At 36.4% G+C, this 1,145,000-nt stretch overlaps 4 protein-coding genes, 1 long non-coding RNA gene and 3 other non-coding genes across 10 annotated transcripts in view; 2 read left to right on the top strand and 6 right to left on the bottom strand.

Annotated features, from left to right (window-relative positions):
• Positions 1-118,579: 118,579 nt before the first annotated feature.
• LOC126032055 (small nucleolar RNA SNORA51) lies at positions 118,580-118,710 on the bottom strand. The gene has a single exon (XR_007503809.1). It is a non-coding gene; the product is annotated as a small nucleolar RNA SNORA51 (small nucleolar RNA).
• A 157,669-nt stretch (positions 118,711-276,379) lies between these two features.
• LOC126008222 (60S ribosomal protein L31-like) lies at positions 276,380-276,820 on the bottom strand. The gene has a single exon (XM_049772793.1). The coding sequence runs from the start codon at positions 276,793-276,795 to the stop codon at positions 276,442-276,444; it is 354 nt and encodes a 117-aa protein (XP_049628750.1). The 5' UTR covers positions 276,796-276,820; the 3' UTR covers positions 276,380-276,441.
• A 171,792-nt stretch (positions 276,821-448,612) lies between these two features.
• On the bottom strand, positions 448,613-458,966 carry KCNJ2 (potassium inwardly rectifying channel subfamily J member 2). The gene is made up of 2 exons (XM_049772788.1): positions 458,631-458,966; positions 448,613-453,729 (listed from the first exon to the last, which is right to left on the bottom strand). Exon 2 carries the CDS (start codon positions 453,511-453,513, stop codon positions 452,230-452,232), a length of 1,284 nt encoding a protein of 427 aa, XP_049628745.1. The 5' UTR covers positions 453,514-453,729; positions 458,631-458,966; the 3' UTR covers positions 448,613-452,229.
• LOC126008255 (uncharacterized) lies at positions 448,613-954,496 on the bottom strand. Its single transcript, XR_007495599.1, has 2 exons — positions 954,423-954,496; positions 448,613-451,586 (listed from the first exon to the last, which is right to left on the bottom strand). It is a non-coding gene; the product is annotated as an uncharacterized LOC126008255 (long non-coding RNA).
• On the bottom strand, positions 496,264-591,917 carry KCNJ16 (potassium inwardly rectifying channel subfamily J member 16). 3 transcript variants are annotated; one of them, XM_049772791.1, is made up of 2 exons: positions 591,863-591,917; positions 496,264-497,767 (listed from the first exon to the last, which is right to left on the bottom strand). In XM_049772791.1, the coding sequence occupies exon 2, from the start codon at positions 497,669-497,671 to the stop codon at positions 496,409-496,411; it is 1,263 nt and encodes a 420-aa protein (XP_049628748.1). In that variant the 5' UTR covers positions 497,672-497,767; positions 591,863-591,917; the 3' UTR covers positions 496,264-496,408. The 3 variants fall into 3 exon arrangements, with proteins under 3 accessions (XP_049628748.1, XP_049628746.1, XP_049628747.1); XM_049772789.1 differs by lacking the exon at positions 591,863-591,917 and adding an exon at positions 525,148-525,232; XM_049772790.1 differs by lacking the exon at positions 591,863-591,917 and adding an exon at positions 498,271-498,401.
• On the top strand, positions 501,459-501,664 carry LOC125995179 (small nucleolar RNA U3). Its single transcript, XR_007490764.1, has one exon. It is a non-coding gene; the product is annotated as a small nucleolar RNA U3 (small nucleolar RNA).
• A 118,297-nt stretch (positions 954,497-1,072,793) lies between the features above and the next one.
• The window catches only part of MAP2K6 (mitogen-activated protein kinase kinase 6), a 130,913-nt gene continuing 58,706 nt past the window's right edge, over positions 1,072,794-1,145,000 (bottom strand). The window contains exons 2-12 of the mRNA XM_049772792.1: positions 1,105,282-1,105,348; positions 1,098,715-1,098,763; positions 1,098,022-1,098,135; positions 1,096,334-1,096,453; positions 1,095,423-1,095,539; positions 1,094,706-1,094,757; positions 1,092,198-1,092,325; positions 1,091,255-1,091,332; positions 1,089,477-1,089,616; positions 1,081,337-1,081,382; positions 1,072,794-1,073,133 (exon numbers count right to left, since the gene is read on the bottom strand). Of these exons, the coding sequence (XP_049628749.1) occupies positions 1,073,056-1,073,133; positions 1,081,337-1,081,382; positions 1,089,477-1,089,616; positions 1,091,255-1,091,332; positions 1,092,198-1,092,325; positions 1,094,706-1,094,757; positions 1,095,423-1,095,539; positions 1,096,334-1,096,453; positions 1,098,022-1,098,135; positions 1,098,715-1,098,763; positions 1,105,282-1,105,348 (989 nt within the window). The 3' untranslated portion in view covers positions 1,072,794-1,073,055. The remainder of the gene's footprint in view (positions 1,073,134-1,081,336; positions 1,081,383-1,089,476; positions 1,089,617-1,091,254; positions 1,091,333-1,092,197; positions 1,092,326-1,094,705; positions 1,094,758-1,095,422; positions 1,095,540-1,096,333; positions 1,096,454-1,098,021; positions 1,098,136-1,098,714; positions 1,098,764-1,105,281; positions 1,105,349-1,145,000) is intronic.
• On the top strand, positions 1,093,292-1,093,398 carry LOC125997122 (U6 spliceosomal RNA). The gene has a single exon (XR_007491632.1). It is a non-coding gene; the product is annotated as a U6 spliceosomal RNA (small nuclear RNA).

The following is a 1,145,000-nucleotide window of genomic DNA, read 5'->3' as shown; positions in this document are numbered from 1 at the left end:
TTACACACACACACACACACACACACACACACACACACTCACACACACACTCACACACACACAATGCATCTGTGGTGGATTGCAGTATAAATGCACAATCAGCTGCAATACACAATGAGCTAATAGAACTAAACATGTACATATTGTTTCTGCATTGGTGAATATAAGAAGGGAAAGCCTAACACTGAGAAATACATTTGCTAAATAAAAAAAAAAGCTTTCATGCTTACCGTATTTTCCGGCATATAAGATGACTTTTGAAACAAAAGAAATTCAACCAAAAATCAGGGGTCGTCTTATACGCCGAGTATATCCCAAAAAAAAAATGTTTCAATATGCTGCTAAACAAAAATTGTCTGAATATTGCCACAAAACGAATTTTCCAATTCAATCCTGCACCAATCACTGCTAGGCTGCTCGACCGCCTCTCTTACTCAGCCAATCCAAGCAGGCTTTTTATGCATGCAAATTATACAGTGTTCTGTACCCGAATCTACACTGTAAAAAGCCTACTCAGATTGGCCAGAGTCAGAGAGGACGTCTATTACAGTATAACCTTTGGACCTTTGCTTGTTGTGAATGGCTCACTGTGGAAGATACAGTTACAGCACAGGAACATTCTGTCTTATACAGCAAATATAGGCCTAGACCTATGTTTTAACTGTAAAATTAGGGGGTCGTCTTATACGCCCAGTCGTCTTATACACCGGAAAATACGGTAAATGTTTGTTAAGTAGCTAATAGCATATTTTTAGTTTGAACGTATAAGTTATGGATATAATAAAAATTAGGGGATCAAGATAGGTGTCATAATTTAAAATGAGATGTTGAGTATTCTTGAAGCTGTACTTGGGTTTTTTTCTTCTTGAGAAAAATAATCTTGGAGGATAAAAATTTAATCTTAAACAAATCACTTTAATTGGTTCTCATCTACTCTGAATCCTACCAGAATGCAATAATAATTTTTAAGTAGCAGATTGAATTATTGTCTTTATTCAAGACAAAAAAATTTAAAAAAGATCATTTTAAAAGTAATTAATTTGGGGCTGGAGCGGTGGCACAAAAAATAGGGGATCTGCCTTGCATGCGCTAACCAGGAGGAACCTCGGTTTAATCCCCCAGTGTCCCATATGGTCCCCCACGCCAGGAGTGATTTCTGAGCGCATAGCCAGGAGTAAACTCCTGAGTGCCATGCCCCCCACAAAGCAACTAATTTACTGCAATATGAAATCATCTCTTCTCTCTTTTCTTTTTTTATTGAAACCAATGTGGATTACTATTCTTTAACAGTTGTATTTCAATTACAAAGTGACAGTGAATTAGGGCTATTCCAACCAGCAATGTTGACCTCTCTCCACCATAGTTTCCAGCATGCGTTTCATACCTCCACCCTTAGCCCCTATACTGCTAGCATAACAAGTTCATTTTGTGCACAGCTTGTTATAGTTTGGGTCTCCTGATTCTACTATCATGGACATTGGTTTCCGCTCTTTGTTCCTGAGACAGGTTGGTCCCTGGGTCTCTTCCATTTTTTTTTCCTTTTCTCAGTTTGTAAGAAGACATATAAATGTGAGGCAGAACAAAATGATTCATGTTCTATGGTTTGTAAAAAAAAAAAAGGCATGGGTTGCGGGGTCCTGCAAGCCCCCCGGAGGGGCCCGGCCAGCAGGAATCAGTCGGGAGGCTCACGGACGACCACACCTTTATTTAGCTGGGCTAGAAGCACAACCACACCTGTAAAAAATCTGAGAGAGGTTAGTAATAATGACCTTAGGCGATTAGACCGGTCTAAGGTGTCTTTATTGGGGTCCAGCATCTCTTATATAGAGAAGGAGAAGGGGGCAGGTAAAAAGTGATGTCAATCATACATTTTGGCGCGAAAGCCATGAGACAAAGGCAGTAAATTATCTTCCAGAAGGGAGGGAGAAGCAGTGACAATTTTACAATCACTCCTAAGTCAGCAGCTTTCAAGGAATTGCCCTATGACCCTAAAGTAGGGTTTGCAGACCACTTTCCCGGAACTCTCAGAAGGTTTATGGTGGGGCAAGCTTTGTTGCATTTAGCTTTTAACTCAGGAATGTAAGTTAAGGGGAGACTTGGCTCCATGGTATCAGGCAGTGTCTTCCTCCCCTAGGCTGAGAAGTTACTTATTACTTGAAGGTTGCCTTTTTCCTGTTGGTATATGGGCTTATAGCAAACAGCACTTAGCACTGAAAAAATGGCAGGGAGTTTTGCAAAAGTAACCACTGAGTCAGTCACGGTAGCCAACAATGGGTCCCTATCTAGAAGCTATAAATATAAATAAAAATTTAAAAAATGGGGGGACAGAGGTGGCAAGTTTTTGTTCGTTTGTTTATTTTTGCATAGGAGCAGTAGATATTGGGAAAATTAGAAAGAAAAATTTTTTTGACCTAAGAGATACAGAGTGTCTCTATTTTGGAAACATACTGTCGTGAAATCAAATATAGGCTTCAGGCATGTTCACTGTCAAACCCAAAAGTCTTTCTTTATGGTCCCAGAAAAAATTCTACTCAATCAATGTCAAAGTCAGTCTTCTGTAATTAAAGATCAGGGATTACTCCTGGATCATTACTCAGGAACTATTTCTGGCAGTGCTCAGGGGACCATATGGTACCAGGAATTGAACCTTGGTCTTCTACTTGCAAGGCATGTGCCCTACTCATTGTACTATAGCTCCAGACCCAAATTATCTTTCTTCTATGCTGAATAATCACTTCGTGGAGGAAGTGAAGGAAGCTCCAATTGTCCAACATGAGATCATGTTGTGAGCAGTGAAATGGGATCCTGTATCTACCATATCCCTCCTTTAAAATTTTATAATAAGATGATTTGATAATAAGATACATTTCATTAAAGTGTAACATGTTTCCTGATTTCTATTCTGATGTGCTGAAAGTTTCCTTAAGATTCCTGGACTCTCTAGTTGGAGGGACCATATTAGCAGAAATCTCAAGGTTCAATGATAACAAGAACCCGAATGGAACGTATGAAAATGGATTTCTTGAGCACCACTTGTGTCATAGAAACTTCTGGTTGACAACACTTCATGCACAACTAAAATTCATGTGTGAAAACATGCTAGACTGCTGGCTTCTATGATGCATTGCCTAGCAAATTCAGACACACATTCCAAGCTTTAATAATTTGTATCTTAAAATTCATCAAATCTAGAATCCCTTGTGGTATATTTATAAAATGATAACCTCCTACTTCAAAAAGAGAAATTCCCAATACAAGTTACTCAATGCTTACAAGAACAATGCTAGCATATACTTTTGAAATTCTTTTGTCCAGTTATCAAATGTAAGATAAGTCTTAGATTCTACTTTTTATTTTTTATTTTTTATAAATAAGTATGGATAGGGCCTGGGAGATAAGGCACTTTGTTAGAGCCCAGGTCTAAAATTGTGAGGCCTTAAGATTGATCCTTGGTGGTAGATACTGGGATTAACTCTACCCCTTGACCCCCTTTTTATGCTAGATATAGACCCTTTTATTTTTATGGGAAAGGGATGAAGATCCATTTCAGAAGCAAAACACCTCAAATTTGGTGAATAATTTTAGTGGCTTTGTTTACAGCTGCTAGCTAAAGGACCTTTCCTAAATCTCAGGAACACTCTTTTAGAACTGTGGCTTAAATAAGAATATTCTGTTAAAAAAGAAAGAAAGAAAATAATTATAAACTTTTCTCCAAGATTAGGAATATTAAAGAGGTTAAATAAAACCAAACAAAACCAACTCCTAAATATCTAAGAATGATCCTTTTCAACTTTTTTCCTACAGTTCAGAGAATTATTTCTTCATTAGCATCCATAAGAAGATTGTGTCTGGAAGAACATGGAATTTGCAGTCCTGATAGACTCAAAGGTGAATGTGATCAGCCAGTGAAGGAATCTTTGAGGAAATTCCACAGGAATACAATAAATAAATAGGTTTGATAGCTTCCTCATGAAATAACAGAGCTGCTCAGATTGACCCTGTAAGATTTTCAGCAAGACTGTCCACTAATGACTTTTCGTTTTCACATAAAGGGAGCCAAGAATGGTCTGGAAGGAGTTCTCTTCAGTACAAAACGATGTTCTCTAATAAATTTTATTATCTTCAACTCTAAAAGCTTGTTGATCAGCTGGTTCACTTCCACTGCTAATGAGAACTGCAAGATCTAAGCTGTACTTATGTCTTTTCAACAGCAAATTCTATCAAAAATGCCTTTTGCAAGCGTTACCCCTCATTTGGTTGAAAACTGCTAGCCTCAGTGACAAGTTTCCAAAGAAGAGAATGATTCATGGAATGACAATAAGTACAAAGAGCTCACGCCCACATTAGTGTTCTAGGAGAAGAGACTTGTGGTCTTTTGCTCTTTGCTTTTTCCCTTTTTTTTCTGATTGATCCTAGCATAGCCTTCACTGAAATCAGCAAAGTTTACTTTATTGGTTTTTATTGCTTATTAATTGTTATTTATTTATCTTAATAAATAACAATTGATAAGTAACATATAATAATGAGTTAACATTTATATTTATTGTTATTTTGCTTTATTGTTTCTAATAATGTATTGCTATTAACAATAATATCAATATTTTAATATTATTTAACTAGTTTTATAACATATATTTTTATACTAATAAAATATAAATATATAAAGTAATATAATATATACTATAGCATATTTATAAATATAAACTATTTTTATATTTTATTTTTATTTTATTTAGACATTTTCATTATTTAAACATTTTAATATTAATATTTGTATGTCTTAATCATTAAAATATATATTTTATATATGAGATATTTTATAACTAAAATATAGAAAACAATATTTTCTATAAATATATCATTTAATATGATCACTTTAAATATGATTTATTGGCATTTTCATATGATTAATTATTTATTACCAAGACAGAAATAACATCTGAAATTTGGGACAGTGAGATAGTACAGTGGGTAAGGTTACCTTGTATGAGGCTAATTCAGGTTCAATCCTCAACATCCCTGAACACCACGAGGAGTCATTTCTGAATGTAGACCTAGAAGTAACCCCTGAACATCACTAGGTGTCCTCACCAAACAAACAAAATTAGATCTTAATGCCTTGTTCCAGAGAGAGAATACAGTGAGCAGGTCTCTTGCTTTGCCAGGTTTTGATCCCAGACATCCTATACGATTCCCTGAGCACCACCAGGATTAATTCCTAAATGCAGAACTAGGAGTAACCTCTGAACATGCTGGGTGTGGCCCCCCAAAACAAACACAAAGAATCTTGATATCTTAGCAGGTGCTTCTGTTTTTTAATTTGATCTGCAAATAATTTCTAATCGTGATAAAATCAGAGGAGTCATGGGATTATTTCAAGTTCTTTTTTAAAGATACAACCCATCATTTAAAACTCACAGTTTAATGTTTCAAATGACGACATGAATAGCAAAAATGAACTCTTCAATTCTCCATTATAGTCTGTATTAGTAACACAGACAGAAATGTGAGGAAGTATACATTTAAAATATACTTTGCATTGAGGTCAATCTATTGTACAGCAAAGCAAGGCAGGTGCTTGCCTTGCAACCAACCAACGTGTCCCATCTGGTATCTCAAGCAGTATCAGAAGTGATTACTGAGTGAAACTCAGGAGTAACACCTGAGCATCACCTGATGTGGTTCCAAAATGAAAGAAAATTATTCTTTGCATCAATTAAAATGTAGGGGAGGGGCTGGAAAGATAGTATGGAGGTAGGGGGTTTGCCTTGCATGCAGGACAGTGGTTCAAATCCCGGCATCCCATATGATCCCCCCGAGCCTGCCAGGACCAATTTCTGAGCATAGAGCTAGGAGTAACCCCTGAACGCTGCTGGGTGTGACCCAAAAACCAAAATATAAAAAAAAAATGTAAGGAAATTTTTTAGAGGCATCTAATACTTTCTGAAACTGTCACCTTCCATGAGACTAGTTCAGTTTGAAAGAAAGGGTTAGTTAGCTACTATGCAAAAGGAAATCAATTTTAATTTTTGAAGGGCTCTGTAATATTTAAAAACATTTCATTAAAATCACTCATACAGGATCCAAAATGATAATCCAGCAGATTTGCCTTGCACATGGCTTGCACTTTTGCCTTGCACATGGCTGACTCAGATTCTATCCCCAGCATCTCATGCGGTTTGCTGAGCCTGCCAGGAATGATTGATTCCTGAGCACAGAGTTCAGTTTTGGGGTGTGGCCCAAAACCAAACAAACAAAAATCACTCATCCTGAAAATGTGTAATTTGTTTGAGTTCTTTATTTTTTCCAGCATACATATCACCATAAAGTCATTCACCGGAGTGATGACAAAAATAGAGACTGCTTGATTATATAGAAATGCTTACTCAGGGCTGGAGAGATAAAACAGCGGCAGGCATTTGCCTGGCTTGTAGACAACCTGGGGAGAACCTGGGTTGGATTCCAGGCATCCTATCTGGTCTTCTGATCCTGCCAGGAGCGATTTCTGAGAGCAAAGTCAGGAGTATCCCCTTAGTGCAGCCCAGTGCCCCTCCCCATTACAAAAATTCAAAAAGAAGCTAAGAAACAAATTAACTTTAAAAAAGAAAAAGAAAAGAAAAGAAATGCTCACTCAATCGATACTTTGGTGACTATACTAACTTGCGAAATTAATATTTCAGTTGAGATGTCAAGAGAAAATGGATCTATGTGAGTGTGACTAAGACCACAGTCAGAGAATTTTCAGGAAGATAAAGAGCACTATAGCCTTTCATTAGAGCTTCACTGAATACTTTGTGGATAAACACAAGGAGGATTATTAGAATTCCTTAGAAAGAATTATTGTTCCTCCAGTGAACTTGGGAAAGCACCTTGTAGGCTCTACAATAAGCCTCTCTCATTGTTCTCTAATATTGGCTTGAGCTCGATGATGGAGCTTTGCCCAGGCCCCCCATTTCCTGCAGGTGCATCCTGACATCACCTCACCTCTGAATTATCAGCATTCGCCTTGACTAGTTTGGGCTTTTCTGTGACAGCAGAAATGTACCTGGAACATATCTATGTTCATCTTTAAATTCTAGCGGTATGAATATTCCCAAGGTGAATCTTACAATTCAGAAGTAGACAGAACTAAATGAGTGAATCTTTATTTCCTTTGAATGACTGAACTGAAGACTCACGGCATAAAACTTCTTAGGAGAATCCAAAGACTTTCCCTGGCATTTGCTTGTCAATAAAAATAACTTTATTTTGATGAACTTGCTGCCCTGCTTTATTCCTATGTCATTTATCCTACAAATGAATTATCTTTAATACATTATGCTAGTTCTAAGTTATGATATCTGAGCAATTAATATTTGTATATATATAAAGGAGTTAATGGAAACTCTAAATAAATGTACCCTGCCCTCATTTTTCTTCAAAATCTACTATCTGCTTATTAGTTAATAACCTCTCTAATTTCAGTCAATAAATTGAAGAACAGTTGAGCAAAAAAGTATCATATCTTTCCTTCCCTCCACTGCTGTGTCCAATTCTGTCTGCCCACCTGGGAGTAAACAAGGGATTTAAAATTAGATCCATTCACACAAGTTAATATTACATAAACCTGGACATTCTAAATTTCAAGGTAGCATAGTCCTGGGTGTGTTACCTAAAGTGAAAAGAGAATCATATAAAATCTAGGAGTAAATAGAAATACAAGTTCTCTGAAAACAGTATGAAGAGAATCTAGAATTCCTCTGAGTAAATTCTAAGGCAACAGATATCTTAAACAAATTGTGATGTTTTTATATCACATTCATCAAGCTAATGTAGCACATAGGTTAAGTCTTTTTGAATGAATTACTTAGTAACTTCATTTTTAATTATTTATATTTAAGAAGAAATTAATTACACACCTCATTACAATCAAGAAAAAAAACTATCACATACATGAAAGTGCCTTGCACAATTCCACACAGATGGCAGAGACTCAGTCACTGCCAGCATCCTTCCTTCTCCACATATTGATATCCCAACAGCACCTGGTTTAAGAAGATAATCAAAGAAATGTTAGTCAAGTTTGTTTATAGAACAAGAATATCAGCAGGTGATGCTTGGAAAAGAGTTGAGACCACAATATGTTGAAATTAGGCAAATCACAGAGCTCCTCTTGAATTCCATTATAGTCCTGATTGGATTTATGGACCTTCAACCCCAGTAGTCCCTCAAGATCTCACAAGAGCCTTATGCATGATTAAGTGATCTTCTTCAGTTGTCTTAACCATTTTTTTATAAGTTAATCTTTGAACATGTAATTTGTAAGCACAATCTATAAGATGATGAAACAGGCTTATAAGGAGAGAAAAAGCACAGTGGACGTTATGTTATGGGAGTTCCTCGCTCCCTCATCCACCTATAATGCCAGAAATGTCTCAAAACTTTAGTTTTGAGAAACTCTAGTTTTGTCTCAAAACTCGTAGACTCAAAACTCAATAACACAAAACTCGAATATCTATGAAATGAAGGAACCATGAAAGACTTAAAAGGACAAATTACTTCATTTCCAAGAGAATAAGCAGAGACACCCTCAGGGCCCACATTTTTAATTTTTTATTCAATAATAAGAGGCCCCTCAGGGCCCACATTTTTTATTCAAGACAGAAACTGTTTCCTCAAGAAAATGGAGGAAATGGGAGTCCAGACAGAGGACAACCAAGAAACTGCTTTAACCTTTCTTTTTTTGTTTTTTTGTTTTGGGGCCACATCCAGTGACCCTCAGGGGTTATTTGTGGCTATGCACTCAGAAATCGCTCTTGGCTTGGAGGAAAATATGGGATGCCAGGGGAACAAACCTCTCTCAGTTCTAGGTTAGCTCTTGCAGATGCCCTACTGCTTGTGCCACTGCTCTAGCCCCTGCCTTAACCTTTCTTAGGCTTTGGCTTCCCTGCATCAGCTTCATATTCATTTAAAACAAAACAAAACAAAAAAGACAAGTAACCAAACAAAAACAAAAACTAATGGTCATGGATATTTTTTCTTCCCTTTAGCTTCTAGTCACTCATCAGTCATCTAAAGGTATGTGTGGGTAACAAGCCATAAAATAAAAGCAATGAAGGAAGACTCCTATAAATTGGCCCCTACTCTGAATAATCTAATATTTTGTCATTAGGAATTCTGCACACTGCTTAGTTGTTCATACATTTGTATTTAAAAAGTAACACTATATAAAAGATGAATAGATTTTTGTGCTATTAATTAAATTAAATTTTTATGCTTAGACCACATTAAACAAATAGTATCAAGCAAATAACAAACACAATGACAGAGAAAAATTAGAAGAGAAATGAATCAATATTTGTGCCTCTAAAACATTTTTTATTTTTGTTTTGTACTGGCCCCAGAAATTACAATGACAACTCAAATCTTTAAATTAATGTCCTTGTTTATAAAATATTTTTTCTGTTAGGAATTTTTTTTAATGACACTCTACTGAGGATTTCTGCTAAGAAATGAGCACTTTTTGTGAGTACTCAGAGAAAATAGACCCTTGTAAATTTTGACAAGGGGACACTTTGGGGTTCAGGACAAAGGACTCTGCATCTGAAACATCGTAGTTCCTGAGAGTCAGAAAATTTATACTGTATTTTAAACTGACATCTACCGTTAGGTTAAGAACCTTTATGCAGATAACCTATCTAGCATCATACAACACACTCCCTTGCTTTTTGAATTTTTGAGTGCAATTTCTGTTTATTTTCCTTCATCAATAGTGATTTTAGAAGTCCTCTCTAATTTTTAAATATTATTCACAAATCATGGTTTAAAGAATGAATTGCTTTAGTGCTCAAAGGAGACCAATTTCAGTTGCTACTTTTTCTTCGTTATCAGAGATTTGATGACTCTCGAAAAAGTCTGGCTGAGTGAAATACTATGAACTTTGGGGAAAATAATAGGGAGCGTACACAAAATAAATAATCACCCAATCACACAACTGACATTGCTTCTTGGTGCCTGGTGACTTTTCTGCTGCATTGTTTGATAACAAAAAACCATCAAAACAAGCCAACAATAAAACCTCCAGTGAGGTTTGAAATAGCGGAACTCTAAGTGATAGCGTTTAACTGTGCATCGTTGCCTTTCAAGAAGATGAAACCAAAGAGCAATTCTCTTGATTTCATTAAAAATTCACTGCCTTCTCCATGAAAGCATGTCTGCAGACTAATTAGATGCTCCTGATGCTAAATTATAATCTTTTTTGTCTGATACCTTACGCTCCCTAGGGCAGTTTAATTTAAAGGCATTGCTCCTCTTTGTTTTTCCACCCACACTGTTGTGAAGTGTTGCTATGAGGCAGCCCGGCAGCTGCTCTGCCTTTCCCTGAAGTGGCTGCATTCCAGCAGTGGGCAAAGCAAGTTATGTAAAGATCATTTTTCAGGGTTTCCTAGGAAACAAGTGATACTAGTCCACTTTGCATTTGGGTATTGGAATAAAAGAGATGAAGTGTAAATTGTGGGGCTTGGGAATGGTGGAAGAAGGCCATATAGATGCTCTGAGTAGTCACCTGCGCTTGAAACCAAACCTCTGTTTGGCTCTGAAATTCTATCAATTCCACTAAAAGGGGGGCTGTAAACTTTTAGTTTGCAAATATTAAGTAATTATTATTTATATTATCAGTAATAGAAATAACAGCTTTATAATAACATAAAAATATAATAAGTAATAAAATACTAAAAAAAGAACAGTTCACGACTTCATCCACACATACTCTGTGACCTAAGCTGACTTGGTCCATTAAAAAGTGATAAAAAGAATAAAACACAGAAGTTTTTTTTTTCTTTTTCTTTGGAATTTGTACTAGCTCAACGGAATAGAGGTTCCTGTTACTTTCTGATGATTTCGGTACATCTGAACCCAAATGGGCGCAACTCATGCTTTGCTGAGTTATGAGGAACTCATTCTTTTTAATTGGGATGGAAGGAACAGACTCGGTACATTGTACTGTGTTTGGGCTTGAGAAAACAGAGAGATGAAGAGCAGAGTGTTCCCTGCTAGAAACCATCAATCAGAAAGGGAAATGAGAGAGAAGGCAGCTCCGGAGTAAACATAATAAACAACATCAGAGCCTATGAGACTGTGCTGGCTCGCCAAACATGTTTACTGATTCTCACTGGAATTTTCTGGAATGCCTATTGAGCATGTCTCTTGCTAAATACTGGAAAATGTTTACTTCAAGTTGGTTCTCTAAGTGGCAATCTCCATCCCTCTCACACACACATGCATCTAACAGTCAATTTCGTTGCTGTGTCTTGACAAATAACTCATTGTCCAAAAAAATTTCAGAGTATCGACTATGGACAGTCCAGAGCAAGGAGGGGACCATAGTCCATGAGGAAATAAATTCTCTTTAAAAATCTCCTACATGAAGAAATGAGCACTCCCCACAAACAGATATATTTTTAAGGAAATTAAAACATTTATAAAAATAATGTAGGTATCAGATTTTTATAAAGGAGCGTGGCTTTGAATTACCTGTATTGCATTATGCTACTGTTGTATTGGTTTAATAACTTAAAGCATTTATGTTTTGATTATTATAATATTATTTGTTTTAAGGATATGCCCAGTATTGCTGGGTTCTCTGGGGCTATTCCTGATGGTACTCAGGGTTGCATGTTGTGGTGGAAATAGATCCCAAGACCAAGACCCTAAGCTTGCCAGACATGACCCCCGTCCTTTGCATTATCTTACTGGATCTTCATGTTGTTTTTATTACACTTATGAACTGGTTTTATTTTGATCAGTGTTTTTATTGACTACTTGCTTTTATTATAAAGTACATGTATTCTTTGATCAATATTTTAATCATTGAGAAAATATTCATATTCTTGATTTTCACTTCAAAAAACAAAGTAAAAATTTACTTTTTAGTTGAATCTGTGAATAGGATGAATTATGGTCTCCTAGCTACGTTATCTATTTACTATTTGTGTTTTGATGATCCAATGTCATATTTAATATCAAAAACAAAAAGTCACAATTCAAAACTTCACATGATATTGGCAGGTGATTTCTCACTGCTTTGTTATCTAAAATTGGTTAGTGCTCCTCTCTCCTTTACCTTCTCTTCTGCTTTACAAACTCACAACATTTTTTTTAGGAATTATTTGAGCCTCATAGATGAGTTAGCCAGAAGAGGTGAGTGACTTTTCAAGGACATTGGAACTCTTTGAACAACTTCTAAGCTTTCCTTCCATTATATCTGTGTCTTTTGTCCAACGCCCAGGGCCTCAGTCCAGAGGTTGTCGTCACTGCATTAGAAAGATGACATTCTCCTTCCACTATTACTGTTTCTCAGCTGACCATGAGCTGTTGTTTCTGCTTTGTAAATAGGGACTGTCGCTTCAGCCTGTTTTGGAAGCACAAAGTTGCTTCAACACAATTGCACCAATAAGGGGTGATTTGAAGTGAACACAGTGCTTGCATGTTCTTCTTTGCTTGTAATCAAGAATTAGAAATGTGGTAAACTCAGATAAAAGCCTACAGGTGAGATAAACACAAATGCCTCAGGCACAGGGGTCATGCTCATTCTGTCTGCTGTTATGATGTTCTTGGTTTTAGAAAGAGTCTATACGACTTAACAAAAACTCCCAGCTACATCCCTTCCCACTCCTTCTAATAAACTCCATTCTGCTACAACTTTTATTTAATTCCTTTATGAATACTATCTCCCCAAGTCTACTAAAAGCTCTGTGGATTTTATGCAACATATATGAGGAAAGAGTGACGATTTTGAGAAAAATATTGATCACAATATGTCAAAAATAATTATGTACTTGTAGAAATGATTAGGAAGGAATGGTTAAAGAGAGAGAAAATCGCAAAAAATTTATTAAGAAAATCACTTAAAATTTGTTATAGATTGCTCAGAGTTATTAATAATTTGTCTAAGCCTCTATACTTTTCCAAGTCAGTTTTCATAACAAATCTACTAAATGGATATTACTGTCTAAGGAAAATGTTTTTGATTTACTCTTGAAGTTACCTTCTCTGCAAAGGATTCCCCATGGACAACTTCACTTTATCAACTTCAGGGTGCTAATTGCTTCATTTCCTCCCAGAGTTTTCCGGTTATCATCTGCCCTCTTCCCACCTATTATTCCTCTTTGATCCTTTCCACTAGATCTGTTCTACTGGAGTAATCAGTTCTTGTCAGGATTTCAATGGAGCCACATCTATTCCAAGGAAAGTGATCTTGCTTCACTGTAGTGGAAATAAGGGGAAAGGCTTGATGGATACCACAAAGCTTTCTCTATGTGATGATTTGATGATCCACATTTCCTCTTTCCCTCTTTTCCTCCCCTCTCTCTCCTGTCACATAGAATCAGAATATCTCTCATGGTCTAAGTTTCCAAGCATGATGCAGTGTCTAATCTATTATGCAGGTCAGATGGTGGAGTCAACCTAAAAGCTTTTAATATCGTCCTTTGGAAATTCTGAGTTGAGTATGATGGACATGTTTCTTATGATTGAGGAAAAATGGAATAAAATCAGGGCACTCCTCCCAAAGCACAATGTTTGTCCCACCCTAATCTCATGATCCTTCTCTATTTTGAAAGAAGGCACAGGAAAGCAATTATGATGGAATAAGCTTGATATTTCATTGAAAATCTGTTTGCAGCAATTAGGGACTTCCTGATCAACCTTGTCTTTAGAAATATTTCCAACCCCGGAAAAAGTGAAATATAAAGCTGTTAGTTTCCAGGATTGTTTTCTCTAAAACACACCCAGAAATATTGACAAATTCATCCTTTGAAAAGAAGATGGGGGCCAGAGCAGTGGCTCAAGCAGTAGGGCATCTGCCTTGCACATACTAACCTAGGACAGACTACGTTTGATCTCCCAGTGTCTCATGTGGTCCCCTAAGTTCTGAGTTCATAGCCAGGAGTAACCCCTGAGTGTCACTGGGTGTGGTCCCAAAATCAAAAAAAAAAAAAAAGGAAAAAAGGAAAAAAAAGAAAAGAAAAGATGCTGTATAAACAAACATATTTTTTTTTATCTTACAAGGGTATTTTGGCTATAAGTTGGGGTATAAAATAATATTCTTACCATGGTGGTGAGTCAGTCACCTCGCTAATATATTTGCTTCTTCATGACTAGGAATAAGAAAATGTGGTAGTTTCACCATATGGGCATGGTATTTAGGCCATGTAGATGTTTGATGGATTTATAACAATCCCAAAATTGACCTCAACAGATGTTAAGGTGTCTGTGATTTCTAAGCAAAGGTGCAAGATAGGCGTCAGAGGGATTTGGTTGAACTCTTAGTTTGTATTTATATATGCAGGTAGTCTCTGTGGCAATCTGAAATAGTTTATATAAGGACAGCTTGTTCTCACAAATATCATGCCTAAAGAAAACAGTCCTTTTCTAAGTATTTTTTAGATATTAGGGGGCTTACGCACATTTTTGATGTCAGAAATTTCTGTGAACAGTAGTAATATTCAATCTTTTATACTTGCTAAATCTAAGTAGGCAGCTCTAGATAAGTCCAAAAATAGAATTGCAAATGACTAAACGTGTGCTCTGTAACTTGCCTACAAGACAAGCCATAAATTGGATTTGAACTGGGTTTGTTTTAGAAGGCAAGAAAGATTTTTGGACTCAAGCAAGTAAGAAGTTACTCTGATGCATTATTGATAACTTTATGCTTATGATGTGTCAGAAACAAGAATTGGGACTGAAGAAAATTAATATTTTGAGTATATAGATATAGAGGTTAAAAAACAGCACAAAAAGGAATCAAAGGAATTCACCATTGCAAACTAGTTCATGTGGCAAGAGAACAACAATATCTGAAAGAATAAATATGAGGACACACGATCTTCAGTTATTGCAAATAATGATATCTGAAAGTAATATTTTCCTATTAATTGATCAATAATTTTAGATTCCACAAAATTATTATGCTGGTAAACTAAAACTTGATTTTAATAAAAAATAAAACAATGACGGCTGGAGAGATAGCAGGGAGGTAAGGCATTTGACTTGCATGGAGAAGGTTGGCGGTTTGAATCCCGGCATTCCATATGGTCCCCTAAGCTGCCAGGAGTGATTTCTGAGCATAGAGCCAGGAGTAACCCCTGAGCACTGCCAGTGTAACCCAAAAACCAAAAAAATTAAAATAAAATAAAATAAAATAAATAAAACAATGTATGTTTTATTTTCTCACCTAATCCAGAATATCTTTTGTAGCTTTTAGAAAAATAGAGGTACAGATCCTAAATATTTATTATGCCCAGGGACATATTTATTGCAAATGAGGCCAATAATGTTTTCTAAAATTGCTGATGATGATTATGGATGCTAATATTATTTATTTCTGTTGGAAAATCTCTCTTTAAGATGTATCAGGTGGATTGAATAAGAGTATAGAGTAAGTGGTAAAAAATGTATACAATTTATGAACATTATAAATCTAGATGTGGGAAATTTGTACTTGTAACATTTTCAAGAAACTTCCCCAATATGTGGAGATACCACAGAAGTTAAAAGGCATGTCTTGCTTGTGATTGATCCCCAATTAGCCCCCTTGGTAGTGCTGGTCTCCAGAGCATCACCTGATGCAGACCCGGAAGACCCCTACCACTATTTTGGAGGCCTAAGTAATCCCAGACATCTTTGTTGGGTCCTTAACATTAATTGTGTGGTCCCCTTCACCACCTCTTTTCCCAAATGAAGAAATAAAAGAGATCTTCACTCATTTTTCGGAAAAGCAGTTCAGACTGTACAATGAAAAGTAAAACTACATTTACCTAATTAAGTCTAGGCAGAGTACAAGAAGGCTGGATGCACTTGAAAGTATGGGATTTTCCAATTTGACTTAACAAGAGGATTCGGTAGAGGATTAGTTCTTCTGTACAAGACTCTATTGTCAAGAAGATGCAGACTATATGAGGATGTGCTATTTGAATTTTCCATATTTTTCATACCATAAGATGCACTCCCCCCCCACCACCAAAAGATGTGTCTTATGGAGCAAATGGTGCTTGGAGCTGAAGCCTGAGAACAGGGGAGGAGAGCATCTAAAAACTATGCATCTTCTGGTCAGGTTTGTCTGATAGAGCAAAATAAACATGTAATCCCTCATTGCTTGGAATAACCAATTTGGAGAAATTGTCTTAGTGAATCATATTTTAATCATCTTGCAATGTCTTGACAAGCACCACAGGATACTATGGATGAAGTATTGTGTTATAATGGTCCTCAAGCTACGGCCCGCGGGCCACATATTGTATTTATTCCCATTTTGTTTCTTCACTTCTAAATAAGATATATGCAGTGTGCATAGAAATTTGTTCATAATTTTTGTTTTTACTATTATCTGGCTCTCCAACAGTCTGAAGGACAGTGAACTGGCCCCCTGTTTAAAAAGTTTGAGGACCCCTGAGTGGTGAACACAGCTTTCCAATCTATGTTTTGCAGATTCCATTCTTACTCATTTTCAGAGACTTTTGATAAATAAATGCAAATTTTCCAATTCTGGGTGTCTGAGATCCAAAGAGGAGTTTGTCATCTTTGGACACAGGCTGTCTGGACCACAAGTTGAGAGATGCTTCTTCCCTTTCTTCTTCTTAAAAGAAGAGAAATCTTTGTTTTGAAGCTTCTTCTCTTCGGTTAAGTTCATCATTAAGTCTGTGTCTGCACACACTGGCAGAAAGCATCAGAAAGTTGGAAAATTTGTGAAGTGGTCCTGGATCTTTTCAGCTTCAGAAAGTTCTCAGGTATGAAAACACTTCAGAAACTTTTTGACCTCACTAGCTCTTCTGCTACAAAGAAATGAAATGATGTACCTGACCAGTCACTTGGAGAAGAATAAATTGAGCAAATAAACTTCAACTCCTGCAATATCTTTTATCTTTTATATTTTTTATAAATGCTCCTACCTGCTAGGGCTCTGGGTGGTTGAGTCTGAATTTTTACTCTGCAGATTGAGTCTGGCATGTCCGGAGCTGGTCTTTATATTCATTCTGAGGTTCCCATGGTAGATTCCTTTTTGATTTGACACAAAACTATACTCTCATACACAAGCCTTATCATTAACCGAGAAAATTGTAAAACCTTTTTGCCACTTATTTGTCATATAGTGTCCACATTCTCATATCTAAAGGAAGGGAATTAAGCCTGTCAAAATCAGAGAAAATTAATGTGTATTCTAATTTACATGTAAGAAGAGTCTTTGTTTTTTGTTGATTTTTGGTTTATTAATCATTTTTCAGTGTTTTTTTGGGGGGGCCACACCTGGTGATTCTCAGGGGTAATTCCTGGCTATGTGTTCAGAAATCGCTCCTGGCTTGGGGAACTATATGGAAACAAACGGCGGGAACAAAGAGCTGGGAACAAACGGCGGTCTGTCCTAAATTAGCTGCCTGCAAGGCAAATGCCCTACCACTGGGACACCACTCCAGACCCTGTTTATTAATATCTTTTAGCACCATGAACACAGATATGTTTGTAGTTGGGTTTCAGTCATAAAAATTACATGCCTCCTTCACCAGTGCAATCTTCCCATCACCAATGCCTCCCCCATCTCCCTCATCCCCAATTTGCTGCCAAAGAAAAGTCTTTGTGACTTATCTGGCCGAACCAAGTTATTTTCAGTGAAAAGAGAAAGCATCCAGCATTTGAGGCAAATTATACACAGTTTAATAGCTTGAAATCACATACATCCTGCTGATGTTTCCTTGTTTATTTAATTCTGGTTAAAATGTAGACGGTGTTTCCTGTATTCAGTAAAATTGAGGTTGTGGTAACATGAATTAAAATATTAATTTGATAGCAAAAAGGTATAGCATGAATATATTTAAGTCTTTTATTTTTACTTGTGAGAAACATGAACCCCCAAAAAGTAATCAAAGGAGAGAAAAAGGACAAGATCTTTTGTCTTTTTTTTTTGTTTGTTTTTATTTTATTGGTTGTGGAAGAACTTTTATCATTGTGAGAGTCAGGAGAAGTTTGTCTCATTGCTAAATGTATGCATGTGTTCCTAGTACTCAATGGTGAGAAAATGATATGGGGAAAATGTAGCCTCTATCACCAAATAATTTATATGGGACACAGAGAGTTTTGGTTAAGTATTTCCACATCAGTAACTACCATTTTAGTTTCTTTGGGGCCATCAGTTAAAAAAAAAGTGGATTGTACCAGGGGCAAAGAAGTTTCATGAGCATTGAATGGAAATAAAAAATGATCATACCTAAATACCCAAAGTCAATGACAATAGAATCAAAAGACCCAAACTACAATAAGCTATATACAAAAGGGACCTGTTACACGAGCAGTTCAGGGAGCTAAGGATGGAGGTACGGGAGGCATGCTGGGAATAGTGGCAAAGGGGAGTCAACACTGGTGGTGGGAATTGCCCTAATTCACTGTCACTATGTACCTTAAATATAACTGTGAAAGACTTGTAATTCACTTTGGTCTCAATAAAAATAATTTAAAAATAGAATTGATATACTTTACCATTTTTGCTCCATTTTTATTTTTGTTTGAGGATAACAATGGTGTGCTGGGGAGGGGAGAACTTTTGTGCTTAAGGGACAAGGTAATGCTGGTAACTAACCCAAAGTTGACATCTTACAAAGCATATTCTATGTCCATTCTGTCCTGTATTTTGTTGTTATTTTTAGTGTGTTTGAATATTATTCTATTTTGTTTATTTGCTTTGAGCCACACCCACTGGTGCTCAGGACTTAACCCTAATTTGAGATAAATTCTGGTAGGGGCTGGAAGATCATATGTAGGTGATTGAACCCAGGTCAACAACATGCAAGTCACCCAATATATACTATTGTTCTTGCCTCAAGAATGTTATTCTTTGAACATAGCATTTCTTTATGATTTACATTTACCTTAGAAATTAAATGAGAGATGCCAAAAAATGCTCAATTTAACTCAAGATTGAACCAAATAATTAAATGTTATTTGTAATATATGTCAAGCTATTTGGATGCTAGTTATTTAATCGGTAGTCAGTGAATTTAAACCACCAAGAAGTGATTTTTAAGACAAATTTTTTCTTTTCATTTTTTTCTTTTTTGTTTGTGTGTTTGTTTGTTTGTTTTGGGGCCACATCTGCCCTGCTCAGAATATTACTCCTGGTTCTACACTCAAGGAATCACTCATGGCAGTGTTTCAGGGGGAAACATATGGGATGCGTGGGATTGAACCCTTTTAAGTCATGTGCAAGGCAAACTTCCTCCCATTGTGCTACCTTTCCAGACCTTTTATTTGTTCAATTTTGATGCAAATGAATGAATAAAATAGAGAAAATAGTCAATCAAGAATAATCTTTCTGAAATAATTAGTATAGTCATCAAAAATACCCTTCTGCCTTAGGATTGCAACTAAGGAGAGGAAAGAGATCCACAACTACAGTTTACATGCAGAGACTAATCAGTTTGTAGAAATGGAAAGGGTAAAACGAAAGAGTCCAGTAACTTGTTTGTCTGCATGCTTATCTTCTGAAATTCTAGATCAAAGGGAAGGTTTGAGGCATTGGTTGGTTAGTTTGAATCATATCAGTGGTACAAGAGGCTACTCCAGCTGCAGTGTTTGGGGGTAGTTTCTGCAATGGGGAAGCCATGAGGTACTGGGATCAAACCCAGTGAGATCAAACCCACCCCCATCACTCCCTCCCCACCCGCATACAATATGTTCTCAGGTCCTTGGAGCCAAATGTCTGAACCTGTAGGTTTGGGGTTTTAAGGAATGTTACAAGGGTGTAAAAAGGTGATAATTTTATTTAAAATTTAAAATCAGAGATATTGTGTTTAAAATTTGTAAACAATTCTTGAATTTCCTTAGACCAATGAAATAATGTGACAGTCTAAAAGCTCTAATTAAAATAGTCCAAATAAGCAATAATACTTAAACTTCATTTGTGTTTATAATAAGAATATTAAAAATGGCCCAGAGAGATAGCACAGCGGTGTTTGCCTTGCAAGCAGCTGATCCAGGACCTAAGGTGGTTGGTTCGAATCCTGTTTTCCCATATGGTTCCCCTTGCCTGCCAGGAGCTATTTCTGAGCAAACAGCCAGGAGTAACCCCTCAGCACCACTGGGTATGGCCCAAAAACCAAAAAAAAAAAAGAATATTAAAAATAAAAAAATGTGTATGGCAAAGCCTAACAGTTTTCTTGGTAAAAAATAAATTCTTAAAATAGAGGGTTAAGAGTCTTATTTAAGAATATGCATTATATTTATAATCTCTACATCATTGCCTATATCTTCTATATATATTGATATGACTTTTTTTTTTTTGGGAGGAATGTCCAAACCTGGTGGTGCTCTGGGTGTTACTCCTGGCTCTGTGCTCAGGAATCATTACTGGCAGGCTCAGAGGACCATATGGGATACCAGTAATTTAACCTGGATCATGTCATGTGCAAGGCAAGAGGCCTTACCATTTGTGCTATGGCTCTGGCATCATGATATGACATTTTAATATAAATTATTTATTTATGGGATACATATGAAACAAACATATAAATAATAACATTAAATTCACTCATGAGGGATAGTACTTTGTTTTGTATCCTTAACATATTATTTCAAAATGTGTCCACCTTCATAACTATAAAATCTTCTTTGTACCAGAGAATAATTCTGAGCTCATATTTCAAATTAGAATTATTTTATCTAAATTCTAAAGGTAAGAGGAGTTAAAGTTTTTTTTTTTATCCTGTCCATTGATGCCTAACATAAGAGTATTCAGGGACTAACAACATTGATTTTATAATGATTCCGACCTAAAAACGTATATGCCACAATTCAGATTCTCATGAATTGGAGAGACAGTAGTTAGGTTATACCCCCATAGAATCCCCCAAATCTTGTCAGAAAGGAATCCTGAGCACAGAGTAAGGGATAAGTATTGTTAGATGTGGCCGAAAAATAAACCCCAAAATTATCATATAAATTCTCTAAAACTGCATAACAAACTATAATGTAAAAATATAACATCCCCCAAAATGCATTGCTTTGTGACTTCAAAAGAATAAAAATTTGTCTTGAGTTATATTAAAAAATAACTTGAATTAAATTGGAATAAAGGAGCTCGTAGCCAAATTTAAATTATAATATTTTGTTATCCTGGCTCCCAGAAATGAATTCTGAGAGCAAGATAATTAATTAACTACAAACCAGCTGTCTTATATCATCTTGTTTTTATAGATATTTTGGTGGAATAATTCTCCACTAGATTTTGGGGGGGAGGAAAAAATCTCTAGATAAAAGGTCTAGCAACATCTTTCTTCTAGCTTAATTTCACTTGGGAAGAAAAGTCTTTTGCTTAATCCTTGATACTTTTCTTTCCAGAGAAAGTTACTTTTATAGAGAATATCATTTAGCTAGACTATTAAGAATAACAAAGTTAAGGAAAGAAGAAACACATCATGCTTGATAACATGTCAAGGTTCTTAATACCAGACATACTGGTTTCCAGTCTCAGACTCATCCTAACAATAGCCAAAGTACTTTGGATGAGTCATTATAACCTACTCATGCCTTATTTGATCACTCAACAATAATAATAGCAAGAACACTTAATTATGATCTAAGCCCATCACATATGGGCCCTGGAGCACTGGCAGGAGTGATCTCTGAGCACAGAGCCTGGAATAAGTTCTGAGCATATCCAGAGGTAGCAGCAACAGTCTCCTCCCAAGACAAAACAAAGATAAAAAGAAATATAGCAAAGGGTCAAAATGTTGAATAGGACACATACTCATTAAATGCTTGCTGTTCTTGCTAAAAAAGTAATACTTTATATATTATATACTAGTATAAATGTACTTGTATTTTAATATGGAGAAAACATGGCTTTATTTAATATAAAATAGTTTTAAACGTTTGAAATTTGCATAAAGGGAGACAATTTGTATATCTTCTTATTTTCAAAGAGGCCATCATTGCTTTTAGGTCAATGTCTCTATTTTTCATCCCTGCCTATCGATATGCAATCGTTCCAAACTCATTCTTAGGCAAGCCTGGTTCTTGTCCCGGCACCTTCTGTAATCAGCTGACTGAGGCACAAATAAAATCTCAGTCACTGAGATAAAATAGATTTTCTAACAGTGTCCTATTGAGGAGCACATTATCTAACATTCATCTATTCATTACAAAACAGAGAGCTTTAGATTCCTTCTTAACAAAAAAGACAGTACAATCGAGAATTGTTCTTTGGTTTTGGTTGTTGTTTGCTTAAAGAATCAAGCATTATTTGTCAGACTATCCCAGAAACAAAATGAATAAACACCAAAATGTATCATTTTATTGGGTACTTTCTGGAAGGTTAAATTAAAAAGTATATGCCTAACAAAAATATATACATAAATATGATGACTAAGGCATTAAGAAAACTAAAAGTCCATTTCTTTTTTTTTTTTTTTAATCCACCCCAGCCAATTATGTGAACAAGACATCTCAAATGCCTTGTGTCAATTTTTTTTCCCCATTGGTCAGTTTTTAGTAGTTTTGGTCCTATTCTTATACCAAGTTCCTGTTTCATAATGGGCTTAATTTTCATAAAAAATAAGTAGCCTTGAACAATAGAACCTAAGCTGAATCTTTCAGCCTCTTTCCTGTAGGGTACCACTGGTTCCAATAATAACAATGAGCTTCTTCAAAAGACAGCGAGAGGCTCATATCATGAAAGTCAAATGAGTTCCAGGTGTTGATCATTTTTCAGTGACTAATCAAGCTCCCATGGAATTGAACTTAACAAAGCTCTTGACTACTGTCTGTAAGAAAGCAGAATGAAGGAGACCACCATGTATGCAGCTAATGGATTTCCTTTATCTCTACTGTAAAGAGAAAAGAAGGCATAAAATAGTGCTAATTTTGAAGAGATTCAAGTACAAACAAGTACTTTATTCTTAAGTATAAACAGAGACATTTGCACACCCTAAAATAAAGAAAAGGATGTCCACAAGTGTAGTGCTTAGTGCAAGAAAAAGAAAAGTGTCTTATACAAGAACTCCTCTACAACGAGTTCTTACCATATTGATTGAATGAACTGCCTATCATCAGGGAAATGGAAGGTTGTTATTTGTGGGGGGGCGGTAAAGCTTACACAGTTGATTAAGTTACAAATAATGCTAAGTTGCATAGCTGTTCAATAAATATTAGTTTTCTTCCTCATCTTCCATGACAATTATATAAGGGCAGGAATAAAAGGATTATCCAAATAAAAGACTTTTTAGATATATGTCCTTTCCATTGCTAAAGACTTCATTAAAAAAAATCTAAATATTCTCACTAATCTGAGTAGAAATTTAGTAAAGAGTTGTTAACTTGGAAAGAACTCTGAGTGAGCATTTCCAAAACTATAAAAAATATTGGGCCTTTGTGGTTATTAAAGAAGCAATTTGAAAGCATTTCTCTGCAGAGTTTCTTCCAATTCTGCATAGAAAAATGTTCTCAGCTTCAATGATATATGGAGTTTCTAAGTATTTCTGTAAGAAGATGAGAGATTTTTAATTAGCATTTTAAGTAGTAACCAGAGAGGGGGTAAAGTTCTACCTCTATGGAAATTCTCTTGCTTATGCAATTTTTTAATTTATATGTCCTTATCCCCAGATATATTATAAAATTAATTTCATTATATTCCTCTTGCATATTAAGCTACTCAAAATTCAGAATAAGTGTATTGCAAATAAATTAAGATTTGGTATACAGGAGTCAAAATTGCTTTTTTTTTGGGGGGGGAAACATGTATAAAATGCAGTTGGCTTTAGAGAGATTGGACTCTCCTTATCACTCCCCCCAACCTGCAGTTAGCTTAGGAAATATTTTATTTCTGGTTTAAACTCAATTTACTTTTAAAGAATAAAACATTAGTTTCAATAAATATGTGAGCTGAAGGAAACAAATTTGTCTACTTTGAGGTTGAATTGTTATTAGAATTGCATAGCTCATTATGTCTTTTCTCATTTCAGAGTTAGTTTTGTGAACTTTATAGGATAAAATATTATATTTAGGGGACTAAATGATGAGACAGGGATTAAGAGACTTGCCTTAAATGAGGTAGACCTCTATGTATTTTCAATATTACCTACAGTCTTCTAGCCACCTCTAGGAGAGGCCCTTGAACACATAGGAGGAGACACTGACACTTCTGAGTGAAGCTCAAAAATAATGTAATAATAAATAGTAATAATAATAATATAACTACAGAACACAATATGAAAAACAACATAAATTAAGTATTATTACTTTATCACATAGTCAGTAAGGTTACTTTTTGGAGGAACATATACACAATGGTGCTCATGTCTTCCACCTGAAACTGCACAGAAAACAACACAACTTGAGAGAGAACACATGCTAGAAGTCAAACCCTAGTAGGCCACATTAAAAACAAGCACTTTATTCACTACGCTATATTTTTGGGCCCCCATATATCATTAAACATATTTGATAAAGGTTTTCAAAAATTGTACATTGATAACAAGCAAAATATTTTTTCTCAAAAGAGTTGCTACAGCCCTGATCTATTAATTATTGGTGAGGAAGAGGCTCCATGGTTCATAGTCCAATAAATTTAGAAAAAAATGTGCACCTATAAGATTCAAAAAATGTATCAGAAATCTTAATCTTACTGATACTAAGCTTCTCTAAGTATCAGACATAGTATGTGGAATTTCCAAAACTTCTTTGAATTGGCTAAAGATATGGCTGGCAGAGTTCATGGTCTTTAGAACACAACCTTGAAAAGGAGTTTCAAGCTTCTAATTCTTCATCATAAAACACACCATAAATAGACACCAACAATGGGTTTAATCTAAGGAAGAGAACATTATTGAAATCATTTTGAAATAACAGATTTTAATTAATCTTAGCATTAAAAGATTAACTCATAAGTCACTTGCACTGGGGAGATTTCTAAGAAACCTATGCTTCATTAATTGTTATAACAGTTCCATCTATCACTTTGAAAATTAATCAGTGTAATTTTGCATAATAAGACTTTAGCAACATATACTAATTTATGTTGTCTGATGAAATTGGACATCAAATCATATAAAAGTCATAGTAAATTAAAAATAGAAATGGACTTGCATAAACTAAAAACTAAAGATTAAATATTAGCTTAGCTGATATATTGTGATTTTCAGTTCAAAATGATAATACTGGGCCAGATTGATATTACAGTAGATAAAGCATTTGTCTTGTACATGGCCAACCTTGGTTTGATCATTGGCATCCATATGGTTTGCAAAGTACTACCAAAAATAATTCCAAAACATCATCTTGTGTGGCCCTTCCAAAATAAAACAAATAAAAATGGTAATATTATCTTACCAAATAAAAGCATTAGAAACCAGAGAGATAGTAAAGCAGGTAAAGCATTTGCCTTAAACACCTGTGACACAGATTTCCTAGTTCATGAAATGGTCCCTTAGCCCCTACAGAATTGACTGTGATTGCAAAGCAAGAAGTAAGAAGACAAAGGAATCAGGGCCGGAGCGATAGGGCATTAGCATTGCATGAGGCTGACTCAGGACAGACTTTGGTTTGATCCTCAGTGTCCCATATAGTCCCCCAAGCCAGGAGCAATTTCTGAGTTCATAGCCAGGAGTAACCCCTGAGCATTACCGGGTGTAACCCAAAAACAAAAACAAAAAAAAAAAAAGAAAGAAAGGAAAGGAAAGAAAAAAGGAATAAAGAAATTAACATATTATATTAAATACAGTCAATATTCTTAAGGCCAAAAATATTTTATTATAGAAATTTCATCATCTAATTTGAAAAAAATTAGAAAAACAAATATTGACATAATATCTTCCATCCATCAAATAATGTTTTCTATTTATACATATACTTATATTTGATATAGTTGTTGTTTATAGGAATAGATATACCTAAACATATATATGTAAAATGTGTACATATTTACATAAAATTATACATTCAGGGCTGGAGAGATAGCTGAGCATATGTGTTCAATGAGCTGAGTGCCTGTTTTCGTATGTGGGCAGTCTGAGTTAGATATCCTACATGGCTTGCTCCCTGGAATTCTGTAGAAAGACCCTCCAGCAGTAAGCCAGGATTAGGCTGGAACACAGCCTGATGTGACCCAAGACACCACAGCTAAAAGTAGGCACTCAACCTCTTTTGTACACAGACACATATTTATATACGATGCATCAAAATATTTAAATATAGTATAATAATTCTTTTATTTAGCTTACAATGCACATTTGCTCAAAAGATATATTTATACTAAACAAAAGGATATTTAATACTTTTAAGGGGCATTCTTTCTTACCAGTTACATAATAGTTCCCTTATGTATGTCCTGTAACACCTTTTAGTAACCATTGCATGGTATTTAATTTGTTTCTAATTTTCTAATATTACCAACAATGACAAAATATTAAAGAGAGATACATTTAAAAAAATTATTCTCAGTAGGAATGGTGGAGCAAGTGGGAAGGCATCTTATCTGCCTTGCACGAGCTAGCCTAGGATGGACTGCGGTTTGATCCCCCAGTATCTCATATGATCCCCCAAGCCAGGAGTGATTTCTGACTGCATAGTCAGGAGTAACCTCTAACTATCACCAGGTGTGCCTCCCCAAAATTATTTTCCTGAAATTTACCTGTTAATGAATCTGTATACCTGGGTAATTATATTTACCAAACACTTGAGAATATAGTAATATAATAAACTGATATAATATCTAATCTGTAATAGTGATGATCAACTGAACTGATAAGTGAATTTTTTCAAGTTGCACTTTTACCAAATTTTTATCAAATCGCTGAAAAGTTTTGGTCCTTCCAATTCTTAAATAAAAGGGAGAAGATTACTAAACCTGTAATAAGTCAAAATAAAAGATTTCATCCTTCTACCCGATAGTAGAGCATTTCTCCCCAAATTTTTAACTCAGAAGATAAGCAAACTAAACTTATTAACAACCATCATTTTAAAAATAAATAAAAATTAAGCTCAAAAATTAGTATAAAATAGCTAGTGGAGTATAAATGAGAAAATTATTAGGAAATTTAGCCAAAGATAATTTGTCAAATACCTACCTTGATAAGGGTATATATATGTATATGATATGAAAATGACCAAGCATACATAGTCCAGAGAATTTAGGAATAACAAGAACACTTAGGGTGGGGTCGGAGTGATAGCACAGTATGAAAACCCGGGACAGACCCAGGTTCCATTCCCAGCATCCTATATGGTTCCCAGAGCCTTTCAGTAGCAACCTCTGAACACAGAGCCAGGAGTAATCCCTGAGCTCTGCCGGGTGTGGCTCAAAAACCAATAAATAAATAAATAAATAAATAAATAAATAAATAAATAAATAAATAAATAAATAAATAAATAAACAAACAAATAAATAAATGTTTAAGGTAATAAAAGGTAATAAATGCATCTTGCACCAAAGTATGGTTTCTCAAAAATCACACTGACCAGGAGTGATATTAAATAGGCAAAGCAATTGCCTTGCATCTAGCTGACCGCAGTTTAATTCTGGTATCATATATAGTCTCCTGAGCACCACTGGAAAGGAGTAACTCCTGAGCTAGGGTACAGGAATAGCACCTGAGCATGGCTGGATATGGCCCAAACACTCACACTAAATAAGTAAATATCACTCTCCAATTAAACAAAAAAAATGGCTTCTTGGAGATTTCAGGACTAAGGCAGGAAAAATGTAAGACATGACTATGAAATATTCAAGGTGCCAGAAATTCTAGATGCATTTGAAAAAGTACAGTACTTACATAAAAAGGCAACACAAAGGAAGTTACTAATGGTCGCATTTAGAAAAATAAAAATTAGTTTAATAAAAAAAGAAAAATATTAAATATCAGTGATTTTAATACATTAAAATGTGAGAATTTATGAGGCCTATCAATATAAATAGTAAATATATCATTAATGGAGAAGTGGCATCTTTTCCTTTGAAAAGAATTACAGCAGAAAATAGAGAAGCAATGAGGAGAAACAGAATCATTATGCGTCAGCTAGCACACCAACCAATACATACTAATAAATAACAGATATAAAATTTATTCACATTTAAATATTTGAAAATATTCATTTAAATATAACAGCATTAACATTTACAGCATGCATTTAGATATATCTCTATAAATATACATTCATGTAAAATATATGAAAATAATTGTATGAGCTAAATCCATCGGTGTGAGCCTGTGGATAAAAGGAATTATCTTCAAGTTCTCCCCACACCACTCCTGGAATGTTATTTAAAGTAAGAAGGAAAATAAGAACTACACTAGTGAGTAGAATGGCAGGTCACCCTGTAAGCAGGTAAACTCTAGTATTGTCACAAAGAAGTGCACAATGGTCCTTTCCTGTATGTCTCACCAGAGGTCCCAAATTTCCATCTAAATTAGAGAAAGAAGTAGGCAACCCAAAGTGGAGAGATAAGTCTACAAAATAACTGGCTTATCGAATATAACAAAGTCCTTCATTAAATTTGTTAAAATCATGACAAACAAGGTAGTCTAAGGTATAGTAGTTGTCACAGATTGAAAAATACCAAGAGACACAATCAGTAACTGTGATTCAGAATACCCTAGTGTCTTCTGGAAAAGTAAAAGAATATGGGAAGAAAAAAACCCATAAATACACATTGGGTCTATAGATGAACAATTGTTTTATGTCAATGAAAATTCCCTGTTTTGTTCATTATGCCATATAGGTCATCAAAACTAGGGGAACTGAGTGAAAAATACATAATGTTATATACATAATATTTTTGCAACTTTTTAAAAACTAAATGAGATTCTAGGGGCATATCTTAGCTAGTAATCTAATGTCTACATTTCCATTGGAATAACCAATCCATTTAAATTTGGCAGGCATAGGTTGCATCAATAGAACCTATTTTTATGACTTGAGTTTATTTTTATTATACCATGTATAAAACATCTTTAATCAAAGGTAAAATCATTCAAATGTTTTTCTCTTCTACATCAGAATTCTTCAAAATAGTACATTTATTCAAAGAATGGTCTCCTGATCTGCTTTATATTTGTCACTCTAGTTTTAGATTGAGTTGAGTAATTACCTAGAAATAACCTAAACTGAAGGAATCCATGGAAAAATCTTTCATAGAAGAGTGACTTTCAGCCATTTTTTTCAACACTAAGTTCTTTTATTCATGTACTCTATAAGTTAGAACCTCAATAGATAATTCAAGAATGAGCTGTTCTGTGTGGAGACAAGCCTAAGTGGATAGAAAACCCTATTGTACCACTTACCCAAACAATGAGTGAGCCCTAACAATCTTAAGTCACAACGTTATGGTTAATAAATCTTGAGGACCATTTATGCGGAGAAAGTTTTAGAACATTGACATGAGAGGAAGGAACTGAAGAGAGAATTGCTTGGCTCAGAGAGTCTTCATTTCCTTAATGGAATAATAATATGTGTTCTAGCCCCTTGGGGATGATGGGAATGAGAAAATTTATGATTATAAAAGATCCTGAAAGTTTGAGCGTATTTTGTTTTCAAAGTCTTATTGGCAAATTCAGCATTTAGCATTGAATCAGTTGAGATTTTGATTTCTTTTCAAGATGTGTGTGGGAGAATGAGATAAAAGGAATATAGGAAATGTGCAAATGAGCAAAGGGGGGAGAGAGAGAAATTTTAAACTAGGATTTTATTTGTTCAAGCACAAAAATTGCTTAGGCTGCTTTTTAGGGACAGAAATTAAGCTTGAAAATCAGAAGCCAACAACGTTAGCACATGGCGGGTGCAGACAGAAAAGCGGCAAGAGTTTGGATTGAGGTGTTGATGGAATTTGTATGTAAATTCACTGAGGTAGAAAAATAGATTTCAATCCAAGGCAAACATTTTGAAAGGGTAAGGCGGGAGCTCATGAGCCTATAACTGTGGTTCAGCATCCTAGAAAGGAAATAAATTTCATTTGCTTTTTCCAAAGTTCTCTTCACTTGGACTCCCATTACTTGCCCATTAATATCCAAAGAGATTCACCCCAAAGTGCATTAAAATTATTAATTAGAATTCCCATCTATCTTTTGTAGGCTTACAAAACTCATCATGTTAAGATAGTAAATACATATATAATGAATTGAAACTACTCATGTTTATAACACCTCCATGCAAAAGTAAGATAAACTTAAGAAATAGCTATTAAGATTTGGAAATTGTGAAGAAAAACTACCACTACAGGAGGGAGCCAACTGGATTGAAAGTTCATCAAAAAACCTAAGGAACGAGACAATTCTTTGATGTCTGGGTATCTATTCTTGTACAGATTTATCTGTGAGGCATTTCCAATTAACTTTTAGCAAGCTGAAATCGGTTTTCTCAAAAAAAGAAGTGAAATATTTACATGTATAAAATATATATGTATACATATACATATATATTATATACATGTATATATATTAATATTTGTTTATATTTATATATATTTCACTTCTTTTTTGATATATAAAAAGCAATATATATATATATGTAGGTGTATATATATATTGCTTTTTAGTCCAAACCTGCTATTTCTCAGGACTTACTCTTGAATCAAGACTCCTTGTGGGCCCCAAGAAGCCATAAAAGATGCCAGGCGATAGAACCCTGGTTCAGCCATATTCAAGAAAAGTGCTCAATACCCCTCTAAGATCACCCCAACCTCAGTAAATAAAATACCTGTTGAATATTTTTTATTGTTACTACTGCTTCATAGAAATCATTGTTCTTCAATGCCATCTTAAAATTATTTATGCTAACTGTCTAAGTACTCTAAACCCAACAGATGCATTCTGTGGCCTGTCTAGTTTAGGGGCCAGCCTCAACAGAGCTGAGGTGGGAAATGCATAAACTATTCACCTATCGAATACAAATCTGCTTCCTTATGCTGTCTCTCTTGCTCTAGATACATAAGTAATTGTGTCTGTGCATCACATGAATAATTGTCCAGTATATTAAGAATAGTTGACATAAGAAACTGTTACCAATAGCATTGTAAACTAAGAATCTCAATACAAATACTTTAAAAAATAATATAAATGATGCATTTACAAAGAACACTTATCAGTACATTAAGAACAAGAGTGAGGATATTTATCAAGCTTTGGCCATTAGGTGATGTACCCATTAACAAGCACCTTGAAAGTATAGCATTAAAGTCATGTTCATGTCTTATTCTATGATTCTTGAGTGAGGATACTAGCCTCACTGCAAACTTATTTAACTCAGGGTATTTGCCCTACTATGAGGTCATTATTAAAGAAATTATTTCATACATTTAACCATTGCAGACAAGAATACTGTCTCCTCAAGAATTTAGAAAATAAATGGTGTTTCAGACAACATACAGGGAAAATTCAGACTTATGTTCTAGAACAAGTAGCCAAGTACAGAACTTTTAAATTGAAGGACTACTTAGTTTTGCTGATACATTTGGAAGTACACATCTACCAGATCTCGGGAACTCATGGCATGTCAGCTTTTAAATTAAATACTACAAAATAGTCTACCTTTTTATTTAATTTAAATTTTATTTTATACATAAAACATGCTCCATAATTTGATTACGAAGCAGAATAATATGGTAATCACCTGAAGTTGAATACATAGATGTAATAACCAGTTTTAATACTATCAATTTCTTCCTCATACAATTGTTTGCCTATTCCCCAATATTCCTAATCTATTATTTTTTCTCACTCATATATATGCTTTCACAAACACAATCTTACAAGTTGGTGTAATTCCATTACTTCTATTTCAATAAAAATTATACTGCTTATGTTACTATTGCAAATTCTCCATCGACAATAATATTCACCCAAAGTGCACTCTAATATTTAATAAAGAGTGGAATTTTTTTGTAGTAGTCAAAACTTTTGTTCTAACCAAATGCTATAATTCTCACCAATATTATAATACAAAACACACACATATCTGTAGCAAAATAAGCAAACCACAAGTGCACCCGTGAGTATTTCTGAATCTCATGTAAAGTTGATTTGTGCTGCTAGAGGTCAGTCAATTAGCTAGGAGGGAACAATGTGGAATCCAGAATTTAAGAAAGCAGATGAAGGGAAAACTGAAAAACATTCTGTACTTTGGAGATTGTGCAATGCATGTGTTCAGTTGTAAGTCTCCATCAATTTGTAGTTTTAAGAAAAGTGTATTTTATTTATGCATTTATTTATCTCTTTTGTTCTGGGACCCTTTGGTGCTCAGTGCTAAGTCCTGGCTCTGTGCTCAGGAATCCTTCCTGGTAACATTGGTTGAATCAGGATCAACTGCATGCAAGACAAGCACTTTACCCATTATACTAGTGCTCTGTTTTCCAGACAAGTGTATTTTATTACATGTATATATTTCTATATGCATTTAGTATGTATTATATATTTATATTTATTACATGCATATATATATTTTATAGAAGTTTTAAAAATTAAGGTGAAGAAGATTATCTGAAAAGTAAAAAGCACAGTCTAAGGATATGGAATCAGAATTGAAAATGTGCTGGAAAAACTATAAATGTTTGGTCTTTCCAAAATAATTTTGCTTTGTTTGAGAGCCATATCTGGTAGCATTCAGAGTGCTGAGGAATGAACATCATTCCTATATTTACAGTAAATACAACCACAGCCTGCTATATCCTGATATAATTACAAGTAAATATATAGACTAAGTAAACATATATAAAAAGAAACATATGCATATATAATAAATATATCTATTGTCCTCAATATTTCACAGAGCTAGGGAGATATAAAGTCCCTCATGGTATTCTATAGTAATAGTAAATAGGGACTAGAGTGACAGCACAGAGGATAGGACATTTGCCTTGCATGCAGCAGATCTGGGTTCAGTCTCCAGCATTCCATATGGTCTCCTGGGCCTTCCAGGAGTAATATCTCTGTGCAGAGCTAGGGGTAACCGCTGAGTTCCACCCACCGAGTGTGGCTCTAAAACAAAAGAAGTAATAGAAAATTAAACATAACCCTTTTATTGTGGAAAGTAAATTATTCAAACATATGAACACTCAGAAACTGTATTACCCTGGTCCTCTCGACTACCCTGGAACAGAAAACTACTAGAAATGATATTCTCCACTAAAAGAATAAATTAAGATAAATGAAGAAACAGAATGCAGAAAAAGGTGATTCTCTTCAGGAATTCTCAGATGAAGACCAGACAAAAAATTGAAGCAGTATATTTGGAAGGGGACCAACCCAAATTAATGGAGGAGAGTAGGAGTCAGAGCTGGCACTGGGACTTCAGGAAGCATAATTAACCAAGCAGGTTATCTTACAGGATAGAAATGCAATTTTCAGAGTTGTCTGAAAAGATCCAAGGGCTTTATCAGAAATTTAGTGAAATGTACAAGTCTAGGAAAAACGAAAATGCGCAATTAGTGACAGATGGCATTAATATCCAAGACTCAGCAGTGGGCCATGTTTATGTAATTAAAATAAAGGAAACACTGCATATTTATTCCTAAAGAGAGGAAATTATTGAGAGGGAGAACATAGATTCTCAGATAGTTAAACCTTGATGTAGTAAAAGAGACTTGTTTTTGAGAAGGGGAAAAAGATCCTCCAAATCCTTGAAAATATTTTCCCAGTGACCAACTAACATGGTATGATAGAATGTGACAATAGGTCCTTTCTATGTTTATTAATAATTTTATTTTATTTTACTTAACCTTTATTGATTGATTGATTGATTGGTTTTTGGGCCACACCATGTGGCCCTGAGGGCTTACTCCTGGCTCTGCCCTCAGAAATCACCCCTGGCAGGCTGGAGGACCGTATGGGATGCTAAGAGTCAAACCGGATCCCTCCCGGGTCGGCCATTTGCAAGGCAACCACCCTACCGCTTTGCTATCTCTCCAGCCTCTATATTTATTAATAATATTTTAATTTTAAACTATATTCCAGAAATGCTTTTGGTAAAAAAAAAAAAACAATGTTAGTAGATGTTCATCAATAAAATCAATTCAAAGGCAAATTTTAGGTCTGAGTCCATTTATGGTCATACTTTCTGACAATAAGTTCTTCAATCTTTTTCGAGACTGCAGAGTCAGCAATCCAAATATTTTCCAAATAGTTCTCTACTTAACCTTAAAAAGGTTCAAGAAGAGGGTGAAAGAGGTGCAAAAGGTGAAAGACGAGGGAGCTGAAAGTGTTTAAAAAGGACTTAATTCTTAATGATTCTGCTCCCCACCTCTGCAGAGAGTTGGATTTTGATTTTGAACCTCGCATTCCTCAACCGGGACTTGGCTATGTTACAGAAGGGGCCAAGATCCTTGGGCTGGTGGATAATTTCTTGTCTGAGGAATGATTGTGGGAAATAGAGGGTGTTTAAGTTGGAGCAGGCCAGAGCAACGGGCACACAAATTTTCCATTGTGTCTGATGCTCGCACCAGGAAGAGTGGATAAAAAGTTCAAGAAAGCAGGCATGAAAACAATTAGGACTGCCAAACAGGAAAGTTGGCTTTCTCCTGACGCAAATTTGCTCAAGACTGTTGTTAGCTAACTCTTCTTCCCCAAACCCCAAACTCAGAAAGCAACTTCTGCTGGGAGGCTGACAAGTCTTTTAGCTTAGCTTGCCTGTCCTGCCCTTCAACTTAATTTTGTCCCAACCACTTGATAGTTTTAGATCTTTTCTTTCAAGATACTTTTGGGGGGGGTGAGCAATATTACTGCAAGTAAGGTGTTTACTTGGCATGCAGGCCACCCAAGTTGGATCCCTGGCACCCTATAGATTGCCCTAAGGTCCAGGAGTGATTCCTGAATGCAGAATCCATAGTAAATCCTGAGCATGACCATATGTGGCTCCAAAACAAAATAAAACTTTCAAAGAACTCCATCCATTATGGAGTCACCCACACCTCACTTTAAAAAGTTTTCCCTTTTATATATTTTTCATTCTTCAGAAAATATTTTATTTATTGTTTTAATTACTGTTTTAAACACTGTGGTTATAATCTTGCTTTTTTTCCCCACAGTTAAAAAGTTTTTCTGATTAAGTTTCAGTCATACAGTGTCCAACATCCTTTACCAATGCATGTTTCTTACCACCAATGAGCCAAGTTTCCCTCCTACCCTTCCCAGTGTCTGCCTCAGGGTAGGAAGCAGACATTCTCTCTCCTTCCCTCTCTCTCTCTTTCTCTCTCTCTCATTTATTCATTCACTCTCTCTCACTCATTCACTCTCTCTCAATTTCCTCCTTTTAGGCAATGCTTCCTTTACTTTATAGAACTCTTATTTTTTCTCTTTCTGTCTCTTTTTTTTGGTGGGGGGGACGGACCATGCCCACCAGTGCTCCGGTCTTTTTCACTCTGACTCTGTGTTCAGGGATCATACCTAGCAGGTTTCAGGGGACCACACGGTGTGTCAGAAATAGAACTTGGGTCAACTGTATGCAAGACCTTACCTGCCGCATTATCTCTTGAGTCCTGTCACTCTTTCCTCTGTACACCTCTCACATTACTTTATCATTAAAGCTATTTATTTGAAACAAAAATCAAAATCTTCCTCTAAGAGTCCAGGTCCTCCTAGAAGCTCCTTGCCGATCCTCCCAGTCTTACTCCAAAATAGCCTCTGACTGTTCTCTCAGCAAGCCATTGTCCTTTCAAAAGCCTAATGCAGATAACAATCACAGTTTCATCTTCAAGGTGAAGCAGGATTTTGCCACTCAAAGGCCACGGTTTAAGTATAAAACAGCACCTCCATCTCTGATGGAGCATTTGTGCAAGTGCTGATCGCATTTTTGGACGCTAGTGGGTTCCCAGAACTCTGCTGATTTACTTCATTTGCTCCGGCTTGGATCTAATTTCCTTAAAATGCCAAGCCAGGCTTAGAATTTTCATAGGCAGCTAGGAGAAAAGGCAAGATTTCCTGAATCTTTCTCTTCCCCATTCCAATAGCTCCAACCTGGTTTCATTTGTAAAGTTCACATTTAGACTTGACTGAAGCTGTATGGAATCAAACAAGAAAACAAAAAATAAACAAGAATAATAGAAAGCTTTTCTAGCAAGCAGGGAGATTGTTCATCAGTCGTAGATGCAGCAAAATTTCCAGTTAAGTTTGTTTTCTCTGTTATACTGAATATTAGAGGTGATGTTAAGATGGTTCAGATGTAAAGTAACAATAGAGCACTTGAAGGGACATGTTGAGATTTCCAATTGTTCAGAAAATGTACTCAAATGAAAGAGAACAAGGATGTGAGTACAGCTCCAATTCCTTAATTAACTGCAGTGATAGCTTCCCTTGTGAACTAAGAACATGTATGGACTAAAACCCAAGTTTAAAATTTATTTCTTTACAAGGTTCAGAGAGAGCTTCAAGATATTAGTCCTGTTGTTAAAAGTACAGTGTGGTGATTTGTCAAGACAATAACAGTCATACACACAATTCCAACGGAAGCTTTACCTTCTTACTGGTAAAAAAAATTCCTAGATTTGTCACCCAAGTGATTTGCTATAGCTCTGCAGGCAGCAGTTATGCTGCATATCCCATTTATTTTTTAAATTATGACGTCTGTGTTTATTAACAGTACATTCTATTACCTTCAAATTCCTTGGATTTATATAATTTTGTATTTTGTGCACTGGGAAATAGATTCCTTTACACAATAAATATCTTTGACAGAAATATATCAGTACCATAAAAATAAACATGATTCTGTTTTATGTCATAAATACAAGACAAAATGTTACATATGCTTTTTAAATAGTGTATTTCTTCTATAATATTTCTTCTATAATTTTGTTTGCTCTAGATGGCAATTATATACTGACTTACATTTTTTATAGTTATATCATATCATTTACTAATTACCATTGTATGACTTCATTATTTTATCTCTAATTACATACATATTTAAATATTGGTTTTCATTTGGTATAGATTTGCACAAATTTAAGTTTTATTTATGATCATATCATTATTTTTCAGGAGTCCACCAACCAGCAGTACTCAAATGACCGAGAATCAAACCTGATAGGATTCTGGGATATAAGGTGCAAGTGCTTGAACCCTGTTTTGCCACAGGCAAGGCAAGTACCCTACTTTTCTATATCTATAATTAAAATGACTTTTAAACATTATGGAGCATGCTTGATGATATTCAAGACTTACTCCAGGCTCTGATGTCAGGAATTACTCTTGGTGGATTTCAGGGTACCAGAGATCAAACCCTATTTAAGGAAAGCACTCTATCCACTGTACTATTGCTCCATTCCCATGAAAGAGTTTTTTTAAAAAATAAATTGATTTAGTTAGCTTGTAATTGTTTCCTTTCATTTTAGGTAGTACTTAACAAAAAAGGTCAGTTACTACTAACTAATAAGATTACTCAGTAAAATCTTCCATAATAAAATATCAAAATTTGAGCTCTTATATATTCAGTAGAGCTAAGAAATAAATTTCTAATATACAGGCTAAGAACCTAGACAGAAGACACACTTAAAAATAACAATATAGGGGGCCGGGCGGTGGCGCTGGAGGTAAGGTGCCTGCCTTACCTGCGCTAGCCTAGGAGACGGACCGCGGTTCGATCCCCCGGCGTCCCATATGGTCCCCCAAGCCAGGAGCGACTTCTGAGCGCATAGCCAGGAGTAACCCCTGAGCGTCACCGGGTGTGGCCCAAAAAAACCAAAAAAAAAAAAATAATAACAATATAATTTTATCAAAATGTACCCTGTAATTTGTCTTTGAGAGTTTGAAACACCTATTTCCATGATGTCCCTAGGCATTCATAAGATCTAAGAAATATGTTTTCAAATTTTTGTCTTAAGTCATGAGATTTATTTAATACATGAATAAGTGAAGAGAAAAGAAATTTGAATTCCAAAAAAACACTTTAGTTTCTCTATGTGTCTTATGTCAAAAATAATCACTTTTGGAACCTGATATGAATGAGACCATGGATAAAGTTGATGGGCTTAGCTTTGAAAATTAGGTAATATTAGGAAGCATTCAGATAAATGGTCTTTAAAGAAGCCACCTATGTGTTTTTTCTTCTGTTCTGATATGTTTTATTCTTTTATATCTTACATACATATCATACTTGCTTTCTTCTACTCTGAAAAGAATACTCATTCATGCCATTGATTTAGCTGCTTGGTATCTCTATTGAATTTGCTCTATTTCCTTGACTTAAAGGAAGTCTAAAAGAATAAAATGTCATAAATTGATATATGTTGTTTGATGATAATCAAAATCAAGTGAATTTTTTATCAACTCCCAATCAACTCCGTGTCTGGGTGTTTGTGAGGTGTGAATGCTAGTGTTATGCTCTGCAAATTTTGAGTACTTCACATTATATTATTACTCATAGTTATCATGTATATTGGAGTTCCAGAATTTGAGCTCTTCATACTGCTTAGATTTGTATCATGTTAAAATCATTATTCTTTTATATAGTCTATGAAATTTCTCCTCCTGGAAACATTGTTTTTCTTATAAGTCAACAGAAATAAATAAATTGCTCTTCAATAAATTTTATGTGCTGAGTATGTAAAAAAAGTGTCATGCCTGAATCTAATGGGAACTCATTATAATTATTACCCTGAGTTTGGATAGAAAAGTGAAGACATGCTTGCTCAGTCTACAAATATAGGTACCTCATGACTCATTTGGCACTTATTATTGGTGTGAACTATTATAACAATAGCATATCTCATGGTTCCATGCTGATTATGATCCAACATTTCATGGGCACAATGTAAAAAAACTGTTTCCAAGAATAGAATGAGGAACATGTTTCAGAATTCTGAAGGTCTCTGGTTAGACAAGCTTTTTTCTAGTTATTGTATTCCAGCTAATTCTTTATAAATAATATTAGTTTTAAATAGGAGTTTTTCTTTTAAATAGGGTAATAAACAGATTTTATGTGCTTTTCCTAAATACTTGAAATATATTGGAAAAACACAGATGCATATGCACATATGAATGCATGTATGTACATATTTATGAATATATATTTCCTCTTCAACCACTTACATATTCATTTGAAATGAAACAAATGCTAAGTATATTGTCATGTATATCAATAGCAAGAAAATAGAATCTTTCTTTTAAAAATACCTTATCTAGGGGCCGGAGAGATAGCATGGAGGCAGGGAGTTTGCCTTGCATGTAGAAGGATGGTGGTTCAAATCCTGGCATTCCATATGGTCTCCAGAGCCTGCCAGGAGCCATTTCTGAGGTAGATCCAGGAGGAACCCCTGAGTGCTGCTTGGTGTGACCCAAAAAACAAATAAAACAAATACCTTGTCTAATATTAGCAAACAATTTTAGAAGAGAGAATAAAAAGTCATAATGCTTCCAATACTTAAATATAGCCTAAATAGCTTTCAATAGACTATGTATTATTCTCTCTAATGCAAAATGCATTTTTAGCCTACCTAGATTGGATCTCCAGAACCCCATATAATACCCCAATCATAACTAGGAATGTTCTCTGAACCCAGAGCCCAGAGTAAGCACAAAAACAGTAAGCACAGTCAGCCCTTCAAGGGGCTAGAGAGGCTGCACAAGCCGTAGGGCTTCTGCCTTTCATGAGCTAACCTAGGACAGACTGCAGTTTGGTCCCCCAGCATCCCATATGGTCCCCCAAGCCAGGAATTATTTCTGAGCACATAGCCAGGTGTAATCCCTAAGCGTCACCAGCTGTGGCCTAAAAAGAAAAAAAGAAAGAAGAAAAACACTATCAAGTGTTCCCCTAAAACCAAAGGGAAAATAAACAAATTTTCTGCTTACAAATTTTAGACACTGAGCTCAGTTTCTCTTCACATTTAAAATGATCAATAAAATATTTTAGGTAAGAACATTTTATGATATGAATAATATAACCCATTTAATTCTTCAATCTCATTATCATTGAGTCTTAAGAATAATATAAAGAATATTTTTCAATCATTTTTCTTTCAATACCACACATGCCTCCCTTTAAATATTGTTCATTTTCTTCTTTACTTATTTTACTTTTCTGTAATAGAAAAAGCACAATATATTTTAAACACAGTATCCATTAATACTTCTTTTAATTAAACTCCGGTCTTCAAATGGACTATTTTATATTTAACCATATATGTAGCACAATTCTATGTCTATAAATTTCATAAACAGGAGAAAATAATGTCTGAAGATAAATATCCAACAATTACAACTTTCTTTGAGGGAGAGGAAGAGTGCCTGGAAAATTCTTGGTTCTAAAATGTGATCATTTAAATTTTATTTGATATTTACCCAACTCACTTTGTCAAGTTTATATTATAGTGTATTTTTTGTTTGTTTATTTAAGATTGATGACTGGATTATCTTTGGCACCAGCTTATAGAAAGAAGAAAAAAAATTAAGAGGTGAAGCAGAATTGAGAAGAGAGACAAAATCAGTGAGGTAAAATATGGGGCCAGGAGCAAGAGGATTTAGGTACATGGATGGTATTAAGGAAAAGTAGAGCCAAATATCTTAATCAGGGAGTCAACAACAACAAAATCTTGAAATTTAAACCACCAAAATTCTAAAGGTGCCTGTCATGATAGACTGGAATTGTGGAGGTTTAGAAGAGGGAATTTGGAAGAAAAGAAGTTGTGGAAGGAAGTTAATACTTGGTGGCATGATCTCTGTTGAAACTTGTATCTCTAAAACCCAACTATAAATAACTTTTTAAACCATGGTGCTCTTATAAAATAAATATTTAAAAATCAAAAAAATGGGGGCCGGTGAGGTAGTGCTAGAGGTAAGGTGTCTGCCTTGCAAGCACTAGCCAAGGAAGGACCATGGTTCTATCCCCTGGCGTCCCATATGGTCCCCCCAAGACAGGGGCAATTTTTGATCGCTTAGCCAGGAGTAACTCCTGAGCATCAAACTGGTGTGGTTCCCCCCCCCCAAAAAAAAAAAACAAAACAAAAAAATCAAAAAAATGATTTTAAATTAAGCAAGTAAGGTAGAATTCAAAGTTGGTGCAGTTGATTTACATACCTTCTAATTCATAAGAATTTACAACAAATTTTAATGAGCCAGAACTAGTGAGTTTTTTCTTCATATCACAAACTCAGTATACCAGCAAGTAGAATTTATAGGATCAACCCTCTTTTTGACATGAACAAGAGTGACTCATAGTTAGCTGATGAAAACCAACTCAAGAACAGATGTACATAAAAGTAATCACAGAAATGATTAGAAAAACGTTACCTGACAGCAACTCAACTGCATAAAACCTTTTCTTTGTGCTTTATTTCCCCTGTTCATGTAGCCTAATGATGTCAAGTAGAAATATGTTACTTCATAAATATACAAAAATGATAATTTATTTAATAAATGGAAAGAATTAAGTGGCTTTGTTCTAATTTATTTAATGGCATAGTTGCTGTTTTAGACATGAATGTGCATATAAGTTGAGAGGGAAAACGTGAGAGAAAAATCATCACTCAATTTTTATTTCAGTGATGGTTGTTCATAAAAATATGCATGTAGGTGTGAAACGGAGATACTAGTCTTGCATGTAGTCAACCTATATTTTATTCCTTACACCTTATATAGTCCTGCCAGCAACCCTAGGGGTAATCCCTGAGTGCATCAAGGTGAAAACCAAAGATAATACTTTTTAAGTATAAATGGTTCCAAATAATGATTTGATCTCTTCATTATGGATCTTTCCACTGAACATAAGATTAAGTATTCTGAAATCAATTCAGAAAAACAAATCATACATGACTTTAGCATGACTCTAAATTATATTTCTTTCTGAACAATCTAGCAGCTGTGTGATTTTTGTTATCACTTTATATTCTTTGGGGGTATAAAATGAGTATTTACTCATTCCAAAATGCAATTTATTCACTTTTGTTTCCTTTATATTACAATATTTCCTTTTAATCAAGACAAAAAGTCTTTTATTTGACCATATTTCTCAACTGACAGAAATAATCGACTTTAAAGTGATAAATGTAATGTTGTAGAAAATCAATCTTTTTTGAACTGTCAGTTTCAAAACTCCATTTTAATTAGATAACAAAGGATGTTTACACACCTTCTATCTTTGCCTAATTAAAAATAATTAATTTATTTAAATGTGTCTAATTAGTTTCAAGGCTTCTTCTATTCTTACAAATTTCTTATTTTAATTTAGTTTGAACTGCATGTGTAATATTTTTATGTTTATTCATACATTAAAATAAATTACTCAGTTATGATAATTGTGTCTACCCTTCTAGATTTTTTTAAATGACATAGCCTCTATGGACATCTTGTGATATTTAAGAGAGAATATCTCATTTAAAGGCAACACAAATTTTTGTTCTTCTCAATTCATACAATATTTTAAATTAGAATGAATCATGTAAACACTGTGCTAATGAAAATGCAAGGAATTTCAAAAAGAGATATATAAAGACTATACAACTTACTTGTTAGCTATTAACATTTATCTCTCAGTCTTCAGTAACACTTTAAATATTCTGCATATGTTAATATATTATCGGTCATAATATAAGCAAAGTATAATTTACAGATAAGTTAAAAAGTATCCAAATTCTATTATGGAGTATGTCTAGGAGGTACAAATAAGTTTGAGATTTGGTACAAGACTGACTTTAAATAATGAGTTTTACTGAGAATACTCAAATGTAATATTCCAAAATCTAGAAAGTAACATTATAAGTTTAACTTATTTCTATAAGGTCTAATAGTAGGTACAGTAAATGTAAAGTCATATTCTTTACACCAGGGGTCTCAAACTTGCGGCCCGTGGGCCGTTTGCGGCCCTCCGTACAACATTTTGTGGCCCTGCCCTAGAGGAATCTTTTTTTGTTCTGTTCTGTTTTAGTTGTTTGGGTCACACTCCCCAATGTTCAAGGCTTACTACTGACTTTGCACTCCAGGATCACTCCGACTTTGCCTCCTGTGCCCCCCATATAAATTGAGTTTACTAATTTATGCTTAGTCATATTTTTGATAAAAAAAGTGAGTACATTATATTTGAAATATTGAACAGATGAAAATGTAACATGTTTTATGCAAGCATCATAACAGTATCCATATTCAAAGACTGATAGTAGGTAATATAAAAGAACTATAAAAGATCTATAATAAATACCAAATATAAAAGGCCTATAAGTGATACCAAAAAAGATAAAGAATAAAATATTGCTATTAATTCAGCAAGGAAGAAAGCAAGAAACATGTAATATTAACAAATCAAAAAAGTAAGCAGAAAACAACAAAATGACAATAGTGAAACTATTCCTAGCAACTGTTTTAAATGCAATTGGAATCAACTCTCCAATGAAAAGAATTAGAGTGGGTAAATCGAAAACAATACAAAGGGAAAAACCAAGACACAATTTTATGTTACCTAAGGGGATTCACTTAAGTTTAGAAAGCTTATGCATATTGGAAGTGGAATGTTGAAAAATATATTCCACATATGTATAAATGAAAGTAGGCACATACTCAAGAGTAACATGTAAGGAAATGATAAACAGGTATATGTAACAAGATATAAAACGGTTATAGTTATGTGATAGTCAATTAATAAGTGGATATATAATTTTGTCAATATTTATGTATCTAAAAGACCTAAGTATAAAAAGCAAATATTATATTTGAAAGTACAAATAATAATGCAACAATAGTAGGAAATGTCAGTATCCTTATTTCAGCAATGTAAGTATAGTTTAGCAAGAGGATATAAAATGTGTCAATATTTATGTATCTAAAAGACCTAAGTATAAAAAAGCAAATATTATATCTGAAAGAGCAAATAATAATGCAACAATAATAAGAAATGTCAGTATCCTTATTGCAGCAATGTTAGTACCGTTGAACTATGTACACATCAGACAGAATCAATAAAGAAAGATTACAGTATATATGGAATCAAATAGAAAATTTACAGAACATTCATCCAATTGCTGAACAACACTCTCTTCTCCAGTGTACATGTAATTTTTTTCTCATGTCTAGGTAACATGTTAGGTTAAAAATACAAGTTTTGGGAGATGTTCAAACCAGGACTGCTCTATAGATTCATTCTTTTCTTGAACAAGATGTAAACCAAGAGGTGAAAGATTTTGGCTACTCGGGCCCGCACAGCAGAAAGCTGGCTATCTCTGGAGGAGAGAGTGGGCCAAGCCTCTCCCCTGCTCAAGCCAAGTTTGCTGACTCCATCATCACCCAGAAGCACCATTTTTCCGATGGTCCTGCCTCATCACTGATGTTCTTCGGGGACACCAATCTGACACACTGCAGGTACTTCAGTTTGGCAGCTGTTATCACCAGGGCATTTTTTTTTTAGCAAGTTTGGGCATCTTATCCCTGTATCTTCCTTCTTCCAGAAGGCCTGACAGCTGAGTACGTGCAACTAAAAGACATAGTATTAGTAATAGTGCTTTGAATTTCTGGTAAACTTTATTTGTTTGATGCCATCATCCCTAAAAGAACACCCCAGTTTTACAGAATGGTTAGGTTACAGTAAGAACTTACTAAATGTGCTGCCACTATGTTGATGCCATTGGAGATACAATCATTTTTGCAAATGTGCTTGTTACTGTATTTTTTCTTCCTCCCTCCTTCCCTCCCTCCATCCCTCCCATCCTCCCTCCCTCCTTTCTTCCCTCCTTCCCTCCTTCCCTCCTTCCTTCCTTCCTTCCTTCCTTCCTTCCTTCCCTCCCTCCTTCCTTCCTTCCTTCCTTCCTTCCTTCCTTCCTTCCTTCCTTCCTTCCTTCCTTCCTTCCCTCCTTCCTTCCTTCCTTCCTTCTTTCCTTTCTTCCCTTCCTTCATCCCTTCCTTCCTTCTTTCTTCCTTTCTCTTTCTCTCTATCTCTTTCTCTCTCTATTTCTCTCTTCTCTTCCATTTTATTTTTTCTATTTTTAATATCTTTGCTTTCAATTATCTGTAAACAAATCTATTATGATCAACGATGTCAATTATGTGATGCATTTTCTTTAAATAAATAAATTAAAAAATAAATATCATGACATCTTTTGAAAATACAAAATTTTAGTACTAAGAGAGTCCAATGTGTTAAAGCATACTTAGCAACGTAGAAGTCTGTACATTTCTTTGGTATCATTAGTATATTTGATTGCAGTGCTTGTTATAGATAACATACTTTGATTGCAGAGTTACACATACTTGGCTGTGGCACACAATAAATCATGCCATTTTGTTGTTATTATTGTGCAAGGATCACAATTGGCCATGACAGCAGGATCACATTTGGCATATGGCACTGGAGACTAAATTTTTAGTCTGAATTATCACAGAAAGCACTCTAACACTTATGGCCTGTCGCTCAGTTTAGATGAAATCTTTCCATATTTATTACATACTTAGTGGTGATGAACTCCTTTATTTTGTACTTATCTGGGAAATTCTTGGTCTCTCCTTCAGATCAAAAATAACAATCTTTCTAAGCATATAACTTTTGGTTAGAAGATTGTTCCTTTTTTTCCAGCACTATTTCAGCTATTTTTTTTGAAATAATCATGGCACTTTTGGCCAGAAAGATTTTGTTGTAATTTTTTCTGTTAGCCTATGAGATACACTGCTTTTCCCTGTGTCTCTTTTAACTCTGTTCTTATTTTATTTTGCCATTCTAAGTATAATTTATTTTTGTGAGGAGTCACTTTCAGTTTCTATATAGATTGTCTGAGCTTCTTGTCTTTGTACTTTTACACTTTTTTTTTTTTTTACTTTCTCACTTCTACTTCTAAATTCCCTAGTATAAACAGCCTTCTTAATGTTTCCCCCTTTTTAGAAGTTCTATATTTATCTTGCTTCTCTTTCTGGAGTGAGTTCTATTGCTATTACTTCTCACTCACATAGGTCTACTTTCATATTTTTAGTTCTGTTATTGTCGTGTCAGGCTTGTAATCACTGTTGGGGGAGTTCTTACATTTCCCAGTTCATTCATTCTTCTGCGATGTATGTATATCTCTATAATGCTTTCTTTTAAATTATCCTCAAGTGCGTTTGCATCTATTTCTTTCAGATCTTCTTCTGCAATTTTATTCTGCTCTTTCATTGGGATTTGTTTTCTATTTCCACATTTTCGTTTGGCTCTCTGAGTTGACTTCTAAATTTTCTGCATCATTACCACCTATTCTAATGCTGAGGATTAGCTTTTATGAAGATAATACCACATGGATTCAAAAGGTACTATCTTCCTCTAGTTTTGCAAGTCAGTCACTAAAGTATGACCCCTTGGATACTTCATAAGCTATACCCATAGGCATGTTTTATCAGTGTAGCACTATAGACAGGGATATTAACCTGACACTAGCATAACAAATAGGTTTGGTCTAGTTCAAGACTAAGAAATAACTGCTTAGTATTCTGGTTGTGTGACTGCAGAATGTTCACTGCAGTGTCTAGGCAGCCTAGAGAATTATCATTTACTGGCCTATCAGAATTACACCATTCTGGCAACAATCTCTTGTTCCATGATTAAAACTAGTTGTTGAAAACATGGCCCTCAGCTAGATTATTAGGTTGGAGGAGGTGTGTTAGTCTAGCTATGTGATTGACAATGCTATATTGGTATGACCCAGATAGGTCATCTGGAGTAGGGCCATGGTGATGATAAAACAGCAGGAATGAAGCTATAAAGGTAAAGGTTGGCCTATAAACTTGGAAAGGTGAGGTTCTGGCTTCTCATACAAGGATATAGGGACAGTCTTCTATTTGTGCAAGAGGCAAAAATCACATGATCAAAAGGCTGGCAAGGTGGTGGCATACTGACAGTGCTTTGGCAGTCTGGTGAAAAGGATTTTAATAATTGTAGGAAAAAGACATACATGCTAGTAGGCAGATGTGGATTGGCAGGATACAGACTTTCTTGTTTCTGGAGCATATCATATTGACTAATTATTAATTATGTGTCCTAAGCTAATTGGCTTATATCCCAATGGTAGGAGAAAGTGAGATGAAGTTCTTCCAGTTTGTCCATTTTTGACTCACTATCCTTAAGTTCTATATTTTAAATTTATACTGCATACCTATTAGAAAAATTTTATGATTGTAATACTGTGTTTTTGAAGAAAAAAGTCTTGAATTATAAAATCTCCATATTCAAATATATATATAAAACATTTTAAAGGTCAAATGAAAATGTGGTAATATTTTTAAAATTTTTATGAGACTCTGGTTTATAGATAAATATCTATTTTCTTTTTTGTTTGTTTGTTTTTTCGGGCCACACCCATTTGATGCTAAGGGGTTTCTCCTGGGTAAGCGCTCAGAAATTGCCCCTGGCTTGGGGGGACCATATGGGACGACAGGAGATCGAACCGCAGTCGCGATCTTTCCTTGGCTAGTGCTTGCAAGGCAGATACCTTACCTCTAGCGCCACTTCACCGGCCCCACAAATATCTATTTTCAATTAATTTTCATTTGCTATTTATAGTTAAATTTAAAAAAACTCTATTTCTACATTTCTTTTCTATATTTCTATGTTTCTTTTCTTTTAGGCACAATATTAAACACAATGCAGGAAATCAAATAATACCAAATTAAAATTATGCTTTGATAGCAAATATTTAAAATTCATTTCAAATAAAATTAATTCATAGATCTTGACATAAAAATAAGTGCTTAATTATAATTTTTCATGAATTTTATATATTTTCCCTGATTGAATAACAGAAATCATTGAGAAAGTTTTGTTTTGAGAATATTATAATTATAATACTAGTTCCAAAAATGGCTTCTAGGAAAGCAGATACAGTTTTTCAGAGGGAAATCTAGAGAAGTATTACAATAGGTAATGTGTTTGCCTTGCATGCAGACAAATCCAGTTTGATTCCAGGTACCAGATATGATTTTCAGTGTCCCCTCAAGGAATTATCCCTGAGCAGTCAGGAGTATACTTGAGCATTGTTGGCTGTAGACCCAGAACAAACAAAACCAATACAGAAATTTTTTGAAAGAATTCATGACCATATGATGGTAAACATAAAGAAATAAACACAATTGATATGACATTTCTGTTCTCAAAGAACGATTTAAAATGTATGAGTATTTGTCAACATTCAGATGTACATATAAAACCATACAAGACTATATTTCAGATAAGTGATGCAAAGATATGTCTCAGCATAATTTTTACTCCAAACCCCTTTTTCAAGCTTAGTGATGAGGCAATCACCATATATACTTTCTAAGCTATTACTATCAGCAGAAAGTAAAAATTCATTTCTATGAATGCTGAGGGGATAGAAGATGAGAACATCAAGCAGGGCATTTGGAAAGAAGTTAGCTGTGGAAGGCATCGTGATTTGATACACAGGGTCTGATTTGCATGACACCTGTTAAATATGAAAATGAATTCTATTTTCAATTCTAAATGAGAGATTGTGTTGTACAGAAGAGAGCAGGGAGCAGTGGAACAACCACAGGTGTGGGTAATAGTGTGAGGAGAGTTAACGAATTAATTTTCATCAGGGAAACTTTCATTAGGTTGGTAACCCCATGAGCTCAGCTCTATGAGCATACGTTTCTTCTAGTGAATGAACCACAACACATCACATAAAAAAAACTTCACCAAAGTACAAAGGTCACAATGAGAAAGGAACACACAACCCGTCACACTTATTGAATGAGGAAGGTTGTTCTGAAGACCCAACCAGTATCAGTCACCTATATTGCCTCTGATAAAGACTTTACAGAGGTAATGTTAAGGATATTCAAGGAACTCAAAATAAACATGGGATAAACAGACAATAAGATTCAAGAATATGTAAGAGTAGAAATGAGAAAATTTTAAACAGAAATAACAGAAATAAAACGTGGCAGGCAAAAATAAAAAAACTCACTGGAGGGCCTTACCGATAGAGTAACAGCTAATGAAGAAAAATACTTAAAGTAACTGAACAGACAACAATTGAATTCTGGGTTAAATTCAGTAGAAATAAAATAAGAATCATTGGGGTCCCAGAGGAAGAAATCTTGTGCTGTACATTGCAAGATAGGGGAAATTATTTGTCTTTTTTTAAATAACTTTTATTGTGACCAAAGTGAATTACAAATCGTTCACAGTAATAAATATTTAAGGTACCATAGTGACAATAAATTAGGGCCATTCCCATCACCATTGTTGTCCTCCCTCCATCTCTGTTCCCAGGCCCCTTCTTTACCCCCTGGACTGCTAGTGTAACAGGTCCCATTTGTGTATAGCTTGCTGTAGATTGGGTATCGATTCTATTATTGTTGACTTTGAGTCTGCTGTTTAAATCTGATCATTTTTTTATTACACTCAATGTTTATACAACTGTTTGCTCCTGGTACGATCCATTTTTCCTCTCAATTTATGAGGCAGAACAAGATGATTTGTGATGCATTTCTGGATTTTGAAAATTTTCTGGGATAAAGAAGTTTTGAGAGGGCAGCCTTAAAGCCCAATGGATTTTAGAGGGTAAAGATGTGGAGGAGAGCCAGGAAAGTTTATGATCAGATGAAAGGTCCAGGAAAGAATCCATTTTGGTCATTGACTACCATGCCTTACCCTTCATTCCCTTTTAGTTCTCATCTCTCACTATTGTGGAGGAAGCCATACAGTAAGACCACTATCTCTTTGGTAGGATCTTACAAACTTTGGCTTTAAGCAACAGGTCACATCATAAAATCAAGTTCTCAAAGAATATTATTTTATTTCAGATCTACCAGGATTATTTTTTTTATCAACTTTAGAAAGAAATCAGTTGAAGAAGTAACATTATGAGTGCTCCTGCTGTAGTTCCATTTCAGCATATGTATGTCAATGAATATAGTTGCATAGTCAGAATTGAAATTGGCCCCATTATATGCAATTACAATGCCTACCTGACCATCTCTCTGATTATAACCCATATGAACTGTCACCAAATAAAGAAAAGAAAGTTAACCTTCTCTCAATAATGTACATATAGACCTGATATATAAAGATATATAAACAGATTAAAAATGTGTATGTCTGCATTCAAAAAAAACTTAAAGACATTTTGGAGATGGATGTGAATAAATTATTAACATTGGGGGAAAATTCATCTGGTAAGCACAAATTTTATTAACATTTATTAAAACTCGACAACTGAAGGTAATATCTCAGGATTCAAATATAAAATGAGAACATCTTGATGTACTAAAAATAATTACAAAAATTAACATGAACACCAGGGAAAGTGAAAATTCAAATTACCTAAGTTTTTAATCTAAAAGAAAATAGACAGTGGGAAAGACAAACAAGAGGTAAAGCATTTGCCTTGCACGTGACTGGCAATAGTTTGATCTCAGGCACTACATATGGCCTGTTAGTCCCAGCTGAAGTATCCCTCAGCACTTCTGATTACAACCTCAACCCGCCCCCAAAAGGCATAGAAAGAACTTAATTGCTAGTATTTAGAAACAGGCTATTTCATAATTGCTGTAGACATATTCCCTGATGCCCTCAAAATTATACCCAGAGATTTTATCTTGACCTGTTCAGTGTGGGTTTAATAAAATATCACTTCTGTGAGTAGGTTATTTTATAAGACATGATGCCCTAGACTGTAAAAATGCATTACCCTTTTCTGTTGGAATATTTTCATCTGTTGTGTGTTTTCTTCATACCACGAAAGATAACATCACAAGGATTACTATAGATGTTAGTGGAGGGCATGTTGGAACAAATTTGATCTTTAAACTCAGATCAAAATTAAATGTCATTAAATACACTTTCTTACCCTCTAGCTGTCATTTCAGTTAGGCACCAAAAATTGTGAAATAAAGTTCATTAGACACCGACATGATTAACAAGAAGGGGTAACATTGAATTCTAAACTTTATTCCATACCTTTGGGGCAGGGTATCTGAAAGTAAGTCTCCAATTTGAAGAACAAATTGATAGAAACAAACTAAAAAAGGTAGTGAAATATTTAATAAGAAACTCACAAAGTAAGAAAAGGTCAATATTTTTTCTTCAAGATCTGTCCTAAAGTGTTTAGCAAAGGTGGCAAATCTCAGAATGCTGAAATTGGAGTCTGTGTTCGAGTTTCTATATCAGGCCAGCTTGAAGGATGAAAGATCCTTGAAAATCCCTAATCTGGTAATGCTAAGGGAAAATGGTTGTATTTTACATGTGAGTCAATAGAGCTGTTTTTCTGCAACACGTTGCAAGTATTACTACTATTTTTATAAGAGGATATACAAACCACAGTGTCAAAAGAAAAGAAAAGAGAGAGAAAGAAAGAGAGAGAGAGAGATAAAATGCCTGCCCCAGAGGCAGGGGGGAAAGGGTGGGTGGAAGGAAAGAGGGCAGCAGAAAGGGTGAGAGGGAAATTTTTGACATTGGTGGTGGAATATGCACACTGGTGAAAGATGTTATACATTGTATGACTGTAACTCAATTATGAACAACTATCTGTGGTGGAAACAAAACCTGTATTATGAACAACCTTGTAACCATGGTGTTTAAATTTAAAAAAAAATTAGCAAAGGCAATCCCTTATGTAGAGTAATAGCAACACAAACAACAAATGATTTCTCTTTTGAAATTTATTCAGAATTGAATTGGTAATGAAATACTTTTGACAAAGACTCGCAGAGGTCCTCAAACATTTCAAACAGAAATCAGTTCACTGTGTCTCAGACGTTTGGAGGGCCAGATTATAATAAAAAACCAACAATGAATAAATTTCTATGCACACTGCACCTATCTTATTCCTATGTACACTGTACATAGATTATTTTAAGTAAACTGTATATATTTTTATTTCAAAATAAATAAATCAAAATGGAAGCAAATGCAATATTTAAAATGAAAAACAAGTAAAGTTAAATCAAGAAACTTACCAGTATTTCAGTGGAAACTACAGACCTGTTTTTGGCATGCCATAGTTTTAGGGCCCTGCCCAAGACTGAGAAGAGTAGAGAAACAGAGGATAGTGTAATACATGTCCCACACATGAGCACTGAAAGCCCAGGATGAGTCAGCTGCTAAGCAAGTCAACAGCAGCAAAAAACATCAGGTGGGCCAGATAAATGTTTTTGGTGGGCCATATGTGGCCCTTGGGTCATAGTTTGAGGACCCAGATTTTGCACATTTTGAAGTGACCAACATTTTATGAGTGGGAAGAAAAGTGAGCAAGGAGAGTGGGACACAAGGAGAGAGAAGGAATAAGAAGAGATGAGAAAAATATAAATAGTCATTTTCTCTTTAGAATTACTGATGCAATTCCAAGAGAGAAAGTCTACCATTTTTCTTCCTTCTGGTATTTTGCTTATACGTGGCAGTGCTTAAGGCTAACTTTTGGCACTCTGCTCAATGATCATTTCTGAAAGGCTCGAAGGGGGTCGTGAGAGGGTGTCATATAGGTGTTAGGGATCAAACCCAGGTCAGTCATGTACAAGGCTAATGCCTTCCCCACTGTACAATCAGTCTGGCCCCTGAAAGTCTAAATTTCTACTCAACAGGGACTAAGAAATAACATATGTGGCAGAATTTGTAGTCTGGGCTAATGCATTCATCAATGCATTGATTATTAAAAATTCCAAAATGATGGTAACTGTTTGGATCAAGTCTTCACCATCTGCACAAAATTCAGAGCCATACCATAGTTCTTCCCTTCCATCTCTACAACTCTTTTAATTAAATTCCCCCCTTTAAGGGTTGTATCTACGGGTTCCATTGGATATAAGACCCTCTTAACCTCTCAGCTCTGTGTCAATCTTTTGTGATATGTTAAGCTTTAAAAACACAGAAGTTCTTATATTTATCTGAAAGCATCTGACTTATCTGAGTACGACTTCTTTTTCTGTGTTCTAAGCCAAGAATGCTCTGAGAAACCAAGCTTACCATAAGTTTTGACATCTTCCAGAATGTTCTTCCAGAATCATCTTCCAGAATGATACCCTAAGATTTATTCTTTGTTTAAAGCTGTTTCATCTGCCTTCCTAAACTAGACTAAAGCCCCACAATCCCTAAAAATTATTCCCAATTATACATCTTTCTTAAAATACTAGATCATGCTGTTTATTATTTTTCTTGTTTATGTTGGTCTCCCTAAAAACAGCCCATTATCTAGAAAACACCTGCTTAACTTTGGTTGAAAAAAAATGAAAATGAGTGCACTCTGTCAATTCTATTTTTATGTAGTAATTTTTTGACTGTCTTTTGTTAGTTTGTTTGTTTTAGGTCACACCTGGTGGCGCTCAGGGATTACTCCTAGCTCTGCTCTCAGAAATAGTTCCTGGCAGGCATGGAAAACCATATGAATGCAGGTATTCAAATCACTGTCCATCCTGGATCAGCTGTGTGCAAGGCAAATGTCCTACCACTGTGCTATCTCTCTGGCCCTTTAATTGTCTTTTTAATTTTTGTAATATTGTATATTATAAAAATGGAAGACATAGAAGATTTAAATTGTACTTGGGCAAGAGGTTGAGTAATATTTTTCATATTTAATGATGGATAGCTTGAATAAAAGAATTTAAAACAAAATTAGTTTATATTTTAAAATTGTGTACTTATTTGACTATTAAAATATATAAAAAGTGCTACCACATAGCTTATTATTTTATTTTTAAAGACATATTTAATTTTTTTAATTTATTTCTTTATTTACTTTTGATAATTATCATGTATTTTATGAGTTGATTTTTCAAATTTGTGAAATATAGGATCATCATTCATTTGATAAATATAATGGCACATGATATCACTTTCTTTATAGCAACTGATATTACCAACTTCTAAAATGCCAAATGATATAAGAAAGAAAATGTAAATTCTTCGTAGGTTTGTATTTGTATTATTCTATCTTTTCAGCTTCACATAATAATAATAGTACCAAGCTATGATAAAAAGCCATCTAAATAATATATGTTATTACTTTTAGGATTTAGCAAATATTATTTCTAGAATTACTTTTTTCCATTATTTTAAATTATTGGAAACAATTATATTGCTCTCTGACCAAAGTAGCCAACTTACATTTAAGTGTTAAAATTAAATACATCCATACATTTAATTACATATCATATCATATCATATTAAATACACACCATACACATTTAGTTTTTTGGTTTTCTTTGTTTTTGGTTTGGGTTTTTGGGCTATACTCAGTGAAGCTCAATGGTTACTCCTGACTACGCACTCAGAAATTGCTCCTGGCTTGAGAGACCATATGGTAGATCGGGGATAGAACTGAAGTCTGTCCTGGATCAGTTGCACACAAGGCTAAATACCCTACCGCTGCATTATGGTTCCTTCCCCACACATTCAATTTTTATGAAGAAGAAAAAACACACCGTTAGAAGAAAATAAAACTTAACACAAAAACAATTACACTATACTTTTAAATTTGAAAGAAAAGTGATTACAATATATTTATGCCTTGATTTTCCTTAAAGAGATGACTCTATAACCTGGAAGATCTAGTTAAAAACTGACTAGGTGAGACTAGTGTGTTTGGTTAGGAAAGGGTGTATGAAGGGAGTCAGAGATCATCAAAATATTGCCTCTGCATGCCCATGGATGCTTCATAGCATAATTTTTTATTTTTATTTTTGAATTGTGCATTAACTCAAATAATAGGCAACAGTTTCGCAAATTCCTCTCCCATCCATTATATTTTTATATCATCTTCAAATTATTATACCATCATAGAATCATACCTTAAATAAGAATCATAACTTAAATAACTTATCAAAATATTTTTTTTCAAAATGTAGATCAAAGAAACTCTGGCTCAGCAATGTCTGAAATATTCATTTAAAGGTGAGTACAGAGCCTGCCCTCAATCTATTGCATGTTAATCTTTGTCTATGATTGGGAACATGATCTCAGAAGATCCATTTTGAATACATTTGGTTAAGTTAGAATCTGGAGCAGAATGATTTTTTAGCTTCTTAATATTTTTATTAGCATCACAAGAATGGACACATGCGAATGCACTGCCCAGAGTCTGTGTCATGGAGATGCGATTCAAAGAATTCATTTTTGGAATGATTCACTTTGTCTCGACTTGAGTTGTGGTTTGCCATTATCCAGGCCCAATTTAAAACAGCATATCTTGATATAGTGTGAAAAGAACTTCTTTGGTATCAAACAGAAGGCATTCAATTTCCCACATGAAGTATGTAATTGTAAATAATTATGTAAAAGAAATGTTCCCTTTCCACAGTCAACGGGATTAGATACAACTCTTTGATAAGCTTTCACAATCCATCACAAACTGTCAAGCTCCTCCATTGCAGTTATTTTAATGAACTAGTCAAAAGACAGTTTTTATGTGTTCATTTTCTATTCAATGAACACACCATTGACTTTCAAGCTCTTTCTTTACTTGAAATGCCTGCTGATAGTTGTGAATTTCCACTCATGCTAAATGATTATATTCAGATAGTTCTTTTCTGAGAATTCCCTGATTCTTCTGTAATTACACTCTTATTTCAAGTTGTTTTTAGTTTACACTTGTAATAAGGAAAGTATTTATTATAACTGAGAATGCATACATTCACGAGCATATTTAGAAATTATAAAAAGAGAATCTTTTTCAAGAAGTCAAAGAAATGGGAGTGATATTACAGCAGGTAAAATACTTACCTTGCATGCAATACACCTGGTTTAATCCCCAGGTACCACATATCATCTCCTAAGTCCCTCCTAAGAGTGATCTCTGAGCATAGAACCAAGAGAAAGTCCTGGACATAGTCAGGTGTGACCCCCAAATGATACAAATATTCTCATATATACTTAATAAATATATGTGTATAGATATGCATACACACAATTATATGCATATAAAAATTCTATCATGATAATACATTTTTATAATGAAATAGCTTTTCAAGTTCTCAGTCTATTTTGCTTAAATTGAATTGAAATCATTTGTACAAAGCAGAGTATTGCAATACATGACTTGAAAACATATCTTTGAAAGCAAAAGATGGAATGTCTTTTTGTTGTTTTTTGTCCACTTCTATTCTTTATTCTAAGTTTAAGACACCAATAAATTAAAACTTAAATTTGTTTTATGCAGTTCTATTTTGCAAGTCTGACCTGAAAATGAACCTTGGTTTTTGGAGTTTTGCTTTGTTGTTTGGAGTGAAGAAACTCTTAGAGATGTGCTGTAACAAAAATGGTATCACATCAGGCTGAAAATAGATACCAGACAAGAGATTTAAATATCTGCCTTTCTGTTCGCTTTTGTATACTCCTGCCTGCCAGTTTCTTTTTATATTTTTCTACTGAAAATACAAGTGTTGTATATGGGGAGAAGGAGATGCTAAAAACACCATTTATTATAGAATTCTAAATTTTCCCACCATCATTCCCAAATTAGACTTTTTTTTTCAAATGGACTTTATAATAGTCATCATAGCCCTACAACATACATTATTGTGATAAAATTTACAGACTAGAGATTATATTACTGGAAAACTTTGCTCTAAAACATCATTGGGAAGTTGTTATTGGCTTTAATTTTTTTTTTTGAGATAGATACATGCCTGCATAGCTGAAAAAGGCATAAGGCATATATTTTATTTCTTAACGTTTTAAACTTTTAATATCTTAATACAGATTCTTTTAATATTTTACAATGAACTTTAACAATAACAGAATGTGTTCCATTCTTCAAAGATCAAGCAGTATTATCCTAGGGAAGATACATTAAAAAAGGAAAAAAAACTTTAATTTCAGCATTTCACTAGATTTATTTTGAAAAATAAAAAAGAAAATATGTTTCCTTTCAAGCATTTATGTAGGGCTTTGCTTGTAATTTATCTCTAAATTTTCAAAGTATGACAATAGTATCAGTTAATATTTGCTTATTAGACAAAGGTGGCAATAGAATTCTCAGAATAATCCAGTCAATTGCATGCTATGTCCAATATGCTCTGACATCTGGAAGGAAAACTACAAATAAAATTTAAAAAATAATCATTTTTTTCTCGAATATTTTATCAGAACTTCAACAGAAAATGACTTTAAAACGAAGGTATTTTTCTGTTTTATTTCCTTTTTATTTATATAAATCCTGAAATGTGAACTATATTAATGATTTACCAAAAGGACACCCCACTGACTGTAGAGGTGTATCAATATTTTATAATGTTATAGAAACTAAAATTGCATTTAACTTGATAAATAAGTAATACAATATTTCATTATAAGCTAAATGATAAAAAGTAAGATAGACTTATAATAGCCGAAAAGAGTATTTATTTGGGGGACATATAAGATTGAACTCTTAGGGGTGAGCTTGATTTATAAATACTGATTTAATAATGCCTATTTGAAATACATTGCTCTTGACACATTTTACTTTTCATAAAAAATGAATACATCTATCAGAATCATGCTAACTGGTAAAATGCTATTAGTTTGACAGCATTTGCTTTATTTTTCACAAACTAGAAGCCCTCTTTATAATTACAATACAGGTTACAGGCACAGAAATATGGTACAATAAATAAAGCCATTGTACTACTTGCAGCTGACCTGGTTTCCATCCCTAACATTGCATTTGGTCACCTGAGCACTACAGGAAAGAACCTTAAGTACAGTGCCAGCCAGGAGTAAACATTGCAAACAGTTGGGTATGACGGAACCCTCAAACCAAGTACATTAATAACATTAACTCAGAAATATCACTTTAAATTATGTTCATTGAAAGATTGTTCCCAACAAATATGTTGGTTCAAACGAGCATTCATTTAATCAAATTAAATTGAGGTTCAAGTCAAGAGATCCAAAATAAACGGACTCCTTTGCAAAGAAAGCTTTCATTTGTATTTCTCTTCTTTTCATAAGCAGAGTTTACAGTATAATTTGTCCTGCTCACATTTGAACTCAAAGAAGGATGACTGAAATGAAACACCCGTGGAAGAAATTAATCCACCTTCCACTACTTAGTCTATCAACAGGGCTTAAGCAGCAATGTTGAATTGCATTACAGTATCTTTGATTAATGGTGTTTACTACAGAGCCTAGTTGCAGCTCTGGAAAATATTTCCTCCACAAAGTATAGCTAATAATATATATCTCAATCTCTCCCTGTGTGCCATTCACCCAGTGCACTACTTAAGTAGAGAAAGTGCTGTGCTGTGGAATAGTGAAAGATCTCAAAAAAAAAAAAATATATATATATATATATGGAACTTAATCTTCCAATATCACGGGGTTTGATATTTGCATAGCTTCTTGATCTTGATTGGTGGCGATTAAGACAGTAAAATTTTCCACTACAAGAAATTAACATGAATATAAACCATGTTACCTGTATCAAAGTAAAATTTAAAAATAAAAATGTAATTTCTTTATTTTATTTTATTTTTTTTTTGGTTTTCGAGCCACACCCAGTGATGCTCGGGGGTTACTCCTGGCTATGCTTTGAGAAATCACTCCTGGCTTGGGGGACCATATGGGTTGCCAGGGGATCGAACTGTGGTCTGTCCTAGGCTAGCATGGGCAAGGCAGATGGCTTACCACTTGTGGTCCCCAAAATGTAATTTCTAAAACATATTAAATATGCACTAAAATGATGGGCATCATGGTCATTTATGACAGGAATAAAACCTATTTGATTTTCTTGCTTTCCAAACCATTTTAATTCCTTTGCTGTGTTTTGTGCCTTAGTGGGCTATTTATCGTACCCACACTGATGGACAGAATGCTTAAAATTCTTTTTGCTCTGAGTCAAATTGGGACATTGTTCAATTTTTCCGATTTTGCCACTAGAGTTGGTAGTTGAAGGATTTCAACTTATTTCAATCCATCTCACCTAAGCATCAAGACAGAGAAACACGTTTATGTGTATACACATACATATGTGAAAGAGGAAAATAATCGCAACACAAAGGTAGCTAAAAATCAATATTTAAAAAAATAATTGTTTTGTCTCCACATTTTATTATACCCACCCTCAAATGCTGTAGACCAATTATATGAAGTCATTAGTTTTGTTGTTATTTTTGAGGCCCCAGCAGGTAGTGTTCAGGGAATACTCCTGGCTTTGTGATCAGGAATCTCTCCTGTCTGTACTTGGTGAACCAAATGAGATGCTGGAATTGGGCCCAAGTCAGTTGGATGCAAAAGCAAAGGCTTTATTTGCTGAACTACCATTCTGGTTCCGATTATTTGAAGTCTTTTAAAAGGTACATTAAATATTTTAATTAGTCTTAAAGATCTTTATTTTTCAAGGGGAAAAAGACTCAACACACTAAAGTGACTTGCTTTAGGTGCTTGGCATACTGAAATCTTTTTATCTGATGAGTTGGCCACTCCTAGCAGTGCTCAGGGTTTACTCCTGGCACTTCACTCAGAGATCACTTCAATTGGGACTCAGGGGACTGTGGGAGTTGGCCAGGCCTGAACGTGGGTCACCCATGTGCAACGCACGTACCTACTCCCTGAATTTATCTCCAGCCCCTCCAAAGCCATTTTTTAAAGGCAAACACAATTTCACATATAGCATTTTTGTTTTGTTCTTTTGACACAATAACACTACTGAATTATATTTTATACTTACTCATCAACTTTGGTTCATTTATGACATTCTTAGGAGCAAGAACCAAGCTCTATTCCCATGATATTTAAATAATTATGATGCTACTCAAGCTCTTGTGGAACTGATGATACATTTTTTTAAAAATAAATGCATTATATATGCTTCTTATATAAGCAATAGCATAGCCTTTGAATATTCTGGGCTAATCTATTTTAAAGTCTCTAGTCAAAACATTGATATGAGATCTATATAAACGTACCTTCAGCATATCATTTATAGTATACATGACTGATTTCGATACTCTCAAAGCAGTGCATCCTAATCCCACTGACAAAATACTTAAAAGTGTTAATGACTGGATTTATTTTTTCCTACTATTATTATTTCATGAGTGAAATATTCAGCACTTGGTTTCTAGTTCTATAAATGGCACCAAAAAATGTCTTTATAGAAGCCTAAAATGACTCTGTGGATTTCCAAGAATGTTTTCCAATGGAAAGAAAGTGTAAATCTTTTATGAAGTTGAGTGCTAAAATAGCTTATTGATCAATGTCAACAGGTGGAGCCAAGACAAATGATCCTAATCTATGACTTTGTAAATACATTAACCACAAGCAAACAATTTTTCCAATGAATTAAAAAAAATCGCTGTGAGTTTATTTTTCAACCACTCAAAAACCTAGTTTATAAATTAAAAAAGGGGGCTCTTCTATGGTAGATTTGAAAAGTTGAGTTTGAATGCTTGGCCTGGAACTACTTATAGAGAACTAGAATTGCCATTTTTAGAAAATAACTGTGGTTGCTTGGTCCAGTGTCAAGGTAACATTTCCAAAATACAACGACCAGGAAGATTTACACATCTCAAAGATATTTAAAGTTGATGAAGTCTGTGGTTACTTAATGATCAGCTGCTCTTATTGGATTAAGTAGAACCGGGTTATAATTTCCTGCACATGATCTAACAACATTCCAGGCTTTCTGGTTCTCCACCTCCCAGTCAATCTTCCCTGGAGAATAGTTTTGCAGTCTTTTTAAACTTCAGTAACCGTGGTACATTACTTTTAGGATATCAATGAATAGAGACAGGATACAGTGGCATTTTTATTATTACCCAAAAGATTATATGAAACTAGTACAAATCAAACCATTACAATACTACAAATTCTATTCATAATTATTATCATTAATTTGTATTGCCCATTGCCTTTGATTTGTGTTTAAGTATAATGGTCATTGTCAAAGGAAAATTCTATTTTGAATTTTTGATTAATTTTGTGTTTTGATGAGAGAGGAGGATTTTCTTTCGCCTTCTTATACTAATCTCCCTCCTCATAATGTGTATTTCAGCAGTTAATTTTAGATGCAAAATGTGGACTTTTCCACTTACCATTTTTTCCTTTGTTGTCCTCTTCCTCTTCCTCCTTTTCTTTCCTTTTCTTCTTCCTCCTCTTCCTCTTCTTCTTGTCATTATTCTTATTATTCATCTTCTTGTTATTGTCATTGTTCTTGTTGTTGTTCTTGTTTTTCTACTTCATTATCTTCTTGTTCTATTGTTGTTATTGTGTCGTTGTTATTGTTCTTCTCTTTGCTTTTGTCCTCCTCTTTGTATTTGTCCTCCTTTTCTTTCTCTATTTTTATACTCTTTCTTTTCTTTCCCCACTTCCTCCTTTTCCTCCTCCTCCTCTTTATTCTTCTGTTTTGGGCCACATCCAGAGATGTTTGCAGTTTACTCCAGTCAAGATATCACTTATGTGGGGGCTTGGATGACCATAAGAGGTAAGTTACATGCAAGACACATGACTTAACTATTGTACTATCTTTCTGGCTCTCCACTTATTATTTCTTAGTTGAAAACATGGATTAATCAATCTAAAATTAAATATATTTTCTAACTTGATTTTAAATACCAATAAGTAGCAGAACTTACAAATTTAATAAATAATTTGTGTTTTATTATGAATTCCTTCATAATCTTAGCATACATTTGAGTAAATCAAATAGTAAGTTCAGATGCCTTGTATATAACTTCTAATATGAAATAGAAAGGGGAAGCAAAATAATAAATCAAAAATGTTTCCCACTTATTTCCCTGTTTACTGTCAAAAATGTCTGTAATTTTTTATAAATTGATGATTAAATTTATTTTCTGGAATAAACTGTCATTTCTCTTTATAATAGAGAATGACTTGAAGCAAGAATCATTATAAGTGCAGAAAGCTAAAATATATGAAATATTTTTCATGAAGATTATTGAAATGGATCCTATGCCATTGATTAAAAAGTGCTTTTAGCTAGTAAAGATGGAAAACTGAGAACAAATGGAGTTAGGTAATATTAAAGTCTGAGAGTAGGCTACCCAACGTTATTCCCACAAATACATCATAAAAAAAATGCAGAACCAGTGGAAAGATAGTACAGGGACTGGGGCACTTGCCTTGCATACTGCAGACCCAGATCACTGGTTTTATATGCTCTCTTGGCACCAGTGGATAACTCCTGATCACAGAAACAGAAATTGTGCCCCGGCACTGTTGACTCCCTATAAAAACCAAGCTTTTTAGCTTCTGCTACTACACTTTTTGTCCTTTCAAATGACCATTTATCTCCCCATAAAGAATTGTAAAGGGGCAAAAGCAAAAATAATTCGTTGAGGGCCAGGGTTATAGCACAGTGGTCAGGATACCTGCCTGGCACTCTACTTACCTGTGTTCAATGCCTGACACTACATATAGTTTTTGTCCCTTGAGCCTAGCCTGGAGTTTTCTCTTCATTCTGAGTCAGGAGTAAGGCCTGAGCACCCCTAGGTGTGGCTCAAACAAACAAACAACAAATGAGTCAACTGATTCAACCTCTTAGATAGATTACTTGAAGCCCTCATTTAATGGGTGTTTTGTAATATTTCACTGGCTAACATTTAACCACCTGCTCACCACCATCTAGCACTTTTGGCAAAATGGGCTTCCACTTCCAGCAAGATGGACCAAAAGCATGGTTTTTAAGGTAGACCACTGCCACCAATAGCTGAATGAGGGGATACTATTAAAGTGCCAGGAGAACAAGTAAATGGAGAGTGTGTTTCTTTTCTGTTGCCTTTTTAAACTAATGATTTTAATATTTTTTCTTTTTCACAAAAACTGCTGCAGGAACTACCCTATATTGAATACAATCTCTCCTGGGAATATCCATCTAGAACACTAACTAATTGGCCACTAATTTAGAAGCCCTAGAAGTTAACCTTAGTAGTCACTAAATTAGTAGACTTAGAGGTTAATCCCAGATTTATTAAAAACAAATATTTATAAGCACATTTAATGTGTCTCTTTCAAATGATACTTTAAACCACCCCGCATTACACATATATTTAATTTTTAAAGACAAATTCTCTCTCCAGAGAGGCAGAGTTTAAAGTACCCGCTGTATTGTTCACCAGCTTCATTGGTTTGGTATCTGGGACTGCATATATGTCCCACCACTCCCATTCAACATTGTCAAAAGTGAGCAATGGGCATTGGGCATTACTGAGTATGTTGAATACATATGCATATGCACCAAAAAAATAATAGTGGTCTCACAAATACCACAAGATTATTCCATAATATTTATTATATATTTTTTAATCTCTTATGCTCCTTGCTATATATTAAGTCAGTTAAATGCACTCTGATTATTTTCAATTAATACTTATACATGATATAGACTATAAAACATACATTTTAGTGAGATACACATAGAAATAAAAAGCTGCTTACCTTACTTACCTTAGCTTATTTTTTCCACATAACAAAAATATGGTCAAAAATTTCTTCAACATTTTAAAATACAACTGCTAGTCATTTTAAGAGTTCTAAAGGGCATTTAATCAAACTCAACATCCAACTTACTCCTTTTATCTCTTAGAGAATTTCCATGATTTTTATTTTGTAATTCTAGGTTCCTTTTCTATTGTTTCCAGATTTTTCTTTTTTGCTACTTAAATAAACATAAAAGTACATTTTGGAATGTTTCATAGTTGGAGATATTTCTCATAAACAATTTTTGCTTTGTAACTGTTTCTGACAAACCTTACTATTCTGTTCCTTCACTGGATATTTGAGCTACCTCACATATTTTAATGATATGAGATGACATACAATTGCCTTCTCTGGGTCCAGAGCAATAGTCGAGCAGGTAGTGAGTTTCCTTGCATGGGGCTGACCTAGGTTGGATCCCCAGCCTCCTAAAGGTCCCCAGAGCACTACCAGGAGTGAATCCTGAGCTTAGACCCAGAAATAACCCCTAAGCATTGCCAGGTGTGGCCCCAAGAGAAAAAGAAACAAATAAACAAAAAATAATTGCCTGCTCTGAGTGGGGAATATTGCCTATACTATCAAAACTGTTTTACATCTAGTCCACATTTGCACCTTGTCATTTATTAATCTTAAACAAAACCAGAATGTTCTTTTTTATGTGATTACATTTATTGAAACAACTTAAGAGGTGTTTTATGATTAGTAGCTCGGGGCCAAGAATATAGTGGAAAAGCAAAATTAAAAAGTCACATGAGTTCTTATAGAAGCATCCTAAGTTTAATAATATACTGTCACTTTCACTCTCAATATTTCAATGCTTCTTTACACATGATGAATTTAGCATTATACAGCCCCTCCGCTTTAGCTCATCTTTGAAACATGAGATGTTTCTCTATCTTAGAAAACATGCCTAGAGAGAGAGCGAGCAAAGGAAAGTTGTGGAAACCATAGAACAGTTAGAATACAATCCTAGCAAGTTTCTTGTGCAAGTTTGGATCCCAGAACTACATGGTAAACCCTGAGCAGGTTAGTCTTAGAGACCCCATATACAAATATCTCCCAGAACTACCTAGTTGGCCTCGATGTTTCTCATACCACAGAGATAGAACAGCATTGCATTGAGCTAGTTTTCAGAAAACTAGTGGAAACCATGGATACTCTGAGAACTGCTTAGTGGTACCCCATAAAAGAAGCATAGGAAAGAAATTATTTGATTTTTCTTGAATGCCTAGTCTATCTCATTTATATCACAATTTTACACAGGCCATGAATTTGGAAATAAGATCATTTATGTATTGGAGATTTTAAGAAATTACTTTTTCTATCTTAGACATTGTTTTTAATGTGTATTTCTAACAAGAACAAAAAATAACCCTGTAGTATCTATTAATTATGTTTTCCGTGACTTGGAGGCCAAATGCTTTCTTCATGGACTCGTCCCTCTTCACAACAAATTGCAGTCACTTAAGTCATCTTCTTAAAAACTAAACTACGAGAACAGATGGTACATCAGAGTATAAAGTTCAGCTGCCCTTTCCAAAATAACTGCCCTGCTTTCAATGATTAGGGGAATCTTGGCAGCCAGGAAATGTTTATTGTTTTGGAAAGAGGGTGGGTCCGGATGGAATTTCACTTTCACTCTTTCCTAGAGGAAAATATTCATCCAGCAGATTTTATGTGACATATCTGAACTCAGTTCCTCTTTGCCAACTATCAAGATACCCAATGGTTAAAGCAACTGGGAAGCCAGAAGAAATTGAACTGAAACCCAGCCAAGCAAATGCCAATGATAGTTTGTTTTAAGTCTGCTAGAAAGAATGGCGGGAAGCCAACAGCTTGGTAGATGGACAAGGGTTGTGGAGAGGGCATATAGGGAAGGCTGTGGGCTGTGCAATTTCAAAGAGGCATGATGGGCATGGTGACCCAGAATGGAAAGATTCTCTCAAAGATGACAGTTTGGCCTGTGCTAGCCAAACTCTTCTTTCATTTATGTTACAATGCCTCTATGTGCGATGGGAATTTGTGGTCCCAGTTTTAATGAGATTTTTATCAGAAGAGTCAACATTAGGGACTTGATTTATTCACCTAGACACATTTTAAGAAAATCAGGAAAAATAAAGGAATCTCTCCCCAAATGACCAGTTTGAGGGATCAGTGTAAAATAAGTTATTACTTGTGTCCAGATCTTTGTATCTGTTTGTCTTCAGATAGGTGCCTGGAATTGTGTTGGATTAAGTCATTGACACATAACTTCTTTCTTGAATGAAATAAGACTGATCTTATTTTTATTTAAGTTGATGTAAGGTTATTTGATCAATGAGCTCTAGTCTTTTGTGGTTTACACACACTCAAATATTCACCTAATGACTATCAATTGGGTTCCATTTACTGAAAAATAAAATATTCTGACTTGGGTGGCAAAAATATAGAAATTACAGGTAGAGAATATTGCATTTAGAACCATTAAAATAAAACTTTTTTATGGTATTCCATTATGTTCTGGCATGTTCCGGTTTTTTTTCTTTATTTTCTTTATTTTATTATATATTTAATATATATTTTATTTATTTATGCATTTATTTATTGTTTTGGGGCCACACCCATCAGAACTTAGGGGGTATTCCTAGCTCTGTAATTAGAAATTGCTCCTGGCAGGCTCAGGGGACCAAATGGGATGCCAGGATTCAAATTGGGGTTTGTCCTGGGACACTGTGTGCAAGACAAATGACCTACCATTGTGCTATCACTCCTGCCCCCCAACACATGTTTTATTATTGATTTTTACTGGAATTGTTTTGATTCTTTATTACTTGATTTACTTTTTTAATAATGTATCTATTTAAGCACCATGATTACAAACATATTTGTATAAAATAAAAATTAATCTGAGATCCTTTGTCAGTTATTAAGAGTTCAATGCTAGAAATTTTAAGTAAGATGAAAGTTTAGCATCAAATTAGAAATTAACTTTAAGTTGAAAAATTAGTTTCCTGAAGTACATTTTATCAAGTGAGTTCCGGGAAAAACAAATTTTACTTTTGGAAATGTACTAATCTTTAAAAATGGTGAAATATAGTTTTAGAAAAAAAGCCTCCAAACATCAATGGATTAAGAGCGTTTTTTGTTTTTATCTACATTCTAATAATTTCAGGAAAATTGAAATTATATACAGTTATGCCTGATTAAAATAATTGTACTTTCATGAAGCATACACTTGGGAAACTTTAGATTTTGCTTCATTGGCTTAACAGACATGTTCATGTTGATGTATAGATACAGCTAGGAAATTGATGATTCCACAGATAGACATAAAAACTTGATCATTATTATTGATAATATAATATCAAGTAACTATCTAATTTTGCCATCTCAAACAGAGAGAAATTTCCTCAATATGGGGGATTTCCTAATAATTGCTGATTTCTTAAAAATGGGTAATTTCCTAAATATGGGTGACAAAGAATCCTGATTAAGACAAGAAATTACAACCATGCACTTTAAAGAATTTTTCTAACTCAAGTCCTTTTTTAAAAAGTAATAAAAAGTGTTCCCTATTTAATACCTTCTAGTGTTGTCAGATACGATATAGAATAAAACACTAGAACAGTGCTTCTCATCTTTGACCACTGTCATCAGTTGATGCCTAGTGTATTATGAGACTCAGACTTAATAGGTCAATGATCACAGAGACTTCCATTTTGGTTTTGGTTTTGGTTTGGGGTCCATAGCTAGTGATGCTCAGGGTTTCCTCCTGGCTTAAGTATTACACGGGGAGAGTTTGACAAACATATGGGGTACTGGGAATTGAACCCCAGTCAGTGGAATGCAAGCCAAGCTCCCTACCTAGCTCCTGATCTATGGCTCAAGCCTCAGTAACTTAATTTTGAAGTCTCTCTCTCTCTCTCTCTCTCTCTCTCTCTCTCTCTCTCTCAGAAGCAATCACAGATGAGAGTCAGGGGAATCTACTGTTCCAATGATGCTCTAGTTTCTTTGGACATGAATATTCTGAGATGTCTGTAGTGAGAACTTTATCAGCTAAGTCTTGAATCACTCTCTTGATGCTCTGTTTTCATCAGGTTCTAGAATAAGTCATATTCTAGAAGGAACAGAAAATGTGTTTTGTCTTGAATTAGCTTATTTGTTTAAGCCCTGAACCTGTCACCTGGTGACACCAGCTTCAGCTATGTGAAAGTTCACTCAGAGTATGTAACTCTTAATTTTGGCAGTTCCCAGCATTCATGGAAACAAAACCCTTCACAAAAGCTTCTATACAATTGTGCTGCCACATGCAATGCCACAGGCGATTTCAATTCCCATAAGTCAGGTAAGTCACCAGCCAAGAAAAAAAGTCTAAACAATAAAGTAGATAACACTTAGAAATATGCTAAAGCTTAGGAAGACCATGAAGTAGCTTATTTTTTCAGAATTCATTTTTGCTTTAAAGCATAACATTTTCTTTTATTTTGTTTCAATGTGCTTTGCCTAAAGACCAACAGTTCCACCTTTATAGCTTTATCCCAGAGTAATAAAAAGTATTCCAAAAGATATAGAACAAGAACACTTACAGCAATTTTATTTACAATAATAAAGTATTGAAAATAATCATGGTGCCTGTCAATTGGTTAAAAGTCAAATAAAAGATGATATACAGAAAAAAGAGAAGAAAGTTGAGCCAAAAATGTTAGTTTATTTTTTTCAATTTCATTTTTTTTTTTTGTTTTTGGGTCATACCTGGCCCTGCTCAGGGGTTGCTCCTGGCAGGCTCAGGGGACCATATGGGACTCCTGGATTCGAGCCACCAATCTTCTGCATACAAGGCAAACACTTTACCTCCATGCTGTCTCTCTGGCCCATCAATTTCATTTTAGTTTGATTTTTGAGGAGCACCTGGCTATGCTTAGGGTTTACCACTATCTATGTAGTCAGGGTTCATTGTTTGAAGTAATTCAGGACCATATATGCTGTCATGGATAGAGCCCAGGTCAACCACATGTAAGACAAATGCTTTATCTGCTCTAAGACCTCCCTGGCTTATATAAACATCATCTTAATATATAAATGATCGACAGATAAACAAAATATATGCTGTTGAGGGGAATGTAAGATGAAAAAGAATACATATTAGTCCATTTATAAAAATTTATGGAATAGAGAGAATGACTTGTAGAGCAATGGTAGCTCAGAAGTATTGAACATAGCATGGTAAGAAGAAATATAAAAAATTGAATATACTATTTTTCTGTTTTGTTTTTTTGGGCCATACCCGTTTGATGCTCAGGGGTTACTCCTGGCTATGCACTCAGAAATTGCCCCTGGCTTGGGGGGACCATATGGGATGCCAGGGAATCGAACCGTGGTCCTTTCCTTGGCTTGCGCTTGCAAGGCAGACACCTAACCTCTAGCGCCACCTCGCCGGCCCCGAATATACTATTTTTTATTGATCTTTAATGCATAGAGTCACCATAAAAGATATAAAAATGTTTCAAAGAAAATATGCTGGCCCCAAAAGTCTGTACCAGTTTTCGAAGGATATGTCTACACTAGTTTAGCTACAAAAATACAAAAAAAAAAAAAATTCTCATGTAAGCTAGAATAAAATTCTTCAAAAATACAAAATAAGAGAAAAAATTGCAATAATCTCAGATATTCATTGTATAAATATTTATTTCAAATATCATATACCAAATACTCTAGTCATTAAATAATTATATGACTTTGCTTTTTAAATTGAGGGTAGTATGGCTTTATAAAGTGCTAATATTAGAATAATGCTATCACACTTCTAAGATTAATATCCTTCCACTATTGTCTCAAGGCCCTTTTTCTGCCCCGCAAGCCATCCCCATTATAGCTTTAGCATAGATTTATTTGAAATAATTCTAAAACAGTCAGATACACCAAATCTCTTGCTATCTAGCCATAAAATTTGAGATGGGAAATGAACAAGGCTTTTGTCTTCAGAGTTTGGGATACAGTGGAATACTCATGAGTTGATAAACATTTTTCTTTATTTTTGTTTGTTTTTAGGGAGGCATACCTGGCAACACTTAGTGGTTACTACTGGCTATGTGCTCAGAAATCACTCCTGGCAGGCTTGGGACACCATATGGGATGCTGAGGATCAAACCTGATCAGTCTCTTGCAAGGCAAATGCACTACTTCCTGCATTTCCTACATGGGCCCCTACTGAAAAGAATTTTTAAAATATATAATTCTCTGCAGAATTGTTGTAATATATATTCTTTTTTCAGTACCAAAATTGATTTCTAACAAAGCTTTGCATCCCACTTATCTGCAAAAAAATAAAATAAAATAAAGTAAATTGCCATAAAATTGATGCCTATTATGTGATGAAATACAGTTGTATTTCATGCTTAGTTGAAGAAAATGCAAGTTCTTTTTATAGTAACTAGAAAAGGATTTTAACCAGTTTTGGGAGAAAGTCTGTAACATGAATCTTTTGCTTTTTGTTTTTCTATTTCAACATTGTTTTGAGATTCATCTCTCTCTCTATATATATATACATATATATACAGTCATACAATATATATATATGGATGCATGTTTTTTAATCATGCCATTTCATTCTGAATATATTTTACTTCTAGCATACAAATCATACTTTATTGTTAATATTGAACAAAACTTCATTCTAGTTGATTTTTAGAACTATGCTTTAAAACAAAATGCCAACTTTGAATTTTATAAGATACATAAAGTAAAAAACTTCCTAAATTTGTTATGTTAGATTTGCAACTAGTTATGTGTAGAAGTTAATTCAATGCTAATGAGATGACAGAATATTTCTAATTGAGTCAAAATGTTTAAAATTCATTAATTACCTTGAACATTCTGTTCAGATTGAGCAAAAGTGGTATTATAATGTATCTCATTCAGGTGCATAGTAAAACCATCATATATGTCCCTCACATATATTACACGACAAATACTTCACCATAATAAGAGGTAGCAGGAAAAGAGAAAAAAAAATCAATCTTTTTCGTTTCTATTAATTTGAGGACAGGCTTGGACCATTCAGGCCTTACTCCTGGATGTGAACTCAAAAATCCCCTGTTTGGGATAGGGAAACTATATGGGATGACAGAAATGGACCTCTGGTGCATAGTCTGCAAGTCTAGAGCTCTAACTACTGTACTAAGGCACAGCCCCTTTCCTTCTTCTTTTTAAAATCCTTTAGTATCATTGATGCCCCAGTGGGTGTATATAAAACTAATATAGTGGAAGTTACTTCAGAAATCATGTTAGCATATCTAAATAGGGATTTCTTAATGTCTGGAGGTGAAATAGAAAGAGTTAAATTAACACAGCCCTAATTTAAGTTTTATTCATCTCAAGAGCTTGTCATTCTTGCTTTTCTCACGAATGGGAAATGCATGAAGACCCTTGCCATAGAAAGTTACGTTGAGAAAACAGAAAAATTCTTCTAATAACACAGCAATTTACTTTTGTATGAAGAAATTCCTAGGAATGTGAGGTTCCCCGCTTTCAAACTGTAAAATGATAAGCATTTAAGTAACGTTTCTTGACATCATTTTAGATTATTAGGAAAGTACAACCTGCTTCAATTTTCTAAGAGGAGTTTATATGTAGAAAACGTTAAAATTAATACTGTTCTTGAGATTTACATAGCACAAGAATTTCTTTTTTCATTTTTTTCTTGCATATTTTTTATTTAAACACCATAGTTACAAGGTTGTTCATAATATTGTTTTATTTATTCACAGATAAAGATGTTCATGATTGAATTACAGTCATACAATGCATAACAACATTTACTAGTGCACATTTCCCACCACCAATGTCCCCAGTTTCTCTCACCCTTCCTAGTACCAGCTTCCTTACTATCCACCCTCTCCTGCCTGCCTCTGGGGGTAGAAATTTTACTCCCTCCCTCCCTCCCTCCCTCCCTCCCTCCCTCCCTCCCTCCCTCTCTCCCTCTCTCCCTCTGTCTCTCTCTCTCTCTGTCTCTCTCTTTCTCTCTCTCTTTCTCTCTCCCTCCCTCCTTCTCTCTCTCCCTTTCCTTCTCTCTTCCTCTTTCTCTCTATCTTTCTCTTTCTCTCTTTCTCCCTCTCTCTCTTTCCTTTTTAGACACTGGTTTGCACTACCACTAATGAAGGAGTATCATGCATGTTCCTTTCATAGTAGACCCTTCTCTACTCTAACTGCACTCTTTGCTCTTTGTGACAAGCTTCCTACCATGAATGGTCTGCCTAATACTCATCTCTAATGTTACATTGAGTTTTTCTTATTAAAGAAATATTTTTGAAATATTTTGAAATATTTTTATTTTGTTCTAAATCTGAATTTATTCTAATTCAGCAATGCCTAAAAAAACTTAGAAGTGCCAGTTGGTTTATCCAGAAGTTTAGAGAATTTAGGCACACATTATAAGAAAATTTTCAATTTATGTATGCAATTATTTATTAAACATATATTATACTACTTGAATTCCGTGGCCATTTAAAATAATTCCACAAAAACATGCTTTTTATATGGTGGATTTAAAAAAAAAAAGATCCCTGTAGGGGCCGGAGAGATAGCATGGAGGTAGGGCATTTTTTCTGCATGTAGAAGGACAGTGGTTCAAATCTAGGCATCCCATATGGTCTTCCGAGCCTGCCAGGAACAATTTCAGAGAGTAGAGCCAGGAGTAACCCTGTGTGCTGTCGGATGTGATCCAAAACCAAAGCCAAATAAAAAATAAATCCCTGTAAACCAAGGTATATACATTTTTAATAAATAATTGTTCAATCAGGGTAGGGCCTTTAATATTTTTTGAGAAAGAAAACTTGATTGGCAAACACTTCTTAATATTATGCCCTTGGTTACATGTTATATATTAGGCTTCTGATAAAAATATGAATATAAATATCTAGTTCCATAATATTTATAGTTCTATGGAATTTTTATTTGTGGTATCTGTGTCCCTTAAAATCTATTGCTAAAAGAACATCTAATCTTCACTGAAGTGCCCTTTTATTCCTGGATCCTTCTTCTTTGGTGTCAGTTCCAACTATTTGCATTTGATACAATGGAATGACAGTTTACCACATGATACAGAGCAGACCTTGCTGTATATATGACCCTTACAGATACCAACAAAGGAAAATAGACTAATAAATAAACTAAAACCTGGTCAGATATCATCATTCTTTTAGAGACATTGTCGAGCTGTGAGGTCTCCTTTAGAAATTCCCTTTGAAGTTACAAAATGATTGTCCATTAAAATCCTAAAGGAAGCTTCTGAATCTGAGAACCATATCAAATCAAATTAGAATTTATAGGATCTGTCTCTAAAGGATTCTTAACACTCAGGAGCATCTTGGACAAATTTATCAAGTGCGGAAAAGGGAGAAACAGGAAAATCTTTAAGAAATGGCAATAACCTGTTAAGTTAGAAAAAATATTTCTCTTGATCAAAAGCAAACACTCGTGTTAAGATTTGGATAACTTTTGAGATATTTTATCAGAATGCCTGTCAGTCCAACATTTCTCTGCAGTTGGCACTGTGGGCCTTCCTCATTACACTTCCAAGTGGGGAATGTGGCCACCAGAGGGCAGAAGACATTGTCCTTCCAATGGCTTCAAGTAATATTTCTGTCACAGAAGCTCTCTTCCTCTGCAAAGCTGCAAGGTAGAGAGAAACATAAGCAAGAAGAAAGGGCTTTTGGTCTTTCCCTAGTGCTCTTTCATGCTTGCCATCTTATCTCCAAACTTATCCACAGATTTTCTGCTGCTTGCCAAATCGAATTTCTAACTAAATGGAAAGCACTCCTTCACACACACACACACACACACACACACACACACACACACACACACACACACACACACACACACCGGGCCACACCCGTTTGACGCTCAGGGGTTATTCCTGGCTACGCAGTCATAAATTGCCCCTGGCTTGGGGGACCATATGGGACACCGGAGAATCGAACCGTGGTCCTTTCCTTGGCTAGTGCTTGCAAGGCGGACACCTTACCTCTAGCGCCACTTCGATGGCCCCAGAAGTATTTTACTGTATTTCTATGTCATCAGGGCAATCTTCAGCTAGAAGCTCAAGAATAAATATCAGAAAAGAAGACACGTAAGATGTTCCCAACTAACCAAATTCATCCTATTCCCTCTTTCCTGGTTTCTTTGTCTATACACATCCTCCTTTTGGATACTAGGATTTCACGTAAATCATTTGCATCTCTGCTTGTTTTGCATGATTTCCCAGCAGAATAACCACCTATTGAACCCTCCAACATAGTTGGAACATGCCAACAGACACTGTGACCAGTGTGGAAGTCTTCATTCATGTGGATCAGCTGCTTCAAAGTGACTCATAACCCCCATTTCTCAATCACCTCCTCTAGATATCTAGACCATATTTAATTCATATATAATTCAAGAGGTCACTTATCTTCAGCACTAGGCCCTTCAAAACTGGGATGTGACTGAGCAGGACAATGATCATGGTCCATAGTCAGTTGCCTAACAATATGGAATATGAATATAAGCCAACTGACAATTGATGCTTGTTAGTAAAAAGAAAGATTCCTGTTTTTATTGAGCCCCTTAGTTTTAAATGGTATCTGCTAAAATTATTGTTACTGTAAGTATGCAGTACTAATTTCCTTAAGTTCATTTGAGTTTTCTCATTCTGGCAGATGGTGGATAGCAGATGGCAATACTAAAAACATAGACCCAGGAGCCTGAGCAATTGTACAGAGGGTAAGGTGTTTGCCTTACTTGAGGCCTACCTCGGTTTGATCCTCAGCATTCCATATGATCCCCTGAGTATCCCTAAGAGTGAATTCTGAGTGCAGTTCCAGGAGTAACTTTTTAGCATTGCAAGGTATGGTCCAAAAGTCAAGCCCCCTCCAAAAAAAGAAAAAGAAAAATATATATAGACTCAGAGATTATTATCTCACACTTCACAGTTCTTTAAATGGAAGATAAAATACCATGTAGAAAATACTAATCTCCTTTTTTTAAAATAAATTCAGCACTTTCCAGTTATAGTTTCCATAGCCCAATGGCCCTTAAACAATCATCACCATCACCACCACCATCATAATCATAGTAACAAACATGAGTTTGTTTACATATTTTGGCTTCTCTACTAACCTGTCCTATATGTTTGCTTTTATTTCAGCAATCTTGAACTCTTATCATTTTGGATTGGAAAGGGGATGATATTGTCAAATAACTACAAGAATCAGGGAAGCATCATGAAATTCTTGGTTTGTGAAGAGGTGAACCATGGATAAATATTAGCATTTATGGGGAAAAAAAATTTGCCACAGAGAATTTCTTCTTATGCCTGGCCACTCAGACACTTCAGTCTGGGAGTAGATTTCTAAAGAAAGAGGTGTATAACTAGTCTAAATATGTATCCTACTATCCCCAAAATAATGAAACAGATATATATTTCCAACTATTTTATCAGAACTACTTTCACTTCAAAATTACATATTTATCTCATTTAAATTCTTTATATCTGAAGTATGTGGGCAGGGGGCATCTATCTGAATTTATAGATGGATAATCCCTGAATACCCAAAGATTATGAGATCCAAAGATTTAATAATCATATACTTTTCAGCTTAGGAAATTCTCCTGGTCTCCAGTTCTCCAGCTCTTTCTAGTTTCAGGTGCATCAGGTCAGACATGTCAATATGCGGGCCTGGAGAGATAGCACAGCAGCGTTTGCCTTGCAAGCAGCCGATCCAGGACCAAAGGTGGTTGGTTTGAATCCCGGTACCCCATATGGTCCCCCGTGCCTGCCAGGAGCTATTTCTGAGCAGACAGCCAGGAGTAACCCCTGAGCAATGCCGGGTGTGACCCAAAAACCAAAAAAAAAAAAAAAAGAAAGAAAGAAATGTCAATATGCTACAGAGTGTCAGGATAAGTCATAAAACCTTCTACAATTGGGGAAATGAAGAATATCCAAGAGATCATGGGCCCCAACCCAAAAGCTAGTGGCTTAAAGTCTCAATTTCTGTAGTCAACTTGTGTATCTGGAAAGTTTGATACTACAAGCTTAGTATCTCAGCTCTAGCATTCACATTTTCATTCATTCATTAGTGTTCCTAAAAGCCTGATTAATAATTCAAAATACCCTTGCATACCATTATGCAGATTAAAGTGAGATATCAGAGACTCTGAGTGCCATCTTGTTTATTATTCAGAGGGTCTCCATGGAAAATAAGTTCCAAAATAAGATAGAATCAAAGATAATTACTTCAGTTGGCTTTGGAAGTTTTTAAGTATTGAACAGCAATCAAATTAAGCCAAAGAATTTCCCTTTGTCTTCCTTAGGGACAATTTTACAACTCAACTTTTCAGAAATCTCTAATCCCATTTGATTCTAATAGGGTAACTGTTTCTTTTTCTTACGTTTTTGCAATATCCAGGGCTCAGTATCATCATATATAGATTTTTTTTATCATTAGACAAAATATCCCACAATTTATGAAACTCTTTTCATAAAGAGAATAAGGGTTGAGTTTAATTTTGTGTTAATTTAGACACTGTTTAGCTTTGGAAAAATACTAAATTTATCTCTAAGAACAATGCATTTTAGTTGTTAAACATTCCATTCCAGCATAAAAACAAAAGCAAGCAAATAAATATATTAATTTTCCCCTAAATCCTAACAAACGTACATTTATTATGCTAGGTCAGACCTAGTCATATTTCTAGTTACTAAGCAAAGTTAGAACCTTTCTAACACAGAGAAATTCCATTTTTAGCTATCTTGCATTTAAACTTTTAAAGAAAATGTCATTTCCATAAATGTTCCTATAACTGGAAACATTTGGAATCTAGAAGATTATATAGCAGCATCATATAACAAATCATCTAAGCCAAATGTTTTTGAGGGAGATGAGAAGTAGAAATGTTATAAGGTATCACTATCATTTATGACTGACACTGATTAGAACAGGAATATGACCATTGTAATTTTAAATGTACACATCAGGAATATTAAGATGAAAGGGTTTGAAAGCCAATCCAATAGTGAACTTAAAAAAAATGAAAAGGGTGCCAGAAATATAGGCTTTTGTCTTACACTGATTCCACCTATGGTGCCAGAATACCGTTAGATTTATCCAGAAATCCAGAGCTGCCAGGCATAAGCTTTGAACATAGCTGTGTGTGGCCCAAAAATGCAACTTAAAGAGGGAAAGTTTGACTTGTATTTTATAAATTTTACATTCCCACTACCACTCCACCTATCAGTAAGGCTGCAGACTGTAGTTGGTGATGTGAACTCATGGTATTAACCACCATGGCTCTTCCTGGTTCAGAATGGTTTGTTTTGCTTCAGCCATCAGAAATACGTTGGAAAATATAAAAAGGTCTTTGTTTTCTGTTGTATTAAATATTATAGAGTCCTGGCAGTGCATGGATTTGAGGCTTTTCTCAGCCAGGCCCCTGTGGCCTGCGGGTCTGTAAGTATCAGGGTGATGGCAAAGAAATGTCTCACAGGCAGTCAGTTGAAGTTTTAGGAGACATCCGGTCTTATTAAGGCCCTCCTAATTGCCATGTGCTTATCTCACATGGCTTCTAAGCAGCCTCTCTGCACCCCATCTGTGTCTCTTCTCTACCTGTTGGCTCTTCCTTCCAGCTGCTTCTGTCTCTTCCTACCCCCAGGCAACCTCTTAAATTACCAACCACAGATCCCTCCCAGCTATGTCACAAGTCACAAGAACTGGCCTACCAATTCTGTTCCACCCTAATTGTCATGACTAGTTTATATCCTGTATTATATCTAGGTAGAGAAGGTTCTTTGATATTCAAAATACAAGTGAAAATACAGATGGAAAATATTGTTTTCTACCATTTTCAGTTAATATAAAGTACGTCCCTGCACCAGAAATCTACTCAGCATTTCACACTGAGGATAATCAGATATAGATCTATATTCATTTTTATCACTTTTTAATACCTGGTGCCAAAATTTTTGGGTAACTTGGGAATAGGGAAAGTCTTATCATGCAGTGTGATGATAACTATTGTTAACATATGGTCACTTTCATTTAAGATGCCTAAAGTAGGCATATAGTATTGCTTTGTATTAGAAAAACTAATACAAATGGCACAATGCAGAAATGTATATGTATACATTTATTCAACAAAGGCGGTGTTTGGTATTTCCTAAAATGCACCAAGGATTAGCAAATACCATCTTATGCCTAGAGCAGGAAAGTTTTCAGAAAGCTTTAGATTAAATAAAAGTCATTTTACCACTTAAGTTAATCCTAATAAAAATGTATCAATGGCATAATTCATTTTAAAGCAATATATGGGCTACCAAATAACGGCAAAATATGATCAAGAGTGAAGCCACGGAATAAAATAACAACCTTGTAACCTTTGGTACAAGCTAAGAAGTAAAGAAGGAGGGGAAAAACTACATAAAAAGAGCAGGCTTTGAGTCTCATGCACGTACATGTTGAGTTTTCTCATGCATCTACATAAATCGTGATGTCATTTATGTTCATTCTGACTACTGAGAAAGTTTATTTATCATCTAAATGCATGAGGAGATTTCTGAGGCTATTAATGAACAAAATGGAGGAATCAGTATTGCTCCAACCAAATGACTATTAAGTGTAATTTCACATAAAATATGTAATAAAATGCCCTTATCTCCTATTTTGAGACACTAGATGTCTTTAAAAGAGGCAGAGAAAAAAGGATGGCAGGATGGCACTATTTCCAAAATCAAAGTCATATTCTTCTTTTTCTCCCCAGAAATTTGTTTGAAACATCACATGGTATATAGTGAGAACATTTCAAGATACAGTTGGCACTCCAAGTTATATCAAGGAAACAAACAGAAATAACTCCCAAACTCTTTCTTGAGAATATTTATACCAATCTTCTGAGTCCTCTCCTACTATTTCATCTTAGACAAAATCAAGAAGCTCTTTCTCTTTCTCCTTCTTTGAGGTACAATATTCTTGTTATTGACCAAGTAATAGAAACGCTTATTCCATGCATGAATAAATCTAGCTCAATAAACTTAAAATAAATCTAGAATAAATCTAATCTGTGCCATTGAAATAATAAACAGAAAACCTGAAATCAAATGTTTACCAATTTTACTTCTGTATTTTATTGATATCTGTCAATATTTTTCTTTAATTTCTATAGCCCAGTAAAGATGGTCAAGTTATTTTCTTGGTAGATTCTATATTTTCTCAGAAAGACCTGAAAAAAAAGTAAGTGTCAATCTCAAGAAATCTTATATGTCTTTATTGCAGATCAAATAAAATTTGGTTCATAATAGCAATCTTTTTGGCTATTTTGACCTGAATGATTTATTGTCCCTAGACTATTCTTCCCACCAATTATAAGAATTTTACAGACAAATATTTCATAACTGGTAATATAATAGCTCAGTGGTAGATTTCATGCCTTATCTATCTAAAATCTTCAGTTCAAATTTTATTTTCTATGTCTACACACACAAACACACACACAATATTTTGTTACTTATTGCTTCTGTTGTACCCCAAATTGCTGTTAAATGTAAAGTGGTAAAGAAAACAATAGGCATGCTAAGCTTTACTTCAAAATGAATTAGTTATTTGGGGTCCTTTTAGAAAAGAGTTATTTTGTAATAAATGTACTTAACAGGAAACATTTACTGACAAAAACATACATTGAAAACAGTAAACTTGGCATTTTCTTATTTTATTCGTTAGATACGTCACTTCTTACTCAATTCTCACTCTATCTAGAAAACATATTTTAAACACACAACAAATACATAAGAAGAGAATGAGAGAGAAAGAAAATAGTTTCTGACAGATGCTGACTGGCATGGGTGAGAGGAGGAAATCTGGGGAGATTGGTGGTGGGAACTAAATACAGATGAAAGGGTAAGTGTTGTAACATTGCATGACGAAATTCAACAATCAACACCTTTTTAACTCTATCTTACAGTGTTTCAATTTTAAAAAGTTTGAATCTTGTTTTGCACAGTATTGTCAGCACTTTTCCTTGAGAAAAATAGTTTCAGTCTATTTTCAAACATGATATTTATAAAAATAATGTGACTTAAAGCCTCCCTAAAACGGTTTGGCTGAATTCTCAAATTCTTAAGTTGTATTTTAGGATTTTCTGAAATCTAAATTCACACCAGTTTTTCTGATTATTTTACATTACACACTATTCTTCCCACATATGCAAAGGACAAAATTTACCTTATTCTTTGGAGTAATTAATTCATATACCTTATGGTTGATATTTTCAATATATTTTTTCAGGCATTGGCATTTTAGAGACACGTAATGGAAAGCAAAAGAAAGCTATGGCATAGAAATAAATAAGGAGTGACCACCTGTGTTTTTCGCTCAAAGAAACATTCATAATTCTTGTCATAAAGATGAATTTGAAAGGTATGCTAGTAAGCAAAGGTAGAAGAAATAGGAAGTATATCATATTTATAGACTAAGTAGCTCAGTTTACAGAACTATATGTTTTAGGGGTATATGTTTTTTATGTCTTATTAATATGTTATCACATAATAGTCACAACAAAAGTCCCAATATTCTTCCACCACAGTCTATTGGCCACATTCCTTCTATACCATTCTAATACCTTCAAATCTGTCACCTAAACCTACAGATATAATTCCAAACAATTTTGTCCACCCTTCCTTTGCTTCTCTCCATCTCATATATGAGAGAATTAATTCACTATTTGTCTTTTTCCTTACTACTTATTTTATTTCATGTGGCACCCTCCAATTCTTTCCATATTGTTGCAAAAGATGATTTTGTATGGCCTTGTAGTGTTCCCTTGCTTACAGGGACCACAATTCTTTTAAGTTACATATCTCTGGGCACTTGGGTTATTTCCATGTCTGCAATAAAATTAGTATTACTCAGTAAGAAATTTTCATGGGACTGATTTGCTCCTTAGGAGAGGTGAGGTAACATTTACTCCTGATTACGCTTGTCATCTTGGCCAGATTGTTCAATACAGGACTCCAAGATTTTGGAACTAATTGGATTTGTGATACCAGAGACCATCAGGGTTTGAACTTAGCTATTCTCAGGCTACTTGGTAAGAATTTTAAGCATATAATCCGAACACCATGACTATACCAGCCATGAGTAAGAAAGGTAACACAATACATATTTATTCCAAACACTAGGGCTATGGATTCTCCATTAGCTCTGTCTTTATCTGTTTAACTGTACTTCAGTATTGAAAAAATAAGATGATTTGTCTTCTGTTTATTGGAAAATGAAGACACTAAATAAATAAAAGTATAAGATTTACTTATGGAATATTAGCAGATGATATATATTGAAAATATATAATTTATCTTCTGTTTATTGGAAAATAAAGACACTAAATAAGATATACTAAAAATAAAGACACTAATAGAAAATAAAGACACTAAATAAGATAAGTATAAAATTTACTTATTGGAAATTAGCAGATGATATTAGCAGCCAAGTCACGAGAGGCAAAATCTACAGTTCAGAGTAACTTATTAACCTAACATTTTCTTCTTAACTCGAAATCCCAGGGCACCTTTTTGACATGACAATTTGCCAGTTCAGCAGCTATGTTTTCCATTTACATCTAAAAGCTTCTTTTGAATTTATCATAATGTGTTCTGTCAGAGTCAATCTATATGCTCATTCTTCTCCAATTTTCTTTCAATTTGCAAGAAACGACTACCATCAAATGCAGCTACACTCGCAAGATATTGAACATCACTTTTGCTTAGCAGATTATTTCAGAGTGTGAGAGAAACTAGCAAAAGATAGCTTGACTCACTGAATCCATTATAGCCAAATAACCCCCGTGATGAAGGTACAAAAACACAGAGCAAATTGGAGATGCTGTTTTTATTTGTTTTCTAGCTGAGACTGTATCAATCTGCTGAGACATTTTAAGGATTTAAGTCGCTTTGCCAATATTTATTTGAGATGTGACTGAAAACTGCAAGTTGGTTATGAAGCCAAGGGGAGTAGAACTAGATCAGAAACGTTTACTGAGCCAAAATGTTTGGGGAGCAAATCGACCTACAAGAGACTAAAAAAAAAAATGAAAATAAACAATTAGTAATGTGTATGTCATTTATCTTACAACTATGTTCTGTTTCATTAGACTCACTATACTCATGACACATATCAGCTCACAAAGTCAATGTACAGCTTTTCTAGAGTTGAATATTGAGCATGCTTAACAAAATAGTTGTGCTATGGAAAGGAATTATCTTTTAAGTGTTCTGTCTATTAAAAGAATAATTAACTTAAGTATAAAATAATAAGAATAAGAATATTTAGATCTGTTTTGAAGTAGCTGTAATAGTCTCACTCTTTTCTTACTGATATAATCAGCAGCAACAACAACAAGAACAACAAAGAATTTAAATAAAACCTTAACTCTTTCACTAAAATAAACTCAGAATGGATCAAAAGCCTAGCATGAAACTCTACACTCCTAGAAGCCAACATTGAAGCAAATCTAATCAATTTTTGATGGCAATTTTTTCTAGGGGTAACATAAAGGCATAGTCTATCAAAAAAAAAAAAGAGTTAAGCTTTATTCAACTAAAATACTTGTACTGAGGCTGGAGAGATATAGCACAGTGGATTGGGTGCTTGCTTTGCTTGTGACTGACCTGGGTTTGACTACCAGCATCTCATATGTTTCTCCAAACATGTCAAGAATAGTTCCTGAGTGTAGAGCCAAGAATAATCCCTGAGCATCATTGGGTGTTGCTAAAAATTATTAAAAAAGAAAAATAAAAAAAAATCTTACACCATGGGTAAGACACTGTAAACACTATTAAATTAGAAGATACCACAAAGAAGCTATTTGCAAGCGTCTCATTTGATAAATGACTTACTTTAAATATATATAAATTACTATTAATACTCAAAGCTGAAAAATGTTGAAAATGTAATTTTATATCTCCAAAGAGACTAGATAGATAGTAGAGTACTGAAGGCACTTGCCTGACATGCAGCTGATCTTCAGTCAAATTTTAAATGGTTTCCTACTGCATATGGTCAGGAGTGATCCCTTCGTATAGAGCCAAAAGCATAAACCCTGGGTACCTTTAGTACCATTAATATCATTTGTACAATTTGTAGAATTAGTACAATTTGTGCAATTAGTACTATTGCAATTCAATCTTACCTGTTAAACCCCACCAGAAAAAAAAAAAAGCCAAAATAACTTAAACCCTTCATCAAAGAACCTGCAAGCAAATAAGCATAAGAAACGTTGTTCCACATCAATCCACTTTAGGGAAATACCAAGGAAAAGCATCAGTGCATTTCACCATTAGCCTATGAGTGCAAAGTCCAGAACACTGATAACATCAGATTCTGGTGAGGGTGTGGAGTAACTGGAACTCTCTCATACCTTGCCGGAGGCGATGAAGGTAATAAGGGCACCTTGGAAACAGCATAGTGTTTTCTTGCAAAATAATGTTTATAGCATTCTTGAACATGGATGTTTCTTGCAGCATTGCTCATTTTATTTATTGGGCAATTTCTTTAATTCCTTCAGAACCAGGAGGCAACTTATGTATTCTTTAGATGGTGAATAAACTGTGGTGTGTTCAGACAATGAATTATTATTTAGCACTGTAAATAAATGAGGAGGACAGAGCAGGGAAGGGATATGGCTCAATGGAAGATCTCATGTCTTGCCTACCTGAGTTTCTGGGTTCAATTTCTGGCAATAGAAATATACACAACAAAAACAAACAAAATAATAAAGTTATTAGAAGTTCTAAGAATTTGTAAAAAACATACCAAGAAGGGGGCTGGAGAGATAGCATAAAGGTAAGACATTTGCCTTACATGTAGAAGGTCGGTGGTTCAAATCCAGACGTCCCATATAGTCCCCTGAGCCTATCAGGAGCGATTTCTGAGCATAGAGCTAGGAGTAACTCCTGAGCGCTGCTGAACAAACAAACAAACAAACAAAAACATGCCAAGAGGAATCATATTCTACAAGGCTATGTATTGTATAATTGTAACAAAATTGTAGTTTAAAGGGGACATACTGGAAAATGAAATTGTTAGTAGTTTCTGGTGGGATGGATGGCATAGTGAGATATAAATAGGACACAGAGGATTTATTATATTATATTATATTATATTATATTATATTATATTATATTATATTATATTATATTATATTATATTATATTATATTATTTTTATTATTTAGATTTCGGGTCACACCTGGCAGTGTTCAGTGGCTACTCTGAGCTCTGCACACAGGAATCAGTACTGGTGTCCAGGGACCATATGGGAGGCTAGAGGTTTAACTTGGGTCAGCCCTGTGCCATCCTCAGTGAACTATTTTTCTGGTCCAGACACAGAGAATATTAAGGGTGGTTGGTGTATAAAATAATAAAAGATGACTATATAGCATGTGCTTTTGTTCTGACTCCTAGAATATGAGTAAATTCTACAAGAATTGGGTGCTGAGGGGCCGGGCGGTGGCGCTGGAGGTAAGGTGCCTGCCTTGCCTTCGCTAGCCTAGGACGGACCGCGGTTCGATCCCCCGGCGTCCCATATGGTCCCCCAAGAAGCCAGGAGCAACTTCTGAGCGCATAGCCAGGAGTAACCCCTGAGCGTCACAGGGTGTGGCCCAAAAACCAAAAAAAAAAAAAAAAAAAAAAAAAAAAAAAGAATTGGGTGCTGAAAGAAAATAAAGTGATAGGTGTGATAGCCATCAGTATCATATTGCAAACCACAGTGTCTAAAAAGGGGATAGAAAGAGAGAGAGGGAGAGAAAGAGTGAGATAGAGAAAGAAAGAGAAGAAAATGTCTGGCCCGTAGGCAGACATGGGGAGGTTAGGAAGGTAATGGGACATTGGTGGTAGGAAATGTGCACTGGTGAAGGATTTTATAAATTGCATGACTGAAACGCAATCATGAATAACTTTGTATCTGTGGGAAAAATTTTATATTATGAACAAACTTATAACCATGATATATAAATCAGCAATTCATTTGAAAAAAGAAAAAGCAAACCATAAATGAAATGACATATTTGGAGTAATTATGATGTCTCACTCTAGATTCAATAATTAATTCAATATTAATGTTGAATCAATATCAATGGTTAAATAAATGGTTATTCATGTTTATAAAATGTAACATTTTAGTAAATGTTGTTCATAATGGGTGAGGGGAAATGAAAGAGGAGGAATCTCTGTCTTTCTCTAAATTTTGTTGAAAACTGAAAACGCTCTGAAAATAAGCAAGAGTATTTTTTTCATTAGTAAGTTTTATATTAGATCTACAAAAAATTATAAGATTATATGAGGTCACCAGCATAGTATATATTTATTCACAATTATACAAACTAAGTCTCACATCCTGACAGCTTAAAAATGTGGCTGAAAAAAATAGTCAACAAATTATGTTCTTAGAATTTAAAACTGCATTCTTCCTAATAAGGATTCTTTCTAGTCGGGTGCCCTTTTTAAAAGTTCTGTGATAAATCTTTTATTGCCAGAAAGGTTCTAAGGGAATAGATAATTTGGAGAAAGTTCATGTTAAAATACACTTAAAAATATTTTTTTACTGAACAAGGTAGTAATAAATATGAACTCAAAATCTTCCTGGGGCTGGAGCAATAATAATACAACCAATAAGGCTCTTTCCTTGTACAATACTAATCCAGATTCAATACCTCAGGATCCCATATTATGGTCTTACACATCTCAAGAAATAAATCCTGAGAACTGGTTATGGCTCCAAAAGCAAAACATAGAAAGAAAAATACCAAAAATATATTCTTTAATTCTGCCTTAAATTAATATACCATATTTTCATAAAATGTTTCAAGCTTCTAATTCCCAAACAAATGTTTAATATATGGATAATTTTTTCTTAACCTTTATTTTGATGTGAAGGACATAGGAAGATTCAGAAGACAATGGAAGATGGAAATCATAACGGAGGATCCCTAATGCAAAACTTATGCTCCATCCCTCTAAGCTAAGTCCACAGTCCAATTATACTATGTTAAAGGAAAATATGTCATCAAAATATATTTTCTGACTATATGCATGGTGATAATTTTCCTTAATTCAAAAATGAAGTTTTTATTCAGTTATTTTTTTCATTCAGGTTGATATTGTCCCAATAAACTTCCATGAAAATTAGAGTTTCTGCATGTCTGACCTTTCATTTAAAATGTCCTGAATCCATTAATTTTCTGTAACTAGTACACAAGGCCTGATATCTTAATGATGAAATTATCAAGAAGAACTATGAAATGTAATTGAAAGTAAAAGGATATTAGCCACCACTGAATTCTCCAGAAATCTTCATTAGGAATAAATACCCTGTTTCTTTAAATGTATCTATTTTATTCTACTCTATAGCCATTATTTGACATTTATAAATTGTCAGCTAATAATTTTTCTAGGTGAGTCAATTCCATAAAATAACTATATGAACCATAGCAAAGACACCTACCAAATGGTTCATATTTGATTAATTATCTTAAAAGCTTCCTGCCACTCCCCCCCAAAATATGGAAAAGAATGTAAAGAAAATATATTTGCACACTATGTTGCACTCTCATGGTTTCACTTCAAGGAAATTGGTGCTGAGAAAATGTATAAGGATAAGAATTCAATAATTTACAACACTCTGTAGCCTTAGAGACTTACAGCTTGCCTTGCATGTATGAAGTTCTGCGTTTCATGGATCTGGTTTGATCCATAAAATGTCAAAAGATGTATTATCACTCTTATTAATTTAGATAGCAAATAGTGGTGTGCCCTTGTTGATTCTCTCTCGGGTTACTCCTGGCTATGTGCTCAGAAATCGCTCCTGGCTTAGGGAACCATACGTGACACAGGGGAATCAAGGCTGGGTTACCGTTTGCACCACTGCTCCGGCCCCCCTTGGTGTCTCTTGACTTAATTTGAAAGCCTGAAGATTATGTGGTTATGTGCCCAGGCCTAGTGGTATTTAAGGGGGTAGGTAACTGCCAGGCTCAGGGTTCCCTTGTGTTAGGCAAGTGCTCTGTCATTTGCATAGTAAGTGGGTATTAAAGGGTGGGACATCAGATGAGCTAGTTAGTTAAATACTGTCTTCTGAAAAGCTATTCAGTCAATATAAGTAAAGACACACAGGTGACCATTTTTGCTGCAGATTCCATATCAGGAATGTGTACAGTGGATAGAGAATGAGATAAGGGCAAGACAGTGCCGTTATATACTGGATGCAAACAGAAAACAAGGACAAAAAGAATTCATAATGTCTTACTCTGGGCCCAACATCCAGGGATAAGATGAGTGACATTGGACAGTGGATAAAGAAAAAGACCTGGACACTGAGGAAGCATCTCGTCTCATCTATTTAAACTGTATTATAAACTTAAATTTCTTTAGCATTTGAATGGTGTGCAAATCTTTCATACAATTCTCAAGAACACGTGAGCTGAGGAATACATTTAGTTTCAAGCTAACGGAACTAGCTCACAAGAACATTGATATCTGTGCCACAATTTATTTAGCAATATGGCTCTTTTTGCTTATTGCAGTTTAGGAATATTACAAGAATGCTGTGATGAATGTACATGCATTTAAATTTTAAAATGCACAGAAAGAACGTTGTAATAAAAGTTGAATCTGAATCTAATTTAGAATTTGAAGCTAATCCTGTTGACTCTAGAGTGTATTTTTATTATCAAACTTTCATAATCATATTAAACTTTCTTTTATTTCTGCAAAATATTTAAAACATTATGTTTCTATTGAAGAGTTGTTAAGGCTCTCTAGATGTATACAAATTTCATTTGCATTTTATTTTTGTTAGGGGGTTCCACAGGGAGATTTTAAAGGCTTACTCCTGGCTCTGCCCTCAAGATTTACTCCTGGCAGAGTTCAGGGGATCATATGGAGTGATGAGAATCAAACCTGGATCAGCTGTCTGCAAATCAAGCATCTGTTTGGCCCATAAAATAACATATTTTAACCCTAAAAAAGTGCTTCTCAAATAGTGGGGCGCGCGGTCCCGAGGCTCTGTAAAGGGGGCGCATTTGACCTCGGCAAACGCTGTCATAACAAGCTAAGCCCCGTGTTTATGTCTCTGTATGTCTAGTTACAGTCGCGCAGGGGATGCGAAAAATGTTTTCTTCTTCCTACGGGGGGTATGACAGAAAATAATCGAGAAGCACTGCCCTAAGAGAAGCTAGAGATTCAGCAAAGGAAGAATATTAGGTAACTAAAATCTGGAAATGATATTGTACTATGTTTCATAATGCATATATATACGTATATATACATATGCATATATATATGTATATATATACATATATATATATATTTACAACTCAATCCCTAAAAGTATTGAAATTGCATTTCAAACTCGGTTAGGCAGAGATTGGAACAATAGAGAGAAATATGGTCAGAAAAAACCATTATCATTATGGCCTCCAAATCCATTTTGTTTGCAGTGTTTTGAATTTCCCTTTCTTGCCTAGCAGTGTACTAACTAGTCAAGCTATCCTGGATCATGCATCTATCTCAGTTTCTTTCTTCCTTTTCTGGTAAATTCCATTTCTGAAGAAAGATAGCAATTAAATCATGATGGCTGAACTATGACCCAGAATGAGGGCAGTGCAGTTGAAAATGGGTAGAAAGGACAAGTCTTGCCATAACTAGTGTCACAAATAGCATGCTATATTTCATAAGTAAACAGAAAAAATATGTAATCATAGATCTAGATACTTTTTTCTGAGAAAATTTCCAAAGTGGTGAAAGTAAAGTTAGGTTTTTTTTTTTTTTTTATTATACTTATGGTAAAGTGAAAAAGCACAGATTAATGAATGTTCTGATCACTCTGCCTTCATCTTTTAATTCTGATTGCACTGTTAATTTGCTTCTATTGATATGATAATAGAGTTTTGTTTAATTTTTTATTCAGGCACTTGATTTGCAATATTGTCAATAATACAGTTGTAGCATATGATGTTTCAACACCAAACACAACATGAGTGCTAGTGTTCCTCTGCCACTTTAGCTGACTTAATGATATACAGTATTTATATACATTCGTTCTAATCCCTTATACAAGTGAAAAATAAATCATTATATTATAAATAATTATTATTATTGTAGAATGTTTATTGTTGGTTTACTAAAATAAAATCAGTTTCTTATTTACAAGAAACAAAGTTTTAATTACACTTTATATATTTTCTTCCTCATCTTCTAGCTACTTTTTGGGATCATAAGCAATGTTGCACCTACTTCTTTATAAATAGAGCTCTTTATTTTTATTTAATGAGCTCTTCAGCATCATTTGCACTTTACTAAATGTCTTTCCCTTTGCAGGAGAACCCACATGAAGTCCACTTAATGGAAGCAGAATGAGTAACTGGGGAAGAGAGGGAATTGACCTTTTATACTTAAGTCAAGGGAATTTTTCACTCCATTGGATTTTGAAACGACCATTTCCTTTTCTCCCTGTCCTCCGATCCGCCCTCGCAATGAACATACAGCCTACACAGAGCGGTTACGTGTAAAATTAGAAGAGAAAGAAATACAACCATGGAAAATATGAGATAACATGTCTAAAAATAAATTTTGTAACAGATGAAGTTCACTTCAGCGCCTACAAGAGGGTGTCAAGTCCTCTCCACACAAATTTCTCAATTTTTCTCCATTGGCGGAGCCCTTAGAAGCAGTCCAGAACCTCCCATTTCTCAATAATTGTCTTAAGTCATTACCTGTGATTTTTCTAAGATTGCTCAATAGAAGAGGCAATGTTTCTTATTTTATCCTGGAGAAGTACGTGCTCTTATTTATACTTCATTGCTTATTTCTTCCTCTTACTGTCACTTTCCACTTCCTCTCAATATGCAGGTTAATATATGAAATTTGTAAAAATGTTCTTTAGGCTTCTTCAACTTCTGGCCTACAGCAAACAGACAAAGTATTTGGTAGAAAATTATTAAACCTATTCTCTGAATATCCAAATGATGCAAACTAGGACTGATAGAAGAGAAATGACAGGAAAATAACTCAAATCATAAGGAGAAATATTGAGGTTTAACAAAAGCCATTCTAAAATAAAAAGGTTTCCTTGGGGACAGAAAAAAAAATCTGTTCTGGGTGATACCAAGAAAGGTAACTACACTGCATCTGAGCTGGAGCTCAAAAGTCCAGAAGCAAATTATCTATATATTTATAGCTCAAACAAATATGTCATTTTATATCAATATGCATCACAAAAATAATGCAATTTCATTGTAGTACCTTAAAAGTCAATTTATTAAATATATCTTCCCTTTTTTTTTTATCTTTTTTACTTCTTTTCTGAAATACCAGATCTTGTATAAATAATTCAGTGCATGTCCTTTCTCCTGAGCGTTTTTTTTTAACAATTCACACTAGTGTCTTGTTATAGCAGTCTTTTAAATATATGATAGCTTATTATATTTTATATTATATCTTATATATTTAATATATTTTGCATTATAGATTATTATTACGTGTTGGGGTTTATTTTTTGTTCTTTTGATGTGGGTTTTTGTTTTTTGGTGTTTGGATCACCCCCGGCAGTGCTCAGGGGCTCTGAGTTCAGAAACCACTCCTGGCAGGCTCAGGGTACCATATGGGATGCTGGAATTCAAACCCGGGTCTGTGTGCCAGGCAAAGACCCTACCGCTGTACTATAGCTCCAGCACCTATTACAGCCTATTTCTAACAGTTCACACTAGTGTCATATTAGAAGTTAGAAGGATCATGCTAATTTAATATGGTTTACAAGGCTAATGTTTCCATCTTTTCTTGAATCCCCACTAAATGCAGTGTTGAAGCCATAATTCTTTAAGATGGGCTGTCTCTCTCCTGTCACTCCAACCTCCAACATAAGCTGACCTTCCCTTGACACACCAACCTTATCTTTCTCTCCACCTCACTTCCTATGGCTTTGTCATTTTGTCCCCAAAATCTCCAACTCACAAAGCTCCCTTCTGGACATGCCAATTCCAGTGCTGACTTGAACTTGGTTTGGAGCATCATTTCTCTAATTCCATACCTGCCTTTTTTATGTTTTTGTTCAGACACTATTGTCTCAATTGCTCTTTGATTTTCCTGCCCTTCCTGTGCTGCAGATTTATGTAAAGGGATTCAGACATTCAAAATCTAGACACTTTTTAAAAGAATTCTTCCCAGAAATTGAGTGTCTGCTTTCTTCTCATTCAACCCAAGAAACACACTTAAGATAGCATAATTTTGTTTTTAAATCTGTGTCATAGCATAACCTTTAAAAAATGATGGTTTGAGATATTTATCATTACATTCTCCTACTCAACTTATCAGAATCTCTGCTTACCCTTATTTACTGCTCCGAGATTTTGCTAAATGTGTTTTTCTCTAGTTTGGCTACTTCTGGGTAATACATTCCTCTGCTTTCTTTCTTATCAAAAATTGGGTTTTGCAAAAACTTTCCAAAAGTCATATTCCCCAAACATGCTGAAAGTCTATCTATTAATAATGAAAAAGTATGCATTTCAAAAAGTAGGCTTCAAGTATCAAAAGTAAAACTTGGTCTTGTTTCTTATAGGTTTTCTGAAACTAGCAGCTAAGGAATAAGAGAACTTAGATGTTAAAGACTATTTCTTCTTTTATTGCAGTCCAGGGAAACTTAAAATAACTTGAAACCCATGATGACTTCTCAAGTAAAAAAAAAAAACTTATGTACACATACATAGCACTTCAATATGAAAGGTCAACAAAAAAAGATGAATTTCCAGCCCTGAGTTCCTTTAGAGTAGTGACTTTTTCTTCTTGTTCCTAAAAGCAAAAAAACCAGAGAATGAAATCTTGTATATGCTTCTGACAGCTGCAAATTCCTAAATAACTGCAGTTTCTTGGGAAGTGACGCCAACAAAATTATTCGTAGTTTCAAGAGAAGTGATGTTATTCGAATCGGTTCACTGACTGAAACTAAATGAAGTGATCAGTGTCAATGATTTGGTGTTCCTTAGGAATCAATTCATTTTCCATTCTCTCTTGGTTTCCGATGTTCATGGGTTGAATTAGCATTTCTTTTTTGTAGACTCAAATAGGGAAAAACATCTAGTAACCCTAGACCATCCCTGCTACTTTATTCAGATGATGGTTATATTTCCATAGTTATATACAACTATACAAGAAGAAGATGGCTCATGAATAGAAGATGATTGGCAAGAGAGATAATACAGTGTTTGTGGTGTTGGCCTTGCATATAACAGCTGCAATTTTACCTCAGAGACTGTACAGGCCAGTCCTATTAGCACTGTGTGTGTAGATCAACCATCCTCTCCTCTCACCAAAGACAAAAGAATATCTAAATATATTAGAGTATTTTCTTTAGAAAATACAGAACTGTTGAAAAAGGGTGATCGTTTACTAATTGCTCAAATTATGTAACAATATGTGATATTATATCCCAATAAAAACCTGAAACTAATGCTCTGAGTTCTGCATATCAATTATATTTTTTTGGATGTAACAACTGTCCAATGGAACCATTAAGTTTTCTTGGTACATTTGAAGAGAATGCTTATTCATTTTACAGTTGTGGGGTTTTCTAAATAGGTTCACTCAATATTTATTTCACTAATCTAATAAATGCTGACGTCAATACTCTTTTCTGGCTTCCAACTTCATTCGCTCCATGATGGTATCAAATAGTTTCCTGAATGAAAGCGAGAATCATAAATATTTTATTGTGGCCACATCATTATGTCAAGTGTTTCCTGATCCTCTCTTTGAACTGTTTATTTTTTTTGTATTTTAATGGGTTTGATCAGAGTATGCGATGAATGACTTTTGGGGATGTTGACATTTGGAATATTTTACACACATGTAAAATATCTTGCCTTCTTTTCCATCCAAATATTACAGAGATATGTTGATTCTAATGGTTTTCCATTTGTCTTTATCATTGTGTATAACATGTGTTACTCTATCTATATTAACTCTTACTGGGTTGACAATAATTCTTTTGTAAGCACTATGTAGCAACGCATGTGCTGCCAAGGGGGATTCTTTTCTAATTAATAACTATTATTCAAACACAGTTTTGCCTTCCAAGAAATTTCAAGTTCAGTGTGAGAATAAAAATGCCTTCCAATATTTTAGTAAATTATTCAGTGTCATGAATATATGAGATTTAAAAATGCTAGTCAATTTACAAAGATTTATGAATATTCAGGGAGAGACACAACTTAGAATGCAAATATTAGTCAGCACTGTCCTCCAAATTAATGCTAGCAGTAGATCCTAACTTGAAAGTTTAAGCAGTTGAAGTAGGATTAAAATACATTTAATATATTCATAATAAAAATATTAATTAAAATTAATTAATTAAAATAAAACATCCACATGGATCATGCTTAGTTTTGAAATTCTATAATACACAAGATGAAGAATGACAGGTAGTAAATTCTTGAGATTCTAGTCATGATTTCTATGGAAATATTGGTTTATACAATGCCCAGAAACTGAGAGTTAGATTGAACGTTTTGGCTTTAAATATATCAGCAAACTTTGAATTTGTTGGTAAAAATAATGCATTGTCAAAAAGTCTATTGTGAACTACATCTAAAAATAATTACTCGGGGCCAGAATGATAGCACAGCAGTAAGGGTGGACTCCAGTTTGAACCCCAGTATCCCATATGATCCCCCAAGCCTTCCAGGAGCTACTCTGAGCATAGAGCCAGCAGTAACTCCTGAGCACCACTGGACCCAAAAACCCCAAAAATCCAAAAATAAATAAATTTAAAAAAATGATTACTTGCTTAACAGTAAACTGGAATTTGTCTTTGATAAATGTGAAGCATAAATACTCAGAGGTAACTCTTCCCCTCTTTTTTTCCAGAGGTACTTGGAACCAGCCCTATTACAATTGCATATCCAAGATCTCAGCTCCAATCAATCCTCAAGCCCCAGGTCTCAATCAAGTCAGTGTGGAAGTAACTTAAAGAATGTTAAAGACGGGATAGATAGTAATCTCTAGATATACTACACGTCCTTGCATGCAACTGCAGCAATCCTAACCCTGGTGCAAATCCTTTCTACTACATGTTGTCTTGCAGAACTGCCAGGGGTCACTCCAGAGCACGGAGCTATGAATAGTCACTTAATTCTGCCAGTGCGGCTTATAAAATGAAACAAATAAATAAATAAAAATGAAAAAGTGTGGAATTCTCATGCTGGCAAGAAATAGAGTTTGTAAAACGTAAATTTAAATCATTTTCTCAAAATTAACTTTCTCTGCTTGCCTTTGCAGATTCACTGCTCTACCTTTAGGATTTTGGCTAAAGGAGCAGCAAAGCCTCTGTTATTTCCCTCCAGTGTCTGGTTGAAATCTCAAGGCAAACTGTCAGCAGAATCTAGAGTGATTCTGGCACTCTCTGCCTTGTCCTGTTGGGCTCTCTCTTGAGCCATAATTATTTGCATGGTAATCCTATTCCAATATTAATAACATTTTCTCTGCATTCTAGTAACACTTTCCCCTTTGTCTTCTCCTTTTATTTTTTGTTTGTTTGGTTGTTGTTTTTATGGCAGTATGACTTGCTGTTGTGAACCTTAGGGCAGTTTACCATCCTTTATGATTTGGTTAACCCTGCTTTTATACCAGCAACCACTCCCTCCACTTAATAATCTTCAACACACCCTTTGAGTAAATTGAATATTTCATCTGCTTTCTGCCAGACTCCTGCCTAATACATACCAGCTCACCTTCATTATGACATTGTCTACTTATAGGTCACTCCTCAATACCATCTCTTCATAGGAGTAGTGTACTAATCACCCCAACAGCTGAAAATGTTATTTCATGTCTATAAGAAAGCATGAATGTTTAATGTATACTAGAATGTCTGCCAAACAGTTTCTCCACATTATCTCAAGCAATTTTGAAGTAGATTCAATTGGTATTTTCATTTTACAGATGAAATTACTTGAATGGGCCAAATCAGTGGGACCAACTCCACAGTTCCTGGATTGCACATGTAGCTGTGCCACAACCCTAATAATGTCTCACACAGATCATAATTATACTTTCTCTCTAGTTGTAGATGGACAGAGAAAGAAAAGAACCAATACATCCAGGTCTAATTCTTCAGAGACTCCTAGGGAAGCTAACTAAGAAGATTCATCTTCAGTACAGCATAACAAAACTAACCCAAGAAGGAAGATCTGAAGAAGCCCATCAAATTCAATGAGTGAAAGCAATAACAAGAAAGGGTCAGCCAGCAGCAAGCAGATCTATACATTTCTTAAAGAATGATAAATTAGTGGTACTACAGTGGGAATGCTTAATAAACTCAAATGAATAATGACAGAGATAATTCAGCAGAGAGAGTCAACAAAGTCAACACAAACACAAAAAGCTTAATTGAGATAACTACAGGCATATATGAAGCTTACCTGATATACAAAAGGTGATTTTAATAATCACCTTAAAAATACTTTTATAGGGAACTAGAAAGATAATATATTGTGTAATGGATTTTCTTTACTTGCCTTCAACCCAGTTCAATCCTCGATACCACTTATAGTCTCTCAATCCCTTGTTGGAAGTGATCCTCAAGCTCAGAGTTATGCCCAAACACTACTGAATATGACTCCAAAAATCAAATCTCAACAGATGATCTGTGATGCAGACTAATAGCAGCCAGGAAAAAAGTCAAGAACTTCCAAGATGAGATGCAGAAAACCTCTAGAAAAAAATAGAAGATAGAAAAAAGTCTGAAAATAAATTTGGGTCTTTACACATGCAAGACATCAGTCCCTGGCTTGATTATCTTTCGGCTTATTTATTTTCTTTTACAAACAACTTATTAGAAAATTGTTTTTAGAATCTTAAAGTAATAATTTTTATGAAGTCTTTCAGGAAATTGTAAAACAGAGCTTCAATTCTAAAATATCAATTACAATTATATTAATTATAACTGGAATTTTATTCGTTGACTTTCTTTTCTGTAAACTGCTCTCAACATGAGTGGGATAGTTAACCCAACAAGAAACTTCTTCTCTTACATTTTAATACTCCAAATTAAACTCTATCCATTCTTGTGTCTGAGTTTTTTTTAATGTATTTATTTATTTATTTATTTATTTATTTATTTATTTATTTATTTATTTATTTATTTTGGTTTTGGGGCCACCAAAGGCTATCAGGATCTTTGCTCAGAAATGACTTCTGGCAAGCTTCTGAGACCATATGGAATGTTGGGAATTGAACCCACATCCATCCCTGGTCAGCAGCATGTAAAACCAACTCCTCACCACTATGCAATCATTTGGCCCTCGTGTGAGATTTTGATGACAACTCTAGATATCTAGGCATAGCCTATCTTGAGAATTTCTCTCAGTCGTTGTTAGGGTACACACGTCAACATCATTAGACTATTTCATGTCAAGCACCAATATTAAAGGAAGAAGTATTTTCACTACAAATAAATGCATTCCCATGAGTAGTCAGAAACTTAGAAGCTCCGAGTAACTAAACTCTAAAGCTACATGATATTGAGTAGAGAGTATTCAATAGAAAATGAGAATCTCACTAACTTTAATGCTAGCATAAAAGACTCAGAGAAAGAAAAACAGAATCAATAGCCCAAAGATTGCTGTAGTCATTGACATTGGAAAAGAGAGAACAGATCTATCATTGGTAACTCTTTCACAGAGCCCTGTTTCTTGACTTAAAGAGAACATTTGATTTATATGTGTGAAAAAGGCTGACAAACATTTAAGTTTCCATTCCATGTTCTCTAATTTTATGCATAGACGTATTTTAGAATTAAATTATCTTAAACCCTAGAGCATTTAAGTATATGAATAATTATCAAAAATAACTTCAGGATAAAATCAGCATGATCTACAATTTGGGTTAAATGAATATATATATATATTTAAACAGTCCTTTACAATTCTCTATAATTAATGTAAACTTTATTTTTTATTAATTTGTTTCCCTTCATCTTTATTTATATTTTCTAGTAAGTCACTTCCCACCTTCTCCTTCTGTTTCTTCTAATTCTCATTCTCTTTTTTTTCCCTTTAATATGTCCCTTCACTGAACTTCTATTAATTTAAGTAGTCAGTGTCACCTACCAGTTCAACTTTTCACCTGTGACAAGCAATAAAGAGGCAGAGAACACCTGGAGGGCCCAGACCCTAAGGGAAGTAAATTGATATCTATTGTTCTGCTGCCTTTCATGCCCTGCTCTCTTAGCCAGCAATGATGTTTCTCATTCAATTTTAAAAGTCAACAGATTAGAATGAAACCAGGAAAAATGAAAGCAAATCCCTTCTATTGTCCAATTCTAATGAAGTTTTTATGACTTTTATGACTAGAGTGTAGAGTTTAGGAGAAAAACTTGTCTGTACTAATATTATGTCCATCTGATGTAAATAGATGAACATGATGCCAAATACCACATCCCTTCAAATTTATATAACATTAAAGATGATCCCAAGAAATAAAATGTGTCTAAATTTATTTTTCAAGTGATACAGAAATTGGTATAACAATTTCAAAAATTATGTCCAACTTCCATCATTGTAGTCTGGAAAAGTAATACTTCGTATATTTAAATCTGTGATCTATTAGAACAAAAACCTGTTTAAAACACACACAAGTCATTTTTCTCAATGTTTCTATTACTTTCAACAAGCATTGACTTTTCTAAATTTAAAATTTCCCAGCACAGCGACTAAAAAATCTCTGTTATAAGTCATGGATGCTACTATGATTCAGGAAGTTTATAACAGGATAGCTAATGACACCCAACTTACGACGTAAGATGACATGTTAGTTTAAACAACTGGAGTTAGGTAAGGGGGAGCAATACGTTTGTCAGATATAAACAATAGTCTCAAAAATAGATCATTGGCATTTAATATTATCATTCTGAGAACTATAAGAACAAATGCAAGAATGAAAATCTGTCCTTTATAGTGCAACAGTCATTTTCTTAGTTTATTATAAAAATTAGATGATGGATGCTGAGTGAAGATTTAGCACATAAAAGGAACGAGTAACTTTAAATTATAAAGCAAACAGAGTTGTTTTCCCCATGAGTTTATCTAACACATGCCTGACACTTGAAAATAAAACATTAGAGCCAGCTACTGAACACATTCATAGCTAATTCTCCCTGATTATGTTTACCCAATTCACTCTTTTCTTCATCCTCCCCACTTACAATATTTTTTATGTCATAGTGGCGTTTCTTGACTTAATTAATGGTGTGCACCTTGCAATATCTCAGACCTTAATTGCAAGAGAAACATTGGGTTGCTAACACTATAATCTAAACATCCCAGGATCCTTAATCTGAGACTTGTTTGGAGGCAATGAATAAAGGGGTCCCATTAAAACCTGAGCCTCACAAAATGGGGCTATGGAGCAAAGTGAGCATTCATCTTTAAAAGGGGAGTGGTGAGATGTTAAATAAAGGCAAATGCATCCCTTCATCATGAATTTTTCTGGGGAACATAGACAGGATAATTGCATGATTTTATTTTACAAAAATAAATATGATTGTGCCACTCCCAAAGCATGATTACCCTGGGGGAAGAAAGAATTATATATAGAGAAAACAAGAAAAAGAGTAGTGAAGGGATATTGTGAAAGGTAATATATATTTTGAAAAGCCATAAAATGACATCCCTAAAACACATAAAGCCATATAAATTACTAATACCTTGATTAAGAAAGTAGAATAAGATCAGAAAAAGATAACTAAAATAAAGTAACGTGTTGTTTGTATCCTCAGGATCCTAATATTCTTCTGATTACTGTACAATATCAAAATGATGATTCACAAGTTTATATACTGTGATGCTAAAAATATGTTGTAATCTTCACAGCACCAATCTACAACCAGCATACCATCTATTTATATTGAAATAAAATTGACACTTTAAATCAAACCGAATCAAGCAAGCATCTAGTATTTTGATTTCCTATCAGTAAGGTTTTCCCATACTATCATATATGCTATAAATTCTATAATCATATACATATGATTATATATATGATCTTTTTATACTCTATATAATTTATAATCAATATTCAAGCCATATAAATATTCCAAATACATACATACATATATAAATTTATAATGCACCAATTTGTGAGCCCAGGAAATTATGTATAGGTCAGCATAGTGGTTCTGAGTAGTCTTTGGTGAGGTGGAGCATTCATTTACAGATTGATCTGAAGCTACAGGACTTTAGTCATCTGATTCTGTATATGTTACTTTTAACTAATTATCTATGTCATTTATTATATGATATCTAATGGCTGTGCATATAGTACCTTGCTATGCCATATAACCATTTATGCCATAAAATTATAAGGTCATTATTATTTTTGGAGGCTAGCACAAAAATATGAAGTCAGACATATAATGTGGATATAGTGTTAAAGAGATGGAATATAAAGAAGCAAAGCAAATTTTCTGTTCTGTTGCAGAATTTTTTCCTTGGAGATGATACGTTAGATCAGAAACAGAAACTGGAGAGAATCCTAGAGACTGCAGAGTTTCCCTCATTAGTTTACAAATGAGAGGAAACAATAGGACTGTACAGAAAAACAGTCTCATATAGGGTATTCAGTATGCAATGGAAGCAAATGGACTATGCAGTATTGCCTGATTAAAGTGGAATTATAATCCATCCCTTTGTAATGATCTGTAATGAGCATTCTTCCTCCATTTACAATGATAAACAACTATCAGGAAATAGAAGGCAGAACTAGAAATACTTACAACTGATTTTACTTTTGGGCTGGGAAAGGCAACCTTCTGAGAATTTAAAATACAGCAACAGTGACTATAGAAAATGCTGACTAATTCCAAAGATAGACAACATTTTACTTTAAGAAAAATAAACAAAATATGAGACAGGAACCTAAATTTATCTGAACTATTTGGATTCATTTTTAGTTTTTTATTTCTTGATATTCTAGGGTTTGCTCCTTGATTCTTTTTCTTAACTTTTTCTTCATCATTTATTTCAGATGAGTCTTCCAACTGATCGTTCATAAGCCACTTCAGGTGATACTTGGCCATGTGGGCCAAGGGTGCAATTCAAGAGGAAGAGAACATGGTGCTGCTTGAGCTATATAGTTCCAGAGACCAGCAGTACTCCAGTATGCAAGGTTCTCTTAGAACTGAGTCAGATTTCTGGCAAGCTTTAGATGATAGGAAGGCAAGGTGGTACCAAGAACAGAACTCTGTCATGTGCACAAGTTGCCGACATTCTAACCACTATGCTATCAACCTGGCCCTCCCTTTATCATTATTATTATTATTATTATTATTATTAGTAGTAGTAGTAGTAGTAGTAGTAGTAGTAGTAGTAGTAGTTCTATTGATCTTTCTTTTTAAAGTTGTTCTATTTTCTTTATCTCACCCTTTTTTGGTGATGAGGGGCACTGTTACCACTCAAACTTACAAAACCGTGTAGTTCTTTCATCAAATATAAAAACATTTATTTTTGCTAGTTTACTTATCTCCATAGAAAACTCTGAAATTACAGTCCATTTCTTTGGAATGATCCTGAGTTAAAAATTCACTTTTATATGTTTCTCCGGTATTTTTTCAGGCTAACATTGTCATCTGAAAAGTTGGCTTTTGTCATCAAAAATATCCTCCCCCAAATAGTCTGTATTCCTTAAAACAACTAGACTGCGGTGCATCTAATTTCACCACTTTTAAGATTAAAAGGGTTAAAATTTAGCCTTTGTTTTCTTTAAGAGTCTTTCCAAGTTAATTCCCAGGTGTTCACATTTGACTCCCTAAAAAAAAAAAAAATACTGTAACAGCTACTAGGCTATCATAGTCCACTATTTGACTCTATTCTAATTTGGATTATAAATTCAGTAAAATATCTATCTTTAATCTCACAAAAAATGGAAAAAATAGTCAAATGACGCAAAATTCTGAGCTCCTGGGTGCATAAATTAGATAGACTACGTCAATTAATTGGAATATTTTGACCTTTTCTCCTCCTTAAAAGTATATTAGGGAAAAATAAAATTTGGTAATTATTCTATTTTTAAAATATTATGCTTTAACAATTTAGACATCTTCTTTGGTCAAAGAATGAAGTTGGCATAAAACACCAATATATATACTGCAAACTATGAAAAAACACCCAAAGTCATTTTTTTAGATTGCCTACATATGGACATGGAGTATATTATAAAGACAGTTTTATGAAATGTCCAACCTTAGAGGAAATGTGTGTTTTTTTAAGTGACAAGTAATAAGTCATTCTTTACATATTGTGAAAATCAATGTTAGAAATTGAACCTATTGTTTATGGGTGTGTGTGGTGTGTGTGTGTGTGTGTGTGTGTGTGTGTGTGTGTGTGTGTGTGTGTGTGAAGATGTTTTATCTGTATAAAATGGAATAAATATTCAGCTTGTTTGTTCAATTGAGGACATTACAAAGATTTTTACAGAGACTAACTGGACTCTTGTTATATGATTCTTTTTGATAAACTATGTGAAAAGGATAATCAAACAATTTCAATATTTTATCCATATATTCCAGTTTTTATATAACACAATGTTTATTATGATCTATTTCTATGCATGATATAATGCAGCTATTATTCCTAGTCTGAAATAAGTAGACTGCTATGTAACTTTTTGAAGAACAAATCTAATGAGAGCATAATAAAAATATTTTTCTTTTCATATACTTTAGAGGTCCCTGGATAAAAAAAAAAAAAAGTAAGAGCATGAGGAATATCCCTGTATTCAAATACATTGCAGTCCAGGTAAAAGAACTACACTAAGAAATACTGTCAAGTTTATATGGAATTGGAATGAAGATACAAATTTTTAAATTATATTGCTCATAAATAAAAATAACTCCTTATATACCAATAATGTATTAGAAATTTCAAGTAAATTAAGTAATAAATTAAATCCATCTATATTTTATTTTACTTATAAGTTACTTTTATATATTAGTTATTTTATATTACTATCTTGTGGTGCCAGGAAGTCAAGAGTGCAAGTCAAACACCTGACCCATTCATCGTACTATTGCTTAATTTCCAGTCCTCACAAATATAACATGCTATTTGCTTGAGATTAAAAACCTTTAGGTATTTTTTAATGCATATGTACCCAGATAAATGTACTTTTTATATACGTCAGTTATTTAAATACACATTTTTTGCTTTGATCTTCCAAAAGATAACAAGTTTACCATGCCAGGCCCTGCAAATCTGCAAGTCTCTCATCATTGATGTCATATTCTTTTCTTATTATTGCTTTAAGAAGATTATTTTATTAGCAATTTATAAAAATATATATGCAGTCTACATATTTTTTAAATAATTAAAAATGATGGTTTGGACAAAATCAAGTCCCTCCCATTCCCTCCTAAAATACTTCTCTGCAGAACTACCTGAATTTATTTTATTTCCTAATACTTCTTTCCTTTTTTTTTTTTTTGGCTTGGTGTTCCTGGTAGTAATTAAGGAACCAAGTGACATGACATTTAAAGACATTATATTTCATGCACGCAAAGCAGATTCTCTACATACAATTGAGTTATTTCTCCTATCTTCTTTGTTACAACTCTTGGTATCTTTCTTATAATTTTAGATGCTACCCTTTTGCTCTTGATTTTGTGAAATTTTTAGGAGCCAACATATAAGAAAAGCTACTAGTTTCCAACAAACTAAGCATTGTATTGTCATTTTAAATAAAGCCAAACTCTTTTAAAATACAGTATACTTTTCTAGTGTAGCGAGAAACAAATCAACCTTATTTTTTAACCACCCAAGCAGTTGAAAGTAAGGGTAAGCTTTTGAATTATACATTAAATCTTGTTTATAAACTTTCTAGATGGGTTCATGTGTGGGGTTTGTATGAATGAAAGGAAACAGAATCAAGCTTTTAAAAATATATATAAATGCCATTTTCACATTCTGTTTGACTTTCAGAACCTGGATAACAGTCACATGGTGGAGAAATATAAGTGCTATCAATCTCAAGTCTATTTCAAGTTGAAACTTTCAACCAAACATGGCAAAGTATAAATGCAGTTGTGTTCAACTTTTTCGGGATGAAATGAATAAAGTGTGTGTGTGTGGGGGGGGGGTTGCTTAATTTTGTTTTATATATACCCAAAGTTAAATAGAAATCTTTCATCTGAAATCATCATTCTGATGTTTTGACAATGTATAAAACGTGAATCTCCAAATGCATAATTTTAGTCATTCCAGTAAACCAAAGGTTTTTACACATCAAAACAGCTGAAATTCAGCAGTTCTCTTAGACACTGAGATTCCCATTGTATTTTGAATGAAGAAACTAATCATCAACTAACCTCTCCTTTATGTTCAAAGAATTTAGCCATCTAAGTTTCTCAATTATTTTTTTTTGAAATTTCTATCTCAGTGTGTGCAATTCATAGTCATTCTGTTGGTGTTTGGGTAGCACTCACTGGTGCCTAGTCTTGATGGTGTGCTTAGGGGTCACTCCTGATGGTGCTCAGATGGGCATAGACTGTAGGAGGGATTGAAACCTTATTGACCAGGGCCAGTTGTAACCCTCAAGGCAAGTTCCTGACCCTGATACTAATTCTTAGGGTCTAATTTTTTATTGGGACCCATTGGATAGAGAAACCTCTCACTTTAAGAATCTTGAATCTAACACTATGCACAAAGGTCAAATCAAAATGGATTAAAGTACTTGATATCAGATCTGAGGGCTTAAGGTATGCAGAGGAAAACATAGGCAAAATACTCCATGACAATGTGACTAAAGGCATCTTCAAGGAAGAAACACCAATCTCCAAACAAGTGGAAACAGAGATAAACAAATAAGACTACGTTAAATTGGGAAGGTTTTACACTTCAAGAGAAACAGTGACTAGAATACAAGGATACCCACAGACTGGGAGAAACTGTTTACCCAAAATCCATCTGATAGGGACCTAATATCCAAGATATACAAGGCACTAGAGAAATTAAAAGAAAAAATCTAACCTTATCAAAAAATGGGGAGAAGAAATAAACAGAGATTTTCTTACAGAAGAAATATTGATGTCCTAAAGGCACATGAAAAAACACTCCACATCACGAATCATCAGGGAGATGCAAATCAAAACAACAATCAGGTACCATCTCATGCTACAGAAACTGGCACACATTTCAAAGAACAAGAACACCCAGTGCTGCCATGGATGCAGGGAGAAAGGGACTCTCATTCACTGCTGGTAGGAATGTCATCTAGTCCAGCATTTCTGAAAAACAATATAGATTTTCCTCAAAAAGCTGGAAATTGAGCTCCCATATGGTCCAGCAATATAATTCCTAGGGATATACCTAGGAACACAAAATATAATACAAAAATGCTCTCTGCAGTCCTATGTTTATCTGGCACTATTTATGATAGCCAGAATCTGGAAACAACCCAGGTATCTGACAACAGATGAGTGGCTAAAAAAGCTGTGGTACATTTACACAATGGAATACTATACAGGTATTAGGAAATATGAAATCATAAAGTTTGCTTTCACATGGATGGATATGGATACTATTATGATGAGTTAAATTAACCAGAAAAAGAGGGACAGACATAGAATAGACTCACTCATCTGTGGGATATAAGAAAAATAAAAGACAGTACGGCAATAATATCTAGAGACAGAAGATCTGAATGCCAGGAGAACCAGCTCATGACATGAAGCTTGCCACAAGAGCAGTGAATGCAGCTAGAGCACTAACCACAATGACAACTACCATGTCAATGATAGTGAGGGAGAGGCAGAATGACTGTCTCAGAGACAGGCTGGGGGTTGGGGTCAGGGAGAGAAATAAGGGGAATATTAGTGGTGGGAAAATAGCACTGGTGAAGGTGGTGTATATTCTATGACTGAAACTCCAGTATGAAAATATTTGTAAACATGGTGATTAAATTTAAATAGTTAAAAATTAAAAAAAATAAAGAAAATACAATCACTATGTGACCCCAAAACCAAAAAAAATTTTGGAGCAGTGGTAGGGCATTTGCCTTGCACAGGGCTGACTCAGGACAGACCGTGGTTTGATCCCCCGAAGTCCCATATGGTCCCCCAAGCCAGGAGTGATTTCTGAGCACATAGCCAGGAGTAACTCCTGAGTGTCACTGGGTGTGGCCCAAAATACAAAAAAAAAAAAAAAAAAAAAGAATATAACATCTTTTTGGATGCTACTAATTACTTGGGCAAATGTAGCGAATTTGAGCCTTGAAAATTAAAGAATTTAATATTGCAACACATTGAATTTGAAAACCAGTAGTCTAAATAAGAATTAAATAGTTTCTTCTATAATATACCTTATGTTGCTATAGTTATAGTTATATTCTGAGTTTAGTTTATTCCTACAGTTTCTTTCTATAGCTTAATATATAGAATTTAGAGCTGAGAAAAAAATAATCAGATGAGTAAGAGAGTTCATTAGAAATCCATTTTTTCAGAGAACTGAACAAGGTTTTATAAGTCCATTTTAGGTTAATTCTTCATTAATTAGGCTATTCACTGATATATAATAATAAAAGTACATTTGTTGAAAATTGGAAGCAAAAAAACAAAGTTCCTATTCATTTTAATATGAAGCATTTTCTTTTGTTAGAGAACATAGTTACGTAAATAAAATATTTATTTGAACCCATTTTATTACTTTCCGGAGATGAATCTTTTCTATGTGTTTGCGGCATATGACTTTCAGTTTTCTCTTTTTTAGGAAACATTTACTCCTTTTAAAGTGTCACTCATGAAGCCTGCATGTCTCTAGAAGGTTAAAAGCTATTTCTGAAGCAGCCAATTCCAAGATGTGCAAATCACGCGAAGCTGGAATTTGCGCTCATAATTTCGAATCAACATTTCTTGTCTTTCAAGGAAATAGTAGTCTAACAGAAATTATATTTGGAAGCAATGCAAATCTTCAAGTGTCTAGAGAAAATGCAAAAGGGGAGAGGCAAGCCTTCATAACCACAGCTCAACTTTGAATTTGCAGCTCTTTTTTTCTAACTCTGTCTCACAGGTAAGAGCTCCTCTGTTTGAGATCATCCAAAACCAAAAAGCGAATGCTGGTTGACCCACAAACTGTACAAAGACATTCACAAGTCTTTTTATCCCTTGTCCTTAGTGTCTCCTCTCCTCACCAGTCCCATGGCAGAAGACATTTTCAAGGACATGGCCTTTAGAAAAGAAGGTGCTGCTGGAACCATCTGGACTATTCATGTAATTGAATCCTGCCAAGGCATCTGTGTAAGCTCTCAAGATCCTGGTGGGTGGAAATGGAAAGCTTCTCTTCTTAGTGGCCACCCATTTCTTATTAAAGCTACTAATTTGCAGAGGTTAGTCTCTTTCTCTAGTCTCTTTTTGCTCATGAAGGAGAAAGTAAGAAAATCAGAGAAAGGGATGTTGGAAAAGAGGCATCTATTTCTGTTTAAGTGTTAGAGTCTCTCAGAATGATGTAGACCATGTCCCATATGTTTATGGTGAACTTTTGGGTTTATGGCCCAACAAAGGTACCAAGTGGTTAATTGAGGAACTTCATACAACAACTAGGGGCAAAAAAAAAAAAAAGGAGTGGCAACATCTTAGGGGTTTGTGTTTGTTTTGGTTTGGTTTGATTTGGTTTGATTTTTTTGAACCACACCCGTGGCACTCCCAGGTTATTCCTGGCTTTGCACTCAGAAATTACACCTGGGTTGGAGGAACATATGGGATGTCAGGGATTGAATCCCCATCAGTCCTGGGCCAACAGCATGAAGGCAAATGCCCTACCACTGTGCTACCATTCCGGCCCTGTATTTTTGTTTCTTTGAGAAATATCTATATTGTTTGTCAAAAGGGCTAGATCACTATGCATTCTCACCAACAGTGAATGAAGATTCCCTTTTCCCTCACATCCATGCTAATATTGTTCCTTCATTTTATTGTGTGATGTGCGTGGCTTTCTCTGGCATGGCATGCTATTTCTTTGCTGTTTTGATTTTTTTTGGTGATCTGTGCTGTAGAGCAATTTTTCATATGCTTTTTGGCCATCTGTGAGTCTTCTTTTAGGAAATGTCTCTGTTTCTTTCTCCCCCTCAATTTTTGATGGGGTGTTTTTGTTTTTGTTGCTATTTTAATTTGTTTTGTTTTTGTTTTGTTTTTATCTTGTAAAGTTCTATGAGTAGTGCTATATAACTTAAGGTTTTTAACTGTTTATCAGATGAGTGGCAGGGAAATGTTTTCTTCCAGTCAAATTCTGTGGGGTGCATTTTTATTCAAGTCATAATTTATTTTGTAGTATAGAACATTCCTTTTTGATGTACTTCCATTTGTTTATATTTACAGCTATTTGCTTGATCAATGGCATCAAATCCTTGAAGATACGTTTTTCTTCAATGTGATGAAATGTTATCCCTACTATTTACTCAATACAGTTTATAGATTATAATATTAAAGCCACCTTAATTTTACTTTTGTGCATATAGGGATATTATAGAGAGGCATAATGTATTTTATTTGCATATGACACTAAGAACGCCTTTAACTGAAGGTTTCTCAAAATTATGGAAACAAGTAGAAACAGATAAAATAAAGAAACCACAGCATGTATACACAATGGAAAAGTCCTTGGCTTTAAAAAATATAAAGTTATAAAGTTTGCTGCTATATGGATATTTCTGGAGCTTCATGCTAATTGAAGCTAGTCAGAAGAAGAGGGACAGACATAAAATGATTGATCTCATAAGTGTTATATAAAGAAAATATTGGGACATAATAAATACCCAAAGACAACCAATAGAAAGTAACAAATATTTGACAGTATTTAGTAGGAAGCGTATCACAGGGAGAAAGGGAATGCTGGTGGCTAATAGAAAGTTTGCATATGGACACTAGGACTATATCAGAGGAAGTGGACACTCTGGAGGAGGTCCTGGTGATAGATATTATCCAGTAAGCCCTATAATTAACAATATTATAAACAACATTTTTTATTTTTTTAAAAAGAGGAGAGACTATCTAGGAACTACTTCTAGGTGGAATTGTGAAATGGGTCCATTATATTGATAATATCTTACCATGTGAGGCCTATCTCTATTATGGCAGATGCTTTAAGACTTTGCTGAAACATTAGCACTAGGGGAGAGGGTTGATGGCAAGTCCCATGAATATTTGAGATCCAGGAGCACCATTATTTTTTGGATATGAAAGTGATGGTTTGAAGATCATTCCATACCTGGTACAGTGCCTTTCTTTATGAGATGGCCTACCAAAGAAAGAGCATATGGGCTACTAACGATGAGAGTAATAAGCCAACTTTGAGAAGGTAAAAATGCAAGAGAGCCTAATCAAAGCTTGGGAAATTTTTTTTTACTAAGGGTTATCATTTGAATTAAATGTACTGTGACAAAATGGCATGGGTTAGGGTATGTGGATGAGATAACAGAAATAGAATCATCTCTAGAATTTTACTTTCAGAGCCAGATATAAACATTTGCTTAATTAATCCATCACATAGCAACAGCTCCTAACACTAAATGCTATAGTGTATCTGGAATAGCCTATAATGGTGACAACTTCTCTTCCTATCAAGGGTACATCCAGTCTATTTGGAGCATCTGGTAAACTTGTCTACAAGTCTACAATTGATCATAGCAGATGATTTTAGAAAATTTTACAAAATATAGGGCCTCAGAATATTTCACCCCATTTTGTGGTGGTCATGCCAACTGAGAAAAAAACGAAAAGTTCTTGCTTCTACCTGATAGAATTATTGACCTATGCAGGGCATACTCATTCAAAAGAAAGGAAATATTTCTCCTTCTATGAAGTTATACTGCTATCCAATGATATCAGTATCTGGATTAAAACCTCAGTGAATTTGAACTCAGAGTTATTTGTCTCATGTTTACTCTTGCACCCTACTCAATAGCTCTAGACATTAACAGCTATACTGTAAATTGGGGAGTAACCTATGACTCAGAAAGTGATAAGTCAAAATCAGAATGGCTATTAATAAACTCATATTAGGTAAAATAGGTTCATGTAAAATAATGAAGCCATCCCTTCTATTTCTTGGACATGTAACCTAGGGTGTTAATACTTTCTATTAATCAGGAAGTTGATGCATTAGCTCAGTTTCAAGATCTAGTAATTGCTCTTGCAGCAAATACAACACATTGTGTGCATAGACTAGAATGGTATATTTTCAGGGTACAAGAACTTGTTCCATATAGTAAAAGAAGGTATAATGGATTCTGCACAACATTAAGGAAATGACCAAAGGAACCTGAAACCATCCTTTCAAGTTTTCAAGCAATGAAGGTTTAAAAACTTGACTAGATTGACTTATTCCTTCTGAATGAGACATATAACTACAATCTGGTATATGTGGAAATAGTATCTGGCCTAACCCAAAGCTAGATTGCTACTATTCAGAGATTGGATAAGACATGTTCCATGCACAAACCAACTCAATTAATAGATTATGATGGGCACTGTAGATAATAACATTTCAAAAGTCACAATTTTCAAAACTTAGCAAAAAAGCACAATCTACTGGAATTTTCTATGGGACATTCATGGGTCTGGATAGATTATTATGTATTGTGTTACATCTACTCTGTTCTAGCTATCTTGCTGTAAGCATGGTCCACTGAAATGCACTATGTTTATAATATAATAGGCATCATGAAAGATGGGGAGGGGTTTGGCCTGCACCTATTTCTTATCCCTGACAATGCTGCTCCCCTAAACAAGTAGGGTAAACAGCCAGGCCAAGTTCTTCCAGATGCCAATTGAGCCTCACATTTAGGCCAGGTGGAAATAGTCCATGTCTTCTATTCTCATCACTTGGCCACCATTTTTGTTTGTTCTTTTGATCTCAAGGTCACAGAATCCCTTAAATAACAGCCAAAAATATCTATACTTAATGAATTAAAAAATGTCTCTAGTGCAAAAATTTGTTCTACAAAATAGAATGACCTTGAACAAGAAAACATCTGTACTATTATCCGTAAAGGTTTTTAAAATTATTTCTAATTAAGAGTATACCAATTATCTTTATTAAATCTACTGAGGACCCAAGACAATGTCCAGATTTAACAAAACTTTGGTTCAGTTCATTGGAATTATGGTGGAATATGTTACTTATATATTAATAGTTATAAGCTTAGTCTTTATTTCTTTGTCATGTGCATCTATTGTTGCCATGACATTTTCTTTCACTGTATTCAAATAACTATCAAATAAGTGCATGGTTTCCGTACTAACTCTAATTGGTTAGGTACATTTTGGAAGATGGGAACAGATGGTCTTGTAAGAAGCTGTCATAGGGGTGAAATATTGAAGGAGGACATGGAGAAAATGTAACTACTGGTTGACATATAGCATAAGGAAACAACCATTTGCTCCTAGCATTTTCCTTTCTTTTAAATGCAGATTGTCTACTAGTTTCTAGAATGAAATGTTTCAAGGATAAAAGTTAAAAGAGAAAAGCATTATAAAAACTATCTGGGGCCAGAGAAATAGCATAGTGGTAGGGCATTTTTCTTGCATGGAGCTGACCCAGGATGGATAGAGGTTCCATCCCTGGCATCCCATATGGTCCTCCAAGGCTGGGCAATTTCTGAGCACAGAGTCAGGAGTAACCCCTGAGTGCCACCGGATGTGCCCCCCCAAATCTATCTGGATTGTATATGTGACTAAGTCCTGTTAAAATATTTATATAAAAATTATTAATTTTTTGTCAAGTCAGTGTAGTAAACTACTCATTTTATGGCTACTGGAAGTGAATTTTAAGTGCATTTCTTTGATATTAATATATTCATTTAGAATGTAAGGGACATCTGCTTCCCCCCCACACACTTTTCTTCATTTCCCTGAATGGGACTATTTTTTAAATATACCTTATGTTTGTTTCCTTGTCTCCTCTTTCATTTTTCTTCCCAGGGCTCAAGTGGAGGAACCACAGTCAAATATTTTTAATTCAACCAGGTTTATCACATTTTGCACCTGGTTCTCAAATATGGTAGCTGATGGCCTTTAAGATAATAGATGATTATTCTGCCTCAATATCCTACTTCATAAAGCAGATAGAAGGGTTAATAAGAAATAATTGAGAAAGAAGTTATGGAGGAAAACAAGTTTATGTATTTTGATATATTTGAGTCTTTCTATAATAAATATAAAATTAATTAGAAAATTAATAAATATACAATTGGATGCAATTAAGTTTCTCACAATTATTTGGTTATGTGTAACTGAATGAAAATTTATTCAAGCTATGTTAATACTAAGTAATAATGCCTTAATGTCCTTTTGCAAGTACAAGATAAATGAACTTAAATTGTACTACATAAAATAGCATTGGGAAGGCCAGAGTGATAGCACAGTGGTAGGGCATTTGCCTTGCATATGGCTGACCCAATATGGACCTGCGTTCTATCCCTGGCGTTCCATATGATCCCTCTAGCCAGGTATTGAGGAGCGATTTCATAGCACATACTCAGGAGTAACCACTGAGCATCACTGAGTGTGGTTCAAAAACCAAAAAAAAAAAGCATTTACCTTGTACACAGATAACCTAGGACTGATTTCCTATACCACATATAGTGCCCTAAATTCTGCTAAAGAGTGATTCCTGAGAGAGTTCAGTGATAGTTCTATCTATAGATAATTTGCCTTGAATTCAGACAACTCAGGTTCTAGTATCCCATGTAGAACCACAGCCCCACCAAGATTGATTCCTGAGCAGAGAATCAGGATTAAACCCTGAGCATGGCCATGTAAATTTTAAACAAACCCCCTCAAAAAGACAAGAAAAAGGATAACATAATAATAATTTTGTATGAGGTGATTCATTTTACTTATTTAGGGTTTGGGGGCTATAACTTGTGTGTTCAGGGATTATTCCTAGCTCACTTCTCAGAAGTGACCTCTGGGGATGCTAAAGATAACCATATTTAGTACCAGGAATCAAACTAGGGTTAACCTCATGTAAGCCAAATATCTTACGTTTCTTTTCTATCTCTCTGGTCCCATGTCAAAGGATCTAACCATCTGATAAAGAGAAATGAACTTGAAACCATACTTGCGGTATGAAAAGTCCATGAAAGAGAGCAGTGGCTTAGGGTCTTTGCACTAATAAGAGCAGACAGGAATGTATTTTCTGCAAAGTATCTCCTACCTTAAGATCTCTGAACATGAGCCTCAGAGACAGCTTCCACATATATCAGGATATCATTACCACCTTCAAACTAAAACCAGGATTTGCTCATTATCCTTGGCTCTGCATGAATTCTACTTTCTGGCTTCCGCTCTACAATTTATATTTTAAATAAACACAGTTTCAGTCATCTTGTCCCTTTATGCTCAATGTTTAATAGCCATTCCTCTACACAATCAGTACTGTTTCCACACAATTATAACTGCTCTGAGAAACCTTTTGTTTCTCAGGGTTGAAATTGAGGAATATCACATATGTTGTAACTCATATCAAAATATAAAAATACATATTGTAGTATCAATAAGTTTTGTTGTGCTTATGAAAGCCTGAGGGCTTGGTTGGCTCATTCTATGAATTGCCTCGGGCTCCAGTTAAGTATCTGCCACTTATTTCATACTCAATAAATGTTTGCACACTGAATACACTGAGAAATAGTGTATAGATGAAATATAGGGTAAATATTATTTAGATCTTTTAATTGTTCATGGAAAGTCTGTGTCCTTTAATGCCTTGTGGATGAAGAACTTTTTAAACATCAGGTTTCAGGATTTTTTTTCTATAAATCATTCTATAATTAGAATCCAATATTCTCTCTCTCTCTCTCTCTCTCTCTCTCTCTCTCTCTCTCTCTCTCTCTCTCTCTCTCTTGGCTTTTGGGCCACACCCCACAGTGCTCAGGGGTTACTCCTGGCTGTCTGCTCAGAAATAGCTCCTGGCAGACACGGGGGACCATTACTGTAAACAGCTAAATTCTTATGAAAGAGAGAAGAAGAGGAGCAGGAAAACAATGCAGAAGAAGGGAATGTTTGGACATGATTTAAAGAAAACAAAGCACAGCAGACTCAGAGGGAGTGCTCGCTCCTGAATAATTGGGTACAGAGTATTAATGTAAGAAAAAAATAAAGTTATGTCTTGTCTACAGATTTATTAATATTACATATCTGCACTTTGAGAAGCCATGAGTTATAATAAATATACTATTATGAATATAATAAATACTTATAAATTTAATAAAGAAATAATATTACAAATATAATAAATATACATAAATGACACAAAAGCAAAATCACACCACATATATACAAACACACACACGTATAAAAGATGTGAAGGAATCTGGCAGCCACTTCACATCCTGGTCCCTGGGTCCCTGACTTCTTCCTTGGATTTGGGTTGTTTTTCTTTCAGCCAAGAGATGAAAAAGAATAGCAGGCAGGCAAGCTTCCAATTTTCTCCACAAAGTGTAGGCTACTCCCCCATTAGCATTAATTGAAATATACTTCATTTCTTTTTCAAGAGAAGTGTTGGATCAGGAAATGTACAAGCTCGTCAACCAAAGACAGAATGCTGGCTACTATTTGGACCTCACAGATATTTTTGGGAAAAAAATTCTGGAATGGTGCATGGAAAAAAGGACAATCTCAATAGCCCACCATTGAAAAGCAATCCACAGGCACGTTTGATTATGAAATCTCATCTCAGGTCTATAAACTTGAAAAACTTTTTTTTTGGACCGTGTCAATCATTTGTAAAACATAAGAAATGAATTACACATTTTATTTTCAAAATTCTCTGAATTATGAAAAGTGAACTGAATAAAATAACAACAGTCCTTCGATCTGGCAGGGGATAAAAAAAAAAGACTTAAAGAAACACAATATCTTTAAAAAATGGTGACCTTAAAATAAAGCCTAGAGTAGGACTGAAACATAATTTCTATAGATAAATTATTTTATAGATTTTATTGCCTCACTTTCATCATTTTTGGGTTGTGTCCAAAAAGTGATGCTAAATATAAAACAATGTCAATGTAGTAGTAAAATGTTGTTTTTACAAAGTAAATTTAAAAGGAAGTCATTCAATGTTTTGTATAAATGTTTAGAATAATGTACTACATAAAAATATTTTGAGTTTTATGTATGTTGCTTTTTTCAGTATATTTATCATGACTTGCCACAGATTATCTTCTTCATTAATTGAATTAGACTTTAAGACATATGTTTCACTCAACTGTGACAAGACTTTTTATGTAACAATGCCAATTTTAAAGATTTAAGTTGCCCATATTTGCATATAAATGTAAAGTTCGAACATCATTTGGGTGACTGGTTTAAAATGTGAAGGTTTACCATTATAATAAAGAACATAAAATATCTCAGTGGAAACAAGTCATTTGATTCCCACTGAGGATGCTTTAATTTTGAGATGCTGGCTCTGATGGTCTTTAGTTTGGTTATGTTGTAGATCTGGTTACTTCTATTATATTTTAATGTGCCCAAATATTCATGCCAAAAACTCATCATAAAACAACTTCTTTACATTGTGTTCAAAGAGAGAAGCAATAGGACTAATATAAGAAGAAAAACATGTGATATAGGACCAGAAAACCAGGAAGAAATGGTGAAGTCTGGTTTTCATTAACTGGTAAACCTCTTTCAAGCATAACCTGTTCACCCATAAAATTGAATCAAATTAAGATTCAAAGGGCCTGTGATGTTTTAAATATAAGTTATTCTTTATCATATATTACTAGATAGTAAAGTGTTAATAATTACTACTAAGTGTTAGTAGTTAGCATTAAATTATGGATTTAATCACAATTATAAATTAAATAGAAATTACAATCCCCTGGGACTCTTTCATTCCTTCCTATCTAATACCTTCCAAACAAGATAATACATGAGATCGGATGGTATACTTTCCTTGTAAATAACCTGTGTCTCTCTAGGTATTGTTGTTTTTAACTTAATATTATTTTGTTAAAATAATAAAATTATTGGGGCTGGAACAATAGCACAGCTGGTAAGGTATTTGCCTTGCACCTGGCCAACATGGTTTGATCCCCAACATCCCATATAGCCCCTCCCACTCAGTACCAGGAGTAAAATCTGTGCACTGTCTGATGTGGTTTAAAAACACATAAGAACATTTCATCTCTAAAAATAGTGTAGTGCTTACCTAACACAGTGCCTAACATTAAATATAAAATAATAATAATAATAATAATAATAGAAAAATTGTAGCAGAGAAACAATATAGTGTCTCTTTATTTCTCATAGAACATGAAAGCTAAGTGGATAGGGCATTTGCCTTGCATGTAGACCACCTGGGTTCCATCCCCAGCATCCATAGCCCTTCCCCCAAATCTACCAGGAGGAATTTCTAGGCACAGAACCTGGAGTGACCACAGAGCACAGCCGGGTGTGGCCCCCAAACCAAAACAACCAACCAAACAAAAAATAAATAAATAAATAAATATATTACTAAATTAGAAGTATTGCTAACAATTTATGGGATTACGGAGTACTCAACATGCTGCAGCAGACATTTTTAAACTGGAATTAATTTTATGACTTTGGGAATGAAACAAATAACAAAAATAATTGAAAACAAAGAAAATGCATTACTACTAAAAATTCTAAGATACCATTTATCAACTACCCAACATATATACATACATAAATATACTTGGAAAGAGGAGATTGGGCTCTACTGGACTGTCCCTGGGGATTACTCTGGTTTGGGTTAAGAGTTCATTCTTTAAAGGGCCATGTTAGGTACAGAGGATTGAACCAGGGTCAGCAGCATGCAAGGCAAGCACTTTATCTGCTGTACTATCTTGCCAATTTCCCATGGAAGGTATGCTCTATCATTTGCCCTTGGGATAAATAAAAACTATGCTGTACATCCAAATCTTCAAGTAGAAAATTAGCAAAAGAAAACTGAGTGTGAAGCAAATGAAGAAGTGACCATGTATATCTAAACCTTGAATGAACAGGAGAACATTGAAAATTATATAAATCAAAAATTATGAGAATTTCATCATATATTGCATATTTTTAAAAGGTAAAAAGTATTAGCATTTTCTTAGATCTAGAACTACCTCTAAAATTATTCTACAGAATTATGAACATGTGACTCTTTCATCTGAGGAAACATTCTTTGATAAGACATGTCACCCTCATGAATCAAAGTTGATTTGAATATTATAGATTAAGATGAACTTCAGGCCGAGAGTGGAGATGGTGCTTGTCTTGCATAAATCCAACCATGGCATGATCCATTGAACCATGATTGGTACCTTGAATCTAGCCAGGAATGATCCCTGAGCATAGAGCCAGGAGTTAACCCTGAGCAACCCAACTGTGGTCCAAAATAAGAAAGAAAAAAAAAGTTAAAGAAGCAGAACTTTTGCACACTTTCGCCTCCTTAATTTATATTGCTCTGAAATTTTCATGGCCTTGCATATTGCTTTCTTAAAACGATCTAATTTATATGTGAGACAAACTTCTAAGAGCACCTAAAATCGAGTTAACCTATAAAAGCCTCCATAACTTAAATATTATAGATGAAGATAGTAATAGAATTCGCTATGCATCATATAAATGCATCCATTTTTTTTTATGTCTGCTTGTTTGTTTTTGGCCACGTCCAGTGGTGCTCAGGGGTTACCCTAGCTATGCACTCAGAAATCGCACCTGGCTTGGGGGACCATATGGGATGCCACGGATCAAACCCAGGTTCGTTCTGGGTCAGCTGCGTGCAAGGCAAACACCCTACCACTGTGCTATTGCTCTGGGCCCTTTTAAATTCATTCTTATCATTAACAAAGGTGCAAATTATTTGATTGGGTCAGTGAGTAATTTCTATAATTAAGGTCTTACATAAATAAAAAAAATGTGGTCCAGAGATTATTATGTTGCCCAGATATTACAGGGGTAAGGTTCTACCTGCATTGTACCTCAAGTAACCCTAATATGCATCCTTATACATCCTTATACATATATATGTGTATATATACACATATATATGTATGTATGTATGTATGTATGTTCCCTAGAGATCAGAACTAAAAATAACTCCAGATCCAACTCTGGGTTTGTTTGTCTCCCTACCCCTTGCCTCTCCTAAAAATATAAAAAGTAAATATATAAAAAAGAAAGTAAAAATTTCTATGGAGTCATTTTGATTATTCTATATATCTTAAGAGTCTAATTAGAAAACCTGAAAGCATTATGTGCTAGGAAAAGAAAAAGAAATGAATGGCAATTGTATGATCGATATAATGAAAATGTGCAGGAAGAAAGGCAATGAGAACTATAATTTCAGGAAAACATAAAATTTATTTGAGCATCTATCTTGGATTTATGTATTTATGAATGGTGCAAGGGAATGCTACCATTTTGAATATACATACTCATTTTCAATATTAAAATATAAAAAGGAGCTTTTTCCTTGTGGGATCTGTCTCATATGCAGATTGTTTCATGTCATTTTCATGTCATGGTAGTCACATTTTATTATGATGAATTCTATTGTGTGTACAAATACACAGGGAAAATAATCTAGACTCACACTTTGTGTTGTGTATGTAAACATTTTATGGGATTATTATGTTACTGACTCTACCCTGATCGGTGATTGTGCCCTACCCTAGGGTGTGACCTGGCATTCTGCTCCCACCCTTAGGTGGTACCTGAGTCTGCTTCCACCATTGGATGGTACCTGATCCCACCATTGGGTGGTACCTGATTCTGGGGGATAAAAACAAGGGTCTGTGGAAGGCGAGAGGCTTTTGGCTGGAACTGATGCTGAGGCTTTGGACTTCAGTCTTGTCCACCGAATAAAGCTAATATTTCCACAAGCCTGACTGTCTGCGAGCTGTTTGCCCGCCGCTTCATCTCAGAACCGCCAGCTGAACAGGGTGGCAGATGCGTGCTCCGAGCTGGAAGGGAAAGACCTCATCCTTCATCCCTCCATCAGTCAACCTCTTCAGGGGCTGACTTGCAATACTTTGAACCTGATTTTCTTTGTTGCCTTCTATTAAGTATTATGATTTGTTTAATTCCACTTCTCCTTTTTTAACATACCAAATTTCACTCTTAATCATAAACTCAGGGATTTTGAAAGAGAAACCAATATTCATTTGTTCCACAAATTAGGGCTATCCTTGAAAAGGCTACCCCACTGTTCAAAAGTTTTATCCATTTTATTATTTCTTTTTTTCTTTAAGGGGGTTGGTCATCAGTTAGGCAATGCTTGTTGGTTACTCCTGGCTCAGGAATTACTCAGGAATTACTCCTGGCATTGCTCAGAGTATTTTAGGAGATTCTGGAAAACAAACCTGGGTCAGCTGCATATAAGGCAAACACCACCCTCTCCCTATATTCTCCAGCCTCAATTTATTCATTTACTTTTAAATTTTTATTCTGTTTTGTTTGAGGGCCCAACCTAGTCATGGTCAAGGCTTATTTCTGTTTCTGTGCTTGGAGACCACTCCTGGCGGGCTAAGGGGATCCTACTGGGGGGGTGTCAGGGATCCAACCTGGGTTATCCATGTTCAAGGCAAATACTTATTTGTCCTGTAGTATGTCTACGACCCCTCTTTTAATTTGTTTGCCATTATGATTGTTACACTTTTTCTTTATAAACATTCTGAATATTTTGTGATATGAGCAATGCACAATTTTAAGTGTGTTGCTTCCCTCTTTTTAACAAAAGTGGAATTCTCTCTGTGCCTCTCTAAGGAAGAACAGGCATTGGGGAAATGAGGACAATTGATCTGTTCTGCCTCTTCTGCTAGGTTTTGAGAAACATTTTAGACTATGATTACCTGAAACAGTAGATAACTTTCATAATATTTTCATGTTTTACTGTGTTCTGGAGCCAGTAGCATAATACCTCTGCATTCTTCTGAAAAGTCTTCTAGAAAATTCTATCGCACTGCATACATTTACCTTGTCCTTGGTGGTTCACTTTTCATTACATCCACAATGAATTTTGTTTTGTGCCTTGCATCACGTCAGGATTCTTCCAATCAGTTACTCAAAATATGACATCATAGAGTGCAGCAAGAATTTATACCTATAAATGACTACAAGAGAATCTCATCAGTGATTGGGGAGGATGATTCTTATTTATGTTTTTTGTATTTTCTGTTGAAAAGTAAGTAATAATACAACATTTAAAAGTGTGAAATGTCTCATGCCACAAAGTACTAATTTTTTTGGCCCCCCCCATTCACAATACAGAACAGGCAAAGGGCCTGGGTTGAGGTGTATATGGGGTGCATTTACTGTACCTCCTCTTTCTATACAGTCAGTGTAAAGAACACAGACTGGTAAGCATTGGGAGGCCTTATCTTTTCTTTTTTTTCTTTTTTTTAACTTTTTAATATATATAAAAGAAACCCTTCACCAGTGCAACATTCCCATGACCAATTATCCCAAGTGTCCTTCCTCCCCACCCCACACTGTCCTGTACTCTAGACAGGCTTTCTACTTCCCTCATTCAGTCACATTTTGTTATGATATTTCTGTGTAATTATTTCTGTGACTGCACTAAACAGTGTTTAGTGTTTAGTACAAAGTACTAATTTTGACAAACAGGTATGTGTGTGAACCTAGATTATTATAACAACAATGAAAAAAGGGAATAGAGTAGTAATTAAAAAAAAAGTCTTGTCCAAAGTAGAACATATTTAGTTCCCTTCTTAGCTCTTTATTAGACTATGGAAATTCCACTTATAAAGGAATAATTTAATTCTAAGCCAAAAATATAATTGAACCACTGTAGTTTAGTATTTAGTCCATGTTATTTAAATAACATCCAATTTTCCATAATAAAAATAAAATAAAAATGCTTATTCACTATAAAAATAAAGGATATCCATGGAACCTAATTGAAGAAGTATAATATTTTTTGAATGATACAGTTTGCTGCTGGTGGCCTATAAATATTTAAATTTATCTTAACATTCATGAAAAAATCATTCCCAGAGAATGAATATATTATTGATGTGGACATTTAGAAAGGAAAAAAAACACATTATAAATGATGTTTTAGTGGTTGAGGTAATATAGTCCTGAAATCTTTAGTGTTCATTTATCTGGAAAAATTACCCATCATAGAAATTTGAAGTGAACACTTTAATTTATAGTGAATCTGTTTGGGGAAAACTGTTGGGGAAAGTTTTAAAAAAATTACATATATTCAATAACTTGGACACTTACATTAAAATATAAAATAATAATATATTAAACATTTGATCATAACGTTAAAATGTTATCGAAAGCATAAATCAATATATCCAATTATGATGACTCTTATAAAGCTAGGCATTCCAAAGAAAGCTAGAACAGCAGAAGGACAAAAAATTACAATGTTTTAAAGAAGAGGGTTCATCTTCTCCCTCTATAAAGCTCAATAAAACTGATGAGTACACAATACAAAAGAAGAAAACATCATAAAGACCGAAAGAATTGGAGAAGATGCACTTTAAAATTTCAGTTGACCTTTAAGAGAATTGCAGAAACAAGTGAGGAACTGAACCAGACAATAATAACAATAATAATAATGTGTGACCGAAGAGCTTTAGGAGATTTGGCAAAGAGTGTCAGGTGATTTGAAAAGACACAAAAGAGTATGACCCAGAAGCAGGCCAGATGCAATGATGTCTGTAAAGAAAAAGTTTGGATTTTTACACTTGCAGAGTCAGACATTTCACAGTACTTCTCGTTTTTTAAGTCAAGTCCACACCCCTACTGCTGTGATAACAGAGAACCTGAAACTGAAATCTCAGCTAAATTAGATTTAGCTGTTCTAGCTTATAGAAACGAAAAAACTTTTGTGTGTTATTAAGTTCCTGAGTTTTCAGGGCCATGTAATGAGCTTTAAAAAAGTGCTCGTGAGTGGGGCCAAAGCAGTGCCACAGAGGTGGAGCATTTGCTTTGCAAGCAGCTGACCCTAGGATGAACCCTGGTTCTATCCCCCTGGCATCCCATATGGTCCCCCAAGCCAGGAGCGATTTCTGAGTGCAGAGCCAGAGTAACCCCTAAGGTCACCGAATGTGGAGCCCCCCAAAAACCAAAAAAGTGCTCATGAGGGCCAAGCAAAAGCGCAGCCGTGGTGTGTTTGCCTTGCAAACAGCTGACCCAAAACTGAGCTGGGTTGAATCCCCGGCGCCCTATATGGTCCCCCAGGTCAGAAGCGCATAGCCAGGAATAACCACTGAGTGTTTTGGAGTTTGGCTCAAAAACCAAAAGAAAAAAAAAAGGTGCTCATGAAATAGTGATCATTACTTAAATAAATTCGGCCTCTCACATTTTTTATACAAAATTATTAAGTCACTAGGTATATAACTTTATTTTGGCAAATTAAAATTTAAGGATCATTTTTCTGTTAAAAAATAGAATATGCTATTTACTACCAGAACATTTAACTACCCAATTAAGAATCTATATCCCTATTTCTCCTTATAAAACAGTTTTCATTTCTATTTAGATTTCTCCATATAACAGGGATTATATATGTGTGTATATATGATATATATACATATATAATATATTATATAAAGTATAATATATAAAATATATAACTTTTGTTCTAATCTGGTACTAATTGATGGTTTAAGGAACAACGAAAGAGTTCAGAGGGTTATGGGGAAATTCCCCCCCCCACCCCCGCCTCAGAGGATCTAAGTAAATTCTAGAATCCCCACCCATTAACAAACATAGATCTTACACATGACATGGAAGTCAAAGAGTTCCAAGATTTGTTTTCTTGAGGTTTAATTAAATATAGACAGCTAGTTGAGGATTACCAGAAGTTTGACTAAGAATTTCTAGTCAAAATACAGAAAACTAGCAAAAAACGGTGTCCAGAGTAAAGAAGGGCAAGCTATTTGTAATATAACAATAATAAAAATAGAAATTACAATCCCCCAAATTCAATGTCTTTATATTTAAAGGAGTATCAAGTTTCTTAAAAAGGCAACAGATATTAAATCACTCTTAGCAATTTGGAACAGGATAGAATGGGACGAGAGAGATATTACAAGGATTAGAGTACATGTCTTGTATTCAGTTGACCCTAGTTTGGTCCTTAGTACCCTAAACACACACACAAATACACACACCTTCACAACCCAAAAGAGGTTTTTAATTAAAGCACAGATATTTGTTATTGGTGTCATTTGTGAAGCAGAATATCAAAACTGAGTCTTAAGTATAATTAAATCATAAACTGGGAATCATAAACCTTACCTAATTTTGATAATTTCTAAAAACATTTCCTCATGAAGTTTTATCTTAAGTATAAGCTTTATAATTAAATGGAGGTAAATATACAAAAATGGTAGCATTGAAATTGTAGCTATGCTTAGAAAGCTTTTCTCATTTTGTGTTTTTAAGAAGTGATAGAGTATGCTTTTTATTACCATCAATCATGACAGATAAAGATAAAGCCCTTTGATGTGTTCTTGAGTTGGTGAATTCAAGCCACTTATATTACAACAGAACATTCGTGGAGTCATAAACTGTGGGTTGTATTTCACAAGAGCTAACAATAACCTCTTAAAAAGATGTCTCAAGGGTACATCTTGTGAACTAGCAATGAAACTTTCATGGTAATAAGATATGAAACAAGTATAAATTGGTCAGGAAAGCACTCCCATTGTGAAGAACAGTTTATTTTCATGAAGTTTGGAAATGTTATGGTGAGTACGTTGCAAATATTTCTGAGATTTTCTATATTGTACAAACACAATCAGGGATTTACCTCTTCAAAGTGTAATATTACAAGTTTTGGAAAATATGATTAAGAAACGATCTCTTTTTCCATTTCACTTCTTGTACACTCTCTGCAATGATGACCTTCCTGCTTTCTAGATTAAAGATTTAGAATGTAAAAATACTATGACAATAGACACATATAAACTTAAAATACTGGTATACTTTTAAGGACAATTTACTAATTTGGTAACTACCATTTTAGATAATTCCAAATAATCCCCAAATCTAAATTCTCCCTAAAGTTTTCTTGTTTTAGATAAAAAATTAGGCACAGAAAAACATAACAGGTTTTTTAATACATGTAGTGCTATTTTATTGATTGAGAAAAATATTTGAAGTGTGTTTCACGTATTTCTAATGCACTGATTGAAATATTGCCAACATCTGGTGGTAAACTTCCATTAGAAAAAGTTCCATAATTATGGAAATCTTTCACAAAAGTTAATTCCATAGTAGAACGTTACACTTTATTGTTTCCAAGAATTCACAACTTTTATCTGATATTAGGCTTTGGACAGTCAGGATATTGAGACAAAATAATTTCCAATATGCTATAGTATGTAGAAAAACATGTTTCCATTGGGCTCAGAGTTGTTGGGAAGAAAACAGAAAAAGTAATGTCTTAGTCTAATAATAATCTATGTAAGATCTAATAGCAATAATCTAATGATAATATAATGTAATCATATTTAATATATAATCAGATAATATAATATCATATATTATATACTGTATAATATACAATGTAGAGCCTCAAATCTTGCAACATCCATGTCATATCAAGAAGACTCACCTCCAAGTTAGAGATGAGCTTTACCCCTTTGCTTTTAAGGAAATGTTCATTCGTTGGTACTTTAGAAAAACTCTTGGCATATTTTTACAAGGCTAGACTATGGCATCTGTATAAACATTATATATAACTGTGAGAATCAGAGTCCAATTTTTTTCAAAGTCTATCACACAATATGAGAAGAATGACAGTATGAGATCTGTTGTTTTTTTTTTAGTGTGATAAGCATCTCTATTCAAAACCAGCTCACACTTGCACATTTTTGCTAAAATAAAGACAGTGTGATTCTACAAAGGGAATACAAAACACAGCAAGTCAGAAGGTTGCTAAGATCTAACTTCAAATCCTATAATCTTGGCGTTGCAGGGACCTGCACACACTTTCCATCCCAAATCAACTTTCAAGTAATGGGATTTAAACTTGTGCCATTAAAATCCTCTTTTTTAAAAAAAAAATTAATATCGTTATTTAAACACCTTGGTTATAAATATGAATGTAGTTGGGGTTTTCAATCATGTAAAGAACACCCCCCTTCACCAGTGCAACATTCCCATTAAAATCCTCTTGAGATGATTTTTTTCCCCACATTAAAGTATGAGCTATAGCAAAATGAATTCAAATATTCAACTTTTAGATTAGGGATGATACTAATGAGTTGGATAGACTAAACTATTTTTTCTGGTTTTGAACATTAAGAATTTTCTGGGACCTGAGTGATAAAACTGTAGGTAGAACATTTACCTTACCTATGGACAACATAAGTTCAATACCAAGTATCCCATATGGTCACCTAAATCCCCTGGAGTATTCTTAAGTACACATCCAGGATTAGCTATTGATCACCATTCGGTGTGACACCAAGACAAACAGACAAACAAAAATAAAACTGAAGATATTTTTTTAATTTTTGGAATCAATTCTTATCTTTGTCCTAGGAGTTACTTCAATATATGACACAAATAAAAATATGGAAACAAGTATAGTGTATATAGTTTCATAAAACTACTTTATAGTAATTAATTGATAATTCCTTGAGTCATAATAAAGCCTTATTTCCAGAGAAGACTAGAAGAAGAACCCATGTACTAAGTTGATGGTATTCTGTATAAGTTCTTTCAATTCCCTGAGTAAAATACCTCGTTATAGTTCATTGTTTATTAAGAGAATAAGTAAAAAGAACACCGGTATTTTCTATTTAACATAAAAATTGGGGATTACACATGATTGTCTTGTTTTATTTTGGGCCAGACCTGGCTGTGCTCAGATGGGTTTACTCCCATCTCTGAGCTAAGGGATTGCTCCTGGTGGGCACTCCTGTTGCGATCATATGGGATCCAGGAAACTGAACTCGGTTAGACCACATACAACGCAAATGTCTTCCCGACTGTACAATTGCTCCAGCCTCACATTATTCTCTTAATGGCCTGTGAGAAAGTAATTTCGAACACTCCTGTGACTTCTTTGTAGACCTGGAAAAGTAGCCCAAACAGAAATGAATAATTTTGATTCCACATTTTTTCCTATTAACTTAAAATGTTCTTTTTCCTATTTTCTGTAAGCTGCATCTCAAGATTTAAAAGCGTACTTTCCATATCCTTATTCAGCAATTTAAAAACCCTCAACTTATTTTTTTTTCCAATAGAGGGATATCAGCATCGTACAATGAGTATACTAGCCTTAGTTTTAGGGGAAAATGCAAATTTGGCATTTCTTTAATCTGTTATGTCTTGCAAGGGTAAGCTGTTGAAACTTAAGAGAAAAAAAAAAAGATTCTGTAAAGGACTGCATCCAGCGATTATTTGGAAAAAAAAGAATGACCTCAAAAATGTGAACTTAAATGCATGAAAGGAAATACATCATATATTTTCCCCCTTCTGGGCGATGACAGGATTTAAAATGCAAAATGCTATGCTTGCCTGGAAAAGCTACCTATTTTTAAAAAATTAGACTTTAAATGATCTCCTGGGTACTACTACGTTACTCAAGACTGTCGACACAGAGAAATGAGGCATTCCAGTTAGTGAAATGTTGAGAAATTACCTAAACAGTGCCAAGTGCAGATCCCCCACTGTGAGCTCTTTCTCCTTTGCCTATACACGGACTGAATTATAAAGCAATATCTTTTTCCTATGCCAAATAAGAGTCGTGGAGACACCAAGCCAGGAAGCCACCCCTCAAATGTGGTCCATTGTATAATAATGCAAGAAAACAAACTTATAATTGCTCATTGTGATACGTTAGTACTTCATTCACTTTTGTAAAGGTACCTAGAAAGTCTTCAGATTTTTCCACACACATTTGGATGGTGCTGATAGTAGGAGTATATGGTCTGGGCCAAACTCAGAGCTACAAAGAGTCCAGTCTTATTCTTGGCAGTGACACCAAACAATTTCCATTGGAGAATTAAAAGGAAAAGAATCCACAATGTTTCAGTCATCTCTGAGAAGTTTTTAGTGGGTAAACAGAACGCGTTATCTTTGAATAAACACATTCTACTGTGAAAACACTCATATATAATTCTGCGTGTATGGCAGACGATGGAACTGATCATTTCAATACATCAATCCTCACAAAAGAGTGCATATATGCTATTTTATTTTATTTTTTATTTCTCTTATTTATATTTTATTTTATTTAAAAATGGTTTGGAATATTCCATTTAGAAAACACATGAAAATAAAAACTTGCTATAATGTCACTTGTTGTTCTTATACCTCGAATCAAAAGCAAAATCATCATGGATGTGCACTAATTTCCAGATAAACATGTGTACACTCTTAGACTTTATTTGTGTCTCTACCTTTGTACTTTACATCCCACTGTGAGTCAATTAGTATTTCAGGTTTTAAGGTGTAAATATATGTAAGATATTCTAAGTCATGGACACAGATATGATTTGAAAAAAAAAACGCTTTAGTCAGAAGATATTTATGATGAGAAGAAATTAAATTGGTTGGATTGTGGTAAGGGCAGGAAAGGCAAGATTAGAACATGGCCCTAAAGAAAGGAATTCCTGCAATCGTATGTGAAGTTGAAATGCTATGAGGATAGGCACAGTCTGCACCTAATACCGTGGGTTGGCTAGAAGATATTTATCTTTGCATCTGTTCCCTGTTTTGTGGATCTACTTGCTTTAAATTCAATGACAAATGCTCAATCACACTTTGTTTAAAAGATTAAAAAAAAGACTTTCTGACTTTCTCTGGAATCCTAAGAGATTAGGAACTTTATTACATATTTATTTATATATACATGACTATATATTTATATTTATTACAAATTCCTTACAGATTAGAAACTGTAGGAACTTTCTTGTCCTTTTCTTCTTTTTTTTGGGGGGGGGGGGGTTTGGCCACACCCGTTTGATGCTCAGGGGTTACTCCTCGCTAAGCACTCAGAAATTGCCCCTGGCTTGGGGGGACCATATGGGACGCCGGGGGATCGAACCACGGTCTTTCCTTGGCTAGCTCTTGCAAGGCAGACACCTTACCTCTAGCGCCACCTCGCCGGCCCTGTCCTTTTCTTCATATAAATAAGATTTCTTATGTTAGCCATGTGAATTTGTCCCTATTTGCAATCATCATTAGTTGAAGACATGCTACACAATAGTAGTGTCATAAGTAATAGTATTATATAATTTTATGTATAAATTATTTCTTACAATATTTTCTATTTTAATGTGATCTTGTTCAGAAGAATAGTTAACTGCAGACTACATTGAATGTCCCACCCATCTTAAAATTTTTTGTAAGAGAAATCTAACAGATTCTAACTAGAATATTTGTTTTACTGTATAAATGTCCTCATAAGCTTCCATTCTATAACTCAGCTTATTTTTTCAAAGGAAGGAGATGAATTTTTGTAAGGGACATTTTGATTCATTTTATACATATTTTTTCATATTTTTCTTGCCTGTTCTAGAATTTTCTTATACAGGTAAATTATTTTGAGTACAAGTATATTGTTCATTACTTATAATTTTTTTATCTTGAAAATAGATTTTAGATTCATTTATTAGTTGGTTGTCACTTTAGGCTTTTTTTTTTTTTTTCTGAGTTCTACCTTTGCAATAGTAGAAACATAACATGAAATGGATCCCTAAGGAGAGAGCTATCACTCTTTCCTGCCTATATTTCCCCCCATTTCCTGTGTTTTAAGTCCAGGAAGTGGGTTCTTTGGGGGTTCAGACTTCACTAACCTTCTGTAAGGAGCTCAGGAGGTTGGGAGAAGCCTGTGTTCAGTTGTTTTACTTAAAAGATCCTTGGTTGTGGTGAATGCAGTTATAGAAATAACTACACTGAGAACTACTATAATCATGTGAGTGAATGAGGGAACTGGAAAGCCAGTCTAGAGTACAGGTTGGGGTGGGGTGGGGTGGGATGGAGGGAGATTTGGGACACTGGTTATGAGAATGTTGCACTGGTGAAGGGGGGTGGGTGTTCTTTACATGACTGAAACCTAATCACAATCATATTTGTAATCAAGATGTTTAAATAAAGGTATTAGTAATAAAAAAATAGTGAACAAAAAAGAAAAAAAGATCCTTGGTTGGCCTCTGACCTCCACTTAACATTTCTCATTTTGATCACATCATTTGCTGTCTATCCTTTGGTCTCTTTGGGGCACAGACTGAGTTATGAGATTTAAGAAAAGCAACCAACAGAAGCAAGAAAGCATACTTATGCAAACATATCTACAATGTTTTTCTGAAATATTTTCACCTGTTCTCAGTACAAGAGTGTCTGTACTAACTCACTATATAAACAATTTTACCATCACTGTATTGAATGGAAGTAGTGATATTGGACAGATTTGTCTTGTTCCTGATAATATAGGAAAGTTTTTCATTTTGGCAATTAAGAAAGGTTTTATCTGTGGGTTGGTACTTATGGCTTTTATTATGTTGAAGTATGTATATTCCTTTTTTATTTTTTGTTTTTTTTTGGGCCACACCCTGTGACGCTCAGGGGTTACTCCTGGCTATGTGCTCAGAAGTCACTCCTGGCTTGGGGGACCATGTGGGACGCTGGGGGATCGAACCGGCGGTCCGTCCTAAGCTAGCACTAGCAAGGCAGACACCTTACCTCTAGCACCACCGCATCGTCCCCGAAGTATGTATATGTATATTCTTTCTATACTCATTTTGTTGAGTTTTTTTTATAAAAAAGTATGTCAAATCTTTTTTGTATTTATGATATGATTGTTACTACCCTTTTTGGCATCTAATGAGATAATCATAGTTGGTCATCTTTGTTTGATATTTAATACTGTATGTTAAACTGTATGTTAAACCACCTTGCATCCATATATATATTTGGTTTTGGATCTATAGCTGGTGACGCTCCAGGGATACTCTTGCTTATGAGCTCAGAATTTGCCCCTGGCTTTGGGGGACCATATGGGATGCCAGCAATTGAACTGTGGTCTGTCCTAGATCAGCTGAGTGCAAGGCAAATGCCCTACCACTGTGCCATCACTCCAGCTCTATTTATACATTTATATATTTTAGTTTTTAGGTCACACCCAGTGATTTTCAGGGATGACTCCCTATGGATTGGGATGAGGAGCACTGAGGATAGAATCAGGGTTGGCTGTGTGCAAGGCAAATGCACTACAGGTTGTACTATTGCTCTGGTCCTCTTATGCATGATTTTTTAAATATTTTTGAAAACATTTTGTAAGCAGTTTTTGCACCTGTGTTTATTAGAAATATTTCTCTGTATTTTTCTTTATGGTGATGGCTTTAAACTTAGAATCACAGATTTGGGTAGTTTGATGTTCAGAAGCTTGTCCATGTTAGAGTTGAGGTTCTGTTTCTCATAGTTAGAACAAAATTTAAAATAATATCTGGAAGATTTAATTGCTTAAGATGGGTGGCACATAGGAAGAAAATGCTAGTTATAAGTAGGTATTATGCATATAAAAATCACATGCTGTTAGATAGCCAAATCTAAACAGTGTGGTGTTTTTCATCTATATTTAGATAAAATGTCCATATAAATATTATCTATCCCATACAATATTAAAAAGTGACTTTTATTATTATAAAATTTACATACACCAAATATACCCATTTTTAAGAACAAATTCGATGAGATTTGACATGTATGCATACTTGTATAATCACAACCCTATCAAATATGGAATATCTCCTTCATTCCAAATATTTCCCTTTGCCTCTTTGTAATATTTTTTCCTACCCAAAATTAACCCAAGATGATTCTGGGCTGCTTTATGTCATTGTAGATTAGTTTTAGAAAGGGTTTTAAAATTAAGTTTATCTTATAAATAGTACTAGATAAACCTCTAATCAAGAAAGAATTTCATTTTCACCAAGAGGCCTCTATAAAATCAAATTAGAAATGTAAAGAGAACTATCAAGTTCTTCATTGTTTTTCTCAACATCAGATATTTCTAACTATAGAAATATAGTTTCGTGCACATATCTTTGTTGTAATCACATTTAATATTTGTTGATTTATAATTACAATGCTCTGTATTTCTTTGCAGTTATAATCTTTATTTCAGGACATTAAATTTAATTTAGAAATTCAGTTTAGTGAATGTAGGAATTACTTTACATAATGCTGGGAAGACATGTTCTGCCTCTAAAGTCCAAAGAATCTATTTTATCAGAAGTCTATCCACTTTTCAACTTCTGAAATACCAGGACATATAAAGTTTGCTTATTTATAAGAGCAGGATCCCTAGCCCTTGACCCTATATGACCCCATGATTCGTTCGTTGGAGAGTAGTGATTGGCTGCCCTGAACAATGTGGGATTTTTTTTATCAGCATCCTGACCTCTACCCACTAGATGTCAGTAGTTATCCCCCTCCAGCTGTACAAATAAGAACACTCTGGTCAAAAGTCCCCTGGAGACAAAATTACCTATTTGGAAATCCCCTGCTGTATAGAGGTTTGGTAGTCACTTAATTCTCAAATGTAGTGTTTGGCACACAAATTCCTCCTACAGGTTTGTATTAATATTCTTCTAATAAACTGATAGTCTAATAATGTGAAATATGTTACTATCATCAATATAATGCCAATATATAGGGTAGGGTATTAGATAAAAAAGGAAAAATGAGATTATTTTTTGTCCAAGGGAAATAAGCACAGAACTTTTTTTTTCTGATGCAAGAAGATCATCATAAATGATTTTGCATTCTGATTTGTATTTGAACTGCAAAGCTTGGGTGAAATGACCATCTTAAAACTACAGTGGTTCCTTTCCCAAGTAGGTACACACATAACAGATCTCTCTAGAATGGGCCCAGATTGCACAAGGTTGTCACAGATGCAGAACATGAGAAAACACAGTGCAAAACATGGGGGAAAATATGCAAGTTTATGGGAACTTTTAAAACAGAGAGAACCCCATTGTGCTATGTCAGCAATTTATAATCAGTGAACGCCACAGCTAGCTTCACATCAAGTTTAAACTTGAGATAACCTTGCCTGTAATAAATGATGTGGGGGGCACGCCCCCTGAAATGGACACATATCACTAAGATGGATTTCAGTGTAAATGCCTTCCATACATGTATATTTTTCTACTGACTCTTTTTTTTTTTATTAAATTTTAGAATTTTTTTTTTGTGTGTGTGTGTTTTGTTTTATTTTGGGGCCACTCTCACATTGGTCCTGACTTTGGAGAGGACCCTGAGGGACATCGTGGGGATTTGAACCGCGGTCCATGCCAGACAGCCGCCTTCCCGCTTGCGCCACCCCTCGGGCCCCTCTACTGACTCTTAAAGTCTAGATTCTTTTACCTAAGAGAAAATATTTACTTGAGGGTAATTTTCACTCTAGTGCTTGATCTGTAAGGTATTAAAAAAAGGCAGCAATTACCCATGGTTTACTAACTACATAGGCAGGGTGTTGAAGAACGAACTAGATTATTTTATTTAGATTACACAAGCATAGGCTCAGCTCTTTGCTGATTCACAAAAGAGGTTGTTGCTACCATTATTGTCTTAATAAAGGGGGAGAGGAAACATTTCCATACCATAGGCTGATGTTGAATAGCCATTTTAATAGGTTCTTTTCCATGTAAATTGTCACCATGTTAAATTGTCATTGAGGAGAGGATTAAATGTTCTCACTCACTCCACCTTTAAATTCTTTTTAACAGCCTACATATAAGAGTAATTTTAGGCCAAAGAGATGACAGAAAGGACTAGAATGGATGCTCTGCAGCAGAAAGTCTAGGTTCATTCTAAAATACATTGTAATCCCATAAGAACTGAGTCTCTGGTCCCCAAATAAAGAGCAAAAAGATATTTTAAGCTTTTTTTAACATATGAACACACATGTTCATGGCTATGCTTAGTGGCTATGTGCCTAGAATAATGCTTTTTATTATTTATAGTACTTTTAAACAAAATAAGTATAAAAACTATATATATGTACTTATGGATCTGAATGATTCAATTCATAATTTTATGAGAAATTAAAAGAATAGGTCTAAAACATGGAGAGTCTTCATACTTTTATCAAATGCTCAGGCTAAACTTTCCTAAACTACAAAATAATTTTTCTATTATTTCAGTTGCCAAATCATTATGATTAAGAAATATTATTGATTTATGGTATGCTTTTCCTGATGGAACCAAGCAGGTTGATACTATTAACCCCAATTAAGTATATAAGGAATATATACTTTATAAGTATACAATTATAAGAAAATACAATTTAAGTATAATTAAATATAAATATATTACGTAAATATGTATTTATATAATATATAAGTGCATTATATATTATATAAATTAAACATAAATATTTATATAAATATAATTATAAGTATTTAATTATAAAGAATAAATACAATTTTTCATATTGATTAGTCTCCTATAAATATTTACACTCAGAGCAAAACTCATACAAGTAATTATTTCTTATTTAAAAATAGTTTAAACAGACCTTAGAAAGGGTGTTGTTGTAGCTTTGAAAGTTTTTAATATAATAGCAAATATTACACCTAAAACAAAGATAATAATCTAAGAGTTTAAGTATAATGGCAGTTGAAAGATACACATATTCTACCAATAGGTGTACTATCCATTTGGATAGACATTAATACTGGTACTAAACTATTCCAAAGCTGAAGAGAGATTTTTTTATATGTCATTCTATAATTTTTCATAAACATTTCAGAAAGTTATAATAGAATTTTGTGGAGAAGAAATAAGATTCAAATTAAAGAAGTACATTATTAACGTCTCAAACTCCTGGTCCGCGGGCCGTTTCCGGCCCTCCGTACAACATTTTGTGGCCCTGCCCTAGAGGAATCTTTTTGTTTTGTTTTGTTTTGTTTTAGTTGTTTGGATCACACTCCCAAATGTTCAAGGCTTACTACTGACTTTGCACTCAAGGATCACCCCAACTTTGCCTCCTGCGGCCCCCAGGTAAATTGAGTTTGAGACCCCTGAACTAAAGCATTAAGATTTTCATCATCTTCTTTTGAAGGAGGGAGGTGGGAGGCATTGGTGGTGGGAATGTTGCACTGGTGAAGGGGAGTGTTCTTTTTGTGACTGAAACCCAACCACAGTCATGTTTGTAATTATGGTGTTTAAATAAAGATATTATTTTAAAGAAGCCTAAAAGCAAATTGGGGGCTGGAGTAATATTATGACAGGTAGGGTACTTCCTTGCATGCAGCTGACCCAGTTTCAATCCTTGGAAGCATATATGTTTCCCCAAGCCCTGCCAAGATTCCTGAGCGCAGAGTCAGGAGTGAGCCTCGAGTTCTGTCAAGTGTGACCCCAAAACAATTATTTTAAAAAGGGTGAAGTGGATCTATAATACAAACTTATCTATTAAAATCCTAATTTGGGTATAGTAGCAGATAGATATTGTCATTGCAAAATTACTATTTTAAAAATTCATATAAATAGAACTGAATTAAAAAATCAAAGAATTGTAGGGACCATTTGTTAATAAATTCTTACCTTTTCTATGAACTATCTATATAAAACATTGAATCTAGTATATACATTTTTATTTGGTAAGATAAATTTTTTTACTCAATTTTTTTTCGGTTTCAATTTTTGAGGGAAACTTCATGAAGGTGTTCTACAGGGCTTTAAAATTTCTTAGGGATTTCAAATAGAATAATTAGTAATAAAAATATTAGGAAAATTTAGGCAAGAAAAGAAGACAGTAAAATTCATAGAACTTTATGAAACTTTAATTTTTTACAAATACTAAACTAAATATTAGAACGTGCCTTATGTTATAACCTTTTCACTGTAAGAGAAAATCATTAAGAATTGAATTTTTTAAGCCTGGAACTTGTAAATCTGGGGAAAATATAATAGGAATAATAGAATATTTGCAATTCCCTCTTGACTAAACTTATAATTTTGCAAGCATTTTTTTGATAGAAAAATATTGTTCCTTGTTATTTAAGATAAAAAGATTTATCCCAGAGTTCATCTTTTATTGTGTGGTGATTCAAGAGTATAAAAAGTTTACCAAACCAGCCAGAATTCGGGGTGACATCATCAGGACTCTGTTGGAATGAATACAGGTACCCTCATCCTGACTTCTCATACTTCTGGAAGATCTGGCAGCTGAAATCACACCTCACAAATACAGTTGCCATGCTTGCATTTGGCCAACTCCATAGCCTTAACTATTCTTGAAAGAGGCATAAACCAAAATTATGGGTACACAGGCCACATACCTGAAAACTGGCAATCTCAGGGAGGAGAGGTAGGCCTTGTTGCCACCTTGTTGAAGTCATGCCAACTTCACCTACCACCAACAATTACAGACTCAACAATGACCAGTTATAACACTTAATTACTGACCTGCAAAGATGCCAAACCAACCAAAACTTCAGGTATGCCAATATTTGGGCTGACATCATCACAGACTTGTGGAAGTGAATGTGTACCCTCCCTCTAACTTAATTACTGACATCTGCAAAGATGCCAAACCAACCAAAACTTCAGGTATGCCAATATTTGGGCTGACATCATCACAGACTTGTGAAAGTGAATGTGTGTACCCTCCCTCTAACTTCTTATAATTCTATAAGACTTGACATTCCACACCTTACAAAAGCTACAAAATTAGCCACAGAATTTGAAACTCGTGGAAAACTCCAAGATTTTCCATATTGTCATTCTAGTAGAAACACACCAATTTAGATCTGGATTCTGAGAAATGTAATGTTCAGAAACAAAAAAAATAAGAGAAATATCAACTTAGTAAATATATATTAATATATAGCTTAGTATATATTTATATTTTATATATTATATAAAAATAAAGTATTTATATATAAGTATAACATTTTATATATCATATACCTATATATAATATTATATTATATTTCTATGTAATATTTATATATTATATAAAATTATAAAAATATGAACTTACTTATACATAGTTTATATTTATATATGTGATATATAAATTATATATAAATATATATAGCTTAGTAATATATAAATATATAACTTATTAAATCTTCTGACAAAAACTTAATGATCTCTTTGCAAGATTCAATCATTTCACAAATTTTCTTTTTCTGTACATTTTGAAAAAAATTTTATTACCACTTATCTGTAAACAAGCAATATAAAATATATTATTTCCTGCCTACCAAAGGGGCAGGCTTGGGAATTGGTGGAAAATCAGTCACAATGTTAGAGGGAATTTTACATTGATGGTGGGATTAGTATGGGATCACAAATGATAGAAACTAATGTATTATGAGCAATTATGTAGTACCTAGTCTTTAAATAAAGTTATTTATATATTAAAATTATCTTCAGTGTATCCTACAGTCTGGAGGACTTTAATGCAGGCATATGTGAAAATATGAAATCTGTGATTCAGTGACTAATATTTATATCAATTCAGATTTGTCAGGCCTCCTGGGTTACTGATAAAATGAGAGTAGAAGTCTATTGCTCCAAGGCCTATGCTCTGAAATAAATTATTGCAGTTAAAATAGGCTTACTTTATGAGTTATTAAGACATAGCTACTATCATTACTAACCAGAAAAAGTCCTTCAAAATAAAAAGTGCTTTAGTTTTGGGGTCATACTGGGCACTCCTTATAGATGACTCCAAGCTCAGTATTCAAGAGCTACTCCAGGCAGTAGTCTGGGGACTATATGGGATTCAAGTTATAGAAACCAAGTATATCTTGAGCAAGCAAGAGTCCTACATGCTGTACAATTAATCTAGCCCATGAACTAAAATGTCTTATAAGGAGAAGATATTCAGATATCTTCAGAAGATATATTCAGCCTGCTACATAGTGTCATCTGAAAACTGTGAAAATAGGTTATAGAATTTAATTTAAATTGGTATATATAACTAATTGAAACAGACCAATAAAAGATAGGCTAAGTTAAAATAAAAGGAATTATTCATCTGAAAAAGTTAACACTGAAACTAGATCTTGTTATAGTAATAGCATTTTTTTTTGGTTTTTCGGGCCACACCAGTTTGATGATCAGGGGTTACTCCTGGCTAAGTGCTCAGAAATTGCCCCTGGCTTGGGGGGACCATATGGGACGCTGGGGGATCGAACCTCAGTCCATCCTTGGCTAGCGCCTGCAAGGGAGACACCTTACCTCTAGCGCCACCTCGCTGGCCCCAGTAATATCATTTTTATATTGGAAATGATAGTTTAACCAATATTATGGTGATCCTATTTAGAGAAAAGGAGCATACAAATTCTGAGTGCATAAAAATATAGGAAATAATGATTGTCTGACAGGAAGAGGATACAGATTTCTTCATACTAATTAGAAACAAAACATAGTAATTTTAAGAAAATCCTCCCTAAAATATAGTTTAATAAAATGTATATTAATTTAAAGATGCCAATTTTTTATTCATTTTATTTTTTCAAGATAGACTACATAACTTAGTTTTTGTGGGACTGGATGACTGAGCCTCACTGGGGTGTTCAAGGCTTACTTCTAACACTACTAAGGTATCAACCTGCTCTTGGGGGACCATATCTACATGCCAGGCAAAATCCTTAAACATTATGCTATCTTTCTTGCTCTACAATATGTCTTAAATTTTTAGAATCGGCTAGATGATTCAGAAAATATTCAGCCACTACTAACTTTTTATAACATATAGATAAAAAAGCATACAATGTTTTAGAACTTTCATTTTTCAAAACTGCCATTGCTGAAGACAATTATTTTTTCTATAATTATTTTGTTCTGCAGGGATTTGGCATCTAAGTCATTAAATAGATTTTAGTTATAAGGGTGAGGATAACTTTGTTAGACTATTGTCTTAAAGATTCAAATGCTAAAAATGGTACAAAATAATGAAAGCAAAAAGGAAATCTTAAGTTGCTCAGGGAGATATGAATAATCTCTCAAAATAGATATTTCATTTTTACTTTTCTACAGATTGGCTTATTCCTCTGATTATGAATTGAATCAAGATGGTCATGTCAACCTTATAAATAATCTATCCTTTTTCTTTTTTGAGAGTAGCCTAGCCTGATGAGAACCCTCTAATCACAAACTTCAGCTTCAATAGGGAAGGACCTAATTGGCCCCACTTCTCTCAAGTACTAACTTTTGTTTGATCAATTATAGCCAAATTTAGCTGCTAAGGACACATTCCACTGAATGACGTGGACAGGAAAACAGAAATAAGTTCAGTTAAGCAAACATAGCTAATTGGTAAGAGGTACCTCTTAGCATCAGAAGTTTAAAAAAATGATGTAAAAAGTTCTTGTTCACAAAAGCATAAATGGTAGTGAAGTTCATTCTAATAAATCTTCCTACAACTTCAAGAATGGTTTTATTTAATCAGCGATATATGTTTAAGACTATTTCTTAATAAAAAGATTGCTCTGTTTTTTTCTTGGTTAAAATTTAGTTGATATACAAATTGACTTACATCAGAAAAATCTTAGCACACACCACTCCTTTGTGTCTACGTATATGTGTCAATTGTAAAGGTTTTATATGTCTACAAGGAAGTAGATTGGGCATGAAATCATATTAACATGTCATTATTAGCAGGTGACCAGTCTGGATATGCTTTCAATTCTGTAATTTTATAATTTAATTTCCTTTACATTTGAATAACGTGAAGTTTTCTTAAACTTATATTTAAAAATCTAAGTTTAGATTAGTCACACATAAAAATGTAAAAAGTCTTTGAAGACACAATTTTAAGTTTTCAAATCTTGAACGCATGATTCTGAATCTTTCTATAGAAGACAAGATTTTTAAAAGAAATTTACAGTATTTTTAAGTCCTCTTTGCTTCCTAAAATGTGGCCTGATTATATATTTCATATAGAAATTTCTGTGTTTTAAGAATGAAATGACAAGAACAGGGATTGATTGCTATAAATTTTAAATTTTCTGATTATAGAAGATACTTGTATAATATTTCTTCAATTAGTTGGGATTTCTGAAATAACACAGCAGAAGGAGATAATTCATTTGGAAATTCAACCATCCACCCTTTTCCTTTAGATCACGAGGTGTTTAAATGCCTTTTGAAGGAAGTAGGAAACAGCTGTGGTAAAATTGTGGATGTTATATCTTTCATTTCAATATAGGGCTAACAAAATGAAATCATTAATACTATGGAGACTATGAGATGTTTTAATTTTCCAAACCTGAGTGCTTTCTTTGAATGAGCCTAATAATATGTTACTTCCCTTTATCATTATTTTTGCAGAATATAGAGGGTAAGTGCAAGAAGAATTGATTTTTTTTACTTAATTCTTGGTAGGGGTCATAAATTAACCAAACAAACAGAAGAGTCCAGAATGGTGTCTATCAGGCCAGGAAATTATTAACTTTAGCATGTGTTCTGTTTATTGAGTATAAACTGAACTTGAATGTATTTTTGAAACTTTTCATGACTTTAGGTAGATAGAGAAACTGATTTAATACACTGAAAAGAGAATATTTTTATCAAATTAATAGTTTTCAAGCAACAGATATTATTTCATAAGGGGTCATAGAAGCCTCTGGTGCTTTGGAGATGTTTGTTCACTTAAAAATGTAGGTTTCTAGTGGGGCCTAAATCATTTTTTTTTAAATGGTGCAGTAAGAGGTAGTCCAAATAAATTTAGAATTTAGAAACCTCTAAGCTAGGGCCTTCATCATAGGATCAGTGGATATGCATCTATTTAGATCAAGATCTAGAAATACAGATGTATAGAACTGATTAATGAAGAAGTTGTTGTAATACAGTATAAAATTCCTGAAATCTTAAATCATAGCCCTGAAAACAATATCCCACACCAACTGGAACAAATTGACCAGACCACCCATGGTTTAATTAGGCAAACAACTACCAGCTTCTAATTTTTAAGCTTATTTAGAGAAGTCTACCCAAAATACAGCGTTATGTAAGAGGATTGCAAACTCATAGAATTTTAGCACCAAGAGAAAAAAAGGTAAGGATTTAATCATCATTTTTTTTTTTTTGGAAAAGAAAGGAACCGAAATTTATATAAGTTGATTTACCAAAATAAAATCAGCTGGTGAAGAACAAAATAAATTGTACCATGTTTCTACCTTAATACTAGCATACATCAAAATAATTATGCTGAAAGTAAATCAGCTAGCTAGCTTTCTATTAAGATTGAATAGGCATGAGGAAATGCAGTCTCCTTCAGTTCTCAGATTTACACTACATTTGGAAATACACATAAAGCACAACGTGGTCACTAGATCAAAAATAGGGATATATTTATTCTGGGTAGATTTTAAAATTATTTTACTTTCTATTATAGTAATGATCAGTATTTGTTTATTTTTGTTCATTTATTTATTGTTTTTTGAGTTACATCCAGCGGTGCTCAGGGGTTACTCCTGGCTCTGTGCTCAGAAATTGCTCCTGGCAGGCTCAAGGGACCATATGGGATGACAAGGATCAAACCTGGTTTCTTCCCAGGGTGGCTTCGTGCAAGGCAAATGCCCTACTACTGTGCTATCTCTCCAGTCCCAGTAATGACCAGCATTTAGAATTGTAATACTAATTTCCTAATGAATCTCAATAGAGTGAGTTGGTTCAAAAGAGATATGGGAAGTGATGAAATAAAAACAATGTGGAAATGAATATGGAGGGAGAAAGGATTTTTTTTTTTTTACTAGAGTATGCTGCACTGGAAAGTATCCTGCAAATCTAGCATATATTTAACTTATAACATTTAGAAAAACTTTAAAGTTGTATCTAAATACATATGTACATTATATAATGTTTATCTAAAGAAAGACCATGGTAATCTAGTCTATGAAAACTAAAGTCTATTTACAAACATAAACCAAAGGAAGATAAAATGCAAGAAAGGGGGGGGGGGTTGTATTCTTGGACATTTGGCCAGAAATGTATTGACAGTTTCAGAAACGATTTCCCTAGAAGACCCAGAATACAGAATATCGGGTTGTGATAGTTAAGAATGTGAAATCATGGGGCTGGAACGATAGTACAGTGGTAAGCGTTTGCCTTGCACGTGGCTGACCCCCAGGACGGACCTCAGTTCGATCTCCTGCGTCTCATATTGTCCCCGGAGCCTGCCATGAGCGATTTCTGAGCACGTAGCCAGGAGTAACCTTGAGCATCACTGGATGTAGCCCCAAAACAAAAAAGAGACTTTTCATTTTATTAATTTTTTATTTTTTTTTTATTTTTGGTTGGAATTACACTCAGTGATACTTAGGTTTTACTCTTGGCTCTGCATTCAGGAGTCACTCCTCGCAATGTGGGATATATATGTGCATACTGGGGTTCGAACCCAGGTTGGCTGATTCCAAGGCAAGTGTCTTTACCCACAGTACTACTGCTCCAGCTCTGACTAAAAACCTTTTAATTCTAAACTATCTTACATAAAGGACAGCAGCTTTAACAAAAGAAATAATTTTCACAGATGATTTTGAAAAAATTACCATAACAATGACACTGACTTAATTTGCAATTTTCTAAGGATCTCAGGATCTTATCTTGTCAACTGCAAATAACTTTCTTTCAGAGTGTGGAAAAATAGTATAAAATCAATATCAATCTAAAAAAAAAAAAGCTAATGAGACAAGAAAATATACCTAACCTTTTTCTTTTTTTGAAAAAGAAACTGTAGAAACTGGGGTCCTGGAGACAGAGGGAAATGGTAAGGTGCTTGCTTTGCTGCTGATCTGGGTTCAGTCCCTGGCACCTTACATATTCCTCTCTCACCCTGTATCTCTAAGTGCAGAGCAAGGTGAAAGTAACTCCTGAGCCTAGTCAAGTGTGACTCTCAAAGCAAACAAATTAAAAAATATAAAATGTCTCTCTAACTAAAGGGTCAGAGAGATACTGTAAAGTTTAAGTTGCTTTCTTCCTACATGATATCAAACCTGGGATAGAGCCTTTCCCAAGCACCATCAGGAGTCATTCCTGGGCACAGAGCCAAAAGTAAGCCCTGATTCTATAAGAAAACAAAACCCCTAAAATGAAGGAGTTGAATTATATACTAGAAATTTTTAAGAAACTAGCATTAAGAAATTTTAAATCCAGCCTATGAACAACCAAATTTCAATTATTTTCTCCTGGAAGACCATGCCAGAGATTTAAGGATTTTTTATATGTTAGTTTTTGTTTATTTTTATTTATTACTGTATGCAGTTGTTTTTATTTGGGGAATTCTTTCAGGTTTAAATTTCTATAGTCCATGGAGACTTAGCAACAAAATCTGTGGTTCAAAACTAGGGCTTAGCAGTGTGGTGCTTCTTGGGGTTTGCTGCTGTGGGGTCACGTGATTCACCCATACCCTGCAATATTCTGAAGGCTGTATTATTAACTTAAGCCTTTGAGTCTAGAACTGGTGGTGTATATGCCCATTCCTTAATAACCTTGATTCCATTGATGAGGGTTCTATTCTAAGTATCAAAGTACAAAGACTACATGAATTAAAATGACTTCTGTTCAGAGATTTGAATCGGGTGAAATAGATGGTTATTTTTTAGTCTCTTATCTGGTATCAGTCAAGATCAGTCCGCTATAAATTTATAAAATTAATGTATACACACTAAGAATAATGACATTTAGTACAGCTTTTTACAAGAAAAATTGGAAAATATATGTGTAGCATTTTAAAGGCATATTTTGAACTATATCTTCCTCTAATTCAGTTCCAATATTTTTTAACTGAATGTTTAGAGCATCAATAATTCATCCCTTCAGTTAATATAGCATGTTTTAAAAAACTGTTTAGATTCAATAAAGATACATTTGACAATCATTGTTTTACCTGTAAGCAACAAGTTATGATGATTTGTAACCAGAATGACAGTGTTGGAATTTAGCCATAAATACCGTGTGCATTTGAGTTTGGCCAAAAATACCAAGACTTCCCTATAGGCAAAGGCGGGCAACAGACAAAAAGTCAGGGAGATTCAACCTGATCATTAATAATATTTAAGAACAAAATAGAACAGAATTGAGCCAAACCAAACAAAACTTCACCCAAGATTTTAACAAGAATTGAATAATAATTTTCAAAGCTGAGTTGAAACACTGGCTCGCAATAGATTGCTTTGCTTTTGTTTGTTTATTTGTTCTTTGAATACAGGCTTACCAGAGATTGGCTAGGAGAAGGAAAGGGGAGTGTCTGAACCTAAACATCAGTGGTAAAATAGAAGTAATAAAACTCATCCTGCACCAAAATGACTCAAGAGCCAGCCACAAGTAGTGTGAACTTGATATGCATAATGGCTAATTTGATTAGTGTCATTTATATCACTCTAGCGGTATGGAAAACATATTAACAGGACTGATACTTGGGATCTTTTACTATAACATTCTGAACAAGTCCACAGGCATCATCAGTAATAATAATAATAATGATAATAATTCACAAATTTTCATAAAATCGTCCAATGGTTACTCTGAAGTCCCTGCTTGAAATTCCTAACATGTTTTTTCAATGATTTCTGCCTGCTGGGGAAGAGAAGAGGCGGCCCCATTGATATGGTTGCCTGTGACTCTTCAAATTTCTCTCTTGCTACAGGCAATGAATTTCATGGGTATAGCTGCCTTCTCCTCCCAGAGTTTCATCTGTATCTGCAGCCTCTGAAGAAGTTCCCTAAATTTGAACGTCCAAGTTTCTTTCCAAAGGTTATCTGCTTTAATTTCCCAAGGTCTGACCTGCCTCGAAGGTTTCTCTAGGAGAAAAGTATGTTTGGTTTTTCTTTCCAAAATGTAACTCTAGAAGCTGGAATAATGGTACAGAAGGTAGGGCTTTTGCCTTGCACTAAGCTGATCAGGGCTCAGTTTCCAGCATCTCATATGGTCCCCTGAACCTTCCAAGAATGTGGAGTCCTAAGTGCAGAGTCAAAAAGGAAGCCCTGAGCACATCCAGGTATGGCCCTTCCCCCCCCCAAAAAATAAATAACAAATAAGCAATAAAAATATTACAAAAGGACCCGGAGAGATAGCACAGCGGTGTTTGCCTTGCAAGCAGCTGATCCAGGACCAAAGGTGGTTGGTTCGAATCCTGGTGTCCCATAGGGTCCCCCATGCCTGCCAGGAGCTATTTCTGAGCAGACAGTCAGGAGTAACCCCTGAGCAACACCGGGTGTGGCCCAAAAACCAAAAACAAAAAAAATATTACAAAAATATTTGTAAATTCTGCTTTAAAAAATAAAAATATGAATCTGGAGGGCTAATATAGAAGTCAAAACATTTTCCTTTCATGCAGCTAATGACCTTGGTTGGATCCCCTAACAATTTTTAGTTCATTAACACTGTCAGAAGAGAGACCCCAGGCATGGAACCAGGAATATATCCCAAACACTCACTCTGGCTGTGCCAACCCCCGTGAAAATACAAACCTATTTCTTAGAAATAATTCAAGACAAACAATATAAAGGTATTTTTAACACGCACTTATATTGATTATAATCAACAAAATGTTCAAAATTACTTATTTGAAATGTCTATAGATATTATGTATAAATAATCAGACTTTTCTTTCATCTAGTTGATTGATTTTTTTTCGTTCTTTCTTTTTTTTTTTTTCCGGATACCTAGCAACAAGTTTGACTGAGATAGTGGGAGGAAGAAACAAACTCATTCCAATTATTTAGCAATTGCTTGGGGGAAGAGTTTATTTTTATGGTACCTGGAGAAAAACTATCATTTGATTGCTGAGCATTGATACTCTTTAAATATTTTTAAGTAGGTAGAAAGTTTTCATCTTATGCATATTTTTCTTGAGACATTGTTCCTCTTAAAACTGTGTAGGCCTGAGAGCCTTAGGAGAATTCCAAGTTATATTTCATCAACTGTATTTCACCAAAGATTTTAGATTTCATCCTCTAAGGCCAGGTTTATATATAAAAAGATCTTTTCCCAGTTTTCTTCTGATGATGAAAGAAGGCAGTCCCCAGAATAGTTAAAACTGACTTTCACAACATCCACTTCAAGTGAGGTGTATTTATTTTTAAGATTTTGGTTTGGGGCACACACAATCTGCAGTGCTCGGGGTACACGAAATCACCCTGTTAGGAGACTATCAGAGATGCTAGGGATCCTAGTGGATTGACCAAGTACAAGGTAATGTCCTTATTTGCTGTGCTATCTCTCTAGGTCTCTGAGGGAGATTTATTTAAATTTGAAGCCATGGAGTGGGGCAGTCAGACTCAATGATACTCGGGGCCTATTCCTGGTTCTGCCCTTAAGATTCACTCCTGGTGGTGCTCAAGGGACCATATGGGGTGTTGCAAATCAAACTCAGGTTAGCCACATGCAAAGGAAGGAGCCCTATTCACTGTACTATAATTTTGCCCCTTAAATTAAAAATTGGGGGTAAGGTGTATTTAGGAGGAGGCTTAGCAACTGCAATTGCAATCCTCAGCCAACTATTTTAGAAGTTCAATACAAGGGCATAAGGGGGTAATGCTGATCTGTACTTACAATGCCAGGGACTGCTGTGCTGTGAAGTAGCCTGGCAAAAGATAGGCAGCCAAAGAAACGTGAGACTAAAAATAAATTATTGAGCATTGATGTCAACCAGTGGAGTTACATCCAAAGATTGAGAAGCTAGCCCAAAATTCAGTTGACAATTATAGAGGGTGCATTGCCAGGCTTTCAATGTTTTGTGCTGGTAGCTTTTAGTTTGGAGAAGAGTGAACAGAGTCACACACATGGTAAAAAAATAGAGTATACAAGAAATGTCAGCCTAATTAGTTTATGGATGAAGTAAAAACCGGACCACGAGAAAAAAAATGTTGGCACAGGGTTCAGACCTACCTACACAGGAATCAAACCTGTGGGTATATGGGCATATGAATAAATGCGTATAAGCATAAAAAGGATGTCCAGTAATCAAACTTCAGCTCACAACTATGATAACCCAGCAGTGTGTAGGGGTATCCAGGGTTATATTTGGCAGTGCTTGAGCGTCACAAAGTGCTGGGAATGAAAATTCAGTTGATCACATTTAAAACATGAACCTTTATCCCTGCAGTATTACAGTTCATTTGTTTGTTTGTTTTTGTTTTGTTTTTCTTTGTTTTTGTTTTTTGGCTACACCCAGTGACGCTCAGGGGTTACTCCTGGCTATGAGCTTCAGAAATCGCTCCTGGCTTGGGAGACCATATAGGATGCTGGAAGATTGAACTGCGGTACGTCCTAGGTTAGTGTGTGCAAGGCTACCCTACACTTGTGCCACCGTTCTGAACCTCTTATTGCAGGTCATTTGTATTCAAGTGTGGCAGTAATAAACTTCAATATATTATATACTTAAAAACTTGGGGATTTCAAAGCATTCGTTGATATCAACTTCTAATTCAAGGCTATATATCACTGGAAAATTACAAGCCGAAGCCTAATTGTCTCAGAAATCACTCCTAATTGGAAAAATTCTAGTAGATGCTTTTGAAATTAAGATGAAAATAATAATGTTTACTGCTTTAAAGTCACCAGACATTCATTGTAGTCTGCAGATGAAGAAAAGGCTCTAGTAAAAACTAACTTTCTAGCATTTATAGATGAAAAGATGGATGTATCTTTTAACCAATGTTATTTTATCCAAACACTACTAAATGTTCAAAATAATTCTGTGTGCAATATGCTGATATGTCTAAGTATGTTAGTTAAATTAATTATGATTATAATCAGTCTAATGCTGTTGATTTGTGTGACTTTTGAAAGGGGAATATTTGCTATGTTTACCTTCATTTTATGTGGTGATTTTAGAACTTTTCATGCATACATAAATAGTAAGTTTATTTTATATACCATATAACTCATTTTAATGTATTTATATAATAGTTCCTTCATGTGATATATTCCTATATATATATTCTTGAACAATTATATCAGAAAATGTTCCTAAAAAGAAGCTTGAAAGGAGACTAGTGCCATAGTATAGCAGAAAAGACACTTTCCTTGCATGATCTCAAATGGTTCCCTGAGACCCAAAGGGGACAATTTTTGAGGCCAGGGTCAGAAATAAGTAAAGTATTGTCCATTGTGCTCCCTATTTAAAAAAAGAAAGGTGGGGCCGGAGAGATAGCATGGAGGTAAGGCATTTGCCTTTCATGCAGCAGGTCAGTGGTTCGAATCCCGGCATCCCATATGGTCCCCGTGTCTGCCAGGAGTGATTTCTGAGAGTGGAGCCACAAGTGACCCATGAGTGCTGCTGGGTGCGACCCAAAAGCCAAAAAAAAAAAAAAAATGGTAAAAGAAATAATCATAAAATTATATGATGCATTATTTTAACTTCTTATCTAGAACACATAGTTCCAAGCAAATAAAATCTTAGAAGTTTCTGGAACAACACAATGAATATTAATCGAAGATTGAGTGATTGGTAATACTTAATTAAATATCTTGTTTGAGAATCTAACCAACTTTTGAATCCTAGAATACTGAAGTCTTTAATAGACTTCACAAATGAAGGAGTTTGTTGTCAGCAGGAGAAATTCCAAGGTCAAAGAGTGACTAGAAAGGGCATGAGGGAGGATGGCAGAGCCCTGTGCAAGTGTGCATACCAGAGATAATTTGCAGAGACAGAAGTTCACTGATAAGCCAGACGCTGATGGTCCTGATTATTCTTAGCAATTGAACATTTTGACAGTTTCTAAAGGAGCAAATCAGAGGTTTCTTAGTTTTCCTCTGCTTTTGAGTAGTGAGAAAAGTAGAAATGGACATTCAATGCCTTTAGCCTATATTCTTCATTAAAGATGCTAAGACTAAATAGAATTCACTCTGCCAGGATATTTTAAAAAATAACTGTTCCATGCCACTAAAAACAAATATCCAGAAATGATCTCTTTAAGTGCTTCCCTAACACTCTGTTCCTCGTTTGTTTAAAACCAGAGAAAGATCTGAGTTCATTGCCCAAGAGGAAATCCCGACCCCTATTAGAACTCGGAAAATCACAGTGAGATTCAGCATTTAGGGAGTGTTGAGAAGCTTTCATCTTTCACTACCTAGAGTTACTGTGTACTCATTTATTTAAAATTCTGGAGCAGTTTAGACAGAAGTCCTTGGACATATTATTCTCTTTAAAAAAAACTTTGGAGCTTTTTAAAGCTGTGCTGAGCAATAGCACAGCAGCTTGGCATTTGCCTTGCACTTGGCCTACCTGGGACAGAACCCGCCGGGTTTTTTGGCATCCCATATGAGCTCCTGAGCCTGCCAAGAGTGATTTCTGAGTGCAGAGCCAGGAGTAATCCCTGAATGCTGCTTGGGTGACCCCAAGTCAAAAATCAAACAAAAACTCACAATAAATAAATAAATACATAAATACATAAATAAATAGAAGCTTTCCCTTGAATGTTGTGAATATAAATGCCATCACCTGGTTCCTTCATTCTAGTATTTCTCCTACCTATAAATTTATGCCTGATATTTTATGAAAACCCAACTTGGTCCTTGCAAACTTGCAATGGTTAAGATCCTGAGTATTGATTTTATACCTATTTCCATGCTGCTAGGAAGAATATCTTAAACCACTATTTTCAATATTCTGATATTTTCAATTAGCTGTACATAATAGTAAAAGAAAGGAAATGGTAATATCCAGTTAAATTCAATAGAGGTTTTGAAGCACAAGCCTATTGACTGCCAAATCTGGAGATAAATATAACATGTCTGAATATCAATGATAACTGATTTCAATATGAACTCTTTAGTTTTCAAAACATCTTGATTTACCAATGGTTGAATTTCCCCAGGGATATTGATTACTCCGTCTATACCAAATCCCAGAGCAAATCCTTTACCCTCTTTCAGTAACACTTTATTTCTTATTTATTAAAAAAACGTAAAGTGAAAATGCCTCACATAAGGCAAATATAATACCTTGAGAAGAAAAATATATTAAATGCTATGTATTGGATCTTGTGGTAAATGTATATGTTCTCGGCTTAATCTCTAAATGTTTAGATAAAGTGGTTGAGCACTCAGTTCTTTTTGGTCAAATCCACATTCCAGTTTTACTATTCATGATCCGTGACACTTGGCATCTTCTTTAACCTTAAGATTTTTTTTTCAAGCTGGAAAGCTTCAAAATTTGTGTCAGAAACAGTGTCTAGGACAGAGTAAGCAGATGTGGCCTCTATTTTTATTCATCTTATGTTGTCATAAGGGAACTATATCCCACCCCCAAAATAAAAAATAAATTATAAAACCATAATTGATAGATCATTTTGGAGCTAGCAGGCTCCTTAAAAATGAAAAACAAAATTTGTTAAAGCAAATAATTTCTAAGTGTGGACTACTTGATTGTTGAGTAGATAGATGATAGATAGATAGATAGATAGATAGATAGATAGATAGATAGATAGATAGATAGATAGATAGAGACAGAGACTGGGAGAGAGATAGAAGAGAGCCTGACAGTACTATTTGGACAGCATTTGAAGAGGAGAAAAGGACCAGCCTTAGGAGCAGATGAAAATTTGTTTACACAAAATAAATGGAGACACCAAAGCATGAAACATAGTGACAAGGATTTCTGGGGCAGAGGAAGAAGGTAAGTTTGACTGTTGGCCATGAATAGCAATGTGAAAGAACCATAGTGAGGCAATTGTCCAAGGTTTTTGAAATTTGGCTCCTCCCTTTATTCACAAGCCCTATTGAAATCTTAGAAATCTCTAGGGTTAGAAATATTTAAACTAAAAAAAAAAAAAAAAAAACTAGACTGGACTGAGATCTGTAGTTTGGGGGTATAAAACTATCTTGTAGAATAACAGCCCTGGATGGTGATGGATGATGGTGAGATGGATGGAGAGAGACCTTTCTCCTCCAGTTTGGGCCAGGCACCTCCAACCTCCTTCTAGCCAGCGGGTCTTAGGTTGGCGGTGAGAAAAAAACTCACAGAAATCAAGTTTCAGGAGACATGATGTTTTATTCAAGCCCTGGCCACCACATGTGGCTCCTAAGCTTTAAAACCTTTTATGCTGGTTCCATAGTGAGCCCTGTCATCTCAACCTCTTCCTGGCATCTCTTCTGCTGCTTCTTTCTCCATCTCCAGCTGAATCCTTTAACCAATCCCCTCCCTGCCCTGAGGAAATCCTTTTGTTACCTACCAAGGACCCCTCCCAGAAATGGGCAGGACTTACCATCAGGTAAGGTTACACAGGAAGATGGGGGTGGGGTGACACTATCTCTCTGGAAACCCCAGTTCCAGAACTGACTGTCCCAACAGTTCCAAGCAGTGTGCACAATGCAACCGAGCCCTTCTTGGCCTATGACTTATTTTCTTCATTACATACTGAAATACTCTGATACTGCTTCCCTGCCATTTGTGTATACATGATCTAGATTCATTCTATGTTCTTCAGACGCAGGTGTTTATTCTCACTTCTGCATGTCTGAATTTCCTTAAAAAAAAAATAGCATTAGAATAAATGTTTTGTCACCATACTGGTGCTGGAAAAAAATAAATAATATAAAATAAAACAAAAACCAAATAGGCAAATTTTTTCTCTCCAAAACTTTCTCACTACTCAAGATGTATATTTTTTTTCTGAATTTAAATTGTTTTGATCCAAGCAAAACCTCAAAACAATGAGTCCTGTGCTATTTTAAAACATAATCAACTTGGCTGAAACTATAGAACAGTGGGGAGGACATTTGCCTTGCACACTGCCAACCTAGATTCCATCCCTGGCATCCCATACGATCTCTGGAATCTGCCAAGAGTGATTCCTGAGTACAGAGCCAGAAATAACTCCTTAGCACTACTGGGTGTGGCTAAAAGCAAACAAAAACAGTGACATGAACAATAATAAACAAAACTAGAACATACAACCAGCATAGATTCCATAGAAAATACAAGTTTTGGATCTATTTAAATGTCTCCTATAAGGGGACACTTTAAAATCTTGGAGCTAAGTATAGGCAAAACCTACTGCAATCAGAATTGGGGGCCAGAGAGAGAGAGAGAGAGAGAGAGAGTAGAATAGGTAGTGCACTTGCCTTACATGCACCTGAAATCGTTCAATTATCAGCAATGCATGTGGTCCTCCAAGATCTGTCAGTAATGATTTCTTTAACAGAGCAGAGAGAAACTCCTGAGGATAGCACTGGGTATGACCCCCAAATCAAAAAGATCTAGAACTATTTGTTCCAATAAATAAATAAATTCCTAGTTAAAAAGGTAACAGTGCTATTCAAGGAGAAAGCTGGAGTTAGTGATGGGAGGAAGAATTTCTAAGAATACACTTCTCTTATCTGTGTCACACTGTTTTTTGAACCATGCAGAAAAACACATTTACTTGTAATGGATTGCGATAAACAAATATTTTATCATGATCTTTTGGGAAATGATTTTACTTTCTTCAAAACAATTTATAACCTGTATGTGTTAATGATGTGGAATTTATTATTTATATTCCATAAACACTAATGATTTAGAATTTATTTTTCTTTAAAAGAAGTCACTTGACTCTTGGACTAATTTACTGACTAACATTAGCACAGTTGGCTCCAACTACCTCTATGGTGGTGGGAATATTGCACTGGTAAAGGGGGGTATTTTCTTTATAACTAAAAACCAACTACAAACATATTTGTAATCATGATGCTGAAAAAAAAGATATATTATATTTAATATATATTTAAAACAAACAAATAAAGTTGAGCACATAAAAGCAATAGCAAAAGAGGTAGTGCATTTGCCTTGCACCTAGCCAGTTGGGTTCAATCATGGCATCCCAAATGACTCCCCTGAGCACAACCAGAAATGACCCCTGAGCACAGATCCAGAAATAAACTTTGAGCACTGCCAGGTGTGGCCCCCAAACAAACAAACAAACAAAAAATGTAGCTAAACAAAAAAAATTTTTAGTGAAAAGAGTAAAGTAACTTTTAAAATTATGTAGTGCTATATTTATGGTGCTAGTCTAAAATAATAAAATGTTCCCTAAAATTTCTACATTAACACACTATTATGAGTGCTTTCAGTTTTATTTATAGCGATTAATTGTCTAGGGCTAACACTGGATTCTCTGAAGAAATACACTTAATATTAGTTAACACCTAAATTCTATTTTCAGGCATTATTTCTCTATGCTATTCCTTGGTGAAAAGTAAATATTCAATGGTTTTGAAGAAATTAAAGAAAATGAGAAGCATTTTGAGGAGATAATTTAAATAAAGAGCTGCAGAGATATATTGCAGGGAATGAAAATAAAGAATAAAGATGTGGTTTAAAAGGATGATAATGTATGGGAACATGGGCATAGCAAAGATAATTTACTGCTCAATTATTCCCATGAGGTCTGTGGTCAGAACATTTGCAAGGTCCCAGAGAGATAGACGGTCTCTGAAAGTGAGGTTGATAATCCTATGAATTATTTCATTGTAGTTAAAAAAAATCCTGACTTAATTTTACCTGTATTCATCTCTTCTAAACCTCCATAAGCTTGAACTGGTAGCATAGTCAGTCTGTGGCCATATGAAAACAACATTAAGCCATTTTTCAAAGTTATTTATGTAGATTATCTAAATCTATGCCTACAAATATTGCTACAGCGATATCATCAATACATCCTGAGTATCTCCCACTTTTAAATCTATTCTGATTTTTTATGCACTTTAAAATGCTTTACTCAAAAAATAAAAAAAAATGTTTTACTGAATGTTTAAGTGAATAGCAATTCTTTAGTTAGAGATTTAAGGGATGATAACAATATTTATTTCCTATTTATTTTGGTTTGGAAGCCATACCTGGCAGTGCTCAGGACTTATGGTTCTAGAATCAGGAATAACTTCTGACTGTCCTCAAGGGTCTACATGAGATGCCAGGTGTCCAACCTGGGTTGACTGAGCATGAAGTAGGCATCCTACACTCTATACTATTGCTGAGGACCCAGAAATGTTTATTTTATACTTATATATTATTTAATCTTTAACTTTTCATTTTATATCATTTCTACTAGAATTTGTAAAAAAAAATAACTGAAGGCATTTCATAACAGTCTCATTTTATTGCTACTAGAGAAATTAAAGGCTCTACTTTACTGGATAGGGTGTTTGCCTTGTACATGGCTTACCCAGGTTCGATCTCTTCATCACATATAACCCCTGAGATTCTACCAGATGTGATCCCTGAGAACAAATCTAGAAGTAATTCATAAGTACTGCCAGCTTTGACCTAGAAATTAACAAAATCTACTACTCACCTTCTAGTATTAGTATCTTACATCATGTTAAAAAGATCAAAATCAGGAAATAAATCAATAGCATTTAATACTACAAAGTAAACTGTAGCCTTTCTTTGGAATTCTGTCAGCTTTCCCTATGTCATTTTTGCATTCCTATATCCTATCAGAGATTTTCTTCCATATTTAGAATTTAGAGCCTCTTAGTTGCTTCCAATACCTTCTTTATTGTCTGCTTTTCTTCTCTGTATGTTAGTCACTTTCACAGTAAAATATTTCTCAATTCACTGTTTTCTGACTTTTTTTTTGCCTAGAATGTGATCCAGCATTTTTAGACAAAATATTTCAGAAGTAAAAGTATGCCCTATTCATGGCATCTAGTGCATTCATAAAATTACTTAGGCCTTATTTTCTGACATAAAATAGATTTGATTACCTTTTTAATAATGTTTAGCTTGTGTTCTCTTTCAAGTTGTGATATACTATTTTAACCTTATTTTTCTCCTAACATGTCTGATGAATAATAATAAATAGATGAAGAACTATGCTTTTAGCAAAAAAGGGCTCACTAATTATGAGCATTCACTGTTAGATCTCATCCATAATAATAGTACTGTAGTATTTATCAACGGTGCTTTTGTCTTTTCATCTTTCTAGACATAAGTGAGATTCTTCTTGTAGAAAGAATTTTACCTTCAATTTATGTATTTATTAAATTATTCAGTTGTCCAAGTTTGTGTATATTTAATATGTTATGTGAGTTATCTTCCAATACTGTATTTGATGCACAGATTATACTAAAATGACCATTAGGATGATCTGTATGTTAGTGTTTGTGTCTATTTGTTGAGTCAGATTGCTTTCTGGACATACTCTTTATTTATAGGAATTACAGGATGTTCCATGCCTATTTTGTTATTCTATGACCTCACATGAAAATCATCTATTTCTTTAAGAAGTTCGAGTTTCTTTGATTAAACATTATACTTAGTGAAGCAAGAGCTGGGAGCTTATTGTTCTCAGAACCTCCAGTAGAAATTTCTAGAATTATAAATAACATATATAAATGCACACAATATATGCTATATTATTTTCTGTTGGGCTGGTGCATACAAGCATAATATGTATATAATTATATCTCTATGTATGTGTATTTATGTACTGATAGCTCTGCTTCCAATCCAATGCTACAGGGTTCATTTAAACTTTCTCTTTCATTATTTGTAACTTCTTTCTCCAGTAGTATAAAATCTAGCTATCATATTTCAAATATTTCTGAGGGATTAAAATAAATATTTGGGATAGAAGGTTATGTTTGTGTACTGTGAGATGCACATGAGGTTATACAATTACTAATTCACAGCTTTGTGAGAGATAGATATTTACTAAGAGGAGCTAAAAATTGTTAACGATTTTTTGATCTTCTGATTTACATAATCCATGCAAATTTGCAATTTTTTTCCTCATTATTTCAGATTGGTCTTGTAATTACTTTGCAATGCACTTATGTTCATTTTATGCTATTTTACTACCTTTGGGTTTTATTTCCCATGTGTCAGACTACAGTGATTTTAGGAGTCAGAACAGTATAGAAAGACACATTTATTCTATTTTCTACCCATTCTGATGATTTCAGTCCCTTTAATTCCTCTTTCTATTGCTTTCAACCACCCCTTCTTAAACTTTATCAAACGCAAATGTCCAACCTTATTTTTAAGTTACCTCTTTGCAGCTCCCATCCATTTCTTCTAAGTGTATAAATTATATGAAAAGCCAGGCAATTGATATTATTTTCAATTAATTTCATTTTGAATTTAATGTTGTCTTTAGCTGTTGAAAATTATGGCTGTGAAACATATATGATCCTCTGAGATCTAAGTCATAGTTCAAAGGTGTATATATGAAAGTCAAATGTCCTATTGAAATGCCATATTTCTTTACTATTGGTTGGGCATCAAATTGATTGCCTTTCTGTTTAGTAGTCCAACCTGCCTAAAATCTGACTACTAAAATAATCTGTGACACTTTAGTATATATTTCACTCCATATTAACTATGTATGACAACTAAATTTTTCTTTACCTAATACAGGATGTACACTGACGTCAGGATAACTGATATTTCTGAAAAATCCTTATATTTCTGACATCAACACTATTTACTTTTTGTCCTAAAGAAATAAATATTAAATGTCTTCAAAGACATATTTCAATAGCAAAAATGACTCAATCCAAGGATTCTTTTTCTGTAAAGGATATGACGCTATCATGTTCTATAGAACAGGATGAAAAAATGATCAGAAGCTGTGTGCGTTTGTTGAAATGTGTGTGCATGACAGAGAGAAAGAGAGAGAAAAATGAGAAAGAGAAAGAGCAAGAGAGAGAGAGAGAGAGCATAGGAACATACTTTAACTTACACAGAAGGAACAATTGTTGGAAATGCTCATAGATACAATAGCTTGTACCATTTCTACTAAACAACCATAAAGATTGTTTCCCATGCATTTTTCCAGTGAAGGAGAGACTTTAAGCAACAAACAATTTAAATGAACAAAATAACAGCCTTTCTCAGAAACTTCATTGCTGAATTCTATGTTATTACAATAGGTATCACTAAACATATGTATCAGCAGATCCACCCTGAATGCGGCTCACTCTCCATTTTTATAAACCTTTATAGTTTATTAATAGCTTTCTTATTATATGTCACATTATGACATTTTCTCTTAATGAAATTATTTAGCACCTATATAAATCTGTTGTGTATTCTAAGGAAAATAACAGATCTCTTCAATCATTTATATTCTCATGGAAGAACTTCTCCAGTTAAGCATGAAAACATTTATTCATTTCTTTTTCTAATTTTTCTGTCCACTTACAGCTCTCAAACATTCTTGATTAGAGTAGAAGACTCCTATTCAAGCTACTATTTGAAAACTAAAGACCCTGGTGGAAATCTTTCTGCTGCTTATTCTGTAAATTCTGAATTTTTGTTGTAAATTAGACACACTTGCCTGCTTCTACATCATCTCCAAAGTTTTCCTAGAACAATGGAAGAGTTGAGAAAATATGCAAGAGATAGGCAAAGCAAATATTTGTACCTAGACACTGTTACCTGTATATAAAATAGCTTGTAGTCAGTTGTGATCAAGAGAAGTATAAAAATCAAGAATGAGTACCTTTATACAAAATTCTATATGGTCAAAATTATTATTGGTTCTGTTATATATTATTTCCTCTGAGAATGCATAAACACATGAACACACATATGCATGTACATATACATTCAGTAAGATGTGAGATAGGGAGAGGGATAAAGAGATGCAGCACTCTTGATCCAGAGCAATAGTACAGTGGATAGGATGCTCCCCATGCATGTGGCTCATGTGGCATTTTATAGCAAAGAAAAATTCATGAGTGCAGAGCCAAAAATAATCCCTGACACTCCAGGGTGTATCTGCAAAAAAAAAAAAAAAAAGAAAAAAAGAAAAAGAAAAGAAAAAGATACATAACTAGTACACAATAGGTTTCTCCTTCATTATATAAATGACTGATCAACTTTTGGGTTGGGGGCACACCTAGCAGCCATGCTCAGGGGTGACTCCTGGCTCAGCACTTCGAAGTTGCACCAGGCAGGCTCTGAGGACCACAGGGGATGCTGGGATTGGAATCTCCATCCGTCCTGGATTGACTGCATGCAAGGCACATGCCCTACCACTTTGCTATCTCTCCGGCCCCTAACTTATTAACTTTTAAGAAATCACGCAAAGGATTTTTAAAAAGGAGATAAAGATAACAGATAAAAAAGTTCTTTGACAATCAATAACTTATCAAGAAGTTATGATAACAAGAGACTATATCCGTGTTCATGTGCTAAACATATATTTATATGCATAGATGTATCTACATATGTAGATATATGTATACATATATGTATATACATATGTATGTGTATATAAGTATGTAAAGGTACAGAAACAATCATGCAAAATAGACACCTTGAGGTAAAATTTAAATTTTAAAAATATGTCACAGGAAATAAGCCATTTGCTGTGCCTTCTTACTGAAACTCCTTTCCTTTTCCCAATCCCTAAAAAGTGATCTTGACTCATGCTTTTAAGGTGTCTGGAAACAAATACAGGAAGAGTAATATCAACAAACAACAAGAGAACAAGGAATATATAATTGAGGTGCATTTAACCCAATGGGAACTTGAATGAGGATTGTGTCCCTTCTATTATGTGGTTGTTTATGTCCTTCAGAGCATCCTGAAAACACCACCAGGGAAAGTCCATGCCAAGGAAGGCAGAGATCCCGTGGTTTCAGAAGAAATAATAATGCCATTGTTTTTACAGAGTTGGGAGAATACAACAGAATCAAGAAATGAAAAACACAGCACGAGAAAGAATGATAATTGCAAAGGTCTCTGTTTAGGGTCATTTCAGACTGGTTTGCATCATTCATCTCCTATCATGTTATCTGTGAGACTATTCACATCTTGAGATGTGAATTTTATATTTATTATTTCATAATTACCCAAAGAAGGTTTTAAAACGAAATATGAAATTGATGGCGCAACTCTTCTACTGCACTTCATGCAGGCTTTCTTTTTTCTAAGATGGGCGTACAATGTTGTTCTTAAATCTGGTAAAACTTTGTTTGTATGTGAGCTTAGAACTTGGTTGTTTTTTTTTTGGGGGGGGGGTTGGGTTACAACCACCTGCATTCAAGAGTTACTCCTGGCTCTGTGCTCAGAAGTCACTCCTGCAATGCTCGGGGGACCATATGGGATGCCAGGATTTGAATTGGGGTCCGTCCTGTGTTAGCCACTTGCAAGGCAAACCCCTTACCGCTGTGCTATCACTCCAGCCCCTGAGCTTCGAACATTTTGACCTGATTAAAGCCCCAAATAATTAAGAACAAAGACCACTATCGCATGGCGTTCTGAAAAGATGATGCCAAAGTTTGGTGGAGAAATCTGTTTCCAAGTTCATTAACAATATTCCTCTCAGCTTTGATGTTCTTCCTGTGGGAATGCCCTAAGATGCCATTGGATCATAGTGACATAGATCACTGCTTTCACCATTAATGAGAAAACTATCTTCAATATACAGACATACGGATAAGGTTGGGTTCCTATACATTTGGATTTGTCCAAGAACCAGTTTATTAAATGTTGGTCTAGGTTATCGTCTAGTTTACAAGTGTTGTGTTGAAAAGAATACGCCAGAAAATTCAGCATAGTGAATGATGTAGCTATTGGTAGGGTAGAGCCATGACAAATCTGAGATAATTGGGGCTCCTGAGCTATTTCAGGTAGTTATCAAAACATAACAGCGCTGCCATGAAGTGAATCAACTTTGAAAAAAAGCCTACCAATGGGACTATGGAGTCAGATCTCTATCCAGAGATCTAAATTACTTTTTTTTAGTTTTCATTTTTGGGCCAAACCCGGTGATGTTCAGGGGATGCTACTGGCTCAGGGTACAGTATGGGATGCCAAGGGATAGAACCGAGATCTGTCCTAGGTCAGCTGCATGTGAGGCAAACACCCTACTGCTGTGCCACTGCTCTGGCCCCATAGATTTCTTTACATATTTGAGCATCACATTTGCTTAGACAGCATAACAATTTAAAAAAAAATCACTGTACCTTGGCCTATTTTACTATTACTAAAAAATCTAACATTCTTACAAAACTCATTCTTCTATGTAGCTGTTAGATATAGTCAAAGGGGAAAGTATTGGAGAAAGTAGAAAAGAACCTTTTCTCCTTTGAAATAGAGAATCGGGGGCTGGAGAGATAGCACAGCAGTAGGGCATTTGCCTTGCATACAGCAGATCCAGGACAAACAGTGGTTCAAATGCCAGCATCCCATATGGTCCCCTGAGTCTGCCAGGAGCAATTTTTAAGCACAGAGCCAGGAGTAACCCCTGAGCGCAGCTTGGTGTGACCACCCCCCAAAAAAGAAACGACCAAAAAAAAAAAAAAAAGAAATAGAGAATCATTTCTTCAAGATACCAAGGGGGAAGGTGGGAGAAAACAGAGTAAGAAATGAATGAGAGAATAGAAAGATAAACAGATAGAAAAAATTAGATATATTTTTGCAGTGACTTACAACACTACCAATGATATTTTTATGAAAGCATCTTTTCACAAGAATACATGCTTCCTCTACTTATAACCCCTGACCCTTCTAACAAGCTTTACTCAACCCCAGTTGGCTGTTAAAGAATGTACCTCAAGTTTTATGATCATTTAAAGCCTTTTGATTATGCAGCTATGCTACAACTTTGGTTAGATTTTGATAGATTCACAAGAAGTTGAAAGTTCTTCAAGTTGAATAGATTTTAAAACACCTCTATGTCTCAAGTCTACTAAATTCCATAGCTTAGTCTAGCCTACAAATATGCTCAGAATATTTGCATTAGGACACAGCTGGACAGAACCTTCTAGCACCAAACTGAGCTTAAGGAGCGGATCCACCTCGTAAATGGATGCTTGAGAAAATAGAAAGGGTGTCCCTGGCTCTAGGTCAGTGAAGCCTGTCTCCTTTTTCTCTATGTTAAGTAGTTCTGAAGAAGAATAGCAGAAATGGGAAGGACTTAGCAATGAATTTGAAAAAGTCCAAACAGTATGATCTGAAAAGGACTTTTTGTTTCTATCTGAAATTAAGTGTGAGCTGGAACCCTCAGAACTCACCAAGATCTACCAAAGGCCCCACTAAGGGAAATTGAGAACAAAGGTTCTGCTAAAACAAAATGGAAATCAGGTTCCTTCTTTCTTAACTATGCTCGAGCAAAGATGCTAGAACAGCTTTAAAAAGAAACTGTAAAACCAGTTTTGCAAGTGAAAAACTGGGAATTTTTCACATCTTTCCTTTCTGGGAGTGAATTTTCCCCTTTTCCTTGTTTTTCTTTTAATATATTAATTATTTTATTTAAACACCGTGGTTATAAGGCTGTTCATAATACACAATTACAAAGTTTTATTTATGATTAAATTTCAGGCATACAATGTCCAACACCCTTCACCAGTTCCCATTTTACACCACCAATATTCCCAGTTTCCCTCCCACCCTCCTGCTGTCTGTGAAAAAAATGTCTGGCTTAGACACTTTCCCATTAACGGAAAATTCAGGAAAATCAAAAGCCATTGTCTATGGATAATTGAGGTCATTAAGATCAAAATAATCATGATAGGAAAAAAAGATGCCTCCCTTGATCCTTCCTCTATTAAGTGAAGCAATTGATATTTGAGCTGAGTCCCAACTTTTGAAATTCTTCTGAGTTAGCTAGTTTAGTCCCAGCCTAGATACTTCCTTTATGCTTCTGCCCTCCAACAGGTTGAAATCCTCTTATGAAACCACCCTGAAACTCAAATGCATAATCTTCAACAATCCCTAGAAACCTATTATATTTAAAAGGCTTTTACAATAGCTAGTAGTTTAACATTTCTGAGGGTAAAATCAGATAAAATACCATTTAAACATGCACTGTAGAGACATTAGATGTTTACCATTTTTTTAAAACTCTGTTTTAGAGAATAAATTAATAGAATATGACTGATTAATTACATTCTTTGATCCTTGCTACATGTCTTCTGTAGTAAATATAATTTATTTTTAATATTGATATATAAAACAAAGGTGACTTGCATAAATTGGCTTAAGACTTTAAATGTCTTACTTTCTCTTATCTGGGTCATGAAAGAACATCTTTTGCTTGACCGGGTAGACTAAACTATTTTCATGTTCTGAGAGGAGTAAACACACCTTTATTTTAGTGCATCATTCAGGGAAACTAATACACTGACTGAGGCTAGAAAATAGTCAGAGGAAAGAGGAAAAAAGAGCTCATGGATATCAGATTCTAATATTCCATGAGAAGGTTAAGGCAAAATATTATCCAGCTGTGTCAATTATCTTAAAACATATGTGTATTTCATTGAATTGATTACTATACATCTTATACCATAAATACCTTATATGTTATTTCATGCAAAAGGATACTATAAGGAAACAAGAAAATAAGAAAAAGAAAAATTGCTCTTCATCTATTTTGTCTTTCCTTTTTAGCAACTTTCTTTCAACTTACACCATGCATGCAAATGGCAAACCAAATCGAAATTAACAACACTTTTTTTGTATTTTTAAAATGACCAGATCTTAATAGTTTCTGGATACTGAGCGTCTGTAAACATGCCTGGAACACAGTAAGGATAACAACAATTTATTTAATGAATGGATATAAGGTGGAAGAAATTGCATGCAGAGAAAAATATATTTTTAGAAGTTAAAATTACAGAAATTTTAGGAACTGAGTCATCATTCAGAAAAGCAGATTTCCAAACAAATACAAGCTATACACAGCATTGTCTTTTGAGGTATACAAGATTAACAATATATTACATAGATACAATTATTTTCTGTAAATACTTGTGGGTATTCTCAGTGGCTCCCATTTCAATAATTTCCATTTCCTGCTTTCTTTATTTGCAGAAATAAGTTTAAAAAACTAAATTGTGTATGGCATTTTGGCGCGTGTTTGTATATATGTGTATGCGGAGTACTTGATTGAATAGTGCTGACTTGCGCTGATTTTCATTAGAGTTTATGAAATTGGGTCCTCAAAACTCTCTTACCTTTGAACTAGAAGAGCAGATCTTTCCAATTTGGATCTTGAATCCTAATGAAGAGCCTGGCTCATTTTCAGAATTTTAGTTCCTTAGCTATTTATGGCTGCCCATAAACCCATTCTTCTTCCACATCCCTGGACATAATCACGAGATTCATATGCCAAGCTGGGAAATGTAATGTCTTTTTCCAGGAGCAGCTGGCTTCTTGGCCAACACTTCTGGCAATGGTGTGGTCCCCTTTGAAGTTGTCTACGGCTCTTACTTGTGTTTTCAGATGCCTGATGAACTGTTTGGGCTGCTGTCCCCTTGTACACACTATTTTCCTTTTGACTCACCTTTTAAATAATGAGAAATTTAGAACCACTTAATCCACATTTGTTAAAAAAAAAAAAGCTACTGAGTATTGAATACAACTATAAAAAAAAGCATAATTGGAATTTCTATAGTTAGTTCTTAATTCAGGAAAAATCACAAGGGAGCAACTCATCCAACCTCCTCTCCAATGCGCCAATGTTCTCCCCAGAGATTTGAAGCAGAAGACAGACAACATCTGCTTAATATTTTTTAGTGACAGGGTGATTGCTATGTCTTAAGCCCAGTCACTTTATCACTGGATAGTTCTCATTGTTTAAAAGACTTTCCTAGTAATGAGCTGAAATCTGTCTTCCCACCATTTTTTTTTCTTTAATACTAATCACAGTTCTACCTCTGGGCTGCACAGAATAAATCTGATAGCCCTTCAGTTTGACATCTGGTCAAATGTTCTCCACTCTTGTCTTCCATCGTCTCATATTTTCTCCTTTAGCTGTTTTATTGTCTCATTAGAGCAGTTTCTTAGAATATGACAATTTTCATGATAGTTCACTGAGTTCCTTCAGCTCATTATATGAAAGTTGTCAAGTTTATCAATATAGGCTCATCGCTTAAACTTTTTCAAAAGTGTCACTACATTCTTAGCTCGTAGTTAATTTGAAACTATGCTATCCATCCATTGACTGTCTAGTCATTCAACATCTTCAAAACAGATGCTGTCATAATTCTTAATTATGGAAGAAATCTAACGATTGGAAACTTGCCCAGTGCCACACACTCAATTGTTTTAAAGTCAATCCTCTTTTTAAAAAAATCCCAGTGTAAAACCTGAATTATTTTTTAAATAAGTTTTCACCCAACAAGGATTTCCTCCTACTTTCTATTGTTTGATTTCGTTTTCAGTATAATGACAATCATATGATACATACTTTCATCAGAGTATTTCACTTCCAAATATAGTAATTTCATTTTTCCAGAAGACTAGGGGGATTTGTTCTCATTTAATTGCATTTTAAGTTGGAAACTGTGAGTCAAATTTTGCCAGTTACTCTGTACTCACTAGAGCATATCTGAGGGTTTCTATTGATTATTTGGAATTTTTGTTGCCAAGTATTGTTTGAGGCTTCTTTGTGAATATAGGGGGTTTTATTTGGCCACTTGATAGCTATTATAGATGAACCAACTGATTCATATAATATTTAAACACTAGAATTTTATTCCAGTAGCACTTGTACTGTGGATGATTCATTTCTACCTATTAAAGGTTTTAGAATTTATTAAGAATTTTAATTTGGAATCAATTTTCATATCTGAGAAACTGTCCAGTGTCCTAAGCTTCTAGTTTTTCTCAGGCTTTACCTAGATTCTTTGGAGTTCACCAATGGGTCTCTGTCATGTTGAGAATGATTTCTATTTTATCACAGACTCTGTAGACCAGGATAAGATCTCTACCTCACTTCCTTCTGCAGTAGCATTCCCAGTCAGACTTTTCTGAGTGACTCTCTAAACATTTCCAAGTAGGAAGTTGACAAACTACCATTTGACCCATTTTTTACATTGTTTTTGTATTTCTTCTCTGTAGGTCACTATCATAAGATATTCTGCTCCTCAGACTCTAGCTTACATTTTTTAAATTTTTTAAATAGTTTATTAGTTGAGATGCTGTGGCTTGCAATACTGTTAATACACTTAACAGTATTAAAAGTATTAACAGGAACCACACTGTGTTCTTCGTAAATAATTTCAACACCACACCTATCACCATTTGTCCTAACCTTCCCCCCACAAATATCTCCCATGGCATTTACTTTCAAATGTCCCCAAACTCAGTTCTGTGTATCAGGTCCCCCATTGTATTGTCTTTGATCCTTTGTTGCTACCTTGCTGTGTATTTTTTAGTTCCACATTTGAGAAATATCTTCCTGTATTTACTATTCTTTTGACTTACTTCACTCAACACAATACCCTCTATTCTCATCTATACTATAGCAAATTGTATGATTTTGACTTTTCTTAGGGATGCTTAATTCTCCATTTTGTGTATATACCACAAATTTTGATCCATTCATCTATAGTTGGGCATATGAGCATACCATGTAGGTATACATAATTGTTTGAATATCTTGACTATTACACTTAAATACTATGATGAACATAAATATGCATATATTCTTTCAAATTAATTCCAATCTATTTTCTGACTCTACCATATATTATTTCGTTTGTGAGAAATAACACAAATCTTCTCACTGGGATTTGGAGAATGTGCTTAAAAAATAATTCAGTATATTAGCCTCACTTACTGTCTTTGTCATAATAGATTTTATTATATTCAAGAAAGAATGATTTTGAATGTAATAAGGCTTAGTACCTTGAATGAACATCCTTAATGGAATGAATAAAGCTGAAAATATGATGTCAGTAATTTTAATATAGCAGTGAAATTTTTGTTAATATTAGCATATAGCATAATCAGCAAGTATTATTATAACATACTATTTTAATTAATAAAATTACTGGTTTTATTTTATGAAGAATCAAGATGTTGCTACAAAATACATGATACCCAAAATTATAGAAAATAGGTAAAAATCTGTATCTTAATTTTAGAAATTTTACTTTATTACAGGAAATCATCCATATTCTATATATAATCCACTTGTTCAAAAGAAGCATGTATACTGTTATTCAGTCTGTTGTTTTTCTGATTATGTCATATAAAGATATAGCATTTTTCTCTCACTTCTTCCAGCCATTTCATGACTAACAACAGACATTTCTATATTGATAAAGGGAGATATATAAGTAGTTGAAGAAATTGTCTTACACAGAATAATTTTTAATATGAGAGGAAAAACTTATTGCATCAAAAATAAATTCAGTTAACTCACTCAATAAAGACCCAGACATTAGTGAAAACAATTTGTAGAAATTAGAATATTAATTTCTAGGTAGCACTGTCCCTTTGTTGACCTGCCTACTATTAGTTGAGAATGCAAACAGGATATTTTAAAACAAGGAAGAACTTTTCTTTTTTCTTGTGAAAAAATAGATCCTCTCCAGAGAGACGATAAATAAAATGTTATTTAAAAACTGAATTAAATTTATATTAGTCTGCTGGGGTCCCCACAATCTTAATTAATAAGGAAAAAAAGCATCACTCATAGATATCCAATACTTCAGAAAGCATGCATTTTATATTTAGCTAAAAGCAGTAAATCTAATATGAGTGTAAGTATTCAGGTATAGAAATATTATATTGATGATAAAATATGACCAATCAAGTGATTAAAGTAATTCAATAAATTTCAACATATTCTTTCAACAGAGGAATTTTAATAACAGCCAAGTCAACTTAACATTGAATTATACAAGTTACAAATTGTGGTCTGATAATCAATTTTCCAGGGTAAACTCAATTTTTCTTTGAAGTAAATAAAGATAGAACTATTCTGTTCTTAGAGTGATAGTTCATAATAAATTATTTCAGTATTAAGGATTTGAATATTACTATATATTATAGCTCAGGAGCATGATAAATGTACAAGATTCTAACCAATAAAACCACACTTGAATCTTCAGGAGAAAGATAAATCATTGCTTAAATATGCTAATGAGAATTATATTATTTGAACACAATATTTCTTGTAAACAGTGGAATCATGATTACCTAATATAAAGGAACCAAACTTAAAAATGTAAAATGAGGGTCTGGAGTGAAAGTTTAGCATATAGGGTGTTAGCCTTGCACAAGGCCAATCTGGGTTTGATCCTCTGCATCCTATATGGTCCCCCGGGCACCACCAGGAGTAGTTCCTGAACACAGAGCCAGGAGTAACACTTGAGCATGGTTGGATGTGCCCCTGCCCCCTTCTCAAAGAAATGAATAGATCTGGTCTTGATTTTGTTTTAACTTTCAACCGGAAGAGGCTGAAGTAAGCAGGAAGAAAAGACATTTGAGTGACTCTATTTCAAAGAAATATTTATCTGAAATAATCAAACCTTAGTTTTCACATAAAAAATTGGTTCTTTCTATTGATTTTCAGAAAACTAAATTTGATACACATTGTTAAAAAATAGTCAACACAGTTTGTTACCTTCTTTCCTCTCCTTTTGATTCATGTTTATTGATTCATCAGGAAACAACCTTTTAGGGGTACTGGGGTCTTGCCCTGACCAATAGCAAAGCTGTTTGAATAGAAGTCTATCATGCTGGCCTTTTCTTTACCAAGTGCCCAATCAGACAAATTTCTGACAGAATTTTCTTCGAAAATACTATGTGATTTTCTTCTCTTTTATAAATGAATAAAAGGTGGGAAATTCTAGCATTTGTTTCTAAAATTTTCGTGCCACTGATATTTTATTTATGATACATTCATGCTCTGTCATCTTGGGTAGATTATTCTACATCTCTTTTTGTACTTTGCTTTCTTGACATATATGTCGATGAGCAACAGATGCAAAATCTTCTATAAGAGAAAGACAAGCACTGGAAGATCTCACTTATTTGTGGTTTTAGAGAGAAAAAAACACAAGGGAAAAGAGGATATTAATTGTCAACAAAATCTTGGTACTAGAATAGAATATAAACTGAAAACTCCATATTGTGGGGGCAAGGGGAGAAGTCTATGCTATGCAACACAAGTCCAAGAATAAATGGATAAATTGGTAGCAGGTCTTTGGTACTTTTGGTGATGGCAAACTGAGGTAACTGTATGCAACAAGATTGTAAATGTCAACACTATTATAAACACATCATATATAAAGTAACTTTGTTTATGAGAAAAAACAGCTATCTGCCTCATGGGTTGTCATGAAGATTACAAATGTAAAATATAAAGCACAGTACCTATAGACACTAAACCCACTCTATTATACTTGGAAGAGTAGAAAATGACATATATTACATGTATGTAATTATATGTATGTATTACAAATACATGTAAATAGGATGGCTATTATTACTATATCCTCATCTTAAATATTTTAATTACCTTTCTGTGTCTCCCAATTTTTTTATTGCTAAAACTTGAAAAATAGCAGGCAGATAAGGCTTCTTATCTGTCTCCTGTCATCTATGTGTCTGACAGCAGCATCCTCAAAGTGGAAAACTTGTTCTTTGACTAGTCAAAGCTTAAAAGTCTTATGATTTTCCAAAGGTACCTTCTGGACCTTTTTGGACTTTTCCTAAACTGGAATCCACCTCCACCCTTTCAAAATATCTTTTTTCTCTTGTAAGGGATCAGCTTGTGCTTGGCATGTCTTACGCAAAGTTTTTCAGCATTTATTTAGCAGCTATGATGACTAATCCTTCTGTCCCTAATTCTTTCTCATTGGAATTATTTGTGATTACAAAAATATTTCTCATTGGGATTATTTGTGATTTTAAAATCAGAATGATATTTTTTTACAAAAGCATCTCCCTAGCATGGGATCATACTTATTTTTCCTCTATGAACATTTTGAAATATGTTTTCCCAAGACCAAGGTCATCCAAATTTGCCCAGAAAATATAATTATAATGATTATAGGAAAAGCAGATGTTTGAGAAAACAGAGTTTTCAGGACCTATCAGTTGGTCTAGGAGGCAGGCAGGGAAAGAATATATCAGCAAGTATGAAAAAAAGATGGCAAACAGATATGAGAAGATAAATGAATGCTGATTTTTTTACCTATTTGCCATTTCAAATATAACCTTAAGTTATAAGTAAGTCACACACTCTTTGATTTGTTAAGAAACCAAATTAAGAAAGTATGACACAGACAAGCAGAATAATTTTTTTACCCGGAAAGGTTTCACAAAGAGTATTTTCCATTTGCTGTGTTCTAATCATGTCAGACTCTGTACCAAGCACTTTCTATCAATGACACATCTAAACCATATTAGAGGTGACACTAGGATAAACTGAAGATCTTTAGAGGACAAAAAAAAATAGTACAACTTTTAAGGTTAAACTTGGGTCCTTTGATGCCAACTATATTCCTTACATTCAGTTTTTTATAAAATGTTCATCCTCAGTACATTACAAATAAACCATTTTATGAGATTGATAGAAGGATCAAACATTTTCCATAGCTTACACTGTAAAAAATTTTATACTTTATGTTTTAGACTCTTACATACGATTTCAGAATGCCTTGATAAAATTGTGAATATTGTATGTGTAATGTCACTGTCATCATATACACAAAGCAGCATGTATATTTCTACTTTCCTTGCCTGCTTTTCTAACTTTGGATTAGTGGTTTTTATGCATATCTTACTAGTCACCATATTATATATGGATACATGCTTTTTCTTTCTCCTCCTGACAGCAATGCTGACCATTTCCTATAGAAATGCAAATACATAAAAATAAGCATATAGGGCTGGCACTGTGGCGCTAGAGGTAAGGTGTCTGCCTTGCCAACGCTAGCCTAGAACGAACCGTAGTTCGATCCCCTGGTGTCCCATATGGTCCCCCAAGCCAGGAGCGACTTCTGAGAGCATAGCCAGGTGTAACCCCTGAGTGTCACCGGGTGTGGCCCAAAAAAACAAACAAAAAAAAAGCATATAACATCAAGATAAATTGTTATATTTGATTTTTTCTTTATATTTGACCTATCATGAAAATATTTTAATACTCTGACAACATTCTACCAAGGTTAGAAATCAATAAAAAGTCAACAACCCAAAAAATTAAAAGTGTTAGCAAAAATAAATAAAATTTCTTACCTTTGGAAAAATACATAATTAAACCTAAAAAATATATTAAAGCTACATACATATATGTATACAATCTTCCTGGAATATTAATTAAATTTGGTGGAAGACCAAACTAGAATTGTAAGCATTAAAAAGCATACAGACTCTTCATGTGGTTTCCCCTTCTGACCATCCACATATAGAGAAGTAAATCTGAACCCAAGGACTATCTGTCACTTGCTTAGCATGTGGATGCCCATTGGAAAGTGTTTATAAAAGAGTTGTTAGCAGACAGCATCTTGAGAGCAGATTAGACCTGACTGCATTGAGAAGGAATCTTTATTTTACCTGATGTTAGGCTTATTTAACTAATACAGTATAGTTGCACATATCAAAGCATTGCTGTGTAGCAAACTTGACTCAACTTGGGGTGTGTGTGTGTGTGTGTGTGTGTGTGTGTGTGTGTCTGTGTGTGTGTGTGTGTGTGTCTGTGTGTAATATGTATATTCTGGTGTCTGGACTAACCTTACATGTAATTTCATACTAGTTAACTCATTTAGGTATTTCTCATTTCTCTGAACACTGTGGCTGTTGTGTATGTAAATATGTTAGGGAATTATTATTTTACTGACCCTAATCTGATTGTGATTCTGCTTCCACCATTGGGTGGTATCTGATCCCACCATTGGGTGGTACCTGATTCTGGGGGATAAAAGCAAGGGTCTGTTGAAAGAGCGAGATTGTAAGAGGCAAGATGAACTTCTCAAACTTGAAAGAAATTTCCAGAAACAGTCTAATGTGCTCAGACGTAAAACTGAGGAAGCAGCAGCAGCCAACAAGCGTCTTAAGAATGCTCTTCAGAAACAACAGGAGGTGGCAAATAAACACAAAGAGACTCAGAGCCGTGGGAGGGAAGGTACTGCTGCTCGAATGAAGGATTGGCTTGGAAATGAAATTGAGGTTCTGGTCAGTACCGAAAAAGCCTCTCGCCTTCCACAGACCCTTGTTTTTATCTCCCAGAATCAGGTACCACCCAATGGTGGGATCAGATACCACCCAATGGTGGAAGCAGAATCAGGTACTACCCTAGGATGGGGGCAAAATGCCAGGTCACACCCTAGGGTAGGGCACAATCACCAATCAGGTTACGGTCAGTAACATAATAATCCCCTAAAATATTTACATACACAACATATGGTGACTCATAATTTACTGGCTTAAATTCTTCATATATGGGGAGATTCCAAATTTATCACCTAATGAAGGATTCTTTAGAAAGCAACAAAGGTGTTAAATTCTATTTTTCAATGGGTTGAGAAAACTGTCTTTAAAAATTGAGCACATTGGTTCACACTACTCAAAAAGAAACTTTAGTTATGGTTCTTTGGGCCAATTACGTGTAAATGAGTTATTTTGTATTTTTCTCATGGTTATTCACAGCCATTTGTTGTTATGTAACTTTTTAACACACGTTTTAATAACTATTGTTGGATCTGCATCGATTATAAAAAGAATACAAATAGCCATATAAAGATCCAATGCATATATAATTTTTTTTAATTTTTTTATTTTTAATTATGAGAACAAGGATGCAAAGAAAGAGGACAAGGTAAAGTTACTATGGAAGGACAATACATAATATAATTCTCAGAAGTCCCCTTGCTGATATCCCAACTGAAATTTCATCCAAAGAACATTAAGATTGTAACACACTGTAATATTTCTTAACAGCACACAAGGCAATCTAAAGCCATAAAACTTACATAACTCCTTAAACATTATAGGCATAGCATTTTTTTTACATTTCCATATTCATGCATATTAGCTTAAGTTAACCTCAAATCTTAAGTGGGTTCTTTTTAAAGATTAGAGTTAAAGGAGCACAGCAAAAATGGTGTTAGAGTGGCAATTGTTGTTTGCATAGGCCCACCAAAATATGAGGGACATGGAAAGAAATAACCTTGGTCTAAATACAAAAAGACCCGACCCCTGAAGGTTCCTGGCACAAGACCAACTCTAGGCTCCAGGCAAGCTAGATCGTCCAATCCAAGACATTGTCTGTAGTGCCAACACACTTATATTTTTCACACAGTCTCTGTTGTTGGTATCAAGCTTCTGTATTAAAGATCCTGGAATCTGTATATCCAACATTGAAGTCAGGATGTGGAGCGTCCTCTGGTTTCACCTCACAGTCAAAGTGCAACGCAGGGAGCTCTGTCCTGTAAGCAGGTCGTTGTTGTTGTTAAGTTTTCTCAGTGTTAATGGAAGTCTCTTTTGTGCAGGACAATGTCTGAGCAGTGTAGAGTCTTCCTTGGTAGAGGATTGCTTCCATGTGATGCTATAGACCAGCCTGGATGTTTTGTGGATGGCTTCCCTGGTTCAGGGAAATGCCCTTTCTTCTGAGGTCTGTGCCAGGTCGTTATGTCAATGTTCAGGGTGTAAGGTCCCTTTGCACTATAAGATTTGTCTGTACCAATCTCTATTAGATAGGATCTTATTTATATGTATAGTATTTTCCCATTTTAATGTGCCTATGCAAAAAAGGAGCAATGCCACGTGGTGTTCTTGGCGCATATGGGGGTGATAAGAACAATTATGATTCAATCATAAGCATTAATCTGGGGGACTCTTTCTCTAAGATTCCTTGTTAAACAGCTCAAAAAGAGAAGATGAAAAGTGGTTAGAATCGTCACTATATAAGACAACATTTAGTAAGAATTATAGCTGTCAGAGAAAAAACACAAAATATTCTAAAGAAATACGTGTCCATTTTATGTATCTTGAAAAAGTTTGGGGTTGTTAAACACAATACACGGCTTTGGTCTGTGATAAGGCTTGTACACTACTGATTAAAAAGAGTAATGTAGATTAGAGATGTTTGGGGGGGGATAGAGAGTAAAGGGATAAAAAAAGAGCTTTGTAGGGATGTGGGAAAGGGCACAATACAAAATAAAGATTCTGGATACGTAAAACGTATATAATTTTATCCTAACTCTGAACTTAGCTTGTGGACTGGAAAAAGTCAGCATGCAGGGGGTTAAAGGACAGCTGATGCCTCATGGAAACTTAGTAAAACATTCTATTTATATGCAATTCTATTTAGATATCATATTTTCTATAATGCTATTGGCTTGTTTTATTTTTATACCTTAGAAAGTTTCCATGAAAAGAGGATGGGCTCAGAGATAATATTCTCTGAAAGCTTATACCTATTTCTTCATGTCTGAGTCTAAGCTCTAGTTTATCTGATTGTCTAATTATGCAAAATGAGAATTCTACAATAAAAACAATCATTCCATGGAGGAATTGCAAAGAGAATGTGATTTCATATTCCTGGGTTATTGCATTGACTATGATACATCATAATAGAGATATTAGCAATCTTATTAGGAAGTTTGCTTCTTATGTTTTCATGAAGAAATTAGCACCATATCAGAGAAGCAAAATGTGTGAAAACTAATGGTTGAGTAAATAATGTGAAAATGTTCTAACTGTATTCGACACTTGATTAAGAAAAATATAACTGGAAAAATACTGTGTTCTATCAGAAATATATTGCAATCGCTGCCCCTTGATTAAGGACCTTTGAAATTTGGCAAACTATCTTGCTTCTAAACAGAGCCTATATAATAACTGTGCCAACAAAGAAGACTATATCTTGGAGGAGTAGTTGGTAGAATCATACTGACCAAAGAGACTCTGTGTGTTTCTTTCCTCCATACAAATTACTATTTTAAGCTTGAAACTATGGTTTTATTCTGCTCTATACCTATAATTAAAGTTATTTGTTAGAAAGTTTCATCATTTTAACCCCTGTCCATGTCACTTACTTTGTTCAATTTACCTAATATCAAAAATTAACAATAAGATAACTAATGTGACTATATATCTCTAACATAAAGGTATACTATATATCACTAAATATAATTAACTTAACTATAATATATTAATGTAATATAATATAACATAATCATGTCACTTATTTTCCTTTTCTTTATGCACCTACTATCACTGGTAAAATTGTACATGTTCTCTTCTCAAACTTGCTCTCTGTTCAAGCATACTTGCTATCTGAAAATCTTGACTTCTTCAATTCCTATTATAATTTCTGAGTTCGATATGCATTGATGTGTGTCCCTTTGTCATAAAGTCATCTGTGATGCTACGGTTTATGTGATGTTCATATTCGTATACATCTTGAGTGAGAAATAAGGGGACCAAGAGGAAATGGGAGGGAATTGATAATCATGAAAGTGACAGAGGCAATGCTTCTGAAACCAATAAGATCGGGATCAACTTTCTATGAATACCTATAAATCATGAAGGTAGTAAGTTCAACACATTTATTATGGAACCAGAAAGCAATTAGAAAAGACACAAATAAAACTGCACCTCTAATAGATTGGACTAGATAGTATTGATGTCTCCTCACATGAAAGGGTGAATAGAAGTTTAAGAAAATGAAAATGAAAAGAGAAATTTTAATTAAACTTAATAGAATAATATACAAACAATATATAAATATATATTATAATATACAAAAATAATATACAAAACATAATAATATACAAAAACTCTCCATATTAAAAGATAATAGCACATTGTGTTCTCCGGTTCTCCATCCTCTCTTTTTTTCTTTTCTTTTTTTTTTTATTTGGTTTTTGGGTCACACCAGGCAGTGCTCAGGGGTTATTCCTAGTCACTCTCAGAAATCACGCCTGGCCGGGCGGTGGCGCTAAAGGTAAGGTGCCTGCCTTGCCTGCGCTAGCCTTGGACGGACCGCGGTTCGATCCCCCGGTGTCCCATATGGTCCCCCAAGCCAGGAGCAACTTCTGAGCACATAGCCAGGAGTAACCCCTGAGCGTTACCGGGTTTGGCCCAAAAACCCAAAAAAAAAAAAAAAAAAAAAAAAAAGAAATCACTCCTGGCAGGCTCAGGGGACCATATGGGATGCCAGGATTCGAACATTTGCCTTGCATACAAGGCAAATGCCTTACCTCCATGCTATTTCTCCAGCCCCTGTCCTCTCTCTTTCTATCTTATTCCTCTCTATCTCTTTCTACCATTTTCCCTCTTTCTCACAGGGTAGAGAAAGGAGAGAAAGGGGAAGAGAAATATTTAGAAATTATATATACATATATAAGTCACATTTATTTATACTCTAGTACATAATGTAATTAAACTAGACAACTCTCATCATTTTGAGTCTCTGTATCCCAAAAGTTGTTGCTTTTGTAATCCCTAGTTTTAAAAATAGAAAAGTTTCAGGGGCATGTTTATTGTCATTGTTATTTTGGTGATCACACCAGGTAATGCTCAGAGGCTGCTCAGGAACTACACACTCTACTCTACACTCAGGAATCAATTCTGGTGAAATCAGTGGGTCATATCGGATGCCTGGATTTGCACTTGAGTCAGTCAAATGCAAGTCAAGTGTCCTATTACTATGGCCCCTAATGGCATCCTTGATTTCAGTAGTCCACCTATTAGCATTTCTCTTAAGAAACTATATTTAGAGTATTTTTAACTGTAATTCTAATAAGTTTTCAAAGACATTTGCTTCCCTCTTCCCTTCCTCTTTCCTTCCTTCCTCCTTCCTTTTTCTTTCTCTCTTCTTTCATTCTTTTTTTCTTTCTTCCTTCCTTCTTCCCTTCCTTCTTTCTTCTTTATTTCATTCTTTCTTTCTCTTTCCTTCTTTCTTTCTTTCTTTCTTTCTTTCTTTCTTTCTTTCTTTCTTTCTTTCTTTCTTTCTTTCTTTCTTTCTTTCTTTCTTTCTTTCTTTCTTTCTTTCTTTCTTTCTTTCTTTCTTTCTTTCTTTCTTTCTTTCTTTCTTTCTTTCTTTCTTTCTTTCTTTCTTTTCTTTCTTTCTTTCTTTCTTTCTTTCTTTCTTTCTTTCTTTCTTTCTTTCTTTCTTTCTTTCTTTCTTTCTTTCTTTCTTTCTTTCTTTCTTTCTTTCTTCTCTCTTATTTTCTTCTTTCCTCTTTTAAGTTTTATAATATTTTTATTTAAGCACTCTGATTACAAACATGACTGTAATTGGATTTCAGTCATAAACAGAACACCTCCCTTCACCAGTAAAACATTCCTACCACCATTAGCCCCCCATCTCCCAGCTTACCCGACCCCCTCTGCCTGTATTCGAGACAGGCAGTCTACTCTCACTCATTAAAACTGTCATAATAGCTGTCTTCTTTCTCTTTCTTTTGTGGACAAATTTTTAGAAGAAAGTATGCTGCTCTAAATTTATACTCTTCTTTGCAGGACTTTTCATTAACATCTCTTTCTATAGCTTTGATTTCACACGGAGTAATATTTACTCTTTAATAAGAAGCATTTCTTAGATATAGATTTGATACAAGATTAGTTTACTTGTCACTGTTGTGAGTCTTTATTCTGGCTGACTGGGGTTTTTTTCCCCTGGAGAGGGCTTGCATTGTTCAGTGCATTGTTCTTTGTGTTTTGGGTCAATTTCCCTTTGATGGGATCCCACGGGGTTCGTGTAGTTTTTCGGAACTGAATAAAAATGATTTGCCAAATATATCAAAGAAAATACATGGAAAATAAATGTGCTACTTCCTGTTAAAACCTAATGTCATACATACTCAGAATTTACTCTTATTCAACTGAGGGCACTTACTGTAAACACCCAAACACCTGTGAATCTGTGCCTGAAGTTTTATTTCTGGAGCAGGAAACACAAGGTGCCTGTGCACAAGGTAAGCTGGGAGTTCCCAGAAATGGCCCTAACTTAGTGGTGCCCAAGACATTATTTTTTATTGTATGCAAGATTTCTTCCTTTTAAGACATGCCTTTAAGAAGTATTTTGAAGAATTAGTGTTAATAAATATTTCCAGCAAGATTCAACACCATTGACCCTCAGAGGTAACTGGCCTGCTAACCTACTGCTCTTTTGTCTACTTTTCCTTGGCTATGTCTACTTCTCTCTCTCTCCTATTTTGGTTCCTGGAATCACCTATTAAATAAAAGTGCGTGGACAATAGTCTCAGGGTTAGATTCTTGAAAAATCCAAGCTAAAGCAGGTACTACAATTAATGTTCCTACTGAATAGTCCTCGAAGATATGATTTTGGAACTGTATCACTAGATTGTAGTTTCTCTTGGAAATACCAACAAGAGTCACAGGAAATCTCATCAATGTGCTGATAAATTGGTGCCTTACAAATGGCCTCATGTTCAGTGTGGGCCAACTCAGGTGTCCACTTGAGGTCATGAAAACAGAATTGGGAGGAGTTTCAAAACAATTGAGTTGGATGAGTAAGTAACAGCTGACTGCCAACACAGTGTTGGAAAGAGCTAGAGACTTCTGGAAGAAAGTCATACCATTTTCAGAAGTAAAGGATGCACTTTCTAAAAGGTTGTTCAATTGCTCCCGCTAGGCCATGCTAGAATGCAGTCCATTCTTGAAATATCAAATGACTTTAGGACAGAACATCAGCTGAATAATATTTATATTTTTATAAAATTTTTTTCAGATACAATTATTTATAAGTGGTTTTAAGTTAACCATACATGTACAAATAGGTGAAAAGAAAACTTTTGTTCAGGCCCCCTTATAATTGAGAAGACTTTGTTGATACAGAAAAAATCTCAGGTTTAATTTGATATCTTGGTAGAAGGCAAAATGACCTATGACTATCTCTGCCTGGGTACTACTGAAAAAAAAAAAACAGTAGAAAGGGAAAGATCTCTAAATAGAAAGATCTTCTGATCATATGGCCATGAATTTGGTAGAGGAGAGGAAATGGCCTTAGGCAAATACAGGCATGGCTACTGGTGCATTGCATAAGTTTTTCCAATAATATTGGAGATTCGATAGGGACATATTAGCAGTACAGGCAGAGGTGTTAGAATTGCAGGATTTGGTACAGAATGTATGAAGCTTTGAACATCTAATCACTTGGAGCACATTGTCCTTAGATAATGACAATGATTCAGCGATGGCAACAGTGCTTTGACTTTTATTATTCCCAAACTTGTACACTTGACTTGTGAATGAAATAAGCATGAAAATAAGGGTAAAGACTGTGTATGAGATCAACACAATTTCCTTTCTTCCAAGCTCAAGATGGTGATTTTCACATGAAATATATGGATGTAAGTATGATATAAACCCTGGGGGAGACTTATCAAACCATGGGATGAGACCTCTTCTAAATATGTGTTTATCTTTTCTACGCACTATTCTACTCAAAGACCTTCCCCATAGTCTTCGCTTCAACACTAGTGATCAGTGTCCCGTGAGATGAATAAGAGGCATAAACAAAGTCTCCGTTTCCTTGTTATCTACAAAGTAGCCTAGACTAAGTCTGATTGAGAGAACTACACAGATAAACCTAAATTAGAATTATTTGTTTTAAGTTGCCTTATGTAAAACCAAGGTTATAAAGCTGTTTGTTGTGGAGTTTCAATCATACATGCACACCATCCTTCACCAGTGCACTCTTCCCATCACCAATATAACCCGGTTTCCTCCTGCCCCACTCCCAACCCCCAGCTGTCTCTAGGGCAGGCGATTTGCTCCCATCTCTCTAGCTATCTATCTCTTGACCCTGTGGTTTGCACAGGTTAATGGAGGGTTAATGGGGTTAATGGAGGGGTGCCTTGCCTGTCACGATCTTCCTTTCAGCACCGAATTTTTTTTATAATTTCTTTATTTAAGCACTGTGTCCTTGTCCAGAGCAATCAGTTATAACTATCATCATCCTAGTAGACCCTTCTCTGCTCTAACTGCACTCACTTCCTTTTGTTGTGAGCTTCTGACCCTGATCTAGACTTCCTGACCTCTATCTCTATTGTCTCTGGATATTATAGTATTCTTATTTGAATAAAATAGACCATACATCATATACATATATGTATTCCAATACATATAGGAGAATTACATTTTACAAGTTAGTTTATATAAACATGAGTATAATACATACTAGATTCATTATTGGTGGCTATTTTAATTTATTCTGACTTAAAATAATTGAATTTTTATTTTGGGGCCACACCTGGTGACTCTCGGGGATTACTCTTGGCTATATGCTCAGAAATTGCTCCTGGCTTGGAGGACAATATGGGATGCCAGGGCATTGAACTGTGGTCGGTTCTATGTTAGCATGTTCAAGGCAGATGCCCTACCACTTGTGCCACTGCTTTGGCACCAATAAAAATTATTTTAATGTTGGACCAGAGGGATAGTACAGTAGGTAAGGTGTTTGCCTTGCATGCAACTGATCTGAGTTCAATCCCAGGAGCCCATATGAATGCAGAGCAAAGAATAACTCCTGAGTACTGCTGTTAGAATCTACCCAATCTGCAACAGGCTAGACACAGAAGGGACCACTTTTATTAGCAGCCTGGGGTGGGGGCAAAGGAGGGGCTATATGAGATTCATGCTGGGAACAGGGGTAGAGGGAGGACAAGATTGGTGGTGGGAATGCCCCTGATTCAATTGCACTATGTTCCTGAAATACTACTGTGAATGATTTGTAATCCACTTCGGTTAAAATAAAAATTATAAATTAAAAAAACATGGTCTACATAATAAAAATTATTTTAATAACAATGTTTTCAGTGTCTTCCTAAATATACTGGATCCTACACTCTGTGCCCAAGGCATCTAAGGAAAAGTTAGTTGAACACAAAGAATACAATGGTGTGGGGGACCTTAACACGGCTTTGTCAACACTGGATAGGTCAACCAGACTGAAACCCAACAAGAATATACTAGACCTGAGGAGAGAAATGGAAGAAAGAGGCTTAGTGGATATATATAGGACACTCCACCCCCAGAAACCTGGATACACATTCTTCTCCAATGTACATGGGACATTCTCCAGGATAGACTACATGCTGGCACATAAAACATACCTCCATAAGATCAAGAAGATAGAAATTTTGCAGACTTCCTTTGCTGACCACAAGGCTCTGAAATTATTTGTGAACTCCAAAGGGACTCAGAAGAAAAACCTTAACACCTGGAAGTTAAACAGCCTCATACTCAATAACCAGTGGGTCCGAGATGAAATCAAGGAGGAAATCAAAAGGTTCCTGGAAACAAATGACAATCAAGGCACAAACTCTCAGAACTTATGGGACACAGCCAAAGCAGTACTGAGAGGAAAATTTATAGCTTTGCAAGAACACATCAGGAAGGAAGAAGGAGCTTACCTGAGTAGCCTAATGACACAGCTAATAGAACTAGAAAATGCTCAACAAAAGGACCCAAAAATAGGAAGACAGAAGGAAATAACAAAGCTGAGAGCAGAAATCAATGAAGTGGAAACCCAAAAAACAATCTGAAAGATCAACGAAAGCAGAAGTTGGCTCTTTGAAAAAATAAACAAGATTGATAGACCACTGGCAAACCTAACAAAGAAAGAGAGAGAAACTTGATAACTCGTATTAGGAATGAAAAAGGAGAGATCACTACTGATATGAGAGAGATTCAAAGGGTAATCAGAAACTACTTTGAGAAACTCTACGCCACTAAAAATGAGAACCTGGAAGAAATGGATAAATTCTTGGACTCTTATAATCTTCCACGGTTGAAAGAAGAGGATGTAGCATATCTAAACACCCACATCACCATAGATGAAATTAGAATGGTAATCAAAGGTCTGCCGAAAAACAAAAGCCCAGGCCCAGATGGATTCACTAATGAATTCTTTCAAACTTTCCAAGAGGAACTACTACCAATCCTGGCAAGACTCTTTCATGAAATTGAACAAACGGAAACACTTCCAAATAGCTTTTATGAAGCCAACATCACCTTGATACCTAAACCAGACAGAGATGCTACAAAAAAAGAAAATTACAGACCAATATCGCTGATGAATGCAGATGCAAAGATCCTCAACAAAATCCTGGTAAATAGGATTCAATGCCTCATTAAGAAGATCATCCACTATGATCAAGTAGGTTTCATCCCAGGAATGCAAGGCTGGTTTAACATCCGTAAATCTATCAACATCATACACAACATCAATAACAAGAAAAATAAAAACCACATGATCATATCAATAGATGCAGAGAAAGCATTTGATAAGGTCCAACACCCATTCTTGATCAAAACTCTCAGCAAGATGGGAATGGAAGGAACCTTTCTCAATCTAGTTGAAGCCATCTACCACAAGCCAACGGCAAATATTATCCTCAATGGAGAAAAACTAAAAGCCTTCCCTCTAAATTCTGGTACAAGACAAGGCTGTCCTCTCTCACCACTCCTATTCAACATAGCACTGGAAGTACTTGCTATAGCGATTAGGCAAGAAAAAGATATCAAGGGAATCCAGATAGGAAAGGAAGAAGTCAAGCTCTCACTGTTTGCAGATGACATGATACTCTACTTAGAAAACCCTAAAGACTCTACCAAAAAGCTTCTAGAAACAATAGACTCATATAGCAAGGTGGCAGGCTACAAAATTAACACACAAAAATCAATGGCCTTTCTATACACCAACAGTAATAAGGAAGAAATGGACATTAAGAAAACAACCCCATTCACAATAGTGCCACACAAACTCAAATATCTTGGAATCAACTTGACTAAAAATGTGAAGGACCTATACAGAGAAAACTATAAAACTCTGCTCCAAGAAATAAGAGAGGACACGCGGAAATGGAAATGCATACCCTGCTCGTGGATTGGCAGGATTAACATCATCAAAATGGCAATACTCCCCAAGGCATTATACAGATTTAATGCTATCCCTCTAAAGATACCCATGACATTCTTCAAAGAAGTGGATCAGACACTTTTGAAATTCATTTGGAACAATAAACACCCTCAAATAGCCAAAGCAATCATTGGGAAAAAGAATATGGGAGAAATTACTTTCCCCAACTTTAAACTGTACTACAAAGCAATAGTTATCAAAACAGCATGGTATTGGAATAAGGACAGGCCCTCAGATCAGTGGAATAGGCTTGAATACTCAGAAAATTTTCCCCAGACATACAATCAACTAATTTTTGATAAAGGAGCAGGAAACCCTAAATGGAGCAGGGAAAGCCTCTTCAACAAGTGGTGTTGGCACAATTGGATAGCTGCTTGCAAAAAATTGAACTTAGACCCCCAGCTATCATCATGTACGAAGGTAAAATCCAAATGGATTAAAGACCTCGATATCAGCCCCAAAACCATAAGATATATAGAACAGCACATAGGCAAGACACTCCAGGACATTACAGGCATCTTCAAGGAGGAAACTGCACTCTCCAAGCAAGTGAAAGCAGAGATTAACAGATGGGAATATATTAAGCTGAGAAGCTTCTGCACCTCAAAGGAAATAGTGCCCAGGATACAAGAGCCACGCACTGAGTGGGAGAAACTATTCACCCAATACCCATCAGATAAGGGGCTAATCTCCAAAATATACAAGGCACTGACAGAACTTTACAAGAAAAAAACATCTAATCCCATCAAAAAATGGGGAGAAGAAATGAACAGACACTTTGACAAAAAAGAAATACAAATGGCCAAAAGACACATGAAAAAGTGCTCCACATCACTAATCATCAGGGAGATGCAAATCAAAACAACGATGAGATACCACCTCACACCACAGAGAATGGCACACATCACAAAGAATGAGAATAAACAGTGTTGGCGGGGATGTGGAGAGAAAGGAACTCTTATCCACTGCTGGTGGGAATGCCGTCTAGTTCAACCTTTATGGAAAGCGATATGGAGATTCCTCCAAAAACTGGAAATCGAGCTCCCATATGATCCAGCTATACCACTCCTAGGAATATACCCTAAGAACACAAAAATACAGTACAAAAACCCCTTCCTTACACCCATATTCATTGCAGCACTATTTACCATAGCAAGACTCTGGAAACAACCAAGATGCCCTTCAACAGATGAATGGCTAAAGAAACTGTGGTACATATACACAATGGAATATTATGCAGCTGTCAGGAGAGATGAAGTCATGAAATTTTCCTATACATGGATGTACACGGAATCTATTATGCTGAGTGAAATAAGCCAGAGAGAGAGAGAAAAACACAGAATGGTCTCACTCATCTATGGGTTTTAAGAAAAATGAAAGACATTCTTGCAATAATAATTTTTAGACACAAAAGAGAAAAGAGCTGGAAGCTCCAGCTCACCACAGGAAGCTCACCACAAAGAGTGATGAGTTTAACTAGAGAAATAACTACATTCTGAACTTTCCTAATAATGAGAATGTATGAGGGAAATGGAGAGCCTGTTTAGAGTACAGGCAGGGGTTAGGTGGGGAGGAGGGAGACTTGGGACATTGGTGGTGGGAATGTTGCACTGGTGATGGGTGGCGTTCTTTACATGACTGAAACCCAAACACAATCATGTATGTAATCAAGGTGTTTAAATAAAAAAAAATAATACAATGGTCTCTGAAAGGTGCAGCTATGTTGCCATTACAGAGGAATCTTGTTTTATTGAAGTTGTCCTCACAAATATACAGTTTATTCTTCTAACAAATGTAAGTATCTGGGATCTTTAAGATCATACTAAGTATCTAGAAGCTTGGTTAAAAGTAGTTTTTTCTTTCATCACTCCCAAAGATTCACATTAAGAATTACCTTTGAAATATTAGGTGATACAAATAAATTATGATAGATAAAATTTATTTTATAAATTTACAGTATTTTGTATTTATAACAGTCTTGAGTTGGATAGGAGAGTTTGAAAAAATATGTATCCTGAATATATATAACTCTTTTAATTTCCAGAGTAGATCAATCTTTTCTAGGCCACATATTTTATTATTTGACTGATTTTTTAAAAGGAATTTGAAAACTTAGACATTAAAAAAAAAAGCTCTGTGTGGTCCATAGTGATATAAAGTCAAACAAAAAATTATTATTGGCTTTCACTCAGCTGATATAATAAATTATCAGGGATTCCATGCTCTGAGAAATCGAACTGGAAGGCAGATAACATAATTCTACTGGCACGGGGACTATGGTAGATGAGAGAGTGAGTAATGTGCAGAGATAGAATGAACTATTGGAGATCAGAAATATTAAGGTGCAGTACCATTGATTATAATAGTGGTCTGACTGTCTTCATGTTACCTTGTATTTTCAGGTATGTTAATGACTACAGACAAAAATTTAGACATACATTTTATGTGTAAGTATGGAAATTAATGGAAGTGTATGATTGAAATGTTGAAAAGATCATTAAATTAAGTGACATACATAGGATGTTAAAATAGTTTGGATGCTATATTAAATTATAAAGAGTAACAAGCCTAATTTATTTAAGAAATATCATAGTTATAAACAATGTTGGTTATTTAAGAAACTTTCACTAGTCCAATTTTAAAGGGCCAGCATTTGTATTTGGAATCAGAAAGTTTATATTCTCAAGACCTTATTGTTTCAACTCAACTTAGATTTCTGACTTCAGTGTGAGCAGAATTCTAAAAACTGATGTTTTCTTTCTTGACAGAAAAATTTTCCCTGGGGCCAGATATAATATTGAGTTTAAGGGACTTGTTATGTATGTATGTATGTATGTATGTATGTATGTATGTATGTATGTATGTATGTATGCTGACACTATATTCAGGTTTGATCCTCAGCTCCACTGCATATGTTCCTCTGAACACTTCCAGAAATCCTAAAGAACAAATTCAGGCAAAACATCACAAATACAGGAGTAATCCCTAAGCACCACCAGATGTAAAAAGAAAGAAAAAAATGGGAGGAAAAGCATAAACAAAGTCAAATGCTAATATTTTATTCAATAAGAAATCCTTTAAAAGGACAAAGAGAGAGTGCACAGTAAGTCACTTGCCTTGCACATGGACAAGCCCTCTTTTATCTCTAGCATATGAACCCTAGAGCACTACCAGAAGTTTACCCAGGAGCACACATCCAGGAGTAATTCCTTAGAAAAACTGGGTGTGACCTAAAAAGAAAACAAGAAAAGAAATTCTTTGAACAGAGAATTATTTGCTCTGTAATACTATGATGTCCTCTCTCCTGAATATTCATCTGATTCATGACCAGTATTCACATATTAGTATTAAATTGAATACTGCAGTTGAACAACCTCAGTTAAACCTTGACGTTTAATTCAAGGTCATGGACTTAGACCCAGACACAAACTGTGTAACACAGACCTCATGGGAAACTGTCAAAGCACAGCTCTCATGATTTGGCATAAGAATTCTTTGGCAAAAATTCTTTCTCCATGATCTCATGGCTTGTTGTAACAAGGGGAAAGGCAGGTGTCATGACAACTGTCCTATCTCCAAGAAAAGTGTATCAGACTAGAGATCATAATAAAAGTCTTTAGGAATGCAAAAAATAAGACATACAACATTCAAGATAATTGGTATATTAACTGATGATTGAAAAGGTATAATTGAATTGAAATTCTGATGATTGAAAAGGTATATCCCTTAGCAAGCTAGGAGTACCTTCCTAAATTTAGTAAAGGGTAGCCATAAGCAACATGAGTGATGAATTAAAGTCTTATTTATATTGAATATTCTTTGCCTTCACAGTATTTTTACATCCACATATTTTATTGTGATCTCTTGTCTTAAGTAATACACAATAATATAATGTTTTCCAATATTAAATTAATATTCCTTTGTTAGGATGCAACACGTTCTTTTATAGGCCTATTTAGGTTTGCAACTTTATATAATATTTCTTTGTTTTTGGGGGGGCCCACACCCAGTGATGCTCGGAGGTTACTCCTGGCTATGTGTTCAGAAACTGCTCCTGGTATGGGGACCATATGAGATGCTGGGGATTGAACCCAGGTCCATCCTGGGCAACCACGTGCAAAGCAATTACCCTAACACTGTGCTATAACTCCAGTCCCACAACTTTATACAATCTTAATTCTCTTCAATTTTAACAAAGTTTACATTTGTAGGCTTTACCCATTTCACGTAAGCTACAAAAACTATTGCAAAGAATATCAAAGAAGATATTTTTATGACAGGGAAGACATGATTATTACCTTAGCAAGACCCAAATACAAAATAAAAGCTAAGGTTATATATTTTAGATAACAGTTTTAAAAATTTACATATGTGAATAAGGGTAAACTTTATAATCTATTTATACCAAATTATTTAAATTTTTTATTTTTATAGGTTAAATAATATAACAATTGATCATCACCAATTGAATTTTATTGATTTATTTCTTGACAGTTACTTGTGCCATTCCTTTAAATTTTCTTGGAGAAAGCTATATGAAATAAATTTGTTCTGTCCCTATAAAAGGGACAGATTGGGTGAGGGATTTTAATAAACTGGGAGCATTGATAAAGAGAAAGCTTTGGCAGGATTGGTGTTGGACTATTATATGCTTGGAACAACTTCATTTTGAGTAATTTTGCAAATAATAGTGCTTTAATAAATATTAAATTAAAAGCTGTAACAACCACATTTTTGCAGGCAATGACTATAAGTGAATGATTAACTTTCAAGACAGTGACTTGTTTATGATAGCATCATGGTAATGATGCTAATGACAATGTTATCATTACTTAAAAGGCCTATCATGCAGAAAACAACCATGTCAAAGCTTTTATTGAATATGCAAAAAGCTCATTATTAAAAGTAATAACTCATTAATATACTTCTCTCTAAAAGGATAAAGGGACTTATCAAATCACCACATCTGTAACAGCTGCATCACATGTAATGAGCCTATTATTTCAGCAATTCTCTATTGATAAATACATAGTTTGCCTTTAAGTTTTTACTATGTGAACAATTCAATTAACAAGAAGGAAGTTAGAGCTAAAGAAAAATTTTCTTTTTCTTTTCTTTTCCTTTCCTTCCCTTCCCTTCCCTTCCCTTCCCTTCCCTTCCCTTCCCTTCCTTCCCTTCCCTTCCCTTCCCTTCCCTTCCCTTCCCTTCCCTTCCCTTCCCTTCCCTTCCCTTCCCTTCCCTTCCTTCCCTTCCCTTCCCTTCCTTCCTTCCCTTCCCTTCCCTTCCCTCCCTTCCCTTTCCCTTCCTTTCCTTCCCTTCCCTTCCCTTCCCTTCCCTTCCCTTCCTTCCCTTCCCTTTCCTTCCCTTCCCTTCCCTTCCTTTCCTTCCCTTCCCTCCCCTTCCCTCTTTCCTTCCCTTTCCTTTCCTTCCCTTCCTTTCCTTCCCTTCCCTTCCCTTTCCTTCTTTGTCCTTTCCCTTCCCTTCCCTTCCCTTCCCTTCTTTGTCCTTTTCCTTCCCTTCCCTTCCCTTCTTTGTCCTTTTCCTTCCCTTCCCTTTCCTTCTTTGCCCTTTTCCTTTCTTTCCTTATTTGCTTTCCTTTTCTTCTCTTTCATTTTCTTTTCTTTTCTTTACTTGCCACACTCAGTGGTGCTCAAGGATTGCTTAGGATCTGTATTCATAAATCACTCCTGGCAGGTTCAGGGACCATATGGGACGCCAGATTTCAAACCCAGGTTGGCCACGTGCAAGGCAAATTTCCTACCTGTTGTGCTATTGCTCTGGCCTTTGAAGAAAATTTTTCATAAAAATAGCACAAAGAACCAGGAAAATAGCTCAGTGATAGAGCACTGACTTTCCATAAAATGAAACCCCAGCACACAATGACTATAATTTTTTGATAAGAGCGTTTGTTGTAAAATGTATTCAGTCCTTATATCAAATGGGCGAATATGGAAAGGATTCATAGTTTAAATTCACTACTCTTAAGAGTAATTTGACTAGAAGAATATAAATCCACTTCTTTAGCCATTCTTTGTTACTTGCCACTTAACTTTTGTCAATCTTTTGGGTTAATTATAATTTTTGTTGATTACCATAAGTGATCATATTTTCATTCAGATATATTTTTCAAGTATCAGCCGAATTATAAAATATTCATATGGATGTCTTTCCTCAGTCCTTATCCAGAGTAGACTTACTGGTGTCAGTATATATCTTCCTTCCTTTCTTCCTTCTTTCCTTCCTTCCTTCTTTTATTTCCTTCTTTCTTTTCTTCTTTTCTTTCTTTTTCTTTCCTTCTTTCCTTCCTCCTTTCTTTTTCTTTCTTTCTTTATCTTTCTTTCTTTCTTTCTCTTTCTTTCTTTCTTTTTCTTTCTTTCTTTCTTTCTCTTTCTCTTTCTTTCTTTCTCTCTCTTCTTTCTTTCTTTCTTTCTTTCTTTCTTTCTTTCTCTTTCTTTCTCTTTCTTTCTTTCTTTCTTTCTTTCTTTCTTTCTTCTTTCTTTCTTTCTTTCTTTCTTTCTTCTTTCTTTCTTTCTTTCTTTCTTTCTTTCTTTCTTTCTTTCTTTCTTTCTTTCTTTCTTTCTTTCTTCTTTCTTTTCTCTTATGTTCATTTCAGGATTAGAGACATAGTTCAGCAGAAAGAGCATTTGCTTTGAATGTTGTCAATTCAGGTTTTATCCTTGACATCCCATATGGTTCCCCAAGGATACAGGGATTAATTCCTTATTCTAGGTATTGGCTCATATACCCATTAGTGTGTGTGTAAATAACTATTTATATGAGCATACATATATAGAGAGAGAGCTCATATTTAGCTATATAAATATAGCTCAGAGTAACCCCTGAGCACTTCTGGGAATGGCCGAAACAACAACAACAAAAATACAAAAGCTGCAAGCTGTAAGGCTGCAAGGGTCAGGGGACCTGACTACCCATTGGGATGAGGAGCCCCCGAGGGATGCCAAAATATAACAATCCAGGACCACTGTCCTGGCCACCCAGAAGAAAAAGAGACCAGAAAGAGTGGGGTAGAAACAATGAATATTTTTATTCCCAGCCTGATGTCTGAAGCTAGGGAAGGAATTCTGAGAAAGATAGGTAAATAACTGCCAGAGAGGGCTGGGGGAGGCCTGTATGTCTGAGTTTGAGAGAGAGAGAACAAAGAATGAAGGATAGAGGCAGAGCAGGCAGCATCTCACTGATGCTTTAGCTAGCTCTAACCCAGGCTAGGGACTCTGGGCTTTCAGCCTCCCACAGGTTTCCAGGCTGTACCCGATAACTGCTAGTCTCTTCTTTTATATTCAGGGACAGTTGTCCGTTTCAGGGGCCTTGTCCCTGTCCAACCGCTATTACAGGGCTTCAAGTCCAACTACCATTACAGGGGAAATGTCATCAAATCTAAAGGTACAACTGACTAATACTCATAAAAAATCAATACTGGGGGCCAGAGTGGTAGCGCAGCAGTTCTTTTTTTTTTTTTTTCTTGCACAAAACTGACCCAAGATGAACCCCGGTTGGATCCCTGGCATCCCATATATTCCCCTCAGCCAGGAGTGTTTTCTGAGTGCAGAGCCAGGAGTAACACCTAAGTACCACCGGGTGAGTTCCCCCCAAAAGAATCAACTCTTGTAGTTTAATTCTTGTCAAACTCCCTGCAATATGGGATATGCAGACTCCAGGATCTTTAATACAGAAGCATGATACCAACAACAGAGACTATGTGAGGAATGGAGGTGTATTGTCATTACAGACGATGACTTGAATTGGACAAACTAGTTTGCCTGGAGCCTAGAGTCAGTCCTGTGCCAGGAAACTTCAGGGGTAGGGTCTCTTTGTATTTAGACCATAATTTTTCTTTCCATGTCCCTTATATTTTGGTGGGCCTATGCAAACAAATGCCACTTTAACACCGTTTTTTACTATGTTCCCTTGACTCCAATCCTTAAGAAAAACAACCCACTAAAACTTTTGAGGTTAACTTAAACTAGTAAGCATGTGCATGGAACTAGAAAAATGTACTTTGCCCTCAATGTTTAAGGAATTACATAAGTCTAATATCTTTAGATAATATTGTGTGCTGCTAAGAAATAGTATGTACTACAACTGGGGATTTGAGGGACAAAAGTAATTGTATTGTACATGGGTTCAGTTTTGTTTTCTTAATGTTCTTTTGCTGAAACTTCAAGGCTGGGATATCATCGATGGGAACTAACCGAGAATTCTGTTTATGGGTGATTGGGCTTCCACTGTAACTTTACCCTGTCCTCTTTCTTTGCATCTTTGTTGTCATAATTAAAATAATAAAAAAATTCTTGTCAAACTCCTGGGCTAATTATAATTTTTTGTTTATTACCAAAGGTGATTATCTTTTAATTCAGGTATGTTTTTAGGTATTAGTTAAATTATCAAATACTAGATGGATGTCTTTCTTCAGTCCTTAACCAGAGGAGACTTACTGATGTCAGTATATAAAATTCTTTTTTTTTAATGTTCATTTTGGGATGAGATGATTTAACAAGAAGAGTATTTGCCTTTAATATTGCCAACCCAGGTTTGGATCCTTGCATCCCATATAGTTCTCCAAGGCTACAAAAAGTAAGCCTAGGTTCCTAAGCCTATAGCTAGGAGTAACCCCTGAACACTGTTGGGAGTGGCCAAAACAATAATAACAACAAAAAATGCACATTTCTGTCTTGTTTCCTCAACCATATATCATTACTTTTATTTTCACAGGATTTAATCATCATTCTAATTTGATTTCTATAATGATAGATTTACAACACTGACATGCATTGCTACTTGCTTGCTAGTTTCCCATTTCATGAAAAGCATCTAACAATGCTATAAAATTGTAGAATGAGTATGATAATTGCCTGCAGGAAATGGCATCTCCCTGCTAAGCAGGTTTATGAAATATAGAGCACATGCCAGTGTAGTCCACAGTTCACAGAAATCTAATTGCCTATAAAGACACAGAGCTAAAAAAGTGTAACTACAATTCAATCTTTGGTCTGTGTTCTTAAGCTCCAGTTTGACTCACTCATTGGTTCAAAACAATGATGTGTCTGAACATTTTCTTTGCCATAACTCTTTCTTAGATTGCAGGCTCAGACCACCACTTACAAAATGTCCCTTTCCATTTTAAACTGTAAAAGTATACTTGACTGGGGACTAGTCATATATAAGCAAAAGAGTAAGTATATTTTCCTTAGCTTGTTATTGTCATACATAAGAATGGAATGAGTAAGTTTATTTATTCTACAGAACAAATCCTACTGTAAGTAAGTGGGTTGTGCGCCCCATATGGAGTTACAAGGAAATTTCAAATAGAAAAAAGTCAATAGAGTTACATATGGCTTTCTCTTTATTTTTTTTTTCTGACCCAATGATTCAATTCATTCAAAATAAGCCTGGAAAGGTTGTTTTTGCTCTTTAGCTAACTATTAATCATAGTGCTAACCTTAGAGGTTAAAAACAAAGTATTTTGAAATTATTTTTTTCCTACCCAGGAATAAGGTTGCAGGAGCCAATAAGGTTTTAGTTGCCAAACACAAAGTATAAATAAAATCAAAACATTATCTCAACATCAAATTGGACATAAATTCTTTCCTCAAATTGTGCTAATTCATTTTTTGTACTCTCCCCCCAGATTATTTTTCTTCACTTTTCTCAATTCATTTTTTCCCTATTCTTTCTCTGAAGAAGTATCTTAGAACTTTTCTTGGTCACTGAATTGGACATATTTTGATAACAAATGAAATCCTAGTATGAGTTGCTCCATTCTTATGAATTATTTCCTCATCTCCTATTTAGCCTCCTGACATCCATAAGTACTCTATATTTTAAAATCAAACCATCTTTTTCTCAGGTGTATTACCTCAGGTTCACCTGGGAAATCCATTGGAAAGAGAATCCTCTCTAGACTTCCAGAAGATACTGAGTTTGTATGACATCAAAACGGGCTTCATACTTAGGCTATTTCAAATATTTTAATTAGGCCTTTTTACTGTTAAAACCCTTCATATCGAGGCTGGTAAAGTGGCGCTAGAGTAAGGTGTCTGCCTTGCAAGCGCTAGCCAAGGAAAGACCCAAGGTGTCGATCCCCCGGCTTCCCATATGGTCCCCTCAAGCCAGGGGGCAATTTCTGAGCACTTAGCCAGGGAGTAACCCCTGAGAATCAAACAGGTGTGGTCCCAAAAACAAACAAACAACAACAAAAAAAAAAACAACCCTTCATCTCTTGAAATAGAGATGGGGGAGGGACACATATAGAACTAAAAGACTTTAGGGTACTGTTACTTTGGTCAATCTCAGATCACAGAACCACAAGGGAAAAATGAAATATACTTGATACCACAAACGTTCATTTCTCTATAGCCTATAAAAAACACTCTTTGTAGTGTTTTCTATTATTCATTGAGTAAGAGCTAAAAAGTGTCCCTCCAAATAATATACAATTATATGTACAATTATATGTACTTTTCAGGTGAGAGAGTGAAGGAATTCATAGAATAAATCCCACTGATTTAAGTAGATCAATAAAATGACCCAAAAAACAAAACAGTGACCTTTTTTCAGCTCTTGTAGGAAAATTGCTCTAGCCACCAACTGCTACAAATCTCAAAAGATAATCCAAGATAAATATCGAATATTATCAATGAGTAATTTCCATGAGTTGATTTTCTGGATCCTATGCTTTCCAGAAATGCCATCTGGTCTAGTTTAAACTTTAACTCATCGTCATATGATACTCAGGAGTTTCCACAAAGTCTTCAATATATAATTTAGATATAAACTTAGTGCAGTTATTTTAGAGTTTAAATGAAAGATATGCCCAATATGGACAATGTTCAAACTAATATTACTTCAGAAGTACAATTCAGACAATTATCTTACAATTTTTATATGCTTTGTAATTGGGTTTGGTAAGTAAAATATATGGTTCTGATGGATATTAAGCAAATTAGATAGCTAATATCTTTTTCTATCTTCCTATTACATACAGATATTAAAGAAAAATTAGAAATGTAATTATATTAATGCTTTTAGTCATCTATTAACTATAAGTCCAAGAAACAATGTCTTATTCTTTTTAGCCCATTATTAACTTTTTAAGAATTGATATGACTACTGGTTCATATTTAAAATCCTTTCTGAACTTCAAAAACAAATTTTTTTTTTTAGTTTTTGGGTTTGGGGCTGCACCCAAGTGGTCCTTAGGGATTATTCCCAGCTTTGCAATCAGGAATCACTCCTGGCAGGAATACTGAAACTTCCGAAGTATTAAATATTAGTTTCTCTGCATTAATTAATATCAAATGATCTTCAACACTGCTACCTTCTAAAGTACATCGGAAATTCTCTACTGTCTGAAACTAAAACATTCTTATTTGGAATGGTTTGGTAGTTTATTTTTTAGGTCTGGGAATGTTTAAAAAATTTCCATATAAATTAATGATATCAACATTCCCAGACCCCAAAAATAACCTACCCAATCTTCCCAAATAGGAAAGTTCTACTTCCAGATATTGAAGTAGACCTGTATTTTCCTTCCTTTGTTTTTTTTTTTTTTTCTTTTTGAGGCTAAACTCTTAAATTAACATGCAGATATCCCTAAACCTTCTAAAAACATAAAAAATAACCTTCCTTTACTCCCTTGTCTGTTTTTGGAAACAATATGATGCTGGGGGATCACTTTGAAATATATTTGTGTGGGGCCGGAGAGATAGCATGGAGGTAGGGTGTTTACCTTGCATGCAGAAGGACGGTGGTTTGAATCCCAGCGTCCCACATAGTCCCCTGAGCCTGCCACAAGCAATTTCTGAACATAGAGCCAGGAGTAACCCCTGAACACTGCCGGGTGTGACCCCAAAAACAAACAAACAAACAAAAAATAGCAGGCAATCCAACATAATAAACAGAAAAACTGCAATGTATAAATATGTATATATTGAAATTATATCAGGTACAACTATATTTTTCTAGGTAACCTATGTTGGGTGCATATTCATGCTTTCCAAAAGTTAGTTTTATTCATGTCTAAAACAAAAATCAATATTTTGTAGGTTAAAAATGATATCTTATAGTACCAGTAAAGAAGATAAGGAGCTTGCCTGTACACAGATTAGCACAACCAGGAATGATTTCTAAGCATACAGCCAGGAGTAAGCCCTGAAAACTACTTGGTATGGTTCTCACACCAAATATAAAATTAAACAAAAATAAGCAAAATAAAATTACATATTGCTCATGACATAGAGAAAAAAGCATGGTGACAAAGTACAGCTTCTAGTATATAAAATTGCTATTATTTTTATTACTGACAGTGTGCTGATGAGCTTGAGTAATAGTACTGTGGGGCAGAGTGCTTTTCTTGTACACTATTCACCCTGGTTTGTTTTCTAGAAACCCATAGGATACCCTGAACCTACCAGAAATGATTCCTGAGCATAGAGTAAGCCATGAGCACTGTCATGTGTGGCCCCACAAAACAAACAAACAAACAAACAAAAAATAAAAAGTGTACTTGAAAATTTATAGAAGCTTCAGCCATAGGCACATTTAGCTTTACCAGGATCTTCCACTTAAATAAAATTTATTACCTATATCTATGTCTGATTTTCTTGTAATATATAAAGAAAATAAGTTGAAGCAACCTGTATTGTCTTTAATATTAATTTCTTGCAACTAAAGAAGATAAATGTCCAGTTCAATATTTCCATTTTGTGTGTCTCGCATACTTTAAGCTCAAAAAATTTGGGAGAAAATGTGTTTTGAATTAAATTGATTCTCTAAAAAAGAAATTCATAACCTGACCTTCTCAGGGATAAGAAAATTCTAACAAATACAACAGGGAAAGGAACAAGATGACATTTAAGAAGTGTTTGTGTTTGCTAATTTTTAGCAATATTTGTAAGCACTGTACTTCCAAGCATTGTCTACAGTAAGTGCCTCTAATCCAGTAGTATTTTTAGATTATTTAAATGATAAGCAAAATAGCTACTGACAAGTTAGTGTAGGAGAGTTGGAAAGGAAATGTCACTGTCTGCTCTACTTTGCATAGAACATAGAGGTGTACAGTAATTTATACATTCGTGAACATACAATAAATATTACTGAGTGTTGGATTGATAACTTATAGTGATACAATCTATGATGGTATTACGAGTGAATTCAGACTTTAATGTTTTAAATGTGCAGTCAGTCAGTTACTTACCATTAACGCACACTTTATCTACACACACCCATAAATTAATTGTGAAAAAATTCTAAATTGAAGGCAAAAGTAAATTTTCTCCAATTTATATCAGAGTTATAATAATAGTTTGTATTTGGGGTAAATTGAAGACTACCATTAAAATTACAAATGTCGAGTTTGGCTAGTAATATTTTTTACACAATAAACTAAATTTTATATTCTTGATTATCTTAGAATTCCAATACATACTTTCATGGAGAGATCAAAATGCCAGAATAAATGATAGGTATGTCACTCTTTTCTGTGTCTTTTGAAAAAGTGCCATTTTTATGGTATTTTATTTTGTTTACTTTCATTATGATGCCAAGGAACCTTGTCCATACCACTATTTACTCAGGGATTTATTATTTATTGAGTCTCAATTACAATTTCTTAATTTCTCAATGAAATTGAGATACCTTGTAGATACACATTTTTTTCCAGGACTGTTTCACCTTGGTTGCTAAAACATCTAGAAAAGTATCTCTCTTTGTCAACTTAAACATATGAGTATAATACGAAAATGATCAACATTAAGAGAAAAAATAGCTTACACCCTATTTACAGAGAGACCCAATAATGACCCAACATCCATTCCATAATAATATTCAGATCTACAGCTAATTGTGGGAGACCTCGGGGTGAAGGCTGTGAGGTGATGGCCTTATGGTTTCCTGTTTGTAAATACACAGCACAACTTTAATTAAGCTCAAGAGGAAATGTTGTCCTGGGAGTTTAGCTGGAATACATGAGTTACTTGAGCAATTCAAGGCTAGGTAGAAATAGGTTGGTTTTATTGTGCTATGCTTATCTCAAACACAAAGTTTGAAAATAATAAGCAAGGCACTAATAAGGAATATGGTTAGCAGTCTGATTGGGGTTATATGTCTCAAGAATATATGAGGTGAATTGATCTGGCATGTAACACTCCTGATTTGTTTGCTTAATAAACAAAACCATTGAGTGAATTCACCTTAATTGTAATCCAGTGAACATGGCAGTTGAGTTTAAATTACTCTGCTGGAAGATTGAAGATCCCTGAGTAAAGAAAATATACTACCAGCTATTTGTTTTACTCTTCTAATGAAGGGAAATTAAAACAAGCTTCTATTATAATATCAAAAAGTTGAATGACATTGTTTTAAAATGTGTATTGCATTATCATTTTTATTGAGGAGCTTTAACTAAAAAAATTATACATGACTGAACTTCAGGCATATGATTTTACAATATCAATCTCTTCATAAGTGTCCACTCCCTTGACCAAAATAATTTTATCAATGATTATATGATTCTTCAAGATTTATGTCTCACTGGCATTAAGTAAGGACTCTGAAATACTGGATTTAAGGTACATGTAATAGATAGATATATTTATAATTCAAGTGGCACTATTTTTCTTACATTAAGAAATTAATTTTGGGGGCAGGAGCAGTGGCACAGTGGTAGAGTTTTTTTTGTTTTTTTTTTTTTTATTGCCTTGCACACAGCTGATCTTAGAACGGACTGCAAGGGTTTCAAATCCCCCTGGCCGTCCTATATGGTCCCCTCAAACCTGGAGTGATTTCTGAGGCACATAGCAAGGAGTAACCCACATGAGTGTCCACTGGGTGTGGCCCAAATACAAAAATAAAGAAAAGAAAATGAAAAGAATGAAATTTATGTTGGGCACAAGAGCTAGAGCAACAGCAGGCAAGGCATTTTGCCTTGCACATCAGCTGACCAAGATTCGATCCCTAGCATCCATATGGTACCCAAGCCTGTCAGAAATTATTTCTGAGCACAGATCCAAGAGTATCCCCTAAGCATTACCAGATTTAGCCCAAAATCAAAACAAAAACAAAACAAAACATAAAAATAAAGAAATGAATGTAGTTTCAAATGACCACCCAATTTCATTATACAGTTGTAACTGGAAATCCTTTAAAATTAATATTTACTATACAAATATAATGTGTCTTATTTATATCTGTTATAGATGATGTAGAAAAACATTTAAAATAAAAATTATTTACCTAATATTAATGTAATAATATTACATTATTCCCCCACTTCTCCAAATATCTGTTGATTTTTTAACATTATCAGTAAAATGTGAACTATATTGTGTTATTTCCAAGGCAACAAAAGCAAGACTGTCAGTTTTTAATAATTTTCATTTTTGTTCTTTTTTTTTTTTTTTGGTTTTTGGGCCACACCGGTGGTGCTCAGGGGTTACTCCTGGCTGTCTGCTCAGAAATAGCTCCTGGCAGGCACAGGGGACCATATGGGACACCGGGATTCGAACCAACCACCTTTGGTCCTGGATCGGCTGCTTGCAAGGCAAACACCGCTGTGTTATCTCTCCGGGCCCTAATTTTTATTTTTGAAGCTTGAAAAATGATATATTATGAGAATCCAGGTTAAAACTTAGGTTAGAATTTATCTTTGTGACCTATGTAGATGGGACTTATTTTTGTAATGATTTTTATTGAGAGTCATGTGAATTGCAAGTCTTCCACAGTTATATTTAAGGTACAAAGTGACAGTGAATTAAGGCAATTGCCCACCCCTGTTGACCTCCCATCACCCCTGTTCCCATCATGCATCCCATACTTCCTCCCTTTCCCCCTGGACTGCTAGTGTATCTGATCCCCTTTGTATATAACTTGTTATAGTTCATGATTTTGTTGTCACTGATTTTGGGTTTGATATTTAGGCCTGATAATTATTTATTTCCACTCAATGTTCATTTGACTCCTTGCTCCTGGTACCATCCACTTTCTTTTTTTTTTCCTCTTAATTTATGAAGCAGAACAAGATGATCAAGTTCTGTGATTCTGTTGGGAAAAGAAAAAGCTGAGAGGAATCCATCTAAGTGCTATCAATATCAATATCAATTTAATAAAAGAAAAAAGGGGAAAAGTGAAAAAATGAAGAAAAAAAAGAAAAAAAAAGAAAAATGACAAAATAGACAACAGCCACCCGCAACACAAAAAAAAAAGAAAGAAAGAAAAGAAAAGAAAAAGAAAATAAACGACAAAAAGAACCAAAAAGAAAAAAAAAAGGAGGGCTGGTGTGGCGAGGTTTTGTGCTTTTTGTTTTTTCCATAGGCACAGTAAGTATTAAAAATTTTGAAAGTGAATTTCCTTGGCTAAGAGAAACAGGGTGTCTCCACCTTTGAACCATGCTGTCACGGGAAAGGACTTTTTTTTTCCAATGGAAAATAGGTCAAAAGGGAACAGATTGGCTTAACCACCTTCTTTAATGAAAGACTCTTAACTTTTGTTTAATTTGAGGAGAACTCCACTAGTGAAATTTGGGGTCCTGAAAGTCTATTCCCAATGATACTTAGCCTGAACTTTTGTGGCTGAAGCCAGGGATACAATTTTGTGCATACAGAGCTGGGGCCATCAGGATTACCTTGAAAGTACATAAGAAACTTCAAAGTGTCAAGGATTCAATAGAAGCTTCCTAATGCAAAATACACACTATCACTCTAGAATTTTGAACTATATCCCTAGGGTCAATAATATCCATTCACATGCCAACAGTAAATATAGTCTTAAAAATTATTTCGCAGTCCCAGCTGGGGAATTTTTATTTCATTCCCTTCTACTTTCCAATAAAATTTTCTATTTTCTAACAACATATATTACCATCTAAAGCAGGCTTACTGAAAATACTTTAAAAACGTTCTGCCTATGTTAAATACTAGAGAGTTAGAAATGTCAATTTAGTTTGAAATAACAAATATAAAAACGCAACGCAAATCATAGACTATGTCAGCAAACTCAAGCCTGATTTTTATTCCCACTAGAATTTAAAGTGAATTAGCCGAGGGATGGGAATGTGATGAAAGTGTGATTTTGTGGAAGAGCGTTTACTTTGCAGGAGGAAGGCTCCAGGGTTGAGTCCCAGTAGAAAAAAAATATATGGTAAAGAAATAGACTTTATTTTTTGGTAGTTCATTCTAATCTATCTTCGTTCAACACAAGAAAATGTTAGTAGTTGAAATAAAATGAACTCAGACAAAATAATTAACTCTCAGTTTACCACAAAAAATACCGCCCGACTATCTAACCTATATACAGAGACAGTAATTAGTAAAACCTTCTCCCTAATAGTGTCTTGAAAAAAATCACATGTAATAAATAATATATTGGAATTCTCAGAAGAGCACCTGAAATGTTATACTATATAAGCTCATGATATCGCTAAGAATTAGCAATAAATCTTAGGCGAGAAAAGGGAATAAAAATTTAAAGGAAAGAAAAAGGAAAAGAAGAGGAGAGAAAAATAAAAGTATAGTGTTGCTTTAGGTCTGAGATTAGCAAAAAGTCTAAAGGAAGATCATGTGCAATTTTGTTAGGAGGAACAGATACTGTGATTATAGCGTCAAGTTTTCATTTTATTTTTCTGTGAAAGAAGAAGTTCAGGTTTTTATTGCGCCATGATTGTTCAAAGATAGAAAATTAAAAGGGTTTGCTCGATTCTCTTTTAATGAAAGTATTAATTAAATCAGAGCAGCGGTGCATGAATCATGCCAATAGCGCTACCATATTTAAATAGACTTAATTCTTATCAACCTTCAGAAAGCTTATCTAATTTAAGATAAATATGCTGCTCCATTTATATCTTTTAGAGTCTCTCTTAAGAAATAAGTTTCATCTAAGAGACAATTAGTAGGTAGGAGAGCGAAACCTCTGGTCAAGGTAAAATTTTGGTCATACAGTTGCATTGAACATGCAACCTTATACTCTCAATGCAGGCCTTATTCCAGTAGGGCAGAGAGCCACAGTCAATAAATCATAATTTGATTTGCTTAGTTCTTTTTATGTCTTTTGCTATTCAATTACATCAGCAGAGCCAACTGAACAATAGCTATTTTGAAAAGAAAGGAAGCTGGTAATAATGATCTTTACATATTATTCATCTTCCCTCTAATATTTAGATTACTTGGCACACCCACAGTCAACACAGTATTATTAATCTGACATACACTAGAGCTTAATGTGGGGCACCCAGTGTCTGTACACTCACTGAACGGCAATAAAGAGGGAAATAGCCAGGAAAATTGAATTAAAGCCCCATAATCAAGTATGATTTGCTGTTTTGCATAGAAATTTTACCCCGTGCTAGAAGTTTAATTTCCAAAGCCTGAAAAGAAAAAATCAGAGACTAGTGAAGTAGAATATGTTTTTGGCTTTAGGGTCACATTCAGCAGAACTGGGGACGACTTCTGAAGATACATGAACGCCTGTATAAGACTGAAAGTTCAACTTCTGTTTCCCAGATATGAAGCATTCTTTGCAGTCATTCAGCCATTGCAAGATTTTCTTTTTCCCAGAAAGACTGATAGTAGCTTTAATCTTCTTTATTAAAAACACCTTTTAACTTCTTATAAGAGAGATTAAATGCTGGCAAGCTAGTACAGTAGGAAAGGGTCCTGCTTTGCGTCTTGCTAACTCGGTATGATCCATCAGGGCCTCACAAAAAATAATAGCTGATCACAAAGCCAGGAGTAATCCCTCAACACAGCTGGGTGTGACCCCCCTAAACCAAAAATATCAATGAATTAAATATCTTTAAAGAAAATTAATAAAAAAAATTAGTCACATCCTGTTTATCTATCTAAAAAAGTCCTTCACTTAGTATTTAGATAAGTACTTTCAAAAACATATAGCTTTCAATTTTATGAAGAGATATCTCATATATTTAAAATACATGAATATGATACATAAAACATATGACTTTTTAATTCGTTAATATTTCTTATTTTGTTTGTTTTTGGGTCACAACCAGTGGCTCTTGGTTCTGTATTTAGAAATTATTCCTGGCAAGCTCTGGGAACCATATAGAATTTGGGGTCTCAAACCCGAGTTAATTGAATACAAGGCAAACTTCCTACCCTCTGTGCCTTCACTCTGGCTCCTAATTTATATTCTTAACTCAAATACTGGGAATATATTGACTATGATTTTGAATTATTCTTGAAAGACTAAGGCCATACAGGTATGTGAATAAGAAGAAAAATTGGGGCAAAGCAATATAGCTAGCAGAATGTCTTTACCAACCTGACATTTAATTTTAATTCCAGGAAATCAAACATACAACAGCATCCTCAGCCTATAACTCATAAGTAATTTTTATTCTTTCCTGCCAATAAGCAATTATCAAGAATTCAAAAATTCAGAGTATAAAGAAACAGTTCAAAACTCACTAACCAAGCATAGAGTGATTTATGCCTATAAGATATTTTAAGACAGGCATATTGAAGATTTTGATAATTAAAAGAGAGAAGAGAAAATGAACAGAAGGATACCACTGTGATTTCCTAAATGATTAGTTTTCTTAAGCAATTCTTATCTAGCCCCATCTAACCTCCAACTCACAAAGAAGTAGAAGTATAAAAATGATTTACTTAGTATTTCGAGTAATCCATGTTGCTGTTTCATAACATTAAATAATATCAACTATAAAAAAACTTTCATCTGAGTAAGTTGTAAAATGAGGTATAAGATACTTTCTGGTTCAAATACTATCATAACAAATACATATAGACATTATTTAAATTTTTGGAGGGCACACCTTTCTATAATTAGGACGTGTTCCTGGCTATGTGCTCTAAAATCACTCCTGGAAGGTTCAGAAAACCGTAAAGAGTTGATAGGAATAGAACCTCTTGGTCAAGTGCAAAGAAAGGGTCTTACCCACTGTACTCTCCCTTCAGCCTTCTACTTAATTTTGAATAACTTCCTTTCTTTCTAACATTTTTATTTTTTTCTGAAAACAAGAGATAAATAGATTTTAAATATTGATGTAAGGGGAAATAGAAGGGATGAGAACAGTTGTTGATATGAATTTCTCTTGAACAAGCTCTCCTTGAGAAAAAAAATATACATGCTCTGTTTGACAATGAATATGAATGAAAGTCCCACTCTAAATAATTGGGGGCACAGCTACTAGATTTGTTTTGTTATACACTGCTGTTATAGAGGAGTGACTGCTTGCTGGTTCAAATTACCTCGGCGTTGTTATTATCAAGTTTTTCTAAAGAATGAGTAATAGCGTTTTATCTCATGCTGTCTCACTTTGGTAATGAGTTTAGTTCCAACCCATGGATCATACTGGATAATGGTTTCCTTGGGTATCAGGCTACATTTTGCATAATTGGGTAACAAGCTACTTCTAAGGAATTAAATCAATACATTCTGTTTGACTAGGAGCCTGAATCAGCCTGCACACTTTGACTCATCCTGAACCATGAGCTCTGTTTTAAGTAAGGGCTGTTGGCCAAAACAAGCTATTTCCCAGAAAAAGCTGGCATCTCTGTGGTTTACAACCAGGCAGATGATGAGTTTTTAATCAGGTTTGAGATTAGTAATTATTTTTAGTACAAACCATTGTGTTTTTTGTTTTGTTTTGTTTTTTGTTGTTCAGATGTGTGATTTTAAGTAATTGGCTTAAATGTGGGGTTTCCCCTCTCAGGACTTAAGTAAATAGGCATATCAAGTAATTTTGAGTATAGTATGAGAAAAATAAACTGTTTCCTCAAAAGACTCTGCTTTGAGGTTTATCAGGCAATAGTGTCATCACTGGACAAGAATAGATGCATATAAATGTACAAAACACACAATCAGATGATTAGTCCAATGATCAAGTTTTAAAAATGAAAGTAAGAAAGATAATCAAACAGTGAAGATAAGTGTTAGATAGTGTAAAGATTAATTTCTGGGAAATTCTACACAATGTAGTTCTAACTCGGAAAGCAGTGTTTGTTTTTAAGTGAGATAGGATTGAAGCTACATTATACAACTTTGTCTGAATTTATATATTCCCCACACCTGGTGGTTCTGACAGTGGTTTACCATGAAATGTTGGCCAACAAGAGGATTAATGTCTCTCTTGGGTGAGTCTATTATTCAAATGAGAATCAGAACTACTAAACTAATGACTAGTATAAGGTGAGAAGGGCGTATTGTGGCAAGTGGAAAGAAAAGTAAATGTAGAACTCACAGGTTTAAGCTAGAAAACATATTTTTATAGATGAAGCAGAAGCAGTGTCATCTGAGAAGGGACCTCAAGTCTTAGAGTCAGAAAAATGCTAGAGAATACATAGTGGACAAATATAAACCAGAGTAAGTTTCCAGCTTAAATCCATAAGTTGTCCCTTATTGGGGCAAGGGGACTGTAGGAGAAAACACTTAATATAATATCATTAGCTATAATATAATAATAACACAAGTGGGAGCCAGAGAGAGATAGCACAGATGTAGGGCATTTGCCTTGCAAGCGGCCAACACAGGACTAATGGTGGTTCGCATCCGGGTATCCCATATGGTCCCCGGTGCCTGCCAGGAGCTATTTCTGAGCAGACAGACAGGAGTAACCGCTGAGCACCTCTGGTTGTGGCCCACCCATCCCCAAATAATAGTAATAACAACACAAGTGATATAAAGCTTCACATGGGACTGTAGACTGAAGCCAGTCTATAGAAATGACATTCTAAATTCTCTCTCTCTCTCTCTCTGTCTCTCTCTCTGTCTCTCTCTCTCTCTCTCTCTCTCTCTCTCTCTCATTTTTACTCTCACACACAAACACACAAAAAAATATAGTCATTTAGTACAAGAGGAATGTCCCTGGAGGAGGGATATGGGTGAGGTTTTGGAATTATGTTCAAGAGAAGCCATTATTACTAATATTTTAAACCATAAAATCTCAATTTAAAATATGCAAAAAAAAAAAATTTGGGGGCCTAAGCGATGGCTTAGTTATAGGGTGTTTGCCTTGCACACAGTTGACCCAGGACAGGCCATGGTTCGATTCCCCCAGTGTCCTATTTGGTTCCCCAAGCCAGGAGTGATTTCTGAGCCCATAGCCTGGAGTAATCCTTGAGCTTCACCAAGTGTGATCCAAAAATACAAAAAAAAAAAAAATTGAAATGCCAGTTTATTCTATGGATACACAGATTTGTTTCTGAACTATAAAGAGAAGTTCAGAATGATGAATATGAAAATTAAGGTAGCATTTATTTCTCAGAGAAGAACATTGGGGAGCTTTAGAGTTTTGGATTCTTTTTTTGGGGGGCAGGGAGGTTTGGGTCACATCTGGCAGCGCTCAAGGGTTACTCCTGGCTCTATGCTCAGATATCGCTCCTGGCAGGGTCGGGGGACTATACGGGATGCTGGGATTTGAACCACCTTCCTTCTGCATGCAAGGCAAATGCACTACCTCCATGCTATCTCTCCGGTCCCAGGTTTTTGGTTTTTGAATATACTTTTTATCTTCTTCTGGATGGTAAGTATAATCTTTGAAACAGAAATTCACCAATAAAACTTGGTATAATTCCTTTGTTATCATTGTCATTTATTTAACTTTAAGAGGCTCTGACTCACTTAAAGAATGAATTAACAGAAAGAAAGCCTGTTAATACAGTTTGAAGGTATGTCTAAATAAGGAGAATAATATGATGGTATTATATAAGGTTAAGAAACAGATTAAAAAGCAACTATCCAGAATTCTTAAAAGTATTTTCCTCTGCAATTTGTAGGAGAGGAGCAGACATAGGAAGGCAAATAGAGTGGGAAACAAGAGATATACTGAAAATATAAAGACAAGAAAGGAAGAGGAAAGGAGAGATTGATTTTCTTTCAAGCAGACTGAAAGGATAAAATTAGATTTCAGCTCTGGAGTGTCTTTGGAATTTGTAGGAACATCTTGGATACATATACAAGTAATTCTTGGGTTTTCTTGTTTATAGCATTAAGACAGTGATGAAAGAAAATACAAAGCATAAGACTGATTGACATATTTCTATGTGATTATTCAAACATCAATTTTATTATTAGAAGTCACTTGTTTCCAGCATTATATGTTCTTGGAGCATAGATTTCTTCAAGTCTATCTGTATATAAAAAATAAAACCGCAATTTATTCTGCAGTAAACCTTATATTGTATATATTTTTGAGCAATGAGAGAGGATTTTCACTACAGATCTCAACACAACAGCTGGAACATTCTTAGTCATTTTCTTGCCTTCTTGACTCCAGAAATTCTCTACCCAAATCATTATTACTTCTACTCCCCTATATCTTTTCCCTAGAACTTAGTATATTACACAGAAAACTATAAGATTATTATTATTTTTCCCAAAATATGTTCTTATATGTACATGGACTTACAATGAATGCTTTCTATAAAGTGACAATTTGAAGTGAATATTAGAAAGTATTATCAATATTAAAAGATTTTTCAGATGGGGCCTGAGTGGTGGTGCAAGTGGTAAGGTGTCTGCCTTATTGGCACTAGCCTAGGATGGACCGCAATTCGATCCCCCGGTGTCCTATATGGTCCCTCAAGCCAGGAGTGATTTCTGAGAGCATAGCCAGGAGTAAGTAATCCCTGAGCATCATCGGGTGTTGTCCAAAATACCCCCCAAAAAAAGGATTTTTCAGAAAGAAACAATAAAGACCAACCTAATCGTGCTCTATCTGCATATATCTTTTGATGAATATGCAAACTAATTAATACCTGTAAAGTTCGGGAAGTATAGATATGTCCCAAATATGGTTATCTATTGTATTAATTATTAATTAATAAGTCCTAGATGATGCATGGTGGATGGATGGGGAGGTCTTTCTCAGCCCAGGCCAGTGCCTGCAGCCTGTATGACCTGGTGGGTCTATAGGTATCAGGGTAACAGCAAAGAAATGACCCACAGCAGTCAGACAAAGTTTCAAGAGACATACAACTTTATTTAAAAGGCCCTAACCACCATGTGCACATCTCACATGGATTCTAAACTAAATAGCCTCTTTCTTGCTCCTCCGCATCCATGCTTACCTGGATGTTCAGAGTTATCCTGCTGAGTTAGAATTATTTGTCTCCTCTGCATATGCCCTAGTGGTTATTTTCTTCTTTTCACTCTCAAATGCGATGATGTCTTAGTCACCGCTCTATAAAGTTTATCAAACATATCGCATAAACATTAAGTCAAGCACCATGATTTACAAAGACATTCATAGTTGGGCTTTAGACATACCATATTCCCAATTCTTCCTTCAACCAGGCTTCACCAATTTTTTCTTTCACCTGCCAGTCTACCCCCAGCCTGATTCTTTGACAGGCACGTAGAACTAGTTTGATTGTTAAATGTTAGGATCTCTTGTTTCCAGTGTATTCATTCCCTTTTCTTTCCTATATTTCTAAGAATAAAGATATTCTAAATACATCAATATTCTCCCCAAGAGGGATTCTGAAGAAATAGATTTTGATATGATATTTATCATTTATAGATCTACTGTTGACCTTTAAAAACAGCACGAAACAATGCTCAGGGACTACAAAGATAATTCCGCATTGCATGTGACCGAATGGTATTCAATCTTAGTCATCCCATATGGTCCTCCTGTGAGCTTTTTCAGGAGTGATCCCTGAGAGAGAGCCAGGAATAAATCCTGAGCACAACCAAGTGTGCTCCCTCCCTCACAAAAAATTTGATTTCTTATTTTTCCTTTTATTTTTTATCTTGCTCACTGTTCGCATTAATGGTCTGAACAAAGGAGCATATTTTTAGTTTCAGAAGTTGCTCAGAAAAATAAAACTCAGTTTGCTCTTTTAATTAAAGCAATAAGGCAACAATATCACTTAAGGACTCCAAGTGAAGTGATGAAGCTTGAACTATTTCAAGCATAAATATTTTATTGATACAGAATGTAAAATACCATGTTTCTAATGTCCCTAAGTGAAAAACTCCCCAGCACATGTGTAGATCCATTCTTTACTTACACAAAAACATACTGAATTTAAAATTTATGGAATTTTTGTTTGTTTGATTGGTTTTCTATTTATTTTTAAAATTTGTTTGTTCTGTTATTTTGTTGTTTTGGGCCACGCTTGGCAGTGCTCAGAGGTTGCTCCTAGATCTTTGCTCAGAAATCAATTGCTCCTGGCAGGCTGGAAGGCAGGAGACCATATGGGATGCAAAGGATTGAATCCCAGTTTCTTCCCATCATCTGTATGCAAGGTAAATGCCCTACCTCTGTGTTATCACTCCAGCCCCTGACTTTGCAGTTTCTTAGTAAGTCTTCGTATATTTCCATATTATAGACAGTAAAGATTTCTCTCTGGCTCACCTTGTCTTTTTGCCATTGTTATATAACTTATTTAATATGCTCTTTCAACATGCTTTTTGATGGTTGTTTTGTGTCTGCAAAAATTAAGATAAATGGTTCATTAAGTAAATTATCATTGTACTTTCTCTCACAGATCCCAAGTAAAAAAGAACTCTTTTATTTAAAAATAATTTAAAAAAAATTTTTTTAGTCACACTGGCAGCACTCAGGGGTTCCTCCTGGTTCTACACTAAGAAATCGCTCTGACAGACTCAGGGGACCATGTGGGATGCCGGGATTCGAAACACTGTCCTGTATGCAAGGCAAACACCTTACTTCTGTGCTACCTCTCCAATACCTATAAAAGAACTCTTGAACTTTATGGAACATATTAACAAAATTGGTTTCTTTATGTAAACAAAGATATATACATTTCTTTGTAGATCAAAGTTGATGGATGTTTTTAGCCTATTGTAAAAACTATATTACAAGGGTTATTTTTTCTTGCACTCTTTTGTGTTTCTTTTACTTCTGATGACTGACTCACATATCACTAAGTGTACATTTGGATTCTGCAAGTCAAATTACTCTTTTTAAGTTTTAAAATGATTTTATTGGGGTAATAAGATATGCAAAATTGTTCATATATTTTGTATGCATTTTTTTTTTCATTATTGCCAAGATCATTATATTATCTACTTCTTTAGAGTACCCTAAGGCTCCCTACTGGGACAAGCTCAGTTTGAAACAAATAAGTCTCAAGTTTGGATGCCTTTGGTCATATGTTACTCCTTATTATACTTCTTTATATTCCAAAAATGAAGGAAATCTTTTTTAACTGTAGAGGTAATGACATCTATATACAAATAGATAAATAGATAAGTCCATAAAATTACACAAGATTGTAAATTAATGATAAATTTATTCTTTTCTTTTGGGTTTTGGTTTTTGGGTCACACCTGGTGATGCTCAGGGATTATTACTGGCTATGAGCTCAGAAATTGCTCCTGACTTGGGGGACCATATGGGACACCCAGGGATAGAACCGCAGTTCATCCTAGGTCAGCCACTTTCAAGGCAAATGCCTTACCGCTGCGCTATAGCTCCAGCCCTTGTTTGCAGAATATATTGTTTGAATAATTTTATGCTGATACATTCAAAAATTTACATGAAACAGATAAATCCTATAAAGATATAATTTAGTGTGATGAGAGAAGACTTTTAATAATTAAGAAAAATATCAATAAGTATAAAAGAATTTTTTACTATATAAAGAAAATTTTATTTTTCTGTGTTTTATTAACTATTTATAGATAATATATAAATATATGTATTAAAATAAAATATTTTAGTAAATTTTTGTTTATATATAAAGACAGCTAGACATAAAAATCTAATATAAATAAAGTATTCATTATAGAAAAGACACCAAATATTAGCAAACTAGGAATAAACAAACCTTTCTTAATGTAGAAGAGGGAAATCATAACACTGTGAGTAAATGACATAAAAAAATGGCCAAGTTGGGGCCAGAGCAACAGTGCTGCAGTGGGGCATTTGCCTTGCATGCGACTAACCCAGGATGAACTTCCATTTGATCCCCGATGTCTCATATGATTCCCCCAAGCCAGGAGCTATTTCTGAGAGCTTAGCCAGGAGTAACCTTTAAGCATCACCTGTTGTGCCACAAAAAAAAAAAAAAAAAAAAAAAAAGGCCAAGTGCAGAGAAGTGTGTCTTATCTTTTAAAAAAAATTCTATCATACCTAAGTCTCACAAATTAGTTTTAAATCTCTAAAAACCCTAAATTATTGTTGGTTCATGAAACAGTATTCTTCCCTTAAATCTGAATAACACTCTAGCTAGATAGAGTATTCTTGGTGAAGGGTTTATTTTGTTGTGTTTGTTATTTGTTTATTACATTCCACTATTCTCTTCTGTCTCTCAGAGGCTCATTTTATAGGTTTACTGCAAATTATGGACTTTTCCATGCTATCTAAATTCATATTTTGATCTTGTTATTTTCAATATTATGTCTCTGTTTATGGCTCTTACTATTACTATTATTATTATTATTTGTCTTAACATTTTTCTATTTGGATCTATTTCTGCTGGGATGCTGAGGAATTTCTGTCCTCCTCTACTCTGGGAAATAAAGCCTTTTCACCAAATTTGCTTTCAGATTTCTCAGGAATTCTGATCATTCTTAGATTATTTCTCTAGTATTCAGCCCATAGTTTTTTGGTGTACTCTTTACTTTTTCTGCTGCTCAAACCTAGTGAGATTTTTTTTAATGTTATATGCCATACTCTAGCTTCTGTCATTTCTGATTGAAATATTCTAATTTATACTTTATTAATTTATCATACTTTACTGACTACCTAGACTGTATTTTACTGGAGATCATTAAACTTTCTCAACATGGTATTTTTGTAGTCACTCCCTGAATTTACAAATTTGCTTGGTATAGATAGAATATTTCCAGTCATTAAGCTGGGTAGACATCTACGTACTTTCTGCAGTGCCCTTGCTCTGTTCATGTTGTTCTAATAATGAATCTTTGCAGATGATCTCACTAAAAGTTTCTGATGACTTAGGTGGGTCTTTTTCCTTTCTTCCAGGTCTTTATCTAGTGACAAGAGGTATATATGTACGAAGTGAGCGGTTCAATGAATAAGTAGAGGTGTTGGCCATGAAGTTTTGTGTATAAACAATAGCAAATAAAGTTATGGATACATAAACAGATCTTGGCCTGGAATGAGTGAACAGAATTTGAAAAGTCCTGTTGGGACTACTGATAGGGTGGCAGTCTGTCATTGAAGCCAGATTATTCTTATGTAAAACTTTCTTAAAGAGATCTTTTGACCATGGTTCACATTAAGGAAAGTATTCCCCAAAGGCCCCAGAATATTAACATTTGTAAAATGATTTGACTTTTCCCTCCAAACCGCACAAAAATAAAGTGATTTTTAGCTATTTTCTTAAAATGTGTTTTTCATTTGTTCAAAAACAGAAGCTCACTGATTGTCTATTGCATCCAGGGCCACATGATGATTATAAATGTCAGCGTCCCTTTCTCACCCAGACTGATACAATTCTGGTGACATTAGAGACTGATGGAGGGCACATGTGCTTTGAAGGCTTTCACCTGGCACTGGAGTTATTTTAATCTCTGGATGTTCCTTTTTCCACTGAGCTCCATGGTGACAGGCTGGTGGGAGGTATGGAAGGATGGGAATGAGGAAAGGCTGTTGGCAGTTTGCAAAGCCCACGGCATCCCAGGACTTAACATCTCCTAAATAAAGTGGACTTCCAGCTCAAGCCCTATTTAAAAGGGAAAAATAAATTCTTGTACAGAAGAAACAGATGCCAGATGGAAACAACGCTGCTGACTGTCTCCAAATATGCCGCCAGCTGTTTCTTTTTCCATAACTTTTTCCAGTGAAATTTTTAGGCTTCACCTGTTAATGGCCATGACAAGAAATTGCTTCCTTCATCTTCTCTGGCCTCATCTTCTCCCCAGCTTCTCCTTAAAAGGAGATCAGCCTGAACTCTTAGAAAGCTCAGTTCAGGGTCAAGGCTCTGGAAACAGCCTTGTTATTTTATTGTTGTGGACAGAAAAAGATGCACTCTCTATGAGGCTCAAAGTCTGAAGTTATTTCCAGCTCTTGGTGCACTGGGCCCCTTCTTGGCAGGGAGGGGACCAAAACAAGGAACAGAAAGATAAATTCCCTGGCCCTGTTAGCTTTTTCTCTGTCTTTCTGCACTTACTGGAGACTTACTTGCTCAAGATCTGGATAACAGATACTATTTAGGAATATCATAAATAGATTCAAAGTCTCAGGTTGGAAAAAAACAGTGAAATACCAACATATGAATCAGAACCTTGTTGTAGAGTGTGACTTCTTTTTGGAATTTACTTAAAGATAAAAGAAAAGGAAAGAGATTTTCAGCAAGAGAAAATAATGATTTCTTATGGCTTCCAGAGATAGCTGGAGTCACTGAGTGATGTCACTGGACTGGTTTGCCTTTTTACTGAGATAATTACTTTTACTGACATACAGATTTTGATATTTAAATATAATCTATTAGATCTCCCAGTATTGTCTATCAAGGAAACATAAAACTTTATAATATGAATTCTTGACAGATAATACCTTGAAAACCAGTATTATCATGAAGATAATTAAAATGTAATTGGATATGAGGTAGAAGCTACTCATCACACATTGCTGGTAACCTATCATTTTCTAACAGCTTTTATGATGACTCCCAATAGACTCCTCTGCATCATTCATTGATCTGAGTTAAAAATAGATCTTTTGAAGGGGCTCTTCAGTGTGTCATTGAGCATCAAGAACTAGATATTAATACATCAACATTCATTATTAGGTTTATATCTTTGAATTTTTTTTCTTGAAGGCAAGTAGCTTTGAAGATGGGAGATTAGGATTTCACCTCCAAAACCTTTAACTTCCCCTTATCAATTGATCATCAGGATCAATCCCTAAGCACAGAGCCAGGAGCAGCCCCTAAGAACTACTTGGTGTTGTCTACAAAAACAGAAGCAATATAGTTAGTTAGTTAGTTAGTTGGTTGGTTGGTTGGTTGGTTGGTTAGTTAGTTAGCTAGTTAGCTAATTAGTTTTTGGACCACATCCGGAGATGGTTGGAACTTACTCTTGGCTCTGTACTCAAGGATCATACCCACTGGGCTTGAAATTATGTGAGGTGCCAGGAATCAAACCAAGGTTGGCTCCATATAACTGTCTTACTCATCAAACCAATGCTCTGACTCCAACAATAATATCTTTTTAATATATCCCATGTCTACTCCCAATGCTATCTCTTTCCTTGAGAGAATTTCACTTACTATTTCCAAAGGAGAAATCACTAAGATAAACTTTAATCATTGTTCCATTCATGAGATAAACCAGTCCACACACAACTTGCCTGTGTACCCCCCAAAACTACCCCTATTCAACCCGAAACTTTGGAAATATAAATTTGACTCTGCCTGGCACATTCTTCAAATCTCATCTTCTGAGAATGTTCCTTTTGCAATTTACCTCTTAATCATATGATCAGCCTTGCTATATCAAGTGATACAATCTCATTTTGAGATGCTATTCCCTTTTAATCATTAAAACAGCAAAACCTTCCATCTAGCCTCAATTTCCCACTACCTAACTTGTATTTTTGGGTGGTGAATTAGTTATCATAACCAATCATTCTACCTCAGTTACATCTACATATATCTACTTATTGATATATCTATTGAACATACTTTATGAGACATTTATATTGATAATTTAATTGACTGACTTCTTAGGAAGCATTCCCTAAGAGAGAAAAAAATGAGTTTGGAATTTCTATTCTATGCGCAAGTTTAATCCTCAATATATAGAATTTGAAAAACTTCACAGAATATAAAAAAAAAACAAGCAGAAAGATTTTTAATAACCAGCAACTTTTTTAAAGACAGTCATTTTTTATAAAGCATAAACTATCATAAAGCATAAAGTATCATTTCTAGGGACAAAAGCTGTAATACAAGCTCAGCTGCCTGACTTCTGGAATCCATTTTTTTCTATAGCCAAAATGATTGTGGCAAGGAGAGAAGTTGGTGCTCAAAGTAGCTTCAGGGAATATTTTATGGGCTTGATTATACACAGGAAAAAACAATGCAAAACATGCAGCTTCTGAGATCTAAAGTTGCCTGTCCAGGGTCACAGAATGGCTCAGTGGTAAATAATTTGCTTTGCAGTAGTGAAGCTATGAGTTTGAACCTTCACATCACCCCACATGCAAAATTTAATTGGGTAGTAGTGCTGTTTCAGAGGTCCAGTACTCCCAACAAGTGTGCAATTTCTGGTGAGTAAAGCAACTCACTAAGTTTTATTTCCATCATTGCAAAAATCATGGGAAGGGACTAGAGAGATCTATTCTTCAATAAAGGGAAGATATCATTTTAATAATAAGAAGAAAATTAAAGGTCTACCCCTCAAACTCTCTTCATATGGGGAAACAAACATGCTCTGTGCAGCATCAAACTACCTAAAGGATAGCAGAGAAGGGGGAAAAGAGAGCACAGTGAAAACCTGTAATCTGGGCCAGTTAGATCTACAATTCAACCAGTTCTTTATATCTACATGCCAATCTAATCTATAATTCAACCAATCATATTTCTTCAAACCATTTAGAAATACAATCCAACCAATTGTGCATATCTGAGTAACATTCTTAACCATTCTGCAACTTCAATCTTCATCTGCAAAATCAAAGAGAAGAAAACAGTTGTATCACTGAGGTGGGTCATTTTATGTGTCCACTAGATTGTGTGAAAAATGGTCCATTGAGCTGATCAAAACATTGTTGGGTAAGTCGGTGAGAATATTTGCAGAGGGTGTCAGTATAAGAATCAGTAAACTGAAAAAAAAATAACCTTTACAAAATTGGATAGCACCATCAGAGCTCCTCAAAGGAACTGATAGGGAACACAAGGTAGAAGAATAACAACACTATTTTCCTAAACTGAGGCTTCCATCCTCCTGCCATTTGACCCAATCACACCAAGGAATTGGTCTTGTACCTGTCACCAATCTCAGCTGACCAAGACTATACACAACCTGTGTTCAGGATACATAGTGATGTTAATCTTCACCATAGAAACACCCTGTACTAAAGCAGAACTAGGGGAAACTTGAAGGGACAAATATCTGATATATTTGACAAAAATAAGTATAAGAAAGTGGAAGAAACTTGTCTTTGATTAATTCAGTCATTAATTATTGTTCTGTGTGTATGTGTGTTTTAAGTCTACATTTTGCTCCACAGTAAATGTCCAATGGGTTCTTCTGTATTGATGTCTCTGGGATGCAACTATAAACACAAAGCCCCTTTTCTCAAAGAGAAAATGAGAATGTTATTATAGAAGATTATATAGTGTTCTAAGCTCTACTGGGGGTGCATTTCAGACAACAAAAAGATGAGCCAATTATTTAAGATTACCATCTACTTTCTGTTATCCACTAATAAAGAATTCCATTCCCAAATTCCATAGATGAGGTGGGTGGCTGAAACTATGGAAAGCATTTTTTTGACATTTCTAAGAGCTAGAAGTCTGAGATGAAGGTACCAGTATGGTTCCTGTGAGGATAATTTCTGACTTGCAGGTAATTGCCATATTATATTTTCACATGTCACAATATCCCCTATTGTATCATTCCCTGCTTAAAAAGAGTCCTAATCTCATAGTTTTGCCCAGTTCTCATGGCTTCATCTAATCTTGGTCATCTCCCAAAGGTTTCAAGTCAAAATTCCATGACAGTATGAGTTTGGCATGAATTTGAGAAGTCACAATTCAGTCCATAGCACTTTATTGTAGAGACTTAAAGGAACAGGAGGCAGAGAGATCAGAATATGGTCCTCGTGCCCAGGCATATCAGATGTGTACCCCACATCCATTTCTTATGAACCCATAGGAAATGTTTTCACCCTGTGCCTAGAACTGATATGCTTCTCCAAATTATATTACACTAAAGAAATATTTACATAATTTTTAACTATGGTCAATATGCTCATGTCAGTAATTGTCTTCTGTCTCTTTTTAACTGCTTCCTTTTAATTTTTTTGTAGATTTAGTGCTGAGACATTGTTAACTATTTTTTCTTATGTTAAATGCCTTTGCAGAAACACTTGCTCCCTCATATTGAACAGTGAATATGCATTGACATTTAGGGCAATAAATTATTTCATTATACTTAAATTATAGATTTTGGATGGAAAGATAATTCAATGAGAGCAGATGCCTTGTATGCTCTGGATTTAACCCATAGCACTACTTGGTCTCTTGAACATGACAAAAATAACACTACAAGCATCTTTTTGGATATTGGGGAATGGTACCCAACTCCTGGGTGTGCCAGGAATTTCCTTCAAATTTTGAAAATAAATATATGTCGATATATATTTTGAGTCAACTAAAATTCTGAAATTACTCAAGATGTATCCTCAATAGGTGCCATTTATAATAAAGACATGAATAGATTGATACTTTTTAAATTGAGTTCTAAAAAATGCTTCCTTTCTATAATTTTGCAAAGACTTTATCTGGAGATAAATTCTAGAACTAAGATAAAAAAAATTACAAACACACATGTTACAAAATATATTTGTGGCAGTATCTTCATACACTTTTTGAGAAACATTGCCTACATATTTATAGAACAAAATATACCCTTTTCTGTACAAAAGCTTGTAAGTACATGAGATAAGACAGATTCAGCTAATAAATAACAACTCAAGACACATGACAGTGCAACATTGAGTGTTAAAGGAGTGGAACTATCTTTTAAATGTAATAAAAATTCATAGAAAGAATTCCTGGTGAATTTTAAAAGTTAAAAAGAGGTCAGACTTAAGTATTTGGTATTGAGTTAGTGTGCAACAGATAAAGACAACCAGGCTATGTATAGAATTATGAGGTCTCAGTTCCTGGCCATTGGAACAAAATATATTGCTTTGTTTAAAATTATGCTATGGATGAACAATAATATTAAAACCATAATAGCACTATTTAGGCTTGACTAATGTGAGATATGCACTAAATATCAGAAAATGTGCGTAGAATTTGCCAGGACAGAATTCTCTTCTAATTATCCAAGTTACAGAGATGGCATGCCATGTGTATATAATAGTCTTAATGTGTTTAGGAAAATATTATTAGATTAAAAACCAGACATTTTTAATCTAATAGAGCTACATATAAAGAGTCATAAATGACTCACCCAATTGCCTCTTCAAGGTTCAATGTTCATTTAGCACCAATATAAAAATGGTCAAAATAGCATACATAGAATTGAATGTAAGTGCTTTACAGATGAATATTCAAATCTTGTTTAAAGATGATGTGGGGAAACATCAAGTGAAAGATTATATAAACACTTTATAGAAAATCAATGTAGGACAGGAGAAAGAAACACGATTGAAATGCAAGCAATTAAGTAGTGCAGTACCCAACTGGCATATGGGCTTAAATATGCTTGCAGGTCCCTCTCCATCTGGGTTTTAATAAGCTTTGAGTTATTGCCAATAAAATACCAAGAAGGCCTCTTCCTGCATTCACGGGCATCTGCCCACATGGTTCAAACAGACAGCTGATGGGTTACAGCTGCTGTGGAGAACATGCTCAAGATCGAGGTCAGCATTACATTGTGGGCCCAGGCTTCTCAAGTTAGACACTTTAGCTGTACTGTATCTCAACTAAAAGTATGCTCGTGTGTCATTCAAAATAATGTTCAACAATGTTGGACTTTGTTTCATGCTCTGTATGTTTACATGGATTACCTACAGTTGGCACACAATTATTGAAAACCTTTCAAATAGTAATAATAAAAATAATTGACTATGATAATCATTTTGCACAGTAGACTATAGTGTATAAATACATGCATTTATATATAAGAATATAATTACTCTTAGGAGACGAACTTATTAGGGGCCAAAGAGATAGCATGGAGGTAAGGCGTTTGCCTTCCATGCAAAAGGAGGGTGGTTCAAATCCAGGCATCCCATATGGTCCCCCGTGCCTGCCAGGGGCGATTTCTGAGCACAGAGCCAGTAATAACCCCTGAGCGCTGCCGGGTGTGACCCCCGCCCCGCAAAAAAAAAAAAAAAAAAGATGAATTTATTAGACATCTCTTTATTTATTCCACCTCTCTCTCTGAATAACCTTAATTCTAGTCTCTTTGTCTTTATTTGATTTTATTCTTAGAAGCTTAACTTATTTAAATTACACATTAATGATATGATATAGATATTATATTTGTTCAATTCCTTTCACATAGCATATTTCTCTCAATGTCTTTTCATATTATTGACCAAGGCAGGGTCTATTTCTTTTTCCTGGATGAATAATATTTGATCTTAGTGGTATCTGTCTAAACTATATCTACATCCATATATCTATTACCTATATTTATGCCTATATCATATATGCCTACATAATATACTTTTATTATCTCCCTCTACAAATGTATTTACATCTACATCAGCATCAATATATCACTTTCCCTTCATCTAATATCCAATATCTACTCTCAGACACAGGTTATTTTCATTTCCTGGTGATTTTTGTTTTCTTAATTCTTCTTTGACATAATGTCACCACAGCCCTCTTTCAGGAACAAGAACACAGCTCCTCCATGAAACTGAATTGTTTATGGCTCTAGTATTGAGAAGAGTAAAATGTAGGCAGTAGAGATCTGAGACACAGCAGATGCTCAAGAGTAGATAGGATTAGAAGGATTATGAGGACTTAAATGAAAGGTGAAGCAGAAGAGATGCAAAGTATTTTCAAATATTTGATACACAAAAATAAAAGTATTTGATATACTAGCTTATACAAATGGATTACACATTTTGTATCTGCCAGAAATTCATGGTTGTCAATATCATAAAAGTCAGGGTCATGGATTAAATACAGAGGTTAAACACATAAATACAATTTAGGACAATAATTTCAAGGGGACAAATTACTTCTAATGCAAGAGCTTTCACATCTATGAATTCTGAAGATCTTTAAGGATATTGTGAAAATGATTTGCTGGTAGTTTGTAGGGCTAATTAAAGGTTTTATTTATAAAATATATAATTGTAGCAGTGACTAATATTTCATTTCTGCAAATTAGCCCCAATTAAGTGCTCAAGTCGCTTTACCCTCATCTGAAGTCTTCAGGAGTTATAAAAGACTTTCTTATATAATTTACCTCAGAGCCATTAGCTTTAGTGTTGAAGTGGTAGTACAATACCTTGCATATAGCAGATCTGGGTTTGATCCCTGGTATCTCATATGGTCCCTACCAGGAGTGACTTCTAAGTGTTAGCTCTGAGCATTGCCTGCTGTTTCTTCCTTCACAAAGCAAAATAAATTAAAAAACTATTAGCTTGACCATAGAAGGAATATATTTTAGTTATGCATTTTCCTAATGTGTTAAGTATAATTGCTAAAATGAGTAAGATATTGGATGAAGATATCTATACTTGATTTTGATTGCATTTGATAGATCTCTATACTCTTTTTTGTTTTGGGGGCCACATCTGATGACACTCTGGGGTTACTCATGGCTATGCACTCAGAAATTGCTCCTGGCTTGGAGACCATATGGGATGCTGGGGGACTGAGGGATTGAACCACAGTCCGTCCTAGGTCAGCTGTGTGCAAGGCAAATACTCTACTGCTGCACCACTGCTCCAGCCCCTCTCTATACTCTATTGACTCATAAATTATATTGAAAAAATATCCACTAACATTTTACCAGAATTGGAAGAATGAGTACAACAGAAATTGAAGATTGAGTTATTTCCCTTCCAAATTCATGCACTGAATGCGTTAAATCTCCCACCTCAGGATGTGTTCTTTATTCAGATGAGGAGTCTTTTTTTAAAACTATCTATTTAAAAGGTGGGCATTGGTCTGATACTTTATTCTGCATAACTGGAGTCCTTCTAGAACAGTTAAATGTGGATCTAAAAAGTCAAAGGTAAAAGAGTGAGAAAGGAAACCCAGTGATTAGATGGTCATCTAGAAATAAAGATTTCTGAATACATTCTTCCTAAATAGTGTCTGAAGAGGCCAACTCTCATGACACATAGATTTCATTTTTAAGACTTTGAGAAAATTAGGGATTAAATAACATATACTGGAAGACTTTGCTTTAACGTTCTGGTCTTGTAAATATGTAATCTTTAAAACTGATAAAAGTTTCTTGTGTATAAATCATCACACACACAGTACTAAAAGAAAACTTTAACATCAACACTGGGGATAAAAACCATAAGAGATTCAAGAAAAACAAAATGGATTTTTACAGCACTATAAAAGTGGATGGAGTTGATCGAGTAACCAACTCAGATAAGCCAATTAAAGGATTGTAGAGAGCATAGAGTCAAATGCAGATGGGAATTTAATTCTTAGACTGCACAAGGGACCATAGAGCTTTCAAAAAAACCTTATATTACGATATGATATAACTAAGCACTTGATGCAGTCTCTCTATACTCCCTATATTGGAGTATCACACTACCTATTATTGGCTTTCACTGAAGTTAGGCAACTCAACAGACACCCTAAGGCCAAGTTCAGAATGACTAAATCCCCAATCTCCAGGTTTTATAGATATAAGATTAAATAACATATACATTTTCCTAAAAATAATAAATAAAATAATATGATTATATATAGACACTACATATTTTTAATTATAGAACTAAAATGAGTTATTAAACAAAAGTTTCCATACATAGTATACTGTGGGTTAGAGATTTTCAGAGAGAACTAAAGAATTAAAGTCTAGCACAAATAAATTCACCCACTATTTAGGATCAATGTAAAGCTTTTTGTTGTTGTTGTTGTTGTTGTTGTCGTTGTTGCAGTTGTTCAGGGCTTCTTCATGGTTGTGTGCTCATGAACCCTTCTTGGCTGTGTTTCAGGGGTCATAGATGTAGTCAAGGATAGAAACTACTTGACTGCACTAAAGGAGCTGTGGTACATATACACAATGGAATATTATGCAGCCTTCAGGAGAGATGAAGTCATGAAATTTTTCTATACATGGTTGTTCATGGAGTCTATTATGATGAGTGAGTTAAATAAGCCAGAGGGAGAGATAGGCACAGAATAGTCTCACTCATTTATAAGTTTTAAGAAAAATAAAAGACATTTTTGCAGTAATTCTCAGAGGCAAAAGAGAGGAGAGCTGGCAGGTCCAGCTCATGACATGAAGCTCACCACAAAGAGTAATGAGTTCAGTTAGAGAAATAACTACATTGAGAACCATCCTAACAATGTGAATGAATGAGAGAAGTAGAAAGCCTGTCTAGAGTACAGGCGGCGGTGGGGTGGTGAGTAGGGAGATTCGGGACATTGGTGATGGGAATGTTGCACTGGTGAAGGAGGGTGTCCTTTACATGACTGAAACCCAACTACAATCATATTTGTAATCAAAGTGTTTAAATAAAGATATTTTAAAAAATAATAATGAAAATAAACATTTAAAAAAAGAAACTACTTGACTCAACTACATGCAAGGCATGACCTTACCCTGTTGTCCTCTCTATCCAATCTCCAAAGTTGTTTACTTAAACAACCACCCCAGACATAAAGGAAAGCCTCTTAGAGAACTACCAAGATAGACAATAGATTTTATTAAAAGGATAGAAATGGTTGTGAACAATACTATGATAATTGCTAGGTATTTTCAATGAGATTGCTCTGGAAACTCTTTAAAGACATTTTAATTCTTTATGTTTAAAGCTGAATAAGGAAAAGTCAGAAAATGGGAAACATTTGAGCAGTAGATTACCAGTTTTCAAAATCTGCTGTAAATACCACTTCTCAAGATTCAAAATGGAAATAAGAAAACATTCAAGAAAAGAAAGCAAGAAGTCCAATAGAAATCTAGCTTCATTAGTAATGTTCAGATCTTTAACTTCCAATTTCAGTTCTTTTTTTTCTTACTAAAAGTGACTTAATTTATAGTTAAGGTAAAATGTTTATAATTTATGATTTTAATGTATTAATCAAGAAAATACATGGTTAAATAGGAACTGTTTTACTTATATTCATCAAATCATTTTATTGTCTTCAGGAGTTCTATTTTTATTTTAATAATAATTTCTTTAAGTACTGTGGTTACAGAAATATTCATCATTTGGTTTCAGTCATAGAGTGTACACTGCCCTTCACCAGTGCAACTTTGAATAATACACATGCCCAGCTGCTAAAAAATAATTTTTTTTATTGAATAGCACCAGCTGGTTCATCTTAAAACACTAGGAATCTGTTTCAGCTATCACTGACTTTCTGTTCCCCAGCAGTGACGCATTCTGCATCTCCTAAAGGCCTAAGAGTCTTGGACAGCTGATTGGTCATCAACACACACACACACACACACACACACACACACACACACACACACACAAGATTTCTTTCTCTTCCCTCCACTCCACCTCCATTACATAAGAGGAACCAAACAACTGGTGAACTCTGTTGTTGGTCATGAACTTTGCCTTGTAAAACAACCCTGAACTTTTGTTCCAACTGTCTTTGTTCATGAGTGTAATTTATGTTCTAGTCCTCTGTCAACAGTGAGATTCTGAGATTTATAGATTATAATTTGCATCATGTCAATTCCAGTTTCCTCCATATATTTTTGCATAAAAGGGAGTAAAACCAGGGAAAGGGTAAAATTTTCACAGGAAATTTGGGTCAACCTCAAATCTCTAAATGACCTCTCAAATCAAAAATATGGAATTTTAGAGTAAGTCTAAAATTGCTTTGCTTCAGTGACATAATATGTATAGGATTTGTGTGTATACATATATAGATATATTACTGTTTGGTAATAGACTTTCCTTATACTTTATTTTCCCTTTCACAGTAATTAGTCCTTGCTTTTCTTTGGTATTTCTATTGCAAGGACAAAAAAGCTATTGTTGTAGTTTTAAGCTCCTGGAATCACCATGTCTTATCTTTGGGAGTTGGAGACATATTAAAACAAAAATTTTTGAAATTACAATCCATAATCTGATAGATTGGATCATATGTATCAGAGATTATTTTATTAAACTATTTAGAAGATTTATCTCTGATGAATGGAGAGGAATTTGAAGCTCATGCCAACATTTGTAGCTTTATTTTTTTTAAAGAAAGGCCCAAAACTAAAATATAACTAAGGAAAAACAATAACAAATAAAGAAAAGAAAAGCAACAGAATACTCATTTGACTTAAGTATAATTTAAACACCATGAAGCATCATTTTCATTTTAACTCTAAAACATGAATTTTAAATTAACATCTAAATTTTGGAAGTGCAAAATTATTTGGCCCAATTTAGCCATTTCCTTCTTTCTAAGGATCACCCATAATTTCATAGCTTGAAGAATAATTTAGAACTCTAGAGTTTACTATGCAGATAAACCGTTCCATTTCCTTTCTCCTTAAGAATTTTATGATTTGAAAAAAATAGATATATAGTCTTAAGATGGAAATCATGACTTAGTTTTCCTCTTCGAATATTAAAAGACATATCTAATGGAGAATTTATCTGTGAAGAGTTAGGCAAAGATATCAGATAAATGTTCTTTTACAAGCAAATGACAAAAATTTTGAACCCTTCACCAGAGTCAGAGTAGTTCGGTGATAAAATAACAAATACAAGAGTGTTTAGTTGCATGCACAACTCTTTGTTTTTTTTTTTTTTAAATTAACGTACTTCCTAAGGGTCAAGCAGAATCACTCCAAGATCCTGGAAAGGGAGATTTATACTAGAACCATAACTTTAATCTGCTTAAGCAAGATTGTAAATTCTCTAAAAAACATTTGGGGGGGGGGAGTTTTGGAGCCATACCCAGTGACGCTCCTGGCTATGCTCTCAGAAATCGCTCCGGGCTTGGGGGACCATATGGGATGCCAGGGGATCGAACCACGGTCCGTCCTAGGCTAGAGAGGACAAAGCAGAGGCCTTATGGCTTGCGCAACCACTTTAAACCACTAAAACACAATCATGCAGGCTTCCTTCAAAAATACACTGAATGTGTATATACTGTATACTAGTAATATGCTTCTGAACCACTGATTGAAGATACAAAAGTTGGCACTATAAATACACCATGTGATGAAACAGTAGACAAACATGGTAAGTTTTCTTAAAACATTTATAAAAATTGAATATAAGTAAGTGACCTCATTTGTAGTTTATCAGAATTTGTTTTTGACACATTTAGACCTTAACCTTAACCAATAGTATACTAGTATACTAGTATAGTATATATAATAGTATATGTTGGTATAGTATACTATACCAATAATAGCTAATTCTGTTTTGAGGGGGAAAACATTTTCCTAGTAGTTGTTTTGCATTTAGACATCCTCAGTGTTCTTCCATATCTACCCTTTCTTTAACTAAATACAGGCATTAGGAGATAGAACTATATAAATTATAATAGCTGATTAGGGGTCTTGAGTTGTTCTGGAATTATACCTTTGACAGGCCAAGGTGGTGTTGGGGACTGAACTCTGGCCTTCTGCATTTAAAGCATTGCTCATTCCATTGGGACTATCTGGCCAGTTAGTACCAATGGATACGATTATACTGCCTAAAGTTCTCATCTTTTGTTTTTCTTGAGTTTCTTTGAAAGAAAATGTCAAAGATGCTTTTTGGTATCAGATTTTTCTTCCATGACCCCAAGTTGTCCAACTCCTTGGGTGGGATTTATATTTTTTGTAAGCTAGTTTTGATCATTTTTTGTCTTTAGTTACTCTCCAAGAGAGAGAAGATGTTTGTGCAAAGACAAAGGGCAAAACTCTCTTTAATCCTGACCTTTCTCCAACAACAGCTCACTCCACCCATCTCACTGATTTTGAGTCAAGGCTAAGCCGTAACCTCAGTTATTCCCATTTCATGCCAGTATTTGTCTTTCACGGCTGCTCTTGTATCTCCTAGGAAGGCAGATGGTCTTTGGATTCGGATCGCACCTGCAAAACTGCAATTTTGAGTGCTCACACACCCAGTCCCGTCGACACCCCACATCTGCTTGCAAAGGCTCCTATTACTCTTTCACAAACACCTGCCTGGTTGGGGATAGATTCATAGAGACTGAATTCATTTGTTCTGAGTCCAGGTCTCTTTCAACTGTCTAGATGTTTTGTAAGCAATTTAGAGTCTGGCGCCTTAAAGGACGAGGAGAGGTGAGCAGGTGGGGCAATAGGACGAAACGACTTTATCTCCTATTGATTCCCTGCTTAGCTAGATCTGTACTTAGTTACTTGTCTCAGGCTAATCACTGATTAACCAAATAGATGCAAGAAAATTAGTATGGCAATCTTTTCCATCCCTCTGCCTTTCATAGATTACTGTTTATTAGTACAAACAAGATTTGAAGCTATTTACTTAATTTCTCAATTGTCCGTGAGACAGATCAGTAATTATGTACGGTTTTTTGGTTGCATTTTTTTCTGTCACTACAATAATAATCAGTGAAAATTTGGACAGCATTAAAAAATAAAAAGAAAAATAGAGAAGTTGGGGGCATTATAAACTCTATTCTTCAGGCTAATATTTGAGATGCAAAATAGATGTAGGACTGGAGGGTAGTACAGGGTCAAAGTACTGGCCTTTCATGCAGCTGGCCCTGGTTCAATCCCCAGCACCACAGGGCTCTAAAGCAGCATTTTTTAACCACTGTATCACAGCACACGAGTGTGCCGTGATATATTGTCTGTTGTGCTGTGGGAAAAATTCCAATTTCATTCGTAACATGCGGCTTCGGCTCATGCGGCTTCGGCTCACAAATAGATCAATCATTAGATGATTTCATGATAAAGTAATTATAAAATAATTTCATTGTGTTTATTCGATTTCTATTCAAAAGCATTACTTTATAGTCAATTTAGGCACAGAGTTAATTTTTTTTTAACATTTTCTAATGGTGATGTGCCTCATGATTTTTTTTTTCATGAGAAAAGTGTGCCTTTGCACAGAAAGGTTGAAAAACACTGTTCTAAAGTACAGTGTTACTGAGCCTGAAAGTCTCCAACAACTCAGAACCAAGGCAATACTACAATCTTGGACCCTTAGGTTAGAGCAGCTGTACAGGGACTAGGGCGCATGCCTTGCACACAGCCAGGTTCAATCTCTAGCATCCCATAAGGTCAGTCTCCCAAGCGTTATCACAAGAGTGTGGAGGCAGGAAAAACCTTTCAGCATTACTCAGTGTGATTCTCTCAAACAAAAGCAAAATAAAACAAAATTTTTGAACCCTTGTATTGAATTGCCAGCATGGTTAGCCAAGAAACAACCGAAAGAGCCCCCGGATCTCCCAAACACCAGTTGAAATCTCTTTGAACAAAACAAACAAAATTTTAATTTCTCCCCCTTGAATTTTTCTTTTTTTTAGCTCTTCCTTCAACTTTTTCTCTTTCTTTCTTTTTCTCTTTCTTTCTTTTTCTCTTTCTTTCTTTCTTTCTTTCTTTCTTTCTTTCTTTCTACTTCCTTCCTTCTTTCTACTTCCTTCCTTCCTTCTTTCTTTCTTTCTTTCTTTCTTTCTTTCTCTCTCTCTTTCTTTCTTCTTCCTTCCTTCCTTTCTTTCTTTCTTTCTTTCTCTCTTTCTTCCTTCCTTCCTTCCTTCCTTCCTTCCTTCCTTCCTTCCTTCCTTCCTTCCTTCCTTCCTTCCTTCCTTCCTTCCTTCCTTCCTTCCTTCCTTCCTTCCTTCCTTTCTTTCTTTCTTTCTTTCTTTCTTTCTTTCTTTCTTTCTTTCTTTCTTTCTTTCTTTCTTTCTTTCTCTCTTTCTTTCTTTCTTTCTCTCTCTCTTTCTTTTTTCTTTCTTCTCTCTCTCTCTTTCTTTCTTTCTTTCTTTCTTTCTTTCTTTCTTTCTTTCTTTCTTTCTTTCTTTCTTTCTTTCTTCATTCTTTTCTTCCTTTCTTTCTTTCCTTCTTTCTTTCTTTCCTTCTTTCTTTCTTTTGAGAGGGGGCAGGCACACTCTGCAGCTCTCAGGGGTTACTCCTGGCTCTGCACACAGAAATCACTCCTGGCAGGCCTGGGGGACCATATGGGATGCCAGGATTCAAACCACCATTTGTCCTGGATCAGCTGTGTGTAAGGCAAATGACCTACCACTGTGCTATCTCCTGTCCCCTCTCCCTCACCTTTTTCTAACTTTTTCCCCCATAAGCATGTCATCTTTCTACCTTTTATATTGCCAAGTTTTATAATATAAAAAATATAAATGAATTATATAATAATCATTACAAACAGGATAATCATAATTATCTTATTATAAAAGATCTTCTGTAAAAAGAATGTATTGACTATTAAGTTATTAGTTAATAACTAATAGTATTTAATGGTTACTAATAGTTAATAATGAATGATTAAGTTAACTATTGAGTTAATAATAAACTATTGTAAAATAACTTAGTTTCATATTAAGATTAGGAACTACAAGGTAATTTTTCCCATATGAATTATTTCCACATTGTCAAGTGGAACAAGTCAGTGAACAAAATGTAAAATATATACTTTTTCTGCTACAATTTATATGGAATCAGATAACAATTTCTCTTTGTTTATTTAAATTTTATTTCCTTTCTGACTTATTCATCTTAATTCTTTCCTTGACTATATTATTATATAAGGAAAGACTCAATGAACCTGAAGAGCCCCTTTTAACCCTACTCCTTTCTTATATGTAATGAATCTATAGTGTTCCCTACAAAAGAGGAATATATTTCAATATTTATCAATAATTACAACTCTTTGTTTTTATCATTCCTTTATCCCCCCCAATCTTACTTCAGACATTTAGATGAGACTAGACTAAGGCATCCCTTCCACTTAGAGATTCCAGTAGAAAGCAATTAATCCAGGTTAAGCAAGTCAGTATATTGCTTTAACAATAACTTGTCCTCAAAATTGAACTAATTGATAAATGAATGACCATTTATCTCAATAAAAATTGACTTGAACCATCTTGTTCTGTCTCATAAATTGAGGGAGAAATAAAGGAAGGCACCAAAACCAGACAGTCATATAAACATTGAGTAGAAATAAAAAATGATCAGACTTAAATATTAAATTTAAAGCCAACTACAACAGAATTGATACCCAATCTACAACAAGCTAAACACAGAAGGGACCACTTATACTAGCAGCCTGGGGGGCGGGAGGGGCAATATGGGATGCAAACTGGGAACGGAAATGGAGGGAGGACAACATTGATGTTGGGAATGCCCCTGATTCAATGTCACTATGTACCTAAAATACTACTGTGAATGATTTGTAATCCACTTTGGTCAAATAAAATGTATTAATAAAAAAATGATCATGAATCTTTCATTGAGGGAATAACAAAAATGTTGGGAACAAAAGGTGATTTTGATTGTTTTTTGTTTTGTTTTTGTTTGGGGGCCACACCCTGTGACACTCAAGGGTTATTCCTGGCTATGCGCTCAGAAATTGCTCCTGGGGCGGGGACCAGATGGGACTTCAGAGATGGAACCTAGCTCCGTCCTGGGTCAGCCTCGTCCAAGGCAAATGTGCTATTGCTCTGGCCCCAAAAGGTGATTTTGAAAGCTTGGAGGCTCGGAGAAAAAAAATTCTGTAGTATCTGCTATTTTTTAGCCCTGTTTTGGGCAAATCTCATGGAAAACAAAGCCAATGCAGAGTAAATCCATGTCTGAAAGAGGAATTTCTAATGAATTTAAATCTAGATTCAGTCATACCTAAAGATTGATTTTCCTTATGTATCTTCAGTTGTGTTAATACATTTTCTTCACTTGTCCTTTTAGGTGCCAATGGAAACGTCATATCCTGGAGCCATATCATGGCTTTATGGATATTGCAAACTTTCTAGATATTGAGGCACATTTGTTTATTCTACTGTTTTTATTTTTTGTTGTTGCTCCTTTGCTTTTTGTCTATTTATTTATTTTGAAATCATCTCTTTAACATTCATTTAGCAGCCACACACACTTAATATGTTGTGTTTTACTCCCCAGAGGATTTTTAATCATGGAAACATTCCCAATTTATCCAGCCTTTGTAGACTGTAGCTAGGGACGTCAAATCCAGTCTAGATATTATTTATAAAGTTGGATACAGCCAGGTTGTTTTTGTCAATTTCTTCTTCACTGAAGGGACATTTTTGATGTCATGGAGTAGAAAAACTTCAGGCGTCTAGATGAACAGAGGACTGAACCTCTGGGACTAAATTCAATGAATAAATATGACTCTCTCTCTCTCTCTTTCTCTCTCTCTCTGTCTCTCTCTCTGTCTCTCTCTCTGTCTCTCTCTCTCTGTCTCTCTCTCTCTCTCTCTATCTCTCTCTCTCTCTCCCCTCTCCCCTCCCCATGGAAAATTGTTAAATGTATTGCTCGCAACTTTGCAGATTTTATTAGGGTCAAATTTCAAAGAGCCAAGGCATTGACCAATTCATTTATAAGATCAAAATATCTTTCCCTTTTGCTTTGTTTTACTCTTTCTGGTTTTCCATGCCTGCATTTGTTGTTCATTTTCCAAGCTAGTTACATGTAAAAAAAAAAAATTCTGTGCTGGATTTTGCTTCTGGCAGAATCTAGAAATGTCTATCATTAGCAGGACTGATCTCAAAAAAAAAAAACAAAAAAAAAAAAAACCTTAAAACAGGTTTCTGGAGTTGTAAAATTTACTGATCAGAGGATAATAAAAAATCATTTCTCTGAGTGAATATGGTAAAACGTCCTATCTGACTCTGTTATTACAACTAGGAAGAATTTTGCCTAAAGGAGAACATTCATTTTCATTCACTTACATAGTAAATTACCATACATAGAACAACTTAAACTATAAAAATAAAATGATCTTGCAGTCCTGTAGATCAAAGGTCCAATGAGGTTAATTGCAAGATATTGCAAAAGATTTCCTCTTTTCTGGAAGATTTGAATAATAATAACATTTTCTTATTTATCTGCATTGATTTTTAAAATTTATTTTTAATTGTTTATAGGATTAAGGTCTCATTTTCTCTATGACTGTCAACCAAAGATCATTAATAGTTTCTAGAAAAGGCTGCATTCCCTATTGTGAAGCCATGGGTCAATCCAGATCAAGTTCCTTGTCATCTCTTTAGCCCTTCTGTGTCTTCGCAGCTCTCTTTGACTACAGATGGGTAAACCTCTACTATTGAAAAACTACTGATACATTATCAAGAGTCTACAACATATTTTTTAACTTACTCACATCTGTGACGTCTTTCTTTTAAAGATATTAATGTTTGGAGAACTATTCTATCTTTCAATATAGACTGGTGATAGATATAATTCTACGCTGAACCTTGCAGAATGTGGTAACTATTGTATTAAGCTTCTAGGAAGGTAATTCAGTCACCTTGACTGCCTATGATTCTAAAAGGATTAAACTATGAAGGTGTCATTCAGGAGTCCTCAAACTTTTTAAACAGGGGGCCAGCTCACTGTCCCTCAGATCATTGGAGGGTCTGACTATAGTAAAAACAAAACTTATGAACGCATTCTTATGCACACTGCATATATCTTATTTTGCAATGAAGAAACAAAACAGATACAAATACAATATGTGGCCCGTGGGCCATAGTTTGAGGACCACTGTGTCATATCTTTAAGATTAAAAACACAGACTTAACAACAGTTTCAGACTAAGGTTGGGCCTTTATTTTTGTAGTAAAGTGATATTCTGACATGCAGAATGGAAATGTTTGCATGTAAAAACTGAGGAATTTTTAAAAATTTTAAATGAACTTCTATCCAGCCCCAACTTCACTAGACAGTAGAAGAAGCCCCATTCCCTTCAGAGAATAGTCTGTCATTGTCAAAGATAATTCACAGATATCACCTAAGATAGAGTTCTTGAATATTCACCTTTTATGATGCACCTACCACCTTCATTCACTGCTTCCAAAAACAATTTTGTTTGCTTCCAAATTTTCAAATGAGGGCTTAGTGTAGCTTAAAGAAGAAAATCTGACCCCCTGATAAAATAATTAATATATTATATAGAAAAAAATAAACAGGATCTGTAAGACACATGTTCACATAATGTTGGTATAATTTTGAAGTATTTACTATGGGTGATTAATAGAGACATAGGCAATGTATAATACTGGGTAAGAGATAAGATACCAGAAAAACATTCTCAAGAGACTTATAGTTCAACATTCTGACAAACATCTGAAGGGGTTACTACCTCACTGTTTGAAGAGCTCTTTGAAGCTAAGACTTCAGAGGAATAATCAACAAGTGGAAATTCCATTGTCACTTTGGTTATATGCAGGGGACAAAATCTTGGGAAAGCATATATGTGCAAAAATATTTGCTAGGTGAGACAAGAGAATATACAGTGAGGGAATCCCTTTGGAAGAGTTCAAAGGGCATTCTGTCTACTGAAGATCTCTAGCATGTAATTTTAGGGGATCCCTGGTATCTCTAGGAAGCTTGGTTGTGCTGTGTCTTTATAGAATTGTAAGTTTCATTAAAGTCCTATCTTTTCCCAGCAAGGGGGAAGATGTTACTTCTTGAGACAAGGTAGAGAGAGACAATTAATAAACAGTAAAGAAGAATGATTATTAGTTTACTTCAGTTACTGGTAATAGGCAAAATAGGTTTTGCACTTAAAATCCTTTGGCTAATAGGTCAAAGGGTTGCAGAGTCATATAATGAAATAAATCACTATATATCCACATATGCATGTAAATATATTGACTTAGCATCAGAACAGATTGATAAATGATCAAGAGATCACTAAATGTTAAACTGAGTTTGCTTACCCTCAGTGATTCATTTAGTGACAGTTTGTAATGGATTTATCTATTTACCTTGTAGTGTAAGAGATATTAGGAGTAAGTATCAAATAGAAATCCCTAAAGCTATGTTATTTGCTTAGATGAGACAGTAAATGGAAGCAATCTTAGCATGACACAGGAATTAATGTAGGTAGTCCCCTTGGGATCCCAGTTTAATTCAGTATTGTAATTCTTGCAGAAACCATATGATTAGTCAAGTATAATAATGGACTGACATAATTTTAAATACGTAGAATCAAATCATAGTTAAAGTGTGGGATAAGTTCTCTTCACTAGAGCATATTAACACTTAATATCCAATTACTGTGAGAGCAAATGTTCTTTTCTTAATTTGAGAGTGATTCTATTTCTTGATAATATCCTTAATGACCTCAGCCATCTTGACACTCTACAGAAAAATCACACCATACAGTCAGATTGATAAAGGGATATACATGACACCTAATTATTAGAAGTGGAAAAACTGGTAAAACACATGAGCCAGTAACTGGCATGTACATTCAGAAATATGTAGAAAAAGAAAAAGCCACATCCAACTAAAGATGTGAATTATACAAAAATATTCCTTTGCTTGGGGATTACAACTTTTGTCCCCAATAACAGAGGAGTGTATGCATGTATTAATACTCATTTAAATATACTTATATCAATATTGAAGAAAATGACAAACTTACAACAGTGATTATATTGTTTTAATATTTGGGGGTTGGTGCTCAGGTGTTTGGTGATTCTCAGTCAGTTGGGCTATACTGTTAAATGTGAGAGCTTGAATGTGTTGCTCTTCAAGTCCTGCAATACTGACAATCACTTGACTGCCTCCAGAGGTGCTCAAGAGGTATTGGGATGCCTGGAGTGAAGGTGTGTTGACAAGTACTCCAACCCCTTTACTGTATCCACCACCCACATGTGCATGTTATATTTTGGGAGGCAGGAAAGTAGAATCAGAAATTGAGTTTCACAGGATGTAATCCTAAACATGTGCTCATCCTTAGGGGTAGATGAGCTAGGTATCAAACCAGAGTTGATCAGGTTTATCTACCCACTGTACTATTTTATTGCCCTGAGATTATTATCTTTAAATAATAAATGTATCAACCATTTATTTTGTTTTATATGTAAAAACTTTTACTAGAAGACATTTAGAATAGAAATATTACAATATTAGTTTCATTCTTTCATTTGGTAATTTTACTTATAATTAAGCTGGAAGTACTTTGTTTTTTTAAATTTATATTTTATTTTTAAATTTGTAATTGTTGAGGTATTTCAACATCTTTCTTTTGTACTCCTGCATTTAACAGATAAGCTATTCTTTATTTATGTCTTCATTTATTCTTTGCATGAATGAGTAACTTAAAAATTAATAATGTCTCAGACAAAATTATCATGTGTGTACATTTAATCATATTGGCTTTGGAATAATATTAATTTTCACTCTAATGATCTTAGCTGTTTTATGTTCAATCAGAGAATGGGCATTAAGTCTGTTACAAGCAATAATTTGTATTTTTAAAGGTAATCAAATTGATCCAAATAGCCCTTTGATAACACTGATCCATAGTATTTACTCAAAGCATAACCAAATTGATGAAGATCTGGCAAGAGGTTTGCCAGTCCTGAAAAATGAATTCCAGAACTCCTGTTAATGAGACTCAAACTTTTCCTGCATGTAAAGCATTGTTGTTGGGATCTTTATCCTGTTTAAGTCACACGTAGAAAACTCAGCCCCTAATTTCCTCCCTTCAAAAGGGATTGTTGTTGTTGTTTCAATTTTTAGCTAATTTCCTTTATTTATACTGCTTTTGTCATGCATGGATAGTGTTGACCAACTGCAGATATTTACAGATTTGAAACAGCTGCAAATATATAATTAGATCTTATCAACTTTGGCCATATGTTTGTGAACAAAAATCTCTTCCCCTTTGCCACCAAAGAGCGCAAAACACTTAGGAATTTGGCAACTTTACAAACTTCCTTATTCCTACTCTTCCTACAAGGATCCTAGAGCTTAATGAGTTTCCTAGACCACCTTTCGATGCAGTATAAGTCTATGAATTGCTTTTTCAGAATTATGTCACCCAATTTAGGCAAATGCAGTTAACCTGTTCTGATTTTCCTCATGCATATCACTCTGCACCTATTACTAATGTACTCATGATCAGGCAAATGAACTTATAGCAAATAGCTATAAGCACTGATAACAAAGCTCATGCCTGCTCTCACCATAACATACTTCTTAAGGGCAAAGATTGGTCCTCTTTCTGATTGGTGAATAAGCCCCAAACTCACCACCTCTATTTTATTGTTCTTATTCCCTTCAGTTTTCTTCAGTTATCAACCAGCATTTAAAATCGCTGTGTTAGGGGACAGAATGAGACTAGACAGTAGGTACAAAGTTTGACTTGCTGGTGGTTCTCTCCTAAGCATCCCCAAGCACCGCCAGGATTCTCTTTGAGCACACAGCCAGGAGTAAAGTTCTGAGCACTTCAGGGTGCTCAAAGTTACTGTGTTTTCTCTTGGACACATATCTTTCTTTCATTCCCTCACTCCTCACCTTTCTCTAAATTTCACTAAAACGACTTTTGCTTCATTAAAAGAAAATTAAAATAAATTAAAACCTAATGCTCTACTCATAGCATTTCAGGACAACATACTCATATACTCATATCTCAGAAGAACAGTTTCTATATGACTTAATGACTTAATAAATTCTATTTTATTAAAGATACTTTAATAAAATCTTCCTACCTAACTACACCTCCTACAAGCAGGTAACAACTCATTTCAGTCAGCTGGCTCTGCTGGGTAAAAGTTTGTATTATATGGTATGAGTCATCTCTTGTTGAAGTTTTATTCCTTCTCCCCCTAACTTAATAACTCTTTTAGCAAAACTGAGTCAGTCATGAGCTGCATTTGGAAGCAAGGTAGGGATGTCTGATCCTCAGTTACTCAGCCTCTCTCAAATCAGTAGCAAATGAACCCGCAGAGGTCATGCAAATGAAGGGAAATATTATATAAGGAAGTACAGGGAGTTGATTTCAGAAACAAAGAACTCGATCTAAATTCAAATTCAAGATTTTCTAGGTCAGAAATCTTTGATAACATAGCCTAAGATAAATGCATTGGGCAATTTAAGCTAAAACTGCCATTTTTATTTAAAAAAAAAAATGACATGGGATTTTGACCCACATAATAAATCTTGCAGGGCGATGGCACTTGTTAAAATGAATAAGATGCTTGTTGCAATGAATTAGAAATAAAGGAGTGGAAGAAAAGCATGAAGTATCTTAGCAAAGCTTATCTGTAGCAGACAGAAATAGCATTTGCATCAAATCCCTCGTCCGATTCAAGGCATATCAGAGAAATGCCGGTATAGAAGAGTTCAGAATATGAGTTCATGTTGAAATGTGATGCTTAATTTATAAGTAGAGATTTCAAGGAAGTAAACAAGTAGTTGATAATTCATTTTACTTTTTAGCAGGAATAAATTCAGATTTTTCTCCCTTTTTCCTGGAGTTGTGGGTGGGACGGAGGATGGGGAGCAGAGGAGAAACATTGGGGGGAGGCACATTTGAACAAAGCTGAATTTAGCTTATATTTTAATTCACTTGTGTGGGTGCTCTTCTTTATGAAGACAAAAAGCCAAGTGATCTCAGAACAGTTTAGCCATAATGAAAGCACAGCAAGTTACAATACACCAAAACAAGTAAGCATCACAATTTGTCATTTCCAAGATTCTAATCAAAACAGGTTGGTCAAAAGATGAGCATTGACTGTCATTTTGTCCTTTCCTGTATGATCCTTAAGTCAGCTATTTTGACTTAAATCTTCCACCTTTTTCCGGACTTAACTAATAAGGACAAAGTTGGAAGTTTGACATGTTTCTCTCTGACATTTGCTTTACAAATAATATAATGAGACTTCCTGATTTTTCCTAAGCAATTTCAGTCCTTCTGACAGAATGTTCTTTGGGCAAATTAAGAAGACACTATGAATTAAAAGGCAATCAGCAATCCCAAATAAAGGGCAGCAAAAGAAAAGCCAGGTCATTGTATTTGTTCAGTAAGATTGAACATCTCAAGCTGGATATTAATAAAAAGGATAAAAAGAAAAGACTAACACAGGTATAGTTTGTGCTCTTGCATGTGGGAGGAATCTTACAACCAGTCTGACCAATGATATAAGAGAATTATTTTATTTTGTTTTGCCTTTATTTTTCCAGGATGAAATAGTAATAAACTAAATAGGACAATTTGGGGCCCTAAAATGGTAACTCTGGACATCAAATTTCCAAATATTCGACATTAATCTTGGGGATAATGTATTCCATGACCTGAGATGCAATGCAACCAGGGTAATATTTCTCATTTACAAAATGAGAAATAAATGTTTGTTTTGTCACTGTTATTTAAAGTTAGTACATTAACACACTATGACCCAGTCCCTGGTGATTTATTCAAAACATAAATGCAAAATTGACTAGAAATATATTTAGAAAATGGTTACCTATTATGACCTATTAAATTTAGATGTGTAAATTAAAATAAGATATTTTTATTTATTATTTAACACCCTTTATTAAAAAATCATGAATACCCATATCTTTCTGAGTATGGTAAAATGGCTTCCCGGCTATCAAAAATATGTGAAATATTTTTGGAATTAAGAACACTCATATGAATATTTTGATATCCTAGGGGGAAAAAGCAAGCAATTCAGAAGCTTTATATAAAGTGTGTTTATTTCGATGTCAATCAGAGTAATAAAATAAAAGAAACTTTTTAAAAGCCAAGTTAACAAAGGACTTATATTAACTATCAGAAATCAATGTGTCTAGTATTGATAAGCAAAATAATCAATGTTTCAGAAAGTCATAATTAATGTAAATGAAAATTAGTCTACATTTCTTTTATTTTTCTATCTATTCATTTTTTATATCACACCCAATAGTACAAAGGTGTTGGTTACTCTTTTCTCTGCACTGAGAGATCACTCCTGGCAAATCTCAAGGGACCATTTGGGATGTTGGGCATCATACACTGGTTAGCTACATGCAAGGTGCACACCCTATACTATTGCTCTAGCCCACACTCCCCATTTCATTTTAAATAAATAAGTTAAGGACTGCATCCTGGAAAAGTATATTCACGATAGTGTTAATTAAATGACTATGATGAAGTAAGATGAAATAGATAGAGAAAAAATGATTGCTAGACAGAAAGTAACAAACAGTATGAGTTTTTCCTGAGAGGAGGAAAGAAGAGAAGGGGGAGGTAAAGAATAACCCCTGAATGGACAAATGAGAATGAAAAAACCCACAATGTGGTAGAAAGTCAGAAACATTCATAAAAGATTACATTTGACTTTTTTTATATTTATGTAAGTGCATTATTTTAAGGATGGTGTAGGCAGAAGACTGTTGAGTTTTCTGTCTAAATTACATATTGGTGAAAACAGTCTGATGAGTGTAATAGATGTTAAATAACATTAAACGAGCATATATAAAACAAAAATAAAAATAAAATGAAAGAAGAAAACAACTATCTTGAAATTAAAACCTAGGAGGAGATCCAACATAACAAATGTAAATATCTTCTACTATCCTCTGAAAATACTAAATTTTCTTCAGTCTGGACACTATTAGCGAAGCTACTATATGCAATACTACTTTATGAAAAATATAACTAGATGACCTGGGAAAGAGAAAACAAACCAATGTCTGCTGAGAAAGCCAAGAGTTGACAAGGGAAGAGAGAACTAATAGCCAAGTCTAAAGACCAAGTTGAATCATCAAAGCAAACAACTCCCAGGTAAAGTCACATCCTGACGAATAGGTAACACACAGACAATTTGACTTATTTTGAATGACATTTACTCTACTGGGTACTCTGACAGCTATATTGCTTGTTTTTGTGAAGAGCCATGTTTATTTGTTTTTTATATATTTAATTTATAAAATAATTTAGACTTTTTATTCAAAATAAACCATAAAATCGAATATAATTTCAATGTTTGTAATGAAAAATAACTGCAAAGGGGCCGGAGAGATGGCATGGAGGTAGAGTATTTGCCTTGCATGCAGAAGGATGGTGGTTCGAATCCAGGCATCCCATATGGTCCGCTAAGCCTGCCAGGAGCGATTTCTGAGCACATAGCCAGGAGTAACCCCTGAGCACTGCAGGGTGTGGCCCCCCAAAAAAACAAAAATAACCCCCCCAAAAAGAAAAATAACTGCAAGGTTCTGGATTGGATGAACAGGGATAAGAAAAATAAAAAAATAGGGAGTTTCAAGTGACCATTACAATGACAGCTGTACAAATATATTTACTGTTGCCTCTATAACACTTTTATGGTCTTGTTCCTATTATATTCCAGTTTCAAATCTAAAAATTCAAATCTAAACTCTTTATAGAGATAGTACAGTGGATAAAACACTTTTCTGGTATGCACCAAATTTGACCCCCCGTGTCACAGATGGTCTCCCCCAAGCAGTACCAGAAGTGATCCCTGGGCACAGCATCAGGAATAGTCCTAAACTCCCCTGGGTATGTCTCCCTCAGTAACTCATCAAATCAAAAATGGCCCCAAATGACCTTTGTCTTTTAAAAGTTTATAGCCCACTTGTAAACAAAAGCAATTTTGTATGACAGGCAATAAAATATTTAAATCAAAATACTTTAAATAAACAGCCCTTAGTTGAAGGCAGAAATCATTAATCAAAGTAAGTTCACAATCATACTGTTTTTTCAGGTACTTTTCCTTCTACTAATCACATTTTCACATTTGTTCCTGAAAGGGGGCTCCTCACTGATACTTTTAGAAATCAGTAAATTGTCCAATATTAAGTAAAGCAAATATACCAAATTTCTTGATCCACACTGGTTTTTATCTATGTTCCTCTCCACAGAATATAGAATTGTTTCTATGTGATGGTCACCTAATAGAATCATTATAAGAGAGCCAGAGAGAAAGGAAGACGCAATCTGCAAATATAGTAGCTGAAGAATGAGAAGTATTGAGAGAGAAAAAGGAAAAGGGGATGCTCATTCCCACAAAAGTAGAAGATTCCCAAAACTCAACCTTGAGACATTTCCATTATAGAACCTTTGTGAAAAGGCCCACACTATTCTTTCTTGTGAATTATTTACCTTTTAATCTATTTTTGATCAAGATGATTCAAGGTGTTTTATGTTGATTGCAGCAAAGGTTCCTAAATCATGCAGATAGAGATCAATTGATTGGTAGAATAAATTGTACCCAACATTTGAGCAACAGAAGCTATAATTAGATGTTGACTTAACTGGAAGCCCTTATAAAATAAAGGAAAGCAATACATCCAATAGTACCTGTCTCCTAATATAAGGTAATGTGCTAATTAAATTTAATATGATAAAGTTCAAGCAAGCCACTGAAAATATGTACATTTATCATGCTAATGAGTTTGTATACACAATTTATAATGTTTATTTTCAGAACTGAAATGTTGGGTTTAAAATAATAATTTAAATACACACCCAACAAAAACAAGCCAAAAATATCTCCAATTATATTCAGTGGTAATTTATTGAGCACAGTTCTATATTTTATATTGCTTATAATTATACTTTTCTGTTACTATGTGAAAAAAATTGCAATTTTTCTAAATAGCTATGGAAGTTTTTGAAAGTTTTTGTTTTATAAAAGAAAAAAAAGATATCTAATTATATTTGTTGCACTGCAGTTACCGAGATAAGTTCATTTGTAAATAATTTAAAATATTTGCAAAGGATATGAGGAAAATATTTCTTAATTCTTGGTAAGTAGAAAGTTTGACTTCTTTGGATATTCTTTTTTTTTTTTTTGCGTAACTTATTCCAAGTCCTTAATGTTCTATCACAAGACTTTTATTTAAAAAGAAATTGAGTAAAATGCATTCATGTTCAAATGTATTATTGGAAGTTGAAGACATAAAAATATAATTTAAATTTCATTAAAACTGGAACTTTTTCTCATGTATCTCAATTTTTCTTTAGTCCAACCAGACAAGAGGTGACATTTCAGTGGTAACCAAACTAAAGAGAGCATTTTTAAAGTTAGCAAGAATGGGAAACTTTCTCTGAAATGAGATATTAATCCTGTAATAATTTGAAGCTTTCTTTTGAGAAGTAAAATAATTTGTTATTCCATTGGCGTTTGAGCCCTGAGTTAAAGAGCATCTTTGCTCTAGAGATACTGGTTCATTCTGATGCAGACACACATTTTTCTATTTATATAATGTGTGAGAATGCACTTTAATTTGATTAACAAATTTATTCTTGTTCCTTTCTATCTCTTTAGGGTTGCCATTTGTTAACTTGTTCCTTTAATTTTTTATTATTTTTAGTTATTCATTCTTCCAATATAAAGACCTCTATAATTAATTGTGGGTTTGAAATAAATGCTTCCTGCATCCAATTATTAGCTCCTAACAATTTGGTAAATTTGGAAAAGATTGATTGATTTGCTTCAGTTTTGCAAATAAAAAAGTAAACAAATCAAGCTTGTTGCATTGAGTAAAATATGAATACATTAATAGCAATATTCAGGGATTAAGTGAATAATATCAGGACTGGAGCAATAGTACAGTGGGTAGGGAACTTGTCTTGCATGAGGACAATCCAGGTTCAATTCTTTTTTTTTTTTTGGCCACACCCATTTGATGCTCAGGGGTTACTCCTGGCTAAGCGCTCAGAAATTGCCCCTGGCTTGGGGGGACCATATGGGACGCCCGGGGATTGAGCCTCGGTCCTTCCTTGGCTAGCACTTGCAAGGCAGACACCTTACCTCTAGCGCCACCTCGGCGGCCCCCCAGGTTCAATTCTTGACATCCCAGAGGTTCCCTCAGTATTGCCAGGAGTAATTCCTGAGTGCAAAGCCAGGAGAAATCCCTGAACATTGCCAGGTGTGGGATCTCCCTAAGAGGTATAAGAGATATTAAGGAGCATTTGCTGAAATAATATCTTTCATTTGGGAATGCTAAAAGCTATTCCCAAAATCAAGAATAGATAATGTTATAGATTATTGATATAGTATAATCACTCAGATAAAGCTGCAAACCAATGGAGGAGATTTAGGAAAGTTTAAATGAGGAATTATTAATGAAGATAAAAGAGTTTATAGAAAACCAAGAGGTATAGTGAAGTACCCTGGGACAACAGCAGAAGGTTTTTTTATTTTATGAATAATTTTTATTTTGACCAAAGTGGATTACAAATCATTCACAGTAGTATTTCAGGTACATAGTGACATTGAATCAGGGGCATTCCCACCATCAATGTTGTCCTCCCTCCACTTCTGTTCCCAATATGCATCCCATATCGCCCCTCTTTTGCCCCCCATCCCCAGGCTGCTAGTATAAGTGGTCCCTTCTGTGTCTAGCCTGTTGTAGAAAGCCAAGATTTTAATAAGACTTTAAGTGAGCAGGTAACTTTAAACAGCCAGGGGCAGATTTTTACATTAGCAGACAGGAACTAAAACTCTTAGACAGACACACCAGGCGTAGTCTAACCACAAGTGGCCAGGGAGATAGTAAGGGAATTAGCATTGGCTTCACTCTTTTTTTCATAATGCTGCCTATTCAATACCATCTAGAATGAGACTGACTGGAAGTCAGAAGACAAAGAAGTTTTACTGATGAGGAATGCCAAAGTCATCTTTAGATCAATTTCTCAACCTTATTATGACCATCTTCTGATCATCTTTTCTTCCTGTAACATTACTGCCCCAAAGCTTGGCACTTCTTCTCATTTATGTGACCTCCCATTTATGTGACACTCACCTGTGACCCACTTAGAATATTTTGGGCATGAACAGGATTGAGGAGCAGCATTAAGAAATGCTGTTCCTGGCCAGAGTAATAACACAGTGAGTAGGGTGCTTGCTTTGCACCCTGCAGACGCTTTCAATTCTCATCCCCTCATGTGGTCCCCTAAGACTGCCAGGAGTTATTCCTGGGTGCAGAGTCAGGAGTAAGCCTTGCACATCCATGGTTGAGGTTTAAAATCAAAACACTAAAAAGAAATACTGTTGTGGATTCATAGAAAAATAGACCACTGAATTTTAAAAAAGGCAATTCAGTCCATCTGTCTAATTTGTTTCTCAGCTTGTATTTGCAACTAATTTGCTCCTTATTATCTATTCTAAAAAACAACATGCAACTTTGGGAAGAATTGGAAACAATCTATGTGATCATGGGGAAATGAATGGGTATGGAAAATAATACCATATACAAAGGAATCCCACTGAGCTATGAAAAATCAAGGTGAAACTCTGACATTTAAACCACATGGCTGAAACTTGAGGGTAATGTACTTAGGTAAATATGTCAGATAGAGAGAATCATGATATAATATTACTCCTATAGGGTAAAAAAAACAAAGAAATAATAGATTAGACTCTAAGAAATAAAAGCTTATCACAATGTTTTGGTTTTTCTTTTCTGTGGGTTTTCTTTTTCTTTTTTTCTTTTTTTTTCTTTTTTTTAGTGAGGTGAAAATAAGTAGTCTCAAACTACTTAAAGACAAAAATTGCGTGTTGGTTGGTGATATAGTGGTAAGCTGCTCTCCAAATACAAAAGTTGTTCCCAGATATTGGGGCAATAATACAGCAGGTGGGGTGTTTGCTTTTCATGTGGACAATGGAGCTTTATTCCCTAGTATCCCAAGAATTGCCAGGAGCAATTTCTGAGTGCAGGATCAGGAATAACCCCTGAGCACCACTGGGTGTGACCCAGACTAAACAAATAAACAATCAAACAAAAATGTTCCCAGTGTTCCCTGGATTTAGATTTTATATAGTCAACTGAATTTTTAGTAGATAGGATGTTGTGTATGTAAACAATTTTATGGGATTATTATGTTACTGACTCTACCCTGATCCGGTGATTGTGCCCTACCCTAGGGTGTGACCTGGCATTCTGCTCCCACCCTAGGGTGGTACCTGATTCTGCTCCCACCATTGGGTGGTATCTGATCCCACCATTGGGTGGTACCTGATTCTGGGGCATAGAAGCAAGGTCTGTGGAAGGTGAGGGGCTTTTTTCCCACGTGTCTGTTACCCTGTTCAGCCGTTGGTTCTGAAGTGAATGCAGCGGGAAGAAAGCCAACAGGCAGTCAGGCTTCCGAAGAAAACAACTCTTTATTCCGTGAAGAGGCTGAAGCCAAAAGGCCTAAGAATAGGCCCCAGGAAAAAAGCCCCTTACCTTCCACAGACCCTTGCTTTTATGCCCCAGAATCAGGTACCACCTGTAGTGTACCTGAGACCCACCCATTTCTGGGAGGGGTCTTGGGAACTGAATATTAGGTGTAACCTTACCTGCAAGACCCTCCCATTCCTGGGAGGGGTCTTGGAAAAGTTAGATAAGGCTGGGACCGAGGAAATTCGGCCCTTTTGGCCGTTTCCTTTGGCCCTGAAGATGGCTGAAGTAAGTTAAGACGCAGGGCTAGCCTAGAATGGCTGAATGCTTGAAAGGTTATGAGTAGGCCACACACATGTGGTGGATAGGGCATGAATAAAGTTGTTGCTTCCTGATGCCTGCCTGTGAGTGAGTGATTACGCCGATTACCTGGGCCTGGAACCCGCTGGCTAAATGGGGATGCGGAGCCACGTGGCCTGGGATAGCAGAAAGAAATCCACCGCCATCCACTGCCATCCAGCCCCATCCTTAATTATGTAATGCAAGACCACCCAATGGTGGGATCAGATACCACCCATGGTGGGAGCAGAATCAAGTACCACCCTAGGGTGGGAGCATAATGCCAGGTCACACACTAGGGTAGGGCACAATCAGGGTAGGTCAGTAACATCCTTGCAGCCAACCAAGGTTTGATACTCAACATCCCATAAGGTCCCTCAAACACCCTCAGGAGTAATTACTGAGTACAAAGTCAGGAGTAATCCTGACCTGAACATCATTCCTGGTGTGATCCAAAAACAAGCAAACAAACAAAAAACAAACTAAAAGGAGTTTTTGTGACACTTTCTTTATTTTGATAAGCTAACATGTTTAGTGTTATCTTTATTCACAAATGTTTGTCATCATATATCTCCACTATGAAATGATGAGAGTGTTGCAAACATTATAAGTTCTTGAATTGAGTGAATTTTTTTCTGTTGTGTGCAAAACTGTCACTTCACCATTTGTATATGGAAGACACTTAATAAATAATAATAAGTAAATGAAAGTAAATAAAGAAGTAAATGAAAAATAACTGAAAATAGAAGCAAAATAATATAAAGTAAACATGATGCTATCTAGAAAATAATGAAAATGTACTCTGACACCAAATGTTGAAGCATATTTTCATTTCTGGCCCAAACAAAATGCTCTATGGAAAAAAACTGTAGCCAGTGGTTCACAGAAGTCCCTCCAGCAACATAGGTAGAGCAAACTACATCATTTAAACCTCAATTCTTACTGCCTTAACATTCAACCAACCATGAACACAGAAACTACATAACAAGGATTTACTCACATTATAAGATACAACATATAAGCCAGCACAAATAGTGTTTGTTAATGTTACTTCAACTTTCAATCCTTCTCAAATATCTATTGAATATTTTCTTTATTCTAGTCACTGTTCTACATTATTAAACATGCTAACATAAATTGAAGAGGAAAATATGTGGGTCAGGTGAATAACTTGAACCCTTTTCCACTATAATTAATTATTTTAAGCAACAAGTAGGTACTTCAAAAGTAAGACTAGAATTCCCATATAAACCTGAAGTTCTAGTACTAACAAAACACTTGCAAAATAACTTAAGATATATGAGCAACTATGTTCATTGAAACACTTAATACAATATCCAGGCTGTGAAAATAACCCAAATACTCAAAGATAGTTGAATAGATAAAGAAGCTGTGGTCTCCATGTACAAAGGAATATTATGCAGCAGTCATAAAAGATGAAATTATGTAGTTAGCTGCAACATGGGTGTATCTGGAATTAGGTGAAATAAGTCAGAGTGAAGAACAAATACTAGATGATATTACTCATCTATGGCATGTAAAACGACAAAACTAAAGGAATAGTATCAAGCAATGCCAAACCTTTGATCTTGGATTACGAAACTGATTAACATACAGTGGAGGGAGGAGGGGGGATGGATGAAGATGCAATAAAGATAAGCATTTGCTTTGCAATAACTCTACACATCATGCCATGAACTTTAACACAATTGTAAACCTATGACTCAAACTATAATACAAAGAAAATAAACACCTCCCCCCGCCACACACACCAAATAATGTTCTTTAAACTGCAATAGTGACTTGCAGATCTTGGAAGGAGCTGGGGTATGGGGAAAATTGTTTCTAAATTTTCTTTCCCTGACAAATCTCTCGACTTGGGAAATGCATTTAATCGAAATAGTCCATAACGGCAGTACATGCATAAAATCCCTTGGCCTCACCTGGCTTTTCCACATGATTTTGAGAGAAGGCTGCAGAAGAGAAAGTAATGGAACTAAGCAGAGACGAATGACAGGAAGAGGAGAACAAGTTCCATATTCAGGTAGAATGTCCCTACAGGGAAAAGAAAGCTTGGAGATGTTGGGTTTTCACTCCCTTGGGCTGAGACCTGAGTCAGGTTTCCTTATTCTTATTTGTGATGAAGTTTGATTTTGTTTTAATATTGAGGACACTTAAGTATTTGGGGCTTTTTGATGTGAGACAATGAGGAGCTCAAAACACCATTAGTTAAACAGAGAAACAAATGTGTTGTTGTTTTTTTTTTTTCTGGAAGAAATGTGGGCTGCAGAAGATGCTTATTGCCAGCCTTCTGCTTCTGTAATGAGAGGCTGCAGGCAGCTCTGCTTTGCCATTGCGACAAAGTGCACACGAAGCCCAATTAGGAGCAAGTGACTGCCATCTTCAGTGGAAGTGGTGACTTGGAATTCTCATTTGTAAACAGAAAGCAAGACGGATTACACTGTTTTTCAGAGGAATTTCAAATCATGCTACTAAACTTATCCAAGCAAAACTTTTTAATAAAATGGTTCATCTGTTTCAGAAATTTTCAACTTATGTGTGACCCCCAAAATGGTAAAAAAAAAAAAAAAAACAAGGTATTTCACATGTCATCGTTTTCCTTCAAATTCCATATGAATCTTATGTAAACTACATTGTAGACAATCATTTGGCATAGTGTAGGTACCTTTTACACATGACAGAGAAAGAAAAAGTTAAGATCTTATGGTGAGAAAAAAAATAATGAGCATAATTAGTATGATTTAATAATACTAGAAACTCTTTCAGAGCTTTGTGAGAATGTCATGAAATAATCCATAATTGTTCTAGCAATATTATTTTTTGAGCAAGGTTTTTGTCAGGCACTAATTTAAGTACCTGAAATTTATCCAGAAACAAATGTATTCTCTGTTTTACTGAATTTATATCCTGGTGAGGTCCAGATGGTAATTTAAAATTATAAATTAAAGAGCAGGTGAATTATTCAGTGTCTTAGAGACTGGTAAGTAAAGAGCTGCACCAGATAGGAGACTATGATGCAATGTTCCTAGGAGATTGAAGGAGTTATGATTTGGGTAACAATAGATGTGTATTCAACAATGACATTTGAGCAGAGAATTTTAGCTTAATTGGTCAGAGTACATTCTTCCAAGTGTGAGACTCTGAAAATGATCAACAGCATTTCAAGCACTTTCTGATATAGCTCTGGTGGCCCCTGGTACCCCATCAGTGCCCACCATCACCACCAAATAGGTGACATTTGAACAAATTTTTTTTGTTTTGTTTTGGGGCCACACCCAGTGATGCTCAGAGGTTACTCCTGGCTATGCGCTCATAAATCGCTCCTGGCTTGGGGTCCGTATGGGATGCCAAGATTCAACCAAGGCCAGTCCTGGGTCGGGAGAAAGAGAGAGAGAGAGAGAGAGAGAGAGAGAGAGAGAGAGAGAGAGAGAGAGAGAGAGAGAGAGAGAGAGAGAGAGACAGACAGACACACACACACACACACACAGAGACACACAGAGACAGAGGAGAGAGAGACAGAGAGAAAGAGAGAGAGACAGAGAGAGACAGAGAGTCAGAGAGACAGAGAGATGAAAGGTATTTGGAGAAAATGGACAAAAACTATGAATTTCACTGGAAACTAGTTCCTTTTGCCTGAAGGGCAGTATGAAGAGATGATGTTTGCAACTGAGAGAAAAGCAAAGGGGAGATATAATAATAAAAAAAAATAGTTAGTGAAGGTCAGAGTATCTAACTAGACTCTATCACCAAGGGCAGTGGTGAAATAAGAGAAAGATCTTGAGCAAAGACAAAATTTGAATAATGGTTTCAAAGGATTCGTCTCTTGTGCTGAGAAGAGACTGTGAAAGACAGTATCTTACTCATTCAATCAAAAGTGTTGGAGATTGAGTCTAAGGTTGGTGAGAGCTCAAGCTGAGAGGAGCAAAGTCTGACATCAAATTCCCATTAGCCCCTTAGTTCCAAGCCTTGGTTGCTGTCCCTTTAAGAAATGAGGGGTTAAAGTGACTTTTTCCACTAGTTATCTTTCCCAGGAAGGCTGGTACAGATTGTGAATAACTTGTAGAGATTTACTGCACCTCAAAATTCCTCTTCCTCTCTGGGAGTTCGTTTAGTTCAATGCTGAATCTAATCAAAGTAAATGGTGTTTAGATTTTTTTTTCCTCTAACAACTTTATGATCACTATTTTTTTATGACTTTCTCATAAATCCGCCAATCGGGGAGTCTGTTTTATATGACATTTTGGCTCTGAACCATTGAAAATAATGGTTTTTACTCCCATCCATATTTTTGGTATCAACTACATTTTTCTCTATCTGTTTATACTAATTTATTACCATGTCCATCTCTTCCCTGTATACAAATTTGATATTTTTCTTTTTTTGAACTATGTGTTTAAACTATTTCAGTTCATCCATCATTCAGTCTCTTTTTCCTGACTTTAAATTAAAAAAAAAATAAGACTATTTTAGTCCTAGTTTTAGGCACAGACAAGGTGAAATTTGAAAGTAGTTAACACCAACTAAGGCACATTAAAATGTAACTTGAAAAGGGATTTTTTTTAACACAGAAATGCATGCAATATTTTACACATATATGTTTAACAGATGTGCAAACAAAAGCTAATTATTAAATTTCTATTCTGGGAAAAGTTATTTGTGGCCAAACTTAACTAATATGACTTTATTACCACTAGGTATTAATGGTTTGATAAAATTGAATAAATTATAAACCTAACTGTAAGCTTGGTGTATTTTCTAGAGGTGTAAAAATCTAACATAATCTTTTTCTTTTAATTTTTGGGTCACACCCAGGAGCACTCAGAGGTTACTCCTGTTTCTATGCTCAGAAATCACTCCTGGCAGGCTCGGGGGACCATATGGGATGCCGAGATTCGTCCTTCTGCATGCAAGGCAAACGCCTTACCCCCATGCTATCTCTCTGGCCCCCTAACATAATCTTTAATTTTTAATATTTTCAGGGCCGGGCCCGGAGAGATAGCGCAGCGGTGTTTGCCTTGCAAGCAGCCGATCCAGGACCAAAGGTGGTTGGTTCGAATCCCAGTGTCCCATATGGTCCCCCGTGCCTGTCAGGAGCTATTTCTGAGCGGACAGCCAGGAGTAACCCCTGAGCACCGTCGGGTGTGACCCAAAAACCAAAAAAAAAAAAAAAATATTTTCAGGGCCTTCACCTGGTGATGCTCAAGTTTTAGTCCTAGCTCTGCATTCAAGAATCACTCATGTCAGGGTTCAGAGAACCATATGAGTAGCTGGGTCAGCCACATGAAAGACAAATGCCCTATTTGCTGTACTATTGCTCCAGACCCAATAATATATTCTTTTTTTTCTATATCTACAGTATATTCTTTTTAAAGAGTGCATCTATCCATATATAATGCCAGAGAGACAGGCAAGTTGCTTGCCTTCCATGTTGTTGGCCTAGGTTTTATTCCTAACATTCCATATGATTCCCAAGCTTTCCAGGAGTGATCCCTGAGCACAGTGACAGGAATAAACCCCTAGAACAGCTAGGTTGACCCTAAACCAACATTTTAAAATATCAGAATTTGGGGCACAGAATAAAATGTTTTTGGTTTAAGGGGGGTCACTTTAATGCAAGTGGCTGTGTCTAGGAACTCAAACACACGGCATACTTGAAAAGCCAAGAAACCTATTTTTAAATTTTCTGTAGCACAGCTTTGAAGACTACTTTAAAATGCTAAAATAGAAATTAATTTTTTAAAAAAAGCATGCATTTAAATTGCAAGGTCTGGGGCTGGAGAGATAACACAACAGTAGGGCAATTGCCTAAGCAGCAGATCCAGGAGGGACGGTGGTTCGAATCCCGGCATTCCCATATGGTCCCCATGCCTGCCAGGAGTGATTCCTGAGCTCAGAGCCAGGATTAACCCCTGAGCACCACTCTAGGTGGAAATAAAAAACATTGATGTTATCATTACGTGCATTAATTCCAGATTTCCTAGGTTAAATTCTTGTTTCTTATTGAATAACGTTATTGTGATCTAACTGATATACACTAAACTTCAGGCTTTGATGAATTTCTATGTTTGGAAGGAAATAATATATAGCACTTCCTACAGTTTCCTACTTTGTGTGTCTGTATATGTAGTGGCAATACTTAAAAATTATATTGGGGTGTGCCTGTAATACCATATTGTTCAGATAGACACTTGATTGTGACCTTGGATGCTTTACTGACCTTGCTTAGCTGCCCTTTACACATCTGCTAACCAGGGACATTGTTATAAAGGAACTGAAGAAATTATTATAAGAGTTCCTGAAGTCTGGTTTGCAGACTTCTGGTAACTGCCAAGATTCCCCATTGAGGTCCAAGAAATCAAAACATGTTTATAATAATACTATTTTGAATGATTAGTGCTTAGGCCTTAACAGAATTAAGGTACACGTACTAAATTGTATTTGGAGCTGTGGTATATGTAAGCATGTGCCATTTAAAAAAAAGTCTAGTTTCATTTAGGAACATCCTCAAGGAAGGAAGTTGTAAAACATTATTCATTTTACTAAATTCCCACCATTCAGGATACTTTTTTTTTTATTTTTTGTGTGATGGAATAGGAAATGCTCCTAAAACACTTCTGCTGCTTACTGCAATACAATGCTGCCTTATGCTCCTGCAATTGTTTGAGAGAGAAGCCAAACTAGCTTCTTCTATTTTCAGGGAAGATTATTTTTCACTTGAAAGAACAATTGACAGACAACTACACTTACTCAGACTTTGGTAGTTGGCAGCATTTTCCCCCAAAATGAACAAAAGTAAGTCTGTCAGTTCAAGGAATTAAAGTGTCAGTATTGATGCCAGTGATATAATTTGAGCTTTCAAGGGAAACTGGAATTTTGGAAACCTTCTATTGGTCACTAGATGCATACTGCTTAAAATGGTGAAGACATATTTGTTCATTTGTAGGTTGATATTGATAATTCTGTAGTTGCCCACCAGAAGATACTATGGATTCTGGCCCAGACCATCACAAAAAAGAACAATAAAAGTCAGTCATATGTTTATTCAATTTCTCACATTGTTTATATTGTGTTAGAGTTTATGAACTGTGCACTTGCATTTTATCCTTAAAATATGAGGCTGAGCAAAAAACTTAATAATCAGGAGTAAGGGCATTTAAAACATACCCTAGGATTAGAGTTCCATCCCTTAACACCTCTTGTCCCTGTGAGGATCCATAGCATGAAAGGGTCTAGGCATTTTCATATTTTAGCTTTGAATTAGATGAACCAGTAGGTCAAGTGCTGCTAGTAATAGTCTTGAGATCCTGTAAACACTGTTTGTGGACCTCTACTCCTACAAAATCAATTAATATATAAAAACTAGGACGGTAACAGAAAGAGCTGGATCGCATTCCTTGTATATATGCAATTCTAAGTTTGATATTGCATGGCTTTTGTCTTGGGTCCCTTAGCACTAATGGGCCTAGGAAACATCACCAGACCCCCTTAAAATACACATATTTTAGAATGTCTTCTGGTTACTGTGGCCATCTTCATCTTTGATCTTAAGGTAGATCTTTTAGAGAACTTGCAGCAGCTTCTGCACTGGCAAGTGTTGCTTCCCCTGGCACTGCTATTTCAGGATCTCCTTCATTCACTGAACTTAATGAATCAACCTCCAGCTTCAAACTTTTCTCCTGCGGCTTCCTCATCTCGCTCAGTCTTTAGAGGATTGGAGAGAAATAGACCTCGTTCTAGTTAAGCTTTGGCTCAAGGGAATGTTGTGGCTGGTGCAGACCCTTTCTCTCTGCTTGCAGTAAGGCTTGACTTTTTTTACGACTTGTGTGTTTCTGGAATAACACTTTCCATTTTCTCCAAAATGTGTCCCTTGCATTTACAAATTGACTAATTATTTGGCCACCAGCAACTTAACTTGGGGCTAATCTCAGCTTTCAACATGCCTGAGTCACTGAACGTGGTCATTCCTGACTTTCTATTTCAAGGGAAAGACCAGTGACTGTTTCACTGGAACATTTAGAGGTCAATGTAGAATTATTAACTTGTGAATTTTAAGAATGTTGTATTTCAGGGATTAGGGAGACCCAATGAGAGGACTAGTTAGAATAATAGCTAGTTAGATGAGCAATCAGAAAACACATGTATTACTACAGAGCAGTTATCCACATAACTGAAAATGATGTAGTCTCAAAAGCCACATTCCTGAAAAGACTATATTCTCCCTTCCAGAATGTTCCCATTTTCTCTTTCCCCTGACAACTAGACCTATATATAGTCTCTTTCCTGATAACTAGATCTATAGTCATGGCCAAGTTCAGGCATGTCACAACCAAGAACTATGATTTCTGCCAAAAGAGGAGGCAGTAACACAGATTAAATTGCAGGACCAGTGAGTAAGGAATGGAGAAAACAAGCCTGGAAGTAAAAGTAGTGAGTTTGTGTAGAAGGAGGCAGAATACATACAGATTAGGGGAAGAGTGTGTGAACAGCATGATCTCCCATGATACAGGACTAAATACCTTGTCATAAACTGAAAGCAAGTATAACAAGTTCTTAAAGGCAGCTAGAATGTGCTCTAAAAACTTGCGAGAAAAATAAATGGTTGCTATGAAAATTATATGGACTCAAAAAACGCCTGAGCAGGAGCCAGTTAGATAGTACAGTGGGTAGGGTGTTTATTTTGCACAAGACTGACGCGGGTTGGTACCCCAGTATCTCATATAGTCAGCTAAGCCCACTAAAACTAATCCCTGAGAACAGACCTAGAGTAAACCCTGAGCAATACTAAATATGGTCTCCAAAACAAATAAAACAAACAATAAAAAGCCTGACCAGTTTTCATGCTGTATTTAAGAAGAGAAAAAAGATCCTGGAGGAACAAGTGTGTAAAATGAATTATCTGAGACACAGAATTTTTTAGTCAATCATGTTCCTCAAGAATTCAGAACAATTCTTATATAGACCTGTGGACATTCAAGTGTTTGTATATACATACATAAATATATATACAAGTGTATATACACATGCTGTTTAATAACAAAACTTATTAAACCTTTTGCCATTGTATTAATGACTTCATTGGAGACAATAATTTTCACAAATGTACTTTTTCTTCTATTTAACTTTCATGTTTATTTTTTAACTTTCTTCTCTTCAATTTTGATATTTTTATTTTTCTTTCTATTTTTCCAATAACTTTGCTTTTATTTATCTGGAAACAAATGTGTTATGATCAACTATGTCAACTATGTGATGCATTTTCTTTAAATAACTTTTTTTTTAAAGTATGTTATTTTATTCAAGAGAAAGGAAGCATGAGTATAAAGTTGTAGCAATATTTGGGATAAAAATAAATTTGACAAGAAAATAAAATTTCTTAAACAATGCATATTACATAATAAAGACCGAAAGGAACCAAAAATATGTGAATTTAAATTAATACTTTACTAAATATTCTTCTTTTTATATTATAGTGCAAGTTTATTATATGAGGTAGTCTTAAAATCATAATTACAAGGATGTGTTAAGTGTATAGGGCACTTGCTTTGCACATGAATGACTTGGTTTTGATTTTCAACATCCCAAATGTTTCCCTGATCACTGCCAGGAATGATTTCTTAATGCAGGCTTCTGAATGAAGCCTGTCTGAATATAACCCAACCCTCTCCCAAAAATCACCATTACAATAATGTCATCCTAGTCTACTATCCATGTTAACCATGCTATATTTAATTATTGTGCACAACATAAATGTTTATCTATATTGAACTTTTTATTACTATGCTCATACATATACAGCTATATAATATCTTGAGGAAAGTATTTGATGTCCCATTCTTCTCTCAGAGAAGACATGTGATTCATCTCTTTTTGTTATTTTACTGGTAAATGAGATTATAACTATAATATGTTAACTAAATAACACTTATTTACATAATAATTCTCCTAGAAGTAATATAAAATAATCCTTGACTTATCTGACAGCTGACTTTTCCCCAGATTCTATATATTATTCTGTCATGACATTGATTTGAAATGAGCAAGGACTCTTTTACGCACACCTGCTTTTCCCTGGTACTCTTGAAGACTTCAACTTAGCACCATTAAAAGCATTAAAAAACTGTGAGCAACACTTACCCATACTCCTAGTATTTGCTATTACTGCACTAAATTCCTCACGGTCTTTAACATTACACTCTATGTAATTAACATGCTTTATATACTTTTCTTTGGCATAACACCTGCTTTGAGTAAGACTATTGCTCACACCAATAGCTCTCTTTTAAGTAATCTTTAAGATTTCAGTAAATCTGTGCATTTTCTTAGACCTGACTCAATCATTATCCATCTCATTTGCTACTCACCAGCTCTATTCTGTTTAATTCTATAGGCATTGCCCTGAGAGTATTATTTCTGCTATTACTGACTTGTTCTTACTCACAGATCAAAATTTGGTCGATTGAAATTACTTGTAGCAATCAAATCCTCCCACGGAGCCTTAAATACAAAAGCTATGTTGCATTTTACAGTCACAGTCAACCCCAAAAGATCTTTAAAGGTTGGAGGAAGCAAGCCATTAGCTATGTTGAAGATCCTAGATGCTGAAAACATGACTAAAAAATCTGCAAGACTTAATCAGAGATCATCCATAAAGAATCAAGGTGCTAACCAGGAGTGACTTTGAACTTTCAGTAACATTACGTAGTTGAACTCTAGGCTGAAATAGTTGGAATTTCAAAGCAGAAAGGACAAAAAAAAAAAAAAAAAAAAGAGCAAAATTCCAGAGGAAGAGGACAGGTTTGATCGTTCTGCATTAATATATTTTCCAAATACTTTCTAATGCCAAAGGATAACCAATGGGACCTAAGAAACCAATAACATAGTGACATTTATACTGAATATATCACAACTCTTGGTAGTTGCATGGTTTTATGGAAATAATCATTTTTATTTTGTTGGGTTTCTAAGAGAGACTCATCTTATTCAAAATCTATGTATCAGAAAATTGATATCCTCAACATATATCTTGTGGATAGTATAGACGTTAAGCATCACATAGAATTCATGAGGTTCAATTGGTTCCATCCCTGGTACCATGATTTAGTAGTGCAGAAGGAAAAGAAGTTCTGAACACTGCTTATATAGTTCACACACTACCTCCCTCAATTACAGCACTTCTCATTTATGCTAAAAATTAAACTGCTTTAAGAAAAAAAAACTCTTTTCTGTAGAAGTAAGATATGACTCAAAGCATTAACATTCATTTCTACACAATAATTGACATGTAATACATCAAGAGATATGTTATCAAATAAAGCTATAAAAAAAAAGCACTGACAAATTGATCTAATTCAAAGATGACCCAACCATTTGAGCTTTTAGATAGAAATAATTGAGGTCATGAAAATTAAGGATCAGGAAGGTAGTATATGGTCGGGACACATGCTGGAAAGTGTTGTACCTAGATTTGATCGCTGACACTTCCTGATCTTCCCAGCTTTACAGCTGTGATCCTAGAGACCTCCGAGAACTTGTAGACAACCATCTGCCTGGTTGATTATCACCAGGAGTGATCCCGGAACCCTCTCAGCACCACTTGGAAGTGTCCCCCCAAAAATGATGAAAATGATGAATAGATTGAAATATCTAGTTGTGGGCTGAGGCACGAGCACAGCAGGTAGGGTTTTTGCCTTACATGCAGCCAACCAGGGATAGATCCCCTACATCCTTTGTGGTCCTCCAAGCCTTCCAGGAGTATTTTCTGAGTGCAGAGCCAGGAGTAATCCCTGAGCACATCCAAGTGTGCCCAAAAAACAAACAAAAATTCCAGATGATTGACCAAACAAATGAAAAAAAAAACAAACATGCAACTTATTTTAAAGTCAGTCAACCAAAGATAATTTACCAGAATGCAGTTGAAGCAACAAAGAGAGTGATTTAGCAATAAGACAGATAAAATGCCAGACTGAATTACCCAAAGAATAAACAGAGGAATTGCCTCTAGGAGATACATAAAATAGTGTAGAAAAGTCTAAAATGCATGTGATTTGACTGCAGAATCTCAAGTGAAATAGGAGTTGGAAGTAACATTTGAAAAAATAATAATACTTTGAGTATAACACATAAAAATTGTGCAAAAAATAGTTCATCATTCTATAGATAGAAAAATATTGGCAACCCCCTACCAATAGGAGAAGTTAAAAATAAAAATACTTATAGACATAAATAAAAATTGCTAAAATCCACAAGTAAGAATATTAAGCATCATGTCAGAAAAAAGGATCAAAGTTCCTTTAGTGGAAACTACTAAGCATGATATTTTATTTTTTAAAACAAAAATATTACATCTAGAATATTTTTGCCTGGATGTAGCAATTATACCTTGGTTGAAATACTTTCCTTGCAGGAGGTTGACCCGGGTTTGATCCCGAGTATCGCATATAGTCTGAAGTGCACAGCTATGTATAATTTCTGAATATAGTCAGGAGTAACCCCTAAGCACTGTTGGGTATTAATTAAAATGGCATTCCCTGAACCCCAAATATAGTTCATAACACCATGTTGTGTTTCAAACTTTCAAAATTGAAGATGAAATAAAAACAATTCCAAAATAATATAAACTCTGCTCAAAAACTAATAATTGAGTTTCCATACAACTCAGAAATTTTAGTTCTTAGCATCTACCTCGAAGGAACTCAAAATACTATTAAAAAAACATTTGTAAGCTTATATTTATTTTAATTGAAGTACTATTCACAATAGCCCAGATCTGGATACACTCCAAATGCCCAAGAAAGATAACTAGATAAAAATGGTGGTGGTGGTGGTAGTGGTGGTGATTGTGGTGTGTGTTTGTGTGTGTGTATGTGTGTGTGTGTGTTTATGTGCCTGATGTGCCTGTAGCTATAGGATATCATGTTTAATGGAGGCAGAAGGGAAGGGATAGACACAATGATCCTTCTCAAATGTGAGATATAAAGAAATTCAGTAAGGGAGTAAAAAAACTATCAAAGGCACTAGAACTGGAGAGTTGATATACAGAAGTGAATTTACATGGTGGATGTAAGGAGGATGAGAATTTGGGGGACTTTAGTAGAGGGAACTACATTTTGATGGTGATTGTGGTGTTGGAAAATATATACATGGAGCTCTCATTAATTGTATTTGTAAACTATGGTGGTTTAGTGAAAATATTGAGAATATTTTCCCCCAGATTCTGGCTATTGTGAATAGTGCTATGTAGTAATGTAGATGCCTTTTCTGCATTGTGTTTTGGGCTTCTAAGATAGATTCCCAGGAGTGGTATTTCTCAGTCTTATTGGAGCTCAAATTCTAGTTTTATGAGGATTGTTCATATTATTTTCCAAAAAGGCTGGGTCAATCTATATTTCAACAGGCAGTGAATGAGAGTCCCCTTTTACCTGCATCTGTGCCAGCACTGGTTGTTCTTGTTCTTTTTAATGAGCTCCAGTCTCTGAGGTATGAAATGACATCTCACTGTTGTTTTAAGTTACATCTCTCTGATGATTAATAATGTGCCTTTTAGCCATCTGTAGCTATTCTTAGGAAACATTTCTGTTCATCTTTTCTTTCCATTTCTTCATGGAGTTAGACTGCCCAAGAACAGATGGGTGGATAATAAAACTGTGGTACATCTACACAATGAAATACTATCTAGCTGTTAGAAAAAAATGAAGTCATGAAATCTCCTTGTACAACAGGGATGGATGTGAAGAGTATTGTGCTGAGTGAAATGCATCAGAGCAAGAGGGATAGACATAGAATAACCTTTTGTAAGATACTAAAAAATTAGTATGATAATAATCACCAAAGACCATAGAGATAAAGACCAGAATTTCTGTATTATGATAGGAAACTTGTATCAAGAAAGGGAGAGAGGGGAGTGCAGTTAATGCTTAGTAGGGACCACTATGACAATGATAGTCTCAAGTGATCACTCTAGATTAAGAACTGGGGGGGGGTGAAAGGAAGTAATGTGATATTCATGATATCCCTTTAGTAACATATTGCAAACCACTGTGCCCAAAAAGGAAAAGTTAGAAGGCTAGAAAAGAAAAGTGTCTGCCATAGAGACAGGCAGGAGGAGAGGACAGGAGGGAAACTGGAGACATTGCTGGCAGGAAATATGTTCCAATAAAGAGATGGGAGTAGGAACATTGTATGACTGAAACGCTATCATGAAGAACTTTTAACTGTGTATCTCATGGTGATTCAGTTAAAAGACTTATTCATTGAAAGAAATTACAAAAATAAAACGTTGAAATTATTGAGAAGGGAAGATAATTTTAGAAAAAATAAATATCCAAATAATTTTGTCATCACCATCAACCTTAATTATCTGGAAAAGTCTTGGGCCAGTTTCTTTGAAGGAGTCTAAAAGCACCAATCATCTGTGTTCTAAGTCACATTAAAATTTTTAACCTATGATTTTTTTAATAATATTTTATTTAAACATCTTGACTACAAACATGATTGTGGTAGGGTTTCAGTCATGTAAAGAACACCCCCCCATCACTAACCTATGATTTTTAAAGGATTGTTCAAGAGGAAGACTGCCAACAAAATATATCCATGTGATCTTAATATTAAAATAATCTTTACCAAATAAAATATTTTGTCTTCTAAAAGTACTGCATACTAAGTAAGGGCTTCTTTTTTATCAAGATATTTTACTTGGTGTAATTAGATATTTATGGTGCCATGGCATTGAGGACAGATGGAAGAACAGCGGTGAGCAGGTTCATAGCCATTATCACTAATAATTACCTCTCATTTTCTTGCCATTACTAATGAGAATTTTCCAACTGTGTCCCTTTGTAATTTTACCTGTCCATGTTTTCTACATTTGCTTCTTTTATTTCCAATTACAATTGTAAAATAGTTTTACCAGGCCTCTGCCTACACTTCACTGCTTCCAGTCTTCCCTGACCCCATGCCCTATGCCATTTATTAACTCATGTTTAAAGTCATGATTGTGTCTAAGATAAACTGAATTGTGGAAACAAAGCCTTATGTCTGTGCTCAGCTCCCTGCCTTCACTAGGGCGCTGCATTTCAGGAATGGAGTCCATGAAGGTTGTTAAGGAAAACAGAATTTACTGCCTCATAAAGAAATGAATGCCTCACTTATTCCTGTCTCTTGCTTTCATCTCACTATTAAAAGGTGGGAGAGAAGGTGTGGCTGCACTGGAAAAAACATTTAGTTATTCCTGGAAAAGGTTTCATCTGTGAACTAATAGGCTGATGATTCTCTCTTGACTTTTCAAGTTCTATAAATTAAAATAGAGCAATTATCAGTGAGATCCATTCTGTGCAAGGTTGCACATAACCTTCTGCAGATATCAGAAACAGGTATTAGTACTGGAAAATCTAGAAAGGTAGGATATTTATCAGCATGCATTTTTTTTTACTTACCTTTAAAAAAATGTGTCTTTGGGTGATTGCCTTGAAAATGTAGGGTGCTTGCCTTGCACAAGGTCATCCTGAACTCTTCTGTACCTCATATGGTCCCCTAAGCCTTGCCAAGATAATCCCTGAGCATAGAATTAGGTGTAAATTTTGAGCACTAAAATGTATGTCCCCAAAACAACAAAAATATCACAAGACAGATATAGATAATTATAGAGCTAGAGATAGAGTACAGTGCATAAGGTATTACTTGCCTGGCATGAAAATGACCTGGCTTTGATCCCCTGCACCATAAATGATCCCTTGAAAATAAAACCAGAAGTAAGCCCTGAGCACAATCAGTTGTTGCCCCCCAAGAAACAAAGCAAAAACAACAATGTGGTCTGCCCTGGCAAAAATGAATGTCTGAGTTTTAAGTTCAATAACATTATAATGAATTATAAAAGTCACCGTTTACCAGTGCTGACTGCTAGCAAGACACAACATTAAATACTGTATCAACTTTATGCAATTTAATCTTTACTCTCCCACCAAAAAACCCTGAAATAAACTATTATACTTTCCATTTCTTTTTTGTTTCTTTTCCTTTCTTCCTTACTACCTTGAAGACAGTAAGTCTAGATATCTTGTTCCAGGTTGCTCAATCAGTAAAAGTCAGACAGATTTTTGCAATCCAAATTACTTGATCCTACTTCTTATGCAACAGTTGGGACATTCTTCCCACTTAAATCTAGTTCCTAACTGCTACTGTAGAGACTAGATTATGAGTGTGCTAAAATCAGATTTGAAATACTTGTTTTGTAGTGTTGGGGATTGAAATGAAGGCCTTTCACATGTTAGGCAAGTGTTTGACTCTCAGCTACATCCCAGACCCCATATAAGATGTTAAATAATGTATTTAACATGGGACCAGAGCGATAGCGCAGCAGTAGGGCATTTGCCTTGCACAAGTCTGACCCAGGACTGACCAGGGTTCAATCCTCAGCATCCCCTATGGTCCCATGATTTAGGAGCAATTTCTGAGCGCATAGCCAGGAGTAACAACTGAGCTTCACCAGGCCCCAAAACCAATATATATTTATATTATATATAAAACATGAAAGCAGGTGATATTGCTTTACTTTGTATGTTATTTTCCTCAATCCTGTCAGTCTTCTTGAGTTCCTAAAGTTCTATAAGACTTCCTAAAACTTCCTAATCTAGAGAGGTAGAGCTGTGTTTTGATGATTAAAAAAAATAACAATATGATATGGATCATCTGTGTACAGGATTAAGGTATTAAGACCTGTCACAGACATAAGTGTTTAGCAAGATGATTTGATGATATTTTTTAGTAAAGAAATGAGGGAAAGTTGATAAATGTTTTCACAAAAAGGTGTAGCATTTGACATAGTCTGATTTCTTAGATTGCTAGGATGTTTGAGGAAGAAGTGAAGAGAAATAGTAGAGAAACAAATTCTCGTAACAACCACCAACAGAGAAGATGAGGGTTAGAATGTGTTCAGGGGTAATCAGGTTTCCTTTAGAGTCCAGGTTCTGAGTCATTCCTCAAAACAGCAGCATCGGTATCATCTGAGAATGCCAGACATGTGTATCTGAGTTTTTGATCACATATCTATCTACCTTCGGTAGCCTCACTGTTGTAAAACAAAAATAGTAAAGGAATTTCTTTTGTTGTTTTTGAAGAGCAATGAAATGCAAGGATTTTTATTGTAAAGAAAGGCACATGCTTCCAGAGGTCAGAGAAAGTATAAGGGTAAGGGAACCAAAAAGGATTAAGGCATGCATTTATTTAGTCACAGTGGTCATCTGGTAGATTTAGATACCTTAGTGGTTATTGGAATTAATACCATTCAACTTGATGGGCTCTTAGATTAAAATAAAAAATCAATAGTGTTTAGGTTTGTCTTTTTGTTTTTTCTTTGTTGTTATTGTTGTTCTTGGTAGGATGCACACTTGTCAGTTCTCAGGATTTAACTTGTGGCTCTGTGCTCAGGGGTTACTTCTGTGGGGCTCAGGGTACCATATTGTTGCAAGGTATCAAACTGGGGTTTCTTATTGTAAGGTAAGTGCCTTTTCTCTGTAATATTTCTCTGGCTTGTGTTTAGAGTTTTAAGAGAAACAAGAACCTTTTTCATTAGGAAAATGTGACACTGTTTATCCTTTGAGTCTAATGTCTTCTTAGACTCTGTTCCTTAACAATGTTAAGATTCAGTAGAAACAGAGTTCTAGAAAGTCAGTCTCTGAGATAGAAAAATATTGAGGTAGAAAATCCAAGACCTCTAAGTCCAGTGTCTTCATTTGCATTATACTAATCTGGCTAACTGGCATATCATTTGACTAGCTAAATGCTACAGAATAACATGGATATCTTATTCTAACATTTCTAAAATATACTATAAGAATATAAATTTTCTCTAAAATTAAAATAAAATTAGTTAGAATAAAATTAATTAATATAATTTGATTTTATATAAAAATAAATAATAATAAATAATTTATTTTAAAAATTCGACCACTTATTCATCAAAAAATCTAATGCATAAATATTAGTAAAGCATAACATACTGCTTCTATAGTTTAAACTGTTTAGTAATTTATTCCCTGTAGTTGAACAAAAATATAATTTATTTGTAAATAGTAAATGCACAACATCATATTTACTGTCTCAAGAGGAATATAAACACAGGTCTTATTCTTCATCTAGTCTCCTGAAAATCAAAAATATTCTTGTATCAGCATTTTTAGACTTTCCTCCTGTCTTTCTTCAGTGTTATAAACTTCTATACCAATTCCTGTTCCTTTGGTTTCATAAAATAGATCTTACTTCTCCACACATTTAGAGAGGCCAATCTATGTAAATACCTATAAAAAGCTCAAAGTCATTTATATAAATGAAGAAAGCTATAAAAGACCCATTTTGACCTCAGGTTCGTTTGTCCAGAAAACAGCATGTCCGTGAGTCAAAAAGGCCCAGTGACCAGCAGCAAGCAACATTTTTAATCAAAAGACCCATTTTGACCTCAGGTTAGTATGCACAGAGAAGAGCTTGGCCACACCAGTTCGCTTTGCTTTGATCTTTGCACATTTCTTGTAGTCAAGGAACTCCATCACAGCACATAAAACTACTGCCATACCACAAAAGTCATGATGGGAAAGCAATGCAGAACCCAGTCATACTTCTTGAATGAAGATCGTAGTTATGAAGACACGACTAATTTTAGCTGCCTATATAGACTCTCTAATAAAGTCTTTAGAAAGGATATGTTGAGGATTTCCAAAGAATTCAAAGAAACCATGGAAAGGACAGCCAATAATACTGAAGAAGATATGCAAATTGAAATGAGAAAACTTGGAATAGAAATGAAAACTAAAAAACTTGGTAGACAAAATAAAGAAAATATGTTATAAAAATCATTGATCTTATACAGGACAAATGATGAGTTATGAACAACTTATCAACCAAGTTAATAATAACAATATTCCCAGTCCCAAACATACCAAAGCAATCTGTTAGTTAACATGCTTGAAAGTCATTCACTGCTTTTCATTGCTCAGTTTTGAATAATGACCTCTTAAAGGCTATCTATAGAAAAGGTGTCCTACTATAGATTTAAGAAAGTCTGTCTAATATTTGACAACTTTTCTGGTTATCTATAATTACATTCCTCTCTCTCTCCCTCTTTTTCTTTCTCTCTACATGTATGTATATACAGTCTCTTTATAATGTGTGTATATGCATATATATATGTATGAATCTACACACACACTAACACACACACACACACACACACACATATATATATATATATATATATATATATATATATATATATACATGTATACACACAGGGTTTGCTATTTGCATGCAAGGCATTCCAAAACTGCAGGTAATATTTTTCTTTTTAGAGATCACCACTTATTACAGGCATTCCAATCTGTTTCCAGTAAAAGTAAAGCTAGAGACCATTAAACGTGCTCTTACAAGACAAAAATGGCATATACTTGAGTAATTTAGATTAGGTAACATATAAAAGCAAATTTGATAATATAAGTATCCTAAAACTCACGATCTAAATTTTCACTTCTTCTTGTAAATTTGCTGTATTTCATATATAATTATTTAAAATAAGATATATTTATTTTTAAATTTTTTCAAATGTAAATAAGTAAAAACAAAACACAAAGAACTTTTTTTTATCAAATTCACAATGCCAGTTACAAGTGCTGAAATCCCAGAGGTCATACTTCACTTCAAAAACTATGTTTTCTCACTATATCAGCAAGTTTTAAAATATACATGCCACAAAATGTCTTCATTACCATCATTATGGAAAAGATTTATTGCTAACTGAATATTTTTCAGTTGTTAACATCTTACATGCATGAACTCATTAAAATTCTACCACAACCCAAATCAATTTGTTATACCCATTTTACTTGTAATGAAATTGTGAAACAGAGAATAATGTGTCCAAGATCACACCTGATATATAAAACCAGTGGAATAAAGTTCCAGTACTGATTTAAGAAAACATAGTTAAGTTCCTGGCAGTTAAGAATGAAAAGTGGATCCAAACCACTTAGTTTTAATCCAATTCTTTCTTTTAAAGTTGAGTGGCCACAGGACTTTTTATTTTCAAATGTCAGTCTCATTTTCTTTCTCTATAAATTAAAATAATATCCATATCAATCATGTGGTTATGAAGATATGGTTATGAATTTATGTTTAGAATCATGGTCAGTTCAACATAAGTGTTTATATGCTTTAGTTTTGATGCTATAGTGATTGTTAAATTGTTTTCTTAAATATTAGTTGCTGGCTGTGTTTCATCTAAGTTAAGTATGTCAATAAAAGTAAAGGTAGAGAAAAAAAATAAAGGTAGAGACCTTAAGAAATACTCCTACACAAAAAGACATCTCAATTATCTATTCAGGATATTCCTGCCCAGAGATTGCCTCTTTTGCCCTCAAAGATCAATGAGATAAAACAAACAAGTAATAAACAACTAATCTTTGTAGAAATGCCAAGTACTTTCTACCCATTCCCCATTGAAGATAATGATGTTTTATGGCAATTTTCCTCTTCCACCATAGCTCCAATAATATTTGGTTCCAAATTATTCTTTGCTATTTGTATCCTATGTGTTAAAGGATTTTACCAATGTGCTGACTGACCCACTAACTACCAAATAAACCAAAAAAGGGATTTGTGATAAAAAAAATTATTTCTGGGCATTGATAAATGCTCTCTTCAAACACACCAAAGACAAAATATCTTCCTTGTTTAGGAGACCTTGAGACAGACCCAGATGAGTTGGGAAGGAATATCTGCTGTTCCTTGTCATCAATAGTGGTGTGATTACATTGACATTTAATTGAAAAGAGTATATTTATACACAATACCCAGCTATCTGATCAATAGTCAGATAAAAACACTCTGATGCTTATTTGCAACCAAAGCTACTTAAAAGGTTTGTGCCTTATCAAGATAGTGTTTCACTTTTTCCCAGATTTGTGGGAAGTATATACATACGTGTGTTCCTAACCCATTATACGATTTCTCATGACTAGAAGTAGAAAGGCAGCTGTCTGTCTGAACAGCTGTCAATTCCTCTGGACAGAATAGCCAAAGAAGGGGAGGGAGGGAAGTGGGTTTAACTGTCTGTCATATGTGTGCATTTTTATCCCAGAGACGTAAGCTTATAACAATATCGTGGCAGCTTGATCAGAACTCTTGATGACTTGTTCCTCATAGCTACCCACATTAGTACTAATAAGCTATGTCGATGAAACTGATGGGAGAAGACTGGAGTATACATTCTAATGTTTCACCATCAAGACTCCTAATTTTGGAATAGGTGATTGAGATCTAAGGAGAAATTGAGCTCACTTTCCTCTGCTGCTCAAGAATTTTATAAAATTTGCAATTCACCACAAAGTTCCTGGGTGTTATCAGGTTTTGAAAGGGGAGGAGGGAGCAAAGCATCAGAATGGTGATCATGAGTCACACTTGATGTGAGTTCTGCTCTTTTTCAGAAATTAAGAAAAGAGAACAGATTTTCCAAAGAATGCATGCTGATACATTTGCCTCTCTTGAAAGGTAATTTAACATTGTCAAGCTCATGACAAGTCAGGATTTAGGATAAAGATTTTGTTTTTACAATACGGAGATCAGACTCAAGTAGATGTTCATAAAATAATAATAGGAAGAGTCCTGTCTCTAGAAAAAAAATATCTGCCAAATTCGCAAGCAATCTGAATAAATATTATTAATTGACCCATGCATGAAATTTTTCACTAAACAAAGGTGGTTATTATTGGAATAAAAATGTTTCGAGGAAAACGAAACAGAAACAGAATATGTTAGAGAAATGATCATCTTAGTTATAGAAACCCATTCTAGAAGACTCTTTAAATTTTCTTTCTTCATTACTATAAGGGAAAAAAGTTCTTTTTTCCCCACCATAGATCAAGCTTATGAAGAACTAGTACATTTAGTCTAATAAATGATTCATACAGTGTAGGAGCTCAAAGGATTGCAAAAATAATTTATAAAAGAGTGTAAATTGAATGATGAAAATACCCCAACATCAATAGAATTTGTATTTTGAACGCTAATTAGAAACAAAACTCCAACTGTTACAGGGGTCCTCAAATTTTCCAAACAGGAGCCTAGATCATACTGTCCCTCAGACCACCGGAGGAACTGGACTATAGTTTAAAAAAGACTGAACTGAATCCTATGCACATTGCATAGATCTTATTTTGAAGTAAAAAACAAAATGAAAAAAAAAATACAATATTAAAAACGAAGAAAAAATAAAGTTAAATCAACAAACTTACCAGTATTTCAATGGAAAATATGGACCTGTTTTTTGCAGGGCGTAGACTGAGAGGACAATAGGAGAGACAGAGGAGGAAGTCAAAAGTGAGGCACAAAATCCACAAATGCACACGGTGGACCTGGGATAAGTCAGCTGCTAAGCAGTACAGGCGGCAGTAGCAGAAACACCCAAATGGCCTCACAGGCTCGATAAATGTCCTAGGTGGGATGCATGAGGCCCATGGGCCATAGATTGATGGCCCCTGCTATTAATCTTCAGTTATTTAAATATTAAGTCATTCACATGCTTATGCAAACCACTTTTTACATACCTTGTTTTGTTTAATTTTGTGAAAAGCAGCATTGCTTTAGCCTTTAAAACAAATTTGGAGGCCAAAGTGCTAGCACAGCAGTGGGTGTTTGCCTTGCAAGCAGCTGACCCAGGACCAACGGTGGTTTGAATCCCAGCATCCCATATTGTTCCCCTTGTCTGCCAGGAGTAATTTCTGAGCACTGAGCCAGGAGTAACTCCTGAGTGTCGCTGGGTGTGGCCCCAGAACAAACGAACAAAAACCCCATACATTGTATACATTTTAATTGAATTAATATACTATCATCAGGCTTTGCAATGATAAAGATAAGTAAAAAGTGCTGCAAATGACCAACAGCAAAAAAAAAAAAAAAATCTTTACCAAATGCTATTTTTTTGCATGCATTGATTTCCATATCTACATCACAAAAATTTAATTTTTTCTATGATTTTCTTACTAGGATCCAAGGAACTGATTCACATTGATCCACATGCAAACACCCTCTCTGAATAGCTCTTAATTTAGAGCTTTTCTTCCCCAATATACACACACTTCTATATCCCACTTTATTCTTTTTTATTATAATCCACTGTCTCAAGAATTAGTAGTAGTTGATAAAAAATAAGTTATATGGGTATCAACTGTAAAAGTACTGATATTTAAGCGCAACTAATGTAATTTAATAAAGATAATTCGTAATTTTATAATATAATTAGCATTATATCTACTTTTTACTCAAGAATTTTTAGAAACTATTGCCTTAAATATCTACTCAAATTAGTGCCTAAGAGGCTTAAGGGGTTAAATTCTTATTTTGACTTTAACTAGCTTTCTGTCCTTGGACACATTATTGGAAATCTCTTGGACTCAGATTCTTTATAATTGAAATGGGATAATTAATATAAAATTCTATTAATAGCATATGAAAATATATTGAATAAATTAACATGTGAAGTATTTAGAGTAGCAAGTGACCAATCATTAAATACAAAAATAGCTAACAGAAAAACACTATATATATAAAATGAACATACATAGTATACACTAAACTCTAATAATTCTTCATAATCTAACAATTTGGTGATTATCAGTAAATGTCAGTCTCTATGGCAGATAGATGATTTATAAAATTTTTCTAAAGGGAAATTTAATACTATCTTTCTTATATAAAATTGTTATCATTTTCTCAGCTCTATCTGATAATGGCCTCAACGATCATCAAATTATTTAGTGGAAAACTGGGATAAACAGATTATTACAGTAGACAAATAAGGCAGCAATAGCAGTGACTAAGTTATCACTGTATCAGATAATATGGATAAGGTTTTACAATCACTAGAAAGATAAATATAATCAAAATGTTAGATTATTATGCTTCATGATGCCTCCCTCACATTATGAGGTGATGATTGCCATCAATAAGTGTCAGTGTGTGAAACTAAAGTTCACCTCTTTTAAAAATGATTCTCCTCAACATCTATGGGTTCTTTATTTTTATAAAAAATAAATATGAGGGAGCTGGAGAAATAGCATGGAGGTAGGGCATTTGCCTTTTATGCAGAAGAACAGTTGTTCAAATCCCAGCATTCCATATGGTCCTCCAAGCCTGCCAGGAGCGATTTCTAACCATAGAGTCAGGAGTAACCCCTGAGAACTGTTGTGTGTGACAATAAATAAATAAATAAATAAATAAATAAATAAATAAATAAATATGATGTGGTACAAATATTTATTTCTATGACCTTGATTATTGCTAAATAACATTGAGTGGAACTGAATATAGCAACCAAAAATTTTCTTCCTTCCTTTTGAAGAAAGATTAAAAAAATATTCTTTCAGGATATATAGCTTTAGCGTATTTTAATAGCATAATTTGTTCATTACAAGTGGAGTAAAAAGTGAGAAATGTTGACATGGGTTAAGAATTTTCAACCTTTCTTCCAGTGGAGTGTCTGCCTATGACTCATCTGCCTTTTCTCTGAATTTTTCTCATCAGTAACTAGCATCTCAATATGCTGCCACAGGTTGGATTCTCCAGATTCTATGACACCTACATAGATTTTGTGGGGAATGTTTATTAAAGAGGTCAACACTTTTGAAAATAAGAGAGAAGTTTGGGCAGAAAGAGAGAGAAAGAAAGAGAGAGAGAGAGACAGACAGAGACAAACAGAGACAGAGAGAGAGAGCTCTCCACACAGAATCAGAGCCAATCCATTTGAATGCTCAAGAATGAATAATCACTGGTCCCCTTAGTCAGAATGGGTCACTGGATCAGATATCCTGGAGAGTCAGATAGTGCCAGACCAGCAGGGAGGCTATCCCTGAAGATCTGAAGGTCTTTGTTAATCCTATTATTTTAGCTGGATAGCAGGTCATTCCTTGAAGGGTTTAGTAGGTGGTAACACACCAAGACAGCCATCATTGCTTAATTATCTTTTATGTTCAAAACATCATATTTTACTCCAAGTTCTTAACAAACACTTCTCTCTAAGTATACAAGAACTGAACAAAAATCATCAGAAATTGGAACATTTTGATCCACCTAAATCAAATTTGCTGGCTTCAACAATAGGCCCATAATGTTCTCTTAACCATTGTTAAAAGAGGTTTCTAAAAATAAGTCCATATTCAGAAGTTCCACATTTATCTTTGAAAAGTTAAAAATTGTGATGGGAAATATCCTGACTCCTCTCTTTGGAAGATACATGAAACGGATTCTTTTCCATCTTTGCTAATCTTGAATACACTCAATACAACCAAGTAATAGTTTTATTTTTTAACTGTATGCCCTTATGCTAAAATTTAAATTTGGGCTTAACAATACTGTTAATGGTGGTTTTTCATGAATACACCTGCTCTCCATTCAATTGTTCTCCACCAGTGTATCTTTACTTACATAACTCCCTTCCTTATTCTCTATCAACCAAATTATATTCTAAAATCCTTTCTCCATGTTCTCTATTAGAGAATCCAAATTAGCTCATGAGATACCCAGTTTTTATTAGAAATACTCTGGATTCTTCTTCCCATCATCCATATTTTCAAAATCTGAAATCATGAAATGATATTTTGTTCTAAGAACACTTAAGATTTTAAGAAGATAGACAAAGATAATTAAAGTTAGCTTTTACAGCTAGTAGTTGTAGTCATCACATAACAGTAGAGAGCTATCATTTAGCTTCTGCCCTAATACTTTTCCTCTAGGATCCTCATCTTTCTCCTTTCTGGGTACACGATTAATGTTCATTTTCTCTGAATCCAGTTCCCATTTCCCAATTCTCTATATTTAGCCAAATAGCAAGTAGATCTCCTGGATATCCTTTATAGCCAGGTCTAGCTACAGTATTATCACTGCTTACCAAGAGTCATACTACCATGCAGAAGGTGAAATAAGTAGTCTACTGTTGTGTCCAGATATAAAGACTAGTTTGGACAAGTGCTTAATTAGCCTTTGCTATCTAGTGATCCTCTTTTTCAGTGGATGCCTCTAAGATTCCCAGTTGGTCCAATTCTTGCCATTTCAATGAAATATTTCTTGGAAGTGAGTACTGAGGGAATCAAGCTAAAAGAATTGGTATCATATAAACACAGAAATTTGCTAGTTTATATGTCAGGACTATATATTCCTGATTAAACTAGTCAAATTTAGATTCAGTGCTTATTTCAAAAAAATTAAAAAGCACGATATGGATCTCCCTGAGCAATTTGGAGGGACTAGTAGGGCGTGTTAGATACCCAACCATTTTACTCTTGATAGCTTCCAAATTAAGAAATACCTGAACTTAAGAAATGCTTCAGTCTGGGAGCTGGAGATACAGTAATTAATGAGCTTAAGGTGCATGCCTTGAATAATAGTGACCCCAGTTACATTCCCAGAACCAGATAGTAATTCTTCCTACAGAGCCCAAACAGCATCTCATCCCTGGACCCTGAACTTTAAAACCTAGTTCCAGTTGTGAGAGAAATCAGGAAATGGGTCTTCCATCTTCCTGAGTTTTGCTTGGAAGCCACTTCCTCAATAAATCCTCAGTTCTTTCACACTAATACTTATGGAACAGAGTAATTGCTCATCTTCCTCTTTTATATCTTTTAGCTTTTCTTCTCTAGACTTCAACATCATTCAAAAATATTATTGGATTTCATTCTTCTCACTACTCTATACATGATCAATGTTGGGCTAATCTCTAACCAAAGAAAGATTTTGTCTAATTCATCCCATGTCTATATTCAAAGTCATCACTTTAGAAGCTTGAAGTCAGCCATCAAAGATTATTTGTACCATCAACATCACCCCCAACATTATGACAGGAGGTGTTGGTGGTGTAGGGTGATAGGGCCTCCTCTTCCACCCCCTGAGAGATGGTTTAGCAGAATACCGCCGACAGTTTTTTTTATATTTGGCAACAGCCTTATTGTCTCAGGGAACTCTGGGCATATGCTGTGATTACAAACACCCACCAGATCTGCATGTATTAAAAGAACAACAAAAGTGTCTTTCTTGCTCACATTATAGTTGACCTGAAAATATATGAGGATATGTTTTCTTTCCCCTTTAAGAGAGCTCTTTGGCATAGGAATTTCTAAGGCAAGAGACCTTGGGTTTACAAAAGGATCATGAGGACCTAAGTCTTCATGTTAAAGCCTCTACCCAGAGCCAAATATCACGTGTATCACTTATCTAATTGGCAAAAACAAGTCTAAAGCAAGTCTTATTGACTGCTAAGACATTAAGTAAAGAAATGTGCTGTGAAACTTAGAAAAGTAATCTCAAGTCATTTAACTTCACTGGTAAAAACAGCTATGATACTACTCAGCAGGAGGATATCTTTGATTGGTTCATTAGCCAAGTCTTTTGAGAGAAATATAACAATAATATATGTAAAGTATATCATTTGGATGTATTATATAAGTATGTGTTTATATACATATGGAGAGAGAAAGAAAAAAAGATTGCAAGAATTGGCTGGTATAGTTATGAGGCTGCAAAAATATGCAAATTTTGATCTGAAGGCAGGAACTAGAGTACAATTCAATTTGAATCTGCATGTTGACAGTGGAAAGATATATTGCAACCCCAAGCCTAAGGCCATAGGATTAGAAAAGGAGGCTGACAGTGTTAAGTCCTAGAATCTGGTGGCCTAAGAACCAATATTTGTGATGTGTGAGGGCAGGAATAAATTGAAGTTTTAGCTCAAGAAGAGAAATGTGGCTGAAGATGTAGTTCAGTAGTAGAGTAAATACAAACTATGGACTATGACAAAACAAAATAAAACAAACAGAAAACATGCTTAACTCCCAGTTTGCGCTCCCCCACTGAAGAAAGACATAGATAGAGAGAAAAAAATGTTGATTTCAGTTTTCTATTCTTCTAGCTTGTATTCTAACTTGTATTCAAGTTAGAGCTTCTAACTCGAGCTTGTATTATTTTGGTGCCAAAGTGATACTACATAGAATAAGACTCTTATTTTATATGTGCTGATGTGCTGATCCAGGTTTATCCTTGGCATTCCATATGGTTCTCCAGGCCCTACTAGGAGTAGTAGAGCCAGGAATGTAGAGCCAGGAATAAGTTCTGAGCACAGCCTGGTCTGCCCTCTCCCAAAACAAATAAATAACTCGTAAAATTTTTATCTGGTAAATATTATTAATAATTGATACGAGTTGCGTATGTCCAAAATTTCCCCATGTACAGAAAGAAGCAATATAGTCATACAAATACTGGATTAGAAAATGTTTCTGCTGGTCAGTGACATGTTGCCTGGGCATTTCAGCTTCTCTGAGCTGATGGAGACCACTATTTTGTTGTTGTTGTTGTTGTTGCTGTTGTTGTTGTTGTTATTTGGTTTTGGGCCACACCCACAGTACTCAAGGGTTACTCCTGGCTCTGTGCTCAGAAGTTGCTCTTGGCAGGCTTGGGGACCATATGGAATGCTGAGAATTGAACCCGGGTCTATCTCTGGTCAGCAGAGCACAAGGCAAATGTCCTACCACTGTGCTATTATTGTGGCCCTTGAAGAGCACTATTAAGGCACTGAAAACCACTATTAACTCCTTCAAGGCCACTAATGGGATTTGGTTCAGAGAATGAGATTTAATAAACTTACTCTCTGCTCTATTTATTACTTACTTGGATAATGTCTATAAAAATGTATTAGTGCAAATCTCATAAAGATTTTAAGATTGTGAGTTTGGTTATTATTCTAATAGCAACTTTTAAAGATAAGGAAATTTAACAGAGGAGAAAACTGAAGGATTCAGATCTCTTATCCAAGAACTAAATGGATAAGGCACATTGCTAGAAGGGGATTCAGGAAGCCTGACTTCACATCCAGAACCTTTGCCCTGTAAGGGGTGCCAGATATGCCTATTTCAAAGATAGTCTTTTTTGTTTGTTTGTTTTTGTTTTTGGACCACACCGGTGACACTCAGTCACATAACTACTAGTTATGTGCTCAGAAATCACTCCTGGCTTGGAGGAACATATAGGACGCTGGGGAATCGAACCGGGGTCGGTCCTAGGTCAGCCACTTGCAAGGCAAACGCCTTATTGCTGTGCCATCGCTCTCACTCCACAAAGAAGGTCTTGATCAAGTTTCAGTTATATCACCTGCCTATAAGTAAGAAAATGTCAATATATTCCTAAAGTATGTTTTGTATATCTTCTTACACAAATTTTAGCATGTGTATCAAGTTTAAAATTAAGACAATTGACTACCTTGGAACTAAAAGTATATAGAAACTTATTTTTCTCTTTCAGATAAATTTCAGAAAGACCTGTTTAGTTCAGGACTGCTCACCAGTCAAGAAAAGTTTAAATAGGCTCAAAGGAAACTGTAAATTGTCTTAATGTAACCTATGTCCCCCTTTTTAGAACCCTGGAACCTCTCTTCCCCCTCCACAGCCATGAATACAGCAGTGTTTTTGAAGTCCACTCAACACTACATGGCTATTTTCCCGTTGCCCTCAAGAAAAAAAATTTCACAAGAAATTTGTCACCACCCTTATCCAAACTCAAAGAAGGGGTGATTTCTTAGATAGATATTTTTAACAAAACCCCAGTGGTTTCCATAATCTATCAACTCAGCAACCAGGAAGTGACTTCATTGGTTGCCTGAGTGAGAAGGAATTATGTTTGTTATCCCAGGAGAACGTGTATATTTTCCAGTGCAATGAGACATTATTTCTTCCTCTTTCCTCAAGAAAAAAAAATATATCAGCCAAGAATATTTAGACCATTCTACCTGGTAAACTCAGAGTCACTGGATTAACTTGAACCTGTGTTTAAAGTCCATTACAATAATTGAGTATGTCTCTTGTTACCTTAATTCGACCTTAAATCTCAAGGGTAACAGGAAGTACAAACTAAAACAAAATCTATCTTCAAAGCTTTTAACACCGTATCTGCACCCTGGGAAAGGAAACATTTGATAAAGGAATTAGAACAGAAATCTTAATGGAGCTGGTGGGAGAAGGGAAGTTTCACTTCTCCCTGGTTACCTCCCAGGGTCACCATGAACTTTACAAATTTCACTGAATTTGCCAAATTACCTTGTAGGTATAGGCAGAAGAATTCAGATTTATTTGTCTTTAACAACATGCAGGGACTTATTACATGGAATTTGGATTGCTTGTGTAATGTCACTTAGTAAAAATATTTTAAATATTTTCTCCGAGTTAAAAATTTCCAGGCCCAGGGTTTTATTTCATATACCTTATTAACACAATAACATCTGATTCATGAAAAGTGAGCTTCAAACACCTCCATCAATGACTCAAACACATTGAAATACATACCAATGACATTTACATCAGAATCCGGAATATAAAAGAGGAAAAAATCTACCAATATTATGCTGACATTAAGAATCAAAAGAAGTAGGAGCCTTTTCAAAGTAGTCAGGTGTATTTTCAAATCACTCTATTTAGGTTACAGCAATACTGAATCTTTCTGTATGAAAAGGTATCTCAGTTTAAACACTGAGTGGCCCAATAAATATACTCCTCTCACAGAAAAGGACTAAGCCCTGAGGTTACTGCTGGATAAAGATGGAAGAAGACAGAAACAAAAGTTTTCCATGCAAATTCAAAACTCAATGGCAAAGAGTACAAGAATGTTCAGAATGCTATTCTCCCAAGGACTAATCAGGCTTAGAGAGAATGCAAGTCTTTCAGACCTTCTGTTTCTTTCTCCAAAAAATAGATCAGTTATACTTGATCACACATGAGAAAGTATGAGCTAAGCTATACATCAGTATAGTAATGCTTAGTACAGTGCTTTGGTTTTGTAGGCTGATACTCCCCCAAATACGCTCATCGTTACATCTGTGGGCTCTGTTAATGCATCTCTATTTACATGGCAAGGGAGAAGTATGGTTTTCAATCAAACTATAGTTACCAGTGAAATGATTATATGGAAGGAAATTCATTAAGATATGCCCTAGGAAAAGACCTGTGTTCTTAAATGTAAAGGGATAAAATAAATAAGTCCATTTTGTATGACAAAGAATGAAAAGGTGTTGATCATTCAAAATGCACTTTTCAATTGGGTAGATAGAATGTAGACAGAATCAAACTTGAAACACTCCTATTCCTGAGCCTGCAGAAGGTATGCCTATAATCTTGCCGACACAATGTTTTTTTTAATTTAATTTAATTTAATTTATTTATTTTGGTTTGAGGACCTCACCTGGCAGTGCTCAAGAGATACTCAGAAATCACTCTTGGCAGGCTCAGGGAACCATGTGGGATGTCTGGAATCAAATACAGGTTAGTTGTGTGCACGGTAAATGCCCTACCCACTGTGCTATTACTCTGACCCAAATAGTGTTTTATTATAGAGAGAATCATTTCATGTTTCTGGTCTGAAGAACAATAGAATGTTAAGTTGTTTTAACCATGAACATTTTTGCCAACTTTTTACAGAAGTAGGTGGAAATGTAGCCAGTGATTAAATGGTAAATGGAACTTATAATTGAGGATAACATACACTTAAATAAGAATAAAAACGCTAATTATGTGACTCTTTAATGTGAGTGGAATTTTGGTAGGGAAGCAAGGAAAGGTTGAACAGAATATTCCATAGAATCATATTTAAATTGAACACATTTTAGAAAATTTAGTAACATGCAAAGAGTCCACTAGTATGTTCTAAATTCATAGCCTTGGCTATAATCTCTTTTGTAAAAAAAATCAAAAAGGTCAAATAAGAGCATTTATGTTAGCACTTAAACAAATAATTCATTTCTAGAGTAGTTACATTAGATATTACTTTGTTTATTTTACAAATAAATTTGAGGGTCAAAGCAATAAAGCAATTTGTCAAAATAAATGTGTAACATAGTTGACGAACCCAAGATTCAAATGCTTCTGTGACATTACAACTCCTTAATACTGATTTTAATATTCATGCATAAGAATCAACAAATGCTTATTCTAGGATTATGCCAGGCACTCCACCAGACAATGCAGTAGCATCTGATAATCCAGAGAGATAAGTGTTCCTTATTTTAAAATAAGTATTACAAAATGTTTTTGTTTTTGTGTTTTGGCCACACCCGGTGTTACTCAGGGGTTACTCCTGGCTGTCTGCTCAGAAATAGCTCCTGGCAGGCACGGGGGACCATATGGGACACCGGGATTCGAACCAACCACCTTTGGTCCAGGATCGGCTGCTTGCAAGGCAAACGCCATTGTACTATCTCTCCGGGCCAGTATTACAAAATGTAATGATGACAATGCTTTGGGAAATTAAGTATCATGGAGCCCTAATGAAGTACTCTGATCTACCAAAGAGACTTGGTGATAGAAAGCTTCCTATGGACAAATTCTAGATATGCTGAATGTAGAGGAGAAAAGTACTTGCATGTGAAAAGAGTAGATGGTCTGATCAGTAAGTGAAAATATATGGAACATAAATTGCTTAAAGCAATAATTGCTGAAGGGGTTGTAGGACAAAAGTCAAAATGAAATCTTTGTACACACTTCCATCTGATCCTATGAGAAGAGTGTAAACATGGAATTTCACAATTGTATTTATGTTCTTAACACTTTATTCCTCCTGGTGGACAGGGGTTGGTGGTAGATTGGTTCTGGGTGATAGTTAGCTATAAGGTTGCACTGCACTAAGGGTAAAAGTACTGAAAGTCCAAAGAAGTATCACATTTTCGAGAAGTATGGGAGGCAGAGTTAATAGAATTGCATTAATAAGGAAATACACTAAAATAAAACTATGTTCAAAGGAATAATATCATGGGGTGCTTTTTATACCTATATGTACTTAGAAAAATTATTAGAGTAATGAGTAGATGTAGATGTATTATATGATTTAATTGATGGAGAGATGAAGGTTAAGATCTCTGTAAGACTTTTCTGAAGACAGATCCAGTAGAAACTCATCAATGAAAGTTACTTAATCTCAAAGTAGATTGAGACTAGAAAAAAAAATATATGTACGGGAATTTAATAAGAGAAGTGAAGGACACAGTCTTCGAATTATGGTAAGTAACAAAGGTTTAAATATAGAGTCCAAGGATCTTTACCATTAAGAAGTAGACAAAGGAGGGAAAATCTGTAAAATAAAGGAGAAAAATCTGCAAAGCAAAACAAAAAACAGAGGAATTTAGAAGGAAATAAATGAGGAGAAAAATATAGCTAAAGAATTTATACCTCAAACCCAGGACTGTGGGGCAGAGTTTGAATTCTGAAAATATGACTAAGTATTTTCCCATGATGCCTTAGGTTATACTTAGTAACCTCTGTGTGATCCTTTGCCTTGTGTATCTCTCACAGCCCAATCTACAAAATTAGTCATTCTTATTGGAGGGAGGGAGTGGTTGACCATACAAGATAATCCTCAAGGGTCGTTCCTGGCTCTCTGTTCAGCCATCATTCCTGGTGGGACTCTCGAGACTATATGAGGTGTTGAGTTCAAACCCTGGTAGGCCACATCCAAGGCAAGTGCCCTACCTACCCATTGTACTGTTTCTCTAGCTCTGAACTATTCAAACTTCAGTACACATCTGGCTATGTGCTGTCTCTGAAATAGCTCATGGTGTCCTCTATGTTCAGTAGCACTCTATTCTGTTTTCCAATAAGTCAAGGAATTCTTGGTGATAACAAGATACTAAATAACCATGCCTGGATAATTCTCCCATCTACAGTGTTTTCCCTAAAGTGCCCAATTCTGAGGAGAAATCCAATAAATGGACATTGTTTAATATCTAAAGAGCCAGGAATTTAAAATACCTATTTTTTGGATATTCTGATGTAAGATTGAAATCAATTGCATCTAACTTGAAGTCCTAGATGCCATTCTAACTGGAACTGAGTCAATTCCTAGTGACAGGATTTTGAGCCGTGACTTCACCGTGTAATTTGTAATTCTGCACACTACACAGAAAATCTCTTGAATTCCCTAAGGGGACTCTTTCCTTGGATCATGGCTCTTTGTCATTTCACTTGAATGTGTTGGTGAAAATATAAGCTCTATGGATTTACCCGGTCCATGTTGATCTCTGCTCTCCTTTCCCCTATTGAATTGTGAGGATGATTCGAGTGAATACAGTGAAATGACTAAGTCATGAAAAACAAAATTAAACGAAGCTCAGTGATTTCAAAGCGTCACCTCAACAGGCACCTGAAATGGCCTCTCCTCTCTTTCTGTGCTTACTGTTAGTTTAATGACAGCATCAGAGTCTATTTAAACAATGATTCTCAGACTTGGAGTGGAGCAGGTGGAATCAGTAATTGCTTAATTGTATGTGTATAATAAGGCTTGGCTGTTTCAATAATAGTCACCCTGATAAAATAGTGCAGAAAGATAAGTCCCCCTGGGTATCTCTAGAAATCTAAAATAGAGTCAAAGAATACCCTGTCTCTTGACAGACATGATTGGCTGTTTCTGAATAGCAATAGGTAGAGGTCCTAACTTTAGAAATGTATGATGACTATTTGAGACCAGAGTTTTATTACGTGCAATGATTGAAAGCCACTGAGGATGTCCTGATTATTCATTACAGATAATACCAATGTACTGCTGGTATAAAAGCAAATGATCTTAGTTCAATTTAAAAACATGCAATAGTATAGAGGGTATGTATGGAGTTTGCCTTGCACTTGGCCTATTCAGGTTTGTTCCAAGGTGGGGCCAGAGTGGTAGCACAGTGGTAGGACTTTTGCCTTGCATGTGCCTGGCCCAGGATGGATGCGGGTTCGATCCCCGGCATCTCATATGGTTCCCCAAGCCAGGGATGCTTTCTGAACTCAGAGCCAGGAGTATCCCCTGAGCACCACCGGGTGTGACCCAGAAAAAAAAAGTTTGTTTCATGGTACCCTATATAATTATTTCAACCTACCAGGAGTGAACCCTGAGTTCAGAGCTAGAGATAAGCCTAAACACTGCCAAAAAAAACCCAAAAAACAATAACAAATGCAATTTGAGTCATACCTTCTTTCAATATTCAACTAATTACATTCTCAATTGTGGGCCCCTAGAGTGTAACTGTATAGATATGTGAATTATTGACTGTGAGAAGAAATAAGAGCATTCACAATAAATGAACTGTATCTTTGAAAATAACTCACTTCTAGGTAGCTGGTCATCACCAATGTCTCTCTACTTCATGCACATACGTAGGCCTGCCTTATGCTTCACCAAAAAGAAATAAGCAGAAGAAATAGAATGCTATAAATCTTCTGAGTTCTACATGCTTGGACAATTTAATTTTGTGTATGCTTAGAATGGATATTTTCAACTCTGCAAGCCTTACAGTCTGTCTGAAAGTCTTAAAGATTGTTTTGTCATTGGATGCAAAAGCAATAATTGACAGTATTGACAATGACTAGTGCTTATTTCCTCAATGAAACTTTATTTACAAACAGAGGCCGTGGGTCAGATTAAGTAAGGGTAGCATCATTTAACAACCATGCTCTATAGCCTCATGTTATAATGATGCATATTGATATGTTATAGGACATAACTCAACATGTTTATCTAAGAAGCCAGAGCACCTTAGGATGTGGCAATGTTAGGCATTCTTCCATAAACCAAGTATATGCCCAAATTTTAACATCTGAACTATTTTCTAATCCACTCTCTTTTATTTGGGAGTGCCATTTATTTCTTTAAATAAGTGTTCTGTTTTAAGGATTTTTTCCCCTGGCCCCACCCAGCAATGCTCAGAGGTTAGTCTTGGCTCTGCATTCAGAAACCACTCCAGGAAAAGTGATATAGGATGCTGGGGATCGAGAGTCAGCCATGTTCAAGGCAAACTCCCTACCCACTGTGATATTGTTCTGGCCTCATGTTTTAAGTTTTAAACTTGTCACAAAAGAATATTTCAAGCTAAGAGATTCTGCACAACTAAAGAAATGCTCATCAAATTCTACTCAGCAGAAGAATTCTATAAAAAATTTCTATGAAATGAAGGAAGATATGTGCATACTATCTGATAAGGTTTTATTTTCTAAAAGATAACAAAAACTTATGAATCTCAACAACAACAAAACAGACCGAAAAAAAACAATATTTGAATAGAAAATTCTCCAAATAATGTATAGCAATAGGAGATAGTCATGGGAAAAATTCCATCATCACTTATATTAGAGAAAGCAAATTCAACCCATAATGAAAGTTTGCCTCATGCTTGTGAAAAATAACATGTTAAAAATACTAAAGAGTGAACCAGAAGGGTAACTCAAGCACAACCTCTAAGCACAGAGCCATGAGTAGACACTGAGCACTCATGGGTGTAGGACAAAAATGAACAAATAAAAACTGTAAAAAGAAAATTTCTAGGTCATATTGAAATTCTTTTTTTTCCCTTTTGTTCCTTTATTGGAACAGCCAAATCTATTTAGGGCTTAGTACTAGCTCTGTGGTCAGGAATTACTCCTGATGAGGTACTGGGACTATATGAGTTGCTTGAGATGGAACTCTGATCAGGTATGTGCAAGGCAAGCAATCTATTTACTATATATATATATATATATATATATATATATATATATATATATATATAATCTCTTTTCCTCCAGAATGATCTCTCACTATGTTATTATACATAAAATAATAAAGAAGTAACAAATGGAGAATAGTACAAGCCCCTGAGTGTAAGCCTACAGAACTGAGTCTAACAAGAATGATGACATGGGATGGGTGAGAAGTGACCTAGAGACAGTGTCAAAGTAATGCTGGCACTCTAGTGGTGGGTGTGGTGTTAGAATATTGTGTGCTTGTCACATTTCTATTAACAGTACTATAAATCATGGTGACTAAATAAAAATCAAGGCAAGATAAAAAAAACATTATTTATAAGAACAAGTGTTGAGTAGGGTGTGGTTAATAAATGCTTGTGCACTTTAGTGGGACTTTAGTGGGAATGAAATTAAAGTTCCTCAGAAAAGTTAAATAGAACTACCATATGATCAAGCCATTTCACTTTAAGGTTATTTATTCAAAAATATGATAATACTCAAAACAGGAAAAATAGTACAATAGGTATAATGCTTGCCTTGCCCAAAGTCAACATGGTTTGTTTCCCAACAATGTATTTATTCCACCAAGCCCTGCCAGGAGGAATCCTGAACATGAACCAAGAGTAATCCCTAACACAACCAGGTGAGATCCAAACTTTTTCTCTTCCCAAAATACAATAAAACCAATTTGGAGAAACATATGCACTTTTCTATTCAATGAAACCAGATTCATAATAGTTTATACATATAAACATTCTTTTTTTATTTTTATAATTTTATTATGCCACCGGTTTAGTTCTCATCCACATTGACTGTCTATAGATTTTTGAAAGTGGTGACAGGCACAGAGGTCACCAAAGTATAGAGTTTGTTTGGTGAATCTTCATCCTCATTACGTTTTCTGGATAAACGTACACGGATTCGGTATGGGACATTCCTTATTCCTTTGGCCCACACAGCTTTGTTGAGCCTGTTGTCAATGCGCACATCCGGGGTGCCCATCTCTTTCATGGCAAACTTCCGGATCTCTTTGAGTGCCCGAGGCGCATGCTTCTTGAAACCTACTCCGTGGATGCGCTTGTGGATGTTGATGGTGTATTCCCGGGTCACCACCTCGTTGATGGCCAAGAGGCCCTTCTTCTTCTCGCCGCCCTTCTTCGGGGGAGCCATCCTGCCGGGCCCAGGGAAGGAAAGGAAGAGCCATGTAAACATTCTTAATGATGTTCATGCATTTATTAGTATTGGCTCTGAAGGCATCAGTACCTATATACTAGTACATGCATACATATATAATACCATACTACTCAGCTAAAAAAGAGAAAAGCTTCTCATTTTTGATATCATAAATGAAACTTGAAAAGATATGTGAAGTGAAGTCAGAAATAACTAATTATTGGATGATTTCACTTATATGTAAAATATAACAATATAAAAAAACCCAACTCTTTTATTATAATACAATGGTAATTATTTACTATAATAAAATGGGTAGCATGGGTAAGTATTTGGAGGAGAGTGAAGTGGGGTTCATTTGATAGTATATTGGAGATTTTATGGTGTATATGATGGGGTAGATACATTTATAAAGATGTGAAATTATAGCCTGAAGATTATGTAATATTTCAAGTGAATTTTTCATAGTTTGAAAAAAAATATATCAGTATCTTATTGAAAAGCATTAATTCAAGGACATATTAAAACGAAGTATTTACTATTTACTATCAGTAAAAAAATAAAATTTGTATTCACTGACTGTTTGCCTTATAAATAAGTAACATTAGTGGAAAAAAAACTCAAAATCCAGAGACAGACCTTCAGGGATATGACCAGTTAATATTTGATTACGGAGAAAAAATATGAAGCAAGAAAAGCCTCTTCAACATATGGTGCTGGGAAAACTGGTCTATCTCAGAAAAAAAGAACCTAGACCTTTACCTAATTCCAATCACAAAAGTCAAATAAAAATGAATGAGAAACTTCCATGGCAGAACTCAATCCATAAGATAGATACATAGAGTACAACTAAGCAGAATTCTCCATGACATTAAAGCTAGATACATCTTAAAAGATTAAATGTCACTGACCAAGCAAGTGAAAGCAAAAGTAAGCAAATGGGATTTCATTAAATTAATAAGCCTCTACATCCCCAAGGCAATGAAAACCGTAGGACAAAGACAACCCATAAACTGGGAGAATTATTTGTCCACCACTCACCTGATAAAGGGTTATTATTCAAGCTATATAAAGCTCTGATAGAACTTTACACAAAAAAAATCATTCAATCTATCAAAAAGTGGGAAGAAGAGATGAAGAGAAATTCATTAAAAATATAAATAGCCAAAATGCATCATAAGGGAAATACAAATCATAACAACAATGAAATATTACCTCAAACCAAAGAAACTGGTCCTCTTCACAAAGAGGACCATGCATAGATGCAGGGAGAACAGAACTCTGATTCACTAGTGTTGGAAAAGTTGACTGGCCCAGCCTCTTTTGAAAATAATACAGACATTCCTCACAATTCTAGGAATTGCACTTCCATATTACCCAGCAATTCCATTCCTGGAATTATGCCTTAAGGGCTCCAAACTACAAATTAGAAGACATCTGCATGTCTAAGTTCATTGCAATACTGTGCACAATCGACAAAATCTGGAAACAACCCAAGTGCGCAAGAGCAGATGAGTGGATAAAGAATCTGTGGTACATATATACCCAATGGAATATTATGAAGTTATAAAAAATATGAAGTTGTGGAATTTTCTGACACAGAGATAAATATGGAGTGAAGCAGGGTGCAGAGTGAAATGAGTCAGAGGGAGATGGATAGATACAGAAGACACACATTTGTGAGATATAAAGAAACAGTAGGTATGGGGGCGGAGCAGTGGTGCAAGCGTAAAGGCATCTGCCTTGCATATGCTAGCCTAGGACGTACCACCCGGCCTCCCAAATGGTCCCCCAAGCCAGGAGGGATTTCTGAATGCATAGCCAGGAGTAACCCCTGAATGTGACACGGTATGGCCAGAAAAACCAAAAACCAAACAAACAAATAAAACAGTAGGTGGGGATGGAGTGATAGGACAGAGTGGTTAGGGTATTTGCTCTGCATGACCAGGTTTTGATGCCTTGCTAGTGGCTGATCAGAGTTTGATCCCCAGCATTCCATATCATTCCTCCCCCCACCCTATCCCCCACCCCACCACTCACCCTCCACCCTACCCCCCCCCCCAGTCTTCCAGGAGTGATTTATGAGTACTGATCCAGGAGTAACCCCTGAATGCTTCTGGGTGTATGGCCCCAAAACAAAAACAAACAAACAAACAAACAAAAAGAAGAATTGTAGGAGAATAATGTCCCAAGACTATAAAAACAAAGGGCCAGGAAAGCTAATCCTTTGTAGGAAAGTTGTCACAGTGGGCCAGAAGGCCAGAAAGAGATCACCGTGGTAATGGTTGCAGGAAGTGGTGCCTCTGGAGGAAAACAGGATGCTGAAAGTAAAGGAGGTAAAGGGATATATCAGTAACAGTGATATTTTAGTAGCAATATTTCAAGCCACAGTGTTTAAGAGGAAACAGTGCCTACTATTTAGAGTGATACTGGTGACAGGCGGGAGCATGGGGACATTGGTGGAGGGGAAGGGACACAGGTAAGGGAATGGTTTTAAAATATTGTTTGCCTAAAACTGAATCATAAATAACTTTGTAACTCTCAGTGATTCAATAATGTTAATAATACGCAATATTATATTAAAGTTTATTGAAAACTTACTTGTTTAGAAAGCAGATATATGAGTAGAATTTTTGATCAATGTTGACAGTTCACTCAAAGTAACAGTTATTTATTTTTAGTTGTTCTCTTAGTCCTCCCAGATGTGGTTAAAAGCATACAGGTCCCTAGGCAATGAGTAATATTCTGATTTTCACAAATGGCTCAATTAATTGAAGGAAAGAAAAGCCTGTTGAAATGAGAGAAGACTAATCCTAGTCTTTCTTTTCCTCTTGACTTTGGAAAACAACTAGAAGACCAAGACCAGCTTCTCTTCACCTCCCTTGGAGTGATTCAATAATTATGCTTTAATTAAAATTAAATAAATAAGCAACTTTCCAGCATCTAGATTCAAGTCTGAATGATCTCTTTAGTTCACTTCTCATATGAGTTCACTTCTCATAGCAGACAACATCCTTGCTGCTTTAGCCACTGGCAAATGCCAGAGGACTCACTTCCGGCCATCTTCCTCCATTCAAAATCTGCTTATGAAGTTATTTAATTGCCACTAAAAAAAATGATGTGACTTCCTGGTTTAGTGTTACTAATCTGAAGCACTGAAAATGATCTGAGTACCAACCAGGGGATTTGAATTTTGTATGCATAAGCCTGTGCTATTTCAAGAAAAAAATACCTCTGCGGCTCATCTTGCTTTATGCCTTCCTCTTGTTATCATTTCTGATGCTATTTGCTATGAGAAAAGTGGAAACTTAAAAAGAAATAATAAGGGAAGATCTCCATTTAAAAAAAAGATCAAGAAAAGAAGATTAAGCAGAAAAGAAAATCACATAAAATAGGTTTGATCTAACTAGAAACTAAAGCCAAAGATGTTTAGTGCTTATCAGAAGGATTATTTTCACCATTATTACTGACATGATTAAATCCTTAAAGTTTCCATGGCAAGAGATATTTTGGTTTTCTCTTTCCGGAAATTGGAGAACGATCAGAATAGGGAGAGTAATTCTCTATCCTTTGTCACAGGTCAGGCGTGGCTGGAGACTGAGGCAAGGTGACCTTTTTCATTATTATGTCAGGGAATCTAATGTCTGATCTTATTTGTTTTGAGCAGGAACCTGATGCAGGGTGAGTGTAATATGGGAGTTTTGAAGCTACCTCCTTTCTTAGCAGAGAAAGTCTCCCAATCTCCTCTGACCTGGGTGATGGAACTTCCATGCCATTTGTACTTTCAGCAGTCAGAAGTGCCAAAAGCAGGGCCTGAATTTATCAGAGTAGGACAATTAAATATACAGGTATTTTTTTTTTAGTATCATTGGATAAAAGTCAAGGTCTTTGGACCCATATAAGAAACCCACCCAAGATATAAAAAATTAATAAAAATATAAAATAATGCAAAGAATATTCAGTAGATAATAAATACTCATCTCAAAAAAAAAATGATCCTGGGAACTAAGAATATAACTCAGTGATAAAGTGCTTGTCTTGATTTGAAATTAAATTAAATTAAAAAAATAAGTTTTACTGTTATTTATTTATTTTGTTTTGGGGGCTTGAACATCTGATGATGTCAGGGCTTACTCCTGGCTCTACACTCAGAAATCACATTTGGCTTTGTTTGGGGGACCATATGAGACAGAGGGATTGAATCCAGGTGACCATGTGAAAGACAAGTGCTCTCCCTACCTGTTGTGCAGCCCAATGATAAAATAAATTGATTAAAAAAAAAAAAAAAAAAAAAAAAAGCTCAGTAGGGGCCAGAGCACATGCAGTAAGGCGTCTGCCTTGTCGGCACTCGCCTAAGACAAACCACGATTCGATTCCCGGCGTCCCATATGGTCCCCCAAGTCAGGAGAAATTTCTGAGCGCGTAGCCAGGAGTAACCCCTGAGCGTCACCAGGTATGGCCCCAAAACAAACAAACAAACAAATAAAAACAAACAGAAGAAAAAGCACGGTGGATATATAAGAGAAAAAAATGTCCTTTTTAAAGAGGGATCATGACTCAAACTCAGGCTCTCATGATCTCAAATATAAGATGAACAGTTATATTTTTATCTCTCCAAATATTGTAGGTAAATGTGGAATCATGCCTCTAAGAAGACACCTTGAATAGTATTCTGAATCAAAGAAATAAAATTTTGTTAGTGAACATTTCCTTCTACCTATGTCACCATTTTCTTTTTTTGAAATATTATTTGTTTTATTTTTTATTTATTTTTATTTTTATAATGTTAAATATCTTTATTTTAACACCGTGATAATAAACATGTTTGTGGTTGGATTTTAGTTCTCCCACCAGTCTTCTCCTTTCCTAAATACTCTATGACTGAAACTCAATTATGAACAACTTTGTAACTGTGGAAATAAAATCACAACTGTATTATGAACAACATGAATATCGCGGTGTTTAAAAAAAGTAATACAAAAATAAAATTTTAACTGCTTTTGAAAAAGGACTCAGATTTGCTATCTCTAAATAAATAAATAAATAACTCCTATTTGTTTCCTTCCTGTTTCTGAGACTAAGTCATAGGGCTCTACCTTACTAAAGCCTTTGTAAAAGGAGCTATTCTCACCTCCTGGTTTAACTGGAACAAGAATTTTGTTCAGCTTCCATCAATTGTGGCCCACAGAGTTGACACCAAAGTCTGGCTTGATAGGTGAGTCATATGTCTGGTTCCCAGCACCACCTCATGGTCATCTGAAAACTACGGAGTCTGACCACAGAAACAAAACAAAACAAAAAACTTAACAGTGATTGAGTTAAAAAACAAACAAACAAACAATTCAGTAGTTTCTGGGAAATCATGGGGCTGAGAACTTGAGTCTCCCTCATTCAGAAGGAGTTCAAAACATAAAGGAAATGACAGGGAGAAATCTGGCACCTCTTTTGGTGTAGTGGAGGGGGTATAGCTATATATGCAAATCACAGAGTTAAGGACACTGAAAACAAGACATCCAAACAGTAATAACTTTAAAAAGGTTCCTATCAAAATAGCAGGCTGGGAGTTGGGGATGGAAGGAAACCTGGGGATGCTGTTGAAGGAAAGTTGACACTTAGTGGTGGGTCTGATGCTAAAACATCTATAGTATGCCTAAAACTCAACTATGAATAACTTTTGTGAATCATGATATATTAAAAAAATTTTAAAAACTGACCCTCCCCCCCCAAAAAAAAACTCTTAGAAACAAACCACACCAAACAGTCTCTATTTTTTCAGGAAAACACAAATCTGAAAGTAGTCCGTTTTATGACTGGTGGACAGGAGCCAAATGAGAAGTCTTTCTAAGCAAGAGTCTCAACCCCCACCCCTTCTTTTTCTCTGTAAACTCTTTCACAGTTATTGGTGAGAACATTCACTTCCCAGAAGGAAGACCCAGGTTTCCTCCAGAGCATGACCTTTTAGCGCACTCCTTGGAATGTAGCTCAAATTTCTGAGTTTGGTATTTTTGAGCTTCTCTTCCAGCTGACCTCATACCATTACTGTGTGGTGGGTCATTCAGCCTCTATTAGGGCTCTTACGTCTGTGTTTTCCTCAAGGAGGGAATTTTTCATGAAATCAGCATAAAATACAAAAGACTATCATGACTTGAAATAATGGCATTGGCAGTCAGAGGCTGAGCTACAATTAGGAGATAAAACAGGAGCCAGAAGAACATGACAAGGAATTTAGGTATGAAATAGGGACGGGTATATGTAGACTACTTTAGGTAATACACATACAAAACTGTGAAAATTTATAGTATTGACGTCCTGTGTTTCCACACATAATCATCACCAAAGTGACCATAATCCTCTATTATTGTCATTATGTCACTTCTGATACAAATTTCAATCTACTTCTACTCCTTCCCCCCACCATTTGTTAATATGTTTTGTAATCTAAGGCCAAGAGTCTGTCATTATTCATTATTGTCAGTGCCCTGGTTTCATCTATTGTATTTCATAAATGAGAGAGATCACTCATTATTCATCCTTTTCCTCTGAACATATTTTGCCAAATCCAATCCTTACGGTCCCATCCATGTTGCATCAAAATTATTAAAAAAACAAAAACAAAAAAACCCTGTGTTGTCCATCTAATGCCACTTCCGATATGTGAGCCAATAGATAGGGTTACTTCCTGCTATCCTCTAATCACTGAGGCTACAAAACTCTTTCCATAAACTGTCAATGAGATTCTAATTTTCTTCCCCTCCCCCTGGGATTTATTTTTATTCTCTCAAGTATTCAGTCATGTGGAAGATGCCACAATCACATGCCAAAGACTTGGAACATGTAGACTCCGAAACCACAAAGAGCATTTTGCATTCTCTATCACTGTGTCACAGGATGAATATTCTTAAAGAGAGACTTTTTTTTCTAATCTCTATTTATTAGATAAACACTATGACTATATTGAAGTCTCTTTTAGGAGAGATGACTGCTGTGTTTGGCATTGGCCTACACCTTTCTCCAATGTTTTCTGGCCGAAGACAACATTATTCCCCAGGAGAAGAGTGCTTCAGCATATGTCACACTATTTATTGCTACCTCCCTAGGGCACGCACAGATATATTTTTAATAGCAAGGTGACAGTTGATGGCACACACGAATTGGCTTTTCTCTGGAATAATGAAAAGCACTGTTGAACCACAAGAATAAGCAAGCAGATGACTATTAGCAGAACTTCCAGATCACATTTAAAGAGGCTGAATCTGAAATTTTATTTTATGTCAGCAATGTATGTAGGAGGGCGTGTGGTAGTCAAATGAAAATAAATGGATATTTTTCTTAGACTAGAGTATTTCTCTGTGATCCCACCCTCTACCAGTTATGGAGCAAAGATTTAATTATATTAGCATTTTTTCCTGTGATTTTCAATTACAATATTCAGAATTTTATAGGATTCATTTTGAAATAGCTAATTTCCATGTAGGTAATGGATATCATCTGTATTTAATAGGCATGATCTGTTTTATTATAAGTTAAAGAGGCTTTCATTTAAAAAGGTTAAATGAGTTGAATTCTTTCAAACTTATCAGATTTAAAGCCATTAAAGCTGATAATTCGTCTTCTATAATTATTGGTTAAAATTTGATTTATTTGGACAATATTCACATAGAGTTGTACCACTATTCTAAGAAACATTACAATAAAAGTTAAAATTTAAAACATGGGTGCCTACAACTATAATTACCACCAATCCATATGTACACTGCTTTTCTTATACTCTTACACAGCTCTACATAGGTTAAAATTTATTCCCACTCACATTAACCCAGTCCTGGGCAGATTAAGAAGCAGTACACATTTATCTAATAAATCTATTAATTAACCTGAGTCCACTACCTCTGTGAATTATTGCAAAGCATAGCCATGATTCCGTGAAAGAGCTTTTAGGTGTTAATAGAAAAAATACTATCTCTAATTATTTACTAAAAAGTCAAATTGATCAATATGTTTAATTTATCAGTAGTTATGACAGTGGATTCTTGTATGGAAACTTTTGATAGTTCTTTGCTTAGATTTAGTTAAAGCACCATGATTTACAAAGTTATTTATATTCGGGTTTTAGAAGTGCAATGTTCAAGTACCCAACCCACCATCAATGTCTTCTCACCTCCACCACTTTCCATGTTTCCTCTTCTCAGCCTCCCACCCCATTCCCAGCATGCCAACTTGATAGGCACATCTTTAGTTTTAGCTATTTATGTTTGAATTTCTTGGTTTTGGTCTTGTTAACTCTATAGTTTAGACGTTTAGCTGCAAAGGCCCCAAATGCCCTATTTCCACCCAGGGAAAGTAGGTTGAGAGCAAAGGTCACTGCAGAAAATATTCTAAACAAAGCTGAGAGTGAAATACGTGTGGCCCAGTAGCAATCTGTCTTGTCTATCAGAGAGAGAGCTGCCTCCCAGACTTCAGTTTGTATTGAGTACAGAGACCATTCCTGGGCAGTGGAGTAAAGACAGCCCCATTCATGCCCAGGTTTGCTTGATACATGTTAAGTAGGAAAATATCTGTTTGGGGTAAAACCAATTTGTAAACAAACAAATACAAAAAAACCAGGGATGATCTTTGTTTGGGGTGGAACCAAGTTGTAATTTGTAAATTAACATTTAGCTAAGTCACTCATCTATGGTACCAATGTACTCAAATACCTCTGACCCATTCCCCACAATTCTTCCCATCAATTTCTCCCCAATCCCAATTAAATGGTTTTTTTGACTCAACTGTTCTCTGCATGACTGGGAGATATTTTGAAATGTAAGATTTGACTTTCCTTTCTGAGCTGGAGAGATGGATCCAAGGACTGGCAGACTTACTTGACTGTGGAAGTCAGGAGATTCATCCCATCCATGAAATGGGAATGGAACCTCATGCCCACATTCAGCATTTTCAGCAGAGCTCTGGTAGGCCCTGAGCACTGCTTTGTCTAAATAGATGCCAGCAACTACATCACTGACCCTGAATATTCAATCTTCAGACAAACAAACTTGAGTCAAATATCCCTGGGAATTATCTCAGCCACCTATTCCTACATACACAAAAAAGTGGCTCTTGGGAGTATCCTATGTTAATTAAATTTATATTTAATATTAAATCAATATTAAATTAAATATATAAATATTAAATTATTATAAATAAAATTAAATATATATGTACATATCTTGTGGTTCCAACTTAGACTCCATATGATTAGATAGCGATCGTCCAAACCCGAACCCTAGATCTCAGACATAGAACAAACATAGTTCTCTACAACAGCTCCAGAAACCAAAACCCCTCTGGGACATTCTTAATACTGCTCTGACACCAACATGAGCCAGATTTGATATGACATCCTGATAATGAGGAAATGGCAACAACTTGATCTAAGAATAGGCTGTCATACCTCACCATCATAAGATGAAACCAGAAGACATGTTATCCTTTGATCTGTGCAAAAACCAAGATCACCAACTACAAAAGACTGACCGTGACAAACATGACTGGACAGAAATTATCCTGGGACCAATAAAAATGTCCCTAGTCTAGGCTTTGGCCTACTATCTGTACAACAACGAAGATCTCTAATTCCAGAGGTCTGACAGTGACAACAGCAATTGAGCAGAACTTCTGGAAATATAATGAAAGACTCCATCCCAGGCTTCGACCTAGGATTGGTGCAAAAACCAAGACCACCAACTACAGAAGACTGATTAAAACAATAGTGATGGAGCAGAACTTCTAGAACCGTAAGGAAAGACTCCATCCTAGGCTCCGTCCAATGATCTGTGTAATACCAAGACCTCAAGTTACAGATGTCTGATCTCATCATTCATGACTGAGCAAATAGTTTCCAGACACCACAAAAGGACCTAGGGGAGAGTAAACGAACAGGTACAGAACCTGAAGTTATGCACATGACGGTATACTTCAAGGGCAGAGAAACCCTGCATATCTTAGGCCAAGGGAATTCCCTTTCTAATCTCCCCAATATTTACTAAGCCTGTGGAAAAAAAAAACCACAAATTAAATTTTATTGCTATTTTTTTGTTTCTGTTTTGTTTTGCTTTGTTTTAATGTACAATTTTGAGCTCTGTTTTGTCTTTACTTCGGGACTGGGATTATTGTTTGGTTGCTGTATTTATTGCTGTGGTGGTTTTTGGGTTTTTAGATTGTTGCTTTTTTTTAGTATTGTTGTTATATTTTTCTTCCTTTTTTCCCTTTCTTCTCTTAAACAGATATTTATAGCCTCTAGAACGAATCATCCCATTTTTTGCTTGTTTGATATTTGCCCACCCTTTATTTCTTCTTTCCTTCAAACAGAACCACATAACTTGAACCATCTTGTTCTTCCTCACAAACTGAGGGGGAAATAATGAAGGTTACCAAGACCAAACAGTCATATGAACATTGAGGAGAAATAAAAGATGATCAGACTTAGGTAACCAAATCCAAAGCCAATGACAACAGGATTGATACCCAATCTACAACAAGCTAGACACAGTGGGGACAGTTATACTAGCAGCCTAGGGAGCAAAGGAGGAGGATATGGGATGCATGTAGGAACAGGGGGAGAGGGAGGACAACATTGGTGGTGGGAATGCCCCTGATTAAATGTCACTATATACCTAAAATTTTACTGTGAATGATTTGTAATCCACTTTGGTCAAAATAAAAATTATTATATAAATATATATGTACATATTATAATATGTGCATATATATATTTAGACCTAACCAATTTCTTCTTTATTTTAATTATTTTGGAAAAATCACCATATCCTGATGTGTGAACTTTAAGGCATTTGGCAAACTGATTCTACTAAGCCTATTCAGATATAGGTATTGCTGAGCACCCTTTGTTGGCTGTCTTATCTCGCTGAGACCCAACCATGTCAAATGGCTTATAGCCACTCAGGAATGACCTTTATTAACCTATAACTCAATATGGATTGAGGATTTTCTGTAGGTTAAACTTGCTGACAAGTAAGGGCTACACAAATAAGAAAACATGAAAAGGTGCAGAATTCTTCTAGACTATTACGATTAAACCTTTTATATGGTGGCATTTTGCCATGGTCCAAAATATATATATGTGTGTGTGTATGTATATATATATATATATATATATATATATATATATATATATATATATATATATATACACATACACACACACATTCATATATAGGAGGGGTATACCCAGAAATACTGAGTTTATTCCTGGCTCTGCACTTAGATATCATTCCTGACAGACTTGGAGATACCAATGATTCTAAAGTCTATCACATGCAAGGCAAAAGTCTTTTCACTGTGCTATCTCTCCCATATATTCAATGTTATTAAAACATTTATGTAGATACATGTAAAAAAAGATATTTTTCTACTGTGTTTATTTGTCCTTCACACAACGGCTGTCATTATCAGCCAAGGTTAAGAAGATAATTAGTGTGAGAAACTGTAAGTGTTGCCTGTGCATGTATTTTCACTGTCCTGTCTCCTGAACCTCTTGGGAGTTGGTCGAAAACGGCCCAGAAAAATAGCTCTCCCAGAGGCTCTAGAAGAGCATGGCTGCTCCGCTTCACTTAGCAGCTGCACGCTCTTTCTAACCAATGAACCCCACCACAACACCCAGAAAAAATCACACTACAAGCGTGACAATGGGGAAACCTCGCAGGAAAACACCATGAACAGAGCAGGAAGATGATAGCGTGGAGGACCTAAAAAATTCCAACCATCTGATTAACCCTCGGATAAGGAACTTAGAATAGAAATAAGGAAGATGTTTGTAGAACTGAAAGAAAGCATAGATCGATCTGAACAGAACACAAAGACAGAAATTAGAAAACTCCAAACTGAAATAACAGATCTGAAAAACACGGTAGCTCAACTGAAAACCTCAGTGGATGGCCTCGCCAGCAGGGTAACAGCAGCTGAGGACAGAATTGGCGTTCTGGAAGATGAAATGCAGAAACTCAACACAGCAGAAGAAATTCGAAAAGAACCTTAAGACAAACGATCAGGCAATGGAAAATGTACTCAAGGAATGTGAACAGATGAAAATAAAAGTCTTTGATAAACTCAACAGAAACAACATAAGAATCATTGGAGTCCCAGAGGCCCAGGTAGGAGATCTCCAGGAAGAATCAACTGTCAATGATATCATCAAAGAAATACTCCCAAAGTTAAAGACTACATGCAATGAAATCCTGCATGCCCGAAGAGTACTAGCTAAAAGAGACCCAAAGAAAATCACCCCAAGACACATCCTCATTACAAAGACAAATCCCACAGATAGAGATAGAATACTGAAAGCAGCAAGATAAAAAAGGGAAATTACATTCAAAGGAGCATCCCTAAGATTTACAACAGACATGTCACAAGAAACTCTCAAGGCCAGAAGACAATAGTGGGATATTGTGACAAGACTGAATGAAATGAATGCCTCACTGAGAATACTGCACCCAGCCTGACTCACATTAAGGTTTGAAGGAAGGATACATAGCTTCATGAATAAACAACAGCTCAGAAACTTCACAGATGAAAAACCAGCCTTAATGGAAAAACTGACAGGTCTACTTTAAGACAAGAGAGACCAACAAACACAGAAAACTTATCTACAAAGATGACATTAAATCTTATGACAATCATCTCCCTCAATGTCAATGAACTAAATTCACCAATTAAAAGACACAGAGTGGCAAAATGGGTCAAAAAGATGAATTCAACCTGCTGCTGCCTACAAGAAACACACCTGAATAGTTAGAACAAACATAGACTCAAAATCAAAGGCTGGAGGAAAATCATCCAAGCAAACAAAACCTTAAAAAAAGCTGGTGTGGCCGTATTAATATCTGATGACACCAACTTTATACTCAGAAAAGTTGTAAGGGACAAAGATGGACACTATGTACTAATCAAGGGATATGTGCAATAGGAAGAAATCAGACTATTAAACATATATGCACCCAATGAGAGACCAGCAAATTATATAATAAAATTACTGACAAATCTGAAAGAAGACATCAATAATAACAAAAAAATTGTGGGAGACCTCAACACGGCCCTATCAACACTTGATAGGTCAACCAGACTGAAATCCAACAAAAACATACTAGCCCTGAAAAGAGTAATAGAAAAAAGAGGACTAGTAGATATATATAAGACACTCCACCCTAAAAAACCTGGATACACCTTCTTCTCCAATGTACATGAGTCATTCTCCAGGATGGCCTAAATGCTGACACATAAAACATACCTCCATAAAATCAAGAGGATAGAAATCTTGCAGGTTATCTTTGCTGACCACAAGGCTCTGAAATTAGATCTGAACTACAAGGCACACAGAAGAAAAACTTTAACAATTGGAAATTAAACAGCCTGCTACTGAACAACCAGTGGGTCCAAGATGAAATTAAAGAGAAAATCAAAACTTTCCTGAAAACAAATGATAATGAAGACACAAACTGCCAGAATCTATGGGACACAGCAAAAGCGGTCCTGAGAGGAAAACTTATAGCTTTGCAAGCACACATCAGGAAGGAAGAAGGGGCATACCTGAATAACTTAATGATGCAGCTCATAAAATTAGAAAATGACCAACAAAGGGAACCAAAAATAGGGAGACAGAAGGAAATAACAAAGCTGAAAGCAGAAATCAATGAAGTGGAAAACCAAAAAACATCTGAAAGATCAACGAAAGCAGAAGTTGGTTCTTTGAAAAAATAAACAAGATTGATAGACCATTGGCAAAACTCACAAAGAAAGAGAGAAACCTGATAACCCGTATTAGAAATGAAAAGGGGGAGATCACGACAGATATTGCAGAGATCCAAAGGGTAATCAGAGACTACTTTCAGAAACTTTATGCTACTAAACATGAGAACCTAGAAGAAATGGATAAATTCTTGGACACTTATAACCTTCCACAGTTAGGTAAGGAGGATGTAGCATATTTAAATACCCCCCATCACTATTGAGGAAATTGAAACTGTAATCAAACATCTGCCCCAAAAGAAAAGCCCAGGCCCAGATGGATTTACTAATGAATTCTTTTAAACCTTTCAAGAGGAGCTACTACCAATCCTAGCCAGGCTCTTCCATGAAATGGAAAAAATGAGAACACTCCCAAACAGCTTTTCTGAAGTCACCATCACCTTGATACAAAAACCAGACAGAGATGCTGCCAAAAAAGAAAATTACAGATCAATATCCCTGATGAATGCAGATGCAAAGATCTTCAACAAATTTCTGGCAAATTGGATCCAATGCATTATCAAGAAGATCATACAGTACAATCAAGTAGGTTTCATCCCAGGAATGCAAGGATGGTTTAACATATGTAAATCTATCAACATCATACACAACATCAACAACAAGAAAAATGAAAATCACATGATCATATCAATAGACGCAGATAAAGCATTTGATAAGGTCCAACACCCATTCTTGATCAAAATTCTCAGCAATGTGGGAATTAAAGGAACCTTTTTCAATCTAGTTAAAGCTATCTACCACAAGCCAATGGCAAATATTATCCTCAATGGAGAAAACTAAAAGCCTTTCCTCTAAATTCTGGTACAAGACAAGGCTGCCTGCTCTCACCATTCCTCTTCAACAAAGTACTGGAAGTACTTGCTATAGTGATCAGGCAAGAAAAATATATCAAGGTAATCCAGATAGGTAAGGAAGAAGTCAAGCTCTCACTGTTTGCAGATGACATGCTACTCTACTTAGAAATGCTAAAGACTGGGGCCGGCGAGGTGGTGCTAGAGGTAAGGTACCTGCCTTGCAAGCGCTAGCCAAGGAAAGATCGCGACCGCGGTTCGATCCCCCGGCGTCCCATATGGTTCCCCCCCCAAGCCAGGGGCAATTTCTGAGCGGTTAGCCAGGAGTAACCCCTGAGCATCAAACGGGTGTGGCCCAAAAACCAAAAAAAAAAAGAAATGCTAAAGACTCTACCAAAAAGCTTCTAGAAACAATAGACTCATATAGCAAGGTGGCAGGCTACAAAATTAACACACAGAAATCAATGGCCTTTTTATACACCAATAATGATAGGGAAGTATTGGACGTCAAGAAGGCAATCCCATCCACATTAGTGCTACACAAATTCAAATATCTTGGAGTCAATTTGACCAAAGATGTGAAGGACATATACAAAGAAATCTATAAAGCCCTGCTCCAATAAATAAAGAGAGGACACACGGAAATGGAAACACATACCCTGCTCATGGATTGGCAGAATTAACATCATTAAAATGGCAATACTGCCCAAAGCATTGTACAGATTTAATGCGAACCCCTAAAGATACCCATGACCTTTTTCAAAGAAGTGGATCAAACGCTTGTGAAGTTCATCTGGAACAATAAACACCCCCAAATAGCTAAAGCATTCCTAGGGAAAAGGAAAATGGGAGGCATTACTTTCCCCAACTTTAAACTGTGCTACAAAGCAATAGTTATCAAAACAGTATGGTATTGGAATATAGTTAGACTCTCAGATCATGGGAAAAGGCTTGAGTTCTCAGACAATGTTCCCCAGACATACAATCACCTAATTTTTGACAAAGGAGCAAGAAATTCTGAGTCAGCAGGGAAAACCTCTTCAACAAGTGGTGCTGGCAGAACTGGTTAACCACTTGCAAAAAAGCGAACATAGACCCCCAGTTAACATCATGTACAAAGGTAAAATCCAAATGGATTAAAGACCTTGACATTAGACCTGATACCATAATGTATATAGAACAACATGTAGGTAAAACACTCCATGACATTGAGACTAAAGGCATCTTCAAGGAGGAAACTGCCCTTTCCAAACAAATGGAAGCAGAGATAAACAGATGGGAATACATTAATCTGAGAAGCTTCTGCACCTCAAAAGAAATAGTGCCCAGGATACAAGAGCCACCCACTGAGTGGGAGAAACTATTCACCCAATACCCATCAGATAAGGGGCTAATCTCCAAAATATACAGGGCACTGACAGAAATTTACAAGAAAAAACATCTAATCCCATCAAAAAATGTGGAGAAGAAATGAACAGACCCTTTGATAAAAAAGAAATACAAATGGCCAAAAGGCACGTAAAAAAATGCTCCTCATCACTAATCATCAGGGATATACAAATCAAAACAACAATGAGGTATCACCTCACACCACAGAGATTGGCACACATCACAAAGAATGAGAACAATCATTGCTGGTGGGGATGTGGGGAGAAAGGAACTCTTATCCACTGCTGGTGGGAATGCTGTCTAGTCAACCTCTATGGAAAGCAATATGGAGATTCCTCCAAAAACTGGAAATTGAGCTCCCATTCTACCCAGCTATTCCACTCCTAGGAATATACCCTAGGAACACAAGAATACAATACAAAAACCCCTTCCTCACACCTATATTTATTGCATCACTATTCACAATAGCCAGGCTCTGGAAACAACCAAGATTCCCTTCACCAGATGAATGGCTAAAGAAACTGTGGTACATATACACAATGGAATATTATGCAGCCGTCAGGAGAGATGAAGTCATGAAATTTTCCTATACATGGATGTACATGGAGTCTATCATGCTGAGTGAAATAAGTCAGAGGGAGAGAGAGAGAGACACAAAATAGTCTCACTCATCTATGGGTTATAAGAAAAATAAAAGTCATTTTTGCAACAATCCTGAGACAATGAGTGGAGGGCTGGAACTTCCAGCTCACTTCATGAAGCTCACCACAAAGAGTGGTGAGTGCAGTTATAGAAATAACTACACAGAGAACTACCATAATCATGTGAATAAATGAGGGAACTGGAAAGCCTGTCTAGAGTACAGGTGGGATGGGGTGGCATGGAGGGAGATTTGGGACACTGGTTGTGGGAATGTTGCACTGGTGAAGGGGGGTGTTCTTTACATGACTGAAACCTAATCACATCATACTTGTAATCAAGATGTTTAAATAAAAAAAGAAGAAAAATAATATAAGATATAGAGAAGCAACATATAAGAAGAAAATTCCAGTGGCCAGAGAGGTGGCGCAGAGCAGTAAGGCATCTGCCTTGCCTAGATGGACTGTGGTTCGATCCCCTAGCGTCCCATAAGGTCCTCCAAGCCAGGAGCAATTTCTGAGTGCATAACCAGGAGTAACCCCTGAGAGTCACCAGGTGTGCCCCCCCCCAAAAAAAAGAAACCTAAAAAAAATGGAAATTTCACTCCACTTGCATTCACCTGGTACATTGCAGAAAAGCAGTTGCTCTGAGTAAAGTGGTTTTCCTCTAAGAATCACTTTATGGAAGCTAGAAAGATAGTATAAAAAGTAAAGTACCCACCTTTCATGTAGCAGAATAAATTGGGTCCCTGAGTCCTGAGCACAGAACCAGGAACACCTAAGCACCCTGGCTCCTAAAACAAACAAACAAATAAGCAAACCTCACATTTTTATGTTTTAGTGATATGATTTTTTGTAGCCTGTTCTATAATTTACTCTGAAAAATATGAGCATATGTGGAAAATAATAAAAATATTCTAGAATAATCTTTTGAATAACCAGAATTCTTTAAGACAGATATGCTTGTATTTTGCTTCTTGGGTCATAGACCCAAGTTGAACAGTCTACAACATTAGCACCTTCTGATCTATAACTTTCTGGAACATTCCTACTCCATCTTCAAAAATTCAGTATTTTAACTTCACATTTTACTCTCTATTCACAGTCATTTATTTATTTATTTAACCACTCAGACATTTCATCCATTCCACCTCTTTCCTAGATTTTTTTCTATCTTTCCATTCACTCACATACCATACTTGAGTCATAAGTGTAGCTACTTGTCCTTCATACTTATTAGCCATGGTTCATCCATAAAATTTACTTCTTCTTGGAGTGATTTTTCAACCAAACTGTTATCCCAGAGTTAGGTTAGGAAGGAGATCTAACACAAGTTCTACAACTATTTATCTAAGAATAGTTAAGTTAAAATGATGAAGTCTATAAGTGATATAGGTAAAAGGAATGATCTCTGTCAAGAACCAGTATAAAGAAAAGTTATTCTGAGACATTAGAAATTTCCAAGTAAGAGAAAACTAAATGGAGTATAGACTCAAAAATACTAAGCTAGGCTGAAATAACCACCCCATAAATATAGTGAGACTTTCCAATGCCTACTGTTTCTAAAAATAATAAACATGAAGGGCTGGTCCAGATTTTTCTCTGAATTCACATCTAATTAGTGGGATAATAAAATGAAATTCTATCCTATAGATTAGATTAAAAGTTAAAAACAAACAATGGGGCCGGTGAGGTGGCACAAGGGATAAGGCGTTTGCCTTGCCAGCACTAGCTTAGGATGGACCGTGGTTCAATCCCCTGGCGTCCCATATGGTCCCCCAAGCCAGGAGCGATTTCTGAGCACAGAGCCAGGAGTAACCCCTGAGTGTCACCGGGTGTGGACTCCCCCACCAAAAATAAATAAACAAAACACCAAGAATCCCTTGTCTCCCGGTCATTGGGCACCTTTAATTAAGAAATAAAATAGAGACCTGGAATGATAGCACAGCGGGTAGAGCATTTGCCTTGAACATGGCTGACCCAGGTTCAATTCCCAGCATCCCATAGGGTCCAACTACCAGGAGCAATTTTAGATCTCATAGCTAGACTAACCCTTGAAAGCGATTGAGTGTGGCCCCAAAATCAAAACAAACATCACTATAGCACAGCAGAAGACATTGACAATGACCAGTAATATGAGCTAAACGTCAAAATGACAGTTATGAAGTACCTGGAAACACCTTTCACACCCATGACAAATTTCATCTCACATTTTTTTTAAATATATGAAAGATCTCTTGTTTGGAATACATCCAGCATTGAAGGTAGTCCAAAGTTCAAGATAGGGCATTTTATGCAACTTTGAAGAGGGCAAAATGCCCATTAGAAGTTGCATATTCCCTGAGTCACCCAATAAAAGGTTAAATTAAAACAAAAGAAACAAACAAAAGAACATTAGAATATCATCAGCCTTAGATGGAATTAATAAGGACTCAGGAGAAAACAATGGGTGAGCAAGAATAAATGATATAATTAATAAGCCATGGCACTAATCTGGTAGATTTTTTGATAACAATAAATGGGGTTGGAATTTTCCTCACAAAGAGTGTGTGTCATAATATTGAAATAGAGATGATACAAAGTAAATAACAGAAGCAGAAAGGCAAAAAAGAATGCAGAGGAGGAAGGAGGAAGAAGAAAATAGAAATATCTTTCCAGGTTCCAAAGTTGTATCACTGAAGTTGACAATGAAGGTTAGAGCAGATAGACAAGAATGATGATATGTATCAAAGAGGCTGGTTTTGGATTTCACTTGCTTGGGGAACAGGAGGTACTACCATTGACCTTGCAGTAGCTTACCTGGATTTGGTCCCTGGCATCCCATATGGTCTCTGAGAAAATAGAAAAGAATTTCCTGTTCACAGAGCAAAGAGTAATTCCAGAGTACTGCTAGATGTTACCTAAATGACCCTCCCCGAATAAAAGGAAATCTTATTTGAATCCAGTGTGGGAGAGGAGGAGTCTGGAGGCAAAACCAGATTTTTTTTAGTATCTTTATTTAAACACCTTGATTACAAATATGATTGTAGTTGGGTTTCAGTCATGCAAAGAACACCCCCCTTCACCAGTGTCACATTCCCATCACCAAGTCCCAAATCTCCCTCCTTCCCACTCACCCCCCTGTGCTCTAACAGGCTTTGTACTTCCCTCATTCATTCACATTGTTATGATAGTTCTCAGTGTAGTTATTTCTCTACTGAACTCATTACTCTTGGGTGAGCTTCATGTCATGAGCTGGACCTTCCAGCTCTCATCTCTTTTGTCTCTGAGAATTACTGCAAAAATGTCTTTTATTTTTCTTAAAACTCATAGATGAGTGAGACTATTCTGTGTCTATCTCTCTCCCTCTGGCTTAATAGATTCTATATACATCCATGTATAGGAAAATTTCATGACTTAATTTTTCCTGATGGCTGCACACCAGGTTTCTTAATACAGACTATTGAGTTGTCTGCAGAACAATCTATTAAGGCAGAAGCCTGCCATTTTATTTAGCATGCAGAGTCCTTACTGGTACTATGACTTTTCAGGTATATTGATCTTCTGAGAAGGGAGTAAAAAAAATGACTGGAGGCCATGAGGTTGTAAGGTAACAGAGGAAAGGGGATTTCAGAAAAGGAGAAATTAAAACTCACTAACATCTGTCTGAAAATATTGTTGAATACATAAAATAAAATCCAATTATATAGGTGAGGTCTTTATTTTGTAACACACAACATATATAACCCTTAATTTAAGCAAATGAGATATTAGAATGCATCATTTTTTTGGAGGGAGGAGGGTTGGATCCCACTCAGCTGTGCTCAGGGCTTGTTCCTGGATTTGTGCTCATGATCATTCATGGTGGGTCTCAGGGGACCATGTAGGATGTTGGTGATTAAACCCAGGTCATTTATGTGTGGTCAAGAACTTTATCTTCTATACTACTTCTCCAGTCTCAGGAACCATAGTGAAGTTATCAATTTTTTTTCAGGATTTATTTGTGTGTTTGTGAAACCTTGTGGCATCAAGGATGGAATAAGAGATCAGCTGTATGTGAGTTAAGTACCTTAACCCCTGTGCTTTCTCTGGCCCAGGAGAGTGAATTTAGCTTTGGAAGTGCTGGATACTCAAGTCCAGGTTTATCATTTACTGGTTGCAATCTCTTGGCAAGTATCAAAGGTGGTTTTAAGACTCACCTATCTGCAAAACTTTTTTGGAGTAGCAAATAGATTCATATGTTGTAATGCTCTTTTTTTAGACTCTCACCTTTCTAACAAAGAATCAATTCTTTTAGAGAAGACATATCTATAGCAATGCAATTTAGCCAAAAGAAGCACAGTTCCATTCAATGAAATTTTATATTCTAAAACACTGCAAATGATACATATTTCACTCTCTAAGCATCACTGTGAAAACAAGGCCTGGACTAGACTAGAGTACAAAGAAACATAATTCCAAGTTTGAATGTAGGACGCCTCCCTTAACAAGCTGAAGTGAGCAAACCCTGTGACTTCTGAAGCACTAACCCAGAGATGACGGGCAGGTGCCTAAGAGTCCCTATAATTGATTGTGCTTGTGATCCATCTCAGGAAAACATTACTATGTTTTCCAGAAGGGAGCACATTGATTTTTCCAAACCTTGTTCTACTTTCGAGAGTTATCCACTTCATTTAACAAGATTTTCTTTATAGAGAAACAAAGCGTGTTCTCATTATTTATCAAAAGTGATTGGTCAAATGCTCTCCCTGGCAGCTGATGCCATTGGAGATTATATAGCATCATATTTTAAAAGGAGTCATTGAGTCATTCACATTTAATATTTCAAGGAATAGACATTTTGTCTGTTTCCCCAACTGTCCATCCATCTCATTGTCCTCTGATAGATTTGTTTTCATCCATTTGGACATTGTCCGGCTTTCTGTTCAGCCAACAGGAGATAAACAAAGGAAGAGTATCATATGGCTGTAGTAGACAGAATTCAGAAGCTATGCTATAATGTAACTGAATAAATCATGACCTCAATAGTAACAATAGATCTAGGCTTAAATTATGGAAAATATGCTGAGAAGTTTATTTAACTTTTGCTTTTGCAGATTACAAAAAGCTCTGGTAACTGGCTTACAAACTCACACTAGGCAATTGACAATAGTACTTAAAGTCAGACTAAGTCCAGATAAAATTGTTGGCCTTGCATATACTGCCTGCTTCTAATTGCTTGGAATTGCTCTGACATTTTCCAAAAGCAAATGATTACTCTTTGTTACTATAGTTGAACAATTAGGCAACTGGTTCTAAAATATATAATTTGTATGATTTATATGATAATTAAATTGTGAATGTTACAGAAAAATAATCACCTCTGATATTAACAAATATCTAAGGTTTGTAGGATCACTTCCAAATCAAAAAGCAACTAATGCACATGCATAATCATATTTGATTGCAGCAACTATAATTAGCATACCTTGTGTAGAATGGGAAGGGAAAGCAGCTTGGGTTTTAGGAAATACAAATATATAATCATTCATGGAATTAGAAAGGATTCTACATACTGGAGTTTGCAGAGGTCATTCTTTTCAGACATCAAGTAATTCAATGCAATTTATGCAGGGTGGTAATGTGTTTTGTAATTAAAAGGACTTTATACACTGAAGGTGTTATACTATACACTTTATCTACATTACCTTGTTTTAACCTCAAAACAAACTTGTTATATCCACTTTCTAGCTAGAAAATGGAGCAATGATACTGAATCTTATCTAATTTTTTATTGCCAATACACAGCAGAGTTAGGTTTGAATTCCAGACTTTTCTAATAGCTGTTTAACTTATTGATTTAATTTAATAATTTAATTGTTAACTTTTAATTTATTGATTATAAATTTATCTTACTATTGAACTATATTACTGCTTAACTAACAAAATTATATTAATGTATTTGTAACTTATCATCATGTAATTTATTGTGTCATGCTATATTTATTTAACTATTTAACAAAATCACTAAATTTAGTTAACTTATATAACTAGTTGATTGCATTTATTTATTATTGATGACTAATTTATTGATAACGGACAATTTAATAGGTCTGCCATGGCACCGATGCTTTATTATAGAGATGTTGGTTGGGAGTTGAAGGTTCTAGGATTGAGTATCCAATCTCTCACTCACCATTTGGGAAATGCCAGACAAGAAACAGTCCAATATCTCCCACAATTTATTTCCATTGCATCAAAAATTTTTCTATCTGAAATGTCTGACAATTAAGACTCTAGTCTAGACTATTCTCCACTTAAATTAAACAGCACTAATGATTCAGTCTCCTTCAAACATAACCACACTTGAATGGCATCTAATGGAAGAGGGTATATAAGAGTTTGATGCACATGAAAGATCCATTACAGAGAAGTGAATTGTCTGAGGAACAGCATAACTTTGTAGACCTTTTTACTCTTAAAAATATTTGACAAGGATAAAACATGCGATGTCAATTTGACATGATAAGCAGTACAATTTGAATTTACCCTCCAAGTAATTTGAAAATGCTGAAGATCTTTCGTATAGAACTGTGTTCCCTGTGCTATCCTGTTCTTCACTAGCAAAGTCTTAAGATAATTTTGGAAAGGGAAAAAGGGTTGCCAGGAGAACAATTGAAGAGTGCTATGCAGATTGAAGTCTGAATCATTTACTTATGAAGATGGCAATGAAAGAGCTTGGAACAATAAAAGTGCAATATGGGGAATGTGAGGATCCTGGAGGATAAGCAGCTCTCAGCATGGAAAAAAATATATAAATGGAGTAAGACTTGAAGATTCTCAGCACAGATATAATGGAAGCAGGAGATAAAAGAGTCTAAATGGAGGAGACAGATGATAGATTGATAGACAGACAGACAGATAGATAAACAGACAGATAGATAGATAGGTAGATAGATAGATAGATAGATAGATAGATAGATAGATAGATAGATAGATAGATAGACAGACAGACAGACAGATAGATGATAGAGAAAAGAAAAAGAGGGAGGGAGAGAGATTATAGGAGGCATCTCTAGTAGGAGTGGCAGACAGTGTATTAGAATAAAAACAGTAGAGGGAGTGTGAGGACCATTATGAAGGTGGCCTGGGGGTTCTTCTGTTCCACAGGAAGTGGGGAACAAAAATATTGGCATCAGGTGTGCAGACTCATATTCTCTTTGTATTGAGAAAAAGGGTGGAAAAGGAATAATTCAATAGGAAGTTTAAAAATGTGAGTCCTCTGTACCAATCTAAAATTACATGGTGTTAAATATACATGTGTCTTTCTATGTTCATGCCTACACATATAAGTGTTCATATACATATGTAGATATATAACCAATTGCCAAAGGAAGGAATTCAAAGGAAAACCTGACCAAATATTAAAAAAGGCATTTGTAGATGCATCCTATGCTAATACCCTGAAAGTAGATCTGAGGTTACTTTCTATGGGTAGATAGATTGCTAGAAACGTCTCGTATGCCCAAGACCATTTGTTTTTCCCAATGAATAATTTTCTTTATACCTATTTTGGCTCTGCTCATTACATAATTCTCCTCATCATCATCATCATCTCACTTTGCTTGCAAAAACATATTCCTAAGTGACTTGCTAGGTAATAAATATTTTATGGATACTTCTCAATTCTTGGCTACGTGCAGAATTGCTGAGCTATAATGCATAACTGACTTTAATATTTCTAATGCTTCTTGGAATTATACCAATATTAGCCATTTATAAAATACCAACTGCTCTTAAATATGTAGAAATGCAATTGCATTTTATTGCTTGCCAAAACAGCATGCTTTTTTGGGATCCTTTCTCTTTCTTTTTGTTGGTGTTGTTTCCAGGAGAATACAATATTGAGATTCATGATGAATCGCCAAGAGCAGTTTCATTGTTGATTTGTACTAAATGATTTTTATTATATTGAGGCTTTGTCTCAGAACATAATGTTTTATGTTATAATTATGTAAATGAATTTCTAAACATTTTATATGGTGACCCCTTACCAGATAAAAATCTACCTACCTTTCAGTGTTTATGTAAAGTTTACTAATACTTAATGAGAGAATTTTAAATATCATTGAAAGGGCAAATGGAAAATCTAGTTTGAAATGGGGAGATGCAAAGTGATATGTGAATCAATTTGAGCTTCGCTTTTCTACTGTAATCTAGAATTAAAGATAGATATGACATACTGAGGTGCCCGAGAGATGGTATGGCAGGTATGGTGCTTGCCTTGCATGCAGCCAACCTGGGTTGAAACCCTGAATCCTAAATAGTCCTCCAAGAAATTCTGGGACTTATTTCTGATTTCTGAGCCAGAACTAAATTCTGAGGACTGCCAGATATGGACCCCAAAAATAAATAAATAAATAAATAAATAAATAAATAAATAAATAAATAAATAAATAAATGTAAAACTAGGCCTACCCTGTTTATAATTAGATATAATTTGCAATAATTCAGGCTATTTAGAAAAAATTTAGGCCACATTAGAGAAAGATGATGATTGGCATGCTATGGGCAACAGAAGTAAAATTTGATTTCAACTAAACTTTCATAGTCTGAGATAAATAACTAGGTCCATTATGCATTTGTGCCATAAGAAAAGCATATCTGAAAATATATGTTAAATCTTCATTGGAAGCAAGATTTCTCTCAATGAATTATTATAAACTTTGAGCAAGCAAAGCTAAATAATATCCATCTTACCTAAGATAGGGGGAATGAAGAAATCATTGGTTAGAATTATTTTTATAGCAAAAATAATCAGAGAATCATCTTGTCAATCTCATTCACTAGTTTATATTAGTTACTTGTTAATACACATTTTATATTTATGTCAAATATTGTATTAGTTTCTAGGAATGCAAATTAACTATGACATGTTTTATGTAGGTAAAAAGTAATAGAGGAAGGCTTTACTCTACAATAATATAACTGGGGTTTTCACATATGTTAAGGCACTTTCATGGTGAGAAGTGAGAAGTAGAATTATAGAAAAGGGAAGCAACGTGTATAAAGGCTCTTTTTTTGGTTGCTTGTTTTCAAAGTTAAAAGTAGGGAAATTATGAGGAAATGCCATAAAAGTATCTATGAAGACAAATGGTGATATTATAATTAGATATTTAAATATACTAGGGGAACAATATCATGCAAGAAGCATGGTATCACCTTTGCCATTGCTAGGAAGCATGATTTTAATAGGCATTTTAAAGTAAATAGTCATCATAATCCAATAAATCTTCAGGTTCCGATTCAAAATCATAACATTTCTCAAATCTAAGCACAGCTGAGTTCTAGCATTTCTCTAAGGAAGAGTTTGTATCTAAAAGAATATCATAAGCAAGGCTTCTAGTAAAAAACAAATTTGTCTTATAAACTTGACTAACATATAAAATCACATTTATGAGTACTCTCTTGAACAATAAGTGAGCATACCTCTAATTATTATAAAGAGCTTTTCAAGACATTTCAAATTGTATTTATAGATCGAAATATATTTCACTATATATTTGTCACCATATTTAACATATATTCACACATCATCTTTGCATCTGCATGCTATACCAAGAACTACTTAGTAATAAACTGATTTTAAGTAATGCCAGCATATTTTTAATCATGATAAATCATGATAAAACATAATAGTTGCACCCCCATGAAGAAGCAAAAATCACTTCAGGAAAAGATATCTGCACTCCTATGTTATTGCAGCCCTCTGCACAATAGCCAGAATTTGGGAAAAAAAAAAAAAAAAACCAACTGGCTAAGAACAGATGGGTAGATAAAGAAACTATGGCACACAATGAAATACTATGCAGCTGTTAGAAAAAAATATGAATTAATGAAATTTGAAAATGAAAGTATCATGCTGAGTGAAATGAGTCAGAGGAAGAGTGTCATCTGAGTGGCATAAAGAAAGCACACACATACACACACACACACACAACCCATAGTATGAGAATACTCAAAGACTATAGAAATGATGGGGTACAATGAAAATAATACAGAAAAGGGACATTATGACAATAATATTTAGAATGACCACTCTGGACAACAACTATGAAGTGAAACGATGTAAAGTGATATGTATGATACACCTTCAATAAAAAAGTGTTATAAAATCCACAGTGACTAAAGAAGGAAAACATGAAAGCAGAAAGAAGAAAGAAAGAAAAAGAAAGAAAGAAAGAAAGAAAGAAAGAAAAAAAAAGAAAAAGAAAAGAACGAAAGAAAAAAGAAAAGAAAGAAAGAAGAAAAAGAAAGAAAGAAAGAAAGAAGAAGAAAAAAGAAAGAAGAAAGAAGGAAGGAAGGAAGGAAGGAAGGAAGGAAGGAAGGAAGGAAGAAGGAAGGAAGGAAGGAAGGAAGGAAGAGACAGGGAAAGAAAGAAAGAAGAAGAGAGAGACAGAGAAAGAAAGAAAAAGAGAAACAAAGAAAGAAAGAAGAAAGAGAGAGAGAGAGAGAGAGAGAGAGAGAGAGAAAGAAAGAAAGAAAGAAAGAAAGAAAGAAAGAAAGAAAGAAAGAAAGAAAGAAAGAAAGAAAGAAAGAAAGAAAGAAAGAAAGAAAGAAAGAAAGAAAGAAAGAAAGAAAGAAAGAAAGAAAGAAAGAAAGAAAGAAAGAAAGAAAGAAAGGAAGGAAGAGTGACAGAGAGACACACAGAGAAACAGAGTAAAGTGACACAGAGAGACACACACAGAGAAACAAAGTGACACAAAAAGACACACACAGAGAGACAGAGTAAGAGAGAGAGAGAGAGAGAAAGAGAGAGTGTCAGAGAAAGACAGAGAGTTGGGTTAAGTGTTTGCCATAGAGGCAGTCTATGGGTTGAATTGGGACAGATGGGTGAGTAACTGGAAAAATTGGTGAATTGGTGGTGGGAAAGCACACTAGTGAAAGGATGGGGATTTGAACATTGCATGACCAAACAACAATTATTAACAACGTTTTAAATTCTGCATGTCAATGTGACTCAATAACATAATACTAATTTTTTTAAACCCACCAAAAAAATCACTGCAGGTATACAAGATAACACATGCCTTTAGGTTACCTTCTGCTGCACTGGCAAGGAAGTAAAACTTACATCAGCATGATAAAACAACTATAACGCAGATATTGTCCTGTGCAATTAAAATCCTGAATGGGTTTCAAGGAAATACCTCACTGGGCAGAGAAGTAGGCTTGTTGGTTTATGGCACAGAGATCACTCGTTGCTTTACCCAAAACAAAGACTTTTCCCTAGCTTTTTGTTTCCTTTTTAACCATCCCTTTTTTTGATATATAAAGACCCACCTAGGCTTAATTAGCTTGAGATTGGTACTTTCGTGTGTCACTCTCCCTCCCCTTCCTGTGAATTAAACTGGTCAATAAAGATTGCAGGAGAAGTTGGTTTGTGGGGTTCTCAGACTACAAGGCTGAAAGCCCCCAACTCCATGCTTTTCTCCCTTATGTCTGTCTTGATATATTAATTTTTATGGTGACCCTACTTAAGAAAGACCTGGAGTTCTCCTGAAGTTGGATGATGGTGAGTGGAGCCTGACTCCCCTATGTCTGTCTGACATAGGTCTGTCTGATAGGGCTGATAGCATGTTCTCAACTGTGGCTAAGGCACAGGTCTTGAACACAGATTATCTTGAAGATTGGTGAGGTCAATCCAATCCCATTTGCTTACATAATTTGAAGATAAAATGGCAGCATTAAAGGTGGCAGCATGAGAAATATTACCATGGTGAAAGTCTAAGATAGTCTTTAGAAACTAAGGTGACTTCTGACTAGTGGTCCCAAAATAATTGGCTTCATGAAAATATTATCTACCAACCCAAATTTTAAGAAAAGGGCTTTTCTTTCTCAAAAACATAACCAGTTAGGTAAGACCCATTTTAGACTCTTGACCTAAAAGATATTAAGGTACAAAAATATGTATTTCACTTTTTGTTTGTTTGTTTTGGTTTTGCTCTTTAGGCCACACTCAGTGGTTATTCCTGGCTCTGCACTCAGAAATCACTCCTGGCAGTTTTGGGTGACCATATGGAAATCAACCTGGGTCAGTTGTGTGCAAGACAAACACCCTACCTGGTGTGCTACTGTCCTGGACTCAATTATATGTTATTTTAACCTGATAAATAGATGAGCCTTTGTCATGGAAGCCTAAGATACAAATGCACAGAAAAAAATTGGCAGAAAAAGTATTCCATTGTTATTTGTGAAAGAAAAGTAAATGATGCAATATTTAAGAAGAGCTTCACTGACTTGAAAATTGACTGGGATTGAAGGACTAATAAATTTAAACTGTTGTAAGAGGGATTAACCTTTCTCCTCAAGAGATGTTCATAGAAATAAATATGAGCAGAAGATCTGGCAAAAGTAGACTTGTGTGAAGAAAGAAATGGAATTAAGTCTAAATTAGAAATATAGTCTTTAAGGCTTTACATGATGAGAAATTTGAGCAGTCGGAGGAATTTTTCTTTCAACTCACCTGTACAAAGTGGCTATTTGAATTGTTCCTTTACTATGACAGTTTATGCTGACATTAGCATATCCTGTCACTCTTCCATATATTTCTTGGCAATACCCAGAGCATTGGCCACAAAAATCTGAATTAACATTTATGTAGTGATTACCAAATGCCTTGGACTGTACTTACAGCCTTATTTATATTTTGTACTTTAATTCCTACAACAAATCTCTTTTAAATGAGCAAATTGAGGCTTTAGAGAGATTTAATTAACTTGTACTATGGCTTAGTGCTAACTGGGGACAAATTCTGGCAGGAAAAAATCAGAGAGTGAAATTGTGGAATCTAGAATTTTAGCCATTTTACTGTCTCCTGTGACAATTCCACATGAACTTGATTCTTATTTCTGCTTCAACTAAAGTTTAACTTATTGAGGCATCTATAGGTAAAACAGAAGTTATTCTTGCTGACGGATATGAAACCAATGATATTAAAATTAAACTCCCAAACCAGACTGAGATGTGCAGTCAGTTAGCTTAGATCCTTATCATGATCACATCATGAATCGGCCAAGCATGTATCATATATTGTCATCAAAAACTCTTAGCTGGCTCCAAAAATAATGATTCCATGGTCAAACTGAAACATAAATTAAGTTGCTTTTGAGTCTCAAAGAATGTCTGGCATTTATACAGTCAGAGCTCCTGCCACATTTAGTTTTCTTCTGTAGTAAGAAGCAGCTGGAGCCTATGGAATTTAATAGGTCAATAGAAGGACTTTTGTGTTCTGTTGCTCAAATGTCACCCTTTGTTCCCAGACTTCTCCATATATTGTCCCAATAAAAGGAAAATCTGCAAAAGATCTAATTAACACTCTGTACAATTGAAGGAATTAATTTTTTTAAAAAAGTGGTGTGAGCACTGATTCTGAGAAGAGATGTTGGCTGGCATAAATTCTTGAAACTAAATACATTGTTCCCAAAACACTCATTTCTGTCCAATGAGATGCATGAAAATGGGGAACGTTTGCCGAAATCCAAGTTGATCTTTTTTGGTAGGGTGTCACAGTAACATTGGTGGTGAGACTAATGATATCTCTATATCTATTTGGCAAGTGGAGCTTTATTCCTGAAATAATTAAAAGCAAACTAATGACGAATTAATTTTTAAAGATGGACCAAAGGTTGAATTCTTGAGTGCTATTAAACATATTAGTTTGTACCATCACAAATGCCAATTCAGCTGAACAAATCCCATCCCTCGTCATTTAAAACTTAAAAGATGAGACATGCTAGATGTGCATTAATGTTATAAACTCATCATTGAGAGTGGATTTCTTCTAATTACAACTAATTCTCAAGCATTCGCAAATGATTAACGTTGCTTATTTATGGTACACAAAAATCATCATGAGTAATTGCTTACCCACTTGAATGCAATGTTCTTCCAAGAGACTACATTTCTATTGTTTGAGATTTATTTTTAAATTGTCTCTGATTAGATGCCAAAGCACACAGAAGACATTTTAACAGATTGATCCTCTCAAAGCCTTCCATGTTACTTACTTTTGTGTTTGAGAGGAAATCAATTTCCTTTGGTTACTTTTAGAGAGCACTATTCCTACATATATACATATTTATATTCCTAATATAATTTTATACAAGTAGAGTTTGACTATAAAAGTACCAGTGCTGTGAGATAGATAAAAAATCTACTTTTCTACAGGCAAATCAGGGGAAATGTAATAACAAATAGAAATTTTAAGATCATTTTAAATGGTGGCAAGAAAAATTAGTAAGGTCCTTTCCTTGACACAGCTGGTCTCAGTTCAGTTCCCCAAAACACCATCATACAGGATTGTCCATTACCATAATAGTTATCTCTAAGCTCAGAGACCAGATATATCCCTCAGTGCAGGTGTGGCCCCCAAAATAAAAAAAATAATCTTTTTACATTAAATGAATACAAAAAATATAGAATGCATTTTATTATTTGGCATATTACCTGGGTAAGATATTTATATGGGAGTTTAGAGAAAGACTTGTAAAAAAAAGTCTTTATTGATGTGTGATCACTTTAAACCTTGTTTATCTACACATAAAATGGAACCAGAGACAGGGTAGAACTTAAAGGATTATGAAATAGGTAACATGGCTAACACGGTGCTTGGCACATAGTAAGAATTAGAGCAATGTAAGTAAGAATGAAAATTGATAGGCCTGAGAGAAAAAGGACTGCAATTATGGGTGTGAATAAGTGTGTACACTTTTAAGTACTTTAACAAAGATCTTTGTCTTAATTATCTTGGGCATTTGCTTTCAGAAAATCAAGCTAATTATTTTTAATAGATTTAGCTTTTTCTCTAGTAGCTTTCTCCTAGGTTACTACTAGGTTTTTTTTAAAATGAGTATTCATTATACTTCCTTGGCCTTCATATATCTTGAGTAACATTTTTTTCTCTTTGCCCTATTTCTCACATTTCAAAACATCAGAACACTTATTTTAAAAAAAAAACAATTTTACCAATAAACAAAACCAATTACTTAAAAACAAACAAATACATAAAAGACCCTATTTTCTCCTTCAATTTGTTGGAGGTGTGGTCAGGAGTGATGCTCAGGAGCTATTTCTAGTTCTGTGCTCAAGAGTGTCCCCTCAGAGAACCATATGAGGCTCTGAGGATCAAACAGGGGTCAGTCAGCTGCATGACAAGAAAGTACTTTACCCCCCCTATATGATCTCTCTAATCCTTTTCCTCTAAACAACGAGCCAGCATAACTTATTTATTTTCTATAATTTTGAGATCACACTCAGCAGTGACACTCAGAGCTTACTCCTTGCTCTGAGCTCAGGGATCAATAGAACTTGGGGAAGCATATGGAGTTATGGGGGTTGAACTCAAGTTGTCTGCATGTAAAACAAACACCCTACCTGCTGTATTATTTCTATGGGCCCATAAGCAATTTTTTTTAAAGCCCAGAGGTTTGTTTGTTCTTCGATTTGGGGGGTGAAATCGGCTCAGGAGATCATTTGAGATGCCAAGGATCGAACCCAGGTCTGTCCCAGGCTGGCCAAATACAAGGCAAATGCCCTACCACTGTACCATCACTTCGGCGCAATAGAAATACATTGAACCTTAACTGTTGCAGTCAAAGCAATCACCTCTGCATTGCCTGTGTTTACTCTCATCACCAATCCTGTTTCAGCTCCTTGGGGATTACCAAATGCACTGCGGGAGAGAAAGGTTGGGCAGTAACAGAAATGGGAGAAACTTAACCTTTTGGCAAACAGTTGATAGATATGAAAATAGAACCCAGCAATTACATCCAGTTCCCCATTACCTCTCCTCAAAGGACCTCACTAAAGTCAATATCACCTTTGCTCCCATGACAACTCCCTGACAAAGATAAATAGGTGTCAAATATGCTTTTGCTCCTAAGACCTCTGGGCACGGGTACAAAACACCAAAGTGAAATTCAGGCAGAGTTCATTTCCTCAGATAGAAGTTAATGAAGAAGAAAAAGATCACAGAGGGCAAGATTGCCGGTATGAACATTTCGTTTTGTCTCTCTGGTCTGTCAACACCCTAGGAAAAAGAAGGCTGATCAAAATTAAGCATGTCATTTCTGTTGGCATTTTTACACCCTACAAAACCCATGCTCTGTTTAGAATGCAAACAGGATTCCAGAGTTACAGGATCTTACAGGGATGCATGCCAGTGCAAAGATTTATGTTCACAGGAGTGTGGTTCCCATGTTTCAGACTTGGTTCAAGTCTATGAGTAAGTAAATTAGGACCTTTCTTTGAAAAAAAAAAAAAAAAGCCATCAAGATTGAGCCATGAGGGGCCGGGAAGGTGGCGCTACAGGTTAGGTGTCTGCCTTGCAAGCGGATGGACCGCGGTTCGATCCCCCCGTGTCCCATATGGTCCTCCCAAGCCAGGGGTGATTTCTGAGCACATAGCCAGGAGTAACCCCTGAGCGTCAAACGGGTGTGGCCCAAAAACCAAAAAAAAAAAAAAAAAAAAAAAAAAAAAAAAAGATTGAGCCATGAAGTTAGTCCTTCTTAAAAAAAAAAAAAAATGCCCCAAATTCTGACTTAACCCAGCTATCATCCTTCTATTTGGAAGGGGCAGTATCTGCCAGGGAGAGCAAAAGTCGCTTCAGCAGCTGTTACTTTGCATGTCGTATTTTTGTTTTCCTTTTCAAAATGCACTGAGTGGTGCTGGAGTGATAATTTAGCAGATAAAGTACTTTTCTTGTCTAGAGCATACCCTGGTTTGATCCCCACCTGGTCCCCCTGAGACCTTCCAGGAATAATCCTGAGCAGAACTGGGTGCGACCTCAAAAACAAGTCAAAATACAATGATATCAAAGGAGGAAAAAATAATGTTCTATGAAAGACAAATCCTACTAAATTGTACACATATTTGCTTTGTTCTGTATATCTTAGTAGTTCTGAGTTAGGCTCTAGAATCAGGGATCAGAGTACAGGCCTTGTATGTATAAGGGCCTACATTTTTTTGTTTGCTTGGTTTTTGGTTTTTGGGCCACACCCGGCAATGGTCAAGGGTTACTCCTGGCTGTCTGCTCAGAAATAGCTCCTGGCAGGCACGGGGGACCATATGGGACACCTAAATTTAGTCCCTAGCACTGATAGGTATAATCTCAGTATAACCCTCCTCTCCACTGGGCCCTTGCATTTAACTATTAGGTATTATTGGTGGAGTATCTCTAGGAATAGACTTCCCAAGACCCCTGAACACTGCTGAGTAGTCCTCTCAAAATATTTGTGGGTTCTTGAGTCACTTTGTGTTGATATTCTCTTAGAAGGGATAAAGAACCAGGTTCTGTTTTTCTTGTTCACATCCTTTAAACAGCAAGGTAGCACAACATGATAGACCTTAGTTGGCAAGAGGTTTCCTGAACTTTGGAAAATAGAAAACGTATCTCTTTCTGTGTTGGAAAGATAGTACAGGAAGTTAGGTGCCTGCCTATGGCAATCCCTGGCACCATCAGTGATTTTCTGAACAGTACCACGAGTTATTTCCAACCACAAATACAGGAGTAAGTCCCAATCAATAAAAGGCATAGTTCCAAATATATAGATTGTGATGACTGTGTGAGGATGACAATGAGTTTCTTGTAAGCATAAATTTGCCTTTCGTGGCACTGCTTTGTTTTTTAAATCTAGGTTATAGGTTTTCTGAAAAACCATTATCTAAGGTTTAACCATTAAAGATTTTTTTCTCTCTCATGAGTCATGATTTATTTCTCCATCTTCTCTGTATGGCTTTTTCTAGATATTTGACCTGGCTAAAACAGAAAAAAAAAAACGTATTTGTTTTCCTTTTCTCAATCTCAATGGGAACTATTTGAAATGTATCACCTTTTAAGGTTAGTGGCCCCTGCTTTGGGCAGCTTAAAAAGAAAAGGCCCTCAAAGAAGTCACATTTAGTTTTCAAAGTTAGAGACTCCAGAGCATAACAGATTCCTGTGATGCTCCTGAGCTGGAAATACAACAAAGACTGAGTGAATGCAGTTTTAGCAGTTGTAATTCTCCTGCCCACACTCCTCACATACACATTTGAGGGTGTTTATATCTTTGCTAAAATCATCAAAATGACCCAAGTAGAAAAAATTGTTCATGAGAAGTCTTAGTAAGTTCTTGCCATGCCATTTTAGGTGGAATAAATGCACAGGATCTGATCACTGCCTGTGCAATGTGACATAATTCTTGAGTGACATCAAACATCTCAACCTATCTTTTACCTGCTATCTGCAGAACAAGTAGCAAAAGGCTTCCAGAACTCTTCCATAAAGAACATCATTCTTTCCTGTGTTTCCAGGGTTGCTTCTCAGATAAGACTGATACATAGAAGACAGGCAATGCTGATACTTAGAATCTAGAAATTTCCACACTAGACTGTGGGGGAGGGCGGTTCACTGCCAAAGTTTAGCTGCCCCATGTCCAGCACAGACAGTGGTCCCTAGCAGTTTGCCTGCCTGCAATGACTTCTGTCAAATTTAACAGTAGAATCATCAGGGAGAAGGAGACCAATATTCTTTAACCTTCTTCTCTGCACTTATTTTTGCCTCTTCATTTTTCTGCCTGGTTTGGTTTTGACTCAGAAATTCAGGAACTTCTTATCCTGTCTGATACCATGCCAACATGAATAACTGATGTGTTTAAAAATGATCCCATGCAAGTGCACACTTTGTCATGGATGCCATCCTCGATGGTATGAGGTGATACTAACAACAACAACAAAACATCAGAACTAATTTGGTATGTATATGCTAGCAAAGCAAGCATATCAAAATTATTTTGGGAGGATAATAAAACAAAAAACAAAAACAAGACTGACCATAAAGTTTCAGAATTAATATTCTTGAGAATACACGAGCAATATATAAAATCTTCATTCAGTTAGCTATTTTTAGATTATTTTTATTACCACATCCCTGAAAAGATAACTTGTTTCTGGCTCAGTATTTATCTCAACTCTTGCCTTTACCCTACTTTTCAGTGGATTTATAGATCCATCTTCCTCCCAATGAAATGTTTTTTTCTCCCTGATACAAAAAAAATTTTGCTTTTTCAGGGTTTTCTGAAGTTTGATCATTTCAAAACCCAAATGATGACATTTCTCTAAATTTATCTTCCCAGACTTCTCTGGAGAAGTTAACAGAATTTACCACCTCTTCCTTTTTGAAACTTCATTTCAACCTCTAATTCCTACATCTTCTTGTTTTTCTTCTTCAATATTTACTTTCTTTTTCTTCTCATGTTTGATCCTTTCCCAAGGTCCTTTGCCCTCTTCTGGGATTATTTTTTAATTCTTTATTTTTGTGATTAGATTTCTGTAACTATAACCACTACATTTGAGTTGCTGAGTCTTAAATCTTCAAGTCCTTTGTCCAACATGTCCAATTGTCCAAGTTGTTGGACAAGTCAGTCATTACAGTTCCCCCTCAATTGTCTACAAAATGTCTTCAAATGAAAATTTGGTCTAAAAACATCAAATATATACTTCAAATATTACCATTATTACTTTGCACTTTCAAACTTGTAATATATCTTTCAAAATATATTCATTGTTTTTTGTTTACTTTTATTTCTTTATTTTGTTTAGTTTTGGGAGCACACCTGGCTTTTTTAAATGCTTATTTCTTGCTCTGTGTCCAAGGATTGTTCCTGATAGGGTTGAGGGACCAACCATATATGGTGCCAGGAATTGAAATTAGGTTAATTAAACTTGTGCAAGTGCCTTATCTCCAAGCTTCTGATATATATTATTCTTATTTCTCCCTTGATTAAAAAAAACATAATCCTTTATCAATTCACAAATAAAGAGAAACATTAAGCAGTTACTATTGGTCCTTTTTATTTTTTTAAATCCCTCCTTTTAAATCAAGCCTACAACTCATTTGCTTGCTCAGCGATATCCAATTATAATAGTTTTAGTTTACTTAACCTATCCTTTGTATCTCTAAATATGGCACCACTCAGAAAACAAACATTGATAAACAAAACACCTGATAAGTCATATTTTCTGATAAAATACTTACTTTCTAATTATTCCTAAAGACACTCTTATTTATATTTTCCTCTTCTGCATATTTTCTGTGTTATTCACACAATATTATTCCTTGCTAAATAAGAGAACTTTAGAGCTCTTAAAAAGTTCTTCAGAGGTAGAAATACATGAAAACCAAACACTCAAATAAAACATGGGAGGTGACATGAAATTACTATGAATAAGTTCTTTAGCAATGTAAGTGATTCCAAGTTACGTCTTTCATAAAAATATAGAAAATAGACAGAAGAGATGGTAGGTTGGGGACAGAGTGATAGTACAGCAGTAGGGCTCTTTCCTTGTATGTGGCTGCTAATCTATATTCTATTTCTTGAATTCAATGAGGTCCTCGCCTTGTCAATAGTGACCCACTACCCCAAGAGTCAAAAGTAAGTCCTGAGCACCGCTGGTATGGTAAAGAGACAGACATACACACAGAGACAGAAAGAAACAGAGAAAGAGAGACAGCGTAACAATGAGAGACATGCAAGACTGAGAGGAATGGCCACCCTGATGAGCTTGAACAAGAAAGTGATCATCTCATGTCATCTGTCTTCCCAGATTCTTTTACAAGTGTCTCTGAGGTCTTTTCGCAAAACCTACTGATTTTTTCACTTTCCAGAAATATTTGTAAAGAACTTATTTCACTCTGTGTTGGGGGTTTGGCTCATAAAATATTTGGACTTATCCCTTTCCTGTGCATTTGTGACGCTGGATATTGCTGAGTGTTTCTGATCAGATTATGGAGCTCTGATGGTCATGCTTGATGTCTTCCTTCTTGTTCAATTTTCATAGTTTTCCATCTTCCTCGTTTCTTCTTTCTTTCTCTTCTTTTTCCCTCTTCTATCGCCTATCCCTACTTCTCTTATCTACTGCTCTGTTCTCACGTACATAAAGTTTTCTAAAATAATGGTATTTACTTTTATTTATTTTTTGTTTGGTTTGGTTTGGAAGCCATACTGGTGGGTCTCAGTGCTCTGCATTCTGAAATTGCTCCTGCCTTTGCTCAAGAATCACTCTGGGTGCAACTTGGGGAACTATCTGGGGTCCTGGGAATCAAATTTGGTTGGCTAATTGCAAGACAAGTGTCCTCCTTCTGTTTCTAGATCCTAAAATAATTTTAAATAAATTTTTCATCACTAGTGTACAGGTGCTTACTTCTGCTCAGAGAACGATTTCTTCCCTAATCTCTGAAATGCAAACTGTGTTTTTATTTTAATGAGATATCTGCATTGTCTTCATTTCTGGGATCCTTAGTGATCTGATACCTACCTAAAGAATTATTGTCTGGGTATCCGTCAGTAGGGGTTGATATTCTTGCTAGGTTGTATTTAGTAAAGCAAATTCCTTTTTAGTTTTGCTTCGGTTTGGGAGCCATATCCAGCAGTGTTCAGGGCTCTTGGCTCTGCACTCAGATATCACTAATGGCCAGGCCAGACTCAGGGCAATCATCTGTTCTTAACTAGCAATTGATCCTTGGAAAGCAAATTCTGTGTGCTAAGAGACCAAGAAATAAACTGCTAAGATATATCTCATTATGAAAATGAAATAATAATGATTTGAATCTATGAGAAAGATCCCATTGAAAGAAAGTTTATTCAAATGGTTAGACATATTCCAAAATTGTGAAGAAAAGTTGAGAGCAAACTGAGCTTTCTCTAACATACCAGGCTAAGCCAAAGCAAAAAGGGTATTTGTTTCCTGACTTCTGAGTGACTCTTAAAAGGCAATATCTACTTGGGGCCGGAGCCATAGCAGAAGTGGGTAGGGCATTTTCATTGCATACGGCCAATCTGGGTTCAACTCCTAGCATCCCATATAATCTTCCAATCCCACCAGGAGTAATTTCCAATCAGAGAGCTAGATATAACCCCTGAGTGCTGCTAGGTATGGTCCAAAAAAGGTATTTGCTAAAAATAAGGTAGTCGAGGATCTGGGGTTGTTTAGTTTTGTTCATTTTTCTTCATACACAATTCTGTGACTACATTCATTTTTATTGATTTTATTATTTGTACAGATAATATTTGCACATACAAACGTCATGGTAAATTACCAACTTGATTTTTTTTTCGGTTAAACCTTTTTCTGTAGCTTCTAAGACATTTTAGTTCCCAAGGATCCCTTTCCTTCTGACACTTTCTTTTTTTTTTTTTTTTTTTCTTTTTTTGGAGAGGTCATTTCATTGCCTAATACCTCACAAGTCCGCTATTTCTCAACACAATTTCCTCAATTTTCTCTTTGGTTCACAGCAGTTGAAAGCTTTTCTTCAAAGTTCTCCCTTTACAAGAAAAACTGTAAATAGTCAAATATCCTGTGAGGTATATATTTTCTAATGGAAGAACATTTACCCTCAGGAAAGGAATATTGATTTGTTGTCTTCTCTGTACTTGCTACAATTTCTCAGACACCAGCTGAAATAAAGTATACCTATAATGACTCATTTACTTGTTGGAATGGAGACACGAAAGTGGGTGAATTATTGGAAATGGGTAGCATATGATTAATATAAGCTTTATCTTTCAAAATGGTTTTTTACACGTAAATTGTAAATACATTCCACTGCTTGTAGGATAGAGCTGTGAATCAAATATTCAAGACAAGTTCTCAACATTCCAACTATCAGTAGGCACAAAACTATCTAGTCATCCAAAAATTCCCTCTTCAATAGTGTGGGTATCCCCTCCCCCAACTTCTTATTCATCCTATCTGTATGATCAGAACCGCCCACACCTGGAATGGCGGGAAGAGGAGTCTGCTTGGGGGGAGAGAGGGGATAAAAAGGAGAGTTAAAGAAAGAATCAAAATCAGCATCAAAATATTAGAATCAGCAGAGAGGATCAACAAAGAGAACTAGCAGAGAGAATCAACAAGGAGAATCAGCAAAGGCAAGTCAGTCAGCAAGGAAGCCTGAAGAGCAGCTGAAAGGGAGACAGAGGCACAGAGAGCCAGAGAAGGAGCAGAGAAGTGGCTGCGTGGAAAAGGCTTAGCGTAGAAGCCATGTGAGGAAATAAAGATGGCAGTTAGGATAGGACTGTGAAATAAAGCTGGCTGACTCCTGGAACTTCTGACTGCTTTGTGAATTTTTCTGCGTCACCCTGCAACCTTCAGAGCCACCAGGTAGTAGGAGCAGCAGGATTCGGGTTCAGCCAGCCGAGAAAGGCCTCACCAGCCCCACACCAACACTAGGACTCTTTAATTTATACTAAAACAACACAATAAGATATAAAGGGTCTAACTGAAGAAAAAGTTCACTGAAGGCTGCTGGAAGGATAGCTCAAATGATTGGAGCTTATGCCTTGCATATGCATAAGGGCCCAAGTTCAACACCCAGCAACACATGGATCCTCAAACAGCTTGATGTGACGGTAGTCGATGAAGCTCATATATAGCTCAGAATCTCCCAGTCCAGGAACCAAAATCATTAGAACAGTACCACTGAGACCACTTATCTACAGTGTCCCCAAATAATGTTCAGGACTCCACGTACATCCATTGAATTCTTTGTTTTTATTTTGATTTTTCCCATACCCGGCAGTGCTCATGGGTTACTCCTGCACTCAGAAATCATTTCGGGTAGGCTCGGGGGACCAAATGGGATGCCGGAATCTAACCCAGGTCTGCCACTTGCAAGGTAAACACCCTACCTGCTGTGCTATCTCTCTGGCCCCTAAATTTTTGTTTGTAATTAAAGACTTAGTATCTTAGTATTTAGAATAGTAATTAATTAGTTAACTTAGATCTCTGCTAGGCTTACTATTAAATCTAAATTTAGATCAAATGAAAAACAAGCTCTAAAGAGTCTGATTTTGCAAACTGTCTCTGGTATTACCAACAATAAAGACATATTTGCCATAAATATACTAGTAGAAGAAAACCTATAGAAAAAGCTGATATATTTTCTTTTTAATTAGAACACCCTGATTCTTATTTCTCCCATTATTTGCCCACTGTGTGGCTAAAATATGTAATCGGACGATGTCTTGTTGTGTTCTTATTGATGAATTTTTCTTGTGCTTATAATTTATATGTTGGGGATTTTTCCAAATTTCTTACTTTTGGAAACTGTGGAAACATGTATTTGTTTTTGCTATACATTATTGTTAAAAAGATACTATTGTATTTATATTTACTGGAGACATGTTTAGTTTCTGAAGATATATGACTTCGGGTTCAAATGTGCATTGAAATATCTAAAAATTTTGATAAACTACCACTTGAAGCATGAGTTTTCTCAAATTTATCTGATTATATTAATTCTAGTAATAAAATAATTCTGTGGTGGTTGAAAATTAACTGAAATCAGTAATTTAGATCATTAGTAGTAAGCACTCAACTGTTAAGAAGGAAGATTAGAGTTAATTTTAAACTAAGAAAATGTAACTTTCTTAAATGAGGTGGGAAGAAGCTTATAAGTACCTATTCATTCCTAGTAATTTAAAAAATAATAATGTGGGGCCATAGAGATAGCATGGAGATAAGGCATTTGCCTTGCATGCAGAATGATGGTGATTTGAAATCTGACATCTCATATGGTTCCCTGAGCCTGCCAGGAGTGATTTCTGAGCGTAGACCAGGAGTAACCCCTGATTGCTGCTGGGTGTGACCCAAAAAACAAAAACATAAAAAAAAATGCAATAATTCCAATGTCCCCTAGTGCTTGTCCAGTGTGCCAGGTAAATATTAAAGATAGACTTAATCAAAACATATATGTGAAAATACATTTGTAGTTTAGTCCTTGATTTAAATGTATATGGAAGATGAAATATGAGATATTGACATAAGCAATGGACACTCAATATAAACTCCTTTTCCTAAATTATAGCATTTTGCATTAAATTTACAACTTATGAATAACTCCACTGAAATAATTTACTGGTTTCTTGGTATCTTACTGAAAAATAAAGGTAGTTTTAGGAAATATCACAGTGTCCCTAACATTGTTCTGAATATTCTTTTTCTGTAACTCAGATTAATTCATATCCACACAAATATTTCCCTACTCTTATGAGTGACACAAAGTTGGAAGATACAGCCAACATAAAACACAACAGAAACCGAAATTTTAAATAATCTCACCAGATTGAAGCAGTGACATTTAAGAGAACAAATATGAAGTCTCACATTCTGATTCAAAAATAGTCACTGAACAGATCCAGGATGGTAGAAATAAATTTTAGTCAAATTTCCCAAACAGAAATCCAGGAAATACTACAGTGATCTGACATAACAGTATAGTCCTCCCCCAACCTCAGCTGCACATTGTCATACCCTCATCTCCCTCCCAATTCCATTTTAGAGCAATTCCATATAAATGAAAAAGGATAAAATTAATAAGTAAATAAGTTGTTCAAGAAAACCAAGCTACAGTGGCTAGAGGGAGAGTATAGAAGGCAGGGTGCTTGATTCTTGGTATCCCATATGGTTTGTCAAGCACCACTAGGAGTAGTTTCTGAGAAATATTCCCTGACCATAACAGGATCCCTCCCCCCAAACAAACAAATAAAAAGTCAGAACACAATAAGTAGATTAAAAAGAAAACGGTCTCTGTTGTATCATCTCTATCTTCCACAAATTACACATACACTGGTATTTTCACATGTTCTCTCTCCTTTAAGGTAGACTCATCTTTGACTCCATCTCTTTCCAATACAATTATCTGGCACAAATCTTTCAGGTTTTGGGGACTTCGACTGCCTAGCTTGGGGGTTCTTTCTCTAATGACTCTTTTCATATACTTTAGATTTCTAAATGCATCCAAGATTTTGGTATGACTCATCCCAAATACTTTCCATAAGAAATCTATAGTCTAAAAAAATTCAGAGTGGTTTTATCACCAAAGATACCTATTAACTTCCTTTGCAGCTACTGACCCCCAAGCTCAATGAGGTTGAATCATTTATATATTTTCTATATATCTCCAGCTTTCACAGACAGTGCCCTTGCTTATGCCTATTTTAGCTAGGATTATCCACATTTTATATCTTTCTCTTGCTTTAGCTCTCAAGGCAGAAATAAAAATTGGTAAAGAAAAATAAACTACAGTATCCTCCATCTTTCTTCTGTAATTTATATGTTTTCTCTTATAAGTATGCCTAGTATGTAGAAAAGGGTGAACATTTTAAGACTTTAATAAAATGTTTATATCCCCAAAATCTTTGAAATAACTAGCACATTGAAGATATTTAATTAACATTGAAAATATATATTAATAGATGATGTCATGGGCATATCTGACCGTCCAAATAAAGTGGCTATAAACCAAATTGAAAATTTGGAGGTTGTTATGGATCAGATCATTTCCACACTAAAATTCTCTGGAGTAATTACATTCATTTCAAGAAAACAAAATATGAACCAGTCACAATGTGTTAATGATTGTTGATAAATGACTCTTGAATATTCTTTTCTCTTTGAATCTGACTTTTTTCCTTCAATTCTCTAATAGTCAGAAGCATGCATTTTGCTCCCACAATGCAGAGGACTTATTTAATTCTAAGTAAATCTACAAGAATACTTGCTCTTTAATTGGGGTAACCGATACTTGAGAAAAGTTGATGTACCATATGTAATGTGCCATATACAAAGGTAGTCATGATTTCATGACAGGAATTCAAATGACCACAAATTCAACTGTCACTTTGTCCCATTCTTGATCAAATAATTGCTAGGGAAATACTATTTTTAATTGAAAAAGTGATTCATGTCTCAAAAGTACAGAACATGCATTTCACATTGTAGAAATTACCAGCTGGTGAGTATGCTGGTTTGAGTCTCTGTCAGAGCTGGGTGTACCAGTCCTAAAATGACATTATATTTTCTCAGCTTCATACAATTTCTAGAAAAGTCTCTGAAAAGTGCTAAAATTGATTTGTTATTTTAAAAAAATCTTCTCAAAGGCCTTATAATCTGAATCCCCTGAGTGGCACTCACCAGAGGAATATGTAACCTCAAGCAAAATACAGTATAAGTTGGTTTCCAAGGATATTGGGCAATTTTTTTTCAACGAATCTTTGCCTAAAAATAGAAAATAATAGAGTAGAGGAGGTTGCCAATTAATTGTATTTACCACACAGTCTGTTTGGAAATTAAGGCTGTTAAATTACAAGTGTCCAAAGGTGCCCGGTATTTTGTAATGGTGAGTTTGCTCATCCACTCACTGTGTATCTTGTTTTGTGATTGCATCAGGAATTTCCTCTTTGAAAAACCACTCTTTTTAATAGGGTTAACCTGTCAGGAAGGAAGAATTCTAAGCTGCAGCCATAAAAAGGAGCAAGAATGAACTGCTCCCAATTCTACTGCTACTCACCCTGACTTGGATTTTTGCCTAGTTGACCCTGACGCCTGCCCTGTCATCCTTTCTAGTGTCAAATTGTCTGAACCGCATTCTGAAGGAACTCGTGAAAAAATAATTGAAGAATAAACTTTCTGCCCAAGCCAATTGGGTAAACTGCCTTTGTGCTTTTCCATGACTTGCTTTTGCCAGATGGAATACTTGGCTCTCAAGACAGGGTGTTGGAGCAGTTTTTGGAGCAATGGGGTTTTTGTAAGTGATTTATTTTTTCCCTCTACAGACAGTTACTCTGGCACAGATGGCTTCTCTAAATGATGAGTCCAAAGTCATTCCCTCAGACTTCACCATTGTAAAAATCAATCTGCCAGAATATCTCTGACTCCGTTCTCTGTGTAAAGAGATATGTATGAAAACATGGAATAAATACCAAAGTTGGCCCTGATCCTTCTAAACCTCAGGCCTCCATGCCTATGAAAAATTATATGTTGATTTCTCTTAGCCCATTTCTTTTTATGAAATTACACCTTCAGAACTAATACTATTAGGAAGATCATCAACCTGAAAAGAACAGAACTAGTAGTCATCTTCTTTAGACTAAATAAGAAAACTTGAATGTTTAGGACTTACTGTTAATCTCTGCAAGACAATAGAATATTATCAAGAACATCCTATTATATATAAGGAAGAATTATGGTGAAAGAAGTGATTCTATTAAACACAGTCATAATAAAAAAAGGAAGTGAGCTCTTGAGTGAAGGGGTGCTAATTTCTGTGGAAAGAAATAGACAATCAGGAAGGGACAAACTTAGTTATTGTGAATAAATTACGTGCCCTACATGTGAAACTCTTAACATTTTTTTGACTATGGACTCGTTGAAACTGAGTTTTCTTTATAGACAGTAAATTGCAAATGAGGAGGAAATCACATATTCAAAATTGCTTCTCTTACTTTTTGGAGAGACAAATAGGAAACAATAGTTTGATTCCTTCAATAACATCTAATTCTTTGAAGCTATATCAGGGTGGTAGGCAACAATGAAAAGTATTGGAGGGAGAGAAATGTGGTGGTGTTGCATTCCTTGCCATCATAAGCTGAGCTGAAAATATTAGAGGATATGCCTGTTCTAAGGCATTGCCTCAGGGATTGGCGCTAATGGAGAAAATGACAATGATAATTCTGAATGTGATGACACCACGTGAAATCCAGCCAAAATCTGTGTCCCTCACAGCAAAACAGATCCCAAGACATCATCTAATTGCATTGAGCAGTCTTGGCAAGGAAAGACAAGTATGAGTATGACATTTCAGTTGATTAAGTATTTACTTCTATCTGTCACTACTCAGAGTGGCAAATAATATCCCAAGATGGAAACCCTAAAAGCCTATAACTCTAGAAATAAGCTTGTTATATTGGCACAGTAGGTACTTGGTGGACTTGATGTTGGATCAAGAAATAAGTGTATATGCAAAACAAAACCTAAATGACTATCGTAAATGAAGATGAGTGTGGGCTTACTTCTGTCATAGAGAAATGAGAATTGCACTGGGAACTGAGATATCATTGTATTCTATAGTCTTGACTCCATAATTTTCAGCAAGTCCCTTTTATTTTATCATTGATGGTCAGTTTCACCATACATTCCGTAGAGTGCTATCAGGCCTCAAATTCCTCTTTTGCGAACATTAATGGTCATGAGAAATAAATTGAATATATTCACAGTAGTCCCGATGCCAGTGTGGGATTCTTCAGTGCCATTTTTATCAGAAATCACTCCTGGCAGGCTCGGGGAACCATATCGGATGCCTGGATTTGAACCACCATCCTTCTGCATGCAAGGCAAACGCCCTACCTCCATGCTATCTCTCCGGCCCCACAGTACTATTATTTTTATTTGACATTTTACCACTGGCTGAAACAGCTGTTCCCAAGGTTTTTCTAATTTTTTTAAAAAAAAATTAAAACGTCATGGTCAATTGTTCATTTCATCAAAGAAATACCTATGTCTTCTAGTCAATTAAAATATAGGTAATTATTTCCTCATTTGAAATTGATATACCAGATGGAATAATATAAATGTATTATTCAGTTGCTCTTTTAAGAGATAAAAATATTATAAGATGAAAATCTCCTTTTATTAGTAATTTTTTTAAGTAAAAACCAATGAAATAAGATAGAAGAATGTAAGATTCTGAAAGGATCATTTGAAAACCTTCATTCGTTTGGGGAATAGTGCCATTCTTTCTGAAACTATGCTATGTATAGGAACTAAACATATTATAAAATTGTTGTTTTTAAAATTTTCATTATTATCACAACCAGGCACATATTAGAACAGGAGGCTAGGGGCCAGAGAGATAGCATGGAGGTAAGGCTGCTGGGTGTGGCCCAAAAACCAAAAAAAAAAAAAAAAAAGAACAGGTGGCTAGTAGACTCAAAAATAAAAAAATCATTCTCTAGAAACTTCCTCAAAACTAAAGTAAATCTAGGCATACATATAAAAAACACTTTAATATATAAATTAGATAAAAATAAGTGAATATTTACCAAGGACTTGAAATAAAAATAAGTTTAAGAGGGCCAGAGTGGTGGCGCTAGAGGTAAAGCATCTGTCTTGCAAGTGCTAGCCAAGGATGGACCATGGTTTGATCTCCTGGTGTCCCATATGGTCCCCCCAAACCAGGAGCGATTTCTGAACACAAAGCCAGGAGTAATCCCTGAGCATCAAATGGGTGTGGCCCAAAAAGCAAAAAAAAACAAACAAAAAAAAATAAAATAAGTTTAAGAAAAGCTGTATAAATTTATAACATAATATATATATGACAATTGGTTGATATAGAAAACTTAAATTTTATGTGTATAAAAGTATGACAAAATATGCAAAGGTAAATAACAGAATGGATAAATGGTTTTACACAATAGAAAGGGAAAGGAATAAAATTCCTATATAAAATTTAATATTTGGTTAGAAAACAATTTACTGATATTAATTAGGAAGCTAAAGGAACTGGCATATAAAGAGGGAGTAACAACTATAACAACTATAAAACAATATGCAATGCTCATTATAAATGCAAAAATGAAAAAAGACCAGAAAGGTACTGTCTTCACCTTTTAGTTGTTATAACCTATTTTTTTTTGTTTTGGATATGATGATAGACATTTTATAGTAAAAGATAAAACAATTTAAAGATAATAAGGTGTTCACACCTTCTGACCAAACAATTGCCTAAAAGCCACAAGATTAGTACAGAGGATAAGGAGCTTGTCTTGCTTGTGGCTATTGTCACCTCACTCCCATCTTCTGCATAACCTTACCTGATGGTAAGACCTGCCCATTTCTGGGAGGGGTTTTTGGTAGGTAAGGAAAGGATTGCCTGAGGGGTGTAAAGGGGTTTGATTCAGAGAGATTCAACAGGAGATGGAGGAAGAAGCAGCAGAAGAAGAAATAGCAGAAAGGGGTTGAGAAGATTATAGACCATACATGTTAGCCAGGCCTTAATAAAGTTGATGTCTCCTGAAACCTGACTGTCTGTGGATCATTTCCTCGTGGTTATCCTGAACCCTCAGGCCCCCTGGCTGGAGGGAGTTGCAGCTACAGGACCCTGGCTGGCAGAGAAAGGCCTCTCCATCTATCTCACCATCATCCAGCCCCATCTAGGACTCAATAATTAACATGTTTTTCTACAGCTATTTCTGGGCTTGATTCCCTGAGCCCAACCAAAGTGATCCTGGACACGGACATATGAGTAAGCTCTGAGTACCTCCAAATATGGCTCAAATCTCCCAACTCCAAACGCAAGAAAGTGATCTTGCAAATGGTTCATGTTCAGAAGCATATACAAGGCCCAGTGTTAGAAAGTTGTTGGAACTCAGATACGAAATGGCCAAAGGAAGCTAACTGAGGTTAATTCTGAGATCCACAGTATCACATATTATTTTTGTAATAATCTCTTTATTTAAGCACCATGATTACAAACATGTTTGTAGTTGGATTTTAGTCATAAAAAAGAAACCCCCTTCACCAGTGCAACATTTTCACCAACAATGCCCCGTCTCTTTCTTCTCCCCCACCCCCTGCCTGTATTCAAGACAGGCATTCTATTTCTCTCACTCACTACCATTGACGTGATAATTGTCAGTGTAGTTATTTCTCTAACTGCACTCACCACTCTTTGTGGTAAGCTTCCTATTGTGGGTCGGTCCTTCCAGCCCTCATCTCTTTTGTCTCTGGGTATTATTAACTTCCTGTCTTTTCTTCTTCTTATATCCCACAAATGAGTGAGACTATTCTGTGCCTATCTCTCTCCCTTTGATTTATTTCACTCAACATAATAGTTTCCATGTCCATTCACGTAATGCAAAATTTTATGACTTCATTTTTCCTGACAGCTACATAGTATTCCATTGTGTAACTGGAAATCGAATTCTCATATGATCCAACTATACCATTACTAAGGTTATGTCCTAGGAACACAAAACACAACACAAAATTGCCTTCTGCAACTATATTTATTGCAGCACTGTTTACAATAGTCAGAATCTGGAAACAATCAGATGCCCGACAATAGATGAGTGACTTCAGTAAAGGGCTTAATAGTCACTGATGCACCAAAGACTAAGCTAAGTTGTATCACATCCTCAGGCCCTAGAATGGAGCCACCAAGCCTGATATATCTCTGAGTGATCCTGGGGCACAGCTTAAGAATCCTTCTAACTCCCTGAAGGAGCAAGGAGTGGTCTGATGGGTGGGAGGCAGCTAAAGAAAGTGGTGGATATGCTGCATAAATTCTAATCCTCAAGTTTAATTTCTATCATTATGGGTTCCTCAAAAGCATCGCCAGGTGTAGACTTGGCAATTCCTGAGCACTGCTAGACCCAGAGAGAAGCACAGAACCTTCAGGCCAGTATCATTAGGTCAAATGCCTCAGGGTAAATTAGGGGGGAAAATTTTCAAAAAAGATCTGAAATAAGGGACCAAAGAGAGAACACAGAGTAGGGCATTTGCCTTGCATGTCTCCAGCGTCCCATATGGTCCCCCAAGCCAGGAGCGGTTTCTGAGCACAGAACCAGGAGTAACCCCTGAGCATCACCGGTGTGGTCCAAAAATGAAAAACCAAAAAAAAATTTTTTTGAAATAAAATACAAAGACTTTGTTTTCACCAACTGTTTCTTTTGACAAAAAATAAAAGTATATACATTGCATGTCATTGATGGTGAATCTTGAAAAAGTCTGTTATTGATGTGATATTAAAAGGCATGTGGTAATCAATCATCTTTCCTTTATTCCTAGCAATTCCAACCTTCCTTCATTTTCTTAATTCCATTCCTTCTGTAATCCTTTTTCCCTCCTTCCCTTTCTCGTTTATTTCTCCCTCCCTATTCCTCCCCTTCCTTCCTTCCCCCCTCCTTCTTTCTTTCCTTCCTCCCTCCTTCCTTCCTTCTTTTCTTCCCTCCCTTTCTTCCTTTCTTCCTTCTTCCCTCTCTTCCTTTCTTCCTTTCCTCCCTCCTCCTTCCCTCCCTCCCTTTCTTTCTTCCTCCCTCCCTCCCTTGCTCCCTCCCTCCCTTCCTTTCTTCCTTCTTTCCTTGGCCCTTTCTTCCAAACTCCCTCCCTCCCTTTCTTTCTTCCTCCCTCTTCTCCCTCCCTTCCTTCCTTCTTTCCTTCCCTCCCTTCTCCCCCCTCCCTTTTTCCTTTTTCCCCCCTCCTCCCTCCCTTCCACCCTCCCCTCCTTCCTTCATTCCTTCTTTCCTTCCCTCCCTCCTTTCTTCCTCCTTCCTCCTTCCTCCATCCCCCTCCCTCCCCCTTCCTTTCTTCCCTTTCCCTCCCTCCCTTCCTTCTTTCCCCTCCATCCCTTCCTTCTTTCCCCCTCCCTCCTTGTCTCCCTGCTTCCTTCCTTCCTCCTTCATTCCTTCCTTCCTCCCTGACTCCCTCCCTCCTTTCTTCCTTCCTTTATTCCTCTCTTCCTTTCTTCAAAAACTAGTGTTAATCAAACATTTTTTTTTTTTTATTTTTGGGTCACACCCGGCAATGCTCAGGGGTTACTCCTGGCAGGCTCGGGAAACCATATGGAATGCCGGGATTCAAATCACCATCCTTCTGCATGCAAGCAAACGTACTACCTCCATGCTATCTCTCCGGTCCCTAATTAAACATTTATTATGCGACTCCTACTGCGCAAAATTTTAATCTCAAAAATCTTAATTTTTGTCCCCCCCTTTTTTTTTAACTATGGCACTGCCTCATGCTTAGAATTAAAAAAAAAATAAAGTAGAAATCATAGAAAAACACAGGGGAGAACATCATTTACATCACAAAGACACTTCTTCCTCTTCAGCAGGGACTTGCAATTTCCCAGTCCAGCTCATTCTCACCCTGCAGGGCATCATGTCTATCAAGGCTCCTCAGAACAACTTTCTTTGTCAACCCTGGCCCAAGCAGACCTCTGGCAACTATATCCTCTGTGATTTCACCCTGAAGCAATCAGAGATTGAATGTGTTTTCTTGGTATGTTTAGCTGTTCATTTCTTAATCATCTGTCTCTACCCTGAGCATATAAATCCTTGACATCAAAGCACTCGTTTGTCGAGTTTATTGCTGACTCCAAGGGCCTAAGCCAGCATTTTAAATAGATTAACCCATACTCCTTCAGGCTGCAATTATCAGTGCCAACAATTTTCAACGCCTTACTGCATACATTGTTTACAGACATAGGATCATTATGTTTTTGGTGTCTTATAAGGTTTTACTTTGGTTTGTAGGAGGGTGGGAGTTGGACAGGAATACTAAGTGTCAGCATTTTTCCATGAGATATTCAAATTTGGTTCTCCTCTACATAATTATTCTCTACCATGTCATAGCCTTTTATCCTTGATCAATAGTGCTCACCTTTTGAGCTGCATTGAATAGTTTTGTTGTTTAGTTTTTTGTTTGGGGGGGGGAGGCCACACCCAGTAGTTCTCAGGTATGAGCTTCCTAGTTCTGCCTCAGGAGTCACTCTCGGTATACTCAGGGGACCATATGGGATGGTGGGGATTGAACTTGGGTCAGTCCTAGTCAATGTCTAGTCAGTCCTAGACAAATGCCCTACCCTCAGAGCTATTGCTTCAGTTCAGAATATATCTAATTTGTTACCATTATTAATTAGCTTTATGATTAATGTTTTGTGTCTAATGAGCTGAGCCTGCCTGCTTTCTCCAGACAGTTTGCTTGACGCTGAGGTGTGATATTAAATAAGACAAGTCATGGTCTGGGAACCTTTTCTCAATGAACTTGAACAAGAGGGAAAAGAGACATTCTTCATACAAATCCTGAAGTTTGTAGTAAGTTAGGATGTAAGAGGGTCCTGGGAATTTGAGGTAAAGGTAGAAAATAGGAAAGATAAAGCCTACATCTTATTTTATGAGAATTAAATGAGGACAACTCTGGGAAAATACATAAGTTCATTGAGAGGTGCATGATATATAGGCATTAGATGGAGGAATAAAGTATTGAAAGGAGGTATTTCAAATAGGAGGAGAAGGCAAGACAAAGATGCAGAGGAAAATTAGAGTGTGAAGAACAGAAAAATGTAGAATAAAGGTTTCATTTTATCAAGATTATTTGAAATTATATTAGGGTCCAGAGTCAAAAGGACAAGACCACATAATTGAAATAAACCAAAGCAAAACTTTATTCAGTCTACCAACAAACTACAAACTGATGGATCAGGGCCACCTCCAGCAGGAGGCGACTCTGCCCAGTGGTCACAAGCTAGGTTATTTAGGTCTAAAATCAGGAAGTCTTAATCTTTATATTGCTTAGCTGTTGTGGAAGATGTTTATAGTGTTTCCTCATGTCCTTTTATGGTTAGATATCTAGGGTGGTATATTGTGGTTTATAGGGCGTTGGATCTGAGTCATTATTGCTGGATGGAAACTTAGACCTTACTTGGAACATAGCCTTGTTAGCCTTAAATGAAAACTTAAGTTTAGGTAGACAAAATGGCGTCCTTTCTGCTTCAGGCTTCACAGTGATACATTTGCATTAAATTTACAGATTTTTCCAGTTTCCCAGTAATACCAAAGTTTCAAAATCTGTGTTCCAATTTGCACTTCTGTCTACTTTAAATGAAATCATCAGTCTCTTATTCTCCAAAAATTTACGTAGTACATTTTCATTCAAAGTACCTATAGTCACTAGAATGAAGAAATAACAGTACCTTTTAATATTTAGCACAAAACTTACTTCTCCACACCTCTTGTCCTGAATTTTATCTAGTTAATAGAAGTAGTTCCTGTATGGTATCTTTCCACATGGTTAGTTTTTGACTATGTTGATCTTTTGTTTCATTTTACTATTAATGCACAACTGCTTTTTTTTTAAATATTGCTCAATGTGATTGTCCTTTTTGCTCAGTCAGGTTTGAACGTCCTGTAAGGGAAGGTCAGTGTACTTTAATTCAGCCAATAGCCAGTGAATTTCTACCCTGTAAAAGGGGTAGTTCAAAATGCTGAATGAGAGAAAAAACAAAATTGCATAATCTCTGCTCTGAGGAAGTTCAGAATTTGGTCTGAGGAAGATAAAATTAGCACAATTAGCAATAACAGAAGATAAACACTTTGTTCCTTGAACATATGGGAGCCCTATTTTCAATTTTTCAGAAGTCTCCAGATTATTTTCTCAAGAGGTTGAGCCAGTTCCCAATCCCACCAACAACAATGAGGGCTCCTTCTTCCTTACTTTCTTGGTGGTGCATGGTCCATTGCAGCATTCTTTGCAACAGTCAAGATCTAGAAAAAAGCCCATGGCCTAATGGCAGATAGACGGATAAAGAAGGTGTGGGACACAATGGAATAGTACTCAGTTATCAAACAAGATGAAGTCATGATTTCAACTTGCTTTTTATTTATTTATTTATTTATTTATTTATTTATTTATTTATTTATTATTTATTTATTTATTTAAAAGATTTTATTTAAAGAAGCATGTTTTACTTTTTTGTTTGTTTGTTTGTTTGTTTGGATTTGGGGCACTCAGGAGTTATTCCTGGCTCTGCACTCAAAAATCTTTCTTGGCAGGCTCAGGGGACCATATGGGATGGCGGGAATTGAACCCGGTTTGGCTACATGCAAGACAAATACCCACTGCTGTGCTATCTCTCTGGCCTTACTTATTTTTATTTATTTATTTATTTATTTATTTATTTATTTATTTATTTATTTATTTTTGGTTTTTGGGCCACACCCGGAAATGCTCAGGGGTTACTCCTGGCTGTCTGCTCAGAAATAGCTCCTGGCAGGCACGAGGGACCATATGGGACACGGGGATTCGAACCAACCATCTTTGGTCCTGGATCGGCTGCTTGCAAGGCAAACACCGCTATGCTATCTCTCCGGGCCCTTATTTTTTATTTTTAAAGGAAAAGATAGTGTGAAGTGAAATTAAGTCAGCAGGAAAAGAAATACAAATGATCTTTCCCAGAGGTGGTGTTTGAAAGGTCAAAACCAGGGAATAGATGATGAGTAAATGAAAACAGACACTGAAACTCTAATTACAGAATTAAGCTTCCAAAACTGTGAAAGAAAACTGTAGGGGATAAGGTAAAAGGCCAAAGATAAGGGATAAAGGACCTGGGAATTGACCTGAAAATTGTGGTGAAGGGATAGGGACATTTTTTTTGGTGCTATAACATTGGACACCGAAAGCATCAATATTAAAATTACTGTAAAACATGTTACCTCAGCCTTAATAACCATGGTAATAGAGGGAATAATTTCTGATAAGACATTAATAAAACTGTGTATTTTCATTCAAGTGATGGAATATGTATTGATGGCCTGAGACAAGGAAAGTTCTTATCATTCAGATAATTGGAGTGAAGTAGGATAAGTTGACGCAAGGTTCTAGAGAACTCCATTAACAGTGGGAATTAGATGCCATACGCAAGACATATGTTATGCTCAATTGTGGCTGAAATATAAATTTAAATGATATTATAGAATAAAAAATTACGTGGTTAGGATTTTCGTTTCTTTTTGAATAAGTGAATGTTTAGGGAATGTTCAAGGAGTTTTTCATGAACAAAATGTTCCAGAATATTTCTCTTTTGTAGCTAATCACCTTAAGCACACACCCTGTTTTAAGACCCAGAGCACACACCCTCCTTTCCCTAATCCCCTGTACACTATTTTCCCTAAACACAGAAGTACACATCCTGTTTTAATCTCTTTTCACATCCTACCTGATTGGCTGATACAGTCCACACCCTACTTTCCCCTAATATAAATATCATTTTCCTACCTACACTCAAAGGAGTTACTCTCCCAAAGTTGCTGTTGTGTGCTTCTTTATGAGTACTCTACTAGCTCAGAATCTGACCTCACAAGAGACTTTTACATCTTGGAATCTGACTTCACCGGACGTCTTTGACAGTCCTTGTCATTGACATTCTATGTTGGAAATGATCTCAAGGCCCCCACTGAATGTACATTTCCATCTACATCTTTGAAGACCTAGTTGTCTTTGCAGCAAAGATTGTTGTACATAGTAAATTCCTTACTATTTGCCCCAGGGTCAACCATAAATTGCTTCTCCTCAAAGGGAGACAGTTGTCCTTTCTAAGGAGGATTCATATTAATAGAGAATCCCTGTCAGCAGGTGGGCAAATGGAATGACAAAAGAGGTTATGAGTCATCCCATTTTGAACTCACCCACTGTTTGATGCCAGCGTTCACAAAAGGAGAAGGCAATTGGATTGTGAACCCAGACATCTGCTACATTGACAGTTCTCTATTATCCCAAATATAGAACAGTATGATCTGAAAACTATGAACGTGGTAGAACGGGAAAAGGATCTCAAGGGGCAAGTGATGAATAGATATGATGATCTGAATGCTTGTTTACATGGAGCATTCTGTTTTGGTCAATGATTCAGACAGGCCTTCCACAAATATTAAAGAGCTCTAAAAATAAAACATGATTTATTAGACTTTGGTAAATAGATCATTATTTATGTGTTATCCTCAGGGACTTGATAGATGGATAGAAGAAAAAGGTGTTTTAGAAAGTTACATAATTCAGTTGATCTACATGAATTTGCTGCTGTTTGAGGATTTAGAATCTTACTTTGCCTACAAAATAATCCTAGACCAACTCCCTTCTCCCAATGTGCTTTACTCTAATTGTCCATTTGTCTCCAGAGAGTGAAAAAACTCATTAACTTTTCTTATGGCTCTCTGAGCATATCAGGTTGATCTGGGTTGCAGCTGTGGTTCAATTTGTGAATGTGAAATATTTATTGGATTATAGTTGCTGACCAACTCTTTGGCAAAGGGACAGTGTTGGCCAAAAATATGGGGGTGATATAGTAATTCAAAAAAATAATAACACATTCTATAGTGGTATTATGGTTAGATAAATGAACAAATTTTGCAGGATTTTTTAAAAATACATACCCATTCTCTGCAAGATAAAATCAATCCAATGTCTTCTCTATTCTGCTTTCAAGAAAGCATTCAGTATTTCTATTGCTATATGAAAGGCTCTAACGAACTCTTTTTACATAAGCACTATAATATAAATTATATAAATATAAATTATAAAAATGGTTTCTATATTTAGGTTCATTTTCCTAACAAATGATAGTCTTTGTGTTGTTTTGTTTTGGGGGGGTCACAATCAATTGTTGTCAAGGTTTTTCTTGGTTGTTCCCTCAAGGATCACTCTTGGAGATGATCAAGGATGGAACCTAGTTTGACTCCCAGTACAAGGCAGACACCTTAATTCACTGTCCTATCTTTATACTCCCTGTTCTTTGGGCCACAGCTGGCAGTGCTCTGGGGTTACTCCTGCCTCTGCGCTCAGGGAATAATTCCTGGGGGTGCACAGGGACCATATGAAATGCTGGGATTAAAACCAGATCAGCTGCATGTAAGGCAAATGCCCTATCCATTATACTGTTGCTCTGGCCTCGGTTCTTTGTCTCTTAATTAATCATATTAGAAAGAATCCATATGTCCTGTTGTCAAATTTGCATCTTCCAACCTTCTAGGAATAAGTCTCTCCAAAGGCCTCAAATGTATAGAGAAATGGATACAATACTTACTGCTATTCTATTTATTCTTTCTTTTTCTTTGTTACTGCTATTCTATTTATTCTTTCTTTTTCTTTGTTCCTTCGGTGATTCTTTCTTCCTGCTTTTCTTCCTTTTAGTTTATTTTGCTCTCTGTTTATTTATGAAACATAATCATAATCCAGGCTAAACTTGCAAATTGAGAACTACTGAATTCACGGGTTGTACTTCTGTTTTGGATGATTTTCCATTCGTTACAACACCACCTTGTAATATCTGATATTCTAAGCTCCATCTACTATTGGACCTTTGAAATGATAGAGCAGCAGAAGAAAATCCCAAAGCCTACATTTTGATTGGCCTCTTTGTTTCAAAGTTTCCTTGTTAAATTATAGTCAGAAAGCTTATGAAGCCAGCAGGGCAAATTTTTCAAATAAGAGTGAACAGATCTTAAAACCAGTTTTTACTTAGGTAGCATGTCTGCCCTGGCAGCTCTAGAAAATGTGATTATGAGTACTTTTGCATTGCCTATTCCCAAAAGGATTTCAGATGGCTTACAATAAAGGCCACACTAATGTTGTGTATGTAAATATTTTATGTAAATTTTACTGACCCTACCCTGATCGGTGATTGTGCCCTACCCTAGGGTGTGACCTGGCATTCTGCCCCCACCCTAGGATGGTACCTGATTCTGCTTCCACCAGTGGGTGGTATCTGATCCCACCATTGGGTGGTACCTGATTCTGGGGGATAAAAACAAGGGTCTGTGGAAGGCAAGGGGCTTTTTGGCTGGAACTTATGCTGAGTCTTTGGACTTCAGTCTTGTCCACCGAATAAAGCTAATATTTCCACAAGCCTGACTGCGAGCTGTTTACCCGCCGTTTCACCTCAGAACCGTCGGCTAGACAGGGTGGCAGACGCGTGCTCCGTGCTGGAGGGGAAAGACCTCATCCTCCATCCCTCCATCAGTCAACCTCTTCAGGGACTGATTTGCAATACACTAATACTTCCAAACAAGTATCACCTGCTATGGCTGATTAAGAAATCTATATCATTAAACATGTATTTTATTTCATTACAAAGAGACTAAATAAATTATACTCTGCTTTAATCTTTCTATGAATTAAAAATCAAAGCCACATTCTAATCATAATTGGGACAGACACTGACTCTAAAACCAAAAAGGAAAAATAAAGTATGTTTATATTGCAAATGTATTTATGGCACATAAAGATGAAGAAATGGTCATGCTTTAACAAATGCTAATGGGAATCCACAAAGGATGGGTTACTTAAGGGTACTTTGGTGTTCTGTTCTCTGTTGGTTTAGCGAATGCAAACAGAAAAGAGAGAAGCAGAGGTTATACACGGAGAAGAAATGGGGACAAAATAAAACTAATTTGAAGATCAAATGCTATAACCCAGTTACCTACCCCTTATTTTTTGTAGCTGATTCATCGACAGCATATTTGGCTGTTTCCCCATGCAAATAAGCAATGAGACTGAAATAGTTTAACAAATTGATTAAGGTAGATAAAGATTAGTAAGCAAAATACCAAGAAACCTACATAACTTTATTTTGTACAGTAGATCCAATTCACCTGGAATAATCAATGTAGGAATTTTTTATCCAAAGTATTACTAAAATAAATCGTTAATATTGTTAATACTTATTTATTTTGGTTTTGGGGCCACACTCAGTGGGGCTCAGGAGTTACTCCTGGCTCTGGGCTCAGAAATCACTCCTGGCTCAGGGGACCATATTGGAAGCCAGGCATTGAACCCAGATCTGTTCTGAGTCTGCCATGTGCAAGGCAAACGCCCTACGGCTATGCTATTGTTCCTGTCCCTCATTTTAAATATCATTATTGTTAGTAGAAAATTTTCCATGCTACTATACCTTGTTGAAGGTTAAAAATAAACATATTTCAATTTGTATTTTTCCAGGTACATATTTTTCATATTATATCTACCTTGAAGAGTGGGATTCAGCTGGAAGTTTGGTGTGTGAAGAAAACTACTCTGTTTTTATATATTTAAGAAACTTGCATTTTTTTAGGGGCCAAAGAAGTACAAGAAGATACAAGAGAAAATATTTGGGGAACTAAGAAATGCCTACCAAAGTGACCTAAGGGAATATATATATATATATATAAGGAATAGAAGTGGACTTTCAGTAATGAGCTTACTGCAATCTAAACATATTTGGATTGTGGTGTTGTGTGATGGGGACCAGGCCTGGGTGAACAGGCCTGAAACAGCGGTGCCATGAGAATTAAGAAAATAAGAACGACTTATGATAGTAAGCATGGGGTCAGGGTGCTCACAGCCTTGTGGACTTTGAGCCCTGACTGTCCTCATGTAAAGCATTTATTGTTCAGGGCTAAGAAACCTGGAGGAAGAAGGACAAATGCTAATAAGCAGATGCCTATTTTTGCTAATCAAACCTAAGTGGATCTTTGCATTTCAAAAAGGGGTGTGTATCAAAGAAGGAGCTAATGCAAATTATCTGGATTATTTTCTTCTGGGAGAGGTATCAGATAAAAAGTGTAAATACAGGATGCCTGTCTATAAGGTATTCCCTAAGGGTGCTGGTGTTCCAATAATTAGAAATTTAAGAGTCCCCCGGGTAACCATTATGGACCCTTTGCAAACTCTCATCTCTCTAGCTAAATTTATTCATTTCTTGGTTATCTTCATATCTGAAAATTGTGTACTTGAAACCTATAAAATACTATCTTGTGATGTATACCAATTTTAATAAATAAAAAAATAAGTTGTTTTGAAAAATAGTTGTTTTGAAAAAATAGTTATTTTGATCAATATAATTGGAAATGAAAGTTAATATGAATAAAGAGGAGATAGCTGTTTAGAAAAAAATGTTTACAATTGACTCAAGAATAATTTAATTTTGTTAAATAATTTACTGTTTGCCAAATTTAATATTATTGCTGTTACTTTTATTTGGAAGTCATAACCGGTGGTGCTCATGGACTATTCCTGGCTCTGTGCTCAGGGATCACTCCTAGTACTGCTCAGAGGGACTATATTCAGTATTAGACCCCAATAGGAGTCAGCCACATGTAAATCTTAGCTCCAGTACTATATCTCTAGCCTGTCTTGTTATAATGAGGTGGTTTTCTTTTTTAACATATTTGACAAAGAATAAATAGTGAAGAATGTTGATTGACAAAAAATTTAAAATAGGAGTGAGAAGAGAATTCAAGATGGTTATATTCTAATCAAAGATTTTGATTTCCTTTTATTTTTACTTACTTAAAAATTATTTTAGGAAACAAGGTTGCAAAAAGTTATGGCTAACACAGTCTTGCAGCTGAAAACCGTAGCATCTTGAGAGGAAAAGAGGGCCAAGTCCCCACACCATCAAAGCCTCACCAGCTGCACCTACCACTCACAACTGCCACCTCACAAATTATCCAACTTCATTGCTTACCTACTGATCACAGTAGAGCTATCTAACTGACCAAAACTCTTAGTACGCTGGTATTTGAAATGAGTGCAGGTATCCCCTCTTGCCTACTTGGAATTCCAGTAGGCCTAGCAGTCTAAACCATGAACTACAGATGCTACTGTTTTATCCATAGGACTTGGAATAGATCAACTAGTTTGAACAAATAACTAAGCAAACTATTTGACAATGACTTCATGACCTCATTGAGAGATATAATGATTTTCACATTAAGTTTCATAAATGGAATAAGTTTTGTTGTAATTTCAAAAAATTAATTTATTACCACTTACCTGGAAACCAACAGTATAACATATATTATTTTGTGCCTGCCAAAGTGAAAGGCTTAGGAATGGGTGGGAATACGAAGACAATGGTAGAAGGAACTTTACACTGGTGCTGAGATTGGTGTTGGAGCATAGAATGACAGAAACAAATTTTGAGCAACTATGCAACTCATGGCATAAATAATGTAATGTGTATGCATAAATTAAAATATATTACACAAATGTAATTTATATAAGTAATGTAATCTATATACATAAAATAATTACATTAAATTATATAAAATAATACTTTATATAAATATATTATGATATAAAATTATTGTTGTATTATATATTATTTTATACATTCTAGATTAATGTAGCAATTAATCAATACATAACTGATAGGTAATATGATCAGTATACACTTATATGTAATATAAGTCACATGGAATATTTTAATTTATTTATATCAATAATATGTGTCATTCTATGTTAATTAATTGATATATTAATGCTAATTAAATAATGAATAATCATGTGAATATATTACATAGACTATATTAATATGATTCTTATTCTATTTTAATTTATATAGTAATATTCTATTCCCTATAGTGAGTCAAGATGTTACTTCATACTGTAGGCCATCAGAATTCAATCTCTGACACCACACGTGGTCCCTGGGTCACCAAGATTGATTGATCCCTGAGCATGGAAAAAGGAGTAAAACCTTAGTATAGCCAGGTATGGCCCTACAAAATAAAGAAAAACCAGAGTTGTTTATTATTGTTTTTTTAGAGTTGTTTATTCTTAACATTTAGCCACCATGACTTATCATACTGTTACTGTATGGATTTCATGCATGTATCATTCCAATCCTCCACTTTCCTCCAGAGTTAACTTTTTATTTTGTTTTTGTTTTTAGATTTAAATCTAGCCAAATATAATAATTATGTGATCAATATTTTTTAATTATTTTACCCAAAGTTCCTTGTTCATTTTTTTATTTTATTGTAGTTTTTGGTTTCAATGAAACGTTTCTATTTTCAAGACATACTCCTTGTTTTTCATTAGAAATAATTCCTTGCTGGGATAAGGGGCCATAATTGGTACCAGACATTCAATCTAGGTCAGCTGTGTGCAAGGCAAGATAAAACACAGTTTTATCTCTCTAACTATCATAGCTTATTCTTAATGATGCCACAAATGCACTTATCTTATTAATTTTTTTTTACGTTTGCTGTTGTTCTACTTTCTTTATGTTGGATTGTGAACTAAAAGATGCCAAATAGCACAGCTTCATTCTTTCTAGCTCCCTACTACCTAGCACTATGACTGATCTGTAGTACATGTCCAATAGTTGGCTAAGAGAGTAAATCAAATTTTTGCCATCTATTTCTGAGGTAGATTTTGAGGCATCAGTAATAATATTTGCAGAAGTGCAATGATAGAACTAAAAAATTACTGAAAATATTCCAGTGAGGGATATTTTCTTACGTTTTAATTAACTCTAATATTGCACAGGGAAAAATTTGATGTGGTAGGGGATGTAACAATTTCCCATGCAAAATATCTTCAAGGTGTTTTTCATATGAATAGTAATGTTATCTTACTAAAATTCTATCAATTTGCAAGTTCTTGAATTTACCATCTTATTTATTGTACAGTTGTTTGTTTTTTTTTAATATCACATCTCTATGATTCAGGTCTTCTTTTAAGAACTATTGAAACATTTTATGATAACCAAGATGCAACCTTTGTCATTTGCTTTACAGATGTGAGCAACTAAAATTCAGAAAAATCAAAGACTATTTCAAAAGTATAATATGGTAAGTAATAAAGTCAGAATTGAAAGTTACAGATATGGTGGGAATGCCATCTAGTCCAACCTCTATGGAAAGCAATATGGAGATTCCTCCAAAATCTGGAAATTTTGAACTGCCATTGAGCTCCCATTGAGCTCCCATTCGACCCACCTATTCTACTCCTAGGGGTATACCCTAGGAACACAAGAATACAATACAAAAACCCCTTTTTCACACCTATATTTATTGCAGCACTATTCATAATAGCCAGGCTCTGGAAACAACCAAGATGCCCTTCAATAGATGAATGGCTAAAGAAACTGTGGTACATATACACAATGGAATATTATGCAGCCATCAGAGAGATGAAGTCATGAAATTTTCCTATACATGGATGTACATGGAATCTATCATGCTGAGTGAAATTAGTCAGAGAGAGGGAGAGACACAGAATAGTCTCACTCATCTATGGGTTTTAAGAAAAATAAAAGTCATTTTTGCAACAATCCTGAGACAATGAGAGGAGGGCTGGAACTTCCAGCTCACTTCATGAAGCTCACCACAAAGAGTGGTGAGTGCAGTTATAGAAATAACAACACTGAGAACTACCATAACCATGTGAATGAATGAGGGAACTGGAAAGCCTGTCTAAAGTGCAGGTGAGAGATTTGGGACATTGGTGGTGGGAATGTTGCACTGATGAAGGGGGGTATTCTTTACATGACTGAAACTTAATCACAATCATATTTGTAATCAAGATGTTTAAATAAAGATATTATAAAAAAGAAAAAAGAAAGTTACATATATTTATTTTCAGTTCAGTATTTGGTTTCTTATTCTTAGATGTTCTAAGCACTTAATGCTCATATTAGCATGCACAGGGAATTACTTAGTGGGAACTTACAAATATGTCTCCATGTGTTTAATATGTATAATGTGTTCCTAATATTACACCATAAAATTGAATTCAAAATTTCAACTTTAGGGACTGGAGTTATAGCATGGTGGTAGGGCATTTGCCTTACATGCTGCTGACCCAGGACAGACCCCGGTTCGATCCCTGGCATCCCACTGAGTATTCCGAGCCAGGAGCAATTTGAGTGCAGAGCCAGGAGTAACCCCTAAGCACCATCAGGTGTAGCCTCCACCCCCCCCAAAAAAAAAGATTTCAACTTTATGGTAAAATTAATTTACAACTTTTACCATTAATTTACAAATTAATTAATGCCAACTTTAGATATCCCATTTAGTTGTCTGATAAGTATACATTTGTGTATATCATCTGATTACTTCAAGTGGGAAAGCCTTAATTTTCCCTTAATCATTGCTAAGTTGTTTTAATTTGAGATTTTGTATGTGTATAAATTATACCCATTTCCTGGGAGGGAATGATGTCAAAGACCTTAAGTGAACAAGCACCCAGATGTACCATCTTGTGTTTACCATGAGCATACCGTATGCCCTGTTACAAAAACTATGGAATATCATCAAGAAAAGGCCTTGTTCAGGGCCTCTGATGTATGATCAACAGTCTTAATCATGTTTTGAGGCAGGGAATGCATGTTTCACTCAGACCTGTGCTAGATCCCAGGAAACCTGGTGTTTTTATAGGAAGATGCTTGCATACTGCTGTTGCTCACATTTCCTTGTCTGAGTTTATGAGAATTTTCAATACAACAAAGGCCAGAGTTCCTGTCCACGAAATAGATTACAATCTATCAGAGAGAGAAGGACAATACAGCTGGAATAGCACAAACTCAGTCCTTGTTCATAAACACTTTGTTGGCCTTCGAACACAAGTGAGCGACAGCAGGGTGTGTTTATACAGCTCCTTCCAAAAATAAAATTGAAGAAAAAATCAGTAAAATCATAAAGTGACAATTTTCCAAACTTAAGTACATCGTGATATTTCTGTCTATAATTGGAAAGGTTTCCCCCTAGAGAAATAAGACCTTAAATATAAAGAAAAATAGATTCTAGTTACAGTAAAATCTGGGAACCTCAGAAAGGTTTAGAAAAGAAGTCATAGAGTTGATTTTCTTAGATTTACTCAATTCTGGATTCTTTCACTCCATCAAGTGCAGGTGCTTGGCTGTCAAATGTACTGGAAACACAGCATTAAATCTTTATTCCCTATATTGACCTAAAAATGTGTAATTGACTTGTTTACATTCACAAACGTAAGAGAGGATGTCATTGATTCAAACAGTTGAGCTTATTAACCCTGTTAATTCATTGGTCAATAAATTTACTTCCTCTTATGATGTTTCTTGTAGTCACAGAAAAGAATTGGGCCCAGCATTGAACAAAAACAATCAATCTCTGCCAATCCCACTGGATCCATGCACACACATTAGCATATTATTTCTAAGTACAATGATTCTTATTTGATTCTGTTATGTGGGAAATAAAGGCAATTTTTAAATGCATAGACAATAAAGCACACAATATATTTTATACCCTTTTCTCCTATTTTTACATTCATGTGAATCTATTTAAACTGTGTTATTACCGAGAAATATCATATATGGTTTGTAGTTGGAATATCTTTACCTATGTAACACAGAATCAATTTTTATAAATTAACTATGCTGTATTAAATATCCTTGTTCTATTCCTATGGATTTTTTTGTATTCAATATATCAAGATAAATTGACTATTTAAATTTGATCATAGAATGAAATTTATTAATTTAAACTGAACAGAAGAAAAGAATGATTATATATAATGATTTTATTTCTCATTTATAGATAATGATTTAGGTACTACTTAATACATTAACTATTTGATATTATAAATGATGTTATGAAGTAGCTAACGATGTTAGCCTTGTGCTTAGTGCAAAATTGAGATTGGCATAAAAGTATTTGCTAAAAATCATAAAATTGGTTAATGGGAGCTCTACATAGTTCTATGCTTCTTGTAATAATCGAGTAAAGAATTTGCAAAGAAAAAAAGTTTCCAGATCTACAATTGTTTTCAGAGGAAGAAAAGTTTTTGGGGGATCATGTTGTAATATCTGATATGCTTAGGAAATATGAATAAGAAAGAGACCTAAAAATCAGCTACTTCAAATGAACAAGATTCATAGAGAGTAGCTAAGGAAATAAGACTCTTTAAAATATTTAGATAAATTCATGACAATATTTATTCTCTACACATGTGATCCTGAAGTAACTTTATCAATATAATAAATATTAAAAATGTTGTGAATCTGGGAAGTAGCCAAGGGAAAAGAAGACCAGTTACAAGTAAGTATTTTCAATGGCTATTTAATGAGTTTTACTTGAATATGTGGTCCACAGATACAGAGATGAAAGAGATAAAGACATATTCTCATGATTTAACAGTGACTCAGGAATAAATACCCATAGAAAGGGAGCATATAAACAATACAATACAGGGATAATATAAATGCAAGGAATAAATGGTAGAAAACATTTACAGGACATCCACTTTCCATCTAGTACTTACCAGAGTCAAGTAATTGTTTTTTACAAATCTTATATTTTAGGTACATAGTGACATTGAATCAGGGGCATTCCCACCACCAGTGTTGTCCTCCCTTCACCCCTGTTTCCAGCATGCATCCCATGTCCCCTTTCTTTGACCCCCAGGATGCTAGTATAAGTGGTCCCCTCTGTGTCTAGCTTGTTGTAGATTGGGTTTCTATTCTGTTGTCCTTGTCTTTGGATTTGGTGTTTAAGTATGATCATTTTTTATTTCTACTCAATGTTCATACACCTGTTTGGTCTTGGTACCCTCCATTATTCCCCCTCAATTTGTGAGGCAAACAAATGGTTCAAGTTATATGGTTCTGTTTGGAGGGCAAAAAAAAGAAAAAGTAAAAAAGAGGGCTAAAAATTAAACAAGAAAGAAACTAAGTCAAGTAATTTTGTCATGCAGTTATTTAGGTTATTCATCTGATAACACAGTAACTTTAAATCAAATTATATCTACCCCATTCCAAAGTTGACATCCTTCTTATGCCCTGGAGATTGAGAAAGAAGACAAATGGAAAATAACCATTCATTTCAAATAAAGGTAAGTTTGTATAAGAGTTCCATAAAGAGGTCAAGCGGTGGCACAAGCCATAAGGCATCTGCCTTGCCCGTGGCTAGCCTAGGACCGAACAGGGTTTGAGTCTCTCCTCCCCCCCCCCCCCCCGGGTCCCCTAAGGTCCCTCAATCCAAGAGTGATTTTTGAGCACATAGCCAGGAGTAACCCCTGAGTGTCACAGAGTGTGCCCCAAAACAAAGAAACAAACAAAAAAGGTTCCATAAAATGAATAGTTAAGTAGTGGTCCTCAAACTATGGCCCGGGGCCACATATTGTATTTGTATCTGTTTTGTTTCTTCATTGCAAAATAAGATATATGCAGTATGCATAAGAATTCGTTCATAAGTTTTGTTTTACTATATAGTCAGACCCTCTAATGTCTGAGGGACAGTGAACTGGCCCCCTGTTTAAAAAAATTTAAGGACCCTTGCTAGAGAAGTTCAGATGAATATCCCACTGAAGAACTTGATATGGTACGGAAGATATTCTAAAAAAAATTATACCTGAGTGACGAAAGGAGATAAAGTAAAATGCATGATACCTATTTAGTAAGAATATAGCAAAACACGATGTCTAAAAGGAAGAGAAAACAGAGCGAAAAAGAGAAGAAAAATGTCTGCCATAGAAATTTGCAGAAGGAAGGGAGGGAAACTGGGGACATTGGTAATGGGAAATGTGAATTGGTGAAGGGTGGTATACATTGTACTGAAATTAAATTATGAACATGTAACAACAGTGTTTAAATAATTATTTGCATAGTTATTGTTAAAAATTACATCAGAAGGGATGATATGCACTTGGGGCAAATATTTGGGGTTTTTTTTTGGGGGGGGCAAATATTTGTACTATTTCTGTTAGAAGACTCATAGCCCTTAGTAAAATATTGAAATAAATTAAAATTAGGGGCCAGAGAGATAGCATGGAGGTAAGGCGTTTGCCTTGCATGCAGAAGGATGGTGATTCAAATCCCGGCATCCCAGATGGTCCCTGGATCCTGCCAGGATTTCTGAGCATAGAGCCAGGAGTGACCCTGAGCGCTGCCGGGTGTGACCCAAAAACCAAAAAAAAAAAAAAGAAAAAAAGAAAAGAAAGAAATTAAAATTGTATACAGCACATCTATTGTTCTGAATCCTCACACAAACTGCTATATCCCAGCCATCCACAGCCTATTTTACCCAATAGCACCTTCCTAGGTTCCCAGCAACAAATGGTAGCATAGAAAATAGAGGTCTTCCAAAATCTTTCTCCAGGTAGGCATCCTTGTATTCTGATGAACTGTCACCTCTATTTTAACAGTTAGCATTTTGAATCCTATTCCTGTGCAGCACTTTCTCACCTTAAAAGATGACACATAGGAATACTTTATATCATCTCTTGAGTTCCTATCCATCCATTTCCATTAAAAAAGGCTTCATGGGGGCCGGGCGGTGGCGCTAAAGGTAAGTGCCTGCCTTGCCTGCGCTAACCTTGGACGGACCATCGGTGTCGATCCCCCCGTTGTCCCATATGGTCCCCCAAGCCAGGAGCAACTTCTGAGCACATACCCAGGAGTAACCCCTGAGCGTTTACTGGGTGTGCCCCAAAAACCAAAAAAAAAAAAAAAAAAAAAAAAAGGCTTCATGTCTAAATTTCTGTGAGGTATTAACTTCAAGTCAGTAATGTTGTTGTTGTTTAAGAAAATGGAGCTTTGCACCATTGTTTTGGTTTCCTTTTCTTTTTCCTTTTTTTTTTTTTTTCGGTTTTTGGGCCACACCTGTGATGCTTAGGGTCTACTCTTGGCTATGCATTCAGAAATTGCTCTGGCCCTTTTCTTTCCATTTTTATTAGCACAAGTATAGAAGAGTTAGAATAAGGATCCTCATCTTAGAAATCCTAACCTTTATTGTAGGATCAGTCATCCATGAAACCCCAAAGAGAACACTCTGACTTAAGTCTTCAACAATCACAATTTAAAAATATTATAACCGCTAATATGTCATAACTATTCAACTTAATATATAATCTTAAAAGGAAATGTGTCTGAATGCATAGATAATCATCTTAACACACAGTAAGTGCCAAATACCACAAAATCAGGCTCTCTCATCTTTATTTCTTTTAATCAAGTAATACAGGAACTGGAATAAGGAGCATTGACCTCTGGGTTTTTCAATATATAGTCTACTAATGATGATTTTCCTCATTAAACTACATCCCATATAAAAGGATATGAGGAAGAAAAGAAATTAGCCTAAGTAGGCAACATGACCAGAACCAGCAGTATAATCCCACAGGGTTAATTTGTTCATCTGTCTTTCCTCTAAGGCCAGGAATCTTTTTGTAACTCATAGAAGATAAATATTCCCAAAGAGATCATGCAGGAGAAAGCCAAGTTGGTGCAATAGAGAAAATACTTTAACCTTTCTGTTAGGACATCTGGAGATGTCAAGAAAGTCTATAGCTATGTGTCTGTGTCTTCTTGAAAACACATGGTACAGTTAATATGCATGTATGTTGCAATTGAGAAACACTGGTACAAAAACATTTCTATAAAGTGACTTGCTTACTTTCTCATCTAAAGAGAAAAATGTCTTACAAATTTCAAGTGCCTTTCTAAATCCACATCATTGTTCCTTTGCAATGAATTTTAGCTATAAATTCTGGCTTTTGTAGAGAGTATCATTCCTAACAGGACATTTTATGATACCTCTCACTCATTAGCTTTTATCTATACTTTTTTTCTTTTAGGGGACTGATGGCTTCTTAATACATGTCAGGTATGGTTTTTGGACAACTGGATGTTGGTTCATTCATTGCAAAGGTTGAAGGATATAGCATTTCTCAGGTCCTGCAGTGCCTGAGTGAACTATTCTGTGGGTGATGGGGACCTCCAAGCATACACCTGCCTGTGCTCACAGAAGAAGGTGAAGAGAGACTTTCAGAAATATATTGAAGATGCCAAGAGGATCTAGTGCCTGGTATTGGACCCTCATCCATAGTGTGCTATGTAGGCATGCACTTTGACAACTATACTATCTGCAAGCCCCTTCCACTCTGTTTTTTAAGGGAAGAAAAATAGTTACTTCATCACAGTAAAAACTTAAATATATGGAACTGAAAAATGTGATTGATTCCTCTACTCTCATCAAAGCCTACCCTCTTATCCAGAGCAGAACAATACAATTTCAATATTTGATTCAATGGATCTCTGCCTAATATGGTAGAATTTACCATTTTTGAAGTGACTTCTGCTTCATTAAGTCATTGATTTGTTCTTACTTTGATGTAAAAAGCTAATCCATATTTTCCCAACAACCCCACTACACAAAACTATTGAATTCCTTGTCACAGTCTAACCTCTTACAAAAAGGACATTATGTAGTATTATTCCAAATCAATGGATGGCTAACCAAATATTTGTTTTTATAATTCTGGATTTTAACCTTGAATTTAAAGTGTGCACAAATTGGGGCTAGAGAAACAGAATAGTAGGTAAGACACTTGCTTTACATACAATTGACCTGGGCTCTATCCTTGGTACCCCATATGGATGATACTCTACAGCAAGTGACCTTGATTTAAAAAAAAAACACTTAATTTTAATATCCTGACATAACTATTTTTCAGAAGCAATATAAGAATTAAATGAAATTCTTTTAAATATAGGGTCTGACTAAAGTGTCTAGTACTATTGCTAGTTCTGAAAGTCCAATAATTACAACCACAACCAAAAAATAAATTATCCACTTAATTCCTCTAAGAAGTAATAAAGGAACTAAAAGTTATAAATGTCAAATTGTAAAACAAACTGATCATATTAATAAAAGATACAATCGAAGACACGGCTGAATCATAATTATGGGTAAATATAAACTTTTCTTTCATTTCTGAAGTGAGAAAACTGAAGTTGTATGTACAAAGAAAAATGATCATGTTTTCTATAATCATATAAATTATCACACACTGAAATTCTCTATTCTCTCTATAGAAGTGAAACTTCTATGTCACATCTCTAGAAGCCACCCCATTCTGGCAGCATGATCTAGGGAAAAAAATCAAATATATTTTAAGTTTTGCTAGGAAAAGTCATATCTCAATTAGAAAAATAAAGCTTTATTATTTAAAAATAAAAACGTAAGTGTTCAGAGTAATAATACAGCATGTAGGGTTTTTGCCTTGCATGGAGTTGTCCAGAGTTCAATTCCTGGCACCCATGGGGTCCCTCAGCCCAGCTAGGAGTAATTCCTGAGTGCAGAGATAGGAGTAAAATAGAGCATCTCCAGGTGTGTTCTACTCCCAAAATCTAAATACTAAAGTTTGTTTGTTTGGTTGTTTTTGATTTTGGTCACACCCGGTGACGCTCAGGGTTACTCCTAGTTTTGCACTCAGAAATTGCTTACAGCTTGGGGGACCATTGGGGACTCCAAGGAATCAACCGTAATCCGTTCAAGGTTAGTGCATGCAAGGCAAATGCCCTACTGTTGCGCCACCACTCTGACCCTTAAATTATTTTTAGAATAAGTATTTAAACTTAATTATTCATTATTTTGTGAAGCAACAGCTAAGTTTCATCTCATTGAGAAATGTAAATGAATAAAAGAGTCTCAAATATTTTGTGCATTCATACAAAAGATCACAGTCCCCCTAGGCTTAGTTATCAGTATCAGGAACAGTATGCAAACAACATACTCATATACATGTTCTCACATACATGAATGCTCATATATGTATTCACCTGAACACATTCATTCACACTTACCAATATATAGGAATCCAAACACACATTCCTACATTCACTCATGTCATTGCAAGAATTATTTGAACACATAGAACCCAATATATAATCTCTATCCAGTATTTATATAAAATAGCTTTGTAGCCCAGTTTTTCTGTGTGTTACTTTTACACTTGAACTTATTATTTTCATCATATTTAATTTGGGGATGGGGCAGATGAAGACTTGAGGACTAGGTTTTCTAGCACTTAAGCTGTTTTTCTTTTGTTGACACATGTCATTTTGGAAACTGATCAAATCCTGTAGAATAGGACAGAATGAATAATAATAAAGATCAAATAGAAAGCAAAATTCTCTGTGCAATAAATCACATTAACAATTAGAAATAACACTTAGTAATTCTGAAATAACACAGACTAGCCAAAGATGGTTCAACCCCTGGAATCACATAGCCTCTCAAACATTACTGGGTATACTCCTCGAAGTGTCCTGAACATTGGAGGGTATGGTCCCAGTGTCCTCCAAACACCATCTTCAAAGTCCCTGTAGTTCAAACACTGTAGGACCCACTCAACTAGTAAGCCAAGTATATCCGGAAGTCTTCTTGACGTCAGTCCCTTTGAGCACTGTTTGGAAGCCTTTAACCCATCACAAAAAAAGTTAGGGACTCTTTAAAAATGTATATTATATTTCTTTCCATATGCCTTTGTCCAATCCCATCATTTATTCAATAAAATTATTTCAAAATCTGGTATTGCTTATACAATACATGTGTAACATAGCTGTTTGCAAAAGCATTATTGATTAAACATTTTGGTGAAACATGTTATGCTTGAATGGAAGGGTGATTATATTTGACAGGATTTTTTTTTTAATCATAGATGATTTATGTGGACTTCAGGAAGGAATTCTGTTCTCCTGCTCTTTCTTATAAATCAAACCTACAAATATCAGAAACAATTTTCTATTCCTTTATTTCTGAAACAACCAAAGATAATAATAGAACGATACACATTTCTTCCACCCATATGGATCTCACAAGAACTGCCCGTGGACTTTGCACTCTCTGTTTTCTTTCTTTTAGGGGGTATTTTATTTATTTATTTATTTATTTATTTGGCTTTTTTTTGGGGGGGGGTCACACCCTGCAGCACTCAGGGGTTACTCCTGGCTCTATGCTCAGAAATCGCTTCTGGCAGGCTTGGGGGACCTTATGGGATGCCCAAGATTTGAACCACCTTCATTCCGCATGCAAGGCAAACTCCCTACCTCCATGCTATCTCTCCAGCCATACCCTCTTTTCATGACCAATAAAAAAGGGAGGCCGCATTAAACCCTGTTTTTTATTTGATTCTTCAGGTAAAGTGAAGAGTTTTCTTGTGTTGACTCATTCCATCTGTATAAATTAAAGGAAGTCTAAGAGATTCATTTTGAGATATGAGAAAGAAAGTGGCTAGGTCTTATTTTGATAAGCTCAGGCACTAACTAGCTAAGCTAAAACAGCATCAGATACCCTCAGACATTCTAGATGGATGTTTCCAATATTAGTGATCCTCTAGTTGAGCTCTTAAATTCCTTCCAAGTCTATTTAAGAATCTGTAATTTTAACCCAGTATCCTGCTTCTAAGCTAGGACCTGAGCTTACAGAGGAAGTCAAAAATAATTTTCATAGAGAGGAGCAAAAAGAAACCCTCATCTCAGAGAGTACCGTTTCATTTTTGAAGTTTTCATTTTGCTAATGCCTTACTATCCATCCACCATCAATGCTTTCAATAGAGATCACTGAAAGTAAAGCTTAAGAATAATATTCTGACCCTGCCAGTCTCTTGGTGAGAGGCTGAATTCTTTGAATTTGTTTTCCTTCCTTCCTTCCTTCCTTCCTTCCTTCCTTCCTTCCTTCCTTCCTTCCTTCCTTCCTTCCTTCACTTCCTTCCTTCCTTCACTTCCTTCCTTCCTCCCTCTCCCTTCCTCCCCCCTCCCTCCCTTCTTCCTCCCTCCCTCCCTTCCTTCCTCCCTCCCTTCCTCCTTCCTCCCTCCCTCCCTTCCTTCCTCCCTCCTCCCTTCCTTCCTCCCTCCCTTCCTTCCTCCCTCCCTCCCTCCCTTCCTTCCTCCCTCCTCCCTTCCTTCCTCCCTCCCTCCTTCTGTCATCCCTCCCTCCCTTCCTCCCTCCCCCCTTCCCTCCCTCCATTCCTCCCTCCCTCCCTCCTTTCCTCATCCCTCCCTCCCTTCCTCCCTCCCCCCTTCCCTCCCTCCCTCCCTCCCTCCCTTCCTCCCTTCCTCCCTCCTCCCCCTCCCTTCCTTCCTCCCTCCCTCCCTCCATTCCTCCCTCCCTCCTTTCCTCAACCCTCCCTACCTTCATCCCTCCCTTCCTTCCTCCCTCCCTCCCTTCCTTCCTCCCTCCCTCCCTCCCTTCCTCCCTCCCTCCTTCGTCCCTCCCTCCTTCCCTCATCCCTCCCACCCTTCCTCCCTCCCTCCCTTCCTCCCTTCCTCCCTCCCTTCCTTCTTTCCTCTCTCCGTCCCTTTCTTCCTTCTTTCCTCCCTCCCTCCCTTCCTCCCTCCCTCCCTTCCTCCCTTCCTCCCTCCTCCCCCTCCCTTCCTCCCTCCTCCCCCTCCTTTCCTCTCTATCTCCCTCCTCCCTTCCTCCCTCCCTCCCTTCTTCCTTCCTTTTTCTTTCTTTCTTTCTTTCTTTCTTTCTTTCTTTCTTTCTTTCTTTCTTTCTTTCTTTCTTTCTTTCTTTCTTTCTTTCTTTCTTTCTTTCTTTCTTTCTTTCTTTCTTTCTTTCTTCTTTCTTTCTTTCTTCTTTCTTTCTTCTTTCTTTCTTTCTTTCTTTCTTTCTTTTTTCTTTGTCTCTTCTTTCTTTCTCTTTCTTTCTTTCTTTCTTTCTTTCTTTCTTTCTTTCTTTCTTTCTTTCTTTCTTTCTTTCTTTCTTTCTTTCTTTCTTTCTTTCTTTCTTTCTTTCTTTCTTTCTTTCTTTCTTTCTTCTTTCCCTCTCTCTTTCTTTCCTTGTTTCTTCATTTATTTCTTTCTTTTCTTTTCTTTTCTTTTCCAGACACTGGTCCGCACAGGGACACTGATCTGATAAATACTCATGTCATTTGAAGAAAATTATTTTATATCAGTAAATCATATTTTTCTTTTTTATTACTATTAAAACAATGAAACATCATTACACTTTTATTTATTCTAGTGACAGTGCAGATTGTGGGCAATCCTTAAGAATTGTAATCTGAGTTTAATGGTGTTTAAACTATTTGATTCTTTGATAGGGAAATTTAAGTCCTTGGCCTCAGATTGTCTGAGAGCACATTGGAAAAGATAATATAGAGGATTCTTTACAATAGAACAAGGACCACACCTAGGCCTGAGGCGTTAAGAAAGGGAACAAAAGGTGATAATCTCTGAATTTGGCCAAGCATGACCCCCAAAAAATAACAAAACATAAAGATACAAAAAAAAAAAAAAAACTTCATTCTTACAGCTAGAAAGAAATTTCAGGCCAGAGTAATCCTTTACTAAGATTCACCTCCTTTTTTAACTCCTTATTTCCTTTATTCTTATATAGTACAAAACCTAGAGCAAATGAGGTGGTAGGAGACACAAAAGAAATATGAAAGCATGCACGTTCCAAGGCCAATGTTTTCTCAGTAGTTAGAGATGTTTTTCTAAGCTCTACAGGTCTTTTCATGCATATTAGAACATGTTTTACTAGTCTCAAAAACAGCAGCAACCTCCCAAGTATTGGAATGGTATTCATATTCAAGCCGTCCCCACTCACACCAAGCTATCTTAGGATAACATTCACTCCAGTAGTATGGAATGCAGTGGTGGATATTTCTGGCTTAACACTCATATTTTAGGGAGCACGGAGAACTGTGAAGCTGTGAAATCTGCTCAAATGTATTGATTCTTCTATTCTCAAACCCCAAGATAGTCCTTAAAGGGGAGTTGTCTGTACCTCTGGGACTAAATCAGCAAAAACAGAAATCAGTGAAGTTCCACAATGGAGACCTGATAACTGCAACATAGATATTCATAGATCTTATAATAAGGTAATTCCATTTTTTTTGGTATAAAATAATGCTTTTGTAAAAATTGTTTGGTAGATTGTTTGATATCTTTTCTTCCTGCTCTCCCTTTTCTTATCTCCTGACCCCTTTCTTGAATCTCACAGCATTCCATTTGCTTCTGTCTTAATTTTCAAATATATGCATATTAAAATATGTATGCATATGTATACATATTATATATATATGCAAACACAAATGAGTTTAAGTGAATTTGAAAATGTGATGATTATTAGAAGTCACAGTAATGATCACATTGCAACTCTGGGAATAAGTTATTTTGTACAGAAAACTGCAGCTTTTGAGTCAAATTTGGTATGCTTAGTGTTGCTCTATGTATGTGATATTAGCAAATAATACTTTTACATTGCAGAGATTTTTTTTAAATATAAAACATATGGGAAATCCCATTTCTTAACATAGGAAAATTATACCAAGTTCAAATACCAGCACACAGAATTTATCAGAATACTGTCCTATTTATTTATTTTATTATTAATGGTTCAAGATTATATTTTTGCTAAAGAGAAAAATTGAGGAATTCTGAAAGAAAGCATTTTATCCATAAAATCTAAAATATTTACTTTCCTAAATTTTACTGGTTGCTACCCTAGACTCAGAATTTGACCTTTACTTAAACATCACCCTTCTCAGTTCTTAAAATAGGGTAGCTGAGCATCAGTAGAATTTGTGGAATTTAAAGGCATTTGCTTCAACTAAAGTATTTTCAGGTATCTCTGGAGAAATACTGAACTTTGTTTTAAATTTGTATTACAGAACATGGAATCCATCTAAATACCCATCAATGGATGACTGAATGAAGAAGCTCTGGTATATATGACAAATGGAATGGTGTTTGGCCCATAACTTATGTATTTTGGGGGGAATTTGAAGAAGATATTTGTGCTTGGAAATAAAGAAAGAAAGAATCTTTTAGTTGGCTGGCACTGAAATCTTGACCATGAGCCTGGGGACAATTACTCATATGTAGATGTCTGTGGCAGAGAAGTAGTCCATTGAATGTAAAGACCATAATTTTTTTATCCTATTTTCTATTTGTGGAATTTATGTTGATTCCATTTGGAATATTGGGATCCAATGTTATAGGGGTTCTGATATCTTTTTGTATCCTTATTTTATATCTTTCATACAAGTACCTAAGGGTATATTACTGAATAATATGGCATTATCATCTTTCAAGAAGTTTCCATGCAGTTTTCCTTAGTGGAAGTACCAGTTTGCATTCTCACAAATAGTTTACCAGCATTCCTTATGTTTATATTCTCTTCAATGCTTGTTTAAATAGTTTTATATTATTTTTGTTTTTTATGTTTAATTTTTGCTTGAGACTATAATTCCAGTGCTATTAATGTGTTCAATGTTTTCAATACTCAAGAATTCAATATTCCATATTTTTAATATTTTGATCATAAGCTATTTTCAGTTGTATGAGGTGGTGGCTCAGATGCTTTTGATTTTCTTGCCCCTAACTATAAATAATGTTGATCAATATATATCTTGAGTGAAAGTTTGCCTGCTAGTTCTCTTTGGTCGTAATTTCTTCTCTTATCACTTCATTTTGTATGTTGCATTTTAGTTTTCATGCTAGCAGACAAGTACTAGTTGCCTATTAGGGTCACTCATTCTATTTTAAATTTAATTTAATTATCAAAACCCTGTCTGGCACAGAATATAACCCAATAAATGATTGCTGTATGTGTAAATAGATAAACTGATTTTAACAATCCACATATTTCAACTCTGATCCAACATTTAGAATAACCTGACATGCTATAAAGACAAATTCATTAATATACATATTTTGCATATTATTCATTAACTTAATATATAGTTTTTTACATTGCAATGAATACTTACTTCCAGGATCATACAGGAGATTTCTCTGGGTTAAAATTTAAATCCAATGTAAATTTAGACTTCCTGTTCTTTTCTCCTAAAGCAACAACCTAATTTTTTACTTTCTCTGTAAAATGTTGACCCTTTGACCTTGAGACAAAGAAGCATATATATCAAACCACTTGCTCTCTTTTAAATTGTATGAAGAAGTGAAAGGTCACAGGCCACTTGGTCAAAAAAATTTTAAATGAAAGTGGGGAGTGGGTAGCGTAAGAATCTTTGCAGTTTTTTAGAGTTAGATTCCAGAACTTTCTGGAAAGTACTAAAAATAAATTTACTTTAGCCACCCTGTAGCAGAGAAAAGAAATGCTGATATTTTTTAGAGAACTTGGGGGAGAATGTTTTGATGAACTTGTATTCTGTACCATAAATATTTTGCTAAAATTATAGAATTGTCTGTTTCCTTTCAAATTACATCAGGGTCCAGGCAAGACCGATGGGTTTTTAATGTGGAAATTTCATGCACACATTTTGGTTTCTTCCTTCTCTTCTTCATCTTTGCCAAGTCTCATTTTATGTTTAGGAAAGGTTGATTTATTGGTGCTCCTTTGGCCTACCTGATACATTATGTAATTCCTCAATAACTTCAGGGACATAATCATCAGTGTGCAAATTTCTTTTGTTGTCACTTTTTAAAAAATGATAAGTACATTAGATTCCTGTTGTTTTCTATTGTACGCTGAAGGAAACTTGCATCATCTAATGCCAGTTCCTTCACTTTGCCTCTATTTCTGCTTTGAAATTTTAAGCCCAAAACTAAAGAAGTCTTTAGGATGTGTCTGTTCTTCAGGATGTAAAATAAGAAGTCTATTCTGCTATTGTTGGACATTACAGTATTGTAGACATTTTTTTTTTTTACTTTGGGTGATCTGAGAAAAAGAAACTCTTGGTGAGTGATGTCTCTCCTCTGCCCTAACTCATTCTCATTAAGACAGGAAAGAGATGGGTTGGAGAGACAGTAGAGTGGGTTAGGGCTTGCCATGAATGTGGCCTACCCAGGTTTGATCCTTGACATTTATATCGATTTCCAAGACAGCCATGAATGATCCTTGAGTGCAGAGTCAGGAGTTTACTCTAAGTGCCACCAGGTGTGAACCGCAAACAAACAAACAAGACAAGACAAGAAAAGTGACCCTAATAGGAAAACCATAAAATTAGCTCTAACAAAAACCTAACAGGAAAACTATGAAAATAGAACCTCTCTGACTATCTTAATTACTCTGTGTTTGTAGAAGATCTTCTACTTTGACAAGGACATTGTTGTAACCAGATTAACTGCATCTCACCTGTATACAATGGTTCACACTCTCTGCAGACATTTAGCTGATGGGACTTTCATTCTGTTGTAGAGTAAAATGTTCATGAATTCTTGTTGAATCAAGATTCTTGGGATAGATCAAGCATTCTTTTTGTCTCTGGGCAGGACCAAGAAGAAGGTTCTGAGCACAGAATGAGTTTGTTATAATTTTCATCAAATGAGTTTCCTCTTATTTTCAAATGGGCATATTCTGGAGGATTCATCTCTTATGCACTTTAGCCAGTGGCTATTTTGTTCAACAGCACAGGCCTGTGTCTATAAGCCAATGAATAGCTCAAATCTATTTGCATCTATGAAAATGAACAGGAACCTTCTCCTGTCGGAGAAGAAGAAACTAAATGCTATTAACCCATGAACATGACTAGTTTCATGAAGGAGTGTTTGGGGTTCATTTTAGTTGAGATTATTTTTTTATTTTTCTTTTTAAATTCTTATGGTGGAGAGCTTATTTTTTTTCTTAAGGGCAACCTGAAGGAGATTTTAAGAGGCCCTGAAGGGTGAGTAAAAGAATCTTTTATTTAGTACTTAAGCAGATTAGGTTAATTCACAGAGTCATCTCTTAAATGAAGAGAATAGAATTTCTTTTTGATATAGTCTAAAAATTAATTTGGAATCGAATAGTAAATGTTACTGCATTAAACACAGTGAACTATTTAAATGCTTCTTTAGAAGATACTTGGGAGTTAAGCTGGGTCAACTCAACTACAATTTAGTTCATTGTTACTACTTAGTTCAAGAGACAAAAGACGAAAGAGTTTGAGAGATGTATAGAAGAGGGTTAAAATAATTGCCTTGTCTGAAACTGGATGAACAGCACTGCAGATGGTCCAACAGCAAAGGAAGGGCAAAGTGCTAAAAGGGATGAGAAATTTGTGGGTAATGGTAGAGGAAAAATGGTATGTGGGTCTTGAGTAATAATATATTAATGTGCATTTTGAAGAGGTATAAAATTGCTCAGGGACCTATGGCATAAAGTTTTGTAAACCAACATTACATCTATAAAAAAATAAACTCAGCAATTTCCAAGAATACATTGTAGTACTAAAAAACGGGATGTCTACTTTTTTAATGAGTATAGTATGGTGGGCATAGCTTTTATTGTACTATTTTTATATAATTGCTATATGTCTTATCTCCATAGTTAGATAGACTGAGGTGGAAAATTATGAGATATTTTGAAAGCTATGATGGTCTAAATTTCAATCAAATAAACGATTTGGAGGGAGAAACATTATAAGATATTATTTGAGCAGCTTGTATTAAAAAGAGAATATTATGTTTCCATTGATAGGAAATATGTAGAGAATTTATCTATCTACATCTTTGATACAGAAAACTGAATAACTAATTAGTATTTGAGGAAGCTTAATGAGGAAGAGTGAGACCTGGGCATAGAATAAAAAGATTGATTGTGAAGAATCAAGTGATTAAGTCTTGGTATAAGCATGATTGTAATAACATTTTGCTAATAGTGAACTATATGTACCAACATGTTATTATGAAAATCTATCCTTTCATAGGGGTGGAGTGATATTACAATGGGTAGAGGGTGCTTGCCTTGCACATGCCAACTCAGGTTCAATCCCTGGTACCATGTATGATTCCTAGCTTGCCAGAAGAGTGATCTCTAGGCACAAAGCCAAGAGTAAGCCTTGAGAAAATCTCTCTCTGTGTATACATATAAATATATATATACATATATATACACACATATATATACAAGTTTTATACAATAACATTGTCTAACAACCTTACAGAAGATTACCCAATTATATGTGCAATGTTTATGTTCTGACATATTTTTCTATTATATTCTGTAATGTCAAATACTAATGTAAAGAAGATTGATTTTTATTTTATAGAAAAGGTGGTCCAAAATGCTAGAATGCTTATCCTATAGAATACTATTCAGCTTTGTGCCAAGTTTTACACTTTTATTTCAACCCTTTTTTCTCCACTATATTAATAAATATCTCCTATTCTTCACATAATATATGTTTTTATACTTTTTAATAGATTTATTATGTTTTTGATATTTTTTTAAAAAATTGTGATTTACAAAGTCATTGATAGTTGAGTTCTAGCCGTACAATATTTCTTTTCTTTTCTTCTCTCTCTCTCTCTCTCTCTCTCTCTCTCTCTCTCTCTCTCTCTCTCTCTCTCTCTCTCTCTCTCTTTGGCTTTTTGGGCCACACCTGGTGACACTTATGGGTTACTCCTGGCTATGCGCTCAGAAATCGCTCCTGGCTTAGGGGACCATATGGGACTCTGGGGAATTGAACTGCAGTCCGTCCTAGGCTAGCGCCAGCAAGGCACCTTATTCTGCTCTGCACCACTGCTTAGGCATATAATATTTCAACACCAATCCCAACACCATTGTCAACTCCCATCACCAATACATTATATTCTATCATCCCCCATGCCCTAGCCAACCTCCTCCATCCCCTGCTTGCTACCATGACAGGCACATTAAAGTCAATGGATTCTGTTGAGATCTCCTATTTTCAGTGTTGTTGAGTCTGTGTGTTGCATATATACTGATAGCAATCTCCATATGCCCAATATAATAAAAGCCCAACCTCCTAAACCCTTATTACTACCCTTTATCATATATTATATAGAAGTCATATTTGAAATTTTTATGTACAGAAAAGTTTCACTAATACATAAGTTCTTCCCCTTTGTCAAAATAAAAACAAATTAACTAAAGTCATAGTAGTTGACTAAAGTCAATTAGTAGTTGACAGTGGAATGTTACTAAATACATAGTTTTAAAATTTTTGCATTCATAGAGGCCCAATATTGTCCGAAAAATAGTTGTTCTTGTTTTAATAACATTATCTTCATTATCTGGATTTTCCCAGGGTCAACCTCTTTCCCTTTATCTGCTCTGAGTTCATGCAGTTTCAATAAGGCTAACTATAGATTTCTCCCAAATCACGGGAAATTTTGCTACCCAGCCTATAAACGAGTGAGTCTTCATAGGAGTGAAGAACGATATTAATGTCCACTTCTGTGCTATGTGTTAGACCAAAAGAACCCTGACCACTGGAGTGCAAGTGTAATTGGATTCTCTCTTGCTGAAGGGCAAAGTTCAAACAAGGACTTCTATCCTTAGATAGTCTCAAAGCTATGCAGTCCTTATTCAGCAACTCAGTATGATATTGATGTAAGCCCTCTTCTTTGAAGTCTTTCCTGCTCCCTCACCAACAATACTTTTTAGTATTTACTGTTTTTCTTAGAGTTAAAAATCCCAACTAAGGTATAGAATAGACAGTACAGAACATTCTTTCTCTTAGCATCTGCACTCTCATTCTCTCCTTCTTTTGATTGGTTTTGTTTGTTTTGTTGGTTAGTTTGTTTAGTTTTTTGGGCCACACCCAGTGGCACACAGGGGTTATTCCTGGCTCTGTGCTCAGAAATCGCTCCTGTAAGGCTTGGGGGACCATATGGGATGCCGGGGATGGAACCCAGGTCCAACCTCAGGTCAGCCTCGTGCAAAGCAAACTCCCTACCACTGTGATATCACTATGGCCCCTCTCCTTCTTTTGAAAAATAATCCAAAATAGAATCTCTCCTTTTCACCCCTGTTCCTAAACAAAAACTTCAGACAAAAGCACTTGATAATAGTTATGACCTGTGATGTGTAATTTTAATGACTGAACCGAAAAACTAATTTTCAAATTTAAACATTGCATTATTGATCTTGTCATAGCTTTCACAAACAGTATTGATTCTGGCTGTTGGATTGAGTCAGTATTGAGCTTTGAATGGACAAACATTCCATAACTGGTTGGCTGGTGTTATAGTGCACTGCAAGTGGAAAGTTTAAGAGCATGTATTTTGTCTTGTCAAGGAGGACGGTTTTGGATCTATGTCTTATATGTCATTGTTAACTCCCAAGATTGTGATCTTAAGTTTCTAAGTGTGATGTGATATTGTTGGGCAGGAGTCAGGAACAAAAGAAAAAGAAAAACAACTTATCACCCAGAATGAGCTCATGATTGCTAGATATTTTATTAGGTTGGAATTGTTGGCCAGCATATAGATCATAAGAATACATCAACCTGCCCATTTTTAAACCTACATTCTATCAGAACCATATGAGTAAAGATATTTTCCCTACACCAATATAAAAGATGGATGGAGATTTGGAGTAATCATAGAAAGTAATTGATCATTCATGACAGACTTGAACTGCAAATTCTAGCAGTCTTAGTAGAGAATTAATGTTTTGAAAATGAAGCTTAATTTGTTTTCTGAATAAAGGTAACTCTCTTATGGCATTGTATTAGTAAGCATGTCAAGCAATAGAAATCTTGTCTGAATTTTAAAGGAGATGAATTTGATATTCATTGTACATTGATATGCATTGGAGGATAGGGAAACATATCAAGGCCTAAATTGAGGTCCTGTCTCCAATTCTGCTTTGTTCCATAATCTTAAAGTAGTTTTCATTAAACTATTTTGTCATTCAGTTCAAAGACTTATTAGTCGTCCCCCCCCCCCTTCTCACCAGCTCCCATTAAGAAGAATTTTTTCTGTCTTGGCCTTTTGAATATTGATCAAAGAATTTGAAAATAGGTGAGGATATAAGGTGAAATTAGGGCAAATTAGTGAGGAATAGATGGGGAATTATGAAAAGGCAAAAGACATTCTCAAAATGAGAAAGTGAGAGATCTTAGGGACATTTGAGACCAGCATAGTTTGAGAGAGTTTACAGTAGGGGGAAAAAAAGAGACATTTTAATTCTATTGTTGTTTATATGTGACAGAGAAAAGGAGACAGGGAAAGGAATGCTAAGAACATTTGCTGTATTAAAAATATATATCCTTCTTGGTTGTTTTATAATTTTTCCCTTATTAACTTCAACTCCAATTGATCACATAGGAATTTAGGTTTCTGTGTGTATACATGTTATGTATGAGTGCTGTGAATTTTAAGATAAAAATGATAACTTCAGGGCTGGCGGGATTGTGCAACGGTAGGGTGTTTCCCTTGCATGCAGCAGAACCGGGACAGGCCTGGTTCAATCCCCGGTGTCCCATATGGTCCCCCCAAGCCAGAAGCGATTTTTGAGTACATAACCAGAAGTAACCCCTGATTGTCACAGGATGTGGCCCAAAAACCAAAAAAAAAAAAAAAAAAAAAAAAGAAAGAAATTATTTCAATGATTAATATAGACATAAACATAAATAGTTCAGTCCTCAATAAAAATATAGCTCTTTAGTCATGTTCTTATTCCTCTACCTCTAGAAATCTTTATTTATTCACTATCACAACAGTTCAAAAATAAAAGAGACTTTAATACAGGTCATCTGAGACTGGTTTCATTCATTTAGCCATGAGTATGATGGTTTATCCAAGTTGTTATGTGTAAGAATTGTTGCTAAATGTTATTGTTGTATATGATATTATAGATATATCATATAGTTCCTCAAATTAAAAGGCTTGTACTTTTTATACCTTTAGAAATTACTATAAAATTTTTTGTAAACTTTTGTGTGTAACTTCTGAGTGTTACGAGTTTGTAAACATGAAATCACATTTACTTAGGTATGTTTAACTATCAACTCACTGTTCTTTAATGCACTTTTCCTGATTCATTACTAATTTTTGACCAAAAGGAAGACATGGAGAGAGAAGAAATGGAAAGGGGTTCAACACTCCTCTCAGGATCAGAGTTTACTAATCAGAAAACAGTCCCACAACCCAGAATTTTGGTTTTTATCCATTTTGTCAATCTAGATTGCATCAGGACTGAAATGTGTAAAGGACAAAATAAAAGCAAATAAAAATTTTTTGTTCTCTCACAGTTTTTTACCCCTTTTCTAGAATCTGGTATGGAGCACTTCTCTCAGCGCCAATGTCTGCTCTGGATTTCAATCAGTTTTGCACCTATTAAAGAGAAATTTTTTGAAGAAAAACAATTATGAACTTTCTCTAAGTTCAGTGCTACATTGAATTCTTTGCCCTGCCTCTTTCAATGTACCAGCTCTTAGCAAGTTCTTACAGTTTCAAAACCCTTCTCAGGGGTAAGGAGAAATAGCACAACAGTAGGGTGTTTGCTTGCATAGGACAACCAGGATGGACCCGGGTTGGATTTTTGGCATCCCATATGGTCTCCTGAACCTGCCCGAAGCTATTTCTGAGTGCAGAGCCAGAATAACCCCTGAGCACTGCCAGGTGTGGCCCCAAAACAAAATAATTAATTAATTAAGAACAACTTCTGGTCAGTGAAATCTGTTTATTAGGTACATTAGGGTATATATTATTATAGTAGGGTATAATATTATTATATTAGAATACATAGTATATAATATACAATATTATATATTATATAATTATATATATAATAGTTCCATACTATTAATTCACCTTACCTGAAATAGAGATTTAAACAACTTTTATTTTTTGTCACTAAACTTGTACCAAATCAATAATGGAGCTCAGTTTATTTCATAGCAGAAATTTTGGAGGTTATGATATATATTAAAAGACAGTAAGAGACACATAAACAAGACCTGTACCTATGGAAAATTATAAAATCTCCCCACCATTCTTACAAACAACTGATATTCTCTCCCAAACATTAATAAACTTGAACAAAAGACAAATTGAGTCAACAAGAACCAATGCCCCTGAATCAGTCTTCAGCCAAAACTGAAGTAGAAAAACTTTCCTGAAGCGACTGGCTTCATGATGTTCTATAATAAATCTACTAGAATTACCTAGCAAAAATAAACTCCAGGTGCTTATTTTGATAACATCTATAACAAAGCTTGATTTATTGCTTCATTGATTTTCTTACTTTTCCTATCTCCCTCCGGGTTCTGGGTTCCAGAGAAAATCTTCCAAATAAATGTCCAATATTAAAAACTTCAGCACAGAAAAACCCACGATTCAGGAAATACAAACCAATTTGAACAACTTTTAAAAAGAGAGTGCTCTTATAAATTGAACATGATATTTCATGATATTATTTTTGATAAATCAGAAGATATAATTGGGTACATTCTCAGAAAAAAAGGGAAGCTTCTAACTTTTCCTGAGTTTAGAGTCAAGAGAAAGGCCTGAGCACAGTTAGGAGTGATCAAAAGACAAAAAAAAAAATGTTCTTACACAAAATAACTATTTATACATATTTTTTAAAATTTTCCTGAGTTACTAATGAAAGTGATTCCTATAATAGGTAGGTTAGAATAGAGCACAGGAATCTAATCTCTGATAAGAAGCAAGCTGAAAGTTCTGGAGAATAAATGTAATTGTGGAAGGGACCCTACAGAAGAGCAATCATAGAGAGTAAAGCTAGTGCAATGATCCAGAAGAGGGAAGTTATAAAAGAGTGAGAAAAAAGAAAATCTAGATGAGTGATCATGGCCAGTCAGAATCCCTTGCTATGTGGTCAGAGAGGAAGGAGGGAGGTAAGTGAGGTTCAACTTTACTTTGTCATTCAAAATGGTGTTCCAGGGCCCGGAGAGATAGCACAGCGGTGTTTGCCTTGCAAGCAGCCGATCCAGGACCAAAGGTGGTTGGTTCGAATCCCGGTGTCCCATATGGTTCCCACGTGCCTGCCAGGAGCTATTTCTGAGCAGACAGCTAGGCGTAACCCCTGAGCACTGCCGGGTGTGGCCCAAAAACCAAAAACCAAAAACCAAAAAAAAAAAAAAAATGGTGTTCCAATTCCCATTGGGGAAGAGTTGAAATATTTTTGAGTGTTTTTCAAAATGGTGCTGAGAGTGCCAGAGGGCCATTTCCAGAGATTATTGGCCAACTGGACAGTTGATTAAATAGGCCCAAAGATGAAGTGTTTTGGGGTCATGCAATGTTAAGGATGACAAGGAGCAACTTGTGGTGATCAGAGATCTCCAGGATTACATCCAGGAATGCTTGGAAGGCCTGTGAGAACTGGAATTTAATGCGTATCCCCTAAGCTCTATATTATATTCATAACTCTGTGATTTGAAATATCTAAAGGCCTGCATTCATATGATTTGCTATTGAAAAGCTCTCTAGATACTGTAGGGATTGCAATGGTTCCTTGTTTTATACATTTTTTTATTCACTTACCATTAATCCATCATCCCTTTAATGTCAGTCATTTCTCAAAGATGAATGAATGAATCCTTAGGAGGATTGCAGGCAAAACTGATGTGTAATAAGATAATTACAATTTAGGATAACAAGAAACTATTTAAAACATGTAATTGCCCTTAATGCGCTTTCTTCTTCAGTGATTCAAGAGTATGTTCCCCATGTCTCTAATATCATCTTTACTTTACAAAAGCCCTATATGATAGACTCTTGAAAGATTTAGGTAATGAGACAAGAAATCAATCATACCTATTCATTTCATTCATTTACACTATGCTATATAGCCTATATAATGCTTTCATGTATATGATTTTACTAACCTTTGGATTAATAGTGCCATATTGTGTCATAATCAAAGTAGTAATTTATCTTCTAATGTCACTAATAAAAAAGTAACAAAAGGATACATACATATATTTTTCTCTTTGGGACACACCTGGTGCTACTCAGAGGTTACTCCTGGCTCTGCACTCAGGAATTACTCTTGAAAGACTTAGGGACTAAGATGGGATGCCAAGGATCAAACCTAGGTCAGCTGTGTGCAAGATGAATGCCCTACCACACCCACTGTACTATTGCCCTTGCCCCCTGGATTAATGCTTTAAATAGCAAACCAGGGAAATGCATTTTTTTCTCTTTAACTATATATATATATATATATATATATATATATATATATATATATATATATTGTGTAGTATAGCTCTAAAACCCATTTAAATGATACTAATTGTCTTTGCCATATAGAGGATGCTGTTCTATACTATTCTGTTTTTTTTTTTTAAAGCTGCTCACATCCAGTGGAAAAATGGATTGCATCCCATGCTATGAAAAACCGTGTTTTATTTCTAAGATCATACTCTCTTTTTTGTAGGCAATGATTTCATCTCTCTTGCATGGATACCCAAAAGTGGGAAATGCTGGCAGTTTGATTTTTTTTTATTTGTAATATCATTATTTAAGCATCATGGTTACAAACATGTTTGTAGTTGGGTTTTAATCATAGAGAACACCCCCTTCACTAGTTCAATATTCCCTCCACCAATGTCCCCTATCTCTCTCCTCTCCCACTGCTTATATTAGAGACAGACATTCTACTTCTCTCACTCATTATCATTGTTATGATAGTTGTTGGTGTAGTTATTTCTTTAATATTATAGCTTTACTGCAGTGTGTATTTGGCATTTAAATTAGAGATCTTCATTTCTTATTTAATGCTCTTTTCACATAGTTAGCCCCTCTAGTTCATTCCAAATAACCTGTTGACTTTTGCCACACATATGCACCCACAACACAGTTCTTTATGTCCACTTTCAAACAATCTGTTGACATTTTTATGTATGTACCTACAACGCAAATTCCCTTATTTTTATTAACAAGAAAATAGTTGTAGTAGAGGGGCTGGGAAGGGAAAAAATTAAAAAGAAGTTGTAATAGTTCCCCACAGTCTATGGCACACAGATATTCAGATCCTGGTGTAAATTTTTCAATTATAGATATTTATATTCTGCATAAATATTAATACATAATCAATAAATAAACAAAATAAATATAAATATAAATACATAAACTTCTTTCTCGTCGTCTCTTACTTAGCCTGTACCTCAAATAAAACAGGTTTATTTTTGCCATATTCTGAAAATGTCAAAGTTGTTCAGACCATAGGATTATTAGTTGTATTTCTGTAGCAGAACTATCTCACCAGCACATACCATGAAACACTATTGTTGGCTAGAAATAATTTTCTTTTCAGTTTTCTTTATGAAGTAGAAGTGGCTTGATTCAACGTCAGTTTGTTTCAAAACAGGACATGAATGGAAAATGATAGGCAAAGTAATTGAAGATTTCTGAGTTTCTAAAGAGAACAGTTTGCTCTTTATATTTCTTCTTTCAAAATGGAAAATGAACAAATGAGAAAAGAAAAAATGGGATGGACGTGGGAAGTTGCACAATTGTACTTGGAGGAATGACTACTTGTTTATAATGCCTACCCGTGAGTCCTGACTCAGGAAAGAAGGATTAAAATGGGTTTGGTAAATTTGGCAAAATTGACTGTTTAACTGGTTTGAAAGGGGGAAACACTCTTTTTAATTTTTTTCCTTTACTGCCAAATAATATATTCCCCCAAAGTCTAATCTTCAATAAAATGATTAATTGTCCACTTAATCTCTTAGTAAGGGGTCTGATTTATTTTTATTGTCAATATAGTCTTCTGAGATAGCATACATTTGTTTCTTACCATAAAATAGTCTGCTTTGTATTTTGCCTTATCATGCCTTTGACCTTTTAAACAGTTTTATTTGTGAATAAAGTTTTTCACACTCATATTCTTTGCTATGATATTTTAAACAATTTTACTTTTGTGTACTTAGTTATTGTTTCTCCAGCACTCAAGAATGTGCTGCAAATAAGACACATCTTCCTATCAACCCATTAATTTTGTCTTTTTAAACTCTGACCCTAAAATTAGGCAATAAAATCAAAACATGGCTTACACCTAACACTCTTTTTAACATTTCTTAGAAGGCCCCTGGAAAATCACAGTTACTTGTTCTTTGATCTTGCAAAAACAATTAAGATTGCTTGTTATGTTCCTGGCTTCTGAATGAGCTCAGCACTATAATAAAAGCTTCATGGGAAGGAGGCTCAGGTCAATAAGGAAGTTTAGCCTTTTCTAGATTAAGTCAACATAAGTCAATGTGAATGCTATCTTTTATTTTCAGATACTTAATAGAAAAAGCTGGGATTTTTCTATGCATTCTTCATTTATAAAGTATTTTTATTCTCAAGAGAAAAAAATTATTTTTCACAAAATGTTTTGTAGCATACTCCAGTAGAATTTTGCTCCTACTCTTTTACTTTTGGTTTCTATAATGAATTATTGCAATCTTTCATTCTTTCACTATCAAATAGTTTTAGTTACCAATGGCACTTGCCTGAAGGTTATGTATTTACTCGAAACTGCAGAAATATGTGTATTTAACTGTCTCAAGGTTCTGTGGAAAGGCAAAGCTAGGATGTTTCATATTCTTTGTTTCAGAAGTGCATGTAAGTCTTGAATGGTGATTGTTCACCTGCCATGTGTAGATCTTGTAAACCTGGATATATGGCAAAGAACACATCGAATTATTAATTAGGAAAAATTACTGAAAACAATAATTTCCTTGGGCTAATCTCAGGCAAATAATGCATGTGGAAGTTTTCTCATAGCAAAACAAACAAACAAAAATGTTCACCTCTCTCTACTCAAAGATAGATAAAATCAGATTCCACAGAAAAGGACTCAAATAGTCCACTTTAGAATTGATTACAAGCTCATTGTCTACAAATAAAAATTTCCCATGAGTAATTTTTCACATTCCATTCATTTACTAGAACTCTTTACAAAATTTAGAATAGTAAGTTAGTAAGTTACCAGCTTCCCCTAAAACAGATGTAACTCAGGAAGAGGGACATGAAAAGATGCGTAGGGAGAAACACATGGGAAGAGGCATGTGCTTCTATGCTTAACAGCCCACATGTATTCTAAATCCAGAATTTTGGAGTTGTTATGACAGCCTCATTATATAGCCATGATTGACTAACATTGGCCTTTGACAATTTAATCAGTCTCCACAGAGGTCCCATGCTGGCACTGAAAATTCTATTCTCTCAATACAAAGGCAACTAAGTCCATCAGTATGGTTCAGTGTCATTCATTAACATGACAAAACATACTTTGCTCTCTTTGTTTAAGAAATTCCTAGGACTTTTAGAGCAATGAGGCAGAAATCACTGACATCAAAATTCTCTGAAAAAAATAATAATAGTAATATATTTTTATTAAGATGATCCTAACACATTTTTCTTAAAAATCACATAATTGTAGCCTATTTTTCTTTATTTTTGGTTTTTGAGTCATATCTGGCAGCTCAGGATTCACTCTTGGGTCTACACTCAGAGTTCTCTTCTTTCAGTGCTTGGGGTGAGGGGGTGGAGACCATATGGAGTGTTGGAATCAAACTTGGGTTATCCTCTTGAAATACAATGGGTTATTAGCTGTACTATCTCACTGGATTCATGATATTTTTTTAAATGCTCATGTATAGGACATTTGTATTCCTAAATAGTAGTTTAGTAAGTTGTACATGTGTAAATGGCAATAGAACATTTTTAAAGGATGTTTTCTTCTTAATAACATTTAGAAATAAATACTTTTACTGAGCTTCATAAGAAATATATTTGGTAGATAGATGAAAAGAGAGAGGACTAAAGCCGAATTCCTTACCTTACATGTGGAAAGTTCCACTTTGATCCCCAGCATCAGACGTGTTTTCCTATGCACAACAGGCAGTGATCCAGGAGTAAGTTTCAAGGTCTACTGGGTGTGTCCCCAGCAAGCCATGAGCTCCACTTCGTATATGGTATACACCCCCACCCACCCCCACAAATCCATTTTCTTTTGTATCAGGGCACACTTGGTCAAATGAGTTGTGCAAATAAAATCACACGGAAGAGTCATGTTTGAGGATTCTCATTTAATCTGGTCTAACAAATCTGATATTGACTTTATATGTGAAGTCAATGCCAAAAGAAATTATTCTAAGATTATGGGGCTTGAACTGGTTCATGGGTGGTAAATAAATCACTTCCTGGAAGATCAGAAGTTACAGGAATTTATAAGAAATTTTGGACTTCAAAATATACTTCACTGAGTTTTCTAAGTGCTACTAGTAAAATTTGAAGGGAAACTTCTTCCACTTGGTTCTCTAGCCAAAGAGAAAGAAATAAATCAGAGAAATTTTCTGTAAACCCAACCATGAAGATGGCCCTTTAAATTTCCCAAATGGATATGTTATTTTTCCAGTATAAATTATTTTGAAATGTGTGTTCAGATACATGTGTGCCTGAGCTTAAGTTGCTCATGAATTTCCATATAAAATACCCATTAGTTGGGCCGGGCTTTGGCGCTGGAGGTAAGGTGCCTGCCTTGCGTGCGCTAGCCTAGGACGGACCGCGGTTCGATCCCCCGGCGTCCCATATGGTCCCCCAAGAAGCCAGGAGCAACTTCTGAGCGCATAGCCAGGAGTAACCCCTGAGCGTCACAGGGTGTGGCCCAAAAACCAAAAAAAAAAAAAAAAATACCCATTAGTTAATATTGGATAAATTAGTTCATAAAGAATTAATGTTAAATACAAACTTGGGACATGAACCTGTATTTGGTCTCTGGTAAACGTGATTAGATTTCTACAGAATTAGCTCAGTTCTTTCCATTAGACATTGACTTTTCGTTTTCTCTAGAATAGTGATTTGTGCCATAGTACTGGAGTTCAAGGTGCTATAGATGCCTGGCACCTAGAAATAGGCGAATAAAAGAAAAAAGAGACTAAAGGAAATCATTAGGATTCAATAAATGTTGAAGTATTTTTTTTTTCAAGAAAAAGTGTATTTCTTGAAAAACTTAGCAGCGGCTTCATTTAATTGTCTTCAGAAAACTACTGCAGAATTTTTGTTCTTTTTTTTGTTTTATTTTGTGTTTGAAGGTCACACCCATTAGTTCTCAGAGATTACTCCTTACACAGGGACCACTATTGGTTGTATTTGGAAGAACATATATGGTACCAGGAATCAAACAAACCCAAGTCTTTTATATTCAAGGAAGGTACCAGAATAGCTATACTTTGCCTCTGATCCCATGATAATGAAGATCCAAGACAGAAAAGGAGAAAAATTGGTGCTGTAGATATGTATCTAAAGATATGGTTAACGGGGCTGGAGAGATAGCAAGGAGGTAAGGCGTTTGCCTTTCATGCAGAAGGTCATCAGTTTGAATCCCAGCGTCCCATATGGTTCCCCGTGCCTGCCAGGAGCAATTTCTGAGCATGAAGCCAGGAGTAACCCCTGAGCACTGCTGGGTGTGACCCAAAAAAAAAAAAAAGATATGGTTAAAACATTGGAATATTTGAATAAAATTTTGAAATTGTATTAAGGAAATAAGAAAATATTAAGGATCATACTAATGCTGAGAGCTTGCATTTTGGCAGTCAATTTGATATAAATATTTTCCCCAGCAACCCAATACTACGCAAATAGAACAGAAAGTTAACCATTGCATCAATGCAACATTGATGAACAGGAAAAAATGTATAGGAATTCATGGGACCAAAAGATATACTAAATTTAAAGATCAGATGTAGAGAGAATGCAAAGTCCAAGGAGCAGGTATGTAGATGTAGTAGAATTTAGGACTTGAATGTGACAATCTAGAAAATGTCAAGTCTAACAGAAATAACAAAGGAAAGAGAGATAGACAGAGAGAGAGAGAGAGAGAGAGAGAGAGAGAGAGAGAGAGAGAGAGCCACAAAGGCAGGCTGGGTGTTGGGGGTGGAAGACAAGAGGGTAACTGGGTAAATTTGTTGCAGGATAAGAAGCATGACTTATGACTCAACTACTAACAACTTTACCTCTGTATCCCATGGTGATTTATATTTTAAAAAATGGTACAGTAGGGGCTGAAGAGATAGCATGGAGGTAGAGTGTTTGCCTTAAATGTAGGACAGTGATTCGAATCCTGGCATCCCATATGGTCCCCGGAGCCTGCCAGGAGCAATTTCTAAGCATAGAGCCAGGAGTAACCCCTGAGTGCTGCTGGGTGTGACCCAAAAACAAACAAACTAACAAAAATGGTACAGTAACTCATAGATTCAAAGAAATGTAAAGCTGGGATGTTTGATATGACATTCATACATATAATTTAGTCAAAATTGTCTGATAATTGTAGAACCAGTGAGATTCTCCTTACTCACTGGGGATGGTAAAGCAATCCAATGTAAATCCAATATAAATCAGATATATAGGGGAGAAAAAAATAAATTTAATTTCATATGTTTGGGAAAAATACCTACTTAGATACTGATTTGGAGCCAATGGCACAAAACAAGGGCCTCTATATCTCCAGTGGGAATGGTCCAACACTATTTTTCAAAATTTTTCTGCCATAAAAAGAATTTGTTTCTCATGAATCCTATGGAACTGTTAATTTATTACTTATTTATTTATATATTTTGGCTTTGAGACCACACTGGTTGTTCTTAGGGCTTACTCCTGGTGTTGTCTCAAGGATCACTTTTGGTAGGGATTAAGATGACCATGTGAGGTTCAAGGATTGATCGTGAATTGACTACTTGCAAGGCAAGTACCTTACTGGAAGTATTGCTTCTGTAGTACCCTGACCTCAATTTAAATAATGCACACCAATTAATATTCATATCCCATAGTCCATTTTAATTTTAATGCCAGTTCATGTCCTGGAAGACTCTTTCTGAAAATTCTAGAGAAAACCATCCTTCCACTCTAAATCACTGGTGGTGAAAAGTGACTGATTTTATTACTGAAGAAACTTACAAATATTTATATGAAAAAGCACTGAGATAAATAGAAATGACTTATTTGAACAGTAAAGGAAAAGACGATTTTTTTCTCATATTTCCAACAATATTTTAAATAGAGTAAAAGTTGTAGAACTGGGGCAAGATGAAATGGATCCTTTCTTTAACCCCCAGGGGTATCACCTGCTGTATGAATGGATGATTGAACACCAGATGGGATTCAGTAAATAAGTAGTGTAGCCCAGAGAAACACACACCTCAATTAGGCTCCAAAACAGTATGGAGCAGAATGCAAAGAAACAGATAGTACAAAGCCATTTGTTGATAATGAAACAGGGACTTTTCAACATTTGGGAAATCCTGCAAATTACATGGTTTAAAATCCTCCTCTTCACTTGCCAACCAGTTAAAATCATTGGGCTGCTAAGCCTTCTTTATCTATTCATGAAGAAAGGGATGATAACAACTTTCCCTCTGTGGAAAATACCCAGCATTTGACACTTAATGAGTGTTCTGTAGTTGTTGGGTAGTATTTATACCACACAGAGGATATTAGAAATGGGGCCGATTAACCAATAAGAAAGATAGATCCAAATATGGAACAGAACATAAAAGAAGATTGGTGGCTGAAATGTAGCTTTGAGAAAAGCTTGGAAACAAAAAGCAGGACCACATGCAAACAAAGTCACCAAGAATATAACTGAGTGGAGGATTAGGAGAATTGTTTTAGAGACAGATGTGATAGGATTTAGAATATAGCCCCCCCCCCAAAAAAAAGGGGGGCGGAGAGGTGGCGCTAGAGGTAAGGCATCTGCCTGGCAAGCTCTAATGTAGGACGGACCGAGGTTCGATCCCTTGGCATTCCATATGGTCCCCCCAAGCCAGGAGCGATTTCTGAGCGCATAGCCAGGAGTAACCCCTGAGCGTCAAATGGGTGTGGCACAAAACAAACAAACAAAAAACAAAAACAAACAAAAAAAAGAATATAGCCCATAGTGTGGTATAAGAAAAGGTTGACGAAAACAATACCTAGACTTGGAATTTTGGTTGCAGATATTGTGCTGCAGAGACTGATATACTTTTGTGTCATGTCAAATAAATTACAGAGTTCATGTATACACTTGTTGAGTTAGTATTGTTGTAGTTATTGCTGGATGCCTTTTGCTCACTATTGTTCTTTCAGATGTTTTGTATATTCATGCAAAATAAGTTGACTATTTTCATTTCTTATACGTTTCTATAAAAGTTAAGAACTTGCTTTAGGGACTGGAGCAATAGCACAGCTGTAGGATGTTTGCCTTGCACATGGTCCTTCCTGGGTCAATCCCCAGCATCTGATATGGTCCCCGAAAGCCAGGAGCGATTTCTGTGCATCCTAGTTCTCTGCAGTGATACTAGTCTTCCAATAGCCTTATACTTACTAGGCCTTCATTGATTCGCAATTGTGGCCATGTCAAAGTGTGCCACTGGTCTTCATTACAGATAAGGGAGCCACCTGATTGGATGGTGTGCTCAAATCCTGCCTATCAGAGCTTAAAACACAAAATAGAGTCAGATTATCTCTTTTTTTCTTTCTGCCATGCAATGCAATCCCAAACTCCTCCTGCAAGGAACACGGGCCTTTTTCCTTCCATTCTCTTTTAAAATTGAATAGCAAAGCTCATCAGTAAAGAATGGACGGATTAGCTCATAAAGAGTTCGTGTTCTTTGAACATGAACTTATATTTAGATCCCAGTAAATGAAGCATTATTAGATGTCTACAGAATTAGTTCAGTGATTAACATATAAACTTTGCATTTAGTTTTCTGTGCAGTAAAGTATTTGGCATGCTTAAGGATCTGGAGATAGTATGATTGGCACCATGAAATAAGTTAATAAAAAAAAGTGAAACCAGGGCACAGCAGGCAGGGCTTGCACAAAGCCAACTCAATGTGCAATCGCTGGCATCCCAAATGGTCCCCAAGCCTGACAGGAGTAATCCTACCCAAACTTAAAAATAATAACCTAGAGGAAGTAACTAAATAAAAGAAAAGACTATTAAACTGTGTTTAACTACAAGAGGTCTTATCTATGAACATTAATATTCAGAACCTAGTGATTCTTCTGAAGGGAACAACAGAAAAACCTATCTAAGAACAAAATGAAATCATTAACTGAAGTAGATTATTAAGAGTGATAGAGAAAGGAAGCTGTGGGTAGGGTGAACAACAAAGATAAAGAACTTGGGAAATGCAATTCAGCCAATGCTATGAGAGAAAGGAGAAAAATAAATTAGAGGTGATAGTTTAAAAAGAAAACAAGGAAGGTAATGAGTGGAAGACAAGAAAAAATGTATTTTCAAGCAATCATGGATGATCCTCAATATATATTTATATGTATGTGTGTGTGTGTGTGTGTGTGTGTGTGTGTGTGTGTGTGTGTGTGTGTGTGTGTGACTCATCTGGAGATCCTGTGAAACTCCAGTCTCAAATTCAGTAAGTCTGAAGTGAAAACAGGCAGTCAGCATTTATACTAACTCTAAGGAGTTGGTGACGCTACAGAACCATGACTCCATTTGGAGTAGTAAGACAATAAATCAATTGATAGAAATTCAGAAAATCAAGCCACTGGCTTTCCTAAAATGACTGTGGTGACTTACAAATTTTAATAATTTATGTTTAGTTTCTGTTTACAAATATTTTTTTTTTCTTTTTGGGTCACACTCGGAGGCGCTCTGGGTTTACTCCTGGCTCTGCACTTCAGAAGTCACTCCTGGCAGGCTCAAGGGACCTTATGGGATGCCGGGATTCGAATCACCAACTGTCCTGGATCAACAATGTGCAAGGCAAACGCCCTACCACTGTGCTAATGGCTCCAGCCCCTAAATCTTATTTTCTAAATTCACAATAAAGCAAGTACTTTTTGTGTTGTGTTGTTGTTGTTTTTTGTGTTTTCTTTATGAGCCACACCTGGTAATGCTCAAAAATCGCTCCTGGCTTTGGGGGACCATATGAGATGCCGGGGATTGACTCAGGAAGGACCACGTGCAAGGCAAACATTCTACAGCTGTGCTATTGCTCCAGTCCCTAAAGCAAGTTCTTAACTTTTATAGAAACGTATAAGAAATGAAAATAGTCAACTTATTTTGCATGAATATACAAAACATCTGAAAGAACAATAGTGAGCAAAAGGCATCCAGCAATAACTACAACAATGCTAACTCAACAAGTATATACATGAACTCTGTAATTTATTTGATTCTCTAAAATAGCCACAAGCAATTTACAGTAGAGATACACAGGGAAAAATAATCATTTATTAGTGTTATTTAAAATTTCTTCAATTGATGTATTATAGTTTGCAATTACATTTACCTTCAAAAACAAACAAACAAAATAGGTGCAGGTCTCATGCATTTTCCCAGTCCTCAGTGCCATTATCGAACCTCCATGCATGTGGGGACAGGAAAACCTAGGCTGGCTGGATGGCAAAGAGAATACAGACTAAATGCCCTCAAAGGAATTTAATTAGTGCCATGGGCATCCTCTCCACGCCAAACTGCCCTGAGAACCCTCTTGGGTAAAGGGCAACCAGAGAGGTGGGTGAGGAGGGGTGGGAAGGGAACAGCAGTCTTTAGGCCCTCCCTCCAAACGGAAGTGGGATTTGCTTGGCTCTCCCCCAGCAGCTTTCCTTCCTTTCCATCAATTCTCATTTTCCAATTTTCCAAAATTGTAGGTAGTTTACCATGATACCATAATGCTCATAATGTTAGTTTGCTTTCAGGAATGGAAACAGATTGCTCAAGACCCAGTGAACAATAAGTTCATGATTTAATCTCCTATACAGAGCTCTAAACCATATCACTTAGTTTTCTAGAAGGTTCTATACAAAATCTGATCCATGAAGCCTTTCCCCAGTAAAGTTTACCCTTACCAACCAGAAATAGACCAGAAAATGGAAAACTTTTTACAGTAGACATGCCTGGCTGTAATTTATTTTTATTTATTTTTATAAAATAAAAGCATTCCATCTCATTTCACTTGGGTCAGCTTTTCAATTATAACCCATGGATCAATCCTTAGAGTCTGTTGATATATACACATGAGTATATATGTCCACCATACCGATGTCTATCCAACATCCATCTGTAATAGCGATGATACCAATTGCATGGTATAAAACTCTCCATACAATGCTCATTACATTATCACTTGGCTTTTTAGACTTGAAAATTAGGATAATTTTCAAGGATGCTCTATACACAACTTAATCTATAAAGATTTCTTCAGTTAAGTTCACCCTCATTAACCATGATTGTCCTAATAAAGGAAAACCTTTACATCAGACTTCCCAACTTTACTTTTTTTTCTTTTTTTTTTCTTTTCTCTTTTTAAGTATTCTGTCCCATACCACCTGGGTCAGCTTTTCGATTGTTATCCATGGATCAATCCTCTGGGTCTGCTGATGTATGTGCATGTATGTATGTGTTTGTCATACCAATGTCAGTCTAATGTCCATCTGTAATAGATATAATGTTTATGTTGTATAGTATTCTTCCCCTATCATCAATAACCTTTCCTTCCTCCTTTTGCTTACCACCATACAAACCCATTTCTAGCCCTTCATTTTATTTCCCCACATTTAACCTATTATACCCTCAATCCTTATCTCCTCATGAAGCAGAACATTTTCCCCACCCCAGCCAGATGCCAACTCACTCCCCAAGAAAATGATAGATTCTCAGCATGAGAAGATACGGACACCCTGCGGCTATTGATTTGCTCTCAGCAGCCCTTCTTCCTTCACCCCGCCCCCTTCACCATGAACTTTTGTTTACTACCAGATACATTTGCTAAGAAGTTCCCCACTTGAGGACATTTCCTAATATGTAATTGCTGGGAGTCATTTTCCTTAGTCTCCACAAAGCCAAATCACAGTTTAAAGCTGTGCTCCATAATTTACACCTCCCCTGACTATTTCAAAAGACTTAAAGGGGATATATACTTCTCCTTTGAATATCTCATTAGATGCATTCCTTTAATAGGAAATGACCTTTATCGAATAGCTTCTTATGTAGTGGCAATTTCCCCCATCCTCAGGATCTGTTTAGTATGGAATCCTAGTAGGTAATTCTCTGTTTCACAGGTTTCATGTAAGAAAAAGGTTTTGGGGATTGTTGGTTTTGATACTCAGGTCCCCACTTGCAACAATCATACCTTGTAGTTTTGTTCCTTTTTGCATAGGCACATTAAAATTTGGAAAAGTTTGCATATGCAAACAAGTTCTTAGCTAATAGAGAGAAACACACAAACTGTTATACTTCAGTGGGGCCTTACATCCTGAACACTTGGCATAGTGACTTGGCTTAGACTGAAGTAGATTGAACATTGACTATTCACCCCTGAACCATGGATACCATCTATGGAAACATCGTGATTTCCTACACTATCAGCAGGAACAAAATTTTACTAAGGAAGGCCCTACTACAGCCATGACACCAACTTGCTCCAAAGAGGATTCTTATGACACCCTGACAATCTGGTAACAACAGTCTGCTTTAAGGACAGAATTCTCTGTCCTAATGGTGAAATGAAACCAGAAGACACTACACATCACCCAGCCTCTGACATAGGACCTGTACAAAAACCAAGATCTATAAGTACAAAAATCTAACAGCAACAGCCGTGATGGTGAAAAGCTCCTGGGACTAGAGAGAATGACTATGGGGTTGGACAACCTAGTATGCCTGGAGTTGGAATTACACTTCATGGGTAAGGTCCCCTGATTTTAGGCCAAAGGTTTTTCCTTACAATTTCTTTCGTAATTTGCTATGCCTATGCAAACAAACAACTGCCACAAACACGTATCTTTTTTCAGTGTCTCTCCTATCTTTAAAAGTGGGGAGAAGCTTACTAAATCTTCTGTTATTGTAGTAATTACTTTATTGGCAATATAATAATTTTCACGAATATACATTCTAATGAACATTTTTTGTATTTTTTAGATTTTCTATTTTTCTATCTTAATAACTTTGCTTTCTGTCATCCTAAAACAAATGTATTATGATCAGTTATGTCAACTATGTGACACACTTTCTTTAAATAAATAAATAAACAAAAATACGTGCAGTTCTACCACAGTTATCTGCACACCAGTGTTTCAAGATCTCTCCACCATTATCCCAAGATCACAGGCACTTCCCCCTGCCATTCTCCAGCTTCCTCAGTAACCCTCAAACAGGAGAAATAGAATTGGAAACTGAGTGGTGACTTTTTACAGAGTCTTTTAAGCTGGTATGGAGGAAGCCAGATGGCTTAGGGTTAAGTAGTGTGTTGGTAATTAGGCCACGTAGGCATTTGTTTCAGACTCACTTTCTTGAAAATTAAAGCTAGAAAGGAGCAAAATAACAAATATGTTCATGGAAGTAGTATTCTGACGGAAAAAGCATTTATTCTAAACACATTGTGGACTGAGATAAAGTCATGGCTGCTGATAAAATGTAAAATATATTAAACACTTCCCTTGTACTGATTAGGAAGTTATGGGCTCAGTTTAATTTTTCTTATCAAAGTTAAAATCAATAATCCCACTTCTCTGTTATGAGGACTTCAAAATATTTGTTTTCTAACATTACATTTCCTCTTACTTAGCCTTATTTTCCAGTTTCTTATTCCACATTTCTATCATTAATTTAGTTGCTAATATTGTTTAATGTGAGTGTTTTTCTAGATTTATCAATATTCATTTATGTAAGTATATATATATATATTTACTATTGCTTCTACAATAATAGGTATTAAAACTAGGACCTTAATAACAGTATAGGGGATAGGAAACTTTCCTTGCATGCAGCTAATACGTGCTCAATCCCTAGAAGCCCATATGACCCTAAACAAAAGAAAACAAACATCCTGATCTCTTCAAGGCAGGCATGTGCTATTCCTCTGAGCCACATCCCTACCCCTATACTTTTATTTTTGTACTATATGTTCTTGATAAATAAATTTTTCCAGGTCATGCTGTCTTCTTCCTAAATTGTCTTACTCCTTAGACTTCACATCCTGACCATATATTGGCAGCTAACAGTAGATTCCAGGGCCAATACTCAATGAATTTTAATATGCGCATATCTTTTTTTATTTAAACAACTTTATTACATATATGATTTTGTGTGGGTTTCAGTCATGTGAAGAACACCACCCATCACCAGTGCAACATTCCCATTACCAATGTCCCAAATCTCCCTTCTCCCCACCCAACCCCCGCCTGTACTCTAGACAGGCTTTCCATTTCCCTCGTACATTCTCATTATTAGCATAGTTCAAAACGTAGTTATTTATCTAACTAAACTCATCCCTGTTTGTGGTGAGCTTCATGAGGTGAGCTGTAACTTCCAGCTCTTTTCTCTTTTGTGTCTCAAATTTATTATTGCAAGAATGTCTTTCATTTTTCTTAAAACCCATAGATGAGTGAGACCATTCTGCGTCTTTCTCTCTCTCTCTGACTTATTTCACTCAGCATAATAGATTCCATGTACATCCATGTATAGGAAAATTTCATGACTTCATCTCTCCTGACGGCTGCATAATATTCCATTGTGTATATGTACCACAGTTTCTTTAGCCATTCATCTGTTGAAGGGTATCTTGGCTGTTTCCAGAGTCTTGCTATGGTAAATAGTGCAACAATGAATATAGGTGTAAGGAAGAGATTTTTGTATTGTATTTTTATGTTCCTAGGGTATATTTCTAGGAGTGGTATAGCTGAGTTGTATGGGAGCTCGATTTCCAGTTTTTGGAGGAATCTCCATATTGCTTTCTATAAAGGTTGAACTAGATGGAATATGCACATATCTTAACACCCTTGATATCTTTTAGGCCTATTCCAGTTAGAAAATTTCTGTACATCACCTAATAGGATGTACTTCTACCTTGTTCCAGGTAAGACATCATACATTGAACCTAGTGCATAAAACAGATTTTAGTGGTGTTCGAGACTAATGTAATTTCATTTGTCTTTAATAAATAATTTCAGGTTGTGTTGACAAGATTTTTCTGTTTTGATTTTAATTATAAATTTTCTTCTTATTGACAGCTTCCACTAGGTCTATACATTGGCCATTGTCATAGACTCATTAAACTCTCAAACTGTGGTAAGCTAAGCCACAAAACTCATAGGAATACAGATCCACAACTAATCATTCTGGGGTGACTTGAGAAGGAAGTGGGTAGAGTGGCCTTCCCTGCTAAAGCCTTGGCAACTGCACACACACCTTACAAACACTGGAACATGAATGGCCCAGCTTTGTTACTATTCCATTAATCTTTGCAAAGACACCTAACTTTCCAAAACTCCAGGTATGCGGGTTTTAGGGATACAAACTTTGGGTTCTCTGGAATTCAAGCAGGCTGCCTCTTCTCATGCCTCAAAACTTTCAGTAGCCCAGACAGCTGTACTCACAATCCATGACCATCACTTTGTCATATCCACAGTGACCACCATGTCAGCTCATCAGCCTAGCTCCACAGATCCTCAAATATTTTCTCTATCTTTTAACACTGACACTCCAGTAGGATTGTACCAAATTAAATGCAAAATCATTATAGAACCCATCTGAGTTTAACAAATGAAACCAGCAACAAAATGTTCAACTTATAACAGCCCAGTAAACATTCATAAAATGACATACGAAATCATTGAGAAAAATGATAATTTTCACGTATTTTCTTTTAATAGTTTTTAACAGATTTTAATAGATTTTTAATAGTTCTATTACCAGTTACTTGTAACTAGCAATATTAATTATTTGGACCAGTCAAGGGGCAAATTGGAGGAAGGGTGGAAAACTGGGCCCAACAGTAGAAATGAGATTGATATTGGAATATTGAATGCCAAAAATAACTGCATTAGGGACAACTTTGTAAACCACAATGCTTAAATTAATAAATTATTTAAAAATATTTCTGTTTAGGGGCCATAGTGGTAGTGTAAGTGGTAGGGCATTTGCCTTGCTGGAGCTAGCCTAGGATGGACCACGGTTCAATCCCCTGGCGTCCCATATGGTTCCCCAAGCCAGAAGTGATTTCTGAGTGCATAGCCAGGAATCACTCAGTGAATGTCACTGGGCGTGGCTCAAAAACAAACAAATAAAATTTTGTTTATTAATACCTATTTATGTAATTGCCATTTCTTTAAAGATAACCTTTCCCCTTAAATATTTTAAAATGTTTTTGTGGGTTTTGAGATTTTATAGTTTTAAACATAATTACTTAGAGACACAGTTGATAATACCAATCCTTTATTCTCTCTTTACTTATGCATGGAAGGTATTAATGTAGAAAAATTTTATGTAAGCTGGATATAAAATCTCTCTGAAAATTATTCTCTTCGGAGAAGATTAAACTGGAACTGTCATATACATATATGCATGTGATTATTTTGAGGAGGCACACCTGGCAGTGTTAAGGGGGTAACTCTTGGGGCTGTGCTCAAAAATCAATCTTGGCATGTATAAGGGATCATATGGGGTCCTGGGCATCAAACCCTGGTGGGCTGAAAGGCAAGCACATATGTGCTCTCTCTCCAGCCAAATATGGTGATTTTTTAAATCTGAAATTTCCAGGAACATTCACTTGGTATATATATATGGATGTCAAATCTTTGTTAGGGCAGGATTATTTTTAGGAACTACCAGAGAAAAGAGTTTCTTTCTCTATTTCCATCTAACGCAAAGCAAGACAAGAAACCCAATTTTCTAGTTTATAATTCTTTATGGATGGTCACATTTTTTCTAGTGTCTCTCCTCATGGAAGACAAAAGGCATAATCCTTCAAAATTCCAATTTTATATGATAGTGTTACTGCCTATATTTTATGGCATCAGAACCAACTCTATGCTTTCCTATTTCTTTGTTAGATCCATAAATGCCAAGAGAGAGTTAGTGGCAACTTACTCTAGTTGTTTCCAACTGTCTTGTCTACCTTTTGACATCTGGAATGTCTCATATTTTATCTAATCTTCTTAAATGCTATACAACTAGAAATTTATTTAAATATACTAAGAATGTAGGCTATTGTTACAATTTAAGTATGTTAAACCTCTAGAAGGATTTCCAAACAGGATAGTTAGATATTTTTAAAAGCTTAACATTAACAGTGAAAATTATAAGATTCTGATAAGTTTTACTTGCAAGACTCCCCAGTAGATGAGATTTTACTTGATTTAGAATCTTGTTAACTAAGTGCCACCATTATTACAATGAATTTTTCCCTTTTTAACCAGTTGTGTTGGCGTAGTATAGACACAGCCTGAATCATCATGAGGGATGAAAACTGAATTTGAATCTATAAAAAGAATAAAAAAAGGTGGTGCCATGGAGACTGATTTTTTCCCCCCTCTGTCTCCTAGGAAAATATTCAAAACCAAGGTGGTGAGAAAATTTAATTTCAGATTACTACATTCAAGTACAGGTGTGTCAACTATGAGAATTTGCAAATATGTCTAGTCCTGTAACAAAGAGTCTCAATTTGCTTATTCTTTTGATGCTTTATTCTAGTTTCATGATAATGAACAGGCCCAGTAAACAATAGATTAACCTCTTTCACTTTTAGATACAAAATTTCATAAATTGTTCTAAAAAAAGTAAATAAGATGATATCTAAGTATCAAAGTTGGCTCCACCTCCCCTAAACTGAAAAGACATGGGCAATTATGGGTGTAGAATTAACTGGAATCCGAAGACAAGACAAGGGGACACTAGACCTTAATGAATAACCCTAGAGATTTTTAAGGATAGGAAGAGTCTAGAGATGAATGCATTAAGTTATTTCTAAAATACTGCCACTTTTCTGCTCAGAGACTTTATACATATTATATTATAAATTATACATATTGTTTATACAAAACAGGATAGAGACATAGAAGTCAGTGTCTCCTAAATAAGGAGAAACCTGAAAGAAAGGACAAGCAGTGAATTACCTTTCTTCTAAAGAGCAAATAGTATTTTAGTCTAAGTCAATTTTTAATTTATGACTGAACTCTCTGGATGAACTTCTTGGATAATGTTAACAGAGAACAGTGGTCAAATGGCATGTTCTAGAGGTGATCTAAGTGAATTCAAATTCTTATCCTCCCTCTTATAAACTACATAATCTTGCATAACTTGTCAAGTTTTACTCTGTTTTTTCACCTAGGAGAAGAAAGATAGCTATTCTTAAGTTATTGAAATAAACGAGATCATATTATAAACAATTGGTATGTATTTATGGTTAGCTCATCCTTAAAAATAAATGATAATAGTGTTAATGATGGAAGTGATAAAGTTCAGGTAAGGTTTGACTTAAAAAACATATGGATCACAAGGCCAGAGTGATAGCATAGTGGGTAGAGTGTTTGCTTTGCACACAGCTGACCTGGGTTCTCCAGTATCCCACATGGTTCCCCAAGTCTGCCCAGAGTACCCTTTGAGTGAAGAGCTAGGAGTAAATCCTGTGCACAAACCAAAAACCAAACAAACAAAACATACGACCCAGAAAAAATGCTTCTTTGATTGTCTACTCATAACTATTGAGTATACAATTAGCATCTATCTATATTAAGTCTCTAAAATTTTATAATGTTTAGCAAACAACATAAAAACAGACTCATACAGAAAATTTTTAGACTAGTAGTTGGAACAGAGAGGAACATAGGACAAATGGCAGCTGCAATAACTAACCAAGGCTCATTACTAGAATAAACTTAATTCACCAACTGCAATTACACTACTTATTAATATTAAATCCAATGATACGGTTTCTTTCTTATTACTGCTGACTTGGATCTGAAGAAGTTGGCACAGAAGGCAGTAATATATGTCAGCTATGGCAACAACATATGGCAAAAAGAAATATTAGTGAAATCTGATAGGCTGTTGTTATTCTAAATTTCTCACTCTTCAAGAACCTGACTATTCTTGAGAACTATTTTGGCCTGAAGTCAAGTTCTCTGAAATATGTTGATATCAGATGCTTCCTTTTGAGAGTTGCTTTGACCATTTTCTAGCTTTACAAATTGAACATATTAATTGTACTTGCTGTTCTTCTGTTTCTTCATTATATCCAGGACTATGAAGCTAGATAATCTGATGAAAAAAAAAATAGACACCACGTGGTCAAAAATGTAGATGTGTGAATTATTTCTGAATCTTCTCCTAAGCAAGTTTTACTGTCCTTAAACAGCTTCAAAGGCACTGTTGTCTCTTATTTGCAGACTGTTCGAGGAAAAAAGTTATATCAGACACCAGATACCTGTAGATATAAAATGTCTGTTTTGGTTGGTTGGTTGGTTTTGGATCATGCCCAGTGATGGTCAGAAGACTCCAAGTCCTACACTGGAATTACTCTTAGTAGTGCTTGGGGGGAACTATATGGAATGCTAGGAATTGAACCCAGGTAGGTTGGCTCAATGCAAGGCATGTCTACTACTCACTGTACTACCGCTCCAGACCCATAAAGTGTGCTGTAACAAAGTTCAGAGAGCCACCAGAGGTAGATTTTTGTGTAATTTATTCCCTAAGGTTGTGTTGTTTCTGCCTCTGCACACCCAAAGTTGGTAATTTCTTCCAGAAGCCCAAGACACAAGTTTTTCTCTTATAGAAGGTCTAGCACAAAGTGTCTCGCATTTTGACACTTTGATAACAATCTCTTAATGAAACTCAAATTTTCCCTTTTATTTTTTCTGTGCCTCTTGTTTTCTGCCTGAATTTTGACCTGAACATGAAGGCTCTGCGTTTTCACTCTGGTTTCAAAAGTTTCCCCATCTCTTACTTCACATATACCTAAACAAATAAATTGACCTTTCCAAACTCATTTTCCTGATCTATCAGAATTTCTTGCTGTTGAATTTAAATGGAGAACTACAGAATTTAATGTATGATAATTATTATTAACTAGAACATATTTGGTTAACAATACTAGATAAGAATAATTTATTTATTAATGGTGGCTATTTTATTAAAACATAATTTGTCTCTTTACTGGAATCTAACCCCCAAATAAAAAAAAACTCAGTAACTTAAAAAGATCGAAAGTTCCACAGATGGAACTGAAAGGCTATCATGTTAAGCAAAAAGGACAATGGATAAATATTATTCATAAAGTGTACGAAGAAACAACAAAAAAAGAGAATAGACAATATCAAATGAGGACAAATTTTGGCCTTGGATTTAAAGCTGGTAATCAAGTAGTAAGAGAAAGGAGGATTGGAGAATAATAATCCAAATAGAGCTGACATAGAAACAGTGGCCACATTGGCGGTGGTGGGATAACAAAGTATTGTGCATTGATACATTATGCTTCAACAATATAGCAATCATCTTGATTCAATGACAATCAAATTTTAAAAGATGTCCAATTTCCCATATGTTTTTACCTAGGTATTAGGAGAAAACAATTTTGGAAAAAATATGTAACAACATCAGATATTTGAATATATTAAAATCAACACATCATTCTTTGATTTCCAAAATAATTAATGGCAGGCACCAAAGAGTCCATAAACCAGATATGACACTGACCTGACATGTGGATGACCCTGATTTATTCTCCAGCATCCAATATGGTCTCCCAAGCAACCAGGAGTGATTCTTGAGAATAGAAACAGGAGTAAGCCCTATGCACCACAGGGTGTGGCCCCCACAGAAAACTAAACCAAACATTTCATATCAGCTTCCAAGATATTATCCTAGGATTCTCATTTACTGGTACCCAGGCAGTTTTGTAGCTCTTGTCTATGGAGAATAGGTTTTACCAGTAAAATTAATAGAACATTGCAGGAATGATAGGTAGACACAAAATTTGTCATGAAAAAACATTGTGTCTACCACCTTGACTTTTTTGAATTACTTCTTCTGGGGAATGTCAGCTGCCATTTCATAAGGATATATAAACAGGCATATGAAGAAATCCTGTGGCAAGGAAGTAAAGTCTTCTGCCAAGAGCCAGTCTTAGCCTGCCAACCACGTGGGTGAGCCATCCGCCTAAGTGTATACCTTAGCCTCAGAAAAGCCCACAGATGTTGTAATGTCCTGACAGTGACCCAAACCAGAGAGACCCTAGGTCAGCAACACCCCACCAAGCCTTTCTTAAATTCAAGACCTGCCAGAACTCCCTGAACTGAGACATGCTTATTAGCATTCTAAGATCTCAAGTCATTTGTTACACAGCAAAGATAGCTTATTTATTTCCCTTCATCCACAGGTACTCATAGAATATGTGATTTAAAAAAAATACAAAGCCCTATTTTTTCAAGTAATTAATTAAAAATTTTAATCTTATGGACTTAATGGACGGTCATCTTTTCTCCTAATGAGAAAAAGGCAGCATTGTTTTTCATTCTGACTACTGAGTGATAGACCACTTCATCTTAGTCTGAATTTAGTCTATCTCTAAAAAGGAAGCAGCTTTCATTATTACCCTAGAGATCTAATTTTATAAGGACATCACACTTGACCTCAAGAAAGATACTTGATAAATTCAGCAGCTTTCTTCCATTTTCCGCACATTCTTTATAATATTTGTAGAATGAACATCTTTATTATATCAAATAATCATTTTCATTACTGTCTGAACTTCTAATGAGGTATGCTTCTGACCCTGTCATACCCATTTTTCTTATGGTAGACAAAAATCTATTAATCAGCTTCTTTCATTTATCAGTTAATCTTTATTCATAAATCACTTGATTCATCATCTCCTTTCCTGGTTCTTCCAGTTCTTTGAACTCTTTCCAGTTGTATCAGGAAAACAAAAAAGTTACCTACTGAATAATGTGGTCTGACCACAATTCCATCTCAGTAATGTACTGAACACTTGCTTGAAATACTTCATATTCATTCTTTTGAAATAAGGTAGTAATAAAGATGGGGGCCAGAATGAAAGTAAGCTGGTATGGAGGTTGCCTTGCATGTACCTGATATAGGTTCAAACCTCAGCATCCAATATGATCCTCTAACATAGCCAAGAGAGATCTCCGAGCATTGCTAAATATGGCCCAAAAACCAGAATTAAAAAAGAGTGAAGATATTTGGTTGTAAATATTTGTTACTATTACCAAATATGTACTTATATGATGGATTGTATCCACATATGATTTGCCTATTTTAGATTATTATTTTTGGACTAGCAACCAGTGTAAACATTAAGCAGATCCATCAGTTCCCTATTGTTATCTTTGAATTCTTCCATATCTTTCCTATAGTTTCTTTCTCCCAAACATTGAATTCATAACTACTTTTATACAAAAAAATACCTAACTATATTTTTGGTTAAAGATTTTGAGCCCTTAGATTACCAGATATATTCAATTTGCACAACTTTATAAATATATATTTTTAGTTATTTTACATATTTTATTTTGAATTGAAGTATCATAGCTATACAGAAAAATTGATTTGAATCTAAGGTACCATGGGTTTTTTTTGTTTGTTTGTTTTTGTTTGTTTGTTTTTGGGCCACACCCGGCAATGCTCAGGGTTTACTCTTGGCTATCTGCTCAGGAATAGCGCCTGGCAGGCACGGGGGACCATATGGGACGCCGGGATTTGAACCAACCATCTTTGGTCCTGGGACGGCTGCTTGCAAGGCAAACGCCACTGTGCTATCTCTGGCCCCGGTACCATGGGTTTTAAAGTTGTTATCCTTACTAGTAAACTCTGGTTTTTTTTTAATTAATCAATGTTTAAATGCAAATATTTTTTTCAAGAAATTAATATTGACAACTTGGGAAATATCTAAAAATGCTTAAAAGGAAATGATAACTTTTCAGTTCTCAAATAGTATCGACTAAGTCAATGATGATGAAATGAAATATACTTGTATATACAGGTCACATACAGAAAAATAAGTTAAAATTAGATTAAAATATCTGTAATATTGACACAAAATTGTGTATCTTTATGTTTAAATGATTGATTATTTTTATTACTTTGTAAGATTGGGACAAGATATACAGCTTATTTTCTTTTGCTAATCAAGTATATGAGTTATGTTACCAAGAAAATCATATCTAAGAGGATGGGAAAATAGTATGTCAATGCCTTTGATCATTTACAACAAAATTTATAAGGACATTGTCATAAATATGAAACTCTAGTGGTGCTACCAAGTTACATTTGAATGCTGAAATAAATTTCACAGTAATCTGAAATAGCACATGAAATAACTACCATTAGGAGAGAGCTAACAAGCCCTCTATAAATATCAGATCAGATCAATTCTCTGGGTTAGTTATCTTCTTAAATTATAATTATTTTATAGGCAATAGAGAATTTTTCACTGGGAATCTTTTGAACTTGAGTATCAATCAATGCCTTTTACATCATGTCCACTGTAAATAATATCTTAATACAGGATGATGATATATATTTATTTTATTGTGAAAACCAGATGATAGAATTCTTTCTATATCATATTGAAAGTCAACTTATCAAAGATGATATGTTTAATGAAGAACAATCTAATCCTTCTGAAAATATGAACCTTTCAACAACTATCACAATTTACTTCCTTTGTACGTTCACTGCAAACATCAAAAATAACTTTATTTCTCTGTGTTACTATGTTGTTAAATATTTTAAAACACATAGTTTCAAGCTTCAAACTGCAAGCTAAGTTCAAAACAAAACATAGTGGACAAAATTTGAAAAAAAGAAAACTAAGAAATCTAAAGTATAATTTGTCTATATCCTATGGGAAGAAGAGAAGATAAAACCAGATGAAAAGTTAAACTAAATTTGTTTCAATAAATGGCTGAGACCACTAAAATCATTTATTCATATTGGTTTTCTTTTTCTTTCTGTTTCTTTCTGCTTGTTTTATGTTTGGGGGGCTACCCCCAGCAATGCCAGGATCGAACTTAGATCGGCCAAGTGTAAGGCAAGGTCCTACCTGCTGTACCTCATACTGGTTTTCTAATCTTTTATGCCACCTTCCACCAAAATATCATGAGCCAGACAGAAGGTCTGTGTGTTTCTCATCTCCTACCATTCTTTGTTTTAGAGAAACACAAGCTTTCATGGCCAAGCTCTGAAATGATCACTGAAAGAAGCTGAGTAAATATTTTGTAGATAAGCCTGGAGTTCTCCCTGTCTCCAATTCATCAACAGACAAAATTTTTAAAAAGAAAGAACGAGATAGGGAGAGGCAGTTTCCTATTCAAACATGTCACTGAAGAGCTAATGGACGTGTTATTATGATTGATAGGCCAGAATCTTTGTATTCGGGAACACTTAATAGGATAGGAACTGACCAATATTTACTTTGGAGACAAAGTCACATTTTATTTCATCTGGAGGCAAATGTTACCGACTATGAAATGCATTCCTCAAATTGAAGCTCCTTCACTTCACCCCAAGCTGGGTGTCTGAGATTCTCAGGAAAACTTGTGATTTGTCTTCATAAGAATATCTCCAAACTTCAAAATTCAGCTAATAAGGAGAATGAAGGGGGTTGCTTCCATTTTAGAGTAGGTGAATTACACACTGTAGGTAAAAGAAAAATATGAAACTCAATCTCTGGAAGTTACAAAGATGAAAACTGCTGTTAACAGCTTGAGTGTATGATATTTATTAAAATAAGTCAAAGTGGGTGGTAGATAGAAATAATTGATGGGTTGGATTATCATGGATGGCCACTTCTAAAAAAGTTTAGGTGTTATTTATGCAACTATTCCAGTGGGATAAGAAAATTATTATCTCATCATCATTTGATACATTGAGCTTCTTAGTATTTATCCTTTCCAGTCTCTTCAAAGTGTTTTTTTCCTTTTTTAGGGGTGTGGCATATGTATCAACTGAAAGAGAAGAGAAATCTGGCAGCTCTTGAGGTTAAAGAGAACGGGTGTTTAAGAGAAAACTTTGGAAGACATTTCCAGGTCAAACCTGTTTCCAGTTGATAACTAATTATCATAAATAAATGAGAGAGGAGATCAGCTCAGAAAGAATGATTCTGCACTTTTTATAGCAAGTTTGAAGACTGGCAACAAAATATTCTAGATATCCTCCCTACCTTTAAATTTCTCTCTTCTCTGTCTGCTTTAAATATGCTCCACTCAGCACTTTTGCCTTTTCCAAGCTCCCCAAAAACTTTTACTGTGGTCCCCAATGATTTGGTTTATTAGCCTGTGCCCTTTCTTCATTTCACATAGTTGTACATTCTAGAACGTTCTACTCATCAAACTTCCTTCTTTCTGAGATAACTTTTTTAAATGTCTTTGCATGTTAATCCACACTCTTTAACCTATAAACAGTGGCATATTTCAGAGTTCTATTGTGGGAACTACTTCCTCTTCAGTCAATAATCATTTCCTTAGAAATGTTGATGATCCATATATGCCTTTATATCCCAAGCAAGACTTTTTTTTTTCCCCTGCAAATACAGACATATACTGACTAAAGTCTCTCTGAAACCTCCACTGGGCAGATAATAGAAATCTCAAACTAAGAATATCTATCATTGAACTTGTAATCTGCTTTCTAAATTCTGCCCAACTGTGATGAATGACAATTTTCTCCCTTGTTGATTGTTCTGCCAAATACTTGGTATCATCCTTGCCTCTGATCTTTATACTATTTATCATATCTTCTACCACATAGCATGTGATTCTAAAACTTCAAAATGCATGTCAGTTGATAGTGTTTTTTGCAATCTTCAGGACATTTATTTTAACTTTTTATCATTACCCTTCTCTTTTCTGCAAAGTGTCCCTCTTTGGGATATCAATGAGACTTATTCTGAAATACTTGTTTCAACTTTCACTACAGATCCCCAAGCCATTAAGCTTTTCCTTTTCCCTTGTGCTCCAGATCATTGGTAATAAGTTTAAATACTATCTCATTTTTTTTTTATTTTTGAAAACCTCCACTTTAATCCACTCCTTTAAAGTGAATTATAAATAACACATTATAAATAAAGTGGATATAAATAACACAGATTATTGTGTGTTCTGTTCAACACTCCATGTCTCGGTATGTAAAAGGCAGGCAATAATATTAGATAAATGGATGAATAAAGGAAAAATTGCGATTGTTTATGTTGGTTTTTCTCCCATTTCTTTCACAGTCTAGTTCCTTTATGATGATAATTGTTTGTGCTGTCACCTCTTCGGAAGCAACATTTGCTTTCATGTTCAAAGCTGGGTACCTCAATAGCCAATTGTACCCAAGCAGAAATATCTGTCATTCTTTCCATCTAATCATATGGCCTCACCCTTTTCCCTAAAGGGCTAAGAAATCAATCTATATTCAGTGGTTATTAACTGATGACAGATTGAATGTGCCCTGTTATATAAGAGAACTGATGTTTTCAGAGTGAGTTCTAGAGTTTTCCAGACTTGAATCCAGACTATGTCTCTAATGATGAATGGAGAGCTGCATGGGAACAAATATATTGAACTGAAATCCTTGAAATAAGTTATACTGGTTAGAAGTAGCTTTTTAAGACAAAAATATTATGAGCTTTTATTATAAGCTCAACAATTTCCTTAGCTAGGTGATTAGCTCTCCAAACTTATAAGTTTTTACATCTTAAGTTTTCAGTTCAGACTGGCCTTCACTGTCATCTTTCTGCCATTCAGGTGTTGTCTCCTAACATTTATGAATTCCATGTTCAATTCTGATTCCTTTATCTCAAGTATTCTTCTTAATAACAGCTGTTACATGCATTTAGACAAATTAAAAGGTTCTTTTCTCAGTTTTATTGGCAACAGAATTTATTTTAATATTACAATAATAATATTTAAGATTAAACAGAATTATTTTATTGCTTGTGAGACTAATAAACTTCTTTAGATTCTTAGACTTCCATGAAGATTAGAACTAAAATTTTTAATATTGGGAGCTGAGGGAAATGGGGCTATACCCTCTAGGGTTTAAGCTTGCTACTATTTTGTGTTCAAGGGTCACTCCTGGATGTGCTCAGAGAACCAAACATGGTACTATGTATTGGATCACTGGTCCTTAAACTATGGCCCACGGGCCACATATTGTATTTGTATCTGTTTTGTTTCTTCATTGCAAAATAAGATATATGCAGTGTACATAAGAATTCGTTCATAAGTTTTGTTTTTACTATAGTCAGACCCTCCAATGGTCTGAGGGACAGTGAACTGACCCCCTGTTTAAAAAGTTTGAGGACCCCTGGATTATCAGGGTCAAGACCACAGAAGGCAAGGACACAATCTTCTGTCTTATCCCTTACCATCTTTGTACTGCCCGAGGTTGAAATTTTTGTCTGAAGACTTTGCTTTACAAGTATTTAATTCTAGACTAAAAAATTCATTTTTCATGTGCAGTAACAGTCTCCCTTTTCAAATATTTTACTATCTTTTGCAGTTCATCAACTACTGTGATTCTTTGAGGCCAAGTTCCATGAATCCCGATCTGAATTCTGCTCCCTACTCCATATCTGTTTGTAGGTAGAAATAAGTACTTCCCCTGTCATTCTCTTAGAGATAGGCTGTTAGTTTTATATTTTTTTAATACCAGAGGATGTGAAAATAGTTTTATATTATTAAGATCTCAAGAATACTTCTGAATCATATTTCTTTAGCCTGCTTTGTAACATTGCCTTTCAAAGGTTTCTATTTGTGATTTTATTTTTTTTGTAATTTCATTTTCTGTTCTCATTTCTTTCTTCTCTTTCTGCCATTACAATTATATGCCCATTATTTTTTGACATTATTCCATGGGTTTCTAAGCTAGGCTTAGTTGTTGGTACTATTGTTGTTTTCATTTTTTTTCCCTCTTTGTGCTTCTTTTTGAATACATTTTTGTCTTGATAAATTTAGGTTCACTGTCTTTTAAGGGTAGTTGTTATGAAAAATCTGATTTCAGAAAAGCAATAGATTGCTTAAACAAAATTTAAATTTTAAGATAAAATTATTGAGAATCATTACACAAATGTTTTTCATTTTTCTCAAAACCCATAGATGAGTGAGACCAATCTGTGTTTATCTCTCTCCCTCTGACTTATTTCACTCAGCATAATAGATTCCATAATATCCATGTATAGGAAAATTTCATGACTTCATCTCTTCTGATGGCTGCATAATATTCAATTGTATATATGTACCATAATTTAGCCATTCATCTATTGAGGGGCATCTAGGCTGTTTCCAGAGTCTGGCTGTTGTAAACAACGCTCCAATGAATATAGGTGTGAGGAAGGGATTTTTAATGATTCTCAGAGACAAAATAGAGGAGGAGTGGAGGGTCCAGCTCCTGACATGAAGCTTACCACAGAGATTGTTGGGTGCAGTCACAGAAATAATTACACTGAGAACTATCATAACAAAATGTGACTTCATGAATGAGGGAAGTAGAAAGCCTGTCTAGAGTACAGGCCAGTGTGGGGTGTGGAGGAGGGACACTTGGGATATTGGTGATGGGAATGTTGCACTGGCAAAGGGTTTTTTAATACACATAAAAAATCAAGAGAAAAAAATAAAATCTTTAATTATTTAACCCTTATACATATTTTTAGTATTTTATATTTGAGGCTTCTTTAAATTATTTTCAATATTTATATTTTATAACATTTAGTAAGCATCAATAATAGAATTTAAAATGCAATCTTACTACCTAGAGAGTGTCTTCTAGAATATTAAATTTACATAACATAAAATTTATTGCTTTGATTTTAAAATTAAGTAATTTTACATTGTTGTATTGGTACCACCATTCAATGTCAAAATTTTCTTCAAGATATATAATCTTCAACTAAAGTTCTGTACCCATTAAATACAAATTTTTGTTGCTTCATACACTGGCCCTACCCACCCTGTAACTACCATTTTACTTTCTGTCTCTATAAATTTTATTAGTGTAAATATCTCATGTAACAGGAATCATGCAACACTTGTCCTCATTACTAGTTTTTTTTCTCTTAGATGTCTTCAAGATGAATTCATGCTGTAGCATGAATTAGAATTTCTTTGTGATGGCTGGACTGAATAGCATTCATTGCTGCATTCACAATATTTTATTTACTATATATTTGTCCATCAATAGACTCTTAGGTTGTTTTTATCACTTGGCTAATGTGAATGATATTGTTATGAAGATCTTGTAAGTTTGCTTAACTCTTGCTGGTAGGAAAGAAAAACTTTCAAGTCACTACCCAAATGTTAATAATTGCTCAGCTAATAGACTGCAATACGTTTCTTCACTCTATAACTTTTTACCTTGACACATATAATATTATTGTAGGTGTGTAACCTAATAATCACCTAAGACTCACTAGAATTTCTGTAAGGATTTTGGTTTTTATTTCATGGTGCCATTTTTTCATCTAGTGTTCTGTCTCACAAATTTCAGGTGAAACAGTAACCTTGAACACCATCTGTCTCTTGATAGTTCACTATGACCATTGTTCCAGAATGATCTTTGACCTCTTCTACAGTGTAGGAAGTGTCTCTAGGGAGAAATCTGGAGCAATCTTTTTGTTCACCTCATTTGTTTGCCTTTTATCAAGGATCACAGTACTGAACATCATGATCCAACATCTAAAAACAGTAATTTTATATATTTTGTCTGGATTTATGGTTGCTTATACTGAGAGAATTGATGCAGTGCAGTTACTCTATCATGGCCAGAAGCTGGACTTTTTTCTTTGTTTTTTCACTCTCAATTTCCATGTTCAGATTTATGATTCTATCTTCTTTCTAAATGTTATAATGTTATTAAAGGTGCTGTTTTTGGCTTTTTTATATAATTCCTCTTTAAAGTGATCTCAAATGTGCTATGGCTTTAGTTATCATTACAATGCTATTGATTCCTTGTGTCTATATATATATATATATATATATATATATATATATATATATATATATATATATATATATATATATGTATATATTTTTTTTTGTTTTTGGGCCACATCTGGTAATGCTCAGGGATTACTCCTGGCTATGACTCAGAAGTTGCTCCTGACTTGGGGGACCATATGGGACACCGGGGAATTGAACCACGGTCTATCCTGGGCTAGCACTGGCAAGGCAGACAGACACCTTACATCTAGCACCACCATGCAAGCCCCGTGTCTATATTTTAGACCAATCTTCTGCTGCCAAGGATTCTGAGTAACAGTCAATGGTCTATTGGACTTATTATAAAAGTTCTTATATATTTCCAAATCTATGTCCAAATGGAATTCATCAGTTATCTATGCATCTTTTCTAACTTTGGTGATCAATGCATGATTCTCCAGGCATATGATACAGAAATTTAAATTTTATTTCAGCCTGCTACTGCTTACCTCATCAATTACTAGGTCCCAGAGTTTTCACTTCCAAAATGTTTCTCAATTTTTCTTTCCCTATTTTTATCCTTGGCACATTATCTAATTTCTTCTGTACAAAATTATTTTGAGTGTATTCTGATAGATATTTATCTATATACCAGAGAGTGTTCTAAAAAATGCATACATGAGCCCTTGGACTCTCAGGTAAGCTTTATTCTTTTTCTATGATAAGAAATAAAAGTATGGACATAGAATAAACTTATTCCAAGATATCATTGCTACCACTGATAAGAGCTAGGATTTAAATATAACAGTATACCCATTCTTTAATCTTTACTACTGGTTTATATTGCATTTCAAACTAATTTAAAATATGTAGGACTCACTATGATTCTCTAGAATATAAATTTTCATCATTTATATCTCTTCTCTAATGACAATATTTAGTATATTCTTATCATCTGCATAAAACCCACACACTGGGCGAGAGAGATAGCCAGAAAGGGTGTATAAAGCTCTTACCTGGCACTTGGCTGACCCTAATTTGATACCCAGCACTACATATAATAGGTCCTTTAATTACCACCAGGCATTGTTCCTGATAATAGGATATTGTTCTCCAATAATGATCTTCTTTAAATGTTATCTTGAAAAAAGCCCCTTTACTAGCCTTACATTTAAAAACAAGTCCTCTGGGGTAGCCAATCATGAAGATAAGAATTTACCACTGACCAGAAATGTCATTTATGCCAAAACTACAGCTTGAGTATTAAATAGCCATGGCTTAAAAACATTTATTAAATATACCTATCCATCTGGAAGGAGTAATAGAATAGTGGTGGGTGTTTGCCTTGCATGCAGCTCACCTAGGATGGATCTCCGTTCGATTGCTGGCGTCCCATATGGTCCCCCAAAGCCAGGGGCGATTTCTGAGCACATAGCCAGTGTAGTAACATCTGAGCATCACTGGGTGTGGCCTTCCAAAAATAAAAACAAAAAATATTAAATATACCTATGCAAAAGGTTATCTCAAACTATCACATAATTATACCTCATTAAAGATTTAAATGATCAAGAAAAAAAATGAGCAATTCCTGAGCACAGTTAGATGTGGATCCCACCCTTCCAATATAATTCCAGTTTAAAAAAATACAACTATTAAATTCTTTAAATGGAAGTATATCTTAACTTTAATTTATTTATTGATTTGGGGGACCACAGTAGGTGGTTTCTAGAGCCAACTCAAGGCTCTATTATTAGGGATTCTTCCCATTAGTACTCAGGGGACCAAGTGGTACTGAGAATCATATCTGGGCTCCTGAGTACAGACTACAAATCTCATACTCCAGTTATTTAAGCTATCTCCCCAGATCTTTTCTTCCTTTTATAGTCTCATTTTTCTTTACTAACTAAAGTTAATTTATTTTTCTTTTAAAATCACATTTTCGTTGTCTTCTTTTGGCAGTGGGGGCCTTTGGGTGGGGGGAAACATTGTCCTTCTCTTATCCGTATTTTTATTTCGAGTTCATATCTCTTGTTTTCTTACCACTGTAACTTTATTGATATTTTACCATTTGCCCTACTATCATGACTCAAATAATCTATTAAAAGACCAGAGAGATAACACAGGGGCTAAGGCCTTTGTCTTGCACATGACCAACCCTAGTGGAATTCCTGGCACCACTCAAGGTCCCCTTAGCACCAATAGAAATGATCCCTCTGCAAAGAGCCAGGAGTAATCACCAAGCACTGCCAGATGTGCTTCAAATCTCCTCAACCAACACCAAAATAATCTGCTATCCCCTGAGCCTCTAAGATCTGGTCTTAAGGACTATTAGGTCTTTATTGCCTGTGCTATACTGCCAATACTAGCCATGTTTTATGAATACACTAAGTGTTCATAAAAGAGTTGAATGAATAAATGAATGAATAGGAAATTGCTCCAAAACAGTGGCATTCAAACTCTTCAAGCTTCTATCTAGATATTATAAAGTGAAGTCATTAGAGAATGCTGCTGATGCAAAGAATGAATCATCTTCTGTTGAACTGCTTCTATATTTCAAAGTGCCAGCCTCTTGACTCTCTGTGTACTGTGTCACTAATTGTTCACAAAACGGAGTTGGGTTGTCATATAGGTTCAGAGTAACAGTTTTCTAGTAGCAGATCATTCTGTTCAAAGGAGGAAGAGGCGGTGACAAAGGAGCTTAGAAAGTCAGGTGTCTCATTTTGATTTATCCTTGTTTACAGAAACATAGCAGCCTGGAATGCATTTCCAGCGCTAGAATTTCCAGTGCTGAATTATCTATCTTCTTCTGTCAAAAACGAAAAGTAAAGCCTGGTGTAAATCATAGCTGCTAACATCCAGTCTTGGATGTATCAACTGGTTAAGACTTAGTTACACAATTTTCTTCTCTGTGTGTCATTGCCCCTGTCTCCTCCAGTCCAGCCCACCTCATCAAGTCTTGAAATGTAGCTTCTCTGTTTTGCTTCCATATCTACATGTCTAGAAAGGCTCAAAATTCATACTAAAAGAAGAAAAATACCACAGAGACACTGTAAGGTTTTAAAATTCCTTTGTATTTTTCTTTCCCTATGAGAGTCCATATAGTCCATCGTATCCTGCAAGAGATACTCAGGCAGAATAAGTAACTTTGTCTCTGCTAACCTTTCCTGAATACTTAACTTTCCTTTCCCACTCTTCCTTTATTTTGTTTGGATGCTTCTGAAGGGGACTACAACCTGCTGTGTTCAGGGTTTTCTCCTGGCTTAGGAATCACTACTGGAGGATGCCGGGAATCCAACCCAGGTCAACTGCATGCAAGATAAGAAAAAAGCCCAACAAACTATACTATCTCTCCAGACCTCTCTTGTTTTTAAGGAACATGAGAGAATAAATATATCTTTTAGGTCAATTGCTATCACAATTCCTTCCTTTGCCACAGATGTATTCATTCCCAGTCATTTCCTACTATCTATAATAAGTTGTTGCCAATAATATTTTTGTGAGCTCCAAGATATAGTACCAACTCTGTTCAGTGAGTTGGTATTGAGTTTGCTTCTGAAATTCTACAGTTCAGAGAAATTGAGTTGTAGAGTTGATTCTCCCTAAATTACTTGGTCATATCTACTCTATCTTCATTACCAAGACACCAAGGTGTACTGGTTAATATTGCATCCAATTTTCTATTATTCCTTAACTTTTGCTCTTTTTACATCTTCTGGAAGATAATTAAGTGCAGAATTGACAGTGAATGTTAAAGGGTTTTTTTTTTTTTTAAAGATATTATTGGGCTAGCAGTAAATGGAGCTAAATTAAGCTAAAATTCGAGCCACATCCTATACAACATCAGAACAGCAATTTCTTTCACACCTGCTCATGAAAGTCAAGTGTATAAGACAATTCATGTCACCACATCTTTTGAATCCACCCATAATAAGTATGTCTTCTCGTGTGCACTCCCATTATTTATGCTCACATGTTTATGTCCATAGGTACCTGTGTCCTTCTCTTTCCCTATTCTGTGTGCAAGTTTTCATGTTCTACCATGGAGCAGTGGATAAGATCTACATATTTGGGGCCGGAGAGATAGCATGGAGGTAAGGCGTTTGCCTCTCATGCAGGAGGTCATCGGTTCGAATCCCGGCGTCCCATATATGGTCCTCCCGTGCCTGCCAGGAGCAATTTCTGAGCCTGGAGCCAGGAATAACCCCTGAGCACTGCCGGGTGTGACCCAAAAACCACAAAAAAAAAAAAAATCTACATATTTTTCTCATTTTCTAAGTATGTATGTAATAAGGTAACAGGTAGGAATATTTACCCATTTATGGGACTGGAGAGGTGGGACTAGCCTAGGATGAACCATGGTTTGATATTTAATCTCCAACATCCTATGTGGTCCCCCAAGCCAGGAGCGATTTCTACACACACACACACACACACACACACACACACACACACACACACACACACACACATGTTTTTACTCATTTGTGTCAAAAGTAAAAGAGAAAGTTTTACTAATGTCTATGTCTTAGGATCCTATAATGAATCATAGCTTTGCTTAATTTTCATGACTTTATCTCTGTAGCAAGAAAAATTGTTACAGGCTTTAGATTGATATTGTTCCTAATAGACAAAAACATATATATGCTTTATTTCTGAACAAAGAGCTCTTTTCCCCAGGTGTGAAGGTATGTTTTTTTCTCATATTTTTAGTGTAATAATAATCTCAGATATGCACTTATTATAATTATAACAAAGGCTTTTTACCCTTTATGGTACAACTGAAGGAAACCTCTGGTGGAAGCTAAGTTCACATTTTAAAGTTTGTTAGGATTCTCCATTTTCTATTCACAAATAGAAGAATCAGTGTCCTTTTCTACCCCAGGCATTAATATTTTATTTTTAGAGATACTGTGAATAATTCAAAGCTTCTTATGACCACCAATTCCCAAACCAAGCAAAGCCAAATTTTATGATTTTTGCATAAAATGTCATGTTTTAATGTTTATATATTTTTATAACATAGGAACTTTGGCTTAGGTATTAGAAATTAGGTACTTGGCTTCAAAGTATTTCTGTATAGAAACGTTTAGGGGACTAAATATCAGTATACCTCAGTTTTAATGACAATTTGATTATTTTGGTGTGACAATAAAAATCCTTTTAATTGCACTTGATGCTATATTGTTCCCATAAATTGGGCTCTTCCTTTTCTTCTAGTTCCCAAATTTTTTTATACAAACCCTTTCAGAGTTTGTCTAAGATTTGCCTATAGTCTGTGTAGGTCATAGGTGCCTTGAAAGAAGTCTAACCTCATATATCTGTAGTACAGAAATTTAATCTCTCCTAAGTCATACTCAGTATGTTGTATTAAAACCTTAAGACAAAGTTTATCTGGTTTCACCTTACTCCCACTATTTGAACCCATAATTACAGGATTGAAAGACTGTGGAGTTAACTTACACCCAGCCCTGATTTGAGTCACCACAGAGTAATTTAATCCTCTCCCACTGTGGAATATTAGAAATCATACTAAAACTGGAAAATGCCAAAACAAACATGTTTTTAACAGAATCAGGGAAAGCAGAAAGAAAGTGGTGTTTTCCCTAGGAAATTGCCTGTACTGTCCAAAGTCAGTTACTGCAGTTTAATCTTTTTTTTAAATCATAAAGTGGAACTTTTGGAGATATCTCCACTTTGGAGATATTGAATGTGGGTAGGAGGGAAACCTGGGCATAGACAGTGCATCGCAGAAAGTCCTTGATGAGTTCTGAAATTCTAACTTAGATATTTTAGTCATTTCCCCCCTTTCTTCTGGTAATTCTTCAACTTTTGTTTTAACAACCACACACACCTCTCTTCTCAAGACCAAGTACTTGATTGGCAGAAGAGAATCTCACATAATTAAAGTTCCCAAGTCAAAGTGGTGAATAGCTAGATTGATACAGTACTTCAATCAACATGATATTGGCTATATTGAGATGATTTACATCATCCACATCTCCATTAAATCACTCTTCATGTGGTCATAATACAGGAGACTTCTTGGTAGAGAGATTATAGTTGAAAATAGATATAGATTATATATTTTGGAAAATTATTTTGTAAGAAAATGTATTTGACAAGGAGCATAAAGATAAAAACAGAATTAGAAATAAAGACAAGGACTACTTGTTTCTCAATAGGCCTTGTTGATTGTTTCATAATGCATAATTATTTATAATTTGTACCTTCTCTTCTGTCTGTTGCTCTGATCAGCAAAGGACAATATTCCTTGATTAAAGAAAGAAAATTCATTTTAACATTAACAGAATTTGGTAGGTAATTATAGCGCTTCAAAACATCAAGTGCTCCTTTTGGAGCAGATTTTTCTTTGACTTTTATCTGGTATTTTCTCTATGATCATCTCCTACAATTATATAGATATAAATTTGATACAATGTTTTGCATACATTATGCTTACACTGTTTTGTTTCGTTTTGGTTTTTTTGGGGGGTTGGGTTTTTGGGCCATACTTGGTAATGCTCAGGGGTTACTCCTGGCTATGCACTCAGAAATTGCTCATGGCTTGGGGGGACCATATGGGATGATGAGGGATTGAACCGCAGCTTATTCCTAGGTCAGCCATGTGCAAGGCAGATGCCCTATCACTGTGCCACTGCTCTGGCCCTGTGTTTACATTGTTTTGAAGGCATACTGCACACTACAAGAGCACATATCTGAGAAGTCCACTTTTAATACCAGTGCAAAGTCTTTAAAGTTATTCCCAAAAAATGTTGTGGAAAATTAGAATTTATCCTTTTCCGAATTGTCCCATATAAACAAATGTCCTAACGTTTAAGTTAGAACGCTGGTTTATACTCTATGTTCTCTGCTGACTTCAATAGAGTGAAGCAGCATTAGAAATTACTATTTTGAGCCTGCTATTACTTAGAAAACACCTGTTTCATCTTTGATATCTACTCTCTCGTTTTTGTCATCCTTTGATACCACTATCAAGATACTAGTCAGCATTGAATTGAGTAACTAAATCCCAGACTTGCAATTTCTAGTTTCATGATTCTAGAACACAAATGGTGATTTTGTTTTTTAGATACAAAAAAGTTTGAGATGTGTTTTATGCTTAGTAGCTTGTGATTCTTTTTTCTTTCTTTGCCTACTCTGCGTTATCAACAATAAAAATCAAGACAGACTGTACTTGCCAAATGAGAAGTGCTATAAGCAAAAACTAACCTTCCCATTCTTGCAGAATACCCCCATTCCATTCAGGCTTCTCTTTGGGAAACTGGCCAAGTAGGCTTTTGTAAGCTTTTGCCAGACAGACTCTGAATGGTCAATATTCCTTTGCCTGCTGGTCTTCTCCAAACTTCCACTCCCAGGAAGGAAGTAACCACACTTTCTGCAAAAGATTAAGATGCTAATTTTACTAGGTAAAATGCTTTTCTAGACTACAATCATTGTTGTGAGCAAAATAAATAAGGCCATCATAATTTCCCCAAGTTTCATAGGTTCAACTTTTAATGTTGGACACCTTTTGCAAGGCTTTTTCTGAACAAAGAACTATGCTTCTAGAGGAACCTAATAAAGAACAGGTGGGTTTTATTTTAACTCAATTTTTATAATACCTTTTTTTAAGCATCAGGGTTACAAAGTTGTTCATGATTGAGTTTCTGTCATAAAGTATACACCACCCTTCTCCAGTGCACTTTTCCCACCACCAATGTACCAGTTTCTTTCCCATCCACCCTCTCTCTTCTTATCTCCCTCTGGGGTAAGCATTCTATTTCCCTCTGTTTCTTTGTCTCTCTGTCTCACTCTCTGTATCTCTTTTTCTCTTCTTGACAACGTGGTTTGAATTATTGCTAATGCAGGGGTACTTTACATATTACTTTATTCATTTTCATTACTCAGTTGTTGTCCAGAGTGATCAGTTCAACTATATTTTATTTTATCTCTTCACAATTATATCAAAGAAACAAAGAATAGTGGTCTTAAAAATTGGATCATGGGGTTTGAAAGATAGTACAGAGGATAAAGAGCTTCCTTTATATATGGCTGGCCTGGATTGGCCATAAGCCTGCCATAAGATCCTGTGAGCCTTCCAGAAGGGATCACTGTTCACAGAACCCTGAGCATAGCCAGGTGCAATCAAAACATGAACAAAAATATTAGGTCTGTGAGATAGTTAAGTGGTTTGATTCCCAGCATCACATGGACTCCTGAGCATCCTTTGATACAGCCCCAAGGTCCCACAGTTCTATCCAGTTGACCCGAATAGTCGCTCCACTCAGGACCCAAGTGGCATTGCAGCTTTGGACTTTGTTGAACTTGGTTGGCCCCGAATCAATTCACCTGTCCCCATCTCTGGGCCTCTTGAACACTTCTTGGAAGTAACCTCATTCCTAATTCAAGAATATGGTTTAACTCTGTTGGTGTCTGATACATCACTTGTGGGCTGAGGAGAAGTTACTTGCAGACTATCAACATCAGTTGCATACGAGGCAAGAACTACCTATGTTTAAGAATTTCGCCTGTATGTGGGTTGGATATTATTTTTTGAAACTAACCATGTGAAATTGATTTTTCAGTTCCTTTTAATAAGAAATACTGATCTGAGGGGGCCGGAGTGATAGCATAGCGAGTAGGGCATTCACCCTGCACAAGGCTAGCCAATGTTTGATCTCTGGCATCCCAGGTGGTTCCCTGAGCCTACAAGGAGTAATTTCTGAGCACAGAGTCAGGAATCAATCCCTGTGCATTACTGGATGTGGCCCAAATTTTAAAAAGTACTGGTATGATAGACTGGTATTGTGCCATCACTAATTAAATTTTTGAATGATTGGTTAAATACACAGAAGTATGGATGCCTGTGCAAAGATTGCACAAAAGAGGGAACAGAAACATAGTTTGTGTATGTGAGAGAAAGGAAGATTAAGGATTCTCCAAAGTCAACGAAAACCCAATTACTTACAGCTCTGTTTTGATAACGAAATAACAGATGGTTTCTGTTACTACTCTTGTCACGTACTTAATATTCCTAATAAGTAAGTGGGTGTTTTGGAAATTTTTTTAAGATCAAGCTCAAGGAGATCTCGACCTCCCATTGTTGCTGAGCAGACACTACAGCTTCAAGGAGAGGATGAATTGATGAATCCAAGCCTGAAAAATGCACACAGACGTATGGAAGATGAGCTACAAAAATCATTCCAGGAATATTATCCTTTTTCCCCACACTAATCCAAAGAATATTGATGACACATTTAATCATATGTGGCAGCTTAAATGATCTTTGTAGATAACTACGGTGTCACCAAAAATGAGAGCCCAATGATCTAAAATCTGATTAAAATTATTACTATGGTATGAACAACACTGGTTGTGGCAATGACCCTAATTCACTGTCACTATATACCTGAAATACAACTGTGGAAGACTCATAATTTTAAAAAAATGTAACATTACTAGTTACAACTCAACATAACCTAATGGCAGACTTTTATTTTTAATTTTCTAGGTAATTAACTACATAGTGTAGGATTTTATGAGAAATGAAACAGGGACAGACCAGGAGGTTAGTAATGGCTCAAAATAAATTTCCTTTACATGTGAAAAAGGAAAAGCAAAGCATGGTGTATAAAAAGCAAATTTTTATGAGAGGGGTGAATAATATTGCAATGTTTTTCTGGGTTTTATATACTTGTTCCTTATCTAAAACTCTGTGCATAGAGTCATGTCATTATGGAAGCATATTAAACTATTATCGTTGCTTCATCAGATAGTGAAAAGAACAGATTGCTCATTCTCTTTCATCCTGAAATTTACACGACTTGATTTGTAGTGAATTTAAGAAATTATGAAAATGAGTAGCTTGATTGGAGGCAGGTAGAGATATGTACAGAGAGCAATAGCCTTGGGTCAATTAACATCAATTGCTACTGTCTTAAAAAAAAGACTGAATCTCAAAAGACAGTGGTAGAGAGCATTCCTGAAACATAACACATATTTAAGGAAATAGCAGGAGCATAGTGAACTTTAGAAATGTAGATGATTTAACAATTTTCACAAGAATCAACTTAAATTACATAACATTGTATTGTCATCTTAGGGCCAGCAGTTTTTTAAATCAATTTCCTCCATAAACAAGAGATAATCAGCAATTAATAGCATGTTTCTAATTTACAAATACACTTGACTTGGTTTTGATAAGTTGAATTTATGCTTAGATTATTGCTAAATTGTTGAGTTTGGAAACTGCCAGGAAAGAGAGAAAATACATTATCACACTTAGAGAAGATATACAGAGGGAATAGAGTGATCAAAGTTGTTATGGAGAAGTTTGTGTTCCCCCTGTTGTGAACCTCATAAAGAACGAGTCAGCATATAAAACATAGTGACTTCAATGACTCAAATAATTCTCAGATTTAGAATCTTATTGAATAACTCAGGATTGTCACGCAAGAATTTCAGGAGAAATATTATGTGATGGTGTGAGAAGGAAGAAAACATACTACATTTTTAGGTTAAAGGCATAGATCCTGTGCAAACACTGTAGGCAATAATCAGCAGATAGATTTAAAAGTCAATACTACATATTTCAAATAAAGTCTACTTTATTATTTTATTATTTTCATAATTCAAATAAATTCCACTCCTGTCAACAAAGTCCTCTCTGATATTTTGGTTTAATATTTGTTAAAGAAATACAGTCACATAATCTGACTCATGTCACGAGTGCCTGGACTGAATAAGATAGAAATTTAGTGTAGAAATAAGTGTAGAAATTTATCACATCATAAGAACTTCCAAATACTTTGTAGTTACTATTATTCTTGCTGCTATGAATCCTGGGATAGATTTAAAAAAGTGGTTTATATAGAAGATAAAAGTAAAGTTCTAGTCTTGTGGAATGCTAAAGTTGGGAGAGGAATTTAGTCCATTATGACTCATGGACCACTAGAGGACAATTTACAAGCTATCTATGCCTTTATGTCTGAGAAATGAAAAATAAGTTAGCCTGCCTAACCTATTGCAGTTGGGATAAGGTGATGCAAAAGATAAAACTGTTTCTTCTGGATGAAGTTTTCCCTCTGTGATATGCATGAGTAAGCAAATCTTTTTAACAGTCCCCGTGACCACTGAAATGCCAACTATAAAAATAAACTGGTGTGATCCCACAAACCAAGGTTATTATCCTCATAATTCTTAATGACATTTCTGTAACTTGTTAGAGGTTATCACTGTCAGAGGAGACATGACTCCTTGGAAAAACCTAACTGACTTTGCATGCTTAGTTGGTTTTGTTATCATTCCTTGGTCTTTTTAATTATTGTGCATTTTTTGTTTGTTTTGGGTTCCCACTTGGCAGAGAACAGAGCTTACTCCTAGTTCTATGCTCAGGGGATCAAATGTGGTGGCAGGGATCAAATGAAGACCAACCACTAGCAAGACACTGAAGTATCTTACCGCTATACCTTCTCTATGACCCATTATTTTTAATATACACTTTGCTTGACTAATAAAGACCTAAGTAAAGACAACTCACCAAAGCTCATGGGTTTTGGAGATGAAATATTACATAATCTATCCAAACATATTACAATCTCCTTTCACAATACTGGGTAAATAGATGTCAGCTACTTAACATTCAATATATATTTTACTATATTGTGTCTGTGCTTTCAAAAAGTGACATGTCTATCATTAATTCTCTATTCCACAATAACTTTTGGACATAAAAATTATCTAAGGAAAGAATTTTTATAAAAATAAAAATTTACGGGCCAGAGTAAATAAAATAAATACAAAAGATTTATTGCCATCATTGAATATCATTGAAAGTTTATAAGGGTAGAAATGATGGTTGAAACAAAATGAAAAGCATGAAGTAAGTTGTATATTTGCAGAGATAGCATTCCACATGAGATTTCATAAGCATGTGGGCATGCTTATCAAAGTGGGATGGTAAAACAATTTCTCATCTCCTCCTAGTTCACCTATCTTGACTCTCACTCTAGAAGGAGAACATGCCTAAGATAAAGTTTCATTTTGTCTGACTGTTCTAAAGTAATGCCTGTTCTCAAAAAAAAAAAAAAAAAAAAAGGAAAAAAAATTGCCTCAATCACAGGCTTTTGTGGGTAGGATAAGAACTGATAAATAAGTAATTTTCTGTGAATTGACTTTTATCCTGGCACAAAAGCATTTCTATAGCATCCATCTGATGATATCCAACTCAGGAGAAGCTGGAAGAGATTTTTCACAGGAAGTGTCGAGAGGATCATGGAAAGTGAAGAGGGCCAAGAGTGTCCCCCTGGGAACTTATCTCTTCAGAAGCATATTAGAGAAGCAGCTTCTTGTGAAGTAAACAGTCTGACGTATGGGGCATTAGTATGAGCAGGAAAAGATTAAACTACCGAGTGTCCATGTGAAGAGGAGGTGCCCAAGAGCAGCTTAGTATCCTCCACAAAAAATAAAATTCTACTCTGTGGGGTTGTGGAGCCATGCTGGTCTGGCTATGTGATGTCTCTGCCAAAATCCAGGCAACATTCAATAAACCTTTCACCAAATCATTAAAAAAAAAAAAAGGCACAGGCCATTTATTCAATAGAACAATTTAGAACTTCAATCTATGTTATTAAGAAATGCTGTTCGCTGACATTTTTTGGCAATGATTTTCTATATTTCAAATGAGAATCAACCATTTTTGAAATTGTCTTTTGGAGACCAGAACATCTATGAGGGGCAATTGTGGAGATGTCCATTTCTGGAACAGAAATAGAGGAATAGGCCTGCTCTGAGATTTGAAAGAGATCAACCAGACCTGATCCCCAAAAGAAAATTTTGAAAATCTCATTCCCTATTCTTGGAGAAAGGAAAGAGAAAGATAATAAGTTCTCTTGAGAATAATGCTTCACTTATAGACTAAACCTCATGTCTTTAGAGCCTTGGAATTTCCTAAACATCCTTAGCCTGCTAGGAAGCCAATCCTCTTGAGGCCTGATTCTCAAGTGTGATATTCCAAGATACCAAAATAAGACAAAGGTAGCTATTTGGCAAGGCAGATATGTTGGGGAGTATAGAAGGTTCTTATACTATGGATGTAAGTATAATCGTATCCTTCATAGTCTTGGTCAAAAGCAGAATTATGGAAATCGGTTGAGAATAATTCTAGATTCAAATATGCCCATATGTGGCAATATGTACAGTTTCACAAAAATGAACCCTTTTAAATTTATTTTTTCTGCCTTATTTGGTAACTTTTTCAGTCAGTTAAAAGAGTTCTTGGGGCCCAAGAGATAGCATGGAGATAAGGCATTTGCCTTGCATGCAGAAGGACGGTGGTTCAAATCCCGGCATCCCATATGGTCCCCAGAGCCTGCCAAGAGCAACTTCTGAGTGTAGAGCCAGAAGTAAACTCTGAGCACTGTTGGGTGTGACCCGCTCCAAAAAAGAGTTGTTTTTGTATTTAAAACACTAGAAATGCTTGCTAAATATGTGCAAAACTATTTCATTTCCAACTAATCATATAGGACATATTGCTCTTCATTATTTTAGTTTGGTTCATAATTTAACTACTTATACTTGCAGTACATGTCTCTGGAGTTTAAATCTCCTTCTGCTTGTACCTTGCACATTCGTAAATGTTTTCTGCTCTTTTTTTTTTTTTTTTTTTTTTTTTTTTTGCATTTAGCAGGGACAACAGATAACTTACTCTCAAACAGATGCTATACCATCCTGAGGGCTTAAAGGGGCTGAAAAAGTAAAATGCTCATGTCTCCCAAGGATTTGTGAGTCTATATATCTAAAATAAAGTACATGATAAGGTACAGCTTGTCCTTTGAGGAAATTACAGGCACAGGGAAGCAATATTGCTGAGTCCTGTGTCTCCAACACAGTCTGTCTAGAGATAGTGAAAATATCTATTGATCGTAGAAATTCAAACAAATTTATCTCTTCTCCATGATATTTTTAATCTCAGTCCTGAAAGACAGAGCCTAGTGTTTTCTTTGGTACAGTCTTCACTCGTTTGGTGCCAAAATTCATAGAAGATAGTTTATGTTACATATGGCAGATATTTAACTGAATAGCTCTCTTCTCTGGAGGTGTTTTTAATTTGCAAGCGATAGGGGTAGCCTATCTACTAAGTGTGTCTAAACATTGGACCCCCAAATAATATTGCTTTGTTTCATCTGATTATTGCACCTTACATCCCTGCTGAGGTGGACAAAATAGGCAAATTATCCCTGAGAAGAATGAGCATTCATTTTGCAGCATGAACAGAATAATGAGATTCAGAGGTTGTAATTGCATAAATAACCAAATGATCTGCCCAATTGGTTATTTGTGCAATTACAACCTCTGAAAATCATGCTTTATGTTACTAGGATTCAGAAGTGTTATAAGGGAGTGAATGGCTTACACAGTATTGAAACAATAATCCCACAGATTCATCTTTCGCTTCTTTAAAAAATGTGAATTTTGTGATTGATCATTTGTCCAAATTGAAAATAATTTTTTTTTACCATAGTGGAAAGATGTTCCCATCTTAATTGCTGTTTTTCACCCAAAGAGATTTGAGTTTTAATACATAGAAATCCTGCAAAACCTTATGTAAGGTGAATTAGAAATTGTTTTTCTGTTCAGATATTCTATTATGGAAAATCATCAAATATGTACAATTTCACAAAGATGAACCCTTCTGAATTTATTTTTTCTGCTTTATTTGGTAACTTTTTCAGTCGGTAAGAAGAGTTCTTGTCTTTGTATTTAAAACACTGTAAATGCTTGCTAAATCATTTTGTTTTCGACTAAAACAATTGAAACTGAGCCTACAGAAAGTATCATGAAATATTTTACTAAGAGGTTCATATAGTATTTTAGGTTTTGGGAACCATGTGTGGGGTCCTTTGCAACTCCATAGCTCTAAACAAATATGTATGGCTGAGTTTCAACAACAACATCTTTACCATGTTGAACAATTTGACCCACAGAGCATGATTAAAATTTTAAGGCAATCCTTCCAATGGAATCCTAAGGCATTTGGGTCATCTTCAACATCGCCCACTTAAGAGAAGTCCTTTAGGATAAATAGGCTTGTTTTCCAGAGGATTATCTCTAAAACATATGGCTAACTCTTATAAAAACTAACATGTATTTTTCTTTTTTTTTTTTTTTTTGGTTTTTGGGCCACACCCGGCAGTGCTCAGGGGTTACTCCTGGCTGTCTGCTCAGAAATAGCTCCTGGCAGGCACGGGGGACCATATGGGACACCGGGATTCGAACCAACCACCTTTGGTCCTGGATCGGCTGCTTGCAAGGCAAACGCCGCTGTGCTATCTCTCCGGGCCCACATGTGTTTTTCTAAAGTATTTATTATAATTAATGTTGATTCTAATGTTAATGTTGGTTCACTTGAATCTAGTTTCTACCGCAATAAATTTTCCAGTATTACTATGCTGTTTCATTGAGTGGATTTATTAGTAAATAAATCTAAAATCTAGAAAATTTCCAAATCTTTCAAAACAAGAAGCGCCCACCCCTAAGAATCTAACTATCTCTTTTCAGAAAAATGCCATTTGAAAAATGAACAAAGTCATATTTGTATCATTGTACCTATTGGACTGCATAACAATAACAGGAAGTTAAGAACAAAGTAAATTTTCCAGTGTGGTTTCCTATTGTCATATGGAGTGCCTTCCCCACCTCATATAAAACAATTTTATTTATTTATTTTTAAATAATATTATCTTTATTTAAGCACCATGGTTATAACTATTCAACAGGAAGGAAGGACAGAAAGGAGGGAGGGAGGAAGGAAGGAAGGAAGGGAGGGAGGGAGGGAGGGAGGGAGGAAGGAAGGGAGGGAGGGAGGGAGGGAGGGAGGGAGGGAGGGAGGGAGGGAGGAAGGAAGGGAGGGAGGGAGGGAGGGAGGGAGGGAGGGAGGAAGGGAGGGAGGGAGGGAGGGAGGGAGGGAGGAAGGGAGGGAGGGAGGAAGGAAGGAAGGAAGGGAGGGAGGGAGGGAGGGAGGAAGGGAGGAGGAAGGAAGGAAGGAAGGAAGGAAGGAAGGAAGGAAGGAAGGAAGGAAGGAAGGAAGGAAGGAAGGAAGGAAGGAAGGAAGGGAGGAAGGGAGGAAGGGAGGGAGGGAGGGAGGGAGAAAGGGAGGAAGGAAGGGAGGGAGGGAGGGAGGAAGGGAGGGAGGAAGAAAGGGAGGAAGGAAGGGAGGGAGGGAGGGAGGGAGGGAGGAAGGGAGGGAGGAAGGGAAGAAGGAAGGGAGGGAGGGAGGGAGGGAGGGAGGGAGGGAGGGAGGGAGGGAGGGAGGGAGGGAGAAGGGAAGGAAAAATAGGGGAGGAAGGAAGGCAGGCACAATATTAGGTGGAAAATGTCAGGTAGAATTTGGGTATATCTAGGCCCTCATTTATACCACTTTGATAATTTAACAAATTAACTTTCCATTGAATTCAGCTTTGAGGTCATAAAAGTATTCTAAATACAGACTTCAGATAGAAATAGGGAAATAATCTATCTTGTCAAAATATAAACGCTATTTCCATGATGAACTACTACCATAAATTTATCTTTTTTGTGGTCTATAATCCACAACAATCGTCTTCAATAATAACACCAGAAGAAAAACACATTTAATAATAATAAATGCTGAAATAAGCAGTTCAAAACCAACTACCAAAATGACAGGTCACAAGCTCAAATCAGTAGTGCTTCCTACTCTGTCAAGCCAATTTCTGTCAAAGTGACAGTAATGAGAGAAATGGTTCATAATCATTGTACTGTTGTCTATGAAATTTATACCATTGCAAATATGTTTCTATCTTTAAACAGGTGAATTGGAGATAAAGTATATACAAGTAGGTCTTAAACTAACATCAGCTTTTTAAAAATTCTATTACAAAAACACATATTTTCTATTTTCAGTGAGTTCTGGAATTTTATACATGATATAGTATCACCAACATAATGTGACTTGTGATAACTATGACATGATACAACACATGAGTGATTTGGGTAAACCCAAGCAAAACACCGTATCCTTCTGAAGTAAAGACAAACTGCTCAAAAGTATTGAGAAAGGGGAATTTGCCTCTATTACTCAGAGGTACCTAGATCAGAAGAACTGTACCAATTGCTGAATGGTAAGCTCAATTGAATAGGTAGAGCAATAGAAAAATTTCCCCATGAATCATATGTTTATTTAGAGCAAATTTTATTTGAATGGCTCTGATCTCTAGGATTTAAGAGCTCTAAGTGAGCTTGTGTGTGTGTGTGTGTGTGTGTGTGTGTGTGTGTGTGTGTGTGTGTGTAAGAGAGAGAAAAAGAGGCCATGCCCTTGCTGATGAAACACAAATGTTATTTTCATTAAAAAATTGTTTAATCTTTATTTTTTTTGCACCCCAGACAGTGTCCATCAATCCAAAAATTATTCTTCTTTCTTGTATACTTGGGCTTTTTTTGCATCTGGATAGAAGAAGCTTTGGTAAATAAATTCCACTTTGAGAGTAATCATCAGGCAAGTAGTATTTCAGATTTTCCCACTTAAGAAATGGAATTCTGGACAAGAAACAAATAGAGTTAAAGAGAGATTTAGAGAGATAGAGAGAGTATAGTGGGTAAGGTACTTGCCATGTGCATGGTCAATCTTAGTATCATTGTTAGCAATTCCCTCTCAACACAGAGTCAGGAGTAATATCTAAGCACATTGGAATATAAACTACAAATAAAAACAATCCTAATTATAATACATAAAAAGAAATTAAATTCTTCCATGGAAAGGAAAGCTATGAAGAAGCTGCTCCAGAGAGCAACAATTAAGAATGTCTTGGACTTCAAAGTTAAATTTCTACTCTGAATTAATCCTTTTGTCTTCTCCTCTGGGTAAAAATAAAATTTTGTATAATTCAGAATTTTAAAAGATGGTGTTTGGTATGATTCTTTTTTTTTTTTTTTTTCAAATTGCTTTCAAGGACTTCTCAGGCTTTTGCCTATTTAACTGTAGTAACTACCTGCTTAGTCTGAGGGACAGATTTATCTTTCATCAAAGAAATATTTTGATGGAACTTGCTATGTCTCAGGGCAAAAGTTAATATGAACCTAGGAACTCTATCTCAGTTTGGATGAGAATTAAAACACACACATGCACGTATTCACAAAATAAATAGTGCTTTATGCTGATTAGACACTCAGTGATCTATCTTCATTAGTGTATTGTTTTTAGTGAATCCTTTAAAATACATGGGACCTCACATAGGTAAAATTTTACTGGTATGTTACTAGTCACTAAAACTAACAAAAAGGATTTATGTCTTGCCAAGACAGTAAAGTCATTTGGAAAGAGCTGAGTAAGCTATTTCATCTCTTGAGCATTTCTTAAAATGCTGCTGTGTTTTAACTCTCCTTATCAGAGTGGAAAAAATGGTTGGGCTGACACAAAAAATGTGAAATATCCACGTCAAACCTGTTCATTTTTCCCCCTCCGTTGGAGTCTGAAATATTCATGCTTCTTCCTGTTCATTTTCTGGTCTGAACTTTATAGATTGACCTTAGGATAGACAATTACAGACACCAACAGGAATCAAGGAATAAAAGAGATGGTGTCGGGGTGGTGTACGCACACTTAAAAGGAAGATGTTACAATAGAAGAAAATAAAGAGCTTTCTTATAGGCATTGCGAGTTGAAAATAATGCTTCGCTGCACCAGATGATGAAAGGCCTTCAAGAGCACATAAAGTTAGTCATAATGGAAACTCCTCTAATTGAATGGCATGGAAAAAGGCCTGGGGCAGCCAGAGAGGAGACAGGCCACTCACATGCTATCAGAACTGTATCTCTGTCAGTTTATCTGAAATCCCAGCCTGCTGGAAAACTCATAAGCCCCTTTGGAAGATATATTCAAGAATTTTTGCCATGCATCTTATTGAAATACATCGTGCAGCCATCAGAATTAGCCAATGTGTTCTCATGAAAATAGTGCAAAAGAAAGTGTTCTCTTTTCATATGTTTTAAAAAACATTCCTCTGTGCTATGTGTGAGAGGGGAGGACGTGGAGGGTGGAAAGCTGTATTAGTATAGAGATCAAAACTATCCAGTCATATTTATTTTGTAGAATAGATGCAAATGTAAAATATTTCTGAGTAATGAGATTTTTTTCAGAATTTTCCACGAGAGATAATTCGAGCTTCCTAAATTTCAATGTTTTCAAGTTCTAATCATTCGATTATCTTCCTATCATTTATAAATTTTGATTCTTTTTCAACAGAACTCTTATCCAAGGCCTTTTGAATCAATCAACTTATTGTTGAATCTCAAGGCAACCTCGTTCACAATGACTGCTAGAATTGTTTGGGAGATTCCTAGGTATTTTTTTCCAGGTGATTCAATGACTAATTCAATAATAGATCAATAATAGATCAATCTCTAGAGTGATATCCAACCCTTCCATGCTGCTAACATAGCACTATATCCTAATATTTAGAATAATGTACTGTGGTATTGAAATGGCTTTAATATCATGCTTTCCCTATTGTAAAATGGAAATAACAAAAATGGGTACTTTATGAAATCCTTACTACTGTAAGGATTATATTTGATGAAGGTCAAGCATAGACTGTGCTTGGACACAAATAAATTGACATATAATTATAATATCCTCATGATTTTCATTAGCATTTATTGCAACCAATTTTATTATGGACATCTCCAGTTGCAAACAAGTTCCTTTACCTTTGTGGGATTGCATCCTGCTTAACCCAAAACAAAGACCTTCCCCAGCCCCTACCATTATCTTTTACCTACCTCTTTTTACATGTAAAAGGTCTCCCAACACCCCCGACTGAATTAGCTCCAGAGAGGTCTTTTTTCTGTCTTTCCACCTTTCCCCCGTCTGGTGGATTGAGCTGGCTAATAAAGAGAGGTCAGTTTGTGGGGGCTCTAAACCACAATGTTAGAACCTCCCTTCCATGTTTTTCATGTTTTTTCTTGGTTTGGAATATATAATTATCATGAAGACCCTGCTTCAGATTCATTCTCCCGGGGTTGAATTAGGTGAATGGAGCCAAACAATGTTGAAATACAGCATCTTGATATTTTTCCCCATTAATTCAATGATCTCATTATGAAATAAATAGTTAAGTCAATCATTTCTAGATTTAAATTTGCTTACTAATATTTTCACACTACCATCTCTGTTTCTTCATTGCTCCCAACCAACTCTCAAATTTAATTAGAGAAAGAAAGAGGTTGGAGGCTGTGAAAAGGATTTTAAAAAAAGGAGGGATGGAGGGAGAACACATTTATTTTGTATGCTGACTAAATATTTAGTCTTCAATAATAGTCTTCAAATATAAATTATAGTCTTCAAACATGCTTCAGTTGTCTTAACAACTATTTTGTTCATTCTTTTCAGATGGTGCTACAACTTTTCTTCATTTTTATATGGAAAGTTACCTCTTGTGGAAACATTTCTAGATGTCAAAAATGTAATTTGGAAGGAGTTAGAGTCTAAGAAGCACACAATCTATTGTAAAACTTATTATTTATAGGTTTATTACCCTATTTATAAAATATTTTCTTTTCAGCTATTCTCTTTGTATGTGTGTAGTGTGGTTTTTATATACTTAAATTATTAAACTTATTTGCTATGAAAGTTTAATGGAAACTTACACAACCATTTTTATTGTTACCATTGCTCATTTATTTGTCAGGGTGGGAGAGAATAATTTTATAGCTGCTAATAAAGCTCTCAAGATATAAAACTCTTAAATTCTACACACAAATAAATGAGTAATATGGGTGAATCTCAAGAACAGTTGAGTTTTATATATCCCTATATATATATATATATATATATATATATATATATATATATATATAGTCTGTGCATGAGTTTACTATAACAAAAAATAGCATGGTTTCCTTATAACTTTACAGGTTTAATCTCTTGATCAGGATAAGAACACTTAAAGTTTTTATACATTTAAGTAGTGAAAACAGTAAAAAGTTATTTCAATTTATTAGCCCCTACAACATTTTAGAAATGGAAATCTTTCCATCTCAAATGACCAGATTTCCTTATACAAAATATATACCATGTAACATTTTCTTACTCCTTTTTAAACTCAGAAATAATTATTGTTTAGATACAAGGAACAGTTCAAAGTGGTTTTACATGAACTCTAATTTTGCTTAAACATGTTATTCAAGCAGCACATAAATATATAAATCTATTGGTATTGTAAACTACAATTTATAACAAGCCACTAAACTTTTGAATAAATTATTTACATAGATCTTTTGTATTCTGTGCTGTTTTCTGAAGTGTGTTATTAAAATGTATGAATGAATGTATTGCTTTTGAAATTACTACTTTTGTAATTACAAGGAAAAATTAGAGCTAAAATTCTAAATGCATGATTAGTCTATATTTACAGAGCAATTATTTTCTCATTAAACTAAACTTTTATCAATTAGTAACTTAAACATTGAAATATATTATTATCTATTTGCCAAACCTATTGACCACTAATTTATATACACTCACAAAAGGTATCCAGCCATGAAATAGTTATATTTCATTCATTTTGTTCCACCAAGAAGGAGATCTAAAAAAATGTCACAGTTTATCAACCCATTTGGGAACATATTTAATGATCCCAGAACTAACTTGTCCCGGAAGGAGAAAGTAACCACTAAGATATGGACTTTCAACTGTTGAGCTGGGCCCCAGGAAATATCCCAGGCAACGGAAAGATATAAGAACAGGTAGTCTCTAAGCAACTGGAGTTCCATTTAGTACAGAGCTTCATAAAGCTTAATGAGAAATGGCCATCTCCTCCAATTTGGAAGACAGTAGGTTCAGTGAGAACAGGGTGTTCTGGTTTGGGTGTTCAGTGAATAAAAAACTCATAAAGCTCAGTATATCTGAGCAGCTTCCTAAATCAAGCATTGCAGTTTAAAGGAGACTATTAGATACTGCAATCTATGACTATAATATGGGTTTTATAATAATAATGCATCTGAGACCCTATTGACTACATAGCACTTGTTCTAAATGTAATCAGTCATTTGAGGAACATGGCAGGATGCTGAAAATAAATCATAATTTTCACGAGCTGGGCTGTCCTGGTCTGTGAGTGGTATAGTACAAATTATTTACACTCTGTATCTAAGTGCTTTCATCTATTATGAGGGAACTAGTGACAGTACCTATATTCCAAGTTGCTAGGGACCTTCAAAGAGTTAATATTTGTAAATACCACAAAGGCTAGAACATAATAAGAATGGCATGTTCTACAAAAAATTTTATTTTTAGATATCCATTATGACTATTTGAGCATTATTTGAAAAATGTTAAGTGCCAGACAGGTACAAAGGGGAAAACAATGAACTATACTCAAAGAATCAAAGAAAATAATTTCAATAAGGAAATAATGCTGTGGGATTCAGAGCATGAGTGGGATATGACTTGGCCTAGAAGAGTAAAGGAGGGACATTTCTGTCAAAACATCAATAAATTTTAGCACATCAAAAGAACAGATATCTGCATGGACATGAAAAAGTACCCACCCCTTACACCTTAAAAAATAAGGAAATTGGGGCCAGAGAGAAAGCATGGAGGTAAGGCGTTTGCCTTTCATGTAGGAGAATCGGTTCGAATCCTGGTGTCCCATATGGTCCCCATGCCTGCCAGGAGCAATTTCTTAGCCTGGAGCCAGGAATAACCCCTGAGCACTGCCTGGTGTGACCCAAAAACAAAAAAAAAAACAAAAAAAAAAAAAAAAAAAAAAAGAAGAAGAAGGAAATTGGAACAAGGATTAAATGAGTTGCAACTGTTAGGATACATTATTTGGTAAGAAGCACCAGTAATGGCTCTATTGGTAGGAAAGTAACAAGACAAAATTTATATTAGAATAAAAGAATTCTGGCAGTGACAGGACAAGCTATCTATGGGTTGGGTGGAACAGGAGACTAGAAGAACATGGAAGGAGTTGTTCAGGTAGTCTCTGAAGGCCTACACTAATACAGGGACTCTGGTAGACAGTGGAAAAACAAAATAAAGATTTTGAAGAACATGTGGATGTAAACTAATAAGATGTAACTAAAAATAGGAAATATTTCATTCTTTCAAGCTTGGATAATTTGGGAATACATGGTTCTTTTAGATCTCAATATTTGAGAAGGGTGAGACAAGACTTTCACTCTCCATGTTGATCTGAAGTTGCCTGGACAACCTTATCAAGCTGAGGTCGTTAATGGAGAGATGAAGAGGTCATTTGAAACTAAAGGTGGATTTAGTTGTCACTATCTACATGAAAAAAGAAATGAAAGCCACACAATGGGTCAAATTAATTTTAAAATATGAGAAAAATGGGAGTGAGAAGACAGAACTTTGAGGAAAAAGCATTTAAGAGTGAGAAAAGAAATGGTTAAAAACAAGAAGAACTAAGGAGACATTATCAGAAGGATCTGGAAATAGACAGTTTTGACATTTGTTTCCTTGTTGTTTTCTTATTAAATTTATTACAATAAATATTTTGAGTGCCTCTTATATCCTAAAATGTGAAGACCAGATTCTAATGGTGAACCATTCACTGCCAGAAAAGTGAAAATCCCAAGTTAGATAGATCTGATTTGGACATTGTCTTGCTTCTGTCCAAGTTGGTCCCTATTCTCATCCAGGTATTTCGGAAAGAAGAAACTTGGAAGCAATATAGTCCACGGCAAAGACCAAGGCTGGAATCCAGAGTCTCAGGTTATAAATAGTCCAAGTATGGCAACCTTCCTGGGCGCATGAACACAGGGTCGCTCATCCATTGGAAGGACATCAGAGTCCTCACCTTTATCCAGTGAACAGGTCAGTGGAAGATCACTACTCTGCTTGGTGACTTAATCACACATATCCTCCAGAAGACAGGCCACTTGCATTGTGTCCTGAAATTTCTAAGCACACTGTTGATACAACTAATATACAGCTAATACAACTAAGGAACAACTAAATACAACTTTAATTTTCTGCCTCCCCAATATAGAGGTTGTTTTACTATACCACAACATTTTTGTTTGTTGTGCAAGAGAAAGGAATAAAAACCCTACCCTTTTAATTAGACTGGGACTTTTAATTTATATCTCAAATATAAAACTAGAAAAAAAATTATAGCTGTCATGTGACAAACATCCTCCTTAACAAACTTTCTGCAAGTCATCATGAACCCTCAACAGAAATAATACTGGTTTTAGTGGTATTATAAAATGTCAAGCTTGTTTATTTTTTTGTTTATTGGGTTTTGTTTTATAAAGAGGGGATAGGGGTAAGATAGGTAAAATCAATAATGCTCAGGGTCTATTATTCCTTGTTCTGTGCCAGGGATCACTTCTAGTGGTGCTAGGGATCAAATCCTGCTGGTCACATTCAAGGTAAGTGTCTTAACTCCTGTCTTCTCTCTCCAGCCCAGAAGTCTGATTTTGAAGACTAAACATAAACCACAAAAAGAAACAAACGTTATAAAGTGAGTATCAGTGGAACTTCAGAAAATGACATTACTAAAATGTTCCTAACATCCACAGAGTTTGGCTAAATTCATCTTCCTGGAATTTCTTCTGTCCCCCTCTCCAGACTCTCATATATATATATGCTCAGAAAGTTACCTCTGGCAGGCACGTGGGACCATATGGGATGCCGGGATTCGAACCACCATCCTTTTGCATGAAAGGCAAACGCCTTACCTCCATGCTACCTCACCGGCCCTGAGACTCTCATATTTTTATACTAAAACTCCAGTCTATCTTCAAGGTCATTATCCTACTTTCAAAGTGACTAAAAAACTAACTATAGATTAATAACCTTTTCACCAGGAAATATATCAATTTCAGGCAGTGACTGGAACCTTTCACAATCAGCTCTGGGTTTAAATGCTCCACTGTCTCTTCTCTGTGACAAAACTTCCTCTTTCTTAACTTTTTTGTCCACGTGTATCATCATGTACTTCTGGGACTTCAGTAGTTGCTTGCCCTCGTGTCTAACCTTGGTATTCAGATGATGAAATTAAGAGCAGTAAATTGGGCTTATGACACCCTAAGTCTTTGTTTTGTCCTGATCAGATTCACTTGTTACTCATTATTATAAAATATGGCAAATACAATTTTTATTAAAAAACATTATTCAAAACCTCACCTCACCATCCAGAAATTTTATAGATACATATGTGCGTATTGAGCACTTTATTTATAGTAAAAACTCAGATTTGCCTTATTTTAAGTTTTTTTATTGAGTTGGAGTTGTAATAGAGTTACAATCATCTTCAAGTTTCTGGTACTTATGTACAAAATTGTTACCTCACCCCAGAAAAATGCCCATTACCTTTTTGTTTTGTTTTCTTTTGTTTTGAGTCCTCTCCCGGTGGTGCTCAGGAGTTATTCCTGGTGTTGAGTTTATGAATTACTCCTGGTAGTGCCCAGAGACCTATAGAGTGCCAGGGAATAAACCCAGTTCCACTATGTGCAAGGCAAGGACACTACCCTCTGTACCCCAGCCTTCCCACTACCCTTTTTTAACCTCCATATTACTGCCAGTCCTGTGTTTGTCATTTTTTAGAACCATTTCATGCTATTGAAATGGTCTCTAGGCACCAGACAACAGGGTCTAAGACTGTTGAAATAATTTCTAATAAATAGTTGTAGGAGGCAATGTAACAAGGCTGAAATAGACCCTTGTGTCCTAATTTTTCCCTACAGATCTTTTTGGAAGTGGGCCTGTGGTTTTAAAGGGTAAAAAGAACCAGGGGGACTAGATATACTGACAGTGTTAACATTGGCTAATGGAGAACTAGAACTTAAAAGATGTGGTACAAACAGAAAATGGTCCTCTAGTTCCTGACTCAGGATTTATTTAGGAAGTCAAACTCTGCAGTTAGCATTCAACTCAAATTTGTTTGACATGAGTAGAGACAGCTAACATCTTATTCTCCTACTTGTCAAAAGTCTAAAAACCTCTGGATTTTAGTCAAAAAAAACCTAAAATGTAAAAATGATTCCATGGTCTTGCAGTGAAGACTGCAGAAATTAGATTGCAATAAAGGCTGTGCTGACTGGAATGGTGCCTTAAAAGAGACTAGAGGAAAGTAGCAGATATTGGTAAGGAAGAGATTCGGAGCAATAAACACTACTTATATGTATCTTCTTTGCATTCCCAGAATATGCATATGGCTAGGTTGAATAAGAAGTTTAAAAAATACCCAACACCACTTATTAATTTATGCTTGCTTCTCCATAGATAAAATATGAAATTAACAAGTTATTAATTGTTTCTACATAAATTTCTTTTATAATTTTCACTTCTCATTTTTGTTATGAAAGCACTGTAATGAATTTTTTTTAAATTGTATTGATTTATTGAGTAGTTTTTGGGCCACCACCCAGTGGTGCTCAGGGGTTACTCCTGGCTTTGCACTCAAAAGTCTCCCTTGGCAGGCTGGGGGACCATATGGGATACCAGGAATTGAACCAGGTCTCTTTTGGCAGGCCACATGCAAGGCAAACACACTACCACTGTGATATCTCTATGGCCCTAAAACACTGTAATTTATAAAGGGATTTATAATTGAATTTCAGGCATGCTTTGCTCTAGCAGGTGTCCTACCACCAGTATCAACATTCTTCCAATGAGTCCTCAGGCTTCCTCCTGTTTCCTACTCTCACCCACAACCTACCTCCTTGACAGGAACTTTTGGGTCTCCTACTTTCAGTTTTGTTGACTCTGTGGTTTGGATATAGATCCATTATACCACCAATGTACTAGAGACCTTTGACCCCTGCCTCCATTACTTCCTGCTTTCTTCTTGCTAGCCACCTGAATTTATTTCCCTCTGTCCTTTCTCTTTCTATATTTACTGGAATACCTTACATCCCCTCATCCAGTTATTCTTTATACCAAAGATAAGTGATATTATCCTGTGTTTTTCCATTCATCTTTATTTGGTTTACTAACTTCATGTTAAGTTCCTTTATTTTGCAATTTTTATTTGAACAAACAGTTTCAAGAAGGGAGTTCAAAAAGGATCCATTTCCTACAAAATCAGTTGCTGATGATTAGATACGGCATTAGGAAAAAAAATGATACATGTGCTAGAGAGATGGTTCAAAATGGCAGAGCACATGCTTTGCATACAGGAGGTCTGAGTCAGATTCCTGCATTGCCATTGTGTCCTGATCACCATGAAGAGTAGCACTGACCAAAGACTTGGAAGAAGGCCCTGAACATCACTGGATGTTATTCACAAAATCAAAACAAAAATGAAATACTTGATCTAAAGGATGTGGTTGATACCTAATATTTGTTTTATTTGCTCAATGAGAAGGAATCTATTAATCAATGTCTCAGGAATAGTCAAGAGAGCTCCTTGTTGTTCTTAGAACATCAACCACCAAGGGCTTTGTTTAGGAACAAGGGGGGTTAGCAAGATCCTTCACTATTCCAGGTTATCCTCTGTGGCTATCACTAAGGGCTTCCATCCCCTTCTCTTGTAGCATTTCTCAGTGAGTTTAATAAATGCAGGCTTCACTTTCCCCCCATAGCAAGCCACTTAATACAAAGAAGATGGAATTAGGCACTTTTGTGTCCAATGCATACCTATATTATGCCTATTTTACGAAGTATCTGTTTATTTTTCATGATACTTTAAGCACTTCTCTTCAGTCAGGTCAGAGCATTCTTCCTGCATTTTGATACTTCTAGCAAGCAATTGATCCTAAGAATTTAAGAGAAACTTGAGTTAAATGAATAGTGACTAAGGGAACACTACTTCTAAGTAATGGTCTAATTGGTTCCAAGGCAGTAGCTAAATGACTGAAAGCAATTGTATTTTATGTAATTCCAGGAACTAAAAAGTCTGCCTTGAAAGACAAGGATTAAAAGACTGGACCTAGGGGCTCAAAGGGATGTTACAACAGGTAAGGAGCTGTCCTTACCTGTCTAGTGGACTAAGGTTAGACCTCTGGCATGAAGTAAGGTTCCCTAAGCCCACCGGAGTAATCCTAGAGCACAGAACTTGGTGTAATCCTGCAGTACAGCTGAGGGAGGTATAAATACCAGTAAATAAATGTTTTTTTGTTTGTTTGGCTGGTTGGTTGGTTTTTGGGTCATACCTGGCGGCGCTCAGGGGTTACTTCTGGCTCTATGCTCAGAAATCGCTCCTGGCAGGCACAGGGACCATATGGGATGCCGGGATTCGAACCACCGTCCTTCTGCATGAAAGGCAAACGCCTTACCTCCATGCTATCTCTCCGGCCCCAGTAAATAAATGTTTTAATAAATATAAAAAATAAAATAAAAGATTATGTCCAGAATATGGTATCGTGTGTACCCAGGGGCTAGAATATGTGCCTCATCTAAGTTCCATCATCAAAAAAAACACAACCCACTAAGTTCTGTTGAGAATAGCCCTAGAGAGGCTTCCAAAGCACATTATAGTTTCTTCAGTGATCCCCAAGATAGAAGACCCAAACAGCATCTTGTTCTTGGGATTTACATTTAAACTATCTGATTGGCTGAGAATCATCAAGTGTGACCCTCAAGCACTCTAAGTACCTTTGGGGAGGAGGCCTTGTTCACATACTATAATACTTGCAAGAGGAATATAATGAAAATGATGTTTTTAGAGTTGCTCTAAAGTATTAGATTCTAATCAAATTGCCATGTGTTTGAGAATATGGCTCTTGGGGAAGGTAAACCTTGAGTACTCAGCTAGACTGGAAAATCTCTCTCTCTCTCTCTCTCTCTCTCTCTAACTCTCTCTCTCTCTCTAACTCTCTCTCTCTAACTCTCTCTCTCTAACTCTCTCTCTTTCTCTCTCTCTAGCTTTCTCTCAACTTTATAGGGACCCACAAACTACTCTCAAAAACAATTAAATCTATTTTTTTAAAAAAAAATAGTATAATAATGGACAATTTGAATACTACATGGAAAGAAAATCTCTCCTCCAAGACGCACAATCCCTTCTTATAGGTACGACTAGAAATGCATTAAAACTTCTCTTTATTTTTCACAAATAAATAATATATGAACATACATAGCTAATAAAATGTGTGTGATCTAAGGACTTTGCTTTTCTCTATTAGAGTCATCATAATTGTGAAATCTGCATCTACTGAAACAGTTATTCTGATAGCAAGCAAGGGTTTGGTTCAGATAAAATTTTTTTTCTCCTCTCTCAATGTATAATATCCTCTCCCAGGAAACATTTCTCAGAAACCTTGCCTTTGTTCTTTTTCAGCATTGTTCTTTGAAATGAAAAGAGTAAAGCAATGGCCAAGATGCTGTTAGAAAAATGGCAATTCTTGATCAAAATCTGATCACCAAACTCTTTATACTAAAGAAATCAAAAACACGATGAAAAGGGGGCACAGAATTCTACTACACTGGAGCAACACAATTCTTCAGTGGCACGCCTTTTCAAATGAAGTGTTCACCAGTGGGTTACACTCTTCCACTGACTTAAGACTATAATTTTCTTCAGGTCTTCATGAAGTTAGAGACCAGTGGCATCCCAAATGAGAACGAGGTGTGTTTCTGTAGCATCAGTGTGTGACCGAGTTTATAAATATGAAGTTCTACCCTAGTATAGAACCTAGTCCTAGAAAAATATGTATCTTTTTATGAGTTGGTTTTCTGAAAAGGCAACTAAGTGAAAGAATATGGGGGTGGAGCCCGATATAAATGCAATGTCAGAACAAAAAAGAACCACCCACAAGAAACTTGCTTTTAAAAGACTCAATTCCTAAAGAAGTTGCCTTCTACAGTGTAGGCTCACAGAAGGCTTTACTACCTACCCTCAATGGCCTTCTGACAGGATTTTCTGCAGACTAGAATCTTTAAATCTAGCAGTTTAGAGATTTATGTTTATAAATCAGTTAGTATTCTTGCCTATCAGTGTCATTTGAAACATATAACTAAAATCAGGTAGAGTGGGGCTATGTTATTTTCGTTTTCAATGTTGCACCTTGGGGAATGATTTGAGAATCAACATTTAGAGTTTAGGCGAGATGAATTCCTAAGCTGCACAGCTAAGCAGTGCATTAGACAGTCTGCATTTTTTTTTTTACCTGCAGACAAATACTGGTTTTGTTCTATATATTTATGTAATTTATACATTATATGGAGATAAGTATGTTCATATGCATGTATACACATGGGATGCAAATTTGTAGGATGATGCTTCCTATCTGGGATCTAAACTCCTAGGTGAAAACTATTCCATGAACAGGCAAATAGGTAAATCACAAATTCTTCTCTTTGGATGCAGGGGATCAAAACTTCTTGTTCTAGCTTCTCTTACCATCACGAATGGTTGAGGGGGGATAAATGACAACCTTTCTAACTGAGATATTGAGCTAATCCACTGTCCCTACGACTTTGGATCACAAATGTTTACAAGTGAATAGAAGTAATTAATGGAAGTCAAAGATAAAAATAATTTTTATTGTATTCCAACTATAAAGATCAAATATATAACCAAGAGAGCTGGCTCTTCAGTTTTCAATGAAAAGAAGTATTTTATTATTTATGAAAATTTGAGACAAACAGGATTTCTTTCTCTAATTTTTACTTACTTATTATTGGTTTTTAAAGTAGTTCAAAATTGCAATAGAAAATTATAGACAGAAAAATACGATTAAGTTAGGGTACAGTCTAAAATGGAGGAAATTAGACTCCTATAAAATACTAGACATCTTGTTAGATGTTTTTCCCACATTATCACATAAGTTCTGCCTGATAGATACTATTCTCATCATTTTAAACACAAGGGAACTAAACCATAGAAAGTTTAGGAAATTCTTATAGAATAGTAATAATATATATACCCACTGTTAATTTTTTTTCTAATTTTGGTGATTCAGGCATACCTTGAACACTGATTCAAATGCCTAATCATATATTCTAGTTTATAGTCCTGGAATCCAAAGATAGCCCGTTGGTTATTAAAGGCATTTCAGCTATTTTTAAGGGTGGCTCAAAGAAGTGTGAAAGGAACATTTAAATCTGTTTATTTTTATAGAATTTTTGCAGGCGACCTAGACAATTGCTGTATGTCTTTATGAGATGAAGTGTTGCAAGTCAGCCCCTGAAGAGGTTGACTGATGGAGGGATGGAGGATGAGGTCTTTTCCCTCCAGCTCGGAGCACGCGTCTGCCACCCCGTCCAGCCCACGGTTCTGAGGTGAAGCGGCGGGTAAAAGGCTAGCAGACAGTCAGGCTTGTGAAAATTCAGCTTTATTCGGAGGACAAGACTGAAGCCCAAAGCCTCAGCATCAGTTCCAGCCAAAAGCCTCCCGCCTTCCACAGACCCTTGTTTTTATCCCCCAGAATCAGGTACCACCCAATGGTGGGATCAGATACCACCCAATGGTGGAAGCAGAATCAGGTACTACCCTAGGGTGGGGGCAGAATGCCAGGTCACACCCTAGGGTAGGGCACAATCACCGATCAGGGTAGGGTCAGTAACATAATAATCCCCTAAAATATTTACATACACAACAATGAAGTAGATCACAGTGCACCGACCACTCTTCTTATAAGCTCTAACATGTTGGTGAAAACTATAAAAAAAAGATAAACAGATAAACAGAGAGACAAGAAACATGAAGAGAAGGTCTCTGTCTCTTACTGGTCAATAAACTCTTGACCTTTCCCTTCCCTTCTTTCTTTCTTTCCTCCTTACATTCATGATAGAAATATTTGGGGCCGGGAAGGTGGCGCTAGAGGTAAGGTGCTTACCTTGCAAGAGCTACCGTAGGATGGATCGCGGTTCGATCCCCCGGCGTCCCATATGGTCCCCCCAAGCCAGGAGCGACTTCTGAGCGCATAGCCAGGAGTAACCCCTGAGCATCAAACGGGTGTGGCCCAAAAACCAAAAAAAAAAAAAAGAAAAAAATCCAAAAAAAGAAATATTTACTAAGAATCTACTATCTCACTTTATACTAGTGTCATGCTGTCCTGAGTCCCAGAAGTTTCTGACATCTCATGAAATCTGTTTGCCCTCTGCTCTCTGAATATGTTCTCAGTCCTTCCATTCTTCATGCTCTGATTATCACAAGATCTCGATTTCATAATAATGGCTGTTGCTTTCTTTTGACTACTCTGGTTTTAAGAGTAGCAGCTGCTTAAATGATTGTTGCTTTTATTTTGTTTCTCTCCAGTTTGTCTCATTTGAGATATTTCTCTGGTTGAGATGCTAAATCTGGGAAGTGGGTGTGTGTGTTTGTAGGGGGTCTTCTTAGACCCCTACTCTCCTCTCTGACTTCCTCAGTCTCAGGGAATGGAATTGCATCTCTACATGATTGGGTTGGTTTGTCTGATATTTTTCATTTCCTGGATAAGCTTATACTCCAATATTTGGTTTCCAGCAAAGTAATGATGACTAAATGAATCTTTGATTTTACTAAATTTATTATTATTTCTGGGTTCATGCTTGGAGGTCATCAGAAGTTACTCCCAATTCTATGATACTGGGGTTAATCCTAGAGGTGCTCAGGGAACTGTATAGTACTGGTAACCTAACCAGAGGCAACCACAAGCAAAGCATGTGTTTGAACCCCTTAAGCCTTAAGGGGTTTGAACCCTTAAGGCTTAAGGCATCATTCAAATGTGTGATTTCTGTTACATTTAGAAAAAAAATGATTAATCCCACTGTTAAAGTTTTTGAGATACAAATTCCCAATGTGACCTTTATCAGAATTGTGTTCAACCTGCAGAGAACAAACACTATATCTTCAATCAAGACAGATGACTCTTCATTTTCATGGGTTAATCTTTTATAAGTTTAATAAATTATTAAAGATTTGAGTAACCTTAGATTTATTTTCTCTAATTTCCAAGTACTTTAATGTGACTTTTTAATGGTTCCAAATTACTCTAGGAGACACTAGACAGAAAATATTAAGACATAGTTTCTCATAGAATATTCCCCAAATAATTGTACAAGGCAGATATTTATCATGCCGAATATAACAGATATTGTTATTTCCTCATTTCATCGAGCTACATATTTTTTCTTTCTTAAGTGTTAATTTTGTAATTAGGTGCTTTTTGTTTTTTGGAAGACCTCCAAAGGAAAATGCTTTTACTTTACCAATTCTTTGGAAATGCTGACTTAGGGAGGAAGTTAAAAGAGTATGAAATTAGTAATTATACTTAACTGACTGCCCCCTTATAACAGTTATTTAGCCTGTTTACATCACTGAAAAAAGCTGGGTGACTTAAATGCCAATTTATAAATGATGTTATGCCAAGCTACATACAGCTATGAAATATCTAAGTCTCAAATAAAGAGCATTAGTGGTTAAGTTTACATAGTGTTACAATAAATTTAATGGTTTAAGTTAAGCATTACAGGAAAAATTAAGCATTCAAATGAAAAGTAAGCCTCATATAAAATAATTACACACATTTTAACAGCATTAGTCTTTTTGATAATCATAATGACAATAATATTTAACTTTGCAAGTACAACTTCTTGCTTGCCCCCATCCTTATAGCTAATAATTATTTCTAAAATATGTTAGTAATAGATGCCAAGATCATTCATTAAAACCACAGACACTATTTAGAAAAATATAAATCATAACATATATTTATTCAGTGTTTTTTTATTTTTTTATTTTTAATTATGAGAACAAAGAAGCAAAGAAAGAGGACAAGGTAAAGTTATAGTGGAAGGACAATCACCCATAAACAGAATTCTCAGAAGTCCCTTTGCTGATATCTTAACTTTGAACTTTCAGCCAAAGAACATTAAGAAAAATAAAACAGAACCCATGTACAATTACTTTGTCCCTCAAGTTCCCAGATTGTGATACGTAATATTCCTTAGCAGCACAGAAAAAACTCCTTAAACATTGAAGGCAAAGTACTTTTTTACATTTCCATGCACATGCATATTAGTTTAAGTTAACCTCAAAAGTTTAAGTGGGTTGTTTTTTCTTAAGGACAAGAGTCAAAGGAGCACCAGTAAAATTGGTGTTAGAGTGGGCAATTATTGTTTGCATAGGCCCCACCAAAAATATGGGGGGACATGGAAAGGAAAAGCCTTGGCCTAAATACAAGGAGACTCTACCTCTGAAGTTTCTTGGCATAAGACCCAACTCAAGACTCGATGGCAAATTAGTTTGTCCAATCCAAGTCATTGTCTGTAGTGCCAATACATTTTATTTTTTACATAGTCTCTGTTGTTGGTATTCATGTTTCTGTATTAAAGGACTCTGGAATCTGCATATCCTACATTGCAGTCAGGATGGTGTGGAGAGTCCTCTCGTTTCACCTCACAATTAAAGGGCAATGCAGAGAGCCCTGTCCTGTAAGCAGGTCGTTGTTGTTATCAAGTCTTCTTAGTGTTAAGGGAAGTCTCTTTTGAGCAGGTCAATGTCAGAGCAGTAGTAAGGTCTTTCCTGGTAGAGGATTGCTTCCAGGTGTTGTTATAAAAAAAACTTTGGATGTTTCATAGATAGCTTCCCTGGTTCAGGGAGTGAATGGAGGATGCCCATTCTTCTGAGGCCTGTGCCAGGTCATTATATCAACTGTCAGGGTGTAACTGGTCCCATTGCACTACAAGATTTTGTGTGTTCCGATCTCTATTAGATAAGAACTTATTTGTATGTATAAGTATTTTCCCCCTTTTAATGTGCCTATGCTAAACCAGGAAAAAAGCCACGTGGTGTTATCGGCACGTATGGGGGCCATAAGGAACAAAGTCCAACAATCCCCCTGATATGGTTTTAAATCATATGCATTAAACTGACGGACTCTTTCACCAAAATTTCTTATTCGAACATCTCACAAAGAGAAGAAAAGATAAAGAAGTGGGTCAGAATCGTCCTCCTGCTAAAAAAATATTTAGTAAGAGTTATAGCTGTCAAAGAAAATACACATAATATATTCAAAAGACATATGTGTCCATTTTATGTCTTTTGAAATAGTTGGGGGTTGTTAAATTCAATGCATGACTTTGGTCTGTGATTAGGACTGTTCAGTACTGAAGTAAAAAAGAGTAAATGTGGGGTACTGATGGTTGGGGGTGAGAGAGTTAAGGAGTAATAATGAGCTTTATAGGGGTGTGTGAAAGAGCAGAATCTGTTGGGGTAGGAGGTCGGTCTTGGTGCCTAACAAGTTAAGAACTGAGAGTAAAGAGGGTTAGTTAAGGGGAAGATAATGAATCCGGATTAGGAGATGAGGAAATAGAAGGGGCTCTGGTGTGGGGGAGGGGAAATATATCAGAGGGGCTATATACATTGTATAGATTAATTATTATGGATTAGGCTTGGCACTAAGGACCACTGTATAGGAAGTCACGTCTACATATACACTGATTTTAGAGACCTATTTGAATGTTATCCTCCAAATCTAGGGCATTCCATTTTTTCCCCTAGAAACAGTCAAGAATTAAGAACATTTTTGGGTGATGTTAAAAAGTATATGTGTCGTGTGGATGCATTTGCACCTCCGTGCTTTTGAAAATGAATGCTAGTAAGAAAAGAACCCCTGAATGGGGTCTAGTATGAATAGGAGAGGAGTTTTTGTCCCCCACCCTCCCATTAGGGCCCGATTTACCAGGCCTGGCCCTGAAGACCAGTCTGGCGTGGTGGGGATCTCAGTCCCCTGGACTAAGTGGTCAGCCCGGGGGTCTATGGCTAGCTGTCTTGCCCAGAGCCCCCAACATACCAGTAGAAGAGACACAGAAGTCCTGGCATGTCTATTCAGTGTTTTAAAGCTAATTTTTTACATGACGTATGATGCTGTGTAATGTAATGCATTTCCAGAAACTTTTCAATTGATTTCTGGGGCACTTGCCCTACATTCTATATTCACTGCCTTCCTTTTCATGAGTTGTAATAAATGATTTATTAGCTGTATAAATCATAATTTACATTTTGACAAATGAATTTGAGGGCCAATTACATACAGCTATCAGAACTAAAGTAAAATATTTAATTTAAGTAATGCAGACTTTTTTTTTTACAGAGGATTGCTCTTTCTTTTGACAATAGAAACCATTGTCAAAATAGTTTTGAGAATGGAATGATGATAGACGTACAGTGGAATTCCTATACATTGCAAAGGAATGAAATAGATATTTCGAGTAGGGATAGCCCCTACTAATGAAGCACTTAAATAGCAGCTATTTATAGTAGAACATGGTGCATAGTATTGATTCAACTAAATAAAAAATGACTACCTGATTTAAATCCTGGAGTACCCAATGACAAATTGATTTTAAAATAGTTTCTTTAAATAACTCTGATTTTAGGGCTGGAACTATAATACAGCAGGGAGGGAACTTGCCTTGCAAATGGCAGACTTGAGTTTGATCCCTGGCATCTGATATGGTCCCTAAAACACCACCAGGAGTGATTCTTGAGCACTGATTTAGGACTAAATTTCGGATACCTCCAAGAGTGACCAGAAAACAGAAACAAAAAAATCCCCTCTGATTTTGAGGGGCAGGGTCAATACTTAGAAATGCTCAAGAACTACTTGCTTTGGCTTTAAAAGACCATATGGATGCTGGGTATTGAACCCTGATTGGCTCCCTGCAGGGAAGTGCCCTACACACTGTAATATCTCTCTGGCTTCTAATTCACTTTTTCCCCTTAAGTATGATTATTGGAATATCATCCTCATTTGACTTTCTCAGGATTAAATGAAATAATTTCATGTAATGCATTGCACACAGCAAAGTTGGTGTTATATTGTGGCAACTATTATGTATTTCCAACATAAAATTTTAAAACACTTTAATAATTACAACAAAAATAACAGAACAAGAACAGAACCAAAGTTACAACTCAGTTCAGTGAAAAAACAATTTATTTTATAAATATATAACCACTTCAAAACTTTGGTTGCTTTGTGCAAATGTAGTGAAGTGTCTGAGAAATAAGAAGCAGGAAAAAATATATAATCCATGAAGATTTATGTGAGACTTATCCTTGCATTTTCATGATGTTCTAGTCAAACTTCAAAATCTCCAGGACTTGAACAATTTATGATTTGACATGGCATCAAAATTTTCAAGTGATTATTTCCAAAACATAGATGTACATTTTTCTGACAAGAGGAATTATTTATTTGTAAAGTTGCAATAACAAGAATGACAAAATACCTCTCCTAGGACATTTTGCAATGAAGAAAGGTAAAATGGCCAACACTCCCTACAATTCAGAAGTACACTTGATAGTAAGCACAATTTTCTAAAATATCCTCCACCTTGCTATTAGAAATATTTCCTTAATTATTTATACTAATATTTTGGTAACTATACAACTTGAAATCTATTTAGTTAATACTATTCTTTATCTGAGTGATGTTATTTTATTCCACTTTATATTCATTTGGTTTATTTTACAGTTATATGGTCTTTACTCACTGGGTTTGAATTAATGACCAGAAGGATTTTTTCCCCAATAAATTTTGGATAATGTAGGTATTTTAAAAAGTAATTAATATAACATTATTAGTGTAAAGATTATTTTTTAAGTTCCCTTTATATAAATAAAACTAATAAATCCCTTTTCCATTCAGAGGTCAAAGAATATATATGACTCCATGATAAGACCTTGTTTATTGAAGAGTGACCAGAAGTTAAAACATAGCACAAATAATGGAAAAGAATACAGGCCCATATAGAGTTAATTTAGTACGTGTTTAGAAGAAAAAAATCAGAAAGTCTTACAGTTAATTCCAACAGCAGTCAGAGTAAAAATATAGACATAAAATTTCCATTTAGTGTTCCTTGTCATTTCTGGCAAATTATGATTGGAATAGAAGCAGATACATTTGCCATAAATATATTAATCTCATACTTGTAATTTCATCTCTAGAAAGATCTCATGGTGACTGAATTGGAGAGTTTGGCAGCTTCATTTCCTAAAAGATGTTAGATTGTTAAAACAAATGTGTAGAAAAGATATGGTCACCAAGGTTATGTGGGGAAGAAAGAAGAAATTCTAGAGGTATTTCAGGTACCTAAGGAGCAAATTTGTTTTGTTTTGTTTTTGTCATTCTATAAGGTCTTTGCGAGCCCATGGGGACTCTCTATTTTCCATGGGCCCATATGATTAAATAAAGCTTGCATTCAGTCATATCTTTTTTTATTTTGAGGGGGACTTCACCCAGTGACACTTAGGGGTTACTACTGGCTATGTGCTCAGAATTTGCTCCTGGCTTAGGAGACCAATGGGACAGGGAGGATCTAACCGCAGTCTGTCCTGGGTCAGCCAGTACAAAGCAAATGCCCTCCCGCTACGCCATCACTTGGGCCCCCATTCAGTCATATCTTGTAGATGAGGAACTTAATCTCTTCTGTAGCTTTTCAAGAATTATTATTTTATAAAAATCATACCCTTTCCCATTATGTCTCTCCATTCTTTCCAATTTTTCAGTTTCTTCAAACATAGAATTCTCCATTGGATTTCTACTGTAAATGAATCCCAGAAGCCAACTTCCTTCTAGAAAACAACTAAAGTTGATGAAGTGTTTCTTTTTCTCTCTTAAAAAACATTTAAGCAAACACCCTGCCTCCATGCTATCTCTCCGGCCCCAAGATAATTGTTTGATTGGGATTCATTGTGTAAATCTGTAAGTTCATTTCGAGAGTTTATTTTCACCATTAGATACCAAATCCAGTCCTATTCACAATATTTATAAACTACTTGTTCTCCTACAACTAGTACATTGCTTAGCCAAGTCAGCTAATAAAAGCTAATCAGACATAGATTAAAAAACCTTTTAGACACTGACCCAATGTTCATTGGCTATATAATATCATATTTGATTTATGGATCAAATATTCACATTGCATGGGCAAATATATATTCAGATTATATACAATACTAGAATCCTAGCACTGTATAGAGATGGTAGCCTGGGAAATCCTGAAATGAAAGCAAATAAGTCAGGAGTAATTAACTGGCCATGTTGGCAACTATGACCATATCAAAAATACCTGTTTCTAAAGCTGGAGTGATGAGACAGAAGGCAAGACACTTGTCTTGCATGCTGCCAACTTGGGTTCAATTCTCAACATCTCTTAGGGTCTCCTAAGCCCTGCCAAGAATAAGAATTTCCTGAATAAAGAGCTAGGAGTGACCACTGAGCATATCCAAGTGTGATCCCCATACAAAAACAAAATTAAAAAATGCTTGTTTAAGAATGCCATAAACGTCAGCTATGGGAAGTAATTACTTTCTTTTCCACACTAAACTAAGATATATACATATATATACATATAAGTATATATGCATTCATACATATGTATATATATCAAATCTAACCAAATATTGTGGTCAAGTTACAGCAGGATGGATGGCAAATACATGGGAATGAGTCAATGCAGGATTAGAACAAAGAATGCAATTCATGGAAACCTCTCAAATGTACATGTTGGGATGTGCTGAGCAGTCAGCTTGAGTGGATTTGTAGCAGCATGTGGAGATGATTTACATAAACGTGAACTCATGCCCAGAAAACAAATGTGACTTGCAAATTTACAACCCTGAAATCATGGGCGATGTACACAGAAGCAGACAACTACTTAGAGTAGACAAAAAACATGACTCCCCTTGACTATTGTTAAACATTTAATGAACCCCATAATAGACTTTCAGGGTGATTTGGAATGAGTTGGCCCCGTGAGTGGAATTGCTGAAAGACTAAACTAGTGCCCTCTACCATCTAAAAGTGAAGAGATTGCATGGTTGTAAATGAGGTTGGTAATTTGGACTGGACTCAACTGGAAGAGATTGGGAATGTAGACAGAAGTGTAACGTTAAATCTACTTATTTGCCCTAAGCAGAACAACTTGATAGCCACCTAGGAATGTCCAGCACACACCTCAAAATGCATAATTCTTCCTGCCAGCTCTCTGTCTCCAGGTCTCTGTTTTATCCACACCTCCTTTTACTCCAATCAACTATTATGTATTTGACACCGTATTTTTCTAAAAGTCAGGCACTCGATCATTCTTTTACTCAACAAAACTGACAATTGTTCATGGCCTTCTAATTCACATAAAAGAATTAAAATAATTTCCACATTGTGTCCCCATGGATATTTCAACATAACTAGAACCTAAAACAGGAATTTTTAACTTCACCTCTACTGATCTCAGATAGGATAGATTTTATTTTGTTGTATCTGTGCATTGTAGAATGTTTAAAGGAGAATATTTGTTACCTAGTAGGTATCAGTAGTATGTACTGCTCACCATTACAGTGTGATAACCAAAATGTTTCTCCATTTTATCAAAAGTCTTTCAGACAAACTAGGTTCTCTGTGTTTATGAAGGTATGCATTAAAATTGTATTAAATTAAATTTGGATATCTGTATGGTAGTAGTTTTCTTTCTTTTGTTCTTTCTCCTTTCTTTTCTCTTTACGTTTTTCCTCTTTTTCCTTTCTTCTTACTCATTTTTCTTCTTTTCCTTTTCTTTCTTTTTATTTCTTCTCTTCTTTCTCTTTACCTTTTTGTTTTTTATTCTTTTTTCCTATTTTATTTTTCTTTATTTCCTTTCTTTTTTCTTTTTTCTTTCCTCCTTCCTTCTTTCTTCCTATCTTCTTTTTTCTTTCTTCTTTAATTCATCTTCTTCCTTCCCTCCCTTCCTTCCCTCCCTCCCTCCCCTTCTCCCCTCCCTCCCCTTCCCTCCCTTCCCCCTTCCCTCCCTTCCCCCTTCCCTCCCTTCCTTCCCTCCCTTCCCTATCCTCCTTCCCTCCTTCCTTCCTCCCTCCCTCCCTTCCTTCCTTTCTTCCTTCCTTCCTTCCTTCTTCCTTCCTTCCTTCCCTCCTTCCTTCCTTCTTTCTTTCTTTCTTTCTTTCTTTCTCTTTCTTTCTTTCTTTCTTTCTTTCTTTCTTTCTTTCTTTTTTCTTCTTTCTTTCTTTCTTTCTTTCTTTCTTTCTTTCTTTCTTTTCTTCTTCTTCTTTCTTTCTTTCTTTCTTTCTTTCTTTCTTCTTTCTTTCTTTCTTTCTTCTTCTTCTTTCTTTCCTTCTTTTTCTTTCATTGTTTCTTTCTTCTTCTTTCTTTCTTTTTCTTTCTTCCTTTCTTTGTTGTTTGTTTCTTTCTTTTTCTCTTTCTTTATTTTTCTCTTTCTTTCTTTCTCTCTTTCTTTTTTCTTTCTTTCTTTCTTTCTTTCTTTCTTTCTTTCTTTCTTTCTTTCTTTCTTCTTCTTTCTTTCTTTTCTTTCTTTCTTTCTTTCTTTCTTTCTTTTTTCTTCTTCTTTCTTTCTTTCTTTCTTCTTTCTTTCTTTCTTTCTTTTCTTTTTCTTTCATTTTCATTGCACTTAGTGACATTCAGAGGTTATTCCTATCTAGGTATTGAGACATGACCCTTGAAAGTGTTAGGGTACCATGTGATGCTGGAAATTGAACAGATGTTTCCCACATGAAAGGTGCACTATTCTTTAAATTATTTCTCTTTTTATTGCATTCAAGAATTACACCTGGTAGGGCTTAGGTGAACATAAGGGATCGAATCTAGTTCAGTTACATGCAAGGCAAGTGTTCTACCAGCTGTACTATTTCCAGCCCCTAATGTCCTTCTTTTTTAAAAATTTTTTCTTTACCAACTCTGTAGATTCCACCCATATCCCTTCTTTCAGCTTTATATAAAGACTCCTGTTATCAATATGTTCTCATTATTTTAACTAATCTCCCATAAAAGTCATGTTTTCTTTTCTTCTTTTATTTTTTAAGTGGTAGCTTACAAATTTTCTTTAATTTTTCCCTTTTTTTATCATTGTTTAGCATTTTATATATAAAAAAGACCTTTCACCAGTGCAACATTCCCATCACCAATGTCCCAAGTGTCCCTCCTCCCCATGTTTTCTTTGACCTCAAATTCACAACACATTCTGTTTTGCTTAAATCATTGATCTTATTTTCAATGTTTTTCTTTTATTTAGATGCTCAAAAAATTAACTCAAGAGCAATCTTTTTGTTTTGTTTTCGTTCTTGGGTCACATCCAGTAGTGCTCAGGGGCTACTCCTGGCTCTGGTCTCAGAAATCGCTCCTGGAAGGCACAGAGACCATATGGGATGCCGAGATTCAAACCACCATTCATCCTGGATGGGCTGCTTGCAAGGCAAACACCCTACCACTGTACTATCTTTTAGCCCTGGATCATAATTTTAAGGTATAAATATTTATGGCATCACTATACAACCTAATTTCTCTTCTATTTGAACATTACCTCTATCTTTATTTCTGCCTCTGGTAATGCTATTGCATTGTTTTGTATATGTTTTTGCTGATATATAAACACTAAAAATTACCATGTTATGTAATAATAAATGATTAATGCTATAATGGAAATCCCTTTTATATCATATAATTAAAAAAAAGCAAGCCACAGCCTTTTAGAAAAAGGTAAAAAATGCAAAATTAAACTAAAACTGCTTAGTTCTTAGAAAACACCTTGTTCCTATCTTATCAGTTTCCTCAATTAAAGGGTAAAGGGTTTCTCTAAGATGACAGAGCTGATTTGAAATAGTAAAGATAAGAACTCAGGGTTCTTGATCAACCTTTCTTGCATTAGATCCCTTGGTTTGTCCTCTGGAATCCTTATAGTAATCTTTTAAGATTGCAAATTCTGTGGCACTTAACCATAAGTTTGCTGAATCCATTACTGACTAGGATTTTGGCCTATTTTTCTGTGGTTGATCTTTCTAGTATAGCAGTTCTTAAAGTCTAGTGTGTCCCAATGGCTCAGAGAATCAGTTTAGATTCTAAGTGGACATTTTCTGCATGCAAAGTAAAATGACATGTAAATTGTCATTTCTCAAGATTAAATTGTGACAAGTACTTTGTTTAATATTAAATTAGCCATAGAACCTATTGCCAGAAATTGCACTGGTGAAGGGGGGTATTCTGTTTATGACTGAAATCCAACTACAAATATGCTTGTAATCATGGTGCTTAAATAAATATTAATTAAAAAGAATAAAATCACCTTTGGTTGGAGCCCTCCCCCCCAATTATATCTTAATCTAAATCTCTATTGCTGCAGTAAAAAACTCTACTTTACCTGCATTAGTTACAGTAGTCCCTGTTTCATCCTAAGAGTGCACAATGGAGTTGCATCAAACTAAAGCAAAAAAAAAGAAATGTCTGTAGTTTTTCTTTTTATTATGTATTCTCTAGAGAATTTAGAATTTTAAGCTTAGGGATGTGGAAGAAAATGAAAGTGAAAGCATATTGCTTATAACCCATTGAAAATATAGAAATGTTAAAATTATATAAATAAATGCAAACAACTTTTAGGAATTTTCAGAAAGACATGTTTAGGGTAAAGAAAGATAATACTGTGGATGAGGTATTTGCCCTGTACATTGCCAACCTGGATTTGATCCTCAGCATCCCATATGGGCTCCTCCTGAGGCTCCAGCAGTAATCTTTTGAGTGTAGAGTCAGGACTCAGTCAGGTATAGCCCCAAAACAAAACAAAATTTAGACATATAAAATTTATTTAAAAACAATGAAAGAGAAAAAACCTTTAGTAAGTAAATATGAACAAAGCTAATATATCATTGCCATATTAATGTCTGACAAAATGATTTTAAGCAAAGAGAATTTTGACAGATACAATTTTCCAATAAGATTTACCAAGACACATGAAAGTATCTCAAAATAGATCATTGAAATACACAGAAACCAAATGCCATTAAAACTTCAAGTAAACAGGTCCTGGAGTGGTGGCACAAGTGGTAAGGCATTTGCCTTGCAGGCCGATAACCTAGGACAGACCGCGGTTTGATCCCCCAGCATCCCATACGGTCCTCCAAGCCAGGAGCAATTTTTGAGTGCATAGCCAGGAATAATCCCTGAGCATCACCGGGTGTGGCCAAAAACCAAAACCAATTAAACAAACAAAACAAAAATACCTTCAAGTATACATAAACTATTCTAACATAATATAAAAGACTTAAAAATAATTTAAATGCAAAAAAACAATAAGAGGATTAAATTTTTACATATATAATATCTGTATTATATTTTATGACCAGCAAATATTATACCTAACAAAGGAAAAGCAAGCATAATTTAATTTAAAATAGTCATAAGATGTTAACAAAAATTGACCATATACATTAAAAAAATTATTTAGTTAAAGAACCAGAACTTATAAAGTTGTTGATAGTTGAATTTTAGGCATGTATTATTTTAACACTAATCCCACCACCAGTGTCTATCTCCCATCATCAGTGCTCCCATACTTCATCATCCCCACCCCATCACCTGCAAATTACCTTGACAGGTTCATTACAAGACATGGTTGCAGTTTATATCTTATGTTTTAGTGTTGTTGTATCTGTGTTTTGGATGTAAAGATATACGACTCTCCTACATCAGCAATATAACCAAAGCCCCAATCTCTGTTCCATTATTTTCCTTTCTCACCTTTCTTTCCATCTCTGTCCTTCTCTCTAAGATCTGGAGTTCAAGGTGATCTAGATAACACCCATAGAGGATGTTTGAGACCCTGGAAGAGAGAGGCGGATTCCCCACAGCACACCCAGCAGGGGTCTCAAACTATAGGCCCAGGGGCCTTTTGCGGCCCTCCATACAACATTTTGTGGCCCTGCCCTAGAGAAATCTTATTTTTGTTTTGTTTTGTTTGAGTTGTTTGGGTCACGCCCCCCAATGTTCAAGGCTTACTACTGACTTTGAACTCAAGGATCACCCCAACTTTGCCTTCTGCAGCCCCCAGGTAAATTGAGTTTGAGACCCCTGATGGAGATAGCATTCCATTTCCTCATCCAGTTATTCTATATAGCACAGATAAGTGAAATTATTCTCTGTTTTATTTTTATATTCTGATCTCAATCAATGATATCTTCCAGTTCCAACTAGGATGCAGAAAATTTCATAATTGTTTATGGCAGCATAGTATTATATTTAAATATATAAAAAGCATATTCATAATCTTCCATAGTATTCCATAATAGATTTACCACATCTTCATAATCCATCTAGGCTGATTTCATTTCTTAGGTATTTTATAAATAGTAGCAAAGGATAATGATATGCATATGTCGTTTTGAATGAATACTTTTAAGTTCTGGGGATAGATATCTAAAAGTGGAATTGCTGGAACACATGGCAGCTCAATTAAATTGGCCATATATTTTAAATAACATAAAACATTGCATACTTTCTGAACATAGTCCGATAAAATTAGCAATGAATATATATATATACATATCTGTAAGAGATAGCTTCCTTCTTCAAAAATAAGCAATGCAGCAATTAAATATATAGCTGATTGGATGATTTTAATTGCCTTTATTTTATAATTTTGGAGTCTTTGAACTATTCCAGATATTTTTAAATAGGAAAGTGTACATATTTAAAACCTATTAATTTTAGTAAAGTGGTACTTGGGTTATATTCAAGGAACTATAATTAAAAAGAATGAAAATAAAACTAAGGTTTAACAATTTCAAGACCAAAGAGTGACATTATCTAATTATAAAATATGAAAATATAATCATAAGGAAAAAACTGAGAAGCCCTTACAGTTTTCCTATTTTAAGATATCTTATAACTACAATATATCGAATATATAAAGGTAGAAAATTATCACTTTCTGAACTGGCTTTTTTCTTCTGTCTTGATAATGTCAAGTGAGAGTCTGGAATGCGGGGTACTATGAGTCCCATGGTGTGGCCCTGGTTTAGGCTCCACATGCTGCTTCAGGTGCATGCTTTTTCATATGTATGTGTTGGGTACAGTGATATGCAAAACAAGCCTACTTATAATTAATTGTTCAAATATTTTTCCTCCTTTTAAAATTGTCAAAGAAAAACTAATGGTTAGTTGTAGAAAACTTTTCAGGAGGACTTAAGTGTCAAGAAAAAAATTTTGCAAAAATGATGAGGCTGGCAGAGGAAGCAACTATCTGTAGATTGGGGGAAAAAAACAATACAATAAAAAGTCATAGAACACAAGTTTAGGGAAGGAGAATTTCTCTTGTAACTAAGCCTGAGATGCATTCCCACCCAATTTCAGTCCTAGAGAAAGATCACTCCAGGTTGGTTAAAAGTTCCTTAAAGACCCCATCTCTACAATTAGAAAATAGGTCTGAAGACCAAGAAATCCTTTTGTTCAGCAGGAGGCACTTAACATTGCTCTTGTTTGAGCGTTGAACGATAGGGGTTGTGTAGAAATCTATACTCTTCCCCTGAAAGGAGAATTAGAAATGATCAGCATGTTCAAACAGGCTGTGAAATCCTATCCTGCTTGCCCCTTGAATAGAGTCCAATGCCCCAAGATAAAGGAAATCCACAGTGTAATTGGATAGGTTTGTTACCCAGCCCTTTGCCAAGAACAACACCTTCCCTTCACGTTGTGCCAGAGTCCAGGTGCATAGAAATCAACCTTATAAACCCAGTACAAAAACAAACAAACAAATAAAAAAGCCTTGGCAATTAATGCCTAAAAGAGAACATAATAGCTAATGCCATAGATTTTTTTTTCCTTGCCAGGGTAGAAAACAGTGTGCTTGCATCTCTTGCACATAGGCTTTATTGGAGGTCTGTGGACTTGATTGCTAAGGTCAAAGCATAAATATAGAAATCTAAATATAGTATTAGCATACTATAATTGTGTTCTTCCTCACCCCACTGCAAGTGTTTTGGAAAGAGTACCTTTAAACATCCAACATCCATCATGGTTCTAATTGCTGATGGTTGGTTAAGCTTTCCTAGTTGAGGAAGTATTTTTTCATTATTGTTAATTCAATGTATTTGAACGGAAGTCAAGTTTATGTATATTAGAAAATGAAAATTTGCTACATCAGATATAAAAATTGTTATAGAGTACTTCTGGTTCAGATTTTACAAAAATTATCTTCTTTAATTCTGGATCAGATTTTATAAAAATTATCTTCTTTTTTAAATATAAATATTTAAGCACCATGATTACATGCATGTTCATAGTTGGGTTTCAGTCAGAAACAGAATAGCCCCTACCCCTTCACCAGTGATAAAGCAAAGGGCTGAATGTATATGCCTGGGCATACATATGGCTGGAATGAAATCTCTATCACCTCATGGCCTCCCAGTTATCATTAAGTTTTGTACTACTGGAGATGCTCACTGCAAGAGAAAAACAAAAAAAATAACAACAAACAAGTCTTTCTTAAATAGGTGCTTTATTTTTTTCCCCAATAAATAAGCCATGGTTTTGAGGATGAGGAGTTTGTGAAAGGTTATTTTTTTTTTTTTTGGTTTTTGGGTCACACCCGGCAGCACTCAGGGTTACTCCTGGCTCTATGCTCAGAAATTGCTCCTGGAAGACTTGGGGGACTATACAAGATGCCGGGATTCGAACCACCGTCCTCCTGCATGCAAGGCAAATGCTCTACCCCCATGCTATCTCTCTGGCCCCGAAAAGTGATTTATTTTTTACTGTCATATCACTGTAAAAAAGGACTCAAAGTCAATATTTCACCAAGTGGGGTTTAATATATCATACACAGGGCCAGAAAGATAGCATGGAGGTAGGGCTTTTGCCTTGCATGTAGGAGGATTGTGGTTCGAATCCCGGCATCCCATATGCTCCCTGAGCCTGCCAGGAGCGATTTCTGAGCATAGAGCCAGGAGTAACCCCTGAGTGCTGCCGGGTGTGACCCAAAAACCAATATATATGTGTGTGTGTGTGTGTGTGTGTGTGTGTGTGTGTGTGTGTGTGTGTGTTAAAAAGAAAAGTTAAAATAAAATGTAGTGCACCAAACCTGCAGAGTATCCTCTGAGAATTTCTTGGAGCTTTATATTCCTTTGGGGAAAACAATTATGCTAGACAATACATATATGATGCAAAATAAAATGCATTATATGGCATATTATATATTTATAATATAAAAATGTATAATATATAAATATTGTCCCTAAATTTAAGCTACTAATAAATTAACAAAATTGCCAATGATCCAGAAGGAGGTTGAATTGGGTGGTAAGTTGCAAAGGGTATTAGAAAAATAATAGTATGAGTTGGGTACTAGAATTACCCCTCATATGGTTTTGAAAATTATAGAGTAAGATGTTTTCCTGAGTATTAAAAGGTAAAACTAAAACATGGTATCCAAAGCAGAGATATGTGAGACTTCATAATGAATCTATGGAAATGAAATTTTAATTTATAGTAACGCAAATTGACAGTGTCATTGGGACTAAAGTTGAGAAAGACTTGAGAAAATAGGGCCAAGACCAAGTTAAAAAAATGACAAAAATAGTGTGGAGAAAATAACATGAAGGTACATTTTCCTACAGTCACAGAAATGCAAACTTAATGTTTTATATAGAGATAAAGAGAGAGCATAGGAAGGTAGAGAGACTATACTTAATTTATAAGTGAACATCCAAGTTCTATACCAGCATTGCTTAAAGTCCCCCCAAACAAATACCACCAGGAATGAAACTTGAACCCTGAACTCAGTAATCCCTGAGTTTCTCTGGGTATGTTTTTCTAAAAAAAAAAAATGAATGGAAAATTTTGTATGCAAAATATACCATATAAAGGCTATTGCATGAAGAAAAATCACTAATGAAAATTTGTCATTTTAATTGTAAGATATCTGAAATGTAGCTTCAAATGGTTTGTGAAACAAAACTTATAAAAGGAAAGGTTTTAACTCTAATGAAAAGACCTCATTAGTACTGCAATATCTGAAAGAGTGGTCTCAGATTATAGTCAGGCTTAGGACTCAACTGATGAGCTCTATGAAAACTTCTGATAGTTTTAAATATAAGATACTGTTTTTCTTTCTTATCCCCATATACCATTCATAGTCAGAAGTAAATAACAATTGGATTCCTTGTGTATATAATTTCCTCAATATTCATACAACTTCCTTAAAATGAGGTTTTTAGACCCTTGCAGTTGTCCAGAGAGGTGTGTGAACTTAGATGTTGATATCAGACTTCTAAATGGGTAAGCAAAAAGCCATAATTTAATTTAATTTTACTAATGAAAAGTCTTTGGAAATTAAACTTGATTTATCTTAGTGACACAATAACTGTGAAAAATAAATAAATAAATTGGTGAGACAAATACTACAGAAGGTAAAAAAAAAAAGATATTTATCTGGCAAGTTGCCCATTGTTTAAAAAGGAGAAACTCGGTCTCTATGTCCTTTACTTTTACTAATCTTTCAATGGACATAAGAAGGTGAAAAGAGTAGGCCTACTCCTTCTGGGGAGAAAGGAAAAAAAGAAATTTCCATAAAAATAAAACTCAAGGGAGTGGGGTAGTATAATCCATGAACCAAGGAATGTGATCTGCAAACTTCTTTGCATGTTGCCATGTAAATTTTCTATGACATCAGTGTTACTCAATAGTATATTCAAATTATTTTGGCACAACACAAAGAGGAGATGAAGTCTTATGCAGGAGAAAAACACAAAGGAAAAAAAAACACCAATACAAGCAAGCAAGAAACCAAACTAACCAAATCATCAAGCAACCAACAATAAACAAGTGCAGTTTACCAGAAATCATTATCAAGCCAAAAGATTGCATTGACATTTAAAGCTCTGCCTAAAGAACCTCTGACTAGGTGTGGCTCATCACTGGTTTCACCAGACACTTAAACAACACAATCTACTTGTACCAACAGTATAATATCAACCAGCCACGTTTTAACTGCAGGCTGCCAGTTCTCTTAAAGGGAAAAACCCCTTTCTTTTCTTTTTCTTTTTTTCCTCATAAAGGGGTACCTGAGAGATAGTGCAGTAGGTAGGTCCTACTTTAATACAGCCAAACAGATCTGATTTCAAACTCCACTAACCTTATATGTTACTTCTAGTCTTCCCAAGTGTGATCCCTGCTCATAGAGCAAGGAGTAAGACCAGGTTTGCTCAAGAACAAACAACCACCACCACCAAGAAAAACTAAAAAGCTTCTTTGGTGGCTTTCTGTTTGGGGCCATCCACAAAAACTGGTCTAAGAATATAGACCTCAAAATGAAAGAACAGATGGCAAATAAGGTTGAAGTTAGTGCACAACTGGTACACCTTGTAACTTTGCATTTTCATATCAAAATAATTTCTAGACTGCATGCAACTTCATGCAAATCATTACCAGGAAACAGTAACTTAGGCAGTTTTTCAAATGTTGTCAACATGTAGGTTCAGGATTGCCTTGTCTTCCTCAAAGATACTAGGAAGAAGAGGGAACTTTTTTTTTTTTCTCAGCAAAACTGCAACTATCAGGTGATTAGTCCATAGAACAAACTGTCTAAATTCTTAACCCTTTAACCAAAAAGCTCCACTATTGAGGTACTTCTGTTTTTTTCTATTTCTTCTCCACTGTGGAAAGAGCTGTCTTGTGGCAAGTAACAACAAGAATCTAAAAAGAAGAAGGAGAAGAAGAAAAAAAAAGACTGTCTTGGCCTTCTCCACTAATTGCCTTTTTGGCATTCTCCTGTCCACTTCCTTTTTATTATCCTACAAAACAATCATAAACTTATAGACTGTTTTAGACCTGTGAATGCCTGAAGGCAGGCCAACTCAGTAAGGCTCCAGTGAGCCTACAGGGCTCATAGGAACATACATTGGCAATGGACCTGGTTTGCCAATACTCTTCCCTTCTCATGTCCAGGAGGAGCTAGGAAAAGGTCAAGTTGAGGTGAAAGGCTGGCTTACTTCTCTTGGTGGGCCACCCTTCCATGACTTGTCCAATGAAAACTCCTGCTCGAATAGTTCAACTATTTCAAAACAGAGGGGAGAAGCAAGCTGTAGACCGAGGCAAAAGTACATACTGTCTTCATAATCGAACACAGCTTTTTATATAATTACATCCTTGTGCACTTTTTTATTTTTGGTTCTTGAATAAAGTCACTCAGATGAAATTAAAAGAGTTTTCAGGAGAAGGTGTTTCGATGCCTTTTTGCAGTTTCTATGGCAACTCTGGGGCATCTTATTCATCAGGCCTCATTGAGCCCCAGTGATGCAAGCAGTGACCTTTAGCTGCACCTGGAAATGGCTGGGGGCAGTACATGGTGCTGGGATTGGGATGGGTAGTGGAGGTATCCTCAGGGGTCACTAAAGGAGCTGTTGACAAATTGAAGAGAGTCTTGGCACCCTGATCCAGCCTTCCTTTCTCTGCATGGTTACCATTTGAGAACTCTTTTTTCCAAGAGTGTTTTTGTCCATGATGTCCAGACATTTAAAATTTTTATTGATGAACAACCTCTTTGTTTCATTCTATGTGCCTTGCGCAGATATTTACTTATTTTCTAGGAAACTTCTATATACTAGCTAATAAATGCATTTCCTCTGGTGATAGAACACATACTTTAGATCAAGACATACATCAGCAATTACTTTTAAAAAGACAAAGACCAAATGGACCCCTGGAGTTGGATGACCTCAGGTTATAACTTCCTGGTAAAAAGCTAGCCAAGCAGGCATGAAGATCTCAGTCAGATCCTCTTCACACATGATCGAGAATAGTCCCCAGGACCACTGTGATTCCTGGGGCCATAGCAAGTGTTAACCCTGGCCCACTGCAATCAAGTGTATGTGAGCACAACCAAATGTGTTGGAATGATCCAAACAATAAGAAACAGAGGGAGAAGAGGAATGAAAGAAACTAGCTACTGATTTGTTATATGGAGATGAACGCAAATGCTTGTATCGATGTACTTAAGGATTGGGGGAGTATATGGAGCTAGCCTAGGCATAATCTGAGCAGTCATTTGGCATGAAAAGTCAAAGACCAGTGTCCAGGGAGTGAGTTCTTACTGAGTCAGCATAATGAATTGCAATAACTGCGAAGTTATTTGAACCTATGGAGGTATTGTTGGACAATTGAATCAAGTAAAGTCTTCTATTTATGGAGGACAAGAACTGTACTTTTGGCTAGTGAAAATAGAAACTGTATATATGTTTAGCCATTCAATTATACGTCCTAAAGTTTTTTAAGATGATTTATGAACAAAATGGTGTAAGTGTGAAGCTAGTAGGCCTTAGAATAATGTGAATTCATTCTATGTTGTATGGATTTAGTTTTCTTCTCATTAACATTGTAAAGAGATAATATGATCCTCCAAAAATCATTCCAGGACTGACTGTATGACCAAAATGCTCTTCATTGCTAATAATGTATAACTGTTCTATACTTAACCTTCAGTTACTTTTTTCTGTTATAGGACAGCATGAATATCCAAAATACTACTACCCTGTTTTTAAAATGTGATTCACTGAGGAAAATGTCCGTGTAAGAAAACATTGAGAAGTTGGAACCAAACCATCTTTTCTCACTGCAAAACTAGCCAGACTGAATTAAGAAATTTAATCGACCTCTCAGAACATAATCTGAGACCTGAAATGGAAAGGTTTTCTGAATGTAAGCCAAATAATTATACACCTTAGTTTAGAGATAAATCTGGGAGTCTTCCCAGGATCTTCCTGACCTGTGCTGGTATTTTGCTCTAATTGACTTTATCAATGATCATGTTACTCCAAACAACAGATCCAAATCACCAACCAAAGTAGTTCTAGAACCTCTGACAGTGGACTGAAGGGCATTGAATGGTTTAATATACAAGCTTTCAAAATCTCATTCCATCAAGGAAGAGACGTACTTATTGCCTGTGTCATCCAAGGAAAATTCAAGTACCATGTATCCTTTTTTAATAAGGCAGAGAGTTGTATATTTTAGAAAACCATTCCTCTCCAAACCTTGAGGCAATAAATTTCAGTAATTTAGAAAGAACCACTTATGTGTAATTATTCATCATTACTGTTCTTACTATTTAGTAACAATCCTGTGCTGAATCTGGCTCACTTTTCCTGAAACTCCTCCTTCCACATTCTTCTTAACGGTCTCTCTACCTTTCTTTCTCCACTCCCTGCCCAGCCATTGTGCTTCTCTAGCACAATAGATAATTGATTCATCCCTGTTAAGTGTCTAGTATCCTTGACCTAAACTGTTTTGAATAAAAGTTCTTCAGTTTTCAATTACACAAGTCATCTTTACTGAAAGTACTCAGAACTATCCTTCCTTCACTTCCATCTTCTCCCCCTTCTTCCTCTCCTCCCCTTCCTCTCCCTACCTTCCCTCCTTCCTCTCCTCCTTCCTTGCTTTCTTCCTCATCCTCCCTTCTTCCCCCTCTCCCCCTTCTTCTTCTCCTCCCCTTCCTCTCCCTACCTTCCCTCCTTCCTCTCCTCCTTCCTTGTTTCTTCTTCATCCTCCCTTCTTTCCCCCTCTTTTCTCCCCCTACCTACCTCTTTCTTTTTTCCTTCCTTTCTTCCTTCCTATTGTCCTTCTTTCTTCCCTTCCTCCTTTTCTTCTTCCCTCCCTCCTTCTCTTCCTCCCTCCCTTCCTCCATCCCTCCCTTCCTTCTTTCCTTCCTTCTTTCTTTCCTTCATGTTTGCTACCTCCCTTTTATTGCCTCCATTCTTTTTTCTTTTCTCTAAATTTAGGCAAACAAACCCAACTCATTTTATTTTATTTCCAAATACCAAAAGTGAATATTTCTAGAAGACAATGATTATTCTATTTTTAATTAAAGCATTGTGATTTATAAAATTATAATGATTGAGTTTTATTTTTATTATTATGTTTTATTATTAAAACATGTTATTGCTTAGTTTTATTGTTATTGTGAAACATACAATGTTCTAGCACCAATGTCATCACCAGTGCCAACCAAGTGCCACCAAGGTTCCCAGGTTAATTTCCATATTTCCCATTTCCAGCTTGCCATCTTGATAGGCACCTTTGTAAGTTTGGATGTTAAAGTTTGGGTCTCATGATTTCTGCATTGTTGACTCTAATTAGGACATTTAGCTCTGTCCTTCCTTACTATCACAGATATACCTGAACCGCTCTGATCTCTGTTCCCATTACTTCTCATCTGTCTCATCTCCACCTGCCTAGGAAAATGTGTTTATTCTCTGCAAGTATTATTTAGAGGACTGCTTCTTCAGAAGGCTTGTTCTACTGTCACTAACAACAAAGTCTAAGACTTTGAAATTTTATTTTTGCCTTCCTGCATTTCTTCATTTTTCTTCCTCCCTCCCTCCCCCCTTTCTCCCTTCCTTCCTCCCTCCCTTCCTTCCTCTCTTCCTTCCTTCCTTCTTCCCTCCCTTCCTTCCTCTCTTCCTTCCTTCCTTCTTCCCTCCCTTCCTTCCTCTCTTCCTTCCTTCCTTCTTCCCTCCCTCCCTTCCTTCCTTCCTTTATTTCTTTTTCTTTCTTTCCTTCTTTCTTTTTGTTTAATTTTATTAAATAGGGGTATGTGCATATGTAGTATTCAACTCATGCTTGGAATCATTATGATCTTTTTTGTTGGGACCCAGCATCAAGAGGATCCTATTTCCCCTTTGGCTACCTCACATAGAAAGGAAGCAGAAGTGTCAGATGTGGTATGGTAGCTGCAGTTTGGTTAGTAAGAGAGCTTTGTGGGTTTTTTTGTTGTTGTTGTTGTTGTTGTATTTTTTCCTGCAGACAGCCCTAAGCAACTTCTAGTTAACTGAAATTAATCTTCAGTTTGAAATTTACCCAAATCCCACAACCAATAATTACATTTGTAATTAGTCTACTCTGGGACCCCCCCCTCCCCAAGAACTATAGGAGGAACTGGGGAGTAACAGAATGTAAAGGAATTGGGAATTAATGTAACCTATGCAGAGGAAGTGAATGTGTTTTCATCATCCAAGTATGACAAAGGAGGGGCCAGAAAGTCTTTAGATTCAGTGATATAACTTTGTCCAAGGATGGTTCCTCAAGGAAGGCAGGATGAAAGAAAGCCTAGGTTTGTTTATCTCTACTTCCTCCTGTCTTCACTGGGGATAATAGCCATCTCTATGAGATGGCTGTTTAAATTATATAATTCTTTCAAAGAATTAAGGGTCATGATAGAAACTTAGCAAGTCACGTCTCAGTATTTGTGAAATAAACCATGAAAAGGATTGGCCTCCGGTTTTGAATGCAGATTTTCTCAGTATTCCCAAATGTGAAAATGCCTTAAGGTCTTCCAAATTTGCTAGAGGAAATGGCATTTACTCTGAGACCATATGTCCAGAACAATACACAGTGAGAAAGATTCAGTGTGATTCGACTTGAATGTAAATTATTACCTTGGGACTCCTTAGCCTTAAAATTCAGCCTCATGATCGAAGAGATAATATAGCAGGTAGGATGTTTGTTTTGCATGCATTCAAATCCTAGCATCACATGTTACCATGTGATTTCAATCCCTAGCATCCCATGTTACCTGAAGCCTCACCACAAATGATCTCTAAACTCAGAGTCAGAAGTAAGTTCTGAGCAATGCCATTGTGTGTCCCCTCAGTACCCTAAAATAATAAAAATAAAATAGAGCCTCAGTTTCTTATAGGCCAGATGAATCCAGCAATTAAAAATTTAAGTATTATTAAAATACAATCATGCCACTTATTTTCAAATTAGTTCTTGCTTTTTCCTTACAAGGGCAATTGAGGACTTGAAGCTGTTATATGGCTGAGACAAAGACTATTCTTTCTGCAAAACCAAAAATATTTAGGCTCTGAACCTTTACAAAACACAATTGTCAACCCCTGGTCTTTAATAGGAGAACAATGTCTTGGTTTGGTTGGGGGCAATGAGAAACGATAATATAGAAGTCTAGACTGAATGAGAACTTATTAATATTAAACAGAGTTGAAATCTAAACCTTACATTATTTTCCATGAGTTTTGCCTGCTGGGTTGTTCATGGTCTTTGCTCTGCTCTCTCTACGTAGTTAGGCCATTTTGTCTCAAAACAAAATATGAGCTTGACTTCCTCTAACTTGGATTAAACTAATCTGCTACCCCAATTACACCTGTCTGTTGAGGCTATTTCTATGGCTCTATTCATCCAAACTCTCAAGGTTTTATGCCTATTGTTTGGGAACATTTGCTTTATATTTCAGCAATTCGACAAGAAGCATACAGAAAGTCCAAAGAGCCTGGCACCAATTTGGTTTGAATTTTTAATTTTTATTTAGAAATAATAAAATAAGACATAATATATAAAAATATGTACAATCCATGGTTTGTGCAGTACAATAGGAAGACTTTAGATACAAAAAAGACAGCAAATGGGAAAATAATAACTAGCATGATTGTCAAAGGCCAGAATCGTTCAACTCTCCAGAATCCAGAGCTGAACCCCAGTATCCCTAGAAAAGAGATTGTAGTTGGGAATGAGGAGGTGACTATACAACACTTGTTTATTTGTTTGTTTTTATCTCACCTTCCTAATATTAAACACAGAGTGAAAAAGAACTCACTCTACTTTTCCAAACAAATATTTTGTCTTTATGGTGTGACATAATAAAATAAGGACTGATATTATTATTTGTATGGGTAACAAGATTTGGGGGTTGGAGTTCATCAAAAAAACAGCAAGGTTTAGAGTAGAAGTTTCTTGGGAAGAAGGAAGTTCAAGGGGAAGAAAAATGCCTTACTAGAATTTTGAAAAATAATAATAAAACAAACTTTTGTCCAGAATTTGGAAATGACTACAGTGCTAGCTAGGATGACATCCTTTAAATGTCAGATTCAAGTATACACTAAGAGGGATAGAAAACTATTCCTTTCTCTATAATCAAAATAGAATTCACTTTGTCTACCTTTAAAAAAAATAGCATAACCAGGAATATATAATCTCCTCCCCAAAATATACTGCCCATCCAGATATGGGCAAAACTTCTTTAGCAGGATAATTCCTAAGTAAATTCAATGGGAATTTTGCTTGCAATAGAGAAGCAACACATATTAGGAATAAACCCCAGGTTATTTATGGTGAGTCTCTTCAATCCGTGTTCTAATGACTTGTGTACTAATGTAAGGAGACCCAGTCAGTAAGGACAAACGTATTTAAGGTAAAATGCAGCAAAATCTTGTGCATTACCTATGTCTTGGCTCTTGACAAAAAAATTGCCATTTAAAGCTCCTAATTGTTAAAATACTAATAGCTAGAAAAAAGCTTTCAAATGAACAGTCCATGCTGAAATAAATAACAAGAACACAGCAATACAAGCCTTAGGAGGCTGATAAGTAGGTGCTAAAACCATGCTAACCGGTAGCATATAGGTACTAGCTCTTAGAAATTGCTGTACTGAAATGATACTTTCTATGGCAATTTTTTTTCCCTTGACAGAGTTCTATTTACATTTGGCTTTAAATATGAAAATATTTGATAAACTTTATAAAATGTACACTTTAAAAACATAGCTTCTGCAAAATTTTCTTGAAAAAAAAAAAAGAAAAAACAAACCTGTGCACCAGAAATTTTATTTTATTTTTCTCTTTTTCAGCAAGAATTTTAAAGATTTCCCTTCCAACATTCCCCCTTGATCCACCCCCTTTGAAATATTTGAATTCATTTTGGGTGGCAGCTCGGTGCATTGAGGGGAAATCCTCTCCGAGCTCATGCTCACCCCTCTTCCCGCACTGGATCTTCATTTAATTGACATATCACTGAATACTCTTTGGTTTGATTATTTTCCTTTGCAAAATGACAAAATAGCAGCAGCTGAAACCCTCACCAGCCCTCTCACTGCCCATGGCTTAAACATCGCCTCTTATGTAAATTCACTCATCCAACTCCAGCCCCATTTCTCCACATCTCGAAGCAACTTCCTAAACCTGCCATCAAATTTGGATTTCAAATTATCCCAAGACTTTGCAGGCTGAGAACAGCAAAATCGATACTCTAATTTGCAGGCACCATGCACCTTCCAATCCGGCTGGTTAAGAACCAGAGATCTTCATACACATTCAATGACAAAATACAGGATTCTAGAACAAGTTGTTTTTTAATGGCATACTGGGATATAATACCATCAGAGTTGATTTTGAGATTCCAATTCAAAAGAAAAGTCAGTAACCCCAGAGTTCACAAACAGGGATCCAAAAAGCAGTTCTGTTATTGAGTTAGAATGGAACATGTCCCCTAAAGAAAAAAGGTTTCTAGCTAGTTGGGCAGCCATGCAGAGGAGAAGTTTCTGGAAATGGGTACTTCGTAACCTGCAATCCAGAAGTTATAGAGACCAGCTAAGACCACACCATGAATTTGCTGACACATAACAGTCCTCATTGTAGGTCCTATGGCTGTTCCCTGTGATTAGGTCATTTCTAGATCACCCCAGTTGAGCCAACTACTTGAATTGTTTCCATTTTATCCTCAACTGTGGAAAAAAAAAATGTCCCCCTGAAAACTTGAGCTGATGGGCCACATCAAAGTAGAGCACTTACATCTGCCCCTATAATTTTTCACTTTTGTGTGTGTAGTCCTCTTGCATAAAACCAAGTCTCACTTTAGAGAAACCAATCCAGACATGTAACCCAGACCTGGGTGCAGACATGGATTGGTCTCTTTGACAAAATCAAGCAGGAAATGTCCCAACAATCAGCGTCACAGATTCATCCTCAAGAATCTGCACCTTTTTGTATGTATTATGTTACATAGCTCAGTTTTAATGTTGGAATGTGTCATAAAAGGGAAACCCCAGAAAATTCTAAGAGCACATCATTCCCTCTATTTTTGTGTGTTAGCCTGGCCACCCTCGCATAGCAAAAAAAGATGGGGTGTGTGTGTCTGCAAATTTCACTTCCTATAATACAAAAGTTACATGGAAGAGCTGCATTTGCAAAACACTCTGCTACTAACTCTGTGTGTACTATCTGGTTTCTGAGTAAGGTACAAAAGGAAGGAACAGTTCCAGATCTTGCCAAGGTTCGGTTATTTAGGCAGTGGTGGGGACTTCTTTCCCTTTTCATTCCTTTTTTAACAAGCTTCACTGTGCAAAAATGTGCATTATCTTTGGTATTTATTTTAGGTAGTCTAGTTTAAAATTTGAGATAACCCATTGATACTATGTAGGGAGTTAAAAAAAATAACCTAGAGGCTACCATTTGGCTAGCGTTACATAATGCCCTTATGTAACTAGAGAAAGTGTGTGAGAGAGAGAGACAGAGAAAGAGAGAGAGAGAGAAATCAATTCTAGCAAACAAATTACTGGCCTCAAAAAATCAGGCTCTCGTTTTTTGGCAACTAATAGCCAAAATACTTGCCACTTTGAAGCGCATCACATGAGCATTCAACAAAGTTCAACACTGACTTTTAAATTACAAGAAAGAAAAACTACACTGCGACAAAAATACAATTTGTGTTCATGTAGTTAGCAGCTTTTCAAAAAAATTAAGGCAGAGTCTTGCCTTTGTTATGCCATTAAAAACATTCTTGTTCCCTAAAGAGAAGCATTCTGGATAAATCAAATACTCCACCAAGGCTTGCCTGCAAGTTCAAGTTTTGTAAAAACACAAAACAAACACATACACCCCATAACTTATTCTACAATCTCCCTGGACCCTGGGGTCCTAGGGAGGCTTGTGCTGGGCTTTCCACTCATCTTCGAGCTTACAGTCTTTCTTTGCAACCTTTGTGCCTGCCTCAGTCCCTGTGGTCATGCGTCTTGACCCACCTCTTCACCAGTACCGTCGTAGTTGTAGTCGTCGGAATAACTATTCTGGGCCGTTGACCAACAGACTGTGTTGAAAGCAAATATTCCAGAGAAGGAATCAGTCAGTCATATCTCGGACTCTCGTCTCAACGGCCGGGGTTCTAGGGGTACACTTGCCTGGTTGTGTAGATCTAAGTCAGGGGGTGAGTCTGTACTGGTACTTTCTGGAACTCCATTTTCACTGTCATCTTCCTCTTTGCTGGTGAGGGCCACTTCATTTTCATAGCAAAATGAATTAGCATTGGAGAGGATATATTTCTTCTCTGCTAAGTCTCTGGCACTACAAAGGGGTGTGTTGGGGACCTCGTAAGTCTTGTGGAACCGGGAATAGTCTACTTTGTAGTAATGTTTCTCTTCAAAGAGTACTGGCTCATAGCGGTGGCCCCAAAGGATTTCGTTGGCCAAGTATGAGCTGCGGCATTGTGTGGTCATGGCGGTGGCCTCCACCATGCCTTCCAAGATGACCACAATTTCAAAGTCTGCATTATCGATGTCCTGTTTACTCAAATCATACAACGGGCTGTCTTCATCTATTTCGTGCACTATGGTGATTGGGGACACCAGGAAGATGCGGTCAATTCCACTGTCAAACCCAACATTGATGTCAATTTGGTCCAAGGGGATGTACTCCCCTTCAGAAGTGATTCGGGACTTGAGCAGCTGTGCCCGGACGTGAGCTTCCACCAAGTGGCTCTTGCGGAGGTTGCCCACCCGCCACATTAAACACAGCTTGCCATCCCGCATGGCAATGACTGCGTTGTGACTGAAGACAAGAGTCTCATTTCTCTTCTTGGGCTTGGCCATCTTGGCCATGACAGCGCCAATGATGAAGGCGTCTATGATGCAGCCCACAATGGACTGGAACACCACCATGAAGACGGCAATGGGACACTCATCCGTCACACATCGGAAGCCATAGCCAATGGTGGTTTGGGTCTCAATGGAGAAGAGGAAGGCCGCTGTGAAACTATTGACCTCGGACACACAAGCTTTGCTCTCCTTGGGTGCATCCAGATCCCCGTGGAGCAGAGCAATTAACCAAAACACGCAGCCAAAAAACAGCCATGAGAGCACAAACGCCAGGCAGAAGATAACCAGCATCCACCGCCAACGGATGTCCACGCAGGTTGTGAAGATGTCTGCAAGGTACCGTTGTCCCTTCTCCCCCACGTTGATGAACTGCACATTGCAGTGGCCATCTTTCTTTACGAAGCGGCTCCTGCACTGTTGGCGAGTGTGGACTTTGCTCTTCCCATTCCCAAAGCCATTGGCGACTGCCATGGTGGCCAACTTCAAGCCGTCTTCTTCAGAAGAGACGATGCTATAGCGGTTGGTCCGCACGCTGCCCATCGCTTCTGCGGAGGACGCCAGTGTTTCTGCTTTGGAAAACAGTCTGAGTTTTTGCAAAACCCTTTGGAGAAACAGTTTTGAATGTTCGGTGAGGACACACACGAGCAAAAAATAAAATGAAGAGGGTTTCTCTCTCAGGCGTGATGTGCTACCAAGGTCTGTCAGTGGACATGCAGAGTTACCTTAGTAACTCAGCTGACATCCAGAAAACATGTCCTGTAAGAAAAGAAAGGTCATTCATTACAAATAAAGTCACTCGTCACAGGTTCCAGTCTCAGGTCTCAACACAGAGTTAGATATCAACCTATGTTGAATCACAAGGCAATTCATTCGTAGTACTCTAAAAATTGCATATTTAAAATTTAAAAAAGCATTAAAATGAAAGAATTGTACATTTTGGACAGTCCCTTTATTGAAATTTCTGTTTTCTTTCAAGATTCGCCCTCCCAGCATTCTAGAATATTCTATTTAATGGATCAACCTCTGTCCTCTGGTTCTCTCCTCTCACTTTTTTCTACACTGGCTAGAGCCCCATAGTTCTTAAGCAGAAAAAAAAATGTGATTAGTCTTTTGGTCACCAAGCTTTGGGAACTCGAGAACATTTCATAGGAATGCAGGAGATTCTGACTAATTCAGCTGCAGGTACCTATGGGAAATTATAAGAGCTCCTTGTGACCAGGTTGACATTGAACAGCGCATGTTATTCTGCTTCCATGACAAAACTGTACAAACCCCTCTCTCTATCTTCCCAAATAGAGGGCCATTCTGCCATTTCTAGAAACTGCAGGGATTGGTTCAGCCCTGCACACACAGGCTTAAAGCACTCCTCAGAGAGAGCCTATAACATCCTGTTAGTGCAAGAGCTTCTGACATGAAGATGCAGGTTTGCTCCAGGGGATAGAGAATGATTCTGTTGCCTAGTGATGAGAGATCTGAAATCCTCTGGAGATGAGATTGCCATGGGTTATGACAGGCTAGGAAGTCAGCGCCTTGGTGTCCAAGGACTAAGTCTTTAGCGAATTGAGATAAGGTAGGCAATGATTTTATAGAGGCTCAATTCTGTGTTTTCCCAAATAGAGACATGTTTGTAGGACTAGATTGTGAATGCCAACTAACTTACTTTCACTTTGAGGCCACTGTTGGCCTTAGTTTCCCACGGAGAAAATTCTCACCTTCTTTTTAGAGTCTCCACTGGCCCTATTTGGCCCTGAGCCAAAGCTAGGTATCTACTTGAACTTCTCAGCTTTGCGCCAAGAAACCCTTTTGGTTTTGCCCTTGAATATCTGACAAAAAAAAAAAAAACTCAGAAGATATCTAAGGTGTTTTCATGACCAAATCTAAAAGAACAATGTGAATAGGGCACAAAACAAGACACAGCAAAGTGATTGTGGACTTTGCAGACAGCCTCGTCTATCTATCTCCTGTCTTGTCATGACGTAAAATAGACAGAATGATTAGAAAGTTTGGTAATGCCAGATAGGAAGATGACTAGATTCAATCTCTCTCCCTTCACACCATAAGAAGAGGAGGCAGTTAACAGAATCAATGTCAGTCTAAACAAGGACAGACAAAGGAAATCAAGCCATTGATCTTGCTTTTTGAGCTGCCCCATGCAGCGCAAGCAAGGTGCACTGTCTTTGAAAATGCCTGGCTCCAGTCTTTTCATTACTTTCTCTTGATTGAAGTTATTATGCAAGATTGTGCCCTAACACATTTTTGCTGAGATTAGTCATCTATGAAAATTGCAATGTGTGTTACATTTTGGCAGCTTTTGACACCTAAATGATGCCCAATTTAAAAGTGCCTTTGAATGACTTGAGGAAAAAGAAGTTACTGCGCCTTCCCAGTCTTTCACCTGCTTCAATGTTTTGTCTGCTTCCCTATGAAGTTTGCACTTGGACAAAAGAAACAAGACTTTTATTCCTTGGGGTTCTAACTTCTGGCCAGGGTAAATAATTTTTCTTCACAGTGATTTCAGCTTGCTTGGCTCATGTCAAATTACTAAACATTTCTACTCGAACATAGAAATCCTCAAAATATCTCAAATGCAGATGTCTTCCAGTCGAGAGATAAAGAAGAACCTTAATTAAATTGTTTCTATCCAGGTGCTAGCTTATTAACTGAATCTTATAAGTTAACAAGAAGAATTCCCTTTTCATGATTCAAACCAGTTCTTCTATCAAAGTTAGCGGGAGGGCCCAGGAGTAGACAGTTTCAAATTTCTTCCGATTTACTTCTGCACTCTTTCCAGATTAAAGCATAACAAACCATATGAAATCTAAAGACTGAATTACGACTTTCAAAAATCTTGACCCCAGGACATTAGTTTGAATTCCACAAAATACACAATACCAATGCCCTATGAATAGCTTTCCACATTTAGAACCTTAAAAAGAGCCTGTATTGAGCGACTATTATTGTCTTATTTCCATTGCTAATGACAGAATTTGTTCCATATGCAGAGCATCATTTAGAAATTTTACCATTTCTGCCTGGAAAGGGAAAAATGGTTCTTTGGTAAAATGGAAACTTTTGTCACTTCAAATAGATAGGCTGTAGAGCAGATTTGTATGTGTGTGTCTTCAGACATTTTGAGAGCTGAAAACATAGCAAACATCTAGAACCTGCCAAAGTGTGAGAAGGCACTTAATAACCTTCTCATTTTCCTATTAAAAAGGACGCTTCTATGAAGCTACCTCTATGCCTAAGTGGTTCCAGACAAGAACAAAACATCTTTGCCCGCATTTCTCTCACTGAAAATTGCCAATTCATGAGCATCCCAGGAACATTTTCTCTAGAAATGATTTTCATGCAACTTTTTGTGTGCATATCTTCAGACTATTTTTTAAAGAAATATTTGAGTGAAAGTTGCTCAGATTTAACTCTTGCTGTGTGCAATTGAACAGGGGGAATGAGAGCAATGATACACGTAATACGGACAGTCAAAACATGTAAGGACCCAAGATAAATTGAATTGAAACAAATAATCATTTTGCCCAGGCTCTCACCAAGGATGTAAATATGTATTTCTGGGAAATTGAGAGGCCACATGTGGTGCTGTTCATGTTAAGACTATTTATAGGATGAGCCAAATTTAAGCCTAAGCAGTGGGAAAAAAAAATAGTTCTGAGTTCCTATCATAGGTAGATGTGAAGGGACAGAGAGCAGTGGGTAAGCTGCAAGGTCAAGTGATAACATGGTACAAAATGAGAGGGACTCACAATCTTTGTCCCCTCCATATTTACAATCTAGCTATTTTTTTTAAATCAGTGGAAGACATAAATGAGATTAAAATTTGTTCTAGAAGTTGATCAGCATGTGCAGCCTCTGACCCAGCCTAGGAAATAAGAGTCAAAGAAAGCAGACTGGGGTGAAGATCAGGTCTGCTAATGAGTGTTTGGAGCTGCTATTCCCCAGCTGACGCCATATAGACCTGCCTCAGTGTGCTGTGGACACGTGTTGCCATGTGAGCATAACTGCTAGCAAAGCAACCTCTTAGGAGCTCAGTAAACACTGTGAGGGGGAGGGGAACCCAGCCAGGGGACATGGGTTCCCCTAACATTTCTTCTACTCCAGCTGGCAGAGAGCTGGAGCCCTCCACACCTGCATTTGCTATCAAATCTCCCTACCTGGAACACAAGCATGCCAACACCCTCACCCGGTATGCTGTTGAGGGAAAGAGGTGGCCAACCTTCAATGCTTTAAAAGAACACTATAGAGATTTTTTCCCCCATTTGGAGAATCTGAAGGAAGAAGACGGTACGCTCTTAAAATAAATAAGTAAATACGTAAATAAATAAAAACTCACAGAGCAGACATTTCTATGGAACGTAATGATAACAATACTACTACTAATAAAAGCAAATGCCACCCTAAAAGAAATGGAGATGTTGTTAGCCAAGCGAAATGACCTTGACCCTAATTCTCACCCCTCCCACATCCTTGAAGTAACACCTTATTCCTGAGCTTTGTCATTTGGCCGAAAATAAATAAATAAAAATAAATAAATAAATAAAACACTGAGGAAAGGGGAACTGGGAAGGGGGAAAGGAAGCAGGGAAAGGCTAACAAGTGGAACACTGGCAATATACACAACATAGAAAACAAGAAAACAGGACTTCGTGGAAGGAAATCTGCCAATTCTATTCTTGACGATGAAGGTGAAAAGAAAGCCAATTGAAAGGCAATGCACATTCTTGGCATACCCCCAAGCAGGTATTTTCAAATGTTATTTATTTCCGAACAGGTCTATTTATCCCGATTTATGAACCCCCTAGGATTCACTGCCACCTCTTATGTCATTGCTACTGTGAAGTTTACGCAGACGGTGAAACTGCCCATTCCTCTTTATTTTTCTCTCTTTCTCTCTAATAGTCACGGAGTCTATATTATGATGCAATCATTTTGAAGAATCAAGTCGTCCCCCTTTTACTTCCTAAAGCCACACGGACGCCTATGGAGGCATTAATACTGTTATTCTAAGAAGAACAAGTTGCTTAGGGCAGAGAGACAGGATGGCAAGTTTCTGCGATCTTGAGGCTGAATTCCAACTCGGGCTCCGCTTCTCTGCCCACGCCAAGCAACTCTGAGAAGCTCTCGGGGTTCGCAACTCAAAGCTACCTCGGAAGCAATGACAAAGAAACTGGGGGTCCGGGGTGGGGGGGACTCCCAGAAAGAATCCCAAGATTTAAGACCAATATAGGCGCACTCCCCAATCCCCTTCTCTCTAACCCAATCTCCCCTTGCCCTCCAAACTCAGTATCTCGCTCCAGCTGGTGCATTGCAAGTTATGAACACAAACAGATGCTGCAGAGAAATCTGTTTCTATTGCTCAACTGTTCCAAGCATGTCTCAGTATTTTTAGCTCTGGGGATGTTCTGGTTGCGCACACCACACTCTATAGGTATGATCTGGGGTGGGGGGGCTCTCTGGAGCTTGAGGGAGCGCTCCAACAAGCTTGACCAAACAAACTGGGCACCCCGAGAAGCAGCAGGGGGGGACCAGAGCCCCAAATTGCATCGCCAAAACTCAACAAGCAATCAGAGCGGAGACAAGACGGGGGAGGAAAAATAAATAAATAAATAAAATAAAATAAGAAACCACAGACCAGCCCTTACCTGTTGCTGGCACAGGAGCATAGGGGACATGAAGTTGGAAGTAAGGGATGGCTCCAGAGACACTTAAGATCCAGTCGTTTGTCCCCAAACCAGGGAGCTTTAAGGTGAACCCCAGAATTCCCAAGACCCAGCTTGCAGAAGCCGGGAGAAAAAGGCTTGCGCGCGGGCCAGGGCTCCAGTGCGCTCTGCAATAGCTTGGGCTCTTTTGAGGCGGTCCAGGAGCTCCTAGGCGCGCGGACTCCGCCCCCTGGCCGCGGAGAACCAATCGCAACGCAGCTGTCCGCGCGGCCGGCCAATCGCAGAGCTGCTCAGCTCGAAGGGGCGGTACCGCGGAGGGGGCGGGGTGGGTGGCCTGGAGGATGCTACACCCGAGACCCGCCGCGCTGCTTCTGCTGCTGCTGTTGCTGCTGCTGCTGCGGGCGGCCGAAAAGAACCTGCCTCGGCCCTCCCAGCCCAGCCCGGGAGGTCGGCCCCGGGGCTGCTGGGGAGAAGGAAGTTGCACCCCAGCTGGGACCGCAGCAGGTGGGAAGGGCTGCCTGCGGGCCGGGCTTGTGCGGCTGCCTAAATTGCAGCCTAAACGTGGGCAAAGCTTGCACCCCTTTCCAGGGCTCTGCTGCGTTGCATGCTCGGTGCAGAGGTTGCCAGCTGTCAGAGCGCGTGCATTTCAGCTGGCATTGCAGCCCCGATCGCTCTGCCCTTAGTTTATTCCACCCCCGAGAGCTTGCACCCACTTTTTCCCCCACACCCCAACACCTCCTCCAGGCTCCTAGCTAGATATCTGAAGTGCACCCCAGGAGTCCACTCCCCAGCCGAGCGCGCAAAGCCTGCAAGCGCCCCCCCCCCAAAAAAAAGTGTGTCCCGCTGCCTCCAGGCCTCTCCCCTTCCCCCGGTGGGGATGAGGGTGTCCGAGAAGGACTTTATGCAGCGCCTCGAGTTCTCCGAAGAGTTTTCTGGTACCATCGCCCTCCCTCTCGGGCTCCACCACCGCGCTGCTGCCAGCTCTAAAAGCAGAACAGTTAGGTAGGCATGAATTTTCTGCCACTGCCTGCAACTCCCACAGCCTCTCGGCTCTGCCCTCCGCTGGCACCAACGCTCCCCAGGCAGTGCTCCCTCCCTCCCTCCCAGGAGCCAGGCCTCCAGAGCAAGCAGCGCCTTGAACAATCCAGTCCCGAAGTGCAATGAGAGCCAGCTCTCCAGGCTGGAACCAATTCGTGTGTGCTTTGCGTGTGTGTGTGTGTGTGTGTGTGTGTGTGTGTGTGTGTGTGTGTGTGTGTATGCGCGCGCGCATATGTTTTGGAAACTGTGTGTCTGAGTTCTTGGGGTGTCCTTAGAAAGCATGCATGCAGATTAAAGAACACTGTTATAAAAGAAAAAGTGAGTTTTTTTGGCTTTATTTCTTCAAACACGGCTTGGCTGCGGTTCGTGCATTTATTTATTTATTTATTTATTATCTTTTAAAGGTCTCCTGGAGTTGTCCAAACTAGGTTCGCTTCTGGGGGGCGTAGGTGGTGCCAAGGAGGATTTGCGTGTGCGTGTGCAAGGAAGTTGGAACCCAGAGTTGATTGAAAAGGGCCGGCTGGGGTACCCAAATTCTGACCTCATTTCCCTCGTCTGGCCCCTAGGAGGTGCTGGTGAAATACGCTTTGGTTCTGCAGAAGCTAACTTGAGTCTGCGTTAGTGAATTGGAAAATGCGCCTCTATTCTGGCACTGAGGGGAGATCCCGAAATTTGAACGGGTGTGGAATCGGCTGATTCTGGGTTGTGACAATGCAGTGTTGTCCCATCCCAGGGGGAGAGATGAGACAGTTCTCCAAGTCCTGTTAGCCACTCTCTTGCCTTTGAAAGCCCTGACTGACCTAGGGAAGATGCCTCCCACTCAAGAGGTCTTCCCTTAAGGTTGATTAAGTTATGCATTATTTATAAACCGTTCCAATTCACGCTGGAAGATAGATGTGCAGGAATCCAGGCTGTAGCCCTTAAGCTGAAAGAAAGTGAGCAAAGTCGCTGCTTCTGTATTTCTAAAGACCCAGTCAGTCCACCCAGTCCAAAAAAAAAAAAAAAAAAAAAAAGCTTCTTGCTGTAAATTCAACAAGAAAATTTGTTCCTTGTTGAATTTCTTCTAAGAAGTAGTTAGACCGGGGGAATTTCAATTAATCCCTTAAACATATTAATCCTCAAAAGAAGAGGAAGTCCGTGATTCAAATGTTTCTTCTTGTTATGATGATTTAATAATTTATGCATCAGCTGAGACTTTCTCCAGCCTGGCAAATTCAAAGAACACACTTTTATTGTCAGGTAATGAACTGCCTTTCCAATCAGTCATCCAGAACTGGAGGGGGTGGGGGTCATTTTTCTGAAACATAGATCGAAATTGTTGTACTTTAATATTTTAATACCCTAAGTAAAGCAATTTACGCCCAAGGCCCAGATAATTTCAGGATTAGAAAATTCTTTAAAGAAACAAGCACAAGGTTTTAAGAAGATGGGAGGTTGTATAAAATAATTGTAGGTTGTTTGCATTTAATGATTGGAGGGACAAATATCTCTATCCTAGGCTTCGCCATCTACCTCACTCTTACCCATCCTCAACCCCACCAAAGACTACAGAAGTTCAGTTCTCAAACTGGAAAGAGAAAAATGATATTACAAAGCAGCTTCCCACTCTAAATAGCATTTTCATCTTAATCAAAAGACAAACTAGGACACAGAAGGGGTTAAATTTCATAAATAACCAGGAATAATATAACTGCACAATTGCTTCATGGCTTCATCTTTGAAAGGAAAAAAGCAAAAAAGAAACTATAAATGTACATTTCAATCAATAAGTCGCTTTTTTTCCCATATCCCTATTAGGGAAATTCTAGTACCCTAAAGGCCTTAAAGAAATCTGCTCATTTAGAGCGGTGCATGACAGATTTCTCTAGTCAGAACCTATCTTTTTTGGCTCTGTTCATCCTTATTTAGCAAAAATCCTCTTTACTTTTGGATACCAATGCAGCTGGGTGTTGGGATCCATCTGTGGATTAAATTTTTCCAAGGAAATGACAGTTATGCACTTACTGATTCCCTCCACAGCAACCACCTATCAACAGAGAGCCCAATCTTAGTCACTCCTGAGATCTGCAGGCACAGTATGAATGGTTATGGGATACGGAAAATGATTGTTCCACTAGGAGCACAAATCTTTGCTTTGCACTTGAAGAGCTTCAGTATTCGGCAGATTGTCAGACTTCTGTTCACCGAATATGAAGCTTCATTTTACATTGATAACTGAGGGAAAGCTCTTATCATTTACTGCAATGTAGATATCCAGAATGATTTCCTCATCTTCACAGTCAGACTTCGTAGTGTGAGATGAGTAAAGGCCAGAGAGATTGGAAATGTAAACAGAATTTGCAATCTTCAGCTAGGAAGAAAAGTCATCTCTAGTGGTATGTGAAAGCTCTGAACGTAATCTTATCTATCAGAAAACAGTGCTGGTAACTGCACTTACCTTGGTGGGAAGTTTTCATTTTTCTAAAGCCACTGAGTCCTTGAGCTCTAGGTGAGATGTGGCACAGCAGTCCTGAGAGATTTGGGAAGTGCCTTTCCTTTCCTCTAATGAATTCACAGTCTCTGAGGAGACAGACCAGGCACAAATCAAAGCCGGGGAGCAAGTGACACTGGGTGGCAGTCAATGATTTAGGGCTCAAGTGGGTTTGAAAATTGAGATGTATAGATGCAGAGATGCAAATATTCTGGACCATTGCTAAGGAGGAGAGTGAAAGGTAGTAGAATGTTTAGGAGAGATGTCAGAATAGTAGTTATGGCCTATTAGCCTGGTGTAATTGAGCTCAGAATATTGAGAACCTTTTGGCAAACAAGAAAGATTGCCTTCTCTTTCCCTTTACCTCCTAACATGCTTGTTAGGCTCTCACAGATCTGCCTGTGCACATGTAACTGGCTGCATAAATCAGAAGCTCCTTCTAAGATTGGTATGTTCTAGCTGCTTCACGGCCCTGCCTACACAGACATTTCTTTCCTCTAAAGAAAAGGAATTGATTCTACATGCATTATTTGCTTTTTCTCACCACCGTGAACCCTTGTGACCATGATCGTGCTTTTATGCTTGGAAACGGTGTATTTATGACCTGCTGGTTTTCTTAAGTGAAACTGTTTTCAGTAAAAAATTTTGTTCTCTGCTAGAGTATATGCATCCTTAAGCCTAATCCTTTCTGTAGCTTTTCAGTCCATATTTTAAGTATAGTATATTTCTCTCTGCTTGTCCTGTTGCCAATACTCTTTTTTTTTCCCTCCTAATATTAGTTTTCACCTTTTGGATTTTTCAAGACTTACAGCTTTTTTTTTTTCCCCTCTCAATCTTTCGATCCTTATTGCCTTGCTTCTGGCCAACTGCAGAAGTCAGACTCTCAATAAATGTCAGCTGAATGATGAAGCAAAAGGAAGTAAAGTATTTTTTTCATAATTTGACTTGAGAATAATGATTCAGTAGCATTATAATCATAAACTCTTTCACTCTTACCTGCCACCGAGTATGCCTACACTGAACTGTCTTTCATATGAAATGAGCCTAGAATACACGTGTTTCAACCTTTTCTTGTTTTCCCTTCTCCATCAGTAACAACACTACGTATCATTTTTGTTCTTGCCCTGTGCTTTAAATTTGTGAGGCCATCACCATACCGAGTGCATTTTTTGTTATCTTAACTCTGCAGTGAACTGAGTTGTTATGTAACTAAGGTCTAAACTCTAAAGCATATATCTAAAGGAGAAATGAACTAACAGACTAAAAGCTAGTGCATTTGTTGGAATACTTGAAGCAGTGGATAAATCTGAAGTAATCTTCTTTTGACCAGTTTCTTTTAGGGTTAAATAATGCTTTGAAATAGGAATGCCTGGCAAAGATTTCAGCTTCTCCAATCAGTTAAGTTCTTTTACTAATTTATTTATTTGTTTATTTATTTATTTATTTTTGCTGTGTTAGGAATAGTTCAAAACATGATAAACCTCTGATTAAGTGAGGCACCTGGGTGTTTTTCAAAATGCATATTTTATGTGTTTATGCATAACACATCATGCTAAATAATGTACACCACTTTACCGAGCAATTATCTGAGTGCTTCTTGTGTCCATTAATGCAAGTTGCATGAAGTAAATTAAAACCAACAACAATAAATGAGATGATTCCTAAAGACCTTTCACATTTCTAAAGCAGCCAAGTGAATATCTAGTAAATTATTATTTTTCCATCTCTATTTATTTGAAGACTTCATTTGTGTATGAGGCAGTGAAGCCCCGAAAATATATATTTTTTCTTGGAGCCATACCCAACATGACTATAGTTTATAGCCCAGTGATTCTGATGATCTTTTCTTTCAGGTGCTATGGCATGCTAACTCTTTCTTAGGATAGTACCCAAAAGCCTCATTCATTCTTCTCCAATACAGAAGGCAGGTAATCCTTTTGTGTCAGGTAATCCTTTAGCATTCTCCAGATCAAATAGCAATAATAAAAAATAAAAGAAAAATAAAAGAAAACTTCAGACAACTCACATTGTTCATTACTGGAAATGTTTGTGGGATATGCCACAGGCTAAAAAGAAACATGTAGAGTGATGTCAAAAATAGTGTCATAATATTCTTCAAAGAAAGGATTTATACGAAGTTGAAAGTATGAGTTTTAGGAATTAGGGCACACATTTTGTTTTATTTTATGTGGGAGAGCCTCCCAGCTAAACCCAGGGTATAGACTGGAATGCTTTTCAGACAACTAGGACTTATGGTATATTGGGATCCACAATAGGGTGCTGCTTCCCCATAGTGCCAGGAATAAACATCACCATCCCTACTATGCTTGGGTGGGGACACTTTTATTTTATTTGTTTGTTTGTTAAATTTTGGGTCACATCTGGTGGTGCTCATGGTTTATTTCTGGCTCTGTGCTTAGAAATCCTTCCTGTCAGACTCAGGGGACTATATGGGATGCCAGGAATCGAACTTGGGTTCGTCCTGGGTTGGCCGCATGCAAAGCAAGCCTTCTACTGCTGTGCTATCACTCCAGCCTCAATGGGGACACTTTTAGAGCTACCTCTAAGTGATGCTCTGGGGACCACATGGCAGTGGGCATTGAACCTAGGTCTGGCACATGTAAGGCAAGCTCCAGAAACCATACACCATCTTTTCTCTGTTGTGTATGTGTGTTTAAGTAAATGAGTATTTTTATATAAAAAACATTGAAGCAATACACATCCACTGTGGAAAGATGTGCAACCTAAACATTAAGTACCAAGAAGGAAATAGGAAAATGCATAAAATAAGATGAATTCATATTTCTACCATTATAAACACTTTGATATATTCTCCTTTATCCTACTTTCTGTTTCTATTTTAACATTATCTCCTTGTTACTGTTTTAAGATCAACTATTTGTATTTTTGATACAAGCATGAAAAATTTGTATTAAAAAGGTATTATACAAATAAATATGTTTCAAATGATCTATTTTATATTGTATACACAAAACATGTATGTCCAAAACATATATGGACAATGCTTCATTTACTGATTGCTTCACCTTACATGTTTATGTTCATATTTGTTTTGTATTCTTTGTTGAGTATATTAACTGTCGCTGTAGGTCTTCAGCTTCCTGTCTTAGCATTTTCTTAGTTTGCTCTGTGTAGAGAACTACTAACTCCAAAGTTAGGATGACTCAAAAAGCTTGTTTTATAAATAATGATGATTTATATATAAATACATTTATATATTAAATATAACAAATATAGAATAACTATAATATGTGTATATATAACATATGTATATATGATGTATGATATATTACATGCATTTAAAATATATAAACTATATAATATTTATAATTTATATAATATATAACATTTTATATATAAATAAAAATGTCTTTAAGCACCATGGTTATAGAAATATACAAAGTTGGGCTTTAGTCATAGAAGGTTTATCAATCTTCACCAGTGCAACTTTCTTGCCCCTGATGTCCACCATTTCCCTTCCTCTGCCTACCCCTTGCATGTCTCAGGGACAGGCAGTCTGCTTCTCTCTCTTTCCTTTCTAACATTGTGGTTTTCACTATTGTTAATGAGGGGGTGCCATGCATAACATTTTATCCCATTTTAGCATCCAGTTCTTGTCCAGAGTTATCGATTCCAACTATTATTGCCATGGTAGTTGTCAATGCAGTTAATGCTCTAACTTTACTCACTGTTTTTTTGTGGTGAGCTTCATATCATGGGGTGGTCCTCCTGGCTCTCATCTTTCTTGTCCCTGGCTATTATTATCATACTGATTGTTACTTTTATTATATCCCACAGAAATAAGTGAGCGAGACTATCCTCCCTCTGACTCATTTTATTCAGCATAATTGTCTCCATATCCATCCATGTATAGGCAAGTTTCATGACTTTGTTTTTCCTAATGGCTGCATAGTATTCCATTGTGTAGATGTACCACAGTTTCTTTAGCCACTGTTCTGTTTTCGGGGACCTGGTTTGTCAAAACACTTTTTGAAATCACAATTCTTTCTAGCCTATCCAAAGCATTAAATTTCTTGGATGTTCTAAATGCTGCAATCTTGACAATGCTGCTAGCACTTCCAAATTCTCAGAATACAGTTGAGCTTTCAGGTGAGCCTAATGTATTTGCAACACACTATAATTAGCTGTCAATTTTTCATAAATTACTCATAAACATAGGCAGATGTGTATTGATATTATTTTATTATATATAAACCTATACACCTTAAACAATGCTATTTAAGTGACTACTTCTAATATTAATGATGAAAGTGCTTTGAATAAGTAACATACACTTGATGGATAAAATATTAAAAACACTTTTATACAGTCTTTTTAAACATTATCAAATAATTGATTGCTGTGACTACTTACTTACATCATAAAGGAACAAATAATGATTTGAATGAGTTGAGGAATATATTGAAGCAATAGTTTAGGAATAGAATATACCTGTATAAGAATAGATAGATGTTATATAAAGAGAAAAATAGAAGTTGAATTTATGAGTTAATGATCACTTTTAAACAAAGTCTGGTATAAAGGGATATTGGCTTGAAAGTAAATCAGGCCCAGATATTAAGAGCCTGAAGATAAGCATAAGAGTTGGTGCTTAATTCCTTAGGCCAGGAGGAATGCTCAGTTGAGTGAGTAGAGGGACCAGAGAGGAGAGATGAGTTGACAACCTTAGTCTCCTGTCAAATTTTCCTGCTCACCCTTGGCTATAATTCTATCTTCTAATCTTTTATCTTTGGGGGGAATTATACCCAGAATCAGGGGTTACTTCTTGACTCTGCACTCAGGAATCACTCCTGGTGGGCTTGGGAAACTACATAGGATGCTGGGAATACTGGTTGGCTTCAAGCAAGAAAAATACCCTATCTTCTGTGCTATCATTCTGGCAGACCCCTCATCTAATCTTTTCTTCTGACCCCACTTTTATTTCTTTTATTTCCCCAATCCCAATTTTAATATAGAGGGTCATAGAGATTTGGCAATCATTTTCCCAAGAAAGAAATTATCAGGAGTGGTAACTGTAGATCACAGGTTCTGAATGTGCCAATTTTAAATCCAGCATTTCTTCCTCCACTTTTGCAAAATATAGCTTTGTGTGGCATCTTGGTTCTGACAAATCAAGAAATCAAAGAAAAAGCTCCTATATTCTGTAGGAATTTGTTACTTCATCTACATCAACAGCAAGTAAATTTCTTTCCTGACTCTGTAACACATAGAATTTTAGGCATTATTCATCAGACAGAGGAAAACCAATTTAAAATGTTTGTTTGGCTCAGGGGACCAGACAGCTAGCACAGCAAGTAGGGCATTTGTCTTATACCTGGCTAGCTGAGATTCGATCCCCAGCAGGCCGTGTGGTACCCTGAGCAACACCAGGCATAGTCCCTGAGCACAGAGCTAAGAGCAAGCTCTGAGCACCACGGAGTGACTCTAAAACAAAATAAAACAAAAACACACAAAACAAAACCTCAAATGTTTGGCTTAGTTTTTGTGTTTCTCTAAATGAGATTTTCTTCCATTTGCATGATAAATTTGATCAGTGTCTGAAGATTTGGCAAGGATGAAGTTGTATTTTCAAATTCTTCATTTATTAATTATGGAGAAAAGCTTGGATTACAGCAATGCAAAAATCATATGTTGTGACTTACAATTACCAACAACACTAATTCCTAATGATAACAAAGCAAGTAGCATTCATGACATTGAAAGATTATATTAAAAAGGCAAATACCTATTGGATAGATGTTTATTTAGATATTTTAATGTATTAGTAGCAAATCTCTCTTCTATTTGTGTTAATGCTGCATCCACTTTATTTCAAATAATTAAAAAATTAAAATCCTAAGCAAGCGCTTTATAAATTATTTCTATGATTAATATTAAACAGACCTTGAATATTAACACCAATTCAACTGCTGTTTCAGCTGCTTATCTTTATCAGTGCAAAGCTCTCATTTCATAGCTCTTATTTAAGCATAAATCTTTTATATGGTTTGCATAATTGAGTCACCAAGTTTTGTCAAAGCAGGAATTGGCACTAAAAATAATGGAGGTATTTTTTTTGGTAGCCTAATTGTCATTTCCCTGCATGTAAACTGGAATACGTGAAGACTGTACAGTACTAAATAAATCAGCGTGTTGGGGGAAAAATCAATATAGAAAATTAACTTGACTATTTACTTCTGTGTTTTAACTCACACAATACTATTTGCAAAAAATTATGGGAAGTTATAATAGATTTTCACATGGGTAAAGGTTCAATCCCCCAGTTAATTGCTCTTATGTTGCTTCATATCTATTACTATTTTTTTTCTAGCTCAACTGGCATCCACTTTCCACTCTCTCAGTATCAGTATATTTTAATATCTATTACTATTTTTAATAAACATATAATGCTGCCTTAATACAGGATTAGTGAAGGAAGGAATGTGTCTAATTAATTAGTTGAAAAAATGGCAAATAAAAAATAGATAAATAATCACACACACACACACACACACACATACGCACACAGAGTTAGGTATGTTGGCCCAACAATGACACATGCAAGAGCCTTGTTAAAAACTGAAGGCTAAATATTGTTTCTTAGACCTGACAGATGATCTGTGACTGGCTCTGAGACTCCATTTCTCTGTAACCTGCTCTCAAGCTTCTGTTTTTATGGTCTCTAGAGTTCAGTTATATTTTACAAGTTTCAATTAAAACATAATTTACTCACCCATTGCACACATATTTCTTATGCATTAAAATAAAGAACAGTCAAGGTAGAGAGTGGCCACTCTTGAGTGTCTTCCAAAAGTCGAATCATCTGTAGAGTTTGGGGGTTCCACAGCTTTAATCTGTCAAAAACACTGGCTAAAGATGTCCAACATAAACTATTAATTGCACCGAAGCCATTGGAAATGTTATTTCTATTTCCTTGCAGTGATTATCGAAACATCTACATGGTTAAAGGATAATTTAGTACAAAAAGACTTAGTCACTATACTCTTTCTGCAATTTCAAATTCCAGGCAATAGCATGAAAACTTATTCATTAAGTTTCCTCAATCCTGAGCTCTGCAGAAAAATTTAATCTTCCTTAAATGAATTAGACTAAGAAATTAGTCTATTCTTCTCTTTTTATTTTCTTTCTTTGTCATGGACAGCTATTATTTCAACCTTATTTTTAAAAATTACATAAGATACTGGACTACCCCCTAATTGCCACTGGTCTAAGCAGAACACCCAGAATTATTTCCTACCATCATTTAGCACATGGCTCATCACTGGAAATGCAGCTTAGAATATGCAGGATTCAGCTACATTCCCTATTAAAGGAACATGCTGAAAAGACACCAAGCACATTGATAGTGCAAAGCCAACACACATCCTTCAGGTAAAGACAATCCAGTGAGAAAAAATAAAATAATTTCCATCATGGAAAACATAAAAATAATTCTCGATAAATTGACTTTAAGCGCCACCATATAAAAAAGAAAGAAAAGAAGGGAAAAAAATCAAAGGCCCTAGTATTATAGAGTGTCTGTTCTTTCTCCTGTATTCTGTTGTCTTCAAAATCTCCAAAAGAAGATAGTTGATGCCCACAAAGAGAACCCAATAGAAACCTTGCCTGCAAAAAGGTTTCACCCTTATCTCCACTGAAGACCCCCCTCCTGGGACCCAGAAAAAATTAGTTCTCACGGAAGACTTGAAGAGAGCCTATGAGTTCATGCTCAAATGGATTTCATTATTTCCTCTCTGCAAATACCAGGGTATTTATTTCTCTTACGTAATTTCCAGGGAGTTCATTATACTGCCTGCCTTCTATTCTGTTGGTCGATGGAAGGGCCTTACCGTCAGTCACCCATGTGTGAGAACATACCCAAGGGCTGATATATGACTGCAAAGGAACTTAACAATTCCTGGAAGGAAAAGGGTTAAGAGCCAGTAAAAACAGCATAAATTTACACATGACCTAGTGTGATTATGCTTGTCTCCCCTTGCTTGCAAGAAACAACAATGACAACTTCCATCATTAATACTGTTGGTCTTAAAAATTTGCTTCTGAAAGAACATGGATGGACCCTCTGCAAAAGATCTCAAAAGCCTTTGCATTAGAAACAATCTCTTAGAGCAATGTCCTTATCAATAAGCATTTTTTTCCCTAGGATTGCAAAGGTGCATTAATTACTTCAGGGGAAAATAATATCCACTACTGGGTGAAAGGGCATGATTGGTTTGGGGAGAGTTGTAGTCTGGCTGATAAGTTCCAGAATTGTGTCTGCTTTGTTCCAATCTCAATTTGCAAGGCAGGAGATAAATTGAGTAGCTTGAGTACGTGGCAGCAGAGAGAAGTATGCAAAGATAAAAACCAGTGCAGCTTAAGGAAGAAAAAAAAAGTTCGCCTTCAAATAATTGCTTTTCATCATTGTGTTCTGTTTTACCCTTCCCATTCCCAATTGCAAATACAGAAAGAGGACCACCTAAGCAAGAAAAAGGGGGCTGAGGAGAGAAGAAAAGAGGCTATGCACTTGTTTTCCTTTACAGAGTTAATCAAATGCACGAAGGAGTCAAGGCCAATGAGATCTTTTTTGAGGAGGATGTACGGTGCCAACTGAGCTCTGAACTGGAGGTTGCTTTGTGCGGTACGAAATAGGCAAGTCCTGCCTCTTATTTCTAACTCAGACCCCCTTACCTGCCCAGTACCTCCTTCTCTTTTCATTTGTGTCTCTTTTTCCTCTAGAAATGTATCATCCCTTGGAGTCCAGGGACATTGCTCACTAATTGAGTTTTCTCACTAATGAAAGAGGCTGCGCTTGGATCCTTGTTCCTGAAAGCATCCTAGGTGCCATATTGCCCTGCAGAGCCCACTAATATTTATGGGTCAGCAGTCACCCAATGGGCCAAATCTCAACAATGCTACTGTCTTCTCTTCCTCCTCTCACCTCTTTCTGTCTTACACAAAAATTCTTCCAGAGAAACCTCTAAGATCTCCCTCAAAACTAAGTCCTCTCAGCTTCACAGAAGTACTGGTCTTATGAAATTTTGACTTATACTGATAGTGGGTTTTTTTTGGCTTTGTTTGGGGGCCACACTCGAAGGTGCTCAGGGGTTTTACTCTTGGCTCTATGCTCAGAAATTGCTCCTGGTAAGCTTTGATAGCGGGGATCTAATCTAGGTTGGCTGCATGCAAGGCAAACACTCTACCCTCTGTAATATTGCTCTGGCTCCCTATTGGTTATGCTTTAAGGATGAATGAATAACTGAGAACCAAAGAAATGGAAAGCAATTTTCTTTTTTGGTAGCGTCTCTGTCTGGTTTAGGTATCAAGGTGATGTTGGCTTCATAAAAGCTATTTGGAAGTGTTTCTGTTTGTTCAATTTCATGAAAGAGTCTTGCCAAGATTGGCAGTAGTTCCTCTTGGAAAGTTTGATAGAATTCATTAGTGAATCCATCTGGACCTGGGCTTTTGTTTTTCGGCAGACATTTGATTACTGTTTTAATTTCATCAATGGTGATGGGGGTGTTTAGATATGCTACATCCTCTTCCTTCAACCGTGGAAGATTATAAGAGTCCAAGAATTTATCCATTTCTTCCAGGTTCTCATTTTTAGTGGCGTAGAGTTTTTCAAAGTAGTTTCTGATTACCCTTTGAATCTCTGTCATATCAGTAGTGATCTCTCCTTTTTCATTCCTGATACGAGTTATCAAGTTTCTCTCTCTCTCTTTCTTTGTTAGGTTTGCCAGTGGTCTATCAATCTTGTTTATTTTTTCAAAGAACCAACTTCTGCTTTCGTTGATCTTTCGGATTGTTTTTTGAGTTTCCACTTCGTTGATTTCTGCTCTCAGCTTTGTTATTTCCTTCTGTCTTCCTGTTCTTGGGTCCTTTTGTTGAGCATTTTCTAGTTCTATTAGCTGTGTCATTAAGCTACTCAGGTAAGCTCCTTCTTCCTTCCTGATGTGTGCTTGCAAAGCTATAAATTTTCCTCTCAGTACTGCTTTTGCTGTGTCCCATAAGTTCTGAGAGTTTGTGTCTTTATTGTCATTTGTTTCCAGGAACCTTTTTATTTCCTCCTTGATTTCATCTCGGACCCACTGGTTATTGAGCATGAGGCTGTTTAACTTCCAGGTGTTAAAGTGTTTCTTCTGAGTCCCTTTGGAGTTCACAAATAATTTCAGAGCCTTGTGGTCAGCGAAGGTAGTCTGCAAAATTTCTATCCTCTTGATCTTATGGAGGTATGTTTTATGTGCCAGCATGTAGTCTATCCTGGAGAATGTCCCATGTACATTGGAGAAGAATGTGTATCCAGGTTTCTGGGGATGGAGTGTCCTATATATATCCACTAGGCCTCTTTCTTCCATTTCTCTCCTCAGGTCTAGTATATTCTTGTTGGGTTTCAGTCTGGTTGACCTGTCCAGTGTTGACAAAGCCGTGTTTAGGTCCCCCACAATTATTGTGTTGTTGTTGATATTATTTTTCAGATTTGTCAGCAGTTGTATTAAATATTTTGCTGGCCCCTCATTCGGTGCATATATGTTTAGGAGAGTGAATTCTTCCTGCTCTACGTACCCCTTGATTAATATAAAATGTCCGTCTTTGTCCCTTACAACCTTCCTGAGTATAAAGTTTGCATTATCTGATATTAGTATGGCCACTCCAGCTTTTTTATGGGTGTTGTTTGCTTGGATAACTTTTCTCCAGCTGTCAGGAGAGATGAAGTCATGAAATTTTCCTATACATGGATGTACATGGAATCTATTATGCTGAGTGAAATAAGTCAGAGAGAGAGAGAAAAACGCAGAATGGTCTCACTCATCTATGGGTTTTAAGAAAAATGAAAGACACCCTTGTAATAATAATTTTCAGACACAAAAGAGAAAAGAGCTGGAAGTTCCAGCTCACCTCAGGAAGCTCACCACAAAGAGTGATGAGTTTAGTTAGAGAAATAACTACATTTTGAACTGTCCTAATATTGAGAATGTATGAGGGAAATGTAGAGCCTGTTTAGGGTACAGGCGGGGGTTGGGTGGGGAGGAGGGTGATTTGGGACTTGGGTGATGGGAATGTTGCACTGGTGATGGGTGGTGTTCCTTTTATGACTGAAACCCAAACACAATCATGTATGTAATCAAGGTGTTTAAATAAAAAAAAAAATTAAAAAAAAAAAAAAAAAAAAAAAAAAGAAATGGAAAGCATCATAAACTTTTAAAAAGAGCATGGTTGAAATGTTTGCTTTAAAACCCACATTTTCACTAAAGAAAATAAAAGAGAAAACACCAAATAAAAAATCTGCTCTTTGTATGGATGAACATCTCTGGCACTGGATATGGCCAATTATGAAACAAACTCTCCCAACATTGGCCCTTTCTTTGATCTCAAAAAACAATGCATAACTGAGCTTTGTTCATGGGAAAATGAAACTGGGCATAGAGATGTGCATGGTGATAAGAATATCTTTATATACCATGACCTGTTGAAAATCATGCATCTTTACCAATGCCAGGTTATTTTTGATATTTTGAACTGAAGGTCAAAAGGTCCTTCCCTGGTCAACCTCTCCACTGAGTATATCTCCAGCCCACAAATAGTCTCAACTCTCTACCTCTGTGGCCTACAAGCTAGGCATGATTGCATGTTATGAAATCACAAGGAGACAGTATCAAGAGGAATACTAGTTTATGATGCTCAAATATTCTATAAAAATAAAAACTGGAGGATTCACCAAGTTTTGTTGAAACATACTGCCATTAATTTGCTTTCAAAGAGTCTCTGACAAGCTTCCTTCCACAAGGCCAGAGTGGAGAGGCTGAGTCAGAGATGTGGCCTGCCATACCCCAAGTATTTACTATCTGGTCCTTTATAGAAAACAGTTGCTGATTGCTGGCCCAGAGTAATGTTATGGATCAGAAGGCCAAACTGAAGAAACAGGATGTGAGCTGTCCTTTATCTTCAATTCTTGTAGCTGAATAAATTTAATTGAACTGCCACTGCTTCTTCCATAAAGTGGAGTTAATATATTTATGGGTTTATTTTTATACGCACTACATGATTCAAAAAGCATGTCTTCAAGCAACAAATATTTCCTCTTCAAATTAGCTCTAGTTGACATATTTTGATCAAATTTGTGTACGTGTTAAAATTGCCTTCCAAGTGAGTCCCTAAAATAGAGATCAGCTCATTATTAATATGTCCTTAAAACTGATGAATGTCCAAACTGATTCCATGGAGATCCAGTATTTTAAGTCTATTTATCAAGGCTGTGCATTTTCTTGATTTTTTTTAAGTGTCACAGGATGGTTTCAAGCTTGCTGTCCTGCAGAGAAATCCACAGTTTATTCAACTCCCATGCAGATATTTAGGTTTGGGTTGCTTTAACTCAACATGGCTTAAATATAATAGTATTGATAATAATCTGATGATATAAAGATTTGCATTTAAGAGTACTTAATTGGGGGGGGCAGAGAGATAGCACAGGGGGTAGGACACTTGCCTTGCACAAAGCTGACTTGGGTTCAATCCCCAGCATTCTACATAGTCATTGGAGTAATTCCTGAGTGCAGTTAAGAATAACTCCTGAGTACTGCTGGAAGTGGTCCCAAATTAAAAATAAAAACAAAAATAGGGGTGTCCAATGAACTTGAGAAATGATACAGCAGGAGGCCTTGCATATGGCCAACCCAATTTCAATATCTGGCACCCCATTTGGTTCCCTGAGACTGCCAGGAGTGATCTCTGATCCAGGAGTAAATTCTGAGCATCACTGTGTGTTGCCAACCTCATCCTCAAATAGAGCATGTCTCATGAACATAAAACATCAAAAGCAACCATTAACTAAATTTGATTATTTAAAGGAAAACATTATGTGTTGAAAATGTTTAAGAACCTTGTAAAATTTTAAATGCAGATTAAATCTTGGGTTCTATTTTTCCAAGAAAAAAAGTATCTGTTCTCAATGTGTATATTGACATTCCTTTCTGTATTTTTCTCCAGTGTTAGAATTGAGATTTTCTAAATGAGTCACTCTACCCCCTCAGCTGTAAATTTGCACCCCAAAATTAAGCCTTCAGGAGTTAATATAAACGATTGTTCAAGGCAACATTTTTAAAAGCAAAAAATAACTAGCCGTGTTAAGCTAAATAAATAGATAAGTCACTGTTAACCCATAAAAATCAGTATATTAATAGTATAGAATGGATTTTCATGCAAAAATAACAGGAGATGATCACTTTACAGATTGCATGGAGGTGTTCCTAGGATATTAAATTTTCTTTTATTGATGTCACATTGCTATAGATATAAGTTATAAGTTTTATGAGAGTATTTTATGAATCCATTTAAGTATTTAAGTTCACCAATAGAAGTCTAATTCTCCCCTTTTTCTTGCAAATGGCCAATTTTTAATTAATTCCAATCTCCTCTATCTTACCTTTTGGTGACCACTAACTTAGATTTATATTGAAAAGTCTCATTTTGTTTCAATTAAGTGATTTTATTGTTTTTTTTTATGTCACATATGAGTGTATACGGAATGTTTTCTTACTCTGAGTGACTTATTTTACTAAGTGCAAATTTTTAGTTCTACCCACATAGTTGCAAATGAAACTATAGCTGAATAATATCCCAGATAGTATATAACTACATTTTTTTTATCCATTTAAAAGAACATCTAGGTTGTTTTTTACCATATTTGCCGGCATATAAAATGACTGGGCGTATAAGACGACCCCCTAATTTTGCAGTTAAAACATAGGTTTAGGCCTATAATCACTGTATCAGGCAGAACGTTCCTGTGCTGCAACTGTATGCACCACAGTGAGCCAATCACAACAAGCAAAGGTTCAAAGGTTCTACTGTAATAGACTTCCTGACTCTGGCCCATCTGAGCAGGCTTTTTACAGTGCAGATTCGGGTCCAGAACATTGTCTAATTTGCATGCATCAAAAGCCTGCTTGGATTGGCTGAGTCAGAGAGGCGGTCCGAGCAGCCTTGCAGTGATTGGTGCAGGATCGAGTTGGAAAATTCGTTTTGTGGCAATATTTAGACAATTTTCGTTTAGCGGCATATTGAAACATTTTTCGGGGTATAAGATGTCCCCTGATTTTCGGTTGACTTTTTTTGTTTCAAAAGTCATTTTATAAGCCAGAAAAGACGGTAGTTCTTAACTGTTGTGAATAGTTCTGCAATATACCCAGGGGTACCTAGATCTCTTTAAATTAATATTTTTGCATTTGGTGGAGAATACCTTCAAGTGGAATAGCTTGACCTTGTGGAATTTCTGTTTTTATATTCAAATAAATCTCTTTACTATCTAGAACATTGGTATCAGTAATATTTTCAATAACATTGCTGAAGATGCTCCCTATCTCCATTTTTTTCCAACACGTGTTTCTCTTCTTGTGGATAATTATAATTTTCAGAGATAAAGGATAATATCAGTGTTTTGAGAAACATTATCTTAAAGAAAGAAAGAGGAACACTTAGTTCAGTGCCTGTTGGCCACAAGTACATCTTTGGTGGTTATATAAATCCTCTGCCCATTTTAACTGGGTTATTATAGGAGGTTATGCTCCGTAAGTTTTTTATATATTTTACATAGGATTTCTATAACTAAGTTTATATACACATATATTAGAAAAACATATTAATTATAATTCAACAATTAGCATTAACAAATACATAATGATGTCCTAACTTGCTGTATCATGATTTATCTTTATTCTCTTATGTTTGCATGTTGTTCATTTTTATTTTTCTCTAAATATTTATTTCATAACATATAAAACAGTCATATACATTGCATTATTTTCAGAGTCCAAAGGAAATGTTCTTATTTAAAATCATCTCTACTCCTTATATTCGTTATTGAAACCAAAATAGAATTTTAACCTTTCATTTGCCGAAATATCTAAAAAGAACATCAGGTAAATATTTTGTAGAGCACATAGACTAGCACTCCAATTTCTCAATTAATTTGGAGACAACATTTATCTGTCTAGGATACTTGTCTAGAACCACATCTAATTTATTCATAGGCTATTTTGTCTTTCAATGACCACTTAAGTGAAGACACAAACTGATGAGAGAGGTTCCGGGAAATTCCTTCAGTGAGTTTAACCAAAAAATTAAAATGAAGACTGACAGCTGACTATAATTCAGCAAATAGTTTTAACCATTATGTTTTCTAGAAGAGAAATATTGGTAAACTTCTAAGAACTTAGTTTCATGTATTTGAAGACTTCTTTCCACTTCTTTCTTGGCTCTATGCTCAAGTCTCACTCCTAGCAATGCTCATGTGGTGCTGGAAATCAAACCTAGGTCAATTTTGTACAAGGCAAGCAGCCAAGCCACTACTATATCTATGATTCAGATGTTAGTTTGCTTTGTCTTATCTAAAGCTGTTGATATTCAATGTCAAAAGTTCACCACTAAGTTGGGATGCTGACTTTCTACTCACTTGACAACATCCTTTAAGTGGAAATTAAAAGTAAATCTAGGGGCCAAAACGGTGGTGCAAGCAGTTGGGCATTTGCCTTGCATGCGCTGACTTAGGACTTACCGGGGTTTGACTCTCCAGCCTCCCATATGGTCCCCAGGCCAGGAGCAATTTCTGAGCACATAGCCAGGAGTAAGCCCTGAGCTTCACCTGGTGTGGCCCAAAACCAAAAAAAAAAAAAAAAAATCCAGTGCATTGCATCACTAATTTTTATGATGCAGGTGAAATGTTAAACCCATAGACAGACCTTGAAAATTAGATTCTAATATGTAAAAATCTTCCTAGTAATAGAAATTTCTGGTAACTTTCTGTTAGGCTGTTATATTTCTATAACATTTTTGAAAGAAATAGTACTGAGATGTAATAGTTGGTAATAGTATTTGAGTTATTCTATAGTGCAAAGCTATCCACCAACCCCTCTACTGATATTCCAAATCCCTCTATTATTATCCTGAGGATGTTGGACACACACATACACACACACACACACAATTAACTCCAAGTTCTTATCATTATGTCTCAGTATTTGTTTTCAATGAGGATTATCTACTCCATTTTTTGTCTCTTTATGTTCCTCATATGAACAATGTCATCTGGTACTGACTTTTTTTTATTTTCTACCTCATCTCAATTGATACAACACCTTCAAATTCCATCCATGTTGTAGCCAATGGCCAAAGTTTACTTGCCTCATAGCTGAATAGTATTTCATTGTGCATATATATCACAGGTCCTACACATGGTCATCTTCTATTGGACAATTGGATTATTTTTAGATCTTGGCTATTTTCTAATAGGGTTGCAACGAACATCAGAGCATGTACGTATTTTGGGGTTAATGTTTTTATACTCTTGGGGTAGATCCCCAGAGTAGGATTGCATAGTCATGTGGGAGTTCTTTTTTACTTGTTTGTTTTTGTTTTTGGGCAACACCTGGTGACGCTCAGGGGTTACTTCTGGCTATGCACTCATAAATTGCATATATATATATATATATAAATGTATATATAAGTATTTATAAACTTTTGAGAAGCCTTCACCCATTTTCCAGAGAAGATGTTCTATAGAACAGTCCAACCAAGAATAAAGAGAGTTTCTTTCCTTACCATATTTCTTCCAGCACTTATTGTTCCTGCTCTATCTCACATAGGCTATTCTTGCTGATGTGAGAAATACATCATTGTAATTTTGATTCACAATTTACTTGCAAATAACCTATGTATGTGCTAACCTTCTTTATGACATAAATTGTTTTTAAACTGACTAGATAGCCATGAAATGCTATGCTTTGCAGAGATGAATTAGTCCTTGAAATTATGTGACACATATAGGTAAAATTTTCTGAATTGCCTCAAAGAGTTAACTCAGGCAGATTAAATATGAAGGAGGATGGGTATAAGGAATAATAAGCCTTATCCCCAAAATTAAGCCCTGCCATTTTAAGGAGCATTTTGAGATTTCGAATCTCAAAATAAAAATAAAAATGGTGAAGAAGAAACAAAAATGGTAATAGTAATAATGTCAATCAAGATAGAATTCCCATAAATCACTTATGTTTAACATTAAAAGGTATTTTAAGAATAAAGGAAGAAAAGAAGCAAGGGTGGAAGTAAAAAAGAAAGGAAGGAAAGAAGAAAGGAAGGGAGGAGGGTGGGAGGAAGAGAGGGAGGAAGAAAATCGAAGTTATAGCTTTTTAAAGTTTTACAGTTTTTTTTTAAGGAATCCAAATAATATATTTTAATTCTAGGCAGACTCTATCCATTATCAGTCCCTTTTATCCCATGACCCCCAAAATGGATTTGAATTACATTTAGTGATATTTAGAAAAAAAATTAATAAATGAGGATGGCTTTAATAGAAAGGACCTGTTATGTCATGTTTATAAATACACAAGAAAATAATAATATTAAATTCATAGATTAAAAACAAACCTCTGGTATTTTGAAAGCACATAGAAGCTTGAACTAAAATGTTTATTTCTTTTCTTTTCTTTTCTTTATTTCTTTTGTTTTTGTTTTTGTTTTTGTTTTTGGGTCACACCCGGCTGTGCTCAGGGGTTACTCCTGGCTCTATACTTAGAAATCACTCCTGGCAGGCTCAGGGGACTAAATGGGATGCCGGGATTCAAACAACCAACCTTAACTTCATGCTATCTCTCAGGCCCCCTGAAATGTTTATTTCTCAGTAGACTTCTATTTAACTTTAGCACAAAACACAGCACACAGGTAATATCTGTTCTATAACCACTTCAGTTTACAACAGACACATGTTTCTCTGTTGCATGCTCTGAATTCAAGATTTTTTTTTAATATGTGAGTATGTATATATAAAGCTTATGAAAGAGAAGGCAGTCCATGCACTCAGAAAAAATCCCAACACACTTTGCACATTTTCCCTACACAGCTAATGACACTAAATGACTAAATAGAGAAAGATGGAGAACAGACATAGCATAATGAGACATAACTCTTTTCTCTCAGGTGGAAATTTGTAGTAAGATCTTCTGAAAACAACATGACGATTAGCCATTTATTTCTAATTCTTCACAATTAGTGTTTCTCTGGCAAATAAAAGTTACAATCTCTGGAATTGAATTATGTGAGTGCCCAGGGCATTCACAAAAATGAAGCATGCATGCAACTGTCCTGGCTAAATTTCCATAACCATGTATTTTCTCCTGAGCACCAACCATTGCCAGGAGTGATCCTTGAACCCAGAACCAGGAGTAAGCCCTGGTATATCTATAGGTATTCCCCAAATAAGCAAATAAAAAAATGTGGATGTGGAAATTTTTTTTATATAAAATCAATTCATTCTTCAAAACTAAACATCATGACATGCAGCTGAAAAAGAGGTGTAATAACCAGGTTGGTCCATATCACTGCAAATGCCTGATCTTCAATTGCATATGGGATGGCCCTGGGGAGCCCCAGTCCCTGTTGTTTTTCTCTATTCCATTCATATCCATGGTTTCTGATATGGTTTCTTCCTCCATCCTTCTTCCTCCATTTGTCTCTAATTCCAGTTTTTCTCAGCTGGTCCCCTGGTTTCCTATGATGCTGGAAAGGCAAAGGCTAAGACTTCCTTTACATTTGTTAAAATGGATTTGAAGACTCATCTCTCTTTCTCTCCATCTTCACCTACGGAGGCTGATTTTCTGTCCTGTTTTGGTGGCTAAGATGTCACAACTCTCCTTACTTGTAGGCTACCTGCCTTTTCTTGCCATCTATTCCAGGACTCTATTTCTTTACCTGTGCTGCCCTTACATTGTCACTTTCTCTCCTTTAGAGACTCACTTTCATGCACCCATACACATGCTATACAACTTCCCACTTAAGAAATTGTTTGACTAAAAAAACAAAAACAAAAACAAAAAAACTTCCCTGAAGACTCTCTCTTCTCCCAGCTATCACTTAAGTCTTCTATTTTCTGCAAGTTTTTCCTAACTATGGAATCTCCTTCCTTGCATGGTTTTTGCTCCTAAGATTCATAGCCAGCCCTGTTTTCACATATGGAACCTCTGGGCAGTATTAAAGAGTCATTTATATTCTAGAACCCTTTCTCCTTCCCCTAACTATTAAGATGACTATTTAGGGGCCAGAGTGATAGCACAGTGGCTAGGGTGTTTGCGTTTTATTTGGTCAAATGGATTGGATGCTCAGTATCTCATAGGGTCCCCTGAGCCTGCCAAGAGTGATTTCTGAGTACAGAACCAGGAGTAACCCAGAGCTCCACTGGGTGTGTCCCCTGAAAAGAAATAAAGAAAAAAAAGGGAAAAAAGGAAAAAGAAAAAGAACAAAATAAAAAGGGAAAAGAAAGAGAGAAAGAAGTAAAGAAAAAAAGGAAGGAAGGAAGGAAGAAAAGAAAGGAAGAAAGAAATAAGAAAGAAAGAAAGAAAGAAAGAAAGAAAGAAAGAAAGAAAGAAAGAAAGAAAGAAAGAAAGAAAGAAAGAAAGAAAGAAGAGATAGAAAGAAAGAAAGAAAGAAAGAAAGAAAGAAAGAAAGAAAGAAAGAAAGAAAGAAAGAAAGAAAGAAAGAAAGAAAGAAAGAAAGAAAGAAAGAAAGAAAGAAAGAAAGAGAGAGAAAAAGAAAGGAAAGAGGAAAAAGAAACAGAAAGAAGAAATGAAGAAAGAAATGAAGGAAGAAAGAAAGGAAGAAAGAAAGAAAGAAAGAAAGAAAGAAAGAAAGAAAGAAAGAAAGAAAGAAAGAAAGAAAGAAAGAAAGAAAGAAAGAAAGAAAGAAAGAAAGAAAGAAAGAAAGAAAGAAAGAAAGAAAGAAAGAAAAAGAAACAGAAAGAAGAAAGGAAGGAAGGAGGAAGGAAGAAAGAAAGAAAGAAAGAAAGAAAGAAAGAAAGAAAGAAAGAAAGAAAGAAAGAAAGAAAGAAAGAAAGAAAGAAAGAAAGAAAGAAAGAAAGAAAGAAAGAAAGAAAGAGAGAAAAAGAAAGGAAGAAAGAGAAAGAAAGGAAGGAAGAAAGAAAGAATTCCACTATTTTTAAATAGAAAAAAAACTTTATTGAAACACAAAGTTGTTCATGATTGAATTTCTGTCATATAGTGTCCAATATGCTTCACCTGTGCATATTTCCCACCACCAGTCCCCATATTTCCACCTGCCCTCCTCCCTGCTTTCTCCCCTGCTTTCATCTATGGCAGACAGTTTCTCTCTCTTCTTTCTCTCTCCTCCCTTCTCTCATTTTATCTCTTTTTCTCTTTCTCTCCCTTTTGTACATTTAGATACTGTGATTTGCCTTTATTGTTATTGAGGGGTATCATTTTTTATACAGGCAGCTTAGAATGGTAAGGCAGGAAAAAAATCTCATTTATCTATGACTCTGTGTAAGACTTTATGAAATGCTAAAATTATTAAAAAAAAAAAAGTCTTCCCTACAGTCTGCATATCATTGACTCCTCTCGGTACCCAGTTCTTGTCCAGAGTGATCATCTTCCACTGTCATTGTCATAATGGTCCCTTCTCTAACTGCATTTCCCTGCTTTTTGTGGCAAATTTCCTACCATGGACTAGTCCTCCTAGGCCACTATTTTCAAGTATGCCTATTGGTTAAGAATTTCAAAGCTATCATCCTCAAGTCTGATTGTCTCCTTCAACTCCATCTGCCCATGTATTACTTCCTCCTGGGTGTTTTGACTTGGGCATCAAATTAGTATCTTAAAAAATATCACAACCCAATGCCTAATTTTCTTCTGTTCTCTTCTCCAAAGTATCGCATTTGTTTCTGCTTTAGAACTTATGTTCTCTTTTATAGGTTTTTAAGCAAATGTTATATCAGCTGAGACATTTTTCTGACTTTTCTACTAAAAATGACTTCCTTTGTCTAACTCTACTCCTTTATTATATTTTTCATGGCACTTAACATTAGCGTTTCATTATGCATTTATTTCTTTGCTTTCTGCAGCTCCTATTAAAATTCAAATTTCTAAAGGACAAGATCCTGTTTACTTTTAGTTCATCGTGGGCTTTGCAATGCCCATGAGTCACTGGACATAGGTTGATGCTCAAAACAATGATAACATATGCTGTTATCATATCTGCATTATAATGCATTAAAGAAACTAATGTATTGAAACTCGAATTTTGTCTTACTGACAGAAGAATTTTAGTTATGTCGAGTAGCACATGTATATATAAATAAAAATGCAGGCAAGATAGTAGAAAGTGATCAAGGAAAGATGTGAAGAAGGAACGGAATGGAAGAAAAGACCGATCAAAACATGAATTAATAGTTTACAATATTAATTATTCATTGGTTATATATACAAATTGAAAATAGAGACTCATGGATGGATTCTGGTACTTAATAGTTACATGACTGTAGAGAAGATATAGCATTTTATAAAGTCTTACATAAATGAGAGATTTTTTTTCTGCCTTAACATTCTAAAATGCGTATATAACAGTGACATTGTCCCTTCCAATAAATCCATTTTAAAACATCTTATAATAAAAATGTTATTATTAAAATGAGTACTTTTTATTTGTTTGTTTGTTTATTTTTGTTTTGGGGCCACACCCAATGATGCTTAGGGGTTTTACTCCTGGCTATGCGCTCAGAAATCGCTCCTGCTGGGGGAACCATATGGGACACGGGGGAATCAAACCGCAGTCCCTCCTAAGCTAGCGCGTGCAGGACAGACACCTTATCGCTTCTGCCACATCTCTGGCTCCAAGAATAAACACTTTTTGAACAATAAAAACAAAGATAGCATGTACTGGCCATTCACTCTGCTAAGTGTCTTAAATTCTTTGACATGTAATATGTTAACATTTTTGTGAGTTCCATGGTTTTATCCATATTAACAGATACAAGCACTAAGGTTTTAAGATTTGAATCGTCTATCCAAGAGCACACTGTTGGTAACTCATAGCAATGGCATTTGGATCTATCAGTGAATTTAATAAATTTCAATCACAATTGAACCAGAGAATGGAATAGAAATACAGAAAGAAAATACAGATACAAGGAAATTAAAATACAGAGAGTAGATCCAGAGAAAGAGGCATGAAAACATATATGAATAGACATAAAGACAAAGAAACAGAGATGAGCAGATAGAGATTTCAAAACATCATCTTCTCATTCTGTGAGATGCTTTCAAGTTTCTTTCTCTCTTTTTTAAGCATACATGTGAGCACACACACACACACACACAACTTTGAGAGAATTGGTGGACTTCATGTTTCTGCTAATACTTGACCCTTCTTAAAAGCACTCAAAGTATAATAAAGAGCCATTAAATTTCTGAATGTGTTAGAAGGCATATTAGTTCTTCATTAATCTCCAGCAGCCAGTGCTCTGTAGGAAGTGGTAAACCAATTTCCCTCTGTTCCTTACATCTGAATGCTTACAAAAACAAAACTCTTTTAAGCCAGTAACAGGTTTTGAAATTCAGGAGAAAGATGAGGGTAGTGTTTTCAATATTTACAGATAAAATATTTTCTCTTATTAATAAACTTGTATTTATTTCTCAACTTTTATGTATGTCTGAACCTGATTATTCTAATATGGTCTTAGTTATTGATCCCAAATGATGACTGTCTTCTGTTGCTATTCATAGATTGATGAAATATTTATTAGCTTCCAATGGACACATTCCAGGTTTCCACAGCTACATGTGCAGACTGAAAATGGCAATTCTATCTCCTGAATCTGTGGTTCAAATAGAGGTAGCAGGGAAAAACAAGAAGACAAAGATTAATACCACTTGTTTTTCATGTATGACATCTTAATCCTTAAATAGGCACAAGGTGCTGTGTTGAGAGGGATCATTGGTAAAGAACTTTCCAAGTTTTTCTCCCAAATACCATCCCATGAAACAAACAAACAAACAAATATAATTAAGTAAACAATTCTTGACATCTTGGAAAAGAAATAAGTATTCTTTTGAGACCACTAGGTGGCGCAATGGTGACCAAGAATACCCAATCTCCTAATAACCTAGCAATTACCGGAGGCCTTTACATAATTGCTTTTATTAATCATGTGGCTACTGTTAGCAGTATAATAGTTCCAAAGACCAACACATCACCCTAACTCTAGTGAAAAGATAAAGTTACTTTAATATTGTATCTTCTTTTAAGTGCAAAATCATTATTATTTTGCAAAATCATTATTATTTTGATTTCCCCTTAATCACCAATTCTAGAAAGCACAAGAAGTGGAATCTGGGAGCTAAATCAGGTATCGGGGTGCCCCATTTGCATATAGAAAGGTACAAGTTTTGTTTCTGCCACTACATGGCTCCCTAAGCAATGACAGGGGTAACCATGGAACCTCCTGTGGTCCCCCCATACACTGCTGCGTCTGGGCAGTGAATTAATAGCTCAGTGGGTAGATGCTTGGAACTGTCTTTCACAACAGAAGAGGAAAAGAGAGAGAAAAGGAAAGGGAAGGAAGAGAAGGAAAAAGAAAAGGAATAAAAATAGGAAATGAAAAGAATGAACATAAGAAAGCAGAGTCATTATTTATCACATGAAGCTTTAAAATAAAAGTAATAAGTCATATTTCTCTTTTGTGGCTGTCGTTGTTTTGGAGACACACCTGGCAAACTCAGGGGTTACTTCTGCCTCTGTGCTCAGGACTTGTTTCTGACATTGCTCAGGAGACTATATGAAGTGCTGGGGATAGAACCCAGATCAGGCAGATGCAAGGCAAGGATCCTACCCACTGTGTTCTCTCCCTCTGTTCCCAATAAGTGACATTTCTGCATAAGAATAAGCAAAACTAGATTGTTTATGATATCGTGTTCAGAGAAAGTTTTACTTATTCTCTGAATACATTTTTATGTCTACATAATGCAGGAATATAAAAGCCATTCTAGAAATTGGTTTATAACAAAGCTTTAGATTATTACTATTATTATTATTACTACTACTACTAATATGATTATTATTTGCTAACAGACTTTTTCAGAATGTACTCCAACATTCGGGAGCAAACCCAGAATATTCCAATAATCCATTTATTTTGCTGACGACTGGTACTGTGGTTATAGTACATCTCTACCAATGCGCAGTGCACAGGGAAAATGGAGGTGTCTGGAAATACAGTTGCAGCCACCATACTTAGACTCACTGAGAGGATAAAGAAAACATTGGTACTTTCTGTAGAGGAAAATGAAACAGGGAGTTCAAAGAGTTACTCAAGACATTCATAACACAAGCTACTCATCTAGGGAGGTGCCTCTTAATAAACTCAAGAGTTATGGCAGCTGGGATCTCCCCGACACTCCCCTTGATCAGACATTGTCATGTTTTACAAAATTTAAGACTTAGTTGGCTTCACTTTCTCAGTGTGTCAGAAATTTAAGTTGCCCTTATCAGAATCTTGGTGCTTATCAACTCAAGTTACAACATTACTCATGCCACTACTTGTTTCCCTTCATTGTAATGGCAAAAGCAATATTTCTATATTTTTTTAATAAGGCCTGTGTCATTTTTAAAGGCCTTAGACTTTGCTATTGAAAGTAGGCTCGATTTAGGAAGCTGGAGTGATAGTTCAGCAGCTAGGGTATTTGCCTTGCATGCAGCCCACCCAGAGTTCAATCCCTGGTTTTTCCATAAGGTCCCCAGACTGTCAGAAGAGATTCCTCAGCACAGAGACAGAAGTAATCCTCAAGTGCAGCTGAGTGTGGCCCAAAAACCAAAATAAAAAAATAAATAAAATAATGTCAAACTAGGAGGCTAGAGTAATAGCACAGATGGTAGGATGTTTGCCTTGCATATGGTTAACCCGGGTTCAATCTTCAACATTCCTTATGGTCCCCAGAGCCTTCAAAGAGTAATTTTTGAGTGCAGGCCCAGGAGTAATGCTTGAGGGCAATCAAGAGTGACATATAAACCCAAAATAATTAAAATAAAAAAGATCCATTTTTGGTATAATAGAAGGGAGCTTGCCTTGCATGAGGTCAACTTCTTCAAACCCACCAGGAGTGATTCCTGAATGCAAAACCAAGAAGGAGTAAACCCTGAACACTATATGGCATGGCCCCCAAAGAAACAAAATAAAATAGGTTTAATTTTAGAAAAGTACAATAAACTGAGATCTGAAACTTTTAGTTGAACAAATATTATAATGAGAATATTGATTTTTTGACAGGGAGCATACAATGTACATCATAGTAACCATTCAAAAGCTTCCCAAGTTTATGCAATTGCCAAAGGGCATTGCCTGGAATTTGAACCCCATCTGTGATTTAAAGGCCACAAGCTGCCCTCCTACTATGATATACATTCAATAACAAGATTAGCTCTTCCCTAACCCAAATGAGTTTAACATACCACTTCCTTTTTGGCACAGGAAGTGAGGCTCTCTGTCTTCAGGGTAGTTGGCAACTTCATGAGACTTTCCAGCTCACAGTGGCTGGTAAAGTTTTCCAGAGTCAATCAGAAATATACTGTTTATATTATAATAAAGAATCTGTTCAGCACTCCCAGGACACCTCTAATTTGTTGGATCAAGTTGAGATGTTTGCATCTAATGCACAGTTTGATAATAAGCTTTGATTTAATGCCCAGAAGAGAAGTTTACATAGGGGAGTGTCTGTACGATAGGCAGTCCAATTTTTCCATAGCTGCGATTATTCACTGAGTCCATATATTTTAGTAAAGTGGAAATATTCTTCTCCAAGCACCATTTTCCCGCATTCTTCAGTGCCGCTAAAGTGGCTTGGGCCAGAGTTATAGTACAGTGGATAGTGAGCTTGCAGTACAAGTGGCAGATCCAGGTTTGATCCTGGCATCCCTTATGGTCCCCTGAGCTTGCCAGGAGTGATTCCTGAAGCTAGAGCTAGGAAGTAACCCCTGAGCACCTTAGAATGTGGCTCAAAAGACCTAAATAGATAGACATACAGACAGGAAGGCAAACAGAAAAACAGACAGACAGACGTATGGATGGATGGGTGGGTCAGAGGGTAGGTGGGTGAGTAGGTGGTTGGGTAGATACATATATACATACATACATACATACATACATACATACATACATACATACATACATAATACATAGATTGATGGATAGATGGATGGATGAAAGGACAGACAGATTAGATAGATAGATAGATAGATAGATAGATAGATAGATAGATAGATAGATAGATAGATAGATAGATGATAGATAGATAAATATACAGACAGACAGATGGATAGATGATAGATAGATAGATAGATAGATAGATAGATAGATAGATAGATAAAGTGGCTTGGTTAGAAAATAAAGCAATCATTTCTATTTGGATAGAAATGACTTGTATTTCATCTTTCAAGTGTTTATTCCTTTTTTGTTTCTTTTAATTTTGGGCTTAAGTAATATATAAAGTCAAAGAATATAGAATCATTGAGAAAAGAATTGAAGTGATGAAAGGTTTGCTTTATTGCTTACTTTAGGTCCCAGCTACTCTTCTCATTTTTTTGCAAATATAAACAAACTCAACTTTATCTTTACAGCTGTGGGCAGCTGCTAATATTTTCTCACTTCATAACTGAGAAAATAGGGGCTCAGATAAATTGTCCCAAAACACAAAACCTGGATGGTTTGCTTCTAAAGTTAATCATTTTGTTGGTTGATTCTGGATTGATTTTGTAATTATTTCCTCACACTGGCTGCAATCAAACTCATTCCCTTATATATGTAAAGCAAAAATGGCATTGCTTAGCCATAAACCCAGCTTTGAAATCTGCATAAGTATTGGGGTATAAAAGTGGTATCTTCTAAAGGATTCTCTGGAGGCCCAAATGCCCTCCTAGCAAATCATGGTCAAGGGGTCTATACCTGGTGATGCTCAGAAGGATATTTGGTGCTAGGCATTTTGTGCTATATCTTCAGCTAAAATCTGCAATGGTAAGGGCTCAGGGAACCATCTGGGATGTCAGAGATCTGCCCTTCTCACTCACAGTTTTCCATAGCAAGAAATAGAAATGATGGAAATCATGGTCACACAATATATAAAAGGAGCAATTGATAAAGTGATTAAGTGCTTTTAATCATGGAATCTTTGAGTCCCTCAGATCCTTGGCAAGTGGCCTCAGGAAATCACAATACACTACTAAGTCGACATTATGTTGGCTCTTTCTCTAAGAAAAGTAGTTGAGAAGTCATTTCCAAGATGAAAGAAGTGAGGCTGCCATGTCCAGTCTAGGACTCTGTGTCAGCATAACTCTGAAAATGGGAGACTTTTAAAAAAATGTTTTGTACTTTGGTTTATTTAGATCGTAAAGATGATCCTAGTGCATTGTTAATTATATTTCTGCTCTGCTCCAGGTTCTCTAACTTTCTAAGGAGCAATCAATACTTCTATTCAGAAGCAATAATTTTAAAGAGGGAATGGAGAAAGATAATACAGGGAATAAGGCACATACTTGCCATGCTATGAGCTACTTCTATTCCATCCCAGGTGCCATATACTCTCCTGATAACCACCAGGTGTGGCCCAAACCATAACCATCCTGTCCCTAAAAAAAACAGAAAAAGTTTTAAATGACAAGGAAATAGTAGACTTCTATTAATGAAAGACATTGATATGTTCAGTGGCTCCATGTAAGGACTGAGGAATAATAATATCTCAACCTGAGGAAGCATCAGGCTTTGGAATAATTTCAAGTAATTCCAAAGATCCTGGGTTGGAATTTGGGGGTTAGATTTTCTTCCTTGGTGGTGCCTTCCTTTGGGCAAAGGCTTAACATCTGCAAGTGAAAAGTTTCCTCCTGTGTAAATTACAATATATTAAGTGCTTTGGTGTCTCCCCCACCCAACACACACACACCTGGTCTGTTAGGATGGGGGGGGGTTCTTTTATAATTATAATCTTCTACCTTTCTTTTTAACAAATAAAATCATTAAATGAGTCACCATGAGATAAACATTACAAAGTTGTCCATGGTTGATTTTCAGTCATTTGATTTTCAATACATATCCCTTTACCAGTGCATACATCTTACCACCAATGTCCCCAGTTTTTCTTCCATCTTTCCCTTCAACCTCTTCTCTGCCTGCCTTTGTGGCAGACACTTTTCTTCTTCTTCTTCTTCTTCTTCTTCTTCTTCTTCTTCTTCTTCTTCTTCTTCTTCTTCTTCTTCTTCTTCTTCTTCTTCTTCTTCTTCTTCTTCTTCTTCTTCTTCTTCTTCTCTCTCTCTTTCTTCCTTTTTTTCATGTTAGATACTGTTACAGATGGAGTCTCATGCCTATCAGTTTATCTACTTTAAGCACCCAGTTCTTGTCCAGAGTGATCATTTCCAACTTTCCTTGTCATAGTGGTCCCTTCTCTGCCCTAACTACACTCCCCATGATTTGTGACAAGCTTCCTAACATGGATTGATTCTTCAGGCCCTCTTCTCTATTATCTCTAGATATTATTACCATACTTTTTTTAATATCCCACAATAACTGTCATCATTCTATGTCTATCTCTCTCCTTCTGACTCATTTTACTCAGAGTTAGTACTCTCCATGTCCCTCCATGTATAAACAAATTTTATGACTTCATTTTATGTAACTATGCTGGGATTCTTGAATAGAAGGTGACAGAAGCCAGTTCCATCTGGAGCCTAATTTCCCTTGGCAGGCATCCTTTCTACTGTAGCTCACTTGGTATCAGATAGGATGATCTGGCCACACAATAAATGATAACATGTGTTCCTCATTCAGATAAAGGCTTTGCACCACAATGGATGATGCATATGCCTCAAGGGTCATATGTGGACATTGGAAAACTTTGGAAAACTTTTTTGTGGAAAGACAGGTTTTTACCAGGATGAAGCCTCATATGCTCTTTTCATCTTAAGTTCAAATTTCTTAGAGTGATTAAGGATGTTTTATAGACCGCCATGGTAAATGATAGCATAGAGAAGAGCATTTCTTATAATTTAGGCAAAACTTGTTCTATCTGCTTAGATTTGCATAAAGCCAACTTGCTGACACAACTTTAAATGAGTAACCTGCTTCTCTGTAGCCTTCAGTGTCTCTGAACTTTCCACAGGGAGTATGAATTTGGGATTCACCCTTCCTTCTCTTGACTACTTTATTCAGTAGAACACTCAGTTTCAGGGGCCAGAAGTCTGATATAGCAGGTTGGTGTTTGCCATGCATGAGGTCAACTGAGCTTCAATACCTGTCACCCCATCTGGTTCCCTCAGACTGCCATGAATAATCTGAGTATAGAGTTTGGAGTAAGCCCTAAACACAGCCAAGTATAGACCAGATACTACAAGACAAACTAAAACAAAATAAAACAACACACACACACACAGGATGACTTGATTTTAGTCTATAGTTTATATGCTGGGAAGGACAGAATCTAGATGTGATATACTTTTACTGGATAGTACCTACAAAGTCCATCAAGGAGATCAAAAAGCATTTGACAATAAGTAGTATTTAATTTAATTTTTTAAAAGGAGAATAACCCAATTTTGCCTACTTACAGAGCCTTACTCCTGGCTCTGTGCTCAGGGATCACTCTTGGTTGTGCTCAAGGAATCCTATGCAGTGTCAGGGTTAGGGTCCTACCTTTGTACTATTTCTCCAACCCCTAAATTTAGTATTTATTTTATATTATTGTTTTGGGGGGCACATCTAGAGGTGTTCATGGGTTACTCCTGGCTCTGCTCAGAAACCACTCCCCACATGTTCAGGGGACCATATAAGTTGCCAGGAATCAAACTCAGGTCGATCACATGCAAGGCAAACCCGTACCTGCTGTGCTATTGCTCCTGCCTCAACTTATTTAATTTTTAGACATTTCTTGTTTGATTCTCAGTTTCGAAGAGTTTAATGAACTTTGAAGCAAGAGGTTCTCTCTACTTTAGTCTCCAAATTTCGCATAGAAAAATCCTAAACCACTAGTTCAGGTATTCCCCCAGGAAGAGGCTGAAGGGAGTAGATTGGAACAAAATTTCAACCTGTTCCCCACTAGATCTCAGGGCCCTAGCTCAGGGTTCTGAGAAGTTTTGGTTCGGTTGCCATAGTACGCTGAGCACATGAAAAGAAGCACCAGGGAATTCACTTGGAGGCAGGGCTTGGCTTACTGAAGAAAAAAAGGCTTAGGAGTTGAAGGTCATGATGTTTCCCAGCAACTCTGGACTTTGTCTCTTCAGGAAAATGTTCCTGTAGGAGTCCTGGCTTGTTCTCTGCCCACAGACCAATCTGAACTGAGTGAATGACGGTAACTGGCTTTCATTTTTCAAGGATCTCAAATCCAGGAGAGCTTTTGTGGAGAATATGCCAAGGACTTGCTTTGTGTGTGTGGGGGGGGGGGGGAGGGCATGCATGTTTGCGCCATCCCGAGTTGCATTCTGCACTTGAAGGGGGAAGGGAAAACTCAAGTTATTTTTATATAACTTCTTTTAAAGTAAAACTGGGTAAGAAAACAGAGAGGGTAAGAGGAGCAGAAATTGCAAACAGAGGGCAGGAATGATTTGGATTTATGGAACAAATAGCCAGGCTGGAAAAGGGGTACTTTCCAGAAACCTTCAAGCAGAGTTTACCTTCGCAAAACATTGGAACACACATGTATTTTGCAGAACATTTAGGACAGGAGAATCAGGCTTGGCAGGGGAAAAGCACTATTTGAAACAGTAGAATTTGGTGCCCCGTTAATACAATAAAGGTGATAAGAAGAGCCCAGACTTTTCACAGATCCGGGTCAACTTAGAAGTAATAACATAGACATATTTAAAGTCAAGCTCTGAGTTAAAACTACACTGGAATATCCTAGATTTGTATGGTCTCACCAGAGGACAGTTGGTCATCTGAGATATTGGATTACTAGAGTTTTGCTTTGGAATCCAACCTGGACTACATACCCTTATAATACCCTTAAAATTCATTCACTAGCCCAGGGGGAAAATCACAGCCCAGGGGGAAATCACACTAAAATAGAGAATTTGTTGCCTTGCACGCAGCCAGTCCTGGACTGGTGGTGGTATGAATCCCGGCATCCCATGTAGTCCCCTGAGCTTGCCAGGAGCGATTTCTGAGCTCAAAGTCAGGAGTAACCCCTGAGCGCCACTGGGTGTGAACCAACCCCCACCCCCACCCCTGAAATAGAGAATTTGTATTCCAGGGAGGGAAGAAGGAAGATATGGCGAGAACCTTCTGCTGCTCTGGTCACTACTTTTAGCAAGTCATGCTGCCATTGGGCTCTCTGAAAGATTTCCAGACTCAAAGGAACTCTCTTGTGTTTATTTTCTAATAATAGTGGTATTTCCTCAGCTCCCAAGAAATATGTAGTTTTAATAGAGGCCAACTCCATCAAATGTTATGGACAAATACCAGCTGGGTCTAATCTTTATATATACATATATGTTTTTTTCTGACCACCCCTGTTTTCTGGATATTTCAAGATCACAATGTCAGTGAGTCATCATATTTATTTGCTTCATGCAGAAACAGTTTAAAGGAAAGTAAGGTTTTTTTTTCCCTATAAATCCATTTTTCCTAGTGAGCAATGGCCTGGCTTTTCCATCTCACCAGTGGTTTATGAGACCTTTTGCTACTGTATTAAGGGTTTAGGAGAGGAGAAGAGTGCATGCAGGTACAGAAAGGTTTGTGCAGGGTAAGACAGCCTAGGGAAAAAACTTTCTTAAACCCACATCTGGGTGTTCTGCTGAAAATTCATGGACAAGAATGGTGCCAGGTAAAGGCACAACCCACCCACAACAAAGCAGCTGCGGGAAGACTGGATGCAAGAGTTGTGACTTTTGCCTCCAACTTCCTTTTGTTGTTGCTTCTCAGTCCAGGGTTGAAATACTTGAATCCAAGGTGCCAAAGACCCAGCATTCCTTCAAAGTAACTAGGCCATATCTAGAGAATCAGAGTGGCAATCTCCAAACAAGCACTAACTCTACCACTGAACCACAGCCTAGGACTCTATCATGGTTTTTAAAAACCTGGACATATCTTCCACCAACTGAGAATTTGTTATCCAAAAGGAAGCAGAGAAAGCAGGTTGAAGTACTTGCTTTGCACATAGCTGAGCTGGGTCCAATTCCATAATTCCTTAAGGTTCCCCAAGCATTGCTGGGTACATCTTTATAGACTCCAAGAGCAACTGTTGGTGGCTCAAATAATTACCAGCACTGCAGAGCTAAGCAGCACTGTACCCCCAAACCTGAGAACTGAACTGTTGCTCTGTTGTTTGAGAATTTCTGGAAGGGTTCCCCTGGATCTTGAGCACTGGCTTGAGATATTCCCAGTGGAAATCTTAATGAATATAACAAAATATGCACTGAAAGATTTTGATACAAGATTAAGTGTATCTGAGCAAAGCACCTAGAAGTACAGGATTAGACAAGAGTGTCAAAAACTACCTTTCTTTACATCTTCCTCCCTAGCCTCATGGCCCTTTTCTCAGGCTGTCCCTAAGCTGGACCCTATCAATACAGAGTGTAGCAATACTTAGATGCCACAATTTTGTTTTCCATCAAATTAACTCTACTGAATAATTTCATCTTTAGGAAGAAAATCGATGCCCGAAGCAAACAAATTTGACCTACTTCTCTTTGACAAAACATTGGAAACTAGAAATGCCACTTACACGGTCTTCTTATAATGCTTACAGAAGCACTTGAGTGTGAATTTGAATATATGGTTATATAAGCTGTAAAAATAAATTATAAAAGAGTTTATCATTCTGCCCATGAACTAATTATCAGGAGGTAGCAATTTCATTTGTGGTGCACTGTACTCAATCTTGACCACAGTTACAAATAGAGTTCATACTACTTTAGAAAAAAGCCATATGCACACACTTATTCTTTCAAGATCTTTATTATTGAGTAGCTCAAAGGGTCTGAGTATGTTATAAATCTAAATTGAAAATTGTTACCTATGCACATGTGTATATATAGCTTAAAGAAATAGATCACTGTGGTATGTATTTATTTCCAGCTTAGTAACCATGTAGAAAATAATACAAATAATTCTGAATGAATCTCATAGCTCTTGCAAGCTTTATAAAGCTTAAAGCAACTCTTCCCTCATTGATAATTGGATTTGTGCTTAAAATAGTCATGATTAACATCTTTTCTCCTGAAAATACAGCATACACATAAAACCTATGTCCTGAAATTTAAGCAACTCTAGGACTCTCAGCAAATCCACCTAATGGCATTCATAAAAATAGCTTTAATTATATTTCACAAAATCTTCTATTTAAATGATTAAATAAAATTCACTAGAAGAGTTTCTTATAAAATCCACAAATCAACCCTTTTATGTTTTGTAAAGGGGCAGAGATGCAAAACAGACATAACATCAAGGTGCAAATAAATACTTTTTCCCTTGCTTTCCTACTCCTTTATTCCCAGTATCACAAAAGTTTCATCCCATCTGTATCCTACAAAAACTATGTTATTTTTTTCCAGAACACACATGTGTTTGCTTTCTCAAAAGCATCTTGAGGCTATTCCTGTCTCTCTCTCTTTTTCTTTATCCCATTTCTAAGTTCCTGTTCTTTCTTTTGTCTTTGGAGAAGGTGGTAAACCTTCTGGCTGAGAAAACTAGGGGGAAAAAACATAATTGCTTTACTCCTGCTCTTTCATATACGGCCATTTGTTGGAGTCAATCAGGGCATTTAAGAGTGAAATATGATCTAAATAGAAAGACTGACTTTTCTCCTGCCTGATAGGTAAGAAGAAAATAATTTCTAAAGCTGTAGATTGCTGCCTAGTAAAGCAGCCAGGAAAAAACGCTCAAACTTACTAAACTTGACTAGTTCTTACTGTCACTAGCTCTGCCTGCAGCTACCAAGAGGCCATGTGGGACAAACATTGAACTGGCCACTTGACTTGATCATTAAACATCTTAACATTATAATTTCTTGAATATGAATCTCAAATAGACAGTACAATGTGTCTGTAGAAATCTACTTATACTATCCATTGTAATCTATAAATAATTCATTATATAATTCTATCTTTGTTTTCCAGTACTGACTACTATACCTCCAATTGAAACTGAGTATTTGTCGTTCAAAAGCAAGTCGAATTTGAGCCATTAATAACAAATTGCATTATAATAGCATCTCTAATAAAAGGCGGCCAATAAGAACTATTAAATGACTGAATGCTATGTGAGTGTTAAGAGTATTTTTAACCATAATGAACCCACTCTACTTAGCCCTGCAATCATCAAAACAGAGTTATACGAAAACTCTGTTTAAGCAACAGGCCAGGAAGTGATCAGCTAGAGAATTAAATAATGGAGTGATCATTCTTGTCCTTCCCTCAAGAACTACATTTGGGATTCTACTGAGATCCTATTTAAAGTCAGAAGAGCCTTCTGGTAAGGGGCTTCCTTACAGTCATCTGTCACACAGGTGGCAGTCTCCTCTGGGTTTTCACAACTGCTGACAATGGCAACTGCACTAAAAGACCTTTTTCTGGCCTTGGTGTCTGAGGCCCCAGATCCTCGAAGTGTTGGGCCTTTTTCCATATTGTGAAGAAGCTGCTGATCTTTCCAGTCCAATTGTTTGGCACTGCAAAAGGGAGCATAGACTTCCACACTCCCCTCGAACTGTAAGCAGTTCACCTTGTAGTACTTTCTCTTTACCTCCAAGACATCGTTAAATCGATGGCCCCAGAGAATTTCCCGCGGTACATAGGAACTCCTGGATTGGTGGGATGTCCCCGTCGAATCACCAGTGTAGATAAATGTCACCAAAATCTCAAAGTTATCTTTGGCCACAGCTTTTCGGTCAAGAGCATACAATGGGCTCTCATGATCGATTTCATGAACAATTGTTACTGGGGTCACCAGGATGATCTGGTCATTGACCAACTTCAGGTCTTTAAACGCCATTGTCATCCTTCCTTCACTGTCTTCTGTATAACGGAGAAGTTGGGCTCGGACTGTGCCTTCTACCACATGGTTTGGTCGAAAATCCCCTATCCGCCACATAAGACAAAGCTTCCCATCTCGCATGCCTATGAGTGCAAAATAGCTGAACCGAATGGTCTGGGCCCTTTTCCGTGCAGTTGCCATTTTGGCCAAGGCTGCTCCAATGATGAAGGTATTGATGATGCAGCTTAAAATGGACTGTAAGATCACCATGAGTACCGCAATGGAACACTCCTCCGTGACACAGCGGTAACCATAACCAATGGTAGTTTGGGTCTCCAGAGAAAATAGAAAGGCTCCTGTGAAGGAATGGACGTTGTCCACACAAGGAGTGATAGCTGGATCATTTTTCAGATCCCCGTGATGAAAAGCAATCAGCCAAAAGATAGAACCAAATATCAACCAGGAGAGCACATAAGACAAAGAAAATATCACAAACATATGGCGCCATTTGGTGTCAACGAGCGTGGTAAAAATATCCACCACGTAGCTCCCCCATTCTCCAAAAATGTGCTTGAAGTATACATTACAGCTGCCATCTTTGTGAAGCAGACGCCTTCTTGCCCTTCTCTTCTCCGCTATAACGTGCTCTGGTGGGTATCCTGGGTATTTGGCGTCCACATTGATGATGGGATAGTTGCTACTGTAATAACTCATTCTTTCTTGTATCCTCAAAAAAGCCAGGTAGAGTCTTTGGGTAGAGACACTTTTCGGTGTATTGCTCTTTTGTTGTCCAGGGTTTTCAGCTAAAACCTGAAAAGGTAAAAAGAAAAGAGTCCCACTTTAGCTTTCAATTTCCGTCATTCTAGCAATTTGCCAGGTCAGAGGCAATTTCATGCTATCCGAGAGAGCTTTGAACAGCAGAGACGCTCACTATTGATTACACATTGCAGTGCGGAATTCAACTCCATCATTACAGGAACAAAATATGCAATTAGAGAAAATAACATTTTTATATATGTGTGAGTCTTGAATCAACATGATGGTTATCCCAAAGGCAGCCACACTGCCTTTTCTGACCCACCATAAAGAAAATAATAATCCTTATTTTTGTAGACGTTACTGGCATGAAGTCATTAAAAAATTAATGTATACTAGCAGAAGGCAATAACTCAGAACTTTGCCCACTAATCTTATAAGTGTGCCTATCAATAACCAGAACTTTTCCCAGCAGCCTTTTAAGTGTGTTTACCAGTCAAGGCCCTTAGAAGAAGGAGGCAGTTAAGAGTTTCTATCTTGAAATAAATATGACTTACATGCTAGTTGCTCTCTTCATAAGTCCTTCACCTGCAGCATTTGAAGTTTTTCTTTTTTTTCCATGCAGATTTTTCTTCCTCATGAATTTCCCCAACAGAGCAGAACTGACAGGGGGGACACTAGGTCTAACGAAACTTCTTTTCCATAACCCTCCTTTTAGTTTTGAGAGAGAAAAAAAAACCCAGGGGAGTTAAAAACCACTCCCAACTAAGCTTTCACCAAGGTATAAAATTGCTCTGTCTTTGTCTCATAGCAGCTATCTCTTTTTCTTTCTCTTTTTTGGCACTGCAAGCTCTTCTCCTTTCCTCTGAATAGAAGCCGAAAAATTGCCAGAGTTGCCAATCTTGCTTTTCTCTTAAAGGGAGCACACAGTCATGGAATCCTGGTTCTCAAGAAAATCAGTATATTCCAGAGGATTTTTATAAGTATCTCCAGGCAAAGATATCATTTTTTTTTCTCCATCTAAAGTTTCTCTTAAAAAAGTCAGGCAAATATGTGGTTCTTATCATGCCATCTATAATCTAGGTCAATGGAATTCCCAGCTCACATCTGAAGCCGAAATATCAAAATGCCATCTTAATTGGTTTTGAATTACTGCTATGCCAAAAGAAATTAACAGTGGCCCACTTTCAGTAGTTTGGTCAGCTTTAGAATATGATTTTTCATAGACTCTACCTTAACTCAAAAGGAAGAGACTGAAGAGAAAACTTGTGAGGATCTGGCCTTTCAGATGAACAGAAAATACAGCAAGAGTTATATTCCTAACATTGAGACCTGCTCTGACACCAAGCCTGGAAATAAATCCCTAACTACATAGCCAACACTTTTCCAATTACACAAAGGGAAGCAAGAGTTAATTCCCCTCCAGACAGAAAGAATCATTTTCCCTCTTCTCCAGGGATCAGGCCCATTTTACAATAAACACTTTGTTTGACAGACCACTGTGAGGATGGACTCTGCTCAAAGCCAAAAAAAGTTCTGTTTGAGGTGCCTGGATATTTCCATTCCCCCATTTCCTTCTTTTATCCACCAGATTTTCGATCTGTTTGGTTTCTCCTATGTATACATATTAGGGGTGTTTTTTGGGGGAAAACATTTGAATCATTTCAGGATGAAAATATTAACTGGTTTATTGAATGTCAAACACTTCCATAAATTTTGTTCTTCAAATATATCTTTCAGAACCTAGAGGAAATAGTACACTGTGCAAGGAGCTTGCCTTGCCTATGGCTGACCCTAGTTCAATCTCCAACAACATATATGATTTTCTGAGCTCCACCAGGAATGATCCCAGAATGGATCATTCTCATTAGAGTTAGGAGTAAGCCCTGAACATTTCTGGGTATAACTAATTGTCTGTCTGTCTGTCTGTCTATTAATCTATCTATCTATCTATCTATCTCATTATAAATATCCATTTGATCTGTTATTAAAAGGTATTTAACAAACAGAAGAAGCTATATCAAGGTTCTCTCCCACCTTATCATTCCCAGACACAAGAAATTAAGCATTGAGAATCAAAGATGTATATATATATATACATATATATACATCTTTGATTATATATATATTTGATTAACCCTTAACCCTCCTAATTAGCAAAGAAGCTGAGGGACCCTTTGTTCTAAATAACTAAACAAAACAATATCCATATCTTATATAGAATGTTGTTTGATAGCCCTTCACATATATATGTAATGCAAATTAAAAAAATATTGATATAAGAATTTTGGTTGTTGTCAAGTTCTTTTAAGGGAACTGTGAATATCCACATCGTGGGAGCCAGGGAATCAAAAAGAACAGTTCATAAATCAAGAGCTACAGTGTGACTTTGCTCTTTTCTGTTGCCAGGAGGAAAAAAAAAGGTTTTGTATTTGAAATGGCATTTGGCTGGCAGTGTTTTGAATGCCAAGCAGTGCCAACAACTTGTTATAAAAAATCATTTAAAAAACACCTCAACAGTATAGCTAATTGGGGAATGAATTTTCAATTTATGCAAGCTACAAGTGAGCAAATTCAGATTATTTCTGAATAATGTAACAATTACAGGGAAACAAGTTACTGCTGTGATCGTTCTGTCCCAATTCTACTACATTATTACTGTAGCTCAATTGTTATGATGACACATTTTAAGTTACCCAGAGAAAACTCTTATTAGTTGCTGTTTGGGTCTTCACATTTTTATTCATCTATTCTTTGATTTCCAGTCATTTAAATGAGCATTTTCTAAAAGACAATTGTCCTAATGATGAATGACAGATTAGAACTCAATGAATCATTCTTAACCCTCCTAATTAGCAGAGAAGCTGAGGGATCCTTTGTTCTAAACAGCTAAACAAAACAATATACATATCTTGTATAAAATGTTGTTTGAGAACCATTCAGTATCAATATTGCATTCCACAGTTTCAAAAAAAGAGAGAAAAAGAAGAGTTGGGGGGATGTCTGCCATAGAAGCAGGCAGGGAATAGGGAAAGTGGGGGTGTTGGTGATGGGAAATGTGCACTGTTAAAGGGTATTATACAGTATTTGACTGAAACTAAATCATGAAAAACTTTGTAACTGTGAAAAAATAAAGATTGTCTTATGAACAACCTTGGAAACCATAGTGGTTTAAAGTATATTTAAAAAGATAACAAAAAGAAAAGTAAAGAAAATGTTGTTTGAAGATTGTCAAGTTTCTTGGAAATGTATTCATTTATAAAAGATAAGACTTATTAACCGGGCATTTTATAAATAACACTTTTCTTAGAATTTAAAAGTGACTTTTGAAGTGCTTTAATATTTCCATGACCATCAAGTTCCTGTAAATTTCACTATGGAAAGGCACTTGCAACGATTTTCTTTACATTTCTGGTTTTCATGTTGAAGTCTTTGTTCTCTGATTGGACCTTTCTATTGGGCATAAAGTTCAATATTTTTTGTTTATAAATGAAAAATGTAATCCCTACTGGACAGAAGAATATTTTGGATGGTAATACACTTGCCATATATACAAACCCACTTCAGTCAATTATGGTCCAATTTCCAGTAGTGAAAGTAGTTTCCTGATCAACCCGTCCGAGATCACTTCTGAACACAGATCTAGAAGTAAGTCCTTATAAACTATAGGTGTGTACCCCATGCAGACAAAAAGAAAAAAAAACAGCCAATTGAGAAGTGTTAAATATCAATTTTATATTAAATAAAGACTATACTTTCAGGAATCATTTCTACAGTATATCACTAGAGAAGTTTCTCTGAGCAATCAAAAACCATGAGGAGGAGCCAGAACATTCTCTCCTGTGTGTGAAGCCAGTTCTAGGTGTTGCTTCTGCAACTGCCTTTTGCAATTGATGATCGTTCTTCCCTTTCTTTGAAAGGGTTAGAGGGGAAGGGTGCAGTCTGAGTGGTAAAAAAAAATTTCATTAAATAAAAGTTTTAAAATAACGAACTAGGTACCACTTCCTTATACAACAATTTCTAACTATTTTGATAGACATTTAAGAATGAAGATAGGGAAAAGTTCCATTTTACTAGGCATGGAATTCTGGAGGAGATGGTTGGGTGTGGGGCCATCTTGGGGGGGTAGGGGTTGGAGTCAGGCCTGAACAGTTTTCATTAAGTTAACTTCCTAAGAAACACTCTTTATGTTCCAGTACACACCTTAAGAAAATGGACTCTTGATTTATTACATATCATAGATTTCTGAGAGAGAGAAGACAGGGAGAGAGAGAGAGAGTGAGAGAGAGGATGAGAGAGAGGAGAGAGAGAGAGAGAGAGAGATTGAAGGACCAGCATGCTCAATCCAATTCAATTTTTTTTCTCTTAATTTAGGACATTAAAATAATGTTGACAAGAGTCCAGAGAGAGCTCAGCAGAACTCTTGAAAGTCTGAGTCACATGTTCAATTCTCTGCATGCTTGCCAAGTTCCTTTTCGAATGTCTCTTTTCTTTGGGCACCACCAGCTTCATAACCCATTATGCCTGCCACAGAGGCAGGCAGGGTGGAAGGAACCAAATGTGTCTGTGTGTATACCCTGAAAAAAGTGCAATTTCAGGCAAGCAATGTAATAATAGTAAGCACCACAACTTAATTTATAGCCATAGTAGGAAGAAAGTAAAATCACACAATCACATACAACCAAGTATGTGTTTGACCTCCCACCCCACCAGGACCCTCATCCCCAGCACCTTCCTCATTGCACACACACACACACACACACACACACACACACACACACACACACACACACACCACACACACACACAGGAAAGGAAAAGGGGGAAGAGATACAGAAATGACTCTTATTTTACTAGGACAACTCTGATTGGTTATTCTTCAGGTGTTTTTTTAGAATCTTTGAATGAATTTACAAAAAACTAGTAGTGACTGAGAATATTTCTATTGGAACTATACCACAGAGAATATTTTCTGCAACAAATGTGCTCTTCAATATGTTCGTTTTCCACATGCCAAAATACATCGGCCAGATTCAGCACATTTGAAGTTATCCCTTTGCTCTGTAGTCATATTCTCTCAGCTCTAGCGATTCCCCAGACTGCTATTGTAGATGATGCTTTAAATGGGAGGTTTCCATGAGCAGGTGGAGTGCATCTAAATACACCGGTACTTTGTTCATTAAGTTGGACCTTGTCTCTGGATCTTTTCTTGTATCTTATATCCCACAAATGAGTGAAACTATTCTATGTCTAATATACAGAACAATAGAGATGAGGGCCAGGAAAACAGTCCACAAATAGTGGGAGGTACAGTTAGGAAGAGGCAGGGGCTACTATGACAATGACAGTTGAAATTGATGGCTCTAGACAAGAATTGGGTTCTGGAAGGGATAAAACTATCTGCATGGTACCCTTCATTATCAATAGTGCAAACCACGGTGTCTGAATAGGAAAGAGTTGTGTGAGAGAGAGAGAGAGACAGAAGAGAGAGAGAGAAGGAGAGAGATAAAATAAAGTGAGAAAAAAAGGAAAAAAGTAAAAAAAGAAAGTAAAGGGGGGGTGGGAGAGAAACTGAGTACATCGATGAAGTTGCACTGATGAAGGGTGGTGTACATTGTATGACTGAAACTCAATCATGATTAACTTCATAACCACAGTATTTAATGATGTAATTATAGTAAAATATGAATTGGACCTTGTCTCTCACATATACTTAGTAGAGCATAGTAATATTAATGTGCATACTAATTAATATGTTTAGTAAAAGCATTGACATATTTGTGTCATCTGAAATATATAACAAATTATGGTCTAAAGCAAAACTCCCGTTATGAAGGATATTCCTGGTAATTGAGAAATGAACAAAAATACCTTCTTTACCATGCAAATGAATGGCATAGATTTCTCTGCAGCCAAGTTACTCACCTAGCAACAAGTATAGAAGATACATTTTAGTGGAAACATGAGAACTAATGAGACATAGAGGAGAAAAAGATGAGCCTAAAATGCCAGGACAAGTGTTTGAAGAGAGGCTTGGGCAGAACATGGAAATACCTGGAGAGAGGTTTGGTAATGTGAAGCTAAGAAGATATAGTTGGTGCAAACCACAATGTCTAAAAGTAATAAAAAGGAGAGAGAGAGAGAGAGAGAGAGAGAGAGAGAGAGAGTAGAAAAGAAGAGAGAGATAAGGAGTGGGGGGAGGGTAAATGTCTATCCCAGAAATAGGCATGGGGAAGATGGTATGCAAACTGGGGACACTGGTTGCAAGAAATATGCACTAATGCAGGGTTTTGTACATTGTATGACTGAAATTCAATCCTGTATAATTTGTAACCACGATGTTTAAATAAATAATTAATAAATAAAGTACTACCAGTAGACTGCTTGCTGAGGAGAGAGGGAAAAAGGTTAAGAGTTAAGACAGAACCTAAGGAAAGTTTGGTTATTTGGCTCAAACTTATATGAGGCCCGAAGTGATAGGGTAGTGAAGGGCATTTGCCTTGCACATGGCTGATCCAGGACGAACCTCGGTTCTATCCCCGATGTCCCACATGGTCCCCCAAGCAGGGATCAATTTATGAGTGCAATTTCTGAGCCAGGAGTAACCAGGTGTTCCCCCCCAACACCAAAAAAATAATTCCATGATGATTTTCTTGGAAGTATGCCCTTTGACTTTTTTTTTTCTTACCAGGACTTCATATAAGGCTGAGCTCTTTATTCGGTCGTCAAACACCTGCTTTACCTGGCATCTACTAGAACTGTCCTTCTTACTTCAAACACTCTATTTTCCTAATTTCATAGAATATCTCCTTTGTTGGCCAACTCTGGACTTTCTCACATTTCCTTTTTAGTCAACCCAGAGCCAGTCTTGGGTTGACCTAAAAGCTTCTGTTACTTCTATTCTCTTCTCCCTGCTGACCTTACCCTCAAATATTGTTCTAGTTTCTCAGTGACCTTGATGCTTAACTCTTTCCTGACAGGATTTTAGAATAGTTCCTTCTGAGTTAACTTAGGAACATCCCCTGTAACTTTGTGGCAAAAAAAAAAAATGATTTATGTTGTGTACGATCAATTAAATGAAGATTGGTTCTGGGGAAAAGAATGAAAGTTCTATATTGAAACATGCTAGTGACTTTAATCCAGAAATAGCTCTTCTTAATCCACAGTTACTTTAATATATACATGCTAATGATAAATCCTGCCTCACTCTAGATGACATTTTGTAAAAAAGTGGAAGAAACTTGGAGCCTGGGATGATGTTTCTCCACTTAATCATATCAAAATAAAATGAATTATAATTCCAAATTCTACTGCCTTGAAATAAACTATCTTTTGGAATTCCAGAGGAATCATGCATTCCAGGTGTATTCCCAAGCAACTTTTCTCTAAACTTCAATATACCCATCCACAATATGGAAACATATTATTTATGTCCTTCATGATAAATGAGAATCTTACTGACCAAGAGATCTGAATGACATATTGAATGGCAAACCATTTTTCATATTGGGTATTCAGTAATATTTCATAAATATAAATTCCATAAGTATTAATTTTTCCTTTATCAAATAAGCATTTCATTTAACCCTCTCAAAGGAAGTACTTCTAATTGCAAGAAAGCAAGGGCAGACACGATGCATTTCTGTAGGTAATTCTATTTAACCACAATGGTACCTCTGTTTCTTACTATTAAGGCACTCTTCTTTTTTATTTTTTATTTCTTTTGTTTGCTTGCTTGTGTGTTTTGGGGGCCACATGGCAGCTCTCAGGGTTTATTCCTGGCTCTGCACTCAGAAATAGCCCCTGGCAGGCTGAGGGTCCATATGGAATGCCGGTAATCAAACGCAGGTCTGTCCTGGGTGGGCTGCATGCCCCTTCTTTCTTTCTAGCTTCTTAAAATATCTTTATTTAAGCACCATGATTATGAATACTTTTTTTAATCAGCTCCTCAAATTCCAATGACTGGGTTATTTTTCTTTTTTTTCTTAAGTCCATTTTGATACATTGGCCTATAAGAGATTTTATATTCACAATCTTTAACATACTCAGAACACACAACACATACTAAGTTTAGGAATTTAATGGTTATTTACTCTGAGGAGCCACGCTAAGAGAAGCAAGATGAAGAAACAGGACATATTTCACAGTTCAAGATATTCACCAGGATATTATCTTGCTCATTCTTTGACATAAGTGATATGCACATGCTTTACTAAGATGACTGTGAAGTTTACTTTCATCTGAAATCAGCCTTTCCCTCCTTTTCTTGGTTAGATGCCAGCCATAGTTGACTTTGCCTTTAGCTGGCTCTGGAGTGCTGAAAATGGTGTACTGTATTTTTTGCTTTGTAAGATGCACCTGACATAAGACGCACATAGTTTTTAGATGCTCTCCTTCCCTGAACTCAGCTTCAGCTCTAGACAGCATTCGCTCCATAAGACACACTTCTGGGGGGGCAAAAAAAGTGTGTCTTATGGTATGAGAAATATGATAATTCATGAGATCTTAGAGATCCTTTCAGAGACCATACCTCCCTGGTTATGCAAGGAAAGTACCTTTCCTGAAGCATCTAACATTGTCCCAGGGGGGAATTTGTTCCTCTTTACCTTCTTGTTCTATCACACAGTTCAAAATTAAGGTGTCAGCAAGGGGTTTTCTTCTGAGAATTCTGTTGATAGGTGATTGTCTTCCCACTGTAACTTCACCTTGTCCTCTTTCTTTGATCTTTGTTCTCATAATAAAAAATATATTGTAAATCATTTGTCTAAAGAGAGTCTCTGGGCCCTGAGCTTGACCAATGACATCTTTACAAATGACAATGAAACAGTCCCACTGCAGTTGAGGATTGGGCATCAGTAAACATGAGAACAATGAGAGGAGATAACCACTACTCATTGTGTCAAGAAGAAAAAAAAACTGAGGCTGGATCCTGGGGACTGAGAAAGAGCAGGGGTATCTTTCTCCAGAATGATCAGGATAAGTCAAGCTGATGCCCTGGCAATCCAGCCGAGATGAACAAGCCCTCCACTTCTGACTTCTGCCCTAGGTCTAAATTTTTTCAACTCAGTCAGAGCCTTTTCCCAGTGTTTGTTTGAGGCATAATCACTATCTGACTCTCACACTTCACAGGTATAATCTGACTGCCAACTGTATGCATCCTTTGTTTAAGTCAATGTTAAAATCCTGGTTCCCACAAGAGCCTCTCTTTATAGGAACTCATCTGCATTTTATCACTGAAATTGGAATTTCCCTATATGGTTGAATTATGTAACACCTTTCTAGCTAATTTCTTGCCAGTTTTTATCTTGAGAGATCGCTTATTTGTTTTTGTTTGTTCATTTCTGTTGGTGGAGAGAGGTTAGTACTTAGAGGACCATATGCTATGCCAAGGCATAAAACCAGCAGTTAGTTACAGACAGACATCTACCTGCCTTACTACCTGAATGATTCCTCTGGCACCAGAGTGACTGCTGCAAACAGAATAAAAGTATTATTTCATAGTTACCATGTGGTAGAGACTAATCACCAGAATTTGGTCCTGAGAAAGGTTGTTCATCAAAGGACAAGAATATGGAAGTCAAAGACTGCTGGTCTAGAAGTGACTCTACAGCATTGAGACATAGCATGCCATTATTTTGCAAATTCATTTTGGTCACTTGTATTTATTTAAAACACAGGGATGATAATAGACTTCTCTCATTTTTGCAATGTAATGGGAATTGTGATTGTGATAAAATGCATAAAAAATGTAGTCATTTGCACATAGGAATCTTCCTCTCAACCCTTCACTTTCCTAAAATGTCTTCTCTTTATTGCAATTGCTTCATGCAAATAGGTCCTTCTCTAGTGTGGAAAAGATGGCTGACTGAGCTACAACCTGAAAAATCAATAGAAGTTTAGGACACAGAAATGAAAATGAATATCCTATAAAAAAGAACAACATAATGATAACTCATCAATGCATTTGGGCATCTGAAGGGCTGAACTAGAAGCAAAGGTTAGGAAGCGACAAGGGACAGTGAAGTAGAAAGGGAGATAGACAGGTCAAGCTAGCCACCACATCTTCAATCTACAAAACCTTTCTATGAGAGCTATGCCTGTCCTAGCTCCCTGCACATCAATCTACTCTCATTTCAAAATAAAATCAAAACATGTCACTCCTTGAAACCTTCCAATGTTTTCCATAACAGCTTTTCTGCATAATCTTCCTAATCATTTGTATAAGTTACAGACCTCTAGTTTTTGAAAATACTCTGCTCTTCTTCCTCCTCCTTGTTCTTCCTCAGTCATCACTGAAGCATCTTTGCAATAACATAACAGCAAAAACCTCTTCCTTAAGGGCCAAAACTGAATTTTTATTATTTTAGTGGAGTTTTATAGAAATTAGAGCATTGATTATTATCCAAAGCTTGCTTCTGTCTCTTTGGTGATAACTTTTTTGTGTGTTTGTTTTTTTGGGTCACACCCGGCAGTGCTCAGGGGTTACTCCTGGCTCCATGCTCAGAAATTACTCCTGGTAGGCTCGGGAGACCATATGGGATGCCGGGATTCGAACGAATGACCTCCTGCATGAAAGGCAAAAATCTTACCTCCATGCTATCTCTCCGGCCCCTGGTGATAACTTTTTGACCCTCTAACCATTGCTAAGTTGAGCCCTTACAACTGAGTTATAGACTGTGATGTTTTTAGTATTTTGTTCATGGTTTGGAGAGTATACTTGGTGCTAGTTAGGATCTAATCTTGGCCTTGTGTTCAGGGATGATTTCTGATGAGAATCAGAGGACCATATGGGATGGTAGGTATTGAACCTACTAGGCACTCCACATACAAGGTAAGCTATATTTGCTGTACTATTTTTTAGGCTGTGAGTTCAAAATATTTATTCTTTATTTTCTTTACTGAAAATCCGGGCTTTTGCTTGTCCTTATCTCCTGAAGTAATTTCCTATCTTTCCTAACATCTCCCTTTCAATTTTTTTTTTTTCCGGAGAAGTTTGGTTTGATGAAGAAGTAAACTTCAGTCTTTTCCCGGGCATTGTTTTCTGACTCATGCATATGAGGTTTCCATTCCCTAACTTCCCTACTGACTGACTGACTTGTTTGTTGGTCAGCTGGCAATTTCCTTTGTCTTATTTATCATAATTTCCCCAGATCTAGAGCTCTAAAGAGCACTCAGGCATTTAGTACTTATGCTTTAGGAGAAGGGGTTGAGAAATAATTCAGTAATGCAAAGAGGATATTTATCCTCAAGACAAGTTCAATGCTAGAGAAAAGGAAAACAACAACTAAAAAAAATTATTGTCTAACTACAGTTCTCCAAACACTGGTTTGCAATTCTTTTTATTTATCTTGTCTAGCTACTCTTAACAATCTGTCCAGAGAGAGGTTTTTTTCTTTTTAAAGTTACAGTATTTACTTGTATTTGGCAGCTTCCCTAGATCTGTAGATTTCATCACATCATGGTAATTGACTATTATCATACTATAGAACTCTGTGGAACTCTGAAGTTAATAACAAGGCACTACAAACTGTTTAAAATATTTGTTAAGGCAGTGATTAAAATCTCAGTGTCTCTGGTAACATGTCTAAAATATATAATGCCCGTGATTACATAATTATTTTAAAGGTATATTCAAATACGTGTGTGCCACCTGAACTACTGATGAAAGTAAGTAGGCATTTTGTAATGATAGTCTATTCATTTGGGGAGGGTAGATCTTGCAATTCTACTTTTAGCCCACTGATTCTAAAGAAATGATAATGGATAAGCACAAAGACTTCCCATTATTGTAAGGAGATTTGTAGTACTGAAGATTGACTATGGGTCAGCCTGCTAATAAATGAGGCATTGTTTCTTTAGTACTGGTCCAATCATATCATTACTCATAACTTTTCATGCCACTATTAAAAGTGATGGGAGAAATCAAGGCAGGAAAAAAGAAACATGCTGTTGACTTGGAAACTGAAGATTTATAAAGTACCTTTGACAACTTATTTGTTTTTTACCAGTTTTATATTCTAAGCATCTTTATGTAAAAAAACATAAACAGAATGATATACAGAAAATGTTCATTGTGGTCCTCTTCATTGAGGTATTATTGTTTTCTTCTTTTCTTACACTTGCTTATTAATAGTTACTAATGTTTTGCTATGAACATTCATCACTTCAAAATAAAAGAAAACATAAGCAGGTATGTTACTTTGAAGTGCGGCCATTCTGAGATCCCGCAAAGGGAGAGCAAGCCCATAGCAATCTAAAATCATTTATTAGAGCTTTTAAGAGGCAACTATAAATAGCCCAGCTAGGCAGACAGTCTTACAGACGTTTCAAGTCAGACGTTGATGCTGTAATTTTTGCTGGAACAATTCACAGAAACAAATATAGTGACATTTAATTCATCTAAGTGAAACCAGATCTCATTTAAACCAAGAAAGGGGGAGGGAGAAGAGGGGTCAGGTCATATTTAGCCACTGGAGACCCATTGGAGGAATCATGAAAGCCACTCGTAACAATTCCAGGGTCCATAAAGCCAAGTTAGCTTTAAACAGGCATCAAATGCAGCTCCCCTCCCCGACAAGTCCTTTTCTCCCATCCCCATCCCAGATCATATTAAACTGTAATACCTTTATTTCTTGGCTGCGTGTTGCAAAGTCTGTTTTAGGAATCATTTATCTTAATATTTCAAATAACTTTGGAAAGTAAAAGTCAACATCGGTTGCTTTTTATTTTGCCACTTTACTAGTAAGAGGCCTATGTTAATAGACTTGAAGAGATATTAAAATAAATTCATTTTGGGAAAGGGACTTCCTGGGATGATGGGGATTTGCCTAGTTTATGCTAGTTAATTCTTCATTCATATTCATGAGTTTTTCATCCTCATTCAGATATAGCCCTAGGAATAATATCATAGCCAGTGTTTTATGGATTGGGGGATGTTTATTTGTTTGTTTGTTCTTAGTTTTGCACCACACTCAGCAGTGCTCAGAGCTTATTCTTGGTTCTGTGCTCAGGAATTACTCTTGGCAGTCCTCAGAGGACCAGAGAATTGAACTATGTGTCATCAGTATGCAAGGCAATCATCTTAACCTTTGTACTATCTCAATGGCTCTGGGACAGTGTTTTTATGGATAAATTACTAACCATCTATCTCTATAGTCCTAGGGGAATAGGTCATGTCACATGGCACATCATGTCATTCCAAGTGTTCTCATTCTATGAGACTCGGTTCATTTTTCCAAGGCTTCATGCTAGAGATCTATTAAGCTCAGCATTTTAAGAACTAAAATTCTAGTAGACATGCTCAGAGTTGGGTTTTGACAGAGTGAATTCCAAAGCCTGCCTAAAGAGCAGGAAGACTATGTACTTTTGCACAAGCTATATAATGTCTTTAAGTCCTTATTGCCCATGTGAGAAATACAGATCACTGCAATGCTGGGAGGATTCATGATATATCCTAAAATGTTCTTTCATGGCATCTAGTCCATCTAGTCCTTCTGTTGTATCTAGTATTTAAAAAACAATTGAAATTCTTAAAACTAGGAAAGAAATTCATTGACGTATCGATGTAAATGGAAAATGGAGAATGATAAAAGAGTAAGAGAGAGACAGACTTATATGTACTTTCTTCCACTAAAAATTAGTGGTTTAGTCAATTACCAGTCTTCTTTGAATATATTCATATAGCATATCATTTATTGTCTTGAGATAACATCACGAAGACATAGAACTTCCTCTCAAAGCACAAGAATCATTATAAATAGAGCAATTTTTTGTACTTGTTAACTATTTCCCTCCCTCCCACAAAATGCCAGGTTCTCTATGACTAATGTTTATTTTTGGGTTCCATTTATTTGAATTTTATTTATTTTTTCATAATTGCTTTACTTAAGTACCGTGGTTACAAAATTTTTTATTATTGAGTTTCAGTCATACAAAGTACACCACCCTTTACCAGTGCACATTTCCCACCACCAATGGCTTCAGTTTTATTCCTTCCCTCTCTCCTGCCTGCCTCTTGGCAGACCTCTCTCTCTCTTTCTCTCTCTCTCTCTCTCTCATATTCTCTCTCTCTTTCTCTCTCCCCCTTCCCCTCCCTCCCTTTATCTTTTTGACACTATGGTTTGCAGTATTGTTAATGAAGGGGTGTGTTCCTATGACTGACCTTTAATATATCCGGTATAGTTTGGTTTGGGAGCTGCTTCGGTTAAACCCATTCACTTTGAAATAAATATAATTTATAAAAATCATATGTGCTGGGCCTTTTGACCTTCTCAAAATTGGATATTTATTTTATTCCAATGGAAAACTAAGTCATAGCTCTTGATTGCTCTTTTCCCATTTTGTGAGAACTGTCAGAAAATTGTCCTCTTTGCCAATTCACTCTGAGTCTATATATTAGTCTATTCCATCTGTGGGAAATCATTGAACTCCTTGATGTGATGTGTTAGTGGACCTGGGCCTCCCTGGATAGTGTCTACAACTTCTTTGACCTTTAAATGATTGAGTTTCTGTTTTAAGCCATCAAAATGAAATCTCAGGATATCTTTATTGGAGAGAAAAATAAAGCAACTGTTATTGACTCTTAGCTCAATTCCCATTTTCCCTTGTGTATACAGATAAAATGAGATGGCCTAAAAAAAAAAAAAAGACAAAAGATCTTTCTAGGAAGATCCAGATAGATGACTCTTTAAAACAATACCTTAAGCTGTGTGTTGTCTATCATAAGAGATTAGCTTTCTATTAGTCTGTGCCTTTGCAAGGGCACTTAGAAAGAAGGCTTTGGTTCTTGCAACAGATAATAGAAGATTTAGGTAGCTGGCCAGTTGGTGTGCCTGATAGACTCTTGAATTTCTATGCATTTTATTTAACTGCTCTCTCATCAGTTATACTTCTGCTTCCAATGAATTCAGTGAATAAAAGAATAATGAAACTTTTAACTTTATTGGGAGGGTTTATTTCACTATTTATGAGTGCCTATACAGAGGTTGTCAAAACCAGAAATACATCTCTTGCAAAGAGAAGTAAGATTGTTCCCATAATTTCTTAATCTAAAATATTCAGTGGAATGGACAAAGAGTTTAGGGAAGCTTGGGGGATACTTTCTTTCCTTAAATCACATGTACGGATGTTTAAGCTTTTAATTCTATTTAGCTAAATATAACAATTTCTATAAGGAACTGAAATAATATGATTAAAAAACAGCCTCTGTATTATAGTCTTTAATTCAATTAAAGTTTAACTCAATTGAAGGCATTGCGAGGATTTTTACCAAGAATTAGGAAGACCACCTTTTATTTGTCCTAAAATATATAAATTATGGTAAAAGACCCATCTGAGTAGGAGGATAGAACAGCTTGCATATAACATGGAAGTGATTTTATAGACCCAAAAGAAATGTGGGTCAGTTGGAGAAACTTTCCCAGCTTTTAAGGTACAAAGGAGCTTCTCCAGAATTCTGCTTTTGTGGTTAATTCTTGATTTTCTAAGCCAATAAAGAAAGTAAATAAGTCACAGGAAAAGAAAGTGGTGAGAAATCAATTTGCATTTGACTTGGAAGAAATCATATGCATTTAAAATAATGCCCCATTTATGTGCATTGCAGGGTATTTAAATGATTTTCTGTTCTCTCAATTCAAGCTACCAGACAGGCAGGATGTAATCAAGGGGAATATTCTAGGTAGTTGAGCAAAAATCAGTTGAAAAATTTTTATTTTTAATTCTCTTTGCTAATTCATCCAGCAGATAATCTGCCTATGGAAATTTGAGTAGTGCTTGGCTTGAACAAATACATTTCCCACATCCAACACAAAATTTTCCTCTCACCAAGAATATACACGGCATAGTTACATGGAAAATATTTCCCTTATATTTTGAAAATCCCACGTTTTAGTTACTGATTTCATGAAAAATTATTCACGATAATTATAACTATAGGCAGCATCGACTCTGTTTATTTGGAGTTGATTGGAAGATGGAACAGAGAGGACTATTTTCTTTGGCAGTAGAACCAGCTTTTGCTTTGACTTGATCAAAATGCCACATTATATCCACATAGGGTAAATAACATTTATAAAAAATTCATTGCACTGATGAGCCTTGGCAGTTTTTTAGAACTTTAAAATATTAACAGAGCAGTAACAGAGAGATAATACAGTGGGTAAAGCACTTGCCTTGTTTGCAACTGACCTATGGTTAATCTCTAGTTCTGCATATGGTTCCCCAGAATAGAGCCAGAGCCAGGAATGCACTCTCAGCTCAGCGAGATAGAGATGCTAGGGAGTTATTACAGGGGATCTTGGTGAAATTCCCAACATCACAGGATCCTTTGAATATCACCAGATGTAGCCCAAGTGGCCCCAAGAACCTCACTATGTGCCCTGAAGTTCTCCGATGCACTGCTAGTGTTACGTTGGTGGCCCATCGCACTCTGTAGGCCTTCAGCAGCATTGCATCTTCAGGCACTTGCAGAATTGGAGAGGCCCTCAGTTTCCTTGATCACCATTATAGAGGTTTTTCTCAGCATAAAAAAAAAAGTAAAATAAAATCCCAACGGAATTAATTCTCTGAGAAGTAAGTATTTGAATTCTCTGATCTCATATAGCTTTCCTGGAAAAAGTTAACTTATAGGACCTCATTGAAACAAATAAAAACACGTTTTTTAACACAAATTTCAACATTTTAGGAATATGCTGGCATAGCTTCCATTTCTACAAACATTTTAAATAAGTTCCTAGGAGGCTATTTGGGCCTGTAAACCATGTGTACTGGAATAAGGACTGTAAATGTGAAAGTGAAAGTGTAAGTCACCACAGTTCTCCCCCCACCTCCACCCCCCAGTAATAAAAACTGAGTTTCTACACAATGTTTGGATCCTGGTGCCAGGGTAGATTGGGCATGATTTCAGGAGTTCTGCCCTCAAGAAAGTTGGTATGGACTTTATCACTCCAACTAACCACCATTCCTATCCCACAAATCAAAGAAAACTCTTTGCAACAAAACCACTCATAGGATTTGTGATCTGGCTATTCTTTCTTTACATGGAATATGTTGCCTGTTCAGGTGAGAATCACAGATCAAAAACCTCTGCTGTCTAATCACAAACAGCTAGAAAGATAATTCAGGGGTAAAAGACTTGTCGCTTAAACATAGATGATCCTGGTTTGATCCCTAGCATCTCTTACAGTCCCTTGAGCACAACTATGGTTGCTGCTGGGCAAGGAGCCAAGAATAGACTCAGAGAACTATCTGGGTTGTCCCAAATCACTCCCACTTCAAATAAATACGTTAAATTAAAATATTATTTAGTAGTTCAAAGGTGGTATCTACTTACAGATCCAGCTCAGAAGCCATTGTAAGATTGTTTAGAATTCTTTGTGTTTAAGGATTCACTTTTAGTGCCATCTTGTCTTTGGCACCTTCAACCTTTTCATGCTGGATCATTTTTTTTTCTGATTCTAACAACTGTCCTATAAAGCAAAATATATTCTAAATATTTCTGCTTTGCTATGTCATTACAAACTGAAGATTAGAGGTATAAAGTCCTCTCTAAGGTAGTTGATTTGGGAAGTAAAATTTAACCCAAATCTTTATGATGATGGTGTAAGGAGTGAATAAAAGCTAAGAACAGAGCCTTTGGTGTGCTTGTATTTTCTCAAGGAGATTGAACACAGATTTTTCTGGAACTACGATGATATCCCAGCCCTGTTCTTCAAAATACTAGGGTTGTTGGGAGGTATTTTGGCACTGGTAGTTGTTGTCAAGCCTTCCTACTCACTTTGCTGATAAGCTCAGTCAGTTCCTTGATGTGATCCAGAATCAACAAGCATAGACGATTGCAAGTAACAATATACCATGTGATCAAACCATTAAGAATGTGGAGAGTGAGCACAGCAAGTAAAGAACTTGCCTTGCAATGCAGCCAGTCATGGTTTAATCCCCAACACTATAGATGATCCTTGAACACCACCAAGAATGATCCCTAAGCAGAGGACCAGGAGTGAGTCCTGATCACAGACCCAAAACAAACAAACAAAAAAGTAAAGAGATGTCAATAAGGAAAGCGGCTAAATAATAGCTATCTTAAGAGGATGCTGATTGAATGGAGATATGTTGATAATGAGAGCTGACTGGGTGAGTCCATATTATCCCTAAGAGCAAATTAAGAGTTATTATCAATAAGTACAATTTGGGAGGGAGGAGCATTATCAATGAGAACTACCTAGCTGAAACTTCTTTATAGAAGCCAAAATATTCTAATTGTGAAATAAAGCTATCAATGGTAGACTAAAGAGAAGGTTCCTTTCATTTGGAAACCCTTTGGGACCAAGCCAAAGTGTTTGAACATGAAGAGACAAACAATGGAGTGTGGGTGATGTCACAGAGCATCCTGAGGAAAAAAGCAAGGATGATGCTTCCTACTGCTTGGATCCAAAGTATACACACTAATTTGGCAACAATTCCTTCTGTCATCAAAAACTTGACTCATAGGGTGAAGGGAGATTAGCCACAGGGGTAGCATATCCAAGTATTAAAAACATATGGCTGAACAGGAGAATATATGTGAGCATAAATACACACATAATGTACGTGATCATATAAGTGTGTGCAATAGAGTCAAGGAGCAAAAAGAGTCCTGATTTATGAATGAATCAGCATTCCTAAAGGCTTTCCACATACACTTACTGTTTATAAAATCTGTCTTTTTGCATGACAAGCATAACATTAGCTTGCTGTTCTCAAACTGTGATGGGAAATTGCTTTATTCACATTAATGGTATTATTATATAGGAGAATGGTTGGAGAGTTGTGGAAGAGAGAACCCAAAACTAAAAAAGAGCTTCAAGATAATGGTAGTCCAGCCCAACTGTGTAGGCATAATTTTCCCATGAAGAGAAATACATGTCCACATAAATCAGGGGTCTCAAACTCAATTTACCTGGGGGCTGCATGAGGCAAAGTCAGGGTGCGGCAGGGCCGCATAAGGGATTTCACACAAAAAAAGTCCTCAAACGTAATTATTAACAGTTTTAATTATTTCTTCTGAACATGACTAGAACATTGAGTGAAGATCATGAACAGTTCTTCTGAACATGGCATATTTTGCCTATTCCTTGCTGCCAGAGACTTGACAGCGCTTCTTCTCACAAATCTGAACCACATTTGCCTTTAGAGAGGAAGCATTTGAGACCCTCAGTATGGCTTGAAGATGATCATCATTAAGTCTAGACCTGTACTTTGACTTATTGAAGTTCAATGTGCAGAATAGCTTTTCACACAAATATGTGCTCCCAAAAAGGCACATGGTGAGCTTGAACGTTTGGGAAAGCTCAGGGAAGCTGGAGGGCAATTCTCAAAAATTGCCATGAATGCCTGCTTTTCCACTAATCTCCCTGAACTTGGCTTTGAGATCAGAGTTGCATTGCAGGTCAATGAGCTCCATTTGAAGCACAGGAGGGGAATCTTGAACATCAAAGGAAAAGGGGTCCACAAAAATTTGGAAAGTGGCTCTGTGCTTTTTGAAGTCTGCAAATCTGTGATCAAATTCCTTCTCTAGCTTAAAAATAGCATCAACATATTTCTCACCACTGAATGGTATGCCTGCATCCACAAGTTCCTTGAATGCTGGGAAATGGCAAAGGTTTAACTGACAGAGCTGGGATTTCCCTAACACAAGTTTTGTGGAGAATGCTCTCACGTTATCATAGGCAGCACTGATAAGCTGCCCTGGGCCTTATAACATCTTGTTTAGTACATTCAGCTTATGATTGATGTCAACAAGAAAAGCTAAGTCCATGAGCCATTTGTGATCACTCAACTCAGAAACAGCATTTCCATCCTTCTCTATGAAGGCTTTCACTTCTCTCAACTCAAAAAATCTTTTCAGGACATTTCCCCTGCTGAGCCAACATACCTCAGTGAAATAGAGCACATCTCCATATTCTGACTTCATTTCCTCTACAAAAGCACAAAACCTCCTGTGCTTTAAGCCCCTGGATCTGATTTGGTTGATGCATTTCACAACAGACATCACATTGTCACACGGCAGGCATTTACTGCAAAGGGCCTACTGATGGATAATGCAGTGAAAAGCAATGGCCTTCTCTACACCCTTCTCTTCAAGTTTTTTTTGAACAATTGCCACCAATCCAGTTTTCCTCCCTGTCATCGATGGCACTCCATTGGTTATTATTCCAACAAACCTCTTCCATGGCAAACCTGCATTCTCAATGGCATCACACAGATGCCAAAATATCTCATTAGCGGTAGTCTGGCCATGCATTGGAATGATTGTGAGGGGTTCCTCTGTCAATTCAAAATTGCAATTAACACCACAGACATAAACTGTGGGCTGTGCAGTGCTGTGAGCTGCACAGTGTCTGTTCTATCTGTGCCCTCTGTTGTATTAAATAATTAACGATGGAGCTGGATGGCGATGGATGGAGGCCTTTGTGCTTAGGCCCCAGCCACGTGGCTTCATCCCCCATCCAGCCGGCGAGTTCCAGGCCCAGGTGAAACACGAAATCACTCACAGGCAGGCTTCAGGAAGAATCATTTTTATTTAGGCCCTAGCCACCACGTGTGTGTGGCCTATCTCATAACCTTTTAAGCATTCAGCCATTCTAGGCTTGCCCTGCATCTTATCCTCTTTTCACCCATCTTCCCTTTGGGCTCCATGAGGCCCAAAGAGCCAAAGGGCCAAGGTCCAAAAGCCAGGGAGCCCAGCTGGGCAAAGAGAGGAACAGCAAAAGGGCCGAATCCCCTGGCTCAGAGGTTTATCTATTCTTTCCAAGACCCCTCCCAGGAACCTCCCAGGAATGGGCCGGGTCTTGAAGGTAGGGTTACACCTACTATCCGGTTTCCAAGACCCCTCCCAGAAATGGGTGGGTCTTGGGTACACTACATTTCCCCCCTTTCTGAAATATAAAGACCCTTTTTGTAATTTTGACTCCACCTTTAGCCAAAGGTGTGTTAATATTTTCATGCATCAACGTAATAAAGTGAAAATTAATATACCAGCCCTTTTCAAAAACATAACATTTTTGCAAAATATACTATACACTTGTAACCTAAAATTCTATTAATGCTTTTTTACCAAGCACTATTCCGGAACTTTCATGTTCCTATACTTTTAAACTACATTGGGGGAACTTTTTGTTCCTAAAAACCTTTTCTATACACAAGTACTACAGCATAAATGCTTAACATACATTTTAAAAACAGGCTAAGTACATTAAAATACACAGTAAAACATTTTGCAATTGAAATTATTAACTATGAAGGACAACAAAACACATTTAAATTATAAAGAAAATGACTAAGACAAAGATGCAGGTGGTTAGAAATCAGATGTTTAAATGGGCTAAACTGTATTACCTCCCTTTTATTTTTATTTTTTAACCACTAACTAACTAAAACTTATTCCATCACCAACTATGAGTAAAATATAAGACTACCCGCTTAATTCCTATACTTAAAATGATTAATTTGTTCCACGCTGATCTCACCACGTGGCTTTTGTAAACTTTTAAAGTTAAACTTTTAAAGTTTAGATGCTGGTTTGTCCCACGCTGATTTTACCACGTGGCTTCCTTCCGTAGTTTCAGGCTCCGCTGCCGGTTCGCTCACTGTTTTACCTTTGTGATTTGGAGGATAGATTTCAGGTTTTTCGCTTTTCCGGGCCAAGCTGAGCCCAGCCGAGCCGCTTTAGGGATAATTAGAAGCTTTTCGCTGCTTTTTTCCTCGGGGCGGCACTTAGCAATCAAGTTTTAGGCCACACCTCACAGAGCGCTTTTGGATGTTCAGAGTTCAAAGTTATTTAAACTAAAAGTCCAGTTCGAAATTTCCAAAGTTGAAATCCAAATTCAAGCAGAAGGTTGTTTTCAGAAAAATCAGTCCGCTTTTAATACAGTCTTTTTTCTCCTCCGTTTCCAATTTAAGCCTTTAATCAGTTTTTGTACAGGCCGAGGTTTTTGTTTTTTTGTAATAAAGTCTCAGTTCTGGGCCTGAGCCTGGGCTGGAGGTGATGCAAGCTTCCACCTCTCTTGTTTCAATGGCCTTTGAGCCCCCAGATGGGGTGTCGGCCATATTTGAAAATTATTGCACGTGGCCCAGGGTTTTGGGCTCAGTGTACCTGAACAGAGCGAAAATGAAACAGAAGAGCAGAAATCTCACCATATTCGCTGTTTTCTTGGGTCCAGGATTCAGGTCCCTGTTCGGGCGCCACCCTCGTCAAGAGCAACTGAGTATGCATCAAAACATTTGGCTTTCTCACACAGTTGATGATAAATGTCACTTGATATGTCAGAAATGCGCTCTGCCACAGTGTTGGCAGAAAGGATTTTGCTAAACTGACCTTTCTTTTCCGGACAGATAATACTTGCAGCCTGTAATATGCATTTTTTAACAAACTCTCCTTCTGTGAATGGTTTCCCTGCCTTAGCAGTCATCTCACTAACCATGTAACTAGCTTCTATTGATGCAACATTCTCTTTGGTTTCTTTCTTGAAGAAATCTTTTTTTTTTTTTTTGGTTTTTGGGCCACATCCGGTAATGCTCAGGGGTTACTCCTGGCTATGTGCTCAGAAGTTGCTCCTGGCTTGGGGGACCATATGGTATACCGGGGGATCGAACTGCAGTCTGTCCAAGGCTAGCGCAGGCAAGGCAGGCACCTTACCTTTAGCGCCACCGCCCGGCCCCAGAAATCTTGTTGCCTCATTAGACATGATTTAAGACTGGCAACTCGCATGGGTCTTTCATTTTCTTGATATTTTGCACATTCCTCAGCATGTTTAGTTGAATAATGGCATTTAAAGTTGTATTCCTTGTGCACTGCAACTTTCTCTGAGCAAATAAGACATGTGGGGATGCCCCTGTGCTCAACAAAGAAATACTGCATCTTCCACTTTTCCTGAAATTGTCTGTGCTCGTCATCAATCTTTCTCTTCACTGCAGGCTTTGATAAAGTCATGATGAAGGTATGACAAAATCTAATTCTGTAATAAATTTCTCTCCCTTCTCTCCCTTAGGCCTCCGATAATGCAAGGGACAGCGGGCAGGAGCAGCGGAAATGACGTCTGCGCTAGGCGCAAAGTATTTGCGATTATTCGCTTACTGATTATTTGCAATAAAAAATCGCATTAAACATTTGCATACCCTGAACCGAACTGCTCAGGGTATGCGAATGTTTAATGTGATTTTTTATTACTAATGTGATTTTTATTGCGATTATTCGGTAAGCGAATAATCGTGATATTGCGATATTTGAAGGCCGGCCACGGGCCACAAAATGTTATACTGAGGGCCGCAAATGGCCCGCAGGCCGCGAGTTTGAGACCCCTGACATAAATGATGAAGGAGAGTCTGTATGTCAGGAGAAGGGAGAGAAAATGTACCTCTTTGGGTGCTGGAGAAATGACTCAATGGGAGAATGAAAAAAGAAAAAGAAAAAGAAGAAATAAAAGAGAGAGAAAGAAAGAAAGGAAGGAGGGAAGGAAGGAAGGAAGGAAGGAAGGAAGGAAGGAAGGAAGGAAGGAAGGAAGGAAGGAAGGAAGGAAGGAAGGAAGGAAGGAAGGAAGGAAAGGAAGGAAGGAGAGAAGAAGGAAGAAAATAAATAAATAAAGGAAGGAAGGAAGGAAGGAAGAAAGGGAAGGAAGGAGAGAAGAAAGAAAGAAAGAAAGAAAGAAAGAAAGAAAGAAAGAAAGAAAGAAAGAAAGAAAGAAAGAAAGAAAGAAAGAAAGAAAGAAAGAAAGAGAGAGAGAGAGAGAGAGAGAGAGAGAGAGAGAAGAAAGAAAGAAAGAAGAAAGAAAGAAAGAAAGAAAGAAAGAAAGAAAGAAAGAAAGAAAGAAAGAAAGAAAGAAAGAAAGAAAGAAAGAAAGAAAGAAAGAAAGAAAGAAAGAAAGAAAAGAAAGAAAGAAAGAAGTGAAAGAAAGAAGAAAAGAAGACAAAGAAAATGGAAGAAAAAATAACAGGAAGAAAAGAGAAAGACAAGAAAGAAGGAAGGAAGAAAAAAGAAAAAGAAAGGAAGAAAGAAGAAAATTAAGCAGCAGAAGCAGAAGAGGGAAGAAGTAAATAAAAATAAGTATTTTGTTTTGTTTTTGCTCCCTGTAAGAAAAGTACCTGTTTCTGACAAGGTACATACTGCCTAAAGGTAGAAATGTTGGATTAAAGAAACAAAATTAAATCCTTGCATAATTATAGTCCTATACCTCAATGAGGTGAGGCTGGAAGGAAGATCAAAGAAAAGATGGGTCCTTGGACCTCATTGAAGGGAAATGCAGCAAACCTAAGAACAAGGACCAAAGACACATTCAGAGAAGAACTCACTGCAGGGTAATAGAGATAAACTGTAGTCATTTAAACAGTCTAACACTGGCCAACTTAAATTCAAAAGCAAGAGAAGCATGCATATGAAATGGAACATGATGGTCTCAGTATTGGTGAATGTTCCAGCAGGAAAATCTAGGCAACTGATTGCATTTGAAAGACAGTCCTGGGGCCAGAGAGATAGCACAGCTGATAAGGTGCTTGTCTTGCAAGCAGATAACCCAGGTTCAATCCCAGGTATCCTATATGGTTTCTCAGGCACTGTCAGGAGTGATTGCTGAGTGCAGAGCCAAGAATAGCCCCAAACAAAACCAAACAAAAGAAATACTAGTCTCATGTTCAAAAATGCAGCAAAGAAGAGCTATAAGAAAAATGGGAGTAGCAAATGAGATTAAAAATATCTTTTACAGAGAATCAAGGTGTGATTCAACTAAAAGTCATTTCATTTGCATCCAATTTTGAGCAAAAGTCATGCAAGATTATTTCATGGGAGATATTTTTGATCTTGAATTAGAGTGTTAAGCAGAAGACATGTCACCTATGAAGTGTAATGTTTAATTTAAGGATTTTTTTAAAGAGAGTAAGTAATTTGGATTGGTAGGGCAGTAGGGCGTTTGTCTTACAAGTGGCCAACCTGAGACAGACCCAGGTTCGATCCCTGGCATCCCATATAGTCCCCCCCCCCAATCTTGCCAGGACTGATTTCTGAGTGCAGAGTGAGGAGTAACCCCTGAATGCCACCAGGTATGGCCCGAAAACAAACAAAGAAATGGTCAAAGGAAAGGAAACATTATAGAATAAATATCCTCCTATATTTCTCTCTATGCTGCAGATAAGTTAAGTCATTTGGTATTTATCCTTAATCTTCTGACCTCAGTTTACTGAACATTTTTAGACAAATTGCAACAAGCCAGAAGATTTCATCTTTTTTCATAATTGCATATATATTCTATGAATATATATCACTGTACATTCATCCAATGATAGACATTTGGGTGAATTCCATATTTTACTAAGAACTACAAATGAACTTAGAGTTTTTATATTTGTCTTGGGGGAAGATGCCAAGAATTAGGATGGCCAGATCATATGGAAGCACTGTTTTTACTTTGAGAAATGACCATATTGCCTTTAATAGAGCCTCCCTGTCATGTCTTGATAGTGAATCAGATTCTGATTTTAATGGTCTGGGTGGTAAGATAAATAATTAAAGTTTTATTAAAGTTGGCCATTCCAAATACATTATTTATAGAATGCCAACAAAATAGTGCCTCTGCTTCAATTACTTAGGTTTGAAATTTTGCAATCATAGACTTTCTCTGATTTTTCTCTTTACCAATTACTCATGTGAATTCAAACTAGTTAGTATATTTCATCAATGGGCATTCCTTTAGAAGACCATCGTAGTTATACGAATTAAATCAGAAGGCATTGCAATTTGCTGAGAGTAAATCTACCCATATGGGTCGGTGGTTTTTAGCACTGGATAAAATAGGACCTTTGCCTTGACTTTTTGGGAATCGTCGGGATGTGAATGGCAGTCAGATATTCTATAGTACTCAAATGTGAAATGTGTGTTTTGTATCTACTGAATTCTATGGAAATAGCTTTGTACTTACAGCACTCCACGTACACAAAAGAATGTCTAATCCCAACTCTCTGCCTGACCCTTATGATCCCGTCTACCCTGCCCAGCCCAACATTTCTTCCTTGACCTCAGCTGAATCGCTGCCTTTCAGAGGGGTGAGGCTCTGGGATGGAATGCAGAGCTCTACACTCGAAAATTGAATGTTGCTGACTAGAAAACTATGTCTGTCAGGAGCAGATCAGGACTGGTGTAAATTTCCAGAACTATCTCTCAGACTGCAACAGTATTCTAGTTTTCTCATTACAAAATTAGAATTGGCTGATAATGTAAACAGTGCAAAACAAGAAGCATGCCCTTTACAATTTCGATTTTGTACTATTTTCCTCCTTTCTAAAAGTAGAGCTACTAATGATTTTTCCTATTTAGTTAGGGGCATGTTGTATATATCTGGTGCCATATTGAATAAGTTTAAGGTATAAAACAATTGGAAAATTTTAAAGACTTTTCAAGAAAAAACAGGGGGATGTTATGCCATTCAGGAGCCCTGCTAATAAATAATCAATTTGGGTTCTGTTTTTAGTGTGATGAGCATTCAGAGCTTCTGGGAGTATTTTCCATAGCTGTCTCCTCAAGTTTCAAATTTAGCTTAAGGCTTTCAGGAAGTAAAAGGTGGTAATTAAAGGACCTCTGGAATAAGACTTCATTATAATTTCATGATGGCTAGGAGTCTATCTACACGGTCTTAGAGTTGCCAAGTCAACTCTATGATCGCCACCACCACTCCCTTTTTCCTCTTATGAAATTGAGTCAGGTAATCAAGGAACCTAACAGACCATTTTTCTCCATAGCAAGAGTCCCAACACTTTGCAAATTAAAAGCAGGGAATAGAAGGAAAACATCAAGAGTTAAAAAGCCTTGTGCATTTGAATCTAATCAGACTTCAGTGCCTGAAAAACTTATCATTTACGGAAGACAAGTTTTAGCATTTATTCTCCCTTTTAGTCGTGTTTTTAGTTGCATCTCTGTATTTTAAGTTGTAAAGCCGTAATTAATTCCAAATCGATGACAGTATGTTTAATCACACAGTCTCAAATGCTCAGTGCCACTTTGTTGTGCCTTTGCAACCACGAAAGAGTGACAAAGACATCAAAAAAGGACTTTTTATGGATGTTTCCACAGGAAATTAAGGAGTCATCTTTGTTCTCATTGTCCTACGTCAGTAAGTAATGTTAAGCTAATAAGTCATCAGGCTTTGAGCATCTCTCTTTCTGAATGTCACTTCCCTTAGTTCATCTATAAACAGCACTTATATTCTCAAACTGTTGGGTTCCACGCTCCCCAAAAACAAATGTCAACAAAAAAGAATGATAATCTTCACCATAGACCTCACCTCAGAGAGAACTACCACACCAAAGGAAGCCATGTTGAGGTGCCAATTAGATCCATGAACACAGAAGGAGCTTAAGAGAAGAGGTGAGCAATTAGTTCCATCTTGGGTCATGGTGTCACCCACTCTATGCCTTACCTCAATGTTAGATTCGGAAGTTCTGATCAAAACCCTGTGAACTGGTCATCGTAGAAGAGCACTGAAATGGAACCTCACAGAGCTTCTTGCCGTCTGCTCCTCTTTCATTACTCTAAAGCTGCCAATACCTAGTGTTTCTCCTAGAGATGAGAACCCCCACAGGAGAATCTGGCTCTTTCTTGCCTTTCCGGACTTATTCACCAAAGACAAAGGCCCCTGAGTTCTCGGCTTCATTTCAGTGAATCAAAGCTTTCTTTGGATGGTTCCCATGCCTACATAGAGTAATAGCCTTGCCAATGATGCTTCACACAATATAAGACTCTAGAAGAAAAAGCCTTCCCCCCCATTGCCATTCCACACTTGGTCTTTTGAAAAAAATCTTGGTGAGTTTAGTTAAAAGCATCTCCCCAAATTATACTATATCCAGATTTGTCCCTAAAGTTCTTATTGTTTCAGAAGATGGTGCTTTGTTGTATTATATTGTATTTTATTATTAACCAGTCTTCAAAACTTGTACTTCTTCCAGGGTTGTTCTTAACTATAGGCAGGCGTCTTATTGTTGTCACAGTAAAGATTTTTTTCTACACAAACACACACCCAGTCTGGGTAATTCCACACCTCAAGCAAATAGCCTCTTGCCCAACATTTCTTTTGGGTTCCAAGAACAAGCTTGTAGAAGTCCATTAATGGGTACAAGACTAAAGGCCTGAAAGCTTTTCTGAGAAACAGGCTTTGTTCTGTAGCTTGTTTGTTTTTTCTAGGTTTTCTCTTGTTTTGAAGAATGTTTCTTAATACCCATTCTTCTCCTCTAATTTTGAATACATATAAAATATGAACACTTGTTACAAATTGAAAGAATACTAATACCATAGACTAAAATGATGGAAATGAGAGAAAACAAATTATGAAGAGTAAGACTTAGTCATTGAGGGTTTTCTTCTTGTCATTGGAGTTATTTCAAACAGTCCAATATAGATTTCAACTTGACAATTCTTTTATTTTTTTAATAATATATGTATTAAAGCACCGTGATTACAAACATGTTTGTAGTTGGATTACAGTCATAAAAATTGAACACCCCAGTGCCCGGAGAGATAGCACAGCGGCGTTTGCCTTGCAAAGGGCCGATCCAGGACCAAAGGTGTTTGGTGGTTGGTTCAAATCCCGGTGTCCCATATGGTCCCCCATGCCTGCTAGGAGCTATTTCTGAGCAGACAGCCAGAAGTAATCCCTGAGCATCGCCGGGTGTGGTCCAAAAACCAAAAAAAAAAAAAAAAATGAACACCCCCCCCCTTAATTGAGGAAAGGGCCCAAATAAATAGTTATATTTAATATATATGTTCAAATTACACATTTGAATTTAAATATTCAAATATATATTTCAAATATATATATATATATATATATATATATATATATATATATATATATATATATATATATATATTCAAAATGTTCAAACCTGCAAACAAGAATGAGCCCAGATCTTAACCTGAAGTTAACAGAGTATAGTTAGAAAAAGAAAGCATTTCAATAACAAAGCCTAGGAAAACCCATTTTTGACATAGAGAAGATGAGCAAGATCCAATGAAGGAGGCTGAGAATATTTGTTTGAGATACAAGGAAAAGCTTGAGGTGTGGTATGAAATGAAGAAAGTGTGACATGAGAAATAATGTAATCTATGTCAAAGCTGAGTTGTAGCTCATGATGATGCTTAAGAAAATAACCATAGCATGTGACAATATGATGTTACTGTAACTTGGTTGAAAGATGGCTCAATAGAATTTTGGAGGCAATAGCTGGATTAAACTCAGAACAAGCAGGAGCAGTAGAAGAGGAAGTAGAGACCATTATCATACTAATTATGGGGAATTCTTCTGTTAGAGGGAATATGCAAATTTGATGACTAATATAGAGGGGGATCAGGAAGGATTTATATTTAAGGAGAATGTTTTTTATTTGTTTTGGCTCTGTCTAGTAACTTATAATTTGTCATTTTGATGCCAATTGGTTATTTTTCATGAGTTAAGTATTCTATGGCTTTACTGTTGGAAGACTTGAAGGTGTGTTTAGATACATGGTTTTCCTATAAAATCATGGGGCGAGAGCAAAACATTAATCAACAATTGGGTAATTTTTTTGTAATCTTCATTACTAAATCCCAGGTTTAGTTAATTGGGGGAAAATGAATAATCAACTATTTTTAAAAAGGATTCTCTTGTTTTATTACATTATATAAAGTTGTTTATATAATTTCATCTAAACTAAGATATTGATTTTGGAATTACTTAAATCAATATGAATAAATGATAGAAAATATAAAACCCATAGCAATACTTCATTCAATATTTATTTAACTTAATCTACAGTTAATAACATAGTCATAGACTAATTGCTTCTCTAAAATATGGTTGTCACACTATTTACATATAATTCTTACTTTTTGAAAAATGAATCAGTGAGTGAAATATGTAATGCTAAGGATATATTCTCTCATAATTTGTTCCTATTTCTGAGACCACTCCTGGCAGTGCTCAGGGCATTTTCCCATGCTCCCATATGGGACCCTATGGTACCAGGATTTGAACCTATGGCTCTTACATACAAAGTGTGCATTTCAGCCTGATGAGTGCATTTCCTACCCAAAGCAAGTTTTATTATGACATACATGTGTCAAGATTAGACTACATATCTGAGTTCTTCGCAAACCAAATGGATGTTTAAAAAGAGAAAATTAAAAATAAGACATATAGATTGCTCCTGCATAGTCTTCCATGTTAGGGGACTACCCAGTGCATGGTTCTTGAGCTACACCCAGTAACTTTGGGGTTACATCTAAAAACTTTGAGAATCATGTGGTACCAGCTAATCAAAATCAAGCCTCCAGCATGTAAAGTATGCACTGCAGTCTTTATACATGTTTTAGACTTTTGAGCTGGGGCATAACTTGACTTCACAAGAATCATTTCAACAGTACTGGAACTCCTACTTCTGTATTCCTTTTATTTGACACCTAAAAATGGACCAAGTAACTCTTTTCTGCAGAAAGATATAGTACTTAGAGTTTAGCATTCTTCCTAAACTCCTTGCCATATGAGGCCAATATGACTTCCCCAAGACCAACTGAAGAAGAGTTAAATGTATTCAGACATTGCAAAATTCTCTTTAGAGACCAAATTACCCCTATGTTGAGAACTATTGCACTAACAAAAAAGAGCCAAGTAGGTTAATCTTACTCTTAGTTAGTGAGATTCATACTAGAAAAAAGTTTCATGAAATATCAATATGATTTTTTTCATAGCATGATACATGCAGATCCTTTGGGAAAAAATATGCACATGTATAAAAGAAATTTGTATTTGTACTTTCAGATTGCTCTTTCACAATGGTTAAGAAAATAAAGATTCATGAAAAGGAAACTGCACTTCAGAACTACAGGAGGGATAAAGCACATTTCTCTGATGGAAGAAGAGCAGACATTGGTTTCCTAAAAGTTGTGTGAAGATAAGGGGATAGTGTAGCATGTAAGGCTATATTCAAGCACCACATGTGGTACCTATCTTCCCATGAGCAGGCTCTGCAGCATTGATAAAGATGACTCAGATAAACCCCAAAGGACCAAAAGGCCCTAAACAGTTTTGAACTGTTTTTAGAATTGAACTGGTTTTAGAATTGTCAGTGGGGCCCTTGGAGTTCTTGATCAGTGCTTGGTGAAGCCTCAATCACAAAAAATGTATTAAAATGATTCCATTTCTTATCATTAAGGTGATAGGTATACTAATTAATATTTAAGATTAAAATATTTGTGCTTATTATAATCCTGTTTCTAGGTAATGTAGTATCTATGCACCTCAATTCCCTCATCTATAAAAGAAAAATAATTAAAAATAAGGGTATCAGACTTATATATAAGCTCTTATCAAAAGTAAGTGAGTGTGTATTGGAAATGCACTTAAAACAATATTAAATAATATTTGGCATCTTACTGTTTGTGAATTAACAGTCTTATTTGGAGACTATGAAGGGAAATGCATTTACTTAGTGGATTAAGGTCATGGTTTCTGGGTGGTAAAAGTAAAACAGGAAATGGAAAGCTTTACAGGAACTTATGTGGTTGAAGGAATGGGCAGTATTAGGTAAGAGTAATTGTGTGCCTATGAAAGGCACTGGATTTAAAGCAAACTTTTTAAGCTCTTTTAATGATATTTAATAAAATAATACAACTGTCTAACTTAGTAAAGTAAGTTGGAATAAGAAAAATTGACATTTCTGTGCTATAATATAGATCCTCAGTAATAAGCAAATAGTTAATTTTTTTAATTTGGGGGGTTTGTTGGCCACACTCATCAGGGCTCAGGAATTATTCCTGCTTTGTGTTCAAGAATATTCCTTAAATGCTCAAGGCATTGTATGTAGTACTGGGAATCAAACTTGCGTCAGCCATATGCAAAGCAGGTGTGTTATCCCCTGTAGTATCTCTCATTCTAGAACAGTTTGTTCAAACCTGATTTTTTTTTTACTTAATGAAAAATTATTTACTGTTTTCATTGCTTTAGACCTCTATAAGCTGTGCCTTAGACAGATCTAAACAAATTTCACAGGTGCCATTTTGGCTGGTTGTAGGACTTCCTGTTTTTATAACTGTCAGGATACCATAGGATATGGAGGAAGTGTTTGTATTTCTCTCTACTAAACAATATGTTCCTCTCTGACTACTTACAAAAGTCCCTTCTACTAAGTGATTTGAACATCCCCTGGCTTATTTTTCTCATGGTAGTCAAACTGCTAGAGTAAAATATATGATCCTAAATGATTTTGAAATTTGGAATTAGAGATAAATCCAGAGTAAATCGGACAACATGCACTTGGTCTCAAATTAGTAATGATCATTTTATTTTCAAATTGAATTATGAGAATTAAGAAGTGTTTTTGCCTGGTCCTTTTATTTCCCTGGATTTGAATAAATTATTTTATCTTAGGTCATGGTTTGAAACAACTCCCAATTTTAAACCTCATCAGGCAAAGAATTTCTGAGGATTGATAAGATATCTGAATCAGGTAATATCAGAAGTGGATATAGATCCTCAAAACATTAGCAAAAAAATAAGAAATCATGGTCTATGTTCTGTCTGTCTACAACCTACCCTCAGGTTGACTTTTGTTGTCTACCTAGGTTATCTCATTAATGATGACTTCATTCACTGATCCATCCCATGTTCTATTCTTACATTGTGATGATTCAACTCTACCAGTGAGGAAATCCTTCCTTAAACTCAGATAAAAATGTGTCTTCCCATAACTTTAACAAGACTTTCCTGTCCTCCTGCCGTACAACTGCAAATTATAAACTGCTTCTTTCAAGAGAAAACTATTCTGGGTTCTATTATTCCTGGTATACATAATGTTTTATCACCTTTGAAAGTGAAATGTATAGTAGTCTCGATGACAACCAGTGTTCATCTGGATCCCTGGAACATTGAATCAATTTACTTATAAACATCAGGATGCTAGAAAATGAATTTGTGGTTGCATGGTGATGAAAATTTTCTCTGTATTTTACATGTCCATTGGAAGAATATTGGTTTATGTCATAATTCAGGTTTTAGATATACATATATAAAAATACTTGCCATCAAAAGTTTAGTTTGCATCCATCCTTGTATGCATGACTTGTTTTTGCCCAATTTACTCCTCTACCTCTTTTCATTGGAAGCACTATTTAGTCTAAAAGGAGTGGTTTTGTTTTGTCTTGCTTATACTTTTGTTTTCTTGTTTTATCTACCACATAGGAATAAAATCACAAGGTCTGTCTTCTCTGTATGTCTTATTTCACTAAGCATAATGCCCTGCAGCGAATTTTCATATGGGGCCATTTAAGGACAAAAAGAAATGATTGGCAGCATTTGCTTGTGTCCTGTATCCATAGCCAATCGCAGGTACCTGATATGATACCTCTGCAGGCAGAGTTGGTGGGGAAAACGCACAGCAAGCTTATAGAAGCTGCGGTAATTGTCCAATATCTCATTTTAGTATTTGCAGCATTCTCTGCATGTTCAATTCTGAATGTCTCATTTAATTAGTGATATGTTTTCATTCCCAATTATCAAGTCATTGTTTTACAGCCCAGAATCTGTCCAGATGTCATTTAAAATTCCACATCAAAGATTTAATTCCACCAAAATTTGACTTCAAGGCTTCTACGACTGGGGAAGGGAGAGAGTATGGAAGTCCTGCCAAAAGTCTCTAGCGTCTAATATTTGTATCATAAAATGCAAATTGGTCTTTAGTGTCTGTACTGGAAATAAAATTGGGCAGAATTGGTACATTAAGGTACATTTTCATTAAGTCATATATACCAGGAAGCGATTATTATATACCAGTCAACCTTAATTATAGTGGTCATTGTTTTTAATGGAATGGAAAAGAAAATGCTGGCTTGTTACAACAATAAGAGGATTTAGAGTTTTAAACATTTCCATATAATTCAGTAAGTCCTTATTAAGTCCTTATCATACATTAAGGAAACTTTAGACATATTCATCTGAAAACCCATGAATAAATTTGTTTTCATATTTATCCTTTTGAGTAGGATCCCACTTTCTTCAAAACATTGGTTATGTTTGTGTTGGTTGTTCAGCTGAAGCCATTCTATAACAGTAACTTGTGAGTCACATTGCCCCAAGGGTATAATTTACACCCCTACTCTTTTCATACACAGTTTTGGAGCAAACTATGTTAGCAGATTTGATCATAGGGTCAGACAATAAAGGGAAAAGATAGATGGAATGGTAAATAGCCTCTGGTAAATCAAGTTCAAGAATTTCTTCAAAGACAGGATTAAAGGCTTTGATGAAGGGAAAAGGGTATCTGATTAGCATTTAAGGAAAAAGGATTCTAAGAGTTGGGGTAAAGAAGAATTTCTATGAGCTGGAGGAGCAGGCCAAGGAGATACTAAGTTCATCAGGAAGGGAGGTGGAGAGAAAAGGAAGACTTTCAGGGTAGAGGCAAAGATGACAGGGATACAGGATCCCAAGGAGACTTATACATAGAAGTTGGGTACAAGAAAGCTTGTGGTTTGAATTCCTTGTGAAGCTAAAGCTTGGTCAAAAGAATAGGTATAGTATAATTGAAGATTAAAAGTATTTGATAACTGAGAACTATTTGAATAGTCATTGTTAGAAAGTTGAAAAGTATGGTACATGGAGAGGCAATCAGGGCTCATGTGTATTAACATTCCCTCAAGGATTTAGTAGCGTATGAATGTTTGGGGAAAAGTGTTTAATGTGTTCCCAATAGGTGTTGTCACTTTCCTAAAGTGATTTGTTTGGTCTAACTTCTAATTTACCTTCCCAAATCAGCCAAACAAGCAAACAAAACAGAAACCATTTTGATTTAATAATTGTAAAACAGTACTTTGATCCCCTTCTTAGTTTCCATTCTGACCACTAAAGGACTTTTGTGACCTCCAAACAGTCAAATTCTCCTAAAATATTTGCTCTAGAAACTGTTTCAGGACACCCTACTCTCCAAAATAATCACTGACATCAACAAGGAGATGGGAAGGCACAAGCTAGGCAGTTGACACTGCCTTTGTGTGGGACATCGAAGTTTAGTCAAGGAACCAAACCCAGTGAGATCATGTCTCGTTGGGGATTATAATGGCTAACTGTGATTTTTGTGATCTTATTAAAAAATGCATATAAAAATGCCCAGGAATGTCTCTTTTGTTGGATTCGGAAATTAAACTTGCACTCGTCATGCTTGCAAATGGAACCTTTCCCACTGGCAGATACTCTTTTGCGTTGTCAGAAGATGTACAAGAAAACAGAGAATATGGCATCCTTATCAGCAGACTAGATCCTGTCTCTCACTGTCCACATGGAGTTCCATATTTTTAAATACTGACTGGGCTACAATTTGAAAGGCAATCTTCAAAAAATAACCAAATAGACATGTATCATGAAAAAAGTCCAATGGACTAAAGCACATGTTTTGCACTCAAGAAATCCTTTTTGAGAGTCTTAATGTTCAGTACAAAAGATGTCTACTATCTGAAGAAAGAAGATAAATGTGTGGGGCTAGAGTAATATCTCAGTGGAAAGGGTATTGGCCTTGCAAGTGGTCCACTTCCCATATAGTCACCAGAGCATCGCCAGAAATAACCCCTGAGCATAAAGCCAGGAGTAACTGCTTAGCACTTCCAGGTATAGCCCCAAAATAAAACAAAAAGAAAATAAATGCCTTGATATTTCATAAGAAGAAATGAAAGTATTGTCCTATCACCTTATCTACTTAAGAAGGTGAAAAACTAGCAAGTGACCAGCAATTTCCACACCATATATAAAAAGATAGTTAACTTTGAACTATGCGTACCTATTTTCATATAATAATAACTATTACTTACTGGAATGCATGTTATGTGTTAAAGTTTGCTAGCAGAATAACAAAAATTTTATCTTAATTTTTGTTCCTTTGTTTTTGGTTTACACTTGACAGAGCTCAGGGCTTACTCCTGCTCTGTGCTCAGAAATCACTCTTGACAGTACTCAAGGGACATCTGGGGTGTCAGAGATCAAATTCAAATTGTTCTCATGCAAGGCAAGTGCATTATTTCTTAACTCTTAATAAAATGATGTAAATAGCAATATCACTAGTTTTGAATAGCTGAATGAGATTTTATTTGATTTAAGGTAATTTGCTTTGAATGAGCAAATATAGTCTTCCCAAAATTATATGATAAATGAAAGTTATCATCAGGATTCAAGTGAAGACTTTCTGATATCAAAGGCCATAGATTTCAGTTAAGGCACTTAAATAACACCATGTTGACCTAAACTCATGTAAGTAAATGTCCCATTATACATGCACTCTTTTGCAAAGACAGCAACAACCCAAGCTGCAGAGAACTCAACAACAATGAAAAAGACCTTGCTGAGATGTATGGAAAGAGAATTTTGTACTAAGATACCCATGTTATTTTAGAGCTGAGTTAGAGCAAAGGAATCTTGAACAAATTAGAAGCAATTCCAACCAATTTTCTAAACTAGGTCAGGGTATACGTTGCTCTTGAAAGTTACTAATATAGAAATTATAATAAATGTTGCATAAATAGGGCCCGGAGAGATAGCACAGCGGCGTTTGCCTTGCAAGCAGCCGATCCAGGACCAAAGTTGGTTGGTTCGAATCCTGGTGTCCCATATGGTCCCCCGTGCTTGCCAGGAGCTATTTCTGAGCAGACAGCCAGGAGTAATACCTGAGCACCACCGGATGTGGCCCAAAAACAAACAAACAAACAAAAATGTTGCATAAATAAATAAAGTCCACCCATGTACGAATAATCAGATAGACCTATCATCACTATTTTTGGTGGAGGGCATCCTGATCCCTATGGGAGACTGCCGAGGAAGACCCCAGAGAACTTAATGCCATCAAGGTTCACTAGCCAGAAAACGGAGGAGCATGGCCGCTCTGCTTAACACCATGGTCCGCGCATTTCCTAGCCCATAAATTCCACCATGCCACGTAGCAAAAGCTCCGCTACAAGTGTATCAAGTGGGGAAACAACGCAGGGCAACAGCATTTGTAGAGAATGAAGATGGCAGCTCTGATGACCCAGAAAGTACCAACTACATAGTCAACCTCTCAGACAAGGAGTTTAAAGAAGTAATATGGAGCATGCTCAAAGAACTCAAAGAAAGAATAGATCAACATGAAGAGAACACAATCAGAAAACTCCAAACTAAAATTACAAGACTGAAAAACTCAATAGATGAAATTAAAAACTCAATGGAAATCCTCTCAAATAGAATAACAGCAGGCGAGCACTATTTTTGATGGAAAATCACCAGAAAAGACAATTAGGAACGCTTTATTGTATAAAAATATTTTAGATAAACTGTTATTTGTGTAGAAAGCCAAAACAAGATCAACTAGACACAAGTCCTACTATGTCATGAGTCTAGGAAGCAGACATGACTTTTGGTAGTAGGTTTCAAATTAAGATCAGGAGTAATTAGCAAAGCTGGAAGTCAAAGAAGACATTTTTAAATATTATAGGCCCAATGTTGCAAAGATAATAAGTTGTCTTTCCCAACACTTTATTATGGATATTGTTGTAATCTATGTTTTTTGAGTAGTAACCATTTATTTATTGATTGATAATTTACTCCTAAGGTCCATAAACCAAATAGTGATACATGATGTGGAAGACCATGATTTCACACAAATACGCTTCTTGAATCTATAGCCATCATACCAGCATTTAACAGTTAAATAACTGAAAGTTTCCCCTTATAAGTAAATTCTTCAATTCAGACTATTCAACTATATTCTTCAAAAATGTTTGCAAGTGTCTTTTTAAATTCAACTCCCAAGGCTTTATATAATTCTAATTACTAGAAAAAATAGATTGAGATGTATTGATTTCATTGCAACTGAATCTCTGTAATTTAATACATTATGTTGTGGCAAATACTCAGTGACAAGAAATATTTTCCAATAAAGAATTTTCAATATGATATCTTGAGAACAATGCTGTAGCATTTCTCAGGACTGTGCAACAATAGAAAATTTTATGTATTTTGTACTTGGAAACATATTTCTTGCCCACTTAGCCTCCCAATCACGAGTCTTAATGATTCAAAATAATATGTAATCTAGGATGGTTGATATTTAATACATTTAATCCTTGTCCAATCTACCAATTTAAAAAAGAAAAGAAAAATGTATTCAACCATTATCATCCACCTTTTCTGCTGACTTTGTTTCTCTAATTGATGATGACTTTATTGGCAAACAGAGAGGTGAGAATGGATATAATCATTTGAATTTTTTCCAGTCCATTCTTTGAGTCTAGATGGTGTTTGTTTGGGCAATACACACTTTAGTTGTCAGAAGTTCAAATCTTTCAACCTCACAAACACAGTACTAAATAACCGAGTGTTTTTTTTTTTTTTTTCCTTTGAGCATATTTTCTTTCATAGAAAGATTCATATGATATTTCCAACTTTCCACACTTTCCTTCATCTCCCCCACCTCTCTGTACTCACACACTGCTCGAAAACATTGCTATTTCTGCCATGAAAATAAGTCTTGGCTAGACTAGTTGAGTCAGTTGTTCCATGCAGACGCTTGTTGAAGGTTACTTTTATTTTCACTTTGATTTTTTCCAAAACCTTAAGTAAATGCAAATGTTACCATTGTTATTACTCTTTAGGCTGGGAAGTCTGGAAAATATAGAGGAAGCTTCAGAACACACAGCTGTCTGGGGCACCAAGAAGTTATGGAAGAAAATGATTCATGAGTCATTGTGTCAACACCAAAATCTCTGTTTTCTACACATTTTTAAGATCCATATTTTTGAGAATACTTTATGACTTTCACCTTTCATCCACAGTTGATTTATTTAGCTTTATTCTCCCTTTTCTTGTATTATTTCTCTGTCTCTATGAGACATATTTCTATGTTTCTCTGAACATATTTATCCATTTTATTTATTGCCACCTTTCAAGACACCTCTGTACTGACCAGTAACTCAGTTTAATCATTATAGCAAACTACAGAACAGTCAGGCCTGGCCTCTTCCAAGGGATAAAAGATTCAAAACAATTAGTGAAAAATCAATTCTTCTATTCCCAATTATCTTACTATTCCAAAATGAGCAACATAAATTGAGAGAACAATAACTGAATTGTTTTTAACAATAGGAAAATAATGCTATTCTTTAATTCATCACATCTCTCTATTCTTTTTTGAGAAAAAATGTGGCACTTATAATTGCTTTTCCATTTACTTCATTTAAAGTTTGGATTGCTTTTTATATCTCTTCTTAAAAAATAGGCACTTATGAATCTTAATTTCTAATACCTAAGAAGTTGATTTTCCTTGTAGTTGACTAAGGTATTTGCAGATATAATCATTATGTTGTCTTGTTTCATCAGGATGGAAATGAATTCAACCTGACTGATAGCCTTAAAAAAAAGAGAGATGCATGAAACATTCATAACTATGAAAACTATGCAGATAGGACTGAGAGTGGAACATTTTAGTCACAAGCCATAAGCTTCTAATGAAATCCCTAGTTTCCAGAAGCTGGAAGTGGTAAAGTAGGCACCTCTGCAAGACATATGGAGCAAGTATAGCTTTTATTTCAAAATTTCTAAACTATAATAGCAAAACATTTCTGTTATTTTAAGCAACCATGGATGGCAAGTTCAGAAGATTAATACCACAGCCCACATTGGCTTGAAAATTTTTTACTTTGTAGTACATTATTTCTATTTCTTTTTCCTGAAAAATATTCTAACTGTATAAACTAGCAAAAATTTCTACTATTCAACCAATTTTCTGACATAAGGAAGGTTTGAGTTTTCCCAGAAATTATGTTCTACATTCTTAATCTTAGGTTATAATTATCAATTACATGGTCAGAAAATAATAAAAAATACTTTTTAAAGATTTCCAATTTAAAGACTGGAGCGGTGGTGCAGCAATAGGGCATTTGCCTTGCACATGGTTAACCTAGGACAAACAGCAATTTGATCCCCTGGCATCCCAAATGGTCTTCCAAACCAGGAGCAATTTCTGAATGCAGAGCCAGGAGTAACCTCAGAGTATCACCAGGTGTGCCCCCCCAAAAAAAAGTTTTCAAATTTACATAGCATTAATAGGTCACTCAATACATATTTTTCTAGGAGATAAATATATTTTTATAAATTTTGAGATATAAAGTATAATTTTATATTTAATTTATACACAGAATCAAACTATTAAGTGCCATTCCTCTTTTGTGAGTTAAAACTTTTAAGCTCAACATAATATTGTGCCTACTAATGTCATTTACTGTGTATATCTGTGCACTAATGGGTCTCAAAAAATATAAACATGACCAGACATGTTACTCTTGGTTGGTTACTGTTCACCAAATAAAAATAGCATAACTGAAATAAAATAAAGCACCTCCCACATGTCAAATAAAATCATATTAGACCATAAGCAAGAAACCAAAGATCTAATGGGTCAATTGCAGGGAACTAGGTGGTGTGTGTGTGTGTGTGTGTGTGTGTGTGTGTGTGTGTGTGTTCTATATTTCTTTTTTTGTTTGTTTGTTTTGGGGGGGGTCACACCCGGCGGTGCTCAGGGGTTACACCTGGCTGTCTGCTCAGAAATAGCTCCTGGCAGGCACGGGGGACCATATGGGACACCGGGATTCGAACCAACCACCTTTGGTCCTGGATCGGCTGCTTGCAAGGCAAACGCCGCTGTGCTATCTCTCCGGGCCCTTGTGTTCTATATTTCTAACCTGCTTTCAGCATGCTCTCTAAAAACAAATCCTATTAGTTACCATTTCTAAGGCTAATTTTTGTTCTTTTCCCACAAAGAAATAAATGTGAGTCATTAGACCTTCCCTATACCTTAAGAAAGGTAATAGGTTGTTCACAAAATTAGAATTGATGAGAAATAATGTTAGGGCACAGGAAGCTAGAAAATTAGTTAGAAACTTAGATATAACAAACAAGATATTGTTGGATCATCTACATTGTGTTTTAATTTTATTTCTGTTGGCAGTCAAATGGGAAGGGAGGCACACTTTATGGCTGAAGAGAGGACCTAGTAAGATAAAATAGAATTAATTAACACAGGGGAAAAATACTGAACTTGGTTGGTTTAATTTGTAAAGATTTCATGGGAAGCGTGGGTTTGATGACATAAATGACATACACAGATGGGTAAGAGTATATAGGGCAGAACTTCTATTTCCCAGATAGGAAGAAAGAATTCATCTTTCATATGTAAAGAGGAAGAAGTGATCTCCTATACCTTGCAGGTGATTACGGATGCCAGAACTTTCCATTGGCCACAAATGGCAGATCTTTTACCTGCCTGGCTGAGATCTTGGAATCTAATTTTTACAGCCAGAGATCCCCTAAAGAATATTTCCGCATAATGTTTTTGTTACATGTCTGTCAATGAAGCCAATGCAAACTGCTAACATTTCCACTCCTCAAATATTCTGTCTGAAAAATACAGCAAATATGATACTGTATTTTAGATATTCCTGCCCTCTTAGATAGATAAATCACCAATGACTAAAGGAAAAATTACGGAGACTTGTCAATCAAAATGACAGCTAGAGAGTTAGAAGCCTCCTTAACACCTCAGCAGATTCACTGTAGTCAATAAATGGGTAACTCAGGCTCTAAAGTAGGGCGGTGTGTCTCAGTGAGGTGTGTAATTCCTTTCTGAGAGAAAAGTACCTGGGGAAACAAAAGTCCAAGTATTGCCTTTGACCTCAATTATCCACCTAATCTGTGCAATTTTACCCAGCTCAAGCGTAACAAAGATGATCTGTTTTCTACAAGCCCAAGGTTTGTGACACTTGTCATGTTCCTCTTTATCTTAAAGCTCTTCAAGCTCAGGGAAACCTTTCTTTCAAGAGAAAAGAAATAGGGGAGAAAAAAATGGGAACAATGACACCATTCAATTCCCAAATCACTCGAACCAGCCTCTTCACTCAGGACACTTTGGACTGAAGCAAGAAACAGCAGGTTCTGCCTGGATGGAGTTGCCCTTCCTTCCCCCAGCACAAATACTTTGGCAGGATGATAAGTAAGTGATTACATTCGAGGTGGAGCCTAAAAAAATAACTGCTTGAGCAAATGATTAAACAACTTTCTTGCAGTCATTAGGGGACAGCTGAGGCTGGACAGAAGTGGTCTCCTCCAGGCAAGACCTCTTCTCCACAAGGTTTGGGTCTAGACTGGAGTCAAGGATTTAGAAATGTCTTATTTAGGCTGTAAAATATTCAGACTGGGGCCCGGAGAGATAGCACAGCGCGTTTGCCTTGCAAGCAGCCGATCCAGGACCAAAGGTGGTTGGTTCGAATCCCGGTGTCCCATATGGTCCCCCATGCCTGCCAGAAGCTATTTCTGAGCAGACAGCCAGGAGTAACCCCTGAGCACCGCCTGGTGTGACCCAAAAACCAACAAAACAAAACAAAACAAAATATTCAGACTGCATTTTTGATTCTGCCTCTATGTGGAGTGCGACAAAACTAGAGGGATTTGTTATATTTTATTGGTTGTTGTATTTTGTTTGGGAGTCACACCTGGTGGTGCTCAGGGCTGACTCCTGCCTCTGCACTCAGAGATCAGTCTTGACAGGAGTCAGGGAGACCATCTAGACCCGGGGTACCAGGAGTTGAACCAGGCCAGCTATGTGCAAAGCAAGCACACTCCCTACTGTACTATTTCTTCTGCCCCAAACCAGAGATTTTTAAGCAGATTGAGGCTGTGTGTTCTATATAAACACAAGAGTAACTGGTTTTAATCTTTTGATCTCCAGGTAGATTTGGTAAACAGTAATGGGAACCTTTGAATAAAGTGTTACATGCAGTTGTCAAATTCAGTTTATAGCTAAATATTTCCCCTTCTTCAGAGCCATTAAGCTATTAATGTTCCCTCTGGGTAATTATTATTATGACTTGTAGTTTTATGCTTCACTAATTTTATTTGCTGCCATTTTTTTCTTCTCTCTTTTTTTTTAAAAAATATTTTTCACCTCACTGTCTCTGCCAAGTCAGGATATACCTTTGAGGACTATGGTAACAAGGAACAAGAGTCATGACTCTGGATGATTGCTTTTCTTCAAATTCTAGGTACAGTGAGAAACCAATGAAATCAGGTTTCAAGAGGCTAAACTCATTTACAAATGATAGAATATTCTTCAAATTGATTAAAAAAAAATCTTAGGTGGCCAATTGATGTGAGTGTAAAATCTCCCAAATCCTGCTAGAGATGGTGACTGCACAGATTCAAGAGCCAGAGAAATGAACAGAGGATGAAGATGAACACTTAGGAAAGTGTCTATCACACAGCCATTGTTTAATGACTTTTCTCTATTCCCATCAGCCTAGAAAGGAGATGAGACGAAGAGGGAAAAATAATTTTGTTCATTCTTCTATACTTTATAAACCAGTTAAGCCCAACTTTTACTGGTGAGGCAAAACAAAATTTTTCATTGATTTTTCAGAAACCAATTTTTTAGATTATTTTAAGCCTGCGGACTTTAACATTATTAAGTCATATTACACAGACCATTTTAAGTAATTCAAGATCTGAATTTGGCCATGGAACAAAGTCAGTGACACAAAAGGCTGAACCACATAAAAACTCAAATGAAATGGTGGTGACAACAGTAACACAGACCTCCGCCTTGATTTGGCTGAATTTCCTAGGTGCAAGAGATATCTCTTGCCTTGTTTTGATTTCTTTCAATGACAGAGTCAAGTTCTTTCAGAGAGAGCCACTGTGAACCATCCAGTTCACTGAAAAGTTAGACATAGTCATCTCTTCTAGGTTAAACCAATGTCTTGCAATGCCTTTGCAATGTCTTGCAAAGAGAATCTTTTTGCTTCTGTTCTATTGGAAGAACCACAGTGGTTGGAAAATTGGCTTCCCAGGGAAAGATTATGTGTCTTTTTTTTTTGCTCTTTTAAAAAGAAATACTTATTTTTAATTAATTAAAAACCAGTTATTTACAAAGTTATTAATAGATAAATCTTAGGCATACAGTATTTTAACACCAATCCCACCATCAATGTCAACTTTCTTCTACCAGTATTCCCATGATCCCTTCCAGTTCCCACCACTAATGTTTCCCCTGCCCCAACCAGGCACATAATTTAGTTGTAGAAGTTTAGATCACAAATTCTCACTGTTATTGCATTTATGTTTTGAATATATAGCAATGCCATTCGCCTACATTATTGGTATACCAGATGTCTATGACCCCTATTCCTCTAGTACTTCCCTTTATGTTTCGAAAACACCTACTACAAATCAGTTGTTTTACTTTCTAGCCTCAGTCCTCCTGAAAACTTGCTATCACTGCTCCTAGGTACACCCTCTAAAGAAAAATAAATACTGTAGGGATGCCATGCCTTGAGCCAGAACATGGTTTTCAAGCCTTTGCATCTGTTGAATCATCTGAAAGACTTGATTGAAAATCTAATCATGCTGGACTCGATCTCCAGAGTGGCTAACTTTTTAAAGTAGAGTCTGACATTATACTTTATACATATTTCACAAATTTCCTGGTAGTTTTCAGTCTATAATCCTGAGTCACACTTGGAGAACCACTAAACCCCTAAATCTCCTAAGTGACTCAGTCACTAAGAGGTTAACCTAGATTCAAATCCAGTTCTATCATGTTCTAAAATGCAAATCAATAAGGAAGACCCCTGTTATTTTGTTGAGAGTTCTCTATTGCAGAGATGGATATAAAATGGCTCTGTAGTCTTTGGTTAGTATGTAAAATAGGAAGAGAGTGGGAACTGAAAGCTTGGAGTCTGAGGCCTCCCTCTCTCTCTGGTACTGCAAATAACTCATGCCTAAGCTTTAATAATCATTTTACTACTACCAATCTTATGAGCAGCATTGTCTTAAAGATAAATCTTCTGTACAAAAGAATTTTTTGTGCTTTCAAGGACTACCATAAATGTTGATGTTCCTTTCATTGGGAATCAAATCAGAAAAAAAAAAAGAATAAAAACGAACAAAACAAGAACATAAAAAGAGTGCCAATGCTCATTTGTTTAAAAGATGAGACGACGTAAAAGGAAACTCCAACCACAATGAACAAGTTTACTAGAATCTGCAGGAGTTCACTGATCTTTCAGATGAATACACAAAGAGTTTGAAGGGTAGGGCAACTACAAATATTTCCCAAGTTTTTCTTTCAACTAAAAGATAAACACCCATTTATTTAATTTATTTTTTAAGTCTTATGTTTGCTCTTTTGGGTAAGACAACTATAATCTCTAGCATATGAATTATTATTAATTAACTATAGAAAGTCTTACGTCTCACACAAAGGGGCGAATGAGATTCTTACTATCTCAGCACTATTAGATGAAAAAGAAAGTATTGGTTGTATGAAATAACACCAGATTTCCCTTCCTCTCATGGCTCTCCTTGGTCCAGGTTCTACAAATATTTTCATTTACATAGATTTTTAAATAGTTTAAATGTTGCCAGAAACTGGCATTCAACTCTGTGGACCACAGAGAGTTCTCTACCGTAAGACAACTATTGTAGACAGAGATGAAGCACAACCAGGGATAATTCAGAACTTATTTGAGATACCTAAATTATGTTTCTCTTTAAAAACAATATCTTTACTTAAGCACCATGATTACAAAAATATTTGTATTTGGGTTCAGTTATAAAAAAGTATACCCCCTTCACCAGTGCAACCTTCTCACCATCAATGCCACCCATCTCTTTCCTCCCACCCCCTGCCTGTATTTGAGTCAGGAATTCTACTTCTCTCACTTACTACCATTGTCATGAGAGTTGTTAGTGTAGTTATTTCTTTAAATGCACTCACCACTCTTTGTGGCAAGCTTCATATTGTGGGATGATCCTTCCATCATCATCTTTATTGTTTCTGGGTATTATTACCATACTGTATTTTATTTTTCTTAAATCCCACATATGAATGAGACTATTTTGTGCCTATCTCTCTCCCTCTGACTTATTCACTCAGTATAATAGCTTCCATGTCCATCCAGGTATAGGAAAATTTCATAATTTCATTTTCTCTGATGGCTGCATAGTATTCCATTGTGTATATGTACCACAGGTTCTTAGCTATTCATTTTTATGAGACATTTTTTGATAAATGAGCACAATAAAAATGCATTTTGATATAATTATAATTGACTGGTGCTAACATAATGTTAACAGCTTGTTATTAAAGTAATATATTTGCTTTCCTAGCATACTGATATATTTTATTTGAAAAAAAAAAAAACAAACAACCTTATGGGAACTGAAGAGATAATATAGCACCTTGAACCTCTCAAACCAGGGTTCAATTCCTGGCACCATGTATCACCCCAAGCCCTAAAAGGCATAATTATATCTTTTTGGATTTTGGGCCACACCCAGCAGCACTCAGGGGTCATTCCTGGTTCTACACTCAGAAATCGCTCCTGGCAGGCTCAGGGGACCATATGGGATGCCAGGATTCCAACCACCATCCTTCTCCCTGCAAGGCAAACACCGCACCTTTATGCCATCTCTCCAGCTCCAAAAGGCATAATTTTTTTAGTATAGAGTCAAGTACAGTCCTGAGCACAACAAGAAGAGATCCAAGTTCTCATCACCTATCTATCCCTTCCCCCATCTATACTTTCATAGGGATTGACAGCACGATCTTTACAGTTTTTACTTAGCATGTGGTCAAGCCCCAATCACTCTGAGAGTCATGATCCCTTAGGCACTACTAGATTCAGCCCTGGAACCACCAAGAACTGTTTGGAGGACTAGATAATATTCAATACTGCAGGGATCACTCCCTGAGACTCATGGTACCTTAGACATTACCAGATAAACCCTGGAATCTCCCAAGCACTGTATGGGTGGTCTGGATAATTCCCAGCATTTCAGGACTCCACTAATACTACATCCTCTGGTGCTTGCAGTGAACTTCTGACTAGGTTGACCTAAATAATTGGGAGGGTCCCCACATAGCTAAGTGCCATTTTGATGAATCCCCTAAATTAAAAATAAAATCACACTGATTTCTGACTTCTGTCTGATGCTCTTTCTGAATATATACACATATATATTATTTTACATTTATATGGTAGAACCAATAAAATGTAGAATTTGCCATGCAATAAATAGCAAACACCTTATTATTACTTGTCATTGTTTCACTTTTGTGGGTAATATTAATACATGAGTAAAAACCAAGACTGCTTCTACTTTCTCCATTAAAATTATCATTATATATATTTGCGGGGCCGGGTAGGTGGCGCTGGAGGTAAGGTGTCTGCCTTGCAAGCGCTAGCCAAGGAAGGACCGTGGTTCGATCCCCCGGCGTCCCATATGGTCCCCCCCAAGCCAGGGGCGATTTCTGAGCACATAGCCAGGAGTAACACCTGAGCATCAACCGGGTGTGGCCCAAAAACCAAAAAAAAAAAAAAAATTATCATTATATATATTTGCAACCAAGTGAAGGAATTTCTAATTAAGTTAATATGCAGTGACTCAACAAATCCAATTTTATATTGAGTTAATTAAAGAAAGACTTTTAACTTTAAGAAATCCATCAGGGCCTACAGAGTTCTATGTTTACTTACTGCCCCCCAGACAAATGATTTATTGGGCCTTAGTTCAATATTTAATATAAAAGCAACATATTTCTATATGTCATTAAGACCATAAAGAATAATTTTATTTTCCCCTCAATGACATATTGCTTTCTTAAGATTGGGCATTATAGGCCAAAGTTCAGGGGACAGGATCCTTGCTTTGCATGCAAGCAACCTGAGATGGATTGCCAGCACCATTTATGGTCCCCTGAGCCTGCCAGGAGAGATCCCTGAATGTAGAGCCAAGAGTAAGCTCTGAATATGCCACTTTGTATACCTCATTCCAAAAAAAGGTGTCATATTTGCACAACAAAGTGACATTTTTAATATTTCTTTCTAAAATTTGTGCTTATTAGCTTTTGATAAAAACAGACAATTCCCTACAATGCTACACCTAAAGTTATTTCCATCAAAAAGGCATATAATTTTAAGACAAAGGCTTCCCTAATCATGGCTAATAGAGGTATTTTAAAAGTTCTAGAAGAACAATACACCATTAATCTGCAAGATTAAGTGTGCACGCCCAATGTTCTCCACAATATTACTCATAATAGACAAAGTCTGGGAACAATCCACGTGATTAAGAACAGTTGAATGGGACCGGAGTGGTGGAGCAAGAGGTAAAGCATCTGCCTTGCCTGTGCTAGCCTAGGATGGACCACAATTCGATCCCCTGGAGTCCCATATGGTCCCCCAAGCCAGGAGCAATTTCTGAGCATATAGCCAGGAGTAACTCCTGACACATCACCGGATATGCCCCCCCCCCCCCAAAAAAGAAAGAGAACAGTTGAATGGATGATGAGAATGTGGTCTATCGACACAATAGATTTCTACTCAACTATTAAAAGTGGTGAAATCTTTTTGTTTGTTTGTTGTTTTTGTTTTTTGGATCACACCTGGCAGTGCTCAGGGGTTACTCTTGGTTCTATGATCAGAAATCGCTCCTGGCAGGCTTGGGGGACCATATGGGATGCCTGGATTCAAACCATCATCCTTCTGCATGCAAAGCAAATGCCCTACCTCCATGCTATCTTTCCGGCCCCCAAAGTGGTGAAATCTTACAGCAGAACTACCACCTTGATACAACTAAAGAGGCTCATGCTCAGTGAAGTGAGTCAAAAAAAAGTGTATGACCAGTGAATATTATCACTCATGATTGGAATATAAAGAAATTAATAGCAAGGAATAAGATAGTCTCAATGTAAAGAAACCCTAAGATAGTGACAATAAAATAGCAAGCCATGACAACAAAGATGGAGACAAAGAGGAAACCTTAGGAAATAATCAAGTGGATTGTCTATATAAGAGTGGTGTTAACCATGCTACATAAATAATTAAAAAAACACAATTATATGTATATATGTATAGAAATATTATTTGATTTCTACAATACTTAATTCTGGTGGGTGTCTTTTCCTGTTCTCTGAGTTATTTTGCTTCAGTAGATTTTGCTTGGGTCAGCTTATTTGTGATTTTCTTTTATCCAGAATTATTTCTCTGGATATCTTTTAAGCGTTTAAGCTTTTAAACTCCTAATGCAAATGATATAATCATATTGCAGCTCCGTTAATCTGACAGAGTTAAGTAAAATTTTGGTCATGAGGAAATAAAGCCACTTTCTCTTCCCACAAAACCTAAATTTCAATCTATATAACTCATAAGTCTCTACTAATTTGATCAAGTTGCTTCACTGATTTATTCTTGAAAGTTATTAACTATCTAAAAATCAGAGCAATTTTGACCCAAATAAGAGGCAACATTTAAAAGAAATTGTCTTCTTTATGCCACAATTCTTATGAAGTGATAGACATATATCATGGCACCATCTTGACAAAGAAGAATGTCAAGTATCATTAAAAGGTAGAACATTCCATCATAAAAGAATTCTAATAGTTTATTCAATATTCATGTAGCTCACAAGGAATGGAAGCAATATGTGATGTTCTAGTGAGATCTATTCTGCTCTTGCTCAACACACATTGGCTGACTTTCAAACTTGTGGCCCACGGGCCGCAAACGGCCCTCCGTACAACATTTTGTGGCCCTGCCCTAGAGAAATCTTTTTTTTTGTTTTGTTTTGTTTTAGTTGTTTGGGTCACACCCCCCAATGTTCAAGGCTTACTACTGACTTTGCACTCAAGGATCACCCCGACTTTGCCTTCTGCGGCCCCCAGGTAAATTGTTTGAGACCCCTGTATGACTGTTCCTTCTGAGATCTTCTCAGCAGCCTTTGTGGTCCAGCCATTATGGCAGGTGCCTTACTTCGTATCCTGAGGTTTCTTTGGAATTGTTTTCCCCAAGAATACACAGAATGTCCTGAATCGCCTATTGTTTAGAATAAACTCACAGGAGATGAGAAAAGTACATAGTTGTGAAAAAATTGGCCAAGTTTGTGGGTGAGCTGATATTTTTCTGGGGTACAGCCAAATAACTAATCAAGGAGTAACTTAACCCAAGAACTTGGTCTCAAAAAGTTTGCCTTTAAAACTATTTCTCAAAATTTTCCATTCAAAACACACACACAATAACAACAACTTGTAAGAGCAGAAGAGAAAGGAGTCTAGAATCCTTTATATTATCCAGTAAAATCTTATGGAATTTGAGAATATAACATCAGTGACTAGATGAACAAAATATTTTATTCTTGTGATTTTTTTTTTCTTTAGAGAGGTTAGTCCTAGGTTACAAGATCTGTTCCTCCATTGCTACTCATTGGTTAAATAGTTAATGTCAGTTATTCTCCATACAAAATCTTGAGTTTAATGAATACCTCTAACAGAATGCCTGTAGTTTTTCCCTGCTCCTAAAATATTGCTAAGAATTTAAGGACAGTTATTTGGAGGCAGGATTCCTAATCACTAGAAATGAATTGCACCAATTTATAGAGAAAAACATTTGGTATAGGAAGGAAAGTATTGGAAGAGGAGCTGGTACTGATAAACAAACAGGCTATTTGTGTCTTTTGCAAAGACTTCTTTATCTGTCTAAAGAAGTAATTTCCTCTTTGACCAGATTGCAAAAACACATTACAAATGCAATGCTAAATGAATAGCTGTTTCTAGATACAAATGATGGTGCTTTAGGCAAATTTTATGAAATTTAAAATCTATGTAATTAGTTAAGATTTTTGTTCTTGGGGCTGGGAAGGTGGCACTAGAGGTAAAGTGTCTGCCTTGCAAGCACTAGCGTAGGACGGACCATGGTTCGATCCCCGGGCATCCCATATGGTTCCCCCAAGCCAGGGGCAATTTCTGAGTGCATAGCCAGGAGTAACCCCTGAGTGTCAAATGGGTGTAGCCCAAAAACCAAAAAAAAAAAGAAAAAAAGATTTTTGTTCTTAAATTACTTTACAACTGAAGCTGAAAGCCTAGTAACCTTGATGAAATACAAAGGTCTAGGGGCCAGAGAAAGATTATTGCAGATAAGACACTTGTTTTGCATGCAACTGACCCAATTTCAGCCCTACCACCACATGTGTTTCTCCAAATCCACCACCAAATCTAAATCTACCTCCAAATCTTCCAGAAATGAGCCCTAAACACATTACCAGGAATGAGCCCTGAGCACTGACAGGTGTGCCCTTAAACCACACCAAAAAAAAAAAATATGCAAAAATGGACACAATATTTTTTAAATTAAAAATTTAACCTTCCCCCACATACACCCTCTATTGCTTCTCATTGTGGCAAATTCTTCCCGCAGTGATTAGAGGGTCCCACACAAGTGGCTGAGATTCTCACACAATTTAGTTGCTATGCTCTTGGGAGATCACACACTTCATTGTGATGCTTTGAGTCCTCAATAACAGAGCTGCGGGGATCATATGGGTTGGTTCCATGATGGAACTCAAAGCATCACCAACCCTATGCTTACAAGGCAGAAGTTCTACTGCTGAACTATCTCCAGACTCCAAAAAAAAAAAAAAAAAAACCATAGATTTTTAATGTCAGAACATAATAGAGTAAGGACTGTGGAAAAGGCATCAGGTGGAATCTGCTAATTCCTTCCTTTTTTAGGTATCTGAGGATTGTAGTAAATTGGGTATGTGGGGCATTTAGGAATCAAATTCACAGCCTCACAGACTTCACACTTGCAAGGCAGGCACTACATCTCTGAGCTCTACCAGAAGTACCTGATTGTTCATATTGTGGGTCAGCTTTGCAAGGTTGATGCCCAGTTTCTCGACCAAAAACCACACAAAAATAATTTGAAGATAATTGCTTAGCATGGTGGTATATTTAATAAGTAGACTGAAGGAAGAAAATGGTACTGCATAATATGTCAGTTTTTTAAAAGTTGAATATTTTAAGGGGAAGGACAGATTTCCCAACTTAAGGAGCTTAAACATCAATTCTGTCTCAAATATGAGCATAAAAATTGCCTGAGTTTTCTGTCATCTTCCCTGCAAATATAAATTCAGTATTGTAATAGTAAATCCTGCTTGAATTTAGAGTCTTCCCTACAGATTTTAGATCATTTAGCAACCACATCTGACTAACTTCTGTAGAATAAAATCTTTATCCCACAAGCTCAAGAGAACTATACAGTCTCCACTGAGACTGTATGAGAAAGAAGATAACCATTGAAAGACAACAATCAGAGTTCATAGGAAATACTAGTTCTATGTGTTGAAAAGTTCTGAATGCCCAAAATACACCCAATGAAAAGCTAACAATGCCAAAAACCTGGACACTATCCCATAATTTCACTGAAAAAAGTTCAATTGCTTGATGTGCAAACCATATTTTTTATGGTCCTGTAACATTGAGTTACTATTATTCTACTTTGCCTGTCACACTGAAGTCAGGGTCCAAATCTTTGTTATCTCTATATCTAGACTCAATAAATGATAACTGACTTCATGGGAATATAATCCTAATTTAAAAAGAAAGAAATAAGATAAACAAATTTTGTCAAAGTAATGTTTTTGTCATATTTGTTAGAATATAATTTTATCATTAATGAAAACATGAAATAACAGTACTTTTTGAGTGAAAAGAAAAACCCTGTTGTGAATGGTTGTTGGAATTTACCATGTAAATTTTCATAACCATTTGAATTTATAAGTAAAATAAAATTAGATATTAAAATTCTATTCAAGATTATATGGTTATTGAATAAATCTACTTGAAGATGTTTCTTGCTCACATGATTGACTTTTTCCTTTCCATCTGTGTACAGTTTCTGGTCAATTTAAGAATTGTAAAAAGAGAGAGCAAAAAGACTAATAATAAGGAAACAAAAACAAGTTCTATTTTGAAATAGAAGAATGCCAGTGAAATTATTAATTACATGGACTGTAAAGAAAATATAGGGGATACAATGTTTGCATGTGGCTAACAGTGGTTCAATCCCCAGCACTGAATATGGCCCACTGAACAGCACTGAGCCCAGAGCCAAGAATACACCCCAGTGTGACCTAAACCCCTCAATAAATACATTCAATAAGTCAGAAACCCTTTAAAATACTATATTCATAAACTGATTCTATGATTGATTTTAAGGGAGAGAACTCAGTAGCAGCAGATTTTAAAATGACATATTTTTCACTTCAATGAGGCTGTAAGAAAAGTCATTCAACCCTTATGTTTAAATAACTGAAAAATTAGAGTAAAAGTTGTTGCCACACCCCGGATTTACATGCAACTACCTGCAAGACCGTCCCATTCCTCGGAGGGGTCTTGGGAAGGTTAGATAAGGCTTTGACCAGAAGGGCAAAAGGAATTTTGGCCTGCATAGGATTGAGATTTGCATTTACCTGGATGAAGAGGTAGCAGGAGGCTAGAGATGGCTGATAAAGGCTAGACGCAGGGCAAGATAAAAAAAGCATGCGTAAATTGTATAATATAGAAGCCACACATGTTGGCTAGGGCATGAATAAAGCTGATATTTCCTGAAGCCTGCTGTGAGTGGATTGCCTTCTTGCCACCACCTGAACTTGCAGACCCGCTGGTTAATGGGGGATGAAGGCTCATGGCCGGGGCCTAAGGACAAAGGCCTCCATCTTCTTCTAACCCATCCAAAGAACTTCTTAATTATTTAAAGCAACAAAAGTGACTTAGAAACTTATAAGAATTCTCCCTCAAGCCAGCTGATTCTAGCCAGCTAAGATAGTAGGGTATAGTCATGGCTGCCTAGAACTTCTCTAATACAATGCCCTGTAGACCAGAAATAAGCCTGCACCGTCACCATTGCCTTAAATTCATTTTATTATTAATAAACTCTGTGAACAGAAGTTTTATCTTCTCTCCTGATTCCTATGTTGAAATCCAGATACTAATGTCATGATTGTATTTTTAAAAAGAGATCCCAGAGGTTGGAGTGGTAAGGCATCTGCCTCGCCTGTGCTAGCCTAGGACAGACAGCAGTTTGATCCCCTGGCGTCCCATATGATCCCTACAAGCCAGGGGCGATTTCTGAGTGCATAGCCAGGAGTAACCCATAAGCATCACCGGGTGGGCCCCCCCTCCCCCCAAAAAAAGAGATCCCAAAGAGGAGTTCTACTTTTTTATTTCCTTCTTATTTTTATGCCGAAGCAGTGAGGACAGTCTTCTAGGTTCCAGAAGTGAGTCACTTCAGATATTGTCAGCACTAGCAATTTAAAGCAGTGAACATTTATTAAGCCACTCAGTCTATGGCATTTGATGCTTAGTATTCTAATATATCTGGACAACAGTATTTCTAAATGACAGTTTGTTTAAACCTCTTCCTACCATGATTTTCAACAAAGAGACTAATAAAAGGCACAGTGAAGACTGAGAGATGACTTTTTGGTTATTACCTGCAAAACTATAAAACAAAAATCCCTTGAAGTCACAAGAGAAGTAATTGGAAAATGCTTTTCTAGACTGCTTGCTGCCCCAAAATTCTATTTCAACTCTGTAGTGGCATATCCATTGACTCTAGCTAAAATGAGTGAGGAAAAGACATATTAGTATATTGAGATTTATGCACTAGGCATTTCATTTGGGTAGCAGCTCTTTATCTTTAAATGCAGTCTTGATATTAAGATTCTTTCTCATAATTCTATTGATCAGCTATCAAATCCTCATTTATACTGATTCCAGCTTCTTTTGTTTTGTTCTTCCACATCACCTGTCTACAATCGATGATACAAGACTGTATCTTTTCAAAAGTACACCTTCCTTGTTTTGTACCATCTCTACGAAAACTATCTCTAACATATTTCACTTGAAGAATTGTTGTCATCATGAAAAAAGTTCAATTACATTTACCTGTTCTCCTCTACTATTCTTTCTCATGCACATTGACTTTATCAATATGAATATCCTTGTAATAAAAAATTACTCAGAACTTTGGCTAGCTTCTTCATCTATCAGGTTGGTTCTTCTTTGATGTGTACATAATTTTCTTACTACCTCCAGTTCTTTTATAAAATATCACCTACTTAGTGACATTTTCTTTGACCATCCTATTTAAAACTATAAATCTTTCATAGGAACCTTTAAAACTGACACCTCGTCAACCCCATATCCTGATGCTCAGGCTCTTATGAAATCCCCTTGAGTTCTGAAATAAATGCTCACTACTAATGAAGCTAATGTGGCAAAACTGAGGATATTACTTTCATCATGATATTAAGAAAGCTTCTGTCTTCTGTCTTGCTTACTTTCTCAATTGTTTTCATGCAATCCAGCTGCCATTTTGTGAGCTGCATTACCATAAGACTCACATGACAGGGAACTGAGTAAATATTCTAACTAATAATTAGTGGATAATTAACCCTATACCTTCCTTCAACGGTTCCAAAGGAAATAAATCCTACCTTGGACCATGTGGCTAAACTGCAAATTCTCCACTTAGTGAAGCTTGAGATGAGATGACAGTGTTCCTAGTAAATCACTTTGAGTATAGAAAATCCTAATAAGCCAGGATAGACATAATAATAAGACAGGATAGATCCAGACTTATAAACCTAAAATCCCTGAGATAACAACTGTTTGCTCTTCTAAGATAGTTGTTTGTTTGTTTGTTTGTTTGGGGGCCATACCCAGTAAGCCCTCAGGTGTTATTCCTGGCTTTGCACTCTGAAATCATTCCTGTTAGGCTTGGGAAATTATATGGGCTGCTGGGGATCAAACCTAGGTGAGCCACAAGCAAGGCTGTCACTCTGGCCCATCTAAAATAGTTTTGTAGAAATACTTTATATGGGGCCGGAGAGATAGCATGGAGGTAGAGTGTTTGCCTTGCATGCAGAAGGATGGTGGTTCAAATTCCGGCATTCCATATGGTCCCCCAAGCCTACCAGGAGTGATTTCTTTTTTTTTTTTTTTTTTTTTTTTGTTTTTGGGTCACACCCTGTGACGCTCAGGGGTTACTCCTGGCTATGCGCTCAGAAGTTGCTCCTGGCTTCTTGGGGGACCATATGGGACGCCGGGGGATCGAACCGCGGTCCGTCCTAGGCTAGCGCAGGCAAGGCAGGCACCTTACCTCCAGCGCCACCGCCCGGCCCCCAGGAGTGATTTCTGAGCATAGAGCCAGGAGTAACCCCTGAGTGCTGCAGGGTATGACCCAAAAGAAAAAAAAAAGGAAAGAAAAATAGAAATACTTTATGTAGCAAAATATAACAGAACATAGTACTCTCTTTTCTCCCTCATCCAGGACAGAGTCTTCTCCCATTTTATTTTCCTCTATACAACTTAATATCATTGGCATGCTATTTATTTTACTTATTGATAGTTACTCCTAACATCTTCCAAAAGAGGCTAAATTCATGAGGCATACATTTGTCTTTTCATCAATATATTCATAAGATATAATAAATATCTGGCACAATAAATGTTTATCACATAAAGAAATGCTATATAATTCAAATGGTAAATAAATCATGCTTTTCCTCCTTCATGAGTTCTGAGTTTCTAAAGAAAATAACTATGTCAATAAAAAAAATATCCTCCACTCAACCCTAAAGCTTTAGGCATTATGATCATTTAATAAAAATTTGTAGAGGTGATCAATCAGTGAATAAATAATTGAAAAATCTATTGCAAAGTACAATCTAATAAAACAGTGAAAATCGTCATAAAATTTTTTAATTCAATGTTAGTGCATTATAGAGGTCAAGGACTTAAAACTATGATAGGAAAAAATTAGTTCTAGATTTCTTTTTTATAAACAAACAGAAAACATTGCCTATTAAAGAGTTTAAATGTCAAATGTGTTTTTTTTCCAAATTAGTTAAATAAAAAACAGTACTAGCAGGTTAAAAAGAATTCAAATTTTCCTCCATACTAGAAGAGCTTCTTTTTCAGTGTGAGATAGATAAATAGAAGAGAACTATATTAGTCATCAAATAATCAGGATAAATTATTATAATTCTGACTACATAGCATAATGAAATTGCTATGAAATGTTAACTCTCAACTGGTTTATTGAAATTAAATATTAAAGAAAACAATTTACTCACAGTACATAGAAAAGGGTATTGATGACCCATCTGTATTTCTGGCACATCCAGACACTTACATGAGACAGACATCTTACATGAGAGGTCTTAGTAGAGAATTTTTTCCTTATTCATTGTATCAAGCCGAATATAATCAAGTAGGCTAAGCAGGGTATTGTGTTCTAATGTATATGGGATACCAGACAATTGAGATTGAATTTTAGAATAAAAGAAGGTACATGTATATGCCAAGATTATACTAGTAGAACATGAAAAAATCTTGAAACATAAAAAATCTTGAGCTTTATCTATAAAGTGACTAAACAACTACTTTCAAGTCAAAAGGACCAATCGCCATAGTATTTAACCATTCAGAAAATAGTAAGCACTTAAGTGCTTACTAAACCCTACCAATAAACCTTTATAAATTGGGGACTGGAAAGATAGTATAGTGAGTAGCAGGGTACTTTCCCTGCATGTGGCCAACCAGGTTCAATTCCCAGCATCCCATGTAGTTCTCCTGAGTGCAACTAGGGGCAATTTCTGAGAATGGGCCTATGTGGCCCAAAATAAAAAAAAAAAAGTAATATAAAATTTAAAAATAATCCCAATAGTTGAATGGTATTTTTTTCTCTTTCATCCACTATTTCTGAGGTGTGAAACTGCTTGGGGATACAGTCCATGAGATAAAAATTGAACAGCTTATTCAAAGAATGGGTTTTGCAGATAAACATGTTTAACTCAAAAAAAAAATTGGGGGGGGGGGTCAAAGACATAATACAACAGTAGGACTTTTGCCTTACATGTAGCTGATTCAGCACGGATGATGGTTCGAATTCCAGCATCCCATATGGTCCCCCGTGCCTGCCAGGAGCAATTTCTGATTGCAGAGCCAGGAATAACCCCGGAGTGCTGCCTGTGTGACCCCAAAACCAATAAAAAAGATTGTTTTGGATATCAAGTATTATTTTGTTGCTTTTGGAGACCATACTTACTGGTGTTTAGGGTTCACTCCTAGCTTTGTGCTCAAGGATCCTTAGTGATGCCAGGGATCAAATGTTGGTTCACTACATGGAATCAAGTTCCTTTCCTTCTCTTTAAACTTTTGTATACTTGTCATTTTACTGAAAATTATACATTTTTCCTACTCCTTTCAATTAACTTATATCAAAGCCCTAAATTAGTCTCACCATTAAAATTTGGGTTCCATACCTGGTGAAGCTCAGGGATTGCCCCTGTCTCTGCACTCAAGAGTCATTCCACACTCTGGGAATAATATGGTATACCAGAGATCAAACTTGGGACAACCACATGCAAAGCAAATGCTCTACTGCTGTTCTATCACTAAAGACCTTCACTGTTAAAATGTAAAAGAAAAAAAGGAAAACTATTTGTTTTCAATGTCCTTGAAAACTCTGATTTCTAGGAAATCCAAATAGATGTATTTGGGCCATGAATTGGGAGAGTGTAGTGACTGTCTCAGTCTAGCTTTTATTCCAGTTTCAGATGTTATGATTTTGTTTCATTTGAGAATAACATCTTGCATATACCATACTAATTCTCAGGTTTTAAAAATAAATCTGAGAAAAATTGGATCAATTACCCTTTCATTATCTGTAATATCTTTTTCTTTCTTCTTTCTTTTTTCTTTCTTTTTTCTTTTTCTTTCTTTCTTCTTTCTTTCTTTCTTTCTTTCTTTCTTTCTTCTTTCTTTCTTTCTTCTTTTTTCTCTTTTTTCTTTCTTTTTCTCTTCCTTACTTCTTTTCTTTTCTTTCTTTCTTCTTTCTTTTCCTTTCTCTTCTTTCTTTCTTCCCTTTCTTTCTTCTCTTTCTAAATCTATCTCCCCATTCTTCTTTGTGTATGTTAATTTATGCTGAAATTAACCCTGGATTTTACTCATATTTTATGCTGAAATAAATTCTGGATCTATTCATTTTAAAACTAAATCTGTCTTTATTAAAAAGTAATGCTATAGTTGTGGTTCAGACACTTTATGTTACAGCATAGGTTAAAATAGGACACTTTCTGGCATTAATGTACTTTCCAACATAAAATAGAAAGAATACATATATATATTTTTTGTGCCCTAAGAAAGGAGTTCTTGCCTCCAGTCAGCGTAAGTAGGAGTAAAAGTAGTGAAAATCAGATCAAAGATGATATAAGGATAGTAGTGTAGAGTAATGGTACTGTTGGAGATGGAACTGTAAGAAAATGAAGCATAATATAGAAACCCAAAAATGGTAACACTCAGCAGAAAAACTCCTGTCCCACTTTTCTAAAAACTTTTCAGTTCATAGCATTTCAGATTATAAAAAAATGCACATGATCAAATTTAATCATCATTTAGATAAAAGTTCATATTCACCTTCTATATTCACTGACTCAAGAAACAATTCAAGTATATATGTTATGAAATTTCTGGTATTTAGAGATTAGGATGGATAATTGCAAAAATAGTGACCTGGACAATATGTTCTTACATTTTAATGGGTACATGAAAGCTTTTTACCCTAATCTACTAGGATAAAATCCTTTACTTCTAGCAGGTAAAAAGAAACCTATAACAAAAACCTTGTATTTTATTTTCTTTACCCTTTTATACTCATATACACATTTTTTTTTGGTTTTTGGGACACACTCGGCAGCACTCAGAGGTTCCTCCTGGCTCTACACTCAGAAATTCCTCCTGGCAGGCTCAGGGGACCATATGGGATGCCAGGATTCGAACTACCATCCATCTGCATGTAAGGCAAATGCCTTACCTCCATGCTATCGCTCTGGCCTAAACCCTTATATAATCATATACACTTTAAAGAAAAAGAATTAACCAGTTTTCCTTATACTTGCTTTTTTTTGTGTGTAGGGGGTATATGACTATAGCCCTGAACCAAAATAAGCATAAGTGTATGCATCTATCAAGATAAATCATTTTGAAATAAATTATACAATATAGTAACTTTGAATGTCATAGGAAGAAGTTGTTTTTAGAAATCTACAAATAGCGTGGCTGAAGACCACTTGAGACCATTTTGACCAAAGTTTCAAAATATTTCGAGGAACTTGACACACTCACTCTTAGTTAAAGCATTTGCATTGAAAATTAAATTATCTTAAATGCACACAACTCAATATTGATACTGTAAACTCTGGGTACAGAAACATTCTGGCTGCCTAAACAAAGAAGTTAGTAAAGGAACATTTAGGTTGCATGATTCTGTATAAGTACAAAAAACAAAGAGTAGGGCTTACCTTTTTCTACTCTCCCCATAGAGGATATTTGAGCTGAGAGTGCAAAGCTAGGTAATGGTACAAATGTTCTTTAGTTAATAATAAAGGAAAGAAAAGTCCAGGCACCAAGAACCTGGGTTAACCATTGACATTGGCTTGTTCCTACAGTTTCACCCTGGAATCTACCTAGGTAGCCCTTGGCATCTTATAAAGCAAGCGATAACCAGTCAGCTGAGACGATGGAGGTTACCTTGTCTCCTCTGTACCTCTGGAGTAGGTACCGTGTGAAGGTCATTCAAGCATTCTCTGACTACATTTTTACTTAGTCAGGGTTACAAAGAAGGAAGATTTCCTGGGTCAGAAAGAAGCTCAACGTTGCCAGTAAGTGACTCAAATATTTACCAACAAGATTGCTGCGAGTTGGTCTATGGAAATGCACCTGCCACTTTTTAGACTTGATCTGAGCCATGCAAAGAAACCATTCTCGCCCAAATTCTTTGTCTCTATTTTAACAGGCCAGGATTTGAGGTTGCTTGCCAAGGAAAACTAAAACAAGACAGCTAGAAATAGAGACACAACCCTCTAGCCCTTTATTCAACCTGCCTTTTGTGATGATTTATTCCATGTGGCTCGGTTCCAAAGACCAAGTTTTGAGAGTAAAATAAGCCCTTTGAAATGGAAAGAGAGACAGACTCTGGAGTTTTCTCCTTTTCCCCAAGTCCAAGAATCAAAGTTTAAGACACAGGATGAAACAAACAGACTCTGGTTCTAAGTGTACAGTCTGAGTGTTACACTGCCATGACATGCGGTCTTAAGAGGGATTCTATGAAGCATTGGGGGAGGTCACGTGATCCAACTTTGGCGAATCAGAAGTCAGAAAATGGTCAGTAAAGAACAAGCCTAAAAAGTTGAATCAAAAGAAAAGTCTAGGGCTAGGCTACGTGGAAGAGAATTACAAGGAATTTAAGAATAATCCCAAGTAAAATACGGTTGCAAGTAAGAAAATGTGTTAAAGTCCTAATAGGAGACTATTAGGGCTGGTTAACTTTTCAGATTCCTAGGCCCATGTCTATAATCTGATCATTGTTGGTTTTTTTTTTTTTTTTATTCTGTTAGGTTTGTGTTTCCTTTTAAAAAAAATGTAGAACACAGGGGCCGGCCGGAGTGATGGCACAATGGGTAGGGTGCTTACCTCGAATTTAACCAACATGGGTTTGATTCCTGGCATCCCATCTGGTCCCCTGAGCCCATCAGGAGTTATTCTTGAACTCAGAGCCCGGAAATAAGCCCTAGCACCTCTGGGTATGATGCAAAAGACCAAAAAGTATGTGGAACATCCTAACATCCATAACACGCAAGACTGAAATTCAAGATTGGTGCAATTCAGCCTTACTTTGCATTGTATAGGCTCAATGATGCCTGTGATACCAATTTTATGTCTCCTCATCCCAGTTTCCTCTTCTGTACATTGGGATAAAACATGGCAAATTTAAAGCAAATAAATAATATCCTAAACCTGGCACCTATCATTCAGTTGTGAACATTCTGATAAGCAACATATGACTCAGTGACAAAAGAGTCCTAACCCTTTGATGGGGTCTATTGTTTTAATCACCTCTAAGTGCCTTTTCTGCAAAAAACAAAGTTTTTTTTGAAGAATGTCTATATTTCCATGCTGATTAATGCAGCTTTTATGTGGTTTATCCGTAACAAGTCTGGGGTTGTTTAGTCAGTATGATCATTTGTTCTACATCATCCCTGATTTATATGAAAATTGAGCTCCCTTTATTAGTCCCTCAAGAGTCATTTAAAAGAACTCAAGAATAAACAGAGCTCTCCCCCCCCCCCCCTACTCTAAGGACAATTTCAGGAAAGGTAGCTTTGTTTGGATATGTTTAAATGGCTTTCAGAAATGGGGCTCAAAAAGACCATAGAGGAGGGCAGGACAGGAGGCAAAAATGGGGAAATTGGATGAATTCCCAACTCCAACTGAATCAGATCATCCCAGCATGGTTTCATTCCTTTGTTTGAAGTAAATTCCCAGAACATCAGACACACCCATACTCACATGTAAGTAGAAAAACACTTTCTAAAGCCAAATAGCAATGATATCTGGATCAGCTCTTCTGGTGCACGTCTATGTCTACTAAATCTACCTTCAAAGAAAATTGGATTTTTATTAATGTTCAGCTTTAGTAGACTACAATTCTCCTCAAAACTTGAAGCACAGAAACTGAAGCAAACTTGGAGACAATATATTTATTTCGATCTTGGTCAAATTACAAGAGGAAGACAGTTAATTGAATGCCAATATTTTTTTTTAAATGCTAATACTCTTTTCCAATGGTCGGTACTCTAGTAAAATGTAAATATTTTAGTAATTGTCTAGAAAGATGTGAACAGTATGAAAGGGCTGACAAAATTACACAAAATTAGGATATGACATCTAAAGTCATCATTGATAATCTTTTTGTTGTTTGAGTCTGACTTTTTCTTAAGAATCAGAGACAAGGGGCCGGCGAGATGGGGCTAGAGGTAAGGTGTCTGCCTTGCAAGTGCTAGCCAAGGAAGGACCGCGGTTCAATCCCCTGGTGTCCCATATGGTCCCCCCCAAGCCAGGGGCAGTTTCTGAGCGCTTAGCCAGGAGTAACCCCTGAGCATCAAATGGGTGTGGTCCGAAAAACAAAACAAAACAAAACAAAGAAAGAATCAGAGGAAAGAATGACTTATATTTTTAAGTGGTGGGTAAAATGAAAAAATGCTAACATTTTTGAACATTTGAAGAGATCTAAAATCTTCAAATATTAAAAAATTTATTATACACCAATAGTTTTATTGGAACATAACCCCACTGACTCATTTATATGTCAAGTTTGGTGGCTTTTCCACTACGATAGAGAGCCCAGTGGCCATTCTCTCTGTGATACACAAAAATCCAAAATATTAAATATATGCATCTCTGCCAAGAAAAATGCATGCCAAATTAGCAGTAAACCATATAATATAATTCACTTTTCTCCAAAAGCAATGGGCCTCTTTCCTTATTCCTGATTTTCTTCACATGATTAACACTAAGCCAACTTTATTTCGAGCCTTTACAAAGCCTATCTCTTTATCATACAATCCAGTAGTCACACTCTTTGGTACCAATCCAAAAGATAAAAATTTACCTGCATAACAGAACCCAATGTTAAATGTTGATATATCTTTAAGCATCATTACTAAAAGTTAAAAGTAACTATGATGCTGTTCAGTAGGTGGATGGATAGAAAAATTGTTCATCTAACTGTAATCTATTCAGACAACCGAATAGTATGCAGTCCTAGAAAGAAGCGACTTATCAAGTCATAAAAACACATTACTGGAAAATCAGATTCATATTATTAAATAAAAGATAACAAAAGCTAAAATCTTTATGATTAAAATAGGGCATTCTAGCAAAGGCAAAACTATAGAGATAATTTACAAACTGGAGGCTGTGAAGGGGTGGGAGGAAGAAAGATGAAAAGACAAAGCACAGACAATTTTAGGACAGCAAAAATACTATGATAATGAAGTGATTTTTAGATGACATCGTATGTTCAACCAGCCCTATTGAGTGTACCACACTAAGACATGGCCCTACTATAAATGGCCAGAATTTGAGTGAACATGATATCTTTTTATTGTTTGTTTGTTTGTTTTGTTTTTTGAGGGGCACACCCCGTGGTGCTCAGAAATTGCTCCTGGCAGTCTCAAGGGACCATATGGGATGCTGGGAATCAAACCCGGGTCTGTCCTGGGTCAGCAGCATTCAAGACAAATTTCTGATGGCTGTGGCATCTCTCTAGTCATGAGACCATGATATTTTAAAGTAAGTACACCCAAAGTAAAATTTTAGTAGCAATTTTAATAAACCTAAAGGTTTATGGTAGTGCAGAGAGTATTTGCCATATCTTTGTATCTTTCCTCAATTTTATAACAAAATCAAAACTACACTTAAAGCAATTTAATCTATGGGCCAGAGCACAAGTCTTAGAGTAGGGTGTTTATACTGCATGCCAAAGATCCATGTTCAATCTTCAAGATTCAAGCATGATTCCTAAGTGCATAGCTAGAAGTAATCCCAACTACTTTTAAATGTGGCCCCCAATCCGAAAAATAAAGTCTAAAAATATTTCCAACTTTTCTTCAGACATCTTTTTATAAGCAGATGACCCATAATATAGTTTGATTATAAAATGGCATATATTTGAAACAATTAAAAAAAAACTCATTGAAGATACTCTTCTTTTTAGTTTCTATATTATGGTCCCTCATTTCATGTTTCATGACTAAGTCTGATCACCTTCCAACCCATCAATGTTTCAATCAGACACTGGAATGTAGTTGACACGAAGACATACAAACTTCTCTAAATTAAGAATAATATATTTGGGGACTAACATGCCTTTCTTTTACTATCCCAGACCCTCTTCATCAGACACTGACTTAATGAGCTTCCCATTCATTTTGTTCCTGCTTCTCCTGAACCCTGAGATGCTTTTGCTTCTTAGAAACTGCTCCAAACATGCTAACTACATTGGTGTCTTCATAATCACAGTTTTCTGACTTTGTCATGAATCTGTGTGATATACCTTATAGCCAATCCTGCAAAACACATGCCATAAGAATTAGCAGGGGGGTAGTAGAGTGAATGAAAATATGCTCAAAGAATAATCCAATCTGCATTTCCAGAGAAGATTCGATTTATCAACAAATTACATTGGGCCGGAGAGATAGCACAGAGGTAGGGTGTTTTTGCCTTGTAAGCAGCCGATCCAGGACAGATGGTCGTTCAAATCTCAATATCTCATCTGGTCCCCCATGCTTGCCAGGAGCGATATCTGAGCATAGATCTAGGAGTAATATCTGAGGGCCACTGGATGTGACCCCAAAACCACAAAACAAAAACAAAAAACAAACACCAACTTATTGAAATAAAGATGGGAAACTGAAATGGACATTCTAAAGATCTGGATAACACTGGATTATATCTATAAGGGAAAAGCTACATTTTTTTTCCTCAGAGGAGGAAAAATAGAAAAATAATTTTTTAAAAATGCCTTTCATGTGTTACATTTATATATTTATTGTAGATAATGTGAATAAGATTGCAGAGAATGTCACAAAGAGGACTCAGGACCTTTGGTTTCCTTTGGCTAAAAGACTGTCAGCCATTTTTCTACTATTGTTTTTAAGATAGTCATGTAGACATATGTTATAATTCTATGTCTTCATTTTCAGTCTTTGTCAAGGAGCTCTTGTCTGTGGGCCAGCATATGCATTGCTAAACATGGGTTTCCTCAAAAGCAGGTGAGCGTCTAATCAATCCTTGGGAGCTCATGTCTGTCCCTACTCCGTCCCTGTCACCAAGCTAGCTGCATTTCCTGGCAGTGTTCGTCTGTTTTGTGGGCACTAACTCAAAATGTCAAGCTTGCCACAGACGGTGATGGTCCTTTTGAAGGTGAATCCAAACATGAGGTAAGTTCTGTTCCTAAGCCAGAAGTGTTGATACATGACAAAATTGCCACCCAGCTCCAGAAAAACATGCCTGCCTGGGAAGTGAAATGACATCTAAGGTGGCAGATTGGATTTCTGGTTTAAACACTCTTGCTTTGAGAACTTCTCTCCTTGTCTATCCAATGGAAGAGAGGAGCTAATTGTTAGCAGTATCCACAACAGTGATTACAGCATTAAGGAAGACTAGAGGAAGATTCCTGGAACCTCATCTTTCCCTTCAGTTTTCATGTTGATGTTTCACTACTTTGGACCTTTTTTAGACTGCAGGAGTGAAAGATTCTGGCTGCTTCTCTCCAGTCTAAGATTTTTTTTTTTCTCTCCCTAATGCTTTCCTTTCCCCCATCAGAAGAATAAAAAGCAATATTTCTTTAGTGACAGCTGGTAACTAATCCCACCTTAGCAGGAAGGAGAACGGGAAACCAGCAAAGGAATTTTCCATTCCTATGTCCCTTTTAATTTTTTTCCATATCAGGTACTTTTCAAATCGAGACGTTTCCAAGGAGTCTGCCTATCTTCTTGTTTTGTCTACCACCATCACGTGTTCTTTCTCTTCTCCTGAGCCTCTGAGAAACCTGGCGGGGCTGTTTGTGTTTGGAGGAGGGAGGGCAACTTGAGAACTTTTGAATCTCCACAGGGAATCGAGCTGAAATGCAATGCCTTTGCTTATGCAAACAGGATTTTTTCTTCTTTGTACAGATAAAGTTCACACAGCTAGCCTCTCCAACCACAAATCAAAAGGCCTCATTTTGTAATAAGCACAACTAACTTGGATTTGAAGTCAGCTTAACGATCTGTTTTTTGCCTGCCAAACCAACTTCCTTTCCTCCTGTCTTTCTCCTTCCTTCCTTTTTTTTTTTTTATTTATTTTTTTTGCTTCCTCCCATCCTGCATTTCTTATTGGCTTTTCTGTGGCCAACTCAAGGACTCTCAACTTAATGTATCACATTTTCCAGAAGGTACAGCAGGGAAGAAAGCAGAGAATAAAGAAGAGAGAAGGTGGTGGACTAGATTTCCAGGACCATCCAGTTAGGCGTTTGTTTGTTTGTTTGCTTGTTTGTTTGTTTGTTTGTTTGTTTGGGGGCCACACTCATTGACACTCAGGGGTTACTCCTGGCTCTGTGCTCAGAAATCGCTCCTGGCTTGGGGGACCATATGGGATGCTGGGGACCAAACTGCGGTCCGTCCTAGACTAGCGCTTACAAGGCAGATGCCTAACCTCTAGCGCCACAGCTCTGGCCCCCAGTTAGGCATTTTTTAAAGATAACTAAATTATGTTGGCTTTTTAAAATAATGAACCTGGAGTTTCCTAGCATGAGTGATTTATACTGAATATATTTATGAAAGTTTATATCATTTCAACTAAATTTAACTGAGAGTAAGTCTACTAGAGCAAGTTGCATGTATGAGAAACTAGAACTCTGTTCTCCAATGGAATTAAAACATTTTGGGGAAATAGCATAACTGAATATTTTTATTGTGGCAATAATTACTAGGCTCCAAAAAAGCAGTAAAACATTTTTATAGTGATTATTAGTCGACAGGTCCATTTTAGACCTTTTTCCACATAACTTATATACTTTTGTCATTTTACCACTGAGGCAAACACAGGTGTTTTATGCCTTGTATATAATAGCCCCAGGAGAGAAACTGAGGCAGTCGGACTGAGGAACCAGTTCGCCCAACCAGTTTTGTTATTATTATTATAAATGTTTGGTTGCTTTGCCACATCATCTATTCCCCTTTAACAACCTTATCTCCTTTAGGGTAATGAGTAGGAAATTGGGAACACTGGTGAAGGGACAAATGACACTGGAGGTGGGATTAGAGTTTGAACATTAAATGCCTAAACAATTTATTGCCCTATGAACAACTTAATAAAGCAGGTATTATAATAAAAACAATTACTTAAATAACAAAGGGAAAAATACCTTGCCTTTGGTAAGATATCAACATAGAATCCCAAATTTCATTTCATTAACCTCAAATGAAAGTGAAATGATTTTAAAAGAAGGCAACTAAGGGCCCGAAGAGACAGCACAGGGGAAGGACATTTGCCTTGCATGCAGCTGATTCAGGATGAATGATGTTTCGAATCCTGGCATCCCATATGGTTCCCCATGCCTGCCAGGAGCGATTTCTGAGTGCAGAGCCAGGAGCGGCCTCTGAGGGCAGCCGGGTGTGACCCCAAAAAGAACTATAGCAACAAAAAAAAATAATAATTAGGCAACTAAGAGCAAGCTCTAATACCTTATTTCAAAATAACTTGTTAGTGAAATAGTTAATAACTAAACATAATTAAAATCAAAATGGGAAGTTTAGTTCTCTTTTATGTGTATATAATTATATATAATTATTAATAGATCATATAAATATATAATTTTATATATAAAGAAAAGGCTTGTTTTGGGGCCACACCTAGCAATGCTCCTGGCTCTTCTCTCAGGAATAACTACCAGCAGGCTGGAGGGACCATATGGAATACCTAGGAATTTAGAAGACCTAGGATAGAACATGGGTTGGCTGCATGCAAGGCAAACATTCCTAAGTGCTGTGCTATTGCTCTGGCTTCAAGATAGTCTTTTTCTTAAAGGAGCTCTGAAGGTATTTTACTCCTGCATCATCATCATCATAATAATAAATTCATTTTTTGGTATTGGGAAATCACTCAAGGATCACCAAATTAGCCATTCTTTCTATCTGTGACTAAATGTTATACCTACTATGTAATTAAATAGATGCACAATTATTTTTTTTTTATTTTAGAAGAGATTGAAGCAAAGAGAAAGATGAGGGGAGAAGGGCAAAAAGATGAAAGAACATGGAAGCATAGATTTGAAAGAAACTCTATCTTTTATAATAATTAGATGTAATACTTTACTGAACACTTGTTATATCTCAGGAAAGGTGCTAATTATCATCGTCACAAAATTGGATAAAATATAGTCCTTCTAATGAAGCAAAGCCTAAAAAATTTTGTGACCAAATTTTGGAATAATTATCATAAAATGAGAAAGTTTTACTAGATTTGGAATATACTGAGGAATCCTTAAAGTTGGGCATCAGAAATTGAGTATTCATATACAAAGTATACGTCTGTAGAGGTGGCTAAAATATGCAGAATAAAATAGAATAAGTAAATTAATAATGAGTATTGGAGTTAGGGGTAGAGAGAGAATTAGGCATTCATAACTGGAAGAAAAGGCCTTTTATGTTTTAGCAGATGATAAAACTAAGCATTAGAGAGAAGCATTCAGAAATCAGTATGCGATTTTGTTATCTTAATATGTGGAGGAATTTTTCTAAAGTATCTTCTCTTTATGAGATGAACATTTTCTATGGCTTCAGCCTAACAGGCACCTCATGAATGAAAAATCTCATAAGACAAAAATGTCAGGAAATTAGCCTTTATATCAAGACTTTGAACTCATTTAAAAAAATGAGCCATGGTGGGGGTGTGGGGGCCTGAAAAATAGCATGGAGGTAGGGTGTTTGCCTTGCATGCAGAAGGATGGTGTTTCAAATACCGGCATTCCATGTGGTCCCCAAGCGTGCCAGAAGCGATTTCTGAGTGCAGAGTCAGGAGTAACCCTGAGTGCAGCCAACCCATGTTCTATCCTAGGTATTCCATTTGGTTCCTCCAGCCTGCTGGGAGTTATTCCTTAGAAAAGAGCCAGGAGCATTAAGTGTGACCCAAAAACAAAAACAAAAAAAAGAGCCATTCAAGAGTTTATTTTTTGACACAAGTAATAGTATGTGAAAGTATTTGGATCCTCTCTATTGATTTATTGTTTCTTGTATTCATATCATGATGATATAAAATTGCATAAATAATAGGGATTATGTATTTTAATACCACATGTTCAATGCCTCGCAGCCTACCAGCACAATATATATGCTCAGTAAATACCTATAATATAAATACTTCAACAAAATATCATGTGTTTATATCAAGGAAAAAGGATTGATTCTTCTGTGTTCTTTTTTTTCCTTTAAAGAAAGTGCATTATTAGTAGACATAACTTATCCTAATAAGGTCAAGATGAGGGAAAGCAAAGTTATTAAAAATAGAAAGAAAATAGAAGTAAAACTAAAAAATAAAGAAGAAAAAGTTCAGTAGCAAGTATAATTATTTTATATACAATATAGGTCATTAATACAATAGCAGCAGAAGGTTGAGTAAGCGTTTTGGGGGAGTTGGATAACACCCTGTGACGCTCAAGGTTACTCCCTGGCTAGGCATTCAGAAATTGCTGCTAGCTTAGGGGATCATATGGGACACCAGGGGATTGAACCATGGTCCATCCTAGGTTAGCGTGTGCAAAGCAAATGCCCTACCACTTGTGCCACTGTTCCAGCCCCAGTAAGCTTATATTTTTTAAAGATAAAAGATAAAAAATACAACAAAAAAGGTGTTTGTGTGGCAGTTGCTGTTTGCATAGGCACAGCAAAATATGGGGGAAATAGAAAGGAAAAACCTTTGGCTTAAAAAATTTAGTTTTTATGTCATCAAAGTAGCCTTTTGAATGTTTTGATGGGGCTGAATTGATATATAATCTAAAATTATAGTGATACTTGCATAATTATCAATTTAAGATATATTTCTTAATATACACAAGTAAAAATTAGACAGTTCTTAGTATGCAAAGTAAAATATAGTATAAGTACCTCTTATTCCCATTGATATGTGAATATATTAATGTATATGCACACTATCATAGTTTTCTAATAATATGCCATATAAACTGTAGATCTAATTAAGACTAAAATGGACACTATTATATACTGAGATATTAAAGGCTCAGAAATCTCTTTTTTTGGTCTTGTATTTTCACAATATTGTTTGAAGATAACATACACCTGAAGTTTTATGATAAATTAACTGTATTTATAATACCTAATTCTTTCTTCCTCCCTCCTTTCCTTTTGTTCTTTTGTGCTTTTTTTTCTTCTGTTTTTTTTTTTCCCTCTTTCTTTCTTTGCTTTGGCTTCTTTCCAATCTTGCCTATTTTTTTTGTTTGTTTGTTTTTTGTTTTTTTTGTTTGTTTGTTTTTGGGCCACACCCAGCATTGCTCAGGGGTGTTACTCCTGGCTGTCTGCCTCAGAAATAGCTCCTGGCAGGCATGGGGGACCATATGGGACACCGGGATTCGAACCAACCACCTTTGGTCCTGGATCGGCTGCTTGCAAGGGCAAACGCCGCTGTGCTATCTCTCCGGGCCACACCCATTTGATGCTCAGGGGTTACTCCTGGCTAAGCACTCAGAAATCTCCTCTGGCTTGGGGGGACCATATGAAACGCCAGGGGATCAAACACCGGTCTTTCCTTGGCTAGCACTTGCAAGGCAGACACCTTACCTCTAGTGCCACCTTGCCAGCCCCAATCTTGCTTTTTTCCTTTTCTCTTTTCTTTCTTCTTTCCTTCCTTCTTTTATAATTTATTTTATTCTTTCCTTACTTTCTTTCTAATTTTCCTTCCTTCCTTCCTTCTCCCTTTCTCTTTCTCCCTCTTTTCTTCCTTCCTTCTTTCTTTTTTCTTTATTCCTTCCTTCCTTCTTTCTTTTCTTTCTTCCTCTTCCTTTCTTCTTCCTTCCTTCTTTCTTCCTTTCTTCCTTCCATCTTTCTTTCTTCCTTCCTTCCTTCTTCTTTCTTCCTTCACTTTCTTTCTTCCTTTCCTTCCTTCCCTTCCTTCCTTTCCTTTCTTCCTTCCTTTCCTTTCTTCCTTCCTTTCTTTCTTATTCTTATCTTTCTTTCTTTCTTTCTTTCTTTCATTCTTTCTTTCTTTTTCTCTTCTCTTCTTCTTTCTTTCTTTTCTTTCTTTCTTTCTTCTTTTCTCTTTCTTTCTTTTCTTTTCTTTCTTTCTTTCTTTCTTCTTTCTTTCTTTTCTTTCTCTTTCTTTCTTTCTTTTTTCTTTCTTCTTTCTTTTTCTTTTTCTTTCTTTCTTTTCTTTCTTTTTCTTTTTCTTTCTTTCTTTCTTTCTTTTTCTTTTTCTCTCTTTCTTTCTTTCTTTTCTTTTTTCTTTCTTTCTTTCTTTCTTTTCTTTCTTTCTTTCTTTTCTCTTTCTTTCTTTCTTTCTTTCTTTCTTCATCTTTCTTTCTTCTTTCTTTCTTTTTCCATATATTTATTTCTGAAGTGTCAGAGATAGAACCTGGATTGGGTGCATACAATTCAGTACCTACCTTCTGCATTTTCTATCTAGCCTATCAATTTCTTATTATTCTTCAAGAAAATAAAATGAAATAAAGCCAAAGTATAGCAATTTGCAATTTGTGTGGACAAGATATTATACACAATTTATCTAAAAAAAGTCTATTTTCATTTTCTTTGTATTGATTCAAAGATATATTGCTAATACTAATAACTAGCTCACATAAAAAATCAAATGATTGACTATTTCTAACAAAGATTGAATTTTACTGAACTAGTTATTTTTTCCTATATCTTCCCAACCGCAATCAACTTTCCTTCTTTAAAATTTAATAGCAATAGACCATATGTACAAAATATTGAATATGATAGAATCATGAGATAAAACAGTAACCTGAAAGATTATATTAAATATTATCCAATGAATTAATATAATGTTTTAATTTGAACCATCTATGTTACACCAGTGTTTTTTTAAAAATAAATTTAGTTCAATTTAAAGAAAGGAGCTAAGCCTACTATTTAATCACAAAGTATTTTGATAGATTTACTGTTAGAGATAATTAAAAATGGGGTTTCTATAAATCTTTCCTTTCCTCTTAGCCCAATTAATATCTCTATGGATAGTGAGGTTGGTAGAAGACAGAAATTCCACTGTGCTTATATGCATGTATATGTTTGTTGAATTGAATAGAACAGCTAAAAGATAAATTAAATAACATTACTTTCAGTTAGAGGAATAGCATGTTCTTGAGCAAGAGAAAGAACTGGGCAATCTCAAAGTATGAAACAGGAACACTACCATATTTATGATTTCTGGATGAATTCACTTTTTTTCCTATCTGTTCACAGAACAAAAAGGACACTTTTTTTTTAAACAGGACCTAATTGTGAAGATTGGTTTTCTCTTTCCATTAAGCTAATATTTCACAAAATAAGTAAAAGCAATTTACTTAAGTAAAGTAGTTATTTCCCTACTAAAAATGTAAAAATAATTGAGTTTCAATTCATTAGATGACAATGTTGTAGGACCTGGTTAGTACAACTTCACTTCCCTATGCCCTTAATGAAAAGCCTTGGTACATTCCATTAAGAAATCAGTGAGATGAATTGTAATGAAAGCCTATGTTTCTTTGCCAGAATTTAGCAAAGGCCATGAATAGCCCAGCTTAAAAGTTGAATTTCTTGTTTTCCTTCCTGTGTGGCTCCCTTTGAAAAGGCAAGAAAATGGTCCATTTGGTTTTGGAAAACCCAAATCAGAGTATAATGCATTGCCAACTGGGTAGGTTCACTCCAGGTAAATGATGCTATGGGGGCATTATGAATAAAATAACTTGAAAAAACTTGAAAATTAAAATCAAGTAGCAAGTTTAGACTTTCTTCCTAAAGTACACAGAAGGCAATAAACAAATCATCTTATTCTATAGATCATAATACGTCCTGGGCTAGAATCATAGCACATTAAAATGATTAGTATTCTAAATGCCTATATTCTATGACTTCTCTTTGCTATAATAATTTTGATATATCATAATATATGTATTTGTAAAAATCGTCACTCTACGAATGGTTTAAAAATGGGACTTTTGAGATAAAAAGGACTGGGTTAGAATACCTAAAATATTTGGACAGAAATTGATTTAAAAATAAGAACTAATAAAAAGGAGAGTACCATTTAACCCACAATCAATGTTAAGAAATACATAAACACTTCAATAAATTTGGGACTTTTGCTTGAAAAATGTTGAGTATATATTTGTGGAAGTAGTCAGAATAACTAGAAGTGAATGGCTTATTGTAACAATAAGGTAGGCAGGTGAGTTCATAATGTATGTATGTGGTCCCATGAGATAGTACTAAGGAGTCTGAGAATTGTATCTTTGTGTTTTTTTTTCTTTAATTTTATTTTTCTTTGTTGCTTTGTTTGTTTTTGGTTTATGGGCTACATTCAGCGACACACAGGGGTTACTCCTGGCTCTGCATTCAGAAATAGCTCCTGGCAGACTCAAGTGACCATAGGGGGATGCTGTGGAAAAAACCTGTGTTAGTATCAAGTTGGTTTGTCAAGGCAAACACCCTACCTGCAGTGATATCACTATGGCACTTGTGTTTTGTGTATTCCCTGGCAGCTCAAAAGACTGTGTTCATTCACTTATGGATGATATCACAATTGGGCAAACACAATTTGTTCAAACTACATGTTACACTAAAATAAACCCATTATGTTCAAATTGCTCCACTGTATAACAAGTGCACTGCAATTAATTTGCATTTTGAAGAGAACTGACTTTTTATATTTTCAATATACTTCCTTACAACTTAAATTGTCAAATATGAAGTAAAAAATTTTCTTATCACAGCAAACATTTTATATAGTTAATCAATGTGGTATGAGCATATTAAATCATTCAACTGTTAAGAGTTTTCACCTATCCCTCAAAACATCCTTTATTCCATCTTAGAAGACTAAATATGGTCTATAGATGAAACTGGTTAAGAAATTCTGTAAGGGGTTACATGATGGATCTCCTTATTGCTTAGATGATTTTATCCTTTTGGATCATCTTCCATCTTTCATCCCAGCTCTGGTTATTAAATTGTGTTCTTTGTTTCAGATCTTAATCACAATATAGAACATATCTACTTACTACAATTCTGAGAACTTTTCCAGAAACTTCTTACTGTTGAAATGTTCTTTTACTTGGTGTATTTAAAGTTGGTTTTTGTTGTTTATTGTTTAATTTCTATAATACTATTCCACTCACCTAAGATACCCAAAGCTAATACTTTACCCTCTAGTGCATCTGTTTTTCTTCCAATAATGTGCAGAGTTCAGAATATTCTTATCTAGGAACAATGACTACTCTTGAGAAGGGATTTTACAAGGATCCAATGTTAATACAAAATAACAGGAACCCCCACGGCATGTATGGCCTCATTTGCATCATTTATTTAATGCTGATACAAGAAAACAACCTATAAAACACATATGCACATTGTAGATCTTCTTGTAAACTTCCCTTCTAGGATTAAACTGATTCCTGAGGAACTGGATAAGAAAACCAGTACCAAAGGTCATTTTCAAAACTTCCTGCACCCCTGAAAATGTTTTGTGTTAATAAGATGCATTAATTTTATAACACTTAAGAAGGCCTCTTTCATGCCAACTAGAAAGAACCAGTCAAGATAAAAGCAGCAGGTCTATCCTACTTTCATTGCAGAATCAAATGAAGGCAAACTCTGGAAATAAAAAATTATGTTTTCAAAGATTCGCTTACAATCTAAATATCTAATACAATCTAAATACCAGATATTTTATCCTAAAAGAAGAACACAGAGAAAGCAACAGGAAACTGTGATATTCAGGGACAGGGTCATTCATTGAGCTGGATAAGCTGATAGATGAAAGAATAGCTTTAGGAGTGCAAGCTAAACAAAAATAATAATAAAACAAACATAACAGAGGAAAAGGATTCTTAGTAAACAGGATCACTTGTTTTATTTTAGATACTCTAAAAAGTTTTTCCCCCACATTTATGGAAGCTTTTTTTCCCCTCCCTGTAAAGAAATATCTATTAATCAGTCTTGGTCTTGTCTAGGGAACTTCATTTTTATAAACCAATGGGATACTACATGACAGTGACATTTGTAATCTAGAGTTCAAAGGAAATCAGTGACTAGTTCATAGATGTGATATAATTTCCTTGAAGTATTAAACCCTCTTATCTATATTTCACTGAAAATGAATACTTTCATTCCTTTAATGGAACTAATCTCATTTTCTTTCTCAGAGTAGCTTTATACAACTCTATAAAACATAGATGACATTTCAGAGATGATCAAAGCCTGAAGTCGAATGGCTACGAAACTATTTAAATGTCCCCCAACATTTCTTATATAGATTAAGAAGTTTTAAGCAGAAAAGAAAAATATGTAAAAACTAATTCAGATTCTTTTCAAAGTGAAAACTCAAAATACCCAGGTCCTGCCATACTGGGTGTAACATGGGAGACTTCTCTATATGATGCTAATTATCAATATGACTAGGCTATTAGAATGTGGGCTCAGAGACTACCTGTCAGAATGCCTAGTTTGATTTATATACAAGAACTACAGATGAATATCTCAGAGAGAATCAAGATACAGAAACTTCATGTAGTATATTAGATTTGGCAACAAGGTCTAAAACCCACTCATTTGGCCCAGTTCAGGTATCAGTATTGGAGTAGAACAGTAATCAGTAGAAAATACTCCTGCCTGATCAGTTCTAAGTTTTGACAGGTGACACACTATATAAATCCTAGGGGGAGTTGAGCGAAGAAATGAAGAGTCCACTGGTGAAAATAGTCAATTCCCACTCCAAGATTCTGCTACTTGCCTATAAATAAAATAATGGAATAAATAAATAGCATGAACAGCTGAAGCGAAAATTAACTCTATTTCTCATCGTGTATACTTCAGTAAATTTTGAAAAAAAAAACAATTGTATATTTCACCAGACTCATGCATCACAAAAATAATTACTTGCTTCCGCACTCAGTTTCAATACCGATACTTGTACACATAAGCTCTTCTGAGTTCTGCCTTAAAAACTAGAATTGGCTTGCTACCATCCCATAAAACTGCTAACATCCCATTCTGGCTTGTTGACTAGGACTTTAACACTTATGAAAGGATTAAATGTGAAAGTATTTATCTTCAGTGAAATATAGATAAGAGGGTTTAAGTCAGTGCTTCCTTTCCAAATAGGTTTGTTCTGAGTTTGGAAGATAGGGTAATGTTTAAGGTACTTGCTTGTACATGACTGACCCTAGTTAGATTTTAACATTACAACTGGTTCCCTGAGTATCTCCAGGAATTATCCCCAAGCACAAACCCAAGAATAAGGCCTGAAACTCACTGGCGAGGACTTAATTTCTGTCACCCTCCTTTAGAAATATATAAACTCTAAATTAAATTGCTTCCATGGTCATATTATTTCTCTAACACAAGTGCAGTCATGGAGTGATTATTTGCCAATCACTTATGCCTATAAAAGGAAAATCCCACCATGACTTGGCACACTGCTGGGGTAATGAATGCATAAAATACTCTTAATGGAGCATTAAAACAATATATTGATAAGTTATATTGAGTCATCTGAGCCTGCAGACATAGACTGCAGGTTAAACAACACATTTAATCCCTGACATCCCACATATTAGAGCCTTCCAGTTGTGATCCCTGAGGATAGAGCCAGGAGTAAGCCCTTAGTATGGCCAGGTTGGTACTAAAAGCAAATAAAAAAATTTAAATGCTTTTTTAAAAAGCACACACATATGACTCTTCTGGTAAAACATAAAAATAGCAACTCTTACAAATAACTTTGCATAATTTTATGAAATCTAATCAACCAGTCAATATCTATATTTTAAAAAGTACCCAAATAAAATAATAGAAACTAATGTAATTTGGGAAAACTAGATACTTTTAAATTCAATTACATATAGTTGAACAATGTTGATTTGAGTCCAATTTGATTTAGAAAATCACTCATCTTAAAGTTGAGATTTCTAATTTGCTACTTATTACTCTTTAACTTTAATCTGTTAAAATTACTTTACATAAGATTATTATCTGTAAAATTAAGATAACTATATACAAATAAAAGTTTTTTTTAGTCTAGAAATTCTATGATTCTTAAATAAGACCCTTTTATATTTCTTTAATATATTGTTGTTCCTATTTTATAATAGTTATTTTGGGGTCATGACCCACAATATTCAGGAGTTATTCCTGGCTCTGCACTCAAGAATCATTTATTTTTTTAATTTTTTTATTTAAACAACTTTATTACATACATGATTGTGTTTGGGTTTCAGTCATGTAAAGAACACCCCCATCACCAGTGCAGCATTCCCATCACCAATGTCCCAAATCTCCCTCCTCCCCACCCAACTCCCGCTGTACTCTAGACAGGCTTTCTATTTTCCTCGTACATTCTCATTATTAGGATAGTTCAAAACGTAGTTATTTCTCTAACTAAACTCATCCCTGCTTGTGGTGAGCTTCATGAGGTGAGCTGTAACTTCCAGCTCTTTTCTCTTTTGTGTCTGAAAGTTATTATTGCAAGAATGTCTTTCATTTTTCTTAAAACTCATAGATGAGTGAGACCATTCTGCGTCTTTCTCTCTCTCTCTCTCTCTCTCTCTCTCTCTCTCTCTGACTTATTTCACTCAGCATAATAGATTCCATGTACATCCATGTATAGGAAAATTTCATGACTTCATCTCTCCCGACAGCTGCATAATATTCCATTGTGTATATGTACCAGAGTTTCTTTAGCCATTCATCTGTTGAAGGGTACCTGGCTGTTTCCAGAATCTTGCTATGGCAAATAGTGCTGCAATGAATATAGGTGTAAGGAAGGGATTTTTGTATTGTATTTTTGTGTTCCTAGGGTATATACCTAGGAGTGGTATAGCTGGATCGTATGGTAGCTCGATTTCCAGTTATTGGAGGAATCTCCATATTGCTTTCATAAAGGTTGAACTAGACAGCATTCCCACCAGCAGTGGATAAGAGTTCCTTTCTCTCCACATCCCCGCCAATACTGCTTGTTATCAGTCTTTTGTGATGTGTGCCAATCTTTGTGGCGTGAGGTGGAACCTCATAGTTGTTTTGATTTGCATCTCCCTGATGATTAGTGATGTGGAGCATTTTTTCATGTGTCTTTTGGCCATTTGTATTTCTTCTTTGTCAAAGTGTCTGTTCATTTCTTCTCCCCATTTTTTGATGGGATTAGATGTATTTTCCTTGTAAATTTCTGTCAGTGTATATTTTGGAGATTAGCCCCTTGTCTGATGGGTATTGGGTGAATAGTTTCTCCCACTCAGTTGGGGAAATCTTGTATCCTGGGTACTATTTCTTTTGAGGTAGAGAAGCTTCTCAGTTTAATATATTCCCATCTGTTAATCTCTGCTTTCACGTGCTTGGAGAGAGCAGTTTCTTCTATTTTTTTTTTTTTTCGTTTTTGGGCCACACCCTACATTGCTCACCGGTTACTCCTGGCTGTCTGCTCAGAAATAGCTCCTGGCAGGCACAGGGAACCATATGGGACACCGAGATTCAAACCAACCACCATTGGTCCTGAATCTGCTGCTTGCAAGGCAAATGCCGCTGTGCTATCTCTCTGTGCCCTACGCAGTTTTCTCTTTGAAGGATGTCTTTAGTCTCTATGTCCCCTGGAGTGTTTTACCTATGTGTTGTTCTATATATCTTATGGTTTCGGGTCTGATATCAAGGGTCTTTCATCCATTTGGATTTAACCTTCATACATTGATGTTAGCCTGGGGGTCTAAGTTCAATTTTTTGCAAGTGGCCTAGCCAGTGTGTGCCAACACCACTTGTTGAAGAGGCTTTCTTTGCTCCATTTAGAATTTCTTGCTCCTTTATTCAAAAATTAGGTGATTTGTATGTCTAGGGGAACATTCTCTGAGTATTCAAGCCTATTCCACTGATCTGAGGGCTTTTCTTTATTCCAATACCATGATGTTTTGATAACTATTGCTTTGTAGTACAGTTTTAAAGTTGGAGAAAGTAATTCCTCCCATATTCCTTATTCCAATAATTGCTTTAGCTATTCTAGGGTGTTTATTGTTCCAAATGAATTTCAAAAGTGCCTAATCCACTTCTTTGAAGAATATCCTGGGTATCTTTAGAGGAATCACATAAATCTGTACAATGCTTTGGGAGTATTGCCATTTGATTATGTTAATCCTGCCAATCTGTTAGCAGGGTTATGTGCTTCCATTTCCCACTGTGTTCTCTCTTATCTCCTTGGAGCAGAGTTTTATAGTTTTCTTTGTATAGGTCCTTCACATTTTTTAGTCAAGTTGATTCCAAATATTTGAGTAGTTGTGTGGTACTATTGTGAATGGGGTTGTTTTCTTAATGTCCCATTTTTTCCTTATTACCTATTGGTGTAGTAAAAATGCCATTTTGATTTTTGTGTGTTAATTTTGTAGCCTGCCACCTTGCTATATGAGAGTCTATTGTTTATTAGAAGCTTTTTCGTAGAGACTTTAGGGTTTTCTAGGTAGAGTATCATGTCATCGCAAACAGCAAGAGCCTGACTTTTTTCCTTTCCTATCTGGATTCCCTTGATATCTTTTTCTTGCTAATCCTCTATAGCAAGTACTTCCAGTGCTATGTTGAATAGGAGTGGTGAGAGAGGACAACCTTGTCTTGTGCCAGAATTTAGAGAAAGGCTTTCAGTTTTTCTCCATTGAGACAATATTTGCCTCTGACTTGTGGTAGATGGCCTTAACTATATTGAGAAAGGTTCCTTCCATTCTCATCTTGCTGAGAGTTTTGATCAAGAATGGGTGTTGGACCTTATCAAATACTTTCTCTGCGTCTATTGATATGATCATGTGATTTTCTATTTTTTTTTGTTGTTGATGTTGTGTATGATGTTGATAGGATTTACAGATGTTAAACCAGCTCTTTCATTTCTGGGATGAAACCTACTTGATCGTAGAGGATGCATCTTCTTAATGAGGTATTGAATCCTATTTACCAGGATTTTGTTGAGGACTTTGCATCTGCATTCATCAGTGATATTGGTCTGTATTTTTCTTTTTTTCATAGCATCTCTGTCTGTTTAGGTATCAAGGTGATGTTGGCTTCATAAAAGCTATTTGGAAGCGTTCCTGTTTTTTTTGATTTTATAAAAGAGTCCTTGCCAGGATTGGTAGAATTCCTGCCCCTTGAAAGATTGAAAGAATTCATTAGTAAAGCCATCTGGGCCTGGACTTTTGTTTTGGGGCAGACATTTGATTACTGTTTTAATTTCCCTCAATCAGTGATGGGGGGTGTTAGAATATGCTACATCCTCTTCATTCAACCATGGAATATTATAATGAGTCCCAAAAATTTATCTATTTCTTCAGGGTTTTTATTTTAGTTGCCAAGAATTTCTCAAAGTAGTTTTCTGATACCCTTTGTATTTTTACTATATCAGTAGTGATCTCTCCTTTTTCATTCCTAATATGAGTTATCAAGTTTCTCTCTTTCTTTGTTAGTTTTGCCAAGTGGTCTATTCAATCTTGTTTATTTTTTCAAAGAACCAACCTTCTGCTTTGGTTGATCTTTCTGAATTGTTTTTCTCGGGTTTCCACTTCATTGATTTCTGCTCTCAGCTTTGTTATTTCCTTCTGTCTCCTTATTTTTGGGTCCTTTTTTTGAGTACTTTCTCAATTCTATGAGCGTGCTTCATTAAGTTATTCAGGTATGCCCCTTCTTTTTTCTTGATGTGTGCTTGCAAAGCTATAAATTTTTCTCGCAGTACTGCTTTTTGCTGGTGTCCCATAATTTCTAATAGTTTGTGTCTCCATTGTCATCTTGTTTCTAGGAAGGTTTTGGTTTCCTATTTGATTTCATCTCGGACCCACTGGTTATTCAGTATTAGGCTGTTTAACTTCCAGGTATTAAAGTTTTTCTTCTGTGTCCCTTTGTAAGTTCACATATAATTTCAGGGCCCTGTGGTCAGCGAAGATAGCCTGCAAAATTTCTATCCTCTTGATATTATGGAGGTATGTTTTGTGTGCTAGCATGTAGTCTATCCTGGAGGAATGTCCCATGTACATTAGAGAAGAATGTGTATCCCAGGCTTCTGGGGGTGGAGTGTCCTATATATATCTACTAGGCCTCTCTTTCTTCCATTTCTCTTTTCAGGTCTAGTATATTCTTGTTGGGTTTCAGGTCTGGTTGACCTGTCAAGTGTTGACAATGCTGTGTTGAGGTCTCCCACAATTATTATTGTTGTTATTGATATTATTTTTTCAGATTTGTCAACAATTGTGTTAAATATTTTGCTGGCCCCTCATTCGGTGCATATATGTTTAGGAGAGTGATTTCTTCCCTGTTGTACGTATCCCTTGATTAATACAAAAATGTCCATCTTTGTCCCTTACAACTTTCCTAAGTATAAAGTTTGCTTCATTCTGATATTAGTATGGCCACTCCAGCTTTTTTATGGGAGTTGTTTGCTTGGATGATTTTCCTCCAGCCTTTTATTTTGAGTCTATGTTTGTTCTGATTATTCAGGTGTGTTTCTTGTAGGCAGCAGAAGGTTGGATTGATTTTTTTGATCCATTTAGCCACTCTGTATCTCTTAACTGGTGCATTTAGTCCATTGACACTGAGAGAAAGAATTTTCCTGGGAGTTAGTGCCATCTTTGTATCAAAGTTTGGTGTGTCTGTTGGTCAGTCTTGTCTTAAAGTAGGCCATTCAGTTTTTCTTTTAAGAATGGTTTTGAGTCTGTAAAGTTTCTGAGCTGTTGTTTGTCTGTGAAACCATGTATTGTTCCTTCTAACCTGAAAGTGAGTTTTGGCTGGGTGCAGTATTCTAGGTGAAGCATTTATTTCATTGAGTTTCGTCACTATGTCCCACCACTGCCTTCTGGCCTTGAGTGTTTCCGGTGACAGGTCTGCAGTAAATCTCAAGGATGTTCCCTTGAATGTAATTTCTGTTTTAGATCTTGCTGCTTTCAGAATTCTGTCTCTAACTGTGGGATTCATCGTTGTGACTAGGATGTGTCTTGGGGTGTTTTTTTCTGGGCTCTCTTTTAGTTGGGTACTCTTCGGGCATAGCAGGATTTGATTGCATGTTTTCATTAGCTCTGGTAGTTTCCCTTTAATGATGTTCTTGGCTGTTGATTCTTCCTGGAGATTTTCTTCCTGGGTCTCTGGGACTCCAATGATTTTTAAGTTGTTTCTGTTGAGCTTATCATAGACTTCTATTTTCATCTGTTCCCATTCTTTGAGTAATTTTCCCATTGTTTGATCATTTGCTTTAAGGCTTTTTTCCAATTTCTTCTTCTGTATGGAGTTGTTATTCATCTCATCTTCCAGTGTACTCATTCTATCCTCAGCTGCTGTTAACCCATGGGAAAGCTCAACCATGTTTTTCTTCAATTCATCTACTGAGTTTTTCAGACCTGTTATTTGACCTGAAAGTTCAGTTTGGAGTTTTCTGATTTCTATCTTCATTTCTCTTGATTCTTATTAGTGTTCTCTTCTATACTTTCTTTGAGTTCTTTGAATATCTTCCATATTACGACTCTAAACTCCTTATCTGAGAGACTGACTAGTTGGTTGGTCATGTTCAAGTCATCAGAGTTGCCATCGTCATTCTCTATGTCTGGCGCTGGCCTGCGTTGTTTCCCCATTGTCACACTTGTGGGTTTTTCTACGTGTTGTGGTTGTATTCATTGGCTAAATGATGTGCACGGCTGGGCTCCTCTGGCTCCACCCTTTCTGGTCTTGTAAACTCACCTCCAGGGAAGGCTCCAAGGAAGGCGAGCCATCTGCAGATGAGCCACACACAGGATGAAATCAGGCCGAAAATGGAGCACAGCACAGAAGACAGGCAGATAGGGTGCTTGGCATCTGAGTTCCAGCAGGTATCCTCAATTCTGTCTCTCACTCTGAAGCAGGCAGGATTACGGGCAGGAAGGCTGATGAAATCCAGTCTTAGGCTGCTGAAAACCGCATGGCCAAGATGGCTTCTGAGCCCTTCTGGCTCCCAGCAGAAACCAGCAGGAATCAGTGTGTGTACCTCCCAAACCCACCTCTGAAGCAGGCAGGATCACCAGCAGGAACGCTGATGAAATCCAGTCTCAGGCAGCTAAAAACAGCATGACCCCAACATGGCTTCTGCACCCTCTGTCTCCCAGCAGAACTAGCAGGAATCAGTATCTGTATGTCCCAACCACCTCTGAAGCAGGCAGGATTACTGGCAGGAACGCTGATGAAATCCAGTCTCAGAGCAGCTGGAAACTGCATGGCCCAAGATGACTTCTGTGCCTTCCTGGACTCCTGGCAGAAAACAGCAGGTATCCAAGAATCATTCTTATTGGCTCAAGACTTCATATAGGGTGCCAAGGGTCAGATCTGGATTGGCCTGTTGCAAAACAGTCAATCACCTGGATCCTCTATTTCTTTCTTTCTTTCTTTCTTTCTTTCTTTCTTTCTTTCTTTCTTTCTTTCTTTCTTTCTTTCTTTCTTTCTTTCTTTCTTTCTTTCTTTCTTTCTTTCTTTCTTTCTTTCTTTCTTTCTTTCTTTCTTTCTTTCTTTCTTTCTTTCTTCCTTCCTTTCTTCCTTCCTTCCTTCCTTCCTTCCTTCCTTCTTCCTTCTTTCTCTTCCTTCTTCTTCTCTTCCTTCCTTCTGTTCTTTCTTTCTTTCTTTTCTTTCTTTCTTTACTTTCTTTCTTTCTTTCTTTCTTTCTTTCCTTCCTTCCTTTTCTTCTTTCTTTCTCTCTCTTTCTTCTTTCTTTCTTCTTTCTTTCTTTCTTTCTTTCTTTCTTTCTTTCTTTCTTGCTTGCTTCTTGCTCTCTTTCTTTCTTTCTTTCTTTTTCTCTCTCTCCCCCTTCCTTCCTTCCTTCATTCATTCCTTCTTTCCCTCTTTCTCTCTCCCCCTTCCTTCTTTCCCTCTCTCTCTCCCCCTTCCTTCCTTCCTTCCTTCCTTCCTTTCTTCCTTTTTTGGTTTTGGGGTCACACCTGGCAATGCTCAGGAGTTACTCCTGGCTCCACATTCAGAAATATCTCCTGGCAGGCATGGGGGACTATATGGGATCCCAGGATTTGAACCAATACCTTCTGCATGAAAGGCAAACGCCTTATCTTCATGCTATCTCTCCGGCCCCTATTTCTTTAATTTAATAATAATATATTGTTTGATGTGATCAAACTAGAACGTTAGATATTCTTTTCTCCTTTGTTTTCATTTACATACAATTATTCTGTAGCATTTCATTTCATTATCTTCCGTAAAATAAAAAAGCCAAATTATTTTACCTTAAAGAGACTACACAACAAAAAATTCTTCTATTCAGTAATCACTGTGGCCTATAATATGCTAATCAATCCAGCCCCTGAAATTTTATACCTTATTATTGAGACATAGCACTGTTTTCTCTACAAAAAATAAAATATCTTGATGAAGTGAGTTACAAGTGTTTTTCTTTTGAGTAAATAAAACGTCCTTAGTTTTGCCCAACTTGGAATGGCACTGTGAGGACAGTAAAGCTGGAAGGAAATTGGGACTATTATTAAAAATGAAGCAGGATTCTGTCCTAGAAACACATCTATCTGGCACCTGGGGCCTGCTAAATTTTGTTTCTGAGCATTTACTATTTATTGGTTGGTCGGTGCACAAAGAGAAGTTGTTCCAAAACAACCAGATGGAAAATCATACGCTCAGTGAAACCTGAGGATTGTTTGAACAAATGCCACACACAGCAAGGTAACAGAGCCAAAACAGTTTGAAATTCCCCAACCCATAAAACTGTCATCTTTGTGTTACAGGGGGCATATGTAAATTAAATGAACAAATATTCATATATTATATATAATCATTTCATACGCAGGCATTTATCTGATTGCTAAAAATGATCATTTGCTGTGAATAAAAATGGAAGCACTTCTCTACTTCAACCCAGGCTGAGCGGACACTCAGATGATGAAGAAGATTAAAAGAATTTGTCACTAGACTATTGATTCACAAAATAAATTATCTTCATTTCTATTGTTGGTAGGTGGTATGTCTACTCTCAAAGGAGCAGAGTTCTCTTTTTCAGGGCTACTCTTGCTGATTTATATTTGTCCTGTGTTAAGAATACTAATTTCAGGATGCATGTCCACCATTAAGCCTAGTAAACCAAGAAAGATAATGATACATCCTGCCATAGTTCTCTTGGAATTAATAAGACAATCCATCATAAATACTTTACCTTTCCTGTAATACATTTGCATTACTCTTATTGTGTTTTCTGAGGATAAACTGATAAGCAGGACAAAAAAGAATAGAAACTCAGTTTGCTCTGTATATCTTTATTTGCCTTACCCACCTCCCCAAATAGATGCAAATATATGACTTCCATCTAGTTAAAAGAGAATCAGTTAAGTAAAGTCTACAAGGAAGCAGCCATCTTGCACTATTAATAGCAGCTGCTCCCTCCTGGCCTTCAGTAAAGGTCAGGCAGTATGTTCAGCATTTTAAGTGTGTTATCTTATTTAATCCTTGCAACCATGAAAGTCAATATAAAATTATTGCTCCCATTTGGCAAATAAAAATAGGAGTCTTAAGTCGGAACCAATGTCATACAATTAGTGAGAGTCTCAAGTTTATTCCTCATAGGTTTCCATGCATTTGTTTTGTTTTTTTTTTTTCAAATAATATATTTATTTAATCATCATGATTACAAAATGTTTGCAGTTTTGTTTCAATTATAGAAAAGAATACACCCCAGGGCCGGAGAGATAGCACAGCGGTAAGGCATATGCCTTAGACGCAGAAGGATGGTGGTGGTTCGAATCTTGGCATCCCATATGGTCCCCAGAGCCTGCTAGAAGTGATTTCTGAGCAGAGAGCCAGGAGTAACCCCTAAGCGCTGCAGGGTGTGCCCCAAAAACCAAACAAAACAAAAAAAAAAGGAAAAGAAGACACCCCTTCACCAGTGCAACATTTCCACCACCAATTCCCACCATCTCCAGAATATGAGCACCTGCAGTGCCTAGCTGATGGTCCTGAATTTTGCAAATATCTTGCAAGAGCTAACTAGTCTCATTAACCAACTTTTCTCCTGTTTTCATCACCACTGTGAAGGAGCCAATAGTGATCTCTTTTCTTTCCATGATTCTCAGCATATCATTAGCAGTTCTTCATTAACCCCAGAGCACTGGGATATGGTTAATACTGTGACAAACATGTTTGCAAGGTCCTCAGAGAAAGCACAAATCTCTCCTGAATCAGGCACCCTTCCTGGAGAGCAGTAATGGGAAACCCTATTTATTTTCTGAAAATTACTCTGCCTCTGGAAGCTGATACTGAACTGCAAGTTCCCGGATGATCTAAACGCCCAAACCACAAAGGAATTGTGGAAAGAGAACGTCAAAAATGTTCTAGGATATCGTTCTGAGGTGACTTTTTTTGACATCATAATCACACTGAAATTAAAGAATTTAATAAAGGTCTCAATAATTACCAAGAATTATAAAGCAGGAAGGAACATTATTGTCCTCACCTCAAGATTTAAAGAAAAAAGAAAAGGGTTATTCAGTTTTATTCATTATTCATTTATTCATTCATTATTCACATGTGCATGCATGTGCTTGTATGTATACACACTTGAGCCCATTTGCTTGCACACAAACTATTTTTGGATACTCCCCTAGAGATTTATTTGCAGTCAAATAGTATCCATTCCACATTTTAAATCTTACTAGAATGCTTTCTTTTATTTTTGTCCCCAAGTGGTGCCACTTTATGTTATGGCTCTCATGTATAAATGACCACATTCTCTGGGAGAGAAATCAAGATAGATGGTCTTGAGAAGTGTGCTACTCATTTCTGAGCTTCTTTATGAATAAATAAAATGAAATTATCTTTACTATGAGCTGTCATTGTTGTAAAATGTATAAGTTCATATAGGCAGACTGTCCAAAAAAACTTGATTGGAATGATCATGGAGCATCTCTCCTAAATATTATAAGAATATGAAATAATTAGCAACTTAATTTCCTAACAGTAAAAAATTAAAAAATTTAAAAAATAACATTCTCCCCTTAAAAATCAGGAAATGCTTTAACATTTCGACTGAAAGGAGTTATCTAAGTTCAGTAAGATATAATAGGTTTTTTTTTATCATTAGCTATGTTATTCATAGTATTTTGAAATCAATGCATCAACATTTTCAAAATACAAGAAATTCTTCTGCAGAAACCTATTAAAACTCACTAGAACCCCTCAGAACTTTTTTCTTTATATTTTTCTCGTATTTTGAAACTATTGTCTATAATGAACATGACCAGAACAAAAACCGCAGACAGAATTTAGTCCCATGCTACCATTAGAGTTCCTGTTTCTTTCCAACAGAAGTTTTCTAATTTTCTTTCCCTCTTTTCACTATTTTGACATTAAATCCAGATATATTAAGTCCATGGATCATTAGAAGCAAGTGAAAACTGGAGAGAAAAGAAGAGAATGGCAGAAGAATGGCAGGGAGGAGAAATCAACAACAACAACAACAACACACACACAACACACACACACACACACACACACACACACACACACAAACCAGAATCAAGGCTAGAGAGATAGAACAGCTTGTAAGGCACTTGACTTGCATTAGTCAACCCACATTCCATTCCAGGCACTACTTATGGTCCCTTGAGCATAGCCTAGGAGTAAGCCCTGAACATTAGGAGGTGACCCCCCAGCAAAGCAAAACAAATGAAACAGTATCTGCTTTAGCCTAGAAAAATTGCTTTTTATATTTTTCTTTTTCAAGCTAATGTTTCCATTTTTACCTTTATCTTCCTTCCCCCCAATAAGTCCCTTCCAAGTTTTCCATACACCTGACTGAGAACTAACTAGGCCAGGAGTTAGGAATGTCCAATTCTAAAGCTCACAAGTAACATTCAGAACAAAGAAAAAGAAGAAGTTACAGAGGCCAATAAAAGTTTGTTTGTGAAACTATGGCAAGTTACCAAAGTGCAAGTGTTTAGTGGTGGTTTCTACTTGTTTTTATACTATTAAAACTAAGATATAAACCACCCAAGACTGTACCTCCTGAGATCAGAAGAACCTAATCATCTACCTTTCCCTGTTTTTGCATTTTCTAGTTTTTCTATTCCATGACCCCAGATGCCAACAAAGAACTAGTCAGAGGGGTAGAACATATCTATAGTGCGAAAAGTGAATTTGTTCATTTGTTTCTTTGAGAAAGGTTCACACTTAAAATAGCCAGATAGAGGGAATCAGTGGCTGATTAAAAGTCCATCAAGCTTTGTTAAACCCTTTTTTCCCAAAGAAGTAGTGCTTTGTCAGAGCAAATTCTTTAAGGTGCAACTTCAAATTGTCACATGTTCTTCTGCCATTATGACCTTTTCAAGGTCCTACTATGTTAATTCTCTCATACCTTTCGCAGTCACCGAGTATTAGCTTTTCAAAGAACCATAAAGTAAAAATAATCATGAATTTGGATTGTCCTTCCTGTAAATTATCATCTTGTCCCTAAAGGCAAAGGTGGCATGTTGTATTCTGCAACAGTCCTCTAGAACATAGGCACTCTGACATATGAATGATTCCTCAGTCTCATCATGTTTCCTCATTCTATGAAGCCAAAAAGGAAAGCCCTCAAGGCTCTTGTTTTCTGAACCCAGAAGTGCCTTTTTTGAGTATTACCCTGTAGTAATCTCAAGGACTCTTTGTCCGTATAGAAATAACTCTTTTACTCTGGCATGCTTGCATTGTTATAAAGAAAAAAGTGCCTCATTTCTAACTAGTCGACAAGATAATTTACTCTTTATCAATTTCATTAAAAATTAATGCACTTTGTGGCATGTAAAATTGATCTTGGTATACAGAGAGCAACAACTAAGTCAGTGCCATTACAGTGACCATCTAATAAGAATTTCTTCTAAGTCAGGGGTGGCGAACAAGTTCAACACAAAGAGCCAAAATTTTAAGCTGTGAGAGTCAGAGAGCCACACCACGCAGTGACCTGCCAAAACAGACACTCACACAAAAGCACATAATTTTAACAATAATATATTAAACACATATTGCATTTTGCCATTTTGAGTGAGGGTCAAAGTCCTGAGGTGATGGTGAGAGTGTGCTGCGTCCTCCACACTAAGAACTAACGACAAGATGTGACCCCCACATGTGACACACGGGTTCCCCGCTCGCTGGCCCGTGCAGTTGTTTCCAAGGGATGGGGAGACGGGATGATGCGGGCTGGACTCCGCCCTCGGAGATCTCTCCTCAGAGGTCCCTCCTCAGAAGCAGCAGAACAAAATCCAAACTTGGCAAAGAGCCACGGTATACCAAATGATGATAAGAGGCAAAGAGCCGCATTCATTAGCCGCGTGTTTGCCACCCCTGTTCTAAGTAAATGTCAACATTTAGTTTTGCCTCTAGATTGATCCAAAAAAGCTTTGCCTATCATAGCTATTTTTCATGGGAGGATTTCACTGAACCAATCAGAGAGCCTAGAAATCACATCCATTTTTTGCAATTTTAAGAAGACAACCTTCAACAGGGCACATGGGAAGAGAGCAACATCCAGAGATCAAAACGTTCCACTTATGAATGAAATAACAGTAAAAAGATTGCCTATGGGGACCAAATAAATTGTAAAGCAGTTAAAGTGCATGCCTTGTCTGTAGGCATGTTTGATACTTGGAAGCACCCAAATTCTCCAGAACATAGCCAAGGCTCACTCCAGAACACAGAGCCAAGAAAATCCCCTGAGCACTGCTGGTCATGATCCCACTTCTCCCCTTCACCAACAAATTTTAAAAAAGAAAGAGAGAATGGGGCCACAGAGATAGCACAGCGGTAGGGTGTTTGCTTTGCATGGGTTTGCTTTGCATGGTCCCCACCCGGAAGGGACCCAGTTCTATTCCCGCATCCCATATGGTCCCCCAGTCTGCAGTACAGACTGAGTGCAGAGCCAGGAGTAAGTCCTGAGCACTGCTGGGTGTGGCCCCAAAACCAACCAATCAATAAATAAATGAAGTTTAAAGAAAAGAGAGATTTGCTTTAATAAAATTAAACAGTCCTGAGGAGAGTCAGTTGGAAAAGAAAAACCAGAGCCCAAAATCAAATTGTATTTATACTTTTGAGGATTAAGAAAAAACCGAGTATTTTCAAGAAACTTTGACAATTTGGGTGAAAGAATTATTATGCAACTTTCTGATAAAAACTTCTTTCTACATTAAAAATTAAAAACCATAGCTAGTGTGAAGCAGGTTACAAGACCTCCTAAAGGTTGTAAGAGTAGTAGAGAGAGCAATAATTTAACTTTTGCATAAGAATGACCCAGCAACTCCTGCAGAGAAAGCACTTCAGGAAATATTCTAGTTAGTTGAAGAAACTGCCTCTACTAAGATTAAAGGAAGGCTAGGGAGAGGGGGGTATAAAAAGACAAAAACAAAACCCACGAAAAACAAAAGCAAACCAAAAAAACAAAGTGGTATTATAAATAAAGAACCTACTACTGAATCCTCAGTACCCCATATGGTCCCCAGAAGTGAGCATAGTGCCTAGAGTAAATTCTGAGCACAGCTCAGTATACCCTCTCAATTAAATAAATAAATAAATAAATAAATAAATAAATAAATAAATAAATAAATAAATAAATAAATAAATGTCAATGTTTGCCTCAGCTAAATGAAAGTGTCCTCAGGTTTATAAATAAATACATTTTATAAAGAAACTATATAGGAAATCTTTTGCAAAAGACACTTTCAGATGTCTAATAAAGGTGCATTCCCAGAGCTTAATTTCTTTTGAGCATTCCATCACCTAATCTGCAGTATTAGGATGAAAATGCATCGAACAAGAAGATAGCATCTAAGTGATGTGGGAGAATATAGTTTCTTACCCAAGACAGCAATGGTAAATTTACCAATTTGACTCCACAAGGCACACTCAGGTGGGTTGCTGCTTTATTCTCTGATTCCTTTAATGCCATCCCAGTCAAATCCCTTTTCAATGCTTTTGTGATCAACAGAGGAAATGAAAAGGTGATACTGCTAGCATTAATAGCATTGAGAGTTCCTACAGACCTAAAAATTCATCAGAAATCATCAGAGGCGTCTCTTAATAGAAGATAATTTAAATTCTAATAAATTGGGGTTGTATATTGAGAGATTTTCCTTCCATTTGGGGGTAGAATATTCAGGCTCTGTATTATGAAATTATACATACATAATCAAGTTTTATTTTAATAAAATTGTTTTCCAAATTCCTCCTGGAGCTTTAGTCATTGCCTTTAGAAAGTAACCTTATTAAATTAGATATCCTTTAGAGCTATACAGAGAAATTTAACTCTAATACCATAATTGTTCAAGCTCTGTAGTGGATGGCTATAAAAATTAGTACAACAACAAAAAAAATTAGTACAACAAACGTCAAAGGCCAATACTTTAAAAAAATCATTAGCTACTCATGGATGATATAGGTAATAATCTTGCATCTCTGAAAGGAAACCAAGGAGAAGTGACCAAGTACTAGATTCAGTTTTATAAATGGAAAACTTTGGTTTAAGGCTGTTGAAAACATAATGTTTCTCATCTCTTGTTCTTCCTCCAAAAGCCAGTACAAGGAAAATGAATGTGAAGGATAGCCTTATTCTTCTACTAATTTTATGGGGTCTATACCAATTTGTTTGTTTGGTTGGCTGGTTGATTGATTGGTTGGTTTGGCGGTCATACCTAGAAATGCTCAGAAGATACTGCTGGCTCTGCACTCAGAAATAAGTCTTGACAGAGTATGGTGATCAAACACAGGCTGGCTGCATGCAAGGCTAGTTTTCTGCCCACTGTTCCATTCCAACCCAAAGCTCATATCCATTTTAATGAGGAGAGGCCTGATCAAATTTCTATGATGGGTAATCTTGTTCATGTCTCTGAAATTTGCTCAATATTATTATCAGGGTCGTCTGAGTTCCAGTCCAGTTTATATCTGTTTGTGTACCTTGTCATCTGTAATTCTGTCCAATCCCCCTCCTAGACATAAGTGCAGATCATTCCCCAGCCTGTGGATGAACTCTGAGCTCTGAATCCATGTTTTTCAATAAAACAGCCTTTCCACCCACCCACCCCCCACAATTCTTGGAAGCCACTCCACTGAGACAAGCAATGGTGCTGAATAACTTTGTTTGCTTTTTCTAATTTCTTTAACTTCATGCCTTAGTCTTCTCCTTGCTAGGAAAGTATTCAACAAGATAACCATGCTACAAAGACTTTAGCTTCCACCTGGTCTGTAATCTGTTCATTCTAGAAAGTATTTCCTTTTCCCCTAGAAGTTACTTATAATTATTCAGGCATGATGAATCATAGGACATTCATTTTCAATATTTTACACCGCAGATGTTGAAAAGTACTGCTAATCTAGTACATGAGTCTAGGGCATCTTTAAATCTTAAAAATTGTTACCTAAATGCTTTCTCCACTTGTCATGTCATTTTTGATCAATTAGCTCTGCGAATGGTGGTGGAACCAGACCTTCTTAGTTATATTTCTACAGGAATGTATCTTTCATTGTCTAAATATAAGAAAAGGCATTTTGGAAACCATCGAGCGGTATTAATCTTGAATAAACTAAAATAACAAAGTCAACAACTTTTTTAGGTTTAAAAAATATAAAGCTAGGGGTATATTTCTTAAAGGTAAAATTTTCTGCACTCTAACAAATATAAAAAATAAATACAGGGGCCAGAGAGATAGCATGGAGGTAAGGCATTTGCCTTGCATGCAGGAGGACAGCTGTTTGAATCCCGGGATCCCATATGGTCCCCAAGCCTGCCAGGAGTGATTTCTGAGCATAGAGCCAGGAGTAACCCCTGAGCACTGCCGGATGTGACCCAAACACCAAAATAATAATAATAATAATAATAATAATAATAATAATAATAATAATAATAATAATAATACAAGGAAGATAGAGAAAAAACACTGGAAGAAAGTATTTGTAAATATTTATTTAATATAGAATGGTAATAAAAATATTTGTGGAAAACACCTCTGAGGCCCATTTCCTGGATAGTTTTGTCTGTGTTTTCAATGTTATTTTTTAGGTTCTAATATAATCTTGAGTCTTCAGTTCACTTATAATTAATGTTTGTGAATGGTATAAGACACAGTTCAATTTTGTTTATTTATAACATATGTTGGATATAAATACTCAGAATATGAGGGCAACAAATAGTCAAACATAACAACTAGATAACTGAGTTTACTACATGTAATGTTTGGTTGTGGTGTTCATGGGGATAGGAGAGTTGGAGGGGAGGGACTTTTGGGACCTCATTGGAGAAAACAGGTAATATGATATATACACTATGATATATACATACTTATATATAACTACCATTAACAATATTGCAATTTACATCAAATTAATTTAAAATGAGCTGAATAAAAATAATTAAAATGTACATTTTTATTTTTATATATTCACTGAAATACAAGGAACATTAAAAACTCAGCAACATAAAACAGAATTTAATTTTAAAATGGAAAAAAGCTCTAAATAGAACCAAATTAAAATGCCATAAACTGACAAACCATGAAAAGAAATCCCACTTATATTGAGCCGCAACATACAAAGAAAAACAACAGACATTCTGCTATATATCTCTTCGAATAGCATGCCTTAAATGTGCCAGATTACTTACTATTTTCCTGTTGTTAGGTAATGATCTCAGATCTTATCTCAATGGAAATTGACTTTTACTTTTTCTCCATGTAAAGAAGAGACACCCACAAAGTGTTGTTGATATATGACATACGACAGCTGTAGAGTGTGATTGTGTATGCATGTGATCACGCATGTGTGTGTGTTTGTGTGTGTGTGTGTGTGTGTGTGTAATGTGACTCCCTGTTACTATTTGTTATCTTGAGGGACTGTTGTACTATATTTGTATTAAGTCAAGTCAAATCATCCTCACTTGGGAATCGAGTAAATTGCCTAAATTCCCAAAGAAGAAACACACCAGAACTGGAATTCAAACTCACATACATCTGACTTGGAAATCCACACCATTCCCCCAAGGGCAAATCAAAAAAATGAAGTTGACTTATAGATAGCTTAGATAGAAATTTGAATAAGAAATTCTTTGAATAAGAAAACAGAATCAGAAGATTTGATCGGACTAACAGATCACTGCTTTCTGATCTATCTCATATGTATAATTAGCAGTTGATCCAAAATATAACTCAGCCTGAAACATTATTAGAAAATGAGTACCATACTAACAATACACATTTCAAAGACAGTATTCAGGTAACATAGGTAATCTTGTAAGGAGTAAATCATCAAACCAAAGCTGGCAGTACTAAAAATATAATAATCAGGGGGGAAACTTTCATTAGCCTATGACAAATTATTAAAGCTTTTGCTTACCTGTGCAGAGACTTAAAATGTTCTGCTCTATGTGCCTTCTTTCAGTTTGCCTTGTTCCCTCTGACGCAGCTAAAGAAAATATGCTTCCTGCTTGGGTCACTCTGTTATCTCCCTTCATCAGAATCTCAATTTGATGTCCAGCCCAGTCAGTCCCCAGCTATCTGTGAAATTCTGAACTCAATAATAAGCTGACACACTGTTCATAAATGTCCCTTTTGCCAAACCACATGATCACCAAATATTTGAGGAGAAACTCACATTAGATGGGAGTATTAAAGTATCTAATCACTTCATCATTGGCTTGCTCTGAAAATTCACACCCTTTTTGCCAACACGCTCCATGGGGACCCGAGTATAACTTAATCAAATCTGCAGTTCATTGTAAGGGACCTCTGAGTCTCAGACTGGCAGATTACTGATGTGTGTGGGCTCGCCTGAGTCCCAAAGTCATGGAAAAGATCAGACTACATGTCACATATCTTCTTATCCCTCATTCTTGGATATTGTAACAATACTAAAAAAAAAAAAAACCTTTTCCATATTTTTATGTTTAATTGACTGTCATTTCTTCTAGAAAACCTTTACATCATGGTTACTAGCATATACATTATGTAATATCTCCATATTTTCATATTTATCTTCCCTTCTAGATTAAGCCATTTCAATGGTCAAGGCTCCTACTTAATCTGTCTCTAATTTTTCAAGTTACTTCTCAGAGTGACTGATAACAGGAAACCAACATGGAATATTTTTAAGTTAAAAAATGCATCAAATACCAAGAAGCGATACACCCCTCTATTTGGAAAATCTTTGAATACAGAGTCATTGGCTTAAACTCCCATTAATGTTATAATATTCATTCACTGTATGTTACTTTAGTACCTACATGTTAGTGTGATTTTGTTTTGGTTTTTGCTTTTTTTTTTTTTTTGGAAGGGAGTGGATCTGAGAACATACCAAAAAATAAAGACAGAATACACAAATTGATAGTTTTTGTTTTGGTGGAGAGAGATAAGCTGGAAATATAGAGCATAGTTTGGAGAAGAGATTCTGTAAAAAAAAAAAAGCAGGGAAGGAAAGTGGCAAGTAGAAAACAAAAGGTGAAGTGCTTGAAATAAGGTGATCAGGTGAACTGCACTGAAAATAATAGTGGCTGTAGAAAAAAATAGAGGAGTAAAGACAAATAAGAAGAACAAATGAGGAGGAGGAGGAAGTATAGAAGTCAAAGCAGTATCGATTGTAATTGGACTTCTCTGGTGAAAATGCAATTAATAGTAACATTCTAAGTTTGAGGAGTGTCGAGTGTCCGGTTTATAGAAATAAATAAAATTAACTTGACTCTTAACTTGGAAGCATCAAAATTCATTTGACTATTAACATTTCATTCCTCAAAATGGAAAGAGAAATCCTGCCTCATTTACAAGACTATCAGGGCAATGAAGTGGCTATTTGTGACTAAACCAACTGTCCTGTGGCAAACTAAGTTACACCATCATCTTTATCCTCTGAAACTCTAGTATCAAATAAGATACGATATCCCTTTCCTGATAAAAACATTAATATAGCAATAGTGAACTGTCAAGAACCTTTTATTGCAGAAGTATTTCCAAGTGAATGATGTTTTGTTTGTGTGTGTCTCTGTCTGTATGTGTTCATCCAGCTTATTGCAAAAATATCGTAACATTTAGGATAGCAAAAGATAGATAAAATCAATAATTCTGAGTTAAACTCGAAAATCAGAAAGGCATTGTTGCTTTGGTCTTGTGAAGATAGTAGAGGACAAGGAAGAAAGACTTATAACATGAAGAAAAACTCCCAACTCCTCCTCTGTGTCTCCATGGGCCTTTCCATGACAATGACTACTTGTCGCCCATGTTTCTCCAGCTCAGTTCAGAACAGTTTCTTTCTCTCTTCTTACCAAGGGAATCTGCTATAAAATGCAAATCGGTCTTTTCCTACTATTTAGGAAAGACAAAACCAACTTGGATACTAAAAATATGTCAAGCCATTCTATTTCCTTCTTGGTTTCCTACTTATGATCTGCACTTTGTTTACTCATTTTTCCTCTTTGACCTTCAAAGTCGATTTTTACTTATCATTTATAAGGGTTCATTAGTAGTAGAAAATCATATTTTTCTGTTAGTAGTGGTAATTTGAAGAGAATATTTGGAAGAACTTATATATATACACACATTCATATATATATATATATATGTGTGTGTGTGTGTGTGTGTGTGTGTGTGTGTATACAAAATTTATGGACCAGAGAGTGTACTGGCATTAAAGTGCATGTTTTATATGCAGCTGACCATGACACTACTATATTTGGTCTCTGAGCATCACCCAGAGTAATTCTTTTTTTTTTTTTTGGTTTTCTGGGCCACACCCGGCGGTGCTCAGGGGTTACTCCTGGCTGTCTGCTCAGAAATAGCTCCTGGCAGGCACGGAGGACCATATGGGACACCGGGATTCGAACCAACCACCTTTGGTCCTGGATCGGCTGCTTGCAAGGCAAACGCTGCTGTGCTATCTCTCCGGGCCCCCAGAGTAATTCTTGAGCACATAGCCAATCTGATCAGAATTTATTGTGGCCACCAAACCAATCCAAGGCAATTATCTCATTTATCACACTCACATAGTATATCTAAAAATTTCTTAGACATTTAAAGCTTATGATAATTATAATACAATAACTGCAAACATTGAAGACAGACTCTGGTCCAGATTTTGCATGTAAGACAATCAAATTATCTGAACTTTGTTTCTCCAATTCATTATGTTGATTGTGTTAACAGCCAACTTCTAATTTAGGGTCTTCATAGCTAAAAATGTTTATTCAGGTAAAGGACTTAGAGGAATGCCTGATATAAAGTTATTTTTTCAATAAGTGTTATCAATATTTTAGATTATATGGAAAATAATAAAATTCCCAGAAAAATGATAAAAACAAAGAAGGATAAACATGTTTTAGGATAGGATGATCGCATATTATTCTCTTCAAGTGTCAATTCTCAAGCATTATCCAAGGGACATATATTAGTCAAATTCAAGTAAAATCAATTACATTTTTTTTGGTTTTTGGGCCACATTCGTTTGATGATCAGGGGTTACTCCTGGCTATGCGCTCAGAAGTCACTCCTGGCTTGGGGAGACCATATGGGACGCCGGGAGATTGAACCGCGGTCCGTTCTACGCTAGCGCTTGCAAGGCAGACACCTTACCTCTAGCACCACCTTCCCGGCCCCAAATCAATTACTTTTTACCTTTATCCCTATATGTGTTGCTGTGCAGATACTACTGGAAATATTCAGAGGAGCATTTAATGCCTGGAATCATCTAGAACTTCCACATGCAATGCATGTACTCCATCTCAGTAATAGCAAGTCTTTGCTTAAATTGTTAACACGGTTCTTAAATACAACGGACAGAATTCACTTCTGATAATGTCCAAGAAACACATGTAAATTAAAGTAAGACAAGTGAGTTTTATTAGTGTTATAGTGTCAGAAAAATCACAATAAGTAAATGATAAAGAAATCAGAGTGAATCAGCAGATATATTTATGAGATCTGTCTTTATTTATTTATAAAGTAAATAAATAATAATTCATAAATAAACTTTATTCATGAAGATCAAAGTCTAATATGAAGGAGAATCCTATTCAATGAAACTAGCTCCTTTTCTTTACTGTATTTTTTTGTTTATTAATAACTTTATTTTAGCACCATGGTTACAAACAGGTTTGTAGTTGGGTTTCAGTCACAAAAAGACACTACCCTTCACCAGTACAACCTCTCCACCACCAATTCACATTGTCCTTAAAAAATAAATTTCCTTTTTTAAAAAAAGAAGAGTTTACTAAACTTTCTACTGGTGCTTCAATGAATTCAATGTGAGTCAATAGTTTTCAAAAAATACTCTTTCCTTTCTCTTCCACCTCTTTAGTTTTTCTTTCAACTTTCTTTTTTAAAAAAACATGTTTTTGGTCTTCCTAAAAATGTATTATTATCAATTATGTCAACTATGCATTTTATTTAAATATTATTAAATTAAAAAATAAATTTTCTAGGACCAGAGCAATAGCACAGCTGTAGAGTGTTTGCCTTGCACAAGGCTGACCCAGGATGGATCTGGGTTTGATCTCCAGTGTCCCACATGGTCCCCCAAGCCAGGAATTATTTCTGAGCACATAGCCAGGAGTATCACAGGTGTGTTCCAAAAACCATAAATAAATAAATAAATAAATAAATAAATAAATAAATAAATAAATAAATAAATAAATAAATTTCCTTTGAATCTGTTCTTTGTACCTTACACCAAAATAACAACCTGGGATATTTTTTTCTAGAAGTTTGTACTAAAGTTAAAATAAAACAAAGGTGTTTATTTTATCACCATATCTATAATAAACATGTAAATAATGAAGAAATTATGATTTTATTGCCATCAGTTCCTGGTAATATTTATTGAAGAGTTATTAAGTATTTATTGCTTGAGACACTTTTCTCAAAGCATCAGTATTATGTTGAGACTCAATGATCTCAGTAAAGAAATATGAAAATAAAGTATAAGGAAAACAGTGAGAATATACCAGAATATCTGAGCCTACAACTGGGTAACCTGGGTAATCTCTCTCTGTATATACATACACACACACACACACACACACACACACACACACATATATATATATATATATAGAGAGAGAGAGAATAAATTTGAAATAATGGTTATCTATAATATATTGTTATCTATATCAGGAACACATACATAAATATAAACACAAAAGCATATGCCCTAACAAATATTTTTCTTAAATATAAAACATCATTACAGTTTTTGGTGTTTAATTTTCAAATTATTGTATTAGAACTAGTATGAAATTATGAACCTGGTAAAGCATTAGCTAGACATTACTAAACTGCTTTACCGAAATGGCCCACCAATTTGCACTTCCCACAAGTGACAAAAAAAAAAAGCTTGGAAGCTTTCATGGTATTTATAGCTTTGGCCTAGAAATATACTTCTAGAAATCTATTCTAAGTGCAATTTGGAAATGCAGAAAACTTTAATTATAGAGGATTTAAATCTTTTATTAGAATAAATCAATTCAGCAGATAATCTAAATGTCAGCAATAAGAAAATGGTTGAATAAATTAAAGATTCTATATTATGTTGAAATCTATTTGTGCTCAGGGATCAACACAAGCAATGGCCTGTGAACTGAGCCCAACCCAACACGGGCTTATTTTCCCTTGCTTTTATCAATAAAGCTCTGTTGAAACACAGCCATGTTTTGTTCATTGATGTACTGTCAATGGTTAATTTCCTGACACTAAAGCACAGAGAACATATGGTGTGAAAACTCCACCATATTTCTCATCTGGTTCCTTACAGGAAAAATTTGCAAGTTCCTGTTCTAATCAATCATCTTGGACTTGTAAACAATGCATATTGATAAGATTATATATGAAATTGATCACCTAACATGGTTGCTCTTAAGACAATAAATTAGATGTTATCAAACAACAGCCATACATTAGCCTGGATGCTAAAACTCAGACTGGCCAATAAGGAGAGAAATTGGGGAAAGAAATAATAAGGCCAACTGGAAGTTATAAAGGAATATTGGTCAAGGGACTTGAGCATGTTGCTTGTAAAGATGTAAAGCAACCTTGAACATCAAACTCATAAGCATTAACATTTTTGTACACTTGTGACCCAGACTGTAATAATCACAAAATAAATAAGTTTACCAAGAGGGTGGGGTGGGAGGGAACCATGAGACATTGATGGAGACATGCTGACACTGGTGGTGGGTGTGGAATTGGAACAGTGTAGTCTTGAAACTCTATTATTAACTGTTGTAAATCACAGTGCCTAAGTCAAGAAAATAAAAATAAACACGTGTTTCTCAAACAAGTGCCACAGATATATTTTATGAGGGCTACAGAGAAAAATTGCCTAATGGAGGGCCCGGCATGAGATTAGGAGACAACCATTTCGACAAGAAATGAAGGACCATAGAAAGACAGTGAAATTAAAAGGTCATGGTCGGAAGACAGTTGAGAAACACTGATCTAAAGAGAAAAATGAGATTGTATTTATTCTGATATATTGCCACATAATTACAATTATTTACTAACAATGAGGCAATAAAATAAAGGTATAGTGGTCTGTAAAGGGAAACAGACACACATTCTGATTTAGACTGACATATCTTTTTATTTCAATGAATTCATTTTTAAAAGAAATGATGTTACAGAGTACATCTTTTCATTTGATCTCTATTCTACCAATCCTACCCAAACACTAAGTTGTGATAATTTATGAAATTTTAGTTTCCTCAGGCAAGTAGGACTATGCCCAATGATGATGTCACCTGTCATCTATCTTTTTATTTTCCCGAGGGCAACTTGTCCCCCACACTAGCTTTTGATCCAATGACTATACTTTTTCCCAGTCCATAAAAATCTGGATTTAGCTGACTGACCTATTGGGTAATCCTGTCCTTGAAAATTAGGTCAGTATACTAGTGTATCTGTTTTCAGGGTCTTGAGAAATGGCAACCACGATGGTTGACCTTCTAGAACTGCTCCACCTTTGAAAACACAATGCTTTCCAGTTAATAAATTACCAGAAAGGAGTTGACAGTCCAGAAAGTTGTGCTCACATCTCTCTATTGTTTTTGTCTGGTTCAGAAGTCATTAGCACCTGATAGTGGTTTCAAGGCTCTCCCTCTGGGTAAGGGCATTCCCAGGTCAGGTCTCTCTCAGACAGAAGATCTTTGGAGACTATAGCTCAGAGGTAAAGAGGACACAAAGCAATGCATCTACTTATGACCTGAGCTTCATAGTAGAAATTATATAATAGAATTATCCACAATGTGGAGACAGAGAGATATTATAGGGGTTAAGGCACCTAGGGCCAATCCCTAGATCAATTCCCAGCTCTTCCTGGGCACACTCACTTATAGTTCTGCCCTGGCACCCCAAGGAAGTCCTAGGGGTCCAGGGAAATCTCCCAGGATAATTTCAATCATCACAAGCTGTGCTGCATTCTTTTGTTTGTTTGTTTGTTTATGTCTAAACTGGGAGCACACAGGGATTATTTCTGGCTCTGCTCAGAAGTGACTCCTGGCAGGAACTATATATAGAGGATCAATCCTAGGTGAGCTACGTGCAAGGCAAACACCCTACCTGCTGTGCTACCTCACTGGCCCCCATAGTACTACATTATTAAACCATAGTATAGAATCTTTGACTATTTTGGAAAGGGACCCAAATGTAAAAACTAAACAACACTTGAAGCAATGTTAAGCACACTAAAAATGGCAACATAGAAATAACTACAGTGATCAGTTTCTAATTTCTATAAGATTAAAATTAAGATTTTAAATTAATTTAAAATGACCATTCCAATTAAATTGCCTGTTTTAAGATGTGTACATATGATTTACAATTGCTTCCAATTGTAACTCTGAACTTGGAAATGAAAAATCAAAATTGTCTATGACCCCAAACATATTTTGGGACAAAATGCAGCTATTAGTTTTGGAAATAGGTGCTGTATTACATTGACTTGGATATATGAGGTAGATCAAACAATTGCTTCTTAAAGAAACTGGACTACCTCAGATAATATTAGGTTTTTATTTGTTTATTTTATATTATTATTCTGTTTATTTGCATTTTTAATTTTTAACTAAGCATCCAATCTATTTTCTTCTTTGGATAGTTTTGTACACTGAACTCTTGAAAATATACTACTAAAATTCAGTTTTGCGGTAAACACCAGGGATAAATACTTCATTTAGGAGACTCACTTGGAGAAGAAAGCTGAAAAAGCAGGTGCATGCAAGAATATGAGGAATTTCCATGTAGGTTTGCACAAGGATAAAACCCTTAATTCTAGGGCCAGAATGATAGAATAGCAGTTTAGGTGCTTGCCTTGCAAGCAACCAACCAAGGATCAATCCCTAGCATCCCATATGGTTCCCCTGAGTTCAACAGGATTTATTCCCAAGCACAAAGGTAGGAGTCATCTCTGAGCACTTCAGGGTGTGTCCTTAAACAAAATAAAATACACCTCAGTTCTTTAATGTGTTATCCAATTATACTGTGAAATACTCTGTAGCCTCTGCAATGACATTGTAAATTCAAATGCAATGCCAATGAATGATCTCCCTGTCATGTATATATCATTTTCAGATAAATAAAAATGTCAACAGTGAAGATTAATTGCATACTTCTAAGGTTCTTTCGTAAAAGGACATTTAAATATATGCACACTTATAATTATTATCACCAGTAATTATAGAGAAACTTCTCTTGCCTTTCTATCATTATTTATTTCTTAATTTTACATAGTGAGTTTGTATATCTTGGGTAGAGAAATAGCCTTTATATTTTATATTTTCAAACCTCTGAAAGATAGTAGAAAGGCTGGAAATGATAAGAGAGAGACTGTGTTGTGTGTGTGAGAGAGGAAGAGAGAAAGAGAGAGTAGCAGAGAGAGGAAGAGAGAGAAGAGAGAATAGAGAGAGAGTGTCAAATTTTGAGAAGAATTTGGTTGGAAGTGGCAGACATTGTGCTCCTGTTTGTAACTGAGGGGAAGGAGACAAGCAGAGAGGAAAGACTAAAGAGAGGAAAACAAGGTTGGGGCAGAGTTTTCCTTCAAGCAAAGAAGAGAGAGTAGTATACATGATCCAGGATGTTCAGGGTCAGAACAAGAAAAGTTCTGCAATAAAAAGGAGGAATGTGTGTCAAAACATCGATATTTAATAGAATTGCAGAAGTTGGGTTAGAGAGAGAATGGAGGGGCCATATGAGTCCTTCCTGCCTCAATAACTTGTTTATTTTTTAGAATTGATCTTCCTCCAGTCCTTACCTGCCACTTGCCTCTAGATATAACCCAAGCCTGTGATGAAGGGGCACCTGCAAATCTCTGCATCTTCAATGCCCATAGATGTTTGAGTAGAACATAGTATCTTCTAAAAAGCCTAAAATACAAATTATCAAGATCTCACACTTGTCAGCATCAAGAGCCCAGAATAGTGTATCAGGGCTTCCTCTACTTGACTATGTACATAGTCACTTCAAAGATCGTATTCAAAACATGGATTCTGACCCTGTTGCCTTCTACAGGGGTGATATTTCAGGTGACACCATATTCACAGCATTCTAGCTCATCTCACTCTGAAATCATTTGCACCCTGAAATCACACTGTAGCAATGAGGCTGTAGGACAGGACTGGGAAAGTTGAATATTTATGTTCCAAGAAATTTGATACAAGTCTTGAAATGGTTCACTGATGCGCAATGGGGCACTATTACTCATTCCTCTACTGGAGGTTAGTTTCGACTCTCCTGTTTCGTTGCAGTTATTTGTCTATATAGAGGATTGGCTTGTATATTCAGCCAAACTGTGAGTCAGGGAAAGAAGCTAGAATATTTTATTTCGTTTGCATCCCTCCCTCTAGCAGTGACCTGAGAATCCAACAGTCAGGCAATGTATATAAATGAAAGAAAATGAGTGTCTTGCTGCTTTAATGTTGCTAGATCAAAAAGTCTCAAAGTTGCTGCTAAAATACATATAGAACGCAAAAAACGGGGAGGAAGATTTTCAGTTCTGAGAAGCATATGTAGTTTCAATTAAGTGTGGCAGGATATATATTAAAATCCACTGCCTGGTCTCTCTGGTGACACTTCCCCTGTTTCTCTGCTTTATTTACCATTCAGTTGGCCCTGGATTTGCTTTAATTACCAGGTGTCTTGTTTCCTTCGGCCCACACCTGATTTCAGGGTGCCAAGGTCAAACACTCTCTTTTTCAAGTTCCCTGCCTCACACTGCACCCTATTTTGAACACCTGAAATGTATAAAATCCAAGGTTAAAGTGGATTTTATGTTGTCCTTGGGGGCAGGAAAGTATAAAACCTGAGCTCCAAGAATGGCTTATTTCTGTTTTTATTGGTCATAAAGGTTTCATGGGGGGAGCAGGTGGCACAGCCAGAATCATGGAATCAATGAATCCACAGCAAGTCCCTATCCTGTATGTGGGCTAATGTCCCTTTGCAGACTAAAGCCATATGAGAGCCCTTCCATGGAAAACCCTTAGCAGCACTCAAACTCATTTTTTAAAAGGTGTGATTCAATGAATTTTAGTAGCTGGTCTGAAATGTGCAACTGTCACAATCATCCTGATTTAGAATATTTCTAACACCCCAATAAGATTCCCCCCATGTCTTTTAATAATTTATCTTTGTTTTCGCATCAGCCCCAGGTAAGTATTCATCTGTTTTCTGACTCTAGATAATTATTTCCTGGACATTTCATGTAAGTGGTCTCATACTATAAATTATCTTTTGTGTCCAGCTGATTTCATTCAGTCTAATGTTTTCAAGATTCATCCAAGAGATAGTGTATGTCAATAATTTATTCTTTCATATACTATTCCCTTGCATGAGAACATTTTATTTATTCATTCACTAGTTCATGAATATTTGAATGTTTCCAGTTTTATTCCTCTGATGAATAATGCTACTGGGAACATGCCTGCATGTTTTTGTGTGGCCATAAAGTCCATTTCTCTTGAGTGCATAGCCAGAAGTGGAATTTCTGGGTTATATCATAAAAATATGTTTAGTTCACTAGGAAATTGCCAAACTGTTTTCCAATGTGATGAGCTATTTTACCTTTCTACTCACAATGTAAGGGAGTTCCTGTTTCTCTATATCTTCAACAATTATGATTATCAATGTCTGTCTATATTTGGTGTTGGAGATAAAAACTCAGGATCTCATACACGCAAGGCATGTACTTTACCCCTGAGTCATACATTTAATTTTTTTATGTATATTAAATAGTATCTTACTTTGTCTTAAGTGTGCATTTCCCTAGTGATTAATAGTATTGATGATTCGTTTGTGCTCTTAATACTTATTTATCTACATCTTCTTGGTAAAAGATTTCAATGAGATTTTTTCATGGAAATGGGTTAAAGCCATTTTTGTCCTTCAATCTCACATATACCCATGAAAACAAAAAGCTTTACAAAGGCAGCCACTCTGAAAATTTAAGGATTTATCAATATTAATACTAGGAATAGTCATAGATGTATTTTAAGAAAATTCAAGCTTCATGTTGCAGTGGGTAATAAAAGGGTTTTCTAGCCCAAAAGTTTTCCATTAATTAACTTGAATTTAATTTGGCATAGTCCTTTTTTTTTTTTTTTTTTCGCCTCTTTGCCTCAAATTTGTCAGTCCTGTTGTAAAGCTAAACCACATGACAAGCTATTATAGCATTGGGAACAGATGGTGAAGTTTTCTATAAAACAGAAAGGGGAACAGACCTGTCTGAGCGAGGTAAGTAAACACAGAGCACATAAAGGGTGAGAACTGAAATTAAGTGTTAAATACAAATTAAAAGCAGTAAGCATGACTACTACACTGGTTTGGGGACACAATATTATTTTAGAATAGGGCTAACAAAATGTGTGTATTTGCCCAATATGATTTCTACTTACCTTTCAAACACAGCCATAGAGCCACATTCAACTGGGAAGAACATTAGGTAAACACTCACCAATAGCAACATGAAAAGCAGAAAAGATTATCAGATAGCTTAGTAGCAGTTGCAGATTTTATAGGTGAGTGTCATTTGCTTTTGTTTTTAATAGAAAATTCACTTTCAAATGATTTGTATAGAGAGGTAGTTATTCTCTTAAAAAAATCTTGTTTTACTTATAGTCATGGTTCCAAGAGTTAAAAAAAATTAGAGATTTTCCACATCTTTCTTTTAATGATTCTTTTCTAAATAGGAAGAAGGAGAATATATGAACTCATCTATTGTCTTCTATCATGAAGACTGGGTGTTGAGTTGAACTAGAAGAATCCTAATGGGTTTATCTCTGTTCCCATGGCCTGAATATTTTATTGTATCATGATATTTTGAATTTAGATTTTTGTTTTGAATTTATTGAATCACTGAGATGCATAAAATTATGCATGATTGAGTTTCAAGTGTACAATATTTGAACACCAAGTCCCTCCCTTCACCAGTTGCCTCCATCAAGGTTCCCAATGTTCCTCCCATGTCCCAGTTGGCCTCAATAGCAGGGATATTTTTTCTTTTCTTTTTCCCTTTAGAAATTGTGGGTTAAAAAACTATCACTGTGATATTATCATGCATATACCTCTTTTCAGCATCCAGAGCTCTCATCGAGAGTGACCACTTTTCTCTAACACTGTCATAGTGGGTCTTTTCTTGTTATTTTCTCTATTCCTCTATTATTGCAAGTTTCCTAAAAGAACCAGTTCACCTGACCTTAGTTTCTGTTGTCCTTGATTTTTTTTTATTAATGTTCATTTTAAAAATACCACAAGATTTACTCAAATTCCTATTTCCTTGTAATACAATAGAATAGAGTGAAAAATATCAACTCCTCTCTTGGTAGAAAAAAGAAAGAGGAAAAAGTTTTTATAAATCTCTGGACTCAGGTGTTGTTTTGGCTCCTCCTTGGTGGCTGTTCTTCATTACTCATGATGAGGTTGACAAAAGAAAAGTCAGGAGTAAGCTGACAGGTCAAATTTGCTCATAAGTATGGCTTGAATATAGAACAGTGTCTCCCAGATAGTCAGTGATGCATAAATATGTGTTGCCTACAGTACTAAATTAGAGATAGATGAAGATAAATTGTTCCCGAAAATTTTAAATGAGTTCCTTTAACTCTGTTGAATTAGGAAAACAAGTGCCTAATATTAAAACATAAATTGGGAGAAGAAGAACAATATGTCCCCAATTTAAAACACATAATTACATTAACTTACTGAGAATGCAGAACTAGAAAATGTCTTGCATTGACTCAATCTCTGGTGTAAGGCACGATGTTTTATAATTGTTCATTAAACAGCAATTTTGCAAAAAAAAATATTATATCACTTTAATTCAATCCCCAACCTTACATACAGACTTCAGAGGGTGAAATGGTTCATGATACTCCATGAGAAGGATGAACAGCCAAACAATTGACAACTGTCAATTTTTCTCTGTCTTCCAAGAAGCACAATCTTTCTCCTCAATCTGATCTTGTCTAAAATATAATTTTGGAAGCTCATAGATCACATAGGCCTTTTGTAAAATAATAGTTAACCAAGTTAAACTTAATCTTTTAAATAATTAAGTGTGTGCTAAATTAGATTGCTTATTTTGCAGAGGAGGGAAAGGTTTTACATCTAGTTGTACTTAAGACTTTCTTCTGGCTCTTTGCTCCATGATTACCCCTGGCAGAGCTCAGGGACCTGCTAAATTAGATTTTTAAAATAAAGTTCTCATTACTTAGCTACTAATATGTTTCTGATATTCAGTCATGGCAGGGTCAATATTTAATTGCATTAATTCTGGGTAGTAATTAATTGTAATTCTAAAAATACTTTTAAATGCCCATTTGGTGTTGAAGTCATGTCAAGAATTTTTTTTGTACCTGGCAATGTTCACTAATTATTTAATTAGGCTAATGTTAAGAACAAGAATATCATCAATCTCAGAAATGAAAAGATGTTGAATTACTGAGTTCTCGGCTTGAATAATTATAGATATTATAAAAATTGTAGATGGCATATGTATCATATAAGAATATCATTGTAAGTAATATCATTATTAACATTACCTTACCTTTGTGGGATGTTCAATATGTACAGACTTTTATATGCATAATCTCACATGATATATACTTCAAGTATAATTATAAGTTATTAAGCCTTTTACAGATTAGAAAATTGAAATTTAACTACCCAAGAAACACTAATATTGAGGAAGTGACTATTTAAGCCTTTGTTTGTTTGCTTTTTGTCTATTTGTTTGTTTTGGATCCATACATGGTTATAGTACGGGCTTAGCCTTAGTCCTGATTCCACACTAGGGATGACTCCCAGTGTTTTTAAGGAACCACATGAGGTGCTTGGATTGAATCTGAATTCGTTATGTGAAAGGCAAGAACCCTATAAGCTTACTTTCTCTTTAAAGGCTTCATATATAATTTTTTCTTCCTGAAAATTTTTTCTTCTTGTTGTTTTCTGTACTTTTGTCAGCACTGCATATTTTTTTTTAACTTACTTTTACCTTTTTTTTCCAAGCACCATAATTTAAAATACTCTTAACGGTAGAGTTTCACACATTTGAGGAGTATTTATGAGCTCATGAATAGGAGACTCCTCAAGAAGATACTTTAAATTTACAAGTAATTAATTTGTCATGTGGAGGAAATTGTTATATTTATTTATTAGTTTTTGGACCACAACTAATGATGCTCAGTGATTATCCCTAGCTCTGCATTCAGGAATCACTCCTGGTGGTACTTAGGGAACCATATGGGATGCTGTTAAATGAACATTGGTCAATCATTCATGCAATGCAAGGGCCCTACCCACTTTATTATCTCGCTGGCCCCTATTGAGGAAACTTTATATAACTCAAATAGTCATTCCACTAAGAAGTAAAAACAGTGAAAAGAAAGTCTTATTGCTATGCTTCTTCCTTAATTTTTCTTAGTTTTAACAAACTATTTTGATACCAAAATTTAAGGGAAAATGACGACTATTTTTGTAACAAACATACCTTCTTTCTGTCAGCAAGTCATTTTCCTTAACTGAAAAAAACTTACAAGCATAAAGGACCATCAAAGATGATATAGGATATAGCTTACTTTGTAAATCCTTGTCTTAATGAAGAGAGATAGGTGATTGAGTTTCATTCTCTACCACATTTTTCCCCCTCTTTTTTTCTTGGGTTTTAGACCACATCTGGCATTGCTCAGTGGTTACTCCTGGCCCTGCATTCAGAAATTATGCCTAGTGCTCTCAAGCTATATGCCTGAGATCAAACCATAGTTAGTCATGTGCAAGGCAAATGTCTTCCCTTCTGTGCTATGGCTCTGGCTTCACTTTTACCTTTGAGTGAAAACCATTGGATTTAGAAATCATAGAGTAAAATAATCTTTTTTGTTTGTTTGTTTTTGTTTTGGGGCCACACCCAGCGTCGTTCAGGGGTTACTCCTGGCTCTGTGCTCAGAAATCGCTCCTGGCTTGGGGGACCATCTGGGACTTCGGGATTGAACCGTGGTCAGTCCTAGGTTAGCATGTGCAAGGCAAATGCCCTACTGCTGCACCACTTCTCTGGCCCCGAGTAAATTAATCTTGAAAGAGTGACACTTCATCCTCATTTAGCTCTAGAAAATTAATTTAGAGATTCCCCCTCTGGCAGTCATCAGAGAAATTAAAAAATGACACAAGGGCAGATATCATGTTGATTTTTCTCTTTTTTGTGTTGCTTTTGTTAAGAGTAAGCATTTCGGGGCCGGAGAGATAGCATGGAGGTAAGGCGTTTGCCTTTCATGCAGAAGGTCATCGGTTCGAATCCCGGCGTCCCATATGGTCCCCTGTGCCTGCCAGGAGCAATTTCTGAGCACGGAGCCAGGAAAAACCCCTGAGCACTGCCGGGTGTGACCCAAAAACCACAAAAAAAAAAAAAGAGTAAGCATTTCAGGGCTTACTCTTGGTTCTTCTGCACTCAGAAATTACTCCTCTAGCACTCCCGTTGGATCTCTGTTCAGAAAAGTCTCTTCTCAAGTATCCACATAGCCTGACTCCCATTCAAAACACATCTGACCTCTGATCTTATGTAGTGTAACATACCATAACAATTTCCCCGACAACCCACTTGAAATTGTAAACCCCTGAAGCAGTGTGTGTGCGCATGCGTGTGTGTGTCCACTTATAAGTGACATCACATTACGTTGGAACATTTGGGGTGGTGGGCCACACTCAGTGATGCTCAGGGGTTATTCCTGGCTATGCCCTCAGAAATCACTCCTGGCTTGAGGGACCATATGGGACACTGGAGATCGAACCGAGGTCCATCCTAGATCAGCCGCATGCAAGGCAAACACCCTACCCCTATGCTATCACTCCGGCCCCTATATTGCAGCATTTTTATAATTATGTATGCTTTTAGTTATCTCTAGTCTTAGCCTTTTTCTATAATCCCAGGACCGGAAAAAGAATTCTGCCTATTTTGCTTAAATTCTCTATCTCTGTAGTATATTTTGTACATAAAAATGATGTTATTTATCTATCTATAATTTCATTTTATTTTTTTAAATATATAAAAACTTTATTTAAGCACTAGATTACAAGCATGATTGTAGTTGGGTTTCAGTCGTAAGTAGAATACCCCCCTTCAGGAATAGACTTCATTTTAAACTCAAAACTAGAAATAGTGTTTATTTCGTCAACAGATTGACATATAAAGGAATATTGTATGTAAAATGCATATTGCAACCCTTAGTTCAAAGTGGTTTCTGAAGTCATATGAATACAAGAGCATATGGGGCCTTATAATTGGCCATGGAATCCTGGCACAAATCTCTCATTTGTTTCTATGTAGAAGGCCTTCCTGTGTGGTCATCAGCTTCTATGTTATCATCAGGTCACCAGAGTCTACACCTTTCCTTTGAGTCACTTCCTACAGGCTACATATTTGATTACGGTAATTAAAGAAAACATCTTCCGATGTGAAATGAGGTGTGAGAGAACAATTTCTAAAAAGTAAAATGGTGAGAAAATTTCTTCAAGCAAAAGCAATTTCCCCTTCTAAACAGTTCACCTATTAGAAACTTTTCAAAAGCATCTATTTTCAGTCTACGTCTTCACCTTGAGGAAGAACAAATTCTTCCGAGAGGATAAAAATACCACAATAAATGACAATTAGCTCATTTTTTAGTTCTTGACAATCAAAACTCGTGAGATACAATGCCATTAAAATAAACTTAGAACAGTAACCTTCAGAGTTAGTAATATCCTTTGGGAAGAAGGTTCCCTTATGCCTTTCTTATGCTCTATTAGCAACATTATAGAGAACAAAAGTTCCAAAGTTCTTCCACAAGATCCAAAGTTGACCCAAAGTTCCAAATCAACTTCTGGCAAAATTTTACCCATTTTTTGTGAATTCTATATTTAACAAAATCATATATAATTTTCAAATGGGTTTTTATGCCCTGAATTCTATTCAGTCACTAAACATTTTTAAAAAAATTATTTTTGACTATTTATATTATTCATTTTTAATTAGGAAACCTTACATGAATTTTTAAAGTCAAATGCATATAAATAGCTGTCAAGTAAATCTAAAAACAACAAATAGGACCAAGGCCTCCAACTTCAAAGAAAACCTTATGTAAGTTGTCTGTACTATCAGAGACTTTATAAAGAGAAAAATCAAGGAAGTGATAAAAGTATATACTCTAGATGAAAGAGCAAAAATATAGGGAAAAGAGAAAGAAATATAAATTCAGGTTTGGTAGTATTAATCTCTGTTGTTGGTTAAGGAAATGAAACTTTATCCTTGGATCCAAGTATACTAAAATGAGACTAAAAACATCTATCACTCTTGTTACTCTTTCTAGCACTTTCTCACAGCTGACAACATCATAATTTGGGCCAAGAAATAAATAATACTACTTAATAGCAGTCACATTTTAGATAAATTGATTGTATCAGATATTATAGATGATTATTTTTTGTTTACACATCCTCTGCTTTTGCGTGCCATTAATAAAAAAGGATAACTCTAAATGACAGTTGTTAGATTGTGAAGAAACCCATTTTTTTTTTCTCTTTTCAAAGGGCTTCTGCTTAGAAATATCTCAAAAAGTAGTAATCCTGAGACATATGTCTCCATTCTTAGTTCTTTGAAAGAAAAAGGATCAGGGATAATGGTTGTACTTTGGGTCTTGGTGAGAGATACCAAGGAAACAATTTAACCTTCCAATTTCAATTTACCACTTCAATATGGAGGGAAATAGTAGACTTGGTAGGATATCATTTATTTTCTATTTTACTACATTCAGGCTACTGTCCATCAAATAACATAGATTGGGTGATTTAACAGAATTATTTCTCATAGTTCTGCAAATTGAGGAGTCTTAGATCAAGTTGATGCTTTATTTAGGATCATGAGAAAAATAAACTTTCTCAGTCTGCAGATGTCCTTTATTATAGCATTAATAGCTAAGTTCTTGTTCATTTTAGAAAAGCATGATGATTATTAGAGATCTTCAGTGTTATAGCTTTTTATTTACAGCTCACATTTATTCAATAGGTCTGCTATTATTCAATAGCAGCCACTGATGCTACTTCACTTTGAGTAGCATATACAATATATAATAACATATATAAAAATCAATCAGAGGTCTGTATTTTCTGGCTCCTCTTCTTTCATTTACTCCATAATGCTTTCACTATATCCTCATTTGGTAAATTGAATAAGAATTCTCCAAAATTTTTCTCCTAAAGATGTGAATTTTATTTATTTATTTTTTTTGGACAGTGTTGGAATACACTGTGGTAAGGGATTACTTGTTGGCCAGAGTCAGGGGACAATGTGGGTGCTGGGAATTGGCTGTGGGTTGGCTACATGCAAGACAAGAGTCTTACCTACTGCAATATGTCCTAGCCCCATAAGTTTCATCTCTGAGGGTTCTACCCTTATGACCTAAATCTCAAAGTCTTCTAATGCTGTTATATTGGGTGATGAGAATTTGAGTGTGTAGTTTGGAATAATATTTTAATATTTTAATTTAATATTTAAATATTCATGGCGAGTAGGGACATAAACATTCAATCCATAGTACCATCCAAACCTGAATATATTTTAGAATGAGAAAAGTTTTATTATTCACTACATGTTAGTAACATTGTCAATCATTTCTACTCTGAATATTCAAGAATTGTGCCTATTACATGATAGATAGAGGATATGCCACTATGAAGCAAAAGGAGTGTCAGCCATGTTTTATATTTTCCTTTTGATCACTAAATTCTGGGCACATTACCCAACTCAGCTGGTCAGTGGCTATAATCTGATTTTGCCCTGAATGAGAAAACAAAAAGATGGTTGTTAAAAGCTTTTCTAAAATAGCCAGGAAATTTTCAATACAAATTTTCCTTCTCATCTCAAAAAAAATAATGAAGAAACAAACTCATGTAAGTTTTCTGAAAGAAATAAGATGGATTATTTATAGAAATGACATACAACATGGTTGGTTGAAAGAAAATAGTCGGCGCTCTTGAGACCTTGTCAAATTATTTACCTTCATTTTTAGATGCTGCAGCTGAAGAATTGGAATAAACAAATATTCATTTGGAAAATGACAGATGGTGAATATTAATTGCATATATAAAATGGTAATGGAGCTTTGTAATTATGGTTAATGGATTTCATAATTGCTAGCAGTCTAGGGAAGAAGATAAATGTAAAAGATGTTAGAAAGCCAAGCAATATGAATGTTGATTGGGATGAAGATTTATAACACATTTGTTCAAGTCTCCCTTGAGATTATTAAATTTAGGTACCATAAAGAATAAGGCAAACATTACAATTTTATACAAATAATGTAAATGTAAGAATGCCTTGCCTAAGCTAGTGAGTAAATAAAAATTCAGAATTTTTATTTATATAAATATCTTCTCTGAGTAAGTTAATGGGGAAAATCGCAATACTTCATCAATTCACTGGAGAGTATATAGAACAATATGAGGTGGCTCTGGCTTTGAGAAAAATAATACTAAAGATCTCAGCACTTTGATTTGAACCCCTGAAGACTCATCCCATTTATTTATGTGACAATTTAAAACTCCAATCAACCTATTAATTATTTCTTTGAATAGAGACTCAAGATGGGAGTTTACACCTTTGCCAAGACATGGCCCAAGATAAATTTGTAATTATCTATTGCCAAGCTCAACATAAAACATCTCAACAAGCCAATATTGTGATTTAGGTGGAAGTAGAGAGCTAGAAGTTAATGAATATTTGGGAATGCAGGTTCCTTTTTAATCCAAGGCACCTACATAATTATGTGTTCCTTTTCAATCCAGTTCAACCCTACATATAGGTATTTTCTAAAATAAAGTAGCGCAAATAATATTCATGATGGCCCATGAAGGTGAGATAGGCAGTGAAATTTCTCAGTCCTCTCATTTTTTCTAGTTAATTTAATCTGAAACAAATAGTGCTAAGCAACCTGCAGGTTCATTTCTGGTTGTACTGAACACAAAATTTAAACAAAACAACTTTTTTCTATCTTTCAATTGAGTATAAAATAATGTGCTAATGTATGAAGAATGAGGCATAATAGAGATTGTATGTGCCATTTTTTCAGACAATCATGCTTAACCCTCTACTCTTCTATTAGCAATTGTGTCTATACTTGTAAAGTGAGTAATCTTTTAATTGAATTCTAATGCCCACTTCCCCTTGTTTCCTTATTGAAGACATCAAGTTTTCTTTCCCTAAGTTCTTGTTTGTATATTGCCAATAGATTAGAAGTCCTGTGAAGACAGAAATTAAATCTATTTTCCTTATTCCATATGTTCACTCTTATCTTATGTAGAAGAGACAGTTAAATTATAGTAAACTTACAGTTAATTAAATAAATAATTAAATAGTTAAATAAAGAACAAAAAAGTATATTCTATGTTTGGTTTTATTTATATCAAAAATAATTTATTGATTATTTCTTATTTGTTTTATATGTTTTTTCCATAAGCTGATCAAAAATGTGAATTATAAGTCAAGTTATTTATTTAAAATGTTAACCAATGAAACACAGGTAGTGCAACAGTGAGAACAGGGATGGAAGTAGAAGTTGGCATAGTAGAATCAAGACTGATAAAAAGATATAGAAAATAGTATGGACCATATAGCTGAAGTTTTTCATCTGAAAGGAAAAGAGTTGGACTTTCTATGCACTAATGTCAAATAATTATTAATCAAAAATAATAGCTGGGTGACTAGAGTAATATCCCTCAGGTAATGAGATAAAAGGTTTGAAAAATGAAAGACCAGTATAGCATGCACTGATATAAGGCAAAGTAATTTCCATCAATAATGCCTACCATAATTTTAAAATGTTTTCATTTTCCTCAGGAAACACTGCTACAGCAATTATTTCTTTATAGTAGTTCCATATATATGCATACATATGAATATTTTATATTTGGCCTATAATTACCTTGAAGGCAAATGAAATGTGTGCTTCAAAATTGTGTCTTTATTTGGTAACCTAGGATAGTTTACTATATTTGAGGAATACATAAAAAGATTATAAGGACATAATGCCACCATTTTATAAAATATAGAAGAATCTAATCATACAGATAAAAGCATAAATAAATGAATAAATAGCTATTTAGATTAGATAACAATTATAGAAAAAAGCCCTGATCATAAATCTAGTGCCAAAAGCATCTAAGGAAGCCCTCCCAATGATGATGTCAAAGCAGAAGATTTCCAGGTTGTGGAAAGATATCCACAACCACAAAAGAAAGAACTATACCTCATCCACATCTTTGTGGCCTAAGACTGGTTCTAAAGGCAACCCAGATAAGGTTCTCAGAGAGAACCCCCAGGAGAAAGGCTCTTGAAACTACTGAGGTCCCTCTGACCACTAAGTCAGCCATGAGGGAGCAAGTATATAAGGAAACACCTGTGTTCATTGTGAATGTCAAGGCCAATAAACCTCCAGATTAAACAGGAAACTCTGACATTGATATGGCCAAGGTCAACACTCTGATATGATCTGACTGAAAGAAGCAGGCATAGGTTAACTGGTCCCTACACTGTTTTGGATGTTGCCAATAAATTGGTATCATCTAAACTGAGTTCAGCTGGCTAATCGTAAATATATATTTTTAGGGTTTTTTCATAAATAAGAGCAATATGGGGGAAACCCTGAGTACCAACATTTAATCTCAACATGACTAAATCTCAACATAACCAAAATAGAACCATGATAGCAAGTTTATTCTGGGAAGGGTTTTACTGGTAAATGATAATGTGAAATATTGATATCAGTTAAATGACTTCTTATAAGGAGCATTGCATAATAAACTGAACTAGAGATAAAGAAGGAACAACATTTTCATTATGGAAAACTTCTCCTATATTCCAAATCTCTAACTTTAAAGTGATGATACTATTACAAAGGACGATATTCAAGGAACTTTGGACTCCCATGATGTTCTGGTCTTTAACAGATTGCTTATAAAACCAACGACCAAAGAACAAGGATAATTTTCCCAGTGATATAAGAAAACAAAACTCAAAATACTCCTAGCTTTTTTCCCTTACTAGCAATAATTAAACTCTTTTCATTTCCTACATGAAAATTTAGAACTTTTTCAATTTCTCAAACCATTAAAAACATGTTAGAGAAACACAGTATGACAGAAAGATGAAATTAGAACTCACAGTGTGCTTTTACTATGAGAGAATAAGCTTTGGAACATTAGAAATAAAACATTTCCATAATCCAAAGTCTTTTCCTGGGTTCTCTATATGCTCTAGTGAATCAACCCTGAATATATTCTTTTTGGGTTATTTTTGTTTGGAAGTCATACCCAGTGATGTTCAATGTTACTCGGGGATCACTCCTGGCAGGCTCAGAATTAAACAGATGCTTGGATTGAACCCAAGATGGTATGCAAGGCAAGTGCCCTACCTTCTCTCTCTGACTCTAACTCTAAAGATATTCTTTCGTTTTTTTGTTTCTGGGGGGGGGGGGTGTCACATCTGGCAGAGCTCAGGGATAACTCCTGGTGGAAGTTGGGTACTATTTATGGTATCTACGACAGAATCCAAGTTGGCTGCATGGAAGGCAAGTGCCCTGTCCATTGTACCAGTCCCTACCCAAGAGATAATCAAAGTCTTTGTTGCCTTTCTCATAAGTCTACTCTAAATTTCTTGTGTCACAGATCTCAGAAATACTGATCTCTTAATTGACAAACAACATTAATCAACATTTTCCATCTAGTGACCCTAATTGGAAATTTTAGAGAAGAGATATATCCTCAATTCTTTTTGTTTTTAAGATACTGCTCTAGCTCTTATGTGAAGATTCCACATTGTATCCACCCTCCTCTCTCTAGTAAAGTTTCATTTTACCCATAATTATTAACAGTCAAGTCCTTGCAGAAATCAAATCTTCATTCAAATAAATTGACTTATCACACTTAGAAAAAGTAGACTAATTACAACTAATTACCTACCTACCTACCTACCTTCCTACACACACACACACACACACACACACACAGAGAGAGATAAATAAACCCTTTCCAGGAAACCCCCCCATATTAACAACTGTCCTCATTAAACATATCCAATTTTCAAAAATGATAGCTATTTCAAATTAAAAAATAAAACATTTGTTCTTGTGGAGTGCCAAGATCTTTGCCTGCCAAAGACCAAGCAGGCAAGAACAGACAGGGTAGAGAGGCCAGAGGCATTTAACAACCCTTTAGATCAATAAAAGGAGGAGAGAGGAGAGAGAGAGAGAGGAAGAGAGAGACAAAGAGAAAGAGAGAGAAAGAGAGACAGACAGAGAGAGAATGAGAGAATACTAGAGAGAGCTAGAGAGAGCTGGCTTTGGGATCAAGGTAAGGTCAGATAGAGGGCCAGGTAAGAGGAACAGGCTAGAGAAACAAACTACAGAATAAAGTCTTCAGGGAAAACCTGCAACCTAAGTCTGTAGAAAACATTAGGAGCAGTTGCAATCCACTAGCCAGCAAATCACCAACTCCAGCTCCAATAAGCCCAGAATTTATACCCCCATAACAGAGACTAGGGGCTTTTAGATCCCCCTGACATCTGCCACCCAATGACAGTTAATAAGGGTACCATCTTAAAGGGCCAGACCCCATTTACAGGTATTACAGGGGTGTACCCTAAAAATGGAGTACATTACCCTACATTGCATTTTTTAAAACTTCATTAATGTATGTGTAATAACTATATATATGTATAATATATATAGCTTTAACTAATAAGAGGTTTAGAGGAAATGTTGGGGGCAGATACTTTTAATTGTTTCATTATTATCCATATTTTCAACATCTATAAGCTCAGAAATAAGTACTCATTTAAGATCTTAGGCACAATCTTACAACTAAAACATGATGTTAAATAATTTAACATAAACCTTACACTGAAGCTATACTTATGGAAAACTTTAACATAGGGAATATTTCAATCTAAGATAGCTTAAATGCATGTCATCTTTCTCAGAAGACCCTCATCATTCCCTTTGACCAAGATTTCACTGCCTAGCTGAAAAGTCACAAACTAATTACAAAGTGGGAAGTTCTGAGACCCTGCACTTTGGATATTTGCCTGAAATTAATGTGACATCCCTTATAATAAACAGTTTTTGGGGGGCACCCAGTGACGCTCAGGGGTCACTCCTGGCTATGTGCTCAGAAATCACTCCTGACTTGGGGAACCATATGAGACTCCAGGTGAACAAACCGTGGTTCGTCCTGGGTCAGCCGCTTGCAAGGCAAACACCCTACCGCTGCACCATCGCTCCAGCCCCATAAACAGGTTTTTTTTTTTAAATAGTAATAAATGCCCCTTATAAAGTTCCTACCTGACAAATGAGAATCCCTCAAAAGTACAAATCCTTTAAAGTAAAGTAGCATCCCTAGCAGTATAAAAGGACCTTCTTGTTTAAAAACTTATTTTAAAAACATTATATACAAATGGAGCAAGCTATTTCTGGATCCATTGCAGTGGACTTCATGAGACCATTTCTCATTCTTCTATAAAAGAAGAGGTTGTTTTGTTTGACATTTTAATTATAGAATGAGTAGCACTTTTGTTCTGCTTTCTTTTTTGGAGACAAGGGAAATATCCCGATTTTTCTGCTCTGTGCCGTTCTTATTTTATCCTGTTCTTGGTAGACAAAGCACACATTATAGAAAAGACAATTATAAGTAACAACTGACTCTAGGAAAAAGAAAACAATGGTTCCTTTAGATCAAGACAACTGTGCAAAAACAAAATATTAGAATTCTCTAGCACATTGGGCAAACCCAATCTGAAATGAATCTTTATCTTATTATACCAAAAACAAGTGTTATGTGTAGACAATTTTTGAGAACTCTTTCATTGTGATATTAGATGTATAATTTCACTTTAACATATTCTTATCTCACTTTGCTATGAAATGAGAGAAAGTTCCATTGAACAGAGCTGGAAAGGAAGTATACCCTTGCAGGTGGCTAACCTGGGACTGATCCTCAGTGCCCCATATGGTTCCCTGAGCCCTGCCAGTAGTTATTTCTGAGCATAGAGCCAGGAATAATCCCTGAGCACTGTCAGAGATCTCTGGTGTGACCCCCCTAAAACAAACAAACAACAAAAAAACAAACAAGAAATGTTGCAATGAGCAAACCTGTCCACTGATGTTAACTATGCTGAGAAGATCAGATACTTAGTTCTGAAAATTAAGCTATTTGGTCTAGAATAAGATCTGGCAGTCCTCTTTATCATAAACGGTGATAGAGGATACCATAAGTGGTATCATGTTTGTTTGACTATCCAATATATTCTCTATAATTCCATCAGCAATAGCTGTGCTTTCTTGATCTCTTCCTCCATTACTTACTTTTGTAATCTTAGGGTTATAATATGCAATCATATTTGCTCCACATACAAAAACATCTTCCTGGCTTTGCAAAATATCTAATCTTGCAGGTAATGTAAGAGATTCCAAGTTCTAAGTAGGTCTCCAAAGGTATTTTTAAATATATACATCAGACTTTGCTGATGCCAAATTAAGAAGGCAGTCTTTTACACACAGAACAGAATATGATTCAAACAAGAAGTAGCACAACCATCATTTCTGTAAGTGTAAAATCTCTGCTCAGAAATTGAAATATAACTGAAAAACACCTCGAAGAGGGCATGATAAAAACTAGCTATTGACTGAAGTCAATAAAACAGTTAGACCAAGCTGGAAATCACTGAGTGTTTTTAAATCAATTCAATTTGGGGTCGAGTGGATACTAAGGACCCTGCTCTCAGAAAAGTAGTTATTTCTGCCAAGAATTATACTTCTTGTCTGGCTCCCTGCTATCTTCCTTGGGAGCATTTATGGAAGATTGATTATTTTCTGAGTGATTCTCAAATGTGTAGGCTTTTAGGGCAGCATACAGAGTACTTTTACTAGACTGGGTGATTTTTTTAAAGTAAAATGATGATGTGTTTCTTTGGGGATAAATTCATTATTTTTGGGACCATCCTCTTTAGATAGTATTATCCTGAGGAGTACAATAAGACATATCATACAAATTTAAGAAGAAAAAAAAAAGAATAAAGACATCCCAACACTCTGGTGGTGTATACAGTGTTGGAACATTGTGTCTGAAACTCGATTCTTGAAAATACTGCAAATCATTGTACCTAAAGGAAACTTGGAAGAAAACAAAACAATAAAAGAAAGATATGGGATCATAGCAATAGCACAGCAGTAAGGCATTTGCTTTGCACGTAGCCGACCCGAATGGACTCAAGTTTTATCCCTGGCATTCCAAATGGCTATCCAAGCATGCCATGAATGACTTCTGAGCACAGAGCCAGGAGTAAGCCTTGAGTTCTGCTGGATCTGGCCCCAAAACAAAACAAACAGAAACATAGTTTATAGCAGGGGTCTCAAACTCAATTTACCTGGGGGCCGCAGGAGGCAAATTCCAGGTGAGACAGGGCCACATAAGGGATTTCACACACAAAAAAAGTAAGCGAATAATCACAAATACTGTGATATTTGAAGGCCAGCCGCGGGCCACAAAATGTTGTACGGAGGGCCGCAAACGGCCCGCGAGACAGCAAGTTTGAACAGTTGTGAAATGGATCGACTCCTATTTCTTCTCAAGTATTAACTTTTCACAATAATTTTAAGAGGACATTCCAAGATGTGATCAAGGGACTCGTGGAAGACTCCTTGGCCAACTAGGCTGAAATAATTCAATTCTTGGTTATACAGACCAAGTAGCCCCAGAAGCCAGATAGGTCACTTAATGCATGGTTCAGGGCCATGAGGGCTATACTTGATGGCATTTTGAGGCTCCCATGTACTGGAGAATCCACTTTGAGGACTAGCTCACTTAAAACCTGTACTTCTGCTCTATTTCTCAAGCCTCTAAGACAAAAGTTTTCCAAAGCCTCAGATCATGCAGGCTAAGTTCATGATCCTACCTTGTGTAAAAACCGTTATCAGGTAGCAAAGTAACTTGGTCAAGGTTGAAACACGCACCTAAATTGTGATCATGTGATCTGTTAGTCACCCAGTTTCTATCATAGTTGAAGTATGGGATGACATAGAAATAAAGTAGAGGAGAAACAAAGAGGCAGACACACCATTTTTATCTTTTGGACTATTCCAAAAGACTGAAAATTATATCTCCTGAATTCAACATCATAAGTAGATGGTAAGTAAAACAAAATAATATGATTTTCAAAATGTAACCAAGATACTACGCAATGCGATGGTCTTAATTCTTTCTCCTCCCGTAACACCATAGGCTTGGAGTATGACATTAGAGAAAAATATTTTATAAGCAAACTTGTTTCAACTAAGGTGTTATTAATAAGAATTCAGAATGTTTTAACTGTCTGAATCATGTCTGAGAAATGGAGGGTTAAAGACATTTGTAAAAAAGGTATTTCTTATCTACAGGCAGGAGAGGATCAGTACAGAGAGCAATTTCCAGCCAGCCTCTAGCTAATTTTCCTAGGCAAATAATAATTAAATTGCAAAGCACTTAACATGAAAACTTGACGGGCAAAAATGGATGTGAGGCAATTCGTTCTAAGCTTTGTTAAAGTCAAGATGGATCACATTTATCTTACATCCTTCAGCAACTGAGTCTGTCAGTCAGTCACAGAAGATTAGAATCAGGCAGTTACAGAAATTTGGAACTGGCAGAGACTCAGAGATTAGTCTGAATGCTTTGAACTTATTCACTGCGAGAAGACAAGGAAAATACCATATCTGTCAATGGAGTGGCTGTTGGGAATTATAGCACCAAGTTAGGGAACAAGACAACTTTATAAAAGAGAATTAATTATGCTATGATTCATAGTCACTGGCTGTTCTATAAATACTTTTATGGAAGTGTTTTTCTTTTCCTTTTTCCTTTCCTTTTTTTTTTTTTTCCAAAAAAGCTGTGTAGATCAGCATGGCTTGCAAGACTCCTATAATTGCACGTAAAATCACAGAATGCTCATACAGAAAGAATCATTAATATTTACCTAGATCCTTCACCAGGATTTTGACAGGTGAAAGAACTGAAGGTGAAACCTCGCAAAATACAAAACCTTTCTTGGGGTCACACTGTACTCAGATCATGGCAAACTTCCTCGGGAGCCCTGGGCTTCAGAACCCCGAGCAGATCACATTCCATCACATCCCACACCTTGTCATTTTCCAGTGCGGGCAAGAAAAGTGCCCTGGATGGGGCCCTGTTTCCGACAATTAACCCTCAGAGCTGGAGAGGAACCTGAAGAATTTCTCTTTCCAGAGTTCACTGGTATTTCTGATCATTACTTGAATAAGAATATTTTTAATGCTTCTCCCATGAGCATTATTCTCACTCACCGTTAGAGCTGTCAGGTTCAAGCTTAAGACAGAATAATGATAGTTGTTGTTGTTATTGTTGTTGTTATTGTTCTTCTTCTTCCTTCTTCTTTTCTTCTTCTCTTCTTCTTTTCTTCTTCTTTTCTTCTTCTTCTTCTTTTTTTCTTCTTCCTTTTTTTAATCAATAAAATTTAGTTCAATCAAATAGAATTAAGGTGAATGACTTAAACATCATGCATCAAAATAAGTGGTTTGTGGGTGTAGAGTTGAGTTAAAGAGCCCATTGTTGCTCTGTCGTTTTCTAGATAGAGAGGTAAGGTGCTGCTAGAGAAATTCTAGGAGCTAGGGAAAGTTAGCATGCACTTACGGCCTTATTAGATCCTCATGGACTACTTATATTAGTGAAAAGGTTACATAAATGTGTTGGACCTCAATGCCTTCCTCTGTAAATCAAGGTAACTTGCTCCTAGTCGCAAGGATTGTCAAAGAGAATAAGGCAAAGGTAATGGGGGAAAACAAGTGGAAGAGGTACATGATAAAAAAAAAAAAAGAGAGAGAAAGAGAGTATAGAGACAGACAGGGTCGCGCTGGTCAGGAGCTTGTCTTGCACACATCAGCTGACTCTGCCTCAGTGCTAAGTCCCTTAGCACTGTCAGTTGTGAACCCTAAGCACAGAACCATAAGTAATCCCTAAGCATGACTGGATGCTTGTTTTAGTGTATTTAAAATACGTGTTAAGGGGCTGGAGAGATAGCATGGAGGTAAGACGTTTGCCTTTCATGCAGAAGGTCGGTGGTTCAAATCCCGGCATCTCCTATGGTCTCCTGTGCCTGCCAGGGGCGATTTCTGAGCATAGAGCCAGGAATAACCCCTGAGCACTGCCGGGTGTGACCCCAAAAAGCCACAAAAAATAAATAAAATACGTGTTAAAATACATTTAAAGATATTTAAAATACATTGAAATACACTAAAACAAACAAGCACAATGAACAGTTATTTTCATGGACAACATTTGAAAAGTTCACTGGGGAAAACTGAACAGGTAGAGGACTACAGGGAAGAATTGATAGAAGGGGTGGTGGCAATAATGACATATAGATATAGGGAAAGGAGGGAAACAGAGTGGGTGAGATCAGGAAACTAAGTTTTCTTAAAACATTAGAAATGTCCTTAATGAAATGTCAGGAGAATGGGCCCAAGATATGCAGAAAATAAACTAATTAAACATCCCACTCTTCCCCACTTTGCATTCTTTATACCTAAGCTTAAGGACAGTTCTTACACACCTCCCTAGTTTATATTATATTATATATAAATTATATTATTATATATTATATATATGAAGATTTTTCACCTCGTTCAAGCATTCTACCTGAAGAAATTCTGTAAGCTCTGCCCTACTTTTTGTTTTAGAGAAAAAAAAATTTGTGTGTGTGTGTGTGTTTTTTTTTTTTTTGTGGGGTGTCACATCTGGCAGCATTCAGGGGTTACTCCTGGCTCTATGCTCAGAAATCACTCCTGACAGGATCAGGGGACCATATGGGATGCCGGGATTGGAACCACCATCCTTCTACATGCAAGGCAAACGCCTTACCTCCATGCTATCTCTCCGGTTCCATATATTTTTGTTTGTCTGTTTTGTTTAGTTTTGGGGCCACACTCGGTGACACTCAGGGATTACTCCTGGCTATGTGTTCAGAAATCAATGTGCTCATAAATCGCTCCCGGCTTGGAGGACCATATAGGATACCAGGGATCAAACCACAGTTCATCCTTGGTTAGCACGTGCAAGGCAAAATGCCCTACTGCTTGCACTACCTCACCAACTCCTCAGAAAAAATATTTTTACTAAATTTGTCCATCTCCTATTGTTTTCAGCTTCCAAGTCTGGCTGCATGAATGCTCAGGAAGCTTAGTATGTTCTATAGTAATTGTTGGGAAGAACCAGAAGTGGAGCTGATGTCTGTCTACGTGCCAATAGGTAGAGAGGATGGGGGAAGAGACAGTTCCAATAGATTTAACACGAGGAGACCAAAGTTGAATCAGGACATCTTGGGATATATTCAAAGACATGGTAGACACCCAGATGACAAAATAAGAGAGGGGAGCTGAAAGAAATGAGGTTTAGAAGAACATTGAAAATCAGAACGTAATGCTATAGAAGGTCCTGCAAGTTTAGAAACCTTTTTACACATTTGTGGAAATCACAGATATAATTTCATTATTCCCAGTGTCTAACCAGATCACAATTAGCTAGCCATTCCTTAAATTTATGCAGAGACATTAAAGCTAACTGTTGCTTTTTGACCATCATCATTCTTTAAAGGTTTACATAATGCTACTTGATTTAGGAACCCACTTTATTTTTTAAAGCTCTAAAAACTGTCACAATAGGAGTTTCTTAAGGAAGAAGAGGACTAAACGTAATGCGGTCTTCTGGATAATTTCCTGGAACAGAAGAAAGACGTTCTGGAAAAACTAAAAGCATCTGCATAAAATATAAACTTTAGTTAAGAATAAAATATTCATCGTGTTTCATTATGGCAATAATAACACTTCTAACAAAAGATGTGTGTATGTAAAATCTATCTGAACTAGCTATGTAGCTTTTCTGTAAATCTAAATTCATTCAAAAAGTAAAAGGTCTTATTTTTTTTTACAAGGGAACAGTTGAAAGGTAAAAATTATTCCTGGACACAGTTATATTATCTTCATTACTTTGCTGGTCCAATGTATGCTTACCAAAGGAAACATTCTGAAGTGCTCTTTAAACTGTTCCTTGTTAAATGAGGAGCATTTTAATGGAGAAAAGCATATAAAAATATTTTTAAACATACCTCATGTAGCAAACTATTTGAGTATTTCCTTTATATATTTTTTTCAGAAGACTCTTATTCAACTGCTCTTAATTATATCCAGTTGAGCTGGCCCAATCGTGTTGCCTTTAATAGCACTTCTAGTAAACATAGCTGCAGAGAAAAAAACCTGGTGGGTTCAAGTGACTAGAATGGGAGCATGATGTCATAGGTAGGGGGTGCTTGAGAGCACAGGTAGTATAATGGCCACTGATATCTGGGGTGTAGGTTTGGGAACAGAGAGCCCCCTTCATGTGGTCACAACTTGGGGGCGAGAAGTACCCACAGATGAATGATAACTATTAGAATCTAATAGACAATAGGTTATATAATTCCACATCCTTCAGTATACAGAGAAATCCAATGTACTCCCAACCAAACAATTTCTGCCTGGCACCAATTATGAATAATAAAAAAGGCAAAAAATCCTCTATTTTCCACAGACAAGGAATTCATTTGCCTTTGGTCACTTCTCCAGGGGAAGTACCAGGAGTTTGAATGCAAATAACATTTATATTCTTTATATTTTATATTTTATAAGTATATATTTTATAAATAAATAAATATTTTATATTTATATTCTTTATATTTGGGGGGTTCTTGGGCCACACCTGGTGACACTCAGGGATTATTCCTGGCTATATGCTCAGAAATTACTCCTGGCTTGGGGGACTATATGGGATGCCAAGGATCGAACCGTGGTTCATCCTAGGTCAGCGCTTGCAAGGCAAACGCCCTATCACTTGCTCCACTGCTTCAGATCCTATTCTTTTAAATTGTACTAAACGAGTTCTCCTGCCCTTTCCTGTACGAAGGCTACTGTGGTCAAATGCTACTAGTAGAGTGATCTGACAGTCTCTTGCTCGGCTACAATGAACACAATTTTTACCTTATGTCCAAAGCTTCTCTGGCATTTACATAAAAGAAAATTATAAATATCTTCTGACCCACGTGCCCCTTGGAAACTTTAGATAGGACAGCTTTATGGGTTCATATTTTGTACATGGAGACGCAGGCGCTAATTAATGAAAAGATTCCCTCTTCTTTTTCCAGATGGACAAGTCTATACCTTATTCTCCAGAAGAAGGCTTGAGGAGATGAAGTTTAACCAGTTAGATGGGGTAGGGACAATGGTCCCCTCTGATTTTGTTTTTGTTTTTGGACCATACCCAACAGCACTCCTGATTTAATCTTGGCACTGTGCTCAGGGATCATTTCCGCTGGAACTCAAGAGTCCACATGTGGTGATGGATCTAGAAATCTTGTCAGCTGCATGGAAAACAAGCGCTCTACCCACTGTACTGACCCACCATAATGTTCCTTGAATTATCTTAGAGGTCTTCTACCTCAAAGTAAGCTCAAGAAGTTTACCTGGTTGATAATTGTCTTACATGGTTCTCTGGAAGCCTCATTTTTAGTTTTTTAGTGCTTCTCTGAACTGAGATCGTTTCCCAAAATAAATGGTCTACAGACAACATTTGCTTTGACTGTGATTTCTGATGAGCCTAGGATAACAATTTACACTCTAATATTTTCTTTTTGTGTGTAGATATGAGTGATTATTTATTACTCAGAGTATCCCAGGCATAATTTCAAGTATTATTGTTGTGTCATTTTTTCTTATAGAAACGGAAAGTTAGATTTGAAGAGATTGAGGCTTGGACTTCATGGAAAGTCAGATCTGATGCGCATCTAAGTTAAAAATTGATATCTCACAATGGCTGGGAATTTTTTCTTCAAGTTGTACCTAAGGTCTGAGTATTTAATTATTAAAAATCTCCTTGAGGCTGTCCCCGAATCTTCAACCTGTCATGAATATGAAGCAGTGTCTCCAAGAGTAGAGTTTCTGAAATTTGTTCTATTTGTGACCCCCTTTTGTACCTGAGACATGTTTATATATCGTCTGGTTATGAGACCACATGTAAATCAAACATTAAATATAAATTTCACATATTTTAAAATCATAAATGTATTTGAAGATAAAAGTTTTACGATGTCTACATTCAGTTCTATGGGGCTGTAACTCACAGTTTCTGAAGGGATGTACTAGAATAAGGAATTGACTATCCAGAGAACATTCAAGTATAGCTCACTTCTGCTTAGTTAACTACTGCTATAAGTGATTGTCTGCAATCATGTAAGGAGCCCATAGCAGGAATATAAGTAAGAAATTCAATGAATGGGCATGAGCATGTGTTTGTGTGTGTGTAAATAGAAGAGCAGTAGAGACATACAGAGACATATTTTGAACATTCATCCATAGATCCAAAAGCCAAATTAAAATAGGTTTTTGTGACTCATTGTTTAATATTTTTAAAACTGTCACACTCCATTTGTGTGAACCCTTGAGTGCTTCCTCCAGCTGCTGTGCTGATGCCAGCCTCACAGTGAGTCTGATTGTACAGAAGGGGAAACAGCTTTGCTTTTATCAAATCATGAGATGGCAATGCCCTTGACTTTGCCTCCTTTCATATTTGGATGGTGATTATCTACAAATAATCCTGTTGTTGGAATACCCCCCGCAAAAAATAATTATTATATCCAAGTGCATTCAGGGCCCTAGTGTTTGAACCAGAAAACCTATGTGGAGCATTCCTTTTTTTTTTTTCTTTAATTTTCTCAGTTGCTTCTTGTAGTATGAATAATAGTAACGGTGGAGGGAGTTGTAGTAGTCACTAAAGGTAAAAGTAGTTCTTACACTGACAAAAGTTTATTTACCATAAGCACCAGGTATATTTCAACATGCATTATCTACATTATATCATTTCAAGCCCTATAATCACTTTAAGTGGTGAGTAGAGTTGATCCTTGGACATATGAAATTGAACTGAACCCACATGATATTTTATTAAAAAAATACATCATGGATAGATACTCTCTTCTTCTGGTGGTCTTAAGTCATTCTCTCTTTTCTAGTTCAATTTATTGTATGACTGAAGGAGAAATACAGAGAACATGAAAAATATGTAGTAACTGTCTTCAACTTGCCAATAATGCGCCCCATCCACAACAAACTATTAGTAATTCAGGGTTTAGGAAAGTCAGATACTAGACATAGATATATGATGGTATGAGGTGACAGTCAGACACTCTGATTCCTGCATTCTTCACAGATCAACAGTGCTAACGTGTCACCCTTGTAAGATAAATTATCAGAGGAAACAAAGAGTAGAAATGTTCATTCAGTTACATGGGAAAGCTTTGGGACATACAGAACACCTCTAAATAATTTTTCTCCTGTCATGAGACGAAATGTAACCTTAATTTTGTTCTTATTTATTAGCTACAGCTGGAAACATCTCCATGTGGGTGGAATATATCTTTTAAAAAAGATGTGTGTCACCTGTGTGTAGGGGGACATGTGCGTGTGTGATTTACATACTTTAATCCTAGACATACTGAAGTATGGCCAAGAATTCTCCCATTAATAATAATGGTTAAAAAATGGCTATTCAATCTGACATACAGTTCCTAGGTGTCCTGACTATTTCATGTCTTATCATATCCTTCTTGTTTATACTATACCAGAGACACTGGCCTTTCTTAATTCTCTGAAATGTCTCAATTACAACTCACAAGTAGATGATTTATTTTCAGAGCTGTTAGACCATTTCCCCTATCCTTAATACTCCCACTAATGAAACAAAAGTGTTAGTAAAAACTTTTAGTTTCTCAATTTATTGAAAAAAATTTAAGATTGACTTTGATCTGGACACCAAGTAAGATAACCATGCCGAGTGCACTCTATATAATACTTGTCCCATAACTAGTACTTTAGACCAGGCTAGAGGGACTTCTGTCTTGATTTTAGCACTGGACAAAGATTCAACTAATCAACATGGTGTGTTCTTTCCTTATTAGCATGTCAATCCGAAAGTTAGATGCCCATCAGAGTCAATGGGGAGATCCTTGCTAATGTCCACACCTTGCTTCCCTAAGTCCCTCCACATCTCCTATTTAGACTACCAAATCACCATATCTCCAGACCCAACTGTTAAACAATAGATATCTGAAAGTATGGATATGAACAGGGCTTGATTGCATTATAGGGAGTATCCACACATGGCTTTAGCAGACTATTCATGTGCAAGAGACAGAAATGACAAAGCATGCGAAAATAATATGGGTTTGCCTTCCCCAACCTACCTGGGAAGGAGCCCAAGAGTTCACAATTCAAAGCATGTTTTACAGGCTGTTAGGAAGATTTACATGTTAAAGCAGAAGAATAGGGGGCCTGAGAGATAGCATGGAGGTAAGGCATTTGCCTTGCATGCAGAAGGTCAGTGGTTCTAATCCCAGCATCCCATATGGTCCCCTGAGCCTGCCTGGGGCGATTTCTGAGCATAGTGCCAGGAGTAATCCCTGAGCGCTGCTGGGTGTGACCCCAAAACAAAAAAACAAACAAACAAAAAATGTGGAAGAATAGAAAATATTGTATTTATTGCTTTTTAGCTTGTACAGATAAATCATCATTTAAGCAATCATTTGTAGTCTAATCTTCAAATTCAAAAGAATGTTCCAGAGGAGCTGGACTCATCAATGTGTTTTGATCTTTTCCAACCTTTACTCAGGGGCTTTCCTTTCTATTTCTAACTAATTGAAGACTTGTTCACTTATTTTTAAAAATCTATACCTGGAAATCATTCCCTATGCACTCTTCTAGTGCTTACCTATCTTGTCTTCTTTATTCTACCTACAAAACAGTATTTCTCTGTTTCTCTTATGTATTGTGAAATATAATAGCGTGTTTGCTCTCTTCTTCACTGTCACATTTTAGTTCCATCTCCAGCATTCCATATGATTCCCTAAGCCTGCCAGAAGTGATTTCTGAGTTCAGAGCCAGTAGTAACCACCAAGTGCAATTGGGAATGGGCCCAAAAACAAAAATAATAAATAAATAAATTAAAATAAAATATTAGACTGAAGATAGTTCATTGCACATGGCCAACCCGGGTTTGGTTCTTCCAAGCCTCACCAAGAATAAACCCAGAGCACAGAGTCAAGACTAAGTACTAAGTAATTCTGTGTGTGCTCCAAAGACCAAAAAAAAAAAAATTAAAATAAAATAAACAACCACAATTATATTTGGAGATATCAAAATTCCTAAAATTTATATTTAGGATAATAAATACATTTTGAAAAAAGAAAATGTTGGATCTTCCCAGTGACATTGTTTTCAAACTGCCTTGCAGATGGAACCTCATAGAGCCACTGTTCTAGGGGACCTCAGAGAGAAATTGTTCCTGGGTTTATTCTTGAGGCAAAAGCTTTGAAGACACAGCTCCACAGATGTGGAAAGACAGCACAGAGAAAGATGCCATCTCCCCAAGATTAGTGGTTCCTGATTAGACTTGACTCAGGGCCTTTATTCCTCCCTCACAGAGAGCTCAGGTTGAAGAAAACAACTTTGGGAGATACCTTAAAGGAGATAAGGGGTCTTTTTATTGCCCTCTATGTTACTCCCCAAACATTCTAAGACCCCAGTGTTTATGTTTATCTTCTTTCTGGAGCCTCTGGTCCTTCTGGCTATGCTTCTGTTGTGTCTTGCCACCCTACACAGATCTCAGTTTCTTTTGTCCTATTGTTAGAATGGAATAAAGTGTTTCTGGTCATCAGATTGGGACCCCATTCTTTCCCTGTCACAAGCTGAAAGGAATGTTCTTGGTCCTAGTATACAAGGGCATGGAATTTGATCCTTGTCAGCTGGCAAAGTCAGCACAGAGAAAGATTTAGGATTTGTGATAGATTTAAGAATCTATTTCTAATAATATTTATATAAAAAATTTCCAGGTCTGGAGCCAGAGAAACAGTGCAGTGGGTTGGCCTTTTCTGTTCCAAGTCACTGATGTCAATGATCTGAATTTGATACCCTCCACAGCAAAAGGCCCCCCAAATCTACCATTAGTAATCCTCGAGGACAGAACCAGGAAGAAAAAAAAAGGAAAAAGAAAAAAAGAAAAGAAAAGTTTTTCAGGTCAAATCTGTGAAAGGAGAGCCATGGAACAAACAATCTATTCATTTATTCTGTACTCAAAATTTAAAAAATGATACATAATAGACACGACTTCCATTTTTATAAAACATGGTTATCAATGAGTGATCGTTCATTGAAATAAAATAAGCAGATATTCAATATAGACTGTCCTCACACTCAGCAGTTAAATATGTTGTCCTACATACACCAGCTAACTTCCTCTTCCCTTCCTATTCATTCTATTCCTCTTCTACTCGTTTTGAACTACTGACCCGAGCAAGTAGCCAAACATAATAATACAGTGTTTGATCCTCTGGAAACCCATAAAATTACAAACCAGCAACCACCAGGATGTTGGCAGAATTTCTGTGGACAGCAACCAGCATAGTACTTTGGTCTTTTTGAAATGAAGCAGTGCATTGACATTGTTGATTCCCTAGTAATAAAGTGATACCTTCTGTCATCTCCTCTCTCCACCTAACTCTTCCAAGTCCTTGAGAATTGAAAAGAATTGAAAATAAACTTACTTGCAATAATTTAGCCTTCTCTCTTTTCAATTGTACAAAGTAAAGTGGCCTCCATTGATTCACGTATAAAGTTTGGTTAAAGTTTTATTAAGCACTAATTCAGTTTTATAGCACCATGTCAAGCACTACAAAAAGATAAACATAGGGTTGGAGTGATAGTACAGCACTAGGGGACTTGATACATGGTTGACCTGGGTTGAACCCAGACACCTTGTATGGTTCCCAAATCCTGCCGGGAATGATCTCTGAGAGTAGAGCCAGAAGTAAGCTTTGAGCACTTCCTGGTATAACCCTTCTCAAAAAAAAAATATATATAAAATAAACATAAAAATTAGGTACACTCTTTGCATGCTTTTAAGTGTAGTACCTTATAAAATATTTTTAAGTTCTAATAAATTTTATAAATAAAATGTGTGCTTCTCTCCACACCATAGTACAAATATAATGTAATCGTATAGCTGAATACAAAGAAGAAGAACAGAAAACCCCAATTTCCATAAAGAAAAGATAAGCTTCTTAATAAATATATTGGAATACTCAAAATCTACCAGAACAATGTTAGAGAACAGAGAATCAGAAATGACATTTTAATTCAAATGCAGAAACAGAGTACATGATACATACATTAAACTGATATTTAAAGTTTAACTTAGACTAAGACAGTTTTCACTTTAACCTTTCCATAAAGGCCAGGCCATATAAATCCATTCATTTGCCTGTGGAGATGACAATACGAACATCTATCTCTGACCATGTTTCTCTTAATGAAACCTGACAATAAAATCAAACCTTCTCAAGCCAATACCACATATTAGTGTGGAATAAAGTTTATGCAAGATGAGACAGTATAAAATTATATCAATAGCCTTTCAAATCCCAGAAAGAAACTGCAGAGAAAATTAAAATCATATGATATTACTGAGAAAGAAAGCCAACCTTTTATGTATAGTACAAACAAAGAAACCATTTACGGATTGGGGAGTTAGTATAGGAAGTAAGGCACTTATCTTGCATGACAATATTAGCTAATGGTGGTTCAACCTCTGGGACTAAATATATTTCCGTGAGCACTGCCAGTGGTTACTCCTGAGCACAAAACTAGGAATAGTCCTAAAGAATCAATGGCTGTAGCCCCCAAATTAAACAAAATTCACGTTGTTTTTCAAAAAATAAAACAGTTCATGAGGTGGCATCATCAAACAGAAAAATGTACACACAGGATTTGAAGTAAAATAATATGTTAAAATTATGTAGTGGAGAGAGGAATCAAATAGTTAAGAAAATGAAGAATGAAAAGACTGGGAAATATCAAAAACTGGAAGACAAGCCTTACATGAATTGGGTCCCAAGTTCTTGGATCACATGATCCCTATGTAGTGCAATTACTTCCCAACCCAACAATAGATCAATAGCCTTTGTGGAACCCCAGAGTCACGGGATCTAAGCAGCAACATCTTGCCTCACACAAGCATTAAACTGTATGTCTCATGTGCCTGGCTCAGTATCTTGATAAATGGTATCCAGGCCTCCTGAAAACTTTGTGAGTTACACTTTGCCCCCAAAATGAAACAAGAAAACATGAGAAAAAAAATATCTAAAGAAGGTGAAATGAAAGAGAAAAGAAAAAAAGGAAAGAAAGAACGAAAGAAAGGAAGGAAGGAAGGAAGGAAGGAAGGAAGGAAGGAAGGAAGGAAGGAAGGAAGGAAGGAAGGAAGGAAGGAAGGAAGGAAGGAAGAAAGGAAGAAAGGAAGAAAGAAAGAAAAGAAGAAAGGAAGAAAGGAAGAAAGGAAGAAAGGAAGAAAAAAGACAAAGACTTGAACAAATGAAACTACCAACTTCAAATAAAAATTAGTGCTGTTGAAGAGATCATATTATGTAGTGAGAACAGAAAAAGTAATTCAGAATAATCTTACTGGTTATCTCTATCAAGATGGATGAAACAAAACAACAAAAAAAATACAGATGTATAATCAGATTCAGAAAAGGGCAAAATAACAAAATACAGTGATACAAATAAATATTTTTTAAAGTAAAGAATCTTTATATTTTAAAAGCATACATTCACATTTGGTGTTAAGAGGAAATTCAATTAAATCTGTTCGGAATCCAGATATGAAATAGACTAATAATTCTATAGCTGATATAAAAATAATGTTGAGCATTATTAAATGCATAACGAGAACAGAAAGTGAAAAACATTAAATTTTGAAGAAAAGTAAGACCACTTAATCAATTATTATTTATAAAGAATTTCTCCTGGAGAATATTTATTATTGTCTGAGATCCAAGGTAGCTAGGACTCATAAGAGTGCCTTGGGCAAAATTATTTACTGCAAGGTGTAGGCATGAATGCTAATATTAAATCTAAAATAACTCTGAAAAGAAACATAAGGAGATATCTTCAGGTGCATAAGAAACAGTTCAAAAAAAAAAAAGAAACAGTCCAAGAAAAATAATTGATAAATTAGATTTTATAAAAACTTTAAATTTTTATGTAACTACATCAAAAATATTTTTAGGTTAAATTAATTTGATATCAAAAGTACATAAGGAGATCACAAAAGATTAAAGACCAATAACTCTGCAAATATCGATGTAGCAATCCATCATAAAATCCTAAAAATCATAAATAAATAAATAATCTAATAATATATAATATAATTATATATTATATATTATATAATATAAATATATAAATATATATAATTATATAATAATCTTATAATATATAATAATATAATAATATAATATAATATAATAATAAATAATAATCTTAAATAAATAAATAAAATCTTAAAAATCTTAAATAAATAAATAATCTTATAATATAATATAATTATATATTATATATATTATATAATAAAATTATATAAATATATATAAAATATATATTTATATATAATTTATATATATTATATATAAAATATATATATATATAATTTATATAAAATATAAAATATAAATATATTTTATATATTTATAAAATAAATATAATAAAATATAATATAAATAGACAGAGGCTTGGCTGGGCTCAGAACACTCCACATGCCAGGATTTCGTGGGCTTTTGACTGATATGATGGGGGCTCTGGGCAGGACAGCTAGCCATAGGACCCCTGGGCTGACCACTTAGTCCAGGCAAGCATGATTTCCCCCACACCAGGCGGGTCTTCAGGGCCACGCCTGGTTAATCGGGCCCTGGGGGGAGGGGGTGAGAAATTCCTCCCTAGGCATCCAGAAACTACAGAGGCTTGGCTGGGCTCAGAACACTCCACATGCCAGGATTTCTTGGTGTGTTTGCCTGGTATGTTGGGGGCTCTGGGCAGGACAGCTAGCCATAGGACCCCTGGGCTGACCACTTAGTCCAGGCGAGCATGATTCCACCCACACCAGGCGGGTCTTCAGGGCCACACCTGGTTAATCGGGCCCTGGGGGGAGGGGGGGAGAAATTCCTCCCTAAGCATCCAGAAACTACAGAACCGCGCGGGGGCTCATGCCCCCGCGCGTACTTCATGTACTTCATGTATTCAGAATATTCCTTATTCTTATGTTATGTTTTTCGTATACAGAATGTTTATTTTGTATTCTCCCCTTTCCCATACCCGTACAAAGCTCTTTTTTACTCCTTAACTCTCTAACCCCCTCTCAAACATCACTAACCTAGTTTACTCTTTTTAACTTCAGTAGTGTACAATCCTAATCACAGTCCAAAGCTGTGCATTGTGTGTGACAACTCCAAACTGTTTTAAGATACATAAAATGGACACGTATTTCTTTAGAATATTTTGTGTTTTTTCTCTGACAGATCTAATTCTTACTAAATGTTGTCTTATACAGTGATGATTCTAACCACTTTTTATCTTCTCTTTTTGAGCTGTTTAACAAGGAATTTTGGTGGAAGAGTCCCCCAGTTTAATGCTTATGATTGAACCATGTCATGGGAATCATTGTCATTGTTCTTATGGCCCCCATATGCGCCAATAACAGCATGTGGCATTGCTTCTTATTTGCATAGGCACATTAAAATGGGAAAATAGTATAAATACAAATAAGATCCTATCTAATAGAGATTGGAACACACAAATCTTGTAGTGCAAAGGGACCTTACACCCTGAACATTGATGTAACGACCTGGCACAGACCTCAGAAGAAAGGACATATTCCATTCTCCCCTGAACCAGGAAAGCCATCCCCGAAACATCCAGGCTGGTCTATAACATCACCTGGAAGCAATCCTCTACCAAGGAAGACCTACACTGCTCAGACTTCGACCTGCTCAAAAGAGACTTCCCTTAACACTGAGAAGACTTAACAACAACAATGACCTGCTTACAGGACAGGGCTCCCTGCATTGCCCTTTGATTGTGAGGTGAAAGGAGAGGATGCTCCACATCCTGACTTCAATGTAAGATATGCAGATTCCAGGATCTTTAATACAGAAACATGATACCAACAACAGAGACTGTGTGAAAAATAAAAGTGTGTTGGCACTACAGACAATGTCTTGGATTGGACGATCTAGCTTGCCTGGAGCCTAGACTTGGTCTTGTGCCAGGAAACTTCAGGGGTCTGGTCTCTTTGTACTTAGGCCAACGTTATTTCTTTCCATGTCCCTCATATTTTGGTGGGCCTATGCAAACAACAATTGCCACTCTAACACCATTTTTACTGTGCTCCTTTGACTCTAATCCTTAAAAAGAACTCACTTAAAATTTGAGGTTAACTTAAGCTAATATGCATGTATATGGAAATGTAAGAAAATACTATGCCTGTAATGTTTAAGGAGTTACGTAAGTTTTATGGCTTTAGATTGCCATGTGTACTGTTAAGAAATATTATAATGTGTTACAATCTGGGGACTTGAGGGACAAAGTAATTGTACATGGATTCTGTCTTATTTATCTTAATGTTCTTTGGCTGAAATTTCAAAGTTAAGATATCAGCAAGGGGACTTCTGAGAATTATGTTATGGGTGATGGTCCTTCCACTGTAACTTTACCTTGTCCTCTTTCTTTGCACCCTTGTTCTCATAATTAAAAATAAAAATTAAAAAAAAAAAAGAATAAATGAATCCAGAATAAGCAAAAAAATATATATAATATAAATAATATATTATTTATATATAATATAAATAAATATAATAAAATATAAAATATAAAATAAATAAATAAAATCTTAAAAATCTTCATAAATCCTTCATAAAATCTTAAAAATCTTAAATAAATAATCTTATAATATATAATATAATTATATATTATATATATTATATAATATAAGTATATAAATATATATAATAATTATATAATAATCTTATAATAATATAATATAATATAATATAATATAATAATAATCTTAAATAAATAAATACAATCTTAAAAATCTTCATAAAATCTTAGCTGAATTTAAGGATGTAAACAAGTAAGATTTATTCTGGTGATGCAAGGATGATTAACTATTACAAATGAATGAATGTATTGCATAATATGAGCAAGAAGAATCATAAAAATTAAAGACCATATCAATAGATACATGGAAAACTTTTTATAAGATTTAGCATCGTTTTATAATAAAATTCTCATTAAAATGACAATAGCAAATCAGATGGTATAACTATATAATATCATGCTTAATGATGAAAAATGATAAACATTTTTATCTAAAATAAACTACAAAACAAGAATGTCTCCTCTTATATATTTTTAGAAATCCCAGTCAGATCATAACAACTAGGAAAGAAAGTTAAATAAAAGAAATCTTAATGAGAAAATTAGTAGAATTAGCATTACTAGCAAGTAGCATAAAAATATTCAGAAAATCTCCTTAAAACCACTAAATATTCTAAACAATAAATAAGCACAGTATCATGGGAGGGTAAAAAATCAATGTACAAATATCTATTGTGTTTTATATATAGTTATATATAACATATAAGAGCATATATACATAACATATGTAATATTTTATAACAATATATTTTATATACAAGGGCAAATACTTTATGAAAGCATTCAAAAAACTGTCATCCATTTACAATCACAAAAATAAAAAAACTAAGAGTCTACGAACAATCTTAGCAAAGACAGTGAAAGATTTAGGTAACATTGTTTTGTTGTTGTTGTTGTTTCCCTGGTTTTGTTTTTGTTTTGGGGGGCCACACCCAGTGACATTCAGAGGTTATTCCTGGCTATAGGCTCAGAAATCGCTCCTGGCTTGGGGGACCATATGGGACATAGGGGATGGAACGAAGGTCCATTCTAGGTCAGCAGCGTGCAAGGCAAACTCCCTACTGCTGCTGTACTACCACTCAGGCCCCCCTGTAAGACATTGTTAAAATAAAATAATAGATAAAAATGTAAAGATGTGCATGTTTATAGAAGGATAACATTCCTGAAAGTCTTATTCTATTCAAAGCAATAGAGAAATTGGATGCAATCACTATCAAAATCTTAATAAAATTCTTTTTTTTTTTTGGTTTTTGGGCCACACCCGTTTGACACTCAGGGGTTACTCCTGGCTATGCGCTCAGAAATCGCCCCTGGCTTGGAGGGACCATATGGGACACGGGGGGGGGGGGGGATCGAACTGCGGTCCGTCCTAGGCTAGCACTTGCAAGGCAGACACCTTACCTCTAGCGCCACCTTCCCGGCCCTAAAATCCTAATGCAATTCTACAAACAAATATAACAAACATCACAAAAAAATTCCTTTAAAATTTTTTTTATTTCATTTTTTTAAATTTCCTGTGAAACCATAAACACCCTGAATAGTCAGAGCAAATCTCATTTAAAATAAGAAAAGAATGGAGTTAGCATGCAGTGTACCCTTATGTTATAATGCAAAACTTTCATCATCAAAAGAGTAAAGTACTGAAATAAAATTAGATACTTGAATCAATGGACTGGAACTGAGAGTCCAGATACAAATACAAACATACATAAACAATTAAACTTTGATAAAAGAGTAAAGACTGTGAATGGAGAAAATGAAGCTTTAATAAATGATGTCATGAAAAACTGATAGCCATGTGCAAAAATATCAAACTACAACACTATCTCACACTATATACAAAATTAATCAAAGTAGCTTAAAGTCTGAAATGAAAAATCTGAGATTACAAAGTACAGGGAAGAAAATAGAAAATACACTCCATAAGGATCAGCTTCAATTATGTTTTTAGGAATCAATTCCAGCAGCAAGAGAAACAAATACAAAATAGCCAAAAATATAAAACTGAAAAGTTGCACAACAAATGGGAAGCTACCTTTAAAAGAAAATGGCATCCTACTGCATGGGAAAGGCTACACATTTAGCAAGATGCTCATATTCAAGTTATTACTAAAATAAAACATAAAATAACAGTAACCACAAAAAACAGGACATCCAAAATGGGCAAAATATCTCGAGACACTTCTTCAAAAGAATATATATGAATGCAGCCCCTGGAAAGAAAAAAATATGGGCATTCTCATCTATTATTAGGGAAATTCACATCATCACAATGACAGTGAAGTTTCTCATACCTAAAGTATCAGAAACAAGTATTGGTAAGGATGTAGAGAAAAAGGAACTCATAGTCTATAGCGGGAACATTACCTGGTCCAGCCTCTATAGAAGTTGTCAGGAACCATGTAGCACTGGGTGTTAAACTTGAATTGGCTCCATACTAGGGCCTAGAGTCCTCACCTTTGGACTGGTAAAGGACACTAGGCTACACTTCATTTAACGGGTGACTTTAAGAGATCAAATTCATTGAGGGATTTCCATGGATGAAGGTCTTTATGTCTAGATTGATCATGGAAAAAGAGAAGGCAATTTACAAATATTTTCACTTTTATAGAGCTATCAATGCTGAATTATCTCCATTTATGATCTCATTTAATCCTCTGAGCCACCCTAGAAGAAAATGATTAGTTTCAGACCAGCTGTCTACATTAGGTTTGACCAGCGATAAGAGATTATAATCATGGCTTATGCAATGATCTATGGACTCAAGATCTGCTATCCACCTTGCTTCACTGCCATTCTATATATTCTGAGAATATTCAACTTCTCAAAGGATGGAAAAGCAAAGGAAAGAACAAGTCCTTTCTATGAAAGCTTCACCATGACTTTTATGTAATATATTCCTTAGTTCTTGATAACTACAAGAATGTCGGCAAAGGCCATGCTTTGCTAGATGGTCATGAATCTAGATAAAAATTCCATGAAAGTTGATTTATTTAGAACAAAAGAAAAGTGTTTTTAGTGGTTTGATTAAAACCCTGCCCTAAGAGATTCAGAATTCAAACTTTTATCTGTAAGACATTAAAACACAGGTTTTTAAGCACATGATTTTTATGATGTCTATCAAACAGCCCTATCTATTTAAAACAGTCCCATTTTTGTCCAGCCATTTCCTTTTTGGTTGAATACTGAATATTTATTTTAATTTCTATGTCCTATATTAAATATGCTTACCACTTGAAACTATGAGGTCAGAGATGAGAAAAAGCAAAAATTTTTGTTTATTTCTTTATGCCACACTGGTTGTGCTCTCAGGGTTTACACCTGGCCATGTGGTTAGGAATTATTCTTGGCAGGGCTGAGGAGATCATCTTAGGTTCCAGATATAGAACCCAGATTGGCTTTGTGGAAGATAAGTGCCCTACCTATGCACTTCTATCCCTTCAGCTCCCAAATACAAACTTTTTTTTTCTAAAAAGAACCATTGGGTCAATTATCTAAACATTTCCCATCTTAATTGGAAGAGTATGCACTGCTTGCTAAAATGTTTAAGTTACAAAATAAAAATAATCCAGCATAGTTTTAAGGCTTTCAAGTGGTCTCCCTCAAAATGAAAGAAAGTGGTAAGTGGCTAAGAACTTCATGCTAGACTCAACTGATTCAGATTTTATCATAAAATTTCCATCTTTGTGGAAATTCTTTAATATGGAGTCAAATATCAACATGTTCATCATTTTCATTTAGAAAAATAAAAATCCAGAGCTAGAATGTGGAGAAGGAAGGAAGGAAGGAAGGAAGGAAGGAAGGAAGGAAGGAAGGAAGGAAGGAAGGAAGGAAGGAAGGAAGGAAGGAAGGAAGGAAGGAAGGAAGGAGGAGAGGGAGGGAAAGGGGAGGGGAGGGAAGGAAAGGGGATGGAAGGAAAGAGAAAGAAAGGGAAGGGAAGGAAAGGGGAGGAAAGGGAGGGGAGGGGAGAGAAAGGAGGGGAAAGAAGGAAAAGAGGGAAAGTGGAGAGAAGGGAGGGGAGGGGAAGGAAAGGAGAGGAGGAAAGGGAAGGAAAGGGAGGGAAAGGGGAGAGGAGGGAGGGGAGGGGATAGAAGGAAAGGGAGGGAAAAGGGAAAGAAGGAAAAGAAAGGGGAGGGAAGGGGAGAAAGGGAAGGGAAAGGAGCAAAGGGAGAGGAGGAAAGAAAAAAGGAGGGAAAGGGGAGGGAAGGGTGGGGAGAGGAGGGAAAGGAGAGGAGGAAAAAGAAGGAAAGGGAGGGAAAGAGGAGGGAAGGGAGGGGAGAGGAGGGGAGAGGAAAGAGAAGGAAGGGGGAAAGGGGAGAAAAGGGAGGGGAGAGGAGGGAAGGGAGAGGAGGAAAGAGGGAAAGGAGAGAAAGGGGAGGGAAGGGAGTGGAGGGGGAGAGAAAGAGGGAAAGGAAAGGGAAACAAAGAGAAGAGAAGTGGAGGGGAGAAAAGAGAAGGGAGGGAAGGGAGGAGAAGGGAGAGAAGGGAGGAGAGGGAAAGAAGGGAAGGGAAGGAGGAGGAGGGGAAGGAGGGGAAGGGAGAAAAGAGAAGGGGAGGGGAGGGAAGTGAAAGAAGGGGAGGGGAGGTGTGGAATGGGAAGGGTAGGGGAAGGGCTGAAAGGGAAGGAGAAGGGAGGGAGGGAGGGAGACTGGTCAAATTTCACTAAATGATAATGTCTCATTTGAGAGTAAACTCATAACCTAGCAGAACCATGTTTTAGCCTAGACTTAGCATTCCAGAAGTTTCAGGAAAGATGCTTTATTGTATCACACACGCACACAAGCAGGCAAGAACACAAACTCCTACCTGTGTGTGGTGAATGCCAAAGGCTATTTAGCTCAGATTTAAAGAGAGACATTAAAATGATTTTGCATGAAAAAAGAATGAAATTAGGATCAATTTGGTGGTTGTGTACCTTAGAATGAGCTTTGGAAAATAAGTGGCATTGCCTTAACCTTTAACCACAGATGTATTGCACGTTGAAGCTTCATCCATCTTGTCCACAAGAATACTAAGTTTTGTTCTATCTTCTGGCTTGTTTATGTGCTTGAAAGTGAATCTAGACGAAAACATCTTATACTATCTCATATAGTGCTAAATAAAACCAAAGACCCTCGTGAATGCAGTTAACATGCAGGTATTATTTTAACTTGATCTCTGCTTGAGTTAAGAGTTTGGCCAATCCTACGATTATCTGTGAAAATGGCAATACCAAACTGAATGGTCACCCTGGTGTTTGACAAAATAATATATTCTTAATGATATCTTGATCTCTGGGACTGGTAAATATATCACATTATGTGCCAAAGGGAGAATGAAGATAGCAGATATGGTTGCTCAGTTGCTGGGTATATTGGGTGATTGTTGTATATTCTTTACAAACAGAATGGGGAATGAAAGGTGTAAAATGAGGAAGACAAAAGAATCAGCATGAGAATGATTTGATGTGAGAAAACTTTGGCCAGTGATTGCTGGGAAGGGAACCCTGAGTCAAAGAATGTGGGTGACTCCTAAAAGGTGAAAGGCAAGAAGAGATTATACCTTATAGCTTCCAGAAAACAAGACCTTCACTTGAACCCAGTGGAATCTATTTCAGACATTGACGTCCAGAGTTGTAAGATAATAACTTTGTGTTGTTTTTAGGCCACAGAATTTATGGTAATTTGTTACAGCTGTAAGGGGATATTAATGAATACCCCTTGGTGTTTTTAAATCCCTGGACATATCCTCAACACGGGTAGAAAAATTGCTTCCATTTACTGTAAGTCATTTCTCAAAGTTCTTGAGAAGCCCTGACTTCAATAGACTCAAAATATTTTTGCTAGTAAAATAATTGTTTTTTTTTAATGATACATATTCATTAAAAATAGAAATCTCCTTCCTTCATACTGCCACAGAATCTGGAAAGTGACACTTCTTATTTATATAAGAAATTTTCAAGTGAACAAATTAGTGTTAAACAAATTGTTAACAAACTCTATGTTAATTTGAAGATTTCTCAAAATTTCCCAAACTTTTCTAGTTAAGGAAAACTGCTTTAGGTCTCAGAATTTCAATTTATAAAAGAATACCAGTTGATTTTTCTGTTGTGAGTTAGAAATGTATTTGGAAATGTCTTAGGTCACAAAATTTATATATATGTATTGATTTCAGTAACATCTAAGTAAATAAAAGGTAAAGATTTGTGTCTACTGAACACTATAAACATCAAGTTAAACTTGATGGATAGAAGATAAATTTTATATATAAAGTGGATGGATTTCCAATGCCTAGAAATATGTTTGAGATGTGACAGGCCCGAAATGAATATTGAGTTAGTAGATTCTAACACATTCCTTTTAGAGATATGGTGAGTTCTATCATTGAACTGAAGTAACTAAATGATTGAAGTGAGCACAGCAAGTCAATAGGAGAACAAAATAAATTAAACAAACAAAATTACTTCCTAAATTACTGATATGGAAAAATGTGCAAAGCCTGTTTTTCAAATCTCTGAAAACCTATATTGTGCATTATTGCTTCTATATCTTCTGTTTCAGCTTCCTGCTTCAGTTGTCAAAATAAACCTGTGTAAGAAATAAAGTCAGGAACTTTATATAATGTGGAAAGTTTGCAATGATGAAAAGTCCCCTTAAACTCCACAGACATATTAAAGTGCCTGTCCCAACCTTCTTTGATCAACCCTTCATGTAAGAAGGGGATTTTTCCACTTCAGTACTTATTTTGCTTAATACCTTTAAGTATTTAATTAAACATGTTACCTTAAAGGTAATATGAAACGTTCTTAGTGAGTTCAGGTTCTTAATGAGTTAAGAAGTCCAGATTTCTTCTGTTCTCCTTTGAATAAACTTCTCTTTGGGATTAATAGAAATCATTTGCATATACACTAAAGCTATTTTATAGGATGTTAATTTTGCTTGGGGGTGGTCAGAATGGTATCATAGAACATGTCTATAGCATTTTTAAATATATCTTGCTTAAAATTTTATAAACAGAAAAATTCACTCTTGATGGCTCACAGTTCTTGTCAACATCTCTCCTATTCAAAAACCCAAACTATCATTAATGTAACATCCCATATAAGTTTGCTCTTTTTAGACTATCATACACATTCAATCATTCTGTATGCTTATGGCCTTTTAGGTCTGGCTTTTTTTCATTTATCAAGATTTGATATATTGTTTAGTGAGTTGATTTAATTCATGGCCTACCACAGTTTACTTATCCATTCAGTAAGAGAGTAATATTTAAAGGGCTTTCAGGTTTGGAAATTATAAGTAGAACGACCATAGCTACTGGATAGGGTCTTATGTAAAAGCCACATTTTCTCGGTCAAAAGTTGGTGTGAATTTGTTTTAAAGACAAAACAACTTGAACTTTATCATAAATTGTTAAACTATTTCCTAAAGTGACTATTATTTGTATACTCATTAGTATATATGAGCATTCCTATTACCCTTGGTCTTAGGAGATGTTCATTTTTTTCTTTAACTATCCCTTTTTTTAAACACTCCTTCTGGATTCCCTAAAATAACATTTTATAATTTTTTATATATCTTTATTTAAGCACCATGATTCCGAACATGTTTGTAGTTGGGTTTAAGTTGTAAAAAAAAAGAACACACCCCCATTCACCAGTGCAACCTTCCCACCGCTCTACTTCCCTCCTTCCCTAGCTCTGGCTCATATTTGAGACAGGCATTCTATTTCTCTCACTCACTACCATTGTACGATATTTATTAGGGTAGTTATTTCTCTAACTGCGCTCACCACTCTTTGTGGTAAGCTTCATATTGTGAGCAGGTCCTTCCAGTCCTCATCTCTATTGTCTCTGGGTATTATTAACTTATAAGAAAAGAGCAGTAAGAGTTGTTTCTAAATAAAAATACCTAGCTGATTCTATGCTTCCTTGCAGACAGATCATCCTGGATGGAATTCTAAGAGGAATGCTCTCTAACTAAGTCTTGAGGGGCCAATGGCAATAGTACAGCTGGTGGGGCATTTTCTTTGTCCACCTCCAACCATGTTATTGCCTACAAAACCTGCTAAGGAATTTGTTGTGAGTACAGCTGACTATGGCCTCCATATTCAGAATAATGGTTTTAAATTTCCTCTGAATGGTTTCAGGAAACATCCCTTTAAAACCACTTTCTGACTTTAGGGACTAGTTAAAATAACATTTAACTGATGTAGCTGAAATTTTGATTTTAGGGGCTGGAGAGATAGCACAGCGGTAGGGCATCTGCCTTGCACGAACCTACCTGGGGCGAACCTGGGTTTGATTCCCAGCATCCCATATGGTCCCCCAAGCTTGCCTTGAGTGATTTCTGAGCACAGAGCCAGGAGTAACACCTGAGCACTTCTGGGTGTGGCCCCAAAAACAAACAAAAAGATTTTAAATAATCAAGTAACATGTCTTTATCTTTTACACTGGCTTAAATACAACATGATCTGTATAAGGAAGCATTATGAAGGCCCATCATAGATTCAAGGAAAATGAGTCTGTTATTTGCACGAATTTAAAAGTACCTATGTTCATAGTGATGTATTCTACATATATTTAAAAAGGAGCAGCATTCTCAATGAAATGGCTGAAAACTAAAAGCAAACGGAAGTGAGGCATAATCACAAAACGTTTGGGACATTTCTATTTTCACCAAACACAACTCACTTCATCGTATCTATTCAGTGCCACGTGAAGAATACCCTTTAGTTCTTGATTATAAAACCTATCTCAATTTAGTAGTTTTCTCCCAGCTTTCAATTTTTCAGGCAAAAGACAAAGATAAAATCTGTGGGCTACTTTTGTAACAAGTATGTTCTTTCTCAATGGATTTTCCATGACATCTGTTTAGGAAAATCTCAGAATATACCCAAATGAGATAATGATGGGGTTTTATATTTATCAAAGGCTGCCTTACCCCCATGCACGAATAAGCTTGCTCCCCACTGCAGTGAAGGACACTTTTGCCTGCCCAGGGGCTCAGCCATTGAAAGCAAAACCATTTCTGATGTCCCAGAATTGAAATCTCCCCAAAAGCTGGACCTTCTCTTCTAAAGTTGACTTCTCATAGATACTTCTATCTAAGTTTCATTTTGCTTTACTAATTTGCCTTCTTTTTCAGTTCCAGGTTGGATTTAGAAATACATTTTAGAAAAGATCTTGGGGAGAAGGTACTTTTTTAAAGGAAGACTCTTGATTTCTTCAATAGGTCCCCCAAAGTAGTAAATTCTGGCTGAGTTCACCTCCACCAGGGAAAGTCTGCTGACTATGTTTATATTGATAGATGCTTTAGGTCGAAAGAACTATGTCTGGCACTTGCCAATAAAATAGTTTCCTATAGTTGCACACTTTTCTCTCTAATGGGTTTAATGCTATCTAATTTGCTGCTGTGTTTATTAAAAGCAATTAAGCATCATTTTCAGTTTCCTGGTCCCCACTGAAGGAAATTAGTTGACCTTAATTTTAATTACATATGCTCTGGTAATGCAAATTTGAGAACTGGTAATATCTTGTGACATTGATGCATAGTTCTTTCAACCTCATTTAAGAAGAGAATATATCTAAATTAACTTGAGGTAATACTTACTCTACCTCTACTTGAACTTTCTTGTCTTTTCCTCAAGACCTTCCCCTTAAAATCATTGGGGGTATTCCCCAGTTGCTGCCCAGAAGTGTTTGTTTCTTAATCCCCAGAAAGTATTTTATTTCTCTAATCCTCTAAATGTTTTCAATTACTCTCTCACCTTCACTATTTTATTTCTTTTCACAAAGCATAGCACATCTGATTCCATGCCTTGAACTCTGACATTAACCTTTGCATTCTGTCTTGAATTTCTCATTGCTCACTGAGCCTGAAGATATGCATCATGCTGGCAGGCAAATCCGTGTGAAAAAGCATTCTCATGGTTTGTGATTGAACAGTAGTTTCCAGTAATTGGTCTCTTTTGTTTCCTGGATTCCATCATCTAAGGCATTCAGATATTCAAGCTCCTATCAAGTGTATTCTTTCCTCTATGTCTCATGCAGAAAATATCTGTATTCTCTGTGCCACCCCCCCAATATAGTCCACTTCACTTTCTTTTTTTTTTTCTACGCACTCAAAATTATCAAGTGATAATTGCTTTAGGGCCTCCATCAAGTAAACTATTATTAATCTACCCACATCTGTCTGACAAGTTATAAGTAATTTGCTTAAAAGTCTAAATTAATAGCATTTTTCTCTATATCACAAATCAACAGCTTCATTTGAATATCCAATAGAGAGAAATGATTCAGAAATGTTCTTGAAGTTTCACTGCAGATTTACCAGGAATTTTTCAAGCTCTGGACTTACAGTCAGATCTATCTATGATCACCCTAACACATTTATTACTTTACTAAAAATAATCAAGTTTACACTTAAGCTTTCCAAATTGTGTCTCTTTGGATATTACATCTTGGTTCAGATATTTTCCACCTCTGATTGCTGCTTAATTACTTTTTAATCTCTGATTATTGTTCACTTACAGAAATTTAATATTAACGCTTAGAATTTGTTCTCAACTGTATACAATTGTAGATTCCCGAGCCTGCTTTCCTGTGAGCTTTCCGGGGAGTCTGCCTTCCCGTGAGCCTTCCGTGGAGGTGAGTCGACACGCCCAGAAAGGGAGGAGCCACTGAACTTCGCTGGATCTCAGATGCCAGCACCCTTCTGCCTCTCTACTCTGCTGTCCTGCATTTTCGGCCTGATTTCACCCTTGGTGCGGCTCATCAGCCAGCCTGCCTTCCTGTGAACTTTCCGGGGAGTCTGCCTTCCCGTGAGCCTTCCGTGGAGGTGAGTTGACACGCCCAGAAAGGGAGGAGCCACTGAACTTCGCTGGATCTCAGATGCCAGCACCCTTCTGCCTCTCTACTCTGCTGTCCTGCATTTTTGGCCTGATTTCATCCTGGGTGCGGCCCATCTGCCAGCCTGCCTTCCTGTGAGCCTTCAGTGGAGGTGAGTCGACACGCCCAGAAAGGGAGAAGCCAGAGGAGCACGGTTGCTCCGCTCCCCTTCGCGATGGTGCACAGCATTTAGCCAATGAATACAATCACAACACGTAGAAAAACACGCAGTACTAGTGTGACAATGGGGAAACAACATGGGCCAGCGCCAGACATAGAGAATGAAGATGGCAACTCTGATGACTTGAACATGATCAACCACCTAGTCAGTCTCTCAGATAAGGAGTTTAGAGTTGCAATATGGAACATGTTCAAAGAACTCAAACAAAGTATAGAAGAGAAAACTAAAAAGAATCAGGAGAATATGAAGATAGAAATGAGAAAACTCCAAACGGAAATTTCAGATCAAATAACAGGTCTGAGAAACTCAGTAGATGAATTGAAGAAAAACATGTTTGAGATTTCCCACAGGTTAACAGCAGCTGAGGATAGAATCAGTACACTGGAAGATGAGATACATAACAATTACATACAGCAGAAGAAATTGGAAAAAAACCTCAAAGCAAATGATCAAACAATGGAAAAATTACTCAAAGAATGGGAACAGATGAAAATAGAAGTCTATGATAAGCTCAACAAAAACAACTTAAGAATCATTGGAGTCGGGCCGGGCGGTGGCGCTGGAGGTAAGGTGCCTGCCTTACCTGCGCTAGCCTAGGAGACGGACCGCGGTTCGATCCCCCGGCGTCCCATATGGTCCCCCAAGCCAGGAGCTTCTGAGCGCATAGCCAGGAGTAACCCCTGAGCGTCACTGGGTGTGGCCCAAAAACCAAAAAAAAAAAAAAAAAAAAAAAAAAAAAGAATCATTGGAGTCCCAGAGACTCAGGAAGAAAATCTCCGGGAAGAATCAACAGTCAAGAACATCATTAAAGAGAAACTACCAGAGATAATGAATACATGTGATCAAATCCTGCATGCCCGAAGAGTGCCAACTAAAAGAGACCCCAGAAAAAACACCCCAAGACACATCCTAGTCACAATGACGAATCCCATAGATAGAGACAGAATTCTGAAAGCAGCAAGATCGAAAAGAGAAATTACATTTAAGGGAACATCCTTGAGATTTACTGCAGACCTGTCACCAGAAACACTCAAGGCCAGAAGGCAGTGGTGGGACATAGTGACAAAACTCAATGAAATAAATGCTTCGCCTAGAATACTGCACCCAGCAAAACTCACTTTCAGGTTTGAAGGAACAATACATAGTTTCACAGACAAACAACAGCTCAAAAACTTCACAGACTCAAAACCATTCTTAAAAGAAAAACTGAACGGCATACTTTAAGACAAGGCTTACCAACAGACACACCAAACTTTAATATAAAGATGGCACTAACTCCCAGGACAATTCTTTCTCTCAATGTCAATGGACTAAATGCACCAGTTAATTGTAGATTCCCTTGATCAATTTCAGACTTTTGATTTGATAAGGCAGAGGAAGGACCCAAGAATTATCCTCATAGACAAGTGACACTTGAAATATCAAAATATATTGAAATATTGAAATATATTGAAAATATATATTAAATTCAATATATCAATATATTGAAAATATTTTATTGCCAGTGAAAAATATAGAATATTTAACTACATTGGCAAAGGAGACAACAGCACAAAGCTCTTTAGTTCTGGGGTATTGTGTCAATGATTAAAAAGTCTGTGGTTTTCTTTTCTCATATGTAAATGGGTCAACTGATAGTGCTACACAGAAAGAAAGGAGGCCCACCTGATGTATATATGGAGAAAAACAGAGCCTGAAACCTGAACCAGCCTGAAGGCATGGAAGCCTTTGCCACAAAGGACCCATCTAGGAAAAAGTCATGGAAATGCAGGATTCCTGCCAGGTGCTGGAGGTTTCCTGAGAGGAGAAGGGGCTGAATCTTCTGGGAGGAGAGACTCCAGTTCTGCCACAAAGGCCAGGTGAAGAATATCAAAGGAAGGCCATCAACTGCTTTGAACTACCCCTTGGCAACCACCCTAGGGCCTAGTTACAGAATAGAAGGCTTGTGGTAATTTGGGAGAAGGGTATATAAAGCCAAATTGTCCAAGACAAAAGTGAGTGAGTCTATGACACTATGCCTATTTGTTACTGCTGAATGCATCTGTTGTTGCATAGTGCAATGGTGCCTGAGCATGTGTCCCCTATTCCCCTCTTAAGATGAGTGTGTGTCCTTTCATACTTTCCGATTTTAACCCTGGATGTGTTTTTAATGCTCACTCCACTCAAAGGAAGTCCATGTTTTCTGTAGAGCTCCTTTATCCTTCCTTAACTCCCTTTATTTCCCAATATATGTGTTATATTTCAATTTTTTTTTTCCTGAAAGTCTTTTCTAAGAGAGAAAGGCAACAGATCTAAAATGTGGGCTTAAGATCTAGGACAGGCTCTTTCCTGGAAAGAGCAATTCTTCTCTTCAGACTCAATCCACAGCTCCCTAAAATAATTCAGAAAATGAATAGTAGGGTTCAAACCCTCATGCTGTATAGCATATATGTGAATTTCAGGTGAAATTTGACAACTGCATCATGGAGCTGGCAGGGTATCAAGTTGGAGTAGAATCTCAAAGAATTAAATAGAATCTTCTCAATCAGAATAGAATCTCAGAGTAGACTTTCTCAATCTTAGATTTCCTCAGCTGCTTCCTGAGTTTCAAAGGTACATACAAGAAAGCTTATATGTTCAATGAAAACTGAAATCTCCAGACTTTGGGGTTCATACTATATCTCTTGTTGTAGAGTCTAGAGTGAAGGACAAGACCACACAACTGGAGTAAAGCTGAAAACTTTAATCCGTCTGCCAACAACTCCCACACTGGCCAGCCAGAGTTACCCTTAGAAAAAGATGAACCCTGCCAAAGGTCATAAAGAGGATTATGTAGTTAAGGAATATAGGCCGTTCTAGCTTTCTGATGATCTTTAAAATGATTGGCTAGGGGGTATTTTCCTACTGCTCCCTGGTGTCCTTCCCTGATAGGCTACCTGGTATGGGCAGTTAGCTTGGGACGGTGTTAATGGAAATAGGCTTGAGGAAACCTAGCATGTGGCTTATACCATGCCGCCCTTACAAAATGGTGTCTCTATTTGTTCAGAACACAAGAGAAGCCTGCCATGTGACCTTTACAAAATGGCATCCCTTCTTATTCAGAACCCTGGTCCCAACATGTTAACTCTATTATCAGTAACTTCTTTCTCTCTCTCTCTCTCTCTCTCTCTCTCTCTCTCTCTCTCTCTCTCTCTCTCTCTCTCTCTCTCTCTCTGTCTCTCTCTCTGTCTCTCTCTCTGTCTCTCTCTCTCTGTCTCTCTCTGTCTCTCTGTCTCTCTGTCTCTGTCTCTGTCTCTCTCTCTCTGTCTCTCTCTCTCTCTCTCTCTCTCTCTCTCTCCTCTCTCCCCGCCCCAAAGTATAAGTTCTTAGGTAATATCAGAGCCAAGCATTTGAAGGTCGAACTCTGAAAAGCAGAAGAAAAAAGTAGTAGACCAAGTTGGGAAGTGTAGGTCACTTCAAAAAAGATGTGTGGTATAAAAGAATGGAATTCTGCATGCCAATTTGGGATGTGAGAAACACAAGAATATAATGCAAACCGCTTGCTTTAGTAAAACTAATTTATCATTATTGAAGCAACATGGTTTAAATGGCATTAACGTTTATCACTTGTAAGTCAAGTTATTGCACCCAAAATACCACAATTTTCCAACACCATATTTAGATACTTTTTAGTCAACCCCATCCTACCATGAATGTATGCCCCTACCCACATTGGAAACCTCAGTTCTTTTTGATAGCCTCAGAGTTCAGGATTTGTTTTCACTGGAAACTCTCCATTCCCTTGCTTTGTTTCATTATATCCCACTTGTGAGTGACATCAGGCAGTATTTGTCCTTCTTCCTCTGAGTCATTTTGCTTCATATGGCCCTTTCTAGTTCCATTCAAATTGTAACAAAGGTCAAGATTTTATCTTTTCTTTTAGCTGTGTTGTATTTCATTATGTCTAGACACTACAACTCCTTTATTCACTCATCTGATATTGGGCATTAGAGTTATTTCTAGAGCTTGATTATTGTAAAAAAAAGTCTGCAGTACGTGTGCAAATATCTATTTTAATTTATTTCTTGTGTTCTTAGAACATGTGCTTAAAGCATAATTGCTCTATATTTTATACTTCCGTTTTAATAATTTGAAATTTTCTCATATCCACAGAGGCTAAAGAAGTTGACAGTCTCAACAATAATTAACGGGAATTCATTTTCACCACAACTGGTCATTTTTGTATTTTTAAGATAGAGCCATTCTCACTAGTATTAGATGATACCTCATTGTCATTTTAATTTTCATTTATCTGGTAGCCAGTAAGGATGAGTGCTTTTTGTATGTATGCCTGTTGCCATCTTTATATCTGCTGAGAGATAGTGTCTGTAAACTACTATCCTAATTAAGATTTTACAGGGTTAGTTTGCTGTTGATATTTTTAGTTCATTATAGTATCTTGGATAATAATCCTATGTTTCATGTCATATGCTTCATGTGAGAATACATTTTACCTATTAAGCATGGGTCTTTTGATTTAGTATCTTATCTTTTTATTCATATTTTCTTTTGCAGTACAAAAGTTTTCTGATTTGATGTAATGTTTTAATTATTTTTGCTTTAGTTTTCATTACTAATAGTTATTGAAGATGCCTCCAAAGCCAATATCAGCAGTGTTCTACTTATATTTTTCTCAAGGTAAATCATGGGTATAGATCTAGTATAAAGGCATGTTTTTCATATAATTTTATCTTTCTGTATTGTGTGAATCAAAAGTGCAATGTTTTTAATGTTGCTAAATAGTTTTTCCATCACCAATTTTTGAAAAGATTTCCTACTTACTTACACTTAAAAAGATTTACATTTGGATTCTCAATTATATTCCACTAGTCTAAGAATCTGAATTTATTACTATATCTTATTACTTTGATTACTTGAGTTTTTAGTACAGTTAAAGTCAAGAAGTACAATAACTCTTCTTTTTAATCAGAATTTTTGCTATGCAAAATACTTTATGTCTGATACAAATTTTAATAATATTATTTCTATTCTCAAAGAATTTCATTTGAATTTTGAGAAAGTGTATGAGATCATTAGGTAATTTTTCCAAAACACAGACACATAATAGTTTTTCCATTTCCTTGTATCTTCTTCTGTTTTTCTTGAAAATGATTTGTGGGGCCAGAGAGATAGTAGGACATGTAAGTCTTGCACACTGACCAGGTTTCCTAGACCAAATATTGACAGCCAAGTAACACCAGGAGTGATTGATTCCACTACAAAATGTGGCTCAATAACCCCATCCACCAAAAAAGAGTAGATAAAGGTTTTTCAATAGATAAGTATCTTCAGTAATATTATATTTTCTTCTGGACTGTTGCTTCATCTATTAAAGGTAGGTGTGGAAATGTCATTAATCACAGATGTTATATAGGTAAATTGAAGCCTTTGAAATAGTTTCCATTTGTATCTTAATTATTTTCTGTTGGTCTTGTTTTCCCATTGCGTTTCATCTGGCTTTTTCCCCTCCCTCTGAGGAAGGGCTTTGCTTGGATCTCAATAAATTCGAGACAGGAGAGCTTGGGAGAGAGCTGTCATCTAGGCTTATGGGTGAACAGCTTGCAGTGTGAGTTTTCTTGCCTACTATAACCTTCATATCTGTGTGGATTACTTATTGCGGGGAATTAATACCAAACCAGCTTCATCTATCCTCCCCAGATAGAGGGTATGATATATCCCCATCCCTTTTGGGAACTGTGGAATAACCAAATCTCAACCCAACTCCCAAAGAAAGAATCATTACAAAGTCAGATCCGAGCTTCTATTACAAACATACACAGTTTGCAACCAATACCTCATATGTTGTCTTAGATAAAGTTAAGGGGGGAGTGCTGGAGACATAGCATAATATGAATTAAGGTACTTGCCTTTCACGTAACAAACCCTGGTTTGATCTTTGGCACTGATATAGTCTCTTGAGTACGGACAAAAGTAAATATTAAACAGCTTGTTGTGACCCTAAAAGAAAACAAACTGAAAATTTAAAAATAAGGGAGAAGAATAAAACCAATGCTCTTCTGAATATTGCAGGCAATATTTATCACTTCATATGTCTAAGCAGATTTTCCAGGAGAAGCTGAGCATCAAGGTTACTTTTATTCCTAGAACAATTCTAAAATGCAAAGAAAGTTACTTAAGACCCATAGAATTATCGAATAAGAAAAGCCATAGTTACTGGCAAAGGATTGCTTTTAGTCCTCAGTAATTCACCTTTGTGAAATTATCCCTTATGCCCAAACACTTATAATTACAAACTTCAGTTTTGTATGGACACATTTTCCTGAGTCCTAGCAATTAAAAAAAGTGATCGTGCACAATTTATTGTAAGTTGAGGAATATTTAATAAAGGTCCTATTAGCAGTGTTGTGAAATGAGTTTAGAAAACACAAATACACACACAGTTAGGCCATGAGACCAGTGGCATAAATATTACCATTAATTCCTAAATGGACAAGGGAAGTTTTTACTTCAATTTACTCAAGTAAATCCTGGTAGAAAATCATGAAAAGTTTCTGTAATGAGAGAATAATATTTGGATCAAATGAAGAGGGCCTTGGGAAGTTAACCTGATTTAATAGAAAGGGGACTCAGGGAAAATGTGACCCCATGACTTTCCCTTTCTTCATCCCTACTGTGACCTCCCATTGAACTCCCTCTATGAAGTCCTATGACTCAGTCATAGGACTTACCAGAACCAATTTAGATCAGTCTCCCAGGGCAAAAGGAAGATGGAGAGTCATTGCAGGTCCATGACAAGATAATGGTTCCAAGTGACAACCTTCAATCTGACTGCCCAACTTTCCCAGAACTTTTGGAAGTTTAGCTTTCTTAGAAGAGGAGAGACTAGTAAAAACTCAGACACCTTGTTTGCACTGGTGAGTAGGATAATCTGTGTATTTTCAACTTTGTGGGTGATGTAGCCTCTTCTGGTTTTCTGCGTGATGTGCCTGTTATTATAGTAGGATCTTAGTTTTCAAAAAATAAGTGCTTGCTAAAGTCTAGGAATTGATGAAATGCTGTGATATAGATATTTTAAAGCCAGCCACTAAAATAGCTTGCACGATAAGCTCTACAGCAGCCGACAGCCTCATGATCCTTGCTTTCACACACTCATGCCTTTGTAAAACCTGTTCTCTCCCTGCATGTGAACTGGACCTATGGCACACTTCCAACTGTAGGCAAATACAGAGGTTGCTTGTCACCCTTAAGATTATGACAAGGTTATGACCAAGGTGTTGATCATATTTCTTTATGTAAACTGGTCTACTCATAGGCTCAGGCTTATGACTTTCTCTTTGGCTGGCTTTGAAGCAGGAAGCTGTTGCGAGTGAGTCTGATGAAGAACTTAAAGAACTATAATAGCTTCTTGGAGATGAAAGCAGCCCCTGGAAAATAGCAGGAAGGACTGAGTTTGGTCACTGCAAAGAGATTGAATTATCAAAAGCCTGAGTGGGCGTGGAAACAAATCTGTTCCCAGTCAAACCTCTATATGAGAACTCAGCACCTTGATTAGAGCTTCTGAAAGGGCCTAGAGCTCAGTTCTGCCCAGACTCACGAACTTTAGTTTATGAAATAAGAATGTGCCTTGCTTGGGGCTGGAGTGGTAGTACAGTAGTATGGCATTTGCCTTGCATGAGGCTGACCCAGGATGGACCTGGGTTCAATTCCCAACATCCCATATGATCCTCGAGCCAGGAGAAATATCTGAGCTCAGAGCCAGAAATAACTCCTGGGTGCCCGCCACGTGTGGCCCAAAAACAAAGAAAAGAATGTGCCCTGCTTTAAGTCATCAAGTTTTTGGTTATTTGTGATATAGCAATAGACAATATAAAACATGTACATTTACCACACTTTATTATTTATAAAGGCCTTACAATATGCTCCCAAATACATCCAGTTTGTGTCTTATGGCTAAAATTTGGGGGCGGGGGGCGCCACCTAAATAGTGCTCTAGCACTATAATCAGGAATCACTGCTGGCAGGCTCAGAGGACTAAATGGGATGCTGGGGCTCAAACTCAGGTCAGCTGCATGCACGGCAACTGCCTGATCTACTGCAATATTACTCCAGCCCTTCTGACACTTTTGGTCAATATTTACCCATTTATAAACCATTCTCCTAAGGATTAAATGAACTGTTGATGGAGATAAGTCTATGTTATTAGTCTAAAATAACAGGGAAGGAAACTGAGTCTACTAGGCATAAATTGACTTACTCAATATCAAACGCCACTAAATGGAAAATTTTTGGCTCTGGTCCAAGACCATGACTTCAAATCCTAGTTTACTATTCTAAACCCCTTTGCCTTTCTTAATTTAGTTTTTAATCATTAAAACTTAGTACAAAGTATAAGTTTTATCCATCCTGTTCCCCCCTCATGCCCCAGGGCAGCAAAATCTCTTCTTTGTATGTCAAATAATAAATGAATTACTGGTCGTAAGATCTATAAAGAATACTGGATGCTAGAAATATAATGTAGTGGTAGGGCACGTGCAAGGCCCTGACCTGAACTCAATTTTTAGAATAAAATGGCACCTCAAACTCTGCTGGGAATAGCTCTGGTAGGCCCAGAGCTGGGCTGGTATTATCCTATCATGGTCTCCAGAAAATTAAGAAAAATGTTTTTATCAATAAAGGTGTTCTCTATCAGGCAAAATCACAAGACAAATAAATGAAAAGATCATGCCTTAGTAGCTAGCAATAGCACTCTTGCCCATATTCATGTTTTGAGTTGTACATAGGAGTTTATTACTATGTTTTGTTTTGTTTTTATTTTGCCAAGTCAGTGGTGCTATGGGTTTAACTCTTGGTTCTCTGCTTAGAAATCACTCCTGGCAGACTTGGGGGAATCATATGGGATGCCAGGAATCAAACCTGGGTTGACTGCATTTAAAGCTAATGCCGTCTCAACTGTGCTATTGCTCCAGCCACTGAGAATTATTATTATTAGCATCAAGGGCATAAAGCCAAAATTAAGAAAAAGAAAAAAAGTTGCAATATCTATCAGGATACTTTTTTATTTCTTAAGTATCTTCAAATAAAATTGCTTTGCAGAACGTTATGATTAGGTCCCAAACTCTAAACCTTATTAACACTAAAGCAGATAGCAATATGAGTTAATAGAATTTTGTAAATCTGATCTTGGTTGAAATACATAGTTGAAGTAGTGTGAAGATCTGACAGCTTACTTCTTTGTGAATGAATGGAATTTTCTCTGTGAGGTCTGCTGTACGTTTGTTCCAAAGGCCAGTCCATAGGGCACATGGTAACTTCTTTTGAAATGGAGCAGAGAATTTTCGACAGCGGTGATCAAAGGCATTGATGTAACAAGTCATCAATGTGGGAACCTGTAATAATATCAACAAATGATTAGAGTGCTTGAGCCCTTGTGTTTCACATTAGAAATTTCAATAGTGAACCTTGATGCCCTCACTCCCAAGTGTGTCCCTTTTCATAAGCCTATTAGTATTATTGGAACTGGGGCAGCTTAAGAATAATTTTACAACAAATAAAGGATGGTTTAAAGCTTGCCAAACATTTAAGATGCTTCTAGAAAATATCCGTGTTAGTTCAGCTCAGGATTTGGCCCAGGATGAGAGGGTTTTGTTTGATTGTTGGTTGCTTATTTTTCTGAACCTACATTTTAAGTGACAGCAGGTTTGGAAATACATGTGATTCAACCTTGGAATGCTCTTGCTATGCGTCTGTGTGTCTTTTATCAGGGCACTTGATTAGAAGGAGAGGAGAAAGGAGTCCTTTTTTGTTCCATCTCTCCCTGTTATTATATTCATTATGAATCTTTCCTTTTCTTTCCGCCAATTAGGACGAGACCCAATATGGCGGGACCTCCTGAGCGCTAAGGCTGTCTCCCATGCTTGACTCTTTCCAGAAATCATTTGGCTTGAAATTCAATCCCTCTCCACCTCCCTCCTTTTGTCAAAAATACAGAAACAGTGCCACTGCATTCCAAAGCATTTATATTCAGCGTTTGCGTGACTTACGGATTGATTATCAAGAGAAAATGTGAATGATTCATAGCCAGTCTTACCTAAATAAACAGGTCTTCTGGGTTTTCAAATATTTGAAATTCTTAGCTCTTGTTTGTTCTTCTACACTACAGGGAAGCTTCTTATCACAATGCTACATTAGGAATAGAAAGGCAAGATTGACAGTGTGTGGATATGAATTCAAGTTCTGACTGCCACCTATATTAACCTTTATATTAGCCTATGTCAACCGGCATATATCCCATTTTTAACTAACCTCTTTTAGTCTATCTCTGAATTTGTTCCACAGTCATGATAATCCTGGTCTATTTATGGCTATCGAAAGGCTCAAATGAGTAGTCCGGAAGATCTTATTTGATATGAGGGATGGGGAATCACTGAGGAGGAAGATGGGGGGGGGGCATTGGTGGTAGGAAAGTTGCACTGGTGAAGGGGGGTATTTGTTTTTATGACTGAAACCCAACTACAAACATGTTTGTAATTATGGTGCCTAAATAAAATATTAAAAAAAGACTTATTATTTCAGAATCAGAAATAAAAACTGCACAATTTCATCAACTGCCTTTTTTTCCCCAATTGCTTCCATTTCTTTACTAGATCATCATTCTTCGATAAGCTGAGTGTTAAACATTGCAGAGTCTGTGGTCAGAGTACAGAAAAGACATGAAGTTCTTTCTGGTCACACATTTACTTCAGAACTCATTACCCTTGGTACATTTCATATCAGTCTGATTGAGATGGCTGAAGAAAAAGTACCCAGATTATAGTTGCTGATTTAAATCTGAGAACTGTACAGTTTCCCCCAAGCACTGGTAGGAATGATCCCTCAATAGAGGTAGGAATAAATCCTAAGCATAGCAAGGTATGGTTAAACATGACCTCATCACCACCACCTCTGCACACATAAATAAAATAAAACAAAACCAGACGTATTATTGAAAATTCTATCAGGGCAGAATGTTGATTTCTTATACAATTTTGTTTACTTCTGATAAGTGTTTTTTTTAAAGCACCTGTTAAATAAATAAGGCAATATTCTGTTAATGGCTGTATTTATAGAATTAATAACTGAAAATTGAAGTAGTGATATTTAATTATTAATTGTGTTGATCAATACATATTTTTTTTTCATTATAATTGGGCTAAAACTATAGTACAGAGGGTAGTGAGTTTGCCTTGCATACAACCAATACAGGTTCAATCCCCAACATCCCATATGTGTTCCCTGGAGTACTATCAAGAGCAATCCCTGAGCACAGAACAAAGAGCCAGGAGCCTTGAGCACTGTGTCTGTGGCTTTAAAACAACAACAAAAAAATTACTTTACAGTTGATCATTTTCATTTCAACTGAATTCTGTGGAATTTTCTTCTAAAAGTTCTGTTTTTAAAAAGTTAATAAGCCTAAAATATTAAGGCATTTATGCTATCTGTTGCAATTTCTATTCAAGCGACACTTCTAGAATAGTCTTTTTTCCAATGGGGTACCTTTCATTCATTTTGTTCTTCATGAGCATTCAATGAAGTTGAACATTTTGTTCTTACAATTTCTTCTTTACTCTTGGAAATCTTATGTACTCCATTTAAATTGTAAACTGATGAAACAACTTTCTTTTGAAATGATTTTAGATTTTTTAGAAAAGTTCCAATGTTAGGACAGTGTCCTCAGATGTCCTCATCCAGTACTAATTTTCTCTAATATTTTAATCTTATATTACTGTAGCACATCAGTCAAAACTAAGAATTCAATGTTGAAAAATTACTGATGAAATTACTGATGAAAAAATTACTCGTGAAACTCCAGACATTTGTTAATTAGATTTCATAATTTTTTTATTTGTTATTTTGTTTTTTGGGCCACACCCGGTGACACTCAAAGGTTACTCTTGGCTTTGTGCTCAGAAATCGCTCCTGGGGGCTGGAGAGATCGCACAGCAGTAGGGAGTTTGCTGTGCACACAACCAATCCAGGATCCATGGTGGTTTGAATCCCTGCATCCCAGATGGTCCCCCATGCCTCCCAGGAGCAATTTCTGAGCACAGAGCCAGGAGTAACCTACGAGCACCACTGGGTGTAATCCAAAAACAAAACAGAACAAAAGAAGAAGAAGAAGAAGAAGAAGAAGAAGAAGAAGAAGAAGAAGAAGAAGAAGAAGAGGAGGAGGAGGAGGAGGAGGAGGAGGAGGAGGAGGAGGAGGAGGAGGAGAAAAAGAAACAAATTGCTTCTGGTAAGTTCTTGGGACCATATGGGATGCAGGGAATTGAACCTGGGTTCCTGGGTCAGCCACATGCAATGCTATGCTATCACTCAGACTCCTGATTTCAGATTTTTTAAATTATTTTTGTTTCTTTGGGTGGCCACTACAGTAGTACTTATGGTTTATCTCCTGGCTTTGGATTAAAGGACCACATTGATGCTGCCAATGAAAATTAGTCAGTACTCAAGCAAGGCAAGCACCCTAACCACTGTACTATCTCTCTGGCCCCCATCACTTTGATACTTTTGAAAGCTATTGGTTAAGTCCATTATAGAATAATCTAGCCTTTGGGTTGGTCTTAAATTTTTCATCAAATTGCACTTGGTCTTGAAAAGATTAAAAAGAAATAAAGTGTCCTCAACATCACAAGAGTATTACTAGATCAATGGAGTCTAATGACACCATCATATTCTTAACCTCATCATCTGACCAATGAAGTGTAGAACTTTACATATTTTACTGTTTGTAAATGAATCTTTAAAATTTACCTGTGCTGCTGGGCTCAGAGCACTCCGCATGCCAGGATTTCTGGGTGTCTTTGCCTGGTATGTTGGGGGCTCTGGGCAGGACAGCTAGCCACAGGCCCCCTGAGCTGACCACCTAGTCCAGGGGACCAAGGTCCCCCCAAACCTGGTGGGTCTTCAAGGCCACGCCTGGTTAATTGGGCCCTGGGGGGGGAGAAATTCCTCCCTAGGCATCCAAAAACTACATATACTTCATGTACATGTACTTCATGTACTTCATGTATTCAGAATATTCCTTATTCTTATGTTATGTTTTGCATATACAGAATGTTCATTTTGTATTCTGCCCTTTCCCACACCCATACAAAGTTCTTTTTTACTCCTTAACTCTCTAACCCCCTCTCAAACATCACTAACCTACATTACTCTTTTTAACTTCAGTAGTGTACAATCCTAATCACAGTCCAAAGCTGTGCATTGTGTGTGACAACCCCAAACTGTTTCAAGATACATAAAATGGACACGTATTTCTTTAGAATATTTTATGGTTTTTTTCGGACAGCTATAATTCTTACTAAATTTTGTCTTATACAGTGATGATTCTAACCACTTTTTACCACTTTTTATCTTCTCTTTTTGAGCTGTTTAACAAGGAATTTTGGTGGAAGAGTCCCCCAGTTTAATGCTTATGATTGAACCATGTCATGGGAATCATTGGAATTGTTCTTATGGCCCCCATATGCGCCAATAACACCACGTGGCATTGCTTCTTATTTGCATAGGCACATTAAAATGGAAAAATACTATACATACAAATAAGATCCAATTTAATAGAGATTGGAACACACAAATCTTGTAGTGCAGAGGGACCTTACACCCTGAACATTGACATAACGACCTGGCACAGACCTCAGAAGAAAGGGCATAATCCATTCTCCCCTGAACCAGGGAAGCCATCCACGAAACATCCAGGCTGGTCTATAACATCACCTGGAAGCAATCCTCTACCACGGAAGACCTACACTGCTCAGACTTTGACCTGCTCAAAAGAGACTTCCCTTAACACTGAGAAGACTTAACAACGACAACGACCTGCTTATAGGACAGGGCTCCCTGCATTGCCCTTTGATTGTGAGGTGAAAGGAGAGGATGCTCCACATCCTGACTTCAATGTAAGATATGCAGATTCCAGGATCTTTAATACAGAAACATGATACCAACAACAGAGACTGTGTGAAAAATAAAAGTGTGTTGGCACTACAGACAATGTATTGGATTGGACGATCTAGCTTGCCTGAAGCCTAGACTTGGTCTTGTGCCAGGAAACTTCAGGGGTCAGGTCTCTTTGTACTTAGGCAAAGGTTATTTCTTTCCATGTCCCTCATATTTTGGTGGGCCTATGCAAACAACAATTGCCACTCTAACACCATTTTTACTGTGCTCCTTTGACTCTAATCCTTAAAAAGAACTCACTTAAAATTTGAGGTTAATGTAAGCTAATATGCATGTATATGGAAATGTAAGAAAATACTATGCCTGTAATGTTTAAGGAGTTACGTAAGTTTTATGGCTTCAGATTACTTTGTGTACTGTTAAGAAATATTATAATGTGTTACAATCTGGGGACTTGAGGGACAAAGTAATTGTACATGGATTCTGTCTTATTTATCTTAATGTTCTTTGGCTGAAATTTCAAAGTTAAGATATCAGCAAGGGGACTTCTGAGAATTATGTTATGGGTGATGGTCCTTCCACTGTAACTTTACCTTGTCCTCTTTCTTTGCACCAAAAGAGAAAAAAAATTTACCTGTGCCTAGTAGAGAGAATGTGTGTGATATTAAGAGTTATATTATAAGCATATTTTCTCCACTCCATTCAATATTTTTATATATAGTATTGTGCATTTGTGTATATTTTTAGTAGTTTGAGCTACGATACAAATAACCCAATAACTTGATTTGTTATTTAACTTTTTCTATAGTTGACTGCTAATTTTTTAATCTTTGATCTTTTGTTTATTTTGGGTTTGAGGCCAAATTCTGTGATGCTCAGGGCTTATTACTACTACTCTTGATTCACAGAAATTACACCTGGCAGTGTTGGGGGACCATCAGTGGTGCTTGGCATATAACCTGGATTGGCCACATACAAGGCAAGTGCTCTAGTCTCTATACCATTCATTGTTCAGGTGTCTGACCTTCGAAGTTTTGTTTTATTTGGGGGACACACCTGGTACCATTCTTGGTAGTGCTCAGAGATGTAGTGTCAGGATTACAATGAGAATTGCCAACATACAAGGCAAAAGCCTTAACTATCTCTTTGACCCATCTGGCTTTTGTTTTAAAGCTGTTCTCATTGTGGTTTAATTTACATTTTTTCTGATGACTAATTGTAAAATCATGTGCCATATCTCCAACCCCAGGTAAATGAGTCTGAATCAGGGTCATGCATGAAATAATTCAAACCAGGCTGAGGGTAAAATATGTATAGTCTGCAGTCTTCTACTTCATGTCTCCACCCAGCTGCCTGAAGAACTGCTGTCTTTATTGAAAAAAGAGACCATTCCTGGGTAGGGCAGTAAGGACCGTGTAAGGACAGATAGCTCAAGCTATCCTGAGCCAGTCCCATTTAAGTGTACATGTAAGACTATCTCTATTTTGGGGTAAATCCAAGTTGTAAACAAACATATTAAGAAACCAGGGATGTTTTTTGTTTTAGGTAAAATAAGGTGTAGCCCCTTTTTTGTTCAAAAAATTAAGAGGGGTACATAAAAGTGTTCTATTGTTCTCTGTAAGAACTTACAAAAGAGGTGGTTATTTTGTATAGGCACAGTAAATTTGACTATAATAGCATCAAATGATGTATATAACATTCTCAAAACAATCAGCTTTTCTCATAGCTTTGTCTTATACATCTCACAACACTTTTTCATAGACTTCTCTGAACATAAACATTAGAATCTTTCTGCAGATATACTTAATTTGAAAATTCTTAAACATTCTTACAATGAGCATTATAATATGAGTCTAGAACATACAAGGTCCTTTCCATAAACTTCTCTGAACAAAATTACAAGAGAATTTCTGCAAATATATATAGTTTAAAAATAAGTTTGCTAAATATTCTTATAATGAGCACAGTAATAGTAGTCTATATATAGTATTCAAGTATATATATAGTATATATATAGTATTCAAGTTTCTTTTCCATCTACTTCTGTGGACAAATGCATTAGAACTTTTTTTGCACACCTAATTTGAAAATAAGTTTCTTTTTTGGGGGGGCACACTGGTGACTCTCTTTGTTACTTCTGATGATGCACTCAAAAATTGCTGCTGGCTTGGGGAACCATATGGGGACTCTGCCACCATAGATAGTGGAGCAGCTGAGTGAGACGACTCTACAGAATTTATGTTGATTGGGAGCATATCTGCTACCTTTCACTGGCATTCCACCATGTTCTGATATATTAGCAACTTTTGGACCCCACTCTCCTTTCACAACATCAAACTCCACAGTCTCCCCATTGCCCATGCTACAAAAAAACTTCCTGGGATTGTTTCTCTTGATAGCTGTCCAGTGAACAAAGACATCTGCTTTGGTGTTATTTCTGTTGATGAATCCATAATCATTCTGGAAATTGAACCATTTGACAGTTCCCAAGTCTTATATTACCAGCACCTGTTTGCCTACCTGATTTGGGGTAGGGTGGTATCTATGATTGAGCCATTTTTAGACTTTGTAGTCTGCAGCGACTGTAGCTTGCTTATTCTTGGGAGATGGGGTGATCTCTCTGGTTGAGTGCCAGTAGTCACAAGTAAATTATCAGCGCTGGGAAGGCCTTGAGATTGAGAATTCGTCAGCACTGCGAAGGCATTCTTCCCTTCTTTTGGCATGTGTGTAGGAGAATCTCTAGGGAACCTGGTATGTTCAGTTCAGAGTGAGAAATGCAGGTAGATGGACCAGAGCAACCTGAAGCCATTCAAAACAGGGTCCAGGTGCACATATGTTCCAGTGAAAAGCACAGTACATTCTGTCCAGCTCAAGAGGGCCATCATGGTGATAATCTATCAAAGGGTTAATACATTCACCATTGTTGCAATCTTCTCAGGTCCCTGGGTCCCAGGTTGCTATTTGGGCACCAGTTGTAAAATCATGCCACGCACTAAATACTCGAACCCCAGGTGAGCGAGTTTGAATCAGGGTTATGCATGAAATAATCCAAACCATGCCGAGGGTGAAACATGTAGAGTCTAGCAGTCTTCTACCTTGTAACTAGTAAAAAAAATATTAATTTCATGTGTTATTTTACTTATTTATTTACATAGCAACCATGATTAGGTAAAATGGTTACAAAAATATTTGTTCTTCATTTTAAATTCATATTCAATTTTGGATTAAGTTTCTATTCCATCACATGTAAATTTTCCATTTTTTTCTTCTTGAACATAGGGATTTGAGTCTTCATTTTAGTTGAATATGGAGAGATGGAGTTTACAAATATTGTCTCTCAATATTCTGATAATATATTTTTGTTGTTGTTGTTTGTTTGTTTTTGGTCCACATTTGGTGACACACGGGAAAATGAAACCACGGTTCATCCTGGGTCAGCCGCGTGCAAGGCGTGCTGTGCCACCACTTCAGCCCCAATATATTTTTCTTTTAACATTGTCTTCTACCAAATATTTTTATTTTGATGTTTCCTATAGAAAATATTTTCTTTTAAAAATAGAAAGGTCAGGTTTTTAGTGTGATGATTAATAAATATTTTGTAGGGAATCTTGAAAATTTCTCAATTAATATTCAAAGTTTTAGAAGTTTAAGTGGAAATCTATAGTCAACTGTAAATTAGTTTTTGTGAAAATTATCACCTTTGGATTTAGCTATATGTCTTACTCTACCACAATTCGTTAATAATGCTATTTTTTCTACTTATTTTTTCACAAAGTTTTAATAAATTCAATTGAGTCTTTATTAGTCTAATTCTGAATTCTATTTTCTGTTCTATTGAAAATTTCCATCAGGTACATTCTTAATATTTCACCTTATATGTATCAATATCTTTGTTTGTTTGTTATTGTGGCCACACCCAGTGATGCTCAGGGGTTACTCCTGGCTATATGCTCAGAAATTGCTCCTGGCTTGGGGAACCAGATGGAATGCTAGGGGATCGAACCCCGGTCCATTTTAGGCTAGCATTGGCAAGGCAGACACCTTACTGCTTGCACCAATGTGACCTTCTAGGAAGTCAGGTCTTAATGCCCTCTAACAAAGCCTTCACATCTTGGACATCCCAACCCATGACACTAATTAAGTGTTTTAAGAATATTAATCACTAATATATGATTTGTTTCTAAGTATTTGTTTATTATCATTTCTTTCTTTCCTTTCCCTACACTAAAAAACAAAGTGTAGAGAATTTCTCAAGGTCACGGCATATTCTATGTCCTTGGGATACTTCCTGTTATGTATTCAATCACTATAAATATCATTTACATTTTAATAAATGTATTTGGTTTAGCCCATGATGGCAGACTTTGAAGGACCTATTCAATGTGTGAAATCTAGTGTGCTGGACAGTTTAATGAAAGTTCAAGAGATGAGTTAGGGATGAAAGTTCTGCATGAGAAACCATTAATAATAGCATTGTGATCCACAGAATATCACTTTTTTAAACCTTTGTTTACTTTCATATCTTCTAAAGAACATCCCATTATCTCATAATTTGATTATGGAAAATATACTTATTCCAGGATTTTAAATTTTTATGGTATAGAATCTATGATGAAAGGCAATTCAGTTCAAAGTGGGAACTCCTAGAGAATTTGCACTTACATTGTCCAGAGTTATCAACTGTTCAGGAGTTTGTAGAGTGAAGAACTTCATCTAAGTTGAAATCCAGAAATAGCCTTTGATAATATCTGAGTTTACTTTAGCATTGTAAACCACACTCCTCTTAACAGAGTCAACTTCTAAGAAATTATACACATAAGAGACTTGATACATTTTGATGTTTTCTTTAAAATATGTGATTAAAAGTAGAGATGAAAGGGATGGTGACTTTATTGGATGGTTATCTATAATTTAATGAATTCTCAAGTCATGAGGTCTACAAGGAATTTCCATTTCAGGACATTTTTCTACAGACAAAAAAATTTAGAAACATTTGCTTCAGCAAAAAGTTACTTTGAATTATTAATAATTAGTCTGTGGGAAGAATACCAAGTATACATATTTTCTATTTGAAATGTAAATTAAATGTAACACTTGGGAGGTTATGAAGAAGAGAACTTGGCCCAGAGAAAGCTGATGTGTTAAGTCACAGTTCTTTATGAGATTGAAACTTGGTTTCTTTTCCCTGACTAAAGCACCCTGGACAATATATATCACTGTGGAATACCAAAAATAAATTGTTTTGCATAATGCATTAACCTTAAATGAATAATGGCTGAATTACAGAAGGAGATTTTTCAAGGATAACTCTAAAACCTCATAAAAATGCAATTCCATTTTTTTTACTTTCCACTTTCTACTCTTTTTTTCCTTAATACTTTTCTTGTTAAATGAGGGCTTTGTCTTCAATATAGCATTTTTCTTGAGAATGTATTTGAAGATTCTAGCAGGAGAGCATGTGGCTTGTATTCTTTCAAATAAAGAAAAATCAGTTCTGGATGGCTGTCTTCTTGCCTCCTGTGTTTTTGAGAGGGAGACACAGGAGTGGTGAGAGGGACCTACAGAGTCAAATCAGCAAAATTACCCCTGGCATAATATCAATAGGGTTAGAGAGGTCTCAACCAAATTGACCTAGCTCTTTATGCTCTATTGACTTCTACTCTGAGTAGTCACTCTTCTCAAGATAAATATACCTTAGGCATGGTTAGAGGAGAAAGTTGTTGGGAAAGAAAGATGAAAGACCTGTCCCACAGAGGCATTTCATGACTGGCTATAAGGAGATCACTGCACATTTAATCAGTAAATATATTTCAAAACAGTGACTTAAAGTTAATCCAGATATGAACTCTTCCAAGTTAATAATTGAGGTCACGGACAATACAGTAATGGCTCAAAAAAGCGAGAGAACACATGATTTACATGGAAGTCAAAAGTAGAGCTTTGAAATGCAAGGACTTCTAAGCAGCCCTAAGAGTGAATTCTGAGAACTTCATCAAGAGTTAACTTCTGAGTACTGCTGAGTCTGTCTCCAAAATAAAAGATCTGAAATGGTCTGAGTGATGTGTAGAAGGCAAGATATATCTCTACTAGTGAACCACTCATAACAAGTGATTTTTCATGGGCCGAGAGATAACACAACATTAGTCGATCCCTGCCATCCCAGCAGAGCCAGGAGTCATCCTTGAGCCTGGCCGGATGTGGCCCAAAACATAAACGAAAACACAAAACAAGAAACACGTATCTTGGTTTCACTTGCCATGTTTACAGTCTTGGTTAAAATACCTTGTACCACATATGATTCTTCAAGCACCACCTAAGTTCACGCTGAAGGATAGAGCCAGGAGCAACTTCTGAAGAGCATTAGGAATAGAATCCCACAACCCTCAACCTTGCAAAGCAAAAGAAAATAATAAATGGTTTTGGAAATACACATGTTTTGCAATTGTAAGAGTTAAAATATAAATATAAAAATTATTTTCAAATAATTTCTTAGTTTATTTTAAAACCCAAAGACTTTAGAGAAAAATCTGTAAAAAAAAAAAGACACAAACGTATAAAAATCTTTATATATGAAACAGATTTATTTCTATATACATTTTATTTTGCATACAACTTTCGAAGCTAGAAACACTTTGTTATATCTATATATTTCCTCTTTAGACTAAGTAATATACACTAAATTTCTATGCCAGATTAATAAATAAGAGCTGAAAGATTGCAGATATACATTTCTAGTATATAATATATAAGTATGAATAGTACTTAAATGTATAAAATACCGTATATTTTATTAAAAATTGCAGGCCAGGCATTCTTAATATACAAAATATAAATTCATATAAAGTAGTATTTAAATATATAAAATCAACTATAATTACATCTTTATAAATATAGGTATAAAATAGATTTAGATAAACATATAGTTCATAGGTAATGCCTTAAAACCTTAGAATTATTAAAGATTTTATTTTGGAAAGTTTATAGTAATGAGAAATATTGCTCAATCAAAGAACAATGTTCTCTGCAAAGACTATTTGGAAATGTCTGGAAACATGTGAGTACGGTACTTATAATTGGATGAGGGTATAGGTGCTGCTGGCTTCTAGAGGACAAAGGTCAAGGACCCACCAAGTGTGTTTATATTATCTGTTCCCAAATGTTCACTGGTCTAAAACTGAAAAATCTTATTTAGAATTTAAAAAATTGGACAGTCATCCGAGTATATTTGTAAGAAACTTCAGGTCTATGAAATCTATTTCAGGGAGAACATCAGTTGCCAGAAGCTAAAAACAAGACATTCTTGCCAATTCTCTTTTCTAACAAATCAGTCAAAACATCCAGTGCTGGATGACCACATCATAAAGATAATATTTGCTTGGTTCATTCTCCCATGAGTGAGAATGAGACGGGTAAGTGTTGCCTCAGAAATTTCAGAGTGCTCAGTGTTTCAGAAATTATGTTTTCAATGTGAGAAAAATAAGCAAGCATTTCAGGAAATTTCCTTTTAAGTGTGGTAAACTTAAAGGCTACAAATTTATATTTTAATGACATGTAAAGGCATGTTATGACTCAGATGTTTCTCCAACTCTTGCTGGAATTGTGTTGAAATCTATAAACTTAGTTTCAGTAAAAGCAGTCTTATTTTCATTGTTTCCTCTGAGCATGATGACACGTATAAAATTTAAGAAGACTTTGGAAAATCAGTCTTTGTAGTTTCAAATGCATTTTTTTTTACTATTAGTGGTCTAGACTTATGGTGTTTCTACACTGAAATAAAATAGATTAGTTAGTAGAGAATCTAAGAAAAAGAAAGCTAAACTACAATATGTTCTTGAAACTTTGGAACATATCACTTGTATTATTTATAGCACCACTTCTTCCAGGTATCACTTTTATTATTTTTTTAAATATATAAAATCTTTATTTAAGCACCATAATAACAAGAATGATTGTAGTTGGATTTCAGACATAAACAGAATGCTCCCTCTCCTCCCCCAACCCCTGCCTGTGTTCGAGACCAGCATTATTCTTCTCTCATTCTTTAACATTGTCATGCTAGTTGTTAGTGTAGTTATTTCCCTCTCAGCTTTACATTGGACCAGCTCACAATTTGAAGTTCCCCACTTTAGTAATTGTTAATTACATATTTTATTTACAGCATGGTGATTTATAAAAATATTAACAGTTAAGTTTTAGATATACAAGTTTTAGCACCACCAGTGTCAACGTACTTCCACCCATGTTCCTGGAGTTCATCCAAGACCTCCCATCATACCACCTACCTTTTTAAGTTTGGTTGTTAAAGTTTGGGCTTATGATTTCATCGTGTTGACTCTGTGGTTTGACTTTTTAATTCTGTCCTTCCTTAACACCCCACTACACCTGGGTCCTCTGTTATTTCATATCTGTCTTCCTCTTCCTCCTCCACTCAATTTCTTTCTTTCTCACTATATTCTGACGTCATGAGTGTTCTAGACAACCCCCACCTAAACCATTGCATTTCTTCATGAAGTTCATTCTACTACTACATATAAATAATATCCTGTATTTATCCATCTTCTTCTTCTGGCATATTTCATTTAACATATATTCCAGTTACATCCATGTTGCATGATTTCATCATTCCTTATAATGTAGTATTTCATTGGTATATGAACCACATCTTCCTGGTCTATTCATCTGTTATTGGACATGTAGCTTGACTCCAACTCTTAGCTATTGTACTGAGTGCTGTGATGAGTAGTGGTGTGCATTCATCCTTTCGAATAAATATATTTCTACCAGGTAAGTACCCAAAAGAAATGCTCAGTCATATGGCAGATCAATTCAGAGTCTACTAAGAACCCTTCATACTGTTTTCTATAGGAGCTGAACCAGACAATATTCCCACCAGCCATGGATGAGAGTTCCTTTTCACCATATCGCCACCAACACAGATTGTTCTACTATTTGTTTCATGTGTTTTAGTTATTATTATTAACTAAGAGAAAAATTAGACCACAAAAGTTAGTCTCTGACATTGAATATTAACACTAACCACATCATATCTAACTAGTTATTATGGCTTCATAAAGAATAATTCCAAGAAAGTGATCCATTTGATTTGCTCTTCAAGTTCATTTGAATTATTAAAAATATTTTAAAATAATAGATATCTATTAATAAAAAAGAAAGCCAATATGAAAATGTTTTTCTGTGGAAGAGAACAAATACAGTATACATTAAATATTACTGTACTATGAGAATTTATAAATTTATAGTCCTTTGACTAGATGTATTTTTGTCTATTGATAATCTTGATCCCAACTAGATTGTTGAGACTGAAGAAATATCTGGTATATTATTATTACTTTATTATTATTAATTTCATTTGATTGCCTCTGTAGCAACAGAAATTACAAAAATGTTTCAGTCACCAACACTGCAACAGTAAAACTGGGAAATATTTCAACTGCAAATACACAGTGCGACATTTTACTTTTGCAAGGAATAAAGAACTGGAGAAATTTAAATTTCCCACATGATGAGACCTTAAATTATTTTGTATTCATTTTTATTTTGGGTCCAAGCTTGGCAATGGGCAGAGATTACTCCTGGCTCTATGATCAGGGATCACTTTTGGTCAGGTTCAGGGGACCAGACATAGTGCTGGAGATCTAACCTGGTTTGGCCATGTAAAAGTCATACACCCTACCTACTACATCTGGAATTTTATCTTCTCTATTTTTTATTTGAAAAATATTGGTGCATTCCTGGAGTGTTTCTCAGTGGTAAAACACATGAATTATATGCTAGACTTGAGTTAGATCATTGGCACTGCAAAAAAATAAATCCTACTACAATAATATGTAAACAATCATGTAAACAAAGACAGTAAACAAATATTCATATATTTTTGATATTGTCCTTTGTTACTTTTGTTTTATTGTGAAAAAGAATGCTATTTTTCTTCTTTTTCTCCCAAAATATGGCTATAGAGCCATACTACTCTAAGTGATGTGAGGTACACATCAAAGTGCATGTAAAAGGCATTTTAAAATCATAGCTTCCTTTTGGTTCAGAAGGTCTGGCCAGGGCCCAGAAAGATAGCACAGCGGCGTTCGCCTTGCAAGCAGCCAATCCAGGACCAAAGGTGGTTGGTTTGAATCCCGGTGTCCCATATGGTCCCTCGTGCCTGCTAGGAGCTATTTCTGAGCAGACAGCCAGGAGTAACCCCTGAGCACCGCCGGGTGTGGCCCAAAAACCCAAAAAAAAGGTCTGGCCAGAAAAAAAGACCTCTGGACCCAATTCTGGTTAAGATTTGGTAGTTTTATGATACACTTGGATTCTTCCAAAAGTGTATTTCATTTCCAACCTTGTTTCTGAAATGAGAAAGCAAATATTTGGAATGATGCAGCTATCTACTGAAGATGAATTATGAATTATTTGTCACCAGTTCTTCTGTCTTACAAAGTACTATATATACTCGAGTATAAGCCAAATACAGTATAAGCCGACATCCCAAGTGTACCCTAAAAACTGGAAAAACTCAATGACTCGAGTGTAAGCCGAGGTGGAAAATTCAGCAGCCGCTGATAAATTTCAAAAATAAAAATATATACACAAAACAATTACAATAATTGAGAAATCAGTAAATAAATAAATACATGATTACATTTATAGTACATGATTGTTTGGTATACTATATTCCATTAGCATAACATACCACATTAAACCATAGTATTCAATGGGAACTTTAATAAAGTGAATGAACCATTTAAGAAAGTAAAGCATTGTAAATCAGGAGTCTCAAACTCAATTTACCTGGGGGCCTCAGGAGGCAAAGTCGGGGTGAGGCAAGGCTGCATAAGGGTTTTCACCAAAAAAAGTTCTCAAACGTCATTATTAACAGTTTTAATTATTTCTTCTGAACATGAATAGAACATTGAGTGAAGATCATGAACAGTTCTTCTGAACATTGCATCTTTTGCCTATTCCTTGCTGCCAGAGACTTGACAGTGCTTCTTCTCAAAAATCTGAACCACCTTTGGCTTTAGAGAGGAAGCATTTGAGACCCTCAGTATGGCTTGAAGATGAACATCATTAATTCTAGACCTGTACTTTGACTTATTGAAGTTCAATGTGGAAAATAACTTTTCACACAAATATGTGCTCCCAAAAAGGCACATGGTGAGCTTGAACGTTTGGGAAAGCTCAGGGAAGCTGGAGGGCAATTCTCAAAAATTGCCCATGAATGCCTGCTTTTCCACTAATCTCCCTGAACTTGGCTTTGAGATCAGAGTTGCATTGCAGGTCAATGAGCTCCATTTGAAGCACAGTAGGGGCATCTTGAACATCAAAAGAAAAGGGGTCCACAAAAATTTGGAAAGTGGCTCTGTGCTTTTTGAAGTCTACAAATTTGTGATCAAATTCCTTCTCTAGCTTAAAAATAGCATCAAAATATTTCTCACCACTGAATGGTAGGTATGCCTGCATCCACAAGTTCCTTGCATGCTGTGAAATGGCAAAGGTTTGACTTAGAGAGCTGGGATTTCCATAACACAAGTTTTGTGGAGAATGCTCTCACATTGTCATAGGCAGCACTGATAAGCTGCCCTGGGCCTTGTAACATCTTGTTTAGTACATTCAGCTTATGTGTGATGTCAACAAGAAAAGCTAAATCTGTGAGCCATTTGTGATCACTCAACTCAGAAACAGCATTCCCATCCTTCTCCATGAAGGCTTTCACTTCTCTCAACTCAAAAAATCTTTTCAGGATATTTCCCCTGCTGAGCCAACGTACCTCGGTGAAATAGAGCACATCTCCATATTCTGACTCCATTTCCTCTAAAAAAGCATGGAACCTCCCGTGCTTTAAGCCCTGGATCTGATTTGGTTGATGCATTTCACAACAACAAACATCACATTGTCACACAGCAGGCATTTACTGCAAAGGGCCTGCTGATGGATATTGCAGTGAAGAGCAATGGCCTTCTCTACACCCTCCTCTTCAAGTTTTTTTTGAACAATTGCCACCAGTCTATTTTCCTCCCTGTCATTGATGGCGCTCAATTGGTTTTTATTCCAATAAACCTCTTCCATGGCAAACCTGCATTCTCAATGGCATCACACAGATGCCGAAATATCTCATTAGCGGTGATCTGGCCATGCATTGGAATGATTGTGAGCAGCTCCTCTGTCAATTCAAAATTGCAATCAACACCACAGACATAAACTGTGAGCTACGCAGTGTCTGTTATATCTGTGTCCTCGTCAAGAGCAACTGAGTATGCATCAAAATATTTGGCTTTCTCACACAGTTGATGATAAATGTCACTTGACATGTCAGAAATGCGCTTTGCCACAGTGTTGGCAGAAAGGCTGATTTTGCTAAACTGACCTTTCTTTTCCAGACAGATAATACTTGCAGATAAACATGCATTTTTTAACAAACTCTCCTTCTGTGAATGGTTTCCCTGCCTTAGCAATCATCTCACTAACCATGTAACTAGCTTCGACTGATGCAACATTCTCTTTGGTTGCTTTCTTGAAGAAATCTTGTTGCCTCATTAGACATGCTTTAAGACTGGCAACCCGCTCCTGGCTCTCTCATTTCCTTGATATGTTGCACATTCCTCAGCATGTTTAGTTGAATAATGGTGTTTCAAGTTGTATTCCTTGTGCACTGCAACTTTCTCTGAGCAAATAAGACATGTGAGGATGCCCCTGTGCTCAACAAAGAAATACTGCGTCTCCCACTTTTCTAAAGTTTAGATTTCATAATTCAGTATTGTTGACTCTATGATTTGGGTATTTAGCTATGTCATTCCTTAACACCAAAGATCTACCTGAATTACCTTGGCCCACTGTTATTCATCTGTCTCTTCTCATTCAAGTTTCCAATAATAATTTCTCCTCTTCCCTATACTCAAAGGCCAATCATGACCTAAGAATCCCCCCTCTAAAACACTGCACTCTCTCATTCAGTTATTCTAAATAACACATTCTGTGATAAGCCTTCTTCTTCTAGCTTAATTAATTTAACATGATATTTTCCAGTTTCATCGTGTTGCAGTGAAGTGCATAATCACATTATTCCTTATAGCTGTGTAATATTCTATTATACAAATATATCACATATTTGTGATTGATTTATCTGTTATTAGGCATCTAGGTTACTTTAAATATTATCTTTATACAGAGTGCTACAATTAATAATGGTGTTTATGTATCCTTTAAACTAATTTTTTCTATCCTGGAGATATATACCTAAAAGTGAAATTTCTGGTCATATGGCATCTCAATTCTGAGTTTACTAAAAACCCTGCTACTGTTTTCCATAGAAGTTGGACCATTTAACATTCCACCAGCAGTGAATCAAAGTTCATTTTTCACCACATCCTGCTGATACAGTTTATTCCCAGTATATTTGATTTCTGCATAGCTCAAAATTTTAAAATAAAAACAATTTGTCTCATAAGAGGGGATATGTGAATATTAATCTTTTAATATTCTTCACCTAAATTTAATAAAAATAAAATATCCCAAGAAAAAGACTAAATCAAGAATTCATCTAAGTTATTTTTATTTTTTTTCCATCTAGTCACTTCCAAGAAAAACTTCCAGGATTTGTCAATAATGAAGAATGGAAAGAGGTAAGTTTTATTCACAGATCTCCATAAGGACTATCAGAGGAAATAAATAGTGGTCTTAAATTTCAAAGGTGAAAACTTTTCTTCACCAACTCCAGCACATTTCTTGACCTTAGAATTGAGGTGATAAAAGTATGTGATGTAAAAGAAGGAACACTCACAATGGCAAAATATCTTATTTTTTTTGAAACTCTTGGCCAAAGTAAGACAAAAATGTCAATAAGAAAGATGAGTACTTTTGTATAATGTATGACCATCTTTTGATTATAGCTAGGTAGTTATCTTGACAAACATGAATGTTTAAAGAATAAATTATTTCTCTTCTCATTTATATTATTCAGAGAATTAAAAGCCTTTGCATCACAAAGATAAACATTTTCTCTCTCATTTTTTATTATAGGCTCAAATTTTGGAAAAAATAAAGAAATAAGAAAAATACATCATGGATGAGGGCAAATGAAGATATGAGAGGTCACTATGGACAGTGGTGCAGAATCTTGAATAATTTGTACCATAAAGTTATTATTGTTTGTTTGTTTGTTTGTTTTAATTGGGGATCACATTTGGCAGGGCCCAAGGCTTACTCCTGATTCTGTGCTTATAGATCATGTCTGGAGCACTGGGAGGGAGGATCATAGAGAGTGACAGGTCATCTGCATGCAATGTCCTACCCACTGTACTACAACTCCAACACCTGTTTTATAACACTATTGAAACTAGATTACTTAATCTATAATAGAAAGCATTTAAACATTAACATTTTAAGATTAAATAGAATACTTCTGTCAAATAGTCTTTTACTTTACCCTACCAACACATATGATTGATGCTTTGTCTTATTAATGGGGTGTCAGTTGGCAAAAAAAAAAAAAAAGCCAGATGATCCCTTCACAATGAGAAATCACCACTATCTCTAGTCCAAATCAGGCTCCAGGTGCCTGATTGAAGTTTGTTACTCGATAGGAATGTTCTAGAGAGGTAGATCACTCACTGATGAATTCAGTGGACCCACCTACATGTTACTAAATATTTCTACATATCTCTGTTCAGTTCACTTTCATTAAGTCAAGTTACAATGAAGTTTGATTTCCCGAGAATTTCAGTCATCAAAAATACAGTTAAGTAATTGTAATCCTTTTATTTGAATTCATTTCTAGATTAAAATCAAGGATTAGATTGCTTTTCAATATTTTTTATATACTGCACAGTTACTCATCTCCATTTTTCATGTTTATGAAGGCCTCTAACTATATTACATTTCAGGAACCATGAGTACAAATGTAAAGATTGCTAACATAAATTCACATTGAGGAAAGGAATAAAAACAATAGCCAGTGCTCCAAAGTATCTGGTCCCCATTTCTTTACTGCAAATTCTTTGAAAATGTTGCCATAGGAATATCCACTCATGACTTCATATTTCTCTCTCTCTCTCTCTCTCTCTCTCTCTCTCTCTCTCTCTCTCTCTCTCTCTTTCTCTCTCTCTCTGTTTTACTGGGCATTTATAATTGTCTTTTCACTTTATAAAGACTTTATTTTTCTTTCTATGGTTTACAGTACTCTCAATGATAAGATTTTACCATAAAACATTCCAATACCACATGCCCCACCAGAGTGTCCATTTACCCTCCATCATTTTCTCAGGGTTCCACCTTCATTATTTCTCCCCATCTCCCCAAAATGAAAAGGTTAAACATGTAGCCCAATTCATAGATTTTGTTGCTTGTGGCCATTTGCTATTGAAATTCTTTATTGAAGCATAAGAAAGATTATGAATTCAACCCATGAAAGTTACTGAACTAGAACTAGACTATTGCATATATCAATAATTTTAAAATCAGTAATTTAAAAATGTATCATCAGACTACATGTATGTATATCAGGGACCCAAATTAAAAGATTTAATCTAAAGTCATAAGATCAAGAGTGAAAATATTCTATGTAGGAGTCAGAAGAAATGACTCCCTTTTGTTTTTGTCACCATCTCTATCTTTTATTCCCATCCCATCCCTATCCCAGAATTATGAAGCTTGTCCATGATAGACTCTTTTAAGAGTTTTTTAAATTTTTTGACAGGGATAAAGACCACAGTGATAATAGCCAAGACAAAATGGTCAATATGTACTTACTTCAACTTACTATTTGGGCTTAAGGCTATTTTTCCATAGTAGTGCTTTTAAAAATAATCATTACTCTGGTTTTTATAGCAGTTTTATAACTTCAGCAAAACTAGTTCCCATGAACCCTCTGTCCCAAGAAAAGCACAGTTGCTCCTTCAGTTTCATGTCTCTTGGCCCTAGTGGTCCACATATTAAATAAAAAAATTACAATGACTTGTTATTACCATCTAATTACTATTGATAATATTAAAGGCCACTTGTGATATTGTACACCTCATGAGTTTTCACTAAAATATAATGTTATGCACCTGTTAGTACCACACAGAATATTTTCACTGTCCTATTTTAAGTACGTCCTTTCCAGGAATTCATAGATTTTTATACAATGAGTAAATACCAGATAAAACATTGCCTACACTAGCTCCTGTAAGTTTCTGGACAACAATAGCAAATATTATCTTCTTTTTATGAGAAGAGAACGAGGTATTAAATAACTTCTTTCAGCTTATCAAACTATTCACCTACAAAACTTCCTTTAATAGTCAGTTTTATTCATATCTGTTTTGCGTTAAACATCATAGTAAACTCTGAGATTCTTTGTATTCCATTAGTGATGTCAAATTCTTATCTTAATGATTGGATTTTTGGCCTTTTTAATTCTATATTTTATTATCCCTCTTTATTTTTATGGTTATGTATGCAGCTTCTATTGTTTCAAATATTACAATGGCTTCACTCTATGAACTTTCAGAATTGCATCTTATTGATTGTTTGTTTTTTGTTTGGGGGCCACACCCAGTGGTGCTCAGTGGTTACTCCTGGCTTTGCACTCAAAATTTACTCCTGCCAGGCTCATGGGACCTTATGGAATGGAAGAAATCGAATCTGGGTCAGCTGTGTGCAAGGCAAAGGTCCTACCCACTGTGCTATCACTTCAGTCCCTATAATTTCATCTTTTATAATGCTATAATGCTATCAATGCTCACTTTGTTTTTGCGTTTTACACAAATTGGAATACTTTTTTCTTCTCATAAGTCAGTGATTCCCCGTTAAATGGGCAGACATGGAACAGCAGACCTTGTTAATCTAATTTGTACCTTTATTCTTACCACCTTTCCTGACCAATTTCCATATTAGAATCCATAGTCTTTTGATATTCCTGTTTCTGGCTTCTGTTGTATATCATCTATCTATAGAGTGTTTCTGCTCTGGCCCTTCTGGAAGGTCCTGCAAATCTAGTTCTTGTTGAAGTTGCATGAGTTGTGCAGCATTGATTTATAAAACGGTCACAAGTCACAATGGCTATAACCACAGAAGTTTGCTTCTTATGAATTGTTAATTATCTTTGACTAGGATCCAGAATGAAGAAAGATTTCTTACCTAAGACTTTTGACCATAGGAAAAAATAAAAAAATGGTGAGGCAGATACTAAAATGTTCACATTGAACACAAACCACTGTCACAAATATTTTATTTGGCCAAATATTGGCCAAAGTAAGTACTATCCAAAGCAGATATTGGTAGGATAAAACTTCTTTTCCAAGACTGATACCTCAATGTGAACCAATATTTATTTTAAAAAATAATAAGACTAGAAGCTGAAAGGAGGTAAAATGATATAATGTTGGAACATTATACGAATGAAACTCTATCATGTATAACATGGTGATTTGGTGACTCATTTTAATAAAAAGTCTTTTTAAAAATAGGAAGAATTTGTCTAGGAAATATGAGGAAGCCTGGTTTTGGTGATAGTTCTTATTCAGGAATTGTCTTTAAAATGTTAGGGTTTGTATTACCATTATTTTCTGCCTCACCCCCCCCAAATGCTCACTGTCTTGAGTTCATATTTAATTATAAAATTATATCTCATAATTAGAGTAAGATTATAAAAGATAAAAGATATCTTCTCAGTTTTGTCTCACAGTTATTTTTTCCTTGAGTACGTTCTTTCCAGGAATTCACTGAAGTTTTTATGTAATGAGTAAATACCAGGTAGCACTTGGTTTGCATTAGCTCATGTAAATTTATTGACAATAGCAAATATTATCCCCTTTATATGAGAAGAATTAGAGGCTTCAAAAAAAACTTCCTGGGGCCGGGCTGTGGCGCTGGAGGTAAGGTGCCTGCCTTGCCTGCGCTAGCCTAGGACGAAAGGCGGTTCGATCCCCCGGCGTCCCATATGGTCCCCCAAGCCAGGAGCGACTTCTGAGCGCATAGCCAGGAGTAACCCCTGAGCGTCACCGGGTGTGGCCCAAAAACCAAAAAAAAAAAAAAAAAAAAAAAAAAAAAAACTTCCTTTAGTTTACCAAACTAACCATCCATTGAGTTACGAATAGAAGACTAGTTATTTGATGCCTAGCCCAAGTCTCTTAATAAATATCTTACATGGTTTGAACACAAATTTTGTGTCCTTTCCCCTCCATTAATGTTATATTCAATTTTTCCAAAGCCCTGATTTTTCTTTATCATTCAGTTCAGGGGCATTGAATTATTTATGAATGGGAATATTTATAAATTATTTATAAATTTGCAATCTTATATTTTTAAATTAATGCTATATATCTATCAATGTGTCAAGCTTTACATAATTTAAGATATTTCCAGCTAAAAATCTAAAGAATATTAAAATTTAGACTTACATATAGAGGAATAAAGACTTTTTGCTTAGTCAAAGTTTTCATGTTGTTTCTATTTTGAACAAAGATTTCAAACCTAAAAGTATATGGACCAATAAATCTAACCCTCTTTTATGAGGGGAGGGCACATCCAGCAGTGCTCAGGGGTCACTCCTGGCTCTGCTCTCAGAAATAACTCCTGGAACTCAGGGGGATTATATGGGATGCCAAATATTGAACTCGGATAGGTTTCTTGATAGGCAAATGCCTATTCACTGTGTGATATATCTATCACTCAGGTTCCTAAATCTAACCATAGGGATTGGCAAAAAATATCTTCTTTCATTTTATTTTCCCTTACAACAAACGTTAAGAAGAAATTAGCAAGACTATTAAATTAATTTTTGAACAATTCTCAATAAATCCAGTATTTCTCTTCCCCTCCTTTAGGCTTTCTTCATTAACCCGATGTTGGGAAACTTAGACTTTGATACATGAGGAGTTTGGAAAACAAAGAAAATGGCTCTTAATGAAAAACATTTAAATTTAGGGATGAACTGGAAGTAATCTTGATGACTTTAATACTGAGTGGAGAATGGGACCTGACAGAGCAATTCCAAATTTCTTGCAAGAACTGAAAGTCAACAACCATAGAGGCTCTCCAAAAAGACTCCTTTAAGAACCAGGAGTTAAGAAGAATGTAATAGTGGGCCCGGAGAGATAGCACAGCGGCTTTTGTCTTGCAAGCAGCCGATCCAGGACCAAAGGTGGTTGGTTTGAATCCCGGTGTCCCATATGGTCCCCCGTGCCTGCCAGGAGCTATTTCTGAGCAGACAGCCAGGAGTAACCCCTGAGCACCACCGGGTGTGACCCAAAAACCAAAAAACGACAACAACAACAACAAAAAAAGAAGAATGTAATAGTCAGCCATATGGAGCATGCCTACACCACTGAGTTCCCAAACCCTGAGACTACCCGAGGAAGAATGACCAGCAGTTAAGTATCTAGCTTCACCTTGAGGATATTTTGGTCCCAGGTCATAATTCAATCAGGAAATAGCGGAGAAACCTTGTTTCTCTTCTCGATTCCTTTATAACTCAGGAGATAGCAAGACACAACATAGGGAATAGGATGAAAGAATGAAGTAAAAAAATTATGAGCTATCTACCTTCCCCCATGATAAGTTGAACTCAAAATCAGAAAAACAAGAAAAAAACTAATTATACAGTTGATCAAAGATTTAGGTTTGTTTCTTAAGCTTTCTTTGGGTTTTCATATACCTAAACATGTATTTAGTAGAAAGTATTGTTCAAGGAAGAAAGATTAATCACAAAATTCTAGTGTGGCAAGACAAGCATTTAATAATTTCACATTTTTCAACTCAGCTAGTTACCTCAATGTAAAAATTCTAGTTGCAAAGTTCCCAAATCATTTTTATTACTTGATACTTTCATCAGGGTTGAAGTAAAATCATTCTGTGATGCTCTTGTTAACTGTAAACATTTGTTTGGATTTATTATTCTAGATGAAATGTGACATCAATTTAAATTTTTTTCTGATAAGCACCTTAAAGCCTTTTCATTTCTATATTTACTATTTGTATTTACTCACTTAAAAACTAGCAAAAAAATACGATCAAATTTTCTATTAGTATTTTATTTTTTGGATTTTGGTTTTTGGGCCACACCCAGTGGTGCTCAGGGGTTACTCCTAGCTCTGTGCTCAGAAATTACCCCTGGCAGGCTCTGAGGATGATATGGGATGCCAGAATTTGATCCTGGGTCAGTTGCATGCAAGGTAAACGTCCTACCACTGTGCCCCTCTTAGTTATTTTCTTATGATTTTTGTCATTAATGGATGCTCAATCTACAACAAGCTGTAAAGTGGAGACCAGTTGCACTAGCATTCTGGGGGTAATGGAGGGAGATATGGGATTCATGCTGGGAACTTGGGGTGGATGGAGGACAGCACTGGTGGTGGGAATGCCCCTCATTCATTGTCACTATGTAACATAAATGATGCAGTGAAAGATTTGTAATGCACTTTGGTCACAATAAAAAATAAAAAAAAATGAATAACTCTCATTTCATGGTTGATGCAAATATTGTAGTCATCTGTAATTAATTTTAATATAAAATATATACATATTTTAGCATTTTATACTTCGTTAACATTTTCATTTCCAACTCTCCTCCTTTGAAATTTAAGAATATTTCCTTTTCCTTCCTTCTTTCCTTCCTTCCTTCCTTCCTTCCTTCCTTCCTTCCTTCCTTCCTTCCTTCCTTCCTTCCTTCCTTCCTTCCTTCCTTCCTTCCTTCCTTCCTTCTTTCTTTCTTTCTTTCTTTCTTTCTTCTTTATTTTTTTCTTTCTCTTTCTTTCTCTTTCTTTTTCTTTCTTCTTTCTTTCTTTATTTCTTTTTCTTTCTTCTTTCTCTTATTTATTTCTTCTTTTATTCTGTTTTCTTCTTTCCCTTTTCTCGTTTTCCCTCTTTCTCTGACACAGGATTTCTAATGTTTAAATGTTTGACTGTTTCTCCCATCTGGAATTTATTTGCAAGTCTCAAGAATCTGATAAGCATGAGTTGAATATAACAAGTTGGCTGGAGCAAACCTGTTGTTTGTATGGCTATATCATTTTCAGCAATGTTTGTATACTAGTTTAAAGTGCAATAATTGTTCTCACCTTCAAATAAATGCTAAGAGACATTCAAAAATCATTTTCTTTAAAAAATTAAAATATTTCTCCATTAATAAATATCAAGCTTTTCTAGCCTAAACTCTTGTTTTTATTTTCTGCCACAGTCCCTCCCTACTAGAATTTACACACCATCTATTGTCAGGGACACAAACTACTCTACAGTTTGTTAATGTCCAAGAAAAGCCATCACCTCTGAATCATTTTTTCCCCAAACATAAATTCTTGGGCCAACAAAGAAAAGCAGTATTTTTCCATCTCCATAATTCCTGTTATTTTAAGTCTATCCTTTAACCAAAGTGGCTTTGTGTTTCTTTTTCCCTGATAACTCACAGGTTCAAATGTAAAAATTTATTATTACAAGGAACAATTATGAGGTTCAAAGCATACTGTGTGCATTCCATGCTTCGAGCTTCTGGTCCTGATATACGGAATGAAATATTTGTGGTTGTCTACTCGCATGAAGTGGATGGGATCCAACCACTGGTGGTGAAAGGCTTAACGAATGTCTGCCTTCATCAGACCCAAAGGGAACCTAGCATCATGGGAGGTTGCCCAAATGCCATACTGCAGGCATCTCAAAAACAAACTTTCAATCATTAACATCTATGCTTCAACGTCAACAGTGTCAACCACCAAAGGCAGGGAAATGGCTTTGCTGATTTAGTGAGTTTGAACATTGTTCTGGATTTTAAGATTGAAGATTTCTGCCCCCAACCATTAAACTTACAAAACCACTGACCTTTTTAAACACCTCTGGTTTTTACTTCTTAAGGAAGGGCAACATATTTTGCATTTTGAAATGCCCCTCCTCAAAATATCTTTCTTACTTAATAAGATTACACTTTTCTTTCTTTCTTTTTTAGGTTACACTCTTAATAAAGAAAAAATATCCTTATTTGTGGTTGATTGATTTATCCCTGTCCCTGTTTACTTTTCTAGAAGTTCAGAATATAGTAATTTCCTTTTGTGTGCATCTTTAATTTTTCAAGAGAAAAAAATGTGATTTTAGATTTATGTGCATAATTATTTTCCTATAGAGTACTGAAACCTTTGGAAGAGTAAAAATTTATCCTATTTACCTCCATTTTTGCATCTAATTTGAAGTCTGAGCACTTATCAGTAGTCAATAATTTACTTGTTAGAAATGAATGCTCTGTGATCCTAGGCACTATGAATTAGAATATTTTCAAATTATATTTGATTTTTGAATACATTGAATATTTTCATTGCATATAATTCACACATAAATCAATTTTTCAACTATATTTTTTGTTACTGAGTATATATATTTTTTTGTATTTTGGGCCACATCTGGTCACACTCAGGGATTACTCCTGGCTATGCGCTCAGAAATTGCTCCTGGCAGGCCAGAGCTGTGGCACAAGCAGTAAGGCATCTGCCTTGCCCATGCTAGCCTAGCAACAGACAATGGTTCACTCCCCAGGCATCCCATATGGTCTCCCAAGCCAGGAGCAATTTCTGAACACATAGCCAGGAGTGACTCCAGAGCGTCACCCAGTGTGGCCCCCAAACAAACAAACGAAAAAAAGAAATCGCTCTGGCTTGGATGACCATATGGGACGCCAGGGGTATTGACCCATGGTCATTCTCGGGTCGGCCGCATGCAAGGCAAATGCTCTACCATTGTGCCATCGCTTCAGGCCCTGTTGCTGAATATTTTTTATTAATATCTTTATTTAAATATCTTGATTACAAATATGATTGTGATTAGGTTTCAGTCATGTAAAGAATACCCCCCCTTCACCAGTGCAACATTCCCACCACCAAGGTTCCACATCTCCCTCCATTCGACCCCACCCCCACCTGTACTCTTAACAGGCTTTCCAGTTCCGTCATTCATTCACATGGTTATGGTAGTTCTCAGTGTAGTTATTTCTATAACTGCATTCACCACTATTTGTGGTGAGCTTCTTGAAGTGAGCTGGAAGTTCCAGTCCTCCTCTCATTGTCTCTGAGGATTGTTGCAAAAATGACTGTTATTTTTCTTAAAACCCATAGATGAGTGAGACTATTCTGCATCTATCTCTCTCCCTCTGACTTATTTCACTCAGCATGATAGATTCCATGTACATCCATGTATAGGAAAATTTCATGACTTCATCTTTCCTGATGTCTGCATAATATTCCATTGTGTATATGTACCACAGTTTCTTTAGCCATTCATCTGTTGAAGGGCATCTTGGCTGTTTCCAAAGCCTGGCTATTGTGAATAGTGCTGCAATAAATATAGGTTTGAGGAAGGGATTTTTGTATTGTAGTCTTGTATTCTTAGGGTATATCCCTAGGAGTGGAATAGCTGGGTCGAATGGAAACTCAATTTCCAATTTTTGGAGGAATCTCCATATCGCTTTCCATAGAGGTTGGACTAGACAGCATTCCCACCAGCAGTAGATAAGAGTTCATTTCTCTCCACATCTCCGCCAGCACTGATTGTTCTCATTCTTTGTGATGTGTGCCAATCTCTGTGGTGTGAGATGGTATATCATTGTTGTTTTGATTTGCATCTCCCTGATAAATATTTTTGAAGATTAACCATAACAGTCTATTGGGTACTAAGATATACTTTATAACAGAAGTTAGAATTTGCTTCACCCATATGCTTAACTGTATCCTTTTATGTGACAGAAACTACACAAGAAGCTCCAAAAATAATTACTTTGCCCACTGTAAACACGTAATTATATCCAATCATCTTTACATTAATGTGCACATATATAACTTAATATAGTCAGTACAAATGTGGATAAAAATTAAGTCTATTACTTTCTAAATTAGGCCATGTCAAAGTCCCACAATAATCCTTACTTTAGTTTTCTTTCTGTGCCTAAAAGTCTATATAAGGACTATAATATAGAATGAACTTGGATGACCACATATATATATATATATATATATATATATATATATATATAATGAGAAATGGTCCTCCACAACCTAGACCTTAATATCAGACCCAAAACCAAAAGGTATATAGAACACATAGGTAAAACACTCCATGACATTGAGACTGAAGGCATCTTCAAGGAGGAAACAACATAATGTAAACAAGAAATAAAGTACCAAATTGTTAGAAGTCTGAGACTACAGAGCATGCTTTTTTTTTTTTTGGATTTTGGGCCACACCCGGCAGTGGGGTTACTCCTGACTCTATGCTCAGAAATCGCTCCTGGCAGGCTCAGGGCACCATATGGGATGTCGGGATTCGAACCACCGTTCTTCTGCACGCAAGGCAAACATCTTATCTTCAAGCTATCTCTCCAACCCCAGAGCATGCTTTTTATAGTACTTTAAATTACTTTAATTTGGGGCCATAGCGGTAGCACAGCCATAAGGGCATTTGCCTTGCACGACCTAGGAGGGACAGCGGTTTAATTCCCTGGCATCCCAGATGGTCTCCCAAGCCAGGAGCTATTTCTGAGCATATAGCCAGGAGTAACCCCTGAGTGTCACTGGATGTGGCCCAAACCCCCCTACTAAGTACTTTAATTTTGAACTTGGTATTTTGATACAAGGTGCTAACTTAGTACACATCGAAAATTCATTGTATTGGATTACTAATAAGTTAAAAACAGGGAATTTAACTAAGTGAGAAACATGATGGTCTAATTGATGTCATACTATAGAAAAGTATATAATAGTACTATTGACAAGGTAAATAAAAAACGGCAGATCAGTAATGTTCTATTTAGTCTCTAGTTTATTTATTTATTTTATTTTATGGAGACAAAGTTGCAAAGAAAGAGGACAAGGTGAAGTTACAGTGGGAAGACAATCACCCATAACAAGAATTCTTAGACGAAATTCCTTGCTGACACCTTAATTTTGAACTTCCAGCCAAAAAACATTAAGAAAAATAAAACAGAACCCAAGCACAATTACTTTGTCCCTCAAGTCCCCAAATTGTAGTACATTTTAACATTTTTAGCAGTACACAAAACAATCTAAAGCCACAAAATTTATGTAACTCCCTTAACATTGAAGGCATAGTATTTTTCTTTACAGTTCCATGCACATGTATATTAATTTAAGTTAACCTCAAAAGTTTAAGTGATAGACCTTGAGACTTCCTGATATGAAGTTTAATACTATTATATTAGTCTACTTTTGATTTTTTTTGTTTTGTTTTTGGGTCACACCCAGCAGCGTTCAGGGGTTACCTCTGGCTCTAGGCTCAGAAATCGCTCCTGGCAGGCTGGGGGGACCATATGGGATGCCGGGATTCGAACCACCATCCTTCTGCGTCTAAGGCAAACACCTTACCGCAGTGCTATCTCTTCAGCCCCAACTTTTGACTTTTTAAAATTTATTTAAAGTATATAACATAGTTGAAACAATTGATCATAATATATTTGTTTCAGGAAGAACAATGGCAAAGTTATTTAAAAATATAAAATAAAATAACGAGATGGAAGAGAAAGAAAGGGTTCAGTAGCAAGTATATATTTGAAAATCATTGAATGATCAATTAACTCATTAAAAGCCAGCAGAAGATTTAATAAGCTTTTCTTCTCTCTCTCTCTTTTTCTCTCTCTTTTTAAGGATCAGAGTTAAAGAGTACAGTAAAAAAGTGTTAGAGTGGCAATTGTTGTTTGCACAGGCCCCACAAAAATATGGAGGACATGGAAAGGAAAGGCCTTGGCCTAATTACAAGGGAGACCTTACCCCTGAAATTTTCTGGCACAAGACCAACTCTAGGTTCCAGGCATACTAGATTGTCCAACCCAAGTCATTGTCTGTAGTGCCAATACACTTTTTTTTCACACAGTCGCTGTTCTTGGTGTCAGGTTTCTGTAGTTAAAGATCCTAGAATATGTGCATATCCTACATGGAAGTCAGGATGATGTGGAATGTCCTCTAGTTTCACCTCACAATTAGAGGGCAATGCAGAGAGCCATTTCCTGAAAGCAGGTCGTTGTTGCTGTTGTTATATCTTCTGGGTATTAAGGATGTCTCCTATGACTAGGTCAATGCCAGAGCAGTGGTAGGGTCTTCCCTGGTAGAGGATTGCTTCCAGGTGCTGTTATAGACAACCGTGGTTGTTTCGTAGATGTCATCCCTGATTCAGGGGTGAATGGACAATGCCCATTCTTCTGAGGCCTGAGCCATGTTATTATGACAATGTTCAGGGTGTAGGGTCCCATTGCATTACAAGATTTGTGTGTTCCTATTTCTATTAGATAAGAACTTGCCTGTATGTATAGTATTTTCCCATTTTAATGTGCCTATGCAAAAGCGGAACAATGCCTCATGGTGTTATTGGTGCATATGTGGGCCACTAGAACAAGTTCAACAATCCCTGTAACTTGGTTCAAACATAAGCTCTAAACTGAGGGACTCTTCTACCAGAATTCCTTATTGAACAGATTACAAAGAGAAGTACAGACAAAACAGTGGGGAAAATCATCACTGTATAGGAGAATATTTAATAAAAGTTATAGCTGTTAAGGAAATACATATAGGATATTCAAAAGACATATATGTGTCCCTTTTATGTCTTTTGAAATAGTTGGAGGGTGTTAAATTCAGTGCACCACTTTGGTCTGTGATTTGGCTTGGGCAGTCTGATAATCAGCTGACGACAGATCCATGTAAGGAAAGATGCCTGAGCCATGACTTCTTAGTAATTGAGTCTTATTTAGTCTCTAGTTTTTATACGGATTAATAAGAAACTAGAAAGAACATCTATAGTTACTACTGGCTGCAACATATTATAATAATACAGATTTTAAAAAAGCAGCTTAGATCACTGTTTAAATTCTCTTCATGATTTCAAAATATATACATGCTATGTGTGTATTGTATGCCTGACATGCTATTACAGACAGCCCGTTAATCATGATGCCTTAATACAAAAATAAGCATCTTGCTATTCAGCATTAATCAGGTACATACAGTCTCAAGAAATCTACAAATTTTATGTTTGGGAAATCTCTATTCTTAAACCCAGGTAAATTGAAAAGGATTCTGAAAGACAAAAATACATGAATATATTATAATAACAAAGCAAGACAACATAAGATAAAAATAAAGTATTCAAACATTATTCCAGATTACTTCAAGGAGTCTTTAATAAAATTGACTTTAATAAAATTGGGATAAAGAAAGAGCAAATAAATAGATAAGACTTTAGAAGTATCTCTATAAGCAAACAATAAATCCCTCAAATAAAGATGCCAGTACCTTAAAATTGACAAAATAAAAAAAAAAGTTGGAGACAATAATTTAGAGTGGAATGTGTCCCTAATGATATTATAATTATTGGCAAAACATGGCTTTTTTAACTTTAAGATTATTGCTCGGATTCAAACTCTCTTCCCATTTACTGAGGCCCTGGATGCAGAAAGTAGAACTTCTCCAATCCCTATGCAAGATTCATGGAAAAAATTAGAGATAAGGAATATTTTAGAAATCAAGACCCAATACTAAATGAATAGTCCTCTCTATCCAAAGAGTAGAGTCCTTCATAATGTTGACCTAGATTAGAGAAGTCTTCTGTCTGACAGATTTCTCAATATGAATCACATAAGTAACTGAATTTACTACAAGTAAATTTACTACAAGTAGTAAATTTTAAGGAAAAAGCAATGTACTCCAGGTGTGAGAGGAAAATGTAGTGGATGCAGATTAGTGTTAAATAGATTTTCAGCATATTTTTTTCTTTCCCATATTCAGAGAAAGATGACATCTCCCAACTTCCGTTTTTCTTATGTGAAGCTTTATGGAGTATGAAAGGTGGAAATAATGGTCAGTATTTCCAGACCTGGCTCATAAAATATCACACACACACACACACACACACACACACACACACACACACACACACACACACACACAGAGCAGCTTTTCTCTCTTCTTACAAGTTAATGGTCAGAAGATGGAAAGGTGTGGACCTCCTACTGGTCACTTGGAAGCCTGAATCTCCAGAAAGAAACACCTGAAGTAGAAAGCAAACCTTTACTTGTGAGTCTTTGAGATGTATTGTTAATGTTGGTATGATAGTCTGTCTTAGGAAAAAAAAAAAAAAAAAAACAAGATAAAATGCACCAGAGAAAAGCCACTCTCTAATCCCTGGTACCCATGAATATGTTAGGACATATGGCAGAGAAAAAATAAAATTTAAAAAATAAAGGTACTAGTTATTGTACCTTAGAAGGAAGATGGGTGGGTCCAATACAAGTACAAGAGTCTATAAAATAGAAGATAGATGGGGTTGGAGAGATAGCACAGCAGTAGGGTGTTTGCCTTGCATCCAGCCGACCCAGGATTTACCTGACTTTGATTCCTGGCATCCCATAGAGAGAGAGAGAGAGAGAGAGAGAGAGAGAGAGAGAGAGAGAGAGAGAGAGAGAGAGAGAGAGAGAGAGAGAGAGAGAGAGAGAGAGAGAGAGAGAGAGAGAGAGAGGAGCAAAGCCAAAGTATGCAATATCAGAACCTGACTTATTGCTGCTTAATTTAAAGACAGAAAAAGAAAATACCAATCAAAGAAACAAGTGAGATTTAGAATTTGAACAAAAACAAGAAAATGGATTTTTCTTTAGTATCTCTAGAAAGAATGTGGTGCTGCTGTATGTTGATTTTAGCCCATGTTAGATGATGGAATACGATATTAAACTTACCTTGTTTCGGTTCTACGTTTGTGACAATTTGCTACAGCTACCACGGAAAAAGGAAGGAGTACAGACACACACATTCCATTCCATTGAAATGGCATTTACAAAACTCATGCATCTATCTCCTCCTCCTTTCTTACTAACCTCTATACTTTCATATGTTCATACATACCCATAATTTGTAAACTTCTAAATAGTGCCAAATGGTTTCCTCTCAGAAATTTTTGAACTTAGAAGCAAAGTATTGCAGTGAATGAATGAGTTTCTACCAGATGGAATTCCATTCTGTGCTATAAAAGTGAAAGTGATAGCAGTATTATTCTGTTTGGGTTTTAGTTTGGGGGCACACCCAGCAGTGCTCAGGACTTAGTCTTGGTTCTATGCTCAGTAATCACTCCTTGTGGGACTTAAGAGAATATAAGTGGTATCAAGCATGGAGTCCCAGTGACTGCATGCAAGGCAAGTGCCCTAACCACTGTACTTCCTATCTGGCCCAAGAATTATTATTCTTGTCAGAAGAAAAAAAAACATATAAATCGCTAGTTTACCTTTGAATGTTCCAGCTCTTCCTTTGTTTAATTTCAATTAACACTTTTAAGGCAATAAAGCTACAAAAACTGAGAACTTGAACTCAAATATATCAAAGTTATACCAGAGACTAATTACCTGACTTGAACATTTCACTTGGCTACTCCAGCTGAACATTTTTCCTCCAAAATAAAAGAAATTAAAGTTAAACAAAACACCCTTTCAGATCACTGTTTGTTCAAAACTACTCTCATCACTCAACTAGGCCTATTTTTCTCTTATGGCCCTCATGCAAATTAGTTCTTTGGTATGCATACATTTCTGCATATCTGGATATTTCCCATTGTAGTTGTTCTTTGACTTCTGTGTAATTAAAAAGAAAAGCTAAAATGTCAGGTTTATTATGTCAGAGTGGGGAGCAAAATAATTCTTTCTTAATTGTATAGTTTTGAAAGTGGAATGATTTTCCTTTGTGACTCCAAGATAAAGTGACCCCTGTAAGGACTTGAAAGGCAACATCAACAGACATCAAATGGAGTTGGAATCAAACATATGGTAACAATAGCCCAGAAGGATGGAGAAGGGGAAGGTCCAGCAAAGACTGTAAAAGAAAGCAGAATCTCTATTTCAAGAGAGATGGGAAGAGCCTCTGCTTAGTTGACTCATAAAATTCTGAAAAGAAATTCTGTGTCACAGATGTTGAAGGAAAATGGAAATACATCTGTGGTCAATGATTGAGAAGCAACTGTTCTTTCTCCTGTTGATCACATAGGAATAACTGGTCTGGCAGTTGTGTGAGAGAGAGCAAGTTCAATGTAAAGAATCGCCAAAGTGGGAAAATGATTTGAGAGTGGAAAAGAAGGTAACTGAGAATCTTAAAATCATGTTTTTTTTTTCTGAGTTTAAAAAAATAGCTAAAATTATCTCTGTTTAGCTAAAAAAAATTTGCTCAAATTATCTCTTCTTGATAAGCTTTCTGAAAGTTGTTTCTCTCTTATTGATGCTTGCAGATAGCATTTTGATACTATTTTTGACTTTTGTGTTTCTCCTCCAGATATGGTCATGTACAGAATTACATGCCTAACTATGCCTTTCTCTGATGTGTATTCACTACAAAAACTCCTCTCATCTGCTGGAAATCTACCTGAAGAGAAACAAGAATTAAATCAGATGTGAATCCAGAAGTTCTTCCTTTGTAAGAGGAACTCTCCTGGAAGAACAAAGAAGGATTCAAATTATGCACATTCATGAATTCAATTTGTTTTCTTTTTATCCCAAGCCTAAGTACCCATAGATAGATCCTTATTACTTCTACAGTGAGTCCCAGACCATTAGAAGAAAAGGCTTTTTGGCAATGGCCATAAATACAGTCAGCCTGAATCTTTCCAGGAAGACCCAGCAATCTGAACGGTGGTGATGAGTTTTATAGGAAATTTGTAGCTGATGCTCAGGTAGCAAACCCTTAGCAAGAAAGGAAAGCATGGGGATCTGTCTACATAAACAAACAAACAAACAAACAAAAATCCTAGCCTCACGGGTTAATGAAAACTGTTTTGTAAACAGCTGGGACAGACATGTGAATCCATTGGAAACGAGCTATTTCAGTTCAGACTCCTTTAACAGGATGGCCTTTTGTCACTCACCAAATTGTTAAATTGGGGCCTTGGCAGGAGCCTTTTGTACTTCTCTGAAGATTCCCTGGATCCAAACCTCTGTGGTCTTAAAACAAACAGAGTAAATATTTTCCTTGCAGTTTACATCCCAGATCTAAATATTTCCAAGCATGTCAAACTCACTTTTCTCCACCGCTCCCTGCAGGGTCCATGTCGACTTGCAGCTGCCAAAGAACCCGGCTGAACTTGCCATGGGAGGGGCTGCATCCCCAAGACAGGCAAGACTCAGAGCAGACAGCCAGAAAGAAGCCTTGCCTTACAAGCAGTGCAGCTTGGCTTGGCGAAGGGCGTGTGAACAGCAGCAGGTGCGCTATCTGCTGACTTCTGCAGACAGGGAGGGAGGAACACTGTCTCCTGGTTGTTTGCATCCTTGGCTTGAAAATGTGGCAATTTTCATTTGCCTCTTCCCAGGCTAGAGCCAAGCACCTGCCCTTGGGAAATCAGCACTTCCTTGCTTTACCACACTGTACAACTGTGATAGAAGGTGAACCCTCTGTTGAACTTAGAAATGAGTACAAAGGAATTGATTCTTTCTCCCCTGGTTTGTATTATAATTTTTATTCCCAGTGTACTGTACTTGAAGTTCTATCAGAAAATAGGCATAGAAACCTCTCACTAAATAAAATGCTATTTCAGCAAGCCATTCTTTGACATCCCTTAGCATTGTGGGAACTTATTCGGGAAGTGTCCCAAAGCAAAAGTAAAGATGAAGCTTGACCCCTTAAAATGTCTTTTGGAGGGACCAGAGCCTTGCACGTGATCAAACTCCCAGCATTCTATATGACTCCCCAGGAATGATTCCTGAGCTCATTGCCAGGTGTGGCCCCCAAACAAACAAACAAACAAACACAAAAAGACTTTCAGAGTTGCTGAAGGTAAATTCACAATTCATAGAAAATTTAAGATAGCTGTACTCAACCAGAAAATAATGAATATAAATTGTTGGGAATTAATAGTTTTGTCATTGGGTGTCAAGAAATCTTTGGAAGTTGACAATAGAGGAAATTTTACCTTTCGAGAAATGATTTTTATTTACCTGCAGATCTGTATGAGCAGTGGCACTGAAGAAATTGTTGTTGTTGTTGTTGTTTTCAGCTGTTTCCAGAATAATAGTATTTTCAAGTGCCACCTTCCTTGAAAAAAGTTGTCCAAAAGGTGCATATTTATTCCCAGATGGGGCTCAGAGTCAGTGACTGATGAGAAGGTGCATTTCGACCCATCTTCAGGGGACAAATTCCAGATCCATAGATCCAAGACAATACAAAGGACATGATTGGCTTTCATTGGAGCTCAATATCTTTCCCTACTTGGTCTTCCTTTTTTTTTCTTCTGAGGGGAAATTTTGAGGGTACATCTAAACAAACATTTTGACCATTCATTGGATCGCAGTATTTGCTTCTCAGAACACTGATCCTTGGACTTCGAGGCTCTAACATTCTCATCTGTGCAATAACTTCAATGTTCAAGGCAAGTATAGATAAACAATTGTACTATATTGTGGGATTATTGGGATTGATCTGTTTTTACCTCACTCAGTATAGGCCTTGTTACTCATTTGTTGGAAACATCTTTGAATGAAGCACCTTAGACTGCTGTTGAAACCACCTGGTCCCACCTTCAGGTATGGTCATTTTCCCTCAGATCCTCAGATTAAATACTCAGATTGGGAGGAAGTCAAACTCTTGAATTTTCTGAACCTCAGGAGCTGGCTGCTTCTCCGGAGCAAAGGGCAAACATGGGGGGAATTCCTGAAAAATCCTTTTCTCCCTCCATGCACATGTGTGAATTATTCTCCAGACCACCATTTGCTTCCAGACCCATGTCTCTCCTGTTTTCTGGTATTCGAACCTAAGGACTTTATTCAATACTACATCATATAGTATCCATAAGAAAATCAGAAATAATTCTGACTACTATCTTGGCAACAATTTGGAGTCTAATTGGAGAGAGCATTATTGTTTGAAAACATAATCTGCAATATTACATTAAAGTATAATTATTATATGGAATTAGGGTTAAATCAGAAAATACTATTCATTTTAATATAAAATCATTGGTGACTTTTGGGGGAGCATCCAAATTATGGAGACCTCCTAGACACCAAAGCCTATGAACTGGAAGCCAACTTCTCCAGACATAAGCATTATCATCCCTAAATGTTTGATTTTAATATAGCATCAGGCTATAAGAAGGCTTCCTCCTTGAGTCTTATAGAGAAACAGGCAATTCATGAGGGAAACAGGTAGAAAACATATTTCTGTAAATATTTTCACTGAGATTTGTCCTACTTGGCCCTATTTATCCTGGTTTGCTTAGGTTCCCAGAGTCTTTTGGCTTCCCCAAACCAGCTCCAAGGCATTGGCATCTGCAGCAGGCGCCCTGCCCTTCTTGCTGGGCTGGTTTGGGGGCTTAGTCCTGCCAATTCAAATCCCCAAAGCTGAGCCTTGCTCTGGTTCTTATCTGTTTTATTTTCCCAGCGATTTCCTCAATTGACCTTGCTTTTCCTGGCATTCCCATCCTCTTCATTTCGAACTTTTAAAGTCTCATTTCCAAATTTGCTCCCCTCCATTCTATCGTGTTCTGTGATCTAGCTCCCTGATTCTATCTAGAACAAACAGGATTTGTTCAATCTTTGTATAAAACCAAAGACTAAGGCCGAGGCCAAGAGTAAAGACTTATTTGCTGTGTGGCCTTAGGCAAGTCATTTAATAGTGCTGCTCTTTCAGTAGTTGTATTTATAAAAATAAAGATACTAATTCCCCCTCTGATCAAAGATAATGATAGTAACTAAAGAATTGGCTGGGAAGCAAGAGGCTCCTAGGAAGAAGTGAAAACAAAACACAAACACAAAATCCTAGCAAATATCATTACCATTTATCAAGCATTTAAGTAAATACCAGGCACCCTGGAAAGGTCTTCCTGTTGAAATTCCAAAGAGCTAAATGACACAAAGTTATTCCAACTCTTCTGATTATATCTGAGAAGTAATCTGGAATCATTTTTGTCCATTCTTGCATGTGGCCATCTTCCTTTTTTTTCTTTTCTTCTCTCTTCCTTTCGTTTTTGGGGGTTGGGGACAGACCTGACTGTGCTCAGAACTTACTACTGTTTCTGGATTCAGGGATCACTATTGACAGTGCTCAAGGAACCAAACATCTGGGGTACAGGGAATTGAAACCTGGTTGGATGGTCTCTTGCAAGACAAGTGCATTACCCACAATACTATTTCTCCAGATATCTTTCTTTCTTTTTCTATTTTTACTTCTACCCCTTTCTAAGTTGAGGCATAAAGTATGACTGATTTCACATCAGTTTTAAACATTTTAATCAAAACTACCTGCATGATATTGTTATGCTTTATCAGATTTAGAGACAGCTGAGTTAGCTCCCTGCAACATGTCCTCAGGGATGACCAAGATCAAAACCATGATTAAAAACTAAATAAGTATATAAATACATAAGTAAACAAACAACATCAATAAAGAGCGGACTGCTAATCTGAGAAGGATATAAAAATGTGAAACACCATCCCTGATACTAAATCAAACTGGAAAGCAAAAGCAGGAAGGACTCCTACAAATGTTGTCAAAAAACATGTGAAAAAAGTCAACTACTAGTTCAAGGTGAACTATTTTTAAAGAGTGCAGGATATAACTTTTGACATTTGATTCATTTCAATTGAGGCCTAATTAGCAAACTATGAAATTCATTAATTAACATGTATGACCTCGTGTGGTTTTATTTATATTCACGAAGTTGTGTAATCCTAGACACTACCTAATTCCAGAACTTTTAGCACTATAAACCAAACCAGTGTCCATTAGCAGTTGCATCCCTTTCAGTCTCTCATTCCAACTCCAGATCACAGCAAACTACTTTCTGTCTTTAGCATTAAGCCTTTACTAGACACTTGCTTCAACCTTTGGAACATGTGTTTTTAAAGAGACTAAAATGTACTTCTTGAATAGTATCACTAATTAAATCTCTTCATATGTTACGTTAATGAGGCACTTCCTCTTCATTAGAATTTCATCCTTTTTTTTCTATTTCACTTTCCTTTAGACAAGTGGAAAATAAATGTAGTCTAGAGTTCACATCCCTTCATTTAAGTTTACAATCCTTTGACACAAAATTCATTCCTCCAACTTTTCTTTACCTCAATGTTTTCATTCCCATTGTGACCCTTAGATCTATCCAAATATTACATATTCCCTAAGATTAAACTCAAAGTCACCTAACTTATCATATTTCTTAAGTCATTTCAAGAAGTTAACCTCTCCGCCCTCTAACTATTTCCAGTTCCAAGTGTTCTCTGCATCATTCTTTGGATTGTACAATCATGTATTCTAATTATTTCTTCCTCTTGCCTATTATAGTACATTGATTGATGATATCGTGTCTATTTATCACTCACAATATATCACACTATGGCCAAAGAGCCAGTGTTTAGTAATGCTTATATGACTGAAGAGGAGTTGCACAAAATCTTCAAAGTAATTAACACTCAGATAACCATTGGATAGAATTCTTCAATTAGAAGTTAAAATTATAATTCTGCAATGTTCAGTATTTCTAAACTTGTGATATAATTGTGATTTTATTTTAATGATTATGACTTAAATTCTACATGCTATTGGTAATACACGGAAAAATATTTAAGTTTATAAGGCACTGATATTTAAATGTAATACTTTACTTAAGATAAATAAATAACACTGAATTGAATTAAGGCACAGAGAAATCACATTGATCATCCACTAAGATTTAAATGTTGATTAATATATATATATATATAATGATGAATATACACTCAACAATCTCCCTGTAAATCATTATCTTCATTTTTAACCCTCTTGTGAAAATGATGATATATCGCCATGTACTTATTTCTATACCTATATATAGAGAAGTTACTCATTTCAGTAATCCCAAAAAAGTGAAAAAGTTTCAGTTTTCCTAACAAAAGCAGTTTGCTTTGAATGTAGACAGTAAATCACATGGACCACTGTTGGCATACATCTTATAATTCATTGTGCATTTTGTGAAAGTCCTATCATGTATAATGCATAGTTTTATACAAAATTAATATACAAAAAATAAAAATAAAGAATTAATATACAAAGACCTCTATACTTATTGAACTAATGATTTAGGAATTGGGAAAGATAACTAGAACCAAGTTAAAAGATCACATGCAAAAGTAAAGGGGTATAGGAGTTCAAACAATGGCTAAGATATTTTTTAATATAATTTTTATTTAGATCATAGTGGCTTACATATTGTTGACAATAATATTTTAGGTAAATATTTACATAAAATCAGGGGGGATTCCCATCACCAAATTGTCCTCCCTACACCTCCGTTTTTGTCCTACCTCCCATATCCTCTTCCCTCACCCCCAGGCCTGCTAGAATATGTGGTCCCCTATGTACCTATCCTACTACATAGTAGTCTTGCACCTGTTTGGTCTTGGTGCCTCCCTTATTTCCCCCTCTAATTGGGAGGCAGGACTTGGCTAAGATATTTTTTAAAATGAAATAAAACTGTTAGACTTCTTCAGACATCTTTTTTTTCTTTTTTCTTTTTGTTTTTGGGTCACACCCGGCAGTGCTCAGGGGTTACTCCTGGCTCTATGCTCAGAAATCACCCCTGGCAGGCTCAGGGGACCATATGGGATGCCGGGATTCGAACCACAATCCTTCTGCATGCAAGGCAAATGCACTATCTCCATGCTGTTTCTCCGGCCCCAGGCATCCTTGTTTTTAAAATGATGAATCCCAGAAATAATGTCTTTGATAATTTTTTCTTTAGTTCATCTCATGCAATGCTCAGAGTTAAAGTATATGGTCTACCTCTAGCCATACTATAGTTTGACTGACAATAGTACAGTTGAATCTGCTGGCTTTTTACTTTTCATTTTTTTTAGTTTTGTTTGATTATTTTAATTCAATAAAATAACATTTTAAGTGAAATGGACTATATCATGAAAAGTGATTATAAGAAAAGCATAGTAAAAAACACTGTAGAGAATCTTGCACCTGTTCACTTGGAGTAATTATGCATTTTAAATGCCATCATATAATTTAGCAAAAAATACAGAAAAGATTATGTTAATTATAGGAGATATATTTATGTCTATACATATTCATAGCATACAGATTCGCACACCCTAATCTAAATTGCTTGGTGTGAACAATTCATGTGAACAAAATAGCTTATTATAGCATTTGAAAACACTAGATTTATTATTGATGCTAACTTGAATTCTACCCCTCAAATTCTTATGTGTATCCTAAAGTAAATGTTATCTATCTTCATTAAACAAAAGGAAATATTGATACAGAAAAGCTCCCTCAACATTTTTTGAATCAGTAATAAATTAGTGTGAGAGCAATGGTTTTTGGACCCGCATCATGGGTTAAAGTTTTCTGGCTATGTTTCTTAAACAGTTTTCAATTCCATATTCACTCCTTCCCACTTTTGGTCTTACACAGAATAAAGAGAAGCTCATAAGAGATTAAGTAATGATATCAATTCTCAAGACTTTAAATGCACTAACTTATTAATTTTCTCACAAAAACTTACATTATAGGGGCTCTTTATTTTGATTCCTTTATTATTGAATTATAAACAGAGATGTTTATATTTATATTTATGCATATATAGTTCAATTTTATACACATAGTGATAAATTTGACTATCAAACCTCAACAATCTGTTTCCTGTATCCATAATCACTGAAATTAACTGTTCCACAAATTTTATTCTGCTAAACAAATGACAAATATTTCTATCCTGCACTATAGTCCATGTTTAAATAAGTAAAGATAAGTTCATATCTTCCCTTTCACTATACTACCTTAAAATTCAGTTCAAATAATATCTACTATGTTCAACTATTTTAAGCTGTTCATAAGTGAGTATTAGTCTTACAATGTATACCACCCTTCACCAATGAATGTTTTCCACTACCAGTTTCCCCAGTTTTCCTCCCACCCTCCTCGCTGCCAGCCTCTCTTCTGCTCTTTCTCTCTGTCTCTGTCTCTTTCTTGTTCTATCTGTCTCTTGCTCTCCCTTTTAATTTTCAACTATTTTTGTCTTATTGCTTTTCCTCCTGGGTATTCCTAACAGTAAACACAAAACATAACAAAACCTTAGAGATGGCTGGAGTACAGCGGGTAGTATGCTTGCCTGGTATTCCATATGGTCTCTTAAGCAGGCCAGAAGTCATGCCAGAGTGCAGAGCCAGGAGTAATCCTTAGAAACCACCAAGTGTGACCCCCCCCCAAAAAACACATAAAAGCATTTATTTATATGTACAGAACGGACTAATATAGTTATATATAATTCATGTTTTTTTTCCATACCTAGCAGTACACAGGACTTACTTTTGACTCTGTGATCATTCCTGGCATTGCTCAGGGAACACTATGTTGTGCCAGGAATGGATATGGGCTTATTGTATGCAAGCTAAACTTTCTCTCCACACCCTGTATTTAATTTTTATTTGTTTTATTGGGACACACCTAGCAATGCTAAGGACCTACTCCTGCTTTGTACTCAGAGATCACTACTAGTGACACGTAAGGAATAATATAAGGTCCTGGGGATTTACCCCAGGTCAGTAGGTGCAAGGATATTGGCTATCCAATGTACTATCAGTCCTGCCTGTGGACTTGATATTGTAATATAAACGTGTTTATTAGACTATTCCCTAATAAATAATTTTAAGTGGTAATGAATAGATATAACAATAAGACTCTATTTTATATTAAACTTACCACATACAACCTCTGAAGTCAAGAAAAGAAAAGCTAACGCATTTGGTGGAAACTCTTTTGTAGACTAAAGACCTTTCATTTAAATCCTGGTCTTTCTTAATAACATTTTTAAATCCCAGTTAATGAAGCTTCATTTATTCATAAAATTGTTTCTTGAATGAGGGCACTGATGGATTAAAAAGTGGAATGGTAACTATATAAAAACAACAGACCCATGAAATTTCCAATTGTTGAAGCCATGAAGCTCAAACCTGGATGAATCATACTGTGGAAATGTGGAGGAAGGGGGATTAATTAGTAGGCTAAGGTGGTTGAATTCACTGGTAAAGAATTTCCCAGAACAATGGTAAATAATAGTCATTTGCAAATTTTTGAGCTTTAACTAAATAGCTAAAGAGGAAGTAATTACTGAAGGTGCCTAAATATCCAGAAGATGTTTGTACAAGTGCTTTTGTGTGGTTGTGATAGGCTTTATATCAAGTTGTACAAAGAAAGAAATGTTGAGAGGATTGTTCCTGAGGCTAACCTTTTCCAGCAATATTATGGGAGAAAGTGTGCCTTGTGCAGAAAATCCAATTTCCCCCCTTTTTTTCTCAACACGAGATTACATAACCCAAGGAGTCTTACAAATTAGTGAGACCATGTAGATAACTTTGCTAAGGCTACCACACCTAAGTAATGGAGCAATCATAAGAAGCTCAGGTCAGTGGTTTTCAACTACAGGTCCAAATTGAGACCTGTGTGGACTTGCACTATAGTAATATTTTCTCAGAATTTTTATAGGTCTAAATACCTAAGATCTGTTCTCTTCAGAGGCCTGGTTTACTTCATTGAGGGTCCTCATCTCCCTGGGTTTTCAAAGGGTCTTAGTTCTACATCTGTTTGTATCTAAATTTTGTCTTCACACAAACACACAGGTCAATAGGCTTGAGCCCAAACTAGCAATTTTATTTTAACATAATGACTTCCTAAAAAAAATTCTCCAAATACAGTCACATTCTGAGCAAGTGATTGACAAGACTTCAACACATGAATTGGAGCATAATTCTGTCCACACTTTTAGATATAATTTTAGAATAAAAAATCATGACCAGTTGAGGATGCTAATTTCAGGTCAATTTTATATTCTCCTCACACCATGCTTACCCATCCTAACAAAGTCCTCCACATCCTTCTACCTTTCCAGCTTTTTAGAACAGAGATCACCTTCTGAGAAAATTTGTATGTTCTGTCATATGAATGTTGTATGTTAAAGTCCAACAGTCTAAAAAGGGGGAAGGAGCAAGTGCCTCTGAATCATCACATAGAGAAGTCACTCTACTAGAAGTGCTCATCTAGAAATATGATATGAATAAGAAATTAGTGTGATTTTGTGTTAAATTTGGGTAGGTATTTGGATAGGTAGCTAAGGATCTGATAAAAAATATCACTATTCATATTTCAGCCACTATTAATTAACTAGACCTACTTGGTGCTAAAAGTCATGGTAACTACTTTGAAAAACAAATAGTTGGCGACAGAGAGAATGTACAAATATAAAGGTTTTTGTCTTGCATACAGCTAAGCCAGTTTTAATCTTTGGGATCCTGAACACTGCCAGGTGTAATCCTTGCACACTCTGAACTGCACTGGACATGCCTCCCCACAATTAAACAACCAAAAAAACCAAAGAAATGAATGCCATTATGTTGGTTACTAATGAGCAAACAATACAAACAAACATACACCCCAAAACACACACCATTCAATGACTGCACTTTCAAATATTAAAAAGTGATTTACCTGTAAAAAGGCTGGTGCAGTTAGATTTTACTTGGTTGAGTTGGACACTGACCTTGGCTTGAAGCCTAGGAGAAATGCAGATAAGTGAGTTGTACAGCAGGAAGGAGGCCACTTCTATGCAGGAAATCAAAGGCAAAAGGAAGCCAGGCGTAAGTGAGGAGAATAGTGAGAATTCTGCCCAGCAGAACAGAAGATCCTGCTGGGCTAAGCCCCATCCAGACTCAGAGCAGCCTAGGGAGCTGGGTGATTATGTTTAAAGCTGGAATAGGAGTATTCCAACTTTACTGGGAAAAACCTTCAGAAAAATCTCTCCCGTGTGTTTTTTTAATAGTTACTTTTCATTATTGTCTTCTCTCTTGAGCATATATTTCCAAAGCTTGTGAACAGATCTTAGAACTGTATAATTTTTGCCACACACACTCCCATATTCACTTCAAATAAAAGTCAGCAGCGGCAGCAGCATCTTCAACCTTTTTAACCCCTTTCTTCCATCTGTTCTACTTCCATTTAACTCTGTTATTCATGCTCTCTTCTCTTACTCTCTCTCTCTCTCTCAGCCATTTGCTCTACAACTCCAGCCAGCATTTCCTGCTGCCCCAGTAATAGTTTTTCCATTGAAAAATACCACAAGTACAATATTTCCAATGGAAATACCACAAGAACAGTGTTTCCACTGAGCGTACCACAAGGGGAGTGCTTTTGTGGTATCTAAATTCTGAGATGAACTCATAATGTTCATCTTGGATTCATTATAACTAGAGCCCCTACTTTCTGGGAAGCCCTGAAAAAAGGATGGAATTTTTATTTGTAGTTAAAAAATACAATAAAAAATAAAAGTTGGAGAATGCCAAGACAATTTTGCACTTGCTTTTGTGAGTAAAATATAAATAGACTTAGCAAGTACAAGAATGAGGAAAAACTTCATAAAATGTCCAGAGACGCTTAACAGCTGGAAAAACAAGTATGTATGTGTGTGTGTGAGCGCACGCATGCGCCACACACTCATGCACACATACAAGCACTGCATGCATGCATGTATGAAAGAGAGCAAGAGAGAGAGAGAAAGAGAAAGAGTGTATTTAAGCAGTTCACCAGCTGGTAGAGCAACAACCTGTAAAAACACTTAACATTTACAACCACTCAGTGGCTGGAAAACCAACTTCTCATAAAATCGATTTAACATTTTGGTTGCTGTTGAAGACATTTAAGGCATGCATGTTTATATATCTGTGTTTATACTGTAGCCCCATGGATTTCCGTAGGTTTTCATGGCTGTGAGCTGGAAGAAACCATTCAAAACTGTGGAGGGTAATATAACGTTTCTGCACTCTGACAACAATGATGTTTACCAATGCATAGGCATTTCTGTGAGATGTATTGTCAGCTGTACCTAGAATCTGATTCATTCATCTCTTTATTGACTTTTTATTGAAAGTTTTGCTAAAAGTTAGTAAGGATGAGTACCATCTAATTCATCTGCAGAGTCTATTTTTGAAAGTCATTTCTTTTTCATTTCCAGTTGGAATTCTCTTATTTTCCAGGAGTTTTAGACTAAGCTTCTTAAATCCTGATCTGCCTGTAGTTTGGCAAACAAAGTTATCTGTCAGGACAGTCCAAATTTTTTCCATTTCCCTTGTTATGTCTTAAATCAGTTCAGTTAAAGAGGGTAACATTTTGATTTTTTTCTTTCAGTTATTTTTTCCCTTCTATTTAGTTCCACAAAAGAATTACTGACTGAACAAATATAATTCTTTTTTTTACTAGGGGTACAGAGGGAGGTGGAAATGAAATAAAGCTAATGGAACATTTTAATATTTAACTTAAACTTATAAAGGTATTAATATTGCAGAAGGTGGTTATGAAAAAGATGTTCAAACACTAAAACAAAGTTTATCTTTTCAGAGTTGGAATATAGAAAAGTTTATTGGAAAGTAGAAGAGAAAAGAGAAACAACTTACCATATGGGGAGGAATTTAGTGTAGAATTAAGTTCATAAAATAAAGCCTATTATTTTATAGACATGTGATCTTGAAGTTAATGAAATGACAAAATCAATCATTTTATTTTTAAAATATTGATTACTGTACTTCTAATAACTTTGAGGTTGAAATTGTTTACTGTGTATATTTATATGATATTAGTGCACTAAAATAAATTATTGTTTTAACAATTACTAAACTAACATTTATAAAAGTACTATAAATTGGAAGTAAAAGCTTAATCAGAATTACAATCAGATATATATATATATATATATATATATATATATGTCCCTTTATTTCCTCTTAATAAGTGATGGGTGGTGGTTTTTTGAGAAGATGAAAGTCAAGAAACAAGTCATATAAATAACTCAGAACTGTCTCTGCCATCTCCAGGTACCTAGGTATTTTCATCTGCTTCCTTCTCAAATCAGTTACTTCCGAGCTAGTAATTGAAGTGGAATAATTTTTCTTAGTCCATTTCATTTCACGTATGGTTTGATTTCTTTTATTTTTCTACTTGGAAAAGTCTTCATGTTAACTTATATCAGTTGCTTCTCAAGATAACGCCAATCTGGGCCAGAGCAATAGCACAGTGGTAGGTAATTTTTGCCTTGCATGTGGCTCACCCAGGATGGACTTGGGTTCAATACCTGGCATCTCATGTGGTTTCCCAAGACAGGAGCAATTTCTGAGTGCAGGAGTGACTTCTGAGCATCAATGGGTGTGACCCATTTATTGGTCTATATTAAAAAACATTATCTGTAACTATGCATGTTTAAAATAAAATGCTTTATAAACCTGGTTCTTCTGTTCCTTGCTTGGAGCACCACAGCTATCTCATTTTCACTGGCTTAATAATTAAGTTCAATTACATATGAACATAAAACATGAAAACATCTATTAAGTTAGTCAAGGTTACTCCATTGAGGGCTCTTTCTCTGTAGAAAATGTGCTCTTCTTCTGGAATATAAATTTATAAAGATGTTGATTTAGTGCTTATAAGAAGAGCATTAAATTCATGACATCGTATGGTGGCCAAGCAGTATCACTCAATTTTCTAGAGTCTAGACTAATTTCAACCTCATAGAAAACTAAGAAAAAGGACATAGTTTTATTACTTTATGTCTGTTTAGACAAGAGAGGTGTGAGCTAGTCACACACAACACACACACACACACACACACACGAGCGCGCGCGCATTTACCACTGTCGGCCAGGGTTTCCACAAAGCTCAAACCACTATCCTTTCCTCTCTCCCTGGAGATACCCAAATAGAGCAGGTTAACCACAGACCCCAGGACTGCGCAGTCATCTTTCCTGTGCGTAAGAGACAAGCCTTTGGGTAATAAAGTGACTTCAATGTTGAAAAGTTGTAAACAAGATAAATGAAGAGTTGTTATGGCAGAACTCAAATAAGATGGCAAGAGGTACTAGAGTGTTCAGTCGTCTGGCCCTGCTTTCCTTCTTTCCATTGCTCCTAAACTCACCAAGAACTTTAAGACACAGGAGAACGTTGACTTGTGGGTTAGCTACAGTCAGGCTAACAAAATATAGGCATGATAATAGTGTATTTGGGATGGACGTACTATAAAAGGAAAAAAGAATTAGAAGATGGCTGTATCCTTGTATTTTTACTTCGATGACTTAATGGAAAATTCAATTCTCATTAAGGACATGGGATCAACAATATTTGATTAGAAGTGCAAACAGTCCCCACTCAGCAATTTTAAGAAAATCTAAAGGGGAGGGGGAGTGGAATTTTGTTGAGCACGCTTATTTACCAAGCTTTTTGGTTTTAATCACCAGCCAGTCATTTTGAATTTATAGATAAAAGTGCCGTGATAAAAGGCAAAGACAGGGTGAGACAATGAAGATAAGAAACAGCAAGAGATTTCAGTGAAAGCCGCATTGGATCTAGGAGGGTTAAAAAAAATAAAAAGCAAACTGAAAGAAGAGGAGGGCAGGGGGAGCAGAAGAGAAACTTCTGGAAAAAGATACTCTCTTGGCAAGATGAATGGAAAATAAAACTGCAGAGTGAAAGACTGCTTAAAGAGCCGTCCCTAATCTTCTGCCAACACAGGCTAATTTGTGTTTCTGGAACTAGCAGAAAGGATGTCAGCTGAAGCCAATGTTAGACGCACCTTGCACCAAATGTTCCATTGCATATGGACAGTCGGGAAGGTTTGTGATGAGCGTAGGTTTCAAAGAGTGAAGAATGACTGCAGGAACTCCAAACATCCCATTCCTGAGGCTCGACTTGAGCACATATGCTGTTTCAGTCGAAATGCACATGGGAAATAAAGAGAACAGGGGCTGGGCTGTCAATTAAGATCTAAATTTGGCTCTAAATGAAGAGAAATAGCACCCATCCAGCTGCAAATGCTTCTTTAATGAGGTATGAAGAACTAAGCTTGACACCAAGAAAAATATTCCAGTGGAGCGTTCTAAGAATTGAAAGAGAGGTGAACAAGTGAGACGCACTCGGGATTAGCAGTCTCATTCTTTGATTTGTTCTGGTTAGTGCAAAACCTAATTAGTTTATGTTACTCTTTCGCCATGTTGCTTTTCATGCCATGATGATGACTACTAGGTTATAGATTCCTTGAAAGTGACTCTTCCCTCTGTCTTTCTTTCCCTCATTTCATTCCTCTTTTTTTTCTTCTCCCTCCTTTCTACTTCCTTCCTCCCTCCCTCTCTCGTTCTCTTTCTGGCTTGGGCATTCAGGCAGTCACACCTTTGCAGAGGTCAATCTAGCAGTATTTAGGGTATCATGTGCTTGGATTCTTTCTGCTTGATGTTACATTTGTGAGAGAAATCTGTGTTATTGTATGAAGTAACAGATCCCTTGTTCTCATTCATTCTCCATTTCTGAATATGTCTCAGATTTCTTGATGGACCCTTTTAAAAATAGAAATCATGCTACCTTTTATGGGTGAACATGTATAAATATATTTTGGGGTGTTTAACTGGAGAATTGAAGAGTCTTTTGTATGGTTTTCATGGTCTTTTAGATATTATATTTTTAAGTTTCTCTGAAAAATTTTTGCTCATTTTTCTATTGCTTCCTTACCTTTTACATCTCCTAATGGTCATTTTGAGTGAACAGAAACTCTTAATTAAATATAGGTCAATTGTACACTTTACATTTTTAGGAGTAGCTTTTCTAAGCATATGATTTAGGGAATATTTTTGTGTCATGAAAATAGTTTATATTCTGTAAGCTTCTGTACTAGAAGGCTTATTTAATCTTACAATTAGTTCTACATTTTATATTAAATTAAATTTTTGTGTATGGTGTAATGTAAGAAATGGGAGAAGTGACAGACAACTTAATTAACAAGATTGAAAAATGAGGTCACCTAGGCCATGAGAGCTATTTTGTCTAAAAAATTTTGGAAAGTGGGGCTAGAGAGATAGAATGGAGGTAAGGTGTTTGCCTTGCATGCAGAAGATCGGTGGTTTGAATCCCGGCACCCCATATGATCCCCCGAGCCTGCCAGGAGCGATTTCTGAGCGTAGAGCCAGGAGTAACCCCTGAGCGCTGCTGGGTGTGACCCGAAAACAAAACAAAACAAAATTTTTGGAAAGTCAGTTTATCCAAAAAAAGTTGTTTATTTATAAAGAAATCATCTCACCTATCAATGTAATACCTTCTTTTGTGGAATAAGCTGTTAGCTGAACAAAAAAAATCACTTGAGTTATCTAGATTTATTTAATAACTATCTGCCTCCAATCCTAAACTATTATACCAAGGATGTTTTTAATCTTCATCAAATCTGAACCTTAAAAGATCTATCTTTAACCACTTCTATATTTCACAGCGTCAATAACCTTCCTGTCACTTTGGTCAAATAGAGACCTAATCAACTTAGTGTCCATAATCACAGGATTTGTCATGTCCTTTTCAGATTAGAAAATAGATAGAGGAAAGATAGAGTTAGCTCCCTAGAAATAACAAGTTGATTTTGTTTTATTTATTGAAAAATAATCACTTTCTGTACTCCTATGCATCTCAATATTATACAAATTAAATAATGATGCATATGTATTCTTCGTTTAATATTTTCTATATTTTGGTCTATTATCTACCTTATGCCAGGACATGTGTTTATATATACATATATATAACAGCATTATAGCTAGTGCTAATATTTGGATTAGTTATGCCAACTTGCTTTTCCTTTAAGACTTTTCTTGGCAAATTATGGCACCTAATATTTGTAGTTAGGATCTGAAATAAGCTTGAAAGCTACTGGAAAGCATCTCAGGGTATTCTCATAAAAATGATGATTAGTTTGGTAAAAATAATTTATAAATTATTAGATCTTCTAAATAATGCTCATTTTTAAGTTTTTGTTTCTCTCACTAAAGCTTCAGAGTTTTTTGTATAGGTGTTTTATATATTTTTCACTGGATCTATTCCTAAGTATTTTGTGTTTTAATTCAATTATAAATACTTAATTTTTAAATTTTCTGTAGCCAAATATGTTTATAGGATGACTTAGAGCATGTTATTTGTTGATTTTTATGGGTTGCTTACAATACAGTCATCTGTATATAAAGATCACTTTATACTTTCCAATATATGAATAAATATGTTTTGCTGGAAAAGTATTTTCTATGTCTGATCATCATATTTGATATTCTTTTTAATTTAGGTGGCAGTTTATATAGGAACTATTAATTTATTGATTAAAAAGTCCTTGCATTGGGTACAGAAGACCTGAAAGTCAGTCTTCTCAAGCTAATTTTTTAGAAGGTAATTATGGAGGCCAATGGATGTGGCTCAGTGGTAGAGTTTCTACTTTCTATGTTGACCTCTGAGTTTAATTCCTGGCACTGTCCCACATGGCTGCAAATATAAGAAGTATAAGTCCTCAGATACTTCAAGACGTGTGGTCCCTAAGAGTTCCCCTATATCTTCAAAAAAGTTTTAAAGAGCTCAATGTTGGCTGTATTTTTAAATATACAATATATGTATGACATTTTAAATGTAACTTATGAATGAATGCAAAAACCTGTAACATATTAAAGCCAGTTCAAAAGAAAAATCTGAACACAGTTACCAAGACAGTCAGGAATGCTGAAAAAAAATGTATGAACAGATGCAAAATGCGTTGCTACCCATGAGATGTAATTTGGGGTCTTCTATGCTTTGAGTGTAAATTAGCAGGAAAAACACCAGAAAAAAACCCCACCTCACTTGCATCATAGAAGACAAATATTATTATGCACCTCTGCTCTTTGCAACTTTTGGGATTTTGTAAAATGCTTATGCCAATGTGTCAATGTAGGTTTTATATTCTTATTAATAGAGTACCTAGTTTTTCACTGAGTAGACACCTGATAATCAGATAGTTATTTTATAATATGATAGAGAAACATTTGCTTGTTATAAATAAATCTAAATTTGAACATGTGAATTAACATTTTTGAATTTTAGCTTTTCCCCATCTTTAAGGCAAAAATAGCAACATATCCCATAGAAAATTGTAATTATTCAATAAAATTGTTATAAAACATTTAAAAACTGTCTATAAAATATTGGAAAAATCTGCAAAGTATAAAGCAGATGAAGTCCTTGCCTTACACATATATGACCAGGGTTCAATCTCTAGCACTGCATATAGTCCCTAAACTCTGTTTGGACTAATCTCTGAGCACAGAGTCAGGAGTAATCCCCGAGTACTGAAAGGTGTGGCTCCAAAACTAAAGCAAGAAACATATTTAAATTCAAAAACCTGAAAACTGGGGCCGGAGAGATAGCATAGAAGCAAGGCATTTGCCTTGCATGTAGAAGGACAGTGGTTCGAATCCTGGCATCCCATATGGTCCCCTGAGCCTTCTAGGAGTGATTTCTGAGCATAGAGCCAGGAGTAACCCCTGAGCACCGCTGGGTGTGACCCCCCAAAAATCTGAAAACTATAAAAATATATAAATGTAAAGAAATCTATCATCATGGCTTTCATTAAACTAAAATATTCATTGTAAGAAGTATCAATTCGAATGTGTTCTGACTCTGCATTTTTCTGCCCTTATGTTCAAATTTCTCAAAACCATTTTCATTCCCAATTCTCAGAATCTGGGCTCAGAGCTCACTCTTCAAATTCTCTTCATGATTCCAGAATATATGCCTATAATGCGTTGTACATGAACTCTCCACCCAAGCAGCTTTGAATAACTCGGTAAGAATACCATCCAAGAAGTAAGATAATTTTCATTTTTCTGATTATACTCAGTATTTTAGCTTTCTATGTTATTTTCTGAAGTTAACTATAATATGCCTATAATGTTTTGCCTCCAGTGCTGTTAAGTACTATTAAGTACTCTCTGAGCTTCGTCTATCTATGGATATCTATCATTGTTGTGGAAAATTTACATCTACCGTTTTAGGAAAATCTCATTTTGCATTTATTTCTTATCCCTTTTTTGCCAGCTTTATTTTTATGGGAGTTTGGTTATGTGTATACTTTATAATTTGGTATTGTGCTTTGGTTTCTCCATGTAGCTTCTGTTATTCTTTCTTTATTTACTTATCTGACCTGATCTATCTTTCTCTGCCTTTGCTTTGACCTATTCTTAAATTTACTAAATCTTGACAATAAATAATACTGGTAAACATGTCTTTTTTTTTAGGATGAATTGTCTCTTATCCCCCACAGCTCCCAAAGATAAGTCTCCCTAGAGCCTGAGAGTGTGATCTTATTTGGAAATAGTGTAATAGTAGATGAAAACATATTGAATCAATTGGGCACACATTTAAGAGGATTGATATCCTTCTAAGAGTAGAAAAATCATACAAAGAGAAGGAAACTGATGATAGACAAGATGAATTTTATGTGACAGGAGGGGAAGAAATTATAATTATGCTTCCACAGGCCAAAGATCACCAAGAATTGCCAGTAACCACCAAGAATTAAGAAACAGGCATGGAACAGAATTTCCTCCAAAATTCCCAAGAAGGAACCAACTCTTCACCTTTAGCTTTGACTTTTGGTTTCTAAAACTGGGAAAGAAAGCATTTCTGATATTTTAAGCCACCCAATTTGTGGTATTTTGTTATGAAAGCTCTAGGAAACTAATCCCCTGTAAAAGACATTTTTCTCCTCTCTGCCTTGTGTTTTCTCTTTCTAGTATTTCCATTGTATTCCTTTGTTTTCCATATCCATTCTAGAAAGTTCCATTTAATCTCACCTTTGTTTTCCTTTTCATAGTTTTTTCAGAATTAGGTTGAATTGTGTTGGTCCATTTCAACAGTTGAGTCACGTCAGAATTTGGCTCTGTTCATTGTGCTGTGTGCTACGTAGGTTCTGTTTGCTTGTTTTGTTTTTCTTTACTATGCTTCACAATGTTTTTTTTTTCTTGAAAGGCACACATTTAGTTCAGAGAAGCAAATCAGAGACAAATAGATAATCATTCTTTATAGTGAGCTAATTTTTCTTTCTGCTGAATCTTCTGAAGGGTTTCGTTCGCTCTAGGATGAGAATTGAGTAGTTTTGGAATTTGGTGTGGTTTGGAGTTTTCTATCTTCCTCTCAATACCAGCATATAGTGAGCAATACTTCGTCATGAACATAGTGGATGGCTTCCAGAGGGAATTTTTAGTCCTCTACCCATTTCTGTTCCACTCAGCTTTCACTCTTCTTCATGTATTGTGCAAAGGTCTCTCTGCATTTGACTTCCCTTCTTTTCTCTTCTGCAGTATTTGTCACTTAATGCTTATTTACCTGATCAGGGTGAGGAAATACTTGGGTTTTTGTTGTTGTTGTTGTTGTTTATAATAATCTCAGCTTTTGGTGATCTCTTGTGTCCCTGACTTGGAAATCAATTGTTCTATGATCTATTTCTAGCTCTGGTTCCCAGATTTACAATATAGTTTTTCTGTTTCTTTTTCCCAGATATAGTAGGTTTTAACCATTGAGTCTAGGATGAGGACAAGATTCTAGGCTTTCACTTGTGCAGGCTATTCCTCTATTAAGGCCTCCAAGATCCTACATTCTTTCTTGAGACATACAATACTAGAAATACTCTCAACATTCCCAGCACCCTCTTCGTATGAAGTTCATTTAGAACCTGCCAGAGGGTAAGGATTATTTTATATTTAGCCCTTAGGGTCTTCACTATCTCTCTAGCCCATTTTCTTTTCTCTCAATGCATGACAAATTATAGATGACTATTTCTTACCTGCATTTCTGGTTATAATTGTTTCAGATATTAATTTCTTTTAATTTGCAGATAATATATCTTCTTAGATCATGGGATAGTTCATTGCTCTGTAGCTTCAATTATCTTAGGAGTTTAGAGAAAACACAAAATCTTTTCCCCATCCTAATTATACTATTCTTTTCTGGTGGTAATCTATTCTATTGTTGGTGTAGTGCTGTAGAACTGCAATTCTGAGATATATTTGCTACTGTTTTTATAAACATGCAAGTAGTTAGGTGTGTTTTTCAAATCTCAAATTAATATATACTATGGGGCCGGAGCAGTGGTGCAGTGGTAGGTTTGCCATGCATACGGCTGACCCAGGACGGACCACGGCTCCATCCCTCAGAGTCCCATATGGTCCCCCAAGCCAGGAACAATTTCTGAGCACATAGCCAGGAGTAACCAATGAGTGTCACTGGGTGTAACCCCCAAAAAACAAAAAAAAATTTAAAATATGCTATTTAACTTGATTCAAACATACTAACATTTCATTCCAGAGGTAACCCTTCTTTGGTGGATTATTTTGATATTCATTTTGTTGGGACTAAGATTAACAAGCAAATTCAACAAAACTATATTAAAATAGCAACTCATAATTTTATGAATCAAATCTAATATCCTGGATTTAATAGAGCTCATAATTGAGTAATATCAAAATGAAGACATAAATTAACCCTGTAATGAAGAGTAGAATAGACTATTTTCATTTAACGCTACCATTTGCACTTTTAAAGTCATCATTAAATTTTATTATTAAAAGTCATACTTTAAACTAAGAATATAAATTTCCCTATTTCGAGGGTAACTATAGTTTAATTTACATTTATAACTAGAGCAAGGACTTAGAGCTCATATTTTTAGAACTATTTCCAAAATATTTGGCCTGCTATGTTCTGAAGTGTGCATGAAATGATTTCAGATAGTGATATGACTAGCCTTGTTTTATTGTTTATTGTTTTTATATTTTTTCTTATTTATCTCTTCAAAGAAAAAAGAAATTATTGCATTAAGCAAAATTCCATAATGGCAAAATTATATACATGCATATATACATATTAAATTATGATTATTGTATTCAATCAATTCACAAATGCTGAAGTAATCACAGAATATACCAGTAAAATCTTTAAATTAGAAGCAGTCTGGAAAGCTGTAGAAATGACTTGATAGACAGTCCTTTCTCCAAGTATGATTTTGACTGGACTTGTAAAATATGTTACTATATGTGAATCTTTGATGACTCTGCATATATAGGAAATCAAAAGACATTATTTCCTGAATTTTGTTTGGAAAATACCATAATCCTACTTGGTCATTTCTGCTTACTACTCTCTTCTTTATTCAATACACTCCACTATTATGACATCTGTGTCCAGTAATTACATAGCTTATTCTTTATTTGTTTGTTTTGGGTCACACCTGATGATGTTCAGGAGTTACTCCTGGCTTTGTGCACAGAAATCACTCCTGACATGCACGGGAGACCATATGGGATGTCAGGATTTGAACCATCATCCATCCTGAATTGTCTGCTTGCCAGGCAAACGCCCTACCACTATGCTATCTCTCTGGCCCCAACATACATAGCTTATTCTTAAACACCTCCAATATTGGGAATTTTATTTCCTTTCAAATGACAAATGATCTCAGAAAATACATATATAAAGTGCTTTATCAATTCATAAACAGTGGGGCCTTGAGAGATAGTACAGTGAGTAGGGTGCTTGACTTTCATGGGGCCAACCTGAGTTCAATTCTCAGAATTCTATAAGCACCCTATAATTTTATAATTCTATGAGAACCCTCAAGAGTGATTCCTTAGTGAAAAGACAGGAATGGTCCCCATAAACCTTTTGTTCTATATTTCTAGCAATGACCAATGGTTTCTGGGATGAAAATCAGGAAATACCTGGAAGTCTACCTTATTGCTTCACTACCATAATCAATGAATCAGCATTTGGCTATTTTATCATTAAAATCTATTTGTCATTTTCTCTTCCTTAAGTTTATCCCATTTGAATTGGGTAACCACTACCCACATGATCTCTTTGTGACTGATCTTCTCAAATCACATCATTGTTTTCTATGTTTCATAAGTAATGGCCTTCAGCATAAACCTTTCCTGTATTTGACTATCGAAAAAATTTACATCAGACATGACTCCCCCCAAAAAGCTTCTTTATTTCCCCACCTTTATTCCACTAATATCTCCATCCCTCCTTCCTTGAATTCAAATTCTAAATAGTAAGCACATTTAAATAGCAAGCACATTTAAAATACACACACATATGTACTCAAAGGCATATTAAGAACAAATTAATCTACACATTTCCTTTAGTGTAGCATGTCACTTTCAAAGGTCACACTTTTCCTAGATATTCTCATTGATTCATTCTCTTTACAGACTCAGGGAAGATGCCATTACCTCTAATATGAAAATTGTGGCTTGTTTAACATTAAGCCAAGTTACCTCTCCTTGGAGATCCAAACTATAATTGACAGTGGGTACCTCTGCCTTCCTTTCTATATTAAACATACTTCTCCAGAAATGTTTCTATTACAATATTTGTATTTCCCTAAGCTACCACAGTACTCCAAATAGAAATTCAGTAGAATTTGTGTTAGTGAAAAAGCAACCTCTGTTCCCCCTGTGAATATTTCAGAGACAGCATCCTGTCAACAAATTTCACTCCATTCATCCTTGTATCTTACATTCCCTAAGCACCAACCAGTTTAAAGCATTGTTGTCTAGTAGAGATATTTGACCTCTCTCCAAATATTGTGACTCTGTTTTGTTCTCATTTTCCAAGCTCTGTCTTGTTGTTGAAAGAAATCTCATTAAACCTTCAGTTAACAAGTCAGTGCAGTGCCATATGATGTATGATTAGTACCTCTTAAAACACAGAGATGATCCTGAGAATAATTCCTTTACATTCACTCATAGCAACCAAATCTCCCTCATATATCTTCTGTATTTACCACCAAACTTTTCTTTTCTTTCCTCTTTTTTTGGGGGGTGGGGGGCACACCCAGTGATGCTCAGGGGTTACTCCTGGCTATGCACTGAGAAATTTCTCCTGGCTTGTGGGGACCATATGAGATGCTGGGGGATCTAACCGAGATCTGTTCTGGGTCAGCTGCATGCAAGGCAAACACCCTACTGCTATGCTATTGTTCCAGTCCACCACCAAACTTTTCTTAAATTAAAGTTTGTTATTATACTTAGGGACATAATCCTTTCCTAGATTTCCACCAAAACCATCAAAAGGACCAAGAAAATCTCTCTCTTCCATAAATTATAATTAGTTAGAGCTATATAATGTTGATGAAAATAGCATGAATTATGTATGACAAAAGAAGTTAGGTTTATATCTAAATTTTTCTGAGATTATGGGCAGATTTTTTTCTCAGATTATTTCTATTTTCTTTCTAAGATTCAGTAGTGCAAAGCTGGAGTCACTTTTACTGACTAGTTTCTATGGGTAGTAATTATTTTCCCCGTATTTGTCTTTTCAACTTATTGTCTGGGAAGCAATTTTCCAGTCTTTATTATTCACCTCAAAACTCCTATTATGATCTTGGGATGCTTTAATATGTATTTTAAAATAACTAATGTGTGGGCTAGAGAGATAGTATAATAGATAGAGCCTTGCATATGGCAAACCCAGGTTCAGTCTCTGGCACTCCTATGAATTCCCAAGTCCCTGTAACCTGTGAGTGCAGAAACAGAACTCCCTGTTTTGGCCTCCAAATAAAAAAAAAATAGCTCATGTGGATCCAGGGCTGGAACACAAGATTTTCATAGGTGCCTTGAGTTTATTCTCTGACATCATACAGTCTTTTGAATATTCTGAGTATGACCTAACCCACCCTCGCTTTTAAACAAAAGGATCTAAAAATATCTCATATGGTAGAAAATTATCAACTTTCTGAACTGATCGATTTATGGTCCATTTCAAAGTTTATTTAAGATCTGTAATATCTTAAATGATATATAGAAATTATATTTTTGCCTATTTCTAAGATACTTAAAAATACTTTAAATGTCCAAACTATATATTAAAGGACTTTTTTTAGTTTTCACAATTATTTCCTCCTGATCCCATACAACTTAGTTATGTATTCATTTCCTTCAGATAACAGATAATTAGTATTTCATCTCTATTTCAAAAAGAAATCTCTGGCATTAATAATGTGAGAATTGTGTCATCTATAAGCTTGGCTTTGTCTAATCCTTATTTCTCCTTTACTTATACAATTTTAATTTATTTACACATTTTTGGTGAGGAGGTAAGTCTAGTCCATTGTTTTGTTACCTTAGGAAAGACAAACTAAGGCATAAAGTCAGCCCACACTACAATAAAGCACTCAAAGTCCTAGAGGAATTTTATTATATAATATTATGGGTGACCTTTCCAGAATCTATGAGATTACAGAGATATAAAAAAACTCAAAGATTACCTTCAACATCTACCCATTTCTCAGATCAGAAGAAGGTGAGATGGGTGATTTAATATACTCTAACATAACAAGAACATTCTCCATGTCATATTTCTGATTGTCACTTGAAATTTACTTGTATACATTAATTTTAATAATAATTATTATATGAGCTATTATATAATGAGTCCTCTTTGAGTATCTAGGAAATGAGAAGTTAGATCGAAGTAGCACTTTGTTTTTACACTGCGGGAACAACTTAGTTAATTCAGCCAAAATCACAACATTGGTTTCTCCATTCAATTCATAGGCTGTACTGCAGAGGACAATAGACTGGCTAAAGAAGATATAAGACAATTCAAACAGAGTCCATAATTCACTCTCGCAGAAATGTTGTCTCTTCCAACTTGTCTAAACCTTCACTACATGAATAGTTGACCCTGTAACACATAATACTTCCTTTCTATGTTCTGATTCAATATCTAAACAAATCTTCCCTTTAGCATAGAACAAGCATGCACAGCTGATTTTAACCTTCTGATTATAACCTTATCAAAACAAAGGCTGCAAATCTTGGCCCACAGAGTCACAAAAAAACAGTTAAGAACATCCCTCCCAGTGAAAATATGGCACCATTTTTTTATACAATCATCCCAATGGAATACAATATTGCTATCCAGGATAAAATAGATAAAAGTGGGGAGGGAGAGGAGGAGAGCTAGTTCAGAGCTTAAGATGTGTGCCTTGCTTGTTATTGTTTTTTGTTTTGATTTGTTTTGTTTTTAGGAGAGAAACATCCAGCTGGGCTCTACATTCAAGGACCACTTTTACTAGACTTTGGGACCATATGAGATGCCAGAGACTGAACCCAAATTGCCCACATGCAAGGCAAGTGCCCTACCCTCAGTACTACCACTCTTGCCTCTCTTACTTGTTTTTAACTTGGTTTATTCCTGGTATCAAATGGCCCACAACCATTGCCATAGATGACCCCAGAGCACCCCAAGCACCACCAGATATGGCCCAGGTAACTATAAAAGTGTCATATCCTTGGATGCTAGCATTGAACCACTGATGTGGTTGGAAGAGTATTACTATGAATGGATTCTGCCCCTTGGAACACTTCTTGGAAGGCATGTTCCCTCCTCACCCCAAAATAGACGAGAGGTATTACTGTTACCTAGAGGGCAGAGACCACAGTTGTTGCTAACTAGCCAACAATATACACGACATCCCTGTTTTCTCACCAACCAAGAACTTTGCAGACCAAAATGTCAGTCATATTTAGTTGAGAAACTTCGACTTGAACTCCAGTAAGTTCAAATCTATTAACCTGCAATTTATAAAGCACCAGTGTACCCTCAGAATATATGGATATAAATGTTAAAAAAGAAATCCAAATTCAAGTAAAAAAAAAGGATCATAGGTCACTGTTTGTTCTATTTTCACTACTAATGAGATATTGCTGTGTATTTTGCACCCACAATGACCCACAAAATAAAGAACTTAGAGTTTGGAGAAATAATGTAGCAGGCAGGTTATATTCCTTGTATGCTGCTAACCTGGATTCAAGCCCTGGTTCTCATATGATCCCCCTAAGTTCTGCCAGGAGTGATATACAACTAAGATTGGAGGTATGAGAAAGCCCTGAGAACTGCCAATGTAGACCCAACATCTAAAAACATCATAAATAAAAAGAACTCATACCACAAATACAAGTTATACCACAGTTTAATTTTCTGGTTGTCCTACATAATAGATGATACTGCTAGATTCATTAGCTGCCTTTTCTACTACACTAACTTATAGAAAATCAGAGACTGAAATGCTTATCAAAATGTAAGAAAATCTTCCCCTCAAATGTGGGAAAGAATCCAGCAGAAACTAGTTGTTACAAAAATCATGAGCTTCCTTTGCAGGAGCAGCAACAGGTGAAATTTAATAATAACATTTAAACTAGAATATTATCAATACATATTCTGAACCTAATCAATTAAAGACAATCAGAGACACAGGTATTTGCTCTAAGTATCTCCTCAGATTCTGAACTACTCAAAGCCTTTCTTCCTCATTAAACAAAAATCAAAGAACAATAGGCGACATCATAAAAGTCGCTTTCTTTTACAAAGCTACCATGACAGTATATATAGTATTTTTCATAGCATAAGACACATTTCCCTCCACCCAAATATATATGTTATGGAGTGAATGCTGCCTGAAGCTGAAGACCAAATGCAGGGGAGGAGAGCATCTAAAAACTATGGGTCTGGAGCACATCAGTAGGGCCTTTGCCTTGCATGCGGCCAACCCATGATGGACCTGGGTCCCATATCTGGCATCACCATATGGTCCTCCGAACCAGGAAAGATTTCTAAGCACATAGCCAGGAGTAAATCCTGAGCATCACTGGGTGTGGCCAAAAAAACCAAACGAACGAAAATATGTGTCAGGTGCATCTTATAGAGTAAAAAAATACGGTACTGTCTTAAAGACAGTTCATAAACTGAAAGACTGTGTTTGTATAAAACATTTGTATATTTTACTGAAAGAATTCTCATCTCCTATAGTTTCATGATCTTCAAAACTAAGACTCATATTTTTGAGAGGCAGATATTATTTTCTCCAGTTAAAAGGTTAGTGGAGGGGAACCAGAGAGATGGGAGGCTCCCTCAAGAGAATTCCTGTCTTGACGCTGCATCACTCTCCAACACCCAGGATTTGGTCCTAGTGTCCCAGAGCAGTATCACAGTAGCTTGCCAAAACAGATTGACTAAAGTCCTTAGGTCCTCCTAGGAGGATCAAATGTAGCGGGAACTAACTCAAGTCCAACTTGGTTGGCTGTGACACTTTCTCCACAAAATCTCACCTCTAGGAGAGTCAAATCTTGTTTCTTTGTATTTCACCGAAAAACCTGAATCCAAAATCTGTAGGCTAAATCAGATGTTCCCGTAAGGGTTTTTCAGGTCTAATTATATGCAATAATGATAGTACTGCAACCCTGGACACTCTATTAGCATGTTAGACACAATCAATGAAAGGACGAGTTGCTGTACCAGCCCCATATAGTCAGTGACCTGGAATTACCTTTTATCAGGAGCAAATTTGTTTTGAGAAACTGACTAGGCTTAGATGCCAAAAAAAACAAATACAAAGATTTCTTTGGAGCTAGACAAACCCTGAGAACAATTACTAGCAACCACAAAGTTAATGTTTTTATCTATGATGCTTGACTTCAAGACAAGGTTTTTATATATCCGAGTATTGGCTGGCTCTCAATTTTAACATTTGAGATGTCAATAGATATTGCTGTTAATAATGTTGACCAATGCATGAGGAAGGTCTCACACACAAGAAGAAACCCTGGAACTTAAATTTAAAATAACTAGGAAAAAGAGAGTCCTCAACCCTGACATACAACCCCAAATCATCACACAACTATAAAGAAGGGTTTCTTATTTAGTGTTATGGTTTTGTTTTGTTTTGATTTGATTTGACATGGAATGCTTTCTAAATTATTTTAGAATGTTTTTATTTATCTACATTAATTTTTGTATCTTACATTTATTTCGTGGAAGTACTATAGTTTACAGTAGTACTGAGATTATTGATTTATAGTTGTAGAGTTTCTTTATATCGCAATCCTTCCACCAGAGTTTTAAGATTCCTTTACATTGAAAGTTTCAAGATTTGTTAGCATCAAGGATTGTCTAAATGTAATGGCCTGAGTCTCAACCCAGATCATTTGAATTGGAATCTCTGAAAGTGGGACCAAAGCAAGTTGCCACTAACTTAAAATTCCCAGGAGTGATAGATATGGACATTGAACACTGAACATGATTTCCTAAGAAATAGCCTCAGCCATGCAGTTTGCCAGGTGGCAATCTTCAATCTAATCAACTAAATAAAGCTAATAACTTCTCTTGTTCTCATATTTCCCCACAATCTTGCAACAAAGTTGGAATCTATCAGTTTTTAGTGTAATAATAAAGGTTAAAAACATAGTGTCTGATCAGACTTAAACACCAAATCCAAAGCCAACGACAACAGAATCGACACCCAATCTACAACATGATAGACACAGGGGGGACTACTTATACTAGCAACCCAGGGGGCAAAGGAGGGGCGATATGGAATGCTTGCTGGGAACAGAGGTGGAGGGAGGACAACATTGGAAGTGGGAATGCCCCTGATTCAATGTCACTATGTAACTAAAAATTTACTGTGAAAGATTTGTGAAAAACATTTGGCCCCACTTTGGTCAAAAGAAAAATTAAAAAGAAAAAAAGAATATTATGAGAAGAGTAAAAAAAAAAACATAGTGTCCATTAATATTACTAACATGGAGTTAATATTAACGTCAATTCATATTAATGTCAATTATATGGAGTCCATAATAATATTATCCGAGGTTGCAATCTATTTAAGTTCACTTAAACTTGGAATATTTATTTCTGAAATGGATGGACATACCTTTCTTCAGTAGTCAAATTCATGAATCTACCTACCGTATTTGCCAGCGTATAAGACGACCCTTAAGCCCATGAAAAACTTCCTAAAAGTCTTAAAAGTAAGTTACTTCTTAAAAGTAAGAAGGGTGCGGATCACTCATCCCTGAAGCTGGAACAAATTTCAGCATGCCATATACCAGCATATAATATGACTCCCGACTTTTAGAAAGCTTTTCATGGGTTTAAGGGTCGTCTTATACCCCGGCAAATACGGTATCTGTGTTTTCCTTCTCCAACTGAAGGAAAAATGGAAAATCACTAAATTAAAAGTAAGTGACTTGCTATTGAACAGCAATGAAGAATATGGCGAAGCATGTTTTCTTTGGGGGGGGGGTCCAGACCCAGTGACACTTAAGGGTTACTCCTGGCTATGCACTCAGAAATTGTTCTTGGATTGGGGGATCATATGAGACACCAAAGATCGAACCCAGGTCCACCTTGGGTCAGTGGCATGCAAGGCAACTGCCATACCACTGTGCCATTGTTCCAGCCCCACCAAGCATGGTTTTGGCTCTGTATTTTTCAGGTCTTATGATCATTCTCTTTCTGAGAATGCAGGATTTTTCTGGATCCTATATAGAATGTAACTACTCCATTATTTACTAAATCAAAAACTACATCAAGATTTTTATTTACAAGAGGACTGTTCTTATCTGAGAAGGATGCATTACAATCATTGTTTTATACATTTTTTCGAGTAGGAGAGGATTTTACTTTTCCAACAAAAAAGTCGAACTCACAGAGTGCGTCAGGATTTACCAATAAATAAGTAGCATTTCTGGCAGCTGAAGGTTTGCTTATTTGATTTAAAAATCCATTCTCTCAAACAATTCTTTGCACTTGAATTCCAAATAAAATGTATCAGAAGGGTTGAACACATAGTACAGTGGGTAAGGTGATTGCTTCATACGCAACTGACCTGGAATTGATCCACCACCATGTATGTTAGGCCAAACGCCATCAGTAGTGATGTCTGGAAACAAATCCAGGAGTACATCTTGAGAACCACCACATACAACACTCCCCCCTCCAATTTTTTTAAACAGCAGAAAAATGCAACCTAATAATAATGCAAATGTCCACCCATATATCATCTTGCCTCCTAGAATTGTTGCTTTGTAGTTAATTTATTTGCATTTCATTATTCTAGAGGAATTTAGTGGTTCTCAGGCTTGGCAAGATAATCTGGGTACTTATAAATATTTTGCTTTCTGAATCATATCTGCCAAATATTGAGAAACTATAGATCTGTGATGGCAGTTCCAAATTTGTATTGTCAAAATGCATGAACTTGACTCCTGACTTTGATTAGAAATAAGTTTCTGGTGGGGCTGGAGTAGTGGCACAAGCAGTAGGGGGTTTGCCTTGCACGTGCTAACCTAAGAAGGACAGACCATGGTTCTATCCCCTAGCAACCCACATGGTCCCCCAAGTCAGGAGCGATTTCTAAGAGCATAGCCAGAAGTAACCCCAGAGCATCACTGGGTGTGGCCCAAAAACCAAAAAAAAAAAAAAAAAAAGAAGAAGAAGTTTCTAGAAACTGAAGAGATAGTTCAATGGGCTAACTCATACTTTGCATACTGAAAGCCTAGAATTAATCCTCTGAAACATATGGTCCCTCAAACACAGAGCCAGGATTAGCCCCTGAGCACCTCTGGTTATAGCTCAAAAGACAATATAAATATATGTGTGAAATATGTATGTATCAGAGGTCATAGCCATATTTTGTTTTATTGCTTCAAACTTATTATAATAAAGTAGGAGGTCTTGGGCCAAAAGAGGTCACTGCTTGTTTTTCAAATAACCTTTTATTAGGATATGGCCATGGCTATGTGTATCTGTGTTGTCTATGAGTTTTCTTGTCTGTAGAATTGAATATCTGCATCAGAGAAAAATGTGGCAATCAGAAGAAGAAAATATTTGGAGGAAAATTTTGTTAATCCCTGTCATAAAATGACCCTGTTTCAGCAAAAAGTCTGAACCACCTTTGAAAATTCTTTTCCATAACTACCATCATGCATGCTGCTCAGTTTCTGCAAGTCAATGAGGAAAATAAGGAAAACATGTTTTATTAATAATATATATATATATATATATATATATATATATATATATATATATATATATTTGGTTTTTGGATCACACCCAGCAGTGCACAGGGGTTACTCCTGGCTCTATGCTCAGAAATCGCTTCTGGTAGGCTCGGGAGACCATATGGGATGCTGGGATTTGAACCACCATCCTTCTGCATGCAAGGCAAATGTCTTATCTCCACGCTATCTCTCCAGCCCCATTATTAATAAAATATATGATTTTTATGTCTTGGGATTGCCTGATGCCTAAATTAATCCAATTATATTTTACTTTGTGATTGGCCACAAATGCATACACAAGCTAAAATAATTTTTTCTGAGATGCCAACTAAATAACAGGTGTTCTCCATCAAACCTGTAAGATACATAGAGAAAAATCTAGGAACTAGTTAAAAGTCTTCCCTTAATTACTTGAAAGAAAGGTCAGTAAAGACACAGACCATTTCCTATTGCCCTATACTTTAAAAAATATGGAGATGAGAGAAGTGCCAGCTAAGACTGGTGGAGGTAACCCTTTCCAATTGCTGACTGTTAGGAAAGTGAACCCCCCTCTTTTTTCCCAACCCATCATTATGTAAAGGAAATAGTTGCCACATTAGGTCGAGAGTCTTTGGACCAAAGAAAGAAAAAGGGAGAAAGCATCAAGCCAGAGGGGGAAAAAGAGGAAAATGAGCAACACATAACCCTATGATCAGGAGTATGTAGTGGGGAGAATTAGAGGAAAGAAATAGCAAAGAACTCTATGAACATAAAAGATATGGAAAGGTATAGAGTGGAGGGTCGAGGCCTATCAGAGATGAAGAATATTTGTTGAATGAAAATATTTAGAACAACAAAATTGACTTGGGAGTTTCTAGTACAAACGCAATGTGAAGAGTTTAAAGAACAATAAAAAAAAACATTTTTAAGTATAATTGTCTCCTATCATATGAATGATCTCTAAGTATTTTCTCACTAGGGAAAAATAAAAACCCCAATTCCTCCCTTCGAGCTTGGTTTCCTGGAGAAGCAAAAGGCTTGACCAGGTCTAGACTCCATTTGATGCTAATTCATTTGCCAGCTTTTCTGGCAGAAGTGGCTGGGTGCCAACTGCTGCCGGGTGCTCTTTCCACCTTGGCTGGGCGCACTGCAGATTACTTTGTCTGGTTCAACAGGAAGTATGTACTGTTTGTGGGATGCTACTTGGCTATTTTTAAGAGCTGAGCTACATACAGGTATTTATGATTCTAGATCCGATTTAGGGAAAGAAAACTTGTTGCCAATCTGAGTGCTGCGAGTGTTTTAACAGCCAACCAGATGGCCTCAGAATGGAAATGGCCAGGATGGATGAACAAGGCTCTTTCTCCAGCCCTGCTAAAGCCATTGTTCCTTTTTTGCCAGGCTGCAGTGTCAGGTTCTAAGAAATGGTCCTTTGCTTGGCAAGAGCTGGGTATTAGAATTTTAATTGGGGGGCCGGGTAGGTGGCGCTGGAGGTAAGGTGTCTGCCTTGCAAGCGCTAGCCAAGGAAGGACCGCGGTTCGATCCCCCGGCGTCCCATATGGTCCCCCCAAGCCAGGGGCGATTTCTGAGCGCATAGCCAGGAGTAACCCCTGAGCGTCAAATGGGTGTGGCCCAAAAACCAAAAAAAAACCAAAAAAAAAAAAAAAAAGAATTTTAATTGGATTACAGGAGTAGACACTGATTCTTAAATATTGTTGTTCATACCAAGTAGCAGGGTGTTGGAGGCCCTGTTTACACACTTATGTTAGTGAACTAGTTCTACAAAAATTCTATTAGGGTTCTGCAGAGAAACAGAATAGCATCTTGATAAAATTTGTGTGTTTGAGTATATGCGTATACTAGTAATATGTGTATACATATGTTATATTCATGTTTTATTTGTACATAGGATGATGATTTGTGCACATTATCTCTCTTACTTATACTGTAACAGTATGTGTAAGTATGCATGTCTCTGTAAAGAGCTTTGATATAATGATATTGACAATAAAAAATTATAGAATGTGGCAATACAAAATTTCTAAAGTTGATCCTACAGTTTAGTTGCTATAGACTTAGAAAGATTTGATGCTTGGTTGTAAGAAATCAGAACAGTTCTCTTTTACTCAGAAAATCAGTCTTTTATTTCATTCAGACTTTCAAGTGATTCTGAGACCCAAATATACAAGGTAAGGCTGTGATCTTTACTCTGTTTAGCAATTTAAATGTTCAAATAATTACCAAAACCATCGTCACAGAAGCATACCATGGGATGAAGTATCAGGACATCTTGTGCCCTGGTAATTAATATATGTTAATCATATCATTAATTATATAAGAAGAGGAGAAGAATATAAATGAAATCATAAAGACTGATTGGAAACAGTTTAATTTACTACCATTAGTTACATTGCATAACATAAAACATTAATCCTGTAGGCTTTTTAAAATTTTAATTGTCTTTATGTATTTCTTTTTAGTTATAGTCAAATTTAAATTTTAATGATCCAATATTTCTCAAACCCTCTCTTCTTGCTTTTTATTGTCTTTTTATGGCTTAAAACACTTTATACAACTATCTTTGATAAGTCATTCAGTAATTTGTTCCTTTAAGTTTTTATCTTACATTTTCATGTCTTCGTTAAGATATTTATGTACATTCTCCATCCAAAGACCATCCGACTCCAATGAAGAGCATATATTAAATATTTCTATCATTTGAATTCAACTAAAGTTTTTTTAATATTTGTTATATTTTAATGTTCAAACTAGTCTGTAGATTCATTGAGGAGAAGGGATATGATTGTCCTTGCCAGAACTTTAAACCCAAATATTCAAATGGAAATTGAAAGTGAATGAATAACTGTATGACTACAAATATGAACTGACATGGTGCCTTTCTTGCTTAGTAGTTATTTTAGAAAGAGATGACCCTCCTTTTAACTCGTTTTGTCATCTGACTTGCACACACATCTGTCTTGAGCCCTGGTTGTTTGGGAAGTCAGGAAGTTGTTGAATGATTGCAATGGTCTCCTCTCCCCACCCATGCTTTTTCTTTTTCTAGCCACTCAGTCCTCACCAGAAAGGTCTGTTTTACCATTTCCATATTTCTATGTAAAAGATGACAGATTTCACAGTTGATGAAAGGAGCGCCTCTAAAATTCAGCCGAGTCTCTTGGATTAGATTAATTTGGCCTCCAAGATATGCAGGCACATCTTCTGGAACTAAGCATATTCAGCATAAGGAATGTCAATTAGGAAATTGGAAGGGTACACTTATTTTTCCCTTGAGTTTTCAGATGCATATTAAACTATGAATTATCTGACAATTGGGCTGGTTTGAGTCACCTGCTACTGTCAGTGAAAGCAAGAAGTGGCATGGTGCCCTCATTCTTATGCAGTGCTGCACAAAGACAATAAAACCTGAATATTTTTGTTGGATTCTGAAATTCTTTATTTTTTCCAATTTTTATGATAACACGGGTGCAAAATCAAATGATAATAGTGTTGTTACAGGCATTAAATGTTCAAACACCATTCCCACCACCAATCTGACCTTCCCATTACCAGTGTCCCCCCCAATCTCCTACCCACAAACATAGCCTGCTTCCCTGCAGGCACAAACAAATATAGTTCACATTTCTTGTTAAAACACAAAGGCACAATGAATTATTAATCAATACAGGTCACTTTGAAAAGATTGTTATATCTCTCTATGGGTTACTAACTACAGTGTCTAAGTATTTACTGGACTGTGATAGGCTAATTGATATTTCTCAATTTTAGTTTATGCATAAATTTGAATATGTCCCTCCCCATTTTTTCTGAGGCCACAGAGGTATCGGGCAATACTGGAATACCTGGGATATATCAGTGACCATTACTTTCTTTCAGAGGATTATGCAATTTCTAACTTCACTAAGTAAATCGCCAAATAAATTCTCCCTAAAGTAAAAAGAGAAAACTATTTTATTGTCCAACTCATTTAAATCTTTGTAAGCACTGAGTTAAATGAGAAAAAATGTTTCTAAGTCCAACCACTCAGCTTAGTTATGACTACAATTTACATAAAACGTTGTTTTTCTTCAAACGTCATAGGTACATTTGATTGGAGAACAATGTTAGTTTCTGGGTATCTTACATCATATATCAAGGAAACTCAGAGTAGTGAGAATATTATCAGCTTGAATCAGGAATACTATACATTTATTTGTATTAAAAAATTTGAGAAAAGGAAATGCAAATGAATGATTTGATCTAAATATAAAACCTAAAATTACATTTTCCTGAAGAAAATCTTAGACTTTGGATTCTGAAAAGATTTCTTAGGCAATACTAAAAATAATTGATGTATAAGGAAATGATAGGTATGTTGGACTTTATGGACATTCTGAAAAAAGTCCACTCTTTGAAAGATATTGTGACTGCAAAGGAAATACATTGACTTGAAGAAAATATACTCCAACTTTATAGGGTATTTGTGATAAAAATAATTACATTTTTCTTATATAAACAAAGCACAATATAAAGCAAGGTAATAATATAACAAAAGAGCAATTTCAAGTGGTTGGTGAGGAAAGTTTAATAAACCTGTCACCTGGAGGATTTTATAGTCACCTAAGAGAACTATCAAAAACGAAGAAATTCTACTTAAAAGAAACTTGTTTCTAGTAAACTACAAAACTTTCCAAAGTAAATTTTTTTTTGTCTTGAGGAAGCCAATATCTGTAGCAATTCAAGTATAGGAAACTGTAATTGTACAGATAACTTTTTTAAAAAATTGAGCAGTTTATTCTGGTGTCTTTTGTTGTGCCAGATATTGAAGTCGGGCTTTATGGATATAAAACATTATCTCTCTTTGAGTTACATCCTGATACTTAAAAGATCTGGGTTTTTTTCTCTTTTTGCTATAAAAATTAAATCTTATAAATCAAAACAACAACAAAGCAAACAGCATTCACTGAAGGATTGATACCATAGAAAATTAAATTGAATAAGGACTTAAACAGATGCAGAACTATATAAGAAGTACATTAATGAAAGTAGTATAATTGACTACTATGAAGTCCTAATTACTCTCAACAGATCAGATGTGATTTTGCATATTGCAACTTGAACAAGGAAGGAGGGGAAGAAGGAAGGAGTGGAAGAAGAAAGGAAGGAAGGAAGGAAGGAAGGAAGGAAGGAAGGAAGGAAGGAAGGAAGGAAGGAAGGAAGGAAGGAAGGAAGGAAAGTAGGGAGGGAGGAAGGAAGGAAAGGAGAGAGGGAGGGATGAAAGGAGGGAGAGATGGAGCGAGGGAAGGAGGGATGGAAGGAGGAAGTGAAAAAAGGAGGAAGGAATAAAGGACAGAGTGAATGAGGGAGGGGGGAAGGAGGGAGGGAAGGTAGGGAAGAAGGGAGGGAAGGAGAAAAAGAGGGAGGGAGGAAGGGAGAGAGAAAGGGAGGAAGGAAGAAAGGAAGGGAGAAAGGAAGAGAGAAATGTAGGGAGGGAAAGGAGGGAAGGAGAGAGAAGGAAGGAGGGAGGTAAAAAACAAGGGAGGGAGAGAGGAAGGGAGAAAGTGAGGAGCGAGAGAGGAAGAAAGGGGAAAGGGAGGGAGAAAGGGAAGAAGGGAGGGAGGAATGGAGGAAGGAAAGGAGTGAGGTATGGAGGGAAGAAGAGGAAGGAAGGAAGGAAGGAAGGAAGGAAGGAAGGAAGGAAGGAAGGAAGGAGGGAGGGAGGGAAGGAAGGAGGGAAGGAAGGAGGGAGGGAAGGAAGGAAGGAAGGAAGGAAGGAAGGAAGGAAGGAAGGAAGGAAGGAAGGAAGGAAGGAAGGAAGGAAGGAAGGAAGGAAGGAAGGAAGGAAGGAAAGAAAGGAAGGAAGGATGGAAGGAAGAAAGGAAGGAAGGAAGGAAGGAAGGAAGGAAGGAAGGAAGGAAGGAAGGAAGGAAGGAAGGAAGGAAGAAAGGAAGGAAGGAAAGAAGGAAGGAAGGACGGAGGGAGGGAGGGAGGGAGGGAGGGAGGGAGGGAGGAAGGACAAAGAAAAGTGCAAGCACAAAATCTTAAAGAAAAGAAAGAATAACAATTCAATAGAAAAGATAAAATTGACCAAAACTACTTGATCAATCCAATTTAGGCCAACAGTTTATTCATTCTAGCTACATAAAATTATTCCATGAATCTAAGATTTATTCTCTCTTCAAAAATAAAGACAATACATTAACCATAAAGTATGTTCAATTATTTGAATTTTCTGAGGCAGAAAATAAAATGCCACTGTCTTGATGAGATACATATTCTGAAAGATGAAAGCATAACTTTGTGTTTCTGCTTTAGACTTTGCACATGGAAGCAGCCCGGTGGAGAGCAGTACTTTCCATGATGTTCTGAGTGAGATATCATAAGAAAATTTGTCCTATTCAGGTCTTATTTTCTCCTGATTATCATTGAGCAAAAAATCAGGTTTTGATTATCTCTCCATAAGTTGCTTTTGGGAAGTACATGCAATCTTATTCCCAGAAAATATATAAAATATATCCAGCTCTTGGTATCATTTTTTCCTAAACAACTTGAATTGTGGCTTATTTGATTTACAACATTTAAAGGGGGGGGCAAAGTTAAACAGACTATAGCTGCAAAACCCATGCTAAAAAGTTTGGAAGCAAATACCCTCACAATAACCCTGAACATTCCTTTGATGATACATATCCAAGGAAAGTTATTTTAAAAAAAAATAATTGTATATGTATTTGGTTGGTGCAAAAGCTGATTGTCTTTTTAAACACCCTTCTTGATGTGGTTGGAAAATAGAACAAGTAGGGAAAGCAATTTGACATTGTATAGCTTGGATAATTCCTCCTTGCTTTCTCCTTTCAGAAATGGAATACTTCATGATACAGAGAACAGCGAAAGGCATAATACTCAACTGGGAATAAATATTACAAACTACAGGTAGACTGTATTCTGCTGAACAATATTCTTTCCCATGATTTATGTATTTCCTTCCCTTGCTATTCTACCCATTTCCTTTAAAAGCCAAAGAAGAACACAAGTAAGGAAATGTTCAACAATAATACAAATGGAACAATAAGTATGTTTTGTATATTCATTACTGTGCTTTGATTTTTTGGTTGAACCTGAAAAACAACATTTGAGTTAGGTGGTTCTTTCTTGTTTTGAGATACAACTACTCCTTCCAAATAGATAAGGATGAGATGTAAGAAGAGGATATTCTATTAACATAGTGTAACTGCATTAAATGACCATCAAAAAGTCTGAAGTACTTTTAGAGAAGTAGAATCTACCGGGCAGATTTTGCAAAGCCCGAAAGGGTAACTTACTGTCCTATTCAAATAAGGATTGAGAATCGATGGAAAATATTCAGTTTCACAGGGGAAAGGAAAGCTCAGTAATTGAATGGGCCAGGGACTTGTCCAGTTTCTATTACTGCAACCAAAATGTACTGCAGATGTTCCTTTTTTATGTTAGCAAGTCCATTCTTTCTAGTATTTGAGCAGATTTAATGGAGCAATTAAGTTCTTTCAAGGATTTCTTTGTTGAATTTCAGAATTGCTTCATGAAGATTAAGAATGATGAGTTAAGGGCTGGAGAGAGAGTACTCTTTCTTGAATCTGATAAATTGCTTACCTGAATGCATCCAATCGAGGTTCAATTCCCAGAATTACGATGGTCCCCACCCAGAGCACTGGCAGAAATGATTCCTGAGTTCAGAGCCAGAAGTAACTCTTGAGCATTGCCAAGTGTGGTACCAAGGCAAAACCAAACAAACCAAGTAAACAAAAGAGTGATGAATTAGTGAGTTTTATTATCTCTGTGTATCTGTCCATCTGGGGACAAACCCAAACCCTGTCTTCCAATTTCCTCCCACTGTTAACTGTTTCTGAAGGGAAAAAAATGGAATGTGGGCATCATTCTCTTAAACCTAAGAAATAAAAACATACCAGGTATTCAAAATTATCTCGTTGTACTAAATCTGTATTATGCTTTATTTCTAAAATTACCTAGCTGATGTTGGGGGCTGGTAAAGTGGAATAAGAAATTCTTGTTTAAAGGGCATAGAGTTTTAGTAAGAAGATACACGTACTTCAGAGATTTTCTGTCCAGAATTGTACGTTTGGTTAAAATACTCTACAATACATTTAGAATGCTTCCAAGCAAGTATATGTCATTCTAAATGCTATTACTACAATTAAACAACATTTTAGTCTACCTAGAAAACAATAAAAGAATAAAATGGTGCTTTTTTTGGTTTATGTTTTCTAGAATCTGGACCATTTCTATATGCATTAGTTCTGTTTCTCCAACAATACTTCATCAATTGAAAGAGGATCAAACAGTCCTACCAAATTGAAGTAAATGGCCCAACTAGATCCCTAAGTGGCAAAGTCTAGACTTGCCCTTTGTCTGCTTCCAAAACCTAGGCCGAAAGTGAAATTTAATGCAGAAACTCAAATCACCTTGATACAGTCTCACTCCTCTTGGAGACTAACAGCTTGTTTAGATTAGGAAAAAATATCAAGTGTCACAAGATAGAATTTCCATTTTATCCATGCAAAAGCAAAGGTTTGTTTTTTAACTCGTGGTATTTCCCCGCCTTAATTGCATTTGATCCTGATTGCTCCTTCATTCTGTCTCCACTTTGTGTAAATACGTCCATTTGGCACTGTAACGAAATCTTATTAATTCAGACCAGTTTGCTTGCTTGGAATTTGTGATAATTTGACTAGGACCAAATAGGTTTATATTAACTTTTCTGTTATCTATGAGGAAAAAAGTTTTATTTCAAAAAAGGTGAATACTATTAAAATATTTCCATAGTGTCTAATCTACCTAAGAAAATAGAGCATTTCTTAAAACCTACCAACTATAATTTGCATATAAATGATGATTTTTAAAATATCTTATATGAAGTGATCAAAAGCAGCCCAGAAAACTTGATAACATTCAAATAGCAATTTAAGTTTTTCTATGTTGCTATAAGAACTTTAAAAATAATAAAAATAAAAGAGCCCACCTATACAAAGTACAAGCTATTCAGTTCTCTGAGTATTTTTAACTAGTGAGATGTTTACCAACTCACTTGTTTTAACCATTCTCTGTCTTTACAATCATGTTTTAGGAATTTTGGGAGGATTGTTGTGTCTGAGTTCAGGTTCCAAGGACAACTGAGAGATATAGAAGAGTGAATGCAAGTCACCTCAAGTATAGAATAACAGCTTATCTTTGCTGCTAATGAAAACATGGTGTCTTCTCTCCTGTGATATACTTGAGGAGCCAATAAAAGTCATCAACAGCCTAAGGTCTGTCGGTTGGTTAACCACATTCTCAACAGATTGAGAGTAAGCTCACTCAGTGATCTTGGTCAACAGAGACATTCTGGTCCTGCCAAGTGTTTCTGAGACCATTTTTAGAAACACCAGAGTCATAAAGATGTTTTCAAAGAGGTATATGTAATTGGCACGTGATATCTGCTCTAAAATCCAGGATGCTGAGATTATAATATAGATGGCAGTGAGAAGTGAAAGGTATCCTTTCATGTCAATTGGTCAAAGTGGGAATTAGACTTCTGAAGCGTCTCTCTAAACAGTTGTGTGTTAAAAGAAAAGCTAAAAGGACACACCTAGAAATCAAAGACACAGAGCATGATTCTCACAAAATCTGTAATCCAGGCTCAAAAATTTAGGCACCAACCTCCTCATCTTTATTCTTGTTAGCATCCTCTTCCTCTTCCTCCTTCACTCCCTCTTCCACATCCTCCTTCCAGATCTCTAGAAATGATGATATAGAATTAGACAGCGAAGTTTTCCTGGATCCCAAAAGCCATGGGCTCATTCTTACCCGCATTACCATACAGAAACTACCTAAGTTTAAAGAATAGACTTGTCCATTAAACTGCCTTCTTTCACTTCTCTATATAACTATGAGCACAATCATCTCCAGTCATTCTTTATCATTTTCTAAAAAATAAGAGAATTGGTTGAGTGCATACATTTCCAAGACCATGTCTGATAGAGTGTAGATAGGCTGAGAGCTCCATTTTCCATTTCCTTTCACTGTCTCTTCTCTCCTAGCTGACGCAAGACTAGGAAAAGAAATCAGAATTGACAATCCCATAGTCCTACTGCCAACTGTAGAAGTTTGGAGGCCCATTCTTCCTCTTTAAAACACTCAAGGCAAGAAAGAAAAGAGACTGTATAAACAGCTCTGATTTTCCTGTCTCTCGCTGCACTTCTGAACTGTACTACTCAAATAAGGTCGGCAAGCCAATGCAGTCTGAAACAGCTTTCTGATCTCGGATCCAGTACAAACACAGAAACCAAATTATATTTCCAACCAATCAATCCTGGTCCTCTGAAAAGGAAAAGCATTTTCCTGGACTGATGGATGAACTTGAATTAGGAGAGAATGCTTAACATTCGCAGGTGGGCCAAAGAATTCATAAACCACAGGTGGGGGCAAAAGTTCTTCCCCCACATCCTCTGCCCAGGATGACCTTGACCCTCTTTCCAAAGCATGAAAGGAATTATAGAGTTCAAGGGGGGGGGTTGTATTTTTTTACGAGGAATTTTAAGGTTCCTTTCACAAAGGGCTGAGTGCCTACAGACACCTTGAAATAGAAACATCAGGATCTCAGGAGACCTAATTTATCATATCCATTTTTATCTGTAAAAAAGGCCTGTTTTGGAGGTCTGCCATAAATCAACATCTTTACATCACTTGGGTCTTATTAATCTGAACAAAATATCAGCAATATGGAATGATTTTAGAAGATAGTTGGCAGAAATATAAATATCTCCAGACTAACATGTGGGGTTTAAAGGGGTTGCCGGGGATAGAAGATTCTCTTGGAATCTTTATTAGCTCAAATATCTGGCACGTACAGAATTTTTCCCAACTTGGCCATCAACAGAGGAAATAAAGTGGTAGGACCCATGAAAGGAATGCTTCTTGTGAGGTTGGCACAATAGTAGAGTGGATAGAGCCCTTTTGCCTTGCACATGGCTGACTGGATTCAATCCACGGGATCCCATGTACTCTGCTGGGCACCCAAAAGAATTCCTAAGAGCAGAATCAAGATTAAACCCCTTGCTGAGCATTACCAGGTGTGGCTCCCAAACAAATAAACAACAGAAGCTTCCTTATTACCCTTTTAGGTTTTTAAACCAAAGTGTTTATATCAAGCTTAGAGTATGACAAGGGATAAATGAAATGTAAATATTTAAAAAGAAAACAAAATTTAGCCACCAATCCCATTAACCTAGAGATGGCAACTAGAAATATTTTGATGTTTTTTCTTTACTTTAACATATACAGAAATATCTTTGTTTTATTGTTTATTGCTTTAGCTCAGCATGCCTATTTTACATAATTGGAATATTATTACATATCCTTGGTTTGGCATACATTGCTTAAGATATCTATGAAATTATATAAAATTTAAATGAATAAAAAGGAAAAAGCTTTAAAATCTTATTAGGACCCGTGCTTTCTGATATTTTTAATGCACTTATAAATTGATTTTGAAGTGTATCATTCTGTAGGTTATTTTTTACCTGATTTCCCCCATAAGCCCTGGACATTTTTCATGTCAAATATATGGGTCTTCAGCACCACTGTTCATGGTCTATTTATCTATCCTTGACTATCCTTTATATTTCTAGACAAGCCATCTAGGTCAGCTGGTTTGCAGGTTACCCTCTCCAAATCAGGAAAGGATAGTGACTGTTTCTTTAGAAGATAGCCAGTATTGAACCTTATTGTTCATATTTATTGCTATCACTGTCATAGACAAAAAATACTTGGTTCAACATTAACGAAATCCATACTGAATGATGTTTAATTGTTTAGTGTATAATCTTTGTGTGTCAGGTACACAGTGAGTAATACCTATGAATTAATTCTCCTAAAATCCTTTTTTAAGGCAGGAGCTATAATTTTTACTCCCATTTCACAGAAGAGAACACTAACACATAGGGCGCAAATCAATTGAGCTAATCCAGAGTCAAGGAAGTTGTATTCAGACAGCTAGGTGACTTGTATTACCTCTCACAGTTTGGCACTGGGGTCTTTTCTCCCCATGTCCATTCCAGATTCATTCTGTCTCCCTCTTTTTTCATATTGTCAGTCAAGGTCTTTTCAAATAGATCTCAGAAGATTTGTCCTTGTATTGATAGCAATGTTTCTTGGCAGCAAAACTATGAGGTGGAGAGAGAGACTTGAAAATTAAGTCTTTAAGGGAGCAAAAGAATTAGGATTGCTCTAATGAGTTTGCAAGAATATACCTTGTCCTTGCAATCTGACATTCAGCCACTTCCAGAAAACATCAGGGTCGCCTTTGTGAACTAAAATGAGATCTGGCAGTGTGCAGTAATATACTAGACTTATGTATCAGCACAGGCATATCATACTTAGTTGAAAGTAGAGGTCTTCTGTTAGTCTAGACTAACAGAAGTTAGTTACTGGCATCAATGATGGACAGTAGAGCCAAGGATAAAGAGAGCTTCTATTTTAGTTCGAGAGAAATATTTTAGTGTGCTGATTCCAGTTTTAGGACCCATAAAATTAAGACTTGCCAGTTCTATTCTCTGTGTACAAACATCCCTACGTACAGGAAGTGAAGGAAGATAATTCCCATGATTGATTGGGAAGAAAACTTTAGGAAGGATCAACCCAAGAAGTGAATCATTCCAGTATGCAGAAAAACCCTCATGAACACACATGAGACGTAATTGTCACAGTTGGGCCATTGTATCCAGTAGAAAGGCAAAGAAAGGAGGATAAAGATATAAGCAAGAATCAAAATGTACTCAGACACCTCCAGGACGAAAGCCTACATTTAACTGATGGGTAGGAAGGAAGAAGCTGGTTTATATTCAAAATTGTAAACTGGTCAGGAAGAGAATTTGAATGTACAAGGCAGTGCTGATCGTTTTGAATATTTAACAGATAAGCGGTCATAAAGGGAAGAGAATTCTGAAACAAGAAAGCATCTCAAGGTCAAAAAACAAGTACAAAACAACAATCAAGTAGATCAAGTGTCGGGGTGATCTCCTGCACAGGAAAGCTAGGGCTCTTGAAAAAGAAAGAAGGGTGGGTTTCCAGCTAATGAATTACTTACTATCCAGACTCCATGGCCTGTACATGTAGACTGGCTGGGTCTTCTGTGGGTTAAAAAGCTGGGTGATTCCTCTAGATGACTCAGCTCTTTTCAATGCTGTGTGCTGGAAATCACTCCAGTGTTCTTTTTCTTTGCACCCTTGCCAGCTTCGTTCTATATAAAACCTAATCGCACTAACCAACTCTGTTATGCAAGTGACAATTGCATGTTCAAAGCCCTCAGGAACATTTTTCCTCTTTAACAAGGTTGGAATGAGAGCCAAACAGATGAACAGAGGAAGGTGCCTCCTTTTTCTATCTTAGATTATTAAAGCTGTATCAGAACTCAAAGAAAAATAAGAAAAGAAATAAGGAAGATGGCAGGATCTCTCACCCTAACTCAGGGAGTCATTGGAGACCTCAAAGAAACCCTGAAATCCACATGCACACACATGCACTTGTGTTAATTTAATCCAGAAGGCAAGCTTTTCTTGAGAGTATCACTCACCCTTCCACACTTTATTTCTAACCTTTAAAGGATCTGAATATGGTTCTGATTGGAAAAAAAAACATAAAAAAATAAATAAATTCATAGAAATATCTCTTATGATTGAAAACAGAAGCTGGCCATTAAGACATTCTCACTGAAAACAGAAGAAGAAGAAGAAGAAGAAGAAGAAGAAGAAGAAGAAGAAGAAGAAGAAGAAGAAGAAGAAGAAGAAGAAGAAGAAGAAGAAAAGCAATGGAAACTCCAATGAAATGGAACACCACCAATGTGTTTTATCAACTGCATGTCGAGAAACCACACCCAAAACATTTTATCAAAGGAATGACAGACATGCTGGACTGTTAATCATCTACAGGTTTCTCTTCTAAATTTATATTCCTGGTTGGACAAAGGCTGAAGCCTAGGCTGGCTAGTGTGAGAGCTTGGTGTGGGGCATGTGGGTTAGTCAATGACTCAGAACCTCATGGACTCATGCTTCCCCTTGGCTAAACTGTGATAATCCCATAGAGTTAGAAAATCATATGCCTACTTGGAGTGTGGCTGGTATCTTAATGGCAAGGATATAGTTCTTCAGTTCAAACGACCTGACTGCCATCATCAGGTTGGTTGTCAAATAACTTGGGTTATTTTGGATTGGTTTGGCACCAGTAAAAGGAAGAAAAAAGAAAGAAGAAAGGAAGGAAGAAAGAAGGAAGGAAGGAAGGAAGAAAGAAAGAAAGAAAGAAAGAAAGAAAGAAGAAAGAAAGAAAGAAAAGAAAGAAAGAAATAAACAAAGAAATAAAGAAAAACACAGAAACAAAGAAAGAAAAAGAAAGAAAGAAAGGAAGGAAGGAAGGAAAGAAGGAAGGAAGGAAGGAAAGAAGGAAGAAAGGAAAGAAGGAAAGAAAGAAGAAAGAAAGCAAGAAAGAAAGAAGAAAAAGGATAAAGGAAGAAAAGAAAGAAAAAAGGAAGGAAGGAAGAAAAAAGAAAAAGGAAGGAAGAATAAAAGAAAGAAGAAAGAAAAAAGAAAGGAACAAGGTAAGGAAGAAAAGGAAAGGAAAAGAGAAAAAGGAATATCAGAGGTCAAAGAATTAAGAAAATCCAGGTTAGTTGCATGTTTCTTTGTTATTTCTTTCAAAATTGAATCCAGTCTCTGTAACTGAAAACTCACGTTGATTTTATAGTATTCATACAATCATTTATTTATTCATTTAAATGTATCTCCCTCTCCTCCTTATCTGCCTTCTTTTCTTCTCTTTATTTTGCACTGTCTCTCCCTCTCACTCTTTCTTCATTTCTCTTCCTTTACCCCCAATGCCCAGAGATAAGCAGCATTCAAAAATCAACAGCAATGCTATTTAGAGGAAATCTCTTTTTCCTTGATAATGATATGAGAGTAGACTCAAGGAGTTAACAACACCGCAACCTTTGCCAGCAGGAGCTGGCTGTGAATCTGGGAAAGAATGTAGCTGAAAGGCTGACAAAAAAAAAAGTAGAGTGTTTATGTGTGTGTTTAGGGTTGAATGTGGAGTGGTGGTGGTGGTGGGAGTGCAGGGAATTGGACAGAGAGTATATGATGCAGATAGTTTCTTGCTCACTGAGTACCTATGTCTAACCATCAGTCCTATAATACAGTCTATGGGGAGGTATTTTGGCTAGGGAGATGCTTTCTGCAGAGCAAACATCTCTTTATCCATAATGCTAACTCCTTCTCTTGGTGCTCTCTCATTGGAACGAGAAGATCTCACCAAAGCAAGTGAAGGAAGTGTAAAAACGATTCCTAGACAAAAGCAGGGCATGCTTCTTTTTACTTTTTCCCTCCCACAGAGACTGTGTACTCCCTTCTGTGGGAACAACCAAAGCTCAGGTTGACCTCCTGGGGGGACCAAAGTGATGGTTTTGCATGGGGAGGTAGGGGTGGGATTTGCAGCCCAGCTCTTGTGGATGGAAGCTGGGAGTCAGCCGCCAACAACAACAACGGAACTTTGTGTCAACACTGTCCTGTGCTGATGTGAATGAAATATAAATATTGCACAATGAGCCATTTTCAAAAATTCTTCAAAATATTACGCTCTTGCCTTACGGTGGTGAAGGAGTGGGAGGGCACTTCTGTTTCAACCCAGCTGCCCAGGAGCTGTAAAACCAACTTCAGAAACACTTAATGTTTAGATCCACTTAGTGGTTGGAAAAAAAACAACGATTTTTGTTTTGGCTTTTTTTTTTTTTCAATGTTTAAGAGCTGCTTCAGCAAGTGGAAACAGCAATGTCTTGTAAACAAATCTTTAATGTGAAGTTATTTCTGAGTGGTGGAAAACCTAACTTCATAAAGTCAGATTTCTGGGATTTTTTTTTTTTTCAGTTCCTTTGAGACTACAAAAGTAACCACATGCCTGTCGGTTGATGCATAATATAAACAAAGGCAAAAGAGAGACTTTTCGGTATCCTATATCAACTGGGTGTGCTTCTGATAAAGGGCAATGAAAAACTCAAGGTCATATTGACTGTGCATGTGGTGGGGGTGGTCATGGAGAAAATCAGGCTATAAAATAGTGTGCCTTCAGCTCCTCCACTAGGGGCATAGGACAACAAACTTTTGGTGTGACGTCAGCAATTTGGGCTTTTCAGGGATGTTCCCCCTTTCCTTCAGTCACCTCCTGGTTCTAATTAACAGTGTCAGTTCAGCAGCATCGTTAAAAAGCCTCTGCTCCTTTTGCCACATCATTCAGTGAACAGTTAATCAGAGTGATGTGTGTGTGTGTGTGTGTGTGTGTGTGTGTGTGTGTGTGTGTGTGTGTGTGTGTGTGTGTGTGTGTGTTGAGGAGGTGGTTGAGGTGGGGGACAGTAGGGGACAGTGAGATCCATTTGGAAAGCCCTTATCCCTAATCTCAGTCAGTCCTATCTGTAAAATAGAAAGCATTGGAGGAGTCAGAGAGATAGATCAGTGGATTAAAAACTTGCCTTGCATGTGGCCAACCCAGGTTGCATTTCTAGCATCCATTATGGCCCCTAAGCACTGCCAGGAGTGATTCCTGTGTTCAGAGCCAGGAATAAGCCTTGAGCACTCCTAGATGTGGTCTTACCTCCCAAAAAATAATGGAAAGTATTGGTATTTGTACATGAATAAGCCTGAAAAAATGGTCCTCATTATACTACACATTAGGATTCTATATGTAGAGATACAGGGAACAAGGATATGTGCTTTTTATGGACAGAACTCTTTCCACTTCAACTAGTGGCAAATCCTTTTCAGCACAGCCCTCATTAAAAGACATAAGAAGCTAAGTATTTTATTATAAAATTGGCTTAATATCAGGCTCTTGGCCAGCTATAGGATCACCCAAGTGTTTCTGATTACATTTAAGGGAGGCAGACTGAATGTGAGGTTTGGTAAGTTAGGTTCTCAAATTTTCTCTCTAGGGTATTTTTCTCTTAGACTGGTTTTATTGAGACTTCATTTTATTGCTTGTTTGCAAGATAGCATTAAGTGAAGCAAAGAAGTGACAGAAAGATAGGTGAGAGAAAGGATCCGTCCCTTGGCTATTTGGAGAGAAAAGGTATTCCAGGAAGAAGAAAGAGTTATACGGTGAACAGAGAGTGCTCACCAGACATATGTGAAAGAAGAGACAAGAAGCAAATCTTAGTGAGATCAGCAAGATGTAGGTGGAGGTCACCAGCACCTTGTAGTTAATGTAAGTCCTGTTGCTTTTACACAGAAACCCATGGAGAAAGGGCTGTCTTTCTGACTCCTGATTGAGAACTGGATCATGTTATCAGGCAGTAACAATAATTCAGGTAAGTCCTCATCAGGTCCAGCCAAAGGAGAGACATGAGAATTAAAAGGTTTAGAAATCTCATGTAGAAAGAGCTATTGGGCTGTGTTGGCAGATTGATTATGAATTATAGAGAATCTGGGGAGTCAAATTTAGTACTTGAAACTACCTGTGTGCTTTGAACTCAAGATTTTATCACTCTTTTCTCTAAAAGTTTGCTCCAGCACTTATATTGCTATTGAAATCTATGAAGAAAGCACATTCATATACACATAAATTTTTCTTAGAACCAGTCAACTAGAAATTCCTGACTTGTTTGTTCTTTGTAAGTACTAGTATGGTGCTCTTTAATATTTGAGATAGTTTGAGGAAAATGTCACCCCAGATATCTATCATGAATGTATACAAATAAAATTAGTCAGTTTGTTTTGGAAAATAAAGAGTTGAGACCCACAGAAATGATTTTTCCTGATCCAAGGGTGTTGCATTAAGCCCTCTGAATGGGCTTGGATGGAGGTGGATGGTGATAGAAACAATGTGTATCCTACTTCTTGCAGCTGGCTGGTATTTGGGTTCAGGAGAGCAGCAGGTAAAAACTCACAGGCAGGCTTCTTCAGGAGATAACATCTTTATTTGCCCTGGCCAACATGTGTGGCTTCTCTCATAACCTTTTACGCTGGATTCCTATTCAGCCCTGCATTGTACCTTGCCCCTCAGTCATCTCCTCTCCATACATCTTCCATCCAAGCAAATCCCTTTTGCCCTCGAGGCCAAACCTTTTGTAACCTTCCCAAGACTCCTCCCAGAAAAGGAAGGGTCTTTCTTTTAGGTAAGGTTACAGGAAGAATGTGGAGTGGTGTTACACAAGGGCAGAGTGAGAACAAATAAAATGGCCTGTTTGGGACAGAGACCCATGATATTTCTGTATGGCTAACTTACTGTACTTTAAGAAGTAGACCAGAGCTAGCAGAGAGACCCACAGTCTCTTTGCTTTCCATTCTGAGTATAACTTTATTCATCGTTTCAGTTGACTGAGATTCTGTTTAGAACATGACTGAGAATCCAGTGTGACTGAGAGATTACACTTTAAGTGCCCTTGGACTCATAAATTAGCAGCCATGGTAAGTCTGTTTGTTCCCACTCTTGATTAAAAAGCAGTTTGCATTTGAATGTTAATTTAGCTGCATTGTTTTTTCCAGGTCTTACACACACACACACACACACACACACACACACACACACACACACACACACACACACATTACTCCTCTTGCCGAGAGGAAATCTCTTCTGCGTACTCATGTGGCCCTGAAAAGTATATAATTTTTCAACTATCTCTTGACTCACATACTCATACCAAGATTTTTTTTTTCATCAAGCAATGAAGTGAGTGAGAAAGAGGTATTTGGCATCAGGAAGATAGGGATCATGTCCCAGTGGGTCATGGAACACTGTTGTGAACCTGGGCAAGCTTCCTCTCTCCTTCCTATCTGTGAAATAGAAAGATTGCCTGTGGGACCTGAATGAATGTGGATCCACCATATTGGGGGCCTTGAAAGTGCTACATGTCTGATTTTGTATAGGGGTATAGATTTCTAGAAATGATATTACTTGCTGAGTCAGTTCAGAGGACTGTACGGGTTGTCATAATAGTGACAAGCAGCCATTAGAGAGCCAGAAGATGCCCAAGAACAATCCAGTCTCCACAATCCTGGACTGGTCAGCACATTGAATGGAAAGGTACAACCCTAAGCTGGAAATTGCCAAGTTACAAAGTTCCCTGGCAATACCCATCTCCCATTTTACTCTATTGCTTTCCCTTCATGTGTTCCCCAAAACAGAGGCAAAAACTATGCCTTATTCCTGGGGAGGAGAGTTGGACCATACCTAATGGTGCCAGAGCCACTCTCTCCACAATCATTGTCTTTGCTTTCCTCTTATAGGGTACACAAGGGACCCTACAGTGCTGGGAATGGAGCCCAAGCCTCTTGCATGCAAAACCTGGACACCACCCCCCCTTTCGTATTTCATATTCTTTTCTTTCAGGCTGTAAGGTGACATGAAAAGAGTCTGCACTGGTCTCTCTGGCCCTGTTTGAAATAAGAAAGAAAAACCTACAGGCTATCGACTACAGGCTTAGTCCAACTGGATTGGACCACCAGTGACCCTCCAAAGAAAGGTTCAGCTAGGTCAGGCTTCTACGTGATTAGAGGAGCTTGGCCAGCGTTCCCTCCCTGTACTGCTGCCTTTTGAGCAGTACAAGTCACCCTGAGAGAACAGTTTCTGCCCAGCAGGTTGAAGTCCCCTGAGTCCAGCCTGCCTCTGGCTTGAGTCCCAGGCCCTGAGGGAAGAGGAAAACGTCTTAGCTTTTGGCACTGCATAGCTTGATTCTGCATGCACTCATGGTTCCCATCTCGCCTGGCCTGGCTGTGTAGGCCTTGAGGGAGAGGCTGCTGGGTTGTTCCCACTGCGTTATTTTTGGGTTCTGGCAGGAGCAGTGAACAGTCCACAACACTGGGCAATGGGGATTGGGGCCTTTCCACCCACTGGTCACTGGCTGACGTCATTTCTGCCTACAAATCTCAAGATCGAGCCACACTAGAAGCTCTGCAGAGGGCAGATACGGTGGAAGCCAATGACTTTATGTTCTTTCAGAAATGATTTCCTTTTTCTCTTTACCCATTTGCATCATGCATCATCTGAAAATAATTTTTTAAGAAGACATTTTTTGGGAGGTGGGGAGATGCAATTAATGGCCATCAAATATAGAAGTAAAAAGCAAAGGTACTCAAAAATTAATTACTAAATTCCACTACTCCTTTAATATATTTTAAGGAGGCTGTTTCTAGTAATAAATCAAAGTATTTTTGTGTTTGTTTTATACCTCAGCAAACCTCCCTACCCAGGGTCATTCTGTGAATTTGGCTAATAATGAGGAACTGGTGGAGAGATGAATGAACAGGAGAGTTATGAAGAGTATCCATATATATACATATATATCCATGGATATATCTGAGGATCTCAACAGACTCTTTTCCACTGGATGTGTGAGCTAGACAGGCAGTCAGAGACATACATCCCCAAGGGTACAATGGGGAGCTCATTCTCTGCGCTCACATTTTGAAGTCTTTGAAAAAGTTATTTTTTTAATTATGGTTTTGGTCCCATGGTGTTAAAGTACATAATTGAGGTTCAAAGCTCATCATCATCAAGACCCTGGTGTTATGCTTTTGAACAAGGAAGATACATTTTCATTGTGCAATGGGTCTTCAAAATTATATAACTATTCTTTCTCTTAAACAATCTTCCTTACTCTGTTGATTTCTTTCATTCCTGCTCTCCCAAAGAACTTTGTTTAGCCTTTTCTGCTTTTATCCATCTCTACTCCATAAAGTTGTAATTCATATGCATTATATTTTTTGTTTATGGATTTAGGTATATATGTGCTTTGTGTATTAAATTAGAAAGACTATTTTGTTTCTCAGGAACTAAATGTTCACCCATGGAAAATGTTTGTTCTACTAGTAGATAACCTAGCAATTGGAAAAAGATACTTGCATATCATATTTCTGACATGGAGTTAACTAGCATCTAAAGCATGTAACATCAGAACTCCACAACAACAACAAAATTCTGTACCTGAATAGACACTTCTCCAAAGACTCACAAATTGTCCATAGGCAGATGAAAAAAATACTGTTCCTCATTTATTAACAGGAAAGTGCAAATCAGAACCACTATGAGTTATTTCTCACACCAGCAGACCAGTAAGAATGGTCTGTGTCACAATGTTGGAAACAATAAACACTGGCAAGAATATAGAGGAGAACAATTCAGACTATTGGTGAGTAAAATGGGGCAGCCTCTATAGAAAATAAAATGGAGATTCTTTTTTAAAAAGTCAAAATATCCCATTGTGTATATACTATGCAGCTTCAAGGAATGATGAAGTCATGCAATTCGTTGCAACTTGGATGGAATTGGAGGATATTATTTTAAGTGAAGTCATTTGGAAGGACTAATGCCTGCTGATTTCACTTATCTGTGGTATGTGGAATAAATGGACTAGAGAATGCAAGGTATCAAAGAGGGCATTCTAAATTCCTTGACCCTAGATTGTAGAAATGGAGAGAAGGGAGGGAAGAAATTTAGTGAAGAAGTAAGACATGGGGAGTAAGGTAATTGAAGCAAAAATTAATGCCCCAATTCAGAAGATAGGGGAGTGCTGGTTTGGAAGCAAATACTGACACAGGAAATAATCTACACAAAATTGAAGAGAATAAAGCAGGTTCGGGAAATTTCCACCACATGCTTTCTGCTCACTAGCAGAAGATACCATCAGGCAGATAGACGTATTCTGGAAACCAAAACTGTAAGCAGCTTCTTTCTGTGATCTAAGGTCTTTAATGGCAAAAGATGGGCCACCCCCCAATAGGGTGGAGAACAGTTAGAGGGAAGGGACCAATTCAGAGGTATTTCCAGTTCATGAGTGACAAGCACAGCAAAGTATGTTATCCTAAATAGAGTGAAAACCATTTACTTCCAACAGGTGATAAGGCCATGGGCTCATTCATGGAGTAGAGTTTTGGTGCATATATATAAAACAGAGCCAAAGGTATTGTAAGCATGAGATGCAAACTACAATAACTAAATAAAAAATGTGCCTGTCAAGGAGACAAATGGGGGTATTAGAAAACTGCGGGAAATTAATAGTGCAAGTTGACACTGGCGGTGGGATGGATGTTGGAACATTGTTTGTTGGAAACTATTACGAGAGCTTTGTAAATCAGTGTCTTAATAACATGAAAAACAAACAAACAAACAAAAAAAGGAACTTCATATGATCCAACAATACCATTCTTAGGCATCTATCTAAGGGAGATGAAAAATCTAAGTTTGCAAGAATAATGTCAACCCTGGTTTCATGGCAGATTATTCATAATATCAAAGCAAGTTAACAAACAAAGGCAAAAAAACCCCCCAGATTCTTTGACAGCACACTGAATAAAGAAACCTTTATCTGTACAGTGAAACACTATTTCTTTCTTTCTTCCTTTCTTTCTTTCTTTCTTTCTTTCTTTCTTTCTTTCTTTCTTTCTTTCTTTCTTTCTTTCTTTCTTTCTTTCTTTCTTTCTTTCTTTCTTTCTTTCTTTCTTTTTTTCTTTCTTTCTTTCTTTCTTTCTTTCTTTCTTTCTTTCTTTCTTTCTTTCTTCCTTTCTTTCTTTCCTTTCTTTCTTTCTCTCTCTTTCTCTCTCTCTTTCTTTCTTTCTCTCTCTTTCTTTCCTTCTTTCCTTCTTTCTTTCTTTCTTCCTTCCTTCCTTCCTTCCTTCCTTCCTTCCTTCCTTCCTTCCTTCCTTCTTCCTTCCTTCTCTTCCTTTCTTCTTTCTTTCTTTCCTCCTCCTTCTCTTTCTTTCTTTCTTTTTCTTTCTTTCTTTCTTTCTTTCTTTCTTTCTTTCTTTCTTTCTTTCTTTCTTTCTTTCTTTCTTTCTTTCTTTCTTTCTTTCTTTCTTTCTTTCTTTCTTTCTTTCTTTCTTTCTTTCTTTCTTTCTTTCTTTCTTTCTTTCTTTCTTTCTTTCTTTCTTTCTTTCTTTCTTTCTTTCTTTCTTTCTCACACCACACAGCACCCAGGAGTTACTCCTGACTCTTAGAAACACCTAGCAGGTTCAGAGAACCCTATGGGACGGTGAGTACTAAACCAAAGTCAGCTGAGTGCAAGGCAAACACTCTAACCTTTGTTGTATTGCTCTAGCCCTCCACTTTATTTCTAAAAAATGGACAATTATGACCCTTTGCTCAAAATGGATGAATCTTGAGGTGATTATGCCAAGCATGATAAGTAAAGAAGTGATAGATAATTTTGGTACTGAATTTACCTCTATGTAGATTATAAACTACTAAGGCAAATAAAAGACAAGAAATACTGATTATTTCGAGCGCACATGCCAGGAAAGCTGTACCTCTTTTTTTCTGGTATAACAGGGTCTTTGGGCAGACAGCGGGCCATAGGCCTCCTGGACTGAACACTTGGTCTAGGAGACTGAGACTCCCCCACACCAGACTGGTCTTCATGTCAAGCCCTGGTAACTCAGGCCCTGGGGGGCAGGCAGAGGAGGGAAACCCCTCCCCTATGCATACTAGACCCCCTGTATTGTTGGTTACTAATACTAATTTTCAAAACTAATTTACACAAACAAATATACTTTTTAAGCATTATCCAAAAACGTTCCTTATCCTAGACTGTTCCTAGGATTGGAAGCAGACTGCCCAAAATTTGGATAAAACACTCAAATAGACCTTTATTCTTTAGTCTTTTTTGTGGACGTGATTTTTCATATTGACTCCAAGACTAAACAGTCCATCTATATATTGTATCTAGTCTCTATCATGTATTTCCTCTCCCCTCACCCCTGTGTCTCTCCTATCCCCTCATCCCCCAACCCTGAATTATTATCTTCCCCTTATTTAACCCTCTTTATCCTCAGTTCCTAACTGGGTAGACACCAAGACTGACCTTCTGCCCCAACAAACCATCCAGCTCCTCATTGAAAAACACCCTCTAGATCCCAATCTCATGCCTCGACAAAGAACTACAACCAACACGCCTGCTGACCCATGCTTGGTGGCCCCTCTCGCCCCCATCAAACTATGGACTGTTGCATGATACCGGAATCAGCTTCAGCAAAACCCCTAGTTCAAGGACAATATAGGGTTCTGTAATGCCACAAAACATGTCTCAAACTCAACTATCACCTGTTGTCTTCAAATACCTTTGTTTTCTTTCTTTTCTTTTCTTTTCTTTTCTTTTTAAACACAGGTTTATTATCTGTTCTATTTTAATGTATACATATTTTTGCTACCCTTACCATTTTTGGTGCTGCTTGGTACTAAAGCCTTGCCTGGGATAAAATGGCAGATAAAAAACAGACCACAGAAATTGTGAGTATAACCAGTCATCCTTACGCAGAATAGCATCAGCAATCTAATATGAAACCATACGTTTTTGTATGGGCACAGTAAATAAGGGGAAACTATAGACACAGAAATAAGATATTATCTTCTAGGGATAAGACCTCACACTTTTTATAACACTAGGGTACCTCCCATCCTGGACATTTGCCATGTGGATACAACCCAGTCTCCAGGAGATTGGACAGTGTCTGTTCAACTCCAAACCCCAGATCCCAGATGTAGAACTGATACAGCTCTGGGCAACAATTCCAGGAACCAACACCATTGGGAGAATTATAGCACAGCTCTGGCACTAACTTGTACCAGTTATGATATGACAATGAGGAAATGACAACTTGACCCAAGACCAAATTGTCTTATCACCTCACCTAACACTGGATGGAAACCAGAAGATGTACTGTCTTTTGAACAGTGAAAAATAAGAGCACCAGAAAAATAAGAGTACGGAAAACTGACTTTGACAGCTGCGACTGGACAGAACTATCCTTGGGACCGATAAGGAAAACCCTGCCCTAGACTGTAGACTCTTATTAAATTAAAAAAAAAAGGATTTCTTATTGCAGATGCCCAACTTGGACAACAGAGACTGAGCAGAACCCTTAGATCCATAATATCCCATACTTCAGCTTGGGGACTGAATGAAAACAGGGAGCATCTGATACAGAAGACGGTACACATCAATGGTGGAACAGAACCTTTAGAACCATTAAGACTCTAACCTAGACCCTGTCCTAGGGCCTGTACAAATGCCAAGACCACTGGATACAGTGGCCTCATTGTCTCACCCACAACTGAGAGGAAAGTTTCCTGGCACCACATACAAAGCCCTTGGGATGAGGTAATAAACACCTATGAAGCCAGGGGTTGATTCCATGATGGTATGCTTCAAGGATGGAGAAGCCCTGAATCACCTAAGCCACGGGAATTCCCATTCTCCCGCAATGCTTACTGTGCCTATACAAAAAAAAAAAAAAAAAAGTGGAGGGAACGCCAAACCCTACCTCTGCAGCACCCCTTCTTTTTCTTGTTTTGTTTTGATTTGTTAGTTTTTTACTTTATTTTCCTTCTTTCCTCCACTTTTCTCTTCCCTTTTCACTCCTGTGGTTATTATTTGGTGGTTTTTTTCTCATTTCTCTTCCCTTTTCACTCCTGTGCTTGTTATTTGGTGATTTTTTTTTTCTCATTAGCTGGGTGAATTTTTTTTCCTTCTTTTTCTTTCTTTTTTTGGTAGTTGCAGCCAATTTCCAATTTTTTTCTCTCTTCCTTTTTTTCTTTTTTTCTTTCTTTTTTCTTTTTTTCTTCTTATCCTTTTTTATCACAAACGACAACAGAATAGACAGTCTACAACAAGCTATAAAGTGGAGACCAGTTGCACTAGTATTCTGGGGAGAAAGGGTGGGAGATATGAGATGCATGCTGGAAACGGGGGTGGAGGGAGGACAGCACTGGGGTGGGAGTGCCCCTCATTCGTTGTCACTATGTACCATAAATAATGCTGTGAAAATAAATAAAAATAAATTAAAAAATGAAAAAATAAATACTGATTATTTCTAGACTTAATGAAAAGAATACTGGCTATTGAAGGCAAAGGAGAGGGAACAGAAGGCACTTTTGATGATGGGAAGGTGCTGGGCATGGTGCCAATTATACACATATAACAGTGTGAAGTCAACCCTTAAAATTTCCAAATATTATAAATGATGAAGTCAATCAGCTTTAAAGAAATTGCATAGTTTAAATCTAGATCAACATACCTCGACTCTGAGCCTACATTGCATCCTGGATAAAGTCATACATAATACTGGTAGCATCTTTCTGCTCTTGTGCCAGGAATTCTTCAGACTATTTTACATGCATTGCATTATGTAATATGCAAGTCTAATACTTCTTTTAGGAGGTAACTGAGCATACAGTAGCTTAAAATTTTCTCCAATACATCATTATTAGCAGGTCTAAGATGTGAATAGGGTCTTTCAGGCTCCTAAATCCCCAAAGTGCAAGCTCCAGAGTAGACCACAGGCAGAGCTAACCTTCTCTCCAAGTTGTAGAATGTAGCTGGTAGACAGAAAACCTGTTCATACAAGCAGTGTGACACTGTTGAACTTTAAGAGAAGCTCTGTGAATATAATCTATATACCTTTAGGACCTCAGGGAAGCCTCCAGTCTCTCCAGCCAGCAAAATGGCTGGAGCAAAACAGATGATGGTGCTCCATCATCTGTGACCAGGGTATTTGTTCTCCAATCAGATCTAGTCTTTATAGGAAAGCAAAAGTTCTCCATGAAATGATGTACACATTTTTAGTGCTTGTAATATTTGGTAAATGATCACATTTTTAAAGAGGGATACATGTCTTTACAGATCATCATCTCCATGTTGTCTCCTAGAACACATGGATACTTGGTTGGTATCTTTATTGATTATTTATTGCACAGCTTGTACCAAGTCATCCTAGAAGTTGAGTCACATCTTGCAAGGACTTCAAGGCCTTGATCAATATTGACAACAGGTAAGTTTAGTAGCTTACAACAGTACAAATATTTAAGCTCAGAGTTTTCCATAGATAAGAAGATCACGTCTGACTTGGCAGAGTCCTCTGTTTAGCATCTCATCAGAAGTCCATGGTTGAAGTCTCCATCTGGAGAAAAGCAATAATATGATGCAGAGTTCCTTGCAGCTATCAGACTGAGGGATGCATTGAAAATTGGTTGCCACTCCCAGTTCTAAGAGACACAATTCCTGTTTTCCAAGACTTCATTTTATCATGTAGCTATGTTACTTCTTCATCAAGTTCAAAGTCAAGTTTCTATTGCAGGAAGCAACTAACTCATCTTTCTTCCTGGAGTTTTTCATTGGATTAAGTCAGATCTATATACTTTCATTCATTGTTTAAGTGACTCACCCATCAACTGATTTGGACCTGAGTTTCACTTGTGTATGAGCTAGAAGCAAGTTCCAAGTTCGATTTCAGCCAGAATCACTCACACAAAAACTGATATCAATACCCACTTGCAGGAATCAAGGAGAAAGTAATGGTGGAAATCTCTCTACCAGAACTGTTTATTCTATACTCATGCTTCTCAAAATTAATCTCAATGACTCAGACAGAGTAATAGTCTTAAAAACTTGTACAGCCCCACACCTCTTGTCCTCCTGGTTAAATAGTTCTCTTCATCACTGAAAAGAGGTAAAGTATAATGTATGAAAAAGCACTGGAAACCATAATGCCTAAAGTTGTTAAACAAAAACAGCGTCTCTTCAAGGCAAGTTGGTGGGTGAGGAGAAATGGGTGGTGGCATTGTGAAGGAATATGGAAATACTAGTAAAGGATCTAGTGTTGAAGCATTAATTACCTGAAACGTAATTGTAAATAATTGTAATGCATGGTGACTAAATCACATTAATTATTAATAATAATTAATTCATATTCTAGCAGTGCAGTGGCTTTCTATCATGCTTAACTGAAATCTTAACTCAGCACTGTCTACAAAATCTTAGCTCATCCTTCTCTCCTAAATACTAACATTTACAAAAATTAAAATGTGCTGATATTAGAGCTGAATGATGTACAATGGGTAAGGAGCTTGCCTTGCATAGGCCAAACAGGTTTGGCCTCAGGTATCCAATATGGTCCCTGAGCACATCAAGAGTGATTCCTGAGTGCAGATCCAGGAGTATTCCCTTAGCACTGCCAGATGTGACTAAACAACAAGCTAACAAAGTATAAAGATAGTTCTGGAGCTGGAGAGATAGCACAGGGATTAAGGCATATGTCCTTTGTGCTGTTTACCACAGTTCAATCTCTGGAACTGTAAGTATTACCAGGAGTTATCACTGAGCTCAGAGTCCACAGAGCAAGAATAAGCCCTAAATATCTCCAGGTATGATCCAACAGTAACATACTTTCCAAATACATTTTAAAAATAAGTGAAAAATGTGAACATTATAGTAGGTGGTAAATTCTATACTATCTAGTAAATATGCAGCTATCCTGAATTTCTCCTTTAGAGAGAGGAGCTAAACCTATTGGATGGCACATCATAATTCTATAGAAAGGACCCCATTTTCTGTTCAGACACTATGAGAAGATTCCTGTCCAATTCACAGGTAATTGGATTATATACTTCACTTTCAGATATTTAGGAATTGAGGGCATTGGTAAGCATGCTCTTTAAATGAGATGCTATGCAAGGGGGACCTGGCCCCTAACAAAAGGAAGAAGGACTAGAAGTACTTAAAGTACTTCAAGGAACCAAATCTAAAAGCTTTCTAAAGTCACAGGCAAATTTCCTTCAATGTGGTAGAAGAAAGCTTGCCCCATCATTCAGGTTGGAGAACAATAAATGGGAATTATGGAAAATAAATAGAAAACACACACTTGCTCTTTGCACTACCAATACCACATGAAGAGCTAAGTAATTATGTATTCGAATATCATTGCAGGAAAATGTCAGTGTGACCCAAAGTTCAATACTTAAGCACATTGGTTCCAGGCAAGATTGCCTTTCATGGTGGTATACCCTTTCTCCTCCTCTGCCTTGTTTCCAAAGGAAATTAGAGCCTGCTTCTATTTATCGGAATGGGATATAATAAGGGCATATTCATGATGATAGAGCTGTGAGGATCAGCAGTTTCTCTCTTGCTCATAGGAAACCACACAACTGAAACAACAGGAACCTGTGTGCGTCCCCAGCTGATCACAACTGGCTCAGCTGTCTAGACAAGACTTTGAAAGCATGTCTCTGTAGAAAGGAGAGTGACTTGAATGAAGCCCTTTTCATTTTTCTTCCTCTGGTCTCTCCTGGGTCTGCATGGATGTGGACCAGATGATGGCTCACTCCAGCAACCATTTCATCGACTCACTACTCTTCGTTATGAGGAGGTGGATGAGGAAGGTTCAAAGCAGATGGTTGTTCTCAGACACCCACATGGTTTTTCCACTTCCTTATTCCTCTTCCCTTTGTGTCTTTTGGCAATCAAATGGGATCCCATGTACCAGGGAAAAAAAGCTGGGATCTAAAAGTTCTTTTGCCCAATACCCAGGACTCCTTGCTCTTTTCTTCATTTTGTTTTCAGTGTCATTGTGCTCCATTGGGTCTATACTCAACACATGTACACTCACACTAATTCTTCATGACCAAGGATGCTTATAAGCCTGATTATTAAATACAAGTAGTGACCCTAAGATTGACCTGGATTTGTCAGCAACCTGAAAATGAAATTAAAGTCTTAATTTAGAGCCCTATTTTTCATACCACCACCTGCTCTGTACCTAAAAAGTGGTCATTATTTGTTGTCTATCATCTTAAGTTGATTTTTTGGAATAACTTATTTTTGATTGACTCAGTGTCTTTGTTTTTTGAAATATACACAGAGGAGTCCCCAGATGTCATTGCCAGTATCCAACTCATCAGTAATCTGTTAGCACTGGTTCACCTGTCTTTTATTTGCTCATAGGTCCTAACTTTCAAACTCCCTCAGGATACTTTTTCCCAACCAGGACCCTTAGAGGTTGGTTCCTTAACTGAATACATCATCAGAAAGCTTATCTTTGGGCAAGCACCCTACACTTTTGTTGGTAGTTTTATTACACACAATATCATACCTGAAACCCAAAGGAAAGGGGTGGGAGAGATGCCATACTAAATGTGATTGTGTAGCTTCAGCAAAATTGTTTGCCTTTAGGTGGTCCCATCTTAAGTTTATATTTACTTCATCTTGTTACAATAAAATATGACTTTTGGGTTTCTTGCTTTTAAATATATTTATTTGAAGGGATTTTGTTCCAAACTATAAAATAAAATAAAACAAAAAAGGTATCAGTTTTAGGGGGCAAAATGTAACATAAGTCCATCATTTAGTAAGTTTTCCCAATTATATCTATTTGAATCTGACTTTCTGCCCAGATGCAAGTGGAAAGACTTTTTCTTTAAAAAGGACACATCTTTTATTGAAAATAGTGCAAACAAAAGGTGCGTTGAAAAGAGTGCAAACTAAAAAGTGCATTCCCCTTTGTCTAGCCATATTTGCTGTCTTTATCTCATAATGACCTTTCTCCAACACATTTTTCTGTTTCTCTTTAGTGCCCTGTTTCTAAAAATAAAGTGGCCAGTGGATCTTTTGATGTAGGGATAATATTTTTATTTCATTGGTACATACAATCAGGAAACATATTTCTGTTTATACACTTAAAAAACCAGTGGAGAGTTGTAGATGAAGCCACGTTCTGTCAGCACTTTTTTTCCCCCAAAACCTGGAAAATGTAACTAAATCCAAAGCAGCTGTAGGAAGTATAGTGTACACTCCATTTGCACTCAGCAGGAGGAGAGCTAAGAGGAAGTAACAGGATAGTTTCCACATGAAAAAGTTACAAAGAATTTAACCTGTAATGAAAACTTTGATAATCTCCAGGAACGAAAGATACTTGGATGATGGGCTTGGTGTTTTTCACGAGTTCAAAGGATCTGGTTTTCTCTGTAAATGCTGCACAGGAATCAGAGACATCCATGTGATCGTTGTTCCATCTGATAGCCAACAAAAGTTCAAGCTTCATCTTTAAGCCATGAAACAGTGACTGTGTCTGCATTTTAAAATAATGGATTAACCTATCTATGCCTTTCTCTGAAGAGCATAGAAAGCAGAATCTCACTAATTTATCACTGTGTGCTCCAACGTAGGGAGGCTAACATGTGATCCATTTTGTTTGCTTTAAGATTTTATGTGTGAAGACCTATAATGTACGCACTTGTGTTCTTCTAACTTGGAAATGCACAACGTGGACTCTTGGCACTTCATTAAAAGTAAGTCTGATTCAGATCTGGAAGGGATGAGAATGAGATTCTCTACTGATACCAAGTTTCTCAGGTTCCATGGACCACCATTGAGTGCCCAGTGTCCAGAAGATTTTCATTTGACTCATTCTATCTGATCTGAAATAGACAGAGTTGAACAAGGTCTCCAAGGGTTGAACAGAATAGAGCAAGCACTACTGCCCTGTGTATTTTTCTTCCCCATAAGAATAGATGGAATTAAGTGACTTCTCATAATAATGTGACAAAATTTTGGCAAATAATTTCTGTGTTTAGGTGATAAAAACTTCGTAGCTTCAATTTTTGCTTCTCTCATTCTTTTTTTTCTGTTGGAATCCTCACTCCAGGGGCAACTTGCAGCCATGTTTATATTTACAGATGGAGAAGTCCACATCACAAGGAATTTGGGTCTGGCTAATAATGAGTATCTGGGAAATCAGTATCCACTAGAGTGGGTTTAAGAATAGACTCTTTTTCTATTTTTTTTTTTTTGTTTTGGGGCTACACTTCATGGTGTTCAGGGTTACTCCTGGCTATGCACTCAGAAATTGCTCCTGGCTTGGAGGACCATATAGGATGCCGGGGAATAGAACTACAGACCGTTCTAGGTTAGCATGTGCAAGGCAAACTCCTTACTGCTTGTGTCACTGCTCCAGCCTGAAGAATAGACTCTGTCCTAGTCAAGTCTTGAATAGTCTGTAAGCCCAGCTCACACTGAGTTAGCCCAACTCACTGAGTTTGCCTGAGAAATATTACTCCAAAGACCTTTAAAATAAGATCATGCTCAAATTTGAATTAGTAATTACTGTTTTAAGCAGTGAAAAGAGAGAGATAATTTATTATGCAACAATAGACGACTGATATGTCATCATTCATGAAATAAGTTTAGAGTTTGTCTCTAAATAAATCATATGGTAGTTACTTATTAGCTATGATAAGGATAAATAATTTCAGTGTTCATTCTACTTAGTTATTCAGTTCTTGATTTCCTCCTTCCTGTTCATTACTGCAATTAGGATTGGATTTGGAATAGATTTGAAATTCAAACTAGTCATGGTTACACTGAATCAAAGCAAATTAGTTCAAGGGATATTTAATGTGAAATTCTGATCTTCTGAATATGGTTCACTATGTTCATCATCTTAAGATATGACCCTTTGGGGCCGGAGAGATAGCATGGAGTTGGGGCGTTTGCCTTGCATACAGAAGGTTGGTGGTTCAAATCCCGGCATCCCATATGGTCCCCCGAGCCTGCCAGGAGCGATTTCTGAGCATAGAGCCAAGAGTAACCCCTGAGAGCTGCCAGGTGTGACCCAAAAGCAGAAACAAAACAAAACAAAAGATATGACCCTCTAGTGAAGCAGCTTTAATCTGTTTATCTCCTAAACTTTTATAAGACTGGATTAAATAGTTTTATTGTTAAAACATGCAGGCTTAAAAAGTAAAATGAGTAGAAGAGTTCAAAAACCACAGAAATGGCTTTGCATTGACTCTAAATTATTTTTTTTTAAGTTTTACTATTGGACTAAAAGAGGCAAAAGGAGATATTTGGGAAAATTAAGATAAATAATATCTGAAAACTAATAGGATACTAGAAACATATTTGAATTTCAAAATATGTTCATCTGCCTATCTACCTTCACTATTTTCAAAAATAAATGATATCTGAATTATTAACTTTTACAAATTATGCAGAATCCTGAGTTTTTTGACTTCTTGAAACAAAATGTCATTCTTTATGCCCCAAATATAGACAGTGTCCATACTATCTATATTCATAACTTTCTAGACTCCACTTAGAGTTCCAATGGAAAGGAATGTTGGGAAAGCACTAGAGAGAATTTCAGGATTTTCCATCTCAATCATGCATTATTCATTGTTTTCAACCATTCAGTTCTGCAAATAATCTTACTGTTGGTTATCCCAGATCATCACCTCTTTTATTCCTTCAAACATGTTGACTTTCATCATGCCAGATATCCATTCATTGCTGTTGTCTCAGTCTATTCCATTTCCAATGATATCACTCTTCTCCCCCACCAAAAATATTGCCAGTATATTTGGTTTTTACATATAATCTTCCTTTGTCTCTTTCTTCTACTGTTGTATGGAACTTTCATTGTTATTTGGCATTATATGTACTTCAAACTCTCACATCTTCGATCAGGTATTGTGATTTGAATACTCATGAGTTCCTCAAATTAATTATTTACTAAATTAAAGGGATACCATTGATATCACTATCTTGTTTGTTAAGCATTTTCTTTACTACATTTTAGACACTTATATAATTAATGCAAAATAATTAGTCATGAGTAAAACTAATAGAACTTAGTTTCCAAGTGTCCTGAGTCTCATAAGAAACTTCTAGACACCAAACACAATCCTGTGTGGCTGAATTACACGTTTGCTAAAGTCTAGCAATGTACAACTAGCCTGTTTCTATATGCATGCTCTATTTACCTCACTTGCCATACATTTTATTGCTAATGTGTGTACATTTCCTTTTCCTTCATCAGACACAAATTTCTAAGGAGGAGAGGAAAGCCACAGCATTCTAAATATATGGCAAGAGAACCTAACTCAGATGATCAAAACTAGTCACTAGTCACAATATTCAGGTATGTTTCTATGTGCCCAAATTTACTAAAAAATATATTTCTGAGATTTACAAATCCTAATACAGATATGGAAACTAGGATATGGTTCTTTTAATACCAGTAAAACCCACTCTTTCTGTATTCTACTACACTGTGGTTTCTCAAACTCCAAGAAGCATCATTGAAATATATTAGGAGACTGTAAGTGAAAATATGCTGGTAGAAAACTCAGAAATGGATATGAAATGTAAGTTTTTGATGGATTACCCACTGGCCTCAAAGGAAAAAGGAGACAAATTGTATAAAAAAGTTTCTGAAGAGCAAAAGAAAAAAAAAAGCTTGACAGCCAATCAGTGCAAAAGATCCTATTTAAGAAATAAATAATTCATTTTTCCTTTCATCTGTAACTGTTTCTCTCTCTTTTTTCTCTTTTGCATTTTTTTGCATATTTCTTTTTTGCATACTTTAGGAGTGTGGATTATTTATTGTAAATTAATTTTTAGATGGTGAAGGAAAGGTATGGTCCTAACTTATCACCTTTTCCAGGGAAAAGTGTATAGGTTTTGGAAAGGAAGAACACATGATGCCAGTCATAAAAATCTAAGATTCTCTGGTGCAAATGGAGAAAGACATCCTATGCTCTTGCTTTCTAATTCCACATGGGAAAAATATGGTAAGATACCTGCATGTGAGATGAGGAAGTTTAAAAATTGATGGAACAGAGGTATTTCTATAATAGTCTGTTTTCACTATCACGTTCAATCTCTTAGACAGAGCTAAATTTAATACTTTTCATACAGTGTACACTACATCTTTTTCTATAACAGAAAACTTATCTTTTCTTACCCTTTTACTAGGTGACTGAGCATACTCCACCATTTGAAGGAGTCAAAGATGGTTAAAAATTACATATTCACGACAAATACATCTGATTTGTTACGAGTTCACCTAAATAATTTTCTGGTGTAGTTTGTGCACATTTTGTACATTCAAGAGTGACAATGACACTTTAGGACAAAGACCTAAAATTCATGAATTCAGGGCAAGAGAGATAGTACAAGAGTTAAGGCACTTGCCTTGCATTCAGCTAACCTGGTTTTAATCCCCAATATTATTATAGATGGTCCCCTAGCACTGCCAAGACTTATTTCTCAATAGAACCAGAAGTAGCTTCCGACATTATGGGGTATTAACCAACTCTTTCCCAATACGTAAAAATAATTTCTTAAATAATATATACACAATATATAAAGTGATTCTTTTTCTTTTGATGACCAAAATTTTATTACTTAACATCTTTGTTTGTTCTTTTGACAAATGGAGGTCTGTAAAGATAGATCTTATCAGAATTGGAGATACAGAGAAGGGATAATATGCTTGCTTTGTATGCAGCCAACCCTGATTTAGTCCCTGGTTCAAACCATATCTGCCCTCCACACACAGTAAAGATAAGCCTTAATAAATTTGTGAAGCATTCCATATTTAAAAAAAAATTCACAGGCCAAGTGTAACTCTAGCACACTAAAAGTGTGACCCACACTACCTCACTCAAAAATCTCAGATGATGAACTTATGAAATGTTTCTTAGCCACCTGAAAACTTTGCCTTCACCCTTCTTAGGTACCAAGTCTAATCACTGTATCTTACTAATAAATATTTACACACCAGATAACTCTGGCAAGATTTTGTTATGTAAATTATACTTGTTTATGAATGAGTATACATATATATTTTTGTGTGTCAATGTGCTTATGACCATGTAGGAAGAAAGTGGACATTGGCATAGATGGAATCACAAATTGAAGCTCAATTTCAGATTCTGTCTATTGTAAATAGTTCTACAATGAATGTGCCAAAATTTGGAAACAATCCATATGCCAACTACAGAGGAGTGGCTAAAAAGTGTGGTACATATCTATATATAAATATACACACACACATATATACACACAATAGAATACTATGCAGCCATCAGAAATAGTGAAGTCATGAAATTTTCCTATACATGGATGGACATAGAAACTATTATGCTAAATGAAATAAATCAGAGGGAGAGAGAGACGCACACAGAATAGTCTCACTCATCTATGGGATTTAAGAAAAATAAAATATATTGTTGAAATAATACACAGAAACAATAGAAAAGAGGGCTGAAAATACTGGCCCATGGTATGAAATCTATCACAAAGAGTGGTGAGTCCAGTTAGAGAAATAACTACACTGATAACTATCATGAAAATGGTAGTGAGTGAGAGAAATAGAATGCCTGTCTCTAAGAAAGGCAGGGGTGGGGGAGGAGGGAGATAGGGGCCATTGGTGGTGGGAAAGTTGCACTGGTGAAGGGGGGTATTCTTTTGCGTAACTGAAACCCAACTACAAACATGTTTGCAATCATGGTGCTTAAATAAAGATATTATAAATCAAAAACTTAAATTAAAAAAGCTCAACTTCAAAAAATGTTTTCCTCACACAGTAAAAATCTGCAAATATAACATATTTTCTCTAAGAGTTTGTGCTCCATCATTTTTAGAGTTATACTGCCTTCCCTTGGTGCTATTTAAATTTTGGAAGGTTGTCACATCTGGTGGCGCTCAGGGGTGACTCCTGGCTCTGCGCTCAGAAGTCACTCCTGGCAGGCTCAGGGGACCATATGGGATGCCAGAATTCGAAACACCATCCATCTTGGATCAGCTGCTCACAAGGCAAATGCCCTACCGCTGTGCTATCTCTCCAGACCCTGTTTAAATTTTAATTATGAGAAAAAAATAAAAGGGATCTAAATAGATTCCTCTTTAACAAGGGAGTCTTGTGATAATAAATCTTAGAAATCATAAATAATCGCAAGTATGTTCAGATTGGGAATGTATTCATAAGTATCCCATCTGGCTGTACCCATCCATACTCCTCTTTTGAGACAGGAACATATATACACATCTTTTACAGTGGCAATCAAAGTCTAAGGGGATCTGTCTACCAAGATACAAATATCCCTATTGCAAGATGCAAGACCTAAGATCAAGATTTAGGGTTCAAATATTGACTTGATGTGCTAGTTGTGTAATCTGAACAAGATGAAGTCAGTTTCTTGTTTTTGCTCCTTTGAAAAATTGGTTGATAGTATGAGTATCTACTTTAACTATTATAAAGAATATAAAATGAGAAAAAAAAATTAATCTCTGTAAAATGACTAGCAGAGAGCATGGCACACAAGGCAATACCTAATAAAAGTCATCCCCATTATATTAGCTCGATATAATTCTTATTCTCATCTCTTTTTTTTTTTTTTTTTTTTTTTTTGGTTTTTCGGGCCACACCCGTTAGATGCTCAGGGGTTACTCCTGGCTACGCGCTCAGAAATTGCCCCTGGCTTGGGGGGACCATATGGGACGCCGGGGGATCGAACCGTGGTCCTTTCCTTGGCTAGCGCTTGCAAGGCAGACACCTTACCTCTAGCGCCACCTCGCCGGCCCCATTATTCTCATCTCTTAATTCATATTTTAAGCTCTTAATTGCTATTCCCATCTCTTTCCCATTGGCAATATGATGTACATTATCTCCTTTTTACAGCAATACAAACCAATGAAACTTATTTCAGAGTTAGAAATTTAGGTAGCCTACATTTCAAAAAAAAAAAAAAAGCTTTGAGGATCTTACTATGATCTTACTATCAGCTGAGTACTGCTAAAAGAAATCTGGATGAGATATAATGCCCGGTGCCTTTGAACTGTAGGTACTATTTTCTATGATAAGTTTATCAATGATTTTTATTCATAGTGAGTATTTTGAACTATTTTTTGGGGGGTGGGCCACACCCAGCAGCGCTTAGGGGCTACTTCTGGCTTTATGCTCAGAAATTGCTCCTGGCAGGCTTGGGGGACAATATGATATGCTGGGTATCAAACCAGGGTCCATTCTGGGTTGGCTGTGCAAGGTAAACTCCCTCCGCTGTACTATCTCTCCGGCCCCAATATTTTGAAATTTAGATCATCATTTTGGGGGAGTTGAGACCACACCCAGCAACACTGCTGGTGCTATGCTCATAAATGACTCCTGGCAGCTTCAGGGGACATTTTGGAGTGTCTGGGATTGAACCCTAGTCAGCTGAGTGCAAGGCAAATACCTACCCACTGTGCTAATGCTCCTGCCCCATATCAATCATTCTTATATATTAACAAAAATATGCGGTTTAGGGCTCATGCATATTCAATGTTCTCTTTGTAAATCTCTGGAATACTTAGTATGTGAGGTGTCAACAAAACCTTGAAAGCCGCCTGTACTTTTGGAAATCTTTCAGAGCTCTTTTCTCTACCTTCAAAGGAATTTATCCAGCCAACCAAAACTATTCATTGGGAAAATGTGGTACCCCACAAGAGACACAAGATGGTTTTCCTGGAGGCTTACTAATGATTTTTCTAGAGATAGAGCAAGGAAAAAAAAAAGGGATGAAAATAACCCCAAACTTCCTTTTGGATCAAGATGAAATAGTCGAGCAATAGGAACCAGAGGGAGGCATCAGAAGGAAATAATAATATGCAACTCTTCATTGTTTTGGAACAAGTGCTCCCTCTGTGCTCACAAACATTCGATCATTGAGTGCCACGGTTGCTGTTTCATATCAAGATTTCAAAAACCCATTACAAGCTGCATAGGTATTGGAGACTCAACCAGATGTGATGAAGTTTCCATTGTTTTACTGAGTGCATGGAAAATATTACTAATGGTCGATGCGAGGTGAGGTTTAACTGACCCCAATTGGCCAAACTCATGTGGGTATTTCTCTTTAAGTCAGACGCTTTAAATACTCTTTCTTGTTCTTTCACAAACCTCCATCGCCGTTTTTATGAGATATTTGACGTTGCATAGCTCATTTGAGGCAAAGGAGAAATTCCATGACTACACCAACAGGTGGGCCGGGGAATTGGGAGGAGGGGAGAGTGGGATAACTTTTCTTGAGATTAAATTTTACATGCAGCACATTTTTGGTTATCTTTGGGCATTCGAAGGAAAGTATGTTTCAAATGAAGAAAATAATAATCCCTCAAGTTCCATTCCCTCTTTCATCATCATGATCTTCACAATAACTATTCTGAGGTTAAAACATTGACAAAGGTTACAACATTTATAAATCCAATTTAGAAAAATCGCATCTATTTTTATTAGACCTATTCTGCTCTGCAGTGCAGAACGAGAGTGTAGCAAACTATCTGGAGAAAAGAAAAGAGTTTTAAAAAAAATTCCTACTCGTATTAACCTAGAGTTGACCTTTCATTTGTTTTTAATATGATTTGTGCTTTAAATTTTCCGAGAGATATTGACCATCAAAAAGTCAAGGAAACATTTGACTTCCAATTCCATAATATCCTACAGCTACCAAAACAACGTGGTTCTTGCTAGAGCCACAGATGTCTTTTTTTTTTTTTTCTATTTTCATTCAAAGGGGCTCATGGTGCTATGGTTTTCTTCAAGTTGTACTTAAAGACATCTCATTCATTAGAGGTATAAGCTTTATATTCCTTCTTGAAACTAAATGCTATCTCCAGAAATGAGCTCATCAAGATCTCAATTCAGAGAAATACAGAAAAACCTACATGCTTTTTAATGCTTTTCCTTGAGCAAATGCTTTTCTTTGAGCTAAACTTGAGCAAATTTATCTGAACCTTATGACTTTCTCTGACAGCAACACCGAGGTGGAGTCTCTCAAAAATACTTCTGGCTCTTAATTGTTAGTAGTTAAAAAAAAGGTCAATAAAATAAAATGTGACTAATATTTTATAACTACAATATTGTAGTACATGCCATATATTATACTCTGAAACATGTTGCTCATTAAACAGGATTTTTATGACTTGCATTTTGAGAACTTTTACAGATAATGTTTACTGTTCATTACTCTTTCTAAGCATCAAAATGCTGATCTCTCATAGTTTTTACAGTCTTTTATGTCCAATTAAATCTTAAAATAGTTTCTTCAAAGTATGTATCTTTGCTGTGCCGGAGATATATTTTTATTGTCATCTTGGTTGTTTTGTTAATAATGTGGGTCCCAGAAGATAATCCTTGTTGCCCAACTGGGTAATCAATTGGAGAGTGGCCTCAATATTATGAAAACTTATAGAAATGACAGAAGAGAAATTAAAGTATATATCAACCTGAGGAAAATGAGCATCAAGGCAAAAACATTCAATGTATGGCCTGAGGAAATAGTACAAGAGGTGCAAATTTTCCCTCATGCTGCATCAACCAACAAAGTTTTGAGTACAAACTTCAAAGTTACTAAGAGTAACTTCTGAGTATCACTGGGTGTGACCCAAACACACACACACACACACACACACACACACACACACACACACACACACAAAGAAAAGAAAAGAAAAGAAAAGAAAAAAGAAAAGAAAAAAAATAAAACATCCAATGTCAATACAAGTGGTTGGTTTAAATTCCACAATGTTCTCTATTCTTGTTTTCAAATGATCCTGAAAAACCAAGGTCTCAGAGCCGGCTTAAACACTTAGAGCCTGGAATAAATTGAAAACTTGAGGGAACAAATGAATGTTGAATTAGGAAAACGCTTTGCTCTCGAGGTACCATGAGAAATTCCCAGGGCATGCTGCTGTCAGAACTCACTGAAGAAATATAATGGAATTTCTAATTTGCTTTAATTAGAAAAAAGTAAACACCGCCCTCCACATGTCATCATGTTTATATAGGAGCCCAACCAACTGATTTTCTGCTGGCATGGCCCTGGAACCACTCAATTAAATCTCAGGGCACAATTTCTTTTTATGAATGAAATACCATTAGTATGAAGCCAGAGGATTTTTTTTCTTTCGTCTACTTTACTGACTGTAAGTCTGCAAGGATAAGGACCTAATATAGAACCTTCCAGTTGCTAATAAGCCAGTGACAGTTTTCAAGACTAAATCATTGTTTTCCCCCACTATTACTTTGAGGCATCAATATTATTCTTAGAAAAAATTGTTATTATTAGAAAAACTTCATTTAATTATAGAAAAATTAAGTGTTTACTGTAGAACTAATATAGAGAATTTGCTTATTCATCCTAAAAGGTGATCTTTTTATTGAGATTTATTATAACAACTAAAATATTGAGAGAATTTTCTTGTCACTGCAAAGAACCTTGGAGATTATATTTATGTTCGAATTGCATCCCAGATGGTTTGCTTCCATAAATTGTTGAACATATGGAAGCTTAAAACAATGCTAAGTCAATAAATAACCCAATAGATTTTTAAGAGCCATGAAAAAAGAATCACAATGAAACAAATTAGAAAAACCTTATGTTTGAGAAACTTAGATGTAAATAATACTGCAAGATTTTATTTGTTTTCATACAAAAAGGCTGCCAGACATTCCTAGTCCTTCAGCAAAGGGGAAATCCAATGAAAAGTGAGTTTCTCTGCTTAAAGCAAAGAGAAGCAGTGGTGATTCTCGGATTTAAGATCCTCCAAAAAGCTGCATAGTAAAGTAATAAGAGATAAATTTAATTTTTGGACCACTGGAAATTTTTCTCCCATTGATCAACTCCACATCAGTGACAACTGGAAAGTAAGTACTGCAGTGTAAGCTGTATCTTAGATCTATTTCATGCTGTAGAAACATGACCTAGAGCTAGATCTGAGGACCACATAGTCATTGTGGGCCAGCTAACCATCCTAGATGGTAGTCCCATATCTAAAGGACAATTCTTGATGCCAGCTTCTTCAGGGTATTAAAAACTCTCTTCAAATTAAACATGTGCCTATAGAAATTTATAAACTCACAGTTAAATTTTCTACTTTCATTTTTTTCATTTTTATACTTCTCCACTATCATCATCCAGTTTCAAGTCAGATATCTAAATATAATGCAACAACTCATTGTTTTCTCTCCTCCTCCTTCTCTTTCTTCTTCTCCTTTCTTCTCCTCCTCCTTTTCTTTTTTCTTTCTCCTTTTCTTCCTTTTTCCTTCCTCTACTTCTTTCTTCTTCCTTTTCCTTTATTCTTCATTTCTTCCTATTACTATTATTATTTTCTTCTCCCTCCACATCAAACAGAAAATTTTTATGTTTATTTTTAAAAAATAACACTTGTTGACTGTCTTATAGTATTCAAACCATTCCTTCTCCCTGACTATTCTTCATCCCACACATATTCCATTGCAGCCTACTATAAATAAAGCGACAACATATCCAGGACAATCAGTTCATCCAGGACATCCCAAAGTTGTTGTTATTGTTGTTGTATAATTAGTAGTGATAATTTTTATATTTTTAAAGTTTTCTGGTTTACATTAAAAATGATAGAATTGGAGCCGGAGAGATAGCCTGGAGATAAGGCGTTTGCCTTTATTGCAGAAGGACGGTGGTTCGAATCCTGGCATCCCATATGGTCCCCTGTGCCTGCCAAGGGCGATTTCTGAGCATAGAGCCAGGAGTAAGCCCTGAGCACTGCCGGGTGTGACCAAAAAAACATGTATAAAATCATGGGGCCCAGCGATAGCACTGCAGTAGGGCTTTTGCCTTGCATGTGGCTGACCTAGGAAAGACCTCAGTTCAATCCCGACATCTCATATGGTCCCCCAAAGCCAGGGGCAATTTCTTAGCACATAGCCAGGAGTAACCTCTGAGAGTCACCAGGTGTGGTTCAAAAAAACAAAACAAAACAAAAACAAAAACAAAATTATAATATCACTATCCATAGTAGCAAAATTTTCCTTCAAAATGAAAAATATAATTAAACCATTTCCTATTAAAAACTTTTAAGTGTTTCTACCAGTCCTCAGAATGAAGTCTTAGCAAAATGACCTGGTTTAAAAATCTCAGTATAAGTTCTGCCTTGCTTGCCAACCAAATCTTGAATGAATCTTTCAACTTCCTCACTCTAGGGTCTTGCATTTCCTGTGTCAAAGTAATTATTTTTCTCAACTCATTGCAGTTTCTTGGTTCATTGTTTGTTTAGTTAATAGAATTTAATCTCTAATACAAGAGTGATGTTCAATTATTTATCACTAAACAATCTACACATAGCATCATGTTACAAATTTATCATTTACTACTGTAGTCCTTGTGGAAAGAATATTAATTTATAAACATTCACTAACAAGGAAGAGTCCACAATGCAGCAATTAGATCTCATTTTGAACAAGTGAAGTTAGAAAAGATGGTGCATAGGGACTTGGAATCCACAGGAAAGCACAAGTAAGCTCCATTAGTAGAAATTTTCTCTTTTATTATTATGTATGTCAGAATTATTATATCACCAGTAGGCAGAAATGTAAGTGAAATTACTTTCTGCACTATTTTTGTCACTACATAACACTTATTCTACAAAATAACACCACAAATATTTCACCATTCAATACTCTGACTATTGAAGCTCAGGATTAATACTCCACAATTATGAGAAAAGACAAATAATAAATAACATTTGCTGAATGGTTTTAATATACACAAATATCATTTAAGACAAAGAAGTTGTTTTATTCCTTAAAATGATTAAAAGTAGCAAAATACCACTAACAACATTCCTGATTTTTCCATAGTAATATTTCTTACCTGTTTTTATTAGAACATGATATCTACATATTTGTACTTTTTTATATTTTTACTTTATATATACAGATCACAAAGGAATCTGTTTTGCTCTGATGATATCATTATTACTCTATTCCTTCTTTCAAAATTTTAAACTCCAGCTTTACTATCTAGAGGTTCCTGAGTCTTCAAAGGAATTGATATAACAAAGCCTTCTATTTCTACTCATCGTCTTGATCTTGAACTAAGAGAATGGCACATAAGAACATTTTTAGTTTCACAATGTTATTAAGGTAATAAACTAAATGTTAATGACATCTCTGTCATTGGCACTGCAAATGGTAATTCTTTAAGAACATAATAATATATAGATGTGTCTTGCCCATTTATCTTATGCCACTACTTTGATAATGGGACTCTCATTCACTGCTGGTGGGAATGTCAACTGGTCCAGCTTTTTTGAAAACCAATATGGATATTTGTCAAGAAAGTAGAAAGTGAGTTTCCATATGATCAAGCAATACCACTCCTAGAGATATACCTTAGGAACCCAAAAACACAATGCAGAAAAGCCTTCTCCCTTCCTATGTTCATTGCAGTACTATTCACAATAGCCAGAATCTGGAAACAGCCCAAGTGCTTGATAACAGATGAGTGGATACAGAAATTGTGGTACATGTATACACAAAGGAATGTTATGCAGCTGGTAGGAAAACTGAAGTCAAAAAAATCGTTTATGCATAGATGTATATGGAGAATATTATGCTGAATGAAATGAGTCAGAGGAAGATGAATAGATATAGAATAAACTCAAAAAGTCATGGATATAAAAATTAATAGTATGGTAATAATATCAAGAGATGAGGACCAGGAAGACCAGTCATGGTAAAAAGTATTGCCACAAAAACATTGCCACAAGTGAAGGAGTGCAGTTAGGACAGAGAATGGACTACTCTGACAATGAGAGTAGGAAATTATCAAGCTGGACAACTGTGTTGAAAGGAGATAACATGATATGCATGATACCCTATAATTAATAATAGTGCAAACCAATGTCTACAAGGGAAAAGAGGTAGAGAAAGAGAAATCTAGAGGAGTAAAATGCTTGCTCTAGAAACAGACAAGAAAGGCAGTGGAGGAAAACTGGGGACAGTGGTGGCAGGAAATGTGTATTACCAGGGGTGGAATCAGGGTCATCTTCATGCAAAACAAAAGCTTTAATACTTTTACTATCTCTCTACAGACTCAAAAATATTCTTTTTTGTGAGAATATCACATTGTGTATCTCCGTGCACTGATAAAAATTTCATGGGACCAGAGCGAGAGCACAGCAGTACATGGCCAACCTGGAACAGATCCAGGTTCAATCTCCAGTATCCAATATAATTCTCTGAGTCTACCAGGAGTGATTTATGAGTGCAGAGCCAGGAGTAACCCCTGAGCAATACTGAGTGTAGCTCCAAAAGAAACAAACAAAAAACACAAACTCAATAGTTTCTACTTTTCTGTATTGTAGAGAATGTTTTGATAAGCATTTGAATACAATATTTTTTTAATGTAGCCTGTGGTTTCAATTCTCTAGGGCATATACCTAAGAGTGATTTTGTTGGGTCATATGGTAACTTGATGTTTAACATTTTTAAGAAACAGCTAAGTATATTCCACATCCGTTGTATCATTTTACATTCCAAACAGCAATATATATGTATTCTAATCTTTCCATATTCTTACTCAGAATTGTAATCTTTAATTTTTCTATGTTATTATTTTAGTCATCTTAGTGGGTTAAATTCAAATCCCATGTGGTTTTTATTTGCATTTCTCTAATAGCTACTGATGTTAACCTTTTTTAATGTAAAAAACTTATTAGCTAGTCATACATCATTTTTGGTAGGGATGTTTCTTTAAGTCTTTTGTTATTTGTCAACTTCTAATTTAGTTTCAAAAAATCTTTTAGTTGAGTTGTAAGAATTCTTTATGTATACTGTATAGTTATTTCTTACCAGATATAGGACTTGCAAATATTTTGTCTTATTCTGTGAGTTGACTTTGCTCTTGGGTGGTGTCATTTGAAATGCAACAAACTTGATTTTAATAAAATTTAATTAACCTATGTTTTCCTTTATGTTTTATACTATGAGTGCCTCATAGAAGAAATGAGTGTGCATATATATATGCATACATACATATATATGTATAGGGACTGGAGTGATAGCATAGCAGTAAGGCACTTTCCTTGGACGTGCCCAACCCTTAATGACCTTGGTTTAATGCTCGGCATCCCATATGGTCCCCAGAGCCTGCCAGGAGCAACTTCTAAGAACAGAGTCAGGAGTAACACCTGAGCACTGCCAGATGTGACCCAATAAACTAAAAAAAAAAAAGTTTGAAAAAATGAGTATATAATCCAAATTAAAGATTATTTACACCTTTGTTTTTTAGGAGATTTGTTTCTTTGATAGTTAAATTAGTCTTTTTGTTTTGTTTTGTTTTGAGGCCATATTGGTTGACACTGAGGGGTTATTCCTGGCTATGCACTCAGAAATTGCTCCAGGCTTGGGGGCTATATGGGATGCTGGGGGATCGAAATGCAGTCCGTCCCAAGCTAGCTTGTGCAAGGCAGATGTCTTACAGCTTGCACCACCACTCTGTCCCCTAAATTAGTCTTTAATATATTTTGAGTTACATTTTGTATGCAACCTAAGAAATTTGTTTATATGTTTTTATTCTTCTGGGCATCTCAATTTATTGAGGCACCATTCTTTCTCTAGTGAAACTTTATGACATTTTATTAAAAATTAATTGGCCAAAAGCATAATGGTTATTTATTATGTAGTGTGTTTTATTCCATTATTATGAATATATATATATCCTCATGCTGGTCATGTATTGTCTTGATGACAATATAGTAATAAGTTTTAAAACTGGAAAAAGATCAATCCTAAAACCTTTGATTTTTCAAGATTTTCTGATTATTTGGGGTCTCATTCATTCATACAAAAACTTCAAAACACTCTTAAAAGGAAATAAATTATGCCAAACAAGTCAAATAACATCCTATGTTTATAGATTAGGAGATAATATTAATGAGATTAAAACTTCCTCAAATCAACAAGATACAAGTCTCAGTTGCTACTTTTAGAAGTTTACAAGTAAATTCAAAATCCATATAAGGTTTGTGCAGCAAAATAAAATTTACTGGAAAACATAATCATCAAGGGACCTGACCTGTTCTGGAGTAAATTAGGTCTTTCAGTGCTATGTGTCTTTAGTTACTGGTGAAATAAAAGATTTCAGTTTGAGTCAGTGAGCATTTATTGATTTCTGTTTCCCAACCAGTGTTTTCAGTTTTGGAATACCAGGGTAAATTTAAATTTATAATGGTGAGACGGGGATATTAAATAGACAAAGATCAAGTAAAGGGAGCTTGCTCTTAGCAATATTGGGAAATAACATAGAGAATTACTGAAGGGGAAATGGAGAGCCACATGAACAAGAACTCTATAGAGTTCTGACTCTATAGAGTCAGCCTATGTAAAGAAACAAGCAATGATCTGAGCATAGTTTATTCAAAGCAGAAGAAGCAGTTGCAAAGTTGCAAAGTTGAGCATATATTGTTTTGTCCTACTCAACACAGAAATAGAAGAAATATGATAACTCCTAGACTTTATATCAATTGCATGTAACTTCATATCAATTGCATTAATTTAAACTTTGTGCATTGAAGATAATCTAAGAAATTAGCTCTTTTTCGCCAGACATAAAAATAGCTTTGTTTGGGGCTTCAGTAGTAGAACAGTCAATAAGGCATTTGCCTTGCACACAGCTGACCTAGGTTTGATCCCTGGCATTTGATTGGTCCCCTGAGTCCCCCAAGAATGATTTCTGTGCACAGAGTCAATAGTAATCCCTGAGTATCATTGGGTGTGGCCCAAAACCAAACAAAAATATTACTCGTTTGTAGAGAATTTTCAATTACCTTAGTTGGAGTTATGGGGGATATTTACTTGACATTTATTCTGTGATTGGCAAATGAAAACAACAAGTGACTATTAGGATTATAATTAATACCTGTTATGGATTCATTTGGTAGAATTTTGTTTTCTTTCTTTATAAGGCTAATTTAACTGAGGTACCTCTTCTTTATTCATTAATGGTGCATGATTTCACTATGAAATATTTCTAGAGTTCCCCCCAACAAGAATATTATATTTAAGACCTAGAAAAATCGCGTAATTATATGAAAAATGTGAAGTTATTCCCCTGATCTAAAATTCTTCTGAAAGAATGAATAGAGCATACTTCTCACTCATTCCAATCATTCAGAATTATGAGCCCAAATGAGACCTTGGGGTTTCAAGCACATTTCCATTTCACAAATGAAACTTCCTATTTCTAGAGAAGAAAAGACTTTGCAAGTCACAAGGAAATGGCTCAAACAGCATCCAAGACATCAAATAGCTTTAACAAATCCTGCTTGAGGAGTTAAGTGTAAAAGAATCAAAAACATATGGATTACATTTCCCCTCAAAATACACATAGGTTTAACAGTGAAGAGAAAAAAAAAATGACTGGTCTAGTGTGGTTTGGGTTTGTTCGAACCTAAAACATTTGAAAAATAGTTCAAGATGGTTAATGAACCCCAAATTGAGCCCTGCATGCCCTTTCAAGCATAGTGGGGATTGTGCTGACTTTAAGTTCAGTGCAAAGAGGTCTCCACTGGATTACTGACAATTCTGTATGAGACAGAAGAAGAGATAGATGGAAAGAAAAATGGGAGGAGGTAAAAGTTTCTGGTAGTAGTTTTGGGGGTCTTACCCTTTGGTGCATAACAGTTATACTCAGCTCTGTGCTCAGAGAAAGAAGTAGTGCTGAAGATAAAACTTAGATCTCCCAAATGGTCTAAATCTAAATATATTCCTGCTCTCATTTTCCTTTCTTTCTTTCTTCTCCTTTTTGACTTCTCATGACTTAAAATCATGATAATATTCAAGTTTTATATATACATTTCACTGTGTACACTTTCCATAAGAGTGGCAATTCTTATTTCTATGCAACTTCTCATTCTATAGTCTCTTGACGCCTGAGAGTAGATTTAGTTCTTCATATCAACCCTTAAGGCGTATTTATTGGCATTTAATATACTTCTTTATTCTCCGTATAGCTATGAGACTGATAACGTATCATTTTCCCTTGTAGTTCTTAAGACATTTCAAAGAAGGAAGAAAGAAGAAGGGAAGTAGAATAAAAGAAAGAAGGGAAGTAGAATAAAAGAAAGAAGTTTTTGGTCAATTTTTCTGTTTGGGTGTGATTATTGAAGTTGTTGTCCCCAGTTATACTTATTCTTTCTCTTCCTTTCTGTTCTTCCTTTATATACTATGCCATGTTTCTTATATCAAGACTATGGCGTTTCTTTTTTGTTTTGTTTTGTTTTGTGTTTTTGTTGTTGTTGTTGTTTTTAGGTGCTTATCGTTATTGTTGGAGTCCTCACTGGATATTTGACACTTCTTTTTGTACTGGTGGAGTATTTCACCTTTTTTTTCTACTTCGTCTCTCAAACCGATGATGAGAGCCTCTAGAAGAATTCCGCTTTTTTTCGGCGTATTAGACTTTTACCCTAGTTTATTACTTTTCTCTCCTCCAAACAAACCACGTAACTTGAACTAGCTAGTCCTGCCCCCCAGTTAGAGGGGAAATAAGGGAGGCACCAGGACCAAACAGGTGCAAGACTACTAAGTAGTAGGCTAGATACAGAGGGGACCACATATTCTAGCAACCCTGGGGGTGAGGGAAGAGGATATGGGAGGTAGGACAAAAACGGAGGTGTAGGGAGGACAATTTGGTGATGTGAATCCTCCCTGATTTTATGTAAATATGTACCTAAAATATTATTGTCAACAATATGTAAGCCACTATGATCAAAATAAAAATTATATTTAAAAAAAAGAAAGGAGTTAAGAAGAAAGGAAGGCAGCATGGAAAGAAGAAAGGAAGGAAGAAAGGAAGGAAGGAGAAAGACAAAAAGAAAAAGAAATAAAGAAAGGGAGAGAAAGAGAAAATATTATATCCAAACACTAGGAACTTATGTGGAGACTACCATACTGTCAAGATACTGTTTCACAGAACGGGAAAACTAGGGTGGTATTGAAGGACATACAGCAACAAGAGAAATGTGTAAAAGTTATTGTATCTTGTAATGAGGTCATTAAGTCAGTTGTCAGAAGATGGTTTACAATGTTTTTCTTGATAGTTGATTTTCTCTTATTTCTTTTGTCTCTGAATATTAGTGACTTCAAATAGATGTTGGCATCTAAATTGGTGTGTTCCTATTGAGATTACAAAATTTTAAAAATTGGAGTTGTTGCTTGGAGGCATATGCAGCCACATGATCCAGAAATTCCAGGCAAGCTGGCTGCTACTGTGGCATTTGCGGGCATTTTCTCAGTTGTCAGGCTTTTTGGGGGGTGGGGGGAAGGAGAGCTCCTGCACCATCTACTCCAAAAAAGGCCTGGTGATGTCAGCCCAAATACTGTCATACCTGAAGCATTGGTCATATTAGTGTCTCTGTAGAATGCCATATTTGAATGGTGAAGCTGAACCATTGGCAAAACAACGATTGTGTGTAGTGGGTGAAATTGGTGTGACTTTGGGAACTTGACTAGCCTCTTTACCCAAGACTGCTAGATTTCAACTGCATGACTGCTATATCTATAATTTTTCACAGCTTCGTTTACATTTCTTTCTAGAATAAATGGAATCTATGGAACTGCCCACATGTAGACATGGTGACTTTCTTTTCAAGACCACAATATGCTCTACTATTCTTCTCCCCAATAAATGTTTTTAATCCAGCATTTCTAAAACTCTGTTCCTTAAGAGATTGTTATAATTTTACCTCATTTAGGAAATGAGGAGGTTGACTAAATTGCATTCCCAGATTTCAATTGCTATGCCATTCTTATGAATACAATGGACTCTTTCACCTAGCATTGTGCCCTAGGAAATTATGATTCATGAAATGAATGATCTTCTAGAAAGCCAGCTAGAACTTAGGGTTGGTAGCCTCTGACAAGAATCAGAAGAAATCTAGAGTCAATTAGTCGGGATTTTCCTTAATTACAGAAAGCAATCTTGCTCACTTGCCTACTGATATTCCCAAACCCAATCATGAGGATACAAGGACATCTTACCACTCTATTGGGACCTAGATTAGGTAAATATCCATTGTAAAAAGCCATGTCTTAAGAAAGTCATCGTCAAGTCTCAGGCAGAACCAGTACATTTTTGTGGAAATAAATTTGGAGAAAGTTTGCCGACACTTGTAAAATGTTCTATGGAAGAATGTCAACTGCTTTCCATTTCCATATCAAGCATAATTTTAGAAATTTGGGGCCGGGAAGGTGGCGCTAGAGATAAGGTGTCTGCCTTGTAAGCGCTACCAAGGAACGGACCGCGGTTCGATCCCCCGGCGTCCCATATGGTCCCCCCAAGCCAGGGGCGATTTCTGAGCACATAGCCAGGAGTAACCCCTGAGCGTCAAACGGGTGTGGCCCAAAAACCAAAAAAAAAAAAATTTTAGAAATTTTTACTCCTATAATGTATGTAGTGTAGCCCAACCTCTTTCCAAATAAGCACACAACTCATAACAAGTATGATATACTGCTAATTTTTCTCTTTGATTTCTTCACACAGTCTTTATTCCCCAAGTAAACCACTGAATGCCCTCCTAAACTCTTCAATGGTTTAATTAAACATGTCTTTTAATATGCCACAAGTAAACAGAGAAGTTAACATCCTTTCATAGAAATAATTTCTTCTTTCTAGCAAATATATGTCTCAAATTCTTCACTATACTTCTAGGGAGAAGGATATTTCCACCTAAATTCCTTCTCTTGTTTTTTTTTTTCTGAGCAGTGTTCCCCTGAGTGATTCTTTTGTTTTGTTTTTCAGCATTAATCTCTCTATATTGATTCCTTTCCATAACATTTAAATATGAATATTATTGTATCATGTTCCCATCCAAGACGAGGGAAATTTCTCAAAATCCATCTCCCTTGTCATCTATTTTCCATTGCCCTTCTTGTTGGTGATAAGTATTCTTAAGAATACAATTTAAATAAAACCTTTTTCTATTTCTAATAATTATTCTAGCTCAGTGGCAAAACAGGTTATTCATTTTACATATGTCTAAAATTCTCTATATATACTTCACAACAAAACAGCAAATGTTTCAAAACTCCTCATTTTATCAACTATTTTACCTTTCTATGTGTTTGGGAAAGATAAATTTAGATGCTAGTAGCCTGTTAAGCTGATTGGAAACATCTAAGAATTTTAACATATGTCTCCAATCATCTTAGTCACACCAGCCACAAACAGCAGTGTATGCTAACGACAATACTGAGTGTTTTTCAAATTATATTGCTTATGGGGAAAATTATCTAAATATTTTTCAGATGAAACAAAGAATGTGAAATAGAGAAGATGTGAAGGTTGGGGGACCATATGGGACCAAATTCAGGTTGGCCATGTGCGAGGTAAATGCCCTATCTCTGTACTATCACCCCAACTCCAGTGTCCCTTTCATGTTGCAAAATAACCTTATTTTAAAGTAGAAGCATCAATTCATTTACTTTTAGATTGAGTAGAAGTAAAGATTTAAGGGGCCCATATGTTGTGTACCCTAGGTGGATTAAGGTCTATGCCTGGAAGGGAACAGTAATAACAGGTAACATCCCAAAATTGTAGTTGAAATTCTTCAAAAACTGGGCCCAGAGTTATAGCACAGTGGTAGGGCATTTGCCTTGCACGTGCCTGACCAGGACAGACCCAGATTCAATCCCCTGCATCCCATATGGTCCCCTGAACCTTACAGGAACAATTTCTGTGGGCAGAGCCAGGAGTTACCGCTGAGCACCACTGGGTATGGCCTCAAAACAGAACAAAACAAACCAACGGATCTTTTGGTCTCAACATATTTCTTCTCACATATATAAATATGCATAGCACAAAAGCCTATACCATATGCATTTTATCATGAATCATTTTAGTCTTTATAAATTTCTTAGAAAATAAAATAGCAATACTTCTATTATGTCAAACTAGTACAATTGTATAATATAATGATATATAGTATAAGAGATATAAGATACATAGTATAAGAGACAAGAGTATAAGATGATATATAGCATAAGAGAATGAGTCTGATATATAGTAGTATAAGAGAATGAGTCTTCTACTTTACTCAGTAAATTTGAGAATAATCTTTTTATTTCACTCAAGAATAAAATCAGGGGCTGGAGAGATAGCATGAAAGTAGGGCATTTGCCTTGCATGCAGAAAGAAGGTCAATGGTTGAAATCCCAGCATCCCATATGGTCCCCCGAGCCTGCCAGGAGTGATTTCTGAGTGTAGTGAGCATACTGCCAGGAGTAACCCCTGAGCACAGCCCCCCCCAAAAAAGAATAAAATCAAATGCTGTTCTTAAAATTATAAAATTTATATGTTGTAGCTATGACTACAGATAGATATATGATCATATAATTTATGTCTATATGATATGTTATATAATCATATAATATAAATTAACACACATATAAATAGTTATATTATATATTAGTGTATATGTGCATGCATGTGTCTATACCCAATCACCCTAATTTTTGAAGAGACCAAGGCACAAAATGCCTACCTTTTTTTCCCAGCAACATACACCAAATATATTTTGATGCTGGTATTCAGATTTAGATTTTATAGTTACATTATTGTGACTCTGTCTTTCTAGAACCATTCCTTTTCTTGAAAACTTAGATATAAAATCTCATATGCTATACGCTCCTTGAACTCTTATCAAATAAAATGCAAAACCAAGCCAATGTATTCTCCTCATTTGACACCAACTAATATTATTTTACTGAGGTTTTTTTTTGTGTGTGTGTGTATGTGTCTCTATATTCGTTTTCTTATAGATTGTGGTGTTAATTGTGAACATATATGTTGTTAATGAAGATGAGCTAAGAATTTACTTTTCCAGTTTCCTCACTTGTCTAAGTCTTTTCTAGCTCCTGTGGAAACCCGAAAAATATGGCCATATATTTTCAGAATATATCACTAGTTTTCATAAATAAAATGTTTTAGCTATAAACTGTGTCTTTTGTTCTACTAATTTCTCAAGCAACTTGCTTTTTGGAGTGGTCATAGGCATTCTGGTAAATCAAGTGGAAACTTGGAAGTCAAAGAAGTTAGTGAGAAATACATTGGTACTGGCTGTGATTCACTAACTTTGTATGTATGTAGAGTTTGTATGTATGCTTTGTATGTATATATGTAGAGTTAAGTTATTGCTAGATATTGGATATATATAATGATGAGTGTAAGGACATTTTCTATTGACTTCGTTGGTGAGTACAACATCACACAAAGGTTTGAGCAAAAATTAAGAGAAATCGAATCAAAGATATTCAATCACAATTTCTTTCATGTTATAGATCATATATTAAGGTTTGAGATAGGAATCTCAATTAAACAAATCTGGAAATGTTTACATACTGCCAATCATTAAAAAATACAAAGTAGGGGCCAGAGACGTGGCGCTAGAGATAAGGTGTCTGCCTTGCAAGTGCTAGCCAAGGAAGGGCTGCAGTTCGATCCCCTGGTGTCCCATATGGTCCCCCAAGCCAGGGGCAATTTCTGAGCGCTTAGCCAGGAGTAACCCCTGAGCATCAAATGGGTGGGACTCAAAAACCAAAAATAAAATACAAAACTATTAAAATAATGAGTAAAAAGAAGGAAGAGAAAGAAGAGAGAAGTGTAGGAGGGAGAAAGACAGGAAAAGGAAAAGAAAAGTTGTCTTTCATGGAAGGATCTTGCTTCTGCGACAGCAGCTAAGGAAGGAAGAAGGAAGAATAATGAAATTTACACTTTCATACAGAAAACTTAATTATTTTAATACTTAAAATAACAACCTAATAAACTAGTAAAAATAAAGAGTTGAATTAGTTGTGTAATTATTACACTTTTCACCTAGTATTAAGATTATGGCGTCTAAATCATGAATAAATTCATGTATTTATAACTAAATAAAGTAGGTATAATTTTACACAAACTCTTAACAGATAAAAGATAAAGAAAATTTCTTCTATATTTTTCTTTAGAGCTGGGGATAGGTAGCAAAACTTTATTTTGAAGATCTGAGAAGAAAACACACACAAAGACACACACTCACACAGACACACACACACACATACTTGAGAGCACACTCACACACTTGAGAAAATTAAAAGCTAACCTTAATCATGAGTTTAGATTTAAAATATTTAAGAATGGGGCTGGAGAGATATCACAGCAATAGTATGCTTGCCTTGCATGCGGCTGACACAGAAGGGACCCGGTTGGATTCCCAGCATCCCATATGGTACCCCAGTCTGCCAGGGGCAATTTCTGAGTGCAGAATCAGAGTAACCCCTGAGTACTGCTGAGTGTGGCTCAAAAACCAATAAATCAACCAATTAATCAATCAATAAATGAAGTCAAAAAATAAAATCCTTTAGAAAATACTACCATTTTTAATCCAGTAATACGAACACAATGAACAAATCCATACAAGGGTTATACCAGAGAAACAAGAGTATGCTAATAATTAAAGCTGAACATAATTCATATAAACAAAGTCCTGTAATAATGTTAACAGATGCAAGTTTTTGACAAGCTGTAATACAAATATGTGATATGACAAACTCTTACAAAATCACCAAGTGCAGAAAGATCATTAAGATTATAAAACTCACCCTTCCTCACACATATATTTATTGCAGCACTATTCATAATAGCCAGGCTCTGGAAACAACCAAATGCCCTTCAACAGACAAATGGCTAAAGAAACTGTGGTACATGTACACAATAGAATATTATGCCGCCGTCAGGAGAGATGAAGTCATGAAATTTTCCCATACATAGATGTACATGGAATCTATCATGCTGAGTGAAATAAGTCAGAAGGAGAGAGAGAGACACAGAATAGTCTCACTCATCTATGGGTTTTAAGATAAATAAAAGTCATTTTTGTAACAATCCTCAGAGACAATGAGAGGAGAGCTGGAACACCAGATCACTCCATGAAGCTCACCACAAAGAGTGGTGAGCACAGCTATAGAAATAACTACACAGAGAACTACCATAATCAAGTGAATGAATGAGGGAACTGGAAAGCCTGTCTGGAGTACAGGTGGGGGTGGGGTGGGATAGAGGGAGATTTGGGACATTGGTGGCGGGAATGTTGCACTGGTGAAGGGGGGTGTTCTTTACATGACTGAAACCTAATCACAATCATTTATGTAATCAAGATATTCAAATAAAGAAGGGGAAAAAAGGATTAAAAAAAAGATTATAAAACTCTGGATCACACTGAGGACTTCAAAGGAAATCTTTGCTGTGCCTGTCTGTGTTTCTTGAATACCTGAAGCTCTCCTCAGAGGCCTAGGGAGCGTACCCCCAAAAAACTGTCAACTAGAGGCAGCAAAAGAGCGCGACTAACCAATGAACCCCACCACAACATGCAGGAAAAAACACACTACAAGAGTGACAATGGGGAAGCCTCGCAGGCAAACACCATGCACAGAGAATGAAGACAATAGCTCAGATGACCTAAAAAATTCCAACCATCTGATTAACCTCTCAGATAAGGAACTTAGAATAGAAATATGGAAGATGTTTGTAGAATCAAAGAAAGCATAGATCGATCTGAACAGAACACAAAGACAGAAATCAGAAAACTCCAAACTGAAATAACAGGTCTGAAAAACACGGTAGCTCAACTGAAAAACTCAGTGGATGGCCTCTCCAGCAGGGAAAAAGCAGCTGAGAACAGAATCGGCATACTGGAAGATGGGATGTAGAAAAACTCAACACAGCAGAAGAAATTGGAAAAGAACCTTAAGACAAACAATCAGGCAATGGAAAAAGTACTCAAGGAATGTGAACAGATGAAAATAGAAATCTTTGATAAACTCAACAGAAACAACATAAGAATCATTGGAGTCCCAGAGGCCCAGGTAGGAGATCTGCAGGAAGAATCAACTGTCAAAGACATCATCAAAGAAATACTCGCAGAGTTAAAGACTACATGCAATCAAATCCTGCATACCCAAGGAGTACCAGCTAAAAGAGACACAAAGAAAAACACCCCAAGACACATCCTCGTTACAATGACAAATACCACAGATAAAGTAGAATACTGAAAGCAGCAAGATCAAAAAGGGAAATTACATTCAAAGGAGCATCCCTAAGACTTACAGCAGACATGTCACAAGAAACTCTCAAGGCCAGAAGACAATGGTGGGATATTGTGACAATACTGAATGAAATGGATGCCTCACTGAGAATACTGCACCCAGCCTGACTCACGTTCAGGTTTGAAGGAAGGATACATAGCTTCATGGATAAACAACAGCTCAGAAACTTCACAGATAAAAAACCAGCCTTAAAAGAAAAACTGACAGGTCTACTTTAAGACAAGAGAGACCAACAAACACAGCAAACTTATCTACAAAGATGACATTAAATCCTATGACAATCATGTCCCTCAATGTCAATGGACTAAATTCACTAATTAAAAGACGCAGAGTGGAAAAATGGGACAAAAAGATGAATCCAACCTTCTGCTGCCTATAAAAAACACACCTGAATAGTTAGAACAAACATAGACTCAAAATCAAAGGCTGAAGAAAAATCATCCAAGCAAACAAAACCGTTAAAAAAGCTGGTGTGGCCATATTAATATCTGATGACACCAACTTTATACTCAGAAAAGTTGTAAGGGACAAAGATGGACACTATGTACTAATCAAGGGATATGTACAACAGGAAGAAATCAGACTATTAAACATATATGCACCCAATGGGAGACCAGCAAATTATCTAATACAATTACTGACAAATCTGAAAGAAGAAATCAATAATAACAAAATCTACCAGACTGAAACCCAACAAAAACATACTAGCCCTGAAAAGAGTAATGGAAGAAAGAGGACTAGTAGATATTTATAGGACACTCCACCCCAAAAAACCTAGATACACTTTCTTCTCCAATGTACATGGGTCTTCTCCAGGATAGACACATTAAACATACCTCCATAAAATCGAGAGGATAGAAATCTTGCAGGCTACCTTTGCTGACCACAAGGCTCTGAAATTCAAAGGCACACAAAAGAAAAACTTTAACAATTGGAAATTAAACAGCCTGCTACTGAACAACCAGTGGGTCCAAGATGAAATGAAAGAGGAAATCAAAACATTCCTGGAAACCAATGATAATTAAGACACAAACTGCCAGACTCTATGGGACACAGCAAAAGCGGTCCTGAGAGGAGAATTTATAGCTCTACAAACACACATCAGGAAGGAAGAAGGGGCATACCTGAATAACTTAATGACGCAGCTCAAAAAATTAGAAAATGACCAACAAAAGGAACCAAAAATAAGGAGGCAGAAGGAAATAACAAAGCTGAAAGCAGAACTCAATGAAAACCAAAAACCAATCCTGAAAGATCAACGAAAGCAGAAGTTGGTTCTTTGAAAAGATAAACAAGATTGATAGACCATTGGCAAAACTCACAAACTTTCAAGAGGAGCTACTACCAATCCTAGCCAGGCTTCTCCATGAAATTGAAAAAACGGGAACACTCCCAAACAGCTTTTATGAAGCCAACATCACCTTGATACCAAAACCAGACAGAAATGCTGCCAAAAAATAAAAGGACAGACCAATATCCCTGATGAATGCAGATGCAAAATATCTTCAACAAAATCCTGGCAAATAGGATCCAATGCATCATCAAGAAGATCATACACTACGAGCAAGTAGGTTTCATCCCAGGAATGCAAGGATGGTTTAACATCCATAAATCTATCAACATCATCACAACCTCAACAACAAGAAAAATAAAAATCACAGGATCATATCAATAGACGCAGAGAAAGCATTTGATAAGGTCCAACAGCCATTCTTGATAAAAAAAAAAATACTCTCAGCAAGATGGGAATGGAAGGAACCTTTCTCAATCTAGTTAAAGCCATCTACCACAAGCCAAGAAGGCAATCCCATTCACATTAGTGCCGCACAAACTCAAATACTTTGGAGTCAACTTGACTAAAGACATGAACTATAAAGCCCTGCTCCAAGATATAAGAGAGGACACATGAATTTGGAAACATATACCCTGCTCATGGATTGGCAGGATTAAGATCATTAAAATAGCCACACTCCCCAAAGCATTGTACAGATTAATGTGATCCCTCTAAAGATACCCATGACATTCTTCAAAGAAGTGGATCATACACTTATGAAGTTCATCTGGAACAATAAACACCCTAGAATAGCTAAAGCATTCCTAGGGAAAAGGAAAATGGGAGGCATTACTTTCCCCAACTTTAAACTGTACTACAAAGCAATAGTTATCAAAACAGCATGGTACTGAAATAAAGACAGACTCTCAGATCAGTGGAATAGGCTTGAGTTCTCAGACAATGTTCCCCAGACATACAATCACCTAATTTTTGACAAAGGAGCAAGAAATCCTAAGTGGAGTAGGAAAAACCTCTTCAACAAGTGGTGCTGGCAGAACTGGTTAGCCACTTGCAAAAAAGCGAACATAGACCCCCTCAGTTAACATCATGTACAAAGGTAAAATCCAAATGGATTAAAGACCTTGATATCAGACCTGATACCATGAGGTATATAGGACAACACATCGGTAAAACACTCCATGACATTGAGACTAAAGGCATCTTCAGGGAGGAAACTGCACTTTCCAAACAAGTGGAAGCAGAGATCAACAGATGGGAATATATTAAGCTGAGAAGCTTCTGCACCTCAAAAGAAATAGTGCCCAGGATACAAGAGCCACCCACCGTATGGGAGAAACTATTCACCCAACACCCATCAGATAAGGGGCTAATATCCCAAATATACAGGGCATTGACAGAACTTTACAAGAAAAAAACATCTAATCCCATCAAAAAATGGGGAGAAGAAATGAACATACACTTTGATTAAAAAGAAATACAAATGGCCAAAAGGCACATGAAAAAAAGATCCTCATCACTGATAATCAGGGAGATGCAAATCAAAACAATGATGAGATACCATCTCACACCACAGAGATTGGCACACATCACAAAAAATGAGAACAATCAGTGCTGGCAGGGATGTAGAGAGAAAGGAACTCTTATCCACTGCTGGTGGGAATGCCGTCTAGTCCAACCTCTATGGAAAGCAATATGGAGATTTCTCCAAAATCTAAAAATTGAGCTCCCATTCGACCCAGCTATTCCACTCCTAGGGATATACCTTAAGAACACAAGAATACAACACAAAAAACTTTTCCTCACATCTATATTTATTGCAGCACTATTCATAATAGCCAGGATCTGAAAACAATCAAGATGCCCTTCAACAGACGAAATGTCTAAAGAAACTGTGGTATATATACACAATGGAATATTATGCAGCCGTCAGGAGAGATGAAGTTATAAAAATTTCCTATACATGGATGTACATGGAATCTATCATGCTGAGTGAAATAAGTCAGAGGGAGAGAGACGCAGAATAGTCTCACTCATCTATGTGTTTTAAGAAAAATAACAGTCATTTTTGCAACAATCCTCAGAGACAATGAGAGGAGGGCTGGAACTTCTAGCTCACTTCATGAAGCTCACCACAAAGAGTGGTGAGTGCAGTTATAGAAATAACTACACAGAGAACTACCATAGTGATGTGAATGAATGAGGGAACTGGAAAGCCTGTCAAGAGTACAAGTGGGGGTGGGGTGGGATTGAGGGAGATTTGGGACATTGATGGTGGGAATGTTGCACTGGTAAAGAGGGTATTCTTTACATGACTGAAATCTAATCAAAATCAGATTTGTAATCAATATGTTTAAATAAAGAAAAAATATTAAAAAAAGATCATAAAACTCCTATACAAGGGCTCCAGAAATGTAGAGAAATGTAAATTCTCTTTAAATGTAGAGAAAAGACCTCCTAAGTCCTAGATTTGAGCTTTGATATCATACACAGATGCACAAAAATTTATTCTCGAACTTCATCCAACTTACTGATAAATATAGATCATTTTCTCCTTTTGCCAAAATTAAACAATAGCTACCACTACATTCAATATTGAAAAGAAGGTCTTCATTTTCAGCAAAATGCTAAAAGAATGTTCGAAAGTTTTATTATAAAAATTCTAGTAATAAATGCTATGTTACATTGGCACACAAAAAAAGACAAGGACTCAATAGTCCAAAATGACCCTGTTAGAAAACCACATATAAGTACTCCCTGACTTATATCAAAGACATTGCATGCAGATTGAAAAAAAAAAAAGGCCATATCCCCAAATGGTGCTGGGTCACTTGGATAGCCTTATGGACAAAATGAGTCACCCCAGAAGTTGGAAAGCTTGTGGTTGCAGTGACCTGCCTTGTTATTACTACGCCAGCCAAGTCGATTGCATTGTCTCAGTCCCTCAATGTCTCCAGCTTGGATGATCTAAGGTTATTAAAATAGTCACTTTGGAGTTAGGATGAACATATGGTGGTCTTCTCTCTCCATTTTATTTTCCAAATTTGACCACATCTATATAAATCAGTGACAGGATTCTTCTCAGAAGTATCCAAGAATTTGCTTGAGTACCTGTGGTATTCTGTGTCTGGCATAAGAGAGCAAAAGTGAGGGAATAGCATCAAACAGATACACACACCGTGAGTAATATTTGTCTAGCCAACATAGACTTCACAGTGAGAGCACAAAATAAAATAAAAAAAGGAGGGGGGAAGAGGGAATTTGCCACAGTTCCCTGAGTTTGAATTCAATCTGAACCATATGTAGCTCCAGATTAGGTCATATTCTCATGATAAAAATTACTAATTTTGTCTTCAATGTTGCCTGCTACTCAGTATTTCCATGATCTCTTATTAGCTGAGCTCACACATTATTTATTTGGGCTGTCTTGCTCAAAAGATAAGAGACTTCAATTGAAGTTTCACTGAAAAATTTGGTACTCATATTACCGAGGTGTCACGGAAAAGAGAAAAGAGACAACTCTAGAGCCCAGAATCTGGAACAGGCCAACCTGAATGCCAAGAACTCCTGCTTCCTAGCAATGAATCTGCCTTTCTGTGTCTTTGTTTTTTGATAGTAACATGTTTTTTGTTAGAATATCCAACTTCATTAGCTGGTTGTAAAAATCAAGAATTAAAGGGCAATGTTTTTAATATATCGTGCCTTATATATACATATATAACTAGTCCCTTAATATATCAATTATTATTTGTCATATATAAGAATGTTTCAGGAAATAATTATCTTATAAACTAGATTGACTAGTTAATCCATTTACAATGATTTCTAACAATCCCTTCATTTCCCCATTGATAAAAGGTAAAGATAGATGGCGCAAAAATTTTTCAGCTAAAATCTGAGGGGAGGAAGAAGCAGGATAGTAAAGAGTAGGTGTTTTAAGTGAATGCCCTAGTTTTAAAGTTCTCTACTGCTGGCCTCTAGCTATGTTATACCACAGAGAATGATTTAATTCCCCATTTTATCTTTTAAAATGGGGTCATGATGACATCAACTTCATAAAATGGTCAGGTAAGTTAGGCAGAATGTATTCAGATAATTTGCTGAGTATTTTAACAATCAATGAAGGAATGGGCACTGCACTGTACTATTACTTTTGAGGTGAGTGTGGTTCCTATAGTGTTTATATACCCCAGATTGTATTGGATTTATATTTTAAAACTTAAGTTGACCATGGGGTGCTGCTCAGGCCCAGAGGTGCTGGGGGACACCAGGGTTATTCCTTGGGTGCTGTGGAATTATATAATGTCTGGGATCAAAGAAGGCCTAGCACATTGAGGCATGCATTTCAGCATTTTGAACATCTGCAGCCCCTATATTAATATTATTATTATTATTGACATTATTACTAGTAGTAGTAGTAGTAGTAGTAGTAGTAGTAGTAGTAGTAGTAGTATGTCTAATTTGGGGCCACCTACAACTGTACCCAGGACCTCTTTCTGGCTCTGCACACAGTGATCACACTTGTCATTACTCAGGGATATGTATACAATGCAAGTACCTTTTCCAATGTATTATCTCTCTAGCCCTTTACAATATTATTTTCTTATACAGGTCTAGACATAGAAATGCTTTAGGGGTTGGAGAAATAGTAGAGCAGAGAGGGTATTTGACATCCCAGATGGTCCCCTGATGCTAGGCAGGAATAATTCCTGAGTGTAGAGCCAGCTGTAATCCTGATTGTCACTAGGTATGGTCTCAAAACAAAACAAACAATAACAAAAATTCTTTGACTCAACTGGTAAGAGATGCATTTGGACAATTTGAAAGTTTATTATTATTTTTAATAGAAGGCACTTTTCTTATTCTGAGTATGAGTGTGCTTACCCCAAATGTTCTCTTCATTTTATTTAAATATTCACCAGAGAGTTCAAGAGTCAGCTCAAGGGTTCAATGCACGTGTTTTTGTTTTTGTTTTTGTTTTGTTTTGTTTTCCAGGAGGACCTTGTTTTATCCCCAACACCACATGATCTGAGAGCTAATGAGCACCACTGGTAATGAACTTTGAGCAAAGAACTAGGGTAAAAACAACCCTGAATACTACCAGGCATGTCCCCCAAACAACAAACAGCAGCAGCAACAACAACAACAAGTATTCATTGAAGACTTTTTGAGATTCTTAGTGAGATTCTAGATACTACTAGTATCATTAACACTTTGGGGCAATCACTTATTAAAATAACAGGTATTATACAAAGCTATGTGTGCAAATCAAACTCTAAAGTCGAGCATATTGTTCATTTGCCCTCTGAATTACAAAGTATTGTTAGACGAATCAAAGCAGATATTTTGTATGAAAATATCTCATCAATTTGGGACTCTAGAGTTCCTCACACACTTGGTCCTGGTTACTTGCCCATGTGTCTTTTAACCCTAGTTATTTGTTGCCATTACCACTTACCTATAAATATTTTATTTAATGAAAGCCAGCGCTTCTCAGGGTTTAGTTGTAATTGGTTGATTATGCTGCGGATCACCAAGGATGAAAGAAGAAAGTTTGCACAATTCCAAATGGAGTTAATTAGTAATCAAAGTGGCAATTAAATGGAATTGATATGTCAACTGGAATCTTCAAAAGTGATCCCTAAGCACTGAACTTCTTCCCAATAGGTGCCTGTCTCCATGGCTGTCAGTATTCAGTTCTGACACGACCAGACTAGTGGTGGGTCATCAGTAAGACCAGAAGTTCTACAGACAGTTATAAATTGTGAAAGGGAAGATTTACTTGAAAGAGTAGCCAGAATGGCCTCCAGGAATTTTCGAAACACACTGGAGCAGGCAGTGAAATTCAGTTGTTGTTAGTAACACATAAAGGGCCTGAAGCAGTCAAAAGGGGGAAAAATTATAAGGTAGTGGGTCTGTTGGCTCACACCCAGTAACATAAGACATTCATTACATGGAGACACTGTAATTCTTTGAACACCCCTTAAATATCTTGGCTGTTTAATATAAGATGAGAGTAAATGTCAGGTCAATATAATTATCAGCTGTTTTCCTATCCAAAAAAGCAGAAAAGTTTTGCTAGGGGAAAAAAGTAGGGGCTAACCGTGAGTATTTTTTAAACGAACAGTTTGACCTCATGTTCTTCTAAGCACATCTTCCAATACCAGCAAATACTGACCCCCTGTCAAAGAGTCCTCAAGTCTTTGAGTTTCCACCAGAGTCTTCTGGCAGACAGGACACACTATGTTTGGATTCCCCACAAGTTCAAGTATCAGCCACCACTTGCGGAAAGGGTATTTGAAGGATGAGTGTTGTATAACCACAGGCAGAGGCTCAAAAGCCAATTACAGTTAAGCCTGATAATAGTTTCTGACATTTAGAGACATTTTATCCTTCAAAACTTTTGGATGGCTAAACTGCTTGCTTGAATTTGCTGTTTCTATGGAGACCAGAGGAGATTTGAAAGTGTTAATCTGAGTTGACCTCTTTGGTTCTTTTTCATTTCGACACTTTCCTAAAAATTTAGGGCAAGAGTTAAGCGTCTATTTAATTCTCTAGTCTTGATTCAATTTTCATCTTGCTGTGTTGCTGGGATCTCTCAAGAGAGTTACTTATACTCCAGAAGATGTCCAAGATAATTCGTTGTGGGTATGGAAAAAAAATATAGAACTTCTATTTATATTTATTTTGAGCCCCAAAGTGGAGAGGGAGCCAAGTTTTACTAATACTTAAAATACAGGTTGAATGCTAGCATTCTTTACATCTCAAAAAAAAAATGCCATGCTTCAGCAAAGAATTCAAGAGTGAAGACACATTAGAGCCTCTAACAAGGAGACGGCTATCTGTTTCATCTGTTTGCACTTTTATCAGAGTTTGCTTTTTCCAGTTTATCGTGGTTACAAATTCGATTACCTCACTTCACTAAACTCTCTTCCACGAAATGGACATGTAATGTGGCCATCCGCAGAAAGAAGACATGGCTTGAAAATGTACGATTCGTGCAAATTCGAAAGAGAAAAAAATGAAAAGGCTGAAACCAGATTTGCAGACACAAAAAAGGCAGAGAGGAATAGTTCTGAAGCTGGGTTCCCCAGGCTCAAATTCCTGGCACTATGATGTGCTAAATCAGTGACTTGGGGGGAAGTTACTTAATCTCACTTGGTGTCCCTCTTCTTGTCACATAAGATGTAATAGGAAACTCTTATCCCTACAGCACAAATCTGTCAGACAAATGAAATGAATAGAACCATAGTGTGCATGGTTAATGTGAAGGTTTTGTTTTTTCTTTCTTTTTTTTTTTAACAGCTTGTTTCATTATCCTCTAACAAGGGCAAAAGCACAGATGATCTAATTAGATTTGGTCATCTGAAATGATCAAGATTAGTTATCATGAAGATAACCAACCACTACTATTAGCAATAAACTTCTTACTGAGGTTATTTGAACCATGTGATATTGTTAATAATTGTTAATAATTTTTATGCAGACACTCTCTCTCTCTCTCTCACACACACACACACACACACACACACACACTCAGAATTTAGCACTTGCAATCAGATAAAATTACGCTCATTCAACATTGCTAAAACCAAGCCAAACTCTAAAATATTTCTCTAAATGATAAGTGAGAATGGTCATTAAGTCTTTGTACATTGCGATTCAATAGATATCATAAAAATACAGACTTGTTTCTAACAGGGAATAATTAAACTTATACGTATGGAAAATATATACTCAAAAATACTAATTTTCATCCATTTTCACATGCAAAATTCCTTTTTATATCCACGAAAAAACACGTTAACAACTTGAATAGTTATCAAAATACTTTTATAGAGGGATTTAGTATGAATTGAATTAAATATTATTTTTAACAGATACATTAAATATTAACTAAGCATTTTCTGGGTATAATAAATTTCAACAAATTAAATGTATCTTCTCAAAAGAAATCCAATTGAAAAGAGTTTATTTTTAATAAACAATTACTTAATTTTTAATATTATATTAAATGTTTGTATTTTGTATTATAAGTTATTTTCTTTCAAATTACTACTTTATACATTCTTACGTATTGATTAATACAAATAACAAATAAGAAAGCCTTGGAAAAGAGGATGCTTGAGTAGAATAAAAAAATCTCAGATTAAGTTTATAGAGAAAAGATTCCTACCTAGGAGCCAGAGCGGTAGCACAGCAGTAGGGTGTTTGCCTTGCACGAAGCTAACCTAGGATGAACCAGGATTTGATCCCCTGGCATCCCATATGGTTTCTCAAGCCAGGAGCAATTTCTGAGCGCATAGCCAGGAGTAATCCCTGAATGTCAATGGGTGTGGCCCCAAAACAAAGCAAAACAACAACAACAACAACAAGAGTCCTATCTGCATTGTATTATTTACACATAAAAAATAAGCTTCTGAAGTCAAAATGCTATAAAGTCTATCAGATGTCATCAATGTGTTGTTGATGCAAAAGTAATACTTAAAAACTATACTTCTAAAATACAAGGGCTGAAAATAATATGAGTATGGTGCTTCTCTTGTTCATGACTGACCCAAGTTTGATCCCTAGCACACCATATTTTTCCCCAGCTCTACCAGAATAACTTCTCAGTGCCTAGAGCCAGTAGAAAGCCCTGAGCATGAGAGGATGTGTTCCCTCAAACGAAAAATAAACACAATTAAAACTTGAGGAAATCAAGTAATTTTCCCACATCACAAATCTAGTAAGAAACAGTCGGGATCCAAAAGTTGATCAAGTGCAGAACTTTTGTTTCTTCAATATTCATTTTATTATGTCTCTCTTGGATTTCACCCCTACTGGGTGAGCTATTTTCTACATAGGGCCTAGAATTCTTAAATCCCTTTATGCATAATTTCTTGGTTTGGAATATAAATTTCAAAGATTTTTTTCAACATTCAGGGTCTGTGGATTTTTTCCATCTTACTTTGGTGGGGGGCACACCTGGCAGTGCTCAGGGTTACTCCTAGATCTAAGCCCATAAATCGCTCCTGACAGGTTAGGGGGACCATATGGGATGTCTGGGATCAAACCCGGGTTCATCCCAGGTGGTAGCATGTAAGGCAAATGCCCTACCACTGTGCTATTCTCCAGCCCCTTTCCATTTTACTTCTAAAATCAAGACAAAATATGTAGGCTCCTTGTTTTTTCTTCTCTTTTTCATATTTTTTGGGGGGTACGTATACCAATGACAATCTGGGCTACTCCTTGCTCTGTGTTCAGTGACCATTCCTGCTAGGGTTCAGAGGACTATATGTGATGTCAGGGATAGAACCCAGGTTTGCCATGTGTAAAGTAAGCACCCTGCCCTTTGTATTCTCACTCTGGCACATGTAGTATCTTTATTTAAAAGCCTTCCACAATATTCTTTTTGACTCTCATTGAAATTCTTCATTAGATATACAAATATCAGATTGTGGGCTTATTAATTTAAGCACATTCTTATTTCCTAATTTCTCAAAAATTCCTATACTGAAGTCTTCTATTTTATTAAATTCTTCTAAGTATAAGGCATGCTCTAATTACTAAACTATGTCACTTCTTTCATTACACACAACATTGCTTAATGGATAATTAGATTATTATGAATTTCACAAGTTATATAGAAGTTACCCAGATTCTTACATAATATTCAAGAAGTGCAATTGCCGACATGTTTCTAAAGAGAACTTTTTGTGCGTATTCTTAATTATCTGTCTCAATTATTTTAACCAAGATAATTGGAATGCACCAGTGAATATTGCATTCATAATTATGGTGTCTTATTTCATTTTATTTTCCCCAAACTCTGTGCCATCCTGTTTAAAGCAAATCTTTGGCTGTATAATGTATGCTGCCTCTTATAACAAGCATGCTTAGTTAAATTATTTCTAAAATTCTTGACTGGTAAAAGATGTAGCCCTTAGGGCTAAGAAAGAGCACTTCAGGAATTCAGAAGGTCAAGTTTCAACCACTCTCTAGGTTTACATCTCTGATCTGGTTTGGAAACTGGAGGAAAAGTCAAAAGAAAGAAAATGCATGATGTACCTATACTTGAAGGTAGTGCTTGAACTTGAAAAGCAATATCAGAAACCACACTGGTAGAATGACATGGCTTGTTTATATTTTTTTGTTTTGAGTCACACCTCTCTGTGTTCAGCATTTACTCTTGGCTCTGCACTCCATGACCATGCCTGGTTGACTCAGGGGATCATATGGGGTGCAAGAGATTGAATCCAGGCCAGCCATGTGCAAGACAAATGCTCTACCTGCTATGCTGTTGCTTCCCCATACCCCCTGAAGGTCATTTGAATTCAATAAATAGCTTTGAAATTTATTTCAGTAGATCTTGCGAATGGAGAAACTTGGATTGGAATATATATCAGATCAGCATTTATTGCCCCTCTAACCAGAACATTAAGGATGAAGCAAATGAAATACTGCGTGTGCTGAATGGTAATCTATGCAACTACGGACATGTTATATAGAATCCCCAAGTTATAAACTCTTCAGTATGGTTAAACAAACTTTGTGACCTTGGGAAAGAAAACCTGAAGATTGTGATCATCCATTTATTACCTTTAAAGTGGTAATATTTACATATCAATCTTAATTCATGTGATAGATGTGAAATTACAAGTTTTATAGAGTCCCTGAGCTAGTCTTCAATAGGATTATCCTATGTGACCTGGAGAAAAATACTTAAGATTGTGATCATCCATTTTATCATCTTTAAAATGGTAATATTTGTAAAGCAATCTTAGTTCACATGATAGGTGTGAAATGAAGTGTGGTAATATATGTAAATACTAGAAACGAGCATATAAATTAGCACAGTATTACTTGACTTGGCCATATAAAAGAATTAGCTGAAGGCACATATTCGTTTTGGCCTTCCTAAATGATGAAAGTTATTTCAGTGTCATATTATAAACAAAAATGAGCACACAAAGATAAACATCTAGAAGAATATGGATCACATGTAATACGTTCAGTAATTGGGGTACATGGTATTTATATGAGGGACAGTCAAGGAACATATAGGCTATCATTACCTTGAAAATTCAGAGTAACAGACAAAAACTAAAATGCTCATTTTATGAAGTTTTATCAAAATGCCTGCTATTGTTGCCATTTTTTAATTTCTGGACTATAAAAATGTAAACTATTAGTAAGGATTTACAAATATTCATGAACAGAAACATTGCAGAGTGAATATGCAATTGTAACAAATATAGGGCATCCAAAAATAAACAGTTCCTTACTTAAGTAGGTCATGCATCTGTGATCAAGTTGAAGTTGGACGATCTTAACTGGCTTCCTCTAAGTAGCTGAAACTATATGGCTACAGGGTACTTTGATTTTTGTTTTTATTCAGAAAGTGAAGTGTAAATAGACATTCTTTGGGAGTTGAGTTGGTCTGGTTGTCCCAAAGTTCCCAAAAGAGAAAGTGATATCCTATATCCCTTGTTCGGGGAGTACAGGTGAAGAAGGTAGGTTGATAATTCTCAGGAAATAATTAATTCACACAGAATATTGAGAAAATAGCAGGCAAGAAAATTTATATTGCAAGCTGTTCACCACAAGCCAGTCGCTCCAACAAATGCAACCACAAGCTCCAGCTCAACTCTCCTACTTTCAATTTATTCAATTCCAAACTTCAAGGCTCTCCCTTAGGGGAGGGGAAAATACCAACTGATTGAGATACAATGACAAATGGGAAACAAATGGGAACCACTTAAAAAGGCATCTATTTCCTTAATAGTGAAGTTTTTGTTGTTGTTGTTGTTGTTGTTATATTGTGAACTTTCTTTTTTATTTATTTTTATTTATTTTATTTTATTTTATTTTTGTTTTTGTTTTTTGGGTCACACCCCACAGCACTCAGTGGTTGCTCCTGGCTCTATGCTCAGAAATAGCTCCTGTCAGGTTCTGGGGACCATATGGGATGCCGGGATTCGAACCGCCATCCTTCTGCATGCAAAGCAAATGCCTTACTTCCATGCTATCTCTCATGCCCCATGAACTTTCTTTTTTAAATATAATTTAAGCATCAAACCTAACAATGATAGAATCTAGCACCACACTCTCCCTCAGTCTTCACTTCCTCTACCATTGTTTTAGTATTCCCATTCCCTACCTCTATTTTATTCTCCTACCTCCTCTGTAGTAAACTTCCTATTGAAAGACCACTTCTCAGTATCATTTGTTAAAACCCTACATTTTTCTTTATACCCCAAATATTAGAGAGATTATTTATTATTTTGTGCCTGGCCCTTTCCTTCTAACTAATTTCAATCAGCATGATACTCTCCAGCCCTACTGATAGGCAGCAAACATAACAGTAAAATACATGAGTTCATCATTTCTTTTTGTTTTTGGTTTTGCTTGTTTGTTTGTTTGTTTGTTTGGGGGCCACATGCAGCAGTGCTCAGGAATTACTCGTGACTCTACACTCAGAAATCACTCCTGGCAGGCTCAGGGTACCATATGGGATGCTGGGGATTGAACCCACCCAGGCCTATCCCAGGTCGTCTGTGTGCAAGGCAAACGCTCTACTGCTGTACTATCACTCAGGCCCAAGTTTATTATTTCTTATAGCTAAATAGTATTTATTCTATTGTGTGTATGTACAAGATATTTTAAAATACAGTGTTCTCTTCTTGGTGACATGCTTCCATTACTATCTTGTATTTCTCCTGGGCAGACTAAGGCAAGTTCTTTAATGAGTAATCAATGAGTTATCAAACCCAGTTATTGACATTTTATTTTGTGGGATTATTTTAGTTAATGTTTTATCATTTTACTACTTCCAATATTTCACTGGTCAAATAATTCACTTGAATAATGTAAAAGTTAAATTTTAGAAAATAATACTCCACCTCTTTCATGGAAGAAACTGAACAAGGACAGAGATTCGAAACAAAAAGATGCATAATTTATGCAAATTATGTTGAGAGACTATAGCGACTTTGTAAATAACCTCTGTTGTGTGCTCTTTTATGAATTTGATGGATATACACATTAATAAGATTTTGCATATCAAACCCAGGACATGATACACACAAAACATACATACTTTTGTGCTTCACCCTAGCCTGTGTTGATAAGATTTAAATTAAGCAATCTGAACTGTTTCAATTCATAACTAAATTGGCATACACTAGGTGAATATTGTAGAATTGGTTCTATAGAAATAAAAACCTTCAGGGCCAGAGCAATAGAACAGTGCTAGGGTTTTTGCCTTGCATGCTGCCAACCCAGGAGGTATCTGTTTTGATTCCAGGCATTTCATATGGTCCCCCAAGCCTGCCAAGAATTGTTGTTGTTGGTGGTGTTTTGGGGCCACAATGGTGGCACTCAGGGGTTATTCCTAGCTCTGCTTTCAGAAATCACTTCTGGCGGCCTGGGGGACTATATGGGATACCAGGGATCGAATGTGGGTCCATCCTGGGTCAGCCATGTGCAAGGCAAATGTCCTACTGCTGTGGTATCACTGAGGCCCACAGGCGTGATTTCTTCTGAGGGCAGAGCCAGGAATAACCCCTGATTGCCTCTGGGTCTGGCCAAAAAAAAAAAAATAACAGAAGAGAAAAGAAATAAAAGCTTCAGTAAGAGGACTATCCCAAAGAAGAAATATCAGGAAAATAAAACAAAATATAAAAACTAGAGTTCTGGTCATCAACTAGGCTAGAACAGCAAAGATAGATGAAGAAATAGCAAAATAAAAAAAGATTAGGAAATAAATATTTAAGCTTCATCTAAACTTGACCCAAAGGACCAGAAAAGCAACCTGTCACATATATATAACTGATTTAAGAATGGAAATACCACCAACATCTTCAATGACAGAATTTCCTTCTGAAATAAATATATAGCTGACTTTTAATAGCTGTTTCATTGATTTAATTTCTAAAACAGATGCTTATCATAAATTCAGCCTGCTTAAGTTTAGCTTATATTCTCCTTTGGGCACTGGACAAAGAGCAATAAAGTTGAGTCACTCAAAATAAAACAAAAATAGGCAAATCAACTTCTGTTTACTCACGTTCAGGGAATACTCTTCCACTATTTTTTATATATTTGATTCAGACAAGCCTAGGACCTGTTTGTCAACAGAATTTTCATGTTATTTTTTCCAATTAGAATAATAAATAAAAGACTTCCCATGAGTATAATGGTGGAAATTTGGAAATTCAATCCGTATGTTTTCTGATTCATTTACACTTAGCTCATCAAAATGTTTTGTAAGAGCTGTGTTCTTTGGTGGCCAAAGATGTCTTGTGGTCCTTTTCCTTTGAAACAAAAAATGAAAGTTTTTCATCAGTTTACACAAATGTAAAAAGGGGAAATATATTTCTATATTTACTAGCTCATAACATTAGAGTGAGTTCTAAACTTGCAAAGTCTGTCTTTCTAGGCTAATTTTTCTCATAAATTACCACAATATCCCTGTTCTCTCTGTTGGGCTCTTATATCCTTTTGACTATTAAGTTTAGCACCAGTGTTCTCAGTGATAAGAACAAACCAAGTACAGAATACTTCAATCCTAAGGGGGAGAAATTTCAGGATATTAAAAAAAAATAAGCTATGGGCAAAAATGTTTTCCAAAATGTTGAACACTATGAATGATTTAGAGTGTAGTTTAATTAAACAGCCAGATTTCTAAGGTAAATAGTACATAAAACTCAGAAATAGTTGTGTTGCTGCTTGGATTTCAGGGCTTAAAATCAATGCCAAAATCCAACCCACATTTCTCCAAAGAGGAGGAGGAACTTTTGTTTGCTATAACTTATCCACTGTCCCAATCAGCGAAATAACTGCTTAGACTGAGAGGACATCAAGAATCATATTTTAAGTGAACATAAAGTCAGAATTCAAATCACAGGATTGTGTGGACAACCCCAATTTGATCCCATAGGCTCTGCCTATGGTTTCCTGAACACCATCAAGATTGACCCTTGAGCACCACAGGGTTTGTTCCAACACCACTCCTCACCAGCCCATAGGAATCAATGGACTAGTTAAAACATATTTAAAAAAAAAACGAAACAAAACAATGGAATAAAAACAGCAAATTCAGATGAGAAGCTGAATATATAACATCCTGAACACTTTGAGACTAAAAAATAAACCTAAAAATGTATTATGAACTCATATATATATTAGAGAGAGAGATAGATGATATAAATATTTGAGGCCCACACCAAATAGTGCTTATTTTTTTAATAAGGGAACACTCAGAGTGGTACTGGGGAACAACATGGGAATCAGGGATCAAATCCAGTTTATCACTTCACTCTCTCATTTATATTATAGGTTTAGTTTATATTATAATATTCACTAAAATGTATTAAAGTAAGCATAATATATTTATGTTCTCCTATGTTATCATTTCACTACTGTAACTTTAGAACTCACATATTCTTTAATCTCTGGATTATTTTCAGGGGTCTATCTTTATTTTCAGATCTTATATTTTTATTTTATTTTCATCTTCAGGGAAGTCTCAATAATGTAGGGTAAAAATAAAATTAGTTTCGTGTTGACAGCTTGCATAGTCAAAAGCATCCATTTTCAAGAATTATCAAGTGATTTTTTTTCTTCTTTTCTTTTTCTCTACAAATTGTTTTTGTCCACTCTCATGATGAATAGAACAACTCCTCAAGTTTTGCATCAATAAAATGATGGGACAGATATTTTTCTTCTACTGGAGAAATTAGACTAGATATGATCTAATCTTTTCCTCCTAGGTAGCACATTGTTATGTGATTATTTCAGTGTAGTGCAGGAAAGTGGGGGAAACTAAGTTTTTTTTAAATACTTAATCCACAAGGATTACAGAAACATAAACTTCAGAATGCAAGTGCTATTTATTCCACTTACAGGAATTTATTTTTTTCCACTACAGGAATTTGTCTGCCTCCTACTAGATAATTATTAAATATTGGTTATTTAAATAAATTAATACTAACAAATCTCAAAAGATGAAAAAGTCAGCCCCATCTGAGTTTACAAATCAAACACCGGGGCCGGGAAGGTGGCACTAGAGGTAAGGTGTCTGCCTTGCAAGTGCTAGCATAGGACAGACACAGTTCGATCCCCCGGTGTCCCATATGGTCCCCCCAAGCCAGGGGCGATTTCTGAGCGCATAGCCAGGAGTAACCCCTGAGCGTCAAATGGGTGTGGCCCAAACCCCCCCCCAAAAAAGAAATCAAACACCATCTTTCACCATGATTTATGCCTCCTCGTATTTGATCATAGTTTCCCTGAGTTTGCTTGCCCATAAAATTCTTCCTTCTCAAAGTGTATCTTACCCATGACCACTTGCCCATATTTTTGCAAAACTGTTGTTAGGAGCTGGTCATCATCTACAAGGCATTCACTTTCAAAATTCTTGTGTAGAAACTCTTTATTATTAAACTTGTCTGTTCAGTTAATTTTGCTATGATACCATTTCAAGTTCACTGGGATCTTGAATTCATTGAACTCTCTTATTCTCTTCCATATCCATCTCTCCCTCTCTTTAACTTTGTCTAACTGTAGTTTTGTTTTCTTATGGTCTGTAAGGTGAATCTAGGTAAAAGCCTAAACAAAAGTATTTCCCCCCAACTTTCTTTTCCCCTAATCTCTTCTTTTGGTATGTAAAAGCCCACTGGATGGTTATTTTTGCATCTGATTCAACCTTCCCCCTTGGATGGTAAATTGATTTGAAGAAAGGAGTCTGGCTTTAGGCTCAGAGAAAGAGCACACGGCAGAGAGAGGTAAAAGCAGAAGTAAAAGCAGACTGATTCCAATGAATCTTTTGACTAGTTTGGTATTATTTCTCCACCACTAACTACAATGATTCATCTGCCTCATCTGCCTAAGGGGTTAGAAACACTATGCCTAGGGCATTCTCACCAGCTAGTGGATATTTAATTTTTATTTTGCAATGGCTTACTTCTAAATAGCCAACAAGACCAGAATAAAAGATATATATATGTGATAGTTTCATATTACTCTAATGTCCTGAGCTAAAAATATAGTCTACAAAACAATAGTATGAAGAAGCACCACTGATGAGTTCATAGAAATGTGGAATATGGGTCTCACTGAATTGATATAAATTGCTAGATCCTTATCTAATTCATGTGCACATGCAAGTTTTAAAGTTCTAAATTATAACTTTGTCTCCCACCTGTCAATATCTCTTTCCATTGACAATTGACTTGATATCTCCCAACAAACAAAAACTCCTATGATATTGTATATTATTAGAGCTATAGTTTTTTAAACATAAGTTTGTATATTCATTGTCTTTATTGCTTCCCCCTACAATTCTCTGAAACAAACTCTTGTATAGTTTTAATTATTATAACACAGAAACAACATTGATTAGTTTACAGATTACCTCAATAGCACAAAATCAAACAAGTATTTATTTTATTCTCATCATTCTAGATATTTGAGCAGAATTTGGACATTAACCTTTATTTGTTATAAAAAAAATTTTCTTTTGTGGCCAGAGTGGTTATGTTGTGCAGCGGTAGGGCATTTGCCTTGCATGTGCTAATTTAGGATGAACTGCAGTTCTATCCCTGGAGTCCCATATAGTCCCCCAAGCCAGGGGCAATTTCTGAGCCCATAGCCAGGAATAACCCCTGAGCATCATTGAGTGTGGCCCAAGAAAGCTTTCTTTTATTGACTTCTATAACATAATAGGTTTCTGTTTTTCTTCCTAGAAAGAAAAACAATCTTATCTGTTTCTTTTTGTTTTTGGACATTGGGGATAGGTTGTTCTGCATATACATGCTCTCTGTCAAGGCTACAGGGTTACTTATATATTTCAAATATGTGTGGCTCTGATTCTACTGACCTTTATATATGCATATATTAGTCTATATATATTGGACATTGGGGATAGGTTGTTCTGCATATACATGCTCTCTGTCAAGGCTACAGGGTTACTTATATATTTCAAATATGTGTGGCTCTGATTCTACTGACCTTTATATATGCATATATTAGTCTACTAGATACTGCCACTAAAATGCCTCTGATGAAAATTAAATTTGACAAAATTTGACAAAATCAAATGTAAGGTGATATTTAATTTTTTTACATGATCCATATTCAATAAAGTATGCTTTAACCTACATATTTAATTAAAATCAAAACACCTAGGACATCATCTTCTTGCTTACCACCAACTATCATTCTACCTTAAATTCGACATATCTTTCAAACTCATTTTAATACATTAAGTAAATAATTCCCGATCAATTATTCCATCAAGTATTGGGATTACAAAGGAAAGAAGAAAGAGACTTGAGAATGAGAAAAGTGATTTGCTTATTCTACTTTGATAGTGGTTTGAATAAGAAATGTCATTTATCCTCAAAGTCAATGATATTGACTATATATAAAATATAGAGCTTGCATGAGTATGTGTGTTTATGTTTGTTCCCTTTGAATACATGTCCTCTCTCCCTCAGCATTGCCAAGAGAAAAATCTATTTTTAAAAAAGTAAGTGATTAAGTTGTTGAAGAATTCCAATCAGGCTGACTTACAGATTTCAGACCATAGTTGCAGTTCAATGAGAGAGGTACACAAAGAAATATACCCATCATTTCAACATGTTGTTTTCCTGTATATTTAATAATTATATTTAGAGAAAAATCCCATAATGTAATGTCTACAATTCTCTATTTATCATAACCAGTGCCTATGTAAGTCCCGAGCTTCTTGAGAAAAGACTGAATCTTCGAGAAAGCAGTAGGAACTTCAAATCCAATGCCATGTTGGGATCAGCTCACTCATTCTCCTTTGATGGGAGAGTGGATTCTGTACTCAAAGTGATTCTTGTTTTTCTGAAACTCACATAAAGGAATAAAATATTAGATATTTATCTCCAGCAGATTCACTCCTTAAAAGTGGATATTGATGGGGTCAGAGATAGCACAGCGGTAGGCATTTGTCTTGCACGCAGCGGATCCAGGATGGACCGTGATTGAAATCCCCGCATCCCATATGGAGCCAGGAGTGATTTCTGAGCCCCTGAGCACCACCCGGTGTGACACCCCCCTCCCCAAATAAACCAAAAAAAAAATTAGTGGGTATTGATTGGGGCTGGAGAAATTGTATATTTGATAGGGTGCTTGCTTGGCAAACAGCTGACCTAGTTTTGATCTCAAGCGTCCCATATGGTTCTCAGAACCCTTAGGGTTAATTCCTGAGTACAGATCCAGGAGTAACCCTTGAGCCTCACCAGGTGTGACCCAAAAAAACAAACTGAAAAAACATCTGGTTTTGGCAACCACTAAGGTCTGACTCACCTGGGTGTTTGCAAAAATAGTGCCTAGAAGTATGTGGTTCCCCAAGAACTACCAGGCATAGTCAAAAAGAAAAAAAAAACAAACAAGGATTCATAAGAGGATCTTAAAATGGTTTTTTTATTCACCAGAAACCTCTAAAAATTATACAAATGAGAGGTTCAAACACACTTACCTGTTCATTTTCAGAACACTTCCTACGCTGCCCAGGTCACCAAGAGCAGGCCCTAAAAACCATGCAATGACTGGAGTTTGTCTTTCTACAACAGTCACCATGGAGGTTACTGCTGCTACTATTGTTTTTTTTTTATCTTTTTTTTATTATTATTTTAATTATGACAACAAAGATGCAAAGAAAGAGGACAGGGTAAAGTTACAGTGGAAGCCCAATCACCCATAAACAGAATTCTCGGTAGTCCCATCGATGATATCCCAGCTTTGAACTTTCAGCCAAAGAACATTAAGAAAAACAAAACTGAACCCATGTACAATACAATTTCTTTGTCCCTCAAATCCCCAGTTGTAGTACATACTATTTCTTAGCAGCACACAATATAATCTAAAGACATTAGACTTATGTAACTCCTTAAACATTGAGGGCAAAGTACATTACTCTAGTTCCATGCACATGCTTACTAGTTTAAGTTAACCTCCAAAGTTTTAGTGGGTTGTTTTTCTTAAGGATTGGAGTCAAGGGAACATAGTAAAAAATGGTATTAAAGTGGCATTTGTTTGCATAGGCCCACCAAAACATAAGGGACATGGAAAGACAAATTATGGTCTAAATACAAGGAGACCCTACCCCTGAAGTTTCCTGGCACAGGACTGACTCTAGGCTCCAGGCAAACTAGTTTGTTCAATTCAAGTCATCGTCTGTAGTGGCAATACACCTCCATTCCTCACATAGTCTCTGTTGTTGGTATCATGCTTCTGTATTAAAGATCCTGGAGTCTGCATATCCCATATTGCAGTCAGGATGGTGCAGAGCATCCTCTCGTTTCACCTCACACTTAAGGGGCACTAGAGAGAACCATGTCCTGTAGAGCAGGTCATTGTTGTTGTCAAGTCTTCTCAGTGTAAACGGAAGTCTCTTTTTAGGAGGTCAATGTCAGACCCTTGGTAGTGTCTTTCCTGGTAGAGGACTGCTTCCAGCTGTTGCTATAAACGACCTTGGATGTTTCATAGATAGCTTGCCTGGTTCCGGCGTGAATGGAGGATGCCCATTCTTCTGAGGCCTGTGCCAGTTCATTATATCAATGTTCAGGGTGTAAGGTACATTGTACTGAGATTTATTAGACAAGAACTTATCTGTATGTCTGGTGTTTTCCCATTTTAATGTGTCTATGCAAAAAAGGATCAATGCCATGAAGCGTTATTGGTGCATCTGGAGGCAATAGGAACAAGACCAGCAATTTCCATGACATAGTTCAATCATAGGCATCAAACTGAGGGACAGTTCCACCAACAATCCTTACTGAACAGCTTACAAAGAAAAGGCAAGATGAAAAGTGGATAGAAACATCATGGTAGAAGAATATATAGAGAGTTACAGCAGTTAAAGAAAATACCCATAAAATATTCAAAAGATATATGTGTTCAATATGTGTTCAATTTGTGTCCTTCTAAATAGTTCTGGGATTTGTTAGATCTACTGTATGTCTTTGGTCAGAGATTAGAACTGTGTGTTACTGATGTTAAGAAGGGTAAATCTGGGGTACTGATGGTTGGGAGGAACATATGTTCGCGCGGGAGCGCTAGCCCCGTGTGGTTTGCAAAATGTAGACTGGTATGAAATTGCCAGTGACAGCCTGAGTATAGCTGAGCAGCTATCTGCCACCCCCCAGATCAAACTCCACCCCCTAAGCCAACCTCTGGAGCAGGCCTGGGAGTGGGAAAAACCCAGGGTGCCCCATCAGCTCCTCCCAGGAACCTACCTGGAGATCCGGAGGAAAGAAGGAGAGGGGGGTCGGGTGACCTAGGTCCGGGCCCCCCTACCCTAGGCCGGGCCAAGAGGCCGCTGGCACATGTGGAGGTCTGCCAGATTCCCGCCCATGCTGGCTAAAAATCCTGCTCCAGGAAGGGAGGGAGACCCTCCCAAGCCTGAAGGACAGGGATTTAAGCCCCACCCTAGGCCAGTCTCCGACCCGGCCTGGGAGTGGGGAAAACCCAGGGTGCCCCATCAGCTCCTCCCAGGAACCCACCTGGAGATCCGGAGGAAAGGGGGAGAGGGGGGTTGGGTGACCCAGGTCAGGTCCCCCCTACTCTAGGCTGGGCCAAGAGGCCGCTGGCACATGCGGAGGTCTGCTGCTGCTACTATTGTGGCATTAAAATGTATGTGCAGGCCAAACAGTGGGAATGAAAGCAGAATTGGTGGCTCAACAAGGAAGTTTTTATTGTATATGCTTCAAAATGCAGAGAGTTATGCCAAACTTAAGGATAGGAGAGCTGAATTATCTGGTTATGGAGAATATTCAGGTCAACAAAGCTACCAGAATTTTTAAGGCTCCTGGATAAAGTAATCCATGAGTCCTTTCTGCTACCCTGAGTTGATCCTCATGAGAAAGGGGCAGATTGTTCTGAAACCAGAAGAGGACACTACACAGAAGAAAAAGATAACCCAGGAAGAAGTCTAAGTTAGAAAAACAAAACCTTATTGTCCAGGATGAAATTCATCCCCAAAATGCATGTAAATAAGAGCTTAAAAACAGTTCCTCAGGGCAATTTTATACAAATTACAGCTCCAGACACACTGCTCCACAAATATATTTTTGTGCTATTCATAAACTTACACACAGGGAAGCGTCATGTGTTCCATATGCATGTTCTTCTAGGCAACAGGAGACAAAAAAAATAAAGCAACTAGAGCAGAAAGTGGAGAAATATACTTTTTGTAGTTTAGAAAAGTGGAACCAGGCCCGGAGAGATAGCACAGCGGCATTTGCCTTGCAAGCAGCCGATCCAGGACCAAAGGTGGTTGGTTGGAATCCCATATGGCCCCCGTGCCTGCCAGGAGCTATTTCTGAGCAGATAGCCAGGAGTAACCCCTGAGCATCACCGGGTGTGGCCCAAAAACCAAAAAAAAAAAAAAAAAAAAAAAAAATTAAAACTGAACACTCAGCCCAGGTTTTCTTCCCAAAGAGCATGCTCGGCAGACTTTCCCCTGCTTTTCACTCTTGCCTGTGCTCCCTACTTTTCTTTGCTTCTCTGATCAAATATCCCCCTCCATTAATTCCCTCAGTGCTTGTACATCTTACACCTGCGTCTTCTGTATTCTGAGAAACTTGGAAATACTATGGGCAGGCAGAACAGTCTGGCCAGGCAAGTGTCCAAGCAAACACCCTATGCATCAATAATTATTTTTATTAGTGCTCTTTTTTTTTTCAGCCACACCTGTTTGATGCTCAGGGGTTACTCCTGGCTAAGCGCTCAGAAATTGCCCGTCATGGGGGGACCATATGGGACGCCGGGGGATCCAACCATGGTCCTTCTTTGGCTAGCGCTTGCAAGGCAGACACCTTACCTCTAGCGCCACCTCACTGGCCCCTTATTCGTGCTCTTTTAATCATGTAGATTCTTGTCTATTCTGCCTCAGTCTGATTTCTCCCAAAAGCATTGTTATGTTTAGTGTGCTATTTTCAAAAGGCACTATTTTTACTTTCCTTCTGGTTTTTAGGAAGACACAGAATACTAGTGTCGAAATTTTTGCTTCGTGTGATGTATGTAGAATTTCGTTTATGTCAGTGAGCATTAATCAAAGTAGTTGATGATAAAAACAAATGATATTGCTCTTTCACTACCTAGAAAATCTATAGCAGCTGGAAATGATAACTTAATAGTTAATTTGGTGAATATTTAGTCTATCTGTCTACAAACATATCACTTATCTGGTAACATCTATGGATTTTTGTTCCAAAAGTTGTAACCTTGGATAAGAGATTTTAAAGTCCCTTTAATAAAACACATTAAGAAGCATTTAGACGTACCTATTTTTAAATTGACATGTTTGCCAACATGCTAATGATGTTCAATTAAACATTCAGTACAAAATCTGAACTGCAATCTTTTGTTCAATAATGTTTGACAAAATGTTGATACAAACTTTAATATTCATGGTGAAGTAGGCGGGTATATATATATACATATATATGAGATTTATTTTAATTACCTTCTTTGTCCTGAAATTAAACTTTTAAAAAAAGTTTATATTCATAGATCTTTATACTCATATATGGTCTTTTATGATCTGTTTGTTTTTGTTTGGAGGGCCACACCAGGCAGTGTTTAGGGGTTACTTCTAGCTCTACACTTAAGAATTATTCATGCTGGTGCTTAGGGAAACATATGGGATGCCAGAGATCAAACCCAGGTCAGCCTCATTCAAGCAAAGCAACCACTTTCTGTAGTATTGCTTGGGCACCAAGCCATCTATTCTTGGACATTTGGGTAAAACAGCCATCCCACCAAAATGCAGGCAAGTGGCTAGAAATAAACAGAAACTTCCTCAAAGAAGACATACAGATGGTCAACAAGTATATGAAAAGACACTCTGCATAACTTTTCATTAGGGAAATCCAAATCAAAACAATAATGAGATATTCTTTCATACCACTGAGACTGGCATACATCTCAAAGATCCAAAATGAAAGGAAACAAGACAAAAATTGTGAAAAACAACCAATGTTGCGAATATGGGTAAATAGGGATTCTCATTCACTACTGGTAAAACTGTCCACTGACAAACTTGTTGGAAAACAGTATGCACCCCTCTAGAAACTAGGAATTGAACTCTCATATGACTCAGCAATTCCATTTCTTGGCATCTACCCCAGGGGTTCAAAAATTGATTCAGAAAATACATTTGCACTCCTATGTTCAAAAACGTCACATTTTTGTTGGGAAAATAGCCAAGATGTATAAATGATATGTAGATAAGTGCTTATAACTTGATGAAAATCCAATAACAAGCCTCAACATAGCAAATGTATTCATCAATTTCAGAGCCTTCATTAATCTTCAATTCTGAAAAAGCTCAAAATATTATCCTCAGATGTAATGAGTTCATCTCACAAACTCATCTCAGATTCATTCCATCGCATAGTGGGCACCAGCAACCCAAACTTCTAAGAAAGGCAAATCTGGAAATGATAGCCTGAAAAAGGTAGGTTCACACATTAATCAAAAAAGATCAGTCAAAAGGAAGAAAATCTAACACATATCTGATGAAGTTTTCAGCTTCAATAGAATTATAAAATAAACTAAAAATTTGTAAGGAACGTCCGTAGAACAGCATAAGAATGATTTGACTAGTTATTTTGATTTTTCTCAACTAAAAATAATTGCAGGCAGAAATGTCAAAAAATTAACAAAATGTTTATGTTTTGATAAATATTTCCCCCAATCTAGGATGTGTTGTCTTCTCGTTCTGTATTTAGTTAAATATGCTAGTTACATTTCAACCAAAGAAGCTTGATTAATACAGAAATAAATCTCAATACTCTTGCATACACTCTTGCACTGGAAAAAAGTTTTCAAATATCAAATAAAGGCAACTCCTAGAAAACAAATCATTGTATTTGTTAATAAACTTTTAAATCGGCCTGTTGACTCCCTGCCCCTCTCACTCATTTTTCTCATTGTTTTTATACACTAATGACTCCCTGGATTCATAATTGAAAAATGAGGTTAAAGATCTTGAAATCAGGGGCCAGGAAGGTGGCGCTAAAGGTAAGGTGTCTGCCTTGCAAGCGCTAGCGTAGGACGGACCGCGGTTCGATCCCCCGGTGTCCCATATGGTCCCCCCAAGCCAGGGGCGATTTCTGAGCGCATAGCCAGGAATAATCCCTGAGCGTCAAAGGGGTGTGGCCCAAAAACCAAAAAAAAAAAAAAAGATCTTAAAATCATTCATTTTTTAAAAATAATGCCACCCCTCAAGAAACAATATCTAGAAATGGACTTTTAAAAATATACATAATTTTCAAATTGCCTAAAATCTCAACATAGATAATTTTAAACATTTTCAATAGTTTATGAAACAGAACACAAGTTGGGAACAACTTACAAAAGTAAAACTCCAGGTCCTCTCACCTTGGATATTATAAACACTAGCATTTTCTTTTACACAGATCTTAATATCATTGGACTGAGAGAGCCAGAAAAGATACCTGAAGTCAGAATTCTTAAATGTGAACTTTCCCATTGTTTATTTTGTGCTTAACATAAAGAAAGCTTTCCATAGGAATCTTTATGTGACTTCCTAAACTGAATGAATAATTTATTTTTTCTAACTCCAGCCTCAACTTATTTATACAAAGCAAAAATACATGGTATGGATATTTATTTATTCATTGTCTTTCCCCTAGAAGAATATATTGAATCAGTTTTGCTGGTAGGAAGCCTGCCCTATTTTTCCTTTTACAAGGCTTTTGAGAGGTCATTTCATTTACTAGAGATTTATAGTACCCCTTTCCATTCTCCAAAACCAATTCCTTCCAACACCAGCCTCCATCTCCCATCTTATTCCTAGTTCAATTGAATATATTTTACATGTTTTTTTCTGAAATATAAAATTATCAAAGTAATATATTACCTCTAGTTTTTATAAATTCATCTCTTGGTGAAATTAATATTTATAATACAATATATAATAATACTGCTACTATCTTTGAAAAGAATTCAACATCATATTGTTAAATAATTTTAATATAAATTGATAGATGTTATTATTAACTATTCAATAAAGAATGCATAAACTTAAATGTTGCCTATTTTACATGTTTTAATTGAGAATATCACATATTATTTAAATTTGCTCTAAAAGAATGTTCTATTAAAATAGACCAACATATATATATATACCATTTTAAAGCACTAAATCAAATTTCTGTTTTCAGAATTGCAGAAGCTATTCACCCAATACCCATCGAATGAAGGGCTAAAATCTAAGATATACAAGGTACTGACAGAACTTAATAAGAAAAAAACATCAAACACCAGAAAAAATGAGGAGAATAAATGAACAATTTCTGAAAGAAGAAATATAAATTGCCAAAAGACACATGAAAAAATGCTCCACATCACTAATCATCAGGGAGATGCAAATCAAAACAACAATGAAGTACTGTCTCATACCACAGAGACTGGCACACATCACAGAGAACAAGAACAATCAGTGCTGGTGGGGATGTGAGAAGAAAGAAACTCTCATTCACTGCTGGTGGGAATACCATCTAGTCCAGACCTTATGAAAAACAATATGGAGATTCCTCAAAAAATTGAAAATTGAGCTCCCATATGATCCAGCTATACCACTCCTAGGGATAAACCCTAGGAACTCAAAAACGCAATACAAAAAATCCCTTCCTCACACCTATATTCATTGCAATAGCCAGACTCTGGAAACAACCAAGATGCCCTTCAAGAGATGAATGGCTAAAGAAACTATGGTACATATATACAATGGAATATTATGAAGCAATCGGGGAAGATGATAAACACAGACATACTGGCTTGAGAAATCAAGAGCAATAGCAAGATGTGAAGTCAGGTTCCTCTAGTCCCAGCCAACAAGTCAACCATGAAATGTCTGCTGGACAGAAGAATGGACAGTGCCTCACAATCACATTTCCTTATTATCAATTCTGGACCTACAGTTGCATAAAATATGGCCTCCAAAAAAGTTCCAGACTTCTTAACTCTTCAATTTTCTTAGCAAGAAATGAGGAAAGTGATGCAGCTCCTATTAGAGTCTCTGTGTAGAGGATAGAAAGAAGAAAGGCTGACACCTCACTCTGGAGTTGCTAATACCTCTTTGTGCTACACTTGGTCTCTATTTCTCTCTCTCTCTTTCTCTCTCTCCTCACTCTTTCACTTTCTTCTCATAAAAAAAAACTTTTTTTTGGAAAAAAAAAACTTTTTTTTGGAAAAAAAAAAAGGGTTGGGGATATAGCTCAGTATACAGGGACCCATGTTTTGCATGAGCCGGCCCTCAGATTGGCCCTGGCATCACATGACTCTATGAGCACATCTGGGTATAGCCATGAAGACCCTAGAGGTCCAGTCCAGTCCCAGATGTATAAGGCATCAGAAGTTCAGCATCCCTTGAAATTGCCAGTCCAGTTAACTGAGCAGTGCATGGATGAGTCTATCCCACCCCAGGTCCATAAAAGACAAAAATATGTTTTAAGACAATGAAGGTTTACCACATAGAGAGCTAGTTAATATACATTGGCTATTAGTTTTTTTCAGTGAGACAAAATTCTAATAATTCATAAGAAAAATAAAAGGCACATAGGCAACATTGTAACACTTAAAGACAAATGGCCAGTTAAAATTCTCACAGGTTTCAGTGACTTGAGAGCAAAAAATAGAAATGAATAAGTGGTCAGGTTTTAAGAAAAAATAACATTTAGTCGCATCGAAGTAAATACTCCCTCCAAAACATAGCTATTAATTAGTGTTGGTTGCATCCACAAAAATGCCCCTATTACTATCTAAGACGTTTCATAGAACAGCTTCTGTGGGGATGAAGGAGAAAAAAAAAGGTTTTGGGATAGAGTGAGCTGTAAAATGTTTAGTATTTTCCCTAAAATATGAACTTGCATCCGTAAGAGTTTTCTGTGAGCCAATGATGCACAAGAATCAGGAAGCTAATTAGTAAATGAGGCAGAGGACAAGTCAAGCACTGATTTTGCATTCCACATATGTTCAAAGACTGATTTGAGAAAAGAAAATAGAAAGTCAGTCCTTGTAGGGTGACCCAGAATGCTCATATGCTGCTGTCTAAAGCAGCAGCCATGGCATTGAGCAGGCAGATTGCCACCCTACACAGACACACACACAAACACATACACATATACACACAGAGAGCTATTCCTGGGCATGGAAAAAAAATGTGAAAAGTCTTTAAAGGGAAAATGCGTCTTCTTCAAGGGATCCAGAATGTAAACAGATTCACCAGGATGGGATTTTTTATGGTTGCAATTTAGGTCATGTGGGAAATAAGGAAATGAGAGGAAATAAAACAAAATCTAATTATCCTTTTAATTTATGCATATACAGAAATGATATGCTAGAAGACTCCCAGGGAAAGTTCAGCTTCCCACAAATGATTCAGAGCTTGGTTTACAAGTAGCAGCAGAGAGAAAGGAACATGTGACTATGTTTGGTGTCTGCGGCCGAGGGATGTTTCAAGACCATAAAGCAGTCCAGTTCTTGAACCACTTTAGAATAAATTAAATAATAGAAAATGTCTTTCCCAATTTTCCCAAACCTGTTGACACTGCTTCAGGAATTCTTAAGTATTCCCATGCAGAAAACTCTTGTGAAAGCTTAATGTGGCGCTTTTAATAGCATTAGTTACTTTCTGTTAAACTGTCCAAGGGATATGATTGCCCATGAGATCCAAAGGCTTACAATGGGCTATACTTTCAGTAAAATCAAGAAATCCCCCTTGAAGAAGAAATTGACATGGTTATTTTTTTCTTGTGCAAAATCTGCATGGAATTTAATGTACTATAAATTTAATTTAATTCAAGGGGCACTTGTATACTGCCAACAGAAAGACATGCAAAAGATTTTACTGCCTTAACTCTCTGCCATTTCTAATTGGCTAACAAGAGAATTGGCCTGGGATTTTCACTCACTTACTTGGTAACTCCTGGATGAGGGATCCTTGTAGAAGAGACCTTCTGTGAAAATGGGATTTTAGAGAGTTAGTGCAGGGGTTAAGGATTTTGCCTTGCATTTAGTCAGTCCTGGTTCAATCTTTGCCACTATATATGATCCCATAAGCAATGTCAAGAGTATCATGATATACAGAGCCAGGAGTAAAGTCTGAGTAGCAGTGATGTGACCCAAAGTGTCTCTCTATCTTTTTCTCTCACACACACACACCACCACCACCATCACCACACACACACACACACACACACACACACACACACACTACATAGTGCTTGTATTTAAACCACTGCATATAAATAAAGAGGGATAGGAAACACTTCTCAAATGTACAATTGAGAACATTACAAATGATAACATTCCTACAAAGGTGAAAGAGGTACACCTCATATACCTAGCTCTATAATTACAGGATTCTCTACAGTGAAAAGTACTTAATACCTTAACAAAACTTTAGAAAAATATACCACCAGAGTCAGGCCACTGCTCTGTCCTCTCCTCTTTTTCAAAGAAACTGCGAACTATTCCACAAGCCCTTATGGAAATGCTTAATATTTTTGTGAAGACATCTTTAAAAATTGCTCTTAAAAAAGAGTTAAAGACTGTTCGTGTATTTCTCTTTATTTCTTTATCTTACTCTGGATATACATATATATACTTGGGAATGAAAAACATACCATAATTCTGACCTGGGTGTTTCTAAATTGAGGCATAACTCTTGAGCAAATGCCTAAGAGATGGATTGGACATTGTGGATAAATGGTATAGTCACTGCCCATGTACATTATGTAACATTGATCTATGAGAACCAGATGAGAGGGCAGACTGAAAATCATAAGACTAGGTATTTCTTGGAAACACTGACTTCATAAAGAGTATGTGAAGGAAATATCACAGACAGGACAACCAGTTTTTCACTCTGGAAGCCTAATGTCAATCAGACTTAATTGAATCAAGACTCCCGAGAAGTTTCCATGTTTCTATGAATGAGCCCAGCATATCATGAGCAAAAGAATTGTTTTAAATATTGTAAAAAAGTCACTTAAATAAAGTCTTTTATGTCAGTTCAAAGCAAAAGGGCACAGAATATATTCAACGTCAGATTTTCTTGTAGGCCATAGGGCATCTATCCTTTATTGCTTCTTGTCAACTGAGCTCCATATAAACATTGGCAAATTAACTGAGACTGAGGAGGAAAAATGAGGAACGGTATCAAAATATAATGTTACTGGACCTTTCCCAGAAATGTCACATCAAAATCATAGACAAAGACAGTTCTCCAGCTATGAAATAAATCTTCCATTAAAAAAATAGTGAACAATATGAATACTTCACCAAACTTTGAGTTGATTATGAACATTTTGCTTTAATTTTCAAGAGACTTTTGAACTGAAGAGATACTGTAGGGGATAAAGTACTTGCCTGCAGCGCAACTAACCCTGATTGAATCTCCACTGTCACATATGATGAACACAGAGCCAAGAATAAACCCTGAACATCACTAAGAGTAGTCCTTCCCCCCTTAAAATTGTATATATACATATATACATAAGGGGCTACCTTTTTCACTTCAATTGATTCATTAAGTTCCAAATCATCAGTATATAGTATTGGATGATTCTTAACTATTTCTGATTTCTAAAAAAAAAATTAGTGTTATGTAGTCAGAGAAATATTGCAGTATTTACAAGGCAAATGCTCTTCATTCCACCAACACCAGTTCTATCCTGAGCACTACATATGATCTCTCTCTTTATCAGTGCCAGGAGTTATCCATAAAAAGAGAGCCAGAAGTAAGTCCTTACCACTGCTGGGCTGAGTAAACAAACACACACAATTAGTGTTTAGCTTATAACAAACTATATAAAATAGAGATTGAAAGTAGAATGCCTTTTATCTTTCTTCCACTTTCATCAACCACCCATTTGCTAACCTACTTTATATTAGAAGAAGAAATGTGAATCTCAGTTAAATCCGAACATATTTTCCCATCCAAACAGTAGCCCCCGGCTACTAAGAGAAAAGTGCATCATTCCATTCCGACAGTCTCCAAAGGCAGCCGCAAGATTATAGTTGTGATTGGAGACAGAAGGAGTACATTGTGTTCACTTTCCTGTTCTCTTCATAATCGTTGCAACATGAATAGTTATCAGTGGGAAGTCGTTGGACAATCAAATGACAGTAATCACAAGGGTATAAACAAATCAAGGAAAATGGGTGGGGAGTGGAAAAATGAGGCCCCAGATACTTTACATCAGTGGGTTCATGCACTCTCTGTCTCAGCTGACTTGAAAATCTGTAGGTCATTCAGTTATCAAAGGTAAGAGTCTCAACACTGTGGGAGTCTCAAAAGATTATACAGTACACGTATTGATGGGTGTCATGGGAAATAGATCATGCAACTGAAAAAAAAAAAGAATGAACCTATATATTAAATTTCCCTGATTTTCCTCTCAGTGACCTCCCAATTTTCTTTGGTGTTATAGTTAGTGTTATTTTTCAGTCATTGACTGAATTTGGTTGTTAGAAATAAAATAATCAGATTCCTTGAGTAGCAGTGTTTTGAGTATCAATTTCCTCGAGAACTAAGGAACATACTGCTTTTAATAATTATAATAATAATAATAAACTTTTGCTGAAGCTGAATAAATAAAGGTAGGTGATTTATTTAACCTATTTCACTAAACTTCAATCTACTTTCAATTTAGACAACCAAAAAAAGTAAGAAGAAAAAAACCAGAAGGATCAATTAAAAGTAATAACCAAAAGCTTTGCCAAAAAAGCTCCAGGAAATTCTGAGGTATCTGTGCAAACTCCAGCATCTATAGATGACAATGTACCTTGAAATGTTGTTTTTCAATAATGCTGCAACTTTCTTCTTAATAGTCTTAATAAAATTTCTAACGAAGTCCAGTGCTGTATAAAGATTTCTAATATTTGATTTGATGGGAGAGTCACTAGCTTAAATCTAAAGTCAATAAATTTAAATGTAATAGTTGCTAGATTCCAAAGTGTTTATTTAAACTTAGACAAATTAAGGTAAGAGTACAAAATAAAAATAAACTAAGAGGAGTTGGAGAGGTAGTACAGCCTGTAGAACATTTGCCTCGCATGAGGATTGAGGATTTAATCTCCATATGATTCCCTGAGCCCTGCCAGGAGTGAGCCCTGAACTCAGAATCACAAGTAAATTCTGATCATAGTTCAAAACAAACAAACATACAGAAAAAAATCTATCAGGAATCTTGATGAAATCACTTTAAGAACAGGAAAAAAAAATGAAGAGCTAGATGGCTGATATAGTATCAAGGCTTTTTATTTTTATTGTATCTGTTCTTAAGCTGAAAACATTAAGTGAATCTATAGACTTGTTAGGAATTTATAATCAAATTAGCACTTTTGGGGTTGGAGAACATATTGTATATTTTTATATATTTCTTTTTTCCCCCAGATCTGAGCCTATATATACTTCAATGAAGTACTGAATTTGTCCCTGCAGCATCCTAAAATATGCTTTGTCTGAACAAGCACAGGGGACCAGCGACACAATCTCAAAGCCACAGAGCATTCTAGAATAACCAAATATACTTCACCCCTCTCTAATCGAACCAGTTACAAATATCAAGAGTTTGACTTTAATTTTCTAGTGCAGTCAGGTAAGACCATTACACTTAAAATGATTTCATTTTTCCACATCGATACACATAGGCACTGCATTATCATTATAGTTGGTTTGTGTTATTAATCATCTTCTCATTCTGAAATGTCTCATATAAGACATAGTCTCCAAAATACTTTTACAGAAATTAAGAATGGGGTAAAAGTAAGCAAATAAGAGCTGGAACAAAATTAATGGAATGTTGTGTGGAAAGAGAATTTGAGTGAACAGCTATTTATGCAAACAACATAGTTGTTTGAAAAGAACTTGGAGCAATTATTGGAACCTCTGGGACCCCTTTTGAAATCCGGGTAATTAATTATATCCATCTATGTTAGAGTCATACTAGTGGAACTTCCTGTTTTGATGATTCTTATATAATGAAGGATCCGATGCTTAAGTTAAACTTAATATATGTTTGCCTAATATAAATAAATCATTGGAAAGTAACTTTTGTAGATGGAAGTTAATTTTATTTGTCTATTCTTAGGTCTATTTTTTATGCCTGTTCTGTCCTCTATGCATTTTAGTGTATAAAAATATTTTTAAGAAAGCACAGTGTAATGTCATATATTCAAGTGATATTTCCCTTTATTTCGTTCTTTTTATGACATGTGGACATTCATTACAGTTCTATATTTAAGTTCAGATGAAATATCAGTGAGTTTTATTTCTCTTCATCCTGTCAATTAGTTCATCAAAAACATAAAGTATGGGAATGGAATCAGAGCACAGAAGGTAGGGCATTTGTCTTACATGCAGCCAATCTGGGTTCAATTTCTGGCATCTCATACAGTCCCCCAAGCCCATAAGGAGTAATTTCTGAGTTAACAACCAGGAGTAGTGCCCGAGTGTTGCTAGATATGGTCCAAACAATATTTTTTTTAATTTCATAGATAGTTTTGTAGGATATATTAGCTTAGGGAAAGTCACCAAAGAGACAGAAATATAAAATACAATATCATTGGTCTACAGGTGTTTACAACAGGTATCCTTTTTTTTTTAAAGACAGCAATTTTATTTATTGGGGGGGGGGTTGGGCCACACCTGGCAGTACTCAGGGGTTACTCCTGGCTCTGTGCTTGGAAATCGCTTCTGGCAATATCTGGGGGACCAGATGGGATGTCGGGGATTGAATCCAGGTCCGTCCTGGGTCAGCCAAGTGCACAGCAAAGCCCTGCTGCTGTGCTATCACTCCAGACCCCACAGGCATCCTTTAGAAGGATGAACTCTAGGAATATAACTAGATTATCTAGCTTGCTTATCTTCTCAATTTATCAGACATTGAAGAATCAGATGTATTAAGTAAAAAACAAACTAGGCTGGGCTCTATTTTTAAATGTACCTCCTCTGTACATTATTGAATCCAGAGGCAACACAAATTGTTTCCCACTCATATTTGATGTTCAAGAAAACCAAATATTTTTAATTCTCAAAAAATATCAATGACTTCGAAGCTTCATGGCATTGCTAATGTCTGTAATATGCACTCCAACCCATTATCAATGAAATGCTACCCTATTTTTTGTTTGTTTGATTGGTTTTTGGGCCACACCCGGTGACGCTCAGGGGTTATTCCTAGTTATAAGCTCAGAAATCGCTCGTGGCTTGGGAGAACCATATGAGACACTGGGGGATTGAACCACGATCTGTCCTTAAGGATAGCACATGCAAAGCAAACTCCCTCCCACTTGCACCACCGCTCCGGCCCTACCTTATCTTTTAATAGGAACCCCAACTGTCACTTCTATCAGAAGTTTTCACTTCTCTAGACTAATTTAAGGAACCTTCCTATGTGATTTCATAGTAACTACTATTCATGACTTTGATTTTGATAATTAAATTAGGCAGAAGATTTAGCTTTCCTTCTAGACTAAGTTTTATTAGTTTCTTCAGTAATACTGTGTAAGTAATACTGTTTAATTAAAACTATGAGTACAAAGAATTAATTATCTGATTTCCAGTCATCAAAAAATTGCAGCATAAATTTTATCTCTTCAATTGATTTTATTTCTAATATAAAGGAAAAATAATCTTTGGATCAATAGAATATACATTTTATAGCATTATTTCAGCAATAGTGAGAAATTTTCTTGAGATATTATATATCCAACCAACAACTATACAGAAGTGTTACCTCAGAGAAAAGATAATTTTAGGTTCAAGTGAGCAAAATAAAAAAATATAATCTTTGACTAGATAGGAGATGGCATATTTTCATCACAGTTGAGTAATTGTAGTTATGGTTAGCAGAATTCTGCTGATCAAAATATAGACATGGCTAAAAATATCCAAAATGATATAATGAGGAAGAAAAATTAGAATTAAATTATGTTTGGAAATTGTTCATCAAATTAGTTCAAATGCAAAGAACCTCAGACTAAGAGAAACTCAGGCTAAGAGATTTGCCTTATTGAACACAACTTCAGTATTTTTTATTACCAATAATCATTATTTATTCCAAGCTCCATTTAGAGTAATAATACCTTTTTGATAAGTTCATTTTGTTTTACATAGCAAACATTCTATGATAGCAATATGTTGACTTGATACTCATAAACACAAAAGAGAATAGTTAATGCTCTCATTTTATAGTTGTTGCAGATAATAGATAAATTTTCTTTAAAAAATAAGTAAGCTTAGATCACATCCATGACCTAGAAAATCAACATCTCACATTGAACACCAGTGAGCATGTAAAAAAATAAACTTGTTACATCCTTCCCACATTCCCCCTTTTAGATGAAACAGATTTTAAGACTCATCATAAAAAGGTTGTCTTAAATTATTAAATATAAAAACAGAATATGGATGAGCATCAGAATAAGAAATATCCATTGAAATATGAAATTAGTTCATCAATATTTTATATGTATAGTGGCCTCTATATTCCAATTAAAATATTGCTCATAGGAATGTCCTGAGGAAAGTTCAAGTGAGGAAGAAATCAAATCTGCTCTAATAGGTTAGCATAATACAACATACACAAGAAATGATATAAATATTTGAGATTTACATTTGGCTTTTTATTCTAGGCACTGCAATATGATTATAATAGTGCTACATTTTATGATTTTGCTTTACAACATTATTTCATCTTGATTGCCACTGAAGTGGATAAGACCCTCTATTACTCTCCTCAATATTGTTTCTAGTCCATGTCTTTATCCCACATCTCATCACACTACTTAGTAATCATATATCTGGAATTTAAGGTCAAGGGTTTACTATTGAGTACAGTCTATTCCTTCATTTTAGTTCTCTACAGCACTATAGATGAGAAAGATCATCTGGTATTTATTCTTATCTCTATTTTTTATTATGAAATCTTCATTTAAGCTCCGTAATTATAAGTATGATTGTAGTTGGGTTTCAGTCATAAACAGAACACCTCCCTTCACCAGTGCAACATTCCCATCACCGATGCCCCCGATCTTCCTCCTCTTTCAACCCTGCTTGTATTTGAGACATGCATTCTACTTCTCTCATTTATTAACTTTGTCATGCTAGTTGTTAGTGTAGTTATTTCTCTAACAGCATTCACCACTCTTTGTGGTGAGCTTCATATTGTGGACCAGTCCTACCAGCCCTTCAAACTATTGTCTGATTATAAACAGTAATGATTTACTTTTTCTTAAAGCTTATAGATGAGTGAAACTATTCTGTGTCTTTCTCCCTCTGACTTATTTCACTGAGCATAATATATTCCATATACATTCATGTATAGGTATTCTTATCCCTCATATATTTTTATCCTTTATATATTTCACTTAGCATGATACCCTCTAGATTGATCTTAATTTCAGAAAACTATATTTTCTCTTATAGCTGTTTAGTTGCATTGTGTACATATATCCCATACTTGATACATTTGTCATAAAAATTTGTCTTGTTTCCATATCCTAGTTATTATAATTATAAGGTACATAGTGTACCCATCTGTGCTTTGGAAGTAGAGACCAAGAAGAGAATCATTGTATCAGATGGGAGTTCTACTCTTAAATTTTTGACATGTCCCATACTTTTTTCATAGAAACTAAACCAGACAACATTTTCAACAGTGTAAGAAGGTTTTTTTCAGCACATCCCCAATAACATTGGTTGTTTCTAGTATTTTTCATGTATGACTTTCTTATTGGTATGTGATGCTGTCATTGTAATTTTAATTTGCATTTCCTTTCAAAATAAGTAAAGTTATTTAAAGGCCTACTAGCCAACTACCTGCCATCTTTATGGAAGTATTTATCTCTTCTTTCCATTTTTAATTGAATTATTATTACATTTTATTGTAATTGACCTTTATGAGCTCTTTAATCAACTAGAATATTAGTTCCCAATGTCAAAAATAAGTAAATGAGGCTTCACACTAAATTTTTTCTTTACTCAAAAATAAATAAATGAGGCTTCACACTAATTATTTTCTTTATTCAAAAGTATGGTGGAATTTGAAATAAAATGGAAATTTTTTTCACTTTGTACCAAAATTACAGGACTATTGACATGCTAAGACTTTCGTTTTATTCTCTGTCAATATTCATGAAAGCAACTTTAATCAAGGTAATATCCCCAAAATTTGAAATAAGGAAAAAATGTCAACTTCATTCAGAAAGTATTTCTTAAATTTATATTAATTTCAGCATATGATGCAATGAAACAATGATTATACTAGAACATTTAGTTTTTTTAGAATAAATCTGATTATACTTGTTAATGGTTCATTAACACTATTCAAACAAGTTCTAACATTTGAAACAAGGTCTTCATATTTAATATGCAGAAACATATCCAATATGGTCTCACTCATGTCTGAGTCATTCATGTCCTCTGCCAGCAAAGGTAGCTCATTCTCCAAACAAAAGATTCCTAAGCTGCTCTTCTGCCTATCTTTTGTGAATTCTTTCTAAAGACACCAATTAATTCTCTCCATTCCAGTGAGAAAACAAAGGCTAGATGACATATTTATTTATTTCAACAAAAAGTGCTTGATACTTAGCTGATCATTTTAACTCATTTTTTAAAATATTTGATATATCAGTCCCATAGATTGTCAGACTAAGTTACAAGAAATTAGTTGACAAGAGTTTGGTCATCAACATAATACTCATAAATATGAGTGTCTGTATTTATTAATCATCAAGACTTCCAAGAATAATACATGGTATTAGTATTATGTCTATAATAAACCACTATTCATAATAGTATTGTAAGTCATTTTTTTATTTTAATAAAAAAGACTGTGACTTGAAACATGGAAAATTAAATTATTTTTTATAATTCTAGAAGCCTGGGGTCTAAAATCAGTGAGTCAGCATGATTAAATTCTGGTAAGAGCTAAATTCTGATACTGACTTGAAATTGAACATTATCTGTTCTCATATGACAGAAAAAGAACCTTCTGCTAACTCTTTGTGTGAAGTCATTAATTTTATCATAAAAAATCTATGCTGTATTAAATAATCCAAATTACCTCCTAAAATTATTTTCTCTAGTTATTGTATTTGTGATGAAGACTTTAACACACAAATTTAAAGACTTTAAACACAAAAGATTAGTCCATAACTATCTTTTATCAATAATCAGCCACTCCAATAAAGTAAAGAGACACAAACCTATAATTATTTAGTGGGAAGTGAAGAAAAAAAACTTAATGATTTTTGACAAATAAATTCTGGCCCATGCAGCAGAAAGTTGACCATCTCAGGAGGATAAGGTTGGCCCAGTGCCCACTTTACCAAAACTATGCCTGCTACCTCCATCATCCAAAACCACCATTTTCCTAATGACCCTGCTTCATTACTTCTCTATGATTCCCTTCAGGGACACCAATCTGACCAAACTTCAGGTACACTGGTTTGGGGCTGATGTAACTAGAGCTTTTAGGAGAGAGTGCAAACACCCTCTCCCTGATCTTCCTTCTTCCAGGAAACCTGCGAACTAAGTACATGCCCCTAGAAGCCATAGTATCAGTAATAGTGCTTTGAATCTCTGGACAACTTCATTTGTTTGATGCTGTTATCCTTAAACAGAACACCCTAATATGATAGAATGGACAGCTAACAAGAACTTACTAAAGCAGAAGCGCTTTCATATTAATGATTTCATTGGAGATTTTCAATAATTATCACAAACGTGTTTGCTATGCCATTCTACTATTTCTTTCTTTTTTTCTTTCTTCTCCTTCACTTCCAGTTTATTTTTCTTTATATTTTTTCCAATAGCTTTGTTTTCACTTATACGAAACAACTGTGTTATGATCAACTATGTCAACTATGTGATGATGCCTTTTCTTTAAATTAAAAAGTCAGCTTACTTCTCTAAAAAATAGACTAAATAAAAAATTCATACTTATTGATTTTTGACAAATCCACTAAGTTGATGAGGATATGGGGAATCCATTTGTTTAAAGTGTATCAAGCATAGTGATTTATTTTCTCTTAAAAGATTTAAATTTGCTTCTCATTGCCCTGTCTGGCTAATAATTTTACTTAAAAGTAAATAAAAGTCAACAAGTGAGGTAAATTGAAAAAGAAAGCTTTGTCTTGTAATTTTCCATACCCCAAAGAAAAAAAACTCTACCAAGAAGATAATTAATCAATACGAAGCATCCAATATAAGCCTTAAATGTGTGATGAGCAAATATTAAGAATGCTTTTGTGCTAATAATAAATGTGTTTAACAATGCTTATTGCACAAAGTGGACTGCCACAGTGGATTCAAAGTCATAAAGAATATATTAGCTCTTTTCTAAAGTTTCTATATAGCTTCGATGAAAGCTATGAATTCTTATCACATTTTTAGGAAAAAAGAACTAATGGTTCAAATGAAAAAAAAAACAAACACTTTTGAAATTAAAATATCCCAATCTAATTTTATAAAATTACTGCTGTGCCACAAGGTATCTAAGCACAGTTTGAGAAACACTAGTGTTTTGGTTAATTTAAAATTTTTAGCTATGTCACTTGAATGTGAACCTAATTTCATTACTTACAGCACATGTAACTTAAACAACTTCATAATTGTATTTAACTACTTTGTTCTTTGCTCTTTATACATTTCCATTCTTTAGTGTACTCAATTACAAAGGCGACCTGATAATAACACTTACTTTACATAGTAGAGTTTTCACTTTGAAAATTCAATTCATATAACCTATACTAAGACTCATACTTAGCTCAATGAATTTTAGCTCTTTTATTATTATCATAGAAATCAATATATAGTGTTAGAACAGTAGAAAGGGGATTTGCCTTGTCTGCAGCTTGCCTGAGTTTGATCCCTGGCAAACAAAATATGTTCTCTGAACCTTCCAAGAATGGTTTCTAAGTGCAAAGTCAGAAGTCAGCTCTGTGTATCACTGGGTATGAACCCAAAACAAAACAAAACTAATTCATATGCTGCTATCTTTCTTATAATTTTCATAACCTAGGAACCATTGAATATTCATATGGAAAAGCATATATAAGTAGGCCTATGCTTTTACTTTTCCTTTCATTTTAGTCATCTAAAGTATTTAGAAATTCTGAAGAGGGTTTGAAGCAATAGTACTATGAGTAGGGCATTTGCCTTGCATGAACTAGGATTCAATAACTTGCACCCTGTATGGTCTCCTGAACCTTTTGGTAGTGATCTTTGATGCCAGAGCCAGGAGTAAGCCTGGAGCAACAATGGATATGAGCTCTTCCTCTACAAGAAAAAATAAGTTCTGAAGAAGCTAAACAAAAGATTCCTCTTGGTACTTTCTCTAGAGATAGCAGATACAAAATGAGGTCCTTGAATTAATTAAGACTTAGTCATGCAATTATCTCAACTTTTTGACTTTGCAAGGAAAAAAATTGATTCTATAACCTTAGTGTTCAATTAATACAAAATAAATACAATATTTTCAATCTTTTAACTGTAGACATGCAAAATTTACGATTGACTCAATTGTCTAACATTTTTGAAAATGAAGCAATAGAAAAACTAATGGGATTATTAAATAATTTTTTCAACAAACAACGCTGGAAAAACTGGTTAGATGTAGGCAAAGAATGAATCTGAACCATTAATTCGCACCATACATGGAAGTTAATCCAAACTGAACTTTAGATATTAAACATGAATTCCTTAAAATACATTAATGAAAGCATATCCAAAACATTCATGGTATTGATTTCAGTGGTTTCTTCACTGTTTTGGCTCCATTGACAAGGAAAACAAGGCAAAATAAACAAATAGAATTGCAGCAAGCTAAAAGCTACTGTATATTAAAGATAGTATTACTGAAACAGATATACTGCCCAATGAGATAAATCACTAACATTCTGGTAGTTATAGTGATAGTACAGTGGATAGGACATTTGTCTTACTTTTGTTTCCGGCTTAGATATCCAGCAGCCCTTAGGATCACCTGAGCATTGCCAGGATAAATCCTCAGTGCAGAGCCAGGAGTATCCCCTGAGCATCATAGAGTGTGACCCAAATATTAAAGAAAGGGAAAAAATATTCACACTTTGTATATCTGACAAAGGGTTCAATTCTAAACTATATTAATAATTCACAAAATTCAACAACAAAAACAACAACAAAATGACCCTATCACAAATTTTGAAGAACAGCTGAGCAAACATGTTTCCAAAGATGACATACAGATGCTAACAGACATATAAAAATATGCTTATAGTCACCAATTATTAGAAAATACAAGTCAATATGACAATGAAATCCGACTCATGTCATAAAGTCAGGAAAAAAAATCATGTGTTGGTGAAGATATTATGAAAAGGTAACCTCACTACTGTTGGTGAGACAGCCTTTATAGAAAATGGTATGAAGACTGCCCAAATAGTTGAAAATAAAATTTCCATACGAGTAAATTCCACTCTTTTTTCCCTATACTAAAAAACACAAAATCACTAATTTGAAAAGATACAAGCATAGGTATGCTTATTACAGTACTATTTACAATGGCCAATATCTGGAAGCAATCTAGGTACCCAATAGAAGAGTGGATAAAGAGGTCAAGATAAGTATGCACAATACTTGCTATAAAACTTTAAAACAAAAAAATAAAAAAAAAATAAAAAAACTTTAAAACATAAAACCAAAGCATCAAAAATGAATGAGAGAGTGAAGCAAAATGCCTACCCCCAGAGACAGGCAAGGGTGGGGGGGTGGGAGGAAAACTGGGAACATTGGTGGCAGGAAATGCTCACTGGAGAAATGTTGTACATTTTATGACAGAAACTCAATCATGAACAATTTTGCAACCATGTGCTTCAGTAAAGTAATTATTAAAAAAGAAAACATAAATTCAAGAAGACCAACAATCTATAAAAACAAGCCAGAAGTGGAAGGGAGAATTTATGATCCTTCTCAAGCTCCAAAGAAATCTGGACCTCTTGGTTTTAGGTTTTTTGTTTCAGAATATGAGAGAATAAATTGTTTTTAAGTCACTTAATTTGTTATATTTGTTCATAAAAAATCCGAGGAAATTAATACAATGCTTGTATATTACCTCTCTAGGCTGATGGTCTCAGGATGGCATATTTTAACCAGAAAGCTGCCTTCCCCTAAAATGGGCATGGCTGAGGAACCAAATAGCAATTTTTTTCTAGTTTGGTCTAGAGGATGTGTCGAATCATTCCACCACATTTTATTGGTTACATCTGACTCATAAAGTCAACTCAGCTTTAAAAGGATGAGTATCAGATCACTCCTTTTCCTGGAGAAATGGTAAGGCCATATTTATAAAGAACGTGTAGAATGGAAGGCATTATTATGGCCATCGTTGGAAATGAAAGCTTATCACAGCATCTAAACTAAATTGAATCCATCCTCAGTTCTTGTCCAGCCAAACTTTTGATATGTCCTCAAATAGCTTTCTCTCAATGTCTCCAAAGCAGTTTGTACTAGAATGCATTAAGACTTTGATAACTGCTAGGATTATAATGCATGCATTTTTTCATAAGATCAGTTCATGAATTTGGGTGAGCCCATGCAGAAGGTTATGGATTGAATATCTAGTTCATATTTTCATGTTAAACTTCTAACACTCTGTGTAGTGTCATCAGAGATAGAACCTATAGAAAGTAATTAAGATCAAATGAGTTTATATGGTAGGTTTTATATTTCCTGGTATGAGAGGATTAATATCTTTTCTTCTTCTTTATTAAAATGTTTAGCCATACTCAGCTGTGTTCAGGGCTTACTCCTGATTCGGTGCTTAAGGTACATAATGTAGAACCAAGGATAAAACCAAGATCATCCACAGGCAAGGTAAGCACCCTACTATTCACTGAAATGTCTCTCCATGTCTCTTCAGTTCTCTATCTTGTTTTTTTTAAGTGCTTTATTGAAAACATGCCTGCATACTAGAAGATGGTGGACTTGTGTCCTCAAAGACACCACCTTGTCTCCACCTTTACAAGAAGGAGTTTTTACAGGAAAAGAGGAAGAAATAAAGGGTGAGAGCTGCTTTGCACACTGTGCTCAAAATAAACAATAATTTTTTTCCTGGATGGTCTCCATATATATACTTCATCTTATCTACCAACATAAATTATAAGGACACAATAAGAAACTTGTCCTAATCTTTAAGATTTTGGTAACTAAATAAAAGTAAGTTAAGTTAGTCTTCTTGCCATTGAGTTTATGTTCCAAATTTCCTTGGGTCAATTTTTATGCTCACTATCAGTTCTCCCATTTCTATAGAGTTAGGGCCTTCAGTCCAAATTTGCTGTTTCTTGATGAAATAAACCTTGCCAAAATGCCTAATAATATTTATAGGAAATAACTAAATCCCAACTCCCAAGACTGATTTAGACCTTTCCATGGGGAAAACTGATGGACTACTATCAAAAGGAATTTGGTGGCAATTGCTAAAATTTTATGTCATAAAAATTTTGTTTTATTTTCAATTCTTTAGAGAAAGACAGCTCTAGATAGCAAATCCACAATAAATAAGTTCTCAAAAAGTTGCTTAAAATCTGATTACCTATTCATTAGTTTACTGTGAGAAGTAAAACTGTCCCTGGAGTGGGAATAGCTGCATCCTTGCAGCTAACCAATTTCTCACAATCTGTTTCTCAATTTATAATTAGAAACAATTAGTGCAGGGATTTTACTATGCATTAATGAGCAGGCCTCATCCCCAATATTGGCAAGCTTCCATGAGAGGACAAAGACTAATCAAAAATTTGATTAGACTTATAGCACCATAAAAGCAGGGAAAGGAAATGGAATTATAAGAAGGAGGGGTTTTACAAATTCATTTCTAAATCAGAATGATAGTACTGTGGGTAAGGTATTTGTCTTGCATGCAGCTAACCTGGGATTGATCCCCAGCATCCTACTGGGAACCCCTGAGGACTTGATCCTTGAGCATGGAGCCAGAAGTAAGCCCTGAGTACCTCCATTATGGCCCAAAAGAATCCCCAAGTAATTATTCATATTCATTTCATAATATGAATAGTTAATGGTATTAAACTACACAAAATCCTCCAACCTAGACTTTTGAAGATATTAAGAATATACTGTGCTATATGGGCTTGCTTTTATTCAGAAGTTTTTATATGTACAATTGTGCTATCATCAAATCAGAAAGAACAGGAGTAGTTCTTTTTTTTATGGAACTTTTATATCTCTCCCTGACACCTTGTACAATATTTTACAATTTAACTTACAGGAAGCACTATCTTCTTAATAAGATAATTCGTGTTTTCCTCTCTAGCCTTTCCTTCTGACACTCTATTAAAAGAAAATTACTTTCTAAAAACTTCTTCCAAATATGTTTCAGGGTTTTGTGCTCCAGAACACTGTCTCAATTATAGTTTCTCATACATATAAAGCACTTATTCTATTCTTCTACATCAAGAACACTCTTTCAACTTCTCAACACAATGTTAAGATTTTTGATGTAATGTAAGTTCCTGATTGAATAAAAAATAGAACATTATTCCCATGTTCGATTTCCCTTCTTATCTGCCTTCAGTAAGCCACAATCTATCTGAAATCAGTGTCTGCTTTGGAATTTACCTCTGGACAACCAGAACCTAATAGTAAAATTAGTACCTGAAAAAGTGAATAGATATGAATGATTTCCAAATCTTTAGGTTCTTTTATTCCTTGATAAAAGTGATATGATGATTTTGTTTTAATTTTGTTTAGTAGTTTGTTTATAATCTGAGAAATATACATCTTATGTAAATGTATGTTTAAGACTTAGGGAAATAGATTTGGCTACCATTCTGCACAGCCAATTAACCCAAAAGGAACTGCTTAAAGTAACCATTTTGCTATTTGCATAATTCTATGGGTTGGAAATTTAGGAAATATTCAAATGGGCATGTCTCACTTGTGGTGGCTTGTGCAGTTACTCTTCAAAATCATCAAAAATCTCAACTGGGCTTAAAATCTTACAAGTCTAGGAAGGATTACTTTCAAGGTTTCACTGGAAACTCATATGCAGCAAATGACCAGAAAACTTGAATGTTAGCTTTTTACTCATGACTTAAAGTAGACAGATACCAAAGAATAGAAAATTTGCCAAGACTGCTCCAAGAAATAAAGAAGTTCTACATTGATTTCTTTATTTTGTTCTAAACTGGACTCAGAATTACCTTGCAGCCTTTTTCCCTTGTATTTTACTAGTTTAAACTCAGAATCAATAAGAGGGATATTGGGGACCAGAGAGATTGCACATTGGGTAGTACATTTACCTTGCAGGGAGATGATCCAAACCTACTCAAGTTCAAATCCCTGGCATTCCATATGGTCCCAAAAACTTGCCAAGATCAGTTTCTAGCACAGAGCCAGGACTAACCCCTGAGCGCCACTGTGTGAGGCCCCAAAACCCCAAACCCTCTGTGGTCCAAAAAGAAGATAAACATTATATTTTACCTCTTCCATGGTAAAGCACAGCTGTTAAATCTGACATTTACATGTGAAAGGTAAATATTGTTGTAGAAATCTTGGGAAAGTAGGCCTATCTAGCATGCATACATATGCACACACACACACAAACACAAAAGGAAAAAAGGTAAGCTTGGATGTTGATGGCATTTGTTCAGATTCATTATTTTACTCTAACATTTTCACTGATTCTCTTCTTTCTTGATAAAGTTTAGCACAATGTTTAAGCAACATTCTAGAACATAGGCAAAATCACAAAAGTATTATATTTTCTAGAAACATGAAAACAAAGATCCATCACAGCACCAAAGCTCTGAATAAGAATAAATGAGCTCCAAGAACCATAATCTCTCCAGGATCCACACCTGGTAAGATGTCCCCACCCAACGAATGTGGGGCCTATTCCTGCCATGTGATTGGGCACCCAGAGACTTAAAAAGGATGGCAGCCATGCTCTCTGCCTTTTTTCTGCTGAGCCAGCCTAGAGACACCAAGGACCATAATCTCTCCAGGACCCACATCCGAATTCAACCCCTGAATTCCATTTCTCCACATTGTAAGAAGCAATCTACAGCCTTACCAATGGAGAAATTTTGCAGTACACCCCCATGTTTAAAGAAATCAAGATGGCTGCACTGATGATCTAAAAAGTAGAAAACAGCTAGGTATCCTCTCAAATAAGAGGTTTAGAGTAGTGTTGTGTATGTAAATATTTTATGGGATTATTATGTTACTGACCCTACCCTATCGGTGATTGTGCCCTACTCTAGGGTATGACCTGGTATTCTGCCCCACCCTAGGGTGGTACCTGATTCTGCTTCCACCATTGGGTGGTATCTGATCCAATCATTGGGTGGTACCTGATTCTGGGGATAAATACAAGGGTCTGTGGAAGGCGAGAGGCTTTTTGCTGGAACTAAGGCTGAGACTTTGGACTTCAGTCTTGTCCACCGAATAAAGCTAATATTTCTATAAGCCTGACTGTCTGCGAGCTGGTTATCTGCCATTTCACCTCAGAACCATTGGCTGGACAGGGTGGCAGATGCGTGCTCCGAGCTGGAGGGGAAAGACCTCATCCTCCATCCCTCCATCAGTCAACCTCTTCAGGGGCTGACTTGCAACAGAGTAGAATTACGGAAGATGTTCAGGGAGCTCAAAAAAAGCATCAATAGACTTGACTAAAGCACAATTAAGCATCAAGAGGATTTGGCGACTGAAATTAGAAATTTTCACACTGAAATAACAGGTCTGAAAAACTGAGCTTATGCAACTCTTGCCAGGCATGGGGTTTGAGGAGTCCCCATGCCGGAGGCTTTCTCCCTAGCCTAGGGAGTGCTAGGAGGCTTGACAGGACCCACAGCCATCCCCATTTTTCTGCCCTGGACTCCAGGCCCTTCCTGGTGCTGGCTCAGATGGCCAGAAGTGGGTTCAGGTGGAGTCTTAGGGGTCCTCAGGCTTCCCCACTCCTTCCGTACTCCAGGGGGGAGGTGCATGGGGAGGAGGGTAGGCAGATATCGGGCTTCCAGTATCCCCTTTGATTCTGGAGGCAAGCTCTTGCTAAATATGGGGTTTGGGGGGGCCATGCCGGAGAACTTCTCCCTAGCCTGGGGAGTGCTGGGAGGCTTGGCAGGCCCCCAGCCGTCCCCCTCTTTCTGCCCTGACTCCAGGCCTTCCCTGGGTGCCAGCCCAGATGGCCAGAAGTGGGTTCAGGTGGACTCTTAGGGGTTCTCAGTCTTCCCCCCTCACTCCGTACTCCAGGAAAGAGGTGCATGGGGAGGAGGCTGGGCAGATATCTGGCTTCCGGTTTCCTCTTTGATTCTGGAGACCAGCTCTTGCCAGGTATGGGGTTTGGGGAGTCCCCAGGCTGGAGGTCTTCTTCCTAGCTAGGGAGTGCTGGGAGACTTGCCAGGCCCCCAGTCGTCCCTGTATTTTTCCCCTGACTCCAGGCCTTCCCTGGGAGCCAGCTCAGATGGCCAGAAGTGGGTTCAAGTGGACTCTTAGGGGTCCTCAGGCTTCTCCCCTTCCTCCGTACTCCAGGGCGGAGGTGCATGGGGAGGGGGGCGGGCAGATATATGGCTTCCAGTTTCCCCTTTGATTCTAGAGGCCAGCTCTTGCCAGGTATGGGGTTTGGGGAGTCCCCATGCCGGAGGCCTTTTCCCTAGCCTGGGGAGTGCTTGGATGCTTGCCAGGCCCTTAGATGTTCCCCTCTTTCTCCCCTGGAAAGGCCTTCCTTTGGCGCAGGTCCAGGTGGACTCTATAGGGGTCATCAGGTTTTCCCCCTACCTCTCCCTACACTAATGGGAATATGCTTTGGGAGGAGGGCTGGCTGTTCTAGCACTGGTTTATGTTGGGACAGTCACTGGAAATTTTTTCTCCTTGGTCTCCTATTGATAGTATTGTATGCATATAGTTTATATATGCATAATATCCATCTTGTATTGTGACCTTGATACTGCCCTACAAAGCTCATTTCTAATCTTTTACTGTTTCAGTCCCAACCCTTATTTCCCCCCATCTACCCATGTAGGTGCAGCTCATGACATGAAGCATAGCGTGATGAGTGCAGTTAGAGAAATAACTACATTGAAAATTATCATAACAATGTGAATGAATGAGGGAAATAGAAAGCCTATATCAAAATAAATTGGTAGTGGGAATCTTGCACTGGTGAGCAAGGGTATTCTCTACATGACTGTAATCATGCAACTACAATCATATTTGTAATAACGGTGTTTAAATAAAGATAATTTAAAGACAAAAAAGGAAGAAAACCCTAAAGAGTCCACAGTAAAACTTCTGAATCAATAAGCCAATACAGCAAAGTGGCTGGCTACAAAAGTAATACACAAAAGACAATAGCATTCTTCTATATAAATAATGAAGAAGAGGAAAAAGACATTAAGGAGTCAATCCCATTTAAAATAGTAACTAAAAATATCAAGTACCTGGGAATCAACTTGACAAGAGAAGTAAAAGACCTACACCATGAAAACTTCAAAACACTTCAGAAAGAAATTGCAGAAGACCTAAGGAAATAGAAAAACAGCCCCTGCTCATGGGTAGGAAGAATCAACATAATCAAAATGACTATCTTACCTAAATTGCTATATAGGTTCAACACAAATTCAGACATCATTTTTTAAGGAACTAGAACAATCAGTATAGTTCATCTGGAATCACAAAAGACCTAGGTTAGCTAAATCCATACAAAAAAAAAACAAGAAACTGGGTGGCATTTTTTCTACCTAACCTGAAGCTTTATTATAAAGCCGTACTCATCAAAACAGCATGGTATGGGAACAAAGACAGAGTTTCAGGCCAGTGGGTTAGAACAGAATATCCAGAGATATACCCCCCAAATGTACAGTCAGCTTATATTTGACAAAGGATCCAAGAACCTGAAATGGAGCAAAGACAATCTCTTGAACAAATGGTGTTGGAATAACTGGATAACCACCTGTAAGAAACTAAAGATTGATCCGTACCTCACATCCTATGCAAATATCAACTCAAAATGGATTTAAGACCTGGAAATCATACCTAAATCTATGAAGTTCATTGAGGAAAAAATAGTCAGAACACTACAAAACTTATACCTCAAAAAAGTCTTTGATGATGGAATGCCAATTGCAAGAGTAATGGCATCAAACTTAAATAAATGGGACTATGTAAAACTAAAGAGTTTCTGTATGGCAAAAGAAACACTGGCCAAAACTAAAAACCAGCTAACAGATTGGGAAAACTTTTTCACATTCAACACATCTGATAAAAGATTGTTATCTAGGTTATACAAAGCACTCAGGCACAAAAACCTAATAAAGACACAAAACCCACACAAAACCTAATGAAGGCATAGTAAAATGAGGAGAAGAAATGTTAGACACTTTTCCAAGGAAGACTCACAGATGGCCAAAGACACATGAAAATGTGTTCACCATCACTCATCATTAGAGAAATTCAAATCAAGACAACAATGAGTTGTCTAACACCAGTGAGGATGACACACATCAAAAATATGGGACCAATCTCTGTTGGCGGGGCTGTGGTAAAAAGGAACTCTCATCTACTGTTAATGGGAATGCTGCCTGATCCAAACCCTATAAGTAAGGAGGGTGCTTAGTAAACTCAGAATTAAGCTGCCATATGATCCAGCAAACACACTCTGGGTATCTACCCCCAAGATGGAAAAAAAAAAATGAGCCTGAATCTAGGTAATAAATTGTCTTATTTCATGTTGCACAAGATTATAAACAGATTGGCTTAAATAATCAGATATTTATTGGTCACAGTTCTTTTTTGTTGTTGTTGTGTTATTATTCTTGGTTTTGGGTTTTTTTTCCCCTTTTCGTTATTGAACCACACCCAGTGCTCAGGTGTTCCTCCTAGCTATGAGCTCAGAAATCATTCCTGGCTCAGGGGACCATATGGGTCGTCAAGAATCAAACCCAGGTCTTTCCTAGGTCAACTGTGTGCAAGGCAAAAAAAGCCCTATTGCTATACTATTGCTCTGGCCCCCGGGTCACAGTTCTTGAGACTGAGAAATTTAGGAACATGTCAGTGAATATGGTTCTTGGGGAAGGTCTACAATGACTTAAGGATTTTTCCTTGAGGCATTTCATTGTGTACAGATGAGAAAGCAAAAGCAAAGAGAGTGAAAGTTCTGCTTTTCTTTTCTTTTATGACACTAATTTTATTATGATGGCCCTACCTTCCCAATCTCATTTAACCTTTATTGCTTCTTATAGGCTGCATCTGTAAACCCGATTATATCAGAGATTAGAGCTTCAATAAACATTTGGGAAGACACATTCAACTCCTAACAGGATCAAGGAAAGAAGTTGTCAGATATAGGGCTGGAGAGAAAGCACAGTGGTAGGGCATTTGCCTTGCATGTGGCTGACCCAGGATGGATGGTGGTTCAAATCCTGGCATCCCATATGGTCTCCTGAGCCAGGAGTGATTTCTGTGCAGAAAGCCAGAAGTAACCCCTGAGCGCCACCAGGTATGACCCAGAAACCAAAAAAAAAGTCACATATGTATATAATGTATGTATATAGTTAATTGGGTATGCATTTATGGGTATGCATACATGGGTATAGATATGCATATAGGTAATGCATATCCATGGGAGATGAAAAATAAAAGCATAATGCCTAATAACTTGCTTTCACTTCCTCACACTGATGATTGATCGCTATTGAATCACATGACATGAGACAATTTCATGTCACAGGGCATCATTTCATTTACTGCTCAAGCAATCTGCTCAGCTGAGTATGATAAGCCTTATTTCCCAGATGGTTCATTATCCCTGCTTTCAGAGGTAATAAGTGGAGACTAAAGACTGAAACTACACCTTTGTTACCCCAAGCTTAGTGTAGGGTTCAGAAATTTTAAAAAAAAATCAGTTCTAAGGAAGAAGCTGAGAACCCTTTCTTGACACTGAGAGTAGCAATGCTACTATGATTTCCACAGAATTCTGTGAAAATAAGGTAATAATGGGCAAGGCAGTGAGTTGTTTTGGAAAGCTTTCATTGGAACTTGTTTTTCTCAGTTGAAGACACAATTCTCCTGCCACACTGAATATGTGTGACTTTCCACCCTACCCCCATTAACACAGAATAGAATAAATGATTTCCAATCATTTTGAAGCCTGATAGCTGAAAATGTAACTCATTTTATCTGCCAAACGTTGTTGATTAATGGTGCCCTGTAGCTTATATTTTGATTAGTTTTTGAATTTCACGTGATGCATGTTAATTCCTCCTTCTTTATAACTAATGCAGCCCTTCTCATTAGCCTGATATGCCAAAATACTTTATTGATCAACATCTCAAAGAAGACATCTCTCTCCTCTGGGAGCTGCAAAGCATTTACCTTTCTGTACACTGCGTCTTCTAGCTTGAGAACATCTCAGTTTTCCTCTAAGAATACTTATAAAGGGGCCAGAGACAGCACAGCAGAAGAGCGTTTGCCTTGCATGCAGCCCATCCAGGACGGATGGTGGTCAAATCCAGGCATCCCATCGGTCCCCCGTGCCTGCCAAGAGCAATTTCTGAGCACAGAACCAGGAGTAGTCTTTGGGCGCTCCCTGTTACGACCTACCCCTCCCCAAAATAAAAAATAATGAAGAATACTTATAAATAAATAGGTGCTTTACATTACTTGGCATCCTAGTCTTCATCAAAACTTAGGGTTATCTCTCTTCATCTGAAATTTTTTATACTTTATTTATTGATTGATTGATTGGTTGGTTGTTAGGCCACACCCAGTGGTGCTCAGGGTTTACCCCTGGCTCTGCATTCAGAAATCACCCTTGGCAGGGTGGGAGACCATATTGGATGCCGGGAATCGAACCAGGTCTCTGCTAGGTAGGCCACATGCAAGGCTAACGCCCTACCACTGTGCTATCTCTCCGGTCCCTTTATCTGGAAATTAGCCCCATTTACTCCTCTCTATCTTTCCTGTGGAACCCATGACAAAGAAAGAGATAAGGCTTCTATCTCCTCAACTCTGTTTTATATGTTCCTTGACCTTCTCTTAAATGAATCTAGAGAGTTTTGAAAACACCTCCTTCTTGGCAATCTCAGTAAAGGCTCAAACCTCAAACATTTAGGATCTGAAGAGGAGAGTGTGATTTCTACAATTTCAATAGTTTATTACAAAATCTTTCTCTTCTTTCCTTCTTTTGAATTACATGCTATAAGCAGACGCCTGTACCCTCACCATAGTTGTTATTGTCATCTATAATCTCCTGGTTGCATTCAGTCTCTCTCTGCATAATATGTATCTATATGCACATATGAAAACATATATTATTTTACTAGTTTAATGCATTTTTTGTTTTCTTCTTTTCTCTTCCTGGCACCCTGGAGGGATATTTCAACATCCTCTTGAATAACCAACCAACTTTCCAAACTTTCCAATAAGTAGTAGCATTTTTCTCAGACCCATTTCAAAACTTTCAAAGTCCCTTGGTGTTCTATTTATATATTCATAATTTCTGCTTTATAAACTTGTTTTCAGGAGAAGAGAGTCCAGGGGCTTCGGTGCTTGCCTTACATGGGGCTGATTTCCTTTTTATCCACAGTACTACTCTGGGCTCCTAAATCAGGTAGTAAAATGTCTAAAAGAATGATTCACCTTGTTCTTCATTTCCTTTTAATTCATTCTCTCCTTGATCCACTTTTATTTTCTTATCCCTCCAAATCAAGCTGCCTTCTCAAAGTCACCAGTAACATGACATTGTCTTGTCCAAGGCTATTTTACCAACAGTACTTCACTGAAATGCTGCAGAATTCAACTCAGTTTTTTTTTTAACTTTCTTTTAAATGTTTTATTGTTTTCCATTGATTTGTCACTGTTTGCCTTTCATTTTTTTCTATTATAGTATTATAGTACTTATATCCATATCATATACTATCAGATTATAGACTTCATAGCTTTGTGTACCTGCTATTACCACTAAGATTTTTTAGTGCCAGAACATCAGAAAAAAAAAACAAACTTATTTTTGCCATGACTCTCATAGTCTCATATCCTGATATTCCTCTGGCTGGATTGATTGCAAACAAGGAGCTATTTCCCATCCTCCCTTGGCTTCCTTCTGCTTAGTCCATAAACTATAAAGAGTTCCAGGGACTGCTCTAACCATAAGCCCTCTATTTTCACTTTCTATACTTTCCCCTTAACTTTTCACTCCAATTTCAAGTTTTTCATACTATCCATAGGCTGATGACTTCCAGATTTATTTCTTTAGCCCTTAGACTTTCCGTAAACTCCAATTCAGATGTCCAACATCTTAATATATATCTATAATTGTGTCTAAGAAGGGCATCAAAAGTAACATGATTTAAATAGAATTCTTTATCTTTATAATCCCATCCCACAAAACTCTTCCGCCTAATGACTTTTCCTTGGATTACTGAAATACAGTTTGCTTGAGCTCCCTGTTTCCATTCTTGTCCCTGTATCACCCCACAGCCAAAAAATACACTCAGTATTCATTTTTAAATTTATAAACCTCTCATAACACATGTTTGTGGATGCATAAAACTATCCCAAAATTTCGCAGCGAAGTAAGTCTTCACTTTATATTTTCTGTTACATCTCACATGAAGGACCTTGACATGGGCATGTATCTCTGTCTTAATTGCCAGCCAGCTCCATAATCCAATTGAATACTGGATTTTCTGAATATCTTTCTAGCCTGTAAACATGCCTACTACAGGATCTTTGCATTTGTATTCCTTCTAATTACAAAATTCTGATTCAAATATTTCAGGAAGTTTCTGTTGGTTTGCCATTTAGATTTCAGCTCAAATATTCCCTTAATAAGATTTTCCTAAGTAATAATTTTGTAGTGCTTTTTCATCACTTCTTCATTTTCTTTGTTTACTAACAATTTATTTCTTACCTCTGAAAATGTTTTGACCTTTATTCCCTTTATGAAGCCCTTCTGTTTAACCCAGCACAATAACAATAAATGCTTGTTGAATGAATATACAAATGAATTAATTAAACTATATTCTAGTAATTAATGCTGAAGAGATTATGAAGCAACAAGGAATGTTCATTCATTCTAATGTAGGTAGAAAATAATTTGGAAATAATCCAAGTAGCCAACCATCTAATCAAGTGAAATTTTTAATATTAATGTAATAACAAAGTAATGAGTAAGAACAAGTATCAGCTATATCCAATTTTTATTGACTTGAATATTTACTAGTTATCATTCAGTGAAAAAAGTTTGCTAAACCCTAACCCCAAATGTATACTCATTTATAAAAAATACCCAATATTATAAATAAACTGTGTTATACATAAATACATTTAACCAGATGCTTAAATGTATATGTGGAAGCACATATAGTAGTTATCTCTGAGAAGTCCAGGAGTTTTATACCTCCTGCCTATATTTTCTGAATTATTTAAATTATTATGTAATTGTCCATTTTTTTAAGCAAAAACAAAGACTAAAAATGTTACTCCCTGTCTCCTGTCTTTGGATCATCATATAAACAATTTTACAATTTTTCCAAATGATTGTTGGGGGGAAAAGAGCATCTTTCAGTCATTAGGCTCTGAACCTCTCGATTTCAATTTCATTAACTTCATCCATCTCTTGTTTTTCTTTTTGTTATTGGGACTGTGGAAACACTGCGAGCATTGCAAAAACTAAGATGAAATCAACTAAATCCAAAAATATTATTAGGCTAAGCTTTTCAAAGTGCGTTTTGATAGTATCAAGCATGTTCACATTTTTATTACTGATTCTAATGTTCAACAGTCTGTGACACAGCAATTCAGACTTTTTGGCAGACAAAACCCAGTTTCCATTTCTTTCAGTACAAGATGTAGGGTGTGGAAACTTTCTACTTCCTTGGAAACTCTTCTGAAAACGGGTTTTCACTCAATTCAGACTCTAAGTGTTTAAGAGGTGACTGAATTTCTGAAAGTGGTCTGACGGATTGAATGCCACTGGCAACCACTACAACTTTCACACTATGTGGAAGGGGGGAAAATCCATATTAATAAAATTTTGCCCTAGATATCTTTCACATTTCCCGTTTTTTCAAAATATCGGGATAATTTTCTCTTGGAAACATTTAAACCCACATTGAAAATTGCATAAGGACATATATTATCCTAACAATATATAAGTACTCTAAGCCACTAAATAATATCCATGTATCTGTTTAATAGTTTCTCTGAGATTCCACAAAAGAACTAAATTACATGCCATAATGAGAGAACAAATGACATGAATTTCATTAATTCCATCACAGGTAAATAAATATATTTAGTAAAGTGGATATTGCTTCTGTTTGCTTCAATCATTCAGTAGTAGTTTGACAATCTGAAAAGACACCTTAGATCACTGAAACACTTAGAATAAAAATTGAATCAACTCAAATAGTCAATGTAAATAAAGCAGGTTTGGTATTTATCCACGTGGAATACTATGCAGATACAAGGAATGATGAAATTATACAATCCACTACAACTTGGATGGAACTGAAGAATATCATGTCAAGTGAAAAAAAATTTAAGAAGGAAACAATCGCATGTTTTCGTTATCCATTCTAAATGAAATAACATGATGAGGAATTAGAAGGCATCGAAGATGATAGGAAGTATTAGATCATAGACATGAAAAATGCAGGAAAATAATGAAAGTTTAGTGAAGAAAGGAAGAAGTGAGTGATTTAGGAGATTACATAGGGGTTAGTCAGGGGCCTCAAACACAATGGTGAAATGAAGAGAAATGAAGTATTTGTACATATCTAAATCACCACAAGAGCTAAGACTGTTCTAAATGTGGGACGCAAACTCTGATAATTATATTGAAAAGCATAACTGTTAAGGACCATGCTAGGGGTTGGGAGGGAACCTTGAAATATTCGTGGAAGAATGATAAACTAGTGAGAAGATTGGAGTTAGAATATTTTGTGCATAAAATTCTAGTATTGACCAATCTAAAAATAGTATCAATATCAATAAATGTTCTATAAAACATGTTCTAAATTTCCTCAAAACATATTACACATTATGGTAAGGTGCTAGCTCTCTTTCTCACATTAATTTTAAAGATTTGGGTTGTTAACTTTGTAAGGATAGGTTTATAAGATTGGCTTTAAAATGTTTAAATGTTTCTAATTTTTCTATGATTAAGTAACTACATAAAATTATTTTAAATAGTTTTCCTTAGTTTGGGGTTGAAAAGTATATCTTTCCACAGAAATACATTTCTTTTATTTAAATAATGTATAATATAACATTTTCTGAAAAACATTTTTATGTTTGGTCTAAAAGACTATGTAAATATGGAAAGTTAAAAGAGAGAAAGACCTTATGAATTTTTACTTAAAGATGAATGGGCAAAGAAAATTTAAATGCCAAGGCAAAAACTTGACAATAGATGCCATTAATGTTCATAAGTATTGTTGATTTTTGACTCACTCCTTTTATAGAGCATGAATTATTTATCACTATTGGAAAATTTATCTTTGATAAATGTGGAATACAAACAAGACAGGTAAAAATGAGTTACTAAATGGCTCTTAGGACATGCAGTTTTCTCTATAAAACAAGTGCTACATTTTGATTTTGTATTTTCCACTACAAAAATGTCAAGGTAAAATGTTAGCATTTAAGTAATTTTACCATGTTTAAAAAATAAAATAATTGTGCCAAGACTTACCAATCATATTTTATATGATTAGAAAACTACTTGAGATCAATTCTCTTAACAAATCTTTATGTGTAAAATAATACTTTTTTTAAAATTATAAGGATATTGCATCCTTAAGAAATATTTAAGAATATATGTCTATCTCTTCGCTATTCTAAATGCATTTTATTTTTGTTCACATCTTTAAATATCATCATAAATCTTCTTTTTTTTGGAGGGGGCACACCCGGCGGTGCTTAGGGGTTATTCCACGCTATCTGCTCAGAAATAGCTCCTGGCAGGCACCAGGGACCATATGGGACACCATGATTCGAACCAACCACCTTAGGTCCTGAATCGGCTGCTTGCAAGGCAAACACTGCTATGCTATCTCTACGGCCCCACATCATAAATTTTTTTTAGGAAGAATGTGGCAAGTAAGTTGGGGATGGTTAATTGTGGTGGTTCATTGTAATATTTCATTTGACATAGCCTTTCCACAGACCATTTTTGTAAATGAAGTTTGGAGAATCACAACCAGCCTCATTCACTTACATATTATCTAGAAATACTGTTATTCAACAAGAATACTCTTGAGAAATTGTGGCCATATGGTTTCAAAGACCTAAAAACCAATTATCATTTCAAGAAAAAAGTTGACAACATCTGATACAGCTAAGGAAAGATCATCTAAACCCCAGTTAATTGTGTTTTTATGACATAGGTGAAAATTCCTGTTTAAATTTTGTACTTTGAAAGTGGAGAGATATTCTACAACTCATGAAATTAGCTCCATATGTAAACTTACCTAGAAATAAGAAGAGCTTTTTCTCCATCATTTGTTCAGAATATAAATGTACCCATTCTCTCCATAATTCTGCAGAAAGCTATCTTGCTGGTACTCTGAAAATAAACATATGTCACTAGTTGCAGAATACAACTCTATGTTATCACTTGTAAAGTCTCTCACAGTCAGATATACACTACTAAAAATCACCATCTGATCAAGCAGCACAACTTCTCAATCTTTGATAACATCAGAAAACTTACAAAAGAAGGATTATTTTCTCTGATATTCAGGATCTTGAATACCAGGTGTTGCCCTAACACCATCACATAATCAGGTCATCATCATAAACTACCAACCTGGTAAACTGAAAATCAACAAGAGAAGTCCTAGGCCTCCTGAGCACTGAGTGTGTCAAATATAAAACAAATGTCAAGATAGATGAAAATAAAGAAAGAAGATTTCATAAACATTCAAGTGATGTTAGACTGTAACCTTGTTTGTGAAAAAAAAATAGACTGTCATTTCTCAGATAGACATTATTTCCAGGGAAGAAATTTAAATATACTTACAATTTATCTACACTGCAGATTTGAGTCAGATTCCCCCCAGAGGACTTGATTCTTCACAAGCCAAGTCTTTCTTTTTTCTTTTCTTTCCTTCCTTCTTTCCTTACTCTCTTCTCTTTCTTTCAACCTTTTTCTTTCCTTCCTTCCTTATTTCCTTCTTTTCTTTTAGTTTTTATTTCTCCTTTCTCTTTCTCCTTTCTCTCCCTCTTTCCCCTCTCATTCTTCCTTTCCCTTCCTTCCTTCCTTCCTTCCTTCCTTCCTTCCTTCCTTCCTTCCTTCCTTCCTTCCTTCTTCCTTCCTTCTTCCTTCCTTCCTTTTTTTTTTTCTTTCTCGATTTCTTGCTTTGGTCATACATAGCATTGTTCAGGGTTACTCCTAGCACTACATTCTTAAATTACTCTTGTTGTGCTCAGGGCACCATATGAGATTCACAGAATCAAATCCCGTAGGCTATGTTCAAGGCAAACATTCTACACACTGTACTATCCTATTGCTAGGGTTTGTCAACTTTTTCAGACTCATTTCTTTTTATGGTGAAATATCTATTTAAGTGTTTCTTCCAAATTTGGAAGTTGAACCTGAATAACTTCTAATTCCTCTTAGGTTATTGTGCTTAGAGAGGCCCTGCAAAGGCAAATGAAGTCAGATTAATGTTCTAAGCATGGACTCTACTCCAATACTTATAAGAAAATTTGATGCCATTATATACTGGAGAAAGGCCTAACCAAAACAGAAGAAAAGGAGTAAAGCATCAGATGAAACCTTAGCTCATTCCTTATTCTTAAACTTTCTAGCCTCTAGAATTGTAAGAAAAAAATTGTTTTTGTCTAAATCATCCAGACTATGATACTTATTATAAAAATCCTATAATAATATGTCCCTTGAATTATTTAAACAAAGCAACTAAAAGGAGCCACTAAACACATATCAGGGTCACATTTTGCATAAATACTTAAGGAAGAATGCTCAGAATCATTAAAAATTTAACTTCAAAATTCCCAGATTGCAACCTTTGGTTGAGATTTTGTTCTCAACATGGAAACATTTTCTTCCCTGAAATAAGAAATCATTATTTATATTATTGTGCTTTCCTAAGAATGTTTCTGTTCAACGATTAAAGCAAATTCAACCAGAAATACTTTGTGTTGTGTTTTTCTTTTTTTTTTTTGGCTATCAGTTGTTTCTTTCTAATCTACTATATTCTCAAATTGTTTACATTTAATGAGCCATAAGAGAATAATTTAAACACCCTCTTCATCTTTAACTCATTGATTTATTGATGCATGTCTCCTCTTGACAAATAGTTGGCCAAATACATTCTGAATGCCAGCTAGAGCAAAGAAATATCCTTGCTCCTGGAAATACATACTAAAAATAGTTTCTGCTCCCACTGGAAGTCTGCATTCCATTAAAGGCAATATAAAGTCACAAGAGTATCAATAAAATAGAAAAAAAGATCATTTTATTCTGGAAAAAAAAACAATTGCTATATTAGATGGGACCAGGGGAAGCATTCCAGTTTATTTGACAATGGTATGATGATAAAAGAGTTAATCCAATCTGGAAACAAGTAAAAGAACAAGCCAAAGGCATAACTAGGAGTGCTGCATTCTAAGCAAAAAGTAGGAAAAGGCCTGGGGTGCAGTGTAGTGAAAAGGAGAAGAGAAAAATAAAGTAGATTAGAGATAGTGGAATATAGCCTTGGAGGTCATCCTCTAAGCACTTGAGTTTTAATCTCTGTAAGAGAAGGAACTATATGTCCGCATGAGTGCTCTGACCTAAAATTTTAATAGATGTCCTTTAGCTGTTGTTCAGCAACTTAATCAGAACTAAAGTCCCTTACAATTCAGAAAGAAAATTGACTGTGGGTGTTTTTATAATTCACATACTCACCTGATCACCTCTGTTCCCTTGGGTAATGCGCGTTCCTGATAGCCCTTCTTTTAAAATTCTGTTTCAGTGGGTTTAAGGTGGAACTTGGAGGTTCTTTAACAAGTGTCCCAAGCCTGTATCCTCATAGGCACTTTTTGGAAAGCATTGGCATTGCTTAAATGGTGGTGAGTGAAAACTTCAGATTCTGAGTAGATATTTTGTTTTTCTTTCTGTTTTTTTTTGTTTTGTTTTGTTTTGGTTTTTTGTTTGTTTGGGGGTCACATCCAACGACGCTCAGGGTTTACTCCTGGCTTTGCGCTCAGAAAACGCTCCTAGCTCCGGACCATATTGATGCCAAGGATCGAACCCAGTCCATCCTGGGCAGCCACGTACAAGGCAAATGCTCTACCACTGTGCTATCACTTAAGACCTTGAGTACATATTTTGAAGATCAAATGGACTGTGTGACTAGAAGCAACAGGTTCAACCAATGGTACCTTTAAACCTCAAAAACAGGACACCAAAAATGAATCTTCTCCAATAGGAAAAAAACCTAAGGACCTAGGAAGAAAAAGTTCACATAAAAATCTGGCTAATCACTAACCTCAGTGATTTGCACAAACTACCACCCCCCAAAATGCACTTTCTGTGGGTCCTGCTAGAATTTGGGGAAATGGAGAAATCTGAGGAGTCAAACCTTTGAAGAAAAAAGAAGGAATTTCCACAGTTTACATGAATAAATGTATATTTCTTTAAAGAAACCAAAATGCAATAATTTTAGCAAACTTTTTTTTCTATTACTATCTTATTAAGGAACAATACTATTATTTATAATACTATTGACATTGTTACACCTGTTAGAAAACTTTACCGAGTTTTTATAAAATAAAATTAACTGTTTGTTTTCAAAGGTTAACTCAGGGAGTTGGAGTCATAGTACAGTGGGTAGAGCATTTGCCTTATACTTGGTTAACCTGAGTTTTATCCCTGGCATCCCATATGGCACCATCAAAAGAAATTTCTGAGTGCAGAGTAAGGAGTTACCCCAGAGCATGGACAGGTGGCCTGAAAACCAAAACAAACGGAAGTGTTGACTAAGCTTTTTGAATATGAATCAAAACATATTAAGGTATAATTATAACATGGGACTTTATCCCATAACAGGGGAACCTTTCTGTAACCCAAGTCTGATTGCAAAAACAGTGCAGGTAAAACAAATACTTACTTTTCCCATAGGAAATGTCTGAAATTCTTCTTCTAACCCCCAAAGAAATCTTTAATTCTATGTGATTTCAGAGCATGTCCTGGGAAATTTCATGTTTTTCGAGAGAAGAAAGATAAAAGTTCCTCGAGGTCACTTTAGTGTTTCTCACACAAAGAAACATTACTTGCTCTGCTCCTGTATGTCTTTCTGTACTAATAGCCAGTGTATTGTCATTTTAGCCACTAAGAGCTAATTACGTCATATTCAATGGTATCCCCGGTATGCACAATATTTTTCCTTACAGAAAATGAGAAAAGAAACAAATAGCCACTCCACCTGCCCGCCCCCATGTTCAAATTTCAAATGACTCCAAATTACATAATAAGCAATAGGGATTAGAGTTATAGCACAGTGGGAGGGTGTTTGCCTTGCATGCTGCTGACCTGGGTTCGATACCCAGAATCCTATATAATTCCCTGAGCCTGCTAAGAGTGATTTCTGAGCACAGAGCCGGGAGGAACCCCTGAACACCGCTGGGTGTGACCCATTCCCCCCTCAAAAAAACCATAATGAGCAATAGATTAATTTAAACCTCAAATTCTTTCTAAAATACCCAGTGCTATTCTAAGTAGATCCTAAAAAGAAAAAATTCTAAGGAGATTCTATTATATATATATATATATATATATATAATAGCCTCAAAGTGTTACATTGATAATAAATAAGACAGAAGCTCAAAATACTGGAGCATATGTTTTATGTACAGGGACCCCTCAACAAGATTCCCTGAGCACCTCTTGAGCATTGAGCATGAAAGTTCTGGATACTACTGAATGTTATCTCCAAACCACAAAGAAAAATAAAATTTATTACAGTTTATTCCCTAGAAGTAATACCTGTAAGTCTTGTGGGGATTTTTTATATTAATAATTTTTATTTTGACCAATATTTATCCAATATTTGTTCAACAAACTCTTGACACCTTATGTATGTGAGATGATTTATGCAAGATCCTGCTTTTAATCCCCAAAGCAGTAAGTAAATAAATAAATAAAATCTGCCCACAGTACCTAAGATCTGAGAACAATTAAAAAGTTTTAATGACAGAGAAGTGGGTTAAGAAATGGAGATATTGGAGCCAGAGTGATAAAACAGTGGTTAGAGCAGTTTTCTTGCACGTGGCTGATGCAGATTCCATCTCTGTCCTCCCACATGGCTTCTGAGAACTGCCAGAAATGACTGCTGAGCACAGAACCTGAAGTAACTTCTGAACATCACTTTGTGTGACCCATAAACAAGTAAACATGCTTGCTAAAAAAAAATAAAGTAATGACCCAGAGAGAGAAAAAGAGAGAAAATCAATGATCCACACACTAAGATAATCAAGTATCATCAATTATGAGGATAGGTAAAATGATCAATAATAAATATTAATGTGAAAGGATTTCACTTATAAAATGATGGAGATTTACTTCAAGATCATCATTTGAGTTCTGATGAAAAAAAACTCCTATTCTGTTGAAAAACACATTTCAAAGAAGTGCGGATAGAAAGAGAATAAAGAAGCCAGTACCACCTCATTCTCAACTTTATCCTCTTTATACAAAACTTTGTCCTTTATAAAAATAATGAGTGGGGTCTGAAGCTAACTCAATGATGTGAATGTGCTAAATATTATCTATAGATTAGACATAAACCTGTGTGAATCTCCTGAAATATATGTATGTTAGCCATAGACCACAGGTAGATGACTCATTTTCGTAGCTTGGATCACCCCTTACCTCTTCTCTTCTTCACTGTTCTTCCTCTGAAACAACTTATCAGAACAAGGAGCATAAATGGAAATTAATGTATACTATTATAAATAGCCCATTGTGTAAATGAACATGTGTAAGAGCTTTTATCTTTGGCCCAACCAAGAAGGAGAAACACAGATGGCTCAGAAGAAAAGGAGATTATTTTTGGAAAGAGTATTTTTTGAGCTTGAGACGCACAAAGTGTTCTTTTGTGCCCACGTGGAAACGTGTGTGAGATGAACATTTGGGGGCAATGTGTCCTATCAAGCAGTTTTATTTACTTTTGGACATCAAATGGAGATGCTCAGATGCTGAAAGGAGAAGAAGCAAGTGTTAGCAAAGGGAACATTAAAACAGGAAAAAGAAATGGCATAACTTTATGTTGTGAAAGTTGGCGTTGCTGTCGCCACCTACTCTTGTGACTGCAAAAATCTGGAGAAAGCACTATGTAGATATTTACTTTCAGCCATTGTGGATGAATCCAACCCTTCACGCCTACAGTATATAATATAGTCTAAAGCAGTCAATGACTTCTATGGTCCCTGCTACAACTTCAAGCATATGCACATGCTTCAGATTAGTCCAATTATAACCATAAGGGCTCAATTTAGGGCATTCCATTTGAACTATTCTCAAATAAGATTATGAAGTTTTCTCTACATTTCTCTTGACAAAACAGGTAGCCACCATAGTTGACCAATGAAGACATCCTAAAGATAACTTTTTTTTTATCTGTTTTTTGGGTCATACCTGGCAGCGCTCAGGGGTGTTTACTCCTGGCTCTCTGCTCAGAAATCACTCCTGGCAGGCTCGGGGAATAATGTGGGATGCCGGAATTCGAACCACCATCCTTCTTTATGCAAGGCAAATTGCCATACCTCCATGCCATCTCTCCAGCCCCGAGAAAATATCTTTTGTGTTTAATTCATATAGGAGACAAATTAGTCATCACCCTATGCAATAGCTCTTTTTTTTGGTTTAAGTTAACTTAAGTTTTTATAACTTTTTAGGGTATAAATATTTCCAAAATTCCAAGGTTGATGGCCATTTAAATTATCCTTCGTTATTGGTCAATAAATAATCATCGAGCTATTGTATGTACCTTTCTTAAAAAGATTTGCATCAGAATTGGTGCTCAGAGGGGCCAGAGAAATAGCGTGGAGGTAGGGTGTTTGCCTTGCATGCAGAAGGATGGGTTCGAATCCTGGCATTTCATATGGTCCCCCGAGCCTGCCAGGATGATTTCTGAGCAGAGAGCCAGGAGTAACCCTTGAGCACTACCGGATGTGACCCCAAAACAAACAAAAACAAAAACAAAAAAGAATTGGGACTCAGAGAAGATTAAAGTAAAATACCATAGCAAATAATCTAGCTAAAAATATTTTTTTTTTAGTTTTGGGGCAATACCCAGTGATACTCAGGGGTTACTCCTGGTTATGCACTCAGAAATCACTCCTAACTTGGAGTTCATATGGGACGCCGGGGATCGAACCCAGGTCCATCCTGGGTCAGCTGAGTGCAAGGCAAACACCGTACTGCTGCGCTACTGCTCTGGCCCTACTAATTTTTAATAATAGCAAAAGATGATCATTTAAAATAAATTTGTTATTAAATAATCTTTGTTTCTTAATTAACTTATTTATTTATTTTGTATTTGCAGAGTTGGAACCCATGGCCACACATATGCAAGGTGTGTATCCTATAGCTAAGCCACTTCTCTTCTCCCAGCATTTTGACATCCCTGTATGTTTTGTTTTATGTCTTTTGTTTTGTTTTGTTTTTGTTTTGTTTTGTTTTTGTTTTTGGGCCACACCCGGCATTGCTCAGGGGTTACTCCTGGCTGTCTGCTCAGAAATAGCTCCTGGCAGGCACGGGGGACCATATGGGACACCGGGATTTGAACCAACCACCTTTGGTCCTGGATCGGCTGCTTGCAAGGCAAACGCCGCTGTGCCATCTCTCCAGGCCCATGTTTTTTTAATTGATTTATTTAAGACCTTTGTTACAAAATTGTTCATTGTTGGGTTTCAGTCATACAATGTACACCATCCTTCACCAGTGTACCCTTCCTACCACAGATATTTCCCATTTTCCTCCCACACACACTGTCTCTAGGGTAGGCGATTTGCTTTTCTCTCTCTTTTTCTATTTTTATACTGTGGTTTGCACTTTTGTTAATGGATATCATTTTATCAATTGCATATTATTTTCTCTCCTTTCAGCACAAAATTTTTCTCTAGAGTGATCAGTTCCAAATATCATTGTCCCAGTAGACACTTCTCTACTCTAACTGCACTCACTACTCTCTGTGATGAGCTTTCTACCCTGGAATGGATTTAATGACCCTTAACTCTATTATCTCTGGATATTATTACCATACTAACTTCTGTTTTTCTTATATCTCACAAATGAATGAGATTATTCTTAGTCTACCCCTTTCCCTCTGGCTCATTTCACTCGGCATAATCTCCATGCCCATCCATGTATAAGAAAATTTCATGACTTTATTTTTCCTATAGGCAGCATAGTATTCCATTGTAGATGTACCACAGTTTCTTCAGCCACTTAACTTTTATCAGGCACCAGAATTGTTTCCAGATTCTGGCTGGTGTAAATAGTGCTGTGCTGAACATAGGAGTGCAGAGGACATTTTTGTCTTGTGTTTTTGTGTTCCTGGGGTATATACCTAGGAGTGGTATTGCTGAACCATATGGAAGCTAAAGTTCTCGCTTTTTGAGGAATGTCCATATTTTTTTCCAAAATCTGGACCATTTTGCGTTCCCAGTAATAGATACAAATAATCAATTCTTAGCAGCATATGAGTGTTTGTTTCTCCCCATATCCATGCCAGCAATGGTTGTTCTTGTTATTTTGTGATGTGTGCTACTCTCTGTGGTGTGAGATGATATCTCGTTGTTGTTTTGATTTGCATCTCCCTAATGGTTAGGGTTTTAGAACATCTTTTCATATGCCTTTGGCCAACTGTATTTCTTCTTTGAGGGAATGCCTGTTCATTTTTCTCCCCATTTTTTGATGGTTTAGATTTTTTCTTGTAAAGTTCAATCAATGTCTTGTATATCTTAGCTATTAACACCTTATCAGATAGATATTAGGTGAATAGTTTCTCCCATTTCATGGCTAGTCTTTGTATCTTAGTGGCTATTTCCTTTGAAGTAAAGAAGCTTCTCAGTATAATGTAATCCAATTTGTTTATCTTTGCTTTCCTTGCTTGACCAATGGTGTTTCATCCTTAAATATGCTTTTAGCTTCAATGCCATGGAGGATTCTGCCTATGTTATATTCTATGTACCTTATGGTTTCAATCTGATATCAAGGTCTTTATCCATTTTGATTTGACCTTTGGGCATGGTGTAAAGGAGATGTCTATGTTCATTTCTATGCATGCAGTTGGACTGTTCTCCCAGCACCACTTGAAGAGGCTTTCCTTTCTATGCTTTGTATTTTTTGCTCCCATGGCTTTTCTATACACAATAAATACACAAACTATAGAATAAAAAGATATTTTAAAAAATTCACAAATGTGCCTCAGAAAATCAAATGCCTTGGAGTCAACTAACTAAAGAGGTAAAAAAAAAAAACTATATAAAGAAAACTACCAAACTCTGCTTCGGGGCTGGCAAGATGGCACTAGAGCCAAGGTGTCTGCCTTACAAGCGCTAGCCAAGAAAGGACCGCGGGACCGCAGTTCGATCCCCCCGGCGTCCCATATGGTCCCCCCAAGTCAGGGGCAATTTCTGAACGCTTAGCCAGGAGTAACCCCTGAGCATCAAACGGGTGTGGCCGAAAACCCCCCCAAAAGAAAAAAACCAAAAACTCTGCTTCAAGATATAAAAAAGGGCACAAGGAAATGGATACATATAATCTATTCATATACTGGGAGGATTAACATCATTAAAATGTCAATACTTCCTAAAGCATTATATAAATTTAATGCAATCCCTATAAAAAAATTCCCATAACAGTTTTTAAAGTAGTGGATCAGATACTTCTAAAATTTATATGAAAAAGTAAATGTCTATAAATAACTAAAGCAATCCTTGGCCAAAAAAAAAAAATGGGAGGAATCACATTACCCAACTTTAAACTGTACTATAAAGAAGTAGTAATTAAAACAGCATGGTATTGGAATAAAGACAGATCTTCAGATCAATGGAATAGACTTGAATATTCAGGGATAGACCCACGGGTGTATACCCTCTGTTTCTTTAGTAACACCCACTGATGATCAGGAAGCCCTCCTGGCATGATACTTAGGAGCTCTTATGGTACTAGGGATAAAACCTGTGATGCCTGGATGCAAAGAATCCACTCTAGCCTAATAAGTCAATTTTCTGGTCATAATTGAACAAGGATAGAGGTCAAAATTCTTAAAAATAACAAGATCAAGGCTATTAATTTACAGTTGAATTTAAATTTAAAGTTGATAAAATGAAGCAACATCTTGATATCAAATCTAAAAATTGGATTAGACTATAAAATGCAAATACTATGATGTTTAATTACTTTGAAAGAGGAGAGGAAGGAGCAAGAAAAAAAGAAGAGGAATAAGAAGGGGAGGCGAAGGAAAGGGAAGGAAGATAAGGGGAAAACGTTTATGAGACCCTACTTGTTTCAGTGATTTATGACAAATAAATGAAAAGAACAACTTGAACATATCTAGACCCACATAAATGTTAGCAATATACTAAGGATAGTCTAGCCATCCTAGTTAAGTCCAGCCATTGGAATAATTCAGGCTTCAATCATCATGTAGAACAGATTAGCAATTCCAGCAATGCCCTATTTGAATTGCCAATCTGAAAAATCATGAGAATGATCAAGTCATTGCTGTTATAGTTTAAAAATAACAAGATCAAGGATATTACTTTACAGTGGAAGTTAAATTTACCAAGTGTCAGAGTAACATGTTTTGTAACCAGTAGACAGAACAGCAGTTGCCAAATGAAGTTAGGGTTTTGTTGTTGTTTGGTTTTGTTTCTGTCTAGATTAATGCTTTCAAACAAAGTCATTTATTTTCTAAATTTGATTTAAAATCTATTCAAGTGCAGGGATATTTATATACTCCATGGAAGCAAAGTCAAAACTGAGGTACCACATTTTTTTTAATTGCCACATTATGGTTTGTTAAATCGTCAGAGCAAGTAATTCATATTCCATAAAACTATTTTCAGAAACAAAGAAATAGAAGCAATACTTACAAATCTGAATTTTAAAATGTGGTCTTAAGATATTAAAGAACATTACAACTGTGCAATCAGCCATTGATTATTTAAGAAATAAAAACCTCTTACCATCTGTTAGAGTTAATTTTGCCAATTTAACTCATATGAGATGAAGCAGTTTTGCCAACACAGTCTGTGTTTCTGATTTTCCTAAACTTACACTACCTCTGACCTTTATGATTAAAATCTAATTAAAATATGGTTATTTTTAAAAGGTAAAGAATGCGTAATTGTCTCTCCTATTAAAGTTATGACTAATTGTTAACCTTCTTAACTTTCTGATTCACTGCCATGCCTTTCATTTCAACCTTCCTGAGAGCAAGATCCAAAAAACTCAGATTCAAAACAAACTCAGCTTAAAAAAAAAAAAAAAAACACTGAAGTTCTGAAGTTCCCATTCACTTCATGATCAAAGCACTTTGAAAGATTTACAAATTTACAAGCATATAGCTAGAACTGTGAAATTGTGAATTAACAGAACCTTTGATTCAATTTAACTTTTTAAGTTAAATCAATTAAAAAAAAACTGTTATTTACTAGCTACGATGTGCCATGAAGGAAAAGATTTGCATTGCACCATCAAGCTCATGACACATTAAATAATGAGGTATTGACACCAGTGAAGATGAGTAAATTTAATAAGTTCTGAATCCTCTCAGAAATATAACATCCATCAAAGGAAATCAAGAATTCATGTATATAGGCTATGAGAAATCCTTGAGTAGAATGGATGCCACAAGAATTTTCTCATTGTCTGGAAATTCTCTAACTTTCCACATAAGACGTAGGAAAAAAATGCATAACTACTTTGTCTGGACCTATTTCTTTTACCTTGGATCATAGAATTGACACTGTGGAAAGCACCATGACAAATAATCCAATATTTCAGACTTAGTTCTTCAGATCGTGGGCTCAGAGCTCATCTGTGGACCCAACATGTTCTCTGTCCATGGTCCTCAGTATAAATTTCATGTCTGCTCTAAACAGACATTAGGACCTCATGTCTATCCTGGTTCATGTTTTCAAGAGGATAACTTGGTATCTCTTTGATTCATTTGGCAGGGTGTGTCCAAAGTTAATTATGTGACTGCCCTATAGTTAGATCATCACAAGCATGCTTTCAAAGTTTGGGGGAAAAAAGACAACTTTAAAGTCATTTTCACATACAACATTGACAAACACAGTTTGCCTCTCCATTTGATTAAGAAAGTATTTTGGAAGGACTAAATTTCAATAGTGAATATTTGAGTCGTGTATTTCTAAAAAAACTCGAAAATATGTGCGTAAATTCTCTCCACCAATGCTGTTCTCCTTTTATAAAATTTGACTTCTCCATAAGAACATATTTTTTTTTTTTGAAATTTACCAGCTTTAGATTTGGGGACTTGACAAAGTGCAGACAATGCCCAGCCCAGGACATGGGGCTCTGAGCAGGCAAGGCCAACAGCAAGCACATGGGAAAGGGGAGTTGGGGATTCAGCAGATTTGGTCTTCAGTTTGTGGGAGACAGAAGAATGATGATCCTTGCAGTTTGGGAACCGGCAGCAGCAGCAGAATGCTATGTAAGGAGAGCCTGGGTGGGTCCTGGTGCTCAAGAGTGGAGAGGAAAGTGGGAGAGAGACTGGAGACCCTCCCCTCAGTGCTGAGGACAAGGCACTTGGCTTGGTCTCCCGCACCCCTGCACAGAGATGGGGCGCGCGTCCCCTCAGGAGCCCAGAGGCCCCTCGAGGTTCAGCCTCTGGAAGAAACTCTTGCTGATCATGATGGCACAGGTGGGTGCAGCCTTGATGATGAGAGGGAGGAAGCCTGCAAAGAAGCCCCTGGTGCCCGATTCAGCCTGGCTCCTTCTCAGCAGTAGTCAGGTGGAGTCAGCTCGTGGGAGTGTCACTCTCATGGCTTGCTTAAGAAGAACATCTTAAGCAAGATTTAAAAGAAAAAGTAGATAACCTGGTATTGATCGGATGCTCTCCAAAACACCATCTCCCAAATCTCCAATCCCTTGGCTCTGGGAACACAGAGTTCTGAGTGTTAAAAGAAATTGCATACTTCCTAGAATATTCTCTCTCACCACACACACAAATACACACATATATTCATGAATGCTCCTAACATTAAATTACTTTTTATAAATTTCATTATTTTGTTATCATTATTGTTGTTTGGGGGGGAATCATACCCAGGTGTGCTTAGGAGTAATTCTGGGCTATGAACTCAGGAATCACTTTGTTGGTGCTTGGGGGACAATATGGATGCTGGAGATCAAGCCCAGGATGGCACTGTGCAAGGTAAAATGTTCTATCCATTATATTATAGCTCCAGCCCCTTATCTCTAACTATTAAATGACCGATTATAAACTATAACAAGATAATGATTAAAAAGAAAGAGAAAAATAGAAAGAAAAGAAAGAAAGAAAGAAAGAAAGAAAGAAAGAAAGAAAGAAAGAAAGAAAGAAAGAAAGAAAGAAAGAAAGAAAGAAAGAAAGAAAGAAAGAAAGAAAGAAAGAAAGAAAGAAAGAAAGAAAGAAAGAAAGAAAGAAAGAAAGAAAGAAAGAAAGAAGAAAGAAAGAAAAAGGAAGGAAGGAGAAAGGAAGGAAGGAGGGAAGGAAGGAAAAGAAAAAGAAAGGAAGGAAAAGGAAGCGTGAGGTGGGAAGTTAATACTGGTGGCATGATTGCTGCTAGAACACTATATGTCTAAAACCCACCTATATCTTTGTAACTCACAATTCTTTGATAAAATAAATTTCATCTGTCTTCTTTTTCCGCAAGATAGTTTTTACTGAAACTTATTTAGGAAGATGTGAGGGGAGAGAGAAGTGTATGTTCCAGAGAGAACATAACTGTTTCAGAGTGAAAATAAACAAGCAAAAAAAAAAAAAACCATAAAGGCTATCAAGTGAAATATGTGATCATGCAAGAGCACAGGCTTGAAGAGCAAACCCACTTCACCTGTCATTTTGAACCCACTGGTTGTGTTCCAAGAAGTGGTTTAGATCAAAAGCTTCATCTTTTGCTTTTTTGTGGCTATTTCAAGATGTCTTGTGCACTGGCCCAAATGAAGCTATGATATCTGAGACTTTCCCTCTTCATTAATATAGAGTCTTTTAAAATAAACAGACCTTTGGAGGGGAAAAATTCTATGGTCCCAGGAATGGGTAAACATTCCACAGAGGTTCTGTTTTCCCCAGCACATCTGCCCCTCCCTCCAAATTGCATTCTTGTAAGAATAGTCCCTAAGTGAGTCACAACAACAAAGAAAACAGAGTTTCTCAATGTGACACAGGAAGAATTTTTTTATTTGAATTTGCATGTTGTTTATATTTTTGAACAAGAACTGGAAGGAAGCATTTTCACTCTTCTTCCATATACCCCATCCTGTTTTCTTTTCAAGCATTGCTCTTTGCTCAGTTCTCCTCAGGAGTGAGTATTTGGAATAGGGGACTCTCTGACTCAATTTCCCTTCCTTTCATCTCATTCATTCTTTCCTAATATGCCATGAGAAGCTTCTTGCCAGAGCACATTCTAAACTGCTGTTATAACCACTTATCTCTACCAAATCCCTCCCCAAGTTTTCCAAGTCTGACTTTCCATTCTTTCGATGTTCTACATAACCGTTCCTGCTTCTCCACTTAACTCACATCCTCTATGGTTTTCTTGCATGTTACTGCCTCAGATAACTTTCTCTAGATGTTTTTTTTAATAGAAAAACATGTTTTCTAAAATATCTCATTTCTTTTTCACTTGTAAGTTTTGTTCTCCAGATCTATAAATAACTACTCTAAATTTCACCTATGATTATTTTTAGGATTGCTTCTTTCCTCAATGAGGATAGTTTTCACATGATCCATCATTATTTTTCTAACAGCACTATAATCTGGCATCATTCTATGCCTATTCCTGTTTCCTAGTCTATATAGTTTTCTGCATATCATTGAGGTCATATACAAATAAATCATATACATTTTTATATATATAATTTTTATTTTTACCATATTGGCTTACATATCTTGCACAGTAGTATTTTAGGTACATATTAATATTGAATTGGGAATTCTCATCACCAAAACTGTCCTCCCCCCACCCCCATTCCCATCCTGCATCTTATATCACCCACCCTCACCTCCCGGGCTGCTAGAATAAGTGGTCCCCTCTGTGTCTAGCTTACTACTTAGTGATCATATATCTGGTTGATCCTGGAACCCTCCTTTATTCACCCCCCCCTTTGAGAGACAGAACTAGATAGTTCAAGTTATGTTTTTGATTGGGGGCCAAACTCAGCTATTCTCAGGATTTAATTCTTGCCCTGTGCTTGGGGACCATTTTTGGTGGAGATTGAAAGATCATACGCAGTGTCAAGGAAGGATTCCAGTTTGGCAGTGTGCAAGACTAATGCCTTAGTTACTGTATTATCTATCTCGGACCTCATACTTATCATTTTAATGCCAGTTTTAATAGTTTTTCTTGGTTTAAAGCCATAAACTATGGATTGTTTTATTCTGTCCCTGCTGCCAAGATCAATGCATGATCAACACATTTGCTATATCATGGTAAGGCAGGACTGGTATAGAAAAAAAAAAATTAAAAAGGCCTATTGGACAGATGTTGGTGGGTAGAAGAATAAGGGTGAATATGTGATAAAGAAACACATACAGAGAGAGAGAGAGAGAGAGAGAGAGAGAGAGAGAGAGAGAGAGAGAGAGAGAGAGAGAGAGAGAGAGAGAGAGAGAGAGAGAGAGAGAGAGAGAGAGAGAGAGAGAGAGAGAGAGAGAGAGAAGAAAAACAACTTGGAAGAGAATATAGCTACATATAAAGAAATGTCTTTCAGATAATTAGATGTCCAGGGCTGCACGCGCGCTACACTGACTGGCTCAGCGTGTGCCTACCCTACGCCGGCAGGCGCGGGTAACCCGTTGAACCCCATTCGTGATGGGGATCGGGGATTGCAATTATTCCCCATGAACGAGGAATTCCCAGTAAGTGCGAGTCATAAGCTTGCGTTGATTAAGTCCCTGCCCTTTGTACACACCGCCCGTCGCTACTACCGATTGGGTGGTTTAGTGAGGCCCTCGGATTGGCCCCGCCGGGGTCGGCCCACGGCCCTGGCGGAGCCTCTCCTACTTGGATAACTGTGGTAATTCTAGAGCTAATACATGCCGACGGGCGCTGACCCCCTTCGCGGGGGGATGCGTGCATATATCAGATCAAAACCAACCCGGTCAGCCTCCCCTCGGCTCTGGCCATGGGGCGGGCGCAGGCGGCTTTGGGGACTCTAGATAACTTCGGGCTGATCATACGCCCTCCGTGGCGGCAACGACCCATTCGAACGTCTGCCCTATCAACTTTCGATGGTAGTCGCCGTGCCTACCATGGTGACCACGGGTGACCACGGGTGACTCTTGTAGAATATAAAAAATAATGTGGTAATAATAGTCAGAGGCAATAAAGAGGGCCAGGAGGATCAGATTATGGTAGGAAACTTGCTACAAATAGCTGGGGAGTGCAGTTAGAGTAGAGAAGGACCACTATGGCAGTGATAGTTGGAAATGGTAACTCTGGTCAAGAACTGGGAGTTGAAAGTAATGTGCATGATACTAATTCAATAACAACATTGAAAATCATAAAGTAAAAAATATAAAAAAAGAAAATTTTAAAGTAAAAAAGGGAGAAATAGGGAAGAAAAATGTCTACCAGAGAGGCAGGCAAAGAAGGAAGGAGGGAAACTGGGTACATTGGTGGAGGGAAACATGCACTTTTGCAAGGTATTGAATATTATATGACTGACACAAACAACTTTGTAGGAAAACAACTATACTATAAGCTGTAACCACAGTGTTTAAATAAAATAGATATTAAAAACATGTTTTTCACTTTCATGTCAAGTGATCGTCAAGAGGAAGTATTAAGAGATTAAAACATGGGGGCCGGAGCAGTGGCGCAACAGTAGGGCATTAGCCTTGCACGTGGCTGACATAGGATGGACCGCAGATCAATCCCCTGGCATCTCATATGGTTCTCCAATTTAGAGCTATTTCTGAGAGCACAGTCAGGAGGAACCCCTGAGCATCACCGGGTGTGACTCATAACAAAAAAAAAAAAAAAAAAAGAGCAAGAGAGAGATAAAAACATGGAAAATTCTAGAGTGGAATTCATAAAAATGAATACAAGAAACATTAGTAGAAAAATTAAGAAATGTGAGAGGTAATTCCAGATCACCTGAAACAAAAATTGTATTAGGACAATTTATACATCATGTTGGAATAGGTGGAATTGGAACGGATATTTACCTATTTCTTAGGTCTGTATTTAATGGTGGAAACAAATGAAACAGACTGCATATATAAGAAAATAAGTCAGTACATCTTTTAACCGATAATCTTTGCAGGAGACAAACTGAAGGAAAAAAATAACTCTGACAAATAGATCTTTTTTATTCCTTGTGCACCAACTTCTTCAGCAATAAAATTAAGGAAAGAGTCTACGCCCTTCCACCCACTTGGAGAGGTTTAAACTCCAATAAGAAGGATGTGAAAAGCCACTGAAAGCCAAAAGATCAATTATTGTTGATACTACTGTCTCTGAAATTGAAGGTTTCCAAGAACTCAATCTAGAAATTAACTCACTATCCAACATTACCTTTAACAGATGAAAAGAAAGGTCACGTAGATAGAGCAAGTCTCCAAAATGCTATTATTTGAAGACTGAGTTAACATTTTTTAAGCTTTGAATAATATTCAGGGAAGTAGTCCTAATACCATTAGAAAGATCTTTCCTGGGCCAAGAAAATGTTCAAATGTTCAAAGGGTGGAAGAAAACGTGCCTAGCATGTGTTACATCTCTAAATGTGATTCCTGAAACTGAATGGTGACCTAGAGATGGATTGATATAGATATTATACTGATATAGACATATATCAAGATAGATATATCAATATAGACATATGTAGACATAGAGATATTATGGTCTCTCCATGCATCTCTGTGTATAATCCTCTCAAAAAAAATAAGGAATTCAGGATGCTATTAGCCCTAACTGGAGCAGTTTGTTTCAAAAGCACCATTCCTCACATACTAGTTACTTGATACAGACATCATAAAGCTGAATATTGCTTGTGGACATTTCCTCTGTAATGGCTAAAAGTTAAATGAAAAGAAAACAATGCATAGCTTAACAAAAGCATCCCAAATTAGTCAAACACTAGTTGCCACTTGCTTGCTGTATATTCATTTGGAATGTTCCAAAATATTGGATAGCATCTTGTACAAAGATTTTTGTATTTCTTAAGACAGCTGTGAAGACCCATATTAAACTGGTTTACTTTATGCTCCTTGGAACATGTCTACAAGAGTTTGGATCTTTGGTATATGTAATTCTGACTGTATGCTAGTTAACACTTGACAGTAGTATGATTATTTTGTTGTTAATAACATTCCTATTTAAAATAAAACACCTTGAAGTCATTACAATGTTCCCAGGCCGGGGTGGGGTGGTGGTGGCATTATGGAGCAAATTAAAATGCCAAAAACTGACCTTTTTTGCCTGGATTATTTGCATATATTTTCTAAGTACACTCAGATGTTAGTTCTTCTAGAAAGCCTTTCCTTATTATAATCCCCCAAGTGTGTTCTAAAGGTTCTCATCTCTGGCACCCAAAATCATCTGAGTGATAACATCATTATCATTTATCATCATGATCATCATTATGATCATCATTGTTAATTAATAGTAGCTGTTGTTTCTTGCAAAAATGTTCAACATAGCATCTACCTTCTTAACAAAATAGTGAAGGTTCCACACTGTGCTGTTAAATAATGTATTTAGAACATATCCATCTTTCATAAATAAAGTGTTAGATGTACTACACACCCCCATTTCTTCCCCATTCCCCAGACTCTTACAATCAATGTTGTGTCCTGCTTCTATGAATTTGACTATTTTAGATACCTATAAATGTGGTATTTCTGCTGCTGTGAGTGGCTAATTTGTCTTAGCATAACACCCATTTGTTTCATCCATCTTGTCACAAATAGCAGAATTTCCATTTCCTTTTAATATTTTTCACTCTATCTAAATTAATTTTTAACAATGACTTTCAGGATAGCCGCTGTCTTTGTGTCTCTGCCTGCACTGTCTCCTGTTGGTTCAGTGGGATAATTTATCACCAGTCCTAAGAGGAGGCTAGGCCCCTCACACAAAACAAAAATATAAAATAGGGATATTTCAAAAGTCACCTGTTGTGAAGGAAATAAATCAGTTCAACAACTGAAGTTTAAAAATCTGCAGTTGCATTCACTTGGTTTTAAAGCTCTATGATGCCCAATGATTTGAAAGAAAATTGACTTGACTCCAGAACTACCCATGTGAAAATATTGCCCACACCTGTGTTAGTTCTATTACATTAAAGTTGAGACAACAAAGAAAGGCATTTAAATCATCTGCACTCCTGGTCATTTCTGAATGATTTATTCAGCTAATCATTGAATAAGACAAGTCTAATTACTGAATAAGACAAATACATTTAAAAAGTAAATACTACAAATTAAGCTCAAAAAAGAACTTTGAGGGTGGTGATATAAAAGTGATTTTTTTTGAGATCCTGTTCACTTTTAAACTTCTTGTTGTTATTGGATTTGGTTATTGTACCAGTTTATTCAATGTTAAGTAAGTGTGTAACATATGAAGCTACTGGAACAAAGCCAGGCTCCTATGGATGGAAGAACTCTCTCAATAATATTTTGATTTCTAGCCAAACAAAACACATGCCAGAATACAAATGATCCTAATAAAGTAATAACCAATATCTTATATTCAGCCTTGAAATGTGACCGTAAAAAGATAGTGAAATTAGGGGCCTGAGAGATAGCATGGAGGTGGGGTGTTTGCCTTGCATGCAGAAGGACAGTAGTTCGAATCCCAGCATCCCATATGGTCCCCCGAGCCTGTCAGGAGCGATTTCTGAGCATAGAGCCAGGAGTATCCCCTGAGCGCTGCCGGGAGTGAACCAAAAACCAAAAAAAAGTGAAAATGCACTAGGAAAAAAATTACTATAGTTTTATTTATTTGTTTCTAGTATTACCTACATAGGCAGTGGGTTATCAAGAATTACCATGTAAACTAAAACAAACATTTTAAATGAATGTTATTTGTTTTGCTATCACTTATATCAGCAGTAGTTTATCAAGTGAGGAATTTCAGTGTGACCCAAAACACACACTTTAGTAGCTCTTCTGAGTCCATATTTGCAATAAATAAGTAATTCTCACCAAATGAGCAACTACTCACTGTCAAGTCAAACACTAAAATGCATATTTTATAAAGAATCACCTACCTGGAGAAATTCGGCAACATTCTAGGACAGATTTAAACAATAGAAATGTTCTCTGATTCTATTAACAAACAGTCTTATTTGAGGAAAAAAATGATAACAAGTTTTGTTCTTGGAATTCAGAATAAAACAGCCTTGTTTATTTTTAGTGAATTTCCCAAGATGGTGTTTCCACATAGTGCTTTTTAGGGATGTTGTGATATTCCACTTTTCAGTGAGATATTTGCTGCCTCACTTGAAACACACAGTGCTGCAAAACATGGCTCTTGTTGTCCTCTGATATGAGCCAGTCCTTAGGAATAAAGTGTATATGCAGCTCAGATGTTGACTCCTCTTCACTAAAACAAATTAATGGACGTTGGGGAGAATCATCATATTTCTTTTAAAGATGAAACAGGAATTGAGATGGACACTATCATTTTTTTTGAAATGGAAATTGGAAATAAGTATATGTACAGTATATTATGAAAATAGTATTAATTCACCGCCTGCAAAAATCATTACTAGGACATGGCTTAGGGATTTCAGATTTGTGTTTTATCAACCTAGAAGTTTCATTAGAAATCAGGTTCTTTTCTAACTACCAAGAAAATGTAGTCAATTAGGCTCCTTCTCCAGAAACAGTGAACATAGCATGAGAATCACTCTGTAGAGTAGGTAGCCTGAATGTATCCCTCCTTCTCCTTGTTTCTATTGATGGATTTTTGGAGCATCGTCTTATATTATTTCAATTTAAATGTGTTCTACGTTTCCAAAGTCAGCACAATAAAGTGAAGTTCTTCAATAGTCCATCCATTAAAAAAGCCATTGGGAGTAGAAACAGGACACATGGTGTTAAAGAAATAGCACAGAGGTAAAGCATATTCTTTGCATATGGTCAACTTCTATTAGATTTCTAGTAGCCCATATGGTCATTCAAACAAGGCAATAGAGATCGACAGGCACTGCCATGGGGGTTCAACAGTGGGGTTGGAGCCCAGAAAACATTAATAAGAAAGCAGGTAAACAGAAGATGCATGCGACTGGAATTCAAGTTGCTAACACCATCATTAGGTGACATTGATTAAAATCTCTTGTGCTGTGTTACAATAAAAATCAAACATTACCTATATCACTCAACTCAGATAAGGCAAAACAACAACAACAAAGCAATAATAAGTTAATGAGTATAGTCTCCCCAGAACTGGACTCCTAAGAAGATGAAAATAAATTATATAATAGTCTCTCATTTGTCATTTCCTTTTTATTGAGTCCATGAGTCTGACGCAGCCACCCTGGAATTATATTGAAAAAAAAAATAGTTGAGTGAGATTGTGTACAGTACTGTGTCATTCTGTAAAGAATGGAATAGTTGAAAGTGGTTAAAAGCAATAGCCTGGAACTAAAAATGGAAAGATTGGGCAAGATATTAAAAACAAACCAACCACATCAACCTCCCAAGTCGTAACAAGAATTGGGCAATCAGAGGGTGGCCTGAGTCACCATGAAGGACAGGATTCAACGATAGGTTAGAAAGTAGATAAAACCATGCTGGAGTGAACACAGATGAAGACTCCTTGGGACTGAGGGCATGGAATGGTTTTTCCAATCCCAATCGAGTTTATTTTTATCTTCCTCATGAAATGTAAAATAATTCACATGACACTTTGATTGAGACCTTATGGGTACCATTTCCATTGTGCAAGACAGGAATATTTAGAGCAGGAAACTTTAGCCAAATGGTAACAGAAGATGGCCAGTGTAAGTCAAGTGAGTGTTGAGCAACAATTTAGTGAACTGGGGTAGAGGAGGCCACCAGTGTGGATAATCCAAATCAATGTTTTATTGTCATCACGGGAGTCTCCTTTCATTTTTGGCATTCATGGACTTACTGAGAGAGAAGTCATAAAAGCCTAAGCGTCAGGACCTTTGACTAGTTCCTTCTGGTCTGTCCTCTGAGGTTGTCATTTGGAGTGTAATTGTCTAAACAAACCCTAGGAAGCTCTTAGATGTCATCAAAATTTTGCTGAAATTGAAGGGAAATTGCCAAGTTTATAACTTGATAAGGAGCTAGCTGTGTGTCCTTAAAAAAAAAAACTGTGTGGTATCTCTGGCTTTCTAGATGATATTGCTAAGTCTCAAAACACTCTGAAGCTAGTGTCAGCCAGTTCAGTTTTGCACAATCTACTTCTAATATTGTTTTGTGTTCAGAAGGCATTAAGAGCTTTATGAATTAATTGTCAACCATTTATGAAAAAGAAGTCCTTTCTACTCCTTCTTATATAAAAACTATATCACTGTTGAACAGTTTCATCATAGCTTTTGGGAAACTCTGTTCAATGTTTGAGTGTACTTGGATGTGTTTTTACCAATGCTTTCTATAAATTCCCATTCATTAGGTAGGCCAGGACTATTAGAAGAGAACTAATGAAAAGAACAGTTCATTAGTAACAGTGCTCTATTTCTAGAAAAGCTCGTTTGTATTGTCTTTCTGAAGAATGTATAACACTTTGCATTATAACATTAGAGTACGTCTATTAGACAGGTAGTACTTGGAACCAGTATTCACTCTGTATTTAATTGATCAGCAGCTAAGCTTCCAGCCAGACTGACAAAGTCGTTAGTGGAAAAAACTAAAAACATCTGAGCCAACTAAACTCATATCTCCACATAATCACTTAGCAATACATAAGCCAACTAAAGTTTGTTTAGATCCATTGCTGGGAAATGAATTCTTCATCAACCTGTGAAGTGTATGTCCAGTGTATTTATATGAAGTATTTCCCCAAAATCCAGAGTCATCTATAAAAACAAGGAAATACTTTGTGTGATGCAAGCAGATTAACCCCCCCCCAAATAAATCACACACACACACACACACACACACACACACACACACACACACAATGGGATCTATAGTCCAAAGCACTGAGCACAGTCTGGCAAACCCAAGATCCCAGACTCAATCTCTATCACAATATAGTCTCCCAAGAAATAACAGGAATAGCTTTGATGACACCAAAAAGATCACAGGGATGGCATTGGTGGAAAGACATATCCAAAAAACCAAAACTATGTCATAGTACCAGAATAATTATCAAATTTTCTATGAAGACCATTAATGAGAAACTTATAAAATACATTTGTTTATATATATATATATATATATATCTGTATATACATACAGATATATATATAAATCAGCCACACACACACACCCCTTTCTTTCTTTTCTATTTTTTATTTCTTATCTTTTTAATAGGGCCTGAACCTTGGGACACAGATTACTTTGTTCTACCACATATTTCTGCATTTTTCTATAAAACTAAAAAGAAAGAAAAAAAGAAAAGCTGGGGACCAGAGTCCAAGTGGTCTCAGATTCATTGGTGGAGAAAAAAAATAAGGCCAGAAATAAAATTTAATAAATACATGTATAAAAATGCATGTATACATTTTGTTAAAATGTATAATAGACAATACACACCATGTGTATATAAATAAGTGTGTATGTTATTAACTATGAGAAGAAATGTATTAGGGGATTTATTTCAATAGGAAAGACTTCTGTTTGACACAAGGGAGATTTTAGGAATAACAAAAAAAATTTTCTAGAAAAAGTAACTAAGGAATATGATAAGCATATCTTGTGCCACATTTTATAGGGCCTAGAAAAAAGAACATAAATGGATATATATAAATTATTATAACTATGTATAAAGTATAATATTCCATTTCCTGATTTAGAAGTTAAAGCACTTACAATGGAAAAATAAGTTATGAAATTATGACTATTATGAGATGAGGACTGACCAAATATTCACAGGACTAAACTTAACTCTTACAGTGTCTGAATGTTCTTTTGAAAAGTAAATAATAGCTGGATGTTTTAAATAAGACATATACAACATTCGTAACCTACTATGTAGTTATTCTATAAATAATATTTCTTGATTTATTTTAGCGCTTGTTCACTATGTTGTTATAATAATAATTTTTACATGAGTTGTGATCTGAGAAAAGTAACTAAAAGATTAAAAGGTGTATTGAAACTACACATTTAGGTACATTTCCATATAAAAATTAAAGTTAAATCATAAAGATAAATTTATTTCAAAAAGTAACATTCTTCTAGTGATTTAAAATTATTCAAATGTAAGTTTACAAATATTCAGAAAATAAAAATACTGAGGGCTCAAAGAGCAACATAACATATATATGTCATTTTCATATATACAAATTTAAAAATAATATTGTAAACGTGTTTGTTTCTGAAATCTCACATTAGATTGTGAAGAAAGTAAGAAAATAAATATTTGACACTCTTGAGAAATGATGAATCGATACCATACAATTGAATGTCTTCACACAATATATTATATTATATGACAAGTTAATTTGTCTTTCCTCTAAATTATGTCTTTCAATACCAGTCTAATTTCCTAGTCTGTGAAACAGTATCTTAATAATATTGTAATCTTCATATAAATTTCTACTTTTTGGATACCATTTCTATCTCTCTTTTTTTCTTTTTTGTTTGTTTTGAGCCACACCTAGTGACACTCAGGGGTTACTCCTGGCTATGGGCTCAGAAATCGCTCCTGGCTTGGAGGACCATATGGGACGCCTAAGGATCTAACCAAGGTCCTTCCTAGGAGAGTGCTTGGAAGGCAAAACCCTACCGCTTGCACCACCACTCTGGTCCCTCTTTTTCTTTTAATTTCTTTCTTTTTATTTCTTTTTTCTTTCTTTCCTTTCCCTCCCTCTCTTCCTCCCTCCCTTCCTCCCTTTTCCTCCCTCCTTCCCTCCTTCCCTCCTCTTCCTTCCTCTTCCTTCCTCTTCCTTCCTCTTCCTCCCTCTTCCTCCCCCTCCCTTCCTCTTCCTCTCCCTCCCTCCCTCCCTCCCTCCCTCCCACCCTCCCTCCCTCCCTCCCTCCCTCCCTCCCTCCCTCCCTCCCTCCCTCCCTCCCTCCCTCCCTCCCTCCCTCCCTTCCTTCCTTCCTTCCTTCCTTCCTTCCTTCCTTCCTTCCTTCCTTCCTTCCTTCCTTCCTTCCTTCCTTCCTTCCTTCCTTCCTTCCGTGTTACAGTCCAGAGTCAAAGGATGAGACCACACAACTGGAATAAACCTTATTACTTTAATCTGTCTGCCAAAAATCCCCCACACTGGCTGGCCAGTCATCTCCGGAAGGAGATGAAACCTGCCCAAGATTATGTAGGGAAGGGATATAGGGAGGAGATAGCTTTCTGGTGATCTTTAAAATGATTGGTACTCTAAGGTTCCTACTGCTCCCTTGTGTCTTTCTCTGATAGGCTACCTGATATGACCAGATATCTTGGGGTGGTCTTAATGAAATAGGCTTCTGGAAACCTAGTATATGGCTTACACTATGTGGTCCTTATAAAATAGTCTCTCCCTGATCAGAAGCCTGCCAGATGGCCTTTATTAAATGCCATCCCTCCTAGTTCAGAACCCAGATCCCAACAGCTTGCTTTCTTTCTTTCTTTTTTCTTTCTTTCTTTCTTTCTTTCTTTCTTTCTTTCTTTCTTTCTTTCTTTCTTTCTTTCTTTCTTTCTTTCTTTCTTTCTTTCTTTCTTTCTTTCTTTCTTTCTTTCTTTCTTCTTTCTTTCTTTCTTTCTTTTTCTTCTTTCTTTCTTTCTTTCTTTTTTCTTCTTTCTTTCTTTCTTTCTTTTTTCTTCTTTCTTTCTTTCTTTCCTTTCTTTTTCTATTTCTCTTTCTTTCTTCTTTTTCTTTCTTTCTTTCTTTTTTCTTTTTCTTTTTTCTTCTTTCTTTCTTTTTCTTTCTTTCTTCCTTATTTTTCTTTTTTCTCTTGCTTGCTTGCTTTCTTTCTTTTTTCTCTTCTTTCCCTTCTTTTTTCCACTTCTTCCTTCCTTCCTTTCTTTTTCTTCATTCCTTTCTTCCTTTCTTTTTCTTCTTTCCTTCCTTTCTCCTTTCTTTCTCTTTTTTCCTTTCTTTCTTTCTTTTATTCGTTCTTTTCTTTCTTTTTTCTTTCTCTTTCTTTCTCTTTCCTTTTGCTTGCTTTTTTCCTTGCTTGCTTGCTTGCTTTTTGTCTTTTGTTTTTATTTCCTTTTGTACATGGGGACATTTAGTAAGTTAATACAGAGGTTTCTCTGGGACATGAATAATCAAATAGCATTGGTCATAAGAGTCCACGTTTAGAGTTCCTGATAACATTGTATCAATATCAAGTGCTAGCTCCCAAATATTAATGAAATCTATTTGTTCTTAAATAAACTTGGATTGTATTAGAGAGAAGATAGAGTGAGAGAGAGAGCAATGAAAGACCTTCTAAAGTAGAGAGGAATAGTCTTACCTCGTTAAAAGAAATACCTATAAGGATATTGTAACCCTAAATACTATCAAAATGCTTTTTAGCAAGATTGGTGTGTAGATTGCACACATATTAATTATCAATCTATCTTTTTATAAAGTGTAGTCAATGAATTGAAGTATTTGAATGCATTGTAATTAAGATTTGTAAAAAAAAAAAAAAGAACCATGTGATATCTTCTAACTGAAGTGCAGCAAACTGGAAATTGTGTTTCCTTTCTTTTCATCAGAAAAGCCATACACTGGTGAAAACTTCTGTACTTATCTGTTCACACATCTATCAAACAAATCAGTATGCAGTACAAAGAAAATCTGCTGGAGACCTTGCTTGTTGCAAAATTAGAAAACAGAAATCTCTTTTCTTTTCCAATTTTCAACAAAATAGATAGATGTCCACTGAAAGCAGAGAAAGAGGCAAAGTCTGTACCAGATTAAAGAACCAGGTGAGGACTATTAGAAAGAGAAAAGTGATGAGATTTAAAAAGTGAACAAAATCATCTATCATCACCCATAAAAAGAGAAATGCATCAATTTTCAGTGAGAAAATTCAAGAACTAGACCTGACATCAGAGAAATAAAAATTCTGTATTGAAATCTTAAAAGAAAGAGCATTCAAAAGGAGAGATGGCTTTGTCAAAATGGGAAGATTTCTATAGGAAGAGTGGGTAACATAAGAGAAAAAGTGAAGATATCTTTTTTTGCTTGTTTGTTTTTTTCGGGCCACACCCGTTTGATGCTCAGGGGTTACTCCTGGCTAAGCGCTCAGAAATTGCCCCTGGCTTGGGGGGACCATATGGGATGCCTGGGATCGAACCGTGGTCCTTCCTTGGCTAGCGCTTGCAAGGCAGACACCTTTTATTTAAGCACCAATGGAAGAAACTGAGAGAAAGCTGTGGAGAAGAAAAAGATTGGTGGCCTGGGCTGTGGGTATATAGTTCTAGGCAAATAAGAAAATCATTCAACTGGATAACTTTTCAGTAGAATTCAATTCATTTATGATTTCAGTCAAATAAGACACTAAGTCCATGGAAACAAGTAAATAAAGAAAATAATCAAGAGAAAAACCACATGTTGATGCCCTGGTTTTCTCTCATATGTTATAGATTTATCATACCTAGTATTTTGATTTTAAAGGATAATCCTGCTAGATTTTCTTCCCACTAGTCTAAATTCGGGAGATAATAGATACTCTTCAATAGACATAGAATATTCATGCAAGAGCTTTCCATTCAAATCAAAGAAACAATAGATATAAGACACTCCAAAGGGAACACTATTATTTACTCAAGAAGACTGGCAGGAGAAAAATAATCTAGGACAACTTTCCTAAAACTCACAAAAGTAATAAAACTGGCAAGTAGACTTTGAAAACAAATAGTTTGGTTTATGTTATAAATCAATGAGGTCATCATTTTATGTAAAATGACCTCAGAATTATATTGACAAAGAGTTCTTTCCTCTTTAAAAAAATATTCTAAGTGGCTGGAGTGATAGTACAGTCAAATCCTGGCATTCCATATGATACCCCAAGCTTGCCAGGAGTGATTTGTGAGTGAGTGCAGAGCCAGAAGTAACCCTAAAGCCTGCTGTGGTGTGACCCAAAACAAAACAAAACAAAATTTTTCCAAGTTCTGCTGAAGATATTGATTCCAAATAAAAAAAAAATAAAATTTAGTGTACTTGGAATATTTTTTAAAAATACACCTCTTTTATATATTACTCCTGGAAAGAGATTACCTAGAATTCTGTATCCTTCTTTGAACAAATATTTGCCTCCTAGAAGTTTCATCTTGCAATAATCAAAAACAAAAACAAAAACAAAACAACCTTGGATTACAGCTTACATATATATATATAATATTTGAGTTAGCTATTAGAAAAGCCTGGAACTTATTGGTGTTTATTATCTGACTTTTACTCAGTTGAAAATTAAATAATCTTTTACAAACTCGTTGAGAGAATGATAGCAAAAGTTCTTTTGCCTTCTTCTTCCCCAGCCTCCACATCATGAGCACAAGAGAACAAGATATTTAACCATCTGTTTCCAGGATTCCCAGCAGCCTATAATGACAAGTGGTCAAATTCACCATGGGTCAGAATAAAAATACAGTGACCAACTATTTCCAACCATGTTTGAGTCATGAAATATATATGTATATATGTATCACTGGAAAAATTATTGTAAATTCAAAGAGAAAATTTATGAGTGTCATGAATTAAAAACATTAGATGTATTAAATGTTAGGTGAAAAAAATCACCTATCTCAAGTATGGCAAAAGGAACACCCTGGGGGATGATAGTGCTAAGAGAAATGATGAGAAGATAAATATTAAATGTAATATTATTTTATGATATGAAACATGATATTTCTGACTCATTTCATGTAACCATCACAATGACTTCAATTAAGTTGAAATTACTATAATTTTCTAAATTTACAGTTAAAAAGTTAAAGCTCAGTTACATAAGACAACTTGTCCAAAATTAAAACTAGAAAATTCAAGACCCTAGGACCAGAACTCCAGAACTTTCTGACACCATTATGCAGGTAAGGGTCAAGTAATGTAACAGAAGAATAAATAATAACCTAAAAATGAATTTATTAAAATAGATATATCAATTGGAGAAAACATTGACAATGCATACTAAAATGTAGTTAATATTCTCGAAAGGGGCTGTAAAAAGGAATCATGGGACTTGATTTTACCTATAGAGCCTGAGTTCTCCCTACAATACATGGTGTCCTGAGCACCTCAGGATTAGTCTAAAAATATTGGGGTACCAAAACAAAACAAAAAATGTGAAGAAATAAAACCATCAATGTGAAATACAGGCTAAAAGACAAGGAAAAGAAAACAGAAAGTGTATTAGTTATCTATCACTGCTAATAACAAGTTACCAAAAATTGAGTGGATTAAATTTAAACTTATTCCCCAATATGTAAACTTCTCAGAAATCTAGAATAGGACCACAATTTCATTTCTATTCTTTACCAATTTCTGGAGTACACCCACATTTCTTGATTTATAGCCCTTTCCTCCAGCTTCAAAGTCCTCCCAATTTCCCAATTTTGGCCCTCTTGTCTGCCTCTTACAATACTGAAGTTGTTTTTTGCCTTACCCAAATAATTTCAAATAATCTCCTCATCTAAAAATTCTGACTTTCACCATCTCATAAATTCTTGTGTTGAAGCAAGGTGAAGGCCTGAGGATTAAAACAAGGTCATATGTGTTTGGGGGACAGAATACAACACACTGCATTTCTAATAAAAAGTTTAATTAAAACAAAAAAATGTTCATAAACTGGTCAGACTATAGAAATAAATACACTCGCTATTTAATAGAAAAAGCACCAATTAGCATACTTTTCTAAAAGGTCATATATATGAATAGTTATAGAAATATAGATTACTATGAGCCAATGTATAGTATAGCACTATCAAAGAGCTTATGACTTTCCCCTTATGAGTTCAGATAGTTAAAATCACACTGAAATCACCATAACTATTAACCAAGGATGCTGTTCTCAATGACAGCATCATTCTTTAACTAAATTATAATAATATTATCATCTAATGATATGCAATGGCTGAGCAGCATTAATAATGTATAAAAATAAAATTTTATAAAATTATTTATAATATGTAAACATTAATTTTATATGAAATTATGTCTTATACACCATAATTTTAATAGTTATAATAATATATAGAGCAGTATATACTTCCACTTTGTAAACACTATTAGTTCAAATTTTTCTATGTTTTCCAATTTTTCTTAAATAAACAGGTAATACTGTTAAAATAATATATTTTAAATTATTTTTATTTGGTTTCAGTCATATACAGTGATATTCCTGGATCGCTTCTGGGAGGCTCTGGTGATTAAATGTGGTACAAGTGATTGAAACTATTGGCCACCTACGAGACAAATGTCCTACCCATTGTACTATCCCTCTGGCCCTTATTAATATCCATGCTGTTGTTGTTGTTGTTGTTGTTGTTGTTCTTGTTCTTGTTGTCATTGATGTTTTAAGAAAATTTTTTCAATTTAATACCAAGCATGGAGTTTCACAGACTAATCAGGCTCTGGAACATAATGAGATCATATGAAGAGTTCTAGCCAGCTTCGGAATTCTCTAATCTTCCTATCAGTGAACTCTCTGAGAGTTCATGAGATGAAGCAAGAGAAACCAAGAAAGTACTGTGGAAAGAGAAGGAACCTTGAACCAGTGACCTAAGTTGTAAAGCCAGCCCAACTATTTATGGGCTGTGTGAGCTCAGATAATTTATTCAGCTTATCTAAATTTTTAGTTATCATCTGCTAAGTGGTGCTGATGATACCATCCAGGACTGTTGTGGATTTTTTTTTTAGGCCACATCCTGGCTCATTGCTCAGAAGGCACTCCTAGTTGTGCTCCAGGATTGAATCTAATCTTCATCCATGCAAAGCATGAAGTCAATTTATTGGACTATTTAAATGGTATACTTTAGAATTCAGGTACCACACACGCAGGTGCTTAGAGTCATATAGCAACAGTAGAATCCCCAGTTTTCCCTTAATCAATGATGTGACTAAGCTAAGAGTTTAAGAAATTAGGGGCTGGCGAGGTGGTGCTAGAGGTAAGGTGTCTGCCTTGTAAGTGCTAGCCAAGGAACGGACCACGGGTGTCGCATATGGTCCCCCCAAGCCAGGGGCAATTTCTGAGTGCTTAGCCAGGAGTAATCCCTGAGCATCGAACGGGTGTGGCTCAAAAAACAAAAACAAAAAAAAAGAAGAATTTAAGAAATTAATTTAAAAATTTAAGAATGTCTGATACCTCTGCTTACTCCATCAAAAGTACTTATTGGTGCCTAAAAACTAAATGCATGAAGCACTTGGGAGTGTAGCACATATCCAATGACTCAATTAAGATAGAAAAACATAGCATATAAAATAAGTATTTGGTACATCATACTATACAGGTTTCAGTTATCATTTTGATGACAAAAAATGTTTCTCCATTTCTTTTTCACTTCAATTTTGAATAATCAAGGCTTGCAAAGCAAACAACCTATCCATATGTCTTTAGTTTTTCAGAAATATGACTCTACTAAAGGAAAGAATTCATAAAAATAAAATACATAGGACCATATAAATTTAAATGTAGAAAAGAAGGGTGCATAATATGGGCAGAGTACATTAAGTCTTCTGTGAAAGTGACTGTTTTCTAATGAACTTACAGATAATTGGAATATTTTTGGTTGAAGTATTACTTAAAATATCTAGGCTAAATAGCATGGCATTTGACCTTAGATTCTGAAATAAGTGGCCTTGCAGTGGATGACAATGAAAGTATCCTAACTAAAAATTGTTTTCTTGAATAAAGAAATAAATTCCCTTTCTTGACCATAAGCATTTGCAGAGTAGAAAAATGCCATGCAATAGAATTTTCTGTGGCAATGTGTATGAAAATGCTCTATATCTGCCCTGTTTAATTGATCTGGACATCTTATACTTTGACCTTCTCCTTCCACAAAGTTTCTATTTCTTTGAATTCTGTAAAACCATTAGCACATGGCTAGCTGCCATTTTGTGAGAGATCTCGATATCTAACTCAGTATTCTTTGCTGATTCCATTAAAATTTGATGCTGCTTTTCAAGGTGCCATATTGGGCATTTCTCTTATCGGTCTACATTTTTACTTAGAGAAAACATGTTTTAGCCAACATTAGTGCTTATGATTCCAAATTTACATCACTAACATGATTCTCAAACTCTAGACATTGTATTTCTGTTTAATGGACATCCTATTATATGTAGCTTGCACTTATACAGAAGAGAATGCAATATCAGTCAACATTCTTTCCCAAGCCTTAATTTCTCTTTGAGGGTATTAGTTATTGACCTGTGTCCTACATAATTACATAAACTATATAATCTTAGGAGTCAACACAAATTTCTCCTTCTAACCTCATAGTCATCACTTTCTAAACACTTCAGCTATCTTTGATCTCTACAATCTTTGATAATCTTTCATTTAAATCAAGAACCCGTTTTTCTTGAAAAGGGTAGAACAGTTTAAGTCTATCTTCTCTATACTCTCTCAAAATATTTTCTTTTATTTTTAGTCTTATTAGCACAATGTTATGTAAAAATCTAAATTTAATCAAGTCATCCTCAAAGAATTCTGCCCCATTCATCTATGTACTGACTTTTGAATTGGTTTGTAAAGTTACCTAAGTTATCATTTCCTCTGAGAAGCTTTTACTAATTTTCTAGGTTTAAAAAATTGTTTTCTTGAATAAAGAAGTAAAGTCCCTTTCTTGACCATAAGCATTTTCAGAGTAGAAAAATGCCATGCAATAGAATTTTCTGTGGCAATGTGTATGAAAATACTCTATATCTGTCCTGACTAATTTAAGAGCCACATGTGACATTGAGCAGTTGAACTGTGACTAGTATAATTAAAGAATCATTTTATTAATTAAATTCAAATAGATATTTATTTTAGGCATACAGTCTAGGGTTCAATTAGGTGTGTGTAGTCTGTATATAGCTCCCAAAATTCTTAGACTTAAAGCACTACATACTTCATAGGCAAAATCTTTGACTATTAAGATATGAGCATCTGAAAAGACATTAATATTTGGCTCAATATTCTTATTTTACTTACTATACAACCTTAGTAAGTTGCTTCTTCAAATACTCTCCTCATGTCATTTGAAGTGGCTTCAAAATTTCAAAAATGGCATGCAGATTTGGGGAGTTCTCAAAAAATTATTCTGTGGTCTGCAGTTGCTAGAAAATATTGTTCCTAGAAAATAGCAGTGGCACATTGGAAGAGAAGAACCACCCTGTCTAGCTCATTGTAGATAGCAAAACATAAATGTTATGTTTGTACTACAGGACACAGGTTCAAAGGAAGGCTCATTTGATAATCACAGCATTCTCCTACGACTACTCTAACAAAGCAAGGAATAGGATACTACAAAAATACAAAAGACAGTGCTTGTTGTTCATTAATAAGGACTCATACCAAGGTGTTTGTTTCCCCAGAAAAAGAAGAGTACAATCAGAAAAAGACTGGAGACACTCAGGTATCTTCCAGGCCAATTGAGGGACACTATTCAGGGACACTTAAATAGGAGGGAGCATAACCAATCTGTCTGGGTGGAGAATGATTACAACATTGCAAAGCACTTTCTTCCTAGTATAAAATTACCCAAGAACACATCGAGTGACCGAAATTTAAGATGCAAATGTCTATCTACCCAATGTCTTAGCCACACATTATCTGATGAAAGTTTTCAAGTTGCTCAGTCAATCACAGATTTCCTACTAGAGTTCTTGCATCCCACCTCTCCCAGTGAGAACCCATACTTCAGTTCACTAGATCAATGGCTCCACCCCATATAAATCTAACTTACACTAGATCTGACCTTCCCGACTAGGTCTTTGTGTTCATCACCAACCTCATCCCTCCCTCCTAAGCCATTTTTCTGTCTTAAACAGTCCAAGAGATAAAAGTTCAAAGGCAATATTTCTTTTGACATTGGATTCAGATCAAGCAAGATGCATTAATTAGATCATATGCCAAATAGCAACTTTAATGATTTGCGATTAGATTTAGTACTCCTGGAAATGAGAAGCTAACAAGAGAAACAAATGGATTAGGCTCAGGGATACCATCCCTAAGGATGGACTCCTTTCCATTGCCACTGCCAATAAGAGTTTAACACACAGTACCTCTGCCTGATCTGTAAGCCTCATCTCCCAAGATGTCTTTCTTAGTACTGCCCTTCAACACAGCTGGCTAAAATTACACTGGGATTTCTGAGAACAGCAATCAGTAAAAGGGAACAATTTGTCCAATAGTTCTATGGCGGGAAAAGGTTTTTGCCTTTGGCAGCTTTCTTAGTTGGTTGAAAGATTTAAAGATTTTTTTTTCCAATCCAAGTATACCAATCTGACTTTGTCACTTTCTCCGAGAGCACTTCTAAACCATCTGATCTCTCGTTTCTATTCCCTAACTCCACTTACAGTGCCTTTCCCAAGACCATTAACAAATGGCAAACATCATTCTGAATAAATCTAAGGCCATTTATCTGTTCTCAGTCTCTGTCATTACTACCTTATTCTCAAAAAATCTCTCTACTCTTGCAAAAGAGTCTCAACTTCTCTTTCTGCTGGACCACTCTTCCTTTTATTTCCTAAGTTTCTCTGACATTTTGGTGCTGGATTGTTCCCCTAAATATCAACTTTCTTTTCCTGTACATGCCCAGTAAGACACAACTACAAGCACAAGTAAAACTCTTCTTAGCTGCTTGAACCACCAGGGCTATTAACTCAAGCCATCCCAGACTTGGTCCAATAAAACTCCAAGAGAGAGAAAAATGACTTTTATTTGGAGATCAATGATTCTACCTGTGTCATCATATTTTCATTGGACACTCCCAAAAGATCAAGGCTTCACTTCAGCACAAAACTCAGGACCTTTAGTTCATCCATCCTTTAGTTCCTGAAATCTAAGAGATCATATATTGACTTGTGCCCTTCCGAGTTGTGCTCCTTGATTCCTTTTTCTACTAATCCTTCTTCCCTTGAAATATGTCCCTCCCTCTTGACTTAATAACAAGTTCTCTTTTCAGAGAACTTTAGACTTCTATTCTCTCTTCCACTGGGACACAAAGGGTCTTGAAACAGAGGATCTTTATTTTCAATGAAAAGTCTCTTATTTTTTTTCCCTCAGTAAGGTGGCCAAAGTAGGTATCAGCAAAGTAATCATAAAATAATGCAGAATGACAGGGTGTGGTCGAGGTAAATAAATAAATAACAAGGCCATCTAAGTCTGCCTGGAGATTCAAGAAAGAGTGCTTGTGTAAGCCAAATTCTGAAATATGAGAAGTAGTTAACTATTATAGAGTCCAATGATATGGGAGGACCAAAAAGCAGGCATGGAATGTGCAATAGTCCTGTGACAAAAGCCATCAGAATGCCTTTGAGGATCATTGGAAAAATCCATGACTGGTTCGTTGAGGATGGATTTGGCAGGGCCTCTGGGAGGAGACTAGAGCCAAATCAAGTAGGGCCTTTTAGGTCTATTGATCCTTCTCCACACCCCCTGCAAAAGAAAAGGAAGGAAAAAAATAATAGAATAATATTAAATTACTTTAAGCTTTGCATAGCCAAATTTGCCACATATGCAGAACAGATTGGGGGGGGTGGAGGAGAGGGAGGAAAATCAGTTAGGAGGCAAGAGAAATCTAATGCATCAGGACTGTTTTTGAAGAGCTCATAATTCATGGGGAAAATGATTATCAATCAGTCAAATAAGACTTGGCACATTCACATGAAAAATGTAAGTGATCTCGGATAGTAGAAATCAAGATGTCTCTGTGCATTTTTCTAGCAACTTTTTCCATGTATGCAACAGAACCATTCTTTTCTAAAGAACTGTATATAAATATTAAAACACAATTGTGCAATAGTTATGAAGGAAAAGTTTCTACAAAGATAGAAATGACTGCTGCCTGGGTTGACATTTCAGATTGTAGCCTGCTCTCGAGAGAATATCCCCTAGGGGAATAGTGGACAAAAGCAGGCTGGAAACGATTGTGTCTTTGTTCACATAAAATGCAAACATAGGAATATTATTTTCATGACCCCACACCTGTCAAAGAAATAGTAGAAAGCCCAATTGACAACATAGAGAAAATGATACTGTCATACACAATTCCATGCAAGATGAGATCCTCACTCTCTAAAATTCACCCTGCATGTTGCTCCAGGTTAAAGCAAACTCAGTAAAGTTACAGGCTGGATACAGTAAAGTCAGACAGATTAAGTGATTCTGCTACCTATACATGTGTTGGCCCCTTAGCGATCTATAAAATGCCAATTTATTCTCAAATCCAGGCTCCTATCTTAAAGAAAAGTAAGTTCTCTTCCTTCCCACAGATCAGACTTTCTGGTTTAACCCTTCCTAGAAAATCATCATTGGCTTTGAAAGCATACATGTTTATACATACTTATATATTAGCACCTTCCATCTTTTCTGCACCCCCTAATGTGTATCTGAAAATCCTTACTAGGCACAAATGCCAAACAGTTGCCAATCATTCCTTGCTGGGATCTGTAGGGCAACCGGCCAATTGGCTGCCCACAGGTTATTCCCACTGCAAGAGGAAACAAATTTCTTACAGCAATGATGCTTAAAGTTTTACTGTTTACCCCAGGAATAAACTAATTGCTGTTGTAAAACAACCTTTCCCACACTGTCCAGCACACATCTGTAAATTCCAAAGAGGGATGGGGATGAGCTGATTGCCAGTTGGCTTCTGGAAAGGAATGGCAGCCGTCCAACTGGAAGCCAGTTTATTATTCATAGTGGAATAGAACTTAAGCTTCTTATTGCAAATACCCCTGCATGCTTTCAAGACTCCTTTAAAATACTCTGCAACCGGGGCCTCGAGTCATGTTTACTATTATCTGTTCTTTGCTAGAGCAATGGGGAAGGAAACATGGTATTCATACTTCATATATTGACTGAATTGACCAAATGTAGAGTGTTATGGTAGATGGTGACAGTTACATGTGAGAGTTTTATACATTGGGGGAATTTCCAAAATTAGCACAGTAGCACGCTCTCCATCATCAGCTGGTTGACCTCTAAGTGTAGGGTCAGATCTAAACATCCTTTCAATGTTTCCCCATTATATTATTCTGTAATAGAGACCTGGTGGTCTATATTCCATATACAGCCTTGACAAGGACCATCTTCTGTAATGCTTCACCATCAAAAAGTTCTGGCTTTTGTGCCTTTAAACAAGTGATTGTTTCTGCCTGAAATGGAATTTTCCTGCCTCTCTGTGAAAAACACTTTTGGAGATACCACAATTCAAGAATGGAGAGTGAAGAGAGGCCAACTATTCCTTAAGAAGGCAGTAAAAGTAAAAGTGGACAAATGAGCCCATGGCTGTAAAGAACCTGGAAGTCTTAGAACTAGAAAACCCTAGAAATCAATGCTTTTTAACCAAGGCTCACATTTATAAGCTCTTGTTCCTCCCATTCTTCTCTCTCTTTCATTTTCATTCTTTCTTTTTTGTTTGTTTTGTTTGGGGGCTACACCCAGCAGTCTTATGGGTTAGTCCTAGCACTGTGCTGAGAAACTATTCCTGGCAGGCTCAAGGAACCATATGGGATGACAAGGCTAGAACCTGGGTCATCTACCTACCAGGCAAATGTACTTACCTACTGTACAATTTCTTGTAGCTATATAGTATCTACCATGAAAAGCATCTTCATGATTGTAAAATCTTTAAGGCCCAATGTTCAACAGCATTGATTACATTTGGTTTCACTCATGAAATATTTAAGGAAGAATCAAATGTATTCCTGGGGGCCGGCGAGGTGGCGCTAGAGGTAAGGTGTCTGCCTTGCAAGCGCTAGCCAAGGAAGGACCAAGGTTCGATCCCCCGGCGTCCCATATGGTCCCCCCCAAGCCAGGGGCAATTTCTGAGTGCTTAGCCAGGAGTAACCCCTGAGCATCAAATGGTGTGACCCGAAAAAAACAAAAACAAAAAAACAAATGTATTCTTGATTTACATTAATCTGACTCTCTTTGGGAGAGGCGATCCAGCATCGATGAATTTATTATGGTTGAGAAAGTGGACTTAATAAAATTAGCCTTATTCATTTGTCATATTAGTTGATATCATAAGCAGGTACATGAGAAAGGATTTTGTAGGTGGTATAATTAAATAAAACTTTGGCATAACTTATCACTCTCATATAGTACCTAATGGCTATGTCTCTCTTTACTCATACTCTCTCTTGCCCGCTCACTTTTGCTCTCATTTTCTCTATCTCATGATTATTTGATAGATGCCTTTCCAAGTCTCCAAGTGCTTATGTTATATTTCTACAATGTTATCACTTGGCATAGTCCCTGGCAAATAAATAAACTTTTCATCACCATTTGTAAAGAAATCTTTTCAAAAGTATTAAGTGAGTTATGTCAAGCCCTTGCTTGAATGCTTGAGTGGTTTTCCAATGTATTTCCAATAAAATTCAAGTTTCTTTTCATTACCTAAAAGGCCCTGTGACATCTGGACCCTTCCACCTCTCCAAGTCCATCAAAAGCCTCTCATCACTTCATGCCCCATGCACAGCCACACAGGATTTTTCTTTTATTTCCTCTAAAGTATCAAAATCTTTCCAGACTCAGGACCTCAAGAAATATTGTTCCCTGTGTCTGGAATGTTCTTTTGTTCTTCCCAAGGCTGGCTCACTCTCATTCCTCTTTCAGGATGCAGCTTAAAATTTACCTCATCCAAAAAGCCTTTCCTGACCAATCTCTTTCCAACAATAATCTCAGTCACTGTACTGTCTGGTGTTTGTATAAACTTTATTGCAATTTAGGATTAGCAATTAATGTTTTTATATACATATTTGCTGCCTTTATATAATCTTTAATTATATACTTAAAATTTCAAGATATAGCTCTTTTATCCTCAACTATGTAGAGCTAAGTATATTGAATATAACCCTTTTAAATATGGAGATTAATTATTGAATATGAATACTATGATATATTATTAGGTATGTTGCCTAATTCACTGATTAGCCTGTGTTGGGTAGATGATTCATCAAGACAAAGGACAATAATTAAAAATTTAACCCTGACCTTGGAAAAACTTGCTTCTTTCTAAACTTCTATGTCATTTTTTGTCAAAGCATAAGATTTGGGGTCTTAGATGATTAATCCTGTTCGCCTACAAACATTTCAAGGCTCCCATTCGAAGATGCTTTCACTCACAAACTTTTCTGATTTTGATACACTAAACCCCGCAACTACAATATTATTTTGCTGTATTTTTAAGTTATTGTAAGGCCTCAGGAGATGTTTGGAATGCATAAAATTTCAGAGAACATTGAAATATTTTTAAGAATAAAAAATTCCTACATATGTTTAAAAAGTCCAGGAGACCGAGATCCCCCCACGCCAGGCTGGCCTTCAAGGCCAGGTCTGGCAACTGAGCTCTGGGGGGATGGGGAGGAGGGAAACTCCTCTCCCATGTATTTTCAAACTGGAGAGGGAGGCTGCAGCTGGACCCAGAAGACCCCAAATGCCAGGACTCCTGCTCCTCTTCTACTGGTATGGCTGGAAATCTGGGCAGACAGCTGGCCAAAGGCCTCCTGGGCTGACCATTTGGTCCAGGAGACCGAGATCCCCCCATATCAGACTGGCCTTCAGGGCCAGGTCTGGCAACTGGGCTCTGGGGGGAGAGGGGAGGAGGGAAACTCCTCCCCTATGCATACTGGACCCCCTGCAGTGGTGTTTTTTCTTACTAATACTCATTTTCAAAACCGCACGGGTGCATATACTTTTAAAGCATTATCTAAAAATACTCTTTATTCTAGACGGTTCCTAGGAAAGGAAATGGAATGCCCAAGATTTGGATGATAACACTCAAATAGATCTTTAAAGTCAGTCTATATGTGGACATGACTTTCCGCACTGACTCCAAGCCGAAACCATAAACAATTCATATATATATAGCCCCTATCATGTATTGCCTCTCCCCTACTCCTGTGTCTCTTCTACCCCCTCATCTCCCAATCCTGATCTGTTATCTTCGCCTAATTTAACCCTCTTTATCCTTAGTTCCTAACTCGGTAGGCATCAAGACTGACCTCCTGCCCCAACAGACCACCTTCCAGTTCCTCAGTGAAAGACACCCACTGGACCCCCGTTCTCATGCCTTGGCAAAAAACTACAACCAGCATGCCTGCTAACTCATGCTTGATGGCCCCTTTCACCCCCACAAAATCGTGGACTGTTGTATGATACAGGAATCAGCTTCAGCAAAACCCCCAGCTCAAGGACACTATAGGGTTCCCTAATGCCGAAAAGCATGTCTCAAACTCAATTCCAAGGCCTGTGATACAAAAAGTACCTTGGCTTTTACTCCCCACAAGAATATATCAAAAGTCCTAATTGGGAGTCTTATATTGCCTATGGAAGATCAATACCTGTATAATAATACATCTTAAGATGTGTATTCCTAAATATACAGGTAGCCTCCTCCACCACTTGTTTTATTCGAATACATTTTCTTTTTAACTCAGTTTTATTTACTTGTTCTATTCTAATATATACATTTTTTTCTCTATCCTTACTATTTTTGGTGCTGCTTGGTACAAAAAGCCTTGACTGGGATAAAAGCTCAGATCAAAACCAGACCACAGAGACTGTGTGTACAGCCTGTCATCCCTACCCAGAATAGCACCATCAATACAGTATGACACCATACGTTTTTGTATGGGCACAGTAAAAAAAGGGGAAACCATAGATAAAGAAACAAGATCTTATCTTCTAGGGATAAGAACTCACACTTTTTATAGCAGAAGGGTGCCTCCCATCCTGAACATGTGTCATGTGGATACAACGCAATCTCCAGGAAATTGGACAGTGTTAGTCCAATCCCAAACCCCAGATCCCAGACATAGAATTGATACAGCTCCAGGCAACACCACCAGGAACTGAGCTCCATTGGGAGATTTATAACACTGCTCTGGCACCAACTTGTCCAGTTTTGACATGACAACGAGGAAAGGACAGCTTGACCTAAGACCAGGTTGTCCTATCACATCACCTAACACTAAATGGAAACCAGAAGAGGTATCATCCTGTGAACTGTGAAAAATAAGAGCACTAACAACAGAAAACTGACTTTGACAACCATGACTACCTTGGGACCAATAAGGAAAACCCTACCCTAGGCTGTAGCCCAGGACTCCAACAACAACAACAACAACAACAACAACAACAAGATGTCTTATTTCAGAGGCCCAACCTGGACAATAGAGACTGAGCAGAACCTTTAGATCCATAATATCCTAGGCTTCGACTTAGGGACTGAATGAAAACAGGGAGCAAGTGTTAGAGAAGACTGAAAACAACAACAATGATGGATAGGAACCTCTAGAACCATAAAGACTCTATCCTAGACCCTGACCTATAACCTGCACAAATACCAAGATCACTAGCTACAGTGGCTTGCTTTTCTCACACACAACTGAGAGGAAAGTTTCCTGGCACCACAAAAAAGCCTTTGGGATGGGGTAATGAGTATATATGGAGCCAGGGGTTGATCCCATGATAATATACTTCAAGGATGGAGAAACCCTGAATCTCTTAGGCCATGGGAATTCCCTTTCTTCCCCAATGCTTGCTGTGCCTATGCCAAAAAAAAAAAGTGGGAAAGCAAAACCCTGCAACTCCAGCACCCCTACTTTTTCTTGTTTTATTTTGATTTGTTAGTTTTTGACTTTATTTTCCTTCTCTTTTTTCTTCCACTTTTTCTCTTTCTTTTTCACTCTTGTAGTTATTATTTGGTGATTTATTTTTATTTTTATTTGCTGGGTGCATTTTTTTTCCTTTTCCTTCCATATTTTTCCTCTCTTTCTTTTTTGGTAGTTGTTACCAAATTTTTTACAAAATTTGTTACCAAATTTTTTACAAAATTTGTTACCAAATTTTTTCTCCTTTTTTCTTATCCTTTTTATCTCCAATAACAGTGGAATGGATACTCAATCTACAACAAGCTGTACAGTGGAGACCAGTTGCACTAGCATTCTGGGGGTAATGGAGGGAGATATGGGATTCATGCTGGAAACGGGTAGAGGGAGGACAGCACTGGTGGTGGGAATGCCCCTCATTCTTTGTCACTATGTACCATAAATGATGCAGTGAAAGATTTGTAATGCACTTTGGTCACAATAAAAATTTTAAAAAAAGAATAAAAAATTCCTACATATGTTTAAAAAGTGTGATATAATATTAATGTTTAAATTAAATATATTTTTGTTTCAAGTACATGAATATGCAAAGAAAAATACTTTTGTGAATAAAATCTTATGCATTTTTAGGAAAAATGTTCTAATTCAATGATGATGTCCAATGATTGCGTTAAATATAAAAATAGTGTCTATAATCTTGTTTGATACAGCTAACCAGTATAATAAACTGCTATCTCTGGGATCTCAGTGAACCACATGCCCCAGTATTCATATCTTTGACGGTCTCCACACTGAGATTTAAGTTGCCAAGATCTGATTTCACCACCATAATTTTATAAAGAGCAATGCATTGAGTTTCTTAAATGCCTATATATTGGGGTTTCCTTCTCCTCCATGGAACTCAGCTCCCCCAAACAAGAAGGAAACAAGAATACACATGAAAGGGTCCACATAAAGAGATTCCTGGAGTCTGCTCCTAGACAGCATCCAACACAAATGGCCAACCAATGAGAGTGAAGATATTTTCAATTCTCCAAACATCCCCATACAAATCCCAGGTAGCAGAACTGCTTGATCAACCTGTAAAATTAGGAGAAGATGCTACCTTCTTATTTTAATTGATTGAATGTGTTCATATCTTACATTGTAAGCAATAGCTATCTATCATGCTGTGAGAAGTAGATAGGACCTCGTTTCTATAGAGAATGTGAGACTTAGAAATATTCAAACTCACATCATTGCTGTGCTCTATTTTTTGTTCTGGTTAGTTTCCCTGGATAACAGTGTGTTAACCTCCAAAAGAGTCCACAAAGTTATAACCCCAATTGAGAGGCGACCGTGCAACCATCTGTGATTCTGTTCTTTCTCTCTTAAAGTCAATGACAAAAAGTCAGTACTAAAAAAACCCACTCAAACATTAATGGGCCTACAACCTAGAGCAGGGGTCTCAAACTCAATTTACCTGGGGGCCGCAGGAGGCCAAGTCGGGGTGAGTCAGGGCCGCATAAGGGATTTCGCTTACCAAATATTCACAATAAAAAATCGCATTAGTAAGAAAAAAATTCGCAAAAAAAACCGCATTTGCATATCCCGAAGGAACTGATCGGGGCATGCGAATGTTTAATGCGATTTTTTTCCTTACTAATGAGATTTTTATTGCGATTATTTGGTAAGCGAATAATCGCGAATAGTGCGATATTTGAAGGCCGGCCGCGGGCCACAAAATGTACGGAGAGCTGCAAACGGCCCACGGGCCGTTGGTTTGAGACCCCTGACCTAGAGTAATATTTGTAATGGTATGTAAGGTTAAACTTAACTCTTTGGATCCTTTTCTAAAAAATTTTAATTGAAAATACTGGGCAACTTTGAGTAAGAAAGCAGAAGTAAAGGTAAGGCAAAATTCAGGAGTAAATCAAACCTCACAAACCCCACACTAAAAGTATGTAAATATATAAATACATATGAAAACATAACAATAGGGAAATATAACTGTGGAGATAAGTGACGTGATAATGTTAATAAACAGAAAGAGTCAAAGGGAATTCAACAAGAAACAAAAATGGGAAAAACTGCTCTGTGGAGGAGATTCTCATCCTGCCTTTTTGAATCTGCTACTCTCTTGATGGTTTTCCAATTGCAAATTTTGAAGGTTATGGTCTTTTGATAAACAGGTTTTCCTTAAAGCAATTTGAGAGATTTTCTATTCCCTACCGTCCTGATAGCCACACTGAAACTAATTTCAAGCAGGAAATAATTCCCACTATGGAAATAACAGTGATTTTTGAGAATGATTAAAAATTATCTTAGTTACTTTTGACCTAGTGTTTAATTTCCAATAATCAGGTTCTCAGGATTACTAGGTAAGGCAGAAAATGAGAAAAAAAATCCTGATAGATGTTATTTCCCATGGAATTCTGAGCTATTCTCATTATTACATCAAAATGTAGGATTTGGAGTGGAAAGGTTCCAGGGCCTTCTTAGACTCTTGCATCCAAGAAAGATCCCATATGACTCAGTTTTCCTTGTGTAGAGGTGTGTGTTCATGATCATTCTCCACGGAAAGTTTATATCAATCTAGAGTAGTGATATCAAAACTCACAAGTCTAAAAGGAATGAATAAACTCACTGAAGTGGGAGAGGGGCGCTCAGTGCTGCAGAAGAAGTTAATCCTACAAATAAATTTTTATTTTAAACCTGATTTTGATTAGAAGATTTGAACCCTTAGTATAATTTACTTTGCTTTTTCTTTGTCAGATTTATGAAGTTCTCCCCCTTTAAAAAATGTGTATATTGCTGAAAGATTGTAAAATTTAATAGCAAACAGATTACACACTTAGGAATAGACTAAGCACAATTAGCGATCACATTCCTCCCTCTCCTATAAATAACTCGGTTTCCTTTCCATGTCTGCAAATTTCATTAGAGTAATGGAAAATAAAGGGGAGAAGAAGAATGAAAAAAGTAAAGTCTTTTGACTCTTTTATTGCAAAGTGCAGAACCAATCACTCAATCTGAAGAGCATGGAGTGTGGGGGTAGAGACAGAGTTACAACAATTTGAGCTTTGGAAAGAAAATTTTCTACACATGAATTTGGAATTCCCCAACTAAATATATATAATTGTTCTTTCAGCAATGTAATAGTTAGGGGCACCCAGCTCCCACATAATCCAAATTATGTCTAGCTTTTAATGTCCCCAAGCTTAACTACTGAATGTCTGCTGTTAACTGCAATTCTAAACCACAAATTACTAACACAACTTTATTAATTACCATGTATTTTTTCACGTTATGAGCATTATTATATAATGCTCTTATCCAATAGAGTAGAAAATGTTAACATTTTAAAAATCATACCATAAGTCTATTCACAAGAAAATCTGGGTATTAGTTGAAATATGTATTGTTCAAGAATGAATACTATCACCTGTTTATTATGCATTTATCTATCACTTTTTTCTGGAAAGAAACTTGTTTCTTGGATTCTTCCATAGTAAACATCAGCAATATATTAACAAAAGTTTTATCCCACTTATATTTGTATTCTGTGCCCTTTGGAGATGCTAGCTAAGCTAGCAATAATTATACAACAATTATGTAAAAGTGTATTTTTTTATGGAATTTATTAGATACAAAGGGGATGTTAAGAGTAGAATCTTTGGAGGGGAGAGAAATGAAAATCTAGAAGCATGGGTTACTCAAATCGCTTCGTAGTTTCTTAGTCCTGCCCATTCCCCTTTCCTCTAGGGAAAGATCTATGCCAATCACCATTGGATTTGTTCATTGCTTGGATGAGCACTGTGAGGTATATAAATGGTTCCACTTTTTGTTATCACATCAAGGCAAACACCTTCTTTGAACACAATATGGGTAGTTCAAAGCACTCTTAGATAAAAGTTATTGCTTGAAAATTGTGTGTGAACCTGGACTTAATCTTAAAATCTCAAGTTGTTAATAAAGGCACCCAAAAGAATCAGTCAACCCTTTGATAAAATCTTTAGAGATAGACTTCCTAAATTGGATTCTTTTCTATACTGGAAAATAAGACACAAAACACTATGAAAATTTGATACCAAAACAAAAACAATCAGAAATAGATTCACCTTATGCTTTTGTCTTAAAGTCATTTTAGTAGGAAAATTATCTATTAGCAAGTTTAAAGAATAAATAAATTATAAATAAATATAGCTGGTAAGAGAAAATATAAAATGAACTGAAAATATTCTCAACATCCCTAATCATTAGGTAGATAAAATTCAAAACTACTGTGAGATGCCACTTCACACTCCTTAGAATGCTTACTATTAATAGAAAAGCAATAAAGATATTAGCTGGGATGTAAAAAATGAACAAGACATTGTCAAATTAAAAAAGGCAGCAGTCATTGTATAAAAACAAATCATCATTTCCTCAAGAAATTAAAAATAGAATCACCTTATGATCCAGCTATTCCATTTCTGGATATATTCCCAACAAAATTGAAATAAGAATCTCATAGATATTTTAATCCATTTCATAATTATTTTATTTACAAGAGCCAAAAGGTGGAAGAAATTCTAGTGTCCATAACTGACATGAAATTAGAAAACACAGTATCAGCATTCTATGAAATATTACTCAGCTTTAAATATTAGAAAATACTTCTGTTACATGTCATGACATGGATGACACTTAAGGACAAATTGAAATAGAATAGTCACTGTATGATCCCATGTTTAGGTAGTATCTAGGATAACAAAAGTTACAGAGATAGAAAGTCAAAGGATTAAGGTTTGAAGAAAATGGAAATTTGTTTAAAGGATAAAGTCTAGCAATGTCTGTGATGTGAAAGGAATTCTGGAATGAATGGTGATGTTTTCACAATAAAATGAATGAATTTATAATTACCAGTACACGAAGAATGATTAAGTTAGTAAATATTACATAGAAAAACTAAATCTTTTTTAATGATGTAATTATTGTAACTCTAATGAGAAGTGGTTTCTAAGAAATAGAGTTAGGTCTTTCCTGAGAGGTTATAAAACAGCATCAAGTGATTCTGTCTTCATCCTTGGTGACCCCTTCTAACTTACCCTTATCCCTTGCCTTCTTGAAGTTTCTGTTTCACTGGGTCATTCAATAATGCAAACCTTTGGTCTTCCAGGCTTTCCATTGAATCCATACTTTCAAGCATGGACTGAAACTTCAACTTGCTTTGAACCCACTGCATACTTCACTTCTGTGACTATAGCAACTTCTATTACAACGCAATCATATATTACACTCCTTCCATTGCTAAGTTATAAGGCTCCCTGCACTAGGGAGAAACTCGAGTGACAAGGAGCTCAGGTAATAATGATCTAGGAAGTGAATTCTGGCATTCACTAGAAAGCAAGCTTGGAAATGGATTCTTCCCAAATTAGTGTTCAGAAAATATCACAGTGCCACCTGATGCATGAAAACACAGACTGAGTTCAAAAACCAATTTAAGCAATTTCCAGTCTCTGGACACATAGAAACTAAGAAATAATAAATGCATCTTATTAACAACCATCCAATTGTTGTGATAGCTTATTTTAAAGCCATTCAGAACTAACATCTGCTTTATTCTTTTCTATTGACCAGTCATTCTATAATGACTTTCACTTTTAAGAGCAACCATTGTGTCCTTTGCATTCTGCCACCACCAGAGAAGATTGAATATAGAAGGATGTCAGTCTTGCTAGATTTAATCTAGCACTTGTATTGTTTCTTTTGGGTAATATCACTGGTATCTGGTGGTAATATCTGTGCTTCATTTCCTAGATGCTAGAAGAGTCTGATAACTCCAGTTGTGATTAGACTCATTTACCATACTGGATGGAAAACTGATGCCCCTACGTGTGTGTTCCTACTGGTCATCAAGAGTTATAGTAGAACGCAATATGTTACAAAGAGAGCATGAGAGCTATAGAAGTGGTATAGGGATTGTTTCATTTTTTTTCTGTAGCTTACAGGCAAGTCTCTTTATCTGGTCCCTATGCATCACAAGGTACATTTTGGAAATCCTCTAATACTGCAAGGTGTGATGCTGGAGAACTCCCACTGGCCTATTTGGTCAAAAAAAAAAAAAAAACACTGGGAGAGGCCCCCAACCTTCAAATAACACTTGATAGGTCCTCCCAAAAGGAAAATAAAAATATTAAAAGGAATTGTAGACAAGAAGACACAAACAGTGTCTTGGGGATATTACACCTAATATAGACCTGTTTTATCCCCTTTTCTTTATTTTGAAATAAAATTGAAGATCATATGATAATTATGGTTTCCTATGACTTTAAAATTTTTCTGTGTTGAGAGAATAATTTAAGTAATAGTAATGGCTATACAAAGATTTGCAGCCCAATTCTTAAAGAAAGATATAAACAATATCCACATTTCTAACTGTGCAACTAAAGCCCAAGATTGATTATATTTGCACAACAGTGTGGACTTCACAGATGTCCAAAATCAAATTAGCACCCAAAAGAAGTCTTTGTTCTTTAAATTATATAACCAAATGGTGAAACATTCCCAATTTATTCTGTGTCAGCTTAATTTCAAGAAGACTGTAACACTTACCCCAAATCTTCTTTCCCAGGCAGAAATACTAAAAATGCATCCAATCATCACCAAATCTCTATTTTTCCTTTTACTTGTATTTTGACTAGATGCCTAAAATGACTGTTTTTATGAAGGATGTATTTATAAAATCCATAAAATATAAAAAGGAAAAAAGTTCTCTTTCTCCAAAAGGATATATATTTAGCATCAACAAAAGATTAGGGAGACATTTTGGAAATCTAATCCATGGGGAGAATGTAAAATACTTAGAATCCTTGGCTTGCCTAAAGGCTTTTATGAAACTTCTGTATAGAATTAGGCTGCATGCATTAGCCTTATGGGGAAATTTTTCTTGAAAGTAGGAAGTAAATTGTTAAATTCTTTGGTGTTTCCAAACACGGATCAGGCTTCTACCTCTTCTCCAAAAAAGTTGCATAATTAATAAAATTCATATCATTGAACCAATTTCTTGCTCTCTTTTGCTTGCAAAAGTCAAAGTTTATTTTCCTATTCTCCCTTTGAAGAAAGACATTTGTGATAGATGGTAGATGACAGTCCAGGAATTTGACCAAAATGACAGTACACGCCCTATAAGCAGCTGTGGGTTGGCTACAGTTCTGTCTTTTGTGCACATCTAGTACAACACAGCCAATGGAAAGAAGTAGTCACAATGCAGTGTGCCATTAACCCAGAGGGTATTTGCATAGGGTGTCAAATACACCAAAGGCGGTGGCTACAGATCACTGTGACTTACTGAACCCAGAAAACAGGTGAGATAGCTTTGACAAATGGTAGCTTCAAACTTTGCTGCAAGTACACCAGGTCTGATTTCAACTAGTTAGAAGTGGGACAACATCAAAGCAGGTCTTAGAGAAAAGGTCTTGCAAGAGTGAGGTCCAGTAGTGCATGGGATTTAGGCTGAAATCTATGAAAAGGAGGTACAGTTGTCCCTATTGTGCCCACCTCCTATTGTCCAGTGGCCTGACTTCCCTAACTGACTTCCCTAATTCCTGTATCCTCACTTGGTCTGCATTATGTCCTTCAAGTAAGGGCAGAGTGGGGAGGAAAAACAGCAATATTTTCTGTTTTCTTACCACAGCAAGTCAGCTTCTTGCAGTTCGAGAAGAGATAGAGCCTCAAATCAGAAGGCTGCTTTCTTGGATTCCCATTCTTGGTAATTTATACACAAAACAAAGATGTGAAAACCCCTTCTTTTTGAAGTAGATTTAGATCTTTGGGGCTATGTATTCACCTAACTGAGGATTTTGCTTTGTTTCCCTTCAAAAACTGATGCAACATTGGAAGTATGTTGTAAGCCTTTGTTTCTACTTAAGAGAAGATGGAACAACATCTAATACCCCTAGCACAGTGATATATATTTTAGCTCCAGTTCAATATAGCTTCGGGTGCTTCCATGATCTCAGGATTATTATTCAGTAAAACAATATATATCTCTACCCAAAAATCTGAGTGTAATAGAATGCTTGCATGTAATTTTGATACAGTCAAGCTTTGAATCTATGTTATGGAAGAAATGTTTACAATCACTGGAAAACTATCAGTTTATAACAAAAATAAAATATTCCAGACTTTTAAAGTTCTCTGGTTTGGGAAATATCCTTTTTTTATTGGTCACCTGATTCTACTAGGTCAGAGAAATGATAGTTAATCTAAGTTAAAGGCCCTGGAAAATATACTGACCTATATCCATCCTCCCTTACTGTATTCATGACTTTATGCTGCACCTTCATTCTCTTTACTTAAGTTCCTCTACTCCTATTCTTTTGTCCTTATTTGTAATTTCTTTTCTAGGCTTCAGCCATGGAACCAGGTAGATTTTTTCAATATAATTACTCACTCAATGACCACTGTCTATGTTCTTACCATATGAAAACACTCTCTGGTGACAGAGATGACACAGATCTCAGGGGTATATTCATTTTTGAGTCATGCATCAGGACTTCAATTTGATGCTGACCATTATGTGGTCCCCTAATTAACCCTTAATGTTTCTAGCTCTGGAGCCCCCTGAAGTCCACAGGCTGTGACCCTAATAACAATCCAATCAATGGTGTGGTCCTGGTAGTCCCCGGCACAGCAGAGCCAAAGAATTTCTGCATTTTTTGGTCCCTAGTGTTAAATGGTATGATGGGTGAATGGAACATTGCAAGAATGCCTTAGGGGGTCCCCAAAACATGGGCTGGGTGGAGAAAATACAGTCTCAAGAACACAAATCATGGCCACAACGCTATGAAGACTTGTGGGTTTGTGAGAACTATTATTGTATTTTCCCATGTATTACTGTCTCGGTTTAATAGTTGACAATTATTCAAAGTACTGACCCTTGGGATTATGTCACTAGTGGCATAATTGTTTTCATACAATTTTCCATCAATAAAGATGCCCGAGACAATAATTTAGTCTAAAAAACAATCATGCTTTCACCAAAAAGCATTCTTTTGGAGATCATCATTATCAGGCCTCCACAACTATTTGGGCTAGTGGACTGTAAGGGACAGATTTGTCTGAGCATCCTCAGACATGCTCATATTCAGAAGGAAGGATGTAAAGAGGGAGAAAACACTGACCCGTTGGCCTCTTGCTGTTTTCCAGGTGAGAGGTTATGGATGTGCCCCTGGATCATGTGGATTTATGGAAGGTGTGTCAAAGAGAAGTAATTGAGGCTTGAAGAAATTTAATTTTCTAATAATTCACATTTGCAAAAATGAGTCAACTCATTCTGGGTTAAAAGCATCCCTATTACCGAGAATCATCTCTTACCTTTCTTTTTAGAAGTTTCTGGCCTTCTGAAGACCAATCAAGAAGGTTCATGGAGGTCTGGGTGAACATACCTGAGTTTTTATATTTAAAAGTTATGCAACTACATAGGGTAGAGAGATAGGATAGAACACTTGTCTTGCATGTGGCCATCCCAGGTTCAACCTCCCGCATATTATATTGCCCCCCAGGCACTACAAAAGTAGTTCTTATGTAGAGCCAGAAATGAGACCCCTCTCCCATATATACACCAAAAAATAAGTTATGCAGCTACTAATGACATTAGTTTACTTTTGTAGATAAGTCAGTAGAAAGCCAAAGAAGCAAAATATTTCTAACAGTCAGCATCAGAACTAATTCTTTGACATTGAGACTTTGGTGGCTTTCAGTTGCTGTAATGTTTTCACAAAATTTGCAATATTTAATTTTAAACTCTTCACCCAAGTTGTTATCCTAAACCCAGTATAGAACAAACTTACAAACTCCTGAAACGGTTTTGCCAGAATCCTGGACATTTGGCTTTGTCACCTTTGGTAGGCATCTATTCTGATAAAATGGTGGATAATTATTACTAATTTTATTATTACATTCAAGGATCCTGCCACAAGGATCCTCCCTCTTCAACAATGTGTGACCTCCAAAGTTATCAAATATTTAGTCACATGACCTTCAAACTTTAAAGACACCTATGTCAGCACAATATTGTTTTTTGTTTTTATTTTGTGTGTGAATGTCTTTTTAGTAAAAACATGGGTAGTCTACAGAACAATAGCTAAACCCTATATCACTCAAATCCCAGGGAAAATAAGGAAGATTTTGTCAAATTGATTAGGTATCTTTGATGTCTAAAATATTCATATCAAATAAATAACTTAAAGAAAAAATTTTCAAACATATGGTTGAAATTCAGTAAGCAACTGTAGAAAAAAGAAAACAAAAGAAAGACATTTATCATTACTTGCTTTAAACATTGGGGAAAATTTTGTGTATTTCATGGAACTTAGTTATAATATGTTTTCTCTATTGGGTATTGTAACTTTTTCATAAATATCATTCAAAATGGAAGAAAACAGTCAAATATATTCAGAAAAAGAAAGAAGGAAGGAAGGAAGAAAGAGGAAGAAAGAAAGAAAGAAAGAAAGACAGAAAGAAAGAAAGAAAGAAATAAAGAAAGAAAGAAAGAAAGAAAGAAAGGAAGGAAGGAAGGAAGGAAGGAAGGAAGGAAGGAAGGAAGGAAGGAAGGAAGGAAGGAAGGAAGGAAAAGGAAAAAAGGAAAAGAAAGGAAAAGAGAAAGAAGAAAGAAAGAAGAAAAAGAAAGAAAGAAAGAAAGAAAGAGAGAGAGAGAGAAAGAAGAAAGAAAGAAAGAGAGAGAGAGAAAGAAAGAAAGAAAGAAAGAAAGAAAGAAAGAAAGAAAGAAAGAAAGAAATAAAGACAGAAAGAAAGAAAGAAAGAAAGAAAGAAAGAAAGAGAGAGAGAGAGAGAAAGAAAGAAAGAAAGAAAGAAAGAAAGAAAGAAAGAAAGAAAGAAAGAAAGAAAGAAAGAAAGAAAGAAAGAAAGAAAGAAAGAAAGAAAGAAAGGAAAGAAAGAGAGAGAGAGCGAGAGAGAAAGAAAGAAAGAAAGAAAGAAAGAAAGAAAGAAAGAAAGAAAGAAAGAAAGAAAGAAAGAAGGAAGGAAGGAAGGAAGGAAGGAAGGAAGGAAGGAAGGAAGGAAGGAAGGAAGGAAGGAAGGAAGGAAGGAAGGAAGGAAGGAAGGAAGGAAGGAAGGAAGGAAGGAAGGAAGTTGGAGGAAGGAGAGAAAGCTTAGGAGAGGGGTGCAGAGAAAGAAATCAGGAAAGATGGGAGAGAGGACAAACACCTTTTAAGATGAAAAAAACAGGCTTTTTTTCTCCATGATTCTCAAACCACTGATTGAAAATGGACAAAATTCAAATCAAATGGCTGTTTTGTCTCCATGGCGCTAAACACTACTGGTTTTACTTTTTCAAAGAATATCTTGAACTGATTAGTTATCTTGGCATCATGGAGACACACCACTATGTGAACAAGGAAAACAACATCTGAGCAACTGGGGAGGGCCATGAGCCATGTGGAATGATGTCGAATGTCTGGAGACCAAAACACAAGTTTTTGAGGATTGGTGGGTGTCCTTGTGTGAGAAATGAGCATCTTCTAAATCTTTCTGCACAGATTCAGTAAATTGCAATCAACTGGAAATATCAGCGACTCAGGCATCTAAATTATTGGATTCTTTTTAACAACAAATAGACTGTGAACCAAGGCAGATTATTCAAAAGGTCTCCCTGCTCTGGAAAAGTTGCATAGCAAGTTCCTGCTCTATCTCTGGATTGTTCTACATGGCAGTGTGTTTAGAAATTTTCACTTTCTAAATTCATGCAAGTAGGTTGTTTTTAACTATATTATGATTTACTAGAATGTCAATTCAAACATTGGAAATGTGCAAAGAATCAGAAGCTTAAGAATCAGAACTGAGAAGTATCTCAGGGTTAGAATGTTTTCTTTGCATGCATGCAGTCTCCTTTTGATTCCCAGCATGATGCATACACAGACAAATAAGAAATCAGGAAATTCTGAGTTTCAGTAAATCCATCCAAGTACCCAAAGACCACGTTCATCTAAGATCATCCACATCGGATCTCCTAATTCCAATACATTCCCTGCTAATAGTCAGTCACGTATTAATTTTATATATATATAAAGCCTTTTATATTTTCATTGCCCTTCATCAGAGATTCAATTTAAATAATTTGCATCAATATAACAGGTAATATAATTACCTAATTATAAAACAGCTGCAATATCCAATATCAGTTGGATATATTTTTTTTTTGTTTTTGGGCCACACCCATTTGACGCTCAGGGGTTACTCCTGGCTATGCGCTCAGAAGTCGCTCCTGGCTTGGGGGACCATATGGGACACCGGGGGATCGAACCGCGGTCCGTCCTAGGCTAGTGCTGGCAAGGCAGACACCTTACCTTTAGCGCCACCGCCCGGCCCCCATCAGTTGGATATTTTATAGGACTGTTGAAATTTTCCTGAAATGACCATGACAGAGTCTCTATAGCAGTGGGTAGGATTGGCTACAGTAGTTTGGCCATGTGCCTAATAGGTAATATATAGAATATTTTAGACAAGTATTTTTTGAAAAACACCTTCAGGTTATACTCGATCAACTTCAAACTACTAGTTTCAGCATAGTCTCCTCAGTTAACATTTATTTGTGTTTATACCCATAGTATGTCTTTGCTACATGAGGTGCTGACTTTTTTTGATTATATAAGCACCTTTGAAAATATTTAAATTGAATACAAGATTCAAATAGCCCCTCTCAACCACATATGATAATACTCAAAATGATCTTTCATTGACGGAGAATGGCAATAAGGTTGAGAACTCTCAGAGAGCACTATTCCAGAGATGGAAGCAAACCAACTTTCTCTTCCTGATCTGACACAAAGGACCCTCCTGAAAGATGGTTCTCAACCCCATGGGATCTCATGGTCACAGAACTGTGGATGTCCCCTCTCAGAATAATCTTCACAAGCATTTATGTTTTGAGTTCCTCCATTATCCAGCAGAAACCGATGCCCATGACTAACCAGATATAGCAGCAAGCACCCCTGCTTTCCACGGGATTCTATAAAATGCTGATGGAGCAGGAAATAGCTATAAAAGTTCCCCTGGAATCCTCTAGAGATGTCCTGTAACTTTTTCCATGGAAATGCCATAAAATATTCTGTGCAATTAGCTGCACTTAAAGAAACATTTGTCCACTTGTTTTACCTTCTTACAGGTAACTTTGTTGTTTTCTTTCCACGTATGTCATTTGTAAAAAAAAAAAATATATATATATATACATATATATATATATATATTTCCATCATTTCACACAACACACAAGTATTATTATCACCAGGGGATTGATTCTGATGGACGGAAAGCTCAGAACAGCAAGATTAAATTCAACAACAGACAAAACAATATGTCTAAGATGAAGAGCAGAGCTGGAAGGAGCAGGGAGCAGAGTACAGAATGTGGATGAAAAATTGTTGCAAGATTCTTTGTTTTACAATCAAAGTCCTACATTTTCACAGGCCTGTTTTCCAGTTTCAGAAAATATGAAATTTCCTAAGACTAGAAAGGCTCTGTGTTACTCACCTAACCCCAGAGAATTTATATGGATTGAAATGAACTCCCAGACTCCTAATGGGATGCCAAAAAAATGCACTGAGAACCAACCTATATTTTCCAAAACAAGGAGTAATGTTACCACTAAGCTGCCACATGCTGAGGATGGAAAACAGGTGTGCGAGTTAAGCTTCTTAACAATTGCAACTCCCACTCCTTCCATAGTGGGTTCTCTCCATTCTGCTTTGCTATGGAACACACCCCTCCCAAGTAGGCATGCAGTGCTATCCCCACTGCGTAGGGCTACCCACAGGAACCCAGGGTATTTCTGGTGATGAGAGAATGGCTTGTTTATAACCTAGACACTGTACTGTGGAACCACTCATACCTGCTTGTTCTTTCTGTTTCTTCCTCAAAACACCACTGCCATCTGCCTGCTTTCTGCCCTGTTCTTGCCCTGTTTTGCCTCAAAGTGACTTGCAACTAAACATTTTCTTGTCTGAATGTAGTGGGTTAGTATATCAGGAATCTGCTACATACCCTTTATTTCACAAGTTTCTCAAAATGTAGGTCCCGCTGTTCTTTAGTTGGATTCCAAAGAACAATTTTCATTTATTTTGATTGTTTTTGTTTCTAATTTCAAGATATTAGGAACAAGAGGAATGGAGCAGAGGACACTAGATAATGGAGCAGAGGACACTAGATAATGGAAGAAGAAACAATGAAAGACATCTTAGATTTAGGCAAATGGTTATTAGAATGAGTTAGTGTTGAGATTAGGTATAGGTATAGGTATAGGTTATTAGGTATAGGGTTGAAACTATTGACACAAAATTATGATTAACTGTGGGAAAGCATAAGCAAAAGTCACATGGAAGCCTAATTTTACTGTGAAATGCCAGTAGGTTTGAGAGTATGGTCAACCAGGAAATAATTGGAACCATCAAAAGCGGCCTCCCAAACAGTATACAGAAGGGCAAAGGGCAATAGAATAAGCTCAAAGTCATGGCATGTACCTAGTTTTCCCATAGAGTGATAATTTCATCCAAAAGTTTGGGGCCTGATTGTACTGGTTGATCAAATTTCAGTTGTTTCAGAATCCTATTTATGAGATAAAATCCTGTTTACCAGATCAAAATGAGGAGTCAGAATTTTTTTGGAAAAAGATGAATGACTTTAAGACTAGGTAGTACAAGAAGGCAAATAAACATCCAAACTGTACCCAAAATGGTCAAGGTCCTAAAATTGGTCAAGAAGACCCTTACTTCATCTAAGATTGCTCCTGAGCCTGTAACCAGCATCGCTAGTGAAATTTCTTCCTTGCCTTGAATCACTTAACCTCAGGTAAGATCAAGATTTTAGTGTGCTCATTTATAGAGAACAAGGAAACAATCTCTGAAATGGAATTCACTGTTTCTAGAAGAATTCCTTGCTCAAAGATGATCATAACACTTCATCAAAAATATCCATTGGCTAATTTGCAAGCGCTGAATACAGTTTTTTTTTTTTTCAGGACTAGGGGTGAAACCCAGAGGCTCACTTATGTTAGGCAAGTACTCTATCACTATATCTTCAGAATCAGTAAGCCTTGAAATATGATGAGTTAATAAGTGGCCTAACTATTTCATAAAACCATTCTCAGAAACACCATAGAGTCATTTAATCAACTGGGCATGGCTTAGCAAGGAGCCAATGGTACTTCAAGCCCATTTATTGAAACTTCATTTCCTCTGAATAACATTAGTAATGACACTGCCAATATTTACCTCTGTAAATCTTGTTTGCCTTACTCTTGTATCCAATAGACATCCTCTTTCCTAATGAATATCATCAGACTTCCATTTGATCTTATATGCTAAACAGTCTTCCCTTCTCAACGCTTCTTTACAAATTCTTGCTGTGAACTGCATAATAATATCCTGATTTTTATTAAAGTTCAACTTCTGGAGATCCAACTCGGGTCTACCGTTTTTTTTTTTTTCCATTATGAAATTCTTAGTTTCTTCAAGATAAGTCTCAGGAACTAGAACAGAGATTTTCTTTCTCCTTAAAAATTAAATGGTATTTAATAAGCAACACATTTAATCATAGGTCTATTATTGCAGTTTCTCATTTATATATTCATATCAACAGGCCCCCAAATCATCAGTCCTCCCAGGATGTTGGATGTGGAAAAATCTTTTTTTTTATCAAGCTCATTAATGAATTCACACCCACACCGGAGTTTTATCTGTGTTACATTCAATATTTGCAGAAGCAAAACGCCCAGCTTCTCTAGAGAAACCCTGGCAAGTGAGAATCAAAAGTATCGAGGAAACAAATGAGAAAAGAAGATAAGTTGTACAAATCGCAGGCGGGTTTTCGAAAGCCCGAGTTGAAAGAGTCAGACAGATTGAAGGCACACTCAGAATTATACAATGGAAAAGTACTGCTGCGAAGATTAAAGGCCCGCCTGCAAAAGAGATAATGCCAAATTTGATGAGAAAATACATTGCATTTCCTTTCCTTTGAAACCTTAGTTGATATTTTCCACTTTGACTGGAAAGAAAGAAGCTCGAAGATGTCACTCACCAATCAAAGCGAGAGGGGGGCCCCCCTGTCCAGATGCAAGAGCAAGAAGGAAGTGCCTACATGGTTGAGTTTTGTTGTTTTTTTCTAGGAAGCACAAGCCCCTGGAAAGTTCAAGATCAGCTCACAGACTGAAAAAAAATTTGATTTGGGACTTTTGTTAGTTAGCTAGGAACATTTTTCTCTCTAAAGGAAAAAGAGCTGGAAGCAGGAGAGAAATGGGGGTCAAACAACGGGACTTTCCCAAAACTTCCTTTCTGACAGCTTCTTTACCACAGAACCTGTGTTTAGACCTTGCCCTTGAACTCACCTTTTACCTGAGCCTGCATTTCCTGCCATATTCCCTCTGACCTGAAATCTTTGCTCTCTCCTCTGAGTTTAACCAGTCTGGGCTGTGGGCACTTGGTAGCTTCCTACCTAGTCTGTCTTTTCCAAGATGTTACACTCTCACTTTTCTAAATTCAGAATCACCAGAAACAACCAAGCTGCCCATCTCAGATAACCTACAATCTGTGCTCTAATAATTCAGTTGATTTCAATGGTTTGAACAGTCACACAAGCTCCCTGGAAAAAAGCCTTGAGCTTTTTTGAATAATGTCAAAACTTCCTTAGCAAGACTTACTACTTTTCAAATAAGGAGACCATCATTTTCAAATAAGTAGCCGTGTGTGTGTGTGTGTGTGTGTGTGTGTGTGTGTGTGTGTCGCTCTAAGTCCTGCGACTAATTGTGACTCTTTCTCCCCACCTCCGAGCTCAAAACACAACTACATTCTTGACCTGACTGACCAATTTCTTTGAGCAGGGCAAAAATAAATAAATAAATAAATAACCCACATGGTTGGTGGAGAAAGCACCTTAGGTGAAAAAGCCAAGCACAGCCAGCTGTAGCCCCAGTCACGCAGGCTTGTCACATTCATCAACTCTTCCAGCGCAAGCCTTCATTTGCTTGGTTACTGCTCGGAGCAAAATATAAACCTCTAGCCAGGTCACATGTTCCCAGAGAGGAGAACCAGAGACTGTGATTTGCATTAATTGAAAAGTTGTGTTCAGACCTCTGGTCCTTGCTCCCAGAGAGTTCAGGGCAAAACACGTGAATTTCAGGAATGCAAGGAAAGAGAACCAAAGAGCAAATTTGGATTTCTACCTAAGTTTTGAAATCAAAGGCTCCTTACTGATCTAATGCTTGAGCTGGAATCCTTTATTAGAAATGGCAACTCAGACGTGGTTAATGAACTTGAGCAGAGAACATGTTTCATGCCTTTACATAATCATGTCTTCGTTTCATGTGGACAAGAACAAAGGGATCGGGAATAATATTATTTCCTGGCTCTAAATGAAAGAGCCTACCTTATTTTTTTCTGGGGTAGGATTTTTTTTTCCCCTTCTCTGTTTTTTGCCTTTATACCAAGACCATCATCTTTCCATCATGAATACCCATATAAGAGAGCTGAGTGAGGGGTTCAAGGATAACTTTCTTCCATTTCCAGACTTTTATATCAATCGATCATGTTAACTGCAGAAAGGAACTCAGTTGCTTCCTTGCAGAGGATTTAACAAAACTATAGTTTCTATCTTAAAAGCATGGCATCACTGTAAAAAGTATGATGGGAGGGGTCGGAGTGATGGCACAGTGGAAGGGCCTTTGCCTTGCTTGTGGCTGACCTAGGCTGGACCTTGGTTCGATCCCCTGGGTCCCATATGGTCCCCCAAGTCAGAGGCGATTTCTGAGCGAATAGTCAGGAGTAATCCCTGAGCTTCACCAGACGTGCTCCCCCCTAAAAAAAGTATGGTGGGGTTAAGGATGGAGTATGAGAACACTGGTGAAGAAAAATTGACACTGGTGGAAGGGTTGGTGTTAAAATAGTATATGCTTAAAAATCTACTATCAATAACTAAATTATATTCCCTTAATTTAAAATGTATTTTTAAAATAGATAAATAATTAAAAGTAGGACAAAAGGTATGGAATTTTTTTTCCAATCTGTTACATACCTGTGCCTCATTATTTTACTGTAGACCTGTGCTTAAATCCTAGCCTCACAATCAAGGAAATTGAGATATTAACCTGGACATTTGCTAGTATTGAGGAATCTCATTATTTTCATTCAGAAGTCAAGTTGAGCTGTGAATCTAACTTTGATAAGTACCTGTCCTTTATTAAAAAAAATATCTGAATATGATATTTGAAACTGGTTCCAAAATAACCTACTTGGGGAAGGCTACTGAGTAAAGATGGTAGAAATAAATAAGAGTAACACCATGTTGCTAATTTTTGAAACTTGGTGATGGATGTGGAACAGCCCTGCTCTAGTCCACTGCTAGCTCTTCTGTCTGGATGTCATTTTTCACAGTGAAAAGCTTTACCATGAATTGGTAGGAACAGTGCAATTATTTAAGTTTTTACTTTACCCATGCATAGCTGTATGTCATTTGGGGAAATTGCTTTCTGAGTCTATCTCTTCTGTAGAATTTTTATAGTGATAGCTCCCTTGGAGTTGTGGAAAGAAATGATTCTCACATGCAGATAGAAGGAACAGTAATAGCAGAGAGGCAGAAAAAGTTTCCTTCATCATGGTTCAATTTCCTCTTTATCCCAGGTCATCCTTCAAGTAGAATTCCCTCTGATTCTTGGTAGACTCTCTGCCTTTCCTTTGTCTGCATGTCAGCCAAAGTCTAGACTGAGTTCAAACTTCTGCTTACTTTATGAAATCAGATAGTACTTTAGACATTCAGCTGGCTGCATGGAAACTGAGAAGCTTAATCTCCTGCGTGACCCCCTCCCTTTCAACGCCCACCCTTTCCAAAAGAGAACACAAATATACATTTGGATTTTCCATAAACAATACAGAGTGCCAAGCAGGTTTGTGCAGATTGCAGAAAAAAAATCTTCCTTTGATTCAAATCCTGAAAATCCATCACTGGATGATTGTACTCAAGAAATAGCATCAACAGGAGCTCCTATATCAAGCCATCATGATGTTGCTGCCTAAAAAAGAGTTGCAGAAGCAAAGTTACAGCGAGAATTATTGAGTGTTTGCCAGATTCTAACTTTTTAGGCAGTTTTTAATTATTTTTTGTTTTCACCTAAGGCAGACAGGTGCCTCTCTGAATGTGAATGGCATAAACTTGAGAAAATAATATCTAAACGAAAGATTCCCAAATTTATTGGGCCTAACATTTACCTTCTTTAAGTCAACAAACAGAAAACAATGCTCAATTGCACCTGAAGCTACTCACATGTCTTCCGAATGTGAGTCCAGCACCCACCCAGACCCACTTCCAGGAAAGAGGAAAAGCTGACCTCAAAATATTTGCCTACTAGACCAACACCATGCAGACTTTTGTTCTGAGATATAAACCATGAAAAGAAATTTGATGTTCTTCTAAGAGATGTAAGGCAATGGATTATAAATGGAAGTTTTTGTTTTTGTTTTTACCAATGTTAGTTGGAGAGGAAAAGTATTTGCATAATTTAAACCTTCATTTCCTTAGATCTTCCTATTTCTAATAAGTTTTATGGACCAGAAATCAGGCCCCTGATGCTAAGTGCTTGGGTGAATGCAGATTTCTCTTGGGAATTCTCATCATCATAAGAGGTATTCCTTGAAATTGCCTTCACTAAGCAGGGTTGCTCTCCCTTTCTTATGGTAAAGGACAGTTAAGTTTGTGATATGATATTTTGCACCATAGATAGTCATTCTAGCACTGCCATGATAGATTCCCTATTTATAGAGGAATAAGTATGTCTTAAGCACTGTCAGTTTGTGACTCCCATTAAGAAAAATACACTTATTTTGTTTAATTGTACTATAATCAGTTACAGTGGCATTTATATTAAAGTTTTAGGTACGTGTTACTACACCATTCACACCATCAGAATGTTAATATCTCTACTGCTTCTAAATATCATTTTACTGTCTACCCTCACCTTACGTTTGGCAAGCTTAGTAGGTACCATTTCAACTTTTGTTTTCTCTGAACATTGTCTATTCCTTTGTTTTGTTTCTTATACACCAATAAAATGGAGACCTCTTGGAATTTTTTCCTCTTTTTGACTTCACTTAAAGTACATCTTCTGAGATTGAAGAATTGATGTATGGGTTAAGGTGCTTACCTCATACGTAATCACCTGTTTAACTTTGAAACACACACTTGAACACAGTGCCATAAAAATTCCCTGAGCACCACCAGATGAGGATCCAAACCTCCTACCCAAATAAAGGGTGTTGTTTGCTTTTAAAGTTCCAATCCCCGGCATGATGCTGGTAAAAGGATATGCTAGTGGTAGGCAAAATAATGTCTCCTTCCTGCAAAGATGCCCATGTCTAATCATAGAACCTGTAAAGGTGTAGCTCATATGGCCAAAATAAATTCAAATTAGAGGTAGAATTACTAATTAATTAAAATAGTGTGTTATATAATACAAGAGAGTTTAATGTAATTATTGGATCCCTGAAAGAAAAAGAGGGAGAGTCAAAGAGAGGGAGGTTGACATGAGAAGTAAAACTCCTCAATCACTGTTGATGAGACTGCCATCTGTTTCTGCTTCTATAGAAATAGTATAGGGACTTCTCAAAATATTAAAAATAGAACCCCCAGTTGTCCCAATAATTCCTCTACTTGTCATCTACCCCATAAAAACAAGAATATTAATTAGTAAAAATATATGGACACTTATGCTCATTTCAGTTCTGTTTACAGTAGACAATATATGGGGAGAAACGTGAGTGGACAATGAAGTTGTGGTCTGTGTGTACAATGGAATACTAATTAGCTATTGGAAAGAAGAAATATTGAATTTTGCTTAGATGGAACCTAAGGGTGTCATGTCGAAGAAAATGGTAGGGACTTGAGGCCGGAGCAGTGGCACTGTGTAGGGCATTTGCTTTGCACTTGGCTGACCTAGGACAGACAGAAGTTCGATTCCCCGGCATCCCAGATGGTTCCCCAAGCCAGGAGTAATTTCTGAATGCATAGCCAGGAGTAACCCCTGACCCTGAGCATCACCTGGGGTGACCCAAAAACAAAACAAACAAACAAAAAATAAAAATGGTAGGGACTGGAGCAATAATACAGTAGGTAGGGTGCTTGCCTTCCAAACATCTGATCCAAGTTCAAGCACCAGTATTCCATATGGTCCTCCAAGACCCAAAAGGAGTGATTCCTGAGTACTGAGCCAAGAATAACCACTGAAAACTACTTGGTGTGCCCCCCACACACACAAACAAAAAAGCAAAAAAAAAAAACAACATATCAACCCCCACACTGATTAAAAGTGCACTGTAATTCATGGATTGCTCAAAACGCTACATTAATCCATTCATTTAACAGACATCAAGTGTCCATTATCTGTTGAACAATATTTGGACATGGGATGTCATAGGGAACTAAACAAAGAAATTCCTGACCTCATAGATCAGACAATCAAAATAAAATGAATATGCTCATCAAAAGAATTCTCTGAGTTTGAAACTTCCTAGTTCCCATTTAGGGATGAAGAAACTGAGACATGAAAAGGACACATCATTTAAAATCTTGCAAGCATTAGAGCTAGGTGATACTACTTAGGCAATCTCTTTCCAGATCCCTTCTCCTCTAGTTCTATTTTGTACCCACTCCCCAGAAATAAACTCTGCAAGTGTTGACTCAATAGAACATTGTAACTGCGAAGTTGTATTGCAGTCACACATGAACATGTTGTTAGATTAATGGATTGTAAGAGATACTTAAAAGAAACCATTGGAGGAGAGAGTTAGAAGGAAATATGTGCTCTATTAAAATCTTCCTGGGTACTTATTCATAGATCCTGGTCAACTTACCCACTTGACCTTTCCACATTGTCCTGTTACTTTTTACCTTAGTCACTGTTACTTATAAATTACTTCAAGTAATCAGAACCCTGATCCTTCAAGTTTGAATAATTTGAGATCATTCTAAAACTCCTGAAATTGAGAATAAGGCAGGGGCCTATGTTGGCATCTCTTTCTGAATCTACATTTAAAATTTTAAAGCTATATGCCTAATTCTTTTTCTCACTAATCTTCCTGTCACTCTAGTTTCTTAACCCAAAAATCACATAGGCACAATAGCTCTGAGCCTAGAAATTTTTAATAAAATCCCAATGGGATGTTGATTTTGCTGTATCAAGATTACCAGAGCAATTAACTTTGGTAAAATAAGGGTCATACCTAATTTCCTGAGAAACTCATAAACTTCATGTAATCCAAAATAATTGGATATCTATCAAAGGAATTCATATCGTAATTCTCTCTAGAGGTCATTATAATCTGCTGGTTATATTAATTCCTCCAGAAACATAAAGCTCACATTGATCAGCTTATCCCTTATCCTGCTATAGGAAGCAAAGTAGCAGCTGCTGACAGCTTTTCACAATTCTCTTCAGGCCCTACTTGTCCCTTGAAAATTCATTTCATACCTTTCTACTCTTTTCCATTGACTTATGCCCAAGGGAAGAATCTGGGTCCATGTAGAATAATGTCTTTTTTGACTCCCTTGCTCCAGAACATTCAAACTGCACCTTCAACTAATAATCACTTTTTTTTTTAACTTCAATGTTGTGAGACAGTGAAGACTGGTAGAAATATGTGGGTTTTCTCATTTCTGTTGTTAGAGTCATATGAATATTATCCCTACTGAGACAAAAAAAAATAAGTATCAGTTAACTGCTCTGCTATAAGAAAGTTTTTTTATCATAACAAATCTTTAAATCAAAAACAGAAAATGCCTTTGATTTCTTCGTCTTGTTTGCAACCTTAAATGATCAGTTTTTTCTTCTCAAGGACTATTCGAAATGCTTTTTCGTTTGAATATACATAAAATATGTTTGAGATGCTCATTTCCTGGATACAAGATTTGATATTTTCAAGTAGACACCAGTTTTCCACACTCTGTTTTAAAGAAATTATTGTATTATTACCGATGATTTATTCTACTCAAAGGGGCCTCCCAGGCATTGCTCAGTGAAATGTGTTGAAGCCAACTTTTGAAAAGTCATAACGCCCTTCTAGTATTTACTCAGGGACATTTTATCTACTCTCTCCCTGAAAGATAAAATTACATCGCTTCTCTTTTATGCTAGGGAACCTAACACAAATCATGAAACCAATGTTAAGGTCAACAAGTTGAATGAAGACCATGCATTCAATATCTAGTCTCATCAAAGATGCACAGACCTGGAAAATAAGAGGCCAGCATTACAACCGCTTCCAAGGGCTCCATCCTGACTTATTCATGGTTTGAAATGAATGATTCAAACAACCTTATTAACTGCGAGTATTGGAGATGCTGTTTATAGACCAATTTTTATCTGTATATAGTTTAATATAACTTCCTATTCCACTGGGAAAGTGTAGTATCCAGAGACAACCAGTGATTTCTTGCTCTTTGGAATATTTACAGCATTGCTAGTATTTTTTTTTTGAAAAAGCATTTGAAAGCATCTATTTTCAAAGGTATTTTAAATAAACAGCCTAGAATGCATTCGTAAAAATAAAATAAAGTAAGATACAAAATTATAGGGATGGGTGTTTTGATCACAGACAGGAAAACTTAATGTTTTGCATATCTGCCACTGTAGGTGTAATTTATGGCATATTGGATAAGTTAATAACCTGCTCTTTGTATTGGCTTTTGCTCAGACTTGCCTTTCAATTGACTCATTGATTTCTGAAATCAAGTGCAGGCAACAACGAGCTACAAAAACACCAACTTTGGTAGCATTAGATAAGTAACTCATTAATTTTCTGTAACTACCACAAGAACTCTGAGCAGAACTGCAGAGAACTGGACATTTGTTTTTCTCAGCTCAGTGTGTTTCTCCCACTAACTTCTGAACAAAAATGCTTATAAATCAAAGAAGAGGCAGTTCTTTGTAACCCTGGATGTTCTTTGCAATCTTGAGGGGTTTTTTCATGTCATCAAGTACTCTTCCTCACACAGGTGCACACAAATGGACATATGTATGCATATATATATAGACACACAATCAACCATATATTTTCAAGCTCTTCAATGACCCCATCTCAGTTTTGTTGCTGTCCAAAGTACCTACCCTACAATTCTAATTTCTCAGACAGACTCTTTCTCTCTGATCCTTATTGCTTTTCCCTAATCCACAGGCCAAAGAGTAAATTTGATCTTGATTGGATTAAGGATTAGTGAGTGTTCTGATAATCCCTATTTATAAAAATAAGGGCAATTGAATGGTCCAAGCAAATTAATTCACAGTAAATTCTCAACTACTAACAGATTTAGCATCCCTAAGTCGGGATTCTTTCATGAGAGGTGGATGACTTCCTGTACAATGAGAAACAAAGACATTCATTCTGGTTATTAAAAAAAAAATAGCCACAACAATGACAACCCTCCTTTGTCACTGAATAATTCAGAGCCAACTTGATAACATTATTTTCCATTCTCCAAGAGCCAGGCAAAGTCAGAACAAAGGGAAGAACAGCAAAAGGCTTTGAATTTTCAAGCTGCACCTAAAACTCCTGAGTTTTTCTCATTTTCCTTGTGATAAGCTAACCAGAAACTCAGGACACATTTGGGAGAAAGTCTGGAGGCCTCTGAAACAGTGCTCAGAAGCTCTGGAGCCCCCTGCCTTTGATTCCTAGCCACCAACCAACAGTTGAATGAGAGGTCAAAAGATTTAGTACTACTACTTGGGTCCTGTTGTACCTGGGGTTACTGTGAATTGCTCAGAAGCTCCAGGATTATACCCAGTCATGCCCAGAGACATTACAGTGAAGGGTACAGAATCAAGACTGACCTCCTGCACTGCTTCATGACATGTGCCTTAACCCTGTATTTTTTCTTTATTTCTTCACCCACCTAACACCCATCTATCTTTTCTACTAATGTCCTGCTATTTATCTGCTATAGTAAAAAAAAAAAGTGTTTTAGTCAATATAGTCATTTTCCCCCATAAAAATATTATACTAAAATTTCAAAATCCTGGTCAGAAAATGGATTAAGGTGCTTGCTTTTTGTACACAGTTGCCTCTTGTTCAATTCCTGATACCACAAAAGACCTGGAGTGGGGCCAGAATGATAGCACAGTGGATAAGTATTTGCCTTGTATGTAGCTGACCTGGGTTTGATCCCTGGCATCCCAGATGATCCCCAAGCCTGCCAGGAGTAATACCTGAGAGCAAGGAATAACCCTTGATCAGTGCTGCTGGGTGTGGCCAAAAACAAAACAAAAACAAAAAAAATCCTGGATCAAAATAGGAGTGATTTCTGACTATAGGGTCAGAAATAAATCCTGGCTAATCTTCCAAAAATAAGCTTAAAAATAAAATGAATACTAATTTATAAATAAATACATGCAAGTTCAAATAATATCACCTTTGGGGCTCCAATCTAACAATTTCAAGCAGGAAAGGAATAGGGGGGAAGGAGTGGTTTTCTTTTTAGTAAAAAAAGAACTCTGGTCTAGGATTTCTCCTGGTGAAAGGGCAATGTTCACTTTAGCTTTACAAATATGGTCAAATTGAGCACTCTTACAAAGATTGTAATCTCTTCTTGTTGTTAAAGTTACTGTCATGAAGATGAATGATTTTACTGCAAGTCAAGACACCCAGTACGTCCTCTGGGTCATTTTACGTCGGTCCCTTAACCAGAGCACTTAGCTTTGACGTCACTGGCAGCCAATGAAAGAAGAAAGAGATTGTGGTCGAAGAAAAAAATACCACAATTAATGGAAAGACACAATGTCTTTAGTAGATGTTGTTCATTGGGGGTGTCATTCAGTTAAACTGTGTCAGTCAGCAGCTAAGACTGTGCAAGAACGTAGGCAGATGACATTATTATTCTTAGAAAATTTGTCCCCTGGGAGCTGTCATTGATAAAAAAAAAAAAATTTAAATCTGTTCCCTGTATTTAATCACAGCTCTTGAAACTCATTTCTTGGATGACAAAATCCACCTTAAAGCTTTGAGTTCTTTGGGTTTACAGAAAACACTTCTGTAAACATTACTTAACTTCATCATTTATCTCTCTACAACCAGTGATTTTTATCTTCCTATTTGAAGTCTTCCATAAATCATCCTTTGAAAATAGAAGTTGCAATGAGTTAAACTAAAATGTACGGGTGTTCTAGTTTATACAATGAGTAAAATGAAAGCTATTATAATGGTAATTATTATATTTTTCTATTGAATCACCATGGGATGCACAGTCGAGAAGTTGTTCATCACATAGTGTTCTAATACCCATCCCTTTGCCAGTGTGTAAATCGTCCCAGTTTTCCTTTCTTACTCCTCCCCACCCCAACCTACCTCTAATACAGACACTTTTCTTCTCTCTTTTTACCACCCTTTTAGGCACTGTGGTTTGCAAAAATGTTCTGGAAAAAAAAATGTAATGCATATCAATTTATCTCCTTTTAGCACCCAGACCTAGTCCAGAGAGATCATTTTTCAACATTAATGGTTTCTTTTCTGTCCTATTTACTCCTCCACTTTTTAGTAAACTCCCTCATTAGGACTAATTCTCCTGACCCTCATTTCTATTGTCTTTGGATATTATTCTCATATTGTTTGTTTGAATATCATGCACATGAGTCTGATCATTCTGTGTCTGTCTGACTTCATTGTTGTTTTACATCACTATGTATTAGAATGTATGTCTGAAAAAGTTACTCTCATATTATAAAGACACACACATGGAATCATTTTGGCTTATTCTCATCTCCATTCAAACCTCTTAGTCACTTAATCCTATGCAAAAATTGTTTTATATGCATATATATATATATTGCATATTTATGTAGTAAGCAACAAAGTGCTACCAACATGGCTAACAATCTTTTTTTTTTTTTTTGGGTCACACCGGACAGTACTCAGGGTTTACTCCTAGCTCTATGCTCAGAAATCGCTCCTGGCTGGCTCGGGAGACCACATGGGATGCAGGGATGCAAACAACCATCCTTCTGAGTCTAAGGCAAAAGCCTTACCGCTGTGCTCTCTCTCCAGCCCCGCACATGGCTAATAATCTTAAGAAAATCTTTCCAAGGACATTTATTTCTTAGTACCAAGAAATTTAACCACTGTCCTAAATTTATTATTTATTAACTATATGTTTAAGCTTGAGCAGGAGGATGATCTGAGTTGGGTAGAAGCACCAGGCTTTTTTAGAAAAGCATTAAGAGGTGGACCTAATGGCCCATTTTTAGCATTGTTTTGAGATTAATACCCTAAGTGCTAAACTCTGCCTCCTACGTATGCAATATATACAATGGCCACATCATTCATTATATGTCGCTGTGTCCAACTGCTGGAATACATATTTTTAAACTAAAACCTTTGATTACTCTACTGGAGACACAAAACTAAGAAATGTACAATAAATTAGTTTCATTTGATTATAATTATCAACCTATCTTTGTTAACTTGACATGTACTTCATTGAAAATACTATTTTTAAAATATTAGTGAGCATAATTATTTTATATTTAGCATATCTTATCTGTATATCCTGTTTAAGACATGACTTTGTTTCTTTCCTTAACAGGTTTATTTTATTTATATTCAAAAGTTTCTATCCAAAAACCAAATATAAATAACTATTATTTGTCAATCTTGTCTCACAGAGCAAAAGCACTTAGCTCTGTTTGCAACTCAAATAACTCCACAAAGCCATGGTTTCAAGCCCATCCTTTACTGCAGCAGGTTGAAGGATGTTCTTTCCTGTCTGTCATATTTCATCACATGCTATGTTCAAAAGGCATGTTCTCAATACTTTCATCAGTGTTAAGGTCCCAGTAATTCTCCACCATTACTTTTGTACCATCTGTGTAACTATCATCAGAGAAGTAAAGTCCAACCTTGTCTTAGCATCATAAGCATTATTATGAAAATAGTCTTGACCTTTTGGAGCCCTGAAATGTTCTCACAAGCTTCTCACAGTTTTATAGATATTGATTTGAAAATTATTTCTCTATTAAAACACATCAAAAGAGTAAGAAGAAGAGAAGATTCTAGAAATTTCCTGGAGCAAATCAGGTAAGGGGAGTTTATCAGAACTATGATCATTAGCAATCCAAGAAAGAGTAAAGAGCTGGTTTAGCCCATGGCTGACGTCAGTTAGATTCTAGGTACAAGTGGTCCTTTGAGCACCGTCAAGACTGACTGATGAGTATGGTACCAGAAATAAGCCATGAGAACTTCTGGATCTGGTCCAAACGTCAAAAACATTTGTAAATAAATTGTGATCACTAGCCACTTAACTGAGACATACTGAGCTCCAGCTGGCCCAATCGTTCTTATGTAACCTGAACACTTCATTCTGTGCACTTCACTGGAGGCAGCCATGTTTCTCTGTCCATCTTTAAGAGTCTGGGAGATGGTGGTGGGAAGGTCACCAGAACCTCTTATTCTTCCCACCCTGCTAAATATTCCCCTATAGCTCAGAGTTAGTCCCTTTGTTGAAAGTTTTGATGCTGTACTTGATTAGATTGTGAAACCAAACCCAGTAAATAGGACGTCTCTAAATAAATGCATGCCATTTAACTCATGTTGTTCAAGGGGCCCACTGTACAGTTACTATTGACATTATAAAATATTTATAATTTTCATGAGAGAGAAACAAAGCACAAAGTTAGATGGAATTAGACAGATTTAAATCATCAGAATAAGTAATCCAAAGATCTTGGTGTCCCTGACCCAAGATAAGACTGTGGAAGACACTCAAAGACTAGAGATTGATCTAGACTAAGACAAAAAGATGGATAAATAATGTTTGGACATAAGCTCTGTGTTTTCTTTTTATGTACTTGCTCCTCAGAAGTATATTTGTCTTTAAACATAGTTTTTAAAATCCACACTTTGGAAAGAGTATAAAATCCTGCCTTTTGGTTCCAATATTGTTGAAGGGGTCTCATTCCACATTCATTCTTCTGGAGGACTGAACACATTTTCTGTAAAGTAGAAAAGGAAGGCATTAAATGCAAGTACATTTTTCTTCCATATTTGGACCCTGATTCATGCCTGTATCATAATAGATACAAAGTATGACTCAGTTATTAATTGCTTATTTAGTATTTGATACATTTGATACTCTGTAAATAAGTGGAAACTTTCAGGAGGAAATGTCACTTGCTGACATATTTATTGGCATCTTTCTTGATCCCTTTTATTAAGAAAGTCTGGCAAAGACTTCAAAGCCATCGGTTAAGGGATCCATGTGGTTTAAAAGAAATTTTACAGCTATAATTTGTAACAACGTAATATCAAAATTAGGAGGGGAGTAAATCAAATAGAAACCACAATACATGGTTGAGTTTCTTATAACCTTCCTAAAACATACCTAGGAAACAACAAGAACCACATACCTTTTCTATACCTTAGGTTGATCCCTAACTATTGAATTAATTACCCTAAATGTACATTGTCTTCAAGAAAAATTCCATACTGTATAATAATAACATTAAGAAACGTATCCAGTTAATTTCACATTAAGAAAAAATCAATTAGGTTAAACTTTCAGCCAGTGCCAGGATGTTAAAGGCCTTCTAATTTGCCTGACTCTACCCATGCAATATAATTGTTGATACACCCAAAATCAGGGGTGGCGAACAAGTTTGACACAAAGAGCCAAAATTTTAAACTGTGAGAGTCAGAGAGCCACACCACGCAGTGACCTGTCAAAACAGACAAACATTCACACAAAAGCATATAATTTTAACAATAGTCTATTAAACACATATTGCATTTTGCCATTTTGAGTGAGGGTCAAAATCCTGCAGTGGTGGTGAGGGTGTGCTGCGTCCTCCACACTAAGAACTAACGGCAAGTTCTGACCCCACATGTGACACATGGGTCCCCCACTCGCTGGCCCGTGCAGTTGTTTCCGAGGGATGGGAGATCTCTCCTCAGAGGTCCCTCCTCAGAAGCAGCAGAACAAAAGCCAAACTTGGCAAAGAGCCACAGCATACAAAAGAATGAGAAGAGGCAAAGAGCCGCATTCATTTTGGCTGGGAGCCACATGAGGCTCAAGAGCCACGTGTTCTCCACCCCTGCCCAAAATGATGCTTAGTCTCACATCCATGACATTGCTTTCTAGAAATAGCATCACTTAGAAATGTAAAATACAGAAAATGGAAAATTTTGCTTGATTTATTAGAACAAACGGCTATATTCTTTTTTAGTAATAAAAACGATTTTTAGTTTAAAATTGTTTCTCTGTTCACTTTTCCAAAAACTACATTGCAACATTTACACATTTACTTATCATCCCATGCTTATTTATGCATGTGATAAGCATATAATTTACCTAAAGTGTTCATTTTTTAAATACAAATACTGCGGGCCCGGAGAGATAGCACAGCGGCATTTGCCTTGCAAGCAGCTCATCCAGGACCAAAGGTGGTTGGTTCGAATCCCGGTGTCCCATATGGTCCCCTGTGCCTGCCAGGAGCTATTTCTGAGCAGACAGCCAGGAGTAACCCCTGATCACCACTGGGCATGGCCCAAAAACAAAAACAAAAACAAATAAATACAAATATTGCATCATTTTAATATTTTTACAATACTGACCCTGAAAACAGACCATAAAGACACATTGCAGAATGTGGAGGTTCTTTATAACAGCTGTAAGAACAGACAGTCCATTTTCTTTTAAATTTAACTTTGTGGGCTGGCGAGATAATACAGAGGATAAGGTAATTCCTTGCATGCAGCCAACTTGGGTTCTATCACTAGCACCACCTTGGGACCTCTAAGCACTTCCAGGAATGATCCCTAAGGACTGAGACAGTAAAAAATAAAAGCCCAAAGTACTCCCAGATGGGATCCAAAATCAAGATAACAAAACCAAGAAAAATAAATAAATTTAGAAGCAAGAGAAGTAGTACAGCAATATGGTACTTGCCTTGAACACTAAAGACTCGGGTTAGAGTTTCTGGAATTCTCTGTGATCTTCTGAGCACCTAAAGGAGTTAAGAGCCCAGAGCATGGATCCAAAAAGTAAGCCTTGAGCTCTGTTGGCTATGGCTAGAAAATCAAAATTAACAAACAATCTAACTTTGCTTGAAGACGGAAAAGAAAGTTTGAACACTAAAAGAAGGAAAAATCTAAGGTGAGTTGGAAAAGACTAGTGGGTGGGTCATATATGAGGTGGAAAGAAGGATGGTGGAGGGATTCTGTGGTTAGTTAACAGCTGGCCAGAGGGGCAAGCAAGAGCAACGCACTCCAGGGAATGCAATCATTTTGGTAATTTTGTCAGCAAATTTGTACGGGAAAAGGGAAGGCTGCAAAAAGACCACAGGCAAGATGAGGACAGATCTATCTTCTGGAAAATGATAGTTTGCCTATTATTTAAGAGTTGTGTTCATTTTCCTCGAGGCAAGGACTTCTCACCCACCCCCTCATCCTCTATCTAAGAGCTGTGCATCCAATTGTGAGATTTCTAAGATATCTGACAGATGGTTATTTTCTGCCAGACGACACTACCCACACAGGACATGGTTGTCAGCCAATAAGTTTTCATTTTTTGAAAAGGTAAGGGGAGGGAGCTAGAGTGCTAATACAGCAGCAATGGAGCTTGGCTTGCATATGGGTGACTCAGGGTTGATCTCTTGCACCCTATCTGATCCCTGAACCCTTCAAGGAGGGATCTTTGAAAGCAGAGCAGGAGTTAGCCCTGAGCACTACTGAGCCCTGAGCATTTACCCCCACAGAAGAGGGTAAGGAGTGGGGAGTGATAAGGAGAAATACATAGGTGGACATAAGATTATAAAAGAAATACATAATATATCAGGAAACAATGTCTAAAGCAAGCACACCCCAGCATTCAAAGAGTATCAAGCTACCAAGTTAATATTCTTAACTTGTTGTTTGCTTCCTTGAGGATAATTATTCAAATTTCCACACTGTTAACACTTGGAAATGTCAAACTGCCTTTAATGTGGTCACAAGTTGGTCATTTCCATTAGAGGGGACAACTGAGTATGGAACCAAGAAGGTAGAAAAATACCCTTGTGTTTCCCTGTAATAGAATGAAATTAAAATTTAACTTTTGTTGTGTATATAAACATTTTTATGGGATTATTATGTTATTTACCCTACCCTGATCATGATTGTGCCCTACCCTAGGGTGTGACCTGGCATTCTGCTACCACCCTAGGGTGGTTACTGATTCTGCTCCCACCATTAAGTGGCATCTGATTCCACCATTGGGTGGTACCTGATTCTGGGGGATAAAAGAAAGGGTCTGTGGAAGGCAAGAGGCTTTTTGGCTGGAACTGATGCTGAGGCTTTGGGCTTCAGTCTTGTCCTCCGAATAAAGCTGATATTTTCACAAGCCTGACAGTTTGCGAGCTGTTTACCCATCACTTCACGCTTCACCTCAGAACCGCTGGCTGAACAGGGTGGCAGACGCGTGCTCCGAGCTGGAGGGGAAAGATCTCATCCTCCATCCCTCCATCAGTCAACTGCTTCAGGGGCTGACTTGCAACAAACTCTAATAGAATAAATAGTAATATAATTTAGTTGAGGTTTCTAAGGATTCAGTAGAGTACTCTATAAAGACGTTCTTAGACTATGGGACATAAATAGGATAATTTAAATACAAGTTATAACAACATACTAAAAATGAAAAAAAATTTACAATTATTCACTTTCTGTTCTAGAATATACCCTGTCCAACTAAAGTTGCAAGTCTACATTCAATCTTTCAAAAAAAGAACCAAAAAATAATCCTTTCTCTTCACTAATTCTCAAAACAGGCAACCCTGGAAAATGCTGGGGAAGATGGGAGGAGCGCCTCTGGGAATTGATAAATTCAAGTCCCTTAGGAACAAGTCTTTACATTTCTCCCAATGACTAGATAATTCATTCTCTGCAGAATTTGGAAGAAATGGAAATAATTTTCTTCCAGGAGAAATTATTCATAAAAAGTTTCCTTCTTCACCAAAAGAAAATAATTTTCACATCAACACAATTGATATGAAAGAAGGCTGAAGTGACTAGGTGTCAAAAGAACAAAACAAAGAAAGAAAATCACGACATAAACTAAGGACAGGTCCAAGCCAAGACATCCAAGTAAGAGAAGAGGGAACTGTGGGGATCATTTAGGGTGGTCCATCAAGAACAAATATGAAAATATCAGCAGTGATTTCAGAAAAAAAGTTAACCCTGAGAAGGCACTATTGATAAGCTGCTACTCTATCTTCTAATTTATGGCTGGGAGAGAAGGCTGTAGTCTACAGAGGATCATCTACACTGGAGTTCAACTTTGGGGTCAAGGCATTTTGAACCTAGCAGAATGAAAAAAAAAAACCACTTGAAAAATGAGATCCTTGTCTCAGCAGTAGAAGCCTGTGTAGGTCTGAGGAACTATGTGAAAGGAGGTAAGAATGCACGAAAAGATTCATGGGGTGAATTCATGGGGACTGCATTGAACCTGGCCTTTGTAACTAGTGTGGGATTACTTAGATTTCCTTAGATACTTTCCTGGAAGGGAATAGAAAGTAAATATTCTGGAACTTTCCTGTTTTCCCTTTGATCTGGGAGTTGAATATGCCTACTGTTTGATACCAGATATATGGTTCAGAAAAGACCAAGGAATCTTGCTCAGATATGTCCTGAATGACTTGGCACAGGTAGGTCCTCTGTGTTGGCTTCCTGCTCTCGGCCAATGAAAATACAGACTAGCAGTGTTTCCTTTCTCTTCACTGAAATCCCTGTGAAGTCGAAGGTGATGCCTCTGCAAGCCCTGCCTAGCTCTTGACTCCCCTGTTGATTAATGTCACATCTGGAAGCACTGCTTGGAGCTGTTGTGGCTGCCATGCTTCAACCACAACAATTTGAGGTTTCAAAAGTTGTCTTCTCTGGCAGGGACAGGAATGATGAGATAGAAGGACACAGGTTTCTAAATTTAGTCATTGTTTTCACATTGTTTTCAGCAAATCCAACTTTATTGTCTGGAGGCATTGTATTTATCTCCTTTGGTCATGGAGAATTGTAGAGCTGATCATTCCCCAGTATCCTCTTGTTGCTGATCCAGGCTGAGGAAGAACAGCTGTGATTAAAACTAGCTGTTCTCCTGTCCAGAGGCAGAAAACTACAGAGAAAATGAGAACCACACTCTTCTTTCAAGTATCTTCCAGGTTGGAAATGGGCTTGAGCGTGAGCAAAATGGGCTAAGAAAATGCCAAGTATGCTTTGTCTTAGGATGCTCATGACTGATCCCCAGAACTCCTGGAAGTGACCTCTCAGAGCATACAGCTCAGTGTAGCCACTTAGTATTGCAAAGTATGGTCCCCATCCCCAAATAAATGAAATAAAATTTGAAAGAACAATAAAACACTGTCTGTCAGGAAGTGTCTGCCCAGCTGATCATATTCTGGGTCAAACCCAGAGTGACTAAGAGGGAGAACAGAGGAAAATCCAGCCCTTGGAGTAAAGGAAGAGCAAGGCAAATAGACACAGGTAGAGGTAATTTACCTGTTAGAGGCATCATTTCAAAACTGGACTGACTTTTGAATAGATGGATCACTGAGTCAAGCCTAGAAGATATGCATCCTGACTTTCCAAGGTTCATCAAATCAGAGTTCAATTGTAAGTAGGTCTTCTCTGAAGTACAGTTTTCTCTTTCATCTACATTTGACCTACCCCACTCTCCCTACTCTGTCCTACTCAGTGAACAATGACCAATTTTTGTCTCTCTACATTCCTTTCACCTTGATTCCAAGTCTGTTGTCTGTAGTTGAAAGCTTACATTACAGGAATCCTCAAACTATGGCCCACAGGTCACATGTGGACCTCTGAGAACATTTATCTGGCCCTCAGGGTGTTTTTGCCACTGCTGCCTGTCCGGCTTAGCAGCCCACTCATCCTAGGCAACAGTGCACAAGTGTGGAATATTCACTGCACTCTCTGAGTCTCCTCCCCTCTGTCTTTTGACTCTTCCTCTCAGTCTTGGGCAGGGGTCCTTATACAATGACTCGAGGGTCACTATTGTTCATAGCTTTTTTTAAAACTATGGTACAAGCCTCTAATGGTCTGAGGAAATGAACTGACCCCATTTAAAAAGTTTGATGACCCTTGGTAGAACTTGTATTCTCTACCTATTGCTTTGTCATCTGTCAGTGAGATTCCTCAGCTTGCCTCTCAAGACCCAGAGCCCAGAGTTCTTTGCCCCTTTGTTTTTCCTTTGTTCTAGGCCATACTCACATCTTAGTAACTGAGAGCTGCTATTTTCTTGCCATTAGCCCTGGAACAGCAAAAGAGGTCAAAGAGGCAGTTACACAGTATGTGGTTCATTTGCTATCTTGTAATTCCCACCTCCAGCCATTCCCATTACCTTTCATTGACCATTCTTTAAAGGTGAATGAGATTTCAAAGGGCCCATTAAATGAATTAAATTGTCGAGAGAGGATTTCATTCTCTCCTCCCTACTTCTATTGTAACACAAGGGAAAAAATGCTTATTTGAAAATGTAAGTCTTTAAGACAGTATGAAGCCACATATACAAGAACTCCTACTGCCTGTTTTCTGTATTTCTATATTTCCATTTCTACAGGATGACATGATTTCTTATATTCTCCCTTTGACTTGTCTATAATATCCACTTTGGAGGGTAAGGTCATATTAGCCAGTGCAAAGAACAATCCCAAGAATTTCTTCATGATCAGAAATGGACAAAAAAAAAAAAAAAAAAAAAACCACAACACTATTCCTAGACCAGATCAAAGACCAGCTCTCACGCAGGCAGGTACTGTATTTCCCTAAAAGATCAGCTCTTTTTTCTTTTACTATAATAAAAAAAAAGCAGGACACACCTTCCAATAAAGCAAGGATGGCGTTAAGCTCAGAAGGAAGGTACAATATAAAGTTTCCAGCAGTGTGATGAATGAATACAGGAGTTTTTATGAATTTTGTTGCCATTTATTGCTGGATATTTGTACCCTACAGCTGCAAGAGAGCAAAATTCAACTTATGTTTATCATACCAGTATATGCATGTAGATTGGACAATAGAAGAAAACCTGTCTGTATCTTTGATTTTCTTATCTTTCTTTTGCAATCCTGGCCCATATAATTTTTCAGATAGGTCAAAACAAAAATAAAATGCATACAGAGATAGAGCCTTCAGTCTGTCATGTACCACCTAGACACAAATCTTAGATTCAAGATTGTAGAGTGGATTTTTGCTGACATGTCACAATATAATGATCAAAACTGAGAAAGGAACAGCCTTTGGAGATGTACATACAGCATCACTACAACTTAGGATGTCTTGTCAGAGCTTGTCCAGAGCTCCACCAAAGCTAAAAAGTGAATGAAAAGCCTTTTAGACTGTAAGAAATCATGGCCATCTTCTTGCTTTATTATTATTTTTGTCTTTCATTTCCTGTTTGGGAGAGCATGGGAACTGTCACAAGGTGACCGGGGCATCATAGCCCTCCCAAAATTATACCCAAACAGAACATTTTCCAATACATAGCCTCCAATCTCAGAGCATGCAATGCCCGATTTGCTCCAAGAAAGCAGCAACATCTCTGCTCAGGAGATGGAAATTTGGAAGCTCATTGCTATAATCTGTGGTTATGATTTCAAGCTCCCCCAGCGATGCCGGGAATCAGACCACAGGCTCCTAGCGCTCGGAGTCTTTATTGTAATCCAATAAAGCCTTAACAACTGGTCTTTTTTATGATAAATTAAGGGCCTCATTTGCTTTGAAGCAGCCCCTCTGCCCTCGCGTTTACCTCGAGCTGATGGCAACCTTCCTAGAGAAACATGGAATCCGGATGGGGTGAGCCTGGCAGGGGAAAAAAGGACATTGCTCCCACCTTGGTTTCACGGATTCAGAAACTTCAAAACAAAACAAAACAAAACAAAAACTCGCTTCTTCCAAAGATCAAGATGAGAAAGATCAGGATGGACTTCTGCTGTGGATCTTTGACAGTTTACTTCTAACTGTAGCTTCTGAGCCTTAAACTTTAGCCAGAGAATGTGCCTTTAAAGTGGTGGAAGGACTCCTAAGGGAGGGACTGAGGCAAAGGATCTCAGCCCCTCACCTATGCACACACACTTCCTTTTTTATCTGTTATAATTCTCATTTTTACTCAGAAGCTCAAAATCTGCCCAAAATTATCTGCATCTACTTTGCTGCTTTGGGATCTTATTTACTTTGCTGTTCATCTTTGGGAACTCATTTGTTAGAGAAGGAGGACCTGAAACAAATTTAAAACAAAAATTTAATATCTTTCCCAGCTGTACTTTTTTGCTAAAATCCAAGAACTATAAGAGAGACTTCTGTTGTTGATTTGGTTTTGGGGTCACACCCATCAGGGCACAGGTAGGGGACTCTGGGCTTTGAACTCTGTGTTCAGAGGTCAAGCCTGGATATGCTCAGGAGCCAGAGAGATAAAGGTTAAAGTTTAACGGTTAAAGGTTAAAGTGCTTGTCTTTCTTGTGGCTGACCACTTTCCATCCCTGACATCACAAATCCCTAGAACTATAAGAAGTGATTCCTGAGCACATATCCCTAAATTCACCCTGAGCAATTACAGGTGTGGTAAAAATAATAGCAAGATAGAAAACAAAGTCCCCAGGATATGATATGGTGACAAGGAATTGAACCTGGACCTACTGCATACACAATACACATTCAGTTCATTGAATTCTCTCCCTGGCCTATAAGAAGTTTGGTTTTTTTTGTTTGGGGGACACACCCTATGATGCTTGGGAATAACTCCTCATTTTGTACTCAGGAATTACTCCTGGCGGTGCTTAAGAAACCGTAAGGCATGTCTGAAATAGAACCTGGGTCAGTTGCATACAGCCAAACCCATCACTCATTGTAGTATTGCTCCAGCTCTTAAGAGTTTTTTAAGGATCATAGAGGCCAGTTCTCATGATAGATCCCCCAAATAAGCATTGATATACAGAAGCATTTGGCCTAATAACCCCAATGCTATGAAAAGAATTCCTAAAGAAGAGCTAGAGCAACAGTACAGCAGGTAGGGCAGCCATCTTGTACATGGCTGACCAAAGTTCAATCCCTGGCATTTCTATGGTCTTCTAACTTGCCCATAGTGATGCCTGAACATAAAGCTAGGAGTAATTACTGAGCTACATCGATATGGCCAAAAATAAAAAACAAAAGCAATGTGAACAAACAAAATAATTCCAAAATATATGGGAGTTTAAACCTTTGAAAGAGGATGAGGAAGATATTTTTAAAAGGGCAGCACTGGACAAGCTCAATGAGCGTGGAATTCTATGTTGAAATCTTAGGAAAGAGTCCAGAGAGACAGAAAGAAAAGTCAGAGCATACAACCAATGAGGAAGGCCTTGCGTTCAATCAAGTTACCCCACACCTTCAATACATATAGGTAAATACCTAGTAACACTCAAAAATGAAACATCAGGCCTATTCTACTGGGTTGAGCATTACCTACAGGTCCTCTGGACTCTGTTGGGAGATGGCCATATGAAAAAACAGGAAAGACCAGGCATAAATTCAGTTCAGAGACTTCAGTTAAGGCTGAGTTATATTCTATAGCATAACTGAGGTATAAATTTAGTAAGTAAAAGTTTGATCTATACCTATAAAATTCCAGAAATTTCTTCATGCATGCAAAGCTTTTCCAAGTTTAGCTTATCTTGTCCTGTTTTTCCATCAATGAGAAAAGGAGAAATTAAAAGTAGTAGGGAAAAGAAGTCATCCAACATTTAACAGTTTGTTAGAAATGCTAAAACATGAATGGTTATGCTTTTATTTCCTGATTACCACCACCACCAGTTTCAAAGATAATAATGACATTGCATTTTCCAAGGACTTTAGTGCTTGATGGTTGGTCATTGGTAACCATAGCCAATTACTTCTCCGCTCTCCAAAAGAAACAATAGACTTTCGAGGTCTAGGTCAGGGGTCTCAAACTCAATTTACCTGGGGTCGCAGGAGGCAAAGTCGGGGTGATCGTTGAGTGCAAAGTCAGTAGTAAGCCTTGAACATTGGGGGGTGTGACTCAAACAACTAAAACAAAACAAAACAAAAAAGATTCCTCTAGGGCAGGGCCACAAAATGTTGTACGGAGGGCCATTTGTGGCCCATGGGCCACGAGTTTAAGACCCCTGGTCTAGGTGTTTTCTTTCCACAGTTCAACACTCACAGGATCTCTCAGTAAGTAACAAATTTAACACTATTACTGACATTTTTGGCAGTTTGAAGTTATTAATGTATCAATCTAGAACCCAATAGTTTCAATTTTCAGATGTCTGAACAACTTTCATTTTCTCCCTGGAGTATTCATTTAATTAGTAGTTGACACATCAAACTAATTTTATTCAAATAAGAATTTCTCTTGGAAATAGTATGTGTTTTTTTATTGTTGTTTGATAACCCCATCAATATTTGCTAAACTGAAAAAACATTTGACTTTCCACCAAATAAGACATGGTTATAATCCTAACTAAATTTAATTTAACTAATTAAAGTAAATTAAATTCCAATTAAATTCCCTGGTGGTGTTTCTTTATCTGTACTGGTTCAAGTCCTGTCTTCTTTTTTAAAATGATGTTTGTCAAATCGCAAACATGAACTTCATGGCAGTTGGAAAGACAGTTGGAAGAGACAGTTGGGGAGAGTCAGTTGGCAGTTGGAAGAAACAGTTGGGGAGAGTCGGTTGGCAGTTGGAAGAGACAGTTGGAGAGAGTCAATTGGCAGTTGGAAGAGACAGTTGGAGAGAGTCAGTTGGCAGTTGGAAGAAATTAGGCAGTTGGGCCTAGACATGCCCCTTGGATGTGCCCCTGGACACGCCCCTTGGACACACCCCATTTTCATGCCGGTATAAAAGGAGAAACTTGGACTATTGGGATGGGCAGAATAGTGACCAGAGCAGTGCTGGATGGCTCATGGTGGACCAGAGAGAAAGCATCAGAGAAATGCTACCTGCTTTGCAACTATTCTTTTTTATATCATCTTTGAACCCAGGCCTCCCCTGACCACCACAGGCTTTTGAATTCCCATCAAACTCTCTTTCCCTCTCTCTGGAACCCCGGGGCTGAGGCAGCAAACCTCAGACACCAGGAGGAATAAAAACATATACTTTGTTTCTCCTCTCCTCTGTCTGTCTGTCTCTCTGTCTCTCTGTCCCTCTGAGAGGTCACTACATGGTGTTGTCTCTGTTGTTCCTGTATTTCCCACCCAGCAGCTGGGCCAAATGGGCCCCTACAAGCCTTGTGGAACAAGGCCCTGGCAACCTTGGGGATCTGTAGCCTGAAGCTAGGCAACCCTGGCAGCCTTGAACCCCTTGGCCTTTTGCAAACTTCACTGAATAAAGAGTATAGACTCTATTTTGAAAATTAGTTCTAACCACTCCCTTTATTTTCGCAAAAGCTTCTTCTTTTTACTTATAGATAACTCTTTGGTCATTTCTTAATGTCGAACCAATCATTTCTTGTTACTAATTTTTAGAATTCTATCTAGTAGCATCAGCTATAGACCCTGAAGATTTAATTTCTCCATATGTCCTACAGCTACTCTTACACATTCTTGACCTTCCTGCAACCTTTGTACATATTTATATAAACAAATGTTCCATTTGTATTTAAGGATAGCATATTACTTCCTTGCAAATATTTCTTCAAACAGAGCCATTCCTTGGGATTTGCATGCCTTTACAGTCTTGTACAATCATATTTATAAAGTTGGTACGTGTTTTGTCTGTTGTTGACATTTTTTTCTACTTCACCATTCTAAATACTTAATTCTTTTTTGTTGTTATTTAGGGTTTTTTCTTTGTTTTAGAGTCACTGGTGGCACTCAGGTTACTCCTGGCTCTGCGCTATGCCTTATCCCAAAGGCATTAACCTAGATATTTTCCATCTTTTCTAAAGTGCTAGGATAGCTTTCTCACCTCTGTCCTTGCCTTCAGTCTTACCTTTTCCGATGAGCAATAGGCAAGTTCCTTGCTTTTGTCCTTGTTTTCTATACATTATTTACTATTACTTCTATAATCACCTCATATTCTACTCCTGGTGAAGAGTTTTCTTTTTCACAGTTCTATGTTCTATATTCTCTCATATCTGCCTCCTATAGTGAAATTATATTTGTCTCTCAAAACTACATTGGATAGAGAAGGAAGCACAGATGTTGGAACTCCAGCTTTGATACCGATTTTCTGTGTAACCTTGAGCAAATTAATAAAGTTGTTGAATCTATATACTCATTTTTAAAATGGTGATAATAATATATCTTTCATAGTGGGATGCAAGATTGAGTGAATAATAACTATTAGTTGATTAATAGGTGACTAAATAGATTTTTTGTATCATTATACAATGGAGCCATTAATCCTTAGAAAACTAAAACCTTCCACATATATTTTCCCATTTCTGAGTAGGCTTGATTTCTTCTTTCTCCCATTTTTTAAATGTACTTCAAATACCATTTAAATTCCCTATTTTAAATTTTCTTGATGCTCTTATTTTATTTCATCTTATTTTCTTCTCCTTCACTTAAGTTTCTTTAATAAAATAAGTTTAAAACTTCAAAGTTATCCTCTTCCTCATTTATCCTCCTTATTCCACTACATCCAATTTTCACTACACCGTATTAAAATCTATTCATTCCAAGGTAGATAATTTTCTATGTTTCTGAGAGAGACAGAGGCAGAGCTAAAGACAGAGACAAATGTAGAGAGAAACTAAGAGATATAGACAAAGATAGGTAGGCAAAGATGAAAGACCTAGAGATAGTGATTTAGAATAAAATAAGACAGAGGGACCCGAGCAACAGAACAGTGGGTATGGCATTTGTTTTGCATGCATCTGATCCAGGTTCTATCCCCATCAATCTACATGATCCACAGAGCCTACCAAGAGTAATTTCTGATCACAGAGCCTGGAGTGACCCCTTTGAACTCCACCAGGAGTAGCCTAAAAAATATAAAATAAAATAGTGATATTGGTAGACACTAAGGTAGAAATAGAGCTCTAGATAAAGACAGAGTTGAACTCACCATCATACTTGATAATGACCTATAAGTTAGCAAGCACCCTTAAAACCCTTCTTACCTTTGTAGTCTTATTTCTCACTGTTTTCACTTTGCTAATATTCTTTCAAGAGACAAGGGAATACATTTGCTGTTATCATCATTGCAATACCAGATCATTTTTATACTTATTGAAGCAACAGAAGCCTTTCTAGCACTCTGTGGGAGTACAGACTATAATACTCACCAGTAGTTAAGAATTCTGGTACAGGGGCCCGTAGAGATAGCACAGCGGCGTTTGCCTTGCAAGCAGCCGATCCAGGACCAAAGGTAGCTGGTTCGAATCCCGGTGTCCCATATGGTCCCCCATGCCTGCCAGGAGCTATTTCTGAGTAGACAGCCAGGAGTAACCCCTGAGCACCACCGGATGTGGCCCAAAAACCAAACCAAAACAACAACCAAAGAATTCTGGTACTAAACTATAAGGATTCAATCCTTTCCTATTAGCTAAATGACACTGACTATGGTGTCCTTAATTCGTAGCTTTAAAAAACACTGGTATTGGGATAGTGCGAAGGTTATGTAAGTCACTAGAGAGAAATACTTAAGAAGATTCTGATACCTAGTAAATATTTCATAAACATTGACTATCATTATTGTTTACACTTAGTTTCCATTTTGATTTATTTTAGTATGAAATAGATAAACTTGAAAGAGCAGTAGGAATTTTATTCTGATACATTAAGTATGTTCTCAAAGATACCTTATTAAATATGTTGACAGACAAAAAAGAATATGTGCAAGGCTCTAGAATTAGGCACAGAAAAAAATCAAATCAATCCAATGAATCCAATCAATCACTTTTAGGTTACACAAGGTCTTAATGATGGGAAGTTTCTAATACAAATCCTGGGTATTGATGAGGTAATATTCATGAGAAACAATATAGGTTCACAGCTTTTCATTTCAATCATAACTAGTTGATTGTTCTTTTGAGGCTGCAAAAGAGCAAGTTAGCAAGTAGAACAGGTTTCTTTATAGAGAATTGTGCACAGAGATCACTTATTGGTTAAGCTATAAAATATGATTCAGAGGCCCAGAGTGATAATACAGTGATAAGAGAATTTGCAATGCATGTGGTTGACCAGGTTTGAACCCCAGTTCCCCTATGATCCCCTGAGCACCACCAGGAATGATTTCTGAGTGCAGAGTGAGATAATCTCTAAGCACCACAGGTTACTGGTTCACCCAAAACCATATTAAATAGCAAATATGAAACTAAGTCAGATAGTAGATAAGTAAAACTGCCTTTCATATTAATTTTGAGTCAAATTATTTTACTAAACCATCATGAATGTAAAAACAAGTAATATTTTATTGTAAATAAATCATTGTAAAACACAAGTGACCATGCTACAACTCACACCTCTCTATATCTTTTAATAAAATCCTTATAATTATATCGTTTGGTTATTAGTAATAAAATTAAATATATTTAGCTATAGTATAGAATCATATTGCTAAGATGGGATACTTCAGTAAAAATTTCTATTTTATCTGTATTAAATAATAAATTTATGCAACCTTACAAAACAATAAAAGACTTTTTCTTTATATAAAATTTTTATAAGTTGGTTATTAAGGTCATTTGAAATACAAATAAACACAAATAGTAAAGAATGAGATAAGATAAGCAATGAGTTAATGAAGGAAAAGAGAGTCCTAGCAATACTAAAATATAGGCTGAAACTTGTAAAATTAAGATGGTAAAATACAAGTATATACATACAAAAATAAAACATTTTAGAAAATAAAAAAATAAAGCCAATAAGAGAAAATTAAAACACAGTAAAATCAAGATACTACATCACCATCTAAAAGATAGTCTGGTTAATAAGTGTTAAAAGTAATTAAATTGGATTACTTACTCATCATATGCCATGATAATTTTCAACTGTGTAATGTATTTTTTTAAAAACAAAATACATGCACATTTACTTTGTCCCTCGAGCCTCCAGATTGTAGTACATTATAACATTTCTTAGCAATACACAAAGCAATCCAAAGCCACAAAATTTATGCAACTCCTTTAACATTAAAAGCTATGTATTGTTGACACAATTGATCATAATACATTATTTCATTAAGGATGAGTCAAAGGAGCACAGCAAAGACGGTGTTAGTGTGGAAATTGTTTGCATAGGCCCAGCAAAATATTGGTAACATGAAAAGGAAAAGCCTTGGCCTAAATACAAGGAGACCTTATCCCTGAAGTTTTCTGGCATAAGACCACAACTCTAGGCTCCAGGCATATTAGGTTGACCAACCCAAGTCATTGTCTGTATGCCAATACACTTTTATTTTTCATACAGTCACTCTCGTTGGTGTCAGGTTTCTATAGCCAAGGATCTTGGAATAGGTCCATATCCTATTTAAAAGTCAGGATGATGCGGAGCACCCTTTAGTTTCACTCACAATTAGAAGGTGATGCAGAGAGCTCATTCCTGAAAGCAGGTCTTTGTTGTTGTTAAGTCCTCTGTGTGTTAAAGGGAAGTCTCTGTTGAAGAGGTCTATGCCAGAACATGGTAGGGTCTTCCCTGGTAGAGGATTGCTTTCAGGTAATGTAGTACACAATCATGGTTGTTTTGTAGGTGGCATTCCTGGTTCAGGGGTAAATGGACAATGCCCGTTCTTCTGAGGCTAGAGCCAGGTCTTTATGACAATGTTGAGGGTGTAAGGTCCTACTGCATTACAAGATTTGTGTGTCCCCATCTCTATTAGATAAGAACGTGTTTGTATATAATTTCCCATTTTATGTGCCTATGCAAAGGAAGAACAATACCACATGGCAAGATTGGTGTCTATGGGGACGCTAGAATAAGTCTAACCATCCAATTGACTTGGTTCTAATGTAAACGTTAAATGGAGGAACACTTCTACAAACTTCCTTATTTAACAAATAACAAAAAGAAGGAAAGAGAAAATAGAGTGGAAAATTTGAAATAGTTGAGTGGGGTATTAAATTCAGTGAAAGATTTTTTTGTCTGATTGACCTGTACGGTATTGACCTGTACGGTATTGAAGGCAAAATGGGTAAATGGGGGGAAATAATGGTTGGGACTGAGGCAGTAAAGGACTAGAAATAAGCTGTGTAGGGCGATGGATATTATGCACATATAAAATATATGCATACAATATTATCAATATATATTGTACGCACGGGGGCTAGTGGTTTGGTTTTTAAAATAGAGACCAATGAGGAAAAATTGCCAGTGACTGTCCCAACAAAAACCAGTGCTGCATTGGCCTGTATTTCAATATATAAATTTAATCGGTGAATATTAAGAGTGAATTTTTATATCCTGAAGGTAAGAAACTCCCCAAGCTAACTCAAAGAAGCAATAAAGAATTGTATAAATAAATTTGATAACATAAAAGCTGAAACAAAACATTTGTATGGCAAAAGATCATAGAAATTAACTCAAAGACAAATGACAAACTAAGAAAACATTTCCATTTTTATCACAAAGTTTGCAAATCTCTAATACTTGAAGAACTTCTAAAAATAGGAAGTAAAATATTCACCACCCGGTAAAAAAAATTGCCTTTTTACTGAAAGAAATCTCACAAAAAAGGAATACAAATATGTCTTAACTACTTCAAAAGAAACATAAACCAAGGCTACTGTAAACTTTTTCTCCACTTTCTTTTTTTATCAACAAAAGTGATATACTCTATGGGGGACATAGAAGGTGAGAAAAACTTAGCAATGTTTGACAAAATTACATACTCATTTACCAATCCACAGATAATCTCATATCTCAAGTGCTATCACAAAGCTGCAGTTTGTTAAACATATGTACCAAATTCTACTGTAAGACTAAGCAGTAATAAAATACAGAAAATAACCTTTAAGTCCATGATATACTTTCATGACTTATAGAAAACAAATAGATAATGAGAATTCTTTATATGCAGAAATAAGGAATTTTTATATACCACTAAGGCAAAAAAAATGAGACAATATTCTGAAGTTAAAGTACAAGGTGGCATAAATGTTCTGCATTATACTTTCACTTATCTAATCTAAGGATACATTTAAGAATTTATAATTTAAAACAAAAAAAGGAAACTAGTAAATCCAAGTTTCTTACGCTAAGATTCTACATATAGTAACACAGGAAGAAAATAAATGAGATAGAGGACCAAGGAGAAACATACTACTTGTAAGACTCTCCGTATTCTGGACATTGGCACTTTAAACTATGCAACTGTCTCACACTATATACATAAAACCTAGTTATTTTTTTTATTAAGTTTCCTTCCTGTATCTCAGGGGATCACATAGTTCTTTTATTGGATTCAGAATCTCTAACTTGCCAACATGGTAAGCATATCATCTCCTACTTGAGTTGTCTCTTTGGCCTTGACATTTAATTTTTAAATCACAGTGACAAGATTTGGTCTTAACTATGTGTAGGTGACAGAGGAACACATAGAGGTATTAATTCTATGCAATACTAAGACACTGTAACCTGTCTACATATGCCTGAAGAGTATATTCTTACACTTAAATATGCTAAAAACAGAGCAAACTACCTCTAAAATGTGCTTGCTCTTCCTATGATCACATAGATGTTATATATCAGCATTATTATACCCAGAGTTTAGGGAATACAGAAATACAAACAATAGCAAGGTAAACATATGATATTCTGATTCATTAATTACCAGTCAATTACCAATTACTGGTCAATTGTTGGTGATTGGTATATGACTAATTATTGAGACTTGGGATTCCTGGAGTAGGAGAAAGATGAGACATTCAAAATAGGCTAAGTAAATTCTTATGTAATCATAAATTTCATTAAGAAATATCAATTAAAAAAACACCATTTTTGTTTTCTGTTTCAGAGTCATACTCAGTGGTGCTCAGGGTTTACAAGTGACAATGCACTAGAGAACACTCCTGGTCATGTTCAGTTCAGAAGACCATTGTGTTGTTAGGGATTGAACCAGGGTAGGCTACATACAAGGCATGTATATTCACCCCTAAATTATCTCTCTGCATTTTAAAAAGGTAATTTCATCATTAAAAGCATGTTTTTATATGTTTGTTTAGGTTTTTTGTGCTTTGTTTAGTTTTTATTTTAGGACCATGGTTATTGTGTTGTAGTTGTCTTTATTGCTGTGGTGTCTGCAGGTTTTTTGTTTGATTTTTTTATATTGTTATGTTTTGTCTTCCTTTTTCCCTTCTCTTAAATTGATATTTATAGCATCTAGAAGGACTCCTCCCATTTTTTGCTTGCTAGATTTTTGCCCCATTTTATCTTTTTCCTTCCTTCAAACAAAACCATATAACTTGAACCATCCTGTTCTGCCTCACAAATTAAGGGGGTAATAATGGAGAGTACCAAGACCAAACAGTTGTATGAACATTAAGTAGAAAATGATCAGACTTAAACACCAAACACAAAACCAACGACAACAGAATCAATACCCAATCTACAATAAGCTAGACACAGAGGGGACCATATATACTAGCAGCCCAGGGGATGAAGGAGGGGGATATGGGATGCATGCTGGGAACAGGGGTGGAAGGAGGACAACATTGGTGGTGGGAATGCCCCTGATTCAATGGCACTATGTGTCTAAAATATTATTGTGAAAGATTTGTAGTCCACTTTCGTCAAAATAAAAATTAGTATATAAAAAATTGACAGATTGGTGGACAAAACTATGTTCCTGGAACTCTGCTAGAACTCAGATGCCAGCATCCCTATCTGCCTGTCTTCTGTGCTGTGCTGCATTTTCGGCCTGATTTCATTCTGTGTGTGGCTCATATGCGGAGGGCTTGCCTTACCTAGAGCCTTCACTGGAGGGGAGTCTACACGCCAAGAAAGGGGAAGCCGCTCAACTCTGCTGGAACTCAGATGCCAGCACCCCAATCTGCCTATCAACTCTGCTGGAACTCAGATGCCAGCACCCCAATCTGCCTATCTTCTGTGCTGTGCTGCATTTTCGGCCTGATTTCATCCTGTGTGTGGCTCATCTGCGGACAGATCGCCTTCCCTGGAGGTGAGTTTACATGCCCAGAAAGAGAGAGCCAGAGGAGTGTGGCTGCTCCACTTCACTTCGAGGGCATGCACATCATTTAGCCAATAAATACGACCACAACATGTAGGAAAACACACAATACAAGTGTGACAATGGGGAAACAACAGTGCCAGACATAGAGAATGATGATGGCAACTCTTGATGACTTGAACATGACCAACCAACTAGTCAGTATCTCAGATAAGGAGTTTAGAGTCGCAATATGGAAGATGTTCAAAGAACTCAAAGAAAGTATAGAAGAGAACACTAATAAGAATCAAGAAAATATAAAGATAGAAATCAGAAAACTCCAAACTGAAATTTCAGGTCAAATAACAGGTCTGAAAAATTTAGTAGATAAATTGAAGAAAAACATGGTTGAGCTTTCCCACAGGTTAACAGCAGCTGAGGATAGAACTAGTACACTGGCAGATGAGATGAATAACAATTCCATACAGCAGAAGAAATTGGAAAAAAACCTTCAAGCAAATGATCAAACAATGGAAAAATTACTCAAAGAATGGGAACAGATGAAAATAGAAGTCTATGATAAGCTCAACAGAAACAACTTAAGAATCATTAGAATCCCAGAGACCCAGGAAGAAAATCTCCAGGAAGAATCAACTGTCAAGAACATCATTAAAGAGAAACTACCAGAGCTAAAGAATAGATGCAATCAAATCTTGCATGCCCGAAGAGTACCAACTAAAAGAGACCCCCAAAAAACACCCCAAGACACATCCTAGTCACAATGACAAATCCCACAGATACAGAATTTTGAAAGCAGCAAGATCTAAAAGAGAAATTACATTCAAGGGAACATCCTTGAGATTTACTGCAGACCTGTCACCGGAAACAAGGCCAGAAGGCAGTGGTGGGACATAGTGACAAAACTCAATGAAATAAATGCTTCGCCTAGAATACTGCACCCAGCAAAACTCACTTTCAGATTTCAAGAAATAATACATGGAATCACAGACAAACAACAGCTCAGAAACTTTAGAGACTCAAAACCATTCTTTTACTTTTTTTTTTCTGGCCACACCCGTTAGATGCTCAAGGGTCACTCCTGGCTACACGCTCAGAAATTGCCCCTGGCTTGGGGGGACCATATGGGACGCCGGGGGATCGAACTGTGGTTCTTTCCTTGGCTAGCGCTTGCAAGGCAGACACCATACCTCTAGCACCACCTCGCCGGCCCTGACTCAAAACCATTCTTAAAAGAAAAACTGAACAGCCTAATTTGACAAGTCTGACCAAGAGACACATCAAACTTTGATATAAAGATGGCACTAACTCCCAGGACAATTCTTTCTCTCAATGTCAATGCACTAAATGCACCAGTTAAGAGAGACAGAGTGGCTAAATGGATCAAAAAACTCAATCCAACCTTCTGCTGCCTACAAGAAACACACCTGAATAGTCAGAACAAACATAGACTCAAAATAAAAGGCTGGAGGAAAATCATCCAAGCAAACAACACCCATAAAAAACCTGGAGTGTCCATACTAATATTAGATGATGCAAACTTTATACTTACGAAAGTTGTAAGGGACAAAGATGGACATTTTGTATTAATCAAGGGATACGTACAGCAGGAAGAAATCACTCTCCTAAACATATATGCACCGAATGAGGGGCCAGCAAAATATTTAATAAAATTGTTGACAAATCTGAAAAATAATATTAATAACACAATAATTGTGGAAGACCTCAACACGGCATTATCAACACTTGTCAGGTCAACCAGACTGAAACCCAACAAGAATATACTAGACCTGAACAGAGAAATGGAAGAAAGAGGCCTATTAGATATATACAGGACACTGCACCACCAGAAGCCTGGATACACATTCTTCTCTATGTACATGAGACAATCTCCAGGATAGACTACATGCTAGCACACAAAACATACCTCCATAATATCAAGAGGATAGAAATTTTGCAGGCTACCTTCGCTGACCACAAGGCCTTGAAAATATATGTGAACTACAAAGGAACACAGAAGAAAAATTTTAATACCTGGAAGTTAAACAGCCTAATACTAAATAACCAGTGGGTCCGAGATAAAATCAAAGAGGAAATCAAAACCTTCCTGAAAACAAATGACAATGGAGACACAAACTATCAGAACCTATGGAACACAGCAAAAGTGGTACTGAGAGGAAAATTTATAGCTTTGCAAGCACACATCAGGAAAGAAGAACTGGCATACCTGAATAGCTTAATGACGCAGCTCAGAGAATTAGAAAGTGCTCAACAAAAGGAACCAAAAATAGGAAGGCAGAAGGAAATAACAAAGCTAAGAGCAGAAATCAATGAAGTGGAAACCCGAAAAACAATCCAAAAGATCAACAAAAGCAGAAGTTGGTTCTTTGAAAAAATAAACAAGATTGATAGACCACTGGCAAAACTAACAAAGAGAGAAAAACTTCATAACTCGTATTAGGAATGAAAATGGAGAGATCACTACTGATATGGTAGAGATTCAAAGGGTAATCAGAAACTACTTTGAGAATCTCTATGCCACTAAAAATGAAAACCTGAAAGAAATGGTTAAATTCTTGGACTCTTATAATCTTCCACGGTTGAATAAAGAGGATGTAGCATATCTAAACACCCCATCACTATAGAGGAAATTAAGACAGTAATCAAATGTCTGCCCAAAAACAAACGCCCAGGCCTAGATGGATTTACTAATGAATTCTTTCAAACCTTTCAAGAGGAACTACTACCAATCCTGGCAAGACTCTTTCATGAAATTAAAAAATCAGGAACACTTACAAATAGCTTTTATGAAGCCAACATCACCTTGATACCTAAACCAGACAGAGATGCTACGAAAAAAGAAAATTACAGACCAATATCGCTGATGAATACAGATGCAAAGATCCTCAACAAAATACTGGCAAATAGGATTCAATGCCTCATTAAGAAGATCATCCACTACGATCAAGTAGGTTTCACCCCAGGAATGCAAGGGTGGTTTAACATCCGTAAATCTATCAACATAATAGACAACATCAACAACAAGAAAAATAAAAACCACATGATCATATCAATAGATGCAGAGAAAGCATTTGATATGGTCCAACACCCATTCTTGATCAAAACTCTCAGCAAGATGGGAATGGAAGGAACCTTTCTCAATATAGTTAAGGCCATCTACCACAAGCTAGAGGCAAATATTGTCCTCAATGGAGAAAAACTGAAAGCCTTCCCTCTAAATTCTGGCACAAGACAAGGCTGTCCTCTCTCACCTCTCCTAGTCAACATAGCACTGGAAGTACTTGCTATAGCGATTAGGCAAGAAGAAATCAAGGGAATCCAGATAGGAAAGGAAGAATCAAGCTCTCGCTGTTTGCAGATGACATGATACTCTACCTAGGAAACCCTAAAGTCTCTACGAAAAAGCTTCTAGAAACAATAGACTCATATAGCAAAGTGACAGGCTACAAAATTAACACACACAAATCAATGGCCTTTCTATACATCAATAGTAATAAGGAATAAATGGACATTAAGAAAACAACCCCATTCACAATAGTGCCACACAAACTCAAATATCTTAGAATCAACTTGACTAAAAATCTGAAGGACCTATACAAAGAAAACTATAAAACTCTGCTCCAAGAAATAAGAGAGGACACGCGAAAATGGAAAAGCATACCCTGCTCATGGATTGGCAGGATTAACATCATTAAAATGGAAATACTCCCCAAAGCATTGTACAGGTTTAATGTGATCCCTCTAAAGATACTCATGACATACTTCAAAGTGGATCAGGCACTTTTGAAATTCATTTGAAACAATAAACACCCTAGAATAGCTAAAGCAATAATTGGGAAAAAGAATATGGGAGGAATTACTTTCCCCAACTTTAAACTGTACTACAAAACAATAGTTATCAAAACAGCATGGTATTGGAATAAAGACAGGCCCTCAGATCAGTGCAATAGGCTTGAATACTCAGAGAATTTTCCCCAGACATACAATCACCTAATTTTTGATAAAGGAGCAAGAAATCCTAAATGCAGCAAAGAAAGCCTCTTCAACAAGTGGTGTTGGTACAACTGGCTAGCCACTTGCAAAAAATTGAACTTAGACCCCCAGCTAACATCATGTACAAAGGTTAAATCCAAATAGATAAAATACCTCGATATCAGACCCTATATATATATATATATATATATATATATATATATATATATATATATATATATATATATATATATATATATATATATATATATATATATATATAAGATATATAGAACAACACATAGGTAAAACACTCCAGGACATTGAGACTAAAGGCATCTTCAAGGAGGAAACTGCACTCTCCAAGCAAGTGAAAGCAAAGATTAACTGATGGGAATATATTAAACTGAGAAGCTTCTGCACCTCAAAAGAAATAGCACCCAGGATACAAGAGCCCCTCACTGAGTGGGAGAAACTATTCACCCAATACCCATCAAATAAGGGCCTAATCTCCAAAATATACAAGGCATTGACAGAACTTTACAAGAAAAGAAACATCTAATCCCATCAAAAAAAAAGTGGGGAGAAAAATGGACAGACACTTTGACAAACAAGAAATACATATGTCCAAAATACACATGATAAAATGCTCCACATCACTAATCATCAGGGAGATGCAAATCAAAACAACTATGAGGTTCCACCTCACATCCCCAGAGATTGGCACACATCACAAAGGATGAGAACAAGCAGTGTTGGCAGGGATATGGAGAGAAAGGAACTCTTATCCATTGCTGGTGGAAATGCCGTCTAGTTCAACCTTTATGGAAAGCATATGGAGATTCCTCCAAAACCTGGAAATCGAGCTCCCATAGGACCCAGCTGTACCACTCCTAGGAATATACCGTAGGAACACAAAATACAATACAAAAAATCCCTTCCTTACACCTATATTCATTGCAGCACTATTTACCATAGCAAGACTCTGGAAACAGCAAGATACCCTTCAACAGATGAATGGCTAAAGAAACTGTTACATATACAGAATAGAATATTATGCAGCTGTCAGGAGAGATGAAGTCATGAAATTTTCTTATACATGGATGTACATGGAATCTATTATGCTAAGTGAATTAAATCAGAGAGAGAAAGACATAGAGTGGCCTCACTTATCTATGGATTTTAAGAAAAATGAAAGACATTTTTGCAATAATAATTTTCAGACACAAAAGAGAAAAGAGCTGGAAGTTACAGCTTACCTCATGAAGCTCACCGCAAACAGGGATGAGTTTAGTTAGAGAAATAACTACGTTTTAAACTATCCTAATAATGAGAATGTACGAGGGAAATAGAAAGCCTGTCTAGAGTACAGGCGGGCGTTGGGTGGGGAGGAGGGAGATTTGGGACAATGGTGATGAGAATGTTGCACTGGTAATGGGTGGTGTTCTTTACATGACTGAAACCCAAACACAATCATGTATGTAATAAAGTTGGTTAAATAAAAAAAAATTTAAAACTATGTTCCTAGACTTTGCATTAGAATTGTCCAGAGAAATAAAACCAATATGTGTGCTTGCAAAAAAAAAATGTATCGCAAAAACCACAGAGTCAAAAAGGAAAGAGAGGAGGGAGGAGACAGAGAGAGAGAAGCAATTTGTCCCCAAGATAGGGGTGGGAGGTTAAGGGGTGAGAGAGAAACAGTAGACATCGCTGGTAATGGTGACAGACAGGATGCACTGATGAAGAACATTGTACATTGTATGATTTAAGCCCAACAATGAACAAATTTTTAACCACAGTACTTAAATAAAGCAATTAAGATTTAAAAAAATAATTTTATTGCTAATATAAAGTTTTTGTTTCTGCATATTTAAAAACATGTTTCCTGCTATTACCTACAATGACTTCTACAATTATATATTGACTTATCTCATTAAAAAAGATCCAGGTTGGGGCCGGCGAGGTGGCACTAGATGTAAGATGTCTGCCTTGCAAGGGCTAGCCAAGGAAGGACCGCAGTTTGATCCCCCGGCATCCCATCTGGTCTCCCCAAGCCAGGGGCAATTTCTGAGCACTTAGCCAGGAGTAACCCCTGAGCATCAAATGGGTGTGGCCCGAAAAAAAACAAAAAAAAAAGAAAGAAAGAAAGAAAGAAAGAAAGAAAGAAAGAAAGAAAGAAAGAAAGAAAGAAAGAAAGAAAGAAAGAAAGAAAGAAAGAAAGAAAGAAAGAAAGAAAGAAAGAAAGAAAGAAAGAAAGAAAGAAAGAAAGAAAGATACAGGTATGGAAATTAACCAGTGTCCAGTGACAAATGAATGAACATCTGTCACTGGATGTATGCAGATACCTAGAGTATCATATTAAGTGAAATAAGGCAGAAAGAACAAATACTAGGATTTTCTTATCTGTGAAATAGAGACACATGCAGAGAATAGATTGTATTGAACAATAATCAACCCGTGGCCTGATTTTGTTATTAGTATAAAACTTATAGTGGGAATTTGGATGGAGATAAAATAAAAATGGAACCAGTGAAGACCTAAGAACAGTGATGGAAAGTCTAGGACATTTTGATAGTATTGGGATGCCATAACTTTCTACATCAATACTATAAAATTGAACACTATTTTAACCATATCACCTAAATTTATTATTTTAAAACAAAATTAAACTTATGAGTTCCTTATTAAAGCATTTACTCTACAGTAGAGAAAACATATAGATAAGCCTGAATTCTTACCATGTGGCAAGTATCTAAATGTATTTCAAAACCACTGAGGAGCTAACCTGAATAAATTTCCACTGATCAAAAGGTAAACATCAATAAGTGGATTGATTGACACCCACTAAGGGAATTGTTTTATTATTCTATCCATGCATTGTGTTTGCTTCTGTTACAATTTAAGTGATCATGATCATCTCCTCAAAATAATTATATTAATTATAGTCAAAAGAAGCATTTGACTTTTACCTATTCATTTAAAATAAAAATGGAGGGGAGGATAAAGCATTGTATCATGACTTCACTACATAATTGTGCCACCCCCCCCAGGAGAAAAATGGTCAATGAGAGACACTTTTCTTTAAAAAAAAAAGTTTAGGGACCAGAGCAATAGCGCAGTGGTAGGGCAATTGCCTTGTACACAGCTGACCCAGGACGAACCTCGATTTGATCTCCAGTGTCCCATATGGTCCCCCAAGCCAGGAACAATTTCTGAGTACATAGCCAGGAGTAACCCCTGAGTGTCACCAGGTGTGGCCCAAAACCAAAAATAAAAGTTCATAGTTTATACATGAAAATAAAAGTTAATAAAACTATAGTATCACCACTTTTGAAACTAATTAATAGATCTAAGCTGCTCACAGCTGCATTTACAAACAGAAAACACACACACACACAAAACAAGACTCCTACTGCATGACATTAAACCACCTTGCTCATCCTTAGCCCTTCACATAATTGTCACATTCATCCAGCAGGTCTCCAAACACAGCCATCAATTTATAGATCACTTAAAGTACAGAATCACCTGGAATCCAATCAGTGAAATTTAGAAGGCCCAACCTCTTTAATGAATAAATTGAAAAACAGAAATAAAGGTGGAGCATAGAAACCAAAGATCTACCTAAAGCTATTTGTGCTGTGAAATTTACTGAAATTCCAATTCAAATAAGCAATTTCTTTTTTTTTAATTGAAACCATTGTGATTTACAAAGTGCTTCATAGTTGGCTTTCAAATATACAATGAATCAGGGTCAATCCCACCACTAGTGTCAACCTCTCTTCACCAATGTTCCCCAAGAGTATCCCATACCATCCCCACTGTCCCCAGACTACCAGTATAACAGGTCCATTTTAAGTTTAGATTGTTGAAGTTTGGGTCTCTTGATACCAATTTTGTTGCCTTTGGGCTTGGATATTTAGTTCTGTCCTTTTTTAACACCACCAATGTACCTGAGACTACTTGGTTCCAGGCCCCATCCTTTCATATTTGTTTTTTTTTTCTTCCACTCTTTCCTTCTCCTTGTTATACTCTGGGGCCAAGGATGATTTAGACACTTTGTACTTAAACCACTGCATTTCTTCATGCAGTTCAAACAAGCAATTTCTAAAAAAAAAAAAATTATATAAACATAACGTATAACCTTTTTGAGATGAGTAGAAAGAGTAACACTAGATCCTATAATACACTCTATGATGTAATTTTTCCATGCAATAAAGGAATTTTGTTTTATAATCTTTTGAGTTTTTTCACATTTACAAACAAAAATATAAATAAATGAGGTTTTAATAAATTCTCATATTTCTTTAAAAATAAAGTGGTAAAATGGGAGTAGAGGATTTATTGGTATTAATTAATTTATTGGCCATAAATTAATCTTTAAAGCTGAGGGATAAGATGATCACAATACAGGTTTGTTTTCTTTGAATGGATTTATAATGAACTATGATTAAAATTTAAGGACCAGAGAGAAAGTACAGCAAGTAAGGTCTTGCACTGGCCAGCCTAGGTCTGATTCCCAGCATCCTGTGGGATCCTTAGAGGCCCATCAGGAATGAACCCTGAACATAGAATCAGGAGTAAGAGCCCCCTGAACACTGTTGGGCATAGCCCCCCAAATCGAACAAAGATGTAAATATAAAATATAAAAACACCTGGGGCTGGAGCAGTGGAGCAGACAGTAAGGCGTTTGCCTTGTACGTGCTAACCTAGGTTGGACTGGGGTTCAATACCCTGGCGTCCCAAATGGTCCCCCAAGACAGAAGCAATTTCTGAGCACATAGCTAGAAGTAACCTCTGAGCATCACCGGGTATGGCCCAAAAACAAATAAACAAAAATATAGAAATGCCTAATGAATATAATGTACTCAGGTAGCTAATATAAGTTACATACAAAGATTATTTTGTGACTTTATGGATTAGAACACAGTTACTTTTCATTTTATCTATATATAGTATACATATCTATGAACATATATTTGTGTATGCACGAAATGACATGTCACAAGCTACTCTATTCTTATGAAAGCTCTTGTTTGGGAAATACTCTTATATATCACAAAAAGTACTGAGGACACCATGAATTTGGGGAGATGGATCCCCCCAGACATATACACAAAAGGCATTATCTCATATAACATGGAGCTGAATTTGCATGTATTATTGAAGATATGGGATGTGGAGTCGAGGATAGTAAAGTATATCTCAGAGATATGTGTATGGAAATCAGAAAGTAAATCATATAACCACCTCTGTGAAATTTTACTTTAGCAGTTATTTATATTTTAAAAATATTATGAAGGTAAGCTGGAGAGATAGCACAGCCAGTAAGGCATTTGCCTTACTAAGATTGATCCCCAGCATCCTATATGGTCCCCAGAGCCTTCCAGGAGTAATTGCTGAGTTCAAAGCTAGGAGGAACCCCTGAGCTCTGCTATCGTGTGACACACACACACAGACACAGACACACAGACACAGACACAGACACACACAGACACACACACACACACACACACACAAAACTAACAAGATTTATAAAGGCATTTAAGGGTCAGTGAGATTTCCCAATGGTCTGGAATACATGCATTGCAAATATGAGACACAGGTTCTATCACTGGCAACATAAGGTCCCCGGTACCATATCTGATATCCTAGAAGCCTTACAGCACCACCAGGCATGAACAGCGTTGTTAGACTGGAGCAATCCTCAGAACAGAACTGCTTCATTAAATACTGATAGAGGTAGCCCCTAAAATCCCCAATCCTCCTGGGTCTCCTCCTACAAAAAGAAAAAAATCTCATCACTACAGTAAAAAGTCACTGAACCATTACATTCCTTTTCTAGTAAATTAACTATGTGGGTTTTTTTTTATCACAAATCATAAGAAATATAAATGCTTTCATGGGTGTTCAATTATGTAACTGTCTAATTTTTTTCCAGCTAGATGTGTGCCAATCTAGCTGAAAATAAACAAGGTCAACCCCATGCATTTAAAAATAATGCTGTCACAGTGTTTTGTTTTGTTTTGTTTTGTTTTTTTATATTGAAACTGTTCTCAGAGGGAAGGTTTTTCTTTTCTTATATTTAACAGCAACTTCCACCTTTATTTATTTTATTTTACTTTATTTTTTTTACATTTAACCTTTCACTGCAAGAAGGAAAATTTCAGAACATCTTCTGAGTAGACAGGGTCAACCAAGGTGACCTGGAAAGGAAAGTTGAGTGTTCCAGTGAATTTGGGGTCTGCTGTGGGAAACCAATTCCGTGAGTTCCACAGTGAGGATGTTCATTTTTTTTTGACTCATTTTCCTTTGATTTTGTGTATGAAGGGAAAATTTTGTTCTAATTTCTCGTCTCACTGTTTGTTCATTTTCCTGTTTGTTTTTCCTCTAACACAAAATTTATTCTAAAAAAATTCCAACGCAGTTGAATCAGCACCTTCTGGTTATATCTTATCTTCCACTCCGCATAGCATGTCACGGGGCCAACTTGGAGGTCTCTCCACGCGAGCCCAAAGTCTTACTCACCAGCAACATTTTTTCTTGCAGTGGCATTGACAAATTCGTGCTCTTATTTATCTTAGATCTGTCAGACTACCTCCATGGGGATTTCCCCAGTATGCCTCAGTCTGTGAAGACCACTTTATTGGAACCAAATAAAAGGAACCAAGTCAAATGAAGACCTGTGAAGTCGACTAGTACATTCGGCTAGGCTCTGTGTTTCTCCAAATATGCAATTTCTCATTTCAGGCTTCTTGGTTTTATTTCTGCCCAAGAACTGAAAAGATAGAACAGAATGAAAAGTTTTTACCCTGAACAACTTTCTCATATAACAACTGAGAATAAAGTTATAAAAGTACTTCTATCCCCTTAAGAAATGTAAATGTGACATTCCTTGTCAGAAGGCTGAGAACCTGCCATCCCTTATTTCAAATTGGGAAACTTTATTCTAGAAGACCAGTTACAAAACTCAAGATTTTAAAGTCATACTTTCTTTAAATTACTAGGTAATAGGAAACTTGAATATCTACTCCTTTCTCATTAAATTCTCTCAGCTTTTGTATTCCCTTTCATGGTGCATAATTTTCATTTATAATTTCTTTGAAAAAGTTAATATTCTGCTGAGATAAAAACTCATTGAATTTTTGCAGCCCAGGACACGAAAGCAAGCACTTTACTTCTGCAGAAGAAAAATAAAAGTTTTTAAATTGTCACAAGAAGTGCTTTGAAAAAAAAAAAACTGCACGAAGCTAATCCTACCTATCCTTGAAAGATGAAATGATAACTGAAATTTGTAGTAGGAGCTATTTTTTTTGAAAAAAGTAAAAGAAAAACTGTCAAGTCGAACTTTCTATATCAATAAATTGGTTTTTCCTTAGGAAGCATACCTGGCAGAGCTCAGAAAACAGTCAAGAATTGAACCCAATATCCCCTCCACCCTACAAAGAATGTGCTCTATCCCTTGCATACATAAACAATAAAGAAATTGGCAATAAAATGTTTGTACTAAAAAAGTACTGCCTTAATTACTCTCCTGGTATCCAAAGATTTATATGTACACAACAGTTTTTCTCAGCTTCTAATTCACCCAGATTTCTTAATAGTATAAGAATGTTATTCTACCTTTTTGGGTGTTCAGGAGGATTAAGAAATTCCATATCCACTGCTGGTGGGAATGCTATCTAGTCTAATCCCTATGCAAAGCAGTAGAGAGACTACTTGGTAAACTCAGAAATGAGATGCCCTGTCACTCAGCAATCTCACTTTCCGGTCTCTATCTCCAAGACATAAAAACCATCATCCAAAAAAAGGCATATTCACACTGTTATTCATTACAGCACTCAGTATAATAGGTTAGAGTTGGAATCAAACCAGAAGTCCTACAATAGATAAGTAGATCAGGAAGACGTGGATCATATATACAATGGAACACTACAAAGCTGCAAGGAATGATGAAATCATGCACTTCATTGCAACATGGATAGAATTAAGATATTACCATATATACTCGAGAATAAGCCAACCCAAGTATAAGCCAACCACCTTAATTTTACCCTAAAAACTGGTAAAACTTAGTGACTCGAGTATAAGCTGAGGTCACTTATACAGCAGCACTGGTAAATTTCCAAAGTAAAAATATATACATAAAATAAGTACAATAATTAAGGAATCAGTAAATAAATAAATACATGGCTACATTTACAATACATGATTGTTTGATATACTGTATATCATTAACATACCGCATTAACCCATGGTATTCAATGGCAACTTTAATAAAGTGAATAAACCATTTAAAGACAGCAAAGCATTGTAATAAAAATGGTTAAAAATCCTAACTCCTTATACTCCAAAACCTCTGGTTATGAGGATTCAGGATTTATAAACTTTTATTTACACTACTTTACTGCCTTCACTGGGTTTTTCACTTAATTAAATGTGCCTTTGAATAGTATGAGTTCAATCATTCAGTGGCATACAGTTCAGTTCAACCGCCTACGCCCTCAGCTCAGCCGTGACTTGTGGACTGAGCTGAAGCACACACAAACCCCCCTCTCCCAAGCGGATGGCAGATGATGACTGGAGACTACAATGATTGAAGACTTTAGTCTCCAAATCAAACGCACCAAATCAAATAACCTGTATGACCCGAGAATAAGCCGAGTTCAGGTTTTTCCATACAAATTTTATGTGGGAAAATTCAGCTTATACTCGGGTATATACAATATGTTAAATGAAGTAAGTCAGAGGAAGAAGAATAAACATAGGATGATACCACTTCTAGAATAACTGCTTGAAGAAATGTAGTAGTATAAAAGGAGGTTATAGAGAAGTCTTTTGGTCTTAGTATAGTGTGAGGAAAAGGAAAGAAATTGATTGGAGGACAAACAAGACAAATATGAAATAATGGGGTACAGGGGCCAAAGTGCCTCAATGTTCATCTGTGAAGGTAAGAAAAGACAGAACTAAATGTCCAACTAAATTTTGTCACAGAGTGAACAACAATGAAATCAAATTTTAAAAAACAAACAAATAAATAAATCATTTGATATGATGACAGACTGGAGCAGGTGGAAGTAAAATGGGGTGGACTTAAATATTGAGGGAGGAAGGCTGACACTGAAACACTATATATCTAAAACCCAACTATGAATAACTTTGTACATCACAATGATTTAAATAAAATTTTCAAAATAAAACAAAACCTCCATATATCCTTTCTAACTGGAAAGTAAAAGGGTTAAGACACTTGTCTTTCATCCAATGGACTCCAGTCTGATTCTCACCACTGCATATTGTTCCTATAACACTGTCAGGAATTACCTCTGGGCATACAGCCAGGCATAGCCCAGGAGTATCTATTTGTGTGTGCATAAAATAAAACAAAACAGAAAAAGAAAAAAAAAGAAATATTCTTCCTCTCATTACTCCTACCTGAAGCCTGTCTTCTTTTTATTTTTCCAGAAAAAAAAGGATAGTGTTTAGACCATTTTAAGGAGTTCCACATTTGATTGATCTCAGTCATTGGTGATCCCAATATTTACATGGTTCCCAGTTACAGTTCAAATAATTTCCTTCTCAGGGTCAGTCATGGGTATTGTGACTCAGCATTATTTTCTCAAAATATTTTTAAAGGTAAAAACCTGCTACTTTGTCATTGTTCAATGCCTTGAAAAATTTCCCAACATCTAATAACTCTTCCAGTGGTACTGCTTTCTCTCTTCTGTATCCTTAGAGATAAAATACTTTTTCATTCAACTCTGTTTAGCCCTTATAGGGACCTTTGCAGAATGCTTGAAGACAAAGCTTATCACTAGAAGGAATTGACTTCAAGATAAAATTATAAGAAATTCTAAATTCAGTCCATTTTCCATGAAGACAAAATTAACAACTCTTCACCAATATTTCAGCAGTGAAAATATTCCAAAATATTCGGATGAAGGTGGAACCACAGAGTTTGTGAAGAATGAAAAATAGCTACAGGGATGTAGCTTTTATAAAATAGCCTGTCTTCCCAAGATCAGATGGAAACAAAGCAAAATTACAGCAGGGAGACTGACCTGGGTTCAATTCCAGAATCCCATATGGTCCAGAAAAATCCTCCAGGAGTGATTCCTACGTGTATATAGGCAAGAGTAAATCTTAAGTACCACTAGGTGTGTCTATAAAACAAAACAAGCAAAAACTAAATAAAAAAACCAACTATACAGATTTCTAAACCTCCCCAATATAGAAACATTCACATTAACTTGAACAATGAAAAATCACATTTGCCTGGGGGGCAGAGCAATAGCACAGCAGTATGGCGTTTGCCTTGCATGTAGCTGCCCAGGACGGACGGTTCGATCCCCGACGTCTCATTCTGAGTGCATAACCAGGAGTAACCCCTGAGTGTCACGGGTGTGGCCCAAAAACCAAAACAAACAAGCAAATGAAAAATCACATTTACCAACAAAACTGTGTACACATTTCTATTTTCACACACACACACAAAGTACAGTTCTGTAGGAACTTGCAGCTTCTTAACAATCTACAAGTCTTTATCCTTAGTAATAGGTTAAATATCTTGACAATCATATTGGACTTATTTCTTGGGCTTAAATGTTTGACTTTAAATCTGATTTAAGGTTTACTACATCAGTGATGTAGATATGACAGCACCTATCTAGGAAGAGCCTGGTTACAAGTCCAAATCCCTGGTGTCCTATATGTACAAGTTGGACAGTTCTGCTTTTTGAATGTAGAAGCTCTGCTATCTGTGAACCTTGGCAATGCAATTTACTTCTGACCCCAATGCATTGGGTGTTTATCTGTAAAACCCTCATCACAGCAACAAAGAAGGGAAGAGGGAAGATAAAAATATAAAACTATGATCTCACCTATTTGTAGAATCAAAAGGACAGAACCAAGTTGATAGATAACAGATTGTTCATTGTAGAGGCAGGGCAGGGGGGTATGAATGAATATAGGAACAAGAAAAGTATAAGGAATCTAAAGGTACCAGCTTCCTAATACAAAAAAAATATATGATCTGGGTGTGACGTGATAGAAGATGGTGCTCTCTGCAATACTAGATTGCACATTTAAAGTCACCGAGGGAACTCATCTTAAAAGTTTTCATCACAAGTAGAACTATTACTCTGAATAGTAATGGATGCTAAAAAGACTTGTCATATCGATCATTTCCTAATAAATGAAAATACAAACTCATTATACCATGTTGTCTGCCATGCAGTTATCATAGCTCAATAAAAAGTCCCAATCATCAAACTGTGCACATGATCATTTTAAATATAAAAACATGGGTGAAAGCAAATAGAAAGAAAAATTTACTAAGGTCTTTTACAGTAGAAACACAGGCAAAATTCCAGCAAAATTATAGGGCTAATGAACACTACCACCAAACTAACTGACAATTATTGAATGTTTTACATAAAAGCAGCCGAAAACACTCTTTTATCTAAGTATGAAACAGATTTCTCATTGCAATAATTTTTTTAGGAAACACATTTTTTAATTTTACATAAGATTTCTTTGATTACAAGCAACCCCAAAAATACCCTAAGTACAGGGTTTAATCCACCTCAAGTTGAACAAATCAGTTTGGTTCTTCCTTGAGTAAGCCCAAAAGGAAATGCTCTCTAGTTTATTTGTTTGGTTTTAAATTTTAATTGCTTTATTTAAGCACTTTGGTCACAAATTTATTCATTTTTAGGTTTAAGTCATACAATGTATACCATCTTTTACCAGTGTACCCTTCTGGTCACTATCACTGATCTCTTCCATTTCCCTCCCTGCAATAACTTCTAATAAGAATTCTTTGGCCACTGATATCATAGTTTGCATATGTCTTGTTTTGTTAATCCCCATTAAGATGATTTTTGTCTTTGTTTTTTAATGTTTTGATTGTTATTATCTGGGCACAATTCTCTTTCAGTTTCTCCTGAGTAGTTTGCTGAATTTCTTTAATTTACTAACTTTTGTACTCATGCACTGTTATATTTCCTTAATTTTTTCTATCATTTATTATTTCCCATCACACTTAAACTTCAACAATAAACTGGAACATTTGATGTTATTCCATAGGCTCAAGATATTCTTTTGTTCTTTCCAAGTGGCATTTTGTTCTAGTCTTTATGTTTATATTTGATTACTCTTTCTTTTGTTTGTGGCACTCAGGGTTTACTCCTGGCTTTATGCTCAGAAATCACTCCTAAACCCTAGTCAGCCATGTATGACAAATGTCATACTTGCTGTCCTATTGCTCCGACCCCAATTGATGCTTACTCTTTAACTTTTAATTCTCTGACATGTTTTTGCACAGCTATTCTTATATTAGGTTTGTTTTATTTCAAATACTGTCTTTCTCCATTATAAAATCTTGATCCTCTCTTTTAAGATTCCTTTTTATCTCCTAAGAATTTCTATTCAAGTATCATTTATTCTTACTTTGGTGGTTCCAACACTTTTATATACTAGACATTTTATTTGCTAACCATCTTTTCTACCTTATTTATGATCTTTTTAAATTAAAATTTTTAATAATTTCAAAGTTACAAAGTTGTCCATAATTGAGCTTCAAACACACAGTGTTCTAGAACTCATCTCCTAACTAGTAGTATCCACTTCCCTTGATTCATGCCCCCAGTTTCCCTTCTGTACTCCAGTGTTTTTCTATGCAGACTTTGATTTTAGGCACTGTGGTTTGCAATATTATTAGCGAAAGGCAACCTTCTTTCAGTACCTAGTTCTTGTTCAGAGTAATTACCTCCTGTTATCATTGTCATTGTGATCCCTTATCTGATCCAAATGCCATCATCCCCACCTCCATTATGGCATGCTTTCTATCAAAGACAAGTCCTAATATCTTTGGGTTTTTTTGTCTTTGGATATTATTTTCCCACTATGTTTCCACTCATTTGTGAGATATAAAGTAACTTTGTAAAATAAAAATATCCTGGTCCTTAAGACTTAAGGAAGGCAACCATTAGAACCATTAGATATGGCGATGAGTCATCAGAAGGAAATGTAGTTTGTCTACAATAACTCTGACTATAACCAGCAGAACTATCAACCATGACTAAAGAGAGGTGTACACTCTTCATTTTTCCTTCTCTTGAATATTAAGCTTTTCTGGTCTCTTGGTCCTTTCCTGGGACTACCAGTCCATCCTGAGCTATTCTTTTTTTATTTTATTTTTTTGAAATATTTGTTTAGCTACGTCAGGATGTTTTATGTTTTGATAGGTAGCGTCTTCTTTGAATGTGAGGAGGTTGGGATATTCATAGGTCCTGAACATCTTTCTATCTAGGTTAGAAGAAGGCAGCTCTTACTGCCTGTTTTCAACTAAGCTAGTTCTCTAAGCAGAGACATAAAAACATCCACACTTTTTTTTTAGCTATAATATACAAACTCCACTAAATTCACAAGCAGATCATCCATTGAAAAGTTTGTAAATAGAAAACATCTCGTTTAAAATGGTAACATAAACATAAAGAAAGCTTCCTTAAGATTATGACCTTACATAAGTGGCATTATTAGAATCCCCTGCAGCTGTTTAGTGAAAGTGTTCTTTTTCTACTTCTTCCTGTTAATTTTTTTTCACTCATCTCTGCCAAGAAAATTTACTACATTTTTTTCATTATTTTCGTGTGTCAAGTGGAACTTTTTCATCCAAGTTTCACTGCGCAGACCCATATGTCTCTTCTTTCTTTTCTTTTTATTTTTTTTAAGATACCACATAACAAAAATGTTTCTCTTATATTAATTTTGTTACTCAGGCAAAGTAAACCATCACTCCTCGGTATGTCGTATAAAAGCCAGAAGAGTAGTGACTCACACAAGCAGCGATTTTATTTAAAACATTTGCTCTGTGGTCAGAGTCGATTAAAGACAGATCAGGTTGCCCTCAGAGCTGTGCTGGGTTGGTTGAGAGTGAGAGTTGTTACCACTTGGTAGATAAACCACATTCAGCTCTTGTGAGAGGAAATTCTGCTTGTCTCCTGAATCCCTCCTTTGCCATTGGAACACCTGTACAGAATAGACACGGATCTTCTCATGTAGGGATTTAGAAAGAATCATGGAAGGACCTGGAATATTCATTTAATGGCAAAATATGATCTAGATAGTGACGGAGGATCTGAGTTTCCAAAAAAGCTCTTGGACAGGCAGAAAGCAAAAAAATAAAGAGTGAGAATAAAAAGGGAAAAGAAAAAGAAAATGATAGGAAAAATGGAAACCAAAAGAGAGTGCTAGGATGTTTCTATTGTTCTTTTTTTCTATGCCAGTAAAAGTCTGGAATTTTAAATGATTGCAAATTGAGCGGCTTATGGGTAATCGATTTGGTCTCCACCAGTAAGGGTCAGAAACCCATGACAAGCAAATAATATTTATACAGTTGAAACAAGGACCAGATGAAGCCTATGATGGAAAATTAATCTCTGCTTTTTCAAATTTTTATAGAAAAGCACAAATTCCAACATCTGAGACAGATGCAGTAAGGCAATAGCAGTGGAGAAGTGTGTGCAGGGAAGAAGATACCTAATTATCAGTGCTTATGAGTTTGTGTACTATTTATCTCAGGTCTGTCAATTAAGTAAACCCAATACAGTCAACCAATTAACTGCATTGGCAGATGTCAGTACATTCAGTGTCGAATTTATTAGTCTCCTGGAGGCACTGTTCTTTCTTTCCATAATTTCTCCTTTTGTTTCTCTTTTAAGTCACTATAAAATTATTTTTATACATTTTTGAGGGGGGCAAAAACCACATCCAGTGTTTCTCAAGGCTTTCTCCTAGCTCAGAGCTCAGAGATCACTCCTGGTGATGCTAAGGTGACAATACACAAAGCCAAGATATAAACATTTGCAAGGCAAGTGTCTTTACCCCTTTGGCATCTTTCTGGTCATGTCTTCCTTTTATTAATATTCAAAACAAATTAATGATTTATTTACTTGTAAGACCATTTCTAGAAGTGTTGAAAACAAAAAATATTCATAGACTCTGAAGAATAGGATGAATCATTGTAGTCATCTAGTTGACCTTCTAGTTTGGGGCATAAATATTAATTTCATAACATCTGTAGCTATTTAGCTTATTGTATATGATCAATATAAAAAACCAGGACCACAGCTCAGTAAATCTTCAGACAATGACTTTAACAACAACATGGGGATATATAACAATTATTTCAAATTGACCTTCATTGATGTAAGTTAATTCTATTTGCCTTCGTTTTATTACAACCAATATATGAAGCAAAGTTGGCTGTACCTGCAAGGGGGCAGAAAAAGGTGGAAAATGGGAAACTGAGGATACTAGTAAAGTCATGGTAGTGGTATTGTTGTTTGAACAGTTACTGTTTGAAACAACTATATTATGAACAGCTTTGCAAATCAAGGTGTTATAATAAAAATATTTAAGATGAAAGGGACAAAAGAAAAAAGAACAAGCAGGCTGTATTTTCTGAGGCCTTTTGTGTAAAAGAGTATAAGATTCTATCATTCATTTATTTTAATATCAAAATTTTTCAAAAAGCCTCTATAGGTGAGAAGTAAAGAACAGAGAAATGTTTAGAGAATGGCAAACACAATTAAAGCATTAAAATAGAGCAACATGAGAATCACAAAAGAACTGCCAAAATAAATAGATAATTAGGAATATCATTTACATTAGGAATTGGAGGAAGGGAAGAGTGTTCCAAGCAGAAAGAAAATATGGTTTGATGAGGAGTCTAAATTGGGACTCAAGTTGGCCTCAAAAATTGAAGGGGAGGGTGGTACTCCTGGGATTGGATAATAAAGGGTTGAACTGAGAAAGGCAAAGCTTGAATGGTGAGCAAAGGCCAATCAGGAGTGGGCTTTTCTATATGGGATAAGTGAATTTTCTAGCTTATAGGGAGATCAACAAACTGGAACAAGTGATTTGCACATAGGATACCCAGACTGGATTCTTAACACTGCATGTTTCCCCAGTAGTCCCTAAACAAAATTAAGTGTAGGGAGAGCAAAAAAAAGGAGGGGGCTGAAATTTTAAAGGTAATCAGCTATTAAACACTTTAAAATAAGAGTTGAAAGTATAACTTAGGGACTAGAACAATAGCACAGCGGTAGGGCATTTGCCTTGCACAGGGCTGACCCAAGACAGACCTGGGTTCGATCCTTGGCATCCCATATGGTCCCCCAGCCAGGAGTGATTTCTGAGTACATAGCCACATCACCGGATGTGGCCCCCAAAACAAAACAAAACAAAAATAAATAAAGTATAACAAGTGTAGAGAATAGACTCCAAAGTGATAGGGATAGAAGTTGGAAAACATTAATTTTCAGGCATCTCTGGGATAACAGTGTTGTAGGAGGACATCCTGGAGATTGGTGGGATGATTCTGAGTATATTTTGAGATTCAGATTAAGAGGTCTGCACAACTGAGTTTGCCACCATAGTTGGATGGAGAGCTTTTATATGTGGGGGAAATACTGATATCATGGTGGGGGCAATGTGAAAATTCACTCTAGTGCAGGGTCCAGGGTTGAATCACTGGTCCAGGTTGAAACAATACCGTAGCAATAACAGTATCATAAATCGAGGTGCCTCAAATAAGATTTTAAAAAAATGAAAAGGCCTACAAGATTCACTATGTAAATTAAAAAGAACATAAAAGAAAGGATCAATCACAAATCAAAGATATTTCATCTGAAGGTAACCCACCGATAAATAAAAAACTGGAAATTATTATCAGGTTTACAAGGCAATGTAGGTAACTCAGGATCTGTTTTAGGTAGTCAGAGACATAGTACAGCACACAGGGCATGTGCTTTGCATGCAGACTACCTGGGTTGAATCTCTGGCAACTTGTGTTATCCCCTTTCAGACCCCCCTCTCCCGAAGTGATTCCTGGGACTCAAGTTGTGACTCAAGTTGGCCTCAAACATTGAAGTGGAGAGGTCATGGGACTGAATAATGAAGGGTTGAACTGAGAAAGGCAAAGCTTGAATGGTAAACGAAGTCCAATCAAAGCCAGGAATAAACCCTGAACACTATTGGTCTGTCACAAAATCAAAAAATAAACAAAGCCACAACAAAAATAATAAAAACAATAAAACTTCTGCTTTAAACATTAGTGTTTGAGTTATCTGCTAACCACAAGTTGCTATATTAATCCAGAATTCTGGAAAGAGGCTATATATTTTTTCTCTGGATGTACCTTATTAATCTACAACTTACTAAAACTTAAGTTACAATTAGATATATAAACTTTTTGCATCTTTTTTTTCTAATCGAGGTAACTCTAGTTTTTGAGAGTACAAATGTTTTTGCTTTAAGAATATACAATGTTAAAGTGAATGAATGAGGTAAGTAGAAAGGCTGTCTAGAGTACAGGTGGGAGTGAGGTGGGGAGGAAGGAGATTTAGAACATTGGTGATGGGAACGTTGCACTGGTGAAGGTAGGTGTTCTTTACATGACTGTAACCCAACTGCAATCATATTTGTAATCAAGGTGTTTAAATAAAGATATTAATAAGAAAAAAGAATATACAATGTTACCAAACAATACCCACCACCCAAGAGCCAATATTTCTACTCCACCACTGTCCATCCATTAGACCCTTCTTGTCCAAGTCCCACCCACCCCCATAATATTAATTCAAGCCAATGAAAACGTTTCATTTGATTTCATTAGGACAGTGTTGGTTTTCTGGATTCGTTTCTGTGTACAATGCATGAATAAAATCATATGGTGTTGACCTTTCTCTTTCTCGCTTATTTTGTTTACCATAACTCTTTAATTCCATCCATATTGCATCAAACTACAAAATTTCCTCCTTTTTATAGCTGAGTAATGTTCAGACCAGAACTTCTTTATCTACTCATCTCTTTTTAGGCTGGGTTATAACAGAGCTTGCCTATTATAAATAGCACAACAAAGCATGTAAATTTATATTTTCAAATTATTTTGAAATAAGGTAGACACATAACAGTGGAATGGCTGGCTTATATGGTAGGACACTGTTTTTTTTGTTTAGTTTTGTTTATTTTTTGAGAAATCTCTCATCTATTTTTCATGCAGCTTGAGCCCATTTATATTCTTATTCATACTTAATGAGTATTCTTTTACCTCCACATTTCTGCAATAGTTCTGCTTTGACCCATTTTTACTACATAAGCCATTTTCACTAGGATGAGGTACTCTCTTAGTATTCTTTTTATTGACATTTCACTGAGAATAAGCCATGGTGAGAAAATTTTCAGCTACTTACTAAATATCAGATTTCTTAGATATCTCTATTTTGTAAGACAATTGAATTAGCAGGCTACCCTAAATATTTAAATAAATATTTCCCTTTGTAACTCCTACCTATTTGTCCTAATAGGCTTGTGAGGGACAACCTTGAAAATACTAATCCTGTATAGGATAACCCTCCAAATGTTTAGAAGGAAAAAATAAAAAGATAAAGCCACTCTTTGCCTAGATTACATCAAGTTCTTTGCTTATAATTTCCTACTTGAGCCTAATCCATTGTATAATGGAATTTATTAGTGTCCTAATTTTAAAGTAAAGGAAACTGTCCTCTCTAAGATCATTAGACTATGAAGTAGAAGAGGCAGATTTCAGTTCAGACCCAGGAGACACACAATGACATTCTAAAGGGCTATATTCTATGTCCCAGACCCACCTAAATATTCCTGACATAATAGGGCCTCCCAGACATTTTCCCATTCTGAACATCCCCTGGTAGCTTCTTACTTCAGCAAAATCTCTCCTTAAATGTTGGTTCTTCCAACGGACCCGTTTGATCTGACCAAGGAGCAGTACACCCATGTTCTGGTCAGAAGTCTTCTTAGAATGATGCTGGACATTGCATTAAAATAACCACATCACACTGCTGGCTCATATAAAATTTGTGGTCAACTACTGTCTAGCCAGGGCTCCCACATCCTATACTTGCGCTATAATTTTTTGGCCTAAATTAAAAATGTCAAGATATTTGAAACCTGAGTCTTTTAGCTCACATATTAGTTATGCCTTTCACTCTTGTTGCAAACACGAGTCTGAGAAGTCAGTCTTTTTTTCTAGATCTCATTCATCGAATGCAAGTAATTTAATGTAAAATCAAGATTTTCAATGTCTTAAAAGTGACTGCTAATATTTTTGTACACTTCATATATTTCAATATCATTTCTTACTGTTTTCTTATTTTTAAGATGGAAATTGACATAGCAACAAGAAGGAAGGAGAAATGGCTATGACCTTCTTAGCTCTAAGGTAGTATTTATCTACACTCAAAATTTTGGAAGAGCATCTTAATTTAAAATGATGTTTATCCTTTGATGAGAAGCACTCTCTGATCTGACTCAGATATTGTTTTGAAAAAGTAATAGGCCAACGCAGTTTTTCTATAGCAAACAAGCGCAAAGAACTTTAATATACTAGGCAGAGTTTATGGTTGTGTTTTGCACTTTGTCTGGGCTTTTCTTAGCTAGAAGTCCCTAAATACAGATTATGAGATAAGCACTTCAGTGCTTGTCTATTGATTTTCAAAAATATGATGGGGAAAGACCAGGAAATGGTGATGAGAGAGGAAAAGAAAATAAAGAGTTTTCGTAAGAGATATGTCATGAGTTTTTCATTGAGCCACAGAGAGCTGGAGTGCACTTAGGGCAGAGAAAAGAGCACTATAATAATGATAGTGGGAAATGATAACTCTGGACAAAAACTAGGTGCTAAAGAAGATAAAATGATATGCATGATACCCCTTCAGTAACAGTATTGCAAAGCACAGTATTAAAAAAAGAGAGAAGGATGGGAGGAGGAAGAGGGGAGGCAATGGAAGGGTAGGGCAGAGGGGAGAGGAAACAGGACATTAGTGGCCGGAAATGAGCACTGAGGAGGGTGCACTGGTGCACTGGTGTTGGATATTATATGACTGAAACTCAATCATGGGCAACTTTTAATTGTGGAAAAATGTTTGTATATTCAGATTTCTAATATAGGTGATAAGTTTCCATAAAATAAAAAAGGGAGTTGCTATGAGACTATGCATCCTAGTTCTTAATGGAAACTCAAGAATTTAGAGTTGACATTTACTTATTCCAGTTGATGACCAATATACTAACTTCTTGAATGAAAGGTGCTGAAATGGTAGGTTATTTTCTAAGTACTTCTAGGATGACTTCTACAAAAGTTGTCAATTAGAAGAAATCTATAATACTACCCAGAGGAAAGCCTAGTGGAGATGGAAAGGAGATATATCCTGGACTTGGGCAGTCAGTAAAGGTTTCTGAAACTCTCCAGTCACCTAAATTATCAGATACTAACATGGTTTAAAATATGCCATAGTCAGTTCTCAATAAATTACTTATTTTATCCCCCTGGCTTTCATCCTAAATTATTCATTCAATTGTCTATTATGTTATGGCCCTATTTCATCAATCCTACTCTTCTTTAATAATCAAAGAACTTTTATTTACTTTATTGATTTGGGGTCCACACCTGGCAGAGTTAAGGACTCACTCTGGGCTCTATGTTGAGGGTTCGTTCATGGCAGTGCTTGAAGGAGCATGTAGACTAGAGTGTGGGGAATTGAACCCTGGTTAGCCACATGCAAGGCAACTATCCACTGTCACTGTACTATTTTTTCTGGTACCAAGTATAGAACTTTTGATAGACATAGACCACTTAGATTGAACCTGGCTGAGCTGAAGCAGTTGGTCATGGTGCTATCTTTTAAAGGATATATACAAGTCACTTTCTGCAAGTAGGATGTCTGACTAGGTTCTAGAGAATGCCTGGAAACCACAGTACTTGGAGTTAACAAAGTGGAATTGAGTGTTTCAAAAGTTAAAAGGGCAGATATTTTAATTTCTCTTACTGCATTGAAAGAAAAAAAGTAGAAAGAAATTTGAGGTGGGAGCCTGTGAAACATGAACAGAAGGGTGGACTCAATGGTCAGAGAGAAGGAGATCAATCTGACCCGGAGACCTTCAAAACTGGGCTTCAAGATATCCAGTGAGACAGATCTCCAATGACTGCGGTATCTATGTCAGCAGCATCAAAGAAAACAGGGCTATTACTCTGGATGGGATGCTCCAGAAGGGTGATGAGACCCTCTCAGTTAATGGTCAAGATCTAAAGACCCTCCTGCACTGGGAAGCTGTAGACCTCTTTTGAAAGGCAGGTTACTCCATGTCCCAAAGAATGCAGCACAGGTCACAGGTGAAAAGGTGAGAAGAAAGGACCTAAAGTATGTTTTCAAAGGTCAAGTTAATCACTAACTTACAGCTGCTTAGAAAAAAACTTTTTCTAATTTTTCTAATCATTAAATTTATTGACCAGCTCAGGAAAAATGTAATGATTCCTCTTCCCAGTTTGCAGATGTGCAAGAGGAAATCTAAATTGAATTTCATTTTAATTTGTATCTGCAATACTGATTTGAGTGAGTTTCTCATTACTGGATACTATGTACATTTTATCTTATAAGAACGAATCCTCCGTTTATCCTTATGAGGTCATTTTTCTTATGATTATTATGGCACTTCCCTTTTTAACAATTTTATCACATTGCATACCTGGATATAAAGAGCAGAATCTCAGATAAAATAGATGCCGTTTAGCAATTTAAAAGACAGATATAAAGTCTATTTTTTAGGGATTGTCATTACAGATGAAGTATGCTAATGAAGCTACCAAAATAGATGATAAGCCCTCCTAAAATTTGCTTTTGATTCCATATACAGCAAAAGAAATAACACTATGCCTAACTCAGTATTTACAGTTAATAAAATCATGTATTTATCAATGAAAACAAACACCAATAAAAAAGAAATTTCTTGAGATGATGGTTTTATTTATGACCTTGATTTTGGTGACAGTACCCCCGAAGTTTGCCCATATAAGAAGACATCAAATGTATCCATTACTGGTGACTACTTTTTGGTTAGAATGGAAGATCAACAGTTGAGCACTTACTTTTTGGGTGTGAGGTTTCGACCTTTAGCCCCAGCCCCTCCAAGAAATACATGCAGGTTTCATGATATCAGTTAGATTTGGATAAAGCTAATTTTGAACAATGCAAAGAGGCTGCTATGAATTCTTTGCTGTGTTCTTTGCTTATCTCATCCTCCAATCTATTGCCTAAAAAAGGAAGTTCACATACTAAAAAAGAAGGAACGGGGCTGGAGTAGTGGCACAAGCGGTAGGGTGTCTGCCTTGCACTCACTGGCTGACCTAAGATGGACAGCATTTCGATCCCCCAGCAACCCATATGGTCCCCCAAGCCAGGAGTGATTTCTGAGTGCATAGCCAGAAGTAATCCCTGAGCATCACTGGATGTGGCCCCAAGACATAAATAAATAAATAAATAAATAAATAAATAAATAAATAAATAAATAAATAAATAAATAAATATGAAGGAACAGAAAGATACCTGTATCTGTCTTAGCTTTGCTGATCCATTCATTTCCAGTGTCATTCACATAGAAATAACTTTCTTATTTTTAGTTAAACCCCTTTTATTTTGACTTATATGCCCTGCCTGAAAATATTTTTATTCCAAATTCAAAAGATACCTACCTAAGATTCCTATATCTTTTATCCGAAAAGTGATGAAAAGTGCAGTGGAAGAAACTTTCCTATGACACATACAGGAGTATTATCCTAGAAAAATGCAGTAGAATATGATGGACATTAAATAAAGGATGACTTTTGTTTTTGCATAGCTTACTATTGTTCTTCATGCTTGCGTATTTTTATAAAATGAAGACCAGAATACCCTCCCAAAAAAGTTGGCATAACTACATTGGTTTTACTAGATTGAAATCAAATTCTTGTAAGACAGAAAAGCAGTATTAAAAAAGATTAACAGAATTGCAAGAAAAGCTTTGTTTTTTTATAGTTATGGTTAGAATTTTTACATTAAGATGAAGTGCTCGTAAAATCCTCTTCATACTAATGTTATAAGAAATCTTGTGTTGCTAATTCTTGCTCACTACACAGAGACAATACTGAGTATACTGATGTCCTGAGGTTCTAACATCAAAGAACTCTGGCACCAATATGTGATAACCAATACCATAGCAGTGAACTTTGGTGAGATTTTTACTGTGTGTGTGTGTGTGTGTGTGAGAGAGAGAGAGAGAGAGAGAGAGAGAGAGAGAGAGAGAGAGAGAGAGAGAGAGAGAGCTCATAGCAACTCCTAATTCGATTAAAATCATCCTTTAAAAATACAGTTTGGGGCCAGTGAGGTGGCGCTAGAGGTAAGGTGTCTGCCTTGCAAGCGTTAGCCAAGGATCAGACTGCGGTTTGATCCCCCGACGTCCCATATGGTCCCCCCAAGCCAGGGGCAATTTCTGAGTGCTTAGCCAGGGGTAACCCCTGAGCATCAAATGGGTGTGGCCCAAAAAAACAAACAAACAAAACAAACAAACAAAAAATACAGTTTATCACAGATCAGAGAGGGCACATATTTGTCCATTTTCAATATGTTTGCTTAGTTTGTTTCTATTAAATTTCTCTCTCTTCAAACAAAAAGTTGCTTATGCAATATTGGGTGCAATAAGTTGAGAACAAATGTACGTAAGTATCGCTGTTAATTTAAGATGTATATATTTCATATTAAACATGAACCCTTGCTAAAAGTTTAGACAAATGGATGAAAATGTGAGTGAATTAAAGTTGAAGGAGATACAGAATTTAGGTAGACTCCCAAGGTATTCATGAGCTTCAAGGTAACAGGGTTCTTTTCTCAGGAGGAACCTAGCACATACATGTTAGTCCAGTGACCCAGGTTCAAAGCAGTAGTAGCACTAAGACATGTCAGCATCATAAACTCTATTGTAAGACACCCTAGAAAAGCAGAGTCACTTCTGGAGAGTGTTTGCATAAACTGAACTACTTCACCTCAGACACAAGAAAGCATTTGCTCTTTCAGAAGAAAACCATGAAATTCCCAAAGGGTGAGTGATCTTACAAAGCAACAGAGGTGAGGAATGGATGTGGCTCTTACTTCCCAACTTTTCATGAATATTTTACCTATGATAAGGACAAAGCACATTCATGCTATAAGAAATACCAACTTTATATAGAAAAATATAGTGGAAAATTATATATACAACACTGCCTATTGTTTTCAAAGCCAATCACACATTGCAATTTCTGTGTTTACTTTCAAATATTTCACTATAAAAATTTAAATATATATATATATATACAGATCATGTTTTACACAAATGTGATGACAGTGTTCCTCCATATAATTTGTTGATTTTTCTCCACTCAAGAGCTTTACAAATCAATATTTTAAAGTCTTCTTTTCCTAAATAGTCATCTTTTATTAAGGCATGAAAGCATTTGCTAAAGCTCTGTTTATGTTAACAGATGTTTTACAAATATAGACTAGTTGACAATGAGGATTCCTCATTTCTATAGTCAATGAAAATCACTCTACTTCATTCCAATCTCCTTGCCATATGTCTTTACCTTTTGACCTTTGTACCTGAAACAATTTCATACTTGACAACAAGTTGGAGAAAGAGCAGATATTTTCCTTCTGTAAGTCTTCTTAAATTTCCCAATGTTAACATCTCAAATATCTGCAATCAGTGATCAAAATCTAGGAATCAATAGTAGAGCAATGCTTTTACTAAATGTCAGGTCATATTCAAATGGCAGTGTTTCCCTTTTTTTCTTTTTTTTAGGGCGTGAACTAAGGATTTCACTTTTTAGTTAGCATTCTCCTTAGTCTTTTCTAATTTATAATAGCTCCTTAATATTTATTGTTTCTATAATATTAATACTTTGAAGAGTGCTTTGAAGCTGGGAGGTGGGAGAGAAATGTGGGGGGAGGGACATTGGTAGAAGAGAGTGAATATTGGTGATGGGATTGGTGTTGAATCTTTGCATGCCCTAAACCTTTGTAATCTATGGTGACTAAATAAAGTCTTTAAAAATTATATGCTCAGGGGCCGAAGAGATAGCACAGTGGTAAGGCATTCGCCTTGCATGGAAGACGGTGGTTCGAATCCTGGCATCCCATATGGTCCCCCGAGCCTGCTGGGGGTGATTTCTGAGCATGGAGCCAAGAGTAACCTCTGAGCACTGCCAGGTGTGACCCAAAACCCCCCAAAAATTATATGCTCATTAATAGTTCTTTAACTAAAAATCTCTCAGTGTTTTGCAAATACAAAATACTGGGACTAATCACAAGTCAGTCTTATTAAATTGAACTCAGCAAATGCATGCTATAGAAGTAAAACTTGTAGATACTGGGGCCTGAAGAGATAGCATGGAGGTAAGGCATTTGCCTTGCGTGTAGAAGGATAGTGGTTCAAATCTCGGCATCCCATATGCACGACGAGCCTGCCAGGAGTGATTTCTGAGCATAGAGCGTAAATCCAGGAGTAACCTCTGAGCGCTGCCGGTGTGACCCCCCCCCAAAATAAAAACTTATAGATACTTCCAACATGATTTCATCTAAGAATTATGGTTAAAGAGCTAAAAGATTCATATTACTTTCTATCACTGTATTTGCTTCTCCTGTAGTAATCATTCAGCAATACTTTATCATGCTGTCAAATAATCATGTTTATGGAGTGCTTTCATCTGAATTTGCATTCCTCCAAAGTTCTCAGGCTAGGACAGACTACAGTGCTTGGTAATCTTAATCCCCAAGGCACAAAGACTTCAGCCTTAGCAAAGATTCCATAGTCTCACAGAGCAGAGAACAATATTGAAAGAGACTTTGAAGACCAGAAGAAAAGGTATTTTTCAGTAATCAGCACAGGTTTATGATGGAAAGAAACAGTCCATTCATTTGTCCAGGTCAATGGAGAGGTCAGGTCCAAGTCTGTAACCTTGGAATCTTTATGTACGTTCAATTAATGGGGTTGATGGACAAGAGAAAATGGAAGAAGAGAACGAGAAAGAAATTAAATCTCTAATTACTGAGATACGATTTTCCTTGAGCATTTGGAAAGCTGAGGCTGTCTCATAGATAAGTCTTATGAGGACAATACATGAACATGAGATATCAAAAACATTAGGATTTGAGGAGTAGACTCATGAAAAATGACAAATATGCCTTAAAAAATCTTGGAGAAAGGAAAATAAAGAAATATATGTGTAGAAATATATGTGTATATCCTAATTAGTGAAGGCATGAAGTAAGTTCCTTTAACAATCAAAACGCACACAACATAGGAGCAACAAACTCATTCTTTGTCTGAAATTGCTAATAATTAAGATTTGCTTATTGCAAAGCACAGTTAATTCAATGCACATCAAAGAAGCTCTAGGATTCATTTACAGTTCTTTGGTGTCAGGAAATCTGTGCTTTCTTCTCTATTTTTCCTTCTTTTTCAGATTGTGATCTCTTCTTAGAGTTTGCAAGTGATGGCAGAAGTTCAGAACAGAATTGGGTCTGATGCCCATTTCTAAGGCAAGTGGAAAACAAAAGTTGCCTTGCTAATCTTTATTGTGGGATATAGGCTTTGCCAGTTTTTGAGAAGTCAACCAAGATCATAGGAGGAAATATCACCTACAAGACAGCTTGTAGATCCAAGACAGCTTGCATTTCATTATTTATTGAAAACATACCCTATGTGGATTCTATTAAACAGTATAGACATTGCTCTTCCATTTCTATATTGTAGCTGAGATATCAAAAATCTATAGGGCTCACAAGAGAAATCAACTTGGCTAAGAATGCTCAAATAATAGTGCTCAAATTGATATGAATCAATTTAGGTGCACTGATATTACAAAATGCTTCAATTCCAGGTGGCCTCATCTGATGATTTTTTTCCCCCTGTTTTTTGCAGAGCTTTGGGAATGCTGCTGATTCTCTTTTGTGGGAAAAAAGACATAACAACATAATAACAAAGTACTTCGTTAGTGGTTTAAACTAGCTTAAAAGAGAGAAAAAGAAAGAAAAAGAAGGCAGAAGAGAAGTGGGGGAGGAGAAGAATGATCAAGAAGAGGAGGTGAAGGAGGAAGGGGGAGAATAAGTAGTGAAAAAAAGCAAAGGAGAAGAGCAAGAAAAAGAGGAAGAAGGGAGAGAAGGAGGAGGAGAACAACAACAAGGAGGAGAAGGCAGAGGAGGAGAAAGAGAAAGAGAAGGAGAAAAGGAAAGGGAGGAGGAGGAAAAAGAGAAGCATATGACTGTTGTTTTGTTTTCTTTTAACACCAAAGCTGATTCCAGGGATTTCATGACAACACAGAAATCAAGACTCCACTCGGTTTGGGGTCCTTGAGTAAGCACGCCTGGTCTGCTTGTAATTTTATAGCTCCTAGCAAGATTGTCACAGATTTTTCCATCCATTTTCTCTGATGATTCTCTGACCTTTTCGATTGTGAAAGCTAAGCATCCCTTCTCCAGATTCCCAGGCTGGCAACCCTCTTCATTGCCTGGTCCATATCCCTGTCTCCCTTTGCTTTCTCAGAAAATAAAGCCATCCTGCTGCTATTTGAAAAGCAGCAGGCGAAAACGCACTGGGAGGTTAGGCAGGAGGATGGCCCTGCTGTTGCTCATCCCCAGAGCATTATTTTCCCCTTAATCACTAGCATCCTGGGTTCCCTCACTAGCTCTCTCCAGGGAGCCGCGTGTCTTGATCTCTCTGGGAGAGGCAGTGAAGCAGCTGCTATAGAAGCCCCAATGCTATGCTCCCTGCACTTTCTTCAGATTCCTACATGAGCATGCTCCTTCCTGGGTGGCCTTCCATGCAGGCTAGAGCAATCTCTTTCCAGAAGGGCAGCTGAGTTTTCCCTCTGTGGAATCTCAGAGAAGCAAAGAAAGGACTCGTGGTTTGCTGCAAAACTGTCTTCTATGTTTCCACTTGGGAAGCTGATTTTCCAAAGAGACCCAGCTCTTTCTCAGAAAAGATTGATTCTCTAATAGTCAAGTCAGTGCAATCCATGCATTCTTGCCTTTCAACACTGATATGTTTTTGCCTCAGCTCATTTTTTTGATTTGTGTGTTGTTTATTTTATTTTGCTGGGTTACCTGGTAGTTTTTCAGTGCTGGGATCAAACCCAGGCCCTTGCTCATGCAAGGTTTGTACTATATCTCTGAGCTGCAATCTCTGACCAAAAAAGGAGGTGTTCTGTTTGTTTATTTTAGAGGGCAGAGAATTAAAGATCTCTACCTTTGGGGAATTAAGAAAGTGTTGAGCACCAACCAGTGGGCTATTCCCAGCCCTGCACAGAAATAACTTGTGACTATATCAAAAGTCAGTATGATACTGAACTCAACTGCATGATAAATAAGTGGCTTCACTCACCCCCCCAAAAAATATCTCAATACGATCTACTTCTTTGTGAGTGGTGAACAAAAGACTATGGTTAGTAATATTTTGTGATTCTGATAAATTCTATAACCAAGGACCAATTACCCAGGCAAGCCTAAAAAAAGCCATTAAAAAAGCTTCATTGAGAGTTTGAGGAGAATTCTATGTGGGGGACTTGGTGAAAAATCTGGAAGGATTATTTGGTGAAGTTGTAAAGGGGAGGCATGAGAAAGTCCAGGACAATGAGATTTCAAAGATCTCCAGGAGTTAAAAAGGGCCCTTGACTAACAACTCCCCAAAACTCAAAGAGATTTTTCTTGCAGTAACAGGAAAGTGAGTTTTGCCTTTTACTAATCAGAATGAAATTGAAGATGGAGTCTTACTTGAAGTCTCAAAGAGAGTCCAGATCATCCTTGAATTCAGTCTTTGGACATGCTCTGCAGACTCTGCATCAGTTCAGCTCAATCTTTTGCTTCAGAACCATGATAGAGTAGATGCATTTTGTTACACACCATAAATTTGTAGTGATATGCTCTGTGGCAATAGAAACAAGTGGTCTAGTTTACTCAATCCACACTTCTGATACATTTTAATTTGTACCAAATTATAAGTTAATAAGCATGGAATTCTACTATCTGGCTTTAATTCATCATCTTGTCTCTAGTATCCATTATGTAGAAGATGAAGTTGACATGTGTTGTTGAATGAATCAATGGGACAATGCTTAACATAAAAAGTTTAGAGTTCCAGCTCCATCACCTATTACCACCATGACCATACATGAAACTTGGAAGATCTGCAGCTTGACTGATTTATAATAAGGATATAAGACCAAAGGCCCTGTCATTGTCATGAAAACCAGAAAGATGACAGACTTTGGCTACTGATTTTCCACCTACATCTCTATTTCTATCTTCTGCTGGAGATTCTCCCATCACCCTTCCTCTGTTACCTAAATGTTAGAGCTCTTCAGATATGTTTGGTCCAAATAGCTCCTTTCGTCTACCTTTTGCCCTTCTCACGAAGTTACTGCATAAATTGATATGGCCTTTTGTAGCAAACACACTTTTCTCAATAATAATCTTATAATGTATTTTAATGTAATATGATAACATAATATCATATTTTACTATATATTATATAGTATAATATTTTGTATATTATATAACAATGTTATAATATTGTTATATGTTATATATACCATTGACAATATATATATATACTTTTACTCTATCATCAAGGCCTCAAGGTCCAAATTGCATAGGCCTAGAAAAGCAGAAACTCCATTTGTGTCTTTTTGATTTCTAAAACTAACACCACCTATATACATTGCATACCCTGAAAATTACAACCTTTCTAGTTCTTTAAGTCTCCATCAAGAACTATATCATTCACTACTGGAAAACTAGGAAATAAATATAAACTTTTTTAGATTAAACCCAACGCCTGGCCTAAGAGATAGTACTGTAGGTAGGTGTTTGCCTTGCAAGCATCCAACCAGGATTGAATCCCCAGCACCTGAGCCTGGTATCCTGAGCCTGCAGGAGTGATTCCTGAGCACAAAGCCAGCAATAAACCTTGAGCACTTTGAGGTATTTTCAAAAAAAAAAAAATACAAAACTGACTCCAACATCCAAACTTGTCAATCAAATTCTAATTTTGGTGGCTACTCCAAACAGTTAGTTGGGATTAATTTATGATTAGTGATCAGGAGCCATTCTGGTGATTCTTGGAAGGGACCATCTACTGTCAGACAATAAACCTAGGTTCCTGCATACAAAACATGCACTCCTTTTTGATTCATTTCCTGGGTAAAGAAATGTAGATTTTGGGTTGTTTTACTTTAGTGGATTTTGGGTACTCATAGACCCAAATAAGGCAAGGGATAGAACCCAGGGCCACCAATATAAAAGGCATGTATCTGTCTACCATTTTTACTTAATCTCCTACATGACAAATGCTTTATTTTATTTTTTCAGTACCAAGGACTGAGCCCAATACCACTGCAAAGAATGAGCTTTATCATTAAGCCATAATCCCAACCCAGAATATCCTTAATTTTGCTTCTGGTTGTATTTTTATTTCTCACATTAAAGGCTACTTTTGCTTGATCAGATGAATGGCTTTCTGAATGATTACTGACCAAGCATGCTGGAGGCTCAATGCACGAACTTAAGGATTTGATATTTCTTTGACTCTGTAGAGTTTACCAAAACCACTCACGTGGTACTCAGGGGCCTCCAGGGATACTCAGAGTAATGCTCAGAGGTCCTACAGGACTATGGTAGCACCAATTGATGCTCAAGGGAACATGTGGTTCCAAGGTGGGAACTGAGATTGGTTTCATACCAACTATGAGTCATAAAGTTAAAAAATGATCCTAAAATGATGTTCCATCCAAACTTTTCTCTCCTCCTCTGCTGCACTATCCCAATTCAAATTACATAACTGCTTGAACAGTAAAAGAATAGCATCTCAATATCTCACAACCACCCTCTCCTCTAAAGTACTTCTACCATGCTATGTCAAGGGGTTTTTTGTTATGTTTTAGGGCTACAGATGGCAGTCGTCAGGGATTACTCCTAGATCTGCACTCAGGAGTTAGTACTAGAGATACTAGTTTTTTGGTGACCATATGGAATGCCAGATATCAAACTCAGGTTTATCTAAGTGCAAAGGCTTGCAAGTGTCCTACCCATTGTATTATCACTCTGCCCCTGTCAAAGGATTTTTATAAAATCCAATTCTAAACATGTTACTATTTTAAAATTTTAAATGTCTCAAAATTCCATAGCCTTATGATAAATTATCACAGTGAATCAAATTAATTATATAATTAATTGACACTAAATCCCAAGACAGTTATCTCTCAACATCAATGGACTAAATGCAACAGTTAAGATACATAGAGTAGCAAAATGGATCAAAAAGCTGAATCCAATATTCTGCTGCCTACAAGAAAAAATATCTAAATAGTCAAAAAAATATATACTCAATAGCATTATAATTAAACCTCAGATTATCCATTGAATATAAATCAAATCCATTGGTCAGTGTTACTTTCACTTCAACCTAAAAGTAAAATCTCTGTGGTGCCTAAATAGTCCAGCTCTCAATACCTTTTCCTGAAGTTGTAGTAGCTTACTTTTGTGTTTAGTCATCCTACATTTCAGTACACAAATGATTATATGAGAGAGAAAAAAAAAGACGCATAGAAAGAATGGAGACAGAGATAGATAAAGAGACACAAAAAGAAAGTCTGAGAGAAGGAAGCTAGGCAAAGGCAGACAAAAGGAGAAAGAGGAGTCTGACATCTTAAGAGTTCCCATGAGGCCAGCAGTATTTTCTCTACAGTGTGTTCACATAAATTCTCTTGGCTCCTTATACCAAATTTCCTTTCTATTAACATGGATTTGTTTTTCTTGTAACCAAATAGCTCCTAAATAGAAATAAAATTATACTTTTTCCTTTTCCTTTTGACATTAACCTGAACTTGCATACAAACCTTAATTTACAAACTCATGTTTGAAAAGCACCAGTTGTAGATTTCCCAAGTCAAGGGATTCATTTGCTGAGTTCTCAAGCAAGCCACTTTATGCCAAGGGAAAGAAAATTTTCCCAGATCCATGGTATATTTTTAACTTTTTTATTTAGAACTAACTTCATTATAGATAAATTTTTGAAATAAAAATAATATTAAAAATACCCATATACTTTGCTCAGATTTAGCCACTATTATATTTTACTTCACTTTTCTATCGCTGCTATTAGTTATATCCAGATCTATATAATTCGTCCATTTTTAAACTAGTTTAAAATAAATTATATCATGGACTTTGCCTATAAATAACTCAACTTTTATTTTCTATCAATGAAGGAAATATTTTGTTACATAACCAAAATGCAGTTATAAAATCTGGCAAAATTAATATCAGCAATGATTTGACCTAATCTCCAATTTGTATTTCAGTTTTTTTTTTTTTTTACCTGACTAACAATGAGACATAGGTAGCATTTCTCCAGTCCCCACTCTAATGGGATCCTTTCTGTCAAGGAATATATTAGGGTTTTTTGTGCTCCTCAAACTAAAAAAAATTATAACTTTTGTCTTTATGGTTTTGATCTCTTCTTTGTTTAATGGGAAATTTCAATTTGATATAGTATGATTATATAAAATTATGCTTCTAAATTGAGATTTTTTTTTCATAAGGAATGTTATTTCCTTCTGGAAATGTCACACTTGAAGGTGTACAATGCCCATCTCTTTTCTGTGAATGGTGCTAGCTTTGACTATCATTCAAGGTACAATAATTGTGTGTGTGACTTGATTCTTCTGAATGTTGTCTTTCTTAAAACAGAGGAGCAAGTGGGGAGAATTCTTAAATCCACACATAAATACATTTTTCAATATATTTTAAGTTTCTTCCTAGAGAAGAATCCATTGATTATTCTTGCTCAGTCTAAAAGTACTCTGAAGTTTGCAAGTGTTTCCAAATCCAGTGCTCATCCACTTTCATCATTCAACTATTAGTGAGAGCCCTTCTTTCTCTTACCTATTTATAGTTGATACAAATATTGTAAAGTGGAAGTTAATATTCACTGTATATAGGATTATCTAAAAATTCATTAGCAACAAATTTTAGGATTATATAATTTAAAACACAAAACAAGATTCAATGGAAAAATTTTTTTATGTGTTTTCCTTTAGTTCCTTGAATAGGACGATAGCCTGCAGTGTTGGTTGAATTCTAGTTATTGCTTGGCAGAAATTCTCAGATTTTGGTGTGAGTTATAGGCATAGTAATCAACTAACCATATGAATTGCTCCCTTCTTCCAGATAATTTAGACCAACAATGATTGCTCTTGAAAATGTGCAATCTTGTTGGACTCCATTGCTTCATCTACAAGTAGAAGTTTAATTTTACATGAAAATATTGCCCTGGGTGGGCTCCATAAATCTGTTTTATTTTTTTACTTGCTACTCCTACCAGCTGTTTTGAACTTAGAAGAAAATTGCTAAATAAAAAAGAAGCACTACCATGTGTCACAATATACTCTGGGCATTTTAATTTGTATTATTAACTATCTTTGCTTTAAAATATATTATGCCAAGGTATTTTGAACCTTAAATATATTTGCTCTGATGCTTAGTAACAATTATGTACATTTTTAAAAACAAATTTGAGAAGTCATGGTTGAAGTGTTAGGACTTGAACTTTTTCATAGACCATTTTATGTGACATGTGTCAGCATTTAACCTAATTACATACAGATTAGAAATAAGCTGTTAATTAAAAAATTCAAACTGCTGAAGTGGCAGATAATGGGTCTTGTCTTGGTCTTCATGTTTATGCTAAATGGAACTCCACAATTCTTAGCATTATAGTCATTTAGGTTGTTTGGATAATTCTTGTGGTAAAGTTAGATACACTGAGGAGGATACAACATAACTAAAAGCATTGAAAAGAGTGTCAATAAGTAATAGTTTAAGTAGATTCAAGTTATTTTATAGGTGCCTTCATAATAGTAGCACATTTTAATACAATGTATTAAATTGTCAAAATTCAGAACTAAATAGAGAAAGAGATGGTTTTAGTTTATATAATTCAGTGATTCTGAACATAATCAGAAAATCATTCATTATGGGGGCAGAGTAATAGCACAGCAGTAGGGCATTTGCCTTGCTGACACAGGACAGATCCAGGTTCAATTCCAGCATCCCATATGGTCCCCCAAGCCTGCCAAGAGTGATATCTGAGCTTAGAGCCCTGAGGACTTCTTGGTATAGCCAAAAGAATTATTCATTAGTACCTACCACTGAATTGAAAATTTCTTCAACCAAAGAGTATCATAGCCATTAACACTAATTCCCAATTTCTTTTTTTTTTTTTTTTTTTTTTTTTTTTTGGTTTTTGGGTCACACCCGGCAGCGCTCAGGGGTTACTCCTGGCTTCATGCTCAGAAATCGCTCCTGGCAGGCTCGGGGGACCATATGGGACGCCGGGATTTGAACCGATGACCTTCTGCATGAAAGGCAAACGCCTTACCTCCATGCTATCTCTCCGGCCCCAATTCCCAATTTCTTAACCACCATCTTATACCTAACCAATCTTCTTTTTGTCTATGTGAATTTGTCTGCTCTTGGTATTTATATGCATGGTCTTAAATAATTGTCTTTATGTCTGGCTCCTTTCAAAAATTATAACTTTAAGGATCATCAATACTGAGGTATGCATCAGCTTTTCTCTTTATGGCCAAACAGAATCTCTATGCTTATGTACATTATTAAGCACTTAGCTTGTTCAATCATCAGTTGACAACTTGGAATTATTTCACATTTTGGCTACTCTAGATAATGTTCCTATGAATGTTTGTTTTCAAATTCTTTTGTACCTGTATGTTCTCAACCCTTGGGGGATATACCTGCAATAGAATTGCCAAAACATATACTAATTTGAGAAACTGACAGATTACCAAAACATCTGCACATTTTAATAGTTCCACCATCAAGGTTTAAATGTATAATTTCTCTCCATATTCACCAACACTTCTTTAAAAATTGTATGTATGCCCAACTTCATCACTCAACTATGATTCTCTATGATCAGCTATGCTGATATTTTGGTTGATATCACCAGGATTAATTTTTGGTTCAGTGCGGGCATCCTTCTCTATCTTCTGGAAGGCCTGGCAGCAGAACAATGGCCCTGCAAACACAATTACCATCTCTGTATCCTGCCATCTCCATAGACCCAATGTATTCTCGAAAGAGATGTAAAACAAGCCAGGAGAAATTATGAGTATAACAACCACACAGCTTAAAGTTGGCAGTTTCAGGAGGAGCAGCAGAAAAAGCCCCTACCCTGCTGATGCCAAGCCAGCTACACCCACCACCCATAATTTTCCGTTTTGCCAATGGCCCAGCTTCATCACTCACTCATCAACAGCTCTCTACAGAGACACCAATCTGATCTCAGCTCCAGGTTTGCTGGTACTTAGGCTGACATCACCAGGACTTTGTTTGAAGTGAGTGCTGGCACCCTCCCCCAATATCACCTTTTCATACTTCTGGAAGGCCTGGCAGCCAAAACATACCACACAAAAATTCACTTTTATAGTCACAGTGCTGAGAATTCCTGGACCACTATCCTAGTAGAAACATATCTATTCAGAAATAAGTTGTACATGAAGTCATCTAAAATTCAGAAACAAACGTAGCAGAAAGATCAACTAGCAGCAAGAGTATCTGATGACTTAATGACCTCACTGCAAGATACAATAATTTTCAGAAATTTCTTGTTGCTGTTTTTTTTTATTTATCCTTTCTTTTTTGTTTCTTCCTCTTCCTCTTTTTTTTTTTTGTTTTTGTTTTGTTTTGTTTTTGGGCCACCCCCGGCGGTGCTCAGGGGTTACTCCTGGCTGTCTGCTCAGAAATAGCTCCTGGCAGGCACGGGGGACCATATGGGACACCGGGATTCGAACCAACCACCTTAGGTCCTGGATCGGCTGCTTGCAAGGCAAACGCTGCTGCGCTATCTCTCCGACCTCTTCCTCTTCCTTTCTTTTTCTTTTTCTATCTTTTTCTTCCTTTCATCCATTTATTTCAAAAATTTCTTTCTTCCCTCCTTCCATCCATTCTTTTTCTTTCTTCCTTCCTTCTATCTTTTCTTTCCTTTTCTTTCTCTTTTTTCTTTTTTTTATTTTTCTTTCTTCTTAAATAATTTCTCTCCCACTTACCTGGAAACAAATGTATTATGATCAATTATGTAATATGTGGTCTTTCAATAATTTTGTAGAAAATTACAAAATGAAATAAAAATCAACATTCCTTGGGCCTTAATTTTTTTATTAAAATTATTGGGAAGCATGATTTACAAAGTTATTCTTAGCCGAGTTTTAGGCGTAAAATGATCCATCATCAATCTCACTACCATTATAACTTCCCTCCACTATTATTCTCAAGTTAGTCTCCAATTCCCCAGTCTGCCTTTTTGACAGGCAGTTTTACATTTGATTTTTGTAGTTTGGGTTCAGGCCCCTGAACCTTACCCCTGAGATTTCCCATCCCTCTGTTATTACTAACCCCCTCAGTTTCTTTCCTTCCCCATGCTTCTCATTACTATGTTCCCAGACCAAGAGTAATATAAACATCTCCACCTTGAGATTATATATTCCCATTTACCATTATTCTTCTACTTAACACAAATAAGTGAGATCTGTGTTCATCTTCTTCCTTTACTTAATATTGTGTCTTCCAATTCCAACCAAATTTCAGCAAAATGCATTACTGTAGCATTCTTTGTGACTTCATAGTATTCAATTGTATATGTATACCATACTTTCATCAGCCATTCATTTGTGGTTGGGCAACTAGGTTGATTTTATACCCTACCTACTGTGTTGAGTGATGCAATGAATAATAGTGTATATAACTCCTTTTGAATGAATGTATTTACGTCCTGGAAGTAGATACCATGAAATGGAATACATGGGTCATATGATAATTCTAATTTTACTTTGCTAAGAAAACTCAATGCTGTTTATCAAAGGGGTTAATAACCAGGCAACATTCCCAACAGCACTGAAGGAGTATTCCTTTCCACCACCACCACATAAATATCTCCTAGTTCTCTTGATAGGTTATTCTTAGTGTCAGATATCTCGTTACCGTCTTATTTTAATTTCCCAGATAGTAAGTGATGATGAGTGCATTTGTTTATCTTCCTCAATATAGTGTCTGTTCATTTCCTCTTCTCATTCTTTTTTTGTTTTTTTTTTGTTGTTGTTGTTGTTTTTTGGCATTTTGGGCCACACCATGTGACACTCAGCGGTTACTCCTGGCTATGCACTCAGAAATAGCTCCTGTCTCTGGGAACTTATGGTATGCTGGGGATCAATCCAAGGTCCATCCTGGATCAGCCTCATTCAAGGCAAATGCCCTAGGGCTATGCCATAGCTCTGGCCCTCCTCTTCCCATTCTTGATAGTGTTTGAGGATACTTCTTTTGGATTTTTGTGAGAGTTTTATAAATCTCAAGTACTTGTCATTTATAGCTGTGTTGGATACAAATATTTTTCCTATTCAGTTTAGTGTCTTTAATTTTAGCTCATGTTTCTTGAATTGTGAAGATTTTTTTTATTCTGATAAGGCCCCATTTATTTAATTTGTTGTTGTTGTTCTGACCAATAGGGCCCTATCTTTAAAACAACTTTGAGATTCAAATCTTGTGGCATTCTACTTATACGTCTTCAATGTATTTTATGGATTATGGTATAATCTCAAGGTCTTTGATCTACACTTAGTTGACCGTTGTGTAATGTGTGATATATGGATCCAGTTTCATTTTTACATTTATTTATGCAGTTTTTCCAACACAATCTGTGTGTGTGTGTGTGTGTGTGTGTGTGTGTGTGTGTGTGTGGTTTTTTGGGCCACACTTGGTGACGCTCAGGGGTTACAGGAGTAACTCCTGACTTGGGAGACCATAGGGGATGCCAGGGATTGAACATGGGTCCATCCTAGGTTATAGCACATACAAGGCAAACACCCTACCACTTGCACCACTACTCTAGACCCCCAGCACCATCTTTTAAAGAGGCTGTCGCTACTAAACTTCATGTACCTACTTCCTTTGTCAAAAATTAACTGAATACAGATTTGGACATTTGTCTCTGGGTGTTTGGTTCAATTCCACTGGTCATAAAGTCAATCCTATTCCAATATTGTGCTGTTTAGATCACACACAGGTTTCTAGTATATTTTTAAGTTAAGCAATGATGCATCCCAATTTACTAGTTCCCAGTGTAGCATAGCCTATTTTGGGTGTTCTATGGGTCAATACAGAGCTTATTATTGACTAATCTAAGTCTTTGAAGAATGTGATGGGGATTTGAATTGGAATTGCATTAAATCTGTATTTCATAATTTAGGTAGAATGGTCATTTTGATGACATTGATTGTTCTAAGCCAGAAAATTAACATAAAAGCATAACATCATAAGATAACATAACATAACAAAACATACATAACATCATAACATATTCCTAAGTTCTATCTCTTTCTTGAGTATATTTTAGTTTCTTGGGGTAATATTTAAAATCTTTTAAGTTGATTTGTATGTACCTAATGTTTTCAGATAATATTTTTAATAGAATAGACTCTGATCTCACACAAATTATTTGCATAAAGGAATAGACAGACATTTGTGGGTTGAATTTGCATCTACTTTTCTGTATTGGTTTATTATTTCAAAAAGCTTTTAGCAGTCTCTTTAGGGTTTTCTATGCATATTATCATATCATATAACAATAGTTGTAATTAAACATTTTTTAAATTTGAATTCCTTTCATTTCTTTGTTTTTCCTGATTGCTGTTTCTACAACTTCTAAGATTATATTAGACAACAGTAGAGATACAAAACAATCAGTTCCTTGTACCCGATCTCCAAGGAAATACCTTCCATTTCTCACAGTTGAAAATGATATTGGCAGTAGCTTTGTTGCAGATGTCTATTATTATTTTGAGCCATTATATGACCATTTTAATTATCACACCGATATTTTTTATAATTTTTATTCTGACCAAAGTGGCTTACATATCTTTCACAGTAATATTTTAGGTACATATTAACATTGAATCAGGGGAATTCTCATCACCTAAGTTGTCCTCCTTCCACCCCTTCCCCATCTTGCATCCCTTCTTTCCCACCCTCACCTCCCCCAAGAAATAAAATGGGGTAAAAATCAAATAAGCCAAAAATAGGCGGAGTCCTTTAGAGGCTCTCAACCTCAATTTGAGAGAGAAAAGGAAAAAAGTGAAACACTACAACAATACATAAGAAAATATCAAATAAAAAAATCCAGTAAGCACTACAGCAATAAGGACAAGCACCCCATAATAGCCACAGTTGTGACATAAAAACATGACAGAACACAAAAAGAAAAAAGAAAAAAGAAAAAATAATAAAATTGGAGATGACAACTTCCATATTCAAACCAAGACATAGACGTCAAAAATAGATAAATAAATAAAAAAAATATTTTCTTCTTTTTTTTTCCTTTCCTTCATAGTCACAGTAAATATTGGAGACATTAGAGAGGGAATTCCCTTGGCCTAAGAGATACAGGATTTCTCCACCTTTGAAGTATACTGTCATAGGAATAACTATAGACTCCTTGCATGTTCATTTACTCTCCCTTCGCTGCCTTTGTGGTGTATGGAAGACTTCTGCTCCATCATGGGTGATAATATCAGACCTCTGTATCTAGAGATCTTGTTATCTGCACAGGTCAAGGAATGGAGCTTATGATGACGTCTTTCTTTGTGGTTCTAGAAGTTCTGTTCCTTCACTGTCGTTTTAATCCATCTTCTGTAGTTGTACACCAATATATTTTTATAAATTGCTGTTATAATTATCCTAGCTTATATGAAATGGTAACCCATGATAGCATTCTAATTTCTATTTTTAATGACATATGATGATAAGGCTGTTTTCATGAATTAATTGACCTATCACCTATTCAAATGCTTAGTCTATGTTTACATTGTGTCAATTTTTTTAATCTTTTATGAATTCTATTCATATGCAAACCCCTTATTTCAGTGGTCCTCAAACTATGGTCCGCGGGCCGCATATTGTATTTGTATCTGTTTTGTTTCTTCATTGCAAAATAAGATATATGCAGTGTGCATAAGAACTCGTTCATAAGGTTTGTTTTTACTATAGTTAGACCCTCCAATGGTCTGAGGGACAGTGAACTAGCCCCCTGTTTAAAAAGTTTGAGGACCCCTGCATTTGATAACTAAATATTTGTAAATCTTTTCTCCTATCTGTGAGCTATTTTACTAAATGTGTCCGTTATAGCACACAAGTATTTTATTTTGATTAAGTCAAAATTTACCTGCTCTTTTGATGATATACTTTTGGTTTTATATCCAAGAAACTTATCATACTACAGGATTACAAAGATTTACTCCTAATATTTTTCTCAAAATTGTTTAAGTTCTTATATTTTTTAGCTTGAGCTGCATATTTTATGAGATAGAGATGCAAGTATCTGGCTAGTCTATTATCCCAGTGCTAGATGTTGAGAAACTCTTCTTTTACCATAAACTTTCTGGGTGCATTGTGAGAAGGTATAGCCTTGGTTGAATTCACCTCTCACAAAGATGTACAGACCTTTAAAACTATCTTTATACCTATCTTTATACATATACTTAGAGAACCCAAAAGGTATTTTTTGGCACACCTATTTTGTGTGTACCTTTGGAAGTCCATGTGTACTGGTCCTTACCACAATTATTAATCTTCTTGGGGCACTGAAGACAATAGGAAAAAAAATTATCTGTCCTTCATCAATATGTTTCAAACCTTAACTTAGGAGCTAGAAGCATTATAAATGGTTTTGTTATTAAGTCATTTAATGACATTTAAAAAAGGTATAGCTGACATGGAAAAATCTATAAGCTACTCAAACCTATAATCATAAATTTAGATGAGAAGCATACAATTGAAGGTCTTTTCCTTAAACAGTATGTCAATTGAGAAAGGATCAGGTAAAACAAAACAAACCTACTAAGAATAATAAAATAGCCACTAGTGATCCCTGCCTCCTGACATTTACTCTTGTGTAATCCCCACCTCACACTGTGTGTGGGCTGGTCCAACTGACAATTCTTACTAACAAAAGTGGTGGGATATTACTTCTGAAATTCTAAAAGACTATGACTTCAAGTTTTCTGGAACTCTCTTGCTCTTTCTCACTTACTCATTTTCATAAAACCAGAAGAAAGACTAAGTGGCAAGGAACGGAGGCTCTTGGTTCTATGCAGCCTGCCAGGATCTGAGTTCTGCCAACTGCATTGTGAGCATGAAAACAGATCATGTCCAAGCTAAACCTTGAACTGAAGGCCACACTGGCTTGTTATTTTGACAGAAGACTGTGACAATACCCTCATTGGAGGGACCAGCTAAGTCATTCCCAGATTCCTTTTCCATAAAACTGGTGGATGAAAGATAATGTTATTTTAATCCACTAAATGTTGGGTTATTTGCTAGGCAGCAATAGATAACTAATATGTTATGTAGCTTTATTTTCTGATGTTTTATAGTCTCTGTTCTAGTTTCTCAACAAATTAAAAGTAAATGCAAAGAAATGGATCTTTGGGGTCAGAGGACAGTACAGTGGGTAAGGTACTTGCCTGTACTCAGTCAATTGTGTTTAATCCAGTTTAATCTAATATAGTTCTCAGGGCCCACCAGGAGTTAGTCCTATGTGCAGTGCCAAGCAGAGTCCTGAAGACATCTGAGAGTGGCATAAAAAATAAAAAAGGGGAAAAAATGGATTCTAAATCCTGGTTATTCACTTCCATTCCTACAGATCTCTCTTTCCATTCCCTCATCCTTCTTCAATTACGGGGCCCTTCTAGCCCTCCTCACTACTTCCATCATCTCATTTTCACTGCTTCATCTGGAAGTTCATTATCTTACCACTAAATTGTACCTTTTCATTCACAAAGTCCGTCAACTTCCCACTGTTAATCAAAAGCAGCCTTTTCAGAACCCACATCATAGTCCCCTTGAGTGAGGGAAACTCCTGCTCACATCTCCCACTACACTCCAGCTTCCTGCTCTGCCTTGTGTCTGTGCCATTTCCTAGCAATGGGACCTTGACCAGTTAAATAAATTCTCATCATGTCGGAAGTGGGAATAATATCAACCTCATAGAAAATTATTGAAGCAATGTAGGCCACAGTGCCTGGCAGTGCTTATCATGGATAATGTACCCAGTACTTTCTGACTTTCATTACCTGAATCTTGTTCTTATAGATGTATTCACTCATTTCTGAACAATAACCTGGTAATGCAGATATGAATGAGTCTTCAAGGTGATTACTGCCAGACCACGGAAGATGGCATAGGTTGCATAATTACTGTTAGTAGTTGGTTTATACTTGTATCAACACAGGAGAAAAAGAGCATTTAGTTATCCAATAAATTATGCCACTGACTTACACTTACTTTTTCCCCTCTTTGGCTATAGTTTATAGAATTTTAAGATAACTTACACCCCTCACCATCCAACTACAGGGCAGGTTTTTTTCTTTCTACACATCTCTGATCATCTGTTCCTAATAAAGTCAGAAACTGTGAATGATCATTTTAATAAATCTGTCCCACATTTCTAGGCACTTTTCAAATATGATGACAAGTCCATGTTTGTTGCCCATTAGACTATCTCTCTCTTAGACTTTACATTATCTTTATTCAAAAATTTTTCTTATTCACTAACTCCTTCTTAGAAGACCTTTTCTTTCCTATCTTTAGGAAAATATTTAGGTTAAATACTTCTCACTGTACCCATCCTACACAACCTTACCCAAAAACATTTTTTTTTGGTTTCTTGGGTCACACCTGGCAATGCTCAGGGGTTCCTCCTGGTTCTACATTTGGAAATCACTATTGGAAGGCTCGGGGAACCTTATGGGATGCCGGGATTAGAACAACCGTCCTAATGCATGCGAGGCAAACACCCTATCTCCATGCTATCTTTCCAGCCCCTACCCATAAACATTTGATCCTAACAATCACCAAATCAGTAAATGATTTTTTATGGACCCTTGACCTCTCCGATACATTTGACTGTTTGAAGTTTCCAGACATAATACTTAACTATTCTCTTGAAATTCTCAGCTACAAGATACCAACTCACCAAGATGGAGCAACAAGGAGGTTCAGTGTCCCCCTCCTCCAAGTATCATAGAAATTTAACTAGCAAATAAGAATTAACCTGGATGGAAGCTAACTGAAAACCTAGACAAACAGGTCTTATACCACAGGAATAAAGTTAACATCAAGCCAAGAAGAAGGATAATAAAGAATAATCTTACCAAAGAAGAAACCCCATCCTGGAAACCCACCACTTTCAATTGGAAGTGATCACAAAGGTGTAAAACATTTCCCTGGAGATCTGGGGAGGAGGATGTTGTACTTAACACTTGTCCACCGAACTTTGCAATTTACTGTTGTAGTGTTGAGAGTACACGCAAGAAACCGAAGAACAAGTAAAAGCTAAGAAATGGTCCTTACTAAACCTGGAAGTTGATTCACTTGTTCTAGAACCCAAAGCAGCACTAACCAGCATTTACCTGAGATGCAGGTAGCTGTGGGAAATGATTTGGAGTTAGAGATCTTCCGGGCACCATCTATACATCTTTGTACAAATTTGCTAATAGTCACCTTGAAATATGCCCAATTATAATCATCTTTACTAACCTTTGATAAGAATCCAAAATGAGAGCTCCACTGACCCCTAAGAAAGAGCTTAGCTAACTGGCAGCTATGACTCCTAACTGAGAAGCAAGATTGGCCCTGTTAGTCCCACGTGCCTGCTAGCAAGGAAGTCCCACCCCTACAACCAGAAAATAGCCCCCACCCACCAGATTTCCCAAAGTAGAAATATCTAGCAAGTAGGTGCCATTGTCTGATATGCTCACTGTCAGAACTCCTGTGAATGTTCCATCCTTATGAAATCAGCTGGAGGGCAACTGCAGCCCTGTGACTAACTCTCCAGAAATACAGCCAGCCTATTGTGAGGTCAGAGGTCACAGCCCACTATAATTGCCTCCTTATGCCTGTGGCACTCAACATGTGAGTTGTCCTGCTTGTATATGGAGTCTATTGAAAGGCTCACTGTGCCTACAATCCCTGTGTTCAGCAAGGCTAATTGGGAAGAGCTTGAAAGGCCTCAGGTAAGGATCACTAGTTTTGTGATCATGGAACCATTTTGGGAATGGTACAGAGAACAGATCCAGGAAACAACTTCTCTTTTGATCACAGAGTCAATCAGTAATTCTCATATTTTTTTTATCACCTGGGATAAACACTGGAATGAATGTTTCTGGGGAAAACTGTGAAGTTACTCTGAAACTTAACTTGTTTGACTAGTAGAACACCAGTCAACCCTCCTCCTCTAGTCCTCCATCAAAGTTGAATCTGCCAAACACATTTGCAACCTCTGTACCTGTCTGCTGTATATTTCAGTGATCCTGAGTGGAAAAATTTGACTTGTAAAACCTGTTGAAGTCATATCCCAGCTATATCCAAGGATTATTCATTGAATTTAGAAGCTCAATTGTGAAACAAAAGGAAAACTTGAACAAGGATGCAGAAAATATTATAAAGGCCAAATAGAAATCACAAAACTTGGGCCGGGTAGGTGGCGCTGGAGGTAAGGTGTCTGCCTTGCAAGCGCTAGCCAAGGAAGGACCGCAGTTCGATCCCCCGGCGTCCCATATGGTCCCCCCAAGCCAGGGGCGATTTCTGAGCGCATAGCCAGGAGTAACCCCTGAGCGTCAAATGGGTGTGGCCCAAAAACCAAAAAAAAAAAAAAAAAAAGAAATCACAAAACTAAAGAATGCAGTAATTGGATTTTAAAATACAATAAAAGGGCTCAACAATAGAATTCACTGACTATATTGAAACCAAATAAATTACAAGGAAGATTAGTTATAAAAACTTCCAAAACCATGAGCAAAGTAATTTTTTAAAATAGCATGAGACACTTGAAGCAACATCAAAAAGAACAATGTCCGTATCATAAGAATTTCAGAAGAGGAGATAAAGGAGGGTAAAAATTTTATTCTAAGAAAAAAAGTCAACTAAGAATTTCCCCTAACTATGGGAACAGAGATTTCCAAATTTGGGAAGTTAAATAACTTCTAACCAATATATATCCAAAAATCATACATTGATACAATCATTGATGAAAAGAGATTCCCAAAAACAGCAAGAGAAATGCTAATTGCAACATATAAAGAAATTCCTATACACTCATTGTAGGATTTCTCATAAAAATGTCTACTTGGGTGAAGGGAAAGATATAACATAATTAAATTCATGAATGAAATCAGGCTCCAGGAGCTGTAGCTGTAGTACTGTGGTAGGATGATTGCCTTTCACACAGACAAACCTGAAGTCCAATTTCCAGAATCCCATATGGTCCCCTGCGACCTGCCAGGAGTAATACATGATGCAGAGAGAAAAATAAGTCCTAAGCACCACCAGCTGTGACCTAAAAATAAAACAAAACAAACAAACCAAAAACCCAGGCAAATTATCTCGTAGAGTTGAAGTGAGGACTCACTTTACAGAGAAAAAAAATAGTCAAATAAATCCAGACTCACTAAAAAACCCTTTAGGATATAGCAAAGTAACTTCTGTCAAATAAATAGAAGTCCCACCTAAAATTTGAAAGACACTGAAAACATAAAACAAAAAGGAAGAAGAGAATAATAATAGAGCTTTTACAATGAACTTAAGTATTACTTTCTTTAAGTTCAACATAAGGTATAAACTTAGAATTTATGTATAAGCCATAACGTAATTTCAGAACAAGAAAATGTTAACATGAAAGAAAACAAGATATATATATATATATATATAACTTGAACAACTCATAACAGGTGTACCTCAAACATAGAAATAATGTATTTTAATAATTCCTCTAAATGTTTTCTCAACTAATCAAAAGGCACATAGAGTTTGCATAAACAAAACAAACTACAATATTCTGTTATCTATTAAAAAAAAAAAGGCACCTGAGATCCAAAAAAATCATCACAGGCTCAAAATAAAAGTCTTGAAAACAATTTTACAAGTAAATGATCATAAAAATGCACAAATAACCAGACTTACATCAGATGAAATAAACTTCAAGCTTAAAAAATATGAAAATAGTCATCTTACAATAATTAAAAGAAAAACCTGTCAAGAAAATTTAGCGCTCTAAAATGTAAATATATATGTATATATATCCCAAATAAAGAAGCATTGAAATAATTTAAGTGACTATTAACAGACCTAAAGAATGACAAAATAGCACGATGATGTACTAGAGGACTTTATTGTACTACTGTCATCACAGACAGATCAGATAATATATAAAGAAAACAACCACTTTAAATTGCCAATCAGACCAAATGGACAAAGAGACATCTCTTTGGCTACTCCCTTAAAACTGAGTTTATATTATTCTAAAATGCACATGATTATTTTTAAGGATTTGCGACACATTGGGGCACAGCATAAGAATCAATAATTAATTGAAAACTAAATAACATAAAGTAACTATAATAATATCAAAAGAAATCTTTAAACATGAAACAAATCAATATGCAACAACTGATTATTGAGTCAATAAGAAAATAAAATTAATTAATCAATTAATAAAATAAGATAAATAAAAATAAATTTAAAATACCTGGAAATTAATAAGGCAACACAAGATGTAAACATAAAAATAGCATGGATAAAAACTTAAGTACAAAGGCCAGAGCAATAGCACAGTGGCAGGGCATTTGACTTGCATGCAGCCAACACAAGACAGACCATGGTTCTATTCCTGGCATCCCATTTGGTCCCCAGAGTCTGCCAGGAGAGATTTCTGAGCTCAGATCCAGGAGTAACCCCAAAACAAAACAAACAAAAAATAAATTGAGAATAATATAGTTCTACATCATGAAAGAAGAAAAGTATCAAATAAATTGCATAATTTACACCTAAAATAATTTAAGATTGATGGAGTCAGTAAACATTAAAGTATAATTTAACAAATTCAGAATTAAAAAAATTAATGAACAGAGAGCTGGTTTTTCAAATGCTGTAGGTGTCTCAGGTCTATGCCAGTTGGCACGGGTCCCCCTATACAATATTTGTTCAAAGGGATGAATAAAATAGGCAGAAAAGTCTAAATTAAAAAGATCAACTACTATTAGATGGAATAAAATGAAAACAGAAGTTATTATAGGAGACAGCACAACAATCCAAAGAATTGTAAGAGATTATTATAAGCATTTGTGAACCAATATCTAGGTGAAATGAACAAAGTCCTAGACTAATACATTTCCCAAAATTAAGAAAGACATAATAACACCTGAGAAGAACAATTACAAGCAAATAAATTGGGCTAGAAAAAAAGTAGAGAAACTAACTGAGTTCAATCCTTGGCAACTCGAGCCCTTCCAACAGTGATTCGTGATTACAGATGTGGTATTATGTCCTGAGCCCTGCTATGCGTGCACCTCCGCAGAAAAATATTCGATTCCTACTTGCAAAATATTGAAACAAGAACACTATCTCACAACATATAAAATTATCAAAAAGTATTAAAGATTAGATGTAAGGCTTGAAACCATAAAAACACAGGTAAAGATTCCATGATAGTTGCTAATGTCATTGAGCACTAATTCCAAAAGAAAAAAAAAAAATAAATAGGGAACCACAACAAAACTTCTTCACAGTAATATAAACTTCCTAGAAAACAAAAGTATATTCTTTTAAATGACGAAAAAGCAAGCACATTATATAGAAATCCAAGACATAAAAAGGACTCAAGAAGAAAAACTAAAGAGCATCCTAAAAATAAAAGTAGATGTGTTTGCAGCATACATAGAACACCAATAGGCATCTAAAATGCTCATCATCTGATGCAAACTTTATACTCAGGAAAGTTATAAGGGACAAAGTTGGACATTTTTTATTAATCAAGGGATACGTACAACAGAAGAAATCACTCTCCTAAACATATATGCACCAAATGAGAGGCCAGCAAAAATATTTCATACAATTGTTGACAAATCTGAAAAATAATATCAATAACAACACAATAATTGTGGGAGACCTCAACACGGCATGTCAACACTTGATAGGTCAACCAGACTGAAATCCAACAAGAATATACTAGACCTGAAAAGAGAAATGGAAGAAAGAGGCCTAGTAGATATATATAGGACACTCCACCACCAGAAGCTTGGATACACATTCTTCTCTAATGTACATGGGACATTCTCCAGGATAGACTACATGCTAGCACATAAAACATACCTCCATAATATCAAGAGGATAGAAATTTTGCAGGCTACCTTTGCTGACCAAAAGGCCTTGAAATTATATGTGAATTACAAAGAAACACAGAAGAAAAACTTTAATACCTGGAAGTTAAACAGCCTAATACTGAATAACCAGTGGATCTGAGAAGATTTCAAAGAGGAAGTCAAAACCTTCCTAGAAACAAATGACAATAGAGACACAAACTATCAGAACCTATGGGACACAGCAAAAGCAGTCCTGAGAGGAAAATTTATAGCTTTGCAATCACACATCAGGAAAGAAGGGGCATACCTGAATAGCTTAATGATGCAGCTCATAGAATTAGAAAGTGCTCAACAAAAGGACCCAAAAATAGAGAGGCAGAAGGAAATAACAAAGCTGAGAGCAGAAATCAATGAAGTGGAAACCAGACAGTCCAAAAGATCAACGAAAGCAGAAGTTGGTTCTTTGAAAAAATAAACAAGATTGATAGAGCACTAGCAAAACTAACAAAGAAAGAGAGAGAGAGAGAGAGAGAGAGAGAGAGAGAGAGAGAGAGAGAAACTTGATAACTGGTATTAGGAATGAAAAAGGAGAGATCACTACTGATATGACAGAGATTCAAAGGGTAATCAGAAACTACTTTGAGAAACTCTATGCCACTCAAAATGAAAACCTGGAAGAAATGGATAAATTCTTGCACTCTTATAATCTTCCATGGTTGAATGAAGAGTATGTAGCATATCTAAACACCCCCATCACTATTGAGAAAATTAAGACAGTAATCAAATGTCTGCCCAAAAACAAAAGCCCAGGCCCAGATGGATTCACTGATGAATTCTTTCAAACCTTTCAAGAGGAACTACTATCAATCCTGAAATCTCATGAAATCGAAATTAAAAAAGGAACACTTCCAAATAGTTTTTATGAAGCCAACATCACCTTGATACCTAAACTAGACAGAGATGCTACCAAAAAAATTACAGACCAATAATGCTGAAGAACACAGATGCAAAGATCCTCAACAAAATCCTGGCAAATAGGATTCAATGCCTCATTAAGAAGATCATCCACTACGATCAAGTAGGTTTCATCCCAGGAATGCAAGGATGGTTTAACATCCATAAATCTAACAACATAATACACAACATCAACAACAAGAAAAATAAAAATCACATGATCATATCAATAGATGCAGAGAAAGCATTTGATAAGGTCCAACACCCATTCTTGATCAAAACTCTCAGCTAGATGGGAATGAAAGGAACCTTTCTTAATATAGTTAAAGCCATCTACCACAAGACAATGAAAAATATTATCCAAAATGGAGAAAAACTAAAAGCCTTCCCCCTAAATTCTGGCAAAAGACAAGGCTGTCCCCTCTCACCACTCCTATTCAACATAGCACTGGAAGTACTTGCTATAGCGATTAGGCAAGAAAAATATACCAAGAGAATCCAGATAGGAAAGGAAGAAGTCAAGCTCTCGCTGTTTGCAGATGACATGATACTCTACTTTAGAAAACTCTAAAGATTCTACGAAAAAGCTTCTAGAATAAATAGACTCATATAGCAAGGTGGCAGGCTACAAAATTAACACACACAAATCAATGGCCTTTCTATACACCAATAGTAATAAGGAAGAAATGGACATTAAGAAAACAACCCCATTCACAACAGTGCCACACAAACTCAAATATCTTGGAATCAACTTGACTAATAATATGAAGGACATATAAAAAGAAAACTATAAAACACTTCTCCAAGAAGGAAATGGAAGCAAATACCCTGCTCATGGATTGGCAGGATTAACATCATTAAAATGGCAATACTCCCCAAAGCATTGTACAGATTTAATGTGATCCCTCTAAAGATACTAATGACATTCTTCAAAGAAGTGGATCAGGCACATTTGAAATTCATTTGAAACAATAAACACCCTAGAATAGCTAAAGCAATCATTGGGGAAAAGAATATGGGAGGAATACTTTCCCCAACTTTAAACTTTACTACAAAGCAATAGTTATCAAAACAGCATGGTATTGGAATAAAGACAAGCCCTCATATCAGTGGAATAGGCTTGAATACTCAGAGAATGTTCCCCAGACATACAATCACCTATTTTTTGATAAAAGAGCAAGAAATCCTAAATGAAGCAAAGAAAGCCTCTTCAACAAGTGGTGTTGGCACAACTGGCTAGCCACTTGCAAAAAATTGAACTTAGAACCCCAGGTAACATCATGTACAAAGGTAAAGTCCAAATGGATGAAAGACCTCGATATCAGACCCGAAACTGTAAGATATATAGAACAACACGTAGGCAAAACACTACAGGACATTGAGACTACAGGCATCTTCAAGGTGGAAACTGCACTCTCCAAGCAAGTGAAAGCAGAGATTAACAGATGGGAATATATTAAGCTGAGGAGCTTCTGCACCTCAAAGGAAATAGCGCCCAGGATACAAGAGCCCCCACTGAGTGGGAGAAACTATTCACCCAATACCCATCAGATAAGGGGCTATTCTCCAAAATATACAAGGCACTGACAGAACTTTACAAGAACAAAACATCTAATCCCATCAAAAAATGGGAAGAAGAAATGAACAGACATTTTGACAAAGAAGAAATATAAATGGCCAAAAGACACATGAAAAAATGCTCCACATCACTAATCATCAGGGAGATGCAAATCAAAACAATTATGAGGTACCACCTCACACCCCAGAGATTGGCACACATCACAAAGAATGAGAACAAGCAGTGTTGGCGGGGATGTGGAGAGAAAACTCTTATCCACTGCTGGTGGGAATGCCATCTAGTTCATCCTTTATAGAAAGCTATATGGAGATTCCTCCAAAAACTGGAAATCGAGCTCCCATAAGATCCAGCTATACCACTCCTAGGAATATACCCTAGGAACACAAAAATACAATACAAAAATCCCTTCCTTACACCTATATTCACTGCAGCACTATTTACCATAGCAAGACTCTGGAAACAACTAAGGTACTCTTCAATAGACGAATGGCTAAAGAAACTGTGGTACATATACACAATGGAATATTATACAGCTGTCAGGAGAGATGAAGTCATGAAATTTTCCTATACATGGATGTACATGGAATCTATTATGCTGAGTGAAATAAGTCAGAGAGAGAGAGAAAGAGAGAGAAACACAAAATGGTCTCACTCATCTATGAGTTTAAAAAAATGAAAGACATTCTTGCAGTAATAAATTTCAGACACAAAAGAGAAAAGAGCTGAAAGTTACAGCTCACCTCATGAAGCTCACCACAAAGAGTGATGAGTTTAGTTAGAGAAATAACTACATTTTAAACTATCCTAATAATGATAATGTATGAGGGAAATAGAAAGCCTGTCTAGAGTACAGGCGGGGGTTGGGTGGGGAGGAGGGAGATTTGGGACAGTGGTGATGGGAATGTTGCACTGGTGATGGTGGTGTTCTTTACATCACTGAAACCCAAACACAATCATATAGGTAATCAAGGTGTTTCAATAAAATATATATATAAAAATGCTCATCATCACTTATCAGAGATATGAAAGTCAAAGCTACAATGAGATTATACAACTGTAAGAATGACCTAGTTCACAGAGATAAGGAACATTCATTAGTGTCCACACTCAGGTACTCAGGGGAGCATGTGGTGCCAGAGATAGAGCACATGGCACTCAAGTGCAATAACTTGACCTTAAATGGAGCACCTCCATTCAGCTCTTCAATATTTTCATGAAAACGTAAACTTATCTGGCAGAACATTTTAGAAGTCAGTATGGAGATTTAATATGCTAATATGATACTAGCATATGACCCCTTCCTAGGTATCTATAGAAAGAATTCAATGGTATCTATGCAATCCTATCTTCATTGCCATGCCATTTACATTAGCTAAACATGAAAATGGCTCAAGAGCCCAATGATTCTCAATATGTGGTAGATTTACCGAGTAGAATACTATTAGGCTATACAAATTTAATCATTATTTAAAGCTCATGATGTAAACCAATGTTTCTTCAGCTTAAATTTAGGAGAAAAAAAATACGTGCTCAATCATTTGCTCCATGAGGAATTACTCTCTTTTCTACCAATACTAATCCAATAAAATAATAATTAAACTTCAAGGCCCATTCCAAATAACATTTTCTTGTCCAAAATAATTATGTTCTTTCCTTTCTTTTAACTTCCAAGCAGTTGAAAGCTCTCTTTCAATAGTACTACAACTACAGTATTTCAATTATGTACTTGAAATTGCTGTAAGAATATTATAATTACATTGGAGGAATTGTAATTGGTTCTGTGCTCAGGGATCACTCTTTGTAGTACTCAGTTTACCACAAGCCATCATAGGAATAAAACTGGGATATGCCACAAGCAAGTCAAGTACCTTGCTCCCTGTACTATCTCTCTGGTCTTTATAAACACAATTTTATAGTCTAGCTTTTATCTTTTAATGCAAACATTTACATACATCCTTCAGTAAAGGAAGAATAACCAAACAACACTGCCAGTTGCTTAACTCTGAAACCCAATGACCTGTATTTACTAAGATTCTGACTACCAGAAGCTTTTTTTTCCTGACTCATTCATATGTGTATATGACAAAGATACTTGAGCAAAACTATTCTTAAGAGACAGCTTCACTTGTGCATTGCCATCACAGGTTGACCTTCCTTGAGACCAGTTATCCTAGGACTTTTTTCCTGTTCTTTCTCTAATCAGGGTAATACATGACATAGGATTGAAAACTCACCCTTCTTACTCTTCATACTCTCCATTTTCCCTGACATGACATTTTCCTAGATGTTTCCAGATGACTCGGTGCATGTTGAATCCCATTTTGACATCTTCTCCCCAGAGGACCTAGAATAACAAAAATGGTTCCAGAAATGATTTGCAGAAACAAGTGATGAGATAAGAACTTGGATTTGCTAACCCACCACCCAGCAGGAGAGGAGGAAGCATTAGAAAGGGAAGCAAAAGAAGCCTAAATTGTCCCTTTGACAAGGCAGATCATCACTCCTCTACTAAAAAATCAACGAAAGTCCTTTTCTGGGATTGTTAGAATTTAAAACGAGATTATTGTCTTGAATTGTTGTGAGAGTGAGGTGGTGTGTAGTTTGGGGAATGGGAATTGATCAGTGTAAGAGAAGAAAAGGGGACTAGATTGAAGGTACCATGCTTCAGATGTTAACAATAGAAGAAGTTAACAGTAGCAAAGAAACACAGGTGACCAATAGGTATAGGAAATCAAATTTTCTCTTCCTATATCTTATGTTCAGGGCTTCTGGCTTCTAGAATTTTAAGATAATAAGTTTGTATTGTTCCAAGCCAATAAGATGGCGACAATTGGTTGCAATAGTCTAAAAACTCTAGTATAGAACCTTCCCAAGGGTTCACTCCTCCCCACCCTAATCTTTATCTCATTTCCATTAACTCTATTCAGAAAAGTCAGTAAACAGGAACACACAAGGATTAAAGAATCCCATCTTCTGATTTGTTTGAAATAGATTCCATTGGAACTCTGAAGAGTTCAAACCACCTTCTAAGCAGATAGAGAATAGTCCTTGAAAATAGTCCATAAATCTCCTTTATTGCTAAAGAAAATTTGATGTCTTCCTGGAGCAGTTGATATAATATTTGTAGCTTTTCTAAAAGTCTTAATATGTATAATCATTAGCACTGTGCTTGATTTTCTTCTTTTTATTCTATCATGTTGCTTCTTTACATCTAAAAATACCTGCTCATAGCAATGTAGGGAAAGCATATTTACAATCATTTATTCTATTCCAAACAATTTCAGAAATCAGAAGCTATTAAAGAGGATTCTGGCTGGGAAGATAGCCCTGAAAGTTCAGTGATTCACCTGGACCTGCTGTAGGCCAACTCAGCTATTCTTACACTGAGAGAATTCTTCAGAAGTTCAACAAGTCTTTGCCAGTAGCTTTTACCCAAAGTGGTTACAAGCAGCAATATATGAGTGCAAAGAGTAGGTAGATCAGAGTATTTTCTAACCAATGAATAGTTTGTGGGCTCCATAATCCTTTCCCCCCACCTCACTGTTCACTGGAATTTTTCTCACATGCATTTATGGTTAAAAAATAATCAAAACAAACCAAAATATCCATTAGCAAATTTATAGCTATAGGCAAATGGCATCATAGTTCAAAACTCATGTTAGGATAAGCCAATGATCAATGATTCTCAACAAGTAATTAACCTCAGCTTCTATACCACACACATATATACATACACAGAGGACTCCAGGTATTTCATAGTGTCTGGACACACTAGACGGAAAGAGGGTTTTTACTGGCATCTGGAATGAAAGACCAGGAACATTCTAGATACCTTACAACAGAACAAAACCCGCAAGAATGAATGACTTGACAAAGATGGCAACAGTAATGATACTGAAAACACCTGCCATTTGTCATTGAATTTATTCCGAACTATGAAATGGGGAGAAACAAGTGGACTAAGAGAATCTGCCTCAACAGCAAATGCATTTTAACAAGTTAGTTTTATGAGCCTAACCAGTGATATTCAGGACTTACTCCTGAGTGTTCTGGAATCGAACCCTAGTTAAATATCTTCAAGGCAAGTGTTTTCCTATCAAATTGTCTCTCCAGCCCCAGCAAATGCATTTTAAACAAGACAAGAAATATCTTTTATATGATTTATAGTCTCATAGTGCCCTAAATTTATAATCATTGCTATAATCTCATGGGTTCATAGGTACAACAATTCTAAGAGCACAGTACTCACTTTATTTCATCCCTAGTTTCTTCTGAGCATCAGATGAATTCTAAGGATCAACTCCTGACCATAGGAAGTTAGTCAGTATTGTTCATGGTTTTCCAAGATTACAAATTGATGCTTTGGTTTGATTAATTGCTTCATTAATGTAGATTAGAGAAATAAAAACAGATACATTTGAGGCAGATTATTGATAAATGAAGTTCTATAATGTCTCCAAAGGTGTAATTATATATACATATATATATATGTAACCTCTTAGAGATTATGGTAGATTCATCATACTTCGCAACACCTATAGTTATGATACAGTTTTCTATACAATAGAAACTTTGTTTTTGGATAAACTGCCTGATGCTCAGTCTCTGGTGAAAAGAGACTACTATAGCCTTAGAAAGTGGGAAAAGACACAGAAGAAAACTTGGTTAAAAAGGACCTACTGGGGGAGGGAGGGAAAATAAAAAGGACCTACTGGGGGGGAGGGAGGGAAAATAAAAAAGACCTACTGGATCCACCAAGTACCCAAGTGCAGTAAAAAAATAAAAAAAAATGAACAAGAGAGTCAACATTTTCTTTAGCTTATTTTTCCCCTCTGTGCCTTTACTCATTTCTTATCTTTTGTATAGGATATCCTTTCCATGGCAAGAGTAAAGCTGAAAGACTCAACACTTTTCATCTTTCATGAAATCCTTTATTACGAATCAGCCTCCACCTTCTTGGGGGGGGGGGGAATATAAAGGTGTAAATAGATGAGGTGGGGGAGGGGCTATAATGAAAGAGGGATCAAGGAGAGGTGTTATTCCAGATAAGGAAATTCTCTTCAAGGAGCTCCTTTTATGGGTGGATAAATGGAGAAGGAGAAGCCTTGTGCAAAAATATAAATACTAATCTGGATGTCAGCTACATGTATTGGGAGCCTAATTCCAAAAGCTCTGAGACCAAAACCAGCAAAAAAAAATTTGACTCTATGTCTGCCTGTAAGACTCTCTCCACTTGGGAGACTAGTTAGTATCCAAATTTTACAAGTAAATATATTTCCAAAAAATTAACAGAATTCTTGGGGTTTTTGTTTTTCTATACCCTAAACCCTGAAAATGAAGGATTAGGATCACAGATAGGGCCTTACTTGGTTAGCTAGCTCTGTATCTTTTGGAACAGCTGAAAATATCAACCCACAGCATATTCTTTTTTCATTGGAATGCAACATCACTTTCAATACATAGGACTTGTGTCAATGTAGATCTCAATCCATAAAACTCTGTCTATAAACATTTATGAAGCAGAAAGTTGAATAGAAGCTGAATACCTACTGTGCATTGGCTAAGTAAATCTGTAGAAGATTTGCCGGTAGAAGGGATTAGAAATTCATAAAAGTTCTCTTTTTATTAAACCTGTCTCGTTGGCACAGTCGTCTTCTCTGTTCTGCAGGATACTCAGGACTGATACACATTCCTGTGTTCTCAGCTATAATTTGGGTCTTTCCACCAAAACAGTTTTATTTCCTGACAGACACTATAGCTTATGAAAGCCAGTGTTATTGGGAAAAATATTCCAAATGCACAGGTTATGCGGTGGGTGGAAAATGGGCATTAATGGAAAAGGGAATGAAACCAAGTTCTCTTCCGATTGCTATTTCAGAACTTATGGTTTTCCTGTGGAACTCCTAGTCTGGAGTGATTGCAAAACCAAAACGACCCAGAGAGAATATTAGAAATGTAAATGAACAGGAAGAATTTATTTAGAAAAAACAGATACTACAAAGAGTAAATCAGAAGGAATGTTTAGGAGTGGGTCATATTGCACGGTGGATGAGCAATGCAATGGAATGTCTCTATTTCTCTTTTGTTTCAAACTGGGCTCCCGGCTTCTATTGCCACGCTCCTTAGAAAGATTTCACAGCTGTGTCTTGGGATCCTGGGCATGTTCTGGCCTGTGGACAGTCTCCTGTAGAGCCGATGGCAGTCAGCGCCACCTAGCTTCTGCGTGACCTCAATTCAACCATTTTCCTGATTGTTTTCCTCGGGGACCTCTTGGTTATCAGTCTTGGTTGCCAATCTTGCAGATTTTAAATGATAAACAGGGGACTGATGTTGGAATAGCCAAAGTATTCTCAAGAGAGGAAAAGTGGGAAAATATGTCTTCTAAGTCTTTGGAATTTTAGGTACTATTACACAGTTCTTCAGACGAGATGGGGCGCATTCAGGGTGGTATAGCCGTAGACAATATTACACAGTTCTTAATGCATTGACTGATCAGAATTTGTCTCTCGGGCCCAGAGAAATAGCACAGCGGCGTTTGCCTTGCAAGCAGCCAATCCAGGACCAAAGGTGGTTGGTTCGAATCCCGGTGTCCCATATGGTCCCCCGTGACTGCCAGGAGCTATTTCTGAACAGACAGCCAGGAGTAACCCCTGAGCATCGCCGGGTGTGCCCCCCCCCCCAAAAAAAAAAGAATTTGTCTCTCATAGGACAGGTATCTGTGTGACAGATAGTTGGGAAATATGCACTGAACTTTGACACCTAGATTTTAGCTCCTATGTCCCAAGTTAAGGAAGTTTCTAAGACTCATTGCTAGTCTTAAACCCAGGGAAATTCTTTTTTAGATTCACTTAACCATCGCTTCTTAAACATGAGCAAAATTTAAAAAGTCTACTCAGAATGTTATCAAGTTAACTATGCTCAGAATCTACTTTGCCTTTCTAATGTCAATTGTGTGTAAGGTTTTTGATTCTTGATTTAATCCTTCTGATGGGATAATAAGGAGCCCACAACAGTATGCTCTCCAGAATTCACCTCTTCTTAGAATGAAAAATATGAGGCACACAGAGTTAAAAACCAGGCTAGGTTTGCACTGTGAAGATCAACTATTTGAGATGGTGATTTCATAGGCCTTCGAGCCAGTTGGTGTTTCAAATATGTGAATAAATCACTGTATCAATGTTCTTTCATAACATGCACATGAAAGGAACGAGAAAAGAAAAGCTGAATTCGGAGGCCCTACTTGGATTTTTTTTTCTGGAAAGCATTTCTTTTTGTTTTGTCTTGGAGGCCAGGATAATATGATTAGTGTGACGGGGGAATTTTCCAGATGGTAGTGATGCTGATGGGGGCAGAGATGATGAAGAGATTGAAAGATGTTCAATAGTCACAGAGATACATTAATAAAACAGACAGACTGCTTCTCCCTCCTCGTAAGGAAATAGCTGAAATGATGACAGTTCCCTGTGGTAGCACTTGAAGACAGAAGGAGTGCCTCCACTCCTAAAATTGCTTTCTCTTCCAATAAAATAGTTTAAGCCTCTTCAGAAACTTAGGTTATTTTGTCAGGTAAAATTCTATCATCTTAAGAGCTGATACCCTCCTTTCACAGGTTTTCATGAAGAACAGAAGTCTGAATTCCAAAAAATATATATAACTAGAACATAATATCAATCTGTAGTCCCAGGACGATCATTCCAAAATTACTAAAGAAAGGGAACAATGAGATAGTACAGTGGGTAAGATGCTTGTCTTGTACTTAGCCAACCCAAGTACAACACCCTATGGTTCCCTTAACCCTCCCAGAGAAGCGATCCCTAAGTGGAGAGCCAAAATTAAGCCCTGATCAGTGCTAGGTGTGGCCTAAGACAAACAACAATAGTAATTAAAAATGAATAAATAGGGGTCGGTGTGGTGGCCCAGGGCTTAAGATGTCTGCCTTTAAGCACGCTAGCCTAGGATGGACCGTGGTTCAATCCTCATTCCATGTGGTACCCCAAGCCAGGGGAGATCTCTGAGCACATAGCCAGGAGTAACCCCTGACTGTCACCGGGTGTGGCCCAAAAACAACAACAATAACAACAAAGAATAAATAGAGGTTAAAACAGTGATGCAAGAGCTAAGGTGTCTGCCTTGCCCGCACTAGCCTAGGATAAACCATGGTTCCATCCCCCAGCGTCCCATTTGGACCTCCAAGCCAGGAGTGATTTCTGAGCTCATAGCCAGGAGTAACTTCTGAGCATCACCGGGTGTGGCCCCAAACCAAAAGAAAACAAAGAAATAAATAATATTATAACACCCCCCCCCAAAAAAAAACAGGATACAAAATGTAATGAGAAATCCTAGGCTTTCCATTAACATTCTTGGAATTGAGTTTGGAGACTCAATCCATCCTCAAGTAACCAACACAGATCTCTGATGTTGACGGATATTAATTTTCTCCTCATATGAGCATAATGGGATTCACACTAGCATTTTTTCTGATGAATATAATAAAAAACATGTATTTCCAATATAAACTATTCATGGAATATCATGCAACTATGCTCCCTTTTAAAGATTTCCATTCACACAGCTTGTTTCCATTTACTTTTGTTCTCAGAGGACAATTCAGCACACATCCTGTGAGATCCCAGGGTTGAACATATAGAATCTACTCAGATCTCACTCAGGAAAGAGATAAGCTCGCTGTCTTGTGGAGTTTAGCAGTTGACACCTTTCATGATGGAAATGTAGAAGATCTTTTTAAAATACCTCAAACACAATTTCCAAGCAGTGGAAAATTTTGGTTGACCATTTATAATATAATAAGTTACATGCCCTCATGCAAAACTCAAATAGGTGCACTTCATTATAATCATCCTACATGAAAGGAGGCTAATGTCCAATGCTATGTTTTGAGAGAGACAAATAGACAGGGAAGACTGAAAACTCAAAAATGGGTCTATGACCATACCATACTGAACTTGCCCTATCTCATCTGGTCTCGAAAGCTAAGAAAAGTTGGACCTAAGTTAGTACCTGACTGGAAAAACTCAAACATAAGGCCATGTAAAGACAAAGGCAGAAAAGTTATGGCTAACACCAGGACCTCAGAAGCTGGGTGAGGAAAGACTCTCACAGAGCCTATGACCCTACCAGCATCTTGATTTCAGATATCTCACCTCCAGTACTGGGAATAGACAAACAACAAGGTCTGTGGGTATTGGTTCTAGCATTCACAAAAACCCAATATGCCATCTAGTACCACAATTAGCAAAGGAACAGAAATGGTAATTAAGTGGTAGAACATATGGTTGCATATGAAAGACTCAGGGGAGGCAAGAGTTTGTTCTTGTACATTGAAAAATCCCTCAAATATCATCAAGAATGCTCCTCAACCCTTCACAAAACAGAGAACTGAGTTTATGTTGGCATCTTAAAGGGAGGCCCCATTGGGACTTTGGTGAGGGAAATCAGGTGACTCTAGTGGGCCAGTGCAATGTTTACATACTATCCTACATACTCTATGTATCATACTCTATCATACCATCATTGATACTTTATTGTATGCAATAATATTATAAGTCATAATATCTCAATAAAGATTTAAAAATTGTTATGATAAATTAAGAAAAAGATTTTTTTTTAAAAAATCACTTGGAGATAGAAGAGATAGTATAGGGATTAAAGTTTATCCTTGCCAAGTACTACTAGGGTGGCCTGAGACTCTGGCTCCAAAGGGCCTGAGTAGCAGGCCTAAGCCTTGGGCCCTTGCATTAAACCACCAGCACAGTTGGCAGAGAATCACTGGGAGGGGTCCCAGGGCCTCCTGAGCACTACTTGGGAGGTCCAGAAGAAAAAATTTAAAAACAAATCATTTCCTGAGCTGGAGTGATAGTACTACAGTGAGTAGATTTCTTTCTTTTGCATGTGACCAACCAGGGCTTGATCCCTGCCACCACATATTATCTCCTGAAGTCCACCAGGAGTGACCCTTAAATTCCAAGTTAGGAATAAGCCTTAGGAACTATTGGGTGTGGCCCCCAAATAAAAACAACAACAAAACAACAGCTGGGGCTGGAGCAATAGTAGAATAGTTAGGGCATCTACCTTTCATGCAGTTCATCTGGGTATGATCCCAAGCATCCCATATGGTCCCCTGAGCCTGCCAGGAGTGAGCCCTGATTGCAGGATGTGGGATCTCACCCTTAAAAATAAGTAATTTCTTCCCACTTACAATGGGAAAAGAACCTTTCCTTTTATTCACTAGTGCTAACTATAGAGTACTAAATGTTGGAAGTAAAGAATGAAGGAAATGGAATATTCTCTTCATTTGTTGTTCCCTGAATATCCTTGTCCATTTATACCTCCAAAAATTGGCAAATGCCTAGGCTATCCATTTCTGCCTTGGAACAACTGATCTATTAAGTACAGGACATGAATTCTCATCTTCATAAGTCATCTTTTCCATTACCATTCCCCCCAGCTCCAAACACACTTACTCTTACTCACTCTTTATTCTGAGTTCTCAGCATTCCTTTACTTGCCTTAATTATAACACAGATTGCAACATTTGTCTGCTAGATGCAGGTTTATTAGCACTTAGGTAGGAATTATTTACTACCATCTTTTCTACATTTACTTTCTAATTGTTGAAGCTCCTTATAGACAAGGTATGGGTGGTTAGGGACCAAGTTCTAAGAGGAAAAAAAAAAGCCAGTTCTCCAAAGAACTTAACAACAGTGTCCCAGAACACCATTTTTATTTAATTCAATATGCCAAGTCAGGTTTAAAGGCCATTCCCAATTTAATAATAGAAATATTAATAAAATGTCTTTTGGAGCATTGTGGGAGGAAGGACTTAACCACAATCAGTGATATCCAAAGGATATGAGGGATTACATCTGGGTCAGCCACATGTAAGGCAAGTGCTTTAATCCCTGTGCTATCTCCACAGCTGGATCCCACATCTTGATATAAGGAGCTACAAGCACAGAGAGAGAATTCTTGGTGATCATAAAGGGAAACTGCTAACCCCACCTCAGACTGTCCTCTTTCTACCAAGTATTATGATGTTGACCACAGATGTTTGACATCTATTATTCAACATCGTCTTTTATCACACTTTAATAATACTGTCTACTTAATAAAGATGTTTAAAAGAGGGAAGGAGATATTGCCATTAACCTATGGCAATTCCTTTCACTTAGTAACCCTTGAACCAATAAAAAACAATTACAGTTCTCTCTTGAGAAGGGGTCAACTGAGAGAAAACAGGAAGTCACCTAACGACTAAAAAGTAGATACAGAAGACTTTTAAGAGGTGGAAATGAAAGAAGATAATAGAGACAACCTGAATTGACTTTGCCAAAATTTAATCTAGTTCTGATTATGTAACTCTCACAGAAACCAGCCAAATGTTGAACAGCAAGCAGCTCTGAGTGATTAGATGAACCTAGCTGTGTTTAGAAAAACTCAGTCAAGTGTTCGGGTATATGATGTGGTTTGACAGAAATAATGAATATGTGGAGCTCTTTGAAGTAAATTTTACTTGACTATGAAAGTAAAATATATCCTTGGGTAATTTTAATATGCACAGGAAAGTATTAGGAATAAAAACGCCACCATCCAAATGCTATTATGGAAAGATGGGTGTGAATTTTCTTGCAATGATTTTGTTATTAGAAGGTGCAGTTAGAGTTAGATTTACAGATGTACTAGTTGTACATCTGTACAAGATGTACATTCAAGAGACTTTTATTTAATTCATTGTGATTTACAAATTATTCATAGTTGGATTCTAGAAATACAATGACCACCAGTGTCAACTTCCACCCACCAATATTCCCAGGGTCTATTCTATGTCACCACCACCACCCCTACCCTGACCTGCCATCATAACAGATACTTTTTTAAGTTTGGTTGTTAAAGTTTGGATATCATAGGGGCCAGACCAACAGTACAGAGGGTAGGGCATTTACCTTGTGCAATGCAGAGCCAGGTTCAATCCCTGGCATCCCACATCGTTCCCCAAGCTTTCCAGAAGTAATTTTTGAGTGCAGAGCCAGAAGTACCCATGACAACTGCTGGGTATATCACAGAAGGCTCCCCCACCCCCCAAAAATCTTTGGGGTTTCATTAATTCATTTTGTTGACTCTGTGGCTTGCATATTTAATTAATTGGTTCTTTCTTAATAGCAAAAATGCACCTGAGACATCGTAGCCCCTGTTTCTCCTCATTTCTTATGTGTATTCCTCCTCCCCCACTCAATTTATTTCCTTCTCACTATGTTCTGGGGCCTAGGATGTTCTCAACAACTCCATTTAAGCCATTGCATTTCTTGATTCAGTTATTCTAAATATCACATATAAATTATATCATCTTTTTCAGAAGATTCTTTTTTTTCCCCACACCCGGCAGAACTCAGGCACAGGATACCACATGGGATGCCGGGTTTCAAATCACCATTCCTCCTGGGTCAGCTGCATGCAACGCAAATGCCCTACCACTGTGCTATCACTCCAGGCCCTCAGAAGATTTTTATTATGAGTTTTTACTGTCCTGTTACCATCTTAAATTATTTTTATGTTTTCTTTCTTTTTGTTAGTTTGTTTTTTGTTTTGTTTTGGGGCCACACCCGGCAGCACTCAGGTCTTACTACTGGCTCTTTACTCTGAAGTCGTTCCTGACAGAGTGGAAATGGTCTAAAGGATAAGGCACCTGTCTAGGCTGCGGTGGACCCAAACAGACCGTGTTTCAAATCCCCACGTCCCCTATGATCCCCGGAACCCCTGAGCGCCTCCGGGTGTGACCCCTAAACAAACAAACAAAAGACCAAAAAGAAAAAAAGGAAGTCGCTCCTGGCAGACTCAGGGGATTATATGGAAAGCAGGAAATCAAACCCGGGGTTCATTCCAAATTGTCCACATGCAAGGCAAACATCCTACTGCTGTGCTATCACTCTGGCCTCTACCATCTTGAAATTCTTTAAAAATTTTTGTACAAAAGTCTTCAATTCCCCTTCAGTTTGAAGCACTGGGTTATGAAAATAGCTTTTGTGTATGTGGGTGAGTACGTGTCTGCACATAAATTTACAGATGTAGCTAAGAAATATTTGCAAAAATATTCAATATTGCCAGAAAAACAGCACAGCAGGTAGGGCATTTGCCTTGCACATGGCTAACACAAGATGGACCGGGTCTGGTTCAATTCCCATCATTCCTTATGGTCCCCCCAGCCTGCCAGGAGTGACTTCTGAGTTCAGAGCCAGGAGTAAGCCCAGAGTGTCTCTGGGTGTGGCTCCCAAATGCCGAAAATATTTAAACATATTTGAATTATATATTTTCATAACTTGGCTTTATAAGCACTTCCCACTTTAGTAAATGTATTTTGTAAATATTATAATTACTACATTCCTCTTTATTTTTTGGAGGGGATCACATCTGGTGGTGCTCAGAGTTCTGGGCTCAGGAGCATTACTGGTGGGCTCTGAGGACCATATATGTCAAACTCCAGCCAGGTTGGCCACATGGCCAATTTTTCTTTTCAATCTGGAGAAACCAGAGAGGTCTGGGGGCCATCCCTGTATTGCTTTTGGGAACCATATGTAGTACCAGGGACAGAACTGAGATCAAACATATGCAAATCAAATGCATTAAGGGCTGTACCATCTTTCTGGCCCCCAATTGCATAAATTTCACCCAATGACCTGCCACATACCTATTAACTATCCTACTCCTAATATTCAGTTCATTTATATTTTACCTTATGTGATTTATTTTGTAGTTTATTTCTTTGTGCATATTTTTCTTTCCTTCATCTTTCACTTATTCCTAGGAAAGAAAGCTCTGAAAATGTAGTTACTTAAAGAGTATGTAAATATTTTAAGTTTTAAATATATTTTCAAATGGATTCTTTCCTTAGAAAAACTATTTGTAAACCCAAACAAGAGTCAACAAGAGTGGTACCATAGGCATGTTTAATAAAAGCTAACTAGTAAAGTGAACTCACTGAGAGAAAAGAGGCACATTAACTAAGCGCATGGTATTTAAAGTTATTTAAAATGTTATCTCTGTATTTTTTCAGATCCTCTAGCTTATGTATGTACTGCCACCCAAATTTTGAGAATAGCAAATTTTACCTTATAAATGGCATAGAGTCAGTAATGTCATATTCAACAATAGGCATGCAGCCAGCACAAACTTTGTGCCAAGCATTCTGGAATGTCCCGTGTATGTGGCAATGAACGGGACATAAAAGTTCCCAATTTCCTGGAGTTTACAGTTGGGCAAGGAAGTTAACTGCTAATCCAAATCAGATCAAAGTATAATGAGTATATGATTAAAAAAAAAAAAACAAGCCTTAACTTCTCAGAATAGGCATCTCTCTAAATTGGTGTGACTCTGAGACATAAAAAGGTGGGCACAGGGAAGGGTATAGGAGAAATCAAATGAAAGTTGAAGGACTGGGAAGGGATGCTGAAGAGAGGGAAAAGCATAATGGAAAGGCCTGGAAACATTTGTCCAGTTCAAAGAACCTGAAAGAGTCCCAAATTCCTGGTGTGACTGGAAGTCCCAAATTACCCAGATATATGATCCTGTTTATATCAACTCTGTAATATGAGTCAATAGTGTCCTTACTTGGTCTCAAAAATATCTTGGTTTAGAAAACAAAAGAGTCATACTGTTAACTTTTGTTTTTAGCAAAATTAAATAATAGGAGAAAGAGTATGAAGAGATGAGGTCAAGAAAGACTTTGGAAAATCATATATATTATGCTACTATATTTCATTTTTATCTTAACTAAAATGCTATTAGTGGAATTTCATCAGTATAATTATGTAATCCATTGACCTTTTATCATAGTTATGGATGAGTTTGAATGATTTTGAATGAGTTTCAAGAATAAAGATTAGCATCTTCACAAAAAAAAATTGCCCTCAAAAAGTAGTTATCAGAGTTATCAGATGGCAACAACCTAAAATAACTTCTCATTCATCAGGCAATAGTAAAAGTGCATTGGTGTCATTGGTTTTGCAATATTCATTTATGTACTCTCAAAAGTATTTACTGAGAACCTGTCATATGCCAGGCATTGTAAGATGCAATTAGAATAAAAGGATACTTTCCAAAAGACCAATAACAAATAGTATCTCTACTATTGTAATTTAAATGAAAAGAAAGAAAAATTCATAAATAGCATGTTTATTCAATCAAATCATTTATTTGGTTTTCCCTTGGGGTTGGGGGTTTTGTTTTTTAAGCCAAATCCAGTGGATCTCAGGACATATTCCTGGCTATACATTCAGGAATTACTCTCGGTGGTGCTCAGGGGAATAAGAATTAAATAAATACAAGTCAACCACATACAAGACCAAAGCCCTACGCATTATACTATCTCTCAAGCACCCCCAGTATGTTCTATTTTAATAAGTTTTTCTTAGATAAGGAAGGTACAACTTTGATTCCAACATTCTCGGGAGAAGTGGATTATAATTTTAAATATGAAATTCAGAGAAATCCACTAAAGAGATGGGTTGAAGACCAAAAATGGGTGGAGGGGAAAACAGGCCAAATATCTCAAGTATGTATTTTTAACAAGCAGACAGCCTATTGAATTGGTATTGCACATGCATTTAAATCAAAATAAAACCACAGGCATATAAAAAAATGCTTCATTTCACTCCTTATTAGGGGAATACAAATTAATACAACAATATCACCTCACATCAGTCAGAATGGCACATGTCAAAATAATTGGGAAGTAGTGTTAACAAAGTCATTAAGAAACTCTACATGGTTGTTGGGAATACAAATTGGTACAGCCTGTAGAGAAAACAATACAAAAAAATTAACTAATAAAATTGGAAATTCCAATTTCTACCAATGTCACCTCTATGTATTTATCCAAATAATATTAAAACACTAATTTGAAAAGATGTATCTCCAGTTTCAGAAAAAAAATGTCATACACACTAGCTATGACATGGAAACAAGGTAAATTCCCACCCACAGAAAAGCAAATAAAGAAGTTGTGATTTATATACACAATGGAATGCCACTCCGTTATTGAAAGAAATGACATCTGCTCTTTGCAGCAACATAGAAGGAATGTAAGGTAATGGTGTGAAGTAAAATAAGTTAGAAAATAAATGACAATTACCAGGTGTTTTCTTTCATGTGCAGAATAAAGAAACAGTATAAATAAGCTTACAGATCACAACAAAAATCACTCTCCAAATCTGCAAAAACAAGACAATCACCAGAGGGGAAGGAGGAATAAGGATTACAAGAAAAAGTAGAGAAAGCTAATCTTATCATGGGAACTACACAGGAATATAATAGTGTACTACTTCCTGTACATGTATAAAATAATTGTAAACGAATGATAAATGAACAATCTTTAAAAATTTAATCAATGAAACAATTTAGATATGGATGTTTGGAAGGATGTAAATTCTTACAATATCTAAGAGTTCGTTATGAAAATTGACAAGAAATGGATTATAAAAATTATAAAATAGCATAAGAGATTTAAGAAAGACAGATCTTTGCATGAACTAACAATAACTGTGCAAACAAACGAATATTTTTTGTCTTGGTCAAAGCTTCTACACAAGGATAACTAGCAATCAAGTTATTGGCAAAAGATATAAATAAAGCATAAAATCTAAGTTAGGTAGAAAATTCTAGAGAACTCTGAGGGAAAAAGATAAAGGTGGAGATATTTACAGAAATCACAAGAAAACCAAAGAATGGTAAAACAGAAGCATCTACAGGAAATAGCCAGAGAACACATGATTAGAGTTTGAAACAGCAAACTGCTCATTTTTTTTTTGAAGGAGTTAGAGAGTTGGGTCACAACCTGGTTATGCTCCGCTTACTCCTGGGTCTGTGTTCAAGGATAACTCCTGACACAGCAGTTTGGGTATTTATTATATGCAGTCACAGGAATCAAGGCCAGGCAGGGTGATTGCAAGGCAAATACTTGCCTTACCCACTGTCACAACTACCTGGTCTGAAAAACGTAAATTTCTAAGATGGGGCACTGCTGGGATTGCAAGGGGTACGGCCAGCTTCCCAGCAATTTGTCGTGTTTGTCTTCGTGTTCCTGCTGATCCTGTAACAGATAGATTGGCAGCGCAGACATTGCAGAAGAAAGAGAGTCTTGGGTGAAGTTAAATAGGGGCCAGGGGGCTGAGCAGTCTCTTGGATCAAACTGAGCTGCTTCTGCTGTCTTTTCCCCTGCACTTCCCTGCTGCTTTTATTAGCCAAAATTAGCAGAACAAAGGTAATTCACCTGAGGGGCAGAGTTGTAGTAAAAAGTAGTTATGTTAATTAAACTTGAGTGGGTCCCTAATCAAACCTGTGTGGATTTTTACAACTCAAATAGGGTGTGAAGAGGAAAGGGGAAAAAAGGTTGATCTAAGAATCACAAACAGATGTCTACAGGACAACATTGAGTGACAACATAATCCAAATATTGTCTTTTAAAATAGGGTCATAAAGGTCCTTGTGATTAGGAAGTTACCAAAACTATCAGCAAATGATATTGAGATGAGTCTATGTATAATAAGTATAATATATAATGAGTGTATGCTTAACAATTTGGAATATTTTGTTCTTTCTATAAATCATTTCTTTCTTATAAATCATCACAGCAGTCCTAAGAGATAAAGTTGTATGATATAGAAAGGTCCTAAGAAGCAAATAAATACCATTTAGCAAATGTAATAGACATGCAGAGACCAGGGAGACGGTTCAAAGGGCTGTATGGGGCATATATTTTGCATATCACAGGCCTTGTTTCTATCCCTAGTACTGCATGGGCCCCTGAGCATTGCCTAGAGTAAGCCCAAACAATAGGTTGGCAGTAATCTCCAAGCACTGACAAGTTGTGGGTCCCAAAATAAAATAAGAATCGCATTTGAATGTTATTTTCTAATGCTAGTTTATGTTCCAGTCTCTGGTGCTTACAAAAATTGAGGGCAGGGGCCAGAGTGGTGACGCAAGAGGTAGGGCATTTGCCTTACATGCACTAATCTAGGATGGATCATGGTGCACTCTGCTGGCATCCCATATAGTCCCCCAAACCAGAATCGATTTCTGAGCACATATCCAGCAGTAACCCCTGAGTGCCACCAGGTGTGGCCCAAAAAGCAAAAAATTAAAATATTTTTAAAAAATTGAATACAGGTGCACATGTGCTGGCTGGGTACATGGTACCTGAGCACATGCCACCTACATTTTCCCTCTTGAGAGGTAGACTTTGTTACTTTCATGCTAGATTATATACTAGGGCTATCTGCCTTTGAGGAATCCTGCACTGTCTTTTGAGCACTTTACTCTTTCTATCTATTTATCTCTATCTATCTACCTAGCTGTCTATCTTATCCTCTTATTCTCCTTCCTCAGGACCTATAAGTAAGATCTGCTTTTATTTCAAAATTAATTTTGAGAACAGGTTGATAGATACTCGTTAAAAATGCCTCACATTTTTGCTCACAGGGCAAATGCTTCTCTCCCCTTAACTACGTATTTGCTGCTAACACTTTGTTTTAGCAAAGAAGATATGGTCATAGGAACATGATGAGGTCATTCTAATTTGGAAAGGACAGAAAAGGGTCAGACAGAGTTTCAGTAAAGATAGTTAAACAGCAAAGATACCCTAAGAAAGTTAGACAGCTGAGATAAAAGACTAGCTTTTCATTTTCCCCAATGTAATCATTTCTATTTATTAAACACAGTTTAGCCAGGTATGATGGAAAAGTTAAGAAGACCTAACATAGTAATTGCTTATCACACTATTACATATAGCACCTAGAAGTTAAGACAGAACCACATATCCCTAAATAGAGTGTGTTTGATCAAATAACTGAAACTTTCATTAGTTTAAACATGTCCTTAGTTCCTAGGTATTGAACCAAGGACCTCACACATATAAGTGCTCTAATACTCAGCTACATCCCAATCCTAACTTCAATGTCTAACAGAATTTTGAACCCACTTTTTTTTACGTGAACTTGACCTTGTTTTGACATCTGAAAGTTTAAAGGAATTAAAAGCATAATTAGTAGCTAACTATCAACAGTAATAACTTTTAAACATCAGGGACTCCTTTTAGAATTTTACTATGGAGAGGGTAGGAAATTTGGAATCAAAACTACTTAAAATGCATTTTCCGTTTTGTTTCACAGAATGTTTTATACAAGCTAAAGGAAGTGTATTCCAGGACAAAAAAAAATTTTTTTTTGACCAGCCTGAGATGTAGTTCAGGCCAGAGATAGTCTACCTAAATGACATCCTTGTGTGTCTGCCAAAACAAGGAAAATGGAAGGTCGGGTGTGATTCTATTACCAATTTTCTATTGTGGAAAATCTTGAGTTTGTATGAGTAAGTCTTGCCCAAGGTAATGAAAGTATAGAAATAGATTTACACATAAAGCATTGAAGTGGGGGCATTTCTCATCTTGTTTTCTAGTCTATTGACTAAACAGGAAGTTTTCTACAGGAAGTTCTATATCCTCTGCTCACAGTAACAACTTTAGCACTTTGCTTTCCTTTTCTCCCACGATATACTTAATGTTTCCTTTCTAGATCCTAGATTCAGTCACAGATTTCCTGCAGGAAGCTGAGACTCCTTAACTCTTTGCAAGGATCAGTCACATCCCACCTACATTAAAATGTCTATCACACGACCCCTATTGTCGATAGATTCATATTAATCGATGTGTGCAAGGGAAGATGGTGAATGATGACGTCCTGCAAAAATATGACTTGTAATCAAAATGAGTCCCCCCCCCAATTAATTCCCCGTAATCCGGGTACTTAAAATAATCCTTGGCCATGAGGAGAAGGATAAATAATTGACCAGGGTTAACTATGAGAGGAAGCTCTTCCTCCAGGTCTTATCTTGGCACCTGGAAATCATTGTCAGAGCTAGATGCTATTGTCATCTAGAGATGATGAAAATAAAATGAAGCCAGTACAACTTACCCATATTGGATTAACATCTAGAATGATCATATCAGCAGCTGTCAATGTTCTTTCAAACTACCTCTTATTCATCTCAGCAACTTTAATTTTAGGTTCTACTTTTCTAGTACAGAATGGTGATTTGGAAGTAAGTATTGTGATTTCCAGTTCCAAGATTTTTTTTAAATTATACTTTTCTTTAGGCGTTCTGTTTAGAAGATGAATAATCACTTAGTTTATTTTTTTATAAGTTAAAATTGCAAAAAATGTTTAGGATTTGGTTTGTTCCTTAAGAACTGAACACATGTAATCAAATGCTCAGCTCACTGCTAACACAGTAATCATATTTTCATACTGTGAGTTTGATTCCTTTTTCTTGCATTAGAAAGGATTTAGAGTGTAGAGAGCAGATACACATGAGTACAAGCTTCTAATGTGTTTGTTCAGCCACATCCAGCCCTGCCTGCTATATTACATGTGCTTAGCAAATAGATGCTGTGTGAATGAAAACATCACTGATAATCTACAAAGCATTACTCAAAGCTAAGGTTAACCACTTTCCTAATTACTGAGCTACTTTCTCTAGGAACACTCTTTACTAAAAACAGCTGATTGCCTAAATAGCATCTTTTTTCCACCCAGACAGGGCTCTGCACTTTCAAGATGGCAGGCTAGTACTAGAGCTGAAAGTCTTCATCTCTCATATTTTTCACCACTTTTCAGAAAAATTAATAGCAAACCTAATAGACTCTGCTTGGAAGGGCATAAACTGGTCGGTGTGGTCTTTTGGCAGTTCTTGTTCAATTAATAATACTATTTCTTTTTACAAGAAAGAATATTGAATCTTATTGTGACACCTTAACTTTTCTGTTCCCCAATCCAATACCCACCAAAAAAAAATTAGGAGATACCCAGTCCACATACTTTACATGTAAGAAGTGCAGGTTCAAGTTTCAATACCACCTGGTTCCTGCACTCCAAACACCCTTCAACAAAATAACATTAGAAGAGTAATTGCAAGTATAAGTATTGTTACTAATATTTTCTAGGAAAAAAAATCTTTCATTTCAGGCAAGAGAGACAATACAGCAGGCAGGATGCTGGCCTTGCAGATCTGATTCAATTCTTAGCATTTCATATAGTCCCCAAGCCTGCCAGGAGTATTCCCAGAGTTCAGAGTCAGGATTTAGTCCTGAGCTCCACTGGGTGTAATGGACAAAAAAAAATCTTAAATTTCTAGAAAGAAGTTCTTGATTCTTGTGAAGTGTTAAACCTGTAACAACTGTCTCAGGGCATTAGCTGAATATCCTTGAAGTTGCATCGTAGAGGTAAGAAAAATGGTTAGGGCATGAAGTGATATCATTGGTGTTTGAATTTACCACTGAATCTCTTCAAGAATGTTAATCCAAAAAAAATTAAATGGTCTAGAATTTTCATTCATCAATTGCAGTGTCTTCATGAAAAAGTAAAAACAACATAATGCCTATTGATGCACAAAGAAAGGCAGATTGGCAAAGGGAGCTCTTTTGATCCAAATTTCTGAATTCTGCTTATGGCCCATCATTCATGGAGAGACATCGGTGAAGCATCCTTACCTCTTTGGCATGTGTTTCCCTATGTAATCAGGGATATCAGATCTTCAGCCCTCTCTACCATGCCTAGAAGAGTGCAAACTCAAAAAATGTCATCTCCTGTAATTCTGTGTCTTCCCAAAAATTACATCTGCTACACACACACACACACACACACACACACACACACACACACACACACACACACACAAACATCTGCAATGACAAGATCATCAACCCCCTTCTTATTTCTTTTGCTCCACTTTGCTTCATTTCCCTTAAACAGGTGCCAGTCATGAGATACTTAAATTTGTGTTCAGCTAAAAATAAAATTGACCAGAGTAGTTATGGTCATGCTGGGCTGCTTAAAAAATAAAAGAACAACAATAAACCCCTTTTTTGAAAAACAATGTCCACCGGAACTCTTGAAACTGCTTCATCTCTTGACCACCTTCCTGTTTGAATAGAGATTCTCATGAGAGCCTGGAAAGAATAAAGTTGGGTGTGAGTGATGCACTCACTTGAGGGGGTGAGGATGTTGTTTATATTTTAGATCCTGTTTTCTTCCTGGATGAAATGCTCCACGCAGGTGCTTCTCCTGCTATTATCCACTCCTCTGCAGCTCAGCCCAAAGGAAGCTGCTTCCTGTGTGGTTCTGGTTACTGCAAGGTCAGAAACAGCCTGTCAAGAGCGACCTCCCTTTAGCAAAGCAATTCCCATCATTCATCCCAATCGTTGGGTTTGTGGGTTTGCTCATTTAAATGTTATGCCATAGGACACATAGGAGAGAATTATTCCAGAAGGCAGCACCAACATTCAGGTGCCATTGACCCAGGTTCAAGTACAATGGAAACATCCTGGGGAAATTTATTTTGCTTATATTTGATGGCTATATGACTCCCCTATAATAATAATACTAATAATAAATAATAATTGGGATTTGGTTATACATAGTGAATGACTCTTTGGGTGTTTGTTGTTTCTATTGTTTTGTTTACTACACCAGTAGTGGTTAGGGCTTATTCCTGACTCCATAACGGATCAACTCCTGGTGGAATTCAGAAATTCCTGGGTACCAGAAATCAGACCCAGGTTAGCCACATGCACAGTAAATGCCTTATCTGTTGTATTATCTCTCTCATTCCCAAGTGAATAATTTTTTGATTTACTGGTCTAAGCAGTACCTCTTTATATTAATTATTCTTCAAATCAGAGACACAATGGAGCAGTTTTACACTCACTGCTTATTCATGAAGTAATTATAAAGCAAGGACACATAATTCTTTTGCTAAACTTAACTAATTCTGCTCTACAGTTCAGCCGAAAGGAATCTTTCTTCTAATTCAGTCTAGACCATGAGGAAACATAGAAGCCAAAGAGGTACATACATGAACGTGAGAACCCACTCAAACCTACCCTAACCATACTTGCCAATACATCAGCAGCAGGCTGGATCAGTCACTTAAGGAAATGAATTACAAAGGCTGTTTCCTCTGTTAGTAAGTTTTTGATGGTAAAGGCCGAGACTTACCTTACAGGGAAACATCACCCGTTAAGTTTCCTCTAGACTCATTTCTGCTGCTACCTCTCCTCTCCCAGGTTCCTTAGACTCAATTTAGCACACACACACACACACACACACACACACACACACACACACACACGCAGACACACACATACATACGCACACAGATCTACCTTAACTATCTCTGATTCCACAGGCCTATCACAAATGTTAACATAAGAGGAAAATGCAGTCCACGAACAGTTCTTTATCTCCTCACTGCCCTAATCGGGAAGAAAATGAGGAAGAGAGGAGGGGATGTTAGAGGATATGAGGTCTTAGAATGATTTTTGTGTTTAGCTTCTATAGGTTTTAGAAAATAAAGACTTAAAAATACTTAGAGTTGTTATTACTGGGAAAGATTTTTCAAGAATTAATATAAAACCCTTCCCTGAAATTGTAAGGTAATCACTTACCAGAAAATGGGTAAACACAAATTATAAGAGTAGATGAGATAGTACAGGTGTGACTACAAATGGCCAACTTGGTTCCATTTCTGGCCTCCAATAACTCCTCATATATTGCTGGAAACAGCCTCCAGACTGCTATAGTGGGCCAGGTAGCCTCAATACTGCAAGGTCTGAGCAGCACCACATTCTGAGACCCAAGTAATAATACAACACTGGCCCCAAAAGTACTAAAACACTGACCCCCAGAAATCTGAGACTCCCTGAGCAATCTTGGGAGGTCCAAGATAAAAAAATTTTAATTAGACAACAAAAGTAAGGTTTTAGAATATGAAGGAACTCAGAAATCCTACCACTATATTTAAACTAAGCTGCGTCTAGGGAAAGCTATGTTTCCTGTAAGGGGACTTTAGAATCTCAAAAGTACAGGATGGAAAATTAAATTAAAAAATAAGTAAGTCTCCCTACTTTAAAAAAAATGCACTGAAATGGAAAGAAAAATATCAAGCTAGCTATAAAATTTGAAAGTTATTTATGCACTTTTCCAAAATGATTTTGGATGTCTATTGGATATATATTGCAATGTTTAAATGTCCTCATTAGGAACCTATTTATTTGAATTAGGACCTGTGTTCAACAAATATTTATGGAATATCTAATATTTTCTGGCACAAGCTAGGCAATGGCTATGCAGACCCAGTGCCTGATCATTAATATTTCAAGTTACTTTCCAATCAATTTTTAATAGAACATTTGAGCATCCAAACAAACAATTATAATCAAGCACCGCTCCCAAATGAAGTTCAAAGTACATAGAAAGAAAGAGAGGAGTTATAATGGTCAGAAAGATAAATGCATGATAAATAGTTGCAAGAAAGATGATAAAGAAAACTACCAATATAATAAAAGCAAATGAATGTATAGAAATGAAGGGATTTTTAAGACTTAATTTTATTCATCACTGTAGAAATAGCAATTCAAGAGATGAATTATCAAAATAGAAGCACACTGGAGCCAGAGAGGTAGCATGGAGGTAGGGCATTTTCCTTGCATGCAGAAGGTGGTGGTTCAAATCCTGGCATCCCATATGGTTTCCCAAGCTTGCCAGGAGTGATTTCTAAGCATAGAGTCAGGAGTAACCCCTGAGCACTGCTAGGTGTGATGCAAAAACAAACAAACAAAAACAAAAAAAAAATGGAAGCACATCTTATGATGAAAATCTGAAAAAGGCAAAATAAAGGACACTGAAGAGTCCAGAGAGATAATATAGGGGTCAAAATGTAGCTGACTCTAATTCAATCTCTGATACAACATAGTGACCTGAAGGATTTCAACCCTTGATTGAAATTCAGGACTGTATGGCCAAGCATCAATTATGGGACCCTCAGACTTCCTGGACACTACTTATAAGATTCCAAACTAAATAAACAAAATGGGTTGTTGAAAAAACATATTAATTATTGAGTCCTGGATGCAGGTGGATGATGGTGAGATAGATGGATGGATGGGCCTTTCTCTGCCAGCCTGGGCCACGCACCTGCAACCCCTTCCTTCCAGCAGGTGGGTTTTAGAGTGGCTGCGAGGAAATGATCCACAGGCAGTCAAGTTTCAGGAGACATGAAGCTTTATTCAAGGCCCTAGCCAACAGGTGTGGCTTCTATCATAACCTTTTAAGCAGCCTATTTCAGCTGCCCAGCATCTCAAACCTATTTCCTATCTCCCATGTTGCTTACTTCAGCTGAACTCCCTTTGCTGACTCTCCTGAATCCACTTTTATGCCCCTCAGGAAACCCCTTTGTTCTTCCAGAGACCCCTCCCATCAGGTAAAATTACACCAGAAGATGGGAAATGGGGTAACAATGGGGGGGAGGGCCGGATTGATAGCATAGTGGTAGGGCATTTGCCTTGCACACAGCTCACTTAAGACAGCCGCAGGTTCAATTCCCTGCATCCTATATGGTTCCTGGGGCCTACTAGGAGCAATTTCTATTTTTTTTTTCAGGAGCAATTTCTGAAAGCAGAGCCAGAAGTAACCCTGAAGCAATGCTGGGTGTGACCCCTGCCAAAATGGTACTTGCATAGATTCAAAGTAAGAAAATACACTCAGTATGCTATTAAATACAACAGAAACAGTAATTTTTTAGTGGAAAAGATCTGAGAGATACCAACTTAACTCCAAGGATCAAAATTAGTAGCATCGCTAATGGAAATAATAGTCAGTACGTGTCTACAGTTATGATGAGAGAGTTACAAAAATATCATAGTGGGTAGGGCATTTGCCTTGCATGCGGCCAAGGATCTATCTCCAGCATTAAGTATTTCCTTTAGAATCAAGCGTTTAATTCCTGAGTGCAGAGCCAGAAAACAAAATTACATGAATTAATTGATTGATTAAAATAAAATTCTAGGAAGAAAGACTTAAATTCACACTTGGAACATCTGACACACACAAAGGCCTAACATAATGTAAAATCGTGAGAAAATTTAAGGTGAACTTAAATTAAGAGATGATCTCTAAAATAATTTATAGGACGCCGATCGATAACACCATGGTAGGGCATTTGCCTTGCAAATGGCTGACCCAGGACAGACCCAGGTTCAAATCTCAGCATCCCATATGGTCCTTCAAGCCTGCCAGGAGCAATTTCTGAGTGCTTCTGAGTATTGTTCAAAAACCAAATAATAATAATAATAATATGTACTTATTAAAAATGTTATCATCATGAACAATAAAGACTAAAACCTTACATTGTGCTGAATGAGGATAGAAAACAACTAAACACAACATTTGGCTTGTATAACACACTAGAATATTTCTTTGTTATAAAAGGCATTGTAGGCAAATATTATTATGGAATAATAATATAAGATATATCAGTTAGTTAAAAGTCAAGAATGTTTTCTCTGGAGTGTTAGATAGTAAATGCCACCATCTCTGCAGATCTATGTCAAAATTATTCACTTTTTCCATTAAAAGGAAGAAAGTAGCCATAAACAACCTAGAATGACTGCATTCTATAAAGCTTAATTTATACATTATAGCATCACACTTGCCAACTATAGGACTATATAAGAGTATTAGATCAATGTTTATGAACTGACTTCGGTAGTTTCACTAAAGTTACACAAGAAAATAGCTATTTTTAGGAAAAACACTTAAACATTTTATAGTAAAATATACCAATTTTGCTTTCAAGTTAGTCTCCCAACATCAAAGAAAATTTTTTAAAAGATAAATAATTGTGGTCAATTTGTAATATTTGGGGATCATGGGACATGGAAAGAATATGTGTCAACTCTTTGGTGCTGTTTTTGCCAATTTCCTCAGAGATAATTTTAAAATAATTAAAAGCAAAAAGGAGGAAAATATTTATGGGATGAGGTAAAGTTTTGGCCCATAACCCACCACTGGAGCTACTAGCAGGATTAGAAGGTGTTCCATCCATGGGTAAAAACAAATGAACATGAGATATTCACTGGATGGTTTGGTGTTTTGGAGATGCTGGGAATTGAGTTTCAGGTCTCAATTACAAAGCAAGAATCATCCTGTCCTAGTACTCACTGGATGAATGACATATGACAGAGTCTGAGAAAAAAAATAAATTATGGGGCCAGAGACATAACACAGCAATCAAGTTGCTTACCTTACATGTGACTGAGCAGGTTCAAAACCTGGTTTCCCAGGGCTGAAGCGGTGGTGTTTTGCCTTGCACAAGTCGTCTGACCTGGGATGGACCACGGTTCAATCCCTTGGTGTCCCATATGGTCCCCCAAGCCAGGAGTGATTTCTGAGGACATAGCCAGGAGTGATCCCTGAGCATCACAGGGTGTGGTCCAAAAACAAAAAACAAAAAACAAAACAAAACAAAAAAAAAAAACCCTGATTTCCTATATGATCACCTGGACCTCACCAAGAATGAGGATGCATATACTCATAGCCAGATTTATGAGCTCACAGCTGAGTTGCCTTGCCCTTAATAAAAAAAAAAAAAAAAGCAGAAAGAGAAAAAGAAATATGAGGAGTAAACCAGGATAGGATAATAGCATGATGCCCCTTCCCAGATGGCCGATGTGTAGGTATGGCATAGATAAATTACCCTGGTTGATGAGTGCAGTTAGAGAAATAACTACACTAACAACCATCATGATAATGGTAGTGAGTGAGAGAAATAAAATGCCTACCTTGAATATGGGGGAGAGGAGATAGGGGTACTCATGGTGGAAAGATTGCACTGGTGAAGGGGGGGTTCTTTTTATGACTGAAACCCAACCACAAACATGTTTGCAATCACGGTGCTTAAATAAAGATATTTTATTTATTGCATTAAATTTATTTATTTTTTAAATAATATCTTTATTTAAACACCGTGATTACAAACATGACTGCGGTTGGGTTTCAGTCATAAAAAGAGCACCACCCTTCACCAATTCCCATCATCAATGCCCTATCTCCCACCTCCCCACCCCACCTGTATTCAAGACAAGTAAAGATATTATTTTTAAAAATGCAAAACCACTGTCAAAAAAAGAAAATTTATACGGATCAGGAGGGACTACGGGTTGATTCTTGACATCCCATATGATCCCCCAAGCCTGCCAGGAGTGATATCAGAGCCAAAAGTAACCCCTGGGGAAGAAAAAAAAAGTAATCCCTGAGCACCACCTGGTGTGGCAGAAAGGGAAGGGGAGGGAAAGGGGAGAGGAGTGGGGAGGGGAGGAGAGAAAAGTAGAGGGGAGGGGAAGGAGGGGCACAAGGAGGGGAGGGAACAGGGAGGGGGGAGGACGGGAAGGAGAAAGGAAGGGAGGGGTAGCAAAGGGAAGGGAAGGAAAGGGGAAAAGGAAAGGAGAGGAGGGGAGGGGAGGGGAGGGAAGGAAAGAAGGGAAAGAAAGAAGGGAAGGGAAGGGAGGGGTGGGACAAGGACGAAAAGGGAAGGAAAGTTAGGGGAGGGAAGGGAGGGGAGGCTAGGAAAGAGAGAGAAGAGGAGAGAAAGGGGAGGGGAAGGGAAGGGGAAGGGAAGGGGAAGGGAAGGGAAGGGGAAGGGAGGGAAGGGAAGGGGAAGGGAAGGGGAAGGGAAGGGGAAGGGAAGGGAAGGGAAGGGAAGGGAAGGGAAGGGAAGGGAAGGGAAGGGGGAAGTGAAGGGAAGGGGAAGGGAAGGGAAGGGGAAGGGAAGGGAAGGGGAAGGGGAAGGGAAGGGAAGGGAAGGGGAAGGGAAGGGAAGGGAAGGGGAAGGGAAGGGAAGGGAAGGGAAGGGAAGGGGGAAGGGAAGAGGGAAGGGAAGGGAAGGGAAGGGAAGGGAAGGGAAGGGAAGGGGGAAGGGAAGAGGGAAGGGAAGGGAAGGGAAGGGAAGGGAAGGGAAGGGGGAAGGGAAGGGAAGGGGAAGGGAAGGGAAGGGAAGGGGAAGGGGAAGGGGAGGGAAGGGGAAGGGAAGGGAGGGGAAGGAAAGGGAAGGGGAAGGGGAAGGGAAGGGAAGGGGGAAGGGGAAGGGAAGGGAAGGGGAAGGGAAGGGAAAGGAAGGGGGAAGGGAAGGGAAGGGGAAGGGAAGGGAAGGGAAGGGGAAGGGGAAGGGGAGGGAAGGGGAAGGGAAGGGAAGGGGAAGGGAAGGGAAGGGGAAGGGGAAGGGAAGGGAAGGGGAAGGGGAAGGGAAGGGAAGGGGAAGGGAAGGGAAAGGAAGGGGAAAGGAAAAGAAGGAAATTACACTGATAAAGATCTTAGGCACAAAAATCTAGGTGGCTAATCTTCAAAATACCAACCTGAACTAAACTGTTACAGGCCATTGTATGTGTCCCACACAATGAGCATGACCATTTCTTCTACTACAGAGGGACAATAAAATGCAGAAGTCAGAAGGCAATTTTCTCCTACACTTTTCCTTTCACAGTGCTTTTAATTTTGAGATTGTCCACAGTTTAGGGGATGACTTTGCATACATGAAAATCTGGCAAACACGGCTTACTAAAGCTTTTCCAGATATATGTGTAAGTTACTGGAATGAAAATCATAAAAGGATAAAGAGTTATGGCGCTTGTTTGTCTTGTACAAAGCTGGCTTCGTGGATTGTCAGCATCAGATATGGTCCTCTGAACCCCACTGGGAATGACCTTTAAGCACAGAACCAATAAGCCCTGAACACTGTTGCGTGTAGCCCAAACCCTCCACTTACTCCTCAAAAACGAATTAATTCTAAGATTGTGGCAAAGAAATAATCTTCATTTTTGGTTTCTGTGACAGTATGAAAAACTGGAAAAAGTTTGCATTACTTTATGATTTGAAAGAAACTTTAAAATGTGCATTAAGTTAATCTATACTATGGTGAAGTGGCAAGGAAAATCCCAAATATTTTTAATTAATTTTTAATTAAGGTAACATTTATAAGAGTTTAAATGTTTATGTTTTATGGGTTCAATGTTACTACACCATATCCACCATCAAGGGACCACTATCCCTCCATCACAATCCACAGGACTTTTCTTGTCCACCTTATCATCCTTGGCAACCTCTATTCTAAGGGTTTATTTTTGAGGTACCGTATCTATCCCCTTGCTGTGTGAAACTATCTGATATTTGTCTTTCTCCTAAAGCTCTATCCATGTTATCACAAAATGAAAGCTCTTATCCTTTCTTCAAGCTGAGTACTATTCTACTGGGTATATAGATATACTTCTGATTTATCTTTTTATATACATCTGCTTTATCTACTCCTAAGTCATTGGGCACTTGAGTTTTTTGAAGATCCTTGCTAAAGAACCAGACACTAGATATAAGTAAACATGGATGTTTGTTGGCTTAGCTTTTTTTGTCTCTGGAGTGACAAGACCCAGGAGTGAATTATTTCTGACTCACAAATTAAAGAAAGAGTTTTCTGAAGAGAAACTTGCTTCCTATACTTGATAAAAATGAGTCTCTTAGACTCCAGACTGTTGCAGCATGGGAGGATTGAACTAAATCAACAAAGTCCTTCTTTAAACTAAATCAATTAAGTCCTTCTTTGGTCAGGCATGAAAGTGATCGTATATGCTCACATTTGCGGCCACTGATCAATCAATCACTCCAATTGAATTGCAAGGAAGGATAGGAAATGAAGGCAAGGAAGTCAGATATTAAGGAGAGCTAAAACTCATTTACCACCAAATGCTTTGTGGTCTTTATTCAGTATAATTGTGAAGAGTGTTATTGAATGAATAAGTGAAATTTGACAGAATGGAATCAATAATAGATCATGGCACCTATCGATTGTCTTTCTATGTAGTGACAAAATCAAATTTTAGACAATTGTATTCCCTGGTCTTCTTCTAAGCCAAAGCCTACAAAAAGCACCATGAGTTTCATTAGTATATCTTGTGATTTTGAGAAAGTTCTGTAAAAAAATTTTTTGTGACAAATATGATCACAGGAACTGGATTTTGTGGATTTTCTTTCTTTAATGTGTTAAGTGGCGGAAGGTGAGGGAAGGGGCTGGTTGATTTTTTATTCTATTGTATCTGGGCTTGGAAAACTACTCAGCAACAAGTAAACAGAACACCACTGTCACCATAATAATCCTGCAAGAGAAAAACAACTCAGAGAGAAAGAAGTTAATAAATTTCTGACATTCCAAGGTGTGAAAGGAAGCAATCTGACGTCTGAAAGCCGGAAAAAAACAGTTCCTTGGCCCAAACTCTCCCTACGTGCCGAGGTCACCTAGAAAGTTATCAGGATTCAAAAATTCATGAAATGAAAAGTCTATTTTAAATGCGCTCTTGGATCTATCTGATGGTCACAAACTCTGTGAAGACTTGAATATTTTCTGTTGCACAAGGTAGTTGTTTTCATTCCAATTGCTACCAGAATCTTCCCACTAAACATGTTGTCCACTAGGAGGGAAATCCTGAGTATGTTTACTCAAAGATGGAAAAATGATGGAAAGTCATTCCTCAGGAACAGAAAACTAGATAAATTGAAAGGAAAATTCTTACTAGGATTAAAGCCACACTGAAATAAAGAAAGTAATCTCTGTTTTGACATTCAAATGCTGCTGTTGTATTAAAATTATTGTGGTTTTAATATGTTCAAGTTTCATCAGTAAAATCCCTCCTACCTTTCCATTCAAAGAGGTCCTCTGTTTATTCTTACATAAGCAAAGACATATCCTCTAAAACAAATAAGACTTTTTATTTTTCATCTTCATAGGTAATAGATTTTCTCATGCTAAAATACACACAGGAACAATTCTGGAAATATCTGAATAAAATTTTTGATATGAAGGTATGGAGCCAGTGGTTGTTCCCATGACAATATGCTTCAAGAGTGGAGAAACCCTGAATCTCTTGGGCCATGGGAATTTCCTTCCTTCCCCAATACTTACTGTGCCTATACAAAAAAAAAAAAAGTGGGGTAACACCAAACCCTGCCACTCAACACTTTTTCTGGTTTTGTTTTCTTTTGTTTTTTAATTTTTTTAATTTTTATTCATATTTTATTTAAGTAACATGATTATAGTTGGGTTACAGTCACAAACAGATCACCCTTCACCAGTGTAACATTCCCCCCTTCCAATCCCTGCCTGTATTTGAGACAGGCATTCTACTACAGTTATTTGTTTTTAAGTTCAGTAAATTTTTTTTCTTAAAGGATAAGGGTTAAAGAAAAAACATAGTAAACGTGTGACAGTGGTAATCGCTGTTGTTTGCATAGGCCCAGAAAAAATATGGGGAAAACAGAAACAAATATCCTTGGCCTGATTACAAAAAGACCTCACCCCCGAGGTTTATTGGCATAAGACCGACTCTGGGCTCCAGGCAAACCAATCTATCCAACCTGAGTCATTTTCTGTGGTCCCGGTGAAACTTTTCCACACTTTAGCTGTTGTTGGTATCAGGTTCCTATATTTAAAGATGCTGGATTCTATGCATTTCTTTCATCGAAGTCAGGCTGATGTGGAGCATCCTCTAGTTTCAGTACATTAGATGTGGAGTGATCTGCCCTGCCAGCAGGCTGTTGCTGAGTCGTCTGGGTGTTGAGAGCACTCTTTGGAGTAAGTTAATGCCAGAGTAGTATTCCCTGGTAGAGGTTTGGATCCTGGTAACGTTGTAGACACTTGTGGTTTTTTCCATAGAAGGTATCCATTTTTCAGGTGTGTATGGGCGATGCGATTCTTCTGACGCCTACGCCAAATCATTATGCCAATGTTCAGGGTATAAGGCCTAACTGCTTTACCAAATTTGTGTTCCATCTCTATTAGATAAGAACTTGTTTGAATATGCATTATTTTCCCATTTTAATGTGCCTATGCAAAAATAGAAACAATGCCACAAGATATTGTTGGTGCATCTGGGAACTGATGAATTAAATCCAACATTCCCCATAACTTGGTTCAAACATGCACTCTATATAAAGATACTCTTCAACCAGTATTGCTTATTAAATAGATCTCATAGGGGGAAAAGCAAACAATCAAATAACAAAACCAGTGGACAAAATAGTCACTATATGAGGATATTCAAAAAGAGTTATAGATGTTAAGGGAATACATCTGAGATATACGAAGGAGATACATGTGTCCCTTTTATATTTTAGTCAAGAGGGAGGGTGTTGTTTCTGAGACACCACTTTGGTCTGTGATTTTGCCAAGCGAAGAACGCATGGAGCCATATCATCCCTGTGCTGTCTCTGAAGCTTCTGACTCCCCCGGAGGTGTTTGCTTCCTAATTGCTGGAAGCCAGAAGTTTTCCAGTCCCCTCCCCACCCTCTGCGGGAACAGGGAAGCCAAGGGTCTCCTTTAAACTGCTCATTGCCAGAACCCACTTGCTGGGACCCTGAGCAGGCCGCCAGGGGTAACCTTGGGGACCAGGAGGAAATATAGAGAAGGCTGGGGGTGGGGGGCAGCCAGGGCTGCATTTTCCCTTAAGGTTGGTAAAATGCCTACTGTGTGAAGCCATATCATCATCGTGTTACCTGCTGAAGCTTCAAACTTCCTCCCAAACATTACTGTGAGAGATATATAATCCACCTTGGCCAAAACAAAAGTTATTAGTATTAAAAAAATGGTTAAATATTGGGTAATAGTAGGTGGGAGTGAGGAAATAAATAAAAAGAGCTTCTGGACGGTATACTAAATATGACAAAAAAAATCCCCATGTTACCTGCTGAAGCTTCAAACTTCCTCCCAAACATTACTATGAGAGATATGTAATCCACCTTGGCCAAAACAAAAGTCATTAGTATAAAAAAATGGTTAAATGTTGGGTAATAATAGGTGGGAGTGAGGGAATAAAGGAATAAAAAGCTTCTGGACAGTATACTAAATATGACAAAAATATTAAAGACAATGATATCCAAATATTTGTCTATAAGTTCTGCACAGGGGCACTAGTGCCCGTGCGATTTTAGAATGGAGAAGTTTAGTAAAGAAAATTGGCTGGGACTTCCTAAAGAATCTCCCGGCTCCTAGGAAGGAGAGACCCTTCAAGAGCTGGAAGGCCAGAGATTCAGAGCACCCCTCCCAAAACCACTCCTCCTGAGCCGGGTGGAAAATGGGGAAGGCCTAGAGAAACCTTTAAGCTCCTCCAAGGGACCCACCTCGCTGGCTTGCCCAGGCATGTGGCCTAGGGGAAGCCCTGGAGTTCCGGAGGACTGAGGTAGAAAGGTGCTGGGGTGTTCCAAGTTCTGCACCCCTCTTAGGCCTAGTTAAATACTCCTTTGGCATGACGGACTCCAGCCAAACCCCATGCTGGCAGAACCTCCCAGCTACCAGGAAGGAAAGAGACCCTTCAAGAGCTGGAAGGCCGGAGGTTCAGAGTCCCCACCCAAACCCTTCCTCCTGAGCCGGGTGGGCTGTTTTGTTTGTATTTTTATATTATTTTCCTTCTCTTTTTTCTTCCACATTTTTCTTTCTTTTTCACTCTTGTGGATATTATTTGGTGATTTTTTCTTTTTCTTTTTTTTTTTTTTAGTAGTTGATACCAAATTTTTTCTTCTCTTTTCCTCAACCTTTTTATCTCCAACAGAATAGCATAACTTGAATCGTTCAGCCTCATAAATTGAAGGGGAGGAGGATAATACCAGGACCAGTCATATGAACATGTAGTATAAATAAAAAATGACCACACTGGAACACCAAACAGAATAGATACCCAACCTACAACAAGCTGTAAAGTAGAGACCAGTTACACTAGTATTCTGGGGCGAGGGGGGGGGGGGTGTAAAGGAGGGAGATATGAGAGACATGCTGAGAACAGGAGTGGAGGGAGGACAACATTGGTGGTGGGAATGCCCTTCATTCATTGTCATTATGTATCGTAAATAATTCTGTGTAATGAACTTCAGTCACAATAAAAATTTAAAAAAATTTTTGATATGTACCTATTGTGACAGATGGGAATGGTTATATAGGAATGAATTAACCTAAAGGAAGAGATACCAAGAAAAGGCAGAGAAAATAAGAAAACATTGATTATATGAAGTTGAGAAATGTACACCAATTTCTCTTCTGTGTATTCTGCTCTGTGATTTATAGGTTCTTCAATTTGCCATAAATCAGATTCTACCATCAGCTTCTCACCAGTCTTCTCTAACAAAGGAATATAGTGCATATTCTTTAAGATCCAAATTATACAGTTACTATGCACAAAATGACATTTGAACAAAGATCTTTGTCACTTTTTTCACCTCCAAATAGATCATCAAAATTACTGTGTACATCTTCTCATTATCTCCATCCATGCTGAACAATGAAGTCAAATCCCATTGGTTGGTTAAGTGAAAAACACAAGATAAAAGGAAGATGATGTTGGTACTCAGTCAAACCCTGGTTTTGTGTAGCCATCAGGATAACAACATACTACTACAGTCCAAATTAAAGTCATGAAATGAAAACCATTAGAAAAGTATTTGTTTTCCATGTGATTTCAAAATAACTTTAGAAAACCTACAAACACAATTAAAGAAACTCATAGTTTTGGCAAATTCATTCTTCCAAGTCTTGTTTTCCCAGGTCTAAAGTGAAAATGAGCAGAATAATATTAAAAAGAAAAACAGACAAATATGCAGAAATAGTGCCTACCAGAATTCTTCAGAGTTTTTGACTGTTGTTCTCTTTATTCATTTAATTTATGAATAAGTTTTATGTCCCTACCATTAATGATCATACCAAAGCCACCCTTTCCTTCTCATCTTCATTGTTGCCACTTATAAGATTTTATACCTTATAATCAGGTATGTTCCATAAAAATAAGATCAATAGAATGGAGAGAGATGAAAGGAGAGAGAGCAGAAGGAGACAGGGAGAGAACTGGCTCATATGATGACGTTGATGAATTCAAATTCTACAGGGGACAGCAAGGTAGAGATGCAAGAAAAGACATTGCCCTGGATCAAATGCAAACATAGCTAGGAGACCATTTTTGTTTTTCATGGAAAATCATCTTTTTCCTCCTCAGGCTTTCACCTGATTAGATGAAATTCACCTACATCATCTGATAAGATATTCACCCTCTCATTTGGGGCCCAGAGAGATAGTACAGAGATTAAGGCACTTCTCTTGTCTAGGGTTGATGGTAGTTAGGTTACTGGTAGCACCTGGCTCCCTGAGCTTTGCCATGAGTGATACCTCAACACAGTCTCAGGAATAGTCCATGGGCTTTGGTGGATGTAGCCCCAAAACTATCAAAATAATTATAACTTCAATTTAACATTAACTTCACAGCGATATCTAGAGTAAGGTTTGAACAGATGTCTTGGTACCTTGGTATAATCGATTTAACACCTGGGGTTATTATCTTCGTATATATAATTGCAAGAACCCTGCCCAAAGTCCTTGTCCTGTTTCTTAAATTGAAATACTTTCCTCCCAGTGATGTACATGTATCTCTCTCTGTTTTTGCTTATAGTCACATAACCCCATCTAAAATCACTTTGTCTCTACATTTTCCTATTTATTATCTACCCTTTTTATTTGTTTGTTTGTTTGTTTTTGGGCCACACCCAGAAAACTCCTGGCTAGCGCTCCAAAATTACTCCTGGCTTGGAGGACCATATGGGATGCTAGGGGATCGAACCACTGCCTGTCCTGGGTCAGCTATGTGCAAGGCAAACACCCTTCCAATGTGCTATTGCTCTGGCCCCTATCTACCTATCTTATGCTCATCCACAGCTCTGGAATAATTGCTAAATAAGACCTTCCTTATTCACTTAGCACTCTAGTCTCAGTATCTGGCACATTGTATCTAGAACCATATCTAAAACATAAGGGTATTAATTAAATATGTTGACTAAATCAATCAATTCATGCTATAGCCCCAAATAATACTTGTTTTTAACTCAAAATAAGCTTATACATTTTATTATATTAATACTCTAGAATTTAAAACCATATCAAAATTATCTCTTTTAATAATAAGTGCTAATTTTTTTCTTACTTCTAGGGTATTGGTAATTCCAAGTAAGTTTGCAAAATTTAAATTCTGTCATATGCATAGAATAAGATGAATTGTTAAGGAGTTAGAAATAAGAGTTATTTTGCAAATTTTAATATTTTATACATCAGCTTGTCTAATTATGGCTGTAAAGAATAGACTCCTAAAATAGACTATGCCTACACATGCAAACTGAGAGAAATGATTCAATAACCTTGTATAGGCTCAAAAACACCAAATTGGCTTTTACATATTCTGTGAAGTTGCTCTTATATTTCTTGAGTTACCTTATACACTTATTTTAATCCTTTCATTCTTTTGTGCAAGTGGGCAGAACTGAAAAGTGGTTCAAAATTTGCACTTTACAAAAAAAATGAACTTTTCTGGAAATTTACATTTTTTGCAAGCAGATTAAAGTTATAACTTTAGTTTTCTTTAGGGAACGTAGAGATATGTTGGATATTAAAACAATGTGTTAATATCTATTTATGTAACTATTATACGCTAAGTAATATATATTTTATCTCTATAATATGTAGCAAATACTGAGTGTGTTGACAAAAATGGCTTTGCTACAGATTTTATTTGTAAAGGAATTATTGAGCTTAGTTTTCATTAGTAAAAAGGCACCACCAGTACTGATATACTAATAGAAACATTCTCCAAGATTTCTGCACAGTACCAAGTAATCTTTCTTCCCAATGAATCTTCTTAGTCCAACTGCTTCTTTTTTTCTAATTACTTTATTTAATACAGTGACTCCAAGGTTGTTCATAATATAGTTGGGTTGCTTTTTTTTTAATTTACAAAGTTGTTCATGTTTGAGCTTATACAATGTCCAATACCCGTCACCAATGCATATTTCCTGCCACCAATGTCCCTAGTTTTCCTTCCTTCCTACCCCTACATGCCCCTGAAGCAGACATTTTTCCCTCTGTCTCTGTCTCTCTCTTTCTCTATTCCTTTATTTTCTTTTTAGACACTGTGATTTGCAATATTGTTATTATTGGTATCTCCTTTCAGCACTCAGTAGTTATCCAGTGGTCATTTTCAACTACCATTGATTGTCATAGTCATCCTTTCTCTGCCATAATTGGATTCTCCCATTATTTTTGGTAAGCTATCATGGATCAGTCCTCCTGGCCCTTGTCTCTATAGTCTATGGATATTACTACTATACTACATTTTTATATCCCACAAATAAATTAGATCATTACATGTCTATTCCTTTTCCTCTGATTCATCACAGCACAATACTCTCCATATCCATGCATGCATAAGCAAATTTCATGACTCCTACTAGCAGCATAGTATTCCATTGTGCAGAGATGAACCACAAGTTCTTTATACACTCATCTGTTCTTGGGCACTTGGGTTCATCACATAAACAAACACATTAAATCCTTTCAATTTTTTATTATGAGGACAGTTTCATTTTGCTCTAAGCATATTGTTTTTAATATGTACATATAATGAGTATTCTTCAAACCATTGTTCTCCTTTGAACATGTGTCTTGCTTACTTGTCTTTATGCATCTTTGCTTGCTTGCTTGCTTTCCACATTGGAGAAGCCTATGTTCTCTATTGAACTTGTACTTCTCTCTTTGTCTACCCTACATGATCTTAAATAAATTTCAGTTGACCCGGAGAGATAGCATGGAGGTAGGGCATTTGCCTTGCATGCAGAAGGACAGTCATTCAAATCCTGACATCCCATATGGTCCTCTGAGCCTGCCAGGAATGATTTCTGAGCGTAGAGCCACAAGTAACCCCTGAGCACTGCCGGGTGTGGCCCCCAAAAAAAATTTCAATAAGGGGCTGGAGGGAGAGCACAGCAGGAAGGCCTTTGTCTTGCATCTAGTCAACCCAGGTTTAATCTCTGCCATCCTATATGGTCATCCAAGCCTGTGGGAGTAACTTCTGGGCACCATCGGTATGTTCCCCAAACCAAAAACAAACAAAAAAACCCAGTAAATTTAAATAACAATAATCTTGCTTTCAAACAAATTATACATTCAATGAAGACACAAGGATCTAAGAACCTGTTTTAGTCTGATAAAAGGATGCCAAAGAACAAATCATATTGACAGTTCATTAGTACCTATACAGCATCCATTTCTTGTAGGACATTTATTAATTAGGATCACTAAAAGTGATTTCCCTACATGATCATTCTATTCCTTAGAGGAATTAGACCAACTTGGTATCCATTCACTAGGGAGATGAAATAAGAAAGAAATTAACACCTTTTTCTTCCTTCTTAGCAAGCCTTTATAGAACCCTAACACCCTACATTCATTACCATAAAGAAATAACTATTACAGTATTTCACCACATAATCATCACACCATTTTAAGTCCAAAAATTGCTTTATAACCTTTCATCACATAATCATAGGCAACTTAATAAATATTGTTTAAAGTAGCAATTGTACATTTTTAAAGCTTTGCACAAAATATTCCAGTGTTTGCAAAAATAAGGCATAAAATATGAGACAAAACTATACAATTAAATGCAGATTTCTTATCTACATACCTGGGGCAGTTATATCATCTCTTAGTGCCTTAGTCAATAATAAAAGGAGAGAGATAACTAACAAATGCTAGACATGCAGAGGTTGATGTAAAAGCCTATGGCTACCCTCTGACAGATGCCCCCTTTTCACTTGAATCTGGCTCAAAAGCTGCCATCTCTGAGCTTATTGCAATAGCTACAGATGCAGGGTTCCTGACTATCACCCTGTACCCCCATTCCCCATTCTGCTATCTAACTATAAGAGTATGCCCTACATGTTTGTGCCCTACCAGCAGTTTCTGGGAAAGGCTATGGGGTTCCAGGCCCATAATTGTTCTGTTACCATTGAAGTAGACTCATAGCTTCTCTCATTGGAGAAGCTGATCCAATCTACCCAACAGTCCATTGTAAATTCAGTCTAACTCGGCTGCCTTTACCGCAGTCCTCCCTCTGACTCTCCCTGGCTTCATCTGGTTCATCATATAACCTAGTGTTAGCTCATAATATTTCCAGTTACCATATGTACTCTAGTATAAACCGAGTTTTTTCGGCACAAAATTTGTGAACTCAGCTTATACTGCACACACCGAACCAAATGCACGTAGTCTCCAGCCATCTTCTGCCATCTGGTGGAGGGGGCAGTGTTTCAGCTCAGTCCACAAGTCAAGGTTGACCTGAAGAGGTAGGCGGTTGAACTGAACTGGATGCCACTGAACTATTTAACCCACAATAGTTTGCGCTTTGGATGAGATCAACAGCAGTGATGATGATATCTGCGAACTCAGTGATGATGACAATGTCTGCTGATATCCTCACATCAGATACAGCTGAAGCTCTGTTTGGACATACAGATGAGGAGGAGGAGGAATCCAATTTTGAAAGATTTTAACCTTTGTGATTTATCTCGATTACCTGTTAAGCTATGGTTTTCTGCATTATATTTAAAGTTTTAAAGTTATTGTTGCTAGTTTACTGTTTTTCTTTGGCAATAAATATTGAAAAACATTTACTGATTCCTCATCATTGAAATTGTTTTGGGTTTATATTTTTATTTTTGAAATTTACCAGTGGCTGCTGTATTTTTTTTTACCTCAGTTTATACTCAAGTCACTAAGTTTCCCAGTTTTCAGGGTATAATTATAGGGGTCGGCTTATATTCAGATAAGCTTATACTCGAATATATATGGTATCTTCTTTTATTATAAAATCATTAGGTACTAAATAAGAAGGAGTAATACCCAATGAGAAAAAAGGGATTCTTTATGGACTGGTTAGCAAAAGACAGCAACCACTATGGGGAAGGGCAAGGACAATCAACTAACTAAAGGCAATACATAAATATAAATAACTAGTAAGTATATTTAAAGATAATAAAGCTATCCAGGTACAGAGAGAGCCAGGAGGATATGAAATCTTCCATTGGCAAGTGTCAGAGAAAGTGAAAATTTGCACACAATTTTAGTAAAATTGTAAAAGGGTATATAATCTACTAGGACATGGTGTGTATAGGTATAGGAAACGTTACAATATGTATTCTTTGAGTCATTAATTTCATTATTAAATTATATTCTGATATAGAATTACAGAAAAGTTCACAAATGTAAAAATTAGTTCACAAAGGATAAAAACAAAAAATTTATCAGAGTAATTTGTGAATTGTAATAGTATTATAATGGATTCCTATTGAAAAGGCTGTTGGGTGCTCAGTCATTTTTTTCATTTTCATCAATATCATTTGATTTCTTCATTTATAGTCACTTCGAAATGAGTAATCTGATTTTCAAATGCTTCATGACACTGAGATCTTCATGACTTACAAGGCACTTCCTCAGGTTTGATTCCCTGGTTTAAAAAAAAAAAAAGCAAACTAGGTCGCTAATGCAGGGAAACTATCGTTTCACATGGTTTGTGCCAAAGAACAATAATTTTCCTATGCCTGAGATTTCTTTTCATTGCTCTTCAAAAAAGAAAAGAAAAGGGAAGTGAGAAGGTATTCAGATTCATCCAGATGTTTGAGTTCAGCAACAAGTATCAAAAGGAAACAGGGGATATACTTTTTTTCCCCTTCCCATTACACACCTTCAAGACTCTTTGAAAGTGGAGCTGCCTGGTGAGGTGCTCTCTCTTCTGTGAGTACAAAGAGCTAAGAAGGTTTCCCAAAGAGTGGGGGAGTTCGACTGGGAGAGAAGATTCCAATATTCAGCATCTTCCCTGGGACTCAGCTGGTCTTGCCTTTCATGTGAAGAGGAAGGAAATGACTGACAACTTTCTCAACTTTAGGGAAGGCGGGCTTTATTTCCAGCTCTTAGGTCACAAGGTGGACGGAAAGAAAACAAACCCCCTAAGAGATAAAGGCTAAAAATAATGTCCTGTGGAGTGAATCAACACGGTTTGGGAGCCTTGAAGACAGCAACAAGGCAAGGATGTGCGTAGGGCCACCTCTGCGTCATCAGTAACAGGTGGTCGTGACCAGAGTCAAAACCTCCTAGACCAGAGAGGAAGGAGGCTGGCAAGCAGGTGTGCTGGAGGGAAAGTCTGGAGGGGAGAGGAAAAAGCCATTGCAGCAAACTTGGGCTGGGAGCCCAGACACTTCCCAGCAGCCCACCTCGAGGAGAGTCTCAGGATTGAACACGGGGTTGGAAGGAGCTAAATTTGATTTGGGGTTTGTGGCTTGGGAGTTTAAAATAGAACTAGATATGTTGGTGCAATTGCGCTCTCTTTCTCTTTGCCTTTAATTGTCACTTTAGTAGAAATAAAGCTATGATTCACAGCTTAATGCCAAAACAAAACAAAACAAAAAGCATTCTCATTGGGTGATTTCCTACGTTATAGGAAGCAATAGGAGAATGGGTTTAAAACTTACAATAAAGACATCCGTTATGGTCTTTTGATGATGAGTACAATGCTGATTTATTTTGCTTCGATGGCACTTTGTGCTTTGAGCAGCCTTCTTATTTGAGCAGGCATCTTGGAAGCTGGGGGAGGGGGTCGGGTCATATTAGCTGTACTTTACACATTAGGAGACTTGAGATAATTTGCAGATTAGAAAATTATAATCTGTATTCAAACCTGATTTAAAGATCAAAGGTTTTCAAAGATGCCAAGCATCCTAATAAAATGGAACTAGTAATCACACGTACACACACGCATTTATACACCCATCACCGTCCTTGTTATCTGACTATTCCATTGGGTAGACCTCTGCATGGGAAGGCTATTATTCAATATTAAAGCTATTATTCAATATTAAGAAATGTTATAAAAAATCAACACTAAATATAACAAGTATGAGAAGGAATCTTAGATATTTGGGGTTAATAAGCACCTTGAAGCTAGTGATATCTAAGGGCTATTTTCCGGGACCTTTCCAAATATCTGCTAGAGAGCTCTATTTGTAAGTCTCATGGGAACCAGACTGAGGCAAGATATAAAGAAATGGAATCAATTTCCTTGTTTTGTCCCAACTTTCTCCTTCTTCCATCATTTTCTGTGTCACCGGCATAATCTTTCCAGACTCTGAGAAACAAATAGGATTCCAATTCCTCTCTACCTTCCTTATCGTCTGCCCTCATTCAATCACTGTGCTTCAACTACTAAACTAACCCTCAGAACCGTCTTTGCACCCTTAGTTTATCATTTCTCTTGCCTAGGATAAAATGCAAACGTTTCTTTCCTTTTCTTATTCTCTTCAGGCATGCATGCGTTATTCCAATAATTTTCACTTCAATCTAATCCTTTTGTAACACCATCTTGCTCAGCATCCTTCACTAACCATAAAATAAGATTATTGACCAAGACATTTGAGCCATCTCTTGTCTCCCATGTGTGTTTATAAGGACATAAAATTAAACAATAGCAGAATACTGCTGTCTCCTAATTATACCCTATTTTCCATATTAATCTACACCCAATATGTATTGCTTCCTCCTTTTTTGCTTAGATTAGTACTAGCATCCATCAACACCAGTTCAAAAGTTCTCTTCCTGAGGAAGGTGTCCCCAGTTATCCAAGTCATTAAATACCCATTCTTTCCCCACTAAAATGTTTCTCTATGCTGACATTCATCATATTTAACCTTATAATACCAGTGCTTTGTTTGTCTCCTGATAGATTTTGAACTCCTTCATGGGAAGTATCTTGCTCATCTTTTACTTTGGTCAGTACTTACCATAACCTCTTTGCTCAGAAATTATACTGAGCATCCTCCATATCATCTATATCTACCTAATAAAATCATAATGAGTTATGTTTAATTAAAGATTGTATCATAACTTCCAAGTTATTAAATCATGCAATAATACTAATAACACACAGGGGGCCAGAGTGATAGCACAGTGGTAGGGTATTTGCCTTGCACACGGTTAACCCAGGACAAATCTGGGTTCAATCCCCAGTATCCCATATGGTCCCCAAAACCAGAAGCTATTTCTGAGTGCATTGCCAGGAATCAACCCTGAGTGCCACCAGATGTGGCTCAAGACAACACTCCCCCCCAAAAAAAACCAATAAAACATAGGTTCTCATAATTCCCAAGGTGGTGAGAATGCAAGCAATTGTTAGCATCTACTAAGTATTTGCTAGATGCAAAGAATATTGTATACCTCGGAAGCATTAGAGTCAAAATTAGGGCTAAATCATTCAAAAAATGAATCTTACCTACCAATCTATAACCAAACTGTACACCTTTGATTTGTCTGTTCAGCTCCTCTAAACAATGCACCTATTTCTCTAAAGAGAATCATTGTTTCACCAAGATATTCCCATCCTCTGGCTCAGTCTTTGCTTAAGAATTGAAGTTTGGGGGCCGGAGAGGTGGCGCTAGAGGTAAAGTGTCTGTCTTGCAAGCACTCGCCAAGGAAGGACCGAGGTTCGATCCCCCGGCGTCCCATATGGTCCCCCCAAGCCAGAGGCGATTTTTGAACACTTAGCCAGGAGTAACCCCTGAGCATCAAACGGGTGTGGCCTCCCCCCAAAATAAAAGAATTGAAGTTTGATGCCAAGGTGATTACAACCTATGGCTCAGTATTAGCTGGTTAGCAGGAAGAAAGACAGAATCCAAAGTACAAAAGTAAAACAATGATGACCCAAGCAAGACTAAAGTGAAGGCAAATTCAGGAATTGCAGTTAATAGACAATGACGTTGAGAATCTGATTTGAAACTGACCCTAGCAAATACACAACAACTTCCAATCTGGAAGAGCCCAGAAGTGCACTCAGAACAAAACAAAAAGTTGGCCAGGATATCTAAGAAAAATGGCAAGGGGTCAAGTTTTGAGCAATGCCAAGGCCAGAACTGCAGAATGTATGTGCCAATCACCGCTTTCCCTCTTCATGGGTTAGATATTTCTGAGAAGGCAGGATGCAATCCACATGTTATCTGACTTGGGACTTTTAGGAAGAGATAAGTGGAAGATCCTGCCTGGAGAGGAGAGCTGTGGGAAGAACGGTAGTTCTGAAACTCTTGATAATAAATGGTCATGTTCCCAAAAGCATGTGGCACAAGAGTGTGTACAGTAAATACTTCACCATCAGGTCTTAATTCCAGATAGGGGTTCAAGAGTTGTTTGTCTCTTGTAAACAAAAAATAATCACGACTGTGTGTCTTGCTCCAATGACTATCTCAAATGAAAAATGATTCCAAGGGCCAATTCTTTTGCACTGCTCAGAGTTGAACCTCAAGGGAGGAACATTTTCTTTCCTAAGCTTGAGTAACTGGAAATGCCATACCTTTTTTTTTTTTTTGCCAGGGAACAAGCAAAAGATTCCCTGACTATTTTAGGAGCAACATGAGAATTCTCCAAGATGTATTTTCAAACAGTGGTCAGGAAGCCAGTATGATTCACTCCATTTACTCAATTCACTAGATTTGATAGATTCATTCCACCCCATGACAACACTTTAGAAAAAATATAACTTCTTTGCTAAATTAAAAAAAAATTCGTAAGTTACCAAAATTCTTCCCCAAATCTAAGTTATCTTTATTATGAATGTTATAACTCAAAGCCAATTTTTCCCTGTAAACCAGGACCCCTTTTGATATTTAAAATTTCAGACAATACACGTTCAGCCTTTGGTGAATTCGGGGAAATAACCCCTATTTTTAGCAATTTTACCATCTACCTTTTGCTTTTTGACTCTCTGCACTGAACTTCTCATTCATGGTAGCCAAAATCAGAATTATCAGGTCAAAGTATAGTTTTTATTATTTTTGAAACACCTATATTTAAAGTAAAAATTAAAATATGGACTGGAGCAGTAAATGGAGCTGGAGTGGTGATGCAGCAGTAGGGCATTTGCCTTGCATGCACTAACCTAGGACGAACCATGGTTCGATCCCCCGGCGTCCCATATGGTACCCCGAGCCAGGAGCGATTTCTGAGCCCATAGCCAGGAGTAACCCCTGATCATCATAGGGTGTGGCCCCAAAACCAAAACCAAACAAAACAAAAATATATATACATATATGTACATATATACACACACAAATTGAGTGAGACAGTTTATTTACATAAATTCGTGCCTAAATGCTAAGCTTGCATAGGCTTTCATATTCATAAATTGAATAAAAATTTGTAGAAAAATCCCCTCATCTAAATTCATAATTAAAGATAAAGTTTATTTCCCCTTCTCCTTACAATAAAGAATAAAAACAGAAAAATGTTAACAGATTATCTTATTAGAATGAATAAATAGCATCTTCTAATTGGTCATTTTTCAGGGAAGCCCGAAAACAACTAACACGTATAGATCTACCTATAGGGTCAGTCAGAGAGAAAGTAGACAGGCTAAGGCACTTATCTTGCTTACAGATATATCTGGTTCAATCCCAGCCACTGCATGTAGTCTCCTGAGCACTGACAGGAGTGATCCTTGAGCAGAGAGCTAGAAGTAAGTCCCAACTACTGCTGAGTATGGCCCAAACCTTCCTCCACTCCACAAAATAAGAGAGTGTTAACTGGATCTACTCACACAAATAAACATCTCCACACATTTTTTTTTAAGAATTCTTGATAATCCTAACTCTACAAAAGAGTGAACCAATGGCAAATATGCCTAGAACATTAGCTCCTCTCCCTGCAATTGCAGAAAATAACCCACAATCTACACCTAAAATCAACAATATCAGACAGGGCTGCATCAGAGAAACAGCAAATATCCATGTAGATAGAGTGAATGTATATAAATCATGGATGCCAAGTGAAGTGGAAATCTCAAGCCAAAAGCAGGACATGAATAAGATGGTGTCATTTATAGAAAGTCAAACTAGAGGAAGAAAGCACAATTTGCACATTCTTCTAGATCTATATTATCCTTCTAGAGAGATTCTTCTAGATACCTAGAGAGACAAGTAGATCCAGAGAGCATTTTAGTATTCAGGGTAGCTTCTGTGTGAAGTACAATGAGAAAATATGAATGACTTCCTTACCCCAATGTCCTACACCCCTTCTCTATCCCCCCCAAAATAATTTATGCCAAATGCAGTTGAGATACCCTTGTTGAAATGCCTTCATCAGGAGCCTTGCAATTCCAGCAAGACCTACACATCTCTCAGTATTTATCTCTAGCTTTTTTTCAATTGATTTTGGGATATGAGAGATAATACAGTAATTAGAGTACAGGCCTAAAAGACACATCCTCCTGGAATTTATTTCCAAAACTCCATAGCACTCCACAATTCAGGCATTACCAAAAGTATCCCTGAAGCCTCCCATGCCTTCCTGCTTGGTCAGCCTCACCCTCAAATCAAATAAATATAAAATACATTCTCTGATCATGTAGCATCAAATGCCTCTTGTGTTATTCTTAACACATCACCACCACCCACACACACATATACACCCCTTTTTATCAGTATCCTTCATTTAAATCAAGTGAGGCATTTCATTGTTCCTGCTCTTTTCTTTTCTTTTCTTTCTTTCTTTCTTTCTTTCTTTCTTTCTTTCTTTCTTTCTTTCTTTCTTTCTTTCTTTCTTTCTTTCTTTCTTTCTTTCTTTCTTTCTTTCTTCCTTCCTTCCTTCCTTCCTTCCTTCCTTCCTTCCTTCCTTCCTTCCTTCCTTCCTTCCTTCCTTCCTTCCTTCCTTCCTTCCTTCCTTCCTTCCTTCCTTCCTTTCTTTCTTTCTTTCTTTCTTTCTTTCTTTCTTTCTTTCTCTCTATCTTTTTTTCTTGCTGTCTTTTTATCGCTTCTCAGATACCCCTTGGGACTCCTTTGCTTGTGCTAGCTGTCATTACAGGTCTTCCCAATACAAGCACTGTTGTATTGGAATTAAAAAGCATTCTGTAGCTTTCTCAAGCACTCAGAGCCCATCTGCTTGTAAATGATGATTAAAATCAACAGCACAGACACTTTGCTTTTTTATTTCCCCTCATTGAGTAGGCTTTCCCCCATCGTGGAATGACATCAATAATTCATAATGATTCTCCAAGTAAGCTAATAACGTGAACCACACTAATAAAACATGGCGAGTTTCAAGCAGCATTAATGACCACACGGTGGTTACAAAATTAATGATCTCCCTGAACACTACATCCAAAAACAATCCCACAGCACTTTATGGTTTTAAGACACCAAGAAGCATGTGCTCTCCTCAGAAAATCCTTTGCTCCCGGTTCCCATAGGGCACAAATGGCCAGCATAGGAAGTGTGTGCTTCAAAGTGGAAAATTACAAAAATGTGAACCTGCACTTGAAATTCCCCTTTGCACTGGACTAGAGCCAGGATACCAAGTCTTACACTTCCAGCTTTGCATGAAAGATGACTGGGGACTTTTTTCTCCCAAGACCCACAGGACTTTTTTTTAGGTTAACATTCAGGGCCAAAGGCAGTCAGTGGAAACCTATTTCACCACCCGTATTTGATATGTTTTCTTTTTCCCATCCATTACAATGTGTGTATTTGTCATAATAACTAACCAGATCTGCCATTCTGTTGAATTTCTTTGAGATGGGACAAATTTACTTCTGTCCTATTTTTATCTTCACCAATCTACCTGAGACCACTTGGCCTGGCCCCTAGCACCCATCCTTTCTTTTTTGTTTTTCCCCTTCTTAATTTTATAGAAGAATGCAAAGTTATGAGATAAAACAAAGTATTTTATGTCCCAAGATTCTGTGAAAAAAGTGGGAGCCTCTATTTAAAAGATTATTTTTTAAAAAATGGCAGTTTTTTGCCTAGTGCAGCAAAATTTGGGGACAATAGAAGAAAAACCCTTTGGACTAAAAACAGGGTGACCCTATCCATGAAACATCCTTCCATAAGACCAACTACAAGTTCCAAGTATACTAACCCCAAAGTTTTTTCTTTATGGTCCCAGGAAAAGTTCTCCTCAGTCACAATTGTCACATTCAGGCTTCAGTAATTATAGATCTTGGTATTTGCACAAATCCTTCGTCAAAGTCAGGGAGTCACAAAGTGTCTCCTGGTTTTATCCAAGCTAAAGTCAACAATAGTAGAATCAAGAGACCCAAACTATAACAATCTAAACAAAATAGACCAGTTATACTGGCAGCCCATGGGGCAAAGGGTGGTGGTATATGATATACTCTGGGAACTTTGATAAAGAGAGGTTGACACTGGTGGTATGATTTGACCCTGATTCATTGTATGTCTGGAATCCAACTATGAAGGACTTTGTAAATCACAATGATTACAATAAAATAAATTAAAAAAAAAAGAAATGAGGGGTCAGAGAGATAGCATGGAGGCAGGGCATTTGCCTTTCATGCAAAAGGATGGTGGTTTGAATCCCGGCATCCCACATAGTCCCCTGAGCCTGCCAGGAGCAATTTCTGAGCATAGAGCCAGGAGTGACCCCTGAGCACTGCCGGGTGTGACCCCAAAACAAAAAAAAAAAAGGAAAAAGAAATGGGACAAAATATTGGAGTCTTGAGTTGTTCATGAAGGATTTCCATGATCAACATGAAACTTAAGCAATTTATAGAATGTCTGAAATGGAACATCATTCCTTTGAAATAAAAGCTAAAAGTTAGAAATATAGCCACACCATAACTGCTGACACACCAAACAGATGATGAACACAAATCACTTTGAAATTCTACATGGCTTTGCAAATGTAAGACATTGTTTTCAAGTTTATATAATAAAAGGTCTAACAAGGACTTTGACCTAAGCCTATTGTGGAATGCTAAATGTAGTGTTGGCAAGTATGTGTAATTTTTTTCCAACTGATTACTCATTGTTATTAATACGAATAATTCATGTAACAGCTGTTTGTGGGCCCGACACTAATGTTTGATATGGACTTACCAGTAAAATGTTCCAATTTTCTCAGCCTGTTTCCTCTATTCCACTTCCCTGCCTCCCTAATGCCTTACAGGATGACTAAGTAGAGTGTGTCCATCACACTAAGCGTCTGTGCAAACCAGCACGTGTAGACTTTTTGAGCTCCTTTAAGGAATTTACACCAGAAAGATGGGAAGGAAGGAACAAAACTGAGTGTCAGAGTTGACTTCCAATCAGGATATCCCACCTGGAAGCCTGCCAGTTTCCGCTGCTTTGAATAAAGCCAGAAAGACTCGACCTTTCCTATAAATGAATGCACAATCCGATTGGTATGACCATTGTAGCCTTTTGCTTTGATTCTGATTCTAAGTCACTCTGCAACAAGTGAATTCCTGAAGAAGCCCTTGTTTGCTCCTGTAATAAAAACTGACCCTATAAGATGGCAGAATTAAACTGTCCGGCTATTCTCTATAAAGGACTAGCATGTGTTACACTTGTATGTGGCCCTGGGTTCAATGTTAGGCAACAAAAAAAAGCAATTACTTTGAGTTTTTTTTACATAGTCTTAATGATGATACTACACAAGAATTAGTGATTTCACGCACTGTTGAGAAGAGAACAAAATGGAAAGCCATACTAAAAAGGAGATCGGTGTTATTGAACAAATGTTAGGTATTTCAATACTTTTACAATGTTCTGAAAGCAACTTAAGACTCTTAATATGATGATTGAAAATAACTCTGGGCATTGAAGAAATGGATAAAATGGATTCTGGTGTTTTCCTTGCAAGTGGCTGACATTGGTTCCCTCTCCAGTATTGCATGTGATTCAAAACCTCCTCACCCCTCCCCAAACAAACAAGTTAAAGATTATTCTTTGAACTCACCTTCTCCCACAGATAAACCTAGTCTAAGTCAACTTATAGAGGGATTTTCTCTACAACTCTTCAAGTGTGACTGATTGAGGAGGAAAGGAAAAGATTTAAAAGCCAGAAAAGGGACTCGGTGTGTACTGTCTGAGTGTGAGTGTGTGTATATTTCCCGGAATTGAACACAAGCTTTATATTGCAAGGTGACATCCCTGTACCTCTTTTTGAAAAATAGGGTCCACCCCAGAAATGCTGGTTGGGGAAGGAAATGCCTGGGACCTCATCCATGCAGGCTCTGCCCAGTTATATTAGGCTGACAATTCAGTGCTCAAGTTCAAAATACGGAAGTCCACAAGGGCCAATTCAGCAAGGCCCTGAGTGGTGCGAGATTCTAACCTAGGACTTCCCACATGGCAGGCATGTGCTGGCTACTTGATCTCACTCCCTAGCCCTGAAACACAGTCTTGCCATAAATCCCACTCAATTGCAGACTCATAAATTAGAGGGAACTCAAAATCCATGTACCTTAGCCTGAAGTTCAAAGAGTTTGAAGCCCATAAAAGGTAATTTTAAATTTTAAAACCTATATACTTAAGATACAAGCCACCCACAAACACGTAGTTTTGACTACCAATGGGGATTCTGCACCAGACCCTCCTCATAAAGATCTGTAAAACTCAGGAAGGATATGTGGACTCAGATAGATCTGACCTGGGGCCTGGCTCTAAGGCCTCTAAAAAGGTCCAGAGTTTTTGCAAAAGAGGTTCATTTGCATCTATTAGTACCTAGGCCCCTGGCATCTAAATTAACATATTTATTTTAAAGATGCTAAAACACCCTTTAAGGAAATTTGATACTGACTAATTAGATAGAATGTGAGAATAGCAGTTTTGTGATTGTCCTAATTCTGTTATTTCCTTTTTATTTTTTATTTCCTTATTTTAATTGTCATTAATTAACAAGATTACAATAGTGTTAACATTTATCCTTCTAATGTACAAAGGTCTACTGCATCACCAAAAGGCTAAGACCCTCTATCATTGACCTTACTTATATCACTACTAATCTTTTCCTTCCCCACCTCACCCCTTACCACCTCTTAGTAACCCCAGTTCTATTATCAAAGTCAAGGATTTTTTATCATTGGGTGCAGTCAATTTATTGCTTTTTTTAATGTATGATATATTAGTAAGATCATCCCATATTTGCCCTTCTTTCTTACTTTTTATTTTGTTTTTGTTTTTGGGTCACACCTAGTGGTGTTCAGGGGTTACTCCTGGCTCTGTGCTCAGAAATCACTCCTGGCTCAGGGAACAAAATGGGATGCCGGGGATCAAACCTGGTTCTGTCTTAGGACAGCAGTGTGCAAGGCAACACTACCTACACCCTACTGCTGTGCTACCACTCTGGCCCCATATTTGTCCTTCTCTATGTGACTTATTTTGCTTAGTCCGATCATCTCTAAACTCATCCAATATGTTACAACAGGAAATGCTCTATCTTTTCCCTTTTCCTATAGCTGAGTAATATTCCACACTGTGTGTATGTGTATGTGTGTGTGTGTGTGTGTGTGTATCTCACAATTTTTATCCACTTTACCCACTCTTCTATTGGACACTTGATGGTGTACACTTTCCAGATCTAGATCTCGGCTACTATAAATGATTCTGTGATGATATATATCAGTTAAAGTTAATGTTATTGTATTTGGGGATAGATGTCAAGGAATGAAATTTTGCAGTTCAGTGGGAATTTCATCTTAAACTTTTGAGTTTTACTTGACTCTAACCAGCAGAGATCATTCTAAGTAGACAGTCACTCCTAGAGCACAGCAAAGTCAGCTGACTGGCATAAACACCCCCAGCATTCCTGTGAAAGAAACCAGTAGGTCATGGAGAAATTCTCAAATTTGGGTGGTGGATGTGGAGAGATTTGTATACCTAAGTGGGTATAAGGTTGGAATTTAGATAGCATTGCAAACTGATCTATATTATAGAATTGCTAGTTAGTGTAAATCATAGAAGATTAAAAGATAATGTTGTGATTTTTTTATTGGGGGCCAACCCTTTAGCGCTCAAGGATTACTCCAAGGTAATGTTTTAATTATCATAAGAGATGGTTACATAAGCGATATTACAGCAGATAAGACCCTTGCCTTGCATGCAACCTGCGGAGTCTAAATCCCTATATAGCATTTGGTCTATATTTGAGTCTAACCAGGAGTCATCCTTGAGCACAAAGCTATGAATAAGCCCTGAACATAGCTGAGTGGGACCCGCCCAAAAAAATAAAACAAAAGGAATTTCTTCAAAATGTATGTGTTTACCCAGCAGTTTTGAACTGAGGTACAGGGTTCTGGTTTGGCCTACATCTAGGAGCCGTTAGATATCCTCTTGAAGAAGAGAGTGGTGTTAATGCCTTTATTAATCATTCCCTCTGCCTCTCTAGTCCCAACTATTATCCAGAAATCAGTTTACATCTTTCTCTGAATTCCTTGGTTTTTCAACTACCACAAGGGAGCAGATCCTAACACTGGTGCATCAGAGCATAATTACTCTATGGGATCTCTTGGGATTATAGCTAATAGAGAGTTCTTAAATAATAAACACCCCAGAAGTACACAGCTAGCTTCATATTCAACTGTGAGAATATTAAAGCTTTTCCTCAAAAAAATAAAAAGTACCACTTTGGAAGAAGAACACAGAGACCTGCCTCACAATCATCTGCTCATGAGTTCAAATCCCCAGTATCCAATATAACCCCAAGCACAATCCACAGTCCTGGTTGCCACTCTTTGAACCTGACTGCTTTTTTGTTTGTGATGTTTGAGATTACCAGTGATTTTTAGTCACACTGCAGCGAGGTGTGTGTGTGTGTGTGTGTGTGTGTGTATGTGTGTGTGTGTATTCATGTGTGTGTCAGCACCAAAAAGAAAAAAAAGAGCATGACTTCCTACAGGCACCACAATTTAAAAGATACGTGAACACTATGACCAAAAAGTGTAGTCTCTACTGAATATGTGTGTGAGCCCCAGGGCAATCCCTATATACAGCTATAATTTGTGTGTCTCAGCTAAATGTGGGCCCTGGTGAGTCGTGTGCAAGCATAGCAACACAAGGAGTAGAAACTTCAATGATCACTGCAATTGTGTGCAAGCACTGACTCCTAAAATGCAATCACCAGACAGCACCAAAACTAAAACTATGGTGAACGCCAGAGCTCTGGGTCTACCTGAGGCCTGAGTTTCTAACCATAGTTGGCTCACTTCCTGGGTTTTGAGTGCACTTGTAAGTTCTTATGACCTTAGAAGACACAATTTTCATAAGGCAAAAATATAATGAACATGTAATGTAGTAGAGTTTACGCAATGGTCACCTGAGACTGACCTTTATTGCTTCCCCTTTTGTAGCAAAAGCGAAGAACTTGAAAAGAGAAATAAGATCCTAATGAAATTTTTTTTCACTACTATTAGTTTGTATGGGTTCCTGGTTTGGAGTCTTGTTGCTGGACCACTTACTCACATTGCTCACCCTTCTTCATTTCCGTTCATGTATTTCTGAATTTACACATGCAATTTGCTTTCTGCCTATATCTAACATTGCCTGGGATGTGAAGAAAAGTGGGATCTAGTGCACTATTATTGGTAACATATATTGGTGCAGCCTATTCTCAACATATTCAAAATAGAACATAAAAAACAAAAATACTAAATCCCAAATAGAAACACACCTCATTTAGTGCAGGGTTATTTATAATAAGCAAAACATGAAAACACCCAACACTGGATAAGTTAATGAGGAAAATGTTATGCATACACTCAAACACAATATTTCACACATAAAATAAAAGATCAGGGCTGGGTGTTTTGTTTGATTTGCATACTGCCAACCCAGGCTCAATCCCTAACATCCCACATGGTCCCCAGGCACCACAAGGAGTAATTCCTAATTATAGTACCAGGAGTAATTCTTAAATGTCAACAGGTATGGTCCAAAATCAAGAAAGAAGGACCAATGCAGTGGCGCAAGAGGTAAGGCATCTATCTGCCTTGTCCATGCTAGCTTAGGACAGACCGAGTTCGATTCCCCAGCATCCCATGTGGTCCCCCAAGATAGGAGCGATCTCTGAGCGCATAGTCAGAAGTAAGCCCTGAGCATTACCGGGTGTGGCCCAAAAATCAAAACAAAACAAAAAAAATCAAGAAAGAAAAAGGATTATGACAATGTGACATACTAAAGGACACCATAGTAGGTAAAATAGATGAAGAAAAACTAATATCAAACTTAAAAATTTCCATCACAAGAAAAAAATGCAACCATGATGTTAATCACAGTTATTTTAGCAATCATTTTGCAATAAATACAAATATTGAGACATTGTGTTTTAAACCTGAAACTAATAATAATGATGTAAGTTACTCACAGTTCAATAAGGAGTTTTCAGTTCTACATTTGGGAAATTTATTCTTAAGAAGCATTTGTAATGCCACAAATATTTGACTATAATATTTTGTTACTCTTATATTACACATTTTTATTTATTCATTTTTTATTTAAACACCTTGATTACACACTTGACTGTGGTTGGGTTTCAGTCATGTAGAGAACACCCCACATCACCAGTGCAACATTCTCATCACCAATGTCTCAAATCTTCCTCCTCCCCACCCCACCCCCACCTGTACTCTAGACAGGCTTCCTACTTTCCTCATTCATTCACATTGTTATGATAGTTCTCAGTGTAGTTATTTCTCTAACTAAACTCATCACTCTTTGTGGTGAGTTTCATGAAGTGAGCTGTAACTTCCAGCCCTCCACTCTTTTGTCTCTGAAAATTATTGCAAGAATGTCTTTCTTTTTTTCTTAAAACCCATAGGTGAGTGAGAACATTCTGCATCTTTCTCTCTCTCTTTCTCTCTCTCTCTCTCTCTCTGACTTACTTCACTCAGCATAATAGATTCCATGTGCATCCATGTATAGGAAAATTTTATGACTTCATCTCTCCTGATGGCTGCATAATATTCCATCGTGTATATGTACCACAGTTTCTTTAGCCATTCATCTGTTGAAGGGCATTAAATATTCACTTATTATTTTGTAATGCTCAGATTAAACCTATGGTCTCAATAGGCAAGACAAATGCTCTACTGCTCAGTTATGTCCCTACCAAAAACTTTTTTAAAATAATAAAAAGAATGAAAAATTGAAAATCGGGCCCGGAGAGATAGCACAGCGGCCCGATTTTTAATTTTTCATTCTTCTTATTATTTTAAAAAAGTTTTTTAAAAAAGTGTTTGCCTTGCAAACAGTCGATCCAGGATCAAAGGTGGTTGGTTCAAATCCTGGTGTCCCATATGGTCCCCCGTGCCTGCCAGGAGCTATTTCTGAGCAGACAGCCAGGAGTAACCCCTGAGCACCGCCGGGTGTGCCCCCCCCCCAAAAAAAAGAAAAATTGAAAATCACCTTACATACAGAAAAACAAGGGCCAATTATTTTGGCTAAGTATATTCATGCCATCATGTACTTTGCAGTTATTATAGTTTTGGTTACACTTTAAGAGAAATAGGGGTAGGTGTTGGATCTGGCTGTGATTTTATTCCTAAACTGCTTGGCAGATGGGACCCTGTAGAACTACTGCTCCAGGGATTCTTTTTGAGGCAAAAGTCTCAGAGACACACAACTCCAGAGACGGAGAACAATAGCACAAAGACGAGTGCCATTTTTCCCATGATCAGAGGTCACTATCAGGCTTAACTAGAGTTCTGGTCTAGAGAGCTAAAGCTACTTTTATAACTTGTGTTATTCCAAAACATTCCTAATCCCCAATGTTTATATTTAACTTTTTCCTGGCGTCCTGCATCCCTGACTGCTCATCTCTGATGCCCTGGCCCCTGCCATCCTGCATGTATTCCTGATTCTCTTGTCTTATATAAGCATTGTTAAAATGAAATAAAGTACCTAGTCATCAGCCTGAGATCCTTTCCTGGTCATCAATAGGAGAGGAAGAGCTTCCTAGGTCCAGGACATACTGGGAAGATGGAAGTTGACCCTTTCCAGCCAACAAAGAGAGTATAGATGGGAAGGCTCTCAACTTGCCTGCAGCCAATTCTAGTTCAATTATCTTGCACCGCATATGGACCTCTGAACACCACCAGGGGTCACTCCCATGCACAGAGCCAGAAATGGGTCCAGAGCACTTTTTATTGTGAGTCAAGCTCCCAATAAAACAAAATAAAAGCAAAAAAATATCAATTTTATAAACTAATATTGCAAGTTTCATATCTTTCTATATTGTAGGTATCAGATTTGAGTGGGAGAGAAACATACACTGAAAATCTGTACCTAAAAGTGTTCACAAAAATAAAAAACAAACAGGAAATGGTCCTCAATATAGAAGCTTGTCACTGGCAGGTTCGATGAGGGGAATAGAACATGGAAAGGAACATTAAAGTGATATGCATGGCACTTATCAGTAATAGGATTATAAACCATAGAGTCTAAAAGAAAAGCCAAGAAATTGTGTCTGCCACAGAGGCAGGCAGGGAAGGTGGAAGGAAATGGAACATTGGTTGAGGAAAGTGTACACTGGTGAAAGGATTGATGTTAGAACATGCCTGAAATCTAGACATGAATAACTAACTCACAGTGACTCAATTTAAAAACTCTAATTGTCTCTGAATGTGAGGTTGACACGTGAATTACTTTTCTTTTTAGTTTGGTTGCTTTTCTTATAAAAAAAATACCTTATTTTACAATTATAAGCTTATAATTCAAAGAATCAAAGGACAGTTTTGGTTTGGTTTGGTTATTGACTACTGATGTGTGGGTGCTGGTATGTGTGTGTGTGTGTGTGTGTGTGTGTGTGTGTGTTTGTGGTTCTACTTTTTATTGTTGTTTTACAGGTACGACTACACACCATACTGAAAAGAGATTTCTTTATCTGAAGTAGATTATTCTGCCTTGTGAATAACAGTGTCTAGGGGACCAAAAAGATAGTAGGTTGAGTAAGATATACTTTCCTTGCATTCTATCTACCTGCAGTCAATCCCTGAAACTTCATCCAATTCCTGAACCATCAGAAATGATCCCCGAGTACAAAGCCCTAAGCAAGCCAGAGTTGGTTCCAAAACAAACAAAAAGTAACAAAACTGAATGATGTTACTTTAATAACACTGAAAGATTCTAAAATATTTTGTTAGTAAAAAATTAATAAAAGGGAATAAGACAGATGATGTCTTCAACTTGGGCAAGGATTAAGAGTATTGAACAGGTCTTTGATAAACAGAGCTAACGCTGCATACCAATTGCTGGTCACCACACTTTCAGCTCCAATATTGTCTCTTCTTTTGCCACTTGGATGAGATTTTTACTGTACACTTTCTCATAGTGTAAGTCATTTCATAAAGCACAGGCATACATACATGGAAACCATGAAATTAAGTACTCACTTTATGACCAAACAAACACAAGACAATCAGAGGCCAGTTGTTCTCCTCTCCTACTGTGCTGTTAGAAGTCGTATTTCTTCTTCATATACCCACATCAGAAAGGCAAGGATAAATGATTCTCATCTGTCCTTTCCTTCTTCTACATTATGTTTTCCTCTAAGGTCATTTCCAAAAAAGAAAGTAAATGCATGTTTTCATCATCTGTGACTGTGTCTTAAATTATGTCATGTCTCAAAGAAGAAGGAGGTAAGGAAAGAGAAAAGAAAGAAAGGAAAAGAAAAGAAATATCAGTGATTATCTTTCTGGTTCTTTTTTCAGAGAAGCCCCTACTGGAGCATGACTTGCTGCTCTTTTTTTTTTTTTTTTTTTTTTTTTTTTTTTTGGTTTTTGGGCCACACCCGGCGGTGCTCAAGGCTTACTCCTGGCTGCTGTCTGCTCAGAAATAGCTCCTGGCAGGCACGGGGGACCATATGGGACACCGGGATTCGAACCAACCACCTTTGGTCCTGGATCGGCTGCTTACAAGGCAAATACCGCTGTGCTATCTCTCCGGGCCCGACTTGCTGCTCTTTTTGATTTCTGAATTCAATATCCAGATTCACTTTCACCCTTCCCCAGCAATGAATGCTTTATTTTTCTTATTCCTACCAACCTTACTGAAAATTTTCCATCTTTCTAGAATGTGTCCCCTTTCTTTTTCCCTTGGCCACTTACTATGCACTAGTTAATTAATCTAATGGTTTTATGAACATCTGTGAGACTCATGAGGGAAAGCTCAGAATGAAAATTTGTAAAGCTGACCAGACCAACTTTTCAATTTTGTAGCAAAAGCTTATGCAATAACAAGTGAACGAGTTCCCCACTCTAAAAATAAATTATTGATTGATATTTTGTGGTTCACAATACTGTTAATAATGGTTTCTCATGCACAGATTCCAAAGCCACACCCATGTACAATGCACTCGCCTTCCTCCCCCAAAGACTCCAACACAGCTACCTATCAAAACCTCCCAACCCATCAACTCAGTTGTGGGTTCTTCCACTTCTTTCACAGTTCTTCCACTGTGCTGACTTTGGACCTTTGCTGACTTCTCATTTTGTGTCTTTTAGTCCCACATATGAGAGCGATCATTCTATATCTATTGTTTTTTTTTTTATTTATTTACTGACTTCACTTAGCACGATGTCTTCTAGTTTCATCCATGGGGCCACAAATTGCATACTTATATACTTAACAGGTTCCCTTAACTCGAGCCTTTATCATTATCATGTGAATGGACACACATGGTCAATAAAGAATCCATTCATGATGAAGCCCATTCTTCATGACTTGCCTTGAATGTCAACTCCTATATCTGAGGCACTTCCTCTGACATCACACTGAAGCAATCCCATCTCAGGGTAAACAGACCATACCAAGGCTTTCAAGTTCTCCTAAAGATTTTGCCTTTCCTCCTAATGACTTCCTATATATCTAGATCATGCCTGTGATTAGTCATTGTTCAACAGTGAGCTGGTCTCCAGAATCAACCCAAACTCTTCTACTCTGCAAATTTAGAACCCAAGACACAGTTTTTCCTGGTCATTCAGAAAAGTTTCCTTGAGAAGCTAATGTTACCAATCCAGAACATTCAATGCTGTTGATAGTTTTCCTCACACTATTAATGCTGGTTTCAATACTCTCTTGGTTTTGATGACAAAGACACAAACTCTCTCTAATTTTATAAGTTTCTTGTTCATCAGAGCCATAGAAGTATATTCTCTGATCCCTGTACAATTTTTTTCTGTCTAGGAAAACTCAAGACAGGCTCAAACTGACTCAGAACTGATCTCAGTTTCACCTCAAAGTCCAACCTAGGACTTTAGTTTCTACTTTCATTTTATTAAGGAATCTGGCAAAGGTTTTTTCAATTTTCTTTCTTCTCCTTCCTCACGCCAATCCCTCCTCCTTGAAAACTTAGATGGACTCTCTGGGGTTAGGATGTAAACTAAATCAGATTGGCTGAAAATCCGTAGTTTTGAGGGTGTTATATTCTCTTGGCTGTGATTGGGCCAAGACAGAAGCTTAGAAAAACTTCCCTACTGACAAGAAACCCAGGCTTCCATTCATCCTTATCCTCATTACTATGCTTAAAAAAACACATTCCCTTAGAGCCAGAAAATGATACATACAGTAGCTATCTATATTATTTTGCACAAGCTTATCTTGTATGCTGCAGATTCCAGTTCAATTGTTGACACCTTCTATGATCCCCTGAGCCTATCAGGGGTCAGGGGAATGTCAGAGCCAGAAGAAAGCTCTGAGTACAGTTAGATGTGCCCCCCCCCAAATTTAAAAACTAAAAATAAATAGGTAAAAATAAGGGGCCGGAGAGATAGCATGGAGATAAGGCCTTGAATGCAGAAGGTCGTTAGTTCGAATCCCGGCATCCCATATGGTCCCCTGAGCCTGCCAGGAGCGATTTCTGAGCGTGTAGCCAGGAGTAACCCCTGAGTGCTGCCGGGTGTAACCCAAAACCAAACCAAAACAAAACAAAAGAAAAATAAACATATCCTTGATGATGTGCCTCTGCCATTTACTAGATATGTGGTATATGTCCACCCTGTGTTCCTCATTGCATATGTTCACCATTGTCCTTCATGCTTATATGTAAGTTTCTTGAAAAGCTACTAGAATCTGGGGCCAGAGAGGTGGCGCAAGGGTAGGGCATCTGCCTTGCATGCACTAATCTAGGACAGACCGTGGTTCAATCTCCCAGTGTCCCATATGGTCAACCAAGCCAGGAGTGATTTCTGAGCACATAGCCAGGAGTAACACCTGAGCGTCACTGAGTGTGGCCCAAAAAAACAAAACAAAAAAATAATAAATAAACAATTCTATTTGATTTGGCATTAAATAATTGCAGCTAACTTCCCTGCAATTTAAATTCCTTGTTTTTGTCTTGTTTTGGATCATACCTGGTAGTTTTCAAGGCTTGCTTTCAGTGGTGCTCAGGAGACTATAACATTCCAGGGAATATATAAAAAAAATAGAGAGAATATATAAACTTGGGATTTCTGCATAAAAAATATAATTTTATATATTATATAAATTATATATTATAATACTTTCAGTCATCTCCCCAGCCTCTTAATTCAGTTTTGAATCTTTCTACCTGAAATATTGGCTCCGTGGAATAAGTCTCATTTCCACAAGGAAAATGCATGTTTTCACTTTTTACTAACTAGAAAAAAATTGGAGATTCCCATGAGCTTCTTCTTTGGTTCAATTAATTTGCTAGGGTAGCTCACAGAATTCAGAAAAATGTTGTGCCTATCAGATTATCAGTTTATAATAAAAGGCTATAACTCAGAAGCATTTTAAGAGAAAATAAAAAGACCAGGGGAAAGTATGGGAAAGGAAACAGAGGCATGAGCCTTTTTCTTCCAATCTCTACCAACCCAACAACCCGGATGCTCTCTGAATCTAATCCTTTTAGGTTTTTTTTTTCTTTGATAGCTTTATTACATAGGCATGATTGATTTCCTTGTAGACCTTTGATATCAGTTCCAGCTCTAAGCCTTCTCTCTCCTCTGCAGAAGTCAGGGACTGGCCGTTCCAGTCCTCGAATCACACGCTTGTTTCTCCAGGCAACCAGCCATTGCTCTGACACATGGTTCAAAGGCCAAGTCATGCACAGAACAAGAGACTCAGGCTGTATTAGGGCATTTTTTAGGTTTTTAAGAAACCAAAGCCGGAGAGTAGGATATAGATTCAACATAGGTCTTTTTTATGTTTATCGTTGTCAATTGCAATATTACCCTGATGAAACAAATCTCAACTTTGATTTATTCATTTGACAAGATGATAATCCCAGGTTAACCACTTTTCTAGGAACTTCCTTTGAGCCCTAATCCTTAGATACTGTTATCGCAGCAACCATAGGCCATTTGGGGTTCTCCATGACCATTACAGAGGTGGAAACTCTATTTGGACTCTGCATTTGTGACCCTTTCATTGTTCCATAAAGAAGTTATGATCTACTTATTTTTTATTATTTTGGGACACAACTGAGGTCTTATTAAACTTTTTAAATAGGTGCTGAAGAAATGTGTCATTTTCATAATATTCCCAGGGGATAAGAGTATATGTAGGGCCACACTGAGAGTTCATATAGGGCTGGAGCACATGCCTTGCATGTAAGAGGTCCAGCCTTGATCCCTGATATCTATATGGCAGCTATTTGACCCCCCCCAAGCCAAAAACAAAAACAGAACAAATCATAAGTATACACACGTTATCAGCCTTTTTTAAAAAAAAATCATTTAGTGTTTTTTTATTTCTCATGCAATAAAACTTTGATCTAAAATAAACTTAGAATTTGTGGATTACAAAACTATTTTGATAGGATGGTATTGCTTTTGTTATTTGTATGTTATATTTTTATTAAAAATTCATACCCTCAGGGGTCCTCCTATGCATGTAATAAAGGTCAGCTTTCTTAAGTCTGTGAAAGTGGAAGTAAAAGCAAGAAGAAAAGAAAGGCCTCACCTTTCAGCAGGAAGAGTAAAGGTATTCTGGCATATTGAAAGGTAGAGCAAATTCTATAAAATTCCTATTTCTTGCAAAGACATAAAGGTCTCAGGGACACAGTCTGGTTGCAGACACTATGTTGTTATTGTAACTGAGTCAATTCATTTTAATGTTCGTCTATTCCTGTACAAAAAGATTACTCTAAATCTAAAAGAAGCCCAAAATTAGGTGTCATGAGCTTTAGATATTTTCCTTAAAATGAATCTGGCTTTGAGACACCTGGGGAGCAACTCGTACTTTCATGATTGCAAGAAAGTTCTTTCCCCTCCTGTTTCTGAACTTAAATGGAGCTGTTCAAAGGCAAAGTCATAATTCTGCCCAGTGCCAGTCTGGCTGCACTCCTGAGTCCCTTCCAAACACTGACAGGAAACTGTAGGAATTATCAAGAGTAATTACCAAGAAGGAGTTGAGAGTCTTTCTCCCGCGTGTGATGGCAACTGATGCCAAAGCTGGGGATCAGAGAGTTGTGAATTCAAGTTCCAGCTCTCTCCCTGGAAGGCAAGATGTTTTCCCAAGGACTAGCTTCTTGGAAACTCAACATCCTCATTGACCAAACAAACAAGAATGAAAGGAAATCAAGCTTCTTTCATACTAGTTGTGAGAATGAGATAACAGATGTCCACTTAGTCATCAAGAAATGATCAGTGAGTACCGCCATGTGCATGTGTCTATCAAAATAATTCTATAACTGCTAACTTCATTTCACTTTAAAATGAAAGTTCAGTTCTTTCCATAGTCCAAGACTGAACCAAGTAGTTAAACTGAATGATATTTCTTATTTTGAATGCATCTGTCTGGATCCCTTTCATACAGACCCCAATATTGGTAAAAGTTCTACTTTTGATGGAACTTTTGTTAGTTTGTTTTGTTTGTTTTGGGGTCACACCCAGCAGCACTCAGAGGTTACTCCTGACTCTATGGTCAGAAATCGCTCCTGGCAGGCTTGAGGGACCATATGGGATGCTGGGATTCGAACCACTGTCCTTCTGCATGCAAGGCAAATGCCTTACCTCCATGCTATCTCTCCGGCCCCATGATGAAACTTTTTAAGTAAATTCTTACTTTAAAAAAAAGAATTAAACCTTGACATTTTACCTTATCATCATTCCCCTTCGGAAATACCAGAAAACTTCCACTGGCAATGAGGAATCCCAGTCCAGCCCACTGGACAAGACAGTGCAGTACCACTGAGTTTTAGTTGGCTGCATGTAGAGATCACACAAGAAATATTTGATCACTGGTGTCTCTTGTGCTCAGTTAGACTAGAAAGCAGAGTCCCAGTCTCACTATATTTTTTTACTAGAAATGCCAGTGTGAAGAATGGCTCATTTCACAGACATTTCCACCAGTTCTTTCCTTTGCCTTCCTCGGATTGCTACAATCAGGCAATAGCTTCCTCAAAAGGAATTTGTGTATTTTGCTGTCCCCTTGTGGCCATCACACAATTTCTCGCAAGTGACACAAAACCCAATGAAAATTTTGCAATTAAATGCCTCCCTCCATGGGATTAAATGTGCCTTCTTTGTACTAGTGTTATCCATTAGAAACCAGAAAAACATCCAGTCGTCTAGTATAGATGAGCTCAGTGGATCCTAAATGAGCAAGTACTTTGACAAAAAGCAGTGGATTCACCATTGTGTTTTGAAAGGATCTTTTGATTGAGATGACCATGAATCAAATTATTTCTTGATTTCAGTTTCATATCAATGTCTAACCCTTTACCGTTGTATTGACCCAACTGGGAACTCAAATGGAAAGTCTAGAGTAGGAGTTTGAATGTATCACTGTGCTATATGCAGTGTAAAATAAATAAATAAATAAATACATAAATAAATAAATAAAATGCCCAACAACAACTTTAATATTCTGAATTGAGAAAAAGAAAGCTTGAAAGGGAAGCAAGGAAAGGATGGACAATGGCCAGGGGTTATGCCTTGCATGCAGCTGACCTAGGTTCAAAGACGAGCACCACAAATGGTCCCCCAATTCCTGAGAGGAAGCAGGAGTTAGCCCCAAAGATAGATGGATGTGGTCGAAAAACAAGCAAACAAAAATAAAGAGAAACAAAAAATATCCTTTTATATTTGTTCATTGGGACTGCAGAAGTCTTAAAAAAAAAACTCTAACACAGCTGGAAGATTTTCAGAAAAGGATAATCAAGCATTATTATATAATATAAAGAGTTAAAATAGAATAACTTTTTAAGAGAATTTATTGAATGAGTTGATATAAATGTAAACATTTGTCTACATTGGCTTTCCAACGTTTAAGCTTATCTATATTATCCATAAGGCATATGCTAACACTAATAGAGCTTCTCTCAAGAGCGTTTTTCCAAAGCACATTAAACGACTTTTAAAAGCTAAAACAAGGACTATAAAATAGCAAACATCAGAAGCCATTTATTTCTCAGTGACTCAAATTTATTTCTCACTTCAACTTTTACCCTCTTCCACGCCCACTTATAATGAAGGTGGATACAATCTTTAAATTGGAGATAAAAGGGTCCTTAAATAATCCAAAATATTGAGACCAAAGAGATAGCACAATGGTCAGGGTGCTTGCCTTACATGTAGCTGACCCAAGTTTATTCCCCCAGAACCACATATGGTGCTCTGAATCTCTCTAAGTGTGAAACCTGAGAGCTACTCCAGGAGTAAAAAGCCCTGAGCTCTGCCAGGTGCAGCCTCCAAACACACAAATAAAAATATTCCCTCTTGAGAGGAATAAAACAATAGATTTTTCCCTTTTGCTTCTCAGTTTCACTGCTATGGAGAATCTGAGAAAGACATGCACACTTTCAAATATCTCAAAAAGACATGCACACTTCTCATTTAATGTCATGTTCACAGCCCTTGTGAAATCACCTTTAGGTTCAACAGCACTGAGAGCCTGATGTGACCATGTCCAGAGCTGAGCTGTCCATTCAGCACCAGTGGGGGCCCTTTCATTGATGGAAATAACACAGGCCCACTCAGGCTAAGGAAGAGAGTAGATTCTAATCACTGTTGTGTGGCAATAGAAATGTGAAAAGCAAAGTATCCAGAATGGAATTTTTTGAAGGAACTCTCAGTTTCATTTTGCAATTTTTGATTGTTTTTGTGATCTTACTTCCTTCATCATCATCGGCCTGTGAAAATTGTTCATAAATTAGATTTTATTATACAAATATTATTGTTGGTTAGGCTAGTGATGAAACAAATTAAAAATATTGAAGTGTTTCTGTGAGGTAAGTAGGGGAAAAGATGCTGAGACTCAAAAAATCAGGACCTCACACATGCAAAGCAAGTGCTCTCTCACTGAGATATATTCCTGGCCCCACAGTTTCATCTTTAAAGAATGAATTATACTTTCAACGAATGGTACTCTTATAAGAGGATGATTTTACAATTTGAATGAGTGTCATTCTCTACTGAAGCATATATTGAAATAGCTATTTTATTGCTTAAATATTGATAGTTCCTTGCTTCAAAAGACATAATTCTTTGGAAGCAGGAAGGAGAGATAGTACAGAGATTAATGTGCGTGATTTGCATGAATTCAACTCCAGATCTATCCCAATAGTCCAGTTGGTGGAGAACAACTTAAAGTTTGGCACTTGGAAACCCAGAGAACTGCTTGAAAACCTCCTTTTTTTCCCAACTAGCTACCCAGCCACTCACTGCCAGGTCCTGCATGTGTGTGTGTGGGGGGCTGGGGAGAGAATTCTTTGGATGAGACAAAACAATTGGCTGAATTCTAGTTAAAAAGTCATTATTAACTCTTTGATATAAAGCTTGACCATTTCCCTTAGAAATATATGTCATCCTGACTTTGACATAGGATTTGTATAAAAACCAAGGTCTCTAACTACAGAAACTTGACTGTGACGACTGATTGTGAAAAACTTTTATTGGGATCACAGAGAAAGACTTTGGGATTAGATAATTTAGTATGATTGAAGTCTGTGTAGTTGGTCTTATGCCAGAATGCTTCATGGGTAAGATCTCCCTGTTTTCAGGCCAAAGGTTTTTCCTTTCTATTTTACCCATTGTTTGCTGTGCCTATGGAAGTGTGGGAGGGGAGAAAACCTGCCACACAGACACTTTGTTTTTATTATATTTTTTAGCTCTTATCTTTCTTTTTTTTTGTTTTTTTTGGACCACACCCGACAATGCTCAGGGGTTACTCCTGGCTGTCTGCTCAGAAATAGCTCCTGGCAGGTACGGGTGACCATATGGGTCACTGGGATTCGAACCAACCACCTAAGGTCCCGTGTCGGCTGTTTGCAAGGCAAATGTCACTGTGCTATCTCTCCAGCCCCGGCTCTTATCTTTCAAATTGGGACTTCTGCCTTTTTCATAGAGCCTTGAGACATGGATTACTTTATTTTACCACATATTCCCACATTTTTCTGTAAAACCAAGAATAAAGTAATAAAGAAAGACTGGGGGCCAGGGGCTGAGTGGTCTTGGATGCATTGGCGAGGAAATAAATAAGGACATGACTAAATGTCCAAGTCCAAGTCAAAAATAATAGGGACCTAAACTTTAACAATCTAAACTTAAAGGGGCCTATTATATGGGCACGCTAGGAGACAAAAAAACAAAAACAAAAACAAAACAAAACAAACAACAACAACAACAAAAAATTCTAAGTCCATTGATGGAGAGTGGTTGACACTGGTGGTGGGAAGGGTCCTGACTCATTGTATATCTGAAATTCAAATATGAAGGACTCTGTAGATCACAATTATTTCAATAAAATAAAATTTAAAAATATAAATGTCATTGGAAAGAACAAAAGCATTATTTTTTGTCTCATTCATTGTTTGCAAACCAGATGACCCACTCTGAAATGTCTTAGAAGCTACCACATAAAATATCTTTCCAAAGGATAATGTACAACTTCCCTGTAGTCATGCCAGTCAAAAATTGGAAATTCATCTTACAGACCCATGTGTTTATATACCTTGAAATATTTCCATCTGCTTCTGAAGTTTCCATATGAGAATGCCAGAAAGTCTTTTATAGATTAGCACCAGGGTAGACAGAGAATTTCAACAGACCTTTTCCCATTTGCTTCTTCAGTATCTTCAAGCCTTCCTCCTTACAAACCTGGCACCACCCTAGCCTCACATACCCCTAGGAAATATTTGTATTTTTAGGCTCTAAAATAGCTCTCAAGCCACAGGCAAAAAAAATAGAAAATAAGGTAATTTGAGTCCATAAAGATTGTACAGGGAGGGATTAAAGTGCTGCTTTGCACCCAGTGTATTAGGATTCTCTCTTCATATGGATCATCACCTCATATGGTATCTTCACCTATTGAGACCCCTGAGCACAGACACCGAAGTAATCCCTGAGTACCTCGAGGTATGATTCTAATGCAAAGAAAATTACTCAAATTATAAGTGATATACCTGTTCCACAACTTACTCTGATTGTAAGATATATTCACTCATTAACCATGAATGGAACTTAGAAGATTTCTTTCTGATGTTCCTAGGGAATAGATTTTGTACTTGAAGCAACATGAACCCTGTTTCTACCCTCTCCTGGCCCACATCTCTTAAGTTAGAAAATATGATCATTTCACAGGATGTTCACACAGTTTAAAGAAGCTACAGGAGCACAGCATTGGCATACAGGGTGTACAGATTCAATCTTCAGTGTCATATTGTTACCAAGCACTACCAGAAAACTTCTCACTGTGTACAACTGAGTGAGGCCCCCAAACAATAAAAAAATCAATAATCAAAGGATTATTTTTTATTCATCAAGCATGATTATTTGATTATATGATTATATGATTATATTGATAAGCATGATTATATGGTGGTAAATTTGACCTTGACATGCCTTTTACTCCTTTTACTCCTTCATATCAGGAAAAAAAATAGTTTGGATGTCCTTCAAATGGTCTACATTTTTACATTCATCTTCTTTCTCTTTTTCCTTTATCATTTTCCTTCCTCTTTTCCTCTCCCTTCTTCCTCTCTTCCTTTCTCCCTCCCTGCCTCCCTTCCACTCTTCCTTCCTCCCATGCTTCCTTTTTTCTTTCCTCCTTCCTTCCCTTTCTTCTCTTCCTCTTTTCTCACTCCTCTCCTTCCCTTCCTTTTTCCTTACATCTGTCATCCCTCCCTCCCTCCTTCTCTACCTCCCTCCCTCCCGTCCTTCATTCATTCCTTTCTTTCTATCTTGTTTATAAAATCTGAATATTTTCATTAATATTCTGAGCCACAGGGGCCAAAGAATACAGTGACAGTGCCCAGAAGTCAATTCTGACAGTATTACAGAGAACTACATAGTTCTAAGGATAGAATCTCAGTTGATTAAACTCAATGCAAGTTCCTTAACCTCTGCACTATCTATTCAGACTCTACATTATTTGTCAATGGTCTCAACATGGTGGACAACTAACAAATCCCAAATCCCAAAAGAAGAAGCTACTACAGGGGCCATGAGCCTACCTTTGGCATTTCCCAGTGACTTTCTCTGGAGTGTGAATGATGTATTATGAGGAGGCTTCTTTCCCAGAACCTTCTATCTACAGTTTTAGGTTATAGATATCAAAACATGCAGCCCCTCAAATGGAGATAGATATTTTGTCTTACTTTCTCAACTCTTTTTTTAACTTAAGACTCAGCCTCAGTCTGACCATGTAAGATTAGGTAACCCTGTGGGGAAGCTGAGTTACATCTGGCCAAGCCTAGTCTATATGATTCATTCTAAAAGAATGAGGCATCATTTTAAAGTATATCCAATAACTCAAATTATGCTGATCTGCTCTAGTGCCTAACAGATACTGGGATAATGTCTCCACTCCCACTTGATTCCCATATTCCAACTTCTTTGAAGTAATGGGCTTCTGTAATTTTGCTTAAGACTCTTGGTTCTGTCTTCTATGGACTATATAGGATAATAAGATCTTTCTTTTCTCTGTTTCCTTAATTGGCCTCTTGAAAACATTGATTTCACAACTTTGAAAGAATAGTAGCACCTCCTTGTTCACTGCAGCAATATTAACAATCACTAAATTATAAAGTATACCTAAATTCCCACCCATAGGTAACTGGATAAAAAATAGTGACATATATACTCCAGGAAGTATGACTCCACCATTAAAAAGATCTGCATCTTTAGGAACAGAATGGTTAAAACTTGGAGTGATTACATTAAGTGAAATAAAGAAGTTAAAGATAATTCTCTGCTCATTTCACTTTTATGTGGAATAAATAAATTGAACACACATATTAGAAAAGAAACAAAACTCCTAGACTTAATAAAAACTATTGTGATGACCGAAAGGCAAGAGAAGGGGCTTGAGAAAAAATAAGAAGTGTCTTTTTTTTTTAATTTTAGAATGGGAAGGCTCTGGAGCAGTTTTAAAAATACATTTGCAAAAGCATAATGCTAAACTGTTAAAGGTTATGACAAGTCAATTAAAAATAATCATAAAATAAAGCAAGTATCTCCTTGAGAAAGTGGAAAGACAAGGCATTTTATTTTCAGTGAAGAGAGTTAGAAAATATGTCCTTAGTTCAAATGGAATTCAAAAATTAAGCCTGCTCCTTAGAGAGAATCACACTTCTAACATCCACACTTAAAATCTGCATAAACTTGATTGAGTTATTCGGGTAACCTGTTTCTCCAACTACAAAATGGATCACCCATAGTGAATTTTTGCTTCACTTCTCATCAAGATTAAGTGGAACAGTGTTCTGTCATAATGTCATTCTCATTTGAGATATGTTCCCTTTTAAAGAATTAAATTTTCTTATTGACATTGTATTGTATCAAAATTACAGAAAGCTGTCATCTACTGAAATTACAGACCTCTTTTAGTCTGGACCAGATCAATGGAAATTTATGCACACAGGAATATGTCCTCACACATATATCATATAAAGAGTTCACTACTGTCCATCCATACCAGAAATGATCCTAGATTATTTTCTTTTGCCTTATTCTTTATTTTATCTGTTTGCTTTATTTATGAGTCAAGCCCAAGAGTGTCAATGCTTATTCCTTGCTTTGTAATCATAAGTCTCTCCTGGTGGGTCTCAGAACATTTAGTGTTAGGGATAGAACCTGAGGTAGTCATGTGCAAGATAAGTGACCTGTTCACTATACTATCACTCTTTTTTCTTTTTTCTTGAATTTTTTCACCTGCTACACTGAAAAATATGTGCACATGTCAATAACATTGATATTAGGCTCCAGCAACTGACTTCTTCCCCTTATTCAGTCAACCAGGTCAATTAATCATTGCATACTGCCTTGGGCTGCATGGTCTAAAAATACCCTCTTACTTGAAATTGCCTGGCTAACTTTCCTTTATTTGCATTTTTGTTAGATTATATATATATAGCTTAAATCATAGGATAATTATATTTATATTGAGAAAGTAGGTGATTTACAGTCAATATTCATCAAATCTTCTTTCTCATCTAATAAAAACTCTCTAATGTCTTTATATCCATTTTTATTAAGGTGAAAATTGAGAAACAGAGAGTCTAAGATGTGTCCTAGATCACACTACTAGTAAGTGGTGGTGCTCTAACCAGTCTGATTAAAGACCTTTTTCTTGTTTCAATATTAACTAAAAGCCCTTCTTTTGCATGGCTCCTTTCCAACTTTCACTATTTAAAAATAACTCTTGGCCCATTTTATTAGCAACATCAAGTCCCATTTCAACTCACATTAACCTGCAAAAGTCTATCATGAATCATAGATATTTTTGCACGCAAACACCATTTCCAGGTCAGTCCCATTTCTCAAGAAATTGTTGACATAAAGGAGCCCAAGTAGCATTCCTTGCCAGTGGCAATAGGAACATTGCTCCTTACTCTAGGTGTGTGGCTGAGACCAGGCCAGTTCTCTTCTGAGCTGCAGTGTGGAGAATCAGAGACTCTGGCCAGCTGGTATTTATATTTATCTCCAACATTGACTCATTTCATTCCAGCACAGAAGTTCCAATAGGCAACCATCCCAAGCCCAGGGATATTGCATGCAAAGATCACTCACTCTCTGACCAGTGCAACTGATTCAGTCACTTTATGGTGGAAGTTGTGAGTGCTGTGGAGTTTTCTAAAGTACATGTTCCAGGCTTAACTTACCCCCGCCCCTGCCAAAGTGGAGGAGCTGAGAGAGGTGGCATAAACAGTTCTCCTGCTGAAGAAAAGGTCAAGTGGCTTAGCAAGTTCTTGTCTAAGAACAAGTCTTTGGCTTGCAATAAGTAGGACCACTCTGGATCATAGGAAAGGAAAGCTGCTTAGAGCTGAACAGACTATTCTTAGACGAGTCACTTAAAGCTTTGGTACTGGCACTCAACCTTCCTTGGAGAACAGAATGCTACCGTGTGCCAAGGAAGTTTCTGACTGGTGGTGCCAGGAAAGCCCAGACAAGGAGCACTGAAGCCCAGATAATACCAGGAAGTCACTGAAACTGGAAACACTGGAGGCAGAATCCTTTCAGATCATTTTCTAGGACACATGGTCACCATCTCCTAAAACACCTTCACTAGGAAGTCTATAAAAAGTTTGCAGCCTAAAAATAGCTCTTTCTTTGGAATAGAGAGTATGTTTTGGGGGGGCAGGAGCACACCCAGTGGTGCTCAGGGGAACTGAAGTGTTAGGAATAAAATTCAGAGGCCTCACACAGCTAAGGTAAGTATTCTACCACTGAGTCATGTGTCTGGTCCCTAAAAATTACTTTGGGGGGGGGTTTGAGCTATACCCAATGGTTCTTAGGGACTACTCTTGCCTCTTTCTTTCCATGGGGGCTTCTCATGGCAGTGTTTAAGAATCGGTGATGCTAGGGATCAAACCCAGGCCTTTTGCTCGCAAAGCACGTACAAAACCCTTTAAGCTCTCACTCCAATTCTAGAAACTACTTGTCTCTTCAAGTATGAAGATGTTTAAACATAAGAATTTTTTTGATTTGTCTTCCTGATTTCTCTCCCATGAAATTTTTTTTTTAATTAAAGAAAGCACCCGGGGCTGGAGGGAGAGCACAGCAGGTAGAGCAATTGCCTTGCATGAGGCCAACCCAAGCATCCCATATGTTTCCCTGAGCCTACCAGGAGTAATTTCTAAGAAGAGACCAGGAGTAACCCCTGAGTGCTGCTGGTTATGCTCCCCACCTCAAAAAAGAAAGGTATCCATGATTTACAATGTTGTTCATAATATGGTTTTAAGGATACAATATTTTAGCACCAATCTCTCCATCAATGTCAACATCTCTTCATTAATGTTGCCAGTTTTCCAACCACCTCACAGTCTGCCTTTTAACAAGCCCTTTTTAAATTCAATTATTATATTTTGGGTCTCTGCTTTCAGTGTTGTTAGCTCTGTGGTTTAGATGCACTGCATAGACCACAATTCTATACCATTGTTGTACCTGATGATAGTTATGACGCTGTAATTTACATATTTATTCATAATTGCATTTCAGGTATACAGTGTTCCACCACCTATCCCAGCACCAATGTCAACTACCTTAGGGTATCCCATGGTTACCTCCCACCCACCAGTCTACCACGTTAAAAATCACATGTTCAAGTTTGGTTGTTAGAGTATGGATCTCATGTTTTTCATGTTGCTTGACCTGCAGTTGAGATCCATAGAAAAATCAATGATAACATTTCTTTTAAAAAGTAAAGAAAATCAACAATACCACTTTTGGGGGACCTGGGGGATATATATCCCCAAAACAGAAAAACAAACATACAAAAATATATTTGCATACCATAATTCATTGCCGCACTTGGTACTAAGTTGGAATAAACATAATGTCCAACAACAAATGAGTGAATCAGGAAGAAGTCATACATGGATACAATGAAATACTACATAACTATAAGAAATGATGAACCATGTGAATTTCTGCAACATGGATGGAACAGGAAGATATTTTTCATTTTGAATGTTAAAGTTTTAAGTTTCATGAGTTCATTATTGACTCTGGCTTGTATATTTAGTTCTTTTTTTTTTTTTTTTTTGGTTTTTTGGGCCACACCTGTTTGATGCTCAGGGGTTACTCCTGGCTAAGCACTCAGAAATTGCCCCGGGCTTGGAGGGACCATATGGGATGCCGGGGGATCGAACCGCGGTCCTTCCTTGGCTAGCGGTTGCAAGGCAGACATCTTACCTCTAGCACCACCTCACCAGCCCCAGTTCTTTCCTTTCTTAACACCGCCAATGCAACTAAGGCTACTTGGCCCCTGGTCCCCATTAGTTCATATTTATGTTTTGCCTCCTCCACTATTTCTTTCCTTCTACCATTCATTTTTGTATCACAGATACCAGTTGAGTGATGGACAAAGATTCTATTTTTCTATTCTATTTATTCTGGTCATCATTTCCATTACTGTGAAGAAGTAACCATTTGTTTATCTTTGCTTCCATTTGCATGCCCATTGACATTGAAATGCCTGATTATATTGAAATAACTGAAAATACCTCCAGTTTCAAAGTCTTGCAGCATTCTACCTATGTTTTCCTCAACTGAATCTATGAATACAGGACTGATACCAAGTTTTTCGTCTATTCTTATTTGGTTTTTGTTCATGGTGTTACAATGAGATCTGAATTCATTTTATATGTGTGTTCTGTTTTAAAGAAACTATCATTGAGGCAAACTTTGTTTTCCCATTCCTGTGCTCTAGATTTTTCCTGATAGGGCTTACTTGTGATCATTTCTTCCTCTCTGAATATTCCTGAAAGATATTCTTCAGGCTTCCATTTACTCAAAACAAGGAATGGAAAACAATTTCCTCAATGGAAAACACCCTAACTAACTTGGGGTTTATTACCAGGTCAGTCCAATCTCAAAGGAAGTCTGGACCTGGAGTGGAGAAGCACCACAAGAATAAAAGCAAAAAATGTACGTCCAAACAAAAAGAGGAAACCACTGTCAATGTACACCTTTTGAGAAATAGTTAGGGTATCTCAGCTCCTAAAAACTGATTCAAGGGCTGGAGTGATAGCACAGCAGTAGGGCATTTTCCTTGCATGCTGCTGGCCAGGACCAACCCAGGTTCGATTTCAAACATCCCATAAGGTCCCCTGAGCCTGCCAAGAACGACTCTAAGCAAAGAGCCAGGAATAACCCCTGAGCACTGCCAGATGTGACCCCAAAACAAAACAAACAAAAAAACTGATTCAAAAAAATGAGGCTGTGTATTAGGGTATAGTAATATTTAGTTATACAGACAATCAATAGTTAAAATTTCTACTGGGAGAAGCATATTTCAATATATTAGAGTAAGACAGTCCTTAAAATTGATGATACTACCTGCATTCACTGGTATGATGAGATGCCTATGACATCATTTGGAAGGTTAAAGCAGATATCATCTAGTTCCATATAGGGATTTATAGATAGTACAGATGTGTGTGCCGAAAAGTATGGAATAGTTTAAGGAACCCATGAACCATTAACTCCAAATTACAGATAATGTTTATTGTCCAACGTGCATTTTCTACATTTTCTAGGCATGTATTATTTAACAACGAAGAGCAGAGCTGTTTCCATTTGAAGGGAAAACACCTACTCAGCAAGTATTTATAAACTATGACCATCTGGGATGGTGGGGAGGTATGAACCAGAGTTTTGAGTCATTAGTGTCCACGTTTGAGTCTCTCCTGTGTCATTTTCCCTCTAACTGTGGGTATAAACTTTCAAACATAATGAATTTACCCTTGAAGATAACATTTTGCTGCTGACAAAGTGCTTTTCTTGACAAGAAGTATGGGTGGTAAATAAGGGACACTAATTTGATATGTATACTTTATCTTGCCTCTTAAGAATTTAAGAAGGAATAAAACTTTTAAAGTTTCCCCAAGGAATCTGTCTATATTAAGTTGGCCATGTCTTCAAAGATACCTCCATCAGGAAATACATGTCCCAGGATTCATCATGAAAATCATATGAGGTATAATTTCCTCCCAATTTCTGCATGGGCCTTTTGTGTCATAAATTTTGGATAAATCCATATATCATGGAACAATTGCAATGACTTTATAAAAACTCCACACTATATATATAGAGAGACTCCAAACTAGCTATATAGTCGTAACATGAAGAGTGTATTTATGTGTATATTTGCGTGTTTGTGTGTGTGTGTGTGTATGTGTGTGTGTATGTTAGGGGTAGGGGGCCATAGGAGAGGATTTTCTTCATCCTTAGCCTTCTGAGATTAGCCCAGTTACCAGAAAAGTAAAGTTTTCAATGACTCTTGCTTCAGCCATCACATGAGTGCCACAGCATGAGAAATGCTAAACAAAAACCACCCTATTGAGCTCTGTCAACATTCAAGAATGGGAGAAATAATCGTGTTTTATGTCACTAAGTGTTAATGGTTTATTGTGTTATAGCAAATAAAGCTTTATTTTGTTACACCAGATAAGCAAAAGCACAGAAACAACCACTAAAAAAAACGGGGGATTTTTAAAAAAGAAATTAACTGAAGACAAAATGTAAAAGGCAAAAATCTAAAAAAAATACAATCTTATTTACTTTTCTTATTTTTAGGTTACAAATTGTGGTGCTTGAGGTCACACTTGGCAGTGCTCAGAGAACCATGTTGTTTATACTAGATACTGCAACCCTGGGTGTCATATGCAAAAATATACATTCCAGCCCCTTTAAATGATTTCCCTGGGCCCTAACGAGAAAACTTTAAAAAGAAAAAATTAAAGATTTAAATTGTTTGGTTGCTTTTTAGATTCACAGTTACTTACAGAATCTGAAGTAGGCAGGAAGCCATTTTGATCCAGCAAATCAATGGTTAATTCAGAAGTGCCAGTAAAAAAGGCACTGGGAATGATTCTGTTGCAAAAATAACCTGCATTGCTAGCACAAAGTTCTAAGTTGGATCCCTGAAAGTCTTCTTATGCAACATGTATTGTAGTGTACCTGAGACCCTGAATTTGGTGTAGATACCTAAGACCCACCCATTTCTGGGAGGGGTCTTGGGAACCGGATATTAGGTGTGACCTTACCTGCAAGACCCAGCCCATTCCTGGGAGGGGTCTTGGAAAAGTTAGATAAGCCTTGGACCAAGGGGATTCGGCCCTTTTCTGCGCTGCTGGGCGCTCTGGCTTTTGGGCCCTCTGTGTTCTGGTCTTTGACCAGCATGGAGCCCAAAGGGAAGATGGCTAACAGGAGATAAGACGCAGGGCTAGCAAAGTATTGCTGTGCTTGAAAGGTTATGAGTAGGCCACACACATGTGGTGGTTAGGGCATGAATAAAGCTGATGCTTCCTGAAGCCTGCCTGTGAGTGAGTGATTACGCCTTTCACCTGGGCCTGGGACCAGCCAGCTGAATGGGGTTGCTGAGCCATGTGGCCTGGGATGGCAGAAAGAAATCCATTGCCATCCACCGCCATCCAGCCCCATCATTATTTATTTAAGACAACAATGTATAATCCTGGCAGCTCTCTTGTCTATGGTCCCTCTTGGTATGTGGCCAAATGGGTGTGAACACCAGTTAAAGGGCCCAACTCCTCCAAATAAACACCACAAAGATGTGAGAGAACCAAAGCCAGATTTGCAACAACCCAACCCCTATGATCACCATAAATCAATATGTGTGACCCCTAGTCATTGCCACAACAGCAACAAAGTGGCAGAAAAAGAGGAAAATTAAATTAAATAAATGCATATATTAGGGGGAGTCAAGAAGAAAGGGGTCGGAGCACAGCTTTGCATTGCACAAGGTGAGCCAGGAAGGACCAGGGTTGAATCCCTGGATCCCTGGATCCCTAACATCCCACATAATCCCCTGAGCCTGCCAGGAATGATTTCAGGAGTAAGCCCTGAGTACCACCAGATGTGACCTAACTCTCCCCCAAAAGAAAGCATTGTACCCTCCTTAAGACAAATATTCTCAAACTCTAATATTTGAAAGTATATAAACAAGGAAAGGATATGGGGTATCTCCCTGCAGAAATTACGGAATGCCAAAGTGGTGGGTAAAAGAATCTTTGCAGATAAAAAAAAATCTTGTGTTTGTTTCTGTCTTGCTTCTTCTTCAGGTCAGCAGCTCCTACAGGGACTTAACCCAAAATTCCTAAGGTCAAAGAAGGTCTACCATTTAAGTAGGACAAACAATTAGAGCAGTCTCAATTCAGTGCACGGTGAGAACAACTTCAGAACCAGTACAGCCTGACCTTGTGCAAAATCAATTGTATAATTTCATGACAAATATGTTCTGAGAAATGAATTGTTAAGTCATTTTATCATTATGGGTACTCCAGGTCATTACCCAAACCCAGAGAATTTGGCCTCCTGCACTTCTTCTAGGAGGTCTTATCAGAAGGCTCTCATCAATATATATCACACTGAAAGTCATTTGAGTAACAAATGCAGACAGAAGGGGAGCCCTTCTCTTTGAATGGTGTAAAACTCTGAAATGATATAAATCAGATGGAAAAAACTCTAGGGCTATTGAAGAAGTCAATTCCTGATTATAACCTCAAGTCATCGAATAACCAGATCAAGGTGCAAGTATGCCACTGGAGTTTTGTGAGTTTAATGGGTTCACAGTAAGAATTAACCATTTTCTGTAAATGGAATTAATGTGGCTATAACTCAAAGAGGTCTAGTCCCTCTGTCTAGAGGAAAAATCAAAGATCTCTAGAGACACAACCATTTTTACTAGAGCTAATGCTTTATTTCCCTTAACTTTTGAATGCTTCCCTGCCTGATGGTGTAAAGCTAGTTTCCTCATAGTACATATGTTACATAGAATCAGAAAAACTGAAATTACTGTCTGGCCTCACTATTTAGTGTCAGAAAAAGCCAAAAATGCCTTGGTCTTAATCTTTTCATGTAAGCCATCTGGTCTCGTCCCTACCACAAGCCATCTGATTTTAATAATGAAATATTGGCTTTCACTTCTAACCTAGGAATATTGCCTATAAGAGTATTGAGTCTGAAGTTCACTACAGATGAAATGACTTTCTAATGAGTCTTCAAGACTGTTACCCAATTGTTTTGTTATGTTTTGTTCCATTCTGCTTAGGAAGTAGGATAACAGAGACTACAGAAGAAAAAGAAACTGAATCACTGAAGCCAAACTTTTACCTGCAGGCCTTTTGACATTTAAAAAGCAGTATTTCCAGAGCAGAGGGTTTCCATTCATTGAAAAACTCAATTAATATTCAGACAGAGTTTTGATTTTTCCAATGTCTTTTATTGGTTGTACATTTTAAGATCAACAAACCATTTCGTTGCTGGATACTTAGTTCCTGAACACTTGGTTAGTTGTTCTAGTTATGAAAGTCCAAGCAAGCACTTTGAATAGAAAGAGGTGATTGGGTGTTTTTTCTTTTTCTTTTTCTTTTTTTTAATCACAATCACTGTCCAGTCTGTCTTCAAATTCTGAATTGAGTTGGTTCATTAACACTGCATAGAATACAACACACAGGGTATGAAGTTGTTCATCACACACACAAATTATTGGAGACCTTGCTAGTCTCAGCATCCTATAAAACTGAATAATCTGAGAGAGGAACTCAAAGGGTACATTCTGCCTCAATGCAGGGGTCAAATTTGACTTCACCTGCCCATTCATTTTCCTTTGAAGTGAGGAGAGGGAATTCCATTTGCTTCCATGCAACTGCACAACCATGAAGCTCAACATCTCAGCCATTTCCTTGGTCAAAAACAGATGCAAGAACTATTTCTCAAACCCCTTCTTCTGTAACTCTACTCTTAGATCTGAAAAAAAGGAAGGTGTTTATAAAATTATGCTTTAAAGAGGATATTGGGAGGCTTCTGTGTTTGCTTGCACAGAACTAACCCAGGTTTGATTACCAACATCCCAGTTTGTCCCACAAGTCTGTGGGAGTAATTCCTAAATGACGAACTAGGAGCAACCCCTGAGCAGGTGTTGCCCCAAAACAAGACAAACAAGACAACAGTTACCCCAGGAGTAAGCAACAGAAAGTAACATTGACCCTACCTTTTTCAATTAATTTGAATTTCTTATTTATAATTATTGACTAAGACTAATCATCTAGGTGATGAAGTTTATAGGCCACCAATGGTGTTTTACCCAAATGAATATATCAAGATAAAACCTAGGACAGAAGCTAATCCAAATATTACCCATAAGCATGTTTTCTCTATAACCACATTAAGTGTATTTTGGAGAATGCTCTGAAGCTTAACTTACATACACTGACATTCCAGTTGCCTCGACTTGTCTATCAATGTGCTCTTGTAGTGTCAGAAGTTTGAGATAGCATTTCTATGGCAGCAGGAATGGAAAAGAAAAAAATGCAACAACCTAAAGAACAGGGAAGTTAAGCTAATATAGAGAAGGAGGAGGATCATAAAATTGTGGCAAAGACAACAAAGGCAGCTCTCCCGACTCAACATGTATTTTTATATATACTCCTGACTGAAGTTCTGGCATTTGAGATTCATAGCATCTTTCCCTCACATATAATAAATAGGAATGTTTTTTTTTTTTTTTTTTGCCTCTGAAAGCAAACACTGCCATCAAGGAAAACAAGAGTTAAGTAGACAACCCCTCTCCTTTCCTTCTAGAGCTACAAGCATCAAGTTCCCAGGGCCAGAACTTAAATTTCACATCCACCTCAAAGGCATGGAAACATTCCACCCACATGCTTCAGAGGTCTTTATTTTATGAACTTCTAATGAATTCCATACTTTACAGGTCAATCTGCCTCATTCAGTTTTTAAAAAAATAACCCACAATCCATGAAGAAGAGATGATTTCCACCAGAGTAAACTAGAAGCATGCTGGAAAGATCAGGAGAGATAAAGAGAATCCACAAATCAGTTTCTTTCTATTCAAAATTCTTCAGAAACTTTGGGAGTGGGCTTTGGAGAAAAGAATACATCATCCTGCTCATCTTTTTGAAGGCAGAATATTTCAGAAATCAGATCAGCTAGCAGGACCTCCCAACTAACATCTAAATGACTTCATTCTGGCATCAGCATATTAGAAAGACCAGCTATTTTCTTGCCTCATTTCTATCTTTAAATTAAATATGTCTTTAAAGCAGACTTAGGATGCCACATCAAAACACAAGTAGTCACGTATACAAGTTTCAAAAGCTCTATTATAAAATTAACACAGTCTAACAAATGATATTTATCTTTACAGTGAGAGCTGAACTAATGAAAGCAGCACTTTCAATCATAAAATTGAGGCACAAAGGCTGGAGCAATATAACAGTAGGTCGGGAGTTTGCCTTGCATGCAGCCAACTTGGATTCGATCCTTGGCACCCCTGAGCAATGCCAGGAGTAATTCCAGGAGTAAACTTTTAGCATTGCTGAGTGCAACACCCCCTCTAAAAAGTATAAACAAAAATAGTACAAAGGAAACTTTCTAGAATTTCCCAATTATGGATTGTAAAGTTCAATCTCGTGTACAAGGTATATTTGGCATCTTGTTGAGAATCTCACAAAAAATGTTATTAAAATGTTCACATATATATAAATAAAGATACCAAATGATACCTCTAGTGTCTCTGTTGGCTTTAAATGACCCCATGTGATGAACAGTGGAAATCTTTCAAATTGTGAAAGTTAATCCTATAAAGCATTTTCTCTAAAAATACCTATTATTTTTTATTAAAGAATCATTTCAATTCTTATAAAAAAATCAATTCACTCAGAAAATAAAGTTTGAGATTAAAGAATACATCACACAGGAAGGTAATGTGAAAGATAAATAGAATTTTCTTCATTGAGCCTCTTCCATGGCTTTTTATAGAGATTGAAGTGGAACTTAGGGATGCATAGAAGGGTCTCTATGATTGCTGTGAGATCCTCACCAAATTTGGTTTTCCAGTGAACAGAGCACCATCCAAGTACACCACTCTTGCTATGATCAGAAGACACCACCTGACACACCCCATTAGTGTCTAAATATCCCCTTATAATTGATTCAAGTCACAGACTCCATGACAGATTTTAGTTTTTAAAGGTTCCCATCAGTCTCTCCCCATAATGACTTTGTAAAACTCAGAATCTATAATTCTGTTAGTTTGAGTCTCAGACTCTACCCTTCTCAGTGCCAAAACTTCTCAAAGAACTTACTTCAACCTACACATGACCTAACAAAGAAATGACAAATTCTAAAAACAAAGGAAGCTTAGGAATTCCCTGATTACCCAGTCTCATCACACCAACAATTATGATTTTGATAGCCATGGCTATTCCAAGTTATAGAAAATAATATTAGCAGAAAAATATTTTGATCGGAGGCTGATAGAAAATTGACCTTCATAATCCTATCAATCCATTCTACACATGATAATTGATTGATCCCTAGAAGCCCCACTGAATGTAATCTTAAATTTGTTTCTATACCCTCAACTCTTAATTCTCCAATTTCTGACCCTCCCTCCTTTAGAACAGCTACAATAAAGAACAGAAGAATAAAGCTAAGCAAATACTTCTTACATACTGCTTTGGAAAATTCAAACTAACATTGAGAGTTACTTTTAGGAGTATAGTTTTAGCTCCTTTAATGAAGACCTGAGCATATTTTAAAAACATGTCAGTCTTCTGCATTGCTCAAAGAGCATTCTTGGATTGAGAAGATAAAAGAAGAGTTAAGGTACATGCCTTCCTTACATTCAACCTGCTTTCCATCTGGGACACCATATCACCAAGTATAGACCTGGAGGCACCAGGACCACAGGGTCTGAGCAGAAATTCCACCAGCCTAGTCAACCAAGGATCAGAGGGGGTTGTCCCCAAGGCCTTGCCAAGCATCTCTTGAAAGTCCCCCCAAAGAACATTCTCAGCAGATAAAACTTTGATGTCCATCTTTCTTACAAACATCTACTATCAGCATTAAAACACTCTCATAATGAGTTATCCTCATCCCTTGAGCTATTCACCTTTTGGGTCAGGGTCATTTGCTGAAAATGATGATTCTACGAACTCAATAAAAGGGAAAATAGAGGGGAAATATGATTTTAAAATAAATGCCACTCTCCAGATCTTTCAAGAAAAAAAAGAAATTTAAGTAAGATGTGATTTGAGGATGGATTTGCATAAGCAAATCCCCTCTAGAATCAGACTGAAAATAAGTTAAAGAAAATATATATGCTACATCCATTCATCACTTTGCTCTCCCAAAGGGGTTTCAGGTTAACACTATTCTTTCATTTGTCTTTTCACCTGTCTTCAAACATGACTTCAAATCACTGTTCAGCCATAAATTTAAAAAGATCAGCAAAAGACCCCTAAGTTAGTTTCCCAACATGCTCTATTGAAATAAGACAGAAGGCTCCAAAGCAAATGTTGGTACAGACCAAATGCTACTGATCTTTTCCCTCCCCAGACTATTACCTTAAAAGCACAAAGACCCAACCCAGCTGCTCTCTTTTGAGATCAAATGAAAGATTTGCTTGTTATCAAGTCTTCCCTTTGAGATACAGGTTTTGTTCAAAGTTCTTTTTTAGATATTCCTTACCTTTCAAGGTTTGGAAGTATCACACAGGCAGATTAATGAAAAATTGATTGGCAATGACTTTTGGTATCAAATTTAAAAAAAGAAGACAGTTTCAATTCTTTTCCTTAAAGGTGTTATGTCAGTCCAGGCCATCGGTGACAGGCAGAGAAATAATAACAAGCAAGTTATAAGACAGGAAACCATAAAAGAACATTGATAGCCTGGTCAAAGCCACAAAGTCCAGGGATGACTCAGGAAGCCCTTTTTCCTACATGAAAGCACAATTAAGTACCCAAATTTTTCCGTTCAGTATCCAGCTCATAAGAAGATGAATCTCATTCCTATTAAAAGACCCCTGAATCTCATAAACGCCAACATGCACCCTGAACAGACCCTATGCACATCATCATTAGCAAAAGAATCTGTATTTAGGGATGATTTTAGGAGAAACAAGGAAAATCGAAAATCTAACTGCAAACTTCTAAGCAAAAAGGATTCAGTGTCCTAGATCAAATGACAAAATAAGTAACATCAAGATCCAAAACATCTCAGGAAGCTAAGTTTCATTTTTTTTTTCAATTCTATTCACAAGTTTGTGTTACACTGAGATGGTTGCATCTTACCAAGATGGTTGCATCTTACTCCTTCTACCCCATTCTCTGCCAGAAAAAAAATTCCCTACCACTGATTATTTGACTATGCCTATGTTCCTACTTAGAGTTTTTACCCCAAAGAAACAAGAAACTTTCAGAGAAATTTTGCCTTAAAAAAATAAAAGACAGGTAGGGCTCTCACCCTGCACACTGCCTATCTGGGTTCAATCTCCAGCGTCCCATAAGGCCCTCTAAGCACCAAGCACCACCAGTAATTCCTGACTGCAGAGCAGGAGTAACTCTTGAGCATCACCTGGTACAACCCAAACACAAACAAAAAACGGGGGGGGGGGGGCAAATCTAAACCACAACTAAAGTCTCTGTATTCACTTGGCAAAAATCTGCAATGGTAGAAACTTGCTTTTGCATACCAGTAAATAGTGACTATAAATCGTAGTAAAACGATACATTTTTTTCACAGCAGGAACCAGTGGTAAGGGGTATATTTGATGACAAATTATCACTTGGAAAATTCTGGGGTTCAGTGGGATTTTTTTTCTAGCTGAAAAGAAAACATTCTTTTAAGTAAATTGGCAACACAAATCCTTAAGATGACTTTGGGAAAGAGTTCCTATGTGAATCCTATGTGTAATCGCTGTTTGCTTAAGTAGTTAGGGGAAATCAAAATATTTCTGAATAACATCTACTTGAAGGAAGGTGGATTGTTTCATTCTGGAAAAAAAAAAGAGCAGAAATAGCTGAGGTAGTTGGAAAACAATGATTTGTGTAGTATTATGTATAATATAGAGGGCAGAATTATGGACAAAAGGCAAAACACATTATGCTGCTGTCTCAGAAGGCAAGCTGTTATAAGTCCCTGAAATCCAACCAAGATAATCACATCTGCATATAGAGATTTTGCACAGACCCTTTAAAAAAAGAAATGTACTGCTTATTATTTTTTGTTAATTTTTAAGATGACTCATAAAGAGTAAGCTTGTCTCACTAAGTTCAGAGAAAATAATCAGTCTCCACACAAAGGGAGAGCTTAGAGCTCCTCCAAGTTCACCTCATAATACATTTTTTCACTCAAATCTCTTCTTTCTCTTAGACTGCAGTCAAAGAATTGGGGTGAGAAGAATGGGAAAGCTTAAAAATCCTATCTGCCTTCTTATCAGCCTCTACCCTTCTTCCATTCTGAAAACCTGGTAGAGATAGAGAAAAAATAAAAGCTAATATTCCATGTTTGGGTTCAAGACTCTACACACAGAGCATACCATAGAGAAACACACGATGCGAAGATAAGTGACTGGAGTGAAGTAAATGTGTAAGAGAAGTATCTTTTGTTTCCAAGATAAAGTAAATAGTTGGTTTTTGCATAGAAATAGAAAAAGTAGGACCCGGAGAGATAGCACAGCGTTTGCCTTGCAAGCAGCCAATCCAGGACCTAAGGTGGTTGGTTCAAATCCCAGGGTCCCATATGGTCCCCCATGCCTGCCACGAGCTGTTTCTGAGCAGACAGCCAGGAGTAACTCCTGAGCACCGCCGGGTGTGGCCCAAAAACAAAACAAAACAAAAAAGAAATAGGAAAAGTAGATACTCAATTTCATCTGAAGAAATAGGCCCCTTTGGTTTTCAGAGTGAGGAATGCTTACCTGAAAAAGTGGAGAAAATTTTCCATGGGATTACACTGCCCTTACCCTTGCCAAATTCATTTGTCTATATCCATCTCCCTAATTTGCTTCCAAAGCAGTAATATTAATAAACTTTGTCCACAATGTGGATGTGTTGATTAATCCTTGGAAAGTTTTTTTTTTTTTTGATAATCTAGGACAGGTGTTAGCCTATCAGGATAGACCAGTAGAGCTAAATAGCCTGATATCTGTAAATGAAGTTTTATTAGAGCAGAGCAGCAAATTCATTCATATGCATATTGTCTATGAATACTTCCATATCCCAAGTGCCAGCTGTATAGTTGGGATGGAGACAGTGGGAAACACAAAACCAAAACTGGCAGTCACATTCTGGTCCTTTAGAGAAAAGTTTACCAACTCCTGACCTAAGAAATCATAGTCCACATTATTCAATGTTGAGGTTATTATGCCTATGAAATCTATAAACTATTTTCTCCTTTCTTCCCACACAACAAATCTATGGGTAAAACTTTGTTTATCATGTTTTTTTCTTTTCCTAGTGAAAAGATCCTAGATTTCAACAGATTCCACAATTACACCAATTACCACCAAACAGAAAAAAAGAAAAACACACAAAAAAAATGTATCATTAGCTGCCTGCACATTTAACAGTGCTAAATACCATGCCCACAACACCTCATATACACACAAACACATGCACATACAATTAAAGAAAAGGTAGATACTTGAAAAAAATTTGTATTTTATACCACTTTTAACAATATTTTTCTCTGGTATTTCTCTATCTGAGTATGTGAATTTTTAAGGATCTATTTGAAAATTGCACCTTCGCACTGCTAACTTAATTTAAAACATACATAAGCCAGAAAATCTCCCTTTAAGACAAAGGAAGACATTAAAGATGACAAAAAAATTTAAGAACAAAGGTTTAATTAATTTTACTCAATCTAACCAAAAGCAATAACAATGAATGTGAATTTGTATAAACTTAGGGATCCCACCTTCAAGGCTCTAACTATAAAATAAAACAAAACCCTGGGACAGAAATTTGGAAGAAACTCCCATTCCACTTTCATTCAGGGTATAACATATTGTCAGATAACCTTGGAAGAAACCAAGTAAATTTCTCTGAGTTGAACTGGACCCATTGACAAGATCTATTTGTCTCCTTTGGAATTATATATTAGGATATATTAACTGATAGCATCTGAAGACACCAGCAGCCTATTTAGTCTTAATGTTGACCTCCTCTGATGCTCAGCTGAAGAGCATTCCCCTTTATAGACTTTGGCATTTGTTATTTGAGGACTGATGAACCGCACAAGACAGTAAGACCTCAAATACACAACTAATCAACTAGAGGGCAGCCAAAATAAAAGTGGTGCTGAAGAAAAACATTGAAACTGGGGGTCAGAGAGAGGACTGAATGTTTAGGAATTCCTATTGTGGGGCCTGAGAGAGGGGCCTGAGAGAGTAAGGTACTTGATTTACTCATGGGCAATCTGGCTTTGATCCCTGGCATCCAGTTGAATCCCCTGAGCACTGCCAAAAATGATCCCTGAGTGCAAAGCCAGGAGTAACCATTGTACATAACTAGATATGGTCCAAAATACTTACCAAAATTTTTCAGTTTGAGGGTCCTTAGCTGTTGATTTGTATATGCATCCCTACCATATAAATCTAGTCCATCCACAGTGACTGACTCGAGTGGTACCAATGCAAATCCAACAAGAAAGCCACAAAAAACTATACATTTGTTGAGAACAACTGAAACCTCTGCAGTTATTAAGATGCTTTGATAAATATTTATGAAGTATAACTGTTAAGTCTTAGCAAGGGTTTAGGGTACCATGAAAACAATTCACTAAACAATTCAGTTGCCATGAACAGAAAACGTTTGCAAATCTCTAGGATACACTTTTTTTTTTTGGTCGTTGAGTTTTGGAAGACCACAAAAGCCCAATAATTTTGTGGGTTTTGTTGTTGTTCTTGTTGTGGGATAGAAGATATGTTAGGCCACACCAGTGGTGCTCAGAACTTACAGCTGGCTGTAAGTCTTGATTGTCACTTCAGGGCCAATGTAAATTGGAGCCAGTCTAAAAAATATTCCATTATCCATATGACCATCTCTGGACCTTATCCCTTCTTCAAAGTGGCCATCATGAGAAACTCGGGGCTTATTCCTGGGGACTAGGTTTGCATCCAAACACACACACACACACACACACACACACACACACACAACACATACTTGGCAAACATGCACTTGAAATTATCATTCAAGTGCACAAAGAGCGAGTCTTTTTTAAAAGATTCCATATAGGTAAAACTTCAACTCTAGGGTATACCTGATTTTTAGAAACTACCCAACACAACTTGATGCAAAGCATAACACACAAGGTGGGCAAACTGGAGAAAATGATTCTGTACAGCACACACAAAGGAGAGGGGATAGACTGGGAAACCTTCTTTTCAACAGTATTTGGCAAAAATAGTTTAGCAACATGCTTTATATAAATATATATTCTTCCAAGGTAGTTACACTGAAGGACATCACTCATGGTGTGGCTACACAGACATAAATTGTTTTAACATTCCTTTTTGGCACACCTCTGAAATCAGAAGTGGAAGATTTCATAAATATTAAGAGGATTTATATTATCAAGTATATAATAGTAAATTAAACCTATTTGGAGGGAAAATATCAGCTGATTTCTTTCGGCAGTGTGTTGTCTTTCTAATCAATAGGTAAATACAGAGAGTGGTTACATCGCTGATCCATTCCAGCCATAGATTTATATTATCAATTCCATGATACTAAGTCAAACATATTTAAGGGGAAAAAGAGATCCTAATTGATTTTTTGCAGAGTTAAACTGACAGAAATTCAACATAATATCAGAAACGTATACTGGTCAATACAGATAAACTTGACAAGAAGATGATGCATTCAAGCAGTAGTTCTATTATCCTCTCTCCCATTCTCTCTCTATCTACATATACATATTCATAAATGAAGCAAATACATATATCTATATGTAGCATACAGACTAGAGATACACGAATGTAACTGTACATGTGCATATACATAGGAGATGCTCACCTTATGACTTTTATAGCTCATGCTTCTTCATATTACTTTAATAGCAGTTGGTAAAAACTTCAGAGTCCTCCAAAAACAAAATCCCATTCTAAAATGAAGACCCAAACCATTTGATTCGTCCCAAACCATTTGACTTTAGTTTAAAAAATAGACACAAGTCACCATAAAGGATGTTGCTTCTATAAAACCAGGAATCCCAATTTTTCAATCTAGAATTACAAGAAGACACCATCATGAAAACATGGCAAATGTGTTCTCACTGATGAGGGCAGGAAAGAGGTGTAGGCTACTTTTGCTCTTTGCAGATGCTCCAGAGAAAGTCATGTTAAGTCATTCTTCTCTGGAGGAGAATACTAGATCAATCCTCATATAACACTGAAGCAGGGCAGAATCCCCAAAGCTTATATGAAAGAAATAAGACAACTCCCAGGCCCCACTCTAGCTCTCTGTAATCCAAGCCTCTGGAACCTCTCAGCATTCAGAGTGTTCACATAATCTCAGCAATTCCAAAAGGCACCAGGGTTGAAATCCCTAGACTCTCTTCACTTCAAACTCAGGTCTTGACACAGATTAGAAAGGGAGAAAATGCAGGATGTTGAGGACCTTTAAAGTAGAAACCACACAGAGAAACAGGTTCAAGTTCTCTGCTCCGGACTTAATAGATGTTTGACTTTACATATTTCATCAAAAACCATAATAAATTGATTATTCCTTACTAATTTCTTTTATTTATTTATTTTTTCAAAAATGAATAAATAGAAAGTTGGGAAGTTTTCTTCTTCTTTTGGGTCTCAAAGAGGGAGACTTCCATATTTAGGAAGGTGAGGAAGGAAATGAATAGCCATAATATCAGGACAATAACCCTTTTCTGGCTGGAAAAAAAAGAACATAAAAACAGAGGTAGCTTCAAAGCAGATGAAACCAGCATTTAATTAAACAGGTATCTCTTGCAACCAAACACATAAAAGTAATGGAAGTACCACTCTTGTTCTGAAAAATTGGGATGAGCAGATGTCAAAAAGCAAGCAGAAAATCCAAACAGAATTAGATGATTGCACTTCAAAATCTAAAAGGAAAGAAAGGGGTATAGCTAGAGAGGAGCACTCCCCACTCCATATTTGTGAACCTGAGATAAAGAAGAAAATAGAGCATATTCTCTCTCTCACTCTTTCTCTTTCAATCTCTCTCTCTCCTCTGCAAAATTCTCTTAGTATCCAGCAAGAGTTATCTTATAATGTCCAAACAAAAAGCAAAGCAATATTTCTTCTTTATTATTTTTGCTTTCCCCGTAAAACACCACTCAATCTTCTAGGACCCTAAAATTTTAACCCACGAAGCCACAGGCAAACGGTTTTTGTTGCTAAAATTTTAACCCAGGAAGCCACAGGCAAAGGGTTTTTGTTGCCTTAAATCCATTAGAAATCCACCATTTCAATGGATTTAGCCTCCTCTGAAAGGAGGGAGCCACTGTCTGTTACTGAAGAGAAAGGTGACCTCAATACAACCTGAGAAAGTGGCTGTCTATTCATTCTTAGATATATACTTATACATTAATTTAACACTCCTCATCCTCTCTGATTCTTATCAAAGATCTACTAACTGCTTTTGAATGTCTCCTACTGCAGTCCTCTGATTAATAGTAAGGCTTCATTGAATAGACAAAGCAAAAAAAAGTTCACGACAAGGCATTCCTTGAGGGCTGATCCATTATAGGAGACACAAAAGCAAAAAAAGGCACCAACTCTTTGTGTGACTGACATGTTATTCACCCTTGGGGCGGACCAATGTCCTCCTTCCTAAGCACAGATGTTCACAGAAGCCACTTAGCAGAACCACAGCCTCTCAAACACACAAGTACACACACTCACACACACACACACACATACACACACACACACACACACACACAGATAGAAGGAGATAGAAGCAATATAAAAATCACAGCACAAATCACATTCCATTAGTACTATACTACAAATGTCCAGGGAACTCCATGTGTTACTTTGAAACATGAGGACAATAATGTTAGAGTCTCCAAAGTTTGGAGACAGAGTATGACCAGAAAGTTTTGTCACTTCACCTAGACATGTGATGATGACCCGGGATTGAAAAGAGATGAAGGAATATGGCAGGGAGCACAACAGCTAAAACATGGCACAAGAAGAGTTCCTTGCTACTATGTTTATAATACTGTTAGTGATGCATATTAAGTAATTTCTCCTTGACCATAGACATGATTAAACTTTAAAAATAAAAGCCCTATAAATATTGCCAAATCAACCTGGTCTTTTGTGTCTCCCTTTTTGCATAAAATGGAATCTTTCAACCAAGCACTGATACATAAATATTAAAATAATAAGTGGAACAAACTACAAATCTACTTACAATTTCATCACTACTGTAGCACCTTTTTGTAAAACCAAGGCCAATGCATTCATTTTTTTCAAAGAACAAGAAAAGTTTGAGAAGCTTAGGGACTCATAGGACACATCATTAAATATTTAATCAACCTTTTAAGTCCTAAGCCTTCCAACCAGCTAGACAGTTCATTCTATACTAGAGATTCCAAGGCCCCCTTTGGAGGGGATTAAAAGAAAATGAAGAGAAACAAAAAAAAACCTTCTGAGAGGCAAGGTTTAAATAATCTCAAAGGTGAGTTTCTATTGGCGCTTTCGTGAACTTGCTTGACCCTATAAACCCACCAATCCACAGGAGGGCCAACCAATTGAGTCCATTGTTTTTAATCTCCAAGAATCAGTTTTACAAAAGATGCCACGTCTGTTGCTTTGGATTCATGTAGGGTGAAAAATGGATGTTGCTAGAAAAGAAAAAAAAATACATGATATTAAAACTGACCATTTACTTTATCAAAAGGCACTTAATAGGTCTGATAGGTGCATAAATTGATTAAGTCCTATCGGAGAAAAACAGGATATTTCCCAACCACCCCTTCCAAAATAAGCACATATCTAGTAATAAAATAGTTTTTGTTTTATTGGAAAAGAAGGCATACCCAGTAGTGATCATGCTTACTCTTGGATTTGCATTCAAGAATCACTCTTAGTAGTACTTGAGGGACCATAAAGGATGTGTGGATCAAACTCAGGTTAGCCATATGTAAGGCAAGTATTCTACATGCTGTACAATCTCTGCAGTTATAGTGATTAAATTTTAAACACATCTCATAGTTGCCTGTCTTTATCTTTTGATACCAGTTTTAATGAGCATCTATTTTAGCTACATGTATAAGTAAACTATCTCAATCACTTCTCTGGTAAAATACAAAGATAGAAAACAAATACATTTTAGTTAGTTAGTTAGTTAGTTAGTTAGTTAGTTAGTTAGGGGCAAATCTAATGACACTTTCTCAGTGCTTACTCCTGGCTATGTGCCCAGGAATCACTCCTAGGGAGTATTCAGGGGACCAAATGAAGTGCCAGGAATTGAACCTGCGTTGGCTTTGTGCAAAATAAATGCTTTCCCCACTACTCTGTTTCTTCAGTCCTACAAAGTCCAAAGTCATTGCTTTAGAACAATACAGAAGAATTGAAAGTATCAGAGTTAGCATGTCTCAGAAACCAGATAGAAACCAATTATGGGGAACTGGGCTCCATTAGTCCTTGACACCTGGAAACTGGACTGACCAAAGCCACTTTCTGAGTCATATCTATAGTCACAAGCTTTCCTTATATCGCCCTTGATAAAAGTTGATCTATCTGAAAATTAATGTTGACTGCCAAGCTCTAAGAAATATCAGCAAAATCTCCACTGGGAAATGAAAACTTGAAAAACAACAACAAAAACAGTTCATTTTTGTTGGTTTGATTTAGTGTATATTCAGGTAAATCAAAATAACAGTACAAAAATATCTCGTCAAGGACTGTTTGGGAACAACACTATAATATAAGAAAGCTGTGCACTCTAACCCCATTTTGAAAGAAACAAAATCATTTTTCCCTGTACTAGAGGACTGTTCCCCAAATTGCTCAGTTTTATTACAGTAAATGCCTGCTTATCACTCTAGAACTTTCCCCTGCCAATTTGAAGATCAGCTCAGAGTCCATCCTTGTCACAATGGAAGCAGAGTCAATCAAACCAAACCCAAAGAACCCTCTTCCTTCAAGAAACACACACTGCCAGCTTCCCTCTCCCACAATCTTCATTCCAACATGACCACCTCCTGGCTGGCTGGTGGCATCCTTTTCCAATGACTCCCTGAGCAGCTAAATAGGGGTATGTCTGATGCAGCTATGCAGTGACTCACTCTGTTTCCACTGACTTTGGGGGATTGTAGTTTTACAACCTTCGTGTTGCTTAGAGGTAGGTTTCCTGATTTTATTTGTTTTAAACCTGGAGGCAGAAGGCTGGGTGAGTCAGCTGTGTGGTGAATTGAATGCCCACCCCAGAGAGTTTTAGGACACAATGCAAATGGAGAAGGAACCCAAAAAATAGATCAATAAAACCCCAAAGAAGGTAGGTGGTCGATGTTAAGTACCATGACTCAGACCATGGAAAAGTTTTCTGCCTCTGTTGGGTTCTGAATCAAGAGTTCACTGAATTCATAAACTCTCCCTGCTGAGTGCTAGATCCAAGGCTACTAGATAAATAGCAATATTACTTCTGATTACTACTCACTTACATAGCACACTTCCCAAGTGTTTTGTAACCTCCTGCTTATTAGCTTCCCCACATCCTCTTGCCATTCGGGGCAAATTTGAATGGACTTAAGTGCCTTTGACTATCCAAACAGGATCTATCTGACCTCAGAACGGCTCCAAAACTGATGCCATCAAGCTCATTCCTCTGTGGCCTTTGGTTCTGTGGGTGACTGTGACTTCTGTGGATGGAGCCTGAGTCAGAAGAATGAATTCCATCACCTGCTTTAGCGTTCTTGAAGAAAAAAAGAAAACTTCTCTGGCTCTTCAAACTCATGTTTTTCTTCTTTCTTGCTTATTTCCACTCTGGAGAAGCCAGAGTGTTCTCTTCTAACAGAGATTTCACCTCTTCCCTTCTTCTCACACCTTTTTTTTTGTTTGTTTATGGGCCACACCCGGTGACACTCAGGGGTTACTCCTGGCTATACGCTCAGAAATCACCCCTGGCTTGGGGGACCATATGGGACATGGGGGTGAAGGGGGGAGAAGATCGAACTGTGGTCTGTCCTAGGCTAGCGGTTGCAAAGCAGACACCTTATACCCTGCACCACTGCTCTGGTCACTACTCATACCTTTCTAGACAAATCTGGTTCAATAATATCTACCTTATTTTATATTTAAAAAATCCACAGGCATCTTTCTTCTCAGGCTGGAAAATGCTAGAGAAGCCCCAAAGCCAGGGAAGAGAAAGCAGCCAGACTAACCAACATGGAAAGTGTAACTTGCTTTCTAGTGTGGGTTTTGAGGCTGTCAAAGGTTGGGAGGGAACCCGATTTTCTATAAGCAGTAAGCTAAGAATAGCAAGGACCACAATCAGGAGACACACAGATGAGGTATATGGAATCTCCCAAGTAATTATAGTGCTGGCTTGGGTGTCTCAAGAAAAGCATCGAGGAGAGGAACGGAAGGTTTTACCACCTTTTCTTTTTCACTGCTATGTCTACAGAAATCACAAACAGCTGAAAATATAATGTCAAGTGTAACCACATACTAAGTGTAGAGGCTTTACCCTAGTTTCCTTTTCCCCTTTTCCCCTTAATCCAGCCCTTTTGAGATGTGAAGGATCTAACTAAGCTTGATTAGCATGAAAAAAAAAGTACTTTTGTATGTTAACGGCATCTGTCCCCCACCCCATATCTTGTGGATTGAGTCTGTACAATAAAGACTGTACCAGAAGGATGGTTGGTGCTCAGTCCATTAGACTGGACACCATGCTTTACTCCCTTATGGCTGTTTTGTTCTCTTAATCAATCCACAGCATTCCTGCTTCAGACCAAGGATGGATAATGGCAAATGGGGCCCTTATAATCAGGGACATTGAAACAAGTGACCATCATCAGTAGCCTTCTTCTCCATGCACAAAACTCTAACCTTCAAGACTCTGGATTTTGAAGAAGATATCAGGTCTTCTCCATTGTCATCCCTTGACAATGGGATTCCTTCTGGGACTTCCTGGCTCTTTGTAGACCATCCTGAACAATCACTTGAATCATCTGGTCACTCTTTCCAGTGATTCCGATCAGGAGTAGAAATCAACACAGAATGGTCCCTAGTTCATCTTGCACCCTAGCTCATCTTTGCCTGCTTTTGAAATGATATTTTATTGGGACTCAGCCATGCCCATGTGTTGATCTACTTCCTACACTTGATTTCAGACTCAAACCACAGAGAAGTTTTGACTGGTCACAAAAATCTAACATTTACCCAAGCCTCCCTGTCCAAACAGTCAGTTGCTACCTATTCTAGAAAAACAAACCCCATTGAGTCATGTCCTTCTATGGCAACATGAGAAAAGTTCACAAGATGACCCGAAAACAAGAACATCCCTCTTTGCAAAGGAGGAAAAGAAACAGGTGGTGGGGGATCCTTGTAAAAAGGACAGGCATGGGTATGGAATTGGACTTTAATTATAATGCCCTTTACCCTTTTCAACAACCTCTTCCACCAACTCGGAGAAGTTCAACAATAGTTTCTCCGTATGTGGTTTCTCCATCCTCAAGTCAAAGAGCGAGGACTCAAATTTTCCATTTTAAAACCTCAATTCCCAGGAAAGCAGGAGACAGCTACAGCCTTAAAAGGCAAGTTTATTTCCAGTACCACGGAGACCAGTGCCATAAAAAGAAGGGAGTAGGGACCCACAACATCTAGCATGAATAGACAGGCCAAAAAAGACCCTAGTGTTGGAAGACATAGGAAAAGTCAAATTTATCACCAGCCACCATGTATATCAAATTAAAACTTAGGAAGGGGAAATGGGGATATGTTCCATTTCAACAGCAAGAAACATATGGAAAATACTTTTTTTCTCTAAAAATAACAACAAACTAGGGAAGAAAGTTAGTAGTAGAGCACATCTCTTGCATGCATGAAGCCCTGAGTTCAACCTCTGGCACCACAAACTCATATATAGGAGATTAAATTCCATAGGATCCCACACGTATCCCTGTCTGCCCCAATTGCATTTCATGTTACAATAATGTTTAAATGCTCTGGGTGGGGGTGTGCATAACAGTACCAAAATAAGGTTGCCAGGACTGGAGAAACCCTAGTGACCTACCTGAAAATAGAACCAATGGAATGGTTCAACCTATACATGCAGCATGCTAAGATTTTTCAAGGTTATTATTCATCTTCCATTCTCCCTCCTCTGTGAATTTTCCTTGACCTATGCCAGGAGGATGTGTGTGCCAGGAGCTTCCCTTTTAAAGGGATGGCAAAGGCTCAAGGAAGATGCCCTGTGCCTTCTCAAGTTCTTCCCACCATACCTTCAAGTCACCCTACTGCTTTCTAGAACTTTCCCTTCTTGTACATCTCTAAGCTGTGTTTTTTTTTTCTCTTTATGCAGCCTTTTTAATTTTTCTCATTCATGGGTGGGAGCACTCCCAAGCAGTACTCAGGAAGCCCAAGAGGCCCACTGCTTCTCAATCAACTGAGCAGGATGCTAAATGCAAGAGCTCAGGTATACTGATTGGGCTCTAGAGTGGATGGTGCTAGGGTGGAGGCTTCCAGAATGGCACTTGCTACTGCTCAAAGGGCCACATGTTGCCAGAAATCAAATTTAAGTTGGGCACACGGGTGTTCTAACACCTGTACTATTTCCCCACTTTATTAAAACATAGGGACCAGAACAATAGTAGAGTGGGTAGATCATTTCCCTTGCATGCAGACCACCCAGGTTCAATCCTTGGAACCCCATATGATCCTCCAAAACTAGGAGTGGAGGATCTCAAAAAAACACAGAGCCAGGGGCCGGAGAGAGAGCATGGAGGTAAGGTGCTTGCCTTTCATGCAGAAGGACGGTGGTTCGAATTCCAGCATCCCATCTGGTCCCCTGAGCCTGCCAGGAGTGATTTCTGAGCATAGAGCCAGGAGTAACCCCTGAGCGCTGCTGGGTATGACCCCAAAAGAAAAAAACAAAAACAAAAACAAAAAGCACAGAGCCAGAGCCAGGAATAAGCTTTGAGCACCATTGGATGTGACTAAAAAAATACAATTGATATTGTGAATTTAAGGTATATGCTCTGTGTGATGTGATATGACACAAGCAGATTTCAGCATGATCATATCATAAGGCACATCCATCAACACACAAATTTCCATTCTGTGTGGTTGTGCAGGGTGGGAAAATTTCTGATCAACTCTTTCAGCAATGCTTACATCTACAACACAACACTGTAACCAGGTCACAAAAACTCAAAGTCTCTTCATCTACTGCAGAAGTTTCTACCCTTGGATCCCTCTCACTGATTTCCTGCCACCCCCCCACCCCCACCCAACTAACCTACAATTTACTGTTTCTAAGGGTTCAACTTTATCAGATCTTGCATATAAATGAGATCAGACCATGTTTGCTTTTCCTGACTCATTTTTTGTCTGCATAATGTCCTCAAATTTTATTCATGTTGGAGAAAATGACAAGACTTCTTGCTTTCTTTTGAGGGGAATTAGAGGAGGGTTGGATTACAGCTATGCAATACTAAAGTTTATTTCTGGTTTTGTGCCCAAGAATCTCTTCTGGTAGTGCTCAGAGGACCATATTTGGTTATGGGGATTGAACTAGGGCTAACCACACTCACCAAGGCAATCTCCTGTACTATCTTCTCAGTCATTGTCTTTATGGGGTGTGTGTGTGTGTGTGTGTGTGTGTGTGTGTGTGTGTGTGTATCAGCCATATTTTCTATTCATCTATCCATTAATACTTTCTGTCTTGACCTTTGAAAGCAGGTTATAATGACAATGTAGGTAGCTGCTGGAGAGTGTGGTTTCATTTCTATCAGATGTATATCCAGAGGTGGAATTGCTAGTTATGTTTTTAATTTCTAAATATCCTCTACGCTATTTTCTAGAGTTGTTGTACCAATTTATAATCCCACCAACAGGAGCAGAAGAAAATAGTATAACATGCACAGTACTTGTCTTGAACTCAGCCAACCTGGATTTGATCCCCAGCATCCCATATGGTCCCCCTATCCCTGCCAGGATTGATCCCTGTATGCAGAGCCAGGAGTAATCCCTGACCACCATCTGGTGTGGCCACCAAAAATAAGTCTCACCACAGGGTATAAGAAGCCCCTTTTCTCTTGTGATCAATTATCTCTTTGATAGCAGATATTATTACAGGTATGAGATGAGAGTTCACTGTGGTTTGTGTGAGAGTTCACTGTGGTCTGGCACTTCCCTGATCATTGTTGACAAAGGTCTATCTTTTCATTATTCATTGACAAAACGAACAAGGGCAACTACATTGAAGCAAAATGCTTATGCACAGCAACAGAAACCAAATGGGATGGATGGCACTCTTACTGAGTAAACTGGGGAAATTATTTTCAAACCATATATCTAACTGTGCTAGATATATGACATTAAAATGTCATTCAACCCAATGGCAGGGAAAACATTTCATCTGCTTAATTTTTAAGAAGTCCTAATAAATCTTTCTCAAGATGACATACGATCAATATACCTTTTGCCATATTGGAATGGCAATGCCTCGCCATTTGCTATAAAGTACTAAAAACCTATATTTTTGTCATCTACCCTGAGCTGACCATAAAGCCTGAGCCTAGTTATGGGTGGACTGATACATGAATAAGAATTCAGCATCTACCAAGTAACCATGTTCCCATAGGAAATGAGACCAGTGCAGTCTCTGGAAATTGAGAATGAATAGATCTTCCTTCCTAGTTAAAAGTAAAACTTTGACAGTTGTAACACTTCTTGGGAGGGGCTAATGCACATTAACAAGAGCCTAAAATTTAAGTTTCAAAAAAAACAGCATTTCTCCAAAATTCAACATCTACTTAGATAAGAATGGCTGGAGTCTTACCCTCTGTATTAAAGAAACATCATGATTAGTTTCAAATTGAAGTCACTATAATTTAAGAGAAGCTACTTTTACATTTGAAAAAGTTTATTTAAACATAACTCTGCTTCTAGAAATATACTCAGATAATGGGCATTTATATGGAAAAAAAATCCTTTATCCTCCGCTAGCAGGCAAGCAGTAACTGAAAAATTTACCTCCTGCTATATCTCTGAAAAAAAAATCACATGCATTGTACTGTAAAAATTTATAAAAACTGGTACATAAAATATTGTTGTAATATTTTTAAAACTTCAGGGAATGATATTCATGGTTATTCATAAATGCTAAAAATGATAAATTATGACTGCTGGAGGAATTTAATTTTTGTTAACAGGGCATTGTCTAACTTTACTTCATTAAAGTAAAAATAAGAAAAGAGTAATTCTTTCCTAAACATCCACCCAAAGGAAGTTCATCTAATTAATCCTAAATATTTTTGCAAAATTCGATCAGTCCCATGGCACTTAATTTTCTCTCAATATTAAAATATGCTGATCTTCATTTTAGATGAGTATATTTATAATTCTTAGTATATATAAAATATAAAATTTTAGACATACTTTTGCTATACAGTGACGAAGTTATCTGCATTGAAAACTAAAACAGCTTTTAGCGATGACATATGCTGAATTTTAAAAATTTGTAGGTAGGACAAATGATCTTTTTTCTCTTAAGATCAGTTCAGTTACCAGTATCTTCATGATTCTGTTTTTCCAATCTGATTGGTTGATAGAATTTAGTGAGTTGGTTGGCGCAAGAGTGATAGTACAGCAGTAGGACATTTGCCTTGCACGTGACTGAACCAGGATGGACCTGGTTCGAATCCCAGTGTTCCATATGGTCCCCCTAGCCAGGATCGATTTCTGAGCGAATAGCCAGGAGTAACCCCTGAGTGTCACTGGGTATGGCCCAAAAACAAACAAACAAACAAAAAAAGACTTAGTGAGTTAGGTTTTACTAACTATTATTATGGACAAGTTGACAGTACAAACAACACTTACCATAAGCTCTGGATATGTTGGCCTTTCTTTGGAATTCTTCTTCAAGCTTAAAAAAATAAGCATAATATTAAAATTTTGAAACCATCTCCATCTTCCCTAGGATTTCAGAACGTGTGGACAACTAAAAATGATGAATTTTAAAGATAATTTGAAAATACACATCTCCTATCTGGACTTTGCTTTGGAATTGTTTGGTTTTTTTATTACTCTAGGTATATCTATCCTTCAGCTCCTGTCCCAATGACATGTAACCAACTTTTCTGATAACAGCCATTTTATCTTCAAACACATACTGACTTTCTTGCAAAAGACCTTTTCATTCACGCCACCAGAAAAATGGACAGGAATTTCTTGAAGATGACATGTGTATATGTCTACACCATCTTCAATACTTGGGTTTCCTTTGCTTCTGATCCTGCACTAATTCACTGACTTGAATAGATTTCTACTGACCCTTTCTCAGTTCTAAGCCCAGTTGTCCAATGCCTCAAGGAAGCTTTCTTATTCAGAACCTCTGGGCTAATACAAGAGAAAGCACGGTGCAGACCCAAGTAGGGATTCTTCTCATAAATCTTCTCTGGGAATCACCCCAAAAAACCTGTGTAGACTAGTCTTTGATCTGCACACACAGACACTTGCATAACATTTGATATAAGAAACACCAGCAATAAAACTGCTCTTGAAAGACACCCACCTTTCACCCTACACCCCGCACCCACCCATGCTCTTCATATGGGGAAAGGAAAGAAGTGAGTTATTGGGAGTTGGGATTCCAGACTACAGAATGAAGATAGAGATGATTTCAGAGACCATGGCGTGCACAGTAACCTAGAGAACCCTCCCCCTGCCCCTGCATCCCCTTGGATCATAAAATCATGTATGAATGAAAAGGTTCTTTGGCTATGTGAAAGGAACCAAAACAAGACTGATTGCTGGGATGCTGGAGTTCGTGCTCATGGATTTGTGCCAATGTTTTGTGCCAATGAGACCTGGGATGTGTGACATGAACTCCTTTCCCTCACACAGGCTCCAGGTGATAAGTGGAGGGACAAGGTCGAGAACCACTAGAAGGAAATAGAGGAGCTTTGAGAAATCGTGGTCTTAAAACAAAATAAAATGAAAGGTGGAGTGAGAACGAGGAAGCTTTTGACCCAAAGTAACTGAAAGCAGCCTACCAGTGTAGTCCAGGCAATGCTGTGGGTAGAAGCCAGGGAGCCTGAGGGTAGGTACAGGTACATGTGTGATGTTTCACCCTGGAACTGGGGGCAGATCTAGGACCTATGACCTCAGGGATCAGACAACCTATGAGAGAAAGTTTCATCTCAACTGAGGACAAAAAATCAGCGAGAATTTGAGAGGAACTAGCACTTGTCAAGGCTGGTGGAATAATGGAGAATGTGCCCAAGTGGTAGCACAAGAATTCAGGTAACTGCCACTTTGATTTCACAAGGACTTTTATCCCAAGATGGTGTGAGGTTCTAGCCATGGTCCTTGATGGCAGGAGACTGATATGAGAAAGTCTGGGGATATTTTTGGTTTACATAATGGTGTGAAGGTAGGTTCCTGGCATAAAAACAAAACAAAAGCCCAGAGTTGTGGCTAATCATCATATAAAATGCATCGAACAGATGCCCAGCAACAAAGACTAGCCTAGTTCAAAATGGCATTAGTGCTCAGGCTGAGAAATCTTAAATGTTGTCTTCCTCTTCCTGATGACTAATTTCTTATCCCTTATCTGAAATAGAATTTTAGGAGCTTCTCAAATGAGTTTGTGTGTCTGCAGCCACATTCTCGCCATTACCATCCATCCCTCCTCTGGGCTACCCAAGGTTTTTTATTTAGAAGTTCAAAAATCACTTTAACACCCTTCAGTGGAGGCTACTCAAGTAACTGCAATTTCCTGCTAGGACCTTCCTCCAAAAAGGCTTTTCCATAATAAAGCATTGGCTATTTTCCAACTAAAAATCTTTCTCATGTGGCCATGTTATGGAGTTATTCTGCTATGGTGAGTGGGAAATCACATGATACCTGCAATGGGCTAACATTTTGAGCTATCTCTCCATCCCCAATTCTACCATTTTTTATTTTATTTGGGTTTGGGGTACCTCTAGGGCTGCTCAGAGACTCCTCACATCTCTATGTTCTGGGGTGATTCCTAGCAGTGTTCATAGGGTCATAGAACCCCGGTGTCCTCGTATGCTTAGCCTATTGTACTATCTCTGCACTGGCTCACTTCCCTTTTGTTACAAAAATTGGGCCAGAACTATTGACAGCAGTAGGGCATTTGCCTGGCATGTGGCCTACTCAGGTTCGTTTCCTGGCATCCCATATGGTTTCCCAGGATTGACTTCTGAGTACAGAATCAGGAGTAACTAAGCCCTGAGCATTTCCAGGTGTGGCCCCAAAACAAAATGAAAATATAAGTTTAAAGTCAGAGTGACTTTATCTTTCCAGTCCGAAATAATTCATGACCTTTCTTCCAGTACTCTTTTGAAGTCTCTACAAAATATAAGAGAAGTGCCCAGGGCTGACCTTTCATAAGGGTTCCTGAAATCTCAGAGATTACTGATCAATAATATATTTTTCACAAGCGGCCCCTGATTAGAAAGTTCAACTTTTACCACCTGCACGATGGCAAAGAATCAATGGAATATGCTTCCATAGCGAACTAGAGCTTTTTACTGAATTAACATAACTGACCTGTGACCTATCTTTTATATCAAGAACACTTCAAAACGGACTAAGAATAGGAAAATCCTCCGGATAAAGTCAGGGGAGGAAGCAATTTTTTTTCCATTTTTAATAGGAAGCGCTTGAAATTCAGTAGAAAATAACAACTCTGAAGTTCAAAGCTATACCAATTTCTTTTTGGACTCGAGTCAGACTTTTGAATTTTCAAGTGGCTTGTCATTTTCAAGCGTGCAATTAGCTAACTGCCCTAATTCTTCTTCCAAATGCCACAACACACGCTCCTGACCGGAGCTGACACTAAAAAACAGCTTCGCGCTGTCTGGAGAATTGCTAGCTTGAAGTTTGTGCTGACCAGAGGATTTCTGCCTATTTGAAATCCCCCCCACCCCAATCATTTCCAAGAAGGGCTATTTGGTTTTGTCCACAGACTGAAAACACGTCCACCTCTCAGACCATACATTTGTTGTAAGCAAAGGAAATATCCTTCCACTGTGTTTCTTGGCTTCAGTAGGGCTAGACTAGGTTATCTCTTTGATACTAGTCCTTTTGATACTAACTTGAAGGTGGGCCTTAGATAAACAGGTGGACAGAGAGAGACACACAGACACACACACAGACACACACACACAGACACACAGACACACAGACACACACACACACACACACACACACACACACACCATGCCTGCAGGCTGGTCAGCTGTTCAACCTCTAAAATAAGTCTGAAGAGAAAATGGCTTAGTCTTTGGCTATTGGTTTCCAGCATTGGTTTTTGGTCCCTAAGTCTATAGACATCTCTATGAAAAGATGATAGGAAAACAAGAATAAATTTTCTTGAGAAATTAGTTTATTTTAGACTTCTATAGAACTAGAATATAAAGTTTTTCAACTCTATTCATATATGATGAACCCCAATAGGAGGTCTAGGGAGTCAGCATTACTAAATCCCAGAGATACTTTAACACACTTATGATAAGGCCTAACTGCACAGCAGAGTCTCTGCTTAACATATGTTAAGCCGGGGCTGGTGAGGTGGCGCTAGAGGTAAGGTGTTGTTTGCCTTGCAAGTGCTAGCCAAGGAAGGACCTGCGGTTCGATCCCCTGGCGTCCCATATGGTCCCCCCAAGCCAGGGGCAATTTCTGAGTGCTTAGCCAGGAGTAACCCCTGAGCATCAAATGGGTGTGGCCGAAAAACCAAATATATATATTAAGGCCTTAGAATTCATCCCTGGCATCCACAAACAACACAAACAAACACCAAAACTCTTAAGATGAGAACGTTGTTGAAGGAGGAGTAAAAAAAAGACAATCTCGCACATCCAATTTCAAAGAAAATAGAGGAAGGGACTGTGTCTTTCCTTCTCTGGTGTCTTCTTCCAAGGTCATGAGAACAAATGCCTTAATTTTCTATTCTTTTCTCACCCTCTTCCCACATCACTACCCGGAAGATAATATTTCATTGATGTTACTATGAAAGATACAAGTAAGCTAGATATATAGGCTCCCGCTTCAATGGTACAGACTTTCTAGTCTATCTCACAAACTCTGAGTGACTGTCCACTGAGAAAGCAGTTATCAGAGGAAGCAAATTCCAACCAAACTGATTCCTGAATGAACACGTGAGGGAAGGAACAGTGCTTGCGGGCACTCTGTGCTCCTAATACAAGCTAATAAACATATGGATAGATCGCTGGCCAAGGTTCTGTGTGATATATGCTTTCTTCGCATTCTATGTCAAGCCCAAAGACAGATGGGACAGAGAAACAGATCAAACTATCCTGAAAGTTGAGTTTCAATTTTTGTTTTTGTTTTTGTTTTTCAGGTCTATACTTCTCTGGGCTTTGCCACAATGTTTGTCAGTAAGTTGGAGAAGTCCTAAATATCATAGTCTAAAGAGAAGTTCTAAAGATTGTGTGGTAAAACTTATTAAACTCACTCACGAAAGTTTCTCTCATCAAAGGTGTCTCAAGAAGCCATTTTACTTTTACATATGAAAATGGAAGAACATTAACAAAGGTAGCTACATTCATAGGGTTTCTTCTTTGCTTCTCAAAGAAAAACAAAAAAGATGAGTTCTCCATAATAACCATTTCCATTTTCTACAGCTCAGAGTTTTACTATCAATAGTAAAACTACATTAAATAATACTTCTTTGTGATGGGAAGAGATGTGTATCCGAATTCAGATAAAAAATAAAATTGCTTCCATAAGAGATCTAAGACATCTGTAAAATTTCATTTAAAAATCAGTGTCATTGATTTGGAAACTTTGGACACTTCCAACTCAGTTGACTTCCAAAATATGGTTGTACTGAGGGAGTTACAGAGAAAATGTTGAGTATTTTTATGATACACAAGAGCCCATTATAGTTAGAATGCATTTTAAGCTTATTGTTTTTAAAAATAGTTATTTTTTAAAAAATGTTTTTCCTCCCCAATTCTTTAAAGAAGAAGGTAAAAACAAAATATATGGTAGTGGGGAAAATAATTAGAAAAAATTGTTTTAGAGGGGCCAAAATGATAACACCATGGGTAGGGCATTTGCCTTGTACATGGATAACTTGGGTTCAATCCCCAACATCCCATGTAGTCCCCTGAACCTGCCAGGTGTAATGTCTGAGCACAGAGCCAGTAGTTATCCCCTGAGCACCTATGTGTGGCCCAAATTGAAAAAATTGTATTTTTTTATAGTGCTGGGAGGTCAAATGCAGAGCTTAACTTTTGGAAAGTACAAGCTCTACCTCTGAGCCATAACTTTAGATCCAAAAGAATATTAAAAAAATAAAAATAGGGGGCTGAAGAGATAGCATGGAGGTAAGGCGTTTGCCTTTCATGCAGGAGGTCATCGGTTCGAATCCCAGTGTCCCATATGGTCCCCCGTGCCTGCCAGGAGCAATTTCTGAGCCTGGAGCCAGGAATAACCCCTGAGCACTGCCGGGTGTGACCCAAAAAAAACCACAAAAAGTAAATTAATTAAATAAAAGTAGAAGAAAAACATCATTGAAACAGGAAGTAGCAACTCACAGTCCCACAGAACACACATCTGAATCAGGGATTCCTCTCCCACTCTACAGTATTATTTGAGAACATCTGAGATTCAAGGCTATCCCCAGACCAAGACACTCAAATCTAGGAGGTCAAAACCTTAATCCTTGGAAAGTTCTCTCAGGTTCTCTAAATGAGCAGTCAGAGTTGAAGGCTTTTACTTTCAACTGGTGGTTCACAGCATGCAACTGAGCATTCTCACACTTTCCATACCAATCTTGTTTCTACCAACATATGCGAAACACCCAGGATGGAGAATGACTCCAGTTTGCAAAGACACCCCTAGGTAAACTCCTTCCCCCATCTGAATTTTTCAGATCTCCTGTCTCAACTATCTGGGAAGCCTCATATCCCTTCTTCTAGGTGACATTAATTGTTTCAAGATAAGTCCATCACCAGCAAAGCAAAACAGAAGTTGTGACCTCCCAAATTCCAAACTGACTCTTATCCAGTAAATCTTGTATGGGGTTTTCATGCCTGGAATAGAACTCAAGAGTCTCAGACATGCAAAGCAACTGCTTTACCACTGAGCTATATTCTCCACACAGAAGGTAAATTGTAAACCCATCCCAGGTGGTTGGGCACACACACATGCATGGAACCCATTAGGGGTAAGAGACAGAAGAACCCACCTCAGCCACTCAGAGTATTTCCATTGGAAGAAGCACTAACAACATCCCAAATTAGAGTTCATTTTTCTAGCCCCTCTTCAGCCATTTGGCCCACACAAAATAGCCACAGCAAGAAGGGGCACATCAGATTCATATATCATTAGGAATAAGTATCCAAGTGAACCAGGACCAAGAACTAACATAAAAGAAATACAGGGGTGAAAGAGATAGCACAGTAGGTAAGGCATTTGCCTTGCACATGACTGACCTAGGAAGGACCTAGGTCCAATCCCTGGCATCCCATATTGTCCCCCAAGCCTGCCAGGAGTGATTTCTGAGTGCAGAGCCAGGAGTAACCCCTGAGTACCTCTGGGTGTGGTGAAGATGAAGAGAAGAAGAAGAAGAAGAAGAAGAAGAAGAAGAAGAAGAAGAAGAAGAAGAAGAAGAAGAAGAAGAAGAAGAAGAAGAAGAAGAAGAAGAAGAAGAAGAAGAAGAAGGAGGAGGAGGAGGAGGAGGAGGAGGAGGAGGAGGAGGAGGAGGAGGAGGAGAAGGAGGAGAAGGAGAAGGAGGAGGAGGAGGATGTAGAGGAGGAGGAGGAGATGGAGGAGAAGGAGAAGGAGAAGGAGAAGAAAGAAGAAGGAGAAGAAAGAAAATATAAGAGACTTTTATTTCTTGCAGAACAGATATTGAAAGAGCTGTACCCAAAGTACATGGAGGCCCTGAAATGCTCTTATGTCCTCAGGATGATTAAAAAACATTCAACACCCTCAGCCCCTTTGCAGGGCTCAGGTGAGATGTTCTGGTTCCTCCGAGGGGTACAGATGAGTTCATCTGCCTCCCTTCCACCAAATTCCCATCTTTGTGCAAGTTGCTCAAAGAAACTAGCCAGGCCCCATTTCATCTCATATTTTGACACTTTCCCTCCATCCACACGTGCAACGATCATGACTATCCACTTCTGCCTATCCTGGGGCCAGAGGCTTATTTTAGAACAGAGGCGAGGGTCTTGACTTGCATGCAGCTGAACCGGTTCAATCCCTGGCATCCCATAAGGTCTCCTAAGCCTGCCAGTAGTCATTTCTGAGCACAGAGCCAGTAATGACTTTGAGTCCTGACAGGCGTAGATCAAAAACAATACAAACAAAAAAAAAACACACACACACAAACCAAAAAAGTATTTTTTTAAATCATTGTATCTGCAAACAAAAAAATGACTCAGTTTTCTGGAGAAAATTATGCTTTCTCTACTCTCCTCGGTTCCACTGATAATTTCCATGAAAATAAGATTTACAGTATTAGCCTGACTCTTCCCATATTCCCATCTCAAACCTCCCAATCCTTTCTACCAAACTTCTCTTATCATCAAGAACATTCACAGTTAGCAAGTAGGAGGAAGCCTACAAAACACTAGGTGAGTTTGCAAGATTTCCAGATTCCTAAGTCACACTCTGAGAGGATTTCCTATCTTTTTATTCAAGGGAATAAATATGCTCTTGTCTTATATACCCCCTCTTTCTAATACACCAAAGGGTCCTACCATCTTTCTCAGGTTCTACGCCACATCAAAATGCTGAGAGCGCTCCTAAAGGTGTCTCTTAACTTGAAGTACCTTCAGTACAATACATTTCCGTCCCCTACATCCTTTTTGTTCTGAAAATATGGTACATGGCCTTGGCTTAGAATTCAACTACCCCAGATAGATACTCTACTCTGATGCATTTCCTGAGCAATAGAGGAAATTCAGGCAAACATCTCTTCCTCCCCCCCAACACTGGGAAGACTGGGCTCTCTTACCACTTTGAGGTAAAGTCCACAAACTCTTCAGAGAACTTATCTGCCGGAAGTTGGGGTGATGGCTCTTCCACCACCTGTTTGAGCTGCTGAAAAGGAGTTCCCCAGGAATCATAAGGAAACCGAAGGATTGCCAACTCAATCTAGAGAGAGAAGAAGAAAGAGACAGTTTATCTGGCAAACCCACCAAGTTTTGTTCCAGAAGAACCAGAGGTGGGGAAAAAGCAAAAGGAGAAGACAAGTAAAATTTTGGGGCGAAGTAAAATTAATTTCTATTAATAATATTATATAATATTATCAATAATATCATATGATTTCATTGATAATAGCATACAATATTGATAATATATTGTTCAAATATCATAAAATATCAATAATAAAATTATATACTATTGCTAATATTTCATTACACAATATTAATAATATTTCATAATATTATTGAAAATATTAATGATATATTAATACTTAATTTATGGATTAATAAAATTAAATTAATATATGCTCACTAGTCATTCCATCTCCCCCCACTTCTTACTACTGGAATTTTTCTTATCATTATCTTACTTGGGACCACTATTAAGTTCATTTGAAACCGGAAGACCCTGTGGCCTGAAAAATCATCACAGCCACATTCAACTTCAGGACCTTGAGGCTTTCAGAGAGATATTTATTCCTGGATTCTGTGCTCTGCTGGCAAGATTTGTAGACTTGGACATCTGCTGCCATCTGCTGGTCGCTTGTTGGAATAAAAACAACCAAAAAAATAAGCGACCAAATGATCCGTTTTTGGACTCCAATCAAGGTGGCTTTGCCATGGGGTGGTCATGTGTTTTCTGGGCAGCGATGTGGGATTTAATCAGCTGCTGTTCCTGGGAAGGAGCCAGGCCCATAGTGGATCATTCCAGACCTTGGTGCTCCACTGAATATCAACCATCCGCAAAGACTCAAACAAGATTCAACTAGGCCTCAACAATGAAAGAATGTAGAGGGCTGTAATTATTCAAGTTCTCCTTTGGATTGACTTTTAGGGTTCTCTACCTGGCTCCATAGCTAAGTCTTCTATCATAATAATATTGAGGGAAGAGAGCACATCACCACCTCTGCCTCACTTCCACCCAATTCCCATCTATTTGTGCAAGTTCCCCCCAAAAACTAACCAGGCCCTATTTCATCTCAGGTTTTGACACTTTCCCTCTATCCACACATACAACGATCATGACTATCCACTTCTGCCTACCCTGGGGTCAGAGGGTTATTTTATATTTTAGCACAAGTCTTTGACTTGCATGCAGCTGAACTGGTTCAATCCCCGGCATCCCTTAAGGTCTCCTAAGCCTACCAGGAGTAATGTCTAAACCCAGAGCCCTGATTCAATGTCTGAAAAAAAAAACTGCTAGTAGCTCAGCCTTTTCAACATCCCTAGAGTAGCCTGAATTTTTCTTTGCCCCTTGATTGGAACCTGTTCAAGGAAAACTATCAGGAACTAACACTGGATCTTTTCACTTTACTATGGAGGGCAAAACAACAGTCCTTTGAATAGTATCTGTGACCCTAGAGAGGCTAACCACATACTGGTAAAAGAAAAAATTAGATTTGCATAATCCCAGTGAGGTATTTCTACCACATCTCCTTGCAAACATAGTCTTGCAAAATCCCCAGCTCTCTCAGGCAGGGAGACCCCCAGACAAGAATTGAGAGTTTGGGCCTCTGGTTCTCCAACCTCTCCCCATTCCAGGCTCCTGGCCAACATTCTGTGGTCCAGGGTCCTCATTGGACACTACCATGGTGATTCCCAGGCTCCAAATGTCAGACTTCACACTGTATCCCTTCTGGTTGAGCTCCGGGTTTATTCTTTCAGGCTGGAAAGGAGACAGAGAAAGACAACTAAGAGGACATTCTTAGCTCAGCATTCTCTGGGGGCTCAGGATCAGACTTGCTGCCAAGTGAGTTATTTTCAGTTGTTAACATGCCTCCCAGGCCAAGAGGACTCACTCATGCCAATAAATATCAATGTCTCCACGGGATTTTCCTCCTTCTAGAATAGTCTTTTCTTAGAGTCAGTCATGGTTCCAGGTCCTCTCACAATTCAAAACTAACTAACTTCAAGTTGGCCTTAAGAAGAAACTTCCTCAAGTTTCTTCACCAGTCTATGATTTTCTCCCATTTTAAAACACCTACAGTTCAGATTTGGTATAAATAAATAAATAAAATAATAATAATAATAATAATAATAATAATAATAATAATAATTACCAAGAATCTGGGTCCAGCTGTCTTGTGTTGGCAAAAGAATAATCGACTTTTAGCCAAACAACAGGAAGCATCTTCCTCCCAAGCTAAGGTCCATTTTGAGACAAAATATTCATCCCCTCTACAGTTCCAGAAAACTTGGAGCTTTCTGTTCATGACAATGGAGCCTCACAGCTGTTAAGGTCCTCTTAGGACTAATCTGACCTATTTGAGAACTTGAATCGCATAGACTATTCCATTCCTTATAAACTAGGTGACACTTTTACTCAAATGTGGTAACTTCTGTGGGTGTTTATACACCTTGCCTTTAAGTGACAAAGAAATTTTGATGGAAAATACTGGAGAGAAAACTGAAGGTACAACATGTTTCTTGCATCTTATAAAATATTTCCCCTTTCCCTCTGGCCACTCATTTGCATAGTTCTTTTGGCACAGTTTATGACACTTGTGAACTCACATCGCCCTGGTACTTACAGCCATGTATGGTTTGCATCCTGCGTCGATGGTTTTAGCGACAGAATCTACAAGGTAGCCACTGATTCCAAAGTCACACATCTTCACTTGGCCCAGAGTATTGATCAGCACGTTAGAAGGCTTGACATCTGCAAGCAAGAACCATCCATCCATCATCATAGGCAACCTTGACGATACACGCATTTACCACTAGAGGGCGGAAAGTCTCCATTTCACCTTGCCTCTCTCTTTTCCTTGTTGGTAACTATAGTAACTGCCTTTGACTCACAAAAAAGTACCTGAGAGTTTTCACCTTGATTTTATGCCTTAAGTGCGGTCTTTCTTGCACAGTGTTGAAACCATCAAAGAAAAAATGGTTTCTTCCATGCCATCCTCTTCACTGCACTTTACATGAAGTTCAGATTCAAATTATTACTGAATTAAACAAATTAATGCTATTACTAAGGGATGAACTGTTCTTCATCCTCTCTATGGTGACTAAAACTGTGTTATTGAATTAAAAATGGGAAAGGGGAGGATACATTCTGGGTGTTTTTATGACAGTAAGAGAGTTTTTGGAAAGCCCAGTTCATAGTGATCTTCTGTACAATAGGTGAAAAAGGAATAATAGACCACAGAATTCAAAGCCTGAAGGTGGCATAAGATTTCCATTTTTTAAGAAATTACACACACATATAAAACTAATGTTGATTGATGCTTTTACAAGAGCTGCAGCAGACAGAGGTCACATGGCATATGGCATGTGGCACCATCTTCACTGGACTGGAAATACACTCACACACACACACCACCCACGAAGAAGATGAATTTCAATTATCTTTGGTCAATTAGAAATTAGGCTCAAGGGACCAGACACAGTGTGTAAAGTGTTTGCCTTGCACACAGCTGACCCAAGATAGACCTGGGTTCTATCCACGATGTCCCATATAGTTCCATGAACCAGGAGCAATTTCTGAGCATCACCAGGTATGGCCCAGAAACAAGAAAAAAAAAAGAAAGAAAAAAAAAAGAAATTGGGCTCATAATATGTTTTTTCTTTGTGACACTTCTCATGAGATAAAAAATCAAGAGTCATTTTGAAAAAAACAAATATAGTGCTCGCTTCGGCAGCACATATACTAAAATTGGAACAATACAGAGAAGATTAGCATGGCCCCTGTACAAGGATGACATGCAAATTCGTGAAGCATTCCATATTTAAAAAAAAAGTAAAAAAAAACAAATATATATAACTTTACAATTAAATGGAAGATTATAGATTTTATTTTATTATTATACTATATATACTTTCTAATATAAATTGTTTCATAATTTTAGAACAAATGCTTTAAAAATCCTTTCACATATATGGAAATGAACATTCATTTTCCGCATTCTCCTCTTTCTTCTTCTAAGTTTCATAATTTGAAACACAATGAATAATTTTAATAGCAATTATTGTTAATTGAAGCATATTATTTTTAATTTCAGGCTCAGGACATTTAAAGTGATCAAGTCACAGTGTCCTTATTTGCTCTCAATATTTTCTATTATTATTCCAAAAACCAAATTAGATATTCATCAAAGTATTATTGACTAGAGTCACCGAATCTAGAAATTTCTTGGCTTTATTATTCTACCTATAGGACTTTCTTATTAAGTGACTTATTTTTATTCATAAGATAGTGGCTTATGTTTCTCATTTCCCTACTAGGAATCTCTAGTTAGAATTTTAAGAAATATAGTTTCTTCTAAGATATGTGTCAAGTATAAATTGTATAAATATAAAGCTGAAAAAATGCTGGAAAAAGTCATAAAGTGGACAGATGGATGAGAAAAACAGGTGAATGTGTAAGAGTGAAAAGACAAATGAAGAAATAACAGGAAGAAAAGGAGGGGAAAAAAGAGCCTAATTGGCCAGTCTATTCATTTTATCTCCTGTCTCCTGCTGTCTGAAAAAGGCTACAATATATACTAGGACTTTCACACTTTAATATTCACACTTTAAAAACTAACTAGGACATTGCAAAAATGTAATTGGTCTTAAAATTCATACATTTCTAACAAATTCTTAGGTGCTGATCATTAGTAGATAAACTTTGGTCCTACAAGTGTTATAAAATCATTTTCTCTCATGTCCTCAAACAAAAAATGAAGAATAGTGACTAGCTGATATTATTATCTTACCCTAAAGGAAAACCCCTCTGTTATTTTGCCTCACTCCATTCTATTTTTATTTATTAAGGGTAGGGGCAGAACGAAGTGGAAGAGGATCAAAGAGAAAGCAATAAATTTTATAAAAAATGGTTTCAAGTTGTTTTTTTTAAGACTGTACCTAGTAGTATTCAGAATTTCCTTCTGGTTCTGCACTCAAGGATCAGTCCTGGCAGTTTTGGGGGGACCAATTGAAGTGTGGGGGATTAGACCTTGCTCACAGGCAAAGCAAGTAAGTGCCTTGCTCCCATCCTCTCTCTCCAGCTCTATGTGATTCAATTTTATAATAACCCAGACCATTCCACGGATGCTTACCTCGATGAATGACAGAGAGCTTACTGTGTAAATGTTCTAAGGCTTTGACAATCTGCAAGAAAAACACAACAGAGATTTCTTACTCCTGTCCCTGGAAGGAGATTCAGTAATGTATCTGGATATACAGGTTTATTATCCCTAGCTTAAGGTCACAAGGTGAGGCATTTTCTCAGAGTGGTTTTCACCAGGGAAAACACAGCAAGTTACACAAATTAAACTCCTCCTGCCGAATCCCACTTAACAGGATTCTATTATAGTAGGGAGGGGATCTATCTGTTATGGCCTCCAGTATTTTTCACTTGACCTTCAGTTATATTTTTTCTTTCCACTCCCCTGAGTCTCAAAGGCATCAAGGGAACAAAATTCTTTCCATTTTTTTTTTTTTTTTACCTTCTGCTTCCTTGGATGCCTCATAGTCCTAAGAAAACATTGAAAACTCTACACAGGGAAATCAAAATAATCATCAGATGCCAAGAAAGAGGCCAGAGTCAATGGTTGTGTTGCTTGAAGATATTTTAACTTACGAATTTCCCAAATCAAGTCAGTAGTAAAGTCATCTATATAGTGCAAAGAAGAAAAGCACTCATAGATCCATTCATGCACAGATATGTTCAACCATCCAACTAATAAATAACTGGTAGAATCCAGGTAGTATATTCTACCAACTGAGAATATAAAATAGTCTCTACACTGTAATGGGATTTGTTATGTACTCACAGAAACTGCTATTTTCCCTAAGATGTCCTCTGGAATTGTTTGACCCTTATCAATCACTTGTTTGTAGAATTTATCTAGTGATGTATCCATGAGTTCCATGCAGATCCAAACATCTCCCTGAAAGGAAACAGAGGTTGAGAAGTTATTAGTGAAGATGCAAAAGGAAAAGGAAGACAGTTACCACCTACTGAGACAAATTATTTCTTGCTTGAGTTTTGGGGGGAAAGTTCTAGATCTCCTAGGAATTGTAAAGCAATGGAAGATGATTTTAAAGAGAAAACTAGCAGACCGATGAGAGGAGTCTAAACGGGATCATCTAGTACTAGGATCTAAACACTGATTTGTCACAAATAAAAACCTGGAAATTCAAGTCCTGATGGCAAGTGTGCCTGAAGAATTTAGGGCAGCCAATGACTTCAAATCTGATTTTCCACCCTGAGCATACGACAGCAAAAAGCTATAATACTAAAGAAAAAATGAGGCACTGGATACCACAAAATGGCCAAGTGCAAAGTGGAAGAGAACAGAGAACAAACACAGCCTGCATAGCACAAAAAACAGTGAAAAGTTTATCAAGTGTCTGTAAGTCCAGAATCACTCAGGTTTTGAGGGATCTCACCCCAAATGTCCACAGACAATTCATAGAAACAGTTCTGCCATAACAGACAAATCAAATCAGAAAGATGGAAAAGGAGAGCCTTAGCATGTAAAGGAGTGAAACATAACGGGAACTACTTTAATATCTTTGCAAGAGAGTTTGGCATCTCTGCAGAAACATTAATATTGCCTGTCTAAAACCATGACAAATAAGAGTGAGTGCTGTGAAAGTACTCACGGACCTAATGAGATCAGAAAGAAACTCGATTTTAACTTACTGCTTACTTTGGTCTTAGAATGGAGGGATTACCTACCTCCCGGAAGAGTGCACCATAAAAGGTGACCGTAAAAGGGCAGTCCACTGTCCTCATGGAAATATCCAAATCCATCAGTAGCCTCTTCTGCTCCTGGCTATTAACGGTGGCTCTGATCCGCTGAATCAAAGAATACACAAGAAAATGTAAGGTTACTGCTCTGCAGATGAATCCACTATAATCCCATCCTAAAAGCAGTACCAAAATTCACAGTAGAATTTTTGGCAAATTCTAATGTTCATTCTAAGAGATTAGGTAATTTTTATTCAATTTATTATTATTATTATTATTATTATTATTATTATTATTATTATTTAGTAGGAGGAGGAGGAAGAGGAGGAGGGGGAAGAGTAATAGTAGTAGTAGTAATAGTAGTATGAAGGCTTGGGGTCACACTCAGTTCTGTTCAGGGCTTATTCTTGGATCTTGGATCAGGGATCATTACTAGTATGCTTGGATCATATGAGATGCCAAGGATTAAGTTTGGGTCAACTGTATGCAAGGCAAGACACCTACCCACTATACTAGCTCTCTAACCCCTTGATTGGTTGTGTTTTTTTTTAATTAGAGGGAATTTATCACAGGGAGGGGAGTTGATAATATATGTTGAAGCATGTACAAACACTAGGGATTGCATATTTCAAATTACAAACATATGTCTAAGTTTTAGAATATTGCTTTATATTGCTCTAGTATAAGAGATATAATTGCACCAAACTGACTCTCTTTTTATTATCTAGCCAAGACACCACAGAGGAACAAACAGAGAAAAAAAATCTAGAGATTAGGAAAAGTAGTCCCCTTCCCCAAAAATAAAGTAACTCATCTTAACATCCTTATCTCTAATAGTGACTCAAGTCAATGAACCCAACTAGAGACAGTCATTCTCCCAGGTCATTGCAATAGCTTCCCAAGAAATAGTAGCCATCATTCCAAACAGATATATGCAACATTTATACATCTTTGTTACAGTTCCAAAAATAATAGGAGAATTTACCATATTTTTCTCCACCAATAAAAATAATGTCCTCCTTTAAATTCTGGTTCTTGGTTTTCAGAAACAATTCTTTCAAAGCAATGAAATATAGAATGAAAGGACTTTGGAGACAGAGCAGCAAAAGGCACTGTGAGAACATTTGTTTTGTTATTCCAATTTGAACAACCAGCAGAATTTAAACACACACATAAACAATTCTAAGATGGTGGGTCACTTGAATTTAGACTATGTTAAATAATGACTTTAAGAAATATTGGGGCCGGAGAGATAGCATGGAGGTAAGACGTTTGTCTTTCATGCAGAAGGTCATTGGTTCGAATCCCGGCGTCCCATATGGTCCCCCGTGCTTGCCAGGAGCAATTTCTGAGCATGGAGCCAGGAGTAACCCCTGAGCACTGCCGGGTGTGACCCAAAAAAAAAAAAAAAAGAAAATATTGTTCATTCTCTTGAGTGTGATGAGGATACTGTGGCTACCGAATAATAAATAAATATAAAAAATAAAGGAGGGAGATTCATCCATTTCAAAATGGCATCCCTCCTATATTCTTGGAGGGAAACACATTTTCCTTCCCATATTATCTTTCTCTATTTCACCCTGCTGAAGATTGTATTGCTTCTAAGCAATGGACTGACTTGAACTGACAAATGGATACACCACAGACATAGAACTTTGGGGGAATGTCAACTCTACCTTCACCGCCATGATCTGCCCGCTGGGCACGTGTCTCATCTTCTCCACCACCCCGTACGCACCTCGCCCCAGTTCCATTATAGGCTCCAGATCATCTGCCTTTACCTCAAAGTTCTGCAGGTCGGAAATAGTAAGAAAGTCTTAAGATTGAGAAAAACAGGTGAAGCACAGTTGCTATTTGACCTCTCTCAGCTTTCTTTCATTATTCTGTGGACCATCTCTAATTATTTAGCATCCAATCTAGACGTTTATCCAAGGAGCCAATGAAAGCAAGAAGGTCAGGGTGATTCCAGAGCAAGTGATCAGCTGACAGAAATATGGATACCAACCCAATCTCCAAGGCCAACCCAACTTCCAACCCAACTTCCAAATTGTACAATTAATAACCCCTTCATCTGTGATTTCAATCTCCTTAGTTATCTGAATGATCACTTTGTTGATGATGACAAGACATTGATGCCAGAATTTTAGAAATCCTCACCCCAAAATATTATATCCTCAAGTACTTGTATCAGGTACTCAATTGGCCATTTAGCACGCATAAATAAATAAGTGCTCATGAGTTCAAAAAATTTCAAACTTGTTTAACCCACACCCAACAGCATGCTACAGAAAATTATTATGTCATGGTAAGTCCAAAAGCATACATATAACATGATTGAAACATTATCTGAAAAACAGGGTTTTACTTACCTGGTTTCCGATAGAAATGCAAGCTTTGGAGTCTAAATCTCTAGGAGGCCTGGAAAGAGAGAGAGAGAGAGAGAGAGAGAGAGAGAGAGAGAGAGAGAGAGAGAGAGAGAGAGAGAGAGAGAGAGAGAAGAGAGAGAGAAAGCTATTTTGTCAGATATTCATAAATCTTATTGAACAAGAAGGCATTTTTTTTCTCCCACTCACAAATAAGATCATGATTAAAATTAAGATATAGGAAATTATTAACAGTGTGGGGTTTGGAATAAGAGAGACAGACAAATGGCATTTTAAAACTAATCATATTTCTGAGTTTCTGTGTCATCTTTAGCATAAAGGTATTCGGAATATCTACCTGATAGAAGATGAGAGTGTGGTATATAGAATATTCCAAGAAATGAATGCATTGAGCAGAAAGCCTGGCATATCATTAAATAACCAGTAAATATGAACCAGGTGTATACTGTTATATAATAACACTATTCAGTAACCCTAAATGTTTTTCTATCCAATTATTCCATCACTCTTTCTCCAACTGCTTAAAAAAAAAGGTTTAAATAATGTCACATCCAAATTTCATACAGATACAAACTCTATCTAATCCTAGCCTTGTTAGATTAAAAAAAAATTCAGTATGGTGATATGATTTGTCCTGGCTCCAAATGATCTTAGGTCTCCACATTTGCTGAGCAAACTACTACACATTAGCAGTGGTCTTAGTCGTGTGTGCTTAGCATATGCCTTGCATATGGCTGACCCAGATTCAATCCCCAACATCCTATATCCCTGAGGCAGCCAGGAGTGTTTTCTGAGCAGAGACAGGAGTAATCCCTGAGTGCCATTCAGTAAAGCTCAAAAATCCAAAAATAAATAAATAAATAAATATAACTAACTTGGCTGGGATTTTTCTCCACATCTACATGATAGTAGAACAAAACAACATGATTCAAAGACCTATTAAGTTTTGTATGTTACACTCTAATCCTACCTTGTTTGAGCCCCACCTTCTTCAGAGAGATGCTTGACTGGGTATAAAACCAAATTGGGAGAGCAATTTTTTTTTCTGAAATGAATGTCCTAAGAGTAGCAAGACGAAAAGATGGAACGCCATGCTCCTAAATATGGAGGTCCTAAACAGAGCTGAAATAAAACACATCGCTCAAGTTTTAATCCAAGGAGGAAAGGCTATTTATACTGAACACTGAATTCCTTGTTTTCTAATATCTCATTTCATTTATTAAGCATGAACGAACACACACACACACACACACACACACACACACCAATAGGATGATTGTCTTAATGATGCAGATTAGAACTTAGAATTTTAAATCTGACTGACTTCAAGGAACCCGTGCTCAATATCCAGCCTATCCTATTTCCTATGGAAATGATCAATCTACCCATGCATAAGGCTTTATGATCATCAAAGCAATGAGTCTTGGGCAAACAGCTCACATTGCATTCACTGGCACTGTGTTCTGCCCAGGACATTTTCCTTCTTCTGGGGCAACAAATCTCTATGGTTAGTTTAGACTGGTTTGGTTATTTTCTGCTTTTCAGTGCTTGAGTGCTTTAGGGAAAAAAACAACTTAATATAAAGTTCCTTTACTGAATGGTCCAAAGTATTCTAAAGCTCATCTAATATTTGCCTTTATTATTTTACATATTTTTATAATACCCATTTAAAATACTATTGAGTAATCTCTTACACTGTCAATATCATGAATATTTTGCCTACTAAAAATTTGCCTATTAAGCTATCTCTGTGGGCCAGAGATTCTGCCCAAGTCTAGATATAAAATACCTTCTTTGGCCAGAAAGATAGTACAGGGATTAAAGTGCTTGTCCTGTTCCTAGTCAAGCCAGTTTGGACCAAGGCACTGCTGGGTATATTCCAAGCCCTGACCTCCCATCTTTCATTTCACAACTCTTAGAGATGTAATCTCAACTTGAATATAAATCTTTGCTACAGAGAGGAAAAGAAAAATGCAGATTCCTAGCACGAATCCTTCTCAATTGAAGAAGTCAAAGATGCTGCCTTCCATGAGCTACTGGTTTATTTTGTCTGTGTCTTCCAGTCAAGACTGTGAGTCAGAGCACAAGCTTGAGAGTCAGGTAGCAATGAGTGTGTAAGTTAGACCTCCACTCAGACTGTCTGTTACAGCAGCAATAATAACACTCATTGAGAAATTCCAGCGACACACGCAAGGAGATATGACACTTAATACAGCTTCTAATACCTAATCCTCATAGCAACCACATTGTTGTTGATTCCTGTTTTTCACAAGGGGAAACCAGGGTTTATTGGGATCAGGTAACTTGTCTAAGGTATCCAGGCCAGAATACTTTAGATCCCATCAACAAACCCTGGCAATCTAGCTTTTAATTTTAATTTATTTTTTTGTATGGTTAGTGGAGAGGTGTGGAGAAAGAAGATTATTAGGCCATGACTTGCAATGCTCAGGGACTACTCCTGCATCTGTACTACATATGTATGGCGCAGGGTTCGAACTAGGGTTGACCACATAGCAAAGCAAATTCAAGCTTGAGCCTGAACTATGATCCAGAAAGTAATGCTCCTGGAGTTTGGAGCAAATTCCAGATCTTTGTACAGGACTGTTTTCTCCCAGGAGAAGAGATAGCAAAAAGGAGCCCCCTCCCAACCTGAAATTCTTGTGTGACTTAAAGAAAATAATACTGACTTGTGCAAAAGTGAGTTAGCGGTAGTTATTGCCCATCAAGTGAGGGATGGCTCAGGAACCAACAGGATTAGCAATTGCCAAAAGCAAGCTGGAGAAGTGGGACCACACACAGGAAGAGGAGAATGGAGCTCTGTCTAGACTATTTTTATGCAACACAGCAGAGCAGATGGAGGACAAATGTAAGAGTCACTGAACCAACCGCCAAAGCCTGCCAAGAAAATCTCAAAGTGCAAAAGTGACTTCAAATGTAGGAGCACAAACGTAAGCCTCAGTAGGCACATCATAATGACGTTGACAATAAGTCTTCCCAGGTGCCAATGTGGTACAGGCTATAAGGAGAAAGTGATGCTTGAGGTATGACATGTCTAAAGTCTAGACTGCAGGCTTTCCATGCTGAAGGTTTGAGTTTTATTCCCAGCGGAGCACAGTCCCTTGAGCACCATTAGGAATGACTCCTGAACAACTAACACATCCAAGTGTGAGAAGAAAAACTACCAAAATGTAGTGGGGAGGAGGGAAGAGAATGAAGTGTCTTGACACAGTGAAACAGAAAATATATTTAAAAGTTTATTCTACTACATGAAGGAAAGATAACAAAGAAGCTAACTTTGAACTGACCCAGACTTTTATTCCCTTGTGTATACCAAAGAAAAATAATGTATGGTAGTTGAAAAAAAGTATCAAATATAGATCATGAATATAAATTGAAAGTAAAGAATCTAAAATTTAAAGGCAAGAAATGAATAAATATAAGCCAGCTAGGAAATTAATATAAGAATATTATAATAATATTTTATAACATAATATATAATAATTTCATATATTATATATTACTAATATATATAATATATAATAACATAATTTCCCAAAGGAAATAAAAAAGAAAAAATAATTTTAACTCCATTATACTGAATACAGGAAAAAAATTTTAAATAGTTACTTTTTTAAAAGATCATACAATTTTTAAACTGCTTACAAATTTGACAAAGATCAAAAGAAGATACTGGTGATGATTATCAGAAATAAAAATAGTACCAATTATAACATACTCACAGCCATTTAAGAATGATCAAGGTAGAACATGAACAACTTTACTCATAACTTTGACAGCTTAGAAGAATTAGGACAAATCCTTGAAAATCTAAAACTACAAAACTTATCCAAGATGAAAAAGAACAACTGAGGCTGGAATGGTGGCGCTAGTGGTAGGGCATCTGTCTTGCATGTGGCTAACCTAGGACAGACCACAGTTCAATCCCCTGGTGTCCCATATGGTCCCCCAAGCTAGGAGCGATTTCTGAGTGTGTAGCCAGGAGTAACTCCTGAGTATCACTGGGTGTGGCCCAAAAAGCAAATAAAAGAAAATCTAAATAATCTCATAACTAACTTTTAAAGAAACTTACTTTATAATATGAAAGCTATAGGAAAAAAAAGGAATGCTTGGATTCCTTTTGATACACTGGAGAATTTTAGCAAACATTTTCCAAAATCATAAAATGCAAATGACCAGAAAAAAGAAGGAATTCATACCAATTCATTTTATGAGCCCAATATTGTCTTTGTACCCAAAACCAAGGAAATAACAGCAAGCACTAAAATTCTCAAAATTTTAATAGATCAAATCCAAATCTGTATGAGAAAAATAAACAACCAAGTAGGATTTATTTTGGTTTCCACCAAAGACACTTTTAGATTTTGATAATTTAGTATTAATTATATAAGATATTAGGATTAAAGAGAAGGGCGCTCATACACAAAAGCTACATGGTCTTTTTTCTTTTTGTAATTTCTTATTCATCTGCAATCATTTCAAAATAGTTATCAAAAAACTTATATTACATAAAGTCCTATATGGGACTTTGGGATAGAGAAAGCATACTTTTTACTCTAAACTCTCAAGAAACCAATCACAGAGGAAGAATTATTTGTTATATAATTTATAGACACCACCACCACCACCACCACCACTATAAAAAGGTAATGAATAAACAGATGGATCCCTTTTCCCCAACCCCCAAAACATTATCTTGATGGTTGATATGGAATTTCCTCTTGCAAGTAACTTAAGACTTTTGATGGATAATCTTATACACTTTGGTGGTGGTAAGGTGTTGTAACTGAGTACACCAAAAATGAGTAATTGTTAAACTATTATAAACATTGACCCCAATTATAATAATTTTAAAACATTTTAAAATTTCCTTCTATGACTCACGAATGGAACAGTATAAATTGAGCAAGGTCCTTGAATTACTGAGCAGAATCCTAAAGAATACTCTTCTACTCAGTTCTGTGCATAAAGGAAAGTCTGTTTTCTGCCACAGAAAGTTGACTTTTCAATTTGACTGGCTTTAAAAAAAAAAAAGAAAAGAAAGTTGACTTCTAAGTTACAAGATCTGTAAGGACTCTTGAGAAGTTCTCAACAAAGTCTTGCATGACATTATCTTTACTAGCACATTCCAACACTTTCTGATAGCCTGTTTCATGATTATAAGGACAATGCCTGTGGAAAGGAGGGCACACTTGTAAACATATGCAAAAGCCTTCCATTTGGATGTCTACTCTGGGTTCTAGCTCTCTCTTCTTAGAATGTCTGTGATCGTTCTTTGGAATTTCCATTCTTCACATGGAGATGTTCAGACAGATGGTCACCCTTCTCATTGGCAGTAGAAACTTGCACACCCCACTGAGAAACAAAGAAATGGGAAGAAGCCAAAGGGAGAATGTATTGTACTTCAGCAGAACTTGAGCTGATCTTAGGGAATTTTTGTTGTGTGATTGGTTGATTAGTTGTTTTGTGTGGGGGCCATACCCATTGGTGCTCAGGGCTTACCTCTGACTCTTTGCTAAGGGATCACTTTTGGTAAATTTGAGGAAATCATATGGAATGCCAGTTATTAAACTTACGTAGGTTACTTACAAGACAAGCATCCTACCCACTGTATTATTTCTCTAGTCCTGGCCTTAGGGATTTGAAGCAGAGCTTCAAAAAGAAAAGTAGGAACTTTTCTCTACTCTCATTTTGCCTTCTGTTTATGGAGGAAAGGATTTGAGCATCAAGTTGTTGAAAATTCTTCTGGGACCATCTTTCTATTTCAACCCAAGTTTTATAACAGTGTTCTCCAAGAGAATCTGTGTCTTTGATAAAAAGTTATATGAAAAAGAAAAGAAATTCTATATCCAGGGCCTTTCTGAGTTCACCAAGGAACCCATCTGACAAATATATCAGTGACACTCAATACTCCATCAATCAATAGAGTGAAGCATTGAATGCAAAGCTTCATTTAAGAAGCATAGCTTTTCATGATCAAATCAAATATCAGAAAAGTGAGCACATGACAACCCCCCTTTAACAGGACTCTGAGGAAATTGTGCACTGTGGGAAATGTGCACTTGTGAAGGGTACTGGACACTGTCTGACTAAAACTCAATCATAGACAACTTTCTATCTGTGAAAAAACACCTAACTATATTATGAACAAACTTGTAACCACAATGTTTAAATAAAGTAGTTTTAAAAAATAAATAAATACAAGGACTCTTCTTTCTCACAACTTTTTTCCCAAAGTATTGCTCACTGGGGCACAGTGGTAGGTCTTTTGCATTGCACACGGCTGACCTAGGATGGACCTTGGTTTGATCCTCCAGCGTTCCATATTGTCCCAAAGCCAGGAGCAATTTCTGAGTACATATCCAGTAATAACCCCCTGAGCATCACTGGGTGTGGCCAAAAAAAATCCAAAACAATAGCAGCAACAACAACAACAACAAAGTATTGCTTATTAATTCACAATAAATTCCCATTCCTGTGAAACCGGTCAAGTGCAGAAAATGGAATAAAGATGGTTACCATCTGTTAACTTACGTGGAACTGGTCTGAGGTTGTTCAAATGCTTCTTTGGGAATTTTAAGGCCAGGGTTTCGCTTCTTGCCTACGGGAAAAGACATAAGGATAAAGTTAAAGTCTTGGAGTCAGAACTTGAGAAGAACAGACGAGATGGCAGCAGAGCAAAAAAGAACTGACCTGAAGTTGGAGCACTCATCTCTTCACCCAAACCCCACTTCCTAGCCAGGAAGGTTAAGGAACAAGGACCAGGTTCAACAAAGCTTCCCATGGCCAGACAGTACTTACAGGTGAAGTTTTCCAGCAGCCCAAACCATTAAGATATGAGGCCAACTCTGGAGGTCAAAGAAATGACTCTAAAGGCTTGAATACATCTGTTGCTTACTAAAGACCTGGGGGTTTGATCATTGGTACTTCAGGGTATCTAAGCACCACTGAATACAATTCCTGAACACCCAGGTGAGCACTGCCCCCTCCATTACCACCAATAATGACCAAAACAAAATGCCAATTTCTTTACTTAGAAGTCTACCCTTTCCTCCCTACTGAGTCTGTGATTCCAATTTATTTGCTCTTTTTTTTCCTCCACCTAGGAGGATGAAGGTCCATGCTGTCACCCATACTGTTTTCCTTTTTCATAACAAGTGGAAAGATGCTCTCATATGTCAGTACCTCATGATTTTAAATTCATCCACAAATAACTAATAATTAATGAGATCGATTATAAAGGAATCCCCACTGTTCTGAGGTGTCTGTGCTCAACGACCAGACAAAGACTGGAACATCTAAGGAAGAAGCAGTGTATGATTTTCTTACATTCGTCATTTTCTAAGAAAGAAGCAGATAAAGGTGAGCTCTGATAGGGAGGTGAGCATATATTGGGGAGCCAGATGGAAATGTTATGGATGTGTTCATCTCTGGGCTTAAACATACAAGAGACCTTGAACTCAGAAACTTTTATTAATGATTTTTTTAAATTAAAAAAATGTACTGAGAAATTCAAGGTCAGAAAGCAATATGAGAAAATATTCTTTTTTTTTTATTTAAACACCTTGATTACATACATGATTGTGTTTGGGTTTCAGTCATGCAAAGAACACCACCCATCACCAGTGCAACATTCCCATCACCAATGTCCCAAGTCTCCCTCCTCCCCACTCGACCCCCGCCTGTACTCTAAACAGGCTCTCCATTTCCCTCATACATTCTCATTATTAGGAAAGTTCAAAATGTAGTTATTTCTCTAACTAAACTCATCACTCTTTGTGGTGAGCTTCCTGTGGTGAGCTGGAACTTCCAGCTCTTTTCTCTTGAGAAAATATTCTTTAGACTTCTAAGGAAACCCCACAGTTTTTGGTTCATCCCAGAAAACAAAGAAGTATCTAGAATGTTCATGATTACACTTTCTCTCCTCTCCTCGCCAGTGGAGGAGATCAACAAGCTCAAAGTGGATCCTAAAGCTCAAAACCAAACTTGAAGAATTCAATTATTGCCACCCCTGGTGGGAAAGTGACATCCAAGTGACTTCTGTGATTGATTCCAGATCAAAGAACCAACAAAACCCAGTGGGAAGGAGAATTTGTGTCTCCAGACATCCAGGGTGGAGCTTCTGCCACAAGTTCACAATGGACAACATTTAAAGATTAAAGAGTTCAGAGAGAATGAGATGGGGAGGCCAAGATGAGGAGCTTTTATAAAGCAGCTTATGGGATGAGAGAAATGGTACAGGGATCCAGGTTCTTGACGTGCATGCAACTGACCTAAGTTCTATCTCCAGTAAGAATTGCCTCCAGGTGTCAAGAGAGGTCTTTGAATTGGACTTTATATATATATATCCATTGGTTTTCTTTGGTTTTGTTTCCCTATTGCCTTCTCATCTGGCTTTTCCCCATCCCCTTGGGGGTGGGCTTTATTTTGATCTCAATAAAAGCTACTTAAGAGGCCTAGCTGAGAGCTGCCATCAAGGCTCATAGTTCCACATGGTGGAGTGACTAGCTTGTTGGTGAACAGCTTGCAGTGTGAGTTTCTTGCCTGCTAAACTTTCCTAACTGTGTGGATTATTTATTGCAGGGAATTAATTGCTACTAGACCAGTATCTCTTGCCCTACCTGGACAGGGTGCAAGGGATTCCCTCTTCCTCTCTGGGGATTTTATGGAATGCACAACCTGTTGTCTTAATATAAATTAATAAGTCCTATTGTTGGTGTGGGGATGGTGAGGCCTTTCTGGGCTCGACTGGGCTCCCACAGCCCCTATGGTCTGGCAGGTCTGAAGGTTGCAGGGTGAGGTTGAAGAGATTCACAAAGCAGTCAGATGAAGTTCCAGGAGTCAGCCAGCTCTATTTCACAGTCCCTACCACTATGCACACCTCCATAGTAAGCCTTGTCTTAGCAGCTACTTCTCTACTCCTTCTGGCTCTCTGGGCCTTTGTCTCCCTTTCAGCTGCTTTTTCCAGGCTTCCTAACTGGCTTCCAGGCTGACTAACTCCTTTGGTGATGCTGCTGCTGCTGCTGCTGCTTCTTTGATGATGCACAATTGCTAATGTTGAATCTGATGCTGAATCTCTGATGATGATGCCTCTCATACACATCTCTCTCTCTAACTCTCCTTCTTATCCCCTCTCTCTCCCCCCTGCAGACTCCTCTACCAGCCCATTCTAGGTGTGGGCAGTTCTGAATTCAGAACCCACCATTCAACATCCAGGTCCAGTGGGTAGAGTGTTTCTTGTACTCAGCTGACCCGAGTTTGATCTCTGGCATTTCATATGGCCCTCTGACCCTGCCTAGAGTGATACCTGAGAACAAAGTCAGGTGTAATGCCTGAGCACCACTGGATATGGCCCTAAAACCAAACCCCCCACCCAAGAACATTGCCTCCAAGCATCATCAGATATAGTCCAGATCTCCTCCAGGAGAGAAATTATTTTTAAAAAGGCAGCTCACATCTCATTTCTTCACTTCCCAAATACCCTCCTAAGTCTCTTTATAGCCCCAATGATAAAACGGGGCTATAACATTAATACCTATCTGTAGACTGACACAGCTTCTAGAGAGCACCACAGTACCTTAAAAAGCTGCTAATGGAATCCTTTTTCAGAAATAATCTGCATTGTCTCATTGTAAGAAAAAAATTTTTTAAAGAAAGCCATTAATAGAATTGGGCTTATTATCATAGACCAGTACAATGCTTAATTCAGTCTTTTTCCTCTATGCAGTCAAGACCCAAAATCTAGATCAAGTCTGCCTCTTACAGAAAGTTAAAAGAAAAAGAAAATTGCTTGGCAGCAACCAACATAGAAAAAAACCTTTTAGTATCACTTTCAAGATGACAGATTTTTCTCAGCTCTTCCCTGATGCTTTTTGAGGAGACCCTGAAGTTACCTTCTACTTTCCCATTTCTGGAGCCCAAGCTGGCCTTTTAGCACACGTTATCATTTAGTTATTGACAAATTATAGTGACCTGTACATGGTACCAAGAACAAGGTCACTGTTGAATTGTATGGAAATCATCCAACTAAACATACACCTAGTTTCAACAATCCCCCATCCCTGTGTTAATAAATCCATAAGAAATATCCAGAAGAATGAACGAGAATTCTAGTGCTCCATAGTCCAAACTATCTCATGACCAATGAATGAACACTCCATTTGTGTGAGTAATGTTTTACAGATTCCAATAAAGGGAATAGATATTATCATAGAGGCTCTCAGGTAGAACAATCCCAGAGCAAAATCTTTTTTTTTTTCCTGTGAAAAAGGGCTCCCCAGTTAGTTGCCAATGAAATAAACACTAAGCAAGAAATGCCTCTTTAATTTCTCTATCTCTCTTCCTCATTTTTCCATTCAGCTCTTACAAGATATAAAGAGAGAAATAGGGGCCGGAGAGATAGTATAGAGGTAAGGCGTTTGCCTTACATACAGAAGGATGGTGGTTCGAATCCCGGCATCCCATATGGTCTTCCGAGCCTGCCAGGCGCGATTTCTGAGCATAGAGTCAGGAGGAACCTCTGAGAACTGCCAGGTGTGACCCAAAAACCCAAAAAATAAAATAATAATAATAATAATAATAATAATAATAATAATAATAATAATGAGAGAAATAGCTGGTGATGGAGGAAATTTCCACGAAAAACACTTAAAAAGATCACTAAGCATTGATACCATAACATTATTAAAAACACTCTTAAGTCAAGCTTCATGCAAATAAATAGCAAGAGTGGGACCAGTGGGAGATAGCATAGCATGTAGGGCATTTGCCTTGCATGTGGCCAACCCAGATTTGATCCCCTGCATCCCATATGGTCTCCAGAACCGCCAGGAGTAATTTCTGAGGGCAAAACTGAGAAGTAACCCTTGAGCACTACTGGTGTGACCCTCTCCCCAAAATAAACAAAACAACAGCAGCAGCAACTAAGCAATAAAAGGAAAAAGGAAACTTCAAGAACTAAGAGTAAGCCACTAAAATATAATATATTCGAGGTATCAGAAAAGAAGATCCTGATCCCTTTGTATAGCAAGAAGAAAATAGTTCCAGGAGGCACAAAATCATGTGGAATGAGAAAATGTGGCATTTTCAGTTAAAAAAAATAATGAATCAAATATTCCTAGAGCATCGCCAGGGTTGCGCAGGTAATCCCTGACTGTGCAGGGTCCTTACATTGAACCACTGGCCAGATTGACCAAAAATTGCTCAGGGATGGTCCTTGGGCCTCCTGAATACTACTTGGAATCCCTCCCCAAATAAATAAATAAATAAATAAAATGCATGCAACAAAAATCACAAACTCACACACACCAATATGGCATGTCTCACTTACTTCATCTGCCCCAGAAAGAGATCAGAGGGAGTGGGAAGAAGTTTGCAGAGTGGCCAGGAGAAAACCCCACATTCTTTTCCAAGCTCTGGTGCCTACATTTGAACCCAGAGAAGCAGAACTAAACAGTCCCCACCGCCAATACCAGTGCTAATAGCAATAATCCCTCCCTTCCCCCCCCCCACCCCACCCCCACATACACTAAAAGTTCATTGTTCCCAGCAAACAGCCACTCCAGGCTGGAGAAGGGAAGTGGTTCATTGGGACACGAGGCATGGCATTAATCATTAACCATTCTCGGGGAAATAAATCTTTAAAAAGTCATTCTGGATGGGACAGCATTCACCAGCCTTTCTAGAAATTCCTCTTTTTTTGCTTAAAAGACGATATGAGGTCACTTTCCCAGCTGGGTTTATTTCAAAGCAATCCTGCCACCCCCCTCCCTGAACCCTAACAAAGTTGCCAGCACCTGATGTTCATATTGAAGAGTGTTTTTAAGAAGTACATAAGAAGGAGTAACGTGCAGAATAAATCAAAATGACACCAACACGGAATTTTTTTTTTCTTTCATATGCTCAAGCAAAAAAAAAAAAAAAAAAAAAAAGAAAATCAGAAAACCACCTCTGCGTTCCATTTCATATCCATAACAAGCCTTGTCAGAAGGAGAAAGTTCTGTACATGTCTTCTTATCTGGACACTGTGCAAAGCATATGCCTCTGTCAGCTGGATTTAGCACAGACAGCACACTATTACATCAGCCAGAGTCATGCCCAGGCCTGTTTCCTCTGAAAATATTGTCTTCCCCCACACACAGACATTTGCAAAGCTCTTCTTAAATCCCAGTTGGTCATGATGGTCCCAGCCTAGAGTGACATGGCCCTGCAGGGGAACAGGGCAGATGGGGCAGAGGGGTAGCCAAAAATCTTATTCATGGTTGGAAAAAATTTACCAGGCGACAGAAATGTGGGCTCACTTTGCAGGCCTCGCAAATGAGGGGGTACTTGGATCTCTCGCTGGGCATTTGCTCAGAGAAGCCAAGCACAAAGGTTTCTCTCTTGTGTGCCTCATTACAGAAAGCAGAAGGCCAGGACCCCAGTGCCAACCCAAACAGTTTAAGAACCCCACTTGGGGAAGTGGGGGGGAGACAGAAGGTGGCCCCTCAAGGCAGTGCTTTTCACCTGACTCTTTGTCAGCTTGGCCCAGGGCTACATACAGAGCATGAGGGGAAGAGCTGGTAATTATTGACTCAGTCTTGGCAAAACATGGCATTGCTTCCAGGGCCAAATGGATCTTAAAAATCCATTTTCCTGTGTAAATGGGATTTCCAGCGGAGTCCCTGGCAACATGCATGCTTTGGCCATTCTCTCCTTACTACTGCGCTGAAAGCTTTCAGTTCCAGCGCAGCTGCCTGCAAGTCTACTGAACAACGTCATGAAATGTTATGAAAGAGCAATGACTGCTGACCCAGGGAAGAAGGTGATGGAACTGCACACCCCTTTCTTGTACCCCTACACCAGGGATTATTGCCCCCATCCCTGAGAGTTCAACCAAGAAGTTGCATTTCTTTGGAATTACTGAAAATTCAGAGGAAAGCTACAAAGGAAGTTGTAAAGGAGCAGTTTGGTTTTTTTTTTTTTGTTGTTGTTGTTGTTTTGGTTTTTGGGCTACACCCGGGGGTGCTCAGGGGTTACTCCTGGCTGTCTGCTCAGAAATAGCTCCTGACAGGCACAGGGGACCATATGGGACACCGGGATTCGAACCAATCACCTTAGGTCCTGGATTGGCTGCTTGCAAGGCAAACGCTGCTGTGCTATTTCTCCAGGCCCACAGTTTAGTTTCTTAACATCTTTCCTTGGCCTGGGCCTTAGTCTTCTATCTCCCTCTCCTGCAGATAAAAAAAAAAATCCTTCCAAATACAGTCTTCTGGCCCTGCATTCCTTTAGATCCTTCCTAAGCTCTTCTCAAAGGTCATGGTTCCAAGGGTCCAGCTTTCCACTTTTTGCATCTCACACAGAGCCCAGAACATGCTAGAAATTCCATGCCACTGCACAAGGAAGCTCAAAGGCTTTTTTTTTTCCTATTGTTCACTCTGCCTACAGCAGATTTCCAGGACCATTTTTGTTTTGTTTTATTTTGTTTTGCTTGAAGAACACACTTAGTGATGCACAAGGGTTACTCCTAGCTCTGCACTCAGGAATTATTCCTGGCAGTGGTGAGGGGGCCATATGCCAGGGATCACACCCAGGTTGGCCGCATGCAAGGCAAATGCCCATACCATCTGTGCTATCATTTCAGTTCCACCATCTGCCATTGATGTCCCTCAGGTCTTCTCCCCCTATTACTTTGTTTTGTGTCTCTTTATGACTTGTCACCATCAACCTTTCCCCTAGAAATCCCAGTATAACAGCATGGTCTAGATGCTTCGCATGGTAAATATAGGTGGGATAAAGATGTGTTGTTCTTTTCTCAACTGTTTGGCATATAACAAGGGAATCCTTGAGGAAATAAAACAAAAGTCAGAGAGATAATACTGTAGGAAAAATAATCTTGTCTTGATGCAGCTAACTTGAGCTCAATAGTCAGCATTGATTTGGTTCCCCAAGTACCACCAGGGAGTAACCCCTAAAGCACAGAGCCAGGACTAAACCCTGAGAATTGCTGACAGTAGCCCCTCTCAAAAAAATAAAATAAAATTACAAAAACCATAACAGAATGAGATGAAAAATGCACAAATCCAATATGAATAGAATTTCATGTTTAGTCCCAAGTGTGCTCATTTTTTTTTGGCTCAGTTTTGCTACCTGCTGGTGAAAGATAGTCAGTCATTGAAAGACACAGTTACCAGAAACTGTATGAAAAAGTCAAATCTTTCTAGATGAAGAATTGAGAGAAATAGCAAATGGTCAAGGTGGATGATTTGCATGAAGTTGACCTTTATTTCTTCTTTGGCACCTCGTGGTACCCCGAGCATAACCAAATGCAACCCTAAAAACTCTGGAATACTACTGGGGTGGTCTAAATATCTCCAACATTGCAGGGTCAAAGCAGCATGGCCTCCTTGGGCTCTCATATTGAATCAATGGAATTTTGAAGGAGAATGACCAAGAAAGGTCCACAAACCTCTTGAGCACTGCTTCAGACTAAATTTACTCTCTTTGGTTGAGTTATTTCTTTAGATGTTATCCTGTCCACTTAGGCTGTCTTGTTATTTATATCATTTATGTTCAAATGACATTTTTCAAATGTCTTGTTAATCCTGAATCACAGTTTCCTGGTTCCTATGAATAATCCTGCTTTACAAATTCAAGGTCTATAGGAGCAAGGCCTCAACTCTATGTATTGGGGGAAGGATTAGAGGGGTGTGTAAACCTAACTGTGCTCAGGGCTCATTCCTGGCTCTGGACTCTGAGATCACCCTTTGTGATGCTCTGGGCTCTACAATGCAGTGCCTGGATTCAAACCAAGGTCAACCAAGTACCAGGTAAACTCTTTCTCTCATGGATGGATAGATGGATGGATGGCCAGACGGATAGAGATAGATAGATTGATAGAGAGATTTGGGGAGGGGATCACACCTGGCAGTGCTCAGAAGTTACTCCTGGCTCTGTACCCACAAATTACTCCTAGAGGTGCTCAAAGAACCAAATGGGATGTTGGGGATCAAATCCATATTGGCTGTGGACAAGGCAAATGCCCTATCCATCCTACCTACCCACTCCAACCCCCCCATATTTTTAAATAAAAGACTTATTGATTTATTTATTAACTTTTAGTGACCAGAAATTGGGTGTAGGGAGAAGTTTGTGTGTTTCCTTATTGTCATTTGTTTTATTTTGTGGTGTTAGAAATGGAACTCGGGGCCTGGCACATAGAAACCAAATGCTTGGTCATTCCCCCAGCCCCAGAACTTTGGTGATTGTTGAATTGAGAATAAGACTCGTCATATCTTTTCTGCCTCCCTCTTGCAGTGTCCACATTGTCAATATCCTACACCCAAGTGGCACACGGATTGCAACGAATGAAACATCACTGACGTGTCACTGTCACACACAACCCACAGACTACAACAGATGTTGAACAACTGAGAATGACACACGATCATTCTGCTATCAGGCCACATCATTCCTCTGCTCTAAAAAAGTCTCTGTGCCCCATCCAGTCATCCCTCCTCCTCCTCCAAAACCTGAATGGCTCCGTCTTTTTTCCTGTTTCCATCACTCTGCCAAACAATAGATGGGCTTTTCCAGATTTCTTCTGTTTCCACATACCAACAAGCCTTAAACACACCTCCATAACTGTTCATGGTTTGAGAGTTTAGTTCTCTTGAGCACTGAATAAGATTGCAGCAGCCAGATGGCGCACAGTGCTTTTGCCCATTCATTTGCTGAAGGGTATTGTGTATGCTTCCGAGTTATGACAAAGACAAACAAAACTGCCATAAACACATCCACAGGCAGGTTTTGATGCGCATGAAAGTTTTCAGCTCCTTTGGCTGACTATCATAGCATGTGATTTCCGGATTATCTGAGTATTTTATTTTTGCTAGGAAATCACCAAATGGTTTTGTGGCCAAAAGCGTTACTTCACATGTTTGTTTTTTTTAAAAACTCCACAAGAGATTGGGGACCCTGGCCAGGTTCATGAACCTTATATTGAATGTGTGTCAAAGTCAAGCATTTCCTGTTTTTACCATTTCTCCCTTCCTACTGTTTGGTTACTATCCCCACCCCCTGGTTCCTGTATTGCCTTTACCACCAACCAATTCTTTCTGGCTAGTCAGAATCTAAATCCTCATTGTGTGCCATATATCTCTGTGCTAAAGCTTCCAGCATTTCACAAGAGGAGATGCTGCAAAGAACGAAAGAAAAATGTATTAAGTTTCAAGTTCTGCTTTGCAAGATTAAGGATTAAAAAAAAAGAGCTCCCATAATATTAAAAGGTAGATGTCATGTATAAGCATTGCACTAGCAATACACCAGAACTTCAAAGCAAGAAGAAATAGGGATAAAGAAATAGGGAGAAGAAAATGGGGGTGGAAAGTGGGAGAAATGGTAAGAGAGGAGATAGGCAACTTTGGTGTTTTGCCATATTTGAGAGCACGTGAAAATTTATTATAGTCTTTTTATCTTCAACATTTTTTCTTAAACTCCAAGTGTTTAAATTTAAAATTTTTTAATTATGGATTTAATTTTGACAATCAGGGCTGAGGAAGGCACAAGAATATGGACTCAAGTAGAATAAGGATGAGCTATCCATGATGGGATGAAGCCAAGTGTGGCTCCAGAGATAAAGCAGGAAAGGTAGATTAGAGGCAAAGATGGAAAGACTGAAGTTAATTTGCCATTTTTTCCATGTCAGATAGAAGAATTTGTTTCTAGTGTTTCAGTAGAGAAGTTATCAGGTCAGATCATTAAGACCTTACAAATAGTAATATAGAGGCGCCAACAATTATTCAGCAGTTAGGGCACTTGCCTTGCATGCAGCCGACCTGGATTTGATACCTGGCATCCCATACGGTCCCCTGAGCACCACCAGGAGTGATTCCTGAATGCAGAGCCAGAAGTAAAACCCTGAGCAGTGCTGAGTGTGACCCAAAACCAAAAAATAAATAAATAATAATAATATAACAAGATATTTCTAATGTCTGCAGGATGCTTTGAAACTATACTAACACACTTGCTTTCTCTCTAGCACGCTCACTTTTTCTCACTTCCTCTTTCTTTCTCTCTAATTTGGGGTATTAGCACATCTGGTGGTGCTCAAGGATCATGCAATGTTGAGGAGCAAACCACCAACTCCCTTTGAGTCATCTCGCTTACCTCCACACCTACATGTCTTCAACTTTCAGATCTTTGCTCATATCCTCCATTGAATGTTTCACCGATCCCCACATGTCAAAAGTTAATCATCCAAAAACATGTTCTCCAAAGAAGTGTTCCACAAAATTTAGGCAATAAATTCAGCACATTCCAACTATTGCTCCACTATCCTCAAGGTGTGAATGTGATCACAGTACTCTGAACCTATTTTTAATGGCCCCTTCCTTATCCTGGTTGATTGGAACTTTCTATTGACCATCTCTTAGCCTATATGCAAAAACTATTCAAGGCCGTACAGCACATTTTAAACATGGACAGAGTAATCATTGTTCCCAAGAAACAGGACACAGAGCCCCTGGAAATTTGCCTAATCAACAATCTTTTTAAGCTTTGCAGAGACAAATTCTACAGACTCTGGTACCTATGAATAAGAGAAATTTAGGATCGAAAATGAGGGTTAGACAGATGCTCAAAAGACTTGTATGTAAAGACCCTGGTTGCTGGCACTTCATTATAAAAACAGCCCTTCCCCAGAACTGCCAGGTGTAATCCTGTTAGTTCTTAGCACCAAACATTAAAAGAGGCCCTGGGGGGCCCCCAACACCACTAAGCCTGACCAACAACTGTAGGAGTCCTGTGAAATGGAAAGTAAGATGCCCAGATCTAAGTATCCTAGGAAGAGGTTCACAGCTTGGGAATCCAACCACTCAAGCCCAAGTAAATAGGATCAGAAATTAAATAGTAGTAGTTGTTGTCTTTATTGTAATATTAGGAATGCAGTAGTGGTGATGGTAGTGGTATTAGCAGCAGCAGTAGCAGTAGTGATCACTTATTGAACTCTGATGAAATAACTACAGATGTTATTATAATAGGCAGGAGTGTTTAAATACAGAGATCTGGAAGTCACCAACTTTGCAAAGAAGTAGAAAGTTGAAAGGAGCAGGGGAAGGGAGGGCAGTGGAGAGAAGGGACCCCATAGAAGAACATCAGGAAGAGCTATATGTCCAAGGAAATGAAGCATGCAGGGCAGTGCCAGTGACTCAATGGAAAGGGGCAGGGTTTTCTTTTCAAGGGGAGGGGACAGTCACTACATCCAGCAATTCTCAGTACTTACTTCTGGCTCTAGTGCTTAGGGGTCACTCCTGGCAGTGCTCTGAGAAACCAATGTGATGCTAGGGAGGGGGAATCGACCCTGGGTCAACTGTGTACAAAGTACGTAGCCCCGGTACTATCTGTGGCTGGAGCACAGCTTTCTAACACTGTCATGGGATAGAAATATTTCTTTTTCTTTTTGACTGGTGTAATATTCTGTCATACACAGTGCATTGCTGTGAACTCTCAAAAGCAAATCACACCCCTGTTCTGAGCTGTGATGGAGGCAGAAATGAAGGAAGGAGGTACCCGTGGGAAGTAGGGGAATCCCCACTTCCTGTGGGCCTTCGAACATCTCCTTCCTCATTTACCCACCACTTCATTCATGGGTCTTTATCTAAAGGAAGTACACTTGCCCGGGTGTTAAAAATAGCATTTTTCAAATAAAAAAACACACAACCAGTTGCAAAAAGCTTAGGGGGAGACGGTTGTTCTTGTCAATCCTGTCAGGTTAGGTTTTAAGGCAGCAATGATTTGAGAGAGAAATACTGAAATGCCATTCAATAAAAGGAAGGATTTATTCAAAATTTATATGGAGGGGTAAAAATCTAGATGATATAGTCTGCCATGAGCTAGAAACTTTTAAATCTAAGTAAGTGATAGATACATGGCAATCTTCTCTCTTTGACTCTGAACTTTTTCAAAATAAAAATACTTTCTTAAGTAAATACTGAAACAGAGAAAACTCTCTCTCCATCGGGACTGGAACTCACAGGGTCCTATGGCCAGGTATGTGCTATTTTATTTGAGTCACTTCATCTTTCAAAACCTTAAAAGTTACAAAAAAGAACGAGAGGATTATTTTTCTTTTTTCTTAAGTGGATTCTTCATTCCTCTGGTCCAAGATGACAGTTTTGTTTTTATTATTTATGCTGCGCTGATGCCTATTTCTTTTTTAAATTAGTTTTATTTTTAGGTTTATTTTTATAAATAAATTCTTGAATTAAATAACCATGAAATACACAGTTACAAAATTGTTAATGATTGAGTTTCAGTCCCACAATGTGTAACATCCTTCACCATTGTGAACATTTCCTGCCGCCAATGTCCCCAACTTTCCCTCCCGCTCTGCCCATTGACCTCCCCAAGCCTCGCCTGCCTCTGTTAAAGACTCTTAGGGGGTTAATAAAAAAGAAGGGGCACTAGTCTCTCCTGAATAATTGATCAGCCTGGACCAATAGAGAATTTGAATTTTCTCCAAGTGTTTTTTTCCTTCAGAAGAAAACAAAAATCACATGAAAAACTTGGGACTAACTAGAACATATATTCAGGTAACTTTTTGAGACAAGATCTTATTGGAACTCTCTTTTTATTTTATTTCTGCCTCACCTGTCATATACTAATGTTTTATCATGGAGTAGCCTAAACATATGCAAAAGCGAACCAACCAATCATAGTAATCTCCTATGTATCCATTTCCTAGTTTCATCTTGAGACCAATTATGTTTCCTCTAAATTCCATCCAGTGTTTAAAACATCATAAATTTCAGGCACTAATATCTTATTAATGATCTTTTCTAAAGAAAGGGGCCATTAAAAAAATGAATAAAATAGACTCACACTAGTGATTTCACATGGAAACATATAATTTCTTAGTAGCTGCTCAGTGTTTAAAATCCTAATAGTTTCATAAACAGCTTAGTATTTTTAAATGAAGGTGTGTTCCCACCAGGCCAGGAGTAAAATCAGGTCCAGGTTTTTTGATGGTGAAGAGTCCTCAGATCATACAGTCTGGAATTGTTCTCAAGTTATTATTGTCTGCCTCCTCTCACACTATTGTTGAGAGCAAAAGTTTAGCCATATGTCATATGTCCTATGAGACTCTGCTGGATCCTGCTCACAGATTGATTCCTATATCCCTCTCTGAGCAAAAAAAATGATTTGAATCAACTGGTCTTTTTACTTTTTTACATTAACATTTTGTTTAGGTACCAATCTTGTTAATAATAAGAGGTTTAGGCTAACAATGCTCCAACTCCAAACTAACCCCCAGTATCAACGTTCCTCCACCAATAGTCCATGGTCTCCCCCCACTCCTTAGAAAACCTTTTTTTTTTTCCATTTCAGCTATTATATTGTTCAAGACTTTTGACCAATGCCCATATGCTACCTCCAATACACCTCCTCATTCCCCACCCTATTTCTCCTTTTTGGGGGGAGAGGGAGCATTCTCAGTACCTTCATTAAGGGAAAGGGTTTGCCAACATTTGGTACCTTCTATTCAATTAAACATTTGTTTGACAAGACTCTCAATAGAACCGAGGTTGAATTATTAACCATACACATTCTAATAAAGTATATTATATTCGCCATAGAAGAACTAAGAAACAATATGAAAATAACTCCATGTCACTTAGTATTTTACACACTTGTTTTTCTTTTGATGACAAAGAGGGTGAGTAGACATACATAAGAAACAAATTGAGGATGGTGACAGAGATTGGAGTTATATAAGCATGACCAGAGAATGTGAGGGATGCTGGCAGAAGATACAATAGATCCTGCTTCATTCTCTCAAAAGGAACTGGACTTACTAACTTGACTTTGACTACTTCTGGCCAAAAGGAAGGTGTGAGAACACTATTCTGTTGTTTCAGCCACCAAACATATGGATATATGTTATAGCAGCTACAAGAAACTAGTACACTGAAACCAAGTGACACACTACCTCACTTGATTAGGTTTCAGTCAATTTGGGGCCTTTCCATATAGAATTATATAGATTATACCTTCTAACACCTAACCAGGCAGCAGGTTTATCACCTAGGCTTGTGAAATTATTCTCCATGTTCATATAACAACAAAGTTACCTAACAACTCAGTCCTCAAAACGTAGACTTGATATTAAGCAATGAAGGACCATAAGAAAAGGGACACAATTTAATCCAAGTTCCCTTTAATATTCATTGATTATTTTTTGTCCTTTCCAAATCTACCCAAGCAGCTTTACTCTTAAATGTACTTATCACTCTTCCCCGTCCCTTTAATCTCAGGGCCTCATTGCTACTCTATTTCCTTCTCGAATGCTTCTGCCATCAGTCTCACATAGTATTCCGTTATTCTGTATTGCCGCTGATAACAACAACAGAGTATATTAGTCCCTGGATTCGAGAAATATCTATAAAACCTTACTTGACTAAACAAGCTAAGCTGAGAATTTTACTACAGTAAACTGGCAGAAGGGTCAACCCTGCTCCTGGATGGATGCCCTTCCCTGGGATAGAGCTGGGGGAGACACTGGCCTCCTTCCAGTTCTTGCAAACTTAATGCCATCTCAGAGGAAAAATCACAAGGAAGCAATGCAGCCCTTTCTCCATGCCTGTGGCATATTCTCAAATTCCTCATGTGCTCTGCCAAGAAGAAATAAGAAGTTAAAGAAACCATGGCCAGAGCAATGCTGGAAAATATGGCAGGCTCCTTTACCTTGAAATCCAGACCCTCCAGCCTACACAAACTCACTCTAGCCTTTTGCACCATGGTTGTTTCTGCAACATCTGGTTTGTCTTTCTCTCCAAGGAGGCTGCCCAAATTTGAGAATTATGTTTTGCAGACCACAGCCTGGCAAAAGACCATTGTGGCCTTTTGTTCTACCATACACCTTCCTGCTGACCTCCTACTGATGAGATTGAACGTAAAAGGGAAGACTAAGCAAGAATATCAAGAGAATCGCATAATTTTACTGTGCTGTTCTTTGGAAGGAGAAGGCTGAAAAAAAAATGCTGTTATAAAAGCAAACAACTTCTGTTCAAATCAGCTGTCTGTTTAGACTATGCATATTTCAGTATTACCTCAAGATTTTCATGGAACCCTTAATTTCATACTTTCTGGAAACCCTTAGTCTTTACCCTGGAATAGGCCATTTCCATTCACTATAGTGAACAAATTTTGCAATTAAACATGTCAGAATTATGGGTGTCCAAAGACATAGGATTCCCTGGTATGAGGTGATAAATATAAAAATTCTCCTATTCATGACTTTGAAATATGTGAATCAGGCCATCTCCAAAACTGAGCTGTAGTTTTGGTAGACAGAAGTTCATAAACTATTTTTGGGTCTGTAGAATATTCAACTTACTTATGCATCAACAATATGAATGGGATAAATTTTGAAATATCATCAAATTGTTCCTGTGCAACAAAACCTTTGCCATATCCTCAAACTGATTTTGATGGTCACCAAAAACACTTCAACATCATTTATAATGATCCTGGATACATTCCTTTTGTAACATTTTAAGTTGTAGTGTTATATTTTTGTCAAAAACTAATTTCAATAGAAAAATGATAGCAAATCTTAGTCTTTCTATCTGAAGGAGCTGAGTAAAAGATGGAGAGAAATGTCAACTCACATTTATATATAATCATTCATTTAAAAGTATATACTAAAGATACATTTGGTTACATTGGAAAGCAGCATGACTTGTACAAAAGAGGCCTTTTCCTAAAGGGATTAAGCCATAGCATTCATCCAATGATATAATATAATTAATATAATATAATATAATATAATATAATATAATATAATATAATATAATATAATATAATATAATATAATATAATAGCACATATCAGTTGTAAGATCTTTGTACCTATTGATCCAAACCTTATCCTGAAGTGAAAATAGTATTATCTACCTTGTCAGGGTTAAAGGAGCAAAGTAATATATATAATTTCCCTGCACCCTATCTATGTGTTCAATAAATGAATGCACAAAGATGTCAGTTCCCCTGTGCTTAGAAACACATGAATTTCACTCACTATGGCTCTGGAGGAAAAGAATAAAAAGCATCTAATATATATGAAGACTTTCAGTACTAGAGTGATAGTGCAACGAGTAGGGTGCTCTCTTTGCACATGGCCCATGGCCAACCCAGTGTTGATCCCAGCACTCTACATGACCCCCTGAGCTCTGCCAGGAGTGATCCAAAAACACAGTGGTAGGAGTAAGCCCTGAGCACCACTAAGTGTGGTCCAAAAACAAAAGCAAAGGGGGAACAATGTTTCAGATATCAAACAACCCTGACTTCCCTTATAATTTAATTGTATTTGCTGCTTCAACTGCAATTACTCATCATCACACATCTATTGTGACTAGTTTGAAAAAGGACTGTCACCCATCTATGTTAAGGCTACAAAGAAAACCTAGGTTCAAGGAAAATTAGTCCTAGATTAAATCATCCCTGCAGGCATTGCATTCTTAGGTCCAGACTTCTCTAGGTAACAAGTGCAAATATTACAAAGATGTTTATAATTGTTCGGGAACAACAGTGACATGATTCATTTTTCCTTAGTATTCATTTTTCCTGAGCATTATCTACCTATTGGAATACTCAGACTCAATCAAAAGCTATAATGCCAAGAACTCTGTACAAGGTATTATCAACTTTCTGATCTTTCATTCTCAGAGACTAAAATGGAAAATGTTTGGTCAATAAAATTGCCAATATTCTCATTAATAGTACTCTGATTTTTAAGAGAAGCACTACATCAGATTAACAGATTACATCTTAGAATGTTCTACTTTGAGAGAGCTCCATAGTATATTTATAAATGAACTCCCTCTCCCTAAAGCAATTTCTGTTGAGATTAATAAGTATAGTCGGGGCTAGAAAGATAGCAACAGTGAGAGGGTGTTTGCCTTGCAAATGGCCGACTAGGGACAGATTCTAGTTCAGTTCTGGCATCCCATATGGTCCCGGAGCATGCCAGGAGCTATTTCTGAGTGCAGAGCCAGGATTAATCCCTGAGTGCCCCTGCTGGGTGTGGCCCAAAACTTAAATAAATAAAAAAATTTTAAAAAAGTGTAGTCCTTATGTGAGAGAAATTATCTTGGGAAAAGTAATAATCATGTGACTCGTGACTGTGGCTACTGTTGGCAAAATGTAGAGATACTTGTCATAGGCCTTGTCAAATCTCCCAGATCATTAATGGACTCACTGATCACCTCATTTTAATGGAAATCTAAACTGATGTTTCTTGCTTTCTACTAAAAGACCTGCCAGTCTCAGACTAGATTCAACACTGAGATCTAAAAATCTGACAATGGACCAGTTACATAAAATTCATGTACAAAGCTAAAAACAGTTCAATGCCTTTCTTGGGACATTTTCTGTGTAAAAAGAACACTGACTCTAACTAAGGAAAACGTTTTCTCTCCAGGAAACTGATCCCTCCTCCAATACCTAAATTCTAAACTAACAAGGCTTACACCCAACAATACTCTAGCTACCTCTGGCTATATAATCCAGAAGATGAATCTACGTTGGTTATTGAGTTTCCAGTACAAGGCCCAGAGAAGCAATTTACAAAGATCTTTCTACTCCTTTTTGTCAACCTCAGTTCACCTTTACATCCAGAACTGTTTGGGGGTATGAAACATTTTCAACTTCATTGGAGCACAAGGCTCTGTGAACAGTCTCTTCATCAAAAGTCCACATCAATGAAAATCAGAAACCACATGGGCTTTAAAAAAAAAAAAGTCACTGTGTGGGGGCAGAAATATAGGATGTAGAAAAATAAATAAGTATCTAAGGTATTTGAGTTCTTTCTACATATGTTACTGCCTTCTTTAAACATAATGGGAAATTTGAGCTATCTTCAGGCCCAGGAAAGAAACCACTAAGAGAAAGGGACTAAGATAGGAGAAGAGACAGACAGAGCAAAGGATGTTTTCAAAGACAACATGAAGGGGCAATAGCAACTGGTATGAGGTTAGTTAGATTCAGAATAAGGAAGCAAGGATCTTGCTTTAATGCAATTAAAAAAAAAAGGACATAAAGAGGGACAACAAAGAGAAAATTCAAAGCAGAGGGAAGTTGAGAGAGGCACTTTGTATTGACGTATAACAGGGTGTTCTGCCAAGATTTCCCATGGGGTCCAGGAAACATGAAGCCAAGAAACATCAGAAAGAGCCAGAATAGGTCAGCAACGGAGTAACTGTGGTTTCAGATGAAGTTTGACCAGTATCGAAGCACTTGAGCAAGTAGCTCATGTTCTGTGAGAGAGGTTAAAAGAACATTCCAACAGGCAAGTCTATAAAAGGCTGGAAAGTAAGTGCAATGAAAAACTTCCTTGTTTCTTCTAAGAACCTCCTCCATCCCACAGTTGCTCATCGTAAAAACCTGGAAACTAACGCGTCAGAAGTGATTCATGGTTCAAGGACCTGCCATGAGCCTCCAAGGTCACATGTGAGGACGTGATGTGTTTGGCTCTTGAGAAATTTTAGAGAGTTTGCTCCAAAGAATTGAAGTGCTTAACCTCCAGGGTTGCAACCCTCAACATTTAAAACCAGGATACTTGGCCCTTGATTTGAGATGGGAATAACTTGATTGAGATATCATTTGCATATCTTCTAATACTTCGATTTCCTGGGTACAAGTTAATGGTTCTAACATTTTCACAGAGTTAGGCTACAAAAACCAGAATCAATTCTTTAATATGCCTATAAAAGAAACACTGCATCCATCGGAAATCACCACCATCTTCTTTCAACACTCACCTTCTTACTAGCCCCAGAAAATCGAGTCTAAATTCTGCTACTCTGTTATTTGCATGATCTTCACTTTTCTATAAATGTGATCTTGCAATATTGAAGTTTGTGCAGTACTTTCACTTAGCACAGTATTTACAATCTTCATCCATTTTATAACAAGCGCCAATTCTTCCTTTTTACAGTTGAATACTATTCCCTGCTAGACTGATCTAAAGACATGTCTATAAAATGTTGTGTTTACCCATTAATAAGTTGATAATAAACATTTGGATTATGTCTACATTTTTGTCTATTATAAAAAAAATGCTGCTATGATCATTTGCCTACCAAATTTTCTATGTATGTAGGTTTGTAATTCTCTTGAGTATCTACCTAGGAATAAAATTTCTGGGTCAGAGAGTTACTCTAAACTTCTTGTGAAACTTGCAAATTATAAAACTGCAAAAACAGCCATCTCATCTTATATCTCCAGTGGAAGAGTATGTTGGTTCCAATTTCTTCATAGCCTTGCTAAATGCTTTTATTTATTTTAATAAGAGCTAACGTGTTGATTATAAAGTCACTCATTGTAATTTTAATTGATTTCTCCCACAGTTCATGATATTGAGCACAGATGCACTACTACAGAAAAGTCTATTTAAAAATTTTCCTCATTTTCTTATATTGGAATATTAACCTATTAAACTGTAAGGCTTAGCAAGACATACAAATTCTTTATTGAATATATGCTTATAGTTTCTATAGTTTTATTGTTTTTGATAACGTTTTATCTTGCCACCACAAAGTTCCTCATTTTGGTGAAAACTAGATTTATCTGTTCTGTTATTTGGTATGTTTTCAAATCTATGGCAAGATTACCTAATTTGATATCATAGAGATTTCATCTATACTTTGTTAAAAGGTTTTGTGGCGTTTTCTGCTTGTATATGTAATTCTTTGATGAATTTTGAAAAAAGTTTTATATATGACACAAGGAAAGGATTCAAATTCCCTTTTTTTTTTTTTTTGCAGTTAAGTCCAGCTGTCTGAGCACTATTTTTCAAAAAGACTTCATTCTCTAACAAATTATCTTGGCAATTGGATTAAAAATCAACAGACTATAATGAAGGTTCTTGATTCTATTCCATTAATCTATGTTTATCCTTATGCCACTATCTTGATTAATCTAGCTTTAGAATTAGTTTTTAATTGGGAAGTATGATTTCTCCAAATTTGTTCTTTATCAAGATAGCTTTGACTATTAGGAGACCCAGTGACCAAGGAAGTTTAGCCTCACCTTGCTAATTTCTGCAAAGAAGACAGCAGGAATTCTAGTAAGAACTATATTGAGTCTCGGGGCCAGAGAAATAGCATGAAGGTAAGACATTTGCCTTGCATGCAGAAGGACAGTAGTTTGAATCCTGGCATCCCATATGGTCTCCCGAGCCTGCCAGGAGCAATTTCTGAGCATAGAGCCAGAAGTAACCCCTGAGCACTGCCGGGTGTGACCCAAAAACAAAAACAAAAAAGAACTATGTTGAGTCTCAAAATCAATCTGGGAGTATTGCTATAACAATATTGTTTTCTGACTTAATATAAAATCTGTGTAATACATAAAGTTTTTAGACCTGAATGTATTGTTTTTTAAAGTGTAATTGTAAGAATAAAAGATTTTCACTAATTTTTGTTAAATTTACTCCCAAATACAGAAAATAGAGAGATAGCACAGCGGTAAGGCATTTGCCTTGCATGCGGCCAACACAGGAGGGACCTGTTGGATTTCTGGCATCACATATGGTCCCCCAGCCTGCCAGGGAGGATTTCTGAGTGTAGAGCCAGGAGTAACCCCTCTGCTGGGTGTGGCTCAAAAACCAATCAATAAATAAAGTTGAAAACAATTTATTCCCAAATATAATAGTATTTTGATACTGCTATAAAAGTAGTAGATTTAATTTCATTGTCAGATGTTTTTATTGTCAGCATATAAAATTATACATGAATTTTGTACTTTGAACTTATATCCTACCACCTTGCTTGTTAGTTTCAATTTTTTTGCTAGATTCCTAGAGGGCTTCTACATAAAAGACCTTGTTACCTATAAAGAATGATAGATTTACTTCTTTCTTTCCAAAGAAAATGATTTTTATTTTATTTTATTATTCATTTTTGTGCCTTATTGCCCTTGCAGTACACTTTGAATAGAAGCAGCAAGATCGAACATCCTTGTCATGTTCCTGATCCAAGGGAGATGAGTTTGTCTTAACTCCTGCCAAGACCTCGAGCCATAAGCAGCCATCACTACATCAATAAAATAGAACATGGCCAGTAGAGCAATTTTCCCTCATTATTTAAATCTTCAGAAGAGGATGATGAGAATGTACATTGGTATAAGCTCTGGAAGAATAGTTGGACAAAAATTGACCTTACAAATTCATATTCCTTTATAAGCAAACAGGTTTCTAGCCTGTAGAATTGTGAGAAAATTAATTTCTGTTGTTCAACCACTCAGACTGGAGTACTTTGTTATTAATGATCTAATACCTAAGCTTCAAAGAAATATGTTACTTGAAGTTCATGACAATATTATTCACAGTAGCCAAAAGGTGGAAACAGCCAAGTGTCCACTGACATATAAGTGGAGAAACAAAATGTAATATATCAATGAAATCATTATTTAGCTTTAAGGGAAAGAAAACTCTGGACTGAGAAGTTAACTCAACGGGTTAGGGTACATGGGAGTGACCCTGGTTTAGATAGGGCACCAGTTAAGCATCACTACAAAAGACCCTGAGCTACAAGCTATGAGTAGCTCCTGAGCACTGCTGGTTCATGGCCCCCAAACAAAAATGAGCATAAAACTCTAACATACACAAGAATAATGGGTGAAACTTGGAAATATTGTATTATAAGTGAAATAAGTCCCAAATGGGACACATACTATCAGATTCCATTTAAGGTACACCAAATAGTTAAAGTCAGAAACAGAAGGTAAAAATCATAATTGAGATAAAAGAAAATCTCTCATTCATATAGAGTTTTTCAAGATGAAGAGAGTTCTAGAGATAAAGGGTGCCTCAGTATTAATAAGCTTGATACCACTAAAATGTACATTTTAAGATGGTCAGTTACCTGTTACATGCCTCTTCCTAGTATTAATTTTTTTTATGCTTACAGGGAAAGTGAACTATTCATTTTATCTTACAGGTATAGGAAAGAACTTTTTTTTTCTAATTCTAATAGTATCCCATCTCTAGGTTTGAATCCCACTCCCCCATTAATTCTCATTATTTACTTCAAATCACCACAGAATGTTATTCTTTATTGGATAGAAGATATTCATTTTAACTCAGATGTTTCTATGATGAAAATTGTTTTCAGATGGTTTTGTTTTACCAAGAGGCATTTTATTTGTTTTGATATGCTGAAGGTATAAGCATTCTTTTTTGGAAGGTAACAAGCCAGCCATCACCAATCTCTATTTCAGTCTTGTACTATGGCATGCTAATGTACAAGTCAAGAAAAGGAAGAATGAAATGAAATCCATCCAACAGACCCTATGGTTGCACTGGAAATACCAAAGGAGCTTCCTGTTTTGATGCTAAAGGCCATGTTCTCTGCAGTTAAATGTATTGTTTCATCTCCTGATTGTCTCATGATCCAAAGGCTATTGGGTCAGAAGCTTTGGTCTCTGAAAAGCTGAAATTAGTACTATGCCAAGGGCTAGCACTATGCAGAGCTCTGTTCCATGTGTGCCAGAGACAAACAGGTGGTGGAAAGTGGTAAGCACAGAATGTTTTGTAATCAAGAAGAGGGATACCCATGTAGCCACAAGCAACAATGAGGCCCTAGTGTTGGATATATAGACATCCAGGAAATAAGTACACTTAATTAGAAAGATGATACTTTAGGTGCCAGAGTGATAGCATAAAGGTAGGGTATTTGCCTTGCATGTGGCTGACCCAGGACAAACCTGGGTTTGATATCCGGCATCCCATATGATCCCCTTAACCTGCCAGGAGTGATTTCTGAGTGCAGAGCCAGGAGTAATCCCTGAGAGCCTCTGGGTGTGGCCCCAACCCCCTAAAAAAAGATGATACTTTAAAGAGAGGGGCTGAACAAGTGATTTAGGGGCCCTTGCTTGCTAATTCCTAGAAAGATGGCACCCATAGGGAATGCCATATTGATGGAGGTCCAGTATTCACTCTTGTATCTGCCACCTCTCTCAGATGGAGACAATTCAGAGATTTTTTTTTAATATTAGCTTGCTTACCCAGATCCCTTTGATATATAAAGGCCTAGCAATGTTATATAAGCTTCCATATTCAACTGTGTGTTAATGTTTGCTCTTCTTCATATGTTTACTGGTTCTAAAGAATACTGCACATGAAGGACAATCGGGGCTCTCAATCCACTAGGCTGTGAGCCCACTTTTCTCTCTTACGTCTATCTTGTTTTCTTAATTTTTGTGACATCCCTACTTCAGGCCCCTTCACTGGGGGCTGGTCCTAGGCATCTCTATACTTCAGTGTTGGGGGAAAAAAGATGAAGGGGTAGAGGTCAGACGTGCAACATTCTAGGCAATGGTTCTTTACTCAGTACTTTAGAATGTTAAGCTCTCAAGAATTTTTTTTTTTAAAAAAGAGGAATGTTGGAACCAGAGAGGATAGTACAGTGGTTATAGCACTGGCTTTGCATTCATCTTCAGCATCCTGTATAGTCTCACCAAGCACCACCAGAAGTTGTTTTCTTAGTGCAGAGCCAGGATTCAGCCTTAATCATTGCCAGGTGTGACACCGCTCCCCATAAAAGTTGAATGTTTTTCTTTAAAAGTAACTTTTTTTCCTTAAACTTTACAAAGAAAGAGGACAGTATTCAGCCTCAAATAAGAGGCTCCAACTCCAAATCCTTCTGCACTGAAGAGCAAACAGACAAGTCATTATTGAAAGTAAATATGCGGGGCTGGTGAGGTGGCGCTAGAGGTAAGGTGTCTGGCTTGTAAGCGCTAGCCAAGGAAGGACCGAGGTTCGATCCCCCAGCGTCCCATATGGTCCCCCCAAGCCAGGGGCAATTTCTGAGCGCTTAGCCAGGAGTAACCCCTGAACATCAAATGGGTGTGCCCCCCCAAAAAAAGAAAGTAAATATGCATTTATCCCCTCTTAGCTCCCCCAAATAATCTCACAGAAAGTCAAAATTGGTTACCTAAGATTCTAAAATATTGTTCAGATTCTACAGCTGTATTAAAATGCTGCTACATGTACAATGCTTGGATTAAGTAGGCCACTAACTTAGGATCAAACCATTTAAAAATAATAACAAATGGCAATGATTGAAGGGGGATCAGGAGGAGATGACAGGGCAGAATGGAATCTGCCCAGATATTCTGGCAAAGGTTATAATCAATGGCTATATTATGCTTCTTTCTTAGTATTTACTTGCCCACTTTTTTTCCCCAGTGAATTCATTATGTACTTGTACAGGCACTGGCTGAAACACAGCTTGATCTGACCAAGGAAGAGAAATGGAAACAGGTGCACCCCACATTTCTCTAAACCCATGGCCCTCATGGAGTTTTACCCATCATGCCTTTGCTCTGTGACCCCCCTCAAAGCTGGCTGGCACTGGTTCCAAATGAACAAACATTTTATTCTAGAAGCCTTATGGAGAAGTGCCATGGAGAAGGAACTAAAGAGGGAAAAACATCATAATTCGGGTTATTCCTCCTTTTTCTCAAATATTGATTCAGGATCTACAAAGCCTCTGCACTAAGCTATGGCTTGTCAGAAATGAATGAGTCTTTCTCATGCTCATTCCCACCCCTTACTATGACTCTTCTGCAATTACTCCATTAAATTGTAATATTCCCAAAGACTCCAGGAAGGGCCTGACAATGGTTATTTCCTCCAGGATGAATGGGGGCTGAAGTGAGCACTGACCTCATGGCAGAATTCCTCATCTTGGAAGAAAAAAAAAAAAGTCTGCCTATGTCACCTTCCAAAGATGGAAACCACAATCAAACTACACAATTCAAATCATGCAAATGGGTATTCAATTCTCTAAGAAATAACTAAGAAAGAGACAAGCAAAAATCTTCTCTATTTTCTTGATCTTAACTTGATTTCTCTAGTCTTACTATCCCAGCCACCTGGATACCATACCACTCCTCACACTGTTCATACACATAGTCCTCTAATGAACAAGAATTTTTCCTCCTACACAGTCTTCTGCCACGGAATACACCCCTCACTTCTTATCTCCATCTTTTCCTCTCTATCTCCAAAGTCCAAAAGATATCTATACATTCACTCCTTTTTATAGTAGGGCAATGGTCCACCGACTTTTATTTAAGGTTCAAAGTAAGGATCTTAATAGATACCATACTATTACCTTCTTCACATCCTCTTTGTAGAGAGGAAAAAGTAAATTATAGAATGGCCAGGTAAATATTCCAAGTTAGCACAGGGAAGAGTAAGAGCAGTGTGTCTTGCTCAAATTCTGAGTTTACCTCACTCAACCACGTGGAGTATAGTGCATGCATGCAACAACACTTGCATATATGAATAATTTACTTATGCCCACCTCCTTCTTCTTCCTTCCCTGATGTCACTTTCCAATACAGCACAGGTTTTGACCAAGTGTCAAATAGTCACAACTGACTGATTCATCTTGGTGGTATCATGTACCCTCTTCTATTACAATTACTGCTCTGAGAGTCCTTGGACTCTTGATGGAGAGTAGTAGGCATAGAATCTGAGGCATGGAACCACCTGTGGTCCATAATCTAGGGTGAACAGGAGCCAATGAAGAACCCTTATTGGCCCCTAGGCAAACACATTTTAGACCCATTCATAAAGCTCTTCCCTTTTTTGGGGGGGTGGTTGTTTTAGGGTCACACTCGGCAGCGCTCAGGGGTGACACCTGGCTCTATGCTCAGAAATCACTCCTGGCAGGCTAGGGAGACCACTGTCCTTCTGCGTGAAGGCAAACGCCTTACCTCCATGCTATCTCTCCAGCCCCTCAGAAGGCTCTTGGGAAGTGTAATAAGGTTAAACATCAGTTTCTTCTAACAATAACTGTTGCACACTAACTTTCTTTCTTTGCCTATTATATAGCCTCCTGGTCCCTCCTACCTGTTTAGATCACACTTACAAGTAAGTCCCTGCATATAAATCTCTATTTCGGGCTCTGCATTCCGAGTCAGTATGGAGCAGAAATGTGAACATGAGCAGGAGAAGGCTCAGCAGTCGTCCAGTCTGTGTAGCAATCAAGCCACATGAATCAGCAGATCCAATGGTGCTTGAGATATTCTCGGAAAAATGCATGACTCACCTATGAATGTCAGCCAGGCCCCTCTTCTCAGCCACTCTAATGCTGGCACAATGTAACCATGAATGGAATGGCTCAGGTATCTGTAATGGAGCATGGAGGGGTCCAGCAAAAGGGGCTCCCTTTTTATTGAAGAGTTAGTCATTGGTGAGACTAAATATTCAATTCATCAACAATAGGATAGAAGTCAATCCCTATCACACTTTCAAAACTCTCAGCTGACACTTCAGGGAAAGGGTGAACATAACAGGCACCCCTCACCCACTTCACCCCAGAGAGAAGGAAATAGTCATTCATGTTTACTTGAATTCATGCTTACCAACTCTGAATATGGGCTTGCCATCTCTACAGGTTATGCCTCTGCAGGGTCCCTCATCAAGACTGTAAGAAATGTAAGCATGCCTAACCTGTCGCCATGGTATCCTACACAATACTGTTGCAAAACAAGAAATGTATTTATGCCAAAGAAGGTGCGACAGAGATTGTATAATCAAGGAAGCCATTAGTTTAATCACATACCTCATGCTCAACTACATTAACAATTAACAAACTGTTAAACAGCATCTTAGAGGCTCAATGAGATAGATGCATAAACATCTGATCTCCAATACCTGGTCTTCCAATATCTCTTTCAAATCCTCTAGGATTCTACAAAGAAATTTGTTTCCTTTCTTTCAGTGGATAGTGGTGATCGAATCTGGGAACGGAGGTACCAAATCTTCTTGACCCTATCACCTGAGGTAAAACATATATAAACACCTGAATATACATAGACACATCTATATATACTGGTTTTGTTTTGTGTGGAAGGGGCACACTCAGTGATGCTCAGGGATCACTCAGCTCTGTACTCAGGGATCGCTTCTGGAAATGCTCAAAGATCATTACAGGGACCACATGTCATGCCAGGGATCAAACTCCTGACCAACTGCATGCAAGGTAAGTGTGCCTTACCTGCTGTATCTCTTCAATCCCATGTAGAAATTTTGGATCACTCTAGCCAATTTCTTCCTATTAAATGATTCTTCCTTCTTTAATTTACTCAAACTTAAAGTCCATCTGAAACAGGTTTAGTAAACTCTCTCCATGCTACTGTGGATTTCTTATTTTGAGAGTAAAAGAAAAACTGTCCCATTGCTCAAGGGCAGGAAGATGCACTCATCATATTTACAAGCAGTGTTTCACATACCCATGGCAGAATCCATCTTGACAAAGGATATGAGAACATCATGCTTGGCTCTTAGACCAACTTCTCACCACCACCTCCTATAGGCAGAACTACCTCTACAATACATGATCACATAGAAAAGGGTAAGTATCTGGAGAAAAAGGGTCTTATCACAGGAAAATGGATAAGGGAATAAAGAACACAGATATCAAGAGGCAACCAACTGACTACTACATGCACTACATATAAGCCAGATCTGAGCTATAGAGCCACAAAGAGCACATAGCTTGTACCTATAAAAGTCTGGGTTCAAATCTTGACACCACCCTATAAAAAAGACAGCTATAATGAAAACAGTGGATTAGGTACCCTGATAACCCTGAAATTGCATAAATTCTAAGTAAATCTTCCTTGTGCAAGCACAGAAGCCATATTCTGGGAAAGGCTCAGGAAATCCAAAAGACTTTAGAAAGGTTTTTGTTTTTGTTTGGATTTGAGGTCACATCCAGCTTTGCTCGGGGGTTACTCCTGGCTCTGCACCCAGGAATCACTCCTGGTGGTGCTCTGAGAACCACATGGGATGACAGGGCTCAAGCCCTGGTTGGTTGAATGTAAGGCAAATAAACACCCTCTCTGCTGTACTATTGCTCCAGCCCTTAGAAGTATTTTTGGTTTCACCTGACACAGTCTTTTTCATCTTAAACTTACAGAGCCTGAACAGTTTCCTGGAACTTGAGCTCTCATTCAGAAAATGTGAACATTTCCCCAATCTCACAGATTATACTTGAGTGAATTCCTCAGGCACAAATCACATCAAGCAGATATGAGGTGAAAACAACATTTTTCTCTCAAATGGCATTCTCTTAGAGTGTGTCTTTCTAGAGAATGACTTTTCTGGGCTTTGGGGGGGGGGTGCAATTAAGGGGTCCTAAATCCTTGTTGACTTAGCCACACTGACCTTTAAACTCCTCTTCTTTTAAAGACGCAAAGGATCAAGAAGGCACTCCCGAGGGAACTGAAGAAACAGAAGTGCAAAGTGTCATAGAGAAAAAGTAGTCAATCCACAGCTTAGAAGCTCAAGAGCAAATGTCAGGGCAGCCTGTCAGTTTCAATGTGTTTTTAAGATTTTTATCCCATTGACCTCAGATGCTGCACCCGGGAGCCTGAGAACTCTTGTGAGCCATCTGGGACAGCTGTGGTAATAGAAAGAGATCTACTTGTCCAGAGCTTTCATCCTTGAGGGCTCCCTCGACTTTTCTCAATCTAAAAAGACATCAGACAAAGGCATCCTCTGCAGCCACTAGGCAGGGTGAGGAGAAATAGAGGCCATTGCTAAGCATGTGACCCTGAGTGTGGCCCTTGCATTTTTGCCAGGTTGACAACTGATTGAGCAGACAGATGCAATCAGGGGATCTAGAGGACTCACCTTAGACACCTCTGGGATCCTAGAATAGCATCCCAAATGAAACACTTTGGAGACTCAAAGTGGATACCATTGAAGATGAAATGGAGACAGCAGGCATGAAGAACCAAACTAGCAAAGTGGTTTTGGCTACCCTGCACCACACTTCCACCACATTGGTGTGTCTGTCTCCACTGTGAAGACCATCAGAAAGACAACTAAAAAGCTATAAAAATCTATAGAAGGGCCAGAGGGATAGGAAGAATAGCACAGTAGGTAGGGTACTTGCCTTGTTCATGGCCAGTCTAGGTTCAAGTCCCAACACTCCAGGTAAGTCCCCTCAAGAACCTTCAGGAGTAATGCCTGAGCACAGAGCCAGGAGGGTAGCACCACTGAATGTAGACCCCCCAAAATATGTAATTCATTTTAAAAATAAAAATAACATAGCATGACACAGTTTTGGGTTTTTTTGTTTTGTTCTATCCTTTGGAAGTCTTCTGTCTCTACTCTAACATCATAGTGGCCCTTCCAAAGCACTAGTCCTTTTGGTAATCTTGGAATCAAAATGAACTGGCCTCTTCTCCAAGCTCAGACTGTGGGACCATTGACATGCCTGAGCTTTGAAATCTTTGATCAGAATATAGCCAAGTGACTCACTGAACTATTTTGGTCTTAGGAATTAAGCTGCATTCAGAAAGTCTTGTGCAACCACACATACCACAGTAGACCAAGGTTCTCCAAAGAAACTCCTGGAACATCTGTGGGATGCCAGGCAAGCGAACAGATATGCTTGGGTGTTTTTTACAAAAAAATTCTTGGGGCCAGAGTGGTGGCACAAGCCACAAGGTGTCTACCTTGCACGCTAGCTTAGGATGGGCTTCAATTCAATCCCCTGGCATCCCATGTGGTCCTCCAAGCCAGGAGTAATTTCTGAGTGTCACCAGGTGTGGCCGAAAAAAACAAAACCAAAAAAGTTCTTGAGTCCTGGGATCAGAGAGAAATTATAGAGATTAAGGTGCATACCTCGTAAGTATCGAACCTCACGTTTGAGCCCTGGTTCCACATTGTGCCTAAGCAAAATGAGGTGCAGCCTCAGAGACTCCTAAGAATGCTGCAATATGGCCGTCACATACACAGAATACTGGTGGAGTAGCCCAGGTAATTCCTATAACTATAGAATCCAAGAAATTCCATTCACATACTCAAGCCCTCATATTGAACCAGTAGGCTGAGAGTTCCCTGTGGCCTTTTGAGCACCTCTTAGAAGCCTCTACTCCTTCACACCCCAAAAATTCTCTCCTGAGCTTTGATCATATTTTTGCATTTCAGACCATCTTCAGATTCTTCTCCAGCTCAATTATCATTTAAGTACAATGATCTCTGATTTCCTATCCTATTGGCTGAAAAACTTATTTAAAATTGAAGACAACTTTTTTGCAGTTTTTATCAATGACAAATAAAAACACCTTTAAAAAGCTGTCTGATAATCCATCATCATATTTATTACACTTAGAAAATAAACATTAAAGAAAAAGATTGAACACATTCAGATCTCACCACCCAGCAAAACTGTTGTGCATTACTTTACAGTAATTTTTTACCTCTTCAACAATGCATGCTTAGATATATAATAGACATATGAAAATTTTCTCATGAAATTAAGACAATGTTATGTATACAATTTAAGCTACTCAGCATTTTGTTGTGAATATTCTCTATAAACATTAATTCCTATTTTTGTCATTTATTTGCAAAATATTCCATTCAAAACAATAACACCACTGATTCAGAAAAATGCATGTTTGTTCATAGCTGTCAACTGACCAATTGCATAGCTGGCGTGCTTTCGTAGTGTGTGTGAAATATGTCCAGCTCCTTAAAAATAACAAGCTGAAGAATGACATGCTAAGTCATTCAGCTTTATGGAACTTGAATTCAATCCACTAACGCAACCCACCACAATGGATGAAGAGATGAAAATAAAAAATGGACCAGTCATGTTTCTCTCTATGGGCTGATCAGAACACACATAAAGGACAAACTCTGGAAAGGAGAGTTGTTAAGAAGTAGAGGTTCTAGCAAATAAAATTAGTGAAAACAAAACAAAACAATGTGCCTAAACATTTTCATGTTTTCTACAGGTTTCAACAGTGTAGAAATTAATAACTACAGCATAGTCATTAATAATGGGAATACAAAGAGGATCAAGCCATAATCCTTTCTCCCAAAGACAGCTGAGTTCAAGCTGACACTTGAAACCTGTGAGTCTACCAAGATCTGGCTGTTGAGAGTGGGCAAATGGAGCTATAGCAAGTCAATCAAGAGCATGATAAAAGCTCATGTACAATAACTAGATTTCATGTTTTTCACTTGGATAGTGTTTGATGACCATTCACTAACTTCACTGCCAGGATACAACTGAATCCAGCAAATGTCCATTCAACTTGTAGGATGTGCAGCACTATACTAGAGGCAGAAACAAAGATGAAAGTACCTCTGCCCTCAGAAGTCACATAGTAGCAGCGATAACAGAGCTAAAGCAAATAACCAGAGCCGGAATAACAGCAGCATAAACAAACATGAATTGCCAAGAGAACTCAAACTTCTCATCAACCAGGGGAGAAAGGAGAATGAGTCAGGCTGGTGTCTACAGAAGAAACCAGCATGGGAAAGGGGAAGGTCAGAGGGGATAGAGAGGAGCTGAGAGCAGGCCAGGCATTCCAGTAAAGGAAAGGAGAAGAGGCAAAGACAAAAGCAGAGGCTGGTCTGTGCAGAGGTTACAGTGTAAAAGTCCTAGGCTTTATAAAATGAAAATAGAGGTAGACTCAACAAAGATTTTGAGGCAGCAGATTGAGTAGGTCCTAGTTGTTTTTTAGAGGGTCACACTGCTTCATTCTACACTTGAGAAATGGAAGATATGAGACTCATCTCATTCATCCCATCCAGTCCTTTTCATCCTTTCTACCCAAGGTAAGTCAATCCCACCCATCAAAAGGAAACTACTCCCTTGGTCTCTAGGTCCATAGGCTCTCCTGTCAAAAAGGATAGGAAGATTCCAGAGTTTCAGGTACCTCCTCCCTGAGCAGAGCAGACTGCCTGCTAGTCCCATCATGCTCCTGGAGCCTGGTTGATCCCTATCAGTAAACAACTACACTCTTGTATCTCCCTTCAAATATTTTATTTTAAATCATATAATTTTGAATTTCCCTCTGTCATACTCCCTCTTGTTCCCTAAAGGTACTCTATCTTTGTCTCTCTATATCACACTACATCTTTTCTCCTTCTTATGTTTTCTCATTGTTCAAGTCACCCCCGTGTGCTCTCTGTAAAAATCTTGTCAATGTCACCAATCCTTCTATGGGCATTCATCTTTCACTCAACCTCCATGGTAGGCAGAATCATAATGTCCTTCAAAGAGGCCTATACTCTCTAATCCCTAGAACCCTTGAACAGGTTATCTTGTGTGACAAAAGGAATTTTGTGGTTTTGGTAAAGAGTCTGATTCAAAGTAATTACTTGGAGTATGAAATCCCATAAATCATTAAAAACAAAGGGGGGGGGAAGCTGAGAAGACGGTCCTAGAGTGTGTGTGTGTGTATATATATATATATATATATACTATCTTTATATATATGTATATATATGTATATATATATATACATATATATATATAAAAATAGTATGGTAATAGTATCCAGAGACAATGAAGGTATGGGCCAGGAGGACCAGGCCATGGTGAAAAACTTGCCACTAAGAATGGAGGAGTGCAGTTAGGGTAGAGAACGGATCTCTATGACAATGATAGTGGGAAATGATCACTCTGGACAAGTATTAGATAGTGAAAGAAGATCAAGTGATATGCAATCAGTAACAATATTGCAAACCACATGTCTAAATGGTGAAAAAAGGAGGAAAGAAAGAGAAAAAAAGAGTGAAAATAAAGAATAGAAAAAGAGAGAGAAAGAAGCAAAATGTCTGCCCCAGAGAGAGGCAGGCGTGAGGGAGGACAGGGGGGGAAACTGGGGACATGGTGGAAAGAAATGTGCACTGGTGAAGGGTGCTGTATATTCTATGATTAAAATTCAATTATGAACAACTTTGCAAGTTAAAAAAATGGTAAAGGGGGGTGTTCTTTTTATGACTGAAAACCAACTACAAACATGTTTGTAATCATGGTGTTTAAATAAAGTAATTAATTTTTAAAAATGAACCCAGATTCAGTCTTCAATTAATATCTAGCAAGAGATCAAGGACTTTTGCTTATCACAAGAACAAGAGAATCCATTGTCTTCTGGACTCTTGCAGAAGGGAATTAATTACACCTGTCAAAATTTTTGTTTATGCTGAACAGGCATAAGCAAACCTAACTTAACTTCCCAAACCTAACTTCTGACCTAAAGAACTTTCATAATTGTGAAATAATAAGTGGTTGTTTAAATTCATGATAGCTATGAGAACATATTCCAAGAGCAAAACATTATATATCAACAACTTAACTGTCATTTCCACTTGAATATCCCAAAGGAAATTTAATACACACAAAATCACCCACTCAGTCTTCAAAAGATAAAATTGTCTTCATCTCAAAGGATGTTCCTTTCCATGTAATTGTTAGATAATTGCCTTCAAGGCAATCTTCAATCATAAATCTTCAATCAATCATTCTTGTGCACCATGTCCAATAGAAAAAGAAATATCATTGATCTCCAAAATTTATTCCAAATTTCACTTTTTTCATCTCTCTTGCTAATACCTTAATGCAGAACCTCGTTATCTTTTGTTGAACCTTCTGTAACAATATCCTACCTGTTCTCTACACCTTTCTTCCATCCTCTTCTTCTGAACTATGCTCCACAAATCAAGCGTGGCTTTTAAAATATAGGATTGGAAATGTGGCTGAGTGGGAGAGGGCATGCCATGCTTGAAACTAAGGTTCGAAATTCAAATCCAAACTTCTTCCTAGAAAAGTAAATTATAATAGACTGCTTCTGTGCTTAAAATTTCTCATTGACTACCCACTGAACTTAGAATACAAAGCTTGCATTACTCTGGCCCACAGAGTCTGGCCCACCTCACATAACTCATGCAATGGATTTCTGCATCAATCCTTTTTTGCACAAATTGACTTTCCTGCCTTGGAACATTTATATCCGATCTTGTTCTATTCATTCTGTCCCCTCATTCTTTAAAGCATAACTTAAATGTAGTCATCTAGGAGAGTCTTGCTTGTCTACCCTATGCAAATATCTCTACTTCTCCATCTCACGTTCCTGATTGTTCCTTTTTTAATAAAATACCAATTATAAAGATGATATCTAGTTGTCTCATACTGCATTCTTGTTTTAGACAGTAGGATCCAAGAGAACAGAAATACTAATTAGTTTATGATTTTATCCTTAGCCCTGGAAAGAGTGATAGGCATATAAATGAATGTTGAACTACTTATAAGTTTAGTCATACTGGTGGCAAGTAAAAAGTGGGTTATGATGGGGGAATAAACCAGGAGGAAGGAAAAGATTAACACTGAGGTCCTAGTTGAGCTAAGAGGAGCCTAGGATTTGGTCTGTAACCGGAAATAAGGAAAAAGGAAATGTGAATCTATTAACAGAGGCATGGTTAGAGTAACAGTACAGCAGATAGGACATTTGTCTTGAATCTACAGTGAGCTCAAGTTTGACATTCAGTATCCCATTTGATCCCCTGAGCCCTCCAGAAGTGTTTCCTGAGTGCAGAGTCAGAAATAACTTTTGTATACCTACAGGTGTGGACCAAGAACCAAAAGAAAGAAAAAGGCCTTCCTCTGGGGCAAAGATAGGAACCTATGGAGATAAGAAGGGAGATAATTTATAAAATATAATAATAATAACAACAACAACAACAACAACAACAAAATAAGTTAGAGTTGAAGTTCCACTGAGTTGGAGTTGAAAGATGGTGTGGGTGAGGAAATTCAACAAAGTCCTAGACAGGTTCAAATAGCTTCAAACAGTTTCAAATATCCTTGGATGAGGAGCAGAGAGTTGGAGTTATCGTCATAGGCAGATATGTGCATATTAGTATTTTTATCATATGGTGTTTCTCAAATATTCCCAGTTGTGTCATAGGAAGCCTAAGTGTAAAACCATTGTTTAACCATCAAGCTAGCAGGAGTGAAAATGGAAAGGGATTCAACCTGAACTTTCCTCTAGAACAGCCAACCATTACACAATGAAAGGAAACTCACCACATGGCATTTCAGCACTTCATATAATTCCTTGTCCCCTACTTCTTCTCTCTTCATCATCATAAACCTGTCTGCCAGCAGATGGTTTACTTCCTAATTAAAGTCAGTGCAAGATAGCCATGATATTTGTTATACTTACGTATTAGATACAGTACAGCTCAGACATTTTCCTTGACAATTATTAGAACACAGATTCTAGCATTTTCTGATCTTCCCCTGTTCATATCCATACATATGAGAACAGGTCCATTACCTAATATCATATTCGTGGCCTTTTTAGGGACCCATTTACCTCTTCCTATTACATAGTAGGAAGAAATCATTAACCAATAGATAACCAACTTTCAGCAAAGCACTAAACAGAAAGTTAGAATCAAGTCCAACACAATAACCAGATCGTGAGTTATTACAGATTTTTATTATCATAATGTCAATACTAGAATGAATGCTCCGAGATCTGAAGAGATCGTACGGTAATATGCTTAGCAGGTAATATTCTTGATTTGCCAAACCCAACTTGATTTCAGCATCTATGCAATACTCCAAACACAACCAGGAGTAATTCCTTATGCAAAATCAGGAGTAATAAACCCTTGAGAATTGCTGTATGTGACCAAAGAATCAAAAGAATAAAATAAAATAAAATAAATGTTTCTGGTTTGTCAATAACATCCATTGCCACAGGTTCCTTTAAAATGCATGAAGTATCCAAAGTTAATTTGTTTATCTGACTTTTTATTGGGGTACAATAATTTACAAAGGTATTCATAGTCAAGTTTTAGGTATACAGTTTTCCAACACAAATCTCATCAACAGTATCACAGAACACTCCTGGCCAGGATTAGGGGACCATATAGGGTTCTGAGGATAGAACCTAGATTGGATGCATGCTCTATCTACTTTACTGTCACTCCAGTTCTGTTAATCAGGAATTCTTAAAACTTACTTAAAACTATCTCTCTTTTTTTTATAGATGAATAATATTTCAATAAAGAGTTCCCTCTGTCCACCCACAAAACACCTATTCAACTGATAACAGTAGGAAATCATAGATCATTCAAGCTGGAATGAGGCCTATAGGAAGTGAATGTCATCATAGCATTGACAGATGAGAAAATGGGTACCATTGTAGGTCATCTCCTTAGCTCTATGACTAATGCTCTAAACCCAAACACTGATTAGTTTCTTTGAGCAAATGCTGTGAACTTTTAACAGGGACAATTAAAAAGACACCATTTCCCCCTTTCATACAGACAGTAGAAACAAAGTCTTCCCGGGGTTTCAAATGCCTGCAAGTTGGGTTGGATGCCAATGGCCAGAAACATGAACCCAGACTGAATGGGAAGGAGGTCTAGACATCTGCAGAGGAGGCTGAGGTCATCATGAAAGAAAGGTACAGACTATTCTATTAGAGTGTTTATTTCTTGTGTTTATGCAATGCCGTCCATACAAAAGGCAGGGAAATGCTAGAAGGTCCGGTGAAGTGGAAACCAAAATATTCCTAAAGAGAGGCTGGAAGGTCACTTGGGACTACAGAATCTTAAGAAACATCACTCGAATAGGAAAAACCTCCTTCAAAGTGCTCTGACAGACAGTTCCTTCCACAGAAAACCCAGTCAGCTCCGGTGAAGAAGCAACAGTTACTGGCTTCTTTCAGCCAGGGTTCAAGTCTAGGATGAGCTGCTTAAGATGCCAACATGTACTAAGTGAATAAAGGCACAAAACAGGAAATTGTGGAGCCAAATGAGATGCTGAGGTGTAGAGATCACACCAAGTTCCTTTTGGTAGGAAAATGCAAGAAGACCACGTGAATTAAGGTAAGAAAGATGAGAGGTCAGGTGACCCTTTCCAGTTTTAGAAACCACCATGTGATTTAAGACTTTGGGTTGGAGGCATTCCACTTTGGATTCATTTGCATCTCAACTTGGGGCATGAAATTCCTTTCTTTCACTTCATGAAGCACTCTCCTCTCTGGAGTGTCCTTTTTTCATTTTGTTTTGGTTTGGTTTGGTTTGATTTTGGAGGCCACACCTGGCCAGGCTGAGGGGTTACTCCTGGCAAACTCATGGAACTATATGGGATGCCAAGGATTGAACCCAGGTTGGCTGCATCCAAGACAAGTGCCTTACCCTCTGTACTATCTATCACTCCAGCCTCTGGAGTGTCTTTTCTTTCCTATCTCTTTTAATAAAACTTTTTTACTTAATAAATTAAAAAGACTTTGGTGTTTGAAGTCATCAGGTTTAGTGAGTCCAACTGGAGTCCTCATAGGGAAAAAAGATGAATGTGGAATTCTGGTGAGGACCTTGCTCATTTTCAGACACAGTTTGAAACTGGCTCTACTCCAGCTGGCTCCAAGCACTGGAAACAACTGCCTTATCATTCATTCATAAATATTACAACAAGTTATTATGTCGGGTTCTGAGGGAGTCAAGAAGAGTTAATAAAAAAAATTCTTTTTTTGGTGGGGCAGTTATGGGGTCTCCCAAGCTATGCTCTGAGGGCTCCAAAGAACTATTTTACCTCCTGCTGTTCAGGAACCATGCACTGGTGGGAATTGATCCTGAGATTTCTGCATCCTAGGCATGCGTTCCAACCCTCTGAGCTATCTCTCTAGTCCTCCATTTACTCTTTTAAGTAGCCAAGTCTTATAGACTTTTCTTTCACAATGGGTAGAATCCCCAGGCGTGCAGGAACAAGGTTATGAGCTCTGTCTCCAGCACAGAAGACACACACAAGGTTCATCTCATCAGCACTGTTATTTGGGAAACACAACTACCACAACCAAGATGTGAGGCAAGTCACTGCAATATCTAACAACAAAGGGAAGGAAGGAAGGAAAAGAGACAAAATCAAAAACTTGGTGCCTAAGTGATAGCACAGTGGTAGGGCTTTTGCCTTGCATGCAGCTGACCTTGGACAGACGTGGGTTTGATTCCTGGCATCCCATATGGTCCCCGAGCCTGCCAGGAGCAATTTCTAAGCACGGAACAAGGAGTAACCTGTGTACTACCAGGTGTGGCCCAAAACAACAAAAAACAAAATAAATAAATAAAAAACTTCTCCTTCTGCTCCTTCTGCCCGAGGCCCCACTTATGCTTGTCTGTGTTATGTTTGTCTCCCCACATTGGGGTGGGGAGAGAGGATGTGCATTCACATTGAGAATATTGCATGCTTGACTAAAATGCTTGCCTGGAGGAACAGCACTCACACATACTTGGTAACTGTGCAGTCAGAAATCACTTGACGCTCCAGGGATCACAGAAAGCAGAGTTGCCAAGATCATGATCTGCACATATGGGCTGCCCTGGGGAGAGAGCTCACGACTTCACACTTGCAAGGCAGGCACATTAAAGCACAAAGCCTCCTTTGCAGAAGAAAAACCAAAGAAGGTGTCAGAAAGATAGGATAGGGGCTCTTCTTGCCTTGTGTATACCTGACCCACAGTTCAGAAAAGACCCCGGAGCACAGCTAGGCTTGGCTAAAAAAATAGCATCAGCCTCACACACCAAGAAAGAACACCAAGTAAAAAGAATCAGCAGTGGTGAAACGTTTATAATGGTGAAAGCATTCTATTCAACATGATATTAAGCCTCATGTTTAAACATTATATTACAGAGGTTGAAGCAATAGCACAGCGTTAGGGTGTTTGCCTTGCACACAGCTGACCCAGAACGGACCTGAGTTCGATCCCCGGTGTCCCATATGGTCCCCCAAGCCAGAAGCGATTTCTGAGTGCATCGCCAGAAGTAACACATCTGCATCCCTGGGTGTGGCCCCAAAACTAAACATTATATTATAGCATCATGTTAATGAGTCCTCACTTATTCAAATAAAAATTCGAAAATCAACTCTTACCAGGTCCATGTCACAGGTGAGGAAACTGATAACTGATAACTAGGCAGAATGCAGTGACATGGACCCAGAATGTGAGCTACCCCTAGTCAAACCTTGAAGTGCCTTTTCTTGACTGTGATATAAATATGATCACATAACAATCATCCAAACAGGTTTGCTTGTAGAAGTGGAAGGTGGTGCCACAATCATGCTTTTAAATATATTGACTCGCTGAAATATTGACTCACTGATCTACAGGCTGATTGCCTTCAGTGTTGAACCTACCCCCTTCGGGCAAACCCACGAAGGTATTTTCGAACTGAAATTCTGAGGCCACAGCAATAGCATAAATAGCATAGCGGTAGGGTGTTTGCCTAGCATGCATCCAACCCTTGTATGCAAAGACCCCTGTTCGATGCCCGGCATCCCATATGGTCCCCCGAGCCTGCCAGAAGCGATTTCTGAACACAGAGCCAGGAGTAACCCCTGAGCATTGCCTGGTGTGATGACCCCCCCCCCAAAAAAAAAAAAC

This window comes from Suncus etruscus, chromosome 1 (genome assembly GCF_024139225.1).
Source record: "Suncus etruscus isolate mSunEtr1 chromosome 1, mSunEtr1.pri.cur, whole genome shotgun sequence".
NCBI lineage: Eukaryota > Metazoa > Chordata > Mammalia > Eulipotyphla > Soricidae > Suncus > Suncus etruscus.
This window is presented reverse-complemented; position numbering and strand designations above follow the sequence as displayed.

Excerpts from the sequence above, each read along its gene's own strand:
- LOC126008222 (XM_049772793.1), bottom strand. The coding sequence starts at position 276,795 with ATGGCTCCCCCGAAGAAGGGCGGCGAGAAGAAGAAGGGCCTCTTGGCC.
- KCNJ2 (XM_049772788.1), bottom strand. The coding sequence starts at position 453,513 with ATGGGCAGCGTGCGGACCAACCGCTATAGCATCGTCTCTTCTGAAGAA.
- KCNJ16 (XM_049772791.1), bottom strand. The coding sequence starts at position 497,671 with ATGAGTTATTACAGTAGCAACTATCCCATCATCAATGTGGACGCCAAA.